This window comes from Schistocerca nitens, chromosome 10 (genome assembly GCF_023898315.1).
Source record: "Schistocerca nitens isolate TAMUIC-IGC-003100 chromosome 10, iqSchNite1.1, whole genome shotgun sequence".
Classification (NCBI taxonomy): domain Eukaryota; kingdom Metazoa; phylum Arthropoda; class Insecta; order Orthoptera; family Acrididae; genus Schistocerca; species Schistocerca nitens.
Genome location: NC_064623.1, coordinates 6,900,141 through 8,053,573, shown reverse-complemented (window position 1 = coordinate 8,053,573; position 1,153,433 = coordinate 6,900,141). Strand labels below are relative to the sequence as shown.

Here is a 1,153,433-nt window from a genome sequence, read left to right as displayed (position 1 = left end):
GTTGCATCATAACATTGGCATCAATTTTGCCTTGCTGTGAGTTTATGAACGTATCTAATGACTTCAGAAGGGAACTGTCGAGGGAGTAATTGAGGTAGGATAGGTTTTGTGTAGGAAATGCTTGCATGGCGTTTTCTGAAAAAAGCAAACAACATGGTTATGGACCTACGAACCTAGTAAAAACAAAAATAAAGAAAAGAGGAAATACATTGTTAACTACAAGATCTACCTGTTTCTACGTTCAACTTTTTTTTTCTTAGAAAATAAACCATTATCATGTATTAATTATTTACATTTGTATATTATCCACAGTCTACTAAGATTCCACTAGGACATTCGTACTCTTGGTCGAAGATTGTATGGTGCCATGTCTGTATGTTGTGCTGGCGTGGCCACTCTTTTTCCTTTTCGGGTACTTCCTCCACCCTTCGGAAAAGCAGACACTATTGTTGAAGGAATTACATCTGGAGCGCCCTTAAAAGGTTTTAAACGACTTGCATGCACAATAGTAGTTCGGGTGGGCAGTTGCAATTTAACGTTGACTGGTGACGTGATCTCAATAATTTGGTAAGGACCTCTGTAGTTTGTTACAAATTTCTTCGTTTTTCCTTTAGCAATGTAAGGAGTCGAAAGCATAACCCACTGACCGATTTTGTAATTTGGATATTTACCTTGGGTATTACCTAATCTTTCCTGTCGTTCCAAAGCCTTTGTATTAGATTTTTGAACCTTTTTCCATACATCCTTCATCATTCGACTGAAATCTCTTACTGTTTCTCCGACTTTTCCGTTTTTCTGCCTGATTACATCAAAAGGGGACGGCATTTTTCTGCCATAGACCACTTCATAGGGTGACATGCCTGTTGCTTCATGCGTTTTGGCGTTGTATACCGACACGATTATTGGTAAATACGTATCCCAATTAGAATGTTGTTCGTTAATATAATAACTAAGCATCTTGCCAATTGTCCGATGAACTCTTTCTGTGCGTCCGTTGCACTGGGGGTGTAACGGAGTTGTGCGTAATTTGCGTATTTTTAGTAAGTGGCATAGCTGTTTCATTAGTTCAGACATAAAATTAGATCCCTGATCTGTGATAATAGCTTCAGGTACGCCAAATTTAAGTATCCAGTTGTTAACTAAAGCTTGGGCAACTGTATTTGCTTGCTGATCTGGGAGACTCACCATAGCTAGAAAGCGTGAAAAGTGATCTATAATTGTAAGAACATACTTATTACCAGCAGGTGTTTTATGAAATGGCCCGTAGAGATCGATTCCGCAGATTTGAAATGGACATGAAGCTTCGGGGAGCCTCTGTAAGGGTATTTTTGAACGAGAAAGTTCAGCTCGTTGTGCGCACGCAATGCAATTGCGAACGTACTGCGCAACATCCTGCTTTCTGGTTTGCCACCAAAATCGCTCTGCTACACGTCTTTCGGTTGTCCGCTGTCCACCGTGTCCTGCAAGGATATGATCGTGGGCCTCTGCCATTATTTCTTGTCTAAGGTGTTGGGGAACAACAATTCGCGGTCCAAGTTTTGTTTTACGGCATAATACACCATCTTCAAAGCAAAATTGTTTTTGAGTTGCGTATTTTTTGCATTCTGTATCCTCATCTTGTGCCTTTCTCCAGTCCTCAGTATCTCGGCCTGTTGCTTCCAAAAGTGCTATTTTCCGACTTAGGCAATCTGCATTCGTGTGTTTTTTGCCTGGTTTATGGATAACTTCGAAATCCATTTCGGAAAGACATAGGGCCCAACGGGTAAGACGACTAGATGGATCCTTTAATCCAAGCAACCATTTTAAGGCTGCGTGGTCTGTAATAACCTTGAATTTCCTACCATACAAGTAGCATTTAAAGTATTTGATACCATAAATAACACTTAACAATTCTTTCTCCGTTGTGGAATAATTTCTTTCTGCCGTTGTTAGTTGTCTCGAAGCGTAGGCTATGGGGTGTTCCGCGCCATTAATATTTTGACTCAAAACAACTCCTACTGAATGACCACTTGCGTCACAGGATAAAATAAATTCTTTATTATAATCTGGGTAAGCTAATACTGGACTGTGTGTTAACTTATCTTTAAGGGTTTGAAATGCTGATTCACAATCTTCAGACCAATGAAATTTTGCACCCTTTTTCAATAATTGGGTTAAGGGTCGGGCAATTTCAGCGAAATTTTGAACATATTTCCGGTAGTACGATGCGAGACCAATGAAACTTTGTACTTCCTTAACGCGCTGTGGTGTTGGGAAGTCCTTAACTGCCGAAATTAATCGAGGATCTGTTTTAATTCCTTTTTCACTAATGACATGCCCTAGGTATGTAACCTCTGTCAATGCAAAAGTACATTTTTCCATATTTAATGTTAATTTAGCTTTTCTAAGTCTCTGAAAAACATTACGCAGACGCACAGCATGTTCATTAATGTCTTTGGAGAATACAATAATATCGTCTAGATATACACAACATTGCTGAGTTTTGAGTCCTCGCAATACTCCATCGAGTAGTCTTTGAAAAGTTGCTGGTGCATTTTTCAAACCGAAAGGCATTCTTTTAAATTGCCAGTGGCCTCCAGGGGTAGAAAATGCTGTTTTATGCCTATCTTCAGGTGCAACTTCCAATTGATGATATCCGCTACGTAGATCGATTGTTGAAAAGTATTTACTGTTACCCAAACTGTCAATGATATCTGTAATGTTTGGAAGAGGATAAACATCTGAGATAGTTTGTTTGTTAAGGTGTCTGTAGTCACAACAAAATCTATATCGTTTCGTACCGTCGGGAGACTTCTTTGGAATAATTACAATATTTGAATTATAAGGCGAATCAGAATATTCTATAATTCCATCTTTTAGATGCTGTTCTATGAATTCATCCAGTACTGGCTGTAAGTGATGCGCAACTCTATAAGGCTTCCTATAAACTGGGGGGCTATTTCCTGTTGGGATCCTATGCTGTGTGATATTTGTTGCTGGCAGTGGACCTTCTGCATTAAATAAATCTTGAAACTCAACTAAAACTGCGTCTATCTTGTCTCTATCATTTCCTTTCAAATGCTCAATCTTCTGGCGTAATGCGGTTTTATAGGCGTCTGGTTTCTGACCATCATTAATATCTGACCAAATGAAATCTTCTTCTTCAAAAGTACTCACTGTAGCTACTAATATTCCCTTATGCAACTCTTTGTCCTCCACTCCGAAATTGTCAATATGTACCGGTACTTTTCTTTCTCCTTCAACGTCTTGAACCCGTACAACACTTCTACGTACAAAACAATGTGATACATCTAATTCCTCATTTTCCTCTAAAGGCTCTATTAGACACACTGTATCTGTAGGTACTTCGGGGTCAACGGTCATCCAGACAAGTTTTCCTGAGCCAGATGGTATCTGATCCCGCGAATCAACCTTCAAGGACGTTGCACGCAGTATAGTTGATTTCGCCTTCCGGTTAGGGAAATCTTGCGGCAGCGGGCCCTTTGCAGCGGTGTCACCTAGCTGAAACACTATTCCGCTAAGTTCTACAGTTTGCTGTCTGAGGTCGATTTTAGCGTGATGTTTATTCAGGAAATCCAATCCTAGGATCGCGTCGTACCCGTCAGTTACCTTTGTTACCACTTCTACATCTTCCTGAAATTGTACACCGTGGATATAGAAAATCAGTGATGTACATCCTAATGACTTCACTGTACCTCCTCCTACTCCACTCAATCTATACCTTGGAGGGTCATATTTCTTTTCTCCAATACATTCATTACTTACTATTGATACGTTTGCGCCTGTATCCACTAGTATCCTTGCCTCTTTATCCTGTATGGTAGCAGATAACCAGCATTCCGCCTTCACATTCGCCTTAATGGCATGAAATTTTATTGGGAACGTCTGGCGGCGGCTCCGACATTCCCGTTTGAGTTTAACTGATTTCTATTTCCAAAAACTTTCGTAGACCTGCATTCCTTGAATGTGTGACCTATTCTTTGACAATTAGTGCATTGAGGTTGTCTGCAGTTTTTTGCTATATGGCCCTGTCGATCGCACCTAAAACATCGTACTCCTGCTGAAAATACATTTCGCTTCTCCTTGTATCTGGTGGCAATGTCAATTTCTTCAAAAGCCGTCGCCACAGATACAGCTTCCGCTAAATTTTTAGGAAACTCTGCCCTGACACGACGGGACGTTTCAGGAGGTAACCCACGTAAAAATGTATCCAGAGCTCTATTTTCTGCCTCTTGTAAAATAACTTTATTTGCTTCATCACTAGTTGTCAACTGATAGGTGTTAATATTAACTTTTCTAATCCTATCTACAAAACTTTCTAACGACTCGTTTTGCCTCTGAGTGATAGTGTTTAACTGTTCCCTATAAAATCTACAGCTGTTCTGTTTTTGAAAACGTGTAAGCAATCCTTTCTTCAATTCCTCAAATGTTGGAGCATTCCGTAATTCTTCATGGTATAATACGTGTGCTTTAGCCTCTCCTGTCAATCTTAACTTTGTCATTTGTAAGAGCTGTTCATCTGACCATGATCCTAACTTTGCAGCTGCTGCTAAATCATCAAAAAAGGCTGTTATGTCTTCGCCAGGTTTACCTGAAAAAGGAGTTACCAAGGCTGCTGCTGAGGGATCTAGGGTGGGAGGGATTGAACTGGTTTGCCTAACCTCACACAACTGCTTAAACAATGCATTATTATCGTTTTTAAGCTGTGCTATCTGATTAACTAAGCTCTGAATAGCTTCCTCAGTAGAAACCGCTTGTGGTGCTGACTCTGACTTTGTACGATTTCGTGTCATCATTTTACAAACTATTAGTTACACAATATTACCACACTGAATTCAAAAGATGTTTAAATATTTTCGACAAAACTCTTAAAATCACGAGAGAAAATACACTTCTAAATAAAGAAAATATTACGACTGCTATGCAAACCCCTATTCTTTCACACATTAAATGATACTAACTGTGGACCTTTAGTGACTGTCATTCACACCTCATATTGAGCCAAGGGTTTTTTCTCTGACACCAAATGTAACAACTAAAACGGCTTCTGATACCAAATGTAACTGGGTTTTCTCTTTTGATGCTATCAATTGTCAGGATGAGCATTCTAAAGCATTCTGTCAGGGTGAAAATATTAAATAAATTAACTTTTCTCTCTTAACAACATGTGGGCAGGGTGGGTTCTTCCTTGGCTCGGGTATGAGGTCGAATGAAACATCATTTTTACATAAGATAACTTTTATTGAAGATTTGTACAACTGTATCTTACGGAATATTCTGGTTCGGAGAGCGGCAGCTGTGTCGTTTGTGAAGTCTTCTGCTGCGGCAGCGGCGGCGGCGGCGGCGGCGGCGGCGTCTGATTACGCGTAGCGGTGTGTATCTCGTGTCGCTGTCTCGCTCAGTTGACTGGAGAAGCGCAGCGCGAGGTGGCCCGTTTAATTATTGCGAGCGAAATCGTGCATCGGATGATACCTTGGGTGTCGCGTCCCAGTGTTTCTCTTCTCTAAGCGGCCGCGTGTGTTGTGCGTCGACCAGCGGAGCGGCGCGGCGGGGGAAGGCCAGTGTCCCGGACTCGAACCACGGACTCCCGCTTGCCAGTCTTCGGCTGTCAGATCTTCATCCCAGCTCACAGGTGACTACTGACGTGAGGCCGTCTCCTTCCCGTCCTCACGAGTCACCCGGGTATGTAAAAACCAGACTTCAAATACCTTTTAACTTCTGTCTTCTGGCGCTACGGCGGCTGCTTGCTATTCCATTACAGCGGCGGACTTGGTTCGTCTGTGCATGATGCAGACTCTTCTTGCATGACGGTCTTCAGCACCGAAACTGACTGAAAACTACTGCTACTCTTCTTTTCTTCCTTCGTCTCTCGTCTTCGTCTTCGTCTCCGCCTCCGTCTCCGTCTTCATCTGACTTCATCTGTCTGGCCCACTGCGTCTCGCGTATTTATTCACTTCAGTTTACTGGAGGTGAACGACTTCACGGTCATTGCCTCGTCTGTCACGTTGAAAAGCTTCTCGAAGAATCTTCTTAACGTCGGTCGTTGGCTCTTGGAATGTAGGTGAGGGCCTTTGCTCACATACGACAACTGAGAAACACGTGAGCCGGTCGGGCGATGCCCTGACGGCTGAATCGACAGCGCCCGCTTATGTGGAAGTTGCTGACTTCATGGTCATTGTGTCCTCTGTTCCGCAGTTCGGCCCGCTGTTTGCGAGTATGTAACTCTCTAAACTAAACCAAGTTTTTCATTTATATCCTAATTTCTAGTTCACTTTGATTTCACTAATTTATTTACTTAAGTACCACTCAACAAATGGGAAGCAGTGGGGTAAATAGAAAGTTTGATATCCCATACAAAGAAGTATGGAACAAATCACTCCACATTTTCAGAGCACCTCAGGGAACATTACCGCTAACCAACCTGTAGGGAAGAAATGAAAATAATCGGAATAAACAATAAAAGGTATCTTATAAACTTGAAAAAAAATCATCAAAAAAAAGCCGAAGCAGAAAAAGAAATCTTGTTACTGTCCTATTGTACATACCAAAAAACTCATTATTCACATACGTACCCGAAGATATAGTGATCACAGTAATGCCACACAACTCTCAATCCTGCCCTCTTCCCTCATCCTCTACAAATAACCGATAAATCGAAAACCCTATCGTTTGAAGTCTTTTACACGTTGCCTACTCTCTGTACGCTATCAGACCTTCATTCAACCCCTTCCAGGCTAGCCACAACACCAAACTTAACATCTGTGTATTAAAGAAAAATCGTAGACCTGAACATATGCATGTTCGTGCATACAGGCGCACGTGCCCCCCCCCCCCCCCCCCTCCACGCTTCCTCTCCCTACATACACACAAAAACACTGTTAGGTTTAGCAAGACACACACACACATGAGGCCAAGTGAGCAGTCTGAGTTAAGTGGAAAATCGTTGATAGTTCTTGCAAGAAAGATCTGCAGTTGTCGAAGACCAGTGTTCGTGTCCCACGTCAGTAAGCTAACGAAATGTGAAAACTACGAAACAAAAGGATCGAGACTTGAAAATGTGTGACTGCTTTTATAAGTGAAGTGTCAGGGCTAGCTATACCCCACGACCAGATTGGAGGGAAAGTATATTTCTGACGCACAAGCAAATAACTACTAAATCCACTGAAGACGCGTTGATGCAAAATGCCAAACTCGTCTGAAAAAGAATAAAAATGGACTACTGCAATAAAACGGCGTTTTAATTTATAAAACGATCATTTCATGGTCGTGTCTGCGGCTACCTTCAAATGTCTGCTAGTTCACGTTCCTCAGCATCTCCGTGACGCTCCCGTGGTTCAGACATACCTGTGGCAATAAGTGCTGCCCTTTTTCATACACGTTCAGTATCCCCCTATAGACCTAATTTTGATGATGATGACAAGGCCAATGGCTACAATAGGTTTATCCACCATTCTTTGGGATCTGTAATGTCTTGATAAAAACACTCTCGCGGAAGAAGTATATTTCCAGCTAAAGAGATGAGTATTTTTCAATAAATAAGTTTTTTATTAGAAATCTCGAAACTGAACGTTTCCCGGCTTTCAGACTGAAAGATGCTTCTTACGAACTACTCTAAACGTTTTGTAATTTGTATTCTGTAGCTGTAAGACCTATTACAAATTTTCTACTGTAGAGCTTTTTTTCCGTATTCTTTGACCGTCAAGAAAGAGGACCTGTTTCGGGTGTATGTGACGGGATAACAAAAGCTGGCCCTCGTGACTGTGGTACATCCTACGAAAGACGTCAGCCTGCGGAAGATCCCGGACGTATACACCGCTAATTCCTTGAATTTTTTCCCTCGGTTCTTCCGATACCAACATCCTCCTCATCAGCATCAAATCACGTATCACTCGTCCAGTAGTCCCTGTATTGTTTTTAAAAAATGCAACGTTTCACGTACGGCGTATCAGCCTGAAGTGCTTTTATACTATGCGTGTGTGTGCGGTTTTCGCCGCTCTGCGACCTTTTGCAGTAAGCGCTACTCAAACCACTTTCCCCTCCATGTTTTCCTTGCGCCGCCTGGATCGGGTATAACAGGAGTGAATGGGGAGGGAAATATGCTAAAATAACGCAACCTTGTTTCGTTTCACCTACCTGCTAGAGTCACCTTTTGTTTCCTGTTGATAAAGATAACAGTTTGTACGTAACATCTCGTGGCTCCATACTAACAGCGCACCCCCACTCTTAGTAATAAAAAAGTAAACATTAAAAATACACTTATAAAAGACAGACTTCCAATCGCTTCTTCGCTATACGGCTGCGTATTTCAAAAATGCTTTGAGTTACGAAAGCGCTACTTTGTCACTCTGTTACTGTATGATTTAGCGTTTAAAGGTGACTTTCTTGACAGCTGACCGCTGACAAAGTATTCCACGTGGCTGATATTGTACTGATACTTCTCAGACATTTACCAGTATAGTGACACGTCCTAGGTTTAGCACAGTCTGGCAGATTTCTGAACGTGGTACACCGATATCCTGTGCGAGCCCATTCATTCCTCCATTGCGATAGAGATAGTTTGGAAACTTTAGGAGGAGGATGGAGAAAATTGTCGGGATATGTACTCCAAAAGACTACTGTTGTCTGCTGGAAAACAGTAAATCAAATGTACGTGTGCACATGGTGGAATGTTCTAAAATCCTGAGTTTGGTGGTCATCAGTCTACAAGAAAAATTGTATTCCACAACGAACTGAAAGAACCACTCGAGTTTCAAGGGTCACCTTTCGTCCATCCGTCATTGAAGGAATTCAGGTATTCAATGAATTAACCAAGCCTTGTAGAAACGTATCCATTGATTTGTGGATTGCTTAAATATACATTTCCTCTTGCCAAACCTCACATAAGTAATAGATTCAGCATGAATATTTCTCAGTCATATGTTTCGGAAAAAGCACCCATTAACAAGAAAATGAATGCATACATACAGAAAGTGCACGAGTATATTGAAGGTGCAGACATACGGCAAGTGTAAAAATATACTGAAGTTGAGGAGAAAGTAGTTTCATTTCACAACAAAATTTTGGGGTTATCAGAAACGAAACGTGATAATATTGATTAAAGGGCGTATCACGTGTCACAGTGTCATAACCAGAAGATCCCAACGTATCTAAGACCTAAAAACTTTAACAATCTTTCAAAATTATTTTCTTCCTTATTTTTATATCTTCCCTACTCTACTGTCTTCAATTGAAAATATATTAATATGCCATACTGGTAACTGTTCAGTTCTATATTTTCGTCATAGAAGTAACCTATGTCCTTTTTAAAGCTGTGATTCATTGTTTAAGGGAACCAAGTCAGATATTTACTATTTTATTTTCTAAAATGTTTGAACGATAAACCCAATGAAATGCATCTCTCTAGAATGATATTGTAATAGGCAATCATTCTTTCATAAGACAGCAACTCTTTTTTACAATTAAGCGAGAAAAAGTTTTTGACAATTTCATCAGTTAAAAAAAAATAACTTCTTGCCTATTAACAATGACCGATTCAGTTATAAGAAGATCAAATTTTTGTCCCCCCTGGAAGGCTTAGGTAAGCAAGGTGCAACTGCGACTGTGCACCATTTTAGCGGCTCAGTAATAAACTGTAGATTACCAGGTAGTTTGAGAATATCTATAATCAAACTTTTTCAAGTTTGGAGAATTATAAGTTTTTATTTCAATAATATTTGTCTGTATCGAAACAGTTTTCACCTTACTGGGCTATCGTCACGAAACAGCTGACAATCATCCACAAGAGACCATAGTAAGTGGACCATCAAACACTGGAAACAAATGTGTTATCAACTGTAACACGTATTATACTGTACACGTTTTAAATTGTATCTTAACTCAGTAAAGTAACATTGTTATCGGGTAAGATGACTGATGAGTGCTCGATTTAACGTCTCACTTGATGTCTGTGTTTGTTGACAGTATCCCTAACACCTCTTGTGAACGCAAGTCATTTGTTTGTGTGTGTCCATGTCCTCATGATTTCATTTATTTTCTTGCTACCAGTTTCGGCGCTTCGCCACCATCTTCAGGCTGTAGTTGATGTGGAAGGGGTTGACAAGATCCCTATATACATCGCATCGGTGGCCAACATAACAGGCTACGCAGGCTATCTGAAAATGTTTGTGTCAGCACTCCAACCGTCAACTGTCAATTTATTTCCTCACTCTAGTCATTTGTTTCCTAATGAAAGTCCAGTAAGCCAAAAACTGATTCGAAGTGAATATTGGTAGAATAAAAAAGCAGTCCGTTTGTGTTCAGCCTTCACAACGTTTTCTCACTTGCATTCTGTTCTCTCGGCTCAAGCAGCCAGCCGCGTAGAACAGTCTGCTCACTGCGTAACATGGGCCAAGCTACTGTCAAGAAGAATAATGTACGGAATAACAACATCTAACCGAATTCCTTGCCTATGGAGTATCGTCTCAGTTGTGCGACTGGATTTGTGATTTCCTGTCAGGAAGATCACAGTTTTAATAATTGACGGAGAGTCATCGAGGGAAACGGAAGTAATATCTAGCATTCTCCAAGAAAGTGTTATAGGCCTTCTCCTGTACGTAATATAAATAAATGATTTGTGAGGTAATCCGAACAGTCATCTTAGATTGTTTGCAGGTAATGCTGTCATTTATGGATCAAAACCAAACGCAAAATGATTTAGAGAAGATATCTGTACGGTACGAAAAGTGGCCATTGATCCTAAATTATGGAAAGTGTAATGTAATCCACCTGAGTACTAAAACGAATCCGTTAAATTTACGTTACATGATAAATTACAGAAATATGAAGGTTGTTAATTCAGCTAAAAACTGTGCATAACAATTACAAGGGATTGATTACCCTGTAGTTTGGTCCCTTTCTCTCCAAACCAACCAACAATTACGAAAACTTAAACTGAAACGATCGCATGGATAAAGCTGTTCGAACGACAATTCAAAATCTGTTTTCGATTGGCAGAACACTTAAGTTATGCAATAAATTCACTAAAGAGACTGCCTACAGTACGACTGTCCGCCTACTAGAGTATTGCTGTTCGGAGTGTGACCTTTATCAGAAGAACTAACGGAGGAAATCGAAAAAGTTCAAAGCAGTTTGTTCTGTACTACCGCGAAATACGGGAGAGGGACTCACGGATATGATACGCGAACTGGGGCGGAAATCATTAAAGCAAAGGTGTTCTTCGTTGTGACCATATGTTTTCCGAAATATCAACCTTCAAATTTCTCCTCTGAATTCTAAAATATTTTATTGACGGCCATCTACACAGGGAGAAATGATCACCGTAATAAAATAAGAAAAAAATGGTTCAAATGGCTCTGAGCACTGTGGGACTTAACATCTGAGGTCATCAGTCCCCTAGAACTTAGAACTACTTAAACCTAACTAACCTAAGGACATCACACACATCCATGCCCGAGGCAGGATTGGAACCTGCGACCGTAGCAGTCGCGCGGTTCCGGACTGAGCGCCTAGAACCGCTAGACCACCGCGGCCGGCTAATAAAATAAGAGAAATCGGAGCACGCAGGATAACATTTAGATATTTGTTTTTCCCACGACTACACTTAAGAGTGGATTGCAGAGTAATCGTGTAGATGTAAATACCTGAGAATCTGTTACTCAACGATCAGTTTGGGTTTAGGAAACGTAAAGGCATTTCTCACGTTCATCTTGATAATGGAAGTAAGACCTAAAAATCAACGCACATTTATAGGATCTGTCGGCCTAGGAAAAGCGTTCGATAGTGTAGAGTGGTGCAAGATGTTGAAAAATTCTCAGGAAATAAGGGTAAGCTATAGGGAAAGACGGACAAAATGCAGTGCTATTACATTGAAGCGCCAAAGAAACTAGTATACGCATCCGTATTCAAATACAGAGATAAGTAAACAGGCAGAACATGGCACTGCGGTCGGCAACGCCTATACAGGGTGAAAAGTATTTAAACCGACAAACTCTGGGAGGTTGTAGGTGACATCAAAACAAATGTTTTTCCCCATTGTCATTTTTTCCTATGAGGATTATTTAAACCGGTGGAGGCCGTATTACGCTCTTCAGTTGTAGGCAACTGCTGTTCACCAGTGTAGTGGTGCAGTGTCTGTGTTCACTAATGGAGCGATACACCTGCACTGATTACACTGTGCGTAGTACGTAGCGCACCACAATGGACGAGCTGCACAGCGGGTTTATCAACTACCCGCTCCCTACAAGACAACGCATGTGGTTCCAACATGACGGGGCGCCAGCACATCTCAGTCGTCGTGTGCGTCGATTCCTGGACCGACGGTTCCCAGAAACGTGGATTGGCAGAGGTGGTCCTGTACCGTGGCCTGCTCGATCCCCAGATATGTCCCCTCTGGACTTTTTTGTGTGGGGAGAGATGCGCAACCTAATTTACGCAACTCCTGTTGCATCAGAAGAGGATCTGGTTGCCCGGATAGTAGCAGCAGCGGGAACAATTCAGGATACTCCTGGGGATTTTGCCCGTGTCAGACAGAACATAATCTGACGGTTTAACCTTTGTTTACGTATCAATGGAGGCATTTTTGAAAATCTACTGTAATTGAAATTGGGTTGTGTTAATGTGTTGTCTCTTGGTCACAAAAAAATTGAAAAGTGTTTGTTGGTTTAGTTAATTTGCCACCGGAGAAATCTTCCTCTACCGGTTTAAATATTCCTCATAGGAAAAAATGACATTAGGGAAAAATATTTGTTTTGATGTCCCCTACAATCTCCCAGAGTTTGTCGGCTTAAACGCTTTACACCCTGTATAAGACAACAAGTGCTGGCGCAGTTCTTAGATCCGTTAATGCTGCTACAATGGCAGGTTATCAAGATTTAAGTAACTTTGAACATGGTCTTGTAGTCGGCGCACGGCCGACGGGACACAACATCTCCGACGTAGCGATGAAGTGGGGATTTTTCCCGAACGACCATTTCAAGAGTGTACCGTGAATAACAGGTATCCGGTAAAACATCAAATCTCCGACATCGTTGAGGCCGGAAAAAGATGCTGCAAGAAAGGGACCAACGACGACTGAAGAGAATCGTTCAACGTGACAGAAGTGCAGCCCTTAGGCAATGATCTGTGCTGCGACTCGCGTTGTTGCTGTTTGTAGGGTTCCGCCCTCTGTTGGAGGCCAGATTGTTTCGTTTAGTTGACACTGTTGCGGTTGTTTGTTTTCTTCTTGTGTTGACTGGCGCCACTCGGTTTCGCAAGCGTTGCCTGTCCGCTAGTGGCAGCAGCGGCGTTATCGATATGCTGTAACTGTGGCCCTATCTTTGGCGTGACATCGTTGTTCTTCCGGGTCGTCGTGTGAATGAGCAATTCGGTTGGGGACTCCGGAGGAGCCAAGAGGGCAGTGCGAAAAGACGCTGGGATCGCTGGTGGCACACGTGCACTGCCGGTTGGAGGGGTGTGGTCGCGAGGGTACACGACCTAGTCGTCGACCGTATCCAACAAGCTTTAAGTAGAGTGCATTTTAATCCCAGCAGTGAAACCTCCACCATTGTGATATCTCGAGATTCTCTAGTGACTGGGGTTCGTGTTGCTGCTCGCAGTGTCGCCGAGACGAATAGTAGCGAGTGGAGTATTTGGGGAAGGCGGATCTGATTAGCTTCCTAGACCTCGTCTCACTAATTGCTGCATTCTATGTGTTACTATTTGTTAAATTCAACCAGCGGTATTTTTTGCTGCCTGGTGGCCGCTAACGCCCCAGTTACCTGCCCTGTGGGTTAGTGTGTGTAACAGCAGTGTACGTTTCCTCGCCTTTCCGCTGCTGTCCGGTAAGGCATGTAGTTCTGACAGTTTCCTTGATTTGTAGGACGGTTGGTGTTTCTTCTACTCTGATAATAGTGGTTCCTTTCTCCTTTCGGACGCCCTAAACACAGCATTCTGAGGACGCAGTGCTGACCAACGGTTACAGCCTTGACGTGTTGTTCCATCGTTGCATCGGTTATCAGACGTTAGGTCGCTTCAGCAGATTATAATTAATCATTCCTTAGACTGCCACTAGTCCGAGTTACCATCTTGTGAAGTGAATGCAGCTCTTGGCTGCCTTTCTCATCGCTCGCGAAAGTGTTTTTGGCCTGACCTACTCAGAGGTCGATTCCTGGAGCACCGTCTGTGACTGGCCCTTGTGTTTTATAATTGTGTTATTATTTTATTATTGTATTACCAAGTTACCATAATTTGTCTCACCTGTTTGGTGATCAGATGCTTGTCCTTTTGAATTAACCTTGTTATTATATTTGCTGTTTTATTGTATGTTTTTAAATTTTCTAATATAATTGCCATTCTTGGCGTTACAGCAAGTTTAAATGGTTGTGCTATCAAATTTACTATCATTTTGTCTCACCTGTTTGGCGATGAGTTGCCTGTCTTTTAAATTAACTTTTGCTATTGCCTTGCTGTTTGACAGTACGTTAGTTAAATCTTTTTAATAATAGCCATTCTTGGCGTTAAAGGCCTTTAACCGTGACTTGTCTTAAAACTCTAATGTGGTAATTGTATTTTAGCAGTTAACCTTTAAGACCTTGGTGATTTGTTTTCAATATTTTAGTAACTGTAGTTTGTAAGTTGCAACAAGTTAAACGTTTTCTAATTTATTGCCATTAAGGCCTTCAGCCGTGACTGTCGTTACTTGTCTTAAAATTTTAATTTGGCAATTGTATTTTTGCTGCAAACTTTAAGACCTTGGTCACTTGTCTTTTATATTTTAATAACTGTAATTGTAAGTTGCAGCAGGTTTAATCAATTCTTAATTTATTGCCATTAAGGCCTTCAGCCGTTAAACAGTTCTTAAATTATTGCCTTTATTTAACTTGTTGTTGATTTTAAATAAATTGTGTGTGATTAAAAGAAAAGCCAACCAATAGAAACCGATTACGGTTCCGTCCACAATCGTATCCTAATCCTGCCTTCCTTAACCACCAGGTATCAGGAAAATTGCTGCAAATTTCATTGCTGGGCCATCAACAAGTGTCAGCGTGCGAAAGATTCAACGAAACATCATCGATAAGAACTTTCGGAGCCGAAGACCCACTCATGTACCCTTGATGACTGCACGACACAAAGCTTTATACCTTGCCCAGGCCCGTCAACACCGACGTTGGACTGTCGATGGCAACAAACATGTTGCCTGGTCGTGCGAGTCTCGTTTAAGATTCTATCGAGCAGATGGACGCGTACAGGTATGAACACAACCTCGTGCATCCATTGACCCTGCATCTCAGCAGGGGACAGTTCAAGCTTGTAGAGGCTTTTTAATGGTGAAGAGCGTGTGCAGTTGGAGTGTTGATAGATCTAGACACGACTCTGCCTGATGACACGTACGTAAGCATCCTTCTCATCACCTGCATCCATTCATGTACATTGTCATTCCGACGGACGTGGGCAATTCCAGCAGGACAATGCGACACACCACATGTCCAGAACTGCTACAAAGTGGCTCTAGTAACACTTTTCTGTCTTAAAACTCTTACCTTGGCCACCAGACTGCGCAAACATTATTAAGCGTACCTGGGATGCCTTGCAACGTCCTGTTCAGAAGAGATCTCCACCCCCTCGTACTCTTACGGATGTGTGTACAGCCCTTCAGGATTCATGGTGTCAGTTCCCTCCAGCACTACTGCAGACATTAGTCGATCCCATGCCACATCGTGCTGCGGCACTTGTGCGTGCTCGCGGGGGCCCTACACGATGTTAGGCAGGTATATCAGTTTCTTTGGCTCTTCAGTGTTCGAAATTCTATATTTTCCAAAGTATTACACGCAGGAATATGACTGATCCATGAATAGAATCGTAAACGCACCGAGACTACATTTCTCAATCTGCAAATGTTCTATGACCACCACTCTGGTCACACGACACACGACCAAGGGTAGCGAAGTTGGTTCCACACCTGATGTAGCAACATCTTACCAATGGTCATCAAGCAGCATTAACGCGTTCTGTAATCTGCAGTGGGGGTTCGTAGACACGGTCCTTAATGAACTTCCAAACGAGAAAGCGACAGGGCGTTAGGTCAGGCTCACTGTACTCAATCGCGGATGTTCGTCGTTTGGCTGGCGACAAACATCGACACTCCAATGAGAGTGCGCCCCATCTTGTATGAAGATGATTCTCGAGTTCAGCGGTCAGCTGTGGAAACAACAACAACAACAACAACAACAACAGCAACGTATCAAGGTAAGATATACCAGTCACAGCCCACTCAAAAAAGAAAAATCCCGCACAGCTTTGTCTGTGACATTGCAGAGTAAGCATTAACCTTCAGCGAAACTCGTCCGTGTACCACAATTTCAAGAGGATTTTCAATGGCCCCCTCTCTCACATTGCACATTGAACCTTTCCAGATACATGGAACGTTGCTTCGTCAGCTTCGAGACGAAATGCTTATCCCCAACTGCTTCCTGTATTGTGATGAAAAATTTATGGCGCTTGCCATAATCCTTGAAATATAACTGCCGTCGCAAAATCTTCCACACAGTTTCTACCGTATTCCAACCTGGTGGCTTGCACGGGTCGTTGACTCTTTTGGAACGCTAGCGCTCGCCACGGTCCCATCGGGCACTCCTGGTCGGTAGGTTCTTCTCTGTTTACAGAGACAACCAGTCTCTCCAAACTTTCCATACCAGTGCACAGTGTTCTGTTTACATGGTGGTTATTTCCCACGGTTATTACTGAATGCACACTCCAATGTTATAACAGACAAACATTCCACATGTTCCAACACACAAAAATTCTTTTCTTGCTTTGTCGCCACTTTGTGAAGGTACTGCACTTGTAACGCCAACTGATGGACACGATGCAAAACTCGATGAGATTACGGTTATATTCATGCGCCAATCATATTTCTTCGTGTAATACTTTGGAAAACACAGAACTATGACAACTAATGGATTATTTATAGTAGCCCATACAATATGTAAAATAAGCAAGACGGAACAATAAGAATGGAAGCACAAGAAAGAAGTATCCGGATTGATATGAGTGTAAGACAGGCATGCAGTCTTCCCCCTCTATTGTTGAATCGATACACAGAACAAGCAATGACCGGAATAAAAGAAGAGTGCAGGACTGGAACTACGTTTAAACATTAAGAATATTACTAATTATTTACCTACATCTGTATGTTAAGAAGACATATTTACAAACTAATTTGTTATTTGAATGTAAAATGACATCACTACCAGTGATCGTGCAATTGATCCATGGAACATGAGACTAAGAGCCAAAGAAACTGGTGCACCTGCCTAATGTGGTTGGCTACTAGTATCAAAGGACGGCCTTAATTTAAGGAAGAAATTTCTGAGAACGTACGTTTGGAGCACAGCAGTGTATGCTAGAGAATCATGGACTGTGGGAAAACCGGAACAGAAGAGAATCGAAGCGTCTGAGATGTGGTGCAACAGAAGAGTGTTAGGTGGAGTGATGAAGGCAATGAATGAGGAGGTTCTCTACAGAATCAGCGAAGAAAGAAACATACATAAAACAGTGACAAGAAGAAGGGACAGGATGATGGGACATATATTAAGACGTTATGGAATAACTTTCATCGTGTCTGACCAGTAGATGAGAACAGAGTGTGTAATATACCCGAGATATAATTGAGGGCATTGTGTGAAAGGCAGAATAGATAAGTAAAAGACCTGCTTTTAGTCATCAACGAAAACCTAAAGGAGGGAGCATAAGGACTGATTATTCGTTACACAGGAACGAATCATCAGAACTAACGTCATCCAAGCCAGAATTGAGACATAAGCTTAAGATCGAAAGTGTAGACTCCGTAAAGAAGCTGCGGAAACAGTTAGCCACTTGTGGATCTGTTGCAGAAAGGTCCGATTACAAGCAGAGGCACAATCCTGAGACACAAATGATCCACTGTAAAAATATGACAGAGTTACCATCTGCCGGTGGCAAGGAACAAGCAGGACAAATTTGGCCAAATTACTGTGGGACTTCCGACTTCAAACGTATAGAACTCTGGAACCTAATGCACCAGACGTCACAACTGTGAGGAAAAACAAACTGTGGATCGTTGACACTGTCATCTACGTGATAAAATCGACGAGAAACAACTGGTAGAACTTAACAGAATTCAGTGACTGGCATAAAGCTGAGTGCATGGCCCCAATGATTCTCGACACACTGTGAACAGTGCCAAAAGGTCTTCTTGGGAACTCGGAAGCCATTGCATCGATAAACTACACGTGGGCCAACTACAAAAAAAACCACTTCTTACGGGGATCTAGACGAATTATTAGATACATCACGCAGTTCTAACTCTTTCGAAGTGTTCGACTAGAGAAAAAACGAAATCCAGCTCAGTTATGTCACTTGATATTTTTACTGTAATAATAATAAAATAATAATAATAATAATAATAATAATATAGTGATGAACATGCGGGATTTAAAAAATGCCACCCTTAATAACAACGTGTTTCAGGCCTGATCGCCCCCCTTTACGTTTGAAACTGAGGAGCTACCCCAGCACATGGAGAGCCACGGCAGTACTCTTGAAGTGTAAGGGGCACCTTAAAGTAGACTGGAGCGGCAGTCAGAATTTGAAGTGTAAGGGGCACCTTAAAGTAGACTGGAGCGGCAGTCAGAATTTGAAGTGTAAGGAGCACCTTAAAGTAGACTGGAGCGGCAGTCAGAATTTGAAGTGTAAGGGGCACCTTAAAGTAGACTGGAGCGGCAGTCAGAATTTGGATCGAGGAAGGAGGCGTGCCAGGGTAATCCGTACAGTGGTGTCAAACGCTGGGCCAGGATGGCTTAGTGGCTAACGCACCTATCTAAAAGAGGGAGCCCCTGGTTCGATTCCCGAATTTTCATTCGCTGCATAAAATGCGTTAACCAATTTCCTAATTATGCCCTTGTGGAGTGGGACTAATGACATCTAGCAGAAATATATTGATGAAGTGCAGTAGGAATCTAATGTGGAGACGGAGTTGACCAGTCATACACAGACCGAGAAATAATTGGGTGAGGTAAACATATGTGATGGAAGGAAGAAACCAGAAGCAGAAAGGGCTGAGGAAAGCACTGATGTTGTTGTTGACAGGTGTGCTGGTTGCTGCAGAACAGAAAAAAGGCAGGTGGGGTGCACTGAAAGGGGAGCAACTGTACAAGAGGTGGTGTAGGCTTCACCTTTGCATTCCACTAAATATTTCTCCATCGCCTTCTCTATACCAGGCCATGCGTTTGAGTCCATCCTAACAGAGCACAGGAAGGTCTGACGTGGTAAAACAATGAAACTATACGCACACAACTTACGTGAGCATTCGCAGATAGCCCGAGTTGTCTACTATTTTCCTTATCATATCGTGTTTAGCTACATAGAAGTATTAAAGACGTGGTGGGCTTAAACATTGAACATTTAAATTTGAGATGGAAATGTTTTTCTCTGTTTCTAGGATACCTGCATGCTCCAACAGTTGCTTCAGATGCTGCTCCAGAATTATGCCGAGGTGTTGTACTATTTTTGACAGAGTATTTGGATACCATTGAGAAGTATTGGAGGACTGTTTCATGGAAATGTCGGCTAATCAGCTTTTGATGTTATGTTACCATGACTTGTGATACCTTAGTGTAAGTTCCCAGTTTGCGCACATAATGTTACTGGACAAGCGTCGTCATTCATACCTGATACCAGAACAACAATGTTCTTAGCGATGGTGCTTAGGTGTAAGCGGATGTCACCAGCATGTAACTGGCAGTTACAAGATTGAAGTGTGGACGAAATATCATTGATGCACACTATTTGATCAAAGATATCTGGACCCATATTAGGGGACATAAGCACAGAGTATAGCCACACTCCGTCTTAATGACGCCTTCAACACTGCTAGGGACACTTCCAGTGTCGTGTCTGAGTATGTCTTGTGGAACGGCAGCCCATTGTTGTCCAAGAGTCGGAACAAGAGATGGTAGTGAAGTTGGACGCAGGGGTCTGGAGCTAAGTCGACGTTCTGAAACATCCCGATGGTATGGTCGGGATTCCGGGCTGGCCTGTCCATTTCAGGAATGTTAGTATCCACAAACCATTGTCTGACTAATGCTACTTCATGACAGGGTGCATTGTCAACTGATAGAAACATACCCTCCAAGTTATTCCTCTGCCGTGTGCATTATACAGTGCTGTAAAATGTGTTGATACCCTTTCGCGACCGAGCGAGGTGGCGCAGTGGTTAGCACACTGTACCCACATTCGGGTTCAAAATGGTTCAAGTGGCTCTGAGCACTATGGGACTTAACATCTGTGGTCATCAGTCCCCTAGAACTTAGAACTACCTAAACCTAACTAACCTAAGGACATCACACAACACCCAGTCATCACGAGGCAGAGAAAATCCCTGACCCCGCCGGGAATCGAACCCGGGAACACGGGCGTGGGAAGCGAGAACGCTACCGCACGACCACGAGCTGCGGACCCACATTCGGGAGGACGACGGTTCAAACCCGTGTCGGGCTATCATGATTAAGGTTTTTCTGCGATTTCCCCAAAACGCTTCAGGCAAATGCTGGGAACGTTCATTTGAAAAAGCATGGGCGGTTTCCTTCCCCATCCTTGCCTAATCCGATGGAACCGATGGCCTCGATATTTGCTCCCCTCCACGTAATCAACAGACTGACCGACAGGCCGACAAACCGACCGACAGACCGACAAACCGACCGACAAACCGACAGACAGACAGACAAACCGACCGACCGACCGACCGAACGACCGACCGACAAACAAACAAACAAACGATTTCGCGTTTAGCGTTTTCCCAAGCACACTATGACGAGTGTACACCCTAACTACAAACACTACCCATAGTGTATTTTGTTGTTCTCACTACACATTATGTTAGCCAACGTTCTCGAGGCATTTGCCAAATCCAGATCCTTCCATCGCAAAGGTACAGGGTACAGTGAGAGTCTTCAATCCAAATCTCCCGTTGTGAGATGTCCACTGTCCAGTCTCGCCGCTCTTTACACCACCTCAAGCGTCGCTTAGTTGTGACTACAGAAACATGTGGCTTAAGAGAAGTTATCAACCAATGTACCCCATTGTTGTTAACTCCTTACGCACAGTCGACGTGCTAGATGTACTGCCGGTAGCACTTTGGAACGGACGAGTGACTCCTTTCGCTGATTTCATGCGATTTTTTCGACGATCCTCCGCAATGGTCGACGGTCCTCGTCCATCAGTACGTGAGGTCTGCTTGCAGTTGGTATAGCTGTGGTCGTTCCTTCGGCATCCCACTTCACAGTCACATCACCAACAGTCGACCTGGTCGGCTTTAGGCGGATTCAAATGTCCCTGATGGCTTCGTTAGTCGGGTGACATCCAGTGACTCGTCTACGTTCAGAGTCGCCGAGCTCCCTTGACCGACGCATTCTACTGTTACTGTTTGTCTGCTGACAACACGGAAATCGCCACCAGGTGTTATATTGGTGGGTACGCTTCTCCTGAGATCTAATGATCGATTTCACCTCACACACTTTTTTTTTGTTTTTTATAACATAGCGTAGGGCGAGAAGAACAGTGCCCCTGGGATTCAACCCTGAGAGACTACACGGAGCACATGTCTGCATGATCAGACCCACAAAATCCTCGTTAACATCTGATTGCCCACTCTTTTGGGTACAAAACCCTGTTTTTGAAGAGAGTCTCCATGTAATGGGGCGGACTTAGGCGGCCTTACTGGGAGGGCCTGCATGCCCGCGTGGCACCACCCTGCTGGTCCAGGTCGGAGGCGACGTCTCGCTGCGTCCCGCCATCCACGTACTGTTTGCCGCAGAATTCGCCTAGTTAGGACAAACAGATGGAAGTCGGAAGTTACGAGGTCCAGGCTGTAGGGTGGACGAGTAAGAACAGTCCGACGAGATTTTGTGAGGACATGTGTGACGCCTTCCGTTCTCGCAGAGGAGACGTTTGCGTGTATTATTGTCGCAACGAATATGCTGAAGTCGTTTCTTCAATTTCCTCAAGGTAGCACAACACATTTCAAAACTGAGGTGTTCGTTATTGAGGAGGATATCGAACACAATTACCTCTTTACTGACTGAGGGTGCAGAAGCTTTTGGACATTTTCTTTTAAACTTTTTCTTTGGAGGGGAGTGTGCCATTTCTCTGGCACGTTGCGTATCCGGCACTGCCGATAGCCACTTGTATTTGTGTTTCCGTCTGGTTCTGCCTGCGCAGGCGCTGAGGTGGCTGCTGCCCTCTGGAGCGTTTTTCGCGTGGGGCACCGAGCTGGTGGTATTTTGCCTTCCGCCCCGGCACGGAGGTGTGGTCCCGATGTTCGCGGGCCTCGTTGATTTGGCCGTTGGGTGGAGTGGCGTGTTGGTGACGTGCTGTAGTGGACAACTGATGGATCCCCGCACGCGATCGCTCGAGGTTCTCCGCCTCTGAAAAGGGTGCCACGATATCGCTTGGGTTTCCGCACCCAGGAGTTGTAAGGAGTGCAGGGCAGGCTTTCTGTGTGTTTCCTCTGTCCGGTCTGCGTGACGGGGTTCGTTTCACCTTACTTCAGCTGTTGTTTATATTTTCTGCGTGATTCCGTTTTGACTGGAGTCTGGGTGTCGAGTTTTCTGCTGGTGGGTACCCGGTCGTCGCCCCCGTTTTCCCGTCCGGGGGGCAGCCGTATCTGTTGGTGGGAATTATTTGGCGGTGTGTGTTTTGCGTGGATCCGGTGTGCTCGTGCGCCCTGATTCTGAAATTACTGTGGTCAGGCTGGCTCGGTTGCTGGAGTGTGTGTTATTGGTTTTGCTGGCTTGCTGGGGAATGCGCGCGCGCCTATTCCGTTTTGTGATGTGGCAGCAGTCTGATATTTTTATGTGTGCTTGTTAAGTTGTTAGCAATTGCTTTTAGCCTTGTGTTTACTTATTTTTATTTAAATTGCTGGACATTGACATTTGCCTGTTCTTTTACCTTTATTTATTTGTAGTGTCAATTAAGCCTAAGACGATGTCCAAGGTGCTAGCAATTGATTTTAGCCTCGTGTGTACTTAATCCTATTTAAGTTCTTGGGCACTGGCATTTGCTTGTTCTTTTACTCTTATTTATTGGTTGTGCCAGTTAGCCCTAAGATGATGTCAGACCTAGGTATCTGTCAACCTTAGTTTGCCTACTAGCGCTCAGGTGCAATATTGCCGGGCCTATCCCGGATATTGACATTAATTGAGATCCCTTTATACTGTATTTTTAGTAGTAGGTTTGGCAAGTGCACTTGCGTATGGTATTTATGGATGTCCGCCCCCCCCCCTCTTCCTCCTTCGTGTAAACCGATTTTGGTAAGATTGCTAGGTGGCCTGTGTTCTTTTATTACGTATGTAAGTGTGCCCGCTGCCGCAGTCGTAACATGTTTTGACCGGCAAGCGGCCCATGTTGGCTAGAGTTTGAATGTGTTCTGCGCTGTTGAAATCAGCAAACTTTCTGTAAGGAAGTAATTATTTGGGCTAGTCATGTACGTGTTGTTGTGTTAAGGGTTTTAGGGCATTTTTAATTGAGATACCTTTTGGAACTTTTATCGCTCTTTTAAAGAAGGTATAGGAAGGAGTAACTTCGACTGAAAATTTAATTGTAAATTATACATTTGTGCTTCACATTATAAAATTTAACTCTGTTAGGTGAAACTATGTAGTTTAATAATTAATTTATTACAATTAATTGCTTTGGGGAAATAAACCTTGAATTGTATGTCCCCTTTTAATTAACCGAATCCCATCCAAATCGTCCGCTCAATGGTAGCAGAGCGTGGTTTCGATCCACGAACCTCAGGGAGGTGATGAGGTTCCACTCCGTGGATTGCCGTTTTGTTTATGGTTCGAAGTGGTTAACGGATGTTTCATCGCCTGTAACAGTGTTCGCAGCTAGGCCTCGCAACGCACAACGAACACCGCACAGTCCTTCGTTGCTTTCTATGGTCTTCTGCTGTGCAGTGGGGAACCCAGCGGACACACCTACGAGTTATCTAACTCACAGCACGGACAACAGGAACGTCCAGCTGAGCAACGTGGTGTGTAATTGTAATGGGTCAATCACCTCATATGGGAGTAATTAATGTCAGTAAAATTTCGCAACAGCCGTGTAACTGAAGATGTTGTTTTATTTTACTTTGAAGGCTACCAGTTTCAGCCTTTCTCTGTACCATTTTCAGGTCAGATATGGATCTCTTCAAATAAACGAAAATGTCATATAGAGCCATAAATCTCTGGATGTCGTCAATTCAATCGTTAGACTAGTGCTTCATTCGAAGACTTGATAGCACCTGAGCACATGCAGTCCCAAGCATAGTGAAATGCTGAAACTGGTAACCTTCAAAATAAAATAAAATAAAATAATATCTTAAGTTACACGGCTGTTGGGAATTTTATTGACATTGACATTTACTTAACCAGCCGATGTCCCCTGTACAGGATGGGCCAATGGAGATCAAATGAGAGTGTTGTAACGCCGGAAATGCATATCCTCCTATTTCCATCTATTGTACTATAATTTTTTTCCTTATTTTGTCACCTGAAGATATGACATTTCTGTCTCTTTATATATTTTAATTGTCTTACTATTTGTATATATGTATTTATTTATGCATTTATGTCGATGTATAATTGGTTTGTTTTGTAAATATTATTTGTATTTTTACGCTGGGTGTGGCCTAGGGAAAACTATGCTATCGAACGATTACATCGATAGGTAGTGTGGAGAACCAAAGTGTTTAGGGTCTTTCGTAGGGTTAACGCTGCTGCGTGGAGCGCGGGCAGAGAGAGTCTGGCTGGAGTAGTGCGGTTGAGCAGGTGTGTTGTGTGACGCTCCCGCGAGTTGCCGCGCTTTCGGGTTATGGCAGCATGTAATTGCGCTCGACTTGCTATGATAGTTTCTGACACGGTGTCGCGGACGGGAATCATTAGCTGGCGCACATCAAGAGCCCGTTTCACCTGGTGACAGTGTCGAGAAGAAGGCGCGCCAACATCCAGCTTCTGCAACAGCGACGGCCGACAATGAGTGACTGTCGCCACCTCCTCGACCGACGACTTCAAACCTTCAATCAACCAACAAGGAAGACTGGAAGCACGTAAAGTTTTAGAACCGTATGGCAGACTTCAGCTTTTAAAATTGTTGCATCACAAAATTACAGCAACTTAGCATTAACCTTTGTTGCTCATTGTCCCAATTGCATTACCAAGCAGGGTCCCTTCCTTTTCCGAAATGAACCCGAGTGTCGTTGAAATTCAGACGCCAGCATTAAAGTAATATCATTCCATTTCACTGCTTTAATTTCAAAGATCAGTTAAGGTATTCATAGCTGGCTACAATATTTAGATTACACAAGCACAAATTAAGTGTGCGAGTTTTGTTACCATATTTTAGCTTACCTGTGACTGCAGCTCAGCTTGGTACATAGTAAATGTTACTATTGTTAATTGTCGAGAATCATTTAATTCAAGTTCAAAGTTAAATCTCTTATTTCTAAATTGCGTAGATGAAATGATTGTTGAGGTAGCCCAAGACCAACCTTATTTTACTGAATTTCGTAGTGCTTCAGAAACAAATCTCACTATTAATTTCAGTCACTAAATTAACTTTAAATTTTCCGGTTTTATTAATTCTTTTGCTAAATTAAGTCAGAGTGTAGCGAAATTTATTACTTCTGACAATCTTTCAGTTTTCACACAACACGTGTCAACCTTCAGTTGCCACCCTTTTAGTGCTAATTATATGTGCAATAACCTTTCTTTTTCAGTTATTATAGTAGTTGTCCATAGGACTGGCGACCTTAATTTCCCCAAATCTCAAATATCTAATTAACGCCAATTAATTGTTAACGTGACGACCGCATATTTACTTTCTTTATTAATTTTACCCTTTTCTCTAAATTAATTTCCACCAATTTGATATGCATTTTTCCTTTAATTTAGATGTAACCCTTTCCTTCCTCTTTACCGACAGATTAACTTCGGTGACGATTGCTTTTTCCCAAATTTCCATTAGGTACACGCGGTTTAATTTTTCACTGTCATCGAGGTCGATAAGTGAGAGGGAGGTTACAGTGTCCGCACGTTTCAACATTGCAGGAGTCACAGCTGTGCGCGGTCGGCCGTCATACGCAAAATCGGACAGGTTTGCGCGACCTTCTTGCGATGATGACACATGGCTCGCCCAACGACTTGCCGTGCTTTTGTTCACTGCCGGGTCTCCGTACCTCTTGAGTATCTGCGATGCTCTGGTATTTCCGCCGTTAGAAACACAATGACAGCTCTCTGCTTGTAACGCACCTCCATTCCAGACACCATTTTCGAGAGTACGTACAGCGCTTCCACCTGTCGGGCTGAAGCGCGAATATTCCGCCATGTCCCACAACTAAATCTATATTTTCAACAGAGACTGGTCGAGATAACAATGTGCTGCGTTGCTTAGTGACTGCCCCTCGTACATGTTACTACTGTGCTGCAGTTATTTGCTGCTAGTCGTGTGTTTGTGCCCCGTCTGTGTGGGAACGGCTCCCGCTGGGCTGGCTACCAGTGGAGGCCGCACAGACAGACAGGGAGGTATCAGAGACAGACAGCTCTGGCTGAGGCGGCGGCGCTTTTACTGCGGGCCGCCTGTCAGCCAGACGGGGTGGACAGCGGGCGACCCTCGTTAGTGGCCGTAACGACGGCCAGATAAGGCGCGCCGGGCCCTCAGCGGCGGCGCTGGCGCGGCGTCCCCGCGGCCGTAAAACCGACGCCGTCCGACGCCTGGCTGGCAGTGAGCGACGCCCGCCGTGACCTCCGCCGCGTTGGCAGCCACACCGCAGTCCCGGCACCCCATTCAGGAGGGCCAACTACCACCGAGGGGTGGCGGCTGCCGAGGTGGCGGAGCGGCCGTGTGGTACGCAGTCCGAGAGTCCGGCAAACAAGTGATCTTAGTGAATAAAAGTCTCTCGGTGTACATGCCGCGTCAGTTCAGGATAAAACTACAACCTTTCGACCACTACCCCCATGGTCGTAGTCAGTGCTAAAACTGACTGTCGTGAACTAGTTTTTTTTTTTTCCTTTATTGATTTTCGATTCCCCCCGAAGTGGGCGGGCTCGCAACAGCTTAGTACGCTGCTCTACAGCCTATAGACTTTTTTATAAAAACGGAAGAAGAAAAGAAACAAGAAAAACAGGTGATGAAACGGGACTTAAAGTGTAAAATGGCGGAAAATCGTGGGAAGTTCTAACAGAAAGCAAAGGGGCAGGCAATGTTAATAAAATACACAGGAATCAGACAGGTAACAGAGTAGACACACAATTAAAAAAACATGGTGACAGTCTGGTTTCTGTTCGCAAGAGATAAAAAAATCACACCCAACGACAGATCACGGCCATTCGCAGCACTTCCCAAAAAACACACAACACGGAACACTCACTGTAAAACACTGTGTGAAAATGTCGGCACAAAGATGACACTTCCTAGCCAAGGGCATATGGGGTGAGGGGGCTGGAGCAGGGGGAAAACAAGGAGGGAGGAGAGGAAAAAACCGAAAAAAAAGGGGGGGAACCAAAGGAGGGAGAGGACTCATAAGGGGGGAGAGGGGCAGGGCAGACGCGAGAGAGAGAGAGAGAAGGGGGCAGAGAGAGGGGAGGTGGGGAAAAAAGAGGATGGAAGGGGGGGAGAGGGAGCCCGGGAAAAGGACAGAGGAAAGGAGGGGGGGTGAGGATCAGAGTTGATAGGAGGGATAAATGGAGGGAGAGAGGGCATCATCCGGGAGGGGGTAGATTATGCGGATATGTTCGAGGAACAGGAGCAGATGGGGGAAAGGAATGAGGTCATAGAGGAGCCGCGTGGGGGACGGGAGGCGTATAGTGAAGGCGAGGCAGAGGGTGTGCCGCTCAAGGATCTGGGGGGTAAACTAGCGAGGCTCCACGTTTACAAGCAAAGGACGGCTTCTGATTGGCTGGAATATGCCATAGCAACAGCGATAAGGCGCGTAGTGAAGTGGTTATCTCTATTTCCACAGATGTAGTTTCTATCCCACGTTGCTTGCAGCGCTATGCTGAATACTTTAGTACACAAAGCCAGGACTATTTGCGACAAGGACCACCTTGGTCCCGAGATTAACCATTTGATGAGTGTTTTCAAGACGAATGGTTATTCTGCCTCTGAAATTAAATCAGTATTGTCCGAGAAAGTAAGACACGATGCCGTCCATAAACAAGAACAGGACCAACACATAGCGCCGCTTCCATTTTGCGTTGCTACAACAAGCAAGATAGGCAGAGTCCTAAAGAGGCAAGGAGTAAAACCAGTTTTCCGACCACCTAGGAAAATTAAGGAAATGTTCAGTGAAAGATAGTGTCGGCTTAAGGGTGCCGGGAATTTTAGTATTCCTTGCGAATGCGGTAAGAATGACGTGGGCCAGTCGGTAAGAACCGTTGCACCGACCACCAGCGCCCCCTGTATTTCAGTACAGGTATTTGGAAAAATCTGCGGTGGTTCAGCATAGCCTGCTTACAAGCATAAGATTTTATTTGAAGAAATGAGGGTAATAGACTGTGTGATCCGGGAAGCAGTCGAAATTAGACTTAGCGATAATAACTTTAACAGAGACAACGGCTATGCACTTAGCAACACCTGGAAGAGTGTACTGGATAAAGAAAAATCGCAGAGGAAAACTTCCCGCACTTTACCTCGTGATTCAAGGGATGGCGCTGCAAGCAACGCGGGATAGAAACTACATCTATGGAAGTAGAGGGCACCACTTCACTACGCGCCATATCGCTGTTGCTATGACGTATTCCAGCCAATCAGAAGCCGTCCTTTGCATGTAAACGTGGAGCCTCGCTAGTTTACGACTGTCAGTTTTAGCCCTGATGACGACCGTGGAGGTAGTGGTCGAAAGCTTGGAGTTTTATCTTGAACTGACGCGACATGTACACCGAGAGATTTTTATTTAAGAAATACGTCGTGAAAGACTTCGTAGCCAAGTGATCTTAGTGATCTCCCAGCACCAGGATGCCACACACACACACACACACACACACTCTCTCTCTCTCTCTCTCTCTCTCTCTCTCTCTCTCTCTCTCCTATTCACAGTCCTGCAGCATTTTACGTACTAAAAGAATTCACCAAATTTTAAACTTGGTGTAATGAGTAGCTTCTGCTAGGTCGTCTCGTTCCCTCTGTAGGGCTGTACCATGGGAAGCGAGGATCGGACGTTGTTTGGTTGCCGGTATCAAATGGCTCTCAGCACTATGGGACTTAACATATGAGGTCACCAGTCCCCTAGACTTAGGACTACTTAAATCTAACCAACCTAAGGACAGCTCACACATCCATGGCCGAAGCAGAACGCAAACCTGCGACCGCAGCAGCAGCGCGGTCCCGGACTGAAGCGCCTACAACCGCTCGGCCACTACCACCGGCTTGCCGTATCCTCTTTCTATAACACAAACTGCACGCATATATGAACTGGGTTCTTTATTCATAAGAATAGAAAATTTACTCAAGATATTCGCTGTGGTACAAGCCCTTCTGCACAGTCCACATCAGCCTCCCTGCTGGTGAAGTACAAAGCCCGCTACGTTCACAATTGTGGTTGCTATGTGCTGCCTGTCTCTGAGTTAGTGGCGGAGCTGACTGCTACTGCGACCTGCGACAGACTGGCCCTCCGGTCTGCAGCGGTTATCCTAAATACTAGCGGCCGAGCGGGCGTTGGTGGCGCGTTTCCTGTCGGTCTGTTGTTGGCCTCTATCTATCATCTCCCAACCTCTTTGCCACATGGTGCACTGCCGCCGGCTTACTCCAGCATTGAATGTGAGTATACATACTGTTTGACAGTGTTTTAAAACTTGAAAGTTTTCTTGTCGTCACTGTCTTTACCCAATTTGGAATATTTTCTGCACTGTATCTTCTTCAGACTGGATGCACTCTAGAATGTACAACTTTAATGGAATCTCATGATCTACAAAACATACCTAGGTGCATACAAACGGATATTATTTATTGTAAAAGTAATATTTTAACACACATTATTGTTACAGCATTTTATTTATAGTACCGGTTTTGACTCCTCAATAGCGTCATCTTCAGTCCCTGTGCACAAACGACAAAAAGGCATCCAGTCATACACATATACAGGGTGGTCCATTGATCGTGACCGGGCCAAATATCTCACGAAATAAGCGTCAAACGAAAAAACTACAAAGAACGAAATTCGTCTAGCTTGAAGGGGGAAACCAGATGGCGCTATGGTTGGCCCGCTAGATGGCGCTGCCATAGGTCAAACTGATATCAACTGCGTTTTTTTTAAATAGGAACTCACATTGGGTATTACATATTCGTGTAGTATGTAAAGAAATATGAATGTTTTAGTTGGACCACTTTCTTCACTTTGTGATAGATGCCGCTGTAGTAGTCACAAACGTATAAGTACGTGGTATCACGCAACATCTCGCCAGTGCTACGGTATTTGCTACGTGATACATTAATCGTGTTAAAATGGACCGTTTACCAATTGCGGAAAACGTCGATATCGTGTTGATGTATGGGTATTGCAACCCTTGTTCACTAAAGTACGAGCAGCCCCTAGCGGCTCGCCATCTTACTTACAACTATTCATGACGTTGCCTTTCCGGCTTAGATCTTTTTTAATACGTGACTTGGAAGTACTGCATCTTTTTCCAGTCAGTACAAACTTTAATTTTATTAATGTATTATACACCTAATATGTTTTAGAACAGTTAGTCTAATTCTGAAGACGACGCTCATAGTAGCGTCGAAACCCGGTCAGTTTTGACTTAATATTTGTGACCGAGGGCTTATTTGTTCTAATATAAGCAGTCGATATCGCTTTGACCTATGGCAACGTCATCTAGCGGACCAACCATAACGCCATCTGGTTTCCCCCTTCAAGTTGGACAAGTTTCGTTCTTTGTAGTTTTTTCGTTTGACGCTTATTTCGCGAGATATTTGGAGCGCTCACGATCAATGGACCACCCTGTATAACAGGAAACAGTTATTCGCACCTCGCTTCTGTTTAAGGCTTTACAAGCAAAGTGTGTTACTTGTGTGGAGATCACACTTTGCATCTGAAGCCTTAAACAGAAACGAGGTGCGAATAACTGTTTCCTGTTATATACGAGTATGACTGGATGCCTTTTGTCGTTTATGCACAGGGCCTGAAGATGACTATTGAGGATTCGCAACTGGCAGTATAAATCAAATGCTGTAAAAATAACGGCTTTTGGAACGTTATTTTTATAATTCATCGACCAGCTGCAATCCCGGATTCCGTAGTTGCAAGAAGGAATTACGTTTACTGAATATTATTTATAGTTGCTCATCTATCATTCAGTCAATAACAAATCTACTTATGTCGTTAGTAACATCCTGTTAGTGTACTGTGATCAGTAGTAACACAGTCCTACAATAGCCTTATTTTTAAGTTCTTTGTATGACGTAACATCAAGTCTTGCAAAATTGGTTGTACATAGGGGAAGGTTGCTATCACTAAAAGAACATCTGTTCTAAGAAATATTTTACTATCAGTGTAAATTGAACTTTATCTTTCGTATTTTACTACAGTAGACACACAAGTCATAGATATACAAAGTTAATGAAATATTTGAAAAGTAAGAACACATCGCCCAACGAATTCCTTCGATGGACCAGGCATTTCCGTGAACATGTTGGAATGTAATAGCTGTTAAATATTATATACATTTAGATGTATGTGTCAATACGTTTAATATTTGTCTTTTTAGTAGATTTTTGGCATTTGAATCGGAATAGCATGTATTCCAAACCAAGATGGCTAAAACTTGAAATATCGTCACGGAAATTAAGAAAAAAAGTTTGAATGATTATCAAACCGCTTACAAACTTTTAGAAAACATATAATCGAAACCATTACGTAAATTCTGATGATATTGGTCTACTTAGGTACACCATTAGACACAATTGAAGGTGGCCCATTCAAGGCAACTGCATCGCTTAACCACACCAACTCTCCGCTCACAGCACGTAACTTTATATTGTAAATATGACCAAATACCACGAATTCCTCTTACTTCACAATGAGGGCTGCAGAAATTTAATCACTGTTACCGTATCAACACGATGTTTTAATCATTAATACTAGTAAATTACGAGAATGTAGTGCAAATTCTACCTTTTTCACTGTTGTTATTTGTCTTCGTGGATCAACTCACAACTTAGATGGCTAATATTCGGCAACGCAGGGTACACTTAATGACCAATAATAACTGCCTATTATCAATATCCACATGTAAATCGAGTTGCCCCATCTCAGGGGCTGCTTAATACATTTATTTGATGTGATCAGCTTTATGTCATTGAAAGATTTAATTACATGATGCAGCAAATGAAAACTGGATTGAGAAGGAGGGTGTCACAAAATAAATGAAATCAGGACACGGCTGGCTGGAAATACACTGAGACTCACTTTAAGTTCCTGTATTGAGGACTTTATCTGAAGTGGAAGCTGACACTGTTGAGGATGATCCGTGAGAAACAATGTTTCAAATTTCTGCAAAAGAATCATCGTTTGATTACAATATCGATGGGCTTCCTGAGCCACAACATTCCTAAGGTACTGCTGGATCCCTGAAATTAAGACGTGACTCTAGGCTTGATGAGGAACCAGAAGAGCAGCAAGCTAATGCTGGTAGTAATGGCATTTCCTATTTTATCCACTTTGGTAAAATGATACTATATATCATCTGCAAAGGTGACATGGTTTACTGATGTCCTGTAGCTTTGAGAAGTACGTCGTATGGAAAAATTAAAATGCTTACTATGAAGATGCACTTTTTGAGTAGTAAAGGTGTAAAATGAGAATAAATATACGTGCAGTGTATTCTATAATTTATAAATATACTAATGTAAAAATAAAATTTAGTAATGTCATATATTCTGTTATTATTACAATGAATAGTATCCATGATGAGCTGAACTCATTGAAGACGGGTGAGACAAAGAGTCGAACTGCGAGCTGGATCAGTGAAAGAGCGAAGAGCTACTGCGAGTGAAAGAGGTGAGTGAGCGAAGAACACAAACAGCAGGGTGACTCCTGAGTCACCTGTGGTCTGGTCCGTGTGGAGCTGTGAATACTAAATGGCCTCCGGGGTCCAAATCAGTGAGTGAACCAAGAGTGCAGAGACTCGTGAGTCTCCTGTGATACACCCTATGTTGTGTCTATGCTGTATTGGGAGCGACAGCGTAGCCAAACTCTTCCATTTTGCAGAGCATCGTCTCTCACGGTGAAGAGTTGAATTGACTGAGATGGCAGTTCCTTGCACTCTTTTTTTGGATATCAAAAGTAAAAATAAAGGGTAAGAAAGTATTCTCAGCATTAATGCAGTGATTTGAGGGAGTGACATTTCTTTACTTTCTATTCTTTCCGTGACTGAAAAATAGCTGTTCAGAACAATAAGGTTTATGAACACATAAGTAACAAATTGCATATAGTATTTTTTTTTTTTTGCACCATACTCTATGTCGTAGTGACTAATCCAGCAGGTTGGATGGGATGCTGCTGCAGCTGCCTGCCCTGGAATCTTTGTTCCACACGCTGACGTCACTGGAGAGGCTTTTTGGGTCCGAAGAAGTACCGCTCATTTTTTCCTGAGTTGCCACTCACTCGCTCACTTTGCGATGAGATTTCGCTCTTTGAGTCAGTTCAAGAGTGGACTGTCCACCTCTAGTTCACACTGGAATGGTGTGCCAGGTGCTGCCACCAGTGCTTGACTTAAGAAACAGCCATTGACTGGTTTTCTGTGCCATATGATTCTATCGTAGTGTCTCCTACATCTGGGATTATGCCGCAGTGAAATATCTAGAGGCCATTGCTATAGATTGATATGAAACTGATCAGACACGGAGAATCAGTGCGACTTTGATTTTTTTGGAGGGTTATACAAAAGAACAGAGTATCCATAAGGTGAATCACATATGTGTGCTACTGTCACCATTGTATGTAGTGGGGGACTGATCACACAGTTGTGATAGCAAACTTCCAAAGAGTTCAGAGGCGCTCCTCAAGTATTGTGACAGATCAGTATAGCTCTTACTGTAGTAAAAAGAAGATGATCAAGGAACTTGAAAGGAAAATTTGAAGATCTCGTATTTGTATGCTGCGACCACTGTATACATTGCTTCTGGATCACATGCGCAAGGCAGGTACTAGGGCAAGGAATGTGTAGAGACTCACAGAGACTGACATTTGTCTCTCGATCGATGTGGGAGAGGAGGAGTACCGAAACTGGTTAACAGTAGTAGGAAGAACCCTCCACCACTTAGTTTACATTGTCTTACAGAGGAAGCATGTAGAGGTAGTTATGTCAGTGTTCTGGTACAGCCAGGAATCAGCTTATAAATGCCGATGACCATGTGACCGAATTGTCCTGGTGTATTTATTTATGTATTTTTTCCTGATTCCTTAGTTAATATTGTCTGTTTTACCCAAAATAATTAAATATGTATGCCTGTAAGTGCTGTATACGTATATTTTCTGTTGTATTACTGCTATTCATAGACAGATTAATATCTGTATAGAATCAGAGGAGTGGGCAGTTGAAGGACAAAGAGAAGAGAAGGACGGGAGAGATGAGAAGGAGAGGGAGAGAGAGAGAGAGAGAGAGAGAGAGAGAGAGAGAGAGAGAGAGAGAGAGAGAGAGAGAGAAAATGGCCTGAAATTTTCTGGGCATCGAACGTATGAAAACAATACTAAGGAACGCGTGTTTTCAAGTGATCAAAGTTACTGAGATTCAGCAAGTGATTTATGAACATAAACGAGCTGATACGTGAGCTATGGATGACGGAATGCACAAACAACACTCCTCTCCGAATGTCTCATGCTGGTACACTGTGCTGTTGTAAACTGATGTCTTAGGAAACTTGACAATAGAAAGCTCTTTGCACACTCACTGGCGACTGGCAACGAGCTAATTCTAGCAGGCAAGAAGCTTTCTCTGCCTATGGCCGCCATTTTCAGCAAATACAGTCGGTGGCACCCCTGTCGGCAGTTTTCCATACTGACAGCCGGCAAAAAAAAGAGTGTTTGTCATTCACGCAGTGTATCATTTATTACGTTAGATTTAGCCATTTCCTCTTTAAAATATTTCACGGACCTTATATCTACCCTATATGTCTTCTCACGGCGATTTAGCGTTGAATGGAGGACCGCACAGTGTTTTACCACAGGGCTGCCCTCTGACATTCAGACTGCTGCTGAAGGGATCTCGATGATACCACTGGACTCACCACGCATCAACAGCGCCCTCCGCTCCGTTATGTACACTCGACGGCTGGATTGCCACCGACGAACTTTAGCGCTACAAACGAAAAAAGGACTGGAGCAATTAACGGTCTGTTAATTTCACGGACGCGCGACCTGAATGGGTGTACAAGCGGGCACAGACGTCCGTTAACAGCGAACGGTGACGAACGCAATCCGGGCGTACATTTTCCGGCCGATGTGTTGTCGAGTATGTTGTCGCGGACCATACCTAAATGGCGCTTTGTTTGGCGCGCGACGGATTTTACGAATGAACTGTCGCCTTAATGGCTTTCTTTAGCGAGGTGTGACAGCGATTCACGTTCCTGAAAACTAATTAACTTTAGTTTAATGTGCAACGTTTTGTTAGGAGCGAGGTCAGTGAACGGAATAAGAGCAGGCGACGAATAACACAGTAAATTAGATTTGCTATTGCCCCTGTCACAAGCAGCTGCGTACCGAAGTAATGAAGTTGTTTTCAGTATAACGCCAACACGCATTTGTCTGTGATATTGTTTTAACAGTTACAAAAAATTTGACGAAATTCATATTAGATTGTATGCATAAGTAATTATAAATGTCGGGTGCCTCCATTCTCACTGTAAATGTAAACTTGTTCTGTGTGAGAGATAAAGAACTGACGGAAATTGTTGAACACATAACGGAAGACCAACACCAGAGGAAGGATCGGGATTCTGGGACATTTGCTATGACAAACAGGAATAGTTGACATGGAGCTGGAAGCAGCGTAGAGGGGGGGGGGGGGGGGAAGGGAGTGGGGGGAGGTAGAGGGAGACAAAGAAAGAGGAAAAAAGCAAGATTGGAATTTAGCGTCGCTTCCATAACGCAGTCATTAGCGACAGAACACACTCTAGGATTAGTGGAAGCATAGTGAACGAGATCGCCCACGTCCTTTAAAAAAGAAAGTCCTCCTTTCGAAAAAGTCTTTCAGAACTCCAAACAATCTGATTTTCAGCTAACAATTCTGATCATTTGCCCATATCATTATCATCATAATAATTTAATATTTATCATCATTATCACAATCAAAAGTTCACTGTCATTACTGCTTTCACCATCAACAATTGGTTGTAATAACCATCACCACCACCACGACCACCACGACCACCATCATCAGTTAGCCATTATTATCACCATCAACATCATATAGACAACACTACCACCATTAACTGATCAACATCACAATAATTATCATCATCTGATTACCACCACCACCACCACCACCACCACCACCACTCCTACCATCATCCAATCATTATCACAATTACCGCTGTCATCATCACCATATCATTATTATATCATCATCATCATCATTATCATCATCATCAAGCTACTACCACCACCACCACCACCACCACCACCACCACCACCACCATCTCCCAGTCATCACCACCACTGTCTTATGATTGTCAGCAGTGGTAACATCCAATCATCACCTAGTCATCTTCATGCAATCACCAATGATCATCTGATTATAAATCATCGTCATCATCATCTACATCTTCACCTTCAGGCATCATAAAATCATATCCAGCAGCCTGCATGGCAATATTCTTACAGCTTTGATAAATAAAAGTGGTGCTACATAATTTACACTACCAGCAAACCGTTAACATCGAATATCGACTTAAGTGTTAGGAAATCTTTTCTGAAGGTATTGGTGTAGATTGTACCATTGTAAGGAAGTGAGCAGTTCAGACAAGAAGAGATTATAATCTTGTGAAACATGGTGCTACCAGAGGGTGCTGAAGATTAAATGGGTAGATACAGTAACTAATGAGGACGTACAGAACTGAATTAGGGAAAAAAGAAATTTTAGTACAAGTTGACTAAAGAACTGATCAGGTGATAGGAACTGTTTTGTGCGCTATAGGTGATTTTCAGTTTGGTATTGGAACAAATATTAGATGTCACGCCTTCTCTAGCACAGACATCTGAGGTTTCATTTTTTCCTAACATCCTGGAAGTATTAACTTCACTGGATAAGATAACTGGCATTCCAATAAAGGAACATAAAAGGGCGCCTTGAAAGAAGGGCCAAATTGATACCAGGCAGAAACTTTCCCTTTACCGCTGACGTAAGTGATGGCAGAACAGCAGTGTTTACGTGTAAGTCACGAGTATTAAATCAGAGCAGCAAGATTGGTAGGCGGAATGACGGAAAGGAGCTGCCTTGGTTGGACACGCCTGTAACCACGCCGAAAACGGATCTTCCCGATTTGTTGGCGTTTCAGCGCGGACTGTGCAATAACGTGTCTGCAAGAATAGTGCACGACACACGTAGTGTAGCACAGCATAAGAACTGTGGTCGTAGGAACATCCTAACCAGCAGGACTGGAGACCGGTGTTACACATTTGTCAACGGCAATGGGTTTCAAACCCGACAGGAATTGGTAGGAGTGCATTCAGGCCCATTTTTTCTTCACTGAAAAGCCAAAGAAAGGGGAACACCTGCCTAATATCATGTAGGGTCCACGCGAGCACGCAGAAGCGGCGCAACACGACGTGGCATGGACTCGACTAATGTCTGAAGTAGTGCTGGAGGGAACTGACACCATGAATTCTGCAGGGCTGTCCATAAATCCGTAAGAGTACGACAGGGTGGAGATCTTTTGCTGAACAGCACGTTGCAAGGCATCCTCAATAATGTTCATGTCTGGGGAGTTTGGTGGCCAGCGGAAATGTTTAAACTCATAAGTGTGTTCATGGAGCCGCTGTAGCAATTCTGGACGTGTGAGCTGTTGCGTTGTAGTGCTGGAATTGCCCGTCGGAATGCACAATGGACATGAATGAATGCAAGTGATCAGACAGGATGCTTATGTACTTATCACCTGTCCAGACGGATCAGGATCCCATATTACAACTACTGCACACGCCCCACACCACTACAGAGCCTCCATCAGCTTAAAAAGACTCCTGCTGAGACGTGCATATGGATTCATGAGGTGTCACCATACCCGTACACGTCCGTCCACTCGGTGCAGTTCGAAACGAGACTCGTTCGAGCAGGCACATGTTTAGAGCCATCAACAGTCCAATGTCAATGGGTAACGTCTTTGACTAGTAATCAAAACGTCCTCGGTCCTGTGTTCCAACACCGGCATCGCTTAATTTTTTAATAAAAGTCATCAGCATTGGTGGTCGAAGACTTCCGGCCTAAGAAGTAACCCTCATTCCGCTAACGGCTTCACCAAAGAGGGCGGAGGAGCGGATTGAGGTTCAGGGCACTCTCTTGCCTTTCGGGTGGGAGACTACCCCAGAATGGGGAACAATCAGCAATGATCAACAGCGTAAGGATGCAGAAGGCGATGGAAACCACTGCATTAGAGACACATTCATAGGGAATGTGGCCTGTAATTGAAAAAAGTGTCATGATGATCTCTCCACTGGCAAAAGATTCCGGAATAGCCCCCCATTCGGATCTCTGGAAGGGGAGTGGCAAGCGGCAAGTGACCATGTAAAAAAGACTGAATAACGAGCGGAAGGAGGGATTTCTAAGAGTAGGGGAAAGTTAGAAAATATGAAAAGGAAAATGCAAAGGCTCAATCTACACTCCTGGAAATGGAAAAAAGAACACAATGACAACGGTGTGTCAGACCCACCATACTTGCTCCGGACACTGCGAGAGGGCTGTACAAGCAATGATCACACGCACGGCACAGCGGACACACCAGGAACCGCGGTGTTGGCCGTCGAATGGCGCTAGCTGCGCAGCATTTGTGCACCGCCGCCGTCAGTGTCAGCCAGTTTGCCGTGGCATACGGAGCTCCATCGCTGTCTTTAACACTGGTAGCATGCCGCGACAGCATGGACGTGAACCGTATGTGCAGTTGACGGACTTTGAGCGAGGGCGTATAGTGGGCATGCGGGAGGCCGGGTGGACGTACCGCCGAATTGCTCACCACGTGGGGCGTGAGGTCTCCACAGTACATCGATGTTGTCGCCAGTGGTCGGCGGAAGGTGCACGTGCCCGTCGACCTGGGACCGGACCGCAGCGACGCACGGATGCACGCCAAGACCGTAGGATCCTACGCAGTGCCGTAGGGGACCGCACCGCCACTTCCCAGCGAATTAGGGACACTGTTGCTCCTGGGGTATCGGCGAGGACCATTCGCAACCGTCTCCATGAAGCTGGGCTACGGTCCTGCACACCGTTAGGCCGTCTTCCGCTCACGCCCCAACATCGTGCAGCCCGCCTCCAGTGGTGTCGCGACAGGCGTGAATAGAGGGACGAATGGAGACGTGTCGTCTTCAGCGATGAGAGTCGCTTCTGCCTTGGTGCCAATGATGGTCGTATGCGTGTTTGGCGCCGTGCAGGTGAGCGCCACAATCAGGACTGCATACGACCGAGGCACACAGGGCCAACACCCGGCATCATGGTGTGGGGAGCGATCTCCTACACTGGCCGTACACCACTGGTGATCGTCGAGGGGACACTGAATAGTGCACGGTACATCCAAACCGTCATCGAACCCATCGTTCTACCATTCCTAGACCGGCAAGGGAACTTGCTGTTCCAACAGGACAATGCACGTCCGCATGTATCCCGTGCCACCCAACGTGCTCTAGAAGGTGTAAGTCAACTACCCTGGCCAGCAAGATCTCCGGATCTGTCCCCCATTGAGCATGTTTGGGACTGGATGAAGCGTCGTCTCACGCGGTCTGCACGTCCAGCACGAACGCTGGTCCAACTGAGGCGCCAGGTGGAAATGGCATGGCAAGCCGTTCCACAGGACTACATCCAGCATCTCTACGATCGTCTCCATGGGAGAATAGCAGCCTGAATTGCTGCGAAAGGTGGATATACACTGTACTAGTGCCGACATTGTGCATGCTCTGTTGCCTGTGTCTATGTGCCTGTGGTTCTGTCAGTGTGATCATGTGATGTATCTGACCCCAGGAATGTGTCAATAAAGTTTCCCCTTCCTGGGACAATGAATTCACGGTGTTCTTATTTCAATTTCCAGGAGTGTAGATACAGTATGGGTCAGTGAAATGAAATGGAATGAAGACAAGGGTTTCTGATCAGATGTGTATATCAACAGCAGCAGAAAATGGTGTAACGGCAGTAGGATTCGTTTTGAATAAGAAGGCAGGGCGGAGAGCGTGTTACTGTCAACAGTTCAGTTAGAGGGTTGTTCTTATCAGAATCGACAGCAAACGAACACCGACAACGACAGTTCAGGTATACATGCCGACGTCGCAAGCTGACGATGAGGAGATAACGTATGTAACGTATGTTAATTCAGTACATAAAGGGAGATGAAAATGTATTAGCCATGGATGACTGGAATGCAGTTGTAGGAGAAGAGTAGACAAAGAGTTACGGGAAAATATGGCCATGGTACTAAGAATGACAGAGGAGAAATGTTCAGTTCTGAAATAAATTTCAGCTAGTAATAGCGAATACTCTGTTCAAGAGTCACAAGAGGAGTAGGTATACTTCGGAAAGGCTAGGAGATACGGGAAGATTTCAGTTAGATTACGTTATGGCCAGACAGAGATTCCGAAATCAGATACTGGATTGCAAGGCGTACCTAGGAATCTCAGATCACAATGTAGTAGTGATGAAGAGTAGGCTGAAGTTTAAGACATTAGTCAGGAAGAATCAATACGCAAAGAAGTGGGATACGGAAATGCTAAGGAATGACGCGATACGTTTTAAATTCTGTAAGGCTATAGATATAAGAATAAGCAGTAGCTCAGTAGGCAGTACAGTGGAAAAGGAATGGACATCTCTAAAAAGGACAACCACAGGAACTGAAACGAAAAACATAGGTACAAAGAAGGTAACTGCGAAATCATGGGTAACGGAAGAAAAATTTCAATTGACTGATGAAAGACGGAAATACAAAAATGTTCAAGGAAATCCTAGAATACAATAATACAAGTCAGTTAGGAAAAAAAAAAATAAACAAGAAGTGCAAGGAAGCAAAGGCGAAATGACTGAATGAAAAATGTGAGGAAGTCGAAAAAATAATGACTTTCGAGAGGGCTGACTCGGCATATGGAAAAGGCAAAACAACGTTCTTTCAAATTAAAAGTAAGAGTGGTAACATTAAGAGTGCACCGCGAATTCCATCACAACTTCTGAAGTCATTTGTGGAAGTGGCAACAGACCGACTAAGTTGGTGTGTAGTATGTGTGAGTCTGGCGATGTACCTTCTGACTTTCGCAAAAATATCCTCCACAGAATTTCGAAGATTGCAAGACTTGACATCTGCGAGAATTATCGAGCAGTCAGATTAGCAGCTCATGCAGCCAAGTTTCTAACAGGAGTAATATACAGAAGAATGGAAAAGAAAACTGAGGACGTGTTATATGAAGACCAGTTTGGCTTTGTAAAGGTAAAGGCGCTAGAGAGGCAGTGCTGTTGTTCCGGTTGATAATGGAAGCGAGACTGAAGAAAAATCAAGACACGTTCATAGGATAGCTCGAAAAAGTGTTCGACAATGTAAGATGCTGTAAGATGTTCGAAATCCTGAGAAAAATATGGGTAAGCCTTAGGGGTAATACACGATATGTACAAGAGCTACGAGAGAATAATAAAATGCAACACCAAGAACAAAGTGCCCAATTAAAAAGGGTGTAAGACCGGAAAGTAATCTTCCGCCCCCTACTGTTCAATCTGTCCATAAGAAGCAATTATGGAAATAAAAGAAACGTTAAGGAGTGGAATTAAAATTGAAGGTAAGGGATGTCAATGATACGATTCGCTGATGACATTGCTATCTTGAGTGAAAGTGAAGAAGAATTACATGATCTGCTGAATGGAATGAACCATCTAATGAGAACAGAATATGGAATGAGAGTAAATCGAAGAAAGACGAAAGTAACGAGAAGCAGCAGAAATGAGAACAAAGAGAAACTCAGCATCAGGATTGATGGTCACGAAGTAGATGAATTCTACTACCTAGGCAGCAAAATAACCGATGGCGGATGGAGCAAGGAAGACATGGAAAGTAGACTAGCACTGGCAAAAAGGGCATTTCTGGCGAAGAGAAGTTACTAGTATCAAACATAGGCCTCGATCTGAGGAAGAAATTTCTGAGAATGTACGTTTGGAGCAAAAAATTGTATGGTAATGAAACATGGAATACAGGAAACCCGGGAAGAATAGAAGGGAAGCATCTGAGATGTGGTGGTACAGACGAATGTCGAAAATTAGGTGAACTGATAAGGTAAGGAATGAGCAGGTTCTGCGCAGAATCGGAGCGGGAAGGAATATGTGCGTAACACTGAAAATATCTAGAGACAGGATGATAGGACATCTGTTAAGTCATCAGGGAATGACTTTCATGCTACTAGAGAGAGCTGTAAAGGTCAGAAACTATAGAGGAAGACAGTGACCGCGATACATGCAGCAAATAATTGAGGACGTAGGTTGCAAGTGCTACTTCAAGATGAAGAGGTTGGGACAAGAGAGGAACTAGTGGCGGGCAGCATCACACCCGTGAATGACTGACCAAAAAAAAAAAAAAAAAAAAATTATGGGCAGGCCGTGGAAACTCCACTCTTTCAAGAGGGCGAAAGCCGAGTTCACAGGCCTACCTTCCTATCAGGCATCCGATCTGAGATGTACTGCCTCAATAAACCATCAGGTCTTAATCCTACAAAATACCTATTTTGAACAGCGTGTGAAAATTATCAGTAAACATCACCGCAATTTGGTAGGTATAAAGCCATCGACCATCAATGAATAGCTTGAACCAGGTAAGGCCTATGTGAAGAAACTTGTCTCCCTTCACCGCTCAGTCGAGACCATTCTCAAGGGTACAGGCTGTGTTGGTGTCATGTCTCCTGGCTAGTTTTTTGCCGGTCTCGGTGTGCTCAGTACAACTCTGTACAGTACTGAGTCTCAGTATAGAAACATTGCCCCTGTCATCTGTGTCACGCACGACACCAATGTCGGTTGGGTTGCATCAGCCGTCGCGTTCAGGCTCTGCGGTCACTCAACCGAAACGACAGTGTTGATTAATTAATGCGTGATAAGGCGTGACGCGTGCATAATTCAAACGCCGGAAACACGCACCGGGTTCCGTGCCGGCAGGTACGTTTCCAATAAAACGAGACCACCGTTGCAGTGCGATAAACGGAGCGCAACATGCGACAGAATGGCACTCGAAACTAACGACATTTCATACGTCTCGGGCTTGCTTACTGTTCTCGAATTTCCACTTTTTTTTTCAGCGGTTCCGCTACAGCACGACACAGTCAAGTGATTTTAAATACGAGATATTTCTCCTGCGTCGAGTTTCGCACGAGTCCATTGCAAAAGCTTTTGTCACTGTCGACTGGAATGCACACTTCGCAATATGCGACAAGCAAATGTTGTATCTACAATTTACACAGAATGGAGACTGCAGTTACAGGAATCGAAGAAAGCGAAACGAATGCGGTAGTTGGGATGGGAGTGGGACGAGAATGTGTGTCACCCGTGTTATTCGATCTGAACTTGGAGCAAGCAGGGAAGTCGACCGAGGACAAATTCAGAAATCTAAGTTCATGGAGATGATATGGGGTTTGCCGACGACATTACAGTTGTGTAAGAGACGACAGAGAACTTGCGGTTTTTGGTGAAAGAAATGGACAGCGTCTCAAAATGAGGTTAGGCGATGACCGTGAATAAAACTAAACAACGGGAGTGAAATCAAATTAATTCAGTTGAAGCTGGAGGAACTAGTTTGGAAAATGAAACGCTGAAAGTAGCAGCCGATTTTTACTATTTCCTGCAGAACAGCTGACGGTAAACGGAACGAAGGGCAGTATAACTTGCAGCAGGAAGAAAATAATTTCAGAGAAAACAGGAATATTTTAGAAATTTTCACTCTGCAGCGGAGTGTGCGCTGATATGAAACTTCCTGGCAGATTAAAACTGTGTGCCCGACCGAGACTCGAACTCGGGACCTTTGCCTTTCGCGGGCACACAGTTTTAATCTGCCAGGAAGTTTCATATCAGCGCACACTCCGCTGCAGAGTGAAAATCTCATTCTGGAAATATCCCTCAGGCTGTGGCTAAGCCATGTCTCCGCAATATCCTTTCTTTCAGGAGTGCTAGTTCTGCAAGGTTCGCAGGAGAGCTTCAGTAAAGTTTGGAAGGTGGGAGACGAGATACTGGCAGAAGTAAAGCTGTGAGTACCTGCCGTGAGTCGTGCTTCGGTAGCTCAGTTGGTAGAGCACTTGCCCGCGAAAGGCAAAGGTCCCGAGTTCGAGTCTCGGTCGGGCACACAGTTTTAATCTGCCAGGAAGTTTCAGGAATATTTTACTTTAAATATGTGTGTTACATTGTGGTCTTCCTTGAAGTGTTTAGTGAAGAAGAATATTAATGAAATTGAAAAGAAACGAAGTGTTCTTGAAACACATTACATGCAGAATGTATCCCCATGAAACGCTTTTATTTTTAAGAGACGTTCACAAAGCGCCCTCCGTTAGTATTGATACATCAGACCGTCACATTCAATCCCAGATATTCTGTCCACCCTTAGAGTAGTGCGTATTGTTCCACAGCCTTGAGCAACAGGGGTACGAAGTACACTATGTGATCAAAAGTATCCCGACACCTGCCTGAAAATGATTTACAAGTTCATGGCGCCGTCCATCGGTAATGCTGGAATTCAATATGGTGTTGGCCCACCCATAGCCTTTATGACAGCTTCCACTCTCGCAGGCATACGTTCAATCAGGTTTTGGAAGGTTTCTTGGGGAATGGCAGCCCATTCTTCACGGAATGCTGCGCTGAGGAGAGGTATCGATGTCGGTCGGTGAGGCCTGGCACGAAGTCGGCGTTCCAAAACATCGCAAAGGCGTTCTATAGGATTCAGCTGAGGACTCTATGCAGGCCAGTCCATTACAGTGATGTTATTGTCGTGTAACCACTCCGCCACAGGCCGTGCATTCTGAACAGGTTATCGATCGTATTGCAAGATACAATCGCCATCCCCGAATTGCTCTTCAACAATGGTAGGTAAGAAGGTGCATAAAACATCAGTGTAGGCCTATGCTGTGATAGTACCACGCGAAGCAACAAGGGGTGCAAGCCCCATCCATGAAAAACACGACACACCATAACACCACCGTCTCCGAATTTTACTGTTAGCACTGGACAAGCTGGCAGATGACGTTAACGGAGCATTCGCCTTACCCACACCCTGCCACCGGATCGCCACATTGTGTACTGTGATTCGTCACTCCACACAACGCTTTTCCGCTGTTGAAGCGTCCAATGTTTACGCTCGTTACATCAAGCGAGGCGTCCTTTGGGATTTACTGACGTGATGTGTGGCTTATGAGCAGCCGCTCGACCATGAAATACGAGTTTTCTCACATCCCGCCTAACTGTTATATTAGTTGCAGCGGATCCTGATGCGGTTTGGAATTCCTGTGTGATGGTCTGGATAGATGTCTGCCTGTAACACATTACGACCCTCTTCAGCAGTCGGCGTTCTCTGTCAGTCAGCAGACGAGGTCGGCCTGTACACTTTTGTGCTGTACGTGTCCCTTCACGTTTCCGCTTCACTATCACATCGGAAACAGTGGACCTAGGGATGTTTAGTAGTGTGGAAATCTCACTTACAGACGTATCACACGACACGCAATCACCTGACCACGTTCGAAAGCCGTGAGTTCCGCGGAGAGCCCCATTCTGTTCTCTCACGATGTCTAATGGCTACTGAGGTCGGTGATATGGAGTACCTGGCAGTAGGTGACAGCACAATCCACCTTATATGAAAAATGTATGTTTTTTTGGGGTGTCCGGATACTTCACATAGTGTATCTGTGCATATTATAGTAGCGAAGTTCGGTACATGACAGCTTGCGAATGTCCGCGCAAATACAATAATAGTGAGCTTACATCCTGAGATCACAGGGCCAGTGAACTGGCTCAACCATTTGTCACAAAGTATAGTGAACGAAAGAATTACGAATTAAGGGGTCTTACCAAGTAGATGATTTGCAAAGTGGATCTCATGTGGTATGCTGATAATTTCTGTTCCTTCGTCTTTCCCACGATTCATGTAGTATGAAGAGCCGCAGGAAATGAGTTCTTAAATGAGAAGCAAACATTTTTTGAAAAAAAATGGTTCAAATGGCTCTGAGCACTATGGGACTCAACCGCTGAGGTCATTAGTCCCCTAGAACTTAGAACTAGTTAAACCTAACTAACCTAAGGACATCACAAACATCCATGCCCGAGGCAGGATTCGAACCTGCGACCGTAGCGGTCTTGCGGTTCCAGACTGCAGCGCCTTTAACCGCACGGCCACTTCGGCCGGCAAACATTTTTTATATTTCATAAATTAGAAGTGGGTGATGAAAGACTGCGACTATGGAAACAGGTTTCTCTATAAAATAACATTTTTGCTGCTATTCGAGTGTGTTTTCTGTTATGTTTTTTCGACGAGCGAAGTGTGCCTTGCTATGTTGCCTTTACTTTCACGTATATAGCAATTTTGTAATTTAATATCGACTCTCTGTAAGTGTAAGTTATTTTCAGAAATTCACCATTAACTCTGTATAAAGATATACTGGGTTGGTGCCTAAGTTCGTAGTGTTTCCCCTTATGTTTCATAAACCGAACAGATAGACATAACAGAGACTTACGTCATCAATAATATATTCCCCTTAGTTATTTACAACAGTGTGCCAATGCTGGCTTAACTTTACGATTCCGCGACTGTATAAATCACGTGGTTTTGGAGAGAAGAACTTGTGGAACCACATTCGGAGCTCATTTTCGTCCGGAAAGGAAGTTCCTTGAAGGTTTCTCGATAGAGAAAGGAAAAGGTGAAAATATGAGGACGCAAAGATCAGATTAATAAGGTAGATGTGGTATGACTACCCGACCTGTATAGCGGTTTTTGTCAGTCTAGTAGAATGAGGGCGGGCGTTACCTTGGAGTGGCGCCGCCTGACGCAGCCGCCCTGGTCGCTGTTCTTGGATTCCGTCTGCAAGACGTCTCAGTTGTTGACTATAAATGTCGGCAGTGATGGTTACACCTCGGAGAAGCAATTCGCAGTATACTACACCGTCTCTGTTCCAGCAGGTGCATCACGTTATCTTTTGTAGATGCGCGCAGGTCTTTATACTGAGAGTTGCTGCTTTCTTTGGGCTCAATCATTCCTATCCTTTCCTTATATTACCATAAAGACATCACTTCTCATCACCAGTAACGATCGTGGCAGGACAGGACAAGAACGGATCCAAGCAACGCGACCCTCTGATTTTTGTGATTTCGGCTTAGAGCATGCGGTACCCAAGAACACAATTTTTGAACTTTCCCCATTGCGCGAAAATGTCGCACGATGGCGGAATTATTACAGCTTCACATTCGCCGGTTCTCGAGTACACTGACGTGGACCAGTCCACTGACATTTTACCCCAGCAAGGCAGAAACATTGGCGAATGTTTCTGCTTGTGTCAGCTGCCGTCTCCCCTCTACTGAAGTCAAACAGAAGAATATGTCGAAAATGTTCCGATTTCTCCACTTGGGACTCCATTTTCTATCGTCTACAGCTCCACTCACATCGACAAAACCACAGAATGCAACTCGAAGAGCGACACTGAGATACTAAAGAAAAATTAAAATCTATAAATAAACCCACAGCAACCGGAAAACCAACACGCAAAACCAAGACGCTACAAACATATGTACCAACGAGGTCACTCTTATTTGGGATCCTAACTGCGTCCACTCAAAAAAACTTTTGCAAACTCCTTCTCAGTTGCCGCTGTCCGCCTCTCGAACAAACTGCCCCTTACCTTGCGCAAAATGCAATTACCTGCTGCTTTTAAGAAGAAGCTAAAGCGTTTCCTACTATCATCCTCATAACGTTTTCCACAAAGTTAATGTACAAGGGCAATCCTCTCCTCCGTCAAATAGCGAAGCTAGTTTCTCCTATCTTGCTCCTTTCTCTTCTTCCTCTTAATCTATTAACCATGTAATCTTCTTTTCCTTTATATTTACTTAACTATGTTTCACCATATCTCTATTCTTCTCCTCCATTCAGCATCAGTCTCCCTCATACTTCCTGCTGCTAGCACTCCTATCTACAATCGGTCTCTTTCATAATGTCTAATTATAACAGTACTTATCATCTACGAATATAAACTCTATATGTATGTATTTTTTCCAAGTGTGCCTTTGTAATTGTTTATTTCACTTTTTCTACTAGATGTAGTTTAACATGCCTACTAAAACACATGAATGTAAAATAAGTAGAATGCCTGGTAAGATGTAAGAGAGGGCCTGATGGCCCTCATCTTGCCACGTTAAATAAATAAATAAATAAAATAAAAATATATACAGCTGGAAGTTAATTACACCTGGCCGGCCGCGGTGGCCGAGCGTTTCTAGGCGCTTCAGTCCGGAACCGCGCGACTGCTACGGTCGCTGGTTCGAATCCTGCCTCGGGTATGAATGTGTGTGATGTTCTTACTTTAGTTAGGTTTAAGTAGTTGTAAGTTCTAGGGGACTGATGACTTCAGATGTTAAGTCCCATAGTGCTCAGAGCCATTGAACCATTTTTTAATTACACATGATGGAACAATACGATGTTTTAAATCCTCTTGGGTCTTTGGAAATTGTGCATCAACTTCATCTTTGAGTTACACCATAGAAGAAAATTCAGGTGAACGTGAAGGCCAAGTGGTTACGACCTCACATGCTGTCCAGTGATCAAAACAGGAAATAGTCGGATGAATGCTTCACCAGCCACAAGCGGAAAAGCCATCCACCGGGCTGTTGCTACACACACAAGCGGTAATTCCTCTAGAAAAGCCGGTAGCACTTAGGTAGGAAATTGTGCGTATGTTTCACCTGTTACAAACACTTGGGTGAAGTGAGGACCAGTCGCGTGGTCTCCAGTAATCCCGCATCGAACGCTCGCACCGCACTGCCTCTGGTGTCCGGCCTGCCTCGGCCAGGGCCGGTTCTCAGCAGCCAAGTAACATTTATTTCTTGCATTCAGTTTTCCATTATTTCTAAACGTAGCTACATGGTAATGGCAGTTTCTTGAAGAAAGAAGCTATTGTCCTGATACCGCATAAGAACCGAGAAACAGAATTCCACGCGTCTTGTGCAACTCCACTGGTGGAAAGTCAGTTCATGCAGATGAGAGCCGTCTGCATTCAGTACGCAAACAACGCTACGACTGGTTTTTAACCGAGGCGATCACAGTTTCTCCGGAGCTAACACGTGCGTTATGAGCAACAGCCGCCGGAATGCCTATTTATTTCTCTCCGCTGGTTAAATAGTTGCTCCTTACCATCGGCTTAGAATTCCGGTGTCCGTCCGACTGATAATTTGTCGCACATTCGCTGATGTGTCGTTGGTCTCCGTCAGTCGGGGTATCTTTGCAAGTATAACTCAACTGTTTCTTTCACTTTCATTCTGGATTTTCCGTAACATAGCAACATATCTAGTTTCTCTTGCTTGGGTAAGGTTGTAACAGCGAAAATGGAGATAAAATACCTTCCGCGCCATTCAAAATTTTTCGCCGTTTAATATCCGTTGATAACTTGTACTGTATTTCTAATTCTGAATCTGTAGGCTTTATTATAGAAGCTATATTTAATATGTAAGGGATGTAATAGTGTATTTATTTGTGAATGAATATAATTGACAATAATCATGATGTAAATATTGTAAATTGCTGAGTAATAGCCAAGGGAACTTTATTCAGTTGTTTCGATAGTAACGAATGAGTGGAAGTAGCTGTGCCGGTGTTTCTTTTTGCATAAGGAGAGTCTCTGTCGCGTTGCGAGCAGAAAGCAAGCAGAGCGGCTTAAATGATGAAAGAGTGCGGAAGCGAAGACGCGGTGTGGCGCGCTGGTGTTAACTCGCGAGGATTCGGAGCCCGGCAGGAGCGGACAGGCGGAGGAAGTTTGCAGTTCCAGCTGTTGCCTGCCGCACTATTATCGGAGGCTCTGGAGACGACCCGGGGTGGTTCTCATCAGCGACAGCTACATTCTTCTTCGTCATCCGCACAGCTACAACATCCTAAGACTGCTAACTGACAAAGTATAACTAATATTGCACAGGCATTACCCAGTGGCATTTCTTTCACAAACTTTAATAATTTTCGTCAACAATAAGCTGCAATAGGGGCACCTGTGCTGTCATTGTCCTCAGACATTATTACCAAGCAGGGTCCATTTTCTTTCCATGCAATCACCGAGTCTCGTAAATATATGAAAATTGATTAACTACTTACTGTCAGTTTTGTTTGTTTGCTAATGACCAGTTTCATTCTAACTTTTGCTGTAACAGTAACTGTTCATTCTTCAACAGGCGTAACTAATTTGCAATTTTGAATTTCAACTTTTCTCACTGATAATAACGTAAACTTTCGCTGGCAAAACTAATAACAAAAGATGCAGCACAAAGTAAACTTTATTGTTCTTATGTTAAAAGTAAAATCAGTTGCTCATCTGCTTAAAGTAAATTCTGTTCAATCTTTCAATAATTAAAGATAAATTGTTTGCCTTCTTCCAAATTTTGCATTACGTTACGCTGACGTTACTGATTTTTTTTTTTTTTTTTTATGAATCAAAGTTTCAATTTCAGTAAGTCAGTTATTTAACTAACAACTTCATTTAACTTTATTTTCGAAATTTAATGCTTCAGTTTAAGTAGCTAACTCAGTGGTTTGTGATTCGCTCATTTTCTCCTGTTGTGGAAAAGCGTGACAATATTCTGTTGCCACGCCAGTGATTATCTGCTTTATTTTCTTTCCCATTACCTTTCTTACGATCCAAGATATTCATTGTGACCGTTTATTAACTTTGTTTTGCTGATCAGTGTTTTTTCGCGTTACATATTACGTGGTACCCCCCCCCCCTCCCTCCCCCGCATATGATTCACTAAATTTCATCGATTTCAAAATTATTATCAGTATTTAGGTCAGGTTTACAATAAATTCTTCCTTCAGAAAGGGTCTGTTGTACACATTCCTCCCATCAATCGGTATTATTTTCTTTCGGTACTCACTGTAAAATTTCATTACGCATACTCGATCACGTCAATTATATCGCACTCCAGTAGGCCGGTTAGGTAGGTGGAGGCTGCAAGGTATTTACTTTCTCAGATCAAGCAGCACTCCGCACATCTGAATGACACGGACAGATAAAAGCTACGTCACCTCTGTGCCGGTATCGCAGGGGAGCAACATTCTGTTCCCTCCTCAAACGACGTCACGTACCTACTTATTTGGGTATGAGATCACGAACTTTCGCACAAGATAAGAATCGGATACGTGTTCAGAAAAAGATAACTCCTACGTTTAAATATTCTAATTTCTCAGAAACTAGTAATCGGAATTTGAAAAAATGAAACGCCATTGAATTTGTCTCTTTTGGTACTATGACATTAAGAGCAGAAATAACTACAGTTCCATCTGAGAAGGAGAAGTTGATACCGATAACTTTGTAATTAATATGGTTATATGAAAAGACACTATGTGTCATTTAGGGACGACTTTAGCACAGCTCATTTGAATGAGAACGGAATTACGGTCACTTAAATTGTTCAGGAAATATCTAAGGTGAACTGCTTGGATACATTGCACCTTATACTGTGTTGGTTACCAAAGAGACTCTGATGGCGACCCTAAATTTGTGTCCTATTGGGAACACGATGACTATTAAAAAACTTTTTAATTAATAAGGTCTACTCTTGTAATTTTCAGTGCACTGAATCCTAACACGCAAACACAGACTTTATCACCCAGCATTTTTTTACAATTTTAAAGAAAATTTTTATAAAATAAAAATCAACTTTAGTTCTGTGTCATGTCCAGGTGGGCACTGTGGTTGCTTCTCCTACGCTTCCATACGTTTGTTTGTCATGGGTGTCCCGTCCCCCCCCCCCCGTCCCCCCTCCCCACCCCAGGAGTGACTGGCCCGACCGCCACACATTCACGCATCCCATAATTATTTGGTGCCTCCTGAAGACGAAGCTCTAAGCTTCTTCGAAACCGGTAGTGGAATAAATTAAGAAAATTACTAGAACTAAAGCGGATTTTTATTCTTCAGATATCTTCCTCAGTGGCCAATGTTCATCTGACCAAATATTTTTTTGCACGAAGATACTTAAAAAGTAACTGCATTGTCAATTTTAAAGCTAAATATTTCATATGCTATTTCAGTTAATAATTATGTGAAGTTGAATTTTCAATAGAGGCATCAAGGAGCAGATATTTTAGCATGTATAATTCTATAAAACATTTGTTCGTACTTAAAAATCAAATTACTTTCCATTCTAGTCTCACATGTTTTGCCAATTCTGTAGCTTATTAAGAAAGTCACTTTCTGTCAAAATTATATGTGATTGGGATAAAAACAGAAGTCATAGCTGAATTAAATGTCGAAAATGCAGTGAGACTATATAACAGATTAAGATAAAATATTTTTTAGTTTGTCAGTGAAATAAATATGTCTCAAGGCTCATGTCAAACTCCATGCATTCTGAAACATTCAGCACTATTTACAGCGAGGTAGAGCTGTCTCCACGCCCATCATGTAAGCATCTGCAGTGGGTCATTCACTTCCTAGACCGAAGAAATCAGTCTCCATTTGCATTTCACAACGGACCACTCCCAAGCACTTGATCATCAAATAGCATGGTGCATTTTGTGTGAATTACCACTAAGTTCTCTGATTCATTCATACTGAGAATCCGCTCGAATAACTTCAAATAAAGTCCTGCCGTGGTAAATTTGGCGAAGGGAGGTTTTTGTGCACTTTCCCGTTCTATATTCTGTTTACCTGTCCACTTCTAGAACTAGAAGGAGCACATCGAATAAGTTTTAACGGCTCTGTCGAAAGCAGTAATAAAGCTTAAGCACCGATAGTTGGAATGGCGTCCACTAACTGCTAATTTCCCTTTCAAGCAAAAACTCAGTTTACTCGTAGAGAGATGCAAGGTTCTGTTTGCTAAGAAAACTCCTGCAATTGCAGCTGGTTTAACGGGTTTTAGCAGTTATCATAGCGGCCTTTCGCTCTGTTGAAATGAATGCAAGCTATCTTCCATAGGAACGGAAGCTGGAGATGTCGATTTCTCTTACCTCATTTGCATAAAGGACAATGGAGGAGCTTGTCTGGCACAATTACCTTAGCTACCTGAACGCTTAAACCACTCTCATCAAAATGTAGGACTTCTGCCCATTTATGAACTTTTAATTTCCTCTCTCTGGGTAATGGCCTCGCTGTGAAGCAGACGATAACGTTCTTCGCACGTCTGAAACTTTAACAGAAAGGTTAGACTCCTGCGCGCTCTCAACTTCTAGCCAGCTTATTCTTGTTCATTGCTGAATAGCAGAATGAAAGTGAAGCACAACTGTCGACAAAAAAATGACAGAAACCTACAGACACCTTCTCGATCAAAATTTCGGAAAGTGTTAATTAATGGAATGATTGTATTCATAAATTCTCCAAAGCGAAGAATTTTCGAGTTTCTTTACACGGAGAATCGTAAAATAACTACCTCAAGTATCTCTACTGAAGAACTTGGTAGACAAAGCGGAGGGATAAAAAAAATCATTGTGCAGCTCTGTCATGGCGTTTTCGTAGCCAAGACGTCGCTTTCAGTTCTTATATTTCTTCATTTGTGTGGAGTACCTCAGATATCACGAACACTCTGGATGTACCACACACAGCTCAAAACTGACAGAAACGCACTGATATTTTAGGCAAAAAGAAGATTATTTTGTCGTATGACAACATTCAATACTTTTCATTTTCCAAAATATTACAATAGAAATTTTACTTTCTTTTTTTACCATTTTTAATAGGACCCTAAGAACCATCGAGATCTATTGAAAAGAAAGGGCAGATGTTTCCGAAATACAGAACCGCCGAGCGGCTATAAAAAAAATACATTAAAAATGAAGAAAATGGCAGGTTCAAAAACACGAAAGATAAACACAATTGAGTTTGAACTTTTCTACAAGAGAGCAGGAAGCTTCTTGAAAAAGGAAAATGAATTTTTAATGTCAGTAAAGTAAACTGAAAGATTGACAATTATTTCTACACCTAAGTTATTGTGATAGACATCATTTGGATGTCAAAGAAATAGAGTGGATGTATCTAGGTGGACAAAATTGTTACCGAATTACTGAAGGCGTAATATGAGGAAAGGGATTACGGATCATTACACAGATAGAGGACTTTTAGATACATTATTCCAGAAAACAGTTATCTAAAAATGTTACAAAAATGGCTCTGAGCACTATGGGACTCAACATCTTAGGTCATAAGTCCCCTAGAACTTAGAACTACCTAAACCTAACTAACCTAAGGACATCACACACACCCATGCCCGAGGCAGGATTCGAACCTGCGACCGTAGCAGTCTGTTACAATTTATTCAGTGAACATAGTCGTGGTCGCGCACAAGTTGTTGCTCTTTACTTGTGGATGACCGGTTTCGATTTGCTACAGAGATCATAGTCATATGTACATTCCTCGGTGGTAGAAGGAATCCCTGGCGTAGAGCAGGTCCGTTCGCTCTCAGAGAGCCGACGAGCCATCTCCATGCCAGGAAGTCCCACTACGACCAAGCAGTGTTACAATAACTAGCGACTTATAAGCGACCACGACCGTATTTACTAAATAAACAGATAAATGAATGAAACTCCAGGCCACAAACCTCACTGAACACTTCACTGAACAGCTGTTTAAGTGCTGTACCTAAATAATAGACTCGGAACCTTACGAGGTATCAATTCTGACAGTCCGTCGATCCACAATAGAGAATGTTTTCAATTTCAGTAAGCAATTAGAGAGGGTTGCTAATTACATTTTTCAGAAGTAAGTACGAAGATTTCAGTGCTGATTTCTTCTGGAAAGGTGTGATCAGAGGTTCGTGGAAGTAGTCATGTCCACCTATGGTTTAATACACGTAGTAACTCTCTCAAAAAGAATAAAAAGACCTGGTGCAACCTGTGAGGCGTAGCGCCATATAACGATCCTGCCTTGGAGGCGGTTAAGTGGGAGACGTGTCTCAGAGCTGGAGAGAGAGAGATGGTGAAGCGAGACTGGACGCGCACGTAGTTTATGTATCAGCCGATAGAGGACAGTATTGGATAGGGGACTGATTTAGTTTCGATTGTGCCCAGTAGAGTGCACTAAAGTAATAGAATGTTCTTCATAAACTGTTCTAGTATTTTCATAAAGTGTTATTATGTCTTTTTGTGTATGTAAAATGTTATAAATGTGTTTTAGCAGTATGAATGATGCGTGAGTGTGGATTAATGTTATTATGAAGATAATTGTTTAACGAGTTATGTAGTAGGATTTAGTGTGGGAACATTTCGAAGAAGTATGGATATGAACAAAGGCGATTTTTGTGGAATAGATTTGTAAAGTAAGTTTATGGTAAAGGGAAAATTAATTCAGGTATAAATAACAATAGTAAATAACCTTATGCATAAACAGAACTTCAGCATATTAGATAATTACGTCGGTAAAAAGTGCAGTCATTAGGTTTACTATTTTGCGATTGGTTACGGATGAAAAGCGCGGACTGACGCGGGAGAATGTTGTTTTGCTATTGGCTGTTAAGTAAACTGACCAATGTAAAGCAATATTCTTCGCGCGCCTTTCTCTGCTGGTAGAGAAGACTTAGAGTATTCGAGAGAGGAGTGGAAGCCTAGCCATGAAACAGATCGGACGTGTGTAGTAGTAGTTTCGATGGAAATGTTAAGTTGCCGGATCTAGCAGTGTTTCATACATCAAAAGTGTGGTAAAATGACGGCATAATTATTCCTATGTGTGTGTAGAAATTTCGGAATTTTTAAGTGCATTTTGTGACGAGAAAGGACATATATTCCGCGTGGCGTATTGAGCAGGTCGGTGGCTAAAAACTGTGACTGCATTTGGTACCGACAGACTCAATATTTGGTGAGCATTCTCAATCAAAAAACAATTAGTAATTTTGTAGCTATCACGTTTTCGGGAAATGCAACACAATAAATTTGCTAACGTGAGTGAAAGGGATTGTGAGTGACTGTGTTATGACTAACACGGGCTTCGCAGTGATACTTGTTCACCTAAGTTTCAGAATATATTAATTGAGGACAAAATTTCCAACCTTTCATTTAGTGAAAAAAACTTTCTCCCGAAACGTAGATTAGTGACTTTAATTGCAGCCTGGTTCACGTCGAAGTACAGTAGGTTTCACTCGGCTTTCATACTGATGATCTGCTGAGACAATGTTCACAGGTAGGTGCAGGTCCGTCGTAAAGGGACGGAAGGAACCGCGCCGCCGCACCTGGTGCAACAGTGTTAGGTGATTTATCCAAACTTATTTCTTGGAACACATGTGAGGCTCATAACAAACGGTTTATGTGATCATGATGGTAAAGTAGAAGCAACAAGTCACCCCCATTAATTGCGTTTAACTAAGTAAGGAAAAGCACAGTTTTACAGAGCGACAAATTCTGGCCACTCTGCTGAGCGAGAATTTACAGTATGAACAATACGTTTATCAGTGACGCACAGTACGTGACAAAAGTTATTTAGTTCCTAAAAACACACTTATAACACAACGAAGCCAGTTCTGTCGGGGACATTTACAGTGGAAAGTGAGAAAAAGCTTTATTCAGTGCAGAGAAATGGCTCTAATAAAAACTTACAAACGTATCAAGAAATATTGCACAATTTTTCACTGCACCATCAAAAAAGCAAAAACCTTCCCAGTGCGCAAAAACTTCAAAATTCCAAGGTCAAGGCAAGTACAATTTGGAGCACTGTTAGACATGAAAAAAATAAATTTGGAAAGCAAATAATATTCATTTACCTAGTGGCAGTATGAGCGAGGTACAGAGCATTAATTCCAAATCATCGTCTATAAATTCAGTATTGTCTTCCTAAACGTAACAGGGAACACTGGACAAATAATAGGCCTCGACGGTAGATTCACGAGACCTACTGAGATGAACACTACATACTTTACTACCGGACATAACATTTGTCATATCAGCTCTTAGAGAATTCACAAAAAGCATTAGATCGTCAGATAATTTTTAACCCTTCTGGTTATGATGCTGTTTCATACAGACTATTAAAATATTGTGCTGAGCTATCTCTGGAACCAGTCGATGACTCAAAGATGATTTCGAAGAAGACTAAAACACGCAGTAGTAACAGCAATTTATAAAAGTTAAAGCACACAGCCGACCTGCAATTACCCGGAAAACTCATCCGCCTGCGTCCCTGGTTAAGGAAAATTAGGGCACAGTGCTTGACCACTTTTCCGAGAACGGAGCTTGAAATACAGTTAAGTTTTGCTTCCGCAAAGTTTTGTAGAACTAAACAAGAAAGATCACCCCGCTGGATTTTTCTGTGATGTTTTTTATGCGACCTAACAAACGTCACTCATTGTGGAGATCATAAAATTCTATTTGGTGTAGCGTTAAAAGGATTATCCTTGTATGGATCAAGCCTTCTCTTAGCAAAGGAAGGCAGAGGTCATAAGCAAACAATTCGACAGGAATAAGACTAGGGAAACTTTAAATACGAGGTCCCGCAAGGTTCAGTGGTTGGCCCACACCTGTGGTTGAATTACATACATCCTTTGCCCAGGACGTTGAAAAACTCTCCAGAATCTGCGATGTTAGCTTAGGAGACAACAATAGTGATAAAGGGCCCAAACACTCCCATACCACTCACGGACAGGATAATAATGGAACTGGACTGTCACTGGTTCATAGCAAACAGCTTAAGCCTCTATCTTAGAAAAACTTAAATCATTGAAAAGAAAAACCGACACGTACAAGAAGTAGAGATCAATGGCCATAGTCGACGAGGTTCCATGTGCGTAGTTCCTGGGTAACGAAGTAGTGCAGCACCAGCATGTGGATGAGTGAGCCAAGAAGCTCCGTTCCGCCTACTTGTATTTTGCACTCAGAAATCTCTCTCACTATGTTGACCTGCAGGCAGCATTGCTAGCGTACTTTGCATACGTCACCCAGTTCTATCATACGTAATAAACTTCTGGGAAAATGCAGTTAAGGTCAAAAACGTATTTATTCTACACAAGCGTGCAGTAAGACTATTGTGTAAAACTAATAACCAAATACGTTGCAGAAAGCTCTATAGGGACCTATGGATTCTTACACTGACAGTTCAACACACATCGTTGTTACTAAAGGACTAACCTTGGGCACCGTCACCAGATTCCAGCTTCAGGTTGCTTTTAAGGCTTTCAAGGGCAAAATGAAATCAGTATTTCCTGTAGTTACTGAATTTAAAATTTTAAAATTCTGGCGCCATCTGCTCAATAAGAGATGTAATGTTATGTTAAAGGTTTCATACAGTGAGACAAGTGTTAGAAGTCGAAACTGCGTACGTATCAGACTAATTTCGTCCAGGATCTGAGAATGAGGCTTACTAAATTTTCGCAGTTCAGCAGTAAAACTTCATCATGAGGCACGGTGTTTTAATTTATTACTTCTTTAATACTAACTATATGCAGACGACTGAACTACTACGAAAAGTTTTACCGTTTTACGAAAATTATTTCAGGAGACGTGAGGTCATAAACACGCAAATATGCGAAAAATTAGCTTTTGCTTAAAGTGAGGCACAAGTTACCTAGACGATATTCATTCAGTGTTTCATGATGAGGGCACATAACGACTTTCACCGAACTTTAAACATCAATTCAAACCTTTTCTAAAATTTATCTAGTGCAGAGATTAGCAATTAGACCCTCAACATGACTGTGAATACATAGACAGACTTTTCAATGCATGACTACACGTTTGCAGATCAATATCTGAAAGCAGCTACTTGCATAAAATATTTGGGAGTATGCTGACGGAGCAATCTGAAGTGGAACGACCACATAAAATTAATCGCGGATAGGTCAGATGTCAGACACATTCTTCGGAAAATCCTCAAAAAATGTAGTCCATCAACAAAGAAAGTAGCTCAAAGAACACTTGTTTGGACCATAACTGGAAATTGTCTTGAGTCTGGCGTCCGATCAGGTTGAATGGACGGAGGAAACAGAAAAGACTGAAGGGAGATCAGCGCCTTTCTTTACAGGTTATTTTAGTGAGGGCGAATGTGACACGCACATGCTCAGTCAGCTCCATTGGCAGACGCTGCAAGGGAGGCGCTGTACTTGACACTGTCATGTACTGAGAGAGAGGACTTTTATAGAAGAGTCAACCAATATCCTGATTCCTTCTACGTATATTTCACGATATGTTAAGGGTGGTAATACTGTGAGATTCGAGCCCACATGAAGGCTTACCAGCCGATATTCTTCCTGCTTAACCATTCGCGACTGAAACATGAAGGATGAAAAGTGACACTGGTACACAAAGTACCCTCCGCCACATACCGAAAGTTTAGTTGCGAAGAACATAAACAGACGCAGATACATACGAGGGGCGTTGAATAAGTAGTGCAACATATTTTTTTTCTCTGCCAATTTCATTCAAAACAGGCGGAATTTGTTGTCGGACATCGTGGAATATTCCCTTTAGCTTCATGACGTTTCGAAACTGATGACGCTATACGTAACCTTCAAAATGGCGTCTGCAACGGAGGTCGGTTCGAAGCAGAGATCTGTCATTGAGTGTCTATTGCCGGAAAACCAAAGCATCGCAGATATTCACTGACGCTTGCGGAAGGTCTACGGAGACCTGGCAGTGAACAAAAGCACGGTGAGTCGTTGGGCGAGGCGTCTGCCGCCATCGCAACAAGGTCGGGCAAACCCGTCCGATCTCCGTCGTGCCGGACGTCCGCAACACAGCTGGAACGTGCAGACACTCTCATTTGAGACGATCGACGGATCACAATAAAACACGTCGCTTCTCCATTGGACGCGTCTGTTGCTAGTGCTGGGCTGTAGAATCCGTACCGTACCTTAAGAGCTGTGACTAGTTAGCTGTGAGATATGTGTGTCACAGTACCGAAGATGAAGTGCTCATAGCTCTTAAGGCATGCAGTTTAGAGCCCATCTTCACTGGATTTTTTCGAATGACCGTTTCTGTCCTCCTGGGACTAGCTTTATAAAGTAATGCGAAAGTTATAACCATAATTTTGAGCGTGGTTGAGTGTGTAAGTACTAGTCATATTTGTTGTCAGTCAACAGAAAGCTGTAATTGACGATGGGAATTACAGAAACAACGCTTGTTGATGTTTGCAGTTCATATTTTAATAAGTGTACCGTAAAATAAGTACGTCGACTACATACGTCTGTCATTAATGCCATTTCCCTCTGCGTTTCACATTAACTGACTAGTCCGTCGATTCTTGGTACAATATTTTATACATTATGAATGAAAAAAACGCGAAACTAGTGTAATATCCTACTGTACTGTAACGTATTGTAGAAAACTACAGTAGTGTCGAGTTCTTTTTCTGTCTCTTTGCTTTCCAGTCGTCTGCGCTGAGTTTCTTTTCGTGATTTACAGATTTATCTTTATTTAACTTAGGATTCGGTTGTGTGGTATCACAAACTTAAAACAAAAGAAAAACTACAAGTCGATTGAAACATGAGATGGCCTTGAAAATATGCAAACGACTCAAATAAATGTGTGTACATAATCACAGACAACGTAGAAAAGCTAATCCAACGGCAAAGAGAGTTTTTTAAACGTAGTTAAGGCCACTCCTGTTCCTTATTTATATAAATGATATGCGCTCTAGTTTAACAGGTTATTCCAAAATATTTGTGTTAGCTGATGACTATAGCCTGGTAGTAAAGTATGTTGTGTTCAACATTGGCTCGCTTTCAAATAGTGCAGCTCATGACATAAGTTCATGGAATGTAGAAAATAACCTGACGCTAAATCACAGTAAAACACAGTTTTCACAGTTTCTGTCACACGTCAACAAAATCCGACGTTTTAATTTCACAGAATCGGTATATCATCGGTGAAACTGAACAGTTCAAATTTTTAGGTGTTCAGATACATAGAAAACTGTTGTGGAAAGCCCACGTTCAGGATCTTGTTCCATTTGTACTATTCGAACCGTATCTGAAGTAAGTGATTGTTCGACACGAAAATTAGTCTACTTTGCTTATTTTCATTCACTTATGTCGTATGATATTATATTTTGGGGTAACCCTTCCAATTCTCAAAGTATATCTTTGGTCCAGAAATGGGCAGTTAGGGCAATAAGTGGTTTAAGTTGGCGAACCTCTCGTCGATCCCTGTTCGCTAGTCTGGGTTTTCTGACATTGACCTCTCAATACATACATACATCATTTACTGTCTTTTCTTGTTAACAAATCAGCTTATTCCCAAGAATTAGCAGCTTTCACTCAGTTAACACTAGGCAGAAATCCAGTCTGCATTTGGATCGCACCTCGTTGACTCTTGTGCAACAAGGCGTGCAGTATACTGCTGCATCCATTTTCAATAAGCTGCCACAAGAATTCAAAAATATTAGCAGTAATAGACGCGCTTTCAAATCGAAACTGAAGAGTTTCCTCTTGGTCATCCCTTCTATTCTGTTGAGGAGTTCGTTGAAAAATTAAGCTGATTCCAATGTTATATTGTTGTTTGCGTTTACATAAATTTCTAGCTCGTCTTTTTTGTGTTATTAAACATTTTATTTTATCTGTTATTTCTTTTATGTTGTAATTTCGTGTACTGACACGTTCCATGACCTTTGAGATTAGCTCCTCAATTTGGTCCTACGGAACTAGACCAGTAAAAAAAAGAAGTACATAAATAGAATGACTTTTGCAAATTAATAATTTAGTGATTGCAATACGCAGTGTTTCGCCAGGAACCCACAATTGAATTGATTAAAGTAAATAGGACGACTGTAACGTGTACTAATCTCTTTACGTTTACGGACATGCAGTTTTTGCCAGGGGCAATGCACCTGTAAGTAGGTCTTTGTGCAGAAGCGAAGCTTTTAGCGAGTGTCTTGCGTCACCTTTCCTCTTTGCTCTCTAAGCGAACGGCGCTCCTCATTTCGAGGTCTCAGGTGTGGAATGCAGCGCCTGCCGAGCATCGCTTTCAGAAGGGTTCTGAGCTCAGTAATTAGGGGAGCCGGCGACACCTGGTACCTACAGGTAGAAAGGTCTCCTGCAGCGCGAGGCAAGCGGGAACTCGGGTGCCGAAGCTCGTAGGAGGGCGGTCGTTCTCGCTTTAGATTTCATTTTTAATGGCGGAATTGCATTTCCCGTGAAACAGTACACGAAAAGTAAGAAAAAAAGAAGCAAATAAATAAAAGTTATTTTACAAACTGTTTCTGTTGTTCGCAAGTTAAAGATATTCTCAGGTTCTTCAGGCAAGCAAATAATTAATAAGAGTGTAGTGCAGCTAAATTACAAGACGTACTACCGTGCAAATGCAAAATCTACCGTCCAACGCAAAGTCCATCGCATATGCAGAATGAACAACAAAGCAGTCAGAAATTCCCACAAATCTCCCCCCAGGACTACCAGGTAAAGCCCGCGATTGTCGGTAAATTGTCACTGTGTTGCTCGTACAAGCACAGCCTTCTACAAGGTTTACAAAGAACGCACGGAGAAGCCCCGTAGAATTTCAGGTCACAGTTCTAAGCTGTTCCCTCTACATGTACCATATCTATTGTCTTCAAGTCCTTTGGCGATGTTGGAGATATTCGTTGCCCTTTTACTCTTGACACTGTGGGGATTTTCTTTCAAACGAGTGTGCCTTTTCATGACGTAACCCAGGAGGAAATGTCAACATCCAGGGATATGACAGGAACTCGAAGCAAAAATGTCTAGTGAACATGAGATGTAGTATCGACCAAACAAAAAAAAAAAAAAAAAAAAAAAAAAAAAAAAAAAAAAAAAAAAAAAAAAAAAATCGTCTAGTGAACATGGGCTCCGAAACGCACACGTTAAATCCTACGAGCACTTGTTGAGCAGAAAGATGTGTTTGACAGTAGCAAACACGAATGAGTATTCGTATCTCCTAAGATATTCACTTTAGAGTCCGTATAAGCTAGAAATTTTTTCTTCTTTGGGTCCATGCTACTATCACCTGTCAAAACATGGAAAGCAAAGAGCTTGCAGTAGAAGAGATTCGTTTCGCACTATCAATTAGGATTACGGCTAAATAAATAAATCAGTACCCTTGATGACAAGTGTTCGCTTCATATACGTTCTGAGAGCTAAGTGGTTAGCTACAGCAGCTTTCGTGGTAAACAGGCAAAGTAATGAAGCGTGATAGTGGAGAGAAATAAAAGCAAGAAAATGTCTCCTCTTAGACACACCTCAACAAAAGTTTTGGTATATCACAGAGTTTACTACAATGACTTCTTATAGTACACCCACCGAGGTTTGTGCAATATCTTATTAAAAAAATAAACATAATTTCTTCTGAAAATAAGAAAGATTTTGGTTAGTCACAAAAAATCTATTCAAAACAAACAAGGCTCTCTTCTAAGTGTAAGTCTTGGAAACGAAAACAATGAAAATCTTTACCTCATGACGATGATTATGTCTTCACTTGTGAGTATGTCCTCCTTGCACATGCATGCTCTGGATGGGACCATCGAGTTTATCTTTGGCATATAAGGTCCCACTCCTCAATAGCAGCTTCAGTGATGTCCTGAAGATTGTCAGGCGGATTCGGATACTGTGCAAAGGCCACCTTCAACAGGTCAGTTGCATTCGAGTCAGGGGACTGTGCTGGCCAATGAATTCGGTTGATGTTGCATCTCTAAGGATACTGAGGCACTGCTAGAGAATGGTGTAGTCTTTCAATGTCATCAGCTAGGATGAACTTGCCATCGGCTAGGATGGACTTGCCATCGGCTTCACATCTGTGGGGCCGTAAAATCGTTCGTGCTACCTCTTGGAGATACTGGGGTCAGGTCAAATTGCCGTATATGGAAATTAAGGGGGTCTGTCATGCCATCGTTACTGTCGGCCAGAACATTACGCTTCCACCTGCAAACAGATGGACTTTCTGAACTTATCGGCGTTCCTGGCGCCATCTAGCGCTTCTCCAAACCCTAATATGTGCAGTGTTTTGCCGCAAACCAATCCTGGTCAGGTCAGTACACACGATATGACGCCAATCTGCAATGATCCAGTATTGATGTGCAAGTGTCCAGACCCTTCAATTGTGTCGGTTCCGTTGGTTCAGTGCAAAACGTCTCATTGGTCTTCTCAAATGAAGATCACCCTGATGCAATTATCTACGCGCTACTTGGTCTGAAATACGAATCCATGTTGCCAGAGAGAAGTTATTTCATATACTTTTGATAGTTGATGTTTGGCGCCTGCAAACCAACAGTTGGAGGAAACGATCGTGCACTGGTGTTGTCATACGACGACGACCACTGTGAGGTCTATCGTTCACATTTTCCGTCTCTCTGTACTTTTCCCACACCTTAGACACTTTCAGTCACGTGTAACCGAGCGGCCGCATGTTGCTGTATGAGACCTACTGAAAGTGAACCCACTACCCTGACACTATTAAAGTGTTGTGTGCCTCTGCGTGGCATGTTACTGCAGTGCTGAACACAAACTGAATGCGCACGGTGTGCCGCTGCGGCAGCGGTGTGTTTACATGACTGGGGAACGGCGACAAAGCACGCCATAAGTAAACACCGTCCATTGAATGGACTCTAACTGGATAATGCACGAAGCGCCTCGGGCAATGAGACCGCTAGCAACTAGACTACATTTCATGATTGGTTGGCTCTGAGCACTATGGGACTTAACTTCTGTGGTCATCAGTTCCGTAGAACTTAGAACTACTTAAACCTAACGAACCTAAAGACATCACACACATCCATGCCCGAGGCAGGATTCGAACCTGCGACCGTAGCGATCGCGCGGTTCCAGACTGCAGCGCCTAGAACCGCTCGGCCACCCCGGCCAGCTTTCACGATAGTATTCCAAACTTTTGTTGAACAGTGTATAATTCCTGGCAAACAAAATGTGAAGCATGCAGAAAGGAAATAAGAACCGAAGTGAAACCTCGCAGACAGAGAGATGTGACGTAATTTGAGTGATTACACAAGCGAGTAGAATTTACAAAAAAAACTTGGCAGTTTGACCCCACTTACAAATACGACGTTGCACCTCCTCTGACCTGGATTCACGCACTCTTTCTGGGACCTCTGCTCACATTTCACCCATGCTCGTCAACAATCGTCATGAGCACGGTAGTGAAGAAACACGTCTAGAGATCAAGCGAAACAAGAAATTGTCTTCTTCCAAGAAAACGGACCCTCTTTAAGTCATATTAACAAAATTATTCTCTTGTTGGTTTTTTGTGCTAAAAGTCTCATGACACATTTGCAACGTCACGACTAAGTTCTTACTTTATTGCAACCCTGAAAGTTCAGTATGTAAACCCTCATGAGTGCTATAATAAATAATGGCATTTTTTGTGGTTTTGCACGTCCTTATACTCGAGTAGAACATGTGCCTCACAATAAAGACAACTAAACCAACTGTCTCGGCGTTGTCTTCGCGAAACCCTGTTGGGGGAATTTAGAAAATCAATATTGGAGGAAGAGTGCGTGACAATTCTACTGCCGCTATCGCATATCTCACGTAGAAACCAGGAGAGTGAGATATTGGGGCGCGCCCGTACACAGGTACGCGGTCAGTCGTTTTCCGCTCAAGAGTACGTGAATAGTATTGGACAGAACAGGCATTTGGCTCTGCAAGACAGAACATGTGCTCAATTGGCAAGTGCAATCACTTTTTTCCATTTGCATTTCTTCCGCTACGAAATTGAGAGGAATAGCAAGTTTAATAAGGTAAATAAATCAGTAAGAAATGATTACGAGGTAAACAAATTTTGCTTCAAGTAATAAATAATTAAAAGTATGAAAACAGATACGAATAAAACTGCTTCGAAGACGAATAAATTCGATGCACGAGGGACAAAAATGAAACCTTGTCGCAGCTGGTGGTATACATAAAACAACGTTTTCGTATACAGCGCACTCTTCTAGCACAGCGTCTGGAAAAATGTTGCCTGAATTTCTCCTGCGCTTATAAGGAGCAAATGATTAATTCCATAAGCTGCGACACTGCCGCAAGTAAAACAGTGACCTGTATATACAATAAGTTTCCTTTTTGTTAACAGATTACCGGTTTCGGTCTAAAATGACCAGAACCAGATCTGCAGCAAAAAATGGGAAAAAAACATAAATACACTGGCAGATTGTCTACAGCTTAAAAGCAATAAATATACCATAATTAACCATTGTTTTTAAGCTGAAGACAATCTGCGAGTGTATTAATTTTTTTCCAATTTTTTGCTCCAGATCTGGTCATTGTCATTATAGACCGAAACCGGTAATCTGTTAACAAAAAGTTTGTGACCATTGACGTAAATGAAAGGAGAAAAATGATTAATTCGGTGCATGGGGAGTAGAGGTGGTCTGTTGTTTAACCGACACGTTAAGAAATGTTTACGTCGTTTGCTCCAAACGCCACAAATTGACAAATTAAATTTAACAAACATAGAACTTTTTAAAACGATACTTCGCTGATATATTTTTGTGTGATACTGGATTCCTGGTATAAACGATCTGTGTGCCAGAAAGTATTGCGTAATATTTTTTTTATTCTGTTCTCAATATCGGTTGAGGTCTTGCATGCGTTTTCTGCTTCGCTGGCGCAAGTTACAACCCTCTGTCACTACACGGCTCCGAATTGTAGCGTTTAACATGGCGGCGTGTAATGCAACTAACTCGGTGCGTGAGAAACGGCTTGCTGTAATCCTGTTCACAGCCGCGGGAAAGAGCCTTAAAATTGACGTCCGTAGAAGAATAAAAGCTGTGTTAGTTGATTACAGTATCGACATCAGCAATGTGCAACGCTGGGTTGATCGTCCTCGTAATAAAGAAAACGGGGCTGCCAACCTCAATGTCTGCGATGGAGACCAGACTGGACGACCACATGTGGTAACCCACGCGACTCATCTGACGCGGGTTGATGAATACACCAGAGAAAAGCGTCGTATAACACAGACGCAGCTCTCAGAAAACTGTCAGGTGTAAGACAGCGTGTACAGGCAGTCACTGCCGAACTGCGGTACACAAAACTGTGTGCACGGTGGCTGCCTCGAGTGTTCACTCCAGACAGGAAACGGAGGAGGCTTCGACGTCTGTGGTTTCTCCAGTACGACGTGTGCACAAGTCCAGTTATGTCAAAGGCCGCTTTCAGATTATCGGTGAACGGCGAGTTTATCAACACTGTTGTCGTGTGTTTGTCCTCAAAGGCATATGTTTACTTTGGAGCCTCGGAGGGGTCCGTGTACTCAGCGTTGGTACTGCGTATCGCGGAAGCTAACTGTCAGCGGACCTGTGTTTATCAGGGTTATTTGCTGCCCTCATTGTCGTCTACACTCTACTTCGGTTTGCATCTGTACCACTCAAATATCCTCTATGTGACAAGGCTCACTTCACCCTTGCACGTGGCAAGAACACGGGCCGAAGCTGCTGGAAAGTATTTCCTCTTGGCTGTATTTCGTACGACACGGATAAAGGGATGGATACAATGGAACTATGTGATACTTTGTAGTATATCAGAAGCCCCTTAGTAAAACTAGCTGTGTGAATGTACTCAAGTTTAAGTAAACACCTCAGAACGGTGGCGACTTGCTTCAGAGTCGACTCATATAGGCTTACATTTCAGTTTAAATACATTTCTACGGTATTTTTACGAAAAGATCAACGCCAACAGTAAGAAGTGTCGTCTCATCAGCTTCCAAACGGCGTTAAAAAAAACTCTTTGTTACATTTATATAAAGAACACGTACACTTCAATATCCCAGATGATTGAAGTGTTCAAAGTATCAACCAGACAAATATATTATTTGCATCTCTGTGTACTGTATCACTTCGCAAAAACCTCAGTTCACGAAACCTACGATCTGACTTAGGCGACTCATTCCTAATACGTCAATGTATATAAGCTATATGATATGTTACTGACCCTTCAAACAGTGACCATATACTAATTACAATTTCTGCAAAGTAATCCAGTGTAAGACAGTGCACCTTGTTCGAAATTCTCACGAAAATAGGTGTAACCTGTGAGGGAAGACAGATAATACACAATATGTAGAAGAACCAAGAGGGAACAATAAGATTGGAAGAGTAAAAACGAAATTTCGGGTTAGTGTGTTAAGATTAGAAAGGGTGTAAGGCAGGGGTCCAGTCTTTCGCCTCTACTATTTCATCAATACATTGAAGAAGCAACGACGGAAATAAAAGAAAGGTTCAGGAGTAGGACTGAAGTTCAGGGTGGAACGATGGCAGCGAGGAGATTCGCTGATGACGTTGCTGTTCTCGGCGAAACTGGAGCACAACCACAGGACGTGTTGATTGCAATGAAAATATGAGCACGGAATATGGATCAAGCGTAAACCGGAGGAAAACGAAAGTAATTACGACCAGCAGAAATGAAAGTGATAAACGTAACATCAGAACTGCTGTCACGAAGTAGACGAAGATAAGGAAGTCAGATACGTTGGAAGCCAAATAAGACGTGATGGACGAAGCACAGATAACATAGAACGAAGATTAGGGCAGACGAATTCTTGCCCAAATAACGTCTACCAGTATCGTAGCCTTTATTAGTGGAATTAATATCTGAGAATGCCGTTGTATGGTGGTCAATCGTGCACTGTGGGGAAACAGGAAGAGAAAGGAATCGAAGCGTTTGAGATATGATGCTATTGAAAGGGGTTGAAAATCAGGTTGACTAATATGGTAAGGAACGTGGAGGTTGTCTGCAGAATCGGCGAGGAAAGGAATATATGAGAAACATTGACCAGAAGAAGTGACAGGATGATAAGACATGGGGTAAGATATCAACTGTGTCTTCTCTTTTGATGCTAGTCAGTTGTCAGGATGAGCATTACTGCAAAGGGCATTTGATTCTAAAGCATTATGTCAGGACTAAAAACACTAAATAAATTACTTTTTCTCTCTTAACAACATGTGGGCAGGGTGGGTTCTTCCTTGGCTCGGGTAAGAATGAAACAGCATTTTTACATAACATAACTTTTATTGAAAGATTCGTACAATGGTTTCCGTACTGGATTGTTCTGGCTGGGAGAGCGGCAGCTGTGTCGTTTGCGAAGCCTTCATGCTGCGTGAGCGGCGGCGTCTGATTACGCCTGGCGGTGTGAATCTCGTGTCGCCCTTTCGCCCAGTTGACTGGAGACGCGCATCGTGAGGTGGCCCGTTTAATTATTGAGAACGAAGTCGTGAATCGGATGGTGATACCTGGGATGTGGCGTCCCAGTGTTTCTCTTCTGTATGCGGCCGCGTGTGTTGTGCGTCGGCCAGCGGAGCGGCGCGGCGCGGCGCGGCGAGGGAAGGCCAGTGTCCCGGACTCGAACAACGGACTCCAGCTTGCCAGTCTTCCGCTGTCAGATATTCATCCCAGCTCACTCCTTCCCGTCCTCACGAGCCACCCGGGCACGTAAAAATCAGTCTTCAAATACGTTATACCTTCTAACTTCTGTCTTCTGGCACCGAGGCTGCTGCTTTATATTCCATCACAGCGGCGGACTTGGTGCTTCTGTGTACGATGTAGTCTCTTCCTGCATGACGGTCTTCAGCACTGAAACTGAACTGAAAAATACTGCTACTCCTGTCGGGCCCACTGCGTCTCGCGTATTTATTCACTTCAGTTCACTGGAGGTGAACGACTTTACGGTCACTTCCTGTCACGTTGAAAAGCTTCTCGAAGAATCTTCTTAACGTCTGTCATTGGCTCTTGGAATGTAGGCGAGGGCCTTTGATCACACGTGACACGTGAGCCAGTCGGGCGACGCCCTGACGGCTGGATCGACAGGACGTGGGGAGGGCGACGGCATCTCCTGAACTTTGTGACTCGCAAGCGACGGCCGTTGCCTCTGCTGCTCTGCCCGCTGTTTGCCAGTGTGTAATTCTTCTAAACTAAACTAAGTTTTTCATTTTTTTCTAATTTCTACTTCACTTCACATTGATTTCACTAATTTATTTACCTATCTCATGTACCACTCAACACAAGGAACAAGTGCCATGGTACTAGAGGAGCTGTTCAAAAAAATGGTTGAAATGGCTCTGAGCACTATGGGACTTAACATCTGTGGTCATCAGTCCCGTAGAACTTAGAACTACTTAAACCTAACTAACCTAAGGACAGCACACCACACCCAGCCATTACGAGGCAGAGAAAATCCCTGACCCCGCCGGGAATCGAACCCGGGAACCCGGGCGTGGGAAGCGAGAACGCTACCGCACGACCACGAGATGCGGGCCGAGGAGCTGTTGTAAGTAAATACTATAGTGGAAAACGGCGATTGGAATATGTCTCACAAATAACTGAGGGCGCTGGGTACAAGTGCTACTGTCAGATTGGGTAGTTGACTTGGGAGATGGAGCCGCGGTGCGATGCATCAAGCCTTTCAGAAGACTGATGACAAAAACACAAAAAAAAAAAAAATTAAAAAAAATTAAAAAGTAACAATGAACTACAGCGATCACAAATTGAATAAAACACCTAAGAGTCGGCTGACGATGACTCAAATGTGTTGAATTACGTTTGAGCCAAAGGAATATATGAAATAAAACCGTCGTAACTTCTAAACGGTTTGCATTTGGACGTTCAAACTGCACGGTTGGCCGTAGGGCATGATGGGGATTAATATGCGCATGCATGGTTTGGTTTAGCGACGAAGTCAACTTTCATTTGGATGGGTTCGTTAATTAGCAAAATTAGCGCATTTGGGGGACTGAGAATCCGCATTTCGCGATAGAGAAGTCTCTTCACCCCCAATGGAAGACTGTGTGGTGAGCAGTGTCCTGTCAGGGAACAGTCGGTGCGATATTCCTAGATGGCGCGGTGACTACCGAACGGTACGTGAAGGTTTTGGAATAAGATTTCATCCCCATTGTCCGATGTGGTCCTGATTTCGACGAGATGCAAGATGGACCTCGACCCCATGGAAGCAGGTGTGTGATGTCCTGCAGCAGCACTTTGGGGACCGCATTCTGCCCATGGGGTACCCAGAGGCTACTGGCATGAGCCTCGATCGGCCGCCATATTCCCCGGATCTGAACACTTGCTATTCCTTTTTGTGTGTCTATATTGAAGACAAGGCGAGCACCAATAAAGCCAAAACTATTGCTGAGCTGAAAACAGCACCGATGTTCCGACACTTCAGCGGGTCATGCAGAATTTCGCTATTCGTCTGTGCCACATTATCGCCAATTACGGTAGGTATATCGAACACGTCATAACCTAGATCCGAATATCTGTAGTGACGTTCACATGTCGAATAAAGTGTGTGCACGCTGTAGTTTGTAATTAATCTATGTTTTTTCCCCGTAGTTCAATAATTGTCAGCCTGAAACAAGAATTGTCTAGTATGTAGAATCGCCGAAGATAATCCCCTAACATGGAAAAAGGAAAATAAGGAGAATATGAAGTGCACACGCACTTGCAGCGCACGCCTCCCAGACGTACATCCTCTGGTCTTGACAGCGGTGCCGCCTGCCTCCGTCACCTCGACTCCTGCCTGCGGACGTTTTTCCGCGGCCTAGATGGCACATTTCGCGGCCTCCAGCTCTTCCTGGCATTAGCTCTTAGCTCTCTCAAAGGAGTCGCGCAGTATTTGCCGCCGGGTACAGAGTGGCTAAAGCGGCGACGCTGCTAATCGGTGGCGTGGGAGACGTGCTGCGAGGGAGTGGATCGGAGTGTGTGTGTGTGTGTATGTGTCGCCGGCAGCTAGCTTAACGTGTGTGGGAGGGTGGAGGGGGGAGGGGGGAGGAGCCGCAGCAGGCACAAAGAAGCGACGCCGCCTGCCGCTGGCGGCTGCCTCAGGGGAAGAGAGGGAGTGGGAGGTGAGATCTGAGGTGCTCCCCACGGCTCCATCCTGGGTCCTCAAAACGCCTGCCAGAAGCGCGTGCGTCTAGCAGAGGTCTCCCTCACACCAGTCTCTCCCGAAATTACGGGATGGCTTACATTTCATTTAATCGTCGTAGACACCCTCCCTGAACTATCTTTGTCGGTGTTGGTTTGCTCTCGGCACTGGTGAGAACAAACCTAACACTGAACTGTTCACGGTGACACACACTCTGCCCCACCTTCCTGTTCATTACGAATCCCACTCCAATTATACCATTTTCTGCTGCCGTTGATATTACCCTACACTCATCTGACCAGAAATCCTTATCTTCTTTCCATTTCTCTCCACTGACCCCTACTACATCTAGATTGAGCCTTTGCTTTTCCCTTTTCAGATTCTCTGGCTTCCCTACCACGTTCAAGTTTCTGACAGTCCACGCCCCGTTGTGGTTCATAATGGAAGCAACACTAAAGAAAAATCGAGACACATTCATAGGATTTGTCGACCTTGAAAAAGCGTTCGACGATGGAAAATGGTGCAAGATGTTCGAAACTTTGAGAAAAAGTAGGTGTAAGTTATAGAGAGAGGCATATACAATTTGTATAAGAGCCAAGACGGAATAACAAGAGTGAACGACAAAGAACGAAGTGTTCGGATTAAAAAGGGTGTAAGACAGGGGTGTAGTCTTTCGTCCCCATTGTTCAATCTGTACATCGAAGAAGCAATGATGGAAATAAAGGAAAGGTTCAGGAGTGGAATTAAAATTCTAGGTGAAAGGGTATCAATGATACGATTCGCTAATGTCTTTGCTGTCTTGAGTGAAAGTGAAGAAGATTGACATGATCTGCTGAATGGAATGAACAATATAACGAGCACAGAATATGGATTGAGAAGAAAAACGAAGAAAGACTAATTAAGAGTAGCAGAAATGAAAACAGCGAGCAACTTAACGTCAGGATTGATGGCCACGAAGTAGATGAAAATAAGGATTTCAGCTACCTAGCGAGTAATATAATGATGGAGAGAGTAAGGAGGACATCAAAAGCAGGCTAGCAGTAGCAAAAAGGGCATTATTAGACATGAGAAGTCTACTAGTATCAAACATAGGCCTTAATTTGAGGAAGAAATTTCTGAGAATGTATGTCTGGAGTACAGCATTGTATGGTAGTGAAACATGGGCTATGGAAAAAATGGAATAGAAAAGAATCGAAGCATTTGAGACGTGGTGCTACAGACGAATATCGGGAATTTAGTGCACTGATAACGTAAGGATTGAGTAGGTTCTGCGCAGAACCGAAGAGGAAAGGAATATGTGGAAAACGCTGACAAGGAGAAGGGACAAGATGGATAGGACGTCTGTTAAGACATCAGGGAATGACTTCCATGGTACTAGAGGGAGATGTAGAGGGCAAAAACTGTAGAGGACGACACATACTGGAAAACATCCAGCAAACAACTGAGGACGTAGGTTGCAAGCGCTACTCCGAGATGAAGAGTCTGGCACAGGAGAGAAGTTCGTGGTGAACTGCATCAAAACGAAGACTGAAGACTCAAAAAAGAGGTCAATGTGTGTGACTGCAATATGGTAATAAAATACAATTTACTCTTCGACAAGGACAAAATCCTAGTAGTCTCACCAAAAATAGTGTGCAGTTAAGTGAAATAAATGTGGGACGTTTTGGTCTTCGGCCTCGTTAGATGTAGCTGTCCATACAGGTGTATCCAGAACAACTACCATCATCTCTGTAAATCTACTGCAACCAACATCGACCTGCACCTGCTTACGGTGTTCAAACATTGGACTCTCTCTACAATTTTTAACCCCCCCCCCCCCCAATTGCCTGCATTTATAAATTGACAATACGTCCCTCAGTCTCTGCGTACCTTTTCTTTACTGAAGTTATGCCATAAATTTCTTGCCTCATTACTTCTGAATAGTACTTCCTCATTAGTTATCCGATCTACTCGTGTAACCTTCAGCGTTCATATGTAGCACACATTTCAGAAACACTTACTGAGTTAATAAGGCGGCTTTATTTTCCTTATGTGGCGTTAACGGGTGGGAAAGTAATGTAGTCACAACACTCCCCTCGACACTGTTACTGGGCGTGTCGGCGCCGTGATTAGACAGACACTGGGCTCTTATTCTAGGGGTCAGTGCCTCAGACCCTGTCGTATCATCCAGATTTTGGTTTTCCCCCCATTTACCTAAATACCTTAAAGTAAATCCCGTGATGGGCCCTCTGTAAGGCCACATCCGGAATAAGTGGATCTCCGTTTCGGACCACTTCTTGATGAATTAGACCTTAATCTCTCGTTTTCCTTCCCTTTTTTTAACAGTGTAATGAGAGCTTAGGTGGAATCTACATCGGTGTGCGACTGAGCGACCGAAATGCTATGTGTGTGCGTGTACGTGCGCGTATGTTCCAGGTTCCGTCTCTTTCAGTCGAAGCATTCCTTACTAACTCTTTTTGTTGTCTAGCGCACGCCTTTTCCACACAAAAACCACGAACATGTAAGAAGACGTTTCTTCTGAAAGCACTTCTGACTTACAACTTACCGATCTCTGTCTACATTTCTTATCCACGTTAATATATATACATCTACATCTACATTTATACTCCGCAAGCCACCCAACGGTGTGTGGCGGAGGGCACTTTACGTGCCACTGTCATTACCTCCCTTTCCTGTTCCAGTCGCGTATGGTTCGCGGGAAGAACGACTGTCTGAAAGCCTCCGTGCGCACTCTAATCTCTCTAATTTTACATTCGTGATCTCCTCGGGAGGTATAAGTAGGGGGAAGCAATATATTCGATACCTCATCCAGAAACGCACCCTCTCGAAACCTGGCGAGCAAGCTACACCGCGATGCAGAGCGCCTCTCTTGCAGAGTCTGCCACTTGAGTTTATTAAACATCTCCGTAACGCTATCACGGTTACCAAATAACCGTGTGATGAAACGCGCCGCTCTTCTTTGGATCTTCTCTATCTCCTCCGTCAACCCGATCTGGTACGGATCCCACACTGATGAGCAATACTCAAGTATAGGTCGAACGAGTGTTTTGTAAGCCACCTCCTTTGTTGATGGACTACATTTTCTAAGCACTCTCCCAATGAATCTCAACCTGGTACCCGCCTTACCAACAATTAATTTTACACTCCTGGAAATTGAAATAAGAACACCGTGAATTCATTGTCCCAGGAAGGGGAAACTTTATTGACACATTCCTGGGGTCAGATACATCACATGATCACACTGACAGAACCACAGGCACATAGACACAGGCAACAGAGCATGCACAATGTCGCCACTAGTACAGTGTATATCCACCTTTCGCAGCAATGCAGGCTGCTATTCTCCCATGGAGACGATCGTAGAGATGCTGGATGTAGTCCTGTGGAACGGCTTGCCATGCCATTTCCACCTGGCGCCTCAGTTGGACCAGCGTTCGTGCTGGACATGCAGACCGCGTGAGACGACGCTTCATCCAGTCCCAAACATGCTCAATGGGGGACAGATCCGGAGATCTTGCTGGCCAGGGTAGTTGACTTACACCTTCTAGAGCACGTTGGGTGGCACGGGATACATGCGGACGTGCATTGTCCTGTTGGAACAGCAAGTTCCCTTGCCGGTCTAGGAATGGTAGAACGATGGGTTCGATGACGGTTTGGATGTACCGTGCACTATTCAGTGTCCCCTCGACGATCACCAGTGGTGTACGGCCAGTGTAGGAGATCGCTCCCCACACCATGATGCCGGGTGTTGGCCCTGTGTGCCTCGGTCGTATGCAGTCCTGATTGTGGCGCTCACCTGCACGGCGCCAAACACGCATACGACCATCATTGGCACCAAGCCAGAAGCGACTCTCATCGCTGAAGACGACACGTCTCCATTCGTCCCTCCATTCACGCCTGTCGCGACACCACTGGAGGCGGGCTGCACGATGTTGGGGCGTGAGCGGAAGACGGCCTAACGGTGTGCGGGACCCTAGCCCAGCTTCATGGAGACGGTTGCGAATGGTCCTCGCCGATAGCCCAGGAGCAACAGTGTCCCTAATTTGCTGGGAAGTGGCGGTGCGGTCCCCTACGGCACTGCGTAGGATCCTACGGTCTTGGCGTGCATCCGTGCGTCGCTGCGGTCCGGTCCCAGGTCGACGGGCACGTGCACCTTCCGCCGACCACTGGCGACAACATCGATGTACTGTGGAGACCTCACGCCCCACGTGTTGAGCAATTCGGCGGTACGTCCACCCGGCCTCCCGCATGCCCACTATACGCCCTCGCTCAAAGTCCGTCAACTGCACATACGGTTCACGTCCACGCTGTCGCGGCATGCTACCAGTGTTAAAGACTGCGATGGAGCTCCGTATGCCACGGCAAACTGGCTGACACTGACGGCGGCGGTGCACAAATGCTGCGCAGCTAGCGCCATTCGACGGCCAACACCGCGGTTCCTGGTGTGTCCGCTGTGCCGTGCGTGTGATCATTGCTTGTACAGCCCTCTCGCAGTGTCCGGAGCAAGTATGGTGGGTCTGACACACCGGTGTCAATGTGTTCTGTTTTCCATTTCCAGGAGTGTATATGATCATTCCACTTCAAATCGTTCCGCACGCATACTCCCAGATATTTTACAGAAGTAACTGCTACCAGTGTTTGTTCCGCTATCATATAATCATACAATAAAGGATCCTTCTTTCTATGTATTCGCAATACAGTACATTTGTCTATGTTAAGTGACAGTTGCCACTCCCTGCACCAAGTGCCTATCCGCTGCAGATCTTCCTGCATTTCGCTACAATTTTCTAACGCTGCAACTTCTCTGTATACTACAGCATCATCCGCGAAAAGCCGCATGGAACTTCCGACACTATCTACTAGGTCATTTATATATATTGTGAAAAGCAATGGTCCCATAACACTCCCCTGTGGCACGCCAGAGGTTACTTTAACGTCTGTAGACGTCTCTCCATTGATAAGAACATGCTGTGTTCTGTTTGCTAAAAACTCTTCAATCCAGCCACACAGCTGGTCTGATATTCCGTAGGCTCTTACTTTGTTTATCAGGCGACAGTGCGGAACTGTATCGAACGACTTCCGGAAGTCAAGAAAAACAGCATCTACCTGGGAGCCTGTATCTAATATTTTCTGGGTCTCATGAACAAATAACGCGAGTTGGGTCTCACACGATCGCTGTTTCCGGAATCCATGTTGATTCCTACATAGTAGATTCTGGGTTTCCAAAAACGACATGATACTCGAGCAAAAAACATGTTCTAAAATTCTACAACAGATCGACGTCAGAGATATAGGTCTATAGTTTTGCGCATCTGCTCGACGACCCTTCTTGAAAACTGGGACTACCTGTGCTCTTTTCCAATCATTTGGAACCCTCCGTTCCTCTAGAGACTTGCGCTACACGGCTGTTTAGAAGGGGGGCTGAATAGCTCACACGGACCCAGTTGCAGGTGACGTAACTTACGCCTTCCACAGGAAACAAAAATTTGACTTTTCAATATTCGATACCCATTATGCGATCGAAAGTATCCGGATACCTGGCTGAAAATGACTTACAAGTTGTTGGCGCCCTCCATCGGTAATGCTGGAATTGAATTTGGTGTTGGCCCACCAATAGCCTTGATAAACAGGTGCTTGGGAAATGGCAGCCCAGTCGGCGTTCCAAAACATCCCACAGGTGTTCTGTAGTATTCAGGTCAGAACTCTGTGCAGGCCAGTCCGTTACAGGAATGTTACTGTCGTGTAAACACTCCGCCACGGGCCGTGCATTATGAACAGGTGCTCGATCGTTTTGAATGATGCAGTCGCCTTCGCCGAATTGCTCTTCAACAGTGGGATGCCAAAAGGTGCTTGAACATGAATGTAGGCCTGTGCTGTGGTAGTTCCACGCAAAACAACAAGGTATGCAAACCCCCTCCATGAAAAACACGACCACATCATAACACCACCGCCTCCGAATTTTACTGCCATCGGATCGCCGCATTGTGTACCGCGATTCATCATTCCACACAACGTTTTTCCACTGTTCAATCGTCCAATGTTTACACTCCTTACACCAAGCGAGGTGTGGTGTGTGGTTTGTGAACAGCCGCTCGACCAAGAAATCCAAGTTTTCCTCAACTCATGCCTTACTCTCATAGTACTTGCAGTGGATCCTGATGCAGTTTGGAATTCCTGTGTGATGGTCTGGATAGATGTCTGCCTATTACATATTACGACCCTCTTCAATTGCCGGCGGTCTCTGTCAGTCAACAGACGAGTTCGGCCTGTACGCTTTTGTGCTGTACACTCTACTATCTCATCGGAAACAGTGGACCTAGGGATGTTTAGGAGTGTGGAAATATCGCGTACAGACGTATGACACAACTGACAGCCAATCACCTGACCACGTTCGAAGTCCGCGAGTACAGCGGAGCGCCCCATTCTGCTCTCTCACGGTGTCTAATGCCTACTGAGGTCGCTGGAGTACCTGGCAGTAGGTGGCAGCACAATGCACCTGATACGAAAAACATACTTTTCTGGGGGTGTCCGTATACTTTTTATCACATAGTGTAATTATAGGCCGAATTTATGGTTTGTAATGTTGTCTTAGTATACTTGTTTAGACCTACAGCCTTACGTTAAAGGTTCGACACAATAAAACAAGTATTAAAGGTAGAGGCTTTACTTTACCCATTTCTAGTGGCTGTACTTTAGTCTCTTTTCTGTCTTTTCTTCTGGCAAGATACGGTTAGACTATTGCCTATCGCTGTTCACTCTACAACGTCTGTTTAGGAGTTCTTTTACGCTGATAGAATCGAAAAGTTATTTGCAAAATCTAGACAGTCCACTTTAATTCCACGCAGTTTTCCTCCTAGAATATGTCGGGTATTAGACCACCATAATCGTTTGCGAACACATCATTTAACAGTAGAGGTTATCACCTTGTCGGAGACGAGTGTTCCGGCGAATATCCCTCTCTCTCTCTCCCTCCACCCTGCATATATTCGCTACATATAGCTTCCTAATTTTGCTAAACTGTAAACTTTACTGACCACAGCTTTCTATTTTTCTCTGTCTAATCAGTCAAAACTTTATTTTTGATTAACTTATGACTCTATAAGAGTGAACAAATATTTTTCGTGCTGGATGTCTGCAGTCCGAAAAGTTGCTGGCCTTCTAGATGTTGCTTCAGCACAGTTCCTTTATCTATGTTCCGGATAATTTTGATATTTTCTGAATATCAGTGGCAAAAGTGAAATTTTTGGCATTCTATCTAAACTATACAAGGAAACCGGAGTTTTGCCTATGTTTCACAAAAAGTTGTAAGGGGCGTTCAAAAAGAAACCAGTTCCTCTATGTTTGAAGTATTGACCCTGGCTGTTGAGACACTTGTCCCACTATGACACAAGGCGGTGAATGGCTGTCTCATAAAATTCCCGGGGATGCGATGTTAACCATCTCCGCACGTACAGCTGGACGTCGTCATCCACACGAGTGCAGGAAAGGTTATGCTGACGTTCTTCTTTGACCAAGACGGCCCGCTTCTGCTTCACTTCCTCCAGCACTGGACAACAGTGAATGCCCAGCGTTAGTCGGAAACCTTGACCACCCTTCGCCAAGCACTCAAATCAAAACGAGCAGGCAGTCTCACCCGTGGGTTCATTCTCCTCCACGACAATGCAAAGTCTCATACGGCCAACACAGTCGCGGCATTCTTGCAGAAATTCATATGGGAGGTTCTTTGCCACCCTCCATACAGTCAGGACCTCTCTCACAGCCACTTCTAACATAGAGGTACTGGTTTCTGTAATTACATCTCCGGCTCGTATCTTTTTGAACTCTGCAATATTATTGGGATTTCCGTAGTATGAAAGCTGTGAGTACCCTTGGAAAGGCATTCACCTATCTGTATATTAAATGATCAACTTATGAGATGAGACATATTCTTTGAAAGACATTTGTTTTATATAATTTACATAACTGTAAAGATGCGCATTTAGCGCGGTCGCTAATACATCGATTGCGCAGTCAAGGAAACATTTTAACAGAAACTGAACTGACGTTCCGCTTCTATCTAAATAAAAGATGACAGTAAAAAACTTTTGTAGATTTTCGGACTTTAATGTACTACTTCTGCTTGTAATGTGAAAACGTAAAAGAAGGTCGACTTTAAGCTAGAAAAGTGAGCGGTCTTGCCAGCGTGCTCACAACACTATTAATTAATAAAATTCAAGTAATTTATGTTCGAAACTGTAAATCGGCAAGTTATTGTTATCGGAGGTGTTGAACAGTGCAAGAATTGTCTCGAGGGATGGAGAAAAGTAATGACTGTAATTTGTGACAAAAACGTGAACCAAGGAGCTTGTACAGGACAGGCTGATATCTGATCGTACCATACAGTTAGAAAATTACTTATATAAGTTATACTGTTTATAAATAAGCCCTAATTGCTTGTGAGAATTATTTGAATATATTTAGTGTTTACCAGATTTCTTATTCTATTCTTTTCCTTTATTTTTTTTTTGACCTACATGTCATATTATTTTTATAAATGTCAAACAGCCTTTACTACAGCAGAGAATACTGCGGCATCCTGGTCGTGTACAGAAGGCCGCTCCTTGTCTTCTATACAACTCACAGCTGTCACATTTATTAATGATTTCATTTGCAAATGCAATTTTTTTATTGTTCCTAGTTAAAGGTCCCTTAGGTGATTATAAAATTCGTACTGATTACGTAAAGAAATCCGGGTTGTTCTTTTCCAAATAATAGAAGTCTTTGCGTAATCAAAAACTAGCCTCCTCCTAACAACATTCAGGAGCCGACCAGAAGACGGACGTCTTCGATCGCTTTCGTGTCTCCTGTGGCAAAGCTGTGCCAAACTGGGAACACGACATTCTAGTATGAAACACAATATAATTATCACATTAAAATTGAAAAAAAATTCAAATATATTTAACCGAAATTTTTTTTATCATACTAGAACTCCCCTTATATTTTACGCGCTCTACATAAATACAATGCCATTTTCTGTAGTATAAGAAAGCACATTGCAAACCGAAACGTCGCTAGTACAGTAGAAAATAAAACTTTGTGAAACATGAGCAAAATCACTATCTATGATATTTCACCAAGAACCCACAGTCAAGTAGGTTAAAAAGGTTCTGTCTATGCTTCCTTCTATGGAAATTATCGACTTTTTCCGTTTTTAAAATATTCTCTGAAGTCAAATGCATATCTTTTACACTTCTGCATCCTAGTACCATGACGTCAGCATTTGGGCGATCACTGTGACGATATGTACGAGCTTAAAGCAAATTTTAATGTAATTAACAGAATTCCGTGCTGCTCTCAATATGTTGTACATACATTTGCCGTCGTAAGATAGGCCGTTGTGCGTCATAAAGATGGAAAATGAAGCGTTATTACGAAGGCCTGTGCTTACCTCTTGTTATCAACATCATTATACTGCATTGTGTATGAGTTGTTCCAGAAGAAATGGCGATAGCTTATCCAAACTGGAGCGTTGACAGTCTCCAACCAAATGACTGGCTTATCTTGAAAGCTGCGATAAGAAGGGATCAATTCGTACACTTGCAGTTAAAAGCACCGCAAATCTGTCACACGCAGCAAATGCGCGGCTTACTAAAGTAGCTGCCGAACTCCACGCTGAGTCACAAGCGGGGTGTTTCCATTAACGAGGAGTGCAACGTTTCCAACAGCGCCAGGAGCAGCACGTCGTCAGGTTCGGCATCGGCAATCCGTCGCCCGCGGGATATTGCGGTCGCTATCTCGCTAATTTTACGTCCCGTAATAGCAGCCGAGTGCCGGCCGTTTCATTACCGACAATGCGGCGTCGATTGCTGTTAATTTCCGACGCGCGCCGCGCTATCTTTCGCCGAGTAGCCGGCGACTGCGGCTATCAGATCGGTAACCTGCCGCACTGGTTACTGGCGCCAGCAAACGTGCATCAGGTTGCGGAGGTAGGGAAGGGGGGGGGGGAGTGAGGGGCTCTGCTGTGAGGGGTGGCGCACTGGTCAGCAGACGGGACTCGTCGCATTCGGGAGGGTGGTGGTTCAAATCCTCGTCCGGCCATCCACATTCCGGTACTTCGCTGAAACGCTCTTCTCAAAGTGCACGGCCGATTGCCTTCCCTATCCTTGACACAGTCCAAGAGAGTGCTCCGTGCCCATGACCTAGATGTCGAAGTGACGTTAAACCCAGTCTTCCAGACGAGGCGGCTCGGTACTGCAGTGTTCAGAACTCGGCAACCTGCCGGGGAAAGGGGCCAGACAGGGCCACGCCGAGTCAGCCCGCTGTACAGTTGGGAGACCCTTATGCACTAGACATGATCTTCATTTTCCTGTCACCATCCTTCAGAACATCTCCCACTCCCTTCTGTCTTCCTTCTTCATTGCCGCTTCAATAAAGTCTGTAACCTTTCCTCTATGCCCTCCTGCCTTCCTTCCACCTTGTCCCTCCCATGACTAAAATATCTAGCTTTCTCCTTTCCATCATATTTACTACCTCCTCTATGTTTCCTGTCGATGTTCGAAGTTACAATCCGTAGTCCGTTTACCTTTCCTGATCGTTGAATTTTACATCCGTCCTTTCCGAGCGTAGTTCCCTCATTCAGTGCTGGTTGTTCCCCAGAAGAAGTATACGAGTATCAAGGAGGGAGAGGCCGAGCAATGAAATGGTAGGGGAAATAGTAAAAGAGGAGCCCCTGCAGAGCATGAAAGAAACATCAAGACCAGAATGGTATGGGCACTTAATGGAAAACAAGAGTCTACAGAAAATGGAGGTGCGAAGGAAACAACCAAGAGGAAGACCGAGGGATAGATGGCTGCAACGTGTGGAGGACCGTGTTGGTTGGTTTGTGGGATTGAAGGGACCAGACTGCTACGGTCATCGGTCGCTGTTCCAAAACTTCAAACACCCATGCAGAATAAAAACGAACAATGGAGATGACAACAGATGACACAGGACAAGAAAGACACAGACAGAGACCAGACAAAAGGAATTAAAATCACACAGACTGTGACAGTGGTTGGCCGACCATAGAGACGAAAAAGAAAAAGCCAGCCACCTAGAAACACACTAAAAAAATAACACAGTCTAAAATTGTAGGCCAAAGGCCAGACTCAAAACAAACAAATGACAAACAAACAGATTGAGTGATAGAAGCCCACTGCCCGAATAAAACGCAAAACTAAGGCTGCCGTGGCAGTGTCATCTGTTAGAAGGGCAGGGAGCGTGACAGGTAAAAGGGAAGCTAAAAGGGAACAGGCCAACAAAATGTGGACCACCGTCAAAGCGGATCCGCAGCGACATAGAGGTGGGTCCTCAGGGCGCAAATAGTGGTCATGCGTCTTCCGGGTGTGGCCAATGTGCAGCCGGCAGAGGACAACAGACTCCTTGCAAGAGACCCGCAAGGAGGAGCGCCACGCTCCTTGATGGCCTGAAGTTTGTTGAGTGAAGGCAGGTTGCGCCATTCTTCGCCCCAGGTGCGAAGTACCTTCTGCCGCAAAACTGACCTTAGGTCACTCTCCGAAAGCCCAGTCGGTAAGGCTGGTACACCGACAGCCTGTTTAGCCAGAATGTCAACACGTTCATTGTCGGGGATGCCGACATGACCAGGGGTCCACACAAAGACCTCAGAGCGGCCGCAACGGGCAAGACTATGGAGGGACTCCTGGATAGCCATCACCAGACGAGAGCGAGGGAAACACTGGTCGATTGCTCGTAAACCGCTCAGGGATTCGCTACAGATAACGAAGGAATCTCCTGAGCGGATGTACTCTAGGGCACGAGAGATGGCCACCAGCTCAGCAATGAAAACGCTGCAGCCAGCCGGCAATGAGTATTGTTCGTAGCGGTCCCCTAGAGTGAGAGCATAAACGATACGACCAGCAACCATCGAACCGTCAGTGTAGACAACGCCAGAGCCCTGATACGTGGCGAGGATGGAAAGAAAGTGGCGGCGGAAGGCTCAGGAGGGACCGAGTCCTTCGGGCCCTGTGCAGAATCGAGCCGTAGGCATGGGCAGGGCGCACACCACTGGGGTGTACGCAGAGGGGCCCGGAAAAAAGGTGGAAAACCCCAGCCCCGAGAGAAGCTAGAAGCTCTCTGACGCGAACTGCGACAGTACAAACCGACCGTGGCCGACGTTCTGGGAGATGGACGACAGACTGAGGGAACAGAAGATGATAATTGGGATGCCCAGGCAAGCTACAAACGTGTCTAGCATAAGCGGCCAGTAAACGTTGGCGCCGTAACCGCAGTGGAGGGAGACCTGCCTCCACAAGTATGCTGTTCACAGGGCTGGTCCGGAAAGCTCCAGTGGCAAGTCGGTTCCCACTGTAAAGGATGTGGTCCAGCACATGCAACGCAGAAGGCGCTGCTGAACCATAATCCAGGCTGCCATAATCCAGGTGGGACTGAATTAACGCCTGGTAGAGCCGTAAGATGGTAGACTGGTCGGCTCTCCAGCTAGTGTGGCTCAAGCAACGCAGAGCATTAAGAGGCCGCCAACACATCTGTTGAAGCTGCCGAATATAAGGGAGCCAAGTCAACCGGGCATCAGAAACCACATCCAAAAACCGATATGTCTCCACCACAGTAAGAGGTTAACTGCCAAGATAAAGCCGTGGCTAAGGGTGAACAGTGCGTCGCCGGCAGAAATGCATAACGCAGGTCTTGGCAGCTGAAAACTGGAAGCCATGAGCTACAGCCCAAGACTGCGCCATGTGGATAGCGCCCTGCAGCTGACGTTCAGCAGCTGCAATGCCAATGGAGCTATAGCAGAGGCAGAAGTCGTCAGCATACAAGGAAGCTGAGACAGACGTCCCCACCGCCACAGCGAGTCCATTAATTGCAATTAAAAAGAGGCAGACGCTTAATACAGATCCCTGCTATACCCTGTTCTCCTGAACTCGGGGGGAACTATGGGAAGCCGTAACTTGCACGCGGAAAGTACGATGCGACAGAAAATTTCGTATGAAAATCGGCAGTGGACCCCGAAGACCCCAACCATGAAGTGTGATGTCACCATGTCGCATCGTATGCCTTCCACACGTCAAAAAAGACAGCGACGAGGTGCTGACGGCGGGCAAAGGCCGTGCGGATGGCAGACTCCAGGGTCACCAGATTATCGGCGGCAGAGCGGCCCTTACGCAACCAACCCTGAGACGGAGCCAGAAGGCCCCGAGACTCGAGTACCCAACTCAACCGCCGGCTCACCACGTGTTCGAGCAACTTGCACAGAACGTTGGTAGGGCTAATGGGGCGGTAGCTGTACACCTCCAGTGGGTTCTTCCCAGGTTTCAAAACGGGGATTACGGCGCTTTCCCGCCATTGCGACGGGAACTCACCCTCGACCCAGATACGGTTGTAAAGGTCTTGGAGGCATCACTGACAGTCCTCTGAGAGGTGTTTGAGCACCTGACAGTGTATGCGATCTGGCCTGGGAGCCGTATCAGGGCAAGTGGCTAGGGCACTTCGGAATTCCCACTCATTGAATCGAACATTGTAGGATTCAGGGTGGCGCGTGTGAAATGGAAGGCTCCGACGTACCAACCGCTCTTTCAGGGAGTGGAAGGTCAGTAGGTAATTTGCAGAAGCAGAACTCAGAGCAAAATGCTCTGCTAAGTGGTTTGCAATTATGTCGGAGTCAGTACAAACTGCTCCATTCAGTGAGAGCGCAGGGATGGTGACAGGGGTCCGATAGCCATAGAGGCGCCTAATCTTGGCCCAAACATGCGATGGAGAGATATGGAGGCCAATGGTGGAGATATACCTTTCTCAGCATTCCTGCTTGCGAATTATGCGACGGGCCCGCGCACAGAGCTGTTTAAAGGCGATGAGGTGTTCTAATGAGGGATGTCGCTTGTGATGCTGGAGCGCTCGCCGGCGATCTTTAATCGCCTCAGTGATCTCAGGCGACCACCGAGGCACAGTCCTCTACCGAGGGGACCCAGAAGAACAGGGAATGGAAGATTCTGCGGCAGTGGCGATGCCAGTGGTGACAGAGTGAACCACCGCATCAATGGCGTCATTGGAAAGAGGCTCAATAGTGTGAATGGAGGAGAACAAGCCTTTTTCATAGCCCATCTGCAGGTGCGCCCAGTAGAGTGACGCTGTGGCAGTGACAGAAAGATCGGAAAATGGTCATTGCTGCACAAGTCGTCATGCAGACTCCATTGGACAGATGGTAAGAGGCTAGGGCTACAGATCGAAAGGAGGGTGTCCGCTTTTCCACTGGTCAGAACCTGAGAAGGGAGGGCCCCAAGGGACCTCTTCCTGGCGAGAAGAGCCGAAGAAGACTTACGCTTCTCCATTTAGGAAGTGGGAATTGATGCCCTTGATGGTTGTGGGGTTGTAGCTCCCGAAGTAGATGGAGCAGGAGCGACAGGGAGTGAAGGGCCCCCCAACCATCAAGGGGGCAGATGGATTCTGACGGATCAGAGAGCTAACTGTACGCGATGAAGTGGGAGACAGTAGAACCGTTGTCGCAGCAGTGACGTAGGTGGATGTCATTGGCACACGATGGAGACTCACATATTTCCGCTTAGCCTCAGTGTAGGTCAGGCGGTCCAGGGTCTTATATTCCACTATCTTACAATCTTTCTGGAAAATCCTTCAGTCCAGAGAGCAAGGGGAATGGTCTTCTCTGCAATTAACACAGATGGGAGGCGGGGCACATGGAGTATTGGGATGCGAAGGACGTCCACAATCTCGACACGTGACACAGGAAGTACAGTGGGATGACATATGGCCAAACTTCCAGCATTTAAAACACCACATCGGAGGAGGGATATATGGCTTCACTTCACAGCGGTAAACCATCACCTTGACCTTTTCGGGTAAGGTGTCACTCTCGAAGGCCAAGACGAAGGCACCGGTGGCTACCTGATTATCCCTCGGACTCCAATGGATGCGCCAGATGAAGTGAATACCTCGTCGTTCTAGGTTGGCTCGCAGTTCATCGTCTGACTGCAGAAGAAGATCCCTGTGGAATATAATACCTTGGACGATGTTTAAACTCTTATGGGGCGTGATGGTAACTGAATCCCCCAACTTGTTGCAAGCGAGCATCCTCCGTGACTGGGCAGAGGATGCTATTTTGATTAGAACTGACGCAGAGCGCATTTTGGACAAGTCCTCCACCTCCCCGAACTTGTCCTCTAAATGCTCCACAAAAAACTGAGGCTTCATCGACATAAATGATTCACCATCAACTCGTGCACAGACGAGGTACTGGGGTGAATAATCTTCACTGCCTTCTTTAGCCATACGTTCCACCCATGGAGTGGCCATGGAGGGAAATGATCTCGGATTATATGTCTTGCCATTGAGGTTAGACCTCGATCGCTGAGACTGCTGGTGGAGGCCCACCAGCGAGAGATGATGTACCACACTTCATTGCGGGTCATCCGACCTGATGCCACCCACTCCGACCATGGTCTCTCCCCATGGGCGCCACCCAGCCACAGCAAAGACCACCTGGCAGGAAGGCCTTTGCTGGGAGTCCTGATGCCCCAGAGGGATAGGCATCTTCCTCGGCATACGTGGGGAGGTAGCAGCTCAGGCATCAGCAGTGCGATCCCTGTGTAGTCAGGGGGCTACAACCAAGAGGGTACATGACGACCCCACCACAACGGACTGGCTACCGTGCTGGATGGCAGGTGTCGAATACCCATGTATATAGGGAGCAAAGATGGAAGTGCACAATGGAGGGAATTTTGAAATGTAGTGGTCAAACCCCTTAGTGGCCATCACATTAAGGCCGAAACGTTGTAGACTCCTTTTAGTCGCCTCTTACGACAGGCAGGAATACCGCGGGCCTATTCTTACCCCCAGACCCGCAAGGGGTGAGGGGGGGGGGGGGGAGGAGTGTATTCAAAGACGAGGCGAACACTGGACCAGAGTGAATACAGAAATACAGTGGGAAGACAGCATGAGATGGCGAGACTTGTATTGCAAACAGACACACCCTTAGGCTTGAAACTGTCCAAGATGATGATGATGATTATGATGATGACGATGATGAAACATGACATGGACTTCATGAAACAGGTCGTGTGTTCATAAAAAGCTGTTATCATCAGTAGATTGGTAACGCCCTGATTCATTCAGCTACAATATGAATGTTTATACCTCGGTACCCAACTGAAAAAGTGAACTGACCTCAAATGATTCAGGAAGCAGTCACAGGACACACACAATATAAGCGCATCGGTAATAAATCTGTACATCTATGGACTCGAACACTAGTAGTGAGCAATTCGTCATTATATTCTACCCTAAAGTTGCATAACGTGTTGGCCTTCATCTTGCAGCCAAAAACGGTGCCATGAGGATGTTTGCTCGTATCTGTAATCACTTAATCTCGTCTCCAATATATCGATTACAGATAAATTTCACTAAACCAGTTAGATAGTGGCATAATTTAAAATCAAAATCTGCGCATATTATTGAAAATAGGGAACGCCTCGCTGTCATGTGTTCGACGAAATGAGTGACTATTGTACAAAAGCACAATGCATACACATATGAATTCCAGCACAGAGACGAGTGACCTACATTTCTGCACCTGAGAGGCAGTCATGTAAACCAACGGTATATTTATTGTTAAATGAGTGAAATAGCTGAAACTTCCTGGCTGATTAAAACTGTTTGCCGGACCGAGACTGGAACTCGGGACCTTTGCCTTGCTAGTGCTAGTTCTGCAAGGTTCGCAGGAGAGCTTCTGTGAAGTTTGGAAGGTAGGAGACGAGGTACTGGCAGAAGTAAAGCTGTGAGGACGGGGCGTGAGTCGTGCTTCGGTAGCTCAGTTGGTACAGTGCTTACCCGCGAAAGGCAAAGGTCCCGAGTTCGAGTCTCGGTCCAGCACACAGTTTTAATCTGCCAGGAAGTTTCATATCAGTGCACACTCCGCTGCAGAGTGAAAATCTCATTCTGGACTGAAATAGCTGCTTACAATAGAACTGTGAGAATTCGCACGTTGACTCGTGACTCATAAGATCGAAATTTTGGCAACAGGTGGATGACAAGGTGGTGGCATACTAGCGTGTAATCGTGTAATGTAATGAGGGGATGATTTGGGTTGAGCGAAATTGTTGCTGTTGTGGTCTTCAGTCCTGAGACTGGTTTGATGCAGCTCTCCATGCTACTCTATCCTGTGCAAGCTGCTTCATCTCCCAGTACCTACTGCAACCTACATCCTTCTGAATCTGCTTAGTGTATTCATCTCTTGGTCTCCCTCTACGATTTTTACCCTCCACGCTGCCCTCCAATACTAAATTTGTGATCCCTTGATGCCTCAGGACATGTCCTACCAACCGATTCCTTCTTTTTGTCAAGTTGTGCCACATACTCCTCTTCTCCCCAATTCTATTCAATACCTCCTCATTAGTTATGTGATCTACCCATCTAATCTTCAGTATTCTTCTATAGCACCACATTTCGAAAGCTTCTATTCTCTTCTTGTCCAAACTATTTATAGTCCATGTTTCACTTCCATACATGGCTACACTCCATACAAATACTTTCAGAAACGACTTCCTCACACTTAAATCTATACTCGATGTTAACAAACTTCTCTTCTTCAGAAACGCTTTCCTTGCCATTGCCAGTCTACATTTTATATCCTCTCTACTTCGACCATCATCAGTTATTTTGCTCCCCAAATAGCAAATCTCCTTTATTACTTTAAGGGTCTTATTTCCTAATCTAATTCCCTCAGCATCACCCGACTTAATTCGACTACATTCCATTATCCTCGTTTTCATTTGTTGATGTTCATCTTATGTCCTCCTTTCAAGACACTATCCATTCCGTTCAACTGCTCTTCCAAGTCCTTTGCTGCCTCTGATAGAATTACAATGTCATCGGCGAACCTCAAAGTTTTTATTTCTTCTCCATGGATTTTAATACCTACTCCGAATTTTTCTTTTGTTTCCTTTACTGCTTGCTCCATGTACAGATTGAATAACATCGGGGAGAGGCTACAACCCTGTCTCACTCCCTTCCCAACCAATGCTTCCCTTTCATGCCCTTCGACTCTTACAACTGCCATCTAGTTTCTGTACAAATTGTAAATATTTGCAAAAACAGGCATAATGTCTTATGGGATAACAGCAATCAGTGATTTTATAATGTTACTTAAAATCCGTCTTGATTGCAATTTTTTTTTATTCATATGACCGGTTTTGGTTCATTCAGAACCGTCCTCAGATCTGATATTTAAGTTACAGGAGTAACCCGTCAAATCCAGCAACTTTCACATGCTACGTCACATGTGAAAGTTGCTGGATTTGGACGGGTTACTCCTGTAACTGAAATATCAGATCTGAAGATGGTTCTGAATGAACCGACACCGGTCATATGAATAAAAAAAAATTACAGTCAAGACGGATTTTAAGTAAAATTGTAAATAGCCTTTCGCTCCCTGTATTTTACCCCTGCCACCTTTAGAATTTGAAAGAGAGTATTCCACTCAACACTGTCAAAAGCTTTCTCTAAGTCTACAAATGCTACAAACGTAGGTTTGCCTTTCCTTAATCTTCCTTCTAAGATAAGTCGTAAGGTCAGTATTGCCTCACGTGTTCCAATATTTCTACGGGATCCAAACTGGTCTTCACCGAGGTCAGCTTCTACTAGGTTTTCCATTCGCCTGTAAAGAATTCGCGTTAGTATTTTGCAGCTGTGACTTATTAAACTGATAGTTCGGTAGTTTTCACATCTGTCAACACCTGCTTTCTTTGGTATTGGAATTATTATATTCTTCTTGAAGTCTGAGGGTATTTCGCCTGTCTCATACATCTTGCTCACCAGATGGTAGAGTTTTATCAGGACTGGCTCTCCCAAGGCCGTCAATAGTTCCAATGGAATGTTGTCTACTCCTGGGGCCTTGTTTCGACTCAGGTCTTTCAGTGCTCTGTCAAACTCTTTACGGAGTATCGTATCTCCCATTTCATCTTCATCTACATCCTCTTCGATTTCCATAATATTGTCCTCAAGTACATCGCCCTTGTATAGAACCTCTATATACTCCTTCCACCTTTCTGCTTGCCTTTCTTTGCTTAGAACTGGGTTTCCATCTGAGCCCTTGATATTCATACAAGTGGTTCTCTTTTCTCCAAAGGTCTCTTTAATTTTCCTGTAGGCAGTATCTATCTTACCCCTAGTGAGATAAGCCTCTACAACCTTACATTTGTCCTCTAGCCATCCCTGCTTAGCCATTTTGCACTTCCTGTCGATCCCATTTTTGAGACGTATTCCTTTTTGCCTGCTTCATTTACTGCATTTTTATATTTTCTCCTTTCGTCAATTAAGTTCAATATTTCTTCTGTTACGCAAGGAGTTCTATTAGTCCTCGTCTTTTTACCTACTTGATCCTCCGCTGCCTTCACTACTTCATCCCTCAAAGCTACCCATTCTTGTTCTACTGTAGTTCTTTCCCCCATTCCTGTCAATTGTTCCCTTATGCTCTCCCTAAAACTCTGTACAACCTCTGGTTCTTTCAGTTTATCCAGGTCCCATCTCCTTAAATTCCCACCTTTTTGCAGTTTCTTCAGTTTCAATCTGCAGTTCATAACCAATAGATTGTGGTCGGAATCCACATCTGCCCCTGGAAATGTCTTACAATTTAAAACCTGGTTCCTAAATCTCTGTCTTACCATTATATAATCTATCTGATACCTTTTAGTATCTCCAGGGTTCTTCCATGTAGACAACGTTGTTTGATGTTTCTTAAACCAAGTATTAGCTATGATTAAGTTATGCTCTGCGCAAAATTCTACCAGGCGGCTTCCTCTTTCATTTCTTAGCCCCAATCCATATTCACCTATTATGTTTCCTTCTCTCCCTTTTCCTACTCTCGAATTCCAGTCACCCATGACTATTAAATTTTCGTCTCCCTTCACTACCTGAATAATTTCTTTTATCTCATCATACATTTCTTCAATTTCTTCATCATCTGCAGAGCTAGTTGGCGTATAAACTTGTACTACTGCAGTAGGCGTGGGCTTGAACGAAATAAATAACAGAAATATCGAAAATAGCTTATCTATTGTTGTCAGTATGTTATAACAACACACACCGCAAGGCGGCTCGCGGAGTACAGATGTATTCGTGTGCAGCCATTCAGTCAGACAGCCGATTGCAATTGACGACTGTGGTGCTAAAAATTGTTATATTTGTGATTTTAACACCAGCTTGGCAAGAGCGAAATGTTTATCAGTAAATAACATGCCCACACAATACATAACCAACCAATACTCGAACAAAATCAGATTATGCATTTCAGTGAATCATCACTATCTTGCAACATGAATACTAATACTAATACTACTAATAATAATAATAACGTTATTTCGCAGTTATTTCTATATGTCAGTAGGAGTTTTTTTCAATGGCTACAAACGTCCAGCGGTATTTTAATTTCCTTCAAGATCTGAAATTGGGTGATCCGCATCTTCACCTCGAAGTGACTGAAAACACTAATAGAATTTTAACATCATCGACTTATAACGAGATCTTTGTTCCAACATCAGTAAAACTTAACATCACTTTAAAATATGATTCCATACAAACTGGCTCGTGATCTCACAATCTTACGACAATAATCAGTTAACGATTTCGAAGCAATACGTCCGAGCCGGCCGGTGTGGCCATGCGGTTCTAGGCGCTTCAGTCTGGAACCGCGTGACCGCTACGGTCGCAGGTTCGAATCCTGCCTCGGGCATGGATGTGTGTGATGTTCTTAGGTTAGTTAGGTTCAAATAGTTCTAAGTTCTAGGGGACTGATGATCACAGATGTTAAGTCCCATAGTACGCAGAGCCATTTTTGCAATAAGTCCGACTTTTTCTTTTCAAAATCAACTTCCAAAGACGTGATCATGGTGCAAAGTAAAGCTTTCCATTATTTAATTCTGTTCTAAATGTAGGTTCAGGTATTATATGTCGTGCATATTACTCGTCGACTTTTCCGCTTCGCTGAGGCAATTTGCAACCCCCTCTGCCACTAGGGGGACTCCTAATTGTAGAGTGTATCGTGGCGATGTGTAACGTAAATATGTCGGTGAGAAGCGGCGTGCTCCAATTGATTTCCTAACCGCATAAAAACGTGGCTCCTGTCGAAAGCCACAGACGATGATTGCATCGGTATCAGAAATGTGCGACGCCTGTCTGTTCGTGATCGTAATGAAGGAAACGTGGTCACAACCTCAACTAGTGTCACAGAGCTCGGATTGCTTCCAGTACTTAAAGAACGCTTTAGGGGAGTTCAGTTTTTGTGATGAAGCGGCGCCAACAGAGGCTAGGTTGTGGCTCCGTCAACAAAGTCAGAGATTCTACAGTAACGGTATTAATACCCTTGTATCTCGTTGGGACAAAAGTGTTCATCGCCAGGCTGACTGTGTTGGGAAAGAAATATACAGACGTGAAGAATAACGGTGTAGAATGTTAGTAACGTTTGTTTTATTTAAAAAGCTTTAAGAGGTGTCACATAAAAAGTTTGGAGACATTACTTTTCAGCACCCCCTACTCGTAATGGTGGGGCGAATAGTGAACAACCACCCGAAAGAGTCAAAGTCAGAGATACTTATGTTAATTTTCTCACTAAAATAAATATTCTGAATTATTGACAACATCGATAAAACTCTGATTTCATGTAATAGTTTGTCATGTTGACATATATTCCACGTCATACGAAATTATTCGGTAAATTTTTGTTTAAACTGACCGTGATAAATATCAGGATGATTACCTTTTTAAAGTCCTCTTTCTTATGTATATCATACTAAAATCTTTCCATAATTTATAAAACGCGTACAGAAATAACAAACCAGGACGAAAGCGATGAAAAACTGAGTTTCAGAGCAAAAACTCAAAATGACGAGAATTCCATCAAAAGTGGTATCGGACGATTCATCTATAGAGGCTCGAACGATTTAGTTTAGGAGAACGAGGCAGCCTTGGGTCGTTACAAGAGGCAAAAATGTCCATGTCGCAACGGGACGTCCGATGCAAGGCAAACACCAGAAGCAGGTTCGCAGATACGAAGAAAACTTTTTAATTAAAGGGCTCTCTACTGGTGTGTGAGACACCCGTATGGAAATGAGAGGCAAGGTGCGTAAAGTGTACGTTTAAGTTACAGTATTGTGTGGACGTGACGCGTGGACAACCGTAAATACAAATAAGAAGAAAACTGTCTACATTTGAAACGTGATGGTATAGAAAAATGTTAAAATTTGGAGGTACTGATAAAAACAGGCTACCTGGGAAGTCTATTAAAGCCGTTACCAGAAGCAGGGGAAGATTACTGGGACATCTGCCACGACATTCAAAAACTATCGGATCAAATGTACCAGGACACCTCATGCAATGCGGAGTTGATCGGTAGATGACGCGAGAGGCGGACCGCCACAACAAAAGGAGGCGGGCACTATTTTGCTGTTAGCAGAGATGCAGAAGCAGCAGAACGGATTGGTCAGAACACCTCAGTTACAATGTGGACTCGTCATTGGCTGTCACGCGTGCAACATATTCACCAGGGAAATTTCAACTCTTCTAAAGCTGCCCAGGTAGACTGCTGGAGATGCGACTGAAGTGAAAACGCGAAGGAAGAACGTAGCTCATACCAAGAAGAACTCATTTAGTGAGAGACAGGGAGCATCGAACATTGCGGAAGAAAAAAGGTGTACAACTTTGCTTCCACCGTTTTGCGATAGGTACCGACAACGGTAAGTTGCAGTCGAAAGAAACAGATCGCAGACGTCAGGCAGTTAGCTTGGATAGCGGTCAATCACCTCATTCAAATATTAGTCGATTTGCGTCTGCATCATAAAGTTGTTCTTGATTGAAAATTTCAGTTTACGGGCCTAATTCTCGTCATTTGCGGGCGGTGTTACTGTTTTGTTTCAGTACGAATAAAATAGCTGCTGAGTCTCATCGAATGCTCTGAAGTACGTATGGTAAGGACGCTATTAGTGAAAGAATGTGTCGTGAGTGGTTTCAACGCTTCACGGACGGTGATTTTAACGTCGTAGACCGACGTAGTAGTGGAAGAGAGAATGTTTTCAAAGATGCAGAATTGGAGACATTGCTGAGTGAAGACTCGCGTCAAACTCTAGAAAAATTGGCATGATTATTCGGAGTGACACTGCAAGCCATTTCAAAACAAGGCTATGGGCATGAATCAGAAAGAAGGAACTTGAGTCCCGTGTGAGCTGAAACCATGAGACGTTGAACAGCGTTTGTGTGTTTGTGAACAGTTGCTTCAGAGGCAAGAACGGAGGGATTTCTGCAACGCATTGTGACCGGGGACGAAAAATGGATTCATTACGATAACCCTAAACCCAAAAAATCATGGGAATATCACGGCCATGCTTCCACGTCGACGGCCAAATAGAAAATTAACGGCTCAAAGATCATGTTCTGCATTTGGTGGGACCAGCTCGGCGTCGTGTACTATGAATTGTTAAAACCAAGTGAAACAATCACAGGTGCTCGTTATCTAACGCAATTAACGCGTTTCAGCAGAGCTGTAAAATAGAAACGGCCCCAAGACTGCGAGAGGCACGATAGAGTGATTTCGCAGCACGACAACGCTCGACCCCACGTTGCAAAAGAGGTCAAAAAGTAGTTGGAAACGTTAAAATGCGAAGTCCTACCCCACCCGCCATATTCTCCAGACATTGCTCCCTCTGACTATCACCTGTTTAGATCAATGGCGCTTGGCGTGGCTGACCAACACTTCAGATCTCGTGAAGAAGTCACAAATTGGATCGATTCGTGGGTCGCTTCAAAAGATGAACAAATTTTTCGACGCGGAATTCGTACGCTGCTCGAAAGATGGGAGAAAGTAGTGGCCAGCCATGGAAAATACTTCGAATGAAACATGTGTAACCAATTTGTTTCATTAAAGCCTCAAATGTTGGGGAAAAACGGCGGAAGCAAAGTTGTACACCTTGTACAATGATGTAGCAGCTCCTACTCCTAACTCACACATTCTGTAGACAGTGCTGAGGGACATTTGAGCTGGTGTAAGGAACACGCCACTGGCTACTGTATGACTGGAAACGAGTAATTTGGCATGATGAATCACGCTACACTCGGTGGGAGTGCGATGGTAGGGTTTGGGCTTGGGTAATGCCTGGAGGATGTTACCTCTCGCCATGTGTACTGTCCACAATGAAGTACGCAGGAGGTGGTGTCACGGAAGGGCGGGGGATGTTTTTCGTGGTTTTTCGTGCTTTCAAAAATGCTAAAAGCTTGAGGACACGAACACATTTTATGGCATTGTACACTCCGTACAGTAGGCGAACAGTTTGGAGATGGCTGTTTACATGAGCAGTCAGTAAGCAGCATCTGTGAGGAGGCAGTGCCCTGTGACAACAACATCTCTGAAATGTACCGTTCCCCCAGACGTCCCGACTGAAGCAATCGGAACACTTTTGCGATGAGTCGGAACGTCAACTTTGCTTCGTATTGCAGTGTTTAACGTCACGGCCTGCTCCGGTTTCGGCTGTTGGGGAACAAAGGACCGCCGTTCCTTCACAGAAACACAAACGCTTCACTGGAACTGTTCCTAACAGAGGTCAAGCCGTCATTAAGGCGAATGGTGGGTAGGCCCCATATTAACATCCCGTAATAGGTGTCCGAGTATTTTTGAACGTTTACTGTATCAACGAGATGTGATCAAGAAGTAACGGGAATTGTTTTTATTTCGCGGGCTTTACATATACAATTTTCATAAGAATATTTCGTGACCTTGGTACAAATGTTTCTGATGTATTCAGAATTTTCAGCTGTTATAAATATTTAGTTTCTTGTTGTCGGCCTAATATGTTGTACGTGTTTTAGAGTGCTAGTCGAATTTTCACTTCTCAGGAAGATGGATCAAAGATTTGCATTACATTTTGCTTGAAAAATGGAATAAAATGGGTCATACCGTTCGAAATGCTGACTGTGGCTTTTGGCGAATCTGCTATGAGTAAGACAAGAGTTTACAAGTGGTAAAAAAAGTTTCAGAGGCCGTAGGGAAGGCGCTGAAGACGACGACCGCTCTGGTCGCCCTATCACATCAATTACTGGCGACAATGTGGAAGAAGCACACAAAACTGCTCTGGAAAATCGCTGTATCATCATCAGAGGGGTTGCTAATCATGTCAGGTTACTCTTTGTTCATGCCAAGTAATTTTTTCAGATGTTCAATGCGTGAAAAGTGTGGCGGCAAAGTTTGTTTCGCAATTGTTGAATTTCGCCCGAAAATGACGTCATTTTTTGTTGACACAGCTCAGGAAGTGCTCTATGAAGTCGACAACGATCCAGAACTTCTAAAGAAGGTTATAACAGGTGATGAAACATGAGTCTACTGGTATGACGTTGAAACCAAGAGCCATCGTCCCAATGAAAACCGTCACAAGAGTCAAACCGAAACAAATTCTACAAGTTCGATCACATGTGAAGGTTCTTCTCACTGATTTCTGCGATTATAATGGGCAGCGCCTTATGGTCGTATGGTCAATAAGGGATACTACCTGGAAGTTAAGCGCCTTTTGCGTGAAGCAGTCCGGAGAAAAGAGCAGAACTGTGGCAAAATCATTCGTGGAAATTACTTAACGATTATGATCCCACGCACACCTCAATTCTTGTTCGTGATTTTTTGGTGTTCAACAAAATAGTTAAGTTACCTCAGCCACCGTATTCGCCGTACTTGGCCCCCTTTATATTCCCGTGGCTTAAGAGAAGCGTGACACCATGTTGTTTTGCCACCGTTGATGAGGTAAAAACAGAATCGCTGAACGAGATCAACAGGATAATGAAAGGTGACTTGCAGAAGTGCTTTCAGGATTCGAAAAAGCGCTGGCGCAAGTGTATTACATCTGAGATGGACAACTTTGAAGTGGACAGAGTTGATGTGGATAAATAATGATACGTTAAGGAAAATAAAAATTTCACCATTACTTTTTGATAATACCGCATATACCAACTAACATTGGCGGTCTCTGTGGCACACCAAATGTCGGAATATCGCTGGATAACACAGCGTCAGGATTAACCCCTCGAAGTGTGTACGTGTAGCTTCTCCGTAGAGAGGCTTTGTACTACTCGAATAATACTTTCAAGCTACAGCGCTTTTTTTTTCTTTTATATAGCCCCACTCTACCCGTGTGAATAAGCGCGAAACGAAATGGCACCGGAGCTGAAAATCTGCGTTGTTCATTAGCATTATCCATCCAGCCCACCGCTGCTACGCGCTGTGTAAGGGCGCGCAGGCTCTGAGGTGAAATATGAAGGATCAGTGCAGCAAGCAGCTGCAGATCCGGATTAAAAGCCCCGGCTGCCGGTGAAAGGGGGCGCACAGTAGCGAAATTCCAGCGCGCGCACTAGAGGCAGAGCTAAAGCGCCCCCCATCCATCGAGAAAATGTGGGGCTCGAACACATCAAGTGCTTCGGCAGCGCCGTCACGAACGGGAACGGAGAAGGGTGGTAACCCGGCTAAGGTGGGGAGGGAATTTGTGTCAGTTATGGCGAAGTTCAAAGCCACTTTGAGGTGCACAGTAATAATGACAGGCAAGAACTTTTGGTCTCTATACGATGTTTCGTGTAGGAATCACCACGTCTGCAGCACAGCGCATTTCTTGATGTTCGCCTGGAAAATGTATGCCTCTGTGTTTTGTGCATCTGCATTGGTGTCCAGAATTAAAGCAACAAACCGCTGTTTCCCCGTCGTGCCTAAAATTCACTATGTAATCGTCCAAACTGTCAATAGACGTCCGTACGACCGTGTTCTGCACGGAATATGGCATTTCTGTCAACGGAAAACCATAACAACGATGACGACGGGGCACTGTTGACTAGAATAGTTTTTGTCGGGTAGCCCCACATCCACAGTCGCCGTGTACACCAATCACAGACGGCGCAGTACGGCACAGAGAAGATGCCTACTAGACACTCTGCTTTTGAGGGCCATAGGAAGAAAGGAAGCAGGACATTCGCAAACTCACGTGGTTCGATGGCTTCATACGAATCTTTTTGCTGTTTAACGTATGTGGCGACAGTTTCTAGAGACAAAAACTGTATCCCGGAGACCGGGCCAAGGCTGACCACGTGTGACGTCACAGAGGACCGTTATTTGGCTGTAAAGGCACGACGGTACCGCCTTAGTACTCCACGGCGAACGTCTGGAGTGGAGTCGTCAACATGCCGTCTAGACTACTGAACAGTGGGCCAATGCTCTTTTCACAGATGAGTCCAGATTTTGTGTTGAGAGTGGTGCTCCACAGGTCCGCATCTAATGGGAATGCGGAACACGATTTGGAGATCCGAACATTGTGGAAAGAGACTGATATCGCAAATGGTGTGGGCAGGGATTACCTCGTACTCTCCTACATCTCTTCATGAAATTGTACGGGTAATGCAGTAAGGTTGAACTGTTATCAGCTATCGTGACGCTGTCTGGGGAACTCTATGGTTGTTGCGAGGTGCTGTAGGCCCGGACATCGTACTGATACACGATAATGCTCGACCTCTTAGACCTCGCTCTCCCAATTTCAATCCCAAATGGCTCTGAGCACTATGGGACTCAACTTCTGAGGTCATTACTCAATTTCAGTCCCATAGGGCATGTCTGGGATGCACTAGGGGAACTGCATCACGCCAGCATCCACCAACCACTCTCCACAACTGGCGAGCAACTCTGCAGGGAAGAGTGGACGTTGCTGCCTCAACATCAGGTTGATGACGTTATTCACAGCATGCCCCGTCGTTGTCACACCTGTATTACAGCCATAGGTGGTTGCATCCCATACTGAACGCATTAACTAGTTGTCGGAGTGTATGTGCATATCTGTTAAGTTGCAAAAAACGAAAGACATTTTCATGCGTGATGCAGTTGTTTACGTTCTGTATTCTTTACACTGTTTCTACTTTGCTATGACCTGTTCATACTGTGTTGTGGTGGAAAAAAACGCAGCATGTAAAATTGTTGCTTCAATTTTGGTGACCAGTGTAGTTGCGGTATTTGATTCATCCCAAAATGTTCTGTCGATGTTTGATTTTCCACACGTGTATTATGTCGTGAACAGTGAATGCAGAGCGTTGTACGTCATGCTAATAGAACTGCTGCGTTGTAAATCAACTCGAAATTAAGAGGAAGACAATAGTGCGCTAAACAGGAATACCTGGGAAACGTGCAAGCAAACGAAAGTTTCAGGTGTAAGCGGAAATGGGGCTCAAAAATTATGTAAGTGAAAATGTCACGTTCTTACCCTTCGTTTATGTGAAATAGAGAACAGGGAAATAAAGGGGAGGGATGGGTTGGAATTTTGTAACCGCAGAACGTTGTGGTAATGCGACGCCGAAACCTGCTACCAAATTTTTGGTTCCCGTAGGAGCTCCGACGGAATAGAACAAATGTCCGAACTCCAACGGGAATCAGTAATTTCTGAGTTTGGCGTCAATGGACGAGGAACGCTGTACTGCAGCTTGCGACACGTTGGAAATTTGAGTCGTTGAGGGACCGTGTCAGGGTGGCCGGAGCGGTTAAGGCAATCGCCCATTGTTGTTGTGGTCTTTAGTCCTGAGACTGGTTTGATGGAGCTCTCCATGCTACCCTATCCTGTACAAGCTTCTTCATCTCCCAGTACTTACTGCAACCCACATCCTTCTGAATCTGATTAGTGTATTCATCTCTTGGTCTCCCTCTATGATTTTTACCCTCCACGCTGCCCTCCAATGCTTAATTTGTGATCCCTTGATGCCTCAGGTCCTACTAACCGGTCCCTTCTTTTTGTCAAGTTGTGCCACATACTCCTCTTCTCCCCAATTCTATTCAATATTTCATCATTAGTTATGTGATCTACTCATCTAATCTTCAGCATTCTTCTATAGCACCACATTTCGAAAGCTTCTATTCTCTTCTTGTCCAAACTATTTATCGTCCATGTTTCACTTCCATACATGGCTACACTCCATACAAATACTTTCAGAAACGGCTTCCTGACACTTAAATCTATACTCGATGTTAACAAATTTCTCTTCTTCAGAAACGCTTTCCTTGCCATTGCCAGTCTACATTTTATATCCTCTCTACTTCGACCATCATCAGTTATTTTGCTCCCCAAATAGCAAAACTCCTTTACTACTTTAAGTTTCTCATTTCCTAATCTAATCCCCTCAGCATCACCCGATTTAATTTGACTACATTCCATTATCCTCGTTTTGCTTTTGTTGATGTTCATCTTATATCCTCCTTTCAAGACACCATCCATTCCGTTCAACTGCTCTTCCAAGTCCTTTGCTGTCTCTGACAGAATTACAATGTCATCGGCGAACCTCCAAGTTTTTATTTCTTCTCCATGGACTTTAATACCTACTCCGAATTTTTCTTTTGTTTCCTTTACTGCTTGCTCAATATACAGATTGAACAACATCGGGGAGAGGCTACAACCCTGTCTTACTCCCTTCCCAACCGCTGCTTCCTTTTCATGTCCCTCGACTCTTATAACTGCCATCTGGTTTCTGTACAAATTGTAAATAGCCTTTCGCTCCCTGTATTTTACCCCTGCCACCTCTAGTATTCGAAAGAGGGTATTCCAGTCAACATTGTCAAAAGCTTTCTCTAAGTCCAAAAGTGCTAGAAACGTAGGTTTGCCTTTCCTTAATCTATTTTCTAAGATAGGTCGTAGGGTCAGTATTGCCCCTTCTTGAAGTCTGAGGGTATTTCGCCTGTCTCATACATCTTGCTCACCAGATGGTAGAATTTTGTCAGGACTGGCTCTCCCAAGGCCGCCAGTAGTTCCAATGGAATGTTGTCTACTCCGGGGGCCTTGTTTCGACTCAGGTCTTTCAGTGCTCTGTCAAACTCTTCACGCACTATCGTATCTCCCATTTCATCTTCATCTACATCCTCTTCCATTTCCATAATATTGTCCTCAAGTACATCGCCCTTGTATAGACCCTCTATATACTCCTTCCACCTTTCTGCTTTCCCTTCTTTGCTTAGAACTGGGTTTCCATCTGAGCTCGTGATATTTATACAAGTGGCTCTCTTCTCTCCAAAGGTCTCTTTAATTTTCCTGTAGGCAGTATCTATCTTACTCCTAGTGAGATAAGCCTCTACATCCTTACATTTGTCCTCTAGCCATCCCTGCTTAGCCTTTTTGCACTTCCTGTCGATCCCATTTTTGATACGCATTCCTTTTTGCCTGCTTCATTTACTGCATTTTTACATTTTCTCCTTTCGTCTATTAAGTTCAATATTTCTTCTGTTACGCAAGGAGTTCTATTAGCCCTCGTCTTTTTACCTACTTGATCCTCTGCTGCCTTCACTACTTCATCCCTCAAAGCTACCCATTCTTCTTCTACTGTACTTCTTTCCCCCATTCCTGTCAATTGTTCCCTTATGCTCTCCCTGAAACTCTGTACAACCTCTGTACAACCTCTGTACAATCGCCCATGAGAAGCGGTAATTGCGGGTTCGAGTCCCGATCCGATACGAATTTCCATCTTTTGCAACTGCATTACCACAACGGCCTGTGCGGCCGAAGGACACTAATTCACACCCACCCCTTCCCTTTCTTTCCCCATTGCCTACCTCGTATAAACGTATGCAACAGCCGCGTCACTCAAGTATACACATATCCTTCGTGACGGCCTGTTTTATACACAAGATGTCCCAGGAAGAATGGCCGGCATTTAGGAATACGACAGGGGGGATCGTTCGAAATAAGTAAGTCCGGTACACCTGAGCTCTAAACTGCATACCTTAAGAGTTACGAGGATTTCTTCATCTAAAACAAATCTCCTCCGCTGCAAGCTGTTTCCTTTTCATACTTTGAAAGTGTGGTAGTATGGACCAACATAAGAAAAAATCTCTAGTAAACGTTGGCTCTGAAGTGCATACCTGAACAGTTGTGAGTACTTGTTATTCTCTGCTAGTGAACAAGTGCTCATAGCTATTAAAGTACGCAAAGTCTGGCCATGTTCAGCAAACGTTTTCGGTTCGAATCAACGTTCCTGTTATATTCCTGAATACTGACCATTCCTGCTGAGACGCCCAGTTCAGGAAACAAACCAGAACTGCGAATATGTTTCATTCCAGGCCGCTGACGATGTTTCATATCAACAAAGCCAAAGACCTACGACGATATAAATCCGAATATTTTTTAGTAGGTGGACAGACGCATTTTTTACACGGTCAATAATAGTAAAGTAATTACGGCCACTATAGCCACTTAGCTAATGAATTTAATGTGCCATTTCAAAAAAATATTAATGATCTTATACAGACCTCGACAAGGAAAGTGACAAGTCAAAGGAAAGGCAATTCTTGGTTTTTATCACTGAAAAATGCTTGTGAAGTGCTACAGTGTCAACGAAAAACGTCACGTCTGTATCTCGCAATTTCTCCACTTGAGGCAGTTTTGTAGTTTTGCTATCAGATACTTCGCGATTAGCCACGACAAGATTAGCGTCAGCTCGGCGTTGCCGCTGGCAGGCGTCCACGCATCATATAGCAAAAGCGGCAGCTTCTGAGTTGTGAAACGTTTCACGTATGATGTGCCCTGAGAGTAATTTTTAATGTCATTGATTATGACAATGACAGTTTTCATACAGTATCTGCATCTAGGTACAGACAGTGTTTCGACGAATATTACTGTTGTAAATATTACGAAATTCCGTGCGTTTCAGCACACAAAGAGGGAAGAAGTGTAAATATCTACTGTAGTGGAAGTTCCCAATGAATCCCTTTTCTAGGTGAATAGTATTGCTACATTATATGTGCCCTAATATAATTCTATGTTATCGTAATTGGGGTTCCTTAACTTGTACCCAATTGATGTTTCTTAAGAAAGTGTATTAATTTTCATAAATTATAATTTTGCATTTTTCTAATAAAACAATTTCAACTTGTTTTTTATTTTTTATTCTAACTGACGTGCTAATTTTGTCTGATGGAGCTTCGAATTTTCGTATTATGTTGCAATAAGTTAAAACAAATGTTAATTTGGGTGGGAAAGTGCCAAAATTATTACGTGACGGATCATAAAACAGTTTTTAGAAAAGCAAGAAAAGTGACCCCAAGTCAAATAATTAGTTCATAATTACTGATAACACCTCACATTCAACGAGAACAGGGCTACACTTATATATTACTGTTGTATACAATATAACGGTATTTACTGCCAAAAATACTTGAGGTTTAAAGGAAGCTTATACTAATTGAATATAACTTTTACGGAATTCGTTTAGTCGATTTTTTTTTCAAGTGTTGTGTTTTTGAGTGGCGTCATTGTTCTTGGCGCGTGTGGAGGGGGAGGGCACACGACAAAATAGCCGCTAGACGGCAGCAGTTGCTCAGCAATCTGACGCTCATAGATATAGAGTGGAGAGTAACGGCTTGTTTTTAACTCTACAAAGACAGTTCTGTGAAGACACACACACGTACCTCGGCACACACGCTGCTGCCGTCGGTGGCCACAGCTCGGCTGCAATGTTTACGCCGTCTGTCGGACCAGCAGAGTTAGCAGTTAACAACACCTGTCGCCGTGCTGTTGCGTAATCCACTGGAGTGTCCTGTAGTGTGGACAGGTGACACAGACACGGAGAACCACGCCATCTGCTGGAATTCCAGAGCAGAGGAGCGCACTCGAGGCGCGATACTCAAGTGTACAAACACTGTGTTCGCTGCCTGATTTTTTCTTTTGCTGCGATTTTTCTGGTTCTGTGCGTCTATAAGTAAGAACGCAACCGTTAGACGATCGCTTTGTCGTCCGTCCATATGTCTGTGCGATTGTCGAAAACGCTTTTCTCAGGAATGGGTAGACGTATCAACTTATGTCAGACGCTGAGGTCTATGGTCGCTTGGCGGCGTGAAAAATTGAAGCTTCTAAGTCAATGCCAATAAAAGATATGGCGATTTACGTCACACATTTTAATACTCGCCAATTCACTCATTAAGACCTATCGGGTATTTTCCGCTGGCCTAGAAACATGAAATTTGACAAGAAGCAAGGTTACGCACCACAACCAAAGGGAAAAAATACTCGAAGTTTGTAAATATGTAATTATATCACAAGAAAAATAATTGTCATTTGTTATCAGACTGTCTATATACCTGTCCATCAGTGAAGACCCCTCTTTCTGAGGAACAGGTTGACGTATGAAGATGAAATTTATGTCTTCACTAAGGCCTACAGTCCCTTGTCGTTGTAAAGAAGTGAAGCTTCTACATCAGTCCAACCGAAAGATACAGTCATTTATGTCATAGTTTGGCAGTCGCGAGCTCCTTGATCAAAATCTACATGTTTCTTCCCGTTGGTCTTGAACCAAGAAATTTGGCAAGAAGCGAGGTTTCACTGTATACCTGTAAGCAGGCTGTTTGGGTTTTTATGTTGGTAACGCCACTTAGCGCTCTGTATGAAAAATCACATCGTTGGAATATTCGCTATTGTAGTGTTGGGCAGTTGGATGTGAACAGTGCGTAGCTTTGGGCAGTTGGAGGTGAGCCGCCAGCAGTGGTGGATGTGGGGAGACAGATGGAGTTTTGAGAGGTTACTATTAGTGGACGATCTGGACGTGTGTCCGCCAGAAATAGGAAATTTGTAAAGATGGATGTCATGAATTGATAGATACATATATATGATGACTTTTGAACACTATTAAGGTAAATACATTGTTTGTTCTCTATCAAAATCTTTCGTTTGCTAACTATGCCTATCAGTAGTTAGTGCCTTGAGTAGTTTGAATCTTTTATTTAGCTGGCAGTATTGGAGCTAGCTGTATTGCAGTAGTTCGAGTAACGAAGATTTTTGTGAGGTAAGTGATTCATGAAAGGTTTAGGTTATTGTTAGTCAGGGCCATTGTTTTGTAGGGATTATTGAAAGTCAGATTGCGTTGCGCTAAAGAATATTGTGTGTCAGTTTAGTGATGATCAGAATAAGTAAACAGAGAACTGTCTGAGTACGTTGAGTTTCGCTCAGCTGTCTTTGTATCAAATAAGGTAGAAGTTTACTAGCAAAGTCATTCATAATTTTTGTAAGGGGACGTTTCACACCCAAAGGGAAAAATCCGAAAATTGTCAATATGGAACTATATGATACGAATATTTACTATCTGACTTTAAGACGGAGCGAAGCGGCGCTGTGATTAGCACGCTGGACTCGCATTCGGGAGGACGACGGTTCAAAACCGCGTGCGGCCATCCAGATCTACGTTTTCCGTTATTTACCTAACTCGCTCCAGGCAAATGCCGGGGTGGTTTCTTTGAAAGAGCACGGCCGAGTTCCTTTTCCATTCTTTCCCGATCCGAGCTTGTGCTCCGTGTCTAATGACGTCGATGTCACGGTAAATCCGATATTCCTTTTTTTTCCTGTTCCGACTTCAAACTTGAAATTAGAACATTTTCCAGTCTTGGAATTCCTGGTACCGATGTCCTGCCATTATCGATGTCGGCAGCAGGCAAAAATCGTCCAGACCCTCGATTTCCGGAGTGGATGAACTGTCTATATGGGCAATTAAGTTTACGCGGGACCCTTAGCGCGCAAGACTTACTCGCACCTGGGCAATTTTTAACTTGGTACACTATTCGTAATTTTCCTTACACCTGTAACTTTTTTGTTTTCGTCGTAACGACTCTGCCGCTTTCACACAACACACACAAACAGCGACACGTCCAGATCTCTTCACAGTGCGCAGTCTACCTAGACGTGCATACTGTGCAAAGCGCTGTGACGTGCATCGCGGGGAGTAACTCACACGGCCCGGCGTATTTGAGATTCTTCCAGTTTAACTCGCATATGAATCTAGGCAAAGATGACTGTTTTAAATGCCACCGTGCACCCGCTGTAATTTGTCTAAGACTATCTTCACGGTACTGACGTAGGTGAAGGAATTATCTTCCTACGTTTCTCACTTAAAACTATACCTTAAAATTTCGTAAGAAGGCATTCGCCGGATAAGTGGCTTCTATCTTCTGGCGTCTTCGCCGCTCAGTTGTTTTCAGCATCTCCGAGAGAATTATCTCCCTGGTTGGAGCGAACCCGTGACCATTCGTGCTGCCCCTCTGTGTGTACGTTCAGTATCCCCTGTTAGTCCTACCTGGTATGGGTCCCACAAACTCTACTAGTATTCTGGGACGGGTCGCACGAGTGATTTGTACACTGCTAACACTTTCTCTATGTTGTACCAGTGAACCGAAATCTGTCCAGCTGCTTTACCTACGACTGCACCTACTATGCGATCGTTGCCTTTCATATAGCTACAGAGTGTTACACCCACATATTAGTACGATTTTTGATTCCAGTTGTGACTCACCGGTATCTTACTCATTGGCTACTGCGCCTTTGCATTGTCTGTAGCGCACAGTGGTACATTTCTTAAGGTTTAAAGCAATATGCCGATCTTTTCACCACTTCGAAACCGTGTCAAGATCTGACTGAATACCTGAGCGGCTTTTTTCAGACAGTGCTTCGTTATGGTGACGGCACTCCTTGCAAAATATTGTGTGCCGGGTTAGTTATACACAACACTAACAGCAACGCTCCCAACACACTTTACACTGTTCACTCGTGCACCAGTTTTGAAACTTTCATTTTGCCTGCATCACTGACAAATGAGTGCCTCCTTAACAGCAAACATGCTACCGAGAACAGTGTTTGAACACACCGACGTGTGTCCATATCTGTGTGGGTCTCCTGACTTGAGCCACATGTTGGAAGAACGAGGTAGTTGGAAGATGAAGATATCTTCAGCTAACGTCTACGCTCGATCGCCATCCAGCAAAGAAAATCCAATTAATGGAACTCTGACGCAAAACACTACACTAGTGATTTCCAATTTTCTGAGGGGTTGTAAGAAAAGGGTTCGATTGTGTTTCGGAAGCGAAACAAAACTGTTTTCAAAGATCAGAACAATTATCACTATTTCGTAAGTCTGTGATAATAATTATGTGAGTTACCAAAATAAAACTCTAGCATCGATGCTTGATAGAAGTTGGTGGAGGGTACAGCTTGTGAAACGAATGTTTGAACAACATCTTCCCCTCATAGTCTTCCCAAACTACACACACACTTTTTACTTTGTGACCATGCATCTGCGATACTAAAACTGAGAATTATAAATTACATTTGCTTAAATACTGAGTTGGTGCCTAAGTTCGCAGCGATATTCCATAATGTTAATAAGCAACAGATACAAATTGTAAATTTGTGGTAAGGTCTTGTGGGACCAAACTGCTGAGGTCATCGGTGCCTAAGCTTACACACTATTTAGTCTAACTTAAAGTTACGCTAAGGGCAGTAGACACACCAATGTCCGAGGGAGGACTCGAACCTCCGACGGAGGCAGCCGAGCGGACCGTGACAAGGCGCCATGGGACTGCGCGGCTACACCGTATGGCAGATACAAGTAACACAGACTTTACTCATCAGTAATATACTTTTTTCACTATTTGCGACAATCTGTCAACCCTGCGGTAACTTCTTTTCTTTCTTTTCTTTTATTTTTCTTGTTCCGTGGGACCAAATTAAGGAGAAGTCTCCATGGTCATGGAACTAGTCAATACATGAAATTATAACACGATATTAGAAACAGATGAAATGAAATATAAAAAAACATTCAGGTGACAAGCCGTAAGGTTAAAAAAAGAAAATCAACAATGCAACACTGGAATTTGCTTAATTTTTTAGCTCTTCCAGGAGCTCCTCGACAGAATAGACGGAGTGAGCCATGAGGAAACTCTTCAGTTTAGACTTAAAAGCGTTTGGGCTACTGCTAAGATTTTTTTCTTGTGGTAGCTTATTGAAAATGGATGCAGCAGAATACTGCACTCCTTTCTGCACAAGAGTCAAGGAAGTGCATTGCACATGCATATTTGATTTCTGCCTAGTATTAACTGAGTGGAAGCTGCTAACTCTTGGGAATAGGCTAATGTTGCTAACAACAAACGACATTAAAGAAAATATAAACTGCGAGGGCAATGTCAGAATTCCCATACTTTTGAATAGGAGTCGACAAGAGGTTCTCGAACTTACACCACATATAGCTCGAACAGCCCGTTTTCGAGCCAAAAATACCCTCTTTGAATCAGAAGAATTACCCCAAAAAATAATACCATACGACATAAGCGTATGAAAATATGCGAAGTAGACTACTTTTCGTGTTGAAGTGTCACTTATTTCAGATACTGTTCTAATGGTAAATAAAGCAGCATTTAGTTTCTGAACAAGATCCTGGACATGGGCTTTCCACAACAGCTTACTATCTATCAGAACGCCTAGGAACTTGAACTGTTCCGTCTCACTTATAATATGCCCGTTCTGTCTGATCAAAATATCGGTTCTTGTTGAATTGTGAGTTAGAAACTGTAAAAACTGAGTCTTACTGTGATTTAGCATCAAATTATTTACCACAAGCCACGAACTTATTTCATGAACTACATTATTTGTTACTGTTTCAATATTACACACAACATCCTTCACTATCAAGCTGGTGTCATCAGCAAACAGAAATATTTTTGAATCACTTGTAATACTACCACTCTCAATATTGCGGAGAATTACCTTCTGCTTTCTGTTCTTAAAGTAAGAGGCGAACCAATTGCAAGCTACTCCCCTTACTCCATAATGGTCCAACTTCTGCAGTAATATTTTGTGGTCAACACAGTCAAAAGCCTTCGTTAAATCAAAGAAAACACCTAGCGTTCGCAACCTCTTATTTAATGCGTCCAAAACCTCACAGAGAAAAGAGAATATAGCATTTTCAGTTGTTAAACCATTTCTAAAACCAAACTGAACATTTGACAGCAAATTATGAGAATTTAAATGTTCCAGTAACCTTGTATATACAACCTTCTCGATAACTCTAGCAAACACCGATGGCATAGAAACAGGTCTAAAATTGTCAACATTATCAATGTCTCCCTTTTTATAAAGTGGCTTCATTACCGAGTACTTTAATCGGTCAGGAAACCGACCACTCCTAAAGGAAAAGTTACAGACTGTATAAATCACGCGGTTTTCAGGCGAAGAAATCGTCGAGCCATGTTCAGAGCGTGTTTTCATCCGGAAATGAAGTTCCTCGAAGTTTGCTCGATAGAGAGCAGAAAGGTGAAAATCTGAGCGCGCAAGATCATTTGAACGAGGTGCGTGTGCGACACTCCCCAACCCTACTACTGTGGAGTGTTTTTTGTCAGTCTAGCACAACACGGGCGGGCGTTATCTTGGAGTAGCGTCACTTCACGCAGTCTTCCTGGTCGTTATTCTCGAACTGCCTCTGCAACACCCATCTCTCTGTTGTTGACAATAAAAGTTCACATGGTTCAAATGGCTCTAAGTACAATGAGACTGAAGTCATCAGTCCCCTACACGCGGTTCCTGACCGAAGGGCCTAGAACCGCTCGGCACAACAAAAGGCAGCAATCATGTTACACATAGGGAAAGAAATTCGTAGTACATCACACCATCGCCGTTCCACCACATGCATTACATTAGCTTTTGTGGATGCGCGCAGGTATTTCTACGAGGAGTTGTTGCTTTGTTTGGGCTTTCCTTATGTTAGCATAAAGACACTATTTCTAGACGCCAGTAATGATACAGGATAGAAATGGACAGTGTTTTTCCACTAGCCAATTGATGACGAGGAAGCAGAGATGCACATATGACCACCCGCCTGATTTTGTGGTACCAGCTTAGACAATGCGGTACCCATTCACCCGATGTCACAGTATGGTGGAATGATTGCAGCTGATTACATTTGCCAGCTCCGACGTGGATCATTGTGAATTAATACGTTTAAATGATCTTCAACGAACCCCGAAGATCTTACTGAACTTGGGGAATAGCTGATGTGAAAACGTTGTCCTCGAATACGAGGAATCCTCCGTCCACTGGCGCTATCCCCATACCTGGCGCAGATGTTTCTGGCTGCCTCCGCTGCTGTCCCCCTCTATTCAATCAGACAGAAAGATATGTCGGAGATGTTCCTTTTCCTCAATGGAACCGTGGTAGCCAAAGTTGTTACTCGGCTGCAGAGCAGATGAGTGCAAGCTGATGGGGAATCTGTAAGGAAAATAATTAAAAACGCGAAGAAAAGTTTGCAATAATATGCGAATGGATAAAAGAGAGAAAAGTTGTCAACTAGCGCGAGGAACTCCTGTACCGAAGAGAATGAGTACGCCACAAGAAAGCCTTACGACCTGGATTCGAATATTTGGGGTTTATCACTCAATTTTTCCTGGTCTCTTGGAAGCCTGTTAAAAGTGTAGCCCATGACTTTCTGTACAGTGCTTCATGAAGTGCTATTGTCCAAATGCTTACAACAGATTTTCCGTCTAGAGTCCGCTGTATTGCAATGTCTTTTGAATGAGTCAGTGTTGTCAACTACAAATTGTAATATTTCTACAGGAATTTGCTATGCTGAAATCGGGTGCTAATAGTAGAATAAAAGCGGGTTAAAAGCCGTGAGCTGTCTGGGGAGGTTAACCGTGCGTTTACTGGGCAACTGTTTCAGCAGGTAACTAGTCTAGGTTTACCACATTACCAATCAGACTAACATCGATTATAATCTTTTACAGTCATACAACAACCGGTAATATATCTATATATAAAAAGGAGAATTTGAATAAAAAGAAAGAAATCAGTTTATATTTGCAAATTTATTTTAAGATTGTTCATTGAAATTTCAGCATATTATACGTGAGTTATAACTGAGCTGGTGCCTTATTTACGATTGTGAAAATGTGAGATTGGAATCTTACGGAACACATAAAATATGGAGCCAAGATTGGGAGACTGGATACAACACTGCATTCATAAAACAACACACAAAGAACATTGAAACACATGCAAGAGAAAGTTAACCACAACCAACAGATTCAAATTTTCAGTCAAAGAAATTACGTTCGTAGCACAATCCTGTCCGTCATGTAATTGCCACACACTGGTATACTAAATTCATATTAACTCTTTGTGAAATCTTCCCAAGAAGAATAGCTGATGGCTACTTTGATGATTCCATCACATGCTTCACGTGGTCAACTTGGTTTACAGAAAGCGTATAACTCCACAGTAATTTTGATAATAAAATAATTAGATCGAAAAGCAAATTACAAAAGAAAAACCTCGAACTGGTTACTAACGTCTTACTGTTAACCTGATGGGTCAAACAGTTATATAAGCACGTGGTCCTGGTCTCGCAAAGTACACCCCACGTGGGTTGAACATAATGAAAAGTTGCTATATTGAAAATATTATCAGGACGAGACGTTATAATCACACAAGCATTCGCATTTAAGATTGATCTTAGTTAGAGTTACTGACCAACACGTGGTTCCACTTTACTCATAAAGTAATGACAAAGCAACTACCGCAAAATAATCTGAACTGGACACGAGAATTACACTCCGCTGCAATTTAAGATAGCATTAGATATTTTAAAGCTAACCCGAAATAAAAGTGATTAAATTCTCAGTTAGGCTGAACTTAACAAATCCATTGTCCTACGGACTTAACAGACACGCGCTTAGCCGGAGATCTTACCACTTCAGACGTTCGCCACCGCCAGACTGCAACTGCCCACTGCTGGACTGCAACTGCCCCTACTACTGGACTGCAACTGTCGACTGCCAGACTGCAACTGCCTACTACCAGACTGCAACTGCCTACTGCCCAGCGTGCTCCCTCAGAGTGGCTCACAAAGACAAACGGAAGGGGCCAGAGGGGCAGCTTCCTATACCAACATGACAAGGGACGGACCGGACCATACTAAGAATAGAAACCTCTTTGCTTTTAGGAACCGTAGCTACCTGTTCCGACGTTGGTCCTACTGTTCTCTAGCAGACCGCCTTGTCTGCTACCCTCAAGCATGCAACTACAAACACATTTGATCATTCATCCTCTCACACAGAAGGGAAGGGGGATGGCAGTATCTTATCGTATACAGTATATAAAAGAAAGCGGATGTAGGTTCCGTATGAGACTGTGTGACATGAATTACATATAAACTGTGTTTTAAAGTGTAGTAGTGTGACAGATCGTTCTTGTTTACGTGTAAAAGTAACATGTTCCACTACTCAGTCTCCTCCCAGATAGTCAGAAACGCCACAGTAAATTTAGAAGAGGAATTTATTCCATAAAAGACAACAAATTTGAGAAATTAAACATGAAAGGAATCCAACAGAGACCTTTCAAAATCTTATAGTGGGCTATATGAAGAGGGACGGCAAAATTAGAATCCCGAGACGCCTGAACAATGCACTACACGCAGATAACTCTGACCGCCCTTTCCTGCACCGACAATATCCTCGGTCAGTGCAAAGACTCTCATCATACTACATAATAGAGCAGAAGTAAGCAAAGCAACAAGCCTTCGCGTTTCTGGGTCGCACATAGTGAAGATCGTTCTTACTGCGAAGGCAGTGTGTAGATGTAGATGTTTCGTGTCTACATTGTTCGTTTCTTTTTCATATAAAGGGTGTGTTTATATTTATGAACAACGGCCCTTGCCTTTGGTGCGGAGGTAGCCGTACCGTACCGTAGACGCCGTACCCTAGATGCAAACCAATCGGTGGGGTATCCGTTGAGAGGCCAGACAAACGTGCTGTTCCTGAAGAGGGGCAGAAGTATTTTCAGCAGTTGCAGGGGAAACTGTCTCGATGACTGACTGATATGCGCTTGTAGCATCAACCAAAACAACCTTGCCGTAATAGTACTGCAAACGGCTGAAAGCAAGGGGAAACTACGGTCGTAATTTTTACATCTCTACTGTATGGTTGAATGATCGCATCCTCTTGGGTAAAATATTACGGAGGTAAAATAGTCCCTCTTTTCCACCTCTGAGCGCCGACTACTCAGGAGGATGTCGTCATCATGTCAGGTCCCTTAACCTTCATATTGCGTTTCAAACAGAAACACACGTATTCCAAATCGGTCAGTTGGACCAAGCATTAAAAAAAAAGTTTTATTCTAAGGTAGTACCTCAAAGTATGTTTTTTAGATGGTTTTTCATATAGAAAAATCGACATTGGAACTTGTGAACATTTATTGAAATTATTTATGAAATTTTCTCGGCCGGCCGAAGTGGCCGTGCGGTTAAAGGCGCTGCAGTCTGGAACCGCAAGACCGCTACGGTCGCAGGTTCGAATCCTGCCTCGGGCATGGATGTTTGCGATGTCCTTAGGTTAGTTAGGTTTAACTAGTTCTAAGTTCTAGGGGACTAATGACCTCAGAAGTTGAGTCCCATAGTGCTCAGAACCATTTGAACCATTTGAAATTTTCTTGAAAAATAACTTATTCTTACATAGTACTCCAAAACACTTTGTAAGTAGGCTGTTTAGGTTTTCTTATTGGTAACGCCTCGTAGCGCTCTGTGCTGTGTGCAGTCTCCGGCTGGTTTGCATTGTTGTTGGCCATTGTAGTGTTGGGCAGCTGGATGTTAACAACACGTAACGTTGCGCAGTTGGAGGTGAGCCGCCAGCAGTGGTGTATATGGGGAGAGAAATGGCGGAGTTTTGAAATTTGTAAGACTGGATGTCATGAACTGCTATATATATTTTGACTTTTGATGACTATTAAGGTAAATACATTGTTTGTTCTCTATTAAAATCTTTCTTTTGCTAACTATGCCTATCAGTAGTTAGTGCCTTCCATAGTCTGAATCTTTTATTTAGCTGGCAGTAGTGGCGCTAGCTATATTGCAGTAGTTCGAGTAACCACGATTTTTGTGAGGTAAGTGATTTGTGAAACGTATAAGTTAATGTTAGTCAGGACCATTCATTTGTAGGGATTTTTGAAAGTCAGATTGCGTTGCGCCAAAAAAATATTGTGTGTCAGTAATGTTTGTAAGGGGACGTTTCATATGGCGACCCTGCCAGGATACCTCACTGGAATCTTCTGATTTTTCTTGTAGTTTGTGTAATTAGTGTAGCTTTTGTTTATTGCTAGTGCATAACTGTAGAGAGAATTTCCTTTGTAGTTGTAGTTTTTCATTCTTGTACAGTAATGCATGTAGATTTGCACCAAGTATTTCGCAGCTGCACTTGCAATTAACGAGATATCATTTTCAATGCTATGTTAAGGTGTTTTCTTATTTTGCTCTTCAAATTGTGCTTTTCTGTGTTGTCGTGTGAAATATTGTGACAATAATGGCGTGTGAAAAACGTAATATTAGGCTTCAAAGTAAACTGAGAAATGACAGTGAAGACGAAAGCAGTGTGTTAGCGCCACCGTGTAATGAAGTAACTAATGTTCAAAGTAGTAATTTGGTAGTTGTGCATAGGGAAATGGTGTAGACAGTGAAACAATTAGTGAACAGGGAAGCATTATCGATCGATCGTTCGGCAACAGCCCGCCTCAGGAATCGGGAATGACAAGACACAATTTTGCAACTACTGCAGATTCAGGTTTTGGGTCCTCACCGTTTTCTCAAGTAAGTCAAGACACATTTTCTGCTTGTCAAAATGTGAATGTTGCTGGTGCAACTTCACTGCCGAAAAGCACTGAGGAACATGTTTCAGACACCAGTGCATTGTTATTACAATTAATGCAACAAATGGGACAAAGGCTACAAAAGTTAGACACAATGGAACAAAGGCTACAAAAGTTAGACACAATGGAACAAAATCTTCAAAAGTTAGACACAACGCTTGAACAAAATCAGAAAGAAATGCGACAAAATCTTCAAACGTTAGACACAATGGAACAAAATCTTCAAAAGTTAGACAGCACACTTGAACAAACACGTGAAGATTTAACTACTGAGTTACATAAAATCGAATCGAAATGTCAAAAAGTCTGTAATGACGTAAAAACACAAATTTGTGAGCATTCCCAACCTATTTTTTCGCGTCATGAAAATGCATTACAGAATCACGAAGCAGCCATAAAGGAACTGCAAACTATAGTTCATGAAAATCACGACACCTTGCAAGCTAAAATTGACTCAGTTGCATCTACCGATTCGGTTACGCAACTTGCAAAAACTCAGGAAAACTTAAAGGACACAGTAGATACTCTGAAAATTGGTTCAGATAGACACATGGAGGAAATTAGTTCATTATCAGAGAAAGTAGTTGAACTTTCGGATCAGCTAAATAATTTATCTAAGAAAGTAGATGATAATCTGAATGACACAAAACCGGTAGTCTTTAATGACACAGAAGAGTGCGAACAAATTAGGAAGTTCAAACAAAATCAGAATCAAATTAATACGCAACACCAAAGAGAAATCCCGGAAGTACAAGATCAGTTGACACAGGTAATACAGGAATTACATATTTTAGAGGCCACTCGCGCTCCAATACGGGAAGAAGGACATAGAAATACGGAATAGCCACAAAATAATAACTCAGGGCACTTCGGAAATTATGAAAGAAATTGGCAAGGTACAACGAATTTTGAGATGGAACCGCCGAAACGACGTAACAATGACCGACATGCGACTCGCCGACATGATGATTTTGACTATAAGCTGTTCATTACTACACGTAAATTCAAAACATTTAAGAATTCTGGCAACAACATTCATCCACAAGCGTGGCTTCATCAATTCTCTCATTGTTTTCCTCCCAACTGGTCATTAGAACACAGATTAGAATTTATGTGTGGCTATTTAGAGAATGAACCAGCTGTAAGAATGCGATCGGTCATTCAAGATTGCCACAGTGAAGGAGAATTTTATCATGCCTTCCTCTCAGCATATTGGTCTCAAGCTACACAAGACCGAGTAAAACATAGCATCATAATGATAAAACATTTCGAACAATCTGAATTTTCCAGTCTTGTGAAATATTTTGAAGACATGTTGCACAAGAATCAGTACCTGTCAAACCCATACAGCCCCTCAGAACTCATCCGCATTTGCTTAATCAAATTGCCTGAACATTTACGACATATTATTTTGGCAGGACGTTGCAAAGAAGACATTGAAGATTTTCAGGGACTGTTACAAGAATTGGAAATTGACACTGACAATCGCGGAACGCAAAAACAGGAACACAACAATTACAGGTCACATCCGTCACAATTCCACGATGAAAGAAATAATAACTGGACACGACAAGGCTATTCTCACAACACAAATTGTGACCAAAACAGACACCACCCGTATAACAACCGTTGGCAGAGTAGTAATAATTACAGGTAAAGATCACCTCTCCGTGGTAGTGACTATCACAGAGACAGTCAGAGAAACAGACAATATGGGAACCAAAATAATTTCTATCAAGGGAGACAGAATAACTTTAGACGCAACGGTCCAGCGCGTAGTTACGATTCTGGGAGAAATTCTCCACCATGACAAGAAAGAAACTATGGAACAGACGATATGATCGTAACGACAGACCTGAATTGCATCAGAACTGGCGGGATTCCAACAGGGCAGGGCCCTCTCGACAAGGTGAATTTATAGAAGTTAGGTCTCCAAATCCCAATAACGACGCGCGCCATCAAAGAGACAATAGGCAATGACTCATACCACTGGCAGCCACAAAACGTACTTATGAAACTGACGACGCAGCTGCCGTAGCTAGTAATTACGTAAAAATGGAAGACATTAGGGACATCTTACTCCAGGAACACGACGTAAAACATAACAACATTGCATATCCTGTGATTCACATTACAGTAAATGATGTAAAATTTACGGCAGTACTTGACTCTGGCAGTTCCATTTCAGTAATTAGTGAAACAGTCTTTAGCAAATGCAACAAATCGAACGATTGCCCCACACTTCCGTTACGTAAGATTAAATTACAAGGTGCAGTCTTTGGAAAAAGTGTAGATGTACGCCAACAAACCAACTTATAATTCTGTTGTCAAAGCCACAGCTTCTCTATGAACTTTCTTACTGTCCCATTATTGTCGACGGAAATTATATTGGGAGTAGACTTTTTTAATGAATACAAAGCAATCTTAAGCTTTCACGATGCTGAAATAAGTTTAGAGAAAGAAGGTAAGTCAATAGCTTTGAAATTTGAAGATTGGCTCTCAAACCATGACGAAGAAATTAATCGGCTTTACCTCCTGTTAGACAACAGTATGGAATTTTCGACGGAACTTGACACTAACAATCACTGTGCAAGTACTGACAGGGATGATATCGATGGCGCATTTGATACTAATGAGTTAATTCAGAATAAAATTCAAACAATTGAGAATTGTAATGACAATGATAGGCAAGACCTTTTTGAGATTTTACAAGCACATTCCAGAGTTTTTACTCACGAAACAGGAACAATCAAGGGATTTCAATACCAATTTCGTGTTCGTGAGCATACTAAATTTTGTGTTAGACCATACGTTATCCCGGCACATTATAGGGACCGTGTTAGAATAGAAATACAATCTATGCTTGACGAGGGCATTATTGAGCCTGCAGTAAGCTCATACAACAATCCTTTACATGTTGTTGAGAAGAAAAATGGATCGATCAGGTTTGTCTTAGATTCGAGACAAATCAATACTATCATCATTCCTGAAACAGACAGGCCGCAAACGTTGGAAGAACTTCTTCCAAATTTTAATGGTGTAAAAGTGTTGTCTTCTATTGATCTCAGATCCAGCTTTTATCAGATCGAACTTCATCCAGAATGTAGAAAATACACATCTTTCCTTTGTTTCGGCGTTTGTTATCAGTTTCGGAAACTTCCTTTTGGTTTGAACATTTCTTCGGCAGCATTCATTCGTGGGCTAAATTCCATATTACCTGAGTTCTTAAAACGTCACATCACCTTATATGTGGACGATATTCTGAAAGCAGAAGCCTCATGGGAACAACACAATCGCATCCTCAACAGCGTGTTACATATGTTTGCAGAATCTGGAATTACAGTTAACTTGGAAAAGTCTGAATTCGGTAGGACGAAGGTGAAGTTTTTGGGACATATTATTTCTTCTGAAAGCATTCAGCCGGATCCTGAAAAGTTAGAAGCAATCAGAGCCATTCCAGTTCCATCCACAAAAAACAAGTCCGCAGTTTTCTAGGTCTCGTAAATTTTTACCGTCGTTTTCTGAATATGCAAATTCTAGTTACACCAAAACTTTGTTCTCTCACTGGAAAAAATACTATTTGGAACTGGGACGAACAAGCACAGTTGGAATTCAATTCTTTGAAAGGAGCGTTACTTAACGCGCCGATACTAGCTCATCCAGGTCTTTCACAAGGTTTCTGCCTTAGCACGGATTCTTCTAAAGTTGGTCTTGGTGCCCATTTATTTCAAGAAGCCATAGAAAATGACACTACTGTCCAGAAAACCATTGCTTTTGGTAGCTGAGTGCTAACAAAATCTGAAAAAAATTATTCCGTTACTGAATTAGAAGCTTTAGCTATCGTTTGGGCACTTAACAAATTCCGTTTCTTTCTTTCTGGTAAGCACGTAAAAGTATACAGTGATCATCGTGCATTACAATTTCTTATGTCTTCAAAATTAAATCATGACAGGTTAAAACGTTGGGCATTGTTTCTGCAAGAATTCCACTTCACAATAGTGTACATTCCCGGCAAGGAGAACATTGTTGCGGACGCACTGTCACGCGCACCGGCTGGGCTTGAGAAAAGTAACACAGAAGGCAACCTCGAGAAAAATTTCAATATTCTTTACATTCAGAACGTCGCCTTTGAAAACTTCATCACCACATCTTTAAAGGACATTGCTCATGAACAAGATAAAGATCCGATTTGGAAAGACATCAAAAGTAAATGGCATGAAAAGACACACACTCAGATTCGGCATTATTACCTGGTTAGAAACAACATACTCTTCAAACGCTGCACTGTTGATGACAAGCTATGGGTACTTTGCATTCCAGACGATTTTGTTAATAAGCTCATTTGGTACATTCATTTCAGCTACGCACATTTTGGTCCACGAAAATGTTATCATATTCTCCGGACGACTTGTTATTTTAACAATATGGAAAAGAGAATTCGAAGAGTCTTCTCTATTTGTAAACTTTGTCAAAAGGCGAAACCATCTACTATCTCACATCGTGCTCCGTTGTTTCCTATCATTCCTTCTAAATTAAAAGAATTTGCTGCTGTTTATCTCTTGGGACCCCTTGTCAGAACATCGAATGGATTTTCGTACGTTCTAGTCGCTGTTGAACTTACTTCAAAATTTGTTTCTTTCACTCCGTTACGTAAAGCCACTGGATGGTCTGTATCCAACGCCTTTGTTAAAAATTTCTTACGTGAAGTTGGCCACGTTGCTAAAGTCATTTCAGATAACGGACCGCAATTCAGATCTGCTGTTTGGTCACGCATGCTCCGGAACCATAAAAACAAACCTGTTTTTATTTCATTGTACTCACCACATTGTAACCCGTCTGTACAGATTATGAAAGAAATCAATAAGTTTTGCAGACTTTATTGTCACAGAAAGCATCAGCATTGGGACAGATATTTACACTTATTTCAAAATGTGCTGAATGAAATGCCTCATGATTCCACTGTTTTACCACCTACTCTTGTACTGAAGAATGAAGAACCACCGAACAGAATCAGAGAGCTTGTACCTTTCCCCAATACACGTAAACTTCTACACAAAGACATAATTGATTTGGCTCTTAAAAATATAAAATCTGCAGCAGACAAAAGGAGAAAACTACACGGTAAAGCAAATGCAAAGAAATTATATATTTGTCAGAAAGTTCTCATTAAGGCTCATTCATTGTCGCATAAGAAGAAAGACTTGAGTCACAAATTCTTTCTAGTTTACAATGGACCTTACAGAATCCGACGTATACCACACGATAATTGCGTTGAAGATGAAACTCTGCGTACTAGGAAGAGTAAAGGTTTACACCACATTTCACATGTAAAACCGTTTGTTGAAAGATAATCTGCTTTTTAACTTTGCCATAAAACTTTTCACTTCACATTTCTAGTATGCTTTGTCAGACTTAAGAAACTGTTACCATGCAACAATGTTTGAAGTTAAATATCCAGTCAAGAACCTGGGCAACTTATTTAGACAGTAATTACGAATTTATTGTTATAGTGAACAGACGACACAGTGTTGTACATTCTTGCAACAAGTTGCACGATTACGTAACGACTATCAGGCTTACATACTTAGAACTTATACTGCTAATTAGATTTTAATGCAACGTTTTGGTTTACTTGAAAAGATACTCTTTATTTGAAGTACATTCGGTGAGATTAAAGATGACTTAGCATTTGGTTTCATTGATAGCTACACGATTATATCACTACGCTATTAATATGTGACACAATTTACATTGTTGCTTTTGCGGTGTATCTGTTTTATATCTGCACAGTTTTTCTGTATTATTCTGGAAAGTAAAACATGTTTTAGTAGTAACTTTTGTGGTATAGCTACAATGAGACAGCCTTTTTCGTATCACAACAATACGTCACATTATAGTACTTTCTTGCTCACGGTAAGGTACGTAATAACTACGATATATACAGGGTGTTTCAAAAATGACCGGTATATTTGAAACGGCAATAAAAACTAAACGAGCAGCGATAGAAAGACACCGGTTGTTGCAATATGCTTGGGACAACAGTACATTTTCAGGCGGACAAACTTTCGAAATTACAGTAGTTACAATTTTCAACAACAGATGGCGCTGCAAGTGATGTGAAAGATATAGAAGACAACGCCGTCTGTGGGTGCGCCATTCTGTACGTCGTCTTTCTGCTGTAAGCGTGTGCTGTTCACAACGTGCAAGTGTGCTGTAGACAACATGGTTTATTCCTTAGAACAGAGGATTTTTCTGGTGTTGGAATTCCACCGCCTAGAACACAGTGTTGTTGCAACAAGACGAAGTTTTCAACGGAGGTTTAATGTAACCAAAGGACCGAAAAGCGATACAATAAAGGATCTGTTTGACAAATTTCAACGGACTGGGAACGTGACGGATGAACGTGCTGGAAAGGTAGGGCGACTGCGTACGGCAACCACAGAAGGCAACGCGCAGCTAGTGCAGCAGGTGATCCAACAGCGGCCTCGGGTTTCCGTTCGCCGTGTTGCAGCTGCGGTCCAAATGACGCCAACGTCCACGTATCGTCTCATGCGCCAGAGTTTACACCTCTATCCATACAAAATTCAAACGCGGCAACCCCTCAGCGCCGCTACCATTGCTGCATGAGAGACATTCGCTAACGATATAGTGCACAGGATTGATGACGGCGATATGCATGTGGGCAGCATTTGGTTTACTGACGAAGCTTATTTTTACCTGGACGGCTTCGTCAATAAACAGAACTGGCGCATATGGGGAACCGAAAAGCCCCATGTTGCAGTCCCATCGTCCCTGCATCCTCAAAAAGTACTGGTCTGGGCCGCCATTTCTTCCAAAGGAATCATATCATTGGCCCATTTTTCAGATCCGAAACGATTACTGCATCACGCTATCTGGACATTCTTCGTGAATTTGTGGCGGCACAAACTGCCTTAGACGACACTGCAAACACCTCGTGGTTTATGCAAGATGGTGCCCGGCCACATCACACGGCCGACGTCTTTAATTTCCTGAATGAATATTTCGATGATCGTGTGATTGCTTTGGGCTATCCGAAACATACAGGAGGCGGCGTGGATTGGCCTCTCTATTCGCCGGACATGAACCCCTGTGACTTCTTTCTGTGGGGACACTTGAAAGACCAGGTGTACCGCCAGAATCCAGAAACAATTGAACAGCTGAAGCAGTACATCTCATCTGCATGTGAAGCCATTCCGCCAGACACGTTGTCAAAGGTTTCGAGTAATTTCATTCAGAGACTACGCCATATTATTGCTACGCATGGTGGATATGTGGAAAATATCGTACTATAGAGTTTCCCAGACCACAGCGCCATCTGTTGTTGAAAAGTGTAACTACTGTAATTTCGAAAGTTTGTCTGCTTGAAAATGTACTGTTGTCCCAAGCATATTGCAACAAACGGTGTATTTCTATCGCTGCTCGTTTAGTTTTTATTGCCGTTTCAAATATACCGGTCATTTTTGAAACACCCTGTATATACGCAAAGCATTTCACTTTCGTTTTTGATGAGGTAAGTACATTGACTTCAGCAGAACTTTGCATACAGAGGACGATAATTACGACACTTCCACAGAATTATCTTACAGCAAGATGCACATTTAGCGCTACAGGACACGCATTTGAGTGATTAATTTTGTACTTAAAACATTTATTTTTCAAGATTTTTGAATTACAAAGAAAGTTTTCTGTGATACATTTCATTCCATTGCTGCAATCTGTAACACCTGAGGGTATAATTACATTAATCCTCAGGGGGGTACACGCTTACTTTGTGTACCATGTGTTTGGTAAGCACAAGGAGCCCTAGCTAATATGGTATTTGCTTATACAACTTTACACATCGGTACCATATTTCTCTGACACACAAATTACACAGCTATCTGATCATTTAACTGAGAGATAAACATTTTTTTACTACATCAGTGACTCATGTTTACGCAATTACACAGTTGGGTAACTTCACACTTATGAAATTGTATTTTGTCTGTACTTTGTGAACTGTTCATATTTTTTTAGAACTATTGTGATACTATGAGAGCTTTGAATGATATATTTGGTAAGGGAGCATGATTTTAAAGTACGTTTGAGGTAGATGACACTATTGAAATGAGCAGAGAATTTTTTTTAGGTTTTGACATTATTGCAGAAAGCTACGACGTTTTTGAGATTTGACTGAGGTGTTATGATGTTATTTTTACGACGACGATGTGTATTATGCTGTTGAGGTATGTTTATGATCAATGAGATAATGCTACCGTAAATGAGGAATTTGATTATGCTACGTATTTATTTTGATGAAATATTGAAGAAGTGTCGACGAATACGTGTATGAATAATGAGTAGTGGTTAGGGACTCTGATTTGTGGAAAAGGATGTTGGAAACCAAGAATCGTACTTTAGAATTATGTGTGTACATGTGTGAATGTATCACAATGCCACTGAAAATTTTTTAGACACTGTTGTATTTATAGGATTTTGTTTCTACACATTTGTAACGCAAATTCTCGACCTGTCAAATTTTTTATATGAGACTGCCACTGTAGCGGAAACTGCTGTCGTAAATATTTCAGTAAGAAAGGTAAGTGGCCTTGACGTAATGCGTTTTGGGCGCCCAGCTGAGAGGTAGTCGTCTGACAAAAGAAAGCCATTAGGTGGAGAAGAAAAAGAGGCCATTAGCCTCACTATTGACATTCCTTTGTAGAAAGCATCACAAATACGACATGCTCATTACTTGGAAAGATACTTACATCTGCACACCTGATAATGACAAGCGTCTTTCCACGAGAATTGAGAGAATTTCTACTAACTTATGAAATGCCACATGACTATTGAATGATATTTTTATGCTTTGTACATAGTTGCTTATTTCATTTGATATCTGTTTTCCAGCTGTGTTGCGGCATTGGTCTTATAAAATAAAATTAAATGCATTTGCTAATGTGAAAACTTTCTGTCAACAGATCTATTAAATAATAATTTTATTATCCACGTTCTTCGAAAAAGGAGCACTTGGAAAGGAAAGAACAGTAAGAAGGGATTAATAAGAGTAACTGTATACATAATTTTGTTTTCAAGTACTTGGTAATTTCTTTTGTAGAATAAATTGTGATGCATCACTCTAGTATTAAGAGCCGGCCGCAGTGGTCTCGCGGTTCTAGGCGCGCAGTCCAGAACCGTGTGACTGCTACAGTCGCAGGTTCGAATCCTGCCTCGGGCATGGATGTGTGTGATGTCCTTAGGTTAGTTAGGTTTAAGTAGTTCTAAGTTCTAGGGGACTGATAACCACAGCAGTTGAGTCCCATAGTGCTCAGAGCCATTTGAACCATTTTTGAATCTAGTATTAAGATGTGACGTAAGTATTAAACATGGCCATTTTAGCGTACTATTTTTTCTGCTTGAGCTTTGTCATGTTTAGATATAAGTTATTGCATTTTCTGCTGCTGTTTGCCAGGCATAGTGCTACTAAATTTCACTTTGTATTACTCTGTTAAGCTAATTTTACTACTGATTTATTTTTCTTGTTGCTGCACATTGGCTCATATTAGTTGTAACGTTGCATTTGCTTGGTAATTTAGATGTACTGTAGCTTGCTTTGCCAATTTCCATTTTTTTGTCATTGCTGTTTGTGTTAATTGTTTTGTGCTGCTACATTGCCTCATCCCTTAGTTTAGCATCTGAGCTCAGTAGATTTAAGTTAGCTTAAGATGGGGTAGGCTATATGTGAGAACGAGTTGTGATGAATTGGAAGAAATGCATTGAGAAGCTATAAGAACATGGTTTGGCCAAAAAAGTATTTTTGAAAGAGGATGTGAACAGAATACAGAAAACATGCTTGGATAGGATTTTTTTTTTTGCTGGAAACAAATGTAGAAATAAGACGAAAGATCTATGGAATGAAGTTTTGGGTTGGACTGCAGTACCAAATGTCACACTGAAAACGAACCCTGTCTTTCCTTTTGTATTATTCCGCTATGTGTTTATGTACCCTTGTGTATTTGTCTTTTTCCTGTCTTTAAGTGTTTAGCTAATAAGATATATGTTGTAGAATTTTTCAAATAATATGTTATTTTCTTTGTAAAGATGTTTAGACACTATTTATTCTGTTCTGCTTCAATGCTCATGTGTGAAATTAATGTTTCGAAAACTATTCTCATTATTTTATATATTTACTTTTGTCATAATTCCTGTAACACTGATGTATATGTTTATTTCTATTCTTTTGTAAAGCCTGTGTTACTACAATTGTTATCTATATTGATATGTTCTTTAATGATGTATTTTGTACCTTTGTTATTGTATTCTTATGTTATAAAATTGTAATTGACACCATTTCATCAAATTAAGTAACTTGTAAGTTACATTTCACTGCACAAGTTTCTGTTGGTCATAGTATATGGACAATATGTGAGAAGTAGGGACTGTTAGTGTTTGCACGTGTGTTAATAATTCAGCAAGGGACTGGTTAACAGCATTGCTGGTTCTAAGAACAATTACAAAAACTTTGTGAGTGCACAAGTGGTGGTTTATGGACGTGCTATATTGTAAATAAGTCGCTACAACGGCTCCTGGTCGTCTCTATAAGGACTACAGTGGGTCTGCATCTTTGATGGCCCACCAGTACCATTATTTCTACAAGGACTGCAGTGGGTCTGCACCTCTGGTGGCCCACCAATACCGTAATCTCTACCAGGACTACAGTGGGTCTACTGTGTGATGACCTACCTACCAATATTCTTCAAAACGTCGAATGACTCTGCTGTGGGTTTGCTCTGTTGTGGCCCATTACCTGTCTGCATGTCAAGAGTCAGCACTGTCTTTCCGTTGAAAGGACAACACTACTTCTTCAAGACTGCATGGAAATCCACTACTTCCGTGTGCATTTTCTTTTAATGCTCAGACTTTGAGAAAAACACTGCAATTTTACTGTGATGAACGATCAGGACTGTCTTTATGGACTGTGTGAAAATTTTAGCTTTTGACCAACATTGTATCAATAAGTGTGTTCATTTGATTTCTTTGTTATTGTAATTATAAAAAAAAATTTCAAATGTGTATTGGCCACTGCCCAAAACAATTTGTAAAATTTTTTGTGGGGAGCATGGGGGCTATGTAAGTAGGCTGTTTAGGTTTTCTTATTGGTAACGCCACGTAGCGCTCTGTGGTGTGTGCAGGCTGTGGCTGGTTTGCATTGTTGTTGGCCATTGTAGTGTTGGGCAGCTGGATGTTAACAGCGCGTAACGTTGCTCAGTTGGAGGTGAGCCGCCAGCAGTGGTGGATGTGGGGAGAGAAATGACGGAATTTTGAAATTTGTAAGACTGGATGTCATGAACTGCTATATATATTATGACTTTTGATGACTATTAAGGTAAATACATTGTTTGTTCTCTATTAAAATCTTTCTTTTGCTAACTATGCCTATCAGTAGTTAGTGCCTTCCGTAGTTTGAATCTTTTATTTAGCTGGCAGTAGTGGCGCTCGTTGTATTGCAGTAGTTCGAGTAACCAAGATTTCTGTGAGGTAAGTGATTTGTGAAACGTATAGGTTAATGTTAGTCAGGGCCATTCATTTGTAGGGATTTTTGAAAGTCAGATTGCGTTGCGCCAAAAAAATATTGTGTGTCAGTAATTTTTCTAAGGGGACGTTTCAACTTTTTTGCAGGAAAATACACATCAGAACTTAAACTTCTCAACATTTATAGCAGACAATAACTATTATAAAATTTAAATTACAAAATTTTGACTTCAAGGAACTGTATTGAACTCAGTTTCTAGGCCTATTGCATTAACTTGTTCTACTCTTGCAGTAAATGTTTGCATGCTCTTGGCAGAGGAATGACTGACATCTATTACACTTTTTGTTTGTCTTCCGGTTCTCCTTCGCTTCCACACACTTTTCACCGACCATTTTCTGTTCGTTTGCTCCTGAACTCATTCCTGCAATGTTCATTGAACTAAATTTGATCTTGTTAGAAAGACTGTTGAGCATTCTTTCCTATCGCAGTGGTTTTGTTACTTCGTATTCAAGTTCCGAGAAGGCCTCTGCCAGTGCCACATTTCACACTAAAACAGTCATCTATGGCCGGACCTAGTTTCTAACCCGGAACCACAACGGTTATAGCCCAGCGCACTAGTCATTAGGCTATGACTTTGTGTAATAATAATGATAGTATACCCATAAAATACTGTTATAATATATTCATTATGCTCACCTTACTCTTGAATCTGCTGGACGATTTGTAGACAACTCTGTAATATTACCTGATGTAAAAACATCTACAATTACATTAGTGTCTTTAGACAACCTTACCCCGCCTTCACCTCTTTCAGTCACGTCATTATCCTCACTCCCAGTCGAGACATTATCATCATCATCATCACTTTAACCACGAAGAAAATATTGAAAATCGTTGACAGAATCATCTACCATTTCATCATCTGACTCATTTTTAAAGCCTTTCTAACTGATCATCACTTAGAAAATTCTAACCATTTTGACACACAGAATCAGACCCATGACGTAGTAGTTATACTTATACCTGTTTTTACAAGAATGTGAAATGCCTAGGAAACACTGTAGACTATATGACAACAATCGCATTTATTTTAAATAAAATTTTGCTAGAATCCAAATCACAATTTCTCAGTAGGTCTAAACGACCCATTCACAATAAGTGTGTCTCCCGAATTGTTTTCCATTTTGAAATAAAAATTAAGGACAACATAAATTCTTATATATCCGAGGATTACCTAAGCTCCTGTTAAAAGCACAAATACTAATCGCAGTTTTATATTAATTTTAGTAAATGAACTCAGCCAATTAGACCCATTCACAATAGGAAGGTTAATAGAGGAGGTAGCTTAGAAAATTTAAAGAGGGAAATGAATACGTTGAAGTTACACTCCTGGAAATTGAAATAAGAACACCGTGAATTCATTGTCCCAGGAAGGGGAAACTTTATTGACACATTCCTGGGGTCAGATACATCACATGATCACACTGACAGAACCACAGGCACATTGACACAGGCAACAGAGCATGCACAATGTCGGCACTAGTACAGTGTATATCCACCTTTCGCAGCAATGCAGGCTGCTATTCTCCCATGGAGACGATCGTAGAGATGCTGGATGTAGTCCTGTGGAACGGCTTGCCATGCCATTTCCACCTGGCGCCTCAGTTGGACCAGCGTTCGTGCTGGACGTGCAGACCGCGTGAGACGACGCTTCATCCAGTCCCAAACATGCTCAATGGCGGACAGATCCGGAGATCTTGCTGGCCAGGGTAGTTGACTTACACCTTCTAGAGCACGTTGGGTGGCACGGGATACATGCGGACGTGCCTTGTCCTGTTGGAACAGCAAGTTCCCTTGCCGGTCTAGGAATGGTAGAACGATGGGGTCGATGACGGTTTGGATGTACCGTGCACTATTCAGTGTCCCCTCGACGATCACCAGTGGTGTGTACGGCCAGTGTAGGAGATCGCTCCCCACACCATGATGCCGGGTGTTGGCCCTGTGTGCCTCGGTCGTATGCAGTCCTGATTGTGGCGCTCACCTGCACGGCGCCAAACACGCATACGACCATCATTGGCACCAAGGCAGAAGCGACTCTCATCGCTGAAGACGACACGTCTCCATTCGTCCCTCCATTCACGCCTGTCGCGACACCACTGGAGGCGGGCTGCACGATGTTGGGGCGTGAGCGGAAGACGGCCTAACGGTGTGCGGGACCGTAGCCCAGCTTCATGGAGACGGTTGCGAATGGTCCTCGCCGATACCCCAGGAGCAACAGTGTCCCTAATTTGCTGGGAAGTGGCGGTGCGGTCCCCTACGGCACTGCGTAGGATCCTACGGTCTTGGCGTGCATCCGTGCGTCGCTGCGGTCCGGTCCCAGGTCGACGGGCACGTGCACCTTCCGCCGACCACTGGCGACAACATCGATGTACTGTGGAGACCTCACGCCCCACGTGTTGAGCAATTCGGCGGTACGTCCACCCGGCCTCTCGCATGCCCACTATACGCCCTCGCTCAAAGTCCGTCAACTGCACATACGGTTCACGTCCACGCTGTCGCGGCATGCTACCAGTGTTAAAGACTGCGATGGAGCTCCGTATGCCACGGCAAACTGGCTGACACTGACGGCGGCGGTGCACAAATGCTGCGCAGCTAGCGCCATACGACGGCCAACACCGCGGTTCCTGGTGTGTCCGCTGTGCCGTGCGTGTGATCATTGCTTGTACAGCCCTCTCGCAGTGTCCGGAGCAAGTATGGTGGGTCTGACACACCGGTGTCAATGTGTTCTTTTTTCCATTTCCAGGAGTGTAGATATAGTGCGAATTAGTAAAGTCTGATGATAGGAGGAACAGGACTTCCGGTCAGGTGAGTACAGAATTATAAATACAAAATCAAATAGCGGTAGTGCCGAGGTAGGTTGAGTATTGCATAACAGAAATGCAGGAAACCTACAATGAACAGCAGTGTGAACACATTATTGTAGCGAAGATCGACACAAAGCCCACACCCACCACGGTAGCACAAGTTTACGTGTTAACTAGCTCCGCAGATGGTGACGAGACTCTACAAATGTATAATGAGATGCGGGACTGGAATTCTATAGCAGGGAAAGGAAAAGAAGGAAATATAATAGATGAATATGGACTGGGGGAAAGGAATGATAGAGGAAGCTGCCTGGTAGAATTTTGCACAGAGCGTAATTTAATCACCGCTAACATTTCGTTTAAGCATAGTAAGAGAAGATTGTATTCGTGGAAGAGACCTGGAGAAACAGGAATGTTTCTGACTGATTATATAATGCTAACACAGAGGTTTCGGAACCAGATTTTAAACTTTAAGACATTTCCAGGGGCAGATGTGGACTGACCACACTTTTATTGGTTATGATCCGTGGATTAAAACTGAAGAAACTGCAAAAGGAAAAGAATTTGAGGAGGTGGGACCTGGGTAAACTGAAAGAACGAGAGTTTATAGATTCAGATGGACCATTAGTGGAAGATTGACAAGAACAGGGGAAAGTAATACAGTAGTAGAAGAATGGATAGCTTTGAGAGCTGAAATAGTAAAGGAAGCAGAGGATGAAACAGATAAAAAATGAAGCCTAGTAGAAGCCTTGGATAAAACCAGAGTTATTGAATTTAACTGATGAAAGGAGAAAATTTAAAAACGCAGTAAATGAAACAGGCGAAAGGCAATACAGACTCCTAAAAATGAGATTGATAGGAAGAGAAAAGTGGCTAAGCGGGAACGGTTACAGGACAAATGTAAAGATTTACAAGCGTGAAGGAGTATATAGTGGGTGTATAGAAGGAAGATGAAGGTAATATTATAGAAAGAGGAGACGACGCATATGAAGATGAGATACTGCGAGAAGAATTTGACAGGGCACTGAAATATCTAAAACAAAACAAAGAATAGGTAGTAGACGACGTTCCGTCAGACTATTGATAGAGTTTGGAGAGCCAGACGTGACAAAACTCTTCCATTTGGTGCGCAAGGTGTATGAGACGGGTGAAATAACCTTAGACTTCAAGAAGAATGTAAGAGTTCCTGTTAAAAAAAAAGCAGGTGGTGAAAGCTGTGAATACTACCGAACTACCAGTTCAAGAACTCATGATTGCAGAATACTAACAAAAATTTCCTTACAGAAGAATGGAAAAACGAGTAGAAGCCGACCCTGGAGAAGGTCAGTTTGGATTCCGGAGAAATTAGGAACACGTGAGGTAATACTGACCCTACAACTTCTCTTAGAAAATGAGTTAAGGAAAGGCAAACCTACGTTTACAGCGTTTGAATACTTAGACAAATCTTTTGACAATGTTGACTGGAACACTCTCTTTGAAATTCTGAAGGTGGAGGGTATAAAATTCAGGGAGCGAAAGGCTACTTACAATTTGTACAGAACAGGGTGGCAGTTATAATAATCGAGGGACATGAAAGAGAAGCAGTAGTTGAGAAGTGAGTAAGATAGGGTTGTAGCCTGTCCCCGATGTACATTGAACAAGCAGTAAAGGAAACGAAAGAGAAATTTGGAGTAGGAATTAGAGTCTAGGCAGAAGAAATAAAAACTTTGAGGTTTGCCGGTGACACTGTAATTCTGTCAGAGACGACAAAGGACTTGGAAAAGCAGTTGAACCGAATGGACAGAGTCTTGGAACATAAGATGAACATCAACAAAAGCTAAACAAGGATAATGGAAGATAATCGAATTAAAACAGGCGATGCTGAGGCAATTAGATCAGAAAATGAAGATGCACTTAAAGTAGTAAATGAGTTTTGCTGTTTTGGCACCAAAATAATTGATGATGGTCGAAGTGGAGAGGATATAAAATGTAGACTGGCAATGAGACGGAAAGCGCTTCTGAAGAACAGAAATTTGTTAACGTGGAGTGTGGCGATGTATGGAAGTGAAATATGGAAGATAAACAGCTTACACAAGAAGAGAAGAGAAGCTACTGAAATATGGTGCTACAGAAGAATGCCGAAGATTAGATTGGTAGAACACGTAACTAATGAGGAGGCGAATCGGGGAGAAAAGAAATGTGTTGCACAACCTGATTAGAAAAAGGAATCGGTCGACAGGACACATTGTGAGACATCAAGGGACACCTACTTTATATTAGAGGGAATTGAGGAGGGTAAAAATCGTAGAGGAAGACCAAGAAATGAATACAGTAAGGAGATTTAGAAGGAAGAAGGATGCAGTAGTTATTCAGAGATGAGGAGGACTGCACAGGATAGAATCGAGAGCTGTATCAAGCCAGTCTTTGGACTGAAGACCACAGCAAAATCATCTGTATAATCTCTCTCCAGCGGAGTGTGCTGTGTTTGGAAACATGGTAGCATACTGAAACTGTATGTCAGAACGGGTCTCGAACCGAGAACCTCGTGTGTAGACTGAGGAAACCAGAAACCCGCTATCACACCTCCATTTCGGCCATCACCTCATCTCCTACCTTCCAAAGTTGAGACACGTTCTTCTGCACACCTCTCTCTCACTTACTTTTATCTCACCTCAAGGAGAGTACGCGTACATCGTGGAGAACGCAGCCAGCCTTTCTGAGCTCTCCGTGGACTGGAGCGAGGTGACTCCGTCTCCAGCACTGCGCCTGGTGGCCCGCGGCGTCTTCTGCGACACGGTGACCCGGAGGCGGTGCCGCTCCATTTGCATCCAAATGCCGCCCCCGGCCGCGGGTATTTATTAGCGAATCTGTCGCCGGCCGTCTTGGCGCGTGCGGCCCGCACTACCCACCGGCTCGGGGGCCTCCATTTGCATTTAGATGGTGTGTGCCGGCGCCTGCGTGTGTGGGAGGCCCCCGCTGGCCGGTATTTAAGACCGGACTGGCGCGCCCCCCATTGTTCCAGCGCTCTCCGGCTTCCCAGGCCATTGTCAGCCCGGCAGCTACTGTGGCAAGGATTTGCATGGGGGCGGCAATTCCTGCGACAAGAGGCTACCGGGAAGGGGCGGAGCCGGCAACCCGCGTAGAAGAGCTGCTCGACCGCAGTTAAGAACTGCACTGTTTTCCTCGAGAGGCTTCGTGTTCACGCTCATCGCCTTCGTTACTGGCCACGCACTTCACCTGCGCGTTACATACGGGGTGGGCCACAGCATTACACGATGACGGAAATAAATAGCGAAACCAAAAAATAATTAATGTGGAGTAACGATATTTCTCGAATATACACTCCTGGAAATTGAAATAAGAACACCGTGAATTCATTGTCCCAGGAAGGGGAAACTTTATTGACACATTCCTGGGGTCAGATACATCACATGATCACACTGACAGAACCACAGGCACATAGACACAGGCAACAGAGCATGCACAATGTCGGCACTAGTACAGTGTATATCCACCTTTCGCAGCAATGCAGGCTGCTATTCTCCCATGGAGACGATCGTAGAGATGCTGGATGTAGTCCTGTGGAACGGCTTGCCATGCCATTTCCACCTGGCGCCTCAGTTGGACCAGCGTTCGTGCTGGACGTGCAGACCGCGTGAGACGACGCTTCATCCAGTCCCAAACATGCTCAATGGCGGACAGATCCGGAGATCTTGCTGGTCAGGGTAGTTGACTTACACCTTCTAGAGCACGTTGGGTGGCACGGGATACATGCGGACGTGCATTGTCCTGTTGGAACAGCAAGTTCCCTTGCCGGTCTAGGAATGGTAGAACGATGGGGTCGATGACGGTTTGGATGTACCGAGCACTATTCAGTGTCCCCTCGACGAGCACCAGTGGTGTACGGCCAGTGTAGGAGATCGCTCCCCACACCATGGTGCCGGGTGTTGGCCCTGTGTGCCTCGGTCGTATGCAGTCCTGATTGTGGCGCTCACCTGCACGGCGCCAAACACGCATACGACCATCATTGGCACCAAGGCAGAAGCGATTCTCATCGCTGAAGACGACACGTCTCCATTCGTCCCTCCATCCACGCCTGTCGCGACACCACTGGAGGCGGGCTGCACGATGTTGGGGCGTGAGCGGAAGACGGCCTAACGGTGTGCGGGACCGTAGCTCAGCTTCATGGAGACGGTTGCGAATGGTCCTCGCCGATACCCCAGGAGCAACAGTGTCCCTAATTTGCTGGGAAGTGGCGGTGCGGTCCCCTACGGCACTGCGTAGGATCCTACGGTCTTGGCGTGCATCCGTGCGTCGCTGCGGTCCGGTCCCAGGTCGACGGGCACGTGCACCTTCCGCCGACCACTGGTGACAACATCGATGTACTGTGGAGACCTCACGCCCCACGTGTTGAGCAATTCGGCGGTACGTCCACCCGGCCTCCCGCATGCCCACTATACGCCCTCGCTCAAAGTCCGTCAACTGCACATACGGTTCACGTCCACGCTGTCGCGGCATGCTACCAGTGTTAAAGACTGCGATGGAGCTCCGTATGCCACGGCAAACTGGCTGACACTGACGGCGGCGGTGCACAAATGCTGCGCAGCTAGCGCCATTCGACGGCCAACACCGCGGTTCCTGGTGTGTCCGCTGTGCCGTGCGTGTGATCATTGCTTGTACAGCCCTCTCGCAGTGTCCGGAGCAAGTATGGTGGGTCTGACACACCGGTGTCAATGTGTTCTTTTTTCCATTTCCAGGAGTGTATTTGTCTAGGTAAAATGCACTACTGAATATTAACCCCGAAGATGACGTGCTACAGACGCGAAATGTAATCGACAGGCAGAAGATGCTGTGATATACTAATAATTAGCTTTTCACAGCATTCACACAAGGTTGGAGCCGGTGGTGACACCTACAACGTGCTGACATGACGAAAGTTTCCAACCGATTTCTCATACACAAACAGCAGTTGGCCGTCGTTGCCTCGTGAAACCACCCGGCGTGATGGTATTGCGTGGCATTGGTTACACGTCTCGGTCACCTCTGGTTCCCATTGACGGCACTTTGAACAGTGGACGTTACATTTGAGATGTGTTACGACCCGTGGCTCTACCCTTCATTCGATCCCTGCGAAACCCTACATTTCAGAAGGATAATGCACGACTGCATGTTGCAGGTTCTGTACGGGCCTTTCTGGATACAGAAAATGTTCGACTGCTGCCCTGCCCAGATCATTCTCCGGATCTCTCACCAACTGAAAATGTCTGGTCTATGGTGGCCGAGCAACTGGCCTGGCTCGTCACAATACGCCAGTCACTACTCTTGATGAACTGTGGTATCGTGTTGAAGCTGCATGGGCAGCTGTACTTGTACACGACATCCAAGCTCAGTTTGACTCCATGCCGAGGCGTATCAAGGCCGTTATTACGGCCAGGGGTGGTTGTTACGGGTACTGATTTCTCAGGATCTTTGCACTCGGCCGGCCGCGGTGGTCTCGCGGTTCTAGGCGCGCAGTCCGGAGCCGTGCGACTGCTACGGTCGCAGGTTCGAATCCTGCCTTGAGCATGGATGTGTGTGATGTCCTTAGGTTAGTTAGGTTTAAGTAGTTCTAAGTTCTAGGGGACTGATAACCACAGCAGTTGAGTCCCATAGTGCTCAGAGCCATTTGAACCATTTTTTGCACTCGAATTGCGTGAAAATGTAATCACATGTCAGTTCTTTGTCCAATGAATAGCCGTTTATCATCTGCATTTCTTCTTGGTGTAGCAATTTTAATGGCCAGTAGTGTATTTAAGCGATTAACCCTGCAAGATCAGAGATTAGTACAGGCGCCAGGTAAGCTATTGCTAGTGTGAAGTGTTGGTACATTAATAACCGGAGTAGTCGCCATAATGTTGAATGCAAACATGCAAACGTTCATGCATTGCAGTTGTACAGGTCAGTTTGTGGCATGGAGTACCAAGTGCATTGCGGCAGTTGGTCGGCGGACGCAGGTACGGTTAATGCTGCCTGCGGGTCTCCCTGGATTTGTCGTCCGCTGATGTCCAATATGTCCTGTATTGCAGACAGTTCTGGTGATTGATCAGGGCAAAGCTACACGTCGACACTCTGTAGAGCATGTTGGGTTAGAACAGCAGTATGAGCGGAAACACCCCCTGGGATGCTGTTCAAGGATGGCAGTACAGCAGGTACAATCATCAGACTGACGTCGCGGTGCCCGGGGTAGCTACGAGAGCGCCCCTACTGTCGCAGGAAGTCGCACCCCAGACGACAACTCCAGGTGTAGGTCCAGCGTGTCTGGCATGCAGACACATTCGTTACAGGTCCTAATCTGGCCTCCTCCTAACCAACATACGACCGTCACTTCCACCGAGGCAGAACCATCTTTCATCAAGAAACACAGCATACCTGCACCCTGCCTTCCAATGAGCTCTCGCTTTACACCACAGAAATCGCAAATGCCGGTGGGTTGGGGTCGTTGGAGTGCATGCTACAGGACGTCTGGCTCGGAGCTGTCCTTGAAGTAACAGATTTGTAACAGTTGGTTGTGTTACTGTAGTGGCAACCTCTGCTCAGACTGCTGCTGCAGATGCAGTACGATGCGCCAGAGCCATATACCGACAGCGAAGGTCTTCCCTCAGGGTAGAGCCACGTGGCCAACTGGAGACCAGTCTTCTTGCGACCGTACATTCCCCTGACCACCGCTGCGAGCAGCCATGTACAGTGGTCACATTCCTGCCAAGTGTTTGTGCGGTATCGCAGAAGGAACATCCAGCTTCTCGCAGCCCTATTACGTGACCTCTTTCAAACTGAGTGAGGTGTTGTACAATGCATCTACGTCGCCTTAAAGGCATTCTTCACCAACATCAACTTAGCACTTCCAATGCGAAAGCTGCCTGACGCTCGCTGCCTTTACAGCGTGTACTCGAGGAAAATGGATTTGCATCCTCATAGTCACACTGTTTGCGGCATTCTTAGGCGAACGGTGCGAAATCTGAACAGGTATCTTCTTTCAGATGTATAAACATGCCTCCCAACATTCCTTTTTTGTCTGTTCGAATGTTGAAATGTGTGTGAAATCATATGGGACTCATCTGCTAAGGTCATCAGTCCCTAAGCTAACACACTACTTACACTAAATTATCCTAAGGACAAACACACACGCCCATGCCCGAGGGAGGACTCGAACCTCCGCCGGGACCAGCCGCACAGTCCATGACTGCAGCGCCTGAGACCGCTCGCCTAATCCCGTGCTTTGTCTGTACTAGTTCACATAGAGGTCATTCTCTCGGAAATACCTCACTTAAGTAAGGTCACAGGATAACTCTTATGGTGTCGTACATTCTATTGCTCTGCATAGTGCAGCAACTCGACAAGGCATGGATTCAACAAATCGTTGGATGTCTCCCGTAGAAATATTGAACCATGCTCCCTCTATAGCCGTCCATCATTGCAAAAGTGTTGCCGCTGCAGGATTTTGTGCACGAACTGACCTCTCGACTGTCTCCCATGAGATGAGATTAATTTCGGGCTACCTGGTTGTCCAAACTGTCCAGAATGTTCTTCAAAGCAATCTCGAACAATTGTGGCCCGGTGACATGGCGTATTATCATCCATAAGAATTCCATCGTTTTTTGGGAACATGAAGTCCACGAATGGCTGCAAATGGTCTACAAGTAGCCGAACGCAAGCATTTCCATTCAGCGATCCGTTCAGTTGGAGCACAGGACGCAGTCCATCCCAGGTGAGCGCAGCCCACACCGCTACTGAGCCACCACCGAGCTGCGCAGCCATGTTGACAACTGGGGACCACGGCTTCACGCGCTCGAACCCTACCAGTAGCTCTTACCCACTGAAATCGGGACTCGTCTCACCAGGCCACCGTTTTCCAGTCGTTTCAAGGTTCAACCGATTCTTAAATATTTTGAGCATTTAGCGGCCCTCTCAGCAACTGTATAAATATTAATTTTAAGTTTATTAATCAACAGCCTCAGCTGCACCGTTTACCTAGAATTTACCTAGGTTTCAGTCGAGATAACCCAACCTTCTTCAGAAATAACATTACTGTTACTCTGAAGAAGGTTGGGTTATCTCGACTGAAACCTAGGTAAATTCTAGGTAAACGGTGCAGCTGAGGCTGTTGATTAATAAACTTAAAATTCAACCGATGTGGTCGCGAGCCCAGGAGAGGCGCTGCAGGCGACGTCGTGCTGCTACCAAAGGCACTCGCGTCGACCGTCTGCTGCCACAGACCACTGAAGACAAATTTCGGCACATTGCCGTAACGGATAAGCTCGTCGTATGTTCCACGATAATTTCTGCGGCTATTTCATGGAGTGCTGTTGTCTGTCAGCACTGACTTCTCTGTCCTCTGCGTTGTCCGTGGTGAGACGTAATGCCTGAAATTTAGTGCCGCGCGGCATTAGCCGAGCGGTCTCAGGCGCTGCATTCATGGACTGTGCGGCTGGTCCCGGCGGAGGTTCGAGTCCTCCCTCGGGCAGGGTGTGTGTGTGTTTGTCCTTAGGATAATTTAGTTTAAGTAGTGTGTTAGCTTAGGGACTGATGACCTTAGCAGTTAAGTCCCATAAGATTTCACACCCATTTTTGAAATTTGGTGTTCTCGGCGCAATTTTCACTCTGTGGTTCTAGGAACACTGAATTCCCTAACGATTTCGAAAACGTTATGTCCCATGCGTCTAACTGTAACTACCATTCCGCGTTCAAAGTCTGTTAACTCCCGTCGTGCGGTCATAATGATATGGGAAACCTTTTTCACACGAATCACCCGAGCACCACAGCTCCACCAGTGCACTGCCCTTTTATGTCTTGTCTACACGATGCTACCGCCACCTGTATAGGTAGATATCGCTACCCCATGACTTTTGCCCAAATGTAGCTGCCTACAGTAACACCGTAATCTCTATTGCCGTCGAATACCATACGATTTTAGTACATGTGTAACCAGTCAAAGTATATTTTATTCATCAATGAAGTTAAATGATTTTTAATTCATGCACGAATACTGAGTATTTCTCAGACAGTCATTTCACTTCTGTTTAGTCATTGCGCTGTGAAGTAAGTACAGACACTGATTACTAATTTAACATATCCTCTATCACCTACCCAATAAATTATTTTCGTAATAAATTATTCTATATTTTCATTTTGTTCTTCAGCATGAGTGTGTGTGGTTCAAATGGCTCTGAGCACTATGAGAACTTCTGACGTCATCAATCCCCTAGAACTTAGAACTACTTAAACCTGACTAACCTAAGGACATCACACACACCCATGCCCGAGGCAGGATTCGAACCTGCGACCGTAGCAGTCCCGCGGTTCCAGACTGTAGCGCCTAGAACCGCTCCTCCACTTCGGCCTGCGAGTGTGTGTGTGTGTGTGTGTGTGTGTGTGTGTGTGTGTGTGTGTACATACTGGCATTATCAATGTGAAGAGCGTGAGGTACCGCAGTATGAGACATGTTTCATCCGTCAAATTATCGATTCTAAGACGAGATAAGACAGTGACGTTTTACGGACGGTCAGGTAAACAGATGAATTCAGTAATTCTGTATCAAGATAGTACAGGTAATGAATAGAGCTTTATACAGTTAAGAGCGATGTCCAGAAAGTAAGTTCCGATCGGTCGCCACGTCAAAACTTATTCATCATAGGGGCGGAGGAGGCAGTCGCCAGTACTTTGCGCCAATTGTCTACGCTGGTCCGTCGTTCGTTGTCTGTGCGAAAATGTCGTCCTCATAGCCACCGGTTCATGTGAGCAGAAATGAAACTCAGGCGGAGCCAGTTACAGGCTGTATGGCGAGTGATCAAACACATTGCATCGAAAACGCTGCAGGAGCATCTTCGTTGCATCTGCACTGTACGGCCGAGGATTCTCATACAGAAGGAAATGCATGACAATTACGTCATTTTGGATTGCGTCAAATCGAAAGAGAAATCTCTCAGCAGGAGCCCATCTTGGTGGGAGACACTGTTGTTCTAGTTATCTTTACGTGTTCACTGTGCAGTGACAGCTCCAAATTGCAGTGTCACCGATCGATGTGGATACTGCTGGCAATGTCCAATACATTTGTGGATAGCGTCATCGGATTTTAACTGTCATTTATATTTCGTAACCTATCGGAAGTTACTTTTCGAATGCCGCTCGTATGTGACAAGATGGCAGTGAAGAGATGTTTGCAGTAGTAATTTTCAGTGTTTCAAGCTGACGTCAGCGAGGAAACGTGTTATAGGTAATACTGCAGCTCTTTCCGCCTTTTCAGCTTTGCAGCTGCGGCCTCACAGCTATCCGAGGATTCGTGGAGACCCGGGAAACCGCGGACTATGCGGGCGCAGGGTGCCGAGACTGTGGTCCGGTGAAACACCCGGCAACACCAGTGATACAGCGTCGACTGCAGATACATTTATTTTCGGGATTCGTACGTTGCCGACAGCTCTTGGCGTGGCGTCGAGTTGCTTGCGCTTCCCGTCCTGCGGTGTCTCCGTGGCACGCAGCGCCGGAGGTCACGGACCACGCAGCTGGCAGGGGCGGTGTCGCGCGGGATGCCGACCCGCCGGTCTGCAGGCGCTGCACGCTCCGCTGGGAAGCCGGTAGCGTGCAGCGCTGCTTTACCGAGGGCGCTCTCTAGCACACCGTGCACTGTGGAACACGATTAGAGGACCACTTTTTGGAAACCTGGTAACAGACTCTGAAATTGAATCGGTCGTTGCAGAAATATCATGAGTCAACTTTTTTTTACAAAAATGGGTTACTCATAATGGAACTAGGTGACAAAGATTGGCCAGGTTAACATACAACAAGGGCAGTCGTTAAACCATCGGAGTTCGAAATCTTCACTCCATAGAGAAAGGCCGTGAGACATTCACTCGCGCCCTCCATGCAATGACAATATGGAAGTGTGGCTTGTTGCTGCGTCCACGTGTATTAAGATGCTTGGCTGATTTGGAGGAGGGAACGAACCAGGGGGGTCATCGGTTCCACCGGATTTGGGTCGTGTCCTTGCAAAGGAACCATACCGGGATTTTCCTGAAAAGATTTAGGCAAATCACCAAAAACCTAAATAAGGATGGACGGGCACGGGTTTGAACCGTCGTCCTCCCGAATATGAGTCCAGTGTGCCGACCACTGTGTCTTGTTTGACAAACTGTGACAATCCGATTAGTGATTCACTGCACAAGAGCCAAAAATGTTACAGTAAAATTAATGAAGTTTATGAATGCAGAGAAAAGGAAAATGTCTGTGGTCTTCACTTGGACTACACGTAAAATTCACAGTTATCTAATTTTCCCGTCCAGGATATCACTCACTTGAAAAGGCTACAAGTCAGTGTTTTTAACACACGTAATTTCGTGAGTAAGCAGTCGCACTATTGCAGGTACCATGAAAGCCAAACCAAGAAAGTGTAAATGAAGTTCGCACAATTCTATACCCTGATACCGAAAACGTATCCCAGATGATGTCAATGAACGTCACCAATTCAAAATAAGAAACACTTCTATCAACTGCAAGATTTAAGAGGGTGAGAAACGTTACTAGCCTATACACGGGCATACTTTTCTTCCGAATGATGGAGATGGGCCTATAAAGAAGTTGGTGAGCTATCATAATTGTATCTATATACTTGACGAGTAAGTCATAATGATAAAAAAATGCATCAACTAAATTCTCAGCGGAAACTGTTGACGGATGTCGGAAGCAATTGGTGGTGGTAAGTTCCTATGGGACCATATTGCTAAGGTCATCGGTCCCTAGGCTTACACATTACTTAATCCAACTTACGCTAACGGTGACAAACACACACCCATGCTCGAGGGAGAACTCGAACCTCAGAGAGGGGAGGGGAGGGGGGGGGGAGCCGCGCAACCGTGGCAAGGCGCCCAAGACCGCGCGGCGTCGGAGGGAATTCTGTCGTTCTTTTTAAAAAAAAGGTACTGCAATATTCTATTATTCCGCTGACACCGTGTAATAACTTTCAATGACAATGCACTGTGCTATGCGGAAATTACATTATGTGTATTGTGAGGCAGGAACAATGGTATATGGATGTCTGGGTCTGGTCGCGAGTCGTCCACGGATGGCCAAAGTGGTTGAGGCGGCTGCCAGCGCAAAGCGGAAAATCCGAGTTCGAGTCCCGGTTCCGCAAAAACTTTCATTGCAGTCATTGCAGTCATTCCCTTCGTATTAGCAACTGCCGAAACGTTTCATGTCTTTCATAACGGCTGTAGCCACTGCAGCACCCCTTCCTGCGGACATGCGTGCATGTCCGAAGGTGATGTACGGTTTGTGGGGCGCTCAACTGCACCCCTGCAATTTCCCAGTCTTTACACGGTCCAATCTCGCCACTTTCACGAATGATGATGGAATGATGAGTACGACACAAACACCCAGTCACCGGGCCGAGAAAAATCCCCAACCCGGTCGGGAATTGAACCCGGGAGACCCCGTGATCCAGAGGCAGCACCGCTAGCCGCTATGCCACGAGCTGCGAACACGCATGTCCGAAGGAACGGCGCATCGGGCTTCTTACGAGGGGACGCCACGACGTTGGGATCATAGATTTGCTTCAGATTTTCTACACCAATAGGAGGCAATTAAAACACCGTAATGTGTAGGTAGTAAGGTGCACTACGCCGGCAAATCCGATAAAATCGCAAGAGAGGTTTTAGGCGTCTACTATGTGGCTTATGTATCTGTACGTAGGTGCCCGACTATTGATTTCGTGGTGGTCAAGCGATTACCGTCAGAGCTTCGTAAGACGGTTCTACACCCGCTCAAATTTAATTATTAATCTATTTATTTTTCAGCACTGACCCTGTAATTTATGTGTATTTGCATGAAGTTTAACGGTATTTCGCGTTATTTGCCTACTTACCATTTTTGATTAAATTCCTGCCAGCACCTAAATTTTGCCAAAGTGCGTTAAGCATGGTTTGCATCCAGACTATCAGAAGAAATTTTTCAAAATGTCAGCGAGGTGTGTTTTCCCTTAGAAAATCTAAACATTCCCTGTAAATACAGGAAAACTGCAGTCATTCGATGGAGTAGATAGCGTAATGTTTTCCATGTCTGTATGACAGACATCGTCCTCCAACGTGTGATGTCGAAAGCACGCGCGACGAGTGAGTATACATCACTCTTGTGGTCTGGCACATTGTGACCTACTATATTACTCATAGTGAATAACGTCATTCCCAAAATTATTTATCGAAATTTGTCTTGGGCTTTACAAGTCTGTCCTTCGTCGCCGGCCGAAGTGGCCGTGCGGTTAAAGGCGCTGCAGTCTGGAACCGCAAGACCGCTACGGTCGCAGGTTCGAATCCTGCCTCGGGCATGGATGTTTGTGATGTCCTTAGGTTAGTTAGGTTTAACTAGTTCTAAGTTCTAGGGGACTAATGACCTCAGCAGTTGAGTCCCATAGTGCTCAGAGCCATTTGAACCATTTTTTTGTCCTTCGTCCTTAACAAATTAATTAAAAATAGTAAATAATCACATAACCAATGAAATTCACTATAACGTCTTGAAAATGCATTTGGGATTTTCTTTTTCATCGTATTACCTCTGAAATTTCATATAAATTGAATAATTTGACCAGTGATGGGAAAAATATACATAAAAAATAAGTGTTCAATGGATTCGAACCGTCGCCTCTTCCACGACCTTCTTGCTACATTCGAACTCTAATCCCCGTTTTCTTTTTCTTTTTTTTTCTTTGTTTATCTCATTTTGTTCGTTATCGTTCGTTGCATTTGGTGAGGACTGTAGTCCCGTGGCACCCGTTCAAGTTCATCGTTGATCCATTCACTCAGTTTTTCTTTTCTACAGAGTGCAGCTAAACCTCCGACCGAACACGATGAGCTATCGTGCCGGCACACCACCTGACCACCACCACTTCTTACAGCTAGCCTCGTCGCACAAATACTTCAGTTGCATAATAGACACGTAAAACTTCTATTGCGATTTTCTCTTAATTGCTATAGTAGTGTACCTTATGACTTGCACATTATGTTGTTTTAATAGCCTAGTAAAGGTGTACAAAGTGTGAAATAAATCCATGATCCCAACTTCGTGGTCTCCCCTTGTTAGTAACTCTGTCACTGCAATATCGTATTCCTCTGTAAGGGTACAAAGGCTTGGCGCACTGTGACGTTATCCTCGGGCTAGACGACGCTTCAGACAACAAAGTGTGGAAACATGAGAAAGAAAGACCACAGTTTAGGAGTTCATGTGAGCTGTGAGTTAATGATACCAGAATGAAACCAAATCCACTACAATTCTGCCCAATGTCACTGCGGAAGTGTCACACGATGCAGAGATCGCCACACTCCCTCTCATCCACATTTCAGCCCCCATTTTGACGCGATATGAGATCAGAACGGCGACAGCCAGCGTTGAAATGACGCAGTTTTCTTGTGGCCAGGCGAGGAAAAGATTTGAGACATACCACGGCTCAGGAACGATTCCAAATGACCTCAGCGGTGTGGCGTAAATAGCATCACTGAGATCGCCCCCTTTCACTGGAGCGTCGATTCCTGAACATTTCCGAGTCTAGAACGACAGTTGACGGTGCTTGAGGAAAAGGACGACGTTCTACACAACCCTTGACACAGCTGACAGCCCCGGATGTTCCAACCCCTCTCTAAGAACATTGCTGTGCTGTATCCCCATTCAAAGCGATCACACCCCTTTGGAGTGCAGTGCGATCGTAATTTTTGTTCCCGTGTACAGGTTCCAAACACTTCGACAAAATTTGTAGGTGATCCGATGCAGGGAGTGCTGCTTACAGTTTTGCAACCCTCCTCTTTCGCGTCCTCGCGTGGCATTATCATGAGGGTCTGAGACATTCACACATGCGTGAATAAGACGCGAAAGGGCCCCTCTAGGATCCCTCCCCACAGCTCGGCAATACCAGGGCCGTTCGGCAAAGCCGATCGTCGGGAGCGCGGAGCCGCGAAAAGTGGACAGAGCGACAGGTGGCAGCCACAGAAAGAGCCGAGCCGGTCCCAGCGGTCAGCGCGTTCAGACGTGGCAGCAGCAGCTGGCAGCTCTAACGGGAGGATAGATATCGGCTGCACCTTGCTTTACTGCTGTTTGGGAGGATCTAGGCGTTTTTTCTGAACATGATGATCGTGTAAAATCTTCAGTGCACCGCGAAGTATTAAGCCATAAACAGCGTGAAAATTATTGAACTATCTGAAAAAAAGTAAATTGGTTACAAACCACAACATGCACACACTTTATTCGACAGTAAGCGTCACTACAGATATTCGGACTCAGGTTACGACATGTTCGATATGCCTGGCGTCACTGGCGATGATGTGGCGCTGACGAAGAGCGAAATTCTGCATGACCCGATGAAGTCTCGGAACATCGATGCTGTCGATGACCACCTGACTGACTGCTCTCAGTTCAGCAATGGCTTTTGGGTTACTGCTGTGCGCCTTGTCTTTAATGTAGCCCCACAAAAAGGAGTCGCATGGGTTCAGAACTAGAGAATATGGCGGTAAATCGAGGCCCTTGCCAGTGACCTCTGGGTAACCCAGAGGCAGAATGCGGTCCTCAAAGTGCTCCTGCAGGATATAAAATGCTACCCTTCTTCGATGGGGTCGAGCTTCGTATTGGGTGAACGACATCTTGCCGAAATCAGGGTCAGTTTGAATAATGGAGATGAAATCATCTTCCAAAACCTTCACGTACCGTTCAGTAGTCACTGTGCCATCAAGAAATATCGCACCAATTATTCCGTGGCTGGACTTTGCACACCACACAGTCACGAGTTGCGGGTGAAGAGACTTCTCGGTCGCGAAATGCGGATTCTCAGTCCCGCAAATGCCTCAATTTTGCCTACTGACGAACCCATCCAAATGAAAGTGGGCTTCGTCGATAACCAAACCATATTCACATCAAAGCCTTGTTCGTCAATTCTGTGGACAAATACTGTTGGCGAAACCCAACCGTTGTTCCATGGCCCGAGGTCTTAATGGCTGATGGGTTTCAATTTTGTATGGGAAGAGATGCAGATCTTCAACAACAATTTGTGCAGTGTCTCCCTGTCGTGCAGCTCCTCTGGTCGATTTCCTGGGGCTGGTTTGAAACACTGCGCGTGTCTTCTCGATGTTTTCAGGCGTTTCCCCCCCTTCTTGGACGACCCACATTGCCGACACTGTCACCACGAACACTACCCGTTCTCTCAGATTTGCGAATCAAATTCTTGATTCTTAGCGCACTTGGACTTGCTGTCTTCAGCCTGAACTCGGTGGCAAATTTCCTTTGAGCCGCAGTTGGGCTGTTATTGGTCACATAGTTGAGCTTCACAAGCGCTATACGCTCAGGCACGCTGTACCGTGACATTTTCACGTGCAAATGGCCGACAACAACAAGGCGTATGAGCATACGCATACTAACTCCCATCTTGCTCCGCGGTCAGCCTTTCTGTTTGAACGTCCTAACGCAAACTGTTCAGACGTTATGACGATGTTATTTCAAACAATTTAATAATTGTCACCCTATAAATAAATTCAATTTAAGACTTCAGTATGCAGTAAACGGCGCGGAGGAGTACGACAAATATGTCGACGACGAACGGAAGACAGTAATCCTGGAATTGAAAGGCAGCTTTTCAGATAAATAATAAATGTCGTGTAACTAGGGCCTCCCGTCGGGTACACCATTCGCCGGGTGAAAATCTTCCGATTTGACGCCACTTCGGCGACTTGCGCGTAGGTGGGGATGAAATGATGATGATTAGGACAACACAACACCCAGTCCCTGAGTGGGGGAAATCTTCGACCCAGTCGGGAATCGAACCCGGGCCGTTAGGATTGACATCCTGTCGCTCTGAGCACTCAGCTACCGGGGGCGGACAACTTTTCAGATGACATAAGTTATCGCTTAGTAGCAAGTTTGTTCGTAATATGATGGCAATGAAGGGATAAGACATAACTGCTTCGTTTTAACAATTACCATGTCAGTCTTGAGACCCCGTGCATCTGATACGTTTTGATCATCCTGTAAGAGACTCTTCTGTGGTAATCAGCTGCAGAATTTGTCATCAGAAAGCTGCGTACTTTATGCTTTTTGCTGAAGGTGAATTTACTAAAGAATGTCCTGTAATAGCGGCGGAAGAGTTGCGACCACAGCTGGTTCCGCAGCTACAGTCCGTGCCACTGTAATGCGCTGAATTAGCAGGAGGACTGGAGGCTCAGCTGACAATCAATATTAAAGACTGTCGCAATTTATCTGTCTTTGCATGACTCCCTTGTCAGACATACGATAGCACTGCTGTTAATTTTCACTAGAGCAGTAAACAAAGTGCTAGAAGTTCCCGAGTCGTTAGATCTCGTCCCACTGAATGACACAACAACAGATACGACGCCCTTGAAGCAGTTATGGAGAAGTTTGGTCTGTCATGGGAATTACAACATAAGATGTTCCAGCTATGTCTGGCAAAAATGAGTTGCTTAGTACGGCGCGTCTAACGAGAAAAATGAAGAATCATGATCTCCTTGTTATCCCTATACATTGCCTGATTCATCAACATCATTTGTTTTCCAAAAGCGTAAATCTAAATAATGTTATGAGCTTGATTGCGAAATCCACTATTTCTATTCGAGCAAAAGCAATCATCACTTGTTCAAAGCGTTTCTGGACGACGTCAGCTATGAATATGGAGATTTACCTTATCACTGTGAGATTCGCCTGCTCAGTCATGCTGAAGTTCTGGAGCGCCTCATGGAACTGCGCCAAGGAATGGTAAGTTCCTATGGGACCAAAGCTGACGTGATCGGTCCCTAGACTTACACACTATTTAATCTAAATTAAACTAACTTAGGCTAAGGATGACGCACACACCCATGCCCGAGGGAGGGCTCGAACCTCCGACGGGGGGAGCCGCGTGAACCGTGGCAAGGCGCGGCTACCGCGCGACAGAGGAAGTGTTCCTGAACTGTTGGATAGATTTGTGATTTAATCTTTTCAACTGATACGGCAGGGCATCTTCGCGACATGCGTGTAATTTCAAGGGAAGGATATTCTTGTCATCCATATGTGACGAAATAAAAGCGTTCAGCATGAAACTGTGTCTCTGGGAAAGTCAGCTGAAAGCTAGAAGCGTCTCTCAGTTTCCGAAACTGTCAGTATCAACAAACGTTGCTACTGTTGTAGATTTTAGAGAATATGCAGATCCTTTAAGGAAACTGCATACTAAATTTGAAAAAATATCCACTGATATTTCGCGCTTGGAAACATGTTTAGGAATTTTTGCTACTCCGTACTCTGTGGACGTCGATTCTGTAAGCCACCGTCTCCGAATGGAAATCGTAGATCTTCAATGCAGTTCAGAATTGAAAGATACATATCAGAGCAGAAAGTGACTTTTCCAAATATTATTGTCAGCAGTGTATGCTTCTTGGCTCGTACTAATGACATTATCGAGACGCGACAGTGTGCGAGTTTGAGCCCTTTTCTAAGCCTGTCTGGTCTTTATACCATACTGCAGAGTGCCAATTGTGCTTTTCGACTCTTCAGCTTGGCAACTTCTGACATTCAGTGGGCTTAAAGACGTTGTTGCGTGTGCATTACATGTTGTTACAGCAGCTCGCAGTACTGTCAGAATGATGTAACTACGGAGTCATTCTACCGTTGCCGCACTTTGCACTCTCTGCTCGCAGTACCCCAACTGTGTGCTTCACTACACGGTGCACTGGCTCTCTTTCGTGTTAGCAGTCTGAGTCTGACAACGCACTGGGGGCTGCCTTGTGTCGGCTCCGCACTTGCCGGGGAAGACTTCAAAAGTTTTAGGTTCACGAGAAATTCCTCTCTGTGGTGCAACAGTTTGCGAGAGGTCAATAAGCGCGCCAGCACTCTGCAATCCGCGTGACGCAGTACGCCGATACGGCACTTAGTCGAGTGCCTCCCAATACGAGGCGTAACGGCCGTACAGCGCAGTGTTCAGACCGCGACGGCAGCTGGCGTCTCAGCGCCACTTGCGGTGCTTTAATGGCGCCAATAAAGCCAGAGCGAGACAGACGCCAGTGTCTGCAGAACTGCGGGCTGGCTCCCCTTGTCTCTGAGTTTAGGCAGCGATAAACGACCTGTCCTGGCAGCTCATGTTAATTGCTCGGTCGGAGCGGTGGATTAGTCTGTGTAGGCAGTGTGCCTGGAAGTAGGTACGATCCTGCGAGGAAATGAAGACCGAGGCAAATTGGTCGTAATAAGCTTCTATCTGCAGTATAGCGTTATAGAGAAAAATTACAAGAGCCGCTAGTACTGTTTATAGTACCAGGTGATTACTGATGGCTCTCGATCTTCCACCATAACCGAGCCCATCAACATGAGGTAGCAAATATCAGGTAGCCAAGGAGCTGGAAACGTGGGTTCTACTATGCCAAGACTGCTTGGTAGCTACAACAGGAAAACACAATTAATTAGCAGGAGTACAAAATAAGGAAGTATTTATTACTTAACTTTGTTGTAGTCCATGATCTGTCAGTTGACAAATATAGAAGACGCGACTAGGTTAAGCGTATGTAGAGTGATATAATTTACAAATCACAAATCTGGTGGTGACGAATTCATCTCTCGTATTCTTGAATGTCGAATCCGGTGAATTTGAAGACTAACTTGGAACTGGGCTAGAAACACTTGATGGCAGCGATGACTGTGCTGCAGATGATGACTGAGATCGGCGCTGGCTGACCACTGAGCGCGGCTACCAACTGTAGACTGACACAGCTGCACTACTCTCCTGCTACACATGAAGTGGCCTCGCGGCGAGGATAAGTACTGCGACTGGTTGAAAAATGGCGCTAAGCCCTATGTGACTTAACATCTGTGGTCATCAGTCCCCTAGAACTTAGAACTTCTTAAACCTAACCAACCTAAGGACATCACACACATCCATGCCCGAGGCAGGATTCGAACCTGCGACCGTAGCGGTCGCGCGGTTCCAGACTGTAGCGCCTAGAACCGCTCGGCGACAACGGCCGGCTACTGCGACTGGCTGTGTACTGTGGCAAGCACAGCCGTTCTTCTGTTCCGTTTATCGGGAGAATCGCATCCGGAGGATCCATCTCTCAGGCGGCGGTGTGGTCGTAAGACTGGCGACATCGCAATTATCATTAAAGTGCAGCTAGTCTGGAGGTCTACTATCGTATGGCAGTGAAACTTGGTAGACATGCTAATGCTTTAACGAGGAACCGATTTACGCTGAAAAAGAAATGAGTTCCAGTTGTGGGCACCGGGTGCAAATCTGGCACTGTACACCATTTGTATGATAGTGAGACACTCACACTGTTCCTCGAACATATCTGCATACTCTACACCCCCCGCCGCCTTAATCCCCCCCTCATCCCCTTGTTGCTCCTCTCCTCTCCTTTCCAACCCCCGCCATCTGCCGCATCTTCACTGTTGTGTCCCCCTACCCTCCATCTCTACACCCTTCCTTTCCCAAAGTGGCTTCCGTCAACTGCCCCTCCCAGATGATGCCCTCTCTCCCTCCATTTATCCCTCCTATCAACTCTGATCCCCATCTCCTTTCCTCTGTCCTTTCCCCTTTCCATCCTGTTTTTTCCCCACCTACCCCCTCTTTACTTCCCTTCTCCCCCCCCCCCCAAGTCCTGTTGCATTCCGCTCCTCTGCCTCTGTCTTTCCCCACTCCTTGTCGCGTCTGCCCAGCTCCCCCCCCCCTCCATCGGCTTCTTCCCCCCCTCACCCCCTCTTCGATTTTCCTCTTCTTCCCCCCTTTTCTTTCCAACCATCTGTCCAGGTTCCCCCCATCTGCCCTCAGCTGTGGTGTGTCACATTTGTGCCAACTTTTTAGTGCAGTGTTCAGTGCTCAGTGTTGTGCATCTTTCCAAACTGTTGCGAAGAGAAATCATACTGTCGCTGGGTGTGATTTTTATATCTCTTGCGAACAGAAACCAGACTCTCGCCGCGTTTTTTAATTGTATGTCTATTATTTTACTTGCCTGCTTCCTGTGTATTTTATTAGCATCACCAACCCTTTGTTTTATGTTTGAAGTTCCACGATTTCCGCCATTTTACCATTAATCACCGATTTTATCGCCTGCTTTTATTATTTATTATCGTCATTTTTTAAGACAAATTCTGTAGGCTGAAGAGCGGCGTACAAAGCTGCTGCCAATGAAGGGAAAAAAAATCCACTCCATTATTTGACAAGCCATAACGTGTGTGAACAGAATGGCTGTCGAGAACAGAGACCGTGAGCTGTTTCATGTGAACGGCAGCAAATTACAGAGCAGCACTGAGAGATCATCGCCGATTTAACGTCTGAGGAGAGTCGCGATGTCATTAGACTGGTTTAAAGAAGATGACGATGAAATTCGGAAAGACAATCGTGCTTCGTTGGCACCTGCAGGATCCGGGCGTCCTGCCCCTGTGGAAGTTACTGACGGTGTTGCTGGTGCTGTAACTGACCCTGCAGCACGCGACCCGGGTAGAACTGACGCTCGTGTAGTGTCACGGGAACTGTCCCCACACGGCGCAGCAGCTGAAACCTCAGCATCGAGAGCTACCTTCTGAATTTGCTCTTCTGCTCCTGGCATGGAAAGAATTTTATAACATGTGGCCGGGAAATATTCTGTCGTATGGCGAGGCACATTTTAGACTACAGGCCGCAGTGAATACACAGAACTGGCGATTCTGAACTACTGATAGACCGCGTGTTGTGCACGCAGAGCCACTGCACTTGCCGCAGATGACTGCGTGGTGTGGGTTCACGAGCGCTTTTACTTTCTGTCCGATCTTCCTTGAGGAGAATACACCCAGTTAGGTGCACCGTGTCGTCTGCTCGTTACCGAGATTCCGCTCGTACAGCGTCTGATTGCTTCGGAAGAGAGCAACTCTGTAGAAATTACTGTTCGCATGCAATATCGGGCAACACCTCGTGTCACTCACCGACTGAAAGATATGCTTAACGCAACCTTCCAGAAACGTGTTGTCTCCACAGGATTATGAGACGGATGGCCTGCAACGTCACGTCACCTGAATCCATCTGACTTTTGACTGTGGGAACACCTCAGGAGAACGCGTCTACTAGCGGCACTGCTTGACCTGAAGGCCAGTATGCGGCGACACGTTGCCGAGATTCCACCGGTAGTGCTGCGACACACTCATGATCACGTCATTTATGCACGCGGCACCTAGTCGCCATTTCCACTGCTCATATTGAACAAATTGTGTAACCGGCGGTCAATAGTAAAATCAACATTAAGCCGTTCTCAGTTGCTTTAGCTTTTCTGCCCACGACCCGTTCCTAATCCACTACATGTTGTTGTTGTGGTCTTCAGTCCAGAGACTGGTTTGATGCAGCTCTCCATGCTACTCTATCCTCTGCAAGCTTCTTCATCTCCCAGTACCTACTGCAACCTACGTCCTTCTGAATCTGCTTAGTGTATTCATCTCTTGGTCTCCCTCTATGATCTTTACCCTCCACGCTGCCCTCCAATATCAAATTGGTGATCCCTTGATGCTTCAGAACATGTCCTACCAACCGATCCCTTCTTCTAGTCAAGTTGTGCCACAAGCTCCTCTTCTCCCCAATTCTATTCAATACTTCCTCATTAGTTATGTGATCTACCTATCTAATCTTCAGTATTCTTCTGTAGCACCACATTTCGGAAGCTTCTATTCTCTTCTTGTCCAAACTGTTCATCGTCCATGTTTCACTTCCATACATGGCTATACTCCATACAAATACTTTCAGAAACGACTTCCTGACACTTAAATCTATACTCGATGTTAACAAAGTTCTCTTCTTCAGAAACGCTTTCCTTGCCATTGCCAGTCTACATTTTATATCCTCTCTACTTCGACCATCATCAGTTATTTTGCTCCCCAAATAGCAAAACTCCTTTACTACTTTAAGTGTCTCATTCCCTAATCTAATTCCCTCAGCATTACCCGACTTAATTAGACTACATTCCATTATCCTCGTTTTGCTTTTGTTGATGTTCATCTTATATCCTCCTTTCAAGACACTGTCCATTCCGTTCAACTGCTCTTCCAAGTCCTTTGCTGTCTCTGACAGAATTACAATGTCATCGGCGAACCTCAAAGTTTTTATTTCTTATCCATGGATTTTAATACCTACTCCGAACTTTTCTTTTGTTTTCTTTGCTGCTTGCTCAATATACAGATTCAATAACATTGGGGAGAGGCTACAACCCTGTCTCACTCCCTTTCTAACCACTGCTTCCCTTTCATGTCCCTCGACTCTTATACCTGCCATCTGGTTTCTGTACAAATTGTAAATAGCCTTTTGCTCCCTGTATTTTACCCCTGCCACCCTCAGAATTTGAAAGAGAATATTCCAGTCAACATTGTCAAAAGCTTTCTCTAAGTCTACAAATGCTAGAAACGTAGGTTTGCCTTTCCTTAATCTATTTTCTAAGATAAGTCGTAGGGTCAGTATTGCCTCACGTGTTCCAACATTTCTACGGAATCCAAACTGATCTTCCCCGAGGTCGGCTTCTACAGGTCTTTCCATTCGTCTTTAAAGAATTCGTGTAAGTATTTTGCAGCCGTGGCTTATTAAACTGATAGTTCGGTAATTTTCACATCTGTCAACACCTGCTTTCTTTGGGATTGGAATTCTTATATTTTTCTTGAAGTCTGAGGGTATTTCGTCTGTCTCATACATCTTGCTCACTAGATGGTAGAGTTCTGTTAGGCCTGGCTCTCCCAAGGCTATCATCACTTCTAATCCACTACATATGGAAACATTTCTATATGCCTTTACTGTTCTCACAACTCTAGCTATCTTCTGCTTAGCTGAGTGGTAACAAGATTGCCTCTCATGCGCTGCGCCTCGGTTCGATTCCCACCCGGGTTGGAGATTTTCTCCGCCCGGGTACTGAGTGTTGTGTTGTACTCATCATCATTTCATTCTCATCATCGGCAGCAAGTTGCCCAATGTGGCGCCGACTGAATTAAGACTTGCACACGGCGGCAATACCCGACTGGGACATCCCGGCCAACGATGCCATACGATCATTTCATTTCTTATACAGCTCTAGATTTGCACCTGGTGGCCAAATTGGGAACTAATTTCTTCCTATCGTAAATCGGTTCCGAATTAACGCATTGGCGTAGCTACCAAGTTTCGCTGCCTCACGATAATTACTGCCCTCACTGGATCTCTGTGAGTACCTGCACGTTAGTTACAACCACCCGGTAAGTTTCAGTTGCAGACTTAAAACACTCCGGGGAAGTGAATATTTGTCCTCCAAGTTTCTCGGCTCTTCTCATGGATGACCAGAGGGTCAGGTTCTGGATTTCTTTATCGATGCATTAATTGGTAACTTTGGTAATACAGGAGAATATTCTGCTCTTCAGCCCGAACATTGTGGAGATGCAGCCTTCTGTACTATTACTGACGGAAAAAAAATCTCAATACCAGGCAGGAGTTGTGCGACATAAACGAAAGTTTATAGGCGTGTTTGTACATCTGAAAGATGATTTCTTTCCAAAATTTCGTGCCGGTTGCATAAGAGTGTCGCTAGTAACGCCAATATGAGGATGTAAATAAGGTTTGATTTAAATATACGCTGTAACAGTTGAGATTCAACGTGCTGAGTGGATGTTAGTCAGAAACGTCTTTAAGGTGATAACGACGCCTTTATCAAAACCTCTCTGAGCTTGAAGCAGGTCGTGTAATAGAGCTACGAGGAGCTGTACGTTTCTTCTGCGGTACTGCAGAAAGACTTGGCAGGAGTGCAGCAACTGTACACAAGTGCCGGTAGCGGTAGCGGCCATGTGGCTCTACCGAGAGGGAAGACCATCGTGTTCGGTGCGTGGCTCTGGCCCGTCTTACTGCATGTGCAGCAGCAATGTAAGTGGCAGCTGACACCACAGTGAAACAACGAACTGTTACAAATGGGTCACTTCAAGGGAAGCTCCGAGCTACATGCCCTGTAGCGTGCGTCCCACTGACTGCAAACCATCGCCATTTGAGACATCGGTGGTGTCAAGAGAGAGCTTACTGGAGAGCAGGGTGCAGGTCTGGTGCGTTTTCTGATGAAGGCTGTTTCTGCCTCGGTGCCAGTAACGACCGCGTGTTGGCAAGGAGGAGACCAGCTGAGAGCCTGTTACCAATGTATCTGCGTGCCAGACACACAGGACCTACACCTGGAGTTAGGGTCTTGGGAGCGATTCCGTATGACAGCAGAAGCACAACCTTACTGCAAATTTGTAAGTCACTCTGGTGGCATTTATCAACACCTTTCCAGGGAGTGTTTTCCTACAGGATAACTCTCGCTCCCATAACACTGTTGTAACCCAACAAGTTCTACACAATGTCGGCACGTTGTCTGGGCCTGCTCGATCACTTGATCTGTCTCCAATCGAGCACATAATAGGACATCGTCGACGACAACTCCAGCGTCATCTACAAACAGCATTAACCGTCCCTGTACTGACCGACCAAGTGCAACGGGCATGCAACTCGTTACCACAAATTGGCATCCGGCACTTGTACGTCACAAGACATGCACGTCTGAAAACTTACATTCTACATTATCGCGGTCACACAATTTAATAATGTACCAGCATCTCACATTTGCGATGGCTTTTTTGGCGCTTACATTAACCTGTGATCTTGCAATGTTAATAATGACTTACATATATTACTTAGGAACACTCCGTCGTCAGGCCACGAGTACCCTACTGGGACCATCCGACCGCCGTGTCATCCTCAGAGGAGGATGCGGATAGGAGGGGCGTTTGGTCAGCACACCGCTCTCCCGGTCGTTACGATGGTTTTCTTTGACCGGAGCCGCTACTATTCGGTCGAGTAGCTCCTCAGTTGGCATCACGAGGCTGAGTGCACCCCTAAAATGACAACAGCACATGGCGGCTGGATGGTCACCCATCCAAGTGCCGGCCACGCCCAACAGCGCTTAACTTCGGTGATCTCACAGGGACCGGTGTATGCACTGCGGCACATATGTTACTTAGTCAAATGTATTCCCGAAATTTCATAACTCTACACATTTTCTTTGTGTTGTGATTCTTTTCGCTCGGTTTAGTTTATGCTATGCAAACCTCTTCATCTCTCTGTAACTACAACTTTACAGTAATCAAGCCTGGGTGTCTCCTACGACTGTTACCCCAGACTTCCCTCCATGGCTAAACTGACTATTTCTTGATGACTTAATATTATCTTCAGCACTCTTCTACAGCACCACACTTCTTATGATTCTATTCTCTTCCTTTCTGAACTATTCATCGTTCACGTTTCATGTCCATGTAAGGCTACACCGCAGGCAAATGCTTTCAGAAAAGATTTCGTAACCTTTAAATTCACATTCGGTGTTAACATATTTCTATTTCCTAGAAACGATTATCTTACTGTTGTCAGTCTCGTTCTCACTTCTACCACATTTCTCCCACCGTTAGTTATTTTGTTCCCAAAAGAGCAAAATTCGACAATTTTAGTGTTTCATTTGCCAATCTGATTCCGTCGCTTGGCACTACAGTCTATTATTCTCTTTTTACTATTATTTATATTCTCGTTACAATCTCTTTTCAAGACAATGGGTGAGAAAATGATAGAAAAAGTATTTTTTCTTGTTATAGAATTACAGATTGTCAAATTTGGGATACTTTTCTCTTGAATGGAGGGTGCAATATGAACATGACCAAAATCAAACAAATGATAATTGAATGTAGTCAAATGAAATCAAGCAGTCCTGAGGAAACGACACCCGTAGATGAGTTTTGTTATTTGTGTAGCAAAATAGCTAATAATTCCGACGTACAGAAAATATAAAATGTAGACTGTCGATGGTAAGATAAGGGATTCTGAAGAAGAGAAATTTACTGACATCAAACATAGATTTGAGAGAGCAGTTGAACGAAATGGATATTGTCTTGAAAGGAGGATATGAGATGAACATCAACAAAAGCAGGACAAGAATAATGAAATATATTCGAATTATATCAGGTAATGCTGAGGGAAATGGATTAGGAAATGAAACACTTAAAGTGGTAGATGAGTTTTGCTATTACGGCAGCGAAATAGTTCATGGTGGTCGAAGTAGAGTGAAAAAGAAAAAAAAAAGTTGACTGGGAATGGCACTAAAGGAGTTTCTGAAGAAAAGAAATTTGTTAACATCGAGTATAGATGTAAGTGTTGGGAAGTCTTCTGTGAATTTATTTGTTTGGAGTGTAGCCATGTATGGAAGTGAAACATGGACGGTAAAAGGAGTAGACAAAAAGAATAGAAGCTTTTAAAATGTGGTGCTATAGATCCTGCATCTATGAGGAGATACTGAACAGAATTGGGGAGACCAGAAATTTGGCATCTTAAGAGGCCAAATAAAGAAACTGTTATATTTCATCATATAGGAGCGGTCTATTTGCTCGCGCAAATTAAAGAATTCTTGTACTGCTTTAAATTTGATATTACCTAGCGATATTAGCTTTTGACATATCATATTTTTTGTATTACATGTTTACACTTTAAGCTGACTATCTAAGCCTTATTCACAGCGCTGTGCTAACACAGTATCGTTCTTAATGTCTTTCTGCATATGGAATGAGTAAAGCTATTTAACACAAGCCAGTGTCCTCTGAAAAGGAACGCTTATGCTTTGACGCATATTGGTAGTGAGTTTTGACTCAAGAATGGCATAACAGTCCGGAGTCGCGGCCGTGGTGAATAAATGCACGGTTTTCCAAAATGATCTCCACTACTTTGATCACGCATATTGCAGAAATAATATACTAAGTACTGAACCGTCATTTATTTTCAAAGAATATACTTAAGAATTTATTTTGTTTACTAACGATTCATCAAGAACACTAACACATTTAATCAGACTATGTAAGCATGGAAGGAGTTGCCAGGGAGTAACTGATGAAATCATAGCCAAATTACTTTTAACAAATGGGAAATTTATTCACTTTAATAGTGCGTAAAAGCATTTTTTTAAAAGAAACAGTTTTAAAATTATTATCAGAAAGCACATCTAAATATCAAAGCTACAATTTATTCAGAGGCAGAACGAAACCAGTTTTGACTGTATGAACTTTCGGGCAGAGAACTTTGCCGCTCCCTTTTGACACGGCCATAGTCACGACCGCTCACAACAACCTCTGTAAGACAACACTGGTGCAAAACTGCAACACACCAGATAACTTTAAAGTAAGAGTTTTAACAATTTTCACAAGCACACAAACTATGAACCCCCCCCGTAGGAGGGATGGAAATTGTAGGAAACACTAACAATTAAAATGTTAACCTTCCCACCGAAGGACCAACATGATTTTAACTTCTAAGAAAGGTCTTACGGTGAAAGGGTGGCAACTTTATATGCTAAACTGATCATTTAAATAAAAGCCCATGAAATGCAATCTTACATAACATTCTACAAGGTTGGCCAAACAATAGTTAAGATGCTCTACAGTACACAGATACCGCCTCTCAAGATCATAGGCAATAATGTCAAAGTTTCCAAAGATCAAAACATATTTCAGGTATTAAGCCGTTACACTCCAGGCAATAAATTCGTTAACACACCAAACATGACAAACATGACAGAGGAAGCTACTGACGTACGGTAGATTGATAAGGAGATTACCGAACAACCCGAACAGCAGGTTGCTCTAACCCGCCCCTACTCCACAAGGGAAAAACGGACCACCCAATTTATAAACAACCACCTTCCCGCGGGTGGGCAAACGGAGAAGAATGGTGGGACGATCCCAAAGCAAAACGGCTGGTGACCTCACCAAGAAAACTAGTAGAATTTAACGAGAGTAAATCAAACAACATATTACCAATCACTTAACTTCTAATAAGCTGCGATTACTCGAGAAGACCTGGCGCAGCACCCCCAAATCGCTGTCCCGAACCGCCCGCTGCCAGCCTCTTCAACGGACGCACGAAGGCGCGCCGATCTCCCGTCTCACGGCGTCGCAGCTCGCACCGGCCAGACCGATGTCGTGGGTTGACTCCTGCTGCTCTCGTGTCGACCGTGAAGCCACCACCCCTCGCTATACGTCGCGGCCCACTGGACTCACGTGGCGACCTCACATGCGCCGACGCTCAAGGCGGACAAGTCATCTCGTGTCTCAGTGCGCGACCGACCAACCGATGGATCCAACCGCCAAAGAGCATTGCCTGAGCAAACTCGAGCAGACTGGCGGCCTAACGCGCAGATGCAGGAACTAAGCCCCGACCGGGCTGTGTTCTCTTACTGGCGGACTGGAAAGACTGTCATTTTGCAGGCTTTAAAGGTTGATCCGACAGACATAGTAGCACTCCGAACGACAGACAGTCACTAACTGCGTAAGAGATGCGGACTAGAGACTGACCCAGCCTGACCGACTGGCGAGCTCATAGCGCCCCTTAAATGGACGTGAACAGGCACCTTTCCCGTTTCCCACCATGGGTAGAAACCAAAGCTGCGATTGCCACAGCAGCGCCACCGCCAGAAACGGAGGGCGATTGCTTCACACTACGCGCAGCGGCGCGCTATTCAAAACAGCTATTTTTACTACGGCTCAAGTATCAAGGCGCAGTTTGTGGCATAATGTTAATACACACCTGAGGGTGTGACTTTTCAGCATTTTCCGCGGATCTGTTGCAAATATTCTTCTCGGATGTGCCGTCGTACCATATTGTTTTAAGCTCAGGGAATGTTTCGACAGCGCAGCTGGTCGACATCATGAGGTGGCGGAAGCTGTCGTTCTCACTGCTGCAAGACGCAACTGATGAAAATGGCGCGGCGGCTTCGAAATGTGTCACGATCAGAGAATACGCGTCCGCGGAAAGGGACCGTCGCTTACACTGTACCACGCCGCGAGCCGCGGAAGGACGATCAGCGCGTGCGGACACGCTGAAGCGTGCAAGAGCGTTGCGTCGGACACCATCGTCGCTCTCATCTAGGTAGCCTGCAGCGAAGCACTGCCTGGACACGGGACAGCGCATGTTTGGCGAGAAGACTTCAGTTTCGTCCTCAGTGCCATTGTTCTGGGGCTGGGTTTTCGAGGTGGTCGTACATATCAGCATGGGGGGACAATCAGACCAACAGGGACGCAGGTTTTCAACTGAACGCCGCCTGGAATCCAGCACTGCCTGCCATTAAGTTAGAATAGGAGAAACGAGAGCTTGCAGCTCATGATCGGACACAGCTCGTTGCTGAGATTTGATTCAGCGTTCAACCACCGGAGCACCCAGCAGCACAATCGTTGCCCACAACACGCACGCAGAACGCGTTTCTACAGCTCCCAGCTGCGAGCACTAGAGAGCCGTTTTCATCCAACCACACGCGGCTTCCAGAGTACGCATATTGCCTGCTCCTGGCCTGATAAATTTCGACGCTGCCGCGCGATTATCATCAGTGGCATGTTGCTGGAGTGGCGACGTCCATTACCGACACCTGAAGATGTCTAGCAGCTGCATTGCCGAAACACTGTGGAATTTGTACAATATCATCCGACGTCAAACGCGACAAGAGTATTTGCTTGCGTAAGGGATTTTACGTTTTTGTTTTCGGAGTTTACTTATTGTCGAAAATCGTCACCTCCCAGCAGATGGCACAGTGTGTGGAGAGGTTACAGAGTCCGTAACCCCATCGTATGTTTTTTTCTTTCGGGCTTTGTGAACGTTGGTGCCCACCAGAACGCGGTGTGGGAGCTGCAACAACGGCGAGCTCGCATAAAAGCTCCAATCGCATCCTGTGGAACGGCTTGCCGTGCCGTTTCCACCTGCCGCCTCAGTTGGACGCTTCATCCAGTCCCAAACATGCTCAATGGGGGACAGATCCGGAGATCTTGCTGGCCAGGGTAGTTGACTTACACCTTCTAGAGCACGTTGGGTGGCACGGGATACATGCGGACGTGCATTGTCCTGTTGGAACAGCAAGTTCCCTTGCCGGTCTAGGAATGGTAGAACGATGGGTTCGATGACGGTTTGGATGTACCGTGCACTATTCAGTGTCCCATCGACGATCACCAGTGGTGTACGGCCAGTGTAGGAGATCGCTCTCCACACCATGATGCCGGGTGTTGGCCCTGTGTGCCTCGGTCGTATGCAGTCCTGATTGTGGCGCTCACCTGCACGGCGCCAAACACGCATACGACCATCATTGGCACCGAGGCAGAAGCGACTCTCATCGCTGAAGACGACACGTCTCCATTCGTCCCTCCATTCACGCCTGTCGCGACACCACTGGAGGCGGGCTGCACGATGTTGGGGCGTGAGCGGAAGACGGCCTAACGGTGTGCGGGACCGTAGCCCAGCTTCGTGGAGACGGTTGCGAATGGTCCTCGCCGATACCCCAGGAGCAACAGTGTCCCTAATTTGCTGGGAAGTGGCGGTGCGGTCCCCTACGGCACTGCGTAGGATCCTACGGTCTTGGCGTGCATCCGTGCGTCGCTGCGGTCCGGTCCCAGGTCGACGGGCACGTGCACCTTCCGCCGACCACTGGCGACAACATCGATGTACTGTGGAGACCTCTCGCCCCGCGTGTTGAGCAATTCGGCGGTACGTCCACCCGGCCTCCCGCATGCCCACTATACGCCCTCGCTCAAAGTCCGTCAACTGCACATACGGTTCACGTCCACGCTGACGCGGCATGCTACCAGTGTTAAAGACTGCGATGGAGCTCCGTATGCCACGGCAAACTGGCTGACACTGACGGCGGCGGTGCACAAATGCTGCGCAGCTAGCGCCATTCGACGGCCAACACCGCGGTTCCTGGTGTGTCCGCTGTGCCGTGCGTGTGATCATTGCTTGTACAGCCCTCTCGCAGTGTCCGGAGCAAGTATGGTGGGTCTGACACACCGGTGTCAATGTGTTCTTTTTTCCATTTCCAGGAGTGTATAATGAATTTTTTTTAATGAACAGGAAAGTCATATTTTTTTCATATCTTTTCACAGGCATTCAATATTCTTCCCTTGAGATGCACGGCATATGTCAATTCGGTATTCAGATTGTCCCCACACTGCAGGGAGCACGTCTTGAGTTACAGCGTCCACAGCTGCTGTTATGCGATGTCTCAGTTCATTCATTGTTGTTGTTAATGGAGGCACATAAACAGACTCTTTTGTAAACGTCCCACAAGAAATAATCACACACAGTCAGGTCCGGTGACCTTGGAGGCCAGTAATGCAAGGCTGAATCATTTCGTCCAGTGCGACCCATCCATCGTCCAATAACACTCTGATTTAAAAATTCCCGCACTTCGAAATACCAGGATGGCAATGCTCCATCCTGTGGGTAAATCTCCAACAGTGGGAAAAGAAAGGTGTCAAGCATATCGAGATATGTGCTTCCTATAACAGTGTTCTCGGTGCAAAAAAATGGACCATAAATCTTTTCCCGTGAAACTGCATAAAACGCATTAAATTTTGGAGAGTCCATCTCATTTTTTACAACCTCATGTGGTTGTTCCGTACCCCATATTCTCACGTTATGACGGCGCACGTTTCCATTGAAATGGATGTTGTCTGAACACTAAGCGTGGAAGAAAACTCTCATCTTCCGTCTTGTCAAGAACGAAATTAGGGAACTCCACAAGCTGTTGTTCGTCACCTTCACGAGGAGCTTGCACTGGCTGAATTTTGTGCGGTTTCACGAGTGAACGACGCAGATGGACATCGGGGCCGCGTTGAGCTGTCGAGCTGCACGGCGAACGGATTTCCTCGGACTCGGATGCGTTCCACGTCTGTGTCAGACACTCGGGGACGGCGTTGCGATTTGCCTTTACACAAACAGCCTGTTTCTCGGAATTGTTCGTGCCATCGTGTAATGCTCTGTGCTATGGGTGGGTCCACACCATACCCAGTACGAAAGGCACGCTGAACAGATATTACTGACTCGCGCTACGCAAAACTGAGTGTGCCGTGCACGCCTCGTGTTCGTGCCATTTAATGTTTGTCGTCTTCTATTACGGTACTGCCTCCTCGTTTTCTTATTCCATTTACTGGCGTCACTAACTGCCTGCCTTACATGCCCGTGAGCGGCAGCAGCAGCGCGTATCGATAGGTGCCCTGTCGTACCATCTCTGGAGCGACCGATAGTATTTCCGAGTCGTCGTGTGTCTGGCAGTCAGTTCGAAGAAGGACCAGCAGTGCAGTCGGGACGCAGCAGCAGTGAAGTCGGGGGCGGAGCGCCGGAGAGGCGCCGACAGCCAGTGATCGCCGACCGCTGGCGACACACTCGCACTGTCCGACGGACGGAGATTGGAGGAGGATGACCGTTAGTTCGTCAATCGGTTGGTCGTCTCATCAACCGACGTATCGTTGGTCCTTTCACCGTTTCCGGGCCTGGGCAGTTGGTCGGTTGGCGCGGAGCAGCGAAGAAGTCCCCACGGCGCATAGTTTGGCCGAGGCCGCTGGCGGCGTCCACGCGCGGTCTGAGTGTGAGGTGCTGTTCCCATTGCTACGAGGTCCGTGGCTCACCGAACCTGGACACGAAAGTGGCGTTTTGATTTAATCTACCAGCAAGTCAAGACTGTTCACAGTGTGTCATTTGGATTTCGTTGTCGGCTGTTGGGACATTCCTGCGAGCAACAGCGTGTGTCTTCAAGTTGACAAATTTTAGCCACCCTCCAACGGAATTTAACTCTACTTGGTTATTTTGAATTGAAGTGTACCAGCGGAATCTTCTGCACTGTGGCCGTTAACGTTCCGGTTACCTGCCCTGGCCGTTGACGTAAATTCAGGCAGCGTCCTTTCCTCGCCGTGTTGTCGCTGTCCAGCATGATGTGTAGCTTGACAGCTCAATGTATAATTGTTTGTGGGCGCCAATGCCTTCGCCGTTGTTCCATTGAACTCCCTGTTGTGTGCTGGTCCGGTGGAGGGGATGTTATCTCGTCGGTGGGTCCGTTGACTGTCTGTCGGGTGGGTTGTCGTCGGATCGAGAATGGTTGGGCCGACTGCCTGTCTCACCTAAGAGAGCGTTAGTGTTTGAATTCCAGGCCGACCCTCGGAAACTTCTGAGCGCCGTTGGGTGTATTGCCTTTTCTTATTTGTTCTTGTTGTTTGTATTTGTGTCGCTTCTAGCCGGTTTTTAAATTAAAATTGTTTTGCTCTTAAGGTGTCAGATTGTTTGGGCCTTCAGCCTAATTTAAAGACCTGATTTAAGATAAGGCCTTGTGCCTTTTAAATTTCTGAGTTTGGTTTTAGCCTTAAGTTATTGGCCTTCAGTCGATTTTACATTAAAGTGGTCTTGCCCTTAAGGCACGAGATTGTATCGCGCATTCAGGCGGTAATTAAGTTACAAAAATTAATCCTGAGTTGTTTTTTTTTTAATTTTCTTGGCTCTTGTAATGTTTGGTCAAATAAATAAAGTTGTTTGTTCGAGTTGAACTGACAGCCGCTTATTTTGGCCCCTTTCCACAGTTTAAACCACCTGTCCTGTCCTGCGGGTTTAGCAGGGCGTCTCACGTAGAACACGAAACGCTTTCTGTTCTCCCGACACCATTTTTACTACAAGTGAAGTGGGCGCAAACTGCTGCTACCTAGCGGGATTTAAAACTCGAGAGTTGGCTCTTTCCAACGGTACGTTACTCACGCACATATCTCACATTGACAATGCGCTAGGTGACGATCAGTTTGGCTTTAGGAAAAGTAAAGGGACGAGAGAGGCAATTCTGACGTTACGGCTAATAATGGAAGCAGGCTAAAGAAAAATCAAGACACGCTCGTAGGATTTGTCGACCTGGAAAAAGCGTTCGACAATATAAAATGGTGCAAGCTGTTCGAGATTCTGAAAAAAGTAGGGGTAAGCTATAGGGAGAGACGGGTCATATACAATATGTATAACAACCAAGAGGGAATAATAAGAGTGGACGATCAAGAACAAAGTGCTCGTATTAAGAAGGGTGTAAGACAAGGCTGTAGTCTTTCGCCCCTACTCTTCAATCTGTATATCGAGGAAGCAATGATGGAAATAAAAGAAAGGTTCAGGAGTGGAATTAAAATACAAGGTGAAAGGATATCATACGATTGGCTGATGACATTGCTATCCTGAGTGAATGTGAAGAAAAATTAAATGATCTGCTGAACGGAACGAACAGTCTAATGAGTGCACAGTATGGTTTGAGAGTAAATCGGAGAAAGACGAAGGTAATGAGAAGTAGTAGAAATGAGAAAAGCGAGAAACTTAACATCAGGATTGATGGTCACGAAGTCAATGAAGTTAAGGAATTCTGCTACCTAGGCAGTAAAATAACCAATGACGGACGTAGCAAGGAGGACATCAAAAGCAGACTCTCTATGGCAAAAAAGGCATTTCTGGCCAAGAGAAGTCTACTAATATCAAATATCAATTTGAGGAAGAAATTTCTGAGGATGTACGTCTGGAGTACAGCACTGTATGGTAGTGAAACATGGACTGTGGGAAAACCGGAACAGAAGAGAATCGACGCATTTCAGATGTGGTGCTATAGACGAATGTTGAAAATTAGGTGGACTGATAAGGTAAGGAATGAGGAGGTTCTACGCAGAATCGGAGAGGAAAGGAATATGTGGAAAGCACTGATAAGGAGAAGGGACAGGATGATAGGACATCTGCTAAGACATGAGGGAATGACTTCCATGGTACTAGAGGGAACTGTAGAGGGCAAAAACTGTAGAGGAAGACAGAGATTGGAATACGTCAAGCAAATAATTGAGGACGTAGGTTGCAAGTGCCACTCTGAGATGAAGAGGTTAGCACAGGAAAGGAATTCGTGGCGCGCCGCATTAAATCAGTCAGTAGACTGATGACAAAAAAAAAAAGAATCTCACGTAACTCAGTAGTCTTTTACATACCTTGTACGGTATATGTGATAGTTCTAAAGATCAGTAACATCGCGTAGGACATAAAATAAAAGTTGAAGCGAGAAATGTTGTCGTTTCTAAAATTCACCTGGACGTTGCAAAAGTGGCATAGACTGCACGATAATGGGTCACGCAGCGCTGAGAGGTGGCGCTGTTTCACGATAGATGCACTGCTTTTAGTTTCCACTGTGCTGGACGTGGCGCCACGCCGTACAGTAGCGTGGGCAGCAGCACGCGACCCCCGTGCCAGCATGTTCCCGTTTTCCGGAGCCCCGGCGGTGTGTGGACTGATGAGTGGCGATTAACGGCCCCGTGGAAAGAGCGGCGCGAGCCGAGCTGCTAACGGCCACTGAGCAGACATTTAGCAGCTCGCTACGTCACACGCCGCACACTTAATGGCCTAACAACGCACTGACACGCGTAGCGTGGTAGGTAGACAAACGACCTGCTGTCGACTCACCCAGGGAAATCTTCCAAACGAGTGGAGGGAGGCCACCAGTCGCAGAATCAGTCCTACCTGTCCTACCAATCTGAGCATCACGTCTTCCACGAAGACACTGTTGTAATGCATTTATGGTATGCTTCTGTCTGTTCAGGCGAGTTATCGATTCCATTTTAAGCACGGTGTTTCGACGACCGACTTTGTTTTCCTCTGAAGGCGTGGCGAGCTGTGCTGTCATCCATACTCGCTGCACACGATATACTCAAAGTAAGGAACGAGATTTACCATGTACGTAGCAAAATCTCTGATGATGGCCGAAGTAGCGAGGATATGCACTGAAGTGATAAAAGTCATGGGGTACCTCCTAATATGGTGTCGGACCTCCTTTTGTCTCACATATTCCAGCAGCTCGATGTGGTATGGATTCAACAAGAAGCTGGAATTCCCCTGCAGAAATATTGAGCCACGGTGCCTCCATATCCGCCCATAACTGCCAAAGTGTTGCTCTTGTAGAATGTGCGCCAACTAACCTCTCGATTATGTCTCATACATGTTCAATGGGATTCGTGTGGGGCGATCTGGGTGTCCAGAATGCTCTTCAAAGCAGTCGCGAACAACTGTGGGCCGGCAATACGGCGCATTGTCATCCATACAAATTCCATCTGTGTCTGGCAACATCAACATTTATCTTGAGAAGCATCCATCATTCCTCTTGTTTTGGCAATGATTTTACAGCCGGATGCCCTTTCTGCCGCTAACCCCCTTGCCTTGTTAGAGGGGCGGGGGCTTGCTAGTTTTGGTCCGTCCTGGGTATTTTATTTCCCCAGTACCCACCGTATCTGGTGAGCGTTCCCCCATCCGCCACCCGGGGAGGCGCCCGATGGGAGACTAGCAACTCCAGAGAGGGACGGAGGACTGGAAAGCGAGATACAACGCCGAATAAATTGCGGTTGGAACAACTGGGGGTAAATGAGTGGAGTGTTGTGTGACAAGAAGCCGAGCATTGGCTTGAAAGGGAAATTGTACAAGTCGGTGGTAAGGCCTGCTACGATATACGGGGCAGAGACATGTCCAATCACAGTAGCCCAGGAAAGGAAGATGGAAGTGGGGGAAATGAGGATCCTCAGGTGGATGTGTGGGGTAACACGGAAGGACAGGATTAGAAATGAATTTGTTAGAGGAGCTGTGAAAGCGAGACCCATGGGGAAAAAGATACAAGAGAGGAGACGAAGGTGGTACGGACACTTGCAGAGAAAAGGGGAAGAGTATACCGGAAACAGAGTTGAAGATATAAAGACTGAAGGAGCGAGAAGGAGAGGAAGACCGAAGATGAAGGATGAGATATCCGGGAACCTTAGGGAGAAAAGATGGAAGAAGGAAGAGGCAATGGATAAAGTACTATGGAGGAGAAGGATCCAGAAGAGCAACGCCGACCCTACGCCACGTGGGACAAGGCGACGATAAAGAAGAAGAAGAATTTTGCAACATTAAGTCCATCAATGGCTGCAAATGGTTTCCAGATAGCCGAACATAACAATTTCCAGTCAATGATCGGTTCAGGTAGACCAGAAGACACGGTCCATTCCATATAAATACAGCCCACGTGATCATGGAGCCACTACCAGCTCGCACAGTGTCTCGTCGACAACTTGGGTCCATGGCTTCACGGAGTCTCCGCCACACTCGATTCCTGCCATCAGCGCTTACCGACTGAAATCGGGAGTCCTTTGGCCAGGCCACGGTTTTCCAGTCGTCTAGGGTCAGACCGATGTGGTCACGAGCCCAGGAGAGGCGCTGCAGGCAGCCGATGTCGTGCTGTTAGCAAAGGCACTCGCGTCGGTCGGCTGCTGCCACAGCCCATTAACGGCAGATTCCGCCGCAATGTCCTAATGGATACGTTCGCCGTGTGTGCCACGTTGATTTCTGCGTCTGTTTTACGCTGTGTTGCTTGTCTGTTAACACTGACAACTCAAAGCACATGCCGCTGCTCTCGGCCTTTAAGGGAAGGCCGTGGTCCACAGCGTTGTCCCAAGTGAGAGGTGATGCCTGAAATTTTGTATTATCGGCACGCTCTTGACACTGTATATCTAGGAATATTGAATTCCATAACAGTTTCCGAAATGGAATGTCCCATGCATGTAGCTCCAACTACCATTTCGCGTTCAAATTCTTGTAATTCCCGCCTTACGGCCATAATGAACTCGGCAACCTCTTCACTTGAATCACCTGAGCACATACGGCAGCCCTTTTATACCTCGTGTACGCGACACTAGCGCCAGCTGTGTACGTCCATGTCACTATGCCATGACGTCTGTCTCCTCTATGTATATTGCTGATATTTGTTTTATAGGCACATGCTTTAATGTCTGCGTTAACATGCGTTAAACGTTTTCGAAATGCCAGTATAGCCTGATGATGAGGTATCACCTCGAAACATGTCGCTGCATAAATAATTTAGTTTTCAATAAACACTGTGACTGCTAGCGGTGCTCGAAAACTTTTTCATACGCTTTTGTGACTCGGTTGCGATGATGGCAGACACCTGTTGCGATGATGGGAGACGCCTCGCCCAAAGATTCGCCGTGCTTTTGTTCACTGCCAGGTCTCCGCAGAAATTCTGCAAGCCCATATGAAAATCTGACCCCATTTTCAAGCCACTTAACGGTACTTCGTGGAACTATAGGGGCTGAAGCAGGAATATTCCACCATGTCCCACAACAAATTCCGAAGGTCAAACTGGACGAGGAAAAATGTGTTGCGTTACTTATTGAACAGCCTTCGTATCATCCGTGTACCGAAACCAACATGACGGTTTCATCTCCGCCATCTGAAGGGGGTGCCTTTTCAACGTTTTCCATACAAAGATTAGCTACAACTGCGCTGAGCGAGTTCCCCATAGCACGAAGGAGCAAAAACAAACTGAGCAGATAACAGAACAATGGAAAAACAGATAAGAGAACAATGGAAACTAAACAAACTGCGGGCCTTGGCGCCAAATAAAACAAACAGTGCGACCTCTTCCTCACCACAAGCCACACAACACACTTCGGCCCGACTCTGCTATGGTAGGCAGCGGTGTGATGACGTCACGAACCAATTGTTGCGTGGATACATATTAACAGTCCCGTAGCTCAGTTTGTTTGGTTCTGAAATGCTTTCGGAGTTTTTAAAGTTTCTGATAACGTCTGCAGTAGTGAAAGACGAAACGTTAGGCAAAGAATTAGGTCTTCGACCACGGCCTAACACCAAAAAATCACATCTACCTTCACATCCACATCCATTCTCCTCAAGCCACGGTAGGGTACGTGGCGGAGCGTACCCTCTACCAGTACTAGCCATTTTGTTTCCTCTTCCAATCTTAAATGTAGCGACGGAAAACGACTGTGTATATGCGTCAGTGTGAGCGCTAATTTCTCATATGTCATCTTCGTGGTCTTTAGGCGAAATGTATACTGGCTGCAGTAGAATCGTCCAGCAGTTAGTTTCAGATGCCGGTTCTCTAAATTTTCTCAGTAGCCTTCCCTTCACTGATTCCCACCGACGTAGTGCGACTATTTTATCTATAGTTGCCCTCTACCAAAACTACCATTTGCTCGTTTTGGTACAGTGCATAAATGACGTAGTAAATGGTAGAACTACCAGTAGCATTGGTGGGAAAGAAATATAAATTAATTTTCGTTTATTTAGGGTTTTGCACATAATTAGAACCGCACATCGTTAGGCGTTAGTCCACTGCGTATTTTATATCCTTATAAAATATAAACTGCAGTTCTTAAGTGAAAAAAACAGCTGCTCGCGTAAGCTCTGTGCTTTTATGAACCAAGATTATTACTTTTGATGCAACTACATTTTGCATGCACAAACGCAAAAAAGTATATAATTATTGTTCATATTTTGTACTGAATAGAATGTTCTTCATGATGGTCAAAGGCAAGAGTTTCGTCTTATAACTGATAAGTGCGATAGCTACCTACCAATAACAGAAACATGTTTTATATAAGCTAGACAAGTATTGAAGCTACGTTTGATATGTTTTCATTCTGCAATGTTTTTACATGTCACCCCCTTCTTGGGGATACTGCAATTGCTAGCACTGGACGAGAAAGGAGCACAGCTATGTACTCGTAGAACAAAAATGTTCTGTACGTTACATGGCTCTTTATATTTCCACACCCAGTTTCTAGACGGTTCACAGCTTCCAGTTTTTAGGGGAATCTGGTAAGACACTTACCGCATACACAAATAAAGCAATCGAAATGAGGTGACGCCCGAAATGTATGCAACACACCTTGCATACATGCAACGCAGTTCAAATATTAATAGGCTGAAGTTACGACGAAAGCTACGGTAGTCTGTGCAGTTTTTCTTTGACAGTAGCTGTAATAAACTGCTGAATGAGACCAATAAAAGTATGGCAGTAAAAAGCAGGCCACTTTCTAAATCTGCGTCTCTATACATAGTCCACAAGCCACCATATGATGCATGGCAGAGAATACCTTCTACGTCCGCTAGTCATTACCTTTCCTGTTCCACTCGCAAATGGAGTGATAGAAATCTCACAATCTATATGCCTCAGTAGAAGGCCTAATATCTCTTACCTTCTCTTCGCGTCTGTAAGCAAAACGTTAGATTGATGGCGGTGGAATCGTTCTGCACTCACCTGCAATCGGTGGTACTCTAAATTTTTTCTACAGTGTTTCGCAAAAAGAGCGTCATCTTTCCTCCATAGATTCCCGTTTGAGTAAAGGAAGCATCTCTGTAATACTTGCGTGCTCCACAGATCTAACGGTAACAAATATACCAGTGCACCTGTAAATTTCTTCGATGTTTTCTTTTATTACGACCTGATGCGGATGCCAAAAACTCTAGCAGCACTCAAGAACCTGTCACACCAGTGTTCCATACGCGGTCTCCTTTATACCTGAAGAACATGTTGGTAAAATGCTCCCAATAACCCGAAGTCAATCATTCGCCTGTCCTGCTTCTGAACTTGCGTACCCATTCCGATTCATATCACTTTGCAACGTTATGTCTACGTAATTAAGCAAAGTGGCTGTGTCAGACAGCACAATCGTGTATTAGAACATTGCACGATTGTTTTTCCTACTCACCTGCATTACCGTACGTTTTTCTACGTTTAAAACAAGCTACCGTCCATTACAACAATATAAATTCCATCCAAGTAGTCCTTTATCATCCTACAGCCACTCAATGACAACGCACTCCCATATACCACAGCATTATCAGCAGCGAGTCACAGACTGCTGCTCAACCTATGCGTGAGATTGTTTACGGACGTGGAAAACAAGAGCGATCCAGCCATACTTCCCTGGAGCACTCCTGACCATACATTTCAAAGCGAAGTCTCCTTTATGTAGCAATACTGAACCAGCGACTTATCTTAGAAGAAAGGCTAAGGAAAGGCAAACCTATGTTTATAGTATTTGCAGATTCAGAGGAGGCTTTTGACACTGTTGACTGCACTACACTCTTCAAAATTCTGAAAGTAGTAGGGGTAAAAAAAATTGAAATTTGTGGTAAGGTCTTATGGGACCAAACTGCTGACAACTTGATTTAACTTAAACTAACTTACGCTAAGGACAACACACACACATACCCATGCCCGAGGGAGGACTCAAACCTCTGATGGTGTGAGTCGCCAGGGGTAAAACAAAGGGAGCGGAAGATCATTTAGAACTTGTATAGAAACCAGACGTCAGTTGTAAGAGTCAAGAGGCGTGAAAGGGAAGCAGTGGCTGACAGTGGAGAGAGAGAGAGTGCTGTAGTCTATCGACAATGTTGTTCACCCTTTACATTGAGCAAACAGTAAAGGAAAACAAGATCTGGAGTAGAAGTTAAAATCTTCGGAAAAGAAATAAAAACTTCTGTTCTGTAGGAGAAAGTTAAGGACTCAGAAGAGAAGCTGAATGGAATGGACACTGTCTTGAAAGGAGGGTATGAGATGACCATTAACAAAAGCAAACCAAGTGTAATGGAATGTAGTCGAATTGATGTCGATGGAATCAGATTAGGAAATGATATTTGGGCAGCAAAATAAATGATGATGGACGATGTAGGGAGCATACAAAATATAGGCTGGCAATGGCAAAGGAAATCATTTCTGAAGACGAGAAATATGATAACATTGAATATAGATGTAAGCATTACGAAGTCTTTTCTGATATTACTTGTATGAAGTGTAGCCATTGCTACAGAAGAAAGCTGAAGATTAGATGGGTAGATCACGTAAGTGATGTGAAGGTGAAACTTCCCGCCTCTTCTACATCTCTCTTTAGTTACGCAACCTTCCCTTTTACAATAACCTATGAAACCTTCCCTTAGGATTTCTACCTCTTGCTTGTTGTTGTTGTTGTGGTCATCAGTCCTGAGACTGGTTTGATGCAGCTCTCCATGCTACTCTATCCTGTGCAAGCTTCTTCATCTCCCAGTACCTACTGCAACCTACATCCTTCTGAATCTGCTTAGTGTATTGGTCTCTTGGTCTCCCTCTACGATTTTTACCCTCCACGCTGCCCTCCAATGCTAAATTTGTAACCCCTTGATGCCTCAAAACATGTCCTACCAACCGATCCCTTCTTCTAGTCAAGTTGTGCCACAAACTTCTCTTCTCCCCAATCCCATTCAATACCTCCTCATTAGTTACGTGATCTACCCACCTTATCTTCAGCATTCTTCTGTAGCACCACATTTCGAAAGCTTCTATTCTCTTCTTGTCCAAACTAGTTATCGTCCATGTCTCACTTCCATACATGGCTACACTCCATACAAATACTTTCAGAAACGACTTCCTGACACCTAAATCTATACTCGATGTTAACAGATTTCTCTTCTTGAGAAACGCTTTCCTTGCCATTGCCAGTCTACATTTTATATCCTCTCTACTTCGACCATCATCGGTTATTTTACTCCCTAAATAGCAAAACTCCTTTACTACTTTAAGTGTCTCATTTCCTAATCTAATTCCCTCAGCATCACCCGACTTAATTTGACTACATTCCATTATCCTCGTTTTGCTTTTGTTGATGTTCATCTTATATCCTCCTTTCAAGACACTGTCCATTCCGTTCAACTGCTCTTCCAAGTCCTTTGCTGTCTCTGACAGAATTACAATGTCATCGGCGAACCTCAAAGTTTTTACTTCTTCTCCATGAATTTTAATACCTACTCCGAATTTTTCTTTTGTTTCCTTTACTGCTTGCTCAATATACAGATTGAATAACATCGGGGAGAGGCTACAACCCTGTCTCACTCCTTTCCCAACCACTGCTTCCCTTTCATGCCCCTCGACTCTTATAACTGCCATCTGGTTTCTGTACAAATTGTAAATAGCCTTTCGCTCCCTGTATTTTACCCCTGCCACCTTCAGAATTTGAAAGAGAGTATTCCAGTCAACATTGTCAAAAGCTTTCTCTAAGTCTACAAATGCTAGAAACGTAGGTTTGCCTTTTCTTAATCTTTCTTCCAAGATAAGTCGTAAGGTCAGTATTGCCTCACGTGTTCCAACATTTCTACGGAATCCAAACTGATCTTCCCCGAGGTCGGCTTCTACCAGTTTTTCCATTCGTCTGTAAAGAATTCGCGTTAGTATTTTGCAGCTGTGACTTATTAAACTGATAGTTCGGTAATTTTCACATCTGTCAACACCTGCTTTCTTTGGGATTGGAATTATTATATTCTTCTTGAAGTCTGAGGGTATTTCGCCTGTCTCATACATCGTGCTCACCAGATGGTAGAGTTTTGTCATGACTGGCTCTCCCGAGGCTATCAGTAGTTCTAGTGGAATGTTGTCTACTCCCGGGGCCTTGTTTCGACTCAGGTCTTTCAGTGCTCTGTCAAACTCTTCACGCAGTATCTTATCTCCCATTTCGTCCTCATCTACATCCTCTTCCATTTCCATAATATTGTCCTCAAGTACATCTCCCTTGTATAAACCCTCTATATACTCCTTCCACCTTTCTGCCTTCCCTTCTTTGCTTAGAACTGGGTTTCCATCTGAGCTCTTGATATTCATACAAGTGGTTCTCTTCTCTCCAAAGGTCTCTTTAATTTTCCTGTAGGCAGTATCTATCTTACCCCTAGTGAGACAAGCCTCTACATCCTTACATTTGTCCTCTAGCCATCCCTGCTTAGCCATTTTGCACTTCCTGTCGATTTCATTTTTGAGACGTTTGTATTCCTTTTTGCCTGCTTCATTTACTGCATTTTTATATTTTCTCCTTTCATCAATTAAATTCAATATTTCTTCTGTTACCCAAGGATTTCTATTTGCCCTCGTCTTTTTACCTACTTGATCGTCTGCTGCCTTCACCACTTCATCCCTCAGAGCTACCCATTCTTCTTCTACTGTATTTCTTTCCCCCATTCCTGTCAATTGTTCCCTTATGCTCTCCCTGAAACTCTCTACAACATCTGGTTCTTTCAGTTTATCCAGGTCCCATCTCCTTAAATTCCCACCTTTTTGCAGTTTCTTCAGTTTCAATCTGCAGTTCATAACCAATAGATTGTGGTCAGAATCCACATCTGCCCCAGGAAATGTCTTACAATTTAAAACCTGGTTCCTAAATCTCTGTCTTACCATTATACAATCTATCTGAAACCTGTCAGTATCTCCTGGCTTCTTCCATGTATACAGCCTCCTTTCATGATTCTTGAACCAAGTGTTAGCTATGATTAAGTTATGCTCTGTGCAAAATTCTACAAGGCGGCTTCCTCTTTCATTCCTTCCCCCCAATCCATATTCACCTACTATGTTTCCTTCTCTCCCTTTTTCTACTGACGAATTCCAGTCACCCATGACTATTAAATTTTCGTCTCCCTTCACTACCTGAATAATTTCTTTTATCTCGTCATACATTTCATCTATTTCTTCATCATCTGCAGAGCTAGTTGGCATATAAACTTGTACTACTGTAGTAGGCATGGGCTTTGTGTCTATCTTGGCCACAATAATGCGTTCACTATGCTGTTTGTAGTAGCTAACCCGCACTCCTATTTTTTTATTCATTATTAAACCTACTCCTGCATTACCCCTATTTGATTTTGTATTTATAACCCTGTAATCACCTGACCAAAAGTCTTGTTCCTCCTGCCACCGAACTTCACTAATTCCCACTATATCTAACTTTAACCTATCCATTTCCCTTTTCAAATTTTCTAACCTACCTGCCCGATTAAGTGATCTGACATTCCACGCTCCGATCCGTAGAACGCCAGTTTTCTTTCTCCTGATAACGACGTCCTCTTGAGTAGTCCCCGCCCGGAGATCCGAATGGGGGACTATTTTACCTCCGGAATATTTTACCCAAGAGGACGCCATCATCATTTAATCATACAGTAGAGCTGCATGTCCTCGGGAAAAATTACGGCTGTAGTTTCCCCTTGCTTTCAGCCGTTCGCAGTACCAGCACAGCAAGGCCGTTTTGGTTAATGTTACAAGGCCAGATCAGTCAATCATCCACACTGTTGCCCCTGTAACTACTGAAAAGGCTGCTGCCCCTCTTCAGGAACCACACGTTTGTCTGGCCTCTCAACAGATACCCCTCCGTTGTGGTTGCACCTACGGTACGGCCATCTGTATCGCTGAGGCACGCAAGCCTCCCCACCAACGGCAAGGTCCATGGTTCATGGGGGGGACCTCTTGCTTAGTAATAACAAATGAAATCTTCACTTTGAAATTAATTCTCTTTCTCAATATTCGCGTACAAATTTAAATGCTGCTTATTAAATGTTATTTTCTGATTATTTCGACGAAACATGGAATGAGTCGTCGTCGTGGCCCTCAGTCGTTACCTGCGATTACCCAAAACTGTTCGTTACCTTTTCTACTGTTACTGGATCGCCATCTGACTGCTACATCGAACTGCGACATGAATATACTTCCTCTGGTTTACTATACTCTGTTAGCTGCTGATGGGCTGTCATAATAAGTGGCTGTATTTATTATCAAAGCTGACGTTATTCCTTAACAGCAAAGCTGACATTCTTTAATTAATTTGACTGAAGTTACGTAATTTATAGTTAAACTTTTCCTTCACAACAATAATGTTTTGAGAAGTTTTACGTTGATGGTTTTTGAGATGGATTATAATCAGTAATGCAATTTTGCTGGCAAAAATTAATTATATTCTGAATGAAAAGATTTTACAAACGTTCAAATGGGACCTACTTTTTACAATAGTCTTACGACTACCAATACGCAAACATCCCTTCAGTAGTCTTCAGTTTCTCAAAAAATTAATTCAATAATATTAGTTCCTCTTATGATAGCTGATGTCTCTGTACATCCGTTTATAATCTCTTATAAATCATAGCTGGTGGCTGGCAGGCACACCGCTCCTCTCAACCTCTCGCTTCAGACCTGCTACCGACTCGCTTCACTTCTCGCTTACTACTGACTTCCTACGAACGCTAAAGAGCCGTTTCTCCTGCCAACAATGTTTCTGGTGCAGACAATCCCTGCTACCAGTACAAAATGTATCAATGCGCGGTCTTTCCCGCTCTTTTCTTAAAATGTATCCATACGCGGTCTTTCCCGCCCTTTTTTAAAATTGTATCATTGTGCGGTCTCTCTTGCCAACAATATTTTGGTGCAGACATTCGCTGCTACCACAATTATTTCCAACATGACAAATATTAAGTAGCCGGCCGAAGTGGCCGTGCGGTTAAAGGCGCTGCAGTCTGGAACCGCAAGACCGCTACGGTCGCAGGTTCGAATCCTGCCTCGGGCATGGATGTTTGTGATGTCCTTAGGTTAGTTAGGTTTAAGTAGTTCTAAGTTCTAGGGGACTAATGACCTCAGCAGTTGAGTCCCATAGTGCTCAGAGCCATTTGAACCATTTTTGAACAAATATTAATTATTCCTACTTAATCCTATTAATAAAATACAAACATCTTTCATAAACTGTGGTTTGACAACAGAAATATACACGTCTTACAAAGGTACTGAATGAAATTGGGGAGCAAATAAATTTTTGGCACCATCTAACTAGAAGAAGAGATGGGTTGATAGGATACATTCTGACAATTCGAGGGATCACAAATTTAGTACCGGATGGAAGTATGGGGGGGGGGGGGATAAAAATGGTGGAGGGAGACCAAGGGACGAATACAGTAAGCAGGTTGGGCAGGATGTGAGTTGTAGTAATTGCACAGAGATGAAGAGGTTTCCACAGGATGGAGTAGCAGAGAGAGACGCAGCAAAGCAGCCTTCGTACGGACGACCATGACAACACGCCAACTGTCATTGGAGCCCTTTCCTAATGACATTAAACGGATAACAACGGCTAGTGGTGTGCCGTTTAAAAGAAAAGAGTAGAGGCATCTGACAGTTTTAGGCTGAGGTGTTACCTCGACCGTGCCCGCCTCCCGTGCAAAGTCTCAGGGGCAGACGTCTGGAGGTGGCGTGCGGATTTATGTAGCGGGGGCGGCGAGGCCGCGCGATGTTTATGAGGCGAAAGCGATTTATGGGGCGTGCGGGCTGCGGGCGTCCGTGTGTGTGCCTGTGTGTGTGTGTGTGTGTGTGTGTGTGTGTGTGTGTGTGCGTGCCGCACCTCGTATATAACTCAGCAGGCGCGCCGTCGTCTTGGGCCGTCTGAGCCAAACTGCCGGAATACAAGACTGAGATAGATAGAGAGAGAGAGAGAGAGAGAGAGAGAGAGAGAGACAACTACCAATGTTGCGTTGTGTTGTGATGGGCTGTGGTGTGACCCCACATGATCAGCTGTGTCATCAGCACTGCTAGCTAATAACTTGCGAGGCGGGCGTAAGGCATTCACCTCTGGATTCAACTCTTGTCATATTTTACATTACTTCACGCTATACACTTAAACGGAGGAAATCGATAAACGTAAAGGCGACTTCGAGAGCGTCCAAAGGGACAGTTCTATGGCTGTTTCTACACTCTACAGCCAAGGAAACTGGCTGTTGTTGTTGTGGTCTTCAGTCCTGAGACTGGTTTGATGCAGCTCTCCATGCTACTCTATCCTGTGCAAGCTTCTTCATCTCCCAGTACCTACTGCAACCTACATCCCCAGATGGTAGACTTTTGTCATGACTGGCTCTCCCAAGGCTGTCAGTAGTTCTAATGGAATGTTGTCTACTCCCGGGGCCTTGTTTCTACTCAGGTCTTTCAGTGCTCTGTCAAACTCTTCACGCAGTATAATATCTCCCATTTCATCTTCATCTACATCCTCTTCCATTTCCATAATATTGCCCTCAAGTACATCGCCCTTGTATAGACCCTCTATATACTCCTTCCACCTTTCTTCAGGAAACTAGTACACCAGCCTAATTTCGTATAGGGCCACTGTGAGCACTGAGAAGTGGCGCAACACGGCGTGGCGTGCACTCGACTAATGTCTGAAGTACTGCTGGAGGGAACACTGACACCATGAATCCCGCAGAGCTGTCCTGTTATGAACAGCGCGTTGCTACTTATCCCAGATATGCTCAATAATGTTCATGCTTGAGGAATTTGGTGGCCAGCGGACGTGTTGAGATTCAGTAGAGTGTTCCTGGCGCCACTCTGTAGCAATTCTCGACATGTCGACTGTCTCTTTGTCCTGCTGCAATTGCCCAAGTCCATCGGAATGCACAGTGGACATGAATGTATGCAGATGATCAGACATGATGCTTACGTACGTGTCAACTGTCAGAGTCGTATCTAGACGTATCAGGGACTCCATATCACTCCAACTCCACACGATCCACGCCATTACAGAGCCTCCCTAAGGTTAAAGTCCCCTGCTCACATGCAGGGTCCATGGATTTATGAGGTTGTCTCCATACCCCTACACGTCCATCACTCGGTACAATTTGGAGTGAGATTCTTCCGACCAGGCAACATGTTTCCAGTCATCGACAGTCCAATGTCGGTGGTGGCGGCCCCAAGCGAGGCGTAAAGCTTTGCGTCTTGCAGTCATCAAGGGTACACGAGTGGGCCTTCGACTCCGAAAGCTCATGTCGATGATGTTTCGTTGAATGGTTTGCACGCGGCCAAATGTTGAAAGCCCAGCACTGAAATCTGCAGCAATGTGGGGAAAGGTTGCACTTTTGTCACGTTGGATGATTCTCTTGGTCCCGTTCTTGTAGGATCTTTTCCCTGCCGCACTGATGTCGGGGATCTCATGTTTTACCGGATTCCTGATATTCACGGTACATTCGTGGTCGTACGGGAAAATCCCGACTTCATCGCCACGTCAGAGATTCTGGTTTTCACCGCTCGGGCGCAGACTATAAAACCACGTTCAAACTCACTTAAATCTTGATAACCTGCCATTTTAGCAGGAGTAACTGATCGAAAAACTGCGCCACACACTTGTTGTCTTATATAGACATTGCGGACCGGAGCGCCGTATTCTGGCTGTTCACATATCTCTGTATTTGAATACACATACCCACCAGTTTCTTTGGCGCTTCAGTGTATTTGCAATGTATACAAAGCAACGGCGCACCATGAAGAAATTATCCGAATGGGATGAAAATCTGTAGATATGACGTACATGTGCAGACAAACAAATGATTACAATTTAAGGAAAACACTGATGATTCTTTCCAAAGAATGAGATTCACAAACTGAGCAAGTCAATAACGTGTTGGTCTAGCTCTGGCCCCAATGCAAGCAACTTTTCGTCTTGGCACTGATCGACAGAACTGTTGGATGTCATCCAGAGTGATATCGTACCACATTCTACGCAGATGGCGCGTTTGATCGTCAAAATCCCCAGCTCGGAATTGGGGAGAAATCTGGTAACCATGTTGGCCAAGATATGGTTTGGCAAGCAGGAAGACAGGTAGCAGATGCCCACGCCGCGTGTGGGCGGGCATTATCTTGCTGAAATGTAAAGCCAGCATGGATTGACGAGAAGGACAACGAAACGGGGCGTAAAGTATCGTCGACGTACCGCTGTGCTGTAACGGTGCCGCTCGCGACAACCAAAGAGGTTCTGCTATGAGAAGAACCTGCACCCGATACCATTACCCCTGGATGTCCGGCCGTATTGTCATGCGCCGGAGAGCTTGGTATCCCACCGCTGCCTGGGGCGTCTCCAGACACCTCTTCGTCCTGTAACCTCATCGACTGGAGTAGATACCGAGCGAGACGGCGCACAGGTTAGTACAGTGGACTCGCATTCGGGAGGACGACGGTTCAAATCCGCGTCCGACCATCCTGATGTACGTTTTCTGTCATTTTCCGAAATCTCTCCAGGCAAATTCGGGGATGGTTCCTTTGAAACTGCACGGACGAATTGCTTCCATATCCCTTCCCTAATCTAATGAGTCCGATGACTCCATTGTTTGGTCTCCTCGACAGATCAACCAAGAACTGGAGTATAGTTGTCATCAGTGATGAGTCACGCTTCGGAATGAGCCCTATGACCAGTGAATACGTGTCTGGTGACGTCGCAAACAGCGATATGATCGCAACCTGAATATTTAGATGCACAAGTGCTAGATGTCAGTTTGTGGGATGGAGACGCATGCCTCTTGGACTGGGTCGGTCCATTCAGGGACAGTTAATGGTCGTTGTGGGTGACACAGGAGCTGTCGTCCGATGATGACCCATACGTGCTCAATTGGAGAGAGATCTAGTGAGCGAAGAGGCCAAGGGGACATTCTACACTCCGTACAGCATGTTGGGTTACAACAGTGCTATATGGGCAAGAGTTATCCGGTTGTAAAAAACTCTTGTAATGCTGTTCATCAATGGGAGCATAGACCACACTGAAGTACAATTCTGCAGTCGGGGTGCATTACATACCCACGAGAGTGCTCCTGCTATCACACGAAATCGCAGACGAGACCGTAACTCCAGGTGTAGGTCCAGGGTGTCTAGCACACACAGACAGGTTGGTTTCAGGTCCTCAACCGGCCTCCTCCTGACCTACACACGACCGTCACTGGCACCGAGGCAGAACAGGATTTCATCTGAGAATACAAAAGACTTCCATCTTGCCCTCCAATGAGCTCTCGCTTGACACCACCGAGGTCCCAGATGGCTACAGGGAGTCTGGCTAGGCGCTGTCCTTGAAGTAACCGATTTGCAACAGGTCGTTGCGTCCATCTGCACCTCAAACTGCTGCTGCAGATGCAGTAGGACGCGGTGCAGCCGTACGTCCAACACGATGGTGTTCGCCCTCGCTAGTGCCACGCGGGCGTCCGGAGCCCGGTCTTCCTGCCACCGTAAACTCTCGTGAACGCCGCTGCCAGCAATCGTGTACAGTGGCTGCTTTTCTGCCAAGTCTCTCTACAATGTAAGCGAAGGCTTCCGCGGCCGTTGTCATCTTCAATAAAATTCTTCAGGGTATCAGACCGCATCGTCATAATTTAAAATGCGCCAACGTTTCGGCCAGCGTTGCAGCTGGCCTTCATCAGGGCCTTACAATGTCGCAGAAGGAACACCCAGCTTCTCGTAGCCCTATCACACGATATTATTGAAATTCAGTGCCACGCGGGGCTCCCCCCGCCGGAGGTCCGAGTCCTCCCACGGGAATGTGTGTGTGTGTGTGTGTGTGTGTGTTGTCCTTAGCAGATTAAAACTGTGTGCCGAACCGAGACTCGAACTCGGGACCTTTGCCTTTCGCGGGCAAGTGCTCTACCAACTGAGCTACCCAAGCACGACTCGCGCCCCGTCCTCACAGCTTTATATCCGCCAGTACCTCGCCTCCTACTTTCCAAACTTCACAGAAGCTCTTCTGCGAGCGTGCAGAAGGCATAGGTCCCAATTTCGAGTCTCGGTCCGGCAGTTTTAATCTGACAGCAAGTTTCAAATTTAATCGTGTTTACAGACAGTTCACCCATTCAGGTAACCGAGAATGTCGACAATTTCTGCATGTTTTCGACACTGATGCTGGCAAGGTATCAGCCCCAGGGATTACGAGGTATTCGAGAATGTTTTACTTTCAACAATATAAATGTTATATAACCTGCCGGCCGGCGTGGCCGAGCGGTTCTAGGCGCTACAGTCTGGAGCCGAGCGACCGCTACGGTCGCAGGTTCGAATCCTGTCCCAGACATGGGTGTATCTGATGTCCTTAGGTTAGTTAGGTTTAAGTAGTTCTAAGTTCTAGGGGACTGATGACCTCAGAAGTTAAGTCCCACAGTGCTCAGAGCCATTTGAACCAACTACATAAACTTATGCAGGGGCCAGGTGGCCATTATTAAAGCAATCAGTAGTTCTCCATTCAGGCTGAGTAGGTCGTAATTGTAAAAGTCAAACATCTGGCATTTATCCATCTTCAGACTAGACTGCGAATGTTTGTTCCAAATACAATTTTGAACGTCATATCTACGTGCAGTAGTTGCTCCTGGATGTCAGACGATGGATAAATTCCGAAACGCGCGTCACATGAGCAATAAAGTCATTCCTTGCGTGATGTTTGACTTTTACCATTGCGACCACTCAGCTTGCATGGAGAACTACGGATTGCTTTAATTTCAGGTTTTACGTCGGGTAACAAATTACGAAAGAAATACTTTTTTCATGTGATATAATTACACATTAATAATTATCGGATTTTTTTTCCTTTACTTGTACTGTGGAACTTTGCTTCTTGCCTAATTTCATGATTCTAGGTCAACGGGACGTGCCCTACAGGTTTTACGGACTGAATTTTCTAGCATCAAATCATGTGACCCACACGGCCGTATCTTTTGGTTACATTAACACAGTACCTTAATTTTATTACAGCGCCAATGGCCTATAAACCTTAGTATCTGGTATAAATTTCAACTTCACACGTCCCTGACAAAAAGGAGCCTTAACAAACGGAAGAATTGTCATCAGATAACACACGACAAAAAAAAAATTGTGTGTGTTACAATTACAAATTTACAATTTTGGGAGTTCTGCTTTATACTGTACTGTGAAGCCATGTTTTTTGCTACATTTCGTGATTCTAGGCCAACAGGATGTATCCTATAAGCTTTGCTGAGTGAGTTTGCGAGTACTAAAATATGTGACGTGTGTGGCCGTATCTTCTGATTGAGTTGCACTCCGTCTTCAGGCCACGAGTGGCCTACAGGGACCATCCGACCGCCGTGTCATCCTCAGTGGAGGATGCAGATAGGAGGGGCGTGGGGTCAGCACACCGCTCTCCCGGTCGTTACGATGGTATTCTTGACCGAAGCCGCTACTATTCGGTCGAGTACCTCCTCAATTGGCATCACGAGTGAGTGCACCCTGAAAAATAGCAACAGCGCATGGCGGCTGGATGGTCACCCATCCAAATGCCAACAGCGCTTAACTTCGGTGATCTCACGGGAACCGATGTATCCACTGCGGCAATGTCGTAGCCTCTGATTGAGTTAACTGTGAAAAAAATGTTCAAAATGTGCGTGAATTCGTAAGTGACCTGAGGCCATCGGTCCCTAGACTTACACACTACTTAAACTAACTTTTGATAAGAACAGGACACACACACTCATGCTCGATGAAGGACTCGAACCTCGGCGGGACGGGCCGTGCCGTTGACTTAGAAGCTTCCATGTTCTGCACCGCCAACAAACCATAGAACTCAGCGTATGACGTAAATTTCAATCTGAAAAGTCCACCCGTTTCTGAGAAAGAGGGTTTTTAACAGTCGGACAGATACACATTCGTACAACAAAGTGACCATATAAGGGTTTTGTTTTTACAGATTTAGGTACAGAACCCTAAAAAGAAAAGAAGAAAATAAAGAATGAGTCTTTCTTATTTTTTCTATTTCTCACTGCTTTGTTTTTAATTGCTCATTTCTGTTAACAGGCTCCACCTGAAAGCATGTCTGTCAACTTCTGTCCTGTCCATGAGACTAGCAAAGTGCCAAAATTCCTGAGCCACAGGTAAACATAACACCCGTGACTCACTTACAGGGAGTCAGTTTCAATATGATGACAGTGGGCAAGAAATATGGAATCTGCTGGCCGTGGCCCATGTTTAGGTACCGTGCCAGCATCTGCCTGGAACGAACTGGAAAGCCGTGGAAAAACCAAACGACGATGACTGGATCAAATGACAGGTGTTGTGGGAACAACGCTTTCCTTCACTCCAGCAGACTGCCTGTGAAGACAGCAGCCAGCACAACAGACGGCCTGTCGATGTCGTGGTCTTCTGTACGCATTTATCACAACGCTCGGCGCTGCTTGCTTTTCTCTCGGCGGAAGAAGTATTCGTCACTCAAGTTACGGCGCTTGCTTTCGAAATCAAGACTGAAGAGCAAACTTCTTTAGCGAGAAGCGCTGGAGGTAACGACGATATAGGAAGGCGCAGGAAACTGCGAAAAACTTTTTCCTGCTAACGAGCGACTGCAAAAAAATTGTTGATGAGGTGAGACGTGAAAAATGGAAGCAGAGCTAACCGTGGGAGGGAGAAAATTCTTTTTCTTAAGCGAAAGCCGCCACAGCTAGGTTTCTCTTTGCTGTATTCCTGTGGGAACTAGAGAACAGGGTAAAGCACAGCTAAAACGGAAAAACTATTTTTGTAACGGTTTCTCCGTTTCCTGTCTCACTTCAGTCATCAGAAAATTTTCGTTCAGTCAACAAGCTCCATGCACTCTACACTTTCTCGAAACTGACTTGACTGTTCTTCGTTAAATTTGTTGCCGCTCCCTTTTTTGTGTTCACCCATCTGAACTACAGTTCTATCAGTAACGAAGATGTTGAGTTCACAGCACACACACACACACACACACACACCATAATGCCCGACTTCCTCTTTCGTTACCTTAAAAAAGTCTTCTGAACACTCACTCATCACAGTCTTTTTCATTTCTTTCTACTCTCTCTACTATTCTTGAGAATCCCTATTTCAGCGCCTGGTTTTGCATCGCTTTCCCACACCATGCCTTTACTATTACGGTATGTTGATAAATTTTACTTTCGGAACTTCTGATTACTACTGAACGAAACACATCTTTTGCAGTCTTCGCAAGGCATCTTCAGTGTGCTAGATATGTGCATTTTTTGTTTATACTATTTGGTTTACATCTGGGATAGTGTATACAGGGTGTAAATTTTAAGTTCACAAACCAGAATAACTCGAAAAATAAGCTTCTCACGAAAAAATGTGTACAATCCAAAGTTGATTATTTTCGAGGGGGACATCTGCTGGTGCTAAAATTAGCCCGCCACCCCAGCTCCCTGGGGGTGGGGCGGGAGGCAACTTTAAAATTTCAAATGGGAATCCCCATTTTTACTGCAGAAGCCAATTCTACGTAAAAAAACTATGTACAATTTGTCTTAAACATTTGTTTTGATTCTTGGTAGTTGGCGCTGTAATTCAAGAAAATCCGTGTTCTCATTTTTGCGTGGAAAATGGTTACGGATAAAAAAAACAAAAAAAAAATACTTATTTATTTTGTAAATTTTAATTCGCTAAAACTAAAACTCTCCGTCTATACCAATAGGGTGGGGTTTCAGAGAGAGGAATTAGAGTTTTACAAATATTGACCCAAATATTAACTTTTTCCGCAGAATCGGATAAGTTTTGTTTCTTTCGTGTCTGTGATACAATATCCACAGCCAACGTCTATCTTCAGGAGTTCTGGGAACCGGGGTGATGCAAAACACTTTTTGAGGTGTGTATATTTGCTTTAATGTGGTTTCATGTACAACTGAAATGTGTTTTATGTTATCTTTTCTTTTATTAAGCTTAGTAGAGAGTCTCTGTTGTATGTTTGCTCATTTATCACACATTTGTTCTCAGGAGTTGCAATCAAACGTAAGCCAACCAACAATCAAGAGGGACAAATTCCAGGCATCAGGAATATACGAACTTCAATGAACATTCCTGCATGACATGCAGGAATTGTAGAACTTGGTACAAATCACACATCAGTGGTAGGAGTATGAAACAAACTATTCAACTTTGAAGAGCACTTAAAACACCACGACCACCACCATACAAACATTGAACAAGATATGAAAATTGTCAAAATAAATAATGAAGACAAATACCTTACTTAAATGCAGGAGAACTACCACATTCAGGAATCCACTGCTGGGAACAAACATGTGATAAATGAGTAAAAACACACCAGTACAGACTCTGCACTAAACTTAATAAAAGGAATGATAACATAAAAAACATTCCACTTGTACATACAGCCACACAGAAACAAATACATATCTCTCTCTCTCTCTCTCTCTCTCTCTCTCTCTCTCTCTCTCTCTCTCTGGTCACACACACACACACACACACACACACACACACACACACACACACACACACACCTGGGCTAACTCTCCTCTTTTGTACCCACAATTCCCTGGCTGTTACAGACAGCACTTGTTTTAGTCTCTCAATTCTTTCTGCTATTACTTTTGTTTCTTTCCTACCTGCCCTACTTTGTCCCCTGACTTTCTTCATGCGCTGTCACTACTTTTCAGCTTCCACTGCACTTTTCTTCCCGTGACATTGCTACTCTCTTTATTGAAACCCATGCTGGTTTACCTACATGGGTATTATAGAGAGAGGACGTAGATTTCTGTTTAGTGTACTAATAATGTTAAATACATTAATTCTTATAGTGCGAAGTCAACTGCATTTACTAGTTCCTTATTCCACATGATGTATCTCCTTGCGTTACAGGTAACTGTAACACTTCTGAGAAGCAGTTAATTAAGCAGAGAAAGCTGCACACCGTAACAAAGACGAAGAGGAGGCAAATAACTTCAGTGCTCTAAAAACTATATCTAATAATCCAATATTATATGTATACGAAAAATACTACGCCTGCCTGTTTGTGCGTCGCTGTGCGTCAATTAGCTGAGACACACGCTCAAGAGTGAACTTAATATTGTTGCGGCTGTTGTGCGGCTCCAGCGGACTTCCATCGTAATTATTATTCTTAAAGTTGTTAATTAATGAGTAACTCTACATGTAGTGCGACTAAATTTCAACTTGCACTGCACTTCGCCTGCTCTGACTGCCTGCTGCCGCTCTCCTGTGTGCACGTGTGCACGTGTGTGTGTGTGTGTTTGTGTTTGTGTCTGTGCGGTCATCCCCCTCCACGCTGCGCTTCCCAAGCCAATTTGCGTGGCGCGCCGGCGCCGGCGCCGTCTGTTTGCGCCTCAAATGAGGAAATGCGGGGACGGCCGGCGGTCCGTTTGCTCTGCCCAAGTGGCTCCCACTGACAGTACACAGCGCTGCCTCCGTCTGTCTGCCTGGTAGTGACTAGGACTGTTGAGATGTTTAAAAATATAAGAAATGCCAAAAAGCGCTATTTAAAAGGATATCACTGCCCTTCGATATATCGAATATACCGACGGAGAAAAAATCGACTTACGAGCCTGTAAAAGTATCGGCTGCACATTGTAAATGCACTGCCAGTTTTAGAGCTGTATATTTAAGTATTGATTTATTATTAGACATTCTGTAAATCAACAAGCTGGCAGCCTGCCCATCCCCCTTCGAGCAAGAATTCAAGGGGAAACAATGTACGTTCGCTGGAGAGCTTCTGTGTTGTTTGGAAGGTAGGACACGAGGTACTGGAGGAATTAAAGCTGTGACGACGGGTCGTGAATCGTGTGCTTGGGTAGCTGAGTGGAGCCGGCATGGTAGCTCAGCGTTTTCCGGCAGAGGGTTAGCTGCCCTCAGCAATAAAAAAACTGAGTGAAAGGATCAACGATGAACTTGGACAGGTGTCATGGGACGTCCACTCCGGACAAATGCAACGAGCATTAGCGAACATAATGAGCTTAGAGAAAGAAAAAGGTGAGTAGAGCACTTGCCCGCGAAAGGCGGAGGTCCCGATTTCCAGTCTCGGTCCGGCACATAGATTAAATCTACCAGGAGGTTTCATATCAGCGCACACTCCGCTGCCGAGTGACAATTTCATTCTGGAAATGTACGTTCAAGCTTGGCGATAACCAATCCGCTAACAACTTTAACTGCATGAAAGTGACACAATGAAAGGTATCCGGCGGGTCCGTCGTTAGGTTTCGTCAAGTATTGGATTTGTCCCGAACACGTCATGTCCACTTCCCTATTTTTTCATTTCTGCAGACGCCAGTGACATAGCAGTTGCGTCAGAATTGTGTACTGAAGCTAAACGCTGCAGTTTCTGTTGGTAGCACCGGGCGCCGATTACGTCACCATTTCCCCTCACACGCCTGCATCAATCTCAAAGGCCAGTCTTTTCATTTAAATCCTTGTTCATCATTTTAGCAACTGTTTTTGAAGAATTTCGATGTTTTTTTAAGGCATACCACATCGGAAATATTATTCCATTCACCTCCCCCCTTCCACAATGCAGTGCAGTCGGACTACTACTTTTCTGTCACGTGTGCTTGCTCCATACAGTCTACGTGATGAAAGCCCAAAAAGTAGTAAGACTCCTTCACACTGTGAAAGTAAAATTATGTTCTATTACAACTTGAAAACAACGAGTTCAAATATTAATAAGAAATTGTGAAAAACAATAATATCACGATTATACTAGTATTTTCGGAGAAAGTATCCATTTATCGATACGGCGATCTTTTATCTGCAGCCCTAGTAGGGACACACTACGTGACAGGCATCTGCCGACACAAGTGAGCGATGTCAACCAGTACTACACGAAATTAGACCCACCCATTCATGACCGTAACAACACAGTGGTGGGGAAAATAAGCCACTACACTATATAGGAGGCTGATCAGCCACGCATACACGCCAGAGAGAGAGAGAGAGAGAGAGAGAGAGAGAGAGAGAGAGAGAGAGAAATTGCCTGGATGCAATACATGACGAGTGCAAATGGAAAACGTTATGAGTTCCAGGTGTGACATTCATAAGGAGAATGAAGAAACAATGCGTCTCTGATTGTACATAACTGGTTTGAATCAGAAAAACTGAGTAGCTATTCTGATAGCACAAAGTTATGCCGCTGACCGCATCGCCGCAAAAAACACTGAGAGAAACTGGAAAACATATACTTCTTTAAAAACATTACAAGTGTGTTACCAGTAAACTGACAGGTTGTAAGTGCCAATGAGAAAGTTTTTACAAGCTGATTCATGAAAAGAAGGAAAGACCAACCAGACACTTTTAATAATAATATTGATTTACGCAAATAGGTTCACCTTCAGGCGACTCTTCAGGTTTATATTACATTTTCTCCATTGCTTTTCTCATTAGCTGTTGACAAATACACTCCTGGAAATTGAAATAAGAACACCGTGAATTCATTGTCCCAGGAAGGGGAAACTTTATTGACACATTCCTGGGGTCAGATACATCACATGATCACACTGACAGAACCACAGGCACATAGACACAGGCAACAGAGCATGCACAAAGTCGGCACTAGTACAGTGTATATCCACCTTTCGCAGCAATGCAGGCTGCTATTCTCCCATGGAGACGATCGTGGAGATGCTGGATGTAGTCCTGTGGAACGGCTTGCCATGCCATTTCCACCTGGCGCCTCAGTTGGACCAGCGTTCGTGCTGGACGTGCAGACCGCGTGAGACGACGCTTCATCCAGTCCCAAACATGCTCAATGGGGGACAGATCCGGAGATCTTGCTGGCCAGGGTAGTTGATTTACACCTTCTAGAGCACGTTGGGTGGCACGGGATACATGCGGACGTGCATTGTCCTGTTGGAACAGCAAGTTCCCTTGCCGGTCTAGGAATGGTAGAACGATGGGTTCGATGACGATTTGGATGTACCGTGCACTATTCAGTGTCCCCTCGACGATCACCAGTGGTGTACGGCCAGTGTAGGAGATCGCTCCCCACACCATGATGCCGGGTGTTGGCCCTGTGTGCCTCGGTCGTATGCAGTCCTGATTGTGGCGCTCACCTGCACGGCGCCAAACACGCATACGACCATCATTGGCACCAAGGCAGAAGCGACTCTCATCGCTGAAGACGACACGTCTCCATTCGTCCCTCCATTCACGCCTGTCGCGACACCACTGGAGGCGGGCTGCACGATGTTGGGGCGTGAGCGGAAGACGGCCTAACGGTGTGCGGGACCGTAGCCCAGCTTCATGGAGACGGTTGCGAATGGTCCTCGCCGATACCCCAGGAGCAACAGTGTCCCTAATTTGCTGGCAAGTGGCGGTGCGGTCCCCTACGGCACTGCGTAGGATCCTACGGTCTTGGCGTGCATCCGTGCGTCGCTGCGGTCCGGTCCCAGGTCGACGGGCACGTGCACCTTCCGCCGACCACTGGCGACAACATCGATGTACTGTGGAGACCTCACGCCCCACGTGTTGAGCAATTCGGCGGTACGTCCACCCGGCCTCCCGCATGCCCACTATACGCCCTCGCTCAAAGTCCGTCAACTGCACATACGGTTCACGTCCACGCTGTCGCGGCATGCTACCAGTGTTAAAGACTGCGATGGAGCTCCGTATGCCACGGCAAACTGGCTGACACTGACGGCGGCGGTGCACAAATGCTGCGCAGCTAGCGCCATTCGACGGCCAACACCGCGGTTCCTGGTGTGTCCGCTGTGCCGTGCGTGTGATCATTGCTTGTACAGCCCTCTCGCAGTGTCCGGAGCAAGTATGGTGGGTCTGACACACCGGTGTCAATGTGTTCTTTTTTCCATTTCCAGGAGTGTAGTAACTGATGTAAATAACAACATCAACCACAAACCGCAACCTGTCGGTTCGAAATCGGTAATGGCGTTGTTTGTGCAAAGAAACAGCATTAGTAACAGTGGTATTCGTGTGTTTCCTTCTTTGCAAGAAATAGCCTGTATTTTTTGCACAGCCACGATCTCAGAAATTTCATTTCTTGACAAAATAGTACGAAGAAAGTTTTTCAGCAGAACAAAAAACCAGTCCAGTTGCAAATTGATACTTTTTATTCATTCGATGGCTAGTTTCGGGCGGAGAACCATTTTCAAATCACCACAACATAGTGTTCTGTATATACTGTAAATGTTCATTGCACGTTTTTGACATCTTCGGAAATGTCATTTTCGACTATGTTATGACAATCTGAAAATGGGTCTCTGCCCGAAACTAGTCATCGAATGAATAAACGGTAAAAATTTGCAACTTAGACTGGTTTTTCGTTCTACTGATTAACAGAATTTGTTGGCCAAGCTACTGTAGCATGCTGGAAGTTTGTAGAAAGTTTCTGTTCCTTCTGCCATTAATACCGAGGCACCATGTTTTATTTGTGGTAAGACAAGTATAGAAATACAGCGTAAGGTTTTTAACCAGTAGATCTGTAGTCAACAAAAGCCCCTTCTCATACCTTTTAAAATTTGGAACTATAAATGGAAGGACGGCAGGGCACAAAACCCACACGCCGCCTACTAACGCCTGGTTGTGAGACTCGCTCCACCGTTTGGTGTCTGGATCACGTCTAGGGTCACGGAACAGAGCGCCGAGAACACGACAGCACTGGAAACGTGATTTGTGACAAAAGGCACGTACTCCATTTTGAGTCTTCATACGAATATCTCGCCCTTGGGATTCGCTTCCTTACTTATCTTTAAGGAAGGACATTGTCTGTTTTCTCTTTGTAGCACACCAGTTACGCAAGTGTACAGAACCGCGGAATGTTGATCTGCCTTAGAGAATTTCCAACAAGAAAAACTTCCGTTCTCTTGGCTTCTGCATCTGTTACAAAAGTTGCAGCTGATGTTCAGCCATCTGGCCAGAGTATCCCCACTGACGGTGACGACAGCACGAGCTACCACCACCACCACCACCACCACCACCACCACCACCACCATTGCGATCTATCTTGTCGGAACGCCACAGCGTAAGGCCACATTAGGGATCGTGTTTATCTCTGAAACAACCGGTTTTCGGTTATATATTTTTTTCCACTGCGGTTTAACCTCACTGTTAAAACGGCTCAGAATATCTTGTCTCTGGAATAACTGATTTTCGGTTTCTTATTCCTGTTATTTCCTATAATAAACTTAAAAATGGAACCATGTTTGAAATATTTTGGCTCTCAAGACACATGGAATCAAAATATTAAATTAAATGGACAAATAAAAGAAAACTTAGACCGTCCACCGTCCGCTGGTTTTCTCGAAAAGAGCTAAGTGGTTGAATACTAAAAAAGATCACTAGTATTCTCCTATTGATTCTAATTCTTTGAAACTCTGTTCAAAAACCATGTTGTAATCTGCGATCATACCAATATTTCGGCATTACGAATAGTCAGTCCTAAAGAGTGAAAACTGAAGATGAATGTTAATTTGTGCACTTTCAAGGGCTACAGGCAGATAAAGACCAATTATATAGACGCAGCAGCAGATCAACTACTTTCTATTTTTATTGTACACTATGAATGAACTGTTGAGAAGTTTTTAATTTGTTACCGTTACCCTAATTTCCTTCGTCTTTTAGTTTTTTGGTCTTTTAAGGCAAATGAGACATTGTACGTCGTTGCTACATCACTTCGTAAAACTATTTGCAGACTAGGGTTTATGCGATTCTGCGCGTCCGGCGACGACAACGAAAATCTTCCTTATAGAAACAGGTGGAATACAAGTCCTGTACACTGCGCTTACACGCGTATCGTAAGCGACTACAAACTGTAACAGCGACATTGTCTCAGGAATGCTGTACAATTTCTTATGCGGCGTGTTTATTGCTCGTTTCTGGGGGTATTATTATTAAATAGCAGTGATCACTTTTCCTATTTTCTAAAACATCGCAATACTTCAAACCGATGCAAATTTTACTAATAAATATTACTCCTTTTATTTAAAAAGAAATGTTTATTTGAAAATCAAAAATTTTAGCACTGATGGTATGACTAAATGATATTTCGGTTATTCGTAAAAAATAAAACACATATTATAGTCGAGAGCAATCAAATGCCGAAAAATAGAGGTTATTCAGGACTGAAAGGTGCTAGCATTTGCAGGACGAGAAATGGTAGTTTAAAACCGCCAGCAACTCGGAAGGTTATATACAAAGAGTAAATTAATTCAAGTTTTGTAAGAAAAAATTATATATTGAACCAGAGATGGTCAAATGTAGTATCGATTGTGTAGTAACGTCACCGCTCAACAGCGATCGCTGATTCAAAGTGTTTTGGGTAATGTGTTAGAGTAACTTTAGATCGAGAGATGTGTGGAGGAATTTCAAGTGTAAAGGCGTATCGTATCTGATGTGTGCTGGATATATATTTACTCGCTATGGGCAGTAAGGGATTTTTTTCATTCGCAAGATACCATGATGTTCGCTACCTGTAAGGGGATCTCAACAGAAGTTGGATATAATTAAGGTAAACAAATTTATTTTATTACTAATGCAATGTGCGTATCCATAATTGATGATTGAGACATTGTATAGCACTCACATCCAGTGATTTTGTAAAGTTAATTTTTAATATATTGAGAGGCACCCACATGCCTTGCTCATACTGTGGCATCAAGCAGTCAGGCTTGCAAGATGAGTGGTCTGTCAAGCGAGTGGATTTATTCTTATTTCTCGAGTAACATCAATGACTGATTATAAGCTCAGGTACCCACAATTAAGCTACAAATTATTCTCTTGTTTGAATATTACGCAACGAAAACGGATAACGCACATCTGACTATTAGGAATTTACACAACTCCGATTGTTCACTACGCTCTGGCAATACCACATTTTCTTTCTTACCCAACAGCTTTGATCAACACATGGCCATCGCACTGAATATGAATGGCGCACACATCATAAATTCTGGATATCATGACTACACACTATTCGAAGAACAAGGCCACCAATCTTTTTCTTCTCACTATCTTTTTTATTCCGATAAATTCTATAACCTAAACACACCATTACATTTTCTACAACAACTACACATGAGAAACTCCGCCCAGTGGGCAAGGCTTTACATTGGTGAATCTCTATCTTATGGTCTCGTAATTATCTAACTCGCACACCCATCATCACGAAAATTTACTCCAGCAGACTGAGCGGTACAATAAGGAACACCCACTGCCTCTGAACCTATCTTGCTACTCTCCCATGCAAACCACACATACTTAAATTACATGAAATACATCACACTAGCAACATAGAATACATCACAAAGAATAGTCACAACGTTAGAATCACTTAACTTTAAGCTTTCCCACTTCAATTAGAATTCATCCCAGTTTCACACGACACTGCCCTACTTCGTAACTTTTCTTTCCTACTACGAACTTTGGAGGATATATGCACGTCTTCCTGTGCAATGCAAGCCAAGTGGCGTTGCTGGATAGACGGCTGACTCACCTTGCTTCTCTCTCAGAGTATTATAGTTTGAATCTAGCGTCACATGGAACCATAACACGCAAAGTAATATTAAGATCATATTCGTCACACACGCGAGTCCTCAACTGATACCTTGGACGAGTACTTCTTTTTATCCTTTGTCGAATACACAGATTCCCCACGTGGAAGTGCTCGTCTCTAATTTCAAGTCCTGCACACGCCATTTCTTAAATATTTCAAACTTATAGTACACACGCCAGTAATTCAGCTTAACTTTAGCACTCGCAAGTATTTCAACTTAGTACTAGCACTCGCAAGTATTTCAACTTATTGCTACTCGTGGTTTCATTGTGGCCGTTGCCGGCCGAAGTGGCCGTGCGGTTAAAGGCGCTGCAGTCTGGAACCGCAAGACCGCTACGGTCGCAGGTTCGAATCCTGCCTCGGGCATGGATGTTTGTGATGTCCTTAGGTTAGTTAGGTTTAACTAGTTCTAAGTTCTAGGGGACTAATGACCTCAGCAGTTGAGTCCCATAGTGCTCAGAGCCATTTGAACCATTGTGGCCGTTGGTCACTTCCGAAGATTACTACGATCCCCTTAACATTACCTGCCTGACATTTAATTCTCCCCACAAAAGTTCCTGAAATAGAGAAATTTTTTATTCCAAACTACTCTTAAGTATTTCACATGCATACCATTCTCTCCACTCTTTTGTCTTTACGGAGCACACCTAAGACAGGTCTTACCAACACAAGATCCAGCGCCAGAGTGTTGAAACATGGCCGTTCTTCAGGTCATCTTGCACCTCCGCCGAGGTGGGGGAGCACCATGCTACCGTATTGGTCAGCCACATTTCAGGTGCTCAAAGCTCAGGTAAATTTCATCTCTTCCAGCAAAGGTGACCAAAGGACCGTCTCAGAGATGATCATATATTGCACAATCACTATCTGCGGTTAGCAGACGACCATACATTCATTCATTTCATGGATCTCACCAAATTGGATGTAGGGATTTATTTTGTGGGAGTGCACATGTGATCAATTAAATAAATAAATTGTCCTTCTTTCCCACAATAGTATCCGGCTTCGATTTGTTAAGTGAAATTGAGTTATTATTACAAAAAAATGTTGTTCTGACAAGAATAACGAAGAATGTTGTGTACGTATTTTCAATGCCGGGCGGTACTGTACCCTTTCAGTATAATCAGTTTATTGAGTGTGATAATTGTGAGCATTATTAATTTTTAAAGAGTGAAACTGCAAGTTTTAAAGTTAGCGCCATACTGTTTCTTGACACAAGGCGCCCGCCCGGTTACCCGTTTGGCCAGTAAAGACGCTGAACGTAAACGCGCGAGGTCACGAGCTCCTCGTTTCCCGTTAAACAGTGACCGCGCGATCGGAATCAGCGCTAACCCCATCGACGTTTCAGATATTCGTCGAATTTCATCAGGTTTCCCTCGCAACATTTGAAGTTAATTTTATCTTCCTTAGTTGTGCGTGATATGCTGTCAGCGGCATGTCACGTTAGTGGTGTTCGTTTATTTAACGTGATCCGACTGAGGCCTACCTTCCATACGACCAGGGTTTCACACAATCGGCACTTTATACACCACAGTTATTTGAAGAATGGTAATAATTTCAATGTAACAGGTAGTAGCAAAATGGTGTCAGTAGAATTAAAAATGATTCGAATGCGTTGACAACAATGTGATTAACAGTTCTAACTAAGAACTAGTTACTAGGAACGTTAATGGTACTGCTGCTTCTACTACTGCTACTACTACTACACTACTACTATTACTATTACTATTACTACTACTACTACTACTACTACTACTACTACATTACTACTACCACCACCGCCACTACTGTCAATACCTGTTCCCACCACATCAGGAGTTAAGCAACGTCGAGCTTGGCTGGTACTCGGATGGGTGACCGTCCGGGTACGCCACGTATTGTTGGCTGCCTTCACTTTTGAGTTCCTGGGAAAGACTTTGCGGCATTGTCTTGAGTCAAATTCCAAACCTGTCCGCTGCGTCACCTAAAGTGAATGCAGATCCATCCGTTGAGGATGATGCTATCGGGAGGAATACGGATAGACTATACACCAGCACCAGGTTTCATCGTCATGTACGCTAGCTGCACTCTACAAGCACTTACCACAGCCATCCGCACGAACCAGATACAGACTATACACTTCGTAACAGGTCGGACGAAGGCGATGGCAAATCACCTGCACTGGGTCCTTGAGGCGATGCAAAGTGCCTGAACCTGCTTCCTTATGTTCATTTCCCGAGTAGGGGTCCATTTTGACCATGACTGATGGATACAGCCAATACACACACACCGAAGAATCGAGGGGGAAAAAAATGTTAAAATACTGAAAAAGTCTTCATTTGTGTGGCCATATTGCTCGTAGTTGCTTTACCATTCTTGAGGGTATTTTCGCTGTGTCATTGCAACTACAAAAAATGCGTGCTTTTGACCAGACACGTTTCACTTCACTGAGGTAAAGCATCATCAGCGGTCTGTGATTAAATTATTTACATTTTGATTTCCTGTAAACAGTTCGTTAACAATGTGCTGGTCCTTACTTACTGTGATTTCCACTTAATTTTTCGCCTACATTCGGAAATGCCGTCTGCTAGCACAACGTTGATGTTTTCCCTCTTGAGATACTGATAGCTGTAGCCTAATTTTTAGTTGCTCTGCAGAATTATGCAATTTTTTATGTTTTACAGAGCACACTATTTCTCACACCACTGTTTTCTGTTTGTTTTTATACTTCTAAGAGTGCATTCTTGTTTATGTTTTGTAGTGTTGCCAACATAACATTGCCACCAGTTTGTCTTTGACCTATACTCTTTTTATTGTATGAGTGTAATTCTATTTAACTATGCTGCTGTGTATTTTTATACTGTGTAACAGTAGTGAAGGAATAGTGATGAAGGTTTTTTGTGGGGGACAGAAGTGTATAGTTATACGGATATGGTGTCTGTTCTTTTGGACATGTCTGGTATTTGCACACCAGTACCAGAACTGAATGGTGAATTTTTGTTACACGTGGCTCTGCCCACAATGCCCGGTTTACGACTGCACTGTGTAGACGCATACCTTCAGTCCTTCGCCCCCAGCCCAGGCTTCAGCTGGCGCCAATGCAGGTATTGTAGCATTGTTCTGCTGGAGACCTGTCTTGACGAGGGGCTGCCCTGTCTGCTCTGTACAGATGTTGGCCTGAAAGGCAAGATTTACTGAGGGACGGGCTCACTGCCAATTGCTTCCAACTCCCAACTTGCCATTTCTCCCAGCTAAGAACCATAAAAATACCTCATGCTTTGTAACACCTCACCCGTCAGTTAGCTGGTTTTGGCGTGTGTTCACCACCAGCTAATTGACTAACAGATCAACAGAGAGTGCAAAACTGCCACAATATCGGATAACGCAAAAAAGTAATATGGCCCTGTGACTCCTGATTGAACTGCGGTGGCAGTGTTGACATTAATTTATTCAGAATTTAACACTTTTAATTAAAAAGGGGTGCACATTGATGTTGTATTCAGCTATTGAACACCAGATTCAAATGTTGAACATAAAATTAATTAAGAAAGTGACTTGGGATTTCAACTACTTGATTGAAAACAGATGCAGTCGATTGGCACAAATTTATTTTAACTCCCGACCTTCAATCATCACATTACAAGTCTCTCCTATAAGGCAGTGGTAATAAATTGTGTTTGCATGGAGTAAAGCGTGATAACTCAAAAGTAATTCCTATCGACTGATCCAGGCGTAATGCAAAGTGCGAGAAGAATTCTACAATACGCAGCCCATGAACTCGTGGAAACTTTGCCGACGTGATCCAACAAATTAATCAGTGGCCAGAGCGGGCGCAATATCACCGAATACAGCGTGGCGGAGCGGCCTCGTTGTGTGGATGTCGGCCGACCTCGTGGTGCTGCAAGGCTGCGCTCGTCTATTCACTCCTAGCTATCTTGCTCAGTATATAGCTGAACCAAAACTTCCTATCTCCAAGCTCAATCGTTCCCTTTGCTAAGTCCTAAACTGCAGAGATGCTCACTCTTTCTCAGGCAAACTGAGTCAAGAACGCCACGTCCGCACTCTAGGCAAGCTGGCTACAGAAGACCACTACGGAGACTTCTCACAGTCCGCTCTTCGCCTCGGTTTCCCCTCCAGCAAAATCACTTACGCCAATTGCAGCGCAAGTCCCGTTAATTATGCGTTGCTTCCCAGCGCCGATCAATGCCTGCTCTGGGAAGTGAACAAATTCCCACAAAATTTCCCTTCCTCTCAACTTCTGTTATTTAGCTCCTCCCAGGCCACCCATCAAGGTTAGCGTCTGCACAAATACCAGTTTTTCCGGAATTCTGTCTCCCAGGAGAGTACTTCAAATTCCTCGGTCCTATGTTCCCATCGGGAGCTGGCGTATTTCATTCTGTCGCTCTTCACCTGATTTACTTCAGACTCTGCGGACCGTAAATTCAGCATGAAGTTGCTATAGTCACGAACACGCATATTTTGACCTCTGTTGACCGCTCCACTGTAGCTTTGCGCGGCTTTCTCGCATGTTTCACTGAAAACGGGACGACGGACGTTTATCAACAGGCGTACAAGTTCTCCGTCTGCTTCCCGATACACCAGCATGAGGTCGGGGTCAACCACCCATGCTGTCACTCATCTTAAGGCGGCTGGAGGCCGCGCACCGTTACAGCTTCCTCAGAGCTGAGCCGCCCTAAGCTGCCTATTGTCGCTTCCCTTAGCCGCTTCGCCGGCGGCCACAGTCAATTCTGAGTCCTTCCCTGGGATAAACTAGCCTCCAGTAAATCGACGCGTTTCTGCAAAGTTTTCATGTCGTGTGAATTACTTTAAAACCATCACCCAACATTCCAATACGTCCATACTATACCCTCTACAAGATTCATTGTGCCTTGTCAGTCATTTTAGTTCAGCCCTACTGTTCGCTCAACGTGAGTTAGGTGATCTTTAATGACTTCATGTAAGGGGCATAGTTCTTGCCATCTTACAGCTTTTAGCGCTCTACCAGGGTCCATCAACATCTGCTCAGGCTAAAAAATTAACAGCCCGAGCAGATGTTGATGGATTCTGGTAGAGCGCTAAATGCTGTAAGATGGCAGAAACTTTCTACAAACTTCCAGCATGCTACAGTAGCTTGGCCAACAAGACTCTAGAGAGTCTCACTGAAGGTGCGTCAGGTTGTAATAAAATCTTTAATAATTTTCCGTGTACGAAAAATAGGTGAGAGAGTAACTTGTTCTCCCTCATGCTGAATGACCCTTCAGCGAACGTTGCTGCATACGGACCTCTGCATCAGACGGCTGTTTCAGGCACCCGTGCTGACAGCCGTTCATCATCTGGTATTTGCACACCAGTACCCCAACTGGACGTCCACTGAATGGTGACACGTGGCCTACCGAGATGACAGATGGGCGTTGGCATGTACAGTGTGAAACGTCTGAAAGCAACATCACGCGACAAGGTTCTAGGCCGGAAGAGGGAGCGTTATTGCCTTGTGAATGTCTTCGTGGCATTGCCTGGGTGAGCATGTCATTCTGGATGGTACAGCGGATCATCATGAGTATGCATCTATCCTTGGGGACCATTTCCACCCCTATATGAATTTTTTTTTTTTTTTTTACCTCGGCATGACATTGGGGGAAGTGGCAACAAAACGACTATTCACGTTGGTGTGTAGAATATATGAGTCTGGCGATATACCATCTCACTTTCGGAAAAGCATCATCCACACAATTCCGAAGACGGCAAGAGCTGACAAGTGCGAGAATTATCGCACAATCAGCTTAACAGCTCATGCATCGAAGCTGCGTACAAGAATAATATACAGAAGAATGGAAAAGAAAATTGAGAATGCGCTAGGTGACGATCAGTTTGGTTTTAGGACAAGTAAAGGGACGAGAGAGGCAATTCTGACGTTACGGCTAATAATGGAAGCAAGGCTACAGAAAAATCAAGACACTTTCATAAGATTTGTCGACCTGGAAAAAGCGTTCGACAATATAAAATGGTGCAAGCTGTTCGAGATTCTGAAAAAAGTAGGGGTAAGCTATAGGGAGAGACGGGTCATATACAATATGTATAACAACCAAGAGGGAATAATAAGAGTGGACGATCGAGAACGATGTAATCGTATTAAGAAGTGTGTAAGACAAGGCTGTAGCCTTTCGCCCCTACTCTTCAATCTGTACATCGAGGAAGCAATGATGGAAATAAAAGAAAGGTTCAGGAGTGGAATTAAAATGCAAGGTGAAAGGATATCAATGATACGATTCGCTGATGACATTGCTATCCTGAGTGAAAGTGAAGAAGAATTAAATGATCTGCTGAACGGAATGAACAGTCTAATGAGTACACAGTATGGTTTGAGAGTAAATCGGAGAAAGACGAAGGTAATGAGAAGTAGTAGAAATGAGAACAGCGAGAAACTTAACATCAGGATTGATGGTCACGAAGTCAATGAAGTTAAGGAATTCTGCTACCTAGGCAGTAAAATAACCAATGACGGACGGAGCAAGGAGGACATCAAAAGCAGACTCGCTATGGCAAAAAAGGCATTTCTGGCCAACAGAAGTCTACTAATATCAAATACCGGCCTTAATTTGAGGAAGAAATTTCTGAGGATGTACGTCTGGAGTACAGCATTGTATGGTAGTGAAACATGGACTGTGGGAAAACCGGAACAGAAGAGAATCGAAGCATTTGAGATGTGGTGCTAGAGACGAATGTTGAAAATTAGGTGGACTGATAAGGTAAGGAATGAGGAGGTTCTACGCAGAATCGGAGAGGAAAGGAATATGTGGAAAACACTGATAAGGAAAACGGACAGGACGATAGGACATCTGCTAAGACATGAGGGAATGACTTCCATGGTACTAGAGGGAGCTGTAGAGGGCAAAAACTGTAGAGGAAGACAGAGATTGGAATACGTCAAGCAAATAATTGAGGACGTAGGTTGCAAGTGCTACTCTGAGATGAAGAGGTTAGCACAGGAAAGGAATTCGTGGCGGGCCGCATCAAACCAGTCAGTAGACTGATGAAAGAAAAAAAAGACATACACGAGGAGGACAATGCAACGTGCCGGACAGCTCCCAGCCTACGTGGGTGGTTCAAACAGAAGTAGGGTGAGTTTACCGTATTCTTCTGTCCACCTGACTCCCCAGATCTAAAGCGTTTGAGTGGGACCACCTAGATCATGCTGTTCCAGCTATGGATTCTCAGTGAAGATCACTAATGCAGCGAGCCACGGCGCTGGAGTCAGCATGGCTCCATATCTCTGCTGGTACTGTCCAGGTCCTTATTGACTCTCTTCCTGCACGTCCACGCTGCAAAACGTGGTTATTCTGGCTTTTGACAGGTGGTCACAGTAGTACCACTGGACCATATAGTTGACGAAAATTGCTGTTTTTGCTGAAACGTTGTATCAAATAGGTAGGCATCGTCTGAAAAGTGCAATTCTGCCGAAACGACGACAGAATTTGAGAAATAATGGCCAGTGGCCAGAAATAACTTTTAGAACCTTTGAGTGGAAAAACACTTTGCATTTAAAATATCCTTATACCACCGTGATTAACGTATGTGCATGTCACATGTGGTACAAAGAGAGGTACTCGTTAAATTTAATTGAAAAATATTGGAAATATTGAAAGAAGCTTATTAAATGGGAATGTCATGACTTTAAATATGCTTTTTTTTGATTCCCTGATGTCTTAACATGTGTCCTGTGAAGCTGTCCCTTCTTCTTTTCAGCATTTTCCATACATTGCTTTCCTCTCCGATTCTGCGGGGAATCTCATCCCTTACCTTACCAGTTCTCCTAATTTACAACATTCTCCTGTCGCACTACATCTCAAGTGCTTCGATTCTATTCTCTTCCGGTTTTACCACATTCCTAAGTATCGCTACCATTTAATGGTGTGCCGCTAACATATTCGAACACGCGAGGTAGCTGCGCCTCGCCGTAGTTCGCGCTGCTCCCCCCTCCTTAGCGTATGTTAGTTTAAGTTGGATTAAGTAGTGTGTAATCTAAGGGACCGGTCACATCAGCAGTTTGCTCCCATAAGATGTTACCACAAATTTGAAAATTTCCAATTTGCAAACATATTGTCATAAATTTCTCCCTAAAATTAAGGCTTATGTTTGATACTTTTAGACTTATCTTGGGCAATAGTGTCCTTTTTGGAATGTTAGTGTGCTTTTTATCTCCTCTTTGCCCCGTCAGTCATGGGTTATTCTGCTGGCTAGGTATTAGAACTCCTTGACTTCGACTACTTCGTGATCACCAATCCTGATCTTAAGTTTCATGCTGTTTTCATGTCTGCTAGTTCTCATTCCTTCCGTCTTTCTTCAGGCTACTATCACTACATATCCTGTACTCATTAGATCATTCCCTTCAACCGATTCAGTAATTTTTCTTCATTTACACTGAGTATAGCATTATGATCAGTTAATCTTATCATTGGCGTCTCATCACCTTGAATTTTAAGCCCACTCTTAAAAGTTTCTTTTATTTCCGTAATAGTTTCTTCAATGTACATGTTCAACAATAGGACGAAAGAACATATTCATATATTCACATATGGGTGTGAAATGACTTCCCAACCCAACTCCTGTGCAGTGTTTCTTGTCAGTCTAGCAGAATGCGGGCGGGCGTTAACGTGGGGTAGCGTCACTTCACAACAGCCTTCCTGGTCGTTGTTCTTGGACTGCTTCTACAAGACGTCACAGTTGTTGACAATAAATGTCAGCAGCGTTGCTTACTCCTCGGGGAAGCAATTCGTAGAACATCACACTATCGCCGTTCCATCAGATGCGCATCATTATCTTTCGCAGATGCGCGAAGGTCTTTCTACGTGGAGTTGCTGCTCTGTTTGGGCTCAACTATTTCTTTTCCTTACGCTACCATTATGACACCATTCCTAGTCACCAGTAACGATACAGGACAAGAACGATCGGTGTTGTTGACAAGCCAATCGTTGAGGACGAAACAGAGACACCCACACGACCACACGCAGATTTTTATGATTTTGGCTCAAAGCATGTAATACCAGTACACCCGAGTTTTGTACATTCCGCAGTGTATGCAAATGTCTCACCATGGTGGAACGATCACAGCTGATCGGATCTGCCAGTTCTAGAGTACACTGACGTGGATCACTGCGGAATTAATGCGCGTAAAAGATCTTCATCTGACCCCAAATCTCTTCCTGGACGTGGAGACTGACCAATATCAAAACGATCCTTCTTACACCACTGGCCATTAAAATTGCTACACCAAGAGGAAATGCAGATAATAAATGGGTATTCAGTGGACAAATATATTATACTAGAAATCACATGCGAGTACATTTTCACGCAATCTGGGTGCATAGATCCTAAGAAATCAGTACCCAGAACAACCACCTCTGGCCGTAATAACGGCTTTGATACGCCTGGGCATTCAGTCAAACAGAGCTTGGATGGCGTGTACAGGTACAGCTGCCCATGCAGCTTCAACATGATACCACAGTTCATCAAGATTAGTGACTGGCGTATTGTGACGAGCCAGTTGTTCGGCCACCATTGACCACACGTTTTCAGCTGGTGAGAGGTCTGGAGAATGTGCTGGCCAGGGCAGCAGTCGAACATTTTCTGTATCCAGAAAGGCCCGTACAGGACCTGCAATATGCGGTCGTGCATTATCCTGCTGACATGTAGGGTTTCGCGGGGATCGAATGAAGGGTAGAGCCACGTGTCGTAACACATCTGAAACGTAACGTCCACTGTTCAAAGTGCCGTCAATATGAACAAGAGGTGACCGAGACGTGTAACCAATGGCACCTCATACCATCACGCCGGGTGATCCGCCAGTATGGCGATGACGAATACACGTTTCCAATGTGCGTTCACCGCGATGTCGCCAAACACGTATGCGACCATCATGATGCTGTAAAGAGAACCTGCATTCATCCGAAAAAGTGACGTTTTGGCATTCGTGCAGCCAGGTTCGTCGTTGAGTACACCATCGCAGGCGCTCCTGTCTGCGATGCAGCGTCAAGGGTAACCGCAGCCATGGTCTCCAAGCTGATAGTCCATGCTGCTGCAAACGTCGTCGAGCTGTTCGTGCAGATGGTTGTTGTCTTGCAAACGTCCCAATCTGTTGACTGAGGGATCGAGACGTGGCTGCACGATCCTTTAGAGCCATGAGGGTAAGATGCCTGTCATCTCGAATGCTAGTGATACGAGGCCGTTGGGATCCAGCACAGCGTTCCGTATTACCCTCCTGAACCCACCGATTCCATATTCTGCTAACAGTCATTGGCTCTAGACCAACGACAGCACCAATGTCGCGATACGACAAACTGCAATTCCGATAGCCTACAATCCGACCTCTATCAAAGTCAGAAACGTCATCGCATTTCTCCTCCTTACACGAGGCATAACAACAACGTTTCACCAGGCAACGCCGGTCAACTGCTGTTTGTGTATGAGGAATTAGTTGGAAACTTGAGAGGTGGCATGAGCCCCCTCTCATATTTCTATCTTACGATTTTCCTCTCTAATTGCATGCAGTGAAAAGTCACTATTCCTTCACACGCGGGCTTCCCACGCAGCGTCTCTCGTCACCCGGGTGGTCCGGTGACAGGTGGGCTCTGCTGATCTTGAAAGGATTAAGCCGACGGGTGTGAGGGAGTCGAGTGAATGCTTTCCAGACGCCGACATTGTCAAAAGACACGCCCGCAGGGGCCTGAAGTAGTGGCTGGGCTAGAGGTTCCATTACTTCACAGAAACTTAGCGAAAACACTTTCTGGCGGGCTACCAGCGAGGCGTGGGAATGACTTGTGTACCCAGGCAGTTGTGACGGGAAAATTCCCGCGCTTTCTGCAAAATAGTAACTGTGATTGGCTTGCTCAGGGCATAGCTCCGTGACGTAACAAAATGAGCGTAGAAATTGGCGCCAAGATTCTCCATTGGTGGAATGGTAGTGCTCCGGCAATAGAGTGGAATTTTCCGCCGGTTTTCGAGTTGCTGATTGGAACGTTTAACCACGACCACTGTCGTGGGGGCGGGAATGTTCTGTGTTCGGCCTGTACGGGCGTTCTTGAGGAGTGGCTCTCGCCTTTTGGTCGGAGTAGGTTACAAGACTGAGCTCTCGCTGCTCTGGACAGCCTGCCTTCCGTTGGCTCTCTAATATGCTTTTATTTAATTGTAACTGTTTGACGAAGTTGCTGAAGTTTCGACTTCAACGTAACTTTCCGAGTACAGTTGGCAATTGAGCGTTCTGCGTACAAGCGGCCTATGTTGTCTGTCTTGAGCAGTTTTGACTAAAGTTGACTGTATCGGAGTTACAGTGTGACTTCGCTTGTTAAAATCAATCACTGTACCGTCAGTGATTGTGTGGCGAGCCTTCTTCGTCTCCCTCAGAGGCGCATTTGTATTGCTAGGAAGTCTTTAGTCTGGAACAACCAAACCAGGATAATTTGTTTTGGGCTATACTCGCGACATTATCATCACCACGACGGGATGTCGAAGCATCCAGCCATCACCTCTGGCAGTTAAGAAGACAGTTTGGTAATGTATGTCCGCAGCACCGGCAGATAGGGATTTTCCTAGGTGATAATCAGAGCTCAGCAGAGCGCGCCTGTTCGTCTTTTTCTAACTTTGTTCTGTCTTGGGTAGCAGCAATTAATGTTGGGTTGGCTGTGTGTTTTCTCTTAACATTTGAGTTGCAAGGAATTGGCTCCACATACCACTTCGTCATAAATGTCACAATCTAGTTTAGGGACAACTTCACCTTCACAGCATTTATTTGAGTATCCAATTTGAGCCAATTTGATGTATTGTAAATGTTTCATGTGTTTTGTTTATGATTTTGAGTTTAGTCATAATAAATCAAATTGTTATTTCGGACAGAACTTTCATTCTGTTAATCGGTAGAGCAACCCTTTCATTTCTCACTACGTTACTGAAACTTTCCTTTATTTAATTAATGTCTATCAAACTAAATTATTGCAGGTGCCAAAGTCTTTTCTACTCCACTCGCAGAGTCGATTATGGTCAGTTCGCGTTTCTTTTTAATCCATGTGCAACAGCAAAAGTCGGAGTTAGAATAGGGGGGGGGGCTTAGAGCATCATTTATATATGAGGATCCTCGAAGAATTTAGTGTTAAATACACTGCTAGCCCCGCCCCGGCACCTCGCAAACTGTCCTCATGTCAGCACGTTGTAGGTGTCGCCACCGGCGCCAACTTTGTGCGAATGCTCTGAAAAGCTAATCATTTACGTATCACAGCATCTTCTTCCTGTCGGTTAAATTTCGCGTCTGTAGCACGTCATGTTCGTGGTGTGGCAATTTTAATGGCCAGTAGTGTAAAACGAGGAAACCATTTTCTTGCCGTGCTGCTTCCTGTAGCACTAGACCCACACACGGCGCAAATGTTTCTGGCTGCTTCCGCTGCCGTCAGTCTTCTACGGAACTGAAACAGGAGAAATGCCGGAAAAGTTCCGATTTCTCTACTTGCACTCCATTTTCTGGCGTCCAGAGTTACACTCTCTAGAAGTGACGAAATGACAATATGTAAACTCAAATAGGAACAGTGAACTAGAAATTTTAAAAAAAGATAATCGACAGATAAAGCCACAGCAACAGGAATAGCAACATGCTAAACAAAGACGGTACGAACTTGCGCAACAACATAATAATATATGGCTGATGTTCGCTCACTTTTCTGTTCCGAGAAACCGAAGTCTAATAGCAAAGTAGCAATCACAGGATCTTGGCGCCACACGTGAAAGAGACTTCTCCTAAACGGCTGACAAACAAATATATGAAACACTTTTTGTTTTTTTCCTTCATTTTTCCTCCGCCGCCTTCCTACGCACCGTAAAACCCGCCCCGGCTCCCAGGAAACGGATACGGCTTATGAAAATAAATTTGGCCGCCACCCCCGGTCGACAAAAAAGCACGCGCCCGCGGTGCGTGTCGGTGCAAAACAAAAGACTGCGCCAGGCATCTGTGCGCGCATGCTTGTATGTGTGTGTTTGTGTGTGTGTGTGTGTGTGTGTGTGTGTGTGTGTGTGTATGCGCGTGTGTGCGTGCGTAATAAAACGCACCGTCGGCAGCAGGCCACTAGGGGAGCCGGCGTGACTGGCGTCTGGGGGCGGAAGAGGCGCGGCAGGAATGCGTGAGGGGTGCGTGCACACTGTGCGTAGTGGAGGCGGGGAGGTGCGTGTGCCCCGCTGCAGCCAGAAAGCCTTTGTCGGGAGCGGCGTGGGGTACACACAGCTGGCGAGCCAACAAAAACAGAGCAGGCGTTCATTACACCACCAGCTCTGATCAGAGGGCTGCTTATAAAGTTTTAATCCCAAAAAAAAAAAAAAAAAAACAAAAAAACACTGTGACCGTGGCAGTTGGTGATCGTTTCACCCCTCATCAGTGTACGCTATGTGATGAGGACTACGTGGACACCTGTTAGCGGACGCTGGTATGAAGTGTGCCCAGACTCCGCAGTTACGAGCGCGGGGACCATTACACTTCAGTTGCCAGATGCTCTTTTACTTCTCTGTACTGATGTCTGTCGTGGATGTAGCTGTGGACATTTTCTAGTCATTCAAGGTCTTTCTTAACTGGTCTTTCACATTTGGTATAAGTCGCTTTCTCTCTACAGCCAGTGCTGAATACCATATACACTTTGAGTGAGGGGTCTGAATGTCTGGAGGAATGGCAGACTATTCTTCAAGAGGAATCGAAAGCGGAGAGGGTCAGCATTTCCGATACTGTGGTCCGGAGCAGGGTCGACGTTCTATCTCGTCCCAAAGTTACCTTTAAAATTTCTCTACCATCTGGTGCGCAAGATGTATGAGACAGGCAAAATACCCTCAGACTTCAAGAAGAATGCAATAATTCCAATCCCAAAGAAAGCTGGTGTTGACAGATGTGAAAATTACCGAACCATCAGTTTAATAAGTCACAGCTGCAAAATACTAACGCGAATTCTTTACAGACGAATGGAAAAACTGGTAGAAGCCGACCTCGGGGAAGATCAGTTTGGATTCCGTAGATATGTTGGAACATGTGAGGCAATACTGACCTTACGACTAATCTTAGATCAAAGATTAAGGAAAGGCAAACCTACGTTTCTAGCATTTGTAGACTCAGAGAAAGCTTTTGACAATGTTGACTGGAATACTCTCTTTCAAATTCTAAAGGTCACAGGGGTAAAATACAGGGAGCGGAAGGCTATTTAAAATTCGTACAGAAACCAGATGGCAGTTGTAAGAGTCGAGGGTCACGAAAGGGAAGCAGTGGTTTGGAAGGGAGTGAGACAGGGTTACAGCCTCTCCCCGATGTCATTCACTCTGTATATCGAGCAAGCAGCAAAGGAAACAAAAGAAAAATATGGAGTAGGTATTAAAATCCATGGAGAAGAAATAAAAACTTTGAGGTTCGCCGATGACATTGTAATTGTGTCAGAGACAGCAAAGGATTCGGAAGATCAGGTGAACGGAATGGAAAGTGTCTTGAAAAGAGGATATAAGATGAACATCAACAAAAGCAAAACGAGGATAATGGAATGTAGTCAAATTAAGTCAGGTGATGCTGAAGGAATTAGATTAGGAAATGAGACACTTGAAGTACTAAAGGAGTTTTGCTATTTGGGGAGCAAAATAGCTGATGATGGTCGAAATAGAGAGGATATAAAATGTAGTCTGGCAATGGCAAGGACAGCATTTCCGAAGAAGAGAAATTTGTTAACATCTAGTATAGATATAAGTGCCAGGAAGTCGTTTCTGAAAGTATTTGTGTGGAGTGTAGCCATGTATGGAAGTGAAACATGGGCGGTAAATAGTTTGGACAAGAAGAGAATAGAAGCTTTCGAAATGTGGTGCCACAGAAGAATGCTGAAGATTAGATGGGTAGATCACATAACTAATGAGGAGGTACTGAATAGGATTGGGGAGAAGAGAAGTCTGTGGCACAACTTGACTAGAAGAAGGGATCGGTTGGTAGGACATGTTCTGAGGCATCAAGGGATCACCAATTTCAAACCAGTCTCAGGACTGAAGGCAACAACAAGAACAACAACATTGATTTGGAATTTGTACTGAATTGGTTGGTTGTAACTTTATTGTTGTTTAGCTTTGGGTGACTTTTGCGCATTTCCAACTGCAAGAGAAACGAAATACATCTGCCTGCGAGAACACAACACGAATTTGGTCCTGTTTTATAATCCTTCTACACTAAAAAAAAAAAAAAGACGACAGACACGCACGCAAACCCAACCCGCTGGAGTCTCAGGCAAGTTGTGCGTGCAGTAAGTGTTGCATGGTGACAAGAGCAACACAGGAAAGACGAGAAAGTAGGACGGATATTTAGAACAGTGATTCACTGAAAATTGTTACATTCCATCCTGGATTTTCCGTTGCTTGATTTTCACCTCGTGATGTAACTACTTCGAAATGCGGTGTTTGCGGGTCTCTGTGCGCCAGCTGCGTACACTCCTTTAAATACTAATGACTTGCATGGAGGGTGTGGACAATGCTCTTAGGTGAAATATTCCTTTAAAAAACTGTTTTAAATTAACTCATATATTCTTACTTGTATGAAATTCATGCTGCAGTACTCATTAACATAGACAAAGGGCAAAAATGATATCGAACCCTTACTCTCACAAATGTTAGACACATAATAAACATAAAAAATAAATTACATTGAAAATTACTCAGTCTCAAATGAAAAATCTAATGTGGATGTCTCATTCGACAATGATTCTGAACTACGCGCGACTACAGTACCACTAAATAAAAAATATTATCTTCATTCCTCTTCATAAACTTTTCTAATCTCATTACACCTTATTTCATTCCAAATCACTAATTGAATCTTTCTCCTCTGTTTCACAATATTCAAACACAAATCATTTTATTTGAACACTGATGCACTTAATTTTACGTCCACATTGCCAGGAGTCCCCTGCTATAGCGACAAAGCGACTCTGACTGAAGACTGGGCTCGAATAAAAAGTGATTCAAAACCGTCTCCTAGCGTCTGAGATATCCAGTTTCCAGAAATGCAAATAAATACCCCGGTAGACATGTGTGATATTGAGTTCATGTCGGCAGTGTGCGCAGGCCAGACCAATTCACCATTCCCTCACAGATGCTGCCTTAGAACACGGCGCAATGTCACGCTGATGCGATCACCACCCTCTTGCGGTACCACCATAAAAGTTTCTCAGTTTAGCCACGACTCTGTAAAGAGTGGTACAGGTGACGTACGGTGTAACTGGTCATCCCTTCCCATCCAAGAATGCACTGCTTCTATTTCGCTCGAGTGGAAGTGAGGGTAGCCAATTTTCTTAGAATAAGACCCCGGATTCCTTTTCTTTTTGAGTCATCAGGCCCGCGATGAATTCCTCTCCTGTGCCAACCTCTTCATCTCAGAGTAGCACTTGCAAACTACGTCCTCAATTATTTTCTGGATGTATTCCAACCTCTTCCTCTACGGTTTTTGCTCTCTACAGCTCCCTCTAGCACCGTAGACGACATTCCCTGATGTCTTAACAGATGTCCTATCATCATGTCCCTTCTAGCTCACAGTGTTTTTCACATGTTCCTTTCCTCTCCGATTATGTGCAGAACCTCCTCGTTTTTTACCTTATCAGTCTACCATATTTTCAATGTTCGTCTGTAGCACCACATCTCAAATGCTTCGATTCTCTTGTGTTCCGATTTTCCCACAGACCATGTTTCACCACCATACAATGCTGTGCTCCAAACGTACATTCTCAGGAATTTCTTCCTCAAATTAACGCCTGTGTTTGATGCTAGTAGTTTTCTCTTGGCCAGGAATGCCCTTTTTACTAGCGACAGTCTGCTTTCGATGTCGTCCTAGCTCCGTTCGTCATGGGTTACTTTGCTGCCTAGGTAGCAGAATTCCTTAACTTAATCTACTTCATGACCATCAATCCCGATATTATGTTTCTCGCTGTTCTGATTTCTACTTCTTCTCATTACTTCCGCGTTTCTTCGATTACTCTCAATCCATATTCTGCACTCGTTGGACTGTTCATTCCATTCAGCAGATCATGTAATTCTTCTTCAGTTTCACTCGGGATAGCAATTTCATCAGCGAATCGTAATATTGATATCCTTTTAATTTTAATGTCACTCCTGAACTTTTCTTTCACTTCCATCATTGCTTCTTCGAGTTACAGATGCGAAAGTGAACATCCCTATCTCATGCGATTTTTAATCCAAGCACTTCGTTCTTGGTCGTCCACTGTTATAATTCCCTCTTGGCTCTAGTACGTATTGTATATTACACGTCTCTCCCTATAGGCTACCCCTCTTTTTCTCAGAATTTCGAGCATCTTGCTACATTTTACATTGTCGAACGCTTTTGCTCGTCGACGAATCCTATAAACATGTCTTCATTTTTCTTTAGTCGTGCTTCGATTATCAACCGCAACGTCCGAGTTGCTTCCCTGGTGCTTTTACCTTTCCTAAAGCCATACTGATCATATTCTAACATTACAATGCCTCGTGAAACCACACTGTTTTAATAGATTGAAACGATTCCTTTCAGAAAGCTGATAAAATTCGAGGGCATCACACAAGAACAGGTTGCGAGTACAGCCGATCGCCGGCTGGTGAGATTGGTGCGCAGCCGAAATGTCTTTGCATACACCGTGAAGCCTCGTCGCGCTTCGTACGTCTTAGCCTAGACGTACGTCTTTGTCTAGACATTAACACAACAAGGAATATACTGGGGACATTTTCCCACCAAATACCTCCATCAGACAAGAAAGTTGTAAGGTCTGTTACAACAGAAGACATTGTGGAGAATCCTCCTTTAAGTGTGAAGAGTGCAAAATTTTTATACAAATGGATAAGTGTTTTAAGCTTCATCACACACACAGACTATGTATGACTGTATTTCATAGTGTGATAGAGAAACACAATAAACAGACTGCTCTAATATAGCTTATAGTACGTTGCTCCAAAAATGAGGAAAATGACTGAAAAATATGTGTACTGCTGTGTCACAACGACAATAAAAAGACTATATGACATTGGGTTAAGTAGATCAAATGGGATCACATTTATTTGACTGGTTCAGGAAAGGTATTAATAGCCTCCATGTCAAATGCTTTGATTCTGTGCACACTGTAATTAGTTAATCTTACCTTTGCGGTCCGTATGGGAGCAGTGCATGGGATTGTGGTGTAATCATGTATGCCTCACTTAGAGCTGTTTCAAGAAACTGTAACTAACCTTCCTCAGGACACTTTGTGTCTACGTTCAAGCACCTCCACGGTTCAAAAAAAAAAATGTGTGACCAGTTGTGCTGCCTGTCATCGTATACATTCAGTATTCCCTATTACTCCTACTTCGTGTGGGTCCCACACTCTTGAGCAACGTTCTCGGATGTGTCACGCAAGTGTCTTGTAAGCAATCTCTCTCTTGTAAAGTGACTGTATTGTCATAGAACCCTACCAGAGAAGTATATTTTTCTAGTATCCTGTTAATCAACTGAAGTCTGCCACCTGCTTAATAGACGACTATAGCTGTGACGGTGTTCAAAACTAATTAGGTATATTCAGTAAAATATTATAACCTTGGTTTTACACTGTCTAATAGCAGGTACTGATTTACTGCATAACGGTTCTATTGTACTAAACCTCTGCTGACCCGTACGTGACTAAACAGCGCTTTCCAAGAACTAAATTTTTACATTTTTCGGGCACAGTGTCAAGGTAATGGGTTATCTTCCGTCCTAAACGCAACTTTTGCCGCAATACGTGCTCAGTTTTATCTGATGTTTCGGCTGTTTCCTAGCGGCATACTTGACCTGATTGGATGCCGTCTACACATGGCGTTTATTTCTCTTCTATGCCTTCTTCTTCACTATTCCTGGCTCCTGTTCATTCGCAAGAGCCACCTGTCTTAAAACATCGAATTCTTTCTTCACTTCCTCTAGTCACAGGAGAAGTCGTATTATCCTGTGTGTCATTGAGTAAGACTATGAGTGAGCGTTGATAATCACGTCCGTATGTGTCGGCTTTCTGTGTATTCGAAATGCATGTCCAGCGTTTTTGTTGTGTACGATCAAATCCAAAAAATTAATCTTTCCTTCTACTACAGGTTGCGTCGTGCATTTGATCTTGGAGTACATACTACTCATTTTCTAGGCTGAGTTTTCTATTTTCGTTTTGTTCCCTTTGTAAAGCACAGCTGACTCATCAACGTACCCTTTGTAATATTAGAGCGTGTCAAATATTTTCGTTTTCCAAAAAATGAGAGGGTCAGAAAGTTGTGTTTTGGTTGGAAACTCCAAATTATATTTATAGAAAACGGTTTGTTACATTGTTTTGCTTGGTCAACAGCTATTTCGTGGATATTGTGATGTTTCATATATAGTTCGCTCAAACTATCTTCTTTCAAGAAGTGCCTCCTCATCATTATTTCTGTCTGTACTTCTACTCTAAGGATAATAATATATTACAAAATCTGTAATCATTTTAAGCCAGTCGTAAAAGTTTTTAAACTAGTGATACACATTACAGCAGATCGTCTTTTTCTTAATATCACACAAATAGTGACATTTCTTGTTTTTCCAAGCACAAATAGTTTGTTCCGCTTTCAAAATCTGAAAGCTCGGGATCATGGCTAGTGAAAGGAAGACAACGCTGGCAGTTACGACTCACATGGGAACTCTTCGAGAAATGCGGCTTTGTGAACTCCAAACTCGGGGTGATGTTCTAAAATATGCGCTTTCGCTAAGAGAGCAGAGTGGGGAGAATGTCGGAAATTACCCAGCAGCCACTTTTGCAAGGGATGTTTATCCAAAAGGCTTGAAAAGTGGCTAGTATCAAATAGTTGTTTTGTGGTGCCAACCTTAAATTCTAGAGTCACAGTCCTGAAGAAGATAGAAGAAAACTGGGAAGACGCCAAAACATACCACTTGGCAGAGGAAAACTGAAAGTGAAAGAGACTTCAATAGCAACGCTAGACAGTCTCCTTGACACCCTCAACTGCAAGTGTAATATTAAGTTATGTTCCGAATTTGATGTTCCACATCCAGGTGATGCTAACAGTAAACATGCAGTGCACATCTCGTGCCCTTGTTCTAAGGGCTTGAAGATCCCTGTCAAACAACTAGTCTTTATTAAAATTCGAAGAGAGAAAGTTGATTCTTTTGAACCGCATCAAATTGGGCTACCACACCTTCCTGAGCGCAGAAGACAAATTAAAAAACAGAAGAGGCAAGAAAATTAATTAAGATGAGTTAACATTATAGTCAAAGGAAGTTCTTTTCTCCGGAAAAGATGTTAGGCAACTGAAGTTAAAGCTGAAGAGTCTGAAGATCCTTTGCAGATGTGATGATTCTGATGTACGCTCTACTTGAAGTACAAGTTAGTACACTACATTACAACTGCGCAATGTTGCGTTGCAAAATATTGGGTATGGTGTCATTCTACGTGCTACAGCTGCCATTACAAGAGCTACTTATTGGATGCTGGATTAATTACTGAAGGAGATAGGAGACTAGCGGTTGATTTCCATAAAGTAAACAGGGTCCAAGAGAAAGTCATGAATCACATGGTAAAGAATTTCATGATCGATGCAGGATAAGCAAGATAGAATTAACTTTTCTGATGGACGCCAAGATTGCACTGAAGTTCTTTTATAAACAGTTAACTCAAATTATCAGTTTCCAAGTATTGTGAAAGAAGAGCATTATACTATTTGCAGCTAGCTAGGTGAAAGGTGTCTTTGACACTTTAGCCCAGAAAAACACTTAAAGAAAAAAAAACATGCTTAAGTTATTGTTAACCAACCAGTGGATTTTTTAAAGGAAAGCAGCATTGGTAACAGTTTGCAGCCTGTTGGCGGTGACTGAACTAATTTTAACACTGGTTGGAAGGAGGAATCATGCGTCTAAAACTCATATGGTTGGTTTTTGCTTTTTATCCGAATGAAGAACTTTGAGCCACTTGATAAAACAGTTTGATGAGAAAACATTTGTCTGACAGCTTGATAATGCAAATCAGTCCCTCATTTCAAACAATTTCCTTTCCAGACCCTCTGGGTCACTGAGTGACATTGTCATCAAAGATCTCTCTGCATATTACGTTTATGGTTACAGGACAACTCAGGTACACAGGTGCACTTCCAACTGATATAGTAGCATTAGAAACTGGTGCTGAAAGCCACTCTCGGTGGTTAACAACTGCAAATGGGCTTCTTAGCGTATAATTTTGGAAACATGTCCTTAATGGAAACTTCTTGATGACGTTGAAATGCTTGTGGAATACGTTGTTGCCGTTTACTATGCCTGCTGGTTTACAATCAAATCGAAATTCTCATTGATGGAAGGACCCCGCCACATTATTTATCATCCGAATCTCATACACACCTCAAAAAAAGTTTTGCATCATCTCTGTTCCGAGAGTTCCGGAACCTGTACAGAAAGTTGGAACAGAGATCAACATAAACATCATTTCAGCCCTTTTTATTGCTCATGAAAAACACACATTGCATGTTGTACGACCATACAGAGAGAGACCTTCAGAGGTGGTGGTCCAGATTGCTGTACACACCGGTATCTCTAATACCCAGCAGCACTGCAATGATACATGCCTGTATTCGTCGTGGCATACAATCCACAAGTTCATCAGGCACTGTTGGTACAAATTGTCCTCAACGGCGACTCGACGTAGATCCCTCAGAGTGGTTGGTGGGTCACGTCGTCCATAAACAGCCCTTTTCAAACTATCCGAGGCATGTTCGATGTGGTTCATGTCTGGAGAATATGCTGGCCACTCTAGTCGAGCGATGTCGTTATCCTGAAGGAAATCGTTCAGAAGATGTGCACGATGGAGGCGCGAGTTGTCGTTCATAAAGACGAATGTGTCCCCATTATGCTGCCGATATGGTAGCACTATAGGTCAGAGGGTGGCATTCACGTATCGTACAGCCGTTACGGCGCCTTCCATGAGCAGTGGCGTACGTCGGCCCAACTGACCGGGTTGCCTCCAAATACGTCTCCGACGATCGTCTGGTTGAAGGCCTATGCGACAATCATCGCTGAAGAGAACGTGATGCAAATGCTGAGCGGCCCATTCAGCATGTTGTTGGGCCCATCTGCACCGCGCTGCATGGTGTCGTGGTTGCATATATGGACCTCGCCATGGACGTAGGGATTGTAGTTGCGCATCATACAGCCTATTGCCCATTGAGTCGAAACACGAAGTCCTGAGGCTGCACGAAAAGCATTACTCAACATGGTGGTGTTGCTGTCAGGGTTCCTCCGAGCCATCATACGTAGGTAACGGTCATCCATCGCAGTAGTAGCCCTTGGGTGGCCTGAGCGAGGCATGTCATCGACAGTTCCTACCTCCTATCTCTCTGTATCTCCTCCATGTTCGAACATCGACGCGATCGGACCGCGGTATTGACCGTCTAGGCATGGTTGAACTACAGACAACACGAGCCGTGTGCCTCCTTCCTGGCGGAATGTCTGGAACTGACTGGCTGTCGGACCCTCTCCGTCTAACAGGCGCTGCTCATGCATGGTTGTTTATATCTTTGGGCGGGTTTAGTGACGTCTCTGAACAGTCAAAGGGACTGTGTCTGTGATGCAATATCCACAGTCAACGTCTATCTTCAGGAGTTCTGGGAACCGGGGTGATGCAAAACATTTTTTGGTGTGTGTATAATCCCAGAAGAAGCAGTAGCAGATATTGTTTTGCCAGCAATCCAACGTGCATCGTGATTCACATTTAGTGAAATGGTGCTTCAGACGTTTTTATTAAAGCAAGACCAAGAAGAAAGGAAAGCAGGGATCCAGAAGATAAGTGAATTGAGAAATGAAGATGATGGTATACCAGGACATCTATCTGTTCACCCTTGGAAGATACCTGCAGTAAATCCATAGGCAACTTCTTTTTGGAACTGATAGACTGATGAGGAAAAGTATATCAACTTTCTCTTACTTGTCAACTCAAAACATCAGAAATAAGAAAGTTTGTTCAAGAGCTAATGCAATTTCAAAAGTAACCATGTCATGGACAGTCCATAGAGAGGTGTGTGAAACAAGGAACACAGGCTTCTGACAAAGAGAGTACTCCTGAGAAACGAGAAGGATACGTTAGAGCCTAGGAGTACGCAGAAGAATAATTTCTTGGAATGAATTGAAAATTGTTGATTTGATGAACATTGTTGATTGAAGCTTTTTACATTTTTACAATGTGTTTTCAGTGTCTGACAATAGAGATGGAACATAAATGAAAGTTTTTGGGTTCATTAAACCATTTTTGAGCAAATTTAGCTTTTGTTTTCATTAATTTATGTCCTCTTGTTCGAAATTTACGTATTCACTACAACCAAACGCAAATTTACCGAGATAAAAGTATATCAATACAGACAAACCTTTTAAATTAGGTTATTACGAACCAAAAGGCACATTTTTGGACCCCCTCATTCACAAAAATCACGAAATTTTATTTTTGCCCACTACAATAACACGGCCGATGATGATGTTGGCAATTTCTGGATTCGCCTTGAAAAAAAGACGTTTCAAGCTGAGTAATAAACATATCTGGATTGGTTCTTGTTAAGCAATTTCCCATGGCAACATAGTCACTTTTCCTGCAATTTACAACATTTATACGTCAAAACAAACTGCAATATTTCTATCAATCCTACTACTTCGGCCTGGCCTAGGTGTTTGATTCGTAGCAGATTTATTTTTCTAAGTTTTAAGACTTCGTGGATAGGGATTTTTGCACATAGTTTATCGATGTTCATAGAAGCGAAAGTAGTGCCCCATCTGATATCTGAATATCCTCGTATTTTATTTCCGCAGCGAAGGGTCGCACTGTTTGGAATACTATATTGTTGTCGTTGTTGTGGTCCTCAGTCCTGAGACTGGTTTGATGCAGCTCTCCATGCTACTCTATCCTGTGCAAGCTTCTTCATCTCCCAGTACCTACTGCAACTTACATCCTTCTGAATCTGCTTAGTGTATTGATCTCTTGGTCTCCCTCTACGATTTTTACCCTCCACGCTGCCCTCCAATGCTAAATTTGTGATCCCTTGATGCCTCAGAACATTTCCTACCAACCGATCCCTCCTTCTAGTCAAGTTGTGCCACAAACTTCTCTTCTCCCCAATCCTATTCAATACCTCCTCATTAGTTACGTGATCAACCCACCTTATCTTCAGCATTCTTCTGTAGCACCACTTTTCGAAAGCTTCTATTCTCTTCTTGTCCAAACTGGTTATCGTCCATGTTTCACTTCCATACATGGCTACACTCCATACAAATACTTTCAGAAACGACTTCCTGACACTTAAATCTATACTCGATGTTAACAAATTTCTCTTCTTCAGAAACGCTTTCCTTGCCATTGCCAGTCTACATTTTATATCCTCTCTACTTCGACCATCATCAGTTATTTTACTCCCTAAATAGCAAAACTCCTTTACTACTTTAAGTGTCTCATTTCCTAATCTAATCCCCTCAGCATCACCCGATTTAATTTGACTACATTCCATTATCCTCGTTTTGCTCTTGTTGATGTTCATCTTATATCCTCCTTTCAAGACACTGTCCATTCCGTTCAACTGCTCTTCCAAGTCCTTTGCCGTCTCTGACAGAATTACAATGTCATCGGCGAACCTCAAAGTTTTTACTTCTTCTCCATGAATTTTAATACCTACTCCGAATTTTTCTTTTGTTTCCTTTACTGCTTGCTCAATATACAGATTGAATAACATCGGGGAGAGGCTACAACCCTGTCTCACTCCTTTCCCAACCACTGCTTCCCTTTCATGCCCCTCGACTCTTATAACTGCCATCTGGTTTCTGTACAAATTGTAAATAGCCTTTCGCTCCCTGTATTTTACCCCTACCACCTTCAGAATTTGAAAGAGAGTATTCCAGTTAACATTGTCAAAAGCTTTCTCTAAGTCTACAAATGCTAGAAACGTAGGTTTGCCTTTTCTTAATCTTTCTTCTAAGATAAGTCGTAAGGTTAGTATTGCCTCACGTGTTCCAACATTTCTACGGAATCCAAACTGATCTTCCCCGAGGTCCGCTTCTACCAGTTTTTCCATTCGTCTGTAAAGAATTCGCGTTAGTATTTTGCAGCTGTGACTTATTAAACTGATAGTTCGGTAATTTCACATATGTCAACACCTGCTTTCTTTGGGATTGGAATTATTATATTCTTCTTGAAGTCTGTGGGTATTTCGCCTGTTTCATACATCTTGCTCACCAGATGGTAGAGTTTTGTCAGGACTGGCTCTCCCAAGGCCATCAGTAGTTCTAATGGAATGTTGTCTACTCCCGGGGCCTTGTTTCGACTCAGGTCTTTCAGTGCCCTGTCAAACTCTTCACGCAGTATCTTATCTCCCATTTCATCTTCATCTACATCCTCTTCCATTTCCATAATATTGTCCTCAAGTAAATCGCCCTTGTATAAGCCCTCTATATACTCCTTCCACCTTTCTGCTTTCCCTTCTTTGCTTAGAACTGGGTTGCCATCTGAGCTCTTGATATTCATACAAGTGGTTCTCTTCTCTCCAAAGGTCTCTTTAATTTTCCTGTAGGCAGTATCTATCTTACCCCTAGTGAGACAAGCCTCTACATCCTTACATTTGTCCTCTAGCCATCCCTGCTTAGCCATTTTGCACTTCCTGTCGATCTCATTTTTGAGACGTTTGTTTTCCTTTTTGCCTGCTTCATTTACTGCATTTTTATATTTTCTCCTTTCATCAATTAAATTCAATATTTTTTCTGTTACCCAAGGATTTCTTTTAGCCCTCGTCTTTTTACCTACTTGATCCTCTGCTGCCTTCACTACTTCATCCCTCAGAGCTACCCATTCTTCTTCTACTGTATTTCTTTCCCCCATTCCTGTCAATTGTTCCCTTATGCTCTCCCTGAAACTCTCTACAACCTCTGGTTTTTTCAGTTTATCCAGGTCCCATCTCCTTAAATTCCCACCTTTTTGCAGTTTCTTCAATCTGCAGTTCATAACCAATAGATTGTGGTCAGAATCCACATCTGCCCCTGGAAATGTCTTACAATTTAAAACCTGGTTTCTAAATCTCTGTCTTACCATTATATAATCTATCTGATACCTTTTAGTATCTCCAGGATTCTTCCAGGTATACAACCTTCTTTTATGATTCTTGAACCAAGTGTTAGCTATGATTAAGTTATGCTCTGTGCAAAATTCTACAAGGCGGCTTCTTCTTTCATTTCTTCCTCCCCAATCCATATTCACCTACTATGTTTCCTTCTCTCCCTTTTCCTACTGACGAATTCCAGTCACCCGTGACTATTAAATTTTCGTCTCCCTTCACTACCTGAATAATTTCTTTTATCTCGTCATACATTTCATCAATTTCTTCATCATCTGCAGAGCTAGTTGGCATATAAACCTGTACTACTGTAGTAGGCATGGGCTTTGTGTCTATCTTGCCCAGAATAATGCGTTCACTATGCTGTTTGTAGTAGCTAACCCGCACTCCTATTTTTTTATTCATTATTAAACCTACTCCTGCATTACCCCTATTTGATTTTGTATTTATAACCCCGTAATCACCTGACCAAAAGTCTTGTTCCTCCTGCCACCGAACTTCACTAATTCTCACTATATCTAACTTTAACCTATCCATTTCCCTTTTTAAATTTTCTAACCTACCTGCCCGATTAAGGGATCTGACATTCCACGCTCCGATCCGTAGAATGCCAGTTTTCTTTCTCCTAATAACGACGTCCTCCTGAGTAGTCCCCGCCCGGAGATCCGAATGGGGGACTATTTTACCTCCGGAATATTTTACCCAATAGGACGCTATCGTCATTTAATCATACAGTAAAGCTGCATGTCCTCGGGAAAAATTACGGCTGTAGTTTCCCCTTGCTTTCAGCCGTTCGCAGTACCAGCACAGCAAGGCCGTTTTGGTTAATGTTACAAGGCCAGATCAGTCAATCATCCAGACTGTTGCCCCTGCAACTACTGAAAATGCTGCTGCCCCCCTTCAGGAACCACATGTTTGTCTGGCCTCTCAACAGATACCCCTCCGTTGTGGTTGCACCTACGGTACGGCCATCTGTATCGCTGAGGCACGCAAGCCTCCCCACCAACGGCAAGGTCCATGGTTCATGGGGGAAGATACTATACTATACTATTCCTCACAAATAAATTTTGCTTTCAGTATTTTGTTGAGCTACTTCTTAATTTTGTGCGTAGGAAAATCTATATAATTAATTACTGACCTGACTGATTTCTGTTCTTCATATAGCTTAACTTGTACGCTCAAGACAGCCGTACGTACGTTCCCAACCATTAGCTACCTTTCATCTCTATCTGCAAAAAGGAAATTCAGATTACTTACCTTCTTGTTCAGTTATTTCTGTAGACTTTCACATCTACTCGACATTCCTGCTTCGCCGACCATTTTGATCTCGGCTGTCGTACTTTTAATTCTGCCTTTTCTTTGTATGATATTGCATACCTTTGTTTAAAAGATGTTCTTCGTTACTGTTTAAAATAACAGTACATAAATTTTGAGCACGTTTAAAAAATTGTGGACTTCGGGTGTTTTACTTTTTTTATTGCTTCTTTCAGTTAGGACAACCATTTTCTCTTCGTGCCTCGTCCTAGCTAAAAGTAGTCACGCACACGATCCTCATTCATATTCCACACGTCGCATAACGTTACTGGTGAAAGCATATTACTGAGGCATTTATTTGGTCGTATGTACCCAGTTTGGAAGTATTCGCCACTCATGGGGACGGTAATCAGGTATTGTATCAGTGAGTGGGAGACAACATACTTGAGTTTCGGTGGGTGTTCAGAATCAGCCATGTTGATGCTCTTACTTTATATGGTGAATATATGGATGCGATCACTGTTATCAATGGTAGATCTAAATAATTTATGACGTTACCCACGATTCCAGACCTTGGGTAACGGACTAGGTAACGGGATACCTGGACATTTTAAGCTTACACTACGTACTATGCGTTTGCTGTCATTTTGGGTAATTTTAGGTTGCTGCAAAAGTTCGTAGCTTTCTTAATACCTTCAATAAAAACGACCGATATGCTTAACAGTGACTTCAGTCATGAATAATATACTCTTCTTCACTAGTACAACAATCTGCCAACGCAGTGGCAACTTTTCGATTCCGCGACTGTAGAAACAGCGGGGTTTTGAGGCGAAGAACTCGTCGAGCGGTATTCGGAGCGCATTTTCATCCGGAAAGAAAGTTCGTTGAAGGCTGTTCGATAGAAAGAGGAAAAGGTGAAAATCTGATGGCACGTGATCAGGCGAATTGACTTCCCATTCCAACTCCTGTATCGTGTCTTTTCTCAATCTAGCAGAATACGGGCGGGCGTTATCGTGTTGTAGCGTCACTTCACGCAGTCTTCCTGGACGTCTCACTTGTTGACAATGGATGTCAACGGTGACGGCTTCACCTGGGGGAAGCACTTCCTGTTACAAAACATCATCGCTGTTCCACCAGGTACATATCATTATCGTTTGTGAATGCACGTTGTTTGTACGGGGAGTTGCTGCTATGTTTAGACACGGACATTTATTTCTTTTCCATATGGTAGAATAAAGACACTATTTCTCGTCAGCAGTGGTGATAAAGGATCGTTGTTGCCCAAGACCTAACTGATGACCAAGCAGAGATGCACTTATGGCCACTCCGTGATTTTTGTGATCTTGGCTCATAGCACTGTTTTACCTTTACCGTCGCATGCAAACGTCGGAGGATGGTGGCCTGAACACAGTTCACCGCATTTGCAAGTTCTCGAGTACATTGACGTTCATATTGTGAATTAATGCGTTCAAACGATCTACATCAATCCCTGAATGTCTTCCTGAACGTGGAGTGTCACTAATGTTAAAACAATCCACCTGATAACGAGAAAACCATTTTCCTGCCGTGCTCTGTCCAATAGCTTTAGACCACTGACGCCGCAAATGTTTCTGACTGCGTCCGCTGTTGTCACCCCCCCCCCCCCGCCCTACTGAACTCAAACGGAAGAATATGCCGGAAATGCTCCGACTTCTCCATTTTCTAGCGCCCACAGTTTCACTCACCACCTCCAAATGACAAAATGATACTACGCACAATATGTAAACTCAAATAGCAACAGTAAACCACAAATAAAGATAACAATCGATAAATAAACAAAACCACAGCAATCGGAATAGCAATATTCCGAACTAAACATTTGCATCAACTTAGCATTTTTGTAAATTTCTCTTGCATTATTGTTGCGACTGTGTACTGCAGTTTTTTGATTCTACGGTACCCTGAGGACGGTATTGTGCACCGAAAGCAGTTGCCAATAGGCACAATAAATGAACTGCGAGTACAGAGTAAGGCATGTATTTGTTTTCAGCCTCGTACAGTTGGTTGCATTTTGTCGCTACACTTGTCACAGTACCGTCGCCTGCCAGACAGCAGATTGGTGCGCCCCAGGGTGGGCGCAGGCAGGCTACACTGCACAGCACGGCCGGTGTCTGCGCCGTAGCTCACCTCCTCGGTCGGCCGCGGCGGCGGCCATAAGCGGGAGATTCAATTTGCATGGCGCGCGCGTAAACCTGATGCATGGCCGGCGGCGACGTGTCTCGCCAGGAGGCAGAGCAGCGGGGGTGGGGGTGGGAGGCAGAGCACCGGGGGAGGAGGGTGGTGAGGTCACTGGTCCCGCGCTATCTGCCCCCCAGGCTCACAGAACCAGGACGCGTTTTTACCTGTCTAAATCCCTGACAGCTATAAGGGACTGCACTTACCTGATACATCCGATAGAGTGGTTACTCCGTCATCTCATTCGTGGTAGCAAAACATCGCTTTATCCTGGAAATACACTGAGGCGCCAAAGAAACTGTTATAAGCATCCATATTCAAATAAAGAGGCAGAATACGGCGCTGCGGTCGGCAGTGTCTGGCGCAGTTGAGATCGGTTACCGCTGCTGCAATGGCAGGTTATCAAGATTTAAGTGAGTTTGAAGGTGGTGTTATAGTGGGCGCACGAGCGATGGGACACTGTATCTCCGAGGCAGTGATGAAGGAGAAAGTGCAAGCCTTCCGCACATTGCTGCAGATTTCATTGCTGGATCATCAAGTCTCAGCGTGGTAACCATTCAACGAAACATCGCTGATACGGACTTTCGGAGCCGAAGGTCCTCTCGTGTACCCTTGGTGACTGCACGACACAAAGCTTTAAGCCTCGCCTGTCTATTCAGCACCGAGAACTGTAAAAATATACAATATAGATCGATAGATGCAGAAAAGACATTATTTTTATTGTATGAGATTATAATGTGTAAGTAATTAAGTATTATTATCTTTGTAAGAGTATAAAACACAAAGCAATGCTTGTTCTTCTGTCTAGTCTGTTTTGTTCTGTTGTCCTTAGGTTAGTTAGGTTTAAGTAGTTCTAAGTTCTAGGGGACTTATGACCACAGCAGTTGAGTCCCATAGTGCTCAGAGCTATTTGAACCATTTTTTTGTGTCCTAGTAAGAACATATTAGTATAAAGTGATCTCCGTGTGTTATTTCAAGAACCTACGCCACATTTATCTTATGAAAAGAATATTTAATGAAAATTATTTAGCATGTTTCCAGCTGCTGCGGAGCGAGTAACAGTGATCTCTGACTTAACAATTAGCCGCTATTACGCGGTACATTTAAAAATATTTTTTCAAGCACAATGTCTGATAGCCGGAGCGCAAGAAATTATGTAAAAATATGCAGTGAGATTAATTGAAGGAATCCAGTTTATTAAAACTTGTCTATTTTCTGTGATAGTAATAATGTCAGATCAGTGAACTGGAGCTGAGTAATACTACGCTATTGCATTTTCAGTAATTTGTAGGGAGACTGGCGCTCGATAAAACGAGATATAATACGTAATTGGCAACCTACGAAATTCATTATTTTGCTTATTATATCTCTTTTGTATTTTTTTGAAAGCTAAACGTAAACACTAACCTCACTAAAAATCAGTAACAGATCACGATAAATCAAACGACAAACAAATTTACTAGGAGAGTGTTTCCTCTAAAATATACTAGTTACACATTCCAGAATGAGATTTTCACTCTGCAGCGGAGTGTGCGCTGATATGAAACTTCCTGGCAGATTAAAACTGTGTGCCCGACCGAGACTCGAACTCGGGACCCTGGCCTTTCGCGGGCAAGTGCTCTACCAACTGAGCTACCGAAGCACGACTCACGCCCGGTACTCACACTTGCCCGCGAAAGGCAAGGGTCCCGAGTTCGAGTCTCGGTCGGGCACACAGTTTTAATCTGCCAGGAAGTTTCATAGTTACACATTATTTTTTCAAGAGATATAATACACTCTTATGAATCCATTGAACCTGTACGTCAGCAGGGGGCTGTTCAAGCTGCTGGAGGCTCCGTGATGGTGTGGAGCGTGTCCAATTGGAGTGATATGGGACTCCTGATACATGTAGATACTGTTCTGACAGGTGACACGTACGAAAGCATCCTGTCTGATCACCTACACCACTCATTCATGTCCATTGTGCATTCCGACGGAGTTGGGCAATTCCAGCAGGAGAATGCGACACCCCCCACACTTCCAGAATTGCTACAGAGTGGCTCCAGGAACACTCTTCTGAGTTTAATCAGTTTCGCTGGCCGCTAAACTCCCCGGACATGAACATTGTTGAAAATATCTGGAATGCCTAGAAATGTGCTGTTCAGAACAGATCTCCACCCCCTCGTACCCTTACGGATTTATGGACAGCCCTGGAGGATCCACGGTGTCAATTCCCCCCAGCACTGCTTCATACATTATTGGAGTCCACTTATGTGCTCGTGGGGACCGTACACGATGTTAGGCAGGTGTACTAGTTTCTTTGGCTCTTCAGGGCAAAACACTGACACAAATATCTCTTCAATGCTGTCTTTGCAAATCTTAAGTGCAAAACTAACTTTTGAACTTTGGATTTATGTCCTTACAATGATGACCATTCGCTGAAACGTGACACGAAATTAATAAAATATTTGTGGTCCGGACAATCACTCATTTAAATGTATCTGTGTATCAACCGAGTGTGCAGCGTATTAAACAAATGTATTCCATGTTTTGAGAGGTGGTAGTGTAGACTAAAACCATACAAAAATGTACAGTAAACTTAGGCCCTAAAATGCAGACGTCAAGAGCTATGAGGTCTTTTCACCTGTGCAGCTGTGAAACACGTCTGTTCTAATGCAAGCTCTTCACCGTTAAGACCGACCCACAGAATGCAGTTCATGTATGAGATTTTGGATTGTTTTGGGGGAAGAGACCAGACAGCGAGGGCATCGGTCTCATCGGGTTAGGGAAGGAGGGGGGAAGGAAGACGGCCGTGCCCTTTCAAAGGAACCATCCCGGCATTTGCCTGAGGCGATTTAGGGAAATCACGGAAAACCTAAATCAGGATGGCCGGACGCGGGATTGAACCGTCGTCCTCCCGAATGCGAGTCCAGTGTGCTGACCACTGCGCCACCTCGCTCGGTGTTAATGTATGTTGTCCAGGGATACGGCATGCAGTAAACATCTTGCAGTGTTGTAAGTGTAAACCGTTTTCACAGTTGTAAGTGCATAGAATACTTAATTCTAGCGGAACCACCGTATGTTTTGATAAGTTTGTAAAATGGTTTTACATTGCAGTTTTATCTTCCCTTTTTCCAACATGACGGAAGCCTATCATTTCACGAGGAAAATGCTGACACGATGTCCTTTTAATGTTCTTGCGAGTGGAAGTAGCTGTCGATCCCGTGGCCTGCATGCCGACAGATACACACAACGCAGGACACCGTCTGATCCAGTATGCAGCGGTCTTTCCCAGCGACCAGCGGACTCTGTGCTTGCAGATGCAACACCGGCGTATCTCGGCAGACCTCGCATCATTCCCGCTCCTGTTGCGGAGAAGCGAGTGAAAGCAACCTGTCGAAGGAGGTCTTGGAACCAGTGGACCTACAGTTTCAGCAGCTATCGGGGTTAACCGTGCTCCAGTGTGGGCGATCCTGAATGAAGAACTGCTGTACCCGTACCATGTACAAGGCGTCCAGACCTTCCGGCGACAAGATCAGCTTGCCAGAACGGAGTTCTGCCAGTGGCTGTTTCAATGATGTGTTGACGATACACTTTTCACAACATGGATACTGTTCACAAAAGAAACTTGGCTCGTACGAGACGGAACTGCCAATTTTCATAACCAACGTGTTTGCCGATGCAGATCCACAGGCAGTTGAAGGACATCGGCGCTGATTTTCAGTTGGTATTGGCAGGAATTATTGGCCGTGGGCTAAAAGGGCCTTACAGATTACAAAATAGGTCGACTGGTGCAAAGTATCGTCAGCTCCACCAAACTACATGCCTCTCCTGCTAGAGGAGGTACCGTTCCAACAACGGGTGATGTCGTTCGTGCATGGTGCAGCGATGTCCGAGAACACGTCACATTTAGTCGGCAACTGATTCATCCAGGGAGGCCCAATACCTCTGGCAGCTCGTTCTCTCGATCTTCAATTCTCGGACCTTTGGTTGCAGGTACACATCATGTCTTTGGTATATGCCAGCCAGCGCATCCGCAACCAACCTGGAGTTTCTCAAAGAGTGCGTGATTCGCTAAGACGTCAGGCAGAAGCATGCCTTTACTTTGATAAGACACCATATTGATAACCTCCTTTAGCTATTTCTCACAAGTGGATGTCTTATGTAATAGCAAACAGATTACCTTAGGAGCTCTGCTGTTTTACAATAGCAGAATAAAGTGATCTGGTTTGTTTAGCCATTTGTTTACAGCATTCTGCATCCCGTTCGTAATAGCAGAGAGCTGGCAGTAGACGAGACATTACAACACTCCCACCGTGTTAAAAAGACGTACCCCGGTCTCTGGTTGTAAAAGAGTATCGGTAGACGCGAGAGCTGTCGCTGGAATTCTGCAGGTCCGTGACATCTGGGGACTGCTCCCTGCACAGCTCTCACCTTGCTTTCTCTAAAGACGGCCCTTCGGTGCAGTGGAAGTGTACGGGCGTGGCATCGTGTGGACGTGGCACTGAAATCCTGAACTACTTTTCAGCAAGGAGCACACACATCTTCTGTTTCGATGGCTGCCTTTCAGTAATTCCTGTGGTTTCTCAACTCAGCGCAATCCACACTGCACTAGGTGTGCTGCGCAACATATCGTTTATTTTTAAAATTCTGAGAACACTCTCAGGTTAAATCTTTAGTTACTGTTAGCTCACATTTGCGACGGCACTACTCACCGATCCACTAAGTATTTTTAATGCAATGACTGACACATTTTAGCAAATAAGTGGCGAAACTGTAACGGTACTTTGACTATCGCGCCTCCGCCAATACAAAGATATGATTTACGATCGCGCATCCAGAAGAGCGCTGCGCCAGCGACCGAATTTTATAAATAATTTTGATCTTCTTTTTACTTTTCCGTAGGTGTTTGTTTTTAACAACTAATTGATTACTCTCTCTTGTCTTCGTACGAAAGACGTGTATTTTTCGGCGCTGTGTTAAATATGCTTTTAAGTGGAAATTAAAACTATATTACGAAACGAAGTTATTTCAATAGTGATTCGAAATGGTTATCGCCAAATTTATAAATTAATCCTGACAGTGACAACTTAAAGAAATTTTCATCAGACGGAGAACAATGAAAACAAGTCGTCCTACAAGAAAATTAAGAAGACAGCCACGAAAACTATATTACAATTAATACTACGTTTCTAACAAAATTATAAGGTAAATTTCAACTAATTTCTGATGCTATTTCCGTACAGTCGCTTTTTGTAGTGTTGCCGACCCGGTCTGCCATGCACGGTCAAATTACAGCACTATCTCAATCAATAATACGAAGTCCGCCTTATCCGTAACTTATTCCATCAAAATTCAATACCCAATCAGATTTTCCATTTTATATTTTCACGTCAGATCCCCGAGGAATGGAAACACTACAAGACCCACCACCGGTTCGACCCTTTTGTTGCTTGCTACCGTACAGGTTGAGGCATTTAGAATTTTTCTTAATCCCTGGAAAATTACAAATTGGATTTAAAAAATTCGATTAAAAGTTTTTCGTCTCGACAGTGGACATCCAAGGACACAAAACTCGGCCCTCATGCTCTACCCTCAGAAGGCGGGAGGGAGATCACATTTGAAATCTTACGTAGAGCCCCAGTTTTTTTTTGTTTCGGATAAATATTCTTCTAAAAAAGTATGTAACTTCAACATTTTTCCCGTTGCTTGATATAAAATCGATAAAAATCAAGAAGAAAAATATGCTCGATAGAAAATCGAAAAATGTTCAAATGTGTGTGAAATCTTATGGGACTTAACTGCTAAGGTCATCAGTCGCTAAACTTACACACTACTTAACCTAAATTATATAATAATAAGGACAAACGCACACACACACACCTATGCCCGAGGGAGGACTCGAACCTTCGCCGGGACCAGCCGCACAGTCCATCACTAGAAAATCGATAAAAATAAAAAAAAATCTCTAATAGAACAAAGTACTACTATTTCTACTTCGTTGTTACTCGTTAATGCTAAAGATAGTTTTCAATTCGTTGTTAATGAACTACTCTTCCGTTTCAGCGATAACTGTCAAGGAAAATACAGCAATAATGTGGACGAAGTAATGAATTATGTTCTGGCGAATCACTCGTTTTTTGCTATAAAAACCAGTTTCTCATTAAAGAGTTTAGAGTAACTGCCTTTCTAACCTTCTGGCGTTCTAATACGATGATTATTTCTTGTGGTCTCACTTTTCAAAGGTTTTTTAACCCAGTTCGGTTTCTGTACATTACAGAGCCACCTAGCACGCTAGAAACAAAATGTTAAACACAAAAGTTACTTATCTTTTCCCGGAGAATTAGAATCCGCAATAAAAGTGTGCGTTCGATGGGAGTCATCGAACTTGGTGGCCAAATCATTCTCTCGCATTGTCTGTAATGTTCTTTAGACCAACCACGAACAACTGTGGCCAGGTTACACGGCGCATTGTCATCCATAAAAATTCCATACCTGCATGAATGGCTGCAAATAGTCTCCGAGTACCTGGGTGTTAAAATCACGAACAACTTCAGTTGGAAAGACCACATAGATAATATTGTGGGGAAGGCGAGCCAAAGGTTGCGTTTCATCGGCAGGACACTTAGAAGATGCAACAAGTCCACTAAAGAGACAGCTTACACTACACTCGTTCGTCCTCTGTTAGAATAATGCTGCGCGGTGTGGGATCCTTACCAGGTGGGATTGACTGAGGACATCGAAAGGGTGCAAAAAAGGGCAGCTCGTTTTGTATTATCACGTAATAGGGGAGAGAGTGTGGCAAATATGATACGCGAATTGGGATGGAAGTCATTAAGGCAAAGACTTTTTCGTCGCGACGAGATCTAATTACGAAATTTCAGTCACCAACTTTCTCTTCCGAATGCGAAAATATTTTGTTGAGCCCAACCTACATAGGTAGGAATGATCATCAAAATAAAATAAGAGAAATCAGAGCTCGAACAGAAAGGTTTAGGTGTTCGTTTTTCCCGCGCGCTGTTCGGGAGTGGAATGGTAGAGAGATAGTATGATTGTGGTTCGATGAACCCTCTGCCAAGCACTTAAATGTGAATTGCAGAGTAGTCATGTAGATGTAGATGTAGCCGAACATAACCATACGAAGTCAATGATCGGTTCACTGGCACCATAGGAACCAGATCATTCCTTCTAAACACAGCCCACACCATTGTGTAGCCGCCACCAGATTCTGCAGTGCCTTGTTGATAACGCGGGCCCATGGCTTCGTGGAGTCTATGCCACATTTTAACTTTTTGTCAGCATTCACCAACTGAAATCGGAACGCATCTGACCCCTTCTTTGACCCTTCCCGTCCCGCCCCCCTGGGGGTCGAATTTGGCGTCACTGAGTGTTCCACGTGGAGACGAATAACTTCTTATCTGTGTTGACCCATTGTGGATATGGGCCAGTGGCCAGTCGAATGTTTACCTACTCTTCAAAAGATGCACTCCAAATACGAATTCACGGAATCCAGATACTGATGACTACAATATGCAAGTATCGATGTATCTGATTGTCTATACAAGATGGAATTATTGTGATGCCGAAACTGGTTGCCTAATGAAACAACTTCTCAAAACATACAGTTGTCTGGCGATTGTCCTTGGTAAATGGACAAATTTTATTCCAACCTTTTGTAATCCGATTTTTAGTTTGAATCGTCTCACTCTGTACATTGTGGAGCGTTGTTTGGTCAGTAGCAAGCAGGATGTATTCCCACTTGGATGATGCCACGTTACGCAAGTAAGTGCTATAACACTGCAACAGCATTTACGTAGCTTATTCAATCAAATACCAAGTTTGGCTTAGCACATACGACGCCCCAACAGAACAATTAGTCCTGTCACAGAAAAGCCACGTATAACACTTCCGTCCGCTACTGCTATACCATAACCTCGGAACTGGAGGCAGTTTGCAAACAGAATTATTTTCTTATAGCAATTATGGTATAAAGCAAAAGAGCAGTGTTACCCTCTGAGAGGAATTTTGTTATGTTGACCGTGTTATTCCTAACGGAGGTGGCTTATCGGAAATGAAAGTCAGAATTACGTAATTAATTAAACAGTGACAAACAAAATATTGCCTATCTGCACTGTTTAACGGATAACGAAAACGGTCGCCAACCTAACTAGGCAAGAGAATGATTAACATTCTCGTTCAAGAAAATAGTTATTAGTAACTTTAACGGATAAACACAACCTATACTTGGCCACACGCGAGTGCAATGAACTCTGACACACTCATATGTTTACGGTAAGATTGAAACTAACAGTTGGAGCAGCACAAACTATTTGCAAAATTATAACAGGTACAGAAAAACACTATCACTTTCAGGGCTTACACAAACTGAGTGGTCTTTATAACACTACCATTAACATTCCCTCTAGGATCATAAATTGGACATAGGTTTAGGTTAAGTCTCTCTCAGTTAAATACTTTACTATTTAAAATGAGAGTTAGTTGAAATTCACTGACAGGTTACTTATCACTGTTTTTCTAATAAATAGATTATGATTTTCATAAATAAAGATCTTTCCGTTATTTGTTGTCTCGCATTAGCACACTAGACAAACTGTGGATCCTGTTATACTGTTAATATGCACTTATAATACACAAGAGAGACAAACACTTAGTAATCATGAACATATAATTTCCTACTATGCAGTTTTCCACTTTTACTACCGTGAGACATAAAATTAACATTTATGTAAGATACTGACTCACTTTCTGCGATTAACAACAGGCAGTAATGTGATCATTTACTAAGCAAAACTCTATAAGCTTCAGTCTTGAGAAATTTTAATTTGAAGTTGACAACAACACATTAATAAGCAGTTTTACTAGGAAAATCATTTCAGCAAGCATCATTAACTTTAACTTTCTCTTTACTATGTTCAAAGGGGGCATTAATTAGAAAACTGGGTTTTAATGTACTTTCAGTAAGGACACTCGGTAATCACTTTAGTTCAAACGGAGGGGACCCTGAGAGGTGTTATGATGAGGAGAAAAGTCAAGGTAGGTACATAAATTCAGATATAAATTACCTTATATTTCAGCACATTAGCACATCCATTAAGCTGATCCTTCACTGTACATCATTATAGTATTACGTTGCAATGATTGCGCAATGTGGTGGCAACTGCATGTTGGTAGGTGGAATTGCAGGCACAATTGCTGGACTCTGTCATTTCTTGGTGGCGATGATAGATACAAATTCCAGAATAGTTCCAGCTATTTATCCATCCATCCGAGGCCTTGGAAAGAAGCAGGAAAAGCCTCTCTCGGAATCAACACAATATGCATCTTTTACATGGCAGTGCACGGACTCGTAGCTCGTCCCCGACTCGTAGCTCGTCTCCGACTGACTGTCAGTTCCACCTTTTCTACATAGGCCAACCACAATTTGCGCGCGCTACACAGTTCCGTTCCCGAGGGGAACCACTACACCATTTACATACAAACTAACTAAGAACCCTAAGTGAGGATCAGCAATTTACATAACAGTAACCAAATGCATTAAATAAAACAAAACATTTACACATATTGACATCTCTACAAAAAATTATTCACACAAAATTACAATTATATACAGTAAGTTTTGTTCCCTCCAAATGGGACAACGAGTTTAAATGAAAGATATGCTACACAGCATAGAACCAAACCATGACATCAAAGTTTGTATAAAGAAAGCAGTATACAGTTTTATGTTATCGATTCAATCACACACATTTACAGAAGCGCAGCAATGTAACATTAAATGAAACAAAAGCAAAATAAATCAGTACAGCATTAGAGCTATGGTGTTACAGTGCCACGCTGGAAACTCCACAAGTCGTCCTGCCCAGCCTCTAGGTATTATGACATATTGCACCACATTATGCATATTCGATACTGATAATAACATAAATGTTATGACGTGTTTCACAGTGGCGACGATTAATAAATGTGTACATTTCAGAGCGCATGTCTACTGGCCTTTTTTATGTTTCGCTCCATACTATCACCTATCAAAATATGCAGTACCGTCTATATCCTTCTAGGGCCCACAGTACGGGAAGACTGCGCATAAAGGATAAAGATAAATGAATGGAGATACCTGTGTCTCTATACATGGGTAATCCGCAGCTTCTGGTTATGAATCTGGCGATCCTTGCTTGGTTTACCACCCCCATTTTCATCCATTCGTATTCGGTCCGCAGGTCTTCGCAGTTTGTAAAGCTCTTCGGGCTGCACAATGAATTTCTTGCAACTTTTCCCATTGCAGTTGGTTGGGTATTCCTTTTAGATTCGTTAACTAAACGAACAATACACCCCAACGGAGGCCGACATGAGATATGGCAGTCAATGGAAAACTGGAAACCCCTCACGACGAATGAACTAAAACTCTCAAAGAGAAATGTTTCTTCACAAAATGGCGATGCTGAAATTACTCTTCTCCGTTATTAAACAGCAGTACAGGCATTGCTCACAACTTTCTAACTACAGGTAAGAAATGTAATTATGTGTCACATTAGGCAGGAGGATGGAAACTGCAATAAGACAGTAGTTCTATCAGCATAGCTAATCCTCGCAGTTAACGCAGAAATCACGTTTTTAGGAGTAAATCGAGTGGGTGTTTGCCTGGTAGGCAGGCAGCCCGCACTACTCTCGTGGATGCCTTATGGACTGACGTGACGACGGCGTGGATGTGCGTCAACTCAAAACGTACGGAACAGAGCGAAAATGGGCTTAAAATGTAAATCAGTCATACCAGACACAAAGGCACGAGCCATTCGCATGCAAAACTGCCCTTCCTACCACGAGACAAACCCGAATGATTACCTATTCAAAGTCGAAGAGGGGAACTTTGGTAAAGCGGAGATACAAAATATCGATATAGTAGGACCAAAACAACAATCACAATGTCGTGACTTGTTGCTACATTTCCCTCCGTAAGATATTGGTATCTCAGTGTCATAACCTGCCTTTTGGCAATCATATTCTAACATAGGTTTCTACTTAGGCACACAAAACTGATTGTACAACACAGAGAGGCTCTGATTACATGACGATCCTGTAGCTTTACTTGTGGTTTTTCACATTGTAGTCTTACAAATTCAATGTTCTTTTTTTAATTTTTGTTTTTTCAGATATCTAAGTTATTTTACGCAGAGGGGAATAAGCAACGGCATTGAAATGTGTGTTTTTGGTCCTATTGTATATGTATTTTGTTTCTTCGCTTCACCAAAGTTTCTGTCTTATACTTTGAAACGGTGTTTGTAAAGTCTCTGTCGCCGTTAAGACACGCAGTGTTGCATGCGACTCGATCATTCCACCGTTTCTGGTGCGAACAATTTACATTCTTAGCGGATTTTCGTGCGGTTCTGAGCTTACGAAGCCACGCACTACGCTCATTAATATGGCAGAGACGTAAGCAACCGAAAACCTCGTTCATGTTTAGATACAAAGACAGGCATTTAATTTCTTGGTTTTTAGAGGTGTAAGTCACGAAAGTACTGGGATTGCAGTATTAGTGTGTTAATGACTTTCTGTCGGATAGAACAGGTTTATTTTAACCGTTAGAAGTGGGTGTCTATAGCGTGCAACTGTAAATTATGGGAAAACGATGACTGGCAGTAGTCAGCGTTATTTTTATAGGAAACAGAACCGTACAACATGTTTACGTGGCTAAATACTGTCAGCAATAACGCCCAGTACATGCGTTACACATCACCTTATATGAGGGCTGTGCAGAAAGTAAGTTCCGATCGGTCGCGAAATGGAAACTGTAACACCTCCGATTTATTTATCCCGACCCGATCTGATCGAATAGCAGCCCAATAATTATTATTAATATGACCGTGTACCTAATGGGGCTGGCAATCGGAATTGACTGCTACGGAAGTTGTTGCTTTCCAGTTCGTCCTTCTCGAATGCTGTAATAATGAAATGTCTGGTAACAAGAAAAACACCAACACAGTTTCACTAATCACGAACCTATATTCATCTCAAAAACACAAAAGGAGGAGACAACCACTGCCTTCGTCATACATATCGAATTACGGCTAATCTCAGCACAGGCTTCTTCATTTTCCATTATCGTCACACGCTAATCCATCACTACAATCCAACACTGTAATCCAACACTGTAATCCAACACTGTAATCCAACACTGTAATCCAACACTGTAATCCAACACTGTAATCCAACACTGTAATCCAACACTGTAATCCAACACTGTAATCCAACACTGTAATCCAACACTGTAATCCAACACTGTAATCCAACACTGTAATCCAACACTGTAATCCAACACTGTAATCCAACACTGTAATCCAACACTGTAATCCAACACTGTAATCCAACACTGCAATCCAACACTGCAATCCAACACTGCAATCCAACACTGCAGTCCAACACTGCAGTCCAACACTGCAATCCAACACTGCAATCCAACACTGTAATCCAACACTGTAATCCAACACTGTAATCCAACACTGTAATCCAACACTGTAATCCAACACTGTAATCCAACACTGTAATCCAACACTGCAATCCAACACTGCAATCCAACACTGCAATCCAACACTGCAATCCAACACTGCAATCCAACACTGCAATCCAACACTGCAATCCAACACTGCAATCCAACACTGCAATCCAACACTGCAATCCAACACTGCAATCCAACACTGCAATCCAACACTGCAATCCAACACTGCAATCCAACACTGCAATCCAACACTGCAATCCAACACTGCAATCCAACACTGCAATCCAACACTGCAATCCAAAGTGGTGCCGGCGCGGTAGAAGCGAAACTAAAATATCGGCACTAGAATGTCACTAATCACTTTTGTAATAACACTTCTTCACCTCCCCGATATTATTCTAGTACAAAGGTGTTATATATACCACGGCGATGGCAACTCCCTTTGTCGTTAAAGCCTTGCATTACAACAACTGGTTACCGCACACCTCTACCCGCAACGTGGCACTGACTCAACTCAAACTCGCTCTCGCAACACGACACAATCGATTGTTCGCCCTATCGACCTGTGCCGAGTGCAAACTTATAGTAAGGGCCTACGGACCCCTTACAAAACCACTGCAAAAATCCGATGAAGCTGTGCACAGATGTGGTGGGCAGTGTCTGTAGAACGCCCATCGATCGCGTCACATCGCTCTTTTCAGTTCTGAGTGCGCAGTGAGCATGTAAATGTAACTAGAAAATAGTGCCTCCCGCCAAGTACGAAGGCCTGGTGAGAAATTTCGCCTGAAGCTATGCAGCCCACGTAACACAACTGTCACGCCGTCCCTTCTTCATGACAATTCTGAGCTGCACTCTGCAGGGGCAATGAAGATCCTCCTACGGTGCTTTCAGTGGGAAGTGTTTGATCACCCACAGTACAGACCGCAGTTGACTCCCTGTTTCATCTCTGCTCGCACGAACTGCCGACTATGAGGACAACATTTTGGCACAGACAAAGAGCTGTAGACCCGTGTAGAGAATTAGCGGAAAGCACTGGCGGCTGCCTTATGACATGGGTGTTGAAAATTGGTACAACGCCACGACAAATGTCTAAGTCGGAGCGGCGATTATTTAGATAATTAGCTGAGAGTTGTGGCTAGCTGTTGCAAATAAAAATTTTTGATTTTTACGGTAGTGCCCATTTCGCCGACGATCGGAACTTACTTTCTGGGTAGCCCTCGTTGTATGCGAGATTTAGGAGAGTACGCATCCGCCGAAAAATCTGCTGTGCTAGCGACTATGTTAGGGCCGTTATCTCCGCCGTTTTTTTTGCTAGACAATAAAAAATGGCACTTTTTCCCCACTGCAGTAATTTCTATATATTTCATCTAAGTCCACACACTGCGAAGCAGTCTGAAGTGCATAGTAGTGGGTACTTACCGTTGTACCTCGCGTCAGGTTTTCTTCATGTTTCATTCGCGTATAGAGTGCACGAAAAACGAATACACTATCTGGATCAAAAGTATCCGGACACCTGTTAGTGGAGGTCAGTATGGGGATGTGGGGTGGTACCTCCTTTCACCTCTATGACGGATTTGCTCGGAACACTTTCAGTGAAGTGTCTGAATGTCTCTTGAGGACTGGAGACCCATTCTTCCCGAAGTGCAGAAACTAGAGAAGGAGTGATGGTGGGCGCTGGGGTCTGGAACCAAGTCGACACTGTAACTCACCAAAAGATCTTCCATCGGTTTCAGGCCGGCACTCTGAACAGGCCACTGGATTTAATGAATGTAGTAGAGCAGAAACCCTTGCGTCAGACATGCTGCTTTGTGACTGTGTGCGTGCTGATACGATCAATCATTGTCTCAGAAGCGTTACTCTACTGTATACAGTTCATAGTATCCACCCTCATTTAGCGTTTCGTTAAGCTCAATTAGGGGACCGCATCCTAGCTACTAAAACACCCCCAAAGGAGTGTCACCACCTGCTCCACACTTCACCGCTGGAGCCAGGGAAGGTGGCAGGTAAGGTTCTCCAGGCATTCGCCACATCCAAACCTGTTCCATCCTATTGCTGCAGGGTACAGCGTGATTCACCGCCCCAAATCACTCGTTACCAGCCATCAGCCATCCGCTGTACGTGACGTCGGTCTTTTCAAAACCCCAAACTTCGCTTGACACTGACTGTACAAATGTGCGGCTTACGAGGAGTTGCTCGACCGTTGTACCCCGCCCTTTGTAACTCCTTCGGCACACTGACTGTCTACTGGTAGCACTTTACAACTGACGAGTGACTTCTTCCGCTAATTTCGTGCGATTTTTTACAACATCAATGTTCGGCGGTCTTTGTCCGCAGTACATGAGGTTTCTCTGGTCTCGGTTCAGCTGTGGTCATTCCTTCGCGTTTCCACTTCGCAGTCCCATTGCCGACTGTGGTGAGGGTTGAGACGCCCCTCGTGAATTACTTTACTGAGGTGACGTCCAGTGAGCGGTCACGCTGGAAGCCAGAGAGGTTTCCTGGCCCACCCACCCTGCTCTTCCCGCTTCTCTGCTGCAACGCAGTACTCTCCGCCTCCTCTTATATCGGATGTTCACTCTTTTCCCTCTCGTGACACACAGTGGTGAACTCCGTATGAAATAGCGGTGTCTGGTTAGTTCCGATGAGGCAATATGATTAAGCGCCTCTCTCTGCACTGTAATTAGTGTAAGAAGGTTGCGCTACGACGCTGGGATCGCGGATTTACTCCAAACTTTGTACGCCTTCAGTAGGCCTTTACAACAACACAGTGTGCAAGTAGTAAGGGGGACTACTTTGGCAATTCCGAGAAAACCGCGAGAGAAGTTTTGCGCGTCTATTATGTGGCTTGTGTACCTGTGGGTAGGTGGCGGACGTCACAGTTCATCGTGGTCAAGCGGTTCGCCTTCGAGCTATGTCAAACGAACTTAAAAGCCGGTTCGACTCCCGCTCAAACTTAACTTTTAATTTATATCTTTCACCACTGGTCATATCATTTAATTTATATGACGTTTACCAAGTAATATAATTAGGAAAAAATCACGTGTATTTGGATGAAGTTTTAGTGAATTTCAAGGTTATTTGACTACATACTATTTTTAACTAAATTTAATTATTAGAAGAAATATATTTGTAACTATCGAAAAGAAAATGAAGAAACGCATAGACTTTTCCTGAAACTGTATTCTTGTCGTCATTTGCGAAATCCCTAATACACGCAATCCGCTAAGGTACCCGAAACTACACTACTGGCCATTAAAATTCCTACACCACGAAGATGACGTGCTACAGATGCGAAATTTAACCAACAGGAAGAAGATGCTGTGATATGCAAATGATTAGCTTTTCAGAGCATTCACGCAAGGTTGGCGCCTGTGGCGGCACCTACCACGTGCTGACATGAGGAATGTTTCCAACCAATTTCTCATACACAAACAGCAGTTGACCGGCGGTGCCTGGTGAAACGTTGTTGTCATGCCTCGTGTAAGGAGAAATGCGTACCATCACGCTTCCGACTTTGATAAAGGTCGGATTGTAGCCTATCGCGATTGCGGTTTATCGAATCGCGACATTCCTGCTCGCGTTGGTCGAGATCCAATGACTTATCAGAATATGGAATCGGTGGCTTCAGGAGGGTAATACGGAACGCCGTGCTGGATCCCAACGGCCTCGTATCACTAGCAGTCGAGATGACAGGCATCTTATCCGCATGGCTGTAACCGATCTTGCAGCCACGTCTCGATCCCTGAGTCAACAGACGGGGACGTTTGCAAGACTGCACGAACAGTTCGACGACGTTTGCAGCAGCATGGACTATCAGCTCGGAGACCATGGCTGCGGTTACCCTAGACGCTGCATCACAGCCTGCGATGGTGTAAACGACGAAACTGGGTGCACGAATGGCAAAACGTCATTTTTTCGGATGAACCCAGGTTCTGTTTACAGCATCATGATGGTCGCATCAGTGTTTGGCGACATCGCGGTGAACGCACATTGGAAGCGTGTATTCGTCATCGCCATACTGGCGTATCAACCGGCGTGATGGTATGGAGTGCCACCGGTTACACGTCTCGGTCACCTCTCGTTCGCATTGACGGACCTTTGAACAGTGGACGTTACATTTCAGATGTGTTACGACCGGTGGCTCTACCCTTCATTCGATCCCTGCGAAAACCTACATTTCAGTAGGATAATGCACGACCGCATGTTGCAGGTCCTGTACGGGCCTTTCTGGATACAGAAAATGTTCGACTGCTGCCCTGGGCAGCACAATCTCCAGATCTCTCACCAACTGAAAACGTCTGGTCAATGGTGGCCGAGCAGCTGGCTCGTCACAGTACACCAGTCAGTAGTCTTGATGAACTGTGGTATCGTGTTGAAGCTGCATGGGCAGCTGTGCCTGTACACGCCATCCAAGCTCTGTTTGACTCAATGGCCAGGCGTATCAAGGCCGTTATTACGGCCAGAGGTGGTTGTTCTGGCTGCTGATTTCTTAGGATGTATGCACCCAAATTGCGTAAAAATGTAATCGCATGTCAGTACTAGTATAATATATTTGTCCAATGAATACCCGTTTATCATCTGCATTTCTTCTTGGTGTAGCAATTTAAATGGCCAGTAGTGTACTTTGCACGTCGACGCTTCGAGCTGCGGACACAGAGCAGGCCTCTTGTGGCAGTTAACCTGCGTGGGAGTTAACGCAGCGAGAGCGAATAGTGCAAGCTTTCTAATATGACAGAATTACACTAGTACTACAAAATGAAGGCTTGGGCGGGAATCGAACCATCGCCTGATACACAGTCGTCTGACGAATCTCCATCGCTCGCCACTTGACCACCATGAACTCTAACGTCCGGCACCTACGCACAGGTACATGCGTTGTGTAATACTGTCGCGGTTTTGTCGGAGTTGCCAGAGCAGTGCGCCTTACTGTGTTGTTTCAGTGGCCTGCTGAAAGGGTACAAAGTCTGAAGTAGATCCATGATGGCAGTCACTGCAAGAGCGATGTTTAGGGGACTGTGGGATGTTCGTGGATACTCCGGGGGAGAGTAGGGTAGAAATTCTTTTTTCAATCAAATTTTTTATATGCTTTAAATGTTCCCTAGAGAGTATTTTGCGATTACTTCATATGAAGCATGTCATTAATGTTAAAATATGTTAAAACCACAATTTAAGGTTTTTTTTTGGGGGGGGGGGGAGGTGTTTGTCTCGAGCGTCGGAACGCTCGAATGCAGCAGATGTGATTCTATAATACTTAGCGACGGGAGAGGGGTATCGTTAGTTTAGGATAGTATCACATAGGGCATTAGCATCATGTAAAATACTATTCTAGACAAGATTTCTCTTCCTGGCATGATTTGTTTGTGGTAAATAGTCTGAAAACACGTAAAAAATCTCGCGTATGCTTGACTTGTCATTTCGCTTGTTTTTTTTCTGTGAAGTAAAATGCGAGTGCTTTAAAATGACAAACAATCCTATTAATGCGAATAGAAAATGTTCGAAAAGTAATCCCAATACTGAAGAAAAAGCTTGGATTAATAAGCGGAAGCCAGTTAATCGCTGTAATTCCGTCAAAATGAGGAGGAGGCCGGCTACACGATGCCGGTATTGCCTATTACATGTTTGTTCAGTTTCAATGTTAAAAATCACAAGTTGAAGGGTTAAAAGATTTCTTTTTTCTTTGTTTTCAGAACATTTTTCAAGTTGGTGGGAGTCAGTTTGCAACTTTTAACTCTGCGTTTATTTTACAGTAGTACGCAGGATTTTAGACATATATTTTAAGTTCGATTCTCGATGTACGTTTCTACAGCGACTTCTTTGTGGTAAAAACTGACTTATTTCTGAGTTCTGCGATTTTGTTGAAAAGACATCTTTTAAGATATCCCTACGTACTACGTTAGACAAATCATCAGTTTTAAAGCACTATTTGAAATTTTGTTACAGGTTGAAGAGTGTGGCGTTCAGAGGTCCCACCATCTACCCTCGTAGTCCGCGAACGCCTCTGGTCGATGTCGTGTCGTGTCCTCTCAATGCAAGTTTCGTACTTAAAAAAAAAAAAAAAAGAAATAAATGGACAATCTTAAGGGCGTAGAGTAAACGTCTTCAGTCAGTTTTGTAATTTGTCCCGTTTTTATTTTATTGAAAAGAAAACATGAATGCAGGTAGCAAAATCGAGCGTCACCCTGGCCTGCGCCCTTAATACTGCTTTTTGAAATATTGCAAGTGAGATTTCGGGTGATGGTTGCCGTGTAGCGTCATGTGTCCGTAAGTTCAGTTTTTTTCAGCACCTCCCTTGGGTCAAACGAACGTGTGACCACTCGTGCTGGTATCCGCTGTTGGTTCTATCCCTCCTGCTTGTAACGAAAGTCGTTTGTAGTCTGATTGTATTTCCCCATTGTCATACTAATTTACGGTAGTTGTGATCTCCCTTATTAACTTCATTTACTGAGCCTGTATGGTCATTCCATTTCATATTCTCATAAATTGTTATACTCAAGCACTGAGTGACTCAAAAGAACTGGACTGAGGGAGGTGGGGCGGTGGTTGGGACACTGGACTCGCATTCAGGAGCGCGACGGTTCAAACCCGCGTCCTGGTATTCCGATTCCGTTTTTCCGTGGTTTCCCTAAATTGCTACAGGCAAATGTCGGGATGGGTGCTTAGAAAGGGCACGGCCTATTTCCTTACCTCATCCGATGGGATCCGATGACCTCGCAGTTTGGTCCCCTACCTCAAATCAACCAACCGAGCAAAAGAACGGGAAATTTTGGAACGTGTTGTGGTGATGTTGCGAGGTATGCGGCGCCGAATTACATACGGAATGCTGCTCTGACTGTCTCGCCATTTAGTATACAGCAGTGGAACGACGTGTGGCGCGCCTTTTGAGCTGAAAGCCCGTTAGGAGAATGGAGGTGTGGAGGCCGCGCGCCGGGAATTTCTGCCTCATTTCACAACGGACGTCAGGACCGCGTTCCCCCAGCGCACCCAGTCGACACCTGCGTCCACAATTTTGAAGCGACGGCCTCTGCACGGAAGAAGCAATTTGCAGGGAGACCCCGAACCGCTCCTACGGTAGACGGTATCGAGGCTGTGCCGAGGGCTTCCGTGAGAAGCCCACGGCGCTGTGTCGGACGTCAAGCAGAGTATCAACAGCGGCAGCGTTCGAGTTTTCGGCAAATTCTGGAAGTGGATCTAAAGTTCCATCCGTGCAAGCTGCCGATAGTTCAGCAGCTCAGCCCTAACGATCTGCTAATGCGTGGACAGCACGCTGGACGTACGTTAGTGAAAGTGCACGACGACGTCAGTATCATTGACAACCTGTGGATGTCAGGCGAAGCTCACTTCCATCAGAAGTCAGTAGACAGAATTTTCACTACTGGCCTCAGCAAACGCCACGTCACCTACACGCGCGTCCACTGCACAGCAGCGACGTTACTGTATGGTGCAAAAATGTTCAAATGTGTGTGAAATCTTATGGGACTTAACTGCTAAGGTCATTAGTCCCTACCCTTACACACTATTTAACCTAAATTATCCTAAGGACAAACACACACACCCATGCCCAAACCGGCCGGGGTGGCCGAGCGGTTCTAGGCGCTACAGTCTGGAACCGCGCGACCGCTACGGTCGCAGGTTCGAATCCTGCCTCGGGCATGGATGTGTGTGACGTCCTTAGGTTAGTTAAATTTAAGTAGTTCTAAGTTCTAGGGGACTGATGCCCTCAGAAGTTAAGTCCCACAGTGCTCAGAGCCATTTGAACCCATGCTCGAGGGAGGACTCGAACCTCCACCGGGACCAGCCGCATAGTCCATGACTGCAGCGCCCTAGACCGCTCCGCTAATCCCGCGCGGCTGTATCGTGCGCCATGCCGTCGAGTGGCGTTTTACGCCCCTACTTTTTTGAAGATAATGACGGGCGGGCAAACCACTACAGCGTCTGCTCGCTTTTCTTGCCACGGTGGAGAGTTTGGTTGAGCATGAACTGCCTCATTTTCCTGCCAATAGTGGGTTTCAACGTGGCGCAATGGTACATTCTGCACGGATGTCGATGGAAGGTATTGCGACAATTGTTTGCTTGCCGTGTCACTCGAAGCCACGGCGATCCTTCTGCCCCCCCCCCCCCCCCCCCCGCATGATTGTCTGACCTGACAGCGTGTGATTTTTTCCTTACCGGACCACCTTACACCTTAACAGCGGAGTTTGCTGTTTACGACCTGCTACCGAAGAAGAACTTAAAACAACAGTACGAAAGGAAAAATATCCAGGAATCCTACTGATACGTCACGTCGTCCCGTGCACAACGTTCCTATGAGGCTGCAGGAATATCTGCGCGGAGAGAAGGCTTATCTATCAGGTGTAAGATTCAAGAAATGAAAATGTTTGTGGCGTTCAATAATGGCACACACAAAGATGACAAAAACCATGGGACAGAGATCCGCACATATGCAGATGGCGGTGGTATAGCGTACACACTGGCAGAACTGTGATTTGTATTTAGGTGAGTCATACGACGTGATTATGGCCGCACTTCGGGAATTAATAGACTTTGAATGAGCACACATTGCAGTTCAGAAATCGTTACAGAATTCATTATTCCGAGATCCACGACTGTGCCGACTGTGCCACGACTGTGCCGACAATACCAAATTTCACGCATTACCTCTCACCACGGACAACGCAGTGGCTGATGGGCTTCTCGTTAACGACCGATAGCAATGTTGTTTCCGTAGAGTTGTCAGTGCTAAGACACAGGCAACACTGTGTGAAATAACGGCACAAAACGACGTGGGATGTACGACCAACGTACCTCTTACGACAGTGCGGCGACATTTGGCGTTGATGGTCTGTGGCAGCAGACGACCGATGTGAGGGCCTTTGCTAACAGCACGACACCGCCTGCAGCGCCTCTTCTGGACCCGTGGCCACATCAGCTGAACTCTACACGACTCGAAAACAGTGGCCTGCTTAGACGAGTTCCGGTTTCAGTTAGCAAGAGCGGATCGCTGTTACCCCTGGTCTACAGCTAGCGTCTTCGATTAGTAACCAAAAGTCCTCTGTCCCGGGTTGAAACCCCAATTAAATTCTCAATAAAAATCATCAATTTATGCCGACGACATCCGCATGAGAAGTCACCCTCACTCTGCCAGCGTCCTTGTAAAGAGGGCGGAGGAGCGCACAGTGATTCGTGGCACTCTCTTGCGCTTTCCATGGGAAACTCCCTTAAAGGCGAAAGACTCAGCAATCACAAACGGCATGATGATGCAGCAGGCAATTTAAACTACTGCACTGAAGAACGATAATGTGTATCTACAGAACGTGGGGTTTGTACCTGAAAAAGTGTCGTGATGACCTCTCTGTTAGTAACTGATTCCGAAGTAGTCCCCCATTCACATCTCTGGCAGAGGTTCCCAAAGGGGAAGGGGTGAACACGAGGGAAAGATTTAATAACCAACGAACGGATAACGCTCTACGTGTCGGGGCAAGGAATGTGAGAAGCTTCAACGTCGTTTGCAAGCTGGACCGTCTGAAAAGGGAAATTCAAAGCCTCAAGCTAGATGTAGTACTGGTCACTAAAGTGAATGGAAAGCAGATGAGGATTTCTGGTCAGATGAGTATAGAGTAATATCAACAGCTGCATAAAATGGTGTAACGAAAGTAGGATTCCTTATGAATACCAAGGTAGGGCAGAAAGTGTGTTACTGTGAACAGTTCAGTGGTAGAGTTGTACCTGTCAGAATCGACAGCAAACCAACATCGACAACTACAGTGCAGGTATACATCTACATCTACATCTATACTCCGCGAGCCACCTTACGGTGTGTGGCGGAGGGTACTTATTGTACCACTATCTGATCCCCCCTTCCCTGTTCCATTCACGAATTGTGCGTGGGAAGAACGACTGCTTGTAAGTCTCCGTATTTGCTCTAATTTCTCGGATCTTTTCGTTGTGATCATTACGCGAGATATATGTGGGCGGTAGTAATATGTTGCCCATCTCTTCCCGGAATGTGCTCTCTCGTAATTTCGATAATAAACCTCTCCGTATTGCGTAACGCCTTTCTTGAAGTGTCCGCCACTGGAGCTTGTTCAGCATCTCCGTAACGCTCTCGCGCTGACTAAATGTCCCCATGACGAATCGCGCTGCTTTTCGCTGGATCATGTCTATCTCTTCTATTAATCCAACCTGGTAAGGGTCCCATACTGATGAGCAATACTCAAGAATCGGACGAACAAGCGTTTTGTAAGCTACTTCTTTCGTCGATGAGTCACATTTTCTTAGAATTCTTCCTATGAATCTCAACCTGGCGCCTGCTTTTCCCACTATTTGTTTTATGTGATCATTCCACTTCAGATCGCTCAGGATAGTAACTCCTAAGTATTTTACGGTCGTTACCGCTTCCAATGATTTACCACCTATGGCATAATCGTACTGGAATGGATTTCTGCCCCTATGTATGCGCATTATATTACATTTATCTACGTTTAGGGAAAGCTGCCAGCTGTCGCACCATTCATTAATCCTCTGCAGGTCTTCCTGGAGTACGTACGAGTCTTCTGATGTTGCTACTTTCTTGTAGACAACCCTGTCATCTGCAAATAGCCTCACGGAGCTACCGATGTTGTCAACTAAGTCATTTATGTATATTGTAAACAATAAAGGTCCTATCACGCTTCCTTGCGGTACTCCCGAAATTACCTCTACATCTGCAGATTTTGAACCGTTAAGAATGACATGTTGTGTTCTTTCTTCTAGGAAATCCTGAATCCAATCACAAACCTGGTCCGATATTCCGTAAGCTCGTATTTTTTTCACTAAACGTAAGTGCGGAACCGTATCAAATGCCTTCCTGAAGTCCAGGAATACGGCATCAATCTGCTCGCCTGTGTCTACGGCACTGTGAATTTCTTGGACAAATAGGGCGAGCTGAGTTTCACATGATCTCTGTTTGCGGAATACATGTTGGTTATGATGAAGGAGATTTGTATTATCTAAGAACGTCATAATACGAGAACATAAAACATGTTCCATTATTCTACAACAGATTGACGTAAGCGAAATAGGCCTATAATTATTCGCATCTGATTTATGACCCTTCTTGAAAATGGGAACGACCTGCGCTTTCTTCCAGTCGCTAGGTACTTTGCGTTCTTCCAGAGATCTACGATAAATTGCTGATAGAAAGGGGGCAAGTTCTTTAGCATAATCACTGTAGAATCTTAAGGGTATCTCGTCTGGTCCGGATGCTTTTCCGCTACTAAGTGATAGCAGTTGTTTTTCAATTCCGATATCGTTTATTTCAATATTTTCCATTTTGGCGTCCGTGCGACGGCTGAAGTCAGGGACCGTGTTACGATTTTCCGCAGTGAAACAGTTTCGGAACACTGAATTCAGTATTTCTGCCTTTCTTCGGTCGTCCTCTGTTTCGGTGCCATCGTGGTCAACGAGTGACTGAATAGGGGATTTAGATCCGCTTACCGATTTTACATATGACCAAAACTTTTTAGGGTTCTTGTTTAGATTGTTTGCCAATGTTTTATGTTCGAATTCGTTGAATGCTTCTCTCATTGCTCTCTTTACGCTCTTTTTCGCTTCGTTCAGCTTTTCCTTATCAGCTATGATTCGACTACTCTTAAACCTATGATGAAGCTTTCTTTGTTTCCGTAGCACCTTTCGTACATGATTGTTATACCACGGTGGATCTTTCCTCTCGCTTTGGACCTTAGTCGGCACGAACTTATCCAAGGCGTACTGGACGATGTTTCTGAATTTTTTCCATTTTTGTTCCACATCCTCTTCCTCAGAAATGAACGTTTGATGGTGGCGATTTGTGCCCTATCACTCTTGTTAAGCAAATATATTTTCCTTCCTTTCTTGGCATTTCTTATTACACTTGTAGTCATTGATGCAACCACTGACTTATGATCACTGATACCCTCTTCTACATTCACGGAGTCGAAAAGTTCCGGTCTATTTGTTGCTATGAGGTCTAAAACGTTAGCTTCACGAGTTGGTTCTCTAACTATCTGCTCGAAGTAATTCTCGGACAAGGCAGTCAGGATAATGTCACAAGAGTCTCTGTCCCTGGCTCCAGTTCTGATTGTGTGACTATCCCATTCTATACCTGGTAGATTGAAGTCTCCCCCTATTACAATAGTATGATCACGAAACTTCTTCACGACGTTCTGCAGGTTCTCTCTGAGGCGCTCAACTACTACGGTTGCTGATGCAGGTGGTCTATAGAAGCATCCGACTATCATATCTGACCCACCTTTGATACTTAACTTAACCCAGATTATTTCACATTCGCATTCGCTAATAACTTCACTGGATATTATTGAATTCTTTACTGCTATAAATACTCCTCCACCATTGGCGTTTATCCTATCCTTGCGGTATATATTCCATTCTGTGTCTAGGATTTCGTTACTGTTCACTTCCGGTTTTAACCAACTTTCCGTTCCTAATACTATATGCGCACTATTTCCTTCAATAAGAGATACTAATTCAGGAACCTTGCCCTGGATACTCCTGCAGTTTACCAATATTACGTTAACTTTTCCTGTTTTTGGTCTCTGAGGACGGACGTTCTTTATCAACGATGCTGATGTTCTCTCTGGTAAGCCGTCAGGTATTTTATCGTTTCGCCCAAGGGGGGGTCCCTCTAACCTAAAAAACCCCCGTGTGCACGCCACACGTACTCTGCTACCCTAGTAGCTGCTTCCGGTGTGTAGTGCACGCCTGACCTGTCTAGGGGGCCCTACAGTTCTCCACCCAATAACGGAGGTCGATGAATTTGCAACCATTATGGTCGCAGATTCGTCTGAGCCTCTGGTTTAGACCCTCCACACGGCTCCAAACCAGAGGACCGCGATCGACTCTGGGCACTATGCTGCAGATATTAAGCTCAGCTTGCACTCCGCGTGCGATGCTGGTTGTCTTCACCAAATCAGCCAGCCGCCGGAAGGAACCAAGGATGGCCTCAGAACCCAAGCGGCAGGCGTCATTCGTTCCGACATGTGCTACTATCTGCAGCCGGTCACACCCAGTGCGTTCAATAGCTGCCGGAAGGGCCTCCTCCACATTACGGACGAGACCCCCCGGCAAGCACACCGAGTGCACACTGGCATTCTTCCCCGACCTACCCGCTATTTTCCTGAGGGGCTCCATAACCCGCCTAACGTTGGAGCTCCCTATAACTAATAGGCCCGCCCTCTGTGACTGTCGGGACCTTGCCGGAGAATCGGCCACTGGCCCAACAGGCGAGGCATCCTGTGGTGGCTCGGAAACGATGTCATCACCACTAGGAAGCACCCCGTACCTGTTGGAAAGGTGTAAGGCAGCTGCCACGCGGCCAGATCCCACCTTCGCCTTTCGGCCAGTCACGCGCGAGCCCACCACTGTCCGCCATTCACCCTGGAGTGATGGCTGACCGGTAAGATGCTCACTGCCGGAAGACGCAGCGCCATCAGGGGTTCCATGTGATTCCAAGGCCACCGAAGTAGGCATAGGTCTCACCACAGTTGCCCCAACGCCACTACGAGCCGACGCCTGCGCCTCGAGCTCGATGAGCCTAACAGACAAAGCCTCCACCTGCCCCCGAAGAGTGGCCAATTCTCCTTGCGTCCGCTCACAACAACCACAGTCCCTACACATGACTATGTTTACCCTACTCTATACGGTGACAAATTCCCAATATAATCTTCTGATGAGCTACTCTGATAATCAAGAGACACTCACTGAAATACGAGACGCGAAAACTACGCTAGGTTTTCTCAGAAAAACTATTTAAAGGCTAAGCGCAGCAAATAAGTACAAAATAAATTTCTCTCCTAACGATCAAGAACTGTTAGTTTCTATGCAGAGCAGATAAACACAAATAGAATCCCTTCCTTAGTGGAAGGTCGTAAACAAAATGCAAAATAAACGCTTTATACAAACAGTACTCGCTGCTGCTGGTGCTCTCGCTCTGGCTGTCACAAGACATGCCGACGTCACAGGCTGAAGACGAAGAGACAGAGAAAATATATGAGGATATTGAACCAATAATTCAGTACGTAAAGGGAGATGAAAATCTGTTAGTCGTGGATGGTTGTAGGGTGTAATGGTACTTGAATTACGCAACCATTACGGCACATCACCTGAACCTCTCGATACCAGTAATATTCTACTGTATTTCTGTTAACTGCTTGACATATTTGTGAGACGACATTCAAATTTCATTTCATTTGTGATACATCGATATGTTTATATTGTAATGATATTATTCTTATGTGTATTCTTTCTTTTGTCACTATGATCTTTGACATACTTGTAACTCTGATTTTTGGGCGTGTAAGCGATAGTTAGTTGGTTGTTAACTTGTTAGACAGTCGGACGTTGAGAAAGTCAAGTCGTGGACGTCATGTTGGAAAGACGAATATTGTCGTCAGCTTATAAAATGTGAACTTTAGCAGTGACTGTGAGGAAGATGTTTTCAAGTATGTTTTGTATTGTGAAGTGATGTTTGTGTGTCATGTGATATTGCAATAAAAGCAATTAAAAGGAAGTGTAACTTAAATTCGGAGTGCTGATTATTTTTTTTTTTTTACATCACCATTGTCTAGCAAAAGTGTAATCCTTAAGAATGGTTTGAGAAGCGCATCTACAAAACTTTTGAATATAGCAGGATAAAACCTAGGCCTCTTTGCCTCCGAGCTTGGAATCATAACCACCTAGATTTTCAACGATTGAGCCATGATTTTACGACGAGACCACAAAAAGATGAGTGCCTAGTTCTTTGATTATTACATGAAATGACTTTATTAACTGTGCTCTAATGACACCTGCCACATAATATAACTTTGTTGTTGCCCGATAATGCAGTATTTAGCAGCGTGAGCAACACCACAATCGTTATTAAATGCTGAACTTTGTTGTGGTAGGGTTGTTAGAACGGGAAGGAGTAGAAGAATATATGGAGTTGTAAAAAGGAATGATAGAGGGAAAAGACTAATTCTGTAATAAATTTCTCTCTTCAAGAATAACAAGAGGAGGAAGTATACTTGGAAAAGGCCGGGAGATACGAGCAGATTTTAGTCAGACTACATAACGGTCAGACAGAGATTCCGAAATCAGACACTGAATTGTAAGCCGTATCCAGGACCAGATATAGACTCGCATCTCAATGTAGTAGTGATGAAGGGTACGCCGAAATTTACGAGACTACTGAGAAAGAATCAATAGGCAACGAAGAGGGATACCGAATTACTAAGGAATGACGAGATACGCTTGAACTTCACTAACGCTATTGATACTGCGACAAGGTGTAGTTCAGTAGGCAGATCAGCTGAAGAGAAATGGACGTCCCTAAATAGGATAATGACATAAGTGGGAGTGAAAAACGTGGGTACAAGGAAGATGAGTACGAAGAAACCATGGGGGCAGAAGTAATGTTTCAGTTGATCTATGAAAGATGGAAGTAAAAAAATGTTTCTCGAAATTCAGAAGTACAAGTCTCTTAGGATTGAAGTAAACAGAACGTTCTGGGAAGCTAAGATGAAAAAGAAATCATTGTCAGAAGGTCAGATTCAGCATATAGGAAAGTCAGATCAACTTTCGGTGGTGTCAAAAGCAAGGGTGGTAACATTAACGGGAATTCCACTGTTAAATGCAAAGGAGAGAGCGGATAGGTGGAAAGAGTAGGTTAAATGTCTCTGTGAGGGGGATATTTGTCTGATGTGATAGAAGAAGAGACTGAAATGGATTTAGAAGAGATAGGGTCTCAAGTATTAGAATCAGAATTTAAGACAGCTATGGAGGATTTAAGATTAAATAGGGCAGAAGCGATAGATAACATTCCATCAGAATGTCTGAAATCGTTGGGGCAAATGGCAACAAACCGACTATTCACGTTTCTGTCAAGAATGTATTAGTCTGGAGTCATACCATCTGACTTTCGGAATAAAATCGTCCACACAATTCCAAAGACTGCAAGAGCTGGCAAGTGCGGGATATCGCACACTCTGCTTAACAGCTCATGCATCGAAGTTCCTTACAAGAATAATATATAGGAGAATGGAAAAGAAAATTGAGGATATGCTATATGACGATCAGTTTGGCCTTAGGAAAAGTAAAGGCACCAGAAGGCCAATTCTGACGTTGCGGTTGATAATGGAAACAAGACTAAAACAAAAATCAAGATACGTTCATAGGCTTTGTCGACCTGGAGAAAGCGTTCGACAACGTCAAGTGGTACAAGATGTTAGAAATTTTGAGGAAAATAGGGATAAGCTATGAGAGATGGGTAATATACAACATGCACAAGGGCCACGATGGAAGAGTGCAAGAGTGCAAGACCAGGGACGAAGTGCTCGGATTAAAAATGGTGTAAGGCAGGGTTGTATTCTTTGACCCCTACTGTTCAATCTATACTCGAAGTAGTAATGATGGAAATAAAAGGAAAGTTCAGGAGCAGAATTAAAATTCAACGTCAAAAGATAAAAATGATACGATTCGCTGATTACATTGCTATCCTGAGTGAAAGTGGAGAAGAATTACATGTTCTGTTGAACGGAATGAACGGTCTAATGAGTACAGATTGGATTGAGAGTATATCGTGAAAGACGAAAGTAATGAGTAGTAGCAGAAATGAGAACAGTGAGACATTTATTATCAGGATTGATGATCACGAAACAGATGAAGTTAAGGAATTCTCCTACCTAGGCAGCGATATAATAAATGTTGGACGGAGCAAGAAAGAGACCAAAGCAGACGAGGACTGGCAAAAACAGCATTGCTGGACAAGACAAGACTGTTAGTATCAAACATCGTCCGTAACTTGAGGAAGAAATTTCTCAAAATGTACATTTGGAGCGTAGCATTGTATTGGAGTGAAACATGGACTGTAGGAAAACGGGAGCAGAAGAAAATCTAAGTCTTTGAGATGTCGTGCTACGGAAGAAGGTTGAAAATTACGTGAACTGATAAGGTACGGAATTAGGAGGTTCTGTGCTGAACCGGAGAGGAAACGAATACATGGAAAATACTGACAAGGAGAAGGTACAGGTTAATCGGACACCTGTTGTCAGGGAATAACTTCCATGCTACTAAAAGAACCTGTAGAGCAAAAACTGTAGAGGAACACATCTAGCAGGTAACTGAGGACGTAGGTTGGCAGTGCTACTCTGAGATGAAGAGGTTGGCACAGGAGAGGAATCCGTGGCGGGCTTCATCGAACCAGTCAGAAGGCTGATGGCTCAAAGAAAGGAAAGGAGATGGTGGCAGGGTTCGAGTGCCTCAGGAAGCCATGGACCCAATTTGTCAAAAGGCCACTGTGTAAGATCGCGGTGGCTACGTAGTAGTGTGGGCTGTGTTTACGTGGAGAGGACTGGCCCTGGGGTCCAACTGAACCGCTCAGTAACTGGAAGTGTTGGGCTACGTGGAGACCATTTGCAGCCATTCATGAAATTCACGTTTTCAAACGAGAATGGAATGTTTGTGGATGACACGGTTGTTCGCTATTGGTTGGAAGAACATTCTGGACACTCCGAGTGAATGATCTGGCGACACAAATCTCCATACATGAGTCTCATGGAACACTGAAGGGACATAATCCAGAGGTCAGTTGGTGCACAAACTGCTGCACTGTCAACACTCTCGCAATTACGGACAACGGTAGAGACAGCATGTCTCAATATTCCTGCAAGTTACTTCCAAAGACTTGAGTCCTGACATGTCGAGCTGCTGCACTACGCGGGGGAAAAGGAGTTTCGGGGTCACATTAGGATGTATTCCGCGACTTTTGACACTTGTACACTAATGGCCATTAAAATTGATAAACCACGAAGATGACGTGCTACAGACGCGAAATTTAACCGACAGGAAGAAGATGCTTTGATATGCAATTGATTAGCTTTTCACAGCATTCACACAAGGTTGGCGCCGGTGGCAACACCTACAACGTGCTGACATGAGGAAAGTTTCCAACCGATTTCTCATACACAAACAGTAGTTGAACGGCGTTGCCTCGTGAAACGTTGTTGTGGTGCCTCGTGAAAGGAGGAGAAATGCGTAACATCACATTTCCGACTTCGATAAAGGTCGGATTGTACCCTATCGCGATTGCGGTTTATCGTATCGCGACATTGCTGCTCGCGTTGGTCGAGATCCAATGACTGTTAGCAGACTATGGAATCGGTGGCTTCAGGAGGGTAATACCGAACGCCGTGCTGGATCCCAAAGGCCTCGTATCACTAGCAGTCGAGATGACAGGCATCTTATCCGCATGGCATAACGGATCGTGCAGCCACGTCTCGATCCCTGAGTCAACAGATGGGGACGTCTGCAAGACAACAACCATCTGCACGAACAGTTCGACGACGTATGCACCAGCACGGACTATCAGGTAGGAGATCATGGCTGCGGTTACCGTTGACGTTGTATCACAGACAGGAGCGCTTGCGATGGTGTACTCAACGACGAATCTGGCTGCACGAATGGCAAAACGCCATTTTTTCGGATTAAGTCCTGTTTACAGCATCATGATGGTCGCATCCGTGTTTGGCGACATCGTGGTGAACGCACGTTGGAAACGTGTATTCGTCATCGCCATACTGGTGTATCGCCCGGCGTGATGATATGGGGTGCCATTCGTTACACGTCTCGGTCACCTCTTGTTCGCATTGAAAGCACTTTGAACAGTGGACGTTACATTTCAGATGCGTTACGACCCGTGGCTCTTCCCTTCATTCGATTCCTGCGAAACCCTACATTTCAGCAGGATAATGCACGACCGCACGTTGCAGGTCCTGTACCGGCCTTTCTGGATACAGAAAATGTTCGACTGTTGTCCTGGCCAGCACGTTCTCCAGATCTCTCACCAGTTGAAAACGTCTGGTCAATGGTGGCCGAGCAACTGGCTCGTCACAATACGCCAGTGACTACTCTTGATGAACTGCGATAATGTGTTGAAGCTGCATGGGCAGCTCTACCAGTACACGCCATCCAAGTTCTGTTTGACGCAATACCCAGGCGTATCAAGGCCGTTATTACGGCCAGAGGTGGTTGTTCTGGATTCTGATTTCTCAGGTTGTATGCACCCAAATTGCGTGAAAATGTAATCACATGTCAGTTCTAGTATAATATATTTGTCCAATTAATACCCGTTTAGCGTCTCCATTTCTTCTTGGTGTAGCAATTTTAATGGCCAGTTTACCTACGCCAATATTTCCTTTCTAGCTGATTTCAGTTTCCCATTTTGTGCCTGTGGAAGTAAAATACTATTATTACATTAACTAAAATCGTTTGTGGTAACACAAGGATGGAGGTCCAATAATCAGAGACATATTTCGAAATTAATTTGTTAAAATAATAGGAAATGGCGACAGCAGTGCTACACCGCCAGCCAGGTTGGGCTAGGCCAGGGCCTGCGGCAGGTCACGTTTATGCAGACGGGGGCGGCGTGGGGGCGGGGGCGGGTAATCCGGCGAGCGCCATCAGCGGCGGCGGCCGTGTCCTGGCAGGGTCCCCTAATCCCGGCCCCGCAGCCAGCCGGTCGTCCACCCGGACACCGCCTCCACCTGCTGTGGCGCCGCGGGTCCCGTACTACAAACACAAACACACACACAAACACATACACACACACATGCACAGGGTGTGACGCGGCCAGCTGCCGCCGGTCTCACAGTACATGCTCTACATCACACGGTTACCACCAGCTCACGGGCTGAAGGCGTCCAGCACATGTGAGCCAGATTGCGTCGCAGCATTTGTAACAACTTTTACGAAAGAAAATACGCTACTGGCCATTAAAATTGCTACACCAAAAAGAAATGCAGATGACAAACGGGTATTCATTGGACAAATATATTATATTAGAACTGACATGTGATTACATTTTCAAGCAATTTGGATGCATAGATCCTGAGAAATCAGTACGCAGAACAACCACCTCTGGCCGTAATAACGGCCTTGATACGCCTGGGCATTGAACCAAACAGAGCTTGGATGGCGTGTACAGGTACAGCTTCCCATGCAGCTTCAACACGATACCACAGTTCATCAAGAGTAGTGACTGGCGTATTGTGACGAGCCAGTTGCTCAGTCACCATTGACCAGACGTTTTCAGTTGGTGAGAGCTCTGGAGAATGTGCTGGCCAGGGCAGCAGTCGAACGTTTTCTGTATCCAGAAAGGCCCGTACGGGACCTGCAACATGCGGTCGTGCATTATCCTGCTGAAATGTAGGGTTTCGCAGGGATCGAATGAAGGGAAGAGCCACGGGTCGTAACACATCTGAAATGTAACGTCCACTGTTCAAAGTGCTTTCAATGCGAACAAGAGGTGACCGAGACGTGTAACCAATGGCACCCCATACCATCACGCCGGGTGATACACCAGTATGGCGATGACGAATACACGTTTCCAATGTGCGTTCACCACGATGTCGCCAAACACGGATGCGACCATCATGATGCTGTAAACAGAACTTAATTCGAAAAAATGGCGTTTTGCCATTAGTGCAGCTAGATTCGTCGTTGAGTACACCATCGCAGGCGCTCCTGTCTGTGATGCAACGTCAAGGGTAACCGCAGCCATGATCTCCGAGCTGATAGTCCATGCTGGTGCAAACGCCGTCGAACTGTTCGTGCAGATGGTTGTTGTCTTGCAAACGTCCCCATCGTGGTTGCACGATCCGTTACAGCTATACGGGTAAGATGCCTGTCATCTCGACTGCTAGTGATACGAGGCCTTTGGGATCCAGCACGGCGTTCCGTATTACTCTCCTGAACCCACCGATTCCATAGTCTGCTAACAGTCATTGGATCTCGACCAACGCGAGTAGCAATGTCGCGATACGATAAACCGCAATCACGATAGGCTACAATCCGACCCTTATCAAAGTCGGAAACGTGATGGTGCGCATTTCTCCCCCTTACACGAGGCATCACAACAACGTTTCACCAGGCAACACCGGTCAACTACTGTTTGTGTATGAGAAATCGGTTGGAAACTTTCCTCATGTCAGCACGTTGTAGGTGTCACCACCGGCGCCAACCTTGTGTGAATGCTCTGAAAAGCTTATCATTTGCATATCACAGCATCCTTCCTGTTGGTTAAATTTCGCGTTTGTAGCCCGTCATCTTCGTGGTGTAGCAATTTTGACGGCCAGTAGTGTAGTATCCCGCATTGCCTGTCTGTAGTATCCATTTTATTTTGTATACTAAGTCATTTCTGCTGTGCAACCATTTTGTGGCAACTGTATCGACATCAGGAAAACGTAATCACAACTCTAGGAGCAAAGCAACCATTGTTTATAGTCATCAGCACAAAAATAAAACAAAAAGAGCATGTACAATGTTTATCCCGTTAAACACGTACATTTCTGGGTAGTTGTATAATTTAAGGGGTGGTGCATAGTTGGCCTGATACACAATTAAGTAACATAAAATCAAGCACTGTGTCAGCGCAAGTAAAATGGTAGGTAGGCAACAGGTGAAAACGTCATGTATGTAAGTGGGTTAGCACATCAACTGACTTGAGGGTTCAGTCTTTGGTCCTTTGGCTTTCTCTGCGTATTCAAATGATATTTCATCTGTGATTCTCTCTTATACTACCGCTTGTATCCACCTAAGCGCCAGTTCCAGGAACTTTGCTGTTGCCGTATCGTGTTTAAGTGAAGAGCTTTCTCCATTATCACTATGGGTATAAAACCTGTGTCTTAAATTAAATAAAAAGAAGTCGCATGTCATCCTCGCATCACTCCAAAAGTTGAGCAGCTTACATCTCTGTGAAGCAGAGCCTCCGATACTCGTTAATTTCATCCAGTTGCCGTTAAATTGGGCGCTGATGACCACGCTGTTTAGCGCCCGTAAACCTCAACCACACACACACACACACACACACACACACACACACACACACACACACACACACACACACACACACACGCCGTTAAATGCAGTCCAAAAATTCAAAGAAATATGTCGATCTTAATGAAGCAAAAATTAGTTCAGCCTTTGGCCCTGCGAAGTGTTTACTCCTGTGATACACTTCAGTGTGGCACAAAGTTGTAAACTGGAGATGACTTGAGCTAGAGATGAGCGCTCGCGTAAGTGTGTGCGCGCAACATTCGGTTGTTTGACCACACCAGTCTTCACATATTAAGTTAGTCAGTTAAGTTCGACGCGACGCTAAAATACTATTCTTTTACTATGCACGTTTGAAAGACGTGTCCATAGTCAATTTTCTGATCCAACATCCGAAAGGCAGGTTACAGTTCTACCAGGCTAAGTCAGAACTGGACAAATGCCTTCTCGGTACTAATACGTGGTGAAATCTCACGTAACCACTTGCTAATAAAAGTTAGACACAGTTCTCATACACTAAACCACACGTGCGAAAGCAGATACAAATATAGCATCACAATGCAGTTTATATAAACAGGTAGCTAAACTGGATTACATCTAAATTCAGCCAGAGTTATTCTGTATTAATGTAGCCCGTGGACAGTCTCCCACGTATAATGTTTTACCTGTTGTGAAGCTATTGAAACTCTACTAAACATCAATGTGCATTTCACTGTAACAGAACAGGATGTTGTAACAACAAGATTCCTGCTATTGTGTACATATTCATATAGGACAAATGGGGAATTTACTTAGTGGTCTTCCGCGTCTAGCTTCTCAACACGTCTTCTGTGTCAGTAAATATTTGTTGTTTGTTGTTCTGTCTTCTCGTTGGGAATTCCAAAACCTCTATATTACGGTAAATGATAACAGCCAAACAATCGGCTGTAATCATTTACCGTGAAGAATTTCAACAGTTGCTGTTTCAGCCATGTTTAAAATCTTGACCTCTACATTACGTCGTAAATTCAATTATTTATAACAATGACGTCATATCCGTCTCTGGCAACATCCTCATACTGCTCTTCGCTCAACTTCCAAAACGGGCTCCTACTATCTCAATATTTCGACTCTTTTATTCACACTTTACTGTCCCGCTGTTCCCACGAAGATATTTCCCTTACGCAAAGTACCTCTTATCTCCACGATGTCCTTTCTGCCCATCTCTCCATATCAGCCTGCTGTCTTCAACTCTCTCTTCCGTATCATAACATTACGAAGATAAAGTTTCAGCCTATCGCTCCATAGCACTTTCTAATTAAAGAACATATAGCATAGACTTTTATTTCACCATACAAATAAAAAAAATCATTTCCACATAGTATTTATGTACAAAACAACTAAACACAGGCTACGTTTCAGCCTGTATTAAGACCTCGAATGATGGATAAGAGCTAATTTACTAATTACTATGGAGAAAATTTCCGTGACAAATCTTTGTATGAATTGAAATGTTGTCGAACTATGACTGGTTAGGTGAAAACAGGGTCATAAAACTAATCTTTCGAGGTGAAATAAATGTAGAAATAAATAAGTAGAACGTGCACGCATATCGTGTGGTATCAGGAACAGTTTGTTTACGTTATTGTCTCCTTTCTAGTGATGAGATCACTAGACACGGTGTTTAGTGGCTGAGCCTAACACGTAGGCAATACGACAAAACAAAAGTTGGTAACTGAGGGGTTTGCTATACACAGTAAACAAGAGCCCTGCTTACGGCTTCACCTGTACTGAAAGCGTACGCACAGGGGGTGGACGTAAATAAGGAAACACACAAACAGAACACATTAGCGTGTCTAACACGGTGTAAGAAACACGTTGGCATTCAAAACAGGTTCCAGTCGTAACGGAATGAATAAATATAGGCCCTGTAGTGTTTTAAAAGGTATCTTATACCATTCCTCCTGGATAGTAGTGGCAATTTGAGATAAGGATGATGGTAATGAGTCATTTCCTTTCCTATTCCACTCGCAGGTAGAACGAGGGAAAAATGACTGCCTATATGCCTCCGTATGAGGCCTAAACTCTCGTAGCTTGTCTTCGTGGTCCTTACGCGCAGTAGAATCGCTCGGCAGTCAGCTTCAAATGCCGCTTCTGCAAATTTTTTCAATACTGTTTCTCGAAAGGATGGTAGCCTCCCTTCCATGAATTTCCATTTGAATTCCCGGACCATCTCCATAATACTTGCGTGTTCTTCCAACCTATCGATAACAAATCCATCAGCCCGTCTCTGAATTGCTCCGATGTCTTGCTTTAATCCACCCAGGTGCGGATCCAAAGACTCGGGCAATACTGAATGACAAGTCTCACCAGCGTCCTATATGCTGTCACCTTCACAGATGAATCGCACTTTCCCGAAACGCTGCCAATAAATCGAAGTCGGCCATTCGACTTCTTTAGCACAGTTCTCACATGCTCGTTGCATTTAATATCGCTTTGTAACGTTACGCCGAGATATTTAAACGACATTACTACTGCTGTATTCGAACATTACATGAGTAGCTTTTTCCAAATCATCCTCATCAACTTACATTTTGCTACTTCTAGAGCTAGCTAGCTGCCATTCATCACGCCAAGTACAAATTTTGTCTCTGTCTTCTTGTACCTTCCTACGGTCACCCAACTTCGACACCCTACCGCTCACCACAACATCATCAGCAAACAACCACAGATTGCTGCCCATACCGTCCGCCAAATAATTTATCTGTATATAGGGGGCGTATAAATTATCTGTAATTTATCTGTATATAGGGGGCGTAGTAGACAACATTCCACTAGAACTACTGATGGCCTCTGGAGAGCCAGTCATGACAAAACTCTACCACCTAGTGAGCACGATGTATGAGACAGGTGAAGTACCCTCAGACTTCAAGAAGAATATAATAATTCCAATCCCAAAGAAAGCAGGTGTTGACAGATGTGAAAATTACCGAACTATCAGTTTAATAAGTCACAGCTGCAAAATACTAACGCGAATTCTTTACAGACGAATGGAAAAACTGGTAGAAGCCGACCTCGGGGAAGATCAGTTTGGATTCCGTAGAAATGTTGGAACACGTGAGGCAATACTGACCTTACGACTTATCTTGGAAGAAAGATTAAGAAAAGGCAAACCTACGTTTCTAGCATTTGTAGACTTAGAGAAAGCTTTTGACAATGTTGACTGGAATACTCTCTTTCAAATTCTGAAGGTGGCAGGGGTAAAATACAGGGAGCGAAAGGCTATTTACAATTTGTACAGAAACCAGATGGCAGTTATAAGAGTCGAGGGGCATGAAAGGGAAGCAGTGGTTGGGAAAGGAGTGAGACAGGGTTGTAGCCTCTCCCCGATGTTATTCAATCTGTATATTGAGCAAGCAGTAAAGGAAACAAAAGAAAAGTTCGGAGTAGGTATTAAAATTCATGGAGAAGAAGTAAAAACTTTGAGGTTCGCCGATGACATTGTAATTCTGTCAGAGACAGCAAAGGACTTGGAAGAGCAGTTGAACGGAATGGACAGTGTCTTGAAAGGAGGATATAAGATGAACATCAACAAAAGCAAAACGAGGATAATGGAATGTAGTCAAATTAAGTCGGGTGATGCTGAGGGAATTAGATTAGGAAATGAGACACTTAAAGTAGTAAAGGAGTTTTGCTATTTAGGGAGTAAAATAACCGATGATGGTCGAAGTAGAGAGGATATAAAATGTAGACTGGCAATGGCAAGGAAAGCGTTTCTCAAGAAGAGAAATTTGTTAACATCGAGTATAGATTTAGGTGTCAGGAAGTCGTTTCTGAAAGTATTTGTATGGAGTGTAGCCATGTATGGAAGTGAGACATGGACGATAACTAGTTTGGACAAGAAGAGAATAGAAGCTTTCGAAATGTGGTGCTACAGAAGAATGCTGAAGATAAGGTGGGTAGATCACGTAACTAATGAGGAGGTATTGAATAGGATTGGGGAGAAGAGAAGTTTGTGGCACAACTTGACTAAAAGAAGGGATCGGTTGGTAGGACATGTTTTGAGGCATCAAGGGATCACAACTTTAGCATTGGAGGGCAGCGTGGAAGGTAAAAATCGTAGAGGGAGACCAAGAGATCAATACACTAAGCAGATTCAGAAGGATGTAGGTTGCAGTAGGTACTGGGAGATGAAGAAGCTTGCACAGGATAGAGTAGCATGGAGAGCTGCATCAAACCAGTCTCAGGACTGAAGACCACAACAACAACATAGGGGGCGTTCAAAAAGAAACGAGCCGGGGTCTGTAATGCGCAAACCTGTGAGAGAAGGGCAATATGGTGGCGTGTGTAACGAGCTGTGGATGCGACCAGAGCGAGGAAGTTCACAGCCCGTCGCTAGAGGGCACGCGTGATCGTCACGTGGCTGTACAGAGCTAGCAGCAGCATGCGTCAGTCGTCCAACTCTGCAAAGTGACGTTCTCCTTTGACCAAGATGCCCCCCTTCTGATTCACTTACTGCAGCACGGGATAATAGTGAATGCCCAGCGTTACTCGCAGACCTGACCACCCTTCGCGGAGCGATCAAATCAAAACGACCAGGCAGTCTCACCCGTGGGTTCATTCTGCTCCACGATAATGCAAAGCCTCATACGCCGGTTCTTTCTTCCCGCGCCCGGGTTCCCGGGGTCGATTCCCGGCGCGGTCAGGGATTTTCCCTGCCTCGTGATGACTGGGTGTTGTGTGATGTCCTTAGGTTAGTTAGGTTTAAGTAGTTCTAAGTTCTAGGGGACTGATGACCATAGATGTTAAGTCCCATAGTGCTCAGAGCCGTTTTGAACCTTATACGCCCAACACAATCGCGGCACTCCTGCATAAATTCAAATGGGAGGTTCTGGGCCACCCTCCATACAGTCCGGACCTCTCCCTGTGGTTGCGTCATTTTTGGTCCCCTTGAAAAGGCTCTGAGGGGCAAACGATTCACCTCGGACGTAGACGTCCAGCTGTACGTGCAGAACTGGTTAACATCACAGCCCCAGGAATTTCATTAGACAGTCATTCACCGCCTTGTGTCACAGAGGGGCAAGTGTCTCAACAGCCAGCGTCAATACTTGTAACATGCCGGTACTGGTTCCTGTAATTATGCCTCTGGCTCGTTTCTTTTTGAACGCCCCTTATAGATAATAACAGCGGTCCTATCGCATTTCCCTGGGGCACTCCTGACGAAACCCTTGTCTCTGATGAACATTCGCCGTCGAGCACAACTTACTGGGATTTATTATTTAAGAAGTCTTCGAGTCGCTCACACATCTGTGAACTTATTCCATATGCTGGTACTCTCGTTAACAGCCTGCAATGCGGTACTGTGTCAAATGCTTTCCGGAAATCGAGAAATATGGAATCTCACTGTTTCCCTTCATCCACGGTTCTCAGGGAAAGCTGAGTTTCGCACGAGCGATGCTTTCAAAAACCATGCAGATACGTCGAAATAAGCTTCTCAGTCTCAGGAAAGTCTATTATCTTCGAAGCGAGAATATGTTCAAGGATTCTGAGGCAAAAAGAAGTTAGGGATATTGGCCTGTAATTTTGGGATTATTTCTCTTACCCTCCTTATACAGTGAATCCTCGTGCTTAAAAAACCGGTCCTGGACTCTGCAAGCTGTGTAAACAGGGTGTTGTCTTCTTGGAAAACAGCATCACCGCTGTGGAACGAACACTGTACCACGGGACGGACCTGGTTAGCCAACGTGCTCGTTTTAGCGGTGATACGACCTTGCCGAGTAATCATGGAGCCCTTGGAATACCAAGATATGGCTGCCCAAATTATCATAAGACCCCTGCCATGTTTCTTCTTGGGAGCAAGCATTCTGCATCATGGGCTTGCCATGGCGTACGCCAGACGAAAACTCGGCCGGAAGTTGGGAACTATCTACCATCGCTTCAAAGTCCACGTTTCATGGCTCCGGCGCGACGTTTTCCTGTTGATGGTATCTGCATCACTGGCGAGTGCTTTTTGAATTCCTGCCCGCCATGTAATGCCCTGCTATGGATCTCTCTTCGAGTTGTTTTGGAACTCAAAGGTTTCGCGAGTGTGACATCCAGTTCTCCAGTTCATGCAGCTCTCGCTCTCTTAGTGTTCGTCACAATCCGCTTCATAAACCACCCATCACGACCACTCAAAACACGCTTTCGTCCGCCTTGTGAGTTAGCGAATTATGTGACTGCGCTTTCCCTGTATGCGATATCAATCTCCTATACGGTGCATCTTCATTGAAAAACCAAAGAAAAAAAAAGTTCAAATGTGTGTGAAATCTTATAGGACTTAACTGCTAAGGTCATCAGTCCCTAAGTTTATACACTACATAACCTAAATTATCCTAAGGACAAACACACACACACACACACACACACACACACACACACACACACACACATGCCCGAGGGAGGACTCGAACCTCCGACCTCCGCCGGGACCAGCCGGGAAAACCAAAAACTTGGCCTACCTTGGTCATCCTACGAACACCAACAATTTGCCCAGTTCGAATTCACCTAGTTCCTACTACACACTTCAGAAGCTAAGTCGCATAGTGCTCAGAGCCACAGCCTACTTCACAGAACAGTGTTCTGACCACGACTGGAGTTTCAAACATATTCAGGAGATTCCATGGGCGCCGATTGAGGTTAGACAGAACAGGACCACCTGCAGGCATCTACGGTATGTTTAAGCGTGTATTTTTAGCGACGTTCCATATTTTTGTCCAGCGCCTGCGGGCTGGTACAAAATATCGACATCCTACCCCCTACTCAATGACAACATTCCTCGCTGCTCTGCGTTACCATACTATCTCGTTACCACCAGCCCTTCCTTGGCCACGAATGAGCCCAGCATTCACGAAAACTGTGGATTAAACACTAATTTAAGTCTTCTATAATATATTTACCTGTCAGTCTTTGCTACCCTCTCACCTTTCCATAGTGCAGAAATGTCAGCGACGTAATTATGAATCAATCTAAAATCTGAAAGGCGAAATAAGGATTAGTCACAAATATCGGCCGTTAACGGTTCTCTTTTTCTCACATGACTTTCGCCCCAAACACTTGGTAAGATAGCTGTTTTTTGATGGTGTTACTGGACGTGTTAATATGTGTAAAGAAAAATGATGCATTTGAAGAACTGTGGTCAGAGAAACAATTGTTAGGCAACAGTATCTGTGTCTACGATGACAGCACCGTGGCCTCGTAGAATCTTTGACAGTCAGTGGAGGGAAGCCGCGGTGAGCAGTAGGCGGGGATCCGTCCAGTGTACAGTGTAATGCATGGACCCTCTTTCGGAACCTACGATTCATTACGAGGAGGAACGAAGACTGAGTACAACGGTCGGATAGCGTACGGACATTGAAAATGTTCTGACACGAAGAACAAAGTATTATTTGATGAGGTAAAAGATTTATTTTTATTCTTGTAGACTTGTACTGTTGGTCCACTTCACCCTCGTCAGAGCAGAATTTTTGATAGTTGTTCTATTGATTGATCTTCTGAGTTAATATACTGTACAATGGAATTTATTAAATTAAATGGACCTTCATATTAGAGCTCTGATGCACCTCCACTTCTACTGGCTACTGATGGCGGAAACATGCCGTGTGTACGTAAAAGTGATCATCTGCGCAATGGATATTTTAACGCTACTGAAATCGCCCTGACACTTATACGTCCCCCAGTATAAGTACGTCATTCTCATTTATGTAAATTGTGATGTGTTAACCTACCCGTTTCGTAATCATATCCTGTGGATACAATAGAATGTCGGGATAAGAAGACAAAATCCACTCCCCCTTTTAACGCAACGTTATGAAATGTACACAAGAGCCAAGATTAATTGGTACATGAAAATACTATGTACTGATTTTAACACATTTGTTAGTGATAAACACAGTTTAAAGAAACCAAGTAATGATGTCAAGTCTCAGGTTCTCCCTGTATTAGTACTGGCCCTTAAACTGCCTGGTTCTGCCCTATAATGTACTCGCGGTGTGCGATTAGGCGCGGAGTAACAGACATCCCCCGTTGTACTAACAGAACGGAGTGGTCGGGGTTGGGAGGAGGCTCCCAGATTCCAGCACCGCAGGAGCATCTCTGACTGTTCACCGCAAGGGGTAGGGCGGCACTGAGGATTAAGTAGATCACGTATCTTTGCACTACAGCTGCACTTCTCACGAAACCACAATGAAAACACGCATTCCGTAACTGAGAGCAACATGATAGGAATAGGAAAAGATTATGCTGAGAGGCACCCACATGCCTTGCTCATACTGTGGCATCAAGCAGTCGGGCCTGCAAGATGAGTGGTCTGCCAAGCGAGTGGATTCATTCTTATTTATCGATTAACATGAGCTCTAGTACCCACAATTAAGTTACAAATTATTCTCCTGTTTGAATATTACGCAACGGAAACGGATAACCCACATCTGGCTATTAGTAATTTACACAACTCCGACTGTTCACTACGCACTGGCAATACCACATTTTCTTTCTTATTTAACGGCTTTGATCAACACGTGACCATCGCACTGAATATGAATGGCGCGCACATTTTATAATGGAATACATGACAACATACTATTCGAAGGAAAAGGCCACCAATCTTTTTCTTTTCACTATCTTTTTTATTCCGATAAATTCTATAACCTAAACACACCATTACCTTTTCTACAACAATTGCACATGAGAAACTCTGCCCATTGGGCATGGCTTTACATATGGTCTCGTAATTATTTAACGCTAGAGTGCACTTTCTGGATAGGATGGTAGATCTTTTGCTATATCTCACACTTCGACTCTCACACCCATCATCACGAAAATTTCCTCCAGACCGAGCGGTACAAAAAGGAACATGCATAACCCACTGCCTCTGAACCTATCTTGCTACTCTCCCATGCAAACCACACATATTTAAATTACATGAAAGACACCACACTGACAACATGGAAAACAACACAAGGAATAGTCACAACGTTATAATCACATCACTTTCAGCTTTCCCACTGCAATTAGTATTCATCCCAGTTTCACACGACACTGCCCCACTTCGTAGCTTTTCTTTCCTACTATGAACTCTGGAGGATATATGCACGTCTTCCTGTGCAATGCAAGCCAAGTGGCGTTGCTGGATAGACGGCTGACTCACCTTGCTTCTCTCTCAGAGTATTATAGTTTGAATCTAGCGTCACACGGAACTATAACACGCAAAGTCATATTAAGATCATATTCGTCACACACGCGAGTCCTCAACTGATACCATGGACGAGTACTTCTCTTTACCCTTTGTCTCATACACAGATTGAGACTCACACAGTACTCATCACGTGGAAGTACTCGTCTCTAATTTCAAGTCCTGCACACGCCATTTCTTAAATATTGCGAAATTATAGTACACACGCTAGTAATTCAGCTTAACTTAAGCACTCGGAAGTATTTCAACTTATTGCTACACGTGGTTTCATTGTGACCGTTGGTCACTCCCGCAGATTACTATGATCCCCTTAATATTACCTGCCTGACATTTAATTCTCCCCACAAAAGTTCCTGAAATAGAGAAATTATTATTCCAAACTATTCTTAAGTATTCCACATGCATACCATTCTATCCACTCTTTTGTCTTTACGGATCACACCTAAGACAGGTCTTACCTACACAAGATCCAGCGCCAGAGTGCTGAAAACATGGCCGTTCTTCAGGTCATCTCGCACCTCTGCCGAAGTGGAGGAGCACCTTGCTACCGTATTGGCCAGCCACATTTCAGGCGCTCAAAGCTCGAGTAAATTTCATCTCTTTGGTTCCACCAAAGGTGACCAAAGGACCGTCTCAAAGATGATCATATATTCACATTCACTATCTGCGGTTAGCAGACGACCATACATTCATTCATTTCGTCGATCTCACCACATTGGATGTAGTGATTTATTTTGTGGGAGTGCACAAGTGATCAATTAAATAAATAAATTGTCATTCTTTCCTACACTGGTATCCGGCTTCGGTGTATTAAGTGAAATTGAGTTATTATTACAAAAAATATGTTGTTCTGACAAGAATAATGAAGTATGTTGTACCTATTTTCAATGTCAGGCAGTACTGCACCCTTTCAGTGCATCTTGAAATAAATAAGTCAACACAATTGTGTCCACCCTTTTGCCAGAGCCTCTCGGTACGTGAAAAAATATGCGAAGGCTTATGTGTCACTAATAATGTACACTGGGTTCCCTGAGGCAAAGTAATGGGGCGGTGCAACCAGGTTCGTCTCGCGATATCCAGATGTCTGCCCCAGTGAGCGGCAGCTGAGCACTCGTGGGCGGTGTTACGTAGCACCCCTGTATCAGACGGCTGGCCGCAGAATTTCATAACTGCGAGACCTCGTTCACTTTGTGTTCCTGGCGGGAGTGTCAACAAGTGGGACACGAAGCGACAGCGTTTCATCACGTTAACAGGTCAGGCGGAAAGCAGGACATCCATGCTTTGTGCGAAGTGGGTAGCTAGCATCAGCAGGAGCTTAGGAAAGCAATGCGACTGAGAAGTACCAACTCACCTTGTCACGTGAAGTAAGAAGCCGCATGGCTAACGCAAGAAGGCGTACTGAATTTTGTCAGGTACCACTCTTTTGGTGTAACAAATGCGTTAAGCAAACAGGGCGCGATAGGGATCGCTGATACATTCGTATGAGGAAGGCCTATGTGGTCACTACAAGTGATGTTGGGTCAACACCAGCCGATATTTCACCCTTACATGAAGTCATTAAAGATCACCTAACTCAGGTTGAGCTAAGAGTAGGGCTGAACAAAAATGACTGACAAGGCACAATGCATTTTCTAGAGGGTATACTATGGACGTATTGGAATAATTAATGTCAGGTGATGGTTTTAAAGTAATTCTCACGACATGAAAACTTGGTGGAAAAGCGTCGATTTACTGGACACTAGTTTATCCCAGGGAAGTATTCAGAATTGACTGTGGCTGGCTGGGGAGTGGCGAAGGGAAGCGGCAATAGGCAGCTTAGGGAGGCTCAAGCCCTGAGAAAGCGGTAATGGGGCGCAGCCTCCAGCTGCCTTAAGATGAGTGACAGTGAGTGGGTGGTTGACCCCATACTGGTGTACCGGGAAGTGGACGGAGAAGTTGTATGCCTGTTGATAAATGTCCATCATCCCATTTTCAGTGAAACATGTGAGTAAGCTGTGCAAAGCTATGGTGGAGCGGTCAACAGAGGTAAAAATATGCGTGTCTGTGACTATAGCAACTTCATGCTGAATTCTCGGTCCGCAGAGTCTGAAGTAAATCAGGTGAACAGCGACAGAATGAAATACGCCGGCGTCCGATGGGAACATAGGACCAAGGAATTTTAAGTACTCTCCTGGGAGTCAGAATTCCGGAAAAATTGGTGTTTTGTGCAGATGCTAATCTTGATGGATGGCCTGGGAGGAGCTAAATAGCCGAAATTGAGAGGAAGGGAAATTTTGTGGGAATTTGTTCACTTCCCAGAGCAGGCATTGGTCGGCGCTGGGAAGCGACGCATAATTAACGCGACTTGCGCTGCAATTGGCGTAAGTGATTTTGCTGGAGGGGAAACCGAGGCTAAGAGCGGACTGGGAGAAGTCTCCGTAGAGGTCTTCCGTTCCCGGCTTGCCTAGAGTGCGGATGTGGCGTTCTTTACTCAGCTTGCCTGAGAAAGAGTGAGCATCTCTGCAGTTTAGAACTTAGCAAATGGAACGATTGAGCTTGGAGATAGAAAGTTTTGGTTCAGCTATGTACTGAGCAAGATGGCTAGGAGTGAATAGACCTGCAGCACCACGAGGCCAGCCGACGTCCGCATAACGACGCCGCTCCGCCACGCTGTTCAAATGGTTCAAATGGCTCTGAGCACTATGGGACTTAACATCTTAGGTCATCAGTCCCCTAGAACTTAGAACTACTTAAACCTAACTAACCTAAGGACATCACACACATCCATGCCCGAGGCAGGATTCGAACCTGCGAACATAGCAGTCCCGCGGTTCCGGACTGAGCGCCTAGAACCGCGAGACCACCGTGGCGGGCCCGCCACGCTGTATTCGGTGATATTGCGCCCGCTCCGGCCACTGATTAATTTGTTGGATCATGTCGGCAAAGTTTCCACGAGGGTTTCATGGGCCTTGTATTGTAGAATTCTTCTCGCACTTTGCATTACGCCTGGGTCAGTCGATAGGAATTACTTTGGAGTTATCGCGCTTTACTCCACGCAAACGCAATTTATTACCACTGCCTGATAGGAGAGTCTTGTAATGTGATGATTGAAGGTCAGGAGTTAAAAATAAATTTGTGCTAATCGACTGCATCTGTTTTCAATCAAGTAGTTGAAATCCCAAGTCACATTCTTAATTAATTTTATGTTCAACATTTGCATCTGGTGTTCAATAGCTGAATGTAACATCAATGTGCAGCCCTTTTTAATTAAAAGTGATCAATTCTGAATCAATTAATGTCAACACTGCCACCGCAGTTCAATCAGAAGTCACAGGGCCTTATTATTTTTTGCGTTATCCGATATTCCGGCACTTTTGCACTCTCTGTTGATCTGTTAGTCAATTAGCTGGTGGTGAACACACGCTAAAAACAGATAAATGACGGGTGGGGTGTTACAACACTATAAATACTCCAGCATTTGAGTTCAGAGAGGATTTGGTCAGAAGGATGGATTATGTACAGGACGCGCGTACTCGATTCCCTGACACGGTATTAGCGCTGGGTGTAACTCTGTTGTGGATTTCCCGCTCATACTGAACACCGCCAACAGCCGCCGAAGAGATGCCTTCCTCTCCACAAAAAGCAGTCACCAGTTCGGCGCTGCTCACAGCTTCCAAGTCAGATGGGAAGGCCCGAGGCCCGGGGGTGTTCCGTGTCGACTCGGGCCAGGACACCAGCTTCCCTGACACCTCAGCATAGCCACGGGGCCTACCTGCGAGGCTGGCCAGGGTCGGCGCACTTCTCGACCACGCGGGAACCGCCATCGCTATTCAGAGGGCAGAGGTGAGCCACAGCTGCGGGAGGGGATCGGGGACCTCCTACGGCGGCGGGTGTAAGCCACATACGCACGCGCCACCTTCTTCGAGAGCGGAGGGGGGAGACGCAGCGTCCTCTTACTGAGTAGCTGCAGGGCGCTCGCGGCACACATCTACATCTACGTGATTACTCTGCTATTCACAGTACAGTGCCTGGCAGAGGGTTCAATGAACCACCTTCAAGCTGTCTCTCTACCGTCCCACTTTCGAATGGCACGCGGGAAAAACGAGCACTTAAATCTCTCGGTGCGAGGCCTGATTTCTCTTATTTTATCGGGATGATCACTTCTCCCTATGTAGGTGGGCGTCAACAGAATGTTTTCGCAATCGGAGGAGAAAACTGGTGATTGAAACTTCATGAGAAGATACCGCCGCAACGAAAAACGCCTTTGTTTTAATGATTGCCACTCCAATTCACGTATCATGTCTGCGGCACTATCTCCCCTATTTCGCGATAATACAGAACGAGCCGCCCTTCTTTGAACTTGTTCGATGTCATCCGCCAGTCCCACCTGATGTGGATACCACACTGCACAGCGGCACTGCAGAATAGGGCGGACAATCGTGGTGTAAGCAGTCTCTTTAGTAGACCTGTTGAACCTTCTAAGTGTTCTGCCAATGAATCGCAGTCTTTGGTTTGCTCTACCCACAATATTATCTATGTGATCGTTCCAATTTAGGTTATTTGTAATTGTAATCCCTAATTATTTAGTCGAATTTACAGTCCTCAGATTTATGTGACTTATCGCGTAATCGAAATTTAGCTGATTTCTTTTTGTACTCATGTCAATAACTTCACACTTTTCTTTATTCAGGGTCAATTGCCACTTCTCGCACCCTACAGATATCGTATCTAAATCATTTTGCAAATCGTTCTGATCATCCGATGACTTTACAAGACGGTAAATGACAGCAGAATCTGAAAACAATCTAAGACGGCTACTCAGATTGTCTCGTATGTCGTTAATATAGGCCAGGAACAATAGAAGGCCTATAACACTTCCTTGAGGAACGCCGGATATTACTTCTGTTTTTCTCGATGACTTTCCGTCTATTATTAAATAAAAATGTTAAAAATTATTATTACGAACTGTGACCTTTCTGACGGGAAATCACGAATCCAGTCGCACAACTGAGGCGATACTCCGTAGGCATGCTTCTGAGGAACGGTGTCGAAGGCCTTCTGAAAATCTAAAAATATGAAATCAATTTGACATCCCCTGTCGATAGCACTCACTACTTCATGAGTATAAAGAGCTAGTTGTGTTTCACAAGAACGATATTTTCTGAATCCGTGGTATGTGTCAATAAATCGTTCTCTTCGAGGTTCAAATGGCTCTGAGCACTATGCGACTTAACTTCCGAGGTCATAAGTCGCCTAGAACTTAGAACTAATTAAACCTAACTAACCTAAGGACATCACACACATCCATGCCCGAGGCAGGATTCGAACCTGCGACCGTAGCTGTCGCTCGGTTCCAGACTGTAGCGCCCAGAACCGCACGGCCACTCCGGCCGGCGTTCTCTTCGAGGTACTTCATAATATTCTAATACAGTATATGTTCTAAAACCCTATTCCAAATCGACGTTACTGATACGGGCCTGTAATTTAGCGGATTACTCCTACTTCCATTTTTGGGTATTGGTGTGACTGGAGCAATTTTCCAGTCTTTAGGTACGTATCTTGATGTCAGCAAGTGGTTGTACATAATTGCTAAATATGGAGCTATTTTATCAGCATACTCTGAGAGGAACCTGACTGGTATACAATCTGGACCGGAGGCCTTGGCTTTATTAAGTGATTTAAGCTGCTTCGTTACTCCGAGGATATGCACTTCTATGTGTCTCATCGTGGCAGTTGTTCTTGATTGGACTTCAGGGATATTTATTTCGTCTTCTTTGGTGAAGGAGTTTCAGAAGACCGTGTTCAGTAACTCTGCTTTAGTGGCCATGTCATCAGTGACTTCACCGTTGTTATCTCGCACTGAAGGTATTGATTGCGTCTTGCCACTCGTGTGCTTTATGTATGACCAGAATCTCTTTGGGTTTTCTGCCAATTTCGAGACAGAATTTCCTTGTGTAAATTATTAAAAGCATCTCGCATTGACGTACGCGCCATATTTCCATCTTCTGTAAAACTTTGCCAATCTTGGGAATTTTTCGTTCTTTTAAATTTGGCATGCTTTTTTCGTTGCTTCTGCAACAACGATCTGACCCGTTTTGTGTACCATGGGGGATCAGTACCATCACTTATTAATTTATGTGGTATATATATCTCTCAATTCCTGTTGATAATATCTCTTCGAAAACATTCCACAACTTTTCTACACTTACATGATCAGATCGGAAGGAGTGAAGACTGTCTCTTAAAAAGGCGTTAAGAGCATTTTAATCAGCTTTTTTTGAATAGATATACTTTGCGTTTCTTTGTGATGGTTGTGGGTGTTACGGTATTCAGCCTAGCAGCAACTGCCTTGTGGTCGCTAATCCCTGTATCCGTCACGATACTCACTATTTGTCCAGGATTATTTGTTGCTAAAAGGTCAAGTATGCTTTCGCAACCATTTACGCTTCGAGTGAGCTCATGAACTAATTGTTCAAAATAATTTTCTGAGAAAACATTCAGTACAATTTCGGATGATGTTTTATGCCTGCCACCGGTTTTAAACGTATAATTTTTCCGGCATATCGAGGGTAGATTGAAGTCACCACTGACTATAACTGTATGAGCGGGGTACTTATTTGAAATCAGACTCAAGATTTCTTTGAACTGTTCAACAACTATGTCTTCTGAGTCGGGGGGTCGGTAAAATCATCCAATTAATAGTTTAGTCCGATTGTCAGATATAACCTCTACCAATACTGTTTCACATGAACTATCTACCTCAATTTCGCTACAAGGCAAACTACCTCTGACAGCAATAAAATACTCCACCACTAACTGTATTTAATCTATCCCTTCTGAACACTGTTAAATTGTTTGAAAAAAATTCAGCTGAACGTATTTCCGGCTTTAGCCAGCTCTCTGTACCCCCGGACAAACAGCGGCAGAGAACAGCCGCAGCATTGCTAAAGGAGAGATTGTGCTAAAAGAAAATGTTTAAAAGTTCCTCTTCTTTTACTGCGCCCACCGGCGTACACAGGTCGCAACCACCTCCTCTTCCCTGAGGAAGCGACGAGTAGCGAAATGGGAGAGTGTCCCCTGACACGTGATCCAGCTGCCACGCCTCTCATTAGTCGCCACCTGCAGCGGTTACAGTTGTGTTTTAACGACGCCTGCATCTTCACCGTACACTGTTACTCAGTCATGTATGCGCGTCTGAAGGAACAGACACTCCCTTAGATGCCTGCAGTAAACATTACGAAATAAGTTCGCATCTTACGAACATGCACTGACGCCAGCTGTTTGTGACGGACGAAAATTTGTCACGGACTGGGACTCGAACCTAGAACTGCCAGCCGCGCGGGGTAACCGCGCGGTCCGGCGCCTTGTCACGGTTCGCGCGGCCGCTCCCCTCGGAGGTTCGAGTCCTCGCTCCGACATGTGTGAGTGTGTCTTGTCTTTAGCGCAAGTTAGTTTAAGTTATATTAAGTAATGTGTAAGCTTAGGAACCAATGACGTCAGCAATTTGGTCCCATAGGACTTAGCACAATTTTCCGTTTCCTAGAACTGACAGTCTACGCGAGCGGTCGCCTTAACCACTTTGTCTGTGAGAGCACGCCTCCAGCCCACACGTGTCACCACGTGGCCGCGTCCTGCACTCGTACAACTGCTGTGGTCCTTTATTATTATTGTAGTGACCTTTTTCTGGTGTGTCTGTTTTTTACGATGTACTATGCAATGTCTTTGAAACATCCATGCATTGTAACGTATGTGAAAGCAGTATGTCTATGTTCGTCTGTGAAAATAGACTCGATAAGCAACCGGAGCTATCATTAAACTAAGTCTCACCTGCCCAACACTGCGTGCGTGTTGTATGAGCATCAGCTTCTCTGTCATTTAAGCCCTCAACAGATCGTTACATGAAAAACTTTAAACTAACATTTGGATAAGTTGTCTGACCGCGTATTTGAATATGAAAAACTACAGGAACAAATGAACCTGTAACAATGAATACCGAAGCTATCTGACTGCGTTTTTGAATAAGAATTTGCAAGTAGACAGAATCTGGCTAGTGCAACGGAATTTAGTGGATTGGAGTACATGACATGTTTCGGCCCTAATTTTTGAACTCACCTCGTTAGATAACTGCCTTTTCTCATGTGGTTTACAGCAATTCGCAGCAGCACGCAGCAGAGGCTAAAGCTTATTGTTGCTAAGAGTGAATTTAATAAAAAGGAGTTCGCTTGGGAATTGTTAACCACTAAATAACTTATAAGAACAGATTTCATAAATTGAGTCTATTTAAAAACTTCAGAAATCATCAAGACCTACTATTAATAATGACAATGACATAGGTGTTAATAATGGCTGAGTGCCAGATTAACATATCATTTCAATTTCAAAGTTACATTAACATTTAATAACCATAGCATTTATTTATTAATTAGCTGTCGAGAATAATTATTATTATTTGGAGGACAAGGAGGTTTCTTTAACTGAGAAGCAAAACATGGGACTGTTGCAAACTCGGACTAAGAATCACGAGCCTAACCCTGCAATTGTTTTTGCGCTATACCTGCGAATTTTACCTCTAATTCCATCTTCAAGCGTAGTTACGCCATCTAAATCTCTCCTCGCTATATAAGTGAAATCAGACCTTGAGTGTGGTGAGATCTGCCATCACCGACGAGAGGGCAGCGTGACACGCCTTCTGTCTCCGAGCTCTCGACCGACACTACTACTCCCACCCTCGCAGACACACCTCGTCTCACAACAATGCTTAGAATCGCGCTCCCATCTTTCGCCCTCAGATTGTTACCATAGATATCTGAGTGCTTACACAATGGAAAGAATAGCGTTGACTGTATTGTTATCAATGTAAAGGAGAGTTCTGACACACTCGTTACATCATCTCTAAAGGACACTGTAATGCGAAGATACAGCCATTGAAAACATCAGTGATGTATCCATACCTCGACAGGCTAAAATGACGATACAGTGTTTGTCTCCCTGAGCGTAGCGTTTGTGTCTACGGGACATGTCGAAGTTGAGCGTGCTCAGATAGCCGAAGTAGTTAAGGCGACCGACCTGAGCGAGCAACTCGGAAACGCCGCTGGTGCTTTGTTGTTGGCCTGGTACTGACGTGAGCATCTTCGGAAAGCGACTGAAGTACGGTGGAACCACGAGCAGTGGTCAGGCAGTTGGAAATCCACGCCTCTTGTCAGAATGTGGAGACGGGGCGTTTCCCTGCCCTGTACAGTACGGCTGGTGGTGGTGGTGGTCTGTGACAGACATAACGACAGAGAACAACGCAGGTACAGGCACGTGTTTTTCGGAGCACACCGGTCAGCACTCTCTGTAGAGTATGGGGCTCTGTGGCAGCCGACGCCCACATGTCCTCACGTTGACACGACGGCGTTGTCAATTAGCACTACGGTGGGCACACGATCATTGATATTGGACCATGTATCAATGAGAACTTGTCACTTGTTCGGATGTATCGAGTTTCTTGTCATACCATGTCGATGGTAGTGTCTGGATAAGCCGTCACCCAGGCAAAGGGCTGTTCGCAACATACACTATTTCTTTAATTATTTTCACTTTATTTTCAAAATCTAGTTTGGTATGTGGTATAGATAGTAGGCGGTGCACCGTGGAGTGGGTAGTAGCATGTTTGTGTGTTACGGAGTGCTGTGCTTGTGGACAAGTAAATAAATTCTTTCAACATTTGAATTCGCCCCACAGTAAAATCAAGTTTACAATGAAATTGGGAGGGACCCTATGAATATTTTAGACCTCACCACTGACATCAGTAAGCAACAGCATTTATTTAAGACACACAGGAAAGTAACCTTAATATTAATGTCAGCCGGTTCCTAGCATCCCATAATACACAGACATGCAGTCTTCCACTCCATCGCGCATCGTCTATTATCAGTACCACAAACCAAGCCAGAGTTTGAAAATTAACTGAATATAATTAAACATGCAGCATACATGGATGGTTACAGTCCTACAGTAATTGACAACATACTCAACAAAAAGGAGAGACAGAGGATAACAAACCTCCTTTATCCATCAGATAACAACAGTAATAACAAATGGGCTCCCACGCTATATGTGAGTAAGTCTTCATAGGTTTTTGTGAGGAAACTAAAATACAGAAAATACAGTCCAGCTTTTTTCTCTCCGAGCACTGTTGCCCAACTTCTGCTCAACAATAAAGATAAGATTCAACCTTTAGTACAGAGTGAAATTTATAGAATTTCCCGCAATCTGTGTGGCAAATTATATGTAGGTCACTCACGTAGGACTGTAACTAGTAGATTCACTGAGCATGTTAGGTGTTGGAGACTGAAAAAAGAAAGACTCCACCTTTGCTAAACATGCTCTGAACCATGTGAAGCGTGATGGTCTCCGTAAAGGAATTACAAGCAGAAAAACTAACATTACTTGAAATTCTAGGCATTAATAAACACCTGTCGAAGAATACTGACCTGGTACTTAACGACCAAACACAGTTCCATTACACGCCCTTCTTACGGTAGCAGCAGCCAGTTATTATTTTTCTGACCAGCAGACAATAAGCTTGTTGAAACTTCCTGGAAGATTAAAACTGTTGGCCGGATCGAGACTCGAACTCGGGACCTTTGCCTTTCCCGGGCAAGTGCTCTACCACCTGAGCTACCCAAGCACGATCACGACCCGTCTTCATAATTCCACTTCCGCCAGTTTCTCGTCTCCTACCTTTCAAACCTCGCAGAAGTTCTCCTGCGAAACTTTAAGGACTAGCACCACTGGAAGAAAGAAAGGATATTGCGAAGACATGCCTTAGCCACAGCCTGGGGGATGTTTCCAGAATGAAATTTTCACTCTGCATCGAAGTGTGCGCTGATTTTGAAACTTCCTGGCACATTAAAACTGTGTGCTGGACCGACTCTCGAACTCTGGACCTCTGCCCGTGAAAGACAAAGGTCCCGAGTTCGAGTCTCGGTCCGGCACACAGATTTAACCTGCCAGGAAGTATCAAAATCAGCGCACACTTCGCTGCAGAGTGAAAATTTCATTCAATAAACTTGTTGTAACTGTTCCACGCCCACATTCTGTTGACTTCTTTCTCCCCCTCCCTTCGTTCGGTTGTTACCAGTTTGATCATAGGATCTAGTAGCCTGTGCCATTACTCACATGTAGAACAGTTTTGGCTTCCACACTCATTCAGTTTTAATATCTGAATATGCTGCAATATAAGATTTAATTGTTCAGGATCTCTTTAGGTATTACATTATACTTGTGTTTTGTATCGATATAGTCATAAAATGTCACTTCTCTTTGTACATTAATCTTTGTACAGCTATGAATTCTCGCTAAAGTTGTTTGGACTATCTGATTAGTGTTATCTGACGATGGTCTAAGAAGACAAAAGCGATTCATAACGAACTAGTAAATAAATATTGTTGTGGAAATTTAACACTTTGTATTCTACATCTACATGATTACTCTGCAATTCACATTTAAGTGCTTGGCAGAGGGTTCATCGAACCACAATCGTACTGTCTCTCTACCATTCCACTCCCGAACAGCGCGCGGGAAAAACGAACACCTAAACCTTTCTGTTCGAGCTCTGATTTCTCTTATTTTATTTTGATGATCATTCCTACCTATGTACGCTGGGCTCAACAAAATATTTTCGCATTCGGAAGAGAAAGCTGGTGACTGAAATTTCGTAAATAGATCTCGCCGCGACGAAAAACGTCTTTGCTTTAGTGACTTCCATCCCAACTAGCGTATCATATCTACCACTCTCTCTCCCCTATTACGTGATAATACAAAACGAGCTGCCCTTTTTTGCACCATGTCCTCCGTCAATCCGACCTCGTAAGGATCCCACACCGCGCAGCAATATTCTAACAGAGGACGAACGAGTGTAGTGTAAGCTGTCTCTTTAGTGGACTTGTTGCATCTTCTAAGTGTCCTGTCAATGAAACGCAACCTTTGGCTCTCCTTCCCCACAATAATATCTATGTGGTCTTTCCAACTGAAGTTGTTCGTAATTTTAACACCCAGGTACTTAGTTGAATTGACAGCCTTGAGAATTGTACTATTTACAGAGTAATCGAATTCCAACGGATTTCTTTTGGAAGTCATGTGGATCATCTCACACTTTTCGTTATTTAGCGTCAACTGCCACCTGCCACACCATACAGCAATCTTTTCTAAATCGCTTTGCAACTGATACTGGTCTTCGGATGACCTTACTAGACGGTAAAGTACAGCATCATCTGCGAACAACCTAAGAGAACTGCTCAGATTGTCACCCAGGTCATTTATATAGATTAGGAACAGCAGAGGTCCCAGGACGCTTCCCTGGGGAACACCTGATATCACTTCAGTTTTACTCGACGATTTGCCGTCTATTAGTACGAACTGCGACCTTCCTGACAGGAAATCACGAATCCAGTCGCACAACTGACACGATACCCCATAGGCCCGCAGTTTGATTAGAAGTCCCTTGTGAGGAACGGTATCAAAAGCTTTCCGGAAATCTAGAAATACGGAATCAACTTGAGATCCCCTGTCGATAGCGGCCATTACTACGTGCGAATAAAGAGCTAGCAGCGTTGCACAAGAAGGATGTTTTCTGAAACCACGCTGATTACGTATCAATAGATCGTTCCCTTCGAGGTGATTCATAATGTTTGAATACAGTATATGCTCCAAAACCCTACTGCAAACCGATGTCAATGATATAGGTCTGTAGTTCGATGGATTACTCCTAATTCCCTTATTAAACACTGGTGCGACCTGCGCAATTTTCCAATCTGTGGGTACAGATCTATCGGTGAGCGAGCGGTTGTATGTAATTGCTAAGTAGGGAACTATTGTATCAGCGTAATCTGAAAGGAACCTAATCGGTATACAATCTAGACCTGAAGACTTGCCCGTATCATGCTATTCAAGTTATTAAATAAATACGTGGTAAAACTGACTAAAGGAAATCAGTTGTTATATATACAGATGAATGAAGGAATCGTTATTTCGGTTATGACGTGTGTGTACGAGTGAGGGTGGCGGGGGGGGGGGCGGATGGGGGTTCAAACTATAAAGGCAGTAGGAAGGTTGAAATGGACTAGATTGGAGAAACTAGCCAGATAGGAAGAGGCTTGCACAGAATTGAGTAGCGTGGAGATTGGCATCGAATCACTCTCTGGACTCGAGACCGTAACAACAACAGTTACAATCTGACAGTCTTTTCCTGTTCCGCTTTAGTCTCATCAGCGTCTGGTGACGTCAACAAGCGGGACCCTGTGGGAGGCAGTAAGCAGACGCCTCCGTCGCCAGCCTGCCGACTGGAAATCTGATTACGTCAGAGCGGCGCCCCTGGGTCAACTTCGCGCTGCGGAAAGGAGTCGCGCCTTTAGTGCCGCCATTAATTAGCCGCGTTCTCCAGCGCTGGAAGCCGGGAGCGCGGACAGATTTTACGGGCCCGCACCCGGCCGACCCCCCAGGGGGGCGCAGAATTAACTACTCTTTACGACCGGGCGCGTGTTTTCGGCGGCTCTGCCGTCACCACTAAACTGTCTTCCCTTCCGCCCAATTTTCATTTTCATACTCAGCAGCCCAGGGCTGGGTAGCGGTGTGGGGAGGTGGTACGTTTTCTGGCGGCGTTAATTGAACGATGCGTTTCCTTCTGGGGCGACGTTAATTAGAGTTGCGTCCCACTGGAAATGTGATCAGAGGAGCAGACGGCGGCGTCTGAGCCAGCGCGGATGGCGCAGATAATTAACGATTACCTAACCTGACGGCGCGTGGCGTCCGCTTTCCTTCGCCTGCGTGACGTCACACAGTGAAGGCACTCGTCTCGTGTCTCTGTCCGTACCAGCCAACCGTCTGTGTCTGACACGGGGGAAGGGGGGGGGGGGGAGGGGGCTTTTAAAAGGGCTTTGCCTTTGAAGACTGAAACATTACCGATGGCCATTAAGAACATCAATTGTTGATCTACTTAACATGCACCCGTCGTCTATGGGTAGCGTCTATAGTAATCCAAACCCGCCACAGCTTAAATTCTGATTAATAATCAGCATTGGCGGCCGAAGACTTCCTTTATAAGCAGTCACCCTCATTCTGCCAATGGCCTTGTCAAAAAGGGCGGAGGAGCGGACAGAGGTTCAGGGCACTCTCTTGTCCTATGTGGGGGAAACTTCCCCTAAAGGCGGAAGAATCAGCAATCATCAACGGCATGAGGATGCAGAAGGCAACAGAAACCACTGCATTAAGGACACATAATGTCTATTCACAGGACATGTGGCCTGTAACTGCTGAAGTGTCGTGATGATCTCTCCATTGGCAAAAGATTCCGGAATAGTCCCCCATTCGGATCTCTGGGAGGGGACTGCCAAAGGGGAGGTGACCGTGAGAAAAAGATTGAATAACCGACGAAAGGATAACGTTCTACGAGTTGGGGCGTGGAAAGTCAGAAGTTTGAACGATGCAGGGCACCTAGCAAATCTGAAAAGGGAAATGCAAAGGGTCAATCTAGATATAGTAGAAATCAGTGAAGTGAAATGGAAGGACGACAAGAATTTCTGGTCAGATGAGGACAAGGTAATATCAACAGCAACAGATAATGGTATACAGGGAGTAGGATTCATTATGAATAAAAACGTAGGGCAGAGACTGTGTTACTATGAACAGTTCAGTGGTAAGGTTGTTGTTATCAGAATCGACAGCAAAGCAACACCGACAACGATAGTTCGGGTAAACATTCCGACGTCGCAAGCTGAAGGCTAAGAGATAAAGTATATGAGTATATCAAAAGAGTAACAAAGTACGTAAAAGGAGGTGAAAAATCTGTCATGGTGGACTGGAATGCAGTTGTAGTGAAAGAAGTAGAAGAAAAGGTTACAGGGGAATATGGGGTAGGAGACAAGGAATGTGAAAGGCTAATTTTCTGTAATAAATTTCAGCTAGTAATAGCGAATACTGTGTTCGAGAATAGCAAGAGGTTTAGGTATACTTTGATAAAGGGCGAGTGATACGGGAAGATTTCAGTCAGATTACATCATGGTCAGACAGATATTTCGAAATCAGATACTGGATTGTAAGGCGTGCCCAGGAGAAGATACAGGCTCAAATCACAATGTAGAAGTGATGAAGGCTTGGCTGAAGTTTAAGAGATTAGTCAGGAAGAATAAATGAGCAAAGAAGCGAAATACGGAAGTACTGAGGACTCAAGAGATACGCTTCAAGTTCTCTAAGGCTGTAGATACAACAATAAGGAATAACTCAGTAGGCAGTACAGTTGAAGAGAAAGGGACATCTCTACTAACGGCAATCACAGAAGCTGGAAAGGAAAACATAGGTATGAAGAAGGTAACTGCGAAGAAACCGTGGGGTAACAGAAGAAATATTTCCGTAGATCGATGAAAGAAGGCAGTACAAAAATGTTCAGGGAAATTCAGGAATACAGAAATACAAGACGTTGAGGAATGAAATAAATAAGAAGTGCATGAAAGCTAAGACAAAATGGCTGCATAAAAAATGTAAGGAAATGGAAAAGAAACGATTGTCGAAAGGACTGATTCAGCGTGTAGAAAAGTCAAAATAACCTTCAGTAAAATTAAAACCAAGAATGGTAACATTAACAGTGAAACTGTAATTCCATTGTTAACTGCAAAGGAGAGAGCGGATAGGTGGAGGGCCTGTAGTAGGGGGAAATGTGATGGAAGACGAAACCGGAGTCGATTTAGGAGATAAAATATTAGAATCAGAATTTAAGAGAGCTTTGGAGGACTTAAGATCAAATAAGGCAGAAGGGATACGTAACATTTCATCAGAATTTCTAAAATCGTTGGGGGAAGTGGCAACAAAACGACTATTCACGTTGGTGTATTGAATTTATGAATCTGGCGACATACCATGTGACTTTCGGACAAATATGATTCACACAATTCCGAAGACTGCAAGGACTGACAAGTGCGGTAATTATCGCACAAACTGCTTAACAGCTCATGCATCGAAGTTGCTTACAAGAATAATATACAAAAGAATGGAAAAAAACTGAGGATGTGTTAGATGACGATCCGTTTGTCTTTAGAAAAGTCAAAACACCAGGGAGGCAATTATGACGCTGCGGTTGACAATGGAAGCAACACCAAAGAAAAGTCAAGACTCGTTCATAGGATCTGTCGACCTGGAAAAGCGTTCTAGAATATCAAATGGTGCAAGATGTTCGAAATTCTGAGAAAAACTGAGGTAAGCTATAGGGAGAGACGGGTAATAGGCAATATGTACAACAGTCAAGAGTGGATAATAAGAGTGGTGGACGAAGAACGAAGTACTCTGATTACAAATGTTGTAAGACAGGGATGTAATCTTTCCTCCCTACTGTATATCTGTACATCGAAGCAGCAGTGATGGGAATAAATGAAAGCTTCAAGAGTGAAATTAAGATTCAAGGTGGAAAGATATTAATGATGCGATTCGATGATGACATTGCTATCCTGAGTGAAAGTGAAGAAAAATTACAGGATCTGCTGAATGTAATTGACAGTTAACTAGTAGAGAATATGGACTGAGAGTAAATCGAAGAAAGACGAAAGTAATGAGAAGTAGCACAAATGACTACAGTGAAAACACTTGACGCCAGGAATGGTGATCACGAAATGAAGTTAAGGAATCCTGGTACCGAGGCAGCAAAATAACCCATGAGGGACGGAGCAAGGAGGAGATTAAAAGCAGGCTAGCTCCAGGAAAAACGGCATTCGTGGTCAAGAGAAGTATACTAATATCAAACATAGGCCTTAATTTGAAGAAGAAATTTCTGGGAATGTACGTTTGGAGTAAAGCACTGTATTTTAGCGAAAAATGGACTGTGGGAAACCCAGAACAGAAGGTAATCAAAGCATTTGAGATGTGGTGCTACAAACGAATGTTGAAAATTGGATGGACTGATAAGGTAAGGAATGAGGAGGCTCTCCACAGAAGGAATATGTGGAAGACACTGAGAACTAAAAGGGATAGAATGATAGGACGTCTGTTAAGACATCAGGCAATCACTTCCATAGCACTAGAGCAAGCTGTAGAGGTCAAAAACTGTAGAGGAAGAGAATATTGGAATACATCCAGCAAGTAGTTGAGGACGTAGGTTGCAAGTGCTACTATGAGGTGAAGAGGTTGGCACAGGAGGAATTCATGGCGGGTCGCAGCAGACCAGGCAGAAGACTAAAAAAGGAAAAAATTATTTACTGTTGTTGATAATTCTTCGGGGTTATATGGCCGTGGTCCATGGAATTCTTCTATTCTTAACGTTTCGTCCAATACTACGTTGGACATCTTCAGAGGTATGGCTTGTCCTGCTGCTTCCTGCCTGAGTCGGCAGGACTCAGCACAAGGATGCAACAAATTGATAAAATTATACTATACTCATCCTATAATGATGATCTAGCAACAGCATGATGACCTGTGCAAATGCACGGTGGGCGGTTTAGGGGGTGTGATGGTGGGTCCTACCCGTAGGCGCGTGCTGTTAGAACGACTACAGCGCGCGTACGCTATTTCGTCATTTTCTCAAAATCATGATATTTCAAATTTCTATCATTTAAATCAGACATATAGTTTATAATAAACAACTGTCTGAGTATCAGCCAGTTATACTTACAAATAACGAGCTTATTAACGATTGAAGTTTTTACAGTTAAAGTCCCATAGGCTTTCCAATGTATAAGAACTTTAACTTTTGTCCCTTAATCTCTTAGCGATGACGTCACAAACCTGAGTCGGCAGGACTCAGCAGGACCAGCCATACCTCTGAAGATGTCCAACGTAGTATTGGACGAAACGTTAGGAATAGAAGAATTCCATGGACCACGGCCATATAACCCGGAAGAATTATCAACAACAGTACCATCCGGTCGTGAAAGCCTTCATTGTATGACTTATTTACTCTTTCGCTTTATGTATCATTTATAATTCTAAGTTGAATATAATAACAGCTATAAATATTTAAACACGCTGCACTATAATATTGACAAATAATGGGAATGGTATATGTTGGACTTAACGAGACTAGACTGCAGTGGAAACAAATAGAAAAGAGAAGAGACAGGATTTGAGCTGAGAATGTTATAGTGTGTCGCGTAACTGATACGCTAGTGGGTGGGGCACATCTCGCATATGGACAGAGAAGATTCTGTGTTGGGTTGCTAGTAATACAAAAATAGAGGACCACTAAAAAAAGTTGGTTTGACGAGCTGAACGAATAATAAGGGAAACGCAGATGGAAAAACTGAAGACTGAAATGTGTAAACAAGACTGGAAGTGTTTTGTATCCAGTATTGGCTGATAAATGGCTGAGGACGATGACGAAGCGACCTGAAAACAGTAGGTAATCAGCTAGTCGAGGAATAAATTAGATATTGCATCCCTCACAGTCGACTGGGAAACCGGTGTGGGAGGGGGTGGGGAAGTGGTGTCATCCCAGGAATGGGCACAACATTAACGGTCTGCCCACGACGAGTGTTGCATTTCGGCGCTAGCTGTGTTGTGGTTGTTACAGTGACTGGGGGCGACGTGAGCCCGCTGGCTGCTGGCCACGTGCCTGAACCGGTGACCCACATCCTGGCACGGTCGCCAGCGGCGAGTGATGAGCCGAGGGGCGCTATCGGTCCGAGCGCTGCCGGCCCCGGCGCTCCGTGTTTAGATCAACTTCTCCAGGGCCCGCCGCGCCGCGCCGCGCAGCCCTGCGCCCTTATCGCCCTTCAGGCCTGCCCCGCGGCTTAAGGAGCCTCGCCGTTGGGCAGGGGGGAGGGGTTGCGGGGGTGGCGAAGCTCTGGTACACACGAGGTGCCTCCCCGCAGACAACGCGCCTCCCCCCGCCGTCACAGCACTGCACGCGGTCTGCGCCTGCGGTACCTGGCTTAACTTCTCTCACAGTGATTCCCTCGTCTCACTTTTCTTCATTTACATCCACATGACTAATCTGCAATTCACACTTGCGTGGTTTGCCCATAGCATGTCGGAAAAACTGGCACCTAAATCCTTCTGTGCGACGTCTGAGTTCTTTCATTAGGTTGGTGCATACGTTCGTAGCGTTTTCCCATGAGTTTAACAAACGGAAGAGATGAACAAAACAGAGACTTTAATCATCAACGTTAGATTCTCCTTGAAAATTTACAACAATCTGACAATGCTGCAGTAACTTTTCGATTCCGCGGCTGTGGAAATCACGTGGTTTTGAGGCGAAGAATGCGTCGAACCATGGTTGGATGTTTGGGGAAGGAGACCAGACAGCGTGGTCATCGGTCTCATCGACTTAGGGAAGGATGGGGAAGGAAGTCGGCCGTGCCCTTTCAGAGGAAGCATCCCGGCATTTGTCTGGAGTGATTTAGGGAAATCACGGAAAACCTAAATCAGGATGGCCGGACGCGGGATTGAACCGTCGTCCTTCCGAATGCGAGTCCAGTGTCTAACCACTGCGCCACCTCGCTCGGTTCGTCGAACCATGTTTGGAGAGCATTTTCGACCAGAAAGGAAGTTCCTTGAAGGTTGTTCCAAGGAGTGAGGAAAAGATGAAAATCTGAGGGTGCAAAATCAGATGAATAAGAAGGGTGTGGAATGACTTCCCAACCCAGTTCCTGTGTAGGGTTTTTTTTCAGTCTACCAGAATGCGGACGGGCGTTATCCGTACAGTAGCACCACTTCACGCGGTCTTCCTGGTCGTTGTCCTTAGACTGTGTCTGGAGGACATCTCAGTTGTTCACAAAGAATGTCAGCAATGATTGTTGCACCTCGGGAGAAGGAATCGTAGGATTCTACACCGCCGCTGATCCACCAGATTCAAAACTGCGGATGCGCACACGTTTCTGTACGGGGAGTTGCGAGAATGGTCGGCTATCTCACGGGCAAATGTATCGTCACCCAATGGTTTTTTGACTCTGGCTTAGAGCATATGGCAGTCTTGCAAGATAGGCTCTTCTCTAAACTTAAAAATGAAGATATTTGTTGGAAGTAATTATTATAGTTCACGTTTCACCTCAGAGAAAATATTGTGCTTTTCTGATATAGACCTACGGGGTCCAAATTATTTGCACTGTAGATGGCCACGCAAAAGGGTTTCAATATTTAAGACCGATGCTGCCATTTATCCGAAATACACTACTGCCCATTAAAATTGCTGCACCAGGAAGATGATGCGCTACAGACGCGAAATGTAACCGACAGGAAGAAGATGCTGTGATATGCAAATGATTACCTTCTCAGAGCATTCACACAAGGTTGGCGCCGGTGGCGACACCTACAACGTGCTGACATGAGGAAAGTTTCCAACCGATTTCTCATACACAAACAGCAGTTGACCGGCGTCGCCTGGTGAAACGTTGTTGTGACGCCTCGTGTAAGTAGGAGGAATGCGTACCATCACGTTTCCGACTTTGATAAAGGTCGGACTGTAGCATATCACGATTGCGGTTCATCGTATCGCGACGTTGCTGCTCGCGTTGGTAGAGATCCAATGACTGTTAGGAGAATGTGGAATCGGTGGGTTCAGCAGGGTAATACGGAACGCCCTGCTGGATCCCAACTGCCTCGTATCACTAGCAGTCGAGATGACAGGCATCTTATCCGCATGGCTGTAACGGATCGTGCAGCCACGTCTCGATCCCTGAGTCAACAGATGGGAACGTTTGCAAGACAACAACCATTGCACGAACAGTTCGTCGACTTTTTCAGCAGCACGGACTATCAGCTCCGATACAATGGCTGCGGTTACCCTAGACGCTGCATCACAGACAGGAGCGCCTGCGATGGTGTAGTCAACGACGAACCTGGGTGCACGAATGGCAAAACGTCATTTTTTCGGATGAATCCAGGTTGTGTTTACAGCATCATGATGGTCGCATCCGTTGTCGCGAATAGTAGAAGATACACGAATAGTAGAAGATACAATTAAAATCATGTAGGCTGTAGGCTGGAAAATTATTGCTACAGATCAAGCGAGGCGGACGTGACCAGACTATCTCGTGTGTAATGTGTAATGTGTACTCGACTAACAAGAGCGGAGTATGCAGCATCACGAGGCTCAAACACAGTTAGCGGCAACCCGTGGACACAGCAAACAGTGGAGAATGGCTAGTTCATCACGTAGGCATCACATGCTGCCGCGTGACTAGCCTACTCAAGGCTTAAAGTTTGGGGTGCTAGAACCTTCTAGAACCTTCTAGAACAAGTGGTGCCGGGTGCACTAACCCCTATAAAAGCGGATAGCCGCTAGATCGAAGGAGAGTGATGGAGAGAGGTGCCTAGGACGCTGGTCCACGTTAGTCGGCGTCGGGATGCTGCAAGAGTTGCAGGAGAATATTGAGCACAGCAACAAGTAGGGACTTAGGCTTAATCGACACAGCTGACACTTAGTCTGGTGCGCTCGCCTCTGCTGTATTAGGACTTAGGGTTGGGACGTTAGGGATGGCAACTGTATAGCCAGATAGACGATCATTGGAGACTGTATGTAGAATCGTATTTGAATCACAAGTGCCAGGGGTACTTCCAGTATAATCATTCTATACATCGAGTATACATGAAAGCTTCCCTAAGATCCTATCCGAGTTCCATACTCTAGCTCACCTTGCAGCCTTCTCTACAACGGAGCAGTGAGGAGTTGGCGGCCCACACCACCGAGACCTCATGCCAAGTAAGTTCTCTGACGCGCACCAACGCAGTCCTTCCACTCCCTCTCAGGACACGTCAGTGGGACACGACAGAGGTTTAGACCATCTTTTCTGGTGCCAGGTGTGGGGTATAGGTGAGGTATCTACGGGTGAAGAAGCGACAGTATAGAGCACTGGAATAGGCAGAGGGGCGTTAAGTAGCACCAGCGTCGCAGAACGAGAGGGTCGACACATCGCGCCGTCGCAGAACGAGGGGGTCGACACATCGCGCCGTCGCAGAACGAGGGGGTCGACACATCGCGCCGTCGCAGAACGAGGGGGTCGACACATCGCGCCGTCGCAGAACGAGAGGGTCGGCATCGCGCAGCTGCGGAGCCAGAGGGTCGTCGCAGTGCACCGTCGCGGGTCCAGGGGGTCGCCGCGGCACGTCTAAACGGAAGGTGCTGATTCACGCCAACGCAGCACCAGCGTCGCATCGCGCCGCCGCCGGGGTAGAGAGGCGCCGGTCCGCGCCGTCCCAGCAGCTGCACCGTCTCGCACCGCGCTCATCTCGAGCGGGTCTACTCGCCGCCACCGCGACGCGCCACATTCAGCGCCAGCCAGCAGGAGTCAACGTTAGTGGAGATGTCAACCTCCAATGAAGTAGACTCGGGCGAAGGCCCGCAGACACTCTCCAGTGGAAGCAGGCTATATTTAAGTTATAGTGAGGCTACCAAGTTGGTACCCCATAAATTTGATGGGGACAGAGAAAGATTGTCCGAATTTATTGATAATTGCGATAATGCTTACACGTTAGTGAACCCTAGTTATAAGCAAGTGTTTCTGAAGTTCATTATTGGTCAGATAACGGGCTCAGCCCGCAGTAAACTATTGGTTAGAGATCATACAGAGACTTGGTCTGCCGTGAGGTCTATATTGTTGGAAAATTATGAGAGCAAGCGCACAATTGACTACTATGCTTGTACTATGTTTAATAGTAGGCAGGGAAACGGTGAAAGTGTGGCTCAATGGGGCTCTCGCGTTGATTCTATGCAGTTCCACTTTCGAGAGGCAATGAAGAGGGTCATGGATGAGGACGAGATTGCAGGATGCAATGCGCTGATAGGGAAGCTAGGACGAGCCGTGTTCATACAGGGAATATACGACGAAAGAATAAAAACAGTAATACGGGCACAAGGCGAACGAATAACCCTGTCAGAGGCTATTGACTTATCCGCAACGGAGGAATGTGCGATAACGTCCGAGCGAGATAAACGCCGCGTGGCGACTGCAAGCAGGACAGGAAGGAAAAGTAGTATGAAATGCTTTAATTGCGGAAAAGAAGGGCATGTAGCGCGTGAATGTAGACTAAAGTATACCGTCCGAAAGACAGACCTGGTAAAGGGCGGCTCCCATGGCACAGACCGAAAGCGATTACCAGTCAAGGAAATTGACGTGCGGGAATTTAGGGGAAATGGGGGACGAGCTCAGTGTCCTCCACCCGTACGGTGTACAGCATGTAACCTAACGGGACACACACCCCCGTGTACCAAAGCCAAACCAGTGACATGCTTCACGTGTCACCGACACGGACACTATGCTCGCGATTGCCACGAAAGTAAATGGGTTAACATCCGTGGGAAGAATATCCAGGGAAACGAGAAGAGGGCGTAATGCCGCAGTTCCATTACGCTGCGTCAGGAATAATAAGAGCTGCCGAATGCACGGGCAAAAATGACTATATATGCGTGAGGAGCAAAGATGTAAAAGGAACTGAGACGAGATTACTAATAGATAGTGGGGCCCACCTTAACCTCATTAAATCCAGGGTTTTGAGGGATGGTGTAAAGAAGGAAACCGAAAGGGCAGTGACAATAAAGAGTATCGTCAATGAAGAGGTCAGGACGGAGGGTCCTGTATTAATCGAATTAAGTAACGCTATAGGAAGAAAATGGGTTACTCAGTTTCAGGTTGTAAATGAATGTCTTGATCTGCCGTTTGATGGGTTACTTGGACGGGAGTTCCTGGACGCACATAAAGTCGTGCTGGATTATGGGCGACGGAGAATGTATGTGCAAGACGAATGGGTAGAATTACGAGAAGCGTGCGAAGAGGTCACTGCAAATCGATTAGTTGCGCAAAGTGGTAAGATTGGGACGGAGGTAAGAGCCAGTTACGCAGATGTAGCGCGAGGAGATAAGGCGCCGGTCGAGGTTACGACGCGCGCGCGCGCAGTCGCTGGGAAACAAATAAGAGATAGCGGTCCAAGTTATACAGATAGTAAGGGCGGCGGTTACTCCAAATACCCGACGAGGCGAGACAGCCGAGTGCCGGTTGCGCCAACTTGTAAGAATTGTGCGACGCCAGATGACAGTGAAGTCATTCGAAACGAAGAGCTGCCAGAACGAGCAAAGAAGCCCTGTAATATCACGACGAGTAGGCGTGACAAGTCGCTAGCCCCGGAGGATCTGGAAGAAGTCAGGATAGGACCCCGGGAAGAGAGGTTTATAAGAGTCCGCGTGACGCGAAAAATAGGTAGGGAGGCAGTAATTCCCAAACAAGAGATTAGACCAGGGGTCTATATACCAGAAGCCATAGTGGCTGTCCAAGATGGGACATGTATAACGAGCGTAATGAATACCCGAACCCAAGAAGTGCGGTTTAGGGTGCCGGAAGTACTAGCAGAAGGGGTCCCACCGCCCAGTAGCTACAAAGTTAGACGTGCACCCCAGAACAGGAGGATCGAGAGAAAAACGCGGCAGAAGTTGTTAACGGAAAATATGCGTATAGACCACTTAAATCGGGAGGAGCACAACGCCATACGGGAATTGTGCTTGGCGTATAACGACGTGTTTCACTTACCAGGGGACGTGCTCACCTACACTACCGTAGTGAAGCACCAGATCCCACTAACACCGGAAGCTGAAGGAACTGTTATAAATCAAAGACCGTATCGCATCCCACAAGCTCAGCAGGATGCACTGCAAACGGAAATTCAGGGCATGTTGAGAGACGGCATAATCTCGCCGAGTACCAGTCCATTTAATTTCCCCTTGTTATTGTTGCCAAAGAAACGTGATGCTAGTGGTAAACCCAAATGGAGAGTAGTTGTTGATTATAGGAAACTAAATGATGTCTCGATAAATATGGTTTACCCGTTACCTAGAATTGACGAAATTCTAGATAGTCTAGGAAAGGCAAAATATTTTTCAACGTTAGATCTCGCGAAGGGATACTACCAAGTATTAATAGATGAGAAGGATCGGGAAAAGACGGCATTTAGTACGCCGACGGGACATTACGAATATAATAGAATGGCCATGGGCTTAAAAACGGCCCCATCTACATTTCAACGGTTAATGAACACCGTGCTGACGGGCGTGCAAGGGAATAAAGTGTTCATTTATCTAGATGACATCGTCATCGTAGGTGCATCGCTTGAGGAGCATAACGCACGCCTTGAAGAAGTATTTGAACATTTAAGAGAAGCGAACCTGAAGTTGCAGGTCGACAAATGCGAATTCTTGCGGACAGAAGTTACGTTCTTAGGACACGTTTTAACGGCAGAAGGTTTGAAACCCGATCCCACGAAAGTAACGGCAATAGAAAATTACCCGCCGCCAAAGACAACTACGGAATTGAAATGTTACCTGGGAATGGTCGGATATTACCGACGGTTTCTGAGCAATTTTAGTAAAATTGCCAAGCCTCTACATGAACTACTGAAAAAGGGAGTTCCGTACGAATGGGGCGAAGTGCAACAGGAGGCCTTTCAGACCTTGAAAGAGAAGTTAACCAAACCTCCAATACTACAGTACCCGGATTTCACTAAGGAATTTTTGGTAACCACAGACGCCAGCAAATACGCGATAGGAGCGTATCTGAGTCAAGGTCCTATAGGAAAAGATTTACCGGTTGCGTATATATCGCGCACTCTCAATAAAGCAGAGATAAACTATAGTACAATAGAGCGAGAGTTAACTGCTATAGTGTGGGCTGTTAAATATTTTCGTCCTTATCTGTTTGGGAGGAAATTCAAAATACTCACGGACCACAAACCCCTGATGTGGTTAGGCAGTATCACAGATCCATCGTCTCGATTAATGAAACTTCGGCTAAAATTGGAGGAATATGATTACCAAATCCTGTACAAGGAAGGGAAACAAAACCGCGTAGCTGATGCATTATCACGGATTCGGAGTGTACAAGACAGCGATAAGGAAGTACCGCAGGATAGCGGGAGGCAAGGAGAAATAAAGGCGGACGCCGCGCAGCGGGACGAGAACCGAGAAGTAGATAACGAAGTAGCGACAGAAGCAGTAGCGACAGCTGAGATAACAGACCCCGAGGAAACAGCTGACGCGACCGAGATAAGTGAAGACGGAGCCGCACCGCCGATAAACGAAGAAGACGTTCTAAGCGCAGAGGACAAATTGGAAATCCTAAAACAGATGCACATATCTCCCATAGGAGGCCATCAGGGAATGGGAAGAACATATGCGCGAATAAAGCAGTACTGTACCTGGCCGGGTATGAAAGCCGATATAGAAAAATTCATAAGAATGTGTGAAAGTTGTCAAAAGAATAAGATAACCCAAGCAAAAACGAAGCAACCGATGGAACTAACTCCGACTCCCGAATTCATATTTGAGCGATGTGACATCGATATAGTAGGTCCCTTACCAGTTACCCGAGTTGGCCACAAGTATATTTTGACCTTTCAAGACTCTCTTACGAAGTTTGTAGTAGCTGAACCGATACCTCGACAGGACGCGGATACAGTCGCTCGAAAGTTAGTAGAAAACATTATTTTGAAGTTTGGCGTTCCGACCGCCCTATTAAGTGACATGGGGAGTAATTTTATTGGTGATACGATGAGACGAGTCTGCAAATTACTGAGAATAGAGAAGATACAAACAACGGCGTATCATCCGCAGTCGAACGGAGCATTAGAACGTACGCACCGCACGCTAACAGAGATGTTACGACATTACGTGAACCGGGACCAGACGGATTGGGACGAATGGGTATCGTTCGCATGTTTTGTGTACAACACAACACCACACAGTACCACGGGATACACTCCATTCCAGTTATTCTTCGGCAGGAAGTGTAATCTGCCAGGGTGGTTACAGAAGAAGCCAGCCAACGTGATCTACAATTATGATGATTACGTGACGGAAATCCGACAGCGACTGCAGTTAGTACACCAAGAGGCCCGTAAGGCAACACAGGAAAGCAAAATCAGGAATAAAAGCGATTACGATAAAACGCAGAACCCGAGAGAATTTAAAAAAGACGATCGCGTATTACTGTATGATGAAAGCGTGCGTCGGGGACGCTCAAGGAAGTTAGACAGCCAGTGGCGAGGACCGTTTACTGTAGTAGATGTACAGGGACCGAATGTGATAATTAGACTGAAAGGAAATAAATGTATAAAAGTGCACGCGAATAGGCTGAAGGAATTTTACTAAGCAGGCAAGAATATCTTTTAGTTGTTCGTGGTAGAGGAAGTGAACAGATTGCAGGCGATAGCAAAACATGAGAGTGACACGTGCGTTCCTATTACAGATGCCACTGACGAGGGCTCTGTGGATGACAGCGATATTCGGAAGTATATGGCAGATCGGACTCGCAGGACGCGAGGCAAACCCACAAGATGTAAGAGTGCAAAAATTCCAGTCTGCACCAGGAATGTATTACGACAACCAGGGCAGTGTGAAACTATACAGCACAACGTGGAGAGTGGTGACCTATTTCAACCTCAAGCAATTGCATGACAAATTTGAAGAGACGCAGGTGGGGGCCAATAGAGCGATAGCACATTGTATAAGTACGATGAATCAAGCGAAGTTAGATGTCGGAGAATGTGAAAATGTACAACAAACTGTAAAATGGCAGGTGGGAGAGATTTCTAAATCAAAAGCCTTGATTGACCAGTTGGCTAGACATGAACGGCTCAGAACCAAAAGGGGGATATTGAACTTTATTGGGGTAACAAGCAAGGTATTGTTTGGTACACTAGATGAGGATGATGCGGAATTCTTTAAAGCTAAGATAGATGTTTTAGAGGAACAGCAAAGGGAATTATTGCGATTGTCCAAGGAACAAGTAACCATTGTGAGGGCGTCACTGACGGGGGTGAACCAAACAATTAATGCAGTCACCAGGAATACTCAAATAATTGCGGATGGGATAAGGAAATTGAGTAAACATGTCGAGGATTACGAAAATAGTACCAACAGGAAGATACAACACACCCTGATTGTTTTGACTATTACAGAACAACTAATGCAAATCTCTAATATGTTCAATGAGCTCGAAAGGGAATATGATCTATTGATCTCTGCCATAGTTAATGCGCAGAAAGGGCTATTGGAACCACACTTGATTAACCCTGTACAAGTAGTCACGTATCTCGAACTCATAAAGGAGGAATTAAAAGACAAGAAGTTTCCCGTTGAACTCACGAAGGACCAAGGGTATCTGTTACTTCGTATAATAGATATAGATGTAGTTCTTGCCGGCAATACCTTAAGTTATGTACTAAATATACCTTTAGTGGATAGTAGTGTATACACTTTATATAGAATATGGCCATTACCCGCGGAATATGATACAGCTAAGAAGTTATTTGCGTATATCGAGCCTGAACGAAACTTTCTACTTATTGACGATGCGAAACGACAGTACGCACTACTGTCTCGTGACCAATTGCAGTGTAAAACGGTTACGGCGAGAAATCAAATTTGTAAACAACGATTCATTCTGATGTCGACCTATGATCACGAGCGATGTGAAGCTCGAATGCTACAGCCTATAAGGGAAATTCCGAAAGATTGCAATCAAAAGTATGTCATACTGAACGAAAGCATCTGGACACAGATACAGGACAATGAGTGGCTGTATGTCGCTCCCAAAGATGAAGGACTGACAATATTATGTAACGGATCACCCCCAAATGACCTTATTGTAAGGGGTACCGGAAAGTTAACCTTTACGAGCCAGTGTAAAGGATACGGTGCGCAGGTCATGTTACAAGCTGACCATATAATTAGTACTAATGTAAGTAAGAATGATATAGTACCTATGCTAAACTTAAATATAGATTGTTGTATCATAGACGAAACAAAGCAAGAGGTCACACGTATACCTATAGATTTACCCTTAGAACATATTGTTAGACATTTAGATGACCTCAAGGTAGCCAGTCACAAAGTGGATGAACTACAGAGTGAAATAGAATATCAGCAGCGAACCACCTTTAGCGGATGGTCTAAGAGCGTATATTCCGTATGGGGGTATACGGGTTCAGTAGTGTTAGTTGTCTTAATTATATCATGTTGTTTATGCATCTATTGTAAGTGTTGCCGTATGTGTGGCAAAAGATTGTGTGAAATCGGAGGGCATTGTTGTGCTAAAGTGTGTGTGACAAATACAGTGGTAGCGGATGGCCGCTGGGAACGAAGTGTTCGGTACACCCCTGCCCGCCAAACCGAGCAAGGTGAAGCGGCAGCAGAAGGGGGAGAGTATGAATTAAGTTGTACACGTCGCACTCCTCTCTCCGATAGGGTACAATGGAGAGAACAGAGTCAAACGCCACAACTCTCAGAGCCCCGTGCCAGAGCAATGGAGCTGTTAACCTCCAAGACAGACAGGAGATAACACAATTGTATGTTTATTGATAATCTTACCCTCCTGATGTATCCTAAATTATTGACAAATCAGATCTTTTGTATGTGTATAAAACTCAAATGTGTACTTATGTATGTATCTATTCTGTATGCTCTTGGTAAAAATTTGCAGCATTTTTTTGAATATGTGACATGAATTTTGTTTGTTCTATGCACATTATGGACGGCACTCAACTGTATCTTATAACTTCTTGTGGTTTTTTTTTATGTCTGTGCCATGTATTCTTATGTTTATAATGTCAAGTCTTGATGACAATAAAGACTGGTAAGTTTTACTGGCACCGCGAGTAGAAAACGAAAATTTTGTAATCTCGAGGCACCGAGCTTACAAAATTTTCCCCTGGGGAAGGGGAGGTGTCGCGAATAGTAGAAGATACAATTAAAATCATGTAGGCTGTAGGCTGGAAAATTATTGCTACAGATCAAGCGAGGCGGACGTGACCAGACTATCTCGTGTGTAATGTGTAATGTGTACTCGACTAACAAGAGCGGAGTATGCAGCATCACGAGGCTCAAACACAGTTAGCGGCAACCCGTGGACACAGCAAACAGTGGAGAATGGCTAGTTCATCACGTAGGCATCACATGCTGCCGCGTGACTAGCCTACTCAAGGCTTAAAGTTCGGGGTGCTAGAACCTTCTAGAACCTTCTAGAACAAGTGGTGCCGGGTGCACTAACCCCTATAAAAGCGGATAGCCGCTAGAGCGAAGAGAGTGATGGAGAGAGGTGCCTAGGACGCCGGTCCACGTTAGTCGGCGTCGGGATGCTGCAAGAGTTTCAGGAGAATATTGAGCACGGCAACAAGTAGGGACTTAGGCTTAATCGACACAGCTGACACTTAGTCTGGTGCGCTCGCCTCTGCTGTATTAGGACTTAGGGTTGGGACGTTAGGGATGGCAACTGTATAGCCAGATAGACGATCATTGGAGACTGTATGTAGAATCGTATTTGAATCACAAGTGCCAGGGGTACTTCCAGTATAATCATTCTATACATCGAGTATACATGAAAGCTTCCCTAAGATCCTATCCGAGTTCCATACTCTAGCTCACCTTGCAGCCTTCTCTACAACGGAGCAGTGAGGAGTTGGCGGCCCACACCACCGAGACCTCATGCCAAGTAAGTTCTCTGACGCGCACCAACGCAGTCCTTCCACTCCCTCTCAGGACACGTCAGTGGGACACGACACCGTGTTTGGCGACATCGCGGTGAACGCACATTGGAAGTGTGTATTCGTCATCGCCATACTGGCGTATCACCCGGCGTTATGGTATGGGGTACCATTGGTTACACGTCTCAATCACTTCTTGTTCGCACTGACGGCACATTGAACAGTGGACGTTACATTTCAGATGTGTTACGACTCGTGGCTCTACCCTTCATTCGATCCCTGCGAAACCCTACATTTCAGCAGGATAATGCACGACCGCATGTTGCAGGTCCTGTACGGGCGTTTCTGGATATAGAAAATGTTCTACTACTGCCCTGGCCAGCATATTCTCCAGATCCCTCACCAATTGAAAACGTCTGGTCAATAGAGTGTGTGCAACTGGCTCGTCACAATACGCCAGTCACTACTCTTGATGAACTGTGATATCGCGTTGCAGCTTCATGGGCAGCTGTACCTGTACACGCCATCCAAGCTCTGTTTGACTCAATGCCCAGGCATATCAAGGCCGTTATTACGGTCAGAGGTAGTTGTTCTCGGTACTCATTTCTCAGGATCTATGCACCCAAATTGCGTGAAAATGTAATCACATGTCAGTTCTAGTACAATATATTTGTCCAATGAATACGGGTTTATCATCTGCATTTCTTCTTGGTGTAGCAATTTTAATGGCCAGTAGTGTATATTGACAATAATACGGCCATGGTGGATACAGTTCCACATGGAATTAGACATCACTCTATTTATCTCACATTCTCATTGTCTGTCTTGTTTCTTGTACTTTTTTTCTAATGCAGAACTCATAATTCTTTTTCTGAGAATTTAGTGTCTAACACAATTTTATACTTCGAACGCTTGTTCTAAGTCAACAAATCCTATAGACGTGTTTCCATAATCAGCAGCAACGTAAGAACTGCCTCTCTGGTGCCTCTACATGTCTTCCTGAAGACACTCTGACCGTTCTCTAACTGATCAATTTTCTTTTACATTTTTTTTCATTACTCTGCTCAGACTTTTTCTCGCAGTTACCTTCCGTTGCTGTCTTAGATTTTGTGTGGACGATTTCCTGTCGAATGTTCAACTATACATCGCCAGACTTGTGGATTCTATATACCGTTTGAATAGCTGTTGGATTTCCACTCCTTTCCAAAAATGATTTTAGTACACTGATTTTCTTTTATAATCTTTGTTTTCGGACATCATTCATTCAGCTATCTGAAATAAGTCACATCTAAGTCCAGCGTGCTGGCACAATCCTAGTACAAAATTTCTCCAGAGACCCAGTCAAAAAGTGGGCTCAGTTCCAGAAAGCGGATCTATCAGTCTGCAGTGGGATGTACGTTGATCTGAAACTTCCTGGCAGATTAAAACTGTGTGTTGAACTGGTTCTTGAAGTCAGAACCTTTGCCTTTTGTAGGCAAGTGCTCTACCATCTGAGCAACCCAAGCACGACTCACGACCCGTCCTCACAGCTTCACTTCCGCCAGTACCTCGTCTCCCACCTTCCAGACTTCACACGAGTTCTCCTGCACGGTGGAAAGCACTCCATTTCTCCTACAGAAAGCGAGGTTTTATGGAACTGTTAGCTCAGCCAACCGATGGGTGTCATATCTAATCAAAATAATGCAGAAACTTGTAGTTATTGATGCAACCAATATAAGCAGGGACTGGGGAGGAATCAGTTATGGTGTTCCATAAGGCACTATTATGACCGCCATTATTCCTCATGTATGTAAACGACATTCCGTGTAATAAGCAACATGCAGAATTAGTTCTTTTTACGGATGGTACTTGTACTGTAGGCAGTCTGGAACACACATAAACAGCAACAGTTGAACTGGTAAATAACGTTCTTCAAAGTGTTAGTGAGGAGTTTTGTGCGAATGGTGTCATTCTCAATTTCAGAAAGGCACAACATATTCAGTTCTCCACGTCTAAAGGCACTACTGCAATAATAATGTCGTGTGACTAGGGCCTCCCGTCGGGTAGACCTTTCGCCGGGTGCAAGTCTCTCGATTTGACGCCACTTCGGCGACTTGCGAGTCGATGGAGATGAAATGATGATGAGTGGGACAACACAACACCCAGTCCCTGAGCAGAGAAATATCTCCGACCCAGCCGGGAATCGACAGTCTGTTGCGCTGACCACTCAGCTACCGGGGGCGGACGTTACTGCAATGGTAACAGTAACACATGGTGAAGAAAAAATAACTAGAATGGAAAGTACCAAATTTTTAGTTATCCGTGTGCATCATAATTTAAACTAATAAAAAAAGAAAGATTTTGCAACTCCCGAAAGAACTTGGTACAGCCATATTCACTCTGAATCACAGCAGATCTTCGGGATCTGTGGGGTGGGCTGTCGGTAAATCAGGAAGTTGATGTGGTGTCACAGCCAGACACCACACTTGCTAGGTGGTAGCTTAAATCGGCCGCGGTCCATTAGTACATGTCGGACCCGCGTGTCGCCACTGTGTGATCGCAGACCGAGCGCCAGCACACGGCAGGTCTCGAGAGACGTACGAGAACTCGCCCCAGTTGTACGACGACGTTGCTAGCGACTATACGGACGAAGCCTCTGCTCTCATTTGCCGAGAGACAGTAGAATAGCCTTCAGCTAAGTTCATGTCTACGACGTAGCAAGGCGCCCTTAGCCTTAGTTAGCTTGTATCTAAAGAGTCGCACTTGTATCGCCACAATCTCCAGATGTCTCATCAAGAACGATGTATACAAAGGATGGATTAAAAGATAAGTACCAAAGGAGCTACGTACTTTTCTTTATAGCATTCATTAAGTCTCCTGTTTCAGACCTCACTCCATCCTTTGTGAGTTAGCGCGTGCATCTTGGCCGCCTCTTTCAATTAGTGTGCGTAGTGTTGGCAAGTCTGCCGACAACAGTTGACGCATTGTGCGTATTTTTATTCAAGAAATGTCCTGTGGAATAACTTTCGGGGTAACTCATCGCTAAGGTAAAGAGTCTTCATTGCTCAGAAATGTGTTGTAAGCTTAACACGTAGTGCTCAAGCACGATCGCCTTGGATACATTCGGTTCAGAACTTGGGCATTTTGACTACTGCTTCACAGTATATTGATTACCTCATAAAGTTTGCTACAAATAATTCACAGCAGTTCAAAAGGAACGTGACGTATATAATTACAATACCAGAAGAAAACAAAAAAAAGACGTTCATTGCGCCACATTAAGGTGCTTTTTAGCACAAAAAGATCTACACAGTGCTACAATCTCTTCACCTCAATTATTTGCTGGATGTATTCCCGTGTCTATCATAGCCGGCCGCTGTGGCCGAGGGGTTCTAGGCGCTTCAGTTCGGAACCGCGCTGCTGCTACGGTCGCAGGTTCGAATCCTGCCTCGGGCATGGATGTGTGATGTCCTTAAGTTAGTTAGGTTTAAGTAGTTCTCAGTCTAGGGGACTGATGACCTCAGATGTTAAGTCCCATAGTGCTTAGAGCTATTTGAACCTTTTTTTTTCTGTCTGTCTTGCTGTACAGTTTTTGCGTTCTACAGGCCCCTCTAGTACCATGGAAGTCTTTCCCTGATGTCCTACCATCCTGTCCGTTTTTTGTCAGTGTATTCCTCATCGATACTGCGGAGAACCTTCTCATTCCCTTACTTTATAAATCCACTTAATTTTCGACATTCTTCTTTAACATCACCTCTCAAATGCTTCGACTCTCTTCTGGTCCGGTTTTCTCACAGTCCATGTGTCACTACCAAACAACGCTGTGCTCCAGACGTATATCCTCAGAAATTGCTTCCTCAGATTAATGCCTATATTTCATACAAATAGACTTCTCTTGGCCAGGAATGCCCTTTTCGCTTGTGCTAGTCTCCATTTTACGTCCGTGCTTCGTCCGTCATGGGTCAGTTTGCTGCCTAGGCAGCAGAATTCCTTAAGTTCATGTACTTCAGTAATGCTGATGTTCTGCCACTTCTCATTACTTTCGTCTTTTCAGTTTACTCTTAGTCCATATTCTGTACTCATTACACCGTTCATTCCATCCAAAAGTTTCTTCTTGACTTTCACTGAGGATAGCGTCCAAATTGCTCCCCAAAATGTTAGGGACAAATTTTTAATGTGTTATCAAGGTGCCTGGCTCATCCATACTTTTTGTAAGTAACTAGCCAGACACGTTTGCCAGTGTAGTTATGTTAGCTCTTCTCTTGTATTACTTGTGTTTTAATTGGTGTTTTCGTGCGTTTCAGACAGTTTACGTTATCTTAAGGGGTGTGAGGCTGTGTGCCTGGCTGAATTACCGTGAATGCGCCCCTAGTTCTGCAGGTGTACTCCTCCACTGTTTGACGAAAATTTTTATCCCTTTTAATCACATTTCCGTATGGGTGCTCATAGCCTTATTGTTCGTACTTTCGATGATGATGTGTGGACTGCCTGTCTGCTCTTGAGATGACTGCGGATCGTCTTGAAAGCCGATAGCCTATTATCAACAAAACGCAAAAATTATTGTGAATCATTAATATTGACTATATCATTGTTCTCAGTACAACGATTTTGTGAAGGTACGGTGAAAGTGTCCGACTTGAAGAGCCGTCTTCAAGACGATTGTGACCGAACGCTAGATATTATTCTCACTGGTTGCTCTCGTGCAATTAGTAACTTGTTCTTAAGTGATGAATTAAGTAACAAAACTATGACGTACAACATTAATGGGTGGAATACTACGACTTGTACACGGTTCAGTCACATTACTATGACCATTGAGTATGTTAGGCGCCAGCATGCAATAACCACTCACCGACGACATGTGGTAGCACTAGCAGTGGAGGGCATATGAAGTGTGTTGGGAGGGACGCGGGAGACAGTGCAGTAGGAGTCCGTAATGTGGAAACGGAGCGATTTATCGGACGTCCAAACGGGGTGTGACCATTGGGTTTCGGGCCAAGGATTTAAGCGTTTCGAAAACGGCTAAGTATGTAAAGTGTTCGCGTGCCGTCGTGATTAAAGTATACCGCGCATGGTAAACTGGCGTTACCCACAACCGCCGCTGAGGCAAGTATGGTGCATTACGAGCAGCGTGGAAAGACGGTTGCGGAGAGGTGGCCGCGCGAATAGGCGTGCAACTGTTGACCAACTGGCAGCCCAGATGAACCGAGGAGCTACCGACAATGTCTCCTCAACGAGCGTTGTGCGGACGTTGCTGCGTATGGGCCTCCGCAGCAGACGCCTGGTTCGTGGAGCCATGCTGGCTGCTATTCACAAGCGACGAAGGATGGAAATTACACTCCAATACCGCCACTGTACATAGATTAAATGGCGGCAGGAGACCTTTCCAGATCACTCACGTTTTGGGCTCCAACGGGCAGACACCTGTTGGCGTGTACGGCTTGACAAGTCCTAAAGCAAACGCCTTTCAACAATCGTCGGAAGGGTCCAGGCCAGAGTGTATTCCCTGGGTGACCTCGTCACTCTGAAGGGCACAGTGAATCAACACAAGTACGCATTATTCTCGGGGAGCACGTCCACCCCTCCATGCAGTTTGTTTATCCTCGGCAGGATGGCATCTACCAGCAGGATAACGCAACGCCGCACGCAGCTCGCAGTGTACGTGCGTGGCTCTATGAGCACCGGGGCGAGTCTACCGTGCACCCCTGGCCTCCAGACTCTCCGGACCTAAACCCAGTCTGTGGGGCCACCCCCACTGGGCTTTTCGTGCCGCGGATCGTCGGTAGAGAAGCATGGAGTCGGCACGGCTGAACGTACCTGCCGGAACCACAGCGACACACTCTCTTCGTGGACGCCTCGCAGCGGTCCGCGCTACGAAGGGTGGCTGGTCAGGCTCCTCGCAGGTGGTAACACTGATGCGTCACGACAGTGTAGTTTAGTATTAACGACAGGAAATAAAGCTGTTCAACCACAGAGTCGCCTGTTCTAATTGGGAAAAACGTGTGCATCGGGCATAAGTAACCTCGGAGAAATGCGGCGATGGGATTTCTTTCGCCTGCAGGAAGCAGAAAATGTAATGGAAACATTTAAAGAACGAGGTAGGTGTTTCGGTAAGAAACAACACTTAACAGGTACGGGCTGTTTAGTTTTCGGAAAAAAACAATGGCCACCAGTTATTAACTTCAAACAGTGTGCTTCTCTGACCACATTGCTTCCGTTTGGTCTCTGAAAACTGCTGCGAGTAGTGAGAAATGTATTTGCAGTTACCAACTAAATAGCTTTATTTTTTCCCCTGATATATTTGTTTCATTTTATTACGTGAAGTATTTTATTATTTAATTAAACTATTTGACATGGAAATTCGCCTCTGTTACAAAGTCCATATTTTACTGAATTTACAATGACATTTAAGCCACACAAAACTAATTTTGAGAAGACTGCAATGACCGATGGTTGTATTGTAGTTGATACAGAGGAGGAGGAGATTACTGTTTAACGTCCTGTCGACAACGAGGTCATTAGAGACGGAGCACAAGCTCGGATTAGGGAAGGATGGGGGAGGAAATCGGCCGTGCCCTTTCTAAGGAACCATCCCAGCATTTAGCTGAAGCGGTTTACGGAAATCACGGAAAACCTAAATCAGGATGGCCGGACGCGGGATTGAACCGTCGTCCTCCCGAATGCGAGTCCAGTGTGCTAACCACTGCGCCACCTCACTCGGTGTGTAGTTGATACAGACAGCAGCGCTTTGTCGAAGAACAATAAACAATTAATCGCGATGTGAAATCTACTTTCCCACTACACAGCTTGAAACAATTGCTTTGGTTCATTTACAGTACTCTGACGTTCGTAAAAAGACTTCTTGTTAGAGAAGGAATACGAGACGTTACAATACTGTTTTCTATTTCCTTCGCTGTAAACAGCCAAATCTACTACACCTACATCTACTCTGCCACTGCAGGTTTTTTTAGCATTTCCATATCACTCTCCTGTCGGTCAAAACTACAGGGAGCGAAAGGCTATTTACAATTTGTATAGAAACCAGATGGCAGTTATAAGAGTCGAGGGACATGAAAGGGTAGCAGTGCTCGAGAAGGGAGAGAGAGGGGGCTTATGGGCGCTCAACATCGAGGTCATCAGTGGGGAGAGAGACAGGGTTGTAGCCTATCGCCGATGTTATTCGATCTGTATACTGAACGAACAGTAAACAAAACCAATGGAAAATCAGGAGTAGCGATTAAAGGTCAGATAAGAGAAATAAAATCTATGAGGTTTGCCGATGACGTGGTATTTCTGTCAGAGACACTAAACGAACAGTAGTTGAGCGGAAAGACATCGTATTGAAAGGAGAATACAACATGAACATCAACAAAAGCAAAACAAGGGTGATGGAATGTAATCGACTAATATCAGGTGATGCTAATGGAATTGGAACAGGATGAGTTTTTCTGTTTGAGCAGCAAAATATCTCAGGATGTCTCAAGCAGAGATGATATAAAATGTGGACTGGAAATAGCAAGAGAAACGTTTCTGAAAAAGAGGAATTAGTTAACATCGAATATAGATTTAAGTGTTAGAAAGTCTTTCTGCAGGTATTTCTCAGTAGTGTAGCCATGTATGGATGTGAAACTTGGACAATAAACAATTTAGACAAGAAGAGAATAGAAGATTTGAAATGTGGTACTACTGAGGAATGGTGAAAATTAGGTGGATAGATCTCGTAACTAATGAGGAGGTACTGAACAGAATGTGGCACAACTTGGCTAGAAGTAGGGATCAGTTGGTAGGGCACGTTCTGAGACCTCGAGGGATTACCGATTTAATATCGGAGGGAAGATTGGTGGGTACAAATCATAGAGGGAGACCAAGAGATGAATACACTAAGCAGATTCAGAAGTACGAGGTGTGGCTAGAAAAAAACCGGACTAGTACTGGTGAAACAATAAAACGAATGCAATAAGGCTGAAAGTCGCGTGGCCTGTCACGTGACTCTCGCTCCGCCTACTGCTCGAGTTTCATCTGCCTCCTGCACTCAGTCTGCCCGTGGCGTCTGTTTTAAGTAGTTGACGTTTTGTCTGTGCGTCGGAAAATGTTGAGTGTACAGAAAGAACAGCGTGTTAACATCAAATTTTGTTTCAAACTAGGAAAATCTGCAAGTGAAACGTTTGTAATGTTACAACAAGTGTACGGCGATGATTGTTTATCGCGAACACAAGTGTTTGACTGGTTTAAACGATTTAAAGATGGCCGCGAAGACACCAGTGATGACACTCGCACTGGCAGACCATTGTCAGCAAAAGCTGATGCAAACACTGAAAAAATCGGTAAACTTGTTCGACAAGATCGCCGTTTAACAATCAGAGCAGTGTCTGAGTTGACAGGAGTTGACAAGGAAAGTGTCGAGCAAGTTTACCGATTTTTTCAATGTTTCCATCAGCTTTTGCTGACAATGGTCTGCCAGTGCGAGTGTCATCACTGGTGTCTTCGCGGCCATCTTTAAATCGTTTAAACCAGTCAAACACTTGTGTTCGCGATAAACAATCATCGCCGTACACTTGTTGTAACATTACAAACGTTTCACTTGCAGATTTTCCTAGTTTGAAACAAAATTTGATGTTAACACGCTGTTCTTTCTGTACACTCAACATTTTCCGACGCACAGACAAAACGTCAACTACTTAAAACAGACGCCACGGGCAGACTGAGTGCAGGAGGCAGATGAAACTCGAGCAGTAGGCGGAGCGAGAGTCACGTGACAGGCCACGCGACTTTCAGCCTTATTGCATTCGTTTTATTGTTTCACCAGTACTAGTCCGGTTTTTTTCTAGCCACACCTCGTATGTAGGTTACAGTAGTCATTCTGAGATGGAGAGGCTCGCACAGGATAGAGTAGCATGGAGAGCTGCATCAAACCAGTCTCAGGACTGAAGACCACAACAACAACAACAACAACAACAACAACAGTTGTAATCATGTTTTCATCCTAATATACTGAATAAGCACAATCAGAAAAATTTCGTCATTTCCTATTCTTTCTGGTATGGCAAGTTCAACAGCCAGCGTTCTATCTTCGTTCACTCCGTTTCAACTGATGATCGGTACTGATTCATATAATTTTTTTCTCCCTATCTCTTACGCAGTATGTAGACATACCATCTACATTTAATCTAACAACAATATTTTGTCTGTACCAAAGGCGTAGAAATGATGAGAACAATGGAGTAGTTGGGCTGAATCTACTGACGCGAGATAACTAGTAAAAAACAGAACGATGTAGTTGTCAAAAAAAAAAAAGTTATCTGTTACTTGGCTGCAGTCGATGCCGTTACGAGAGTGGTTGCTGGTAATTTTCATCAAAAACCGAGCACGCTCGCGAAATGGCTTCTACAGACCTAGGGTACGACTCGCCACTAGTAATTATTTTCCCCCGAAACGAATGTTAATTTTGTGAAACAAGAGGGGAGCTTGGTTTTGCTGCTTTCTCGCTCGTAATTAAAAGCAGATGCGACTGCTGGGTCGTTTTCTTTCCCTTGGTCCTACTTCTGCTCTTCTTCTCGCCGGTGGCTCCTCTCTTGCTACAAGTGACTCTTTAATTTGCACGTCAGTCCGCGCTTTCCTCGCCAGCAGCTAACGAGTCTCTGTGTCTCCCTGGGATTCATTCCGAGGCGGCTGACAGGGGGTGGCAGCTGGGGTGGAGGTTGGTGTCCTCCCCCACACAGCGGTCTCCTGCTTTCACAGCTGCAGCCACTTAACAGCACAGTACTCTCTCTGTGTGTGTCCTCCTGGACGTCTGACTCCAAACAAGTGTCTGTCCGGTCCCTAACCCCGACTCCCTAAAGCGGCGGCTTCTCTTAATTTAATGTCTGCGGCCCTTTCCGTGAGGAGAACACTTGCTTTCTCAACACGTAAGAAGGCTAATTTAGGGAAGAGAGAGACACGTTTCTATTACAAAGATACGAAATACTCAAGGGAAGTTGGGAGGTCTGCAGATAAACTGTCACTCGTTCGTTGAGTGTTTTTGATGGTAAGGAACCACTCGTGCGAAAAAGAGGTCGTTTTATCAAAAAGAACCCCACTTACATATTTAGTGTGGTTGTTTGGATGGCAGTCTTCAGTAATAGCTGTTATCTTTTGCCAGACGTAGTGCACCACTTCGACGTTGCATGTACTCAACAACTCGTTGGAAATCCCCTGCATAATTGTTGACCTACGCTGCCTCTATAGCCACTCACAACTGCGAAAGTGCTGCCGGTGCAGGATTTTGTGCACGGACTAACCTCTCATTCACACTCAAGCGCCAAAGAAACTTGTATAGGCTTGCTTTGCTTTGCTTTCACTGGTGCCGTGTCCCACGCTGACTCAGGGTCGGCATTGTTGAACGGATTTGTCAAGGTTAGTGGAAAGGGGTGGCCGGAAGCCCTTCCTGCCGCCACCCCGTACCCCGCGGGACGGAATGAGAGTACCCCAGCTGTCTGCGTCGAGTTAATGGAATAGTGCGAGCGTGTTCAGAAGTCTGCGAGTCGTGTCACTGAGGCGGAACGTGGGGACCCGCACGGTATTCACCTATCAGGATGTGGAAAACCGCTTAAATACCACATCCAGGCTGGCCGGCACACCGGCCCTCGTCGTTAATCCGCCAGGCGGATTCGATCCGGGGCCGGCGCGCCTACCCGAGTCCAGGAAGCAGCGCGTTAGTGCTCTCGACTACCCTGGCGGATAAAGAAAGAAATTGGTATAGGCATTCGTATTCAAATATAGAGATAAGTAAACGGGCAGAACACGGCGCCGCGGTCGGCAATGCCTATGTAAGACAACAAGTGTCGGGCACAGCTGTTACATCGGTTACTGCTACTACAATGCCAGGTTCAGGGTACCGTGAATGTCAGGAATCCGGTAAAACATCAAATACCCGACATTGCTGCGGCCGGAAAAAGATCCTGCAAGGACGGGACCAACGACGACTGAAGAAAATCGTTCAACATGACATAAGTTCAACCGTTCCACAAATTGCTGCAGATTCCAATGCTGGGCCATCAACAAGTGTCAGTGGGCGAACCGCTCATCGTGGACACGGGCTCTCGGAGCCGAAGACCCACTTGGTGACTGCACGACACAAAGTTTTACGCCAGTCTCGTTTCAAATGATATCGAGCGGGTGGACGTGTACGGATATGTAGACAACCTCATGAATCCATGACTCTGCATGTCTACAGGGGACTGTTCAAGCTGGTGGAGGCTGTGTAATGGTGAGGGGCGTGTGCTGTTTGAGTGATACGTCTACATACGACTCTGACAGGTGACACGTACATAAGCATCCTGTCTTGTCACCTGCATCTATTCACGTCCATTGTGCATTCCGACTGACTTGGGCAATTCCAGCAGGACAATGCTACCCCACACGTCTACTGCTACAGAGTGGCTGCAGGAACACTCTCCTGAGTTTAAACACTTCCGCTGGCCAGCAAACTACCCAGACGTGAACACTATTGAGCATATCGGGGATGCCCTGCAACGTGCTGTTCAGAAGAGATCTCCACCCGTTCGTACTCTGACGGATTTACGGACAGCCCTTCAGCATTCATGGTGTCAGTTCCCTCCAGCACTACTTCAGATATTAGCCGAGTCCATGCCACGTCGTGCTCGCGGGGGCCCTACAGGATATTAGGTAGGTATACCAGCTTCTTTGTCTCTTCACTGTATATCCCATTAACCTTTCATGGGCTTCATGACGGACAGTATGAATGGCAGAATCATTCGCTATCATTATCCATAATGTTTTTCAGAACAGTTGCTAACAATTGTGGACTGGTAACATGACGCATTGTCACCAATAAAAATTCCATCATTGTTCTGGAACATAAAGTCCTTGAATGGCTGCGAACGGTCTCAAAGTAGCCGAAGGAAACCATTTACAGTCAATGATCGGTTCAGTTGGACCAGAGGACCCAGTTGATTCCACGAACACACATCGCACACCATTATGGAGCCACCAACAGCCTACACAGTTCCTTGTTAACGACTTGGATAGATGGCCTCGTCATGTCTGCACTACACACTAATCCTACGATCAGCTGTTACCGACTGAAATCGTGACTCACCGTTTTCCATTCGTCTAGGGTCCAACCAATGCGGTCACAATCCCAGGATAGGCGCTGCAAGCTGTTAAAGGCACTCGCGTCGGTCGTCTGCTGCCACAGCGCATCAACGCAAAACTGCGTCACACTATCCTTAACGGATACGTTCGTCGTACGTCCCACTTGGATATCTGCGGTTATTTCGCGCAGTGTTTGAGGCGTGGCTCGCTCGAGTCATCCTTGCCTTGGGTTAAATCTCGGTTGCAGTCCTGTGGTTTTATTTCTCCTGCGGTTATCGCGATAATGTTGCTATCCTCTCCGAGAGTGGCAGCAGCGGCGTGCATCGATACTAGTACTGCTGTACTATCTTCGGTGTGACGGGTACAGTTTAGGACTGAGCGGTGTGCGACCAGTCGATCGGTTGGCGTGGAGCAGCGAGGAAGTCTCCGTCACGCGTGTTCTGGCCGGGGCCGCTGGCGGCGTGCACGCACGGTTAGAGTGTGGGGTGCTGCTTACGAGTGCTAGGAAGTTCGTAGCCCACCGATCTCGGACATGCGAGGTGAGTCCTCACTTAACCTACTATCGAGCCTCAACTGTTTACATTTCTTCGTTTGATCCTGGTTGTCGCTTTTGGGACATTCCCGCGAGCAACAACGTGTGTGTATTCAAGTTGGCCAAGATCCCAGCCGTCATCCTATGGAGTTAAACTCGATTTATTCGTTGTTATTGAAGTCGAGCAGCGGTATCTTCTGCCTTGGGGCCGTAGGCGTTGAAGTTACCTGCCCTGATCGTTGACGTAATTTTCGGCTACGTATTTTCCTCGTCGTGTTGTTGCTGTCCAGTGTGGCGTGTAGCTCGGCAGCTGAGGTGTTGTTGGTCGTTGTGGGCGCCAATATTCTGTGTGTCGTTGTATTGAAATCTTGTGGTCGTTTTGCTGGTTGCGTGGAGCCCTACTGATTTTGTTGATTGGTAGGTCGGCTGTCTGTCGGTTGAGTTGCCTTCAGATTAAGAAGTCGTTGGACAGGCTGCCTGTGTCTCCTAAGTGGGCGTTAGTGTTACAATCCCAGGCCGAGCGTTGGAAAATACTGAGCACCGTTCCTTGTGTGTTACGTAGTAATTTCCCAGTTTAGGTTTTACTTATTTGGGTGATGTGCGGCCTTGTTATTCTTTATAGGGGCCTTCAGCCGAGTTTTATATGAAATGTTTTAAAATATGGCCTTTTGCCTTTTAAAATTGAAACTCTTGTTTCTAGGGCTTAAGCCGTTAAATTATTTGTTGATGTGCTGCCTTCAGCCTAGTTTTAATATCTCTTAAATTAATGTTCTTGTCTTGCCCTTAAGGCATAAGATTGTTATGCTTTTGTAGGGGGGGGGGGGTCCTTCAGCCGAATTTTGCATGAAATGTTTTAAGATCAGGCCTTCTGCCATTTGATTGAAACTCTTCTTATTGCTTAATATGCGGCCTCCACCCAAGTTCCATTAAAATTAAATTGCTAAGGCCTTCAGCCTGTTTAGATTGAAGATTTAGAAAATATTCTTGGGTGAAGCCACCAGAAGAACCTTGTATTTCAATTTCTTGCTTAGGCCTTGTGTCTTGGATTTTGAGGGCGGCCTTCAGCCGATCTAAAGTTAATGAAAGGAGGTCGATTAAGGTTTTGAGTGTTTTGCATCCTTGTTGTAATATTATGTGTTGATGAATAGAGTTCGTGTGTTGAGTGCAACTGACTTAATCCGCTCTCTCCTGCTAGCCCAGGCATTTCAGTGTTGCTTCTCTGTCACCACTTTGTCCGTGGTGAGAGCTAATTCCTGAAATCTGGTATATTCGGCAACCCGTGACAATGAGGATCTCGGAGTATTGAATTCCCTAACAATTTCCGAAATGGAACGTCGCATGGGTCTAGCTCCAACCACCACTCCGTGATCGGAGTCTGCTAATTCCCGTCACGCGACCACAATCGCATCGGTAGCTTTTTCGCATGAATCGCTCGAGTACAAATTATAGCTTCACCAATGCACCGCCCTTTAAAACCATGCGTACGCAATACTACCGCAATCTCTGTATGTGCATACCCCTATCGCATGACTTTTTCACCTGCGTGTACTCAGGATGATACAGTAATGATGTTCCGAATATTCAGGAATGATGGAAAAGGCTAATTATATCAATTTGAGGTTTCGTGATGGGGCCTGATCTGGAAGCCAGCAAATCGAAAATGGTTCCGATACCAATGAAAGTACAGTACATTTACCGGTACCGTTGTTGCTAAGATTGTAAAGAAGGCAACTTTCAGAGATGGTAATATGGCTCAAAAACAAGAAAAAATTCTCCAGTGCTTACGTGTTCGAAAATGCACACCTTAAGAGCTAGGGGTACTTGTTCATCTTGGCTACTATCAGACACGTCTCTTCTACTGAACAAGTGGCTATAGCTCTTGAGACATGTATCTCGGACCCCTTGTGTACTAGACGTTTTACTTGTTTTGGTTCATACTACCGCCTCTGAAAATGGCCCACTCTACAGTTCAGCAACAACAGTATCAGTACATATATTGCAATGTCAGACGTACCACAATCATTTTCGCTTAGATGTTTAGACTGTGTCATTTTCGGACCAGGGTTTCGTTACCTCAAATTGATACATTTACCATTCTCTGACATCCACGAATGTTCTTATGATTCCGGAATCCCCTTGTATAATTTTTTATTTCTTTTTTTTCTCTCTCTCTTTCTCTTAAATGTATGGTAGTTTAAGACAGGTCTCCACAAGAAGCTTATGTCTTTTATTTGCTTAGCATCAATAGTGCCGCTTTCGTAAGTAGCAGAAAATACTCGATTCTTTAAAGAATCGACCTTTCATGTACCTTGACGTGACAAAAGTCATGGAGTATGGGTACGCACATGTACACACGGCCATAGTAAAAGGATAAGCTATACAGGGGCAGTGCGTTGGCGGGGCTGTTATCTGCACTCAATTCGTAATTCCTTCCTTTGTTATTTGGAGATGCAGCTCTAACGTTGTGAAACCGGTGGTACACCTAAAGGATCAGACAACAGCTGTTCGCGGTTTATTTTTCAAACAATGCATTACCTTCAGCTGCGGATGGCCATGTTATAAAGTTTGCATAATGGCGGTATTCGCTAAGCATCTCCCCCTCCGCGGTAACTAGATGTTGCGGGAGGCAAATAGAAGATTGGGAAGGTGGGGGCGGCTTTCGCGAGGAAAGCTTTCAGCGGAATATTCGGTTTCGCCGCTACTGAAGTTTCAGACGGTAACACCTTAAACGTCGGAAGACTCGCCAAACGCACAGAAATGCGATTGTCTTTTTTTGGAGCCTGGGCTTTCTTGCAATTACCGTAAGCTTCTCATCTGCAAGCCCGTAACCACAGCCACGAACAGTTCCGCAGCGCTCAGGACTTTTAGTTCTCAAACACAGCTCCGAGAAACTGCAGTTAAAGAGCGCGCGAATCTGCATTTCGAGATCGTTTTCCCTCGCGATTACTGCAATGTGGCGGACGGAGGAGCCGCCTTTCTTTGAATGCACACTTTAAAAAACAAATTTCCTTTACTGATGGTCGACATATACCTCTATCCTCCGCAGGTCACCTAACGGACTGTGACGGAGGGTGTTTGTTCTAGCGTCAGGTGCCCATTTCCTATTCCAGTTTCTGGCAAGAACGACTGTCGAGAAAATCCATCAGAGCGCCTATCTGATTCTCACACAGTAGTCACTTCGCGAGAAGTGTGTGGCACGGACAGAGTTGCACTCTGGCAAAACTATAGTTCGGTAGTCTCGGTACAGTACATAAATTACGTAGCAAATGGAAGGATTACCTGCAGTTTTTGTAGCACTGGTAGGGAAAAAACAAATGAATGTATGTGAGAAAGTGGGAGCCGACCACTTGTCTTTGCTTTCTGGTTGTTAGTTTCTTTGTTTTACACATAATTAGAACCACACATTTTCAGTTTTAGTCCATTGTGTATTTTATATCCGTACAGAATATGAATTGCATTTTATAAGTAATAAAAATTATTTGATCTCGTAACTTCTGCGCTTTTATGTAACCAATGCAATTACTCGTGATTCAAGTACAGTTTACATGCACAAACATATATAATTATTGTCATTACTTCGTACTCAATGGAACATTCTTTATGATGGTCAAAGGCAAGAGTTTCCTGTTATTATTGATGATTGCGGATGCTATTTATGAATAACAGAAACATTTGGTACGTAATTTCGACCAAGTTTGATACATTGTTACTTTCCATTTTTTTTATTTTACCTTTTTGTTGAGCAAATTGCGTTTTCTAGTGCTATAAACATATATAATTTTCTTCACTTTTGCTGCATCTCTCTGTCTCACGTCACGGATAAACAATTTTCGAATAAACCTTAACTAAACATTGACAGTTTCAATATTGCTATAAATGTCATTTTCGATGAATAGCTAGGAAGATAACTGTGAAGACCAAAAATGTTCTGTAGGTTGCCCATCCCTCAATAAATCCTCAGTTTCTAGACGGTTTACCACTTCCGGTTTGTATGTGAATCTAATAAGACACTGATAGGATACGTAAAGAAAGAGGTTATAAGGCTACGCCCAATAGGTAAGCAACACACCTGACGTACAGGTAACGCTGTAGTCTACGCTTACTTACGATAGTCTACGGTAGCCCGCGGTAGTTTTACAACTCTACGTACGAAGTAAATTATCGCCCGTCTCTTCTTCCAACGTAAGTTCTCGGAATTTCAACGGCAATTCTTTTCGTGATGCACAATACCTTGGAGGAAGCTGCTTTGCTTTCAATCTTCTCACTCTCTTCCACTTAGTAATCAATAGTTTGCACAAGTGTGCAAAAAGTCGACAGTAACTTTCGCATGATGTGTCCCGGCCGACATAGCTTGACAGAACTTGGACTGTGTATGGAAAGTACTGTTTCGGTATAGTATGGAAGGTAAGTGAGAGAAATGCGCTGAGAGACAAACAGAAATGACACTGATATTTAAAGAGAATAATTACACTCAGGTCATCTGAAGATTACACAAGGAGGGTGATGGTTATTCAGCACGGAAGCCAGCGGGTGCTCTGCAAAGTGATGCCATGTTGGCCAGAAGGTCGGTCTGGAGTTCTCGTGGCAGGGCGTTCCTCCACTACTGTCAACCGCTGTACGATCGTTGATGTGTGTGGGCGAGCTGCATTTCGTTCCCCCAACACAGCCCACAGGTGCTATATGGAATTTAATTCGGGGAAACGGCAAGACAAGTCTATTCGCGTCCCTCTCGTTCCAGGAACTGCTCCACCTGCGTTGTTCGTTGCGGTCGCGCATTGTCATCGATAAAAATGAGGTCCAGGCCGAATGCGCCAGTGAAGGGCCACACTTGGGGAAGGAGTTCAGTATGACGAAAGTGATGATCGATGAATGTACTGTGTTCAGGGGTTTGGAGGGTCCCCACACCGTAACAGACGGACCGCCGAATCGATGTTAATGTTCCTGGGTGCATTAGGTGTTGCTACCTCGAGCCTTGTCGAACGTTTTTGCTGTTCCTGAAATAAAACATGAGTAACACACACACACACACACACACACACACACACACACACACACACACAGAGTTCAGCAGATATTATTGCGTAATTTATTAAATTGATTCTTTAAGAATAACATAAAAAAATTTCGTAATCGAAATCTGGTTAGAAACATGTTTTAAAATAGTTTTTTTGGGGATCTGCGCCTACTGTCGCTCCTCTTGCTATGCTGGGATCCGCATCTTCTCTACGCTTTTGTACGTTAATTTTCCTTTCACACTACCTTAACGAACTGCAGATGAGTCTAGAAGGCTGTGAGAAACATTACCTTTGCTCACATCGTGGTTTTTTTTAATAGTAGGTACTGCAATCTTATTTCAGTTTTTAGTCTGGCGTATATCAACCTGTTTGTCTCGAAATGGGTTGTAACAGTGTACGCATATTCAAAAGAATGAGGAAATGTCAAATTTAACATGTAAAAGGTACACGAGATGTAAGCAAGTGTTAGGTATGGTTCCCCTAAGTGTGAAGAACAGCTTTCGACGAAGTCACTGAGTTCATCGAAGAAGGAACTTAGTGAAGGAATGTATGATTTTTTGTACAGTGCCAAAGATGTGTTTCCCCGTCGATTTAGGATAATTTATCTAGAAATAATTGCCTGAACTGCTGAAATATGTGTACATAGGAAAACACAGATTACAAATGAGAGGTACAATCACATATGTGATTGCATTGTCCTAAAACAATATTTGGGTCCTCGATTGTTGTGAAGATACCTGCATGTGATGCCTGTCTACTGTTCAATAGCAGAAACGTAGGTAGAATTAAGTGCCTGCAGACACTAGGCTTCCATACAGATGCATCCGCACTGAAGACACTCAGAAGCATCGACAAAGTGCGACTGAACCAAGCTCAGGCAACAAAAGAAAAAATGCAAAAGTTGGCTAGAGAAAGAAGGTAGGAGCAGAGATTACTCCAGGAAGACGAGGAAGAAAATAAAGATTATGGATATGGACAGCATTAGGCACCAGAAGTATAGTGATGTTGTCAAAATTGAAATAAAAATTTAAAATGGGAACTGACTTTTTTTAGCTATAATGCATGTTTTCTCAGGAACTATAAAAGCTGATATCCTGAAATTTGGGACAGTTCTTAAGAATTACTTACTGAAGAAAACTTGAAAGGTGGCTACACTGAGCCACAGCGCCAGAGATCGCTAGAGAGCATTGTTCCGCCGCCTCCACTGGCACAGTGATTATTGAGATGTCGTAGTGGGAGTGCTTGTCCAGGACTCGTAGTAGTCAGTTCGTGTTCAGATGTGCTAGTAAGGAGTGCTTGCTGAGATGTGATACTGAAAAGTTCTTGTTGAGATGTGGTAATAGCGAGTCGGTGTGGAGATATATTGTAATTATGAGAGTGATTTTGGTCAATATATGAAGGTAACGAAACTTGATTTATTTTTCATTATTTCCATGTTTTAAATAATGCGTCATTACAGGTTCAGTCAACAAAGCATCTGGCTTGTGTTCTTGGATTAGAGTGTAATTCTGGTTTTCTTGAGTAATTATGGTATTTTTATTTCCTTTAATTAATTCAGTATAAGTGATATTTAAAATTTCTTGTGTTGTTGAAGAAGAACCGTGCCAGATGCGTACGTTGAGTCATACTTCCACACACAGAACAGTTACACTTGTGCTTTGGTTTCGTAGGTTTTATAGTTGCTGGGGACTTAATTAATTAATTGTGTTAATGAAAATTTCCATTTCATTCTTTGTTGCTCTATGCAGTCAGATAGCGTAATAATAACAGTCAGGGCCAACCGTTACGAGACTTCGTAATCGGACAGACAGCTACTAAAGCAAAAAAAAAATTAAAATTATTTGCATTCAACTTTTATTAAGCCCCCATGCACGTGGCGACCACTGCTTCGGATCGTCCCTTGGAATTCTTCTGATTGTAGAAATAGTGGACAGTAGCATTGTTGTAGTAATTTGTAGTTTAGTATAGTCTGTTTTGCATGTGTAGATTTGGTAAGTGTCATTCTTATAATGGTATTTTTTCTCTGAATTTGATTTGTTGTGTTGTATACGCGTTTGACGACTTAGTGCAATTATTTCAATTGTTCGTTAATCGTGTTTGAGGGAAACATTTCGAGTGAATGGTATTGTTGGAGATAAAGAGTCATTGTGTGTAATTTCCGTACAGTGACGAGTTTTGTATGCTTTGTAAATGATTACGCGATCGATGAAAAAGGCAAAAAAGATGAATAGTGAGAATAACGAAATTGTTAACATGGCGAACTCGCCAACAGAGGAAAACAGTATGATGGATAATGAAGTGGAAAACAATGTAATAAGTCGGGAAAATAGTCCGGAACCATTTCAAAATTTTTCTCAATCAGGAAATTCACAGAATACGAGATTAACGATAGAAGATTCGGAAATAGTATCGAACACAGATAGCTTTACAGCTATGACGAAGGAAACTGGTTTTGCGGGAAATGTTAGGGGCGGAAGGAGTTTCGTATCAGTTACTATGGAGCAGTTGATGAGTGCTATATTAAAAATGGAAACACGGTTTGGATCTGAATTAAAAACAAATAGGGGAACAATGGAGCAGTTACGAGACTCACTTGGATCACAAATAGGAACAATTAAAACAGAGATAGGAACAATTAAAACTGAGATGGGAGCAATGGGAACACGGTTAGACTCACAAGGATCTGAATTAAAAACAGAGATAGGAACAATCAAAACTGAGATGGGAACAATGGAAACACGGTTAGATTCACGAATAGGGACATGTTTCAAAAACATGAAAGATGAATTAAAGAAAGAAATCAGAGAAGAAGTACAACCGATTTTGAATTCTCACAATAATAGATTAATTGCAGTAGAGATTAGACAAAGGGAACAGGATAGAGAACAGGAAGAAAGAGATCGCGTGATAGTACAAAAATTTTCAGAGTTAAATTTACAACGTGCACACGATAAGGAAGAGATATTTGAGAGAATCGAGGAATCCGTACCAAATGACAGAATAAATAATCTAACACAACAATATGAACAGTTAACTACCAAATGTGACAACACTGAAACCCGAGTCGCGACACTTACGGAAGACGTAGGTAAACAGAAAGAAAAAAATAGGTGACTTATCGGAAAGAGTTGAGGAGATTTCAGATAAATTGACAAGTCTTAGTTTACATGGGGATAGAGATTCAGATGATACAGCTCCATTACCATTCGCAGAAACCGAAGAGTACCAGAATATAAATAAGCAAGTTGAAAATCAGGGAAAATTTAATGAACGCGTTAAAAGGGAAGTTGAGGCATTACGGAAGCAAGTCAAACAAATTGAAGGGGAAATCGTAGGAAAAGACAGTAGAAGAAATTTAGAATCACAGATAGCAGAGGGCTTTGAAGAAGATAATTTGTTTCATTTACGGGATGCAGCAAGAGAGCGCCAGGCGCGCGAACTTGACAATAATCGACATTCAAACTGGGACAGACGCGGTAGGTCTTTGTCGCCACGAGGCGAAAACTTTGACTATAAACACTTTTTGACTGTTCGGAAATTTAAGATCTTCCGTAATTCTAAGAATGACATACATCCATGTGCATGGTTAGATCAATTTATGTATGCACTCCCACCAAATTGGCCACTAAGTCACAAACTGGAATTTATGTGTGGATATTTAGAAAACGAACCGGCGACGCGGATGCGTGCACTCATTAGAGATTGTAATAATCTGAATGATTTTTATCATGCATTTCTATCGGCATATTGGTCCGAAAACACACAAGACAGAGTCAAACACAGTCTTATTATGCAGCGTAATTTCAAACAGTCTGAGTTCCGCACGCCAGCAGAATATTTTGAAGACATGATTCGAAAGAATCAGTTCCTTTCCAACCCTTATAGCCCGACTGAATTAATTCGCATTTGTTTAACTAAGCTGCCACAATCCATAAGACAAATTGCTTTAGCTGGAAGATGTAAAGACGACATTGAGACTTTTAAGACTTTGTTACAAGAACTTGAGTATGACAACGACGACGGGACTTTTTGTAACTTTTTCAGTAACAGTAATTACGATAGATTTTCAGAGAAAAGGGATAGTGATCGGAACGGGCGTTATATGGGTAATTTTGAGAATGACAGACGTAACAGACAGGACAATAGATACCAGCCTTATGACAATAACAGGCGTTCCAACAGAAATTACACAGACAATTATAATAACGGTAATTCTTACCGGAATGATCAATCATACGGAAACAGTAATCGGTATCATCAAGACAGAAATTATTCATACAATAATAGAAACTCTTACTACAGAAATAACCAGGGTAGTAGGTCTAACAATAATTTCAGAAGTGACAGTCGAAATTATACAAGAAGTAGTTATGCAGACAGACAGGAAAACAGAAATTTTAATAACAGACACAACCAAGAATTTGCATCCAACAGACAGGAAGGACCTAATTGGCATCCTCCGCGTGACAGAAATTCAGAGAGACAAGTAGAAATAGTAGAAATTGATCCGCGAAATGACGGGAATAATCAAAGACGTGACGCAAACAATCGACCATGACTTGCAGCTTCGGCTTCTGGCAGCAATATAGACGGTTCAGAAAGTAATGACACTACGACTTTACACTACGTACGCCTGGAAGACATGAGAGACATTTTGCTAGATGAAAAGGAAAATAATGTAGACGCATTTTTACATCCTGTCATTGAAGTACGTGTGGGTAAGAATAAGTTCACTGCAGTTTTAGATTCTGGGAGCCCATTGAACGTCATTAGTGAATCAGTTTTTCGTATATGTGAAAGAACTATTGCCTGTCCTGTGTTACCTATTTCTAAAACTACAATTCGAGGAGCGATTTCTGGAAAAGGTGTGGAAGTTAAACAACAGACCAACCTAAATTTCATTTGTCAAGGATACGAATTGTCTGCTAATTTTATTATTGTTCCATTACTCAGAACACAGATTATATTAGGTATGGAGTTTCTTAACACACATAAGGTAATTTTGAACTTTAAAGAAGGAAGTGTGAATTTGACTGTTGCCGGAATGCCGAAATTTTTGAAATTTTTCGAGTGTTTAGCAAGATCTGAATCAGATACAAAATGTTTAAGGTTTCTTACTTCTGATGCTTTCGTTGAGCATTATGACGACAGTGTGTTTATTCATGACAATGAGAATAGATACAGAGACGCGATGGAGGATATAATTAGTAGCGAAGAATTAATTAATGAAAAGGTTAAGAAAGCTGAAGTGCCAGATGACGTTGCAAAAGAAGAGCTGCACCATATTTTGACTTCACATGCTACAGTCTTTAGTCATCACACAGGAACTATACAAGGCTTACAATATTTATTTAAAGTAAAAGAACACACACCATTTCGCGGGAAAACGTACGCTATTCCTTTGGCTTACAGAGACAAGGTTAAGAATGAACTTCAATACATGTTAGATCAGGGCATTATTGAGCCAGCAGTCAGCCCTTATACCAGCCCATTACACGTTGTTCTTAAAAAGGATGGGTCAATTCGTTTGGTTCTGGATTCCAGACAGATAAATAATATTATTATTCCTGAAACTGACCGTCCACAAAATTTAGATGAACTTCTTCAACATTTCCATGGAATTAAAGTTTTATCCACGATTGATATGCGCGCAAGTTTTTGGCAAATAGAACTCCACCCTGATTGTAGAAAATATACTGCTTTTTTAGCCTTTGGTAACTGTTACCAGTTTCGGAAATTACCGTTTGGACTTACTGTATCTTCAGCAGCATTCATTCGTAGTTTAAATGAAAATTTACCTGTTTATCTTCGTGACAATATTACTTCTTATGTTGACGACATTCTTATTGCTAAACGTTCTTGGAGTGAGCACAACAAAATTTTGGATTCATTATTACGTATTTTTGCACGAGTTGGCATGACAGTGAACTTGGAAAAATCAGAATTTGGTCGTTCTCAGGTGAAATTTCTCGGTCACATTATTTCTACAGAAGGTATTCTCCCTGATCCAGAGAAACTAGACGCTATTCGTAATTATGCTGTTCCAACCACAAAACGTGATGTTCGTAGTTTCCTTGGTGTCTGTAATTTTCTTAGACGCTTTGTTAGATTGGACAATTTGGCCACACCTCGTTTATGTGAATTTTCTGGAAAAAATTCTAATTGGTGTTGGGATGAGGAAGCTCAATCAGAATTTGAACAACTTCGTGATGCTTTAGTTGCTGCTCCACTTCTTTCACATCCGGATTTATCTAAAGATTTTTGTTTGGCGACGGACTCATCATACAAAGGCCTAGGTGCACATTTATTCCAAGAGATAGAAGAAGACGGCGTTGTAGTACAGAAAACTGTTGCCTTTGGAAGCCGTGTTCTCTCTAAATCAGAGAAGAATTATTCGATTACGGAACTTGAAGCTTTGGCTGTTGTATGGGCTTTCACAAAATTTCGCACATTTTTGTTTGGCAGACATACTAAGGTTTACACCGATCATCGAGCTCTGGAATTTCTTATGTCAACAAAATTAACTCACGGCAGATTGTCACGATGGGCGTTGTACCTACAGGAATTTGATTTTAGTATTGTTTACATACAGGGATCTTCAAATATTGTTGCTGATGCTTTATCACGTGCACCTATGGGTTTGAAACAAAGTGCTGAAGAGGACTGCAAAGAAAACCATTATTGTTTGATGTACATTCAAGGTGTTGCGTTTGAGAACTTTATTTCGTCTTCGCTCCAGGACATCGCTAAGGAGCAAAATAAGGATCCAATCTGGAAGGACATTAAGGAGAAGTGGAGGAGAAAGGAAAGCGTAGCGATTAGACAGCATTATTTAGTTCGCAATGACATTCTTTTTAAACGGAAATCGGTCGACAACTCTGTTTGGTTAGTTTGTATTCCTGATGAGTGGGTCAATAAATTGATTTGGTACACACATTTCAGTTATGCGCAGTTTGGTCCCAGAAAATGCTTTCATAAATTACGAGAAAATTGCTACTTCAGTAATATGGAAAAACGTATTCGATCTGTTCTTGCCAAATGCAAATTATGTCAAAAGGCTAAGCCGCCAACAGTTTCTCACAGAGCACCGTTGTTTCCTATCATTCCAGCGAAATTAAAGGAGATGGCTGCAGTCGATTTGTTCGGTCCAGTGGTTCGTTCTACTAATGGTTTTGCGTACATTTTCGTAGCAGTGGAACTGACATCAAAATATGTGTGTTTTACACCGTTACGCAAAGCAACAGCTCGTTCAGTATCTAACGCTTTCATCAAACATTTTCTTAAAGAAGTTGGTCATGTTGATAAGGTTATATCAGATAATGGATCACAGTTTCGCTCTAAAATTTGGCTTCGTACTCTACGGCGTCGGAAGATTAAATCAATTTTCATTTCACTTTTTCACCCTCAATCTAATGCTTCAGAGAGATGGATGAAGGAAATCAATAAATTGTGCCGTCTTTATTGTCATCAGAATCACAGAACTTGGGATCAGTATCTTCATATTTTTCAAAACATTCTGAATGAACTTCCTAATGACTCAACTTCTTTACCGCCTCTATTGATATTAAAAAATAAAGTACCAACAAATCGCATTTCTGAAATCGTTCCTTTTCCGCCTTCACGGAAACTGCGGCATTCTGAAGTTGTCAACCTGGCTCTACAAAATATTGCATCGGCGGCTGCTAGAAGAGAGAAATCAGCTAAGCGTCCTGGTCGTTTAAAAATCTTGTCAGTTGGCCAGAAGGTGTTAATTAAGTCCCACCGTTTATCTCATAAAGGAAAAGGCTTATGTCGCAAATTTTTTCTGCTTTATAACGGTCCGTATAGAGTTCGCAAAATTATTCATGATAACACTGTTGAAGTAGAAACTCTTAAATCTCGGCGCGCTAAGGGAATACATCATATATCGAACGTAAAAATTTTTGTAGAATGACATACTTTAGAGAAACTAACAGCTACGTAAACATGCGGAGAATGCAAGAGTACCGCGCTGTGTTTTGGCGGCGGCACATACTCAAAGCAACAGTCAGTCTGCGCGCCGCACAAGGCAGTCGTTGACCGCAAACAATCACTTCCTACGTCACGCGCCTACAGCTGATCGAGCGCTCAGTGCGAATGCACTGACAGACGTAAATAAATACACAGTTTAATTTCTCCGAATAAATTCTGTATAAAGCTATAAGGACTTCATAAATTATGTTATTAACGTTCAGTATTTTTCAGGATACGGTTGTATAAAGTATTTAAGACCTTCAGGTAAATTCTGTGCGTGTCCGACGTTAAGACGACTTGCTTTGGAGAAAATTTTCAGGAAGAAGGTCATTTCGAAGAAGAAAGTAATAAACAAAAAAAGGTAACGGTTAATTGAGTTTATTTTTCAGGTAACATAATTCCACTTAGGTACGTACTTCAGACGTAATTTGCTGCTCGCGATTACGTGATTCATACTTTGTGCTAATTTCATGTTCTATGAATTTACTAGTGAAGCGATGTGCTTACGCATATTAACTGATTTTGACAATGATTAATTAATGAACAGGGTTGTTATTTGTATATATTATGCATCGCTTGGCTGCTATGCTTTTTCAGTGATGTCATATTTTTCTATTATGTGCCTGCTGTGCTTATTTATTTAAATTATAATTGTCACCTGATTAATTGTGCTGATGTGGTTAGATATGTAAGTTATACTTTGTGATTTATCTGCTTGCGCCTTCATGTTACTTATTAAGATTACATATAAACATTTATTTGCTTATGCTGATATGATGCTAATGACCTGTTTATTATGATAGATAACATATTTGCTGCCTTGCTTATGGATTGCATATTTACACATTTCTGTTTTGTTGTCATAACTACTCTTCAATTTAGTATATAGAAATGCTGATATACTGTGTACAAACATAGAGACTAGGTTACACTATGGTATTAATTGTAGATTGTTCGCTTGGCAGAGCCTTGTTATAGGGATTGTGCTGCATCCACTTGTTGACATTCTGTTCTCTACTGGTATATTTACTCGCTATTGCATGTTTTGCGTACGCTCAGTGCCTTATATTTTTAAGATAAGAAAATGAACTGCAGTTATTCGACATAAACGACATTAGCACAAGAAACTTCATAGAAGTCACATGAGCTGGAGGTTTTATGAAAGCTGTATAAATGTATGCTAATAGGAAGGAAGCTAACGACATGACAGACCAAAACTAGGTTTAGACCACTGACAGTATTACACTGCATTTTTCGTGAGCAATTGAAATAGGAAGTGACACTTGACACAAAAAATACTCCACATGTTTGCTTCTGCTATGATTCTTGAAGTGGTGTACACACTGTGTAATATTATGATCATTCACACTCCGTAATCGTACTTAATTACTGAGAGTTATTCGAACTAAGTCTGTTAGAGCTCATGTATGCATTTCTTTTATTTAATGATGGACAAGGAACCAAAATGTGTCTTATAATTTATAATGAGTAGAAAATTTGGGTCAGATGGATTACACAGAGGTTGTGTGTGGACACTGTGTCTTCGGATTGTATGGCATGATGAATTGAAGTTGCACTAGGATTTTGTCTGTACTTGTTCGAGGAGACTGACTAGAGGAAAGAGTTGTTATGGAAGTGAAATGATATTGGTGCTGAGGTCTATATGTATCGACGTATTATTGAGGTATTGAGATTAGGTGAAGTAGATGATTATTGGAGTTTTCGTGGACAAAAGGTAAGATAAATGATATTGATGATCGACGTATTGAAAAGGTATTAGTGAAGTATTGAGATTAAGTTGATGATTATTGGAGTTTTGGTGGATAAGAGGTAAAGTAAATGAGGAGCATATTTTTTTTTGTTGGTCCATATGGAACAAGGAGGATAAAGATGGCAGACTAGAACACTCAAGGAGAAGGAAGATTGTCTACACACACACTTTGTCAAATCACTAAGCAGTATACACTTTTTTTTGAAGAGAGGAAGTATTTGCATATCTTGGCTCACTGACAGTTGTTCAGCAACAGTACAATTTGATCTGGCTTGGCAAACATTGGTCTAGACATGATGACTATGACGTTGACTAACTATTATTGACTGTTATACATTGCTGCCACTACTACTTGATACACATAATGAACATAAAATTTCGACAGAATTGCATTTACACAGTTAACACTATTCAATTACACAGTAGCACTAATGTGGATGAAAGATGAGTGAGTGTGTTTTGTGTGTTTTCCTTTTATAATCCCAGAGAAGTGATCCCAACCTATCTCCTAAATATTATTTCACTTGTTTGTTGTGGCTTGCACTGACACCCATAAATATTATAGGTTAACTGTTATTGTGTACTGTAATAGTTAATGTGACAATTACCTGATATCATTTGTGTGTTTATTATGATTTGTATGTTTAGTGTAAGAGCATTGATAATAATTTGTTCAAGAAATTGTATGTGCATTCAAACTATTGTTCATGACTGAACTGTCTCAGTAGTTATGGTGAATAGTATGGACTGTTACTTGCACTTTTTCTACATGATTGGTGCCACAAGGACATGTTTAATTTCTGCTGATGAACTGTGTGATCAGTGATTGTAAAAAAATTATGGACTGTTACTTGTACCTTTTCTACATGATTGGTGCCACTAGGACATGTTTAATTTCTGCTTATAAACTCTGATGAACAGTGTGATCAGTGCTAGTGAATTTTATGGAACTGCTTCTGCTGAGAAATGTGACTTGTTGCTGTGTGCACCTGATCAACATTGCTGGTGCCACTAATGGACTGCTTCTACTGAAATGGTGTTACTTGTTGGTGTCTGCACCTACTCAACATTGCTGGGTGCCACTGATGGATTGCTTCTACTGAAATGAAGTCACCTGTTGCTGTGTGCACCTGATCAACATTTCTGGTGCCACTAATGGACTGCTTCTACTGAAATGGTGTTACTTGTTGGTGTCTGCACCTGCTCAACATTGCGGGTGCCACTGATGGACTGCTTCTATTGAAAAAATGTTACTTATTGGTATTTGCACCTGTTGACCATTGCTGGGTGCTACTGCTGGAACTGTCAACTGCTTATTCTTGGGCTATGGAAAGCGTTTATGTGAATATTTGTATAAACTGATTTTTTGTGTATTACTGTTTGTGGAAAGTTATGAGACTCTTACCTGGACATATTCGTCATTGCTGACGCTATTGATTGAACTGTTTAACCACATAATACTTGTATAAACTGTTATGTAAAGTCACATGTATGAAAGAATTTGTATTGCTTACTGTATTCTATATAATAGGTTATTGAAAGGTCAGTGCAAAGCCAAAATTTTATCTAGTTATATGATATTTACGTATTAATATTATCTTTTATTTTTGTCTATATTTTTTTGACGAATTTGGTGGTATTTTCACCACCAATGCTGGCAAAAATACCATCAAATTCTAGCCGTCGAGGAAGGGCATATGAAAGGTGGCTACACTGAGCCACAGCGCCAGAGATCGCTAGAGAGCATTGTTCCGCCGCCTCCACTGGCACAGTGATTATTGAGATGTCGTAGTAGTCAGTGCTTGTCCAGGACTCGTAGTAGTCAGTTCGTGTTCAGATGTGCTAGTAGGGAGTGCTTGCTGAGATGTGATACTGAAAAGTTCTTGTTGAGATGTGGTAATAGCGAGTCGGTGTGGAGATATATTGTAATTATGAGAGTGATTTTGGTCAATATATGAAGGTAACGAAACTTGATTTATTTTTCATTATTTCCATGTTTTAAATAATGCGTCATTACAGGTTCAGTCAACAAAGCATCTGGCTTGTGTTCTTGGATTAGAGTGTAATTCTGGTTTTCTTGAGTAATTATGGTATTTTTATTTCCTTTAATTAATTCAGTATAAGTGATATTTAAAATTTCTTGTGTTGTTGAAGAAGAACCGTGCCAGATGCGTACGTTGAGTCATACTTCCACACACAGAACAGTTACACTTGTGCTTTGGTTTCGTAGGTTTTATAGTTGCTGGGGACTTAATTAATTAATTGTGTTAATGAAAATTTCCATTTCATTCTTTGTTGTTCTATGCAGTCAGATAGCGTAATAATAACAGTCAGGGCCAACCGTTACGAGACTTCGTAATCGGACAGACAGCTACTAAAGCAAAAAAAATTAAAATTATTTGCATTCAACTTTTATTAAGCCCCCATGCAAACTGTGCAGCTCTTTTCCGCTATCTTTTCTCTGAGAAAAGTTCTACTTCAAAATTAAGGAAAAACAGAGTAATCCTAGGTAACACAAAACTGAAAAATTAATTTCAGAGCAACTATGGCGTTAATCAAACATCTGTTTCACACTCTTATTAGCCTCTTATGTAGATAAATACCAGTTTTATTACTTGATTAGCTTACGAGAAAAGGTACATTATAGAAAAAATGGTAATTAAAAATTCAAATCCTTATCAAATTTATGTCGATGCGCATAATCAAACAAAAATTGCACAGAATATCAAGCATTATGTTGCACATAATAGTGTCAAGTTTTGCTATTTCAGCTGTAAAATTTTTGGAATTATATATATGTTTAAGTACAAGAATTTATTTTTCCCTACGTTTGTCCTTGAGCATTGAGATGCGTGAAAAACCAGATTTTGCTTGAAATGGAGCGCCGATTGCCTAGTTTACGTTCATCCAGTGTTTCACAAAAACAACGACTTGCAACATGCTTTAAGCATAATTTCAAACCTTTTACGAAACTTTTTGTCGATTACATTCTTGAAGACAAATATTCAACACATTAACTCATTTGTAAAGTAACCAGGCGTTTGAAACTGTTCTGTACAAAGCAGTCCGAACTTTTAAAGAATCCAGGCTTTACTGGTAGGGATGCAGACATCACATTGATGGTTTGAAAGCCTCGAGGATTCGTCCATAAACATCGAGGTCAACATCGATGATTTGAATGCCCGATGCGTCGACGACAAAAGTCCAAAAACATCGACATCGTTCGACAAAGCATCATTCATTCCGTTCGTCGACGCTCAGTCATCGAAACGTTCAGGATCGCCGGCCGTTGTGGCCGAGCGGTTCTAGGAGCTACATTCTGGAACCGCGCGACCGCTACGGTCGCAGGTTCGAATGCTGCCTGGGGCATGGATGTGTGTGATGTCCTTAGGTTAGTTAGGTTTAAGTAGTTCTACGTTCTAGTGGACTGATGACCTCAGCAGTTAAGTCCCATAGTGCTCAGAGCCATTTGAAGCGTTCAGGCTCGTGATTGCTGCAGCGCTGTTACTTTTGTTGCCGGCCTTGCGGTTTTTCTGCTTTTTAAGTAGAAGCTAACTAAAATATGAACTTCACAGTATTATCATTTCTCTCAAATAGTCTGAAGTGAATTGTGCGCTGCAACCGCTGGGAATAAGCGATTCTCATTGTTGACAGCCCTATCTGTGCGTCACATTGTACGCTCTGACATTTGATGACATTACAACACAGGATGGAGCAAAATCAAAGAAAATCACTGAAGCTGTTTCCCACTTCATAATCATGGATAATAAATCGTTACATTTACATTTACATTTACAAGTTACAACAGTAATGCTTTTGTTTGTACAGGGCATTCGCACATTTGATATTCAGCGGTTGGTTTAAACTTCAGTTTAACAAATTTTCGGGTGAATAAGCCATATGTTTATACCTCAATTCATCATTTGCGTAGCGATTCCTGCCGGTACGACACACACCAAAGGCGGTCTCGCAAGTTTTAATCTACATCTACACTCATACTCCGCAAGCCACCCAACGGTGTGTGGCGGAGGGCACTTTACGTGCCACTGTCATTACCTCCCTTTCCTGTTCCAGTCGCGTATGGTTCGCGGGAAGAACGACTGTCTGAAAGCCTCCGTGCGCGCTCTAATCTCTCTAATTTTACATTCGTGATCTCCTCGGGAGGTATAAGTAGGGGGAAGCAATATGCTCGATACCTCATCCAGAAACGCACCCTCTCGAAACCTGGCGAGCAAGCTACACCGCGATGCAGAGCGCCTCTCTTGCAGAGTCTGCCACTTGAGTTTGCTAAACATCTCCGTAACGCTATCACGGTTACCAAATAACCCTGTGACGAAACGCGCCGCTCTTCTTTGGATCTTCTCTATCTCCTCCGTTAACCCGATCTGGTACGGATCCCACACTGATGAGCAATACTCAAGTATAGGTCGAACGAGTGTTTTGTAAGCCACCTCCTTTGTTGATGGACTACATTTTCTAAGCACTCTCCCAATGAATCTCAACCTGGCACACGCCTTACCAACAATTAATTTTATATGATCATTCCACTTCAAATCGTTCCGCACGCATACTCCCAGATATTTTACAGAAGTAACTGCTACCAGTGTTTTTTCCGCTATCATATAATCATACAATAAAGGATCCTTCTTTCTATGTATTCGCAATACATTACATTTGTCTATGTTAAGGGACAGTTGCCACTCCCTGCACCAAGTGCCTATCCGCTGCAGATCTTCCTGCATTTCGCTACAATTTTATAATGCTGCAACTTCTCTGTATACTTCCGCATCATCCGCGAAAAGCCGCATGGAACTTCCGACACTATCTACTAGGTCATTTATATACACTCCTGGAAATGGAAAAAAGAACACATTGACACCGGTGTGTCAGACCCACCATACTTGCTCCGGACACTGCGAGAGGGCTGTACAAGCAATGATCACACGCACGGCACAGCGGACACACCAGGAACCGCGGTGTTGGCCGTCGAATGGCGCTAGCTGCGCAGCATTTGTGCACCGCCGCCGTCAGTGTCAGCCAGTTTGCCGTGGCATACGGAGCTCCATCGCAGTCTTTAACACTGGTAGCATGCCGCGACAGCGTGGACGTGAACCGTATGTGCAGTTGACGGACTTTGAGCGAGGGCGTATAGTGGGCATGCGGGAGGCCGGGTGGACGTACCGCCGAATTGCTCAACACGTGGGGCGTGAGGTCTCCACAGTACATCGATGTTGTCGCCAGTGGTCGGCGGAAGGTGCACGTGCCCGTCGACCTGGGACCGGACCGCAGCGACGCACGGATGCACGCCAAGACCGTAGGATCCTACGCAGTGCCGTAGGGGACCGCACCGCCACTTCCCAGCAAATTAGGGACACTGTTGCTCCTGGGGTATCGGCGAGGACCATTCGCAACCGTCTCCATGAAGCTGGGCTACGGTCCCGCACACCGTTAGGCCGTCTTCCGCTCACGCCCCAACATCGTGCAGCCCGCCTCCAGTGATGTCGCGACAGGCGTGAATGGAGGGACGAATGGAGACGTGTCGTCTTCAGCGATGAGAGTCGCTTCTGCATTGGTGCCAATGATGGTCGTATGCGTGTTTGGCGCCGTGCAGGTGAGCGCCACAATCAGGACTGCATACGACCGAGGCACACAGGGCCAACACCCGGCATCATGGTGTGGGGAGCGATCTCCTACACTGGCCGTACACCACTGGTGATCGTCGAGGGGACACTGAATAGTGCACGGTACATCCAAACCATCGAACCCATCGTTCTACCATTCCTAGACCGGCAAGGGAACTTGCTGTTCCAACAGGACAATGCACGTCCGCATGTATCCCGTGCCACCCAACGTGCTCTAGAAGGTGTAAGTCAACTACCCTGGCCAGCAAGATCTCCGGATCTGTCCCCCATTGAGCATGTTTGGGACTGGATGAAGCGTCGTCTCACGCGGTCTGCACGTCCAGCACGAACGCTGGTCCAACTGAGGCGCCAGGTGGAAATGGCATGGCAAGCCATTCCACAGGACTACATCCAGCATCTCTACGATCGTCTCCATGGGAGAATAGCAGCCTGCATTGCTGCGAAAGGTGGATATACACTGTACTAGTGCCGACATTGTGCATGCTCTGTTGCCTGTGTCTATGTGCCTGTGGTTCTGTCAGTGTGATCATGTGATGTATCTGACCCCAGGAATGTGTCAATAAAGTTTCCCCTTCCTGAGACAATGAATTCACGGTGTTCTTATTTCAATTTCCAGGAGTGTATATTGTGAAAAGCAATGGTCCCATAACACTCCCCTGTGGCACGCCAGAGGTTATTTTAACGTCTGTAGATGTCTCTCCATTGATAACAACATGCTGTGTTCTGTTTGCTAAAAACTCTTCAATCCAGCCACACAGCTGGTCTGATATTCCGTAGGCTCTTACTTTGTTTATCAGGCGACAGTGCGGAACTGTATCGAACGCCTTCCGGAAGTCAAGAAAAATAGCATCTACCTGGGAGCCTGTATCTAATATTTTCTGGGTCTCATGAACAAATAACGCGAGTTGGGTCTCACACGATCGCTGTTTCCGGAATCCATGTTGATTCCTACATAGTAGATTCTGGGTTTCCAAAAACGACATGATACGCGAGCAGAAAACATGTTCTAAAATTCTACAACAGATCGACGTCAGAGATATAGGTCTATAGTTTTGCGCATGTGCTCTTTTCCAATCATTTGGAACCTTCCGTTCCTCTAGAGACTTGCGGTACACGGCTGTTAGAAGGGGGGCAAGTTCTTTCGCGTACTCTGTGTAGAATCGAATTGGTATCCCGTCAGGTCCAGTGGACTTTCCTCTGTTGAGTGATTCCAGTTGCTTTTCTATTCCTTGGACACTTATTTCGATGTCAGCCATTTTTTCGTTTGTGCGAGGATTTAAAGAAGGAACTGCAGTGCGGCCTTCCTCTGTGAAACAGCTTTGGAAAAAGGTGTTTAGTATTTCAGCTTTACGCGTGTCGTCCTCTGTTTCAATGCCATCATCATCCCGGAGTGTCTGGATATGCTGTTTCGAGCCACTTACTGATTTAACGTAAGACCAGAACTTCCTAGGATTTTCTGTCAAGTCTGTACATAGAATTTTACTTTAGAATTCACTGAACGCTTCTCGCATAGCCCTCCTTACGCTAACTTTGACATCGCTTAGCTTCTGTTTGTCTGAGAGGTTTTGGCTGCGTTTAAACTTGGAGTGAAGCTCTCTTTGCTTTCGCAGTAGTTTCCTAACTTTGTTGTTGTACCACGGTGGGTTTTTCCCGTCCCTCACAGTTTTACTCGGCACGTACCTGTCTAAAACGCATTTTACGATTGCCTTGAACTTTTTCCATAAACACTCAACATTGTCAGTGTCGGAACAGAAATTTTCGTTTTGATCTGTTAGGTAGTCTGAAATCTGCCTTCTATTACTCTTGCTAAACAGATAAACCTTCCTCCCTTTTTTTATATTCCTATTAACTTCCATATTCAGGGATGCTACAACGGCCTTATAATCACTGATTCCCTGTTCTGCACTTACGGAGTCGAAAAGTTCGGGTCTATTTGTTATCAGTAGGTCCAAGATGTTATCTCCACGAGTCGGTTCTCTGTTTAATTGCTCGAGGTAATTTTCGGATAGTGCACTCAGTATAATGTCACTCGATGCTCTGTCCCTACCACCCGTCCTAAACATCTGAGTGTCCCAGTCTATATCTGGTAAATTGAAATCTCCACCTAAGACTATAACATATTTGCAGTTGCTGAGGATATTGCAGTTCGGTGTCGACCATTACAGCTTTTCGGTCGTAAACTGCAATAGCTACATGTAACAGAAATTTAAGTCCGCAAAACACCAGCTAGTAGTTGCTCATAATGCAACCATTTTACTTAATACCTGCGAGTTGTTGGACTGCCCATGGGATCCCCAGTAGCAGGAACATTAGCAAACATTTTTATCAGTCGTCTGTAAAAACAGATATTTGAAAAGATAACCACTAATGAAAGATTTAGAATCATATATTGGTACAGAGATGTGGATGACATTATTTGTCTGTAAGATGAGCCAAATGAAAAAATAAATAAACTCCACTCGGAAATCAACAAAGCACATCAGAACGAAGTTCACACTTTAAGAATAAAAAGAAAATCAAATAAATTTTCTTGACATAACAATAATAAAAGGAGATGGCAAAGAGACATTTAACATCTTTAGAAAACCAACAGGCACAGACACAACAAGACATTCCACATCTAATAATACCCACAACCAGAAGCTTGTAGCACTAAGACGTATGTTATACAGGTTAAACAGGATCACACTCAACAAGAGAAATTATGAAAAAGAAATGAGTGCAATCATACAAATAGCTAGGATCAATGGTTACGACGTAGATGTAGTGCACAGACTCAATCAAAACAATAAGAACACAAATACAAAACAAACAACACTTCCAGAATACAAGATAACTCACAAGCTGCAAACTCACAAACACATTCAACGAACACACACAATAACAACATCACACAGACAAGAAGCAGATGGTACAATATGACTTACATACATAAATTAATACACAGAATGGTAAACGTACGAAAGAGACAGGGCTTCCAAACCCTGCAATTATGCTTAAGCCAAACAGCTACCAAGAGGTATAAATACCAGGAATCAGGAATATATAATATTGAATGTCAAATTTGTGATGCAGTATACATAAGCATTATATTCACGAGTTTTAGAACATGGTACAAAGGACACATAAGGTGTTGGAAGTACGGAACATATCCACATTTTCAGACCATTTAAAAGACCATAACCACTATCCTACAAACATGGAACAAGAAATGAAATTAGTGAGAGTAAACAGCTATGACAAATACGTTACACAAACGTAAGAAAACTTCCACATCCAGAAAGACATCGCTGAAAAGAAACGTGATAAATGAGCCAACGCACGTCAGTACACTTAATAAAATAAATAATAAAATAAAGATCATCGTTCTGGCACATGCAGCCACAAAAGAATTAATATTAATAAAAATATCACCAAAACAGACTCTATTTCACACAAAAACACACACAAACCATCCCCCCCCCCCCCACACACACACACAGGTATCTCAAAAATTACACCTGAATAACATCCGACAGTCAGCAACACAAACCAAAACATTGCATCAAAACATGCATTCAGTTCTTAGTGCTGTAAAAAATGGGAAACAAAAACGCCAAGTGGCAATTATAAGAACAGGAACAGCGCCAAATTATAACATGTAGAAAATCCTCCATGCAACCTATAAGTAGAATATAAAATATTACTACGTCATAGAAAAAACCAACCACCAGAACTGTATATAAGCTAAAGATACATTGCCCCAAACTGTAAACTAACTAGTAAAAATATGTACATATTCCAGGTCACTGACAATGCCTTGCAGAGAATGAAGGCGAAACGCGTATGGCACGCAAATTATGTATCATTCAGTTGTAGTTAGACGATCCAAAGTAAAAGTTATCAATACACCGTAAAAAGACAAATATCAGGTATTTTAAATTAAGAACCGACGCTTTTGGTTCTACATTTCATGTAAGATGTAAATGTAAACGTCTTTTTTCTAACGGTTCATATTTATGTTCAAACGTTACTTGCGAGTGATTGTACAGTACAAAAAATACGGCTAGATCTTGACAATTCTGGCAAATAAACTACCTGTATGGTAACGTACACTATGTGATGAAAAGTAGCCGGACACCCCCAAAAACATTAGTTTTTGATGTTACGTGCATTGTGCTGCCACCTACTGCCAGGTACTCCATATCAGCGACCTCAGTCGTCATTACACATCGTTAGAGACCAGAATGGGGCGCTCCGCGGAACTCACCGACTTCGAACGTGGACAGGTGATTAGGTGGCACTTGTCATACGTCTGTGCGAGAGAGATTTCCACACTCCTAAACATTCGCAGGTCCACTGTTTCCGATGCGACAGTGAACTGGAAACGTGAAGGGAGACAACACAAAGCGTACAGGCCGACCTCGTCTGTTGACTGACAGACCGCAGACAGTTGAAGAGGGCCGTAATGTGTAATAGACATCTTCCTGACCATCAGTCAGTAATTCCAAACCGCATCAGGATCCACTGCAAGTACTACACTACTGGCCATTAAAATTGCTACACCAAGGAGAAATGAAGATGATAGACGGATATTCATTGGACAAATATATTATAGTAGAAATGACGTGATTACATTTCCACGCAATTTGGGTGCATAGATCCTGAGAAATCAGTACCCAGTATAACCGCCTCTGGCCGTAATAACGGCCTTGATCGCCTGGGCATTGAGTCAAACAGAGCTTGGATGGCGTGTACAGGTACAACTGCCCATGCAGCTTCAACGCGATACCACACTTCATCAAGAGTAGTGACTGGCGTTTTCAATTGGTGAGACATCTGGAGAATGTGCTGGCCAGGGCAGCAGTCGAACCTTTTCTGTATCCACAAAGGCCCATACAGGACCTGGAACATGCGGTCGTGCATTATCCTGCTGAAATGTAAGGTTTCGCAGAGATCGAATGAAGGGTAGAGCCACGGGTCGTAACACATCTGAAATTTAACGTCCACTGTTCAAAGTGCCGTCTATGCGAGCAAGAGGTGACCGAGACGTGTAACCAATGGCACCCCATACCATAACGCCGGGTGATACGCCAGTATGGCAATGACGAAGACACCCTTCCAATGTGCGTTCACCGCGATGTCGCCAAACACGGATACGACCAACATGATGCTATAAATAGAACCTGGATTCATCCGAAAAAATGACGTTTTTCCATTCGTGCACCCAGGTTCCTCGTTGAGTACACGATCGCAGGCACTCCTGTCTGTGATGCAGCGTCAAGGGTAACCGCAGCCGTGGTCTGCGAGCTGACGGTCCATGTTGCTGCAAAAGTCGTCGAACTGTTCGTGCAGATGGTTGTTGTCTTGCAAACGTCCCCATCTGTTGACTCAGGGATTGGGACGTGGATGCACGATCCGTTACAGCCATGCGAATAAGATACCTGTCATCTCGACTGCTAGTGATACGAGGCCGCTGGGATCCAGCACGGCGTTCCGTATTGCCCTCCTGAACCCACCGATCCCATATTTTGCTAACAGTCATTGGATCTCGACCAACGCGAGCAGCAATGCCGCGATACGATAACCGCAATCGCGATAGGCTACAATCCGACCTTTATAAAGTCGGAAACGTGATGGTACGCATTTCTCCTCCTTACATGAAGCATCACAACGACGTTTCACCAGGCAACGCCGGTCAACTGCTGTTTGTGTGTGAGAAATCGGTTGGAAACTTTCGTCGTGTCAGCACGTTGTAGGTGTCGCCACCGGCGCCAACCTCGTGTGAATGCTCTGAAAAGCTAATCATTTGCATATCACAGCATCTTCTTGCTGTCGGTTAAATTTCGCACGTCACCTTCGTGGTGTAGCTATTTTAATGGCCAGTAGCGTATGACAGTTAGACAGGAGGTGAGGAAACTTTGATTTCATGGTGGAGCGGCTGCTCATAAGCCACACATTACACCGGTAAATGCCAAACGATACCTCGCTTGCTGTAAGGAGCGTAAACAATGGACGATTGAACAGTGGGAATACGTTGCGTGGAGTGACGAATCACGGTAGACAATGTGGCAATCCGATGGCAGCATGTGGGGATGGCTAATTAGCGGTGAACGTCAACTGCCAGCGTGTTTAGTGCCACCAGTAAAATTCGGAGGCAGTAGTGTTATGATGTGGTCATGTTTTTCAGCCCTTGTTGTTTTGCGTGGCACTGTCACAGCACAGGCCTGCATTTATGTTTTAAGCACGTTCTTGCTTCTCACTGCTGAAGAGCAATTCGGTGATGGCGACTGCATCTTTCAACACGAACGAGCACCTGTTCATAATGCACGGCCTGTGGCGGAGTGGTTACACGACAATGAAATCCCTGTAATGGACTGGCCTGCACAGAGTCCTGACCTGAATGCTACATAACACCTTTGGGATGTTTTGGAACGCCGACTTCGTGCCAGGCCTCACCGACCGACATCGGTACCTCTCCTCAGTGCAGCACTCCGTGAAGAATTGGCTGCCATTCCCCAAGAAACCTTCCAGCAGCTGATTGAACGTATGCCTGCGAGAATGGAAACTGTCATCAAGGCTCAAATGGTTCAAATGGCTATGAGCTCTATGGGACTTTACATCTGAGGTCACGAGTCCCCTAGAACTTAGGACTGCTTAAACCTAACTAATACACACATCCAACCCCGAGACAGGATTCGAACCTGCGACGTAGCGGTCGCGCCGTTCGAGACTGAAGCGCCTAGATCCGCTCGGCCACACAGGCCGGCTTGTCATAAAGGATAAGGGGGGGGGGGCAACACCATATTGAATTTCAGCGTTACGGATAGAGGGCGCCACGAACTTTTAAGTCATTTTCAGCCAGATGTCCGGATACTTTTGATCAAATAGTGGAGTTCCCTCTTCTCTACGGAATGCTTGTGATGAGTCAGCAAACCTTCGCAATGCTTGATTTCGGTGCCCGACAGCGAACCCCGCCATCAGGCTGACCGATTTATGCCTGTGTTTGCATCCGGCCGTCCTAACTCCCGCTCTGGCCGCCACACGCCTACCACTGCAGTAAGGCAGCATGTGACCAGCGGTACCGCCATGAGGCACCCCAGTGGTGAGAGGCGAGGGGACTCACCCAAGTCGAGCGTCCCTGTGGTAACAGAAAACTGTTACTTGCACTTCGCTGTTCCTGGATCACGCTAAACGTAGTTTCTAACCGTCCTGTACCGTACAGTCAAATCTGCAACACTAAAATAGATTTCGCTCATAAAGATCAAGCGTTAGAACATCTAGATTTACATCGTCAAATAAATGTAGAGCCAAATGCATCGGTTATTAATTGCAAAAACAAGCACACTTAATATTTTTCAACTATACCGCCAGGTAGCACGAATGGGAATAAATGGTTTGCGTAAACCGTATGTATTTTTTTGCAGAGAATCCGAATATGCAATAAAAATGGAGCGTTCCCATATTAAAGTGTAAGGTTGACTCGGCCCACGCAGGAGGGGTGGCTGACAGGTTGACAGTCATAGCACAGACAAATGTCTCCTCTGCTAATGTTAACTTTGCACCTATGACATTTATTTCGTACGATTCACTATTTTCGAGCTATTTAGTTGCCTCTAGTTAAAACGAACACCCTGTAGCTCAGGAACAGCAGAGGGCATACATCACTTCCTTGAAGAACGCCAATTATTACTTCTATTTAACTGCAGGATTTTCTAACAATTCCTGTACCAGTGAGAAAGCTTCGATTATACGTGGCCAGAAGGTTAAGTACAATCCGCACGTGACAGTTTGGACACGTTCTGCAAATGGCGGCGCATGTAACTGAGTGATATAACACACATTCTGAGGATAGACGCCATGACGCATGCAGTGTCGCGGTGTGTTTTCAAATATCTACATGAAAAGAACGGCCCTAACACGGAGCCGTGGGGGACGCAGTCAGCGGAAGCCAGTGTGCGTCGCTGCTGCCCTGCCCTGCCCTCGCCCGCTGTCCTGGGTGCCTCAATGGCGGCCTTGTTACGACGTGGGGTGCCGCTGCTCGCTGCTCGCCTTTTATGTTTCTCTCATATTTTTTCCCCTCCAGAGTCTAGACGGCGGCGTGGGATACGGCCTGAGGGGATGTGAGCCGTCCCACTGTAGGCAGACGTCCCAGCGGCGCGAGACACAAGACAGACGTCTCAAGAGCGGCACCACGCGTCGTGTGTGTGTGTGTGTGTGTGTGTGTGTGTGTGTGTGTGTGTGTGTCGGGGGTAGCAAGTCTGGCGAGGCGGCCACCGATTCTACAGGCCACAGTACGACGCTGAGACTCTGGATGAAATAGCGACGGTCGCAACTAAAAATGCAAACAAAACCCATGCTGTCCATCTCCGTGTTTTCGTAGTAACACGACTGCTCCATTAAGTTTCGAGAACAACGGCACAAATTTCGTCTGTTTTACGAGCACATTCAATTAGTAACGCATTGTACGAGTGTTTTTTTCTGGAAGGAGGGTGGATGCATGTATCCTCGCTAACGGAGGACATTTTGAACATTTCCTGTAAAAAAGTGTTCGAAGTCACGCTGGTACGTTCTGTTGCTGTGTGTTTTCATTCCATGATTAATGTGATTTGAAGACAAGTAATAAAATGAGCTCTAACATGGAAAGTAAGCGTTTCCGGACACATGTCCATATAACATATTTTCTTTCTTTGTGTGTGAGGAATGTTTCCTGAAAGTTTGACCGTAACTTTTTGTAACACCCTGTATAATCTATCTGAAACCTGTCAGTATCTCCAGGCTTCTTTCATGTATACAACCTTCTTTTATGATTCTTGAACCAAGTGTTAGCTATGATTAATGTAAGGAAAAAAAGTGTTTCCGCCCGGGATCGAACCGGGGACCTTGCGCGTGTGAAGCGCACGTGATAACCACTACACTACGGAAACAGCTTGGAGAACGCTTGTTCTATAAGCAGAATCAATTGGTGAGACTCAGCGCTTTCTCTCGGCCACCCGAGCGAGTGTAATTGAGTAAGGTTGTGCGGAAAGGGTAGAGGGAGGAAGGAAAGGAGGGGGAGGGGGAGGGGGAGGGGGAGGGGGAGGGAGGGAGGGAGCATGTGTCAGTTGTGGCGCTTCACGACAGATACAACGCTTGGAATGGGTTCAGGGGAACAATGGATATTCAGTGAATGATAGGCTGAGTGAAGTATAGCTCGATAGCCCATGAAATGACAATTCTGAAGGAGAAATTACTGGCCCTGCCTTTCTGTCATAGAGTAAAGGGCAGCGGATAATTCCGCGTTCGTGGCTATGACAGTATCTCGCACTCTTGTTTACAGGAAACACGGCACACAACGAGTTACAGGCCACTCTCGCTGACGTCCGTCTGGTGCAGGATCCTAGACTACGTTCTGAGCTTAAATGTTATGACGTTCCTGATACGGATTCAGAAAAAAAAAAAAAACACTCGTGTGCATGGGAATCAGAATTACAACGTCTTTCTGCATTCTGAACATTTCACTTAGAGGGTATTCTTATAGAACGAGATAGGATTAGAATTCCATTGATATGCAGTCAGGTTTAATCGATGTCTTCGAAACATTACGCAATAGAGAGACATTCATACTGAAACATTGCACTAAGAAAATTAGAAAATTAAAGATACCACATGTGCTGTAAGATACAGCAGCTATGACTAGAAGTACACCGAAGAAGGAAGTTTACAGAATTCACACTGTCGCCCTTGAAACAAAGAGTTACCTCAGCAGATGTTTCCATAAGCGGATGTCATATTATTCAGTGATCCACGATTTCAGTGGCCAACTACAGGTAGACGAAATAAACGTCTAACAGTTTTAACAAGATAGCGCTACTGAGTACACAGCTAACACTACTATGCATTTTGTGAAAGAGTTTTCCGAGAGACGCGTCGTTCCAAAAAGCCTATAGTTCACTCGCTCTCCGAAAATGACTCTACGTGACTTTTTTTTCGGGGAGCAGCAAAATCTGTAGCGTATCATCATCACCAGCGCACATTTTGTGGCTTAAAAACTAAAGTAACCGCGTACCTGAGAAGAATATCACAGTAAAATCTGCAAAAAGTGTTTCGAACAAAATTAAAGCGGGTTCAGACCGTGGGCGACATTTCCAGCGTGCGTCGTAACAGCGAGGCGACTTTCCGAACACCCTGTGTGAGTCGAACTGAAGTACGAGGGTGGAGGCTGTTTGGGACGCAAAAGCTAACCCTACATCCTAGCGGGTGGGTTTTCGCGTTATTCTCTCCAGCCTGCAGAGCGGCATGTCCGTGACCTGGGGAGCGGGAGGGCAGGTGTACGCGGCTGGAATGGCAGGTGTAGCCGGTGCTCCCCTGTCCCTAGGGCGGCGTCACGTCGCCCTCTTCGCACAAATAGAATGAGGGGTGTCGGCGAGTCGTAGCAGCGGGGGGGGGGGGGGGGAGAGCTCAGGCTGCATGCCGATGCCGTGGGCCGTGAGCAGCACCTCGTAACAGCAGGCAGGGGCGCAGCTATGCTGGCAACACCTAAGAAACTGAGCGAATACGAGATATCCATGTTGCGGGTTGCATACTTCACAGATCAAGGCGCCGCTGTAACGTCAGTGCTGACAGGCTTCCTTCGTACTCGCTGTAGTTCCTGACTACGACGAGTCTGCTGACTGTGGCGCTACGGTCGCTCCGTAATCTCGACTACTGCAGCGTGCAGCTGGGTGTAAGGCTAGTCGTGACTCACGCCGAGGTGGCAGAAGTCATGTCAGGCTGATATCCACATACACCGATGATGGTAGTCTCTCATGAACAACATATAAAAGATTAGTACATTGGCCGAACTGTCATTTGTACCCACGAGATTCGTGTGAAAGGGTTCCAAAGTGATTATGGCTCGACAAAAATTAACAGACTGGAATTAAACGCATGGGACATTCTATTTCGGAAATGGTTATGGAATTAAGTATTCAGAGATTCACAGTGTGAAGATTGTCTCGAGAATATCACATTTAAGGCATTACCTCTCACCAAGAACAATGCAGTGGCTGATGGCTTTCACGTAACACTACAACGAGTGACCCACTTGATAATTCTTTTGTGTATCACTCTTTTGTATTATTGCCTAGAGTGTTACATTTCTGTGACTTCTTATGAAATAAGGTAATTAGTGATTATACTTCATTTCATATTTTATGGCGAAAACATAGAAGAGAAATTTGAAGATTCACCTAGAAGTGCGGAAGGGTCAGTTCCGCGCGGCGCAGTCGCTACAACAATCACATTTTGCATGTAGCATCATGCCTATTGTTAGTGTGTGTTTGGTCAACAATCGCGAAACTCGTTTTTACTTCACTGCCGGCTGACGTTCCAGTTTTCAGCAGGGGACGAGAGGGAGAGAGGTTCAAACAAGTCTGACCTTGTATGCAGATACTGCGCACCCAGAGTTAGAACCACGAGAACGGGTTTAGTAGTGCATTCTGTCTGTGTAGATAGTGCTTGTAACTTACGAATATATTATGGCCAAATTTCTACACACAGAAGAGGACATTATAAATGCTCTAAATGAGACTTTAGATAATGTATCTGAGGGCGAACCGCTGGAGCCTTTATCTGAGGAAGAATTTCCATCGCCAATAGTTCCGGATTCTTCATCAGAAGACGATGTTACTCCTGAGAAGGTTCTACTGAATCCTGGTGAGAAAGGTATGCTTGTTTATGTGTTTGTTTTATAATAATTTTTGTTTATGTATATGTTGCGTACACACTAATTTCAATTGCAATACTTATGTTTATACTTTGCTTCGTGTTGAATTTTTACAAGTTGTATATTACATTTATGAAGGTGTTTTTTTGTTCTAATATTACACAATATAGTCAATATTAAATCGCGTTCTAATACGTGTAACTACTATTACAGGAACAGCTGCCACAAAGACTAAGTCAACTCGAGGAAGTGGACGTCCTCAAGATCGGCTTGGACAACAAAATGCCCAGGGTTCTGGACTACTTCAGTTTCCTTCAGGTAGCGATATTGTAGCACCCGGTGGAACAACCTGCAAAGTTGGAGTAATAGGTGACTGTTCAGCTGGAAGATATGGACAACAGAATGTTTTCAAAGATAGGACAGGACTATGTCCGCATGCAAAACGAAACGTGAATGAGACCTGTTACAGTGCAGGGCATCTAATGATAACGGACAAAATTTTGAAACATATTGTAAAATGTACAGAAACTGAAGCAGGTCGTGTACTGAGCTCAGATGAGTGGACTATAAAAATTTAAGAACTGGAAGATTTTATAGCTATATTGTACGTCCGCGGTGCTATTGGAGTTAAGAGCTTAGAACTAGACGCATTGTGGTCAGTGAAGTGGGGAAATAATTTTGTGAAATCAACAATGGCTCTTGACAGATTCAGAGAGATAATGCGTTATCTCAGATTTGACATTAGATCCACAAGATCAGAACGACTAAGAGAAGACAAGTTTGCTTTAGTATCAGAAATGTGGAATGAGTTCATTGCGAATGCACAGTCTAGCTGCATACCGAGTCCATATATAACAATCGACAAACAGCTTTTTCCTTCAAAGTGCCGTTGCAGATACACGCAGTTTATGGACTCAAAACCGGACAAATACAGGCAAAAGTCTTGTATGGCGGTAGATAAAGACTCAAAATATACTGTGAATGCTGTCCCTTATCTAGGAAAGGATGACACTAGGCGGAGTGATGAGCGTCTTGGTGACTTTGTTGTAAAAAAAACTGACGCAACCTTACCTCAACAAAGGAATAAATGTCACGTATGACAATTTTTTCATCTCCTTAGCGCTCTCTGAGACACTGAAAGCTCATTCTACGAGTCTTGTGAGCACAATAAATCGATTTCGCAGGGAAATACCAGTCTGTACGAAGATGGCAAGGGAACAGTTATACAGGACAGTTTTGTTGGAAAAAGATGATACCACACTGACTGTATATCAGGGTAAGAGCAACAAGAATGTCCTGATTCTGGGCACTATGCATCCTTATGTGACGATTGAAGATGGTATAAAAAAAGAAGCCAGATACAGTTACGTTTTATAACTGCTGTAAATATGGAGTGGTCGTGGTCGACTAAATGGCTCGCAAATACTCTGTCAAAGCACCATCGAGACGTTGGCCTGTTCACACATTTTACAACTTGCTGGATTTGGCTGGGATAAATGCGTGGGTATTATTCAATTCTCTAAATGATAGAAAATTGAAACGCAAGGATTTCATCCTGCAGCTGGGGGAGGAGCTTGCTCAGACGTACACAGCGACTAGAAAGACTGGCGTCCCTGTCAGAGCAGAAGATATTCCTGACAGACAAGAAAAGCGAACACGTTGTCTTGTAAAGTCTAACTGGGAAGGAAACAAATCATTTGTAAAGTGTCACATCTGCAAGAAAACTGTGTGCATCAAATGTACATCAAAATACTATTATTTGTGTTCATTATGTAACGGTAGCCAGTAAAAACACTCAGCAAATACATGTAAGTTTTAAAATATAAAATTATAATTTGTGTAAACCTTGTTTATTTTTGTTAATTTCATTCTAAATTTCCTAGTGCTTCTAACAATAGATTATAACCCATTGACGTAGGGGAAATAAAGGAAAAGATCGCAGGTCATTAGTGACCCAGCCGCGGTTCTAGGTATGTCCAAATATCAGTGATTCTAGTGTTGATGACCGAGAGTTGCGCAGAGTTGTCAGTGCTAGTAGACAAGCACCACTGAGTGGCATAACCGCAGAAATCAACGTGGGACGTAAAACGAACGTATGCGTGAGAACAGTGCAGCGATGTGTGGCATTAATGGTCTGTGGCAGCAAAGTGTGCCTCTAGTTACAGCTTCACGTCGCCTGCGGCGCATCTCCTGGGCACGCGACCGTGTCGGTTTGATCCTAGACGACTGGAAAACCGTGGCCTGCTCAGACCAGTCACGATTTCAGTTGGTGAGAGCTGGTGGCAGGGTTGGAGCGTGGCGCAGACCACAAGTTGTCAACAAAACACTCTGCAATCTGGTAGTGGCTGCATACTGCGCTAGGCTGTGTTTATGCGGAATGGACTGGGTCCTGAACCCATCACTGACTGGGAAATAGTTATGTTCGGCTCCTTTGAGACTATTTGCACCCATTCGTGAACTTCAGGTTCCCAACCAATGGGGAAATTTTTACAGATGACATTGCGCCATGTCGCCGGGCCACAATTGTTTTCGATTGGTTTGGAGAACATTCTCGACAGTTCGAGCGAACGATTTGCCCATCCAGACCGCCGGATGTGCATCCCTTCGAACATAATGGAGAGGTCATTTTGTGCACAAACTCCTGCACCGGCAACACTTTCGCAATTATGAACAACCACAGAGGCTGTATGGCTCTATATTTCTGCAGGGGACTTCCAACGACTTGTCGAGCCCACGACACGTCGAGTTGCTGCACTGCATCGGGGAAAAGGAAGTGCGACACGGTGTTGGGAAGCACCCGTGTGTATTTTCAGTACGGAGGACGAGTAGGCCGTCATGCTGCTCTGACGTAGCACTGAGTGCGTGAAATGTCCGATTGTCTGGCCCAGATGGTCTCTCACAAAGCTGTATTTTCTCAGACTGTGGAGGGGGTAAGACGAAAAGTAACTGATGCAAACTATACAATCGTAAATGTGTTGCATTACAGGAGGTGTGATATCTGAAGTATGTTTCACACTATAGACCCCGCTTCTATCGAAAGACATACCAATTTCGTCGAGTGCAAATAAAATTGTTCTTGAAACTTCCTGGCGGATTAAAACTGTGTGCCGGACCGAGACTCGAACTCGCGACCTTTGCCTTACGCGGGCAAGTGCTCTACCATTTGAGCTACCCAAGCACGACTCACGCCCCGTCCTCACAGCTTTACTTCCGCCAGTACCGCGAAAATCAAAGGTCCTGAGTTCGAGTCTCGGTCCGGCACACAGTTTTAATCTGCCAGGAAGTTCCATGTCAGCGCACACTCCGCTGCAGAGTGAAAATCTCATTCTGAAAATTGTTCTTGTTTATTCCAACTCTACCAAGGATGTGCTGCGTCAAACGAAAATTGGGTAAAAAGCAATTTCAGTGTCCCTGCTACAAAAAAAGCGAGGTATTTCTGTGTTCATTTCGTAATGGCAACTAGCGTTAACGGGCTAACAGCGTGTTGTGTAGCGTATCATTTGTTTCTGTAATTAATTTTAATAATTAATCATCAACTTGAGAATGTACTTCGTGCTCATATCATGCTCTCTGGTACTGTAATCACAGACTCGGTAACGCCTCGACAGTGTGTACGTCTCAACGTAATTGTAACCGACAGCTGACTCAGGCCAGGAGTTGGCTGCGGCGAGGCGAATCTTCGAGTATACGCATACGGCGAGTTCGTCACAGGAATCATTGTCGAGCTTAAAGTGAGTGCACGTAGCTCATTTCTGACCTCTGCTACTCCAACACTGCAATAACGAGGCCACTTTCCAAGCCTTCACCAAGTTCCAAGATATGCGGGTATAGGAACGTGGTATCACTATTCACACTTTAGGTTTTCTATAGTATGAAAGATGGCTGTATTGGTGGTAAAATTTGCTAAAGAGTGCGCTTTTGGACACCTGAACATATGGGTGATACGTAACTCTTTGGGGGAGGTGGGGAGGGTCCACTGGGGACCGAACTGCACAATAACCCTGGGTTCGGTGTAGGGGCGGCGGTGGGGTGAGTAGACTGCTGTAGCCTGTTGTGGGATTATGTACCACTGAGGCTACGGCGGGGACGACGCCTCTCCATCGTTTCTAGGTCCCCAGTTCAACACAATACAATACTGTCTAACTCCTCTGTGTACGCCACGGAGCACTATCCGTGCGTTGCACGCAGTACTTGAGTACTGATCTCCTGAGCGCAAAGAGAATCCTGCAACAGCTGATCTGCCTGCTTCTCCCCTTACACGGCTCTTCTCCTCGTTTTTCCAGCGATCTTTCTGTCTATTGTACCCACTATAAGGTGAATATGCAATGACACCTCACGTTGAAGCCTCTATGAAGGACGCTCTATTGACTTTGAGGACTGATACCCACCTTCACATTCTGAACAGTATCACTTATGTGTCGGTGCTCCTATGAGTTTAGACTCAGAGGATGATCAGCTGCGTGTTGTATCTGGCTGCCATAGTCATATTTCAGTACTAAATTACCGTATCTGGGCTCATATCTGAATCATTTTCCACGTTTGCTAGATACATATTAAGAAAAGCAATCACCTTTCACAGTGTGGAGCAAAAGAAAGTCGCCCAGATAACAGAGTTACAGGGTAAAACCAAACACAGCAGAGAAAAAGAAATACAGCTCTATCCTGTCTAAAGTGGATGTTGAAAGTGACCACCACGGTTCTCTTGCCACTTTTGGGTCCTGGTCACCAAGTTGCTGAAGGCGGATCGCAGCTGGACTACTGGAATTGCTGCAGTCTCATCCGAAATGTTCTGCTGCAGTTCTTGAAAATTATGGGCATTGTTGTGATACGCCTTAGACCCGAGGGCTCCCCACACTAAGAAATCGCAAAAGGTTCAAATGGCTCTGAGCACTATGGTACTTAACATCTGTGGTGATCAGTCCCCTAGAACTTAGAACTACTTAAACTTAACTAACCTAAGTACATCACACACATCCATGCCCGAGGCAGGATTCGAACCTGCGAAAGTAGCGGTCACGCGGTTCCAAACTGAAGCGCCTAGAACCGCACAGCCACACCGGCCGGCCAAAGCAATCGCACACTGACACATCAGGTGACCTGGGTGGCCGCGAAAAGACTGATCTCTGTTAATAGCTCTGTCAGGCGTGAACATTGTGTGAATGTGCTATAAGGTTCGGCCGACTGTATGGGCAGTTGCTCGGCCCGCTTGGAAGCCACCGTAGGTCTTTTCCTCCTCCGTTAACGCTCCACAAATGGTTTCAAATTGTTGGCAATGTAACACGTCTACGTCAGGGCGTGATTGAAGAACACGCGACCAGTAATGCGGCGTGCAGGCACTGCACACTACGCTCCATCCTCGTGATAAATGCAATGGTGTTTCGTGGATGTTACGCAGATTCTCCTGTTCCCAGAACCTGTTATTCTGCGAGCTGATGTAGCCACTCGGGTGAAGCCAGGCCTCCCATACTAAGAACAGATTCGTGTCCAAGCGATTCATTGTCATCTCAGTCATCGGCTACTCACAAAACTGGAAGCGCCGATCAGCATCTGATGGTTTCAATGCATGAATAACAGACATCCGTTAGGGATGCAAGTGAAGGGCCAGGTGGAGTATTCGTCCTCAGTATCGACGTGGTATGCTGTTCTCCTGCGACAGGCGCCGTGTTGATTTGGTACGGCTCTCAAGCATATTCTGGTGAACTGCAGCCACATTTTATGGTGTGTGGGCACGTTTCGGAATGTTTTTTGACTTGTTCAAAACAGATCCGGTCTGACGCCGTTTTCGGAATAAGCGTTGCATGGCACTCTTTGCTGGCACTTCGACACCATTAAACTTATCAGCAAACTGCTGACCACACCGTTTCCACGACTTTGTTGTCACGTAACTTTCCACAGCGAACACCCGCTGCCGCACTGTAGTGTACCATCGTCCCCTTTGCACTGCCCCACTCACACTGACACAGCCCGCAGTACGTTCTGAGCCGGTGTGGATACCTTGGCGGGCGCGCACGTGGTGTGCACGTCACGGGACATGATTTTATGCGTACATTCACGTTCAGTCCTGTCCAGTTCTCCAGGGCACTCTCATTTGTCTTACCCTGTACTTGCTTTACCACCCTGTGTTTCCCTTATTTCATTCAACCGGTTGTCTGCTTGGGAGCGTGTTTGTCGTCTGCTGCTGTTTCAATATTGTAATGTTGTTGCATTAATTTGCTATGTAAGCGGTGCTGATAGACAATAAAAGCGGGTTACAAGCTGTGAGCTGTCTGGGGAAGTTAACCTTGCATTGTTTAGCAACTCTTTCACCAGGTATCCAGTCTAGCTTACCAAATTCCCAACCAGACTAGCATTAATTATAATCTTTTAATAGTCATCTTACGACAACCGGTAATTATATATATATATATATATATATATATATATATATATATATATATATATATAGAGAGAGAGAGAGAGAGAGAGAATTTAAATAAAGAGAAATAAATCGGTTTATATTTGGAAATTTATTTTAACATTGATCATTGAAATTTCAGCATATTAAACTAGATTCATAACTAAGCTGGTGCCTTATTTACGACTCTGAAAATGTAAGTTTGTAATCTTACGGAACACATCAAATATGGAGCCAAGATTGGCAGACTGCATACAACACTGCATTCATAAAATAACACACGAAGAACGTTGAAACATATGCAAGAGGAAATTGACCACAACCAACCGATTAAATTTTCACCCAAAGAAGTTACGTTCGTAGCGCAATCCTGTCCGTCATGTAATTACCACACACTGGTATACTAAATTCATACTTCCCGAAAAGAATAGCTGAGAGCTACTTTGATGATTACACCACATGCTTCACGTGGTCAACTTGGATTATACAAAGAGTGTAACTCCACAATAATTTTGATAATTAAAATAAATTAGATCGAAAAGCAATTTACAAAAGAAAAACCTCGAACTGGTTACTATGATCTTACTATTAACCAGATGTGTCAAACAATTGTATAAGCACGTGGTACTGGTCTCACAAAGTACACCCCACGTGGGTTGAACATAAAGAAAAGTTGCTATATTGAAAAATATTGTCAAGACGAGACGTTATAATCTCACGCACATTCGCACTGAAGATTGATGATCTTAGTTAGAGTTACTGATCAACACGTGGTTCCACTTTACTCACAAAGTAGTGACAAAGCAACTACTGGAATATTCTGTACACTCGAATCACACTGCGTTGCAATTTAAGATAACATTAGATATTTTAGAGCTAAACCTGAAATAAAGGTGATTAAATTTTCACTTAGGCTGAACTTAAGAAATACATTGTCCTACGGACATAGCAGACACGCGCTTAGCCGGAGATTTTACCACTTCAGACGCTCGCCGCGGACAGACTGACCTGGGCCCCTACCGAGCGTGCTTAACAGATACAAACGGAAGTGACCAGAGAGGCAGCTTCCTATGCCAACATCACAAGGGACGGACAGGACCATACCAAGAATAGAAACCTCTTTGCTTTTAGAAAGCGTAGCTACCTGTTCCGACGTTGGTCCTACTGTTCTCTAGCAGACAGGCTTGTCTGCTACCATCAAGCATGCAACTAGAAATACATTTGCTCATTCATCCTCTCACACAGAAGGGAAGGGGAATGACAGTATCTTATCATATACAGTATATAAAAGAAAGCGGATGTAGGTTCCGTATGAGACTGTGTGGCATGAATTACATATAAACTGTGTTTTGAAGTGTAGTAGTCTGACAGATCGTTCTTGTTTATGTGTAAAAGTAACACGTTCCACTACTCAGTCTCCTCCCAGATTGAAACACCACAGTAAATTTAGAAGAGGAATTTATGCCGTAAATGACAACAGATTTAAGAAATTAACATGAAAGGAATCCAACAGAGACCTTTCAATATGTGTTTTTCTGAATGTGGGGACAGCTTAGCCATCTTTTGTGTGTAGCAGAGAACTCTTTCTGGTCGGAGAGACAACGGCAAGCGGCGATCCGCCGCTTCTGTTATGTTGGCACAAGTAGGAAGTGCAAATTGTCTGCGCGCCGGCTTCCAGTCCGCGGTAGGGACAGTGGATTAGGGGAGAGCAGCCCCACTGCGCTGGGAATCGTCAAGAGGTAACATCTGGTTTTACTCCTTAGTGTTGTAATTGTGTGAAGTATAAGTCTCAGCTCAACTGAGTACTTAATTCATTTCTGAGTAGGTTCCAGCTATTATAGAATAACTCAGGATACCTTGCGTGGACAGGAACTGAGAATAATTTCGCGACTTTTGGAATTTACAGCAGTGTTTTCTTTGCACTCTGTAACTTTTGGACTGGGGATATGAGACGATGGGCATCTACGAGTGTGACTGGTTTCCTGGATAAATCGTGTAACAAATTACAAGCAGTGCGTATGGTTTTAACATTCGGTAGCCGTATTACTAAAAGACTGTTATGTTTTGCCCAGATTTCAGTGTTTTCTTTGTGCATAGTGTAAGCGTATTGCCATATCGCTGACTTGGTTGGGGAGTGTCTTTGCGAGCGGCTGCATTGCACAGTCGAGCACGGAATACGGAACAGCTATGTTGTGTTGTGGGTAGCTCTGCATGGGAAAGGTGGTTGTTGTGGTCTTCAGTCCAGAGACTGGTTTGATGCAGCTCTCCATGCTACTCTATCCTGTGCAAGCTTCTTCATCTCCCAGTACTTACTGCAGCCTACATCCTTCTGAATCTGCTCACTGTATTCATCTCTTGGTCTCCCTCTACGATTTTTACCCTCCACGCTGCCCTACAATACTAAATTAGTGATCCCTTGATGCCTCAGAACATGTCCTACCAACCGATCCCTTCTTCTAGTCAAGGTGTGCCACAAATTTGTCTTCTCCCTAATTTTATTCAATACCTTCTCATTAGATATATGATCTACCCATCTAATCTTCAGCATTCTTCTGTAGCAGTATATTTCGAAAGCTTCTATTCTCTTCTTGTCCAAACTGTTTATCGTCCACGTTTCACTTCCACACATGGCCACAGTCCATACAAATATTTTCAGAAACGACTTCCTGACCCCTAAATCTATACTCGATGTTAACAAATGTCTCTTCTTCAGAAACGCTTTCCTTGCCATTGCCAGTCTATATTTTATATCCTCTCTACTTCGACCATCATCAGTTATTTTGTTCCCCCTATAGCAAAACTCATTTACTACTTCAAGCGTCTCATTTCATAATCAGCATCACCCGATTTAATTCGACTACATTCCATTATCCTCGTTTTGCTTTTGTTTATGCTTATCTTATATCCTGCTTTCAAGACACTATCCATTCGGTTCACTTACTCTTCTACGTCCTTTGCTGTTTCTGACAATTACAATGTGATCGGCGAACCTCTTATTTCTTCTCCATGGATTTCAATACCTACTCCAAATTTCTGTTTTGTTTCCTTTACTGCTTGCTCAATATACAGATTGAATAACATCGGTGATAGGCTACAACCCTGTCTCACTCCCTTCCCAACCACTGCTTCCCTTTCATGTCCCTCGACTCTTGTAACTGCCATCTCGTTTCTTTAAAAATTCTGAATAGCCTCTCGCTCCCTGCATTTGACCCCTGCCACCTTCAGAATTTGAAAGAGAGTATTCCAGTCAACATTGTCAAAAGCTTTCTCTAAGTCTACAAATTCTAGAAACATATGTTTGCCTTTCCTTAATCTATTTTCCAAGGTAAGTCGTAGGGTCAGTATTGCCTCACGTGTTCCAACATTTCTACGGAATCCAAACTGTTCTTCCCTGAGGTCTGCTTCTACCAGTTTTTCCATTCGTCTGTAAAGAATTCGTGTTAGTATTTTGCAGCCGTGGCTTATTAACTGATAGTGCGGTAATTATGGGAAAGGTATTATTATTATGGAAGTTCAAGTGTGGCTGCAAGTACTGTTATTGTGAAGTAATGAGATTCAGTGAAACGTGCGTAAAGAAGTGAATAAGTATGAGCAGTGCCGCCGATAACGTACTTGAGTTTCCGCCCGTTTGCGTGTCGTACCGTACATCGATCGCCCTCGTCGTGCTCGGCCTCCCACAATGAAACTAATGTGAATCAGTAAATTCATTTACCACAAACGACAGCAATCTAAGGTCAGTGTCTTGTAGCGAGCGTGAGAACGTGTGTTCGGTCATCGCGATTCCGCATCATCAACAATCACTTGCGTCGCGGCGGTTACGCGTACGCTCGTCCAAGTGATGATTGTTGAGAGAAACTAATCATCATTGCCTGTACATCTATCACCGAAGGTTCGGCCAGGGTAAGATTGTGAGATATATGTGATTGCGTGAAGTACGATAGTGACAGACATTAACATCGTCAAGAATACTGTGCAATAATAAGGGAATGATAATTACGACCACTCATCAAATTAGCAAGAATGTTAATTGGCATCAACACTTACGACTTAGTGTGTAAACAATGCAACCTGTGTTTTCTTATCGTCTCATAACATAATTGTTCATACCAGACGTAGGACAGTGTTGTGTTTAGTGCCGAGTGGCTCGCCTAAACCCGCTTGCGTACTTATATACATAATCTCAGGCAAGGCAGCAGCAGTGTGGAGCAGAAATAATAGGACCGCAGCGGGGGTACCAGGTACGTGGCGTGGGCAGGGCGCACGGTCAAAGCGAGAACTCTTTAAGGGCCCCCACCAGTTTCACTCCCGGACGTGTTATAATAGCTCGTAGCCGTAACCACGTGCTTTGTTCGTGACACTGTGCTTCACTATTCTACTCTTGCAAATTAACCCGTTTTTCAGTGGCTTCTACCTCTCAGAAGAATTGTTCACAGGATGGACTTCCTATTTATTCAAAGGTTTTTATTCCAATCTTTGATCACAATATCCATTCTTTTGACGATGACCGGTTTCAGTCCGTAATGATCATCCTCAGACCTTTTTTAACCATGTGCTAAAGTGATAAGGCCATAATGGCATCGTCAAAACATATAAATATAATCAGCATAGCATCGTCATATACACTCCTGGAAATTGAAATAAGAACACCGTGAATTCATTGTCCCAGGAAGGGGAAACTTTATTGACACATTCCTGGGGTCAGATACATCACATGATCACACTGACAGAACCACAGGCACATAGACACAGGCTACAGAGCATGCACAATGTCGGCACTAGTACAGTGTATATCCACCTTTCGCAGCAATGCAGGCTGCTATTCTCCCATGGAGACGATCGTAGAGATGCTGGATGTAGTCCTGTGGAACGGCTTGCCATGCCATTTCCACCTGGCGCCTCAGTTGGACCAGCGTTCGTGCTGGACGTGCAGACCGCGTGAGACGACGCTTCATCCAGTCCCAAACATGCTCAATGGGGGACAGATCCGGAGATCTTGCTGGCCAGGGTAGTTGACTTACACCTTCTAGAGCACGTTGGGTGGCACGGGATGCATGCGGACGTGCATTGTCCTGTTGGAACAGCAAGTTCCCTTGCCGGTCTAGGAATGGTAGAACGATGGGTTCAATGACGGTTTGGATGTACCGTGCACTATTCAGTGTCCCCTCGACGATCACCAGTGGTGTACGGCCACTGTAGGAGATCGCTCCCCACACCATGATGCCGGGTGTTGGCCCTGTGTGCCTCGGTCGTATGCAGTCCTGATTGTGGCGCTCACCTGCACGGCGCCAAACACGCATACGACCATCATTGGCACCAATGCAGAAGCGACTCTCATCGCTGAAGACGACACGTCTCCATTCGTCCCTCCATTCACGCCTGTCGCGACACCACTGGAGGCGGGCTGCACGATGTTGGGGCGTGAGCGGAAGACGGCCTAACGGTGTGCGGGACCGTAGCCCAGCTTCATGGAGACGGTTGCGAATGGTCCTCGCCGATACCCCAGGAGCAACAGTGTCACTAATTTGCTGGTAAGTGGTGGTACGGTCCCCTACGGCACTGCGTAGGATCCTACGGTCTTGGCGTGCATCCGTGCGTCGCTGCGGTCCGGTCCCAGGTCGACGGGCACGTGCACCTTCCGCCGACCACTGGCGACAACATCGATGTACTGTGGAGACCTCACGCCCCACGTGTTGAGCAATTCGGCGGTGCGTCCACCCGGCCTCCCGCATGCCCACTATACGCCATCGCTCAAAGTCCGTCAACTGCACATACGGTTCACGTCCACGCTGTCGCGGCATGCTACCAGTGTTAAAGACTGCGATGGAGCTCCGTATGCCACGGCAAACTGGCTGACATTGACGGCGGCGGTGCACAAATGCTGCGCAGCTAGCGCCATTCGACGGCCAACACCGCGGGTCCTGGTGTGTCCGCTGTGCCGTGCGTGTGATCATTGCTTGTACAGCCCTCTCGCAGTGTCCGGAGCAAGTATGGTGGGTCTGACACACCGGTATCAATGTGTTCTTTTTTCCATTTCCAGGAGTGTAGATCTGAAATAAGGTGTAGAATAGGCCACATCGTCCACACAGTCATTACTGCAACTATTTATTGTTCTTAATTAGCATCTTGCGTAACTTTCTTTTGAAAATTTGGATATAATTTTGTGTTAAAGTATTTGACCATCGAGGTTAGTCTCTCTCCAGCCTGGATCTCGCACCTTCCGACGTCCACCTGTGTGGCCCAGTGACGGATGCTCTCCGTGGAGAGCAGTCCGTGGGGCATGGGCAGGTTACTGATGGAGCAAGGCGTGGCTCCGATGTCGACCAGGCCGTCGCATTGAACGGAGATGATGTTGCAAAATAGGGTATTGTAGCCCAAAGTGTGGCGTATTGGAATTCTGAATAAAACCAACCTGCTTTCAGAAAAAAAAACTGCTATAATACTTACTGAACGCCCCTCGTAATAATAAGGTATGTTTATACATGTTTCCTTGTGGGAAAATAGAGACGACGATTGGGACTGGGTTCTCGGTTACCTGTTTAGAAAATTATTGAACCAGTCCTTTCTCTGTTATAAATGGTTAGTCTGAATGTTTGCATGTGTAATCCGTCTTTCTCGCGGCACTCCCGATTACGAATGATCGTGTTATACACGTATGCATTTCAGTCCGTTTACCCAGCAATATTCAGTGCCAACACCCCACAGTAGGTTAAGGTTTTTCTGTTAAATATACGTATGTTCGTGTGCTCCCTCTTAAACATTTAATCCTGAAATGAATGTACAGTAAAAGGCATTCGTGACGTTTGATAACTCATCCCTATTTATCCAGTTCCCTGTTGAGGCTCTTACAGGCCAGCTTAGCTCACATGTCTGTGATTGTTTGCATACTTAAGATCATTTCCCCAGCTGATTCTACTATAGATTTCATCAAGAACTGTGAATCTATATCAAGATTTCTTTTTCCTGTATTGAGGTCTATTCACTAATTTTTTAAGAAAATGTTCTGGATAATTAAGTGGTAGGTCAATTCAGGTGGCAATCCGAAGTATCTCCTGCAAGCAATTCCCTGTTTAAATTCAGATAATTATATACCAGGGTACATGAAAGTCAGTCAACTAAAAGTATGACAAAAAATGTTTTTTACAGATTGTCACCTCATATTTATATTGTTGGACAGATGATTAAAATTCCTTATATGTAAATGAGTAATTAAATTCATCTCTGAATTCAATAGTCCTTTGATGTAGGTGTTTGATTGTAAAAAGTACCATACCGTCCTGGAGGGTACTGCGCTTCTATGACGATCACGTGGAAGACGCGCGTTTTGTGAGGTTCAAGTGATCTCAATGACCGACGCAAGTAGACGCACCTGGCGGAAGGGGCACCGCGTCGTTCTCTGTCTGATGCGTACTACTCGAACGTAGTGAATAACAGGCTGTCAAAAGGAAGGAAAAGAAATACTTGTACAACACATGCTGCGAAGATTTTGTCTGCAACAAAAAGTCACGGAAGAAAAGGTTGTAGAGAAGAGGGGGGAGGGACAGAGTAAGACTCTGAAGACAGGATAGCAATTTAAGTGGACAAAATCAGAAGTAGGTTAGTGAAAGCTGCAGGAGATATTGAAAAGCTATTTGTCTGACGTAGTGAAGAATAAAGACTGATACTTTTGTAGATAGGCAGCAATGTACCTCAGGAGATGAAAGTCGTGTTCCTAGAATGAATTTACACTCTGCAGTGGAGTTCACAGTTCAGAAAATAGCTCCATCAATGGATCAGTTGCCAGGAAAGTCGAAGGAGTCCCTGTCCAGCACACAGTTTTAATCTGCCAGAGCGTTTAAAAAGTTATGATGTGTCACTTAATGACCAAAACAGCGTACATCACGATATTTTAACGGTAACTGGCAGTAGGCCAACGCTTCGCGCAGGGTGTGTGAGTTGACACTGAACGTAAACAAAGGTAAGAGACTGCGTGTACATAGCCAGAAAGACGCATTAATCCACGATTGCCAGATAGTCACTGGGAGCAATCACATCCATTAAGTACCAGCAAGTGTGCGTCGTATGAAGAGTTGTAAAACTATCGTAGGCTACAGAAGATTGTCATAAGTCTGTGTAAGCTACGGTGGTTCACCCTACCAGGCATGGTCATTTAAGATCGTAACTGCATTACCTGCGTTAGGCGTGTTGCATACGTGTCAGGCATTACATCATACGGTTAGTATGTGTGGTGTCACCGCCAGACACCACACTTGCTAGGTGGTAGCTTTAAATCGGCCGCGGTCCATTAGTACATGTCGGACTCGCGTGTCGCCACTGGCAGTGATCGCAGACCGAGCGCCACCACACGGCAGGTCTAGAGAGACGTACGAGCACTCGCCCCAGTTGTACGACGACGTTGCTAGCGACTACACTGACGAAGCCTTTCTCTCATTTGCCGAGAGACAGTTAGAATAGCCTTCAGCTAAGTCCATGGCTACGACCTAGCAAGGCGCCATTTGTACCATTGCATGTACCTCAAGATAGTCTCACTTGTATCATCAAGAATGCTGTATACCACAGGACGATATAAAAGTTAAGTGTTCTAGTAGCTACGTTTTTTTCTTTATCACATTCATCACGTATCCTGTTCCAGACTTAACGCCAGACGGCGGGAGTTGACGCGTGCCCTTTCGGCTACTTCACTGTGGACTGGCTGCCTTAACAGTCCACTACAGTATGTTACTAGATTCCCCTAGAAGTGAAAGCGGTGAATCTTCTAGAAAATGAGTGAGGTATACAAAGGACAACATAACCAACGAATTATTTTTGTTCTACATAGTTATCCTTGTTTCTGTTTCTTAACAATAAAAATCATTATAGCAAAAGTGAAATTGTCAATGTTTAACTCAGGTTTTACTCGAGAATTATTGATTTGCAATGTAAAACATAGGGATGTTGTTATAAAAATAAGAAAATAGATTTATCAAATAGCGATACAAAATCCAATTTCCTCAAAAAAAATTAAAAAAATTTTAAAAATAATAAAAATTTAAAAACTGAAACGTTTCAGTGCAAAATTACAGTAGTCATCATGCAGATTGTTTTCATGTTCGTGCATGCAAACTGTACTTGCATCGAAAGTAATTACTTTGGTTATACGAAAATGTGGAAGCTCCCCCATGAACTAATTTTTATTACTATAAAATGTAATTTATTTCTTATAGGGACGTAAATAAGCAACAAATAACAATGAACGATGTGGACTTCTAATTATGTGCAAAACAAACAAAAAACCAAGAGAATTCTTTGCCTCCCAGTTTCTCTCTCGCACTTTCATTTATGTTTCTTTCCCTACCAGTTCTACCATTACTATTAGTAATGTTACCATTTACTACGTCATTTATGTACTGTATCAAAACTAAATACCGAACTGTAGTTTTGGTGGAGCGCAACTGCGGTGGTACAACATAATAATCGGAGGTAAGGCAGATGCCAGACAGATTCATTGGGAGGATCGTCAGGAAGTGTAGTACACCCACGAAGAATGTACATTTACATCTACATCCATACTCCGCAAGCCACCCGACGGTGTGTGGCGGAGGGTACTCTGAGTACCTCTATCGGTTCTCCTATTCCAGTGTCGTATTGTTCGTGGAAAGAAAGATTGTCGGTATGCCTCTTTGTGGGCTCTAATCTCTCTAATTTTATCCTCATGGTCTCTTCGCGAGATATACGTAGGAGGGAGCAATATACTGCTTGACTCCTCGGTGAAGGTATGTTATCAAAACTTCAACAAAAGCCCGTACCGAGCTACTGAGCGTCTCTCCTGCAGAGTCTTCCACTGGAGTTTATCATCTCCGTAACACTTTCGCGATTACTAAATGATCCTGTAACGAAGCGCGCTGCTCTCCGTTGGATCTTCTCTATATCTTCTATCAACCCTATCTGGTGCGGATCCCACACTGCTGACCAGTATTCCAGCAATGGGCGAATAAGTGTACTGTAACCTACTTCCTTTGTTTCCGGACTGCATTTCCTTAGGTTTCTTCCAATGAATCTCAGTCTGGCATCTGCTTTACTGACGATTAATTTTATATGGTCAGTCCATTTTAAATCACTCCTAATGCCTACTCCCAGATAATTTATGGAATTAACTGCTTCCAGTTGCTGACCTGCTATATTGTAGCTAAATGATAAAGGATCTTTCTTTCTATGTATTGGGAGCACATTACACTTGTCTACATTGAGATTCAATTGCCATTCCCTGCACCATGCGTCAATTCGTCGCAGATCCTCCTGTATTTCAGTACAAATTTTCCATTGTTACAACCTCTCGATATACTACAGCATCATCCGCAAAAAGCCTTAGTGAACTTCCGATGTTATCCACAAGGTCATTTATGTATATTGTGAATAGCAACGGTCCTACGACACTCCCCTGTAGCACACCTGAAATCACTCTTACTTCGGAAGACTTCTCTCCATTGAGAATGACATGTAGCTTCCACCACCCTTGTTAGACCAATGCTTGAATATCGGTCGTCAGTCTGGGATCCGTAGCAGGTAGGATTGAAATGGAGAAGACCCAAAGAAGCGCAACGTTTCGAAAAAGGTTCATATAGCTATCGCGAAAGCTTCGCGGAGAAGCTGCAGTGGTATATGGTACAAGAGAGGAGATGGCCATGACTGTGCGTTTTACCGTTGAAATTCAGAGAACGTTTGTTCCTAGAAGAGGAAACCAATATATTGTTTCCCTCAACGGATATCTCGCGGAAAGACTGTGAATGTAAAATTAGGTATATCTGAGCTCACAGGAAAACTTATCAACAATCGTTCTTCCTGAGAATCATTCGCGACGGGAGCAGGAAAAGGCAGACGTGACACTGGTACACTAAGCGCCCTTCTCCACACATTATAAGGTGGCTTGCGAAGTGTAGGTGTGACGTAGACAGTTATCAGTTCCGGCCGAATGAGACCATCCTCGTACGTAAAACACTGCCACAACATTTGCTGTGCTGTCTTATTGTGTCCACTGCGGGGGTGCTTAATATTCCGGTGCTGGGAACTTTTTATGGTGAACGCTCGCGTCTTCCGCCGCAGACTTCTCTAATTAACCTAGCGGACTGCTACTTAACAGTTACTTCCCGTCTGCGATGCGCCAAGTTTTTGTTGAGTGGGACGTGAGCGAAATGCTGCGCACACACACACACCCGCTCTCCCGCCTTTTTTAGGGTTTCCGCACAACACCGCCCCCCATGACTCCTGGAGCAGCGCTTCCCCTTTCCTCCCGCCTCTTCCCTACAACCGCCCCCCAGAGTTACGATCCCGAGGCCACTACCGCTTCACGACTTCTTTCCCTCCGTCCTCCAGAGACACAACATTTCACTCGGGGAGCCTCCCCTACTTCTACAGCGCCCTCTCTCTACGCCAGTACTCTGAAATGTTAGCGGAACCTCTTCCACTAGGCACGAACAGGTACCCGAGAACCCAGTCCCAATCGTCGTCTCTATTTTCCCACAAGGAAACATGTATAAACATACTTTATTATTACGAGGGGCGTTCAGTAAGTATTATAGCAGTTTTTTTTCTGAAAGCAGGTTGGTTTTATTCAGAATTCCAATACGCCACACTTTGGGCTACAATACCCTATTTTGCAACATCATCTCCGTTCAATGCGACGGCCTGGTCGACATCGGAGCCACGTCTTGCTCCATCAGTAACCTGTCCATCCCCCACGGACTGCTCTCCACGGAGAGCATCCGTCACTGGGCCACACAGGTGGACGTCGGAAGGTGCGAGATCCAGGCTGGAGGCAGAACAGTCAATTGAAGTTCTGTGAGCTCCTCTCAGGTGCACAGACGTGTGTGAGGCCTTGCGTCCTCGTAGAGAAACCCGTTTGAATTTTTATGGCGCCGAACACGCTGAAGTCGTTTCTACACAGCTGGCACCTTGGAGATCGAAAAGGTTTGTGCGATTTTGTTGCGATAACAGACGGCACGCCCATCGACTCAGCCTGCTTTTGTTCATTGCCAGGTCTCCGAAGATATTCTGCAAGCGCTTGTGAATATCTGCGACGCTCTCGTTCTCCGCCAAAAGAAACTCAATGACAGCCCTCTGCTTGGAAGGCACCTCTGTTTACAGGCGACATTTTGGAGCCGGCCGCGGTGGTCTCGCGGTTCTAGGCGCGCAGTCCGGAACCGTGCGACTGCTACGGTCGCAGGTTCGAATCCTGCCTCGGGCATGGATGTGTGTGATGTCCTTAGGTTAGTTAGGTTTAAGTAGTTCTAAGTTCTAGGGGACTGATGACCACAGCAGTTGAGTCCCATAGTGCTCAGAGCCATTTGAACATTTTGGAGGCTGCTAACGCCACCATATATAGTAACTTCATTAAACTATAGGAGCAGAAGCGGGAATATCCCACGACATCCCACAAAATATTTCACTCATTTTTCAAACTAAATTGGGCAAGAAAAAAATCTTGTTGCATTATTTGTTGAACGAGCCTCGTATTAACAGCACGCACAGGTAATGAGTTCACTGTGCTGGATTCGTATTTCATCACTAGCCGACCACTTGCCAAGTGCCTAGAAATGAGTCGTATAACGGCAGATGCTTCACACACATTCCGGTTAAGTGGCTCTGCACGGTTGTCAGATCGGTATTTTACCTATGCCATTCGTTTTTAAGTGTCCACTATCTTCTGGCGGCCGAAGACTTCCGGCATAAGAAGTCACCCCTCATACTGCCAACGGCTTTGTCAAAGAGGGCGGAGGAGCGGAGAGAAATTCAGGGCACTCTCTTGTCCTGGTCGTGGGAAACTGCACCTAAAGGCGGAAGAACCAGCAATTATCAACGGCATGAGGATGCAGAAGGCAATGGAAACCATTGTGTTAAAGACACGTACGTGTATTCACAGGACATGTGGCCTGTAATTGAAGAAGTGTCATGATGATCTCTCCATTCGCAAAAGATTCCAGAATAGTCCCTCATTCGGATCTCCAGGAGCGGACTGCCAAGGGGGAGGTTACTATGAGACAAAGATTCAATAATGAATGGAAGGATAACGTTCTACGAGCCGGGGCGTGGAATGTCAGAAGTTCGAATTTGGTAGGGAAACTAGAAAATCTGTAAAGGGAAAAGCAAAGGCTCAATCTAGATATAGTAGGCGTCAGTGAATTAAAGTGGAAAGAAGGTAAGAAGGTAAGAATTTCTGGTCAGATGAGCATTGGGTAATATCAACAGCAACAGAAAATGGTATAAAGGGAGTAGGATTCGTTTTGAATAGGAAGGTATGGCAGAGGGTGTGTTACTGTGAACAGTTCAGTGACAGGGTTGTTATTATCAGAATCGACAGCACACCAACACCGTGCAGGTATATATGCCGACGTCGCAAGTTGAAGATGAAACGAGAGAGAAAATGTATGAGGATATTGAAAGGGTAACGCAGTATGTAAAGGGATATGAAAATCTAATAGTCATGGGAGTCTGGAATGCAGTTGTAGGGCAAGGAGTAGAAGAGAAGGTCACATGAGAATATGGGCTCGGGACAATCAATGGGAGAGGAGAAACACTAATTTAGTTCTGTAATAAATTTTAGCTAGTAACAGCGAGTACTCTGTTCAAGAATCACTTGAGGAGGTGGTACACGTGGATAATGGCGGGGTGATACAGAAAGATTTCAGTTAGATTACACAATGGCCAGACAAAGATTCCGAAATCAGACACTGGATTGTAAGGCGTACCCAGTAGCAGATATAGACTCAGATCAAAATGTAGTAGTGATGAGTAGTAGTCTGAAGTTTAAGAGATTAGTCAGGAAGAATCGATACGGAAAGAAGTGGGATATGGAAGTACGAACGAATGACGAGATTCGCCTGAAGATCTGTAAGGCTGAAGATACTGAAATAAAGAATAGCTCAGTAGGCAGTGCAGTTGAACAGGAATGGACATCTCTAAAAACGGCAATCACAGAAGCTGGAAAGAGAAACACGGGTACAAAGAAGGTAACTGCGAGCAAACCATGGGTAACAGAAGAAATACTTCAGATGATCGGTGAAAGAAGGGAGTACAAAAGAATCTTCAATGCAGATGGAGGATATTCCGTTAAAGTGACTTAACAGTTGTTAAGTCTGGGCAGATGGGCATTTTACCTATGCCAATAGTTTTTAAGCTCCACGTAAATCTACTGACACTGCTCCCAGTGTGCTGAGAAACACTAGGGTCATTTTCATCGTTTTTATGCCAGAGGCGCTGTAGATCAAGTTTCATGTCCTCGAATTGGACAAGGTTGTTATACTGTTCCTGCTCGATTCTGCTGTCATCTGGGATGGCAATGTCAATGATCCACTATTTCTTTCTTCGCAATTATGACGGTCAGTGTATTGAGTTCTGTATTTGATCTTTCTGAACTCTGAAGTCCCACAGTAACTTCATATGTTTGTTCTCGACGACTTTTTATTTTTCTGGTTTGTGGTCCCACAGTTTCTTTGCCAGCGACGGATGGTAATTTTATTTTAATTTATTAGGTTTCAGGGCATGCCCATGCTGCCTTCTCGTCGCGCGGGATTAGCCGAGCGGTCTAAAGCGCTGCAGCCATGGACTGTGCGGCTGATCCCGGCGGAGGTTCGAGTCCTCCCTCGGGCGTGTGTGTGTGTGTGTGTGTGTGTGTGTGTGTGTGTGTGTGTGTGTGTGTGTGTGTCCTTAGGATAATTTAGGTTAAGTAGTGTGTAAGCTTAGGGACTGATGACCTTAGCAGATAAGTCCCATAAGATTTCACACACATTTGACCATTTTTTAGCCGGCCAGAGTGGCCGAGCGGTTCTAGGCGCTACAGTCTGGAACCGCGCGACCGCTACGGTCGCAGGTTCGAATCTTGCCTCGGGCATGGATGTGTGTGATGTCCTTAGGTTAGTTAGGTTTAAGTAGTTCTAAGTTCTAGGGGACTGATGACCTCAGAAATTAAGTCCCATAGTGCTCAGAGACTTTTAACCATTTTTTGAACATTTTTTGCTGCCATTTCAATACTGGAATGTCAGTTACGATGACACGAAAATGAGGACAACACGTCACCCAGTCAACGAGTGAAGAAAATCTCCGATATGGCCAGGAATCGAACCGAGGGCCATTTGGCTACAAATCTTCAGCACTGACCGTGCAGCTACCAAGGTGGACAAGACGGTTCATTCATACAACATCATTGTGCTTCTTGTTACATTACACATATGTAATCGAGTTATTTTGCCGCCTACAATTAGTAGGACGTAAGGACTTTTTTTTCGAGCAGTTGAACACTTGCCGAGGTGGCACAGTGGCCGGTCAAACCAAGTCAACGGTGTGCAGTACTTAGCCGCGAATGGGTAAAGCTCAGGGCAGGGAGAATTTGGATGGCAGGGCACGCTTAGTGGGAGGGCAGTAGATGCCACACTTTAAGACAGTCTCTAATGTAGCTGCTCGCAACTCTTAGAAATTTTGCAGTAAATCACAGTTACATAATGGAGGTAATATGAGTACATGGTTCAAATGGCTCTGAGCACTATGGGACTTAACATCTATGGTCATCAGTCCCCTAGAACTTAGAACTACTTAAACCTAAGTAACCTAAGGACATCACACAACACCCAGTCATCACGAGGCAGAGAAAATCCCTGACCCCGCCGGGAATCGAACCCGGGAACCCGGGCGCGGGAAGCGAGGACGCTACCGCACGACCACGAGCTGCGGACTATGAATACATCTACAATATCAGACAACTGAGGCACATTCAATGAAGTAATGATCATTACACTGTAACTATCATCCCTGAAAGCTACATATCAGTAACTTTTTTTAGTTATTGATCTATTATGTCTTTAAATGTTTTTCATTATGGAAATTTTTGTCAAAAAATTGCATTCTCCATAGTAACACAGCAACTGAATGCAGCATGAATACCTCAGATATCATATTTGTGTAGTTTTTTAAAGAATATTTCATTTAAATATAATTGCAGTTATTATTACAAACCATGGTAATTTAAGAAGTGATCAATCGCATAGCTGACATCACTATTGAAGTTTATCAACCACGCAGAAATAATTGTTTAAACAATATTTGACGACATTTTGTTATAATCTAACGTGAGCACACTTGTGAAAGATTGCTAGCTTATTTACTTGTGAGCAAACCTTTATTTTTATTTATTCTGAATGGTCTGAGTGTTACTGAATGTTTTTAGCTTTACTTTATTTGAATACTGTTGTAACAGTGTAGTGAGGAAAGTGGTCGAGTCAACAGGCAGTGGCGGAACACTACTGGAGTCAAGTGGAGGCAAACACTTTTTAGTGGTGCACAGAAGGGAGCAGCTCCGACCTTAATGTTGAGATCTGGTGGAAAGCTGACCTGCTTGCGGTAACGTGTAAAGTGAACAGCCACTAGTATGCTTCAACTTTTCAAGAGGTTTTAACTTTCTCGAATTCTGGATGTTCTCCAGTGCATAAATTTAGCTTTTCCGCCTGCGTTGCGGAATTTAGAACAGACACAGTTAGCTCCCGTGTGTTATTGTGTAAACTGTCATACTGTACCGAATTATCGTGGCCTGGTGAATATTTCGTGTATTGTGACCACAAAATAGACTTCGTTTATCGCCCATCTTTGATGACTATTTAGTTTGGCGATTTTCTGCGCCTCTTTGATGACTAGTTAGCTTGGGGATTCCGCTACAATTGTCGAAACACTTTCATCGCATTTTTACTGCAGAGAATGAACTAAGCCTGGAAGAGGAAAAGGCGCCAGGAATAGAGACATACCTGCAGAGATCCTGAACGAGGGAAGAGAGATCCTACAATAGAGAGTGTACCGCCTAATCTCTTTAATTTGGGGGAGAGATGTGATACCGATAGAACGGAAACAGTGTGTCATCTTTCAACGTAGGAAACACGTCCAACAAGATCGGTCATATTTTACGGAAATACGATGTGAAATGTGTTTTCCGACCTCCATCTAAAATTAGAGCACTTTTGAGTTCCGTTAAGAATGATCTTGGACTGCGTAAGGCGGGTGTATATCGTATTCCTTGTAGCTGCGGCATGGCATATATTGGTCAAACTATCAGCACCGTGGAGGACCGATGTACTGAGCATAAACGGCACACACGATTACAGCAGCCAAATAGATCTGCTATTGCCGAACATTGCTTAGATACTGGTCACCCCATGTTATATAATAACACCGAGATATTGGCGTGCACGTCCAGCTATTGGAACAGTGTTATTAGGGAGGCAGTTGAGATTAAATTAGCGAGCAACCTCGTTAACAGGGATGGAGGTTTCTGTTTAAACTGTGTTTGGAATCCGGCTCTCTGCCTTGTCAAAAAACAGAGGGACAGAGTCAATGCTACCTCACCTGCGAATTCATAGTCTCACTATCGATAGCTCTGACTTTGGTCATCTTGGTGGCACTAGTGTTCAGTGTGTGTGTTATCTTTCCTGCTTCAGTTCGAGAACCGAGGTTTTAAATTTGCATGTACGCCGCCTGTCTGTTGCAGTTTGCCTTGAAAATGGCGGGGTGTTCTCCCGCCGAAATATCGGCGGTCGCTGAAAGTGTTACCTGGCTGAATTCCCGGAAGTTATTTGAAAGTTGTATATGGCAGGAGAAACTCAGCTCTCACAGTGTGTCATCTGACTAATACTTAAGAATGGGGACTGATTGAGATGCAGCAGGTATTCAGGAATTACCATACCGCTTATAAGATCCGGATCATGTTGTTGTTGAAGCAGCTAACACGATGTGTCGAGGAGGTACTTGGATTCGAACAAGCAGGGTTTAGAGATGGAAAATCAACAGTAGACGAACTACATATTGCGTAGTACTACATAATATGTAGTTGGTCTACTGTTGATTTTCCTTCTCTAAACCCTGCTTGAAAGTGCTATCAAAGAGCTGGGAATTTTGCAGAGATATTCGTTTTGTGGAGTTCCAAGAAGTGATTGATACTGTGAGTAGGCGGACAAGGGGGGTGTCAAGACGCGCTGCATTGTTGCCAAATTTATTCAAGATGGCGGTGATGACGTCATCCAAGATGGCTGCATGTAGCCTTGGCAACTGTGCATGACGTCATCGAAGATGGCGGATTTTGGCGGGAAAATAGGCCAATTGTGCTATGTCCACTAACCTAACCTCAAGAAAAATGGCGGGAAGTTTGAATTTTGGCGGGAAAATAGACCAATTGTGCTATGTCCACTAACCTAAGCCTCCAGAAGAAAAAATGGCGGGAAGTTTGAATTTTGGCGGGAAAATAGACCAATTGTGCTATGTCCACTAACCTAAGCCTCCAGAAGAAAAAATGATGGGAAGTTTGAATTCCAACACGATAATGCATACAAAAACTGTACTTATCTTTATTACTATTTATTATCATTTATTAACATTCATTATCATTTATTAACATTCATTATCATTTATTAACATTCATTATCATTTATTATTATTCATTATCATTTATTATTATTTATTATTATTGACCTGCCTCCACTAGAAAATTCCCTCCAAATTCAAAGTCCAACACGATAATGACTGCAAAACCTTACTTTTGTTTATTATTATTCATTATTATTCATTATCATTTATTAACATTCATTATCATTCATTATCATTTATTATTATCATTCATTATCATCATTCATTATCATTCATTATTATCATTTATTATTATTATTTATTATTATAGGCCTACCTCCACTAGAAAATTGCGCCAAATTCAAATTCCAACATGATAATGTCTCGAAAACTGTACTTATATTTATTATCATCATTTATTTATTTATTCAAGATGTCCGATTTTTTCGGCGAGAAGGCCATTTTGCTTACATCCATAACAAAAATCTATCACAAGTTCAAATCCCAACACCATAATTCATCACATGAACGAACTTTCTCCGTCAAATAATAAACTGCACTTATAGTAACGTAAGTCACATCCTTTGATTTTGCAGGGGGGGGAAGGGACTGAAGACTTTATTTCAAGCAGTACGGTCATCACTTGTTCTCCAACACAGTCAGCACACACATCTTTGATATCGCAGTGCAGTCGCCACTTCGTCCGCGTTCCAACTGAATTAGTTCAAATCGTCGCCACCCCCTGGCCAGCGCGTGGAGGCACTGCCGACGCCTGTCACGTGAGGCGGCCGGCCACTCGCGCTGGACTGGCGGTACGCTGGGGACGAGCGCAGCGGTCGCTCCCACGTCGGAAACATGTTTTCGCTGGACACGCTGGCACTTGCCGACTTTGACGTCACAGCGGTCCCTTGTCCGCTCACCACGTGTATTCGTCGCCTCCTCACATTTCCCGCCAAAATTGTTTGCCTCAGAGCTGAATCACACAACGGTCGGCTGTTCCCTGCCACACTTTTGGCGCCGAAGTTGTTTTCCTGGGCACGTTCAAACCTGTCGATGCCGACCGCTCACCGTCCACCACATGTCCTTGTGCAAGGGAGAACACAGTGCTACACTTTTGGCGGCAATGTTTGCTCGACAGTGGAATCCGCCATGACTATATAACAGCACCTTTGGTCCGCACTAGAACGCTCGCTAACTGACTCTCTCTCGCATGCGCATAATAACTGTACAATTGCTGTGCCACCGCCCCACTTACGTCACACACACTCCATACACGCGACGGACAGTCTTCTGTAAATACCCAAGTACTTAATTCCATTTCGTTTTTAATCATATTAAATAATTCAATTTACAATTTCATATACGTATGCAAAGGTGTTCAACTACCTAATTTCACCTACTTCTCGAGGACCAGACAGCCACCTCTCCCTAGGAACCAGCGCCGAGTTTGAATTCTGGCAGTAAAGAAAGGCCACTTCCGCTTTCTCTACCAACCTAACAAAATTGTTGGAAAGAAAGGGCACTTGCACTAACCTCAGCCACCCGACCGCCACTTCCTCCTAGGAACCAGCACCAAGTTTGAAATCTGCCAATAAACAAAGCTCACTTGCACTTCCCCCACCAACCTAAGAAAATTGTTTCAAACTAAGCCACCAGCACTCAACCTCTTCCTACACATTTCGGGTAAAAGGACTCACCCTGCACTATATCCATGGATGGAGGAACCATTTTACTTTATTTAGGAATGGAGTATATGTATCACACCGACATGTCCCACGTCATACAGACCTCCTAACCACTCCTACATAACTCATTTATAATGTTCTAGACACACGCTTGCTAATTGTAAACAGTTAAAAATAACGCATAGCACAGCCTACAGACATTAAAAACGCTCTTAAATAATGCAAAACATTTACGTCCAAATAGCCAAACAAATCCTCATTTTCTGTCCATAGGCTGATGGAAGGTGGAAAGAGTGTACTTTATTTATTTGGGACATATATTCTTCAAACTTCTGCATCTCATAGGTTTCGATATGTAAGGCTGACATAAGGCAAGTTCTGAACTCCAGTAGTGCACTACACGTGGCAACACAACCACACCCATCAAGATATTCATTCCAATCCAGACCTATAACTCCTCTACAGATAAATTTGTCCAGTTATTTGTTGACTCACTCACAGTCTGACCAGATTGCAGTTTTTGCGTAAAAACCGCTCAGACTGCGCTGTGCTGCTCGGGGAAGTAATGAAGGACTGCACTCTATTTATTTGGAGCCCCTTTTATTTAGTCGTGGAGTATATTTGTCACAAAAAACCCGCACTGATCCGACTGTGGTCATCTGACACAGGCCACAAAGACGTTAACTGTGGTGTCACAGCCAGACACCACACTTGCTAGGTGGTAACTTAAATCGGCCGCGGTCCTGTAGTACATGTTGGACCCGCGTGTCGCCACTGGGTGATCGCAAACCTAGCGCCACCACATGGCAGGTCACAAGACACGGACTCGACCTCGCCCCAGTTGTACGGAAGACATAGCTTGCGACCAGACGTACGAAGCCTTCCTCTCATTTGCCGAGAGACAGATTGAATAGCCTTTAGCTTAGTCCATAGCTACTACCTAGCAAGGCGTCATTTATATCAGTGCTTATAGCTTACTAATATTCAAGAGAGATGTATTCCAAGGACTAATTAAAAGATAAGTATTAAAAAGCTACGTCCTTTTCTTTAGTGCATTTATAAGTCTCATGTTCCAGACTTCACGCCCGTCTGCGTTAGCCTTGCGTGCCCTATCGGCTACCTCATTGTGTCTCGGCTGTATGGTCTAGACACAACATTATTGGCGACGAGCAAAAGTGTTTGTATTAATTCGTTTGTGTCATGGCTTCGCCACAATCTCCAGATGTACTGTCCGAATTTTTTCGCTTGCAGAATCAGCAGACGCAGGCGTTACTGGAAGCCCTTGGACAGCTCGTCCAGGGTCAACGTGCGCTGCAAAACGATGCGGCAGCCGCCGCTTCTTCGCTACCGCTGCCACAAAACGCTGTTGCACCTCCCTTTCGGCCATACGTGGCGGCCGAAGAGACCTGGCACGAGTGGTCTCGCCAGTTCGACTTTCATCTAGCAGCCTACAGAATTCAAGGTAAAGAGCGGCAGCCGTTTTTGCTTTCTTGTGTCGGTGTGTCTACCTACCGTGTGATAGTGAAATTGTTTCCCCGACGCGACGTAGCAACTCTGTCCTACGAAGAAATTTTGTCTGCTTTAGATGCCTATTTCATAGAAACAGTTAATGTGGTTGCAAAACGGTATACGTTCTTTCGTACAAAACGTACGGCCGGTCAGACTAATAGGGAGTGGGTTGCAACTTTGCAAGGACTTACTAGGGAGTGTGCCTTTGAATGCGACTGTGGCCTCCCTTATTCAGATACTATGGTACGTGATGCAATAGCACAGAACGTTTCTGATGTTCGAATACGGGAACAGATTTTGAAACTCGTAAATCCCTCCCTTCAACAAGTGATAGACATATTGGATCGGCAAGACACACTTGACTTTGCTCAGGCATCGTTTGAAACTTCGCCAGCTGTGTGTCACATTAACGGGCCCGCTGCACGGGACGCTAGGCGGCCCTCGCGCCCGTCGCAGCAGCGGCAGCCTACCTTGCAAACACGTGCGCCGCGTAAGCAAGCAAATGCAGTGAAATCATGCCCGCGGTGTGCAACTAGACATTCGCGTGAAAATTGCCCGTCACGCCAAGCTATTTGCTTTTACTGTCACAAGAAGGGACATGTTCAAAGTGTTTGCCAGAAAAAGCTTAGATCAGACAATCACACAAATTCCATGCCTTTTGCTTCGCGCCGGAATCGAACCCAGGACAATCAGGCTCGTGGACCTTCGCCCATGGACATTCATGTAGTTCATTCCCACCCGTCCAGTGACACTTTAGCTAACAGTGACTGTGTTCGTCCCACCAAAAGTGTGCGTCGACGTCGCCGGAAATCCCGTAAAGTCGCAAGTGCTTCTGTACCTGTATCAGTTCAAATTGCACGTGACAGTCGCTCTTGTCGTCAACAGGGCAATAAACTTTTTGTTGACTTAGACTTTGAAGGCAAAGTGATACCATTCCAGCTCGATACCGGAGCTGCAGTTTCATTGATCAATCACGACACGTATAAACAACTGGGCAAACCGCCATTGCGTGCCGCAAATGTTAAGTTAACTAGTTACTCAGGACAGCATATACCTGTGTTAGGACAGTGCAGCCTTATTGCAACATACAAGGGACAAACAAAACTTGTGTCATTTTACGTTCTTCGTTCTTCTACTGCAGTGGACTTGTTTGGTTTAGATTTGTTTCAATTGTTTAATTTGTCTATAGTAAATCAGGTCCTATCAGTGAATCAGACTGTGCCTTCCGCCAGTGTTTCTAGTCTTTGTGAAGAATTTGCAGACATTTTTGCACCGGGCCTTGGTTGCGCTAAGAACTATGCAGCACATTTGGAACTGAAAGACAACGCGCAACCAAATTTTTTCAGAGCGCGCAATGTTCCGCACGCATTGCGTGATGAGGTCGCAAGAACATTAGCCGATTTAGAATCTCAAGGTGTAATTGAACGTGTGCAGGCTTCTCTCTGGGCCTCACCCTTAGTAATTTTGCCAAAACCTTCCGGTAAACTGAGACTTTGTGTGGACTTCAAGGCAACTGTGAATCCTCAACTTGTGACTGCTACTTTTCCTTTGCCCCGCCCGGAAGATCTTTTTGACAAACTGTGCCCGGGAAAATACTTTTCAAAGTTGGACCTAGCAGATGCGTACTTGCAAATCCCTGTGGACGACGAATCCCAGCGCGTCTTAGTGGTAAACACGCATCTTGGCTTGTCTCGCTTCAAAAGACTGCCATTCGGGTGTGCATCCGCACCTGCTTTGTTTCAGCAATATTTACAAACTATTTGTGCGTCGGTCCCTACTGCTGCGAACTATCTGGACGATATTGTGCTCTCAGGACAGACAGAAGCAGAACATTTGCAAAATCTCCGAACATTATTTCAGGTATTGCGTCAGAATGGTCTTCGCTTGAGGACGGACAAATGTGTGTTTTTTGCTCGTGACTTACCCTACCTGGGGCATGTCATAAATGCCCAAGGTATACATCCGCGTCCAGAGCTCCTCCGTGCCATACAGGAATTACCTGCTCCGCAGAATTTGAAACAGCTACAGAGTGTGCTGGGTAAAATTAATTATTATGCAAAGTTTGTGCGCAATGCTTCTTCCATTTCAGCTCCGCTTCATCGCTTACGCCGTAAAGGTGTTCCGTTCGTCTGGACGACGGAATGCGAACGCGCCTTTCGCCAGTTGAAATCGGCGTTACTTTCAAATACTTGCCTTACGCCATTCGATCCCCGAAAACCTCTTTTGTTGATGGTAGATGCATCGGATTTCGGGATCGGTGCGGTGCTTGCGCACAAGGATGGCTCGCATGATCGCCCTATTGCCTTTGCGTCAAAATTGCTCTCATCTGCGCAAAGAAATTATTCACAGATCGAGAAAGAAGCTTTAGCTCTCGTGTTTGGTGTTACAAAGTTTCATGATTTCTTGTATGGTCGTCACTTTACCATCATCACGGACCACAAACCTTTGACATCGCTTTTTCATCCGAACCAGCCTGTACCTCCACGTACAGCGCAGAACTTCATTCGCTGGTCACTTTTTCTCTCGCAGTACCGCTACGAGATCTTGTATCGGTCCACTGCTAGGCACGGAAACGCTGATGCGTTGTCCCGTTTGCCTGTTGTTGAGGATAAAGCATTCGATTCTTCCGAACTTGCTTGCATGTTCATTGATTCGGAAACCGATGACGTGGTCGAATCGTTTCCGATTGATTTTCGTCGTGTAGCTACAGCCACAGCTGCTGACCCTGTCCTTGCTACTGTTTTGCGTTTTGTTGCTACGCATTGGCCCTTGTCAAAGTCACGGATCGAGGATCCTTTGGTTCGCCGTTTTTTTGCTCACAAGGAGAGACTTTTTGTACGACGTGGTGTTTTGTTGTTGCGTTCTGATAATGATCAATCCCGAGTCGTGGTCCCACGATCGTTACAGTCCTCTGTCTTAAAGCTTCTTCACCAAGGACATTGGGGTATAGTGCGTACGAAACAACTCGCTCGTCAGCACTGTACTTGGTTCGGACTCGATGCTGCGATTACGAATATGTGCTCCTCTTGCGTGGCGTGTGCCGAAAAACAATCCGCACCGCCGCGGAAATTCTTTGCATGGCCGAAAGCCACTTCCCCTTGGCAACGCTTGCATATCGATTTTGCTGGTCCATTCTGGAATGCTCGATGGTTGGTTGTGGTCGATGCTTTCAGTAATTTTCCTTTTGTTGTCCGGATGTCTTCCACGACGTCTTCTGCCACAATCCAAGCCTTGTCTGCTATCTTTTGCATTGAGGGTCTTCCGCAGACTATTGTTTCCGACAATGGCCCACAATTCATGTCCGCAGAATTTCAGTCATTCTGCACGGCCAATGGTATTCAACATCTGACATCCGCGCCGTTTTCGCCTCAGTCAAACGGTGCCGCTGAACGATTGGTCCGGACTTTCAAGTCACAGATGTTGAAATTGAAAGAGTCGCATTCTCGGGAGGACGCTTTGTTGCTCTTTTTGTCTTCGTATCGCTCTCAGCCCCGCGATGGTCGCTCACCGGCTGAGTTGCTTCATGGTCGTTCTCTTCGAACCTGATGTCTTTGCTGCATCCGCCGCATCAGGTTCCTGTGCAGCGGCAGACTCCTGCTTTTGCTCCTGGCGACGTTGTCTATTATCGCAACTATCGCGGTTCACGGCGTTGGCTCGCAGGGCGCATTCTTCGCTGCCTCGGCCGCGCGATGTATTTGGTTTTGGGGGCCTCTGGTGAGGTGCGTCGGCATCTCAATCAGCTGCGCCTCTGTCGTCGCCTGGGTTCTGCCGCTCCCCGTCTGCTTTCAGCGACGGAGCCGTCCGGTCAGCGCCCTGGGGACCCATCTACTGGCTCGCCTCATCCCCAGGTGTTACCGACGCTGCCTTCCATTTTGCCTCATGGCGTCGCGCCGCCGCCGCAGCCGCCGCCGGCGCCGCCCGCAGCGGACGCTTCGCTGCAGCCGCCTGGCGCCTCCCTGGGTCACGCGCCGCCGATCGCTTCCCGTGACCAGCCGTCCTCCGCCATGGACCTCTTGCCCGCTCCGGACCAGATGTCGTCTTCGCCCGTCGGGTCTTCCGACCGCATGGAGGTCGACCCTTCGGCCCCTCTTGTCTCATTACGTGCGCATACACCTCATGTTGACGTGCACCCTGGACTAGGTTTGCAGGCGTTTCCTAGCTCCCCTCGGACCGAATGGCCGGGTGCGGGTGGCACAGCCTCGCCTGTTGTTAGGCTCCCCACCTCATCGCATACGTCAACATGGGGTCCTCCCCACGGCGGGCGGAAGCCTTATCTCACGACCGTTCGCCGATTTGCGGGGGAGGAATGTGGTGTCACAGCCAGACACCACACTTGCTAGGTGGTAACTTAAATCAGCCGCGGTCCTGTAGTACATGTCGGACCCGCGTGTCGCCACTGGGTGATCGCAAACCTAGCGCCACCACATGGCAGGTCACAAGACACGGACTCGACCTCGCCCCAGTTGTACGGACGACATAGCTTGCGACCAGACGTACGAAGCCTTCCTCTCATTTGCCGAGAGACAGATAGAATAGCCTTCAGCTTAGTCCATAGCTACGACCTAGCAAGGCGCCATTTGTATCAGTGCTTATCGCTTACTAATATTCAAGAGAGATGTATTCCAACAAGAGAATAAAGTTAAGTATTAAAAAGCTACGTCCTTTTCTTTAGTGCATTTATAAGTCTCATGTTCCAGACTTCACGCCCGTCTGCGTTAGCCTTGCGTGCCCTATCGGCTACCTCATTGTGTCTCGGCTGTATGGTCTAGACACAACATTAACAACTCCTAATTTCACCACACAATAGCAAACTGCTCGTAAATAATGCAGTACACAATATCGGCAGACGAGCTATCTACTCTTAAACTCTCCAAATAACGCACAGCACAGTACACAGACATGCTCGCAAAAAAATAGTCCAACAGACGCGCCCAAACACCCCCAGCTGCTAAACCTACCAAAAAGTCTCTGTTCGGCCTCCCCCAAACATGACCTCAACACAGTCGCATTCGCGCCTAACACCGGAGAAATTGATACCGCCTATGCGCCTTAGCTTACTGTCCCAGGCAGGTCCAGGCAGCGCGCGCGTGCGGTCGGCGGAGGAGGGCGTTCCAGAGCCTTCACTCAAGTTCAGCTTCCCAGCGCTCGCTCGTGATAGCCGACCAGAAAGGGCACTCTCATCTGACACACGCGAAAGCTGCATTGTTCTTCTCATGTTTACCGCAGACGTCTCATGTCTGGACCTGCCTTCACGTCTATTGTCAGAATAGTGCATAGCTCGTCGACACACACGAATAACGCCGCTGCAGTGTAATGATTGACAACACTCTATTTATTTTTTCAAACAACTTATTTAACCATACAGTATATCTATCACACAATCACCCTAGGCCACGGACACGCACTCAATCATAATTACAGTACACACAATAGCAAACTGCTACTAAATAATTCCTCACACAGATGTGTAGATACGCTCAGTATTCGTAAACTATCCTAGTAACGCATAGCAGAGCCTGCAGATCCGTTCGCAAAATAACTGAGCAGCCGTGCGCAAGTACCCCCCACTCCGCACCCTGCCCACAGGATCGTGAAGTCACCCATCCGTCTGATTTCAGACCTCGCACAGCCCCTGCTCGGCTTCCGCAAGCGCGAGTTGGCGTGGTCAACGCGCTCGTCAGCTGTCAAAGCACACACAGACGTCCGTCCAGGACCGCGATCCGTCACAATCCCGAGCCACGACCACCGAACGCGGGTGAAAGTCAACTTTATATCAACGTAGCATAATTCCAAAGCGCAGCCTCCATACGCTAGACACATCATACTCCTATGACACTGTAGCACATTGCTCCTCACACGACATTACACGGCCCTTTACTAACATAACTACACATCCCTGCTCTCGCCTCGTCGCGTGACCAGCCATCTAAAACCTTCTCAATATTATTCTTACTTTACAATTTAAAAAAAAAAAAAAAATAAGATCTAATTTACACCTCCCACCGCACTTAACCTCACACCCGTCCCACCATCAATAAACACAAACGTCCTCAACCCTATCTTGACACTCATGTATCACCCCACAAACCATGCCCACCAATCAATTTACCATTCTCATCCCCTCTTTTCGAATTACAAACGTAGCCTCTATCTAAACACCAATCAACTCATCTTTCTCGCACTTTCAACAGTAAAATTAATTTTACACACACCCAGAAATACCAAACGCAATTAAAGAGTCAAACTTTTATACAGAGCATCACGCACATACGACACTCACACCAATATTCAAAGCCTGGTCCATATTTACCACCTCCACCTTCAATGAAATATTATTACCATTGCCCCTCGATTTGTACCTATTTTTCCGCTCTTAACTGTTGTCACTAGCGGTCGAATATCACTATCTATAGATTGCATAAATTTCCACATAAAAAAAATCTCGCCCCGCCGTTTAGAGACTCCTATATCCGAACACATAGTATCATTCAACTATCACTTGCTCTTATCTAATAACTCATCCATCAGGTCTGGGGGCAAGGTCATACCTTTCTTAGTTTCTTTCTTTCTTTCTTTCTTTCTTTCTTTTAGCAGCAGACAGCTAAATTGCGCCATCAACTTAACATCACCATTCGCGAAACATATCTTCAAATACGTAAACACACTTACTCAATTACACAGCGGCCCCACTGAGGACGTGACCTTCAATATTACAGTTCTTAATCCAATAACCACCGAAACAAGTACTAAATGCTCAAACTAATCCCATAGCGCCTTACAAAGCGAGTGTCCGAGCGCCGCCAGCGGCATGTCAAAGCCACATGGCTGTCCATCTAAACAGCCGTCCACTCAGCCCCCAGGACCAGAATGCTGAAGTGGGCTCTCCCTATACCTGCTCTCCAGCTATTGTCTAACGACATACAGTGCACAAATGGATTCCTGAATAGGACAGATCTCTCTCTCTCTCTCTCTCTCTCTCTCTCTCTCTCTCTCTCTCTCTCTCTCTCTCTTGCATCTCCAACAGGACATGTAAACAGTTTCTCCCCCAGCCAGCGAACCCGACGTCATTCACGCTTCGCTGACAATTTCCACTTACAAATCTTAAACACTCGCATATATAAAACCATATTCACTCCTGCCAAAACTCACTTAATAATAAAAAAGCATTCTCCCTTTCTAAGCATAGATGAGTATGCATTTATCTTCACCCATCTAATCTCTGCAATTTAAGTCAGAGAAAGACATATCGATTACCTTCTGAAACCTGTCTATAAACAGAACGATCTCAGTTACTACAACAGGACCTTGTTTTGACCATTCGCCGGAAATGCGCGCAATGTTGTACACCTCAAACTAGGTACAAGTTCAACAGATCCTCAACACCCTGTCATCTTTATCCTCTACCATCAAACAGTGAAAAAGTCACGAAGGCGCCAATGCGACCCACCTCCAGTGCGGGCAAACGGAATTCACAATACTCCCCCCGAATAACTCAGAGTGCAACCATCCAAGAATTCCTAACAGCTCGCCAAGTCCGACACCTCAAACTACAAATGCCTATATGAACAAGATCATATTAAATATACACACGCTGCAGAGAGCCCTTTAAAGTTTGATCACCCATACCCTAAGCGAATGAGAAGCTGCCTCTGGCCCTTGTTCAGACAGTGTTTTCTAACACGCTTTTGCACACTGCCGAGCATTTCGTCTTTCTGCCGCGACTTCGAAGTCGGTGTCTGATTCTGAACAGACATTAACACGGACTGATGCACAGCCTCTCACAGGCAACTATACCTTGCACCTTGTAAATCATATTCTTACAGTCGATAGCATAACACTGAATGATTTTAAATAAAGGACAGCCACAACACAAGGAAACTAGAGGAGCCTGCTGGCGTTGTAGCGACGTCCCTAGAAAGTGATTGACCACCTCTACATTTAAACTCATATGTCGCAATGACCGAATAGTTTATAACTGTGCACTCCATTTCTAGTGATTGGTCATTTTTGCACACAAGTACGGGATCACCGTTTTCGGTGCTAGCAACCCTGGAAGTTGCGGTCCATCAACCAAAATTTGTTCCCCAACTCAAGCAAGCATTGTCAGTCAATCATTATGTCGTACCCAATGCACAGATGCGATGGATAAGACACCACCGATCTACTGTAATATTATCCGTCACAGCTGATATCGCGAAAAATTTTACAGTAAGTCCAACACTGGACAATCACGAGACAGCTTGTTTTCTTAATTTCAGAATCATAGTTAAACCATACATCCTCTACTTTGCAAGTATCATTGCGACGATTCATAGATGACTGCTCAGCACGTCCGTTCACACTTAATTCTCGAACACATAAAGACGATCAAATTATACCAGACAACGCTATACATATTTCTAAGACCTCGCGCATAGTACTCGATCAATCTCTCTGCGTATGGCGGTCACAGAGCTATCTAGTCCTCTAACGTTAAAAGACCATCCTCACCTCGGCATTGACCAACCTACCCCGCAACATCGCTACCCAATTAACCCTCAACCGAGCAGACGAATACAGCTACACTCCACCTCTCTTGGCTGAATAGAGCTTTCCTAGTCCTAACCCCTCCAAGTGCACCACATTTCTCGAGATGTAACCAAGTCTTGGAGCTTAGCACACCATATCGATCTATAGTAACAGATCTCAGAGTGCCTTAATTTAATAGCATACAGTTAAGAAGGACAAGAACGGAGTGATATTTATACACAACGTAGTTCGATACATTTTTAAGTAAATCATCCAATTTATCACGTGTAAGGTATTGTTCCTGAGTCCATGATCGGTGCATCGAAGGCTCCGGTAGGAGAGAGAGAGAGAGAGAGAGAGAGAGAGAGAGAGAAAGGGAGAGAACATAAACACACACACACACACACACACACACACACACACACACACACACACACACACTCCTAAGACTAGAACGTTCAGCACTTAAAAACGTTGAATAACCTTAGATCGCTTACTTTTCCGTCCTGTCAGACATACATCCTTCTCCCCGGTCACCTTACGCTGAGCTATCGCTACCCCAACCGTAAAACTTTTCCTTTCTATGATACGAGCCCAATATAGCCCTGCGGACACGTCTAGTACCCAATGATCACACCAGATCACGAGTCAGAAATAATACTATTACTCCATCAGGTCTATATAAAAATGATAGTTATTAGCAGCCGGTACATCCTACAAGCAAGCGGATACGCATAACATCAGCGTCCAACATGTGAAAATTACAAGTCATCCCGTCACCGACTCTGTAAACACCCGTCTGTCGGGTAAGTGTGTACACAATGATTACAGCCCCTCACAAATACCCACAGCTAACTTAGTTATGACGCTGAAGTCTCGATTTTACACCAAGCATGCGACAGGGTGAGGATCGCGTTTAGAGGAATGTGTCAACTTTCATCACACATGAGATGGGAGTCCTCTGATGACCGACGGGTTCACCGTTAACGATCGCAAGTAGACAGTGCCTTAAACCACATACCGAACACGTAGCCACATGCGGCTAGAACGCTGGCTATATCACGTGACTAAAGCATCCAAATAGGGAAAAAAAAAAATCTACCTTCGGCAATTTTTCCTTCTCTAGAATAAGCGAGTCAACGTTTGAATCGTACCTAGTTGCAGCTCTGTCTCGATCGATCATCCCGTACACCCTCTGTTATCATTTAACACAGATGTGAGTAAGTTTAGACGTGAATGATTCTCTGTCCTCCTGAAACGCATCAAATACAGTATTGAACTCGCGTGTATCACTGCTACCTCAGTAGACATACACTATAATATGAACTCAACGAGAAAAAATTGACTGCCTTCCTTATTCCACTTGCTTCGATGTCATCGTTTTCCTGCATTCCTCTTGTTGCCGCATACTTGACTCCATGTACAAATTCCCCCCTGCGAACCAGAAGATAAACAAGTACGTTCTCATTTTCACCGCATTTCGGTGTATATTAGGTTAGTTTATACCTATGCGCTAATCAGTTTTCTCATTTCTTTCCATTTTATGTCAGATCCATCCATGCGACCGCGACATAAGTTATCGTTCTGTGTTCCAAAATGGCCTCTAAATGTAACCAAGGCGTGTCCAGTCACCTCCACGTTCGGAGAGCGCTTGCTCTGTTTTCTGCATCTCTGTGTACCCGCACACCTTGCGGACGGCTTCCAGGACACGGTCCCATCGGCTGGTGGACCAAACTTCGAGCATGGAATAGTTCTCCGGCCGTAACGCGTGCTTGGTCCACCCGCGAACCCTATCACGGATGCTGCGTATGGTGGATCTGCCTCTCGCACACAGCTCCGGATATATAGTACGCAGCAGATTCACACTCTAACGCTAACTCGGCTATTGTATACTGTGGATCTGCATTCCAATACAGCTTGCTACCTTGTGCGAGACGGATCCACCGTGCGCGGCGTATTGTGGATCCGCATCTGAACACCGCTCTCCATATAACTCGCGGCGGATCCACATTCGAACGTTAACCCTACTCTACCGCCGGTCCTGGGAGCCTTCCGCGAGGCGTGGATGTACATAGAGATACAGAAAACAGAGCAAGCAACAGAGCAAGGTGCCAGGAAGTCGTTTCTGAAAGTATTTGTATGGAGTGTAGCCATGTATGGAAGTGAAACGTGGGCGATAAATAGTTTAGACAAGAAGAGAATAGAAGCTTTCGAAATGTGGTGCTACAGAAGAATGCTGAAGATTAGATGGGTAGATCACATAACTAATGAGGAGGTATTGAATAGAATTGGGGAGAAGAGGAGTTTGTGGCACAACTTGATAAGAAGAAGGGACCGGTTGGTAGGACATGTTCTGAGGCATCAAGGGATCACCAATTTAGTACTGGAGGGCGACCAAGAGATGAATACACTAAGCAGATTCAGAAGGATGTAGGCTGCAGTAGGTACTGGGAGATGAAGAAGCTTGCAGTGGATAGAGTAGCATGGACAGCTGCATCAAACCAGTCTCAGGACTGAAGACCAGAACAACAACACATACGAAATATGTAATACACGCGTAAAATGTTCAAACTTCTTACTGTTGTTATTTATAGATCCCCAGACTCCGATTTCACAACATTTTTTGCTAAAGCTAGAGGAGGTTCTTGGTTCACTTTATAGGAAATACAAAAAGTTAGTTATATGTGGTGACTTCAATATTAATTGTATAAGTGATTGTGCAAGGAAAAGGATGCTGGTAGACCTCCTTAATTCATATAATCTTATGCAAACCGTATTCTTTACAACGAGAGTGCAAGGGAACAGTAGAACAACCATAGACAATATTTTTGTTCATTCGTCATTATTAGAAAGGCATTCTATTAGCAAAAAGGTGAATGGCCTTTCAGATCATGATGCACAGATTTTAAGTCTAAAAGATTTTTGTGCTGCAACACATGTTAAATATAGTTACCAACTTTTTAGGAAAGCTGATCCAGTTGCTGTACAGACTTTTGTAAACCTTATCAAGGAACAAGAGTGGCAAGATGTTTATAGTGCTGATACAGTAGACGAGACTTTTCTCGTGCTCTTTGAAAGTTGCTTTCCGTTAGAACGTTCAAAACAGGGTACTAGCACAAACAGGCAGCCTGGGTGGCTGACTAAAGGGATAAGAATATCTTGTACAACAAAGTGGCAATTATATCAAAACGTTAGAAACAGTCAAAATGTAAATGCAGCAGCCCATTACAAACAGTATTGTAAGGTGCTTAAAGAAGTTATTAGGAAGGCAGAAAGTATGTGGTATGCAGATAGAATAGCTAAGTCTCAGGATAAAATTAAAACCATATGGTCAGTCGTAAAGGAAGTTGCTGGTCTGCAGAGACAGGTCGAGAATATAGAATCAATGCGTAGTGGGGATGTCCGTGTTACTGATAAGTCGCATATATGTACAGTACTTAATAATCACTTTCTGAATATAGTAGGTGAACTAAATAGAAACCTAGTCCAAACAGGGAATCATATAGCGCTCTTAGAAAAAAGTGTTCCGAGACTGTTACCTGAAATGCTCCTCCATGATACTGACAAGAGGGAGATTGAGTTAATAATTAAATCATTAAAGACCAAGAACTCTCATGGATATGACGGTGTATCTAGCAGAATACTGAAGTATTGTTCCACGTATGTTAGCTCAGTACTTAGCCATATCTGTAACTTTTCCTTTAGGAGTGGTCGGTTTCCTGACCGATTAAAGCACTCTGTAGTGAAGCCACTTTATAAAAAGGGAGACAGGGATAATGTTGACAATTATAGACCTATTTCTATGCCATCGGTGTTTGCTAAAGTTATCGAGAGGGTTGTATATACAAGGTTACTGCAGCATTTAAATTCACATAATTTGCTGTCAAATGTACAGTTTGGTTTTAGAAATGGCTTAACAACTGAAAATGCTATAGTCTCTTTTCTCTGTGAGGTTTTGGACGGATTAAATAAAAGGTTGCGAACGTTAGGTGTTTCCTTTGATTTAACGAAGGCTTTTGACTGTGTTGACCACAAAATATTACTGCAGAAGTTGGAACATCGTGGAGTAAGGGGAGTAGCTTACAATTGGTTCGCCTCCTACTTTAAGAACAGAAAGCAGAAGGTAATCCTCCGCAATATTGAGAGTGGTAATGATGTTCAGTCCCAATGGGGCACTGTTAAATGGGGCGTTCCCCAAGGGTCGGTGCTGGGGCCACTGCTGTTTCTTATTTATATAAATGATATGCCTTCTAGTATTACAGGTGATTCAAAAATATTTCTGTTTGCTGATGACACCACCTTGGTAGTGAAGGATCTTGTGTGTAATATTGAAACATTATCAAATAATGTAGTTCATGATATAAGTTCGTGGCTTGTGGAAAATAATTTGATGCTAAATCACAGTAAGACTCAGTTTTTACAGTTTCTAACTCACAATTCAACAAGAACTGATATTTTCATCAGACAGAATGGGCATATTATAAGCGAGACGGAACAGTTCAAGTTCCTAGGCGTACGGATAGGTAGTAAGCTGTTGTGGAAAGCCCATGTCCAGGATCTTGTTCAGAAACTAAATGCCGCTTTATTTACCATTAGAACAGTATCTGAAATAAGTGACAGTTCAACACGAAAAGTAGTATACTTCGCATATTTTCATACGCTTATGTCATATGGTATTATTTTTTGGGGTAATTCTTCTGATTCAAAAAGGGTATTTTTGCCTCAAAAACGGGCTGTTCGAGCTATGTATGGTGTAAGTTCGAAAACCTCTTGTCGACCCCTATTCAATAGTCTGGGAATTTTGACATTGCCCTCACAGTATGTATTTTCTTTAATGTCGTTTGTTGTTAGCAATATTAGCTTATTCCCAAGAGTTAGCAGCTTTCACTCAGTTAATACTAGGCAGAAATCAAATCTGCATGTGGAATGCACTTCCTTGATTCTTGTGCAGAAAGGAGTGCAGTATTCTGCTGCATCCATTGTCAATAAGCTACCACAAGAACTCAAAAATCTTAGCAGTAGCCCAAACACTTTTAAGTCTAAACTGAAGAGTTTCCTCATGGCTCACTCCTTCTATTCTGTCGAGGAGCTCCTGGAAGAGCTAAAAAATTAAGCAAATTCCAGTGTTACATTCTTGATTTTCTTTATTTAAACTAACGACTTGTCGCCTGAATATGTTTCTTATATTTCATTTTACCTGTTTCTACAATCGTGTTATATATTCATGTATTGACTCGTTCCATGACCATGGAGACTTCTCCTAAATGTGGTCCCACGGAACAATAAATAAATAAATAAAAAACTCTATTGTCTCGAATACAATTAACAGTTGCGTCTTGCTGTTCACATACGTTGAAGTCCGAGTCGTGCACTACACAGCCTGACAATATGAATCAAATCTGTCGGCACAATGTTTAGCACAGTGGACATGCATTCGGGAGAACCGCGGTTCAAACCCGCATCCGGCCATGCTGATTTAGGTTTTCCGTGATTTCCCTAAATCGCTTCAGGCGAATGCCGGGATGGTTCCTTTGGAACGGCACGCACGACTTCCTTCCCCATCCTTCCCTAATCCGATGGGACCGGTGACCTCGCTGTTTGGTCCCTCCCCCAAATCAACCAACCAAATCGGTGAGCGGAAGTTTTTACGGGCCCCTTGTTAGTAGTATAGATTCTGTGGTAATTTCGTAAATGTTCTTCCGTAAGGTCAGAGACGCACTCTAGCCTTCTACTGGCAGGCGTTTGTGCTGCGCTGACATTGAAACGGTGGCCGACTGAAGCTCTGAAGACGGAGGTGGCCTTCGAAGAGAGAAAAAAAAGAGAGAACACCGCGATTACAACTAGCCAGCCGTATGGCGGGGTGGGGGCATGGAGTCAGCGAAGAACTTACAGACAGAAGAGGAGATGGACGTTATTGAGTTTTTCTTTCGTTTCACTTCAATGTTTCGCTTTCGCCAAGAAGAACCATTACCATCACGGTTACCGTGACTCTGTTAGTACGTGCGTGAAAACTTTTAACATCACGTTCGTGCTACCTCTTGCCTAAGACACAAGTGCTCACTGGTACGTCGCGTTTCGAACAAGTGAGGCTGCCGGCTGTTAGCGAGTATCGGGAAGTTGCTTCCATTCGACAGCGGACCCGCCCGAGCGCTGCGATCTCATCTGGAGCAGCACTTAGCAGGCTGGGCGGCGTGCGCCAGCCCCCCACCACATACGCCACAAACCGTGGGGGCGGGGGGAGGGGGGCCCCCGCTACTGTGCCAGCACTCTCTCAACTGCACAACCTGCTTCCGTCAGTTCCCGTAGTGTAGTGGTTATCACGTGCGCCTCACACGCGCAAGGTCCCCGGTTCGATCCCGGGCGGAAACAAAATTTTTCATTTCGCTTTATATTGCGTTCATGCATAACTTCACAGCGTTTGAACCGTGATTTATTTTCAAAGTATATACTTGAGAATTTATTTTATTTACTAGCGATTCATCAAGAACATTAACACATTTAATCACACTACATAAGCGTGGAAGCAGTTGCCAGGGAGTAACTGATGAAATCACGACCAAATTACTTTTAACAAATAGGAAATTTTATTCACTTTATTAGTGCCTAAAGGCGTTTTTTAAAAGAAACAGATTTAAAATTGTAATCAGAAAGCACCCTCTAAATATCAAGTTACAATTTATTCAGAGGCAGAAAGAAACAAGTTTTGACTGTATGAGCTTTTGGGCAGATAACCTTGCCGCTTCCTTATGACTCGGCCGTATTTACGACCGCTAACAACAGCCTCTGAAAGACTACACTGGTGCAAAATATGCACCCCCCCCCCCCTTAGGAGGGATGGATATGGTACAAAAGAATAAAAATTAAAATATTAACCTTGCCACCGAAGGTGTAACTTTATTTTAACTTCTAAGTCTTATGGTGAAACGGTGTCAACTTTATATACTAAAATGATCATTTTTAATAAAAGCCCATGAAATGCAATCTTGCATAAAATCCTCAAGATTGGCCAAACAGGTTAAGATGCTCTACAGTACACAGATACCGCCTCTCAAGATGATAGGCAAGATCAAAACATATTTCAGGTATTAGGCCGTTACACTCCAAGCAATAAATTCGGTAACACACCAAATCCGACAAACATGACAGAGGCTGCTCCGAACGACAGACAGACACTAACTGCCTAACAAATGCGGACGAGAGACAGATAAGCTGGGGACGAGAGTGTGACCCAGACTGGCCGACTGGCGAGCTCATAGCGCCCCTTAAATGCACGTGAACAGCCTACCTTTCCGCTTTCCCACCAGAGGGAGACACCAAAGCTGCGATTGCCACAGCGGCGCCACCGCCAGAAACGGAGGGCGACTGCTTCACACAACGCGCTGTGGCGCGCTCTTCATAACAGCAACTTTTACCACGGCTCAGCGTTTTTCTTTCGCATGGTAGTATTCCGGTTGCTATGGATTTATTTACCAATTGTCACTCTCCTATTTACAGCTTACTATTAAAATCTGAGTTCACATATTGTTATTTTGTCATATGGAGGCAGTGAGTGGAGCTATGAACGCCAGGGAATGGAATGTCAACTAGAGGAATCGACATATTATTGTGCTCGAGTTCAGTAGATGGGTGACAGCAGTGGGGCAGTCTGAGACATTTACGCCGGTTATGGGGATAAGGCCACTGCACAGAGCACGCCAAGAAAATGGATTCCTCGTTTTAAAGGGAATCGTTTTGACATTGGTGATCCTCCACGTTCAGGAAGACCTTCTCGGTTTGATGAAGATCGTTTAAAAGCATTAATCCACAATGATCCACGCCAGTGTACTCTAGAACTGGCAAATGTGACGAACTTTGAACATTCCACCATCGTGCGACATTTGCATGCAGTGAGGAACGTTCAAAATCAAGTGTACGGGTAAAGCATGCTCTGAGCCAAAATCACAAAAGTCGGCGCGTGGCCACACGTCCGTCTCTGCTTGCTCGTTATCAGTTTGCTCGTGAGCAACGCCGACCAGTCCTACCCTGTATCGTTACTGCTGACGAGAAACTGTTCCTATATGCTAACATGAGGAAAAGAAAGGAATGACTGAGCCCAGGGCAAGCAGCAGCTGCGCATACAAAGACCTGTGCGCATTCACAAAAGTTTATGTTATGCATCTGGTGCAACAGCGACGGTGTGGAGTGCTACGAATTGCTTCCCCCAGGAGTAATCATCACAGCTGCCATTCACTGCCAAGAGCTGAGATGCCTTGCAAGCGCAATTCGAGAACAACCACAAGAAGATTGCGTCAAGTGATGCTGCTGCACGCCAGAACGCATTCTACTAGACTGACAAAAACACTGTACAGGAGTTGGGTTGGAAAGGCATTCCGCACCCAACTTATTCATCGTATCTTGCGTCCTCAGATTTACACCTTTTCCGCTCTCTATGGAACAACTTTCAAGGAACTTCCTTTCCGGATTAAAATGCGTTCCGAACATGGCTCGACGAGTTCTTCGCCTCAAAAACATGGTTCCTACAGCAGCGGAGTCGTTAAGGCTTACTTCAAACTTGAAGTTTAATACATGTGTCATCAAGAGTAGCTTCGTCATTGCAGCAAGCTTTACCCGTATTACTAAGCGACAGTCCCGGAACATGGAACATCAGTTTCCGTTATCCAACGGCTTCCAAGAGGGAACAAGAATTTGGTTTACAATATTTCGCGTGATCATTGACCGAATTTAAAAATTTAAACTCTGTCATAATCGACAGGTTTAGCACAGTAAGAGAGGTTTTAATACAGTTACAAACTGTGTGTTTGTGTTGGCCCTGACAGCTCGCAAATATGCGGCCTTTTCTCATCCGGTATTTGAGAAGGAGAGAGCTTAGAGACTTTACACATAATTTGAAACAATTACAACTTTTGTCGCTGACAACCCATCGCCCCCTCCCACAACACGATGAATGGAAAAAAAAAATTATCGCTGCCTACATTTTCACTGTTCATACATTAAAGCTTCAAACATCAGACATGACGTTTTAATTTCTCATTTGTTTACTGCCGATTCTGTTCGCAATGTAATTAACAAACAGTGTCAACATTACCACTCAGTACACCTGCAAAATTATATCATTGTGTGACGACATTAATGTTCACATGCGCAAGAAAAAGAAAGGAAAAAAAACTTGGTTTTGCTTCAAATGGAGCGTGAATTGCGCAGACCACATTCATCCAATGTTTCGTTATGAGAGCCCTTAAAGATTTCCAACAAACTTAGAACTTTTTCTCGGTTACATGCTAAACGTCAAACATTTCACACATTAACTCATTTATAAAGTAATTTGACGTTTTAAGTTATGTTATTTTATACATGGTAGCTCGATTCTGTAAAGAATCTGGTGTTCACATGTTTACTGCGGTACAATAACTGAACTCAAACTGAATAAAACCAGAAAAGAAAATTTCCGAGAAAGATAGTGAACAAACAAGGGAAATATACAATGCACGAAAAATATATATACAGCTTCGTGTGACTGACTCCACTCTGTAAAAACTTTAGGTTTGTTTTCTGCTGGAAAAAAAGAAGGTCCACAGACAATAGTTCATTTCCTTTCTTTCTTTCACACGGTGCTATTTAGTAAAAAGCTGCTGGCATGTGGATATGAAGGTACGTTCGCTCAACCATTTTATCATTTCGCTGAAAACAGAAACAAGCTGTGAACATTTCAGAACACACGCATTTAAACTTTTCCTCCATCTCTGTTGACAGTAAAAGCGACTGATTTTTTGTCAGTATTGTTCTTAGATACTCGTGCTTTATGCTACGTACGGAAAAGTGATCTATTTTACTGCCAATTACTGAATATACTTATTTGGCTGCATCCAGTCTTTTCTATGCTTCTCGTAACATCACAACCCTGTGTGGCTCTAAACCACATTAGTAACTTTCCTCCCTTTCCACTGCAGTCCTTCTCCTTGCTTTAACTCTAAGGATGTCTTCCCTGAGGCCGCTGACCTCAGCTGAAGTTTTTACCTTCACGTATTGCTCTGTAAGCTTCCACGTTGATCTTCACCCCACAGTGATGCCTACTCCTCGTGCTACGATGTGCTGCATCGCATTGTTCACAACTAAATTATAAATGAATTGTTACAATGACTAGGATTGCGAGTCAACTTCCTTTGGCATTTCGAGCGAATTTTGCAGTTGTTGTTCTGAGGCAAATTCTGGCCCATTTTGTTTGCTGAAAGTCAAACTATACCGTAAACATACGCAGAGATGAAAAATGACATGGTAAATCTGCTAAAATCGTGTTGGACGTCCTTTCGCCAGGGGTAGCGCAGCATGGAACCTCCTGCAAGTATACTGAGCTACGCTGCGCAAATGGTTCAAATGGCTCTGAGCACTATGGGACTTAACTTGAAAGGTCTCTGTTGGATTCCTTTCATGCTTAATTTCTCAAATTTGTTGTCTTTTATGGAATAAATTCCTCTTCTAAATTTACTGTGGCGTTTCTGACTATCTGGGAGGAGACTGAGTAGTGGAACGTGTTACTTTTACACATAAACAAGAACGATCTGTCACACTACTACACTTCAAAACACAGTTTATATGTAATTCATGTCACACAGTCTCATACGGAACCTACATCCGCTTTCTTTTATATACTGTATATGATAAGATACTGTCATCCCCCTTCCCTTCTGTGTGAGAGGATGAATGATCAAATGTGTTTGCTTGAGGGTAGCAGACAAGGCTGTCTAGTAGAGAACAGTAGGACCAACGTCGGAACAGGTAGCTACGCTTTCTTAAAGCAGAGAGGTTTCTATTCTTAGTATGGTCCGGTCCGTCCCTTGTCATGTTGGTATAGGAAGCTGCCCCTCTGGCCCCCTCCGTTTGTCTTTGTGAGCGACCCTGAGGAAGCACGCTCAGTAGTAGGCAGTTGCAGTTTGGCGGTGGCGAGCGTCTGAAATGGTAAGATCTCCGGCTAAGCGCGTGTCTGCTAAGTCCATAGGACAATGGATTTCTTAAGTTCAGCCTAACTGAAAATTTAATCACCTTTTATTTCGGGTTAGCTCTAAAATATCTAAGGTTATCTTAAATTGCAGCGTAGTGTAATTCTCGTGTGAAGTTCATATTATTTTCCGGTAGTTGCTTTGTCACTACTTTATGAGTAAAGTGGAACCACGTGTTGATCAGTAACTCTAACTAAGATCAATCTTAAATGCAAATGCTTGTGTGATTATAACGTCTCGTCTTGACAATATTTTGCAATATAGCAACTTTTCTTTATGTTCAACCCACGTGGGGTGTACTTTGCGAGACCAGTACCACGTGCTTGTATAACTGTTTGACCCGTCAGGTTAACAGTAAGACGTTAATAACCAGTTCGAGGTTTTTCTTTTGTAATTTGCTTTTCGATCGAATTTATTTTAATTATCAAAATTACTGTGGAGTTATACGCTTTGTGTAAACCAAGTTGACCACGTGGAGCATGTGGTGTAATCATCAAAGTAGCCCTCAGCTATTCTTCTTGGGAAGATTTCACAAAGAGTTAATATGAATTTAGTATACCAGTGTGTGGTAATTACATGACGGACATGATTGTGCTACGAACGTAATTTCTTTGACTGAAAATTTGAATCTGTTGGTTGTGGTTAACTTTCTCTTGCATGCGTTTCAACGTTCTTTGTGTGTTGTTTTATGAATGCAGTGTTGTATCCAGTCTCCCAATCTTGGCTCCATATTTTATGTGTTCCGTAAGATTCCAATCTCACATTTTCACAATCGTAAATAAGGCACCAGCTCAGTTATAACTCACGTATAATATGCTGAAATTTCGATGATCAATCATAAAAATAAATTTCCAAATATAAACTGATTTCTTTCGTTTTATTTAAATTCTCCTTTTATATATATATATATATATATATATATATATATATATATATATATATATATATTACCGGTTGTCGTATGACTGTAAAAGATTATAATCAATGTTAGTCTGATTGGTAATGTGGTAAACCTAGACTAGTTACCTGCTGAAACAGTTGGTTAGTAATGCAAGATTAACTTCCCCAGACAGCTCACAGCTTGTAACCAGCTTTTATTGACCATCAGTACCTCTATCCAGCATACCAAAATAAAAGCTACAACATTACAAACTGCTGTGGTCATCAGTCCCCTAAAACTTAGAACTACTTAAACCTAACTAACCTAAGGACATCACAGACATCCATGCCCGAGTCAGGATTCGAACCTGCGACCATAGCGGTCGTGCGGTTCCAGACTGTAGCGCCTAGAGCCGGTCGGCCACTTCGGCCGTCAGCTGCGCTGCCTCTGTAGCCGTCAATGAGTGCTGAAGTGTTGGAGGTGCAGGATTTTGTGCACGAACTGGCCTCTCGACTGCGTCCCACAAATGTTGGATGGGATTCATGTCGGGCGCTCTGGACGGCCAATTCGTTCGCTCGAATTGTCCAGAATGTTCTTCAAACCAGTGGCAAACAATTGTGGCCCGATTACATGGCGAGCAGTCATCCATAAAAAATCCATCGTTGTTTGGGAAAGTGAAATTCAATGGTCTCCAAGTAGCCGAAGATAACCATTTGTCGTCTATGGTCGTTTCAGTTGGACCACAGGACCAGTCCATTCCATGTTTCAACAGCCCACGCCATTATGGTTTTCCAATCGTCTAACGTGCAATCGACATGGTCACTAGTCCAGAAGAGATGCAATACTCGATGTCGTGATGTTAGCAAAGGCTGCGGTTATTTGACAGAGTGTTGCTTGTCTCTTAGCAGAGACAACTTCACGGAAACGCCGCTGCTCTCGGCCGTTAGGGGGCCACGGACCATTGGTTTGTTGTTAGTGAAACGTAATGCCGAAAATTTGTTATTATCGAGACACACTTGCACTGTGGATCACGGAATTTTGAATTCCCTGACGATTTCAGAACTGCATTATCTCATGCGTGTAGCTCCAACCACCATTCCGCGTTCAGTGTCTGTTAATTCGGGTCGTGCTGCCACAATCACGTCAGACACATTTTCACATGAATCACGTGACTACAAATGACAGCTCCGCCAATGCACTGTCCTTTTATACCTCGTCTTGGCGATACTATCCCCATCTCCATATGTGTACGAGGGTTCGAACTTAAATAGTGGGAACTATTTATTCACAACCGATACAAAAGAGTTACGTGTTTTCACCTGTTACTGTCCTTCAAATTAGTCACCAGCGTTGTGTAGAACCCGTTGCCAGCGATGTGGAAGGCGTAGCATACAGTTAGCAGAGCCCGTTCTGTTGATGAAGCGAATGGAGCCGTCTACTGCCTGTCGAATCTCTGTAACAGCTCTGAGGCGAATGCCACGAAGTGGTTCCTTCATCTTCGGAATCAAATCAAAGTCACAAGGGCTAAGTCTGGGGAGTATGGTGGATGGTACAGTACTTCCCAGTCCCATCGACCGAACAGAGCAGCCACAGCTTGCGCTGTATGCGTCCGCGCATTGTCGTGCAAAATGATGGGTGGGTTGCGCAGGAAGTGTCGCCGCTTATTTCGCAAAGCTGGTCGCAGGTGATGCTCCAAAAACGAACAGTAATACTGTGCACTGACGGTCTGCCGTGGAGGAACGTAATGCCTTAGTATAACACCATCACAGTCGTACACGAGGATCACCGTAAACTTTATACCGTGCCATTCGCACCATCAACAGAACAGCCTCTGCTAACGGTATACTACCCCTTCCACATTGCTGGCAACGGATTCTACACAACGCTGGTGACTACTGTGAAGGACAGTAACCGTCTCATCCTCATCGACGTGCAAGTCAGCGTAGTCGAACCTGGCGATGAGGTCTACCCGCCGGGAAGCCCTCGCCACACGACATTTCATTTCATTTCATTTTCCTGAACTGTGAGTCGTACCATGACAGAATTTTGCAGTTAGATTGAGTGGTATAAGTGGATACTGTGGGAAAAATGCGTTGCAAATACAGTTAGTAGTATAGAAGTAATAATTAAAACATTGTGCTTCATACTCAAGTTCTACTACACGAACAATGAAGGTGTAGTAAGTGATAAACTTTTGTCCTGTCATTATTTTGTGCCGGGTGCCAGCGAGAAAAAGTTTCGTTAAGGTTTGAAATTACGTGTAAGATTAGTCGCAAATCGCTGAGCGCTTTCGTTGTGGAATGCTGGGTGAATATAGTCTGCGTCGTCTGCGGTGCCTCGAGACATGTGCACCCATTCGAAGTTCAAAACTTGGCTTATAGCGTTAAACCTTTATAACGTGGCATCATCCCTCTTAATGAGCTCATTATGACAGAACGTATGGTCGACGTAGGTTTATTTGGAGAATTTTAGGAAAGAGTGGTTCATCTGTAAAGGAGACCGGATATGGGACGCTGGTGCGACCTATTCTTGAGTACTACTGGAGTGTTTGGGTCCGAACCAGGTCGGACTGAAGGAAGACATCGAAGCAATTCAGAGGCGGACTGCTAGATTTGTTAGTGGTAGGTTTGAACAACACGTAAGTATTACGGAGATGCGTCGGGAACTGAAATTGAAATCCCTGGAGGAAAGGCGACGTTCTTTCCGTGAAACAGTGTTGAGAAAATGTAGAGAACCGGCATTTGAAGCTCACTGCAGAACGATTCTATTGTCTGCAACATACGTAGCACTTAAGGACTACGGAGATAAGATACGAGAAATTAGGGCTCATACGGAGGCGTACAGACATTCGTTTTTCCCGTTGCTCTGTTTGCGAGTGGAACAGTGGAGGGGAAATGACAAGTAGTTGTACACGGTACCCTCCGCCACGCACCGTACGGTGGCTTGCGGAGTATCTATGTAGATGTACGTGTACCACTGAATTTTGGAATTCGGTTAATAATTATAAGGTGTAATGTATTGTATGTTAACCGGGGACCTAGAAACGACGGAGAGGCTCCGTCCCCGCCACAGCCGCTGTGGTCCACAACCTCACGACGACTACTGCAGTCCACTTCACCCCTCCGCCGCCCCACACCGAACCCAGGGTTATTGTGCGGTTCGGCCCCCGGTGGACCACCCCAGGGAACGTCTCACACCAGACGAGTGTAACCCCTATATTTGCGTGGTAGAGTAAAAGTGGTGTACGCGTATGTGGAAAACTTGTTTGCGCAGCAATCGCCGACATAGTGTAACTGAGGCGGAATAAGGGGAACCAGCCCGCATTCCCCGAGGCAGATGGAAAACCGCCTAAAAACCATCCACAGACTGGCCGGCTCACTGGACCTTGACACAAGTCCTCCGGGCGGATTCGTGCCGGGGACCAGGCGCTCCTTACCGCCTGGAATGCCGTGCGTTAGACCGCACGGCCAACAGGGCGGGCTATTATAAGGGGTAGTCAAATGAAAACAAGACGTGTGGCAAAAAAGTGAGTAAATTTAAATTTTTCAAAAGCAATCGCCTTAAGTGTTAATAAATTTATTCCACCGTGAGACAAGATGGTGAATGATTTCAGGGAAAAAGGGCTTGCCAGCGAAACTTCTGCAGCGTACTACAAACAACCTTGGCAACACATGGGCAGGCCTTATCTTGCAATATAATAACGCATTTCGTCAAACACTCCCGATCGTTTCGACTTGCTGCCGCTCTTCAGTTTTTACATAGTGCCCACTCACCGCTGAACATTCATTGTGGCGCCGTGCTCTAGGAAGTCAGCGAGCAGCGGATGGACGATTTGCTTTGGGCGAAGAAGTGCACGCCTTCGTACAATCATGGTTCCGTAGGCAACTGCAAATATTTATTCCGCGAAAGCATTGACCGTTGAAACACGCATATATAATGAAAACTGTAAATTATAACCTATTGTCCAAGAGCATTACCGATATATCGATTACAAAGAGGTACGTGTGAAAGAACGCTGTGAGGCAGCTGTCACTGAGGCAGAGTATGTGTAACAGAGAGCTTATGTCAGGTGGCGCAGTAGCGGGCAGTCGCTTCTCAGGAGTAGCAGTGGGCAGTCGCTCCGTATTAAACACTCAGTGTAATAATTTCAATGTTCTGTAGTAATGATTTGCGAAAGAGATAAGATTTGAAGTAAAATCATTTAAGAAAATGCTACAAATGTTATGAAATTTTGATCATTGTTACATCGATCTACAATAAGGTAATCAGTATTCATGTATTTATGCGCTTTTGCTGTAGAACGAACGTGATTGAGACGAGCTTAGTATGTAATACCAAGTTTTTTTTATTGTATTTTTATGTAAAGATCATTTGTTGCCGTGAATGTAACTTTTCTGACATGGCTTAGCGATTTCAAGTCAGTTTCGCGATATAATAAGATTTTCAGGTAAGATATTACGGTCTATCTCCTCAGTCATGTTCCGCCTCCCAATTCCAAGTCGTTTTTATTTGTTGACCACACTACACGTGCACTTTGAATCATTACTACCTGTCGGTTTCTCAGTGATACGCTCTCAGCACCGGCATTGAAACCCCCCCCCCCCTTTTCGCCCTGGCTCTTTCCTTATAAAGCACTGAAGTGTATTATTCATCTATTAGGATGAAAGTCCTCGTAGTCGACACAGCAGAATCTCTTCCACGAGAGGAGATGCTGTCCATAGGAGAAGGACCCAGCAAGAACGGCGCACTGGAGTTGAGACCGCGATTAACATACGGCTCGGCCCACGGCAGCCGACCTGTCTTCAGGAGATGGATGGCCCGCGGACGGAAGAAGCGTACTGGACACAGGGGTAGCGAGTAGCGCGTAACGAGGGCGGGCGGCCTGGCAAAAAGTCCCAGCACGCCACCGCTCGCCCTCTCCGTTTGAGCTCTGCAGATATCCTCGGCGGCGATTCTGGGTGTAGCCGGAAAAAAAAAAAAAAAAAAAATCCTTTCTCAAAATTTCTCTCCAGGAACTGAAACTTCGCGTACCATCCCTGCTCACAATGGAATTCACGGTGTTCCACCGTCACATCGAAAATTTGTATTAAAAGTGTGTCTCGTGAAACAAGTCGAAAAACAAAAGAGAAATAGAAACTGCGTATTAATCTAAAAACGCCGATTACCCATCGATCTACATAAATTTCATGTTAAGGGTGATTGGTTGGTTGTTTTTGGGGAAGGAGACCAGACAGCGAGGTCATCGGTCTCATCGGATTATGGAAGGACGGGGAAGGAAGTCGGCCGTGCCCTTTCAGAGGAACCATCCCGGCATTCGCCTGGAGCGATTTAGGGAAATCACGGAAAACCTAAATCAGGATGGCCGGACGCGGGATTGAACCGTCGTCCTCCCGAATGCGAGTCCAGTGTCTAAGCACTGCGCCACCTCGCTCGGTAAAGGGTGAAAGGTGACTGAATTTTGTTAATTTGTATGTTAAAAAAATATAAATGTAATAGCCGGCCGGAGTGGCCGAACGGTTCTAGGCGCTGCAGTCTGGAACCGCGCGACCACTACTGTCGCAGGTTCGAGTCCTGCCTCGGGCATGGGGGCGTATGATGTCCTTAGGTTAGTTAGGTTTAAGTAGTTCTAAGTTCTAGGGGGCTGATGACCACAGAAATTAAGTCCCATCGTGCTCAGAGCCGTTTGAACCATTTAAATGTAATAATGTGTTATCTATGTATTGTGATAGTCCACAGAAGTCACAACCTAGAAGCTAACTGACAAAATTCAGTGTCTTGACGTAAAGAAGAATGTTTTACACTCTTCTTCTGGAAGCGAAAGGTTACGAACAATTTCCGTTCAGCTTATGTATGTAAGTGTTGCTCTATAAAATTAATAATATATATTAAAAGTAATCGTCTGTTCGCTTATTTTTCATCCCTCGCTTAGTTTTTATCCCTCCATCCCTAACAATATAACCCATTTGGTACAGAGATTCTTTTGGCAATCTGCCTTTCGTTTGTTGTAATGGCGCTCAGGTAGGCATTACATAAATATTGAAAACATTTACGATTTGCGAACTTCGCCTTTCAACGTAATTATAGTAACTAGTTTCAAACAGTTTTACCAAATAGTTAAAATTCACTGCAGTAAATCAAGCTCGATTATAGTGTCCAATTTGAGAGAAAATAAATTTCAAAGCTGTAGCCTGCGTCAACACTGTGTAATGTTGTAGCTTTAATTTTGGTATGCTGGATACGGTACTGATGGACAATGAAACCGGGTTACAAGCCGTGAGCTGTCTGGGGAGGTTAACCGTGCGTTTACTGGGCAACTGTTTCAGCAGGTAACTAGTCTAGGTTTACCACATTACCAATCAGACTAACATTGATTATAATCTTTTACAGTCATACAACAACCGGTAATATATATATATATATATATATATATATATATATATATATATATATATATATATATAAAAGGAGAATTGAAATAAAACGAAAGAAATCAGTTTATATTTGGAAATTTATTTTAAGATTGATCATCGAAAATTCAGCATATTATACGTGAGTTATACTGAGCTGGTGCCTTATTTACGATTGTGAAAATGTGAGATTGGAATCTTACGGAACACATAAAATATGGAGCCAAGATTGGGAGACTGGATACAACACTGGATTCATAAAACAACACACAAAGAACATTGAAACACATGCAAGAGAAAGTTAACCACAACCAACAGATTCAGTTTTTCAGTCAAAGAAATTACGTTCGTAGCACAATCCTGTCCGTCATGTAATTACCACACACTGGTATACTAAATTCATATTAACTCTTTGTGAAATCTTCCCAAGAAGAATAGCTGAGGGCTACTTTGATGATTACACCACATGCTTCACGTGGTCAACTTGGTTTACACAAAGCGTATAACTCCACAATAATTTAGATAATAACAATACATTAGATCGAAAAGCAAATTACAAAAGAAAAACCTCGAACTGGTTACTAACGTCTTACTGTTAACCTGACGGGTCAAACAGTTATATAAGCACGTGGTACTGGTCTCACAAAGTGGGTTGAACATAAAGAAAAGTTGCTATATTGAAAATATTGTCAAGACGAGACGTTATAATCACACAAGCATTCGCATTTAAGATTGATCTTAGTTAGAGTTACTGACCAACACGTGGTTCCACTTTACTCATAAAGTAGTGACAAAGCAACTACCGGAAAATAATATGAACTTCACACGAGAATTACACTACGCTGCAATTTAAGATAACCTTAGATATTTTAGAGCTAAACCCGAAATAAAAGTGATTAAATTCTCAGTTAGGCTGAACTTAACAAATCCATTGTCCTACGGACTTAGCAGACACGCGCTTAGCCGGAGATCTTACCACTACAGACGCTCGCCACCGCCAGACTGCAACTGCCTACTACTGCCAGACTGCAACTGCCTACTACTAGACTGCCACTGCGCTACCGCCAGACTGCAACTGCCTACTGCTCAGCGTGCTTCCTGAGAGTGGCTCACAAAGACCAACGGAAGGGGCCAGAGGGGCAGCTTCCTATACCAACATGACAAGGGACGGACCAGACCATACTAAGAATAGAAACCTCTTTGCTTTTAGGAACCGTAGCTACCTGTTCCGACGTTGGTTCTACTGTTCTCTAGCAGACAGCCTTGTCTGCTACCCTCAAGCATCCAATTACAAACACATTTGATCATTCATCCTCTCACACAGAAGGGAAGGGGGATGACAGTATCTTATCATATACAGTATATAAAAGAAAGCGGATGTAGGTTCCGTATGAGACTGTGTGACATGAATTACATATTAACTGTATTTTAAAGTGTAGTAGTGTGACAGATCGTTCTTGTTTACGTGTAAAAGTAACACGTTCCACTACTCAGTCTCCTCCCAGATAGTCAGAAACGCCACAGTAAATTTAGAAGAGGAATTTATTCCATAAAAGACAACAAATTTGAGAAATTAAACATGAAAGGAATCCAACAGAGACGTTTCAACTGATATCTAGATGTGTGTTCCTTGAAAAAAATGAAATTAATTTTTATCAAATACTTAAAAGCATTTCTGCATTGAGATGAGGTCAGAACAGAACATTTTTATTAGCACTGCAACAATACAGCTATGTAGATGTCTATTTCGTCTCTTACCGCAGCACTGTTGTACACAGGGCAATCCTAATACGGTTCTGTAACAAGCTACCGTCTGGCTTTCGGAGAAACATCATCCACACAATTCCGAACACTGCAAGAGCTGACAAATGCGACAATTATCGCACAATCAGCTTAACAGCTCATGCATCCAAGTTGCTGACAAGAATAACATACAAAAGAATGGAACATTTACGATGTGTTAGATGACGACTGGCTTTAGGAAAGGTAATGGCACCAGAGACGCAATTCTGACGTTGCAGTTGATAATGGAAGCGAGACTACAAAAAAAAATCGAACACGTTAACAGGATTTGTCGATCTAGAAAACGAGTTCGACAATATGAAATGGTGCAAGGTGTCAGAAATTCTGAGAAAAATAGCTAACTAGTACTGGCAAAAAGGGCATTCCTGGCCAAGAGAAGTCTACTAGCATCAAACATAGGCATGAATATGAGGAACAAATTTCTAAGAATATACGTATTGAGCACGGCATTATATGGTAGTGCGACATGGACTGTGGGAAAACCGGAACAGAAGAGAACCGAAGCGTTTGAGGTGTGGTGCTACAGGAGAATGTTGAAAATTAGGTGGACTGATAAGGTAATCAATGGGGAGGTTCTGCGCAGAATCGAAGGAATATGTGGAAAACACTGACAAGAAGAAGGGCCATTGTGATAGGACATCTGTTAAGACACGAGGGAGTGACTTACATGGTACTAGAGAGAGCTGTTGACGGCAGAAACTGTAGAGGAAGACAGAGATTGGAAGACATCCAGCAAATAATTGAGGACGTAGGTTGCAAGTGCTACTCTGAGATGAAGAGGTTGGCGAGACAGGTACGATATATTGTGGAGTGGAGTGTACTCCCTGAGCCAGCTGCAAGTTTATGTAATTAAATCAGTCAGTGGTAGGGAAATTAGATTAAGGAATGAGAGAGAAAAAGTAGTAGAGGTGTTTTGCTATTTGCGTAGATAAATAACTAATGACAACCGAAGTAGAAGGGATAAAAACTGCCGATTGGCAACGGCAAGAGAAGCCTTTCTGAAGAAGTTACACTAACGTGAATTTATCCGTTAAGGATTCCTTTTCTGAAGCTACATGTCAGAAGAGAAACGTAGACGATAGACGTTTCAAACAAGAAGAGAATCGTAGCTTTTGAAATGGCGTACTAAAGAGGAATGCTCAAGATTATGTGGTTAGATCGAGGAATTAGGTACTGAACCGAAATGGTGTGAAAGAAAATCTATGGCACAGTCTGACTCAGAAAAGAGACCTCATTTGTAGGACACATCGTGAGACGTCAATGAATCGTCTATCTGGTAACGGAGGAAAAAGTGTGTGTGTGTGTGTGTGTGTGTGTGTGTGTGTGTGTGTGTGTGTGTAGGGGGGGATGGAAGGAGGGGAGGTGGGGAGGTGGGGAGAGGGGTAAAAATTAGATAGGCAGACTAAAGCTTGAACAGAGTAGTCAGGATCAAACAGTTGTAGGGTGCGACAAGAGATGCAGAGGCTTTCACAGTACAGATTCTGACTGAAGACGTCACCAACTGATCAGCATTTGCAGATGAGACGAATCGTGCTGAGTGGGTGTGTAACTGATGTGAAGCAAGATACCCTACACTCAGGTCACAAGTCGGTGCCCTTACGCTTTTGGCAAAAGCTGAAACATTTCGCCTTATTACCCCACAACATTTCCCCCAAAACAGAGTCCCGTAATATGCATGGTAAACCAGAACACCAACGGCTAACTTTCAAAGGTTGTAGTATGGACCAAGACAAGTAAACATGTGCTCTAAAAGGCACACCTTGAGTGCTATGAGCAATGATTCATCTTCGTTACCGTGAAACATCTCTTCTACCGAAGATGTGCTCATGGGTCTTACGGTTTGGGTTTTAGAGACCACGTTTAGCAGACACTGTTTTCGGTGTTTTGGTCAATAATATCAGCACTGTAGGTTTTTCCGTGGAGTTCTAGTTCACCCTGTGCCAACACAACACATTTTTCAGTCATCGCTCACACCCTAATGTCATGCCCAAACCATAACGCACCACTACTATTTAAAACGACAATTTTTGCACTTCTTCGGTGATGTATGGGCGGCTTTTCATTCACGTCTTGATTTCTTTATTTGGGTTCTTCTCTGACTTTGAAACTCTACAACTTCTTCTCAGAAAACCCATTTTGACCAATTCAAATCGCCTCCTATCTGATTTTATCATTTCCGATGATGCCGCTCCATAGAGACAAATGTTTTGCATCACTGATTCGGATCACCTTTTTCTTAGTTTTGTGTGACTGATGGATGGAATTCGGTTTATTAATTGCTTGTTTAACTTGTTTTGTATTCTGTCTTATTCCTTGTTCACTACAACCCTGATCTGAAATTTTAAGTATCAGCTATTTATACCTTTGACACGTCTCAGTAGTATTTCCATCTAGGATAATGTTATACAGTTTAGTTCAGATAGGGAGATCTTTCTGTTTTAGAAAAATTCCATGTTATGCCATGCTTATCGTATGTTTCTAAGATTATTTTCATCATGTGCTCTGTATAATAGTCATCTGCACCCAAAATAATTACATCATTAGCGAATAGTAACGTCGATAGGTCTGTGTCTTGGGCCATACCACCAGGCACTGCAATCCATTCTTCAACAACGTTATTCGGATAATACACTGAAGAGACAGAGAAACTGGTACACCTGCCTGAGATCGTGTAGGGCCCCCTCGACCACGCAGAAGCGCCGCAACACGACGTGGCATGAGCTCGACTAATGTCTGAAGTAGTGCTGGAAGGCATTGTCACCATGAATCCTGCACGGCTGTCCATAAATCCGTAACAGTACGAGGGGGTGAAGATCTTTTCTGAAAAGCACATTGCAAGACATCCCAGATATGCTCAATAACGTTCATGTCTGGAGAGTCTGGTGGCTACCGGAAGTGTTAGAACAGTGTTCCTCGAGCCACTCTGTAGCAATTGTGGACGTCTTGGGTGTCACGTTGTCCTGCTGGAATTGCCCAAGTCCGTCGTGATGCACAATGGATACGAACGGATGCAAGTCATCAGAGACGATGCTTATGTACATGTCACCTGTCAGAGTCATACCTAGACGTATCAGGGGTCTCGTATCACTCCAACTGCACACGCCTTACACCGTTACAGAGCCTCCGCCAGCTTCAACAGTCCGCTGCTGACATGCAGGGTCTATGTATTCATGACGTTGTCTCCATACCCGTACACGTCCATCCTCTCGATACAATTTGAAACGAGACTCGTCCGACCAGGTAACGTGCTTCCATTCATCAACAGTCCAATATCGCTGTTGACGGGCCCAGACGAGGCGTAAAGCTTTGTGTAGTGCAGTCATCGAGGGTACACGTGTGGGCCTTCGGCTCCGAAAGCCCATGTCGATGATGTCTCGTAGAATAGTTCGCACGCTGACACTTGATGGCCCAGCATTGAAATCGGCAGCAATTTGCTGAAGGGTTGCACTTCTGTCACATCGAACCAGTTTCTTCGGTAATCGTTGGTTCCGTTCTTGCAGGATCTTTTTCCGCCCGCAGCTATGTCAGAGATTTGATGTTTTACCGGGTTCCTGATATTCAAAGTACACTCGTGAAATGGTCGTACGGGGAAATCCCCACTTCATCGCTACCTCGGAGATGCTGTGTCCCATCGCTCCTGCGCCCACTATAAGACCACGTTCAAACTCCCATAAATCTTGATAACCTGCCACTGTAGCAGCAGTAACAGATCCAACAACTGCGCCAGACACTTGTCGTCTTATATAGGCGTTGCCGACCGCGGCGCCGTATTCTGCTTGTTTACATATCTCTGTATTTGAATAGGCATCCCTATACCAGTTTTATTGACGCTTCAGTGTATTAAACAGGGTAGTCTGTACACAGTACCCTTGTCTAAGGCCTTAGAGTTGTCTTATTACTCCGGAAATTTCTTTAAATATTTTAATTATTTATTGTGGTTGATTTTTCATAAAAATATTTAATTGCAGCAACGCGATGAAATATCGCTCGCGTAATATTGGTAACTGCTGTCAGTTTGAAAATCTAGAAAATCAACAATATTAATGGATGGAGTGCCGGTTTTTGATCTCTTTGGTGACAGTACAATTAACGTAACATCCTTGTTGGGGAAATATTCAGCCGTAGACTATACACTATGTGCTATGAAAATGTGCAACGATTCACTAAAGGTATTTCAAAAACGCTTCTATTTCTGTACAGGATGTACTGCAAAATCTTCTGGGAACGCTATATCGTCCGCGTTAAACTCGAACGATATGTCTTCGATACGACTACGTTCGTTTGTAGCTTACTGCGAAAGACAATGTAGGTGCCACGGCTACGGTTATTAACGCCGTTGGTTGGGTTACGTGTTCTCGGTTGATATAATTGACGGAGGAAATACCGTCTGGTTCACTATTCCTTTTATTGCCTACTGTACAATTTTTCCCCAATTTTTCTGAATTTTTATGTTAGTTCTATGTCGCTCATAGCACTGTCGACGAATTGCACCTTGAGTCGCCACGTATACGGGGGTTTGCACGGCATTTTCATTTTATTGGTGACCACTTTCTCCTTGTGCAACTTAAAACTGAAGATCATCTTCAGGGGCAGACTGAAGATGGTAGTCAGTAATAAAAGAAATTGTGCTCCAGATTGTTTTCTGTTTTTTTTTTCATTTATTATAATAACTCCACTTATACGATGCGGAACGAACGCACCTCTGTTGGCTATCAATCCACCTACGCATCAGAAGAAAAGAGACGCGGAAAAGGCATGTTACGGAGGTGAGAAGTGACAGTCACAGAGAGAGAGAGAGAGAGAGAGAGAGAGAGAGAGAGAGACCACAAACGGCGGAAACTGGTTCAAACCGCTGTGGAGCAGACAGATAGAAAGCGCTAGCTGCATAAACTTATTACGGTGCCTCAAGGAACGTGTGTTTCCGTAGTGTAGTGGTTATCACGTGCGCCTCACACGCGCAAGGTCCCCGGTTCGATCCCGGGCGGAAACATTTTAAATTCTAGCACGCAATTTCCAGTTACTGCTAAAACGCACTCATACAAAAAACTAAATTCTACTCTTAATTCCCATGCCTAATCATTCTAAACATGAAGCGATCGTTTTAAACTACTCCTCAATGCGTATTTCCCCTTATTCATATCTCATTATGTATGACAGTCTTCCAGTCAAATTCTTAATGGTAAAATTGTAAGCCGTATTATAACCATAATGTGTCTTATCTGCATTGCCCCTATAGTAAACGTCTGCGGTTTCTTTTCCACATAAAATAAGGACCTCCAAACTACGAAGTCCTCGAAAAATCGTCCCCAAAAAGTCAAACTACACACATCAAAAAAAGTTTTGCATCACCTCGGTTCCGAGAGTTCCGCGACCTGTACAGAAAATTGAAACAGAGATCAACATTGTTGTGTCTAGACCATACAGCCGAGACACAATGAGGTAGCCGATAGGGCACGCAAGGCTAACTCAGACGGGCGTGAAGTCTGGAACATGAAACTTATAAATGCACTAAAGAAAAGTACGTAGCGTTTTTAATACTTATCTTTTAATTAGTCCTTGGAATATATCTCTCTTGAATATTAGTAAGCTATAAGCACTGATACAAATGACGCCTTGCTAGGTAGTAGCTATGGACTAAGCTGAAGGCTATTCAATCTGTCTCTCGGCAAATGAGAGGAAGGCTTCGTACGTCTGGTCGCAAGCTATGTCTTCCGTACAACTGGGGCGAGGTCGAGTCCGTGTCTTGTGACCTGCCATGTGGTGGCGCTAGGTTTGCGATCACCCAGTGGCGACACGCGGGTCCGACATGTACTACAGGACCGCGGCCGATTTAAGTTACCACCTAGCAAGTGTGGTGTCTGGCTGTGACACCACATTCCTCCCCCGCAAATCGGCGAACGGTCGTGAGATAAGGCTTCCGCCCGCCGTGGGGAGGACCCCATGTTGACGTATGCGATGAGGTGGGGAGCCTAACAACAGGCGAGGCTGTGCCACCCGCACCCGGCCATTCGGTCCGAGGGGAGCTAGGAAACGCCTGCAAACCTAGTCCAGGGTGCACGTCAACATGAGGTGTATGCGCACCTAATGAGACAAGAGGGGCCGAAGGGTCGACCTCCATGCGGTCGGAGCACCCGACGGGCGAAGACGACATCTGGTCCGGAGCGGGCAAGAGGTCCATGGCGGAGGACGGCGGGTCACGGGAAGCGAGCGGCGGCGCGTCACCCAGGGAGGCGCCATGCGGTTGCAGCGACGCGTCCACTGCGGTCGGCGCCGACGGCGGCTGCGGCGGCTGCTGCGGCGGCGGCGCGACGCCATGGGGCAAAATGGAAGGCAGCGTCGGTAACACCTGGGGATGAGGCGAGCCAGTAGATGGGTCCCCAGGGCGCTGACCGGACGGCTCCGTCGCTGAAAGCAGACGGGGAGCGGCAGAACCCAGGCGACGACAGAGGCGCAGCTGATTGAGATGCCGACGCACCTCACCAGAGGCCCCCAAAACCAAATACATCGCGCGGCCGAGGCAGCGAAGAATGCGCCCTGCGAGCCAACGCCGTGAACCGCGATAGTTGCGATAATAGACAACGTCGCCAGAAGCAAAAGCAGGAGTCTGCCGCTGCACAGGAACCTGATGCGGCGGATGCAGCAAAGACATCAGGGTGCGATGAGAACGACCATGAAGCAACTCAGCCGGCGAGCGACCATCTCGGGGCTGAGAGCGATACGAAGACAAAAAGAGCAACAAAGCGTCCTCCCGAGAATGCGACTCTTTCAACTTCAACATCTGTGACTTGAAAGTCCGGACCAATCGTTCCGCGGCACCGTTGGACTGAGGCGAAAACGGCGCAGATGTCAGATGTTGAATACCATTGGCCTGGCAGAATGACTGAAATTCTGCGGACATGAATTGTGGGCCATTGTCGGAAACAATAGTCTGCGGAAGACCCTCAATGCAAAAGATAGCAGACAAGGCTTGGATTGTGGCAGAAGACGTCGTGGAAGACATCCGGACAACAAAAGGAAAATTACTGAAAGCATCGACCACAACCAACCATCGAGCATTCCAGAATGGACCAGCAAAATCGATATGCAAGCGTTGCCAAGGGGAAGTGGCTTTCGGCCATGCAAAGAATTTCCGCGGCGGTGCGGATTGTTTTTCGGCACACGCCACGCAAGAGGAGCACATATTCGTAATCGCAGCATCGAGTCCGAACCAAGTACAGTGCTGACGAGCGAGTTGTTTCGTACGCACTATACCCCAATGTCCTTGGTGAAGAAGCTTTAAGACAGAGGACTGTAACGATCGTGGGACCACGACTCGGGATTGATCATTATCAGAACGCAACAACAAAACACCACGTCGTACAAAAAGTCTCTCCTTGTGAGCAAAAAAACGGCGAACCAAAGGATCCTCGATCCGTGACTTTGACAAGGGCCAATGCGTAGCAACAAAACGCAAAACAGTAGCAAGGACAGGGTCAGCAGCTGTGGCTGTAGCTACACGACGAAAATCAATCGGAAACGATTCGACCACGTCATCGGTTTCCGAATCAATGAACATGCAAGCAAGTTCGGAAGAATCGAATGCTTTATCCTCAGCAACAGGCAAACGGGACAACGCATCAGCGTTTCCGTGCCTAGCAGTGGACCGATACAAGATCTCGTAGCGGTACTGCGAGAGAAAAAGTGACCAGCGAATGAATTTCTGCGCTGTACGTGGAGGCACAGGCTTGTTCGGATGAAAAAGCGATGTCAAAGGTTTGTGGTCCGTGATGATGGTAAAGTGACGACCATACAAGAAATCATGAAACTTTGTAACACCAAACACGAGAGCTAAAGCTTCTTTCTCTATCTGTGAATAATTTCTTTGCGCAGACGAGAGCAATTTTGACGCAAAGGCAATAGGGCGAACATGCGAGCCATCTTTGTGCGCAAGCACCGCACCGATCCCGACATCCGATGCATCTACCATCAACAAAAGAGGTTTTCGGGGATCGAATGGCGTAAGGCAAGTATTTGAAAGTAACGCCGATTTCAACTGGCGAAAGGCGCGTTCGCATTCCGTCGTCCAGACGAACGGAACACCTTTACGGCGTAAGCGATGAAGCGGGGCTGAAATGGAAGAAGCATTGCGCACAAACTTTGCATAATAATTAATGTTACCCAGCACACTCTGGAGCTGTTTCAAATTCTGCGGAGCAGGTAATTCCTGTATGGCACGGAGGTGCTCTGGACTCAGATGTATACCTTGGGCATTTATGACATGCCCCAGGTAGGGTAAGTCACGAGCAAAAAACACACATTTGTCCTTCCTCAAGCGAAGACCATTCTGACGCAATACCTGAAATAATGTTCGGAGATTTTGCAAAGGTTCGGCTTCTGTCTTTCCTGAGATCACAATATCGTCCAGATAGTTCGCAGCAGTAGGGACCGACGCACAAACAGTTTGTAAATATTGCTGAAACAATGCAGGGGCGGATGCACACCCGAATGGCAGTCTTTTGAAGCGATACAAGCCAAGATGCGTGTTTACCACTAAGACGCGCTGGGATTCGTCGTCCACAGGTATTTGCAAGGACGCATCTGCTAGGTCCAATTTTGAAAAGTATTTTCCCGGGCACAGTTTGTCAAAAAGATCTTCCGGGCGGGGCAAAGGAAAAGTAGCAGTCACAAGTTGAGGATTCACAGTTGCCTTGAAGTCCACACAAAGTCTCAGTTTACCGGAAGGTTTTGGCAAAATTACTAAGGGTGAGGCCCAGAGAGAAGCCTGCACACGTTCAATTACACCTTGAGATTCTAAATCGTGTAATGTTCTTGCGACCTCATCACGCAATGCGTGGGGAACATTGCGCGCTCTGAAAAATTTCGGTTGCGCGTTGTCTTTCAGTTCCAAATGTGCTTCATAGTTCTTAGCGCAACCAAGGCCCGGTGCAAAAATGTCTGCAAATTCTTCACAAAGACTAGAAACACTGGCGGAAGGCACAGTCTGATTCACTGATAGGACCCGATTTACTATAGACAAATTAAACAATTGAAATAAATCTAAACCAAAGAAGTTCACTGCAGTAGAAGAACGAAGAACGTAAAATGACACAAGTTTTGTTTGTCCCATGTATGTTGCAAGAAGGCTGCACTGTCCTAACACAGGTATATGCTGTCCGGAGTAACTAGTTAACTTAACATTCGCGGCACGCAATGGCGGGGCGCCCAGTTGTTTGTACATGTCGTGATTGAGCAATGAAACTGCAGCTCCGGTATCGAGCTGGAATGGGATCACTTTTCCTTCAAAGTCTAAGTCCACAAAAAGTTTATTGTCCTGTTGCCGACAAGAGCGACTGTCACGTACAATGTGAACTGATACAGGTACAGAAGCACTTGCGACTTTACGGGATTTCCGGCGACGTCGACGCACTCTGTTGGTGGGACGAACACAGTCACTGTTAGCTAAAGTGTCACTGGACGGGTGGGAATGAACTACATGAATGTCCATGGGCGAAGGTCCACGAGCCTGATTGTCCTGGGTTCGATTCTGGCGCGAAGCAAAAGGCCTGGAATTTGTGTGATTGTCTGATCTAAGCTTTTTCTGGCAAACACTTTGAACATGTCCTCTCTTTTGACAGTAAAAGCAAATAGCTTGGCGTGACGGGCAATTTTCACGCGAATGTCTAGTTGCACACCGCGGGCATGATTTCACTACAGTCGCTTGCTTACGCGGCGCACGTGTTTGCAAGGTAGGCTGCCGCTGCTGCGACGGGCGCGAGGGCCGCTTAGCGTCCCGTGCAGTGGGCCCGGCGGGCCTGTTAATGTGACACACTGCTGGCGAAGTTTCAAATGATGCCTGAGCAAAGTCAAGTGTGTCTTGCCTATCCAATATGTCTATCACTTGTTGAAGGGAGGGGTTAACTAGTTTCAAAATCTGTTCCCGTACGCGAACATCAGACACGTTCTGTGCTATTGCATCACGCACCATAGTGTCTGAATAAGGAAGTCCACAGTCACATTCAAAGGCACACTCCCTAGTAAGTCCTTGCAAAGTTGCTACCCACTCCCTATTAGTCTGACCGGCCGTACGTTTTGTACGAAAGAATGTATACCGTTTTGCAACTACATTTACTGTTTCTTTGAAATAGGCATCTAAAGCAGACAAAATTTCGTCGTAGGACAGAGTGGCTACGTCGCGTCGGGGAAACAATTTCACTATCACACGGTAGGTAGACACACCGACACAAGAACGCAAAAACGGCTGCCGCTCATTACCTTGTATTCTGTAGGCTGCTAGATGGAAGGCAAATTGTCGGGAACACTCAGTCCACGACTCTTGAGCTGCGTCAGAGCTACGAAACGGAGGTGCAACAGCGTTTTGAGGCAGCGGTAGCGAAGAAGCGGCGGCTGCCGCATCGGTTTGCAGCGCACGTTGACCCTGGACGAGCTGTCCAAGGGCTTCCAATAACGTCTGCGTCTGCTGATTCTGCAAGCGATAAAATTCGGACAGTACATCTGGAGATTGTGGCGAAGCCATGACACAAGCAAATCAGAGCAAAGTACAATCAATTAATGCAACGTGGGCGCGGCACCACTCCTCGGCGCCAATAATGTTGTGTCTAGACCATACAGCCGAGACACAATGAGGTAGCCGATAGGGCACGCAAGGCTAACGCAGACGGGCGTGAAGTCTGGAACATGAGACTTATAAATGCACTAAAGAAAAGGACGTAGCTTTTTAATACTTATCTTTTAATTAGTCCTTGGAATACATCTCTCTTGAATATTAGTAAGCTATAAGCACTGATACAATTGACGCCTTGCTAGGTAGTAGCTATGGACTAAGCTAAAGGCTATTCAATCTGTCTCTCGGCAAATGAGAGGAAGGCTTCGTACGTCTGGTCGCAAGCTATGTCTTCCGTACAACTGGGGCGAGGTCGAGTCCGTGTCTTGTGACCTGCCATGTGGTGGCGCTAGGTTTGCGATCACCCAATGGCGACACGCGGGTCCGACATGTACTACAGGACCGCGGCCGATTTAAGTTACCACCTAGCAAGTGTGGTGTCTGGCTGTGACACCACAAACATAAACGTCTTTTCCGCCCTTTGTATTGCTGATGAAAACCACACATTGCATATTGCACCACCATAAAGCGAGACCTTCAGAGGTGGTGATCCAGACTGCTGTACACACCGGTAACGCTTAATACCCAGTAGGACGTCCTCTTGCATTGATGCATGCCTGTATTCGTCGTGGGATACTGTCCACAAGTTCATCAAGGCACTGTTGGTCCAGATTGTCCTACTCCTAAACGGCGATTTGGGGTAGATCCCTCATAGTGGTTGGCGGGTCACGTCGTCATTAAACAACCCTTTTCAATCCATCCCAGGCATGTTCGATAGTGTTCATGTCTAGAGAACATGATGGCCACTCTAGTCGAGCGATGTCGTTATCCTGAAGGAAGTCACCCACAAGATGTGCACGATGGGGGTGTGAATTGTCTTCCATGAAGACGAATGTCTCGCCAATATGCTGCCGATATGGTTGCGCTATCGGTCGGAGGATGGCATTCGCGTATCGTACAGCCGTTACAGCGCCTTCCGTGACCACCAGCGGCTTACGTCGGCCCCACATAATGCCACCCCAAAACAGCAGGGAACCTCCACCTTGCTGCACTCGCTGGACAGTGTGTCTAAGCCTGACCGGGTTGCCTCCAAACGACTGTCTGGTTGAGGGCATATGCGACACTCATGAGCAGTCCATTCGGCGTGTTTTTGGGCCCATCTGTACCGCGCTGCATTGTGTCGTGGTTACAAAGATGGACCTCGCCATGGAGGTCGGGAGTGAAGTTGCGCATCATGCAGCCTATTGCACACAGTTTGAGTCGTAACACGACGCCCTGTGGCTGCACGAAAAGCGTTATTCAACATGGAGGCGTTACTGTCAGGATTCTTCCGAGGCATAATCCGTAGGTAGCGGTCATCCACTGCAGTAGTAGGCCTTGGGCGGCCTGAGCGAGGCACGTCACTGACAGTTCCTGTCTCTCTGTTTCTCCTCCATGTCCGAACAACATCGCTTGGGTTCTCTCCAAGACGCCTGGACACTTCCCTTGTTGAGAGCCCCTCCTGGCACAAAGTAACAATGCAGAAGCGAGCAAACCGCGGTAATGACTGTCTAGGCATGGTTCAACTAGAGAGAATACGAGCCGTGTACCTCCTTCCTGGTGGATGTCTGGAACTGATCGGCTGTCGGGCTTCCTCCTTCCAATAGGCGCTGCTCATGCATTGTTGTTTACGTCTTTGGGCGGGTTTAGTGACATCTCTGAACAGTCAAAGGGACTGTGATTCAGTATACACAATCAACGTCTATCTTCAGGAGTTCTGGGAACCGGGGTGATGCAAAACATTTTTCAAGTGTGCATACTAAAGATTCCACTGCAAACTTGCAATCAGATTGTCAACCTACTCTCATAATTTGTATCCTATAAAAATTTGTATGCTAGTAACGCAAAATGATTTATTTGTTGACGTTAATTGTCAAACAGAAATCATACACAATGAGGAAAGAAATCTACAAACCGAGCTCAAAGACATCACAAGAAAACTGAAAGCCTTCTAAAAACAAACACAAGGAAAAATATCACAAAACCAAAAACAAAACTAACTCTATACACCAAAAAGATATTCAATGAACATGGAATGAAAGGGGACGTTTTAGAAGGAAAAAGTGAAACAAAAAATAATGTAATGTTTTCTAGTAACTTTTCCCATTTGTATGCATACACTAAATTGAGTAAATTTTATGATTGTTTACGAAAAACGAGGGAGAGGGGGAGGGGGACTTCGAACTCATATTCTGGTCGCACTGTATTACGAACATCGAACCGAGCGAGGTGGCGCAGTGGTTAGCACACTGGACTCGCATTCGGGAGGACGACTGTTCAAACCCGCGTCCGACCAACCTGATTCAGGTTTTCCGTGATTTCCCTAAATCGCTTCGGGCAAGTGGCGTGATAGTTCCTTTCGAAGGGCACGGCCGACTTCCTTCTCCATCCGTCCCTAACCCGATGGGACCGATGACCTCGCTGTTTGGTCCCCTTCCCCAAATCAGCCAACGAACATCGGGACACCTTGCCGGAATTGCGACAGTGCCTACTTTTATGTAGTGTACGAACATCACATCTTAGTGGAAACGGGGGTTACATATGCGGTAAAATTTAAGAGGAACCGCGGTTTTTCCATCTTTTTTCAGCTAGTGTCAACTTACACAAAAACTATATCGTATTTAGGAGAAAAATTTACTTTTCGCACTTTAAAGATACAACCCTGTTCTATTTACAGAAGAATTTTCGCTATTTTCTTATTTCTACTTTCATCGCTGTAGTGTCAAACACAATACTCTGCGATTGATGTTACCGCTGTAGATATTGCGATGGAGAAGGCACTGGTGTTACGCTCGAACTTTTGTTGGTTACATCATATATCTTTACTGATGTGTCATTGTCAGAGGGGTGTGCTGAACACAATTTCGACACAGCTCAATAGGCTGTGGAGTGGAAGGGGTAGGCTAGCAATAGAACAGTGCAAAATAATATTCTTTTCCTTTAAGTCACTCAAACATTTAAACAGGCGTATAGCAATCATTTAACTGAAAGCCTTTTAAGAAAGCAAGAGTAGAAAATTTGAATAATGAGTTAAAATCATATTTAAATAGACTCTGGCCGAGCACATATTTTAAAACGAAATACTTCCTTTAAGGAACCAGCGATCAAAATTAATTACATAATCCTCAACAACCATATTACATCCAAGACATTTAAGATTAAACAGGAATATCTAACATCAGAGAGCTGCAGTCCCAAGTTTTAAGCAGCACGTTTCAAATGGACTGCACTGCAACAGTACAACACAAGTCCCTCAGAGGATCTCCCCACACAGGAAGTTATTGCCGCAATCGACAAAATATCAACATCATTCCGTGTACAAACCTAAAACAAACTAAAAGCTCTCTTAAGATTGGTACAGTTAATTCCCTTTCAACATAACATACATCACAAGTCTAGCCCTAGGACGACACCGACACCCCGCAATTTAGCACGCGAAGATCTACAGCGATGCACTCGTCAGGTTTTTTTTTTTTGGTCATCAGTCTACTGACTGGTTTGATGCGGCCCGCCACGAATTCCTTTCCTGTGCTAACCTCTTCATCTCAGAGTAGCACTTGCAACCTATGTCCTCAATTATTTGCTTGACGTATTCCAATCTCTGTCTTCCTCTACAGTTTTTGCCCTCTACAGCTCCCTCTAGTACCATGGAAGTCATTCCCTCATGTCTTAGCAGATGTCCTATCATCCTGTCCCTTCTCCTTATCAGTGTTTTCCACATATTCCTTTCCTCTCCGATTCTGCGTAGAAACTCCTCATTCCTTACCTTATCAGTCCACCTAATTTTCAACATTCGTCTATAGCATCACATCTCAAATGCTTCGATTCTCTTCTGTTCCGGTTTTCCCACAGTCCATGTTTCACTACCATACAATGCTGTACTCCAGACGTACATCCTCAGAAATTTCTTCCTCAAATTAAGGACGGTATTCGATATTAGTAGACTTCTCTTGGCCGGAAATGCCTTTTTTGCCATAGCGAGTCTGCTTTTGATGTCCTCCTTGCTCCGTCCGTCATTGGTTATTTTACTGCCTAGGTAGCAGAATTCCTTAACTTCATTGACTTCGTGACCATCAATCCTGATGTTAAGTTTCTCGCTGTTCTCATTTCAACTACTTCTCATTACCTTCGTCTTTCTCCGATTTACTCTCAAACCATACTGTGTACTCATTAGACTTCATTCCGTCAGCAGATCATTTAATTCTTCTTCACTTTCACTCAGGATAGCAATGTCATCAGCGAATCGTATCATTGATATCCTTTCACCTTGTATTTTAATTCCACTCCTGAACCTTTCTTTTATTTCCATCATTGCTACCTCGATGTACAGATTGAAGAGTAGGGGCGAAAGGCTACAGCCTTGTCTTACACCCTTCTTAATACGAGCACTTTGTTCTTGATCGTCCACTCTTATTATTCCCTCTTGGTTGTTGTACATATTGTATATGACCCGTCTCTCCCTATAGCTTACCCCTACTTTTTTTCAGAATCTCGAACAGCTTGCACCATTTTATATTGTCGAACGCTTTTTCCAGGTCGACAAATCCTATGAACGTGTCTTGATTTTTCTTTAGCCTTGCTTCCATTATTAGCCGTAACGTCAGAATTGCCTCTCTCGTCCCTTGACTTTTCCTAAAGCCAAACTGATCGTCACCTAGCGCGTTCTCAATTTTCTTTTCCATTCTTCTGTATATTATTCTTGTAAGCAGCTTCGATGCATGAGCTGTTAAGCTGATTGTGCGATAATTCTCGCACTTACCAGTTCTTGCAGTCTTCGGAATTGTGTGGATGATGCTTTTCCGAAGGTCAGATGGTATGTCGCCAGACTCATATATTCTACACACCAACGTGAATAGTCGTTTTGTTGCCACTTCGCCCAATGATTTTAGAAATTCTGATGGAATGTTATCTATCCCTTCTGCCTTATTTGACCGTAAGTCCTCCAAAGCTCTTTTAAATTCCGATTCTAATACTGGATCCCCTATCTCTTCTAAATCGACTCCTGTTTCTTCTTCTATCACATCAGACAAATCTTCACCCTCATAGAGGCTTTCAATGTATTCTTTCCACCTATCTGCTCTCTCCTCTGCATTTAACAGTGGAATTCCCGTTGCACTTTTAATGTTACCACCGTTGCTTTTAATGCCACCAAAGGTTGTTTTGACTTTCCTGTATGCTGAGTCTGTCCTTCCGACAATCGTATCTTTTGCGATGTCTTCACATTTTTCCTGCAGCCATTTCGTCTTAGCTTCCCTGCACTTCCTATTTATTTCATTCCTCAGCGACTTGTATTTCTGTATTCCTGATTTTCCCGGAACATGTTTGTACTTCCTCCTTTCATCAATCAACTGAAGTATTTCTTCTGTTACCCATGGTTTCTTCGCAGCTACCTTCTTTGTACCTATGTTTTCCTTCCCAACTTCTGTGATGGCCCTTTTTAGAGATGTCCATTCCTCTTCAACTGTACTGCCTACTGCGCTATTCCTTATTGCTGTATCTACATCGTTAGAGAACTTCAAACGTATCTCGTCATTCCTTAGTATTTCCGTATCCCAGTTGTTTGCGTATTGATTCTTCCTGACTAATGTCTTGAATTTCAGCCTACTCTTCATCACTACTATATTGTGATCTGAGTCTATATCTGCTCCTGGGTACGCCTTACAATCCAGTATCTGATTTCGGAATCTCTGTCTGACCATGATGTAATCTAATTGAAATCTTCCCGTATCTCCAGGCCTTTTCCAAGTATACCTCCTCCTCTTGTGATTCTTGAACAGGGTATTCGCTATTACTAGCTCAAACTTGTTACAGAACTCAATTAGTCTTTCTCCTCTTTCATTCCTCGTCCCAAGCCCATATTCTTCTGTAACCTTTTCTTCTACTCCCTCCCCTACAACTGCATTCCAGTCGCCCATGACTATTATATTTTCGTCCCCCTTTCCATATTTTATTACCCTTTCAATGTCCTCATACACTTTCTCTATCTGTTCATCTTCAGCTTGCCTCTGAATTGCCACAATACAGTGAGACTCAATCACAAATGTAATTTTACATCAGCAGTTCCCGTATAGGCAATACAAGCACCTGATCTTCACCCGTTTATAACGGCAGGCAGCAACATCGTACGGAAAAGAGCGTAGACACAAGCTCTTACCAATTCTCTTGTCCGAAAGCAGCCACCGCAACTCTCGGGAACCACTGGGACATCCAATGTAAAAATCGTTACTCCTTCACACAAATTACAGGACGCCCGCTTCCCGCTGTTTGCTACGGCGCCTTCCGTTCAGAACCAACTTGTATATCTCCATGCGATAGGTCCGGTCCCACACTCGCTGCGTCAACCCGACAACCGTCTTCCACCACGTCCCGGAGCACACCCCCACCAGGACCCGTTTCTGCTCGCGTAGGCCCCTGAGGGCGCCTCTTACCGCCCTGACCGTGGCAGGAAAGATAAACCATCGGAGTGGCACTATCGATACGGGCCGCAACGGCTCATTTACTAAGGAATACTCCTCGTGTGTGATAGTTAAGAGTTTGTAAAGCAATTGCGTCAGTAGCTGCAATACATGAGTGGCTGCAGTGGAGCGTAGTTGCCACACCAGCGCTACGCCACGCGCCATAAGCGGCTGTTCAGTGTTCACCAGCGAACAACGGCAACTTCTGTAGTCGCATTCCCGTACAGTATTGCCGCGTTCAGGTTTTGTTGCTAGTAGAGGGAAATAATACGGGAAATTGCAAATAAATGCTCGAGAGACAAGCAGCTCACAAGAAATGAACAGTTGTATAGCACATTTCAACAGTAAATAGAGAAGTCGCTTAGCTGGAATAAATTTTGCAGTAAAGAATTATGACTGATATAAAACCTAACTCAATCGCTTTCGATGCTGGCTGAGGTCTCGCTGCTGCTATTGCAGTCGTCTACTTTGACCAGCAACGGTCCAGACAGAGGGCCCTTTGTGCATAGCTGTATTGAAGTCTGTGTACATGATCCACTGAATTCCTCCACACACTTTGGAGAACACTTTCCAGAACAGATCGACGCAACTTTAAGTGATCATTTATTTTAAAATTGTTGTTCTCCTTTGCTGCCAAATAAGTTCAATGGCGTTCAGTTCGCAGTGCGCTATACCCAATTACGGAAGCTTAATTTCCTAGGCCACTGATCGCAATGTACGAGGGCTATTCGGAAAGTAAGGTCCGATAGGTTGCGAAATGGAAACCACGGAAAAAATCAAAAATGTTTTATTTGCAACAGTTAGATACACCTTGCAGCTACTGATCTCCATAGTCGCCGACCCGACTTAGACGTGTATCGTAGCGTTGTACCACCTTTCCAATACCCTCGCTATAGAAGGCAGCCGCCAGTGCTCTCCGCCAATTCTCTACGCTGGCCTACGGCTCGTTGTCTTGTGCCGAAATGTTGTCTTCATAACCAGCGGTTCATGACGCCAAACGCTCATCATCATCATCATGTGACCAGAGATGAAACTCAGGGGGAGACAATTACGGGCTGTATTGTGGGTAATCTAACATTTCCATTTGAAAACGATGCAGGAGCATCTTCATTGCCCCTGCAGAATGCGGCTGAGAATTGTCTTGAAGAAGAAACAGCACGACAGTTATGTAATGTTAGCTGCATAGCTTCAGGCGAAATTTCTCACCAGGCCCTCGTACTTGGCGGCAGACACTATTTTCTAGACATCTTTACGCACTCACTGCGAGCTCAGAAATGAGAAGAGCGACGTGATGCTAACTGGGGTTATACTAGAGACACTACCCAACACATCTGTGCAAAGCTTTATCGGATTTTCATAGTCGTTTCCATTTCGTGACCGATCGGACCTTATTTTCCGAATAGCCCTCGTACTTTCCAAAAGGTGTCCTGCGCCCTGAAGGGCCAGCTTTAATAAACTCCTCATATGACGTGGCATTACATGGAAGCTGTACATTACTGTTTTCCATCCAATCAATAATAGAAAGCTTTCTTCATTTCGTAGAGGGATTTCGTGATACTGGATTTATCATCGTGTGATATGGAGTCTGATATCAAACAATCGCAGCACTGTTTGGCATTTTTCGAGTCTTCGTTATGTCTGTTTCCATTTCGGAACGATAATATGCACCTTCTTTTTCCCCAATGAAACGTAAGCCAACATTTTGCACGAACCCATCGTCGTTCCCGATGTAGCATATTATAATCCTTTTCCCACAACCATACGGTGTTTGAATGCCTCCTTTCCAGCCATTCCGCTCTTTAACACTTCCTCTGTGATAATCGTATACATTTTCTGATACGTAAGGCTTTTTTGTACCTGCCAAACAAACTTTCTGGTATGGATCTGTAATCAGTGTAATTAACAGTTCATCCAATGTTGCTGAAGTGTCTTATTTCAAACAAGAACTCGACTCTTTTTCCTGCTACTTGATTATTTACCATCAGCATTTTTTTTTTTTTTTTTTTTTTTTTGCATTTTGTAGCTGAAGCCCAAATTTTTAATAGCACGCCAAAGGGTTGTTTCACTCAAATCAGAAAAATCTTCCACTTCAGTCTTTAACTTTTCCAACATGGCTGCCACTGTGGGATACTGCTTTTCCACATAGAAGTCGTGAATTTTTCTCCTTATGACTCCCTGAGTAGACTCGTCCGATAGAAACTTCTGGCACCTGCCTGAACTCTTTTTTTGGCAATACAAGACATGAAGTTTCTCCATATTCTCTCCGAATTCGCTTCAGTGTACTTCCGCTAATACCGAGACATTCAGAAGTTCTCTTTACTGGCTGCGATACGGAAATGCTCGCTCCCCGTTCTTTGTCTGCCTCAAAGTAAGCAAGCGCACTGACCATCACAGACTTTTTCACAACTCCGTAAATGATGCACGATTTCACACAAGTACAAGGCAACTAATTATGTGAGGAGCACCGTCTCACACGAATACACAGCAGCGAATGGGAGTACGATGGTTTCCTAAATGACGGGAAGCCGCGACGTAAACACTGGAACAATAAAGTGGAAATACTGTTCAGAGGTCCAGCAACGGGGCACACACGACCACGCGCCGCTTAGTAACGCAAAAGTGAATAAATTAAATATGTCATATTAGCACTGTATGTAGATTTAAGTGCATAAAACATAACTGTGAAAGGCAACAACAGAGCTTTAATTTACGCTTTTCGTCTTCTTAATAAATACCACCATTAGGCGAACTGTACAAACCTACGCTCACCATTAGTAGGACAAGACGACTAATTTGAAAGCAACGGCAATTCGGCTGGAATTTTAGTATGGTTGTATCTTAACTTTGCAAAGGAAATTTTTCTCCGAATTGCGGTCTGATTACTATGAATCCTCAAGTTTGTCACTCGCCAAAAAAAAATAGTCCAAAAAGCATGTTTTCACTTAAATATTACCATATATGCCGTCCTCTCTTCAACTAAAATGTAACATTCATACGCTAAATCGAAGTAGACACTTCCACTACTACGGCGAGATATAACACGTCGATGCTAGTCATGCGATGTGGCCAGAATATGAGCTCAAAATCGTTGATCAATCATTATGAAATGGATAATAGGTCAGTGGTCGACAAACCGGTTTCGTCGAAAGCCAATACTGATGTCGTGTACCCGCACCTTGGGCTGCGTCTTTACTGATCTTTTCATTAACTGGAAATTGAGGTAAATTAGTATGTTTCGAGGCCCCAAGAGACTAGCTATAGTTTGCGCGTGTAAGTGATTGTTGGTTGGTTTAAAAGGGGGAGAAAGGGACTAAACTACAAGGTCATCGGTCCCTTGTTCCCAGTAGAACAATTACCCAAGGGAAAGAAGAAAACAAAGAAGACGTACCGCACAATAACAGGAGAAAGGAAGAACCAGAACAACGACAGAACATTACAGTCGACAAAACAGGACAATAAAACGACAGAGAGACGCAAGAAACAGGGAGAAGAGATCAAAAACAAGAAAGCAAATTACCATGACTGGTAAAAAAAGGAGAAACTAGCCACTCTACAGCACATTAAAAACTCCACCCTAAAACTCCTAGGGTAGAGGACACAGAAGGACAAAGAACATGTACTAAAACTGAGCTCAAATGATAAAACCCACCCTCAAGAATAAAACGTAAAACTAAAGCTGCTGTTGAGGCACTGTCGCCCAACACCGAAGGCAGGGTGCTGGGAAACTTAAAGGTGGGCAGTCCAGCAAAAGGTGGACGACCGTCATTTGGGAGCGACAGCGATAACAAGGAGGGTCCTCGCGACGGAGGAGGTGACCATGTGTGAGCCACGTATGGTCAGTGCGGAGTCGACAAAGGACAACTGATTCCCTCAGAAAAGTCCACAGGGAAGACTTCCACACATTCGCAGTCTCCTTAAAGACAGTTTGTTGTGCATACTTTAGGCCATTCCATGTCGCAAAGCCGAAAAGCCTTGCGGAGTAAAACAAAACGCAGGTCACTTTCAGAGATGCCTATCACCAGGAGCAGTTTCCGCATAGCCTGTTTGGCCAGCCTGTCACCAAGTTCGTTGCCTGGGATTCCGACATGTCCTGGGGTCCACAAAAAGGCTCTGGACCGTTCCAGGACCGAGATGGACTCCTGGCTTCCGCTACCAAAGGATGGCGAGGATAGTTACTGGTCTATAGGTTGTAGGCTGCTCAGGGAGCCATAACAGAGAAGAAACGACTCACCAGAACAGGAACGGATGTTCTGAAGAGCGCGAGATATGGCCACAAGCCCTGCAGCCAGCGGGCAAGGAATTCATTCGCTCTGTGGACATAGGCTGATGGCAATCAGACATCGAGCCGTCGGCGTAAACAACTTCAGAGCCCCGGAACTCGTCAAGAATAGAAAGGAAGTGACAGCGGAGAGCGGCGGGGTTAACGGAGTCCTTAGGACCATGCAGAAGGTACAGACGAAGCTGCGGCCGAGGTGTACACCACAGATTTACGTCAATGGACCTCAGGCAGAGGTGGTAAACGGAAGGACTCCAGAGGGAAGGGATCCCACGCGAACCTCGTTAGCCCTGACCTGCGCCGCCGATGCGGGAGATGAACTGCCACGGGTGGAAAAAGGAGACGGTAATTCGGATGCTCAGGAGAACTACGAATGTGTGCAACGTAACTGGCAAGCGGTTGTGCACGTCGGATCCGCAATGGAGGGACTCCAGCCTCCACCAGGACACTGGACACCGGACTCGTCCTAAAAGCTCCTGTCGCTAGGCGAACGCCACAGTGGTGCACTGGGTCGAGGAAACGCAACGCTGAGAGTGCTGCCAAACCATTGACCAGACTCCCATAGTCAAGGCGGGATTGAACAAGGGCTCTGTAGAGCTGCAGCAGCGTAGAGCGATCTGCACCCCAGCTGGTGTTGCTCAGGCAGCGGAGGGCACTGAGGTACTACCAGCACTTCCGCTTAAGCTGACAAAGGTGAGGTAGCCAAGTCAATCGGGCGTCGAAAACCAGTCCTAAGAATCGATACGTCTCCACTATAGTGAGTGGATCGTCGTTAGGGTAAAGTTCTTGTTCCGGATGAACGGTGCGACGCCGACAGAAGTGCACGACACACGATTTCGCGACTAAAAACTGGAAGCCGTGGGCTAGAGCCCATGACTGCGCCTTGTGGATGACTCCCTGGAGGCGCCGCTCAGCAACACCAGTATTCGAGGAGCAGTACGAAATGCAGAAGTCGTCTGCATACAGAGAGGGTCAGACGGACGGCCCTACAGCTGCTGCTAGACCCCCTAATAGCAACTAAAAATAGAGAGACAATACAGAGCCCTGTAGAACGCCATTCTCCCGAATGCGGGGGGAACTATGGGAGGCACCAACTTGGACACGGAAAGCACGGAGCGACAGGAAGTTTTGGATAAAAATCGGGAGCAGGCACCGGAGACCCCACTCACGCAATGTGATAAGCGTATGTCGCCAGGTCCTGGAGTATGCTTTACGTAAGTCAAAAAAGGCGGCAACCAGATGTTGGCATCTGCCGAAAGCTGTTCAGATAGCAGACTCTAGTGACACAAGATTATCAGTGGTAAAGCGACGCTGGTGGAAGCCACCCTGACATGGAGGCAGCAGGCCACGTGACTCCAGGAGCCGACCCAACCGCCGACACACCATACACTCCAGCGACTTATAAGGAAAGCTGGTGAGGCTGATGGGCCGGTAGCTATCCACATCAAGTGGGTTTTGACTGGATTTGAGCACCAGAATGATGGTGCTCTCCCGCCATTGCGATGGAAAGACGCCACCAAACCAGATACGGTTGAAGATGACGAGGAGATGTCGCTTGTAGTCAGACAAGAGAGATGTTTAATCATCTGACGGTGGATCCGATCCGGGCCAGGAGCTATGTCCGGGCAATGTGCAAGGGCGCTGAGGAGCACCCACTCTGTAAATGGAGCGTTATAGGGTTCACTGTGGCGTGTAGTGAACGAGAGGACTTCCCTTCCAGCCGCCGTTTGAGAGTGCGAAAGGCTGGAGGTTATTTCTCCGACGCAGAGGCTCGAGCATAGTGGTCAGCAAAGGGCTTGGCAATCGCGTTTGCTTCGGTAGATAACACGGTATTTATATTAACGCCAGGTACACCTGTTAAGCTCTGGTGCACAAAAAGACGGCTGATCTTCATCGAAACTTGAAAACATGACGTATGGCACCCAACGGTCGACACGTAACTCTCCCAACATTCCTGTTTCCGTCGTTTTATAAGCAGGCGAACGCAGGCACAGAGCTGCTTGAAGGCTATCGGGTGCTCTAGGGAAGGGTGCCGCTTATGTCAGTGTAGAGTTCGCCGACGCTCTTTTAATTGCCTCGGCGACTTCCTGCGACCACCAAGGGACTGCCTTTCGCTGGGGTCACCCTACAGAACAAGGGATCGTGTTTTCCGCCGCAGAAGCGATCGTTGCAGTGGCCTGCTCAATCACAACGTCGATGGCACCTTGTGGGGGAGATTCAACGGTGACAGCAGAGGTGAAGGATACCCAGTCTGCCTTGTTTAAAGCCCATCTGAGTAGGCGTCCATGGGCATGACGCCGGGGCAGTGACAGGGAAGAGGTCGCTACCACATAGGTCGCCATGTGCTCTCCAGTGCATAGATGGGAGAAGTCCTGGGCTGCAGATTGATAAATCAATGGCCGAGTAACTACTATGAGCCACACTGAAATATGTGGACGCCCCAGTAATTAAGAGGCAGAGGTCGAGTTGGGACAGTAAATTTCCGATATCTCTGCCACGGACAGTAAGCATGGTGCTACCCCACAAGCGGTGTTGTTGTTGTTGTGGTCTTCAGTCCTGAGACTGGTTTGATGCAGCTCTCCATGCTACTCTATCCTGTGCAAGCTTCTCCCAGTACCTACTGCAACCTACATCCTTCTGAATCTGCGTAGAGTATTTATCTCTTGGTCTCCCTCTACGATTTTTACCCTCCATGCTGCCCTCCAATGCTAAATTTGTGATCCCTTGATGCCTTAAAACATGTCCTACCAACCGATCCCTTCTTCTAGTCAAGTTGTGCCACAAACTTCTCCCCAATCCTATTCAATACCTCCTCATTAGTTACGTGATCTACCCACTTTATCTTTAGCATTCTTCTGTAGCACCACATTTCGAAAGCTTCTATTCTCTTCTTGTCCAAACTAGTTATCGTCCATGTTTCACTTCCATACATGGCTACACTCCATACAAATACTTTCAGAAACGACTTCCTGACACGTAAATCAATACTGGATGTTAACAACTTTCTCTTCTTCAGAAACGCTTCCCTTGGCATTACCAGTCTACATTTTATATCCTCTCTACTTCGACCAACATCAGTTATTTTGCTCCCCAAATAGCAAAACTCCTTTACTACTTTAAGTGTCTCATTTCCTAATCTAATTCCCTCAGCATCACCCGATTTAATTTCACTACATTCCATTATCCTCGTTTTGCTTTTGTTGATGTTCATCTTATATCCTCCTTTCAAGACACTGTCTATTCCGTTCAACTGCTCTTCCAAGTCCTTTGCTGTCTCTGACAGAATTACAATGTCATCGGCGAACCTCAAAGTTTTTACTTCTTCTCCATGAATTTTAATACCTACTCCGAATTTTTTTTTGTTTCCTTGACTGCTTGCTCAATATACAGATTGAATAACATCGGGGAGAGGCTACAACCCTGTCTTACTCCCTTCCCAACCACTGCTTCCCTTTCATGTCCCTCGACTCTTATAACTGCCATCTGGTTTCTGTACAAATTGTAAATAGCCTTTCGCTCCCTGTATTTTACCCCTGCCACCTTTAGAATTTGAAAGAGAGTATTCCAGTCAACATTGTCAAAAGCTTTCTCTAAGTCTACAAATGCTAGAAACGTAGGTTTGCCTTTTCTTAATCTTTCTTCTAAGATAAGTCGTAAGGTTAGTATTGCCTCAGGTGTTCCAACATTTCTACGGAATCCAAACTGATCTTCCCCGAGATCCGCTTCTACCAGTTTTTCCACAAGGGGTATGGGCGTTAAAATCTCCCAAAAGTAAGAAATGTTTAGGGAGTTGATCAATCAATGCAGACAATACTTTCACATGTACCGCCCCATCTGCAGGGAGATATACTTTGCAGACAGTTATTTTCTGCGTCGTCCATATTCTGACAGCAACAGCATCAAGAGAAGTTTGAAGGGTCACAGGTTCACTGCATATCGAGTACAGGACATAAATGCAAACTCCACTTGACACACTATTATATTCGCTACGGCTCTTGCAATATCCCCTGTAGCCGCAAAGGGCAGGGGTCCGCTGTAGCTCAGCCAGGTGGTGGAAAAAACCACCGCAATTCCACTGAAGGATAACGTGATCGTGAGACTGGGAAGGCATAAAACACTCAATGAGGCAGTCTACGCCTCAGGGTCACCTGCAGCCACCGACTTTTCCTGAACAGGCTATATCCAGTGTGTCTCAGGGTCTGGCGACATCTAGGTCCTCAGTGGACACCAGAATCTTCACCTCATCCTCAGATGCAGAGCTTGTAGGTAGTGGTGGTGTGGGCGACACAGCTATTCCCTTGGTTTTGGGAGTCTTCTTTCTGGATTTCTCTTGCTGATCCTTGGGTTTCTCTGGCTGGGAGGGCGTCACTAATTCTGTCTCTGGGATGGAGGATGATTGTGAAGCCATACGACCAGATGCTTTTTGGCACTTCAGCCACACTTCTCCAGCTGAGAAGTGGGGACTGGTGTCCCCGATGGTTGGGGGGACAGTGTTCCTGAGATAGGTGGTGCAGGAGCAACAGAGAGAGGAGCCCCCTGCCATCGAGGGGGCTGGTGTAGTCTTCTGGCTCTGAGAACCGACTGGAACTCATGGAACTGATGGGGCTACAACCTCGTAGCGGCGGCATAAGAGGTCACAGCCACAGTATGTAGGCGCTCAAATTTCCTTTTAGCCTCAGTGTAGGTCAGTCGGTCCAGGGTCTTGTACTCCATGATTTTCCTTTCAAGCTGTAAAATCCTGCAGTCTGGTGAGCAAGGGGAATGATGCTCCCCACAGATGACACAGATTGGAGGTGGGGTACATGGAGTATTGGGATGTGGTCCACAATCTCGACAAGTGATACTGGAAGTACAGCAGGAAGACATATGCCCGAACTTCCAGCACTCAGGGGAGGGATATATGGCTTGATGCACAGCGATAGACCAGCACCTTGAACTTTTTGGGTAATGTTTCACTGTCGAAAGCCAAAGTAAAGGCACTGGTGGCAACGTGATTATGCCTCAGACCCCAATGGAAGCGCCGGATGAAATGAATTCGTCGCTCTAAACTGGCGCGCATCTCGTGGTCGGACTGCAAAAGAAGATCCCTGCGGAATATAGTACCCTGGACGAAATTTAAGCTCTAATGAGGCATAATGGTAACGAAAACATCCCCCAGCTTTTCACAACCGCGTTATGCCTGTAACTGGACTTTCGTCAAGACTGACCCTGACCGCGTTTTGGACAAGCCCTCCACCTCCCCAAACTTGTCCCCTAAATGCTCTACAAAAAACTGAGGCTTCATCGAGCTCTCGTACATAAGAGGTACCAGGGTGAATAAGGTTCGCTGCCATCCTGAGCCTGGCGTTTCTCCCATGGTGTGGCCAGAGAGGGGAATGATTTAGGAATGTATGATCCTAAATCTACTGTACATACATCTTCTACTGAGACCTGGTACATTTATAGACTGCTCGCGTTTGATCACCAGCAAGTGATGACGTGGTACGCTTCATCGCTCGTCATCCGCCCTGATGCCACCCACTCCGAGCAGGGGCCCTCCCCACGGGCGCCACTCAGCCGTAGGAAAGGCCACCTGTCAGGATGGCCATTTCCAGGAGTCCCGATGCCCCAGGGTGACGGGCATCTACTGCTTGGCATACGTGGGGAGTTAATGGGGCAAGCATCAGCAGAGCGATCCCTGTGTGGTCAAGGGGTTGGTTGGTTGGTTGGTTGGTTTGGGGGATGAAAGGGACCTGACTGCGACGGTCAACGGTCCCTTTTTCCAAAAAATTAAAACCATCCAAAGAGAATAAAAACGAACAGCAGGAAAGACGTCAGACGACACAGGACAAGAAATACTCCTACAGAGATCAGACAAAACAAATTAAAATCAGAGTGTGACGGTGGTTGGCCGACCATAGAGATAAAAATGAAAAGCCAACCACCGAGAACACATTAAAAACTCAGCGTAAAATCGTAGGCCAATGGCCAGAATCAACACAAAAGAACAGAACAAACAGAGTAAACTATAAAAACCCCCTGCCCGAATAAAACGTAAAACTAAGCCAGCCATAACAGGGTCATCAGATAAAAGGGCAGGGAGTGTATCAGGCAACGCAAATGTCTGCCTGACCACAGCTAAAAGGGGGCAGCCCAACAAAATGTGGGCCACTGTCAAAGCCGCCCCGCAGCGACATAGAGGAGGGTCCTCCCGGCGCAGTAAATAACTGTGTGTCAGCCGGGAGTGGCCAATGCGGAGCCGACAAAGGACGACTGAGTCCCTGCGGTTGGCTCGCATGGATGACTGCCACACAGTCGTCGTCTCCTTAATGGCACGGAGTTTATCGGGCGTGATCCGATCGCGCCACTCAGCGTCCCAAAGCGCAAAAAGTTTTCGGCGGAGGACTGCCCGCAAATCAGTCTCTGGGAGGCCAACATCCAGAGATGATTTACTCGTGGCCTCTTTCGCCAGGCGGTCAACATGTTCATTACCCGGGATACCGACATGACCGGGGGTCCACACAAAGACCACAGAGCGGCTGCAACGGGCAAGAGTATGCAGAGACTCTTGGATAGCCATCACCAGACGGGAACGAGGGAAACACTGGTCGAGAGCTCGTAAACTGCTCAGGGAATCGCTACAGATAACGAAGGACTCACGTGAGCAGCAGCGGATATACTCTAGGGCACGAAAGACGGCGAACAGCTCAGCAGTGCAAACGCTGCAGCCATCCTGCAAGGAACGTTGTTCGGAATGGTCCCTTAGAGTGAGCGCATACCCAACACGACCAGCAACCATCGAACCGTCAGTGTAGACAATGCCAGAGCCCTGATACGTGGCCAGGATGGAATAAAAGCGGCGGCGGAAGGCCTCTGGAGGGACTGAGTCCTTTGGGCCCTGTGCCAAGTCGAGCCGAAGGCAAGGGCGAGGAACACACCATGGGGGTGAATGCGAAGTGTCCCGGAAAGGAGGTGGAACAGTGAAAACCCGAAGCCCGGAGAGAAGCTCTTTGACGCGGACTGCGATTGTACAACCAGACCGGGGCTGACGTTCTGGCAGATGGACGACCAATCGCGGGAACAGGAGATGATAGTTTGGATGCCCGGGCAAGCTTAAAACATGGGCAGCATAAGCGGCCAGCAAACGTTGGCACCGTAACCGCAGGGGAGGGACACTTGCCTCCACTAGGATGCTGTCCACAGGGCTGGTGCGGAAAGCACCAGTGGCAAGCCGTATGCCGCTGTGTAGGATTGGGTCCAGTACCCGCAGCGCAGATGGGGATGCTGAGCCATAAGCCAGGCTCCCATAATCCAGACGAGACTGAATTAACGCCTGGTAGAGCCGTATCAGGGTAGATCGGTCGGCGCCCCAGCGGGTGTGGCTCAAGCATCTCAGAGCATTTAGGTGCCGCCAACACGCCTGTTTAAGCTGCCGAATCTGAGGCAGCCAAGTCAGCTGGGCATCAAAAACTACACCCAAAAACCTGTGGGTCTCCACCACAGCAAGGAGTTCGTCGGCAAGATAAAGCCGCGGATCAGGATGGACTGTTCGGCGCCGGCAGAAATGCATAACGTGGGTCTTGGCAGCCGAAAACTGAAAACCATGCGCTACAGCCCAAGACTGCGCCTTGCGGATAGCGCCCTGTAGCTGACGTTCAACAGCTGCAATGCCAGTAGAGCTGTAGTAAAGGCAGAAGTCGTCAGCATACAGGGAAGCAGAATTTCCCACGGCCGCAGCGAGGCCGTTAATGGCTATTAAAAGCAGGCAGACACTTAAAACAGAACCCTGTGGCACACCGTTCTCCTGGACGTGGGAGGAACTATACGAGGCGGCGACTTGCACGCGGAAGGTACGATACGACAGAAAATTGCGGATAAAAATCGGCAGAGGACCCCGAAGACCCCATCCATGAAGCGTAGAAAGGATGTGATGATGCCATGTCGTATCGTACGCCTTCCGCATGTCGAAAAAGACAGCGACCAGGTGCTGACGGCGGGCAAAGGCAGTACGGATGGCCGACTCCAGGCTCACCAGATTGTCGGTGGCGGAGCGGCCTTTACGGAACCCACCCTGAGACGGAGCCAGAAGGCCCCGAGACTCCAGTACCCAATTCAAGCGCCGGCTCACCATCCGTTCAAGCAACTTGCAAAGAACGTTGGTGAGGCTAATGGGACGGTAGCTGTCCACCTCCAGAGGGTTCTTTCCAGGTTTCAAAACGGGGATGACAATGCTTTCCCGCCATTGCGACGGAAACTCCCCCTCGACCCAAAGACGGTTCTAAAGATCGAGGAGGCGCCGCTGGCAGTCCACTGAAAGGTGTTTCAGCATCTGACAGTGGATGCCATCTGGCCCAGGAGCGGTATCAGGGCAAGCAGCTAGGGCACTGCGAAATTCCCACTCACTGAATGGAGCATTGTAAGATTCTGGGTGGTGGGTGCGAAACGAAAGGCTCCGACATCCATCCGCTCTTTAATGGAGCGGAAGGCCAGGGGGTAATTGGAAGAAGCGGAACTCAGAGCAAAATGCTCTGCCAAGAAGTTGGCAATTTCGTCGGAGTCTGTACAAACTGCTCCATTCAGTGAGAGTGCAGGGACGCTGACAGGGGTCCGATAGCCATAGAGGCGTCGGATCTTGGCCCAGACCTGCGATGGAGAGACATGGAGGCCAATGGTGGACACATACCGCTCCCAGCACTCCTTCTTGCTTTGGCGGATAAGGCGGCGGGCCCGCGCACGCAGCCGTTTGAAGGTGATCAGGTGTTCAATGCAGGGATGTCGCTTGTCACGCTGTAGCGCCCGCCGGCGATCTTTAATCGCTTCAGCGATCTCAGGCGACCACCAAGGCACAGTCCGCCGCCGAGGGGACCCAGAGGAGCGGGGAATGGCAGATTCGGCGGCAGTAACGATGCCGGTGGTGACCGATTGAACCACCGCATCAATGTCGTCATTAGAGAGAGGCTCAAGAGCGGCAGTGGAGGAGAACAAGTCCCAGTCAGCCTTAATCATAGCCCATCTGCTAGGGCGCCCAAAAGAGTGACGCTGTGGCAGTGACAGAAAGATCGGAAAGTGGTCACTACCACACAGGTCGTCAAGCACACTCCATTGGACAGACGGTAAGAGACTAGGGCTACAGATTGAAAGGTCAATGGCGGAGTATGTGTCATGCGCCACACTGAAGTGTGTCAAGGCACCATCATTTAACAGCGAGAGATCGAGCTGCGATAATGAATGCTCAGCGGTGGCGCCTCGACCTGTTGCCACTGACCCACCCCACAGAGGATTATGGGCGTTGAAGTCGCCCAATAGCAAGAAAGGTGGCGGCCATTGGGCTGTCAGCGCAGCCAGGACATACTGCGAGACATCACCATCCGGTGGAAGGTAAAGACTGCAGACGGTAACAGCCTGTGGCGTCCACACCCGAACAGCGGCAGCCTCTAAAGGTGTTTGGAGAGGGACAGACGCGCTGTGCAGAGTGTGAAGGACATAGAGGCAGACGCCACCAGACAACCTTTCATAAGCTGCCCGGTTCTTATAATAGCTCCGATAGCCACGGAGGGCAGGGGTTCGCATTGCTGGAAACCAAGTTTCCTGAAGAGCAATGCAGAAGAAAGGGTGAAGGCTGATAAGTTGTCGGAGCTCAGCTAGATGGTCGAAGAAACCGCTGCAGTTGCACTGGAGGATGGAATTGTCCATGGCTGAGAAAGGCGTGACGGGACTGGGAAGGCAGATTACGCCGCTGGGTCACCTGCTGCCTCCGATGGAGCACCCGTGCAAGTGCTATCCATTGCGTCTGAGGGACCGGCGAGATCGAGGTCCTCAGCGGACGCAAGAATCTCCACCGCATCCTCAGACGCAGAGCTTGTAGGTAGCGGTGGAGTAGGTGCCACCGCAGGTGTCTTGGACTTACGGGTCTGCAAAGTCGTTTTCTCTCGCTGTTCCTTTGGCTGCCATTGTTGAGAGGGCTTATTGGAGTCAGTCTCCGGAACCGAAGAGGATCGCGAAGCCCGTCGACCAGCGACCTGTGGCTTCTTCAGCCACTGGTTGGTGTCTGCTGTGTCGCTGGTAGGAACCTGGGAAGGGAGTGACCCAAGGGATCCGTTCCGAGCGAGAGAAGCCGAAGAAGACTTACGCTTCTCCGGCTTAGAAGTGGGGACTGGTGTCCCCGGTGGTTTAGTGGGTGCTGCTCCCGAGGTAGATAGTGTGGGAGCAACAGCGAGAGAAGGGGCCCCCATCGTCAAGGGGGCAGGTGAGGTCCTCTGAGAGCTGACTGTTTGTGGTGCAGCTGAAGGAGCTGGAACAGGAGTGACAGTGGAGGCATAAGATGACATCATGCGCACGGAATGTAGCCGTTCAAATTTCCGCTTAGCCTCAGTGTAAGTCAGTCGGTCCAGGGTCTTATATTCCATGATTTTGCGTTCTTTCTGTAAGATCCTGCAGTCTGGCGAGCAAGGTGAATGAGGCTCTCCAGAGTTGACACAGACGGGAGGCGGAGCACATGGAGTATCGGGATGAGATGGGCGTCCACAATCTCGACATGTGAGGGTAGAAGTACAGCGAGAGGACATGTGACCGAACTACCAGCACTTAAAGCACCGCATCGGGGGAGGTATATAGGGTTTGACATCACACCGGTAGACCATCACCTTGACCTTCTCTGGTAAGGTATCACCTTCGAAGGCCAAGATGAAGGCACCGGTAGCTACCTGATTGTCCCTCGGTCCCCGATGAACACGCCGGAATGAAATGTACACCTCGGCGCTCTAAATTGGCGCGCAGCTCATCAGACTGCAAAAGGAGGTCCCTATGGAAAATAACACCCTGGACCATATTTAAACTCTTATGTGGGGTGATGGTAACGTGAACATCCTCCAACTTGTCACAAGCAAGTAACCTGCGTGACTGGGCAGAGGATGCCGTTTTTATCAAAACTGACCCAGAGCGCATTTTGGACAAGCCCTCCACCTCCCCAAACTTGTCCTCTAAATGCTCTACAAAGAACTGAGGCTTCACGGATAGAAACGAGTCACCATCAGCTCTGGTACAGACGAGATACCTGGGCGAATACACGTCACTGTCATTCATTGCTTTTCGTTCCTCCCATGGTGTGACCAGGGATGGGAACGAATTGGAGTCATAAACGTTAGCTTTAAAATGAGCCCTCAAACGCTTAGAGGCTGCTGGTGGCTGGCCGCCAGCGAGAGATGATGTACCACGCTTCATTGCGGGTCATCCGCCCTGATGCCACCTACTCCGACCAAGGGCCCTCCCCACGGGCGCCACCCAGCCGCAGCAAGGGCCACCTGGCAGGATGGCCATTGCCGGGAGTCCTGATGCCCCAGGGAGATGGGCATCTACTCCTTGGCATACTTGGGGAGTTAACGGCGCAGGCATCAGTAGAGCGATCCCTGTGCTGCAAGGGGGCTACAACCAACGGGGTACATGGCGGCCGCACCAAAACGGACTGGCTACCGTGCTGGATCCTAGGTGCAAAAATGTCCAAGGTCGTCGTCGCAGTTAAAAGCACCACTGCAGCGTGGTAATCGGACCCAGGGACGTATCCTCGCCCAAGAGGCGGAAAACGAGCGGGACACCATTGCAACGACGAAAAAGCCGGCTAAAGGACTCAATGCACGACGGATACAGTGCACCATGTAAGGCGCCCTTCCCCAATTGGCTCGCTCTTTGGAATAATTTAGAAAGATGGAGGTCATACCCGAGAGGGGACCATCACATAAGGCCGAAACATTTGAGACTCCTTTTAGTCGCCTCTTACGACAGGCAGGAATACCGCGGGCCTATTCTAACCCCCGAACCCGCAGGGGGGGGGGGGGGTCAGGGGGCTATAACCAACAGGGTACATGGCGGCCCCACCCAAATGGACTGGCTACTGTGCTGGACATCAGGTGCAAAGAATTCCATATTCATTGTAGGCACATAAAGCAACATTGCATAGTGCACCGTGGAATACTCACAGGGGAAGGTGGCCTCACCCAAGAGATGGAGAATGAGCGGGACTGCAATACCACGACGAGAAAGTGGGATAGAGATCTCAATGCATGATGGACACGATGCACCATGTAAGGCGCTCGTTCTTCAGGAAAATTTTGAAAAATGGTCAAACCCTACAGGGGACCATCACATAAGGACCGAAAGGTGTGAGACTCCTTTTAGTCGCCTCTTACGACAGGCAGGAATACCTCAGCCCTATTCTAATCCCCGGACCCGCAGGGGGGGGGGGGGGTGGAGACGTATAAGTGAGACGTCGGCCCCCAAGTGGTCATCGTTAAGAGGCGCCACCGTTCGGAATAACTCGAGTCGACTGTTGCCTGCTTCAGACTGTTGCCGTCATCTGCCATCCCGAAGTAATGCCTGACGAAGTGTTGCTGTCTTGTCTGCGAGAGTGGATGATTAACGGATTAATTCGACTGACTGTACTTGTGTTGCCGCTCTTGTATCAGTGGTGTGTTGTCGGCATCGGCAGGAGTGAAGCGTTCGTAATGACTGGGCGAGAGCGCGGGTGATGTCTGTTTTCAAGAAGGCTCGTAGAACAGACGCACGGAACTACAGGTCTGTATCTCTGACGTCGGTCCATTCTAGAATGTATGTTTTATGTTTGTGTATTATAATTCCGTAAACCGAAAATCTGCTCGGCTGCAATGAACATGGGTTCCGAAAAGAACGTCTGTGCGGAATCCATCTCGCTCACTTCCTGCACGAGACCCAGAAAGCAGTAGATACAGGCATACATAATAATGCAGTGTCTCATCCTGAAGGCTCTATATATATATTAGTTCTGCCGCCTAATGAACAAACTAAGAGCGTACGGGGATATCAGACGAAGTGTGCGACTGGACTGAAGAGTTTCTGGCAAACACAGCACAACATGTCATCCTTAACGGAGAGACTTCAGAGGTAAAACTAACTTCGGGCGTGCCACTAGGGTGTGCTACAGATTCATTACTTTTCCTAACATTTATAAATGTTCTAGTAGTTACGTCGGCAGTCCCATGAGGCTTTTCGCGGATGATCTATTATACACACAAGTCGCACAGATGGAACACCCCAGAGGATACACATTTGGTACAGGGGGTGCAGTTGACCCTCAACATAAACAAGTGCAACGCATCGTGTGTACATTGACACACACTGAAGCGCCAAAGAAACTGCCACAGGAATGCGTATTCAAATACGGAGATACGTAAACAGGTGGAATACGGCGCTGCGGTCGGCAACGCCTATATAAGACAATCTGGCGCAGTTGTTAGATCGGTTACAGCTACTACAGTGGCAGGTAATAAATGTTTGACGTGGTGTTATAGTTGGCACACGAGTGATGGGACACAGCACCTCAGAGGTAGCAATGAAGTGGGGATTTTCCCGTACGACCGTTTCAAGAGCGTACCGTGAATATCAGGAATCCGGTAAAACATCAAGTATCCGACATCGCTGCGGCCGGAAAAAGATCCTGCAAGAACGAAACCAACGACGACTCAAGAGAATCGTTCAGCGTGACACAAGTGCAACCCTTCTGCAAATTGCTGGGTCATCAACAAGTGTCAGAGTGAGAACCATTCAATGAAACATCATCGATGTGGGCTTTCGGAGCCGAAGGCCCTCTCGTGTGCCCTTGATGAATGCACGACACAGAACTTACGCGTCACCTGGACGCGTCGACACCGACATTGGCCTGTTGAGGACTGGAGACATGTTGCCTGCTCTGATGAGTCTCGTTTCCATTGTATCGAGCAGATGGATGTGTACGGGTATGAACACGACCTCAGGAATGCATGGACCTTGCATGTCAGCACGGGACTGTTCAAGCTGGTGGAGGCTCTGTAATTTGGAGCGATGTGGGACCCCTGATACGACTGTGACAGGTGACAAGTATGTAAGCATCCGGTCTGGCGAACTGCATCCATTCACGTGAATTGTGCAATCCGACGGATTTGGGCAATACCAGCAGGACAACGCGACACTCCACACGACCAGAATTGCTACAGAATGGCTCCAGGAACACTCCGCTGAGTTTAAACACTTCCAATGGCCACCAGCCTCCCCAGACATGAAAATCATTGAGCTTATCTGGGATGCCTTGCAACGTGCTGTTCAAAAGAGATCTCCACGCCCTCGTACTCTTACCGATTTGTGGACAGGCCTGCAGGATTTTTAGTGTCAGTAGCCTCCAGCACTACTTCTGACATTAGTCGAGACCACGCCACGTCGAGTTGCTGCACTTCAGCGTGCTCGCGGGACCACTACACGATATTAGGCAGGTGTAGCAGTTTCTTTGACTCTTCATTGTAAATACCCGTTATCGTATGATTATGTGATTGCAGAACAATCGTTGAAAGCAGTTGCTTCCATAAAATACCTCGGATTTTGCGTACGGAGCGATCTGAGGTGGAGCGACCACATGAAATGATTTGCAGATAATGCGGATGCCAGAAATGAGATTCAGTGCAGGAATGCTCAGGAAAACTGATCATCAGTCTGGAATCTCTACCAGACATGATCGATGAAGGAAATTGGCAACATTCAAAGAACAGTTGCACGTTTCCTTTACATGTTCATTTAGTAAGCGGAAAGTATCATACAGGTGCTGAGACCACTCTGTTGACATGCGCTGAAACACAAAGTTCTGCGTCACGGCGTTGTTTACTATTAAAAGTTCCCAGAACGTTCTTTCCTGGAAGAGTCGACCAACGTATTACTTCCTCCTGTGTATGTCTCACGGAAAGACCGTGAACACAAAATCAGAGTGACTCGAGCACACACACAGCAATCGTTCATCCCGCGAGCCATTCTCGACTGCAACAGCAAAGGGGCTAGTGACACTGTTGCACAAAGTACCCTCCGCCACACACCGTGAGGTGGCTTGCGGTGTTTAGATGTAGATGTCTATTCAAATGCATCACGCAGTATGACATACGATCACAAACGTTTACTAAATGTTTTGAATGTCGTTTTCCTTCTACACATAACGATGTTTCACAACAGCCTTAATTTAATTTCGTATTCCCTACTTTAAATATGTACCTCACTTGAAAGTGTCCGTCTCTGTAATGCACTTTGACCAATCATGTTACTCCCTCTCAAAATTTATATTAGCAGCTGACTGGTACAAATTGCCCACGCCCGTGACTTGTCAGTACTGGAAGACTGACGAGGAAACGTTCCCATCCGTTTCACAGCCACTAATCCACCACTGGCTCTGCTTACCCCTTGTGACGTCTCCTGGAAATAAAATTAAACTGAACCTATACGAGACGTGTAAATGCAAAGTCTAAAAAAGGTACTGAACTATGTATATTTCTGACGATAAAATACGTAGCTAATACGACAGACAGCAATAAAACCTACAACTCGTCAATATATGTTGTGTTAAATATGTAAATAAAATATGTATTTTAGTATGAAAGAGTAACTATACAATGTAAAGATATTCTTTGTAACCATGCACATATTTCATTAAGGTTAAAAAAAAGAAGACTTGGTTCAAAGATCGACCACTACTTTTGTAGTCACTTATCTGTTCTGAAGCACTAAGTACCTGATGTCCGTATTACATTTTATAATATACAGTAAAAAATGAATTTCTCCTGTTCTTGTTAAAAACCTCCCCCACCCCTGTGGGGAGTTGTGTCGTAATTGCGCATAGGCGGCCATTACGTAATATTTAAGTAAATATTAAATACTGGGCTTCATCCTCAAGCTAACCTTATAAATACTTTGAATATTGATAGTAATTTTCAATTATTAATATTTGCAAGTTCATTTCATCGGAATTTTTGCGGAACTGCATAGATAGTTGTAACTGCAATAAGCAACGATTTATTTCTCTCAAGGAAATGCTTAATCCAAAATGAAGCAAATTAGCTCTCAATGAAAATTACTTGTCGTGAGTAAAAATCCTTACAGTGGTTATATTGTCTCTCTCTTCACAGCAATTAATTTAACGGGCAATAACAGGAATAGTTTTATGCTACTTCTGATTACCTTTGATCTAACAGCCAGTTTAGATAACCATTACAAGCAAAACTGTACCCATTTTTACTAACATTTATGCCTACGTAGCAAACTTGGTTATCGTCTGTGTATATGTAAGCCTCTCCTCCCATGAACCATGGACCTTGCCGTTGGTGGGGAGCCTTGCGTGCCTCAGCGATACAGATAGCCGTACCGTAGGTGCAACCACAACGGAGGGGTATCTGTTGAGTGGCCAGACAAATGTGTGGTTCCTGAAGAGGGGCAACAGCCTTTTCAGTAATTGCAAGGGCAACAGTCTGGATGATTGACTGATCTGGCCTTGTAACACTAATCAAAACTGCCTTACTGTGCAGGTACTGCGAACGGCTGAAAGCAAGGGGAAATTACAGCCGTAATTTTTCCCGAGGGCATGCAGCTAGACTGTATGGTTAAATGACGACCGCGTCCTCTTGGGTAAAATATTCCGGAGGTAAAATAGTCCCCCATTCGGATCTCCGGGCGGGGACTACTCAGGAGGACGTTGTTATCAGTAGAAAGAAAACTGGCGTTCTACGGATCGGAGCGTGGAATGTCAGATCCCTTAATCGGACAGGTAGGTTAGAAAATTTAAAAAGGGAAATGGATAGGTTAAAGTTACATACAGTGGGAATTAGTGAAGTTCGGTGGCAGGAGGAACACGACTTCTGGTCAGGTGAATACAGGGTTATAAATACAAAATCAAACAGGAGTAATGCAGGAGTGGGTATAATAACCAATAATAAAATACCGCTACGGTCGCAGGTTCGAATCCTGTCTCGGGCATGGATGTTTGTGATGTCCTTAGGTTAGTTAGGTTTAAGTAGTTCTAAGTTCTAGGGGACTGATGACCTCAGAAGTTAAGTCCCATAGTGCTCAGAGTCATTTGAACCATTTGAATAATAAAATAGGAGCGCGGATAATCTACTACGAACAGCACAGTAAACGTATTATTGTAGTCAAGAGAGACACGAAGCCCACGCCTAACACAGTAATACAAGTTTATATGTCAACTAGCTCCGCAGATGACTAAGAGATTGAAGCAATGTATGATGAGATAAAAGAAATTATTCAGATAGAGAAGAGAGATCAAAATTTAATAGTAATTGGGGACTGGAACTCGATATAATAATCTTGGGTAAAATTTGAACCATTTGAATAATAAAATAGGAGCGCGGATAATCTACTACGAACAGCATAGTAAACGTATTATTGTAGTCAAGAGAGACACGAAGCCCACGCCTACCACAGTAGTACAAGTTTATATGTCAACTAGCTCCGCAGATGACTAAGAGATTGAAGCAATGTATGATGAGATAAAAGAAATTATTCAGATAGTGAAGAGAGATCAAAATTTAATAGTAATTGGGGACTGGAACTCGATATTAGGAAAAGGAAGAGAAGGAAAAGAGGTAGATGAATATGGAATGGGTGCAGGGAATAAAGGAGGACTCCGCCTGGTAGAATTTTCCACAGAGTATAACTTAATCATAGCTGATAATTGGTTTAAAAATCATGAAAGAAGGTTGTACACGTGGAAGAGTTCTGGAGACACTGGAAGATTTCAGACAGATTATATAATAGTAAGACAGAGATTTAGGAACCAGGTTTTAAATTGTAAGACATTTCCAGGGGCAGATGTGGACTCTGACCACAATCTGTTGGTTATGAACTGTAGATTAAAACTGAAGAAACTGCAAAAAGGTGGGAATTTAAGGAGATGGGACCTAGATAAACTGAAAGAACCAGAGATTGTACAGAGTTTCAGGGAGAGCATTAGGGAACGATTGAGAGGAACAGAGGAAAGAAATACAGTAGAAGAATGGGTAGCTTTGAGAGATGGGATAGTGAAGGCAGCAGAGGATCAAGTTGGTAAAAAGACGAGGGCTAGTAGAAATCCTTGGGTAACGGAAGAGATATTGTATGTAATTGATGAAAGGAGGAAATATAGAAACACAGTAAGTGAAGCAAGCAAAAAGGAATACAAACATCTCAAAAATTTTGAGATCGACAGGAAGTACAAAATGGCTAAGCAGTGATGGGTAGAGGACAACTGTAAGGATGTAGAGGCATGTATCACTAGGTGTAAGATAGATACTCCCTACATGAAAAAGAGACCTTTGGAGAAAAGAGAACCACTTGTATGAATATCAAGAGCTCAGATGGAAAACCACTTCTAAGCAAAGAAGGGAAGGCAGAAAAGTGGAAGGAATATATAGAGGGAGTATACAAGGGCGATGTATTTGAGGGCAATTTTATTGAAATGGAAGAGGATGTAGATGAAGACGAAATGGGAGATGCGATACTGCGTGAAGAGTTTGACAGAGCACTGAAAGATCTATGCTGAAACAAGGCCCCCGGAGTAGACAACATTCTATTACAACTAATGACAGACTTGGGAGAGCCAGCCCTGCCAAAACTCTACCATCTGGTGAGCAAGATGTATGAGACAGGCGAAATACCCTCAGACTACAAGAAGAATATAAAAATTCCAATCCCAAAGAAAGCAGATGTTGACAGGTGTGAAAATTACGGAACTACCAGTTTAATAAGTTACGGCTGCAAAATACTAACACGAATTCTTTACAGACGATTGGAAAAACTGGTAGAAGCCGACCTCGGGCAAGATCAGTTTGGATTCCGTAGTAATATTGCAACACGTGAGGCAATACTGACCCTGCGACTTACCTTAGAAGATAGATTAAGGAAAGCAAACCTACGTTTCTAGCAATTGTAAACTTAGAGAAAGCTTTTTAAAAATGTTGACTGGAATACTCTCTTTCAAATTCTGAAGGTGGAATAGGTAAAATACAGGAAGCGAAAGGCTATTTACAATCTTTACACAAAGCAGATGGCAGTTACAAGAGTCGAGGGACATGAAAGGGAAGTAGTGTTTGGGAAGGCAGTGAGGCAGTGTTGTAGCCTCTCCCCGATGTTATTCAATCTGTATACTGAGCATGCAGTAAAGGGAACAAAAGAAAAATTCGGAGTAGGAATTAAAATCCATGGAGAAGAAATAAAAACTTTGAGGTTCACCGACAACATTGTAATTCTGTCAGTGACAGCAAAAGACTTGGAAGAGCAGTTGAACGGAATGAACAGTGTCTTGAAAGGAGAATGTAAGATCAACTGCAACAACAGCAAAACGGGGATAATGGAATGTAGTCGAATTAAGTCGGGTGATGCTGAGGGAATTAGGTTAGGAAATGAGACACTTAAAGTAGTAGATACGTTTTGCTATTTGGGGAGCAAAATAACTCACGATGGTCGAAGTAGAGAGGATATAAAATATAGAATGTCAATGCAAGGAAATCTTTTCTGAAGAAGAGGAATTTGTTAACATCGAGTATAGATTTAAGTGTCAGTAAGTCTTTTCTGAAAGTATTTGTGTGGAATGTAGCTATGTATGGAAATGAAACATGGACGATAGTAAGTTTAGACAAGACGAGAATAGAAGTTTTTGAAACATGGTGCTACAGAAGAATGCTGAAGATTAGATGGGTAGATCACATAACTAATGAGGAGGTATTGAACAGGATTGGGGAGAAGAGGAGTTTGTGGCACAACCTGACTAGAAGAAGGGATCGGTTGGAAGGACATGTTCTGAGGTATCAAGGGACCACAAATTTAGCATTGGAGGGCAGCGTGGAGGGTAAAAATCGTAGAGGGAGACCAAGAGATGAATACACTAAGCAGATTCAGAAGGATGTAGGTTTAAGTAGGCACTGGGAGATGAAGAAGCTTGCACAGGATAGAGTAGCATGGAGAGTTGCATCACACCAGTCTCTGGACTGAAGACCATAACAACGACACATGTTAAGGTGCATTTACGCGTGTGAGGAATATACGCAGCGCCAACAGTATATTAAATATCCTTTACCTTTCTTTCTTTCCAACAATCCCGACCACATCTTTCATTTTAAAAAAAATCAAACCATTTAAAAAATGCAAAGAAAAACGGAAAAGAGAGAGAGAGGGACGATGTACCGTCAGCCCTGAGACAGGCAGCCAACTTTACTCAATTGACAATCGAACCACCAGCGTCAATTAAAATTCAATACGTCTCAAAATATGAATGTCTCTGCACGTATTTTTGTTTGTTACTGAGCATGAAAATTACTCTCTTAAGAAGTTCTTAACGTTAGTTGACGTTTTAGGAGTCGGCTTTTAATTGCTAGATGCATAATATTCCGAAATTCCGCGCGAATACCGTATTGACACGAAAATAAGCTGCAATTTTCGTCCAAATTGTAACCTCGGAAAGTTAGGGTGCGGCTGATGTCAGCTACGGTGTCTCTGTACAAACAACTGCTGTACAGAAATTAAGCTCATTTGCAACAACACAACTGGCGACAGGGCGTTCTATTACGCAGCAGTGGAAGCTCTTATCGGTGTCTTACTGCGGTTAACATTGTGCATGACTACCAGTATTGTTTCGTTAGCGTTTAATTCAGTTTCACTTCAGTTCAGGATACCGGTAAGAAAGTCTGATTTATGGCGATATGAATGACCATTTAGAGCGAGAAGCATAATCGAGCCAAAGAATCCGACGTTGTTACGTACGAGGTTTAAACTTATAGTTGTGCGGTATGGCCTAACCACAAGCAACAGAGAGGCTGGAGGAAATAATTGACTGGACGAATCTAATGGCCTACGTTTGGTTTCTTCAGAAGAAAACTGGAAAAAGACAGGTTCAAAGTGAAAATCGTACAGGTCACCGAAATGTGGCAGGTATCCGAAACTTGTAGCTTATGTTCTTTCCTATGTGCAAGATAAGCGGAAAAATGGGATGCCTATCTCACGATAAATTATCCAATTGAAGGCCTTGGAAATCGTGAAAGTGTTAAATGTGCCACAAAGAGAATTTTGGGATAGTATTGGTCGGTTTCGTCGCTTTATGCGTAGAAGTGGCCTTGGTCTCCGACGAAGTACTAACTGGCACACAGAATGCCAGCAGATTTCGAGGAGAAGAGTTAAGTCGACCATTCGTGAAAGTGTCACACATACTCTGTTCATGAGATTGTCTGTGCTGACCAAACGCCAGTATTTTTAGACATGCCGAGCAATATGACTGTACGCCAGTACGAGGAACAGGGAATGAAAAAGTAGAATAACTGTGATGTTAGCTGTTACAGCGGATAGATAAAAGTTACCGCCTTAAGTCATTTGGAAGAGAAAAACCATGCTAAAAGAAAACTTACCTAATGGGTTAGTGATTCACTGCCAAGAAGAAGAGTGGATGACAAGACACCTGATAGTTGACTGGAATCGCAGACCTGGACACTGCTTGCTAACGGGGATGGATGATGATGGGTGGTGGCGGCGGCGGCGGTGGCGGGTGGCGATGTTGATGACAGATGTGGTGGTGATGATGGTGGACGATGATCATGGTGGACGATGATCATGGTGGACGATGATGGATTATTTTAGGTGAGGGGCGCTTAACATCATGGTCATCAGCTCCCTGATGGGAAGTCAGTATGCCAATTTCATGACTGGGGACGTAGGCTGTCCCCACATGCGGAGCATTTTACAATGTATTAAAGTCTGCGTCCCTTCCCAGCAGTTTAGGGATGAGGCCCGGTAGTTCACAAAATGTCACCTCTTGTAACACTGGAATCAGTATCGGCAAGGGTGGTGGGCAGATCTCCATCTGACCGAGGACTGCCCTGATATTAGTATGTAAGACACACGTTCTCAAATATGTTGAAATGAAAGTGGCACGCCACAGACTTCACAGTGGTGGATCCTCCTGCTGGACGAGGAAGCCACGTGTTAAAAAGTTATGCCTGATGCGCAGTCTGGTAAGCAAAACCTCCTTCCAGCGGTGAGGCTGACAAGAAGTCACCCATGCTTTTGTGGTCGATTTGAGCGACTGCAGTTTGTGTTCTGTCACCCTCTGATGCATGGTGCGTCTGACAGAAAATGAGATGATGGCCTGCAATGGGATGCGACATTGACGGACAGCACCATCCCAACATGCTTCCTTGGCAGCTTTGTTTATGCCTGTACCCCAACATGGCCAGGTACCCAGCAAAAGATCACCTCCTTGCCACGGCGTTGGAGCCGCTGTAAGCAGTCATGGATGAGCTGAATCAGTGTCTAATGGATACATTCGGTGTAGTGCTCTAAGCCGGCTGGAACAGACAAGAAACCTTGTACGGTCATGTCTGTAAATCCTCCCCAGTGCCATCATAATGCAATGTAACTCCACATCACAATCTGTTAATTGTTTGGGAAGACGCACTTTGAAAACCCTATCAGAGAAAACAGCGGAACAACGAAGGACATTCTCTTGCTAGGATCCATCTGTATAAACAACGATAGAACTGTGGTATGTACTTAAAATGGAAGAAAATAAAGTTGTAAAAACATCATCTGCAGTACAAGTTTTCTTGTACCCTGTCAAGCTTAAAATCACTTTGTGCCTCCGAAGACACCTTGTACGGTGATGTCTGTAAATCCTCCCCAGTGCCATCATAATGCAATGTAACTCCACATCACAATCTGTTAATTGTTTGGGAAGACGCACTTTGAAAACCCTATCAGAGAAAACAGCGGAACAACGAAGGACATTCTCTTGCTGGGATCCATCTGTATAAACAACGAAAAAACTGTGGTATGTACTTAAAATGGAAGAAAATAAAGTTGTAAAAACATCATCTGCAGTACAAGTTTTCTTGTACCTTGTCAAGCTTAAAATCACTTTCTGCCTCCGAAGACACCTTGTACGGTGACGTCTGTAAATCCTCCCCAGTGCCATCATAATGCAATGTAACTCCACATCACAATCTGTTAATTGTTTGGGAAGACGCACTTTGAAAACCCTATCAGAGAAAACAGCGGAACAACGAAGGACATTCTCTTGCTAGGATCCATCTGTATAAACAACGATAGAACTGTGGTATGTACTTAAAATGGAAGAAAATAAAGTTGTAAAAACATCATCTGCAGTACAAGTTTTCTTGTACCCTGTCAAGCTTAAAATCACTTTGTGCCTCCGAAGACACCTTGTACGGTGATGTCTGTAAATCCTCCCCAGTGCCATCATAATGCAATGTAACTCCACATCACAATCTGTTAATTGTTTGGGAAGACGCACTTTGAAAACCCTATCAGAGAAAACAGCGGAACAACGAAGGACATTCTCTTGCTGGGATCCATCTGTATAAACAACGAAAAAACTGTGGTATGTACTTAAAATGGAAGAAAATAAAGTTGTAAAAACATCATCTGCAGTACAAGTTTTCTTGTACCTTGTCAAGCTTAAAATCACTTTCTGCCTCCGAAGACACCTTGTACGGTGACGTCTGTAAATCCTCCCCAGTGCCATCATAATGCAATGTAACTCCACATCACAATCTGTTAATTGTTTGGGAAGACGCACTTTGAAAACCCTATCAGAGAAAACAGCGGAACAACGAAGGACATTCTCTTGCTAGGATCCATCTGTATAAACAACGATAGAACTGTGGTATGTACTTAAAATGGAAGAAAATAAAGTTGTAAAAACATCATCTGCAGTACAAGTTTTCTTGTACCCTGTCAAGCTTAAAATCACTTTCTGCCTCCGAAGACACCTTGTACGGTGATGTCTGTAAATCCTCCCCAGTGCCATCATAATGCAATGTAACTCCACATCACAATCTGTTAATTGTTTGGGAAGACGCACTTTGAAAACCCTATCAGAGAAAACAGCGGAACAACGAAGGACATTCTCTTGCTAGGATCCATCTGTATAAACAACGATAGAACTGTGGTATGTACTTAAAATGGAAGAAAATAAAGTTGTAAAAACATCATCTGCAGTACAAGTTTTCTTGTACCTTGTCAAGCTTAAAATCACTTTCTGCCTCCGAAGACACCTTGTACGGTGACGTCTGTAAATCCTCCCCAGTGCCATCATAATGCAATGTAACTCCACATCACAATCTGTTAATTGTTTGGGAAGACGCACTTCGAAAACCCTATCAGAGAAAACAGCGGAACAACGAAGGACATTCTCTTGCTAGGATCCATCTGTATAAACAACGATAGAACTGTGGTATGTACTTAAAATGGAAGAAAATAAAGTTGTAAAAACATCATCTGCAGTACAAGTTTTCTTGTACCCTGTCAAGCTTAAAATCACTTTGTGCCTCCGAAGACACCTTGTACGGTGATGTCTGTAAATCCTCCCCAGTGCCATCATAATGCAATGTAACTCCACATCACAATCTGTTAATTGTTTGGGAAGACGCACTTTGAAAACCCTATCAGAGAAAACAGCGGAACAACGAAGGACATTCTCTTGCTGGGATCCATCTGTATAAACAACGAAAAAACTGTGGTATGTACTTAAAATGGAAGAAAATAAAGTTGTAAAAACATCATCTGCAGTACAAGTTTTCTTGTACCTTGTCAAGCTTAAAATCACTTTCTGCCTCCGAAGACACCTTGTACGGTCATGTCTGTAAATCCTCCCCAGTGCCATCATAATGCAATGTAACTCCACATCACAATCTGTTAATTGTTTGGGAAGACGCACTTTGAAAACCCTATCAGAGAAAACAGCGGAACAACGAAGGACATTCTCTTGCTAGGATCCATCTGTATAAACAACGATAGAACTGTGGTATGTACTTAAAATGGAAGAAAATAAAGTTGTAAAAACATCATCTGCAGTACAAGTTTTCTTGTACCCTGTCAAGCTTAAAATCACTTTGTGCCTCCGAAGACACCTTGTACGGTGATGTCTGTAAATCCTCCCCAGTGCCATCATAATGCAATGTAACTCCACATCACAATCTGTTAATTGTTTGGGAAGACGCACTTTGAAAACCCTATCAGAGAAAACAGCGGAACAACGAAGGACATTCTCTTGCTGGGATCCATCTGTATAAACAACGAAAAAACTGTGGTATGTACTTAAAATGGAAGAAAATAAAGTTGTAAAAACATCATCTGCAGTACAAGTTTTCTTGTACCTTGTCAAGCTTAAAATCACTTTCTGCCTCCGAAGACACCTTGTACGGTGACGTCTGTAAATCCTCCCCAGTGCCATCATAATGCAATGTAACTCCACATCACAATCTGTTAATTGTTTGGGAAGACGCACTTTGAAAACCCTATCAGAGAAAACAGCGGAACAACGAAGGACATTCTCTTGCTAGGATCCATCTGTATAAACAACGATAGAACTGTGGTATGTACTTAAAATGGAAGAAAATAAAGTTGTAAAAACATCATCTGCAGTACAAGTTTTCTTGTACCCTGTCAAGCTTAAAATCACTTTGTGCCTCCGAAGACACCTTGTACGGTGATGTCTGTAAATCCTCCCCAGTGCCATCATAATGCAATGTAACTCCACATCACAATCTGTTAATTGTTTGGGAAGACGCACTTTGAAAACCCTATCAGAGAAAACAGCGGAACAACGAAGGACATTCTCTTGCTGGGATCCATCTGTATAAACAACGAAAAAACTGTGGTATGTACTTAAAATGGAAGAAAATAAAGTTGTAAAAACATCATCTGCAGTACAAGTTTTCTTGTACCTTGTCAAGCTTAAAATCACTTTCTGCCTCCGAAGACACCTTGTACGGTGACGTCTGTAAATCCTCCCCAGTGCCATCATAATGCAATGTAACTCCACATCACAATCTGTTAATTGTTTGGGAAGACGCACTTTGAAAACCCTATCAGAGAAAACAGCGGAACAACGAAGGACATTCTCTTGCTAGGATCCATCTGTATAAACAACGATAGAACTGTGGTATGTACTTAAAATGGAAGAAAATAAAGTTGTAAAAACATCATCTGCAGTACAAGTTTTCTTGTACCCTGTCAAGCTTAAAATCACTTTCTGCCTCCGAAGACACCTTGTACGGTGATGTCTGTAAATCCTCCCCAGTGCCATCATAATGCAATGTAACTCCACATCACAATCTGTTAATTGTTTGGGAAGACGCACTTTGAAAACCCTATCAGAGAAAACAGCGGAACAACGAAGGACATTCTCTTGCTAGGATCCATCTGTATAAACAACGATAGAACTGTGGTATGTACTTAAAATGGAAGAAAATAAAGTTGTAAAAACATCATCTGCAGTACAAGTTTTCTTGTACCTTGTCAAGCTTAAAATCACTTTCTGCCTCCGAAGACACCTTGTACGGTGACGTCTGTAAATCCTCCCCAGTGCCATCATAATGCAATGTAACTCCACATCACAATCTGTTAATTGTTTGGGAAGACGCACTTCGAAAACCCTATCAGAGAAAACAGCGGAACAACGAAGGACATTCTCTTGCTAGGATCCATCTGTATAAACAACGATAGAACTGTGGTATGTACTTAAAATGGAAGAAAATAAAGTTGTAAAAACATCATCTGCAGTACAAGTTTTCTTGTACCCTGTCAAGCTTAAAATCACTTTGTGCCTCCGAAGACACCTTGTACGGTGATGTCTGTAAATCCTCCCCAGTGCCATCATAATGCAATGTAACTCCACATCACAATCTGTTAATTGTTTGGGAAGACGCACTTTGAAAACCCTATCAGAGAAAACAGCGGAACAACGAAGGACATTCTCTTGCTGGGATCCATCTGTATAAACAACGAAAAAACTGTGGTATGTACTTAAAATGGAAGAAAATAAAGTTGTAAAAACATCATCTGCAGTACAAGTTTTCTTGTACCTTGTCAAGCTTAAAATCACTTTCTGCCTCCGAAGACACCTTGTACGGTGACGTCTGTAAATCCTCCCCAGTGCCATCATAATGCAATGTAACTCCACATCACAATCTGTTAATTGTTTGGGAAGACGCACTTTGAAAACCCTATCAGAGAAAACAGCGGAACAACGAAGGACATTCTCTTGCTAGGATCCATCTGTATAAACAACGATAGAACTGTGGTATGTACTTAAAATGGAAGAAAATAAAGTTGTAAAAACATCATCTGCAGTACAAGTTTTCTTGTACCCTGTCAAGCTTAAAATCACTTTCTGCCTCCGAAGACACCTTGTACGGTGATGTCTGTAAATCCTCCCCAGTGCCATCATAATGCAATGTAACTCCACATCACAATCTGTTAATTGTTTGGGAAGACGCACTTTGAAAACCCTATCAGAGAAAACAGCGGAACAACGAAGGACATTCTCTTGCTAGGATCCATCTGTATAAACAACGATAGAACTGTGGTATGTACTTAAAATGGAAGAAAATAAAGTTGTAAAAACATCATCTGCAGTACAAGTTTTCTTGTACCTTGTCAAGCTTAAAATCACTTTCTGCCTCCGAAGACACCTTGTACGGTGACGTCTGTAAATCCTCCCCAGTGCCATCATAATGCAATGTAACTCCACATCACAATCTGTTAATTGTTTGGGAAGACGCACTTTGAAAACCCTATCAGAGAAAACAGCGGAACAACGAAGGACATTCTCTTGCTAGGATCCATCTGTATAAACAACGATAGAACTGTGGTATGTACTTAAAATGGAAGAAAATAAAGTTGTAAAAACATCATCTGCAGTACAAGTTTTCTTGTACCCTGTCAAGCTTAAAATCACTTTCTGCCTCCGAAGACACCTTGTACGGTGATGTCTGTAAATCCTCCCCAGTGCCATCATAATGCAATGTAACTCCACATCACAATCTGTTAATTGTTTGGGAAGACGCACTTTGAAAACCCTATCAGAGAAAACAGCGGAACAACGAAGGACATTCTCTTGCTGGGATCCATCTGTATAAACAACGAAAAAACTGTGGTATGTACTTAAAATGGAAGAAAATAAAGTTGTAAAAACATCATCTGCAGTACAAGTTTTCTTGTACCTTGTAAAGCTTAAAATCACTTTCTGCCTCCGAAGACACCTTGTACGGTGACGTCTGTAAATCCTCCTCAGTGCCATCATAATGCAATGTAACTCCACATCACAATCTGTTAATTGTTTGGGAAGACGCACTTTGAAAACCCTATCAGAGAAAACAGCGGAACAACGAAGGACATTCTCTTGCTAGGATCCATCTGTATAAACAACGATAGAACTGTGGTATGTACTTAAAATGGAAGAAAATAAAGTTGTAAAAACATCATCTGCAGTACAAGTTTTCTTGTACCCTGTCAAGCTTAAAATCACTTTGTGCCTCCGAAGACACCTTGTACGGTGATGTCTGTAAATCCTCCCCAGTGCCATCATAATGCAATGTAACTCCACATCACAATCTGTTAATTGTTTGGGAAGACGCACTTTGAAAACCCTATCAGAGAAAACAGCGGAACAACGAAGGACATTCTCTTGCTAGGATCCATCTGTATAAACAACGATAGAACTGTGGTATGTACTTAAAATGGAAGAAAATAAAGTTGTAAAAACATCATCTGCAGTACAAGTTTTCTTGTACCTTGTCAAGCTTAAAATCACTTTCTGCCTCCGAAGACACCTTGTACGGTGACGTCTGTAAATCCTCCCCAGTGCCATCATAATGCAATGTAACTCCACATCACAATCTGTTAATTGTTTGGGAAGACGCACTTTGAAAACCCTATCAGAGAAAACAACGGAACAACGAAGGACATTCTCTTGCTAGGATCCATCTGTATAAACAACGATAGAACTGTGGTATGTACTTAAAATGGAAGAAAATAAAGTTGTAAAAACATCATCTGCAGTACAAGTTTTCTTGTACCCTGTCAAGCTTAAAATCACTTTCTGCCTCCGAAGACACCTTGTACGGTGATGTCTGTAAATCCTCCCCGGTGCCATCATAATGCAATGTAACTCCACATCACAATCTGTTAATTGTTTGGGAAGACGCACTTTGAAAACCCTATCAGAGAAAACAGCGGAACAACGAAGGACATTCTCTTGCTAGGATCCATCTGTATAAACAACGATAGAACTGTGGTATGTACTTAAAATGGAAGAAAATAAAGTTGTAAAAACATCATCTGCAGTACAAGTTTTCTTGTACCTTGTCAAGCTTAAAATCACTTTCTGCCTCCGAAGACACCTTGTACGGTGATGTCTGTAAATCCTCCCCAGTGCCATCATAATGCAATGTAACTCCACATCACAATCTGTTAATTGTTTGGGAAGACGCACTTTGAAAACCCTATCAGAGAAAACAGCGGAACAACGAAGGACATTCTCTTGCTAGGATCCATCTGTATAAACAACGATAGAACTGTGGTATGTACTTAAAATGGAAGAAAATAAAGTTGTAAAAACATCATCTGCAGTACAAGTTTTCTTGTACCCTGTCAAGCTTAAAATCACTTTGTGCCTCCGAAGACACCTTGTACGGTGATGTCTGTAAATCCTCCCCAGTTCCATCATAATGCAATGTAACTCCACATCACAATCTGTTAATTGTTTGGGAAGACGCACTTTGAAAACCCTATCAGAGAAAACAGCGGAACAACGAAGGACATTCTCTTGCTAGGATCCATCTGTATAAACAACGATAGAACTGTGGTATGTACTTAAAATGGAAGAAAATAAAGTTGTAAAAACATCATCTGCAGTACAAGTTTTCTTGTACCTTGTCAAGCTTAAAATCACTTTCTGCCTCCGAAGACACCTTGTACGGTGACGTCTGTAAATCCTCCCCAGTGCCATCATAATGCAATGTAACTCCACATCACAATCTGTTAATTGTTTGGGAAGACGCACTTTGAAAACCCTATCAGAGAAAACAGCGGAACAACGAAGAACATTCTCTTGCTAGGATCCATCTGTATAAACAACGATAGAACTGTGGTATGTACTTAAAATGGAAGAAAATAAAGTTGTAAAAACATCATCTGCAGTACAAGTTTTCTTGTACCCTGTCAAGCTTAAAATCACTTTCTGCCTCCGAAGACACCTTGTACGGTGATGTCTGTAAATCCTCCCCAGTGCCATCATAATGCAATGTAACTCCACATCACAATCTTTTAATTGTTTGGGTAGACGCACTTTGAAAACCCTATCAGAGAAAACAGCGGAACAACGAAGGACATTCTCTTGCTAGGATCCATCTGTATAAACAACGATAGAACTGTGGTATGTACTTAAAATGGAAGAAAATAAAGTTGTAAAAACATCATCTGCAGTACAAGTTTTCTTGTACCCTGTCAAGCTTAAAATCACTTTGTGCCTCCGAAGACACCTTGTACGGTGATGTCTGTAAATCCTCCCCAGTGCCATCATAATGCAATGTAACTCCACATCACAATCTGTTAATTGTTTGGGAACACGCACTTTGAAAACCCTATCAGAGAAAACAGCGGAACAACGAAGGACATTCTCTTGCTAGGATCCATCTGTATAAACAACGATAGAACTGTGGTATGTACTTAAAATGGAAGAAAATAAAGTTGTAAAAACATCATCTGCAGTACAAGTTTTCTTGTACCTTGTCAAGCTTAAAATCACTTTCTGCCTCCGAAGACACCTTGTACGGTGACGTCTGTAAATCCTCCCCAGTGCCATCATAATGCAATGTAACTCCACATCACAATCTGTTAATTGTTTGGGAAGACGCACTTTGAAAACCCTATCAGAGAAAACAGCGGAACAACGAAGGACATTCTCTTGCTAGGATCCATCTGTATAAACAACGATAGAACTGTGGTATGTACTTAAAATGGAAGAAAATAAAGTTGTAAAAACATCATCTGCAGTACAAGTTTTCTTGTACCCTGTCAAGCTTAAAATCACTTTGTGCCTCCGAAGACACCTTGTACGGTGATGTCTGTAAATCCTCCCCAGTGCCATCATAATGCAATGTAACTCCACATCACAATCTGTTAATTGTTTGGGAAGACGCACTTTGAAAACCCTATCAGAGAAAACAGCGGAACAACGAAGGACATTCTCTTGCTGGGATCCATCTGTATAAACAACGAAAAAACTGTGGTATGTACTTAAAATGGAAGAAAATAAAGTTGTAAAAACATCATCTGCAGTACAAGTTTTCTTGTACCTTGTCAAGCTTAAAATCACTTTCTGCCTCCGAAGACACCTTGTACGGTGACGTCTGTAAATCCTCCCCAGTGCCATCATAATGCAATGTAACTCCACATCACAATCTGTTAATTGTTTGGGAAGACGCACTTTGAAAACCCTATCAGAGAAAACAGCGGAACAACGAAGGACATTCTCTTGCTAGGATCCATCTGTATAAACAACGATAGAACTGTGGTATGTACTTGAAATGGAAGAAAATAAAGTTGTAAAAACATCATCTGCAGTACAAGTTTTCTTGTACCCTGTCAAGCTTAAAATCGCTTTGTGCCTCCGAAGACACCTTGCGAGGTGCCGGGGCTAGTAGTGTATTTATCACTAAATTCTACTAGAATCCACATGTGTAAATCATGCTCTAAGCCCCCCCTATTCTAACTCCGACTTTTGCTGTTGCACAAGGATAAAACAAATACGCGAACTGACTCTAATCAACCCTGCTAGTGGAGTAGAAGAGAGTTTGGCACCTGCAATAATTTAATTTGATAAATAAGTTAAATAAACAAAGGTTTCATTAGCATAGTGAGGAATGATAGGGTTGCTCTATTGATTAACAGAAAGAAAGTTCTGTCCAAAATAACAATATGATTTATTAAGATTAAACGCAGAATAGTAAAAGAGACACAGGAAATATAAAACATCAAATTGGCTAAAATTGGAGATTCATACAAACACAGTAAAGGTGAAGTTGTCCCTAACTTAGATCGTGAGGTTTAAGACGAAGTGGTATGTGGAGCCAATTCCTTTCCACTCAAATCTCAAGAGAGACACACATCTAACCCAATAGTAATTGCTGCTACTCGAAACTGAACAAAGTTAGAAAAGGATGAACAGGCGCGCTCTGCTGAGCTCTGATTATCACCTAGGAAAATCCCTATCTGCCGGTGCTGCGGACGTACATTACCAACAGTCTTCTTATCTCCCAGAACACGATCTGGCGTACCGCAGGCGAGGGCTGGTTGCTCCCACGTCCTCGACCGAAAGGCGACTGCCGACCTCCCAGAGCACCCGTACAGGCCGAACACCGAACATTCCCGCCCCCACGACAGTGGCCGTGGTTACGTTCCAATCAGCAACTCGAAAACCGGCGGAAATTCCACTCCATTGCCGGAGCACTACCATTCCACCAATGGAGATTCTTGGCGCCAATTTCTGTGCTGATTTTGCAGAAAGTGCGGGAATTTTCCCGCCACAACTGCGTGGGTACACAAGTCATTCCCACGCCTCGCTGGTAGCCCGCCAGAAAGTGTTTTCGCAAAGTTTCTCTGAAGTAACGGAACCTCTAGCCCAGCCGCTAGTTCACACCCCAGCGGGCGTGTCTCTTGACAATGTCGGCGTCTGAAAAGCATTCACTCGACTGCCTCACACACGTCGGCTTAACTCTCTCCAGTTCCACAGAGCCCGCCTGTCACCGGCCCACCCGGGTGACGAGAGACGCTGCGTGGGAAGTACGCGTGTTAAGGAAAAGCAACCCTCCACCGCATGCAACTAGAGAGGAGAATCGTAAGATAGAAATATGAGAGGGGGCTCATGCCACCTCTCATTGCCCCTACGCCATTTTAGATTGTAATTGGTGAGCGGTTGGCTCACTTAGGAGCAAGGTAGTGAGTCAATCGCCCAAGAACAATCTTACAAAGTGACTCCACATACCGCACTCTATAAAAAAGATCATTGCAACTGAAAAATGCAACTCATAGAGGGAGGATTATTTATGATGTAGCCAACTTCACCTTCTTAATATGGAACACTAACACTCACATCACACATCCATACCCAGGGAGCCCCTTCCAAACACCGATTCACGCAGACATTCACGCTCTAAACATGGCCCGGGCATCTGAGCCAAATATGGAGCAGTTTATTCTTTACAATCAGAGTTGGAGTGCTCCGCAATTAAATGCCCAAGATGTTACAACAATTTTAATCATTAAACTAACCTGACCTCACTCACACATGATAATATTTAAGTTAACAATCTCTTTGTGAGTTTTCAGAATCTAGTTACAACCTCCGATTCATTCTGTCTCCCTGCAGCAAGAATAACCTTTACAAAATGTTCCCTGAACTGATGGTCCATTCACAATGACAGTGGTGGTATCTGCTTCAGTTTATGGGGACTTCAGGCACACTGTTAGCATACACACAACAATAAACACAAAATACAAAAAAAACATGATGTGGAGAACAATACAGTAATCTGTAATAAGAATTACAGTGTAAAACACAACCGCATACAAGGTATAACATACATTACAGAAACAACATAAGAGAAAGAAATTTAAGAAAAACAAAAAAAAACAAGGTTCATGGGGCATCAAATTGTGCGTGCACATTGCACAAAGTTCACGACTGTGCTGAGAATGAGGCACTAAATCACATTGTTAGAAATATCCGTGGCACTTCACTGATTCCACTGTACTGACATCACATAAGGCTAAACGTCGGTTGTAGTTGCTACGTTGTGGCAACAGCAATAGGGAGTTCTGGAGTGTCTGCAGTACGCTGTTGAGATTGTAGTCAGACCCACGCATATGATCACGGCCGTATGGTAGGAAGACACAGTGATAGGCTCTCCTCACGTCGATTAATTGTCTCTGAGGTCTACTCGTTGGGATACATCACTAGTCTAGGTCTCTTCTCTCGCTGGACAGAACTTTATGTTTCCCAATATTGCAGTTCGACGAGGGATGATGGCACGTGGAGTGACTCCACAAGTGTGTGAGGTCATCCATACAGGATCGAACTAGGAGCGACTATTGTTAAAAACTGCTCTCTAATAGAGAGGAGAAGTAAGACATGAGACCATACATTTGTTAGTGTGGCACGATACTGCTTTGTGTATGCAGATCGGCCAATGCTAGTGAGTTGTAAAAACCCAAACAGGTGAGTATAGAGCGTCCCTTTCTGTCCTGAGGCACATGAGGCGCAGGTTCTGACACGATATGTGATCTTCTTCGTGTACTCACGACAACGTGGTCTGCCGCAGGGAATCCCTCCAAGCGGCTGCCGCGTCCGGAGAGCTAGCAGGCTGTCGCGTGTCAGGGTCAACGCCCAGCCCCACTTTCGCTTGTGGCGGGGCAAGGGTCCCGTGTAATCCCTCAGGTAGGCAGCCGGGTGACTGTCAGCGTGTAGGACGGGACGCTCGCCCTCTAGCAGGTAGCCGAAGACCTCTTGTTTTTGCGCTGGCTGGCCTCTGCATTGCCACGTTCCTCGTCATCTGTACAATTCTTACAAAAGTCTTATGCCTAACTTTTTCCCATGACCTTCTATGTTATAATAAATTTACCTAATGAAACATTGATGGTCTGTCATTTCAGACACTCTTATTTTACTTTTATAGTTATTAATCTATGGCAATCATTATAACATCTAATCTAGACATGGAAATAATTTATTTTGATATACGTGTAGAGACCGATCTCAGTAAGTACATGGTGTGTGATAACTGATGCTTTGTAATGGATGAACAACTAAATGTGCGGGCCCGCACTAATATTACTATTAATTATATAGATCGACAGTAGACATGCTTCAAGAATTAACTACCATATCCCAACGATCTACATTCTACGTCTTTTAATTAAATTATGTTGTTATGCAGGTCTAAGTTTTACTGTGCTATAAAGAACATGCAACTACGCTACTTTCGCTCGCCCGTCGTCCCTCCATCTCGGGTCTGTGGTTTGGTGACCTGAAAAATAGCAACTCAACAGGCGCGCGCCACACTTGTGGTAGAAAACCCCCACAATATTAATCTAGTTATTGTTAAATCCTACAGTTTAACTTATCCTAGTATCGTACTTTCCCTTTTATTTATTTATTTATTTATTTATTTTATTTATTTATTTATTTATTTATTTATTTATTTATTTATTTATTTATTTTTTTTTTTTTTTTTTTTACCTTATACAATACCCTTACATAGTTCCTGTTACGCTGAGATGTCTTGCTGCTCGCCGCTATTGACGACAGTGATGTGCGCGCCGTACGACATGACCTCCGAGTTTTCATTACGCCTCACTGAAACTCCAGAGACTGGGTTAGCCATGGCTATACACGACAATAAATTTATAGTTGCAACTTCCTTCTCTATGTGAAGCGGTTTTCGCGATCGAAGTACACCTTTCCAGAAGCAATGTAATATGACCAAGCCAGGACTGGTTCCTGTTGAGGATTCAGACACCCAACACACGCCAGCTACACAGTATGTCACGAATATCCAAGTACAATTCCTTGGTGATTCATCTGTGACAAAAACGAGCAGCACGCTAAATCCCCAACCAGCACATTAGCATGGTAGGCTTTTATGCCCTCATTTCTCTCGTCTAGGGCACCATTAGAGTCAAATGCTCACAGGTTCACCCCGACTTGCAAGACAACGAAACCGGCGCAGCTCTGCAAAAACTATACTGCCCATATTCACCCTCGAAATCGCGCAATATACCACAATCGTGCAGTGCACTGACGCGTGCCTGCAAGCATTGGTATGAACGTCTCACGAACTGGTTGTGGCCGCTATGGAGCGTATCACGACCTCTCAGAACGCTTCTAAGAGCACGTTCTTGTATGCGCCCGTTTGTGCGACGTCTCGTCACTCATCCTTATCCCTTAACATGGACACCAGATAGGAAAGGACAAAAACATTGCTCATGAAAAGGTAGTGTCTCCTACTCCATCGACATTGGAGATCGCAAACATAAACAAAAAGAGGATAGCAGCAGTAAATTCTTATGCAAGACCACGCAGCGTGTTAATACTTCAGCAATCTTAATCTATTAATGTAACGATTATTGTTCCCCGAAAAAAGGTTCATATCTTTGCCTATTCTACTATGTACATTTCTTACACTACTACTATTCTACGAACTCCTTTATGTGAGAGAAGTGGTGGAGTCCTATGGACTAGCGTCAATCCCTTCTTAGACTCCCCCTCCTCTGACGTGCATTAGGATTTGGAGGTCTAATTTCAATCTCCTGGTTCTCCTGTTGTCCTTGATTTCGCTCCCTCCAATTACGGTCGCTTTGCCGTTCGTCATTCCTCCTGTCCCAGATTGCTTGTCTGGATTGACCCTGTTCCCTGACGTTCTGGTTTCCGTGTCTCTGGTTTCCATAACCTTGAATAGCGTAACCTTGATCTCGGTAACCCTGGTTTCCTAACTGACCAGTGCGATTATGCGATCTGTTGTCGTCTTCCCTTGCTGGCCCGTGGTATTTGTTATTTTGCGCCTTCTTCCTGTCCTTTGCGTCTTGTTTATCGAAGACTACTTCGAGTTCGCGCAGTAGACTCTTGAATGCATCTATGTCAGATCCACACTTCCCGACAAGTGTCTGTTGATACCTAACTGGCAATTTCGAAAAGCAAAATTTAATAATTTCTCCGTTGCTGTATGGACTATCTAAAAACTGATTCTTCTTGAGTAAGTCATCAAAAAATTTGGTTGCGCTCTTATGCCCGGACACTTCCAGTTCAGGACAAAATATTATTTCCTCTTTAATCCTGTCTTGCGTTTCCTTTGACCAGTAGGTCCGCAGGAATGCACCAACAAATTCCTGATAAGTCCGACACGTCGCTGCCACGCCCCGCATCTTTTCCGCGGCTTGGCCTTCGATGTGTCCACACATGAATTCTAATTTGGCCTGGGTTGGCCATGACGACGGTAATGAATTAGTAAATTGCATCACCCAGCTCTTCGGATGCATCGACCCTCCATTATCTTTGAACTTCTGGAATTTGAGTATCGACAGGAAGTGATTGTGATCAAAATTCTGTCCGATCCTCGCACTGGTGTTGTCAGACGTTTCCGATACTTGCACGTCTGCGGAGTGTCCTGATCTATCTTGCTGATAAGTGTGATGTGCTACGTCTGTATCACAGTGGAAGTGGCATTCAGCATTCACTCTTCTAAGTGGGCTGCAATTATTGGAGCTATTACTCGCTGTTTCTGCGTGTGCATTGTTTGTTCCGCACGCTGTCACTGGGCTAGAGCACGGCGGGCTTTTCCTCGGAGACACAATCCTGTGTGCTCCATCATTGGTATCCGAACGCGCAGTGCTCGTGTGCCCATTTCGCTCTAGTTTTGCTATCCGACTCTCTACTTCTTTCATTCGTTTCGTGATGTTCGTAACCGCAATATTACCTTGAGTCTTTAAGGCCGCTAGGGATTTCGAGTGGACTTGTGTCGCACGTCGCAAGCGCCCTGCGAGTTTAAGAGTTACTCTTGCGATTTTCATTGCCCCTGTTGCTGCAGTTTTGGCTAGGCCTGCTACTTTTTGTGCTACCATTGACATTTGTTTTGCTTCTCCACATTCTTTCTTTATTGTTAATAATTCCCCACGAATTTCCCCTATATGCGAAATTATTGCCTCCGTGTCCTTCTTACGCTGTTCGTCAGCTTCTTCCTTCTCCTTCTTACGTTGTTTCTCCTCTTCTTCCTTCTCCTTCTTACGTTGTTTCTCCTCTTCTTCCTTCTCCTTCTTACGCTGTTCGTCAGCTTCTTCCTTCTCCTTCTTACGTTGTTTCTCCTCTTCTTCCTTCTCCCTCTTACGCTGTTCGTCAGCTTCTTCCTTCTCCTTCTTACGTTGTTTCTCCTCTTCTTCTTTCATTGATCGTAGGAAGCTCAGTATTGGGTTTACGTCATCTTCTTGATCCTCTTCAAACATGGGCGATGTAACTCTGGACACCTGGGCGCTAGAGCTCTGACGTGACCGAGCTGGCCTCTGTCTGCACTCGTTCGTTTGACTATAAACTTCTGCTACCGTCTCGACCTGTGTGCCTGTCTCTGTTTCATCCTCTACTTCACTATCATAATCACGGCCGCAACGCTGCTCTGAGATCGCGTCCAAATCACCTTCCTCATCAATGCCCCTGGCGTCCTGTCCTGCTAAAAATGTGCCCATCTCATCTCCGAACCTATTCCCGTCAGTAAACTGCCCCTTATCCATTATGCTATCCTCTTTTGTTTTAGCTTCGCCCGATAATAGTCGTGCCTTACTTCTCGTTATCATTCATAAAAACAAATTCATCTAAAATGCACAATAAAATTAATCTACTCCATATATTTTTTACACATAAACATAAAATTTCAACAACGCTGTTCCAACGCTGTAATCACAAACACAATTTGATGTGGTACAGAAACCGCACACAAATCCGACAAAGTGCGATGCGGTACAGACACCACATCAGCGAAACACAAAAAAACAATGAACAAAAAATATATACACTGAAAACAAAAACTGTAGTCATGCGCCGCTACTTAAAACTAAACGCGGAACTACCAAAAAAAACTTGGGTATTAATCATTAAAAAAAATAGAGAGAAAAAAAATTGAATGTTCCTACTAAGAATCCTGTTTGTTTATCAGAGATTCACAGGAAAGATCCGAGGCCAAGGGTCGCCATATTATGCGAGGTGCCGGGGCTAGTAGTGTATTTATCACTAAATTCTACTAGAATCCACATGTGTAAATCATGCTCTAAGCCCCCCCTATTCTAACTCCGACTTTTGCTGTTGCACAAGGATAAAACAAATACGCGAACTGACTCTAATCAACCCTGCTAGTGGAGTAGAAGAGAGTTTGGCACCTGCAATAATTTAATTTGATAAATAAGTTAAATAAACAAAGGTTTCATTAGCATAGTGAGGAATGATAGGGTTGCTCTATTGATTAACAGAAAGAAAGTTCTGTCCAAAATAACAATATGATTTATTAAGATTAAACGCAGAATAGTAAAAGAGACACAGGAAATATAAAACATCAAATTGGCTAAAATTGGAGATTCATACAAACACAGTAAAGGTGAAGTTGTCCCTAACTTAGATCGTGAGGTTTAAGACGAAGTGGTATGTGGAGCCAATTCCTTTCCACTCAAATCTCAAGAGAGACACACATCTAACCCAATAGTAATTGCTGCTACTCGAAACTGAACAAAGTTAGAAAAGGATGAACAGGCGCGCTCTGCTGAGCTCTGATTATCACCTAGGAAAATCCCTATCTGCCGGTGCTGCGGACGTACATTACCAACAGTCTTCTTATCTCCCAGAACACGATCTGGCGTACCGCAGGCGAGGGCTGGTTGCTCCCACGTCCTCGACCGAAAGGCGACTGCCGACCTCCCAGAGCACCCGTACAGGCCGAACACCGAACATTCCCGCCCCCACGACAGTGGCCGTGGTTACGTTCCAATCAGCAACTCGAAAACCGGCGGAAATTCCACTCCATTGCCGGAGCACTACCATTCCACCAATGGAGATTCTTGGCGCCAATTTCTGTGCTGATTTTGCAGAAAGTGCGGGAATTTTCCCGCCACAACTGCGTGGGTACACAAGTCATTCCCACGCCTCGCTGGTAGCCCGCCAGAAAGTGTTTTCGCAAAGTTTCTCTGAAGTAACGGAACCTCTAGCCCAGCCGCTACTTCACACCCCAGCGGGCGTGTCTCTTGACAATGTCGGCGTCTGAAAAGCATTCACTCGACTGCCTCACACACGTCGGCTTAACTCTCTCCAGTTCCACAGAGCCCGCCTGTCACCGGCCCACCCGGGTGACGAGAGACGCTGCGTGGGAAGTACGCGTGTTAAGGAAAAGCAACCCTCCACCGCATGCAACTAGAGAGGAGAATCGTAAGATAGAAATATGAGAGGGGGCTCATGCCACCTCTCAACCTTGTACGGTGATGTCTGTAAATCCTCCCCAGTGCCATCATAATGCAATGTAACTCCACATCACAATCTGTTAATTGTTTTGGAAGACGCACTTTGAAAACCCTATCAGAGAAAACAGCGGAACAACGAAGGACATTCTCTTGCTGGGATCCATCTGTATAAACAACGAAAAAACTGTGGTATGTACTTAAAATGGAAGAAAATAAAGTTGTAAAAACATCATCTGCAGTACAAGTTTTCTTGTACCTTGTCAAGCTTAAAATCACTTTGTGCCTCCGAAGACACCTTGTACGGTGATGTCTGTAAATCCTCCCCAGTACCATCATAATGCAATGTTAACTCCACATCACAATCTGTTAATTGTTTGGGAAGACGCACTTTGAAAATCCTATCAGAGAAAACAGCGGAACAACGAAGGACATTCTCTTGCTAGGATCCATCTGTATAAACAACGATATAGCTGTGGTATGTACTTAAAATGGAAGAAAATAAAGTTGTAAAAACATCATCTGCAGTACAAGTTTTCTTGTACCTTGTCAAGCTTAAAATAACTTTGTGCCTCCGAAGACACCAAGGCGGCAACGCGTTCCATTCCTGGCTGCGTATTCGGAGGTCTGATAGATCCACATACTTGACACAGTCAGTAGCTCGTATCCCGAATGTCTTGGTCGCATGGGGCCGATTCCTGAACAGCCGTTCAAAGTTGGGTTGGACCACTGAACTAAACGCCAATGACTGAGGTGACGCTGAGGTTTTCAGCGCCTGTCGATCCAAAAGGATACGTCACCGAATCCAGAGTGGTGGCTCACCAGCCTCCGCACACCGACCCTGAACTGGACTGATCGGAAAGGTTCCAGTCGATATCCGAATGCCCTAACGGTGGACAGCATCTAACATCTCGAGGTAGGAAATACGGGCTGATCCGTAGACCAAGCTGCAGTAATCTGAACGTGATCGAACAAATGCCCTATAAAACTGCACGAGGCGGCACCTGTCTTCTCCCCATATATTCCCGCTAAGGCATCTCAAAATATTCAATGAGTGAAAGCCCTTTGTTTGTTGGTCTTTCATTTGCGGAAGCCAAGTCAATTTAGAATCAAATAATAAACCGAAAAAGCACGCAGTTCCCTGAAATCGTAAAATATTGTCCCCCATTGCGAGCACTGGTTGGTTAAAACTTCGACGACGACAGTTAAAACTGACACATGTACTCTGGTCAGTACCGAAAACGAGTTGTTTTTTCCTTGGATTCCAGCCTCCACTGCTTGCTGAGGAAACCATGTTTGTTTTGGTTGCTTTTAAGGGTCATCTAACTGCTGAAGTAAAAGATAAACTTGCTGCATAAAAAAAGGCAGATCTTATCATCACACTTGGAGGACTGACTTCAAAACTACAGGTACTTTATGTGGCCAGAAACAAGAGTAGCGCCGATCGTAGCGGAAACCAACTCAGTCACGTGAGTAGACCGCACTCCGGTACAGTACAGTACAGTGTTAACTGCAAGTGCGGCTAGGAAAAGAGACTTGGCGGGCAGAAGCGACTGCTTGCTGTTAGCGCCATTAAATCTACTGACAATTATGAGATAGCAGCAACATTACTGAGGGAAAAAGCGACGAAATGTGGAATCAAAGTTTTGAAGTTGAGTAAGTTTATGGCGTGCAAACTGACTGACAAAACGGTTTAATGTGTAATAACGCATCAGTGGCGGTTCTTGGCTGTAAAGCTAGGTGGAGGGATAGCGGGAAAGAAAAACTCGCCGTTAGCTACACACGCTTGCCCTAATAATTCAACTTATCTGTATCTGTGTGCTTGTTACAATGTCACAGAAACGGTGAGCATATTCTGTCAGTGATAAATTGAAAAGTTATTGATCGTTTGAAGAATGGTGGAACAAAGCAGTTTATCACGCGAGTGTGGTGCACCTGAAGAATCCATCAAAACGTGGGTGAAAGAAAAGAATAAATTCTGAGCTTTTGTAAACACAGTTGAAAGTGATGTGGGAATGGACTAAAAAAGGAGTAAGAGCCAGTGAACTTGACGAATGCCTTTAAAGGCGATTTTAATAAAAGGAAGTATAGACGTGCCTATTATTTAAGCTCAAGCTGAAAAATTTCACTTTGGCTTACATGGCAACAAAGATTTTTTATAGCTTCCGACGGGTGATTTTGAAGATGGAAATGTCGTCATGGAACTCGGCAATCGACCCTGAGGGAGAAGTAAGGTCTTGCGACAGTGAATCTATTCACAGTTTCCTGAAATTTTACACAAAGTAATGGTAGATGAAAGTTTAAATGATCATCGAGTGTATAATTGTGATCGAACGGTGCTTTATTTTTGATTGCTTCCAAACAGAATTCTCTATTAAAAAAAAAATTAACCCTTCTCTTTGCCACAAATAAATCGGGCAGCCGTCAGTTGAATAGGTGTAAGTAAAACCCCGAGATGTTCCAAGTATGTAAACATGTGATCATTACAATTCACTTACAGGCATTCATAAAACATGTGACTTTTCACCAGCTGGTTTCAGGAAGAGTGTGTTCCGTCAGTTAGGAAGCACCTGCGGACGCTTAAGCTGAGAGAAGAAGTTCTGCTGATCCTTGACCAGTGTCCAGCTCACCCACCTGCTGATGTGTTTCCACCAGAAGATTTGAAAAATAAGAACTTTGCTTTAGCCGTAAAACACGATGGTATTAATTCACCCGCTACATCGGGGTATCAAACAAGCATTTAAGGCTCTTTATCGCCGGTATCTGCTCACTTCAAAAGTAAATTCAGATGAAGGAATGGAGATGTTCTTGAAATGTGAAAATTTTAAAGGGTGTTGCGTGTTCAATTGGTCTAGCGTGGCAAAGCATCGGTCCGGCCGCTATCAGGAATTGCTCCAGCCAGTGTTCCAGGGAAGAAAATGCAACAAATGAACGCAGTAGCTACGTATTTCAACAGCAGTGACGTGCAGTCTGCATGTTATGTTCTATAGCGCAATATTGATCTTGAAAACTGGAACCGTAGGGTAGTCGTTGGCAACGGAAAACCGATTTCGCATGTCATAGATGACAACGTCATTATTGATGATATTCGAAATGAGAGGAGTGAGGCAGTAGAAGATGAGGATGGTGAAGCTGAAGAAAAAGGTAAAAATGATGATCCCAGTAGACGTGAAATATTAGATAATATAAATGCAGTGATTGCGTGGATGGAGCGACAGAGTGAAGTGAACCAAACCAAACCAAACCAAACTGAGCTGTTGCATCTGACGAGTATAAAACAAACAGCACTGAAGACACTGATGAAATGGCCCACCAAGGACAGCTCACTTCTTTACAGCGGTACAATAATGACGTACTGCAGCCTGCAAGCGGTATTGTAGATTAACATACTGTATCTGACGGTGTACTTTTAACACTGTACTGAAACTCGTGCTATTGCTTGGTCGACGTTTGAGTGAAGTTTGTCTAATTACCGTACCCTATTCGGTAAGTATCTGAAATGTTCTACTTCTAATGCTCTTTATATTTAAATATAGTGTGGTATGCAGTGTATGTATAATACTGCATCATGTGGTCTTTCTAACTTTGCGTGTGTGGTGTTTCATTACGCGCTATAGCGCGTTAGTTAATTATGTCCCCCGACAGCCGCATGCACTTTAACTTAAATAACTACTTGCGATAATCAAAAAAGTACGCAAGCTCACTGACCCAGGAATACTTAAGTAAGACGATTCGCAGAACGTGAAGAAACAGTTCTGTTACAACACGGCTATCAAATCCAAGCACTCTGCAACTCTAACGGTTCCACGGACTGGACCAAGCCTACTGCACTGCGATTGGTCGATATCAGGCGGCCACAGCATGGCGTACATATTTCATAAAAACTGCGCACAAAGTGCCACGGATCTCAGTATGTGTGTTACATAAAAACACGAAAAATATCAAAAAACACTGAAAGATCGTGTATCGTTAACAGAAAATAAATTCAGTACAAGGGAATACTCAATGAACAGGGAGAACGGTAGAACAAACTGTACCAAGTCTGGGGTAAAGTTACCTTATTTGACCACTCCCCCCCCCCCTCACCCTCCTCTGAAATATTCGTTGTGGTAACAGACTGATCTGTAGCGCAGCCGGAAGTCTAGGTTAGGTTGGAATGTGACAATTTCGTTGAGAGTTGGCGAAGCCAACAAATATGGAAACAGAAAATCTGATCGTGGTAAAAAAATTGACCGGTAGCGAAGCCTAATCTTTACATCCGCGCTATACTGAAAAATGCGAGGTGGCGAGGAGGGGTCCAATACATAAGTTTTACCCAGGTTCGTTTGTCACTAACTAACCACTCCGTTCCTTCCACGTCCTCCTGAAACAACGGAATCTGCGTATCATTCGAAGTACATACTAAAAAACTAGTCGTCACAAACTAAGGATTATTAGGTACGTGGCGAGAGGACGGACACACACACACACACACACACACACAGTATCCCCACCACGACGTTACTCAGAATCTGGTTCAAACCGCTGTGGAAGGGGACGGGGAGAGTGAAAGCATTGCGTTCCGGACATAGTTATCTTGTCTTGAGAAAAGACTCCTGTCAGTTTCCGTAGTGTAGTGGTTATCACGTGCGCTTCACACGCGCAAGGTCCCCGGTTCGATCCCGGGCGGAAACATTATTTTAACTTCTACCAATAATTTCGTGCTACGCAGAACGAGCTCAATGTATGTAGTTACATAGATAATCGGCGAAACAAGAGCATACTGTCAAGGTGAATGTGTTTTCTCCATCTATGAGGAAACTGAGCTTTCCATTAGAGTCCCAACGTCAGCATAGCAAGAATAACTTAGGCGAATGTTACAAGAAGCGTACTTGCCACCTTCCACAACGAAAGAACACACATGTTCAGACAGCGAAACTGTGTTAGTCATATATAACAACAATACTAACGCTTGCCTATTTAACTTAATATTAAGGCAAATACATGTAATGCATCAGAAAGCAAAACACTATAAAAAATTTCTTGTCCTGCGCCAGAAGACGGTCCGGGTGAAGAGCGAAACTATTAGCAACTTCCTAACGTTATTGACAATAGCTGATGGTGTAACAATGTAATTATGTCTCTCATTGACTATGCAAATAGCGTATCTTCAGAATACTCGTCTCGGGGGTGTCGTTGTGCAACACATCGATAGTAATTTACCTCGGAATTTTACTTGTTCGGAGTAAGTGCAACAAATATAGAATTAATGCACTTTCCATCGGATTCAATCCTACATCAGGCGAAAACGGGAGGAAGAACCAAACTCATTACTATAGGAGTCATAGGAGAATATGCTATGCACTGCCATGAATTTCTGAAATAAAATCTAAATTACAAAACAGGAATCGCTACCAGAATGTATGTAAACCACGCATACTCGAACTGAAGCAGTTATTGGGAATCAGGTAAAGGAGACACAAGCTGACAAACTGTCTCTGGACTAGTGAAGTATGACAAGTCCCAAAACGTAAACAAAAACAGCCGCCTCTCATCACTTAGCCCTGAGATTCAAACATACCGCGCGCTCTGAACTTTCCACCTATGAGAACTGCGTTCTTGTAGGCTAAAATCAGGTAACCTAATGGCTGCTACCGCAAGACATGCGTATTTGGTACAAACAGTGCATTACTATTCCTTTTCCTTGTGCCTTCCTGCCGCATTTAGGCACGGTTTAGTGTCTACCCTTTCTGTCACGAACCTGTTACCCCAGGACGGAATATGTGTAAAGCAATTGTCTGCATCTACTGCTACAATGTGCTAAATGTCTGTGAATCGTGTAACTGTAGCAGGAGTTGAGAACCAGCCCGGTATTCACCTATTGGGATACGGAAAACCGCCTAGGAACCACACGTAGGCTGCTCGGCACACCGACCCTCCTCGTTATTCCTCCGGACGCATTCGATCGGGGGTGGCGCACCTCTCTGAATTCCGAAAGCGACACTTTAAAGCTCTCGGATCGCACAAACGCTCCAAGTAACTCACTTGGGATGTTTGTTTTTGTAACTCAGATCCGTTGATGACAGCGTAGACCTGTCGAAACCGGTAATAGCGATAAAAAGAATTGCTAGCGATCTTGGTTGAAGAATAATATAACCTTCACATCGCCCCCAACGACTGACGCACATGAACAGAAGAAACATTCAAAAACAGTGTAGTAGCACTCTTATCGCCAACAGAAGATATAGATAACATCAAGTGGAAATTATTCTTCTCGAAGAAACAAGTTTGCCAAGATCGCTAGTCGTTCTTTTCATTACCACTACCGGCTTCGACAGATCTACGCTGTCATCATCGGATCTAAAAGTAAATATTTGAACTAAATCTTCAGTACTGTAGATATTTGAACTAAATCTTCTGTATTGTAATAAACAGAAACAATGAGCATCGCACAATTTACGCATGTGTATGAATTTCATTCGTGTATTAAGAAATTGTATAAAAGATATCTGCTTTCCAGACGTACTTCGTGCCTAACAACTACAAGGTACTAACCATAAGCATTTTAGCATACGTAAGCTCTCAATTCCCCGCTACACGTCCGTTTTTGCGCGGGTGAGCACACAGGCTCTCACGTAAACCTCGGGAACCAAACCGCCAGTTCCCCAATACTTCGCAATAATCCGCTATGCCGGTACACTGGCACTTTAACCCGGCATTCTTTAACCCAGATCACGAGCATCGCATCACGTGCTTATATTGTTGTGTCTAGACAAGACAGCCTAGACACAATGAGAGGAAGCCGAAAGGCACGCGCTTAAACTCACGCAGGCTGGCGTGAGGTCTGAAACAGGATACGTAATGAATGCTATAAAGAAAAGTACGTAGCTTCTGGAATACTTAACTTTAATCCACATTTGTAGAACATCGCTCTTGATGATACATTAGTAGAATCTCAATATCAATTGAATACGGCGCCTTGCTAGGTCGTAGCAAATGTAGCTGAAGGCTATGCTAACTATCGTCTCGGCAAAGGAGAGCGTATTTGTCAGTGAACCTTTCCTTGCAAAGTCGGCTGTACAACTGGGGCGAGTGCTAGTAAGTCTCTAGACCTGCCGTGTGGCGGCGCTCGGTCTGCTATCACTGACAATGGCGAGACGCGGGTCCGGCGTATACTAATGGACCGCGGCCGATTTAAAGGCTACCACCTAGCAAGTGTGGTGTCTGGCGGTGACACTACATATATGACTTGATGTAGTTCATCTTACGTGATGCGAAGAATACAATTACGTAAAACTAATAGTATTTCACAGAGTGATTTTGTATGGTCCGCGGCTATGGCTTGTATTTGTCTTGTTTGTAGTTACTTTGAAGACTTTTTTTTCTGTCAGGGTTTTTGACACGGCTGTATGTTGATGAATAATTCACTTTTTTACCGTAAACTTATTTTTTAAAAGATGATACTAAACTGTACTTCATTATAAGTTTACTTGTGAAGGATGAAAATGTATATTTCCTTCTAAATTACACATTTTTAAAAAATTGCGCTGAATATTTTCAAAACAATGTTTTAAATCTGCAATTTAAAATGTTACGTAAATTTTCTTAAAAATAATTTTAATGAGATCGGAGAGAAGACACAATTATAGTGTGCAGATGTAATCGAAATTTATCGATTACCGGACACCACTAGGTAAACAAGTGTGCACTCATTCCTCTGTGAAAACATTACACTGGCTAAGTCGCCATTCTAGTGTCAAGTGATTAGCGTACGCTGCGACATGACCACAACATGTTGTACGTTTTAATATTTTGGTATTTTATCTGTCACATTTTGATGTTCCCTGCCAGTTTTTATTACACTTCGACGCAACATCTCAATGTGACTTACAGGAGCTGTAAAAAGCTTGTGCATCTAATAATGTTACAAACTACGTTCTAATGTTCCAGTATTGTACACAGTGTTTAAATGAAATCATGTGTATGTTTCAGCCACCTCACTTGGAATGTTTGTTTTTGTAACTTACAGATCCGATGATGAGAGCGTAGATCTGTCGAAACCGGTAAAAGTGATAAAAAGAATTGCTAGCGATCTTGGTTCAAGAATAATATAACCTTCAGATCGCCCCGAACGACTGACGCAATATCTGAGATATATATTACTGGAAACTATTAATTACCATTACTTGCACAAGTTTCAAAGATCGACGTAAATGCAAAAGAAAAATTACGCAAAAATGCATTAAATTTCAATTTTTCATACAGAAAATAGTTACTAAAATTGCTGGAATAGTCGTATGCAGGGAAATCAGGAATGTAGTTAAACTTTAATTTCGACTGAGTGACGTCCTGTTTATAAATTTTTACCATGTAATGAAAATTAATTACTGGTCTCCTTTCGTCATCAGAAATAATGATTTGTTAAATGAAACTTGTTTAGAGAACTGGTGGATTTTGTAAGGTGTGAAGGTGGTAACAACAATGAAAAGGCAGTAATATTGAATAAATAAAAGACACATATCTTTCGAAAAAAACTTGCGAAATGAGAGCTTACCTTTCAGAACACTGAAGAACGCTTACCTGATCAGAATGATGGGTCGTTTCCGCGTGCTGTCGGCTCTTAACCAGTGCTCCGATAGTAACGGGAAGCGGATCTGCAATTACAGCCACTGGCTTCTACTTGTCGGTGAAGCAGCGGACACGTTAGGTTGCTGCGTTTACGGCTCCCTTAATGATTCAGTCAACTGCAGCGGTCGACAACGAATAACTGCACTTCGCACCGTATACTTCTTGTTTGCCTGCCACACAGAAGTTACCGCACTGCACAGTTCGCTGTCTGAACGTCGTAGCGCAATGAGCGACGTGTTTATTACTAAGACACACTCGGACACGTCCGAGACGTTATTCCAGAGCGCGCCCTAGGAAACAAAAGAGCATCGAGATCCGCTACTCGACGTGCAGGCTGTTAACAGATCTACTGTTGAAAGGTATGTGTGTGTGTGTATTTTTAAAGCATGGACTACTCACATAACTACGAGGGTAAGTCAATTATTATCCGCAAAGTAGTTATAAAATTTTATTGTAATCAAATACGAAACTTAGAAGAACATCATTTTTCGACATAGTGTCCTTGCGTTTCAACGCACTTGGTCCATCGTTGTACAAGCTTCCCTATGCCCTCGGCTGAGCTGCGAGCCAGAAATGCACCGCTTCTTTCACTGCTTCGTCCGAGGCAAATCGACGGCCCCTTAATGCCTGTCTGAGTGGACTAAACGAGTTGGAGTCGGAAGGGGCAAGATCGGGACTATGTGGAGGATGATCCAGTACTTCAAATTTGACTTTCTGGAGCGTTTCAACAGTATGGCAGCAGTATGCGGACGGGCATTGTCGTGCAAAAATACAACACCTTTCGACAGCAGTCCTCGGCGTTTGTTTCGAGTTGCAGGCTTTAGCCTGGCAGTAAGCGACTCACTGTAACGTACACTGTTTATTGTTGTGGTTTACTCTCCGGCTCTTAATGATGGATCAATGTTTCATCACCAGTAATTATCCTGTCTAAGAAGCTGTCCCCTTCGTTACCATAGCGATCCAAATGTTTTTGGAGATGTCCAAGCGCGTTTGTTTATACAACTGTGTGAGTTGTTTTGGGGCCCATCATGCACAAACTTTATAAACCCAAGTCTGTTGTGGATGATTTCGTAAGCAGAACAGTGACTACTTTTCAGACTATGTGTCACTTCGTCAATAGTTAACCGTCTGTCTAAGAGAATCATTTCACGTGAACGCTCAATGGCTTTTTCGTTTGTGGCGGTAAACGGTCGTCCGGCTCCTCCATCGTGCGTAACTCTTGTGCGACCATTTCGGAACTTTTGAATCCATTCGTAGACACTCCGTCGTGGCAAAACACTGTTCCCGTACTGTACCGAAAGTCTTCGATGGATTTCGGCCCCTGATACGCCTTCCGACAACAAAAAACGGATCACTGAACCTTGAAAGGGTCCTGTAGCCACCTTTCACTAGTCCGGTAGCCCATTTTCACTACCATTTCTATTTCTTTTCCTTGTTTCTCTTTTCTCTTTACTCTCATAGTGGTGTGATTGAATGAATGTGGTTGTGTGTCACGTTGCTAGACGGTGGCGTAGTCTGCTGCAGAAAGTCTGCGATAGTCGTACAGATTCAGCAGCAGTGGTACAGAATAGCCAATTATCGTAGTGGTCAAGTCGGCAAAGAGGTTTTCGCTAATTGTGAGAAATCCACCTGCGTTAGGTTGGTGGCGGAAATGGCATCTTTGGGCTTTCCGGGCCACGCGGAGCGCGGAAGAGGCTGGAGAAGCAGTCTGCCGCCGGTACGGGAAGCGTCCACAGCTGTGCTCCAGTCGAAGAAGGGTGAGTTAGACTGACCGCGTGGCGCGCTCTTACTTGGCGAGGGGAGAGCTGTTAGCTTTTGCTCTCGCTTTTCAAATCTGGAAGATTACTTTGCCTTGTCGCAGCAAGGAATGCAAAACTTTGGCAGATTTTTCTTTTAGCAAATTTCTGTAGCAGACTTGGAGCCGCCGGAAGAACGCCACACAAGGGTGTCGATAAGACGTGAGAACTCGCTTCTGTACGAATGTCTGTTTGCCTTCAGCTGTGCCTGCGTAAGCTTTCACCTTTCTAAATATTTAGAGCCTTGCCTTCTCGTAAATTTCCTTGCTTTATGTGTCTTTCATCCGTGGGGAGCCGACCACGTGGTTAGTTACACATGGCTTACGCTGCTCACGGATTTCGGTAAACCAGAGATCTGATGCGCAGTGAGAATTAGTTATTTTCGGTTGGATGGGCTAATTGTTATATTGTCTTTCTGCAACACAGAATTTATTTGTATTTAGGATATAGGTGTGCATTTTCTTCCATGTTTTCTTTTGTTTATGTATTACTGTATAGACGTGATTTAGTACTCCATTGTGCTACAAGTGTGGGTTGATTCTTGTCCTGTGTCGTGTATCGGTGTAATAAAGTAAATCTTGGCTGCCTTGTGGGGACTGTGAGTCCATTAGGAGACTTTGGTACTATTCTTGTATTTTGGAGCACGGAGTAACTATCCTTATGATGGAGATGCGTAGCTGTTCAGGGAGCCGCGATCGGAAAAACCAGTCAGACAACAACTCTGAACAAGGACGAGATCAGAACGTCGAGTCCGACCAGGAACGAAACTCAGAAAACGCAAGCACAAGTGTTGTCCATCCTGTAGTGTTTTCGAATCAGTCGATAGATGCAAATTCATTACAGACTATGCTACGGCAATTGCTAGACAGTAATAAAAGAGATATCGAGGAAGCAAATAAAAGATTGACAAGTGGAATAGTGCAGGGTGTTGGGGAGAAACTGGCGATCATTGACCAACGCATCTCCGCCTTAGAAGAGGGTCAGCAAGTCATTAGCAAGCAGGTGATGGAGCAAGAAGAAAGGTTCGCTGGGAATATACGTATGCTAGCAGAACAATGCCAGAGTGAACAAGCGGCTCTTGAGTCCCGAGTAGGACAAAATTCCGCCAGGGATTTCCGCGCGTTAGCAGAACAATGCCAGAGTGACCACGCGGCTCTTGTGTCCCAAATAGAGGACACTGCGGCTAACTGCCCGGTCCACCTTAGCGCGCAGGTAGAAACCCTCATCCAGGCGATAATAGCTCTCGAGCGAGAGCAAGGGCTTATACAAACACAACAAGACACGGCCCACCGAGGATACGAAAAGAAATAGCCAGGATCTCAGACGCAGTGGTGCGTAAGTCTGACAATAATAGGGAAACGATTACCCCGTCATCAGCGGATGCAGACGAAATACGGTCGATAACGAAATGTCCGCGCGGACAGTGTGAAAGAAATATACAACAAAGAGGGGTTACCGAGGGACTATGTGAGCGCATGGCCCGTTTAGAACTTCACCTAAAAGGGTTAAAGGCCCATGAAGTTGAAAGAAATGAACGAAAGGGCCATTATTCCGACGATGATTTCGGGAACGATGGCGAATTTGATCATCGTCACGATCACAGATCTCGTACCAGGTGGGAACGGCGTGGATACCCCCAGGAACGTTCGCCAAGGCAAACTCACGAATTTGACTCTAAACATTTTCTGACGGTGAGGAAGTTTGAAGTCTTCCGTAACTCGGCTACGGGGATTCACCCGCGGGCCTGGTTACAGCAGTTCGAGTTCTCCCTCCCTCCTACGTGGCCCAGTGCGCACAAGATAGAGTATATGTGCGGCTACCTCGAAGGTGAGCCAGCGGCGCGGATGAGGTCAATTGCACGCAATTGCTACACTGTCGGGGAGTTTCGACAACACTTCCTGTCGATCTATTGGTCAGTGGCAGCGCACAGTCGTGTAAAACACGGACTCATTATGCTACCAGAGTTAAACAGGTCAAAATTCTCCAGCCCTGTGCAGATGTTCGAGCACATGCTGCAGGCGAATGAACATCTTGACGATCCTTATGGACCTGCGGAAATTATTCGCATTTGCCTGGGGAAGTTTCCAATGCAGTTGCGGCACGTTATCCTTGCAGGACGATGTAAGGATGACGTAGAGGGGTTTCGCAGTCTACTTTTTGAGCTCGAGTGCGATGCGAATGGCACCACGCAGAATTACGGTCAGAGCGCCTACGAGCAGCGGCCGCGCGAGCGAAGCCGCAGCCGTAGAGACAGGTGGCACTCCAGACGTAACGGGTCGCCTCAGAGTTACGGAACGCGGGCAGAAGAAACGATGCCAATGGTCATCATCCGCCGAGAGGAAATCAAAGACACCCCGGGGAGTTTAGATGATATGGTAATGAGCAGAGATTTAGGCGCAATTATAGCGGACCTAGGAACGGTAGTCGTGATCGACCACAGAATAATTATCGAACAAGCGACAACAGGGGTGCCGTAAACAGTACGGGTGGTACGCCAGTGGGTGTTGAAATTCGTCCCGCAAACCCGCGGCACAATCCGCCACATGACCCTAATCAAAGGGATCAATGACTCGTGGCTGGCTCGGTTGGCGTCAAACTTAATGAGGACCGATGATATTGATGATATTGATGTGCATTTGATAAAGGAAGACGATATTACGGAAGATTTGTTGAGGGAGGGCCACAGTATTGGTGTGCCCGCCGTAAACCCAGTCGCTTCTGTTTCGTAAAATTACAGTGTATATTTTCCAATGTTTTGATTCACTCTGGTGTGATTAAAATTAAAGTGTACATTTTCTATGAGTTGTAAAGGGTTCCCACAATATATGTGTAGTTATTTCTTCTTCTGAGCAGAAAAGAGTAGTGTTGTGCAGCTTTATAACGTCTGAATGTGAATGATTATGAGGCTCATATGAAGCGTTTCCTATTAGAGTAAGATGGCTTTCGTTTTTTGATGGCTAAAAAGGTATCGGGTGTGTTGGCGTGACGAGTCAATAGTCGTAAGGTAACTCTTGATGACAAATACAGTTGTAGTGTACTTATTCCTCCCAAGTGAGGATGATTCAGTGAGACTTTGCAGCTGTACTGCTATGTTGATGAAGCGACTTGGTGATTTGTAGGTGAAGGATTTGTGTATGACGGGAGATTAATAGTGTTTGATTTCCAGAGTTTCCACCTTATAAGATGTTTGGATAGTGTAACTTGCCGCCAAATACAACTAGGTACGGTTGAGGGTACCAGAATGTGAAACCCCAGAAGACGTATATGGAAACAGCTTATAAGCTCAAGCAACTTGATATTTCATAGAGAATCAATGCGACTACCTCCAAGCTGAAATAACATGACGGTAGGTGAGGACCCCAGGGGACATGTGGTGAGTAAGTGTGTAATCATCATGAGTATCTTATGACAGCAGTAAGCTGGGTACTCCTGGCTCTGGACAATGGATTTCTTTTGACAGTCTTTTGTATGTATTTATAGAACGAAGTGTTAAGTGTTTGCTAGTAGGACAGAATGATTTTTATTTCCATTTTTATGCCCACTGACCTTTTGCATTAGTCTGATGATTAGATGTTGAAACATTTACCATTCCAGATGTGACTTGAATGAACCTGCTGTGTCTCATTAATCATAACTTATATTATGCAATGTCCATAGAAAAGAAGTCTCGGAAATGTTTCACAGATCAGCAAACGTGTGCTGCAAACCTTGGAGCAGCAGTCAATGAACAACGATATGGGTATTGGTGTTGAAAGGAATATATTGTTTATATGTGGGAATTGTAGTCGGGCTATATGGTAATGGTGACTAGTACGAGCTCTGTAGATTGTGTGTGAGGGCGTAGTTAGGAGTAGGTATAGTTTTGTGTCTGTAGTTAGCAGCGGCGCCAAATCCTATCCAAATCCTGACCAAACCTTGTACAAGATCTACCCTGAATGATTGACAGCAGATTTAATGCTGAGACTATATTTTATAAAAAGGATTTTTTGTTTGTTTGAATATTGGTTATGTAATTTTCCTCACTGTTTTTTATTGGTATTGTTAACAAGGCCCTTCTTGTCAAGTTAATTTCGGGCAATATTCCACGTATTGATCAGGAATAATGAACTCAGCTGATTTTGTGCTAATCTGTACACATGATATTTTGTAACGATCTCTGTGAGCGCAGTTCTTAAGTGGGTGCAAGGCCGCCTAGGGAGCCTCCGCATCAGAAAGCACAGGGCTTGGTCCACCGGCAGGCGTTGCAGAACCCTGCAGTGGTGCGGCGAGCGGTCACAGCTGTTTCCCCATCAGAGGGGAGGGGATGCTGGTCTTCCCCCAAGCCCAGGCTCACACCGGGGCCCGCAGGCGCGTTACCACGGCAGCGCCAGCTGATGGCCGGCGTTCCACCCCATGCACTAGTCATCTGGCAAGCGAAAGGGAAAGTACGACGCACGCCAGGCGAGGCCGCCGATCCCTGAGCGCCGCTAGTCCAGACGGCCGCTGCGGTGAGGTAACGCCCACTGCCCGGAGGGAGACGGGTCCCACCACTGGCGCATCAGCTGAGACGGTGGAAAAAGGTGATAAGTGGGTCTCAAGCCCGACACCCGCACGGGTTTACGTCGACCTCGATGCGACGGAGAAGAGCACGTGTCTCTCCATTGAGACGACAGGAGACAGGGGCGTGTGTCGTAAAACACATTCCTCCGCAACTCACGGACGACGACCGCCAAGCCGCCTTCTCGATGATGAGGCAGGGCCCACAAGCGGCGATGTTTTGCAAATCTGCAACGTCGAACCATCCCACAGTATGGACGCAGAGGGTGGAAACGGGCACGAGGCAACGTCGTGGGGTGTTGTCTAGGATGAACAACCTGGGTTACAACGGACGTTACAATCAACGCCGGCCGGCCGCGGTGGCCTCGCGGTTCTAGGCGCGCAGTCCGGAACTGTGGGACTGCTACGGTCGCAGGTTCGAATCCTGCCTCGGGCATGGATGTGTGTGATGTCCTTAGGTTAGTTAGGTTTAAGTAGTTCTAAGTTCTAGGGGACTGATGACCACAGCAGTTGAGTCCCATAGTGCTCAGAGCCATTTTTTTGAATCAACGCCGCCGCGAACTCCCCAATTCAGTGTTGTGGTCCCCTAGTAGCTTCTCCTCCAAGTCGCCTTTAGAAGAGACGCCCACCCCAGCACCTAAAGAGAATACCCAGTGAAAATACCATGTGACGAAACTGAAAAATGACAGCGTGTCAACGAGCTGGTTTCTGGATGTGTTGTTGTACTCATGTCTTATTTTCCATAGGTGGTTATTTACCAGCTGTCATTCCATTGGGTTCATTAATGATTTGTTATGCACGTTGAGTTTTGCACTTTCACTTAGATGTTTTTATATATGTCAGCACCAGCTGACACTCCTTTGGTTCTTGGTAATGATTTTGCATCATTGTATTTGTTTATATATGTATATATTTCGTGTATCTGTTCATCTATGTCTCTGTGTTAATTTTTGATAATTGGTTAAAGCAATTTTAAAATAATATATCATGTTTGCTGTCGTAGTAGGTCAGATGACATGATGTTAGAGTACAATGTGACGCTTAATTTAATTTGTTCTGTTTGCTTTGCGGACCGCATGAGGTCACAATTACTGACTAAGGTCAGATAAAACTCATTTGGATATAAGAGATTAATCAATTCTTTTGTGCTGCTGTTTGCCTGGTGCAATTGATTCTCGTTATGATATGTTTATTTCGAAGACTGTTGGCGAATCTCCTAGCATGGCGAGAAAATTCGCGGCACAGTCTTCTCCGGGACGTTTGGGGTGATGAAAGGGTCCTGTAGCCACCTTTCATTAGTCCGGTAGCCCATTTTCACTACCATTTCTATTTCTTTCCTTGTTTATCTTTTCTCATAACTCATAGTGGTGTGATTGAATGAATGTGGTTGTGTGTCACGTTGCTAGACGGTGGCGTAGTCTGCTGCAGAAAGTCTGCGATAGTCGTACAGATTCAGCAGCAGTTGTACAGAATAGCCAATTCTCGTAGTGGTCAAGTAGGCAAAGAGGTTTGCGCTACTTGTGAGAAATCCACCTGCGTTAGTTTGGTGGCGGAAATGGCATCTTTGGGTTTTCCGGGCCACGCGGAGTGTGGAAGAGGCTGGAGAAGTAAAAGGGAGGCAGTCTGCCGCCGGTACGGGAAGCGTCCACAGCTGTGCTCCAGTCGAAGAAGGGTGAGTTAGACTGACCGCGTGGCGCGCTGTTACTTGGCGAGGGGAGAGCTGTTAGCTTTTGGTCTCGCTTTTCAGCTCTGAAAGATTGCTTTGCCTTGTCGCAGCAAGGAATGCACACAAAGGTGTCGATAAGAAGTGAGCGCGCGCTCCTGTATGAATGTCTGTCTGCCTTCAGCTGTGCCTGTGTAAGCTTTTATTTTCCTAAATATCAATAGCTTTGCCTTCTCGTAAATTTTCCTTGCTTTATGTGTCTTTCGTCCGTGGGGAGCCAACCACGTGGTAGAACATTAGAGTTGTTGGGCTACCGGCATCACTAACTGTCCGATCGCATGTTTGTTTTAGATAATGTTAACATGATTGTGTGATGTGATATTGTTGCAATTTGGGCACTATACCTAGAAACTGTGTCTCCACAAACCACGTGGGCACGTGGGTGTACTGAGAAACGTGTACCGTCTCACGAGTTATTGCGATCAGTTACCAGGCAACAGCAGTTGTATGAATGATTCACACCAATGATTTTAGGTGTATATTATAGCGGTGAACGTACCGACGCTTTTCTTCAATGTTATCAGGAACTGTGTACATGCTTCACATCCATGTCTTACAAGTAAATGATTTTATCCACAATTGCCTCTTGTATTCCGAGGTTACGTTTTTGCACCTAAGCCACTCACATTGTAGCTTTCCTGTCAGCACATCCAACGCGTTTCCTTACGCACAGGTCCAGTGATTAGTTTCCCCTTTTTTTTAAGACAAATGCCTTAGATTAAGTCTTATTTTCAGGTGTGTTGCTGGGAGCCGATCTTCTGCACAGTGTTCTTGCATGTGCTATTTTATTTTAAATGGTTGATTGTCGTGAAGAGTGCACGGGGAATACTATTAATTACATCGTATCCCCTATGAGCGACATCACAACGTATGCATTTTTGTGAGTTTTTGGTCTTTGATCAAATTAATTTATTTTCCGACTCGACCAAACCTTTGATTAGTTGTATGGTTAGAGTCGGTGGCGACCTAATCTTCTCACGTTCATTTCATAAGCAAGCCAGAGCGAGAGCACCAGCAGCAGCGAGTACTGTTTGTATAAAGCGTTTATTTTGCATTTTCTTTACGACCTTCCACTAAGGAAGGGATTCTATTTGTGTTTATCTGCTCTGCATAGAAACTAACAGTTCTTGATCGTTAGGAGAGAAATTTATTTTGTACTTATTTGCTGCGCTTAGCTTTTAAATAGTTTTTCTGGGAAAACCTAGCGTAGTTTTCGCGTCTCGTATTTCAGTGAGTGTTTCTTGATTATCAGAGTAGCTCATCAGAAGATTATCTTGGGAATTTGTCACCGTATAGAGTAGGGTAAACATAGTCATGTGTAGGGACTGTGGTTGTTGTGAGCGGACGCAAGGAGAATTGGCCACTCTTCGGGGGCAGGTGGAGGCTATGTCTGTTAGGCTCATCGAGCTCGAGGCGCAGGCGTCGGCTCGTAGTGGCGTTGGGGCAACTGTGGTGAGACCTATGCCTACTTCGGTGGCCTCGGAATCACATGGAACCCCTGATGTCGCTGCGTCTTCCGGCAGTGAGCATCTTACCGGTCAGCCATCACTCCAGGGTGAATGGCGGACAGTGGTGGGCTCGCGCGTGCCTGGCCGAAAGGCGAAGGTGGGATCTGGCCGCGTGGCAGCTGCCTTACCCCTTTCCAACAGGTACGGGCTGCTTCCTAGTGGTGATGACATCGTTTCCGAGCCACCACAGGATGCCTCGCCTGTTGGGCCAGTGGCCGATTCTCCGGCAAGGTCCCGACAGTCACAGAGGGCGGGCCTATTAGTTATAGGGAGCTCCAACGTTAGGCGGGTTATGGAGCCCCTCAGGAAAATAGCGGGTACGTCGGGGAAGAATGCCAGTGTGCACTCGGTGTGCTTGCCGGGGGGTCTCGTCCGTAATGTGGAGGAGGCCCTTCCGGCAGCTATTGAACGCACTGGGTGTGACCGGCTGCAGATAGTAGCACATGTCGGAACGAATGACGCCTGCCGCTTGGGTTCTGAGGCCATCCTTGGTTCCTTCCGGCGGCTGGCTGATTTGGTGAAGACAACCAGCATCGCACGCGGAGTGCAAGCTGAGCTTAATATCTGCAGCATAGTGCCCAGAGTCGATCGCGGTCCTCTGGTTTGGAGCCGTGTGGAGGGTCTAAACCAGAGGCTCAGACGACTCTGCGACTATAATGGTTGCAAATTCATCGACCTCCGTTATTGGGTGGAGAACTGTAGGGCCCCCCTAGACAGGTCAGGCGTGCACTACACACCGGAAGCAGCTACTAGGGTAGCAGAGTACGTGTGGCGTGCACACGGGGTTTTTTTTAGGTTAGAGGGACCCCCCCTTGGGCGAAACGATAAAATACCTGACGGCTTACCAGAGAGAACATTATCATCGTTGTAAAGAACGTCCGTCCTCAGAGACCAAAAACAGGAAAAGTTAACGTAATATTGGTAAACTGCAGGAGTATCCAGGGCAAGGTTCCTGAATTAGTATCTCTTATTGAAGGAAATAGTGCGCATATAGTATTAGGAACGGAAAGTTGGTTAAAACCGGAAGTGAACAGTAACGAAATCCTAGACACAGAATGGAATATATACCGCAAGGATAGGATAAACGCCAATGGTGGAGGAGTATTTATAGCAGTAAAGAATTCAATAATATCCAGTGAAGTTATTAGCGAATGCGAATGTGAAATAATCTGGGTTAAGTTAAGTATCAAAGGTGGGTCAGATATGATAGTCGGATGCTTCTATAGACCACCTGCATCAGCAACCGTAGTAGTTGAGCGCCTCAGAGAGAACCTGCAGAACGTCGTGAAGAAGTTTCGTGATCATACTTTTGTAATAGGGGGAGACTTCAATCTACCAGGTATAGAATGGGATAGTCACACAATCAGAACTGGAGCCAGGGACAGAGACTCTTGTGACATTATCCTGACTGCCTTGTCCGAGAATTACTTCGAGCAGATAGTTAGAGAACCAACTCGTGAAGCTAACGTTTTAGACCTCATAGCAACAAATAGACCGGAACTTTTCGACTCCGTGAATGTAGAAGAGGGTATCAGTGATCATAAGTCAGTGGTTGCATCAATGACTACAAGTGTAATAAGAAATGCCAAGAAAGGAAGGAAAATATATTTGCTTAACAAGAGTGATAGGGTACAAATCGCAGAATATCTGAGTGACCACCATCAAACGTTCATTTCTGAGGAAGAGGATGTGGAACAAAAATGGAAAAAATTCAGAAACATCGTCCAGTACGCCTTAGATAAGTTCGTACCGACTAAGGTCCAAAGCGAGGGGAAAGATCCACCGTGGTATAACAATCATGTACGAAAGGTACTACGGAAACAAAGAAAGCTTCATCATAGGTTTAAGAGTAATCGAATCATAGCTGATAAGGAAAAGCTGAACGAAGCGAAAAAGAGCGTAAAGAGAGCAATGAGAAAAGCATTCAAAGAATTCGAACATAAAACACTGGCAAACAATCTAAACAAGAACCCTAAAAAGTTTTGGTCATATCTAAAATCGGTAAGCGGATCTAAATCCCCTATTCAGTCACTCGTTGACCACGATGGCACCGAAACAGAGGACGACCGAAGAAAGGCAGAAATACTGAATTCAGTGTTCCGAAACTGTTTCACTGCGGAAAATCGTAACACGGTCCCTGACTTCAGCCGTCGCACGGACGCCAAAATGGAAAATATTGAAATAAACGATATCGGAATTGAAAAACAACTGCTATCACTTAGTAGCGGAAAAGCACCCGGACCAGACGAGATACCCTTAAGATTCTACAGTGATTATGCTAAAGAACTTGCCCCCTTTCTATCAGCAATTTATCGTAGATCTTTGGAAGAACGTAAAGTACCTAGCGACTGGAAGAAAGCGCAGGTCGTTCCCATTTTCAAGAAGGGTCATAAATCAGATGCGAATAATTATAGGCCTATTTCGCTTACGTCAATCTGTTGTAGAATAATGGAACATGTTTTGTGTTCTCGTATTATGACGTTCTTAGATAATGCAAATCTCCTTCATCATAACCAACATGGATTCCGCAAACAGAGATCATGTGAAACTCAGCTCGCCCTATTTGCCCAAGAAATTCACAGTGCCGTAGACACTGGCGAGCAGATTGATGCCGTATTCCTGGACTTCAGGAAGGCATTTGATACGGTTCCGCACTTACGTTTAGTGAAAAAAATACGAGCTTACGGAATATCGGACCAGGTTTGTGATTGGATTCAGGATTTCCTAGAAGAAAGAACACAACATGTCATTCTTAACGGTTCAAAATCTGCAGATGTAGAGGTAATTTCGGGAGTACCGCAAGGAAGCGTGATAGGACCTTTATTGTTTACAATATACATAAATGACTTAGTTGACAACATCGGTAGCTCCGTGAGGCTATTTGCAGATGACACGGTTGTCTACAAGAAAGTAGCAACATCAGAAGACTCGTACGTACTCCAGGAAGACCTGCAGAGGATTAATGAATGGTGCGACAGCTGGCAGCTTTCCCTAAACGTAGATAAATGTAATATAATGCGCATACATAGGGGCAGAAATCCATTCCAGTACGATTATGCCATAGGTGGTAAATCATTGGAAGCGGTAACGACCGTAAAATACTTAGGAGTTACTATCCGGAGCGATCTGAAGTGGAATGATCACATAAAACAAATAGTGGGAAAAGCAGGCGCCAGGTTGAGATTCATAGGAAGAATTCTAAGAAAATGTGACTCATCGACGAAAGAAGTAGCTTACAAAACACTTGTTCGTCCGATTCTTGAGTATTGCTCATCAGTATGGGACCCTTACCAGGTTGGATTAATAGAAGAGATAGACATGATCCAGCGAAAAGCAGCGCGATTCGTCATGGGGACATTTAGTCAGCGCGAGAGCGTTACGGAGATGCTGAACAAGCTCCAGTGGCGGACACTTCAAGAAAGGCGTTACGCAATACGGAGAGGTTTATTATCGAAATTACGAGAGAGCACATTCCGGGAAGAGATGGGCAACATATTACTACCGCCCACATATATCTCGCGTAATGATCACAACGAGAAGATCCGAGAAATTAGAGCAAATACAGAGACTTACAAGCAGTCGTTCTTCCCACGCACAATTCGTGAATGGAACAGGGAAGGGGGGATCAGATAGTGGTACAATAAGTACCCTCCGCCACACACCGTAAGGTGGCTCGCGGAGTATAGATGTAGATGTAGATGTAGAAGTATTTCCATTCCCAATAATAACATAATAACCCGTACTAACAGGTTAGTTACATTCTCTATGCCCAACGATAGTAAATTTGACGATTGGTTTAGTCTGCAAGTAGACACCCAGGTGCCACTCTTGCTGGATACCCCTGTAAGTAGGTTGTTTAGGTTTTTATGTTGGTAACGCCACGTAGCGCTCTGTATGAAAATCACTGACTGTGCTGTGTGCAGTCTGTGGCTGGTTGGCATTGTTGAAATATTCTCTATTGTAGTGTTGGGTAGTTGGATGTGAACAGCGCGTAGCGTTGCGCAGTTGGAGGTGAGCCGCCAGCAGTGGTGGATGTGGGGAGAGAGATGGCGGAGTTTTGAGAGCGGACGATCTGGACGTGTGTCCGCCAGAAAAAGTAAATTTGTAATACTGGATATCATGAACTGCTATATATATATATTATGACTTTTGAATATTATTAAGGTAAATAAATTGTTTTTTCTCTATCAAAATCTTTCATTTGCTTAGTATTCCTGTAAGTAGTTAGTGCCCTCAGAAGTTAGAAACTTTTATTTAGCTGGCAGTATTGGCGCTCGCTGTTTTGCAGTAGTTCGAGTAACGAAGATTTTTGTGAGGTAAGTGATTCATGAAAGGTATAGGTTATTGTTAGTCAGGGCCATTCTTTTGTAGGGATTATTGAAAGTCAGATTGGCTTCAAATGGTTCAAATGGCTCTGAGCACTATGGGACTCAACTGCTGAGGTTATTAGTCCCCTAGAACTTAGAACTAGTTAAACCTAACTAACCTAAGGACATCACAAACATCCATGCCCGAGGCAGGATTCGAACCTGCGACCGTAGCGGTCTTGCGGTTCCAGACTGCAGCGCCTTTAACCGCACGGCCACTTCGGCCGGCTCAGATTGCGTAGCGCTAAAAATATTGTGTCAGTTTAGTGTTGATCAGAATAAGTAAAGAGCGAAATGTCTGAGTACGTACAGTTCCTCTCAGCTGTTTAAAAATCAAATAACGTAAGGGGTTTATCAGCACAGTAATCCATAAACTTTTCTGAGGGGACGTTTCACCCCCACCACCGAAACAGAAGAAAAGCATGCCCTCACCAAAGACATATCTGACCAAAAACTGAAGACGTAATCTGCTCCGTACGCAACTCAGCTCCAGGACAAAACAACATTAGACGCATACACCTTCGAAAATCCCCCTCCCACATCCTAAACCCGATGCTATCCCTCATTTGCAACTACTGCTTACATAACGAGACAATACCGACGAACTGGAAGACTAGCAAGAGAGTCGCGATACCCAAATCATACAAAGATAACATTGACCCAAAGTCCTACAGACAAATATCCCTAGTGGACATAATAGGCAAGGCTTACGAACAGGGTAGTAAGGAACCGGCTAAGTACATACGTCGAAAACCAAGGACTGCTGTCCCTCACGCAGGCAGGGCTGAGACAAAATTATTCGACAACTGACCCACTCCTGAAACTAACTGACAGAATAACCATAGGATTCGACCAAGGGCACTGCGCCCTTCCAGTGTTCCTGGATAGTGAACGAGCTTTTGACAAACTCTGGCGCCAAGGCTTGCTGTTCAAACTGGTTAACATGGCTATCCCAGCAAAAACTTGCAGAGTGCATGCAGCAAATCAATCTTCCGAAGTCTTCATCCCATATGCCGGGGTCTCACAGAGAGGCATCTGGTTCCCCTGTACACAGCTGCCATACTTACTGCAACAACACAAAACAAACGAAAGGACTGTATGCAGATGACACAGCCTACTGGTTCACTGAGCTACGAATAACAGCCATACAAAGTAAGAAGCAATGGTGCGACTATTAACGTAGGTGGAGAAATGCAGGGTACGAACAAAGCCAACAAAAACTCAGACAGTCCTTTTCAGAGATAGACACCTCACAAAAAACGCCAACAAAACGAAGAACACACATTATCTCACACACCAGGAAGGTTCAATGATACAGTCAGACACCTTGGGGTATATCTCGACAAACAACTCAACTGGAGAACCCGCATAACAATAAAGACAGAACCTTATACGCCAGGTACACGGCTGCAGCACAAAAACCGCTGTCCACTCCAAAACTTTCTTGGACCGGTTCTGATGTATGTGGACCGCCCCTGGGAGGCATACACGCCCAAGTAGACTACACAGCACAGGCAGGAGACAGCAGTATGGGCAAACTTCCCAACATCGCAGGTCTACCGAATAACCAGGGTAGAACCACTCCAGACCAGGCTGTTCAAGCTCCGAGCGCGATACGGCAGACACGTACTGGACAAAAGGCCTGACGTGGAACACCTCGTCTCCACCAACGGAAAACAAAATTCAAATACGTCACCCCTTCCAGCACAATAACCCTGGATACTGCAAAAACATACCCAGATCTACCCCCAATACTACAACCACTCACAGCCAACTCCACAACCCAACCTCAGCTAGACGAGAGAACAGAGAATTGAAATACACGCACACACACACACACACAGACAGACACACACACACACACACACACACACACACACACACACACACACACACACACACCACTAGAACAATTACACGACCAAGAACCTATCAAGGAGCTTATGCCAGCTCTAACAAACCGAACATCATAAATAAAAGTTTTAAATTGTAAATAAGACCCTATACTTCAACCTGTACTTTCCACCCTCCACTAGGAATAAGTTTACCCCAACCTACGTTGCTTCTATCGCTCTTCCTCCTCTCCACACTATCATATTATGTACTAATCAATATTATCAAATTTCAATTGTAAAAATGTATAACACATTAGAAGCAACAATATCTGTAAGTAATATTATTGTACTATGCATAGTTGTTGAGAATGAACAGTGTAACAATTTCACAATGAATGATGCAAATTGTAATACCTAAATGAAAGATCCAAATGTATTGTGAACATGAAATTTTCATTGAATTGCATTAAATAAATAAATATAAAATAAAAAATAAAGTGTAAAACGCAGCAAAAAAATCCGAGCAGATGCGGTCTCTGCCAGAAGGTTGGTGGGCAGTTAACTACTTCACGCAACTTCAAACCCATGAGTATTTTATTAATTTCTCTCTAATGACATAATTTCCTCTGACTGCTATACAGGGTGAGTCACCTAACGTTACCGCTGGATATATTTCGTAAACCACATCAAATACTGACGAACGTAATCCACAGACCGAACGTGAGGAGAGGGGCTAGTGTAATTGTTTAATACAAACCATACAAAAATGCACGGAAGTATGTTTTTTAACACAAACATACGTTTTTTTAAATGGAACCCCGTTAGTTTTGTTAGCACATCTGAACATATAAACAAATACGTAATCAGTGCCGTTTGTTGCATTGTAACCTAAAGTTGACGCTTGAGTACCACTCCTCCGCTGTTCGATCGTGTCTATCGGAGAGCACTGCAACATATATCGCGTTTCTACAGAATGATCTGCCAACGTTGCTCGAAAATGCCCCACTGGAAACGCGTCGACGTATGTGGTATCAGCATGATGGTGCACCTACACATTCCGCAATTAACACTAGGCTGACCCTTGACAGGATGTTCGACGGGCGTTTCATAGCACGTGGAGGACGCATAAATTGGCCAGCCCGTTCTCCTGATCTTACATCTCTGGACTTCTTTCTGTGGGGTACGTTAAAGGAGAATATGTACCGTGATGTGCCTACAACCCCAGAGGATATAAAACAACGTATTGTGGTAGCCTGCGGCGACATTACACCAGATGTACTGCTGCGTGTACGACATTCATTACGCCAGAGACTGCAATTGTTTGCAGCAAATGATGGCCACCACATTGAACATCTATTGGCCTGACAAGTCGGGACACACTCTATTCCACTCCGTAATTGAAAACGGAAACCACGTGTGTACGTGTACCTCACCCCTCATGGTAATGTACATGTGCGTCAGTGAAAAAGACCAATAAAAAGGTGTTAAGCATGAGGACGTAATGTGCTGTTCCAGTCTCTTCTGTACCTAAGGTCCATCACCCTTTGGATCTCTGCGTAATTCGGTGCTCTCCGGTACACACGATCGAACAGCGGAGGAGTGGTACTCAAGCGTCAACTTTAGGTTACAATATCTCCGGATGTAATTAACATTTTACAATGCAACAAACGGCACTGATTACGTATTTGTTTATATGTTCAGATGTACTAAAAAAACTAACGGGGTTCCATTTAAAAAAACGTAGGTTTGTGTTGAAAACATACTTGCGTGCATTATTGTATAGTTTGTATTAACCAATTACACTAGCCCCTCTCCTCACGTTCGGTCTGTGGAATCGATTCGTCAGTATTTGATGTGGTTTACGAAATATTTCCAGCGGTAACGTTAGGTGACTCACCCTGTATAATTCGGTAGAGAGCGTATTTAGTCTTCAGTTTTAATGATCAGTTTGTTGCTGTAACGATTCCTTTAGTACTGGTAGAGAGCATACTTCGCTATTCAGTTGCAGCAGCTGTTTGATATTCACATGTAGTTGCACGTCCTGACCAGCACAGTTCCTGTTACCTAACGGAGCGATACACCGCGATTGAGTACATTGATACGGTTAGTGCTCACTACACAACGAACGATCAGCACAGCGGGTTTGTCAACATTATCCCGGTACGCGGCACCATTCGGCGTTTACTGTTGTTTATCAACCTCTGCGTGAGGCGGGTCGTTTAGGAGAGTACCTGGTCACGGGCGAAGTCCCACCGTACCAAATGTGTAGTTTGGGGAAGACGTCCTGCAGCATGTGGAGCAAGATCCTTCCATCAGTAGTCATGAAACTGCCTCGTATCGTGGGGACGAACGTAAGAAGCGTGCTCCATGGCCAACTGTTACATCCATGTCGCTTATAGCGTGTGCACAACACAGAACTACATAATTATTGTCTCCGAGCACAGTTTTCGCAGTGGGACTTGGAACGGTGTGAATCCTCTGCGCTGTTTACAGATGAAGCTACGTTCGCGAGTGATGGGGCCTTCAACATCCACAATTCGCATGTCTGGTGTGAGTTCAATCATCGCGCTGCAGTCACTGCGGTTCTACGGCAGTGTGTGGACAAGTGGTATTGGTGACTGATTCGGCCGTGTCTCCTACCTAGACAATTAAATGGCAGGTATTACCACAATTTCCTCACCAGCACATTTCCAGAGTTGCTGGATGGCGTGCCACTCGCTACGAGACATCGCACGTGGCTCCAGCATGGCGAGGCGCCGGCAAACTTCAGTCGTCCTGCGCGTCGATTCTGGAACCGACAGTTTCCAGAAAAGTAGGCTGGCAGGTTCTCTTGTACCGTGGCCCATCCTGGACTTTTCTCGTACGGAGAGAGGTGCGTAACCTTGTTAACAAAATCGTTGTTCAACAGAAGAGCAGCTGGTTGCCCAGATAGTAGCAGCATCGAGAGAAATTAAGGACATTACCGCAATCGTCGACCGTGTTAGACAGAAAGTGGCCCACCGGTGTAACCTTTGTTTACAAGTCAATGGAGGCAGTTCCGAACCTCTACCGTAATTGAACTAATTGTAAACAATAAGTGATAATTAACTGAAACCCTCAGGTGCCCATAGGTGTTGTTGATATACCTCGATGTGTACAGCTGAAAATGTGTACCACGACCGGGAATCGAACCCGGGATCTCCTCCTTACATGGCAGACGCTCTATCCACCGGCACCTGAGGGTTTCAATTAATTATCATTTGTTCTAGAGAAGCTGCACGGTCATCAATGGTATATGTTCTTTCGAGAACAGTTACTATCTTCATATATATAGTTAAACGCTACCCAGCCATTGACCTTCGTCTGTGCGAATGCGCACAGGTTGACCGAACTCTTACGGGAATCGTCACCTTAGTGTGCGAGAGTAATGAGTGGATGGGCAAATACCTTTTAGGTACATTACGTATGTGGATTGTGGACAGTTGGGAATGTGAGTCTCACGGGAAGCGTGCAAGGGATAAGTCCCTGCAGTCGAGCTATTCATCTGTGTCCTCGGTGGCTCAGATGGATAGAGCGTCTGCCATGTAAGCAGGAGATCCCGGTTTCGAGTCCCGGTCGGGGAACACATTTTCAGCTGTCGCCATCGAGGTATATCAACAACACCTCTCGGCTCGTGAGTGTTTCAATTAATTATCATTTATTCTAGAGAAGCTGCACGGTCATCAATGATATCTGTTCTTTCGATAACAGTTGCTATCTTCATAATTATAACTGTAAATAATCCTGCCGGAGGAATATCCACAACTGAGTATTATAACAGAGGTTAAAAATACAGCTTAAGTTGTAAGGTTGTTATTATTTTCCAATAGTCAAAACTCCGTGCTCTGCTCTCGCCGGCGATACACCGCCTCCTGTACTCGTCTACTGCGGCGCTCAGGGTCACAGCACGAACTTATAACACCTGATGATGGTCTTGCAAGAGCTCGAAACCAGTCGTGTCTTAACTGCTGAAAAATAATAAGAACCTTACAACTGAAGCGATATTTTTAACTTCTGCCGAAGGAATTGTGTTGTGTTGTCGCCTATTGCTAATGAAGAATTAAAAATTGTTTGTGTTACTTTTTGTTTGGAAACATAGTAGGTGAATATGGATTGGGGGGAAGAAATGAAAGAGGAAGCCGCCTTGTAGAATTTTGCACAGAGCATAACTTAATCATAGCTAACACATGGTTCAAGAATCATAAAAGAAGGTTGTATACCTGGAAGAATCCTGGAGATACTAATAGGTATCAGATAGATTATATAATGGTAAGACAGAGATTTAGGAACCAGGTTTTAAATTGTAAGACATTTCCAGGGGCAGATGTGGATTCTGACCACAATCTATTGGTTATGAACTGCAGATTGAAACTGAAGAAACTGCAAAAAGGTGGGAATTTAAGGAGATGGGACCTGGATAAACTGAAAGAACCAGAGGTTGTACAGAGTTTCAGGGAGAGCATAAGGGAACAATTGACAGGAATGGGGGAAAGAAATACAGTAGAAGAAGAATGGGTAGCTCTGAGGGATGAAGTAGTGAAGGCAGCAGAGGATCAAGTAGGTAAAAAGACGAGGGCTAATAGAAATCCTTGGGTAACAGAAGAAATATTGAATTTAATTGATGAAAGGAGAAAATATAAAAATGCAGTACATGAAGCAGGCAAAAGGGAATACAAACGTCTCAAAAATGAGATCGACAGAAAGTGCAAAATGGCTAAGCAGGGATGGCTAGAGGACAAATGTAAGGATGTAGAGGCTTGTCTCACTAGGGGTAAGATAGATACTGCCTACAGGAAAATTAAAGAGACCTTTGGAGAGAAGAGAACCACTTGTATGAATATCAAGAGCTCAGATGGAAAACCACTTCTAAGCAAAGAAGGGAAGGCAGAAAGGTGGAAGGAGTATATAGAGGGTTTATACAAGGGCGATGTACTTGAGCACAGTATTATGGAAATGGAAGAGGATGTAGATGAAAATGAAATGGGAGATAAGATACTGCGTGAAGAGTTTGACAGAGCACTGAAAGACCTGAGTCGAAACAAGGCCCCGGGAGTAGACAACATTCCATTAGAACTACTGATGGCCTTGGGAGAGCCAGTCATGACAAAACTCTACCATCTGGTGAGCAAGATGTATGAGACAGGCGAAATACCCACAGACTTCAAGAAGAATATAATAATTCCAATCCCAAAGAAAGCAGGTGTTGACAGATGTGAAAATTACCGAACTATCAGTTTAATAAGTCACAGCTGCAAAATACTAACGCGAATTCTTTACAGACGAATGGAAAAACTGGTAGAAGCGGACCTCGGGGAAGATCAGTTTGGATTCCGTAGAAATGTTGGAACACGTGAGGCAATACTAACCTTACGACTTATCTTAGAAGAAAGATTAAGAAAAGGCAAACCTACATTTCTAGCATTTGTAGACTTAGAGAAAGCTTTTGACAACGTTAAGTGGAATACTCTCTTTCAAATTCTGAAGGTGGCAGGGGTAAAATACAGGGAGCGAAAGGCTATTTACAATTTGTACAGAAACCAGATGGCAGTTATAAGAGTCGAGGGGCATGAAAGGGAAGCAGTGGTTGGGAAAGGAGTGAGACAGGGTTGTAGCCTCTCCCCGATGTTATTCAATCTGTATATTGAGCAAGCAGTAAAGGAAACAAAAGAAAAATTCGGAGTAGGTATTAAAATTCATGGAGAAGAAGTAAAAACTTTGAGGTTCGCCGATGACATTGTAATTCTGTCAGAGACAGCAAAGGACTTGGAAGAGCAGTTGAACGGAATGGACAGTGTCTTGAAAGGAGGATATAAGATGAACATCAACAAAAGCAAAACGAGGATAATGGAATGTAGTCGAATTAAATCGGGTGATGCTGAGGGGATTAGATTAGGAAATGAGACACTTAAAGTAGTAAAGGAGTTTTGCTATTTAGGGAGTAAAATAACTGATGATGGTCGAAGTAGAGAGGATATAAAATGTAGACTGGCAATGGCAAGGAAATCGTTTCTGAAGAAGAGAAATTTGTTAACATCGAGTATAGATTTAAGTGTCAGGAAGTCGTTTCTGAAAGTATTTGTATGGAGTGTAGCCATGTATGGAAGTGAAACATGGACGATAACCAGTTTGGACAAGAAGAGAATAGAAGCTTTCGAAATGTGGTGCTACAGAAGAATGCTGAAGATAAGGTGGGTAGATCACGTAACTAATGAGGAGGTATTGAATAGGATTGGGGAGAAGAGAAGTTTGTGGCACAACTTGACTAGAAGAAGGGATCGGTTGGTAGGACATGTTTTGAGGCATCAAGGGATCACAAATTTAGCATTGGAGGGCAGCGTGGAGGGTAAAAATCGTAGAGGGAGACCAAGAGATCAATACACTAAGCAGATTCAGAAGGATGTAGGTTGCAGTAGGTACTGGGAGATGAAGAAGCTTGCACAGGATAGAGTAGCATGGAGAGCTGCATCAAACCAGTCTCAGGACTGAAGACCACAACAACACAACAACAACAACAAGTAACATTTGATATTCTCATAGGGAAACACAGTAGAAAAAACTGTTTTCAATGTCCTACACAACCTACCGTAGTTTGTTGGTTAAATCAGTTTTCATCCAGAGGAAACCCCCTCTACCAGTTTAAAAAATCCTCAGAGGAAAATGTAAGAGAAAAATACTTGTTTTTGTGTCCTGGGAAACATCTCAAAGGTTGTTAGTTTAAATAATTTTCACCCTGTATGCATACCAACGAAGCATTTGAGTATATAGTACGGTAGGAGAAGCAGTGAAGTCTACCAGGCAGCTGACGGACGTCCGTAGTCACGACAAACAGTTTTGTCGCGATAAACTGGGAAACGTGTAGCTTTGCAAATAAAAACCTAAAATATCGTAATGAAGTTATTAGCGGCACACCTGCTGATTGCGGTAAACGCTGCACAGGGACGAACTGCAGGTTTCATTGCAGAACCTAATTACGGGTACGCTGGCTGTGTCTCTTTTTGCAGTTATCTGGATTAATTCAGCGGCTGCGGACTGCCTCCTGAATTAATGAGGTCCAGTCCTGAGCGATGTTGGCGCTGCACGCGTTCTGTAAAATCGCATGATTGGTCATTTATTGCGATACGAGTCCGAGTGTAAAACAGCGTTTCATTTGCTGTGGTCTCCTACCCGGCTATAGTTACAGCTCGTTTCAAAAGGACCGCCCGAACTAAAAATTTCTGCATGGATGAATACAGAAACATCGGGTGAATTTTAACGTAACGCATCGAAACAAAACGTTTAGCTCGGCGCTAATGGTAAGTTGTCAGTTCAAGTATTACAGAAGCTACAAACTTAGAGCGAACTTTAGAGTGAAATTCTTTTACTACTTTCCACAACAAAACTGTGGTCGAAATCTGACAGGAAATCCAAAGAGATTCTGGTCTTATGTAAAGCAGACAAGCCGTAAGGTGCAGTCAGTACCTTCAATGCGTGATACCAATGGTAACATTACTTATGACAGTCCCACTAAAGCAGGGTTGCTAAACGCGGTTTTCCGAAATTCCTTCACCAAAGAAGACGAAATAAATATTCAACAATTCGAATCAAGACCAACTGCCAACATAAGTAGATATTCTCGCTGTAGCGGAGCAGCTTATGTCAAATAAAGGCAAGGCCTCGGTTGAAATTGTATCACCAATTAGTTTCCTTTGAGAGAATGATGATACAATAGATCCATACTTAGCAATTATATAAAACTGCTCGCTCGTCAAAAGATCTGTACCTGAAAACTGGAAAGCTACACCGGTCACATCGCTACCCAAAAATGTAAATGTGAATGATCCGGTGAATAACACACCCTTTCACTAACGAACGATTTATATTAGGAATTTGGAAGATATACTGTTTTCGAACATCATGAAGCACTTCGAAGGTAACGGTCTATCGACACACAGTCAGCACGGAATCGGAAAATACCGTTCTTATGAAACACAAATAGGTCTTTTTTCTCACGAAGTAATAAGGGCTATCGACAGGGAATGAAAAATTGATTCGATAATTTCAGATTTCCAGAAGGCTTTCGACACCGTGCCTCACAAGCGACTTCTAATCAAACGAAGTAGTAAGGGCTATCGACAGGGAATGAAAAATTGATTCGATAATTTCAGATTTCCAGAAGGATTTCGACACCGTGCCTCACAAGCGACTTGTAATCAAATTGTGTGCGTGTGGAGTACTGTCTCAGTTATGCGACTGGATTCGTGAAGTCCTGCCAGAAAGATCACAGTTCGTAGTAACTGACGGAAAGCCATCTAGCAAAACGGAAGTAATATCTGATGTTCCCCAAGGAAGTGTTATAGGCCCTCTGCTGTTCCTTATCTACACTATGTGATCAAAAGTATTGGGACAACTGGCTGAAAATGACTTACAAGTTCGTGGCGCCCTCCATCGGAAATGCTGAAATTCAATATGGTGTTGACCCACCCTTATCCTTGATGACAGCTTCCACTCTCGCTCGCATACGTTCAGCCAGGTGCTGGAAGGTTTCTTGGGGAATGGCAGCCCATTCTTCACGGAGTGCTGCACTGAGGAGAGGTATCGATGTCGGTCGGCGAGGCGTGGCACGAAGTCGGCGTTCCAAAACATCCCAAAGGTGTTCTTATAGGATTCAGGTCATGACTCTATGTAGGCCAGTCCATTACAGGGACGGTAATGTCGTGTAATCACTCCGCCACAGGCCGAGCACTATGAACAGGTGCTGGTTCGTGTTGAAAGATGCAACCTCCAACCCCTAACTGCTCTACAACAGTGGGAGGCAAGAAGGTGCTTAAAACATCAGTGTAGGCCTGTGCTGTGATAGTGCCACTCAAAACTACAAGGGGTGCAAGCCCCCTCCAGGAAAAACACGACCACACCATAACACGACCGCCTCCGAATTTTACTGTTGGCTCTACACACGCTGTCACATGACGTTCACCGGGCATTCACCATACCCACACTCTGCCATCGGATCGCAACATGGTGTACCCTGACTCGTCACTCCACACAACGTTTTTCACCGTTCAATCGTCCAGCGTTTACGCTCGTTACACCAAGCGAGGCGTCGTTTGGCAGTTACCGGCGTGATGTGTGGCTCATGAGCAGCCGCTCGACCACGGAATCCACGTTTTCTCACCTGCCGCCTAACAGTCATAGTACTTGCAGTGGATCCTGATCCAGTTTGGAATTCCTGTGTGATGGTCTGGATAGACGTCTGCCTATTACACATTACGACCCTCTTCAACTGTCGGCGGTCTCTGTCAGTCAACAGACGAGGTCGGCCTGTACGCTTTTGTGCTGCACGTGTCCCTTCACGTTTCCACTTCACTATCACGTCGGAAACAGTGGACCTAGGGCTGTTTAGGAGTGTGAAAATCTCGCGTACAGACGTATGACACAAGTGACTTCCAGTCACCTGACCACGCTCGAAGTCCGTGAGTTCCGCGGACCGCCCCATTCTGCTCTCTTACGATGTCTAATGACTACTGAGGTCGCTGATATGGGGGGAGTAGCTGGCAGTCGGTGGCAGCACAATGCACCTAATATGAAGAACGTATGTTTTTGGGGGTGTCCGTATACTTTTGATCACATAATGTCTATAAACCGTTCAGTAGACTATTTGAGCAGGCGTCTTGCATTTTTTGTAGATGATGCTGTCAATTACAATCTTGTAAAGTTATCAGCTGATCAAAAGGAATTTTGGAAATGAGAAATTCGTGGTAAGGTCTTATGGGACCAAACTGCTGAGGTCACCGGTGTCTAAGCTTACGCACTACTTAATCGCTCTTAACTGACTTACGCTAAGGACAACCATAGAGTAAATATCTCTGGAGTGAGCATTCACATGCGCAGAACAGATTTCGTGTTATCAACATACATTGCCGGCCTGGTCACGTGATCTCGGGACGTCGTGTGTTTGTCCGCATAGCGCCCTGTATATCTAGAATATCACTACATCCCTAGTACAGACGGATTCTTTTCGTTCGTGTCATGCATTATTTATAAATGTTGCGCAGACATTTTAACAGTATCCATTTGATACCGGGAACAAACCAGCTACGTAACTTTTAAGGGCAAGTGATATTACATTCAGCTTCTTTGCGATAGGCGTCATAGTTCAGATGCACTCGATTTTTTGTAGTTTTCGCTATGATACGGTTCTTTACAGTATTACAGAGCCTGACGTTAATTTTTGTAATGATAATCCTGCAAAACGACTTGACGGTACGCTAGTACTTTTGCAAGTGTCCGAAAAACACCGAATTTGCCACACATTAGCGATTACATCCCTGCTAATTCTTCCTTTTTCTCTTGTATTTCTGCGTATTTATTTTCTAGTTTCCGCGACCTAAAGCACAATTTTTCTTACTGATGGCACTTTGAGGTATTTATTTAACGCATTTTAAGTACTTGCTCCCAGTTTATTAAATAAATAGTAGACTGGGTAATGTATATACATAATCGACAAGTCACTGATAAATGCATGGAGGACAGTATTTACTCAAACAACTAACCTTTCCCTTTCCTATTCCACTAGCAAATTTACGAGAGGAAGCGATTGTCTGTAAGCTTTTGTACGAGCCGTAATATCTGTTTTATAGTCATAAAATAGTTGAAAAATAGGTCTACAGAATCAAGCCTTACTTATAAGGCGTCTCGAAATTTTTAAACATATACAGTGTCGCTTACTGATATGATAGCTATAATTAGAGCGACATGGTATGTACCCATGAAAAGTTACTATCCCTCCTTTCACATATTTTTCTTTGCATCCGTAGCAGCAACCAGTAATTCACCCTCGCTATTACACTATCAACAAACGGTGAAACACAACAAAAACTCTTGATATCATAAACTTCAAACGCTGCAGAAAGCACACATGCACAGCGTAGTCCCGAAAACACGTGACAATCCTGGTTTAATGTTGACTATATGCGCAGAACGCAATGCTCACTCCAGAGATATTTACTATATGAGGACAACACACACACTGATGCTCGAGGCAGGACTCGAACCTCCGACGGGGGAAGCCGCGCGGACCACGACAAGAAAAACGAATTTCAGAACGAGAGAGATAAGATACGTGTATGGCGGAAAAGTGGCAATTGATTCTAAATCATGAAATTTATTAAGTCATCTATTTGAGCACTCAAAAGAATCCGCTAAATTTCAGTTGCACGATAAATCAGACAAATCTAAAGGCTGTGGACTCAGCTAAAATTTTATCGATTACAGTTACGAATAACTTAACTAGAATGACCCAATGAAAAATGTCGTGGGGAAAGCAAATCGAAGACTGCGATTTACTGGCAGAACACCTGGAAACTGCAACAGACCTTCTAAAGAGACTGCCTACAGTACGCTTGTCCGTCTTCTTTTGGAGTATTGCTGCACGGTGTGGGATCCGTACCAGGTATGATTCACGGAGGACATCGAAAAAGTTCAGAGAAAGGCAACACGCTTTGTATTATGGCCAAATGTGGAAGAGAGCGCCACGGGCATGCTCCGTGAACTGGAGTGGCAGTGACTGCGGCAGGATCTTCTCATGTGCTCCGAATGCGAAAATATTTTGCTGGAGCCCATGTACAAAGAGAGAAACGATCATAGTAATAAAACGAGCGAAACCAGAGAGATTTAAGCGTTTGTTAATCTCCGCGCGCTGTTCGAGGGTGGAACGGTAGAGGAATTGCTGGAAGGTGGTTCAGAGAACACTCCGCTAGACACTTAATTGTGAATTGCACAGTAATCGTGTAGATGTATTCGTAAACGTAGTTGCTGTTAGAGATTTTTACGGATGCAGTTTACCCGATCATTACTTAGTGTGTGTTCAGTCGAGAGTGCGACTGAGTTTTTTCCAGTTTCTAACACACAGTTCAACAAAACGCGGCGTTTTAATTTCACAGAGTGGGCATATGGTTAGTGAAACTCAATAGTTCAAGTTTCTAGGTGTTCAGATGGATAGTAAACTGTCGTGGAAAGCTCACGTTCAGGACCTTGTTCAAAGACTTAATGCTGCCATTCTTTCTATTCGAACGATATGTGAAGTATGTGAAACTTCGACACGACTGTGCTTGCTTTCATTCGCTTATAACGTATGGTATTATATTTTGAGGCAACCCTTCCCATTCTCAAAGGATATTTTTGGCTCAGAAACGGGCGCTTCGGGGATTAAGTGGTGTAAGTTCGCGAACCTCTTGTCGACACCTGTTTACTAGTCTGGGTATTCTGACTTTGCCCTCTCGATATATATATTCTTTTCTGTAGTTTCTTGTTAATAACATCAGCTTATTCCCAGGAATTAGCAGCTTTCACTCTGTTAATACTAGGTGGAAATCAAATCTGCATTTGGATCGCACTTCCTTGACTGTTGTGTAGAAAGGTGTAAGTATACTGCTGCATCCATTTTCAAGAAGCTACCACAAGAACTCAAAAATCTTTGCATAATCCACGCGCTTTCAAAACGAAACTCAAGATTTTCCTCCTGGGTGACTCCTCCTATTCTGTCGAGGAGTTCCGTGGAAAATTAAGCTGATTCCTATGTTATATTGTTGATTGCGTTTACTTAAACTTATGGCATGTCTTTTTTAGGTTTATAAACATGTTATTTTATCTGTTATTACTTTTATAATGTAATTGCATGTATTCCACGTTCCACGACATTGGAAATTTACTCCTCAATTTGCTCCATGGAACTAGACGTGTAAAATACGTAAATAAAATAAGACAGCAGTAACAGGGGTCTCTCGTTCTCCGTTACAGCACGTGTGGTTCAGTTGCAACGGTGTGGGGTGGTTTTCGTCGAGGGAACAGCGTTGCAAGAAGTATTGGACGTAAGGGGCGTACGATTCTGGCATTGTACCACTGGCCTCCACGGTCGCCTCATCCACTTCACGGTAGCGTTTCTTTCGTTTTTTGGGGGGAGCGGGGGGAGGGGGGAGGGGGCGGAGGAGGAGGTGAGAGGGTGGGCGATATTTGTGAAAAACTCCGTCTGTGTGCCTGTCCTTCCAAAAGCTTTGGGTGAACTGCGACACGGTGTAGCAAGAACAGTGAATGGAGTTAACTCCACAACTGCTTAGGAAGCCGGCCGCTGTGGCCGAGCGGTTATAGACGCTTCAGTCCTAAACCGCCCTGCTGCTACGGTCGCAGGTTCGAATCCTGTCTCGGGCATGGATGTGTGTCATGTCCTTAGGTTACTTAGGTTTAAGTAGTTCTAAGTTCTAGGGGACTGATGGCCTCAGATGTTAAGTCCCATAGTGCTCAGAGCCATTTGAACCATTTGAACTGCCCGCAAAAAAAAAAAAAACATGGGACGAGTCTGAGTGAATCTGTGTTCGTCGTGCCTCCGGTAGCAAGATACCCTGAACATTTGTGAAATGTGTGTGAAAGCTTTCCGCAAGCTACATTCAAGTGTATTGAAGAGGGTACTTTGTGTACCCGTGTTAACTTACCAGAGTTAACTCCCCGTTTTCCCTTCCAGATGCGTTCAGGGCAAGATCGGTGGTTGGTAAACTTCCGTATGGGCTCCAATCTTTCTAATTTTATGCTGGCGGTCTTTTCGCGAGGTATACGTAGGAGGAAGCAATATATGGGTTACCCTTCTGGGAACGTACACTCTGGGAACTTTATAACACCGTGATGCAGAACGCATATCTTGCAGCGTCTGCCACTGGAACTCTCTGTACACCTCCGTGTCGCTTTCGCGCTTACTAAATGGACCTGTAACGAAACGCTCAGTTTTTCTTTGAATCTTTCCTGTTTCCTCTACCAGTTCTGTCAGATAAGGATCCCATACCGACGAGCAACGTTCTGCTATTCGTCGAACGAGTGTTTTGTAAGCGATTTCCTTTGTTGATGAATTATACGAGGGCAGTTCAATAAGTAATGCAACACATTTTTTTTCTCGGCCAATTTTGGTTGAAAAAACCGGAAATTTCTTGTGGAATATTTTCAAACATTCCCGCTTCGTCTCGTATAGTTTCATTGACTTCCGACAGGTGGCAGCGCTGTACGGAGCTGTTAAAATGGCGTCTGTAACGGATATGCGTTGCAAACAACGGGCAGTGATCGAGTTTCTTTTGGCGGAAAACCAGGGCATCTCAGATATTCATAGGCGCTTGCAGAATGTCTACGGTGATCTGGCAGTGGACAAAAGCACGGTGAGTCGTTGGGCAAAGTGTGTGTCATCATCGCCGCAAGGTCAAGCAAGACTGTCTGATCTCCCGCGTGCGGGCCGGCCGTGCACAGCTGTGACTCCTGCAATGGCGGAGCGTGCGAACACACTCGTTCGAGATGATCGACGGATCACCATCAAACAACTCAGTGCTCAACTTGACATCTCTGTTGGTAGTGCTGTCACAATTGTTCACCAGTTGGGATATTCAAAGGTTTGTTCCCGCTGGGTCCCTCGTTGTCTAACCGAACACCATAAAGAGCAAAGGAGAACCATCTGTGCGGAATTGCTTGCTCGTTATGTGGCTGAGGGTGCCATTTTCTTGTCATAGATTGTTACAGGCGATGAAACATGGGTTCATCACTTCGGACCTGAAACAAAACGGCAATCAATGGAGTGGCGCCGCACCCACTCCCCTACCAAGAAAAAGTTTAAAGCCATACCCTCAGCCGGTAAGGTCACGGTTACAGTCTTCTGGGACGCTGAAGGGGTTTTTCTGTTCGATGTCCTTCCCCATGGTCAAACGATCAACTCTGAAGTGTATTGTGCTACTCTTCAGAAATTGAAGAAACGACTTCAGCGTGTTCGTAGGCACAAAAACCTGAACGAACTTCTCCTTCTTCATGACAACGCAAGACCTCACACAAGTCTTCGCACCCGAGAGGAGCTCACAAAACTTCAGTGGACTGTTCTTCCTCATGCACCCTACAGCCCCGATCTCGCACCGTCGGATTTCCATATGTTTGGCCCAATGAAGGACGCAATCCGTGGGAGGCACTACGCGGATGATGAAGAAGTTATTGATGCAGTACGACGTTGGCTCCGACATCGACCAGTGGAATGGTGGCATACAGGCCCTCATTTCAAGGTGGCGTAAGGCCGTAGCATTGAATGGAGATTACGTTGAAAAATAGTGTTGTGTAGCTAAAAGTTTGGGGAATAACCTGGTGAATTTCAATGCTGAATAAAACAACCCCTGTTTCAGAAAAAAATGTGTTGCATTACTTATTGAACTGCCCTCGTATTTCCCGAGGATTCTTCCGACGAATCTCACAAGGGAAGGCCACGACGCTGGGATCACGGATTTACTGCAGACTTTGCTCACCTTTAGCAGACCATTAAAACAACGCGATGTGCAATCAGTAAGGTGTAATATTCTGGCAATTCCGAGGAAATGGCAAGAGAAGTTTCACGCGTGTATTATGTAATGCATGTATATGTGCGTAGCTGCTAAATGTTAGAGTTCGAGGAGGTGAAGCGGTGTCGGCACGATAGCTCAGCGTGTTCGGTCAAAAGGTCAGCTGCCCTCTGTAATAAAAAAAGAAGAAGAAAAGAAAAAAAGCTGAGTGAACGGATCAACGATGAATTTGAACGAGTATCTGCCCCGAACAAATGCAACGAAAAAAATGACAGCAACAAAAAATGTGGTTAGCGTTCTGGCTTCGTAAAACGAACGTTTAAAAGGCGGTGGTTCGACTCCCGCTCAAACTTCATTTTTTATCAGTTTTTCATCATTTGCCATGTTATTCAATTTGTATGACATTTGAGGGGTAATATAATTTTTAAAAAAAACACGTGTATTGGCATAAAGTTTAAGTGCATTTCATGTTATTTGACTAATTAATATTTTGAATTAAATTTGATTATTAGAACAAACATATTTATAACTATCAACAAGTAAATGAAGAAACGCATAGAGTTTTCCTTAAAAAGGGGCGCCTGTCGTTATTTGCGAAATTCCTTATACGTGCAGTCTGGTAAGGTACGCGGATCTAATTTGCATTTCGACACTTCGAGCTGCAGACACAGAGGCAGGCCGCCATTTGGCTGTTAACCTGCGTAGCGGTGAGACGTTGCTAACACAGCAAGGACGAAAACCTGTGTGCCGGACCGAGACTCGAATTCGGGACCTTTGCCTTTCGGAGGCAAAGTGCCGAAAGTCGCCGCGCGGGGTTGCTGCGTGGCCAGAGGCGCTTCGTAATTATGACAGTCTTTTCCATCTCCTTCTTTAACAATTGAGTACACAATCACGTGGGCCAGATTTCCGATACCCTATCTTCTTCCCACCATAATTTAACGAAATGCAAAAGTCTTAGTTTGAAGAGTAGTCTGCCGTATTTTAATACTTCGTTGTTAATGGCATCTATACTATCTAAATTTCTTATTTCTATTGTTTTTAAATCTCCTTTTAATTCTGCTAATTTCAGTACAGACACCCGTTTTCCCGCCTCTATACATTCCTGCTTGTTCCATTAAGTTTTGGTCATACCACAACATTTTATAATGTTCATCCCACTGTTTATTGTGTTATTTTTTAATCTTGTCTGTTTAAATGTTTGATATCTTTACAGGCAATTGCTTTGTCGTCCATGAATATAATTTTCTACATCACTTATATGTGTATCACAACTTACGTTGTGTGCGTTTTTTACATTGTCGTTTAGCAATTGCTGTTTTCCACTTACATCTACATATATAATTCCCGAGCCACTATGCAGTGCATGGCGGAGCGTACTTCGTACCAACTCCATATACTTTCTGTCACGTTCCATCGAGGGAGAAATAAGTGCGTGTACGCCTTCGTACGCTCCCAGATCCTGCCTAACTCCTCTCATGGTACGTGCGTCAGATATACGATAGGAGGAGGAAAATTGTCAGAGAGTCTTCTTCGAACTCCTATATTTATCCAACAAGGCTTCGCGACAACTGTGAGTCACTCTGAAAAGGATTCCCACCTTTCCCGGATTACCTCTGTTAGACTTCCTTGTGGACAAAGCCGGTCCCGGCACCGCTTCCCCGAATGCGTTCCGTGTCTGCTTCCGCGCCTGCTTGACAAGGACTCAAGCACTGGAACAGTATTCGAGAACTGGTCGCAATGGCGTCTTGTACGCCGCGTCCTTGACACACTCATTCCACTTCCCCAGAACCGTTCCACCAAACGCCTGCGTGTCTAAGTCTCTTGTTCCCCTTACCTCCCCTACTACTGATTTCAGGTCATCCACTTTGTATCGACTCCTAGTATTACCCCTAAGACACTAGTATGATCTAATGTTCTCAAGATATTCAATATATATAGTAAACAGTAACGGTCCTATCACACTTCCTTGGAGTATACAGGAAATTACCTTTACATCTGTCGATTTTGTTCCGTTAAGAGCGACGTGTTCAGTTGTGTCTGCAAGGAAGTCTTGAATACAGTCGCAAATCTGCTCCGATACTCTCTCTATAAGCTCGTATTTCTTTGACTAAACGGCAGTGCGGGACGGTGTGAGGTGCCTTCCTGAAATCAAGGAACGCAGCAGCAACCTGAGCGTCGTTGTCCTCTGCGCTGTGGACCTCATGGAGGAACACAGAGAGCTGAGTTTCTCACGATCTCTGTTTGCGGAATCCATGTTGATTTTCATATAGGAGATTTTGCTTCTCGAAGAACGTCACAATTCTTGAGCATAGAAAAATGTTCCATAATTCTACAACAGATCGACGTCAAAGATATAGATCTATAATTGTGGGCATCTGTCCAACGGCCTTCTTAAAAACGGGAATGACCTGCGCTTTCTTCCAGTCCTTGCTTTTTATATTACACGCAAGACTTCTAACAGTACGGTGGCGTAAGGCCATAGGACCGAATGGAGATTACGTTGGAAAATGTGGTTTTACAGCCATAGAATTGGGGAACCATGTGGTGTATTTAAACTGTAATTAGAACCACCCTGCTTTGAGAACAGAGTTACTTACCAGACGACCCTCGTAACACATGACGGACGTGGCAAGGGGCGTAGGACAAGGAGACTGGTCGTCATTGTAAAGAGGGCACTGCTCGCCAAAGGAGATCTAGTAGTATCCAACACTGGCCGTAATTTGATGAAGGAATTTCTGTGGGAAATTCGAAAAAGAAGATAATGGAAGCGTTTGAGTTGTGGTCTCACGGAAGGATGTAGAAAATGTGGACTCATAAGAAATGAGGAGGTTCTCGGTAGAATCAGCTGGGAAACGAATTTGAGGAAAACACTGAAGAAGCGACAGGATGAGAGCGGAGCATTAAGACATCGGCGAGTGACTTGCTAAATAATAGAGAAGCTGTAGAGAGCAGAAACTGGAAGGATGGACGGAAATGACTGGAGTACATCCAACAAATCACTGAGGCAGACCTTGGCCTGCTAGTTCCCCAGACCTCCATCCCCTAGACTTTTTGTTATGGGGACACTTGAAGGAATTGGTCTGCGCCACGCCGATCAATGATGTGCGAACACTACAGCGTCGCGTCTTCAGTGCGTGCCAGCAGGTAAGACAACAGGGTACACATCAAAGGATGCGTCAGTCCTTAACTCGGAGGGTAGAGTGGTGTATTGTCATGAATGGACGCCACATTGAACAGCTCCTGTGGACACGTGTTTATTGCAGAAAGTATGCACTTCCTGAACCACGTTTACTGGACATGTCAGAAGATATCCGTTTCTGGGCCATGTTTATGTGACTTATTCGCACTTTATTCGCACGAAGTAATGGCCGCTATCGACAGGGGATCTCAAGTTGATTCCGTATTTCCAGATTTCCGGAAAGCTTTTGACACCGTTCTTCACAAGCGACTTCTAATCAAGCTGCGGGCCTATGGGGTATCGTCTCAGTTGTGCGACTGGATTCGTGATTTCCTGTCAGGAAGGTCGCAGTTAGTAGTAATAGACGGCAAATCATCGACTAAAGCTGAAGTGATATCAGGTGTTCCCCAGGAAAGCGTCCTGGGACTTCTGCTGTTCCTCATCTATATAAATGACCTGGGTGACTATCTGAGTAGTTCTCTTAGGTTTTTCGCAGATGATGCTGTAATTTACCGTCTAGTAAGGTCATCCGGAGACCAGTATCAGTTGCAAAGCGATTTAGAAAAGATTGCTGTATCGTGTGGCAGGTGGCAGTTGACGCTAAATAACGAAAAGTGTGAGGTGATCCACATCAGATCCAAAAGAAATCCGTTGGAATTCGATTACTCGCTAAATAGTACAATTCTCGAGGCTGTCAATTCAGCTAAGTACCTGGGTGTTAAAATTACGAACAATTTCAGTTGGAAAGACCACATAGATAATATTGTGGGGAAGGCGACCCAAAGGTTGCGTTTCATTGGCAGGTCACTTAGAAGATGCAACAAGTCCACTAAAGAGACAGCTTACACTACACTCGTTCGTCCTCTGTTAGAATATTGCTGCGCGGTGTGGGATCCTTACCAGGTGGGATTGACGGAGGACATCGAAAGGGTGCAAAGAAGGGCAGCTCGTTTTGTATTATCTGTGTAATAGGGGAGAGAGTGTGGCAGATATGATACGCGAGTTGGTATGGGAGTCATTAAAACAAAGACGTTTTTCGTCGCGGCGAGATCTATTTACGAAATTTCAGTCACCAACTTTCTCTTCCGAATGCGAAAACATTTTGTTGAGCTCAACCTACATAGTTAGGAATGATCATCAAAATAAAATAAGAGAAATCAGAGCTCGAACAGAAAGGTTTAGGTGTTCGTTTTTCCCGCGCGCTGTTCGGGAGTGGAATGGTAGGGAGATAGTATGATTGTGGTTCGATGAACCCTCTGCCAAGCACTTAAATGTGAATTGCAGAGTAATCATGTAGATGTAGATGTAGACTAATTTTTCTTGTTTCGATGAGTAGTACCACCTCTCAAAGTATTCGGCACTTTTTTTTTTTTAACGCCCTGCATATGTTGCTCTCAGATGTCCGACCCGTCAGTTGGCAAGATTCAACCGACGAGGAACACCTCTGAAGATGTCCTGCGCTGTTCTGTACGAAACGTTAGGAACAGAAGAGTTTCGCTGAGCACGACCTTTTTCCCAGAAAGGTTTATTAGCAACGATGCTAGCTCATTCATTCCGTAAAAGTGTTAAATGCCACTCATTTCGATATTTTACCATTAATTTCGTCATACCTTTTCATTTCATGTTCCTCTTTTGCCTCTATTTCACACCTTTATTTTTCTTCGTCGTAGCATTACTAGTATGTACGGTTTATAGCTGTCAGTTTGCAGTGCACGTGCGAAAAGCACTGTGCAGCGGGCACCTCAGCGCGGTGCTTCAGTTCGCTACTTTTTGCTTCACCGTGCGCTGAGAACGTCTCGCCGGAACCGTCCGTAGCCCCAATGCGCGCTGCTGCCGGCGTCTGGTTATTCCCATCAGTCGCCGATCAGCCGTTTGACGGACAGGCCGGTAATAAATGTGAATTTCGGACAGCGAGAATCGGCAGAGGTTACTCATTGAGTGGGTGTGTGATTAAGTGCAGTGTCCGTCAAACACCGCCGTTCGCTGCAGCGGTTTATTGCCCTCTGTCAGTCATATGTGTAGCAATATATCCTGGCCGTGCTTTCATCTAACGGTAGTCCTGTCGATCGTAATTTGTGTGCCCCGAGGGACAAATTGCAGCAGATCTGTCGACAGATGATTGGTTGTAATGCTGACCTTACTGCTACAGCGAAACAGCGACCCACGCCTCGTGTCCTGTGATTTGTTTCCGTGATGATGAAGATGGTGATGACAATGGTAATGATGCTGGTGACGATGACGACGACTGAGATGCATAAACCCATGGCATATGTTTCATTTTGAGATGAGGAACCCTGGTCTAAAGACGACTCTGCCTAAAGATACGAAGCGAAACGTCTTGTGGAACACCAGAATCAGGATAGTTTTTCATGTCGGGAATACAAATGGACCGAAAACTCAACCCTGCGGGTTTTTATTATCTCTGGTTTTTGTCCTCCTTTAACGATTAAGCATTGGCCTGCTGTGATATCCATCTTCCTTGGCTTCAGGTTGCCGCAGGTTGAAATGAAGACATGCACGGATAAATGGTCTAACCCACGGTATTTGGAAATGGTGAAAAATGGGTTGTGTAAATGAGGCTGGAAAAAATATATCAATCTATTTTATTCTTTTTTTCACGGAAATCCATGTAGTATGGACCAGATATTGTGTTTGATCTGTCATATCCTTTATATTGGAATCTAACACGAAAAATGATAATTAATAAAGAAGAACAATAATATGTGAAGACCTGTTTCTACATTATAAAACATCCACAACAGGAAATTACCGTTAACTGTATTAAAAATTACTGTGAAAGGGAAATGTGGTGATAACACATCATGTGTGGCTCGAGTAGATAGAGCCAGTGGCCACTATCATAATCTGATTTCACCAAACAATCCATCCATTGATGAGAGCAATGACCGTAACACATTTATAAGTATTTGAATATTCCGAGTCTGTTTTCAGATTTTTGTAGACACCATTAGTCTGTTTAACATGGTAGTTCAGTTTTGTTTCTAATTTTTTCTTTTTCAGACCGTTTCTCTCAAAAGAAATTTGCATCGTGATAATAAACTTGACAGGTGCCACTTCATGGTTTTGCAAAGCCACTATTGAGAAACTGATAAAATATTTTACAATACGTGCCAAGGCTAGGAGATTCCTCGTTGGTCTCTTTACAAAGACAGTACATCTTGCCAATGCTTGGATCTGCACACAGACACGTCGTGTTTGGATTCTTTTCCTGGAGTGCGTAGGAAAACTATTTACTCGTACATGAGCTGATACAAATTCCTGGTCCTCCTCGCTGCATTTATTTGGGCGATTGTTACATATCCTCCGCGTATCTATCTCAAATTAAATATTTAGCTTTTAATGTCATGTTACACATAAATCAACCATTGTGACTGTACGTCTAGTGTTTTGTTGCCTACTGAAATACACAGGCTAACGTCAGGAGTTTCAGATGTTTCCTTTTGTTGAATCACACGGGATAGGCGTCCATTGCTTATACCGAAGACTGCGAGACAAGCTTTCTTACAAATCTGAACGTCGCACATGTCTTCATATGTTCTGACTGTTAGAGGCAGCCTTTGTCTACTCTTAATGATTTCTATCCTTTTTCTGTATTACTCGTGTTTCATCTCCCTCTTCTGCTTCTTCTTCTTTCAGTACAGCCTCTATGGGAATCCGGGCAGTCGCTTCACAGAACGCGTTTTCTTCTTATCCTTCCACATCCTCTACACATTTTCCCTTCTCCTTTCCAACTCTTCTATTCGGTATCCTCTTCTCTGCCCCACTAATGGTTTCCTATCCTCTTTCCTGTATCTTTGTTTGTCACTGATCTCCGACAAATTGGTCGCAGTGTTCTCACTTTTCCACTTTTCCTTCCCTTCCACCTTGGTTTTCAATTGTGACCAATCGTTCGTGCACTCAGCAAACCACTTGTTTTTGTCTTGCGTCATTTTCTTTATGTTGTCTGCCGTACTCTTCTCGTCATACTGTCTTATCATTTCCCAATCTATAAACGTTAAATTTCGCCCTGATGTGTTTTACACTGAACTGGAAGACGTCATTTCCGCTGGCTAAATTTGAAAATCGTACCCCTTTATCCTCCGAAGAGCTATTCACTTGGTTCGCATGATTTGGAAACCAATGAAGCGATCTCACGATGAGACCATGAGAATGAGATAAGACAGATTACGACGCGTCTGGAGGTGTACAGCAATCATTTCTACCTCATTCAATACGAGAATGGAATACGACATAAACCAGCTAATGTCGGTCCGACGTACTCTCCAGCATGTAGTCACAGTGGCTGTCTGGCCAGAAGTATCCTGACACACATTAATACGGTGTACATTCACCCTGCTCTTTTATGACGGCTTGGCACCCTTTCAGTGAGGTGTCAATGTCCGTGCGGGAATGGCAGCACATTCTCCTTCAATAGCAGATACCAGAGGAGGTAGTCATTTTATTTATTTTTATTTATTTATTCTTCATAATTACAGCGTATTATCTGGAAAGGTAAAATAGGCCAAACAGATCACATTTCCTTTGATACCTATAAGTTACGTATTAATTACTTGAATGAGATTTTCACTCTGCAGCGAAGTGTGAGCTGATATGAAACTTCCTGGCAGATTGAAACTGTGTGCCGGACCGAGACTCGAACTCGGGACCTTTGCCTTCCGCGGGCAAGTGCTCTACCAACTGAGCTACCCAACCACGACTCACGCCCCCTCTCCACAGATTTACTTCTGCCAGTACCTCGTCTCCTGCCTTCTAAACTTTACAGAAGCTCTCGCTTGGGTAGCTCAGTTGGTAGAGCACTTGCCCGCGAAAGGCAAAGGTCCCGAGTTCGAGTCTCGGTCTGGCACACAGTTTATTAATTACTTATTTCTGATACTCAATGTTTAAAAAAGAGATAAAAAACTGCAACAGCCTCTATTACTACAAAAATAAAGCCGTTAACCAATTACCCACCTACTAATCTACTACGAGCACTACAGAATTTGCTCTCTGCTTCTTCATTTATTTTGGTGCACTTAACTTGTAGGTGGTTGTTTCCGCTCCTGATGTCCGCCCTCATAGTACCCCAGTCAGCAGCCATTTTGTGCTGGTGGATTCCCTGGGCGTAGGGCAGCACGTTAGCAGTGTTTCCACTATAGCGAATATTTCCACCCATCGCTTTTACTTCTTAAAGTTGAAACCTTCCCGTCTCCTCTACACCTCTTTTGTTTTTACGTAATAACCGTCTCCTCTATATCTCTTTTGTTAATGATAACCTTCCCTTTTACAATAACCTATGAAACCTTTCCTTGGGATTTCTATCTGTTGCTTAATAATAACAAATGAAATCTTCCCTTTAAAATTTATTCTCTTTCTCAATCTTCGCATACAAATTTAATTGCTGCTTATTAAAAGTGATTTTTTGATTATTTCGACGAAACATAGAATGTGTCGTCGTCGTGGCCCTCAGTCGTTACTTGCAATAACCCAAAACTATTCCTTACCTTTCTTACTGTTACTGGATCGCCATGTGACTGCTGAATCGAACTACGACATGAATATACTTACTCTGGTTTACTATACTCTATTAACTGCTGGTGGGCTATCATAATAAGTGGGTGTATTTATTACCAAAGCTGACGTTATTCTTTATTAGCAAAGCTGACGTTATTCTTTAATTAATTTGACTGAAGTTACGTAATTCACAGTTACACTTTTTCTTGACAACATAAAATTTTGTAAAGTTTTACGTTTATGGTTTTTGGGATGGATTATAATTAGAAATGCAATATTGCTGGCAAAAGTTAATTATATTCTGAATGAAATGATTTTACAAACGTTCAAACGGGACTTACTTTTTACAATAATCTTAGAACTAGCAATGCACAAACATACCTTCAGTAGTCTTGAGCTTCTCAAAAAAATTAATTCAATAATATTAGTTCCTCTTATGATAGCTGATGTCTCTGTACATCCGTTTATAATCTCTTTTAAATCATAGCTGGTGGCTGGCAGGCACACCGCTCCTCTCAACCTCTCGCTTCAGACCTGCTACCGACTCGCTTCACTTCTCGCTTACTACTGACTTCTTACGAACGCTCAAGTGCCGTTTCTCCTGCCAACAATGTTTTCTGGTGCAGACAATCCCTGCTACCACTACACAACGTATCAATGCGCGGTCTTTCCTGCTCTTTTCTAAAAATGCATCCATACGCGGTCTCTCCCGCCCTTTTTTAAAATTTTATCAATTTGCGGTCTCTCTTGCCAACAATACTTTGGTGCAGACATTCGCTGCTACCACAATTATTTCCAACATGACAAATATTAATTATTCCTACTTAATCCTATTAATAAAACATAAACATCTTTCATAAATTGTGATTCGACTATAAACAATAGAAATATACACGTCTTACAAACTCCGCACCTGCATGATCACTTGCACCAACGCAATGTAAATTGTTGGGACAGTATTTCACTCTTTTGTCGCCCGACCTCAGTCATCTTCTCCGCATCTGCAGAGTATGTTGTCTAGCCTGCATGGCAGCATGCAGACCTCTGGCCTTACTGGATGCTGTGGCTGCACTATCGTCCGACGTGCGCCAGGTCGACTCGCTGCTTAGTACTGCTTTGGGATCGAACATCCTTAACACCTAACGTCCACTACCCGCCGCGTCGTCATAGAGCGCACAGTCCCAGAATGTGTGTTTCGCTGTGCCCGCACTGCCGCAGCCGCAGCTATCATTCATCTGTCTTATAGTTTTGTACGGACACGTGGCATAAGGGCCACGGCCAGTCAGGTAACTCATCGATCCACTCGAAGGGTTAAGAAATGTCGTTTTTAATCTCTCCCTGATGTTAGGGGGAAAGTCGTGTGTACGCCTGCGTGTGCCTGAAGTGTCCCAGTCATTTTGACACAGTTGTAATAGGCAATGTTTTATTGTCTTTTTCGAACTGGCCTCAGTTCCACGCACCTTTGGCACTTCCATTTGAATGCCTGTCTTTGACCAGTAAAAGGCTCGTCTTTTCCTAATTTCCAAGTGCAGTGAGCATATTTCTAGAGATACCAACGAAGCATAACTCGGGATAGTGCGGTAGGCGCCCATTGATCCTAGTAGCGCTCCTCGTTGAACTCTTCTCACCATTGAAGCTGCAATCTGTGAGACCAGACGCTCGCACCACATCCTACGACTGATGCTAGTATACACTAGCGGTATCCTCTGATTGTCTTCAAGTCAAGCTGAAACTGTATATTTGCGATTGCTATAACATTATTCATCACGTTTGTAGCTTTTCTTCCTGCTTCCTCTACAAGTTGTGCAAAGTTACGACGTTCGTCGAGAAGTGTCCCTCGATACCTCGCTACTGTGCTTCCCCTACTTTACTCGTGTTGGACGCTGGAGTCTGGAGCCAACTCGACGTCCTAAGTCACACCAAAGCTGTTCCTCTGGGATGAGGTCGGGACAGCGGGCAGGCCATTCCATTTGAGGAACGTCGCTGTCCACAAGCCATTACCTCAGACATGCTGCTTCCTGACTGGGTGCATTGGCACGTTATACAATCATTGACTCCAAACTACTCTACTGTAGGCAGTACACAATGTTGTGAAATGCGTTCATATCGTTTTCTTAACCGCAGACCGGGACTACAACCTAACCACGAAATACACCCCCCCCCCCCCCCCCCATATCGTTACCTCACCAATTCCGTGCTTCACTAGTGGCAGTATCCATGATGCCAGGTAACAGTCCAGACATTCGCCAAACACAAACCCCTCCTTGGGATTTGCCAGAGGGATACAGCTTCATTCATCAACACAAATCAATCGTTTGCAGTTATCCACTGTCCACTGGCGTCGCTCTCCACACTACCTAGAACTGAGTACAGAAATGTGTTCCTTATGGGGATCTGCTCTACCATTGCGCCTATTCTTTTTATAACTCCCTACACATAAGCTTTAGCTGGACTGCTGCCATAGCACTTTGGAAATCACCAGTGCTTCAGTGGTTCAAATGGCTCTGAGCACTATAGGACTTAACATCTGAGGTCATCAGTCCCCTAGAACTTAGAACGACTTAAACCTAACTAAACCTAAAGACATCACGCACACCCATGCCCGAGGCAGGATTCGAACCTGCGACCGTAGCGGTCGCGCGGTTGCAGATGAAGCGCCTAGAACCGCTCGGCCACACCGGCACTTCCTTCAGCTGACTGCCGTTTCTCGACAACCAGCCTGCACGATACTGGACAGTCCCCGTCTGTCAGCATATCTACTACGTCTACAGCTACAGCTATACTCCGCAAGCGACCTTACGGTACGTAGGGGACGGTCTTTGTGTACCAGTCACACTTCCTCATTTTCCTGTTGCGGACGCGTTCGGTTCGGGAGAAGAATGACTGCCGGTAAGCCTCTGCGTGGGCTGCGATCTCCCTAATTTTATCTTGGTGATCTTTTCGCGAAATATACGTAAGAGGATGGAATATTTAGATTCTCTTCTAGGAATGTACGCTCTCTGAACTTTAACAGCAGAACATACCACGATGCACAACACCTCTCTTTCAGTGTGTGCCACAGGAGTTGACTGAGTTGTCTCCATGACGCTTTCGTGCTTACTGAATGAATTCTGTAACGAAACGTGCTGCTCTTCTTTGGATCTCCTCTACTATCTCTATCCGTCCTATTTGGTACGGATCCCATACTGACGAGCAGTTTTCAAGTACAGGTCGAACTGATGTTTTGAAGCTACTTACTACCTTTGTTGATGAATTACATTTCCAGAGGTCTGCCTGTTCTTGGCTTGTCTGTGTTTGCGCTGCAGTCATGGACTGTGCGGCTGATCCCGGCGGAGGTTCGAGTCCTCCCTCGGGCATGGGTGTGTGTGTTTGTCCTTAGGATAATTTAGGTTAAATAGTGTGTAAGCTTAGGGAGTGATGACCGTAGCAGTCCCATGGGATTTCACACACATTTTTTCTGTTGAAACGTCCCCTTTAAACAATGATACACGAGCGTTGCGCTAACAAAATATTGTGTGTCAGTTAAAGCACAGTCGTGTATCATTGTTTAAAGGGGACGTTTCACTGTGCCTGCTCCGCTTCACGAAAACATCGCCGACAGTAGTCCCGGGCAGCTTCAGCAGTCCTACTCTGCTGTTGGTGCTTCGCTGTTGGCAACACAGTACTCGCTGCCTCCTTTTATACCGCCAGTTTCACTTCTAGACACAATTAGTGATCACTTCTGCATTACATAGAACATCCTCATTCCATTTCATCCCAACTCATTTTCAATAATCTTCTGTATTTATTACGTAAATTTAAGGTAAGGTGCCGGCCGCGGTGGGCGTGCGGTTCTGGCGCTGCAGTCCGGAACCGCGGGGCTGCTACGGTCGCAGGTTCGAATCCTGCCTCGGGCATGGGTGTGTGTGATGTCCTTAGGTTAGTTAGGTTTAAGTAGTTCTAAGTTCTAGGGGACTTATGACCACAGATGTTGAGTCCCATAGTGCTCAGAGCCATTTGAACCATTTAAGGTAAGGTTCTCTTTCTTCTGATTTCTGGCACTGTTCATCTCTTTCGTCTTTCTTTGGTTTACTCTGCACACACACTGAGTACTCAGAAGATCGTCCGCTCCATTCAACAGTCTGCAGCTCGTGGTCTGGTGGCTAGCAATGCTGCCTCTGGATCACGGGGTCCCGGGTTCGATTCCCGGCCGGGTTGGGGACTGGGTGTTTGCGTTGTTCTCATCATTTCATCATCATCATTCGTGACAGTGGCTAGACTGGACTGCGCAAAAAATTGGACTGTGTAAAAATTGGGACTTCGTACGGGCACTGATGACCCCGCAGTTCAGCGCCCCACACACACAAAAAAAAAAAAAAATCAGGATCTTCATCATCATCCATTCAACAAATCCTGTAATCATTCTTCCCCTTCACTTAGGACAGCATTGTCATCAGCGAATGTTATCCTTTCACCCTGGATTTTAATCCCTGTCGCTAGTGCTGGTAATGCTCGCGTTAAATGAAAAGAAAACCGTCGCCTGTGTTTGGGAGGGTCTTCCGGAGAAGTAACACTCGCTAAGATACAAGCCGTGCCGACACGTGTGTCCGCTTAACAGGCGCGGCCCCTGAATCTGTTAGCGCTTCTCGTTTCTTACTCTCGCCTTTACGCTATTCCTCAGTATAAACGCGGTGTCCCCCGGCCGCCGCTAGCGGCAGGTAGAGAGACGTCGGCAGCCACGTTAGCGCCGCCCCGGCTACGCGGAAGATGTCGTCGGCGTAACTGCGGCGTTTACGGCCGCAAACAGACGGGGCGGTCTGTCTGGTGCAGGCGGTCGTAAAAACCAGGGTGGGTCCCCGCCCCCGCCCCGTCCCGTCCTGGCCGTTTCATTAGCAGCCGCTTTACGAGCCCGCCTCGGCCCTGCCCTGCCCTGGTCGTGGTCGTGGTCGTGGTCGTGCTACGGCCGTGGTATGGCGCGGCAGGGGGCGCAGGGGCGGCAGACACCCCCCCCCCCCACACACACATACACACACTCACACACAGGCGGTCCGTGGGAACTCAGCCCTCCTTCTCTCACGTCACTTCAGACCACACCTGTCATCTGATTTGTACAATTTGAACCACTCCTCTTTATTTCGTGGGGATGTGGCTGCAAACATTCCACGACTGCCGACTGTCCCAACCTCCCGTCCCTGGGTGCTAGAATATTAATAACGATCTGGCTCGCGTCAAACGCCCATCAAACGCCGGACTATTAGAAAAAATTGCCGAGAGTGCACAGTGAATAACCCATTGTCGTTGTTGTCATTGTGGTCTTCAGTCAGAAGCTGATGCAACTGTCCACGCTACTCTATCCTGTGCATCCCTCTTCATCTCCAAATAACTGCTGCAACCTACATCCTTGTCAGTCTGCTTACTGTATTCATTTCTTGGTCTCGCTCTACGATTTTTACCACTTCCCTCCAATACTAAATTGGTGACCCTTTGGTGCCTCAGAATCTGTTTTATCAACCGATCCCTTCGTCTAGTTAGGATGTGCCAAAAACTTCCTTACTCCCGAATTCCATTCATTATCTCCTCATTGCTTCCGTGATCTGTCATCGCTCTACAGCATTTTTCTGTAGTACCACATTGCAAAGGCTTCTATTCTCTTCTCGTTTAAACTCTTTATCATCCATGTTTCACTTCCATACATGGCTACATTCCACACAAATACTTTCAGGAAAGATTTAAACCTACATTCGATGTTAATAAATTTCTATTCTTCAGAATCGCGTTTCTTGCCATTGCCAGTATACATTTTGTAACCTCTCTAACTGGGCCATCATCAGTTATTTTGCTGCCCGAATAGCTAAACTCATCAGCTACTTTTAATTCCCACAACACCACCTGATTGAAATTAACTACATCCCATTCTCCTCGTTTTGCTTTGTTCATGTTCATCTTATATCATCCTTTCAAGACACTGTCCATTCCGTTCAACTGCTGTACCAAGTCCACAGCATTACAATTCCATCAGCAAACCTCAAAGTTTATATTTCTTCTCCCTTAGCTTTAATCGCTACTCCAAGTTTTTCTTTCACTTTCTTTATTGTTTGCATCAGTGTGTAGATCGAATAACGTAGGAGATAGGCTACAATCGTCACTCCTTTCTCAACCACTGCTTCCCTTTCATGCAGCTCGACTCTTATAACTCCCATCTCTTTTCAGTACTAGTTGTAAATAGCCTTTCGCTTCCTGCATTTTGCCTCTGCTACCTTCATAATTTCAAACAGAGTATTCCAGTAAACTTGCCAAAAGCAGGTTCTAATTCTACAAATTCCGTAAACTTATGTTTGCCTTTCCTTAACCCGTCTTCTAAGAGAAGTCGTTCAATCAGTATTGCCTCGTGTGTTGCTACATTATTTCAGAATCTAATGTGATCTTCCCACAGGTCGATTTTTACCAGTTTCTCCGTTCTTCTGTAAAGGATTCGTGTGAGCATTTTGCAACCATGACTTATTAAGTGATTAAACAGTCCATCTGTGGCTCCAAATATGTGTCTGACTGTGTATGTAACATAGTTTTTCATTACTGAATAGTTAAAAGTCCTAAATCTCATCTCCACAGAGTAAATAATTCTTCTCGAGTACACGTAATATTCGTCAAATTGATAAAAATAATGCACTACATGTAATTAAGGACAGGCCAGTAACGCGATCTGTGATGGGATAAAACATTTAATCAGAGTCAAGTGCTTGATCCCCTGAAGAAAGCCAGCGGCAACACCGGTGAGTGTAATCCTAGTACGTGCACAGTAGACGATGAGGATGGCAACCCTGTAGGAGACAAGGACGATGCTGTTGCGATGTGGGAACACTACCGTCAGAAGCTGTACTCTCGTATTATGGGATTAACAATAGTACAGGCAGTAGAACAGTTGAGCAGCTTACATCAGAACCTGCTGTGTTGTACAGCGAAACAGAGAACGCAGTTCAACATCTGAAGAACTGTAAATCCGGTGTTCTAGACAGTATATCTGGCGAAATTATCAAAGAAATGGAGCAGGAGAGTGTTGCTGTGCTGGTTTCATTATGTACAAGAATATCGGTAGCTGGGGAGTGGCCAGAACAGTGGTCGAGGTCTCTCTTCATCCCACTACACAAGAGAGCGAAGTGCGCCGACTATCAGATGCAAGCAAAATTTTGCTCTGCATCCTAAAATGCAGCGTTTGAAACCGTATACTCAGTCCCACGTACCCACAGAAATAGCAGGTTTTTGTTGAAGGGAAATGAACTTGTGAACAGATTCTTTACACTAATAATAGCGAAGTCGCGGTAGTTCTGTGTCCTTTTTGATCTGCTTCCTTGATTAAAGAAAAGCCTTCGTGTTGCCTGGGAAAATTTATGTCAGGCGCTTGCAGAGTTCGGTTTACTAGCATACTTGAAAGCGGTCGTCAGAAGTCTACACGATAATCGCTTCGCAGCTGTGAAGACAAGCCCTGGGACATACGGTTTTTTCAGTATATCGAAAGGTGTCAGTCAGGGTCGTGTTCTAGTCCTCCCACTGTAGGACATGTATGAAGAACATGTCATTAGGGATAATCTTGATGCGCCGCGCGGGATTAGCCGAGCGGTCTCAGGCGCTGCAGTCATGGATTGTGCGGCTGATCCCGGCGGAGGTTCGAGTCCTCGCTCGGGCATGGGTGTGTGTGTGTGTGTGTTTGTACTTAGGATAAATTAGGTTAAGCAGTGTGCAAGCTTAGGTACTGATGACATTAGCAGTTAAGTCCCATAAGATTTTTTTTTTCTTGTAATGGCTGGACTAAAGGCATCTCAAGTGACGTAAGAACTGTTAACAACGCACAGTTTCCTGATGACACAGTGCTTTTGGCCAGCAGTCAAAGTGAACTTGCTGAGCTAGTAACAAAGGCAAAGAAAGTTCGTCTATCATACGGCTTAGACATCAATATCATCAAGTCCAAACTCATGATGACTGATCGAGCAGTACAAGTCCAACTCACAGCTCGATTAATGGAACCGCAAGTCGTGCCTTCTTTCATCTCTCTTGAGTCAATCCTCTGCGACACGGGAACCTGTGAAGATGAGATAAGAAGGTGGGTCATGCTAGGGCGGGTGGCTGTGAAGGAGCTCTCGAAGATCTGGTAGAACAGAGCACGAAGCTCTGACTCGATGAAACACTTGTGTTCTCTGTCTTCTTTTGTGGTTGCGACCCCTGGAGCCTTAATGCCAGAGGCAGACTGTGTATTGACGTATTTGAACTTGGGTGATGGCGCGGGATGCTGCGCGTATAATGGACAGAAAGAAGAAAAAATGCAACTCATTGGCCCCAGGAGCCCGTCTTCTCGTGTCAGCCACAAAATTCTCTAGTTCTTTGACCTTATTGAGAGAAGAGATGGAGAAAATCTAGAGGAAATAATCACGGAAGTGAAGATCGAGAGCACGAGATGAGAAAGAGCAGCGAGCAAAATCAAGATGATCCATAGCCTACCCTTTCAGCCGGCTCTAAGAGAGGCTGATAACCTCTGCAGTGGGACTTGGTAACAACAAGTGTTGCAGTTAAGATCATAAGTGCGTGGGGCGTTCAATACGTAAGGCAACACATTTTTGTCTGAAATGAGGTTGGTTTTATTCAGGATTCCAATACACCATATTATTCCCCATTCTTTTGGCTACAAACCCCCGTTTTTCAACATAATCTCTATTCAATGTAATGGCCTTATGCGACCTTACAGAGACGGTGCGTATGCCCGCATCTTACCACAGTCTACTGGTCGACGTCGCAGCCGACCTCTTGGTGCCTCAATAACCTCCCCGTCATCCACGTACTCCCTCATGCGGAGTGCATCCTTCATTGGGCGAAACAGATGGAAGTCGGAAGGCGGGCCGGGCTGTAGGATGGATGAGGAGGAACTATCCATTTTTTTATTTATTTATTTATTTTTATTTTTATTTTTTTTTATTTATTTCTTTATTTTTATTTTTTTTTTTTTTTTTGCCGCTTTCTCGGGTGCCAGACTTGTGTGAGGCCATGTGTTGTCATGGAGAAGGACAAGTTTGTTTGCCGTTTTTAAGGCGACGAATGCTCTCGTTTCTTCAGCTTCCTGAGGGTAGCACAGCTGTATGCAACCGGTCGGCACTCGGAAGGTTGGACAGGTTTGCGCGACCTTGTTGCGATGACGATAGACTCCTCGCCCGGCGACCCACCGTGCTTTTGTTCGCTGCCAGGCCTCCGCAGACATTCTGCAAGCGCCTAGGACTATCTGCGGTGCGGTGCGGTGGTGCTGAATGACAGCTCTCTGCTTGGAACGGTCCCCCGTTGCAGACACCATTGTCAAGGGGAAGTATAGCGCGCCACCTAGCGGAACTTCATGAAACTATAAAGACTGCAGCAGAAACATTCAACGATGTGCTACAACAAATACCACGTTTCTTTTTTTTTTTAACCGAAACTGGCTGACAAAAAGAATCTGCTCCATTGTTCCCCCCATAATTCTCTAGTTGTCCTCCATATCGGTGTTTGCCAACTCTGGGGCAAAATTTAATTTTCTGAGGGGTAAGAAGAAAAGGATGTACATGTGTTTCTGTAATTAAACTAAATCATTTCTAAACGAGCATTACTATTATCAGTACTTTCTAAGACTATAATAACTAATGACGTAAGTGGATAGTTACATTTTTTCCTTGCAATATACTACAGTGTGTGAGACTGTGAAACCTGTCAGAGTAATGCACCTATCCAGACTCCATCACACTCCCCTTAAGACTTCATATTAACTGTAAATTACGCAGCGGAATCGATGTCTACAATTTACTAATATAGAATCGTAAGGCGGGAAATTCCAATAATCCTACCATATAGACACCCTTTCAATCGGTAGAACAAGTCACTGAATTGAAGGGAAATTTGTGCTCCTTCAAATAAAAATTCAAATGAAACATAAATCGATTACTTATGATATTAAACAATTACAAAGTATTGGCATCAACATTCTACGAAAAAACGAAGTTAACTGCTGACAACAACTAACAAGATGGCAGGTGGAGGGATGGCTACTGTATCCTAGCTGCACATTAAATCATTAATCCATTAGAAAGCAACGATTGATTCAGAAACTTCAGTGGTCGACTGAATACCGTATCAAACAGTACTAAGGCGTGAACAAGGTTTAGCAGAGCTGTCGCAATGGTACACTTCCTATCTGAACCCCCACCTAGTGGGCTGTGCTGCTGTATACTCTCATCAATCTGCTGTGGCGGCAAGTTGGAGGACCGTGGTAGTAGTGGACAATCAGAATCTCCTTCGTCAGGACTCTGACACCTCAAAGCGCCACAGCATCTCGAACCAGCACCCTGTCTCCATCCACCATCAAACAGTGTCTTCTTTTCTTCTACCAGCTCCTAACTCGGCAGTTGGCGCCCATCTGGCCAAAAACGCCAATCAGGAAAAATGTTACTGTTTTCCGCCAATAGCTTGTCAGTGCGATGTTTTACACATTCCCACTGTGCAATGTCGTCAGTCGCGGGCCAATCAGAGGTCATCTCCCTCGCTAGTTCGTTCTAGAAATTCCCATCTGACATCAGCTAGCGATAAGCAAATCAGAGCGTTAATTTACACTTCTGGACTCCCGAAGCCAGATCAACATGGTGTGCCTCTGTGAGGTCCCATTCCTCGCCGTAGTTTGACCCAGCATTCCAGGACTCGTACTTTTCCGCTATAAATTGTGGTGTCCCAGAGAGCACGTGAAACTACTGCCCTCGGCTACCTCAGCCGGACGCGGTGGTCTCGCGGTTCTAGGCGCGCAGTCCGGAACCGCGCGACTGCTACGGTCGCAGGTTCGAATCCTGCCTCGGGCATGGGTGTGTGTGATGTCCTTAGGTTAGTTAGGTTTAAGTAGTTCTAAGTTCTAGGGGACTTATGACCTAAGATGTTGAGTCCCATAGTGCTCAGAGCCATTTGAACCATTTTTCGGCTACCTCAGAAGGCGAGTCCTGCCACCGGCCGCTGATCCCGACTTCGTGAAGAGGACCGGCACGTTCCGCGATCTTCCGTCGGTGGCCCCTTGGCAGGCGCAAGCCGGCACAAAGCTGCCACGACTCCCCTGACGCATTCAGAGCGGTGTGCGGGCTGTGCATTGCTCACGTATTCACCGACTGGAACTGTTAGCCCCTTCATATAAAATACATTTCCCCACAATAAATCAATCTCATGAGATTTTCAGTGGATACAATCAAAATGTTCTGCCAATCGCCAGTCGTGACAAGGGGCAGACAAATTTAGTATAAATGGAAGCAGGCAAGCCAGACGGTTTCTAACCTTCCAACAATATGCACTACTGGCCATTAAAACTGCTAGAAATGCAGATGATAAACAGGCATTCATTGGTCAAATATATAATACTACAAATGACATGTGATAATTTCTCACGCAATTTGGGTGCATAGATCCTGAGAAACCAGCACCCAGAACAACCACCTCTGGCCGTAATAACGGCCTCGATACGCCTGGAAATTGAGTCAAACAGAGCTTGGATGGCGTGTACAGGTACAGCTGCCCATGCAGCTTCAACACGATACCACAGCTCATCAAGTGTAGTGACTGGCGTATTGTGACGAGCCAGTTGCTCGGCCACCATTGACCAGACGTCTCCAGTTGGTGAGAGACCTGGAGAATGTGCTGGCCAGGGCAGCAGTCCAACATTTTCTGTATCCAGAAAAGCCCATACAGGTCCTGCAACACGCGGACGTGCATTATCCTGCTGAAATGTAGGGTTTCGCAGGGATCGAATGAAGGGTAGAGCCACGGGTCGCAACACATCTGAAATGTAACGTCCACTGTCCAAAGTGCCGTCAGTGCGAACAAGAGGTGACCGAGACGTGTAACCAACGTCACACCATACCATCACGCCGGGTGATACGCCAGTATGGCGATGACGAATACGCCTTTCCAATGTGCGTTCACCGCGATGTCACCAAACACGGATGCGAACATCGTGATGCTGTAAACAGAACCTGGATTCATCCGAAAAAATGACGTTTTGCCATTCGTGCACCCAGGTTCGTCGTTGAGTACACCATCGCAGGCGCTCCTGTCTGTGACGCAGCGTCAAGGGTAACTGCAGCCACGGTCTCCGAGCTGATAGTCCATGCTGCTGCAAACGTTGTCAAACTGTTGGTTGTTGTCTTACAAACGTCCCCATCTGTTGACTCAGGGATTGAGACGTGGATGCACGATCCGTTACAGCCATGCAGATAAGATGCCTGTCATCTCGACTGCTAGTGATACGAGGCCGTTGGGATCCTGCACGGCGTTCCGTATTACCCTCCTGAACCCACCGATTCCATATTCTGCTAACAGTCACTGGATCTCGACCAACGCGAGCAGCAATGTCGCGATATGATAAACCACAATCGTGATAGGCTACAATCCGACCTTTATCAAAGTCGGAAACGTAATGGTACGCATTTCTCCTCCTGACACGAGGCATCACAACAACGTTTCACCAGGCAACGCCGGTCAACTGCTGTTTGTGTATGAGAAATCGGTTGGAAACTTTCCTCATGTCAGCACGTTGTAGGTGTCGCCACCGGCGCCAACCTTGTGTGAATGTTCTGAAAAGCTAATCGTTTGCATATCACAGCATCTTCTTCCTGTCGGTTAAATTTCGCGTCTGAATCACGTTATCTTCGTGGTGTAGCAATTTTAATGGCCAGTAGTATACTAGCATTAACGCGTGACATTGTGGTGGACGTTACGCCTGGTGAACTGAGCATCTTCTTCTTCAACCAGTTTCCTCTCTACACACATACTTTCCCCTTTGTACCATGCTGCTACTACACTAAAATTGAGACACATACATCATACACTGCAGAGCCAAGGAAACTGGTAGACCTGCCTAATATCGCGTAGGGCCCACGCGAGCACGCAGAAGTGCCGCAACACGACGTGGCGTGGACTCGATTAATATCTGAAGCAGTGCTGGACGGAACTGACACCATGAGTCCTGCAGGGCTGTCCACAAATCCGTAAGAATGCGAAGGGATGGAGATCTAGTCTGAAGAGCAGTCTGGGGAGTTTGGAGGCCAACAGAAGTGTTTAAACTCAGAAGAGTCTTCCTGGAGCCAATCTGTAGGAATTCTGGACATGTGGTGTGCCGCATTGTCCTACTGGAATTGCCCAGGTTCGTCGGAATGCACAATGGACACGAATGGATGCAGGTGATCAGACAGGATGCTTGCGTAAGTTTCACTTTTCAGAGCCGTATCTAGATGTATCAGGGGTCACCATATCACTCCAACTGCACACGCCTCACACCATTACAGAACCTCCACCAGATTGAACAGTTCCCTGCTGACATGCAGGCTCCAGGGATTCGTGAGGTTGTTTCCATACCCGTACACGTCCATCTGCTCGATACAATTTGAAAAGAGGCTCGTCCATTCAGGAAACATGTTTCCAGTCATCAATATTCCAACGTCGTGTTGATGGGCCCGGGCGAGGTGTAAAGCTTTGTGTCGTGCAGTCACCAAGGGTACACCAATGCGCCTTTGGCTCCGAAAGCCCATTCCGATGATGATGATGATGATGATTTGATTTGTGGGGCGTTCAACAACGTGGTCATCAGCCCATACACAAATTCCAGTCTTTCCATTTGCAGTCTCGCCGCTACCCGAATGATGATGAGATATTGATGAGACCATGAGGACAACACAAACACCCAGTCCCTGGGCGGAGAAAATGCCCAACCCAGCCGGGAATCAAACCTGGGACGCCATGTTCCAGACGCAGCAACGCTAGCTAGCCACTAGACTACGAGCTGCGGACGACCATATCGATAATGTTCCGTTCAGTGGTTCGCACGTTGACACTTGTTGACGGCCTAGCATTGAAAACTGCAGCACTTTGCGAAAGGACTGCACTTCTGTCACGTTGAACGTCGTTGGTCCCGTTCATATAGGATCTTTTTCCGGCAGCAGCGATGTTGGAGATTTGATGTCGTGCGCAGACTATAACACCACGTTCAAACTCACTTAATTCTTGATATCCTGCCGTTGTAGCAGCAGTAACCGATGTAACAATTGCGCCAGACACTTGTCTTATATACTGTAGGCGTTGCCGACCGCAGCGCCGTATTCTGCCTGTTTATTACATTTTATTTTTAATTGCCTTCTGAAAGTTAGCAATATAAACTAATTATCTACAATGTTTTACTAGACACCTTAATGTTTAGTCTATGAAAAGAATAAAAATAAAGAAACACACCAAACAAAATTTAATTATTTCACTGCATGAACCTGATAAACCACAATAACTATTTTTTTTTTAATGCACCATCATCATCCCGTGAATTTCCTGACTCACTTTCAGCCTATGAGTGTTGTCGTCGCTGCTGCTGCTGCTGCTGCTCTAGTGCTTGTTGACAGCCCGTAGTTTATATGTTGTAGGCACTTTGCTCCTCAGTCCAGCACAAAATTCTCGATGTTCTTCAGTTATAAACGGGCACAGTTCCTTCATTTTAGCTTCACTGATTTGTAGGCGGTACTGGTGGTGATGTGTTAGGCACGTTGTTGGTATCTTGGCTTTCTTTGCAATGTTTATTTCTTCGTATTTTTCAAAAAAATGGTTCAAATGGATCTGAGCACTATGGGACTTAACTGCTGTGGTCATCAGTCCCCTAGAACTCAGAACTACTTAAACCTAACTAACCTAAGGACATCACACACATCCATGCCCGAGGCAGGATTCGAACCTGCGACCGCAGCGGTCGCGCGGTTCCACACTGTAGCGCCTAGAACCGCTGGGCCTCTCCGGCCGGCCTATATTTTTCACTTTTTGCATTGTGTGAATACACAGTGCAGTATTTTCCTGGCAACCATTGGGTAATCATGATACGTGCAGCTTTTCGTATTCTCACGATGTCGTTGTGAATGTCCTCCTTCCTAAATGTTAGATAATTCTTCTAATTTTCAACTGACGCGAAGTCTTCCTGGCCCATTCGTTTCACATGAAAAGATTGTTTCTTCTTGCATGTTTCTACTAATTTGTACAAATCTTCGGGTGCGTTTAACGCAGAGATTCTCCTTTTCTCCTTTTCTGTAACAACGAAGTCACGGCCACAAGATAAGAATGTATGCCCAAGTACAGGAAATTTCTGTTCCAGTGTATGGAGTAATTACCAAAAATGTTCAAATGTATATGAACTCTTATGGGACTTAACTGCTAAGGTCATGAGTCCCTAAGCTAGACACTACTTAACCTAAATTATACTAAGGACAAACACACACACACACACACACACACACACACACACACACACACACACACACACACACACACACCCATGTCCGAGGGTGGACTCGAACATCCGCCGGGACCAGCCGCACAGTCCATGACTGCAGCGCCTGAGACCGCTCGGCTAATCCCGCGCGGCGAGTAATTACCACACGTGAACAACATAGTACCACAAAGATACCAGATTCACATTTTTGTTTTGGTCTCCACATGAGACTGACCAAGCGCTCAAGTGTTTGGCTTCTGTTGGCCTTCTAGTTGTTAGAGGTGTGCACTTAAGCATGACAGGACGTCTTGTGATCCTCGGCCAGCAGTATGCTCTGAGACTGCCATTTACATTTATAGACTCCAAGGTTTTTTGTCCACAATTGCGTCGAATAAAATGTGACACTGGTATGTATGTGTGGAGTTGGTAGGCTTTGCTGCATATAAAATGCTGTTGCGAAAAGTGTTTCAGTTCCAGCAGCATTCTCAAACTCTATTTTCATTTGTGTTTGGGCTTTTTACGCTTTCCGAAGGTGAGCTCTTAGTCTCTGAGTATGCTCCATTTCTCTGTCTATAATTTAGAACCTCTTACGGTTATTTCTAGAACGTCAAACTGCTTACGTTTCTTCAAACTGGGTACGCCGAAATGTAAGTTAAATTCTGTTATGAAAACGTGTGTGAAGAAGGTGAATCTTGTTAGTTCTTGTACGTTTCCAGTACAAGTCTCCGTGTATAAGTTATATAGCTTTCTTTCGGGGAGTTCAGGAGACAGGCATTACGTTTCCTTGTGTAATGTCTCCTGTATTTGGACATCCTGTTAATGAAATCTCGAATAACATTCCTCCGCTCTTTCGATAACTTGTTTGGTCTTGCCTGGTATTTTCCCCTCTTGTCTTCTATCGGTATTCCATTCACTTTCGTCATATCATTTGTATAATTAATTTTTGCAATTTTAATTCCAGGATCACTGGATAGTGCTTGTTTAAATATTATGTTTTCTGTACTTACAGATAAGCTATATTGTACACTAAACTTCAGTGTTTTTTGTGGACTAGCTGCATAATTCCTCTTTAGTGACAAAAGATTAATGCGTTTAGTGAGAAACCATCTCTGAATAGCAGCATCGGGAAGGCTGTAATACTGAGATCGGGTGTGGGACCTCACGTGTCGCTGAATGTTCTGGGAGCATTTCTTCGAACAGTTACATGATGGTTTACCTTCTTTAATTCCAGCAACTTGTCTTCCTTTGTAGTCGATGCACTTCTTTCCTTCTCTACGATTTGTCGTTTGTTTGTTCCTGTGTCAGGGTGAATCATCGCGCTTAAACTTTCTTCCTCTTTGTTTAGATGTTGTCTCACAAGAAAAATATGTGGAAAATAGAATGTTAGCAACATTAACATTCAGATTTCACTAATTTATTTTCTCTTGCCTCTAGCGATGATGCGGTGCATACCTTCTGTTACGTTAATTGAATCAGTGGATTTCACAATAAATGGCTCTGAGCACTATGCGACTTAACTTCCGAGGTCATCAGTCCCTAGAACTTAGAACTACTTAAACCTAACTAACCTAAGGACATCACACACATCCATGCCCGAGGCAGGATTCGAACCTGCGACCGCAGCGGTCGCGCGGTTCCGGACTGAAGCGCCTAGAACCGCACAGCCACTCCGGCCGGCCTCACAATAAATAAATTCATATCTTTATCCAGTTAATAATATATTTCAATATTTTAAATCCAAAGTGCGTTATCCGGTTCATTTTACTCTGCTAACATTGGAAAGTCAAGTTTTCTTGCAGCAGAAAATTTCTTGTTATTTTGTTCAGCCATTTCCTGAGGGTTACAGATGGGGCCCTGGCAGCTGTGCCACTACGCTCTCTGTTGGCGGACGACGTTCAAACCGTTATCAGTACATCTACTAGCCTTCAGGTGCCATACGCCGTCATCGGACCAAAATCGACGTTGTCTTTCCTGGTGTACTAATTTTTTTTCTGGCGGTCTATGTACAAATGTAAACTGTTAAAATATTAAATATATTACCTCATTCCAGCTACTCCTGGAGCTTTCGTTTTCCTTATGTCTAATAATGACGTACACTACGCTGCGGGACCAGCGGAATGCAGAATTTGAGATTGCGTCGGAAGTCTTGGAAGTCGCCAAGTGCTGTCATCCTCGAATACTGTATCAACATAGTGTGGGTAACTGGCGCACCGCGAGTTGACATACATTGCCCCAGATATTTACACTGTTTCAACCCATAATATTTGTCTCATCGAGTTAAATCTTCAACTTTTTAAATTCGGGCAGTAATAATACGAAATACTGTAAAAACATCTGGTGTGAGAGTGATCAAATTAACTATAGCGGTCAAAGATACCCGGTTTACGGTAACCTTGCGAGGTGCCGGGGATACCAGTGTATTTAACACTAAATTCTTCTAGAATCTACATATGTAAATGATGCTCTAAGCCGCCCTATTCTAACTCCGACTTTTGCTGTTGCACATGGATTAAAAAGAAACGCGAACTGACTGTAATCGACCCTGCAAGTGGAGTAGGAAAGAGTTTGGCACCTGCAATAATTTAATTTGATAAATAAGTTAAATAAAGGAAAGTTTCATTAACGTAGTGAGAAATGATAGGGTTGCTCTACCGATTAACAGAATGAAAGTTCTGTCCAAAATAACAATATGATTTATTATGACTAAACTCAAAATAATAAACAAAACACATGAAACATTTACAATACATTAAATTGGCTCAAACTGGATACTCAAATAAATGCTGTGAAGGTGAAGTTGTCCCTAAACTAGATTGTGACATTTATGACGAAGTGGTATGTGGAGCAAATTCCTTGCAACTCAAATCTTAAGAGAGACACACAGCCAACCCAACATTAATTGCTGCTACAGCAGTGAGAACGCAGACAATGCACACCCAAGACAGAACAAAGTTAGAAAAGACGAACAGGCGCTCTCTGCTGAGCTCTGATTATCACCTAGCAAAATTGCCTGCTTTGCCGGTGCTGTGGACGTACATTACCAAGCTGTCTTCTTAACTGCAGGGACACGATCTGGCGTACCGGAGGCGATGGCTGGTTGCTTCGACGTCCCGTCGTGGTGATGATAATGTCGCGAGTATAACCCGAAACAAATTATCCTGGTCTGGTTGTTCCAGACTAAAGACTTCCTAGCAATACAAATGCGCCTCTAAGGGAGACGAAGAAGGCTCACCACACAATCACTGACGGTACAGTGATTGATTTTAACAAGCGAAGTCACACAGTAACTCCGCTACAGTCAACTTTAGCCAAAACTGCTGAATACAGACACAACATAGGCCGCTTGTAAGCAGAACGCTCGATTGCCAACTGTACTCGAAAAGTTACACTGAAGTCGAAACTTCAGCAACTTCGTCCAACGGTTACAATTAAATAAAAGTATATTAGACAGCCAACGGAAGGCAGGCTGTCCAGTGCAGCGAGAGCTCAGTCTTGTAACCTACTCCGACCGAAAGGCGAGAGCCGACTCCCCTCTCAAGAGCACCTGTACAAGCCGAACACAGAACATTCCCGCCCCCACTACAGTGGTCGTGGTTAAACGTTCCAATCAGCAAGTCGAAAACCGGCGGAAAATTCCACTCTATTGCCGAAGCACTACCATTCCTCCAATGGAGATTCTTGGCGCCAATTTCTGCGCCGATATTGCTACGTCACGGAGCTATCCCTGAGCAAGCCAATCGCAGTTACAATTTTGCAGAAAACGCGGGAATTTGCCCACCAAGACCGCATGGCAACACAAGTCATTCCCACGCCTCGCTGGTAGCCCGCCAGAAAGTGTTTTCGCTAAGTTTCTGCGAAGTAACGGAATCTCTAGCCCAGCCGCTCCTTCAGGCCTCTGCGGGAGTGTCTCCGCCGCTATTCTGACAATGTCGGCGTCTGGAAAGCATTCACTCGACTCCCTCACACCTGTCGGCTTAACCCTTTCAAGATCAGCAGAGCCCGCCTGTCACCGGATCACACGGGTGACGAGAGACGCTGCATGGGAAGTCCGCGTGTGCAGGAATAGCGACTTTTCACCGCATGCAATTAGAGAGGAAGATCCAATTACTCAGACTAAGATAGAAATATGAGAGGGGGCTTCTGCCACCTCTCAACCTTTCTCATGGCGTTGCAGTCAGCTGGGCATCGTACATTTAATTTACATTATTTCGTATAATTAGTGAGCAAATCTAAAAAATTGAAATTCTCTCATAATCTACTCATTCAGAGGTGTAATCTTAAGTTAAAGGTTTAACTTCTGCTGGCTCTCAGTTGGCTGTTTAGTAGATACTGTTCGGCGGTAAAGTTCGGCGGTAAAGTTCGGCACAGTACAGGGTGTTGGTTCAAATGGCTCTGAGCACTGTGGGACTCAACTGTTGTGGTCATTAGTCCCCTAGAACTTAGAACTACTTAAACCTAACTAACCTAAGGACATCACAAACATCCATGCCCGAGGCAGGATTCGAACCTGCGACCGAAGCAGTCGCACTGTTCCGGACAGCGCGCCTAGAACCGCGAGACCACCGCGGCCGGCTGTATAGGGTGTAAGAAAAATGTTCGGTACACATTGCAGGGCACATTCCTCACACGTAGACGTAACTTACGTGATAATAACATGGGTCTGGAAGCGCTATGCTTCCATGTTAGGACTCTTTTTCTCCAATTCATCAAACACAGAATCGGCATGTATGGGCAGGCGTCAATCCTCACGTAACTGTTGAAGCAAGTCATTGACAAAGACTTCCTGTCGGTGTTTGGGCTGGCATTCTTGGTCACAGAAGTTTCGGCCTCATTTTCTTCCACCCAGGCTCGGCGGACAAAGTTATCGTTGTTTTGTACATAATCTTGTACCTGATCTGTTTGCAGGTGTTCCTTTAGCTGCGCGACAAAATTTGTACTTAATATATGATGGAGCATCTCGTCATTTCAGTGTTAATGTGCGTCGGCTTCTAAATAACAGATTCCGTGACGGGTGGATAGCTAGAGATGGACCAATTGCCTGGCCTCCACGCTCTCCGGACCTAAAACCGCTGGACTTTTATTTGTGGTGGCATTTGAAATCTCTTGTGTACGGAACTCCAGTACAAGATGTTCACAGTGTCCGAGCAGCGTCTGGGATTCACTGCGACGGCGGGCTGGTGCGTGTGGCAGTACCCACGAGGGCACACTGAACATCTCCTGTGAGAAAGAGCTGCGTGTGGTATGCTGGTGCATTCTGTTTGAGTGTGTTTCCCATGTGTGTTATTGACTTGAAGAAAATGAGTTGTAACATGGAAACAAAGCGTTTCCAGACCGATGTTCGTACAGCATAACTTCTTCATCTGCGTGCGAGGAATGTGTCCCGCAATCTGTACCGTACATTTTTGTAACACACTACTTACGCTAGAGGGCGTCAAGTAGTGCCGTTTTTGTGTTCAAATGTGTGTGAAATCTTATGGGACTTAACTGCTAAGGTCATCAGTCCCTAAGCTTACACACTACTTAACCTAAATTATTCTGAGGACAAACACACGCACACCCATGCCCGAGGGACTACTCGAACCTCCGCCGGGACCAGCCGCACAGTCCATGACTGCAGCGCCTTACATCGCTCGGCTAATTCCGCGCGGCACTGCCGGTTTTCTTGCACAACGGTTGGCGAAGATGTTTTCAACTGTATCACGTATTTTACTCGAATAATTCTCAAAACATATCAGTGATCAGTTTTTGTTCACATGTACATATGTGCGAGAGTATTACGAATTCTGATGTCATGTGCATGATTTCTCTGTTTCAGGTTTACTTTGACCACCAGTCACTGTTACCCAGGATTACAGATACACATTTCATCAAACAGTATTGATGCGAATGACAGTGTGGGACTAAGAAATACAAACGTAAACCGTCGGTGTGTAAACAAAGCTTCATTTGCAACTGTTAATGTGCCTACAGCTGATAAAAACAAATGTCAGTCGTATATTGTTCAAATTGCAACCTATTGTGGCTCAGACAGTGATGCAGGTGTAACGTACAATGTCGAATATCTCCAGCAACAAAGGAAGGAAGTTCGTCTGACCGCATGTGCCAGATATGGACTCGATAAATGAAGAGCAGATAGCCTTAATCCTAACTGCACTGGACGTTTTGAAACGAGGATTTACGTTAAAGATGGATGAAGCAGAAGGTATTTGCTCAACTAAATTTGGATTTAGGTTTAAGATGGATGAAACAGAAGGTACGCAATGGCTACACAGTCAAAACAATTCACAATTTAAGCAGATAAATACACAAAAGTAAGACGACGAATGGACACATTGTGAAAGAAGAGAAAATATTTGCCAGTATCCCATATCTGGGCCCTATATCACAAAAAATCGCTAACCTTTTCAGAAAAACAAAGGTAAGAGTTGCATTCTCAACCAATAATAAGTTAGGAAACTTACTCGTCCATAGTGTAAAATCAAATATACAAAGATACAATAACAGCGGAGTGAACACAGCATCATGCCCCAGTTGTCCTGCCTACTGTGTGGGGAAAACAGGCAGAAATTTCAAGACCCGTTTCCAAGAACACGTAAATGCTTTCAGGCTCAACTATTTCGAAAAATCAGCCATTGCGTAACATATGTCGGAAACGAAACATGTCATCAACATTTTAGAAAACAATTTGGTAATACTACATAAGCCCTAAATCTGTTAGAACAACTGGAGATATACCTCCACAAAATCAAAAAACCAGAATCTACGTTAAATGAACAAACAGATTTCGCAAGCCATAACTACTTCAGCAATTTTAAAGAGCTATTCTAAAGTTATTTGCTCCACATGTCAATTGTTTAATAGTTATATCTTTAGCAGTGCGAATAAATTCATCTTTGACAACACCATGTATAAAAATATCTGTTAAGTGTTTATAAACATGTGTGTGCAAATGTGCCTCTTCAGTGTCGTGACATGTACTAAAACGACGGGGAAAAGGATGTTTGCCGGTGAAAAACGTTAAAAACGCTTTCCTTGGAGTATGTGGTAAGTTTACACTGTTTATCTTTTCCACTATTTTCCGCGTTCGACTTAAGAAATTCATAACCTAACATTAAACCTTTTCGTGACAGGAATATGCATTTCACCTCATTCAAGAGAGAAAATAAAATATGTATTAAGACAAATTATACCTGACGATGCACCCACAGGGTCCGAAATGCATCGCGTAGTTAATAAAAGACGAAACGTTGTGACTGAAGGCGTTTTTTATCCACACCTTCACTGTATATCGTCTTTAGCATCAGTCACGTTGACGCGCGCGTAGGCTGCCCGCCGTCTGTAGCTACCAGCTGACTTGCAGAGCCTGAGGAGCAACAGGTGGCCTGCGATGTAAACACGCGCGCGTGGCCCAAAAGTCGGACGCGGTTTCCTTCCGGTGCCTCAAGGCGATGTTCCGCTGCCGTACACAGCCGCTGTTTTGCTACCGCGCGGGCTGGTGGGGAGCGGCCCGCGTGTTCAGGGGCGGTGGTGGGGGGACGTATCGTGTCGCCACAGCTGTCTGCGGGCGCGCCAAGCCAGTCACCGACGCGCTAACGGAGCGCCAGCATCAAATCCTGCTGCACGCACCTGAAGAATCCGCGCGTTACCGCCGGAACTGCCGCGGCGTCCAGACGAGAGAAACTGCCCGACCTCGTTCTCCCTGCTGTGCCGAGGCGTCAGAGTGCTTGTGCTGCGAGAACTGTGCCGTGTGCGTGAATGGTGGCAGTTGTTCTAAACTGTTCAAATGTACTTCTAAAGTGACCCGTGCACTTTTCCGCAGAGGTGCCAAAATACTGACACATTCCCTTACGCGCGACAGTTTTTTCGAAGAGCGTCTTGCCGAAACGAGAACAATATTCTCATTTTACTGCGAACGGACGACCGCAAGAAACTGCGTGTCTTGAGAAGTGAGCACATTTTTGTGACGGCGCGTGCGGTTTGTAAACATATCGAGCGAGCTCGGGAGGAGCAACAGGTGGGTGTGGCAGAGGCAGGTGCAAAATAATTCGCGGCTCGCGCTATCCGAGAAGTGCCCGAGTGTCGTGATCCACGAATCAGAACACGCAGTTGCTCGCAAGGCACTGACAGCTACAATTAATGCCTCTTTCCTAGCCCCCTTCTTGAAAACTTTTATTGACATTCTTTGTTCGGAGTGAGTAAAGTTAAGTGGCGACTATCGTGGCGGCGGAACGCAGTGTGAATTGCCTCTTCAGAGCGGACAGTGTGGGAGGTCGTGGCGACACAGTGGATCGGTTCTCGGCCATTCACGGAGACCTCTGGCGACATCGGAGCAGCAATCTTCCCATCAAGCGGTAAGTCGGACGGCCTAACTGCATTACCGCCGATTAGTTTCGCTCGCTCCTCCAGCGCCAAACTCTGCCCTGCTGGCGCCACAAACAGCCGCGTCTTTCGCCTGACGAGACAATCAGTGTGCGAAGGACACGGGAAGTGGCTCCCGACAGCACGCGTACCGTACACTCAAAACAGGACCCGTTGCCTTCTTTCTCTGTCTTACGTGGTAACTAGCTGGTTACCATGCAGAGTCCAGGTATTAATGCGCAGCAGGCATGTATTAGAGAGGAAAAGGAATTAAATCTGTCTGTAGTGTCAAAACAATGTAGAGTATAGCATACTGTGATAGTACTGTAGGAAACCTTGGTACATTACTTTACGTCATGAGGCGATGTACGAGTTAGAAGTATTTTATGGAAACTATGTTTATGTAGACGCCTTGAAAGGTGACTCAAAAAGAAAAAGATTTCAGTTGTTTATTACAGACAAATTATGAAAGGCACAAAAGCAAAGGCTGGAAAGTGGTTTTTTTATTTTTTTAATTTTTGACTTTGAGCTTGTAATGGTACTTGAATTACGTAACCATTACGGCACCTCACCTGAACCTCTCGATACCAGTAATATTCCACTGGGTTTCTGTAAAGTAGTTAACATATTTCTCAGAAAACATTCAGATTTTATTTCATTAATGTAGAGGTACTTTGATACATCGATATGTTTATATTGCAATGATATTATTCTTATATGTATTCTTTCTTTTGTCACTATGATCTTTGTCGCACTTGTAACTCCGATTTTTGGGCGCGTAAGCGGTTATTAGTTAGTTAGAGAATCGGACCCTGAGAAAGTCAAGTCTTGGACGTCATGTTGGAAAGACGCATAACGTAGTCAGCTTATAAAATGTGAACTTTAACAGTGAGGAACATGTTTTCAAGTATGTTTTGTATTGTGAAGTGATGTTTTGTGTGTTACGCGATATTGCAACAAGAGCAATAAAAAGGAAGTGTAACTTAAATTCGGAGTGCTGATTATTTTTTACATCACCATTGTGTTAACTTTCAAAGGTTTAATCTTCAAGAATGGTTTGTCAAACACATCTATAAAACTTTTGAATATAGCAGAATAAAACCTAGGCCTCTTTGCATCCGAGCTTGTAATCATCACGACCTAGATTTTCGACGATTGACCCATGATTTTACAACGAGACCAGCGTGGGAAACACGAAAAGATGAGTGCCTAGTTTATTCATTATTACATGAAATGACTTTATTAACTATGCTCCAATGACACCTGCCACATAATAACTTTGTTGTTGCCCGAAAATGCAGTATTTAGCAGCGTGAGCAACACCACAACCATTATTAAATTTTGACCTTTGTTGTGGTAGGGTTGTTAGAAGCTCAGCTGCTCCAAATTCTGACCAGTACTTCCTCGCAATGTAGTTTTACGGTTCTTCAGAATTTCATTCTGATGAAGACGCCCTTAGTAGGTGTCGAAACCTAGGTCAATGTACCAAACAGTTATTTGGAACCGGCTGGCTGTACAATCCTTTGTTGAAAGTAGTACACGGCTGTCGAGAAACAGCCATGTTTGAAACTATCAGTGTTTTATGTTCGCACAAACGCTGTACCATGCGCTCATCATGAGCACCACGCGTTGCTCGAAAAACATCGAAACGGTTGTCGATTTCATTCCACATACGAGTCAACAGGTACTGTTTAATGAATCGACAGCTTCAATAAATCGATTTCTCAGCTCTTGAAGATTAGCTCTCATACGTGGAACAAAAACTCTGTCTTTTACGCACCTCCACAGAAGAAAATCGCAAGGAATGAGTGACGTCTGGTGACCTGGGAGGCCAAAAGCAAAGGAGAAACATCTTGTTGTCCACTTCTTCCAGTCCAATGTTGTGGGGATGGTGCTGCTAGGATAACGGTGCACCTCAAAGCGAAAGTGTGACGGGGCGTCGTCATGCACAAAAATCAAATCATCGGAATCTTCGTGAAGCTGAGAAAACAACCAGTTGTGCAGCACGTCCAGTTATGACATTCCTGTCGCAGTTTTCTCTGCAAAAAAGAAAGGTCCATAAACTTTGTCAACAGAAACGGCACAGAACACATTCGGTTTCGGTGAGTCTTGGTTCAAATGGTTCAAATGGCTCTGAGCACTAAGGGACTTAACATCTGATGTCATCAGTCCTCTAGAACTTAGAACTACTTAAACCTAACTAACCTAAGGACATCACACACATCCATGCCGAGGCAGGATTCGAACCTGTGACCGTAGCGGTCACGCGGTTCCAGACTGAAGCGCCTAGAACCGCACGGCCACTCCGGCCGGCTTTCGGTGAGTCTGTTTCGTGTTCGACGACATCAGGATTTACATTAAATGAATTGGCAGTTGCGACTGAGGACAACCATCAGCTGTAGAATGGGATGACGGCAATGAAAGTTTGTGCCCAACCGGGAGTCGAACCGGTATTTCCCGCTTATCGCGAGCGGCCGCCTTACCACTCGGCTATCCGTGCACGAAACACGGCCAGCCCCAGACTTCCACATGTCGTCAGCCGTGCGTCTACGATCTCTACTCGTACATCCATTATCTATATTTCCGTACACATCAGACGTTGTATCGGCAGATAAATACGATACTGCAGCGCCTGTGTTATTGTGACTACGATGGGAAGTTTCTTTGTACATGCAGGTATGTCAGAAGGAACTTCGCATCGTAATCACAATAACACAGGCGCTGCAGTATCGTATACATCAGGATTTTGTGATCCCCAAAGTCTTACATTATGGCGGTTTACTGTACCCGACAGATGAAACGTTGATTCGTCCGAAGAGGCGTATCTTTCGGGGAAAAAAAATTGCCCCCTGTTACATCCTGGAGAACTGAAACGCAAATTTCGTAGAGGTTGAACAAATCAGCTAACCAGCTGCAAACCAAAGGTGTATTTAGCCCTTGACCTACGTTTCGATACTTCTAAAAGTCTTCGTCTCTTCTATGGCGAATACTTAGGTTAAGCAAGTATTTTATCCTTTGAACTCCTGTTATAATGTCATGCAGACAAGAGCCTTTGCCACTGGGCGAATACACTTGCGCATTTATTCTGACCTACGCTGAATGTAATCTGGGTGCTGTACCAAGCCATTACATGTGATGTTTCTGCTTTTTATATCAATTTTATATACGACAGGAGCCGCTCGGCTTTAGCTAATGTAATTTTCCACCATGTGATGTAACACGACCCACTCCTTCTGAAGAATATATTTTTAAAAATATCGCAACCTAGGTCAAGGGCTAAGTAAACCATTGTTTTGCAACTGGTTGGCTGATTTGTTGAACCTCTTCAAATTTACGCACTTGCAGCCATGTTTGAGATTTTGCAAATTTCATAACTTCTGTTATGGTCGTCGGGACATAACAGCATCTTGTAAGGCTTCATATCCAGTCGACGCTTCAGAACGTGACACGCCGTCGTCTGAGCAGGTTGAACTCCTTGGCCTGCCCGTCCTGTGGGGTGTCCAGGGCTCCGTGTGAACACATGCTGAATGTGCTCGACATTATCATCAGGCGTACATAGTGCTGTTCTCTCTGCACGTATAACCGGAATTTAGTATTCCAGTCACAAACGTGCTTGTGCACAGGCGACTTCTTGCTGAATCGACGGCGGAATGCATGCTGCACTTGAATTTACTTCGCTCAAATTCCAACACAAAAAAAAAAATGATTTCTCGTGTTGTGTAGTCGCCATTTTGCTATAAACAAAGGACAGCAGGTAGGTGTGTAGAAATTCTGAACCTTGCTCAATCCGGTGACATGCGCGATATGTTTCTATCTTTTGTTAGTTTCTCGGTAATGAACGATTGAAATCTGTTCTTTGTTTTCGAATTGCCCGGTATAGTAAAACGTACAAATTATACTATCGAGATTGTTACCAATCAACGCAACAATATAAAGATTATGGATTCGGGAGTAATATTGGTCGTTTTCGATTACTGTCACAGATCATCGAATCCCAGTCTGTTCATAAGAGTGCCGGGTATTTCCAAGCCCCACAGCATTTATTTTTGCGTAATGCTGAATGACAGGAGTATCAAGTTTGGGCCATTTAGCTTCAGTTTCCCCGGAGGTTTTCTTCACTCGCAACCATTTTCCACCACTCACCTCCTCTACCTGTAGGGATTAAATGAGAGAATACCGTTCTACGGGCTAGGGGAGGACAGGATAGGACACAGGTCACCGCGTTTGTTACTGCCCCCCCCCCTCCCCCACCTCCTGATACACACACACACACACACACGCGCGCGCGCGCGCGCGCGCGCGCGCGCGCGCGCGCGCGCGCGCGCGCAAGTAATGTAACTTGGCGTCACGCTGAATTTTACCGCAAAACAGATGCCTCCAATTTTCAATGAACTGGAAACAACAGGCAATCATTTGCAAAATACCTGTTTATTAAACCTTGACCATGACTTCGACAGTCTCAAAACTGTCTTCTTCCGAAGGTATTGTCCTATTAAAAATTATTACGACATTGTGTGTGGAACAGAGGTGGTACCATTGTTGTTGTTGTGGTCTTCAGTTCTGAGGCTGGTATGATGCAGCTCTCCATGCTTCTCTATCCTGTGCAAGCTTCTTCATCTCCCAGTACCTACTGCAACTTACATCCCTCTGAATCTGCTTAGTGTATTCATCTCTTGGACTCCCTCTACGATTTTTACCCTCCACGCTACTCTCCAATGCTAAATTTGTGACCCCTTGATGCCTCAGAACATGTCCTACCAACCGATCCCTTCTTCTACTCAAGTTGTGCCACAAACTCCTATTCTCCCCAATTCTATTCAATACCTCCTCATTAGTTATGTGATCTACCCATCTAATCTTCAGCATTCTTCTGTAGCACCACATTTCGAAAGCTCCTCTTCTTGTCTAAACTATTCATCGTCCACGTCTCACTTCCATACATGGCTACACTCCATACAAATACTTTCAGAAACGACTTCCTGACACTTAAATCTACACTCGATGTTAACAAATTTCTCTTCTTCAGAAACGCTTTCCTTGCCGTTGCCAGTCTACATTTTATATCCTCTCTACTTCGACCATCATCAGTTATTTTGCTCCCCAAATAGCTAAACTCCTTTCCTACTTTAAGTGCCTCATTTCCTAATCTAATTCCCTCAGCATCACCCGACTTAATTCGAGTACATTCCATGATCCTCGTTTTGCTGTTGTTGATGTTCATCTTATATCCTCCTTTCAAGACACTGTCCATTCCGTTCAACTGCTCTTCCAAGTCCTTTGCTGTCTGTGACAGAATTACAATGTCATCGGCGAACCTCAAATTTTTTATTTCTTCTCCCTGGATTTTAATACCTTCTCCGAACTTTCCTTTTGTTTCCTTTACTGCTTGCCCAATATACAGATTGAATAACATCGGGGAGAGGCTACAACCCTGCTCACTCCCTTCCCAACCACTGCTTCCCATTCATATCCCTCGACTCTTATAACTGCCATCTGGTTTCTGCACAAATTGTAAATTGCCTTTCGCTCCCTGTATCATCACAACAAGCAAAATTACAGGAAATATTTACAGATAATTTTAGTAAAGCATACTCACGTACAATGACATATCATCTATGTTCGATCTGGGAGTCGTTGACTCTGTCTAAAACATGTGCGTGTGATGCACTTAAACACGGTTTAAAATAAATTATTTAAAATTGGTAGTTCTCTACTGTAGGGTTTTGTCTTAAAAACTTTTTAAAAATACCACGCTTTCACTGGATGTAACAGGTAGTATGCCACTCGAAAGATTTGTATATAAACGTTACACCTAAATATAAAACGTGGCACAGAGTCCTACAGAGCGTTAAGTACGCCACGTGCAGTGCTGTCTATACAGTGAGGTGTGCCGACTGGCTGAAGAGTCGGCCACCGACTACGTAGCGTGTGTGATTTCCCAAGTACACGTTCACCACTAGAATTAAAGTATTAACTTAAAAGTTGAAAAGAGGGAGCGGGGAGGGGGGGGGGGGTAACAACGTGTGCCATTAAAGTCACATGCCTTATAAAGAGCCCGTAAGTTCAGGTGAACAGAGCAAGCTCTTTACAATCTGTGCAAAATGCACGAGAACCACTTGTGCATGAACACGCAACTGTAACAAGCACGAGTGTCTAAGGAAAAACGCTTCAAGGAAATGTTATCAGTGTGTAAGGTTTAATAAATACGTATTTTGCAACTGGTTGGCTGTTATTTCCATATCACTGAAGCTCTTGCACAGTTGCTGAAGCGCAATCAAGTTTGAAATCTTAAAAAAAGTCAAAGCATGCTAAATGTTTTAATATAATAATAATAATAATAATAATAACTTGTTTACGTGAGTGTTCCTCTCCCTTTGGTCTAACTCGACACAAGACTGCAGTGCAGTGCCCCATGCCAACGTGGCTGCACGGAGCTGTATCTCGGGCTCACTGGTGGTGACTGTACTGCCGCAAGCCCACCTCGGTCAGGCTCTTAATCTGCTCTGTCCACCACAATGGTGAACACCCTCGCAGTCTTCGGCCGTCGGCTTTCCCTTTACGATTCTCCTTTCCATCGCCTCTTGCCGTCTGGTAATGTGATCGAAATATTTCGACTGCGTTTGACTGACAAGTGTCGACAGTCGTGTTACGATGCTGCGATGTCTCAGGGTCGACTCATTAGTTCGACGTGCTGTCTGTGGTATTCGAAGTAGTCTTCTACAGCACCACATGCCCAGAGCATCAATCTGACGGGGATCCGCCGTCTTGACCGTTCAAAGTTTCTGGTGCACAGGTAGAGGTAGGGAAGATTTTAGAGTTTGCTCGAGGGTGAGCTTTGCCCAGGCAGCGGTGAGAGTGTCCTTCCAGATGCGAGCAACTGTTTAGTACAGCACTGTAGCACAGTGTCCGAGAAATTGTAATTCAGAGATATATAGCCCACTCAGCACTGCGATTGTGAACCGGGTCTTCAGTTTCGGTCGTATCCACCAGTGTTCTGGGTGTCACTGGATGTCTGTCCCTCGTGTGTTCGCTCAAGAGGCCGACACACGTTCGAACTACGAGTACTTTGTCAAACCTTCGGAACACTGAAACGGCTGTCACTCCATCAGTGATACTGTCAGTTGCCGACGCGACAGTAAAAGTTACACTCAATAGTAAAGCGTGTGCCAGAACTGCTTCATCTGTAAGCTGATGAACAATAGAAAAACAATGAAAAAGAGGAACTCCATACGAGAACTACTGAAAAAAGGGAGTGACTTATCGAACGTGTGGTTTAATTTACCGAATAAAACTATGAGATGTCATAAGCTATTTTCGGATTAGCCCTGGATCTTACGACAAATTGTTAGTGGTGATACGACACCAATTAGAGAAGCAAAATATGTTAATAAGGGAGGCAATCACAGTCGACGAGACATTAGATGTGAGCCTGAGATTTCTGCAGACAGGCAAGCCGTTCTAACACTGCTTCAAGTTTAGAGCTGTAATAACAGCAAACACATTTAGCAGTGCTATTATTGAAATCTGCGCAGTAACTATATCTGTGCTGCAAAGATGTATTCAGCTAATTACCGTAATTTTCTTTTACTTACAGTTGTAATGATGTGAGGCGACATGTATTTGTGAGACCCCATACTTGTCATTGCATATAGATATTATGTACTTTTCGAAGTACAAGCCCTTTTCTACACTGCTACGTAATTCAGCAAGCTTATATGTTGTGAGAATGAAAACATGGTCCAAATCGGCTGTTATATGTTCTCCAGTTTCAACCTCGGGTCAGTTTCAAGCACATAAACAGCATTATTTTTTCCAACGTGTACTATCTCTATGGACTTATCGATGAGAGGATACAGAACAAAAAAGTCTAATGAACTTATGTCCGTAAATGCCTATTTTCCATACTAGAGACAATTTATTCAATTATACATTGTTACAGAGATTGTGATCTAATACGCGCTGTACCATGCATTACAGTATGTGTTGAAAATGGTTTCCATGTGCCCCAAGGCATGCGTGTACGCGCCGTAGCGTGTTCTGTCTCACACGCTCACATCGGCCAGGCTGCATCCGAACAGTGTCAAAGGCAGCATGAACACGCTCTTCCAGTGTCTCCATATCTTGAATGGCCTCTGCATACACGATACTTTTGAGATGGCCCGATAACCAGAAGTCGCACGCGTTGAGATCCGGTGAACGAGCAGGCCGTGCAACTGGACCCCCTCGTCCGATCCATCGACGAGGCGAGATACGATTGAGATGCATCCGGACGTTAACAGCGAAGTGGGCTGGAGCACCATCATGTAGCAGCCACATAACCCTTCGAATTATCAGTGGTTCTTCTTCCAGCAAGGGAGGCAGAGTCACTCGCAAGAAACGCCGACAGTTCCGGCCTGTTAGGCGACGTGGAAGGAAGACTGGTCCCAAAATACGGTCGCCAATTACCCCGGCCCACACACTCCGGCTGCACCGATGCTGATGATTCGCTGTCACCATACCATGGGGGTTCTGCTTACAGTCCCACAGATGAATGTTATGAAAGTGGAAGATACCACTCCGCGTAAAGTTAGCCTCATCTGTGAGTAGGATGGGTGACACAAATCTCGGAATCGTGGTTGGCTGGTGAAGAAACCAGAGGCAGAACTGCTCCCGATGTGGAAAGTCTGTCGCTAGTAAGCCCTGCACACGCTGTTAGTGATAAGGGTAGTAACAATTGTGGTGGAGAATGTTCCACACAGTCGTCTGGCTTACCCTGTACTGGCGGGCCAACTGCCTGGTACTGACACGGCGGTCGCCTTCCACAGTCTTAATCACATTTTCCTCCAAAGTCTGGTGTCCGAACATTTCGGGTGGGTCCTTCATGATTTCCTGCTTCCTGAAACAACCCCGTCTCAGACAAACGACGAAACACTGCTGCAAACTCTGAATGCTGTGGTTTCTATCGGCAGGTATAGGTCTCCTGACACAACCTTGCTGCCCGCCGCCCGTTGCCATTTGCCTTTCCGTAAGGAAACACCACGTCGGCAAGCTCACCATTCTATTGTGGAACCGTTGTGTACAGCGGTGTACCACACCCACTACAAGGTGAGTCAGCGAGAGAAGTGAATCGCACACAACGTTACCAATTACTGTGGCAGGAGAGGGCGCTATGGCATGACGTATGAGGAAGAGCACCACCCTCTAGGAGGAAACCACGGAATCTGTACAGCGCGTATTAGACCGCAGTGTCTGTAACAAAGTGTGATTGAATAAATGGTCTCTATCATCGAAACCATGCATTTGCGGAAATAAGTTCATTAGATCTTATTTGTTCCGTATCCTCTCATCGATCAATCCCTATAGTTTGTACACTGTGGAAAAAATTCTCCTTTACTTAGCTTCACGCTTCATTTCACATTTTAGTACATCGCTGTATACATGTGGTGGTCAGGTATACATCGTATTTCAATGCGTATGTGGGCACGATGTATACCTGTCCACATGTACCAGCGATGTAGTAAAATGTGAAATGAAGCGTGAAGCTTAAATACATATGGTTGAAAATAGTTACCTATGCAGATAAGAAACTGATTATAGCCTACTTGGACCGTGTTTTCATTCTCAAAACAGGCTGGCTGTGGTCGGTCAGAAAAATAAAAAAAATTAGAAGGCTAACATGTCTACTACTGAAAAGCGTCCTGTCTTAAACGTAGCTTCCGATTTATAGATATCCTCGCCATTTTCGGGACACTTTAGTTTCGTGGTGCTTTATTCTCCGACAGTTAGCTGTGAAACCTTGAAACTGTTGTGTCTTAAAATGTACATGCTTCTGCTATGATACTGGTTGATACTGGTTGTGGGAGAGAGGGGCTCATAATCTCCAACAACACCCCCTCGCCCCCCCCCCCCACTTCCATGGATCCGCGCCTGGTTAAATGTGATGGGTACCATTAATAGTCAAAACAACAGCGACCCCCCCCCCCCCCAAAAAAAAAAACTATGAACTCTCCCCGATTCTGTTGTAGTCCATTTTCGATTACTTTCAAGTTTTTCACAGCCCAGTCGCGCATGTGAAGGTGCCAAAGTTGTGTCACCCAGACAGTAAGTAACACACATCGGTACCAACTTTGGTTCAAATTGCTGCAGGCACTGCACAGTCATGTTTACTTTTCCAGCATCAATATCTATTTCGGCCCAATGATGCCGTCCCCAGGCACACGAACTGTGCTGCTTACGTGCAACCGCCTGTGTGACAACAGTCCCGGCAAGTAACGAGCAATCACGTAACCATACTGTGGGAAATTGCACTCTGCAAAGCGTACTTACGTAACAGTGAGTTGGCTGCCAGGAACTTCAAGATACGTAGGCTTCCACATACAAAACAGAACTCAGTAGGAGGTTATTTGCATCAACGTGGCCTCAGTGTGCTGTTTATCTATCACGGAATTGTAAATTAGTGACATACTGACTGTTAAGTAACAATAAAAATGTCTCATATAGCTTACAATCCTCTATACGTTTATTAATGTCTAAAATAATGAAACCTCCCGCTGTTTTCAGAGACATTGTGTTTGTCTGCCGAGTTTCTCGTTTTACTTTTTCAAGTCCTAATTACATTTGATGTACGTCGTCGTGCCAAGGTATGTGCGTTAGCTCTATGTTAAGGAAAAGTTGTATGTTAATTCTAGAGTCAGACCTACGTGGAAAAGCAGACCTACGTTTTCCTTCTTCTGAATACCGCAATCCTTTACTAATTTATCCCTTCCTGATCTGTCCGTGGCAGTTACTAATTCCAGTAATTGAAATTGGCCTCTGCATCACGTTGTCGTTTATTAAAGACTGTTGCTTAACCTTCCGTGGTTAGCAGCCTTGGACTTTTTCTTTTTATCTTATAGCACTTAACTGGTAAGGTCATCAGTCCCTAAGCTTACACACTACTTAACGTAAATTATCCTAAAGGACAAACACACACACCCATGCCCGAGGGAGGACTCGAACCTCCCCCGGGACCAGCCGCACTGTCCATGACTGCAGCCCCTTAGACCGCTCGCTCGGCTAATTCCGCGCGGCCCTTGGACAATTATAGCCACAGACAAATGGGTGGGTCAGTAACTCATCCAGTGCTACTTGGCAGTAATTGTCCAAGCCCCGTAAAGGTGGGGTATTAATCTTCGAAAACAGTAGACTTTGATAAAGGATAAAGTGTGGCAGCGGCGAAATCTATTTGGTGTAAAAGAAGTGAACAAGAAATTGTGTGGTGTGCCCGCTCACAAATACACGCAGTGTCGTTTCGAAGCTCGAATTACGTCATTAGGAACATATACTAACGAACAACATTGTCGCGCGTAGCTTAAGAGGTATTATTACATAGGTGGAATTTATCCAGATGATGATGAAAACTAGATATTAAGAGGCAGTCCGTGGGCTCAGTACATCGGAAGTACAGGCCATGGATATTTCGGATTTGGAAACTTGATGATAAAGCTGACTTCTAACGAGGTGTGCATCTGCGGAAGAAAAAAAAGAACGTGTGAGCATACGACGTACGTTACGGGATTGGGTGTCATTTCCCGCCAGTGAATTTCCTGCCTGCCAGCCTTTATGGCACCCTGAAAAAAGCACAAGAATCTACCGAGTACCCTGGATTGGACATGACGATTGTACCATACGTTGACATTCAATGATAAGCTTCCGCAATGTGTGTGTGTGTGTGTGTGTGTGTGTGTGTGTGGTTGGGTGCGTGAGTGAGTGAGTGGATGTATGTGAGTTTTCATGATGGTTCAGATTTTGAACACATCTTGCACAAAATGTACAACATGGAAGGGTGTTCACCAGTGATCGGTTTGGCCCATGCCAGGCACCGAGAACACAGAGAAACAGTTGTTCTGTCAGAAACTGTCGCCAACCACGTTGATCTGAGCTACAGAAGAGTACCACGCAAGCAACTGTGCTATTACGCGTTGTATTTCCCAAGCCTGATGGACATACGGTACTTTCCGGTTCATCATGACGCACTGATAATGCGTAATAATTTACCGTGCCTGTTGTTTTCCGAAGACAACACGAGAGAAGCTTTGCGAAACACTTTGTCGCGGCCTTGGGTTTCCTCAGATGCAGTCCTACCTCGGTGAGTTTGCCTCTGCGTTCGTTCGAGCAAAGATGTCACAACCAAATACAACCGTTTTCAAACTGTTTCTACTGCGCATGCGCAGCTCCGCGATAGTTTCGACCGTCAGAACCTTTTGCGTTTTCTCGGACGCATATTTCGCGTGTTTCGTTATCTGACCATCCGAAGCGCTAGGTGACATTTCTGAAATTGAGTTTAACGTTTCTGCTTCCCAGCTGTGGTCGGCACTTCTTGGAGAACCAGTGGTACAAAATGCTAACTGAAGACGTTCTTAATTATTTCTGACACCACTTTCCTCATCAACATTCTGTTTTCTTTTTCAAATTTTGATAATACGCATACGATGAAAAAATTTGATAAGCTCGTCGTAGTGATTTTGGTAACACAAGTTTTGTTGCTGACTGAAAATACATTGCAGGTAATTAGCACCAATGTGAATAAACAACAGCGTATGCCCAAAAATTACAGATGCTAGAAATTATTTAGTTTGAAGAAAAATTATCGTTGGTTTAGTTGGTAGGGTGTGACCGCAATGTGTGCACTGGTTAATAATCTGGTGTGCTCCTTAATTTCACTGATAAGTGTGTGACAGCACAGCACGCTTATTTCTGCCTATATCAACTCCCCCCAACAGTGAGGCAAATTAATGTGTGGATGTCATTGACAGCGCTGAGTATAGTATGTGACTCGCAGTTATCGGCCCTTGTGGTCGGCATCTTGTACGGAAGAGAGGAAACTTATTCACTTTGAAAGTGACGTCAACAGATGCTAGTCAGAGCCTTTTGCTTTTGGTACACCAGGCCTTATATATGCAACACATTTCTGCAGAAAAATCCCTCAAGAGAATAAAATTACACTAGGATGTATTAAATTTTCACAACGTTGAAATATAAAGGTCCTTTAAAAGGCTGACATCTCCATCTACATGGATGCTCAGCAAATCGCATTAGCTGCCTGACAGACGGTTCATCGAACCACCTTCACAATTCTCTATTATTCGAACCTGGTATAGTACGCGGAAAGAACGAACACCTATATCTTTCCATGCTAGCTCTGATTTGCCTTATTTTATCATGGTGATCGTTTCTCCCTATGTAGGTCGGTGTCAACAAAATAATTTCACATTCGGAGGAGAAAGTTGGTGATGGAGTTGCGTGAAAAGATTCCTCCGCAACGAAAAACGATGTCCACCCCAAATCCTGTATCATTTCTGTGACACTCTCTCCCATACTTCGCGATAGTACAAAACGTGCTGCCCTTCTTTGAACTTTTTCTATATACTCTGTCAATCTTATCTGAGAAGGATCCCACACCGCGCAGCAGTATTCTTAAAACAGGATGGACAAGCGTAGTGTAGGTAGTCTCTTTAATAGGTCTTTTGCATTATCTAAGTATTCTGCCAATAAAACGAAGTCTTTGGTTTATCTGCCCTACAATATTTATATGCCTTCTTTCCAATTTAAGTTGTTCGAAATTGTAATTCCTAGGTGTTTAGTTAAATTTATGGCCTTTAGATTTGGCTGATTAATCGTGTAGCCGAAGTTCAACGGACTTCTTTTAGCACTCATGTGGATGCCCTCTCTGTTTTCATTATTTATGGTCAATTGCCAATTTTCGCACCAAACAGATATCTTTTCTAAATCGTTTTGAAATTTGTTTTGGTCGTCTGATGACTTTACTAGTCGATAAGCGACAGCGTAATCTGCAAACAAACTAAGACGGCTGCTCAGATTGTCTCCTAAATCGTTTATATAGACAAGTGACTGCAGAGGGCCTATAACACTACCTTGGGGAACGCCAGAAATAAATTCTGTTTTACTCGATGACTTTCCGTCAATTACTACGAACTGTGACATCTCTGACAGGAAATCACGAAACCAATCACATAACGGAGACGATATTCCATAAGCACGCAATTTCACCACAACCGCTTGTGTGGTACAGTGTCAAAAGCCTTCCGGAAATCCAGAAATACGGAATCAATCTGAAATCCCTTGTCAACAGCACGCAACACTTCATGCGAATCAAGAGCTAGTTGTGTTTCACAAGAAAGACGTTTTCTAAATCGGTGTTGACTGTGTGTCAATAGACAGTTTTCTTCGAGGTAATTCATAATGTTCGAAGACAATATATGTTTCAGAATCCTGCTGCATATCTACATCAACGATATGGCCCTTTAGTTTAGCGAATTACTCCTACTGCCTTTCTTGAATGTTCGTGTGACCTGTGTAACTTTCCAGTTTTTGGGTACGGATCTTTCACCGAGAAAGCAGTTGTATATGACAAGTATGGAGCTACTGCATGAGCATACTCTGAAAGGAACCTAATTGGTGCACAGTCTGGACCACAATATTTGGTTCTATTAAGTGATTTAAGTTGCTTCACTACTCCGAGGTCATGTACTTCTAAGTTATTCATGTTGGCAGCTGTTCTTGATTCGAATCCTGGAATATTTACTTTGTCTTCTTTTGTAAAGGAATTTAGTAACTCTGCTTTGGCAGCACTGTCTTCGATAGTATCTCCACTGCTATCGCGCAGAGAAAGCTTATTTGCTCCAACGAGAATTCTACGACACTGAACACGAAAAGGTTTCCGCAAGCGCGCGCTGATCTCTTTGGAGCAGGCTTACTAAAGTCTTTGGAGTCAGTCAGAAGACATACCCCCGATCAGTGGAAATCGGTTGGAAGCGTCCACTGACCGCAACTCGAACCACTTTGACCAGAGGAACTGGGAGAATGCCTGTGTCGAACGCATTTGCATGGTTGCAACGGCTGCAACTGTACGTCGGACGAACCTTCTGCTGGCTGGGTCACGTGTCTAGGGAACACGCTACGTCAACTGTGTCGACGAGTGAGCCGCGGGACATGGTACTGCCCTACCACGGGCGAAAACGGCAGGGCAGATGTAAACACACAAGTCAACCGAAGCGCCACCACTTTCAGGTGCAGTAACGTTGTGGTCGACTAACACCTGTTTTGCTGTTTCTGCTGCAGACCGCCACGAATAGCTTTACATATGTGTACGACACTAGTATTGTTTAGACTAGATGTACTTTTCATTGCAAAAGGTCCGTTGTGAGGAGAGCTTTCAGTATGTAGAACATGTCAGAAAAACAAGGAGACACAATAGAAATTTAGGAACAAAGACAAATATGCGAATGTACCTTGCACGCGGATCACAAGTGAACTGGCTGCCATTGATGAGGAATAAGTACTAACATATTTTCATTTGAAAGATAATAATAACCTTATCACAACAATGTAAAAGTTCACTGCACTGAGCCGGCCTTTGTAGCCGAGCGGTTCTAGGCGCTTCAGTCCGCAACCGCGCGACCGCTACGGTCGCAGGTTCGAATCCTGCCTCGGGCGTGGATGTGTGTGATGTCCTTAGGTTAGTTAGGTTTAAGTAGTTCTAAGTTCTAGGGGACTGATGACCTCAGATGTTAAGTCCCATAGTGCTCAGAGCCATTTGAACCACCAGTGCACTGAGGAGCATATGACAGATCTTAAGTAAGAGTAATCACCAAATAGAAAAATCTGTTTGCAACACTTATTTACAATGATCGTATTACGGCACTCAATTTGTACAGAAGTCAAAATATACGTAATACTCGCTTTATTTTACGTTATTAGTGACACACAGACACTACTCGGGTTTGCTAAGAAATTCGTCAATAGAGTAGAAGGAGCTGTCTATGAATAATTCCTTTAGGCCCCTCTTAAACCGTACTTTATCAGTAGTTAAATGTCTTATGACTGTTGAAAAGTTGTCAAAACGAGTTTTCCTGAACAATGGATGCCTTTCTGGATGAACGTAAGTGATCTCAACAGTATTCTTATTTTTAGTACTCATTCCGTGAACTGAGCTGTTGGTTTGAGAAAGATATAATCATTTAAATGACAAATTTCACTTAACAAAAAATATATTGGGGAGCAATAGTTAGTATGCCTAGTTCCCTAAAGAGGACTCTGCACGAAGAGCTTGACTTCGCGACGGCAAGACTTCTGCTACTGCACACTAATTGGTGGTTTCTCAAATCGTGCTCCATTCTGTTCCTTCAGTCTCTCCGTTTCGTGTACAAATCTCGCTAGGTTTGACTGGAGTAAAGAAACATTACAGTGCAAACCAGATGCGCGCCGCCCCAGTTTGCCAGGACACCTGTTAGCCAGTTTCATGATGAAACTGTCCAAGTCTCCCCACCTGAAGAACTGTTCGTCTCTGTTGCTGAGCAGTGTCACGTGCCCGGGTGGTGGGATGATCAAACTCTGAGAACGCAGCTGATGGGCGTTTCTGTTTGCAGAGAGCGCGTTGTCCACGGATTGTGTACAGGCTGCGAAGTACCGTCAACGTGGTTCATTAGTTTTTGTTGTTTTGTAATCTATAGGCTATATTTACTGGTATTTTGTGTGGTAATGCGAAGTTTTACTCGAGGTTAGGGGAACACTGAAACTCGTATTTAAGATCGTAAGTAATCTCGTAGTTCTTGAAAAGTCGTCACCAGTGCGAAAGTTAGTCAGAAATGCAACATTAAACTGTGTACTGTAATGCCCGTGGCGAGAGTACAATCTGCTCTGTTAAATGTTGTGTAACTGCCCTGTTAGCAATAATACAAGCAAGCTGATTGTGGAAAAAATATGAAATATAAATAACTACCAAAAATGCCCTGTCTGAAAATTATGTCACTCTTGAGACGTTAATCGTATCACATCGCAATTGTAAATGGCCTACCTGTTTGCGCACTGAATAAATGCTGTGTTGCCACTATCTCTGAACTACTGCGGCTGCTGCTGATATACTAGTAAAAAAAAATCAAACTACTAGCAACGCAATGTGCAATGTGTGCTTTAAACTATACAGACAACCACGAAAGTTCAGTGCTAATAAATCTTATTAATGCAGTGAACAGTGTCAATTAAAGTTCTGTTACTGAGAAACTCGGGGAAAGCAAAAATAACACTAAAAATCGAAAGAAACTGGTACACCTGCCTAATATCGTGTAGGGCCCTCGAGGGCGCGCAGAAGTGGCGCAGCACGACGTGGCATGGACTCCACTAATGTCTGAAGTAGTGCTGGAGTGAACTGACACCATGAATCCTGCAGGGCTGTCCATGAATCCGGAAGAGTTCCGTGGGGGGGGGGGGGGGGGAGATCTCTTCTGAACACCACGTTGCAACGCATCCCAGATATGCTCAATAATGTTCGTCTCTGGGGAGTTTGGTGGTAAGCGGAAGTGTTTAAATTCAGAAGTGTGTTCTTGGAGTCACTCTGTAGCAAATCTAGACGTGTGAGGTGTCGCAGTGTCCTGCTGGAATTGCCCAAAGGAAATGAATGGATGCAGGTGATCAGGCAGAACGCTTATATATGTGTCATCTGTGAGATCCGTATCTACTCGTATCAACGTCCCGTATCACTCCAACTGCACACGCCCCACACCATTACAGAGCCTCCACCAGCTTGGGCAATCCCCTGCTGACGTACAGGGTCCATGGATTCATAACTTTGTCTCCATACCAGTACACGTCCATCCGCTCGATACAGTCTGAAACGAGACTCGTCCGACCAGGCAATATATTTTCAGACATCAACAGTTTAATGTCGTTGCTGACGGGCCCTGCCGAGGCGTGATGCTTTGTATCGAGCAGTCGTCAAGGGTACACGTTGAATGGTTCGCACTCTGATACTTTTTTATGGCCCAGCTTTGAAATCTGCTGCAATTTGATGAAGGGTTGCACTTCTCTGACGTTAAACGATTGTCTTAAGTCGTCGTTACTGCCGATCTTGTAGGATCTTTTTCGGCCCGCAGCGATGTTGCAGATTTGACGTATTACCGGATTCCTGATATTCACGGTACAGTTGTGAAACAGTCGAGCGGGAAAATCCCCACTTCATCCCTACCTCGGAGATGCTGTGTCCCATCGCTAGCGCGCCGACTACAGCACCACGTTCAAACTCACTTAAATCTTGATAACCTACCATTATGACAGCAGTAACCGAACTAACAACTGCACCAGACACTTGTCTTATATAGGCGTTGCCGAGCAAAATGCCGTACCCTGCCGGTTTACTCATCTCTGTATTTGAATATGCACGCGTATACCAGTTTCTTTGCCGCTTCAGTGTATATATGTGAAATCTGAATTAAAGAGGCGAATGCCAATTGATGGTAAACAATAAAGTAACTGTATTAACAAAAATTTACGTCACTAAGACAAAATACTTTAATACTTGGCTCTGGTTCAAATGGCTCTAAGCACTATGCGACTTAACTTCTGAGGTCATCAGTCGCCTAGAACTCAGAACTAATTAAACCTACCTAACCTAAGGACATCACACACATCCATGCCCGAGGCAGGATTCGAACCTGCGACGGTAGCGGTCTCTCGGTTCCAGACTGTAGCGCCTAGAACCGCACGGCCACTCCGGCCTGCTTTAACACTTGAAATATCAAAAATTCACTTTATATTAATAGCGGAAAGGCCTCAACAAATACTCTTTACTTTCTTACAAACACTTATAATGTCCATCTTTCAGAAAAATCGGTAAATTACACATTTTTACGTTACCATAAAAAATCTTTGTTTCTAAATCCCTGACCAAATTAATTACTGCCGTTGTATTTCTGGGCAGATGCTCTATTACAGTACCTTTTGAAGTTTTCTGAATGAATTTACATATGTCTCCATAAATGAAAAATAATACAACAAAATTATTGCTGGCATACAGCACGGCCTACCACAAGACACAACTCGACTCGACTCCTCTCCCTCTCTCTCTCTCTCTCTCTCTCTCTCTCTCTCTCTCTCTCTCTCTCTGTCTCGCTCTTTCTCTCTCTTTCTTTCTTACCGAGTCTGCACTCCACTCACCAGCAAAGGTTGTACTAACAGTCTACCTCTCAGCAACAACCTCTTTGCCAAAAATATTGCCCGCTTTACTCAGATGCTATTGAAGCCTTACTCTTCCGCGTGACATCCAAAATATTACCAAAATCACAATTTTCTGTACGAAATAAAAGCCTTGCAACCGTTAATCCTAAATCTTCCTCTCTGGAGTTCGGGGTTTACTGTCCGTCAGATGCGGCCTCGAATCCTCCCGGCTGCCGCTGGGGTCTTTCTCAGCGTCTGCGAGCCAGGCAGGCGTTGAGTGAAATGAAATGTCAGGGCGAGGTGAGGTGTAGGCCCCCTCTGGGCGTTGACTGCTGGCTGAGTCAGCGCGGCTCTGCACTTTAGTAGTGTGCTGTGTGCTTTGGTGTGTAGCGGAACCACGCCTGAGTCATGTCGGCTGGCGCGGCGACTGCCAAACTGGCTGGCAGGTGAGGTGAGCACACACACACACACACACACACACACACACACACACACACACGGCGCTTCACTTCCTGTCTCTGCCGTATGCCCGCCGTCTCTGACCACGCTCACGCCACTCCGGCAAAAGGTAGTTTTACAGAAGCTGTCTGCAGAGGTCACACTGTATGTCTTCAAACGGACAACGCGTTTCGGCAAACTGCCCCATCGTCAGGCCCGTCATTACACAAAAATAATACACCGTACATACAGGGCGACAACTATTGAACTAAATGAAATAAAATAGTCATAACTTCTGAATGGTTTGCATTAGGACGTTCAAACTGCAAGGTTGGCCGTGGGGCATGATGGGAATTAGTATGGTTTGGTTTAGTGACGAAGCCCACTTTCATTTGGATGGGTTCGTCAGTAAGCAAAATTGGCGCTTTTGGCGGACTGAGGTACTTACTACTTTTTGTTTCACGGAGCTTTCTTCACACATTGTTACCCATAAATACCTTTTTTTTACAAAATTATTCATGAACGATTAAAAATTCATCATCTTAGGAGTACATAGTCTTCTTCAATTAATATACGAGGGTTGGAACTTAAATAGTGGCAACTATTTATTCACAACCGATACAAAAGAGTTACATGTTTCCACCTGTTACTGTCCTTCAAAGTTGTCACCAGCGTTGTGTAGAACCCGTTGCCAGCGATGTGGAAGGGGTAGTATACCGTTAGCAGAGCCTGTTCTGTTGATGGTGCGAATTCAGCGGCCTAAAGTTATGGTGATCCTCGTGAACGACTCTGACGATGTTATACTAACGCATTACGTTTCTCCACGGCAGACCGTCAATGCACAGTATTACTGTTCGTTTTTGGATCATCACCTGCGACCGGCTTTGCGAAAGAAGCGGCGACACTTTCTGCAGAACCCACCCATCAATTTGCACGACAATAGGCGGGCGCATACAGCGCAAGCTGTGGCTGCTCTGTTCGGTCGATGGGACTGGGAAGTACTGTACCATCCACCATACTCCCCGGACTTAAGTATTTGTGACTTTGATTTGATTCCGAAGACGAAGGAACGACTTCGTGGCATTCGCTTCAGAACTGTTCCAGAGATTCGACAGGAAGTAGACGGCTCGATTCGTACCATCAACAGAACAAGCTCTCCTAACGGTATACTACACCTTCCACATCGCTAGCAACGGGTTCCACGCAACGCTGGTGACAACTTTGAAGGACAGTAACAGGTGCAAACATGTGCTCTTGCCCGCGAAAGGCAAAGGTCCCGAGTCTGAGTCTCGGTCCGGCACACAGTTTTAATATGCCAGGAAGTTTCATATGTAAAATTGTTCATAATATTTTCAGGCGATAATTAAAATTGGTGCTATTCTTTTATACATTTATACAGTAACATTTCAACTGGCTTTCTGATGACGACGTACTCGGATTTCGTCATCACACTGTTTGAGAATTGTGCTAGAATAGAAGCCAATGCGCAGCTAATACAATGAACTAAGGTCGTATTGGCTCCTCCTCTGCTGTCTGTACGTACAGAGGGTGCTTTTGTTAAAGATTTTTGGTGCACATTCCGACCAGTGAGAAATACAACGAAGGCCTTCATGGACGGTTGTTTAGCGAATCCTCCGGAATGTGTGGCCGTGGTCCAATAAACTTTTTCGTTCCTAATGTTTGGGTCAGAGCTGCGATGGACATCGTGAGAGGCGCTCCTGGCTGCTGGTAAGCAAGATTCAACAGAACCAGGAGCGTCTCTGAAGATGTCCGGCGCAGCTCAGGACGAAACGTTAGGAACGAGAAACTTTCATGGAACATGGAAGATTCAGCAGCAGCCAGAAATGCGTTTCAAAGGCTGTTTAATTACCATTATCGTTTCCGACCCATTATGTTCATTTGGAGATGGCTACACTTCTTTCATTACACTCAATGTCGTTTGCCCCTGCACTTTATTGTACCTGGCATGCAATTAGCGCCACGTTATGTTCTGTACGGACATAAAAATATACTCATGTGACAGCAGCTGAAATCCTAGAAAATCAATGAGTTATGCTTACGCCCTCATTAGCGTATCCGTATATGTGATGTAACTCATCCGTACATCACATATCGTGTAGCTAACTACACAACTATTCTCATGGATACATGGTAGACAATACGCGTCTGATTATACTAACAGCGCAATCTAACAAGTGCGGCCATTTGGTGACGGCCATATTGGTCGTGGCACTACAGTAAAACTCCTTGAAAGTACATGTGGCTGCTTGCGGACTCAGATTCAACAGTCACGTAGATGAATGGATAATGTTGTTGTGATGGTCTTCGTCCAGAGACTGGTTTGATGCAGCTATCCATGCTACTCTATCCTGTGCAAGCTTCTTCATCTCCCAGTACCTACTGCAACCTACATCCTTCTGAATCTGCTTAGTGTATTCATCTCTTGGCCTCCCTCTACGATTTTTACCCTCCACGCTGCCCTCCAGTACTGAACTGGTGATCCCTTGATGCCTCAGAACATGTCCTACCAACCGATCCCTTCTTCTAGTTAAGTTGCACCACAGATTCCTCTTCTCCTCATTTCTATTCAGTACTTCCTCATCTGTCACGTGGTCTACCCATCTAAGCTTCAGCATTCTTCTGTAGCACCACATTTCGAAAGTTTCCATTCTCTTCTTGTCCAAACTATTTATCGCCTACGTTTCACTTCCGTGCATGGCTACACCCATACAAATGCTTTCAGAAAAGACTTCCTGACATTTAAATCTATACTCTGTGTTAACAGATTTTTCTTCTTCAGAAATGCTTTCCTTGCCATAGCCAGTATACATTTTATACCTTCTCTGCTTCGACTATCATCAGTTATTTTGCTGTCCAAATAGCAAAACTCATCTACTACTTTAATCGTCTCTTTGTCCGCCCCCGTTAGCTGAGTGGTTATCACGACAGAATGTTAATCCCAAGGACTCGGGTTCGATTCCAGGTTGGGTCGGAGATTTTCTCCACTCAGGGACTGGGTGTTGTCTTAATCATCATCATTTCATCCCCATCGACGTGCAAGTCGCCGAAGTGGCGTCAATTCGAAAGACTTGCACCCGGCGAACTGTCTACCCGACGGGAGGCCCTAGTCATACGACATTTATTTATTTAGTGTTCCTTTTCCTAATCTAATTCCCTCAGCATCACCTAATTTAATTCGACTACATTCCACTATCCTCCTTTTACTTTTGTTGATGTTCATCTTATATCCTCCTTTCAAGACACTGTCCATTTCGTTCAACTGCTCTTCAGGTCCTTTGCTGTCTCTGACAGAATTACAATGTCGCCGGCAAACCTTGAAGTTTTTGTTTCTTCTCCATGGATTTCAATTCCTACATCTAATTTTGTTTCCTTTACTGCTTGTTCAGTGTACAGACTGAACAACATCGGGGATAGGCTTCAACCCTGTCTCACACCCTTGTCAACCTCTGATTCCCTTTCATGCCCCTCGACTCTTATACCTGCCACCTGGTTTCTGTACAGATTGTAAACAGCCTTTCGGTCCCTGTATTTTGTCCCTGCCACCTTCAGAATTTGAAAGAGAGTATTCCAGTCAACATTGTCAAATGCTTTCTGTAAGTGTACAAATGCTGTAAACGTAGGTTTGCATTTCCTTAACCTATCTTGTAAGATAAGTCGCAGGATTAATATTGCCTCGCGTGTACCAAAATATCTATGGAATCCAAACTTATCTTCCTCGAGGTCGGCTTCTACCAATTTTTCCATTAGTCTGTAAGGAATTCGTGTTCGTATCTTGATTTATTAAACTGATAGTTCGGTAATTTTCACACCTGTGAACGCCTGCCTTCTTTGGAAACGGAATTACTATATTCTTCTTGAAGTCTGAGGGTATTTCGGCTGTCTCATACATCTTGCTCACCAGATGGTAGAGTTTTGTCATGGCTGCTGGCTCTGCCAAGGCTACCAGTAGTTTTAATGGAATTTGTCTAATCTGGGGGCCTTGTTTCGACTTAGGTCTTTCAGCGCTCTGTCAAATTCTTCACGCAGTATCATATCTCCCACTTCATCTTCATCCACTTCCTCTTCCATTTCCATAATATTGCCCTCAAGTTCATCGCCCTTGTTTAGACCCTCTATATATTCCTTCCACCATTCTACTTTCCCTTGTGAATGGATAAAAGAACATCGATACTTTTATGGTTACGGTGCCATTGACATTGATGACTTTCAAGTCAGAGAAAAATAACAGATTTCAGATGTACGAGTGAACGTCACAACAACTACAGAATTCGCTCAAAGCTACACAGAGAAACAACTTTGCGAGATTCAAACCAGGCTCCATTGTGTCTGACCACTGCGCTCGCTACACACAGAAAGAGGTCACCAGAGTAGAGTCTCGATCCGCTGACAAAGCTCGGCAGCAGGTCAGACCGTAGGTGCAGGGAATGTGTCGCAACACCTCTTGAGAAACACCTTTCGCGAGGACTTCCGGTTGGGTGTGATGAAAGCGGAACACTTGTGGGTCAACAGCTAGGGCCGCGTCTGCCCAGGAATTTCGTATCACACACACACACACACACACACACACGCCGGCCGTTCCAGAGAATCCGCGTAGACTTTCACCGCCTGTCAGCTTCCCGTAACGTCACCTGCGTCAGCAAGATGACGCGCGCTGCGGAAGTCAAGGCGCAGAGATCACCGTGCGAGCGTATTTCTTATCAAAGTAGATAAAGTTCGAGTGTACTCAACAGCGGAAAAAGTTTCGTAAGACACGTATCACGTCGTGAAGCTCTAAACTTGCCAAAGATTCCGGTGATCTTCTTTTCACATCAATACTGCGCAAGTCATGTAGCAGAGTGTGGCAGAGGGTACTTGCACTCCCTCTCTTTGTTGTTTCATTTGCGAATGGCACGCGAGGGGCAGGAATGTCGGCATTCCTCAAGGCGTTTGTGGCACTAAACGCGGTTGTTGTTCTTGTTACAGAAGTCTATTCTCCCAGATCGCATAAAAATACACGGTACTTACTAGTTCCAGCAAAATTAAATCGCCATCTTCAGATCATTTGCATAGAAAAAAAAAAAAAAAACTTTACAGGGCCAATCCATTTCATCGACTGTTCACACTAACTGGACACAACTTATACGAACCATATTCCATGTTACTGTCTCTCGTCATACAATATGAGAATATATACAAATAAAATAGACAAGACGTGTACTGTGCACTTTTCACACAGCTATTCTCTTAGCGTATGACGCGAGACAGAACTATGGATTATCGTCTATATAAGTTGTATCCAATTAACGCGAATAGTGGACGAAATGGATTGGCCATGTAAAACTTTTTCTATGCTACTGATATGGAGATGTCCATTTAATTTCGCTGAAACTGGTAATTACTGTGTATTTTTATGCGATCACGGCGAATAAACTTCTGTAATGAGAAGAACAACTGTTTTTAGGTTCGGAGATTGCCCCCAATGAAGGTGACAATGTGAGGCAATGATCACAGTATATGGAACTGCTGCAGTCTATGTCGCTTGTTCGTACGTACGCTCTCGGAATTTTATCCTTAAACTTCTCCGTGCTGCACAACGCTTCTCTTGTAACGTTTGCCTATGGAGTTTGTCAAGCAGCTTCGCAAGGCTCCCGCGCCTAAGAAGCAAACCCGTCGCGAGATTCGACACTCTTCTCTACACGTCCTCTACTCCTCCTGTAAGTCCTAGCTGGTAACGGTCCCCGGCGTACTGAACAGTTCGTCCAACAAGTGTTTTCCAAGCTGCCTGCTTTGTTGGCGGACTGAATTTCCTTAGGATTCTCGCAGCGAATCCCAATCTGTCCGTCGTCTGCTTTTCCTGTACCTAGTTCCACGCCCTGTTTCTACTTCAGGTCTCCCCGAATTACTACGCCCAAATAATTAACCGTTAGTGCTGTTTCGAGAGATTTTTCGCCAATCCTGCAATCTAACATCGTCGCGGCACCTACTTTCTGGGAATATTTCTGAAATTCGAAATCGTTTTCGCGAGATGCTTCCGTTTCTGTAAAACATAGTCTGAAGCTAGGGGTGTTGTGTTTAGCGACGCTGACTATCGATCACTGGGCACCGCGTTCGATGTGTGTGTGTGTGTGTGTGTGTGTGTGTGTGTGTGTGTGTGTGTGTGTGTGTTGTCTTCATCATCATTTCATCATCATCATCATCATCATCGACACTTAATATATTGTAACACAGCTACAGTCAGGCAGATGTTATAATGACTATACAAATGGCCGCTCGTCCGGCCTAAACCAAAAGCCTTTTAGCCCACGTTTGCCATAAGAACCGAGCAAAAAGACCCTCCAAACTGTGCTGTAACGTCAGCATGTCTGTACAGTTTTGTATTTACGGATTCAAAATCGTATTTCCTTACAAGTTGGCGCACATCTTACGGTCTTTTTGCCTCTTGTTTACAGATTCTGCAAAACACCGCTAACAAAGAGGTGTCAAATAAAAAGCCAGTACCAGGCGGTCGAACGTCCGACAAGGAGAACTCCCTGCCAAAAATGCCATTAGCACCTTAATTTCATTTTCTGCAAAACATAACATCTTCTGCAAGCAATGCTGAGGAATTAGCCATAGTAGGCCTATTTACTTCGCGAATAACAAAAATAATGTATCCCTACCTACTAGAAAAAGCTTACGAATTTTCTTCTAGAAAAAATCTCGCAGTGAAATCTTTGTAACATTGGACTTATTCGTAGCGTATCGTTAAGATGTCTCGTCTATTATAGGTCAGTTTACAGAACTTTGTATTTTCGACGTCACAGCATCAATTTCCTTCAGGTCGTAAGGTCTACGTTTCGCCGAAACAAACCATCTCTACACTAACATGTTTGTTTGCATCGCCATATTTCGCAGCACCTGTTACAATCAATTACTATGGGTTTTTCCGTCTTGAGCTAACTGCAATTAAAGAATAATTTGCACAAGCCGTTTCGCTTTTATTTACAAAGCATCTTCTACGGTTATTTTGAAAATGTGGATACACAATATGTCTGTACGTTTTGGTATTTACAGATTTAAATCAGTATTTGCTTACAAAGTTGCCGTTCAATTTAATTACATTGTTTTTGACTCTTGTTCATATATTCTGCATGCCTGCCCTAACAAACAAGGAAAAAATCACTTGTTTGTAGAGTACGTAAACAACAGGAAACTGTACGCCAACACTGTAAGGAAATAACTGTTTTAAATCTGCAAATACCAAAGTGTTCAGACATACTACGGAACGTGCTTTAAATAAAAGCGACACGCGTCTGCTGTAGAATACTCTCCAAGGGGGTAGTCCTGTTTGAAAGCATGAAAAACCGCTGATTTTGGTGATTTTTTTTCAAGTAAGATAAAAGGTAATGCTAAATCTGATTATATATTTTCATTCCTTACAACTTCGTATGTAAGCAATCATTAATGCGTCCACATCGGATGCTCCCTGTAACCGCTGAACCAGGTGGAAAAAAACCCTTGAACCAGGAAAGTTGGGTGCCCTCGGCGGGAATTCTCGAAGCCCTCCTATTTGACGCGTAACACAGTAACTTCATATAAGTCGTTTTATATATATATTTTCCAGCACCATACGTAAGACAGTTGAAAAATATTTAAGTGTAACAAATTGGTAGCGTGTTAAAACAAACGTAATTTTTCTTCGCCCACAAAATCGAGACAAAAGCCACCACCGAAAGTAAACCTTTGAAAATATCGCAAAAGACTATGTACGTTGATAGGAAATTCAGTTTAGAATGCCGGCATCAAGATCAAAATCGTATGTACTTCTACTCAGCGATCCGTGGGCCATACAGTAATCCTTCCAGATCCAAAAGGGGGTCCTGTTCCATCTTCCTCGTGGCCTTGGCGGTACTGCGGGCCTGTTTGGCAGCTTCCGCCATCCGCTTTTCGTACGCTTTTGTGCAAGTTGTAAAATGATAGTGCGTTCTCGATATGTAGCACGTTCAGAATGCCCACTGTGTCTGTTCAAATGTATGTGAAATCTTATGGGACTTCACTGTTAAGGTCATCAGTCCCTAAGCTTACACACTACTTAACCTAAATTGTCCTAAGGACAAACACACACACACCCATGCCCGAGGGAGGACTCGAACCTCCGCCGAGACCAGCCGCACAGTCCATGACTGCAGCGCCTCAGACCGCTCGGCTAATCCCGCGCGGCACTGTGTCTGTTAGGCCGTCGCTGAAATTACATGTCGACTATTTTTTCCCGCTGTGAATGGTTTTCGGGGACATTTTTTTGACAGATTGCCTTGTAACTCGGTAACATACTTTCTGGCAACTTCGAATGATAAGGTAGACACCCTGAAGAAAATTTTAAGTAGAAAAAGAAAAAATATCAGTTTTTTGAAATTGTTCGTGGAGTACACCATAAATGCAGTAAGTATAAGTCGGACAAAACACCAATAAGTGACTAGCTCTTTACTATGCCTTTATGTAGCGAAAACGGCTTGTTCAGATGCTTTAAAATTTGCCTGAAATATCCACGCAGTGAATAGTCGTAGGGTTGTAACTAAAAACGCGGAGAATCAACTCCCGACAAGACAAAGTGTGTACTGGCGATAGCGCACTCCGGTCAACAGATTAATCTTTGCTGTTTACGAGGAGGTCATAGTTCAGCGCAGTGTTTGACAATAACGTCACGCCAAAACTAATAATGTCGTCTCTGTTTGTCGTAGCCATTTGAGCACTAGCAGCTGGCTTCCGCGACAAAAGCTTTCATCCGTGGTATGCAGTGTCCGAATCCCAATACAGTCACGAAAATTTGAAACAACCCCCCCCCCACCCCCCTACTCCCACACACACAGAGAAAGGAAGGGATCGTTTGATGCAGCTCTCCACGCTACAAGTCTGTTCTCATGTGCATAGGCATTGCAAATTTCATGCATTCCAACCTGTTCACTGCAGTCAAGTTTTGGTCTCCCGCTACAGTTTTCAGAACGTGGGCAAATTGTGGTTTTCGTATGGTGAGGTGGTTCTGCAACCGAAGTGTCTGGCGATTCACCATACCGCAGATTCATACCGCATACATGGAAGGCGGGAAAACGTCAGCCGCTAAGTCACGACACGGACGGAAGTGTGTGTTGAGTGACCGTGAGTAGGTGGTCTCTGGAGAGGCCTGTGACGAAGAATAACAGGACGGCGGCTGCCAAAGTCAGTGCAGACCTGTCAGCACCAAGGCAACACGGAGGCAGCTCCACACACTGGAAACGTCACGGCGAGCTGGAATTCCAAAATTACTCATCAGTGCTGCTAATGTCCGTAACAGGAAGACGCCGTGCCGAAGTCAGAAAACTTGGATTATGAACCAATGCGGGAATGTCATTTGCTCGGACGAAATTTGTTTCACATTGTTTTCAACTTCTGGCCGAGTTTACGTCCGAAGAGCGCAACATGGCGGGGGTTCGGTGGTGAGTTATGCACTCATATCGCGGTACTGCATGGGTCCCGTGCTTACTCTGCAAGGTCGCTTTATTGCCAAAGGCTATGGGGCCATTTTTGCCGATCAGGTCTATGCCACGGTACAGTGTTTGTTGCGCAATGGTGATGCTGTTTTCCTAAACAACAGGCTCCCTGTTCGCACAATTCGCATCGTCCTGCACTTGTCTTGCGAGCAAGGGGATGAACTGACACATCTCCCCTGTCCACAACATTCACCAGACCGCGATATTATTTAGCCTTCGTGGTCTAATTTGGAGTGAAATTTGCGTGATCTTTCTGCACGAGCATCAACTGAACTTGCCACTATTTTCAAGGAAAGTTCAAATGGCTCTGAGCACTATGGAACTTAACATCTGTGGTCATCAGTACCCTAGAACCTAGAACTACTTAAACCTAACTAAGGACAGCACACAACACCCAGCCATCACGAGGAAGAGAAAATCCCTGACCCCGCCGGGAATCGAACCCGGGAACCCGGGCGTGGGAAGCGAGAACGCTACCGCACGACCACGAGATGCGGGCAAACTGTGTTCATATTTTGTACATTTCTTCCTCAGATAAGTAATGCATAGCTAAGAACTCTGTCTGTGTAACTAGAAGACTATCGCTGTTACACACTGATGGGTGGACTCAAAGTGCGTTACACGCTGATGGTATTCTGTTTGGAAGTATCGTTGTGTGTCCACTTCAGCTGAGAATCTATATTCATTCCTAGAAATTTTGTGTTCGCTATATTGTCTACATTGATGCCATCTACACTTAATTTAACAGTGTCATTTTCTCCTATTCAGACTGATATTCATGACTTTTTTTATGTTCATTGTCTCCTTTATTCCACATTTACCAAATGTAAGCTTCCATGAGGGTTGCCATTTGCTTTCTGTGCAAGGAGTTCTTTTGTTTTCTCAGCGGCTCTAATAGTGTTATCATAAACAAAGAGAATTTTATTTTTCCTGACTAACACTAATACGAAAGTTATTGATGTGTCTCACAAGCAGTACTGGACCCAATATGCTACCCTGAGGAACTTTTAAATGAATGTATTTTAATTCTGATAGGTGTTTCAGAACAACAAAACTGTTGGCGAATTGTCAGGTCACACGGTGTTGTTCATTGAATGAGTCCGATTGTGACGTAATAAACGCACCTTATCTACAGCTACGGTGGTTCTAATTAAGCTCATCCATTACGGATATTTTAGAGCCCGTGACTGTTTATTTAATGTAATACGGTGGTTCTTATTAACATTAACATGAATCATTTGCGAAACAGAAAACAAGCAAGACGTTCAATACCTTTCCTCGCAAAGGCCATTCTAACATGCGACGAATGTTCAACTCAGTTCCGGTGGTCACGTCTCAGAATGCATGGGTCGTCACAAAATGAAAAGCTGTTCCAAAAAATCAACGGCTCAGCAGACGTTACTCGAAAAAATGTTCGTCTTGTTCGTTAGTGAAAAACATCCATATTTGCACCTGTTCTTCAAATGATTTGACATGTTTATGTGATTTTAATAACGCAATACTGCCGTAAATAAGATAAAACAAGTGCAAGTACTAAGACGGAACATTTCACCAATGCAGAAAACTCTTTGTGTCGAAATGAAGGTGATGAGCTGAAGCATGTGTAATGTCTAAGAAGGTTAATGTTGTCCTTTGAAAGCGCATTACTTCTACAAATATTTGTGACCTGGGACATATAAAAAAAGTCATACATATGCACGCCGACTATTACTTCATGTGTGTGCTGTTGTAACTTGCCAGGCGAATTTATTCACTGAGTTGCTACTGTCAGGAATATGAATACATACTACAGAGAACTTGGAGACCGCGGGATAAAATGAAGCAAAGTCTTTACACGGGCGACCGTGTCTCGTGAAGTCATCCTGAGCGGCCTCACTTTGCTGAATATTTCACAGTTCAGCGGAGACTGCGTCGTAAACTCTTTCTAATCCTTCTTTTGCCCCCTCGGAGTCGTGGGCAGTAAACTTTTGAAGTTGAGGTGCGGTTATAAAAGGTAATGGCGCGCCGAGTATTACGACCCGCCCTCCGTCCGACCTTTGGCGCATAGTCTATTTTTCGCAACGGCTTGATGTACAAAGTTTGCGTTAGTCGGAAGTTGTTCTCAATCGACTGCAGTCTCCCGTCTTTCTCTTAAGCCGTATCATGGTCCGCTCACCTGGAATAGACGGATTTTTCACCCGAGTAGAAATAAAGTCTCGCCTTTATACCACACTACCGAACCGGACAGTTCTTCGCAATTGATAAATATGTGTGGGAATTGTATGTCCGTCTCCCGAGCCTCTGTCCGTGTCCTCTGTCCCTTTCTTTGTCCACCTCCCCGGCCTCCACAGGATATGGCGCTGTTCGTCGCTCTAGATCACTCGTTTCCAATGGCGACACTCACTGTGCCGCCTCGAACATCGACTCCCATCGCCTACAGAAACGCACGGCTTATGAGGAATTGCTCGACCACTGTACGGCATGCCTCTTTAATTCCTCACACACAGTCATTGCGCTTGCTGGACCACTGGTAGCACTTCGTAACTGATGGGTGGTCGAGTGATGCCATCCGCTAATTACATGCGATTCTTTTACAACCGCCCACCGCATTTCTCCACTGTCTCTTTCCGTGAAGTACATCAGATTTCCCTGGTCTCGGTTTAGCTGGCATTTTTCCTTCACGTTTCCACTTCACAACCACATCAACAGTGAACTTGGGCAGCCAGAGAAAGGTTAAAGTGTCCCTGATGGATTTGTTACCGGATGACATCCAGTGAGTAGACCACGTTCGAAGTGAATGAGCTCCCACGACTGACCCACTCTACTGCTGCTGCTGCTGCTGCTGGTGCTCCCACCGTCCGTTTGTACTGCTGGGCCCGCTTCTCATCACTTTTTGACTCATCAGTCTTATGACTGGTTTCATGCGGCTCATCTTCGAGTAGCACTTGCAACCTACATCCTCAATGGTTTGCTGAATGTATTCCGATCTCTGGCCTCCTCTACAGTTTTTGCCCCTCTAGTACCATGGAACTCATTGCCTGATATCTGAACAGATGACCTATCACCCTGTCCCTTCTTCTTTTCAGCGTTTTCCACATATTCCTCTCCTCTCCGACTCTGCACAGAATCTCCTTACTCTTTACCTTATCAGTCCACCTAATTTTCAACATTTGCCTGTAGTACCACACCTCAAATGCTTAGATTCTCTTGTGGTCCAGTTTTCCCACAGTCCATGTTTCACTACCATACAACGCCATGCTCGAGACGTACATTCCCAGAAATTTCTTTATCAAATTAAGTCCTATGTTTGCGATTAGTAACTTCTCTCGGCCGGGAACGCTCTTTCTCTCGCTGCTAATTTGCTTTTTATGTTCTCCTTGAACCGTCCATCATTGGTTATTTTGCTGCCAACTAGCAGAAATCCTTAATTTTATCTACTTCGTGACCATCAGTCCTGTTGTTAAGTTTCTCCTTGTTCTGCTACTTCTGCTACTTCTCACTACTTTCGTCTTTCTTCGATTTACTCACAGTCCATATTCTGTACTTACTAGCTCGTTCATTCCATTTAGTAGACCCTGTAAGCCTTCTTCACTTTCACTCAGGATAGCAATGTCATCAGCGAATCGTATCATTCTTATCCTTTGGCACTGAATTTCCATTCAATTCTTGAAGCTTTCGTTTATTTGCATCACTGCTTCTGCGCTGTATAGACTGCACAGTAGGGGCGAAAGACTACATCCCTGTCTTAGACCCCTTTTTCTTGGTCGCCCACTCTTACTGATCCCTCTTGGTTCTTGTACATATTGTCTATTACCCGTCTCTCTGTATAGCTTACCCGCATTTTCCTCAAAATTCCAAACATCTTGCACCTTTTGACACTGTCGAACGCTTTTCTCAGGTCGATAAATGCTATGAACGTGTCTTAACTTTTCTCTACTCTTGCTTCCATTATCACGTGCAACGTCAGAATTGCCTTTCTGGTGCTTTTACCTTTCCTAGTGCCAAGCTAATCCTGATGTGACTCAATTTCTGGTGTCCGGATTCTTTTGGCCAGATAGTGCCGGCTTCTGTACGAACCCGGATCTCACTTTGTCCGTAGCGCAAGATGAACTTTGCGGGCCAGTACAGCAGTTCTACATCTACATCTAAATGGATACTCTAAAAATCACATTTAACCGCCTGACAGAGGGTTCATCGAACCACTTTCACGATTGTCTATTAATCTCGTGTAGCGCGCGGCCTATATCTTTCCGCGCGAGCTCTGATTTCCCTTATTTTATCATGATCGTTTCTCCCTATTTAGGTCGGTGTCAACAAAACATTTTCGCATTCGGAGGAGAAAGTTAGTAATTGAAATATCGTGAGAAGATTCCCCTGCAAAGAAAAACGCCTTTCTTTTAATGATATCCACCCCAGATCCTGTATCATTTCCGTGACACTCTCTCCCCTATTTCGCAACAATACAAAATATGCTGCCTTTCTTTGAACTTTTTCCATGTGCTCCGTCATACCTATCTGGTAAGGATCCCACACCGCGCAGCAGTATTCTAAAAGAGGACGGACAAGCGTAGTGTAGGCAGTCTCTCTAGTAGGTCTGTTACATTTTTTAAGTGTCGTGGCGATAAAACGAAGTTTTTCGTTAGCCTTCCCTGCTACATTTTCTATGTGTTCCTTCCAATTTAAGTTGTTCGTAATTGTAATACCTAGATACAGGTATTTAGTTGAATTTACGGCCTGTATATTTGACTGATTTATCGTGTCACCGAAGTTTAACGGGTTCCTTTTAGCACTTACGTGCATGACGTCACACTTTTCGTTATTTCGGGTCAATTGCCAATTTTCCTACCATACAGATATCTTTTCTAAATATGTTTGCAACTTGTTTTGACCTGGTGATTTTACTAGTCGATAAACGACAGCGTCATCTGCAAACAACCTAAGACGGCTGCTCAGATTGTCACCTAAATCGTTTACATAGACAAGTAACAGCAGAGGGCCTATAACACTACCTTGGGGAACACAGAAATAACTTCTGTTTTACTCCGTGACTTTCCGTCAATTACTACGAACTGTGACATCTCTGACAGGAAATCACAAATCCAGTCATAGGACTGAGACGGTATTCCATAAGCACGCAATTTCGCTACAAGCTGCTTGTGTGGTATAGTGTCAAAAGCCTTCCGGAAATACGCAATGAATGTGAAATCCTTTGTCAATAGCACTGAACACTTGATGCGAGGAAAGAGCTAGTTGTGTTTCACAAGAACAATGCTCTGCAGTCTGTCGGAAATACTGTTTCCCAAGCCGGCCGGTGTGACCGAGCGGTTCTAGGCGCTTCAGTTCGGAACCGCGCTGCTGCTACGGTCGCACGTTCGAATCCTGCGTCGGACACGGATGTGTGTGATGTCCTTAGTTAGGTTTTAGTAGTTCTAACAAGGGAACCTCCGCATCGCACCCCCCTCAGATTTAGTTATAAGTTGGCACAGTGGATAGGCCTTGAAAAACTCAACACAGATCAATCGAAAAAACATCAAGAAGTTGTGTGGAACTATGAAAAAAAATAAGCGAAATATACAAACTGAGTAGTCCACGCGCAAGATAAGCAACATCAAGGATAATGTGAGCTTAGGAGCGCCGTGGTCCCGTGGTTAGCGTGAGCAGCTACGGAACGAGAGGTCCTTGGTTTAAGTCTTCCCTCCAGCGAAAAGTTTATTTTTTTTTATTTTCAGACAATTATTATCCGTCCGTCCGTTGTTGCAGTTTATGTGACAAACTCTTATGTTTTCATCACTTTTTAGGAGTGATTATCACATCCACAAGAAAACCTAAATCGGGCAAGATGCTATTTTTACCGATTCGCCAAGTGTACAAGTTAGATGGGTCGACAACATATTCCTGTCATGTGACGCACATGCCGTCACCAGTGTCGTATAGAACATATCAGACGTGTTTTCCTGTGGAGGAATCGGTTGACCTACGACCTTGCGATCAAATGTTTTCGGTTCCCATTGGAGAGGCACGTCCTTTCGTCTACTAATCGCACGGTTTTGCGGTGCGGTCGCAAAACACAGACACTAAACGTATTACAGTGAACAGAGACGTCAATGAACGAACGGACAGATGATAACTTTGCGAAAATAAAGAAAGTAAACTTTTCACTCCAAGGGAAGACTTAAACCAAGGACCTCTCACTAACCATGGGACTACGGCACTCCTGAACTCATATTATCCTTGATGTTGGCTATCTTGCTCATGGACTAATCGGTTTGTATATTTTGCTTATTTTTTTCATAGTTCCACACAACTTCTTCATGTTTTTTCGATTGATCTGTGTTCAGTTTTTCAAGGCCTATCCACTGTGCCAACTTATAACTAAATCTGAGGGGGGTGCGATGGGGAGGCTCCCTTGTAAGGTATAGGGGACTGATGGCCTCAGATGTTAAGTCCCATAGTGCTCAGAGTCATTTGAACCATTTTGAACTGATTCCCAACACTGCCTCAAGAGCCTTTCGCACAAAAAAAAGAACCGCTGTCGCGAGATATGGGTGCAGTGACACCGTGTTGACACTGAGCGGGTCACTTCGCAGATGGCTGGCAGTCTGCCGCGATAGCGGCGACCTTCGCTCTGTCGCGGTCTGCAGAGGGCGCGAGGTGCGGCCGGTGCCACAGCTACGTGACCCACACCAGATAGCGGGCGGCGGCTGCGCGGGGCTCGCCGGGACACTTAGGCGTCTACGGGAGGGCCTCAAGTAAACAGTACACTCAATGTATTGTGATGAGCCGAAACATTATGACCACCTGCTTAACGGCTTGTGTCACCGTCTTTCGAACGAAATACATATCCGATTCTGCCTATCACGGATCCGACAGTTTGTTGGTAGGTTTGTGGAGGTACGTGGCATTAGACGTCTACGCACACTTCATGTAGTTCGAGTAAATAACGGGCCGGTGATGGCGCCCGATAGCAACCCAGATTGCTTCCATAAGATTTACATCAGGCGAATTTGGTCGCCGAGACATGAATATGAGTTGACTGTTAAAGCTCCCCAAACCACTGTAGCCCGGTTCTGTCTACGAGACACGAATAATTACACAGCAGAAAGATGACGTTGCCGTAGCGGAAGACATCAAAGCATGAAGGAATGCACGTGGTTCGTAGCTGTTCAAATGGTTCAAATGGCTCTGAGCACTATGGGACTTAACATCTCAGGTCGTCAGTCCCCTAGAACTTAGAACTACTTAAACCTAACCAACCTGAGGACATCACGAACCTGCGACCGTAGCGGTCACGTAGTTTCAGACTGTAGCGCCTAGAACCGCTCGGCGGTTGGCAGCTGTCAGCGTGTCTTCGGTAACTACCACAGATCCTATGCCAGCGCAGGGGGAATGTCTGCCGTAGCATAATACTGCTCCCACCAGCCTGCGTCCGTTGCTTGATGCACGTTTCGAGCCGCCGTTCACCTCGACGACGGCGTTTGTGGAGACGACCATCGACCTAGTGTAGTAGAAATGTGATTACAATCAAATGAACACATTTAGCTGCTTACAGGCGTTGACATACGTCAACGGGGACAGGTGAAAATGTGTGCCCCGACCGGGACTCGAACCCACGATCTCCTGCTTACATGGCAGACGCTCTATCCATCTGAGCCACCGAGGGCACAGAGGATAGCGCGACTGCAGGGATTTTTCTCTAGCACGCCTCCCGCGAAACCCACATTCTCAACGTATTGTCTCGCACTACATTCGTAGTGCCCCCGCCCATTATACTCACTACTCGCGGCGCGTTGCCGATTCCCGTAAGAGTTCGGGCACTGTTTGTGCATCCGCACAGAAGAAGAAGATGGTCAAGTGGCCGGTTAGCCGTAACTATATATATATATGTGTGTGTGTGTGTGTGTGTGTGTGTGTGTGATTCACCCGAACAGCCGACACGTCTCCGTCGATCGAAGGTCGAATCCCGATGGTCCCGAGCCCACAGCAACCCTAATTAACGACACGGTTGGGTCAACATGTGAACACGTAGGGGTCGTCTGCTGCCGAACTCCATGTTCAACAGTGTACCGTGAACGGTGTGTTACGAAACACTGGTGCAGGCACCAGCATTGTACTCTTTCGGCAGAAATGCCACAGATCACCATCTATCCTACTTTACAGAGCAGGCAAGCCTGCGAACCCCATGTTCTGTGAAGAGTCCTGGACGTCCAACCATTTAGCGCCCAGTGATAGCTTCACTGTCCTTCAACCTATTTTCGTAGATACTGACGACAGTAGCACGTTAATATTCGACAAGCTTCGCCGTTTTCGAGATAGTCGTTCACAGCCTCTCCGTAATAATAATCTTTTGTTTCTCAAAGTCGTTTATCTCAGTGGACTTCCCCATTTGTAGCCCATATCTTGACTAGGATGATCCCCCGTCCGTGTCTGCTCCGGTTACATACTTCCGTTACCGAGTCACGTGTCCGCAACGTCACCACACCACATCCAACGTCGTCGTGGACAGTGGTCGTAATGAGGGTAAGGAGGTCAGCGATAATTTCCTCTGCTGATAAAAGACGACACGTGACCTTCTGTCCCTCTATAGAGTATGCAAAAATAGTAAATACTGAAAGGAAAACTCTTAACCAACTCTGATTCCATAAGAAACCGTTGCGCACAGCGACCGTATATTACTTACGACAGCATAGCATCACAGCAATCAATCGCAGTAACACTCGATTTTTATTATTGTTACATACCCAGATTTCGGCTACAAATAACCGTATTCAGTGTTGCAATACAAGGAAAACACAGAATCAGAATTAATTTACATAAAACAATGAGTAAAACGCCACGTTATCCAACAGCAACGAGACGTTTTAGTCAACATACCATTTCTGTGGATTGCCGTCCAACAATCTCGCAGCAATATTTATCACCGTATGTCCTTACCGGTGCATAAGCGGACGCAAACTGACTTTGTTGTTTACAACGTGAATAGCAGCCTCAGTTTGCGTCATGTAGTATGCCCTGTATGTTACAAAAATTCTAACCCAGTCTCATTCCAATATAGTTTTCTTTAATAAATAAAATCAGCAAGTATATTTCCATAACACGTTTAAAATACATCAAGAAAGGTTTGTCAATGTATCAGTGCTGAAGCCATCCACCAAATTTTACGCAAATGATGATTAATAGGTTCATACAACTGTCCTACACAGAATTATTAAATCAGATCAGAAATAAAAAATTAAAAAAATTTTGAAGGTCGTCTGGAGAAAATGCAGTTTTGATAAATTTCGAATTTGTATGGAAGTATATTTTATCAAGGTGATCATCACTAATTTTTTTTAATTTTCTATTTCTATTGTGATGTAATAATTCTATATAGGACTGTTGTATGAACCTATTAACGATATTTCGCATAAAATTTGGCGTATCGCTTCATCACCAGCATATGAACTAACACACAGTAAATCGGCATTTCTTGGTATATATTAAAAGTGATATGCAAGTATACTTGGATGGTAACTTTCCGCATGGAAATGCACTCCGAACATGGTACGACGAGTTCTTCGCCTCAAAACCACGTGACTTCTACAGTGTCGGAATCGAAAAGTTACCCCGGCGTCGGCAGACTGTTGTAAACACTGAAGGAGAATGTATATTGATGACAAAACTCTGTTATGTGTATCCTGTTTATCAGACTTGTGGAATAACTTATGCACCAACCCACTAATTATGGTTTTATACCGGAGTCCAGAGCAGCCTGGAGCGGTCCAGCGGCGGCTTCCTGGACGCCCCGCGGCGGCAGCCAAACCGCGCTGGCTCCTTCTGCCTTCCTGACGGGCACTCCCTCCCACCCTCCTTCCCTCCCACTGAAAAGGGAGCAGGCCGTAGGGCGTAGGGCGGCTCGTCGCTATGAATGCCGCCCTTCACGAGTCGCGGCCCTACAAAAGGGCCAGCCAGCCCTTCTGGGCTCTGCAAGAAACCGCCGGCAACCGTACGACGAAGACCAGGCTGCCAGGCTGCCATCACACAAAACACACACCGCCCCACTGCCGCCGGCCGGTCCCCCCTTCACAGCCAAAAGCGGCAGCGCAGGATAATAGCGCTCACACAGCCGGATCCGGCACCGTCTCCAACTACACCTCCCTTCCTCAGGGTCCAGTCTTCCCGTAAGACGATTTCCAGCTTCGGCAAGTATTCGGTTACTTCGTAATACCTAGGAAGTCTGTCCAAAAAAGATTCCGGAAATTTGTCCACACAATTTTTCTACGCTTACCCTTTCCTTATTGTGCTCGGGTCTCCTTCGATGTACTCTCCCCCACAATGGATGACTACTTCTATAATCTGTTTATAAACTCAAGAGCGAGCAGCGCTTTTGGTGGGGGAAGTGGCCTTTCCCGGAAGCCCGCTGCCACCGGCCTACAGGGGCACCCAAAATGTGTTGCCCGTTACCTGTCTAGCGGTGTAGATCGGCATGCAGTGATACATGTCGTTTCTGTTCGTGGGATCTTAGTTGCCAGTGTCAGTTAACTTTGTATACTTACTGATATACTTCGATTTTCGGAAGTGATGGATAATCGTCTAGCATTGCAAGAAAATGTGCAGAATACGAAGAAGTGGAGGTACTTGCGGAGTAACGAGCGTTCGATCGTCTCTAATGTTATTACAGCGTGTGTTAAAGAGGCGACCCAAAAAGAACTGTTGGCTAATATTACCAGTCCCAATCAAAGGGCTGCAATATATGCAAACGTCCAATAGGACGCATAAGGAAGGAACGCGAAAATAAGCCGCATGGTTTAGTGGAATTGCCACGAAGGAAAACTGATAATCTTGGGAGGAAACCGATCGTTATAGACAGTTTCTAAATCACGTAAAACCCTTGATGCTTATGGAACACTAAATCTCTATCTCGGTCACTCTTCACCTGATTCTGAGACATATTACTTGAAATTTGTGCGCAGTAGCTATTCTAAACACTGCTGAAATTTTCTTCGAAACATGTACGTGGATTCTGGACTTCTAAGCAAAAAGCTTGACATACGAGATGCGTTCACGTATTAATTTTTATTTTTTGGTAAGAACTTTATTTGTTAATCTACAGCAATGTTATTCCCCATTACATACTATATACACTTGTGCCATTGCTTTTTCCAATTTCCGAAATTCTTTAGGAACTGTTTCTTCGGGGTAGTTTATAGGTCTCTTAACTGTGCATTTTTAATCTCATCCATGCTTGTAAAACCGCTGTCCTTTAAGACTTGCTTTGAAATGTTTATACCACTTGTATGCCCTTGGTTCACTTACAACAGGCCCACCAAAAGCAATATTTAACATTTCTAAAAATTTCATACACTTCATTACATTCCTATAACAAAATTTAATACAGATTCTCTAATCTATTTTTATACAAAACGAATAATCGTTGATGCTACCAAAACACATGTAACCTTTTTGACAGCTGACAACAGAGTAAATACCCAATATGCATAACATTGTACACATACTTTTGAGACATGTTTACGAAGACAGTGACAAAAAGTTGTGTAAATCGGACTAATACAACACACAAAATTATAAATTTCTGCTTACTTTTTAAACACTCTCGTGTTGCAAAAATTGTTAAGTTTCGGTGCAGTCCTTCAAAGAAAACTTCTTCCTTTTAGTAGAAACACAAAGTAAGAACAAGCCTCAAATTCTACAGATTGATTGCATTATATGGGGTTCGTTTTACGAATAGCAATAGAGAAACATACAATACATTCACATGAACAGGCATTTGGTTCTATGTTTGTAGTATAATCCTGACTTCCATTCTTATCTCAATATTATTTACTCTATAATATTGTTTTTTGTTTTCCTTATGGTCTTAATACATTTGTCTAAAAATATACGCAGCAGCCGGGGCGTATCTGTTCACGGCGTCGCCACAGATTTAAAGCGCGCGCCGCGGCAGGGTCGGCACTACTTTGTGAAACAGCCTGTATAAGCGCCTTGTGACGTAGCTGGGTTGGCAGAGTGGGGACTCGCTCGCTCGCTCTTCAGTTTACTGACAGAGTATAACGCCGTACCCGATTCCGGAAGCAGGCGTGGTACGCCTCTTGCTGAATCGCGCGAAGCACTATCTGCGAATTTTCTTTTGCCTCGTCTATCGTTGCGAATCTTCGCGCTTTCACCGGGGTTTTCACTTTCGGAAAGAGAAAAAGTCCACAGGGACCAGATCTAAAGAGCGCGGGGGATGAGACAGCACGATGATTTGTTTTTTTTTTTTTTTTTGTGCAATAGTCACGCACCAACAGGGATGAATGAGCGGGTGCGTTATCGTGATGCGAGAGCCGTGAATTGTCTCGCCACATTTCAGACCGTTTCTTTTTCACATTTTCTCGCAGGCACTGGACGCGTCCCGATAGTATCATCGATGAACAGTTTATCCCTGTTTGTGACGAACTAATCCTTCAACGTCAAAGAAAACTATCAGCGTGGCTTTGATATTTGACCTGACCTGACGAGATTGTTTGGTTCTGCAGAACCTTTCCCGACGCTCTGTGATGACTGAACCTTGGTTCTCCACTTTATATCTTCCGTACTTCGGCCATCATGTTACTCGGCTGCCCAAAAAACAAAAGCCATCTACTACCTTTTCTGTTTCATTTCTATTCACATTCTGTCAGATTCCCCTGATTTACTTAGACTTCGTTGCCATACATATTTGTACTTTTATTGACATCTATCTTATAATCTCTTTCCGAGACAGTATCAGTTCTACGACGTCACTGCTCTGCTCTTAATGAGAGAGCGGCGCAAATTTACGGTTCTGAATAAAGCTTGGCATGTAAATGTCTTAGAGACGAGCCGTATACCGCCTGCTTTAAGCCCTGTTGCAGTTATTAGCGAAATTCTTTTTTCAAAGACGATATTGCGGTCGAATAACTGAGGGGAGACAAGTTATGCGGATTATAAATTAACGAACATGAAGAAACAGGGATACATTAGTAAGCCGGGGTGCTTCCCTTGTATGAGATGCGACAGAGCTACCACTGCAACGTGGATACAAGAAGTTTCAGGAGACATGTAAGGAGAAGCGACACGTACAGGAAGCTAGCAGAGGTGCACAAGGAAATAAGTAGACCAGAGGAACGGCAGAGCACGCCACTGAACTCACAAGTCAGAACGTGCAGAGACGTTTTGGGAGTGAAAAAGGGCAGGATACTGAAAATCATTAGCTTAACGTGGTACACTAGAGGGTCCGCAAGGCAGTAACAAGCCGGCGAGTAAGAGATCTTCTACCAGCTCCTCATACTGTGCGTTTGAACCCATCAAAGGAGCGCCAAACGGCGGAAGTTGATCGGCCTGTTTGCCGTTGTTTACACACAAGCGATAGCAGCTGTGTGAGTTTCCGATCCCGCTACGTACACAAGTCCGTCAAACTCGCCCTGCCCTATCGCTCATCAGCTCCACATACGCAACACACGCCTTCAGTTTAATCTGCACCTGAATCTGTACCCCTCAGACTGTCTTACGGCGTCTGGCAGTGGGTACTTTGCGTACCAATGTTAATTCCTCATTTTCCCCGTTCCAGTTGCGTATGTTTTGCGGGCCGGTGAACTTCCGCATGGACTCGAATCTGTCTAATTTCTCTTGGTGGTCTTTTCGCGAGGCGTTCGTACGAGGAAGCAAAATACTGGATGACTCTTCTAAAAACGTAAGCTGTTTAAACTTTAATAGCAGACCATACCGTGCCGCAGAACGCCGCTCTTTCAGCCTTTGCCACTGGAGTTGCCTGCGCATCTCCGGGGCGCTTTAGCGCTTACCAAATGAACCTGTAACGAAACGTGCTACTCTTCTTCGGATTTCCAATGTTTCCTCTCTCCATCCTATCTGCTATGGATTCCAGACTGAAAAGCAATATTCAAGTACTGTTCGAACGAATGCTTCGTAAGCTTGTTGACGGACTACATTTTCTGTGTATTGTTCCAATAAATCTCAGTCTGGCATCTGCCTTTCCTACTATTAGTTTCCTGTGATCGTTCAACTTCAAATCCCTCCGTGAGCATCCTCTTAGATAACTGCTCCCAGTGATTTTTCTGCAATAGTGTAATCATACAATAAAGGTTCTATGCAACTAAATGAAGGCAGTTTGTTTATTGCAATACGGGTTTCGCTTTTTTTATTTATTTGGGAAGCATCATCAGTGGCCTGAAATACATGTTTCCTTTTATACTTACAATAATCGTATTGTGTGGTAGATAAACACGCTGATATATTACATTTTGTCATGTTTTTATCTCTCTCTCTCTCTCTCTTTTTTTTTTTTTTTAGGTTAGAAGGAACTTTTGTAGCGCAAGTTCCGTACTGTGAAGGTATCGTTCGGTGTTACGACTTCCAGCGCTGTTACCTCATGTGTGTGGTCCTGGAGATATATTTCTTAGTTTCCATACTCCAGCTGGCCGATTTCTGGTGTTCTTTCATCCATATTTGTCACATCGCATATTCCACTTGCACTTTCCATTTCCTGATCAGCATATGGGTGTTTTTGGTGTCTAGTGTTGCTAACTGTTGTTGTGTGTTTGTCTGCCTTTTGTTTGTGTTGTGCTGTGGTTTGACGTTTGAAACGTCCCCTTAGAAAAATTATAAATGACTGTGCTTAAACTGACACACAATATTTTAAGCGCAACGCAATCTGACTTTGAAAAATCCCCACAAAAGAATGGCCCTGACTAACAATAACCTATACCTTTCATGAATCACTTACCTCACAAAAATCTTCATTACTCGAACTACTGCAATACAGCGAGCGCCAATACTGCCAGCTAAATAAAAGTCACTAACTACCGATAGGCATAGTTAGCGAATGAAAGATTTTGATAAAGAACAAACAATGTAACTCTTCAGGCTTTCCCGGCGATCTAATGACATCTTGGGTTGTCGGGTGTTCTGCCGGATATCAGCGTCGTACTTGCACGATATTTCGGTCACGTAGCTCGTAACCTTCATCAGGTCGCACCTGATGAAGGTTACGAGCTACGTGACCGAAATATCGTGCAAGTACGACGCTGATATCCGGCAGAACACCCGACAACCCAAGATGTCAACAAACAATGTATTTACCTTAATAATGTTCAAAAGTCATTATATATATATCAGTTCATGGCATCCAGTCTTACAAATTTACTGTCTCTGATGGACACACGTCCAGATCATCCGCTCTCAAAACTCCGCCATCTCTCTCCCCACATCCACCACTGCTGGCGGCTCACCTCCAACTGCACAACATTACGCGCCGTTCACATCCAACAGCCCAACACTACAATAGCGAATATTACAACAATGCTAACCAGCCACTGACTGCACACAGCACAGCCAGTGATTTTCATACAGAGCGCTACGTGGCGTTACCAATATAAAAACCTAAACAGCCTACTTACGCGTTTTACATTTGTTGTGTGTGTGTGTGTGTGTGTGTGTGTGTCTTTTTGTCTTTATTTACTTATTTTTAAAGATGAGTTTATGTGTGTGTGATTTTTTGCTGTGTCTAAATATATTTTTTTAAATAATAAATATCAGTTTATGTGTGTGTGTGTGTGTGTGTGTGTGTGTGTGTGTGTGTGTGTGTGTGTGTGGGGAGGGAGGGAGAGAGAGAGAGAGAGAGAGAGAGAGAGAGAGAGAGAGAGAGAGAGAAGAGGGAAAGGATATTCACTAATTATTTATCCTGGTTCCATTCCTGTTTGTTACTGTTTTGGTGGCTAGCATGATCAGGGAAAGACGGAAAACCGAAAATGAATGACAATGATGCGTCTGTCTATGCATTCACAATACGTTGGATTTCTTTATACTGAAGCTCAGTTGCCGCCAACACCAAGCCCCGCTCCTCTGCAATTTTCCTGCACTTAGCTACGACTTGCTAACGTCGTGACTTCTATGTATGCAACGGCATCATCTGCGAAAAACTTCGTGGAAATTCCTGCGTTATGTACTAGGTCACTTATTATACAGGGTGTCCAACTCGAAATAGGCCCCACAAGCATACATTTGCTTGAATTACACTTAATGGCTTTGCAATAAAATCAGGAAATTAAATGAAAATGTCATACCTTGTCCTTAGGAAATAAAGGTGTATCGTAAAACGTGCTAGAAGTGACCGCCCTCGACCTGCAAACATACTTGAAGACGACTCTGCAGATTTTAAAATATTGCTGCCAGAACTTCTGGCTTCACTGCCTGGACTTCACGGATGATGTTCACTCTTAAATCTTCAAGTTGTGCGGTTTGTTCCTATACATTTTGCCTTTTAGGCCACCCCAGACGAAAAAGTCAGATGGTTGTAAATCAGGTGACCTTGGGGCTCACAGCTGTCACTCTGCCGGGGAAAAATGATTCGACCACAGCCACGGCCACTGAAGACGTGTGGCATGCGGTGACATCCCTCAGCCGAGGGTGAGTTCTTCATCGTCCAAGTGGTTCACAAATGCCCGAAACAACTCAACGTAAACTGCACTTGTCACAGTAGAGTCGAAAAAAAAATTGGTGCGATGATGCGACGCTGTGATATTCCAAAGAACACCCCGGTCTTTTGTGAATGCAGCAGCTGCTCGACCAGTGCATGTGGATTTTCATTACACCACAAACGTGTACTCTGAGAGGATGAAATTTTCACTGTGCAGCGGAGTGTGCGCTGATATAAAACTTCCTGGCAGATTAAAACTGTGTGCCGGACCGAGACTCGAACTCAGGACCTTTGCCTTTCCCGCGCAAGTGCTCTATCGAAAGGCAAACGTCCCGAGTTCGAGTCTCGGTCTGGCACACAGTTTTATTCTGCCAGGAAGTTTTCTGTGTTCTGAGGGTTTACATAGCCAGACAGGTATAACCGCACTACAATATCCCTGGCTTCTGAGCAATAAATTGCTGAAACCGACGGCAAAATGAAATGCGTTTGTCTTTGTCATTGACCTTCAGTTCGTGAACAGCTGTAAATATCTATGGATACACGTTGGTTTTCTTCGCAGCTCTGTGACATGTGCTCCTTGAACATTCCACATTCCTGAGATAAACGTCGAACAACAGACTTGGCAGGAGAGGCCAACAGCCGTTGTTTCGCGCCATTCCGTTTTTCTTCCGGTAATGGCGGCCGTCCCCCACCGTCAAGATCCAACACTGTTCCACTGCTCTCCATCTTGTTCACTAACTTTTGTATGCAGTACTTAGACACTACATGCTGCTCACCAAGCTGCCCTACAAACATTCGCTGACATGTCTTAACGGAACCAGTAATCCAGTGTCGTTTCACAAGAAACAGGCGCTGTCCCACATAATAGCTATACACTCTGACTAGACACTGGACACTGAGGTACAGCCACAGCGACGCGCGGAAACACACTGTTGCGTGAAACTATGTTGGAAATTACACGGTGCAATTTAAGTGGAATTACAACACACGTTTGTAGGGGCCTCTTTCGCGTGGGACACCCTGTACGTTGTGAAAAGTAATGCTCCTACATCACTCCTCTGGGGTACCCCCCAAGTTATTTTCACGTCTGAAGACTTCTCTTCGTTGAGAATGATTTGCTGTATTCTGTATGCTAGACACTCTTCATTCCCTTTTTTTGACGACTGGGCCTGCAGTGAAATATATGTCTTGAAAAAGACATATTAAGTAAGGTTCCATTATCACTGCTTCATAAATTTATTGACTATTACAACAGCTGTTCGGGAAATTTCCATTTCAAAGTACGTCTACGTTATCCTGACGTACATAGACTGAAGCGCCAGAGAAACTGGTTTAGGCATGAGTATTCACATACAGAGATGTAAGGACAGGTAGAATACGGCACTGCAGTCGGCAACTCCTATATAAGACATCAAGTGTCTGGGGCAGTTGTTACATCGCTTACAGCTGCTACAACGGCACATTATCAAGAGCTAAGAGAATTTGAAAGTGGCGTTATAGTCGGCACAAGAGCGGTGGGACACAGCATCTTGGAGAGAGCGATGAAGTGAGGATTTTCCTGTATGACCATTTCACGAATGTACCGTGAATATCAGGAACCCGGTATAACATCAAATCTCCGACGTCGCTGCGGCCGGAAAAAGATCCTGCAAGGACGGGACCAACGACGACTCACGAGAATCGTTCAACGTGTCACAAGAGCAACCCTTCCGGAAACTGCTGCAAATTTCAATGCTGGGACATCAACAAGTGTCAGCGTGCGAACCATTCAAGGAAACATCATCGGTACGGACTTTGCCCGCATCTCGTGGTCGTGCGGTAGCGTTCTCGCTTCCCACGCCCGGGTTCCCGGGTTCGATTCCCGGCGGGGTCACGGATTTTCTCTGCCTCGTGATGGCTGGGTGTTGTGTGCTGTCCTTAGGTTAGTTAGGTTTAAGTAGTTCTAAGTTCTAGGGGACTGATGACCATAGATGTTAAGTCCCATAGTGCTCAGAGCCATTTTTTTTGGTACGGACTTTCGGAGAAGAAGGTTCACTCGTGTATGCTTGATGACTGCACGACAAAAAGCTTTGCGCCTCGCCTGGGTCCGTCAACACCGACATTGGACTGTTGATGACTGGAAACATATCGCCTTGTCAGACGAGTCTCACTGCAAATTGTATCGAGCGGATGTACGTTTACGGTTATGGAAACAACATGAAGAATCCATGGACCACACATCAGGTGACTGTTCAACCGCGCGGGATTAGCCGAGCGGTCTTAGGCGCTGCAGTCATGGACTGTGCGGCTGGTCCCGGCGGAGGTTTGAGTTCTCCCTCGGACATGGGTGTGCGTGTTTGTCCATAGGATAATTTAGGTTAAGTAGTGTGTAAGCTTAGGGACTGACGACCTTAGCAGTTAAGTCCCATAAGATTTCACAGACATTTGAATTTTTTTTTTTTCTTGTGACTGTTCAAGCTGGTGGAGGCTCTGTAATTGTGGGGGGGGGGGGGGGGCGTGTGCAGTTGGAGTGATAATGGGACCCCTGATAGTCTACATATGAGTCTGACAGGTGACTCGTACGTAAGCATCTTGTCTGATCGCCTGCGTCTATTCATGTTCGTTCTACATTCTGACGGAACTGGGTAATTCCAGTAGGAAATGCAACACCCCACACGTTCAGAATTGGTACAGAGTGGCTCCAGGAACACTCTTCTGAGTTTAAACACTTCCTCTGGCCACAAAACTCCCCATACGTGAACGCTATCGAGCATATCTGGGTGCCTTGCAACGTGCTGTTTAGAAGAGTTCTTCACCCCCTCGTAGGCTTACGGATTTGTGAACAGCCCTGCAGGATTCATGGTGGCAGTTCTCTTCAGAACTACGTCAGACATTAGTCGAGCCCACGCCCCGTCGTGTTGCACTTCTGCGTGCTCGCGTGTGTCCTACACGATGTTAGGCGGGAGTACCAGTTTCTTTGGCTCTTCTGTGTATAACACCTGGTGTGACTGTATCTGGTGACTGTTTTAGTTAAATTTCACGTGAAATTCTATAATATCGACCTCGATTTTGTACTGTTTTATACAGTCTGACCTAATATTTTGAATATTTCTTGTAATTTTAGAATACAGTCATAATTTAACGAATACAGTCACACGAGATGTTATATATACCTCAGGACAATGTAGGCGTACTTGAAAATGGTAATCTACCGAAACAGCTGTCGTAATACTCAACAAGTGTTCTAAGCAGTGATACTCGAGCCTTATTTACTCCTAAGTCCAATCACAGCTTCGATGCTCTCGTATTTGGCTCATTAGCTGGCAGCGAGGATCTGCATCGAATGCTTTCCGGAAGTCACGGAACACGGGATCAACCAAGGCGCCGGCATTCTGCTGCTTTCTGGGTCTCGTGGACGAACAGAGGGAGCTGCGTTTCATACGACCGTTGTTTCCGGAACCCGTGTTGTTTCGCACAGAGGAGCAGCTAGTGCCCTGCGAGAAATCTCCTGGGCCATTCATCTCGTCGCAGTTAGGTACGATTTCGTTTACCTGGTGTCGGAGTCAGTTTCTGGGTGTTTAGGTGCTCAGAAGAGGAGGCGGCACGAAGTCCACAGAGAGCTTGCGAGGTCACCTCTGCGGTAGAGATTAGATCGCTCTCAGCGGAATAGGGTCGCGAGAAAGTTGACGAACGTATAACGAGCTGCAAACCGGGGCAGACACTCCGTGTTAACTGTTTATCGTAACGTTGAGCTCATCGCTGGTGGGCCATATCAATGATCCACAACTGCATCGATCACAGTACATTCAGATCAACTCGAGCCAGATAATTGGTGCGCAGCGCTACAAAAACGGGCGTAGCACAGAGACGGACAGAAACGGTGTGCTGTACCCCTCCGCGCGAGCGGATATTTGCCTCTTACTTTCGGTACGATTTCTACGGCAGATTTTAGTTGCAACGCGGTCCACAGCCAAATAAATATTCTGAGAGACGTTAGTCTTTGCAGTGGTTGTAGTTAAGTGGTTTATAATGCCCTTAATATTTCCATCAACATTCCGGAAGCCACTGCTACAGAGTATGGCGGAGGGTACATCGTACCACGATTATAGATTTTCTCTGGTATTCCCTTCCCAAAGAAAGCAGGTGTTGACAGATGTGAAAATTACCGGACTATCAGTTTAATAAGCCACAGCTGCAAAATACTAACACGTATTCTTTACAGACGAATGGAAAAACTGATAGAAGCCGACCTCGGGGTAGATCAGTGTGGATTTCCTAGAAATGTTGGAATACGTGAGGCAGTACTGACCCTACGACTTATCTTAGAAAATAGATTAAGGAAAGGCAAACTTACGTTTCTAGCATTTGTAGACTTAGAGAAAGCTCTTAACAATGTTGACTGGAATACTCTCTTTCAAATTCTGAAAGTGGAAGGGGCAAAATACAGGGAGCGAAAGACTATTAACAATTCTTCCAGAAACCAGATGGCAGTTACAAGAGTCGAAGGACATGAAAGGGAAGCAGTGGTTGGGAAGGGAGTGAGACAGGGTTGTAGCCTCTCCCGATGTTAATCAATCTGTATATTGAGCAAGCAGTACAGGAAACAAAAGAAACATTCGGAGTAGGTATGAAAATTCATGGAGAAGAAATAAAAACTTTGAGACTCGCCGATGACATTGTAATTCTGTCAGAGACAGCAAAGGACTTGGAAGAGCAGTTGTACGGAATGGACAGTGTCTCGAAACGAGGATATAAGATGAGCATCAACAAAAGCAAAACGAGAATAATGGAATGTAGTCAAATTAAATCAGGTGATGCTGCTGGAATCAGATTAGGAAATGAGACGCTTGAAGTAGTAAATGAGTTTTGCTATTTGGGGAGCAAAATAACTGATGATGGTCGAAGTAGAGAGGACATAAAATGTAGACTGGCAATGGAAAGGAAAGCGTTTCTGAAGAAGAGAATTTTGTTAACATCGAGTATAGATTTAAGCGTCGGGAAGTCGTTTCTGAAAGTATTTGTATGGAGTGTAGCCATGTATGGAAGTGAAACATGGACGACAAATAGTTTGGACAAGAAGAGAATAGAAGCTTTCGAATTGTGGTGCTACAGAAGAATGCTGAAGAGTAGATGGGTAGATCACGTAACTAATGAGGAGGTATTGAACAGAATTGGGGACAAGACAAATTTGTGGCACAAATTGACTAAAAGAAGGGATCGGTTGGTAGGGCATATTCTGAGGCATCAAGGGATCAAATGGCTCTGAGCACTATGGGACTTAACACCTAAGGTCATCAGTCCCCTAGAACTTAGAACTACTTAAACCTAACTAACCTAAGGACATCACACACGTCCATGCCCGAGGCAGGATTCGAACCTCCGACCGTAGCGGTCACGCGGTTCTTGACTGAATCGCCTAGAACCGCTCGGCCACTCCGGCCGGCCATCAGGGGATCACAAATTTAGTATTGGAGGGCAGTGTGGAGGGTAAAAATCGTAGAGGGAGACAAAAAGAGGAATACACTAAACAGATTCAGAAGGATGTAGGTTGCAGTAGGTACTGGGAGATGAAGAAGCTTGCACAGGATAGAGTAGCATGGATAGCTGCATCAAACCAGTCTCTGGACTGAAGACGACGACAACAACAACAACATTCCCTTCGCATTCAACTTTTCAAAAACTTTGACGTCACGTCTCTGAATGACATATACATTTTCTATATTGCCAAACCAGAAACTTATACATAGTTAAAGGATCTTTAAAACATTTCTGGTAAAAGCTTCTAAAAAACTGCAGAGTCCACTTGTAGCTGCTAATCGTCATTTTACTGTGGGATCAAGGTACAACCTGTTTCGCGATAATGAATCGCATCATCAGGTTAATTTGGATGAGTTACATTAAGTCATTAAGTCAGTACGATCTACGAACGTTTTATAAGGCACATATCCAGGTAACATCAAATGGAAAGGACGTTGAAAGATCTGTCAATAATCTTAGATAATTACGGATAATTATTGAGGGACGTACTAATCTGGGCCGATGCTGAATCCGTGATTGTACTTAAAAAGCAACTATCTCGGCTGCGGCGAGGAAATGATGACACCGTGCGCAGACGCAGCCGCTAGTAAGTCTTAGGCCGGTATTACACTACCATATTTGTTTGACAGAGATCTTTGACGTGGCGGATGCCAACTTGCTTTTATGCGCTGCAGTTGCTAGTACCACACTTGCACTGTGCGTGCATTTGGAAGAAAAGCGTCGGAAAAAAAGGAAATATAGTTGGATGAAACCCTAGGTATTACGTCGAGGTAGTAAAAACATTCAGCAAAATTTGTTACGAGAGCTGCAAGTGGAGGAAGTCAAGCCTTAATATATAAATTACTTACGAATGGATGAGTATGTATCTCAATATTTTCTCGGTAGAGTGACTTCTGATATTACAAAACAGAATACTCTATTGAGAAATGCTATACGTGTAGAAGACAGGCAAAGTGCGACACTGCGTTTTCTTGATACATGAGAGAGCTACTCTAGTTTAGAACACAGCACTCGAATATCACATTGTACATTAACCAAAATGGTTCCAGAAACGTTTGAAGCCATTTATGAAGCACTGAAGAGGTAATATGTCAAGGTAAATAAAATTTTAGTACATTATAAGGGCAATGAGAGCTATTTTTAATTTTGAATAATTCGGTTAATGGAATTAGTGTTCCAACAACTACAAAATTAATGAAAAGCACGAAGCAGATGAAGCGCTTTTTAACTTGTGGCACTCAGAGTTCAAAAATGGACAAAGTAGAATGGAAAGATAAGAAAGAATGTTTTATTTTAGAGTGTGACCACATCCTCTATTCCAGCTTGCTGAAAAGCTGCCTGGATGTATCCACATGTAGAGGTGGATGGCTGTAGCTGTTATCATGGACGTGAAGTCGCCTGCAGCGTATTCCGCCTGCTCATCAACACACAATCAATAGCATGCACAGTGCTCCTTGCTCACGCCCCCTCCCCTAGTCGAAGCAATTTATTAAAAAAAAAAAAAAAAAAAACAGTGAGTCGAAGGAACAAACCAACTCTGAAGCCAAGTTTACAAACAGACTGCAGAGACGTCAGATAGCTGTAGCGATGCCAGCGGTCCAAGCGGCTACATTTCACGTTGAGTGAACAACAGAAGACGAACGACGTTTATGATCAAATCTACGGCGATGCCCTAGATTTGGCCATATTTATTCGACGACGGGCGAGATTTGACAGAGTTCCCTATTACATCATCAAATTTCTTCGACATAAATATGTGACATCAACTTTAACGTAGAAATTCATAGTGTAATGCGGTCATAGCGGAAACTCTGAACTGCGTCTTATGTTTTTTCTGATACCGTAATCTGAAACTGAACTGAAGAACTCAACGCCAGCTGTAAGCAAAATTAGCGACTACGCTTCCTCCATAACCGGAACAATGCGTCCCCGTGAGAGATTCATGCAAGAAATTAAAGACACAGTGTGTACGCTCAAGACCGGCGTGGCGACTGGATTTCCGTCTTATCCTTCAGGTACGGACTCGCTCGTCCCAGGAGGTCGCGCTGTCCTCTAACGCACAGTAATGCAGTTGACTTAGTGCTGACGTCAGCTACCGGGCACGCCGCCTGGCCACAGATTTTCCCTGATCACTCTCGAAGCGTGAGGTGTTTCCCAACACTAAATGACGGAGTACAAGTCTTAGGCTGAGCACTGCAGTCTGCAGAAAAAACCTGAAGTGTCTCACTGGCGAGAAGCGTGTAGCTGCTATTCTGTAGCCACCCCAGGCGTCAGCTTCCCTGAAACCGGTTGCGAAAGCCGGTGTTTGTCGGAGAACGACAGAGTCACACCCAAGCTCTGTAGACCACTGTGCAGTTCAAATGGCCGATACGACAGTCGCTGAAGCATCCTTTAATTTGCATCGTCAGAAACTGGAATGTTTCAGTGGTGACTTCTTTCCTCGCATTACCTACGTAAGTTACTTGGGTTCGGGAGTGACAACATTAACAATGTTAACAATAACAACAGTCACATATGCGAGTGGAACACTCTCACTGAACCGAAAACTAGATGTACAATTTATTAAGGAAGTACAGAGAAAGGTTGTTAGATTAATTGTGGGACCACGATAAACACAAGATCGATTCATACTGAAAACCATCGGGACAACAGAAAAAGTATCAAACATCGAAACTGACATAATAAAGAGACGAATGAAGTTCTGTGGACACCTAGACAGATTACCTGGAAACAGACTAACTTAACGTCTATTGGACTATGTGACATCCCATGGGTGACTGAAGTTAAAACCAAAAATTGACATAACGAACGCATCAAATAGGGACACATTTAGAAGCAAAATTGATGTGGAAGTTTATTCCAGAGATGGAACCAAAACCATACCGACCAAAGTGGACTGAAGAAAGAAAAAAGACCTTCGGGAAGAAAATGAAGATATATTGGGAAAATAAGAAGAACCATAACAAAGATTGAAAATCTCTTGCTTATGTTCTCTTATGCGGACATTCGTGAAATAATAATAATAATAACAAATTAATAATAATAAGTATTAATAAATGTAAATGATACAGTTGAAAACTATTGAAAGAGATGCCAATAAAAACAGGTGAGGAAAGACGGCCAGTGTGTTTAGTAGGACACGTGCTTTACACAAGAGAAAATATATTTCAAGGCGAGCTAAACTATGACGCTACAACACCAAAGTTAAAAGAAAAAGTCTGGGTGTTAGTGGGTGCATCCGAATGATAGAATGTGGGGCCAAAGAGAAGCCGAGAAATTTGAAACGTCCTCGTCAATGTGATGGCTTTAATGAGCGTTGGCAGACGGTACAGAAAACGAAGAAGCAAAGAAGTGCGCCAGTAAAATGGAAAGTAAATCGAGTCAATTAGAAATAGAAGAACTTTATAGACATGCATTTGGGACTGGTAAGAAGAAATTGACAATACATTCATTTTTAATATAATATCCGGTAGATGTATCAGAAACGTGGGAAAGAATATTGAACGGGTTGGGTTTAATCAAGAAGATATCTCAGACACAACATAATATACGAGTGAGCGGTAGACAGCTTTAAAGACTGAACAGCGGAAAGGAAGCAGGCTGCCACAGACAGAGTGCAAGGATTGTGGGCTGTAATGATAGTAATGCGCTATTGTCACCTGGAGTGGTCTGTAATCGCCCTCATTGAATAAAAAATAACAATAGTAGCGAATATCAAAACGAAGCATCTACTGAATGTTTCAAATACATTATAAAATCGCCAGAATAGTCCACCAGAAGTCGAGACAGCAGCACCGATTAATGAGAGACTTGAAACTTACTGGCAGATTAAAACTGCGTGCCGGACCGAGACTCAAACTCGGGACCTTTGCCAGTCGGTAGCGCGCTTTTCCGCGAAAGGCAAAGGTTCCGATTTCGAGTCTCGGTCCGGAACGCAGTTTTAATCTGCCAGGAAGTTCCATATCAGGGCACACTTCTCTGCAGAGTGAAAAATTTCTTTGAGCAATGAGAGACTTCCCTCTGTACTGCAGATACGATCCGCCCGCTGTAGTAGAAAGAGAAAGTTTAAAAATTTACTGCAACCGCGCCGCAGTAATCAATAAAACAATCCTCTGTAATCGACGTGACATAATCGTGATTTTGGGGAATAGATCAAAAACGATGTACTAAAAGCAGTAGATAACTTTTTTTTATTTGGGCCGCAAAACAACTGACTGTTGCCGAAGTAGTGAGGATATAAAAAGCAGAACGGCAACAGCATAAAAGCGTTTCTGAAAAAGAGGTATCTGTTGACCTCAAATATAAATTTAAGCTTTGAGAAGTCTTTTCTGAGCCGAATTGTATGGAGTGTAGCCTTGTATGGAAGTGAAACATGGACAATAAGAAGTTCATACAAGGAGAGAATAGAGACTTTTGAAGTGTGATGCTATAGAAGAATGCTGAGGATTAAATGGGTAGCTTACGAGGAGGTACTGAATGATGAGAAAAATTTATGGCAAACCTATGTAAAAGATAGGACACATCTTTAGGCATCTACATTGCCGGAAAAATTAATAACTTACACCCTTTTACTGGTTTCGAACCCACTCCAGATTCATTGTTGCAACAGTGCATATGGAGTACACGAAATGATTACATTTACAGATCAACTGCACAAGTAGTTCTGAGGTACCAGGAGCCGATCCATGCTGAAACATCCGTATTAGGACGTGGTGTACCCACGACGGCAGGCAATGCAGGCCCTGTCTATCGTACAGATGATACGTTATTCCACGCCTGCTCGACCTGTTCACGCAGTTCTGTAAGAGTTGCTGGTTGACGAGTCGCAGGACTCACTTCTCGTCCCATAATATCTCATCTCACAAGTGCTCGATTGGAGGCAAGTCCAGAGATCATCCTGATCAGAGAAGTTGCTGAAAGTGTTGCACAGCACGCTGAGTTGCACAGTAGGCAGGGTGTGGGCGAGCATTATCCTGTTGGAACAAAGCATCACCTGCCTGTTGAAAGAACGGCAAAAGAACGGGTCTCACAACAGTCTACACCTACCGAGCGCTGCTTAACGCCCCCTCCTGGAATACGAGGGGTGAATGAAAGCTGTAGCTTATCTCACCTCAAAGACTTAACGCCTGGGCCGGGGCGAGCGTGTCTCGAACGAATGTACGCTACAAGACAGCGACAACGATGTCTACACTGTACTTGTCCTTGGGATAATTTAGGTTAAGTGGTGTGTAAGCTTAGGCACTGATGACCTTAGCAGTTAAGTCCCATAAGATTTCACACACATTTGAACGTTTTTAAAGGGGCCCCCTCCTCAAATGGTTCAAATGGCTCTAAGCACTATGGGACTTAACATCTCAGGTCATCAGTCCCCTAGACTTAGAACTACTTAAACCTGACTACCCTAACGACATCACACACATCCATGCCCGTGGCAGGATTCGAACCTGCGACCGTGGCAGCAGCGCGGTTCCAGACTGAAGCGCCTAGAGCCGCTCGGCCACAGCGGCCGGCGACCCCTCCTCACACTCACTCACTTGGCTGTGGGAAGCACGAGTGTGTCCCTGTGGTACGGTTGCCTGCTTGCTTCATACACTACTGGCCATTAAAATTGCTACACCGAGAAGAAATACAGATGATAAGCGGGTATTCATTGGACAAATGTATTATAGTGGAACTGACATGTGATTACATTTTCACGCAATTTGGGTGCATAGATCCTGAGAAATCAGTACCCAGAACCACCACGTCTGGCCGTAATAACGGCCTTGATACGCCTGGGCATTGAGTCAAACAGAGCTTGGATGGCGTGTACGGGTACAGCTGCCCATGCAGCTTCAACACGATACCACAGTTCATCACGAGTGGTGACTCGCGTATTGTGATGAGCCAGTTGCTCGTCCTCCATTGACCAGACGTTTTCAATTTGTGACAGATCTGCAGAATGTGCTGGCCAGGGCAGCAGTCGAACATTTTCTCTATCCAGAAAGGCCCGTACAGGACCTTCAACATGCGGTCGTGCATTATCCTGCTGATACCATACCATCACGCCGGGTGATACACCAGTATGGCGATGACGAATACACGGTCCCAATTTGCGTTCACCGCGATGTCGCCAAACACGGATGCGACCATCATAATGCTGTAAACAGAACCTGGATTGATCCGAAAAAATGGCTTTTTGCCATTCGTGCACCCAGGTTCGTCGTTGAGTACACTATCGCAGGCGCTCCTGTCTCTGATGCAGCGTCAAGGGTAACCGCAGCCGTGGTCTCCGAGCTGATAGTCCATGCTGCTGCAAACGTCGTCGAATTGTTCGTCCAGATGGTTGTTGTGTTGCAAACGTCCCCATCTGTTGACTCAGGGATCGAGGCGTGGCTGCACGAGCCGTTACAGCCGTGCGGATAAAATGCCTGTCATCTCGACTGCTAGTGATACGAGGGCGTTGGGATCCAGCACGGCGTTCCGTATTACCCTCCTGAACCCACCGATTCCAAATTCTGCTAACAGTCATTGAGTCTCGACCAAAGTGAGCAGCAATGTCGCGATACGATAAACCGCAATCGCGATAGTCTACAATGCGACCTTTATCAAAGTCGGAAACGTGATGGTACGCATTTCTGCTCCTTACACGAGGCACCACAACAACGTTTCACCAGGCAACGCCGGTCAACTGTTGTTTGTGTATGAGAAATCGGTTGGAGACTTTCCTCGTGTCAGCACGTTGTAGGTGTCGCCACCGGCGCCAACCTTGTGCGGATGCTCTGAAAAGCTAATCATTTGCATATCACAGTATCTTCTTCCTGTCGGTTAAATTTCGCGTCTGTAGCACGTCATCTTCGTAGTGTAGCAATTTTAATGGCCAGTAGTTTATGTTGGCACCACACTGAGCTTCATGGCTGTGAACATTCCCTATTAAAGGGTAGACACAAAAGGGGCTCTTGTAGTTCTGTCACTGCGGTATCTGTTGGCAGACGATGTTGAAACCATTTGTTACATCTACTATCCTCCAAGACGCATATGCTGTCATGAGTCCAAAATCAACGTCATCTTTCCAGCTGAACATTTTTTTTTTTTTTTTGACGTCAGTGTATATAGGTAGTGCGGTATTGGTGGAGAGTGTAGGCGGTTAAAACTGTAGATGCCAAGGCTGGAATGCAGGATGAAACGGATACAGAGTGCATTAGTCAGGGAGATATGACGAGACGTGGACAGCCTGGAGAGCTGCACCAAACCAGTCTCTTGGACTATGACTACAGCAACAGCATATGCATTACTCGTAGATCGAAAGATGTGTCAGACACACCCGGAACCAGAACGTACTGCGTCAGCCGCTGAAGCAACACTGCGGCATTTCTCTGACTGGCAGGCGCCAACATGGCTACCACTAGAGACAGTAATGTCGGCAGCACGGCTGACGTAGCGTGCTGGGAAAGCGTTGGGAAAACGTCCGGGAAACGAACTGGGGACCTTCACGTGCCAGAGCAATGGGCTGGTGGCAGCTGCCGGCTGTTCGTCGCAGACTGACTCACGCTCCAGTAAAACTAACGCCTTCCGGGAGAAAACTGGGGCGACGCATACTTGCGTGGTTTCGTAAGTTCTGCTAATGACGCGCCCCGAGTACTCACCCTGCCGTAAGTACCTCGTCAGCGGTGCGTCCGCTTGGGAACTCGTTCGTCACGTCGCACAGAAGCTAACGATGTTAGATGACACATCTTTAATCGCGCAATAGTGGCGGACTGGGAGAGACTGTGTGAGAGGGGCACTGCTAAATACAGGCTGACCTAAAAGTCCGTTAGCATTTGAAAAGTTGATACTCCACAGAATACTGTAGTCAGAGAGGCAGAAATTGACACACATGCTTTAAATGACATGGGGCTTTACTGAAACCAGAAAAGTGCACAAGATGACGAACACATGGTGCTGATATGATAGGAAAGCAATAATTAGCATAAATGTTGATTTTTAGCAATGACCATGTTGTTTATAACAAATGCTCATTGTGTCGACCGCTATTCATTTACAGAATTTTCTCATTATCAGGGTATTGAAGGGCGATCTGTTTTGTTAAAAACTATTCAAAAGTCAAGATCGTACAAAGCATTTTTTTTATTCAAAACAATTGGATTCAACAATCTTAGATCATCTTCAGGTGAGTAAGAAAATGCAATACACGGATTATGTCTCACTTGATATAAAAGTTTTACTTTAGTATTATATAGAAACCGGAAGGGTCCCTGTATATTTACATAACACCAAACTATAACTTTTACACCAAGTGAGACATATTCCATGTATTGCATTTTCTTACACACGTTAAGACGACAGCTAAGGCTGTTGAAACCGGTTGTCGCGAATAAATGATTTTTTTTTTTTGCGATCTTGGCTTCTGAATACTTTTAAGCCATTCTTTAACAATACCTGTAGTCGGGGGACGATGCTTTGAGCAGCACTGTGGAGCAAAGCAGTAGGTATGGAGAGAAACTTCCGTCGGATGTTGTGTTTTAGCATCCCTAATGAGACTTCTGTACAAACTTATTTACGTATACAGGATGTTCGGAAATCCCCGGTACAAACTTCTAGGACTTGTAGAGGGGAGTGAGAACATGATATTCTGAATAGGAACCCATGTCCGGAAACGTACCGTTTCCGTTCTACGACGGTTTCAGTTCAGATGTTCGATTCATCCACTTCCACTCGAAGAATTGAATTAGGCGTGATGCAGTACAATTATTAGGTAAGAATTCGAAATTAAACATAACGAAGCATCGTGTTTACATTATTCATAAGCAAAGCAGGACCCAGCATACTGTACATGCACAGCAGTACTGACGCATTACAACAGCGGCTCGATGCTATGACCGCCAGCGTTGTTACCGACGCTGTACCTACGGCGCATGCACTGGAGCACATTGCCCATCCCACCTGGTGTCTGTTCAGTTTCTAATGCAGCGGCCGTAACTCGTGCCAGCAGATCTCCCTCTGTCTCTACGGTGACCGTCTGACGTAGTACACCTCGTCCCGTCCATACCAGGACAAGCAACTCTGGGACTTGTCTCTTTCCCTGAGCAGACGTGGACGCGTTACACATCGGAATTGAAACCGTCGTTTTTGAACGGAAACGGCAGGTTTCTGGACGTAGATTCAAATTCAAAGTATTATGTTCTCACTGCGTGAAATAGCGCGGACGATAACTCTATTCTGCTCCTTCAGCCAGATCTAAATGATTTAGTCCGTGATCTGCGACTGCCAAAGAATAAAGCGGAGCTCCTATGGTCAATACTACATGAAATACATTTGTCAGCAGCTGGTACTTCCGTTACAGTTTACGGAAAAAGGGTCTTTGTATTCACACAATATTTTGCTCAAAACAACTTGTTAGTTCACTCCAGAGGTGTACAGGTCAGCTCAACATTCCGTGTGCGCCACGTGACCGGATACTGTTCATTGACTCATTTAAAAGGCGCTTGAAGGCAGTTTTGCCGCACAATAACGATGTACACTGAAGAGCCAGACAAAGTGGTACACCTCCCTAATGTCTGAAGTAGTGATGGAGGGAAGTGACGTCATGAATCCTGCAGAGCTGTCCATAAATCCGTAAGAGTACGAGGGGTGGAGATCTCTTCTAAATACCACGTTGCAAGGCATCCCAGACATGATCAATAACGATCATGTCTGTGGAGTATGGTGGCCACTGCAAGTGTTTAAATTCAGAAGAGTGTTCCTGGAGCCACTCTGTAGCAGTTCTGGACGTGTAGGGTGTCGCATAGTCCTGCTGGAATTGCCCAAGTGCGTTGGAATGTACAATGGACATGAGTGGATGCAGGTGATCAAACAGGATGGTTACGTACCTGCCACCTCTCAGAGAAGTATCTAGACATATCGAGGATCCCATATCACTCCAACTCCACAAGCCCCACACCATTACAGAGGCTCCACCAGCTTGAACAGTCGCCTGCTGACATGCAGGGTCCATGGATTCATGAGGTTGTCTACATACCCGTACACGTCCATCCGCTCGATACATATCGAAAAGAGACTCGTACAACCAGGTAACATGTTTCCAGTCATCAACAGTCCAATGTTGGTGTTGATCGGCCCAGGCGAGACGTAAGGCTTTTTGTCGTGCAGTCATCAAGGGCACACGAGTGGGCCTTCTGTCCCTAAAGTCCATATCGATTATGTTTCGTTGAATGGTTTGCACTCTGACACTTGTTAATGGCCCAGCACTGAAATCTGCAGCAGTCTGCAGAAGGGTTGCACTTCCGTGACGTTGGACGACTCTCTTCAGTCTTCGTTGGTCCGTTCTTGCAGGGTGTTTTTCCGGCTGCAGCGACGTTGGAGATTTGATGTTTTACCGATTCCTGTAATTCACGGCACTCGTGAAATGGTCGTACGGGAAAATCCCCACTTCATTGCTACCTCGGAGATGCTGTATCCTATCGACCGTGCGCCGACTATAACACCACGTTCAGACTCACTTAAATCTTGGTAACCTGCCATTGCAGCAGCAGGAACCAATGTAACAACTGCGCCAGACACTTGTTGTCATATAGGCGTTGCCGACCGCAGCGCCGTATTCTGTTTAAACAGCTGTACATTTGAATACGCATGCCTATAGCGGTTTCTTTGGCGCTTCAGTGTATTTACAACGGCAGAAAACACTGTGCGCCCGGCCTCAAAGTCAAACTGTCCGAGCTGACTGCCTCTGTACGGCAGCAACGTGGCAAATATGAGTGAGGTGTCTTCTCTCACGAAAAGCGAAATTATTGCGCAGTGAGCCAACAAGACGTTATTGGGTAATGAGGTGGGCAGTAGACGCAGGGAGGGGAATACGAGTGTGTGTGTGTGTGTGTGTGTGTGTGTGTGTGTGTGTGTGTGTGGCGCGCCCCAGGCGGCAGAGATAAGAGGGCAGAGCGCGGAGCAGGTGAGCTACGTGAAGCCGCGCAGGCACCTGTGACGTCGCCTGCGGCCTTGACACACACGGCTCCAGCCAGCCCAGCGCCGCGTCGCCCGTCTCCGAGGCAACCGACACGCTCTCACCGGCGCTGACGCAGAAGCCGAGCTATTACGACTGACCTAGCAGCCCGAGTGGAGGAATTCTGCTTCCTGCGGAGCTAAATAACGAGTGACGAACGAAATGAAGAAGCGGAACGACGTCGAAATATTCAGAGACGCGCTGCTCGGATGTCAACAGCTCGGCGTAGCTCACACGAAGCTGCAATAGAAATGCTTCAGGGAGTGAAGTGCGAACCCTTCCAATAAACACAACGTAGTTCTCGCCTAAATCCTCGTGGATGAGAACAGAGAAAACAGGTGAGTCTCGGTTTCCGTACTGGGGAAGGCTGCGTCATTTAGCGATCGGAAGTAACGCAGACATCAGGCTACGCTACAGATCAGTGTCACAACTAACGCTGCTATTATAATATCGATATTTGCACAGAAAATATCGACATGTATCGGCGATATTTGCTTTCCCGATATAACGATAAGTAGATATGAAAACAGCAATATTGAATGCCGATATTTTTATTTTACATTATATCTTTTTCGCAATTTTCGGTAAATAATAGAAACTGTTCTTTTGAAATCGTAGTAAGACGTAATTTTACTTAACTTTCGTCACGTCCAGTCTCTCTCTCTCTCTCTCTCTCTGATTCTATGGAGCAAGTGTAAGTGCCAGTGGTAGTCGGCAGGTGACGGCTGGAATGCTGGCGCCACACTTACGGATAGTATCCGTAAACCTGTTATGGTGATCACTGACGCAGAGTATATATGGATCGCGATAGGCCCTTCAGCGTCAACCACGGCCTGAAGATAGCGCAGCTACAGAATAAAGGTCATGTTAAGGGCGGCTGCAGGCGTTTCGTTTTCTTACAATAGTGAACGGTCGTGGTCCCCAACACCATCAGCCAAGAGGGTGGGCATATAAAAACAAAAGAGGTCCGACTGCACTGGGCGGTGGCCGTGTGAATGGAATAACAAGATTTTCGATGTGAAGAAATAGCACAGCACTCGCGTTAAAAAATTTTTTTTAACGCAGCTAGTGTGCTATTCCTTCACATCGACATGCTTCAAAAACATTTGCTGAAAATTGTGAACAAAAATCTAAATGACAAGTCTTGTCCTTGGGGCAGGTGCAGACGCGTGAGGGGAAATGCTCACGTAATCGGTGCTCGGCGCTACCAACAGAAACTGCAACGTTTGTCTTCACCCACGCAGTTTTCTTTCATCGAATAGAAAAAAAGATTTATTTCGACATGTAGGCAATGAAGTATGCATGACAATGCACCATGTACACAGCTGTTAATTAACAACACAAAACTCGACCAAAAAAGTAATATAACACAAGATTTTCATCAGCACAAAGTCCCATTATTAACTTGCAAATTTGCAATTTAGGTCGTTTTCTTTAAGTCATTTCTCCAAGGCTGCTGGCTTGTTTTTGAGTCGTCAGTCTTGTGACTGCTTTGATGAGGCCCGCCACGGATTCCTCTCACGTGCCGACCTCTACACCTCAGAGTAGCACTTGCAACCTACGTCCTCAGTTATTTGCTGGATGTACTCCAATCTCCGTCTACCTCTGCAGTTTCTGCCCTCTACAGCTCCTTCTAGTACTACAGAAGCCATTCCGTTACGTTTTCAAATATTTCCTATCATCCTGTCTCTTCTCCTTGTCAGTTTTCGTCCACGTATTTCTACCCACCCTGATTCTACGGAGAAGTTCCTCACTTCTTGGCTTATCAGTCCATCTAATTTTCAACATCGACATATAGTAGCACATCTCAGACATTCCTGTTCTCTTCTTTTCTGGTATTGCCCACAGTCCATATCATACGACGCTGTGGTCCGAACGTACTTTATGTAATCAAAAGTATCCGGATACCTTGCTGAAAATCACTTATAAGTCCTTGGCGCCCTCCATCGGTAATGCTGGCTTTCAGTATGGTGTTCACCCACCCTTAGCCTTGATGACAGCTTCCACTCTCGCAGGCATTCGTTCAAACAGGTGCTGGAAGGTTTCTTGGGGGATGGCAGCCCTTTCTTCACGGAGTGCTGCACTGAGAAGAGGTATCGATGTCGATCGGTGAGGCCTGGCACGAAGTCGGCGTTCCAAAACATCCCAAAAGTGTTGCATAGGATTCAGGTCAGCACTGTGTACAGGCCAGTCTATTAGAGGGATGTTATTGTCGTGTAACCACTTCGACACAGACCGTGCTTTATTAAGAGGTGCTCGATCCTGTTGAAAGATACAGTCGCTATTCCCGAATTACTCTTCAACAGTGGTAAGGAAAAGGTGCTTAAAACATCAATGTAGGACTGTGCTGTGATAGTGCCGCGCAAAACAACAAGGGGTGCAAGCCCCCTCCATGAAAAACACGACCACACCATAACAGCACCGCCTCCGAATTTTACTGTTGGCACTACACACGCTGGCAGATAACGTTCACGGGCATTCGCTGTACCCACACCCTGCCATCGGATCGCCACATTGCGTACCGTGATTCGTCACTCCACACAACGTTTTTCCACTGTTCAGTTGTCCAATGTTTACGCTCCTTATACCAAGCGAGGCGTCGTTTGGCATTTACCGGCGTGATGTGTGCCTCACGAGCAGCCGCTCGACCATGAAATCCAAGTTTTCTCGCCTCTCGCCTAACTGTCATAGCATTTGCAGAGGATTTTGATGCAGTTTGGAATTCCTGTGTGATGGTCTGGATACATGTCTGCCTATTACACATTACGACCCTCTTCAACTGTCGACGGTCTCCGTCAGTCAACAGACGAGATCGGCCTGTACGCTTTTGTGCTGTGCGTGTCCCTTCACGTTTCGACTTCTCTATCACATCGGAAACAGTATACCTATGGATTTTTAGTAGTATGCAAATCTCGCGTACAGACGTTTGACACAAATTACTCCCAGTCACCTGACCACGTTCGAAGTCCGTGAGTTCCACGGAGTGCCCCATTCTGCTCTCTCACGATGTCTAATGACTACTGAGGTTGCTGATACGGAGTACCTGGCAGTAGGTGGCAGCGTAATGCACCTAATATGAACAACGTATGTTTTGAGCGGTGTCCGGATACTATTGATCACATAGTGTACCTTCTCATAAATTTCTTCCTCAATTTAAGACCTATGTTTGATACTAGTAGAGTACTCTTTGCAAGAAATGTCCTTTTTCTCAGTGCTAGTCTGCTTTTGATGTCCTCCGTGCTCCGTCCATCGTGGGCTCTTTTGCTGCCTAAGTAGCAGAATTCCTTAACTTGGCCTACTTCTTGATCCCCAATTCTGATGTTAAGTTTCTCGCTGTTCTCGTTTCTGCTACTTGTCATTACGTGCGTCCTTCTTCGATTTACTCTCAGTCCATGTTCTGTACTCATTAGACTGTTATCCCATTCAGTATATGATGTAATTCTTCTTCACTTTCACTCAGCGTAGCAGGATAGTAAACCTGCTGTGGTTGTTGATGCACAAAATATCTGACAATAAATCAATACTTAAATATACAACTCTAGAAGCGGCAGAACATTTACAATGTGCAGCCGATATCTTTATGGACCGATGTGACGATGCTTTTTCCTTAGATATATCGGTACTTTCTTCGGTTTATCGACGGTGGAATGATATTTCTCTAAATACCGATATATCGGATTCCTGGTATTTTAAAAAATATCAACTGTCCTAATCACTACAGCCATTAGGGGGGGGGGGGGGGGGGAGGCACTATCACACTCCAGCCAAAAAGTTTACATGCTGTCGCCTGATCGGATCAACCAGGTTCCTCGTTAGACCGAAGTCCACGGTCGTGTTCGGATGCGCCGTCGTTCAGCCGTACACCTGGTTTAAAGGCGCCCCGTGTCCCGGACACAGGCTGCAGTGGTCAGTGTTTGCTCACCTGGGCCGCCAGCGGCAGTCGAAGCCGCGGTCACTCCTGTGGACTACTTGAACTTTAATGCCGGCCACCTTCACCCCTTCACGATTGCCGTCTTCACCGACGGCGCTGGAACTTTCCAGCGGCGTAAGCGTCCGTGTCCAGTGGTCGCAGCAGCGCGGCCGTGAACTGACGTTGGCGCCTCAGCTACCGAAGTCACCTGATCTTCGGACGCTTTTGAGCGACATCTCCACGTCAGTATCACGCAGGATCGCTGCTTCCAGAGGTGGACCAACAAGGTACTAAGCGGGTGTCCATGATCCAGAATGGATTCTCACTCTGCAACGGAGTGTGCACTGATTTGAAACTTCGTGCCAAGTTAAAACAGTGTGCGAGCAAGTTTTGTATCGGCTGACCTATTCAAGCGCGACTCGCAACACGCCCTGACTGCTTCACTTCCGTCAGTCAGAAGGAATTGGATGAGGCTGAGGTACAGTAGTACGTCGCTAATCCGACCCCCCCCCCCCCCCCCCCACGTGACCGGCAGCATGATCGGAACGTAAAAAAGGTCATATTATCAGAGGAACCCTTTTATTTACCGCAACATCACAATACGGTACAGCACAAGTTTAATGTTCACTTGTAAATACCGTCTGAAACATTGCTCCACGTTAAAAACAGTAACAAAACGAAAAGAAAAAGATTCACACACTAAAAAATCTCACACGAAAGTGTAATGTACATTAACGAATGTACTGTAAATACGACTGTATCGTACGGTAATTTACTGTTACTGTGAGTGAAAGTTTAACGTCTGTACATGCCTTATTGCAGCACTGCATTGACACAAAACCGATTCACACTTAACTGTTCAAAATATGAGAAATCACACGGTACAAGGAATGTTCTGCTTATAGAGGCAACATCACATGTTTACGCTTAGTTGGTGACATAATTTAGTTTTACACCCTTTAATATGTAAGAGGAACGTTGTCACTAATTTATAAAAACACTTGTGCATCACAACACTTTAGTGTTTTATCCACCTTCAACAAATGTTGTGACATACGACGAAATAATAAGCAACCAGCTGCAAAAAACAAATTTCTCCACCGGTTTCGGGCCTTTAGTGCCCATCTTCATAAGGTTACGCCTATCGCATTATTTGCGAGTGTCAGTGACAAAGTGCATAAAGAACGCCCACGGCATTTTTGCTGTACGCAGTTTATTAGTGACACTCGCAAATAATGCGATAGGTGTAACCTTCTGAAGCAGGCTACAGACATTGAATTTCTTTTTTTCAACTGGTTTCTTATTATTTCATCATGCCATAACACTTATTGATATAGTTAGTAACAAATTATTTCATATTAAAAGTGATCGAAATATCGCGTCCAGCAACGGTCAACTGCCTACTGATCCAAATCGCAGTCGACTGTGGCAGCGGCCTGTGTAGGTAACCAATGGGATGGTCGGATCAAGTGGAGGGTCAAACCATCCATGGTAGGATTAGCGAGGTTCTACTGTACAGACGTTTTGAATTATTAGTGTAGTACAGACTGATATGAGGTCCCTAGCTCCGCAAAGTACTTAACGTGACATCAGCCGTCAGCTACGAGACAGTAACAGTTTCCGTGGAGAGGGTACGAGCGTTGTGTAGCGGCCAGTGGCCAGGAGGTTGACCGTGCCCGCAGTACATTTGCGCAGGGCGGACCCCGGCAGTTAATGGCGTGTGCGTGCGAGCCGCGTGGCCCTTCGGCCCTCGCCTAGTTTGCCCTGCAGGGCTCGCAGCTAGCGGCCGGGCCTGCCTCGGCTTATCTCGTTCCGGCCGACTGGCCACCGCTGTGGGCGCGCCTCGCCTGCAGAGCTCGTCACCGCCTTGAGGCCACCCCGTGACGTCACTCACCCTGCTGTACACAACCACCCACCTGTACTCGACTGCCGGGCTCTGCTTGGCTACTCTCACCACTGATGTCTCTTCCTCCGATACCAACTCCCCGAGTCTACCCGACAGCCTTCCGCTAGAGCTACAGTACTTTGTCTTTGCTGTGAAGATTCCCATTTAACTTCCCTCGGCATCTCTACTTAGGTACCGAGCGACATGGCGTAGTGGTTAGCACACTGGACTCGCATTCGGGAGGACGACGGTTGAAACCTGCCTCCCACCACCCTGATTTACGTTTCCCGTGATTTTCCTAAGTCGCTTCAGGAAACGGCCGGAATGGTTCCTTTGAAAGGGCACAAGCGACTTCCTTCGCCATCCTGCTCTTATCCGACGGGACCTATGACCTACCTGTTTGGTCCCCTCTCCCGAATCAAATCAACCACCGAACTATTAAAGTCCCCGTTAACGATGGAACAATTTGTCAAATTTTACTACGTGTACGAGTGGTGGTGGTTAGTGTTTAACGTCCCGTCGACAACGAGGTCATTAGAGACGGAGCGCAAGCTCGGGTTAGGGAAGCATTGGGAAGGAAATCGGCCGTGCCCTTTCAAAGGAACCATCCCGGCATTTGCCTGAAACGATTTAGGGAAATCACGGAAAACCTAAAGCAGGATGGCCGGAGACGGGATTGAACCGTCGTCCTCCCGAATGCGAGTCCAGTGTGCTAACCACTGCGCCACCTCGCTCGGTTACTACGTGTACGATATTGCAGTACCTGCGTTTTTAAGAACAGCGATGCAATGTTCCTTCGGACGTGTATGTACGTGCGAAAGGGACTGCTGCGACCACGGCCGCTACGAAATACATAAAGTGTACTCGCACTTGCGAATAGGAACAATCATCAGCTGTATAAGGGAATGACGACAGCGCAAATTTGTGCCGGTCCAGGACTCGAACCCGGATTTCCACTTTACGCGAGCGCTCGCCTTAACCGCTTTTTTTCTTTTTTTTTTCTTTTACACGTGTTCCCAAGCGGGCAGCCAGCCAAGTAAAGGAAATAAAACTGTTATCCATTGAAAGAGGTTTGTGTATTACTTTGTACCATGTCTCAGTTACTTCTATATTATCCTTGAAAATAAAATGAATTCTGGTACAGGGAATCGAACCCGAGCCGCCTGGGTGAGAGCCAGGTATTCTAGCCACTTTTTTTTCTTTTTTTTTCGATTACTACTTTCTCCACTTTTTTGTTTTTTCTATTTTTTTCTTTTCTTTTAATAATAGAACGAGGAAAAAAATTATGCTGGGGTGATCGGAACCAACGCACGAAGAACTCCATTTGGTTCATTTATTATTATTATTATTATTATTATTATTTCTATTTTATATATAAAGAAAGAAAATTACCTCTTCCACTTCAGACGTTGGCCCCTATCACCCATACTACCCCCAAAAATCTATCTAGCCTAAAAACAAAAACAAAAGCTACTGCCACCGCCACTTTTACCCTAATGCTAACTTGGGTGGCCGTTAGCCGCCACTTCAGGTTCCGCCCACGAACAAAAATTAAATATGCCTCTGAACATTTTTTTAAAAAAAAGGAGAAAGGAAAGGGTACAATACTTTATTATATTTTATTTGTTGCTCATTTTGTTCTTATGTATTTATTTGTAAGCCTTTTTTTGTTGTTCTTTCTTTTTTCCCCGGGAGTTGTCCACAGCAGCCAGACGGCGGGATGTACTGGTCGTCTTCTCGTTCAGCGAGGGTGAAACACCCTAAAATTACCGCTGACGACTCATCAGTCCATCATGTGCAACCTCTCAGTCTGTTCTCACACCTGATACTCACTTGACGTGAGCACTCGCCTTAACCGCTTTGGCTATCCGTGCACGAATCACGGCCAGACCCAAACTGCCGTATGTCGTCGTTCCTACGTCACTGCGGATACATTTCATGTATTTACTCTGCCTCCCAAGTACTTTACCGTGTACGGCGCTGTTTGACATGTTTTCCAAACACAGAGCATGTATGAAATGTTTGACAGAAATGTTGACCAGCGGAAATTTTGACGAGTCGCGGACGTTGTTTGTGTTAACACTCCGCCGCATATGTGTAGTGAAAAATAGATTTGTTGCAACCTATCTCACTCTATCGTGAGTTTCCACAACTATGGAAACTGCGATCAAGGGCAGAAACAAAATAACACTGGCTGTTACCAAAATGATAGCGGTGTCGGGTCTTTCCCAAACGTATACTACGTAAGAAAACGTTAAGAAGGCAATCAATATTCTACAAGCGGAACTGCTATAAAGTATAAAAAAAGTCGAGGTTCTCCGGTTCTTCTGTGGACGATGTATGCTACATGTTCCATGTTGTGCTATTTTAATCAACTGTTGCTACAGGAAGAAGTAGAAGAGGATAAATTTTCGCATACTTGCGCCTTCATTTTTAGTGTGAGGGCGAATTACGACAGTTAGTAAAAAATTGGACTGTCCATTCGGAGAAAGTTCATGTAATTATCACCTTCTAAGTGTAGCATTTTCTTTAACAGGTTTCATGTCCACATTTCCCTCTTGTTTTAGACCATTCCCTGCACCAGTACCTTGTTTTCTTCTTCAGCGACAGAGTCATTGTTTGAAATACTTTGGGACTGATGACCTTAGATGTTTAGTCCCATAGTGCTCAGAGCCATTTTGAAATACTTTATCTGCATTTGTAGCCATTCCGACAAGTGTCTAAATAGAGCATACAGTGCCCGCATCTCGTGGTCGTGCGGTAGCGTTCTCGCTTCCCACGCCCGGGTTCCCGGGTTCGATTCCCGGCGGGGTCAGGGATTTTCTCTGCCTCGTGATGGCTGGGTGTTGTGTGATGTCCTTAGGTTAGTTATGCTTAAGTAGTTCTAGGGGACGGATGACCATAGATGTTAAGTCCCATAGTGCTCAGAGCCATTTGAACCATTTGAACAGCATACAGTGAAGAGCGTCTGCTTCAAAAGTGAGGTTAAATTGACAAACTTTTCCGGCACGTTTACAGGCTTGTTTGACAAATGTGTGGGTCTTATCTACTTATATTCCTCATATTTAAAGAAAAAAAATTGTTGCTCATGGCTTTCTGAACGTTTATTAGAGTCTCGTGTAAAAAGCTAAAGCACTTTGTGAGAAACATTCAGAGCATTTTGGAAAAAATGTTTCTCTTTTAGGTCGCTTGGTTGATTTGGGAGACGAGACGAAACAGCGAGGTCATCGTTCCCATCGAATTAGGGAAGGAAGTCGGCTGCGCCCTTTCAAAGTAACCACCCCAGTATTTGCCTGAAGCAATTTGGGAAAATCACGGAAAACATAAATCAGGGTGGTAGAAGGCGGGTTTGAACCGTCGTCCTGGGGAAGACGAGTCCACTGTGCTGACCACTGCCCCATATTGCTCGGTTTCCTCTTTTACATACTGCATACTGCGTCACAATTATTGAACTATATGAAAAAAAACCTTAGTTTGCTACAAACTACAGCGTACACACACTTTATTCAACATGTGACCGTTTCTACAGATATTCGGATTTAGGTCCTGACATGTTCGATATGCCTGCCATCATTACCGATGATGTGGCGCAGACGGGTAGCGAAACTCTGCGTGCCCCGCTGAAGTGTGGGAACATCGATGCTGTCGATGACCTCCTGAATGGCTCTTTCTAGCTCATCAGTTGTTTTGGGATTACTGGTGTACACCTTGTCTTTAACATAGCCCCACAAAAAGGAGTCGCATGTGTTCATATCTGGAGAACATGGCGGCCAATCGAGACCCATGCCAGTGGCCTCTGGGTACCCCAGAGCCAGAAGGCGGTCCCTAAAGTGCTCCTGCAGGACATCAAACACTCTCCTGCTTCGACGGGGACGAGCTACGTCTTGCATGAACCGCATCTTGTCGAAATGAGGGTCACTCTGGATAATGCGGATGAAATCACCTTCCAAAACCTCCACCTACCCTTTGGTAGTCACCGTGCCATCGAGGAATATCGCGGCGATAAATCCGTGACTGGACACTGCACACCACACAGTCACCCGTTGAGGGTGAAGAGACTACTCGATTGCGAAATGCTGATTCTCAGCTCCCCCCAAATGCCTCAATTTTGCTTATTGACGAACCCATCGAAATGAGAGTGCGCTTCGTCGCTAAACCAAATGCGGATGCGTATAATAATTCCCATCATGCTCCGCGGCCAACCGTGCAGTTTGGAAGTCGTAACCCAAACTGTTCAGAAGTTATCACGATTTTACTTCATGTAGTTCAGTAATTGGCACACTGTGTATTAAAAAAGTTGCATATGTCCATCTGTACGTTTATTAGAGCATCGTGCGAAAATTTTAAGTAAGTCGGCCAAGAACTGTTCGAGATTTTCGGTAACAACGTTAAAATACAATTTGTCTATATACAGTAGTATAGACAATTTAGTTTCGTGATCGAACACAGTCGAACCCTTTTGTTTTTACCGCTCATAAAATTAAATTTCACGCCTCGGGCGGCAGTCACCCCACAGTGGGGAGCACCGGTGTAAAAGAGAGACAAGACACGCTCCGGCGCCCTGTGACTCCTTGTGTAATGAACGCCCACGCCCAGCGGGCGTTTCCGATAAACGGTGTACGCCCGTCCGACGAGCCACACTTCACAACACGCGGTGAGCGGTCGCCGTCGAGGGCGGAAAGATCGCAAAACACGTCCCAAGGGGAGAGGATGGGGGAGGGGGAGACGTGGTGCACGTGTTTCCCGTGCGTGCGGCAGATAATGCGTGGGCGTTGCCCGCACGCGCCTCTTGCGTTACAGTCTCACATGCACGTGGCCGGACACGTGGCGCTGGCTGCTCTACTCACGGACACAGTTCCGGGCCTACCGGGCCCCGCGGGGCTGGCTTTTTATACCGGCTGTTTACCGACGCCCACCAATAAAAAAGCCCCATCTGGCCTCGCGACGTGGTAATCGTGTGTTGGTACCTCCGATACCGCGGCCAGACATAGCGCAGGGACGCGTCTCTTCCTTCCGTAACACCCACACTAGCGCTTACACAGTGTGTGTAGCTTTCTGCATCTACATCTACACATCTACACCTACATCTACCCACATACTCCGCAAGCCACCTTGCGGTGAACGGTGGAGGGTACATTTACCGCTACCATTTCCTTGTCCTTTCAGAAATTGAGCGAGAGAAAAATGACTGTCTTTATGCCTTCCAGCGAGTCCTGATTTATATTGTCTTCGCGATACTAGCTCGAAATGAACGTTGGCGGCTGCAGAATCATTTGGCAGTCAACTGCATATCCAGGTTAAATTTTCTCAATATTGTCTCCTGAGATAGATGCCTTCTTCCCTTTAGGCAATCTCATTTGAGTTCTTGAAGTATTTCCGTAATACTCGCATATTGATCGAAGCTATCGGTGACAAATCTAGGTGCACTCTCTCACCTGCTCCCATGACTTCCTTTAGCTCTACCTTCGTGGGATTCCAAACATTCGAGCACTACTCAGAAATGCGTCGCATTACTTTTCTATAAATAAAATTCGATGTGAAAGGATATCAATAGTAAGATTCACTGATCACATTGCTATTCTGACAAAGTGAAGAAGAATTGCGGGATCTGTTGAATGGAATGAACAATCTGATGAGTACAGAATACGGATTAAATCGAAGAAAGAAGAAAGCAGTGACAAGTAGCAGAAATGAGAATTCGGGGAAACATAACATCATAACTCGTCATCACAAAGTAGAGGAAGTTACTGTCAAACATAAGCCTCAATGTGCGGAAGAAATCTGTGAGAATATACGTTTGGGGCACAGCAGTATATGGAGTATGATAAAATCAGAAGAGAGTCGAAGCATCTGAGATGTGGCGCTACAGAAGAAATTTGAAAATTAGGTGGACTTATACGGTAAGGAGTGGGGGTTCTCCGGAGAAATGCAGAGGAAAGGAATGCGTGGCAAAACACTGAAATGAAGAAGGGTGAGGGTGATAGGACATCCGTTAAGACATCAGGGAATGACTTCAGTGGTACTATAGGGAGCCCCAGAGTGTAAAAGCTGTAGAGGAAGGCAGAGATTTCAATAATTTAGCAAATAATTGAGGAAAAAATGATCTATTTTACACGTGAGCTGCATTTTCCTGAAACTCTCAATAACATTCGCCTTCCCTACAGCGGACCTTACGTGCTTGCTCCAATTCATCTCGCTTCTCAACTTTACTCCTAAACATTTGATAGACGTGAATGTGTCAAGCAGCACACCGCTGATACTGCGTCCCCACATTACAGGACAGTCTTTCCCACTCATTTGCCTTAACTTACATCTGTCTACATTTAGATCTAGCTGCCATTCATCACATCAACTAGTTATGAAAATAATAACTGTTCTCGAAAGAACAGATACCACTGATGACCGTGCAGCTTCCTTAGAAATAAATGATAATTAATTGAAACCCTCAGCTGCCGACAGGTGTTGTTGATATACCTCGATGGGGATAGCTGGAAATGTGTGCCCCGACCGGGACTCGAACCCGGGATCTCCTGCTTACATGGCAGACGCCCCTTGCACGCTTCCCTGAGACCCACATTCCCAACTGTTCACAATCTACATACGTAATGTTCCTAATCGATATTTGCCCATCCACTCATTACTGGCGCACACTAAGGTGGCGATTCCCGTAACAGTTCGGGCAACCTGTGCGCATTCGCACAGACGAGGGCCAATGGCCGGATAGCTTTTAACTATATATGAACACAGCAACTGTTCTCGAAAGAACAGACACCATTGATGACCGTGCTCGATTAGGAACATTACGTATGTAGACTGAGGACAGTTGGGAATGTGGGTCCCACGAGAATCGTGCCAGAGATAAATCCCTGCAATCGCGCTATTCATCTGTGTCCTCGGTGGCTCAGATGGACAGAGCGTCTGCCATGTAAGCAGGAGATCCCGGGATCGAGTCCCGGTCGGGGCACACATATTCAGCTGTCACCATCGAGGTATATCAACAAGACCTGTCGGCAGCTGACGGCTAAGGGTTTCAATTAACCCTCCCCGCGCAACAGTCGTTCAATGAAGGAACCTTCTCGTACAGCACAGCATCATCAGCAAACAGCAGTATCTTGCTGTTCAACCTATTCACTGATCATTTATCTGTATAGAAAATATCTATATAGGAAATATCTATACAGAAAACGACAGCGGTCCCATCACACATCCCTAAGGCACTGCTGACGATACCCTGGCCTCCGATTAACACTCACCGTCGAGGACGACGTACTGGGTATCAAGTCTTCGAGCCATTCAGAAATCTTGGAACCTACTCCGTACTCTCGGACCTTCGTTAACCGCAGTGGGGCAATGAGTCAAAAGCTTTCTGGAAATGTAGCAACACGAAATCTGCCTGTTAGTTTTCATACGTGGTTCGCACGATATCGCGTGAGGAAACAGCGAGCTGAGTTTCACATGAGCGATGCTGATTTCTGGACAGTAGCTTTTCTGTTTCAGAGGAATTTATTGTACTCCAGCTTAGAATACGATCAAGAATTATCCAGCAATACGGTGTTAAGGATCATCACATCATCATTTTCCAACTCTAGTCTCTGCCCAGCGTTTTCTTGGTCTTTGCCGCGGTCTTCTTCCTACGAAGTTCAGGTAGAAATACTTCTTGGCAGGTCTTTCACTGTTCATTTTCACTACGTCCGTACACCACAGAAGCCTGCGTTTCTCCATTACACAGGTCACAGGAACCTCAGTACCAGGCACTTTTCTGTTCACCTCATTCCTGATTTTGTTCTTGCTAGTTGTTTGGTTCGTAATTAATCTCATTTCTGTTGCCCAAATTCTGCTGAGGTCTTTGTTTAGTTTGGTACATGTTTCTAAACCATATGGAAGGTCTGGTACGAAATAGGTGTGGTATACTGTCGCTTTTGCTTTTCGTGTCATTTTGGGGTCCCAGAGAAGATTTCTGATTTGACTCTTAAAACTCGATGCTTTCTGTGTCCTGCTGAGTACTTTCTGCTTAATGGTGTTCTCTTTCAAGATCGTGCTTCCGCGGCACTTGAAAAGGAAAGCAGATTCTACTTCGACTCCTTTAAGAAATATATTTGAGATTGTTCCTTGCCTTTCTACTGTCTTTGATTTACGTATTTTTATTTGACACTACAATAGTGAAGCCACAGTGATAGTACATAAAATTTTTTCTTAAAAAAAAAAAGGGTTACATCACCGGTTTCAAAGAACTACTATTTTTAAAGAAAAAAAATTTATGTACTGTCACTATGGTTTCACTACTGTAGTGCCAAATAAACATTTAAGTTATAGTTTGGTCACACTCCTTACGACAATTGCTTCGAAATTTCTGAACGTGTTGTTCAATCATTGAGTTTCTTATGTGTTTCACCTTCTGTCTCTGCCCATACTTTCAAATCGTGAGCAAAAACCAGGGTATTTGGTTCGCTGTCTGTTTTCCCGACAGATTTTATGATCTTGTCCATTACTATTAGAAACAGATTATAGGGCTCTTCCTTGTTGGACACCTCTCTTTGTTTCAAAGCATATTAAGGATCTTGGTCTCTAATTCTGCGGCTCCGTTCTTTTGACGTTCTTATTTTACGCTTTTCGCATATTAAGAATCTTCCACGATTTGGAAGACATTTAGGTCCATTTTGACTGTAAAAACTATTTTCTTCACAAAAACCACTGAAGGGGTTTACGCAGTTTAGCTACTTCCAAGTGGAGTACTGGGAAAATTTTGTGGCTTGTAAAAGACGAAAAATTAATACGACCTAATCATAAATGTTTATATCTCTAAAACCGCGCCCAGACTGAGAACATGCATTGGCATCTCAACAAAGTTTTGATAACTAAGCCGCGTCTCTTTCGAGAAATTTCACTGATTCGCAGAATCCATCTTTCACTTTGCAGCGGAGTTCGTGGTGTTCTCAATCGCGCTGGTAGGTTAAACGTCTGTGCAGGACCGGGATTCGAACTCAGAACCCCACCTCCAGTAGGCGGTGCTCTCATCGACTGATCAGTCGAGGCACGACAGCTTCGGTCCCACCAGCAGCTCTCTGCTACCTTTAAAACCTCGAAGAAGACCATCGACAATATACACATACAGCAAGAAACGTACATCCTATCCGAAAAATAGCTTTTACGATCTTATTGCGTACCGCTTGAAAATGAGCCATGCTCGAAACCAGTAGCAATAAATAATAAAGATATAAAGAAACTCCTCTGGTGGACTACCGTTACAACACATTTTATATAGAACTAGCTGGCAAAGACGAAACGGCCCGGGTATTCATTTTGCCGGATACTGATTTTTTGTTAGAAATGAAAACAAAAATCAAATGTCTTTCTAGTGAAGTATTGCAACCATTTCATTACCATGTATTGGTGAAAACAGCTTTGAAATTATGAAACAGTCGTAGAAATATGTATGATGTACAAATGTTAAGTACAGTATCCAAATCAAGCAACATGATCCCGCACAGTTTGTGTGCACTTGTAGCAGTTGCTTCGCGTGTTTACAACGCGATTTTGTAAACGTCTGTATGGCAATTCATAGCTCTGTAGGTGGCTATTATTTTCCCCTAGAGCGGTTTGCGCTTCGCAGTTGATAGATGTTACAAGCCCTGCCAGGTGTTAAGTTGAGTAGACTGTTGGAGTATCTTAGTAGGGAGGAATAAACGGATTAAAAATTCATTGCTGCTGGGGCTTTTTTTCTCACGTATCTCAGTGTTTATGACGTCACATTTATGGAACTATGTGTCTAATAATGCTATAACTGGTAGGTACATTGAGCGGCGTATGTGGATACTGTGAGCGAAATACGTTGGGAACAGCAAAAAAAGTAATACATTTAAACGTAATGCACAATGGGGCAGTTTCTCACGCATCTCAGTGTTTAGGTTGTCATATGTCCTGAACTCTGGGCGGTACCACGATATAACTTTTTGTAGATGGGTAGATCACATAACTAATGAGGAGGTATTGAATAGAATTGGGGAGAAGGGTAATTTGTGGCACAACTTGTCTAGAAGAAGGGATCGGTTGGCAGGACGTGCTGAGTCATCAAGGCATCACCAATTTAGTATTGGAGGGCAGGTTGGAGGGTAAAAATCGTAGAAGGAGGCCAAGAGATGAGTACACTAAGAAGGTTCAGAAGGATGTAGGATGCAGTAAGTACTAGGAAGTGAAGAGACTTGCACAGGATAGAGTAGCATGGAGAGCTGCATCAAACCAGTCTCTCGACTGAAGACCACATCAGCAACAACAGGTGCATTTAGCAGGACATGTGAATACAGCCTGCGAAATTTACTGCGAATACTATCCGTAACACAGAAAGAATACATTTAAACTACATGCATGGTGCGGCATTTTTTCATGCATCTCACTGCTCATGACGTCATATCTCCTTTGAAATAAGTCCAGTGGTTTAGGAGGAGATGTGGAACAACACACACACACACACACACACACACACGATTTTATAACATGTATGGATTCTTGACATATAACACAGTACGACACCAGCGCTTGTACCAAAAGTGAAATCATGTGCGGTATCAAATGAAATTTCCGACTCGGGTCACGATGTCATGGTAGGGAGGACTCAGGGTGTAATCTTGGATAGACAGTTGTCAGTAGCTGTAGGAGTAACTTCAGACGTGTCGCGGGGACATTTGTTGGGATCCTTGCCATGCATATTGTCCATTGCGTTAATGACCTAGCACACGTTATAGATAGTAATGTCGGATTTTTACGTATGATTCAGTTACCTGTCAAGAAGTATCGTCAGAAAAAAAGCTTTACAAGTATTCAATCTGATTTTCATAATTACGAAGTGTACAACGTTCCCGATCAGCACACACTTCGCTGCAAAGTGAAAACTCATCCTCGTTACATTACCCTAGTTCTATAATCTTCTAACCTCTTACTGTCCATTGCGTTGAACTGATCTTCCGGTGCTTTTGCCGCCTCTGCCAAAATCACTGTATCGGCAAACCGGTAATCTTTCTTCACAACCTGCGACACAGTCGCGAATTGAACAGTGACCCGAATAGAGAATAAATGTCCTTTACTTCACGTCTGTGGTCGCAACTTTTTTTTTTCTTATCAGACTACCGGTTTCGGTCCTTAATGACCATCTTCAGGTCTGCATTATAAAACCATGTCCTAATATACTGGACGATGCCACTGTGGCTCCAGTATATTAGGGCATCTTTTTATAAAACAGATCTGAAGAAGATCATTATAGACCGAAACCTGTAGTCTGATTAGAAAAAAAAAAATTGCGACCATAGACGTACAGCAAAGGAAATTTGTTCGGTAACGTTTTATTTGTTTCCCTGCACTTTAGTTTGTCTTCTAAATTTGTCCTTTGTTCTCTTTGTTGCTTGATGTACGTCTGCACATCTTGAAAGAGAGAGAGAGAGAGAGAGAGAGAGGGAAAGATGGCGTTGCTAGGTGACCGCTAGAGAGTCTGCCTTGATGAACGGCTGTGTGTTAAGGGGGCAAGCGCTGTTCGGTCAGTGAGCAGCCGAGTAGCGTTCGGCAGAAGGCTCAACGCCGAGAACAATAGCGGCACAGTAATTGGTGTGTGCGTCCCAGCCTCGGCGGAACGCATTGTCATGTCCGACAGCGGCCGTCGTGTGTCGTGTGAGGCGGATGGCACATCCTCGTCAACTCCCTGTCACCTCTTCTTCCTTCTGTGTCCGACCGGGCAGCTACATTAAGTCCCACCAAACAACCTAGGACGCTCCCTTTGCTACATTTGTGCTTGTCGTACCCACAGCCAGTATAAGAACGTGTGTGCGGCCCCTACCCAACAACAGGTACCCATAATTTTAGGCCGCGCGGGGTAGCCGCGTTTTCTGGGGCGTCTTGTCACGGTCCGCCCGGTTCGAGTCCTCCCTCGTGCATGAGTGTATGTGTTGTCCTTAGCGTAAGTTAGTTTAAGTTAGATTGAGTAGTGTGTAAGCTTACAGACCGATGACCTTAGTAGTTTGGTCCCATAAGGCCTCACCACAAATTTCCAATTTTCCATAATTTTACTTGGTGTCACTTTACTTGCACTTAGAACGTGAAGATACCATCCTGCACTATTCGTAATTTATAATACAGACCAAGATCACTTGATGTGAAATAGTTCAGTTCATGATCAGTTTTGATATTAAGTAGCTGTCATCCTGAGATTCTCAGTTCCAACAGACATATAATTAACAAATAATTACACACTACTCTCGTTGACGTACTGAGAACATGTTCCAATTACAAAACTACAGCTCCACTGCGATTTGTCAAATTTACAAAAATCTATAAATATGACAAACCAGTCTGGAGCTGTATTGTTATACACTTAGGCGACGAAACTCATGCGATAGCGATATACCGGTTCTGCTTGCTACTTGTTCCATAAAATTTATTTGAATGACTGCATCTGTCAAATTTTCTGGAAGTATTGCAAAGTCCTCTGCAAAAGCCAGGCAGTTTATCTTAATTGTATTTGTTTTGCTTCCTGTTATTGGTTCAATTTTGTGATTTTTTAGCTTCAAATTCCAGATTCTTACACCTTTTTCTAGAGCGCAGTTAAACCGTAAACTATCCCCTTGTCTGACACCAGTTCTTATTTCGAATGGCTGAGAGACTTCTCCCGTAAATTTAACTTTAGATAACGTCTTTTTCATGAATTGTGTGTGCTAATTTTGCTGTAACACCAAATTCTCTAATGATTTTATCTATTATTTCTCTGTCTACCGAATCAAACGCTGACTTGAAATCAATAAATGACACTATTATAATTTTGCTGGATAACATTCTGCGACGAATTATTGATTTTTAGGTTAAAAATTTATTTTGTGCATGATCTTCCCTTTGGGAAACCTCCCTGACATTTTCCTGTCTGTCTACCTAAACTTTCTACAACGCTGCCCAGCAGAATTTTTGACAATATTTTGCATGCCACTGGTAGAAGCGATCCTCTGTAATTGTCGATATTCTGTTCGTTTATATAACAGATTATTATCATCGCAATTAATATGTTTCATTGATATTGTCTCTTCCCCGTCTGTCATTCTCTCTCCCCCCTATATATAGGGTGTCCCAGCTATCTTGTCCACCCAAAATACCTCTGGAACAATAACAGCTATTGGAAAACGACTTTCACCGGTATCAATGTAGGGCTGGCGCCCATTAATGTACATATTTGGAAACATTCTAAAACGAAAGCATTTGTGTTTTTTAACACAAACTTTTTTTTTTTTAAATGGACCTCCTATATTTTTTCTTCAGCAATCCACAGCATGACAAAGCACATACACAATGGCGTTGATTACATCCCAATATTCCCATTACATCCCGAGATATTAAGACGCGAAGTTGACGCTTGAAACACCCGACATGCGCTGCTAGCGCACGTCCTGAGGCTCAGGCGTGAACCCCATGCTGCCCGTAATCGCGATGTGATTGACATGCGTAATCACACTTCCATACTTATCAAGAGGTCCGTAACGAATAATACGGTCTGCTGCCATCCTGCATTAACGTTGTACATTCCAGCAGGTATTTATCCCATAGGCCAGGGGTGATGCGGTTCTGTAACATATCTGTGTACCGCAACGTTAGTCACAAAGTTAACTTCGCTTATCGTTAATCCGTTACTAAAAACGTAATGCCGTTCAACGTTAAAACTTTACTTTACTGTAGATTTAGCGCAAGTGACAGTTAATCATTCACTCGTAATAGTAAAATTCATGTTGATGGTTTTAGTGAAACGAGCAAGTGGATTAAAAGTTTTACCGTTATTTGGGTAAAAATGTTTTGATTTGGGAAGTTCAGGTAGGACATAGAAGATGAATGTAAACATGTATAACCAATTAGTTTTATTGTCATGTAATTATCAATCTTATGTTTATCTAATGCGTTAAATGACAAATTGTTGCAAACAAATGTTTCTGAACATCACTGGGTAAAATGGCCCTTTGTAGAAACTTCCACTGTGATACCAGCACTACATACTAAACATAGCGTTCACATCTCATGCTCAAAGTGATGCCCATTGGTTTGCGTACATAGGGTCACTCTGCGGATGAAGGATGCCCTACTTCGTGCTACTGTTTCCTCTTTGATGGCTGTACAAGCATCAATGACGTGTTGCTTCATGTCCTCTGGTGTTGTTGGTTCATGTTGGTAAACAGCATCCTTCACTGCTCCCAAAAGAAAATAATCCAACGGTGTAAGGTCCGGAGATCGGGCAGGCCACCTAACTGGGCCACCTCGTCCAATCCACCTACCAGGGAACTTACGGTTCAGAACTCGTCGTGCTCGTAAGGCGTTATGTGCAGGGCATCCGTCATGCTGATACCACATGACCATTCTCCGGTTCAGGGGTACGGTGTCCAAGAGAACAGCAGGAGTGTGTCGTATAAATCTGGAGTATTGTCTGCCATTTTGGATGCCATTTATAATGAAAGGTCCGATAATGGTATCTCCAATAATCCCACACCAAACATTAACTTTCCACGGACGTTGATGCTCTACCTGACGGAGCCATTTTGGATTGTCTGCGGACCAACAATACTTATTCCTCATATTGACAATTCCTTTGTTGGAGAATGATGCCTCGTCGGTAAAGAGAACATATGCAAAAAAATTTGGATTAGTCAGAAGTTTTTGCTGAGCCCACCGACAAAATGTTACCCTATTGCGGAAGACATTTCCATGAAAATCCTGGTGTAAATGAACACGGTAAGGATGAAATTTATGACGTTTAAGAATACGTTGTGCACTTGATTTCGACACACCAACTTCACGTTCAATTTGACGTGTGCTGATTTGAGGATTCACAGCTATGCTAGCGAGCACAGCATCTTCAGCACATTCATCTGTGCGTGTTCTAGGACGATGTCGAGGTCTTGGATTTAAGCTTCCCGTTTCACGTAGACGAGATGTGAGACGACCAAACATCCGGCGCGAAGTGGATGGCTTGTCAGGGAATCGTCTTCTGTACAGTCGTTCTGCCTGAACAGCATTTCGTCCACCTACAACAGGGTACAGTACGTGTATGTAGAGTAGGGTAGAAAACAGACATATTAACTTAATAATCATAATGTTCGCTGACAGTACTATCAACAAACAAGCAATCTCATAACGTATTTTCCGTCAACGTACATTCTCCATAGATCAGCAGCATTTCTACCATATCTTCATGTGTGTACATTATACTGTACAGTATAAGTTCCACAACACAACGTTTATTCACAATGTGTTCTACCTCCGTGCCGTCACTAGATTACTCTGATGCACGACTACACTGGCATGCGGTGTACTGCACGCCAAAGCAACAACAAATGGGATGGTCGGAGGGTGGTGGAGTACACGAGTTTGCGTGGGTCGCAAATCATAAACAAGGCGAAGTGGTAACTGTGGCAGTAGTGGGAACTGCGTTGGACACTTGACTAGTTAGAGCCAGGCCCTGCGCGACAGGCACAATGGGTCATATAACGCATTAGATAAACCTTATTTTGGGTGTGCAGGATAAATAAGACAACCTGACGGGTGTACACCGATCGGTACTGGTTCATATTGTGTACGTAGATACGTAAAACGTGCAAGGGGGAAACCATTATGTGCTTATGAGAGTTGATGGCAGCAGACCGTATTATTCGTTTCAGACCTCGTGATAAGTATGGAGGTGTGGTTACACATCGCGATTACGGGCAGCATGGGGTTCACGCCTGAGCCTCAGGACGTGCGCTAGCAGCGCATTTCGGGTGTTTCAAGCGTCATCTTCGCGTCTCAATATCTCGGGATGTAATGGGAATATTGCGATGCAATCAACGCCATTGTGTATGTGCTTTGTCATGCTATGGATTGCTGAAGAAAAAATATAGGAGGTCGATTTATAAAAACATAATTTTGTGTTAAAAAACACATATGCTTTCGTTTTAGAATCTTTCCAAATATGTACATTCATGGACCCCAGCCCTACTACATTGATACCGGTGAAAATCGTTTTCCAATAGCTGTTATTGTTCCAGAGATACTTTGGGTGGACAAGATAGCTGAGACACCCTGTATATACAGGGTGTTACAAAAAGGTCTGGCCAAACTTTCAGGAAACATTCGACACACACAAATAAAGAAAAGATGTTATGTGGGCATCTGTCCGGAAACGCTTAATTTCCGTGTTAGAGCTCATTTTAGTTTCTTCCACCTACCCGCAATGGAGCACGTTATCATGATTTCATACGGGATACTCTACCTGTGCTGCTAGAACATGTGCCTTTACAAGTACGACACAACATGTGGTTCATGCACGATGGAGCTCCTGCACATTTCAGTCGAAGTGTTCGTACGCTTCTCAACAACAGATTCGGTGACCGATGGATTGGTAGAGGCGGACCAATTCCGTGGCCTCCACGCTCTCCTGACCTCAACCCTCTTGACTTTCATTTATGGGGGCATTTGAAAGCTCTTGTCTACACAACCCCGGTACCAAATGTAGAGACTCTTCGTGCTCGTATTGTGGACGGCTGTGATACAATACGCCATTGTCCAGGGCTGCATCAGCGCATCAGGGATTCCATGAGACGGAGGGTGGATACATGTATCCTCGCTAACGGAGGACATTTTGAACATTTCCTGTAACAAAGCGTTTGACGTCACGCTGGTACGTTCTGTTGCTGTGTGTTTCCATTCCACGATTAATGTGATTTGAAGAGAAGTAATAAAATGAGCTCTAACATGGAAAGTAAGCGTTTCCGGACATATGTCCACATAACAACTTTTCTTTCTTTGTGTGTGAGGACTGTTTCCTGAAAGTTTGGCCGTACCTTTTTGTAACACCCTGTATATGTATATGTGCATGCGTGCGCGCGTGTATGTGTGTGTGTGTGTGTGTGTGTGTGTGTGTCTGTGTGTGTGTGTGTGTGTGTGTCTGTGTCTGTGTGTATAGAGAGAGAGAGAGAGAGAGATGCCAAGTATTTACATAGAGTATATGCCCAAACGAACATTTAAGGCGGGCTGCAACTGTGTGATGGACTGGCTGGGACTGAGACAGAGCCCGTGCTCCCCTGGAGAACGTGAGCAGGGCCACGGCTGTCCACGCTGTCTCCAGACAGAGCTACACGCTGACCGGCGTTGCTCGTCGCCTAACGCTGCAGGCGGTACGAACACTAAGTACGAGTGGTCTCAGGCGGAGCCCTGCGCTCCTCTGGCCACGTGTCGCCCCAGGGGGCGGCGAATCGCAGCGCGGGCCTCCACGTTCTCGCAGCCTCCCACGCAGTGCCTCGCACGTGCGTATTGCCCCGCCACGTGCGCTACTCGAAGTGGACTCTGTCAGCGACAGCGTTCAGCCACAGGCGGCTAGAGATTGTGGTCCTGTGCATCACCTGCCAAGACTCCAATGACTAGTCATCTCAACATTGGAGCTATCCGCCATCACCCGTCATATCCACCCAATATTTTTCCATAATTTGTGGTTTTTTTTTTTAAGTCATCAGTCTTCTGACTGGTTTGATGCAACCCGCCACGAATTCCTTTCCTGTGCCAACCTCTTCATCTCAGAGTAGCACTTGGAACCTACGTCCTCAGTTATTTGCTAGATGTATTTCAATCTCTGTCTTACTCTACAGGTTTTGCCCTCTACAGCTCCCTCTACTAACATAGAACTCATTCAGTGGTGTCTTAACAAATGTCCGGTCATCCCGTCCCTTCTCCTTGTCAGTGTTTTCCACGTATTCCTTTCCTCGCCGATTCTACGCAGAACCTCCTCATTTCTTACCTTATAACTCCACATAATTTTCAACATTTATCTGTAGCACCACATCTCAAAGGCTTCGATTCTCTTCTCTTCAGATTTTCTCACAGTCCATGTTTCACTACTACCATACAATGCTGTGCTCCGAACGTAACACTCTCAGACATTTCTCCCTCAAATTAAGGCCTATGTTTGGTACTAGTAGACTTCTCTTGGCCAGCATTGCCCTTTTTGCTAGTGCTAGTCTGCTTTCGATGTCCTCCTTGCTCCGTCTGTCATCGGTTATTTTGCTGCCTAGGTAGCAGAATTCCTTAACTTTATGTACTTTCTAACCATCAATCCTGATGCTAAATTTCTCGCTGTCCTCATTTCTCCTACTTCTCATTACCTTCGTTTTCCTTGGTGTATTCTCAGTCCATATTCTGTACTCATTAGACTTCTCATTCCATTCAGCAGATCATGTAATTCTCCTTCACTTTCACTCAGGATAGCAATGTCATCAGCGAATCGCATCATTCATATCGTTTCGCCCAAAATTTTAATTCCACACCTGAACCTTGCTTTTATTTCCATCATTGCTACCTCGATGTACAGATTGAACAGTAAGGGCGGAAGATTGCATCCTTGCATTACACCCTTTCTAATCTGATCGCTTCGTTCTTGGTCATCGACTCTTATTATTTCCTCTTGGCTTCTGTACATATTGTATATTATCCGTCTCTCCACATAGCTTACCCCTACAGTTCTCAGAATTTCGAACATCTTGCACCTGTTTACATTGTCGAAGCCTTTTTCCTGTCGACAAATCCTTTAAAGTGTCTTGGTTTTTCTTTAGTCTTACTTCCTTTATCAATCGCAATGTCAGAATTGCCTCTCTGGTGCTTTTACCATTCCTGAAGTCAAACTGATCGTCATCTAACACATCTCCAATTTTCTTTTCCATTCTTCTGTATATCATTTATACGTACATACCAATATTTAATCATAAATGCAGTCACAGGCAGACCAACTGTTTTAACCCCTTCACTGTTACATGTTTCGTCATTTCTGTGGCATCATCGCTGAGTTTTCCTCTATTTATTTTAAAGCTGACGTAGTGCCACGCTAGTCATTCTCTCCATTGTTGATACACGGTAGTTCGTAAAGAACCAATTTGTACAGTTTGGTCTTCCTTCCAGATCAGCAAGCAGAATCCACAGTTTTGATCCACAGCGTACGACAGTACAGAGGAAAGGAATATGTGCGAATCACTGATTAGAAGAAGGGTCATCTGTTAAGCTATCGGGGAATGACTATCAGGGAATGACTTCCGTGGTACTAGAGGCAGCTGTAGAGGGTAAAAAACTGTAGAGGAAGACAAAGATTGGAATACATCCAGCAAGTAATTGAGGACGGAGGTTGCAAGTGCTTCTCTCAGAAAGAGGGTTGTACAAGAGACAAATTCGTGGCGGGGCCCATCAATCAGAAGACTGATCACTTAAAAAAAAAACAAAGCTTCTAAAACAGAAGCTTTATTACGCATATCACAGTGGACAGATATTCTGATTACTAGTTTCAGCAAAGTTATATTGCCAGCTTCAGCTCATTGGATACGTAAATTATAGAGCTCCTAGTTGTGGGAGATTGCCAGTGACTTTACAATTCACGTATCCGATGATCTGAAGATGACAATATAATTTTGTCGAAACTAGTAAACAGGATATGTGTCTCAAATTATTTATTTCAAGATTCTGCTACCAGTCACTTTTTAATTATTCTTAATCTGACATAATGCCACGCGTTTCGAGCATGTTTTGTTCATTTTCAAATGTTTGTACATACATACATACATCGAGAAATGTTACTTAAAAATAAACAGTTTTACACTAGATTAATCTAGAACACTTTGTTTTTTTACTGTAGCTGCTGGTGTGGCATTTACTGGGAAGGAGGGGGGCAGTGTATATCTAGAAATAGAAGTGAGTGATGTCTTCTGCTGGTTTTCTTCTTTGTTGTTGACTATGTATATCACAGCTGTTACATCTTCTTGCTGCTTCTCTTGTATCACTGGTGTAATGGCGGAGCTGTTGATTGACATTATACTATTGCACATTATATTTTGTCACTGAATGCCACTGCACAAATTGCTTCGATGTTATACACATAACACAAGATCAACAACAAAGAAGAAAACCAGCAGAAGAGATCACTGACTTCGATTTCTAGATACACACTGCCCCCCTCCTTTCCCCCAAATGCCACACCAGCAGCTACAGTAAAAATCAAAGTGTTCTAGATTAATCTAGTTTAAGACTGTTTATTTTTAAGTAACATTTCTCGACGTATGTATGTATGTACAAACGTTTGAAAATGAACAAAACGTGTTCGAAACGCGTTGAATTATGCTAGATTAAGCATAAAATAAAAAGTGTCTGGTAGCAGAATCTTGAAATAAATAATTTTCCCACACAGTCAAGGTTTACAAATATAGCCATTATGGCTGAAAATAATTAGAATATGTGTCAACTCTATCTGGGCAATAAAACTTACATTTTTCATGCTTTTTTCATTGATGTAGACATCGCCGTCCTTCTGACAATGTGACGTAATTACAAGAAAGGAAAAGGGTAATGAGAATAAGGAAGGAGAGTTTGAAATGCTTAAGGACACCAATGTACGATCATTTTTTCCACACTAGATAAGCGAACGGGATAAGAAATCAGGTCATATTCGTAGCAAGTACCCTCCACCATGCACAGTACAGAGGCTTCTGCAGTTACGTATATAAAGTCGAGAGGTCTAAGGCGCTGGAGTCATGGACTCTGAGGCTGGTCCCGGCGGACGTTCGAGTCCTCCCTCGGGCATGGGTGTGTGTGTTTTGTCCTTAGGATAATTTAGGTTAAGTAGTGTGTAAGCTTAGGGACTGATGACTTAGCAGTGAAGTACCATAAGATTAAAAAGAAAAAAAAAGAAAAGGGGGAGGAAGAAGAAGTACGTATGTAAATAAGAGGGGATAACCAAAACTTCGCCTTCCATCTGTAGCGCGCTGATCTGCCTCCCCCTCTTCCCATTTCCCTTTGACGAGCGCACAGCGATCAAATTCCGCAGCGATTAGAACGCGTGCACCTCGCACCTGCTGTGGCCAGCAGACAAAACCTGTGCCCGGCATTGTTGCTCGCCACCCCCAGCAGCGGCAGCTGGCCGGCCTTTCCACAGACTCTCTCCTCTGCTGTGCCCCCCCCCCCCCAAACACACACCGCGTTTCCCGGAACCACACACACACACACACACACACACACACACACACACACACGTACAGTACACAGGTAGCGGTGCTTCCGTCAGCCACACAACCCGCGAGCCACCGCCCTGGCAACACAACGCCGCGCCGGTCCAGTAATTACCACACCCCTGTCCGCACGACGCTCTGTCACGCTGGAAACAAAATAGTCTGCGCGGATAATGTGCAGGCCGGAGCCATTGTGCGCGCACCGTTCAATAGCTCTGCGTGGCGCAAAGCGGCGTGAGAAACGCAGCGGGCAGCGTGGAGCCGGTGGTCCGGAAGCGAGACCCGCCAGGTGTCCGCTCGCACGGACCCCTGCGTTCCACCACACTCCCTGCTCACAAGACTGCCGCACAGCATGCTCGCCAGTAATTACTGCCGCCCGGTGTTAAGACTTCATCCACTCTTCCCAGAGCACACGCTGTGTTCATTGTACTGCATCTGAATACCCACACTGCGGCAGAGTCCACGCTGAGGTGGAAGCGTCAAGGGATGCCTCATTCTGCCCTGCTTAGTGCAGCAACTGGGCGTGGCATGGACACAAGTCGTTGCAAGTTCGCTGCAGAAATACACTTATGGCCACTAAAATTGCTACACCACGAAGATGACGTGCTACAGACGCGAAATTTAAGCGACAGGAAGAACATGCTGTGATATGCAAATGATTAGATTTTCAGAGCATTCACACAAGGTTGGCGCCGGTGGCGACACCTACAACGTGCTGACATGAGCAAACTTTCCAAACGATTTCTCGTACACAAACACCAGTTGACCGGCGTTGCCTGGTGAAACGTTGTTGTGAAGGCTCGTGTAAGGAGGAGAAATACGTACATCACGTTTCCGACTTTGATAAAGGTCGGATTGTAGACTGTCGCGATTGCGGTTTATCGTATCGCGACATTGCTGCTCGCGTTGGTCGATCTCTAATGACTGTTAGCAGAAAATGGAATCGGTGGGTTCAGGAAGGTAATACGGAACGCCGTGCTGGATCCCAACGGCCTCGTATCACTAGCAGTACAGATGACAGGCATCTTATCCGCATGGCTGTAACGGATCGTGCAGCCACATCTCGATCCCTGAGTCAACATATGGGGACGTTTGCAAGACAACAACCATCTGCACCAACAGTTCGACGACGTTAGCAGCAGCATGGACTCTCACCTCGGAGACCACGGCTGCGGTTACCCTTGACGCTGCATCACAGACAGGAGTGCCTGCGATGGTGTACTCAACGACGAACCTGCGTGCGCGAATCGCAAAACATCATTTTTTTGGATGAATCCAGGTTCTGTTTAAAGCATCATGAAGGTCGCATCCGTGTTTGCCGTCATCGCGGTGAACGCACATTGGAGGCGTGTATTCGCCATCGCCATACTGGCGTATCACCTGGCATGATGGTATGGGGTGCCACTGGTTACACGTGTCGGTCATCTCTTGTTCGCACTGACGGCATTTTGAACAGTGAACGTTACATTTCAGATGTGTTACGCCCCGTGGCTCTACCCTTCATTCGACCCCTGCGAAACCCTGCAATTCGGCAGGATAATGCACGACCGCATGTTGCAGGTCCTGTACGGGCCTTTCTGGATACAGAAAATGTTCGACTGCTGTCCTGGCCAGCACATTCTCCAGATCTCTCACCAATTGAAAACGTCTGGTCAATGGTGGCTCAGCAACTGGCTCGTCACAATACGCCAGTCACTACTCTTGATGAACTGTGGTATCGTGTTGAAGCTGCATGGGCAGCTGTACCTGTACAAGCCATCGAAGCTCTGTTTGACTCAATGCCCAGTCGTATCAAGGCCGTTATCACGGCGAGAGGTGGAAGGTAGTCGGATGTCAGTTCTATTACAATATATTTGTCCAATGAATACCCGTTTATCATCTGCATTTGTTTTTGGTGTAGCAATTTTAGTGGCCAGTAGTGTATCAAGCGATGGTGCCATTACAGCCCCCCATACCTGCGAAAGTGTTGCCGTTGCAGTATTTGATGTGCGAGCTAATCGCCCGATTATTTCTCACAATTGGTAGATGGGACTCATGTCGGGGGATTTGGTGGCCAATCATTTGCCCGACCCGTACAGCATGTTCTCAAACCAGTCGCGGACAACTGTGGCTCGGTGACATGGCGCATTATCATCCATAAAAATTCCGTCGTTGTTTGCGAACATGAAGTCCACGAATGGCTGCATACGGTCTGCAAGTAGCCCAACATGACCATTTGCGGTTGGACAGTTGCACGGGAACACAGCACGCACCATTATGTAGCCACTGCAAAATACTAACTCGAATTCTTTACAGACGAATGGAAAAACTGGTAGAAGCCGACCTCGGGAAAGATCAGTTTGGATTCCGTAGAAATGTTGGAACACGTGAGGCAATACTGACCATACGACTTATCTTAGAAGAAAGATTAAGGAAAGGCAAACCTATGTTTCTAGCATTTGTAGACTTAGGGAAAGCTTTCGACAATGTTGACTGGAATACTCTCTTTCAAATTCTAAAGGTCGCAGGGGTAAAATACAGGGAGCGAAAGGCTATTTACAGTTTGTACAGAAACCAGATGGCAGTTATACGAGTCGAGGGGCATGAAAGGGAAGCAGTGGTTGGGAAGGGAGAGAGAGAGGGCTGTAGCATCTCCCCGATGTTATTCAATTTGTATATTGAGCAAGCAGTGAAGGTAACAAAAGATAAGTTCGGAGTAGGTATTAAAATCCACGGAGAATAAAAACTTTGAGGTTCGCCGATGACATTGTAATTCTGTCAGAGACAGCAAAGGACTTGGAAGAGCGGTTGAACGGAATGGGCAGCGTCTTGAAAGGAGGATATAAGATGAACATCAACAAAAGCAAAACGAGAATAATGGAATGTCGTCGATTTAAGTCGGGCGATGCTGAGGGAATTAGATTAGGAAATGAGACACTTAAAGTAGAAAGGATTTTTGCTATTTGGGAGTAGAATAACTGATGATGGTCGAAGTAGAGAGGATATAAAATGTAGACTGGCAATAGCAAGGAAAGCGTTTCTGAAGAAGAGAAATTTGTTAACATCGAGTATAGATTTAAGTGTGAGGAAGTCGTTTCTGAAAGTATTTGTATGGAGTGTAGCCATGTATGGAAGTGAAACATGGACGATAAATAGTTTGGACAGGAAGAGAATAGAAGCTTTCGAAATGTGGTGTTACAGAAAATTGCTGAAGATTAGATGGGTAGATCACATAACTAATGAGGAGGTATTGAACAGAATTGGGGAGAAGAGGAGTTTGTGGCACAACTTGTCAAGAAGAAGGGATGGGTTGGTAGGACGTGTTCTGAGGCATCAAGGGATCACCAATTCAGTATTGGAGGGCAGCGTGGAGGGTAAAAATCGTAGAGGGAGACCAAGAGATGAATACACTAAGCAGATTCAGAAGGATGTAGGCGGCAGTAGGTACTGGGAGATGAAGAAGCTTGCACAGGATAGGGTAGCATGGAGAGCTGCTTCAAACCAGTCTCAGGACTGAAGACCACAACAACAACAACAACCAGCTCACACAGTGCTTTGTCCACCTCTTGGGTCCGTGGCTTCTTGGTGTCTTCGCCACACTCGGACCCTACAATCAGCTCTTACCAACTGAAATCACGATCCATCCGACCACGGTTTTCCTGTAGTCTGCGATCCAACCGATACGGTCAGGAGCCCAGGAGAGGCGCTGCAGGCGACGTCGTGCTTTCAGCAGAGGCGCTCGCGTCGGTCGTCTGCTGCCACAGACCATCAACGCCATCTTCCGCCACTGTCGTAACGGATACCTTAGTCGTATGTCCCACATTGATTTCTGTAGTAATTTCAGTCGGTATTCCATGTCTGTTAGCACTAATAACTCTACGGAAAGGCCGTTTATTTCGGTCGTTAAGTAAAGGTCATCGTCCATTGCGTTGTCCGCGGCGAGAGTTAATGACTGACATTTAGTATTCTCATCACACTCCTGAAACTATGGATGTGGAATATTGAAGTTAATTTTCGAAATTGAGTGTCCCATGCGTCTAGCTCCAGCTACCACTCCGCGTTCAACGACCGTCAAGTCCCGTCGTGGGGCCATGGTCACGTCGGAAACCTTTTCGTACAAGTGACAGGTCCGCCAATGGACTGCCGTTTTGTACCTCCTGTACGCGGTACTACCGCCATCTCTATACGTGGATACTATTGCGCCATGACTCTTGTCACCTGACTGTACTTCCCACGGACATACCCCAACCGTGCACCGGTACTGCACAGCACGCTCGCCAACCAACTGAAAACGGAATGGTGTTAACGAATTTGTCGATTCACAGTTGTCTCCGTCGCATTTGGTGGATTCCTGACAGTGTAGCGGTTTCGGCTATTTCGACTCGTCATCAGTACCTGTATGTCGTTAAGAATGTAGGACGCCAGCCGCGGTCTGTTAAAATCATCTCAGCAATTGAAGCTATCTTAAATGATCACTGTGGGCGCCACCAGAATCTCTGATGTGTTACTTTGCTGCCGAGAGACGGGTTCTGATGATGACCCGTAACAGCCGAAACCGATAAATTTCCTGAAGTACAGAAAACATTTTAAACTGGCTACACATTTCCAGTGATCTCATGTCCCATCCGAGCAACCCATTCCAGGCTAAATAGAAGAGAGCTTCGCACAGGGACTAGGAACTCCATCTGCAAGTACTGCTCGTTACAAATATCAAGCACGATGTAGTAATAAACGTTTGAAACATCTTCTAAATGACTTCACACTGGGATGAAGTCTAGGGGCGAGCAACAGGGCACCGAGAACGCAACAGCACTGAAAAAACGTTTCTTGAAACAAAAAAATTACACTCAGAGGCTTTTCCATTTCCGTTCTTGATACGTAGAAATAGAAATAGATAGTCTCAGTTGCGTGTAAAGGAGGTCGATTGAACGATTTATTAAACACCTTGCGACATGTTACCACAGTTTACATGATGTCCTTGAGCCTATTTTTCTTCTTGCAATTTATCATGTAGTTGATTATTTTATGTGTCACATACACTCTAAAACAAGAAAAGAACGACGCACTATGAAGAAATTATCCGTATGGGACGGAAATCGGTAGATGTGATTTACGTGTACAGACAAGCAAATGGCTACAATTTCATAAAAACTGGATCATTTATTCAAGAGTAAGAGCTTGACAAATCGAGCAAGTCAATAAAGTTTTGGTGCATCTCTGGTCCTTACGCAAGCAGGTATTCGGCTTGGCATAGATTCAGATGTGGAAGTTCTCCTGAGGGATGTACGAATTCTTCCCAGTTGGCACGTTAGTTCGTCAAAATCCCGAGCTGGTTGGAGGGTTCTGCCCGTGCTTCTGCAAACGTAGTTATTTGGGGAGATATCCTATGACCCTGCTGGGCTAGGTAGGTTTCGGAAAGCACGAAGACGAGCAGTAGAAACTCTCGCGGTGTGCGGGCAGGCATTATCTTGCTGAAAAATAAGCCGCAGGATGGCTTGCGATACGGCGCAACCATACGGGGCGTAGAATATCGTCGACTCGCGGCTATACTTTAAGCACACCGCGGATGACAAGCAAAGAGATGTTGGTATGAAATGAAACGGCAGCCCGGACGATCGCTCCTGCTTGCTGGGCCGTACGGCGTCTCCAGTTACGTCTCTGGTGGTCGGAGGCGCTCAGTTAGGAGCAGGCCTCGTCGCCACCACAGCAAACTGGCTTGCTGGTGTACAGAGGTCAGTGGTAGTCGGCGAAAAGGGCACCGTGATCTGGGCCCTCGTTCTATGAGCCGCCTGTTAATGGTCGTCGAGGTCACTGGAGCACGAGTTACACGTCGGGTCGGCGATTACAGAGTGAATCCGGGCCTCTGGGCGCCTCTCTGGCGACTGCTCGGCCCTCGTTTTCTGTCGCCTCTCTAGGTCCATCGCCTCCTTCTCGACGCTGGCTCGGCCGTGGTTCAGCCATTCCTGCCGACATCGTCACAAAATGGCATCCCTCCTATTCAGATGTCGAGCGGATCTCCGAATACTTCAACCGGCTTATTTCAGCGCGACTACACGTCCTCTCTGAAATGTTGACATCAACGTATTCTGATGACGCGCCTGTCCACGAGGCATAGTTACTGTCCAACTGAGTACACGGAATGAAATTCGCAAAGACTGCGTGCCCTGGTATCGACACGTACCCTGATTACTATCCTCGCCAGCCGCGCGGTAAAATTGCGTTGCAGCGTCACAGATTCATGCATCGGCAGCCAAAGGTCACAATTTTAGCATTTTCCGTCCATACCTGTATTAACATCAACTTGTAAGTAATTTGCGTAACTCCTTCGTGGTGCAGCGTTTTCTTTCTTATCTTTTTTTGTCTCAGAGATCAATGCAACATTTTTTTTTTTTTTCTGAAGCCAGGTTGGTTTTATTCAGGATTCCAATGCGCTATCTTACTCCCCACTCGTTTGTGTACAAAACCCAATTTTCCACCATAGTCGCCGTTAAATGCGACGGCCTTGCGCCAGCTCTCTGGGAGCGCCTGGTTGCCCGCACGGTACGACTCTGCGGGTCGACGTCAGAGGCAAAGTCCTCCCCCATCAACAACCTCCCCATCACGCACGAACCGCTTCCCCCAGAGCGCATCCTTCATTGGGCTAAACAGATGAAAGCCGGAAGGTGCGAGATCCGGGCTGTGCGGTGAACGAGGAAGAAGAGGCCAATGAAGTTTTATGAAGTGCTCTCGGGTGGTCAGACTTGAGTGAGGGCTTGCGTTGTCACGGACAAGGAGATGTCCCACTGCAAATACTGCATCTTTTTCAACCGAAATGGCCGAGGAAAAAATGTGTAACGGTACTTATCGAATGCTCCTCGTTCATCCCGTTTGTACTGAAATTATTCCTTTCGCGCCACTCGGGATTAGCCGAGGGGTTAGAGGCGCTGCAGTCATGGACTGTGCGGTTGGTCCCGGCGGAGGTTCGAGTCCTCCCTCGGGCATGGGTGTGTATGTTTGTCCTTAGGATAATTTAGGTTAAGTAGTGTGTAAGCTTAGGGACTAAGTTAAGTCTCATAAGATTTCACACACATTTGAACAATATTCCTTTCGTTTTAGTCCCGAATCAAACATTAACAACCGTGTAGGTAGTGTAACCACAGCTGTGAGTACTCATCTAGGGTATTAATAACCGCTGCAGCTGTATGTAGTCCTTTATTATTGGATCACTACCGGTTTCGTGGCACTAAAAGCCTCATCTCCAGGTGAACATATGACTAAAACATTACAGCGGAAACGCTCGTAACCTTTTTACCCAACATTCGTTGTCCCTCAGAACAAAACACCGCTGAAAGGCCGTATGTCATAGAATAAAACAGCCGGATTCCGTTATGGTGTATAGATCGGAGCAGCGCACCCATCCACTATATTGGAATCCGAATGTTGTATTCTGTGACTTACGCACCTTCTAGCTGTGCTTCGGTCAGACGGACAACGGATGTTGGGTAAAGAGGTTTTGCGCTCTAACTTTTCGGTCGTATCTTCACAAGAAGATGTCACTTTCAGTGCCATGAAGCCGGTAGTGATCCGATAATAAAGAACTGAATAAAGCTATAGACGTTATTAATACCCGAGATGACAAACATTAACAATTGCCATGTTGTGGAACCAACTGAGACACTTTGTAGATGCTCTAATTTGAAAACTTTGATCCCACGAAAATTTCTCAGCTAATGATTCTTTGAGTCCAACTACATGTACTCTGTCAAATGCCGACATCTACGTATATTGTTTACACGACTCTCTGAGTGACGCAGTTACTATCAAACTGAGCACAGAGAACGAAATTCGCAGAGACTTATGCATTGGCATTGACATGTCCCATATCTGCCTAACGATGACGTAAGAGCTGAAAAACGGTTCTTAAAATAATAAATAACATAGAATTTTCATTTATAATCTATAAAACCAAGAACGAATAAAATAATTACAGCAACACAGTTTTTAAAAATAATTTATAAAATTTATTTGGCCTCCAGCTGCGTAGCTATTTAGCTATTGAGCTCGTTCGATCAGCGCCGGTGTGTGGAACGATTTGGAGGCAACAATAAGGCCTGTAATGGGACATCAGCGTCAGGGGAGATGGGTGAGAGGGGACGTGGCGGGAGGGAATTACTAGGAGGGGGTGGGGGGAGACTGGGAGGAGCTTCTATTGTTCCGGTTTAGCGCCGCTATGGTGGCGCGAGGGCTGCAGATTCCACGCGCACCGCTTCGGCAGCCACACCGCACCGAGCCTTTTACCGGGTAATGTACTGTACTTTATTTCTGCTTTACACGCACCTGCTCTCGGGCGAGATTCATTCTGTCACCGAGTGGCTGAATTACAATACACTATTCATATGCTGTTACTGAATAGTCCACCCCCCTTTTTTACCGACGGTATTTCATTCACATGATCGATTTCCAAATTATACAGCTTCATCATGTAATGCTTTTGGTACTACAACGCAGCGAGATGAAGCACACGCTTACCTGATACAGTGTGACAATTATTGAACTGTATGAAAAAAAGCTAGTTGCAAACTACGACGCGCACACACCTTATTCAACATGTAAGCAATACTAATGATATTCGGATGTAGATTACGACATGTTCGATATGCCTGCCATCATTGGCGATGATGTGGTGCAGACGAATAGCGAAATTCTGTACGACTCGCTGAAGTGTCGGAACATCGATGCTGTCCATTACCTCCTCAGCAATGGTTTTGGGGTTATTGCTGTACTCCTTGTCTTTAATATAGCCTCCCAAAAATGTGTCGCACGTGTTCAGATTCGGAGAAAACGGCGGCCAATCGTGATCCATGCCAGTGGCCTCAGGATGTTTTAAAAATAATTACGATTGGTAGGATTAATGCAATTCCTACGTCAAAGATTAGAAAGATTCCGGCAATTAAGAAGAATCGGAGGGAGAATGGTATTCGTGCTGATCTTTTTGGATCGAACCCAGAGCCAGAATGCGGTCCCCAAGGTACTCATGCAGGACATCAAACACTCTCCTCCTTCGATGGAGTCGAGCTCCGTCTTGCACGAACCATGTCTTGTCGAAATCATGGTCACTCTGGATACTGCGGATGAAATCATGTCTTGCACTTTCTTCCGACCTCAATCCTTTGGATTATCGTCTCCGGGGGCACTTTAAACAATTGGTCTAGGCAGCAGACCACCCGGGTTTCGAAACGCTTCATCGACGTGTCTTGGAAGCCTCCAAATCTAATCTAAACCTTCAAGGGATATTTCAAAAGGTGCGAGAGACCAACATTCAACGAGCGCTTGCGTTTTTAGAAGTAAGAGGAGATTTCGAGTATTTATTATGAATTTATCTGTTGATGAGATCCTGTCACCTAAATAGTAAACTCTCATTAATAAATAGAAACGAAGGAACTTCGGACATGCAATTGTCTGAACGTTTTTCCCTGTTTTGTCCTCAAAGTTCGTACAATATTTTTCAAAGCTTTGTATATTTTAGAACACTTTTAATGGGGAAGACACAGCAGTCTTACGACAGCTGATCAGTCTTTTCTTCTGGCTCGAGTCCGTAAATGAATCGTTTTTCCGGATGCTTTGAGGACAGTGATTTCATGACGCTTGAAAAATCTCCCCACCTGGAGAGCTTTAAAGGAACTGTGGTTTACACGCGTCGTGGGTCAAGCAGACTGGGGACAGGGCAGTGGCTTACCCACGCCTGTGGACTGGGCTTCCAGGAGTATTGTGGGCCTCACACGTTGAATAATACTGTCAAACTCTCAATATATTTACCGCCTTAGGGCGCGGCGCGTATTGGCATACCGTCAGTCCTATAAATACTGGTGAGCGGTAATGGTGGAAACTCAAGAGTATTCTCACTTTTGTCAAAACATACTGAACGTTTTCAGGTCAAATTCTCACTGTTTGACAATATTCGCTATTCAGTTGCTAAAAGAGCTTCAGGAACCAGTCACGTAGCACTGTTTATGTTTTCAATTCGCCGTTGTGTATAGTGTACCCTGGATTCAATTTTTAAGGAGTCTTTTAATAGACTTATTCAAGAGTAATAATTGTATAAGCCATTTTAGGATGGTTAACGGAGGATTCTCTATAACATTGCTTATTTCATTAATTTGAAAATATAGTATAGATTGTTGCGTTAAACAGCAGTTTTGAAAACGCTCCCATTTCAAAAAATGACTATTAATAGGTTTGGGAAATGCGTGTCAGTTCCACCAAATTATCACAAAGTGTAAAAAAAAGTTTGACATTATTTTCCTGAACACGTCCTTACCAGGCAGATATAATTGTTTCGTAGGTTTCCATAGAATTTTAGTAATTGTGCTTGTTAACATTGCAGAATAAACTTCGAGCATTAGAATGACCTGTGTCGTCAGACAACTCTCAGTTACTCCTAATTTCTTATCGAATTCCACTGCCTCTTCCACGAACGTATTTTTCGTTTCTGTTTTGTCTCATATCAACACTAATTACGTATTTTAGGATGCATAAGTCATCGGAAAGTAATATATAAAATCTTTCGGGCCTGTGATTCTGATTTCGGCCAGTAAATAAAACTGTGACCAGCGGATCAGTTTTTCAATCAGTCTCGTCGGGTTTATTTCCTCTTTCTCCTTGTTTTCTGTTTCTTGCAAATTATGGCTAATATACACTGAAGCGCCAAGGAAACTGGTATAGGCACGCGTGTTCAAAGACACAGATATTAAACGGGCAGAACTCGGGGCTGCGGTCGGTAGCGCATATATGAGACAACAAGTGTCTAGCGCAGTTGTTAGAACGGTTACTGCTGCTACAATGGCAGGTAATCAACATTTAATTGATTTTGAACGTGGTGTTATAGTCGGCGCACGAGCGATGAGACACAGCCTCTCCTAAGTAACGGTGAAGTGGCTATTTTCCCGTACGACCATTTCACAAGTGTACCGCGAATATCAGGAATCCGGTAAAACATCAAATCTGCGACCTAGCTGCGGCCGGAAAAAGATCCTGCAAGAATGGCACCAACGACGACTGAAGAGAGTCGTTCAGTGTGACGGAAGTGCAACCCTTCCGCAAATTGCTGCAGATTTCCATGCTGGGCCATTAACAAGCGTCAGCGCGCGAACCATTCAGCGAAACATCATCGATATGGGCTTTCGGGGCCGAAGGCACACTCGTGTACCCTTGATGACTGCACCACACAAAGCTTTACGCCTCTCCTGGGCCGTCAGTACCGACTGGTGATGACTGAAAACATGTTGCGTGGTCGGACGTGTCTCGTTTCAAATTGTTTCGAGCGAATGAAGGTGTACGGGTATGGAGACAACCTCGTGAATCCGTGGACCCTGCATGTCAGCAGGGGACTGTTTAAGCTGGTGGAACCTCTGTAATGGTGTGAGGCTGGTGCAGTACGTGTGGTATGGAACCCCTGATATGTCTAGATACGACGCGTGCGTCAACATCCTGTCTGATCACCTGCATCCATTCATGCAGGTGCATTCCGACGGACTTTCGCAATTCCAGCAGGACAACGCGACACCCCACACGTCCAGAATTGCTACACAGTGGCTCCAGAGACAGTCTTCTGAGTTCAAACACTTCCGCTGGCCACCAAACTCCCCAGACATTAACATTATTGAGCATGTCTGGGATGCCTTGCAACATACTGTTCAGAACAGATCTCCACCCCTCGTCCTCTTACCCTGCAGGTCATGGTGTCAAATCCCTCCAGCTCTACTTGAGAAATTAGTTGAGTCCATGACACATCGTGTTACGACACTTCAGCGTGGTCGCGGGGGCGCTACACGGTATCAGGCAGGTGTACCAGTTTCTTTGACTCATCAGTGTGTATTTTCAGCACAAGCTTTCTTTCGGGTCTGCGGTATCTTAACCTCGTAAAATCGCGTTCCCGAGTGACAATTTTTGTCAATATTATTGATAGTGTGAGGCCGCTTCAATATATTGACGTTTAGACAAACTATTATTGTCAATAAATATTGAACGTGTGCAGGCCCCGTAAGCGCATTGTGTGCCGGCACCTCACGTCGCGCCATACCGCCAGAGAGAGACAATGGCCGGGCTGGCCTCCTGGAGAGTCCACACGACGTACTGGGACGGCCCTCAAGGTTCGACACGTCCGCAGCCCGTGCGAGGGACGCACTGGCCGTTCATACATATTAAGAGCGGAGACTCGGTGGAAGGAAACGCGACGCGGTAACCCTCGCGTTCTGTTAAGTGCCTGAGTCAACAGCGTGGAAGACACGAGAAGTCAGGAGCACATCCCCCCCGTTTGTTCGCGGCAAGAGCCCGTCGTTTTGGCACTACAGCCTGCGGTCCTTTCTTCTCGATAGAGTTCCAGTGCTAGCAGCAGAGGCAAACTCGTACCGATCTATCGTTCTTACAGCAGGACAGGCCAAGTTATCCAAGTTTTGAGAATGCTTCCACTGCGTGTCTTCAAAAATGGCTCTGAGCGCTATGCGACTTAACTTCTGAGGTCATCGGTCTCCTAGAACTTAGAACTACTTAAACCTAACTAACCTAAGGACATCACACACATCCAAGCCCGAGGCAGGATTCGAACCTGCGACCGTAGCGGTCACGCGGTTCCAGAGTGTAGCGCCTAGAACCGCTCGGCCACTTCGGCCGGCAACTGCGTGTCTCTCCCAACGGTCATCGGACGCGTTTTCCCTGATGTTTCGGCAGATACGTGCAATTTCTTTTTTGTTCTGTGTAGGCGGAGTCAGTCCAAAAAGCTACTGCTCGTCACGTCTTCCGTGCAGTGCCCAGTGTCAAAAGAATGCTTTGCTTTGTTTCCCATTACATTCCAAATTATTTTTAAATCGGAATTTTACGTGACCATTCGATAGAGCGTTTCCAAATTAGTCTTGTGCCACATATTTTTGTCGGTATGTATTAACAGGGACAATGGAAGACGAAGAATAACCGGTGCTCCACTAGTGACTCGATAGGGCTGCTGCATGGCGGCAGCAGTCAGCGTGGGCCACTACTGTGCCTGCCAATACATATCGACAAAGTAGATACCCCACTGGACTAACGTGGGTCCACTCTACTGAATCAGCGTTAAAGTAATTTTGTTTGTAACCGGTAAACAGACCGACATTACAGTCGATATTGGGTGACACATTAAAGACTTGATGAGCACCATTTTTGTTTGGGATGATTCCAGATACACTAAGGAAACATGAAATCGCAAATATATGATGAAACGAAGGAGAAAATGCGCCTGACGACTCTTAGGAGAGAAGACCCTTTATACAGGGTGATTACGTGACGGTGTTACACAGTTTCACGGATGATGGAGAAAGGCAAATGTATCAGTCTGAGGTAAGAGGCTCTGGTGTCCGGAAACGACCGTGTCGAAAGTTATAACCGAAAATCGTCCTGATACCTCTTTCAGAGGTCGTAATACGGACCAAAACAAACAAAAACTGTGTAGTAAACAGTAACTTTAAAGTGCATAACTTAACAGTTATCAGCACTTGTTCTTCATCGGTACTGTGAAACGTATCTCTTCTACCGCAAGCTCTTTAGTTCCTGTAATTTTGGAGCAAGTATTGTGGATTAAAATAAAAGAAATCCACTAAATGTGGGCTCTACAACGCATGCTTAACAGCTATGGGCAGTTGTTCAGTAGAATATGTGTATGCTGATCAAGTCCTCGTAACTCTTACGGTATGCGTTTTAGAGACCATGTGTAATAGACCATCTTTTTCTGTTTGGTGCACACTACTGTTTCTGAAAGTCGTCTAACCTACAATCTTAGCAACAACAGTACTGGTATATGTATTCCACTGTTAGAGGTATCAGAACGAATTCCGGTTATAACTTTCGACACGGTCGTTTCCGGACTGGGGGTCGCATACCTGAAATTGATCCATTTACCCTGCTCCATCATCTCTTAAGGTTTGTAACATTAGCACGGAACCACGTTCGCCTTTCAAATTCCACACCCAACCGCTAGATTCCACTGTTGACTCTAGATGTTATTATTCTTTCAAAATGTGTCAACTGATGTTAAAACAATGGCAGCTGACACAATGGCTGACAAGGGATGTGCTTGACCTGGAACGCTCGGAACCGGACGAAAGTGAGGTCAGAATAAGAACCACTCATCCCAAAAATAGTGGTGTGAGACATTCGCATGCAAAAGTGCGCTTCTCACCGTCACAGGCATTATAAATGATGGAAGGTCTAAGAGAGGAACTTTGGTGAAGCGAAGAAGCAAAATATCGATGTAGTGGGATCGTGAAATACACACACTCAAATGTTGTGATTTACTACTATATTTCGCTCTGCTTAAAATAATAACACTCTCTCAACAATAATCTTTTTTGCTGCTGACTTGATAATGTTGCACAGCTATTGAACATGTTCGTGTCGGATTTGAACGAAGTGCTCAAAGAAAAGTGGAACAGAACAATAACGCACATCCGACTAAAGCCACTTTTTCGTATTCAACATCACTTCTGCAGTTCAAGCAGTCCAATATCAAACGCCACATTATTTGTATTTTCACACCGTGGTATTCTTATCTCAATGTCAGACCCTGCCTTTCGCCAAGCGTATTTTAACGTAGCTTTGTACTTCGATGAAGAAAGTTGACAGTGTAGAACGGTGTGAAGTCTGATGATGAAACAAAGGTCGTGTAACTTTATTTAGGCTTTCCCACATTATCATCTTACAAAATGAACGATCCTTTTCACGCAGAACTTATACTGACTGAAGAAGTACACATCAAGATATTTACAATATTTTGTTGTTTTCGCTGTGAGCCTCTTTCTAATTTTTTCTCATTTTTTCTTAATTGTTATGGACCAGCTAAGGACCAACTCAGAATAATTATTTATTTTTCTTTTCGTTCCTACTCATCCAACATTCTTCGTCCGACCATCCTGATTTACGTTTTCCGTGACTTCCCTAAATCGCTTAAGGAAAATGGCGGGACGGTTCCTGCTCAAGGGTGCGACCGCTTTCGTTCTGCACCCTCGAGCTCGTGCTCCGTCCCTGATGACTTCGTTGTCGACGGAACGTTTATCTCCTCCTCCTCCAACATTCTTTCATTTTCTAACAATATGCTCTTTTCTTCCCACCTGACCATTTGACAACAGTTGTTTTTCTGTTCCTTTTAGCTTCCTGTGGACTTCTGCATTTCTTGAATGATAGTCTGCTGTGTAATGTCTCCTGTTCGATCTGCACTTCTTCTAAGTCCTTTTTTTGTCTTGTCTGCCCACCCGTTTTCTTTGTGTGGTTTCCTGTTTTGGGTGAATGTGTGCATCTTCTTTGTTGATCTCTCTTCCTTCACTCTCTCTAGATGTCCATAGAGTGTAGCACGTCTTTTCCTAGTCTCTATTTTCGGACAGAATGAGTATATCTCCTTATTTGGTCTCAAAAGCCAACTGCCGTCTTTGTTCTTGATAGCACTTAATGTGTATCGTAGAGCTCTTCTTTCTATCTTCTACAAATCTTCTAATGCCCTTCTGCATCCGGATAAAAGTAGTTACTGACGCACACAGGATTTCCGGTTTTACAAGCGTAATTATAATGCTGTGATTTAACACCTTTAGAAGAATATTTGTTATTGCACAAATTTTTCACTTTCATGTTTGCTCTTTGTATTTTTTAACCCTGATTTTACGAATATTTGCTTAATTTTTCCATTGTTGTGTTTAAATTTTTACCTATATCATTAAAGTTGTCTGTTTTCTTGCTGCTACCATCTTGGGTTTTAAATCTTTTGGTGAGACACTTTGACTGGTCATGTATTCTTTCTTTTAAAACGATGTTTGTAGACCTGCCTTCTCAGCTGTATCCTTCAGAAATTCTAGTCTTTTTTTTTATTATCACTGGTAACGAGACACTATGGATCAATACGAAGCTACCACAAGACAATAGAGTGGAGACTAAGTCCCGGATGTTTCGCCAAGACCGAAGAAGGTACGAGTCTGAACTGAACAACGTCCCGAAGAATGAATTCTGTAACAGTTGCACCTGATTGTACGAAATTTTTGTGCGTTATACTGAAGTGGGTCTGACTATGTAGGATGCCTGAAGCATTACCATCACCATCTCGGCTTATATTAATTCAGTCACGAAACTTTTTCGACTGACGGGCTACTTAGAACTGTATAGTTGTATTATGATGTCCAGTGAACTATTTTCTGTTGAGCTACTTTAGTCGATTTTCCATCGCGAGGTTAACTTTCTGGCGGTAGCGGGAGCATTTAGAGGAGGATGTCAGTACGATGTTCCTAAATGAAAAAATTTTGGAAAGACTGCCTTCTCCCCCCTCATCCTCCGGTTTGATGGCATTATGGACACAGAGTCCGGGCATATGGCGCTGATCCCTTTAATGGTTTGATATAAGTACAAAACTTGGGATTTGGTGTGACATCGGCAGATAGAATTTTACTTTCGAATTCGTTGAGTCTTTCACGCATCCCGCTCCTTGGACTACAATAACTACTACACCACATTTTTTTTTTCTGGAAGTAGATTGATTTTATTCATGATTCCACCAAATTTTCCGCATTTTTTGGCAACAAAACACTATTTTTCAACATTAACGTCGTTCAGTGCGGCGGCCTTGTGCCACCTTACTGGGAGGGCCTGTATGGTCACATCGTATTAGCCTACCCATCGACGTCGGAGCCGGCGTCTCGCTGCCTCAGTAACCTCTCCAACATACACTTACTGCTTGCCGCGGAGTGCGTCCTACATTGGGCCAAACAGATGGAAGTCCGAAGGTGCCAGATCCAGGCTGTAGGGTGGACGAGGAAGAACAGTCCAATGAAGTTTTGTGAGCTGCTCTCGGGTGCGGAAACACGTCTGAGGCTTGTGCTGCCGTGGAGAAAGAAAAGTTTTTTTTTTTGCATTTTTGTGGCGACGAACACGCTGAAGTCTTTTCTTCAGTTTGCTGAGAGTAGCACAATAAACTTCAGAGCTGATCGTTGCACCCGGAGGGAGGACTTCAAACAGAATGACCCATTCAAAGCCGCAGAAGACCTTCACCGTGACTTTTCTGGCTGACTGTGTGGCTTGGAACGTTTTCCTCGCAGGAGATGTGGTATGTCACAACGCCATGATTTGCCGTTTTGTTGCCCGTTCGGACGAACGCATGTTTCATTGGACTTGACGATGTCCGATAGAAAATTGTCATGACCAGCCTCGTATCACGCAAGGAACTCCGCATAGATGGGCGTTCTGCTTTGCGGCGAGGAACCCAGCGGTGAAACGTCTGCGTACCGCAGCTAGTGGACCGGTGTGTCAGCACTACCGAGGGAGTCGCCCAGCTGTGCAAGGAGGTGTCTCACTGCGATCCGTCCATCACCTCGAATGAAAGTGTCTGCACGTTGCAACACTGCAGGAGTGACAGCTGCGTGCGGCCGCCCGGCACGCAGAACATCACACAGGTTTTCGCGACCTACGTGCAATGACGACAGACCCCTTGCCCAACGGTTCACCCTGCTTTTGTTCGCCGACAGGCCTGCGTAGCCTCTCTACAAGCGCCTACGAATACCTGCGTTGCTTTGGTATTCCTCCACAAGAACGCCATTGACAGCTCTCTGCTTGGGACGCACCTCCGTTACAGACGCCATTTTGGAGGCTGCGTATAGCGCTGCCACGTATCGGAAGTTCATGGAACTACAAGGGCCGAAGCGGGAACATTCCAAGGTGTCTCTCAAAACCGCATTTTATCAACCTAAACTGGCCGAGGAAAAAAAAGGTGTTTTATTAGTTATTGGTGTTGCATTACTTATTGAATGGCCCTCGTAAGTTTCGCGTCCTGCACGTTTTGCTTGACTTACACGGTGACAATTATTGAACTATATGAGAAAAATATATATAAGTTAGCTACAAACTCCGGCCTGCAGATACTTTATTCATTATGTAAACGTCACTACAGGTATGACATGCTCGATATGCCTGGCAGCATTGGCGATGACGTGGCGCACACGAATAGCGAAATTCTGCAGGACCTGCTGAAGTGTCGGAACATCGATGCTGTCGATGATCTCCCGAATGGCTGTTTTCAAAATGGTTCAAATGGCTGTAAGCACTATGAGACTTAACAGCTGAGGTCATCAGTCCCCTAGACTACTTAAACCTAACTAGCCTTAGGATATCAGACACATCCGTGCCCGAGGCAGGATTCGAACCTGCGACTGTAGCAGCAGCGCGGCTCCGGACTAAAGCACCTAGAACCGCTCGGCCACAACGGCCGGCCGCCGGTTTTCAGCTCAGCAGTGTTTTTGGGGTTATTGCTCCACACTTTTCCTTTAATACAGCCGCCGGTCGGAGTGGCCGAGAAGTTCTAGCCGCTTCAGTCTGGTACCGCGCGACCGCTACGGCCTCAGGTTGGAATCCTGGTTCGAGCATGGGGGTGTGTGCGATGTCCTTAGGTTAGTTAGGTTTGAGTAGTTCTAAGTTCTAGGGGACTGATGACCTCAGATGTTAAGTCCCATAGTACTCCGAGCCATTTGAACCATTTTTTTTTTATACAGATACGGAGAATACGGCAGCAAATCGAGGCCCCTGCCAGTGGCCTCCGGGCACCCCAGAGCCAGAATGCGGTCCCCAGAGTGCTCCTCCAGGACATCAGACACTCTCCTGCATCGACGGGGTCGAGCTCCGTCTTCCATGAACCACATCTTCTCCAAAACCTTCACGTACCGTTACCGTTCGGCAGTCACCGTGCCATCAAGGAATATCGCACCGATTATTCCCTGACTGGACATTGCACACTACACAGTCACCTGTTGAGGGTGAAGAGACTTCTCGATCGCGAAATGCGGGTTCTCAGTTCCCCAAATGCGCCAGTTTTGAAAATTGATGAAGCCATCCAAATTAAAGTAGCCTTCGTCGCTAAACCAGACCATGCATGTGCATACTAGTTCCCATGATGCCCCGTGGCCAACCGTGCAGTTTCAACGTCCTAACGCAAATCGTTCATAAGTTATGACGACTTTACTTCATATAGTTCAATAATGGTGACCCTGTATGTACTCTGCAGGACCAGCGTATCACTCCTGTTTTGCCATACAGTACTCCCTGCTGCTCTCTACCTGCAGTGACTCGGAACGCCAGTCAGGGTTGACGCAGCCTCGGGCAGACCTGTCCTTTCCTGTCCTGTGCTGGGGACCGCCTTTTGCGGCCTGCGACGCTGCTCTTCCCTCCCCTCCCCACCCCCCTCGCATCCTTCCGGAAGTAGCGACACGGCCGGCGCTTCCTGCTGACGTCACGACAGGCAGCCGTCCGTCACGCCGGCCTCCACTGTCCTCGAGCAGGCGGCCGCTTACTCTTGGCGCTCACCAGAACAGAGCTAGATTTCATCGAGATTCATCACGGCGGATTAAACCAGCTATGACACGTCCCGCCCCAACAAGTGTTTCGCTCCGTCCCCCTCTTCTTTGTCCGACCGGTCTTCTGTCTCCCTTTTCCTGCCTTACTCTCCAGCGCTGCCTCGGTGTCCTGCCTACTTGCCTTCCACTTACACGCTGTTTCCATTTCTCCATGTACGAGGGCTGCCCATAAAGTAACGGACCGCATTTTTTTTGTCAGTCTAAAACAATGCTACGAATACGAAACGTTACGTGTGTATTATTTGAAGTCTCCTGAGTGAGTGCGCCAAGTTTCCGTCACTTCCGACAGATAGCGTAGCTGCGGAACACTTTCAAAATGGTGCCTGTAGGTGATGTACGTTACAAGCAATGTGCCGGCATTGAATTTTTCACTGCAGAGAAAGAAACAATTGGGAATATTCACAAACGCTTGTGCAAAGTCTATGCAGCGTCTACTGTCGACAGAAGTACAGTTAGTCGCTGGTCAAGGGGGGCCAGGTCATCAGAAGGCGGTTCGGTGGAGCTCCACTATTTGCAGCGGTCGGGGAGACCGTCCACGGCTGTCACGCCTGACACGTTGCAGCGAGCTGATGCCATTCGCGAGGAAAGACGCGTTACGACTCGGCAGTAGGCGCTGCATCTCCCAATCAGCAAAGGAAGCGTGGATGCAATTATCCGCACTCTTGGATATTCAAAAGTGTGTGCAAGGTGGGTCCTGCGGTGTCTAACGGTGGATCAGAAATCGCAAAGAAAAAAAACATTTGTTTTGATTTGTTGCAACGCTTTGAAGCAGTTAAGGGGGAGACCCTGTCATGAATGTGACAGGCGATAAAACCTGGGTTCACCGTTTTGTGGCCGAGACAAAATGAGACTCAATAGAATGACGCCATTCCCACTGCCCACAGAAGAAAAAATTCAAAGCAACTCGTTCCGCTGGTAACCTTATGATCACCGTGTTCTGGGACTGTGAAGGTGTGATTCTCATTGATGTGACGCTAAGAGGCAGTACCATTAATTCAGAAGCATATGTCAACACATTAATAAAACTCACGACGCGCTTCCGGCGACTTCGGCGCCACAGCAACGCAGGAGATTTTCTGCTCCAACACGATAACGCTTAGTCCCACACAACTCTGAGGACTGCTGAATACATCGCTAAACAGGGTTGGGCAGTGTTAGCCCATCCACCCACAAGTCTGGCCGACGCCCAACGGACTTCCTCTTGTTTGGGTCATTAAAGGATTCGTGGGAGACTTTTGACTACGATGAGGCACTGGCTCCACCACCAGGACAACGATTGCTACCGACAGGGCATACACGCCCTTGTTTCGCGCTGGAGGAACCCCTCAGAACGGGACGGAGATTACGTGGAAAAATAGGGTGTGTAGATAAAACACCAGTCTTTCGTGTGTGTAATTCTCATTATGGTCAACAAAGAATGCGGTGCATTACTTTCTGGGCAACCCTCGTACTTTACTCTTTTTACTATTTCAGATTACGTAGGTTTGATTATTTCCAGTCATCTTCGTTTTTCTGTTCCCCACCTGCCCGTATAGCTCAAGGCGCAGCGGGCCAGCTTCCCAGACAGGCAGCTGAGGTGGAATCAGACGGGACCCACGCGGTGAATTAACGACCGACGGCCTGGTACAGTGACCAGCGTGCGTGTGGTTATTAGGCGGTTTTCCATGCTCACTTAGGCAAACTGTGGGCTCGATCCCACATTCCGCCCCAGAGAATTAACTAAACAATACAGTTCACGCGATTCACGGGCCGACGGCGTATGACTTCCCTCTCTCAGGTCAAGTTAAGACTGGGGCGAAAAGAAGGGCGCGCTGTCACTTAGTCAAAATAAAAGTAATTCCAGCCAAATTCTGCACAACAGCTGACCTCATACGACGGGAAAAAAGCCACATAAGAAGGAGGGAGGGAGAGAGAGAGAGAGAGAGAGAGAGAGAGAGAGAGAGAGAGAGAGAGAGTTCCCCCCCCCCCCCCTGTGAAGTAATGTGCAGGTCAGCAAGTATAAGGGACAGCCAACAAATTGCCTAAAATTGTGGTCTTAAAATAACCTTGACCACAGTTTCGACGGATCTAAACCCGTCTTCTTCAGATGGACAGACCAAACTTTCACTTTAGCAGTTCACATAGTAAAAGCCGTCCCCACATCACATTTTTCGGCAACGGTCTGCCTGTCCATATCTAAAAATTAAGGTCCCTGGAGTCAAGGTCTTGTCACATCAGTAAAAATATCAGTCGCCATGTAGCTACTAATATGGTCTGTTATTCTGAATGGTTGTTTTTACTGAAGTGGCAAACCCTTGATTCTAGGGACCTCAATTTTTACATATGAGCACACAGACCGGTGTCGATAAAGGTCATGTGGAGACAGCTTTTACTGAGTGAACTGCTACTCTGAATGTCTGATCTGTCCTTCTGAAAGTGACGCGTTTAGAGCCGTCGAAACCGTGGTCAAGGTTATTTGAAAACCATCATTTTTTGCAACTGGTGGGCTGTCCTTCATTCTGGTGTTCTGTAACCGTTGCTGTAGAGCAGCCATGTTCAAAGTATTAAAGTGCAGGTAGCTGCTATTCATACTAATCTCTCCGCTATATCTTCGTCCTTTTCGTCTGTAGTTCAGTCAGTGTCCAACATTCACTTCCACACAACCATTTTGATAATTTATTAATCATTTTGTACAGGATAGGCAAGTAACTCCGTGTCATGTTTATAAAAAGCCATGTCTTTGTTTCACATAGACACCGAAATTTCTGTACCTTGTCGCTTATGTCGTTATTTGATGTGTGGGTAATGTCACACAGAAGATCTCGTAACGGTGGATTAACGACGAGGGGTCGTTGTGCCGCCCATTATGGATGTAATTTTTAGGCGGTTTCTCACACTCCACTAGGTGAACACCGGGCTACTTCCCAAACATGCTATGCAAACATTTAGAACACTTTCTCACACTTTCTCGCAGAAGTTACTCTGTATACAGGTAGACTGGGTAAACTGTTTCTCTTATCGGGGGGACTGGGGGAGGGGGATGGGGAGGGGGAGGTGGGAGATGAACACTAGACTGCCAACCATCCGTGTTTGGTCACCTTAAATAGGCAGAGTCACAGTGCCCCATCTTCCGCCATCTCTACATCCACAGCCACACCAACATTTCACTCTACTCTGAGCCTCGCTCACTCAGCTGAACAGCATGTGTGGAACCCCACGAGCAGTCTGCTACACTGTAGGTCATGTGCACTGAGATGTTCAAATGTGATCTATCAACTGAAAAAAACCTGCTCTACATGCACCTAGACCGTACAGAAGAGCACATGGGTACATGAAGTGGGCATAAAAATACATGCAAGTAAAATAAAATACAAATTTATATTTGTAAATACTTTGATGATTTAAATACGTTGCAAAGAATCATTATCGATTTCCTCGCAGAACATGTATAATTAAATACTTTTCTTTATATTATAGACCACCGAAGATGCCAAGGATGAATAGGTGAAACCTGTTTGGAACACGTTAATATAACATTCAGTTCGAAAGACCGGAAATTTTTTTATCGAGGTGATAAAGCAATATCGAATATAAAAGAAATTGTTAATATGTTGTATTACTTCGCCCTTAACTACTGTTTTGACCTTAGCTGGTTCACATGTAGAAGACATACTTTTGCTTCTGACGTGAAGATATAGATCATCTTGCGTTCGAAGTAAAATCCCTTGGTCGTCTCCAAAACGCCATCTGCTTTTAAATCTTTTCGTAATATGTAATAGAAGGTTGTATACATGGAAGAACCCTGGAGATACTAAAAGGTATCAGATAGATTATATAATGGTAAGACAGATATTTAGGAACCAGGTTTTAAATTGTAAGACATTTCCAGGGGCAGATGAGGACTCTGACCACAATCTATTGGTTATGACCTGTAGATTAAAACTGAAGAAACAGCAAAAAGGTGGGAATTTAAGGAGTGGGACCTGGATAAACTGAAAGAACCAGAGGTTGTACAGAATTTCAGGGAGAGCATAAGGGAACAATTGACAGGAATGGGGGAAAGAAATACTGTAGAAGAAGAATGGGTAGCTCTGAGGGATGAAGTGGTGAAGGCAGCAGACGATCAAGTAGGTAAAAAGACGAGGGCTAGTAGAAATACATGGGTAACAGAAGATATATTGAATTTAATTGATGAAAGGAGAAAATATAAAAACGCAGTAAATGAAGCAGGCAAAAAGGAATACAAACACCTCAAAAATGAGATCGACAGGAAGTGCAAAATGGCTAAGCAGGGATGGCTAGAGGACAAATGTAAGGATGTAGAGGCTTGTCTCACTAGGGGTAAGATAGATACTGCCTACAGGAAAATTAAAGAGACCTTTGGAGAGAAGAGAACCACTTGTATGAATATCAAGAGCTCAGATGGCAACCCAGTTCTAAGCAAAGAAGGGAAGGCAGAAAGGTGGAAGAAGTATATAGAGGGTCTATACAAGGGCGATGTACTTGAGGACAATATTATGGAAATGGAAGAGGATGTAGATGAAGATGAAATGGGAGATACGATACTGCGTGAAGAGTTTGACAGAGCACTGAAAGACCTGAGTCGAAACAAGGCCCCCGGAGTAGACAACATTCCATTGGAACTACTGACGGCCTTGGAAGAGCCAGTCCTGACAAAACTCTACCATCTGGTGAGCAAGATGTATGAAACAGGTGAAATACCCTCAGACTTCAAGAAGAATATAATACTTCCAATCCCAAAGAAAGCAGGTGTTGACAGATGTGAGAAATACCGAACAATCAGTTTAATAAGTCACAGCTGCAAAATACTAACGCGAATTCTTTACAGACGAATGGAAAAACTGGTAGAAGCCGACCTCGGGGAAGATCAGTTTGGATTCCGTAGAAATACTGGAACACGTGAAGCAATACTGACCTTACGACTTATCTTAGAAGAAAGATTAAGGAAAGGCAAGCCTACGTTTCTAGCATTTGTAGACTTAGAGAAAGCTTTTGACAATGTTGACTGGAATACTCTCTTTCAAATTCTAAAGGTGGCAGGGGTAAAATACAGGGAGCGAAAGGCTATTTACAATTTGTACAGAAACCAGATGGCAGTTATAAGAGTCGAGGGACATGAAAGGGAAGCAGTGGTTGGGAAAGGAGTAAGACAGGGTTGTAGCCTCTCCCCGATGTTATTCAATCTGTATATTGAGCAAGCAGTAAAGGAAACAAAAGAAAAATTCGGAGTAGGTATTAAAATCCATGGAGAAGAGATAAAAACTTTGAGGTTCGCCGATGACATTGTAATTCTGTCAGAGACAGCAAAGGACTTGGAAGAGCAGTTGAACGGAATGGACAGTGTCTTGAAAGGAGGATATAAGACGAACATCAACAAAAGCAAAACGAGGATAATGGAATGTAGTCGAATTAAGTCGGGTGATGTTGAGGGTATTAGATTAGAAAATGAGACACTTAAAGTAGTAAAGAAATTTCGCTATTTGGGGAGCAAAATAACTGATGATGGTCGAAGTAGAGAGGATATAAAATGTAGACTGGCAATGGCAAGGAAAGCGTTTCTGAAGAAGAGAAATTTGTTAACATCGAGTATAGATTTAAGTGTCAGGAAGTCGTTTCTGAAAGTATTTGTATGGAGTGTAGCCATGTATGGAAGTGAAACATGGACGGTAAATACACTCCTGGAAATTGAAATAAGAACACCGTGAATTCATTGTCCCAGGAAGGGGAAACTTTATTGACACATTCCTGGGGTCAGATACATCACATGATCACACTGACAGAACCACAGGCACATAGACACAGGCAACAGAGCATGCACAATGTCGGCACTAGTACAGTGTATATCCACCTTTCGCAGCAATGCAGGCTGCTATTCTCCCATGGAGACGATCGTAGAGATGCTGGATGTAGTCCTGTGGAACGGCTTGCCACGCCATTTCCACCTGGCGCCTCAGTTGGACCAGCGTTCGTGCTGGACGTGCAGACCGCGTGAGACGACGCTTCATCCAGTCCCAAACATGCTCAATGGGGGACAGATCCGGAGATCTTGCTGGCCAGGGTAGTTGACTTACACCTTCTAGAGCACGTTGGGTGGCACGGGATACATGCGGACGTGCATTGTCCTGTTGGAACAGCAAGTTCCCTTGCCGGTCTAGGAATGGTAGAACGATGGGTTCGATGACGGTTTGGATGTACCGTGCACTATTCAGTGTCCCCTCGACGATCACCAGTGGTGTACGGCCAGTGTAGGAGATCGCTCCCCACACCATGATGCCGGGTGTTGGCCCTGTGTGCCTCGGTCGTATGCAGTCCTGATTGTGGCGCTCACCTGCGCGGCGCCAAACACGCATACGACCATCATTGGCACCAAGGCAGAAGCGACTCTCATCGCTGAAGACGACACGTCTCCATTCGTCCCTCCATTCACGCCTGTCGCGACACCACTGGAGGCGGGCTGCACGATGTTGGGGCGTGAGCGGAAGACGGCCTAACGGTGTGCGGGACCGTAGCCCAGCTTCATGGAGACGGTTGCGAATGGTCCTCGCCAATACCCCAGGAGCAACAGTGTCCCTAATTTGCTGGGAAGTGGCGGTGCGGTCCCCTACGGCACTGCGTAGGATCCTACGGTCTTGGCGTGCATCCGTGCGTCGCTGCGGTCCGGTCCCAGGTCGACGGGCACGTGCACCTTCCGCCGACCACTGGCCACAAAATCGATGTACTGTGGAGACCTCACGCCTCACGTGTTGAGCAATTCGGCGGTACGTCCACCCGGCCTCCCGCATGCCCACTATACGCCCTCGCTCAAAGTCCGTCAACTGCACATACGGTTCACGTCCACGCTGTCGCGGCATGCTACCAGTGTTAAAGACTGCGATGGAGCTCCGTATGCCACGGCAAACTGGCTGACACTGACGGCGGCGGTGCACAAATGCTGCGCAGCTAGCGCCATTCGACGGCCAACACCGCGGTTCCTGGTGTGTCCGCTGTGCCGTGCGTGTGATCATTGCTTGTACAGCCGTCTCGCAGTGTCCGGAGCAAGTATGGTGGGTCTGACACACCGGTGTCAATGTGTTCTTTTTTCCATTTCCAGGAGTGTAGTTTGGACAAGAAGAGAATAGAAGCTTTCGAAATGTGGTGCTACATAAGAATGCTGAAGATTAGATGGGTAGATCACATAACTAATGAGGAGGTACTGAATAGGATTGGGGAGGAGTTTGTGGCACAACTTGACCAGAAGAAGGGATCGGTTGGTAGGACATGTTTTGAGGCATCAAGGGATCACCAATTTAGTATTGGAGGGCAACGTGGAGGGTAAAAATCGTAGGGGGAGACCAAGAGATGAATACACTAAGCAGATTCAGAAGGATGTAGGTTGCAGTAGGTACTGGGAGATGAAGAAGCTTGCACAGGATATAGTAGCATGGAGAGCTGCATCAAACCAGTCTCAGGACTGAAGACCACAACAACAACAACAACAATATGTAATAAGGAAAAGTGGTCTTCCTTTATAACAAAAATAATTTTTCTTGTTTTACTACCCATGCATACTTCGGAGAAGATTCTCCACTGTCAGTGGGCATTATTATCTATTGAACAACATACAACGAATTTATGCATTACCATACTTAAAAGTTTTTGAGATTATTTATATTACTACAAGTATTGACAAGAATGTTAACATGAAGAATAACTACATACCTTGTTGGTGTTGACGAGTTTGTCTCGTACTTGCAGCACGGCTACAGTTATTGCCTTCCAGTACATCTGCAATAAATTAATAAGCGTTTATCAATGTTTCTTATTAAGGTAATTAATTTCTCAGTTTTTAAGCCTTATATGATGTTATAGATTCTTTATTTTTTATTTATTGCGCTACTGTCGTTGTATTACGTTATTTTGCAAACAAAGATTCAGTACCTTCTCTCTGACTAGCATTTTCTAGGTTACAGCACTATATTTTTTAAAAAAGTGTTGAAATGTTTGCCGGTTGGGATTAGGCTTTGTGAAATGTTGATTGTAGGGGGGGGGGGGGAAGGGGTGCAGACGATGTGTGTAAATGTGTGTGCTTACTTTTAGTAGGTCCAGCGTTTTGGTGCTTCTACAGGGTTTAAGGGTCGAGCTTTCTATCACACACTGTTTCTATGTTTGTCTGATATTCACTTGCTCCGCCATCGTGTTTTGGTAATAATTTACGGATGATTAAGTCGAATGTTTAAATAGAACTACTTTAGCCTTGGTGTTCTTTTTTGGACTATTTTTCTCTTCTTTCTGGGAGAAGTTTTACTCGCAGCATTAGCAAGCGTTATATTACTGTCGTACCGTATGCAGGAGATCTCGACGGTCTTTGAGATCATAAGAGGCTATCGTTTTGCATGACAGTTCTGTAACAAGCACAAGTATTAGTCGCACGACATAATTTCTTCTTATCCAATGTAGAGAAGAAAGCGCCACACTGCAGTGAAGCGTCGAAGCACAACTATTAAAAACTTATTATTTATCGAGCCACGGTTATTGTTCTCAAAATAAAAAGAAAGGTCAAATATTCGCAATGCGTTAGTTACCCTATTGATAAATAAATGAGTACTATAAATATGAAAACTATACCGTTTTAACTTTGTTACAACGTAACGTGTACTCTTCGCCGAGTGAGTCGTTGCCTCAACTTCACAATACTTGTGGGATGGGCGAGGTATATCAAAGGAAAGTAGCAATACGGGAGTAGCAGAGCTCAACTTCTTATTCATTAATTTTTAATAATTCATTTTTAAAGTTATAACAGACTTGATGTTTCAAGAAACACTGAATTTTTTTTAGATTCCAAAGCTTTTCGAATGGACGCCTTTAATGATTTTGTTGAAGTACGCTTACTTTTAACACCCACTAGCGCATGATAACGTCACGTGCGTACCCTGCCCCACTCCACATTATCCATAGGAGCTGAGCCTGATTAGGAGGTACCTTCCTGGATATTTCCCGCGTATTTTGATGTGTGAAGACGGCCGCTAAATAAGGGGACCGCTTATCCATTGTATTGTATCGCAGTCTTTGACTGTAAAAACGTATTTCTGTCTTGACATTCGTTAGGGGCTGTAGTACTACGAAAATGCAGAATACAACTAAACCAGGGCGCCACGACCTTCCCGGCTGTCTCTCGAGTTGGAAACAGCCGTGTACTGTGTCAGTCCTCTTGCGATAATCCGCGGGACTTTAACTATAAATTGCAGCTCATTGTTTACGCAGGCAGCAGGTGGCATTTTCAATGAAGTCAGGAATCAGGAACGCTAGGGAACTGAGTCCGCACCACCACCACTGGCTCGTCGCCTGCCTGAGAGCCCCTAAGGAATTCATTTGACTGCAGGCCTCTGAAGAGGTGCTCGAGCTATCGCGGGCGGTCGCCGGGCGCCTGCGAGTTTTTGAGTGCCGTGGACGCGCTCCGGTCTGCCCACCCTAATGGGACGAGCCGGCGTAGCGGGCCCCGGACACAGAGTGCTCCTATTATACAGACGTCCGGACGGATAATGCTGCCCTCTGTTAGCCGAGACTCTGGCGGTAGGAGATCGAGGGCGCACCCGTAGCGGCTTTTCGACAAATTGGGCTTGGCTGCTGGTGCGACCAGTCGAGTGAGATCTCGCGTTTGTGATTCGTGTGCTACCCACTGGGTAATGAGAACTGCTTGGCAGCTTCCAGATGTACATCTACACACAGGGCGACAATTATTGAACTACACGAAACCTGGTGGTAGGTAAGCGAAGGCAGGATTCCGTTACGATTCTGGACGGGGCCGTAATCAGTTACTATTGGTTGCCTTCTACAGTTACACACGGTTTATTTTAAACCAGAAATTCCAGACTCAACAATAAATAAAAATACCACACGTTATTAATGAAGGAATAAACAGTAGTGTAAACAATAGTGTTTTCAGTGAGTTACAATTTAGAAAATCACCATTAAATACAGATACAACAGTAATGTTTTAAAAGCAACCACTGTGATCTGGACACAAGGCCTTACACTCCAGGAATGGCAATAAATTAAGAATTTTTTTTAAACTCGCTGCAACTTACAAATTACAGGTATTGAAATATTAAAAGCAAGTCGCCACAAACACAGCAGACGGCATCAGACGCTAGGAATGGCAGTAAATAAGGTTCTAAAAGGTTACTGCGTTAACACAAATACGAAATTAGAATTTTAAGGCAAGTGACCACAAACAAAGCTCAAGGCCCTACAGGCCAAGAATGCCAATAAATTAAGAATTGTTTAAGAACTCGCTGTAATTTACAACTTACAGGTATTCAAATATTAAAGGTAAGTCGCCACAAACACAGCAGAAGGCATCAGACGCCAGGAATGGCAGTAAATAAGGTTTTAAAGCTTACTGCTAAAATACAAATACCAAATTGAAATTTTAAGGCAAGTGACCACAATCACGGCTGAAGGCCTTTCACGCCACAAACGGCCATGATATAAAAAAATTGTATTTGCTGTAAAAAAAAAAAACAAATACAATAGCAAAAGTTAATTAAAAAAACAAGCAACTGAATCAGACGGTGCTCCAGGAATCGACCTCTGAGAAGGTCCGGCAACAAACACTTCCGCGAGCGTTGAGATAGGTGGCCAAGAGTTGCATTCCCTTCACAAGATCGTAACTCAGACTAGTGGCAGTCCAACGAATGACTAATGATAATCTTGCTGAAGCTACCTGACGTCCGATACACCAAATGCAACGATGGAACAACAAGCCAAAGCCCGAACTGGCGGTCTGCGCTACGTCCAGAATACTGTGTTTGGAGTCACCAGAACGAGAAAGGAATCATTAGTACCAGAGTAGAGGAATCACCAACCGGCCTACAATCAAGAAAGCTGTCACAACTACACGCCATACCAGACAGCAGCGGCAAGGCGAGGAAATGTACACTGCCGTTACATATACTAACCCCCAGGGCAGGTAACTGAGGCGTTAGCGGCCACCAGGCAAGAAAAGTTACCGCTGGTTGAACTTACCATATTGTAACAAGTTGAACGCAGTCAATACTAATAAGAAGTCGAGGAAAGCTAATCAGATCCGCCTTCCCTTGCACTCCACTCACTGCTCTTCGCCTCGGCGACATTACCAGTAGCAACACGAACCCAAGTCACTGGAGAACCGCGAGATATCACAATGGTGGAGATTTCTTTACTTGGATTAGAATGCACTCATCTTAAAGCTTGCTGGAGTCGTGCACCCTGGTGACCACAGCCCTTCCATCCGGCAGTCCACGCGTGCCGCCAGCGGTCCCGGCGTGTTCTCGAACTGTGTGGACCTGGCTTGTCCTCAGTCCCCATCCGAGCTGGCCACTCACACGACCCAGCAAAACAACGACGTCGCCCCGAAGATAGGGCAACAGTTACTACATATCGATAACCGCCGCTGCTGCCACTAGCAGACAGGCGACGCTTGCGACACTTGAGTGGCACCAGCCAACACGAGAAGAAGACAAACAGCTGCAACCACACCAACTAAACGATACCGTCTGGCCTCCAACAGAGGGCGGAAACCTACAAACAGCATTTCTCACTATATGAAATAAAATCGTCATAACTACTGAACGGTTTGAGTTAGGACGTTCAAACTGCACGGTTGGCTGCAGGGAATGATGGGAATTACTATGTGCACGTATGGTTTGGTTTGAGAGACAAAGAATCCGATTACCGCGATCGAGAAGTCTCTTCATCCTCAACGGGTGATTGTGTAGTGTGCACTGCCCAATTACGGAATAATCAGTACAATAGCCCTTGATGCCACGGTGACTATCGAACGGTATCTGACGGTTTTGGAAGATGATTTCATCCCCATTATCCTAAGTGACCCTGATTTTGACAAGAGGTGGTTCATGGAAGACTGAGCTCGACCCCCATCGAAGCACGAGAGTATTTGATGTACTGGAGGAGCACTTTGGGGACCGCATTCTGGCACTGGGGTACCCAGAGGCTACTGTTATGAGCCACGATTGGCCGCCATATTCTCCGGATCTGAACACATACGACTCCTTTTTGTGGGGCTATATTAAAGACAAGGTGCACAGAAATAACCCCAAAAACCATTACTGAGCGGAAAACAGCCATTCAGGCGGTCGTCGACAGCATCGATGTTCCGACACTTCAGCGGGTCAAGCAGAATTTCGCTATTCGTCTGCGCCACATCATCGCCAATGATGGCAAACATATCGAATATGTCATAGCCTAAATCCGAATATCTGTAGTGACGTTTACACGATGAATAAAGTTTCCGTATGCCGTAGTTTGTAACTAACTTACGTTTTCTCCATATAGTTCAAGAATTGTCACCCTACAGATACCCAGTCATTTCTGTTCCTATCCCACACGCAAATAGAGCGAGGGAAAAACGACAGTTAGTAAACCTCTGTACTAACCCCAATTTCTCGTATCTTCATCTTCGCGGTCCTTACGCGAAAGAAATGTGCTTTGCGGGCAGGAGAATCGTTCTGCAGTCAGATTCATATGACGGTTCTCTAAATTTTCTCAATGCTGTTTCTCGAAAACGACGTCGCCTCCCATCCAGTGATTTGCATTTGAGTTCCCGGAGTATCTCGACAATACTTGCGTGCTGATCGGACCTGCCGGTAACAAATCCAACAGCCCGTCCCTGAATGGTCTCGACATTCTTTGTTAACATTTCTAAGTTTATTTTTATGTTACTTTTTATATAATTAACATAAATTTAACGTCTAACGTTCCTTTGTTTAACGTCTTTTTCTTCTTCGTAAACTGTAATTTCTACACAACCATTTTAAGTAAATTTAAATCCAAACGTTCTAATTGGTATTCTTTGTCTAAGAAACTATTTACTTTTTCTCTCGTATCTTGGTAATGCATTTTATTCTTGTAGAATACATCTAAAATTTTAGCATTTCTGTCCTCGTCCATTTATTACTACAAACAATCCATATGTGGCATACAGCAAACCAATGCTTAACAGTATTGGTTAAAAACAGTCGTTGAAAATAAAAAACTAAAACTGCAACCAAGACTGTTTTTAACCAACACTACAAATTTTTAATACATACAATTTTAATTAAAATAAATGGAAAAACTTATTATTCCTTATTATGGAGCTCTAAAATATAAATATATGTCACTAAAGGTAAGACAGAAGATAAATGATGGTTATTTTTACTTAGATATTTAGATTATAATGTTTATCAAATTTATAATAAAGACGAAAAAAAGGGTTTAGTTCCTTGGTATCCAAACGGTCTTTTTTAAACTATTTTGAAGAAAACAATATAATTATTCCAGAATTCGAAGCTGTTGAAAACTGAACAATAAATACTAATCTTTATGTTTATTCGGAGTTGTTCTCATTTTTTCCAGTTTAATGTTAACCTTATAATTTAGATCTTTTTTCTATCTTGTGTTTCTTTTTCTAACGAATAATTAGATACATAACCACTTTCTACATTTTCGAATTGAAACATATATCTTTCTTTACCTCAGTAGTCTATTTTACATAAAGTAGAATTAATTAATTCTGTTCGTTGTTCGAAACTTTCTAATCTTTTACATTCAGTTGCTGTACGTTTAATTTAAAAAAATAAAAATAATTTTTTTTCTATGTACATAGAAGAAAAAAAATGAATGGTACCGTTGAAAATCTAGCAAGTGAACTTAATAGTTATAATAATGGTTGTAGTGAAGTATTCACTAAAATGTCAGAGCAGAAAAAATAAATCTTCAGTATTTCAAAAGCTGAAACTTAAGTATCTAAATATGGTGAAAAAGTCTTATTACTTTTAGATGATAAACATAAAATTACTCCTCCAGATCGTTATACGAAAATTTTTTCAGAAGACGATGATAAATTAGTGAAAACTGTTGGATTACATTTTATTTATCGATGTAAAGAATAAAATAAAGATCATTCACTTCATGTTACTGAATGTGAATAAATTTTAGAATTTTTGTATTTTTTAAATTTACTTCTCTGAGTATTAAATTTTAATTAAGTAATTTTTTTTTAGTTGAACGATAATTTCGTTCGCAGATGTATATATACAAATTTTTAAATGAGGCAACAGGAAAACTAAAGTCTTGTTTGTATTGAATTTTTTTAATGTGCTCTTTGGTACAAAAAAATGGCTCTGAGCACCATGGGACTTATCATCTGAGGTCATCAGTCCCCTAGAACTTAGAACTACTTAAAGCTAACTAACCTTAGGACAGCACACACATCCATGCCCGAGGCAGGATTCGAACCTGCGACCGTAGCGGTCACGCGGTTCCAGACTGTAGCGCCTAGAACCGCACGGCCATACCGGCCAGCTTCTTTGGTACAGAAACCTCATAAATAAACTGCTTGCGGAATTAGGAGACGAGAAGTTAGCGACAGAAACATTTCTTGGTCCACAGGCTAATGCTCATATAACAAAAATATCGAAGACGTGGTAAGAGCCAACATCTGTTAAAAATATTACCTGCCAGATACTCTTCAGGTGCTTTGAGGAGCGTATGTGAACATGTAATAGCATTTCTGGTCATTCCTTTAACGTAAAGAGGTACAGATGTGCTACCGCGCAGAAAAAACGACGTGTTTTTTTTCAGCGCTCGCCGGGCTCGATATGACTCGGACAGTCACGATCAGAATATTGAGCGCCAGCGTGTGTTGCGTGTGATCGCCACGGTACGGCAGCACTTTCGCCGCTGCTGACGTCAGATTCGCGCAGCGCGCATTCTTAAAGCGACAGACGTTCGCTAAGTGGGCCCCTACCGCCTTCGCCGGATGACGAATCACCGCCGCTCTCTCGCCTTCCAGCGAGGCGAGCGTCCTCAGCGACCTCGGAACGTGGGTGAGTCGGTCGGTGTCCGCGTCACACTTCGGGAGGTCGCGCTGACGAATACACAGCTGCGCGGACCTCGGCTGGGGCAGGAGCTGACCTCTGGCGTTTAGCGGTAGTCTTGAGGAGCACTCGCTCTTAGGTGAACCTAGGTGTTTGTGAACACGCTTTTGTGAGCACTCCACAATGCGTCCAAGCTACGCGACTGCTCTCTACAATTCCCTGCGTTTTAACTTTTCTTAAACTGTACAGTCCGAGAGACGTTTTCAAGTCTGAACCATCAATGATGTATATATGCAGACTGCTGCAGCGAATGAAAATTCGTACCAAGACTCAGGGTCGCCAGTGGTCAGAGCATCTGCCTAGTGAGCAGGAGATCCGGATTCGAATCCCAGCCATGGTAAAAGTATTCATTTGTAGCTTCAGTCTGCATACATACATTTTAACTTTTTCACACTGGAGGACGTCCACTGCAGTTATCTTACACTTCTACTGAATGTAAAAATTACTCTTAGCCTTCTTCTTTGTGTTCTGCCTTGTGGCAGGTCTTGTCATGGGGCAAGCCTCGTCAGAGAGGTCCACCGCATGAGCGTCTAGGGAAGTGATTCTAGTGGTGGTTTCCCGTCGTCTTACACTGCTGATGATGAAATGATAATGAGGACAACACAACACCCAGTGCCTGAGCGGAGAAAAATCTCCCACCCAGCCGGGAATCGAACCCGGGCCCCTTGGCGTGACAGACCGCCCCACTGACCACTCAGCTATAAGGGCGCACTTCTATTGGTAAAGGATGAAATAATTCTAACGTCAGCATATACTGTTGCTGTTTCTCGAAGCTCAAATACCAGGTGGTTATAAGTGCCGCTTCTGACGGAGGTTCAGTGTACGTTGTACTCACCGCATGGCAGCAAAACTTGGTACATGCGCTAGTGCACCTGTGCGGAACCGATTTACGCTGGAAAACATTTAGTTCGAATTATGGCTGCCAGATGGAACTCTGGCGCTGTGCAGCATTTCGACGACGTCTCCGTTGCTCGCACTGAACAAACTTTGTAAGCGGCCATTAATAATAAACTCAACGTTTCGCCATTCTCGCTTGTTTGACCTCCTCTGTCAACGTACCGTTCCTAATCCCTTACGTATGGAATAATTCCTACACGTCTTTCGTGCTTTCACAGCGCCAGACTTGGATCTGGCGGCCAAAATTAAATTTTTTTTTTTTTCTCCAGAGTAAATCGGTTCTCCGTTAATGCATCAGCATATCGGACATGCTCCACTGGCATACTCTAATCACAGCTCACACCGCACTTCCATCAGTAGCTGCACATTAAATATAACCACCTGGTGCCTTTAATGTATCCAGTTGTACAGGTTTCATAAAAGTGACATACACAATTATGCTCACGATGTCATTGAGCACACAAGTTTTTAAATCCACCTGATTCTTCTTTTCGTGTCACCTGACGTTGCTTCCCTACAGCACTCTCTATGTGATACACGATATCCCAGGAGGAATGTTCAGTACTGAGGCTAAGGGCTATCATTCGAAGCAAAAAGCGTGTAGTTAACTTGGGCTCTAAAATACACTCATCTTCGATATTCTGAAACCAATCTCTTCTATAGCAAGCTCTTTGCTTTTCATTGTTTGAGACTTGGTAGTATGGATCCACAAAAAAAAAGGTGTCTGTTAAACACGGGCTCTACAATGCACACTTTTGAGAACTATGAGCACTTCCTCCATCGTCGATATTGTGACGCAGATATGTTCTGCAGCAAAGTCTTCGCTTTCTGTATTTTTGTTGGAGTTAGTATGGGCCAAAACAAGAAAAAATGTCTGGTAAACATGATCTCTGAAATTCACGCGTTAAAAAGTATGAGCACTTTTTCAATAGAAGAGGTGTGTTTCAGAACACGGAAGATGAACAAGTGCTCGTATCTCTTTAAGGGACGCGCCTTACAGCCCTTTTTTTGTTTTGGTCCATACTACCACGTGTCTGAACATGGAAAGCAAAAAGCTTGCTATGGAAGAGGTTTGTTTCAGAATATCGAAGAAGAAGATGCGCTCATAGGTCTTAAGGTGTGCATTTTAGAGCACACGTTTACGGGACACTTCTGCTCTGAGCGGTCGTCCCTATCAGAATAGTCAGTGTTGACCATTCCTCTTGGTACACACTATACGCTGTCGGTGCTTATTCCGTGCACATCTAACCTTCCTTTTTCCATTTTTATAGCTCCATCATACCATGTATTAACATTAGTTGTTTCAGAATCTACTTGGAAAGCGCCTGAGATGAAGAACGAAGCCGGTCGTGGACTTTAAGTTCTTATTAGCAACTGGAGCGTCTTTCAATGAATGCAATGAAAACTGGAATTTTGTGTGTCATATGTAATCAGAAACAAGAAGGCGTAAATGTTTCGTAAAACTACTAACGATTACATATGTGTACATTAGCATACAGTCAGTTCCACAAGAAAGCGTACGCTGTTACCTGTATGAAATAAAAGACATAAATATAAGTTTACATGAAAACACATGCTAATTGCACAGTTACCTAATAGTTAATCCAGTCGCAGCCATTATCGGTTGTAGCTTCTGGCATGCTTTTCACAATATTTCCTGCATATCCTCTCGGTAACGATCTCCATACCGTCCTGATTTGATACGACAGCTGCTTCAAAGTATGTATTGGATTTCCTTTAATCTTCACCTCAATATACGATCAAACATTTTCGATCGGATTTGCATCCGGAGACATTGCAGGCCAGTCCACCGTGGACACCCCATTCTCTTGTTTCCATGCTGTACAGAGGCGGCTGCGGTGTTTCGGATCATTACCCTCGTTCTAACCAAATCGCTTCTTAAAGGACCTCAGAAGGCATTTTTGAAAAATATTGCACATTTTTGCACTGCCTCGTGACGCTTCAGATATTTTGGAGTCGTTTTAAACTGCAGCCGAATAAAAAAGAAAAGAAAAAAAAACAGAAAAAAATTCAACTCTGCTACCAGAGACGTCGCTGCGGACGTTAGATTTAAAATTATAGCGTACACTGTCTCGTGGAACTGAGTGTACATTTGACGATTATTTATTAAACGGTGTAGTTATTCGAAGTGGCGACATTGGAACCATCTATCCTTTTATCAAGCAATTACATTTATCAAGTGTTACCGATGGAATCTCAGTGCTATTCGCCAAAATAGCATTATTTTAGGGAAAGTTGCCTAGGTCACACCAGTATTCAAGAAAGGTAGGGAATCCACTGATTACAGGCGCGTATCATTAACGTCGATATGCAGCAGGATATTGGAATATATACTGTGTTTGAACGTTATGAATTACTTCGAAGGGAAAGGACTATTGACACACAGTCAACACGGATTTAGAAAACATCATTCTTATGAAACACAGCTAGCTCTTTACTCAGACGAAGTGTTGAGTGATATTGAGAAGGAATTTCAAATTGAGTCCGTATTTCTAGACTTACAGAAGCTTTTGACACTGCACCACACAAGCTGCTTTTAGTGAAACTGCGTGTTTATGGAATATTGTCTCAGTTAGGTGACTGGATTCGTGATTTGCTGTCAGGTGACAATTCGTAGTAACTGACGGAAAGTTATCGAGTTAAACAGAGGTGAATGTTTGTGAATTTCTAAGAGACCAAACTGCTCAGGTCACCGGTCCCTACGCTTACAAACTACTTAAGCTAACTTAAACTAACTTTAAGGACAACACACAGAAACCCATGCCCGAGGGAGGACTAGAACCTCCGGCGGGAGGTTCCGCGCAGTGCGTTACATGGCACCTCAAACCGCGCTGCCACTTCGCGCGGCCAGAACTGACTTCTGGCGTTTCCAAACGTAGTGTTGTATGCCCTTTGCTGTTCCTTATCTGTATAAACGAGTTAGGAGACAATCTGAGGAACCGTCGTAGGTTCTTTGCAAATGACGCTGTCCTCCTTCGAGTAGTAAAGACATCAGAAGTCAAATTGCTAAACGATTTAGAAAAGATATCTGTACGAATTGGCACTACATAATGAAAAGTGTTAGGTCATCGGCATGAGCGCTAAGATGAAGATTTTCAGCATTTCGCTTACACGATAACTCAGTCACATATAAAGGCCGTAAATTCAGCTGACTACCTAAGAATAACAATTACGAACAAATTAAATTGGAAGGGACACAGAAAATGTTGTAGGGAAGGCTAACCAAAGACTGCGTTTTATTGGCAGGACACTTAGAAAATATAACAGATCTACTAAAGAGTGCCTACAGTACGGCCGGCCGCTGTGGCCGAGCGGTTCTAGGCGCTTCAGTCCGGAACCACGCGACTGCTACAGTCGCAGGTTGAATCCTTCCTCGGGCATGGATGTGTGTGATGTCCTTAGGTTAGTTAGGTTTAAGTAGTTCTAAGTTCTCGGGGACTGATGACCTCAGAAGTTAAGTCCCATAGTGCTCAGAGCCATTTGAACCATTTTCGAACCTACAGTGCGCTTGTCCGTCCACTGTTGGAGTGCTGTGCACGGTGTGGGATCCTTACCAGATTGGATTGACGGAGTACATCGAGAAAGTTCAAAGAAGGGCAGTACGTTTTGAATTATCTCGAAATGCTGGTGACAGTTTCACGGACATGATACAGGATTTGGGGTGGGCATCACTAAGACAAAGGCGTTTTTCGCTGCGGAGGAATCTTCTCACTGAATTTCAATCACCAACTTTCTCCTCCGAATGCGAAAATATTTTTTTGTCGCCAACCTACATAGACAGACAGGATCATTATAATAAAATAAGGGAAATCAGAGCTCGCGCGGAAAGGTGTAGGTGTTCGTTTTTTCCGCGCCCAGCCAGGCACTTTAATGTGATTTGCAGAATATCCATGTAGATGTAGATGTAGATGAATTAAAGTACTTAACGTTTTCTCCGGTAGACTTCAGTGCCGATTTGTGAGAATTGTGTTGAACAGCTTTGTGAGACTGCCACTTGATTTCCGAACTTCAGTTACCATAATCATGAAAAACGACTGCTATCAGGTGGCTCGGCGGCCTCCTTCCAGGCTGCTGGACTGCGCGCCACTCCAGGTCGTTCACGGTGGCAGCAGCGGCACCAGGAGGCGGCAGCCAGACTCGTTTGATGTTTTTTGATTTGTGGGGCGCTCATCAGCGCCCGTACAAAGTCCCTATATTTACACAGTCCAAGCTAGCCACTGTCACGAATAATGATGATGAAATGATGGGGACAACGCAAACACCCAGTCCCCGGGGGAAAGAAAGTCCCCAACCCGGCCGGGAATAGAACCCGGGACCCCGCGAGCTGCGGACAGGCCGACTCGCGATCGCCGTGCTCTGTCCGGCGTCGTCACAGCGTGGGTGGATCGCCGGTCTCCGTGTGCGGCCGGCTCGGGTGACGGAGCCTCCCAGAGGGTCAGCTGACCTCTTTCGACCTCGCAGAGGGTCAGCTGACCCTCCGGCGGACGGTGTCACGTTGCGCCCTCTTCACGAGCCAGTGGCCGCGTCATATTCCCTCTACCACCAAAGTCGCTGGGCTGCACGGAACTGAACGCATTAAGTGTCAGCTCGCTGCACTCGCAATGAAGAGGGCACCGTGTCCAATTCACATCGCACCCATAACCTCTCTTCACTTAATTCCGCCGCGTTGCTTTAGAGTACCCGAATGCTTCCGCTGACACTGGCGTGGTCGATCTCGCACGGCACCGCCTCCATCCCGAACGTGCTTCCTGTCACCGATGACGCGGTCGACGATGGGACTTTGAACGTTAATCTCACGCCATTTTGCAGCAGTTATTTATGTAACATATGAGAATGCAACTTTCTTCGGACAGTTTAAATGATGAAATTTCGGGTAGACTGCCGCGCACCAGTGTCATCTTGTAGCATCATTTGAACTAGAAATCTACTCGTCAATTACACTACTGAACATGAACAGTAGGAAACAGGTCGAAACTTCCTTCTGGGACGATGCTGCCACTTGGCTAAGAAGCAGTAAATATTTCGTCTGCCTTGTAGTTCCTTCAAACTCAATAAAACAACTATCTACCGTCACTTTTTGCTAGAACGATTTCAAAGTCTCTTCTTTCTGTTTCAATTTTTTTCCATATTTTTGCAGCTAACCAACACACTTCCATCACTGGCACCGAGGCAGAACCATCTTCCATCACAAAACACAACAGACCTCCATCGTGCCCTACAATCAGCTCTCGCTTGACACGGCTGAAGTTGCAAATGGCGTGGGTTTCGGGGTCTAGTGGAACACACACTGCAGGGCTTCTGGCTCGGAACTGTCCTTGAAGTAACCGATTTGTAGCAGTTGGTTGTGTCACTGTGGTGCCAACTGCTGCTCAGACTGCTGCTGCAGCTGCAGCACGATGCGTCAGAGCCACACGCCGGACACTGTAGTCTTCGAAACATCCTGGCAGATTAAAACTGTGTGCCGGACCGAGACTCGAACTCGGGACCTTTGCCTTTCGTGGGCAAGTGCTCTAACCGAGCTTCCCAAGCACGACTCACGCCCCGTCCTCACAGCTTTAATTTCGCCAGTACCTCGTCTCCTGACAGGAAGTTTCATATCAGCGCACACTCCGCTGCAGAGTGAAAATCTCATTCTGGAAACATTACCCAGGCTGTTGGTAAGCCGTGTCTCCTCAATATCCTTTCTTTCAGGAATGCTAGTTCTGCAAGGTTCGCAGGAGAGCTTCTGTAAAGTTTGGAACGTAGAGGACGAGGTACTGACAGGAGTAAAGCTGTGGGGACGGGGCGTCAGTCGTGCTTGGGTAGCTCAGTTGGTAGAGCACTTGCCCGCGAAAGGCAAAGGTCCAGAGTCCGAGTCTCGGTCCAGCACACAGTTTTAATCTGCCAGCAAGTTTCATATCAGCGCACACTCCACTGTAGGGCGAAAATTTCATACTATGGTCTTCCATGTCCTTAGAGCCACGTGGCCAATTGGAGCCCGGTCTCCTTGTGACTGTACATTCTCATGATCACCGCTGCCAGTAATCACGCACAGGGGCTACGTTCTTGCCAAGTCTTTCTGCAGTACCGCAGAAGAAACATACGGCTTCTCGTAGCCCCACTACACCCCCTCGCTGAAACTTAATGAGACGTTGATAATGAAGTCATTCTTACCTTAAAGACATTCTTGCCTAGCATCGACTCATACGTCCATTCTCAAAGCTAACTCACGCTCGTGACTGTTACAGCGTGTATGTAATGCAAACCTTATTTGCATTCTCGAACGCCGCTACTGGCGCCACACTCATGCAACTGGCGCAGAATTTGAACACACGTCATCTTTCAGATGTAGAAACAAGCGTGCCAGCTTTCTTTTGTTTCGCACTACTCCTTCTTGGTGTTGGAACTTTTCTTGCTTTAGTGTATTCCCTTACATCAACGGTTGTAAAAATGCTTACGAACGACTCCCTTGTTCGTTTTACACTTTATAATGTAAGAAATGTTACTGTCAATTAAAAGTACTGTACAAGATATCAGAAGAGTAAATGCACAGGCGACAAATGCTAGCTGAACCCAAAACTAACTCTGAAGACAAGTGTCTGAAAGGCCATCGGAAAATATTCATACCATTACTCACTTGTTCGGTGATATCTCAGCCCTACTAACTCAGAAACATAGGAAAAGTATTCATATTTATGACAGAAACTATTGTGAAATTATTGATGCCGGTACAATCGACTGTTCGTAGTGAATAAAGTAATGAACAGCATTTCAGGCCAATGGTATCTATGCTTACGCGGGTTACTTTAAGCATTAACAGTGCTATCGGTTCCAGACCGACAGACTTGATACCAGAGGGTCACCCACGCTCATAACTTCATACAGCTCACCCTGACATCGTGTTCTGCAGTCCAGGGAGCACGTCTGTTGTAAAGCAGGACGGCTGTGAAACAAAACCTCCGCGTATCGCCGGTTTTTCACGGGAGGAAGCTGAAAAAGTTTCGCAACGTAGCAGCGCTTCGTTGAAAGCCTGTGGTGGTCCGGAAACTTACGTCGTCGGGAGGGCGCATCTGGCTGGAGAACTCACACTGGAGAACACACACACACACACACACAGAAACAATAGCGTGCGTCTTTACGAGCCCAGGCTCGTATTACGAACGCAGTTGCAGAGCTGAGTTTGGTTACCATACCAAGTGACTATTCACACACACAAATACCAGTTCACTATTTTGTTTCCCTAAATTTCCAGCTCTCTGAGAGTAATTTAGAAAATGAGACTGGCAAGACGTGCCAAATGTCTAGACATCAATGGTTAAAGGAGAAATGTAAGAATTTAGAAGAATATGTCACCAGTAGAATGATAGTTAACGCATACACGAAAATTAAACTGGCCTTTGGAGAAAAGAGAAGCAGATGTATGTATATAAGGAGCTCAGATGGAAAACCCGTCCTAACGAAAGAAGGGAAAGCTGAAAGGCAATAGAGCATACATAGGGGTTATAGAAGGGATGTCAATTTACAAGCAGTATTATAGAATGAAACAGGAAGAAGATGAGATGGGAGATATGATATTGCGAGAAGAATTTGACAAAGCTCTGAAAGATCCAAGTCGAAACAAGGCCCCAGCAGTGGACGATATTCCGTCAGAACTACTGTTAGCCTTGGGAGAGCCAGCCATGACAAAACTCTCTTATCTGGTGGGCAAGACGTATGAGACAGGCGACATACCCTCAGACTTAAAGAAGGATACAATAATTTCAATTCCAAGGAAATCAAGTGCTGACAGATATGAGAATGATCGAACTATCAGTTTAGTAAGTCACGGTTGCAAAATACTAATGCGAATTCTTTACGGAAGAATCGAAAAACTGGTAGAAGCTGACCTCGGGAAAGATCAGTTTGGATTCTGGAGAAATGTTGTAACACGCGAGGCAATACTGACCCTACGAGTTATCTTAGAAGACAGATTAAGGAAAGGCACATTTAGGTTTATAGCATTTGTAGACTTAGAGAAAGGTTTTGACAATGTTGACTGGAATACTCTCCGAAATTCTGGAGGTAGCAGGGATGAAATACAGGGACCGAAAGGCTATTTACAATTTGTACAGAAACCAGATGGCAGTTATAAGAGTCGAGGGACATGAAAGGGAAGCAGTGGTTGGGAAGGGAGTGAGACAGGGTTGTAGCCTCTCCCCGATGTTATTCAATCTGTATACTGAGCAAGCAGTAAAGGAAACAAAAGAAAAATTTGGTGTAGGTATTAAAATCCATGGAGAAGAAATAAAAACTTTGAGGTTTGCCGATCACATCATAATTCTGTCAGAGACAGCGAAGGACCTGGAAGAGCAGTTGAACACTATGGACAGTGTCTTGAAAAGTGGACATAAGATGAACATAAACAAAAGCAAAACAAGGAAAATGGAATGTACTCGAATTAAATCAGGCGATGCTGAGGGAATTAGATTAGGAAATGAGATACTTAAAGTAGTAGATGAGTTTTGCTAGTTGGGAAGCAAAATAACTGATGATGGGCGAAGTAAAGAGGATATAAAATGCAGACTCGTACTGGCAAGTAAATTATTTCTGAAGAAGAGAAATTTTTTAATATCGAATATAGATTTAAATGTTAGGAAGTGTTTTCTGATAGCAGTTGTATCGAATGTAGCCATGTATGGAAGTGAAACATGGTGATAAACAGTTTAGACAAGAAGAGAATAGAAGCTTTCGAAATGTGGTGCTACAGAAGAATGCTGATGGGTAGAGCACTTACCTAATCAGGAGATAATGAACGGAATTGAGGAGAAAAAAAATTTAAGGCACAACTTGACTAGAAGGAGGGATCGGTTGATGGGAGACATTCTGAGACATCAAGGAATCACCAATTTAGTACTGGAGGGAAGTGCTGTTCAAATGTTCAAAAGTTTGTGAAATCTTATAGGACTTAACTGCTAAGGTCATCAGTCTCTAAGCTTACACACTACGTAACCTAAATTATCTTAAGGACAAACACACACACCCATGCCCAAGGGAGGACTCGAACCTCCGCCGGGACCAGCCGCACTGTCCCTGACTGCAGCACCCGAGACCACTCGGGTAATGCCGCGCGGCGGGAAGTGTAGGGGGTACAAGTGGTAGAGGGAGGCCAAGAGATGAATACAGTAAGCAGACTAGGAAGGATGTAAGCTACAGTAGTTATTCGAAAATGAAGAGGCTTGAGTGGATTACACTAGCGCGGAGAGCTGCATCAAACTAGTTTTCGGACTGAAGACCACAACAACAACAAAACGAGCCTAACCGAAACAACAGGCACGCCAGCTCCGGAAAAGTCACAATGACCTTTTTCTTTGACTGGAAGGACGCAATGCGCAGTGACTTGTTGCAACACGACGCCACAATTAATGCACAGCGGTATGTGGACACTTCGCAAAAACGCAAGTGCAACATCACGTCCAAACGCACAGGAATGTTGACGGACGGCATCACCATGTTGAGGGATAATGCTCGCGAAAATACTGCCGAGACCGTTTCGAGTACGCTGCAGAAGCTACACATCCTGCATACAGTCCCGATTTCCTCCCTTGCGATTTCCGTATTTTTTGGAGCTCTGAAGGAAGGCGTTCGTAGTCGTCGAGTTTCTTCGGGCGAAGAGATGCACGCATTAGTACAATCGCGATTGCGTAGGAAACCGGCCAATATTTTTTCCCTGAAGGCACTGGCCGTCTCATAATGAGGTAAACGTGTAAACAGTTATGGCGATTACTTCTGAAATAATAAACAGTTTCCTTACCTTTTTCCATCTGTCTCGTTTTCAGTTGACTACCCCTTATACGTTTGTGTGCCTGCTGCGGTGGCCGAGCGGTTCTAGGCGATACAGTCCGGAACCGCGCTGCTGCTACCGTCGCAGGTTCGAATCCTGCCTCGGGCATGGATGTGTGTGATGTCCTTAGGTTAGTTAGGTTGAAGTAGTTCTAAGTTCTAGGGGACTAATGACCACAGCTGTTGAGTCCTATAGTGCTCAGAGCCATTTGAACCATTTGAAACCATACGTTTGTGCGTGCCACAAATATTTTATAAATTTCGTGACACGTTTCTGTCGCTGGCGACCTCCCCGTTTGGTAGTTTCTTCAGCCCAGCCCCGTCGTCTTACTGGGCCATCCGATTTCAGAACGGGGACGAACATTAATCACGACCTGGAGCACTTCCTTGCCCGACGTTAGCCATAATAAGCTTACATCTATTTATTTTATCTATTTATTTTTGTATTTCTCAAGTAAAGACGTGCTGCCTGTTATTATATGGCAGGTCGTACATTGTGTGATTTTACATGTTCTATCATACAAATGCAGTTTTATTTCTAATACATTTTTTGTTGAAAATTTTACAAAAGCAAAAATTAAAGAAAATATAAATACCAAATTTTATATATTTATATAAATAATTTTGCTTAAACTTGTTGCTAACTTAGATAATGATAATAAGATAGGTAATAGGTTGTGGATGTATTTTAATGTAACATTGAAAGTGCATTTAATGGAAGAAGCAAGAGGTGAGTTACCTACAATGTGACAGGTCTTCCCTTTATACCTTCTGCGTGTCTGGTTACGTCAGTTAAAAGTGTTTTGTCCTGACTGGTAATAGTTAATTCAATTTATTTATTAGTTACGTTATGCTTACATCTACACAAATGGCTCCAGGAGTGAACGGGGTGTGGGATATGCCTTCTTCCGCCCCTCTAGCGACACGTGCCAAATGTTAGCAATGCCGCCTCAATCGTCCGTCTATCTACACGGCGGAGTTACTCGCTATCAGGGATGCAATTTACTATGGCACATACACTTCCCAGTTAGTATCGATACTCAAGCACTGGCAAAGCGTGTTGCAGAAAATACAGCATCCGGGTTTCGGTAAACAGACTAACAGGTATGTCTTGAATCTCTTAGACGCCACAATAGACACGCGGACGTTGGGCATGGACGTCCTCTTACTGTGGATAAAACAGCACCAAGGTATTCACCATAATGAAACCGTTGATCGCCTCGCTAGGAGGAGCATTACGGAAGAACAGCTCCGCCCTACGCCGATCCCGTATACAGATTTCAACTCGACGGCCAAGAGAGCTGCTTATTCCTACTGGAACCGTGAATGGCGCGTATATCTAGCACTAGAAGGGCGGCCACACAACCGAACGTCTCCTCTCGGCCGTGGTTCCCCTCGGTGGTGCTTAGTAGATGTCACGTGACCTCCCTCATCCGCATGAGGCTGGGGCGCGGGCATTACCCCGCCCACCTACACCGGCTGAAAATCATTTCTTCTGAACACCGGCGGCGGCGGATCTGCACCACGTCACATTGCTGTGTACCATGTACTCGGCCGCACACGCGGTCCTGTACAAAAAATTGGTTGCGAGGTGCTTCTCCCTCCTTACAAGTGTAAGTGCTTTGCTTCACCGGGTTGATATACAAGGTGTTCCGGTAAGAGCGTGCAAAAATTTAACACGATATAGAGGAGGCTCCACTGAACAATTTGAGGTAAGGACCTGAGGTCGGAGAAGCCAGCTTAAGGAGATAATAGGAATAAAATAACATTGCTGTGTATTTCTTTATTTACATTGCGTACAGTCAACTGCAGAAATATCATAACTGACACAATGGACGTACCATTTTTACTGCACCTTACAAAATGTGCTGAAACTGACGGCTATTAACCTCAGTGCAAGCACGACATCGGCGAACAAGATTCTGACGCACCCTGAGGAATGTCCCTGGTGTATTTCCAATAGCATCACGGGCAACTACAACTCTGGCATTTAACTCCATCTCTGTATCCACTGTGGTATCATACACAAATCACGTTTGATATACCCAAACGAAACAATCAAGGGAAAAGAGGTATCTTGAAATTACTGCAGCCAGTAGCCTTTTATTTTGTTCTTCAATTTATTTATTATTCCATTACCGATTTCAAACCGCCTAGCGATCCGTCATCAGATGGTACATACGAGGATGAGTCAAATGAAAAGCTTAAACATTTTTTAAATATTATTTATTGTGCAGAAGTGGTACAGAGCTGTATCAATTTTCAACATAATCTCCCCCACGCTCAAGGCAAGTCCTGCTGTGCTTACTAAGTGCTAAATTCCTTTAGAAAAAAATTCTTTTGGTAGTCCGCGCAACCACTCATGCACCGTGTGGTGTACCTCTTCATCAGAACGGAACTTCATTCCTCCCATTGAGTGGTCCAAATATATGGAAATCACTTGGGGCAAGGTCTGGTCAGTATGGTGGATGAGGAAGACACTCTAAATGCGGGTCTGTGATTGTTGCAACGGTTGTACGGGCAGTGTGGGGCCTTGCATTGTCATGTTGCAAAAGGACACCTGCTGACAGCAATCCACGTCACTTTGATTTGATTGCAGGCCGCAGATGAGTTTTTAGGAGATCTGTGAACAATGGTCCCTCTAGGCATGTAATGGTCCAAAATGACGCCTTTTTCATCCCAAAAGAGAGTCAGCATAACCTTCCCTGCTGATGGTTCTCTTCGAAACTTCTTTGGTTTTGGTAATGAGGAATGGCGCCATTCCTTGCTCGCTCTCTTCGTTTCCGGTTGGTGGAAGTGAACCCAGGTTTCGTCCCCAGTAACTATTCTTGCAGGGAAGCCTCACCTTCTCGTTCAAAGCGCCGAGTAAGTTCTTCACAAGCATCGACACGTCATTCTCTCATTTCAGGAGTCAGCTGCCACGTCACCCATCATGCACAATGTGGTGTGCTGACCCATGACTAATCCGTAAACATGCTGCAATGTCATTCAGTGTCACTCGGCGGTTTTCCTTCACTATGGCTTCAACTGCTCCTATGTTTTGTCAAGTCACAACTCGTTGTGCCAACTTCCTACTCAATTCGTAGCGTTGCTGCTGTGACAAACATGCATCACCGTACTGAATCTTCATTCGTCGATAAATTTCAATAGGTTTCACACCTAGGCAAAAACCGAATAACAGAACGCTGTTCTTCCCTGGTGCAAGTCGCAAGTGGGGCGGCCATCTTTATACTTATACTGCGACGGTATGTGTGCATCTGCACTATGCTGCCACCTACAGGCCATTCTGCACGCTGTTTGTAGCACGCTTACCAATTTACAGGATAACGGCGAGAAATTTCGATTTGTTATTACAAATTTAAGGTTTTCATTTGACTCACCCTCGTATATTAACTGTGTGCAGTAGTGTGGGAGCCATGTAGCTGTGGCAAGGTGTATAAACGAAATATGTAAGCACTGAGTGTGGCGAGAATTATTCACATTATGAGATGGAACCAACGGATTCTAATCACTGTAAGTAAAGCAACAAAATCTATCTCATAATGTGAATAATTCTTGTGCTTACTGATTTCGTTTATACATCTTGCCACAGCTACATGGCTCCCACACTGCTGCAGCCAGTTAATGTATACAGGCCTACCATCTGATGATAAATCGCTAGGCGGTTCGAAACCAGAAATGAAATGACAAAAAAGTTGAAGAATAAAACAAAAGGCGACTGGCTGCAGTAATTTCAAGGAACCTTTTTCATCACAGTCACAGTGATCCTCATCCATAATGGATAAAAGTTTCCATAGTCAAGGGTGACCTCGCAGGCCATGGCATAGGGCCGCCCCTTCCAATGCAGCGACCAGGGAATACTGTACCGGAACCGCTCCATCGTACTGTACTCTACGTCTCTGAATAGCGCTGAGTAATGAATGGCTCTGTCGTTGATTCTTAGCGTGTTCTGTCATGGAACAAATACGATACAACAGAGCCACCTTATGGACAAGTAAACAAAAAAAATGGTTAAAATGGCTCTGAGCACTGTGGAACTTAACTGCTGAGGTCATCAGTCCCCTAGAACTTAGAACCACTTCAACCTAACTAACCTAAGGACATAACACACATCCATGCCCGAGGCAGGATTCGAACCTGCGACCGTAGCGGTCTCGCGGTTCCGGACTGAAGCGCCTAGAACCGCTCGGCCACCCCGGCCGGCAAGTAAACAAAACCTGCGTCATGGCTGCCTGGTAAGCAGGCTCGTCCTTCTTTAGTCCTTGCAGGAAATAAAGAATGTACACGGAAACAAACAGCACAGGACGTGTAAACTTGTACGTATGTTAGTTGTAAATAAGCTGTAAAACAGTAATGCTAGACAAATCGGTAGACAAGTTTACTTCCATACCTCCTTGAGCAGGCTTGTCCGACCCCAGGTTCCTTACCTCAAATTGTTCAGAGGGTCATTATCTACGTCCTGTTACATTCCTGCACGCTCTTACGGAAACACCCTGCATGTACAAATAAGTATTATTTGCTCGCTAACTATTTGTTGATCTTATTCTTCAACTGAACGAGCCTGGTTCGGAAACGGGAACGTCTATTTGCGTTTTTACTTCGCTTTATTAACTTATCTTTGTAAACGATGCCATTGTCTAACTTTCAATTAGAAGTTGGTGTGGGTGTCATTCTCCTCTCGAACTGGCTCGGTATGAACTGAACCCTGGGTCGTAATTTTGAATTCTTTCATTTATATAACGAACTTATCCATGCAGCCTACTACACACTACTGTCATCGTTATACTGTGAAAATTGCACAAATGTTATCCTGGCACCGTTGTAACTACTCTTTGATGTCTGGTGTTCGTCTTATAGTGTCTTTATTTTACATTACGAATTTACGTTTGGACATTGTTGTACTGTGGAAATTGCAATTATGTTAATATGGCACTTTTGTAACTGCTGTAGGCTGTATGGTCTTTGCTTCCCAAAGCCAAATATGAATAAATACGTAATGAATACCTGGTGAATGTTATCGATCGTGACAAATCATAAGAGCAGACGCAAGAAAAGAGGCCAAAGGGTTTCGGCAGACACGGGGCGGCTGTAGCTGGGCGTAGCGTGTTTACAACACGTCCCATCTGATCTCATCACCAAGTCTGACGTGTTCCGTCACTCTCTCTCTCTCCCTCTCTCTCTCTCTCTCTCTCTCTCTCTCTCTCTCTCTCCCTCTCTCTCTCACACACACACACACACACACACACACACACACACACTATAGGACGATGTTTACCACCGAGAACAGCTGACAACGACTCATTCATTTTGAACGTCTTATCCCCGACAAAGAGACCTTTACGGGACAAAAGAGAAAAGAAAAGGAGGCGAAACATAAAGACCCACGAAGCATCAGTGTCCACATCTGCGAGTCTTTACGATGAGGAACGCCACGCCTCAGTGAGTGACGATGGACAAAGCGGAGACAAAGCTGGCGAAACAAAGCCGTAATCATCGTATGGTAGGGATACCAAACTGTCCCCCAACCTTGTCCACAAATACGGTAAAGAACTTCCCAAACGGAATCCGCATCATGCTCACCCTACCCCCCCCCCCCCCACACACACGCACATACTCACACACACACGCGCACACACACACACACACACACACACACACACACACACACACACACACACACACATGTACGCACGTGCGCGCACACACACGGACAATTAGTGATCCCAGCAGTGGACCGGCGAGGGTTGAAAATTTGTGCCGGACAGAGACTCGAACCAGGATGTTCCGCTTGTCTAGAATAGTTGCTTTAACCGCCTCGGCCATCCAAACACGCTTTCCGTCAGACCAAAATTCCCGACTTCCTGCTCGCGGCACGAACCCCGCCCATTAACCGACAACTCGTAGATTTCTGATTTCCGTTGGGGTTCGGACGTTGGTCGTCCATCCACTCAGAAACTTCCTCATCAAACAGCCAACTCGCCCCGTGGAATTATAGATATGAGTGGCGTCTGTTCTCTGGGATATGTCGGAGACAGACAGACACCATTGATATCTACAGTAGTCACGAATGTCGTCATACCATGTTAAAGGGGAGGGGGGAGTCCTGCCGCCGCCTTAACGCAATCTGGCTGTCGAAAAATAATCACACGTCATAGCCGCTCTGATGGCTCCGACACGCCATTCCGTAAGTTCAGTGAAGCTGTGGAGTGCTGTTCACGGGAAATATTTTGTAAATAATTATGTGCTTACTTCCCTCCACGTCATCGCTTAATTTCTTTCGAGGAAACTAATATGAGCTTTCTTTCCTCCTCCTCCCCCCCCCCCCCCGGCCCCCTATGTCTCGCTTACCATCAAAACTGGAACTTCACATTAATGCAAGGCGTGTTACCTACGAAACAAAATTACACAGCACGATTTAGGGAACGAATATATCGCAAATACGCACGGCTGAAGAAAGGTACCTTGAGCTATTGAAGCAGCATTCGCGAATGCGGGCAGGGCTGTTTTAAATAGTGCGTGCGATCGCTTCAGGACAAGATTGGAGCCGGTCATTGGGGCTAAAGGGGGTTTATGGACTAATGTCACTCTTCAAAGATACCTTTACATGTATGTAAAAGGATTTTCATTTATATTTTGTTTTAATAAATTTGCTTTAAAAAAAAAAAAAAAAAAAAAAAAAAAAAAAAAAAAAAAAAAAAACAAGCTTCGTTTGTCCAGATTTAAGCGAAGCACCCTGTACAAGTTGGTGCATGTTGTGTTAATAAACTGTAGAACGGTGACACATTTATGTTGCTATTCCTGGTTATAACAGGTATAATGGTTGGGTAGGGATGTAAAGTTAAGTTCAAGGTAACAAGAGATGGAGGGTAGCATGAAACCAGTTGGCATAGAGACAGCTTACAAAGAAATCGTCTGATGCTGACCAGGCTGTAACTACGGCAAATATTGTTACCTTCCTTGAAATAAAAGTAGAATTCCGCTTCGCATTCAGTCAGATGCTAGGCCAATTGTGAGCATGTCACCAAACAACGATCTCTGAAGCTAAAATACCAGCACGCTGCTGCGTCCTTGATGTTAGCCCTTCGTGTTTTTCTGACATTTCACCATGTTTTGCTTCTTTTTTTTCTAGGACATCCAGCGATTGAGCAGAGTGTAAGAAGATGTGCATCGGTTGCCACCAGAGCTCCATCCACCAGGAGGAGGGAAACCGTCGGCCCCTTAACTGGTGAGTACATTCAGTCTCTCTGCCTTCACTGGCGCGCAAAAACAGGTGAACGATAACTGAGCGTGGCTCTCTTTATCACTACTGTCGCTACCCGTACAAGTAAAATGCGCGAACCAAAAAAAAATCGAAGATTTTACTTCTGGCAACTTTATTTTGTTCAACTGTTCCACATCCAAATCTTGGAGAGCCTTTACGCTGAGACTGCTGAACCTGCGCTGTCCAATGGGCGAGCTGTCCTTATTACGCTAGTCGTCTGCCTGCCGAGACTGCTCATCCGACCCGTGCGCTTTTTTTCGACACCATCTTGGATTTAGGGTATGCTGGACACCCTTCGTCTCTATTACCACCTGGAATCCGCTTTCGTCACCTGCTACATTCCCTGTCCTTCAAATTTCCTAAAACTTTCTTGCTAAATGTGGGTACGGCGCCACCTTGGCTTCGCCCCCAGACCTGCCTTCTCCGTGACCTTTGTCAGCTTCCGAAGGATGGTGCCCCTTCTCTCGTTTATCGTCGGGCATTTGCTACTCTACGCCCACAAACGGGGGATGCCATATTTATTTACACTGACGGCTGCAAGACCACCTTTGGTGTTTGGAGTGCCTCTATTATTGGCGACACTTCTATTGCAGTTCGGCTTCCCGACCAGCGTTCGGTTTTTACTGCGGAGCATTACGCTGTTCTCCAGGCTGTCCAATACATCCGTCGTCATCTGCGGATACAGTATGCTCGGATTCGCTCAGCTCTCTTCTCAACCTCCAAGCTCTTTATCCCGACCACGCTCTGGTCCAACGGATTCAGGACTGTCTCCACTTGCTTCACTTGGGAGGTGACTCTATGGCATTCCTCTGGGTCCCAGGGCATGTTTGTATCCGTGGAAACGAGGCAGCCGATATACCGGCGAAGGCTGCAGCCTCTCTTCCTCGGCCACCTGTTCCCGCGGTTCCCTATGCCGATCTACAGAGCGTTTTATGTCGCCCTGTTGCTCTTTCAAGGCACAGACGTTGGTCTGCACTTCAGGATAATAAATTACGGGGCATGAAACCTCTTCCCTGTGCTTGGACCTCTTCCTGCCGCCTCGTCGTCGGGAGGAGGTAATTTTAACTATGCTCCGGATAGGCCACTGTCTTTTTAGCCATCGACATCTTATAAGTGGCGATCCTCCGCCGCTTTGTCCCCACTGCTCTCAGCTGTGGACGGTAAGACACCTTTTACTTGAGTGCCCCTATTTTACTCCGCTACGCGCCCGTTTACAGCTGTCGCCTGATATATCTTCCATTTTAGCAGATGACGCGCGCTCAGCCGATCACGTCCTTGAGTTTACAAGTGTTAGTGAGATGACATCGGTCATTTGAAGCTCTTTTCGGGGGAAACTACCCACCTTTAATAGCACTTTTCTAAGATTTCCTTCCGTTATTAGTTTCCTTCGTTCTTGAGCTTAGCTCCCATTGCTGCTGATTTAAATTCCTGTTTTCACCCTTCACTAAGCCACAGAATTCGCGCTTGTGATCGCAGCTCACCTTTTAGCTTCATCTTAATATGTGATCAAACATTTTCGATCGGATTTTCATCCGGAGACATTGCAGGCCAATCATCGTGGACGCCCCATTGTCTTGTTTGCACGATGTACAGATGGGGCTGCAATGTTCCGGATCATCCACTTGAAGCACCCAGTTTGCCTCGTTCTAACCAAATGGCTTCTTAACGAACAACACAAGGCCTTTTTTGATAAATACTGCACTTTTTTCAGCGTTTAAATTGGCTGCAAGTAGATGCAAATAGCGAAAAGTGCAACCGACAACACAAATCATTCAACTCTAACACTGTTTATCTGTACACTGTGCAAAAGCGCGTTGAGTACAGATTCCAGAGCACTACCAGAGCTGTCGCTGTTGACTTTACGTTTAAAATTATGGCGTGCACCTTCTTGTGGAACTGACTGTACCTCTTACTCCGGTGTACAGGTAATAAACCAGGGGGACGGGCAGTATTTACTGTTGGACGCAGAAACAAGGTCCCTACATGTGACCTGTACGTGCTCGCTTTGTTGGCGAGGTCCTCTTATACCAATCAAGTGGTTGCGAGAACAGCGCATTCAGTATTCTCGCACTTCCGCTTCTGGTGGGCGTACGTCTCGCGTCGGCCATGACGCGGCGGCGTGTCTGGAAAACCCATCTGGGTGGCCGCAGCGACGGCCCCGACCGTCCTGCTGTGTTCTGCACGGCAGCGGGGAATACAAACACACACGGGACTGCGACGATGTCAGCAAAACACTTTACCACAGAACAAGAATCTACTGCTAAGCCCAGCGCCTCTGTAACACAACTGATGTGAGTGTTACAGGGAAGTACTGCGCTGGTGCACAGCTTCGTAGCGTTTCCCCCGGCAACATATACGCATAACAGAGACTTAATAATCAATAATTTACTCTCCTTCACTATTTACGACAGTCTGGCACCGCTGGGGAAACTTTCAGATTCCGCGACTCTAGAAATCAACTCGTTTGAGGCGAAGCTCGAGTCATTATTGGAGCGCGTCTTCCGTGGCTTACTGGGACCATCCGACCGCCGTGTCATCCTCAGCTGAGGACGCGGACAGGAGGCGCGTGTGGTCAGCACACCGCTCTCCCGGTCGTTATGATGGTTTTCTTTGACCGTAGCCGCCCGCATCTCGTGGTCGTGCGGTAGCGTTCTCGCTTCCCACGCCCGGGTTCCCGGGTTCGATTCCCGGCGGGGTCAGGGATGTTCCCTGCCTCGTGATGGCTGGATGTTGTGTGTGATGTCCTTAGGTTAGTTAGGTTTAAGTAGTTCTAAGTTCTAGGGGACTGATGACCATAGATGTTAAGTCCCATAGTGCTCAGAGCCATTTGAACCATTTTTTGACCGTAGCCGCTACTATTCGGTCGAGTGGCCCCTCAATTGACATCATGAGGCTGAGTGCTCCTCTGATCTGCAAAGGAGGTTCCTCGAAGGTTGTTCGACAGAGAGCGAAAAAAGTGAACATCCGAAGGCACAAGATCAGGCGAACACCTCTATAGTGATTTTTGCCAGTGTAGCAGGTTGCGGGCGGTCGTAATCGTGGAGTACCATCACTTGACTCAGTCTTGTTGGTCGTCGTTCTCGGACTGCGTTTGCAAGACGTCTCAGTTGCCAGCAGTGATGGTCACACCTCTGGGAAGCAAAAATGGCTCTGAGCACTATGGGACTCAACTGCTGAGGTCATTAGTCCCCTAGAACTTAGAACTAGTTAAACCTAACTAACCTAAGGACATCACAAACATCCATGCCCGAGGCAGGATTCGAACCTGCGACCGTAGCGGTCTTGCGGTTCCAGACTGTAGCGCCTGTAACCGCACGGCCACTTCGGCCGGCCTCTGGGAAGCAATTCGTAGCACAGCACACCGTCGCTGTTCCACCAGATGCATAACACTAACTTTTCAGGTCTTTGTACGGGGACTTCGTGCTTTGTTTGCGCTCAACCATTCCTTTCTCTTCCTTGTGTTAGCATGGGGACAACACTTCTCTTTACCAGTAACGACACAGCAAAGCAATGTTCGGTGTTGTTCACGAGCTAATTGAGGACGAGCAAGCAGAGATGCACTTGTAGCCGCCCACTGATTTTTGTGATTTTGGCTCAGAGTATGCGGTACACATACACCGCATTTTTGGACCCTCCCCATTGCGTCCAAGTGTAGCGCGATGGTCGAATGATCACAGATCATCACGTTTGCCAGTTTCGTGGTGAATAATCTGGATTGATGTGTTTAAACGATCTTCATCAAATCGCGAAGGTCTTCCTGAACGTGGAGAGCCTCTAATGTCAAAACGATCCTCTTTAAAACGAGGAAACCATTTTCTTGCCGTGCCCTATCCATTGGCATTACTACTACACAGGGCGTAAATGTTTCTGGCCGCCTCCACTGCTGCCACCCCTCTACTGACCTCAAACACAGGGATATTTCGGAAATGTTCCTATTTCTCCCATTTTCTACGATCCAAAGCTCCACTCACTATCTCCAAATGACAAAATGACAATATGTAAACTCAAATTGCAACAGTGAACTAAAAACATAAAGGACAATTGATGAATAAACCCACAGTAGCCGGAATAGCAACATGCAAGAGGGAAACGTTACGAACTTATGCACCAATGTAATACAACTGCACTCCACTGTTCTTGATACACATAAGCGACTTCTAAAACAAGACGAGCAGCAGGCCCACTGTCAGACTGGCCACTGACGGTGCCGTTGTGTACTCCCAAGTATCGTCGTCGGACGATCGTAAAAAACTGCGGAAAGGGATGGACAAAATTGCCACTTCCCGTAATGAACGCCAGCTCTCTTTACACGCAGATACACGTAACATTACAAAGAGAAATAATAGAGTAGCAACATCCGATTAGACGATTAGTGTGAACACCTTGAGCACGCTACGTTGTGTAAGTACCGTATCTGGAGGCAGCATTGAGACACGTCTGCCTGCGAGACTGGGAGGTGATCGGGACCGAATCCACGCGGCAGACTGACGACGGGGTCTGCTGCGCCGGCCAGACCGAGTGTGGTTTTTAGGCGGTTTCCCACACTCATTTAGGCAAATACTGGGCTGGTCGCCACACTCTGCCTCATGATATAGGATCACAAGCAATAAAAAGGCGAACACATACACACACAGAACACACTTTACACAATTTTCAGGCGGTCCGCACACACGACTTCTGTCCCCGTTTACCATGACGACACTGGCGGCAGAAAGAGTATCCAGCCTCAAAAGTAGGACAAAGTAAATTTGCCCATACCAGGCAGTATTAACGCTAACGAAACGACACTCTGAGACAGTTAAACGGCACACTACAAAGGATTTATAGGAATGGGACGGGAATCACTAGATGTGACCTACATTTACAGAGAAAGAAATGATTAAAATTTCAAAAAAATTGGTTGATTTGCTGAAGAGAAAGAGCTTCGCAAATCGAGCAAGTCAGTATCGCGCCGATCCACCTCTGCCCCTTATGCAAGCATTTTCTCGGCTCGGCTTTGATTGGTAAGAGTTCTTGCATGTCCTCCTGAGAGGTGTCCTGCCACATTGTGTCGGAATGGCGCGTTGCGTCGTCAAAATCCCGAGACGGTTGGAGGGCGCAGCCCATAATGCTACAAAACGTTCTCAGCTGGGGAGAGAACAGGCGACCTTGGTGGCCAAGGTAGGTTTTGGCGAGCACGAAAACAGGCGGTAGAAACACTCGCCGTGCGCGGGCTGGCGTTATCTTGCTGAAATGTTAGTCCAGTATGGGTTGCCATGAAGGGTAACAAAACCGGCCGTAGTCGTCCATGTACCACGCTGCTGTAGGGGTGCCGACGAGCCTGACAGCGAGAGGGGTGCTGCTGGGACAAGAAACCGCACCCGGGACCATCACTGCTGTTTGTCAGGCCGTACGGAGGGCGAAGCTCAGGGTGGCGTCACACCGCTGTGGCAGCGGCTAGAGACACGTATTTGGCCACCGGGGCTCACTTCGAAAGAAGGACTCCTCACTGAAGATAATTCTACTCCACTCAATGATACTTTCATCCTACCAGTTCACGATTTTGGTGATCTGACACGCCATTTGGACAGTATTTAGCACGCTATCCCTAAGGAGGATTTTCAACAACTCTATCAATCAATGCCGTCGGAAGACTACTCGCATTAGGCCCAGAGGTGGGACAACGCGTCACTGGCTTACTCAATTTATGAAACACTTTCTCTTGAATAAACCATCCATTTCTTCTGAAACTTGTGTGTCTGTACATGTACATCACATCCACTGAGTTCCGACCCATTCCAATAACTCCTTCACCGTGTCTCTTTATTTTTCTAGTAGTAGTGTATACGTAGATGTAACGTACTGCACACAAACAAGCGAAGAGATCATTTGAAGGGGTTATTTCAATAGTGGAACAATTCCATTACATCCACTTTTCTGGCTGTAATGTTTCTGCAATTAATGATCCAAACTAACAGAACGAAAGGTTTATCTGTAGCAAGAAGCCATATGCTTGGATATTTCTCAACTGCAGATTTTTCAGCGATCATTTAACTTTAGGACTCTGTATCTCACAATGAACAAAAATGCACTTGTACCACTATTGAATTAATCCCTTCATTTGTTCTTCGATTGGTCACTGGGACAACGACGACAGTAAAATGTGTAGAGGTAATCCTACAGCGCGGCCTAAAGTGCAAATTAGAGCAGATGCCACACTGAGACCGAACGACAGAATCTAAAGGAAATGAAATTGTCCCACGAAAGAAGCGGCTTACAAAACAACGTCTTTCGCCGGTTCCTGAGTATTCTCATCCGTCTGGGACTGCTACGAAGCGGAATTAAGAGAACACATACATAATATCCAACGAAGAGCAGAGCGTTCCATCACGCGGTCATGTAGTCGGCGCAAAAGCGGGCAGAGATTCTCAACCAACTCGAGTGGCAGACGCTACACGAGAGGTGTCGTGGATCACGGAGAGGATTACTGTGGAAATGTTGGCAACATACTTTACAAGAAGGGTCGGGCAGTATATTACTTCCTCCCAAATAGGTCTCGCGCAATGATCACACGACGAGAGAATCGGAGAAAGTGGATATCTTACGGAGCTTTGCCGACAATCGTTCTTCCCAGACGACAGTGGCTTGTGCAGTACAGAGGTATTTACTAATATTGGTTCCATGTACCCTCAGCCATGCATTACGAAGTGGCTTTTCGAGAGTGTACACTAACGTAAAGAAAATCGTTACACCAAAAAACAAAATATTTTAGAGTAATGAAATTTGGAAAATACATTTGTGTATGTAATATCTTCAATAGATTAAGATTGCAAGATCACAGGTTAATGCAAGCGCAAGATAACGTACTGCAAATGTGAAATCCCATGCCGAACAGGCCACGAAAGCCCGACGGAACTGACCGGCCGCCGTGTCGTCTTCTGCCACAGGCGTCACTGGATGCGGATATGGAGGGGCATGTGGCCAGCACACCGCTCTCCGGGCCGTATGTCAGTTTTCGAGACCGGAGCCGCTACTTCTCAATCAAGTAGCTCCTCAACTGGCCTCCAAAGGGCTGAGTGCACTCCGCTTGCCAACAGCGCTCGGCAGACCGAATGGTCACCCACCCGAAAGCTAACCCGGCCCGACACCGCTTAACTTCGGCGATCTGACGCGAACCGGTGTTACCACTGCGGCAAGGCCGATGGCAGATGTGAAACGCCGGTACCTCAGTGACACAGGTGCAGCTGCAAGGGTGTTGAATGTGAGCATGCAAACGCGCATGCACTGTGTTGTACAGGTGCGGGATGAAGTTCAGTGCCTTTTGCACTTGGCAGGTCGATACACACGCAGGTAGTGGTGGTTTCGGGTGGCGCTGTTGTCCCACACGTACTCGATTGCAGACACATCTGGTGCTCGAGCAGGCCAAGGCAAGGATGTTGGGTTACAATAGCGGTAAGTGGGCGAGCGTTCATGAATGGCAGGACAAGAGGTCGAATCACCAGACCGACGAACATCTGTGCAGTCAGGATGCGTGGGGTAACCACGAGAGAGTTCGTGCTGCCATACGAAATCGCATCCCAGATGATAAGTCCAGGTGTAGGGCCAGTGCGTCTAGCACGCAGACAGTTAGTTCGAGGCCCTCAGATGGCCTCCATCTAACCGACACATGGCTATCACTGGCGCGAAGGCAGAACCAGCTTTCGTCAGAAATCAGGAGACCACACATTGCCTCCAGTGAGTTCTCGCTTGGCGCCACTGAAGTCGGAAATGGCGGTGGTTTGGTGTCGGTGGAAGGCACGCTACAGGGTGTCTGGCTCGGAGATGTCCTTGAAAAAAACTATTAGTAACACTTGGTTGTGTGACTGTGGTGCCAACTGCTGCTAAGACTGCTGCTGCATATGCGGCACGATGCGCCAGAGCTGCACGCCGAACACGATGGATGGTCTTCCCTCTCGGTAGTTCCACGCGCCCGTCCGGGGCCCGGTCTTATTGCAACCGTACAGTCTGGTGACCACCGCTGCCAGCGGCGATGTACAGTGGCTACATTCCTGCCAAGTCTTTCTGCAGTATCCCAGAAGGAACATCCAGTTTCTGTTAGCCCTATTACACGACCTCGTTCACACCCACTGAGGTGGTATCAATGGCCTCTTTGTCGCCTTAAAGGCATTCTTGACTAACGTCAACTGACCACGTCCACTCTCAAAAATAACTGACTCTCACGACCGCTGCAGCGTGTATTTAAAGCAAACCTGATTCGCATCCTCATAGCTGAGCTACAAGCCCCACTCTTACGAGACTGGCGCCATATTTGAATAGATATCGTCGAAACTCGTTCTAACAACCCTACCACAACAGAGGTCAAAAATTAATTATGATTGTAGTGCTGCTCACGCTGCTAAATATTGCGTTTTCGGGCAACAGCAAAGTTATATTATGTGGCAGGTGTCATTACAGCACAGTAAATAAAGTCATTTCATGAAATAATGGATAAACTAGGCACTCATCTTTTCGTGTTTCCCACGCTGGTCTCGTTGTGAACTCACGGCTCAATCGTCGAAAATCTAGGTAATGATGATTCCAAACTCGGATGCAAAGAGGCCTAGGTGTTATTCTGCGATATTCAAAAGTTTTATAGATGTGTTTCATATACCATTCTTGAAGATTAAACTTTTGCACAATGGTGACGTAAAAAAGTAATCAGCACTCCGAATTCAAGTTACACTTCTTTTTTATTACTTTTGTTGCAATATCACGTAACTCGTTTTAAAACATCACCCCACAATATAAAATATACTTGAAAATATCTTCCTCACTGTTAAAGTTCACATTTCATAAACTGACTACAATTTGCTTTTTAACATGACGACCAAAGCTTGGCTCTCTCATAACCGCTTACGCGCCCAAAAATCAAAGTACGTCAAGGATCATAGTGACAAAAGAAAGAATACACATAAGAATAATAACATTGCAATATATGCATATCGATGTATGGAAGTACCTCTACATTAATGAAATCAAATCTCAATGTTGTCACAGAAATATGTTAACTATTTTACAAAAAAATGGTTCAAATGGCTCTGAGCACTACGGGACTCAACTGCTGAGGTCATAAGTCCCCTAGAACTTAGAACTACTTAAACCTAACTAACTTAAGGACAACACACACATCCATGCCCGAGGCAGGATTCGAACCTGCGACCGTAGCGGTCGCGCGGTTCCAGACTGTAGCGCCGGAACCGCTCGGCCACCAGCGGCCGGCAACTATTTTACAGAAGCACAGTAGAATATTGCTGGTATCGAGAGGTTGAGGTTGAGGTGAGGTGCCGTAATGGTTACATGATTCAAGTACCATTACAACGTTTAACAATTTTTACTTACGTCGCACAACTCCTACTTGGTACTGAGTCTTTTTCCCGTCGGTGTATGTAGTCGTGTGTGTTACGAGTGCGGTGTTCGCTTGCTCCCCCTTTTTGGGATGAGGCTCTCCCAGCGAGGCCCCCGGCAGAAACGTTTGTCCGGCCGGCAGCAGAGTGACGGATGGCGCTTTTACGGGGACGGACAAACCTGAGGGCGGCCCGCAGCTGGGCTCTGCCCCCCTGACACGGTGGCGGGGGGTCGCCTCGCCTCGTCTCGCCTCCTCCTGCGGCGTGGTTTTTGTGGCGCCAGTTCCATCTGGCAGCGGCACACCGCATCCCATCCCATCCAATCCCTAGGACCCAGGCCGCGCCAGTCGCGCCTCGGCTATTAAACGGCCAGAGCGCGTCTCCATACTCGACCCGACAAGTGGTGTTTCACTCGGGCGCAAAGGGGCGTTCACTGACAAGAGACCCTGCCTACTCTCTTGTGAAAGCAGGAGTCTCGTAAAATTACACGAACACTGTATTGTCTTGTACCTCAAGGAAGCGAGGGAGAGGACGTTGTTACAGGTGGCCAGTATCCTCTTTCTAAAACACATATGCAAACATTTATTAACACGGTTGTTTATTTACAAAAACGTGAAATTAATGGTTCAAATGGCTCTGAGCACTATGGGACTTAACTGCTGAGGTCATCAGTCCCCTAGAACTTAGAACTACTTAAACCTAACTAACCTAAGGACATCACACACATCCATGCCCGAGGCAGGATTCGAACCTGCGACCGTTGCGGTCGCGCGGCTCCGGACTGAGCGCCTAGAACCGCTAGACCACCGCGGCCGGCCACGTGAAATTATTTACTTAACTTGAATAGAGTCTACGTGTTGTGGTACAAGCTCATCAGTAATGGTCCTCTTCCAGGAAAGTGTCAGTAACCCTGCTATTACAAACTTTAGTATCAATGCTCGTACCGCTACAGCCACTAATCTGGTCGCTGTGTACTTTCATAGCCTGAGTGAGTCAGTGCAGCCGTCTGGTCGGCGGTGGCGGCTTAAATGTTTGGTGCGGAGAGGGCGTTGGCGGCGTGTTGCTGCTCGGTGTGTCTCTGGCCTGTCTCGTGATAAGCGTGCTTCGTCCAGCGCCTACTATCGATCTTTGACATCCAGTGTGCTGGCGACACAAAAACTCCGCCAGTGGTTGTTTCGTGCCATAAAACTGTCGGCAATCATCATACAGCTTTGAATCCCATTCGTGTGTTTAAAAGGTGAGGGTACCACAGGGCTCTGTTCTAGTCCCTTACCTTCTTAGGGTCCTGTGCCTTAATTTGCAAAAATAGCGCCCTTAAAGGATCGCTTTCACGTCCACTTGTCCATCTGCCAGTCTGACTGTTAGGGACCCTTTCTCTCTTGAGCAGGTTGGCGTATCTATTTCAAATATATGTCACATATTAACGTCTATTACACTTTGGTGGCGTAAAACATTTCAGCTTCTAAGTCAATTCAGTCAAACTTTCCCTCATTTATGTCACATATTTTGAAACTCGCAAACCCACTCATCAAGATCTATAGTGTACTTCCTGTTGACATGGAATCACGAAATTCGGCAAGAAACAAAGTTTCATAATAGAGATAAAGGAAAAAATTCGAAAATTGTTAATTTGTAATTATATAACACGGGCAAAAATTAGTCATTTCTTATCCATCTCGCTGTTTGTCTGTCCATCTGTTGAGATTCGTTGCCCTTGTCAACAGGTTGGCGATCGAATTCAGATTTGTGTCACCTACTGAAGTCTACGGTCCCTCGGTGGTGTGAAAAATTTAAGTTCCTAAGTCGATTCAGTGAAATTATTCAGCCATTTACGTCACATATTTTGATATTCGTAAACTCACTGATCAAAACCTGTAGGCTACTTGTCTTGACGCAGTATGATGAATTTTGGTAAGTAGTTAGGTTTCACAGCACAAGTATGGAAAATTGCAATTATATCACAAGAAATGTCTTTCTGCCATTAGTACATACATTAAATTCACCATCCTCAAAAACATAACAGCCGAACGTTACTGCAAATGGTTCAAATGGCTCTGAGCACTATGGGACTCAACTGCTGTGGTCATAAGTCCCCTAGAACTTACAACTACTTAAACCTAACTAACCTAAGGACAGTACACAACACCCAGCCATCACGAGGCAGAGAAAATCCCTGACCCCGCCGGGAATCGAACCCGGGAACCCGGGCGTGGGAAGCGAGAACGCTACCGCGAACGTTACTGCATGTAACCATAAAATGATAAGTTGTAGTCACGTTTTGGAAGCTAAACAAATATATTTTATTAAATATTCAACGTCAGCATATATAAGCTGAAGTCCTCTGACTGCTTTTTTTTTTTTATGTCTGAGCTGGTCTGAGGAACTGCTATAGAGATTCTGACTGATAGAGTCTTGGAATTCCGGGACCGACATATTGCCAGTGCCTGTGTCGAAAGCAGGCAAAAGTCGCGGAGATTCTCGATTCCCAAGATGTATTAACTCTATAAATATAAAATTAAATGCGAGATCTCAGCTTTATTGAAGGAGGATCCTCTGGCTACAACCATGAGTTTGTTCTTCCAGGGTGAAGGGGTCTGAGCACGTTTTAGTGGTCAGGTGACAAATCGTCAAAACGTAGCGTTCCCCGGATTTCGGATCTGTACAGACGGTCACATTTCTCGGCCAGCCAGGTCACCAGACCTTACCCCCTCGAGATTTTTGCTTGTATTGTTGAAAGGAGAAATCTGCAAAGTAAACACAAGAAACGATGTGATCGTTCACGTTGCCAGTGGAGGGGGGGTGGGGGTCACCAAGACAACCTGAGAAGAGCTGCACGTAGTGTTGTCAAGATAATTCGAAAGTGTGTGGAAATTGAATGTGGAATGTACGAAAATTGTGTACTTAGGCCTAATCACGTTTGTCTTTGCTTAACACCTTCTGTGAGTATTTATTGTGGTTACATTCTAACAACTGTATCTGTGTAAGGAATAAAAATTTAGCGCATGTTGTATTGAATGTTTTACTCGACGAATTAATCTGTCCTGCGACGTCCTACAGTATTTACTCTTCCTTCTGAAGCACCTTATACGGTACTGGCAATGAAAGGAAAGGATTTCGGAACAAGAGAAATTTGTTAACATCGAATATAGTGTCGGGATCCCTTTTCTGAAACTATTGGTCTGAAGTATAGTCGTGTGTGGAAGTGAAACATAGACGATAAACAGTTTACATAAGAACATAAAAGAAGCTTATTAAACGTGGTGCTACAAAAGAAAGCTGAAGACCTAGTATTTTGCACCATTTGTTGGAATCCGGCGACATTTCTTGCTGGCTCTGGCGTAAGAGTAAGTTCCCGCTTCATCAAGCCCCATACGTATTCAGTTGGCAAACCTGGTGACCTTGCTGGCCAGTGCAGTCGCTGTACACCACGTAGGACTCTGAGTCGCAGCGGCCTTACGTGGACGTGCATTGTCAGGCTGGAAAGCGCTTCACCTTCCTGCCGATGATGAAATGACAGTAACAAGTGGATAACGAGCTGTGCAATGTAGCGGGCGATGGTCACTTTCCCCTGCAGAAACACCAAATGTGACCGCGATTTGTCACCGATGGCGTCCCACAGCACGAAGTGAGGTCTGTCTGGTCTCTGTTTAGCTGCGTTTGTTCCTCCGCTTCACAGTCGCATCACCACCAGTAGACCTGGAGAGCTCTGGAGCCACTGAAACGCCGCTGATGCATTTGCTGGTCAGGTGACGTCCACAGGCCACGTTCCAAGTGACTGACCTCTCGTGACCGACCCCTTCTGCTGTCAATCCCTCCCTCCTGCTTTTGTGTTGGCGGGCGCTGGGCTGTCCGCATACTTTCGATCACAAAGCGTAGAACTGTACATCCCGACAACTACTCGTGCGGCCAGTACAAAACAGTCTCGACTCGCACTCCGTAATGGATTTTAATGTCGAAGTAAACAACAATGAAATTGTGACCAGTACCGCCATACTGTTTGTGGTGGGGGTCAACACTTCCAGCTGCGATGGGAATTACCACCTGGTAAGTCGTGAAATTCCACTATGCACAGTTCTTGACGTCAACGTTCGCATCGGGAACTTCCCACGTTCATTAGGTGTTCAGACTACTCCGGATGTAACCAGTGGGCTTCTGAGAAAAATATACCGGTGTGAAACTCGGAAACACTCAGATATCGTTCCCTGTATCGACATGACGGAGGCAGTTCGCGAGCTGTCACGTCCTGTTTGTTTTCGTAAACGGAAGGAGAGATCCTGTCATTGTTGGCTGGAAGACTATTGACCTTTGACTGGCGAAACGAAATGTACGCCTAGTGTCGATGATCCTCTACCCCAACCACCGGTCATTAGAGGTTTGTTACCACAGATTTCGATGGCAGCGTTAGCTGATAAGCGTTAATTGTATAAGGTGAAACGAAGATTTAGTAAAGATAACGGCTACTACGTGCAATACAGGATGCGGCACTTAAATCCGGACAAACGAATTTGTTTTTTAAAAGCAAACTTATTAAAACAGCATACAAATGAAAATCCATTTACACATAAGTAGTGGTATGTTTGAAGAGTGACATTAATTTATAAAACTCCCTTCAGCCCTCATGACCGCCTCCAGTCTTGTCCCGAAGCGATCTAAAAACAGCGCTGTCCGTATTCGGCAATGCTGCTTCAATAGCGGTGCGTAGAGCTGCGACATATGGGTGCCTCGTCTTATCGGTAACTCTTTCGACTACGCTCCAAACATAGTAGTCGAGGGGGCTCAAATCAGGACTATTCTGGGGCCATAACTTCTTTGACCAGAACATGTCAGCGTTATCCGAGAGCTAGTTTTGGATCAAATGGCTCGTATGAGCCGGTGCATCGTCCTGTTGAAAGAAATATTGTCTCCCCGAGGGCACGGTTACTATCCACGCTTTCACGACATTCGTCTAAACATACAGACAAGCTTGTTTTGTGACAGTTTGTCCCTTTTCAAAGAAATGTGGCGGTATGGTGTCACCCTCACTGGACACAACACGTAGGACGTGAACGCCAGACTTCTCCGAAGCATTATACTTGGCCACAGTATCGTAAACAGTCCATCTCGGGTACCCGAAGAATCTGTTTCAGTGGACGAACGCCCAGCGCGAAGAATTTCGATAATTGCGGCTCTTGGGTTGTTCTCCGCACTTGTTCGTTACATCTAGCCCATTTTGAGGTCCTGACTGTTTACCAGATGCCTATGGCTTTCAAGAACACCAATCGCGACCTCCGGCGGAACCACGGTACGGCGGGAAGTTCATACTGAAATTTGTCCGGATTTTAGCGCCGCACCCTGGAGATATGAACTGAAGTTATGTTGATACAACTATCTTTGCAATTATGTGGTAGAGGGTAAAGAGAGGTCCAATGTGGAATCCCGAGGAGAGTCTCCAGTTACAGTACCCTAGTCAGAATTCATACGTTCTAACGTATTTCTTTCTGTGGGCCTTTCTTCTTATTTACATACGTAATGCAATGAATCACTTTTAAGTGTGTGGCAGGGGGTGCTTTTATTGTATCGTATACTAGGGTTTCTTCCCGCCTTCCCGTCTCTACTACATGCTGCTGAAACGACTTGCAGCAAAAATGAGGCAGTCACGGTGGCGCCACTGATCTGGCCATTCGTACTACTCCTGCCAGCGAGTTGCCTCAGCTGCGGCTCGTGCTGTTCGCGGCTGCCAGGTGAAGGATGCGCCTCGGAGCGGCAGGTGTGACGTGGCATTCCGCCAGGTCGCGAACACAGCAGCGACGCCTGCTGGGGGCTCAGCTGTCACGGACGCAGCGGAGGTGCCAGGTGTACATACAGGTGGCTGGCGGAAGCCCAGAGTCACTCCCGTCTACCGACTACTGTCTGGAGCCGGAAAACGTCTACATCTACACTCCGTGAGCCACCGTATGGTGCGTAGCGGAGAATATACCCTGTACGAGAGCTAGTCGTTTCGTTTCCTGTTCCACTCGCAGAGAGAGAGAGAGAGAGAGAGAGAGAAAGAAACAACTGTTTACATGCCTCCTGCTCTTCCTCGGCTATTAAGCTGTATACCGGGGCTGAGATGAGCGTTCAACACTTATATTCAAGAATTATATTCTAGAGACACGTTGGCCTCAAAATCCTTTGATACAATTTATTTCAAAAACATTGCAAAACCGTAGTTTGCACTCCAGAATCCAGCCAGATAGCAGCCAGATGGATACAGCCTTCAAAGTGGGTATGTTGTTATGGTCTTCAGTCCTGAGACTCGTTTGATGCAGCTCTCCATGCTACTCTATCCTGTGCAATCTTCTTCGTCTCCCAGTACCTACTGGAGCCTACATCCTTCTGAATCTGCTTAGTGTATTCATCTCTTGGTCATCCTCTACGATTTTTACCCTTCATCATTAGTTATGTGATCTACCCATCTAATCTTCAGCATTCTTCTTTAGCACCACATTTCGAAAGCCTCTATTCTCTTCTTGTCTAAACTATTTATCGTCCATGTTTCACTTCCATACATGGCTACACTCCATACAAATACTTTCAGAAACGACTTCCTGACACTTAAATCAATACTCGATGTTAACAAATTTCTCTTCTTCAGAAACGCTTTCCTTGCCATTGCCAGTCTACATTTTCTGTCCTCTCTACTTCGACCATTATCAATTATTTTGCTCCCCAAATAGCAAAACTAATTTACTACTTTAAATGTCTCATTTCCTAATCTAATTCCCTCAGCATCACCCGACTTAATTCGACTACATTCCATTATCCTCGTTTTGCTTTTGTTGATGTTCATCTTACACCCACCTTTCAAGACAATGTCCATTCCGTTCAACTGCTCTTCCAAGTCCTTTGCTGTCTCCGACAGAATTACAATGACATCGGCGAACCTCAAAGTTTTTATTTCGTCTCCATGGATTTTAATACCTACTCCGAACTTTTCTTTCGTTTCCTTTACTGCTTGCTCAATATACACATTGAATAGCATCGGGGAGAGGCTACAACCCTGTCTCACTCCCTTCCCAACCACTGCTTCCCTTTCATGTCCCTCGACTCTTATAACTGCCATCTGGTTTCTCTACAAATCGTAAATGGCCTTTCGCTCCCTACATTTTACCCCTGCCGCCTTCACAATTTGAAAGAGAGTATTCCAGTCAACATTGTAAAAAGCTTTCTCTAAGTCTACAAATGCTAAAAACGTAGGTTTCCATTTCCTTAATTGTTCTTCTAAGATAAGTCGTAGGGTGAGTATCATAAGTGGGTATATCGATGGCCTTTGGTTGATGTCCCAATCAGGCTAATCCCAGTTGTTATCATATTAATATAATGTACTCAGCTGCCACGCGGGTCTTTTAGTGCACCAAGCGGAGGATCTTGTACTACCGGATGCCCCGGAACTCAGTCTTTACGTACACTTGAAAGCCCACATAAAAGTAAGCGTGATCATAACCAATTGCCCATAATGCTCATTGGCAGTAAAGAAAAACAGAATATGCAACAGCAGGAGCGAACACAGCAGTTGGCTTACCGTGTTCAATGACTCGTGTTGTTGCACGCAATAAGGTTTGCTCAATTAATTATTTCCATCTATGCCTCCGTAATTGTCATATATTACGATAAACACTCGTTCAGCCGGCCGGGGCGGCCGAGCGGTTCTAGGCGCTACAATCTGGAACCGCGAGACCGCTACGGTCGCAGGTTCGAATCCTGCCTCGGTGATGGATGTGTGTGATGTCCTTAGGTTGGTTAGGTTTAAGTAGTTCTAAGTTCTAGGGGACTTATGATCTCAGATTTTAAGTCCCACAGTGCTCAGAGACGTTTTTGAACATTCATTCACAGTCAAAATAACCTCACCACCTACGCGCACGTTACTTTGTCACGGTCTTAAGCACATTAAGCCAAAAAGCAAACCTTAGTTGGTAATCTTGCAGGAGCGCAACCGCCGACCATCCGAACTGCTCCCTGGTCCGACCGCCAGTCCTCAACAATGGCGAGCTGTGCGCTCCTTTTCCCCCACTATATCACTTGTCAGCAACCATCTCTTCCTTTAAAACAGACACATTTTACCTTATACTTTCCCTGTTCCTTTCTGCGCATATACACTTTTGATTTACATTCTTCGGCAAATTTTACTCTTTCCCTCTGTTCTAATTTAAGGTTTTTTCAAACTAACTACTTTTTTACTCTTCGACAGCCTCTGGTCGGACCAGTCCACCTTCTCCATCCCCAAGGGGTGCCCGCCTGTGGATGCTGCGTCGTACTTCTGAGCCACCCCTGGCTCTCCTGTGTCCCTCCGCCTTCACCGAGCTAGCCTACGGCGCCCTTCTCGGCTCTTACCGTAACCCTTCGGCTCGCTACCTCCCTCACGGCTGTCCGTCTGTCTGTCATCCAGCTGCATTCTAATCGGCGCTCGCTTAGTTAAAGAAGCTAGAACTTTAGTTTGTTTGCCCTTACAACAACACGGCCTCTTTCTGGGGCCGCCTCATATTCTTAGCTATCAAATGAAGTTCTTCAAACTATTGCTTATATGAAGCGTGGTCATTCGTGCATGGCACGTTGCCATGTTTCAATCTTCAGGCCTTAGCTGATGCTCAGGGGGTTAGCACCATCAGCATATACGATGCACAGTTGACGGTTGGAGAGACAAAATCGTGGTTACAGGTAGTTTGCGAAAACCAGTTACTGATGTCAGCCGCTGATGCATCTTGTATACGGACTGTGTTAACACCTCGGCAACAGCTAAGACGTGAAGATCGTCCGCTGAAGCACCGAAACTCGTAGCCATACAACAAGTGACATCGCAAGGACGGCTGTAGGTGTTTCATTTCCTTAGGACGGCTGTCCATTCCGCTCAGCTCCTCTTCAAAGTCCTGTGCCGACCCTGACACAAGTACAGTGCCGTCGGCAGACTTCAAAGTTTTTATTTCCTCGCCACGAACTCGCCTTTCCAAATTTCTCTTCAGTTTCCTTCACAGGTTGCTCAGTGTTGAAATTGAATAACATCAAGGATAGGCTACAACCCTGCCTCTTACTCTATTTCCATCCACCGCTTGCCTTTCATGGCCTACAGGCTCTTACAACTGCAGTCAGCTTTTTGTACAAGTTTTAGATAATACTATCATTCTATAAGTCAACTGGGAAGCAAAAGACGTGCCCGATATAAGAGAAGGTGTGGAGGCGCTAATTCGATGTGATAAAATAAATGGTTAACCCAAAAAATGTACGTATGGGGAGACGTTGAACAAAAACGTCCACTACTTAAAAGCTAGAACAAGTCCACAATTTTCAAGACACGGCAATGAAATTTTCTACCACGCTTTACATGAAATTAAGAGATTTACTGTTAAGTTTCGTTGATTATATATATTTAACTGTTTTTATTTTCAAAAAATTTTTATGAATCTTTTCCTGAGAAACTATTCGTGAGAGATCCACAAAATTTTGTCTATTTAGTCTTTTAACATATAGTAAGCTTCTCTCATCAGGTTTTTTTGAATATATCGAATAGGGGAATTTTAATAATTTTATAATTATAATTTTATAAGTATAATATAAAATTCATGGAAAATTCTAAGCAGTTTAACTTGAAGCCATATTTACCGTGACTGCTTCAAAAATATGAAAAGGACTTCAGACACCACTATGAGTCACAAACTTTGTTGACTACTTATTTATTCATATAGCGACATGTTTCGAAGCGACACCTCATCTTCAGGCTATATTGGCATTACAAAACATTTAAAATACTTATCAAAGTTTCTCTACATGACTGTTGTGATAATCTTTGTTCTTGTGGCATGGCATTCTTCTTGTGATGAAAATGGCTCTAAGCACTATGGGACTTAATCTGAGGTCATCAGTCCCCTAGAACTTAGAACTACTTAAACCTAACTAACCTAAGGACGTCACACACATCCATGCCCGAGGCAGGATTCGAACCTGCGACCGCAGCATTGGCGCGGTCCGGACTGAAGCGCCTAGAACTGCTCGGCCTCTTATGATGAGCTGAGGTATCATGGAAATGGCGATACCTCAGCACTTCACAAATTTACTGTTCAGAAAACATTTATTGGGCTTACAGAAATAAGTGTACAAAATTTCGTAATTATAGCCTTCATAGATTCTCAGGAATAAGTATGTAAGCCTTAAAAAACGATCTCCTAGAAATGCTATTTAAAGATCAACCTAACTTTTTTTTCGATGTTCCCTCTTCACAAGGTCCCAGTTTGTATTCAGGTTCCTCTTCCTCGTCAAGACTTCTCTTCTGGTTTCCTGTTTTCTGCCTTCTTTGCTCTACCAGGTCTTTAGCTGACTTTTCAGCAGAAGAGAGGCGCTGTAAATAATTTTTCTCAACATAAATTGAGTGAAATTTTAAATCTTAAAGCCCATTGTCACTAATACCTACATCCTACGTACGTTTCCACAGACAAATACGAAAACTGCTTCGTACACTGTGACAATTATTGATCGATATTAAATAGAATCATCGTAACTTCTGAACGGTTTACGTTAGGACGTTCAAACTCCACGGTTGGCCGCGGGGCATGATGGGAAGTAATATGTGCTGTACTGTTTAGTTTAGCGACGAAGCCCACTTTAGTTTGGATGAGTTCGTCAAACTGGCGCATCTGGGGGACTGAGAATCCGCATTTCGCGATCGAGAAGTCTCCTTTTTGTGGGGCTGTATTAAAGACAAGGTGTACACCGATAACCCCAAAACCACTGCTGAGCTAGAAAGAGCCATTCACGATGTCGTCGACAGCATCGATGTTCCGACACTTCTGCGGGTCATGCAGAATTTCGGTATTCGTCTGCGCCACATCATCGGCAATGATGGCAGGCATATCGAACATGTCATAACCTAAATCGAAATATCTGTAGTGACTGTTGCATGTTGTATATATTGTGTGCACACAGTAGTTTTTAACTAATTTACGTTTTTTCCCATATGGTTCAGTAACTGTCACGCTGTAAGTTGATATTCTGATAAGTTTAGTACATGAAAATCTGGTTTTACGGCATCATTTCCATCCAGCTGGTCTGTAATTGTTTGTAAGGTACGGACCAGAGTCACAGGTGATGTATAAAGCAAAAGAGTATATATGACAGACTTTTAGATGCATCCCGTTGTAGTCTCTCCCCCTTCTTGCTTCTTCCATATATTTTCCACATTAAACAATTCCCATCCAAGTAATTAATAAGTCTTTTATGAAGCTCTGAAAGCAGCGAAGATTACGATAAAGTTTCAGGTTTGCTTAGCTTGTCATGTTGAGTTCTCCTTGTCTAGGGGTCTGATTCTTGAAGCTGCAAATCTCACATCAGATCCTCATGGTTGGTTTGAAGTGAATACATCTGAAGATTGTTGTTGCAGCACTTGTTTTTACGTAAATATACTTTTTCACGTTTTACTATATCACAAGGTATATTGATTTTTCATATTAACAAAGCCGAAATTACATTGTTACCACAAAAGTACGTCCGATCACATCATAGGCAACGTTACGACTCTCACACTCTGCGGAAATAATATTCCAAAGGGTTTATAATTCCTCTTAATAACTGAATTTATACCAGTTTCCTTTACATCATTACTTTCCATTATTACTTCATAAATGAATCCAGAAATAAACACACTAAACAGTACAGGAATGCGTAATAAATAATATAAACTTTAGGCGCGCCAATAATTCATAATTTGAAATGTTTCTAAAAAAAATAATTTTAACTGTACATTCAGAACTAGTAATTATTTATTATAACGCCGAAACTAAAATATTTTATGATGTAATGCTTTCTCATAAATTTAGCTTGAAGTGTACCATGCTGTGTCTAAAATGTCCGCCCCGATAGCTGAGTGGCCAGTGCGGCGGACTGTCACGTCAAGGGGCCCGGGTTCGATTCCCGGCTGGGTCGGAGATTTTCTCCGCTCAGGGACTGGCTGTTGTGTTGTCCTCATTATCATTTCATCACCACCAGTGGAAGGCAACGGGAAACCACCACTGGAATCACTTCCCTAGACGCTCATGCGGTGGATCTCCCTGACGAGGTTTCCCCATCACCAGACCTGCCGTAAGGCACAACGCAAAGTTTTTTAAGTGTGTAAAGTTATACGAAAGTTTTCAGAAAAGCAACTGAGATAATATTGAGCCGTCCAGAATTCGAAAAATAATATTGGTTTCGGCAACTACTGTCGAGGAAATGGAATGCTAGAGGATAATGTCCCGTTACACCGTGCAAATTTGCTTGAAAATAATCCACAGACACATTGTACTCCTAGCTAGTGTCGAAGTGTCGCTTCAAAAAGGGGGCGTGGCAGGTAAGTCGCGTCACACATTCAGCTATTTTTCAGGCAATTCGGATGCGATTTCATCATTGATACTTTGATAAGTTCACGAGTTCTACTAATTGTTGTTGTTGTGGTCTTCAGTCCTGAGCCTGAGCTCTCCATGCTACTCTATCCTGTGCAAGCTTCTTCATCTCCCCGTACCTACTACAGCCTACATCCTTCTGAATCTGCTTAGTGTATTCATCTCTTGGTCTCCCCCTACGATTTTTACCCTCCACGCTGCCCTCCAATACTAAATTGGTGATCCCTCGATGTCTGAGAACATGTCTTACCAACCGATCCCTTCTTCTAGTCAAGTGGTACCACAAGCTCCTCTTCTCCCCAATTCTATTCAATACCTCCTCATTAGCTACGTGATCTACCCATCTAATCTTCAGCATTCTTCTGCAGCACCACATTTCGAAAGCTTCTATTCTCTTCTTGTCTAAACTATTTATTGTCCACGTTTCACTTCCATACATTGCTACACTCCATACAATTACTTTAAGAAACGAGTTCCTGACATTTAAATCTATACTCGATGTTAACAAATTTCTCTTCTTCAGAAACGCTTTCCTTGCCATTGCCAGTCTACATTTTCTGTCCTCTCTACTTCGACCATTATCAATTATTTTGCTCCCCAAATAGCAAAACTCCTTTACTGCTTTAAGTGTCTCATTTCCTAAGCTAATTCCCTCAGCATCATCCGACTTAATTCGACTACATTCCATTATCCTCGTTTTGCTTTTGTTCATGTTCATCTTATACCCTCCTTTCAAGACAATTTCCATTCCGTTTAACTGCTCTTCCAAGTCCTTTGCTGTCTCTGACAGAATTACAATGTCATCGGCGAACCTCAAAGTTTTTATTTCGTCTCCATGGATTTTAATACCTACTCCGAACTTTTCTTTTGTTTCCTTTATTGCTTGCTCAATATACAGATTGAATAACATCGGGAGAGGCTACAAACCTGTCTCACTCCCTTCCCAACCACTGCTTCCCTTTTATGGCCCTCGACCCTTATAACTGCCATCTGGTTTCTGTACAAATTGTATATAGCCTTTCGCTCCCTTCTACTAATTAACGGAAAATAAACTGAGAACTGACATATTCGGTCAATTGCATGAACGTCCCCCTCCGTGATGCGACTGCAGGCTGAAGCATTCACAGTGCGTTCGTTTGTTGCCCACCTGAGCTACTGTGCCGAGTCCTACTTTCGACGCTGCCTCGCCAGTCTCCTGTTTCGCCTGCTCGGTCTCTCCTGCCACAGTCAGCCGCCCGCCGAAGCCGTCGCCTTATCAGGGGGGGTGGGGGGATTACTCCCGACTCCCGGAAACTCTTCCCGTGCTTTTGCCGGCGGGAGTCCATCCGTTTGCTCCTGAATAGCGGCAGGGAGAGGCAGGGCCGAGGCTTATTAAGTCCTCGCGCCCTCGCAGGAAGCCGGGGGGGATCGCCTTTGTAAGTGAAACGGGTGATCGCGTTTAATATCTCGCCGGCCCTCGTGTTTTAATTTTATGTTTGCCGGTTTTTGCACCGGCGCCAGTCGGGGCCCTTTTATTTCCGGCCCGCTGGGCGGCTGTGCCCTTTGTCTGCGATTGCCTACTCCCTGATGCCCTCCGTTCGGCCGGCGCCTCTTCTTTCCCTCCGCCCCGCCTCCCCGTCCACCGGCGCTTCCTTCCGAGGCCTCCTTCCGTATCTGGCAACTCTCTCTCCTGGAAGACGCTAAAGACAGGCCCCCGTCGCCGGAGCGCCCTCATCTCTGCTAACTCGCCGTGTTCTGGATGCGTTCCAGGGCGAGCTGGAGGAATATCCCGCTAACTGCTGGCTGGCTCTTCCTCTTAGCAGCCTAGTTCTCGAGGACACTGCGACCAAGTACTAACCTCTCCTGCTTCTGTTGAAAGGCTGCCGTCTGTTTCTTGTATGGGGTGATTCAGCTGCCCCTACCTGTGCGTTTTATGCAACCCGCAACGCCTTCAAAACCTACGCGAGATTTTCATATTCTCTCGTTCGCCTCGTGCAAACTATTAGTCCTACAGAAGTAATGAACGGGACTTTAGTAGTAAATTTAATGTAGTTAAATTATGTACTGTGATGTGATTTCGCTGGAGGCCACGATTTCGAATTATTCAAGAAAAACACTTGTGAAGGTTAACTTTTGCGTTTTTCTTGAATAATTCGAAAACTATAGCCTCTAGCGGAAACTAATAACAGTACAAAATTTAGCTACACTAAATTTCCTACAAAAACGTCCTGGTCATTTTTTTCGGTAAGAGTAATAGTTTGCACGTAGCGAACAAGGGAAGATGAATCACAGTACAAAATTTAACTACATTAAATTTCTATAGGGCTAGTAGTTTGCACGAAGCGAGCGAGAGGAGATTGAAGTCACATGCATGGGAGAGGGGCGGGGGGGGGGGGTGCATAAAATCCATAGGTAGGGATGGTTGAATCACGCTGTTTGCTTAAGTCTAGTTGTTATGCAGTACAGATCTACAGCATGTACTATGGACAAAGGAAACTCCCCATTGCACTCCCATCCGATTTAATGGTAAGATAGCCCCCGATGAATAGTTCTGGTTTCGTGGTTATACGGTCAGTGTTGGACTGTGACATGGAGGTCCTTGCTGAAATCTCTCTCGTGGCCAATTTCTTTTTTTTTACAAACTTGTGAATTGTCCGTCTAGTCATTGAAGTGTCTGTTGGCTGTATTCAGATTTGTGTCTGTGTGGTGGTGTAAGGTCTGTTTTTAACAGCGAGGTTTGAGGAAAGGACCTAGAGATGTATGTACCTCCTGTTTGTGCTACACAAGCATCACATGTTATGACTCTTGGGTTCTGTTTTGGAAGTTCTGACTGTTGAATTGCTTTGTTGTAACATATGTCACACCCGATTGTTGGTTTTCATTTCTGTGAGGGGCCTATGCGACTTGTGACCTCATCTCACTACTCGTTAGCTTGCGGCGGTGATATATTCCTACCACGTGACTGATACTCCATAACCAATACACAGTATGAGATTTGGCAAGACTACTGAAGAGGAGAGACGTGAGTGACCGCAGAGGATGTTCACAGTTACGTGGGAAAAAAATGGGCCGTGCGGGTGACTTGAACCCGGATTTCGCAGTTTGTAGTCCAACACGGTCACAACGCCGTGATTCTCGAAACGCGTTCGATGTTTCACGTCTTGAGCTTCGACTTTCCACTGTTTCTATTTTGCTTCTTTTTTCACAGTTCAGTACAGCTTCTTCCTGTTTTCGTGCTCGGTCTGTGTCCAGTTATTGATGGGCTGTCCACTGAGCCGTTATATACCAATAAATGTGACGGGTTGCGGTGGGGATTTTCCCTCGTGGGCATTACGTTTCGTGGTCGACAGCTCGACTTTGAATTACTTTTATGGAAAGGCCCGATAATCAGCTCAGTTTATGGCTCAAAGTAACACAAATAGAGACCGATATGTAAATTATTGAAGAACACAACGGATATGGCAAGCTACCAAGGATCACTGCGCACTGTAGATGAAGCACGTACTAAGTTGGTGCGTCACTTCGTAGTGCTTCTCCGTAAGTCGACTTTGAATTACTTTTATGGAAAGGCCCGATAATCAGCTCAGTTTATGGCTCAAAGTAACACAAATAGAGACCGATATGTAAATTATTGAAGAACACAACGGATATGGCAAGCTACCAAGGATCACTGCGCACTGTAGATGAAGCACGTACTAAGTTGGTGCGTCACTTCGTAGTGCTTCTCCGTAAGTTTAATAAAGGCAACACATGCACATTACAGAGACTCTAGTTATCAATAATATATTTGCTTTCACTGCTGAGAACAGTCTGCGAACGCTGAGATAATTTTCCGATTCCGCGACTGCAGAAATCGCGGAGTTTTGAGAACCATGTTTGGAGCACTCTTTCATCCGGAAAGGAAGATCTTTCAAGGTTGTTCGACACACAGCGGAAAACTTGAAAATCTGATGGTGCAGAAGCAGATGAATAAGTTGGGTGCGGAAAGACTTCAAAGCCCATGTGCTGTATAGCGTTTTTTGACAGTGTAACAGAATGCGTTCGAGCGTTATCGTGGAGTGGTATCACTTCAGGCAGTCTTCCTGGTAGGCGTTGTTCTAGAACTGGGCTTATAAGACGTCTCAGTTGTTCCACAATAAACGTGTCAGCAGTGGTGCTTACACCTCGGGAAAGCGATTCGTAGTGCACCACAGCTCAGCCTCCAAAACAACGGCGCGCCGTGTCACTGGACCACAGTTGTTCGTGATCAGTTTGAAGAACATTCTGGACAGCTCGAGCGAATGGATCGGTCTCAGAGGTCGCCCGACATGAATCCCATCGAACATTTATGGGACATAAATGTGAGGTCAGTTTGTGCACAAAATCCTGCACCGGCACCACTTTTGCAATTGTGGACGACTGTAGTGGCACCGTGGTTCAGTATTTCTGCACGGGACTTCGAACTACTTGTTGAGTCCACGCCACGTGGAATTGCTGCACTAGGCCTGGCGAAAGGAAGCCCGACGCGATATTCTGAGAGAATCCCATGACTTATCACCTCAGGGTATTGCTCCAAATGGCTCTGAGCACTATGAGACTTAACATCTGAGGTCATCAGTCCCCTAGAACTTAGAACTACTTACACCTAACTAACCTAACGACATCACACACATCCATGACCGAAGCAGGATTCGAACCTGCGACCGTAGCGGTCGCGCGGTTCCGGGCTGAAGCACCTAGAACCGCTCGGCCACACCGGCCGGCCCTCCGACTATTGCGAATAAACTGACAGAAGGACCCTTAATTGGATGATGAAGCGATTGCGGAACGATAACTCGAAGGAGTCACGTCCACGAAGTATCTGGAAGCATGCCTACGGAGTGATTGAAAGTGGAACGGTCATAGACCATACACAAAGAAGATAGCTTACAAAACCCTAGCCGCCCGAGGTGGCCGAGAGGTTCTAGGCGATTCAGTCTGGTACCACGCGACCGCCACGGTCGCAGGTTCGAATCCTGCCTCGGGCATGGATGTGTGTGATGTCCTTAGGTTAGTTAGGTTTAAGTAGTTCTAACTTCTAGGAGACTGATGTCCTCAGAAGTTAAGTTCCATAGTGCTCAGAGGTATTTGAACCATTTGAATCAACAAAACCCTAGTAAGTCGGAAACCTGCTAAAGAAATAATAGTACAGAACATGCCGAGTTTCGTGTTCTTCATTTACAATCCTCATTCTAATTTCAAGTGAACACAAGTATGTATTTACAAGACTAGTCTGTCTTATTTTTATTTGTCGTGGTTATTAAAATGATGGAAAAACCCTAGGAGCTTACGCACTAACCCAATAACGTACCAAGAAAAGGTCGGCTTTTAGGGATCCGTCAAAACGAGTAATACTATTCTCATGCAACTTTTGTCCGTGTGATCGTCGGTATACTACTGAAGATTGGCATGTTTGAAATCAAATGTTTTTAATCATGTGTTAAAAATACTGTCTAGTGCACTTTATAAATGAAGCCTCTTAATCGACGTTTAAAACAAATTTTAAGACGTTTATTTTTACGTACTCTGATCACATCTCACCAAGGGGGAAGGGGTTCCAAATTTTATTCAAAACTTCTGACGTAATTGTTGGACGTGCCCTGAAGCTGTGGTGCCTAACTGATGGCTGGTTACGTACGCTGGATGGAGGGGGAGTGTGTGTGTGGTGTGACGTCAGCGTGATCCACAACACGTGCGCGCGCCTCCACGCACCACACGTGAGCGGCGGCAGCCACGTAAACAGACCGGCGCCGCCCCTGCCCAGATCGAAACAGCCTGGCGCCGCTTCCTGTGCGCCTTAACTCTACTGTGAAGCGCACTCCCACACATACGTCTGAATACGCCGCAGGCCTGCAAAATTGCAAACTGAGAAGGCGGCATGCGACAAACGTCAAACTCACGTGAGGTGTACTACCTGCTTATATATGCGAACGATTAGCCTGTCAGTCCAACTGTATATGTGGACCAGGTGTAACAGCATCCCGTTTCTCTATACAGGGTGCTCAGAAGCAGCCTGGAAAACTTATAAGGTTGTTGGAGGGCAGGTTGTGGCGAGAAATAGTATCTAAGAAAAAAATTGATATTTGTGCCGTTTCCGATTTAATTAGCTTTGAAGTTAGCCAATCATGCCGTTTCATGCGCAAATTCAAGCAGCCTGCCAGAGACCATATTGCCAAAACTGTTCTTCGTTTGGCTTCCTCAAACCGTACAAGAGAGAGATTAGACGGTGTTAACGATCTCTTGTTCAGTTTGAGAAGATCAAACGAATAGCACTTTTGCCAATACCGTCTCTGGCTGGCTGCTTGAATTTGTGTATGAAACGACGTGATGGGCTAACTTCGAAGATCGGAAACGGCACAACGTGTAGAGTTTTTTTCTCAGCAAGTATTTCTTCTCGCAACCTACCCTGAAACACTCTTAGAAGCTTTTCATACTGTTTCTGACCACCCTGTACAAGGAAAGATGACGCAATTGGTTTTCTAATTGTCCAAACAACACAGTCCAGACCCCAAAGAATGTCCCAGGAGTAGACGACATTCCATTATAACTACTCATAGCCTTGGGAGAGCGAGCCATGACAAAACTCTTCCATATGATGTGCAAGAAGTATACGACAGGCGAAGTACCCACAGACTTCAAGAATAATACAGTAATTCCAATTCGAAAGAAAGCATTTGGTGACGGGTGTCAAAATTACCGAATTATCAGTTTAATAGGTCGTGGTTGGAAAATACTAACACAAATTCTTTCCGTAAGGATGAGACGACCAGTTTCGATTCAGGAGAAATGTAGGAACAGGCGAGGCAATACATACACTGCAACTTATCTTAGAAAATAGGGCCCGCCGGAGTGGCCGAGCGGTTCTAAGGGCTTCAGTCTGGAACCGCGCTACCGCTACGGCCGCAGGTTCGAATCCTGCCTCGGACATTGCTGTCCTTAGGTTAGTAGGTTTAAGTAGTTCTAAGTTGTAGGGGACTGATGACCTCAGATGTTGAGTCCCATACTGCTCAGAGCCATTTGAACCATTTGAATTTAGCAAATATGTTAAGGAAAGACAAACCTATGTTTACAGCATTTGTAGACTCAGAGAAAGCTCTTGACAATGTTGACTGGGATACTCTCTTTGAGATTCTGAAGATAGCAAGGATAAACTACAGGGAGCGAAGCTATTTATAACTTTTACACAAACTAGGCGGCAGTTAAAAGAATGGTACTGCGGCTGATCAAAGGCTTGAAGAATGTAAATACCGACAACCATAATTTTTTGAATCATTTTGTCTATCTACCAATTTCGGTGCCTCATTTTCATCATCTTCAGGCCGCTATACACATAACGAGATATTTCACCTAAACGTCTCTGCTATTATAGAGAACACTAATTGCAACTGGCTACCGTAGATTTCTGAAGAATCTCTGTAAACGTGGAGGGTCGACACCTCTGGCGTTGTCGCCTTGGCTCCACTGTCATCGATCATCTTCCATACACACCCGACTTGTTACGATCCGATTTTAATCTGTTTACAATACTTAAAGAACACGTTCAGGGATTTCACTTTGACAGCGATGCAGCGCTACACGCAGAGGTGAGGGTTTGGCTGCGTCAACAAAGTCAGACAATCTACACTAACAGTATCAAGAAAATGGTCTCTCTTTGCGAGAAGTGTGTTCGTTGCCAGGGTGACTATGTTGAATAATAAATATATAAACTTGAAGAATAAAAAAGTAGAATGTTAATAACGTCTGTTTTATTTAAAAAGTTTTCACATAAAATTCGGAGGCATTTTTCAGAACGCCCTAGCACTCTGAAATCAAGGGAATATAACACCAACGTCCAGTAAGTACGTATGGGATGGAAGAAATTTATGAACTAATGACACGATTTTGTTGCTTTGTACGCAAATGAAGAAAAAGAATTTAGAGTGAAATTTCGAATTAACCCTGCTGTTCTGTTCACTTTTACTTGACATATATACTGTTCGGGTCAATATGACCCGACATATCAAAATGCTTTAGAAACATAAATTTTGGTACAGTTTTAGCTATCGACATTGTTGTTCTATTCCAGTACCTTGTTAGTAATAATAATAATAATAATAATAATAATAATAATGGTAATAATAATAATAATAACAATGCATACAACTTTATTGAGGGATATTTTTCATTTAAATATGCACATAAATTTGAAACAACAGACAGTTTCCATTACAGGCATTCAACTTAGAAAGCACTACAGTTTTTCCATACTTCTATTCTTATTGTTGACAGTTTAGACGTAAGTATTGACATTTTCTAACAACAGACAGTTGTCATTACAGATATTCATCTTAGAGCACACTACAGTACAGAACACACTACAGTTTTTTTATTACATTCCAACATAGAAAGCACTACAACTTTAGAATCCTCTCTTCTTACTGATTGTAGTTTAGGCACAAGTATTCACATAAATTTGAAACAACAGAATTTTCAATACAATCATCTTATAAAATACTACAGTTCTTTTCTTACTGCTTGCACTGTGGACACAAGTAGGTTACATGTTTCTTGCAAATATGTTTACTACATTTTCCACACACCATGTTTGTTTTATTGTCATTACTTGATGGACAGAACTTACAGCGTGCACGTTTTGTAGATTTTCTTGTTGTTACCGATTCTGACACACCACCCACATCATTCGGGTTTTGGATGCTTGTGACCATTCTCAAAGAATCTTCTGTTCTTGGGAAATGCGTTCTTGATGCAATATGTTCTTTTATCAGTGACTTTCCAAGTTCCTCCAAGAATATTCTCCTTCTAGTCAATTTGCTTGCATTCCAATTAGGGTCAACCGAAATCCACAAAACGTATGCATTATAAGCAGAAACATCAAGAATATTGTAGAAAACTATCATTGGCCACCTATTACCTTTTCGTTTGCATGTATATGTACCTAATAACTGATCAAGCGTGTCTACAGCACCTTTGGTTGAATTATAGTCCAAAATCATTTTTGGCTTCTTATCAGCCCTGTCACTGATTTCCGCATCATGGTGGAGAGTGCTCATAAGTACAACATTCTTGTGTCTCTTAGGAATATAATTAACCACAGTAGTGTCATTTGTGAAGTAAAATGAAGAGCTGTGTACCTCCTTGTTGGTCATTTTGTGTGGAAGCTCCGGCTTATTTTTCCGTATAGTTCCCAACATAGTCAATTTCCTTTTCAGAAGCAGCTGCCCCAAATTGTACGACGTAAAAAAGTTGTCACACGTGATATTCTGACCACGTAACTCAGAAGTGAGATCAGATACCACCCTCATTCCCTGATTTCTTTCTGGTGCCGCTCCACTCACCTTTCCTGTATAAATTTGGGCTTTCAGTACGTATGAAGTTTTGCTGTCACACATGGTCCATATTTTGATCCCATATTTTGCCGGTTTACTTGGGATATACTGCTTGAATGGACAGCGACCTCTAAATGCTACTAACTGCTCGTCAACAGTAACATTTTCTCCTGGATTATACAGTTTAGGAAGGACCTCTACCCACTTCTCCCAAATACTACGAATTGCGGCAAGTTTGTCAGTACGTCGTCTTTCCTCTCTAGTAGATTTCTTGTCAAATCGCAGGACACGTGATATCTTACAGAATGTTTCATGAGACATGGTTGCTCGAAATATGTTTCGCCCAGTATCTTTATCCCACAAACTTTTTGTAGACTCCCCATGAGATCGATATACACCCGCTAGGAGTAAGAGTCCTAAGTATGCATGGAAAACAGAACCATCAATATCTGTCCACTGTTCACCATAAACTCGCTGCCCTTCAATATTTGTCATCTCTATTATTTCATTTTGAAGCGCTGTGTGAAATACTGCTTCAAATGAACATTTTACATCAGATATTCTGCTGACTGCATACCTGGTAACTCCTGGGGTACTCTTGATGATGTTCGAAGCTGGTAGGCGACCATGTTGTGCTGGTGGATGCAACTGCCATTCTATATTCCCATTTTTAGAAAGAAAAGTCTCTACACTATTTTGTATGGGCTGTGGACTGTCGTAACTGTCATCGGAACACTCGCTTTCAGATGCATTGCTGATGTGATCTTCAAACTCAGAAAGTGATCCTTCATCTGGTGAGGCATTTACTATTTCTTCCAACTCACGATCATTCAATGGTCTCATCGCCATGGTGTCACAAGTCAAACTGGGCAGAAACAAAGCATTCCAATTATTGAGAACTGCCAATTATTATTTCCTGGGGAAAGCAACAAACAAGCCCATTGTTGTGAACGCATGGAGCTTTAGGTGATTGTTGAGAGTAAGTTGGAATGATGCAGTCACTATTCCCACACAACACAACAAAAATAATTTTCGCCATTTCCAGATTTTAGAAATAAATACGAGTTACACTAAACATATTTGTGTCGGGTCATTATGACCCGAACATTACATATGCAACTATTACAGTTGAAGCCCAAACTTCTTAAACTTTTTTAAAACCTTTTAAAACACATGCTGCTCATCCATTTTCAGACAAAGTCACAAAGTTTCATAAATATATATTGGTATTTACATAATGTAAAATAACGTTCATATTCGTTTCGGGTCATATAGACCCGAACAGAACAGCAGGGTTAACTGAATAATTTCAAAATTATATTAAAGTGTTCTTCCGTCATTTTTTGTAGAACGATTTCTTCTTTAAGGGTGGAAAGAACACAGACTGCGTTTCATTCCATAATATTTATTTGTTACTAACCGGTGACCAGGTTATTAGGCGTTCATCAAACACCAACTGACAAAGTCATTAGAACGAGAAACCAAACCTTGCAATGTAAAATATTCTGTGGGTTGTTAGTATCTCTAGTATATAGAACAGCACAGGTAGTCAGTTGTTACTTGACGAAGGTCTAATAACCGGAACACTAATAACTATCAAGAAATACCGGTGAAACAAACTTCAATTTATTTTGTTTTCGCCCTTTGACGTATCAAGATGTTTTAACACCGTATTTTACTCTATGTTCTTTGTGCATAATTTCTTCATTATTTAAGAAAATTTGGCCACACATACGCTGTCTCACTTCAGAAGCCCTGTTCGCGGCCAAGATCAGCACACACCCAGTATACTTTCTGGGGAGACCTCGAGGATTCTGTCCTATCGTGCAGCGACGCAACTTCCCTGTTTGTACTCTCAAATAACAATCCACAGGCTACTGGTGCAGTGCGGCACATTGTTTCTATACCAGTTATTGTTTGGTTTGCTTCTGCCAGCTCAAACAGTGCGAAACAGCCCCTCTCCGCCGTGTTTGATGTCAGTCTGCCCATTTAAATATATATCACGGCTTTGTAAACAGGCCTGGTGGAGAAACTAACTGATTGCAATGCGCAACTGGAAACAGAGTGAGACAAATACGGGTGGCTGTTTGCGTAGAACTGATGGTATTGTAAATGAATTATTCGAAACGCGTTGGCGTAAAACAGCTGAAGAGCGGTGTTCGTGCGGGCAAACTACAGTTACGAGTTGGTTATTTTAAACTCAGCAACAAGTGAGAGGGCGTTACGCTTCCTCATTGTGGCCAGGCGCAGAGAGAGAGAGAGAGAGGGAGAGAGAGGGAGAGGGAGAGAGAGGGAGAGAGAGGGAGAGGGAGAGAGGGGGAGAGGGAGAAAGAGGGGGAGAGAGGGGGAGAGGGAGAAAGAGGGGGAGAGGGAGAAAGAGGGGGAGAGGGAGAAAGAGGGGGAGAGGGAGAAAGAGGGGGAGAGGGAGAAAGAGGGGGAGAGGGAGAAAGAGGGGGAGAGGGAGAAAGAGGGGGAGAGGGAGAAAGAGGGGGAGAGGGGGAGGGAGCAGGGAGTGGGGGAGAGAGTGGGGAGTTAGGGAGAGGGGGAGGGGGAGAGATGGAAGAGGGGGGAGAAGGGGGCAGAGAGAGAGTTTTTGGTCAAGTAATGAATCATTCATCAAACAATCTGGTCCATGACTTACCTGGTACTGAGTGCAAAGAAACACCTTGGGGCATCCCAGGTAGAAACACTGTAGACATTTTGATTTGAATTGCTTTATGGAGATACCGACACTTTGAAGAAAGCGCGTCACTGACAATATACCATCTGGCGGGAAGAAGAGGTTTACATCACACGGCAGTTCATTGGATATAGCTTTGTGGAATAAGGAAGACACACAGCTATAAGGTGTAATCTGAACAGGGGAAGGCCAAGCGAAAAATACGGATGAGTTGAATACAATGTTAAGGGGAAATGTGTGGTTTCACAAGGAGTTCATCGAATTTTAGGTTCCTTGGCGACGGATCTTCGTGGTGCTCGTGTGCTATTTGTAATCACCATCTGAGAGACTTATTTGACATCAGTCTCCTGACTTGTTTGAATTCCTCTCCTGAACCAGGCTCTACAGTTCAGGTTTGGAGCTGCACCCATTGTCCTCAACTGTTTGCTGGATGTATTTAATCTCTACTTTTACCCTCCACAGCCCCGTTCAGTGTCATGAGAGGCATTCTCTGAAGCCTTATCTGCTTTCATCATGGCCGGCCGCGGTGGCCGAATGGTTCTAGGCGCTTCAAGTGCGGGACCGCGCGACTGCTACGGTCGCTGGTTCGAATCCTGCCGCGGGCATGGATGTCTGTGATGTCCTTAGGTTAGTTAGGTTGAAGTAGTTCTAAGTTCTAGGGGACTGATGACCCCAGAAGTTAAGTCCCATAGTGCTCAGAGCCATTTGAATCATTTTTTTGAAGAGTGGAAATTAAACTTCAAAGTGAAAGAACATCAATGATAAGATTGGCTGAAGAGATTGCAATCTTCAGTGAAAGTGAATAAAATGAACAGTCTAATGTGCACAGAATATGGATTGGAAGTAAATCGAACAAAGACGAAAGTAATGAGAAGTAGTAGAAATGAGAACTGTTAGAAACTTAACATCAGTATTGGGGATCACGAAACATATAGGGTTATGGACTTCTGCTACCTAGGAACCAAAATAGCCCATGATGGACAGAGCAAGGGCATAAAAAGCAGATTAGCCCTGGCAAAAAGGGCATTCCTGGCGGACACAAGTCCACTAGTATCAAACATAGGTCTTAATTTAAGGAAGAAATTCTTGAGATTGTACTTTTGGAGCACAGTATTGTACGAAACACCTTTCAGCCATCTAGTTCTCAAAGTTATTTTATTTGGCTACCAGTTTCGGCGATTTACTACGCCATCTTCAGGCCCCTGACTGACATGTAGGAAGATTGCACCTCGGTTCTGGTTGAAACAGGGTCCAGCAATACTGGTATTAATAGATTTCTGCTTGCTATAGCCATCACCTCAACCGACACCACCTCAACCGACACCACCTCAACCGACACCACCTCAACCGACACCACCTCAACCGACACCACCTCAACCGACACCACCTCAACCGACACCACCTCAACCGACACCACCTCAACCGACACCACCTCAACCGACACCACCTCAACCGACACCACCTCAACCGACACCACCTCAACCGACACCACCTCAACCGACACCACCTCAACCGACATCACTTCAACGACATCACTTCAACCAACATCTGCAGAGTCGGAACTTGCTGCTCGAAGTGATTGCTATAGCAAGCAGAAATCTACTTATACCAGTATCGCTGGCCCCTGTTTTCACCAGAACCGAGGTGCAATCTTCCTACAAGTTGGTCAGGGGCCTGAAGATGGCGCCAAAACTGGTAGCCAAATAAAGTAAGTTTGAAAAGTAGACGGCTGAAAGGTGTTTGATTTGAAATCCTGAGATTGGAATATATCGAGCAAATAAAAAAAGACCTAGGTTGCAAGTGCTACTCAGAGATTAAAAGGTTAGCACGGGAAGGACATTCGTGGTGGGTCGCATCAAAGCAGTCGGAAGACTGATAATTGAAAACAAAGAAAGAAGTGAAGTGGTTTGCCCACGGGGTGACTGTAGAAGCAGGCACCGCGGGTGAGGGATGGGTGTCGGCCACTATCAGGCGCAGCGCTGTGGGGAGTGCCTGCAGGGAACGGCCGCCCACCTGCCGGGCCCCACCTGATGGCGCGCCGGCCGCCGCCGGCCTACGTCACAGCCGTATCGCAGCCGGCAGACACGACGCGGCGCTAGACGGCGCCGGCCGGGCAGCCACCCCGCTACGTCACGCCGCGGCCTGTTCTCCGACCTCCCCCACCGAGTCGGTACATTTTTCTCTGCCGCCGCGCCAGACTGCGCTATATCCCGGACACGGGCACGTAATTTCGCGGCCTGGCCGCCCTTAACTGCCCCGCAGCACGCACGCCACAGGGGGAGGGAGGGAGGAGCGCCGGACGAGTCCAGCTGCTCAAGTCCAAACAAAAGCTCCCTCCCTCCCATCTCACGACCTACGACCCGCCTCCACGCTAGCGCAGACTGCCCCGCGAGAGCAGAAATGCCGAGGTGTTTGTTGACGAAACGACCGAACACCGGTGTACACGTCTTTCTCCTGTAGTGAACAAGGTGGGGAGGTCGGCGAGACAGGACACTCGCATTCTGTAACGGCTGGGCTAAAATCCCCGTCCAGTCATCCAGGTTCACGTAGATAACCGTGTGTAGCTAGATAGCACACTCGTATTCTTGTTGCTGGTGGCTATTAAGGATGTAAGTGAAATCCAAAGGTGGCACATACATCGTGTCGAAGGAGGCGAGGAGGAGGAGGGACAGAGTGAGAGAGAGGGAGACAGACAGAGTGAGTGAGAGGGAGAGAGAGTTAGTGAAACCTGACATTCTCAGGGAGGAGGCAGGAGTATTAATGTACACTATCAAATAATTTTTTTAAAAACAAACTTTTAATGTGTAGGTCGAAATTTTCCTATTACAATTACACTGCAATAAATAGTTTCCCCTGCCATCTTCAACTGTCCTCAGACGGTTCAAAATGTAAAAAGTGGCGAATATGCGGTGGAAATCATTAACTTGTCATGCAACGATCTGCATTCATAAATACCAAGACAATCATTGTATGTAGTTTAAAAAATCACCGTCAGCAAGTCAGATTGTAGATTGTAGCTTTTTTACATTCTGAACGATCTTAAGATATTTCACTGAAGATAGCAATTGAAACTAGTTATCGTACTTTAATTGTAATGGGGAAAATTTCAGTCCAGATACTAAGCTTTTTGGGTTTAAAAATGTTATTTATTAAGAGAAAGTGACTAAAACAAAAAAAAGAAAGACAAAGAATGAGAGAAAGAGATAGAGGGAGAGAAAAACAAATTGAAAGAGAGGAACAGAAGACTGTGGGGTAACATAAGGAGACAAACACGCGAGACCGATAGAGAAAACGAAAATAAAAGACAAAGGCAAAGAGAAAAGAACAGAAAGAAAACACAGAGAGAAGGGAAGAGAAGACAAGGAGAAAGAAACGTAATGAGTGAGGGGACAACATAATGTGAGAGAAAGACAGGGTGGTCTGAAACATTGAGAAGCTTGCAATGGTGAATTGTGCTCACATACAATAGTTAACAAAAAAACTTGGTTACCTTGTGCTATTTCTGAGTAAATTAGCACTGAAGTTAGCCAATCCGGCTGTTGTGTGCGCAGACTCTGGCAGCCCGTTACACTCAGTTGGTGTCACTTCTCGCTCTCTGACCCACAGTTGCCTGACTGGCCGACTCCAGTACTAATTAACTCGGAAACAGAGTAACGTATCGATTTTTTTCTTAACAATTATTTCTCAGCACAACCTACCCTGCAACACCCTTACAAGCTTTTCAGACTGTTTTTGACCACCTTTTATGATAGTGAAAGAGAAACAGAAGCAGAGAAAAACAAAGGATGGGAACGAAAGGAAAAGTAGGCTCTCATTCATCATGATCACAAATTTCGGACTGGACGGACCAGCTGATAAAACTTCGAAATTGTTTTATACAAAACTTTACTGATTCACCATTATACATCTTGCTATTTCAAAGAAACCATTTCCAGATTTTTCTTAAGCCAGTTAGGGAAACCACGAAATTTCTAAAAGGCTGGGCTGGAGTTTCAACAGCCATTCTTCAAATATGAGGCCAGTGTCTTAACACTGTGCTATCTGGCTCTGTAATTTCCAGGAAAAAAGAATGAAAAAAGAGACAGATGAGAAGGGAGAGAGAGTGAAAGACAAGTGGTGGGAGAGAAAAAGAAGAATGTAAGAAGGGAGAGAATGGGTTGGAGTGAAAGAGAGGATGGTAAGAAAGAAGTGAGAGAGAGAAAGAAAGAGAAAGGTTAAAATAAAGAGACAGACAGAAAATAAAGAAAATTGGAAAAAGAAGAGAATAGAGAAAGAAAGCTAGTTAGAGAGAAACAGAAAGAGTGAGAATGAGAGATAGGGAGAGAGGAACAGAGATTGAGAGTGAGGAAGAGAGAGATTAAGAGAATGCGAGAGATAGAGGGGGGGAGGGGAGCATGATCAAAAATGACGTAAGAAAACAGAAAAAATGATTAGGAGAAAGAAAGAGAAAGACAGATAGCCAAAGAGAGGAGAGAAAGAGACAAATAAACATACAGAAAAAGTCGAGTAAATTAGAGAATTAGAGAGGATGAAAGAGAGAAAGAAAAATTGATGAGTTGAATATATTTTTAAGCAATCTAACTTCGTTTCTCCGTGGCGAGTCTGCATCGTTCTACTGTAGTGCGAGCGGATGTGTCGGACCTGTGTCCCAGCCACGTCTAACCACCAGCCCAGACCCAAGACGTCAGTCTAACAGACTCTTTAATGTTCCGTCTGGGCTGCGTTTGAGCGCTGCCAACTATCTCGGCATCAGCCGCCCCTTTCTGTACGTGTTCAGGTTTTACTTTTTTTTCGTTAGTTTTAATCTCTCGGCTCTGCGTGTCGGGGCCCGCTCCGAGCAACTGCCGTTTTATCTGCCGAAAAACACCCCCGCCGGCCGTTAACCTTTTTCCCTTTTTTCTGTACCGGAAACGGAACGGTCGAGTGCTCAGCGAATTTATCAGATTTCGAAACGAAACGGAGTCATTTGCGGTATGCCGAAAAAGTCCATAGACAGCGGTGAGGACTTTTTAAGCGCATAAGCCAGACGGCGTAATATCACTGTACATCTCGTCACGAACTCCACTCCCTGTTGCCTGAATAGTGTATTATACACGTAATGCAAGTATTTGACATTACGGGCGTATATATCTCGCGGCTAGTAAAGCAGTGTAGGTCTGGCGGTGAGTGACCACCACAGTATCACAAACAACGTTGCAGCATTGGCCACAGGCAGCCGAATTCCCTCAGTCCGTGCTGAGTGAAGACACTAAACTTGTACTGTATCTGGCGTCCTTATAAGCGGAAGATAATCATTTATTTATCGAAAAAACCAACAACCAGAGGCACAAAAGAAGTATTATTTGCTTAACCCGTTTCTGGCTTTTAGTGCCCTTCATCAGAAGGCTGTACAGAAAATTATATCACAAATAAGTAGAAGTAACGAAAGTTATTAAAATAGAAGAACGAAAAATGTAAAAATTTCATAAATTTAAGTGTTAAAAATGGTACATACTTATAACTATCGTATTATTTCCGAATACCTTACACAAGGGTACTGGTATATTTATTACATATAGTTAAACTTTTTTTGCAGAGATTTTCAATAAGTTGACCACCTATAGTTACACGTTGATGGGCACCTACAGTTATAAATAGTGAAGCATTTTCAGTTGTAACTGGTTAGCAACTTGCATTAGCAGGTAGTTAACCAGCGATTATTGAAGATACCAAACAATCTACATCCAACAAGTGGTGATTTACTTTTGGTACCAGGTAGATAGGAATATGTAAACACTGAGCTACAGATATTCTACTCTTTAAGTTACAGATGCTCTGCTTTATAGTTACGAGAAGTGTTTACAGTTAACGAGCGTTTTTAGTCATTCACGGTCACTTACTTCATACAATTTATATGAATGTCGCTAGCTATGTTTACTTTACGAAATGTGTTTAGAACTTTGTATAAAGTTCTGAACTAGTTATTCTACTAGAACAAAATATACAATGATGTCCACGTTTCGTCTCCTGCTGTTATTTTCCCCACTTCATTTGAGCTATAACTAGAAATTGTTCCTCCATTTACTGTACTTACTGCTTCTCGGCCCCTTGTTAAATCTCGCGCGTTGTTTGCGTGGCTGTAGTTCCTGCTACCACGCTACTGACATCTCTACACCATTTCGGTGATGTGCTCTAAAACTTACGGTACAACACAACAGTTGGTACGAATTGCACTAGTTGCAACTTTTTCACGAATCATACTTGAGACCAGCATATTTTCCAGTACTAGTTGTTTCACTATAAGACTGTTATGCCCACGCTTCCTTTCTTATGTAGTCGCTTTCCGACATTTAATATTAGCCAATGACTGAGAATTGAATATTACATCGCACTTCTGGACAACACGCGCAGTGCAACACAGTATTTAACCGCAGAAACAGGGAAAGCGACGTTCAGTTACAATGTCTCCCCTGTACGGGAATATACATAAAGGATGTCCAAGATGCCACACCTGGCGGGTGTAAAAATAAATGTGCGCAACGGAAAATAATAAACGCTAAAATGAAGATTTGGCCCTGTCTGACTACTCCCTGAAGCAGATCTTCAACATATAAATTACCACCTAAACATAAATGAATGATGAAGGCAACTATGACTCGGTGTTGTGTGATGTCCTTAGGTTAGTTAGGTTTAAGTAGTTCTAAGTTCTAGGGGACTGATGACCATAGATGTTAAGTCCCATAGTGCTCAGAGTCATTTGAACCATTAAGGCAACTTATACTACTACACGTTGTTCCTCCTTATATACTTACTGCAGATTTAAAAAAAAAAACTTTATATTACAAAGTTTACATTTCATAAGTAAAATTACTAATCAACTGTCCAACTCTGCTCCTTGTTATGACTGCGCGATCTAATTTCAATAACGCGAAATGACTGACATCATCTACGTACCAAACACTAGAAGACGCTGCTTTCGAAGATGATCTACGGTGGTGCGGAACCTCAGTAGAAATAAACTAACGTGATCACAGCTGTTTAGCTTTTATAGCCCTAATAAGCCGAAGCAATTTGCGATATCACCGTTTGTACTGCGTCCGGTCCGTCGAAGTGATGGTTCTCGTACTCGTCTGCGACGATGGAAGAATTCCAGCCACAAATAAACTCTTTCAAACACTAGGACGGCAGAAGGCGGTCCTCTGACTAATTTACTCTAATACTGTCTCCTCCTCTCTGTGTTCTACAGGCGAGAAACGCAAATTCCCAGCCACAAGGACGGAGTTCAGATAACGTCTGAACGTAAGTATAGGCAGAGGAAGTGCTCTCAATTACTGAACGCTGCGTATTCAACGACGACTTCCGACCTGCTAACTGTAGCTCCGAAGACCAGTCGGAGTAACAGGTAAAAACTAGAAACATTATTGGACCCACAATCGAACCGTGAGGAAGCAGCCACTCTGTGAGAGACGTGAGTGTGTGGCGCTGACAAGCAGACCGCACGAGGCTGTCAGGTGTCAGGGGGAGAGGCCAGCACCAGAAGACAGACCGCTGTGGAGGTGTGAGTCGTGAGCGGCGAGCACACAACACACTAAGTGCGGAGTGTCAGCCGGCTAATGGATAGCAGACTTGTGACAGAGCGCCTGCTGTCGCAGCAAACAAGTGCTGCCGACGCAGCAGACAGCGGAGGGAGGGAGGGAGTTGCAGCGGCACGTCGACATCTGGGTCATCATAGTCGGTAGCTCCACAGCTGAGCGGGGGACCTGCGTTACGCAGGAAGAACAGGCGTAATGTCACCGCGGTATCCAGTCCAACAGTAGCCCACGTCTAAAATAAAGTGCCACGAAAACGATTTTATAAAGAAAGGAACGAAGTGAGATTAGGATGGGTTCTTTAGAGACTAGGCAAAAGCCAGATTTGGGGATGGAAGCTGGCAGCGGCGGTTCAGAGGGTACCAGCGCAGCATTCCTCTGAAGCGATTTTAGGGAAACCACGGAAGAACTTAATCCGCATGGGCAGGCGGAGTTTTGAACCACTGTCCTCCCGAGTACCAGCCCGACCCCGCGCTCCATTTTGCGCCACTTGCAGTTTTCTGGGTCTTAGGCTCCACTTGTACGTCACCACGTGCCTTACCCTGTTATCGTGGTCTCTAGTCACAGGACTGGTTTGATGCTAGTGTATCGTGCACAAGGCTCTCCATGTCTGCATAACTAGTACAGCTCCCATGCCTCCATTTACTTGAACTCCTCAATGTATTCAAGCCCTGGTCTCCCTCTACAGCGTCATAGCGTTAACCGCCCCCCCCCCTCCCCTCCCCGCAATACACACACACACTCTTCCCGCGATTACCAAATTGACAATTCCTTGTGTCAGCCGATACCTCATATTACTCCATTTGTACCATACATTTCTTTTTCCCCGATACCATTTAGTGCCTATTCGTTAGCTATACGATGTGTTAACAAGCAGAGCTGTGCGCTATGAACTGTGACATGCGACAGCGCTGTCCCTAACAGAGCAAACGCGCAAAAATTTAGACCGGCATAGCGAGCCGGAAACGTCCAACTTGTTGGCGGAGTAGTGGCAGTAGCTGACTAAAATCTCAGTGCGTTTTCCTTGTAACGAGATAACGCGCTGTTTATTTTCACACGATCTCGTATAAAAATTCCTTTCCGAGACATCTCTGCTTCTTATTTCTTTCCTTCTTCGATTTCTGCCATCTCAAAATTCTTGGTTTCTTTCCTGACTTTCGGTCTTTCCAGTATTTCTTCATTCTTTCACTATGCTCTTCTCTTTTCTATCTGTCCACACACTGATGCGCTTTTCTGATCCGCTGCTGAAAACCCCCTAATTTCCTAATCTTGTTTCGAAAAGTTAGCCTGTCTAGAATATCCGCTTTCGTAACAGTGATTTCTGTTACGTGTTTTTTCACTTCCCTGAACCAATTCCTGTGCGTTTCGGAAATTCTCCTTATCCTGAGTGCGTAAGTTTTCGTTTGGATGTAGGTTTCTTCATTACTACTTCTCAGCCATGCACTCCCAACTTCCCTTGGCTAGTACCTTCCTTTCTGAAACTCTTCAATTTCCCCATTTTCCATTGAGGACTGAACATACCGCTGCATAAATACACTCATTTTATAACACGTGCAGTCTGCTATCTTTATGTCGCCTTTTTAGGTCATCATTGTTTTGCCTCGTCGGATGCAGTTCTCTAGATTTTCCCAGCTTGTCCTAATATTTTCATCTCCTTCTACGACGCCCGACACCTTCTACAACCACGTATTGTACTCTCTGTCTGCCCGCCTGCACGTCCCACTCTGTACTGCCAGGCCAACCATCTCTGCATGCTGTAGCACGCGTAACCACTAACCTGCTCATCCTTCTGGTGACAGTCTTCCCAGACTCCCTTACTCCTCCGTTCTTTTCACTTCTACGTGTACTACTTGTTTCGTCCACTAGATCTGTCATATTCTTATGCACTACTACACTTCAGACATGGATTTCACATGGCCCACGTTTCCTACACCTAATACTGTGCTCCAGACATACCTTTCCAGTATTTTTTTCCTCATTTCCATGCCGAAATCTGATACCAGTAGAGATATCTTATCGGGGAAAGTTTTATTCGCCTGTGTCGACCTACTTCCTTGCCTAAGCCATCATGTGTAATGTTGCTTTCTACATAGCAGAATTTTTTGACTTCTTCCTCTACTGCCTTGTTCTCAGTTTCGACGTTAGGCAAGTCGTTATTCTCTTTCGAACTAATCATCATCTCCGTCTTGGTACTGTTTAGCCTTAAGACATACTATCTGCTAAGTATGTATTCTATTCCTTCCAAGAGGTCCTCCGAGTCTTCCACGCATATATATATGTTGTCTAAATAAAAAAAAGCCTCCTCTTGCTGAACCGTATTTTATTCTCCCAGAAGTGTTTCGCCTTTTTTCACTTAAAGGTATCATCAATGGGATGTATAATGATACAGCTATAATGCAGTTTTGTTTTGATGTGTATTATTCGTAAATAAAACAGATCACTTCTCGCTTTTTATGTAAATAAGTGATTACTTTAGTCACTTATCTGCATAAAAAGCGAGAAGTGAACTGTTTTATAATCCACGAATAACAGACATCAAAACAAAAGCGTATCACAACTGTGTCATTACAGATCGCACTGGTGACCATTTTAAGTGAAAGAAGATGAAACGCCTGTGGGAGAATAAAATACAGTGCACCAATAGAAGGCGTTTTTCATTTAGGAAACAAATATTTCTGTGCTTGCTGCGGAGGAAGGCCACTCAAACAACCTCGTCATTCTACATAGATATATTTCGATACGTAACTTCACTCGCACATCCAGCAAATAAGTCTCATTACACTCCAGAGTAATGTAAAACACATGTAACTTTAATGCATCTGACGATGGCAGAATGGTGCCGAAACGCATCGGGATGGTTAAATATTAGTAAAAAGCGACTGAAGGTGTAGAAATTATTTCATAGCTTTGCGAAACAGACGCAGACCTCAGACAACCTATACAGGTAAATTTAAGCTGCCCCTTCTTGTTGTCCGTGTTTTCCAAATATTTCCTCGCCGAATTTGCAGATAACGTCCTCACTTCTTATCATAGCAGTGCAACTAATTTTCAACACTCTTCTATAACACCGTATCTTCAGACGCTTCGATTGTCTTCTCAGATTTCCCACAGTCCGTGACTCGTTCCCATACAGTGCTGCCCTCCAGACGTCGATTCTCAGAAATTTTTTCGTCTAACCAAAACCGATTTGTTTCGGTTACAGGTACCCTCTGTCTTTTCTGTCTTTCCTGCTTTGTCCGTCTTTTGATATTTTGCTTCCTAGAGGTTTACCTCACCACTACTCCTGTGTGGTCGTTCTACTTTAGGTCGCGCCTGCTAGACACTTCTGGAGAACGTATCGTGCCATAACGCGCCGCCAGGGGGGAAGATTTCCATTTCCCCAGGGTGTGTGTGTGTGTGTGTGTGTGTGTGTGTGTGTGTGTGTGTGTGTGTGTGTGTGGTGAGGGGGGGGGGGGAGCGACGCCGCCAGAGGGAAACGGCGGCGTATTGCTTCTGATCTAATTAGCCGCCCGACTTGGGGGGAGAGGAAGCCCCGACGTACGCCTACATACCCCAACACAGCCTAACCCTGTTAGGGAAACGTGCTGCTGTTTTCAACCCTTCCGGCCCGGCCGGACCCCCGTTCAGTCGCGTCGCCAGTAATCCCCGGGAAGGCCGTGGTGAGTCCCGTCCCGCCTTGCGAACCCCCACCGTGGCGCGGCGAATAGCGAGCGCTGCGCAGCGCCACCTGCTTGCTGGCAAATCAGATAGCGGGCGCGTCGTGCGGCTTGCGAGGGCCCCGCTGATGACTATGCGTGGCAGCTGTGGCCAGCACTGGTGGACAACTACGACAAGCGTTTCCCAGTCCAGAACACTGACCGAGGTTATGACGGGTGAGCACTGTCAGGACCACTCACATACACGCTGTGCCGTTTACCGTGACCACCGCAGATACACCGAAGAGTCAAAGAAGGTGGTACACCTACCTAATACCGTGTAGGGTCCCCGCGAGCACGCAGAAGAGCCGCAGCACGACGTGCCATGGGCTCATGTCCGAAGTGGTGCTGGAGGCAGCTGACACCACGGATCCTACAGGGCGGTCCATAAATCCATGAGAGTACGAGGGGGCAGAGATCTCTTCTGAGTAGCAAGTTGCAAGGCGTCTCATATACGAGGTGCGGCTAGAAAAAAACGGACTGATGCTGGAAAAAACATTTATTTACAATTATTTACAATTTCATGTTATCTCCTTCAATGTACTCTCCTCCTCGGTCTCTACACCGCTCCATACGAATTTTCCACTGTTCATAGCAATGCTGCAGATCATTTTCGGTAAGTCCATACATTACTTCCGTCGCTTTTTCTTTTACTGCTTCAACAGTCTCAAATCTAGTTCCTTTCAAAGCTGACTTTAGGGAAAAGAAAAAAGTCACAGGGGGCCAAATCAGGTGAGGAGGGTGGATGATCTAAGATGGGAATGTTGTGTTTTGCCAAAAACGTCTTCACTGACAACGCACTGTGAGCTGGGGCATTGTCTTGGTGAAGGATCCATGACTTTTTTCTCCACAAATCGTTCCGTTTTCTCCGTACTCGCTCACGTAGGGTAGCCAGGACGCTAATGTAGTAATGCTGATTCACTGTTTGTCCCTCTGGTACCCAATCAATGTGCACAATCCCTTTGATGTCAAAAAAACAATCATCATTGCCTTGAATTTCGATTTTGACATTCGTGCTTTTTTTTGTCGTGGAGAACCAGGAGTTTTCCAATGCATCGATTGGCGTTTAGTTTCGGGATCGTAAGTAAAAAACCACGATTCATCGCAAGTAATAACATTTTGTAAGAAGGTGGGATCACTTTCGATGTTTTCCAGGATGTCAGAACAAATCATTCTTCGGCGTTCCTTCTGTTCAATTGTGAGACACTTTGGAACCATTTTTGAACACACTTTGTTCATGTTGAAACTTTCATGAAGAATCTGCCTAACACTTTCCTTGTCAACTCCTGTTAACTCAGACACTGCTCTGATTGTTAAACGGCGATCTTGTCGAACAAGTTTACCGATTTTTTCAATGTTTGCATCAGTTTTTTCTGACAATGGTCTGCCAGTGCGAGTGTCATCACTGGTGTCTTCGCGGCCATCTTTAAATCGTTTAAACCACTCAAACACTTGTGTTCGCGATAAACAATCATCGCCGTGCACTTGTTGTAACATTACAAACGTTTCACTTGCAGATTTTCCTAGTTTGAAACAAAATTTGATGTTAACACGCTGTTCTTTCTGTACACTCACCATTTTCCGACGCACAGACAAAACGTCAACTACTTAAAACAGACGCCACGGGCAGACTGAGTGCAGGAGGCAGATGAAACTCGAGCAGTAGGCGGAGCGAGAGTCACGTGACAGGCCACGCGACTTTCAGCCTTATTGCATTCGTTTTATTGTTTCACCAGTACTAGTCCGGTTTTTTTCTAGCCACACCTCGTATGCTCAATAATGTTCGTGTCTGCAGAGTCTGGTGGTCAGCGGAAGTGTTTAAACCCAGAAGAGTTTCCATGGAGCCACTCTGTAGCAATTCTGGACTGTGAGGTGTCGCATTGTCCTGCTGGTACTGCGCGACTCTGTCAGAATGCACAATGGACATGAATAGATGCAGGTGATCCGACAGGATGGTTACGTACGTGTCACCTGGCACAGTCGTATCTTGTCGTATCAGGGGTACCATGTCACTCCAACTGCTCACACCCCACACCATTACAGAGCCTCCGCCAGCTTGAACAGTCTCTGGCTGACATGCAGGGTCCATGGATTCATGAATTTGTCTGCATACCCGTACGCGTCCGTCCGCTCGAAACAATTTGAAACGAGACTCGTCCGGCCAGGCATCATGTTTCCAGTCATCAACAGTCCAATGTCGGCGTTGACTCGTCCGGCCAGGCATCATGTTTCCAGTCATCAACAGTCCAATGTCGGCGTTGACTCGTCCGGCCAGGCATCATGTTTCCAGTCATCAACAGTCCAATGTCGGCGTTAACGCGCCCAGGCGAGGCCCTGAGCAGTATGGGACCTAACTGCTGTGGCCATCAGTACCCTAGAACTTAGAACTACTTAAACCTGAGTAACCTAGGGACATCACACACATCCATGCCCGAGGCAGGATTCGAACCTGCGACCGTAGCGGTCGCGCGGTTCCACACTGTAGCGCCTAGCTGCGCGGGAGTAGCCGAGCGGTCTCAGGCGCTACAGTCATGGACTGTGCGACTGGTCCCGGCGGAGGTTCGAGTCCTCCCTCGGGCATGGGTGTGTGTGTTTGTCCTTAGCATAATTTAGGTTAAGTAGTGTGTAAGCTTAGGGACCTGATGACCTTAGCAGTTAAGTCCCATAAGATTGCACACACTTTTTTTGTTTTTTTATTTTATTTATTTATTTATTTATTTATTTATTTTTTTTTTTTTGTAGCGCCCAGTACCGCTCGGCCACCCTGGCCGGCACCAGGCGAGGGGTAAAGCCTTGTGTCGTGCAGTCGTCAAGAGTACACGAGTGGACCTTCGGCTCCGAAAGCCCATATCGATGATGTTTCGTTGAATAGTTGTCACGCTGACACTTGTTGATGGCCCAGCATTCAATTCTGCAGGAATTTTGTGGAAGGGTTGCACTTCTGTCACGTGAACGATTCTCTTCAGTCGTCGTTGGTTCAATGCTTGCAGAATCTTTTTCTGGCCTCAGCGATGTCGGAGATTTGATGTTTTACCGGATACCTGTTATTCACGGTACACTCGTGAGATGGTCGTACGGCAAAACCCCAATTCATCGCTACGTCGGAGATGCTGTGTCCCATCGGTCGTGCGCCGCGTATGACACAACGTTGAACCTCCCTTACATTTTGATAACCTGCCATTGTAGGTGCAGTAACGGATCTAATAACTGCGCCAAAGCCTTGTTGTCTTATATAGGCGTTGCCAACTGCAGCGCCGTATTCTGCCAGCCTACATATATATCTGTACATGAATACGCTTGCCTCTACCAGTTTCTTTGGCGGTTTAGTGTTCGACACACAGTGAAGATGAAAGCTTTACTATACAGGGTGTTACAAAAAGGTACGGCCAAACTTTCAGGAAACTTTCCTCACACACAAAGAAAGAAAATATGTTATGTGGACATGTGTCCGGAAACGCTTACCTTCCATGTTAGAGCTGATTTTATTACTTCTCTTCGAATCACATTAATCACGGAATGGGAACACACAGCAACAGAACGTACCAGCGTGACTTCAAACACTTTGTTACAGGAAATGTTCAAAATGTCCTCCGTTGGCGAGGGTACATGCATCCACCCTCCGTCGCACGGAATCCCTGATGCGCTGATGCAGCCCTGGAGAATGGCGTATTGTATCACAGCCGTCCACAATACGAGCGCGAAGAGTCTCTACATTTGCTACCGGGGTTGCGTAGACAAGAGCTTTCAAACGCCCCCATAAATGAAAGTCAAGAGGGTTGAGGTCAGGAGAGCGTAGAGGCCATGGAACTGGTCCGCCTCTACCAACCCATCGGTCACCGAATCTGTTGTTGAGAAGCGTACGAACACTTCGACTGAAATGTGCAGGAGTTCCATCGTGCATGAACCACATGTTGTGTCGTACTTGTAAAGGCACATGTTCTAGCAGCACAGGTAGAGTTGTTGTTGTTGTGGTCTTCAGTCCTGAGACTGGTTTGATGCAGCTCTCCATGCTACTCTATCCTGTGCAAGCTTCTTCATCTCCCAGTACCTACTGCATCCTACATCCTTCTGAATCTGCTTAGTGTATTGATCTCTTGGTCTCCCTCTACGGTTTTTACCCTCCACGCTGCCCTCCAATGCTAAATTTGTGATCCCTTGATGCCTCAAAACATGTCCTACCAACCGATCCCTTCTTCTAGTCAAGTTGTGCCACAAACTTCTCCTCTCCCCAATCCTATTCAATACCTCCTCATTAGTTACGTGATCTACCCACCTTATCTTCAGCATTCTTCTGTAGCACCACATTTCGAAAGCTTCTATTCTCTTCTTGTCCAAACTAGTTATCGTCCATGTCTCACTTCCATACATGGCTACACTCCATACAAATACTTTCAGAAACGACTTCCTGACACCTAAATCTATACTCGATGTTAACAAATTTCTCTTCTTGAGAAACGCTTTCCTTGCCATTGCCAGTCTACATTTTATATCCTCTCTACTTCGACCATCATCGGTTATTTTACTCCCTAAATAGCAAAACTCCTTTACTACTTTAAGTGTCTCATTTCCTAATCTAATTCCCTCACCATCACCCGACTTAATTCGACCACATTCCATTATCCTTGTTTTGCTTTTGTTGATGTTCATCTTATATCCTCCTTTCAAGACACTGTCCATTCCGTTCAACTGCTCTTCCAAGTCCTTTGCTGTCTCTGACAGAATTACAATGTCATCGGCGAACCTCAAAGTTTTTACTTCTTCTCCATGAATTTTAATACCTACTCCGAATTTTTCTTTTGTTTCCTTTACTGCTTGCTCAATATACAGATTGAATAACATCGGGGAGAGGCTACAACCCTGTCTCACTCCTTTCCCAACCACTGCTTCCCTTTCATGCCCCTCGACTCTTATAACTGCCATCTGGTTTCTGTACAAATTGTAAATAGCCTTTCGCTCCCTGTATTTTACCCCAGCCACCTTCAGAATTTGAAAGAGAGTATTCCAGTCAACATTGTCAAAAGCTTTCTCTAAGTCTACAAATGCTAGAAACGTAGGTTTGCCTTTTCTTAATCTTTCTTCCAAGATAAGTCGTAAGGTCAGTATTGCCTCACGTGTTCCAACATTTCTACGGAATCCAAACTGATCTTCCCCGAGGTCGGCTTCTACCAGTTTTTCCATTCGTCTGTAAAGAATTCGCGTTAGTATTTTGCAGCTGTGACTTATTAAACTGATAGTTCGGTAATTTTCACATCTGTCAACACCTGCTTTCTTTGGGATTGGAATTATTATATTCTTCTTGAAGTCTGAGGGTATTTCGCCTGTCTCATACATCGTGCTCACCAGATGGTAGAGTTCTGTCATGACTGGCTCTCCCGAGGCTATCAGTAGTTCTAATGGAATGTTGTCTACTCCCGGGGCCTTGTTTCGACTCAGGTCTTTCAGTGCTCTGTCAAACTCTTCACGCAGTATCTTATCTCCCATTTCGTCTTCATCTACATCCTCTTCCATTTCCATAATATTGTCCTCAAGTACATCGCCCTTGTATAAACCCTCTATATACTCCTTCCACCTTTCTGCCTTCCCTTCTTTGCTTAGAACTGGGTTGCCATCTGAGCTCTTGATATTCATACAAGTGGTTCTCTTGTCTCCAAAGGTCTCTTTAATTTTCCTGTAGGCAGTATCTATCTTACCCCTAGTGAGACAAGCCTCTACATCCTTACATTTGTCCTCTAGCCATCCCTGCTTAGCCATTTTGCACTTCCTGTCGATTTCATTTTTGAGACGTTTGTATTCCTTTTTGCCTGCTTCATTTACTGCATTTTTATATTTTCTCCTTTCATCAATTAAATTCAATATTTCTTCTGTTACCCAAGGATTTCTACTAGCCCTCGTCTTTTTACCTACTTGATCCTCTGCTGCCTTCACTACTTCATCCCTCAGAGCTACCCATTCTTCTTCTACTGTATTTCTTTCCCCCATTCCTGTCAATTGTTCCCTTATGCTCTCCCTGAAACTCTCTACAACCTCTGGTTCTTTCAGTTTATCCAGGTCCCATCTCCCTAAATTCCCACCTTTTTGCAGTTTCTTCAGTTTCAATCTGCAGTTCATAACCAATAGATTGTGGTCAGAATCCACATCTGCCCCAGGAAATGTCTTACAATTTAAAACCTGGTTCCTAAATCTCTGTCTTACCATTATATAATCTATCTGAAACCTGTCAGTATCTCCAGGCTTCTTCCATGTATACAGCCTCCTTTCATGATTCTTGAACCAAGTGTTAGCTATGATTAAGCTATGCTCTGTGCAAAATTCTACAAGGCGGCTTCCTCTTTCATTCCTTCCCCCCAATCCATATTCACCTACTATGTTTCCTTCTCTCCCTTTTCCTACTGATGAATTCCAGTCACCCATGACTATTAAATTTTCGTCTCCCTTCACTACCTGAATAATTTCTTTTATCTCGTCATACATTTCATCAATTTCTTCATCATCTGCAGAGCTAGTTGGCATATAAACTTGTACTACTGTAGTAGGCATGGGCTTTGTGTCTATCTTGGCCACAATAATGCGTTCACTATGCTGTTTGTAGTAGCTAACCCGCACTCCTATTTTTTTATTCATTATTAAACCTACTCCTGCATTACCCCTATTTGATTTTGTATTTATAACCCTGTAATCACCTGACCAAAAGTCTTGTTCCTCCTGCCACCGAACTTCACTAATTCCCACTATATCTAACTTTAACCTATCCATTTCCCTTTTCAAATTTTCTAACCTACCTGCCCGATTAAGTGATCTGACATTCCACGCTCCGATCCGTAGAACGCCAGTTTTCTTTCTCCTGATAACGACGTCCTCTTGAGTAGTCCCCTCCCGGAGATCCGAATGGGGGACTATTTTACCTCCGGAATATTTTACCCAAGAGGACGTAGGTAGAGTATCCCGTATGAAATCATGGCGGTGAATCGAGGAAGTACAGTACATACTGACGAAACTAAAATGAGCTCTAACATGGAAATTAAGGGTTTCCGGACACATGTCCACATAACATCTTTTCTTTATTTATGTGTGAGGAATGTTTCCTGAAAGTTTGGCCGTACCTATTTTTAACACCCTGTACATGAACAGATAAACACACAAAATCAGCCATTTACAACGTAATGTGTAATGCATGTAGGGCCCTATGTAGATCAGAATGGAAGAGACTTCCAAAAAAGTTACAGTGAACACATTAATGATTAGCAAACAAACAATTATACTAATGCAGGAACAGCGATTCACATAATGGACACCGGCAGGGGGGGGGGGGGTGTACTTCCAAAGTAAGTTATTATGAAGTTTATCGTCCTAGGAAATAAGCCTCGCTAATCTTTCCAGGGGCGCTCGTGATTGTATGCACATAAAGACGCCAAAAGGTGCAGAACGGAAATAATTGAACCTTAGAGTTTATCAAAAGTAAATACACAAGTTAGGGAAGGTGGAGGGTAAAGGAATGGTTTTTTTGCACAGCGCAGCTGTGACGCTGTCAACATCTACATCTACACAGATACTCCGCAAACCACCGTACGGTGCATGGCGGAGGGTACCCTATACCGCTACTGGTCACTCCCTTTACTGTTCCACTCGCAAATAGAGGGAAAAACAACTGTCTGTACGCTTCCTTACAAAGTTAGAAACGTATCGCTCCCCCTGAAGGTAGGTGAAACGCTGGAAGGTGACCTTTTGTTTCTCCATCTGTAGAACCAAGGAAGGGCCACTACAACACTGACCGAAACGGTGGTTTTATCCATCCAGCGGCAGGTATTTTATTTCACAACACGACGCGTTTTCTACAACCACAAAACTGTCATGTTAAATGACGCTGCCTCCGCATTTATATTTTGTTGTGTGGTTATTCACTGGATTGGATGTGTAGTGACAATGATTACACCGTGGCCTGAAATGGTTCAGGTAGAGCTGAAGGGACTTTTTGCGAGGGGTGAAGCAAAATCCTGAATTTTTAGAAGCTGGTTTTCATGCCTACGTTCAATGATAGCGCGAATGTGTGCAAATGTATGGTAACTGTTCAGCGATAGTGTTGTTTAGAAGACAGTTTAGACTGTGCTCTGTACTAATCCCGCTGTTGTATGTTCACTGCTGAATTTTTTATGAGACAGGAGGCATTACTTTTCGATACACCCTCGAATTATACAAAACAGATAGTTTTACGTTTCTAATGTCAACAATGCCAAACAGTGACGTATATCCATAGTTTTGAGGAACAATTATTAACGACGCCATCACGCATTGTTTCCGCGACAAAGAAGCGCCAAATATATGACTCTAATGCTTCCACTTTTTTAATGTGATGCGACTAACAGAGATGTTATTACGATATATTGATAATTTTTACCTCTGGACTGTAATTACAGCTGAATGATACTTTGTTTTTGTGCCATACACGTTTCGGCTTTATTTTAAACAAAGAATGTTTACATCGTTGTGTTTCTACCATTTCGCTTATGTTTAGGATATTGCGTACATGGGTTATAAACAGTTTTGGTAGTTAGCTATTTTATGCGGTAGTAATTATAGATTTTTCCGGTGTTGTTCTACATCTTGTATTTTTGTTCCTTTGTTAGCGCTGTTCTTCTTCTTCTTCTAATTGATATCTAAAAGGTTTTCTTTTCAAAAATATGTTCAAATGTGTGTGAAATCTTATGGGACTTAACTGCTAAGGTCATCAGTCCCTAAGCTTACACGCTACATAAATTATCCAAAGGACGAACACACACACCCATGCCCGAGGGAGGACTCGAGCCTCCGCCGGGACCAGCCGCACAGTCCATGACTGCAGCGCCCGAGACCGCTCGGCTAATCCCGCGCGGCAAAAGTTTTTCTTTTCAGACTTCACAGAACTATGTACTGAACACTTGCCTTGAATGAGCCGCGCGACTGCTACGGTCGCAGGTTCGAATCCTGCCTCGGGCATGGATGTGTGTGATGTCCTTAGGTTAGTTTGGTTTAAGTAGTTCTAAGTTCTAGGGGACTGATGACCATAGATGTTAAGTCCCATAGTGCTCAGAGCCATTTGAACCATTTGAACTTGCCTTGATGTTATGTTTTGACTGGTGTTGACAACTGTAGAATGTTATTGCCAGCTACTGAATGTGTTTGTTGTGATTTGTTTCTCTCTCTTTCTCACTGTCAGTGTGTGTGTGTGTGTGTGTGTGTGTGTGTGTGTGTGTGTGTGTGTGTAAGAGAGAGAGACAGAAAGAAAGAAAGAAAGAAAGAAAGAAAGAAAGAGGGAGAGAGGTGTGTAAACTTATATACACTCCTGGAAATTGAAATAAGAAAACCGTGAATTCATTGTCCCAGGAAGGGGAAACTTTATTGACACATTCCTGGGGTCAGATACATCACATGATCACACTGACAGAACCACAGGCACATAGACACAGGCAACAGAGCATGCACAATGTCGGCACTAGTACAGTGTATATCCACCTTTCGCAGCAATGCAGGCTGCTATTCTCCCATGGAGACGATCGTAGAGATGCTGGATGTAGTCCTGTGGAACGGCTTGCCATGCCATTTCCACCTGGCGCCTCAGTTGGACCAGCGTTCGTGCTGGACGTGCAGACCGCGTGAGACGACGCTTCAGCCAGTCCCAAACATGCTCAATGGGGGACAGATCCGGAGATCTTGCTGGCCAGGGTAGTTGACTTACACCTTCTAGAGCACGTTGGGTGGCACGGGATACATGCGGACGTGCATTGTCCTGTTGGAACAGCAAGTTCCCTTGCCGGTCTAGGAATGGTAGAACGATGGGTTCGATGACGGTTTGGATGTACCGTGCACTATTCAGTGTCCCCTCGACGATCACCAGTGGTGTACGGCCAGTGTAGGAGATCGCTCCCCACACCATGATGCCGGGTGTTGGCACTGTGTGCCTCGGTCGTATGCAGTCCTGATTGTGGCGCTCACCTGCACGGCGCCAAACAGGCATACGACCATCATTGGCACCAAGGCAGAAGCGACTCTCATCGCTGAAGACAACACGTCTCCATTCGTCCCTCCATTCACGCCTGTCGCGACACCACTGGAGGCGGGCTGCACTATGTTGGGGCGTGAGCGGAAGACGGCCTAACGGTGTGCGGGACCTTAGCCCAGCTTCATGGAGACGGTTGCGAATGGTCCTCGCCGATACCCCAGGAGCAACAGTGTCCCTAATTTGTTGGGAAGTGGCGGTGCGGTCCCCTACGGCACTGCGTAGGATCCTACGGTCTTGGCGTGCATCCGTGCGTCGCTGCGGTCCGGTCCCAGGTCGACGGGCACGTGCACCTTCCGCCGACCACTGGCGACAACTTCGATGTACTGTGGAGACCTCACGCCCCACGTGTTGAGCAATTCGGCGGTACGTCCACCCAGCCTCCCGCATGCCCACTATACGCCCTCGCTCAAAGTCCGTCAACTGCACATACGGTTCACGTCCACGCTGTCGCGGCATGCTACCAGTGTTAAAGACTGCGATGGAGCTCCGTATGCCACGGCAAACTGGCTGACACTGACGGCGGCGGTGCACAAATGCTGCGCCATTCGACGGCCAACACCGCGGTTCCTGGTGTGTCCGCTGTGCCGTGCGTGTGATCATTGCTTGTACAGCCCTCTCGCAGTGTCAGGAGCAAGTATGGTGGGTCTGACACAGCGGTGTCAATGTGTTCTTTTTTCCATTTCCAGGAGTGTATGAGTGTTTTTGAGTTTATTTTTTGAAGCTGCACCAACTTTTGGTGTTGTTTTGCTGCCAGGTAGCTGGAACTTGCCCAAGAGGGCGAAATCAGCTTGTAGCAAAACGACGAAATACGAAGACTGCTTCAAAACAAAAACAGCCTACGCAGGAAGGTGGCTTCCCTGGAGACGTGCGCGCTTCCTCGCTCTCTGTCAACACTTCCTCGCTTCCTCGCAGGACATCCCCGTGTGTCATGGAGGGAAGCGCGTCAACACAACGCGCGACAACGACCGCTGTTTGTTTACGTAGCGCGTCCACTTCTGCTCGTTCAACGCACACATTTCGGCGTGTGCCAACCAGAAACTGTAACTCGCTCCAGAATTCATTTTCTCTATCTTTATAACGTTCCGTCTCCATGACTAAATTAAAGGGCATTGGAAAGTAAAATCTAGGTTACCAGTCCTCTACAAACTACTTCTACTACTACTTCTTCTTCTTCTTCTTCTTCTTCAGTGTTCAGCGTTTTGGCCCCACTCTGCTGGAATCTCCTTCGAGACTCTACTGGTATGTCAGGTTGGCTCGGCACTGTCAAGAACCAGTTTTTCTTCTATTGTTGTTATTTCAGTTCTCCACGAGTGGGTGCTCCCTCCTGCGAAAGGTTTCGCGCGATCCATTAGAGTTTGGGCGTGAAGCCTCATAAATTTGTTGTTTCCTTCTCGGATGGCCAACTGAGGATCTCGTGCCAATTTCAATTCCATATTCGTTGCCCTTTTCCTCTTCTTCTTTTCTACTTTCATCTGTTCACTATGTTTTTTCTTGCTGTCTTCACTCTCCTGCCTTGGAATCTTTCCATATTCATTACTTTTTTCCCTGAACATTCTTTGTCAGTGGTTCCTTTATCTTTTACGTTACTTTTTTTCTAAATCGTTTTTTCTATACCGTCCCGCCTTTACCTGATGTTTTGCCTGAGTTGAGACATGGAACTGAAGAGGCTGTTGCTTCCTCTACTCTGTACTTGTCAAACCGTGTGAGAAGAGTTGGGTTTTGGGTTGGACCCCCTCGCCCAGCATTACTGTTCTCTTGGCGCCGAAATGGCCTCCTGAATGTTGTCAGAGCTATTCGCACGCCGTGTCTGCTATTTACTTCCTCGGTGGCGGGAAACCGCGAAGCCGGAAGCCTGCAGCCGACATCTCTGTCGAAATTACTCTGATTCCTCTTCCCGGACGATCCAGCTATAGATGTTACTGCCTCTGGCCAGCAGTCGTTCGTTATTGTAACCTGTATTTCGCCCACAGTCCTGTCGACGATTTCGCATTCTGGCGCTCATCAATGCCTCTTTTTATTGTCCTGCCACTTTCGCCTGTACAGTGTTACCCAGAACTCCGTTGACAAGATTTCCGAGGTCGGTCAGTGACATTATCTGTGTAGTCTTCAGTGACTCAGAAAGTAGACATTTCGTTAGGTTGCTTGTACCGATCTACATTTCTTTCAGTGTTGCATAGTCTTTATAGAATATAGAAAAACTAAGGAATATTATTTAAAAAAACAAAAAAAAAAAAAAAACAGGAATACCACTACCTCTGAGCGAAATTACCCAAAGAACAGGAACATAGATAAATTTTAATTTGCGATTTGGAACATCGCCCATGGAACTATTAACAAAGGTAAACAGTTTTTGATGTTACTGAGCAACAGTCACAAAATAATTTTTAAATGAACACATCGCCATTCGACAGTACTGTTGTTTATTTAATTACGACCCAGGTTTCAGCCTTTTATGCCATTTGCATGCAATATATGTTAATGACACAACCTCAGTCACGTGAAAGTGGCATAAAAGGCCGAAACCTGAGTCGTAATTAAGTAAACAACAATACAGTCAAATGGCTGTGTGTTCCTTTAAAATAAAAATACTAGCAAAGGGGTCACACAGGGGTGTTGTATTTCATCGATACCTTCTAGTTCATATTTGTACGACGTTGTGGAGGAATGGAAGCAACGTATTACAAACTTTAATATATAGAGAACGGCTTCGAAGGAAGAAATTTTATCAAAATTATTTTGTTTGCTGGAGACCAAATTCTAGTTGCGGGTTACGAAGACAGCTCACAGAGAGCGCTGTATGAACTACGTAAAATAGCAAGGCAATATAATGTAATTAATCAAGAGATGAACGCTATCAATAATTTAAGATGTAAATTAGTGTGAGAAAAGAAAACTATTGTACCCGTTAACATATTCAGATTCTTGGGCTGTGACAATATCTCGACGAATCTGATGCTGAAGAAAGGCTTGAGAGGTGTAGTATAACGTGTGGCATCATCAAAACAACGTACAGGTAAGAAGTACGAAAGGACACGCTGATGAAATTTTATAGAGCGACGGCCGTTTTGCTGTGGACTATGTGGAACTCTAGAACACACCGTGTACTCCAAGCAGCTGAGATGAAATAAGATTTTTGAGAACTGTACAGGGAGCAACAGGAGGAAAACAGATTTAAAATTTGTAAATTTGTGGTAAGATCTTATGGAATGAAACTGCTTAGGTCCTCGGTCCCTAAGCTTACACACTACTTGATCTAACTTAAACTAACTTACGCTATGGACAACACACACGCCCATGCCCGAGGGAGGACTCGAACCTCCGACGGGGGGAGCCCCGCGGACCGTGACAAGGTGCCTCAGACCGCGCGGCTACCCCGTGAGGCGAAAACAGATTTTAAAAAACTGCGACTCGAGCTCCGAGGGTTCTGCGCGAACTCAATTACCTCGCGTAATCGAAAGTTAGCTGATTTCTTTTAGTACTCACGTGAATAACTTCACACTTTTCCTTATTCAGGGTCAATTACCACTTTTAGCACCATACAGATATCTTATCTACATAATTTTGCAAGTCTTTTTGATCATCTGATGACTTTACAAGACGGTAAATGACATCATCATCTGCAAACAATCTAAGACGGCTACTCAGATTGTATCCTATGTCGTTAATATAGATCAGGAACAATAGAGGGCCTAGAACACTTCCTCGGGGAACGCCGGATATTACTTCTGTTTTACACGATGACTTTCCGTCTATTACTACGAACTGTGACTTTTCTGAATGGAAATTACGAATCCAGTAGCAGAACTGAGGCGATACTCCGTAGGCACGCAGTTTGGTTACAACACGCTTGTGAGGAACGGTGTCGAAGGCCTTCTGGAAATTTAAAATATGGAATCAATTTGACATCCCCTGTCGATAGCACTTATTACTTCATGAGTATAAAGAGCTAGTTGTGCTTCACAAGAACGATATTTTCTGAATCCGTACTGACTGTGTGTCAACAAATCCGTTTCTAACTGTATTACATGATTTACTGAGCTGACTCTAGCATGGGATTAATGAGTAGCTTATGGGAGATATTTGAATCTGTAAATTTGATCATTAACTGTACGAAATATTGAAAATGAAAAAAGCATTCGATAGGCAACCTGCAACAGGAAGCATACCTTTTGCTAATCAATACATGTGATTGTTTCTGTAGTTTCAAAAGCTGTTGCTGTGGTCTTCAGTCCTGAGACTGGTTTGATGCAGCTCTCCATGCTACTCTATCCTGTGCAAGCTTCTTCATCTCCCAGTACCTACTGCAGCCTACACCCTTCTGAATCTGCTTAGTGTACTCGTCTCTTGGTCTCCCTCTATGATTTTTACCCTCCACGCTGCCCTCCAGTACTAAACTGGTGATCCCTTGATGCCTCAGAACATGTCCTACCAACCGATCCCTTCTTCTAGTCAAGTTGTGCCACAAACTCCTCTTCTCCTCAATTCTATTCAATACCTCCTCATTAGTTACGTGATCTACCCATCTACTCTTCAGCATTCTTCTGTAGCACCACATTTCGAAAGCTTCTATTCTCTTCTTGTCTAAACTACTTATCGTCCACGTTTCACTTCCATACATGGCTACACTCCATACAAATACTTATAGAAACGACTTCCTAACACTTAAATCAATACTCGGTGTTAACAAATTTCTCTTCTTCGGAAACGCTTTCCTTGCCATTGCCAGTCTACATTTTATATGCTCTTCAAAAGCTGTAACAATGTCAATTGTCAATATTTGAACAATGCCTTTGCCAGCGCACGTGGAAATCATTAACTTTAGCGTGCACAGCAGACAGGGAAGGAAGCCGATTTCACTGTGCGGGGCCGTGTTTCGCTGCTGTTCAAAATGCCTGCGCCTACTCCCGCAGAGTTGCGAACGCGCCTCTCCAGTCTGGTGCGTGCAGATGCTGGCCGCCGCACGTTACGTAGTTTTGGCTGCAGCGGTTGGCGCGACACGGCGAGAGCGAGCGCAGGAAGGATCGATATTTTGCAGCCGCCTAATGGGGCGCACCGTAATGCAGTTACCGCACTAACGACCCTCACACCAGGGCGCAGGGCGCAGGGCTGGCTGCAGTGTTTGCGCTGCGGGGGCGGGCCAACCCTTGCCTCCCTCAGACGCGGCGTTTAATTTGCGGCGCGGCGCCACCTGTCGCCTTCCCACTCTGCCGGGGGACTCCCTGCGGCGGCAGGCGTGCCAACCCGAGCGCCAGCAACAGTTGCGCGCCGTGCTAGAGCGAGAAAAACGGCCCACAGTCGGACGAGTAAGGGAACTATCGAGCACATATTACTCCGCGCAGCTTCTCCACTCGTACCTATACTCCACAGGCCACTTGTGGTACATGGCGGAGGGTACTTCTACTACCACGATTGCCGGCCAGAGTGGTCGTGCGGTTCTAGGCGCTACAGTCTGGAGCCGAGCGACCGCTACGGTCGCAGGTTCGAATTCTGCCTCGGGCATGGATGTGTGTGATGTCCTTAGGTTAGTTAGGTTTAATTAGTTCTAAGTTCTAGGCGACTGATGACCTCAGAAGTTAAGTCGCATCGTGCTCAGAGCCATTTTTGCTACCACAATTCATTCCTACCACCTCCGTTCTCCTCGTGAATGACGTTTGGGAAGAACGACTGTCGCAAACTCTCAGTATGAGCTCCAGATCGTTTGCTGTTGTTGTGATCATTTCACAGGAGAAAGTAGTATGTTGCGTGATTCTTCTAGGAGGGCTATCCCTCCAATTTTAACACTAACCCTCTTCCTGATGCAGTTCGCCTCTCTTGTAGTGCCTGCCACTGAGGTTTGATTAGCACCTCCGTAACGCTCTCGCACTTAGTACACGAACCACGAGCAAACCCGCCCCTCTTCAGATCATGTATCTAAAGTGACTACGTGTCCCGATTTCGCCGGGATAGTTCCGATTTTTGGAATCCAGTCCCCTTGTCCCCATCGCGTTCTGATAGGACTCCTAAACGTTCCGATTTTTAGAAGTCAAATAAAATTCTCAGTCGTGTGAGGTTTCTACATCTAACCTTTTATATTTCTAGCAAATATGTAGACTTTATTTCAATACCGTATCCGTAATCTGGCATACAATGACGTGCTGTATTATGAGATGCGTTCACACGGCCTACTTGATGACGTGTTCAAGTTCTTCATCTTCAGTAACATTTGCCCTGAAGTTGGTATTACTGAGCAGGATTTGCTTAGCGGTAGCCGTAATGCTTTCACGTTTATTGCCTTTGCATGCGTATTGCAGGACTTTTCATGCGGCAGTACTGAAGGCAGGAGGACAGCACGTTACAATTTTAGAGGTTGGAGAAATACTTAGCCGGCCGCTGTGGCCGAGCGGTTCTACGCACTTCAGTCCAGAACAGCGCTGCTGCTGCGGTCGCAGGTTCGAATCGTGCCTCGGGCATGGATGTGTGTGATGTCCTTAGGTTAGTTAGGTTTAAGTAGTTCTAAGTTCTAGGGGACTGATGACCCCAGCAGTTAAGTCCCATAGTGCTTAGAGCCATTTGAACCATTTGGATAATTGATTTGAGAATGAATATGATGGAAAAACGAGAAGCCAGATTCACGCCACACGATATAAGAAGTGCTTTAAGCAAAGTTTAATCTGAGGGGAATATAAACGTTTTGAGTTCACTGAAATTGTGTGTGAATTTTACGGTAGCAGTGCACAATACATTGAACAATGTACTGACCATTTAATGGCTTTTCAGACAACATACGGGTTCCTTTGAACTACGTACCTACATGGTATGAGGTACAAAAATGCTACGACTCTCTTACAAATGTGTTACCAACCTGCAAAATTAATCATAATGAATTGTTCTTAGAGCGTGTTAATATGCAGCAAACAGAGGAATGGAATATCTAGAGAAACTGTCCCTGGTATGCTTCCAGTGCAATCGCTCCAGCATTTCACATTCAGACACATATGTTATGAAAATGTTTGAAACATTGTGGAGTTTGTGTTACGTATTCCGAGTACAAACGCAACAGTTGAGCGTGTATTTTCTTTAATGAGTAAGATAAACTCAAATGAAAGTAGAGACTTTAAAAGTAGTAATGATAGTAAACGTTAATTTGCGATATCGTTGTTCGGAATTCTACGATTTCTTTAACTTAAAGCAAAGCAAATATCTGCTGAATCAAATTCATTTATCGCAAACGTATGGTGGCATGAATAACAGTGTTAAAAGATATGGTGTTACTAACTTGTAAGAATTAACTGTATTATTATTATTATTACCATTGTGTGCGATTAGACCCTGTTGCGTCACGCAAAACTTCTTTATTCTTTCTCCTTTTTTTCCACTCTGCTCTCATTTTTTTCTGTATGGGCTCTCTTCCTTTCCTCTGTCCATTTTGTTCCGGCTTTCTTCAGAGCTTCGTTCTCTGACTTAACTTCCCATCCGTCAACTTTCTGCTTAAATACCTTTCTGTTCAAAATATCTGAATAATTTATGTGAGCATTTTTAGGTCCTTTTCGACCTCTTGTATCTATGGTATAGTATAGTGTAACTATAAATTTGAATACGTTTTGGTTTATGTTTACTATATTATCATTTGGTGCCTATTCACTTAGTTGTCAGTTTGAATAATGTACAACAATTACAGAGCATTATTGTATTCTGAGCAGTAAGCAGTTATAAAATTGGATCCAGTCTCGACTCCCAGAGTTATGGTCACATTATTTCATCTCTTATTAATCCAGTCTAATAAGGATAGACTGACGAGCAGTCCGTAAAAATCATAGGAGTGCTTGGTATCCATATGTATACTCTGGAAACCTCTGCACAGTGGATGGCTGCAAATACCTCCCACCAATATTTGCTGCTTTCTGACCTATTTCGTTTGCCTGCTGAGCCGGGGAATGACTGTTTGTGCGCCTCTGTACGCATCATAACGCCTCTTTTCCTCCTGTTGCCTACACGAGGTATACGAAGATGGCGGCAGCAGGTCTCCTCCGAAATCACGTGCTCTACAATTCGCCCGACAGAGTTTCTCCAGAAGACAGTCTCGTTTCTCCCAAAGGCTCCCAGATCAGTTGCCGGTGCAATTCTGTTACAAACTTTATATCCAGTATACCGTCCTTGTGGCCGCCTCCGTGTCTGCCTACCATGCAGAAGTCCCGGGGTCGATTCCGGGTACTGCCATGCACCCAGGTTGTCAACAAGACGCTGTGCAAACCTGGTTGTGGCTCCATAATGGTGTGGGCTGCGTTTACGTGGAGTGGACTGGGTCCAACTGAACCGGTCACTGAGTGGAAACGGTCATGTTCGGCTACTCGGAGACCATTTGGAGCCATTCATAGACTTCATGTTTTCAACCGACGATGGAATTTTCATGGATGCGCGTTGTGACCGTGCCTCAATTTTTCGCGATTTGTTTGAAGGACATTCTAGACAACTCGAGCGAATGATATGGCCGCCCAGACCACACAACATGAATCCTTGTGGGACATAATGGAGAGGTGAGGTCGTGCATAAAATCCTGCACCGCCAACACTTGTGCACCTATGGCTTAGTATTTCTGCAGGGGATTTTCGAACGACTTGCAGAGTCCGTGCCACGTCGATTTGCCACGATACGGCGGGCAAAAGGAGGTCCGGCACGATATTAGGCGCTATCCCACGGCTTCTGTTATCTCAGTGCAATACATCGTAAGACAAAAGTGAAACATGGAAAATCCCGGGTGGAATCTAACAATATTATGAAAAGGAAAGTTGCTAGTCGCGATATTGCGAAGATGCTGCGTCGCAGACAGGCACAACGAAAAGACTGTCACAAATAAAGCTTTCGGCCAGTAAGGTCTTCGTGAAAAACAGACCACACACACACACACACACACACACACACACACACACACATTCACACTCACGACTGCAGTCTCAGGCAACTGTAGCCACACTGAGTGTCGAGGAGATGTTATCAATAAAAATGTAGAATAGTTCTCGACCGATTTATTTCAGATTTTTGCGCGATAGCCTAACAGACATTCAGACGGAGACAACGAATTGTTTTAAGTGTACAGGTTTTCTGTTAAAACCGACCTCGTTCCCGCAGTCGGTATTAAGTGCGCCAGATTAGACAGTTTGTTTGTGCCACATACTACATTATGTTTCTCCTTATACGTGTAATTTTAATGAAAAATTGTTCACAAAAGTGTGTGCTATTTTGTTTTCTTCCTTTCTGTCTGTTTTAAAGGGAACAGGGAAGGTGTGTTTGTGACCTATCGGTTTATGGTTATAATACTACTGTGGATTCTGAATAGACCGAAACTACGGAATGGTACCCGTCTGGAGATTACAAGTACGCCAAATACTGCCACTGAAGCTCCTATCCTCATAGGTAGGGTAGCGGGAGACTTCTCTCTGATACGCCTTATACCAAAGACCGCAAGCGATTTACCCACCTATTTTAGGCAAGTTCATTTCCGACGAAGGTTTTGTTGTGTTGGCAGAAGAGCCAACACCGTGTTACTAATGGAGGCCGAAATGCACGCGTTTTAGCTCACGCAGGCTGGCGCGAGGAGGGAAGACTATACTGTCGTGAAGTCTCGAACATGTCAAGCAATTAGAATTCAGAAAGCGGACGTAATTAGTTTGATACTTTAATCCATTAATGATGAACGTCGCTTTTGACGGTACATGATTCACAATATCATCTGTTCCGAAGAGATATAGTAACTGAATATGGCGCCTTGCTAGGTCGTAGCAAATGACGTAGCTGAAGGCTATGCTAAACTGTCGTCTTGACAAATGAGAGAATACGTAGACAGTGAACCATCGCGAGCAAAGTCGGCTGTACAACTGGGGCGAGAGCTAGGGAGTCTCTCTAGACTAGACCCGCCGTGTGGCGGCGCTCGGTCTGCAATCACTGATAATGGCGACACGCGGGTCCGACGTATACTAACGGAGCGCGGCCGACTTAAAGGCTACCACCTAGCAAGTGTGGTGTCTGGCGGTGACGCCACAGGTTTCGTTTCCTAGAGCAACAAGGAAGAGAGGGGAGAGAACAAGGCGGATAGAGACGAGCGGGAGGGGGAAATTACGAGGTGTATCCCTATGTTTAGCAACTGCGAAGCATTGGCGGAGTCGCTAATAATTATACGGAGTACCGAAACTGGAACTTTGTTGCCCCTGAAAGCCTTAGGTGCACAACCTGCACAACCTGCAACTGTGACTGCCCACCATCAGCCCAGTTAGTGTTTTAATGATATACGTAGATTGGTCCGCCAGATTTTTCGGAGTAATCCTGGAGGATATCCGAGCCGCTCTGTCAGGATGAACACCCCCCCCCCCCCCCCTGTTGTGTCTAGACAAGACAGCCTGGACACAATGAGAGGAAGCCGAAAGGCACGCGCTTAAACTCACGCAGGCTGGCGTGAGGTCTGAAACAGGATACGTAATGAATGCTATAAAGAAAAGTACGTAGCTTCTGGAATACTTAACTTTAATCCACATTTGTAGAACATCGCTCTTGATGATACATTAATAGAATCACAATATCAATTGAATACGGCGCCTATGTAGCTGAAGGCTATGCTAACTATCGTCTCGGCAAATGAGAGCGTATTTGTCAGTAATCCATCTCAGGCAAAGTCGGCTGTACAACTGGGCGAGTGCCAGGACGTCTCTCTAGACCTGCCGTGTGGTGGCGCTCGGTCTGCAATTACTGACAGTGGCGACACGCGGGTCCGACGTATACCAATGGGCCGCGGCCGATTTAAAGGCTACCACCTAGCAAGTGTGGTGTCTGGCGGCTCGAATCCCCATCCGAGGGTCCAGGTTTAGCTTTGCGGTGCTTTTCCTACATCGCTTAACGCGAACACCAGAGTGGTTTCTTTCGACAACTGTACCTAGTTTCCTCAGTCCGAGCTTGTGATGTCTCTAATGATATCGACTTCTACAGGACGTTAAAGCCTACCCTCGCATAGTTTCCAGCCTTATGTGGACACGGAATGGCTATTAAACATCCGAATGGGTAAACACACAGCCCGTGCATACTATCAACGTGACACCCCCCCCCCATCTATTACCTCTCTCTCTCTCTCTCTCTCTCTCTCTCTCTCTCTCTCTCTCTCTCTCTCTGTGTGTGTGTGTGTGTGTGTGTGTGTCGTCATGAGTGTGGCTCATCGGCAGTCTTGTGTTGCCCGGCAACCCCGCCCAGTGTAAGCCGGCAAACGCATCGGCCAGCGCCGTCCGCTGCACGCGTCCAGCTCACGCACGCACGCACGCAGACATTCTGCCCGCACCAGCGGCAGCAGGGAGGAAGGGTGGGGGCGGGCAGCAGCGGAAATAAAAATTCCCGCCCCCGCGGGGTGCTAATGAGGCCCAGACAGACGCAGCCAGCATCCGGGGCACACTCACAACACGCAGGCTCCAGCTCCGCCGTTACATCACGTGGCACTGTGTCCGTGTCAGCTGCAGCCGTCACCACCACACGCCTCACTCTCACCGCCACTCCACCATCCATGACCCACCATCATCATCATCCATAAGTTATCATCAAGAATCATAATCATCCATTGTGGCTCATCCACCCATCACTGCCATCATCATCATCATCATCATCATCATCATCATCATCAACAACAACACCATCACTGTGATCATCATCAAATGGGACTGTGGGCTTTCTCGGCAGATTTCGATGAAGAAGTTGTGGGTCAGCGTTTCGACGAGCTTCCTACTCGTCGTCTTCTGCCAGAGTGAAGACGAGTAGGAAACTCGCCGAAACGCTGACCCAGAACGACGCCATGGCTCGTCTGATAACCCGAGAAAGCTTGCATTACAATATATGGATGGTGATGACGATGATGATGATGATGATGATGATGGTAATTACGATCACTGATGACGATCATATGATGATGATGATGATGATGGATGGATGGATGCATGCATCCATGCATGGATGACCGATAATGGGTGATTGTGATTGTTGACGATGATGAGAAAACTTTACCATCATCATCAATGTAATCATCTTTCGATTGGCCATTTTGTGTTAGCAGAAGAGCCAACACCATGTTACGAGTGGAGGCCCAAATGCACGCGTTTCAGCTCACGCAGGCTGGCGTGAGGAGCGAAGAACTAGACTGACATGAGGTCTGGAACATGAAGAGGAATGAGAATTCAAAAAGCGGACGTAATTACTTTGATACTTAACGTTAATCCATTAATGATGAACGTCGCTCTTCACGGTGCATGATTCACAATATTATCAGTTCAGAATACATTCTTGAAGAATATGGCGCCTCGCTAGGTCGTAGCAAATGACGTAGCTGAAGGCTATGCTGTAAATGAGAGCGTATATAGACAGTGAACCATCGCTAGCAATGTCGGCTGTACAACTGGGCGAGTGCTAGGGAGTCTCTTTAGACTAGACCTGCCGTGTGGCGGCGCTCGGTCTGCGATCACTGATAGTGGCGACACGCGGGTCCGACATATACCAATGGACCGTGGCCGATTTAAAGGCTACCACCTAGCAAGTGTGGTGTCTGGCGGCTCGAATCCCCATCCGAGGGTCCAGGTTTAGCTTTGCGGTGGTTTTCCTACATCGCTTAACGCGAACACCAGAGTGGTTTCTTTCGACAACTGTACCTAGTTTCCTCAGTCCGAGCTTGTGATGTCTCTAATGATATCGACTTCTACAGGACGTTAAAGCCTACCCTCGCATAGTTTCCAGCCTTATGTGGACACGGAATGGCTATTAAACATCCGAATGGGTAAACACACAGCCGGTGCATACTATCAACGTGCTTCCTCATCAGCCATTGAAGGCTGCGTAGACAGCTATACAGATGTACTACTCCTTCCCTCAAATCCATAGTGAGGAGACCCTGAAGGACGTACGACATGTCAAAAAGCATTACTTTTGTTGATCTTCATCTTACAGCCTTCTTTCAAGGCTCTCTCCATTCCATTGAACTGATGCTCAGAGTCCTTTGCTGTCTCTGACAGAATTATAATATAATCGGCAAACCTCGAAGATTTTATTTCTCCTCTCTCGACTTTAACTCGTACGTCAAGTTTGCTTGCTCAATATGCAGATTGAATAAGATCGGGGATAGCCTACAACCCTGCCTCCCTCCCTTTCTCATCTACTGGTTCCCTTTCACGCCACTCGGCTCCTGCAACTGCCGTTTGATTCCTGTGCCAGTTGTAAATAGCCCTTCGGTCCCTGTATTTTCCCCCGCTATCTTCACAATGTCAATGAGCATATTCCAGTCTACATTCCCTAAAGCTTCCTCCAAATCTACCAAATGTTTATCTCTCTTAAATTCAACGTTTTTAGTAGCTCAACTTTTTGTTGTTGTTGTCAAGCTACTGAAAATGTTGTTAAAAACTTAACTCAAGGAATCTCCTTAGCATCTGTCAGTTTCGTCTGGTTATGAGCAATGTGTTGAGTTCCGTCTGCCACTATGTCCTGAACCAGTGAAAAAGCTAAACTAATGTTTAATGTAGGTATGCAAACGTGCATGCATTGTGTTGTACAGGTTGTGGGATGGAGTTCCACGCCCGTGGCACGTGGTCGGCCAGTAGGGACGGTTAATGCTGGTTGTGGATGACGCTCGAGTTGTCTGATGATGTCCCGTATGTGGTCGATCGGAGACAAAAAAAATGGTTCAAATGGCTCTGAGACTATGGGACTTAACTTCTGAGGTCATCAGTCCCCTAGAACTTAGAACTACTTAAACCTAACTAACCTACGGACAACACACACATCCAAGCCCGAGGCAGGATTCGAACCTGCGATCGTAGCGGTCGCGCGGTTCCAGACTGTAGCGCCTATAACCGCTCGGTCACCCCGGCCGGCTATCGGAGTCAGATCTGGTGATCGAGCAGGCCAAGGTAACATGTCTACACTCTGTAGAGCATGTTGGGTTTCAACAGTGCTATGTGGATGAGCCTTATCCTGTTGGAAAACAGCCCCCAGAATGCTGGTCATGAATGGCAGCCCAACAGGTCGAATCAGCAGGCTGACGTCCAAATTTGCAGTCAAGGTTTGTCGGATAACCACAAGAGTGTTCCTGCTGCCATACGAAGTCGCACCCCAGACCGTAACTCGACGTGTAGGTCCTGTGTTTCTAACGCGCAGACAGGTTGGTTGCATGTCCTCAACTGGGTCCTTCCAACCAACTCACGGCCAGCATCGTAAAAGACGGCAGATCTCCATCTGGCTCTCGATTGAACCTCTGAACTACGGGAGTCGCAAATGGCGGTGGTTTGAAGTCAGTGGAGTGCCCGCTACAGGCCGCCTGGCTCGGAGCTTTCCTTGAAGTAACCAATTTATAACAGTTCGTTGTGTCACTGTGCTGTTAGCTGCTGCTCGAATTGCTGCTGCAGATGCAGTACGAAGCGCCAGAGCCACAGGCTGCACACGACGGTCTTCCCTCTCGGTAGTGCCACGTGGTCGTCCCGGTATTCTTGCGACGGAACATTCGCACGACCACCGCTGCCACCACTGACGTACAGTAGCTGCGAGCCTGCCTAGTCTTTCTGCAGTAGCCTATCGCAGAAGGAACATCCAGCTTCTGGTAGGCCTCTTACTCGACCTCGTTCAAAGTCAGTGAGGTGTTGACAATGGCGTCTTTGTCGCCTTAAAGGTATTCTTGACTGACATCAACTCACCACGTCGAATCTCTAAGATAACTAACACCCACGACCGTCACAGCGTGTATTTAAAGCAAACCTGACCTGCATCCTCGTAGTGGCGCTATTACGCCACTCTTATTCGACTGGCGCGAAGCTCGAATCCGTATCATCTTCCAGATATAGGAACACGCCCCCCTACTTTCCTTAATGTCGGACAACTCCTCCTTGGCGTTGCGGTTTTCTTCCCGTCGGTGTATTTATTTCTTTAAGCGGCAGCGCTGAACTACGTGCAGTACTTTACTTTACTTTTCCGTGTCCAGATCAAATATTATTTTTCCAATAGTCAGCCACCGCTACGGCTTTGTCGTTGGCTTGTAGCAGGTCACTAAAACTGCAGGGCTCCGGCAGTAGTCGGCACATGAGCAGATGTGCCTCGTGTTGTGCCTCTCCGCATCCACAGAGAACGTCGTCATCGTTAGTCAGCAGTCCCCACTTGCACAGATTAGTTTTGCACCTGGGTACACCAGCCCTCAGCCTATTTAGTGTCCTCCACACTGTATACGGAAGTTTGTCTCCACGTGCCATTTGCTCTTTTGGTATTATCTGCAGTGCGGTTTGTTCATTCTCCCATCTACGGACTCTTATTATCTTCCTGTGAACCGTCAAGGATCTTGGTTCTTGCAACAAAGCTATTTCTAGACTTAAGCCTCCGAGCCTGAGTGACGTGCCCACTCAGTGGGTGTCGAGAATCTGTTTCTTTCTTTGTTCTCTCAGCGTCTGCTGTCACCTGCCTTCTGACCTTGGATGGGGCAATTCCAGCAAGTAGGTACAAATTACCCGTTGGTGTGGGTCTGAGACAGCCTGTAACAATTCGCATTGTTTAGCATGTGCAGATGCTTCCCATACTGGCGCTGCATAGTCTGCTGCAGAAACAGACAGAGCAAGTGCTGATGTTCTCAGTACTGATGGTTGAACTCCCCATTCGTAGTTTGTCAGCCTGCGGATGATGTTGTTCCTGGAGCAGACTTTAGCCTCGGTGTTTTGGCAATGCTGCTTGAAGGAAAGCGTTCTGTTAAGTACGACCCCAAGGTATTCAGGTGTTGGACAGTGCTTTAGCTTCTTACCTTGCCATGTAACGTCGAGCTCAACTCCAGCATCTCTATTGCGCAGGTGGAAAGCACATACTTGGGTTTTGTCAGGGTTTGACTTGAGGTGATTGGCGTCGTAGTATTGAGCCAGTTCTTCAAGCGCTCTAGAGAGATTTCCAGGTGTTGCATCAAACTTGGACCCCTGGACCACCACAGCTGTGTCATCACCATACACGAACAGTCTTGCATCTTGAGGTATAGGTTGGTCATTAGTGTACACATTATAAAGGATGGGAGAGAGTACACTTCCTTGTGGTAAGCCATTCTTCTGCAGTCGCCATCTACTGTTCTTACCATTTAGGGAGACATAAAATCTTCGATTCTGCAGAAGACTACCAATAACCATCGTCAACCTACAGTCCCCTGTGAGGTGATATAATTTGCGCAATAGCTTTCTGTGGTTTACCGTGTCGTATGCAGCAGTAAGATCTACGAAAGCTGCTCCATTTATTGATTTTTCAAACCCATCTTCTACGTGCAGCGCCATCCTGGAGTGGTGTCAGCAGCCGTGGGACGGCTACAGGGCCGCCACCTCCGCTACGAGTAAACCCCGCCCTTTTGCAACACCAGGGTTTCCGTTCTGAAAGCAGAACCGGCGACCCAGCGGGTCTCGTTTCGCGGCGGCCAGAGGTCAACTTATTCCATCAGCAGTCGCCTCTGGCTGTGACCGGAAGCTGAGCGCCAATTAGGTCTCGTTTAGCGCCCTGGCGTGGCGCCCACTGGCGCATTCCTCCCCCCCCCTCCCCCTCCCGCCTCATCCCTTCATCACAAGCCTTGCGAAAACGCCACAGCCGCCTCACTGCAGCCGACACCCACGCCTCACCAGTGTTTATTCTCTCGTCGAGGAGACCACGAACCCTGATCTTCCTTTCTCAACTGCAAGTTAAAGTAGTCGCACACTCAGGGAGTGGGGTTGTGAGAGAATATGCGGGAACCCTGCACCGTCGTCGTTCAGGGCAAGGCTGTACACAGTGGAGGTGGTCTGTCGCCTTCTTGCAACTATGAAGTGTCGACTGTGTATCGCTGTAGTTGTGGATGTCTGTGATTCGGCACTTGTACAGTGTTGTCTTAGATTTGTTTTGTTATGGATGAAGTGAATCCTAGTGCTGGCAGGTTCTCCCAGACACGGCACAGTCCGTAGTAGTCATCGAGCGAAACAGAAGTGATATCTGACTTTCCACAGCGAACATTTATATACTCCATGCTGCTCTTGATCTACAGTCAGTTCAATAAGAAAGAGTTCATCGTTATCTGTATGAAATGAAAGACACTATTATAAATGTATGTTCACGTGAAAATACACGTTATTACTAGTTGCCCAATCACCTAATACTTAATCCAATCGCCACCATTATCGATTATAGTTTCGCACCTTTATGGAAAGCTTTCCACGAGATTTGCTGTATATTCTCTCGGTAACGATTTCGTCCTGATTATATATGAGAACTGCTTCAAAATACACATTGGCTTTCCTTTAAGCTTCATCTTAATATAGGACCAAACATTTGCTATCGGGTTTGCTTCCGGATACATTGCAGTCCTAATCCATCGTACACACTCCACTGTCTTGTTTCCACAATGTACAGAGACGGTTGCAATATTTCGGATCATTATCCTCTAGAAGCACCCAGTTTGCCTCCTTCGAACCAAATAGCTTCTTAACGGACCTCAGACAGGAATTTCGGTAAATACTGCACATTTTTTCAGCGTATAAATTGTCGGTAAATAAGTCGAAATAGACATATCCTGCACACTAGCCCTCCCTCCGTAAATCATCCACGCTTCCGACCTCTAAATATCGTTTGGGCCCCTTCGCAACGAATGTCTCAGACTTCCAAGAATTTTAGCATCAGCTCTATATGAAATCTTTGGTCCCTTGGGATGATTTACAACGAACCCTGCCTCGTGGTGCTTCAGATATTTTGCAAGAGACAAAACAAACATTCCACTCTCACACTGTTCGTCTATACACTGTGCAATGCTGCAGTGATTACAGATTTGAGACGACTACCACACATGTCGCTGCGGACGTTACATTCAAAATTATTTTTGTGGAACTGACTGTATGTAAATGGTTTAGGAGCCACTCTCAGCAGCCATCTCAGATTGTTCGCAGATGATGCTGTTCAAATGGTTCAAATGGCTCTAAGCACTATGGGGCTTACCATCTGAGGTCATCAGTCCCCTAGACTTAGACCTACTTAAACCTAACTAACCTAAGGACATCACACACATCCATGCGCGAGGCAGGATTCGAACCTGCGACCGTTGCAGCAGCGCGGTCCCGGACTGAAGCGCCTAGAACCTCTCGGCCACAACGACCGGCTAATGATGGTGCTGTCATTTAGCGTCTAGTAAAGTCATCAAGAGATCAAAACCAATTGCAAACGCATTCACACAAAATATCTTTATGGTGAGAAAAAGTGGCAATTGATGGAAAATAATGAAAAGGGTAGGGTTATCCACATAAGGACTAAAAGCAGTCGGTTAAAATTCGGCTACATGATAAATCACACAAATCTAAAGGTCGCTAATTCAATTAAATACCTGGGGATAACAATTACGAAGTACTTAAAATGGAACAACCACGCAGAAAATTTTGTTGGGAAGGTGGAACAGAGACTACGTTTTACTGCCTGAACATGTACAAGATGCAAGAAATCCACTAAAGAGACTGCCTACAGTACGCTGTAAGTACTGGTGTGCGGTGAGCGATTCGTACCAGGTAGGACTGACGGATGGCTTCGAAAAAGTTCGAAGAAAAAGGGCATCTCGTTCTGCGGTATCGCGAAATGCGGGAGAGAGTGTCAGGGATATGATTTGCTAGTTGGGCTGGCAGTCATTAAAACAAAGGCGTTTTCCGCTGTGCCGATATCTTTCCACGAAAGTGCGATCACAAAGTTTCCCCTCCGAACGCGAAAAAAATGGTTGACTATCGCCTACATAGGAAGAAATGACCATCGTAGTAACAGAAATCAGAGCTCGTGCGGAAACATTTGAGTGTCCGTTTTTCCTGCGCGCTGTTCGAGAGTGGAACGGTAGAGAAGTAGTCCTGGAAGGCAATGAAGTAAGAGTTACAACAGTCATGTCGATGTACTCCTCTCTAACAGCAGCAGGCGGGCCGACGGATGGATCACCATTAGCAGCGTCACGTGACCTCACTTCATGACACACAGCGAACAGGTTTGGAATTGACTCCAGGACACTGCAGCAAAGACGTGATGACGAATTTGACGCGACCACTTCTCCTGCAAAGGGAAAGCAACCAGCGGCACCTAGCAGACCAGTCGGACGCCCGTCCAGTTTCCAACCACTCACGACGTCGCTTAACTTCTGCGACCTGATGAGCGCAGGTCTATGCACTTCCTGAACAAAAGTGGAGAAAGAATGTGATGAAAAAGCTAGCCTATACATCACGCCTGAAACAACTGAATTCATCTGCAAGTCAATCTAATTTACAGAAAATGGAGAAATGAAGAGGTTCAGTCACTTCAAGTAGCGTATGAAACCAACAGAGCTCGGAAAGAAAGCACAAAAGATCGATGTTATTATCATCATTATTTTTTTTTATTTTTAGTCTTGTGAGTCCTCTGACGCGACCCGCCACGTCTTTATCCCAGAGCATCATCCGCAGTCCATGCCTTCAACTATTTTCTGGATGTATTGCAATCTTTGTCTTCCTCTGTAATTTTTACCCTCTACAGCTCCTTCTAGTACGCTAAAAGTCATTCTCTTATGTCTCAACCCATGTGCTGCCATCCTGTCCAGTCTTTTTCTAAGGGTTTTCCACATACTCCTTTCCTCGCCAATTCTGTGGAGAACCTCATTATTCTTAACAGTCCACCTCATTTTCAACATTCTGTTGGAGCACCACATGTGTAACGCTTCGATTTCTTTCTGAAACCGTTTTCCCACAGTCCATGGTTCGCTTCTGAACAATGATTAGTTCCTTACAAACACTCTCAGAAGTTTCATTTCTACTGCTCTTCACTGTTTCTGCCTTTCTCTCGCTTACGCACAAACCATAATCAGTACTCGTTAGACCGTTCATTCCATTCAATAAATCTTGCAATTCTTCACTTTCATCGCGGATATAAATATCATGAGCGGATATCATCATTCATATCCCTTCACCCTGAATTTTAATCCCACTCTTAAACATTTCTTTTATTTCTGTCATCGCTTCCTCATTGTATACATTGAACAGTACAGATGAAAGAATATATCGCTGTTCTACGCCATTTCTAATGGCCGCATTTCGTTCCCGACGTTCATTCTTACTGATCCGTCTTGAACATGATCTATGGTTCAAATGGCTCTGAGCACTATGGGACTCAACTGCTGTGGTCATAAGTCCCCTATAAGTAGTTCTAAGTTCTAGGTTAGTTAGGTTTAAGTAGTTCTAACCTAACTAACCTAAGGACATCACACACATCCATGCCCGAGGAAGGATTCGAACCTGCGACCGTAGCGGTCGTGCGGTTCCAGACTGTAGCGCCTTTAACCGCTCGGCCACTCCGGCCGGCATCACGCTCACACCCACCCCCTTCCCCCCCCCCCCCCCTCCTCTTACATACCTCAAAAATGTAAAACATCTTGCGCCTTTCTACGTTGTCGAGTTCTTTTTCTATGTCTATAAGTCGACAAGTGGCAGGAAAGTTAGCTGTTTTTTTGTTCAGTTTTGTTTCCACTATCAGTTGCAACGTCAGAATTGCCTCTGTGATGCCTTTACCTAAACCGACAGTCATCCAACACACCTTCAACTTTCTTAACCATTCTTCTGGGTATAATTCTTGTCATCATCACATGATGTAGATGAGATGTTAATGCGGTTGAGTGAAACTTCTCGCACTTGCCTGCCGTTGTCTAGTGTGGACGACATTCTTCCGAAAATCCGACAGTATGTCTCCGGTCTCATTAATTCCGCACGCTAACCTGAATCAAGACACGATTGGGAATGTTATACGTGCGCCCTGCTTTGTTTGATGGCAACTCTTGTAAGTCGTGTAAAGCTCTGTTGGACATCCGCAGCTACACTCCGGAACCCAACTAACGGTGTGTGGTGGAGGGTGTAAGGGTGTATTGTGCAGTAGTCTCACATCCGCGTTTTCCTGTTCAGATGCGAACGTTTTGTGCTTCAAAATGGCTCTGAGCACTATGGGACTTAACATCTATGGTCATCAGTCCCCTCGAACTTAGAACTACTTAAACCTAACTAACCTAAGGACAGCACACAACACCCAGCCATCACGAGGCAGAGAAAATCCCTGACCCCGCCGGGAATCGAACCCGGGAACCCGGGCGTGGGAAGCGAGAACGCTACCGCACGACCACGAGATGCGGGCGAACGTTTTGTGGGAAGAACGAGTGTTGGTACCCCTCTGCACGACCTAGAAATTCTCTGGTTTCACTTTCATGGTCCTTTCAGAAGATACACATAGGAGCAAGCAACGTATTGGTTGACTCTTTCAGGAACATACACTCTCGGAAAATTTAACGGTAAATTACAGGGTGATCCATAACGCATCTCTTGCAGCGTCTGCCCGTGGAGTTTGCTGAATACCTATATGACGCTTTCTTGCCTGCTAAATGAATCTGCAAGGAAATGTGCTGTTCTTGTTTGGATGTTGTTTATTCCCACTATCAAGCCTATATTCGACGTATCCCACACTGTTGAACAACATTAATAGTAAAGTCAGGCTTCTTGCAGATGATGCAGTTACCTTTACAGAAGTACTATCTGAAAGAGCATAAATATCAGTCAGACCTTGATCACGGGGCACTGTGGTGCAGAGATTGGCATCTTGCTCTAAATGTTCGGTAGTGTAAAATTTTGCACTTCGCAAAATGAAAAAACCTTAGGATCCTATGGCTATAATATCAATCAGTCACTATTGGAAACGCCTTCTCATACAAATACCTGGGTGTAACACTTTGTAGGGATACAAAATGGACTGATTCACCTAGGTTCAGTCGTGGATGAGGCAGGTGGTATGCTTCGGTTTATTGATAGAATACCGGGGAAGTGCAGTCAGTCTACAATGGAGATTGCTTACGAATCACTCGTGCGACCGGTTCTAGAATATTGCTCTAGTGTGTGGGACCCGTACCAGATAGGACTAACAGGGGATACTGAATGTATACAGGCAAAGGCAGCACGAATGGCCACGGGTATGCTTGATCCGTGGGATAGTGTTACAATGACGCTGAAGAAACTGACAGATTCTTGAAGATAGACACAAACTGTCCTGAGAAAATCTATTAACAAAGTTTCAAGAAGTGGCTTTAAATGATTACAAAAGGAATATACTAAACCTTCCTACGTATCGCTCACATAGGGATCCTGAGAATCGGATTAGAATAATTACTGCACGCACAGAGGCATTAAGACAATCATTCATGCCGCGCTCCCTACTTGAATGGAACAGAAAGAAACCCTAATAACTAGCACAATGGGACGCATCCTCTGTTATGCACCTCACTGTGATTTTCAGAGTATAGATGTACATTTAGGTTCAGGTATTGCTCGAACGAGCTTTTTGTAAGCTTTGTGGTCTGCGTATACGCAATAAGTTACGTTTGTTTATGTCGAGGGTCAATAGCCAACCCCTCCACCAAGCGTCCATCCTGTCCAACTCTTCCTGCATTACGCTACCACTTTCTAGAGTCGTGACTCCTCTCTATGCAACAGCAACACCCGCCAAAAGCCTGGTGTGACTCGTGGCATTGTCTGCCGGGTCATTTACATAGCGGATGTGTCCCCTAAGAGTTATCAGGCTCGTTTTCTCTGGTGTTTCGGCAGATACGAGGTTTGTTCAAAAAATTCCGGAATATTCGTAATTTCGCGCCAGTAGTGTGTTGGAGAGAAGTGCAGTTGGCATCCCTGCTTAATCTGTAACTACCGGAAGTTTCATTGTTGTATGTCTGTTAGTTATTGGGCACTGCTGTATTGAATACAATGTTGTGTCGCACAGTTTACAAATTTCGAGATGGCAGACTTAGAGGAGCAACGCATCTGCATTAAATTTTGCGTAGAACTCAGGGAAACATTTACAGAGACGCATCAAAGATGCAGGAAGTCTACGGTGATGAATGCCTAAGCGGTACTCGGTGTTGCGAATGGTTCACACAGTTTAAAAATGGCCGGACGGAAGTTAAAAGATGATCCTCTTTCAAAACGCCCTTCGATGCCTACTGGCAACGCACATGTCAGCAACGTCAACGAAATTGTAAATGCCAATCGAAGACTTACTGTGCGAGAGATTGCAGAAGAATGTAACATTTCAGTTGCGTCACGTCATGAAATCCTGACACAGCATCTTGGAATGCATCTTGTTGCCGCCAAGTTGGTCCCACGGCTCGTGAGTTAAGACCAAAAAGACCTTCGCCTTTTCGAGCGCGGAAACGAGATGGTCCTTCATAGAAAAATAACTGGTGATGAGACTTGAATCTACAGTTATGATGTTGAGACCGAGGTCCAATCTTCGCAATGGGTCGGTAAAGGTTCTACAAGACCAAAAAGATTTCGTCAGGCTACGTCGAATGTCAAAGCCATGCTGATAGTTTTCTCTGAAACTTCCTGGCAGATTAAAACTGTGTGCTGGACCGAGACTAGAACTCGGGACCTTTGCTTTCGCGGGCAAGTGCTCTACCAACTGAGCTACCCAAGCACGACTCACGTCCCGCACTTGCCCGCGCGAGAGGCAAAGGTCGCGAGTTCGACTCTCTGTCTGGCACACAGTTTTAATCTGCCAGGAAGTTTCATATCAGCGCACACTCCGCTGCAGAGTGAAAATCTCATTCTGGAAACGTCCCCCGAACTGTGGCCAAGCCATGTCTCCGCAATATCCTTTCTTTCAGGAGTGCTAGTTCTGCAAGGTTCGCAGGAGAGCTTCTGTAATGTTTGGAAGGTTAGGAGACGAGGTACTGGCGGAAGTAAAGCTGTGAGGACGGGGCGTGAGTCGTGCTTGGGTAGCTCAGTTAGTAGAGCACTTGCCCGCGAATGGCAAAGGTCCTGAGTTCGAGTCTCGGTCCGGCACGCAGTTTTAATGTGCCAGGAAGTTTCATGCCAGTGCACACTCCGCTGCAGAGTGAAAATCTCATTCCAGTTTTCTTTGACTTTGAAAGATTAGTTCATCATGACTTCATGCTACAGCAACAAACTGTTAATCCATGGTACTATCGGGACGTGTTGCGACGCCAGCGAGAAAATGTGAGAAGGAAATGTGGCGAGACAATTCGTGGCTCTTGCATCACAATAAAGCACCCGTACGTTCATCCCTGTTGGTGAGTGACTGTTGCGCGAAAAACGAAGTAACTGTTCTGCCTCATCCTCTGTACACTCCAGACCTGGCCCCTTCATTTTTTTTTTTTTTTTTATTTCGAAAGTTGGAAACCCAGTTGAAAGGACGAAGATATGCGAAGATAGACGAGTAAAAGAAAATTTGCAGACGGCTGTTCGCGCGATCCAGCAAGACGCGTACCAAGACTGCTTCCAGAAGTGGAATCGCCGTTCGGAGCGGTGTGTCAATCGTGGAGGAGAGTGTTTCAAAGGAGACCACGCACGTAAGTAAAAGGTAAACGTAGAAAAATTTCGTGGACAGAGTTCCGGTATTATTTGAACAGACATCGTATGTGATTTTGTTTTTGCACTGTGTAGCTGGACTCAGTGTCAACAATTACTGCTCGTCACGTCGTTAATCCGACGCCTAGCGCCGACGGAAAGCGTCGGTTTGTTTCTCACTGCGGGCACATGTATGTTTAAACCGGAATTTTACGTCACCACTTGACAGAGCGTTCCCAGATTAGTTCAGTGCTATATTTGTTTTGTCGATATCTATTAACAGGGACAGTAAAACACAAAGAACGGAAAGTACTCCAGCAGAGAGTGAGTAGCGCTGCTCGCTCGTCGGTAGCAGTCAACGCAGAACAGGGCGGCGCCCTCGCTGACTGAGTACCGGTAGTTATCCACCTTGTTTTACTGGAGCTGTTGATACATATCGATGAAACGAATATCAGACTAGACTAATCTGGGAACTCTCTATCGAATGGGCACCTAGGACGCCGGTTAAAAACTCATTTTGTTTGTAAAGGGAAACAAACTGGCGCTTTGCGTCGACACTGGTGTAGCATGAAAGACCTGAGAAGCCGTACTTGTCTGGGGTGACTCCATCTGTACAATGCAGAAACGACATTGGAAATATCCGCTGAAACACCAGACGAAACGCGCCTGACGGCTCTTAGGAGACACAGCCAGTGTATTGTGAAAATTTGTGGTCCTGTAACAATCGCTTTTGGTACACCGAACTTGCTTTTACACCTGAAGACTTGTCTCCGTTGAGAACGACACGCTGTGTTCGGTTTGCTAGAAACTCTTCTGCTCGTCTGACATCCTTATTCTCCTATTTCGTCCGTTAGGCGGCAGTGTGGGACCGTATTCTGTGCTTTACGGAAGTCAAGGAACACGGCATCTACCTGGGCTCCTGTAGTTACTGCTTTCTGATTGGCAATGAAATTCGCCAACAGCCGTGCAACTAAGATTTTTTTTTCCGACTACCAGTTTCGGCATTCCGCTACGCCATCTTCAGGCCCCATATGCATCTCTCAAAAATAAACGATATTGTCACACAGAACCATATATTCCTGGATGTCGTGAATTCAAAACCGCACCCAAGTACTTTATTCGAAGACTCGATTGCATCTCAGCACACCTGCAGTTTGACCACATTGTTGGATTGTAGGTGTGCTCAGCTTGCAATCGAGTCTTCGAATGAAGCACTTGGGTGTGGTTTTGAATTCACGTCATCCAGGGATATATGGCACTGTATGAGAATATTGTTTACCTTTGAGTGATGCGTGTGGCGCCTGAAGATGGGGTAGTGGAATGCCGAAACTGGTAGTCGAAATAAAGTAATATTCTCAATTACACGGCTGTTGGCGAATTTCATCAATAATTACTTGACCAGCCTACATCTACATCTACATCTACATCCATACTCCGCAAGCCACCAGACGGTGTGTGGCGGAGGGTACCTTCAGTACCTCTATCGGTTCTCCCATGTCCATGTCCATGTCCATGATGGATCAACAGACGCAGCTTTCTGAGTCTTGTGGACAAACAGAGGGCGCGGGCTGTTTTTTTTTTTTTTTCGTACGACCGTTCTGGTTCCTACAGAGGAGATGATCGGTCCCTGGGACTGACCCTGCAGTGCCGGGCCGTTCTGGTTCCTACAGAGGAGATGATCGGTCCCTGGGACTGACCCTGCAGTGCCGGGCCGTTCTGGTTCCTACAGAGGAGATGATCGGTCCCTGGGACTGACCCTGCAGTGCCGGGCCGTTCTGGTTCCTACAGAGGAGATGATCGGTCCCTGGGACTGACCCTGCAGTGCCGGGCTGTGGCTAGAGAAGAGCCCTCAGCAGTGGCAGGGTCCTCTCAGTGGACTCCTGCCTGGCTGTGCTGCGGGTCCATCCACTGTGCCTCTGCGACTGCGCTGTTCCCGCGTCCTCGGAACATCCGCAGCCCGTAAGCAGGATGTTGCCCGCCAGCAGCAGCAGCAGCGCCAAAACACAGCCTCTTCCCCCTCCCCCTCCCTCCCCCACCGATACATCAGCCGGGAATGGCGAGCAGTCGGCGCCCAGCCGCGTCGGCCACACGCAGACAGACACACAGCTACTGTGCGCTCAGGCAGAGCACCGACACTAGACACGGCGCGGTGTCGATGGCAGACCCTACAGAACGTGTACGAGGACACGGAAAGATCAGAAACACCACTCATTAAAATAGCTAATGCGGTGTATGAAGCTAGCCGGCATTAATTGACTGATTAACTGAGAGGGTTAATTGGACCAAACGGCGATTCCGAAGTTAGTCACAGAAGAAAGAGAGACAGCAAAAAGTGGATGGATCCAGTCACGTGAGTCGAACTATAAAACAATGGAGTTACAACACATACACAGTAAAAGGCATAAAAGGTGAGACCAAATCTAAAAACTGGAAAAAAGAGTGGTCTTTCGATGTGCGAGTGGTCATGGGGTCACAGACCGAGAAGACGTGAAGAGAGGTCCCGACAACAATGACTCTGCCTCTGCTCCAGGATTGAAGAAAGTGTCCACGGCTTGTGGTGCAGTGGCAGCCATTGCTGCCTTTGAATCACAGGGTCCCAGGTTCGGTTCGCAGCCCGGTCGAAGAATTTCTCCGCCCAGGGACTGGGTGTTTGTGTTGTCATCATCATCTCTTCACCATCTCATCATCATTCGGGTAGTGGGGATACTGGAAATGGAAAGATTGGAACTGGTACAGTCGCTGATGACCACGATGTCGAGCGCCCACAAACCATCTTCATCATCATCATCTTAATCTTAATCTTAATCTTAATGCAAAACCATATCTCTGGATATAAAAACCACTTTCACGGAGGTTGAGGACCATTTCAACCATCCATGAATCGTCTCCAAAAATTAAAATTAAGGCATCTATACTTAGCGACCTTAGCGGTCGCGCGGTTGCAGACTGAAGCGCCTAGAACCGCTCGGCGACAGCGGCTGCTGTAATCACGTCTAAAACCGTTTCAGATGACTCACCTGAGTACAAATGACAGTTCAACTAATGCACTGCCCTTTTATGCCTTGTGTACGCGACGCTCCCATCATCCCTATATATGGATATTGCTGCGCATGCCTTTTCTCACCTCACTGTATGTAGGCACGAAGAATAATGATGTAGAATATTAATAACGTATGCCTTATTTGAAAATTTTTAAGACTTTTCACGCAAAAAATTCGGAGGCACTACTTTTGAGCGCGCCCTGGTAGCTGTAGGTGGTGCAAACGTGGGGGCGATGTGGGACAGGTGTGTGTGCGCGGCTGTGTTTTGTGTTGACAGAGCGTGCGTGGCCACTTTGATCCGGCGCGACTGTACCGCAGTGCTGGCTGGCTGGCTGGGGCTCCGGGAAATGAGGAAGTGTGCGCCGCGCCCCCACCCCCCCTCACCGTGCTGCGTGGGAGGACACGGGCCCACCCACAGCTAGCTCGTACCGCACTCACTGTCGGCCGGCTTGGTGCTGCACGCGCACCACCGGCACACAGCACTGGGGGGAGGTCTGCAGAGTGAGGCGGGCGCAGGAAGGGCTTTTGGAGTTGGGCAACTTAATATGGATAGCCCAATACAATGACATCGTTTCCAAAGCTCTCTTGTCTGAAGCCCAGTGGTACTGTTTTTGTTTTCCTCTTCTCGAACATGGTGCTCTAACGGCAAACCTAAGGTCGCGAGTTCGAGACCCAGTCGTGTCGTCTCCACGAGATATTTCGACCTGCTAACCATCTGTCGGTGGTATGTAGATCCGCCAGTAACGGCAAGTGATTCGGAGTCTACGTTACGCTGCCGGTCGCTGTTGACTGGGGTAGGTCAGGGACACACAAGTCCAGGAGGTGGCGCCAATTGAGACACTTGCACCAAGCCAGTGCACAGCAACAAATAATTATTGCTGTTATTCTTATTTTGATCCTGTGGCATTACGCGTCGTGGGGCAACTGTCGCCATTGCCATTTTGTACTGCTGACGTATCGTCATATCTTCGACAGTGAAACGCAGGTGTCTGCTTCGGGGATGTAGCTGTCAAAGGTTGGCAGAGGTGTTATAACTACTGGGAAGACATATACAGAGTCCCTCAGAAAATTTCGCCTCCTTATGGAAATTCTGCATCGAGTACTAAAACTGAGCAGGTCAATAAGCGTTTGTCCTCCTCTGGCCCTCATGCAAGCGGTTATTCGACTGCGCAATGATTGATAAAATTGTTGGATGCCCTTCTGAGGGATACTGTGCCAAATTCTGTCCAACTGGTGCGTTAGATCGTCAGAATCGACATGTAGTTGAAGGGTCCTGCCCATAATGCTCGAAACTTTCAAAGGTAGGGAGAGATCCGCCGAACTTCGTGGTCAAGTTAGGGTTTGTAAAAGACGAAGACAAGCAGCACAAACTCCCGCCATGTGTGGGCGGCCATTGCCTTGTTGAATTGCGAGCCGAGGATGGCCGGGCACTGCGTCGTTCAATTGCAGTCTCACTGACTGCAGCAGAACTGTCTTCAGTGATGAGTCGCGCTTCGAACAGTCCTGATCTGTCTGGAGAGGCCCCGGAGAGCAGTGGCACACAAACCTTACTGTCACCCTCCACACGGCCCACCAGTCAGGAGTGACGGTCCGGGATGCCATTCCATTCCATAGCAGGAACTCTCTGGTTCTTATCCGCGCCACCCTTAGTGCACCGCGGTACGTCTACGATATTCTACGTCCCGTTTCATTGTCCTACACGGCAAGCCACCCTGGGCTTACATTTCGGCAACATGGTGTTCGCCCGCACACGGCCAGACTGTCTACTATTTGTCTTCGCTCTTACCAAACCCTACCTTCGCCAGCAAGGTCGCCGGATATCGTCGCACCTATGAACGTTTGGAGCATTGTGGGCGGGACCCTCCAACTAGATGGGACTACTAACGATCTGACGCGCCAGTTGGACAGAATTTGGCACTACATCCCTCACTAGGACATCCAGTAACTCTGTCAAACAATGCCAAGCCGAATGAGTGCTCGCGTAAGAGCCAGAGGTGGACCAACGCACTGCTGACTCGCTCAATTTCTGAAGCTCTTTCTCTTGAATAAGTCGTCCAGCTGTTGTGAAACTGTAGTCATTTGTTTCTGTTTAGAAAATCTAGTATCAGCGACAGGAGTGTGATAGGAACTGCGTAGTGTCACATCCGCTGCAGGTCACTCGATTTACACTGAGCTGTGGACACTGTCAGTAACACACAACACGGCCAGTGCTACACACGTTACTTGTGGCGACCGTGACAGGAGCGGACAGGGCACGACCTAATGCAGTGGTTCCCAGCCTTCCTCAGACCATTACCCCTGTGTGCACTGAGATACTAACTAGTACACCGCCCTCCCCCCCCCCTCCTTCCCGCCCTTGCTTTACCAACACACAGCAATCCCATTTCAAATCAAACAAGTTCAGATGTGTGCACTACACTTACCGCTCGTAAATCACTTCACTGCTGCACTCCTTACTCCTGAACTGGCATAAATTAGACTACTTTGCTAATCCTTCGTGTCTAGTTACTGCAGTGTCGTGCTGTCAGTTCATTTATCTCTTCCGAAGTGAGTAATGAAGCAATGTCTGGACTACGGCAGAAACTATCTATAACTTGAAGAAAATGTTTTCTTGAGATATTTAGCATTTGTTACGTATATGTCTCACTTTCATCATGAGCAACGTATGGGACAACGTATGGGACAATGCACAACATTTGTGCGTTGTAGGTGGACTATGTGAGGAACCTGTAACCTCCATCACATTAACGTTCCTAATTGAGAAAAAGTTATCAGTATTGGTGTCTCACAAAACTGCGATATAGTAATGATCTCTGAAAGTAATTTAGTTTCGTGACTGAAAGACAATCTAATAGTTGCTTTTATCCCTCATAAAAATTCAATTTACCCAACAGGGGTAATTACCGCCAAATTGGGAACGAGTCATGTAATGTGAGCCTGTGGTTACGGTCAGGCACAGTTCTCAATCTCCATACTATGGCAGTAAATCATAACGTCCCTTAATGCAATATATTGTCGCTCTTTTTCTTACAATATCAATATGTAAATAACTGGGGAAAGCAGAGCTACATTCTGAAGTGGAATGCGAACCACGTGTCGCTACTGGGGATTCCTCTCGTCATTGGTAGTGAAGGCCAGATTAAAGGCCAGAGATTCCACCCCGTGACCTCTCTGTTTCCACGCACGTGCTTAGACCACCAGGCCCGAGATGATGATACATCACGTTTTTACTTAACACCTTCAGATCCACCGTATTTGAAGTAGTCCGTTCCACGTGTACGATACACTGTCCCTGTAAGTTACTAACGCCGCAGTGACTTACCGATGCTGCGCACAGCACGAGAAACTGACTAGCTGCTCTGCAACTACCTTGAATCTGAAGACGTTCAGTACGGATAACTGTAAAAGAAAGTGCAACAAGAGGTTCAGTTGAAATAAATCAGAACAATTCAAATTGCAGAGAATGTCGACTAAAGGATGAATTTCACATAAACGTCCACGAGATGTTATTGTGTCACAATAACTTTTCAGAGACAATAATAAGCAATTATGCATTGAGCATAGCACGTGACGCGCTGAAACATGTACAATGTGATTCAAAAGTCACGTCCCTGGGACAAACAACACGGACCAGAAGTCCTCTGACGGTCTTTCAGACGTGACAGTATAGATCAAAACAAGAAGAAAAATGTCCAGTAAACAAGAGCTGTAAAATGTATAGCTTACGAGCTCTGAGCACTTTTTCATCTACATTGCTGCCAAACACATATCATTTACTGAGGAAGTACTCGTATCTCTTAAGGCATGCATTTGAAATGCCTCGTTTACTATACCTTTTCTTTCTTGTCAATACTACCACTTCTGAAAGTTTGTCTGTGGAGTTCTGATACACTCTATCTGTTCTAAGACTTTTGTGTGACCCTCTATATTACTACCGAACGCCTAACCCAGGCCGGCCGCGGTGGTCTCGCGGTTAAGGCGCTCCGTCCGGAACCGCGCGACTGCTACGGTCGCAGGTTCGAATCCTGCCTCAGGCATGGATGTGTGTGACGTCCTTAGGTTAGTTAGGTTTAAGTAGTTCTAAGTTCTAGGGGACTTATGACCACAGATGTTAAGTCCCATAGTGCTCAGAGCCATTTTTGCCTAACCCAGGGCACAGTGCGACTACCAGGTTGTCTACCTAACGGCTTCCAGGGGCAACAAATGTTTCATTTTCAATGTTTCATACAATTATTGACCGAATTTTAAAAACTTTAAAACGCTGCCTTAATCTGCTCATTAAGAGCTATGGTGTTCAACACAGTGAGACCAGTGTCAGAAACTGTATATACGTCTTGTATCAGCCTAACTCACGAGGCACAAATTACCCAGATTGTATTCGTCCTTTATATGAGAATGAGAGCATTTAACGATTTGCAACAAACTTTAAAGATCATTTCAAACGTTTTCGAAACTGTTTCTCGATGAGACCCCTCAGAAGACCGTAAAAGGGAATGAGTTTATCGCTTAGTACATTTCCGCTGTTTATGCAGTAAAACAGCAGCTTCAGACAAGACGTTTTAATTTATTACTTCTATTCGCGTCACATTTTTCAGACAGTATCCACACAAAAACCACTGGACGTACCTACAACATTATATCATTGTAGTACAAGTTGTCTGGAAGATCTGGCCTCTTATGCAAAAGGGTTCTGCCGGCCGTTGTGGCCGTGCGGTTCTAGGCACTTCAGTCTGGAACCGCGCGATCGCTACGTTCGCAGGTTCGAATCCTGCCTCGGGCATGGATGTGTGTGATGTCCTTAGGTTAGTTAGGTTTAAGTAGTTCTAAGTTGTAGGCGACTGATGACCTCAGAAGTTAAGTCCCATAGTGCTCAGAACCATTTGAACGATGCAAAGGGGTTCGATGCTTTAAAGAATCGGAAGTAATGGTTTACTGGCGTGTACAAATAAACCCTGTCTTGCGTAAGGTGGGAATTCGGTCCAAGTATTGTTTGAATTCACAGAAGGTAAGGGAATCTACAGCATCCGAAGGGCGATTCACACAATAATTGCGCTGTCGCGGATTTTCTGCGCCACCCAACATGTAAAGATTCCAGAAACACGTGGCACCGTCGGCTGAGAATACTGATATTGTCCCTATCTATCCTCTAGTGTATTACTCATGGTTCCCGCTGACTCGTAGCGTAAGGCGAGAACTTTTACTACAGGCGAGGAGGGTTCGTAGCGTTTGCATCAGTCCAGTGGCTGACTGCACACACACACACACACACACACACACACACACACACACACACACACAGCTGTGCCCTAATCGCTGTGCTGTGGGCGCCTGCCAGGGACAGAGACAGGGACGTGCTGCAGTCGGCTCTTTAAGTGCGGCAGTTGCGAGACGGCAGCAGTTTTCGACGCGTCAGCGGCCGCTAGTCGTCGGCCCGTCCTACGCCCCCATTACTTTGTTCCCGACGGCGCGCGAGCCGATAGCGTGGTGAACGGCACAGCAGACCTCTGTTCTGCGTGGCCACGAGAGGCAGCCAGCAAGAGTTGCGCGGTGGGTGTCGAGCAATTTACGTCGGTCAGTATTTTGAGATTCCGTTGGGCAGTCACCACAGTTATTTATTTCTTTACTTGCACTCCATTCTCCCAAGGACAGACTGTAAATCGTGTGCAGCGTAACATATTTTTAAAACACAGTGTGGTTAAAAGCAGATCTTTTTTTCTTTCTTTCGCTTGTGCCTTCGTCCCGCAGGTTCGCAGGGTCGGCATTGTAACACCTCCGTTTTTATCCCGACCTGATCTGATCGAATAGCAGCCCAATATTCATTATTAACATGACCGTGAACCTAATGGGGCTGGTAATCGGAATTGACTGCTATGGAAGTTGTTGCTTTCTAGTTCGTCCTCTTCAATAGTATAATACTGAATGTATGGTAATAAGGAACACCAACACAGTTTTACTAATGACGAACTTATATTCTTCTCAAAACACAAAAAGGAGACAGCCACTGCCTTCGTCATACATATCAAATTACGGCTAATCTCAGCACAGGCTTTCTTCATTTGCCATTATCGTCACACGCTAATCCATCACTGCATCCAACACTGCAATCCAAGGTTAGGCCGGCGCGGTAGACGCGAAACTAAATATCGGCACCAGTAACGATCACTTTTATAAAGATACTTCAATACTTTCACGGCATTCATTTATTATTTAGGGGTCTAACCACGGCGATGGTGACACCCTTCTCGGTTAAAAACCGTGTATTCCAATAATGGCCACCACACATACACACACACACACACACACACACACACACCATTCCCGCCAACCACACTGGCGCATCTCGACACTCGCTCTCACAACACGTCACAATCGATTGTTCGCCCTATCGACCTGTGCCGAGTGCAAAGTTATAGTAAGGGCCTACGGACCCCTTACACCACGGTTAATCGGATTTGGAGATGTTAGATTAAGAGGAGGCCGGATGCCCTTCCTGCCGCCACCCCGTAACCCCCCCCCCCCCCCGCCCCCCGGCCCAGGACGGAATTAGTGTACCCCAACTATCTGCGACTAGTGTAATCCGTGGAATAGTGCGAAAGTGTTCATATCTCTGCGATCTATGTAACAGAGGCGGGACGTCTGGACCAGCCCGGTATTCGCCTAGGGGGATGTGGAAAACCGCCTAAAAACCACATCCAGGGTAGCCGGCACACCGACTGTCGTCGTTAATCCGCCGGGCGGATTCGATCTGGGGTCGGCGCGCCTACCTGAGTCCAGGAAGCAGCGCAATAGCGGTCTCAGCTAACTTGGCGGGTCGGTTAAAAGCAGATATAACAAATAAATAAAAATATCGATGATACTTTAAGTGACTAGCCTTTACTCCTGTGTGTGTGTGTTATCGTAAATACAAACGTAGGAATGTGAACGGAGAGCCAAAATGTGCTACTGAGCTCAAAGCCACATCACTTACATGAAATTGAAAAGAATTCTGTGTATGTGAAAACCGATCTCATAAACCTGTGCGAATTGTTTGGAAAAAACGTAAGTGGATATAAAAAAACTGTAATGACAACCTGTATAAGAATGTAACCTGAAACGCACGAAAATTTCTGCACTGACATATGCTCTGGTAAACTAAAGAAACTGACGGAACCTACATTGCGCAAAGAAAACGAAACAATTACGTATTAAGAGTATCACCGGCCAAATGAAGTACTGGAAGAAACAGCAAGACTCAACAACAGCTAAAAAAATACTGCTAAAAACTAACTACAGTTGGTCCAGGGAAATCGGGTTCATAATATTGACACAGAATGCCAATGAGAAACATGACTCAACCTTAAGTACTGAAATTTCAGTTAGGAACTTACGAAAGAAAACAGTTATAGACTAATATTAAAATTGATTTAGTCTAGTAACTTCCATGGCACAGTAAATTAACTCAGAAGATCAATCGCCGGCCGCTGTGGCCGAGCTGTTCTAGGCTCTTCAATCCGGAACCGCTGTGATGCTACGGTCGCCAGTCCGAATTCTGCCTCGGGCATGGATGTGCGTGATGTCCTTAGGTTGGTTAGGTTTAAGTAGTTATAAGTCTAGGGGACTGATGACCTCAGATGTTAAGTCCCACAGTGCTCAGAGCCAGAAGATCAATCAACAGAATAATCATCAGAAAACTCGGCTGTGACGAGGGTGAAGTGGACCAACAGCACAAGTCTACAAAAATTAAAAAACTGTTTACCTTATCAAATAATACTTTGTCCTTCATTTCAAAACCTTCTTTATGTACGTATGCTATCCAACCATTGTCGTGAGTCACCATTCCTTCTCGCAATAAATCTAGAACTCACGTAGTTTCAAAAGTGCGTCCATGCATTCAACGGTAAGCTCGACGAAAACCCCGCCTGCTGCACTCTGCAGCTACTGACTGTCGAAGATTCTACGACTCCACAGCGCAGCCATAGCAGACACGGATACCGTTGCCTAGCAACTGTTTCTCCGACCCCAGTTCTTTAAATATATCATTTTCCTTTACAGATTACGCAAGTCTCACGAAGTAAGGCGTGAATTTAGCGGCTACGGTAGCGGATAAATTCACTGCGTGCCTCGCCGAGAAAATGTTGTCGTTTCGTTTCCAATCAAGACTCGTCTGACTGGTATGATGTGACCATTTCCTGTGCCAGTGCCTGCACCCTACGTCCTCAGTTACTTGTTGGATATGCCCCACAACCTCTGCCTTCCTCTACTGTCTTCACCCCCCCCCCCCCCATAGCTCCCTCTAGTACCACGGAAGTTATTCCCTGATGTCTTAACGGATGCCCTGTCATCTTGTCCCTTCGTCTTGTCAGTGTTTTCCGAACGATTCTTTCCTCCACAGTTCTGCGGAGAACCTCCTAATCCCCTATCCTATCAGTACACTTGATTTTCAAAATAATTCTGAAGCACCATAATCAAACGCTTCGATTGTCGTCTGTTCCGGCTATGCCACTGTCCATGATTCACTACCATACAGTGCTATGCTTCCAGTAAAAGAGAAGTGGTTTCTGTCGTCCCAGAAGGTAGTGTTATACGCCCTCTGCTGTTCCTTACCTACATAAACGATTTAGGAGACAATCTGAGCAGCCGTCTTTGGTTGTTTGCAGATGATGCTGTCTTTATCATCTAGTAAACTCTTCACAAGATCAAAACAAATTGCTAAACGATTTAGAGAAGATATCTGCATAGTCCAAAACTTCGCAATTGACCCGAAATAACGGAAAGTCTGTTCGCCCCCGGTAGCTGAGTGGTCAGCGAGACCAAATGTCAATCCTAAGGGCCCGGGTTCGATTCCCGGCTGGGTCGGAGATTTTCTCCACTCAGGGACTGGGTGTTGTGTTGTCCTAATCATCATCATCATCACAATTTCATCCCCATCGACGCGCAAGTCGCTGAAGGGGCGTCAAATCGAAAGACTTGCACCCGGCGAACGGTCTACCCGACGGGAGGCCCTAGTCACACGACATTTACATTTTTTATGGAAAGTGTGAGGTCATCCACATTAGTGCTAAAAGGAATCGGTTGAACTTCGGTTACACGATAAATCAGTCAAATCTAAATTAAATAACTAAGAAATTAAATAACTAAGAATTACGGAGAACTGTAAGTGGAAAGTGCATATAGAAAATGTTGTGACAAACCAAAGACTGAGATTTATTGGCAGAACACTTACAAGGTGCAACATATCTACTAAAGAGACTGCCTACACTACGCTTGTCCGTCCTCTTTTGTAGTAATGCTGCACGGTGTGTGATCCTTATAATGTTACTTAAAATCCGTCTTGATTGCAAATTTTTTTTTTTATTCATATGACCGGTTTCGGTTCATTCAGAACCATCTTCAGATCTGATATTTCAGTTACGCATCATGTGAAAGTTGCTGGATTTGGATGGGTTACTCCCGTAACTGAAATATCAGATCTGAAGATGGTTCTGAATGAACCGAAACCGGTCATATGAATAAAAAAATTTGCAATCAAGACGGATTTTAAGTAACATTATAAAATCACTGATTGCTGTTATCCCATAAGAAATTATGTCTGTTTTTGCAAAAAATGATCCTTATCAGATAGGATTAATAGAATAAAAAATGGTTCAAATGGCTCTGAGCACTATGGGACTTAACATCTATGGTCATCAGTCCCCTAGAACTTAGAACTACTTAAAGCTAACTAACCTAAGGACATCACACAACACACAGTCAGCACGAGGCAGAGAAAATCCCTGACCCCGCCGGGAATCTAACCCGGAAACCCGGGCGCGGGAAGCGAGAACGCTACCGCACGACCACGAGCTGCGGACGATTAATAGAATACATGGAGAAACTTCAAAGAAGAGCAGCACGTTTTGTATTATAACGTAATACGTGGGAGAGTGTCACTGAAATGATATACGATTTCTGGATGACCTTGTAAAACAAAGGCATTTTTCGCTGCGGCGGAATCTTCTCATGAAATTTCAACTTCCAACTTTCTCCTCCGACTGCGAAAATATTTTGTTCACGCCGACGTACACAGGTAGAAACGATCATCATAACAAAATAACGTAGATCACAGCCTGCACGGCAAGCTATAGGTGTTCGTTTTCTTCCCGCACTGTTCGAGATTGGAATAACATAATTATGAATTTGGCTCGATGAACCCTCTACCAGGTACCTAAGTGTGATTGGCAAAGTATCCATGTAGACGTGGATGTAATGATTATTATTACCCACGATAAAGAATAAACGAAACCCCAGGCAGGATCGGTACATAGCACTATCGGGCAAGCGTCTTTAGCTTTGTCGTGCCTACCGATCGGTAAGCAAATCGTTGCATTTGTGATGGTTACCGACCGAAATTATCGCGGCTGCGTTGCCTTTAATGCGAAACAGTACTAGCCAGAGTTGCAGAGTCCATGGCCGCTACTGAGAACAGCTAAGCAAGTACAAAACGCACGAGTAGCGGCGACTTCTGTGCCACTGAACTACACGCACCTACTCCAGGTTAATGACTGCAAGCAGCTCAGGACGAGGGGCCCTCTCCCTTGTTACCGAGAGCATCGCAAACCCAGTAGGCGTCCGTCGGTAGAAAGATGAGCCCGTAGCCAACCTAACCACAGTGACGGTTAAGTTTTGTTCTGGCGCGCAAGGCCTGGTCTTCAGGTTCAGAAGCTGGCTTCCCTGGAGTGGCGGCAACCGGTCTGAAGGCGAGGGACAGCAGTCTTCCTGCGACGAAGAACACGTGGCCTAGGAGTCATAATAACGGCTCCAACAGCCTTTGTGGGCGTTCGCAACATTGCAAATTCCTATCAGTATTTGAATCAAGGTTCAGAAAGTTTCACCAACTGCGACATAATCGCGTACTCAAACAGTGATCTAACACTGTCAAACGTTTTTTATTCCAGTCTCTGATCACAATATCAATTCTTTAGACGATGACCGGTTTCAGTCCGTAATGACCATCCTCAGATCTTTTTTAACCATGTCCTAAAGTGATAAGGACATAATGGCATCGTCAAAACATATAAATATAATCGCCGGCCGCGGTGGTCTAGCGGTTCTGGCGCTGCAGTCCGGAACCGCGGGACTGCTACGGTCGCAGGTTCGAATCCTGCCTCGGGCATGGGTGTGTGTGATGTCCTTAGGTTAGTTAGGTTTAAGTAGTTCTAAGTTCTAGGGGACTTATGACCTAAGATGTTGAGTCCCATAGTGCTCAGAGCCATTTGAACCATTTTTATAAATATAATCAACATAGCATCGTCACATGGATCTAAAATAAGGTGTAGAACAGGCCACATCGTCCACATAGTGGCTTGAGCCAGTTGCAGTAATCACTATGTGGACGATGCGGCCTGTTCTACACCTTATTTTAGATCCATGTGACGATGCTATGGTGATTATATGTTTTGACGATGCCATTATGGCCTTATCACTTTAGCACATGGTTAAAAAAGATCTCAGGATGGTCATTATGGACTGAAACCGGCCATCGTCTAAAGAATTGATATTGTGATCAGAGACTAGAATAAAAAAAAAAAATTTACAGAAAGTTACTCCGACCTTACGAGACAAAAGTCTTCTGGTTAAGCGAAAATTAGTTTGATATGGTTTAAGTAATGATTTATTTTATCTGTTTTCCGAATATTAATCAGATCGGCGTTTGTGTAATATCATATGATTCGAAAACCTGCGTATAGTTTGAATCTACCGTCAGAAGAGTTGGTTTATTGCTTGATTTTGGGGAGGGGACGAAACAGCGAGGACATTGGTCTCATCGGATTAGGGAAGGATGAGGATGGAAATCGGCCGTGTCCTTTCAAAGGAACCATCCCGGCATTTGCGATTTAGGGAAATCACGGGAAACCTGAATCAGGATGGCCGGACGCTGGTTTGAACGTCGTCCGCCAGAATGCCAGTCCGGTGTGCTGACCACTGCGCCACCTCGCTCATTGTCAGCAAAGTAGAATTTATTTTATTATGACACTCCCTCTTTGTCAGAAGGGCTGGACAGGGTGACACTAGTTCCTGCTGAAGACGCTGTGGTAGGTTACAGAAAAATGTCTGCTCTCCGTTTTATCACGTGAATTCACATCGGCAGAATATCGGAATAATTTTTCTGGTGGAAGCGGCGCCCGTACGAAGAACACCGGTACATGTGGTGCAGTTTATTTGCCGGTAAGAACGGCGGCTGGTGTTGCTAGCGGAGAGGTGCGAACAAACAGCGCTCAGCGAGCACTAACTGCCTCGCGCAACGGGATCTCCACAACAGGTGGACGGGACGGCTAACAGCTACAACACACGCCTTGCGGCTCCTTACTAACCGTGCACTGCGCGTAATGAGTTCTCTTGATGGCGGAAATACGAAAAGAAGGCGGCGCTCAACTGGGGAACTGCTGGAGCCGTTCGGTATGAGAAAGGCCAGGCAGCCCAATACGGCACCGCTGCGTTCTCTATGGAATAGCTGCTAATGTTCCGCACCACATAAAATTAAACGTAATAGCGAGATGGAGGAGCACGCGTGCAGTGTGTGTGTGCGTAGTGCAGACACAGTCTCTTAGTCGTATAGGCAGAGTAACAGCAAAGTTCTGCAGGCATTGTAGAAAGAAGGTAATGAACATGAGGCGGCAAAAAAAAAAAAAAAAAAAAAAAAAATCTAGGAAATACTGAAGCGCGAAAAGAAAAGGACGTACAAGAAAATTTCTATTCAGGAGGTCATCGACAGCATCGATGTTCGGACACTTCAGTGGGTCATGCAGAATTGCGCTATTCGTCTGCGTCATATCGTCGCCAATGATGGCAGGCACATTGAACATGTCGTAACCTAAATCCGAATGTCTGTAGCGACGTGAACATGTTGAATAAAGTGTGTGCACGCCGTAGTTCGTAACTAATTTACGTTCTTTTTTCATGTAGTTCAATAATTGTCACAATATATCTATGTATATGTGTGCGTGTGCGCGCGTTCTATTTTAGTGCAGCTGATATTTTTTAACATTCATCGTGAATATGATCTATAGAACAAGAAGCTAACTGGATGAGATTTTCACTCTGCAGCGGAGTGTGCGCTGATATGAAACTTCCTGGCAGATTAAAACTGTGTGCCCGACCGAGACTCGAACTCGGGACCTTTGCCTTTCACGGACAAGTGCTCTACCAACTGAGCCACCCGAGCACGACTTACGCCCCATCCTCACAGCTTTACTTCTGCCAGTACCTCGTCTCCTACCTTCCAAACTTTACAGAAGCTCTCCTGCGAACCTTGCAGAACTAGCACTCCTGAAAGTAAGGATATTGAGGAGACATGGCTTAGCCACAGCCTGGGGGATGTTTCCAGAATGGTAGAGCACTTGCCCGCGAAAGGCAAAGGTCCCGAGTTCGAGTCTCGGTCCGGCACACAGTTTTAATCTGCCAGGAAGTTTCATATCAGCGCACACTCCGCTGCAGAGTGAAAATCTCTGGAAACATCTCCAAGGCTGTGGCTAAGCCATGTCTCCGCAATATCCTTTCTTTCAGGAGTGCTAGTTGTGCAAGGTTCGCAGGAAAGCTTCTGTAAAGTTTGGAAGGTAGGAGACGAGGTACTGGCAGAAATAAAGCTATGAGGACGGGGCGTGAGTCGTGCTTGGGTAGCTCAGTTGGTAGAGCACTTGCCCGCGAAAGGCAAACGTCCCGAGTTCGAGTCTCGGTCCAGCACACAGTTTTAATCTGCCAGGAAGTTTTAAGAAGCTAACTAACTAACTACTTGCTTTACAGTCCAGGCATTCATCAGGTGACGTAACAGTAAAAAAAATGAAGACGTTGACATACTATGCAATAAAATTAAACAGGCGTACAACAAAAGATAATGTCATAATTATAATAAAGCATTTTACATTACCAGTCTCGACTTTTTTTATTTTTTTTTTTTACATGCATAGCATTTAGGAGTGTGAGACAATAGTGAACTGTCACGGGGCGAACGGTAGTGAAACACCAAGTGTCTAGGTTCAGACTGTGACTCTGACAGACTGACTTGTCCGAGTAAATTTTCACATGCATTTTTCTTTATTTTTCAGATTCCTGTTGACGAGTCAGTCAGCGCGGTGATTTTCTACGACGTAAAGGTAAGTGTTTCTCGTTGGTCTCCAACTGTACATATTTTGACCCCTATATTACAAACGTCGGACTGGTCCTATAACATTTACTGCTACTCTATTTGTCCTAGTTATACATGCGTTCTCCGTGGATCGGTCTAAAAATTTCTGCTGTACTTATCGACGATACCGTCTTGTTTATTGCTCCAAAAAATGGTTCAAATGGCTCTGAGGACTATGGGACTTAACTTCTGAGATCATCAGTCCCCTAGAACTTAGAACTACTTAAACCTAACTAACCTAAGGACATCACACACATCCATGCCCGAGGCAGGATACGAACCTGCGACCGTAGCGAGCGGTCGCGCTCTTCCAGACTGTAGCGCCAAGAACCTCTCGGCCACCCCGGCCGACTTGTTTATTGCGTTTCACACCATAACCTGTTGGTATAGTGTAACTCGCAGGGCGCTAGCTTGGGAGACAGGGAGGTAAGCCAGACCTGATTCGAATGGGCGCGGCGAATTAGCGGCCGTGAGCTGGCACACTGACCAGTGCGAATGCAGTTTTCCGGCGGTTTTCCAAGCACGTGTAGGCAAATGCTGGGCCCGTCGGCCAAATATGTGTAAGAGAAAACGACACACAAAACAGTTGCAACTGCATGATTACCTTGGAGAGCTGCATCGAAGGAGTCTTCGGAATGAAGATCAGAACAACAACAACAACAACAACAACAGAGCACAAACTTTACGCGATTCGCAGTAGACGACATACACGACTTCGCTGCCTTAGGTTACCCTGGCATCTGTGGCGTCACGATGTGAATCCGGCTTCTCAGTCACACAGAAAAGTGACACTTGCCAATATGTGAAAACAGCTGTTCCCGTACTAGACTAGACAAACGCTAGGGAAAAGGAGATGGAGCTTCCCATTGTGTGATTTAACTCCGTACAGTTGCGTTCTAAATTTTTTACAAGCGATCACTAGATAGTGTTACTGAGATGTGACATCACTGTTGTTTCAAAAATTGTCATTTGTTGTTGTTTAAACAACAGGAGCCCAGACACTGATTCATTAGTTCGTTTACAGTAAGCGATTAAAGATACATTGTTGTGAAGAAAATGCAATTTCAGCGTGAAGGTTTCCCTTAGATTAGTTTTACGATTTTTCTAACTTCCTAAATTAAGAACTCTGCTTTGTTACCACTTTTGCTGATCAGTCACCTTCAAAGAAGGTTGTTTACATTTGGTTTGCGGTTCCGCTTCCGTTAGCGTATATATAGTGAATGTCTAACAAAATGGGTTGTTTTTCCGAACATCGACGCGAGAGCATGACTCAATGCTTCCGCCGAACTGAGACATCCTTAGGCAAATGTAAGGCTGCAGTACATGCGATTTTGCATAAAGATTTAGCTGTGAAAAATATGTTACCTATGGATTCCATACAATTTGCCATAAATTCAAAAACACCCTCATGTCAAATGGCGCAGAAACTTCCCTGAAATCTGTTGATCCATTGTGGACATGGGACGGCGGCTGGTAGAGTATTTAACAATGATATTCGCCAACAGCCGTCCAGATGAGGCGCTATTTTATTTTATTTTTACCACTAGTTACGGCATTCCATTATGCCATCTTCAGGCGCCATATGCATCTCTCAAAAATAAACGATACTGACACACTGGGTCATATGTTCCTGGGTGCCGTGAATCCCAAACTGCATCCCAAGTGCTTCCTTTGAAGACCTGGTTGCAACCAGGTCTTCGAACACCCAGGAACATACGGCCCATGAAAAGGTTTGGCCTTTGAGAAGTAGTGGTTCAAATGGTTCAAATGGCTCTGAGCACTATGGGACTCAACTGCTGAGGTCATTAGTCCCCTAGAACTTAGAACTAGTTAAACCTAACTAACCTAAAGACATCACAAACATCCATGCCCGAGGCAGGATTCGAACCTGCGACCGTAGCGGTCTTGCGGTTCCAGACTGCAGCGCCTTTAACCGCACGGCCACTTCGGCCGGCGAAGTAGTGGTGGTGCACATGTAGTGCAGATGGTACACCAACTGTTACTTTGCAGCAAGCCTCCCACGAAATCAGAAAAACCGATCGAAGACAACGCATCGTTCTTCTCTGTGACTTTCAAACGGCACGTCAAACAGTTGGTTATTTGACGAAGAAAAACATGCGATCGAGGCACGCAGAACCATAAGGTCCCAAAGCACAGAAACAAAATTTTGAGAAAATAGATGTATGTGGACCTCAAGTTTGTAGGCAAACTACCAGTCTCACAGGTCTGACTTGTTTTTTTATCCAAGGCTCAGTATCCTACAATCCTATAAAAAACACATGTGCCCTCTTACATTATGAAATTTTAATTAATCGCTTCTCACAGGCATAAATCCTTAAAGTTAATGAAATGCAGTTCGCATCCGGAAAAAGCTGTAGAAGAAATAGCAGTACACCTAGTAACCACAAGTTGTTTTGTCGGTGGAAGGTTAGTAATAAATGAGAGTATTTATGTGCGTAAAATTTCACTCTATTACAGTAAGCTTGCATACACCAGTTACTACCAAGCTTTGTACAAAGTCTGAAAAGCCTACACGGACACATTATTCACAACGGTAGCCAGTTTATGGTAACCATTATCCTTCATCGACATTTTAGAAACGGATTCTTTCTTTTAGAATAACGCGCTCAAATGTTGATCTAATCAGCCTCACGGAACAAAATGTTCATGATCGCGAGTAAGCAACACGTCACGTGGGATTTAGTTATTTAAAATGTCACCAAAAGTTCTGAATTTCACAACGTGCACCAAATTGAACTCTCTTACACACTTTACTGTACTTCTCGAACATTTTGATACCTAAATATCACACTATTAATACTTTTCATCGGAGCACATATCAATAGGCCTGATCACTATGACATCCAGGCCCCGACTGTACTCATCTCTCTACGCAAAAGAAGCCTCTAGTACCCAAAATAAGCGTGAATGTGCTAATTTATGACTGGCAGAAAAGCACCTCAGCAAATCGCAAAGCAGCACCAAACTCGCTCAATCCTGGGCAGATTTACACAGAGCAAATCAAAATTTTTCACTGAATCAGAACAGTAAATTAACATGAATGAGGTTTGAAAACCGACAAATATAAAATCAACTCCTGCTTGACTAAACTACTTTATCGAAATCATAATTTAATTTCCCCAGTACCATAAACTGAAGAAACAGTTTATAACAAATTCCCCGGTACGAGTGACTAACAGACCCGCCATTCTCGAACATTCATCACGAGACCAGTTATTTTAATGTATTGTACACGAAACATTATTTCACATTCATACCTTCATTTACTCTCACAACTAAGCACAATTATGATGGTAATTAATAAACAATTTGACAACTAAACAAACACAACAGCAATAAAAATGGTTAACTGCCGGTAGGGCTTTGGAACTCATGAGTGATTCGTTCTGCCGATTCCATGCAACTTTTTACAACCCATCCTCTGCATTGTTGGACTGTCCCTGTCCGTCATTACATTAATACTTGTTCCACAGACCATGAATGCGACATTTCGTAATGATGTGGAACGTGTCAATTTAACACAAGTTTTCTTTACACAATATGATTTTTTTAATTTAATTTATTTTTCAGTTACTACTTCATATCTAAAAATCCATCAGTTAAGTAGAAGGAGTTGTCTTTTAATTTGTTTCTAAATGTTGCCTGGTTATCTGTCAGACTTTTAATGCCATTTGACAAATGACCAAAGATTTTTGTGGCAGCACAATTCACCCCTTTCTTCGTCAAAGTCAAATTTAACCCAGAATAGTGAAGATAATCTTTTCTTGTAGTGTTGTAGCTACGCACTTCACTATTATTTTTTAATTGGGATGGGTTATTAATAACAAATTTCAGAAGTGAATATATCCATTGCAAAGGTACTGTGAATATTCCGAGTTCCTTACAGAAGTGTCTGCCACGTGATCTTGGGTGGGCTCCTGCTACTATTCTAATTACGCGCTTTTGTGCAATGGATACTTTCTCTCTTAATGATGAATTATCCAAAAATATGATGCCATATGAAAGCAGTGATTGATAATAGGCATAGAAGGCTAATTTACTGTTATGTTTATTACCAAATTTGCAATAACCCTAATAGCATAGGTAGATGGCTAACTGTTTCAGCAGATCATCAATGTGTTTCGCTCAACTCAATTTCTCATCAATGCACACACTCAGAAATTTTGAAAGTTCTTCCTTAGCAACATACTTATGTTTATAGTCTGTATTTATCAATGATGTTACGCCATTTACTGTACAGAATTGTATAAACTGTGTTCTCTCAGAATTTACTGAGAGTCCATTTGCAGAGAACCACTTAATAATTTTCTGAAAGACATTATTTACCATTTGCTCAGCTGATTCCTGTTTGTTGAGTGTGGGTTCTATGCTTGTATCGTCAGCAAAAAGAACTAGCTTTACATCCTCATAAATACAGAGTAGCAAGTCATTAATATATATCAACAATAATAATAAGAGACCCAACACTGAACCCTGTGGGACACCACTCTTGATACCTCCCCTGTTAGATTCAAATGGTTCAAATGGCTCTGAGCACTATGGGACTTAACTGCTGTGATCATCAGTCCCCTAGAACTTAGAACTACTTAAACCTAACTAACCTAAGGACAGCACACACATCCATGCCCGAGGCAGGATTCGAACCTGCGACCGGAGCGGTCACGCGGTTCCAGACTGAAGCGCCTAGACCGCACGGCCACACCGGCCGGCACCCCTGTTAGAGGACTGTGTTGATTTTTGCAGACTATGTGTACCGTTAATATCGAACTTCCGCATTCTTCCAGTTATATATGAATTAAATCATTTGTGCACTGTCCCACTCCTACCACAATACGTAAGCTTATCTAGAAGAATTTCACGATTCACACAGTCAAAAGCTCTGAGAGATCACAAAATATCCCAATGGGTAATGTTCGGTTATTCAGAGAACATGAACGTGAGGTCTGCCAGTCTTTATTTAGCTTTCACATCACACTACATCCACGCACAGTTGGCTGCTTTAAAAGGGTTGGAATTTACCTGACGAGGTTCTTAGACGAATCCATTGGTTAGTCCACGTCCGAATGACCGACCAGTCCTGCTGTCACTGCCGGTCAAGAGTCCGCACGCCCCTTTATGGTAGCTGGTCCGCCTCTAGTGCCATCTAGTGGTCAATTTCGCATTATACAGGGATGTTCGCATACTTTTGATGAGTCTCTATACATATTGATGTATTAGCCCATGGTTGCGTAATTTCACGTGTAATGGTGGACAGCTAGCTGAGTTTTCTTCTGGTGACATTTGTTTTACTGTACTGTTTCCGTCATCAGATAACAAAAATGGTTCAAATGGCTCTGAGCACTATGGGACTTAACAACTATGGTCATCAGTCCCGTAGAACTTAGAACTACTTAAACCTAACTAACCTAAGGACATCACACAACACCCAGTCATCACGAGGCAGAGAAAATCCCTGACCCCGCCGGGAATCGAACCCGGGAACCCGGGCGCGGGAAGCGAAAACGCTACCGCACGACCACGAGCTGCGGACATCAGATAACAAAACTGACTAATATCCAGAAGCTGACAACAGCTGTTCACAATTTTCCACTTTTTGTCTCCTCCTCTTTCCCTAACCATGATTACCCGCACACTGGTTTGTCACAATGGGGTCATTGCACAGCACCTATCTTCACGTCAAGATCATTTTATATTTGAAATCAGATTTGAACTTCGTATAAGCAGTGCACTGAAAGAACGAACAGTAAATCACGTGCACGCACTCATTGTGGCGGTCCCGGCGGAGGTTCGAGTCCTCCGTCGCGCATGTGTGTGTGTGTTTGTCCTTAGGATAATTTCGGTTAAGTAGTGTGTAAGCTTAGGGACTGATGACCTCAGCAGTTGAGTCCCATAAGATTTCAAAAACATTTGAACATTTTTAACTATTAGGGTTCGACCTTCACTGAAGTAGAGACGCACACTGTGAAGTGAATTAAGTTTTGCAAAAACAAAAACAGAGTGGAAAGACAGAAGGGAGAGCGCTTTTGCCGCATTTCTGGATGAGCTAGCGACACACAGTGGGCCACATGAGTGCTAACAGGATTAGGCTCTCTGCAGTCTTAGTCCGCGCCGACGGAAATGAATAGCAGCGCCCTAATCCCTGTGATGCGTTTGGGCGGTGGTCTGGAAGCAACAGAACGTAAGGGCAAATTATTATACAAGCGACGCGGTCGGGTATTCCCCGAGTTGTAGGGATTCGACTGTTCGCGTAGGTGGGGGATTCACCCCACTTTCTCTCTCTCACACACACACACACACACACACACACACACACACACAAGCTCCGACCCCTCCCGCGTCCACACAGAATGCGCTGCGGTTTGCCCAGCAGAATGGCTAATCCACCCAGAAAGGTATGTGCGTGGTGGGACACGATGAAAGCGGTGCGTTACGCACCAGCGATTTGCGCGTTCGTCTGTCAGCTACGTCTTCACACACACACACACACCCCTCCCCGCCCCCCTCTCTCACGTTTCATTTAAAATGAACACCGTTCTCGCACGCATTCACCGTCGCTTTCGCATTCACTTGCTCCCTCCCGACAACAACAGCGGACCTTCACATGTGGGTGGAATTGTGGTGTTCAAAATGCCTGAAACTGACAGTGAAATCAATTTTAAAAAAAGGTGAAACTGTCCTCACCTCGGAATTTTGTTCGACTGCCGCGTTCCGATGGTCCACGCTTTCCACTTTCAATAAATTCTTCCTGATTTCGATATCAACAACACGTCTCACACCTGCAGATACCTTTCACTATGGAGATCGTCCTTCGACGACGCCACTCTGCTTTCATCTTACGTGTCATTTTACCTCCCGGACAGGACGTTCATTTCATTCCTTGCATTGCTTGTATGAGACTGTTCTAGCACGGACACACACACACACACACACAGACACAGACACACACACACACACACACACACACACACACACACACACACAAGCGTGCGAGCATCCACCCTCAAAGGCCCAAACGAGTATATTGCATCTGAGTGGAATGTGCAATACACTCTCTTCTAAAATGTTAACATGATGTGAGCAATAAACGCGCCATGGAACACGAAATGCAACCAAAAAACGTTTTTGAAGATGCAGATATGACACTACTTTATATGTAGGGCACCCACAGCCGAAATATTCCACGATTCGAATAAACAACACTGGTGCGACTGCTAGAATTCTTTATTGGAGAACGAGACCGGTAAATGTTGGGAATGGCTTTTGACTGTAAGTAGACACGGACCTTACCATTGTTATCTGAGCGTTTCGTGGCATGGCTAAATTTCTGATAAGTTGTTACATTCCTTTGTGTACAGTGAAGTACCTGAGGATGCAAATTTAATTTGCGAAAACGGTCGTGTTCTGCACTAAAGAATTTTAACAGTCGCAGCGACCTTGTTTATTCAAATCATTGGCTCGGAAAGGGGTTAAAATATGCTGGTGTAAAACTTTTCGATAAATTACCAGATGAAATAAAATCTCTGACAGACAGCAGTAACAGTTTCAAAAAGAAACTGAAATCATATCTCCTTGACAACTCTTCCCATGCCAGAGATGAATTCTTGAATAGGAACAAGTAAATACAGTATATAGCTATAATATACCCATTTTGTGCCATTTAACGGAACGAGGTACGTAATAAACATTTTAAGCAAAAAAAATGCTTGATCCGTGTATGCATTTCTTATTAACTTGACACGTTCCACATCATAACGGTTACCGTGACATTAATCAATGGAACACGTAACTAAGTAACCCTGAACATGACAATCTTCCCGGTCGAAACCGGTCAGTAAAAAATTCTTGATCGTGACCTTGGCCATAAAAAATTACTTTAAGATCGAACTAGAGATTGGGACTGTGAGAAAAATGTGGAATCAAACTATCTGTAATCACGAGTTGACCTCATACGTAGTTAATGAGCTGATAAATTTGGTAGGCAAATTTCTCCATTAAAAGTAATTTTTCCGGAGATTCGAACCGACCAGCATACTCCCATGATAAATGACCACCCGGTGATTGGTTCAAATGGCTCTGAGCACTATGGAACTTCAGAGGTCATCAGTCTCCTAGAACTTAGAACTACTTAAACCTAAGTAACCTAAGGACATCACACACGTGCATGCCCGAGGCAGGATTCGAACCTGCGACCGTAGCGGTCGCGAGGTTCCAGACTGTAGCGCCTAGAACCGCTCGGCCACTCCGGCCGGCGACCACCCGATGAGTAGGTTCTCATAATTTTCAGTTTTCTGCAGATAAAATAGTAAAACAGTTCCACTGTGGCGGATCGGTTGAAAATGTAGACTTGAGCCATCACGTTCAAAGTCGGTCCGCAGACACACTTCCGCGGTGACAGGCGCTGTAGTCCATGGTTTGGCGCCTCTTCAGGGGGAGCGACGCAAAGCGCCAGGGGTCTCAGTCTGGAGTGACACACCTGCTTCCCTAGTGAGGTGGCCACTACAGAACTACTTTATTGTTCAGCCGTAGCCACACCGCGGAGTCGCCACCCACGTAGTAAAACCGAGACACACACATATCCCGTAATCCACTCTAAAGCAGCACCTAGAAGCGGTCGGTTCATTACGGTACGTTGGAAGATAGGTTTGCAAGGCAGCCGCCATCTTAGCTGAAACACGTTCTGGACTTCTTGATCTTGAAGCCAGACGGTACAGTTGTTGTTGTTGTTGTTGTTGTTGTTGTGGTCCTGAGTCCTGAGACTGATTTGATGCAGCTCTCCATGCTACTCTACCCTATGCAAGCTTCTTCATCTCCCACTACGCACTGCAGCCTACATCCTTCTGAATCTGCTTAGAGTATTCATCTCTTGGTCTCTCTCTACGATTAGTACCCTCCACGCTGCCCTCCAATACTAAACTGGTGATCCCTCGATGTCTCAGAACATGTCCTACCAACCGATCCCTTCTTCTAGTCAAGTTGTACCACAAGCTCCTCTTCTCCCCAATTCTATTCAATACCTCCTCATTAGTTACGTGATCTACCCATCTAATCTTCAGCATTCTTCTGTAGCACCACATTTCGAAAGATTCTATTCACTTCTTGTCTAAACTATTTATCGTCCATGTTTCACTTCCATACATGGCAACACTCCATACAAATACTTTCAGAAACGACTTCCTGACAGTTAAATCTATACTCGATGTTAACAAATTTCTCTTCTTCAGAAAGGCTTTCCTTGCCATTGCCAGTCTGCATTTTATATCCTCTCTACTTCGACCATCATCAGTTATTTTTCTCCCCAAATAGCAAAACTCCTGTACTACTTGAAGTGTCTCTTTTCCTAATCCATTTCCCTCAGCATCACCTGATTTAATTCGAATACATTCCATTATCCTCGTTTTGCTGTTGTTGATGTTCATCTTATATCCTTGTTTCAGGACACTGTCCATTCCGTTCAACTGCTCTTCCAAGTCCTTTCCTGTCTCTGACAGAATTACAATATCATCGGCGAACCTCAAAGGTTTTATTTCTTCTCCATGGATTTCAATACCTACTCCGAATTTTTCTTTTGTTTCCTTTATTGCTTGCTCAATATACAGATTGAATAACATCGGAGATAGGCTACAACCCTGTCTCACTCCATTCCCAACCACTGCTTCCCTTTCATACCCCTCGACTGTTTTAACTGTCGTCTGCTTTCTATACAAATTGTAAATAGCCTTTCGCTCCCTGTATTTTACCCCTGCCACCTACAAAATTTGAAAGAGAGTATTCCAGTCAACATTGTCAAAAGCTCTCACTAAGTCTACAAATGCTAGAAACGTAGGTTTGCCTTTCCTTAATCTTTCTTCTAAGCTAAGTCGTAAGGTCAGTATTGCCTCACGTGTTCCAACATTTCTACGGAATCCAAACTGATCTTCCCAGAGGTCGGCTTCTACCAGTTTTTCCAGTAAATAAGCGAAAACGCATAATTTTTGGTTATAGCATTAGTAGCGTGCTGCTTGAGACAGTCACGTTGGTTAAATTATCTGGACGTAACGTTGTAAAGCGATATCAAATGGAACGAGCATGAGTGGATTGTGGTGAGAAAGACGAATGGTCGACTTCGGTTTGTTAGAAGAGTTTTAGGAAAGTGCGATTCATGTATAAAGGAGACAGCATTTAGGACGCTGGTGCGACCTATTCTTGACTACTGCTCGAGTGTTTGGGATCGGTACCAGGTCGGTTTGAAGGAAGACATAGAAGCAGTTCAGAGGCGGGCTGCTAGATTTGTTACCGGTAGGTTGGAACATTATGCGAGTATTACCGAGATGCTTCGGGAACTCAAGTGGGAGTCACTGGATGTAAGGCGACGTTCTTTTCGAGGAACACTGTTGAGAACATTTAGGGATTCGGTATTTTAGGCTGACTGCGGAAAGATTCTGCTCCCGCCAACGTTCGTACATTTCGCGTAAGCACTACGAAGATAAAATTAGAGCAATTAGGGAGCGTACGGAGGCATATAGACGGTCGTTTTACCCTCGCTCTACTTGCGGGTGGAGCAGGAAAAGAAATGACTACTAGTGGTACAGAGTACCCTCCGCCACGCACCATGTTTTGCTGAGTATTATGGAGATGCAGAGCAGACTCTGGCCGCATTTTAAGAAGATGCACGTTACGGTCGCGATCGCAACAATGACCGAAGATTCTACACATTTAACGTTACCACTCGTTAATTGGGATTTAATTATTTTACTTGAAATCAATGTGGAAGACAATTTCGGGTTGCGAACTATTTTTGTATTAAATGGAAAAAATGGCGGCGACATTAAGTGACTGACTTAATTCTGCAGTTTTACGAGAGTTAATGCAATTAATCCTAAAAGTAGCAACGGCCCCACAGTTTTGGCGTGGAGAATAAATCGTATGCTAAAATTTGTTACTGGCCATGAATTTACATATGTTTCTTTGCGGAAATTAGTATTAAACTGATTGTCGGACTTCGTAATATTGAAATGGTTGTAGGTTTTATCGTGTCCCACGAACAAAAAACTATGGCGCATGAAATAGCGCACGTAAATTATAGTAACTAAAACAAATGCTTTCGTATTTAAGAAAACATACAAAATTATTAATCTGTAACGGAAGGACCGGTTTGTAAATGAAACATGGTTAAACTTTAACAGTATATTTTAGAGAAATAAAAGTCGACGCCGCGCGGGATTAGCCGAGCGGCCTAGGGCGCTACAGTCATGGACTGTGCGGCTAATCCCGGAGGAGGTTCGAGTTCTCCCTCGGGCATGGGTGTGTGTGTTTGTCCGTAGGATAATTTAGGTTAGGTAGTGTGTAAGCTTAGGGAATGATGACCCCAGCAGTTAAGTCCCAATGATTTCACACACATTTGAACATTTTAAAAGTCGAGTTACACTAGTCCACATAGCACACATTTCATGCCTGATACTTTAAACAAAAGATCCTCTACATGAAACTCGCGACATACATATGCACGCCGTGGATATTCTGATTTCTAATAACAGTTGCAGTTAAAAGTACTATTACAGACCTGAATAGCTATTTCATCGAATTCCGAGAATTAATTGCGTACCGTGAATCAAGCTAACCGAGAGAGGCAAGCACAAAGGCAAAACGAAAACAGCAAAAGAGGAGAGCAAAAAAGAGAAGGATCTTTGTATGATTACCGACATATTATTCACAGGTGTCTCGCATAGTTATATTACTTTGGGTGAATTTCGTGTAAAAGTTGGTGACGTTATACACGCCGTCTTTCGACTGTACAAAAATGCTGCAAAACGTACTTCACAACGTCAATAACGTTTATTTCAGTAATGGGATAGGTAGAAAAGAAAGGTGCGGTTTGGGTCATAATGTTCACAAACACATAGAGTTTTATTTGACACTTTACTTACTGACGTAAATACCCCCCTCCCCCCCCCTCCCCCTGCCCTTCCGGCCCTCAGTTAGATGGCATAGTTTGTTGGGGATGGTTGATATATACCAACTTTGAAGCTCATGTCCAGGGGAACTTCCGGACAGGTTACAGAAGCACACCACCATCACGTCCGACCAGCACACAGTTGTACACGAGGTTCAAGAAATCCGGAAGCGTCATGAAGAGGACGAGCTCTGCATGTACGAGCACAAGTGATACAACAGGCATTTGTCCGGAGCCCAACCAAATCAATCAGTGAAGCGTCTCGATAGTGGCACCTACCATCAACCACGGTGCGAGAGGGAGCTGCGAGAGAGACTGAAGCTTCATGCTCTGCAACGACCTAAAAGTCATTCGCTCTCTTTCAAACTGACGCTACTGAGGCCGATCTCACGGTCACTGAATCATCCGATGCCACTTTTGGTCAATACTTGCGTAACTCTTGGCTTTTGCTGTGAAACTGTTTCTTTATTATACACTGACGGGAAAAAAAAAATCGCAACGCAACATCTGAAAGCTGATCACTGTTAAAATTTTGCGCCACTAGTACGAGAGCAGCTCTAGTAGCGGCACTGTGAGGATGCAAATAAGATTGCTTTAGCCGGCCGGAGTGGCCGAGCGGTTCTAGGCGCTACAGTCTGGAACCGCGCGACCGCTACGGTCGCAGGTTCGAATGCTGCCTCGGGCATGGATGTGTGTGATGTCCTTAGGTTAGTTAGGTTTAAGTAGTTCTAAGTTCTAGGGGACTGATGACCTCAGCAGTTAAGTTCCATAGTGCTCAGAGCCATTTTTGAACAGATACCTGGAGCTATGGCCCGGGGTTGCCATTTCGTATGGCAGCAGGAGCACTCTCTTGTTGATCCCACGCACCATGGCTGGAAGTTTGTATGTTACTCTGGTGATTCGACCTGTTGTGCTGCTGCTCACGAACAGCATTCTAGGGGGTGTTTTCCAACACGATAACACTCGCCCACTTACCGCTTTTCTAACCCAACACGCTCTATAGTGTGTTGACACGTTGCCTGCTCGATCACCAGACCTATCTGCAGTGGAGCACATATGCGACATCCACAAACAGCATTAACCGTCCAAGTGCAACAGGCGTGGAACTCCATCCCACAAACTGACATCCGACACCTGTACATCAAAATGCATGCACTTTTGTACTTTTGGATTCAATATTCTGGTGGTCATGTCGGTTATCAATGTACCAGCATTTCACATTTGCAGTGGCTTGTCTCGCACATACATTAACCTGTGATGTTGCAATGTTAATCACTCAGTTATGCTGTCGAGACAAACGTATTTCGAAATTTCATTACCCTACGTTAAATATTTTTTGGTGCTGTGATTATTCTCGCCGGCGAATTTTAAAATAATGCTCGGATCTATATTTCTCTAATGTACAAAATTGTCGCAGTATACATCAACTTAACTTCTTTTAAAACGTTTTTTGCTGCATTATTGTCTTTGGCCGTCAGTGGATGCCACGTGAGGCAGTCTGTGTTACGTTGCTGTTGTAGTTACGGCTCCGCTTGTTTAAGTATTATTTCATCTCTCTTTTGTGAAGTTATATCGTGTGTTAAAGATAAGAATCTAATTTGTAGAACTTTGCGAATGAAAGAATTGCTACGTTATAAAAGGTGTGACGAGGATTTCGTTTGTATTCGAGAAAAATGGCGAAATGAATCAGCAACAGCAAACAATTAGTGTTCAGCCATTTCCAAACGAAAACTCGAACCTCCATATTTCGAAGTTAGCTAAATGAATTTTAGCACCTGGAACATTGAAGCCAACAAAAGATAAGTAGAGGTCGATGTTCTTTTTTACTTTTTTCAACGGACGATTTTTATTTTGCAACCATACGATGACTGGGGCAGCGGCCTTGCCGCAGTGGATACACCGGTTCCCGTGATATCACCGAAGTTAAGCGCTGTCGGCCCTGGCCGGCACTTGGATTGGTGACCATCTGGGCCGTCATCCGCTGTTGCCATTTTTCGGGGTGCACTCAGCCTCGTGATGCCAATTGAGGAGCTACTCGACCGAATAGTAGCGGCTCCGGTCAACGGAAACCATCGTAACGAGCGGGAGTGTGATGTGCTAACCACACGCGTCTTCTATCCGCATCCTCATCTGAGGATGACACGGCGGTCCGATGGTCTCGATGGGCCACTTGTAGCCTGAAGGCGCAGTTATATATATTATATACATGATGATTCGTTAAAGTGCAACATTCACAGTTTTTTATTATTGTCAGTAACGCCGTTAGTTGAGGTAGTTTATGTTGCTCACGAGGAGTAGTTGCTGCATGCTGTTGAACACAATGACAGTCCAAAGGCCAAAGCATTCGCCATTGAAATTCTGACTTGCATCGACGGCGACGCAGGTTATGTGAAGAAGATGACAGTCGCGGGCGAAGCTTGCTTTCGTGTGTCCGTGAAGAACCCCCATTTCAGCATTGAACTTGCGCGGGACAGTCCAAAAGTAGACGTGTGGTGTGGTCTGCTTCATGACCATGTGGTGGGACCGTTTTTCTTTTGCAGAGGTGTCTGTATCCTCGACGATTTGCATTTCCGCAGATCGAAAAACTGGATGCTGACATCATGCCACTGCACTGTACTACCCTTCCTCACTGATTCAAATGGTTCAAATAGCTCTGAGCACTATGGGACTCAACATCTGAGGTCATCAGTCCTCTAGAACTTAGAACTACTTAAACCTAACCAACCTAAGGACATCACACACACCCATGCCCGAGGCAGGATTCGATCCTGCGACCGTAGCGGTCGCGCGGTTCTAGACTGAAGCGCCTAGAACCGCTCGGCCACACCGGCCGGCCTTCCTCACTGGACCTCGACCGTTAGGGACACTGTGAGGATCCACTTCCTGGCCCCCAAGGATTCCTGACATAACGCTGTTACATTTTTTCTTTTGGTGGAGTAGGGGGAGGGGAGGAGGGGGTGAAGGAGACGCTGTCTGGCAGATCTTTCAGGTAACATGCACGTTACAGGTGACGCACATATTAAGCTCTGTTACACGGCTACTAATATTATAAGTGCGTATGAAAACCATGCCCCAAACCGCACTGTTCTCTCTATCCCCATTCCTGAAATATACGTGGTCAAATTATAAAGATCGTTTTGGAACACCGGGTCCTTCAGAGCGTGTGTGCGATCAACATACTGACGCCCCGCCTCCTCTTTCCCCGTCTTAAACACTTTTGTACCTCATTAATTTTTTGTACATTTCGCTTTGACTGGTTCCCTCTCAGTACCTCGTGTGTTTTTCGCTAACGACTAGACGAACTCTCATTATTATTCGCTGCTGTAATTTATGCACCCTTTCTCCTGGGATTGCTTGCCTGCGCCAGTAGTATTCCAGAAGAGTGGTTTAATGGCTTTCCCCGCACTGTGAAGGCTGTCTCGCTTTTCCACTTGATCTTAACGGCGACATACTGATTTTAATTCAATTGAGGCACCTCCTTTACTTCCGCAGCCCTTCCCCCTCTCCATAACTAAATCACGCCGCGACTGAAACACTTGTTTTCGTTTGCAATCTCCGATGCTGAACGGCCAAGGGGCAGTTATCTGTAAAACTGCGCGATGCAGCGACAAAGCTGCCGGTACGTTTCTGATCTTTTCGTGTAACTAATTTCGTCACGAAATTCCTCTTAATTATTAAATTACACAGCAGCTACGTTCTTATAGTTCCCAACTTTGGTGTCGGAAGGGTCGTTATTCCTAATTCCACTACTCTTCATAGTCTTCGTGTCCCTTTTGATTATTCTTAAGTCGCAGTCAAAAAGTGTGCCTTCCTATTTCCTGTCGACTGCCGCCAAAATATCTTTATTCTCCCTCATATCCGGCTAGAAGTCTATGCCGTCTGCGAACTCTACAATTGCCATCTATTACCCTCTCACATTTATTCCTTTTCCGAAATTTTCCGTCACTCGATCGCTTCTTCGATGTACAAGTGGAACAACAATATTGATAATATTCAATCTACACTGAAGAGCCAAAGAAACAGATACACCTGCCTAATATCGTATAGGGGCCCCGCGAGCAAGCGGGAGTACCGCAACACGACGTGCCATGGTCTCGACTAATGTCTGAAGTAGTGCTGGAGGGAACTGACACCATGAATCCTCCAGGGTTGTCCATAAATCCGTAAGTTTCTGAAGTCCGTCGGAATGCACAATGGACACGAATGGATACAGCTGGTTAGACAGGATGGTTTCGTACGTGTCCCCTGTTAGAGTCGTATCTAGACGTATCCGGGGTCCCATATCTTATCTTAGAACCCCAAAACTTTCGTAAAATATAACTGTGTCCATAGATAAACCGTTTGTATGTGAACAAAAACTGTCAGTCGACAACATGGCGGATAACGCAGTGCGGCTGTGTAAAATACGTGACAAAAAGTGTTTATGTTGTTGCAAAAAAGAAGAAAAGCCGAGAAAAAACAAGGCGAGGAGAATGTAAGTAAAATGAACAACTGATAGTGCCTAACTTTAAACTCGCGAAATTGAAGTAAATGATTGGAATCGTTGCTTTTGCACAGGCCAGCTGCAGCATCCAAACTGCTGTCGAGATTGTACCACTGTAGAAACTGAACATACATGTGATTTGCCAGCTGAAGATGGGTGCAAACCCGAAATGCATATTGGCATAAATAAAACGCATTAAAAAGTGGCTGGTTGCTGTATTTTTATAGTGAGATAACATATGTCTATATTTGAACCTGCATGGCTATACCAGTTTGTTTGACGCTTGAGTTTGCAACAGCTAGCCAGTATTTGGTGACGGCTAATACTCTTCCGTATGTTCACTGGAGTCCCAGAGAGTAATTCTTCATACCTCCCTCACCCCCTCACCCCCCCTCCCTCCTCTCTCTCTCTCTCTCTCTCTCTCTCTCTCTCTCTCTCTCTCTCTCTCTCTCTCTCTCTCTCTGTGTGTGTGTGTGTGTGTGTGTGTGTGTGTGTGTGTGTGTGTGTGTGTGTGTGTGTTTTTAGGCATATGTAAGCTCTGGAAATGGGAACCTTGTTGGGCTGCGAGGGCGCGTTTACAAGCGATCTTTTGTCCTCCCGCTTGCTTCCTCATTAAACAGGCTGTGCCCCTAATTTCTGTTAATTCTGCCTCTGACAGGGTACAGGAAATTGTGCTTTCGGTAGGGACGAACGGGTGTAAAATGTAGTTGCCGGTACCAAAATACACTGAGGTCAGAAGAGTCATGGGGTAGCGACACACACGTGTACAGATGGCGGTAGGATCGTGCATACAAGGTGTAAAAGGCCAGTGCATCAGCGGAGCTGTCGTAGCTAAATCGAGAGGAAGAAAGGAAAGGAAAAGGGGGGGGGGGGGGAAATAACTGGTGTCAGCTGCATCGGGACGTTAAGCGGAATCAGCGGCGACGATCGAAAATGCGTGCCGGACCAGGATTCGAACCCGGGATCTCGTGCACACTGCGCTTTCCGGGCTGCAGCGTCATCGCTGCTGCTCAGACTACCTCGGCACGCCTCACGGCAGCCCCACACTCCCGCCGACCGCCGCCTATCCCCTGTCCGCGTTTCCTCCGTGCTGGCTACTCTGAGGTTCCCACAGGAGGCTGGACGTACTTGTGCATCCGCTCTGAAGAAGGTGGATCCGCTACCCAGCTAGCCTAGTCAGATTACACACCGAAGCGCCAAAGAGACTAGTATAGGAGTGCGCTTTCAAATACGCAGATATGTAAACGGGCACAATACGGCGCTGCGGTCGGCAACGCCTATGTAAGACAACAAGTGTCTGGCGCAGTTATTCGATTGGATACTGCTGCTACCATGGCAGGTTATCAAAATTTAAATGAGTCTGAACGTGATGTTATAGTCGGCGCACGACCGATGGGACACAGCATCTCCGAGGTTGCGATAGAGTCGGGATTTTCCCGTGCGACCATTCCACGAGTGTATCGTGAGTATCAGCAGTCCGGTAAAACATCAAACCTCCGACATCGCTGATGCCGGAAGAAGATCTTGCAAGAACGTGACCAACGACGACTGAAGAGAATCGTTCAATGTCACAGAAGTGCAAGCCTTCCGCAAATTCTTGCAGATTTCAGTGCCGGGCCATGAACAAGTGTCAGCGTGCGAACCATTCGACGAAACACCATCGATATGGGCTTTCGGAGCCGGAGGCCCTCTATCGTACTCTTGATGACTGCAGGACACAAAGCTTTACGCCTCGCCTGGGCCTGTCCTGACATAGGACTGTTGATGATTGGAAACATGTTGCCTGGTCGGACGAGTCTCGTTTCAAATTGTATTAAGAGAATGGACGTGTACAGATCCATGGACCTTGTAAGTCAGCAAGGAACTGTTCAAGCTGGTGGAGGCTCTGAGATGACGTGGGGCGTGTGCAGTTGGAGTGATATGGGACCCCTGATACGTCTAGATACGACACTGACAGGCGAGACGTACGTAAGCATCGTGTCTGATCACCTGCATCCATTCATGTCCATTGTACATTCCGCCCGACTGGGACAATTCCAGCAGGACAATCCGACACCCCATACGACCAGAATTAGTACAGAGTGGCTCCAGGAACACTCTTCTGAGTTTAAGCATTTCCGCTGGCCACCAAACATGAACATTATTAAGGATATCTGGGACGCCTTGCAACGTGGTGTTCAGAAGAGATCTCCACGCCCTCGTACTCTTACGGATTTATGGACAGCCCTGCAGGTTTTGTAGTGTCAGTTCCCTCCAGCACTACTTCAGACATTAGTCGAGTCCATGGCACATAGTATTGCGGCAGTTCTGCCTGCTCCCGGGGGTCCTGCACGATGTAAGGCAGGTGTACCAGTTTCTCTGGTTCTTCAGTGTGTCTGTTCCTTTCGAGCGCTTCCTTCTTAATCTTGCACTGTTATTGTTCCCTCTTGGCTTTTGTACGTATTGTGTGTCACCAGTCTTTCCCCTATAGCTTGCTATTGTTTCGAACATCTTGCACAAACTATCATAATTAAAAGTTGGCAAGTGAAACGGGATGGGGGACTAGCTACAGACAGTATCTTCCAGTTAATAGTCAGGACTCTCTATTGTGACAGGAGGCGGGAAGTTTGTTGCTGCGAACGTTCCCACAGTTCTCTGGCGTTACCACGGACTGGCTGATTGTCTAGTTACCGCAGCCGTCGCCCTGTGGCGGCGACCACAAAGGACGTGCACCCCCTCCGTCCCTTCCTCCCGCCATCACGTTTCGACCCTGACAAGGCGAGGCGTCCTCAGGTGGCTGACACGCCTCGGCTCGCCTTGTTTCCCGTGACTGAGGAGCGTCGTTAGGCAAGCTGAGGCCCCCCGCCCCCGGCGCCGGTGTAGCGGGATCAATTACGGCCGCCTCCCGCCCCTCATCAAAGTGACAGCTGACGTGCGCTGTGACGCGGCGACCACAGCGTCCGCCCTCTCATTAGGGAAGGCGCTCCTATACACGGCTAACGGGTCCCGGCCCACACTACCTTTGACACCAAAACCAGCGGGCGCGTGGTAAACCTCCCACACGCTTCGGTGGTCTTTGAAATCGACCGTGATTACGCGTACCTAAGGTATCGGAAAGGCATATATTCCGCAATTATGTGTGAAAGTGTACAACTAATCGTTAATATCTTCATCTACATCAATACTTCGCAATGCACCGTACGGTGCGTGGCGGAGAGCACTATGTACCACTACTAGTCGTCCCTCCCCTGTTCCACTTGCAAATATAACGAGGGAAGAACGGCTGTCGATGTGCCTCCGTTTGTACCCTAATTTCTGCTGTCTTCGTTGTCTTACGCTCTATGTATACTGCATGCAACAGAATCGTTCTGCAGTCAGCTTCATACGCCGGTTCTCTAAATTTTCTCAATAGCGTTCCTCGAAGAGAATGTCGTCTAGCCTACAAGGATTCCCATGTGAGGTCCCGTAGCATCTCCGGAACACTTGTGTATTGTTCGAAATACGCTGTCTAGCTGCCCACCTCTGAACTGCTTCGATGTCTTCCCTAAATCCGACCAGGTACAGATCCCAAACACTCGAGCAGTACTCAAGAATAGGTCATACTGCCGTCCTATATGCGGCCTTCTTTAGAGGCGAACGACTCTTTCCTAGAATTCCTCCAGTAAACCAAAGTTAACCATTCGCCTTTCCTATCATAACCCTCACATGCTCCTTCCATTTGATAACGCTTTGCAACATTCCGCCCAGATATTTAAACGACGTGACTGTATCCGAACGTTACGGCTATGTTTTTCCTACCTATCGGCATTAACTTGCATTTTTCCTACATTTAGAGCTGGCTGTCATTCACCACACCAACTGGAAATTTTGTTTAATTCGCTTTGTACCTTCCTACACTCACTCAACTTCGACACCTTGCCCTTCGCCACAGCATCGTCAGCAAACAACTGCAGATTGCTGCCCACCCTTTCTCCCAAATGAATACAGAGAACAACTTCCCTTGGGCACTTCTGACGATATCCTTATCTCTGATGAACACTCGCCGTCAATATACTGGGTTCTATTATTTATGAAGTCTTCGAGCTACTCACATACTTGTCAACTCATTCCATATGCTCGTATCTTCTTTAACAGCCTGCAATGGGACACCGTGTCAAACAGAAATCCATAAATCTAGAAATATAGCATCTCCCTGTTGCCATTCGTCCATTGTTCGCAGTATATCATAAGAGAAAAGGGCAAGTTGAATTTCGCACGAGCGATGTTTTCTAAAACCATGCTCATTCGTCGACATAAACTTCTCGGTCTCAAAAATATAACATATGGATACTCTGTTGCAATACGGAAAGCGTGCAAACGTGCATAATTACAGACATCAATTTTTATTCTTCAGTCGAATTGGCTATTAATTAAAAAATTCCAATTGAATGAAAATTTAATTAAATAAAGAAATAAGGCCACCGCCAGTCCTAAAGTGGACAATTCATATCTGAAACCAGTCGAATCTGATTTAATTTTACCCTCGCAATATCAACGGGAGGGACCGGGGGGGGGGGGAAGGGGGGAGGGAATACTTCATATCGACATTTTGAAAATATTGTGATCTGCTCATGTACTTTATGTTTTATAATTTTGAAAGGAATATTTTGTTTTAATCATTTCTTATACCAGATAAAACTCAACGAAAACTAACGAAATTTGTATTTTTTTTAATTTTTTTATGATGGTTGTAAATTACCCTTCCTGTCTATGCAGACATTACGGAAAATGCGTTGGTACTGCTAAGATTGTGCTAAGAGATATTTTCACGTTCGGGGCCCTACTTACACATCAGTACCTATTTAAAAAGATTTTATTAGTAAAAGTTAAGAATAACTCAATAAATTTGCTTATTTTATCATTTTTTGTGGTAGTATGCGTTGTGAAAAATGCCTTTGTACTGCTAGTGTTAAACTTACATAATAATTAGCAATACGTCTATGGATGACAATGTCCATTACTCACGCAGGAGCTGATCTGTGTAGGCAACTGAGCACAAAAAGTAGTTAGTCAAAACCCAGTATATATCCAGAACCTCAGAATTCTGTAAAATAATAACTGCATTACGTGACAAGACGATAACTCCGTAGCGCAACTTCATGATTATCTTTACTGTTACTGCTTTCGACTAACCAGCCCTTCGAAATATTAATAACTCGTAATCAAAATTTAATAGTTAAATATGACACCACAACGACAACAAAATGCCAAGGCAGCCCTGAAAAACGACAACTTATCAAAACCCATAAAAAAACTACTATAAGTCAATAAGACTTAAAACCCACTGTCCCTTGCCTTATTCAATAATTACAACAGTTAACGGATATAACTTTCGAAAATTAATAAACGAAGAGTGTTGTAATACAAAAATTAAGTAATGACTTGGCTTAAACAACAATGAACGATCTTTCACTTTAAGAGAAAAAAATTGCTATACCTTCCGCCAAAGATGTATCATTTTTATATAGAAATATTTTTTCATTCATAATGTAATTTTCGGTGCTTGGGGTAACAAGTTATGTAGTGTGTGACTCGTTACAATGAGTTGGTTAATAATCAGTCTAGAATTACGATGAAGTTCCATACAATTAATGTATAGTCCAAAGAAAACTAAGAGATACTGACAAGTTTTCTACAGTACTAAATGTCTGAAATGCTTCCCTCTTACTTCCCGCGAAGTTGCAGGTGCGAAGTATTAGCTCGGTGGTTTGACTAGTACCAATCATGGGGCTCTTGTAACAGTTGTAGAGAATTTTATGCGTGCTGTGGTATAACGGTACACCCTTCCTCTATAATTCTCTTGAAGCCTGTTCGCCGGCCGAAGTGGCCGTGCGGTTAAAGGCGCTGCAGTCTGGAACCGCAGGACCGCTACGGTCGCAGGTTCGAATCCTGCCTCGGGCATGGATGTTTGTGATGTCCTTAGGTTAGTTAGGTTTAACTAGTTCTAAGTTCTAGGGGACTAATGACCTCAGCAGTTGAGTCCCATAGTGCTCAGAGCCATTTGAACCATTTTTGAAGCCTGTTCGTAAATTTACATTGTACTGTGGCCTTCAGATATTGCATTCCCCTCAAAGCCCCAAAACATCGCTACACGCACAACCGCCTTGCCGGAAAATTCTTGTACCCTCTTTTACTTTCTGCTTTCCGCTCGGACGACAAAAATATTAATGTACCAATCAAACAGTGTCTCAGTTTCATACACAGGAACATCGTTGACCTTACCGGTGTATTTACTGTACAAACTGCAGCAAAGAAACTGTTAGTAATAATTTTTACGAAATTAATATCTCAGTATTGAAATTAATCGTATACGGTAATGAAACAACGATAATATTTACATTAGTGGAACAGACTAACACTGAATAATACAAAATCGATATTGTACCGTAGTGTGACATACTGTGTTGTAGCGTTAGGGCGTCATCTTACGGAGAACTTCTTACACGGTAGTTAATGTGTCCCCCGGTAATCATTGTGATGACCTTTTTCTTTTTTTTTAAAAAAAAAGAAAACGAAAAAGCACCACTCAGGGATATTAATTGTCTTGCTGATGTACTCATATATTCTCCAGTTTGAAAAGCTAATCTGAATGAGTAATAATAAATTAGAAACAACGACTTTTTTTAAAGTGCGACTGTGTGCTAGCTATGTGCTCACCACGTGCAGTTTTTGGGTACTGAATTGTTCGCTCAGAAGACGATGCGTCTCTAACCCTCTTAAATGGTTGACGGTCGGAGCCGACTAGGCGAGTAATTTCCCCCTGGCGGAAAATTTTTCGTTCGGTACCTAAAACGATTCACTAAATATTCTGGGTGTCAGGTTACGTGGATCGCCCTGCACGCTTTAGCAGCGGGAAGTTTGATTAAACAAGAGAAACGGTGCAGCCTCTGCTTCGCATACCCGATGATGCGGAACCAACCAGAGGCGCGAAACTTGCGCCCTGAAGCAGGCCGTGTTTTATGGACGTCATTACTCTGGAGCACGCCACTCGTCGCGGCGGTGTGTGGCAGTGAGTGCTTCTCCTCTGCGCTTCGCGGCACGCGACGCCAGATAAGGCAGAACTTAGCGCCTCCTCCCCCACAGAGGAGGAACAGCCACGCCGCAGGGCCTCTTCTCGGCTTTTTATTTATCGCCGCGGTTTCGCTGTGTTTGCCAACTGCGCTGTTCGCCATTCCTTTGCATTTTAAACAGCTGGATCTCTCTCTCTCTCTCTCTCTCTCTCTCTCTCTCTATTGTGTGCTGCGTGAAGAGTCGCTAATGTTCTCCATAAATACCGACAAGTAGCGTCACTTTTCTCTCACTATCTCTTCCTACCCTCCTCCCCACTCTTTCGCTATCTCTTGCCCCATGTACAGTTGTGTTTGCAAAGTTGGGTGTGAAAGGAACGTGTGTGTGTGTGTGTGTGTGTGTGTGTGTGTGTGTGTGTGTGTGTGTGTGAGAGAGAGAGAGAGAGAGAGAGAGAGAGAGAGAGAGAGAGTGGTAGTTGGGGGGGGGGGGGGTAAGAGGAAGTGAAACAGAAGCCAAACACGTAAGTGAAGGAAACTAACAGAGCAATATCACCTTTCGTTTATTTGGCAATAAGTTGTGTCCGTTATTAATCTAAAAATAAATCCTATGAGCAAAAGTCTCTTAGTTATTAGGATTTCCGTTTTTCATTTATGTATAAGTATTTCCGATCGATAGCTTGACATTCACGTACTAGTTTCAGTCGAGTTTTCGTGCTGTGTTGAAGAGGGACAGGCTGTTGACCCTGAACATAACTAAATGTACTGTACTGCCTGTTGCTTACGGATTACGCTTCTTTCGAGCGTTTTAAAAAGTGTCTTGGAGTCAATATTTATGAAACGCTTTCTCCATATCTACGAAAGCTATAAACGTAGGCTTGCCAAGCCTATCTTGTAATATAAGTCGTAGGGCCAGTACTGCACCGAATGTTCCAACATTTTACCGGAACCCAAACTGATATTCCCCAAGAACGCCTTCTACAAGTTTTCCCATTCCTCTGTATATAAGTCTTGACAGTATTTTGCAACTATGATTTATTAAACTGATGGTTCTGTATAGTGCACACTTGTCAGTGCCTGCTTTCTGTGCAACTGGAGTTATTAGGGTTGTTCTTGAAGTCTGGGAATGTTCTGCCTGTTTCGTTTAAGTCGCATATCAGGTGGAGTAGAGTTTTCGAGGCTGGCTGCACCAAGTACCTTAATGATGAGTCTGTGGAAACGTCGACCACTTCACTTACCTGGTTTCCACTTTGGTCTTTCAGTGTTCTGTCAAATTCTTCACACAGTGTCCTATCTCCCATCTCATCTACGCCTTCTTGCCTTTCCATTCTATTGTCTTCAAGTTTATTTTTCTTGTATAGCTCTTCTACACGGTGACAGTTATTGAACTATATGAAAAAAAAAGTAAATTAGCTACAAACTGCGCCGTGCACACACTTTATTCAACACGTAAACGCCACTACAGATGTTCGGATTTAGGTTATGACATGTTCGATGTGTATGATGTGACGCAGACGAATTGCGAAATTCTGCATGATCGGCTGCAGTGTCGGAAAATCTGTGCTGTCGATGACCACCTGAATGGCTGTCTCCAGCTCAGCAATGGTTGTGGGGTTATTGCTGTACACCTTGTCTTTAATATAGCCCCACAAAAAGGAATCACATGTGCACATATTCGGAGAATACGGCGGCCAATCGAGGCCCATGCCAGTGTCCTCTGGGAACCCCAGAGCAGAATGCGGTCCCGAAAGTGTTCCTCCAGGACATCAAAGACTCTCCTGCTTTGATGGGGTCGAGCTGCATCTTGCACGAACCACATCTTGTGGAAATCACGGTCACTTTGGATAATGGGGATGAAATCATCTTCCAGAACGTTCACGTACCATTCGGCAGTCACCGTGCCATCAAGGAATATCGCACCGATTATTCCGTGACTGGACATTTCACAGCACACAGCCACCCGTTGAGGGTGAAGAGACTTCTCGATCGCGAAATGCGGATTCTCATTCCGCCAAACGCGCCAATATTGCTTATCGACGAACGCATCCAAATGAAAGTGGGCTTCGTCGATAAACCAAATCATATTCACATATTACTTCCCATCACCCCCTCGGCCAACCGCGCAGTTTGATCGTCCTAACGCAGACCGTTCATAAGTTACGACGATTTTATTTCATGTATTTCAATAATGGTCACCCTGTATATACGGGGGCTATTTTTTTTTTTTTTTTCAAACTCTGTTTGGTCGCGAATGGGAACCACAGGGAAAATCGGAAAAATCAAAAACCACCTTCCCGCTACTTCCCAACATAGTCGCCGATCCGACTTAGACACTTGGCGTAGTGTGGTGCGTCCGGCCGGAGTGGCCGAGCGGTTCTAGGCGCTACAGTCTGAAACTGCGCGACCGCTGCGGTCGCAGGTTCGAATCCTGCCTCGGGCATGGATGTGTGTGATGTCCTTAGGTTAGTTAGGTTTAAGTAGTTCTAAGATCTAGGGGACTGATGACCTCAGATGTTAAGTCCCATAGTGTTCAGAGCCATTTTGCAGTGTGGTGCCAACTTTCCAATACCCCCGTTATAGAAGGCAGGCGCCTATGCTTTCCGCCTGTTCTCTACGCTGGTCTGTAGCTCGTTGTCTCTGCTAAAATCCGGTCCTCATAGTCAGCACTTCATGCAAGCAAAGAGATGGGGTGTACGGTGGGCCATCAAACACTCCCATCGGAAAGGATGCAGGGGCGTGTTCCTACAACACTCCACACTTTGCTGTCGCACACCACAGTTACGTGACGTGGGCTGCGTGAAATCAGGGGGAAACCCTCAGCCACTGACGACGAACACTTCACTATAGCTCTCGTATTCTTACAACTTTCAGCTTTCCCTTCTTTGCTTAACAGACGTAATCGATTGACAGTTCATTCAGTGCAACAGGCGTTAAAAATATAGAAATATAAAACAGAAAGAAAAATGCCATAGTCTGCTACAGCTGTATTTATTTAAGTCGATTAGAGAGACAGTTTCAAAGCTTTTAAGTTGAATCTTCTGGTTTATGTAAATGCTGTATCATATAGTGTTGGGAGTTACAGAATGTCGTAGCAGATGAAGTGTTACATGCCATTTAGGCAAACGACATTTCACACTCCTCGTGTGGTACAAGGAAGGATGATCGTGACAGAATAATGTTAAGTGGTAAGTCGCGAAACATATACTGTGCGCAGGCGTTTGTTTTCGTATGTGTAGACATTAAGCGGGAGGTGTGGAATACGAGAAAACAGCAAGGTATGTGGACAAGTGAACGGCTTAGCACTCTGTGGGCGGCGCCTTTCACGTTTTGGCGTCGCAGCTTGGCGGTGGTTCGATCGTCAAAGAACGACTACACTCTCCAGGAATGGAAACAGAAGACAAGATGGCTTTGTGACCAATAAAGTATATTGCAGTCTTGCTTCTCGAGTCTTACAGGCGTATGTAGTATGAAAAGTTTCCTACCCTAATTCACGAGTCACTAATGATTTGTACATCCATTGAAGGAAATATATGTTCGTAAAAGGAAAGTAGTGGATGTGCTTTGTCGTGATACGAGTAGAAATTGTCTTCTTTTGCTCCTCGGCTGCACACCAGATTTCAGAGGCACTGATTCCCAGGCCCTCTACCTCAAGATAATCAACTACGGCGACTGTATTGAAAGACAATGTTTAATACTTCAGATACTACTTCGGGTCACAGATGTCGTGTTCTGACTCAGCTTCACCTACAAGAAGCGAACCAACAGCTACGTATAAAACCCTAAACCAACAAGAAAATCACTGCAAGCTGAGAACACAGGCTACGGGGGGTTCGTGAGTGTTGTCGTAGCGTTTGCGGTGGCTCCCGTCTGTTTATTGGGACGGTTAACGAAATCATCCAACGCGGGCAACACGGAAGATAAGGCAAGTGCGATGCCAGCGCTCTGCTGAGGAACTGCGGCCACCACGAGGAATGTTGAGTCTCAGTACCCGAACGGCAAGCCGCCGCCCACGCTCCGGCGACACGCAGGACGCACCGCTGCTTGTGTTGTCTGCTGCTACGACTGTTATTACGCTGGCGACAAACGCACATAAGCGTGTCGGCTTTCGGACACAATTCTTTCCTGGAAAACATTGACGAGGGGCATCGTCTGTTGCTTCACATTGGCCGACAGGAACATATTTTAACCGATAAATTGATGACAGTTCGTAATTTTAACACAGACTGGACATTCAGTTGGTTTTTATCAGTTAAGGAGGCCTGAGAACTTTGCCTAGCCACGCCAGCTGTTACTGTGCGGTGTTCTGTAACAAGTCCCTATACAATATGACGTAGCATTTATACGGTTATACACTGAAGCACCAAAGAAACTGGTGTAGGCATGTGTATTTAAATACAGAGATTTGTAAGCAGGAGGAATACGGCGCTGCGGTCGGCAGCGACTATACATGACAACAAGCGTCTGGCGCAGTTGTTGCATCGGTTACTGCTGCTACAGTGCCAACTTATCGAGGTTTAAAGTGAGTCTGAACGTGGTGTCATAGTCGGGGCACGAGCGGTGGTACACACAATCTCCGAGGTAGCAATGATGTGGGGATTTTCCCGTACACCATTTCACGAATATACCGCGAATATCAGGAATCCGGTAAAAAATCAAATCTCCGGCACCGCTGCGGCTGGAAATAGATCTTGCAAAAACGGGACTAACGACGAGTGAAGAGAGTCGTTCAACGTGATAGAAATGCAACCCTTCCGCAAATTGCTGCAAATTTCAGTTCTGGGCCATCAACCAGTGTGACCGTGCGAACCATTCAACGAAACATCATCGATATGGGCTTTCTGAGCCGAAGGCCCACTCGTGTACCTGTGATGACTGCACGACACTAACAAGGGAACCCTCCATACTGCTAATCACGGAGTGTGATGCGCTTCAAACATGTTGCAGAGGAACTTACCCTGACTATCTGGCTATCCAATTTTTTAGCGACGGGCCTTGATTTTGAGAAAATCGATTTTGAAGTTCATTGCGTGGTTTGTATATCAGTAACATTACATATATTCCGAGCAAGTCAGCGTAGCGCAGCGGTAAAGGTTCACGGCTACGGCGCTGGACGAACCGTGTGTTCGAATCCCGCTCGCGGAGTAGATTTTCGGCATGTTTAATGGCATTTCTGATTTCGCCTTTTGATTCTTCGTTCAACTCCTCTACTTGTGGATCTTCTTCTGGCTGCACTACTGCGGAAACACTTGGTTCTTCCACTTCACAGAATTTTTCAAACACACGGCACTAGAGACGCTTTGCGAGCAACTGACGCTGTAGTTAGATGCGAACGTAAAGGAATGCAACTCGCATTCTCATTGGCCGCAACTAGGAGCTGGCGTTCCCGCTACGGCTAACTGTATTCACGGGAGAGGGGACGATAATGGGCGGAGATCGATTTCAGGTCATAGAAGAAGCGAATGTTGTACGAAGATTTGAAACTCCAACTGCGAACCACAAACGAAATGAATATTTGAAAAAAATTAATAACTGAATATATCTTTACTATTTCGCACACCTTACACTATTTGTTAATATTCTTTGAAATAAAATTTAAGAATTCGGTCGATTTTGAAAAAAAAGTACACGAGCAGGATTCGAAGAAGGTACCTCTAGCGCGGTAGCCGTTAACCTTAACCGCTACGCTACGCTGACTTACTCGAAGTACATGAGATGTTACGGGTGTACAAAGCACGCAATGAACCTCAAAATCGATTTTCAAAAAAATGGTTCAAATGGCTCTGAACACTATGGGACTTAACTTCTGAGGTCCTCAGCCCCCCTAGAACTTATAACTACTTAAACCTAACTAACCTAAGGACATCACACACACCCATGCCAGAGGCAGGATTCGAACCTGTGACTGTAGCGGTCGCGCGGTTCCACACTGTAGCGCCTAGAACCGCTCGGCCACGCCGGCCGGCTAAATTGATTTTCTCATATACCAAGGCCTTAGCAACAGGCCAGGTACTCCGGGTAAGTGCCTCTACAACATATCTGAAGCGCATCAAAATCCGTTATTTACAGTATGGAGGGTCCCCTTGTAAGCTTTACTCCTCGCCTGGGCCTGACAACACAGACATTGGACTGTTGATGACTGGAAACATGTTGCCTGGTCGGACGAGTCTCGTTTGAAATTGTCTCGAGCGGATGGACGTGTACAGGTGTGGAGACAACCTCATGAGTCCACAGACCCTGCGTGACAGCAGGGGACTGTCCAAGCTGGTGGAGGCTCTGTAATGGTGTGGGCGTGTGCAATTGGAGTGATATCGGCCCCTTACACGTCAAGATACGACTTTGACAGGTGACAAGTACGTAAGCATTCTGTGTGATCACCTGCATCCATTCATGTCCATCGTGCATTCCGACGGGCTCAGGCAATTCCAGCACCACAATGCGACTACCCACAGGACCAGGATTGCTGCAGAATGACTCCAGGAAAACTCTTCTGAACTTAAACACTTCCGATGGCGATCAAACTCCCCAGACATCAACACTACTGAGCATATCTGGGATGCCCTGCAGCGTGCTGTTCAGAAGAGATCTCCAGCCCCTCGTACTTTAACGAATTTATGGAAGTCTCTGCGGGATTCGTGGTGTCAGCTCCCTTTCAGCACAGCTTCCGACGTTAGTCGAGTCCATGTCACGTCACGCTGCGGCACTTCTGCGTGCTCGCGGGGATCCTACATAGTATCAGGCAGGTGTACCAGCTTCTTTGGCTCGTCAGTGTATGTACACCAGAAGATGCAACTTAAACGTTGCGAAACCAGTTGTGTGGGCCTCTCATCGACTTAAGCAAATATGCAGTGCAGTACTGGACTTTGAGTTTTATATTGTACCGTATGTACAGCCGATATACCTATGTTCATCTGTGAAACTGGACTCGATATGCAAGCTGAGCTATCAGTAAACGGAATCTAACCTGCAAAACACTGCGTGTGTGTTGTATGAGTGTCAGTTTCACTGTCCTTCAAGCCTTCAACAGATCGTTACACGAAGAACTTAAAACTAACATTTTGGTAAGCTATCTGACTGCGTATTTGAATTTTAATTTACAAGTGATACAGAACCTGACTTGTGCAACAGAATGTAGTGGATTGGAGTACATGACATGTTGTGGTGTGTCATTGTTTCTGTTTTGGCCCTAAGTTTTGCACTCACCTCTTTGGATGACTGCCTTTTTCCATGTGGTTTACAGCAATACACAGCAGCATGCAGCAGCGGCGGCTAAAGCTTATTGTTACTAAGAATGAAATTAATAAAGAGGAGTTTGCTTGGTTCCTGTCAAGTACTAAATAGCTTTTGAGAAGGGATTTCATTAATTAAGTCCATTTAAAACTTCTGAATCATCATGAACAACTATTAATAATGACAATAACAAATGGCATATGTGCCAATAATGGCTGAGTGCCATATTAACAAATTATTTCAGTTTCAAAATTGCATTAACATTTAGTAACCACAGCATATTATTTAGATGTGAAGGATAAGGAGGCTTCTTTCACTGACAAGGAAAACATGGAATTATTGCAAGCTCGGACTAACGAGACTAACACTGCAATTGCTTTTGCGCTATGCTTGCGAATTTTACCTTTAATTCCATCTTCAAGCGTAGTAAGCCATCTAGATCTCTCCTGGCTATAGAAATGAAATCAGGCCTTGAGTGTGGTGAGATCTTCCATCACCGGAAATTTTGGAAATTAGGGAATATGTGGTAAGGTCTTATGGGACCAAACTCCTGAGCTCATCGGTCCCTAAGCTTACACACCACTTAAACGAACACCCTATGGACAAGACACACACCCATGCTCGAGGGAGGACTCCAACCTCCGACCGTGACTAGGCGCCTGAGAACACGCGGCCACCCCGCGCGGCCTTCCATCACCGGCGAGAGGGCAGCGTGACACGCCTTCTGTCTCCGAGCTCTCGATCGACACTACTACTTCCACCCTCGCAAATAGACCTCGTCTCACAACAATGCGTAGAATCGCGCTCCCATGTTTCGTCCTCAGATTGTTACTATCGATATCTGAGTGCTTACACAGTGTAAAGAATAGCGTTGACTGTATTGTTTTATGTAATGGAGAGTTTTGACGCACTCCTTATAATATTTTAATAGTTTTAAGGCCTCTATTTAAATACTTGTTATACCGTATGAATTATCAGTCAATTATGTATAACTATTTTAGCTGTGGGGCCTCCAGTTTTAAATTATCTTTGCCTAATACTAGCCTGCCTTCTGGCGATATTCTTACCGGTGCATGTCGCTAGCTCTCGTACAAATGGTATCTGTTTTTCCCACTGTTCTGCTTCTAAAGCCTTGCATTTTTCGTCTCGGCATTCCTGGTTGGCCACTTTGCACTTCTTGTCAATAGAATTTTTCGACGTCCGTATTCCCCTTTCCCTGCTTCATCTGCTGCATTTCTAAATTCCAATAACCACCGCGTGTAAATGAGTACCTGACGAAGTCGAGATGTTTCCGGAACTTGAGAGCGCGCTTGCAGCGCCGCCCTGGCGGTTGTTTCCTGTGTCTAGCCTAGGGGATTCCCCCTCGCGCTCGCACGGCTAATGAAGTTCCGCATATGCGCCGCGTCCCTGGGTTCCTCCCACCCCCACCACCCCCACCCCCGCGCCTGAGACGCGGCAGGCAGGCAGGCAGGCAGGCACTCACGCGCAGATAATGGGAGGCGGAGGCATAAATTCTGCCATTGCCGCCCCTGGAAACACGCCCGACGCAGTAACTTCTTCCTTAGCGCGCGCCTGGGGGAGGGTCACCCCCCCTTAGCCGAGATTTCTCGCTGCGAGTGGGTAGCGGAAATGGGGTGGGTAGCGGGAGGGAGGAAAAAACGGAGGCGTCTGCGACGTACACTGCTCCGGCCGCCACTGGAGTGAGGGAGGGCGAGGGGGAGGGGGAGACATTAGCGCTTCAAAGCAGGGGAGCAGCGTGGTGGCGGCACTGCATACGTCATAATAATGAGGGCTGCACGAGGGTTGCTGCAGCGAGCTGGGGCTTTTCGAGGCTGCTGTATTGTGCTGCTGTTGCCCGCCTGAAATTTACCTGCAAACTGATAGAGCTACTTCTGTGAAAGGCAAAAGTACGGTTTCGGAAACATAATGATAACACTATTTTGTCGAAAGACGACATGTTGAGAAACGTGGCTGTTGTACTTAAGGTTTATAATTTATATAAAAAACAGCTACCAGCCACATGTATGGTTTAAAAAGTTTTATTATCTTCAGACCATGACCGGTTTCGGATTTTCCTTTACTAATCCATCTTCAGATGGCAGATTACACGCATTCTTAGTTGGACCTAGTTTTGTTTGTGTTATTCGTTTGCTGCAGAGCTGTGTAGTTCTGCCTGACGAAATATTCGTGCGTTTATGTTTTCGAACGCAAGCTTCATACACTTTTCAATATGCACTATGTGAGTGCTATTCCAGTCAATGGGCGTCACTTTTAATCTCATCATTTTAATTTCACACGCAGCACACACGAATAACGTTTACAAAACGTGTCCCAGCTTCACATTACAACCAAGAAACAACGTTAAAGGCAAACGTTGTTTCTTGGTTGTAATGTGAAGCTGGGACACGTTTTGTAAACGTTATTCGTGTGTGCTGCGTGTGAAATTAAAATGATGAGATTAAAAGTGACGCCCATTGACTGGAATAGCACTCACATAGTGCATATTGAAAAGTGTATGAAGCTTGCGTTCGAAAACATAAACGCACGAATATTTCGTCAGGCAGAACTACACAGCTCTGCAGCAAACGAATAACACAAACAAAACTAGGTCCAACTAAGAATGCGTGTAATCTGCCATCTGAAGATGGATTAGTAAAGGAAAATCCGAAACCGGTCATGGTCTGAAGATAATAAAACTTTTTAAACCATACATGTGGCTGGTAGCTGTTTTTTATATAAATTATAAACCATAATGATAACATATTGCCTAGTCATACAGTTGGGAAAGAAATGGAACACTATGGACAGCACATGAGTCACGTTACTTGGGCAGCAAAATCACTTACGATGGACGCAGTACAGAGGATATAAAATGCAGACTGGCAGTAGCAAGAAGATCAAAGAGATATTTGTTAACAGCAAAAATAAAATTAGGCACTCGAAAGCCTTTCCTGACGATTGTTGCCTAGAGTGTAGTCTTGTACGGCACTGAAATGTGGATGATAAGCAGTTGAGACAAAAAGAGAAGCTATTGAGATGTGGTGCTAACGAAGAATGCTGAAAATTACGCGGGTAGCTTGGATAGCTCATGAGCACTGGCTGGCCGGAGTGGCCGAGCGGTTCTAGGCGCTACAGTCTGGAGCCGAGCGACCGCTACGGTCGCAGGTTCGAATCCTGCCTCGGGCATGGATGTGTCTGATGTCCTTAGGTTAGTTAGGTTTAAGTAGTTCTAAGTTCTAGGGGACCGATGACCACAGATGTTAAGTCCCATAGTGCACAGAGCCATTTCATGAGCGCTACTGAATCTAACAGGGGGAAAAAAAATGTATGGCACAAGTTAAGTAAAAGAAGGGATCAGTTGATGAGACACATCCCGATGTATCAATAAGAAGTCAAATGGGTATTAAAGAGACTTGTGGGGTGGTAAAAACTGTAGAAGGAGACCAAGAGATGAATACAGTAAGCAGATTCGAAAGGATGCAGATTGCAGTAGCTATTCGGAAATTAAGAGGCTTGTACAGGACAAAGTAGCATAGAGAGCTGCATGAAACTATCGACAACAACCACAACAACAAGTGAAATCTAGACCATCAACCACCTGATGGTCATCCTGAAGCGTCTGGAAGATATTAACACACCTCAACTGACGACCGCCGTAAGAAAACTCTACAAACGCCATTTTTTCAGAATGTGTTTTTTAACGGATTGTGTTACTTTAACACGAACCTAACACAATGTCTAAAAGAAAATACGGCAAAACTGAATACTTGCCGTTGCAAAAGGCACCTGAATATAGCAAATTTTCACGAAACTCGACTTCTCCATTTTTCAAGACTCCACAACATTCAACTAATCCTTCTTTTTAGAACATAAAATTTAAAAGTTAAAGTTAATAGACTTTATATTCACATGTGTTTCTTGTCAGGCAACCGCACAACATCCAAGAAGATGAACCCACTGTCTGCTAAGCGTTTGTTGGAAACAACGCGTATTGTTCCGCTTAATTCTCTTTCATGCCCAGCCATTGTTTTACCATAAGATTCGCAGCTGTTGTCGTACGCTCTTGTTGGAACATTATTATCGAGATGTTTGATTCAGAATATCCTCAAACAGTTAAGGGGGTGAACAGTGGAAGGTAAGGCAACGTCAAAAGAGTTAGAAGTGCATGTCTGAAACCTCAGATGAAGATGTGAATATAGACTGTAGCCATATTGTTCTACATAAATAAAAGGAAAGTTGAACCGGTTAATTTCTCACTATGATTATTGTAGGCAAATTAGACTTTTTCTGGCCAATGCATAGGCAAAACCTAAGATAATTTTAATCGACGTGAGGCATCCCAAATAAAACTTTGCGACGAGTTGTAGCATATGCTAAAATATTTAGGAGCAAAAAAACACGAAATTTTTGAGATGTTTCAGTTTTACGCTTATAACTCGTAAACGATACATTTTACAGAGAATTTCCAGAACACCAGAGTCAAAGAGCATACAATTTCGCGTAAAATAAAAGGGACAAAATCAGTTCAGCCGTTTAGCCACAATCGATCGTCAAAGATCGGCAGTTTTTACAGTCTGACGGAAAAGTGAGTTATGCTCATTTTCCAGTATTTGTAACTCAAAAACGCATACTCGAAATGAAAAGTGTCACATATGAAAGTAATGGTTGTAAAGCATCAATTTCTGCATTTTGAAAAGAACGAATGCTGTTGAAAACTTGGGTATGTTGAGTTTTGTAAAAAATTGTTATTTCTAATTTTTTTCGCAATAAACGGTATTGTTGATGAATTAGTCCTACATCAATCCCTATTTACGAAGATCACCAGTATAATATTTTAATTTTTTTTAATTAACTATACCGAGTACAATGCAAAATTCTGTAAATGTTATTTGTCGAGTCTTGTTAAAACGGTCCTTAATTTATGTTTAAATTGAGAAAAATTGCTTCAGTCTGGAACCGCGCGACCGCTACGGTCGCAGGTTCGAATCCTGCCTCGGGCATAGATGTGTGTGATGTCCTTAGGTTAGTTAGGTTTAAGTTGTTCGAAGTTCTAGGGGACTGATGTTAAGTGCCACAGTGCTCAGAGCCATTTGAACCTTTTTTTATGTTTTTACAAAATTTGTATCAGTATCGTTCTGCTCCGAATGCGAAAATATTTTGCTTACACTCATCTACATAGGGAAAAATGGTCATCGTAATAAAATAAAGAGAAATCAGAGCTCGCACGGAAAAATTGAGGTGTTCAGTTCTCTAACGTGCTGTTCCAGCGGGGAAATAGTATGAAACGGGTTGTATGAACGATCTGTCAAGCGCTTAGGTTTGAATTGCAGAGTAGTGATATGGATGCAGATATTACTTGTTTCAGAGTGTTGCCAACTGTTCGTCACTAGTACGACATATTTCAAAAAGTTATAACTTGTTTGTCTGCTATGAATTTAATTTACATTTTTATTTCGTAATGGAAGAAGTAATGAAAAAAAAGGTCTACAGGAAGCACGGGGAAAGGGAAAGCAGGGTAAGGGTGGAGAACTGTGTGTAGGAGTGAGAATTAGGGTGAGTTGGGGGGAGGTAGGGAGGGGTGAGCAGGGCCCGCTGTGTGTGCGGTTTCTCCCCCCCCGCCCCCCTTCTAGCGGAACTTGGCGCTGCCCCTAACAACATTTACATTTTGCATCGCAGCCAAGTCAAATTAGTGGCCGCAAACGCGTCTTGTTAGACACCGCGGCTTCCGCCTGAAATGAATACGAGTGGCTCCCCGGAGCAGCCACCGTGACGCCATGTCAGAGAGGCAGGAAGCCAGGCGTGCTCCCCCCCCCCCCCCTCCCACCTAACCTCTGCTGCTGCCGCACAACTTTTAATGGCGCTACTCTGTCCGTGTAACGGCACCGCTGCCAAACCCAGCTCCACCGATCAACACCGCCAAAACCCTCCACTCGCAGTACCTTAACAAAGTTAGCGTTTCTTCTCGCTGCGGCGACCCTGTCTGTTCGTGTGTTGGTGCGCCACGCGACCTGGTTTCGACGTAACGCAATGCGTCCACACTCCGGTTTACACTGAGGTGGCGGAAGCCGTAGAATAAATCGTAATATCCTGTCGGACCTCATTTTACCCAAGCAAGTTCAGCAGTTCGATGTGGCATGGGCTCAAGGAGTTGCTGGAGGTCCCCTGCAGAAATGTTGCCTCTATAGCCGTCAGTACTTGCGAATGTGTTGCCCGTGCAGAATTTTGTGCACGAACCGACCTTCCGATATGTACCATAAATGGTCGACAGCGTTCATGTGGGGGGAGCTGAGTGGCCAAATCATTCTCTTGGACTGTGCAGAATGGTCATCAAACCAATCGCGAACATCTGTGGTCTGATGACATGGTGCATTTCATCCATAAAAGTTCCATCGTTGTTTGCTAATATGAAGTCCACGAATGGCTGCGAGTGGTCTCCAAGTACATCTACATCTACATCTACATGGTTACTCTGCAATTCACACTTGAGTGCCTGGCAGAGGGTTCATCGAACCACTTTCATACTACTCTCGAATGGCGCGTGATAAAAAGAAGACTTAAGTCTTTTCGTTCGAGCTCTGATTTCTCTTATTTTATTATGATGATCATTTCTCCCTACGTAGGTTGGCGTCAACAAAATATTTACGCATTCGGAAGAGAAAGTTGGTGATTGAAATTCCGTAAACAGATCTCGCCGCGAAGAAAACCGCCTTTGTTTCAGTGACTGCCACCCCAACTCGCGTATCATATCAGTGACACTCTCGCCCCTATTGCGCGATAACACGAAACGGGCTGCCCTTCTTTGCACTTTTTCGATGTCCTCCGTCAATCCTACCTGGTAAGGATCCCATACCGCGCAGCAGTATTCCAGCAGAGGACGGACAAGTGTAATGTGGGCTTCTCTTTAGTGGGTTTGTCGCATTTTCTAAGTGTTCTGCCAACAAAGCGCAGTCTTTATTTCGCCTTCTCCACAATATTGTCTACGTGGTCTTTCCAATTTAAGTTGCTCGGCCAGCCGCGGTGGCCGTTCGGTTCTAGGCACTTCAGTCCAGAACCGCGTGACTGCTACGGTCGCAGTTTCGAATCCTGCCTCAGCGTGGATGTGTGTGATGTCCTTGGGTTATTTAGGTTTAACTAGTTCTAAGTCTAGAGGACTGATGACGTCAGATGTTGAGTCCCATAGTGCTCAGAGCCATTTGAACCATATGTAAGTTGATCGTAATTGTAATTGCTATGTATTTAGACGAATTGACAGCCCTTACATTTGTGCGATTTATCGTATACCCAAAATTTATCGGATTTCTTTTAGTAGCCATGTGGATGACCTCGCACTTTTCTTTGTTTAGTGTCAATTGCCACTTTTCGCACCATACAGAAATTCTCTCTAGATCATTTTATAATTGGAATTGATCGTCTGATGATTTTACTAGACGGTAAATTACAGTGTGATCTGCAAACAATCTAAGGGGGCTGCTCAGATTATCACCTAGATCGTTTATATAAATCAGGAACAGCAGAGGGCCTATGACACTACCTTGCGGAACGCCAGATATCACTTCTGTTCTACTCGATGATCGCTATGAACTGTGACCTCTCTGAGAGGAAATCACGAATCCAGTCACACAACTGAGACGATACTCCATACGAACGCAATTTGATTAACAGTCGCTTGTGAGGCACCGCATCAAAACGGTATCAAAAGCCGAACATAAATATTTTTTAGTCAGTGGTGAGCTCTGTTGGACCAGACGACGCAGTCCATTTGATGTAAACAGAGCCCACACTATTATGGAGTCACCGCCAGCTTGCACAGTACCTTGTTGACAACTTGGATCCGTGGCTGGTGCGATCTGCGCCACACTAGAGCCCAGCCGTCAGCTTTTACCGACAGAAATCGGGACCTATCTAACCCGGTTACGGTTTGCCAGTCGTCTAGGGTCCAACGGATATGATCTAGAGCCCAGCAGAAACGCTGTAGATGAGTTCGTGCTGTTACCATAGGCACCCCCGTCGGTCGTCTGCTCCCACAGCTCATTAACGCCAAATTTCGTTGCACTGTCCTAAGGGATACGTTCGTTGTACCCCCCCCCCCCCCCACACACACACACACACATTGATTACTGCGGTTATTTCACGCAGTGTCGTCTGTTAGCACTGACAACTCTACACAAACCCAGTTGCTGTCGGTCGTTAAGTGAAGGCCGATAGGCAGTGCGTTGTCCGTGGTGAGAGTTAACGCCTCAACTGTGCTATTCTCGGCACACTCTTGACACTGCGCATCTCGGAATATCGGATTCCCTAAGCCTATCCGAAAAGAAATGTCCTATGCGTCTACCTCCAACTATAATTCCGCGTTTAGCGTCTGTTAATTCCGGCCACAATCAGTACCATGCGCCAGAGCCACTTGCCGAACACGACGGTCTGCCCGTCGCGTCTTTGTCGCCTGAAATGCATTCTTGACTAACATCAGCTGACCACGTCCAGTCTCAAAGGTGACTAACGCTCACGCCCGTGACAGCGTGTATTTAAGGCAAATCTGATTTGGATCCTCTTGGTGACCTGCTGGTGCCACTCTTACGCGGTTGGCGCCAAATAGAAATAGACAAATTCTTTCAGATGTAGTAACACGCCTACCAACTTTCATTTATGTCTCACAGCGCCTTCTTGATGTTGCGATTTTTTTTCCGGCAGTATACTACCTGACAATAAAAGTTGAGCACACAGAAAAGACGGTCGGATGTCAGTGTAATTTCTTACACGCGCACACACACCATCAGCGGGTATACAAATAATTAGACTTGCAGTTCCGTGTGACACGTAGAACGGCCACCACAGTGCATTATTGTTTGTATTTAACGTCGCTGCTAGGTCTGGTATGGTATATGAGAGGCGTGGTTAGTGTCATACGTTGAGTGATCACTGTGAAGGAGACGTACTCGCGTGAGGCACAGATATCATCAGTTGACAGAGTTTGAAAGAGGCATCATTTTATGTCGAAACGTGTGGGACGTCCCCGTGTGACAGTGGCCAAATGTCGGATCTCGGGGGAAGCAGAGCGCACCTATACCCCCCGTGACCGTTCTCGTCGCCATACTGTGCGCAAAGCGCATCGTAACCCCCTCACACCTGCTCCTGAAACACGAGAACAAGTTATTGACTCCCTACGACATTCTGTGTAATGCCGCACATATTGGTAAGAAACTAGCAGCAGTCGGACTAGCGAATTACCGTCCCCATGTGTAGGCCGCCGTTAACACCAGACCACTAACGGCTGCGTCTGTTGTAGCGCCTTGACCGTGGAGCACCGACTGCTCACGTATGGCGTCGCGCTGCCTTCAGCGCTGGGTCGCTCCTCTGCAACTTTTCCTGACGACCATCGTCGGTGATTATGGCGGTGAACTGCGGACATGTCCCAACCTTCCAGCGTTTTGCAGAGGCATCCCGGAGCTACCACTTGGCGTGATGGTGTGGGCAGCCTTCGGATATGACTTCCGGTCGCGTCTGGCGGTGACTGAGGAAACTGACGGCAGAATGTTGATGGCTCGTTAGAGGGGCGCTCAACGACGCGGTTATCAGCACCTCTACAAATTCCCAGTCTTTTTCACGGTCCAGTCTCGCCATTTTCCTGAATGATGATGAATTATGAGGACGACACAAACACCCAGTCCTCGGGTGGAGGAAATCCCCGACCTGTCCGAGAATCGAACCCGAGACCCCGTGATCCTGAGGCAGCAACGCTAACCTTTAGATGTCATGGACGTCAGTGTCATTTATTACCACTCATGCGACGGATATCTTCGTGCCATTTTTCAACGGGACAATGCTCGCCCACACATGGCACGTGTGTCTCCACGAACAAGTGTGACAAAACTCACAGGGGCGACACATGTTGCATGCCATGAGGCTACTGTTCAGGCAGACTGAGAAGATATCTTCTTGTGGAGAATGCGTGGATTGGATGAAAGTGGCCAGTGGACTTCCACATGCCACGCGTCGAGGTCTGTTCCATTTCGCTGATGCACAGATTGTGTGCTAAGCAGAGTCAATGTACGCTTTCGTTTGAATGAATAAAACACCTGTGCAATGGAAGAGGATAGTTTGAGTTTCGAAAATAGTAAAAATATGTTGAAGTCAACAGACAAAAGCAACCTGTGCCTTGAAAATATTATGACATATCCTTATGAACTGCACAGGGAGATCTACAGTAAACTTTGGAACATCTGATCTCAAGGATGGAGTTGTGGAAGAAACAACACAGATATTGTCTCTCAAATTTAATGTTGTTATTCTCTGGTAAAAAAAAAAATTAATTAATTAAATGAACGTGGGAAATGGTTTTTGTTGACTACAGTTCCACTAGTTAAAACATCACTGCTGCATTTCTGTACTTCTTTTATCATAAATAAAACACAGAGCCTTGGTCTTAACAGCACTTGAAACAAAAACTTCCTTAGTGGCATTTAGTTCTCTTGTATGACACCTAGAACGCATCAGAATTATTTTCTGATTTGTCGCAATTTTTACAGTGATCAGGTGAGCGGCATTATTCTCTTTTGTACTTTTATCAGAATACTTAGTCAGGGTTTTTGGTTAGAAATAAGTTATGTATAGCCGGCTGGAGTGGTGGAGCGGTTCTAGGCGCTACAGTTTGGAACTGCGCGACCGCTCCAGTCGCAGATTCGAATCCTGCCTCGGGCACGGATGTGTGTGATGTCCTTAGGTTAGTTAGGTTTAAGTAGTTCTAAATTCTAGGGGACTTATGACCTCAGCAGTTGAGTCCCATAGTACTCAGAGCCATTTGAACCATTTTTTAAGTTATGTATAGAGACGGATAGATGGTTATATTGATTCAGCTCACAAAAGTGTGATGTTTGACACTTAGGGCGTTTGACATTTCGACTCTTCACATGCAAAAACAATGCGAGCATTTAAGCGTGTTTTTGTTAATGAAACAGCTTATAAAGTGTCACTAAATACACACATATTGTTGTACAATGCAGGAGCAGACGTCATGCTGTTGATCAAAACATCTTTCGAAATGAAAATATTAGCCATCTGAAGACGGTAGCCCGGTAGCCCGGTAGCCCGGAACCGATTATGCCACTAATATAATAATAATAAGAATAAAAATAATAAATGCATGGTAGACGCGTATAATATGAGAGATTCAAAGCTTCCGTAAACTGAATACTATCCTCGCATCAATGGAAATGTCTGTTACAAAACAACATGCTCGCTGTGGATGATGATCACAGCGACAAATGTTTAATTTTTTTATGCTGCGGTGGGCACCTTGATTGCTTCATCTTTTAGCTGTTTTCGAGTGCAACAAAACGTACATTTCGTGCCTCAGTTTTGAAGCTCACGATGGCAGTGACGACATGTAGCCGTTTCCAAGCAGCGCACATGGGAAGTTTCGTGTTTAGTACACGAGTCCCACCGGAAAATGCCTTTAAGCCGAAATTGCAATATCGGATTTTAAAAATAGTTTCAGCAGTCGAAGGCGACCATGAATGTGTTTCAAAAAGTTCCATTCGATTGTGAATGTCCCACAAGGAAAAAGTTGGTATGCATGCGACAGCTTGCTTACCTAATATATTTCAAAACGGCGCGCATAAAACCGGGATTCTTCGGTGCTAAAACCTCGAGTTATATTGGTGATAAAAAGGAAGGGTCAAGTGTTTTGGACAGCCCTTGCGCCAAGGACAATTTGTGTGCCCTGCAGAAGGATCGTCTTAGTGCCACTATTCTACAGCAAAGGGTCAAAGCATGAATATTACATACTTTCTCCATCTTACGCAAATGGAGCAATGGTTCTTTTTTATGTCGTCTACGGTGGACTTGATGGGACTTAGGGAGGCAAGATCAGTTCATGGGCGGTTTCTCGGAAAACTCCACAAATAAAATTTTATGACTAAATTTTCGCCGTCTCCAGCGGACCAAAACCCAGTCGATGATTTCAAGACGGCAATGTACAGTAAATGGCTGGAAGTTTTACGATATATTCCTAAGATCCACATCTCGAAAAATCTTAAAAATTTTCTTGATATCTTTATCCGTTTCCAAGATACAGAGGTTCAAATTTACCCTACTTCTACGTGTAAAATACGGTATGAGATGAAATCTAAACAGTAAATAACCCCAGCGAATTACTCAAATTTTAACAGCCTTTTTATATATCTAGAAGACTCATCTGACAGTTTTCAAAAATCTGTACCAGTTACTGAGAAACACATCAAAAACTTGTTTTTTGGGTACCACAACCAAGATGCGGATTCCGCGACGGCTACGCACAGCAAATGGCTGTAATTTTTACTACGTATTCCTGAGATCCAGATTTCAAGCTACTTTGAAAACTTTTTACAGGTGCAGAGGAAGGTAGAATGAGACAGCTGGTACCCTGCTTTTCAGTCAGAGTCTTTTAAATAAACAGGAACATATTCACGAACTTCCAGCATGCTGGAAAAGCTTCGGTCAGCAACTTCTGTTAATCAGTAGAACGAAAAACAAGTCCAAGTTACAAATTTTTGATTTTTATTCATTCGATGACTAGTTTCGGGCAGACACCCATTTTCAAATCATCATAAGATAGTCGATATCGGCATTTCCGAATATGTCAAAAATATGCAATTCATTGTAAATGTTCATTGCACATTTTTGACATTTTCGTAAATGCCATTTTCGACTGTGTTATACTGATTTTAAAATGGGTCTCGGCCAGAAACTAATCATCGAATGAATAAAAAGTAAAAACTTGCAACATGGGTTGGTTTTTCACTCTACTGAGAAACATATTCGCGTTTTTTGTGCTCCGATAGGAGCATTTTTCTGCTGGGAAAATAATTACACAACTAACTGGTTCACATCTTCCGATTTTGACCGATACATTACACCAGTTGCTACGGTCACAGTATCAACACTCAATGTGTTTGCCTTACTTTGATATCGCTGTCCTGAGTTCTCAAAGCGAGCTGTTGGCCTCATGCATAGCAAACGCCCCTTCCTCCATAAGCCGCCTTCCACCAAGACCGCCGCCATCGCTGCTATATCGCGACACGCCACTAGCGGACGAACCTGTGTACTCGCGTATGCACCGATCCCAACTGAATAACAGACCTCCTTGTACAGACCCCAAATCTTCGTCCAAAGATAATCAGTCACCTCCAGACCAGAGATATCTAACTACACCCCTAGATTAGTCTGCGAATATCTAGGGAGTGAACATTCTGAAAAAAATATTTGCTGTAATTTATTGTTGCACTTCATTATATTTCTTTTTGTTTGTTGGTCTTCTATAGAAAGAGTAAATCAATATTTTTCTGATTGTGTTGATCGCTCTTCTACGTATTATGCTGCGCTGAACAGAATATTTGTCGCGGCTATACATCGCTTCCAAAAACAAGTGACTGCATATAGTACAGCGTATGCGCTCTGCAGGTTCTGAACGTCATTATAAAACCAGTACCGACACATCCAATTAGCTTTTGTACGCGCGTTTCGTAGTGGTCATTGTCTTAATAATTTGCAATCGATATATCGAATGAGTCTGGTATTTTGAAAATCCGCATTACGCAAAGACATTTATTTCTTTTCATTCACCCAGGCATACTTCGACACCTACGTGACATCTTATGTGGGTCAAATTTTCTTTCTATAAAGTACAATAAGAATTTATAATCATTTCTCTGTTCGAGGCCTAAAAATTATAACACGTGCATTTCGTTTAGTTTCTTTCGACTGCTCACCTGAAAAGTACATTCCTAGTGAAACTGGGTCATTATAGATACATTTTTGTGCCCTTTTTATCGTTTTTAACAGCATGTCATCTGTAAAACAGTCGTGAAGAAAATTCTTTGTGCATTTCTGAAGGACTTTTTTGTGGGTTGTGTTTACATACTAACAGCAGTGATGGGGTGGCGAGGCGCGGCGACTCGAGCCCACCGAGAATTTCTCGAGCCTCTAGTTCTCAAGCAATTCTCGAGAAGCTCACGAGAAATGGCTCGGCGGCGTGTGCCGCTGCGCGCCAATTGGCTGCGACAACATACGCCGCGCCGCTGTTGTGTTATGAACTGAATGCCGCCGCTAGACAAACACGCTCGCTGCTCGCTGTGCTCCTAACTAGTATGTCTCAGGTTTCATTCGAGTAAAGTTGTTATTCAAATCAATATGGACACTCGAAAACGAACGTCATGGTGCTGGCAATACTTTACGGAGGATGGAGATAACGTTACTTGCAACATTTGTCGTAAAAATCTCCATAATGTATCAAACAATACAACGGGCACGATTAGACATCTTAAACTGCACAATTTGTCGAGCAATAAAACAGCGACGTCCGTGGATACAGAGGCTCATTCTTCCAATAGTGCGAGGCAGACAAAACATCCAGGTACGTGTGGTACGAAAGGTGAATTACGTGCAAAAGTTCGGATACTGTCCAAAGCGGTCCCCCACGCTTAAAAAAATTGATTTTTTAATCGTACTCCGATAATCTACAACATATCCCAAAATCAAACCTATACTATCCTAGCTTTTGCATGATACGATATGTAATTTTATTGGACTAGTTTCGAGCATAACGTATCCCCTCGCAGGAGCACTGATCTAAATCTTACGTTTCTCTTCATAGGGGGAGGTAAACGGCAACAACAGCTAGATCGAGCACTTGTGGCCATGATAACAGACGATTTTCAACCGCTTTCAATCGTCGAGGACACTGGTTTTCGACGTTTTGTTTCACTGTTGGACCCACAATACTCGATACCAAATCGAAAAAAGTTGCGCCTCACGATTGAGGACGATTACTATAAACAGAAAGAGGCTGTAAACTTGGCCGTGGAAGACTCTACTTGTGTTTCTTTAACGACCGATATTTGGACCTCACTCAATTGTGAGGCATATATTGCTGCAACTGGTCATTTCATTAACACTAATTAGTGCCTGAAAGCTTTAGCTCTCGAGTCATTCCGTTTCCCGGAAAAGCATACAGCGCTAAATATCAGTGAGGCGTTAGATAATGTGATTTCAAAATGGAACATTGAAAACAAAGTTGTAAGCATCACAACTGACAACGCCAGTAACATGACGGCGGCCGTACAACTTATTCACAGTGGCAACATAGATATGCAACATGTGCCTTGTTTAACACACACCATCAATCTAGTTGTGAAAAGTTCTTTGAACAGCAACGGTGAGCTCTGCATAATGCGGGAAAAGGCCAGAAAAACTGTTAGCTATTTTAAAACAAGTTGCAATGTTAATGAAAAACTTCATGACATCCAGGATCTAATGAAAAAACTTGTTCATAAATTGATTCAGGATACTGAAACCCGATGGAACAGTACGTTTTATATGCTACAACGTCTAGTGGAGCAAAAGGAATGCATTGCATCCTGTTTATCAACTTTGTATTCAGGTGTAGAGAACCTCACAGCTGACTAGTGGCAAATTTTGAGCGAATGTTTATGTGTACTGGAGCCATTTGAAATGGTAACAAGTGAAATATCAACTGAAAACTATACCTCTCTTTCAAAAGCTATTCAAATAATCAGACAGCTAATTATAACCGTATGCATCGACCTAAGATTCAAAACGTTACCATTTACGAATCCCTTTCATTCAAAAGATGCCGTTGCAAGCCTAATTGCAGAATGCACAAACTTGGTAGAGACCGTACGATCTACTCATTCGGCTGCTAACGACACTAGCCACGAGTACCACGTCGTACAAAACGCCAGTAGTTCCTCATGGGCTTCTTTCGATGGAGAGGTTTCCAATAAAAATCTAATGAAAAGCGGTTGTGATAGCATAGACCTGGAGGTACGCACGGATAATCCTCTACACTACTGGGAAAAAAATGAAAACAGTTACCCAGGTCTAGCTGTCGTGGCAAAAAAATATCTTGCAATACCTGCAACTTCTGTTCCCAGTGAAAGAATATTTTCGAAAACAGGACCACTTATAAACAAACAAAGAAGCAGACTAAAAGGCTAATTGGTTAACAAAATCATATTTCTAAACAAAAACCGACGGCAATGTAGCATTGGGATTTAAAAATGCCTTCTGCTGAACAACTTTTGTTTCCTTTCTTTCTTCAGTAAGTAAACGCATGTACGCAGTTTCTGTGTATAAAAGGCTATAGCACTTCTCTTTTACGTTTAGGCATGCATGCATACATGCAGAATGTACAAAGTAATTTATTTTGTAAGAATAAAGCTTCTGTTTTATGCGAATTCTGTGCTTTGTTTTAAACAACAACTCTATGATTTTTGTCTTATGAGACATATACTAATACTTCAGTACACATTAATAACGGTAGTACAGTTGATATCAATCATAGAATTTCAAAGTTTTCTGAGAACGTACGTACGAGGACGGAAAATGTAAGTATAGCAAGAAGTACTTCAGAAATGCACAAAGAATTTTCTTCGCGACTACTTTGCAGATGACATACTGTCAAAAACGACAAAAAAGGGCACAAAAAGCCATCTACAATAACGCGTTTCCACTACCGATGTAATTTTCAGGCGAGCAATCGAAACAAGCCAAACAAATTGCATTTGTTACAACTTTTTGGCCTAGAATAGATACATGGTTATTAACTTCATATTGTACTTTACATAAATAAAATTTGACCCAAAGAAGATAACATATAGATGTCGAAACATGCCTGGGTGAATAAAAAGAAATAGTGTTTGCATAAGGCGAATTTTCAAAACAGCCCAAATTTTAAATTGCGAACACGGATAAACGTTAGAAGGAACTTCAAACCTTAGTAAGACGATACGGAAAGAGCTTCGCGTAAAGTTTTGAACAGAGAAAGTTGAGAGCATTGTGCTTGTCTGCAACAAGCGTCACAGCCGAGGTATACATATAAGGGAAATAAAAGGATGCGAACTGCTGTTTTTTAGGTTCAATACTGCACTCTACTGTGTTGTAAAGTTTGTGTTTTAATTAATTATGCTGTGATGGTTTTGCGAAATGTCCTCCTGGTACACCAAAGTGGAAGAGTGCCCCAAGATGTTGAATCTGGAGCAACGACATGCTGCAAGTTAACGACTTACCGCACACTGAGATATTTTTTGGAAGGAAATTCTTCTGTTTTTAATTTCTAGTAGCATATGTCGCTGACTCTAGAAGTGTCAGAACCAGGGAAATTTCAGACCGTGGGGAAATTACTAATCGTACACATCATTGTTCACGTCATAGCTACTAGTAATACAATTTTCTAATGTGACTTTTTTTAAATAGAGCACAACGGTTTCGAGATCTGTACAGTCTGGAGACAGTGTCTCAGACAGTCATACATATATCATCTGCAATTGGAAATTGTTGACTGCTACGGTCGCAGGTTCGAATCCTGCCTCGGGCATGGATGTGTGTGATGTCCTTAGGTTAGTTAGGTTTAAGTAGTTCTAAGTTCTAGGGGACTGATGATCACAGATGTTAAGTCCCATAGTGCTCAGAGCCATTTGAACCATTTTTTTGGAAATTGTTCGAAATATGTATAACATTCAACGGTAGAAAACAGCCACGTTACCAGAATTTACCTAACACTAGTCTAGTAATAATATGACTTGACAGTGACTGAAATTATCCGCACAGTATTAGCTCACTGCACCTTAATATTAATCGGCACGTAAAACGTCTCTTATTAGTGCGATGAGCATAATTAGACGTTTGTGGTAACTTTTTCTTCTCTGACGAATTTCGATTTGCTTCCATAGCAGCAACAATTCAGCACCATTCCTGATGAGAATCTACGAACGCATAGTTGTCTGCATCATTCTTAATGGCTCTGTCCCACAATGTCTTCCTTTTTTTTCGGTTTTCCACTTCGTATTACACTATCATTCTCACACTGCGCTCCGAAGTCACACACATCTGTTTGTACTTGACTGCTCTGCAGTGCACACTAAAGTCTTTGGCTCAGCGTTCATAGAACGACTTTCGGAGTGTTTTTCAACCATTCCACTCTCGAATAGCACGTGTGAAAAATTGACACCGTAAGCTTTCCGTGTGAGCTGTGGTTTCTCTTATTGATTAGGATCAGCATTCCTCCCTGTTTAGATGTCAGTTGTCAAAATATTTTGGCGCTCGGAGCAGAAAATTGGTGGTTGAAATTCCGTGGAAAGATCTCCCCGCAACGAAAAACACCTTTGTTTTAAGGATTGTCACGCTAACCCACGTTATCATATACGTGACACTCTCTCTCCTGGTTCGCCACATTACGAAACGAGCTGCCCCTCTTTGAACATATAAGAGCAGCGGCAGCAGTATCTGGTAAAGACCCCATACTATGCAGCAGTACTCCAGAAGAGGACAGACCAGTGTAGTGTAGGAAGTATCTTTAGTGGATTTGTTGCATCTTCTAGTTGTGCCAATAAATTCCGTCATCCTGGAACAACATACCCATCCTTGTCGCCAGAGTAACCTCTTCCAATGCTGGAAACACGTGTCCAGGAAAGTCCACATAACGAAGCCTTGTTCAATCAACTGTTTGTCTATGATACCATGCCAAACATTTATAGAGAAGAGGTCCTGAAAATGTTTCACCACGGAGACTTGTGGGTTTTTATTGGACTGCCGGTGTGAGTTCCGGGTGTTACTGACCTCGTCGGAAGTGAACAATATTGATATCATCACTCGCCGCTTTGAAATCAGCCAATGATAAAATTCCAGTGGTCCACATTCATCTCCTTCTCAACACCAACTTGCCTTGCTTAGTCTTCCACTTTTATTAGCATTTTCTTCTTTAGTTTCGGACATCTGTGGTCCAGAATATTTCATATTTGATTCAGCTTTACACTGCACCCAGTATTCTCCTATATGTTTCCTATGAACCCCTTTCATTCTTCTGTCCACGCCTTGCTAGTTTTCAATTCTGACTTTTCCTGGAACCGCTGGTGTGTTCTAACATAGACATATACACTGAAGAGCCAAAGAAACTGATACACCTGCCTAATATCGTGTAGGCCCCACGCGAGTATGCAGAGGTGCCGCAACACGATGTGGCATGGACTAGACTAATGTCTGAAGTAGTGTTGGAGGGAACTGTCACCATGAATCCTGCAGGGCTGTCCGTAAATCCGTAAGAGAACGAGGAGACACAGATCGATACAGCATGTTGCAAGGCGTCCCGGATATGCTTACTAATGTTCATGTCTGGGGAGTTTGGTGGCCAGAGGAAGCGTTTAAACACAGAAGGGTGTTGGTGGAGACACTCTACAGAAATTCTGTACGTGTGAGGTGTCGCATTGTCGTGCTGGAATTGACCAAGTCCATCGGAATGTACAGTGAACATGAACAGATGCAGGTGATCAGACAGAATGCTTACGTACGTACGTATCACCTGTCAGAGTCGTATCTAGATATATCAGTGATCACATGTCACTCCAACTGCACACGCCCCACACCGTTACAGAGCCTCCACCAGCTTGAACAGTCCCTTGTTGACGTACAGGGTCCATGGATTCATGAGGTTGTTTCCATAACCGAATACGTCCATCCGCTCGATACAGTCTGAAGCGAGAGTCGTCCGACGGGGCAACATGTTTCCAATCATCTACAGTCCAGTGTCGGTGTTGACAGGACCAAGCGACGCGTAGAGGTTTGTGTCGTGCAGTCATCGAGGGTACACGAGTGGGCATTCGGCTCCGAAAACCCATATCGATGAAGTTTCGTTGAATGGTGTGCACGCTGGCACTTGCTGATGACCCAGCATGCACTTTTGCTACGTTGCACGATTCTCTTCGGCCATCGCTGGTCCCGTTCTTGCAGGATCTTTTCCCGGCCGCAGCGAAGTCGGAGATTTGATGTTTTACCGGATCCCTGATATTCACGGTACACTCGTGAAATGGTCTAAGGGCAAAATCCGCACTTCATCGTTTCCTCGGGGATGCTACGCCCCGTCGCTCGTCCGCCTACTATAACACCACCTTCTCCCAGTGAGACAACCATGTCTTGCTTTGATAAACCTTCAAACTCACTTACATCTTGATATCCTGCCATTGTGACAGCAGTAACCGATCTAACAACTGTGCCAGACGCTTGTTGTCTTATATAGGCATTGCCGACCGCAGGGCCGTGTTCTGCCTGTTTACATATCTCTGTATATGAATACGCATGCCCCTACCAGTTTCTTTGGCGCTTCAGTGTACTTCGAACTGCTCGAACTGGGTGCAAAATCTCGCCTGTGAGCGACCACTTCGAATGAACGAAATGTTCTCGCCAGTAACTGCAAACACACATTGCCTCACTTGACCTCTAATTATACACACTATCCATCGCGGAAGAAATGTATCTCAGTTATTCCTCGGGCGTGCTCTTTAAACCGCTAGCGTGCTGATTGGCTGCGAGCGCTCCGAAGCAAGGCAATAACGCTTTCTTCGCTACACCTCAGTTAGACACAAAGGATCTACTCTGGGTACATCGATACTGGTAACAGAACATATTTGCAAAGTATCAGCAGATTGGTCAGTTAGCGAGTTGCGAAAAGCAAACTACTGAACTATTCCAGATCCCCTGTCCAGTTTTTCCGAGGCATTAGGTTATTGTTTCAAGTGATTGTTAGGTTACCTGTTTATTGTGAGTTTAATTATGAACATGTGTAATAAGCTGAATTGATTGAGATCCTTGTCTTACGTCATAGTCAAATGTATTTCATTTTCATTGTTTTGGCACTGATGATAATTTACTTATGTTGGATATACCGGACCAGTTTAAAATATTTAATTAAAGATTCCATCTGACGGCTGAACCCATAAGCCACAGATGGTAGAGGTAATCTTACACCACCCTTGCATTATTTCAGCAATAACTTGTTTGCGAAATAAAGTAACATTACAACTGAAGACTTAAAGTGGCGGTTTTACAGGTAGGGTTCAAAACACAGTACCAACATTCCTGCGAGACCAGCAGCAGCAGCAGGCTGGCAGACTGACGCTCGCCCCCTACTGTTTCAGACGGAGCTGAGATGGAGATGAGCTCAGCGTGGTCGGAGAGTCCTCCAGAGCTGACGATGGCGCTGGTCTCCGGCCTCCAGCAGGACGGCGACACCGCACTGGGCGACGACTCTGCAGGCTCTGTCAACGCGACGCTGGCGCCGCCCAGGTGAGTCGGAGCAGTGGCCTGTCTGCTGAACTTCTCAGAAATCGCTTTCAGGAGACTTCCTGACCCAAAGAACGCGCCTTGCCCAGAAAACAATGCATCGGGAGGACGCCCCAACTGGAGGGGACTACACTGTCTGTTCCAAATGAGATTTCGTTTCGATTCGTCCCCTTTCCTTGCATTTCAATATTCAGCCCAACTTCACGAGTACGAGGCACCAACATAGCACAAATAGCCACCTCTCTATTCATATCTGGTGGGAGGAAAGCAATGATGTACCACCTCTCTGGGACCCTGCAAATTGTGTACAGTTCCTGACATGCACCGAATTGTCACACCCGCTTACGTGGACGTCATTCATGGGACAAATTCATCGAAAGTACCCAAAGGGAGTGTTATAGAACCGTTAGTATCAGAATATACATTAATGAGCTAATTGACAACGACGAGAGCTCCATTAGGCTGAAAGCGAATGATGCTGTTGTATGCAGAGAAGGAGCAACGCCAAATACTGTGGAGAAACACAGAAGATCGTTGCTTGCTGCAGCGATTGGCCCGTGACGTTAAACACAAACAAATGTGACGTACTGCGAACACGTAGACGGAGTGCCAGTACATAGGCTCCCTGCACGAATACCAAACAGTGACTGGAAGCAGTCACACACTAAATTTCTGAGAGTATGCATAAGGAGAGATTTGAAATGGAACGACCACATAAAACTAATAGTAGGAAAGTCAGATGCCAGACTGAGATTCATTTCTGAGAACAGTCAGGAAGCGTAGTACAACCACGAAGGAGGAAACGGACAAAACCCTCTTTCGACACATACTGTAGTATTGCTCGTCACTCTGGAATCCGTACGACGTCTGACTGATAGAGAAAACAGAGATGCGAAGGAGAACAGCGTGTCTCGTGACAGATTCGTTTATGAAGCACGAAAGCGCCACGGAGATGCTCCCAGCTTTGTCGGGAGAGGCGGCAAGTCAGGCACTGTGGTTTACTGTTAAGATACCGAGAGCGTACGTCCCTAGAAAAAGACAACCTTCCTAGGTGTATCTCGGGGAAAGACAAGATAAAATTACAGAGATTCAGCCCACAAGGAGGCTTGCCAGGAATTCTCCTTCCATGTGGCACTGGAACAGGGAGAGGGGGTAAGTGACAGTGGTACACGAAACACTCTCCGTCACAAACCTTAAGGCGAATTGCTGAGTATAAATGTAGACGTAGATCTTTTGGCGTTCCTATGGCACGGAAAACTTTAATACTGAAATTTCCCTATTTAACATAATTATGCACAGATTTATTTAGCTCGAACGAGCCAAGGCATTTAGTCATTCAGCTCCGATGGACCAAAATCTACACTTTTTTTTATGGAACAAAGATCCTCATAGTACGAAAGCATGATCTTGAGGCGTTATGTGTGTATGATTTCGCTTTATCTCCCACAAGATCAAGATACCGGGGAACATCAAATTTCCAAAAAGAAACAGAACTCACAACTGGTTCCTGGAAAAGTCAAAGATGAACACTAGCAAAACGTGGACAGGAGAATGGCAGGATGCTCAGAGGAAACATATACGAGAACACTGGGTGCAACTTAAGGCTGAATTAAATATGAAATATCCTGGACCACAGCTAACTGAAACGAAAGAAAAAAATACTAATAAAAGTGAAAGACAGAGAAAGACAATTACTGTTGACAAGGAGATCAAGGTAGACGACTGGAATTTTGTCGTTGGCTAATTTCAAACTGACGAGTGATCCTGTCAGTACTGTTTACTGCTGAGGCCGCTTTCACTTGTGAGGATTTCAGTAACTCACACTGGCAATCAGATGACATTTACAAGCCCGCTTCTCTGTAAATGTGTGGCGCGCTACGGTAAACCAGTTGGCTGGACTCGCTGTGTTGCCGCACCGTCTCACGCGGCCCCTTTTTCGGTAACGAGCTTCCAGCATTATTGGAAGAGGTTCCCTTGGCTACAAGGATGGATATGCCCTGGACATTCTAGTTGTTAGCTGACACATCGTCTAATCCTGACATAACCCGAAACCTAGGGTTTGCAGTAACCGTAATGAAATATGTGAAACGAGGTAAAAAAACAGTTTATGTTCAGTTCAATACAGTAATCATTTTTATGTAAGGCGCGTCTGAAAAGTTCGATGAGTGGTCTCACAAAACGTAGGAAACAAAAGATACAAACCCAGTACCGTTACTGGCCTTCAAAGTAATCACCCTTAGCTACAAGCCTACAACACACTTCTGACATCGGTTGCAGAGCTGCTGGAAATGTCGGGAAACACGCCTTGTAGAATGACTCGAAGCGCGGTGCTCGCACATTGTTGGGTGTCCTCAACGTCTGTGAACATTCGTGAACAACAGTGTTTGCACTGTCCTCGTTTATCTTCAGCTCTTCTGCTCCGATTTTCAATGACAGCTGTAAGTGAACCACAAGCATACGTCACACTCACATCATTGCAAAATGGAGCGCAAAATGGCGCAACAAGTAAGGTTTTGCTTCAAATTAGGAGACACGGCGGTGGAGACTCACGTAACGTTAGTATAAGTGTACAGTGTTGAAGGAGCCAGTAAACTGTGTGTGAGTAGTTTAAACACTTTAGGGACTGAAACGACCATGTGAAGAACGAACCGCGCTTGAATCAACCGGCACAATCCCAGACAACACCGAACGAGTACGACGAGTGCTTGCAAATGCCCGGCAGCTGTCTTTGAGAATGACAGCAGTAAAGTGGAAGATAAGAGAGGCCAGTGTAAGCAGCGTTGTTCACCAACATTCGCAGACGTTTTGGGTACCCAACAACGCGTGGTCACGGTCCTTCGAGGATCTCACAGTTTCGTTCACAACTACGACCCATGTCAGAGGTGCGTTGTAGCTATTAGCCATTATTCTGAAGCCAGTGAAGGTGTTGTGTTTGTAACCTTCGTTTCCTCTATTTTCTGAGACCACACGCCGAACTTTTTCAGATGCGCCTAGTATATTAGCCTCTCCCTGACACCCCTCGTGTATGTATGTGTACACGTAGATCATACAGCTGTATTTGTGTCTCTGCAATATTTCCTTTCCTGTCCAAATTGAACGGCTCCCTCGCTTCTGCCAAGCAGGCGCTGCTTGAAAGGCGTCGCTCGTAATTCTGAAACGAATGTCTGTCGATCGGCGTGCGTCGCGCCTCGCCTACACACACACACACACACACACACACACACACACACACACACACACACACACACACACCTCCAATGGAAATGAAAGCGCGCAGACGTGTTTATGCCTGCGCGCGTGGGCAGGCGTATGACGTTCCCTATAGTCGGATCCATCCATCTCGCAGACTCATAAAAATGCCTGCAGTGCGCGGCGGCGTTAAGGGCGTTCTATCGTAAACATTCTCCTGCTTTCACTCTGATTCACTGTACGACAGCAACACTAGTCAATCATTCGCGATAGTAATTTTCCTTCACACACGAAGAACGCTCCTGCAAGTAAATCTACACCGCCTTTCTCTGACGCACTCTGCAGCCTGCAGTAGAACGACGAATAAATGACATCCCTTTTCGAAAATGAAAAAAACTATCTTCGGTCCTACACCGAAACGGGGACTTTTCATTCGAGTACCGTTTGTAGCACTGTGAAACTGTCACCGTCAGCTACCGAAAAAATCGTTTTGCAATAGTGAATCAGCGAACGTGCTGCGCAATGTTTTCCGTAAAAATGTGTCTGCAAAAGCAGTGCTAGTTTGCAGAAACTTTTTTTGCTTCAGTGCATTACATACTATACACCCAGTCCCTTTAACAATTCTTGAGGCACCAAAAATGTGTAAGCATGAAATGTGAAATTCGCGAGATGCAAACTCTTCGTGATAGTCCAGTAGAATAATTTCTTTTACTTACTTAACACTAAGCTTCACCCAGCTTTCGATCTGCATATAAAATTAATTATTTTGTTTCAGCAAAGGCTTGACGAACTGAACATCTACATCTACATCTACATTTATACTCCGCAAGCCACCCAACGGTGTGTGGCGGAGGGCACTTTACGTGCCACGGTTATTACCTCCCTTTCCTGTTCCAGTCGCGTATGGTTCGCGGGAAGAACGACTGTCTGAAAGCCTCCGTATGCGCTCGAATCTCTCTAATTTTACATTCGTGATCTCCTCGGGAGATATAAGTAGGGGGAAGCATTATATTCGATACCTCATCCAGAAACGCACCCTCTCGAAACCTGGCGAGCAAGCTACACCGCGATGCAGAGCGCCTCTCTTGCAGAGTCTGCCACTTAAGTTTGCTAAGCATCTCCGTAACGCTATCAAGCTTACCAAATAACCCTGTGACGAAACGCGCCGCTCTTCTTTGGATCTTCTCTATCTCCTCCGTCAACCCGATCTGGTACGGATCCCACACTGATGAGCAATACTCAAGTATAGGTCGAACGAGTGTTTTATAAGCCACCTCCTTTGTTGATGGACTACATTTTCCAAGGACTCTCCCAATGAATCTCTACCTGGTACCCGCCTTACCAACAATTAATTTTATGTGACCATTCCAATTCAAATCGTTCCGCACGCATACTCCCAGATATTTTACAAAAGTAACTGCTACCAGTGTTTGTTCCGCTATCATATAATCATACAATAAAGGATCCAAGTATTCGCGATACATTACATTTGTCTATGTTAAGGGTCAGTTGCCACTCCCTGCACCAAGTGCCTATCCGTTGTAGATATTCCTGCATTTCGCTACAAATTTCTAATGCTGCAACTTCTCTGTATACTACAGCATCATCCGCGAAAAGCCGCATGGAACTTCCGACACTATCTACTAGGTCATTTATATATATTGTGAAAATCAATGGTCCCATAACACTCCCCTGTGGCACGCCAGATGTTACTTTAACGTCTGTAGACGTCTCCCCATTCATAACAACATGCTGTGTTCTGTTTGCTAAAAACTCTTCAATCCAGCCACACAGCTGGTCTGATATTCCGTAGGCTCCTACTTTGTTTATCAGGCGATAGTGCGGAACTGTATCGAACGCCTTCCGGAAGTCAAGGAAAATAGCATCTACCTGGGAGCCTGTAACTAATATTTTCTGGGTCTCATGAACAAATAAAGCGAGTTGGGTCTCACACGATCGCTGTTTCCGGAATCCATGTTGATTCCTACAGAGTAGATTCTGGGTTTCCAAAAACGACATGATACGCGGGCAAAAAACATGTTCTAGAATTCTACAACAGATCGACGTCAGAGATATAGGTCTATAGTTTTGCGCATCTGCTCGACGATCCTTCTTGAAGACTGGGACTACCTGTGCTCTTTTCCAATCATTTGGAACCTTCCGTTCCTCTAGAGACTTGCGGTACACGGCTGTTAGAAGGGGGGCAAGTTCTTTCGCGACAAGCCACATGGCAAGCATTCCGCGGAAGCCACCTAACGGTGGATGGCGGAGGGTACTTCACTTGCTTCCCCCTCCCACAACCCACCCCCACCTCCCCTCTCCTAAAGAACGACTGCTCGCAAAGTCTAATCTGTGCAGCTGTATCTCCATGTCATTTTCGCGGGACGTAATTAGGAGGGGGAAAACACTGGTTGCCTCTTCCACGAACGCACGCTACGCACGCTACGCATGCTACGCACGCTACGCACGCTCTCGTAACTTTAACAGCAAAACCACACCATGATGCGCGACGCCTGTGTTGTAGCTTCTGTCACTGGAGTTTGATTATCATCATCTCCATGGCGCTTTCGCGCTTAGTATACGAACCTGTCGCGAAACGCGCTCTTCTTCTTTGTATCTTCTGTATTTTCCCTATCATTCTTACACCTACATCTACATCGATATTCCGCAAATCACATTTAAGTGCCTGGCAGAGGGTTCATCGAACCACCTTCACAATTCTCTATAATTCCAGTCTCGTATAGCGCGCGGAAAGAACGAACACCTACTTTCCGTACGAGCTCTGATTTCCCTTCTTTTGTTATGGTGATCGCTTTTCCCTATGTAGGTCGGTTTCAAAAAAATTTTTTCGCATTCGAAGGAGAAAATTGGTGATTGGATTCTTGTGAGAAGATTTCGTCGCAATGAAAAACGCCTTGGTTTTAATGATATCCACCCCAAATCCTGTATCATTTCAGTGACACTCTCTCCCCTATTTCGCGATAACGGTTTTATTCTTAGCCAGACGATCAGTATTCAAATTTAGATAGACCGAGGATTTTTTAAGCTACTTGCTTCATAGGTAGGCTATAATTTCTGATGATTCTGCCAGCAAATAATACTGGCACCTGCCTATCGTGCGACCGATTTCATCTAGTAATTCCATTTTAGTCTCTGCGCATGCTCAGTCCCAGATAATTAATGGATGTGACTGACTGCAGTGACTGTTAGGCAACCGTGCAATCCATCGACAACGGCTCCTACCGCTTGTTGATGTCCAGAACATTACGTGCGTTTATGTCGAGAGCCAGCAGCGAGTCCCTGCACCAGCAACCGATTCTCTGCAGGTGTTGGGGCGTTCTGCCGTAGTTTTCTGGCGTTACGACTCCTCTGTATGTTGACCGCACACTCGCGAACAGCATCGTGGAGTATTGGTCATTCATTTAAGCTGCGTAGCTCAAACATTTTCTGGGCAGTTTAAGATACGTAATTCTGTATTCACCTACATGAAATGTGATAAATTCCTGACTAAATGGAATTCAGTCTCTGTAGAAAGTTCCGTTAATTACCGACATATGAGTATCAACTTCCTTTTTTGAAATGAAATTGTAGTCATTTCTACAGCTCGTGTCGTAGGTCTAAGAGAGGACAATTCGACGACGTTTCAATCTTCAAAATACGATCAGTAGTTTCCGAGAAATTACAGTGTTTTGATTTTAACATTTATCTGTTTTGAACATGAAGCGACTTACTGTCTTGCGCAGACGTTTGCGATTTCATACCTAAATAAGGAAATACTTTAGGTCAGTCTAGCTCCTCCCAGCCACTTTTGGTGCGGCTCAGTGTGGTTAAATAGAAAAGAAAGAAAACAGAAAGCACACTTCTAACTGGATACACACCCTGATTTCCTTCTCTCCCCTGTCTCCTCCCATCTCCCCCTCTCCCCCTTCTCCGCCACCTCGTCCTACTTCGCCCTCTCTTTCTCCATCTTCTCCTTTCCACTTTCTACGTCAGTTTCCTTCCACTCATGTGTACGTCTTCTGTTCCCCTTCTCCCTGACCCTCAACCTTCCTATTGTTATTACAGATTCACATTCCGTAGTAGTTCTAGTAAAAGCCCATAGGCCATAAACACAACTTTCCTGTTTGGTATGTTTAGGACCGCAATGAGTAAAAATTTGATGTAAATCCGTCGAGTACTTTTTGAGGTTTTTGGTGACAACGTCTCCTGCTTTATATGTATTAATATATTAAAAATATATAGCTCATATCAGTCCAAATGTTCGTCAGCGTATTGTGTAAAACTTTGAAGTAAATCAACATTTAGACATCTCTGGTAATGACGTCTCCCTCTTATATATATCATATTAATTTATGTATTATACACATTAAAAATAGTTCTACATCTAGAGCTACATAGATAACACGCAAGCCACCGTACGGAGCCTGGCGGAGGTTGCTGTGCGCTGTACCACTACTTGTCATTTTCCCTGCTGTTCCAATTGCAAACAGAGGGAGGAAGTCCTAATTTCTCGGATGTGCGGTTCTAGGCGCTACAGTCTGGAGCCGAGCGACCGCTACGGTCGCAGGTTCGAATCCTGCCTCGGGCATGGATGTGTGTGATGTCCTTAGGTTAGTTAGGTTTAAGTAGTTCTAACAAGGGAACCTCCCCATCGCACCCCCCTCAGATTTAGTTATAAGATGGCACAGTGGATAGGCCTTGAAAAACTGAACACAGATCAATCGAGAAAACAGGAAGAACTTGTGTGGAATATGAAAAAAATAGTAAAATATACAAACTGAGTAGTCCACGTCAAAGATATGCAACATCATGGACAGTGGGAATCAAGGAGCGCCGTGGTCCCGTGGTTAGTGAGAGCAGTTACGGAGGGAGAGGTCCTGGGTTCAAATCTTCGCGACAATACAAAATATGCTGGCTTTCTTTGAACTTTTTCGATGTGCTCCGTCATTCCTAAATGGGAAGGATTCCACTCCGCGCAGCAGTATTCTAAAAGATGACGGACAAGCGTAGTGTAGGCAGTCTCTTTAGTAGGTCTGTTACATTTTCTTAAGTGTCGTGGCGATAAAACGAAGTATTTGGGTAGCCTTCCCACAGCATTTTCTGTGTGTTCCTTCCAATTTAAGTTGTTTGTAATTGTAATACCTAGGTACAGGTATTTAGTTGAGTTTACGGCCTGTAGATTTGACTGATTTACCGTGTCACCGAAGTTTAACGGGTTTCTTTTAGCACTTACGTGCATGACCTCACGCTTTTCGTTATTTCGGGTCAATTGCCAATTTTCCTACCATATATCTTTTCTAAATCTTTTTGCAACTTGTTTTGACCTGATGATTTTACTAGCCGATAAACGACAGCGTCATCTGCAAACAACCTAAGACGGCTACTCAAAAAAATGGTTCAAATGGCTCTGAGCACTATGGGACTCAACTGCTGAGGTCATCAGTTCCCTAGAACTTAGAACTAGTTAAACCTAACTAACCTAAGGACATCACAAACATCCATGCCCGAGGCAGGATTCGAACCTGCGACCTTAGCGGTCTTGCGGTTCCAGACTGCAGCGCCTTTAACCGCACGGCCACTTCGGCCGGCACGGCTACTCAGATTGTCTCCTAAATCGGTTACGTAAACAAGTAACAGCAGAGGGCCTATAACACTACCTTGGCGAACGCCAGAAATAACTTCTGTTTTACTTGATGAATTTTCGTCAGTTACTACCAACTGTGACCTCTGTGACAGGAAATCACAAATCCAGTCACAGAACTGAGACGGTATTCCATAAGCACGCAATTTCAATACAAGCTGCTTGTGTGGTACAGTGTCAAAAGCCTTCCGGAAATACAGAAATACGCAATGAATGTGAAATCCTTTGTCAATAGCACTGAACACTTGATGCGAGGAAAGAGCTAGTTGTGTTTCACAAGAACAATGCTCTGCAGCCTGTCGGAAATACTGTTTCCCAAGCCGGCCGCTGTGACCGAGCAGTTGTAGGTGCTTCAGTCCGGAACTGCGCTGCTGCTACGGTCGCACGTTGGAATCCTGCCTCGGGCATGGATGAGTGTGATGTCCTTAGTTAGGTTTTAGTAGTTCTAACAAAGGAACCTCCCCATCGCACCCACCTCAGATTTAGTTATAAGTTGGTACAGTGGATAGGCCTTGAAACACTGAACACAGATCAATCGAGCAAACAGGAAGAAGTTGTGTGTGAAAAAAAAGCAAAAAAAAAAAAAAGAAGCAAAATATACAAACTGAGTAGTCCATGAGCAAGATAGGCAACATCAAGGATAATGTGAGCTTAGGAGCGCCGTGGTCCCGTGGTTAGCGTGAGCAGCTGCGGAACGAGAGGTCCTTGGTTTAAGTCTCCCCTCGAGCGAAAAGTTTCATTTTTTATTTTCAGACAATTATTATCTGTGCGTTGTTGCAGTTTATGTGACAAACTCTTATGTTTTCATCACTTTTTGGGAGTGATTATCACATCCACAAGAAAACCTAAATCGGGTAAGGTAGAAAATCTTTTTACCCATTCGCTAAGTGTACAAGTTAAGTGGGTCGACAACATATTCCTGTCATGTGACGCACATGCCGTTACCAGTGTCGTATAGAATATATCAGATGTGTTTTCCTGTGGAGGAATCGGTTGACCTATGACGTTGCGATCAAATGTTTTCGGTTCCCATTGGAGAGGCACGTCCTTTCGTCTACTAATCGCACGGTTTTGCGGTGCGGTCGCAAAACACAGACACTAAACTTATTACAGTGAACAGAGACGTGAATGAACGAACGGACAGATCATAACTTTGCGAAAATGAAGAAAGCAAAATTTTCAGTCGAGGGAAGGTTTGAACCAAGGACCTCTCGTTCCGCAGTTACTCACGGGCCCACGACACTCTTCAGCTCCCATTCTCCTTGATATTGCCTATCTTGCACATGGACTACTCACTTTGTATATTTTATTAATTTTTTTCATAGTTCCACACAACTTCTTCCTGTTTTATCGATTGATCTGTGTTCAGTTTTTCAAGGCCTATCCACTGTGCCAACTTATAACTAAATCTGAGGGGGGTGCGATGGGGAGGTTCCCTTGTAAGTTCTAGGGGACTGATGACCTCAGAAGTTAAGTCGTATAGTGCTCAGAGCCATTTGAACCTAATTTCTCTTATCTTATCTTCATGGTCCTTACGCGTGATGTATGTTGGCGGCAGTAGAATCGTTCTGCAGTCAGCTTCAAATGCTGGTTCATTAAATTTTCTCAATAGTGATTCTCGAAAATAACGTCGTCTTCCCTCCAGGTATTCCCATTTGAGTCACCGAAGCATCTCAGTAGTACTCGCGTAATGTTCCAACCTACCGGTAACAAATCTAGCAGCCCGCCTCTGAATTGTTTCGACGTCTTCCTTCAATCTCATCTGATACGCATCCCAAACACTCGAGCAGTACTCAAGAATAGGTCGCACCAGCATTCTACATGCGGTATCCTTTACAGGTGAACCACTCTTTCCTAAAACCGTCCCAAAAAACCGAAGTCGATCATTCGCGTTGACTTGCGACTTGTGTTTTTGCCTTGGGAGAATTTTAGGAAGGAGTGGGTCACCTGTAAAGGAGATCGCATATAGAATTCTGGTGCGACCTATTCTTGAGTACTGCTTGACTGTTTGGGATGCGTACCAGATGAGATTGAAGGAAGACTTCGAAACAATTCGGGAGGCGGGATACTAGATTTGTTACCGGTAGGTTCGAACAACGTTCAAAAAGGACTTCCAAAAGACTTCGCACTTAACTTCCTACCTATTCGAAACTCTTGCTTGCTGACATCTTTCACAAAATAACGAGATGGAAAACGCCGAACGCTTACTGCATAATCGCTGTTTATGCAGTAAAACTCCAGCTTTACGCACGAAACTTTAATTTATTACGAGGGGCGTTCAGTAAGTAATGCAACACACTTTTTTTCTCGACCAATTTCGGCTGAAGAAATGTGGAACTTATTGTGGGTGATCGTGGAATATTCCCGCTTCAGCCCCTATAGTTCCATGAAGTTCCGATAGGTGGCCATGCTATACGTTGCCTTCAAAATGGCGTCAGTTACGAAGGGGCATTCCAAGCAGAGAGCTATCATTCTTTAGGCGTAAAATCAGAGACCGCACACACTCATAGGCGCTTCCAGAATGTCAACAGAGACCTGGCAGTAACTAGCGTGATGGCCAAACGAGAGAGAGAAGTGTCTGAACAGAATGATACAGGAGTTCTTTTTTCTCTCACTCCATTCGCTAGTCGAGCAAACGACTAGGAGCGGTACGCAGTGCCCTCTCCGAGGCGCTGCAGGACTGCGTGCGGAGAGTGTGAGCGGATAATATGTAGATGTAGATGCAGATGTAGACGAATGGGTTGTACCTTGCCGAGGGGTAATTAGCTCTCTCAGCCAGACAGCCGGCTGGCTACGCATCGATGCAAATGGAGCCTACACTGTCGCCTGCACGCGCCCACGGAGAACTGAACGGCGCGGTGTGCAGTAGACGCGGCCCCCTGTTCTGTACATATGTATGAGACGCGCGCTAATGAACGCCTCCGCCTTACATATATGCAGCCCCCGCCGCTGGCTCCTTTATCTGTGACTCCCCCCACGCGTTACCGTCTCCGCTCTCCTATAGCACGGACAATGGCTTCAGCGGTGTCATTATTGCCTTCTCACACGCTCCGTACACTGCTAGCGTACCTAGCCGTTCAGAGCTGCTCCGAGTAAATTGCCAGTACGTAGAGACTACGTCTAGTGCAGAGAAACTGCCGTCCGAGCGGTGACATTCTATTCCGTTGCGGTCTTTTGTAAGTCGATGTCTGTACGTGTCACGATCGCCAATCTTCCCCATAAATAAATTAGTGCCTAACAAGAAATATGTCGTTAGTTTTTAGCACCTCAGCCCACTATCATTTGCTGCAGATTTCATTTATAGACTACATCAACACTGCACGAGGCTTATTCCAAAACTAAGGTCCGTTTGGTTTAAAAAAAAAAAAAGAAGCTAACCTCATGATAAAAGGTTTTTGCTGACAGTAATAGTTTCCTACATATCTACTTCACTTTTCCACATAACCGCAGTTCAGTTAACATCTACACACTTGTGTACGTTGCACCAGCTTCTTTAACCCCTCCGCCTGGGCCTGGAAACTGAACCAGTTGGTAGCGCCAGTCTTCAGTTCATTGTCGTTTTGAAATCGTTGTCCACCCAGCCACTTTTTCAAATGCGATAAGAGGAAATGGCCACTTGGTGGTAGGTCGGGACTGTACGGAAGGTGCTCAAAAAGTTCCAAACGAAAATACTGAATCTTCTCTCCTTGGTTTTGGCAACGGTGTGAGGGCGTGTGTTGTCGTGAGGGGGGATTGTGCCAGACGACAGTTTCCCGCGGCGTCGATTTTGGATCGCACGTCTCACTCTGGTTAACGTTTCACGATGTACATAAGTTATGCCTGGTGACCCATGCTCCATGAAATCAATCAAAAGGACGCTCTTTTCGCCCTAAAAATGATCTCTACCATCATTTTTCGATTCGGGAACGGAGACAGCTTAAACGTTTTTGGTTTGGGCGAACCAGCATTGTGTCAGTGCATTGAGTCTTGTTTCGATTCTGCATTGGTGTGCGATATCCACGTCTCGTCGCCCGTAACAATGTAGGAAAACAAATCATCTCCATCTTGTCTACAGCGCACCAAAAATTGTCGCACACTACGTTTTCTTTGCTCTCTGTGCCTTCAGTGAGCAATTTTTGGAATCCACCTGCCACACTGTTCGTAATATCCAAGCTGTTCAGTGACTGTCCTGTCAATTGAAGTTCGAGCAACATTTTGGAATTCATTTGCGAGACCACTGATCGTCAGTTGCCGATGACTTCGAAGTTTTTTGTTCACTTGATTAAAGATGTCTTCGCTCCGAATAGTGGAGCTGCCACTCCGCTGTTCACGGTGAACTTCCGCTCGGTCATTCTGATATTCTCGACAAGATAAATGATGACAGCCAAAACAGTTGCAGGATAAAGATTTATTAAAATTCTTGACCAAGGTTTCGGTATATGTAAATATACCTTCATCAGAAGTAAAATGTCTAAAATTACATCCTGCAATGGAGATTAATAAAATAATTGTGCCAAAGGCGTCGTCAGTAGTTAAGACATCATCTCCATTTATACAACATGATTGTGGACACTGGGTCTCTATCCTGCAACTGTTTTGGCTGTCATCATTTATCGTGAAGAATTTCAACAGTTGATGTTTCAGCCATGTTTAAAACCTTGAGATATTCTCGACACCATTTTCGAACTTGTCTGTCACTCATTACTTCAGGTCCCTGCACTAGGCGTAGCTCACGATGGATTTCAGCAGATGAAGATATTTTTGACAGCAAAAATCTATTAACACCACGCACTTCACAATGGGCGGGATCTACGATTGTCTCGGCCATTGTGATCCGCTGTCACTGACTGGCAAGTGACTACTGAAGCGACCCAACACTGCAGTAGTTTCCTCAAGAGTCGGAAGACAGCGTTGCATGTGTGAAACTTCGTTCACGCCTATCATCAGTTAAATATTGGTCACCAAACCTTAGTTCTGGAATACACATACTATGTTAGCTACGTTAATAGAAAAGATGCTCTCATTTACCGTCTAGTAAAGTCATCAGAATATCAAACTCAGTTGCAAAATGACTTAGACACCCTATAAGATTTGCGCGAAAATTGGCAGTTGCCTGTCAGTAAGGAAAAGTGTGAGGTCATCCACAAGAGTACAAAATGAAATTCGTTCCATTTCGATCACACAATTCTGAAGACTGCCAATTCAACTAAATATCTAGGAATTACAATTACGAGTAAATTCAATTGGAACGGTCACATAGATAATGTTGTGGATGAGGCAAACCAAAGACTACGTTTTATTGGTATGCGCTTAGAAGGTGCAGCAGGTCTACTGAAGACACTAGCTACACTACGCTTGTTCGCCTTCCGCTTCAGTACTGCTGTCCAGAATAAGATCCTTCCCCGATAGGAGACGGAGGACATCGAGAAAGTTCAAAAAAGGGCAGCTCATTTTGTATTATCGCGAAACAGGTATGATACGCAAACAGATGTGGCAGTCAGTAAAATAAAGGAGTTTTTCGTTGCTGCGATATCTTTTCACGAAATTTTAATCACGAATTGTCTCCTTTGAATGTGAAAATATTTTAACGTCGCCAACCTAAATACAGAGAAATACTCATCATAATAAAATAAGAGAAATCAGAGCTCGTACAGAAAGATTTGAGTGTTCATTTTTCCCACGCGCTGTTAGAGGGAGGAACAGTAGAGAAATAGTCTGAGGGTGGTTCGAAGAACGCTCTACCAGGCACTTTAGTGTGAAGTGCTAAGAAGTTATATTGATGCCGCTGTAGATGAAACTGCTCATTAAGTGGAATCGTCAAGTCCTGGTCTTGTGAAACTGTGCCCATATATAGATAAATTCATGCCCCAATAATCACAGTAACGCTATGTGACTGAAAACAAAAACGGAATTTGAAAAAGTAGCCCACAATTACATTAATTCGCGCAACTAATGAATGGCAGGCACAATAAGTGTAATTACACATCAATGAATGTGAAAAGCACCCAACAGATCCTATCAAGAATTAAGGCGAAATGTAGGCGGGTACTGTGCAGTGGCAACCGGTAAACCTTTCTGTAATCACAGCACCCAAACATGAAAGTGACTAACTGATAGAAATACGTCTCCAACTTGTCTGAATGATGATGCGCTTCGAAAGTTTTGAATAAGCACGAAGTATTACGTAGGACTGAAAACATCGATACAATTGTCTTTGCAAGTTGGTTTCGTGAAACTTCAAAGCTAAGACTACATAGATTCTGCGACAGCAACTCTTCGCTCGGCCGCCGATTTACCTTCGCAAGTGAAAAATATGAATAAAGATAACGGTGTCTTTATTACTAGAAACAGGAGAAACCATCCGAAACCAGAATAACTTCGTCATCTTCATCATGTGCCACAGTTAGGTGGACAAAGTTGGCGCTTGACAATACGTGGGTACCCAAGGGTGACAAAGTACGCATGAAAATATACATGGTGACAATTATTGAACTACATGAGAAAAAAATAATAAATTTGTGTCAAACTACTGCGTGCACACACTTTATTCAACATGTTAATGTCACCACAGATATTCAGATTTATGTTACATGTTCGATATGCCTGCCATCATTGGCGATGATGTGGTGCAGGCGAATAGCGAAATTCTGCATGACCCCTGGAAGTGCCGGAACATCGACGCTGTCGATGATCTCCTGAATGGCTGTTTTCAGCTCAGCAGTGGTTGTGAGGTTATTGCTGTACTCCTTGTCTATAATATAGGTCCACTAAAAGGAGTTGCAGGTACTGAGATCCGGATAATATGGCGGCCAATCGACCTGACTAACCCAAGGACATCACATACATCCATGCCCGAGGCAGGATTCGAACCTGCGACCGTAGCGGTCGCGCAGTTCCAGACTGTAGCGCCTAGAACCGCTCGGCCACCAGGGCCGGCAACTGACTAAAATCTCGGTAACTAAGCCTCTTTCGCAACATCTCGGAGAAAGACGAAAAAATCTGCACTGTGTGTATCGATACTGATTACAGAACATCTTTGCAAAGTATCAGCGAGGACTATTTCGCGAGTCACAGAAAGAAAACTACCGATACACTGAAAGTGCCCTGTAACACGCAGCATTCAAGAGATACGGGATTTATGGGATGAAGCTATGTTCCTGACAGCAACAAACATAGACACTAGCGAAATAAAAGAAACTATAAAAAGCGTGGAACAACGAAGGAACCCAACGTGGAAGGTCAATAATTTTTATCTCGCTCGTTTCAGTGGCCCTTTGCAACCGGTGTGATTCAGAGCTTAAGCCATTCATCGTAACTCAATCATGCTATTTGTTAACACCACGCTTTGTCATCTTGGACGTTCCTAATATCGTAGTTGAAAATCCCTCCCACAGACATTCTCTGTTATACTCGTCCCTCTTTAAAATCCAAACCACCAGAAACTTTGTGTGTGGCTTGTTCACTATACTTGTTATATTTTAGTCATTTCATTCTGGTGTTAATGTGAATTCGTAGGCTTTAGTGCCCTCCTCAGGGAGTCACACCTAGTGATACGTGGCTGGCGACCACGGGGCCCCGAGCTGAGTCCTGGCATTGCTTCCACTTACTTATGCCAGGCTCCTCACTTTTATCTTTCCTATCTGGCCACCCTCGGCCAGCTCTTGTTCTTTTCCGACCCTGACGCTATTAGGTTTCGAGGGCTAGGGGTCTTTCATTTTCCAATCTATACTTCTCATGCAGCGTCTGACCCGGAGCGGGCGGCTGCAAAAGGCGTCTGTATCCCATGTTAGGGGCGGCCTCCAGAACTGCGGAAGGCAACGGAATACCACCGCAGATTATCTTCCCTGCATAATGCAGTCTCCATTTTATGCACAAAAAATGGCTTATGTTAAATCAGTGTCCGGAGGTAAAATAGTCCCCCATTCGGATCTCCGGGGGGGACAACTTGAAAGGAGGCAAAAAATCAAAACGAGAATTGGTACCTGGAATGTCAGAACTCTGCTACAAGCAGGAAAACTAGAAAATCTTAAAAGAGAGATGGAAAAGAATCACATGGACCTCGTAGGAGTTGCTGAGGTAAGATGGAATGGACATGGAGAGATGCAGTCAGATGAATATGTATTCTACTACTCAGGAGGAGAAGTAAAAGGAATTAATGGAGTAGGAATGATTATGACAAAGGAATTGGCTAAATGTGTGGAAAATGTAGACTATGCAAATGACCGGGTTATTGGTGTAAGGCTAAAAGGAGCACAAAAAGATTTACTGATTGTCCAGGTGTATATGCCAACTTCAGAACATGATGACCAAATTGTAGAGGAAACGTACAGTGTAATAGAGAGAATAATGGACGAAAATAAAAAATGCTGCAAAATAGTAATGGGAGACTGGAACGCCATTGTGGGAGAAGGGAAAGAGGGAAACATAGTAGGCAGTCATGGTCTTGGAAAGAGAAATGACAGAGGTGAATGGTTAATTGACTTCTGCAGGGAAAGGCAGCTGATAGCGGCAAACACATGGTTCAAGAACCATAAGAGGAGGCTCTACACTTGGAAATCACCAGGGGATAAATACAGAAACCAAATCGATTTTATACTGGTAGAAGAAAGATACAGGAATGGAATCAAGAAGGTGCACACATTACCAGGTGCAGATATTAATAGTGACCACAACTTACTTATGGCAGAAATAGAAATAAGAATGAAAAAACTGAAAAAGGCGACAATGGTGAAGAAGTGGGATCTAGAGAAGATAAGGTCCAACAAAGAACAAATTACAGAAATGCTGTCTCGGGACTTTCTAAACACATTACGAGACAAAGAAGCACCTGATAATGCCAACGAGTACTGGAATATGCTGAAAGAAGGAATCATTAAAGCAGGACAGCAAAATATAGGATATGTAAAAGGGAAAAGGTCAAAAAAACCATGGGTCACACAAGAAATGATTTCCAAGATGGAGGAGAGAAGAAAATTGAAAAACAAGAACACTGAAGATGCAAGAAAGATATACCGAAGGTTAAATAACGAACTGCGAAGAGAAACAGAGCAGGCTAGGAAAAAATGGCTAAAAGAGGAATGTGATGAAATTGAAGAACTGGACAGGAAGGGAAGATACGACTTACTATACAACAGAGTAAAGACTATGACATGGGGAAAAAACAGAGCAGGAAGTGCTACTATGGAAATTTTGAGTAAAGACGAAGAGGTAGTGTACAAAGATCGTGACGATGTCCTCCAGAGATGGGAAGAATATATAAAAGAGCTATATGACACAAATAGCAAACCAGAAACTCTGGAACTTGAATCACACAACAGTGTAAGTGATGAAGAGAAAGGACCGACCATCATAATGGAAGAAGTAAAGTCTGCCATTGCTGCAATGAAAAATGGCAAAGCAGTAGGTAGATACAATACCGGGAGAAATACTAAAATGCTTGAACCACAATGGAATAAGAGAAATATTGAGGTTATGTAATAAAATATATGACAGTGGTGAATGGCCTGAGGACTTTTTGACAACAGTAATGATTCCATTACCGAAAAAACAAGGAACCAAGAAATGCAGCGAGCACAGGACAATCAGCCTCATTTCACATGCAGCCAAAGTGATGTTAAGAATAATTAATAAAAGACTTGAGAAAGTAATAGAGGAGAATCTCGGCGAGGAGCAGTTTGGCTTTAGACGGAATACGGGCACCAGAGATGCAATAGGGCTCCTACGAATCTTGGGAGAAAGGTTTATTGAAAAAGGAAGAGACCTATATATGTGCTTCATCGATTTAGAAAAGGCATTTGACAATGTGGTTTGGGACAAGCTGGCGACTATTATGAGGGAAAAGAGAGTGGACTGGAAAACCAGAAGACTTATAAACTCATTGTACCTTAATCAAAAAGTTTCAGTTAAAGTGAGAGGAGAAAGTACAAACTGGATCAGACTAGGGAAAGGAGTAAGACAAGGATGCTGTTTATCACCTACTCTTTTCAACCTGTACTTGGAAAATATGATTGACCAATGCTCATTAGATGACAAAGGAGTAGAAATTGGAGGAAGAAGAGTAGGATGCTTGAGATTTGCTGATGACATGGTCCTTCTAGCCACAGGGGAAAAAGAATTACAGGATTTGGTGGACACCATTGCAACTAACGGAAAAAAATATGGAATGAAAATTAACACAAATAAAACAAAAGTATTGGCAATAGGAGGAAATAAGGAAATAAAAATTGTGCTGAATGGAGAAACACTAGAACAGGTGCAAAATTTTAAGTATCTTGGAAGCAGGATAGACACCGAATGGAAGTGCACCACAGAAATTAAAACAAGGATAGCAATGGCAAAAGAGGCATTTTATAAGAAAAGGAGAATCTTCTGCAGCGGTCTGGACAGAGGACTCAGAAAGAGACTCATAAAATGTCTTGTATGGAGTGTTCTTCTATATGGCGCTGAAACATGGACTATGAGGAAAAAAGACAGAGAAAGGCTGGAGGCTTTTGAGATCTGGACATGGCGGAAGATGGAAAGAATAAGTTGGATGGACAGAGTAAAAAATGAAGAGGTACTGAGAAGAGTGGGAGAGAAAAGACAGTTACTAGATGTAATAAAGAGAAGAAAAAGAAATTGGATTGGGCATATATTAAGAAAGAATGACGGACTGATAAAAACAGTTTTAGAAGGTTATGTAGAAGGGAAAAGGAAGCGAGGAAGGAAGAGATTCCAGATACTGGATGACATGATGGACGGTACAACATACAGCAGCCTTAAGAAGGAAGCAATGGATCGCAGAAAATGGAGAGGCAAAGGACCTGCTAATATAGCAGATAACTCATGATGATGAGTGCCCTGAACTAAGTACGGTACGTAACTGTGTTTTCTCGGTATTAACACAGGTGGATGAGTTGCCAAGTTGCATGAAAATATAAATACATAGACAGTGGAGAGTCACTCTATGAGGGGCAGTAGCAGATAAAACTGGGAAATGCTCTAGTATTATTGTTTTATCTCCAGGGTAAACGTGAGACCCCTGGGGTCACAAAAAGAAGCTCGCCAATTCAACAAAAATTGCAACTAGCCCATTTCTGAAGCAGAGTGCTGAAAACGTAATGTGCCAGTAGGGCAGAGGTGCCACCGAGCCAAAGGTGCACTGGACTCGGTCCTCTCGGAGATGGCGTACCTTCGTCCTCTTTCGACCCCTGAATTAATTTTCCCGCCAAGTTAGAGCGGAATTTGTAGTTTAATGAGTACTCTGAGCCATGGTCGTCTACACGTGATTCACATTAGCTAACACTACCAGAGATGAAATAAGTCATAAATGACAGACTAAAACCCTAGGATTGACTGCGTATCGAACCCCAAGCCATTTGATCCGTAGTATCACACCTAACTCAAGAGTGGTCTCAGATTGGAGTGGAAACAATTTAATTTAAACATCACCAGATTTGAGTAGGGCTGCTCGGCTGAGATGGCTATTTATTTATTCACTCACTGACAAGCCTTAAATAATAAAATTTCATCAGTTGATTTTTTTGTTATTTTCTTAGAAACTACAGTTTTATAGAATTGGTGCCTTTTGCATATAAGTGGTTTGAATCATGCTTAAACAGAATACAAAATGTTGTGCTGAATAATTCAAGCAGTGGAAGAAGAAGAGAAAATTTTAGTGCCTCGAGAGGAAACACAAATGCAGTCCGACAAGGTTTAATTTTTGGTCCAGTCATATTCCTCATATATGTCAATGACAACATTCAGCCAGGAGAACTCCTTCTTTTTGCACATGAGACTAGTGCTATGATAAATCCCGTTAGAGAGAAAGCAACAGAAGAAACGTTTAATGATATTTTACAAAAAAAGTGGTTCAAATGGCTCTGAGCACTATGGGACTTATCATCTGAGGTCATCAGTCCCCTAGAACTTAGAACTACTTAAACCTAACCAAGGACATCACACACATCCATGCCCAAGGCAGGATTCGAACCTGCGACCGTAGCGGTCGCGCGATTCCAGACTAAGGCGCCTAGAACCGCTCGGTCACACTGGCCGGCGATATTTTACAAAGAATTACTAAGTGCTTGTCTGAAAATTGACTCTCCTTAAGCTTTGAGAAAACACAGTACATTAAGTTCTGTACAACATACTGTCTTACTAGCAATTGATGTAGCACATGTACAAGAGTCAGTAAACAGAGTAGACTGCTACAAATTCTTGGGTGTACATACTGATGAACACTTGAACTAAGAGAAACATATTACCTAGCTACTCAAAAATATAAGATCATATGCTTTTGCTCTTCTTATAATTCCTAGTCCTGGAAACAAAGTAGTCAGCCTCCTGTCATATTTGGCATATTTCCACACCATAATGCCTTATGGAACGATTTTGTGGTGTAACTTAGAACTAAAGTACTCATTGCACAAAAGCAAGCAGTAAGAATAATACGCAGTGTTCACCCACAATAGTCACGTAGGTATCTCTTCAACGAGTTAAGAATTTTAACTGCACTGTCACAATACACATATTCACTAATGAAATTCGTCGTAAATAATCCATCACAATTTAAGAAAAATAGTGATATCCATACGTACAACGGTAGAGGAAAAAATGACATTTATTACCCGTTATTAAAACAGTGGCTGAGAAAGGAGTCAATATGTAGCAACAAAAATTTTTATTGTTTGTCAAATTGCATAATATGTCTGACAGGAAGTAAACCAAGTATTAAATGTAACCTAAAATCTTTTCACCCGGACAACTCCTTCTATTTAATGTACGATATTTTATTTAATAACTAGTAGACTATAATGGTGGTTAGTGTTTAACGTCCCGTCGACAACGAGGTCATTAGAGACGGAGCGCAAGCTCGGGTTAGGGAAGGATTGGGAAGGAAATCGGCCGTGCCCTTTCAAAGGAACCATCCCGGCATTTGCCTGAAACGATTTAGGGAAATCACGGAAAACCTAAATCAGGATGGCCGGAGACGGGATTGAACCGTCGTCCTCTCGAGTAGTAGACTATAATAAAGCTGTTTTTTTTTTTTTTTAAAGTGTTGTTCCGCAAGTAAAAGCTAATATGTTCGTGAACGTTAACGCTAATCATGTGTACATACGAGGGCTGCCCAGAAAGTAATGCACAGCATTTTTTTCTCAGTCTAAAACAATGCCTCGAATGCGAAACGTTACGTGTGTATTATTTGAAGTCTCCTGACTGAGCGCGCCATGTTTCAGTCACTTCCGACAGATAGCGTAGCTGTGGGACAGTTTCAAAATGGCGTCTGTAGGTACGTTACAAGCAACGTGCCGTCGTTGAATTTGTCACTGCAGAGAAAGAAACTGCTGAGAATATTCACAAACGCTTGTCCAAACACTGTGGAGCATCTGCTGTCGACAGAAGTACAGTTAGTCGCTGGGCACGGAGGGTGAGGTCACCAGAAGGCGGTCAGGCGGAGCTCCACGATTTGCAGCGGTCGTGGAGACCGTCCACGGCTGTCACACCTGACATGTTGCAGCCCCCTCGGACTTCCACTTGTTTGGGCCATTAAAGGATGGCACTCGTGGAAGACATTTTGAGGACGATGAGGAGGGGATTCACACAGGACAAAGATTCGTTCCGCGCTGGAGGAAGGCCATAGAACAGAATGGAGATTACGTGGAAAATTTGGGTGTGTAGATGAAACATCGTTCTTTCGTATGTGCAATTCTCATTATGTTTAAAAAGGACTGTTGAAGAAAAAATGTGGTGCATTACTTTCTGGGCAACCCTCGTATCTTGTAAATTGACTCGGTCCAAATTATTTTGACAAAAGAATCTTTCGAACTATGTATGGATGATGTAACTTAACCACTGAGCCACCAAGTGCAGTGCGCACATCTAAATAGAGATGCTGACGATGCCTAGGGACGTGTACGTAGCCAGCAGGAACTGAATACGGACGTCTGTTTATAGTAAAGCGTATGGCACACACCTCGCAGCCTGAGATGGTGCTCTCCAGTTAGGGCAGCGCAGTGCAGTCCTCGCACACTGCAGAGACTTACGCGGTTGGCGAGTTTGGAATCATAAGTAGCGGTCCCCGGTGTCACACGGAGGGACGAGGGTGGGTGCAGAGGGCGCGGAGAGGGGAGAAGAGGGGGTGCAGACTCAGCAGCTAAATTATTCATCTCTGGCCACAGCTGTGGTTGGAACGCCTCGTATGAGGCAAACCTCATTCCCTGAGTCAACATCACAGAAGACCCTCTCTTCCCCCATCCCGCCCCCATATGGCGAAACCTGCTGACGTCAATATCAGCCCCACACCTCAAATCCAGAACTGCCACTACGCAAGAGACCCGCACATGCCTATCGGCGAACAGCGATCCAGTTTGCAGTTTGAGATGGAGGATACTTTCGGTGATACAACCACCCACTCTACCCCTTCACCCTTCCGGTTCCAACGTTTTTTGTGTTCATACAGTGTGATGTACCCGTATGTGGCAGGAAGAAACACATTGCCTGATTCTCCTGGGAGTGTGTGCCCTCTCTGCGACGCACAATGCCTCTCCTGAAGCAGCTGTCACTTGAGTTTGTCGTGCACCTCGGTAGTGAACTTGTGTGCTAGCAGAATAAACACGTGATGGCTTTGCATTCTCTGTCTTCTACATTCATACTACCTGGTAAGGATGCAAGAGCTATAGCAGTACTGAAGAATTGGTCAAACGAGTAGCAGTAAGTCACTTATTGTTCAAAGAACTTACGGGTTTGCTTCCGGGTGACGTCGTCGACCACCGCCGACATTTCGACAGGAGGACACCCTGCCATTCTCAAGGCACAAATGCAAGCAGGAAGCAATGAGCAAGGGAATTTAATACCTCGGTTCACAGAGGAGAAACAAGGAAGATCCCACACAGGGAACAAGTAACCGCAAAAAATGGTTCAAATGGCTCTGAGCACTATGGGACTTAACATCTATGGTCATCAGTCCCCTAGAACTTAGAACTACTTAAACCTAACTAACCTAAGGACACCACACAACACCCAGTCATCACGAGGCAGAGAAAGTCCCTGACCCCGCCGGAAATCGAACCCGGGCGTGGGAAGCGAGAACGCTACCGCACGACCACGAGCTGCGGACAAGTAACCGCAGAGTCAACACACAACCAAAGGTAACCAACATCATAAATATCGATAGTGACTATTAATTAACAGGTGAGGTAGCACTAATTCGGTCCCTCTGTTTTTTTATGAGAAACAGAACCGGATTTTAAGCAGAATTTAAACAAAATCCACCATCTCCGTTTATAAGGTTGCTTGATAGTTTGATTTCAACAGCTTCCTTAATAACGCTATCCCAATAGCTGGATGTGCAAGCCAGAATCTCCATGTTGTTGTATTCTACAGGATGACCGGTGTCAAGGCAATGTTCTGCAATGGCGGATTTGCTCGGCTGTTGTAAACGTGTGTGACGCTTATGTTCAATACACAGGTCTTCCACAGTCCTGATTGTCTGAAAATCCACGAATAATGGCGGTTCGTGCAGCTCTCGACATGGACGGGTAATTACATTAATGGCGATTCCAAGCGACGGTTGCAGTACGCGCATGCGCGTGCTCTGCGCTTGAAGAAAGCGTATTTACTGCAAATTATGTCTTTCGCTTGCTTGTGGAGAATTTGTCGCTTACCACCACCATCAACCGTGACGAATCACAGCAAATGGAGGTAAACTCACTAAACAACACGCTACTATCATGTTTGATTCCCAAATTGGCTACGGCATTCGACGCAGAGCGCTCAGAACACTACTGAATGCTCATTGGCTGTCAGAGAGTGCGTGACGTAGGTGCTCACATTGCCTTAACTCGACCGCTATCGTTTGTGACTCTAACTACATTACTACGTTATCGGTTCTTTTTAGGTCGCTCTGAGGGTCACTGCCAGGCATTTCACGCTCGTTGCTCTATCGATTTATCACCAGTAGTGGAAATTATCACAAACACACTGCATGACAAAAAATAGTGAAGCACCCAGAATAAATCGTTGGATGTCAATGTAACTTTCTACATATACCCATCATCAGTGGATATGTAGCTGGTTCGATTTGTACTCTCAGTTCTCTGTGAGCAAGTTTGTTTTGCAGACGCTAAAACATTGCTGAGATGGTCAACAAAGCCCATTAGAGTTGTCCATGTTTAGCGGCGTTACCAGGCCTGGTAGGTATGTAAAGGATGTGAAGAGCATCAGATGTTGAGTCATCACTGTGAAGGGCGTGGAGATGCCGTGTACTCGTGTCAGACAGCATTATCAGCACCGGTCAGTTCGAAACGGACCTCACCTTGTGGCCAGCTGGTCGAAACGTGCCGTGACCAGATTTGTGGGGCATTCAGATGTGAGACTGATGCAGGTCTCCACGGAAATGTGAGAGCAGTGTAATCTCCCCCCTCCTTCCTAATTCCAGTTATTGTCTACAATAAGCAAAGTCTTTTATGAAAAGTTTGAGAGGAGCGAAGATTACAATAAACTTTCTAGTTTATTTTGCTTTTCGTGTAGGTTGGCTCCAGTTCTTCTTGTCTAAGGGTGTGATGCTTGAAGCTGAAATTCTCACATTTTAGGTCCCCATGGTTGAGCTGATCTAAATAAATCTGACGATTGTTGTTGCAGAATTTCTGTTGCTAACTTACACTACTGAGCATTAAAATTGCTACACCACGAAAATGACGTGCTACAGACGAGAAATTTAACCGACAGGAAGAAGATGCTGTAATATGCAAATGATTAGCTTTCCAGAGCATTCACACAAGGTTGGCGCCGGTGGCGACACCTTCAACGTACTGACATGAGGAAGCTTTCCAACCGATTTCTCATATACAAACAGCAGTTGACCAGCGTTGCCTGGTGAAACGTTGCTGTGATGCCTCGTGTAACGAGGAGAAATGCGTACCATCACGTTTCCGACTTTGATAAAGGTCGGATTGTAGCCTATCGCGATTGCGGTTTATCGTATCGCGACATTGCTGCTCGCGTTGGTCGAGATCCAATGACTGTTATCAGAATACGGAATCGGTGGGTTCAGGAGGGTAATACGGGACGCTGTGCTGGATCCCACCGGCCGCGTATCACTAGCAGTCGAGATGACAGGCATCTTATCCGCATGGCTGTAACGGATCGTGCAGCAAGTCTCGATCCCTGAGTCAACAGATGGGGACGTTTGCAAGACAACAACCATCTGCACGAGCAGTTCGACGACGTTTGCAGCAGCATGGACTATCAGCTCGGAGACCGTGCCTGCGGTTACCCTTGACGCTGCATCACAGACAGGAGCGCCTGCGATGGTGTACTCAACGACGAACCTGGGTACACGAATGGCAAAACGTCATTTTTTCGGATGAATCCAGGTTATGTTTACAGCATCATGATAGCCGCATCCGTGTTTGGCAACATCGCGGTGAACGCCCATTGGAAGCGTGTATTCGTCATCGCCATACTGGCGTATCACCCGCCGTGATGGTATCGGTTGCCATCGGTTACATGTCTCGGTCACCTCTCGTTCGCATTGACGACATTTTGAACAGTGGACGTTACATTTCAGATGTGTTACGACCCGTGGCTCTACCCTTCATTCGATCCCTCCGAAACCCTACATTTCAGCAGGATAATGCACGACCGGATGTTGCACGTCCTGTACGGGCCTTTCTGGATACAGAAAATGTTCGACTGCTGCCCTGGCCAGAACATTCTTCAGATCTCTCACCAATTGAAAATGTTTGGTCAATGGTGGCCGAGCAACTGGCTCGTCACAATACACCAGTCTGCTCTTGATGAACTGTGGTATCGTGTTGAAGCTGCATGGGCAGTGCACCTGTACACACCATCCAAGCTCTGTTTGACTCAGTGTCCAGGCGTATCAAAGCCGTCATTACGGCGAGAGGTGGTTGTTCTGGGTACTGATTTCTCAGGATCTATGCAGTCAAATTGCGTGAAAATGTAATCACATGTCAGTTCTAGTATAATATATTTGTTCAATGAATACCCGTTTATCGTCTGCATTTGTTCTTGGTGTAACAATTTTAATGGGCAGTAGTTAATTTATTTTGTCACATTTTAGTGTATCATACAGTATTTTGAATTTTCACGTTAAAAAAGTCAACACTACATTGTTCGCACAAAATAAAAAAATACGTTCGATCACATTAGAGGCATGGTTACTACTCTCTCACTCAGCGAAAAATAACCACATTTCAAAGGGTTTACAATATTTCTTGACAAATGTATTTCTATTAATTTCGATTATTATTTCATAAATGAATGCGGAAATAAGCATAGTAAACAGTACTAGATTGCGTAATTAGTAATAGAAATTTGAAATATGCCAAATAATCTGTAATTTCAAAGGTTTCTAAAAAAATAACTTTAGTTGTGCAGTCAGAGGTAGTACTTATCGATTGTAACATCGAAATTAAAGTAATTCTTTTTCTTAAATTTTAGCTTTAAATATAATATATTGTGTATAAATGAAAGTTTTCAGAAAAGCAGCTGAGGTAATATTGATCTGTCCGAAATTCTTTAACCAATACTGGTATCGACAACTATTATTGATGAAAAGTAATGCTAGACGAGGATGTCGCTTCACAGCAGGCATACTCTTCGCCAAAGTTCCAGTTGATTACGACTGAACCCGATGAGGGTGGGTCGCTGTGTTGTACTCTAAGCGCATCGTAATGCCTTCACATCTCCTCCTGCCGTCCGAGAACAAGTTATGGACTGCCCGCAGCATTCTGTTCACCCCGCACCAAAGGTCGCAGACAGACAGCAGCCAGAGTAAGAAATTAACGTCTACAACGAAAATGGCGCGTCTGTAATGGTACCGTGACTCGTAAGCGTGGTCTGCTGGTGCATAGCGCTGCATTGTGTTCAGCTATAAATCAAGATTCTGCACTGCCACGGACGACCATCGTCGTAGAGTATGGTGACGAACTGGGGAGGGTGGGGTCCCATTCTTGCAATGTTTTGGGGAGGCACAGTGGTTTTAACACCTGGGGCGTCATGGCGTGGCGAGCTATCAGGTCACAGGTGGTAGTGACTGCGGGAACTGTGACAGCACGACGGTATGTCACAGCCATCCTGCGTTCTGAGGTGTTATCTCTGATGTGACTGTGCGTGGTGCCCCTTTTCAACAGGACAATGCTCGTACACACACAGCACGTGTCTGAATGAACTGCCTGCGATTTGCTGAGCTACTCCTACACTCGGCAAGATCTAACAGAGCTTGTGTGGGACCCACACGTACTTGAACTCCATTCCAGTCCCAGTATCCAGCATGATCGAGGATCTGTTGCAACACCTGTGAGCCTGCTTGCCTAAGGAGAGAATACCGTGGCTTTGTGGGCATCCCTCCAATCGATTCATGCATTTGTACAGGCCAGAGATTTTGGAGCGTCTTACTGGCAAGTGGCTTCATACTTCCGAGTGTGCTACGAAATTGACTCGACATGGCAATCGGCGAAATAAATTCACGTACCATCTCAACCCTTGAAGTTTAATTCAGTTTCCTCTTCCACCTTTGAGTGCTTGACTTAAAAAAATTAAAATAGAATAAGAGAAATAGGAAAGGGAATTGAAAGTGGCAGATATTAGAGGCTAATCTATAGTTTCATTATGATTGGCCCTGCAGTGAAATATATGTCTTGAAAGGACATTGTAAGTATGGTTCCAGTATCACTTCCTAAAACATTTATTGGTTATTACGACAGCTCTTTCGGAAGATTTCCATTTTCAAGTGTATCTACATAGTACTGACGTATATACAACATCTGGTGTGATTGTATCTGGTGACTTTTCTCGCTATATTTCACGTGAAATTCCAAAACATCGGTTTCACGTCTGTGGCGTGATATTTTGATATAATATTGTAAATTGTTTTCAACATGTACGGGCAGGGTAAAATTCCTACAGACTTTGATAAAAACATTATGATCCCCATTCCAAAGAAGGCAAATGCTACAAGATGTGAAAATTATAGGACACTCAGCCTAGTTACTCACGCCTCTAAAATATTAACCTCAATTATCCTAAAACGCATAGAACAAAAAGTCGAAGCTACACTCTCCGAAGACCAGTTTGGATTCCGGAAAGATAGAGGAACCAGAGAAGCAATATTTGCTCTAAAACTAATAATAGAGAAACGACTAGATAAGAACCTGAAAACATACATAGCTTTCGTAGATGTAGAGAAAGCCTTTGATAATGTTAAATGGGATAAGATGTTTGAGGTACTCAAAAAAGTAGGAATAGACCATAAAGATAGAAAAATGATATGTAACCTGTACAAGAACGAGACAGCAGTTATCCGTGGACGGACAAAACAAGAAGAGGTGCAGATACGGAAAGGTGTCCGACAAGGTTGCGCACTATCCCCTGTTATCTTTAACCTACACATTGAAGAGGCGCTGAAAAAAGTAAGGGAAAATTCACAGACAGGTGTAGTAATTCATGGCCAACGAATAGATGTGATAAGATATGCCAATGATATAGCTGTCCTGGCTGAAAGTGAATAAGATCTTGTAGTCCTACTGAATAGAATGGATAAAGTTATGGGTGAAGAATATAATATGAGAATTAATAAAGCAAAAACAAAAGTAATGGCATGCGACAAAGAAGATCAAGTGAAAGTCCAAGTTCATGTAGGCAATGAACTGCTTGAACAAGTTGATAAATTTACTTATCTGGGCAGTAATATTACCAGGGATGGAAGGAGCAAGGCAGAAGTGAGAAGTAGAATAGCTCAAGCAAAGGCTGCTTTTAACAAGAAGAAAAACATATTAACATCTAAGAGCATTAGCCTTGAAACCAGGAAAAGATTTTTGAAATCATATGTGTGGAGTGTGGCATGCTATTGGTGTGAAACATGGACTCTCGGGACAGAGGAACAGCAGAAGCTAAATTCTTTTGAAATGTGGTGCTATAGACGCATGCTCAAAATAAAATGGATCGACAAGGTCACAAACGAAGTGGTTCTTGAAATGTGGTGCTATAGACGCATGCTCAAAATAAAATGGATCGACAAGGTCACAAACGAAGTGGTTCTGGAAAGAGCAGGTGAGAAGAGAAGCTTCTGGAGTTTCATTGTTAAAAGAAGAGTGCAATTTACAGCTCATATATTAAGACATAAAGGACTCCTGAACACAATCATAGAGGGATATGTCGAGGGAAAAAGACCAAGAGGAAGACCACGGCTGAGGTACATGGATCAAATCGTGAAAGATGTGGGATGTAACACCTATAAAGAAATGAAGAGAAAAGCTGAAAGACGCACAGAATGGAGACAAGCTGCCACTGTAGCTGTTGCAAACCAATCCTTGGATTGACCACTACAGAAGAAGAAGATGATTGTAAATATCTCCTGTAATTGTTTGACACTTCGCGCCATCAAATATCTATGGTGCGAACTGTCAAATAGTAACTGGAGATATTTACAGTATTATATCAAAATAATACGCGACACTGTATAAAACAGATGTGAGATCGATATTTTAGAATTTTTCTTGAAATGTAACGAGAACAGTCACCAGATACTGTCATAGCAGATGTTGTATATACGTCAGGACAACGTCGACGTACTTGAAAATGGAAATCTGTTGACGAAACAGCTGTCGTCATAATCAAATGTTTTCGGCGGTGATATTGGAATCTTACATACTAATCTATAGTCTTCGGGTTCAAAAGGCTGATTGTTTGTACGGTTTCTGGTTTTTTTTTCTGGTATTCCAGCAAAGTGATCTAACCTCTTTTTCCCTACGTTGTGCCATATTTCACCTTTGTATACTGGATAGTTTTCCAGCAGTGGTTTTCGACAGTCGATATGTTACGCCACAGAGGTTCTGTGATCTTTGGCTGCTAGTAGCATTGTCATTGAAATGAGATTTCTGAGGGCAGCTAGCGAGAGAGTGTGGTATTGGCTACGCTAATAAGTGGATGGAAATGGGTTGCAGAGCACAGCGGTAAAGACACAGAGAAGGACGAATTATGAATTTTCGATTTTGTAAAGATTCGTTGGACAAGTGAAGATTTTTGAGAGTGGGTATACTGCAGTGCTTGCTCCCGCGTAATTATTATTTTGCGTGCGTGTGTGTGTGTGTGTGTGTGTGTGTGTGTGTGTGTGTGTGTGTGTGTGTGTGAATAATGGAAGCTTTTGGTGACATCTCACTTTATTGGTTTGTGTTAGTTCGTTACATTGTTCAGAACACAGTAATGTTTTCTACTCACACGACTTGCATTTAGAACCTATAGTGTTTACCGCTCCTGTAATACGAGTATTTTTAGAAATTAACCTTGGCGGAGTAAAACTTGTTAGAAAAGATAATTTTTTGTAGTAATAATTATTATAGTCAGACAATGAGTTTGTTTTTTGCAATTGCAGTTTTTTAAAGGTCAGTTTTCGCTCAATCACTTAACGAATTCTATTTCGAGCACCGTCTCCTCACTAAAGATATTTTTTCTGATTACGTGTGTTGCCGCATTGCACGGAGCGGAATACAACTGCACGAGGTCATGATCTACTTAGAAGAGCTGCCATGTCCTCGCATTGCACTTGCACAAAACTTTGTTTGATATTTAGCTAACTCGCCGCTGCTGCACATTTTATGTTCATCACTTCGATCAGTACCAAGTTTCCGTGGCCACAGGTCAGACATACGAAATTTGTTAGGGCCTGTTACATTACAGTGAAGACAATACGATTTTTTGACAGTTAGGTTTGTTATTTTCTTTCAAAATTCGTTACTCGAGTCAGTTTGTGTAAAGTTTATTTCAGTATCTATTACATACGCATATTGACAATGTAATTCTATCAGAGACAGTAAAAGACTAGGAAGAGCAGTTGAATGGAATGGACAGAGTCTTGAAAAGAGGATATAAAACAAGGATAATGGCATGTAGTCGAATTAAATCAGCTGATGCTGAGGGAATTAGATTACAAAATGAGACACTGAATGTAGTAAAAGAATTTTGCGTTTGGGAAGCAAAATAACTGATGAGGGTAGAACTAGGGAGCATATAAAATGTAGACTGGCTATGGCAAGGAAAGCGTTTGTGAAGAAAAATTCGTTAACATGAGTTCGATTTAAGTGTCAGGAAGTCCTTTCTGAAAGTATCTGTTTGGAGTTTAGCCAAGTATGGAAGTGAAACGTGGACGATGATCAATTTAGACAAGAAGTGAATAGAAGCTTTTGAAATGTGGAGCTACAGAAGATTAGATGGGCAAATCACGTAAATAATGAGGAGATGCTGAAAAGAGTTGGGGAGAGGAGAAATTTGTGGTACAACCTGACTAGAAGAAGCGATCGGTGGTATGACTCATTCTGACGAATCAAGAGATCACCAGTTTAATAGCGGAAGGAAGAGCGGAGGGTAAAAATCGTAGAGGGAGACCAAGGGACGAATACACTAAGCAGGTTGCAGCAGATGAAGAGTCTCGCACAGGTTAGAGTAGCACGGAGACCTGCATCAAACCAGTCTTCGGACTGAAGATCACAGTGGTAACAATACATACGTAGACAGTTTTACTTTAACAGTGCTCAGCTACATTTGCATGTGCGTCATTCGGTGTTTAGAAATTTGTTAGTCAGTTTTCAGTACGTAAGTTTTCAGGGTATCTCTGTAGAAACATTTTCGTTCGTCATTCTTTCAAATACTGGATGTGTATTTTTATTTAGCTTCTTCATTTTGTTAGCTTTGTTTGTTGGAATTCCAATTACTTATTGTCACGCATTGTACCACTGCTCATTCGCGCACAATACATAGTTTCACTGGATAACATAAATTATTCAGTTTACTGTTTTGATTTTCTTATTACTTTGTTAATTAAAAATAAAGTTGTATATTATCAGTTTTGGCGACTCATTTGTCAGATAGAGTTTCTGTAATTGTATTGTTCAGGAGGACAACACAGAAATACGAGTGTAGTGTAACTTCGCTATTGTTTATTTTCGTAAACTGTAAGTAACTTGAACAGCTATTCTTTATATTCGTGTTTCTTACACGCTGGCAGCCCTGACGGCGTCTCACCCCTATCGGGCGGCAGTAGTGATATGTAGAGAATATTCTACAAACGGATGCTGTCTGTGCCGCATCCACACATATAGTCTCCAATGCAGGCAGCGATTGTTGCCTACACACGATCTGTGGCCGACGTCTCACACCCAAGTCCACTACGTAACCCAGCGCCGGCTCCAGCTGCCTGGCTTCTGCTCTCGTCTCAGACCTGTTGTCTATGTCTAACGGTTCTCTTTGCCTCCGCAAACTGCCGCGGCAAAACCGTGTCACTATCGACCGATCGATCAGTTCCGCTGACAAAAACACATCGCCGCAGTCCTCTTCCGCACACAGCTCCGAGAGACAACTGAGGGCGATGCGTTTTTGTCCTGGAGGCGACACATCGATAGCTCGACAGGCGGCGGTATCGACGTTGCGTCAGACGCGGAAACACAAAATAACCGAGCGCAGAGAAGGAAGGGGGAAAACTTAGACGAACTCCCGTGATCTGCGGCCTAGACCAGACAGAAGTAACTATTGAACACAACGAGTTCCAAATACATAAAAAGAGGAAAAAAGGAGAAGTATGATTAGGTTTTGAGCTGGTGTTGACGTTTGATGGAGGAGCGGGTGTCGCCGCGATAAACGCGTCGGTAGCTTCATCATACTCTGGTACGGTCGCACTCCCAGAATGATTTTATTGAAAAGGATTACATGAATGTTGAATATGTTAAGAACTGAGTCATGGCGACCGTGGAAATGACGAAGTCCGCAGCTCGTGGCCAAGTGGCTAGCGTTGCTGCCTCTGGATCACGGGGTACCGGGTTCGATTCCTGGCCGGGTTGGGAATTTTCTCTGCCCGGGTGTTTGTGTTGTCCTCATCATTTCATCATCATCATCATTCGTGACAGTGTCTAAATTGGACTGTGTAAAAATTGGGACTTTGTACTGGTGCTGATGACAGCACAGTTGAGCGCCCCACGAACAAAAAAAAAAAAAAAAAAAAAAAAAAAAAAAAAAAAAAAAAAAAAAAAACCGAAGGAGAGAGATAAGGGCATGCAGACAGTTCTGTCACGACCGAACCGGCGTGTCACGCACTAGCCCTCTAAGACCCGTACAATTATTACAGAATTAGCTTAGGGCCCGATGGTTCGCTCACGTAGACCGTAAGGTCTGCACAAACTTTTTTCTTCTTTTTCTTTACTTGAATTTTTATGTTGTTCACAAATTGCAGTACCTTCTAAGCTTTTCACGATAATTGAGGTCACAGAAACACGGTCTTTTCCGAATGTACTTCTCATCAAAAAGGGATTCTCCTAGCTGAAATCCAAGGTTTTTGTTAATTCTGTGTTTTAAGTTCTTGTAGTGATCTTGCCGTAGAAGCTTTCATCCCCTAACAAATACTTCTTTATTTCTAATCTAGAAGTGAAATATAACTTTTATAGATTTACTTCTAAAGTTTTTTCCCTTAGGGGTTGAATTTCTAGGAACACTGAAACATATTTTTTTATACCTAAGAGAGAAGGCAAATATAAATTTTCGAAGATTTACCTTCAAAACTAGTTCAGTACTGAAATATTTCCATAAAAACTTTCATCCCCTATTTCACCACCACTGAGGTTGAATTTCCAAAGACAGTGAAACATTTTTTTATTACTAGTCGAGAAGCCACTCAATTTTTATAGATTTAACATTGAAAATGGTCTGATAGCGAAATATTTTCATAAACCGTTTAATGCCCTACTTCACTCCCTTAGAGACTGAATTTCGAAAAGCAATGAAGCAAGAATTTTTTTATTTTTTTGTAACTGAGAAGTCAAATACTAGGTTTCATAGCTGTAGCTTTAAAATTCATTAGTAGTTCGTTAATAATGATTTATTTTTTAAAAAATATCGCTCACTACTTCGGGGTGGGGATTAACTTTCCAAAAACAATTAAACACTCATTTTTTTTATTTCTAACGGAGAAGAGAAATACCAATTTTCATAGTGCAGTTTTACAAATGCCGTGATAGTTATTTAATAACGATTTGTTTTCAAAAACGTTCACCCACTATTTCATCGCCATAGGTGTTAAATTTCCAAGAATACTGAAACAGGTATAAAAACTTTCCTTCTTTTAATTTCTTCATGTACGGGTCTACAGCCTAAATGTATCGTCTAAATGATGGAACCATTTTACTCACCGTAGGATGTCAATTTTATTCCTTTAATGCATCGTGCATATAAATTACATTACCGGCCAATTTCGTCCTTACACAGTTATCAAATGTCTGCTGTGAGGTACCGAAAGTACGGTAAACAGAAGTTTTAGTCGATAACATTATGCTTGCGTATTACAATTGTTGTTCAAATTAATTACATTATATTGGTGATTTGCGGGTCACATTTATAAAATGTTTGTTACGTGTTATGCGGGGACAGGCATGTTCCCACGCATACACATGTCGAATGTCACAGCTATACTAGTGGGAATCGTGCATCAAGCAATAACGGACGTTTAATTATGCTTACAATGATTATAAGTATTGTCAAAGGCCAGCATATAAGAAATTTAATACGAATTAACGACGCGCAGCCAAGACAGTAATCAGATGCCTGCTGCTTCTTCTAGCGTTAACTTTCTCTCTACACAATGGCAGGTCTCAGCACGCTCTTTGGTTGACGCATGTTTTTCGCGGTTTGTTGCAGTTACGTGTATGTACGAGTACGGAAAAGCCCTCGGTACACTCCTAAAGGAAATGTGGAAGAGCCAGTAAGCTAACCGTTAGTTCTACGTGGCGTGTTGTGAAAGTTGTTCTTGTCAGCCAACTGGTATGTGCAAGACTGTATCTGTAACATTCCACAAGTGTGTGTTTGGAAACCTGCAACAAACATTCTTTTAAAAATGTGACACGCATATCATTAGTATCATGTAAGTAATCTAAACAACAATTGTAATATGGAAGCGCATTCTTATCCACTCATATGTCTTTATCTATTTACTGTACTTTCGGTATTATACTGCAGAAATTTGGTAATGGCTTAAGATCGAAACTGAACACTAAAATCATTTATATGCACGGTGCATTAAACGAATAAACCTGACAGCCTACGGTGACTAAAATGGTCCCGTCATTTAGATTTTCATTTATCTCACCCTCCTTAGCCGGCCGCGGTGGTCTAGTGGTTCAGGCGCTCAGTCCGGAACCGCGCGACTGCTACGGTCGCAGGTTCGAATCCTGCCTCGGGCATGGATGTGTGTGATGTCCTTAGTTAGGTTTAAGTAGTTCTAAGTTCTAGGGGACTGATGACCACAGATGTTAAGTCCCATAGTGCTCAGAGCCATTTGAACCATTTTTCACCCTCCTTAGAGGCGTAATTGCGAGAAGTCCCTTGTCAAACAATGCCTACAGCACAAGATCAGCACCCTGTCCTTCTGTCCTTAGCGGTTTGGGCTGGGCGATGGCGAGTGACTCAAGTCAGTCAGTCAGGACGTTTCAGTTTATGTACAGAGACTGATCCTTAACACTTTTAGGTAATCAGGCTGGAAGCTCCCCTATCCTGGCTTCACAGCGCCAGAGGGGACCGACCGGCCACCGTGTCATCCTGAGCCGATGGCGTCGCCTGGTTGCGATATGGAAGGACGGGGACCAGAAATCACTCTCCCGGCCGTTGTCGGTTTTGTACACCGTAGAGCAAGTTGGCGAATTATATTTAAATACAGAAATCACTCTCTCGGCCGTTGTCGGTTTTGTATACCGTAGAGCAAGTTGGCGAATTATATTTAAATAAAGTCACTGGATAAATCCCGTAAGACTAATAATTTTGCGGAAACCAGAGAATTATACAGGGTGGGACAAAACTCACTGTCGTAACCCTTCGAAAATATTAAGATAACATCGGCTGTTTGATGAAACAGTAACTGGAAAGAACTACCTGGAAATACTGACAACTTATCCCATTCCGGGACTGCAAATAACCTACGGCGACTTCAACTCATTTTACTTCCAACGTGATGGACGCCCACCGCATTACGCATCTTCTGTGTGAAATTACGTTCATGAAGTATCTTCTCGGAAATTAGACGGCGAGAGACAATAGAAATGACGTGCAGATCTTCTGACCTTACACCACCGGATTTCTTCTTTTGTGGGTATGTTAAAGTGTATGCTACAAAACCGCCCACAACTGAGGACTTGAAAGAAGTTATTTGTAACGCTTTTGTAGACACTGATTCTAATAAAGAATGCTTCAGCGTCCCAGATCGTCTGACGAAATGTATCAACGAAGATGGAAAACAATGCCGGAAAGAATGTTACAAACAAACCTGTAGCTTCAACAAAAATGGAAAATGAAGTCCCATGCTTCTTTACAGAGCGTAGGGGAACGATGCGGGAGACCCGTACCGCCTTACTAGGCAAGGTCCTAATGGAGGTGGTTTGCCGTTGCCTTCCTCCGACCGTAATGGGGATGAATGATGATGATGAAGACGACACAACAACACCCAGTCATCTCGAGGCAGGAAAAATCCCTGACCCCGCCGGGAATCGAACCCGGGACCCCGTGCTCGGGAAGCGAGAACGCTGCCGCGAGACCACGAGGGGCGGACAGCTTCAACAAAGTGTTCATTTATTTCGTAATTTCAGTTGCGAACGCGACAAAACTTCCCAATTGCTAAATATATCCGGGAATTGGATATACGTCCTAACAATTCCCCCCCACCTCTTTCTGTCCATCACCTCCTTCCCCCACTCAATGGCAATTTCCACTCCCCCCCCACCTCTGCCTGTCTCCTCTTACCACCCCCCCTCTCTCTCTGACCTTGAGCCTTGTGTATTGTTATTGCAAATTAAGGGGTTACACATTAATATTCTAATCATAAGCCAATTATCCATAAATACAACTTCCCTATTTTCTGTCAAAACAGACAAAATTTGTATAACCGAAAAGAATATATACGGGAGAAGCACTTTGTCCAATGATTTAAATTTTCTGCTATCGTAGTTAAAAATATTTAGATAAAGAACAGAAAACCGCGCATGTCCACAACAGAACAGAGCGCGGCATTTCTTTCTCGCAGTCGATTTTAACGAGAAAGTATATTATTATACAAAAAACGTTCCAAGTAAGTTTGTCATGAACTCACAAGATCTTTACTAAAGCTGTTTCTGCATTGGATTAATAATGGGATGTATTAATTTTAAATATTGTTAATAGAATATGAAGTAATTCGATCGAACATATGTCCGTTCAAGCTTTCATTAGATTATTACGTAAAACTTTCAAGTACATCGTAGAAGAACTTTTCGAGACTTTTGCTAACAACTAGTACAAGTTACTCTACGATTGGTAGTCACTCTTGGTGCACACTGTAGATTAAATACACTTTTACTTGGTTTAATAGCATTCCCACATGCGTGAATGGCAGCTTTACACAAATTGTGAATTCAAAAGAAAAAAAAGCAACAAAATCATAATACATGTATATGTAGAGTGAGCAGACCATGAAATACAGAAGCATGTGCAGACGAAGATCATTAGCTGCACATTCGTCCAAGAAAATCAACAGCAAACATTCAAAGTCCGAAAGTTCAGTTTCAGACTGTCAGTCGCGACGTAAACTGAAGCGCGTTATCCTGAATTACCACTGACAAAAACATATAACAAGTCCACAAAAAAAATAAAAAAGTTCGTAAAGTCGATCATAGAAAACACAGTGAAGTAATGAGACCAGTGTATATGATTGCTAAGTATAGAGCTATTCTATCAGCATATTCTGAAAGGAACGTAATTGGTATACCCTCTGGGCCGCAGTGATAAAGTGATTTAAGCTGCTTCGCTGCACCGAGGTTATCTACTTCCAGATTACTCATGTTGGCAGCTGTTCTTGATTCGAAATCTGGCATACTCTGGAGAGCCAAAGAGACTGGTACACTTCCCTAATATCGCGTAGGCCTTCCGCGAACACGCAGAAGTGCCGCAACACGACGTGCCATGGTCTCGACTACGGTCTGACGTAGCAATGAAGGGAACTGACACCATAGATCCTGCAGAGCTGTCCATAAACCCGTCAGAGTACGAGGGGGCGGAGATCTCTTCTGAACAGCACGTTGCAAAGCATCGCAGATATGCTGAATAATGTTCATTTCTGGGGAGTTTGGTGGCCAGCGGAAGCGTTTAAACTCATAAGAGTGTTCCTGGAGCCACTCTGCAGCAATTCTGGGCGTCTGGGGTGTCGTGTTGTCCTGCTGGAATTGGCCAAGTCCGTCGGAATGCACAGTGGATGCAGGTGATGGATGCGTGCGTACGAGTCACATGTCGGAGTCGTATGTAGACTTATCAGGGGCGCCATATCACTCCAACTACACACCCCGCACCATTACAGAACCTCCACCAACTTTTACAGTCCCCTGCTGACATGCAGGGTCCTCTTATTCATGAGGTTGTCTCCATATCCATACACGTTCATGCGCTCGATACAATTTGAAACGAGACTCGTCCCACCAGGCAAGGTTTTACCAGTCATCAACAGTCCAATGTCCCAGGCGAGGGGTAAAGCTTCGTGTCGTGCAGTCATTAAGGGTACACGAATGGGCGTTCAGCTCCAACAGCCCATATCGATGATGTTTCGTTGAATGGTTGATGGTGCAGCACCGAAATCTGCAGCTATTTCCGGAAGGATTGCACTTTCGTCACTTTGAACGATTCTCATCAGATGTCGTTAGTCCTGTTCTTGCAGGATCATTTTCCCGCCGAAGCGATGTCGGAGATTTGATGTTTTACCGGATCCCTGATATTTACGGCAAACTTGTGAAATGGTCGTACGGGAAATTCCTTAATCTCTAACTCGGAGATGCTGTGTCCCTTCGCTCGTGCGCCGACTACAACACCACGTTGAAACTCACTTAAATCTTTATAACCTCCCATTACAGCAGCAGTAAGCGGTCTCAGAACTGCGTCAGTCTCTGTACTTGAATATGCATGCCTATACCACTTTCTCTGGTGCTTCAGTGTATTTACTTCGTCTTCTTTCGTGAAGGAATTTCGGAAAACTACGTTTAGCAACTCCGCCGTAGTGAGTTTCCTTCTCGTCACCTTCAGACGAATCGCTGAAACGTTGCTTAGGGCGACGTTGGTACTCGTCTGATATCCCGAGAAATCGGTGAAATTCGCCGAAAAAGTCAGGAGGAAACGGAGGAATATCGGAAGACGAGGAACTGAAATTGGGACACGGTCTCCTGAAGGCCCTAACGCAGAAAGGAAGGAGGAGTGTTAAAGCATTCGGCGGTGACGTGGGCTACGCACGTAGAGACGTGTTCCAGCTACGGGTGTCCACCGGCGGCGCTTAGTGAGACGTTTAGCTGAGAGACGGCGGACGACTTATCGAGATGTGAGGGAGACCCTCCAGAGCCGGAGCCGCGCTTTTTGCAGTTGAGCGGCGCTGCAGAGAAGCACAGGGGCCCCCGTGTGGCCCGCGGCGGGCAAAAACCGCCCGCCGGAAGTGCTGAGGGCACTGCGCTTGTCTGGCACGTCAGCCGGGACCCGCCGCTTCCCTGTAGGAGAAGGCGCCGCTTCTCGCGGGCAACTACTGAGCTACGCTGCGGAAGCGGGCCGGCCAATTCCGCAGACGGTCCGAGGTGTACTGTGGACGAACGTCGCTACCTGAAAGGTCAGCGCGGAGCATTGCTAACCGAAGAGGCGCGGGTTCGATTCTCGGCCGTGTCGGAGATTTTCTCCGCTCGGGGCAGGACATTTAATCGTGTGCAAATCTGCAACTGGAGAACAAATTTAGAAAACAAAAATCCGCTTTAGTTGCAAGTAAGTTTCTTAATTTAATCCACGACCAGTTTCGAAACTTAAAGCTTCATCTTCAGGTGGCACCAAATAATTATGAAAACATAAAAATGTGGCGGTCGGGCCAGGCGGCCGCTCGGTTGTCGACCCTACGCCCCCACGCGCCGGTGTGACTCCGCCCTCCCCCTCCCCATGACTGACTGGCCCGACAGCCACACGTAAGTTCTCGTAATTATTTGGTGGCACCTGAAGATGAAGCTTCAAGTTTCGAAACCGGTCTTGGAATAAATTAAGAAAATTGCTCGCAAGTCAAGAGGATTTTTAATCCACAAACTCAGGTCGGGGTCTGGGTGTTGTACTATCCTCACGTTCGTATCGTCATAATTGACATTCCACTGTCCACCCCTGGTAGCTGAGTAGTCTGCGCGACGGAATGTCATGCCTAACGGCCCTGGTTCGATTCCCGGCTGGATTGGAGATTTTCTCCGCTCATGGACTGGGAGTTGTGTTGTCCTTATCATCATCCTTTCGTCCCCATCGACACGCAAGTCGCCGAAGTGGCGTCAACTCGAAAGACCTGCACCAGGCGAACGGTCTACCCGACGGGAGGCCCTAGTCACACGGCATTTCCATTTGACATTCCACTGTTGAGATGGCTGTATGAGCACCTCCTGAAAGCCAGTTACCAAAAAACACTATTTAATAGCGAGCATTGCGATGTTAAACCCGTGCGCGAAATCTCCTATTGCTTGCACCTCAAAGTTCTGTAGTTAAAATATGAAAGGCCATACGGTTTTCAAAAATAATTTACATTCTGCCGTATACGGTTCGGAAAACGAAAGATAGATGGATTAGCATCGCCTTCCAGCCTTCTGCAATTTATACAATGTGCAGCGAAACAGTTTCTCTCGAAACGTGCACAACGTATAAAATGGTTATCTGGCGATCTGAAACTCTGCCTGCTGACACCCTTTAATCCCTTTTGTGTCGCATTTAGTAGTACTATTTTCTAAGCGCCCACCTGTTCACAATAATAGTGATTTATAAAGTAGGGAAGTAACTTTATCACACTGATAAAGCAAAGTAACAGCAGGTTAAAGAATCTAAAAATAATTGCTTGCCAACTACCTTACATCAAAATCAATGAAAGCCTAATAATTGTTTTTAGTATACCTACTACCTACCAAGAAAGCTAGAAAGCTCACTAGTGGTACCAGGTTGACTACCACTCATTCAAACATTTTTCTGAAGCTGTTGTTTTGAAACAGTAAACCTGCTGTTAAATGGGTGTTCCTAATTCCATCACATTGTAGACACAGTTGTCAGACTAGTGTATTGACACACAAACTATCTAAAAATATCCACGTAAGTATGAAAAGTAATACAGTAGTGGAAATCCTTATACTGCAAGGTTCCTACCAAAGTGATACTGCAGTGTCCGTAGCGTACTGTATCGAATTTATTATGAAAGTAATAAATACATATAAGACAAACAATCTTGACGGAATTTCTGTCACAACACGAGTAGCAAAATAAGGCGTTTCCATTTCCTTGGTGGAAACTGGTATAAAGGCTCTGACTGTTCGGTTCTGTTATTGCATTGTTAGTACACTGTCCGACCACCATTGTTCCTAATTACCTCAAAAATACTCTTCGGAATCGATTTAGTTATGGTTTGTAGTTCGTGCAGCGAAATTGTCACCTACTCTTCTCGTATCGCTCTTTCCAGCTCAGGTCTGGCGCCAAATCGCCTTCCATTGCAATAAAAACGCCTTTCATTCCCAAACGGTTTTTCCACGTGGTTCATATCAGGGCTATATGCAGACCAGGGCAAAATCTTTATCTATAAGCCACTTTTGGTTGTAGCAGAAACACACACACACACACACACACACACACACACACACACACACACACACACACAGAGTAACAACGCGGACGCTATCGAACCGCGGTATTGACCGTCTAGGCATGGTTGAAGTACAGACAACACGAACCGTGTGCCTCCTTCCTGGTGGAATGTCAGGAACTGATCGGCTGTCGGACCCTCTCCGTCTAACAGGCGCTGCTCATGCATGGTTGTTTACATCTTTGGGCGGGTTTAGTGACGTCTCTGAACAGTCAAACGGACTGTGTCTGTGATACAATATCCACAGTCAACGTCTGTCTTCAGGAGTTCTAGGAACAAGGGTGATGGAAAACTTTTTTTTCATGTGTTTATATTGTAGTACTGACAACAAATGCGATACCATTTGACTGCATTTGTGAGCATACTGGATCTCATACTACTGCAGCTATTCCAGCCGAGAATGTTAATTGTTCTACAAATATCCATGCCCTTATAATGATTTCCACTACTATTAGTTCATTTCTCGACTTCATTCGTGCAATTAAACGCTGCGCAACTCTTCACAAGTTTTATTCACGTAAAGTGCATTGTGTGGACAGTACAATTATAGGGTGACAGTTATTGAAGTGTATGAAAAAAAAACGTAAATTAGCTTACACACTTTATTCAACATGTAAAGAGATTCGGATTTAGGTTGTGACATGTTCGGCATGCCTGCCATCAGTGACGATGATGTGGGGCAGACAAATAGCGAGATTCTGCAGGACCCGCTGAAGTGTCGGAGCATCGGTGCTGTCGATGACCTCCTGAATGGCTGTTTTCAGCTCAGCAATGGTTTTGGGGTTATTGCTGTACACCTTGTCTTTAACACAGCCACACAAAAAGGAGTCATATGTGTTCAGATCCGGAGAATACAGCGGCCAATCTAGGCCCACGGCAGTGGCCTCTGGGTACCCCACAGCCAGAATTCGATCCCCAAAGTGCTCCTCCAAGACATCAAACATCTCCTGCTTCGATTGGGTCAAGCTCCATCCTGCATCTTGTGGAAATCGGGGTCACTTTCGATAATGGGGATGAAATCATCTTCCAAAAGATTCACGCAGTGTTCGACAGTCGCCATGCCATCAAGAAATATCGCACCGATTATTCCGTAACCGGACATTGCACACCACACAGTCACCCGTTGAGGGTGAAGAGACTTCTCGAACGCGAAATACGGATACTCAGTGACTCAAACGCGCCACTTTTGCTTATTGACGAAACCATCGAAATGAAAGTGGACTTCGTCGCTAAACTAAACCATGCACGTGCATACCAATTGTCATCGCCGGCCGGGGTGGCCGAGTGGTTCTAGGCGCTACAGTCTGGAACCGCGCGGCCGCTACGGTCGCAGGTTCGAATCCTGCCTCGGGCATCAATGTGTGTGATGTCCTTAGGTTATTTATGTTTAAGTAGTTCTACGTTCTAGGGGACTGATGACCTCAGAAGTTAAGTCCTATAGTGCTCAGAGCCATTTTGAACCAATTCTCATCATGCCCTCCGGCCAACCGTGTAGTTTGAACGTCCTAATGCAAACCGTTCAGAAGTTATGACTATTTTATTCCACCTGCAGGTCATAGTGCCCTGACACCAATTTCCCTGGAATAGTAAGACGGAATTGTAAAACAAAATTGCACTTTTAAGTACAAATCATTTGATGCATTTGATCGAAATCGCCTGTAACTGAGTCTCTGGTCTGCGTGTCGGGACGGAACTGATACACTCCTGGAAATGGAAAAAAGAACACATTGACACCGGTGTGTCAGACCCACCATACTTGCTCCGGACACTGCGAGAGGGCTGTACAAGCAATGATCACACGCACGGCACAGCGGACACACCAGGAACCGCGGTGTTGGCCGTCGAATGGCGCTAGCTGCGCAGCATTTGTGCACCGCCGCCGTCAGTGTCAGCCAGTTTGCCGTGGCATACGGAGCTCCATCGCAGTCTTTAACACTGGTAGCATGCCGCGACAGCGTGCACGTGAACCGTATGTGCAGCTGACGGACTTTGAGCGAGGGCGTATAGTGGGCATGCGGGAGGCCAGGTGGACGTACCGCCGAATTGCTCAACACGTGGGGCGTGAGGTCTCCACAGTACATCGATGTTGTCGCCAGTGGTCGGCGGAAGGTGCACGTGCCCGTCGACCTGGGACCGGACCGCAGCGACGCACGGATGCACGCCAAGACCGTAGGATCCTATGCAGTGCCGTAGGGGACCGCACCGCCACTTCCCAGCAAATTAGGGACACTGTTGCTCCTGGGGTATCGGCGAGGACCATTCGCAACCGTCTCCATGAAGCTGGGCTACGGTCCCGCACACTGTTAGGCCGTCTTCCGCTCACGCCCCAACATCGTGCAGCCCACCTCCAGTGGTGTCGCGACAGGCGTGAATGGAGGGACGAATGGAGACGTGTCGTCTTCAGCGATGAGAGTCGCTTCTGCCTTGGTGCCAGTGATGGTCGTATGCGTGTTTGGCGTCGTGCAGGTGAGCGCCACAATCAGGACTGCATACGACCGAGGCACACAGGGCCAACACCCGGCATCATGGTGTGGGGAGCGATCTCCTACACTGGCCGTACACCACTGGTGATCGTCGAGGGGACACTGAATAGTGCACGGTACATCCAAACCGTCATCGAACCCATCGTTCTACCATTCCTAGACCGGCAAGGGAACTTGCTGTTCCAACAGGACAATGCACGTCCGCATGTATCCCGTGCCACCCAACGTGCTCTAGAAGGTGTAAGTCAACTACCCTGGCCAGCAAGATCTCCGGATCTGTCCCCCATTGAGCATGTTTGGGACTGGATGAAGCGTCGTCTCACGCGGTCTGGACGTCCAGCACGAACGCTGGTCCAACTGAGGCGCCAGGTGGAAATGGCATGGCAAGCCGTTCCACAGGACTACATCCAGCATCTCTACGATCGTCTCCATGGGAGAATAGCAGCCTGCATTGCTGCGAAAGGTGGATATACACTGTACTAGTGCCGACATTGTGCATGCTCTGTTGCCTGTGTCTATGTGCCTGTGGTTCTGTCAGTGTTATCGTGTGATGTATCTGACCCCAGGAATGTGTCAATAAAGTTTCCCCTTCCTGGGACAATGAATTCACGGTGTTCTTATTTCAATTTCCAGGAGTGTATTTCGAAATGGACGAGGCAAAAAAATAGCAAGCGTACAAGAACCCCCGAATCACAGATAACCTTAACACAGGATGTTTTTCAGTTTGTTACACTGAAGTAACCTTTGGTTGTGAGAAAGGTAAAATACTTAAAGTCACAGAACCGGCGATGCGTAACGAGTACGGCTGACTAGGTCATACCACTATCGACAGAAGTACCCCTTACAAGCTGTGTGACCAGATGTTACTGATAAGCCATCCCGAGCGCTATATGCGGCAACGATTTCCTCGATTCTCTTTTCAAGGCCGCCCCCAACTCCCCTACTATGGTCTCGCCTAAAACCAATACGACAACTGTCGAAGTCCGAGGTACGGCCCGGAGGAAATGCGGTGACGTCGCAACGGGAATTCTTGATGCTGGTTGGTGTGCGCTGCTGCTCACAGCGCTCCGATCGTGCGTGGAAACACTGTATGCGTCACGTTTTCTTTCTGTAAAGCAGTGGGACGGAGTTGGGCGTTTTACTTGCTGTAGTGAAACACTTATCTTGTCCAGTCGCTATCAGCAGTCAGACTTTTTCGTACTTGTTTCGCTTTTTAGATTAAACTCGAGGTGTCCACAAAGCGCATCAGAACTGCCAAAGGGAGCTACAGTGCGACAGCGAAATGCGACACGAAACACTCGGAGAGACTGAGCGATGTGCGTCGGGAAGACCCCTCTTTAGAGGCCAATTTAAATTCATCACCTCCGCCCGGAAAGCTGTTACCATGCATGAGATCCGAGTCGATACGTAACGGTGGGGTGGATGAAAGGTCCTAAGGGAACCTACGTCCAGCTGGTCGAACGAAATCCTTAATTCGAGGGGCAACTCAATATGTGCGAGGTACCGACATCCATATTTATGATGCAATGGCCCACGTGTTAACACCGTGTGCAGGTTGATTGTTATCACCGTAGCAGATACTGCCGCGTTGCTGAAAGCGGTTCACGTAAAGCAGTTAATAGACTAGACCAGTATTCCTCAGGCACTGCTTTCGTGTCCCTCTCGGTCACCCTGACGTACGTTTTTATGTGGCTCGCCTCATTCATTTGAGGCATACCTCACTTGTTTATCTGGCCCAGTTCCGTAACTGAGTGTTGGCGCGGATTACTGCGACGCGGAGGACCTGGGATTGAGTCTCGTTACTGCCAACGGTTTTTTCCTCGGTGGGAGTACTGGCACAGGTTGTGTTCAGTCTCGGGATACCAACTGAAGAGCTGCTTCACCGAGCAGTAGCCGCTGCAGCTGCCGAGAGACTGCTGTGCTGAAACCCACCCGTCAACAGCGCATCCAAATGACGCCACTGGCAGTGGGTGACACGGCGGTCGGTCGGACGCGATTGGCTCCTCTGTGGCCAGAGCGGCGGTACTGTCGTATACTTGTTTAGCTGGATCAGTGGCTGATTCCTGTTGTGACTACAGACAGTTTGCCCAAGCCGCATCAGAAAGAAGGAGAGATGCTTTTTATTTTCATTCGTCGGAAATTATTCTATAGAGTTATTTAAAAAAAAAGAATCAGATTTGAGAATTTATATTTCACAAAAGACAAAAGAAAGAAACACAACTCGAACCCTCTTAGAGAAAAGATGAAAGTTTAGAATGGTCCGCCTAGTTGAAAGAGGCAGCGGTGCTGTTTTCTTGTAGGTGACTAGGACCAGTCGCTCCGAGTGTCGCCATTAATAAAATTAGAGTCCGTTGTTAATATGCAACGTGTATTCCGCCTACAAATCCACAAGGAACGGCGTCGTTATCAGTACACGTTTGAGTTGTATCGACAATTCGTAGAAAGCGGCTGCATCTGCAAACGAAAAAGCACAGGTGGCCCCCGCACATTGGACGAAAGTGTGGAAGGTAGCTGTGCAGTTTATGAAAGAAGCCCTAGGACACTCATAATACAAGCAGAGAGATAAAATTCGAATCCCTCAAAGAATGGTGTTACGAGTACTGAAAAGTCTTCAGCAGAAGCGACTATAACACCATTCCACCACATTGGATAGGAGAAAGAGGGGTTCGCCAAGTCACCCTTGCGAACTTTGTCTGTAAGGGTACACTATACAAAAGCCCGTCTTTTGGTTCACTTTTATCCACTGTTTTTCGAGATCTGCGCCATCCGGCTGTTGGAGCTGTGAATTCGATTCGCGTGTGCCCAGAAATGAGGCACCGCTTTGGTATCTGTCGTGTAAGACGTGGTGCTCACACTGAGTGCATAACCGCCTGAACTTTGAAAGCGGGAACTTTCTCTGTGCAGGAACGTTGCAACTCTACACCTACGTATCCTTTATAATTTGGAGAAATATATTTTTAAAATGTCGACCTTCCTTTCGAATAACTCTGTATCTACAGGTGACGGAGTGGTCACAGTGACGGGTAGGGTTCTTCCATTTGAAGATGCGTCGTGCGTGACGCCTGTATGTTGCGACTGCGTACGGCTCAGCGTATGGGCAGTGAATATGGACGCAAGACGCGTCGGTCCTATTGGAATTTATTCAACAATTTGGGTTTCCGAGATCATGAGTGTCTGCGCTGGATCTTAAGTACCGCAAAGACAGTGTTCCAACACACAGAAACCGTCGCACAATACAACCACAAGTGTTTGACGAACGTAACTCACGTAGCCAGAGTCAAACCGAATGGAACACTGATGACGCAAAACGAATGCTTTTGCGAGTACAATGTTTGCAACTTCTGTTAATCATTTACAATAATCCCAAGTACGTCTTCTTTTGGAAGGATGCAAAGGGAAATCAAGCCATAAATTTAGAAACACGTAACATGTTGAGCCCCGAACAAATCACTATCCTCAAAAACAGCGAATACCACTTCCAGATCACGTATTACACATCTGTCACCGTCAATATGCCTACCTCTTATGTAGCGTCCCAAATATTTAGTTGATCTGCTTTCGTAGTAGAGACATTACAATTTGATATACACTACATGGGCAGAAGTTTCCGGACAGTAATACGGGGTGCGTCCATCCTTCACCTAAATGACTTTTTGAACTCTGCTGGGAATACTTTCAGTGGCGGTTCTGAATGTCTGTAGAAGAATGACAGCCCACTCTTCCTCAAGAACCGAAGCCAGACAGTGTACAATCGTGGCATCACGAGGAAACAGAGCAGCCGCCAGCACCAGCCATAGGGGGCCAAAAAATCCTGAAGATGGCTCTAACATAAGCCGAAACCGGAAAATAAACAAATGTTATTGTGCTCTCGACTGATGATTTTAACCTAATACAGCACCAGGTCGCTGTACTCCGTGGACAATGTTGTCTAAATTTACGAATATGAACCCAGAAGAGGCAGTGATTTTCGACGCTAGGGTTTGGAACGAGGTCGACGTTCTGACTCATCCCGAACTTGTTCCATTCGGTTCAGGTCGGGACTCGAGGCAGGCCAGTCCATTTCAGGAATCGTAATGTCCACAAGCCAGTGGCTCATGTGTGGTGCTTTAGGCCAGGCAGCGCTGCCATGCTGATACTACCATCGTCTCCGAACTGTTCGACTGGTGCACAGTGCCGTAAAATGTGTTAGTATCATTCACCATTTAGCGTTGTCTTAAACGAAATAAGGAGACCACACCCTAACCACGGAAATCACTCCCGTAGTGTAAGACTACCTTCTCCGGACTTCAGTGTTGGCACGGCAGACGATGGGAGGTAACGGTCTCCAGCCATTCGCCACACCCAGACCCTTCCAGTGGATAGCGACAGCTTATAGCGTGATTTACCACTCCAGATCACTGGTTTCCAGTGGTGTCGCTGTGTGCACCACCCCAAACGTTCCTCAGCACTGATCACAGAAATGCGTGGCTCACGAGGAGCTCCGCCACCCCATCCTCTATAGTTGCCTACGGAAAGTCTTTCTGCTGCTGCTGATTCCATGTGACTTTTCTTTTTACAACCGCCCTCCGGAATGCTTGTCGGTCCCTGTCCTCAGTACGTGCTTTCTGACTGGTCTCAGTTTATCTGTGGATGTCCCTTCGCGTCCCCACTTCACAATCACACCACCAATCAGTGCCGTAACCGATTTCGGGCTACCATGCCCATCTTCAGAAGACTAATATTTTCAACTATATACAATCGCACCAACAAGTATTGGCATAGTTACATTTTAGTGGTTGTTGGTTAAACGAAACGTATATTTCAGAACAGAACCCAGACACGTGCCGCCTTACATTACATAGGTTACAAATATGTCCAAATCACCTGTCCGTAAAGTAACACGAAAATAAACATCAGTCTTCTGCATCCACACGCGTATGAATCGGACAGAGTGTTCGTTTTCTTCATTGATGTTCACCTCCTAATAGCTAGTGTGCATCCCTTTAGCATCTATAACAGCACGTTAGCGCCTTCATTCCCGGTGATATCACGGGTAATTTTCGAACATGCCTCCAGGAGCACTTTCTCCAAGTCGTTTCTTTCCGAACGGACGCCTTTTTTTGACTTATGTGTCAAGATGAGCCCACAGGTTCTGAATGAGGTTCAAGTGGTGTTAGAACCCTTCTGGGGACATTGTACAGTAACCACTCCCGGGTTTTCATGGCGGTATCTTTTGGGTCGTTGTCTTCCTGGAAATGAAACAGGCTGGTAAGGCCCAATGTCTGTGCATTAGCGTGTAAATTACCTCGCAACACGTCGATGTATCTCATATGGTCCATTATACCGTGGATTACAACTAGATTTCCAACGCCGCACGCCGCCGTACAGCCCCAGATCATGATACCGCTCCCACCGTGTTTGAGTGTGGGATGCATGTGTTTGATGTCGAGGTGCGTATTCGGCTTGCGCCAAACGTTTTTTTCTTGCATCAGATCCGAACACACTGAACTTCGATTCGTCGCTAAATATCGCTGTGTTCCAAAACTCCATCGGCTTGCTGATGTAGTCCTTGGCAAACTGCAGGCGTTTCTGCCGGTTAATTTCCGTTACGTATGGCTTTTTCCTGGGAGAACGTCCATGCACGTCAGCCTCATGTAACACATTTCGTATAGTCTGAACACTAACCGTCTTGTCGGACGTTGTCTGAACAGCCTCAGCAATACTTGCTACACTTATATAGCAGGTTCCTTCCGAGCAAGTGCGATGATACGGCCACGCTATTGGATTGTAAGCACTTTTGGACGTCCAGGACGACACTTATTCACTGTTGTTCCAGTCTCTTTATATGTATGAATTATAGGTTGGGTTGTTTTGGAGAAGAGACCAAACAGCGAGGCCATCGGTCTCATCGGATTAGGAAAGCATGGGGAAGGAAGTCGGCCGTGCCGTGTCAAAGGAACCATCCCGGCATATGCCTGAAGAGATTTAGGGAAATCACAGAAAACCTAAATCAGGATGGTCGGACGCGGGATTGATCCGTCGTCCTCCCGAATGCTTTATGAATGGTGGCTCGTACCATGGTGTAACTCCGATTTGTCGATAGCTTCTCCCTTGTGAATGGAGCAATACCACTCTGTCACGCAACGCCACTGAATGTTTCTTCTTCTTCGGCCCCATGCTGACCACTATCGCCCTATACAGCAACATACCAGCGACTGGGCCGTCGAAAAATGGCAGTGTCTATTGCGTCAGCACATGGCGTTCCGGTACCGGAAAATCCCAACAATATAAGGAGAAGCCACGCTGTGTGCCAATACTTTTTGTGTGCAGAGGAGATACACGTTTGCCCTTAACACTGCATTTCTTTGTTAATGGTAGGCACTGTGGGCAGAATTGTAGTGTCTGGTATGTGAGGTGGCACGTACGTGTGCTGTGTACCGGAAGGTGCGGTGTTTGTATCCAGCAGCGATAAATACGCACGTGTGCCAATACTTTTTGGTGCGATTGTAGATGTTTTGATCAAAAACATGTCGTCTGCTCATGCACTCCACAAGAACATTTGAATATTTGGTGATGGCACTGAAATAAAACAGCTTGTGGCCGGTTGCGTCATTTGCCAACTAGATTTAGAATGGTTCAGATGCCCCTGGTGGATTTGTTACTGAGGTGACGTGCACTGACTAGTCCGCATTCCAGGTCACTGAGTCCTCCTGGCCAATCCGTTCTGCTGTCACTGTTTCCCTGTTCACAACCCAATACTGCCCGGCTCCTTTTGTACTGGTGGATACGATCCTCATAACACCTAGTGGTCAATTCCACATTACAAAGGCAGCTATTTTGATCAGATAGCGTATTTAGTATTTCCATATCTCCACCTGTCACGATCTTAGAAATATGTCTCTGAATTCGTCGGAGATCACCTGTCACGCCAACTGGATGAGAACTCCAAACACGGGGAACAGTACCCTAGAACTGGTCGGACCAACATCTAGTATACAACCTCCATTAAAGATTCACCTCACTTTCACAGAATCCTTCCAACACATTAAAATCTGCCACTCATCTTCTGTAACTGAAGCGCCAAAGAAACTAGTATAGGCATGCGTATTCAAGTACAGAGATACGTACAGAGGCAGAATACGGCGCTGCGGTCGGAAACGCCTATATAGGACAACAAGTGTCTGGCGCAGTTGTTAGATCGCTTACTGCTGCTACAATGGCAGGTTATCGAGATTTAAGTGAGTTCGAACGTGGTGTTATAGTCGGCGCATGAGCGATGGGACACAGCATCTTCGAGGTAGCAATGAAGTGGGGATTTTCCCGTACGACCAATACACGAGTGTACCGTGAATATCATCGCTGCGGTCGGAAAAAGATCTTGCAAGAACGGGACCAACGACGACTGAAGAGAATCGGTCAACGTGACCGTAATGCAGCCCTTCCGCAAATTGCTGCAGATTTCAATCCTGGGCCATCGACAAGTGTCAGCGCGCGAAGCATTCAACGAAATATCATCGATATAGTCTTTGGAAGCCAAAGTACCACTCGTACGTCCTTGATGACTGCGTGACAGAAAGCTTTACGCCTCACCGGCATTGGACTGTTGATGACTGGAAACATGTTGCGTTGTCGGACGAGTCTCGTTTCAAATTCCATCGAGCGGATGGACTTGTCCGGGTATGGAGACAACCTCCTGAATACATGGACGCTGCGTGTCAGCAGGGGACTCTCCAAGCTGGTGGAGGCTCTGTAATGGTGTGGGGCGTGTGCAGTTGGAGTGGTATGGGGCCCCTGATACGTCTAGATACGACTCTGACAGGTGACACGTACGTAAGCATCCTGTCTGATCACCTGCATGCATTCATGTCCATTGTGCATTCCGACGGGCAATTCCAGCAGGACAGTGCAACTCCCCACACGTCCAGAACTGCTGTAGAGTGGCTCCAGGAACACTCTCCTGAGTTTAAATACTTTCGCTGGCCACCAAACTCCCCAGACATGAACATTATTGAGGATATCTGGCATGCGTTGCAACGTGCTGTTCAGAAGAGATCTCCACCCACTCGCACTCTTAGGGATTTGTGGGCATCCGTGCAGGTTTCGTGATGTCATTTGCCTCCAGCACTACTTCAGACATTAGTCGAGTCCACGCCACGTCGTGCTGGCGCACTTCTGCGTGCTCGTGGGGGCCCTACACGATATTAGGCAGTTTGTTTGGCTCTTCAGAATATTACGTAATCATCGCATTTCATATGGCTCCTTAATATTTCCCCTACTTGGTTACTCTACGTGGCGCACTCAAGATCTTGTAAGCGGACGGTATCGGTTTCTTTTCCTTTGTCACACTCATTATCGTGCATTTATCCAACTTTAGAGAGAGGTAAACGAGTAGCAGGTTTTGTGTAAGTCTTTATGCAGTTCCTTACCATGGCGCTTGCCTGTGATCAACAGCTTGTTCGGCTTGGCCTGGCGGTTCTAGGCGTTTCAGTCCGGAACCGCGCTGCTCCTACGGTCGCAGGTTCGAATCCTGCCTCGGGGATGGATGTGTGTGATGTCCTTAGGTTAGTTAGGTTTAAGTAGTTCTAAGTTCTAGGGGACTGATGACCTCAGATGTTGTCCCATAATGCTCAGAGCCATTTGAACCATTTGAGCAAAGAAAGTTACGGTGCTCCTGAGCGTATCACGAGTCTTGAGAAGATCAGAGGTGCTACGACGCTTGCTTTTAGTCCAGAACCTGTGGAGTCGCTGGCCGTGTTGCCACAGAGGGACCAGCTGCTAACGGCGAACACGTCCTACTGCGCTGATATCTGCGCTGCTAGCTAGCTGGCGTCGCTTCTTGCACTGTACGTGCCAAACACCGAGAACTGGAGATGACGGCACAGTGTCGCCGGCTGTCATGAATGAACTCGACCTCCCGTGTTCCCAGAAATGGGCGGCTCGCTTATGATGTTCTTGCCGGCAGGCTCGTCCTGCGAGACACAATGAGTACAAAGCAAGTTCCGTGCGATCATCACCGAAGCTTGCTCTGCAGTTTATTGTCGGCTGCGATAGTGAGCGTGAACACTCGAATTAAACGCACATTTTGCAGAAGCCGCTACGGCACGATTCACCAGACAGGGCCAGCAGCTTTACTAGTCTGTTCGCTGACGATCTCGTGCGCCTGTCCTAACTAATGGTATATCGGTATTGTATGTTTTATTATATTGCAGTTAGCTGAAAAAGTGCCGCTTCGTGTGATTTTTATTGTCGTTCATTTTCTGGGAAATCGTAAAAATGTTAATATGCCACGCTAACAAGTGCCCTCGAAAGCTGAAAAACGCTGTCCAGTACTCTTAAATCCACTGGTTTATTCAACTGTAACCCAAATTGCAATAAAATATTCTGCCAATCACTTCTCTATAGAACACTAAGAACAAACCAGAACATTCGAGAACGTTCAAAAAAATTTAGGAACTTTCTAGAACATCCTAAAATGTAGAACATTCGAGAATATTTCATAACATTCTAAAACATTCGTTAGCATTCAAAAATATTCATAGAACCTCGACAAGACGGATAAATCTCGAACTGTTTCCCTTAAAATGCAAACTGATGGGAAAGATACGGGAAATGTCTTGGTGGCCACCAAAACGTGATAGCGACTACTTCACTCATATCTCTAGAAACACCACTGCAAAACCATTATAGTACACAACAGGCGAACCAAGGGTAACACCTGACAAAAAAACCAACGATAGGCGGTAAGTGGTTATCTGATTCTTTTAGGGTTAAAAGTTGTGTTTAATTTAACGAAAGAAAAATTTGCTTTGTTTTCACCTTACTTCATACTTAATTAACTTATTCTATCACAACACTTGCTTCTGACCTAGATTTGTCATCTTCTTATTTGGTGAGTACATAAATTCTTTGTGTTTCCCGTCCCTAAGGCGAGCTACAGACAAGTGACCGTGAGAAAACCGCGATTCTTTCAAATTAACACCACAACATCTTAACGTTTGTCTTTGTGCCATATTTATACTCATACTTAACGCTAATCTTACTGGAAATTGCAGTCTTTCGAGCTGAAACGGTACTTCGGTAGATACGAGCGTAATTCTCAGAATAAATGGTGTTTGCCGGCCGGTGTGGCCGAGCGGTTCTAGGCGCTACAGTCTGGAACCGCGCGACCGCTACGCTCGCAGGTTCGAATCCTGCATCCGGCATGGATGTGTGATGTCCTTAGGTTAGTTAGGTTTTAGTAGTTCTAAGTTCTAAGGGACTGATGAGCTCAGAATTTAAGTCCCATAGTGCTCAGAGCCATTTGAACCAATAAATGCTGTTTTCCTTTACGTCTTCTTGGTAATATTTTTGCTTCAATTATATTGTTTGATAATTGTTCATGGCCGTTTCCTCGTTTGAATTTTCAAATTAACATCGTCAACTACTTCATTTTTTACTGCTAAAATGGCACCTTCAAAGAACCAACTTGAGTAGCCTTGAACCGGAAAAACTATCTATACATTCATTTGGGCTCTTGACAAAATTACATAAATAATACGTACTTTCAATTTGGCCAGTTTCACAATCAGTTGGCTGAGTGCAGTAATTAATTTGTAGGAGTTTTCCAATAAAATCTTTGCTTCTTGGTTATTGGTAAGTTAAACACTCACACTGGTTCTTAATTGTACTTCCTTCATTTGAGGCCACAGACATTATTTCTTCAAATATGCATTGATTTCATCTGCTGGGGCGATTTTGAATCTCTGTAAGCGTTTGCCGAAAATGTCCCGCATGCGTAAGTAATGCTCCTCCCATTAATTACTGATTATCGCGGAATCCTAGAAAGTTCTCCAATCTTTTAAATGGCTCTGAGCACTATGGGACTTAACAGCTATGGTCATCAGTCCCCTAGAACTTAGAACTACTTAAACCTAACCAACCTAAGGACATCACACAACACCCAGTCATCACGAGGCAGAGAAAATCCCTGACCCCGCCGGGAATCGAACCCAGGAACCCGGGCGTGGGAAGCGAGAACGCTACCGCACGACCACGAGCTGCGGACTCCAATCTTCTGGAAGATTTTATAACATTTTGGAACATTCAACAACATTTTCCAAGGTTCAAGACGGGACGTTCTGGCCAGTCTCTGGCACTTCGGCACTCGCTTCCACACTGCTTCGCCACCTTCCCGTAAGAAGTCCATAGGTGTGGCGCCGCCTTTTGACACCCACAGCTTCTAACCCAACATCTGAAGTTCCAAACCAAACCTTCTTCACGGATGGGGGCTACCGTGTCATATAACCCTCGTGGGGCTGCGAGAGTGTGTGGTGCAGCTACAGCACATGCACGGACAAACGAAGCTTATAGTTATAATGCCGTCGCGAACAAATACCCTTTTTAGATATATATTCATGACCAAGCCCTGCAGTTCCAAAACAAAACCTTCACGAATGGGAATTGATGGGTTACCACCATATAAAACCAGTGGGGCTGCGAAATTGGTTTGCGAGGTTTTGGGGACACGCACAGACACACCGCACGTACTTTTATTACAAATTGATACAATGATTCGGGTGCATTGCCTGCACCTGTACATGACGCACTGCGAAATAAAACTTGCGCGGTGCATTTCTGTGTCCACTGATGTCCAACCAGAGCAGCACACAGTATACATCACACACTCACTGTCGACAGTAAATCGGCTGCAATCGATCACCGTCCACAATACAGCAATGGACTGTACCTGAAAGAGTTACGTACGTTCACAGCAAGCTGAGTTCCCAGTAACACACCAGAAGTTAAAAATATCAGTCGATCACAGTACTATGGGAGATGTGACTCAGGACGCGTCGGTCTGTTTATCGTGGCTCAGAGCGTATTCGGGATGAATAGTGTGAGCACAACCGACCTGGAAGTGCTGGCACCACGATACGTTCTGCTTTTACCGTAACGTCATTGCGTGTGTTCTATAACGGCCAAGTGCTGTAATATCGGGGCTGAGTAGTACCGTCGCGTATGTTCTGCAAATCCTTCAATGAAAATAACAAGTCGCTCTCTGGGTTTGCTAAGATATGTGTGGCCTCAAGTAACTCTTGATTGTTCATGATTGTACGAGAACAGAAGATTTTACTACCTAGTACTGCAATAAAGTTTGTAAGCGCTGCCGTGGTCCTGTCGGTTAACACGTTTACGAGTAAATACAACAAGTACAGATCAGTTTAGTAATGTTAGAGACGTTTCTCACTGATAAAGTCACAAATATCTTGACAATAAGTAATTTTCGCATTTATAAAAACTATCCGTGCTACAATACTTCGCCTATATTCATAAGGGAGGTAGTACTAATTAAGACTTGGAGGAAAGTCGGTGTAATCGCATGTCTGGAACCAGCAGGTTTTGAGTATTCGCTGGTGTAGGCAGGATTCACAAGAGGCGGGTTGAAAAATTCCGAACTGAAGACGTCAAGTCTGTAACTCAATCGATCGCCATATCTGTCACTTTATTCGTAAGTCTCCCTCTCGACCATAATCCTGAACGAACGGTCTGCCTTACTGTCATCGTCATACGGTTCAAAGTATTCTGGTAGGAGTATGATCTTCAGTCTGCACACGAAGGTACATAGTAAGTGCTGCTGGTGGCATAGGGGCATCCTATGTTTATACAAACATAACTCAGTAGACAGACGGGTGGTGGGATACTTAAGAGATCAGCATCATAATTCAGTAGGTTAAAAGTGAACATGCGTATCCACGAAGTTTCGGGAATGCAACAGGATAACGTCGACTTCTTGGCGCGATATTTCTGCTGACAACCACTGAGCCATCTTCAGGTGAGTTTTGGGCTCTGTAGATCGCTAGTTCACATCGATAACTTTATACACCTGAAATTGGCTCCAAAACGCATGCGCAAAAGCAGACACAACATGAATGTCAAGTTTCGGGCCCTCTTCGAGGTATTGCTCCTCCATGGCGCGAAGGTGCATGCGTAATTCTGCTGCTACATCTCTGACGAAATGTTGGATCGTGGAGTTAAAATTCAGATGTCAAAATTATTAACATTAACAGTCCTTAGGCGTGTCATTGGTCATACAATGTTTTCCCTCTGAAGAAATTATAACAATCGCCGGGTCCCACGTATTGTCCAGTTAAAAGCGACCATCACGATTAAGATCTTTACCCAAACGTCTTCCCACCGATTCCTTAATAACTGAACCACAGAAGATTCTTGTCGAGGGCAAGATTTCCGTGGCAGAGAAACCCACGGAATGTCCTGTGGAGATACAGTGCTCGGCAATCGATGACTTACTGGGGTGCGAAAGGCGAGTGTGGCGATGGCGTCCCACGCATCTTTCACGCACTGTGCGCGTCGTCTGACCAGTGTAGGCTCTGCCACAGGGGCGAGGTATACTGCAGATTGCAGCCTTCAGCGAAACCCAGATCGTCCTCTGCCGAAGCGAGAAGTGTTCACTGCCGTTGAACAAAACGGTTCAAATGGCTCTGAGCACTATGGGACTTACCGGTCCCCTAGAACTTAGAACTACTTAAACCTAGCTAACCTAAGGACATCACACACATCCATGCCCGAGGCAGGATTCGAACCTGCGACCGTAGCGGTCGCGCGGTTACAGACTGTAGCGCCTAGAACCGCTCGGCCGGCAATGACAGAACAGAAAATTAGGTAAAATGAAGAGAATATATTTCGGTGTACTATATACAAGGGGCGCGCCTGTGGTCGGAACTTAGCAGGTTTAGGCCAGTGTAGGAGGTCGAACAACTAAATGAGTGGGCGACGGAAGTGGAGGTGGTTCATGACAACTTATGTAGGTGGCCGTCACGGAACGCACAGCCAGAGGCTCCGCCTTCCTAAAAGACGTCTGTTCTGCTCGAGGTCTGGAGAGGCAACTGTGTTCTGCACTGTCGAATTCTCCAGTGTCCACACACGTGACCTGAATCCCAAGCACGCTACTGGCTAAAACCGATGGCGTGAATGTGCTAACAGTTTCAGCAGAGGACTTAAGGCGTCTCTTGTCAGCAGCTGTAACTGGACAGAACTGTTGTTGTTGTTGTTGTTGTTGTTTTTTGGGCGGAAGAGACCAGACTGCGAGGTCATCGGTCTCATCGGATTAGGGAAGGATGGGGAAGGAAGTCGGCCGTGACCTTTCAAAGGAACCATCCCGGCATTTGCCTGGAGCGATTTAGGGAAATCGCGGAAAACCTAAATCAGGATGGCCGGACGCGGGATTGAACCGTCGTCCTCCCGAATGCGAGTCCAGTGTGCTAACCACTGCGCCACCTCGCTCGGTGGGACAGAACTGCCTCAGCTCTGAAAGACAGGCGACTTGTGTCACGTAGGGACAGCGCTAGTTGCTCTGGGAGAAAACTTGTAAACATTACACTGGGCCTTTGAAACAAATTTCTTTGAACAATTCCCTGAAATATTCTTTGACTGGCTGCCACCATGTACAAGGCTTCAGGTCTTCAGATGGTAATTCAGTACGCCTCTTGTGAATCCTGCCTGTTGTTGTTGCGGTCTTCAGTCCTGAGACTGGTTTGATGCAGCTCTCCATGCTACTCTATCCTGTGCAAGCTTCTTCATCTCCCAGTACCTACTGCAACCTAGATCCTTCTGAATCTGCTTAGTGTATTCATCTCTTGGTCTCCCTCTACGATTTTTACCCTCCACGCTGCCCTCCAATACTAAATTGGCGATCCCTTGATGCCTCAGAACATGTCCTTCCAACCGATCCCTCCTTCTAGTCAAGTTGTGCCACAAACTCCTCCCTAATCCTATTCAATACCTCCTCATTAGTTATGTGATCTACCCATCTAATCTTCATCATTCTTCTGTAGCACCACATTTCGAAAGCTTCTATTCTCTTCTTGCCAAAACTATTTATCGTCCATGTTTCACTACCATAAATGGCTACACTCCATACAAATACTTTCAGAAACAACGTCCTGACACTTAAATCAATACTCGATGTTAACAAATTTCTCTTCTTCACACAGCAGAATATCGCACTTTACTCGTCAGACGTAAAACGCCTCATATCGCGACACCTGTTGGTTTCCGGGCATATCGTTATAGCTGTGGTGAACACTACCTCCTATAGGAACACGTGACACATTTTTTACGCACCCCGCGTAGAAACCGCAGAGGGAGACGCGGACCCTCTTGAGGTCTGCCGCCTTCCGCGGCGGGGAGCAGGCGGCAAGAAGTCGCCGCTACTTGCTGCCGGCGTGCTCTAATGGTGACGGACGGCTCCGAGCCTTATCTGGCTGCGGCGTGTGTCTGCGCACGGGCGCCGCCGTTTGTCCCTCGCAGCGTCTGCAGACCTTCTCTCTATTGGCCTGGCGAGCCGCCACCACGACACACGCACGCACACACACACACACACACACACACACACACACACACACACACGCACGCACGCACGCACGCCCAAGGAGAGAGAAGCAGTCTGCTGCCGAAAGCGCCACTCTGGCGTCGGCGGTGGGTCGCCGATCGGCCGTTTGGCGGATGTCGGATGGCGGATGACGGATGTCGCCCCCACACTCGACTCATCGACAGCGCTGAGATCATCACCCCTGTGTGACGTCAGAGGCGGGCGTGTGTTGTCGCGGCGACGGACCTTTGCTACCGGCCGGTGCCCCCGCGACAATTGCGGTGAGAAACTCGGCACGCGGAGCGACAGAGGGAGAGAGACAGAGGGAGAGAGACAGAGACAGAGGGAGAGAGGCAGAGGGAGAGAGACAGAGGGAGAGAGACAGAGGGAGAGAGACGCGCCGAAGCCGAACAACGGGACGGTACTCTCTCGGTGTCTCGATGGCGCCGAGTGCCTTAACTTACGAAACAGTCCCGAACTGCCCTTTAACACTGTGCCGTCCGGCGACACCACAGTGGTGTCGTGTGTATAGTATCACTCAGTGGCCGGCGACAGCACTTAAGTATCTTTTGCGTTCTGTTGGTGTTTTGTTTAGGTAACAATAAGTTACACACGTCAACAAGTTTTTTGTTTTTATTAGTACTTGTGCCCTTTAATCATGGCGGACGAAGGAGACAATAGCATTATTTACGATCAATGCGCGGAAGTCTTGTCTGACGTTCCGGACGACTTGGCCGATTGGGAAGAAGACACTGGATATCACAAAAATGAAAGTCAAGCAGAACCGTAGGAAGATAGTGAAATGCGTCCGAGAAGAATTCGGCGAACACTGCGATTGCCGACAGATTCGGATGAATCAGACGAAGAAGACAGTGCACAGTGGTCAGATTTTGATTTACTGAAGACCAATAATAAATCTGAAGGATCCCCGGATCCAGACATATTTCCCAAAGGTACAAAGAGCGTCGAGGATATCGTAGAATTATATATTGGGAAAGATCTATTTGAATACATTAGCAACGAAACCAAGAAGTACTATAGTCAAAATTGGAATAGAAGGAAACTGGATTAAAAAAAAAAAGCCAAATTTGTCGACATCACGGGACCCGAACTTAGCAAATGGTTTGGGCTTGCTATCCTTATGGGAATTGTAAAAAAAGCAAGGATCAATTATGGTCAACGAATCCGTTGGGAGACACACCCATATTACGCAAAACGATGGCCCGCAACAGATTCAGACAGTGATTGGTTTTAGGATTGGTGCAAGTGTCTACGTGGAACTGTGTGTAGCTTGTCTGATTCCCACTGAGCAGATGAATGCTGTCTGCTTACTGGAGTAGCCAGTCGGTCGGTTGGGACAGAGCAGCGAGTCTGTGTTTCTTCGTCGTGTGGATGCTGTCCGGCACGGCGTCTAGTTCCCCAGCCTTTGTGTTGGTTCATATTGTTGAGTAATTATTGTGCCTTGGCTGTATTTAGACGCCAGTTTTGAAGACGTAGTGCTGCTGGTATCTTCGTCCTCACTGACATTTTCCGTTGCGTGCCGTTGGTCGGCCAGAAGGGAATTGAGTAGGTTGTTGGTCGGTCCTTCAGCCATCATTGGTCCGGGTTGCCATCTGATTACTTAATCTTATTCTTGGCTGCCTTTCTCATCTAACCTTACGTTAGAGTTACCTCCTCAGGCCGACCCTTGGAGCACTTCTGAGCACCATTGTTCTGTTGTTTTGAGATTGTGATTTTCTTTTAGTCTCAGGTACTGTGCAAGGCCTTCAACCGTGTATTAATTTAGTTGGTTCAATTTTAAAATAAGGCCTTCAGGCGACTTAAATTAAGGTTTCAAGATTGAATTGATTAAAACTTATTTTAAAAAACGAGATTTTGCTCTATTTCAAATCTTTCTTATTCAGACCTTAAGTCTTCAGTTCTTCAATGTTCAGTATGTTACCTTCAGCCGAGCTTTTATGTAATTTTTTTAACTAAGGCCTTCAGCCGTGTGTATTCCTTAAAGCAATTTTAATAACTTGTGTTCGGGCTTTCAGCAGTATTGTTTATGAATCCTTTTAAGGGCATGTGTGATTAAATGTCTTCAGGAAAATAAAGTTTGCGTGTTTTGTCGTCTGGAACCGCGCGACCGCTACGATCGCAGGTTCGAATCCTGCCTCGGGCATGGATGTGTGAGCTGTCGTTAGGTTAGTTAGGTTTAAGTAGTTCTAAGTTCTAGTGGACTGGTGACGTCAGATGTGAAGTCCCATAGTGCTCAGAGCCATTTGAACCATTTTGTGTTTTGTGCAACTAAGAGTAACTGATTTTGGTCCCTTTCCACAACCACAATCTGATCCGCTCTGTCGTGCGAAACCAGATTTCAGATATGATGGAGGAGATGGACAGACAGGGGGACGGGGGAAATCGATAGTGAAAGGGAAGAGGAGGAGGTCGACAGAAGGTGGGAGGGGGGGGGGGGAGAAGACGGGCAGAGGGAGGGTGGAAGAGGAGAGTGTCAGGGAGACACAGGGAGGAGCAGGTGGGCAGAACGAGACACAGTTCATTCAAGACTACCTGAATGAACGATAACGCACGTCCCCGTATGGGGAAACACTCCAGCATCCGCAGGTATAGTCATCTCTCCCAGTGCGATTATCACGCCTTTTTTTAAAAAAATAAACAAATAAATAAGTAAATAAATAAAAGACCGCCTCAAATGGTCGACGATTGCTGTCGACGACGTTCAGCGGGCAGTTGCGCACTCCTTCACGCAGCAGGACACCCAGTTTTACCAAACGGGTATCGTCGACCCGGTGCGTCGGCGGAATGATTGCCTCAATGCTCACGGCTATTTTGCCTGATTGTCGTACAGATTCTATACTGTACGGTCTTCAAACGGAAACTTTCTGATCGCCTCTTGTAATTATTAATATTAAATATCTTTCCAAAATTTTATAAAAATATAATTACTATAATCCGAAGAATGTCTGCGTATCGTGTGATATATTTGTCTTTGTACATCCGGTGTCCTGAGTGTTTGTAGGTATCGAGTCCTCCGACTTGTTTGCTTGTATCGTCAAGTACAAAACTTAACGAAAGTAGGCCGAGTGACCAGTTCCATTGCAAAACGTTCAGTAACTAAACTTTACGTATTTGTAATTCTTACTGGTGTTGGAGTCCTAATTACCGTAAGTGTGCCAACGTCCCTATTGTCCCAGATCCTGTCCCGAGGACTTTAGCTGAACTGTATATCCGTGGCCTGCTACCGGTGTCTAGTTGTCCCGCTCACCTTATTACCGTCCCTATTTCGCAACTAGCTCGAATGCAGCTGTGCACCTGACGGTTATGTCGACACGATATGTCGACCAGTTACGTACACGGCTAGTATGCGCTGTTCAGGGCGTTGTCCTGTCAGCAAAGCTGTAGCGTCAACTCAACACCCCGCCACGTGAGCCAATAGCCGCATTCCCGTACGACTAATACGCCGGATTACGGCAGGGGTCAGTCTGCTGACCGCACCGATACGTTCATAATCCAGGGAAATGCCGCCTCGATTTGACAATTACCACAATTACTGGCCAGTCTTCGGGTCACCGAGTTCTGTTGTCTGGCGTATCCGCTGCTGATATAGGCTGTTGCACGGGACTAACAGCGCCGTTTCGGTGCTGCCTGAAATGACTGCCGCTCGCACGGTTCCTTCCTCCCACGCGATTCGTTGCCTGTTCGGTCCTAATCAGTTGTTTCCGTATTCCAACTCATTCGTTATCACAAGCGGACTCGTAGCAACGGAAACGTTACGTTATTGTGAAGCCGAGCAACAAAGTATCAACAGAGGAAGCAGTAAACAAAGTTTTTGTTTAACTTGCTGTCTTGTTTTGCAGAAATGGTCTAGCTTTAAACTTTGAAAAAAAAAACACAAATCATCCAGTTTTGTACTGCCTCAAACAATCCACCCGCCCTGTTAACCTAGCATACTCGAAATTCCTCAACAGAGCGGCAATGCAGGTCGTTTTCCTCAAAACTGTACATGTACATACACGTAAATAGATACCTGCAGTTGTAAGAGTTGAAGCGCATGACAGGGAGGCAGTAGTCCAGAAGCGAGTGAGACAGGGTTCTAGCCTATCCCCGATGTTATTCATTCTGCACGTTTAGCAAACTGTGAAGGAAACCAGACAGAAATTAACGGAGTTAAAATACAGAAAACAAAAAAAAAAAGAAAGAGGTCTGAAAATGACACTGAATTCTCTCAGAGAGATGAAGGACCTGGAAGAGCAGGTGAACGAAATGGAAAGTGTATTGAAAAGAGGTTATAAAACGAATATCATTAAAAGTAACACAGCCGATTTCTGTTAAAAAAAATCCCGAATTCGTTGTGGAACATCGAGGAGTATTCCTGCTTCAGCCACTACAGTTTCGTAAAGTCCCCATAAGTGGCGACCCTATACGAAGCTTTCAAAATGGCGTCTCTAACAAAGGTGCGTCCCAAGCAGGGAGCTGCCACTGAGATCCTTTTGGCGGAAAACCAGAGCACTGCAAATATTCATAAGCGGCTGCAGTGTGTCTACGGAGATCTGGCAGCGAACAAAAGCACGGCGAGTCGTTGGGAGACGCTATCATCGCAACAAGGTCACGCATAGGTTTCCGATGTGCAGCGTGCCGACCGGCCGTACACAGCTGCGATACCCTCGGGAAATTAAAGGAACGACTACAGTGTGTTTGTCGCCACAAAAATGCAAACCAACGTGTCCTCCTCTACGACAACGCAAGGCTTCACACAAGTCTGCACACCCGAGGGGAGCTCAAAAAACTTCACTGCAGGGGTCTTCCTCGTCCGCCCTACAGCCCGGATCTCGCACCTTCCGACTTCCATCCGTCTGACCCAATGACGGACGTAGTCCACGCGAAGCAGTACGTGGATGATGCGCAGATTATTGATACAGCGAGACGTTGGCTCCGACGTCGACCAGTGGTGCGGTACCACGCGGGCATAAAGGCCCTCCCAGTGAGGTGGAGTAAGGCCATCGCACTGAACGGAGATTATGTTCAAAAATAGGATTCTGTAACTAAAAGAGTGGGGAATAATACGGTGCATTGGAAACATGAATAAAACCAACCAGCTTTCAGAAAAAAAAATGGGTTGCATTGCTTATTGAACGCCCCTAGTACAAAAAAAAAGATAATACAATGTTGTGGAATTAAGTAAGGTGAAACTGATGGAGTAGGAAATGAGACACTGGAAGTAGTAGATGAGTTTTGCTGTAGTGGTAGCAAGGTAACTGGTGATTGCCGAAGTACAGAATATATAGAACGCAGATTAGCAACATCGAGATAACCATTTCTGAAAAGGGGAAATGTGTTAATATCCAATTTTAGTGTAAATATTGGGAGGTATTTTCTGAAAACATTTGTCGGTAGAGTAGCTATGGACAGAGCTGAAATATCGACAATAAACAATTCAGACAAGAAGACAATAGAACTTTTTGAAATGTGCTGCTACAAAAAAAAAAAAAAAATACTGAATATTAGACGGGTAGGTCGAATAACTAATGAGGACGTACCGAATCGAAATAGTGAAGAAAGAAATTTATAAGACAACTTGATTAAAATGAGGATTCGTTTGATAGGACATCCTGAAGCATCAATGAATCTTGAAGAATAGCCAATTTGGAATTGGAGTGAGAGGGATGGGGAAGGTTAAAATTGTAAAGGAAGACTAAGGGATGAATACAGTACGCTGGTAGAAATGGATGTAGGTTGAAGTAGTTACGAAAAATGTTCAAATGCGTGTGAAATCTTATGGGACTTAACTGCTAAGCTCATCAGTCCCTAAGCTTACACACTACTTAACCTAAATTATCCTAAGGACAAACACACACACCCATGCCCGAGGGAGGACTCGAACCTCCGCCGGGACCAGCCGCACAGTCCATGACTGCAGCGCCCTGGACCGCTCGGCTAATCCCGCGTGGCGAAGTCGTTATGAAGAGAGATAAAGAACTCTATCAAAACAGTATTCGGATGACATATGGTAAGTTTGGCAACAGCCAGTAGTCAAGACGATGGCAATACTACAACTAGAAAGCAAAGAAGCAAGGGGAAAGTATGAATATTGGCTCCACGTCTATAGTGGTGGCTTTGTAATAGAAGATGAACCGCAGGTATAGACGTATGTAGTCAACTCAGTTTCAGAGGAAGGGAGATTGAGTTTAACGTCCCGTCGACATCAAGGTCATTAGAGACGGAGCACAAGTTCGGATTGCGTCAAGGAAGAGGAAGGAAATCGGCCACGCCCTTTCAACCCGGCATTTTCATGGAGCGATGCAGGGAAATCACGGGAAACCTAAGTAAAACTGGATGGCCGGACGCGGGTTTGAACCGTCGTCCTCCCGAAACTCAGTTTCCTATGCCTCAACATCAGGCAGCTCCAGGCCAAAAATCTTGCATCGCACCAACTTTGTGCTCAGGTAAATGACTTTCAGAAGACAGTGATACTGAGACATACAACATCAGCCATTCCAAGTTTGAATTATTGCCGTAACTAGCGCCCACCATGAAGTGATTACTGTCAAACTTCTGTGGTTCCTCTTATTGGTTACGTAACTCAGTTAACTGCTCTTTTGTGAGCTACTATGTTGCAGACTTTACGAAAATAAGACAGACTGTTATTGGTGATTGTTTAACAAAAGTTACTTTAGATTACATTCATCTTAGAATTGGCGTTTAGTGAGACAGGATTTACCAAAACGTCACATTCCCCAGTTCAGGATACCACTATCAGGCCGAGTTATTCGTTTTATCACGAGCTGAGCGATTTTCCGTTACACCATCGGAAATTCTAGGCTGTTCAAACGGTCGTGAATTTGAAATCAGTAGATAATAACACGAAGCTGTATACTGTTGCACCAATTTGTTTACGACAACAGCAGTGTCTGCTGCTTACAATGTGGCATCTGTGGAATTCTAGAGAATGCGCAAACGAGGTCTGACACGAATGGAATTTTGAGACATTGCAAGTGTGTACTGGTTACATACTTACATTTGTTCGAGGACATTCCTCAAATGCAAACAGAAGTTGTCGAAGTAGAAGAGTGTGAAACACTTTGTGGGCTTTTCGCGGTAATTTTACGCTGTCACGTCTGTCAACACGCAAATACGACTGAATTAAATTAGCCAAGAGGAAATGGGCGTCGTAGCGGCAGACGCTCGCTTTGAAGTGCACTTCAAACGATTAATTAAATGTATGGTGCTGGTTCTCTAATCAGCGTTTTGCCGTTTTGGGACGGAAGCACGTTCCGCGCTGTTTGGATGTGAAATTATAGTGCAATTCCGAAACGCGTCACGTGAGCAATGAAGTCATTTCTTGCCTGGTGTTTGACTTTTACCACTGCGATCCAGTCAGCGTGTATGGAGAACTACCTGTTATTAAAATAATGGTTGTCTGTCTCCTGCGTGAATTTGTCACTTTCATATTATTCAAATTAAAACATTCTCGAAAATCTTGGAATCTGTGGGACCGATGTCTTGCTGGTATGAGATTCTCGATTCCCGGAATGGATTAACCGCCTACATACGTAATGAAGTTTGTACAGAACCGTCAGTGGGCGAATGCTAATCGCACCTAGCCAATTTTTCTATCATTATGTTACCGTGGTTACCGTGAACGACTATTTCGCCTACAAAAAATTGTGGTATATGAATGTAACTCCTTGTCACACAGACTAAAATTCGTGGAGAGAGTTAAGTATGAGTGCTGAACTTGCTTTCTACGACGATAAGATGTGCTGTTCTGGTATCGGTTGTTATACGAATTTTTCGCACCTATAGTTTAGTTGGAATGTCGATTCTTTCCGAAGATTTAGATGCGAAAGCAACGTTTCCGCGATGCCTTTCAACCATAAGAATGATACAATAAGCCGTTCAGGCTTTTCCCACAGGGTGATGCAGGAAAATATTTTTCTCGCATGTTTCATCTGACATCGTTGTTGTGGTATTCAGTTTGAACACTGGTTCGATGCAGCTCTCTTCACGTGGCTACTCCAACCTACATCCACTTGATCCTGCTCTTTGTATCCAAGAGTAGGTCCCCTGTTGCAATTTGTACGGCCCACAGTTACATCCGTTACCGAAGCTCGTAACTATTCCTTGATACCTCAGGATCTATTCTGCTAACCTTCTCTTCGTTATAGTCAAATTGTGTCATAAATATCTTTTACCTCCAGTTTCATTCAGTACCTCACCATTAGTTAACCGTTTCACCAATATAATCTTCTGTAATTTCTTTGTTTTATTCCGGTCCACGATCCTAAAAAAATTCGGACCTCAGACTGCTGATTTTGTTTGGTGGGGGCCATGTTCAGATCTGTTTAAAACATATCCTAGCATAACAAAGCCAGGGTGAAGACAACCAATACTGATACTAATCTATAGCTCAAGGACACAGTTTCTGTGCGCTCATAGACTGGAACAAAAGAAACACTCTATACTTCCTGAGTCACCGTTTTTATTAGCGAGTATGTCGCAATTTATGGTTCAAATGGCTCTGACCACTATGGGACTTAACATCTATGGTCATCAGTCCCCTAGAACTTAGAACTACTTAAACCTAACTAACCTAAGGACGTCACACAACACCCAGCCATCACGAGGCAGAGAAAATCCCTGACCCCGCCGGGAATCGAACCCGGGAACCCGGGCGTGGGAAGCGAGAACGCTACCGCACGACCACGAGATGCGGGCCGCAATTTATACATCTAATCATGAGCATTCATCTGTAATTAATTTTTTTTTTCTAAAGAGTAACTAAGAACTTCCTTTTGGAAACATGATTTAACATGTTGTAGGCTATAAATGCGTCTACCTTCGGATGTTTAATTATATTTAAATTAGAATATATTTGTAGTACTTTAAACATAACATACTAAGTTGGTTATTTTCAGTTACTAAACTGGAACGTCAACTGCGTATGAAAGTGACTCGGACTGTCATTAAGGGATTCAGAAATTTGTCTGAAATACAGAATGAGGAAACAAAGGGAAGGGGTGGATGGGAAATAGTGATTTCCAGCAGCACAGGGCATTGTGGTGATAAAATCGTGAAGGTTGTCCGCCTCGATAGATGAGTGGTCAGTGCGGCAGAGTGCCATGGAAAGGGGCCTGGGTTCGATTTCCGGCTGGGTCGGAGATTTTGTCCGCTCAGGCACTGGGTGTTGTGTTGTCTTCGTCATCTCATCCTCATCGACGCGCAAATCGTCGAAGTGGCGCAACTCAAAATACTTGCGCCAGGCAACCGGTCTTCCCGACGGGAGGCCCTAGCCACGCGACATTTCATTTCATCGCGGAAGTTGAAAATTTGTGCTGGACCGAGACTCGAAGCCGTATTTACCGCTTCTAGTGAGCGGTTGCCTTAACAGATTTTTGTTTTTAATTTGATTTTGTTCGTTACTGATGGTCGGATTTGTTCGGGTTGGGGTGGGGGGTGGAGGGGGGGAGAACGTCCTATGAGCCCCGCTCAAGTTCATCGTCGATTCATTCACTAAGTTTTATTTTTATTACTACAGAGGGCAGCTAACCTTCTGAGCTACTGTGCCGGCACCGTTTCGGCCATCCGGACACGGTCTCCGAGCAACTCAAATTTCCGACGTGTCACACGGTGCAATGCAGCGTACCTCGTCCATTGACCCCATATTCTCAAGTTATCGATTCTCGTACCAGTTCGGACGATATCAGTGCACCTGCACTGAAATAAACGCGAAGAAGCCATCATTCTCTTTCAGGAATGTACATATTCGAGTGTACATGTCAGACAAATGAACATCACTCAAATATATAGATTCATAAATCGCACCGTTTATGTATGCTATTTCCCCCTTAAAAACTTATACTCCTTTCTTTAGCTTTGATACCTGTCCTGAGACCAAATACAAACGGTTCGTCTATGACCGTACGAGAGAGCGTTGTACCTGGAGGATAGTGTAGCTACTGTAAGAACACGTGATGGTCTTTGGTTTGCCACTTCAGTCTACTAACTCATTTTAGAATCACGTGAAGGAATGCGCCATAGCAGTTTGCATTATTTCCCGCATTTTTTTTTTCTTTTTTTTTTGCCATTAGAGATTAGGTTGCGTTTTGTGCAGCAATGCAAGTATTTCGCGTTCCACCTTTAAACACTGAAAGATGTGTTAAAGCTGTTTGGATTATATTGTTGATTCTTCAGGTACAGAATTTATGGTGAATAAAATGCTTTATGTTTTTAGAACTAATTATATAACCTATAACCAGTTAAGGCCCATTTCCTTGGTCGTGCGCCATCTGTTACCTTGACACACATGGAGGTATTTTATGAAGGAACATGTGATACTGCAAATGGACAGAATTCCTTTAATGTCGTGATGATTTTACTGTCTTGAAAATGGAAATTGGTTTTAGTTCCGAACAGCTTCTATTTCAAAATGTACTTAACTTGTAACAGGCTTTTCGTAATAGTTCACGTACTGGTTATTGGTGTGTGACAAAGTGATAATGTAACAGACAAACGATTAAATACGATGCTGACAAAATTTTGTCGGTTGCAACGCTTTTAAATTTCAATAGAATATTTGTTGCTGGGCACATGACCACTTCGCACCTCGGAACATGTTTTCACAGTTTGAAAAACCATAATTTCGCGCGGTAGTGTTTGTAATTTCTTCTGTTACAAGCGACGGACTGAAAAGTGTTGTAAGGCAGAACACTCTCCCACGCTTCCGAGATGTATATACATCGTATTAAATATTCAGGAATTCTACAGCAACACGGCAAACTTGTGTTGAACAGGGGTAGCACTGTAAAGTTCTGTCCTGCCTGCCTGTCTGTCTGTCTGATGAGGGAAAACTTGGTGTCCTGTATACTTCCGCCCTTCGCTTCATGTAAATTCATTTCTTCTGTGGCGCGCCTCAGGAAGTCATTCAGAGCGGCATCAAATTGCGGACGCATCGGCGCGTTCATTATTGTATTGTGCAGGGCGTCTGCATAGGGGAGGAAGACGGGGCTAGAAGAGGGGGAGGAGCTATAGAAACGGAAAGTTCATGAAATGAAAAGCGAGGGAACGGCTAGGGGGCGCGTTGAAATAAAGGGAAGCTAATTCGTTCTCTGCCGGCTACTGCAAATAAAAGGGAGGGAGCGTAAAATACCGGCAGTGAAAATGATGCGTTTTTCAATTTCACGCTCGACCGGGCGAGCTCGGGGAATCCCACCTTCCGGTAGCGTAGGGGGAACTAGAAAATTACAAAACAGTCTCAGCGGGCTGTAGGATTTCCGTTGCTGGTGTGGAGCATCAAATTACTGATTTACAGAAAGAGACAGCATTCATAAAAAACAGATAAAGGTTAAGATTGTGGTTTTAATGCTTCAGTTGTTCTACATGGTGCCTCCCCACTTGATTAAAACGCACAGAACGTTCATACAACCACGTGAGACCGCCGGACAAGTCCTTCTTTGGGATGATGTTCGCACGTCACACTGGTTTGAATGTCGATAGCGTCGTCAAAACGAGACCCTTCTTTTATGTGAGTTTCTGCACTGGGCCGTTTTGTTGGTAGGTTCGTATTGATAAGTGAGTGTAGACGCGTGCGTTGAAATAAAGGAAAGTTTTATGAATGCGTGGTGTATGCTCTTTCGGACGCGAAATTCGCAGCTGTGATACATTATATGTAAATTGAATAGGGAGAGGGAAGAAAGGAAAGGCATGGAATTAATTACATCAGCTGCATCGGAACTTTGCGTTACCCACTGCGCCACCCGGACACAGTGTTAATGGCAAACGCGCGGACTGCCTCGGCACACTCCCTATACGATCCACAGTACCACCTAGCGCCGCCTGTCTGCAGCCCCTGTTCATGTCCTCGGTGCTCGCTAATTTTGGATTCACGCTGGAGGCCGGACGTAATTGGGCATCTGCAGTGAAGGTCGTGGCTCTATTGCCCGTCACGGCGAGTCAGTTATATGAGTGCGTGGTGTCTTTTCTTTGTCCGAAAGAACAGGCACAATGTGGAATCTGTAGCTGTGATACATATTATGTAAACAGATTTGCGATAAACACCGTGTTCGGGTGGCGCAGGGGTTAACGCTTCTACACAGTAAGCTGGAGACCCCAGGTTCGAGTCACGATCTGGCACACATTTTGACTCGTCGCTGTTGATACTGCACAAAGTCCCAATGCGGCCTGATACCAGTAATTCTTCCCATTTCCTTTGCTTTCTCCCTTCTTCCGCTTCAGTTCACATAAAGGGAAGTTGATTCTTTCTTTGACGATCACTACATATAAAAGAGAGGACGCGTAAAATGATATTTTCCCGTAAAGAAGTCTCCGCGTTTTTCATTTCAATCAAGTCCGGCAGGCGTCCACGCGTCGATGATTTGCTCGGCAGTCAAGGTGTGTGCGGGACAGACTTTGTACACACGTTTCTCTTCTTGAACATTTGACTTAGAGATGTTGATTATGTTGCCCCATTCCATTTTCTAACACAAAAACGGTGCTACACGATGGCCACACATCCTCCACTTAACACTGCCTGCTCATAACTGATCGGTCAAACGTGCATCTGTTGTTTACTGTTATTATTTAAAGTTGCTACCGTAGTTACTGCTCCGACGCCGCTTATATGCCGGGAATAATATCAGTCTCGGGACAGTTGTTGATAATTCTTCCGGTTTATATGGCCGTGGTCCATGAAATACTTCTATTCCTAACGTTTCGTCCAATACTACGTTGGACATCCTCTGAGAATGTCCAATGTAGTATTGGACGAAACGTTAGGAATAGAAGTATTCCATGGACCACGGCCATATAACCCGGAAGAATTATCAACAACAGTACCATCCGGTCGTGAAAGCCTTCATTGTATGAGTCTCGGAACAGTTTGGAAGGACGGTGTAATTGCAAGGCAGTGTTTACTGTATTCAATTGTTGGTCTCCCTATGTAATGTTTGGCCCCACACTCCTCTCCGATACCGAACTTACTCTTCCTTGTTGTCTCAGGATGCGTCCTACCTAGAGTTGTAACACCACCTTGCGCTACCGCACACTGTGTTAAGCAACCGTACACACAAGAGTTTCTCTTGATAGCCTTGGTCAGTTAAGATCTTTACTGCCTTATATGTACATTAGGTGTCTTACGTACCTTTCGGGTGTTAACTCATTTTCGTCGCCTTGTTTGCATATGTCATCAGTTTCCTAATAGATTTATGTAATGTTTTGAAGAACCAGCCTCAGTTGCACAAATGTTCTGGTCCTTACCAGGTTTCGGCCAAATTAATACAGCCTTCCTCAGAAGCTTAACATTACTATAACATGCCAGAGTAAGGCAGAATCAACGTTAAAATTAAAACCTAGAGTACCGTGGTACCATGTGGAATTAAAACTTCTTCGACATGGTACCACGGTACTCTAGGTTTTAATTTTAACGTTGATTCTGCCTTACTCTGGCATGTTATAGTAATGTTAAGCTTCTGAGGAAGGCTGTATTAATTTAGCCGAAACCTGGTAAAGACCATGTCTAGAAACCGAGTGAACATATACCGGATAATCTTTTCCCGCGTGTACGAACTCTAGGGCTTGATCGACTGGAGGCTACGGAACAAAAACAGTATAGTGAACTTATTTCCGTAAAAGCATTGTTTCCATGCTAGAGGCCATTTATTGCTACAGAGACTGCGGTGTAATACGCGCTGTACTGTGCAGCCACATTTACAGCATGTACGGTTTCCTCCTAGAGGTGGTAGTGTTCCTGAGAAGCCATGACCTAGCGCCCTCTCCTCCCGTAGTAATTGGTAATGTTGTGTACGATTCACTTCTCTTTCTGACTGTTCTTGTAGTGGATGCCATACAGCGTTGTACGCGGTTATTCCGTATTCGAACAGAGACCTGCAGAAGCAAATGGTGAGGTGTGGCGGGCAGTAAGGTTGTATCATGACATCTGTCCCCGCCGACAAGAACCACAGCGTTCAATGTTTGCAGCAGTGTTTCGCCGTTTGCCTGAGACTGGGTCGTTTCAGGAAGCCGGAAATCATGAAGGACGTACCCAAAATGTTCAGACACCAGACTTGAAACAAAATGTGATCAACGCTGTGGAAGGCGACCGCCGTGTCAGTACCAGGCAGTTGGCCCTGACAGTAGAGACTAAAGCCAGACGACCACGTGGAACAGTCTCCGTGGCAAACGTTGCTACCCTCATCACTCCTTCTATTGATGCAGGGAGCGCAGGGCTTACTAGCAAGAGGATTTTCACATCAGGAGCAGTTTTGTCACTGGTTTCTTCTCCAGGCAACCACGATTCTGGAATCTGTGTCATTCATGCTATTCACAGATAAAGCCACCTTTACGAGAAGTGGCATCTTCAACTTTCATTACAGTCATCTGCTGGGCAGTGAGCAGAACCCCCCATGGTATGGTGACAGCGAATCATCAGCATCGGTGCATCCGGAATGTGTGGGCCGGGGTAATTGGCGACCGTATTTCGGGACCAGTCTTCCTTCCGCGGCGCCTAACGGGCCGGAACTATAGGCGCCTCTTGCGGGTGACTTTGTCTCCCCTGCTGGAAGAAATGCCACTGATGTGGCTGGTACATGGTGGTGGTCCAGCCCGTTCCGCCACTAACTTCCGGACTCATCTCATTCTTGTCATCCCTGGTCGACGGACCGGACGAGGGGGTCCAGTTGCACGGCCTGCTCGTCCACCGGATCTCAACCCGTGCGATTTCTGGTTATGCGGTTATCTCAGAAGTGTCGTGTATGCAGAGCGCATTCAAGGTGTGGAAACACTGGAGCAGCATATTTGTGTTGCCTTTGATGCTGTTCAGATGGAGCCTGGCCGATGTGAACGTGTGAGACAGAACACACTACGGCGCGTATGCACATGCGTCGAGGCACATGGAAGCCATATTCAACGAGTACAGTAACTGTGGCTGCATGGTAACAATATATGACTGAATAAATAGTTTCTAGCAAGGGAACCATGTGTTTCCGGACATACGAGGTGCGACAATAAAGTAAGGAGACTGATTTTCTTTGCAAGACGTGGTAACCCTGCAGGCTTGCGTAGGCACAATATATTTGACCTTGGTCTATAAGCTGCTGCTAGTCCAAGCGGCACATCGATGCAACTGCTCAGTTGTGAGTTGTGCTGTAATAAGTTAACACGTGTTCGTGTCTGTTGTCACGGAAAGGGAACCGCATAATATTGCGCAACGGTATGCCATTTCTTTCTGCGTTAAATTAGGTGAAAACTCGACGACAACTTACAGTAAGCTTCAGAAGGCTTTTGGATAGGAGGTTATGTCAACATCTCATATTTTTCGATGGCATAAAATGTTTAGTGAAGGCAGAACGAATATTGAAGATGAAGACCGCAGTGGACGACCATCAACCTCACCGACGGATGTCAACTTGACCAGGGTGCGTGAACTCGTACGATCTGATCGAAGATTATCCGTGATAATGATTGCAGAAGAACTGAACATCAATCGAGAAACGGTTCGTTTAATAATAACTGAAGATCTTGGTATGAGAAAGATTTGTGCAAAAATGGTCCTCAAAAATCTCACACAACAACAGCGAAAAAAATGTGGCAGCCGATCTGTTAGAGCAAACGGAAATAAATCCATAATTTTTGAGCCATGTTATCACTGGCGAGGAAAGTTGGTTTTTTTTTTCAGTACGATCCAGAGGCAAAACGCCAAAGTTCGCAATGATGCTGAAAGGGATCACCCAGACCAAAAAAAGCTCTCATGTCAAAGTCAAAAGTGAAATGCATGCTTGTGTGCATCTTTGATTCCAAGGGAATTGTTCATAAAGAGTGGTTGCATTCTGGAAAAACAGTTAACCAATATTACCACAAAGAAATTTTAGAAAGACTTCGTAAAAGAGTTCTTCGTCTCCGTGCCAACATTGCTGATAATTGGATTCTGCATCACGGTAATGCGCCATTCCACACTGCTCTGTCAGTACAGCAATTTTTAACCTCAAAACAAATTTCAGTACTACCACAGCCACCTTATTCACCAGATATCGCTCTGTGCGACTTTTTTCTATTTCCAAGAGTCAAAACGGCGGTCAAGGGACACCATTTTCAAACAACACAAGATGTTCAATCACCTGTGACTAGGGTCTTGGAGGATATTACAGAAGATGAGTTCCAGAAATGTTACCATCAATGGCAGAAGCGCTGGAAAAAGTGTGTGCAATCAGAAGGGAACTACGTTGAAGGAGACAACACTAAACTCGACTAAAACGGTAACCAATATTTTTTTAACATCACTCTGATTACTTTATTGTCGCACCTCGTAAGTTCATTATACCTTTTTTCTCCCGTATCCTCCCACCGATCAATCCCTAAAGTTTGTACACGGCGTAAAAAAATCACTCTGTATAAAGGGCCACATAAGCCATCCTATCTGCTACTTAAAAATAAACAGATTTAATTCAGGTTTTATTCGAAAATTCTTGACTTGCAACATGAAACAGAAGTATGTTGTAGTACAAATTAAAAGAACAATACAAATTTATCAAATTGCTCTAGAAAACTCAGTTTCCTCAAAGACAGTGTAAGACCGAACCGCAGTTCTGACAGAGAGCTGCACTTAGTCCTGTCAACGTTATGCCTCCCATTTTTCGAGTTTCACCGTAACTTAATTTCTCCCCAAATTGACTCAGTGCCTCTGCGTTAGTTATTCAAACTACGGATCATTCGCCATATTTCAAAAGCTTCAGTTCACTTCTTGTCTGAAATGCTTAACGAGTACCTCTCACTTCGATACGAGGCTGTACTCCAGCTGTGTAATTTAAAAAAAAAGACTTCATAATACTTAAATTTATATTATATCTTAACAAATCTCGTTCTTCAGAGAATCGCTTTTTTCCTATTTCCAGTCTGCATTTTTTATTCTCTTAGTTCAGCCATCTTTAATTACTTTGCTGCCAAAACAGCGAAAACTCATTTACTAATTGTGGTGTCTCACTTCCTAATCTAATTCCATCAGCATCTCCTGATTTAATTTCACTATATAGCATTGCCTTTGTTTCCATATTTGAATGTTCACATTATAACCTTTCTTTTCAAGACGCTATCCATTCCATTCGACTTACAGCATTACCTTTGTTTGATTAGTGGATGTTCATGTTATAACCTTCCTTTTCAAGACGCTATCCAGGCCATTCAACTTACGATATTAGCTTAGTTTGCCTTTGTAACCTGTCTTTTCCAGACGCTATCCATTGTATTCAACTTATCTTCCGACTCCTTTACCGAGTCTGAAAGAATTAAAATAATATCGGAAAACATCAGACTTCTAGTTTCCTCTAACTTTTTTCGCGTGTTGTTTTCAGCTCTTTGTGACGTTTCTCGCAATCTCTTTTCCTAGCGTCTCGGTTCTTATATAAATCTTCTTTCACAATGCTTCGTTGTCTATTCTCCTCTATCTGATTTTTTCCATTCCGCACTCCGCCCTCCTCATTTCCCCTTGTATTGAAGTTGCCAACATTGTACTTTTTTCGCCATCGTTCATCCCCTAATCTCATCACATGCCCATACCATTTTAAATACCGTTTTTCTACCTCTTAGGTGATGTAAGACGCAGTTCTCATTCGCTTCCTGATTTCTGTATTTGTGATCTTGTCTCACCTTGTTACTCTGGAACTTTCTCGTCATTTCATTACAGCCAATGATATAATTAACGGCGCATTTTCGATAGCTCATCAGCTTTCGGCATATACAGGTATGGGCTTCAACTGAGAGCAAATACGTCGCCTCTGCACCGAAGCGACATGGCGTGCATGTGACGTACGTGGCGTTCTGCCATCTCACTGTTCAACGTTCACACGCACGTTCAGAATATCTGACACGCTAGATATTGCTCTGCACGTCTGGAAAGACTCCCCGACCTGCTTCTTCCACACTATGACGCCACTAACTCTGCACGCTCGACGCTCGACGTTCGGGTCCACGGTGCGGAACGAGGCTGCCCCGCGGCGTTCTCACGCAGGCGGTGGACGCCGGTGCGTGTCGCGGCCGCCCACGCACGTGTACGCACTCTGGCGCGCAGGCGTGTCGGCGCACCTCTTCCGCCACGTCTGCATTCCTGGCGCGGCGGTCCATCGGCGCCGCTAATCCATCAGCTGCCGCTGCAGGGCTTTTCAGCCGGGAGGGCTGAACAGAGGGGAAGCGACGGGAAGAAAAAAAAACGTGACCTCATTAATCACACTGTGGCTATGAGCGAAGAGAGGCCGCAGAGGGAAAGGGAAAAAACTGGAGGAGCCTCTCCTATGTGACGTCACGTCACGTGGGCCGCGGTGTGTGCTTCCGCCCCGGAGCAGCAGGCAGTGTGTGGGGGGGGGGGGGGGGGGGAGGGGGTCCGGCCACGCCCCACGGTCTAATGAAACACTAATCACACACCGGCTGGTGACTGAAAGGCCAGGTATAGGTTAAAACTAACGCCTTTCCTACATTTTACATTTTATTGCGCCGGCCTGGTGCGCAGCCACCGTTACAGAGGGGCGTAACAGTCGATGTTCTACATCTACATCACGCTTCTGCGATTCACACTTAAGGGCTCGGCAGAGCGTTCTTAGAATCATGCTTACACTAGTCCTCTACCGCTGTAAGAAAATGAAACGCCTACAGCCGTCTTCGTGATGTCATTCATTGTGTAGCTGCCAGTTTCGGCGCTTCAATACGCCATCTTCAGGCCTTAGTTGAAGCTGAAGGGGTTATCACGATCTATATAGACGATACATCAGTGGCGCCGTACTTATGCATGCTCTCTGTGACTGTGGTATCTCTCGTAACTGTCCACTGCTGATGGTTAGAGAGACGACGAGCTCTGATTTATTTTACTACGATGATCATTTCTCGCTATGTAGGAGAGCATCAACAAAATATTTTCGGATTCGTTGCAGAAAGTTGGTAGTTCAAATTCCTTGAAAAAATTCACCGCAACGAATAACGCCTCTGTTTTAATGGTATCATGTGACTGACACTCTCTCCCCTATTTCGCGATAATACAAAACGTGCTGCCCTTCTTTGAACTTTTTAGATATACTCAGTCAATACTGTCTGATAAGATTCCCACACCGCGCAACAGTATTGTAAAAGAGGACGGACAAACTTAGTGTAGGCAGTCTCCTTAGTAGATCTTTAGCCTTCCCCACAAAATTTTCTGTGTGTTCCTTCCAGTTTAAGTTGTTCGTAATTACAATTCCTAGGAATTGACTGATTTATCGCGTAGTCGAAGTTTAACGGGTTCCTTTTAGCACTCATGTGGATGACCTGACACTTTTCGTTATTTGAGGTCAATTGCCAATTTTCGTCCCATACAGATATCTTTTCTAATTCGTTTTGCAATTTGTTTCGATCTTCTGATGACTTTACCTTTCGGTAAATGACACCGTCATCTGCAAGCAACCTAAGACGACTGCTGAGATTTTCTCCCAAATCGTTTATATAGATAAGGAACAACAGAGGGCCTATAACACTACCTTGGGGAATGCTAGAAATCACATCTGTTCTACTCGACGACTTTCCGTCAATTACTACGAACTGTGACCTCACTGACAGGAAATCACAAATCCAGTCACATAACTGAGACGATATTCCATAAGCACGCAATTTCACTACAAGCCGCTTGTGTGGTATAGTATGAAAAGTCTTCCGGAAATCTAGAAATGCGAAATAAATTTGAAATCCCTTGTCAATAGCACTCAACACTTCATGCGAATAAAGAGCTAGTTCTCTTTCACAATAACGATATTTTCTAAATCCGTGTTGACTGTATGTCAATACACCGTTCTCTTCGAGGTAAATCATAATGTTCGAACGCAATGTATGCTGCAAAATCCTGCTGCATATAGACGTTAACGATATGGGTCTGTAATTAAGTGGATTACTCCTACTACCTTTCTTGAATAATGGTGTGACCTGTGCAACTTTTCAGTCTTTTAGTACGGATCTTTCGTCAAGCGAGCGGTTGTATATGATTGTTAAGTGTGGAGCTACTACATCAACATACTCTGAAAGGAACCAAGCTGTTGTACAGTCTGGACCGGAAGACTTGCTTTTACTAAGTGATTTAAGTTGCTTCACTGTTCCGAGGGTACCTACTTCCATGTTACCTATGTTGGTAGGTGTTCTTGATTCGAATTTTGGAATACTTAGTACGTCTTAATTGGTGAAGGAATTTCGAAAGGTTGTGTTTAGCAACTCCGGTTTTGCAGAACTGTCGTCGATAGTATTTCGCTATCGAGCAGAGAAGGTAATGACTGTGTCTTGCCGCTAGCATACTCTACATACGACATGCTGTTGAGTACTGTTGACGTATTTGGGATCCGCACCAGGTCAAATGACAACGAGGCAATGCAAAGGTGGGCTGCTACGTTTGTTGCCGGTAGGTTGGAACAACATGCAAGCATTGCGGAGATGCTTCGCGAACTGAAATTGGAGTCATTGGAGGAAAGGAAAAGATACGAGAAATCAGGGCTCGGACGGAGGCGTATAGATAGCCGTTTTTTACGTCTACGCCTACATCTACATCTACATCTACATCTACATCCATACTCCGCAAGCCACCTGACGGTGTGTGGCGGAGGCTACCCTGAGTACCTCTATCGGTTCTCCCTTCTATTCCAGTCTCGTATTGTTCGTGGAAAGAAGGATTGTTGGTATGCTTCTGTGTGGGCTCTAATCTCTCTGATTTTATCCTCATGGTCTCTTCGCGAGATATACGTAGGAGGGAGCAATATATTGCTTGACTCTTCGGTGAAGGTATGTTCTCGAAACTTTAACAAAAGCCCGTACCGAACTACTGAGCGTCTCTCCTGCAGAGTCTTCCACTGGAGTTTATCTATCATCTCTGTAACGCTTTCGCGATTACTAAATGATCCTGTAACGAAGCGTGCTGCTCTCCGTTGGATCCTCTCTATCTCTTCTATCAACCCTATCTAGTACGGATCCCACACTGCTGAGCAGTATTCAAGCAGTGGGCGAACAAGCGTACTGTACCCTACTTCCTTTGTTTTCGGATTGCATTTCCTTAGGATTCTTCCAATGAATCTCAGTCCGGCATCTGCTTTACCGACGATCAACTTTATATGATCATTCCATTTTAAATCACTCCTAATGCGTACTCCCAGATAATTTTTGGAATTAACTGCTTCCAGTTGCTGACCTGCTATTTTATAGCTAAATGATAAGGGGTCTATCTTTCTATGTATTCGCAGCACATTACACTTGTCGACATTGAGATTGAATTGCCATTCCCTGCACCATGCGCAATTCGCTGCAGATCCTCCTGCATTTCAGTACAATTTTCCATTGTTACAACCTCTCGATACACGACAGCATCAACTGCAGAAAGCCTGAGTGAACTGCCGATGTCATCCACAAGGTCATTTACGTATATTGTGAATAGCAACGGTCCTATGACACTCCCCTGCGGCACACCTGAAATCACTCTTACTTCGGAAGACTTGTCTCCATTGAGAATGACATGCTGCGTTCTGTTATCTAGGAACTCTTCAATCCAGTCACACAATTGGTCTGATAGTCCATATGCTCTTACTTTGTTCATCAAACGACTGTGGGGAACTGTATCGAGTTTGCGAGTGGAATGGCAAAGGACATAACTAGTAGTGGCACAGGTACCCTCCACCAAACAACATGTGGTGGCGCGCAGACTATCGACGTAGACGTACGGAGCTGTGGACTACGAGGACGTCATTACGGACCAGCTGCATCTCTTCCCTGACGGCGATGGCATCTTTCAGTAGGATAACCGTCTGTGTCACGAGGTCAGAACCGTGCTACAGTGGTTTCAGGAGCACCACAGTGAACTCAGGCTGACGGCTTAGTCGCCAAACTCACCCGATCTCAACCCGATGGAGCTCGTCTTAGACACCATATGGCGCCAGCTCTGCGCCCAGAAGCCCCCGCCCCGTATGGGAACTGCCTGGCGTGTGCGCAGACATCTGCTGCCGCACACCGCCTTAAACCTGCGAAAGACAACTCGAATCAGCTCCACGCAGATTCGCTGCTACTAAGCAGGTGGTCATAAAATTTTGGCCAGTCACCTTTTTAGTGTAATGTGTTTTCCATCGCACGTAAATTACTGCTTAGCCTTTTCCAGAAATGAAGGAGCGAATAAAGAGTCTATTACACGCTTCCTAATTTTTTGGAAAGTTAACGAGAGATTTAAGCAGCACTACCGTGCCATTGTACACCTGCCTGCGTTTGATTGCCTCGGCTAAGAATATCGCCAAGACGACGTCTGATGACGTCATATGCGTACCGCCCAGCCAGGTGCCTTCATTTCGGGAGGACCGTTGCGTAACTCCCGCGAAAGGGCGGTAAAATTGCTTCGCAAGCTCTGAATTTCGCCCTTACGTAACCGTAGTTGCCGAAATAGCTGGCTAATTAATTGTTCCTCGGGGAAGGAGCAGCCAGGGCTCTGCGTCTGGCCCTCTGCTGCCTGCGACATGGGGCGGCGCGGAGCAGCGGTCAGCACGCCAGATCCTCGTGCATCCGAATTACGGTTTTCTGCAGTTTCCCTAAATCGCTCCAGGCAGATGCCGAGATGGTTCCTCTGAAAAGGACACGACCAAATTCCTGTTCCCCATTCTTTCGTAATCGGAACTTGTGCTCCATCTCTAATAATGTCACCGTGTAAAGGACGCCACACTCTAACCTCCCTTCTCCTACACCAACGTCATTCAGTGAACTTAGCGCATCAGCCAGGAAAGTGTCCCATACACTGCGGTGGCCACATAAAAGGACGCTTCTCGTGAAAAAAGACACCGCAGAGTTGATGGCTACGGCAACTTATTTGGAAATATTATTTTATCAGGCACTACCAGTAGCGACCAAATATCCGTACAATTTAAACAGGATTATAAAAAAAAAAGTGAGGTACGCAACACTCCAAAAATTCAAACGACTAAAATGCAAATCACTGAAAAATATTGTTAAACAAATCAACAACGTATATTCTTGTCACAATGAGCTTTATAAATTTATAAAAAATGCATAACTTGTTATATTTCCGCGGTTGGCGCCTGGTACGGCAAGCGGTTGTGAATTTCTTGAAATAAGACAGTCTCGGTTGCAAAATTTTTCTTTTTATTTACAGAAAACGACGCGTTTCGCCCTTTTGGGGCATCATCACATTGACGTAAGAATGAATGTGGAAACCAACATTCGTCCATTAATGCACACATTTGGCATTAAGATAAAATTTTACGAGGAACCATCGTCCTATGGTCATGGGATGAATAAAAGCATTACGGAACGTAGCACGGAACCATATATGGACGAATGTTGGTTTTCCACATTCATTTTTTCGTCGATCTCCGTATCGACTTCTCTTTCTTCTCCCATCACGTCATCAGACACGTCTTCCTCCCGCAGAGGCCTTCGGTTTAGTGTTTCTACATCTCGCTGTCTGCTCTGCATTTAACAGTGGAATTTCCGTTGAAGTCTTAAAGCTACCGCCCTTGCTTATAATTTCACTGAACATTATTTTGACTATTCTGTATGCTGAGTGCACCTTTCCGACAATCATTCAGTAATCACGAAAACGTCACGTAGATTCTCAGCCAACTCCTGTGGAAGACGTTGCGAGACAGGCGATCTGTATCACGGTGTGGTTTGCCGTGAAGTGCCAAAGAGCGTACGTTCCTAGCAGAACGACGGAGTATTTTGGTTCTTCCGAAATGTATCTCGCGAAAAGACCACGAAGATAAAATCGGAGGGATTCGAGCCCACTTTGCATCAGCCGCTGTCTCCGCGAAGCTTCAGCGACTCGAACAGGAAAGGCGGGAAGTGACAGCGGTACACAATGTACCCTCCGCCACACACCGCAAGGAGGCCTGCGAGGTACAAATGTAGATGTGGAAAGCTTACGTGTCCGCTAGTACCCTCCTTTCACGAAATGAGTGCGGCACGGCCTGCTAACAGATCTCAGGTGGAGTGAGGGGAGCAGTGTACGCTGTACGTACGCCTCCCTTCCAGCAGCACGCCGCTGGCTGGAGACGCCCCCGCCCTCCTTGCAGATACCAGATCCAGGACGCCCGGGCCAGGTGTCGGGCGCCTCTCGCAGGCCGAGGCAGCGATTTGCGAACACGGGGGGGCAGACGCGTCTCCAGGGGCGAAGCGGCCATCCATCTTGCCAGCGCTCCCCTCGCGTCGCGCGCCGTCACAAGACGCCTCCGCCCCACACCTTCACCACTCCCCCCCCCCCCACCCCCACCTGCCCCTCGCCAACATCGTCCCCGAGACCCGAGCCGCTGCTCTCCCTCTTCGTATCGAAGCCTCTGATCTGCAAAGCCGCTATGCTGTGCATACCACGAAACCGTATTACACGATGTGTTATACGATGTACCACGCAATGTCCTTCCGACATGCGTGCGAGTTTGAAGAACATTTCACAATACGTCGTATAACACAGACACGGCAAATATTAGAGTAGAAAGGGCCGGCGGGCAGATGTACGTGATTACAGGGCAGAATTATCGATCTCGTACTGCGACTCTTTTTGGAGAAGGAAGATCTGCTCCGTAGCAATTAACGCCGATTCTGTAAACACAGTTCTTGTCAAACTCCTCTCGTCACCTTTTTCGTAAGTGGAAGTATTTGTCACTAAGGAGCGATTCGCGATCCCTATTTGCGGAAAGCAAAACACTTTGTCTTAGTCTGTCCGTTGCTGTTTATAATTTCAAGTTTCCTATTTTCGTAGAAACCCATGCTGCAGAAATAGCATCCTTCTCACTGTCATATATATATATATATATATATATATATATATATATATATATATATATATAATGGTCAGCCAGAATGTTATGACCACCAAACTACTATCGATACAAATCCGTCCAGGAGATAGCACCGTCACCTGGCGAGGAACGACTGCTAGTCAGACACACGCACGGAGCACGTAGTACCAGCGAGCGTGCTGTCCGTGTGTAGAATGGGGAAGGCGCGCGATCTGTCTGAGTTTGAACGAGGGCAGACTGTGATGGCCCGGAGGCTCGGCACGAGCATGTCTGAAAATGCACGCCTTGTCGGGTGTTGGAGGAGTGCTGTGGTGAATGTCTTCAACATGTGGCGAAACCAAGCTGAAACCATGTGCACCTGTCTTGGGGTTGGGCGGCCACCCCTCATTACGTATGTCGGACGTCGTAGGCCGGGCACTGGTAAAACAGGACAGGTGGCAAACTGTAGCTGAACTAACACTCGACTTAAATGCTGCAAAGTCAGAAAGTGTGTGTGTGAACACACAGTGCACCGAACACTCATAACACTGGTCCTCCGCAGCTGACGACCCCTGCATGTGCCAATAACAACACCGAGACATCGGCAACTACGACTGAAATGGACACGTGACCATCGGCACTGGACGTACGCGCAGTGGCAGAGTATTGCACGGTCTTACGAATGCCGATACCTTCTTCATTACGGCTACAGGACGGCGCGAATCCGCCGCCTTCCAGGAGAACAAGTCTATGACAGCTGCACTGCGGGGCGGAGACAAGCTGGCGACGGCTTCGTTATGCCCTGGGGAACATTCACATGGCCATCCGTAGGTCCAGTGGAGCTCGTGTAAGGCACCGTGTGACTGTCAAGGAGTATCATACCCTGGTTGCAGACCATGTACACCCCTTCATGACGATCATGTTTCCCACAGGCACTGGCACTCTTCAACAAGATAATGCACCATGTCACAAAGCCGGGAGTGTGACGGAGTGGTTCGAGGGCAACAGTGCCGAGTTCCAATTGCTGTGCTCGTCCTTCAAATCGCCATATCAGAACCCGACCTAACACATCTGCGATGTGATTGAATGTAGCATCAGTTGCTCAGCAACATCAAAAAGCTACATTACTGTGTCAGCAGTGCTCTGCCGGCTCTTATGTCAAGTGTTTGTTGCTCGATTCTAGCTGTCGGCGTTATTATTAAAACAGCACTGGCTGCTATTCCCATTTTCTGCAATAAGCCAATATTTGGAAGTAATGAAAATTATATCAATAAACATTACGAGTTTAAAAAAAGTCTTTATTTAAAAATAAAAATGTTTTAGTACTGCTGTTATGGAAAATTCATACATCGGTATTTTTCGTACGGTTATCAGTAAAAAATAAAAATAATCTTGTTATAACATATACCGAAAAATACCGGTTATTGAGAACTGAAATTCCGGTATCTATCGACAACCGGTAGGGTTTTTCGCGTCCCTGGCATAGATATAGGCATAGGTATCCGTTACCGAGTTTCATTTTCCTCAGCAGCGGCGAGCGATTCCCTGCTTCCACAGCACTGCGACCGTCACGTGAACTGAGCAAGCAGCCACTGTCTGATACGCATGGAGAGAGGGGGTGGGGGTGGCGGCTTACGTGGTGATAGCGCAGACCTGCAGCAAGTGCGCACTGAGTGCAGACAGCGGCGCGTGTGTGTATCACTTCCGGCACTTGGCGGCATTTCCCCAGGCGGCCGTCCGGTGCTGGCGGTGGGTGTGGCCGCGGTAATTTGCCGCCACCAGCAGGGGGAGCATCGCGAGCTGACAACGCAACTCACGGCCAGGGCGTGCGCGTGCGTGCGCGGGTTACGCCCCCTGGGAGGGAAGGGGAGCGGAGCAGCGCGTCGCGCTCGCATTATCTGCCACCCTTTGTGCCGGTGTGTGATTTACCGTCAGCAGTTTACTCGCCAGCGCCCGCTACACAGATACGCGTCATGTCGCCCCAGTTCCGGCCAAGACCCCCGCTACACAATGCCTTATCGCGAGGATGGTACATGTTAGCGCCTACGTTGCAGATAACCCTGCCGTCATTACTGCTACGCGGGTTGCCTGCGGTGTAAGGGTTCATGCAATTCAAGTTCGTCGAAGCTTATTGCTTGCCTTGAAGAAGGAGCTGAGGAAGCGTGTGTGTGTGTGTGTGTGTGTGTGTGTGTGTGTGTATCCTATCATACGCTAAGCTGAAAACTTATGACGTTAGAAGAGGAAAATATGCTTCAAAAAAATCAAGAGCGTTTACCACCATAGCAAAACGAATCTCGCCAACAGTAGACACAGCTAAACAAGTAGGTACATTTCTCCTCTCTACATTTCTAAGAGGCATTCGGTACTTTACCACATCGTTGCCTATCATATGGATTATATTTGTAAATATGACTAACAGAACCAACTACTTTCTTTAATTCATTTTATATTTTTGCTACATAATCAAATGAGTATTTCAGGATCCTGTAACAGGTTACGATCCGCTTGTGGTCATCTTCAGTCTGAGGCCACTTGCTGAAACCTGAAATCTGTTGTCACCGCGTTGCGTTGTTGACAATACCGTTGTCGAGAAATGGCGGTACCAAAAGAAAATTCCGAGCAATCCATCCGAGAACTCACTGACTACATATTACATTAACTATCTTTGGCATTCTTACGATTACCTGCTACACAGACGAGACGATATATTCTGATTTTTTGTTTCTAACTGCAGTTGTACAAGTTTTGCGAAACATTGTCTGAGACTCAGGAACCATAAGACAAGATAAAAAATGTTTCTGTTGTGTAATTGACGTATCTTTGATAGATGTGCGTGTAAGTGCCGCGTGCAGTGACCGAGCAGCTAGAGGCGCCTTGTCACTGATTGTGCGGCCCCTCGCGCCGGAGGTTCGAGTCCTCCCTCTTATTCTTAGCATAAGTTAGTTTAAGTAGTATGTAAGTCTAGGGACCGATGACCTCAGCAGTTTGGTCCCTTACGAATTCACACGTTTTTGTTTCGTGTAAGTGCATGGTTTTAAGTACCAGTACTTAAGTACTCCATTTATATTCATTCCGTCAGTCTTGGGCTTTGGTACACAAAAGCTCCTATCCTTAATTTGTACCTCAAGAAACCATTTACATTCTACAATCCCTTGAAGTTTCTAATCGCAAATTTTTTCCTTTTGTCTTATGAGAGGTTTTAACCTAAACGATCATCAGCACATGTATCTGTCATTGGCCCTACCCTGAGATCAGCCAAACCTGGGAAACGATGGTAGTTTATTGGAACACGTTTATTCCAGTCAAATAACGCAGTACAATGAAAATGTAACGTTGACAGTATGGGATAAACTCAACTGTGCAACAGATACTGTCTCGTGATAACTTGCTGGTCGCGTTGTCCATCACAAGAGATGTTAACTCAGGAACAATTTTTTCTCGCGTCCCTTTAATTGTGCCCAGAACCTGTAGGTCGAAACCGGCCAATAAACAAAAAAAAAAAACATTGTTATTAAAGACTTTCTTATATCTACTAGTTTTCTCTGTGATCATGTTACATTTCACCCTTGAAGTTTGCTGGTATCATTTTATTCTGGGGAGTGTTTGACATTATAGGTTCAACAGAAAGGAGCGATTAGAGGACAAGGGCCGGCCGAAGTGGCCGCGCGGTTCTGGCGCTGCAGTCTGGAACCGCGAGACCGCTACGGTCGCAGGTTCGAATCCTGCCTCGGGCATGGATGTGTGTGATGTCCTTAGGTTAGTTAGGTTTAACTAGTTCTAAGTTCTAGGGGACTAATGACCTCAGCAGTTGAGTCCCATAGTGCTCAGAACCATTTTTTGATTAGAGGACAAGGAAACAAGCATATAATCCTGTCAGACACCGCTCGAGGAACCAGTGGCTTCCCTGGTTTGACGTATCACGACTGAGTAAAGAACACGTTATGACAGAGTACAGATGTGCCCTTGACGGCAGACACATTACAGCAAATCTTTCACTTGGTCACCTTTCCCAGACATCGACACGTTGGTGTATTCCAGCCCTGTTGGCTATGCCGATCAACTCTGGTAACACATTGTGGGTGTGTATAAGCATACTGAAGCGCCAAATGAAAAGTGTATGAAGGTCGGGATTCGAACCCGTGTCTGCTGCTCACTGGACGAACCACTACGCCACCCTGACACAGTGGCTTTGCACAAGTACCTATCATTCCTCTTCCTTAATCCACATTCCCATCCACGCCTCACCCCACTTCGTATTCCCCCCAAACTCGTTCGAGTGGCCAAATCGTCTGTGCCAAGAAGGCGTAATGGATAGCGCATCTGCCTAGTGAGCAAGAGAGCCATGTTCGAATCCCAGCCTTGGTACAGATTTTCATTCATTGCTTTAGTCTGCATACATACGCCATAGATGTCTGAGACTTGACAAGGTCTCTAGAACCCTATCGTTTGACATTGTGGATGATTGTCAGTGCGTTCTGAACACGCCGGGGATTTTTGAAGGTCTACAGACATTGATGTGCAGCGGTACTGATGGCCCCCTTCATACGAACGGTGGCCGTGTTGTATATGTGCCTTCCGCCAAGTGCGTGCCTACTGTTTGTATCCGGGGGAACCCTGTCATTAAGTGCCCAGGTATTCAGCCGTAATACGTCGTATTATGATACCTGCTTGCTCCATTCTCCTCCAGTCGCCCCTCTCGCTTGTACCTGTGCATGCAGTGACACACCTCACGAGGTGAGAACACGGCAGCTCACGCGGTGGCGTGTGGTGTGTGCCAGCAGCTTCCCGCGGCCGCTGCTCACGTTCGCGGCGGTGGCGACCATCACGATCCTCGTGGTGGGCGTGCTGGGCAACCTGCTGACCGTCGTCGCGCTGCTGAGGTGTCCCAGGGTCCGAAACGTCGCCGCCGCCTTCATCATCAGGTGAGCGCAGCTCCGCCCTCTGCAGCCTCGCAAACCTCTGCCAACACTCACTCCAATACCTGACCGTCTGTGTCTTCCTTATCGACACCTCGTTCTTCTTCCATAACATCATTAGGCGGTTTCTCTCCCTTCTAGTGGCGTTCACTGTATTGTCCCCACCAATCTGCTCCCTTCCTCCCTCACCCTCTCTCTCCCCTCCCTCTCTCCCTCCCCCTCTCTCCCCCTGCCTGTCTTCCCCTCCATCTCTCTCTCTCTCTTTCTAACCCCCTTGTTCTCCCTCCCCTTCTCTCTCCCGTGCGTTTAACGGTGCTATTCCCTTTGCACTCTTAATACCTTACTGAAAGTTATCCACTTTACATAATTTTATCCATTCCTGTCACTGTTTCTTCCGTGACTGTGTTACTTTCTTAAAATAAAGGACAATCGCCTTCAGTCACAGCCGTAATTATGACTGAAAGCGATTCTTCTTTATTTTATCCACGCTATATAGATATAATTTGAGCGCTACGACTGTCTTAATATTTTTATGAAATAATGTATGCTGTAACAGTCACCTGTTACTAATGCACGGTGTGTAAAAAAGAATCAACGGATTTGGCACGTCTATACTTCTGAAACTAATAAACGTATACAATGAATTTTGTTTTTCGACCGACGGGAAACTCAAAATGTCCCGGCGTAGCGACAAGCGCCTGCACGAAGGTCAAGAACGATGCAGCAGAGAGATTACGTCAGCCAGCAGCACGCTGACTAGGATTGCACCATGACAGGAGGGGCCCCTGCACGAAGAGAACAAAAGCGACGCGCCGCCTGGCGGCGGCCACACTGGTAAACCGGACACTAGAAGAGAGGACCAGGAAGAGCCGCGACTTGTGATCCATATGAAGCTGTGTGATTCACTTGCATGGACATTGTATACACAGAACGACATTGATTATTTGCATGTCACCAACTGCCTGCGACAACTCGTCGTAAATACGAAATTTTGTCAATTCAATTACTGTAATAAACTATATTAATATGATTTGCTTGTATATTGTCTAGCTATGCCGGCCGCGGTGGTCTCGCGGTTCTAGGCGCGCAGTCAGGAACCGTGCGACTGCTACGGTCGCAGGTTCGAATCCTGCCTCGGGCATGGATGTGTGTGATGTCCTTAGGTTAGTTAGGTTTAAGTAGTTCTAAGTTCTAGGGGACTAATGACCACAGCAGTTGAGTCCCATAGTGCTCAGAGCCATTTGAACCATTTTTTGTCTAGCTATCCGAGAAAACAACTTCCTAGCCACCCTATAAGAGACGAATGGACAGGATCCCACACTAAAAGCTTTTTTTTTTCTTTTTTTCAGACCTTTCCATAGGTGTTCAATAAGCCCCCTTTGAAATGCACGGCGTATGTCAATGCGGTATTCAAATTCTTACCACTCTTCAAATGGTTCAAATGGCTCTGAGCACTATGGGACTTAACATCTATGGTCATCAGTCCCCTATAACTTAGAACTACTTAAACCTAACTAACCTAAGGACATCACACAACACCCAGTCATCACGAGGCAGAGAAAATCCCTAACCCCGCCGGGAATCGAACCCCGGAACCCGGGCGTGGGAAGCGAGAACACTACCGCACGACCACGAGCTGCGGACTCTTACCACTCTGCAGGAGTGGTTTCTTATCAACAAAAGCAAAACGAGGATAATGGAATGTAGTCGAATTAAGTCGGGTGATGCTGAGGGAATTAGATTAGTAAATGAGACACTTAAAGTAGTAAAGGAGTTTTGCTATTTGGGGAGCAAAATAACTGATGATGGTCGAAGTAGAGAGGATATAAAATGTAGACTGGCAATGGCAAGGAAAGCGTTTCTGAAGAAGAGAAATTTGTTAACATCGAGTATAGATTTAAGTGTGAGAAAGTCTTTTCTGAAAGTATTTGTATGGAGTGTAGCCATGTATGGAAGTGAAACATGGACGATAAATGGTTTGGACAAGAAGAGAATAGAAGCTTTCGAAATGTGGTGCTACAGAAGAATGCTGAAGATTAGATGGCTAGATCACGTAACTAATGAGGAGGTACTGAATAGGATTGGGGAGAAGAGGAGTTTGTGGCACAACTTGACCAGAAGAAGGGATCGTTTGGTAGGACATGTTCTGAGGCATCAAGGGATCACCAATTTAGTATTGGAGGGCAGCGTGGGGGGTAAAAATCGTAGGGGGAGACCAAGAGATGCATACACTAAGCAGATTCAGAAGGATGTAGGTTGCAGTAGGTACTGGGAGATGAAGAAGCTTGCACAGGATAGAGTAGCATGGAGAGCTCAGTCTCAGGACTGAAGACCACAACAACAACAACCACTCTCCAGCGAGCATGTCTTGAGTTACAGCTTCCACAGCCGCTGTTATGCAATGTCTCAGTTCGTTTATTGTAGTTGATAAAGGAGGCACATAAACAGAGTCTTTTATAAACCCCCACAAGAAATGATCACATACAGTCAAGTCTGGTGACCTTGGAGGGCAGTAATGTAAGGCTGAATCGTTTGGTCCAGTGCGACCGATCCATCGTTTAGTAATCCTTTAATTTAAAAATTCCCACACAAAATGCTTCAAATGCATCTGAGCACTATAGGACTTAACTTCTGAGGTCATCAGTCCCCTAGAACGTAGAAATACTTAAACCTATCACACACATCCATGCCCAAGGCAGGATTCGAACCTGCGACAGTAGCGGTCGCGCGGTTCCAGACTGTAGCGCCTAGAACCCCTCGGCAACCCCGGCCAGCAATTCCCGCACATTGTATGGTTTGATGTGTAATCGTCGACGCAACGCACGCCAGACGGACATCGGGGGCATGTTGAGCTGTCGAGCTGCACGGCGAACGGATTTGTACGGACTCCTCGTGAAACTGTGGTGGATGCGTTCCACGTCTGTGTCAGACACTCGGGGACGTCCCGGCGATTTGCCTTAACACAAACAATCTGTTTCTCGGAATTGTTCTTGGCATCGTCTAATGCTCTGTGGTGTAGGAGTATCCACACCGTACCTAGTAAGGAAGTCGTAATTCAGGATAGACATGGCGTGTTGTTAGTCTAGTTTAGGCAGCAAGGAACACCAACGATCGCAGTCACTTATTGCGCTGCGCCATCCTGCCTAAAAATCCACGTCCAGTACAGAACCAGCGACGTGGCCTTCTGACATCTAGAGGAGTTTTGTCGCTGCATGACAGTGCCAGACGCCCATTCTACACTTCTCACCCAAAATCTGATCAGACCTTTTGGATGGGTACAGACACCGACACCCGGGATCTGTACAACACACCGCACGCACGTTTGCATGCTTGCATTCACTATTCTGACGGTTAAACCGATTATTGTGGTACCAGCACTTCACATGTGCAGTGGCTTATCTCACACTTGCATTGACCTGTGATCTTGCAATGTTAATCACTTAAATGGGTTACCTAGACAAATGTATTCCCGAAATTTCAATATTTGACTTTTTTTTTGTAGTGGACTGTTAAGGCAGCCAGTCCACAGTGAAGTAGCCGAAAGGGCACGCGTCAACTCACGCCGTCTGGCGTTAAGTCTGGAACAGGATTCGTAATGAATGTGATGAAGAAAAGAACGTAGCTACTAGAACACTTAACTTTTATATTGTCCTTTGGTATACAGCATTCTTGATGATACAAGCGAGACTATCTTGAGATACATGCAATGGTACAAATGGCGCCTTGCTAGGTCGTAGCCATTAACTTAGCTGAAGGCTATTCTAACTGTCTCTCGGCAAATGAGAGAAAGGCTTCGTCAGTGTAGTCGCTAGCAATGTCGTCGTACAACTGGGGCGAGTGCTAGTCAGTCTCTCTAGACCTGCCTTGTGGTGGCGCTCGGTCTGCGATCCTGACAGTGGCGACACGCGGGTCCGACATGTACTAATATGGACCGCGGCCGATTTAAGCTACCACCTTGCAAGTGTGGTGTCTGGCAGTGACACCACATTCCTCCCCCGCAAATCGGCGAACGGTCGTGTGATAAGGCTTCCGCCCGCCGTGTGGAGGACCCCATGTTGACGTATGCGATGGGGTGGGGAGCCTAACAACAGGCGAGGCTGTGCCACCCGCACCCTGCCATTCGGTCCGAGAGGAGCTAGGAAACGCCTGAAAACCTAGTCCAGGGTGCACGTCAACACGCGGTGTATGCGCCCGTAATGAGACAGGAGGGGCCGAAGGGTCGACCTCCAATGCGTCGGGGTATCCGACGCGCGACGACATCTGGTCCGGAGCGGGCAAGAGTTCCATGGCGGAGGACAGCTGGTCACGGGAAGCGAGCGGCGGCGCGTGACCCAGGGAGGCGCTTGGCGGCTGCAGCGAAGCGTCCACTACGGGCGGCGCCGGCGGCGGCTGCGGCGGCGGCGCGACGCCATGAGGCAAAATGGAAGGCATCGTCGGTAACACCTGCGGATGAGGCGAGCCAGTAGATGGGTCCCCAGGGCGCTGACCGGACGGCACCGTCGCTGAAAGCAGACGGGGAGCGGCAGAACCCAGGCGACGGCAGAGGCGCAGCTGATTGAGATGCCGACGCACCTCACCAGAGGCCCCCAAAACCAAATACATCGCGCGGCTGAGGCAGCGAAGAATGCGCCCTGCGAGCCAACGCCGTGAACCTCGATAGTTGCGATAAAATACAACGTCGCCAGGAGCAAAAGCAGGAGTCTGCCGCTGCACAGGAAACTGATGCGGCGGATGCAGCAAAGACATCAAGGTTCGATGAGGACGACCATGGAGCAATTCAGCCGGCGAGCGACCATCTCGGGGCTGAGAGCGATACGAAGACAAAAAGAGCAACAACGCGTCCTCCCGAGAATGCGACTCTTTCAACTTCAACATCTGTGACTTGAAAGTCCGGACCAATCGTTCAGCGGCACCGTTCGACTGAGGCGAAATCGGCGCGGATGTCAGATGTTGAATACCATTGGCCTTGCAGAATGACTGAAATTCGGCAGACATGAATTGTGGACCATTGTCAGAAACAATAGTCTGTGGAAGACCTTCAATGCAAAAAATAGCAGATAAGCCTGGATGGTGGCAGAAGACGTCGTGGAAGACATCCGGACAACAAAGGGAAATTACTGAAAGAATCGACCACAACCAACCATCGAGCATTCCAGAATGGACCGGCAAAATCTATGTGCAAGCGTTGCCAAGGGGAAGTGGCTTTCGGCCATGCAAAGAATTTCCGCGGCGGCGCGGATTGTTGTTCGGCACACGCCAGGCAAGAAGAGCACATACCCATAATCGCAGCATCGATTCCGAACCAAGTACAGTGCTGACGAGCAAGTTGTTTCATGCGCACTATACCCCAATGTCCTTGGTGAAGAAGCCGTAAGACAGAGGACTGTAACGAACGTGGGACCACGACTCTGGACTGATCATTATCAGAACGCAACAACAAAACACCACGTCGTACAAAAAGTCTCTCCGTGTGAGCAAAAAATCGGCGAACCAATGGATCCTCGATCCGTGACTTCGACAAGGGCCATTGCGTAGTAACAAAACGCAAAACAGTAGCAAGGACAGGGTCAGCAGCTGTGGCTGTAGCTACACGACGAAAATCAATCGGAAACGAGTCGACCACAGCATCGGTTTCCGAATCAATGAACATGCAAGCAAGTTCGGAAGAATCGAATGCTTTATCCTCAGCAACAGGCAAAATTACTAAGGGTGAGGCCCAGAGAGAAGCCTGCACACGTTCAATGACACCTTGTGATTCTAAATCGTGTAATGTTCTGGCGACCTCATCACGCAATGCGTGGGGAACATTGCGCGCTCGGAAAAATTTCGGTTGCGCGTTGACTTTCAGTTCCAAATGTGCTTCACAGTTCTTAGCGTAACCAAGGCCCGGTGCAAAAATGTCTGCAAATTCTTCACATAGACTAGAAACACTGGCTGAAGGCACAGTCTGATTCACTGATAGGACCTGATTGACGATAGACAAGTTAAACAACTGAATTGAATCTAAACCAAACAAGTTCACTGCCGAAGAAGAACGAAGAACGTAAAAAGACACAAGTTTTGTTTGCCCCTTGTATGTAGCAAGAAGAGTGCACTGTCCTAACACAGGGATCTTGTGACCTGAATATGTAGTTAGCTTAACATTTGCGGCACGCAACGGAGGTTTGCCCAGTTGTTTGTACGTGGCGTGATTGAGCAATGAAACTGCAGCTCCGGTATCGAGCTGGAATGGGATCACTTTGCCTTCAAAGTCCAAGTCTACAAAAAGTTTATTGTCCTGCTGACGACAAGAGCGACTGTTTTGTGCAACTCGAACAGACACTGGAACAGAATCACGCGCGACATGACGGGACTTCCGTCGACGTCGACGCACACGTTTTGTGGGACGAACACAGTCACTGTTAGCGAGAGGAACACTGGGCGGAGTGGCAGTAACTACATGAATGTCCATGGGCGAAGGTTCCCGAGCCCGAGTGTCCTTGATTCGATTCCGGCGCGAAGCAAAGGGCCTGGAATGGTTGTGAGTGTCTGATCTGAGCTTTTTCTGGCAAACACTTTGAACATGCCCTTTCTTATTACAGAAAAAGCAAATAGCTTGGCGTGACGGGCAATTCTCACGCGAATGTCTAGTTGCACACCGCGGGCATGATTTCACTGCCTTTGCTTGCTTTCGCGGGACACGTGGCGGTGCGGACGTGCGCGAAGGCTGTTTACAGGTCTGCGCAGCGCGCCCGGCAGGCCGGTTAATGCGACACACTGCTGGCGGAGTTTCAAATGATTCCTGAGCAAAGTCAAGTGTGTCTTGCCTATCTAATATGTCTTTCACTTGTTGAAGGGAGGGATTAACTAGTTTCAAAATCTGTTCCCGTATGCGAACATCAGACACGTTCTGTGCTATTGCATCACGCACCATAGTATCTGAATAAGGGAGTCCACAGTCACATTCAAATGCACACTCCCTAGTAAGTCCTTGCAAAGTTGCAACCCACTCCCGATTAGTTTGACCGGCCGTACGTTTTGTACGAAAGAACGTATACCTTTTTGCAACGACATTTACTGTTTCCTTGAAATAGGCATCTAAAGCAGACAAAATTTCTTCGTATGACAGAGTTGCTACGTCGCGTCGGGGAAACAATTTCACTATCACTCGGTAGGTGGACACACCTACACACGAAAGCAAAAACGGCTGCCGCTCATTACCTTGAATTCCGTAGGCGGCGAGATGAAATCCAAATTGTCGGGACCATTCCGGCCATGTCTCGTTGGCCGCCTCGTAGGGCCTAAATTGAGGTGCAACAGCATGGTGTGGCTGCGGTAGCGATGAAGCGTCGGCGGCCGCATCGTTTTGCAGCGCACGTTGACCCTGGACGAGCTGTCCAAGGGCATCCAATAAGGCCTGCGTCTGCTGATTCTGCAAGCGATAAAATTCGGACAGTACATCTGGAGAATGTGGCGAAGCCATGACACAAGCAAATTAATACAATACGAACGCTAAAGTCCCTTTTGAGACTCGTCGCCATTGTAGTGGACTCTTAAGGCAGCCAGTCCACAGTGAAGTAGCCGAAAGGGCACGCGTCAACTCACGCCGTCTGGCGTTAAGTCTGGAACAGGATTCGTAATGAATGTGATGAAGAAAAGAACGTAGCTACTAGAACACTTAACTTTTATATTGTCCTTTGGTACACAGCATTCTTGATGATACAAGTGAGACTATCTTGAGATACATGCAATGGTACAAATGGCGCCTTGCTAGGTCGTAGCCATTAACTTAGCTGAAGGCTATTCTAACTGTCTCTCGGCAAATGAGAGAAAGGCTTCGTCAGTGTAGTCGCTAGCAATGTCGTCGTACAACTGGGGCGAGTGCTAGTCAGTCTCTCTAGACCTGCCTTGTGGTGGCGCTCGGTCTGCGATCCTGACAGTGGCGACACGCGGGTCCGACATGTACTAATACGGACCGCGGCCGATTTAAGCTACCACCTAGCAAGTGTGGTGTCTGGCGGTGACACCATATTTTTCTTTTAGTGTTGCGATTTTTTCCGTCGGTGTATAACATACAGTGCCGCAGAATATTGTATTAAATGTATTATTGTTTTTCCTTAAACCTTACAACTTTTAAGAAAGTGACTCACAGTTTGTACTAATAACCTTGCTTTGAGGATATTGTGTGGATTTTTTGTGAGGTGTTTTTTTTTTTCTCAGTCGTTTCCATCGAACAGACGCGTAAATAAGTGTAATGAAAGTATTGTTTAATCCCCTTGCTTAATGTAGATCTTCCTTCCTTTCTTATTTTGTTTCAGTGAGGATAGGACTGTAAGTACGTGGAGTTAAAGGAAATTAGAAAATAAATGTCACCAAATTGGGCAAATTTGTGACAAATGCTTGTCTTTATATGGATAAAACAAAATTCGCAATAATTTGTAACGAAGTTATTGCTGTATGTCATAAAGATACTCAGGGTTAGCGCGTCGTTCGCGAAAGATAAATTTAAGTCTCTTTTTCCTGTCTTAGACTTCGAGTCACAACGTGGTCCGGAACTGCTGGGTGACTTTTTGACAGTTAATATTTCACATCCCTAATATCTAACTGCATACAAAACCGTTGTTTCTATCAATATTAAAGGATAAATGTTATATAACCCCATATAAGTGGAAATTAAATGTCACAGTAAATACTTTTATAATGTTGCGTTACATAAAGTGATAGAAGCGTCACAAAGTTGCCCAGTTTTACGGTACCGGTACAGTAAGTATTGTATATTTCAAAATATTTTCTCGGCTGAAGGGTACTGAAATGAGTTTCGGACATCCCAACCACTCATATGGGGGAGTGCAATTACGGTTTAAACAAACCATTAGGTGCGTAATTTCCGTCCCTAGCTGCGACCCGCCTCTCTCGTGTCTGATGTGTTAGGAAGCCGCTCCCGCCTCCCCTGTACTAGCAATAAAGTCGCATCAGCTTCCGGCGGCTGGGCGCGAGTGTAGACACTGGCTGCCGGGCTGCAGGAGGTCTTCAAAGCGCCGCCACTGTCTCCCCGCCGCGGTATTAATTCGGAGGGAACAATAGGGAGGGTTCGGTATTTACTCCAAAGCGGCCATTGTTGGCGGGTTCACCGAACGGAATTACGCGGCCCGGGCAGTCAGGGGAAATAGCGGCAGAAATTGCACTGGCGCAGCCGCCGCTATTCAGTTCCCCCGGCTAACCGGCGCGTCGATTTATGAAACTATTCCGCCGCAATTAGTTAAAAAGCGCTCGATTTCCCCCCCCCCCCCCCCCCTCTCGTCGCGCGCACCGAATCCACTCGCCGTTATTTCGTCAATTCTTTTGTCCGTACACACTGCCCCGCCGCGGTGAATATCTATAATCAGTGGCAGTGGGGTGGGCTGGGCGAGCGGTAGAGGCTATTAACCCGCCTGAATGCCGCCCCCAGCTGCGGTGAGGTGTTTATTTGGGGCCATATCCGGGTGCAACGTACTCTCCCTGGTCTGATCCGTAAAAAAAAAAAAATGTCGCTTTGTCGGATACGACTAGGGCGTCGTTCAGCCGCGGTTTTCTCGAAAACTAATTACGGGGCCAGCATCGAAATTAAAAGCGGTTATACTCTAGGCAACAAAGACGACGTATCATGAAGGAATTATCCGAATGGGACGGAACCTGGTAGATGTGATGTACATGTACAAACAAGTGATTACAATTTCAGAAAAATTGGATGATTTATTCAAGAGAAAGAGCTTCATAGATTGAGCAAGTCAGTAACGCGTTGGTCCAGCTCTGCCCCTCATGTAATCAGTTATGCGGCTTGGCGTTGATTGACGGAGCTGTTGCGTGTCCTCCTGCGTTACTGACTTGCACAATTTCTGAAGTTGTTTCTCTCTAATAAATCATCCATATTTTCTGCAACTGTAATCATTTGTTTTTATGTACGAGTGCATGTACACCACATATACAGATTTCCGCCCAATTCTGAAAATTCCTTCGTGGTGCGTCTTTTGTTGTCTTAGAGTGGATTACCTTGCCCAGAAAACATGCAACATAATCTCCAATCCCAAATATCTGCTGTGATCCACGCGTAGCTGATCGATCGCGTGTACAAGGTCGACAACTGAATGACTGCTTCAGATTAGAAAATCTTTCGGTGAGATTTTTCTGTCGTAATTCTGTGCGTAAATGTAAAGGTTGCAACTGAAGAGCGTCGTGCTACAGCTGCACTTGTAAATCCTTTAGAGACGGGGGAAAAAAGTTACCGACCGTGTTCCTGATGGATAAAAGACCTGTTTAGGCGACAGTATGATTTTGAAGATGGAAAAACCACAACAGTATCGAAATTTTAGGAGGATGACAGCCATTTAGATGGTAGACATGCTGTTTATAAATGGATTCACAATTGCCAAGCAAGACACATTATGGGTAAATCTATTTCTGTTAATCACAGACTACTTGTGACATTAACACGTAAACCTATACCTGTGATACACTCCGATTTTGATTGGCTATGAATATGTTATAGCAAAAAAGGGAAATATTTTTTTATTCGTGCCATACGCCCGTTAAGAGGGTGAAACGCACCCTGAAAAAAAATGAGTTCAATATTTCTGAGTGAATGGCGTTGAAAAGCTTCAAATAAAAGTTGTATGGTTTTTAATGTACGTTACAATGGTGAACCGAGATTTGTCGAGGAAAGTCCCGACAAGTCAGTTTTTTATTTCGACATTTGACTAACACCACAACGTAATGCATCGTCAATACCAAATTAAGTCATACATGATCAAGTGGTATTCCAAATAGGTATACAGGGAGTTACAAAAAGGTACGGCCAAACTTTCAGGAAACATTCCTCACACACAAAGAAAGAAAATATGTTATGTGGACATGTGTCCGGAAACGCTTACTTTCCATGTTAGAGCTCATTTTATTACTTCTCTTCAAATCACATTAATCATGGAATGGTAACACACAGCAACAGAACGTACCCGCGTGACTTCAAACACTTTGTTACAAGAAATGTTCAAACTGTCCTCCGTTAGCGAGGATACATGCATCCATCCTCCGTCGCATGGAATCTCTGATGCGCTGATGCAGCCCTGGAGAATGGCGTATTGTATCACAGCCATCCACAATACGAGCACGAAGAGTCTCTACATTTGGTACCGGGGTTGCGTTGATAAGAGCTTTCAAATGCCGCCATAAATGAAAGTCAGGAGGGTTGAGGCCGGCCGCGGTGGCCGTGCGGTTCTAGGCGCTCCAGTCCGGAGCCGCGCTGCTGCTACGGTCGCAAGTTCGAATCCTGCCTCGGGTATGGATGTGTGTGATGTCCTTAGGTTAGTTAGGTTTAACTAGTTCTAAGTTCTAGGGGACTGATGACCTCAGCAGTTGAGTCCCATAGTGCTCAGAGCCATTTGAACGATTTCAGGAGGGTTGAGGTCAGGAGAGCGTGGAGGCCATGGAATTGGTCCGCCTCTACCACTCCATCGGTCACGGAATCTGTTGTTGAGAAGCGTACGAACACTTCGACTGAAATGTGCAGGAGCTCCATCGTGCATGAACCACACGTTGTGTCGTACTTGTAAAGGCACATGTTCTAGCAGCACAGATAGAGTATCCCGTATGAAATCATGATAACGTGCTCCATTGAGCGTAGGTGGAAGAACATGGGGCCCAATCGAGACATCACCAACAATGCCTGCCCAAACGTTCACAGAAAATCTGTGTTGATGACGTGATTGCACAATTGCGTGCGGATTCTCGTCAGCCCACACATGTTGATTGTGAAAATTTACAATTTGATCACATTTGAATGAAGCCTCATCCGTAAAGAGAACATTTGCACTGAAATGAGGATTGACACATTGTTGGATGAACCATTCGCAGAAGTGTACCCGTGGAGGCCAACCAGCTGCTGATAGTGCCTGCACACGCTGTATACATGGAACGGAAACAACTGGTTCTTCCGTAGCACTCTCCATACAGTGACGTGGTCAACGTTACCTTGTACAGCAGCAACTTCTGTGACGCTGACATTAGGGTTATCAACTGCACGAAGAATTGCCTCGTCCATTGCAGGTGTCCTCGTCGTTCTAGGTCTTCCCCAGTCGCGAGTCATAGGCTGGAATGTTCCGTGCTCCCTAAGACGCCGATCAATTGCTTCGAACGTCTTCCTGTCGGGACACCTTCGTTCTGGAAATCTGTCTCGACACAAACGTACCGCGCCACGGCTATTGCCCCGTGCTAATCCATACATCAAATGGGCATCTGCCAACTCCGCATTTGTAAACATTGCACTGACTGCAAAACCACGTTCGTGATGAACACTAACCTGTTGATGCTGCGTACTGATGTGCGTGATGCTAGTACTGTAGAGCAACGAGTCGCATGTCAACACAAGCACCGAAGTCAACATTACCTTCCTTCAATTGGGCCAACTGGCGGTGAATCGAGGAAGTACAGTTCATACTGACGAAACTAAAATGAGCTCTAACATGGAAATTAAGCGTTTCCGGACACATGTCCACATAACATCTTTTCTTTATTTGTGTGTGAGGAATGTCTCCTGAAAGTTTGGCCGTACCTTTTTGTAACATCCTGTATATCAGAAATGAGCTAGAAATATCGTTATATCGCTGCAGCTCGCCCGCGCGGCGAAATTGGAGCCAAAGTTTACAAAACTGCTTTTTCCGGCGATCCCTGAGTGAATATCAATTTGTGACCAGTTTGCATAACTTGTTTGTGGTTCGCCTTTTTATTTTTATTTTTTATTTTTAGTGTATTAAAAGCAGTTCTTTTCAAGGGTATGTTCCACTCCCTTAACAACCGTATGGCCACGTATAAAAAATCGTGTGTCTCTTATTTTGCTCTACACTACAACATATTCAAAGCCGATCAAAATTGAGGTGTGTCCCTTGGGTACGTTTACTTGTAAGATTTCTAGCATCAGGTGCAGAGTGACAATTATTGAACTATACGAAAAAATACGTAAATTAGTTGCAAACTACAGCGTGCACACACTTTATTTAAGATGCAAACTTCACTGCAGATATTCGGATTTAGATTATGACACGTTCGATGTATCTGCCATCATTGGCGATCATGTGACGCAGACGAATAGCGACATTCTGCATGACCCGCTGAAATGTCGGAACATCGTTGCTGTCGATGACGACCTGAATGGCTGTTTTCAGCTCAGCAATGGTTTTGGGGCTATTGCTGTACACCTTTTCCTTAATGTAGCCCCACAGAAAGGAGTCGCGCGTGTTCAGATCCGGAGAATATGGCGGCCAATCGAGGCCCATACCGCTGAACTCTGGGTACCCCAGAGCCAGAATGCGGTCCCTAAAGTGCTCCTCCAGGACATAAAACTCGCTCCTGCTTCGGTGGGGTAGAGCTCCGTCTTGCATAAACCACATCTTGTCGAAATCATGGTCACTTTGGATAATGGGGATGAAATCATCTTCCAAAACCACATTCTGTTCGGCAGTCACCGTGCCATCAAAGAATATCGCACCGATTATTCCGTGACTGGACATTGCGCTCCACACAGTCACCCGAAGAGGGTGAAGAGACTTCTCAGTCACGAAATGTAAGCGGGCTTCGTCGCTAAAACAAACTATACAGCGCACGCTGATTCCCGTCATGCTCGCGGTCAACCGTGCAGTTTGAACGTCCTAACGCAAACTGTTCAGAAGGTATGGCGATATTTTATGTAATTCAATAATTGTCAACCTGTACATTTATTCTCTTTAGTACTTTAAGTAACAATTACGATGAAATAACATTACACCAATTTCATCTTGATACGAACAGACGTTCAAAAGCCAAATACGGCGGATATTTGGTAAATGAAGCATTTAGAGCCATTCATTTATTTGAACGTTTTTACTTTTATTGACTTAGGGAACGACACGCAAACTTCTGAAGCTCTGTTCTTCAACAGCCAATACAATAACATAATCAATAAATATCACATAATATAAAACTATACGTATAGTTGCATTACGTGAAGTTAAATGGCAATTTTCCGAGTTCCAAAACGACTACTTCCAATGTAACTTCAATTGTTTCTCTTTGTTAATTAACCTATGTTATAAAACTGCTTTGACTGATACCTTAACAAATAAATATTCTGGAAAATTTCTTCTGTGGAGGTGTTAAACACTGTAGCCTTTTCTGCCAACATACTTTGCTTCTTATCTCAGTTCCTGTAGTCCAGTAACTGTACAGTCCTTTCCTCGCACAAAGTCATTAAATGCACAACTTCGTCCTGGGTCCACTGCCTGGCGGCTTTCTTCATTATTGTTTCTGCCAACACATGGTTGACATTGACTCACAGTGCGTATCCATCGCGACAGTAAAAATGTTGGTACGTGTGTACAGACTGTCACATTGCAGTGTTAATGTGGTGCAGTGGACAGAGCTCTAGACTTCCATTCATATCAACATGGAATCGAGGCACTTGAATGACAATTTCTTTTACTTTCGTTTGTTAATTCTATACAATGTGTCTACGATGTTTTATGTGCTACCTGCTGCGCAGTGTTATTTAAGTGTAGAACTTTCGTGATGTGCTAACAGCTCGTTTTTTCTTTTTTCGGTTAGGACGTAAAACGGGCCATTTCTTCTGTCGGAAACATACGAAAGCTACATATTACGGCCCACACCCGCGGTTTCGCGAGTACTATTATTTAATGTGTGCACGAGTGCAAAATATATTAATTACCACGACGCCGTGGTGTACAAATCTGGGACGCAATATTGCCGCTCTGCAGGCTCCGAATACTCTCAGCTCTTCCGACAACGCCGGTGTGGTTTTTCTTGTCTGAGAGCAGCTCTCTGCAGATGGAGGTTCTGAAGGTACAGCCTCGCAGGAGCGACTATTTGAAATGTTGCCCCACTTTCGGATACAAGCGGCGAGTTGACTTTCGCCGCCGTTTGTACGCACCTATAGCTCGCAAAAGCTCTCTGAGACTTGAAAACTCTCACGTGTATACCTAGCTTAAGCTACTTTGACAAGGGGCGGTTTGTTATGGCTTCTCGAAAGCGGCAAACTTTGTAGGTTTTTTGGGTGCTGCTGTCGTGAAGAACTGTGGGAAGCGGTTGCAAGACGCCGAAACCACGGGTAGGCGGCAAAGTGTCGGAAGTTTTCGCCTCACCACATAACGTGGAGGTCGGAGACAGAGGGCGGACGGCGATGTGCTAGGGGGCGTTACGTTCGTATTTGTGCTCTAACTGCCAGATAGAGTTATATTCAGCATAGATGTAAGTACAGAAATCACTGAGAAGATTTAAACATTAAACTACCTTAAGGTGTACGGGGACAAATTTTTCATTAGGCCTACATATCTCACTGGCACACCCATGAAGTAGATCTCAAAGTAAAAATTAACACACATCTAACCTGAATGAGATTTTCACTCTGCAACGGAGTGTGCGCTGATATGAAACTTCCTGGCAGAATAAAACTGTGTGCCGGACCGAGACTCGAACTCGGGACCTGGCGAGGTACTGGCGGAAGTGAAGCTGTGAGGACGGGGCGTGAGTCGTGCTTGGGTAGCTCAGTTGGTAGAGCACTTGCCCGCGAAAGGCAAAGGTCCCGAGTTCGAGTCTCGGTCCGGCACACAGTTTTAATCTGCCAGGAAGTTACACATCTAACCTAATGATTGTGTCATGTTGTCGAAACGATGTCATGCCAATTAAAAACTAAATTCCGCCCGAACAGGCCATGAGGGCCCAACGGCACCGACCGGTCGCCGTGTCATTCTCAGCCAACCGGCGTCACTGGATGCGGATACGGAAGGGCAGGTGGCCAGCACACCGCTCTCCCGGTGTACGACACCGCAGCCGCTACCTCTCAGTCAAGTAGCTCCTCAGTTTTGCATCACAGGGGCTGAGTGCACCCCGCTCGCCAACAGCGCACGGTAGGCCTGATGGTTACCCATCCAAGTGCAAGCTCAGGCCAACAGCGCTTCACTTCGGTGATCTGACAATTAGTGGAAAATAAAAGTGACTGAAGCTGGAAAACTACTTCATAGTCTAGGGAAAAGCGCTACCGATGTTCTACGCAGGACAACGCAATATCACACACCGACGACGCGTTTGTGACTTCATTACTTGCTTGCTTTGACAACGGCTGTGATGAACACTTTGTTCGCTAAATGCCGCCGACGACTGACGCCACCTTAAGCTGGACAGTGTAGGGCGAAGACAACAACTATAATTGTGTCGTAGAACGCGATTGTGTCTGGGGGAGGTAAAAGGAAGTTTCCACAAAAGCCTGTCGCCACGGCTGTGACTGGCCGGCGCACCAGCTCGACGGCTGTTCAAATTTACATTTTACTCGCCGCCACTGCCCCGCGCCCCCTCGCCGACTTAATGAGAAAACTTGGCGGCAATACTGGACGACCCGCTCGCTCGTTAAGAGCCGGCGCCGCCGCAACCACCCTCCGCCGGCCACCTCGGCCCTGTCCCGCAGCCAGGGCGGCAGATTTCTGGCGTAACCCTCTCCCACTGCGGAACCGGAAACAAATGGCTCATTTCGAACGTCCAACAAAATAACGCAATTACTCAAAACGAAACGTTGTTGCGTGACTACTCAGACCCACATACCGATGGGAGAAATGGGTTAATATTGATATTTCAAGTCCGGTCCTTACAAGGTCATTAGAAGTGAAGCACAGAATGGACATGGCTGGAAACGTGCAAAATATATGCAGGGTGAGGCAGCTAAGACAAGCCGTCCCAAACACGAGGGGAGTTTGGCCAGTCACGAATTCCTCTTTTGTTGCCAACCTCTCTCAGTATAGCACTTGCTCCTTACATTCTCAATTGTTTGTCGGATATTTTCCGATCTCTGTCTTCGGTTACAGTTTTTACCCTCTACAACTCCCTACGGTACGCTGGTAGTTATTCCGTCGTGCCTTAACACATCCGCTATCACCCTCTCCCTTCTTCTTGTTAGTGCCTGCCAAATGTTCCTTTCTTCGCCGACTCTGTGGAGAACCTCATCATCCCTGGCCACCTAGCTTTCTACGTCCTTCTACAGCACCGCATCTCAAAAGCTTTGATTCCGGTTTCCCCATTGTCCATGAATCACTACCATACAATGCTGTGTTCCAAACGTACATTCTCAGAAATTTCTTCCTCAGATTAGGGCCGATGTTTGATGCTAGCAGACTTCTCATGGCCAGGAATTCCCTTTTTCCTGTTCCAGTGTACTATTTATACCCTCCTTGCTCCTTCCATCATGTGTTATTTTAATTCCAAGGTAGCAGAATATCCCTTAACTTTTCACAGTCACCAATTAAGTTGGTAAGTTTATGGCTAATATCGTTTCTGTTACTCCGCACAACTTTCATCTCTCTTCTGTTTACTTTCAACCAATATTCTGCACTCATCATACCATTCACTCCATTCAGCAGATCCTGAAATTGTTCTCCACTTTCACACAGGATTGGAATGTCATCACCGAATCTTATCATTGATATCCTTTCACCTTGAATTGTAAACCCACTCTTGAATTTTCGTTTTATTTCCGCCATTGCTCCTTCAATGTACAGAGACAAGGGCGAAAGACACTATCCCTGTCTTACACTGTTTTTAATCCGAGCATTTCATTCTTGGACTTCCATTCTCGTTGTTTCCTTCTGGTTTGTTATACACATTCTATATCATCCGTCTTTCCATATAGGTTACTGCTATTTTTCTCAGAATCCCGACGAATAGTAGTGGACCCGAAACTGAACCCTGTGGGACACCATTCGTTATTTCTGCCTGGTCACCAGAATACTCTCTCTCCTTTACAAATAATTCAGTGCCACTTTCTCGGGTCGCAGTCGCATAGCTCAGTCGGTAAGACTTGCAAAAATCAAGGATCATGGTTCAAGTGTGGGTCCAGAAAACAATTTTAATATGTAGGAAACATCAATTTGGAAACATCAATTTCTTAGTTTATTTCGTAATTCTCTTTTAGTATTTTCATGAAGAGGCGATCCTCTATCCAATTTTCGGACTGACGGCTCGGGTGGCTAACTTGTGTGAAAGAGAGATTAGTTGAGTGCGTCAACGGTGGAGAACTGGAGGCAGTGGGAAAGAAAAACCGTGTGGGTGGCTTGTTTGCAGTGGGAGGCGGGAACGGGAGTAGAAGGCACCACGCCCTTGAAGGAAACAATTTCACGGTGTCTCGGAGACGCGCCCTGGGAGGGCAGTGGCGGCTCAAGCAGAGTAAAGGGCCGGCCAGGAAAAAGGGCGCAGGGCGTTAACCCTTAGGGCGGTGTGGCGCGCTGCGGCGGCGATGGGACCCACACAGCATCGCTGCAGGTGCGTAGCTGCCACAGATTCATCACCCTCCAGGGTACCGACACTAAAACTGAAACGGACAGGTCTCGACGAAGCCATTCTTACGAAGTCGATCGCAATTGCTTCTACACCTATACAAGTACTGGGCAAGTCATTGTACGGTGCATGGTGGAGGGTGTCTTGTACCACTGCCAATTAGATTTCCTGTTTCACTCGCAAATGGAGCGACGAGAGAAAGACTGACTGTAGGCGTCCGTGCGATACCTGATTTCTCTTATCTTGCCTTCGCGGCCCTCATACGAAATGTACAGGGGTTGGACAAAAATATGGAGACGTTGCCAGAAATGTGTGCTTCAACATACCTGCACATCTAGACACACAGGAACTAATGACCTTAGCTACCACTGGACATCGATTTAAATCAATAGAGAAAGTTGAAAATTTGTGCCAGACCAGGATTCGAAACCGGGTCTCGTCCTTACTAGGCACGTGCGCTGACCAGTGCGCCATTCGGACACAATGGTCATCACAACTACACGGACTACCCTAGCACGCCTCCTGTAGACCCAAATCCTCAACTTATCCCCACACTAGTAACGTAGTCCCCCTTGCACATTATCCTCATTACAAGTACTTGCGGCATTTCCCAGATTCCACGTGTGGTGTGCATCTGTACTGAAGTGATCGACTGGTCGTCCTTACCTTAATTATACACTACTGGAAAATGAAAAGAGAACACATTGAACTCGTCGACCCAGTAGAGAGTAGTTATACTGACAAGCTCTTGAGGACATATACAACAAACGATCACACCGACAGCTCCATACGTACCTGAGTACAGTCGACAGGGCAGGGCATGCGAAATGTCGGCGGTAGTACCGTGTATGCCACACTTTTCCATCAATGCAGGCTGCACTTCTCCCATGGAGTCAATAATAGAGGTGACGAATGTAGTCTTGCGCGTGGACTGCTATTGCAATTTCCACCTGGTGCCCTAACTGGGGCAAATTTCATGCTGCTTTTGCGCATCCCGAAAGATGACGTTTGATCCAGTCCCAATCGTGCTCATTGGGAGACAGATCTGGTAGTGGATGTACGCCTTGGAGAGGAAGTTGGGTGTCACGGGACACGTGTGGAGTGAGTGCATTGTCATGTTGGAAAAGCACATCGTCCTCTCGACACAAGAACGGTGGCACGACGGTCTGAATGATGTTATGGATGTACTGTGCACTGTTCAATGTTCCCGCTGCGGTCACCAGAGAAGAATTGTCATTAGAAGACACGGCTACCCACACTATGCTGCTGGGTATTGGCGCTGTGCACATCCGTCTGTACACTCCAGACGTTTGCGCTCCTTACACGATGCGACACGCTCGTACAACCGTCAGTGACACCGAGGCAGAAGCGACTCTCGTCGCTGAAGACAACGCGTCTCCATCCGTCTTTTCGTAAGCGCCTACCGCGACACTACTAGAGGCGGGCTGCACGATGTTGGGGCGAGAGCAGAAGACGCCCTCGCGTGCTTCGCGGAGACTGCAGCGAATGCCCGTCGCTGATAATCACAGAACACAGAGTTCCTAATTTTTTGTTAAGTCGCGGCGCGGTCGGATACGGCACTTCGTAGATTGCGACGGTGTAGGCCTACATTAACGCACCGCCGCTGTCTGCACCCAGGCTGATGGGCACGTGCACCTTCTGCTGACGACTGGCGAAAGCATCGGTGCATTGTAGAGACTACTCGCCACATGCAGTATGACTGCCTAAACTCCCGCAGACCTCGTTCAAACTCCGTCAGAAACGGTTGGTGTACACGCTGCTGGCGCATGCTAACTACACTACTGGCCATTAAAATTGCTACACCAAGAGGAAATGCAGGTGATAAACTGGTATTCATTGGGCGAATATATTATACTAGAACTGACATGTCATTACATTTTCACGCAAATTGGGTGCATAGATCCTGAGAAATCAGCACCCAGAACAACCACCTCTGGCCCTAATAACGGCCTTGATACGCCTGTGCATTGAGCCAAACAGAGCTTGGATGGCGTGTTCAGCTACAGCTGCCCATGCAGCTTCAACACGATACCACAGTTCATCAAGAGTAGTGACTGCCGTATTCTGACGATTCAGTTGCTCGGCCACCATTGACTGGACGTTTTCAATTGGTGAGAGATCTGGAGAACGTGCTGGCCAGGGCAGCAGTCGAACATTTTCTGTATCCACAAAGGCCAGTACAGGACCTGCAACATGCGGTCGTGCATTATCCTGCTGAAATGTAGGATTTCGCACGAATAGAATGAAGGGTAGAGCCACGAGTCGTAACTCAACTGAAATGTAACGTCCACTGTTCAAAGTGCCGTCATTTCGAACAAGAGGTGCCCGAGACGTGTAACCAATGGCACCCCATACCATCACGCCGGGTGATACGCCAGTATGGAGATGACGAATACACACTTCCAATGTGCGTTCACCGCGATGTCGCCAAACACGGATGAGGCCATCATAATGCTGTAAATAGAACCTGGTTCAAAAAATGGTTCAAATGGCTCTGAGCTCTATGGGACTTAACATCTGAGGTCATCAGTCCTCTAGAGCTTAGAACTACTTAAACCTAACTAACCTAAGGACATCACACAGATCCATTCCCGAGACAGGATTCGAACCTACGACCGTAGCGGTCGTGCGGTTCCAGACTGAAGTGCCTAGAACCACTCGGCCACATCGGCCGGCAAACAGAACCTGGATTCATCCGAAAAAATGACGTTTTGCCATTCGTGCACCCTGGTTCGTCGTTGAGTACACCATCGCAGGCGCTCCTATCTGTGATGCAGCATCAAGGGTAACCGCAGCCATCGTCTCAGAGCTGATAGTCCATGCTGCTGCAAACGTCGTCGAACTGTTATTACGCATTTCTCCTCCTTACACGAGGCATCACAACATCGTTTCACCAGGCAACGCCGGTCAACTGCTGTTTGTGTATGAGAAATCGTTTGGAAACTTTCCTCATGTCAGCATGTTGTAGGTGTCGCCACCGGCGCCAACCTTGTGTGAATGCTCTGAAAAGCTAATCATTTGCACATCACAGCATCTTCTTCCTGTCGGTTAAATTCCGCGTCTGTAGCACGTCATCTTGGTGGTGTAGCAATTTTAATGGCCAGTAGTGTATATTGCGGACACAGACGAGCTCCGTGTGCCACTACAAACTGGCTGCTACTGGCTGTGGAAGTGAACAACCGCTGTTAAGCTTGCAACTTTCCACGGCTGAAAAGGCAGTTCGTGGTTTGTCTGCAGTGGTGCGCGTTTGATCATCGCATTAACTCCACCCTCGTACTGTCCAGCGCAAGTATGGCGTGCCCTAGTCGATAGTGTCAGGGTGTTCTTTTTTCGTTTTCCAGTAGTGTACATGTGGCGTTTGTTATTTCGGACATGCGCTGAAGAACAGGCACCACATATACAGTTGAGCTGAGACATGTCCGAAAGAACACACACCACGTATACAACTAAGGTGAGGTCGACACATGATCTCTTTAGTGCGGATGCACTCCACGCTCTAACTCTTACAGTGATCGGCGAAATCCCGCGAGTAATGTGGATAGTGGGCAGGCAGCACTACACCAGAAGTGTGTGGGTAAGCTGAGGATTTGGGTCTGACGGCAGGCGTGCTGGCAAAGTCCGTGCAGCTGCGATGACCACTGTGTCCAGATGGCGCACTGGCTAGAGTTAGAAAACCCAGTCCGGCACAGATTTTCAACTTTTCCCCACTGATTTCAGTCAATGCGCACTGGCAGCTAAAGTCATTAATTCGTTTTTTTGGGTGTGAGGTCCGCCAGTTACGCGAAACACCGTTTTTCTCAGAACCCAAACATGTTTCGGCACCACTGTGCCATCATCAGTGACTTTTCGTTTTCATTTATTCTGCAATATGAACATTTTTGTTAAATGATTATAAAATTATGTGCATTTTTATATTAATCATGTAACAAAAATGTTCACATTGCAGAGTAAATGAAAACTAAAACCCACTGATGATGGCACAGTGGTGCCGAAGCATGTTTGGGTTCTGAGAAAAACGATGTTTTGCGTAACTGGCGGACCTCACATCCAAAAAAAATTTTAACTGCAAACGCGGCCAATACAAGGTGTTGAAAATCAAAATGAGGTCATTAATTCCTTTGTGTCTCGACTTATTTATAACAACCGCGGGATCGAAATTGTGTCTGTTGTTTCGCACATGTCCGAAAGAACAGACACCACATATACAAATGCAGATTCCACAAAAGCCTGAAGGCTGCTCTCTAGTATTTGGCCAAGAACGTCACCTGTGCTGTGTTCTCAATATGCTGTAAGTGCCAGTCACGTTTTGTGTAATTCTGAGTTCATTATGTCGGAGGTAAATGGGTTGAAACGTGGCACAGTTGTCGGTGTTCGTACGGTTGGCGCTTCCGAAACCAAAGGATCCGAACTGTTTGGTGTATCATGAAGCACCGTATCGACGAGTTGTACCCAGTACAGGGAAAGCTGTAGAACATGATCCGCAAAGTCACAACGCGGTCGAGAATGTGTGGTGCGTCATTGTGAGGGACAGTGATGGAAGGGAACCGTGACAGAAAGTAAGACGACGACAGGTGCAAAAGTCACTGCAGAACGAAATGTCGGACTCGCGATTCCTATCTGCGCCAAAGCAGCACGAAGGCGGCTCCAGAAGCAGGGAATTGCACTGTACCAAGTGCGACAAGCATCGAACTCCAGACACCCGGCAGACCTACAACACAACGCATTCACATTTTCATGCTTGGATACAACATTCTCGCTGTCACGTGTGCTTCTAATGTACCAGCATTTCACATTTCCAATGGCTTATCTCGCGCATACATTAACCTGTGATTTTGCAATGTTTATCACTTAAATATGTTAGCTAGACAAATGTATTCCCGAAATTTCATTGCTCTACATTATGTCGTGTTGTTGCAATTTTTTCTGTCGATGTATTTATTCGGCTTGACTGTGTGAAGCAGCACAACACTAATACTGTATTAGACCATTATACAATTGTTTTCTGACTCATCTCATTCTGCTTACAGTTTTTCCATAACCTATGTGTCAATCCCCCCATTAAATTGCAAAGAGTGTGGTGTAAGTCACCAAACCAGGCTAAAGTTTCTCTAGAACAAAAAACCAGCAATACGGACTATTTGTGGTGTAAACTGAAGAACGCCCTGCATGGGCCTTTCTCCAACGTAACTTCGCGGAAAGTCCGTGAATGTAAAATTACATAGCTTCGAGCTCACAACGGACTCCTGCCGACAATCGTTGTTCCTGCATCCAGTCTCGACTGAAGCAGGAAAAGTGGCGAACGGATAGTTGTACACAAAGTATGCTGCGCCACATACTATTATGTGGCTTGTGGGGTGCAGATGTATTTCCGCTACAGTGCCAGACCTTTTGTGATTCAGCAACTGAAGGTCGCACGGCAGTCTATGATAAGAAACTGACATGAAATAGAACCTGTAATAAATCATGTGTCGATTATTTTTTTCTGCGAAAAGAACGGATTCAGAAAATACGACTCCTGTGAAACTCAACGACGTCTCGTTCACAAAAAATAATGAGTGCTTTCGATAAGGTATCTCGACGTGATTGTATACTGCTGGAATTCCAGAAGACTTTTTGACACCGTTCCTCACAAACGGCTTTTAATCAAATCGAGTTTTGCCACTGGATTCGTGATTTCTTGTTTGAGAGGGACACAGTTCGTAGTAATCGGCGCAAAGTGATCCAGTGAAACAGAATAGATACCTGGCAGTTCCAAAGGAAGCGTTATAGCCGCACCGCTGTTTCTAATCTCCATAAATAATTGAGGAAAGAATCTGAGCATTCCTCTTAGATTGATTACTTATCACACCGTCATTTACTGTCTGGTAAAGTCATCGTGAGATCAAAACCAACGACTTAGACACGATATCGGTATGGACGAAAAGTGGCTACTGTCTCTAAATAATGAAAAGTGTGGGGTCATCCACATGAGTGCTAAAACTAATCCGTTAAATATCGGTTACATAACAAATCACATAAATCTGAAGAGTGTCAATTCAAGTAAATACTTAGGGAATACAATTACGAACAACTTAAATTGGAACGATCACATAGATAATGTTGTGGGCAACAGGAACCAACGACTACGATTTACTGGATGCAACAGGTCTACTAAAGAGACTGCCTACACTACACTTCTCCACCCTGTTGTGGAGTACTGTTGTGCGGTGAGGGACACGCAGCACAAAAGGTCGATGGAGGACATAGGAAAGTCGAAAGATAAGAAGATCGTTTTGTACAGTCGCAAATAGGGAGCGAGTGTCGCGGGTGTGATACACGAGTTAGGCTGGCAGTCACTGAAACATAGGCTTTCTTTTTTTCTAGAAATTTCAACACCAACTTTCTCCACCGAATGCGAAAATATTTTGTTAATGTCCTTCTACATAGAGAGAACTGATCATCGTAATAAAATAAAAAAATCAGAGTTCATACAGAAATATTTAAGTATACGTTTTTCCCACGCGCTATTCAAGAGTGGAATGCTAGACAAATGGTCTGCAAGTTTTCGTTTTACAAATAAAAACCGCTTTTTTCTTGCTCCAATGTATTTCACTTTTTCCAAAAGCGTTACTGACGATGATGATTGGTTTGCGGGCCGCTCAATTGCGCGGTCATCAGCGGCGCTACAAAGTCCCAATTTTTTCACAGTCAAATTTTTTACGCAGTCCAATCTAGCCACTATCACGAAAGATGATGATGAAGATGAAAAATGATGAGGACAACACAAACCCGCAGTCCCCGGGCAGAGAAAATCGCTAACCACCCGGTCGGGAATCGAACCCGAGACCCCGTGACCCAGGGGCATCAACGCTAGCCCCTATACCACGAGCTGCGGACAAATGCGTTACGCCATTTACTTAAAGGCATCTGTAATGGAATCCAGAATGATACAGTTTTGTTCTGATATGCGATGTTTGTAGATTATAAAACAGTTCACGTCTTGTTATTTGACGTAGATAAGCGCTCAATTGGTTTCTTGCAGTTATTCGACTTTGGCTGGCGTCTACATTTCCTCTAATCTAGTTACATGCTGCAGGTCGCATATGACTCCATTTACGAAAAGTGTGCCACGCTCTCAAGTGTCAATTGGAGAATAGTCAAGTAGATGTAGATTTGATTGTTTATTAATTATCCGTCCCGTCCTCGCCACACGAGGGAGATGTACCTGGAGGGGCTGATCTGTTAGCGTTGCGGCCCGGCGTGCGTGTTTGGAAACAGATGTTTCGGCGACTGCGGATTACATCGTCGTCAGCAGAGCACAAAAAGCGCCTGCAGTAAAGCATTATGGCGCCGACGACGTGGGAGGGGCAGCGATTCATCTCCCGCGGTCGGCTGGACCTCTGCCAGAGACAAAAGCAACGGAGGGGCGATCCCGCAATAAATACACTGTGGCGCTCGCAGCCACGAAGTGTACACGCAGTGGCTGGCGCGACCACCGAGTCACGCTAGGCTAGTACAGTAGATGCCTGTCCATCTCTCAGTTAACTTAAAGTTCGTGGGAAGGCTGCCTGATTCGTCCCGTCGTCAGTCAATGGCGTGTCCAACAGTCACAATGACCTTTTCCTATTAAGTCTCAAAATAAGTGTTTCTGCTTTTTTTGTCGCGAGTCAGGAACATTGGACAGATTATAACACTCGGTCTTCTAATCCTAAGACAAGTTCCCATTTTTTTAGTCATCAGTCTTCTGTCTGGTTTGATGCGGCTCACCACGAATTCTTCTAATGTGCCAACCTTCTCGCCTCAGTTTTTACCTTCGACAACTCCCTTCTAGTACAGTGAAGTAACTTCCTGATGTCCTGACAGATGTCCTACCATCCTGTCCTTCTACTTGTCGGTCTTTCCCACATTGCCCTTCCCTCGACTATTCTGCGGAGAATCTCATCGTTCCTTTCTCTATTAGTTCACTGAATTATCTACGTTCTCCTGTGGCACCACATCTCAAATGCTTCGATTCTCTTCTGTTCCGGTTTTCCCACAGTTCATGTTTCACTAGCATACCACGCTGTGCTCCAAACGTACATTCTCAGAAATGTCTTCCTGAAATTAAGACCTGTGTTTGATACTAGTAGACTTCTCTTGGCCAGGAATCCACTTTTTCCCAGTTCTAGTTTGCTTTTCATGTCTTCCTTGCTCCGTCCGTCATTTGTTATTTTGCTGCCTAGGTAGCAGAATGCCATAACTTCATCTAATTTGTGACCATCAACTCTGATGTTAAATTTCTCGCTGCCGCGGTGGTCTCGCGGTTCTTGGCGCGCAGTCCGGAACCGTGCGACTGCTACGGTCGCAGGTTCGGATCCTGCCTCGGGCATGGATGTGTGTGATGTCCTTAGGTTAGTTAGGTTTAAGTAGTTCTAAGTTCTAGGGGACTGATGACCAAAGCAGTTAAGTCCCATAGTGCTCAGAGCCATTTGAACCATTTGTTAAATTTCTCGCTGTTCTCATTTCTGCTACTTCTCATTATTTTCGTCTTTCTTCGCTTTACTCTCAGTCCATATTCTGTACTCATTAGACTGTTCATTCCACTCAGCGGTTCATGTAATTCTTCTTCACATTCATTCAGGATAGCAATTTCATCAGCGAATCTTGTCACTGATATCCTCTCACTCTGAATTTTATTTCCACTGCTTGAACCTTACTTTCAGTTCCCTCATTGCTTCTTCGATGTGCAAATTGGACAGTACGGGCGAAACACTACATCTCTGCCTTACACGTTTTTTAATCCCGGCACTTCGTTCTTGGTCTTCCAGCCTTATTCTTCCCTCTTCGTTCTTATAAATATTGTATATTACCGGTCTTTCCCTATAGCTGATCCCTATTTTTCTCAGAACTGCGAACATTTTGCATTACATTACATTCTCGAACGCTCTTTTTCTTCAGTCTCACTTCCATTATCAACTGCAACGTCAGAAATGCCTCTCTGGTGCTTTTGCCTTCCCTAAACCCAAACTGATTGTCATCTAACATAGCCTCAATTTTCTTTTCCATTCTTCTGTATGTTATTCTTGTAGCGACTTGGATGCAAGAGCTGTAACCTGATTGTGTAATAATTCTCGCACTTATCACCTCTTGCAAACTTCAGAATTGTGTGGATGATGTTTTTCTGAAAGTCAGCTGGTATATCGCCACTCATACATTCTACCCACCAACGTAAATAGTCGTTTTGTAGCCATTATGGAAAGATAATTGCTTAAGTTACCAGAGATTTTATCAACGTACATGAAATGAAAGAACAATTAAAAAGAAATTGCAGGGACTACACAGCATCTAGTGTACTCAGGGTCCTCTTTCCCTTCAAGGTTATTTTTCTGGTTTCTCGTTTCCTGTCGTTTTTCCTTTACCAGGTCATCAACTGATATTTCAGCTACAGAGAGAAGCTGTAAATCTATTTTTCTCAAGATGTATTGAGTGAAATTTCGTGTCTTGAAGTTCATTCTCTCTAATACTTTCATCTCTCCTACGTTCCCAGCATTAAATACAAGATCTGCATCATAAATTGCAATTCTAACAACTGTAGCAATTGAAAATGTGGTTTTAGAGCATTTTTTCCATATGAGTGAATTCAGGGACTCATTTCGATTCATTAGTAGTTCAGGATCTGCCATAAAAATGTAATTTGGTTTGACAACATCCAGGATACAATGTGGAAGCCTCTCCTTGTGAATGCAGCTGTTGTTACCCCTCTGAGCATGAAGATATTTACACGAGCTAATGTGGCACAGACAATGAATGGGATGTGCATCTGTAGACACCATGTGGAAATATGTAGCCCGTACTGAATGTTTCATGTCACTTACACAGGGCAGTTTCAGTCTGACAGCCTTGCCATTATAGGCTGTCATCTTCTTTGTGAGTTTGTAGTGTCCACCAATGCTCTTTAAATCTACAAAATTTTTCCCCTTCATATCACAGACAAGTTTCCTCACTCTAGAGGTCATTCTCTTCTTAATGTGTCCAATGCAAACCTTCAAGACGCACGTCGTGCAAGTTTTCTTGAAACTAATCCATCGAATCGTTGTTCATCGAGCTGGTATTTTAGTGTTGCTTCAAAAGTGGGCGTGGCAGGAAGGTCGCGTCACATATTAAATTATTTTTCAGGCCTTTCAGATGGGATTTTATTATTGAAACTTCTGGAACTTCAGTTTTACTAATAAACAAAAAATAATTTGCAAAGGACACTTTCGGCCAATTGTACCGCGTGGGTATAATTAAACTTTCCCTATTTAACACGTTATAACACGGAAACTAATTACCGTACTAGGACAAAATTTGGTGGCATTAATGTCAAGGACATGGGGAAGAGAAATAAATGCAGAATCAATTCAAATGAAACAGTTTTCGTATTCTGCTACGGTACATCACACCATTACACACCGGTTCCATCACTGCTACAAAAGGGGCTCAATATGGCGCCCATGAGTGCCCAGAAGAGTCTGAAAGCGTAGGACTGCATTCCGCACAGCAGAACGAAGCAAACCGTAGGCATGCTGGCTGCCTCTGTTGATATGCTGCCCTTCAGATCAGCGCATGTGTGAATGTTGCCCTGGTAAACCCTGTCCTCCAGGTAGTCCCACAACGGAGTGAGATCAGGTGATCTTGCCGACCAAGCAGTTGGAAACGATCGGCTTATAATTCGATCGTCTCCAAATGTGTTTTGGAGAAGCAAGTGAACTTCATGAGCGATGTGCGGTGGGGCCCCATCGTGAACGAAGACTTTTGAGTCGAATGCGCCTCTCTCCTGTAGGGCGGGTACGACATGCCGGCGAAGCATATCGGAGTAACGCTGGCCGGTCACATTGCACGTCTTTGGTCTTTGAGAGCCAACCTGTTCAAAAAAGTATGAGCCAATGACGAAGGTAGCCTTAAAGCCACACCATACGGTGACATGTTCACCATACAGAGGAACTTTATGCACAGTGACTGGAGGTGAAGATGTCCACACTCGGCAATTCTGTGCATTCGCCTCACCCATCAGAGAAAAATGAGCTTGGTCTGTCCATAGGATGGTGGAGGGCCAGTCTTCGTCATCTTCACTCCATGCGCGAAAGTGGAGAGCGAAGTCAACGCGTCGTTGTGCGTCCTGTGGTGCAACATGCTGTACGGTATGGACCTTGTGACGGATACCATTTGAGAATGCTTCGAAGCACGTTCCGTACGGTGGACCACGGGATGTTCAACTGTCGTGGCACAGCATGCGCACTGCTTGACGAACGGGAATCGCGCACAGCGTTGTCTGCCATAGCAACAGCGACTTCATCAACTGCCTTGTGGTGCAACCGGGCGTCGGCCACTTCCCGGAGCGACGCCCAGTTCTCCAGCTGATTCGAACTTGTTCATCATGGTCCTCACAGCACGTGGAAAAGAGGACGCTTCCGTAATCCTTTCAGCTGGCAATATTCTTGAAGCACAACTGCAGCATTACTCAGTTTGATAATAGAGCTTGACCAATAATGCCCTGCTATTTTTGTTCAAGCTCATGTTGACACGTCAACAAGTGCACTGCGACTGGTCAGGTGTGTGAGACTATGAATCAGGATGACTGACCACGGCACCTGGTGGCCACAGTTGGGACTGTACGGTGGCGCTGTGACGCAAGGAAATCATGCACCCCATACTCTGGACATTAATGCTACCAAGCTTGGTACTCGTACGGTAATTAGTCTCCGTGTTAAAACGTGTTGTTGTATAGGGAAAGTTTAACTATACCCGCCGGGTATGAACGTCCCCCCCTTAAAGCATTCGAGGTTTTCGGTAATTCCTAAAAGATAAATCATTTGCGAAAATTTTAATGACTCGAAACTAAAAAAAAAAATTTAAAAAATAAAAAAAAGATGATGAAGTCAATACATGTAAAAAGATCGATATCGAAAGAGAAAAATAATTTCGACAGTTTTTTTTATAGTGGCCGAAAATGACGTCTGTTATGTTACGTCATAACCAAGGTTAATTACGTAGGATTTTCAGGTTACAGTTGAGAAGCAAGCGGTTTGGAAGAAATGGCTCAAATGGCTCTGAGCACTATGGGACTTAACACCTGAGGTCATCAGTCCCCTGGAACTTAGAACTACTTAAACCTAACTAACCTAAGGACATCACACACATGCTCGAGGCACGATTCGAACCTGGGACCGCAGTGATCGCGCGGTTCCAGACTGAAGCGCCTAGAACCGTTCGGCAACACCGGCCGGCGGCTTGGAAGAGATCGAGTGTGTTACATAGTACCGGATTTACATGAAGATCGGCGAGTACTGCAGAAGCGTACCGCACACGCCGCGTGCTGCAGAAGCAGGCTAGCAGGCAGTGGACGGTTAGCGCCTCCCACCCACGCTAGGCAGCTCCAGACGCCGGGCCGCCACTTGAGGGCGATTATCCGCCGGGCCGGGCTGCCGGGCTGCACCAGGCGCTAATGAAGGCGGCACGCCCACTCTTAAGTGGATGCCAATTAAGGCGCGGCAGCGGTCCGCTAAACGGCAGAGCAGAGCGCTGGCGAAGCGAAAGCCGAAGCAGGCACGGGGCAGTGTGCACAGGGGTGGGGCGGCAATACCAGCTGCGGCTGCCGTCCGACTGCCGCACAGTCGTGTACACTGCCGGAGAGGAAACTAGCACGCCCTGTTAGAAGTTTCCATTTCACTCGAGTTCTATTGGCGCTGCTGCGCATAAGGAGCACGTGAAATGATTACATTCACAGATCAATAGCACAAGCGGTTCTGAGGCAAAAGTATCTGCCCACGCTGAAACACCCGTATCGGTACACGGTCTAGCCTCAACGGGCAGCAATGCAGGCGCTGACTGTGGCATCCATTCGATCGTACAGATGGCGAATACTGTCCTGGCATACGTCGTGCCACGCCTGCTCCAAGCGTTCACGTAGTTCTGTAAGAACTGTGGTTCACGAGTCACTCCTCGTCCCATCGTTTGCCACACGTTCTCGATAGGAGACAATTTCGAAGATCGTGCTGGCCAGGGAAGATGATGCACGTCTCGCAGAGCACGCCGAGTTTCACGGGCAGTGTGTGCGCGAGCATTATCCTGTTGGAACCACACATCACCTTCCTGTTGCAAGAACTGCAAAAGAACGGGTCTGACGACATTCTGGTTAGCGCCCCCTCCAGAAACACCAAAGGTGAATGAAAGCTGTAGCTTATCACTCCTCAAACCATAACGCCGGGGATGGGGCCTGTGTGTCTCAAACGAATGTACCCTACGACACAATGCCCACCATGTCTGCGTTGTACTTGCAAACGACCATCACTTGCTTGCAGGCAGAATCTGCTTTGATCGCTGAAGACCACGGCGCGCCATTCTGTCTTCCACGTCGATGCTGTGGCGTGGGTGGAGGTGTGCCTGCCTGTAGCCCCACTGCTAATAACTGGATCACAAGACCTCGTGTTGACACGCCTGGGCTCATAAGCCGCTTATCTGTGCTGTGACAGCTGTACGATCTGACACTGCTCCCCTTACAATACGGCACTCGTGGAGCCCGTCTGTGCTGCTTTGACTTCGGCAACCTCGTCTACGGGTGTCAGAATGTTCTCGCACCTGACCACTAATAGCATTGTTCTAAAGCTGAAGCAGCACGTCCAATTTGTGTAGCAGTCAGAATGTTCTCGCACCTGACCACTAATAGCATTGTTCTACAACTGAAGCAGCACGTCCAATTTGTGTAGCAATACTTCGAAATGACCATCCCATCACTCAAAAGGCCAGAATCGGATCCTTTTCAAAGTCGCTCAGTTGGCTGTAGGAAGCAGGAGAGCGTATCCCTAGCACGGTTACCAGCTTCCTTCCCAAGTCTCTACTACACTGAGCCTTCTAGCTGTGACCATTCCCCACTACACACAGATGCCATTTCGCATACTGCACCAATCGTGCAATATTCTACATTTCTGACGCATTCGGATGTGACAGTGGTCCGATGTTGGACTGCCCGGAATTAATACAAAAATACATTGTTTATTACGTAGGTTTACATGAATTATTATAGTTTTTTGGGTCTTAAGTTTATTTTACACATAAAAAGAAATGTTTCACGGTGGAGTCTTAACACCAGCTCCGTTCACCGCCACCGCCTATCATAATGATGTAAATGGTCTGAAGACGGTCACATTCTTACCGAAACCAGTAACAAATGTATAAGTAAATAAATTTCTTATTGCGGTCGAGGCTGTTTTTCTTCCATTTTTGAAGTAGGTAGTTACCGTCCCATGCGTTGGCTTCGGTTAAAGTCACAAAACAAACAGCTGCGTTTGGAGTGGTCCCACGACCGGAAAGTATAGACTGCTAACGAATGGCGTCGCATTGTGTTCGGCAATAAGCAGCACCTTTCACCCTTTCCCCACTGTCGTACGGCGTGTGAGGCGTGGAGTTTGGGCCAAAGCGAGTGAGGAAGTAGTCGGTGAGTGAGTGAGTGAGTGTTATTTTGTAAGTTTACTCCTTTCTGTGTGACAACATTTGTAGCCATTTGCTCCACATTCTTTCCTTTTAAAATATGTAAGAGCTCTGATAACGTTGCCGTTGAGCGCCTGTAAACTGAAACCCCCCCCCTCCCACCACTTACCCACCCACACACACACACACACACACACACACACACACACACACACACACACAGACACTCATCGTCGGCGAGTACGGCAGTGACCTGGGTAGAGGTTCCATTCTACCAATATTTTTGAGAGGCGCAACGGTGTTAGTCCTGGCCTCATGATATGGGTAGCCAGCAGGTATGGCGTCAGCTCACGACCAGTAATGACTCAGGGAACTCTGACGCCACAGCGATACGTCACGGGCGTCGTGGAGCCTCAATCGACAGTATGGTGTTGCCACTTTCCAACAGGACAACGCTCATCCACCTGCACCACGTGTCTCTATGAAACGTCTGCGTGATGCTGAGGTGTGTCCGTGGCCAACAAGATCCCCAAATCTGGCCCAGATAGAACATATGTGGAGCCAACCGAGACGTGAACTCCGTCCCAGTGCCAGTATCCGAGATATCACGGACCACGTGACACCCCTCGCAACCGAATCAGTCCAAATGCGGTGTGATGCCATACTATTACGTGGCCTCATGCTGCCAAGTTCTTATTAAATATTTTCTCATCATTGAAATAACTAGCCCTGAAATTTCATTTCGTTTCCTCCTCCTCCTCTTGCAGGCACTTCACTTTTCTGTCATGCAGTGTGTTTCGTCTATTAGAGTACTGGTATGTTATTTCCTTGATGCTTTCGTCTCAGCGATACATTCCTAAATCGCCTCTATCCTTTTACTCCAGACAACACTCGCAAAATAAAGGGTGTATCAAAAAGAATCATCAGATATTTAAAAAAAAAATCATAACAATTATGTTATTTGAGATACGTACGTAAACAACGTACTGTTCGAAAGAGCAAACGCTCGAGTTTCACTTGGTTCCCGCTAGATAGCAGCAGTGTGTTCCCTCTTCAGTTCTAGTAAAAATGCTACCGGGACTAGAGAAAGCGTTTTGCGCAGTGCGGGTCAGTAATAACTGTACTAGGTATGGTGTGGATCCTCCTACAGCACAGAGCACTAGGCGATGGCATGGACAGTTCCGAGAAACAGATTGTTCGTGTTAAGGCAAATCGCCGGGCCGTCCCCGAGTGTCTTAGACAGACGTCGAACGCATCCGCCATAGTTTCAAAAGGAGTTCGCAGAAACCCATTCGCCGTTGAGCTGAACAGCTCAATAAGCCCCCTAAATCCTTCTGGCGTGTGTTGCGTCGGCGTTTACACACGTAACCAAACTAAACACAGGTACTGCAAGCTGTTCGTGAAGGTGGCAAACAACAACTTGTGGAGTTCTGTAATTTCGTTCTTGGCAAGATGGAGGATCAAAGATTTCTTCCACGCTTACTGTTTAGTAACGACGCAACATTCCATTTAAATGGAATGACAATATGAGGTACGGCACAACCAATGAAGTTGTACAACATGAGACGGACTCTTCAAAATTTAACGTGTTTTGTGCAGTTTCACGGGAAAAGGTGTATGCTCCATTTTTCTTTGCCGAGAACAGTGTTACAGAAAGTACGTATCTCGATATGCTTGAGAACTTTCTTTCGCCACAGTTGGAGACTGATTCAAACGACTTCATTTACCAACAGAATGGGCCACCGCCACACTGGCATCTGGAAGTGCGGGAATTTTTAAATCAAAGGATTGCTGAAAGATGGATCGGTCGCACTGGACCAAATGATTCAGCCTTACGTTACTGGCGCGTGTATCACCGGACCTGACTACGTGATTATTTCTTGTGGGGGTTTATAAAAGGCCGCGCGGGATTAGACGAGCGGTCTCAGGTGCTGCAGTCATAGACTGTGCGGCTGGTCCCGGCGGAGGTTCGAGTCCTCCCTCGGGCATGGGTGTGTGTGTTTGTCCTTAGGATAATTTAGGTTAAGTAGTGTGTAAGCTTAGGGACTGATGATATTAGCAGTTAAGTCCCATTAGATTTCACACACATTTGAAAATTTTTTGTTTATAAAAGACTCTGTTTTTGTGCCTCTGTTACCAATAACAACGAATCAACTGAGACATTACGTAACAGCAGCTGTGGAAACTGTAACTCAAGACTTGCTCGCTGCAATGCGGGAACAATTTGAATACCACATTGGCGTATGCCGTGCGTCTCAAATGGGTCGGATTGAACACCTATGAAAAGGTATGAAAAAACTTTTTGAGTTCTCCATTCATCAAAAAACAAAATTTATTGTATATGTTTATTAGTTTCAGAAATATAGACGTGCCAAATCGTGATTCTTTTTGACACACCCTGTATTATTCATGGACTGAGTAAAGGAAGATATTTATAAGTCGGGCTGGTGTGCAGTCCACAGATACAGATTTACTGATGACAGTGTCGGCGTATTAACTGTCGCTAAGAAAACCCTGAATTAGATACTCTGCCCTGTTACGTTTTTCATATTTTCAACCTCATTAATTAGCCAGCGTTGATGGGAGAAAACTGTAGAGCAAGCACCGTAGCATAATACATGAAACAAATCGTTCGGCTGTACTGCACGCATTCTTGATCGCCGCTCTCCGATTACCCACAGTGAATGCAGTCTAGGCATGTCCCTTCAGATCATCTTTTGGATGTGAGTATTTGAGATTTAATCTAAATGTCGCACTTTTAAGCAAAATGTGTTATCATTCGCTGAAAATATCAATTTATCAAAACCAGCTAAATTTCAGTCGAGTTTCTCCCGAACAGTCTTCTAGTGTATTTATTTCAGTTAATGACAACGAAAATATGAGGACTCGTAAGGAGCCGTCTACTAAGGAGCAGAAGAACAGTACGCAATTGAAGTGCTGAGGAGGAACGGGAAAACACACAGTTCCATTTTTAGTGGACTTTATTTACTAACTGACAAAGTGATAGCTGTCAGTTTGCCTCCAAACTTGTCCATGAAATGAGGATGTTACCGTTTCTCCCGCTGTTTTGCCCTATCTGTAAACTTCGAAGGAGGAGATTCCTTGTCGAGCCTCGTCACAGGATCGAATCCACATCAGTACAAAAATTCCTTCCAGTCAGCCTTAACCTAGTGTTCACCTCCCAATGATGTGAAGATTCGCCAAGAACGACCTGTGGTTCGTATTCCATGCTTTACAATTTCCCTGTGGTAATTGGATTGCTGCGTATGTTGGGTACAGGCAAGTCGCCAAAGTGGCGTGCAATTGAAAGACTTGCAGAGGGTAATTGAGTCACACGGAATCATTAATTATTATGACGAGATTGCACATTATCTCAGTCGTTGCAAAGCAGCTGTCTAACTCATATTTAGCTCTGAGATCAGCTTGCAACGTTTTTCAGCTGGCCCACTATGGCCGGACTCAATAGTTTGTTACATCTCCTGTTTTACTGTGTGCTGACTTTGAAGTTGTAATCTCTCTCTCTCTCTGTCTCTATTTCACTCTCTCTCTCTCTCTTTCTCCCTCCATCCTTTACCACTCTTTTTTTTATTTCTGACTGATGCGCCTCCCCCATATCTCTCTCCTCTCACCTCCATGTCTCTTTCTTCCTGCCTCTTCCTAGCCTCCTCGTTCTCTATTTCCTTCTCAGGGCCGTCCATTTCTCTTCCTTTCTCACTCACCTCCTCTTTCTCACTTCCCCATCCTATTTCTCTTACACACCTCCATTTATCTCTGTCTTTTTGTATTTCACCTCCTCTTTTTCTCTCTTTCTTCCTCACTCTTCCACCTCACTCACCTCCACTTCTCTCTCTTTTTTGTCTCTCATACTTTCACCCCTGCTGCCCCTCACTCTTCCTTTTCACTTCCGCCGCCTCCTCACCCCTAACTCCCTCTTTGCTCCTGTCACTGCCTGGCTCTGCTGCTGACTTGCTGCGCCTCTGCCCGCAGCCTGTGCGTGGCGGACCTGGTGTTCTGCGCGCTGGTGCTGCCGTTCAGCGCGTCGCGCTTCGTGTCGGGCACCTGGGTGCACGGCGACCAGCTCTGCCAGCTCTTCCCGCTGATGCGCTATGGCAACGTGGGCGTCTCGCTGCTCTCCATCGCCATGATCACCATCAACAGGTCAGTGGGTCAACTATGTTCCCTCACCCACTGCGACGACTGTCGCTGGCGTGGAAAAGATGTCCTGCTTTTATTCATTTTTTGAGTCCTGTATTGTACTATTCACAAGGCTTTTCGTAACATGTCTGGATGATATTGAATATACGAGTATTACGGCTAAGTTTCACCCTGCTCTGCCAAGCACTGTTTTTGGTTACATATATACAATAATCTCAGGTACACAAACATCTCAGGGATACAATGATCTCAACTACTTGATAGTCTCAGAAATATGATGATCTCACATAGATAATATCAGGTAAGTAATGATCTCAAATAAACAATGATTTCAGGTAAATAAGTATTCAGGTAAATAAGTATTAAGGTAAATAAGTACCTCAGGTAAATAAGTGTCCAGGTAAATAATGAAATCTGGTAAATAACGATCTTGGGTAAATAATAATATCGGGTAAATATTGATCTCAGATAAATAATGATCTCAGGTACATAATGATGGAACATAGGTAATAACAAGCACATAGTCATCTGATGTTCATAGTGCCGAAAGATACATAGAGATAGCTGTACATAGTATAGTTGTAACAGGCATATAGTGATGGCAGGTACATACTGAGGAAAAGCAAATGACAATCTGACGTGAACAATAGCCGAAGACACGTAGGATGGTAGGTACATAAGGGTGGTAACTGCATAATGATCTGATGTACACAATGGACAGAGGTACATAGTGAAACCAGGTACATAGTGATGGCCCCTACATAATGACGGCAGGTAAGTAAAGACGGCAGGAGACACTGATCACAGGTGTGTAATACTTAATATTGGCAGGTATACAGGGTGATCCATTGATCGTGAACAGGCCAAATATCTCGTCAAGCGAAAAAACTACAAAGAACGAAACTTGTCTACCTTGAAGGGGGAAACCAAATGGCGCTATGATTGGCCCCCTAGATGGCGCTGCCATAGGTCAAACGGATATCAACTGCGTTTTTTTAAATAGGAACCCCCATTTTTTATTATATATTGGTGTAGTAAGTAAAGAAATATGAATTTTTTAGTTGGACCACTTTTTTCGCTTTGTGATAGATGGTGCTGCAATAGGCACAAACATATGGCTCACAATTTTAGACGAACAGTTGGTGACAGGTTTTTTAAATTAAAATAGAGAACGTAGGTACGTTTGAACATTTTATTTCGGTTGTTCCAAAGTGATACATGTACCTATGTGAACTTATTTCTCAGAACGCATGCTGTTACAGCGTGATTACCTGTAAATACCATATTAATGCAATAAATGCTCAGAATGATGTCCGTCAACCTCAATGAACTTTGCAATACGTGTAACGACATTCCTCTCAACAGCGATTAGTTCACCTTCCGCAATGTTCACACATGCATTGACAATGTGCTGACGCATGTTGTCAGGTGTTGTCAGTGGAGCACGATAGCAAATATCCTTCATCTTTCTCCCACAGAAAGAAATCCGGGGACGTCAGATCCGGTGAACGTGCGGGCCATGGTATGGTGCTTCGACGACCAATCCACCTGTCATGAAATATGCTATTTAATACTGCTTCAACCGCACGCGAGCTATGTGCCGGACATCCATCATGTTGAAAGTACATCGCCATTCTGTCATGCACTGAAACATCTTGTAGCAACATCTGTGGAACATTACGTAGGAAATCAGCATACATTGCAGCATTTAGACTGCCATCGATAAAATGGGGGCCAATTATCTTTCCCCCCATAATGCCGCACCATACATTAACCCGCCAAGGTCGCTGATGTTCCACTTGTCGCAGCTATCGTGGATTTCCCGTTGCCCAATAGTGTATATTACGCCGGTATACCTTACCGCTGCTGGCGAATGACGCTTCGCCGCTAAATGGAACGCGTGCAAAAAATCTGTCATCGTCCCGTAATTTCGCTTGTGCCCAGTGGCAGAACTGTACACGACGTTCAAAGTCGTCGCCATGCAATTCCTGGTGCATAGGAATATGGTACAGGTGCAATAGATGTTGATGTAGCATTCTCAACACCGACGGTTTTAAGATTCCCGATTCTCGCGCAATTTGTCTGCTGCTGATGTGCGGATTAGCCGCGACAGCAGCTAAAACACCTACTTGGGCATCATCATTTGTTGCAGGTCGTGGTTGACGTTTCACATGTGGCTGAACACTTCCTGTTTGCTTAAATAACGTAACTATCCGGCGAACGGTCCGGACACTTGGATGATGTCGTCCAGGATACGGAGCAGCATACATAGCACACTCCCGTTGGACATTTTGATCACAATAGCCATACGTCAACACGATATCGACCTTTTTCGCAATTGGTAAACGGTCCATTTTAACACGGGTAATGTATCACGAAGCAAATAGCTTCCGCACTGGCGGAATGTTACGTCATACCACGTACTTATACGTTTGTGGCTATTACAGCGGCATCTATCACAAAGCGAAAAAAGTGGTCCGCCTAAAACATACATATTTCTTTACGTACTACACGAATATATAATACAATTGGGGATTTCTATTTAAAAAAACGCAGTTGATATCCGTTTGACCTATGGCAGCGCCATCTAGCGGGCCAACCATAGCGCCATATGGCTTCCCCCTTGAAGCTAGACGAGTTTCGTTCTTTGTAGTTTTTTCGTTTGATGCTTATTCGTTGAGATATTTGGCCCGGTCACTATCAATGGCATGTATGTAATCTTGTCACATATATAACAACGGCAGGTAGCTAATGATGGCAGGCAGGCAGGCAGAATGACGGTGCTGAGCGGTGGGAAGTGTGGACAGGTGGGTGACGGCGCTGCGGCGTGTTGCAGGTACATAATGATCGCGCACCACGGCTGGTACGGCCGCATCTACCGGCGCCACTGGATCGCCGCCATGATCGCCTTCTGCTGGCTCTTCAGCTACGGCATGCAGCTGCCCACGCTGCTCGGCGTCTGGGGTGAGTACCGCCCACCTGCCTACCTACCTAACCATCGTCCATGTGTTCTTCTTGTCATAGACTTTCACGGGACACCTCTGCTTCTTCCATTTCGCCCATTACTTTATGTTCAAACACTCAGTGTACACTGAAATTACAAAAACCATGCAGATGTCGGTTCTATCGCGTACACAAGATATGAGAGGGCAGTGCATTGGCGGAGCTGTCCTTTGTGCTCAGGTGATTCATATGAAAAGATTTCCAACGTGGCTATGGCCGCACGATGGCAGTTAACAGACTTCGAACGCTGAATGGAAGCTGAAGCTCGACGAATGCGACATTCCACTTCCTAAATCGTTGGGGAACTCAATATTCCGAGATTCATAGTGTCGACAGTGTGAGTAGAATACCAAATTTCAGGCATCGCCTCCCACCAAGGACAAGGCAGTGGCCGAAGGCCCTCACTTAACGAACGAGAGCATCGGCGTTTGCGTAGAGTTGTCAGTGCTATCAAACAGGCAACACCGCGTGAAATAACCGCATAAATCGATGTATCCTTTGGCACAGTGCGGAGAAACTTAGCGTTTAGTGGGCTATGACAGCAGACAACCGACGCATCGCCTGCAGCGCCTCTTCTGGGCTCGTGAGCATATCACTTGGGCCCCAGACGACTGGAAAACCGTGGCCTGATCAGACGAATCGTGATTTTGGATGGTAAGAGCTTATAGTAGGGTTCGAGTGTGACGTAGACCCCAAGAAGCTACGGACCCAGGTTCTCAACGTGACACTGTGCGAGCTGGTTGTGGCTACGTAACGCTGTCAGCTGTGTTTACGTGGAATGGACTGGGTGCTCTGGTCCAACTGAAGTGATCATTGACTGGAAATGGTTACGTTCGGCTACTTGGAGGCCATTTGCAGCTATTCGAGGGCTCCATGTTCCCAAAACACGATGGAAAGTGTATGAATGACAATGCGCCATATCGCCGGCCCACAATTGTTCGAGACTCCCTTGAAGAACATTCTGGACAATTCGAGCGAATGATTTGGCCACACAGGTCGCCAGACATGAATGACATCCAATACTTGTCAGACGTAATTGAGGCGTCGTTCCGTGCATAACATCCTATACTGCCGACACCTTCGCAGTTATAGACGGCTGTAGAGGCAGCACAGTTCAGTATTTCTGCAGGGGACTTCCAGTCCGCCGGCCGAAGTGGCCGAGCGGTTCTAGGCGCTACAGTCTGGAACCGCGTGACCGCTACGGTCGCATGTTCGAATCCTGCCTCGGGCATAGATGTGTGTGATGTCCTTAGGTTAGTTAGGTTTAAGTAGTTCTAAGTTCTAGGGGACTGATGACCTCAGAAGTTAAGTCCCATAGTGCTCAGAGCCATTTGAACCATTTGAACTTCCAGTCCACGTCACGTCGAGCTGCCGCGCTACACCGGACTAGAGGAGGTCCGGCACGATATTAGGCGTATCCCGTGACTTTTATCGCTTCGTTGTATATCACTTCACCACCTGAGGCGTGGCTATAAAATAATTCCACTGACGCTGTCACAGAATAAGAACGCATATGGTAAAGAATCGTGAAGCCTTCTCAGCCGGTTGTGGCACCTATGATGTCTGTAGACAGATCATTCCGGCCGTGGCCTCATCTTGTGTAAAAGCTGTTATTTTGTTTTGTCAGAAAAATGACAAGTGTAATAATACACCAACGAACTCTTGTAAAGTTTTAGATGACACGTGGAAAAACTGCTACTGAAACCTATATTTTACTAGAAGAAGCGTACGGAGAAGACAGTCTGTGACGTATGCGAACAAGCGATTCTAACACGGGCAAGAAGACACTGAAGATGACTCATGCCTGGGACACCCTTCAACATCAAAAACGGAAAAGTACCGATAACGTAGGCAATGTGATTCGATCTGACCGTCGACTGAATATCTGATCAATTACTGCAACTGTAGGTACTGACAAAAATGTGTAGACATGTCTTACATAATTAATCTGACATGACAAAAGTTTGTGCACAACTCGTGTCGAAAATTTTTAGGATCCAACAAACAAAAGCTCGTGAAAATTGTTCGTACTATCACTTTCAATACCACTCAAAATGATCATAATTAGTTCTAAAAGATGAATTTCTTCTAAATAACACGTGACAAATCTTCGTTTTCCACATATGATCCAAAAACTATGCCCCTATCCATGCACTGAAGGGGCCCAACTTTACAGAAAGCGAAGTATGAATGAGCAAATCAAGACAAAAACCGAAAATGATTGCTTTTTCATTATTCATGGAACTCTGTATCTTCACTGGATTCTTGAAGGTCAAACCATTCCTTGAGGTTCTTGCTCAAATCCGTGTGAAAATAAGAAAACAAGATCAGAAATGTGGAATAACGGGTCGTGGGTGTCCATCAAGACGACGCACCGGCTCATACTGCGTTTTGAGTTAAGAGGTTTGTAACTGAGTACTGCATCCCAGCGTCAGACCACCCACTTTATTCGCCTGACCTATCTCCATGTGACTTATCTGTTCCCAATATCAAATCTGCCTTAAAAGGAAAAATATTTCGCTCCGTTGAAGCAGTGAAGAAAAAGCAACGCGTATCATCATGGAGCTCACAGAATGGAAAATTCGCATGGAGCGTGGAGGGGTAGAGGACAAGAGTATATTGACGGTGCCAGTAACTAAATATGTATGATTTCGAAATAAAATGTTTTACAGCAACAGTCCCGTTATTTTACAGCCAGACGTACTACGTCAGATGTATGTCCGTCAGTACCTCATCAATTTCCATCTAGCAACACTGAACGAAGAAATGTCTCCAGAATGAGATTTTCACTCTGCAGCGGAGTGTGCGCTGACATGAAACTTCCTGGCAGATTAAAACTGTGTGCCCGACCGAGACTCGAACTCGGGACCTTTGCCTTTCGCGGGCAAGTGCTCTACCATCTGAGCCACCGAAGCACGACTCACGCCCGGTACTCACAGCTTTACTTCTGCCAGTATCTCGTCTCCTACCTTCCAAACTTTACAGAAGCTCTTCTGCGAAACTTGCAGAACTAGCACTCCTGAAAGAAAGGATACTGCGGAGGAAAAGGTCCCGAAGAAATGTCTGCTGTCGAAACTACCATCGGAGTACGTAAGGGCGATAAACCTCTCCACCACTCGATAGGTTAAAAAAAAAGAAAAAAGAAATAGCCCGTTATCAATCGGTACGTTTCAAAAAGACTTAAATAGGCCCTTTATCCGTGGTACAGTACTGCCTTAGTTTTGCACACCTGTTTCTTTGGCAGTCGCCGGGATGTCCGTCCACATGGCGCGCACTGTGGTAGGGTTGGCTGCCTACCTCCCAGGCGAACACTTATCGCTTTTGGTTTCTGCGTTGACGATGAAGCAACCACAGAGGCACGATTTCTTTGCTGTGTTTTGCGCGCTGCTTCGAAGCAAGCCTCCTGAACGCGCAGTAAGTCCCGTATCACGAAGTTTGGACCAGTGTGAGGGTGTGAAGCACTGTTTTATGGATGAAGCAATGCTCTGTCACGTCGTTGCGTCTTCTGAACGTTTAGTTACACTGCAGTTTTAAGTGCTTTTGCTGAACGACACATTTCAAGTCGGCCACATCAAGGAAAAATTCACTTCAGATGTACACATGCTACCCTATTTATCCCAAGCAACTTGTTCACGGCAGCCACCCTGAGTATGTTACATATTGTTGGAGACAGAACGGATGCTTGAGGGATGCCAGCTGCAATCACCTTAGCTTTGCATCCTTCCAGTCAGTTTTAACCACCAGGCTTATTCCATGGGGATGACATGCTGTCGGTCTAACAAACATTCGGGAATATTCTCGTTGAATTTTTACTTCAAATGGTTCAAATGGCTCTGAGCACTATGGGACTTAACTTCTGAGGTCATCAGTCCCCTAGAACTTAGAACTACTTAAACCTAACTAACCTAAGGACATCACACACATCCGTGTCCGAGGCAGGATTCGAACCTGCGACCGTAGCGGTCACGCGGTTCCAGACTGTAGCGCCTAGAACCGCTCGGCGACTCCGTCCGGCGAATTTGTACTTCCCCTGTAAGATTATGCCCCGTGTCATACGACTTTTGGACGTGAGTAACTATTACTGAAAATACTTAGGCTTAGTTCTAAGACATGCGCTGCTGCATAGCAGCTTCAAGAGTTTCATCTCCATAACTTTATCGCTGCTTTATTGGCAAAACATAAGTTTGTAGGAGAGAGTCTGCTAACGACGTAGCCGGCACGAATGAAACTTAATGGTGAGAACAGTCCCGTCACAATATGGTTATGCTGAGAGGGTCCAAGGTACAGTAGCGGAATATCGTAAAGGTGTCAGAAAAGTGTAGCTCGATTTGCTTTGTCCGCAAATGAAATCAGGGGAGGGAAGCCACAGACAGAATATGCGACCAAATAAAACAAATGCTATTCCAGCGGTGTGCGCACAGTGCTTGCGTAATTGCGAGGGAAACAAAGTAACTCAGATTGATTACGCCGCGCCGGCGACTGCCAATGAAGCAGGCGCTCGTGTCCACCTTACTGATGATGCCCGCAGGGTCAATGACCTTGCCGTGGCTGCAGCCACTACTGTGTCTGAGGCGAAATACGCTGCTGACTGGAGAAGAGATCCAGGGAAACTACACAGACTGCGATGCCAGGACGATAGCCTTCCAGCGTATATCATTGTTTTCGGCTATATCGTTATTTTGTCTTCAGTTTAACCTGACTTAAAACCGCTCAAACTAACTGGTTTCTGAAGTAGCCGATACTCGTTTTTTATTGCTGTTATCTCTAGCAATAAACGCAGACAAAGATTGGAAAATTCTAGAGCAGATGAAGGAGTAGTAAATCTCGGTTGATGTGGTGGTAGAGTTTGTGGTATAAAACAGTCTCGGTGGCTGCAGTAAAGATGGCGAAGGGGAGGAAGGCGGGAGGGGAAGGTCACAAGCTGACGACTTTCCTGCATCGTCACTTCTGAATGGTTTCAGTTTTTCATCCTGAAGCAGCCACAAACTGAAGGCTTCGGTTATTATTGCAAGTTTATGGCAAGACAATAAAATTCCGGGTATATCAACCAGGTTCAATTTCTCTTCCAAATAAGACTGTGAACTTGTTCTCCTTAAGTGACGCGTGGAAGTCCATTGTCCCTCCTCCTGCGTTTCATGTTTCATTCCTGCCGGAGTTCGTAAAACACTTGCAGACTAGGGATGCTGCCATTCTGCAACACAGCCGATGTCCGAGGACTACGGCGGGAGAAAGCGATGTAGACCAGGTGGGGGCACTGGAAATACAGGCATACCGTCTACTAGGCCACGTCACACTGCGACGAGGATATCATTGTCTCTCCAGTGCTGTATGGATTCTTACGTCATGTGTTTGTTGCTAGTTTCTACCTCTTAAGGTTGGTATTAAAATATCACTAATCACGTTTCCCATGTTATACAATACCTAATATTTAAAAAGAATGGAAATTTTACGAATAAACAATACTCGTTTTTAGAAGAAGTTTTATTTAATGCCGTCCGGTGCGGCCGTGCGGTTCTAGGCGCTACAGTCTGGAACCGCGTGACCGCTACGGTCGCAGGTTCGAATCCTGCCTCGGACATGGACGTGTGTTGTCCTTAGGTTAGTTAGGTTTAAGTAGTTCTAAGTTCTAGGGGACTGATGACCACAGATGCTAAGTCCCATAGTGCTCAGAGCCATTTGAACCATTTTAACGCTGTTATTAGCAAAGTATGAGAGCAGATAGGTAAAAAGAATACACTGAAGGCTTTTGTGAGATCTCATGACGAGATAGAAGAGGAAATAGGAATCGAAAGGAAATAGATACGGGATATAATATCAGTATTAGAATCAGAATTTAGAAGAACTTCGGACAACTTAAGATCAAATAAAACAGTAGGAATAGAAAACATTCTATTGGAATGTCTAAAATAATTGGAGAAAGTAGCAACAAAACGACTATTCAAGTTAATGTGTAGAATGTATGGGACTGGGTAAATACCACCAGGTTTTTGGAAAAACATCATCCACGGAATTTCGAAGATTGCAAGGGCAGATAAGTGAGAGAATCATCGCACAGTCAGCTTAACAGCTCATGCATCCAAGTTGCGGACGAGAATAATATACAGACGAATGGAAAAGACAACTGAGGATCTGTTTCATAACAATAAGTCTGGGTTTAGGAAAGGTAAAGGTACCAGAGAGGCTGTTCTGACGTTGCGGTTAATAATGGAGGAAACTCTGAAGAAAAATCAACACACCTTGATAGTGTTGTCGGCCTGGGAAGGGCGTTCGACAATGTAAAATGGTGCAAGGTGTTCGAAATTCTGAGGAAAATACGGAAAAGCTATAGGGAAAGACAGATAATGTACAATATGTACAAGAACACTAAGACTAAGGCCAAGAACGAAGTGCTCGGATTCAAAAGAGTGTGACACAGAGATGATGTAGTCTTTCGGCCCTACTGTTCACTCTGTACGTCGAAGAAGGAATGATGGAGATAAAAGAAAAATTCGAGAGCGGGATTAGAATTCGGGGTGAAAGGATGTCAGTGGTAAGATTCGCTAACGAGATTGCTATCCTCAGTGAAAGTGAATAAGAATTACGGTATATGTTGAATGGAATGAGTAGTATAATGAGTACAGAATATGTATTAATAGTAAATCGCAGAAAGGCGAAAGTAATGGGAATTAGCAGAAATGAGAACAGCGAGACATTCAACGTCAGGTAGGTGATTACGAAGTAGATGAAGTTACGAAATTCTGCCACCTAGGGAGCTAGTAGAACATGAAAAGCAGACTAGCACTGGCAAAAACGGCATTCTTGGCCACCGAGAGAAACAAAGACAGGCCTTAATTTGAGGAAGAAATTTCTAAGTATGTACGTTTGGAGCAGAGCATTGTATGCTAGTGAAACGGCACTGTAAGAAAACCGGGAAAAAAGAAAATCGAAGCGTTTGAAACGTCGTGCTACAGAAGAATGTTATAAATTAGATAGACTGATAAGGAAAGGGATGACGAGGTTCTCTGGAGACTAAATGACGAAAGGAATGTATGGAAAACACTGACAAGGAGAAGGGACAGGACGGTAGGACATCTGTTAACATTGTACAGCTGTAGAGGCCAAAAACTGTAGAGGACGAGAGAAGCTGGACTACATGCAGTAAATAATTCAGGCTATAAGTTGCAAGTGCTACTCTGAGATGATGAGGTTGGTACAGGAGAGAAATTCGTGGCGGGCCGCAGCATACCAGTCTGAAGAGTGACGACTCAAAAAAAAAGTTAAAAGTGAAAAAAAACTCTTAAAATCGAGACCTAACAAATACCGAAAAAATGCCGATTATTAAGAAATACCAGCATCGGTGTTTCCTAACCCTAATTTAAAGGAAAGCACCTTCTTCGTGTTGCAATTTTAATGACGAGTAGTGTGTTTCTTTATAGGATATTTTTGCGTAGTTTTGACCAGTAGTGCCTCCTGGGAGAATATGAGACACGGAAAAAAATGGTTCCAATCACTGTGGTACTTAACATCTGAGGTCATCAGTCCCCTAGAGCTTAGAACTAATTAAACCTAACTAACCTAAGGACATCACACACATCCGTGTTCGAGGCAGGATTCGAACCTGCGACCATAGCAGCAGCGCGGTTCCGGACTGAAGCGCCTAGAGCCGCTCGGCCACAGCTGTGGCCTCGACTGTCCTGAGGAATCCCTGTCTGGGCCGGCGCTCGGCAGCTGAGCTTCCAATAACAGCGGGCGCGAGGCTCTGCCGGCAGCCGGAGCTCGGCTTCATAAGGAGGCGCCGGCCGCGATATGAAATCTCTGCCCGCCCTGCGCGATAAAAGACAAGGCGAGCGGGAAGCCTGGAGGGAGGGAGGCGCGGAGCACGCGCGCCGCCTGGCCGCGCCCGCGTCCTTATTGGTTCCAGTAAACAATGCACCGCAGCCGGCGTTCCGGACACGCCGCTGACCGACTTCTTCAGCAATCACTTCCCTCTGTCCCTTCCTACTCAGTTTGCCTTTTCTCATTTAATTCGTCAGATTAGCCGTAAGCTCAGTATCGAAACCAAGCGCTTCTACGACCGGGAGAAAATTGCACTGACGGAAAAAAAAGACCCGCAACACCAACAAGAACTTGTGCCACATAAACGAAAGTCGGTAGACGTGTTTCTGTGTTTGAAAGATGAAGTCTATTCATAGTTCCAGCCAGTCGCCTAAGAGTGGCGCTAGAAGTGCCACTATGAGCATGCAAATCGGTTTGCTTTAAATACACGCCGTAATGGTCTTGAGCGTTAGTTACCTTTCAGATTGGATGAGGCGGCTTAATGTTAGTCAAGAATGCCTGTAAGGTGTCAAAGACGCCATTATAAACACCTCATTGAGTTTGAAGGAGGTCGCGTAACTGGGCTACGAGAAACTGGATGTTCCTTCTGTAATGGGTTGTCCGGAGCAGGTGACGTGGTCGGGGTTGTAGGGCGTGGCTGGGTAGAAGAAGGTGGCTGTTTTTAGCAATGTTACTCTTTATTGTTGGTTCTCCCAATACATTTTCCGGTAGCTCAGCCCCACCGCTCGTGTCGCGGTGGAGACGTGCCGATGCACGCAGTCCGGGGAACGCGACGCCGGGCTCGGTCGGCGGCTGTGCGGGCGGCAGGAGTTCAGTGGCACGAGGCCCGGCCCAGCTCGCCCCGGCGGCTCGTGGCGACGCCGGCAGTCGCCGGTGCAGCAGCGGGCAACGCCCCCTGTCGGCCAGTGCTCGGGGACAGCGTCACTGATGACGTCGATGTGACAGCGACCGAACGCCCAATCGGTCGAACCGAAAGCCGACGTCCACCTCTGATGCACTTAAATAGTGCAGACCCCTGCTGAATCCGCCGGTTACGCAGTGGCGTCTTTATTAGAAGGTTCTCAATGAGTTGGCTAATGCAACCGCGCCACACGCGGCTCGCGCCTGCTGATGTTGCGTTCTGGCTCTCGATGGCTGCTGCACACTTACACACATACCGACGCTCATTGCAAAACTGTCTCACTTGCATAACGCACCGGCCAGCCTTCGTCTGCCCGTCTGCTGTGAGCCTGGCGCATCGTGCACTGAAACACACTAAATCACAATTTCGCACCATATTTCCTAAAATAACCCCTTGTCCTCTACACTTCTGCGATATTCCTGACGAATTGGCAGGAATGTAGCAACTACATGATTGCTGGTAGCGGTGGTCACAAGACGGCCACCCGGCACTTCCGAGAGGAAATACCATCGTTTCTGCGTACGGCTCTGGCGCATCTTACTGCACCCGCAGCGGCAGTTACAGCAGCAGTTGGCTCTACAGGGATACAACCAACCTTTACAGATCGGTTACTACAAGGACAGCTCCGAGAGAGAGATCAATTCCAACTACAAAATGATCTAGAGAGAATTTCTGTATGGTGCGAAAAGTGGCAATTGGCACAAAACAAAGAAAAGTACGAGGTCATCCATATGGGTACTGAAAGAAATCCGATAAATTTTGGGTATACAATAAAACGCACAAATCTAAGGGCTGTCAATTCGATTAAATACCTAGGAATTACAATTACGAGCAACTTAAATTGGAAATACCACATAGATAATACTGTGCGGAAAGTGAAATAAAGACTGCGCTTTGTTGGCAGAACACTTAGAAGATGCGACAAACCCACTAAAGACACCGTCTGGAATATTGCTGGAATATTGGTGCGCGGTGTGGGATCCTTACCAGGTAGGATTGACGGAGGACATCGAAAAAGTGCAAAGAAGGGCAGCTCATTTCGTGTTATCGCACAATAGGGGTGAGAGTGTCACTGATAGGATACGCGAGTTGAGGTGGCAGTCACTGAAACACGGCGGTTTTCTTTGCGGCGAGATCTGTTTACGAAATTTCAATCACCAACTCTCTCTTCCGAATGCGAAAATATTTTGTTGACACCCACCTACGTGGACAAATCAGAGCTCGAACGGAAAGATTTAGGTGTTCCTTTTTCCCACGCGCCATTCGAGAGTGGAATGGTAGAGATGTAGTATGAAAATGGTTCGATGAACCCTCTGCCAGGCACTTAAGTGTGAATTGCAGAGTAACCATGTAGATGTAGATGTATTAAAGGTGTGTACGTCTCCATATTTCAATTAGTTAATTATCAAGGTACAGATATTACGAGACGTAGATCGCTCGGAGGTGAAGTTTGAAACGATAGTGGGAACCTGCATTTTCCACGGTCAGAATTCGTCGAGAGAATATCTTGGAATTAATAAACTTTAATTTGCTAAATTGTTGGACCTATCATCCAGACTCATCAAACAACATAGCACACAGTTGTGCCGAAGCATTTGCGTAGCGAGTAAAAGTTTTAGAGATTTGTAGTGGTGTAGATAACGACGAGGAATTTCCGCGAGATCGCCACTGCGAAATACATCTCTTGCTCTCCTGTGGTATTTAAGACGAAATATTTATATTTTGCAGGTTTTCAGGAGATTAGAGATAAAAGGAAATTAGGAACTAAGCTACACCAACTAAAACCAACGGTCGGCCGGTGTGGCTGAGCAGTTCTAGGCGCTACAGTCTGGAACCGCGCGACCGCGACGGTCGCAGGTTCGAATCCTGCCTCGGGCATAGATATGTGTGATGCCCTTAGTTTAATTAGGTTTAAGTGATTCTAAGTTCTAGGGGAGTGATGACCTCAGAAGTTAAGTCCCATAGTGCTCAGAGCCATTTGAACCATTTTGAACTAAAACCAATAACTACACCAATAATTAAAATAAAAGCACAGATAAAGAATATAACAAACTAATGATAATATATTAAAATACATAAAAGTTCCATCGTTGTTTGGGAACATGAAATGCACGAATGGCTACAAATGGACTCCAAGTAGCCGAACACAACCATTTCCAGTCAGTGATCGGTCCAGTTGGACCAGAGGACCCAGTGCACTCCTGTAATCCCAGCCATCAGCAGTACGGAGCCACCGCCAGCTCGCACAGCGCCTTGTTGACAGCTCGGGTCATGGCTTCGTGGGGTCTCCGCCACACTCTGACCCCGGCATCAGCTCTCAACAACTGGAATCGGGACTCATCTGACCAGGCCACGGTTTTATAGTCCAATCAATATGGCCACGAGATCAGGAGAGGCTGTGCAGGCGATGTCGTGCTTTTAGCGAAGGTACTCTCGTCCGTCGTCTGCAGCCACAGCCCACTGGCGGCAAATTTCGCCGCACTGTCCTGACGGATACTTTCGTCGTACGTCCCAACGTCCCACATCGATCTGTGCGATCATTTCACACAGTGTTGCTTGTCTGTTAGCACGCTGTCCGTGGTGAGAGAATGCCTGAAATGTCGTATTCTTGGCACAATCTTGACGCTGTGAATCTCGGCATATTGCAGTCGCAAACGATTTCCGAAGCGTAATGATGGCTCCAACTACCATTGAACGTGCAAAGTCAGTTAATTCCCGTCGAGGGGCCGCAATCACTTGGGTTTGGCACGAACCACCTGAGTACAAATGACACCTCCACCAATGCACTGCCCTCTTATACCCTGTCTACGCGGAACTACTAAGGTATATCTGCACGTGGCTATCCCATGACTCATCACCTCAGTTTCTAGCGACTAACCTGTCATAATGAGTTGTGCTGGAAATACCATTTACTTTAGTGATTGCCATATCATTCTCCGTTTCACGTTGCGAAATGACTTTTCACAATGGATGGAAACACCAGATGATTAAAAAGTCAGTATAAATTTGAAAACTGAATAAATCACGGAATAATGTAGTCAGATAGGTACAAACTGACTTCAAAAAATGTCCGACAGATGGCGCTTCATCTGATCAGAATAGCAATAATTAGCATAACAACGTAAGACAAAGCAAAGATGATGTTCTTTACAGGAAATGCTCAATATGTCCACCATCATTCCTCAACAATAGCTGTAGTCGAGGAATAATGTTGTGAACAGCACTGTAAAGCATGTCCGGAGTTATGGTGAGGCATTGGCGTCGGATGTTGTCTTTCAGCATCCCTAGAGGTGTCGGTCGATCACGATACACTTGAGACTTCAGGTAACCCAAAAGACAATAATCGCACGGACTGAGGTCTGGGGACCTGGGAGGCCAAGCATGACGAAAGTGGCGGCTGAGCACACGATCATCACCAAACGACGCGCCCAGGAGATCTTTCAAGCGTCTAGCAATATGGGGTGGAGCGCCATCCTGCATAAACATCGTACGTTCCAGCAGGTGTTTATCAGCCAGGCTGGGGATGATGCGATTCTGTATCACGAGTGTCATGTGCAGTGACTGACGTTTTGCTGTCCAGCGCCATCTGTCGGACATTTTGTGAACTTCGTTTTTTTTTTTTGTTCTAAAAAAATCCTATGTCATTCCAAGCATGTGTGTCAATTTTTGCCTCACTGTCTGCAAATTTATATTGACTTTTTGATGATCCTGTCTATTAAGTTCGTAATCTATCTTCTTCCCTCAGGTGCTTGTGCTAAAATGAAAAGACAACCAGACCGTTATCTACCTCCTGTACAACCATGCTAACATAGAGTGTGAGAATTATTGAACTATATGAAATAAAATCGTCATAACTTCTGAACGGTTTGCGTTCAAACTGCACGGTTGGCCGCGGGGCATGATGGGAATTAGTATGCACTGTGTGGTTTGGTTTAGCGACGAAGTCCACTTTCATTTGGATGCGTTCGTCAACAGCAAGACTCACGCATTTGCGGGACTGAGAATCCACATTTCGCGATCAAGAGGTCTGCTCATCCCCAACGGATGACTGTGTGGTGTCACGAAATAATCGGTGTGATATTGCTTGATTACACGATGACTACCGAACGGTATGTGAAGGTTTTGGAGGGTGATTTCATCCCCCTTATCCAAAGTGACCCTGATATTGACAAGATGTGGTTCATTCAAGACGGAGCTCGACCTCATCAAAGCAAGAGTGTGTTTCATGTCGTGGAGGAACACTTTGGGGACCAGATTCTGGCTCAGGGGTACCCAGAGGCCACTGGCGTGGGCCTCCATTGGCCGCCATACTCTCCGTATGCCAACAAGTGCGACTCCATTTGTGTGGCAGTATCAAAAAGAAGTTGTACACCAATAACCCCGAAACCATTGCTGAGCCGAAAAAAACCATGCAGGAGATCAACGACGGCGTCGATGTTCCTAAACTTCAGCGGGTCATGCAGAACTTCGATGGTCGCCTGCGCCACATCATCGCCAGTGATGGCAGGCATATCGAACATGTCTTAACCCAAATCCGAATATCTGTAGTGACACACTAATATCAGAAAATTGAGTCCGCCTTGATGCAAAACACGTTGTTATTCGTTTATTTCTTTTTCTCCCAAACTAGTTTCGGCGACAAATATTACCATCATCAAAAAACGGCTCTGAGCACTACGGGACTTAACTTCTGAGGTCATCAGTCCCCTAGAACTTAGAACTACTTAAACCTAACTAACCTAAGGACATAACACACAGATCCATGCCCGAGGCAGGATTCGAGGCTGCGACCTTAGCAGTCGCGCGGTTCCAGACTGAAGCGCCTAGAACCACTCGGCCACCGCGGCCGGCTCACCATCATCAGTGGTTTTTTTTACCTAAAACATGCAGAAATTAGCATGGTTAAACAAAGATAGTAGCACGCTATTACATTTTTAATATTCGTTTTGAATATATTTTTGTATGGAGACCTTTATACGACCTTATTTATTGTGCGTTACAGCATGTTTTAAGTAATTATTGTCGCTGTCTGAGACATATTTTCTGTGGGCTTCTTGTTTTTGTTGCCATTTTCTACTTAGCGAACATCATTTCATTCGCAGACAGCGACAATAATTGCTTAAAACATGCTGTAACATACAATGTAAAGTAAAAATGTAATAACGCGCTACTGTATTTGTATAACCATGCTGTTTTCTGCATATTTCAGATTTTAAAAAATCCCTCTGATGATGGTGATGTTTGTCGCCGAAACTAGTTTGGGAGAATAAAGAAATAAACGGATAACAAGGTGTTTTGCATCAAGGCGGACTCAGTTATCTGATATTACTATTTTTCTATGCAGACACGGACCAAATGGAAGAGTTCCAAGATAAAATCATTGTTATCTGTAGTGACGTTTACGTGTTGAATAAAGTGGGTGCAGGCAGTAGTTTGTAGTGACTGTCCCCGTGTAAGCGCCTCCACTGCAGCGCTGACGCTGATCGCCCACGTGGCGCTGTTTGTTGTTCCCCGACAGGCCGCTTCGGCTACGACGCGCTGCTGGGCTCGTGCTCCATCCTGGAGGACTCGTCGGGCCGCTCCTCCAAGACGGCGCTCTTCGTGCTGGGCTTCCTCGTGCCTTGCGTCGTCATCGTCGCCTGCTACGCGCGCATCTTCTGGGTCGTCCACGAGTGAGTACCCCTACGCACCGTACCGAGCACCACCCCTCCTTGTTTCTCATTCTCCACACAGAGCGGCCTCCGAACCGCCACAACGGCCTAGTTACAGAAATGAGATTAGCATGTTGCAAAACAAAAACTGGGTTATACACTCTGCAAGGTTTAAAGCTCTCAGAGGCGTACTCGGAAGTGAACCGGCAGACCAGGTGGCCAGAGAGTAAGTCTTCTCGAAATAAACTTCTGTAGCTTCTAACAACCCTACCACACAAAGAAACTAAATTTAATTATGATTGTGGTGTAGCTCACGCTGCTACATACAACATTTTCGGGCAACAACAACGTTATATTATGTGGCAGGTGTCATTAGAGCACAGTTAATAAAGTCATTTCATGTATGAATAAACTAGGCACTCATCTTTTCGTGTTTCCCACGCTGGTCTCGTCGCAAAATCATGGCTCAATCGTCGAAAATCTAGGTGGTGGTGATTCCAAGCTCGGATGCAAAGAGGCCTAGGTTTTATTCTGCTATATTCAAAAGTTTTGTAGATGCGCTTCATAAACCATTCTTGAAGATTAAACCTTTCAAAGTTAGCACAATGGTGATGTAAAAAAATAATCAGCATTCCGAATTTAAGTTACACTTCTTTTTTATTGCTTTTGTTGCGATAGAACACATGAAACATCACTTCACAGCCGGCCGGAGTGGCCGTGCGGTTCTAGGCGCTGCAGTCTGGAACCGCGTGACCGCTACGGTCGCAGGTTCGAATCCTGCCTCGGGCATGGATGTGTGTGATGTCCTTAGGTTAGTTAGGTTTAAGTAGTTCTAAGTTCTAGGGGACTGATGACCACAGCAGTTAAGCCCCATAGTGCTCAGAGCCATTTGAACCATCACTTCACGATACAAAACATACTTGAAAACATCTTCCTCACTCTTAAAGTTCACATTTTATAAACTGGCTACAATATGCGTCTTTCGAACATTACGTCCAAGACTAGGCTTTCTCAAGGTCCGACTCTAACTCTAACTAATAATCGCTTACGCACCCAAAAATCAGTTACAAGTACGACAAAGACCATAGTGACAAAAGAAAAAATACACATAAGAATAATATCATTGCAATACAAACATATCGATGTATCAAAGTACCTCTACATTAATGAAATAAAATCTGAATGTTGTCTCAAAAACATGTTAACTACTTTACAAAAACACAGTAGAATATTGCTGGTATCGACAGGTTGAGTTGAGGTGCCGTAATGGTTACGTAATTCAAGTACCATTACAAGCTCCTTCCAGGAAGCACCAGCACATTCCAGCCACCTGTTTTTAGTTGGAGCAAGAAATGGTCCGTAGGAGTGGGTGGATGTTTGAACAACCCAGTGTGTACCACAATTTTCATTAAATTTTTCGTAAGCTGTTAAGCCCTCAGGTCGAAAGCAGTTGGCCAGGTGCGAGTTGGTCTCGCGCTCTCAGTGTGCTAAAAGCAGACTCAGTTGTGTATACAGACAGTAGACTGTCTACCTCAATCAGGAATCGTCAGTCAAATGTTCAAATGTGTGTGAAATCTTATTGGACTTAATTGCTAAGGTCATCAGTCCCTAAACTTACACACTACTTAACCTAAATTATCCTAAGGACAAACACACACATCCATGCCCGAGGGAGGACTCGAACCTCCCCCCGGGACCAGCCGCGCAGTCCATGACTGCAGCCCCCAGACCGCTCGGCTAATCCCGCGCGGCAATCGTCAGTCTCGACGATTGTTGCTTGTTATCGACCTCGACTCTGGCAAGATACCAGCCACGGGAATCCCAGGATTTTCGACAGTGTTTCAAACACGAAGTCAGGTAACAAATGACAGAGGAAATACTTGTTTTCACACCTTAACAGTTTTCTGATTTTCTTCGTTTACTTCTACTATTAAACCTGGCTTCTTCCCTAATTTCATGAATCTAAGCCAAAAGGAAGAATACTGTTTCCTATCCTAGTACAAATGAAGAGGTCTCTACAGTTCACACTCGTTTCGTCAGACCAAGGAAAAGAGACCACCTCGAAAAGATAACAAAAAATATCGTTAATAGTGAGTTTTTCTATTCCAGTAATGATTCTCTGACTTTTCATACATAAAATAGCAGTTATGTTTCTCTAATAAATATGTGCTTCCTTTTAGAAATGTTTGGAATGACCTTTCTTCACAAAACGTTTACAACCTACTAAACGACATCACAGTTGCTCGAACAGTCCACGGGTGTATTGTCGGTCCATAGTGTCCAACAGGCACAATATTTCGGCCATCAGACATGTCGCCATCGTCAGGTGCGCTGACGAACTGAGCTCCTGAGGGTGGCCGGCCGTCGTAAACCCCTCCCCTCACGAGGCGTTCTCTCCGCGGTCCGCGCCGACACGTCAGCGCTCGGTAAGACGCTGGCGTCACCGTATGTGGTGGCGTTGGTGTAATTGCCTCGTCCGCCCTAGTCGCACGTTCGTTTCCTGTGCTGAGCGTCTTTTTAATTAGACTCAGTGCTGATTCCCATGCTCTGCTGAGGTTCTAGCCGCTATCTCGGTTGATAAGTCCGTCCCTGGTACGAATTTCGATAGCTTCTATAACGACGCTGTCCCAGTATATAGATATCTGTGCCAAGACACTGGTATGTTGGTAGACCGTTTCGTGATTTTTGGACAAAAAGTGCTCTGCGACCGCCAACTTGTTGGATTACCCAAGTCGAGTGTGCCTCTGATGATAGAGATTACATAATTCATAGTTGAATCTCCACGAAAGACCTTTTTCTTTCACAGGGCCAAGAGCTTTAAAAACAGTAAAGAAATATATACTTTTTAAAAAATAAACCCTGTTTGTAAAAATTTTCAGTGTCGCCCCTCTGTTCTGGTAACCGTGTAATGGACAACAGTATCATTTCTCTCTCATAACCCATGTCTGGATCTGCTGCAGGTCAGAGAACCGGATGCGGTCGCACCAGACGGCGGCGCAGACTCCCACCCCCGGGGGCGGCGGCAAGGGGCTGACGCCTGGGGGCGGCGACGGGGGCGGCGGCCAGCAGCAGCGGCACGCCGCCAGGGATGTGCGCGCGCGCCGCAACGAGTGGCGCATCACCAAGATGGTGCTGGCCATCTTCCTGTCCTTCGTCGTCTGCTACCTGCCCATCACCATCGTCAAGGTCGCCGACCACCGCGTGCGACACCCCGGTGAGGGCGGCCGCCCGCTGCACTCTTAGGTTACAGTGTGCCCCGCCTGACGAAAAGCGTCTGGACAGCTACTAGTGATGGCGTCATTAGGTCTGCTGGGGACACTCTCAGTCAGGTGTCTAAATGTTAGCAGAGGAACAGCAGCTCATTCTTCTTCGAGAACTGAAACCAGATTAGGTAACAGACGTTCTGGAGCCGAGTCGACGTTCTAATTCGTCCCATAGGTGCTCCATTGGATTCAGGTCAGGACTCTGTGGACAACAACTTTCCTAAAACAGACTTGCCTGCTCACACCATTGTCTCACAGATGGTACTTTATGGAACGGTGCATTGTCATGCTGATACAAATAATCACCGTCTCTGAACTGTTCCTCCCCCTAACCCCTCGCTCTCTGTACGTAGTACACAATGCTGTAACATGTGTTTACCTCCTTCCGCAGTGATCAGTGGCATGAGGATGCAGAATACAATGGAAACAACTGCATTGAAGACACATGTTGCCTCTAAGTGAAACGTGTCATGATGATCTCTCCGTCAAGAAAAGATTCTGGACCAGTTCCCCACTCCTGGAGGGGACTGCCAAGGGGGAAGTGACCATGAGGAAAAGACTGAATAACGAATGAAAGGATAACGTTGTACAAATCGGGAGGGGGGAGGGATGTGGAATGTCGGAAGTTTGAATGTAGCAGGAAAGCTGAAAATCTGAAAAGGAAAATGCGAAGGCTCAGTCTAGATATAGTGGGGGCCAGTGAGGAGAATAGGGAAGCAAACAAAAATTTCCGGTCAGACGAGTTTAGGATATATCAACAGCAGCAGAAAATTGCGTAAAGCGAGTAGGATTCGTTATGAATAGGATGTTAGGGCGGAGAGTCAGCTACTGTGAACAGTTCAGTAACAGGGCTGCTCTCACCCACCAACGCCGGCAACGATAGTTCAAGTACACATGCCGACGTCGTAAGCAGAAGATGATGACATACAGAAAGTATATCCTCACATATTGAAACAGTAATTCCGTACGTAAAGGGAGATGACAATCTAATACTCAGGGGAAGGAGGTATACTCATGAAAGGCCAACAGATACAGAAATATTCCAGTTAGATTACATCATGGTGAGCCAGAAATTCCGAAATCAGATAGTGGATTGTAATGCGTACCCAGGAGCACATATAGAATCAGATCACAATTTGCATTCGAGATGTGGTATTACAGAAGAATGTTGGAAATTATATTGAGTGGAGTTAAGGAATGAAGAGTTTCTCCGCAGAATCAAAAAGGGAAGCAATCAATGGAAAACAGTGACGAAAAGAAGAAACAGGGTGATATGACACCGGTTAAAACGTAAGGGAATAGCGACCGCGGTACCAGATGGAGCTGTAGAAGGTAAAAACAGTAGAGGGAGACAGAGACTGGATTACAGCCAGGAAATAATTCAGTAAGTACGGTGCACGTGCTGCTCTGAGATGAAGAGGTTGGTATAGGAGAGCAATACCTGGCCGTCCGCATCAGCAGAATGATGACTGAAAAAACAAAAAACCTAGGCAAGAGTTGTGCTAGGGCAGCGAAGCCTGGAGAGAAAAGCCAAAATACTCGAAAAGACTAATTTCTTGTAAAATGGCATTCTCGAGACGAACAGCTGGCTACACCAGATGGGATCATTAAAGGAATGTAGGCGTGTTTAAGGAAGTTGAAATGGAACCCACCACAGATATTGTAAAGAACTAACAATACAGGTGGGGAAAACATCTACGACGACTGTGCTCAAACTAAGACTCCAAAATCTCTGACAGACTACCACCCCAACGATGTAAGATCACTGGGTCGACCAATGGAAAGATGACATGAGATCTCAACGGCACCATAACAGGCCAACAGAAACACTTGGAGAAAGAAGAAAGAGGCGAAAATCAAATGGAAATGTTAATTAACAAATATTTAAAAGGAACATCGAAATAAAAGCAGGAAATCAAAGTTCCACGTTCAGGTCTGTCGGGAGCGACGGCCCTGTGATCCTCTGCCAAGAACGTCATTGGATGCAACATGGAGAGGCTCGGGCTGAGCACACCGTCTGCCCGACCCCCGACCCTTGTTGGCTTCACACACTTTGGAGGCGATATTTCCCACTCAAGCAGACCGTCAGCTGGGAACACCACACTGAGTGCGCCCTGTTCCAGACCCCTCATCAGGGAAAAGTGCCAGGATTCCAACCCGGGCATGCCACACGGCAGCCAGATACAGAGGCGGACTTTTAACGAAAACGACGTGTCTTTATTTTTAATTACTAATCACAAGAAAATTCTAGTATTCACAGTAAAATAAAATTTGGTATAAAAATGCGAGACGCGAAATAGAGAATAAAATACTTTTTGTTTTCCAGAGGTTCAGCAGTGTTATTGATCTGGGAAAGGCTTGCACGAATTGAAGATGCTGATAAAGGAGTCGAGATACAAAACGTCTGGAACAGCAGCTTGTGGTCTTGGAAGGAATCCAGAACCAAAGAAAGCTTTGCACTGTCAGGAACGACATGGCCTGTCAATGCACATGCGCCTTAAGTTTAGCAAAGACAATGTGCTGTATGTTCAATGTCGTACATTACACAAGGTGTTCAAAATGACAACCAGCGCATTCAATATAGGCACAACATATATTACGAGAAATGAGGACTTCAGTCGCCAACACACATGAAATAAATCAGTGGATGAGGTTGGCAATTTCTGCCGGGTCGGGACTCGAACCTGGATGCTCCACTTCTCTAGAATAGTGGCCTTAACCCCTCAAACCAAATCCTCAACCTCTCACGCGCAAGTTGCGCTCTCATCCATTAGCCCACCACTCGTAGCATTCACTAAGTCCTGCAGGGAGTTGGAAGATGTGGTGGATCCGCGCTGAAAGTACCTAGATCCGTCCTGATATACTTGGAGTCCATCAGATGTTATGCCCATATATATATATATGGCCATTAAAATTGCTACACCAAGAAGAAATGCAGATGATAAACGGGTATTCATTGGACAAATATATTACACTAGAACTGGCATGTGATTACATTTTCACGCAATTTGGGTGCATAGATCCTGAGAAATCAGTACCCAGAACAACCACCTCTGGCCGTAATAACGGCCTTGATACGCCTGGGCACTGAGTCAAAGAGAGCTTGGATAGCGTGTACAGGTACAGCTGCCCATGCAGCTTCAACACGATACCACAGTACGTCAAGAGTAGTGACTGGCGTATTGTGACGAGCCAGTTGCTCGGCCACCATTGACCAGACGTTGTCAATTGGTGAGAGATCTGGAGAATGTGCTGGCCAGGGCAGCAGTCGAACATTTTCTGTTTCCAGAAAGGCCCGTACAGGACCTGCAACACCCGGTCGTGCATTATCCTGCTGAAATGTAGGGTTTCGCAGGGATCGAATGAAGGGTACAGCCACGGGTCGTAACACATCTCAAATGTAACGTCCGCTGTTCAAAGTGCCGTCAATGTGAACAAGAGGTGCCCGAGACGTGTAAGCAATGGCACCCCATACCATCACGCTCGGTGATACGCCAGTATGGCGATGACGAATACACGCTTCCAATGTGCGTTCACCGCGATGTCGCCAAACACGGATGCGACCGTCATGATGCTGTAAACAGAACAAAATGACGTTTTGCCATTCGTGCACCCAAGTTCGTCGTTGAGTACACCATCGCAGGCGCTCCTGTGCGTGATGCAGCGTCAAAGAGTAACCGCAGCGGTGGTCTCCGAGCTGATAGTCCATGCTGCTGCAAACGTCGTCGAACTGTTCGTGCAGATGGTTGTTGTCTTGCAAACGTCCCCATCTGTTGACTCAGGGATCGAGACGTGGCTATCCGTTACAGCCATGCTGATAAGATGCCTGTCATCTCAACTGCTAGTGATACGAGGCCGTTGGGATCCAGCACGGCGTTCCGTATTACTCTCCTGAACCCACCGATTCCATATTCTGGTAACAGTCATTGGATCTCGACCAACGCGAGCAGCAATGTCGCGATACGATAAACCGCAATCACGACAGGCTACAATCCGAACTTTATCAAAGTCGGAAACGTGATGGTACGCATTTCTCCTCCTTAAACGAGGCATCACAACAACCTTTCACCAGGCAACGCCGGTCAACTGCTGTTTGTGTATGAGAAATCGGTTGGAAACTTTTCTCATGTCAGCACGTTGTTGGTGTCGCCACCGACACCAACATTGTGTGAATGCTCTGAAAAGGTAATCATTTGCATATCACATTATCTTCTTCCTGTCGGTTAAATTTCGCCTCTATAGCACGTCATCTTCGTGGTGTAGCAATTTTAATGGCCAGTAGTGTATATATATGGGCATAACATATTCGTAGAAAAATCTTATGTACCCCACCAAGTACACAAAACATTCCACGAAGCTATTCAGACGCTACAAGTATCCTGGGGAGCAGTGTTACTTTGTCGGGAATTGGTGTCACGCACACTAGACTTTTTGATATATGCCACCGCTATAAAGTGAAGAGGTACCAGATCAGAGGAAGCGAGGTGGTCAAGCAATTCGACCTGCCATTCCGATCCAACGCCTGCGATATACTACATCAAGTACGGCACGTTCTTGCACAGAAAAGTGTGCAGGTTCTCCGTCTAGCTGCATCCAATAGCAGATTCACAGAAAGAATACAGAAACAGTGATGAGAACTTAAAAGATGCTATTGTTACAATAGAATACGATTCAGTATTAATTAATGAAGATTTCCAATTGACGACAAATACAGAATTTAAACAAAAGTTAAAACATAAGTTTATATCACTGAGAATGGAAACAGCGATTTCACCCTTCACGAGACTTTTATGTTACAATATCTAATCAAAAGTAGCCAGACACCGCTACGTAACGTCGCAAGAGGCGAACCCGCCAGTATAAAAGGGCGCAGGGAGTGTCGTGTTGCCAGCAGAGAGGCGGTAACAGCAGAATGAACTGGTCAGGAGAGCTCGAGGCTCCAAAAGCAGCAGCCCAGTCATTGGATCTCAGCTGAGTAACGCATCGACGCAGAGGCTGGGCTACCAACGTGCCACGTATCACAATGAATGTGCGTAGAGGGGTCAAAAGAAACCGGGTACAGTGGTCGAGCAGCTTCTCATTCTGTAGCCGATGCCAGGTGACGCCTGTAGTGGCGTAAACTGTGGTGCCAGTGGACAGTGGGTGGCTGGAAACGAGAGATTTGGGGTGGACGATAACGATATACACTGTCGCCGTTCGATGGAAGGTTTGGGTTGGGCACATACCTGGAGAACGTTACTTCCCATCATCTTTAACCGCCAAAAGTAAAGTTCGAAGGAGGCGGTGTTACGGTATTGGGGTGTTTTTCATAATTATGGTGTGGTTCCCTCATTGTGCTTAAGAACAGGCTAAATGTGGAAAGGTATGAACACAGTTTAAGGCATTGTCTGCTGTGTGCAGTAGAGGAACAGTTCAGGGCCTGTGACTGTTTGTATCAGCATCACAGTGCACCGCGTCATGAAGTAGCACCAGACAGGTAATAGTTTGTGGACAGTAATATTTTTGTAACAAGTTTGCCTGCCCAGGACCGCGAGCAGAACACAATGATATAAGAGTTCGCACGTCGATTTCATTCAAGCTGCCAGCGTCCAACATCACTACCCTCACTGTTTTCAGTCTCTAAGGATAATGGGCTGCCATTCCTTCACAGACATTCACGCACCTCGTTGAAAGTGTTCCAAACAGAACTGAAGCCCTCATAAAAGCGGAGAGTAGACACGCCTCCATACTAATGTCCACTAGTGAGTTACCGAACACTGTCAGTCGAATAGTGTATATACTCAGTTATCAGCGACTGTATTAAAAGCAAATACACAGTGACAATTATTGAACTATATGAAATAGAATCGTCATAACTTCTGAGCGGTTACGTTAGGACGTTCAAACTACACAGCTGGTCACGGGGCTTGATGGGAATTAGTATGGTTTGGCGACGAAATCCACTTTGATTTGGATGGGTTCATCAATAAGCAAAATTGGCGCATTTGGTGGACTGAGAATCCGCATTTCGAGATTGAGAAGTCTCTTCATCCTCAACGGGTGGCTGTGTAGTGCGCAATGTCCAGTCACGGAATAATCGATGCGATATTCCTCTAAGGCACGGTGACTGCCGAGGCTTTTAGAAGATGATTTCATCCCCATTATCCAAAGTGACTCTGATATCGACAAGGTGTGGTTCATGGAAGACGGAGCTCGACCCCTTCGATGCAGGAGAGTGTTTGATGTCCTGCAGGAGGACTTTAGGGGCCGCATTCTGGCTCTGGGGTACCCAGAGGCCACTGGCATGGGCCTCGATGGGCCGCCAATATTCTCCGGATCTGAACACACACTACTCTTTTTTGTGAGGCTATGTTAAAGGTGTACATCAATAACCGCAAAACCATTGCTGAGCTGAAAAGAGCCCTTCAAGAGGTCATCGACAGCATGGATATTCCCACACTTCAACGGTTCATGCAGAATTTAGCTATTCATCTGCGCCACATCGTCGCCAACGATGGCATGCATATCAAACATGTCATAATCTAAATCGGAATACCTTTAGTGACGTTTACATGTTGAATAAAGTGTGTGCACGCAGTTGTTTGTAACTAATTTACGTTTTTTTTCTCCTATAGTTCAGTAGTTGTCACGTTGTACTTGGTTCTTGGATATCTTCTGAACTTCAGCTACCATTTTTTCGATTTTTTTTATCATTGCGTCATATTTCTATAATGAATTGTTGCCTGTGCACTCACCTTGAAATGTTATAGGTATGGATAAACTTGAAGAGTGCAAAGCAGTCCGCAAGTGTCCCCCTGTTACAGGACAATAATTTATTCAATATCGGAGTTTGCCGTACAGAATTCATATTTAATAACTATGAAAAACTATTTCTGAGTGCAGCATTTGCAAGCAATAATAAGGTAATAATTATATGCAGCATCAGGAAAGACAGCGACGTACGTTAACCATTACTTGACGGAGAAATGCATCCATGGTCGAAGCAGGTGACATTTCGTACAGTCGTTGACACTGTACAGTTCTGTACCAGGAGAAGCAAGGGAGAGGGTGTCGTTTGGTGGCCGGTATCCGCTTCCTGCTTGGAGTGTACCGGCCTAATACCTGAAATATGTTTTGATCTTTGGAAACTTTGATATTATTGCCTATGATCTCGAGAGAGGCTGTATCAACAGCGTTCTTTATTCACAAGAAGTTACTTATCTTGTCCATGTGATGTGGTACAAGCTGCTCCATAATAGTCCACTGCTCGTGAAGTACAAGTCCCGCCATACACACTACACTCTTGTAGCTGGTGACGTGAACTGACAGATGTCAACTATGTAACCGAGCTGACTGCAACTGCGGCTGACTCTGTATGCGACTGGGCTGACGGTCTGTGACTGAACTGGCCCTCCGGTCCGCTGCAGCGATCTAAATACTGGCGGTGGAGAGGGCGTTGTCCGCTCGTTGCTTGCGAGTCTGTCTTTGGCCTCTCTCCTGACAGACGCCCTCGATTCAGCGACTATTATCGACATTCTTGCAACCTCTTTGCCAACCGACGTGCTGGCAACAGCTTACACCAGCATACGACCATTCAGATTTGGCACAACTTTGAAATATAGAAAGATCTTGATCGCACAGTTCGTTATGGCGCTGTGTAACGTGGCTACGTCAGTACATGAGAAACATAAAGAATTATGCTATCAAACCTTTCTATATTTCAAAGTTGTGCAAAACACGCTAAAGTTGCATCTGTTTAGAAGCACAGTTATGAGGGCACGCTGGAAACTATTTCCTCCGAATTTTTTATGCTGTTCACAAGATCGGTTGAGGCATTATGTGTCATGCATATAACTCAGTCGACTTTCCCGCTTCACTGACGCAAGTTGCAACCCTCTGACGCTAGAGCGCTCCGAATTGTAGCGTGTAACGTGGCGCTGTGTAACGTGACTATCTCGGTGCATGAGATACGCATGTTACACAGCGCCATGTTCCAGCTTGCTGCAATTGAATTCAGAATTCGAAGACATGGTCCACACATGGAGCATCGTCCCCTTCAACACCTCGAGTTCACTGTCATCGATCATCCTCCATACCATTTCGATTTGGCCCCATCCGATTTTCATCTGTTTCCAAAACTTGAAGTACACCTTTGAGGATTTCACTTTGACAGTGGGGAAGTGGTGCAAACAGAGCTGAGGTTGTGGTTTTATCAACAAAATCAAATATGCTACAATTAATGGTATCAACAAAATAGCATCCTGGTGGGAGAAATATGTTCATCGCTGGGCTGACTATGTTGAGAAATAAGTATGTAGACATGAGGAATACAGATGGGAAATGTTAATGAAGTTTGTTTTATTGAAAAAGTTGTAAGAGTTCTCACATGAGAAATTCGGAAGCATTACTTTTCAGCACGCCTCAAAGATTGCACTTTAGATACCTGAGTGCTATTCACCACACGCTAACATAACAAACGACAAACAATAATATCCCCATTGTATTGATGAAACTCGGGTAGTTGCTTTGCTGGGTGTGAGCTAGAGCTTTGAAACAAACGGCACACCGGATGGTGCAGTCCAGATCAGCACGTGGTGATTCTGGGCTTTCGCGTTCAAGTGTTCTGCATCAGGTATAGCAGCAGTGTCTTCCACTCTAACTCTGTCGTTCGTCTCCAGCAATTTGCAGAACTTTCTTCTGGATAAATCCTTACATCGACCAGCAAACTCGGTTTCCTCATCTCACCAACCAAACTACCTGTTAGCAGGTTTCATTTCTGTTGTGTAACGCCATCGTTTTCTACCTGTCAAAAAGAATGGGTCCCATCTAAAATGATTTCGACACTATTTTGAGTAATGCTTTGTTTGCCGATACCTGCAGAGTAACGTGTCCAGTTGAGCTGTAACTAACGTGAGATCCCTTTTACTGGTGCCTCCGTTGTATCGTCTCAACTTGACCTCAGATGAAAGAATGTACAGATGCCTATCTGATTTATTGTGCGCTACAGTACTTTCAGACAGTTTTCCTCAGCGTGTGTCCTTCCACCTGATTCGCCAGCTCTGGTTATTCATTTCGCCAATCAAATTATTTGTTAGCAGATTTTGTTGCTGCTGCATTAACGCCCTCCTATCCTGTGCAAATAAAGGCACTCACTTGCCAAAAGAAATTTTCTTTCTAAAAACTACCTAGGTTAGAGTAAGGCTGAGTTTGCTTCCGTCTGCAGAAGACCTTGTCAAGTGAAGGTGTAAATAATGTTACGTCACTTCAGCTGTTGCCTCCATTATACTCTTATCCTTATACATAATTGTATTTACTGCAGCACCACAGTCTCGTACAGTTCTTTAAAGGACTTCGTATATGCCACTTATTGTACTGTTTACTGCAATATGCACACACGGCATCAGTGTCTAACAAAGGCTGACGCAACCACGGAGGCTCACATTTCTACTCTTTTTATGAATGTTGACTGCTGCTGTGTTTTCATCACCAGTGAGGAATTGAAAATGATCTAAGACTGAGGTTGCAGTAGCTTATATTGTAATAATGAGGACAGTCAGAGGCGAATATGAAGTCTTATCCTTAAGCCTTATTAATCACTTCTGATTCTTTGTGTTTTCCACCGAACTAATTGCTGTAAATTTTGGTAGATGTGTAAAGCCCTCATCTCTCATAATGAGAGGAAAACATGTGTCAGTCTCTGTGTCCAACCAAGTAGTAAACATTGTGCAGTACCTTTGACTGCTGCCTGCATCACACACCTTATCTGAAGCTACCCATTCAGAAGCCAAACAGTCTGCCAACTCCACTGCCGAGTGGATCTGCCCCGACACATTCGCCTTCATGTGGGCAATTTTATAGTGGTTGAGTCCGTGGTCCAGTGCGTCGGCTCCACCGATGCATCGCTGCCTGCTAGCCCCAACCGCTACCTGCCATTGCACACTCTGTCCTTTTCTGTTCTGTTCTGGGAAGGTGAAAGCTGCCACACGACTGGGCGCAGTCAAACTCTGCCACAGGTCGACAGCCCACTCATAGCGAGGGGAGGTTAGCTGACCGGTTGGCCAACCCCTCCCCCCTGCCAAGCGGGTCCACCCCAATATGGTCGCCTTTGTGTGGGCAATTGTACAGTGGTTAGGTCCATGGCTCAGGTGCGTTGGCTCCAGTGGCACACCACTACCTGCTTGACCTGATTGCTTCCTGCCACCCCAACTCTGCCCTTTTCCTTTCTGTTTTGTCACGGTGAAAGCTGCCATGTGACTGGTCACAGTTAATGTCTGCTATGCATCTGCCGTATGCTCACACACAATCACATGGGTTGGTGACCTGCTTATGGGAGGGTAGGGGTAGGGGGAGGGGGAGGAGGGTCAATGTTGGCCGACTGGTCGGCCTGTGAATGGGTGGCTTTAGCCATCTACTCACAGGTCTACCCATTGGCCAGCCCCCCCTCCCCCCCTGCCAAGTGTACCTGGCCCAACATGCTCACCTTTGTGTGGGCGATTTTATAGTGGTTGGGTCCACAGTGTGGCTGCATCAGCTCCACCAGTGCACTGCCATCTGCTACCCCTGACTGCCACCTACCATTCCAGACCCCACCCTTTCCGCTTCTGTTTTGGGACAGTGAAAGCCGCTGCACGACTGGGTGCAGCTAGGGTCAGCTATGGAGTCACAGTGTGCTCACTCACAGTCAGACAGGTTGCTGACCCACTCAGTGGGGAGGGTTGGCTGACTACAGATGCCTGTCCGACCATCCAGGCTACCGTAGTTGCCTCGCACACAAACATTGCGAGCAAGCAGTGCTCCGTGTTTTACGTAAAATTTCTGTCGCCCGCAGGACTGCACGTGCTGGGCTACATCATGTTGTACCTGTCGGCGTGCCTCAACCCCATCATCTACGTCATCATGAACAAGCAGTACCGCCAGGCGTACAAGACAGTGCTGCTGCTGCGCCGGCCGCGTCTGCTGTCGCTGACGCCCACTGCCAACAACAGCAGCTGCCAAGGTATGTCACCGGCGCCGGCAACAACAGCAGCAGCAGCAGCCAGAGGCAGCGGCAAAGCGGTCTCTCCAGAGGCGCCATCGGGGGCCTCGGCGCACTGGGCCGCAGGTAACGTCCGAAGCTCCTCTCCCCGCTGCAGGCAACCGCCGGGCACTAACCGCGACACCGCACAAAGTACCCGCCTGCTCACACGCTCTGCACAGTAACCGCAACTCTGCAATAGTGTTAACAGCGTGCAGCTCAGAACGAGTTCTCGATTTGTACAACTTCTGGGTTTGTTGTAGAACCTTCCCATCGGTCTCCATTCATCAGTAGTTACTTTGCCCACTTGTACAGTTGACATAAACGTGTACGGTGGTACAGCTGTTCACATGAACTGACGAAATACAGTGTATCGACATTCTTTTAATGAGATAGGTTTCGTTTTATTATAGGTACTTGCTGAGTACCTGGCGTTGCCCACGTATTATTTATTCAAATTCTTTATGTCCATCTCGTCCCTCCCTACACTCTGTCCATCTCGTCTGCTCTCCTCTCTGCCGCTTTCAACCTCTCCCTGTCCGTCCAGTGACCACAACACACTCTGTCTACCTCTCTCTGGCCCGCTCTCTGTCCATCTGCTGCTCCTCCCCCACCCCCCTGTCCATCAGCTCTTTCCACCTCTGTTCACCTCCTCCTCCCCTTAGTCCATCTCCGCCTGTCCAATCTCCTCCTCACTCCCTTTATCCCATCCTCTCCTCTCCTCTCTGTCCATTTCATCCTCCACTCTTTCTGTGCACCTCCACCATCCACCACACTCTGTCTATCTCACCATGCCTCTCTGTCCACCATCCACGACTCTGTCTCCTTCTACCTCTGTCCTTCTGCTGCTCCCCCTGATTCTGTCCATCCACTCCTCCTCTGACATCTTCTCTTCAACCCTCTGTCCATCTTCCCCCCCCCCTCTTCCATCGACCTCCTCCTCTTCCCTTTCACTGTCCATTTCCCCCTCTCCCTCTCTCTGTCCACCTCCTCCTCTCTTATATCTGTATCCATGTCCCACATCCCCCTCTTTGTCTGTTCTTCATTTCTTCCTTCCCCCTTCTCACTTCACGTTATCAATCCCACCCCAGAGTAGGTTGCTTGTTCTTACTCCCAGAGTATTTCTTTCCAGACAGTAACTAATACATGTACCAAGTTTGGTAGAAATCGACTTCGGGGCTTAGGAGGAGTTTTTACATGCAGCTTTGTCCACATACACACAAATCACGTACATTTGACATACTGCGTGAGTATTTGTACACTTATTTCTCCTGTCCCTGTAGCGAATTTCGCCCTGCCGTTTCGTTTTTGACAGCTCATTATTTATGACGTCCTATCTCCCGAACTATCAGTCGTACAAGAGTGTAATTTTGTAGCTGCATTCAGCGGAATATGTGGATATTTTCTGCAAAATGTGTTGCGAATAAGTAGCAAACAAGTAACAAATTTAACCGCCATGCACGATGCAACAATTTTTCACGCAGCGCAGTGTTTATTACGTCATGTCTCCACTACGATGTGAACTTTTAAACGTGATCTCTGTCACTGCTTACAAGATACGACAAAAAGGTGGCGAACGGTTGAATGTGTTCTGGGCGGGAGTTTTGAATCTTCTTTTAGTCTTAGAGAGGTGCATCCGAGCCAGCCGGCGTGGCCAAGCGGTTCTAGGCGCTACAGTCTGGAACCGCGCGACCACTACGGTCGCAGATTCGAATCCTGCCTCGGGCATGGATGTGTGTGATGTCCTTAGGTTAGTTAGGCTTCAGTAGGTCTAAGTTCTAGGGGACTGATGACCTTAGATGTTAAGTCCCATAGTGCTCAGAGCCATTTGAACCATTTTTTTGAGGTGCATCCGATACCCTGTGTGTGTGTGTGTGTGTGTGTGTGTGTGTGTGTGTGTGTGTGTGTGAGAGAGAGAGAGAGAGAGTGTGTTTCACCATCAAAACTCTCGTGCTGCAAGAAACCCGATTTATAGATGCGAATCACTTCGACTTTGAGAGTGAGAAGTTCTATAAAGCAAAACATGCAGATCAATACAGAACCGAAACAATTTTTCGGACGTTATGTGTTTCACTAATCTGCACAGATTCTGTCACTGACTTTATCCCAGCTTAAGAAAAATTATTGCACATCTCTATTGCAAATGTTATGTGACGACCTCATCAGTGGTGGGATAAAAGGTAACAAATTCTGCCGAAGCTCAGACAGCTCTAATCCGCAAAGAGCCTCGCACGACCGATCGCCGGCGCTGCCAGCCGTGCCCCATTACTGTACAGCGCAGCTCGTGGCAGCGCCGGCCACAGTCAATAAACAGCGCGTTCATCTGCGGGGCGGCCGCCGCCGTGGCGGGTGCAACGGCTCCATCTGCCGCCGGGCCGGCCTTATCTGAGTGCGCAGGCGCGCTGCAGGTGGGACGAGGGGCGCCGGCAAACACTTTGCACGGCGCAAACTGCGGGGTCTGCCGCGTTAAGCGCAAAACGCCGCCGAGTTTATTTAACGACCGGCTTCGTACCCCAGAAGCCACACCACCAGATTAAATATGCTGAATAGCGACATTAAAGTTACATCATGGACGGGACCGGACACTGCAGGTTCTGCACGACTCTCTGGTACACGGGTCGTGTAAACTAAAAATAATAATAAGCATCATAGAAATTCTTCCAGTCCATGGCTCAAATGGCTCTGAGCACTATGGGACTTAACATCTGTGGTCATCAGTCCCCTAGAACTTAGAAGTACTTAAACCTAACTAACCTAAGGACATCACACGCATCCATGCCCGAGGCAGGATTCGAACCTGCGACCGTAGCAGTCGCGTGGTTCCGGACTGAGCGTCTAGAACCGCTCGGCCACCGCGGCCGGCTCCAGTCCATATGTGGTGTACAGAATAGCAGTGCTTAACAGTATTGGTTAAAAACAGTCTTGGTTGCAATTTTAGTTTTTTTTTTAATTTTTCAACGACGCGTTTCGCCTTACTTAGGCATCTTCAGGTTATCTTTACGGATGGACGCGAGAGGTACCAAGATCTGCATAGTAAGCTTACTGCCTGAGCCCCCATCTTACTCTGTTACTCGCTCCTGTGAACGGGAACGTGCTATGCAGATCTTGGTACCTCTCGCGTCCATCTACAAAGATAACCTGAAGATGCCTAAATAAGGCGAAACGCGTCGTTGAAAAATAAAAAACTAAAATTGCAACCAAGACTGTTTTTAACCAATACTAATAAGCATCATCCTCGCTCACTTTATTCATTTTCTCATTGTCGGGACCTCATTTCTTCGTTCAATTCTTAAATAGCTGAATCTACGAGAAGACTTCTCCATTCCCAACGATCTTCAGTTCTTCTTAACACACTGAAGCGCCAAAGAAGCTGGTATAGACATGCGTATTCAAATACAGAGATATGTAAACAGGCAGAATATGCCGCTACCGGCGGCAACGCCTATATAAGACCACAAGTGTCTCGCGCAGCCGTTAGATCAATTACTGCTGCTACAATGGCAGGTTATCAACATTTAAGTGAGTTTCGACGCGGTGTTATAGTCGGCGCACGAGCGATGGGACACAGCATCTTCGAGGTAGCAATGAAATGTTTCCCTTACGACCATTTCGCGAGTGTACCGTGAATATCGGTAATACGGTAATACACCAAATCTCGCTGCGGCCGGAAAAAGATCCTGCAAGAACGGGACCAACGACTACTGAAGAGAATCGTTCAACGTGACAGAAGTGCAAATTGCTGCAGATTTCAGTGCTGGGCCATCAGCAAGTGTCAGCGTGCGAACCATTCAACGAAACATCATCGATATGAGCTTTCGGAGCCGAAGGCCTACTCGTGTACCCTTGATGACTGCACGACACAAAGCTTTACGCTTCGCCTGGGCCCGTCAACACCGACATTGTGGATGACTGGAAACAAGTTGCATGCTCTGACGAGTCTCGTTTCAAATTGTATCGAGCGGATGGACGTGTACGGATATGGAGACAATCTCATGAATCCTTGCACCCCTGGTCAGCAGGGGTCTGTTCGAGCTGGTGGAGGCTCTGTAATGGTCTGGCGCGTGTGTAGTTAGAGTGATATGGGACCCTTGATACGTCTACATACGACTCTGACAGGTGACATGTATGTAGGCATCCTGTCTCATCAACTGCATCCGCCGGCAGGTGTGGCCGAGCGGTTCTAGGCGCTACAGTCTGGAGCTGCGCGACCGCTACGGTCGCAGGTTCGAATCCTGCCTCGGTCATGGATGTGTGTCATGTCCTTAGGTTAGTTCTAAGTTCTAGGGGACTGATGACCTCAGAAATTAACTCCCATAGTGCTCAGAGCCATTTGAACCAACTGCATCCATTTATGTCCATTGTGCACTGAGACGAACGGTCAATTCCAGCAGGACAATGCGACACCCCTAACACTCTACTGTGTTTAAACACTTCCGCTGGCCACCAAACTTCCCAGACGTGAACATTATTGAGCATATACGGGATGCCTTGAAACGTGCTGCTGTTCAGAAGGGATCTCCATCCCCTCGTACTGTTACGGATTTACGGACAGCCCTGCAGAATTCATGGTGTCAGTTCCATCCAGCACTACTTCAGACATTAGTCGAGTCCATTCCACGCAGTGTTGTGGTACTTCTGCGTGCTCGCGGGGACCCTACAAGATAGGCAGGTGTACCAGTTTCTTTGCCTCTTCAGTGTATAATGTGAAGAGATGTGCCTGTAATATTCTTCGTTTAATCCAGCAGTCTACTTGCTACTCTTTCTCGTGGCCTTCCACCCCCCCGTTTTGCCCCATAAGATGGTCTTTTCTAAATTGACCCCTTCTCTTCTCAAAATATGCTGAAAGAGCTGGAATTACTGACATGAAAGGATAAACTTTCTCTGGTGCTAAGTTCTTCTATAACTGCAACACTGGTTCTTCTTTCTCTCCATGGTATACGTAACATGTTTCGCCATCACCACATCTCGAAGGCATCATTTCGGCTCTTTACACTACCTTTTCACGTCTCAGGTCTCGCAGCCGTGAAAATACACAGGGAATACCAACATTTCCACCAAGCCCATTCGTTGTGTTGACTATTGTCGCGTTCTGCCACATCTTAATGAGTTTAACCGTTGCAGGTCGGCCAATGGTGGCCTGCCGTTTTCTGTGCCATTGATCGGAGATCTTGGATATATACGATCATTCAGTAGCTCGAGATTCTTTAAGCAACCTGTAAGTTGGCTCTGACGTAAACCTTGCCGACTCGTAACCACCACTACGGCCTTTATCATCTTTATCTCTAGCTCTAAGTCCACAATAAGAGTCTTTACAATGGAGAACGGGTAGTTCAGTTCGTCTTCACTTCCTCCAATGAGGATAGCATCATCAGCATAGCGCAAAGGGTATATTTTTCTTCTCCTCTCCCTTTAGCGTTTATCACGCCTGTTGTCAGGGCCCGTTGGGTGGATTTGCTGTCTCCATTTTGTTCGATGGTGGGCGTACTCGATCACGAGATCGGTCTCCAGTCCAGTACATATGCGACATCATCGGACGGCAGCTCCCTCGTCATCCACAAAAAGCATTAACCGTCCCTGTAATGGCCGATCAAGAGTAACAAGCATTGAACTCCATCCCACAAACTGACATCCGCCACCAGTACAACGCAGTGCATTCATGTTTGCATTTAGCATTCTGGCAGTTACTCCGCTTATTAATGTACGAGCAGAGTAAGCGAGAGATGAGCACATTTTTAATGAATCATCTCGCTCTTACATTAACCTGTAGTCTTGCAATGTTAATAACTTAAATATATTACCTAGACAAACGTATTCCCAAAATTTCATTACTGTACATTAATTCACGGCTGTGGTACTCCAATTGAAGAAACAGAACGATAACAATAGTAATACACTACTGGCCATTAAAGGAGGAGAAGGAGGAGATTAGTGTTTAACGTCCCGTCGACAGCGAGGTCATTAGAGACAGAGCGCAAGCTCGGGTGAGGGAAGGATGGGGAAGGAAATCGGCCGTGCCCTTTTAAAGGAACCATCCCGGCATTTGCCTGAAGCGATTTAGGGAAATCACGGAAAACCTAAATCAGGATGGCCGGAGACGGGATTGAACCGTCGTCCTCCCGAATACGAGTCCAGTGTGCTAACCACTGCGCCACCTCGCTCGGTACTGGCCATTAAAATTGCTACACCAAGAAGAAATGCAGATGATAAACGGGTATTCATCGGACAAATATATTATACTAGAACTGACATGTGATTACATTTTCACGCAATTTGGGTGCATAGATCCTGAGAAATCTATACCCAGAACAACCACCTCTGGCCGTAATAACGGCCTTGATACGCCTGAGCATTGAGACAAACAGAGCTTGGATGGCGTGTACAGGTACAGCTGCCCATGCAGCTTCAACACGATACCACGGTTCATCAGGAGTAGTGACTCGCGTATTGTGACGAGCCAGTTGCTCGGCCACCATTGACCAGACGTTGTCAATTGGTGAGAGATCTGGAGAATGTGCTGGCCAGGGCAGCAGTCGAACAAGTTAATAAAAAAATTCTTTTGGTTTGAATGAATAAAATCGTGGCTTTCTGTATCCAGAAAGGCCCGTACAGGACCTGCAACATGCGGTCATGCATTATCCTGCTGAAATGTAAGGTTTCGCAGAGATCGAATGAAGGGTAGAGCCACGGGCCGTAACACATCTGAAATGTAACGTCCACTGCGTCAATGCGAACAAGAGGTGACCGAGACGTGTAACCAATGGCACCCCATACCATCACGACAGATGATACGCCAGTATGGCGATGACGAATACACGTTTCCAATGTGCGTTCACCGCGATGTCGCCAAACACTAATGCGACCATCATGATGCTATAAACAGAACCTGGATTCATCCGAAAAAATGACGTTTTGCCATTCGTGCACACAGATTCGTCGTTGAGCCCACCGATTCCATATTCTGGTAACAGTCATTGGATCTCGACCAACGCGAGCAGCAATGTCGCGATACGATAAACCGCAATCACGACAGGCTACAATCCGAACTTTATCAAAGTCGGAAACGTGATGGTACGGATTTCTCCTCCTTAAACGAGGCATCACAACAACGTTTCAACAGGCAACGCCGGTCAACTGCTGTTTGTGTATGAGAAATCGGTTGGAAACTTCCCTCATGTCAGCACGTTGTACGTGTCGCCACCGGCGCCAACCTTATGTGAATGCTCTGAAAAGCTAATCATTTGCATATCACAGCATCTTCTTCATGTCGGTTAAATGTCACGTCTGTAGCACGTTATGTTCGTGGTGTAGCAATTTTAATGGCCAGTAGTGTACTTTGATGAACGTTAAAAATAGCCAACCGGTTGGCTGTTCTTCTCCTTCATTAAGACTCATATACGGCTGCTGAACGTCATCATGTTGATGATTGTAACAATACTTTGGACTATAAATACAAGAATCTTAGAATTCAGGGTTAGGTTTTGCAATTCTGTACGAAAATATCGCTATGGTAACAGGGATAAATCAACATCATGAAGAGAACTGTGGAAACAGTGCATGGGGGCTTAATTAAAATGTAATGAAAATAATTTTAATTTTTGCTTTAGTATGTCCGATTACGAAGTCTCGTAACGGTTGGCCCTGACTGTTATTATTACGCAATCTGACTGCTTAGAACAACAACAAAGAATGAAATGGAAATTTTCATTAACACAATTAATTAATTAATTAAGTCCCCAGCAACTATAAAACCTACGAAACCAAAGCACAAGTGTAACTGTTCTGTGTGTGGAAGTATGACTCAACGTACGCATCTGGCACGGTTCTTCTTCAATAACACAAGAAATTTTAAATATCATTTACACTGAATTAATTAAAGAAATTAAAAATACCATAATTACTCAAGAAAACCAGAATTACACTCTAATACAAGAACACAAGCCAGATGCTTTGTTGACTGAACCTGTAATGACGCATTATTTAAAACATGGAAATAATGAAAAATAAATCAAGTTTCGTTACCTTCATATATTGACCAAAATCACTCTAATCATTACAGTATATCTCCACACCGACTCGCTATTACCACATCTCAACAAGAACTTTTCAGTATCACATCTCAGCAAGCACTCCTTACTAGCACATCTCAACACGAACTGACTACTACGAGTCCTCGACAAGCACTGCCTACTACGACATCTCAATAATCACTGCCAGTGGAGGCGGCGGAACAATGCTCTCTAGCGATCTCTGGCGCTGTGGCTCAGTGTGGGCACCTTTCAACAGCTAGCCTTCAAATATTTGACGCAAAAATTGAATATATGACAAATATACATAATGCTTCAAATATCGTGAACACAGCTGCGGGAAAATTAAATGGCAATAAATTTAAATATCTTGGTGGTGCAATGAAAAAGAAAGGTCGTTATGGGGAGGTTAATTAACGCGTGGCAAGAAAGATAGAAATGGTCTTCAAGTTGACTGAAGTTGTGTTCAATGCGAGATCCACCTCCTTTCAAGTAAAATTATGACATCATGCTTCAGTAATAAAATCGGAACTTTTATACGCTGTAGAATGCCTCTATCTGATTAAGACGCGAGAAGTAGAAAACATGGAAAAGTAGGAGTGAAAAATTTTCAGCAAAATATTGGGAACAAAAAAAAAAAAAAAAAACAACGGTTAACAGAGGAACTAGAGTTATGATAACTGTACAAGGGGAATGATCAAGTAAATGTAACGATGAGATAATGTAGAATGTTGTGTTACGGCTGTCTGGTTCGGATGAATGAAAACTGGACATACAAGCGAATCTTTTGCATTTCAGCCGGGAAAAAATCTCGCTGCTGCAAGTGGCTCCAAGAAACCAGAACTGACCTGACAGAAATGTAGACTGAAGAGGGTGACATTCTTAATAGAAATATGTTTCGAAAGAAGACTTTAGAATCAAATCTCCAGAGAAAATCTAAAGACAAAACAGGAGCAAAGTGGTCAGAATTTTAAACATGCGCTTTTTGGTTTAGAATCCAAAAATTGTCCAGAAAGCCAAGATTTTATTCATTCCAACAAAAAGAAATTTTTTAGCAACTTGTTGCACCTGCGACACATTCTCCTTGCTTACGTTAGGTAGTTGAGATCATTGCTTATTGGAAAATGAGTGAAACTTTGCTTAGGGGGGAATTTTTTCATCGTAAACAAAAAAATTATATGGAACGAACATGTCTACAGCTGCAGCTGAAATTATGCATTCTGTCAAGTGCTTATGTGTCGCAGTTGTTTACAGAAATGCATACGAAGGAAAACGAGATGGAAGAATGATCACAAACAAATGTAAGTTGGTGTAACTGTCTCGCTTTGTATTTCACCAGTCGCACGACATTAGAGCATTTGTCTGAGTTTTTAAAGACAACCACACAGCACATACACTGATTAGTCAGAACATTACGACCACGCAGACATGTTGTTGTTGTTGTGGTCTTCAGTCCAGAGACTGGTTTGATGCAGCTCTCCATGCTACTCTATCCTGTGCAAGCTTCTTCAGCTCCCAGTACCTACTGCAGCCTACATCCTTCTGAATCTGTTTAGTGTATTCATCTCTTGGTCTCCCTCTACGATTTTTACGCTCCACGCTGCCCTCCAATACTAAACTGGTGATCCCTCGATGTCTCAGAACATGTCCTACCAACCGATCCCTTCTTCTAGTCAAGTTGTGCCACAAGCTCCTCTTCTCCCCAATTCTATTCAATACCTCCTCATTAGTTATGTGATCTACCCATCTAATCCTCAGCATTCTTCTGTAGCACCACATTTCGAAAGCTTCTATTCTCTTCTTGTCCAAACTATTTACCGTCCATGTTTCACTTCCATACATGGCTACACTCCATACAAATACTTCCATAAACGACTTCCTGACACTTAAATCTATACTCGGTGTTAACAAATGTCTCTTCTTCAGAAACGCTTTCCTTGCCATTGCCAGTCTACATTTTATATCCTCTCTACTTCGACCATCATCAGTTATTTTTCTCCCCAAATAGCAAAACTCCTTTACTACTCTAACTGTCTCATTTCCTAATCTAATTCCCTCAGAATCACCCGACTTAATTCGACTGCACGCAGACGCACTATCGATGTAAACTAGTGCACGCGATAGTCAGTGTGCTGTCCGTGCACAGAATGAAGAAGGCGCGCCATCTGTCTGAGTTTGACCCAGGGCAGACTGTGATGGCACAGAGGCTCCGCACGAACATTTCGGAAACTGCACGACTTTTCCGGTGTTCGAAGAGTGCGGCAGTGAGTGTCTTCAACACGTGGCGAAACCGAGGTGAGAGCACGTCCAGACGTCGTGGGGTTGGGCAGCCGACGCTCTTTACAGATGTCGGACGTCGTAGGGTGAGCAGACTGGCAAAACAGGACAGGCGGCGAACTGTGGCGGAACTAACATCGGACTTTAGTGCTGGGCAGAGTACGAGAGTGTCTGAGCACACACAGTGCAACCAACACTCCTAATAACGATGGGACCCGGCAGCCGACAACCCGTGCATGTGACAATGTTAATACCACGACATCGGCAACTCCGACTGAACTGGGCACGTTGGAAGGTGTCAAAGCTTTTCATGTTTATAATTAAAGGAGATAATTGGTTTGAAAATCAATTAGTTTATTGCAATATGTGAAGTGTGTGAGAGCTGCATCAAACCAGTGTCAGGACTGAAGACCACAACAACAACATGAAGTGTGTTGGAGGTGAATTATTGTGTCATTAAGCATCGGTAAAGGGCTATGATTGTTCTCTTTGCGAACTTGGTACACTTTGTGCATGAAAGGAATTCTTCTGATGCGTTCCTAGCTGGGAAGCCCGGCGGCCAGGTGGACACAGGTAGTGCGCCCACGGGCGAGCGGCGGTCGCGCGCCTATGTCGGCACGCTTCACAGAGGGCAGGCCCCCAGAGGATTAGCGACAGGCGACGACGCTGCATACATCAACACGCTGCCAAGGGAAGCCGTGGACAATCGCACGTGTGTCCGAGGCAGCGGAAACTACAAATTTAGAGCGAAAAACAGTTTTGTCACGATTCTAGGTAACACGGACAGAAGAGTTGAATAGCAACAGAACGACTTGGGTGTGCAAGAACCTCAAGTGGCCCGGGGAATTTTGGCCGTTTCCCGCGAGCAGAACAACCGGGAGCGTAGCGGCGATACTCAAAGGGAGAAGTCCTGGTTTATTTGTATACTCTGTCTCACACAGAGTATGGCTCTCTTTTCCTCGCGGAATGGGACGGTAAGGAGGGAGGAAATTTTGAAAAGGACTTCTTCATTGGCAAGAATCTAACGTTCGTTTTGAAAAATAGTACGAGCTATGTAATTTGCGGAAGAGCGGAGACAAGGGGAGCGGCTCTCTCTCTCCAGGTGCGAGGAGCGCACTAGTAAAGGATTCCGAATATTGTTTGACAGGAGGCAGGAGTTCACTCTCGACTGCTTCCGATTCTCTTATCGCTTGTCATGGGACAATGCACTTTGCATTCGTCGCAAACAGAGTAGAGAGCAAAGTGTGTTAGATCCAAGTAGGCGAGCTTCACTCACGGTGCGCGTTATCAAGAGCTTAACTGAGGATCGCATTTTGATTTACTACATGTCCGATGACGGTAGTACTGTCGGAACAGTTTTGAGCTTTGTTTAATGCAGTTTCACGTAGGTTTGCACTTGCAGATGGACGCATACCGTTGTCAAGTAATGATAACTTCCAGTAGCAGGTTTCGGTCACTATTTTCAGCGTAGGGCATGTTAGACGCTATCAACTACGACGCCGGCAGAGTCTCGATTCAGCCGCACGCAATCAGCTGACTCCACCGCCACGCCGACCACGCTATGAACATGGTAATACAAAAAACGCCCGCTTTCCTAGCTGCGCATTCTTCTTTCGATTTCTTCTATTTCCTTAGAATGTGTTGGATGCTCATAAAGACACAAGGCACAGTATTCACCGTTTGCCCGCTAAGAGAGTCATATGTTCAGCTGTTCCGACTTTGATGAAGGTCGGATTGTAGCCTATCGCGATTGCGGTTTATCGTATCGCGACAATGCTGCTCGCGCTGGTCGAGATCCAATGACCGTTAGCAGAATATGGAATCGGTGGGTTCAGGAGGGTAATACGGAACGCCGTGCTGGATCCCAACGGCCTCGTATCACTAGCAGTCGAGATGACAGGCATCTTATCTGCATGGCTGTAACGGATCGTGCAGCCACGTCTCGATCCCTGAGTCAACAGGTGGGGACGTTTGCAAGACAACAACCATCTGCACGAACAGTTCAACGACGTTTGCAGCAGCATGGACTATCAGCTCGTAGACCGTGGCTGCTGTTACCCTCGACGCTGAATCACAGACAGGAACGCCTGCGATGGTGTACTCGACGACGAACCCGGGTGCACGAATGGCAAAACGTCATTTTTTCGGATGAATCCAGGTTCTGTTTACAGCATCATGATGGTCGCATCCGTGTTTGGCGACATCGCGGTGAACGCACATTGGAAGCTTGTATTCGTCATCGCCATACTGGCGTATCACCCGGCGTGTTGGTATGCGGTGACATTGATTACACGTCTCGGTCACCTCTTGTTCGCATTGACGGCACTTTGAACAGTGGACGTTACATTTCAGATGTGTAACGACCCGTGGCTCTACCCTTCATTCGGTCCCCACGAAACCCTACATTTCAGCAGGATAATGCACGGGCCTTTCTGGATACAGAAAATGTTCGACTGCTGCTCGGGCCAGCACATTCTCCAGATATTTCCCGAACTGAAGACGTCTGGTCAATGGTTGCCGAGCAACTGGCTCGTCACAATACGCCAGTCACTACTCTTGATGAACTGTGGTATCGTGTTGAAGCTGCATGGGCAGCTGTACCTGTACAAGCCATCCAAGCTCTGTTTGACTCAATGCCCAGGCGTATCAAGGCCGTTATTACGGCCAGAGGTGGTTGTTCTGGGTACTGATTTCTCAGGATTTATGCACCCAAATTGCGTGAAAATGTAATCACATGTCAGTTCTAGTATAATATATTTGTCCAATGAATACCCGTTTATCATCTGCATTTCTTCTTGGTGTAGCAATTTTAATGGCCAGTAGTGTACAAGCGAAGCGTTCTGATCATAGTGGAAGCCTCCTAGTTCCTACATAAATTTAAACTGGTACGATTTGAGTATTTATGCTCTAAAATATTCCTATATATTATATATTATATATCCAGTCACGGACCACAGCAGTTTACTAATCAGGTAATTAATTTCCGTCGACGATGACCATCTTCGGACCGGAATAAATTTTCTGTTTCGCGTCTGTCGTATAGACGAGTGTCGCAGACAGGAGCAGCCCAGTGCGCCTTACGGCGCCCACTTTATGCCGGACGAGAGTTTATCGAGTCCTAATCCGGCACGGACCGGGACGCGGAGTTGCAACCGACGGCCGAAGTGCCACTGGCTGAGGTAGCCGGCGTCGTTTCGGCCGGTGGCGGCGACGCCATCATCAGCAAGCAGTCGAGTCCGTCTCTTCCCGCGCGATAAGGCCGGCTTTTATACCTCGCTCATTCCGCCGGACGCGTCTGCCGTATATATCGGAGCGGGCAAAGTGACGGCGGCGAAAGATGCAACTGCGCTCTGGCTGTTTCGGCCTCGGAGGGACGTAAAACGAACGACGTCGTCAGGGATGAAAACGCTGATACAGCGGGCTGGACGGGAAGTGGGCGCGCGCTCGTGTTTACGATCCGAGCGGTGTGCGCGGAACAATTGTCTCCCCTGCTCTCGTTGCAGTTGCCGTACTGCGGCATCACGCCGCGCTGCACAGCACTCTCTGAGGTCAGTAGCTCCGCTGGCTGCGATGAGAAGCGACGGCGGACAAGTGATTCGTTTCACATTGCTCGCTACTGCCCCACTTTCGGTACGGTATATACAGAAAAGGAAAGATAAAAGCGACAAACATTGTGCGACCAGCTTGACAGCTCATGCGTCGAAGATGCCTATATCGTACACTCACGGTTCCGTACACTTATTAATGTATGTACATTGAAGAGGCAAAGAAACTGGTACACTTGCCTAATATCGTGTAGGTCCCCCGCGAGCAGCCGGAAGTGCCGCATCACGACGTGGCATGGACTCGACTAACAAGCAGTGGTGGAGGAAACTGGTACCGTGAATCCTGCAAGGCTGTGCATAAATCCGTAAGAGTACGAGGGGGTGAAGATCTCTTCTGAACAGCATGTTGCATGGCCTCCGCGATATGTTCAATAATGTTCATGTCTGAGGAGGTTGGTGGTCGTCGGAAGTATTTAAACTCAAAAGAGTTTTCCTGGAGGCGCTCTGTAGCAATTCTGGATGTGTGGGATGTCACATTGTCATGCTGGAATTGTCCAAATCCGTCGGAATGCACAATGAACATGAATGGATGGAGATGGTGACACAGGATGCTTACGTACGTGTCACATGTCAGAGACGTATGTAGACGTATCAGGGGTCCCATATCACTCCAACTGCACACGCCCCACACCATTACGGAACCTCGACCAGCTTGAACAGTCAATGGTTCAGTTGGCTCTGAGCACTATGGGACTCAACTGCTGAGGTCATCAGTCCCCTAGAACTTAGAACTACTTAAACCTAACTAACCTAAGGACAGCACACACATCCACGCCCGAGGCAGGATTCGAACCTGCGACCGTAGCGGTCGCGCGGTTCCAGCGCCTAGCACCACTTGAACAGTCCCCTGCTGGCCTGTAGGGTCCATGGATTCATGAGGTTGTCACCACACCCGTACACATCCATCCGCTCGATACAATTTGAAACGAGTCTCGTCCGACCAGGCAACATGTTTCCAGCCATCAACAGTCCAATGTCGGTGTTGATGGACCCAGGCGAGGCGTAAAGCTTTGTGTGGTGCTGTCATCTAGGGTACACGACTAGGCCTACGGCTACGAAAGCCCATATCGATGATCTTTCGTTGAATGGTTGGCACGCTGACACTTGTTGATAGCCCAGCACTGAAATGTGCAGCAATTTGCGGAAGGGATACACTTCTGTCACACTGAACGATTCTCTTCAATCGTCTATGGTCCCGCTGTTGCAGGATATTTTTCCGGCCGCAACGATATCGCGGATTTGATGTTTTACCGGATTCCTGATATTCGCGGTACACTCGTGAAATGGTCGTACGGAAGTCCCCACTTCATCGCTACCTCGGATATTCTGTGTCCCATCGCTCGTGCACCGACTATGATACCACGTTCAAACCCACTTAAATCTTGATAATCGGAAATTGTAGCAGCAGTAGCCGATCTAACAACTGCGGCCGACACTTGTCGTCTTATACAGGCGTTGCCGACCGCAGCACCGTGTTCTGCCAGTTTACATACCTCTGTGTTTGAACACGCACGCCTATACCAGTTTATTTGGCACTTCAGTGTATATTCCATTCCGGAAGTCGAGAATCACGACGATTTTTGCCTCGCAAGATATTGGTCGCACGGATCTCACGACTTTCGAGATTATTTTAATTTCTTGTTTGAAATCGGATAAAAACTGTCAAAAGAAATATTTATTTTGTGTGATGTAATTACAAATTACTGATTTTCTGATTTTTCTCCTTTACTTGTACTGTGAAACCTTGCTTCTTGCCAAATTAGTACCCTATAGGTTTCAATGAGAGTGTCTGCGAGTATCAAAATAAGTGACGTGAATGGCGGTCCCTTTCGACTGAATTCACTTAGAAGCTAAGGACCACAGACCTATCTTGATATGTGACATAAATTACATCTTCGACCTATCAACCCGTTCTTGAAAAAAGCGGTCTTAACAGATGGACGGGCAGACAGACAGCCTGATAACAAATGAGAAAAAAATGTTTATCGTGTGATAAAATTATAAACTAACAATTTTCGGATTTTCTCCTTTGGCTGTATCGTGACACCTTACTTGTTGCTAAATTTCATGATTCTAGGTCAAAGGGAAGTCCACTATAGGTTTTAATGAGTGAGTTCACATATATCAAAATATGTGACATAAATGACCGTATCTTTTGATTGCACTGACTTAGAAGCTTCAATTTTTTCACCGCCAAGGGATCGTATACCTTAGTAGATGATATTAATTTTAACGTGATACTTCTTCTACCCGCTCCTGAGAAAAATTATTTTCGACAGTCAGACAGACAGGCAGGCGAATAACAAATAGATCCTATAACCGTTCCGTTTTTACCGGTTAAGGTACGAAATCCTAAAAAACAAAAAAAAAGAAACAAAAAAAATAACTGTGTGCAAACTCCGTCCGCACCGCAGATTTTTCGTGAAAACGTAAGTTGAACATCGTAAAATGCTGTTTCGTATTAATATGCAATTTAATTACTTAGCTGGTTAATTAAATGGTTAGCCATAGTAGTATAATGCTTCCATAATGCTGTCGTCGGCCAGTGTGTGGCCCATGGGCCAGCTGCACGTAATAGCTTTGCGCCGTTTGTTCATTTTCTTTTCGACGCTCACGTAGCTGTCGCATTCGCTCAGAACTGCGCTTTGTAGGACTTTTTGCGTTCATTTCGAAATGGGCTATCCTCTAACTTGCATTTTCTATAATTACGAGCATATTTGAAAGTCGTGTGAGACATATTTCATTATTTTGTAATTTTCAGTTTAATAACGAATTTCACTTATATTCCGGTGAATATTTTTATTATCTCACTTTGCGTCCTAGTAGTGGTTCAAATGGCTCTAAGCACTAAGGGACTTAACATCTGAGGTCATCAGTCCCCTAGACTTAGAACTACTTAAACCTAACTAACCTAAGGACATCACACACGTCCATGCCCGAGGCAGGAGTCGAACCTGCGACCGTAGCAGGAGCGCGGTTCCGGACTAAAGCGCCTAGAACCTCTCGGCCACAGCGGCCGGCTCCTAGTAGTGGTCCGCAAGCTTTTGCAGTGACACCCGAAACAGTGTCCTAGCTAAATGTGTTCCGACGCTATGGCAGTTTATAACTTTACACTAAGGCAATACGTTAGCATTTCGCGCATGGGGCTACACTGGTGTGATGACGTCACAGGCCAAACACACACTGCGCGACGAATACGTGCACACATAAACGTCTATCAGTTGTGGGCTCAACCATTGTTTACTCATTATTAGTGTCGCAGTTATTAACGATTCGAATCTAACCGTCTTCTATCATACAAGAAAGTTCGACCGGCGAGCGAATAGAAGTTTTGACGTCGACAAGGCTACAGTGAATCGAAAGACGGGTGATATAGAATACGCACAAGAAGCGAGAGAGAAAAATAAGGAAGAGAATAACAGAGAGGTGCTAGGATTAGAAACGGTGCGTTAGTCAGAGATGGAGTCATTCTCGTCTGTTATTCACCCTGCATATTGCAAAAGCAGTGAAGCAAATAAAAGTAGAATTTTAAACGTGGGATTGAAATTTTGGGCGAGATGACGTCAGCGATAAGATTTGCTGATCAAACCTGATCGATCCATGGAATCGGTTGTATTGCAGAATGGCACTATGCCATGTTTGGAATTTGTTTTCTTAGTGTGGTAGTAATAAAAGTACAATGCTCTTACGATTTTAAAAATTAAAAGCTGGAGGAGCCACAACAAACTTCCGACATTATATAAGGAGAAAATGTTCACAATTTCCCTTGGAACAGAAGGTAAATTTGGACGACATATCTATATTTTAATATTATCCATATTTTGCAGCTTCAAACGTGACTGTATCCAGTACACTGGAAATATGAATCAAAAATCGCTGCAGTCATAAATTTTCATGTTTTATTCAACACTCGATGCATTTCGGGCTCTGTGGGTCCACCACCAGGTTTAATTTGTCTTCATACACGATTTATTGTTTCTCTTGAATGAGGTGAAATGCGTGTTCCTGTCATAAAAAGGTTTAATGTTTGGTTATGAATTTCGTAAGTCAAACGCGGAAAATATGTGAGAAATAGTGGAAAAAGTGAGCAGTGTAAACTTAGCGCATAATCCAAGAAATCCGTTTTTAACTTTAGCACCATCGTACGTTCTTTCGTATGATGAATGATGTATTATGGTGCTAACAAGTTGAAAACGGTTTTCTTGGATTATTTGGTACGTTTACACTGTTCACTTTTTCCACTATTTCGCACACATATTCCGCGTTTGACTTAACTAAATTCATAAACTTGAAACTTCCCCTTAGAACAATTATACATGACTGTGCTTAACCTGACAGACAATGTTTTTAGCGCAACGCAATCTGACTTTCAATAATCCCTACAAAAGAATGGCCCTGACTAACATTAAACTATACCTTTCACAAATCACTTACCTCACAAAAATCTTCGTTACTCGAACTACTGCAATACCGCGAGCGCCACTACTGCCAGCTAAATAAAAGATTCAAACTACTGAAGGCACTAACTACTGATAGGCATAGTTAGCAAATGAAAGATTTTTATAGAGAACAAACAATGTATTTACCTTAATAGTGTTCAAAAGTCATAATATATATAGGAGTTCATAACATCCATTCTTACAAATATCAAAACTCCGCCATTTCTCTCCCCACATCCACCGCTGCTGGCGGCTCACCTCCAACTGCGCAACGCTACGCGCTGTTCACATTCAGCTGCCGCTGCCCAACACTACAATGGCAGACAACAATGCAAGCTAGCCACAGACTGCACACAGCACAGCCAGTGATTTTCATACAGAGCGCTATGTAACGTTGCCAATAAGAAAACATAAACAGCCTACTTACAAACTAACAACAAACCTTTTCGTGACAGGAATATGCATTTCACCTCATTCAAGAGGTAAAATAAATCATGTATTAAGACTATTAAACGTGGTGATGGACGCACAGGTTCCGAAATTTTAATAAAACATGAACATTTGTGAGTGAAGGCGTTTTTTGATTCATACTTCCAAGATATATGTATAGTTTTAGTGAGACGGTATAATCTTGGGATAATAACCGAACCCTTACATTTGTGGTTGCTGCAGGGAGAGAATCTAATACAATCCAAAAGTGACGATGCGGGGAAGTCATCAGCTCGTGACCTGTCCCTCTCGATGTGGCTACGCTCTTCTCTTCCACCTGCAGCACCTTTCCTGGAGAGAGAGAACGAGACCAATTTCGGCCACAGTCTCAACGCCACATCGGTCAAGATCGGCCCTCCTTCGCCTTCATTACAATTTTTCAATCTCTGTTCGGAGTCTATGTTTACTGTTGGGAAACAGTAACAATAAAAAACCGAAATCGGGTATTTCAGAAACCTGTTGTTCTGAGCGGTTTTTAACAGCGAGGTTAAAGTAAAGAGGAAAAGGCGGTACAACCGAAAGCCGGTTGTTTCAGCGACAACCGCCGCATCTAGTTGACACTTTGACCATTCACGCCGGGCTCAGAATGGCGCACTTTGCCAGCCTGTTTCTAGAGGAGGAGGAGGGGGGGGGGAAGAGAAGGAGAAGATTAGTGTTTGAAGTCCCGACGTCATTAGAGACTGAGCACAAACTCGGATTAGGGGAGGATGGAGAAGGAAAGCGGCCGTGCCTTTTCGACGGAACCATCCCGGCATTTGGCTTAAGAAATTTAGAGAAATCACGGACAACCCAAAACAGGATGGCCGGAAGCGAGTTTGAACCGTCGTCCTCCCGAATGCGAGTCCACAGTGTGCTATCCGCTGCGCCACTTCGCTTGATAAACCCGTTTCTGCTCACAAGGGAACCTCCCCATCGCACCCCTCTCAGATTTCATAGTTCCCCACAACTTCTTCCTGTTTTCTCGATTGATCTGTGTTCAGTTTTTCAAGGCCTAACCACTGTACCAACTTATAACTAAATCTGAGGGGGGTGCGATGGGGAGGTTCCCTTGTCATAGCAACAAGCAGACGAGGATCTCGCCGGTGGAGCATTAGCTCGAGTGCTCGGCGCCTACTTTCTTTCCCTTCCAGTGCGCCCACATTCTTGTTCGCACAGCTCCTGGGGGCGTTAGTCTGCAGGAAGGAGAAGCTACGACTGCCGACCGACTGTTCGTTCCCCTAACGGGAGCAGCAGCTGGTATTTCGCGGACAAATACACGGGTGGCGGTTGGGGCGGGGGGGGGGGGGGGGGGAGAGAAGAAGGAAACGCCCCCGCGTGTAGGGCAGCGACTCTGAGTGAAGGCACCAGTTTTCCACTCTGCGACGGCAGGGAGGGGTGGAGGACGTAGCCTGCTGCCGCCTCCTCTGCATAGAGGGCGCTGCTGTGTTTTATGCCGCCTGCTCTGCTTTAAACTGCCAGCTACTGCCAGGGAGGCGGCCCTCGCTTCTGGACTGTTCGCACGAAATGGTGCAGAATAGTTGAGAGAGAGACAGAGAGAGAGAGAGGGTGGAGGGGCGGGGGAGAGAGGGATATTAAGTGGAAGACGAGAGACAGACAAAAAAAAATCTCCTTCGTAACGAATTTTACTGCGTGACACCCGGTTAGCAGTGGTACGCGTATCGGGGCTCCACTAAAGTGGAGGCGCTACGGAACAACCGACGGCGAAGGGCCTCCCCCTCGACAGAGGAACAGTTGGGAAGTTCTCTGCAAGCGGTTCTAACAAGCCCCTCCCAAGCACTTCCACATACGCTGGAAACCACTGCGAAACGAGTTGTAGAACGTACGTTCCACTGTCCCATTAATCGGGAATTCTTCCCGTTCCCATCACATATAGAGAGCGTGAAGAATGGTTGTCTGAATGCTTCCGTACGTGCTGCGACTAATCCAGTCTAGTCCTGACGATCGCTATGGGATCGATATGCAGTGGACAGTTGTATTTCCATAGTCGTCATTTAAAATCGGTTCTTGAAGCTTTGTAACTAGGGTTTCTTGTCATAGTTGTAAGGTGGCATCATTTTGAGCCACATTACAACTACCACTCCGGAAAGAAGACCCTTTAATAGTATAAACATCGAGATAGGAAACCATTAACGATACTGACATCGGCTAGGGATTTTAATTCGTAGCAGAATATCTGCACGTTGGCCGCTAGTGAAGCGGACGGAGACGGGAGGCTCTCAGGAGAGCAGGAAAGACACAAGCGTGGCAGGCAGGCCTGAGAGCTGAAGACAACAGCGCCCGTAAGCTTCTGTGGAAACCGCAGGCGGGTGGACCGCGGCTTAGCGGCAGCCACGTGGCCGAAGACAAGGAGAAGACACAGGGGCTCGCTCACAAAACGCGTGGCGGCGTGTAGGTGGTTTTCCCAACGGCCGGAGCGGAAGCTTCTGGAACAGTCTGCAAACTTCTAGAAGCTTTGGTCGGTTGCAAAAATGAGATTGGCCGGCGCTCGGAAACGAACGCCTCCCAGCAACATGATTGGCCACACACATTAAAAGGGGGAAGAAAAAAGAACAGGGGCTACGAAAAAGCGTAGCGACTGAGAAACACTTGTTCCTGGAGCGTCGAGGAGAGAGGTTGGTCCTGGCGAGGTGTGCGACGTCGTTACTGGGACAGAGTACTTGTAGCGAGAGCCTGAGGATCGTCTGGTGTTCCACGGCAGCCGTGGCGGTGGCTACGGAAGCTTTTGGTGAGGTAGAATTCATGTTATCCGCTGAGGCGAGAACCTTTGCAGCGATAAGCGTCAGATAACTGTAGTGGTCGTGCGAGGGAAGTAAAGTAAATTGCTGATCACGTGTCTTTTTCGTTCTATGCTGAGGCTTCACGTTGCTAGTCGCGAGTGTAGTTCTAAATATAATTGCAATTGCCATAGCCGATGTCAGTATTCCACGCTTGAATTAACGACCGCGATTATATATCACAGGACAGTGGCAGACAGAGCGATTACCAAATGTGAATAGGCAGAACTATAATGTTGCTCGTACTGTGTAATCTTGAATAGAGTGAATTGCAGAAGAGTAAAGAATTTAACACTACCGAGTGTATCATTTCATAGCTAGTACTTTCATTTGTCATTTTATTATCTCCTTATTTGTGTATTTCATGTTTGCAACCACCTGGTGGAGGCAGTGTTTGTAGGTCAGCACATCTGAACATTCTAGCATATACTGAGGATATGGTTAGAAACCAACCAGATTTGCATACGACTAGTTGATGTCGCATATAGAGCAAAGGCTAAGCTTACCCTTCTGGACAGCGTATAAGTGTCAGGGCGACAAATTAGCGTTATAAAATCCGTTGTGCAAAATTTTCACTTATACGTTCGGTTCGCAGGCTTACCCATCAGCAGAAAAGAGCCAAACAGAAGCGGTAGCTTACATAGTTTGCGTCTTCAACTATCTGCCAGTTCAGTTCTTTCAGCATCTCCGTTGACACTCTCTACGGGTCACACAATCATGTGACCATTCGTGCTCCTCTTCTTTGTACACGTTAAATATCCGCTGCCAGTCCTGTCTGCTATGGGCCACACACACTTCAGCAGTATTCGAGGGTGGCTCGCACGAGCGCTTTGTAAGGAATGTCTTTCGTAGGCTGACTGCATTTCTTTAGTAGACTATCAATGTTCCGATGTCTGGCACCTGTTTTACCTATGGCTGAGCCTATGTGATCTTTCCATTTCACATCGCTGCAAATTTTTACACCAAAGCAGTAGTGTAGGTCACCTGGTTCTGGCAGTATATCATTGATGTTACTGTCATAGGATACTACGTTTATCTCTTCGTGAAGTGCACAGTTTCACTGTACAATTTTACATTTCTGATGATTTAAAGAAAGTTGACAAGCTTTATACGACTCTGAAATCTTACCGGGATATGACTGGATATTTGAGCAACGTTTTTACAAATTACATCATTACAGATAGCTGCGTCATCTGCGAAAAGTTTGTGATTACTATTAGGATTGTCTGGAAGGTCATGAATGTACATTATGAACAGGAGCGGTCCCAACATGCTTCTCTTGGACATTCACAAATTTCGCTAGATACCTCACACGATCGTACGTTTGATAGTAACCGTAGGTATGATACTGAGTCACATGCTGTTTGGAAATCGAGACATACTGCACCTAAGTGGCTGCGTTGATCCACGAGTTCCAGTGTGTAATGTGAGAAAAGTGCGAATTGGGTCCCACGTGATTGATGATTTCGGTAACCGTGCTGTTATCATGGAGAAGGTCGTTTCGGTCATTCTGTTCGATATACCGCGTCATGTTTGAGCTCAGAATATGTTCTAAGAGCCTACATCAAATTGATGCAAAGGATACTGGTCGGTAGTTTTGTGGATCACTCCTGCTACCCTTCTTGTAGACAAGCGTGACGCGTGCTTTCTTCCAACTACTAAGCACGGTTCTTTGCTCGACGGATAAGTGTGGAGTGTGGAGCTGTCGTGCAGATGTAGGTGAAGGCGAGCGTCACTGGTAACATTAGTCTCATTTCCTAATGGCTGGGGATGGGTTTTGTAGCACGTGTTTCACAATGATGAAGAACTCAGAGTGGTTGGACGACTTCGCAAGCAGACTCGTGCCACTTGTGACACAGCACCTCTCCCTTATTTACTGTACTTCTTTACGTTTTATTCTGTTAAAAGCATTCTGGTCATGACAAGCGATGTCAGTCGACACACGAAAGAACTTTTTCTCCTTCTAGCAGCAGTATATAGTAGGTCGCTGAACCGACGAAAGATACCAAGCGACTGGAAAAAAGCGTAGCTCACGTCTGTTTTCGACAGGACATGTATATCTCCGACGTTAATCTGTTGCAGAATTATGGAAAATGTTTTATGTACGAGTATTGTGACTCAGAGAGAACTCAACGGAAGAAAATCGACAGACTTCTCACGTGACACACTAAAAGCTTTGGATCAAGGCACTCAGGTAGGTGCAGTATTTCTCGATTTCCGAAAAGCATTTGTCTCACTACAGCACCTGCGCTTATTGTCAAAAGAATGATCATATGGGGCATCAAGTGAAATTTATGACTGGACTGAGGACTTTTTGGTAGGGAGGACGAGGTATGTTATCTCGGATGGAGAGGCATCGTGATATGCAGTGCTGTTTTTCTGGGGGAACGCTGGGGGATGCGTACCCCCAAAACTGTTTCGTCGACGAAGTAATTATTTTACGATGTTGAGAACTTGGAAGAGTGCCAAAGATTTATTTCACGCACGTAAATTTTTTACTCCATTTTTTCGTGTTGCAATACGAACGATACCAGTGCAGTTTTTGGTGGGAAAAGCGTTGTCATTGACTGTTTCAAGCATTTCGAAGCTGCGGCAACCGTTCTCGACAACTGAACCGCTGGCAGCCAGCATGTTGTGCCCTCTACCGCTAATAGTGGGCGGTGGTAGTGCTAAACGGATACGTGTACGCTCAAACGCCGAGCTACCGATAGCTGTCTCTACGGTCCTGCTACCATGAACCTTCCCGATTCATTGCCATATTTGTTTTGTTGTTCTTTATTCGTTTTCGTTTGCTGTTCCATTCGTGTCGGTTGTGGGAAGTTTTACAGTGTGTCCTGTCTTTCGTTGCAACTTGTAAGTTAAGTTGGACGTGAGAGATGAGCAGAAAACTAGCAAACTATTTTACTTGTTCTCCTGCATCTAAAGAACCAAAAACTGTCAATAATTCGTGTGCGAGTGAAAAGCCATGGAGTTCAACATAAGTGGATGACGAAAGTGATGACGTCTTGGCTAAAAGCAGACGGGTGGTATCCCATGCTTCAGTTATAAGTAATTTTCGCTGCATTATATCCAATGGCGGAGTACCCTTAAACTTTTTTTTTTAGAAAAAAAGCACTGGTTAGATGTAGAAGTAACTTCAGATGTTCCCCAAGGACGGGTTTTGGGACGCTTTCATATTATATATTAATGACGTTTCGGACAATATTAATAGTAGCCTCAGGCTTTATGCAGAAGATGCACTTATCTATAATGAAGTACTATCTCAAAGAAGCTGTATAAATATTCAGTCAGATCTTGATCACGTTTCAAATAGGTGCAAAGGTTGGCAACTGTTCAGTAATGTAACATTGCGCTCTCACAAAACGAAAAAACGTAGAATCTTATGATTATAATGTCAATGACTCACTCTTGGAATGGGTCAACTCACACAAGTACCTGGGTGTAACACTGTAGGGATACGAAATGGACTGATCACATAGGTTCAGTCGTTGGTAAAGCAGGTGGTAGACTTCGGTTTATTGACAGAATACTGGGGAAGTGTAATCAGTGTACAAAGGAAATTGCTTATAAATCACTTGTGCGACCCATTCTAGAATTTTGCTCACGTGTGCGGGACCCCTGCGAACTTGGACTAATGGGGAATACTGAATGTATACAGAGAAGGGCAGCACGAATGGTCACAGGTTTGCTTGCCTGTGGGAGAGTGTTACAGTGACGCTGAAGAAACTGAAGCAAATTCTTGAAGATGGACTTAAAACTGCTCTGAGAAAGTCTAGTAACAAAGCTTCAAGAACCAGCTTTAAATGATGACTGTAGCTACGTACTACAATCGCCTACGTATCGCCCAGACATGGATCGTCATGATAATATCAGAATAATCACTGCACACACAGAAGACTTCAGACAATCGTTCTTCTCGCGCTCCATATGTGAATGGAACGGGAAGAAACCCTGAGAACTGGCACAACGGGACGTACGCTCTGCCACGCACCTCACGGTGGTTTGCAGGATATAGATACAGATATTCATGTAGATGTATGGGGAAAATGCTGTATCTGCAGATCTGTCAAAAAATGTTGGTCCCACATTAAGTTTTCCGGAAACGACACACCAAACACCAATTTTCTCATTGTCTAGTGGACACTAGAATATCGTGTGAGGACTACACGCCATGCAATACCTGGTTTCTACAAATAAACTTGGCCCGATAAACGAAACCGTGCCTAGTCTCACCCCCCCCCCCCCCATGAACCATGGACCTTGCCGTTGGTGGGGAGGCTTGCGTGCCTCAGCGATACAGATGGCCGTACCGTAGGTGCAACCACAACGGGGGGGTATCTAATGAGAGGCCAGACAAACGCGTGGTTCCTGAAGAGGGGCAGCAGCCTTTTCAGTAGTTGCAGGGGCAACAGTCTGGATGATTGACTGATCTGGCCTTCTAACATTAACCAAAACAGCCTTGCTGTGCTGGTACTGCGAACGGCTGAAAGCAAGGGGAAACTACAGCCGTAATTTTTCCCGAGGACATGCAGCTTTACTGTATGATTAAATGATGATGGCGTCCTCTTGGGTAAAATATTCCGGAGGTAAAATAGTCCCCCATTCGGATCTCCGGGCGGGGACTACTCAAGAGGACGTCGTTATCAGGAGAAAGAAAACTGGCATTCTACGGATCGGAGCGTGGAATGTCAGATCCCTTAATCGGGCAGGTAGGTTAGAAAATTTAAAAAGGGAAATGGATAGGTTAAAGTTAGATATAGTGGGAATTAGTGAAGTTCGGTGGCAGGAGGAACAAGACTTTTGGTCAGGTGATTACAGGGTTATAAATACAAAATCAAATAGGGGTAATGCAGGAGTAGGTTTAATAATGAATAAACAAATAGGAGTGCGGGTTAGCTACTACAAACAGCATAGTGAACGCATTATAGTGGCCAAATAAGACACGAAGCCCATGCCCATTACAGTAGTACAAGTTTATATGCCAACTAGCTCTGCAGATGATGAAGAAATTGATGAAATGTATGACGAGATAAAAGAAATTATTCAGGTAGTGAAGGGAGACGAAAATTTAATAGTCATGGGTGACTGGAATTCGTCAGTAGGAAAAGGGAGAGAAGGAAACATAGTAGGTGAATATGGATTGGGGGGAAGAAATGAAAGAGGAAGCCGCCTTGTAGAATTTTGCACAGAGCATAACTTAATCATAGCTAACACTTGGTTCAAGAATCATAAAAGAAGGTTGTACACCTGGAAGAATCCTGGAGATACTAAAAGGTATCAGATAGATTATATAATGGTAAGACAGAGATTTAGGAACCAGGTTTTAAATTGTAAGACATTTCCAGGGGCAGATGTGGATTCTGACCACAATCCATTGGTTATGACCTGCAGATTGAAACTGAAGAAACTGCAAAAAGGTGGGAATTTAAGGAGATAGGACCTGGATAAACTGAAAGAACCAGAGGTTATACAGAGTTTCAGGGAGAGCATAAGGGAACAATTGACAGGAATGGGAGAAAGAAATACAGTAGAAGAAGAATGGGTAGCTCTGAGGGATGAAGTAGTGAAGGCAGCAGAGGACCAAGTAGGTAAAAAGACGATGGCTAATAGAAATCCTTGGGTAACAGAAGAAATATTGAATTTCATTGATGAAAGAAGAAAATATAAAAATGCAGTAAATGAAGCAGGCAAAAAGGAATACAAACGTCTCAAAAATGAGATCGACAGGAAGTGCAATACGGCTAAGCAGGCATGGCTAGAGGACAAATGTAAGGAGGTAGAGGCTTGTCTCACTAGGGGTAAGATAGATACTGCCTACAGGAAAATTAAAGAGACCTTTGGAGAGAAGAGAACCACTTGTATGAATATCAAGAGCTGAGATGGCAACCCAGTTCTAAGCAAAGAAGGGAAGGCAGAAAGGTGGAAGGAGTATATAGAGGGTTTATACAAGGGCGATGTACTTGAGGACAATATTATGGAAATGGAAGAGGATGTAAATGAAGATGAAATGGGAGATAAGATACTGCGTGAAGAGTTTGACAGAGCACTGAAAGACCTGAGTCGAAACAAGGCCCCGGGAATAGACAACATTCCATTAGAACTACTGATGGCCTTGGGAGAGCCAGTCATGACAAAACTCTACCATCTGGTGAGCAAGATGTATGAGACAGGCGAAATACCCACAGACTTCAAGAAGAATATAATAACTCCAATCCCAAAGAAAGCAGGATTGACAGATGTGAAAATTACCGAACTATCAGTTTAATAAGTCACAGCTGCAAAATACTAACGCGAATTTTTTACAGACGAATGGAAAAATTGGTAGAAGCGGACCTCGGGGAAGATCAGTTTGGATTCCGTAGAAATGTTGGAACACGTGAGGCAATACTAACCTTACGACTTATCTTAGAAGAAAGATTAAGAAAAGGCAAACCTACGTTTCTAGCATTTGTAGACTTAGAGAAAGCTTTTGACAACGTTAACTGGAATACTCTCTTTCAAATTCTGAAGGTGGCAGGGGTAAAATACAGGGAGCGAAAGGCTATTTACAATTTGTACAGAAACCAGATGGCAGTTATAAGAGTCGAGGGGCATGAAAGGGAAGCAGTGGTTGGGAAAGGAGTGAGACAGGGTTGTAGCCTCTCCCCGATGTTATTCAATCTGTATATTGAGCAAGCAGTAAAGGAAACAAAAGAAAAATTCGGAGTAGGTATTAAAATTCATGGAGAAGAAGTAAAAACTTTGAGGTTCGCCGATGACATTGTAATTCTGTCAGAGACAGCAAAAGACTTGGAAGAGCAGTTGAACGGAATGGACAGTGTCTTGAAAGGAGGATATAAGATGAACATCAACAAAAGCAAAACGAGGATAATGGAATGTAGTCAAATTAAATCGGGTGATGCTGAGGAAATTAGATTAGGAAATGACACACTTAAAGTAGTAAAGGAGTTTTGCTATTTAGGGAGCAAAATAACTGATGATGGTCGAAGTAGAGAGGATATAAAATGTAGACTGGCAATGGCAAGGAAATCGTTTCTGAAGAAGAGAAATTTGTTAACATCGAGTATAGATTTAAGTGTCAGGAAGTCGTTTCTGAAAGTATTTGTATGGAGTGTAGCCATGGATGGATGTGAAACATGGACGATAACCAGTTTGGACAAGAAGAGAATGGAAGCTTTCGAAATGTGGTGCTACAGAAGAATGCTGAAGATAAGGTGGGTAGATCACGTAACTAATGAGGAGGTATTGAATAGGATTGGGGAGAAGAGAAGTTTGTGGCACGACTAGAAGAAGGGATGGGTTGGTAGGACATGTTTTGAGGCATCAAGGGATCACAAATTTAGCATTGGAGGGCAGCGTGGAGGGTAAAAATCGTAGACCAAGAGATCAATACACTAAGAAGCTTCAGAAGGATGTAGGTAGCAGTAGGTACTGGGAGATGAAGAAGCTTGCACAGGATAGAGTAGCATTTAGAGCTGCATCAAACCAGTCTCAGGACTGCAGATCACAACAAACAGCCTAGTCTGACATGGAACACTGCACCGGGTCTATCTGCCCTGCAACTACGCTTGTCGAGGAATCAGATGCAATAATGAATTCGTTTGAGTTTGTCTGCCTCCTCTATTTGTTGCACAACTGTAACGCGCTAAGGTTTCAGTTTTGGTTCATAGAAAACTTTACGATGTGTACTTAATACCAGATTGTTAGGATAAGTTGTGCACCGATTTTTTTGGACTGGCAGTAACTCTCCTTGCAAAAAAATGGTTCAAATGGCTCTGAGCGCTATGGGACTCAACATCTTAGGTCATAAGTCCCCTAGAACTTAGAACTACTTAAACCTAACTAACCTAAGGACATCACACACACCCATGCCCGAGGCAGGATTCGAACCTGCGACCGTAGCAGTTCCGCGGTTCCGGACTGCAGCGCCAGAACCGCTAGACCACCGCGGCCGGCACTCTCCTTGCAGTATCGGCAATGGTTTATGGAATCCTAACGGAAAGTTGCATGTTTTGACACTTCTTTATTAGGTCGATTCCTTGTCAGTTGCCTGTTCAGCACTGATTTTGTGATTGATTTTAAGCTAACGTCCCTATGAGCTGGAGACTTTAAACTTTCAACATAACTCATAAGTGCATGACAATGCAATATTATCTCGCTGTCTCATCTGGTGCGTGGCGAAGGGTACAAATGTAGCATTGCTATTTACCACCTTTTCCTATGCCATACGCAAATGATTCGCAGGAAGAGTCATCGTGTGAGCTGAAATCTTTCTAATGTTTACCTTCAAGACCTTTTCGCGGGATGTACGTGGTAGGAAGCAATACATTGGTTAACTCAGGTGAAGAGAAACCGAAATTAACCTGAAATTTACTATATGCCTCTGCTGTAATATCAAAGTATCTGAAAGAGATTAAAAAGTAGACAATGATTATATAAATAAAATTTGCTTGATGTAATACATTTTTAAACCGGGCTGAAAAGTGTAAAATAATTTCTCCTATCCCCACACAGATTCCTAACCCTGTAAAGACAGGCTGAAAATTTTTATTTGTGATTTTTTTAATGGCTATGACAATACTTGTAACATTTCTACTCCTTTTTAAAAAGGTGTTATATTAAAAAGTTCTTTACTTAAATAATTAATTCTTTTTGCATCTGAAACCTAAACTGTTTTTGGGGGTATTGGCATTCGTAAATTTTTCTACAAACATTTGACGTGTTTCTTCAAGTGATTCAAAACGAATTTAGGGTTTAAGCACAGTTTTCTCTCCCTGGGTTAAATATGGCACCTTACACAACCACAACGCTGTTCACAATGGTAAACTACAATAATATGTATATTGCTCTGATCCGTAACATCTGACGAACGGCAGCTGGCCGAAGTGGCCGTGCGGTTAAAGGCGCTGCAGTCTGGAACCACAAGACCGCTACGGTCGCAGGTTCGAATCCTGCCTCGGGCATGGATGTTTGTGATGTCCTTAGATTAGTTAGGTTTAACTAGTTCTAAGTTCTAGGGGACTAATGACCTCAGCAGTTGAGTCCCATAGTGCTCAGAGCCATTTTTTTTGACGAACGGCAGCTGTGAATTAATAGTAACATACACATCCGCTATACACGCTAGTTGTACACAGTCCTTCACATATAGTATCTGCTTGTGGTTTCGTTACGGTTTCGGTTTTATGTTGCTCTTTATTACTGAATACAGCGATGGTCCTGTAGCATTCCCTTGGAGTAAGCGCGAAATTAACTTCACATGTGTAGATTTCTTACAGTATGTGCAAGACGTTTCTGTTTCCAGTTTCGATATAAAGATGATTCACTCCAAGAAACGACTGGCTCACTCTCTTGAAAATACCGGGCGTATTATAACTGCTTTTTAAGTGAACAAACCGCCATTGAACTGTATTGTTGTCTATTTAATTATGACCCAGGTTTCCTCCTTTTATCCCATATTCAGTTGATTGAATTTATATCATTAACATATATTGCAGGACATCAAGCTCAAAATTGGGCATAAATTACGAAAATGTTGGCTCCCCATGAAATGCCAGATGTAAAATCACCATCTAGTAAAAAGGTCAGTAACTAACAATCGGAGCACGTCATATTTAATAAAAACAAGCTGCTGTGGTATCTCTAAATTTTTTGCGACCAGTCCTTCAAGGTAGTCGAATGAAGTCCCTGGATCGGGTGTCGTTTAGCAGCCCTAACCCGACAACGGTGCACATCAGACTTAGGAGTATCTGGAAACTTTAGCACTGTTCGACATTACCTACGCTACAAGATGGTGTTATCAGTCATTCCCTTGCATCCGGTATCACATGTAAGGTGTCGGTGCGGTGAACGGGAGCTGAATTGCTATGTCACTCATTAAAACTTCAGAGAGAAGAGCCAAAAATTTGTAACACAAGATAACAGTTAAATAAAAACCTTTTTTCGCTGGAACACTAATTTTGGGTGACAAATGATTAATAACACACATATGATTTTGTGTTTCAAATGGTTCAAATGGCTCTGAGCACTATGCGACTTAACTTCTGAGGTCGTTAGTCGCCTAGAACTTAGAACTAATTAAACCTAACTAACCTAAGGACATCACACACATCCATGCCCGAGGCAGGATTCGAACCTGCGACCGTAGCGGTCGCTCGGCTCCAGACTGTAGTTTTGTGTTTCCCTTTTACTTTGCTTTCTGCCTATTTTCCCACTTCAAACAGTCAGATATTACTCCACTCGTCGTGGTAGCTTCGACCCTACCGAACATAATCCAAGGAGGTACAGAGATCAGAAGCTTACTGATTGGTTGGTTGCTTGCTCTGGGGGAGGGGGCCTAACAGCGAGGTCATCGGTCCCATTGGACTAGAACAGGATGGGGGAGGAAGTCGGCCGTGCCCCTTCAAAGGAACCATCCTGGCATTTGCCTAAAGGGATTTAGGGAAATCACGGAAAACCTAAATCAAGATGGCCGGACGCGGGTTTGAACCGTCGCCCTCCCGAATGAAAGTCCAGTGTGATAACCACCGCGCCACCTCGCTCGGTAGTAAACTTACTGCTTAACGTTGTACGCAACAACACGTCATAACTGTGTTTGTTCAGAAGTCGCGCAACGTGCTGCTAATGCACTGCGTCATTTGGGACCTGGTGACCCGTGTAATACGTGCGCCGGATGGCAGGTAAATTACGGGGTGCAGCCACACAACGTTCCCGACAACCACCGCAATCTTGTAAGTTGTTTTAACATCACACAAGCAGAAGTACATCTACATGTATATCTACATACATACTCCGCAATCCACCATATGGTGCGTAGCGGAGGGTACCTCGTACCACAACTAGAATCTTCTCTCCCTGTTCCATTCCCAAACAGAACGAGGGAAAAATGACTGCCTATATGCCTCTGTACGAGCCCTAATCTCTCTTATCTTTGTGGTCTTTCCGCGAAAAATAAGTTGGCGGCAGTAAAATTATACTGCAGTCAGTCTCAAATGCTGGTTCTCTAAATTTCCTCAGTAGCGATTCACGAAAAGAACGCCTCCTTTCCTCCAGAGACTCCCACCCGAGTTCCTGAAGCATTTCCGTAACACTCGCGTGATGGTCAAACCTACCAGTAACAAATCTAGCAGCCCGCCTCTGAATTGCTTCTATGTCCTCCCTCAATCCGACCTGATTGAGATCCCAAACGCTCGAGCAGTACTCAAGAATAGGTCGTGTTAGTGATTTATAAGCGGTCTCCTTTACAGATGAACCACATCTTCCCAAAATTTTACCAATGAACCGAAGACGACTATCCACCTTCCCCACAACTGCCATTACATGCTTGTCCCATTTCATACCGCTCTGCAATGTTACGCCCAAATATTTAATCGACGTGACTGTGTCAAGCGCTACACTGCTAATGGAGTATTCAAACATTACGGGATTCTTTTTCTTATTCATCTATATTTAGAGTTAGCTGCCATTCATTACACCAATCACAAATCCTGTCCAAGTCATCTTGTATCCTACAGTCACTCAACGACGAGACCTTTCCGTACACCACAGCATTATCAGCAAACAGCCGCACATTGCGATGCGCCCTATCCAAAAGATGATTTATGTAGATAGAAAACAACAGCGGACCTACCATACTTCCCTGGGGCACTCCAGATGATACCCTCACCTCCTATGAACACTCACCATCGAGGACAACGTACTGGGTTCTATTACTTAAGAAGTCTTCGAGCCACTCACATATTTGGGAACCCATCCCATATGGCATCCGTCTGATACCCTTCATCCATGGTTCGCAAGATATCATGTGAAAAGCGGGCGAGTTGCGTTTCGCAGGTGCGATGCTTTCTAAAGCCGTGCTGATGCATGGACAGCAGCTTCTCTGCCTCAAGGAAATTCATTATATTCTAACTGAGCATATGTTCGAGAATCCTGCAACAAACCGATGTTAAGGTGCAGTCCAGCTTCCACACCCTGTGCGCCACATTTCTTTCCCAGCATCGTGGTGGCATGAATGTTTGAACAGGCTCTTCACAGTGCATCTCGGAATTAACCCAATAGCGTCCATATTATTTTTTCGTTAATTTCTTTAACATTTCTTACTTTTACCTTGCTTATGACATTAGAAAAGAAGCATTTAAAGTGGAAAAGTAATTTTTACCTTTCTGGTTTTCATGTAATCTACTGTACCATGTACTGGGTGTACAAGTGCAGATATTGTACTTTAATATTTAGCCACTTCAGTGTGTCAGCTGTTTTTTTTTTTCTCTGCACCTAACTCTTCCTGCAAACACGGCACATAATTTAAAACCTGACATTTTCCGCACGGTCGTAATTGCACGACTTAATGGACTACGCCTGTCGGTATAGATTGACCGTTTTGCGTCCACACGTCCACACTTCAACACCTGACCGGCTTGCCCAGGGAATGGCTTGCTATTGCCACATGTACTTGGAGGTATGAATCAACCTAAAAACATACTACTCCAAATAGCTATGATTATTACTCTGCACATTAAGTTAGTACTAATGTAACATTTTTCAGTCACTGTTCTCTGTCATCAGTAAAAATATCTGTACTCATACTGCCAAGTCCCTGTATGCTGCACTTTTAACATTTGTATGAATTACGTTCTGCTGCCAGTGATTGCTGATTTCTGCAAGGACATTATGTCAGTTTCTGCACAATATGGGAATGTTACACGTTATTGTTCTGAAGCAAAGAAACTGTACATGAGTACAAATGACAAATCAAAAAGTAAAATAACAAATTACTTGACGTGATAAACCGCAAAATATTCAACGTGTAGTCGTGCATTACATTTCTTCCATTAGGTAGGTGCTGATGTCTTACAGTTTAGTCCAACACATCATCATCTTTTGTGTTCGTGTACTTTCAGAATCAGGTGCTTCGTTGCATCAAACTCAACTTCATCTCCTACAGTACAGTATGGGATTCAACCAGCCCCATTTGGTGGCTTCATATAGTTCGTCAAGTATGACTGCATAATTTCTCTTCGAAAATTTACAAGAGACATAGTTTTCCATTTTTTTGCTAGAGTATCCAGGGACTGTGTACTGTGACATCCAATAACTAACAGAAAACAGTTGAGTACCATTTCCTGTTACAGATATTTATCTTGTACTGATTCACATATTGACTCATTCGATCAATTCCACCGATGTGCTTGTTGTATTCTGTCAGAATGGAGGGTCAAGGAGCTACAAAGGAACAAGATACTTGCCAAATAATGCAGTTGTCACGCCGTTTTCACAGAAACACATAATTTTCCTTTTGTGTGGCAGAATGTACCTCTTTTTTTCCATTTCCTTCTTTGGAAAGGGGGAATTTTGGGACATACTATTTTCTCTCGCAGTCCCAGTGCGTCCAAAATAATACCACATTAAAACAGCAATAGGCATAATAGGATGATGGGTAGAATCATCAAAATGCTCTCATTTGTATTTAGCGTTACCTTTATGTAACGCTGAAAATCTAATATGTGTCTTTACGATACAAATAATGTTGCATACATTTAAATAAATAGCATGTGACCGTTGGTGTGCTGGGGAACTATTTGCTGTTCTTGAGCCTGAATGATAAAATAGTTTCATTGTTACATAAAGTATGAATCCATGATTTGATTCTTAAAACTACTAACATAGGAATGGAAGAACATATGTTCAACAATCCTTAAATAACGATACCAAGATTGTGGAAGACCATCACTGTCCAAGGCTAACTGTGTCATTCATCATCATCATCATCATCATCATCATTATGTGTTCTGCCCTAGGGCAGGTCTTCACATGTAGCTTTCCATGCACTCCTGTCATTTGCTAGCATCTTCACTTTCTCATAACTGTTTCCTTTAATTACACTATCCGCCCTCTGATATCTTCTGCATCTTCTTCTTCTACCATTCACCATTCGCTCCATTCCATCCATCAGTAAGCAATCTCTTTTCATCCAATGTCCAAGCCAACTTTATTTCTTCTTCCTGATTATCTTTAAAATTTCTCAATCTCCTCCCCCCCACCCCCCACTCTTCTCAGCTCCTCCTCATTTTTCACTTTGTCTACCCATTTTATCCTTTCCATCCTCCTCCAAACCCACATTTCAAATCCTTCTATTCTTCTTCCGTCCTCTTTCCTCAGTGTCCATGTCTTAGCTCTGTATAATACTGTACTCCATATAAAGCACTTTGCCAGTCTCCTCCCGTCCATTCACCCACATAGAAGCCTCCTATTCTTATTAAATGCCTTCTTGGCAATTTCTGTACGTGTTCTCATCTCCTCATTACATCTGATGCTTCCTTAATTATGCTTCCCAGATATCTGAAAGCATTAACTTGTTCTATATTTTGTTGTTCTAGCTTTATAGTTGTTCTTACTTTTGTTGCACTTATCATTACACATTTTGTATTTTTCTTATTAATTTTCATTCTGAATTCCTCACAGGACTTACTTCATTCTTTTAAGATCGCTGCCATGTCACACGTAGCATTAATGTAACGCTCGGCATTGATGGATTGAGAGAGCCGGTTCTCTGACTCTGCACAGCTGTTCACCTCCATTACGTCTTTTGTTGCAGACAAGTCCAAGGACGCCATCAGCCGCACCATGGTGTCCCAGGTGAGCATAGCCATGGGGCCCATGGTTCCACACAGGAACGACAGGAGCGACGAGCTGCCGGAAGTGTTCGAAGAGCCGTGACGTCACACGCCTGCCTGACGTCGCCAACAATCGCACCACGCTCGAGCGCCACGTGACCGGGGCAACAATGGGAAGCCGCCGGAACCGGCATACACCATTCACTGCATCCCTTCTCAACACCTTGAAGCGTGCGGGCGTCCGCTACAAAACCTGAAAGTGGACTTAAAGTCGGTAAAGAGTCGGACTGCCAAAGAGTTTATCTGTTACCAAAGATATAAACGTTTAATACTGGAGCTTATTGTTGATTTCAGATTATTTTCAAAGTGACAAAGACAAAGAAAGTGATTCTTCAGCTGGGTAGTAAACCACTAGCTTCGGACAGTAACAGCAGACTCATTGTACGAAAATTTTCACAGGCTATCTTACCATTTTCCTACACCTCTACGTCCTCTGCTGTATTACAGATGTTTTTAATTACTTCCTTTCACTACGTCAGTGTACTAGATAACAGTTCACAACGAAGACTAACCACGCCACACATTTCCGTAGTAGCAACTGTATTGCGCATTCTACAAACACTGTCATCCAAGAAATCTGTTCACTCTAATATTTGTAATTACTTCGAACGTGTACTTGCTGTGAAAATTGCTCATTGACTTTGTGCATCAAATATACGTGTACTGCGAATTCCAAATGGGAGAAAATCGTGTGTTTGATGGAGCGGAAATTAGTAGTATTTCAAGAGGTACCAAAGATGTAAATGTTTACCTTTTTAGAATTAGAACTTACACGTGATTGGGTCACTTTATAATAGAAAATCGCATTGAGAGAGAGAGATAGAGAGAGCATTTCCATGCTAACAGCGGAAGGCTTCTTGTAGGTCAGTGCTGAAGTATCCACACACTTGCAGTTTCATATGAGGTACCGCGCTATGATTCTCATTAGGTGTCCTGCCATTCCTTGAGCGTGCTGGAAATATGTTTACAACAGAGCAGAGAAAGAACTAGTAGTTAAATTCTAATTCTCTGCTCATATGTCTTCCACGGTTCTACCACAGGAATACCAGATAAACTGTACATCACAAATACGAAAAGCTGCAGAGCCTACGCCACCTCCTGCAAATTACCTATGATATTTCCTCATAGATTATACACACGAATTTAAGACTGTATAAAATGTGTACCTGGTCAAATATAGACGTTTGGCAATTTTGTATAAAAACAACAACCATTGTTTCTTGGTGAATTACCAACCAAATATTTTCTGTAACCAGTGTTCCACAGATTTTTAAACATCTTAAGAAACCAGCAATAAACTCCTGCAAGGATGTATTCTTTACTGTCGAGAATACTTTTGATCCGAATGTCACCCACAGTCGACGAAGGCTGTGAGATATTGATGCACTGATAACTTCCGTCGACTGAACGTGATCTTTTGGTCGACACAAGTCTCAACTATGAAGAAAATATTCTCAAAGCAGCTGTGCGTGTTTAATAATGACACATTTATTTCGAATACTAATGAGTTGTACATATAAACACTTCACTTGCTGATGTGGTTTAGTTAAGGCTGTTACTTTTGGTTTTTCTAGTTTTTTCCAGGCAAAAACAAAGATTAGCTAAGTGGTCACTGACTAGGTATCAGAACATTCCTTCATGACAGTCTAGACACGAAGGCATCGGATTGATAACAGAGTCATGATATTCGATTCCACGTAGATCATTGTCTCAACTGGAGCTTGTGACAGGTGATAAGATGTTGTACTGTATTGTATTGTATGGAACTGGGGACCGAGAAACGACGGAGAGGCTCCGTCCCCGCTGTAGCCCTGAGTGGTTCACAAACCCGCAGCAGGCTACAGCAGTCAACTCACCCCACCGCCGCCCCACACCGCTCACACCACACGAGCGTAACCCCAATGTTTGCGTAGTAGAGTAATGATGGTGTATGCGTACGTGGAGAAAGTGTTTGCGCAGCAATCGCATGACATAGCGTAACTGAGGCGGAATAAGGGGAACCAGCCTGCATTCGCCGCGGCAGATGGAAAACCGCCTTAAAAACCATCCACAGACTGGGCGGTTCACCGGACCTCGACACAAACCCACCGGTCGGATTCGTGCCGGGGACCTGGCGCTCCTTCCCACCCGGAAAGCAGTGCGTCAGACCGCACGGCTAACCGGGTGGGCGATAAGATGTCTTAGAAAACATTTCACAATACAGCTGAGACTAGACCACTCCCATAAAAATTGCTTCTTCCCATATACAGTTTCTACCAGTCAGAGCTCTCTCAATATTTAATTATTGGCTATCTCTATTTCAACTTCTGAGCCGATATCAGTGGCCCGTGAGTTTCTTGGCCGACGGCTGCGTGGTAGTTCGGGAAGAGCAGTAATGTAAGCCTAAACTGGATATCCAACTCAGCTATTTAACCAGCCAAAGACCCTCACACCACGAAGTGCCACTAGAATGCAAAACAAAACACGTTCCCATTCTGTGCTAACACACTCCTACGACATCGCGTGCTCCAGATCTCTGCAGAACAACACGATGGACTGTTTCAGGACTAGTACAAAATAACGGTGATAATTCTGCTGTACCAGTTCAAAAATTTGCTTGCAATTCAGACGTTGGCAGTACGATCAGAAAATTGATTCTGCTTTATTTCACTTGTTTCTTACCCACACATTTCACTGTCGAGCAAAAGAACGCCACGAGATGCAGCAGAAACCCCTAAATTATCTACTGTATTAGCAAAACCTTTAAATACGTATAACTCGTAAAAACGTGTGTTATAAGCAATGCAGAACGAAGTTGACATCGTTTTTTCAGACATTCCACGAATGAACAAAGGATATACTTATAAAATATAAACTGATACTAAAATGTGGAATGCCACTTACACCTCAGTCGAAAATTAAGTACATATTAACATACTTAATAACTGACGTCACGCATTGACTACTAAAAACTATGTTGCCTGTCAGTGCCATAGGATACATGTACTCCAAAAGTGAATGTATTTCCTTAAATTCTGAGTTTTCAGGAAAATTATCCGTACTTGTAGATAATACGTGTATCCATTTTGACAATGTAGATACATGTGTAGGGTGACACATTTCGGGAACGTTGCTTATCAGTTTCCTGCAGGATATACATAGTCATGACACAGAGCGAACGAATTATTGCTGGCGCATTAAATCTTCGTGGATTTCTTTAAACGCACTGGAACTATAAATATTAATAACTCAATCAATTATCAAGAAATGTGGTGATAAGAAAAACTTACCATCTGGAGGAAAAAAACCGCGAAAGAGATTGTAAAATTTATAGCAAACGCGAAGAAAATAATTATTCTGGTTATATACCTCTCTTAAAAAAAATATTGCAATATCCTGCAGATCTGACAATCCCTGCTTCGATATTTTTGTAGTCCACGACATAAGTTCTATAACCTGAAACGGATAAATAATCCTTTAAACACGTACACACCGATGGAAATTTTTCTCCGACAACAACATGGCGGAAGATGCAAAGCACAAAAAGCAGGAAGACCGAGGAATTTCAGTGCTGAAAGACAGAATTCTTCATCCAGATAGTACAGAGAGCACTGAATATGAGTGAACGTATCCTCAAGACTTCTCCTAGAGTCCACAGGAGGATCTTCGACGATATGTTTACTCCAAGAGTCCTCTGCTGGGAGCATTTTGGGCTAGTGATAACGTCTGAAAAGACGAAGCGTAAAGATCCAATAAATACAAATTGTGTGAGCACTGACTGGTATAAAGTATAGAGACTAAGTTAATGAGCTCACCAATCCCCCCCCCTCCCCCCAACAACAACTGAAGTATCAATCTAATGCCTAGCTGTATTGCTTTCCACATTCTAGTTCTCATATCCACTTAAGGCTATAGGCATCATCAGATGGTTTATACACTCTACACAACGACTCTTCAAAGTACTGTACAAGTACAAAGTTTTACTACTATACAATGTATTCAAACCTTCTAATAACAACTTTACCAAAAGTCTAAACTGAAAATGATACTATATGTTTGAATCGAAACAAACACGCAATCAAAAATACAATAATTATATTTCTTAGTATACTATCATAATAAACGATATTGGCAGTACTACTGATTAACCATAAAAATATTCTAAAATTATTACCTTTCCATATTTATCACCTTAAATTACAATGCTGAGAGTTATTTTCCATTACAATTTTATCAAATCTTAGAAAAGAATAATAGACCCGTAGGAATGTCGCTCAATCCGAATTGGTAATTTTCTGGGACATGGCTGACTAAAACAAAATATGCTGGAACAGTGCAAAATTCCCAGTCACATATTCCTGAAGCGACTTCCCACCAAAACATGTTAGAATAACAAAGACCTTCCACTCAAAACAACAACTAAAGTGTTCAAAACATTACTTACAGAAACAGGAGATTCTTAGCAACGACTGTCGCCACTTGAGTTTGAGCGCAGACAAAGGCAATGAAACATAGCCAAGTTACCATTAAAGGGAGAACTCGTTCCCAAAGTTGGCAGCACTAGAGAATATGAGCATCCCAGTCGCCAGATACGTGAGCCCGTTGAGTGGGCATGAGAGAGGGAGAGAGAGAGAGAGAAACAGCTGAGGACGTAAACGTCGCTCCAGAATGAGAAACATCTCGATAATCCGCCAGTAGAATGCCCCTGAGGAGTTCAGTGTTCCCCCCACAACCCATTCCAAGCCTACGCCGCTAGGGGCTTCCGTCGTTTCATCAGCATTTGCAGATTACGATTGCGTCATCATATATATTGGTCAGCCACCAATATAGGAGTAATAATTCTCCATTAACGTCTTTCAGGGTAGAAAAGTAACGAAGAACAGACCAAGATTACTTCGTCCCATTATTGTGCTCCATATCACAATAAGAGTACATGCTAAATCATTCTTTGTGAACAACAGTGTCAGCAATACTCATATCGTATTTGCTGGATTTTCGCTTGACAAAATTCTCTTGTGTGTATTGTGGATGAAAATACCCACATCCAGCAAGAAGTTAGTTGTGATTAATAACAGACACACAATATTCACAATATTAAGGACAGTAAAACTGCGAAAAAGAAGAGCTACAACAGGTTTCTCCCCATAAATGCTTAAAGTTTAGCGTGTACTAATCGAAAACTGTTTTATGACCCCTATAAATTATTCAAAGCTTTTCCAGATCCCTATGCCACTATTTCTGACATAAATGTAAATTGCTGAAAATATCTAACAATTTTTTTAAAAATGGGAGCACCTGAAACATGCAAAACATCGACTAGAACTGTTGAGACTTTCTAGCCCGATGCCGTTATAGACAAACAGTGCCACAGAATGCTAAATATAGTGACAAGCAGTTTGTAGCAAAACTTATCTTATTTGTTTTGTATATTTCGGTTTGTGCAACAGTTTAAAAGTAAAATGTATATGTTTTTCAATTGCTACTGTAGGGAGTGAATGCCATTTATTAAGTGCCTATTCCCTGCTGTTTTATTCTGTGACAGACATGGACATTTACCATTTCTCAATACAAGCATTTTATTACATGATCTTATTGGTAACTCATTACAAAGAAAAGGAAACAATTTTTTAAGTTTTATGAATCATCTAACTCCATAAATAACACTCTTTACCTTTGTCTAGTCCGCAACATTGTTACCAAATATTATGGCTGATGTATTATATAACATTGTTCAAAGTTTATTTTCGGATGAAAACAGTTTTATTCAATAAATGTTAGTACCCAATACTTTACCTGCATCTAGCATATAGCACACTTGTAAATCTGAATGCCTAATGCAGATAAAACTTTTCTGTACATAAATATATTTGTTTATGAAGGTATCACTCTACATACTAAATGATTTCCTTTATCTTGCAGTTACCAGTTACTGGCATTAATATGTGTAATGTGCCTCTGCACATATAGTGATATTTCTGTGAATTTAATAACAAAAATGTGATTGAAAATAAAAGTCTTAATGATAAGTTAAATTCCCTAAAGCACTTTGAGATTTCTTACCCAAAGTTAGTTTACACCCACTAACATCATTCTTATAATATTCAATATTAGAGCGCATTCATTTTATTGCTTTTTCTAACTTTGGTCCATGTCTGTAAACAGGACAATATATCATCATAAAAATTATTACCATAACTCTAGAGCATGAAAATAAAAAGTGCAACCGTTAGCTAGAGTTATCACTTTTTTTATAAGTACTGAATAATGACAATGAGAATCAAAAAGTCTTTAAAACAAACTTCTGTGTACAGTGTTTTGCCAAAGAGATTTTTCTACGGATAGTGTGTGTGGTGCAAAATATGTTAATACACCAATATCTAGTGAAATTTTGGAAACAAATCGACTATAATACAGTGGAAGGGTATGCCATTAGTTTAGTAACAGGGCCAAAGGAATAAGTGTTGATCACCTGAAGTATATTTTATCATGATTTTACACTTACAGAACGTATAGAATATTTGTAGCTATGAGAGTGGATTCATTGGACAAACAGGTTTTTTTTCTGTTTATGAGAGTAAATGAGTAGTTTTGGGGTGAAATACAATGCAATATTTCGCACTGAAAAATAATTTTGTTTGTTAAGCTATAATACATGACAGGAGAATGAAGTGAGATCACTTTATCTTTTAAAATATAAGTTTCATAATTTATGTTTAATTTTGAGTTTAGTAATATGTAAATATCTTTGTTTCTCACACAACAGTATTCAGACGGCAGCAGTGGTTTAATTTCTTGATTATTCTATGTAATGTTTGTGCACAAAGAGTTAATTTTAGAATATCTTTGTAAATAGTATGCATCATTTATGTATCAAATTTAGTTATTGTTATACAAAAGACACTTTCTTTGCTCCAAAATTTGTGGCAATTGTTGTCTCTTTATAAATGCATATAGTTTTCTATAGTAAAATAATTAAATACTGTACAGAAGCCATTGATGAGTAAAATTTTCTTAAGATACATACCACTCCCACCCATCATAGTTGACATTCAGTTTTCTACAATACAAAATTTACTTATAGACATGGAGAACAAATGATTGTTTCTGAATGATTTTTGAAGACAACAGTGGAAGTGAGCTTGTGTAACTTTAAAAAGTATTGTTTTTCCTTATAATATAAAACAACTACTGCACCGATGGTTTATACTTTGTATTAATAGTGCATTTGTTGCTGGAATTTTATATCGACGTTTAGGCACTGAACAAAGTCAATAAAAATGAATTGATGTCAAATTATCTAAAAACTGGCAGCCAACAAGCGCAACGCTACAGTCCTGATGTCACATGTGGACTACAGCAAAATGATTTTCTTGTTTTCAAGAGTTACGTGGGGAGATAAAGTCGTCGATCTTACGAATGGACACCAAAAGCAGATAATGAATATTCTCAATGGGGCGGGTTCACTTGCCCCGTAACATCGTTAAGGGTCTTACAATACAAGCAGCCGTGCAGCAATGGTTTATGATATTCCTAAAGAGAGCAGTACCACTGTTAAATGCAGAGGAGAGAGCGGATATGTGCAAACAGTACACCGAAAGCCTCTATCACAGGGACCATTTGTCTCATGTCGTGATAGAAGAAGAAACAAGAGTCCACAGCGAAGTAGGGAAGAGACAGGGAATCCAGAATTAGAATCAGAATTTAGAAAAGTTTTGGAAGACTAAAGATCGATGAACGCAGAAGGGATGATAGATAACATTCCATCAAAATTTCTTAAATCTTTGGGGAAAGTGGCAACAAAACGAGTATTCACACTGGTATGTTTATTTTTATTTATTTACTCGTCGAGTTTCACAGGTCCAAATTGAGGAGCAAATTTCACAGGTCATGGAACGTGTCAGTACATGTACACTAAAATGTATGAGTCTGGCGATTTACCGTCCGTCTTTCGGAAAAACATCATCCACACAAATCTAAACACTGCAAGAGCTGTCAAGTGCGAGAACTATCGCACAATCAGCTTAACAGTTCATTCATCCAAGTTGCTGACAAAAATAATATACAGAAATTGGAAACGAAAATTGAGGATCTGTTGTATGACGGTCACTTTGACTTTCGGTCAGGTAAACGCGCCAGGGAGGCCTTTAGGCGTTGCGGTTGATAATGGAAGCAAGAATGACGAAAAATCGACACGTCCGTAAGATCTGTCGACCTGCAAAAAGCGTTCGACTATGTAAAATGGTGCAAGATGTTTTAAATCCTGGGAAAAATAGGGGTTAACTACAGGAAGAAAAGGGTAATGTACAATGTGTATAAGAACAATAAGAATGGACAACCAAGAACGAAATGCACAGACGAGGAAGTGTGTAAGACAGGGGTGTAGTCTTTCGCCATTGCTGTTCAATTATACGTCGGAGAAGCAACGATGGAAATAAAAGAAAGGTGCACGCGTGGAACTAAAATTCAAGGTGAAATGGTGTCACTTAAGATTAGCTAATGGCATTGCTATCGTCAGTGAAAGTATACAGGAATCAGAAGATCTGTTGAATGGAAGGAATAGTCTATAGTCTAATGTGTACAGAATATGGATTGCAAGTAAACCGAAGAAAGTCGAAAGTAATGAGAAGGAGCAGAAATGAGCACAACGAGAAACTTAACAAGATAATTATCACGAGGTAGATGAAGCTAAGGAATTCTGCTACCCTAGCAGCAAAATAACCCATGATGGATGCAGCAAGGAGGACATAAACAGCAGAGTAGCAGTAGAAAACAGGGCATTCCTGGCAAGGAGAAGTCTACTGATATCAAACGGATATCTTTATTTAAGAAAGAAATTTCTGAGAATGTACGTTTGGAACACAGCATTGTGATAAAGTAAGAAATGAAGAGGTTCTTCGTAGAACTGGCAAGAAAAGGAATATGTGGAAAACAATGACAAGAAGAGGGAAGAGCATGATAGGACATCTGCTAAGACATCAGAGAATAACTTTCATGGCACTAGAGGAAGCTGCAGTGTAACGCCTGTAGAGGAAACCAGATTGGGATACATCTAGCAAATAATTGAGGACGTAGGTTGGAAGAGCCACTCTGAGGTGAAAACGTTAACACGGGAGAGGAATACATATTAGCTAGCAAAATACACGCCACGCCTTCTCAGCGAATGTGTAGGAATGTGTGAGTGCCACATTCGCAACATCGCCCGGATTGAGCACTGCACGTGATACGGATCTTATGGTCAGTTTAGATGTGATCTCGCTTTTTACGCGAGTCCCGTTTTGTGAGTCTTTGGAACTATTTGCGCTAAGGCTAAATAATCGTTTCACCTATTTCTTTACGCAGTTTCTCAATTCAGCTTACATCACCAGTAGTAGTCGTGGGCAGTTTTAAAGGACTGACCTGTCACTCAGGTGATGCACAATGACCAGGCTGTCACTCAGCTCAGCCGACCGACCCGTCATGTCGTCGCTGCTTCCCTGCTGACATCCAGAGAGACCCCGCCGCCTTCCACTCTGGTGGGTCCGCCTCTGGTGACGCCCAGAGGTCGGCTGCTCACTGCAGAGAGGTGTCTGGACACTTTCGATCATACACTGTACTTTACGGTGCCAGTGACTCTGCTCCTTTCTTGAAGGCGCTGACAGATGTCTCTCCAGCAGATGAACGACAGCAGCTGCTCAGCAGCTGACATGGGACGCACAATCGTTTCGTAAGCAGTCTCTTTTGTAGAAGCCCTCTTCAACAGTTTTCAATTACGATGCTTTACAATACAGAACTGAGTTTTCCGTTTTTTCCAAAGTAGCGCTATTTAATCTCAATCTATTCCACAGTGATGAAGTGCGACTGGAAATGTCCTGTAATGTTGTTGTTAAATTTGTGTGTGGAGATTGGACACGACTTCTTTCACTGGTGTTGGCTTTCTAACGCACTGAAAAAATGAGACGCTTCAATGTGCGTGTGCTTGAAAGTTGCGGAACTCTTTCAAAACTTTTCACACTCACCTGCGAACTCCATTCTTGAATATTACCAATACGGAGGATTCCAGCAGCTTGCCTTCTTTTGCCGATTTTACATCAAACTTGCCGGGTTTACCGTCGATTGTGTACTGTTGTCGACCTTGCCATTTTTCACATGGTAACAAGAAATTACCGTCACAGTAGGTCTGAACATGGTACCAAGTGGACGGTAAACGTCTTACTGCGTGAGCCACGATCCCACAGCAAACTGTACTGCGTTAACACACATATTTACCATTCGTGGAGCTTATTGCTACTAGGTATTTTCCGTAATACATATGTAAATAACGAGTACGTAGTTAGCAAGTTTTCAGTTTCATAGAAAAGACAGCAGCAGGCTTCTGAAACTGCAGTTCATGTACCAACTGAAGATATAGTGAGATTCTACTTTCATTCGTTTGCTAGAATGGCTACCGCAGTTTAGGATGACGACTCGGTGATAATAGAGACGTCCAGAGGTTCCTTTGAGAAAGCGAGAGCAGAGACACTGATCAAATATATGCAGGAAGTACTCCATATTTTGAGAGCTGGTAGTACGCACCAAAACGAGGAAAAAAAGTCCAGTAAAGTTAGGAATGCATACCGTAAGAGCTTTGACCACTTGTTCATCTTCGCTACTGTGTGACACCTCTCCTCTACTCCAAGCTCTCTGCTAATAAGAATAACCTGCAGAATGCAGTTAACAAAAGAGGAAACATTCCTGTGATAGTCCACAGATGTGGCATGCATTAAACGCATGTTAGTGTTATTATGTGAACCATAACCACAGTGCTGTACAAGTGCACTACTTACATTAGTTCTAATGACATCAGTCTGTGCTTTGGCAAGTCTGTGAAATGTTTTTGTCAGAATCTAACCGTGCTTTTATATTGTAGTTTTATGTTTAACTGAATGGAAACATCGGCGAAATTCCTTCAACGAAGAAGACGAAGTAAATATTCCAGAGTTCGAATCAATAACAGCTCCCAACATGAGTAACTTACAAGTATCTATGCTCGGAGTCGTGAAGCAACTTAATTCATTTAATAAAAGCAAGTCTTCCGGTCCAGACTGTATACCAATTAGGTTCCTTTCAGAGTATGCTGATGCAATAGCTCCATACTTAAGAATCATATGCAACTGCTCGCTCGACGAAAGTTCCGTATCCGAAGACTGGAAAATTGCACAGGTCACGTCAACATTCAAGAAAGGTAGTAGTAGTGATCGTCTGAATTACTGGCCCCTTTAATTAACATCGATATGCACCGGGAGTTTGGAACATATATTGTGAACCAGCTCTTCACACACACGAAGTGTTGAGTACTACTGACAAGGGGCCCTGAAATTGATTCCAAATTTCCAGATCTCCAGAAGGATTTTGATACTCTACCTCACAAGCGGCTTGTTTAAATGGCTCTGAGCACTATGGAACTCAACTTCTGAGGTCATCAGTCCCCTAGAACGTTGAACTACTTAAACCTAACTAACCTAAGGACATCATAAACATCCTTGCCCGAGGCAGGATTCGAACCTGCGACCGTAGTGGTCGCGCGGTTCCAGACTGAAGCGCCTAGTACCGCTCGGCCACACTGGCCGGTCACAAGCGGCTTGTAATCAAATTGCGTGCTTATGGATTATCGTCTCAGTTACGTGACTGGATTCCTTATTTCCCTCACACACGCCACAGTTAGTTGTAATTGACGGAAAGTCATCGACCTTAACAAAAATAATTTCTGGTGTTCGCCAAGGTAGTGTTACAGGCCCTCAACTGTTACTTATCTATATAAACAATGTAGGAGACAATCTGAGGAGCAGCCATCTTAGGTTGTCCGCGGATGATGCTGTCGTTTATCGTTTACAAAAATTATCAGAAGATGAAAACAAATTGCAAATCGATTTAGAAAAGATATCTGAATGGTGCGAAAATTGGCAACTGACCCTAAATAATGAAAAGTGTGAGGTCATTCATATGAGTGCTAAAAGGAATGCATTTAAATTCGGTTACATGATAAAGCACTTAAATCTGAAGGCCGAAAATTCAGGTAAATACCGAGGAATTACAGTCACGAACAACTTAAATTGGAAGGAACACACACAAAATGTGGGGAAGGTGAACCGAAGACTGCGTTTTATTGGCAAAACGCTTAGAAGATGCAACAGATCTACTAAGGACTCTGCCTACACTACGCTTGTCCGTCCTCTCTTGGAGTACCGCTGCCTGGTGTGGGATCCTTACCGGATAGGGTTAACAGAGTACATCGAGAAAGCTCAAAGAAGAGCAGCATGTTTTTTACCATCGAGAAACAGGGGAGAGAGAGTGTCACTGACATGATACAGGATTTGGGATGGATATCATTAAAACAAAGGCGTTTTTCCTTGCTGCGGAATCTTCTAACGAAACTTCAATCACCAACTTTCTCAGCAGAGTGCGAAAATATTTTGTTGACGCCGACCTACACAGGGAGAAACGACCATCATAATAAAATAAGGGAAATCATAGTTGGTACGGAAAGATATGGGTGTTCGTTTTCTTCCGCTCGCTGTTCGAGATTGTAGTAATAGAGAACTATTGTGAAGATGATTCGATGAATCCTGTGCCAGGCGCTAAAGTGTGATTTCCATAGTATCTATATAGATGCGGATATTATTCCACGCGGGATATGGCAGACATGATCTTATGTTGTGTCTTGCAAATGGAAGCAACAGCCAAACCCTTGGCCAGTATGCTGAAAAACATCCAGAACGTGAAATTGTGCAAGCGCCTTTTCCAACAACTAGCACAGCCTGGCTACGTAGCTCCAACATGGGTGGATCGCGCCACACCTAGCACCATTCGTATTCCTGTTGCGGAGGGGTACGGGTACGTTATAGTGTAGTAAATCTAATCCTTTCGGAACTGTCGCATGTCAATGGAAAATTTCCATACCATATAAACTTTGAGCGAACTGTCTTACTTAAATTATGTACTTCTCGTGGGTAGATATTTCTGGATCTTTTTACGTGTCCAAAAACTAATTTTCTATCGATATATTTTTATTATTTATATTGATATATTTCATAACATCGATTTTGTACTATGAAAATCAGTAGTCACAATTATTAACTTAAATGATCTCACAACAAGTTGACATTGGAGGCAATATTTTGACTCTTTAAATTCTTGCAAGCAAATTGTTTGTCGTTATTCATAATTTTTTGTAATTTTATTATTAATAATATCATCGATCTTATGAACAAACAGGACATCATTATTTTTCACATTTTCAAAATTTATCATCTCTGTCAGTAATAATTAGACCTATAACGCTCTACGTAAATTATTATCCAAAAACAACAGAAGTCAAAACCTATAAATAATTTCTGTCACCAAAGTCAATCAGTTATTAATTTGCACCATTACCATCTAGATTGTTCTAAAACAATTATTCATTTTATATGTACTGTGTTTAGGCGCCTAGGGCATCAGACAGCTTCAGACAGGGTGGGGTAGCTTTAGATAGGGCTAGACAGCTTCAAGTTGTTGTAATGCGGCATCAGATTGTTGAGCATGACAGGGCTTGTATGACGCAAGCCAGTGATTACAATTAAACTTTCCTTATTAACACGTTATAACACGGAAACTAATTACTGTACAAATACCAAACTTGGTAGCATTAATGTCAAGGGCATGTGGAAGAGGAATAATGCAAAATCAGTTCAATTGAAACAATTTTAATGTGCTGCTACGGTACATCACACCATTACATACCGGTACCATTACTGCAACGAAAGGGGACTATCAGCGCCCAGAAGAGTCTGAAAGAGCAGGACTGCATTCTGCACAGCAGAACGAAGCACATCCGTAGGTATGCTGGCTGCCTCTATAGATGTGCTGCGCTTCAGATCAGCACATGTTTTAATGTTCCCCTGGTAAACCCTGCGCTTAAGATCAGGTGATCGCGCCGGCCAAGTATTTGGAAACGATCTCCTGATAATTCGATCAATTCCAAATGTGTTTCGGAGAAGCATGTGAACTTCACGAGCGACGTGCGGAGGGACCCCATCTTGCACGAAAACTGTTGAGGCGAATGCGTCCCTCTCCTGTAGGGAAGGTATGACGGGCCGGCGAAGCATACCGCAGTAACGCTGGCCAGTCACGCTGCACGTCTTTGGCACTTGAGGGCAAACCTGTTCAAAAAAGTGTGGGTCAATGATGAGCATAGGCGTGAGGTCACACCATACGGTGACACGTTCACCATACAGGGGACCTTCATGTACTGTGACTCGATGTGAGTATCCCACACTCTGCAATTGTTCACCTCACCCGTCAGAGGAATATGAGCTTCCTCTGTCCTTAGGATGGTGGGGTGGAGAGGCAGCCCTCGTCAACTCCAATCCTTGCGAGAAAGTGGAGGGCGAAGTCAACACGCCGTTGTGCGTCCTATGGTGCAAGCTGCTGTACGATACGGACCGTTTGAGAATGTTTCGAAGCACCTGGCGTACAGTGGAACACGGGATGTTCAACCGTCGTGGCACAGCACGCGCACTGCCTGACGATTTGGAATTGCGCGCAGCATTGTCTGCCGTAGCAACGGCGACATCAGCAACCGCCTGTGGTGCAACCAGTCGTCGGCCTCTTCCCGGAGCGACGCCCAGTTCTCCAGCTGATTTGAACTTCTTCATTATGCTCCGCACAGCAGGTGGAGAAAGAAGTCCCTTCCGTACTCCTTTCAGCCGGTGATATTCTCGAAGTGCAGCTGCAACATTACTGTTGTTTTGGTAACAGAGCTTCACCAATAACGCCCTGCTCCCTTTGTCCAGGTTCATATTGACACGTCAACAAGTGCACTGTGACTGGTCAGGCGTGTGAGACTGTGGATCACGATGACGGAGCACTGCGGCCACGGTTGGAATAGGTTCATATTGACACGTCAACAAGTGCACTGTGACTGGTCAGGCGTGTGAGACTGTGGATCACGATGACGGAGCACTGCGGCCACGGTTGGAATTGTACGGCGGCGCTGTGACGCATGGAAATCGTGCATCCAATACTCTGCACATTAATGCTACCAAGTTTGGTACTCGTACGACAATTAGTTTCCGTGTTATAACGTCTTAAATAGGGAAAGTTTAATTATAACCACTCGGTAGTTTTGACGAAGTGTTTCCTGTATTTGATTACAAGTTGTGTTCAAAGCAATTAAAATTAAAAGAAGATGGACAATAACAACAGAATGCTATAATATCAGTCACTGAAATGAAGCCACGACCAAATTTTTTTATAGCTTAGGACGAAACAAAGGAAGAAGCCATGCCTCTGAGACCACCATTGCAAGACCAGTAAAATCAGTAAAACTTTATAAAGCTTATTCTCCTATAAACTACACTGTTCCCTTATAAACTAACCTGTAGTTTGTCGCAAAGTAAGTGTGAGCATAAACATCCATCAATATAAGTGAACGATATTAAGGAAAATGCGTCATATTAGCAAGCAGTATACATTACAAGCTCTGCTGTTACACAGTAACAAAAGAATGTGATCTCGTCTCTTTATCATTTGTCTACTGCATTCTCAAAGTCATTCGTAATGTCAAAGATCTTCCAGAGAAGAGATGAGTTTCACAATAGTTTAGATGAACAAGTGTTCAGAGCTCTTAAGGTATTCATTTGGAGCCCATGATTTCTGGACTTTACCCTTGTTTTGGTCCATACTGCTACCTCTGAAAATATGGAATACTTAAAAAAAAACACTATATATAAATAGCGACGCATCCAGAATGAGATTTTCACTCTGCAGCGGAGTGTGCGCTACTATGAAACAGGAAGGTAGGAGACGAGGTACTGGCGGAAGTAAAGCTGTGAGGACGGGGAGTGAGTCGTGCTTGGGTAGCTCAGTTGGTAGAGCATTTGCCCGCGAAAGGCAAAGGTCCCGAGTTCGAGTCTCGGTCAGACACACAGTTTTAATCTGCCAGGAAGTTTCAGCGACACGTTGTTAGGATCACTGCGGTCCGACACTGCAGTTCAGCCCTAGTTGGAGTCACGAACGATGGCAGTTGAGTTTAGCCTTGTTGTGCACACCTACGTCACGTGTCCTCCGACGGCCAGCGAGCCTTCAGTAGTGTTCTGAGCGCTCTGCTGCGAATGACGTGTGGTATGCGAGCGTTCTAAGCGATTGAAGTGAGTTATTTACTGAAATTTTATTGCATTTGTTGTGACCTGTCGTGGGTGACGGTGGTGGTGGTGGTGGTCGAGATATTCTGCACAAGCAAAAGAGAGACATAATCTGCTGGATGCACGCTTTCATCAGACGCAAAGCACGTCCATGCGCGTACCGCAACTGTCGCTTGGAACCGGCAACAATGCAATCCCCGTCCTTCTCTCGACCTGCGAGAACCGCCATCATTCGTGGATCGGACTATAGTGCCCTATGGTTGTGCCAGCGTGGATGGATCTTTTTTTTTCAGCGGCATGATCTGAAGGAACGAGGTCACACTACTGAAAAGAGCGCCCCGACTCATCTTGCAGTCGAGCACAAAAATGTCTGCCGGGAGCCTTTTCTCTCGAGGGCAGCGTGGAGGCAAGATTAATGAGGCCAGGCTCCGTATAGGCGCACTCGAGCGCTGCATGATGGATGGAGCCGCGCCGCGCCGGCTCCCACGTAAGAAGTGGGCCAGCCACACACCGTATGCTGGCGCCAGGTTGGGCACTCCGTACGGCGCGTACCATAATTAGTGGCGGAAGCTACACCACACGTTCCCAGACTGTTTTGTCTCCTAGAGCACGTAGAACATTTTTCCCGATTTGCGTGGACCCCTTGCCTCTCGTACACGAGAACAGTTTATTTTATTTATTTATTTATTTATTTATTGTTCCGTGGGACCAAGTTATGGAGAAGTCTCCATGGTCATGGAACGAGTCAATACATGAAATTATAACACGATAGTAGAAACAGATAAAATGAAATACAAGAAACGTATTCATGTGACAAGTCGTAAGTTTAAACAAAGAAAATCAACAATGTAACACTGGAATTTGCTTAATTTTTCAGCTCTTCCAGGAGCTCCTCAACAGAATAGAAGGAGTGAGCCATGAGGAAACTCTTCAGTTTAGACATAAAAATATTTGGGCTGCTGCTAAGATTTTCGAGTTCTTGTGGTAGCTTATTGAAAGTGGATGCAGCAGAATAGTGCACTCCTTTCTGCACAAGGGCCAAGGAAGTGCATTCAACATGCAGATTTGATTTCTGCATAGTATTAACTGAGTGAAACCTGCTAACTCTTGGGAATAAGCTAATATTGCTAACAACAAGCGAAATTAACGAAAATATATACTATGAGGGCAATGTCAGAATTCCCAGACTATTGAATGGGGGTTGACGAGAGGTTCTCGAACTTACACCACATATAGCTCGAACAACCCGTTTTTGAGCCAAAAATACCCTTTTTGAATCAGAAGAATTACTCCAAAAAGCGTATGACAATATGCGAAGTAGATTACTCATCGTGTTGAACTGTCACTTATTTCAGATACTGTTCTAATGGTAAACAAAGCAGCATTTAGTTTCTGAACAAGATCCTGGACATGGGCTTTCCACAACAGCTTACTATCTATCCGAACGCCTAGGAACTTGAACTGTTCCGTCTCGCTTATAATATGCCCATTCTGTCTGATCAAAATATCGGTTCTTGTTGAATTGTGAGTTAGAAACCGTAAATACTGAGTCTTACTGTGATTCAGCATCAAATTATTTTCCACAAGCCACGCACTTATTTCATGAACTACATTATTTGTTACTGTTTCAATATTACACACAAGATCCTTCACTATCAAGCTGGTGTCATCAGCAAACAGAAATATTTTTGAATCACCTGTAATACTAGAAGGCATATCATTTATATAAATAAGAAACAGCAGTGGCCCCAGAACCGACCCTTGGGGAACGCCCCACTTAACAGTGCCCCCATTGGGACTGAACATCACTACCACTCTCAATATTGCGGAAAATTACCTTCTGCTTTCTGTTCTTAAAGTTAGAGGCGAACCAATCGTAAGCTACTCCCCTTACTCCATAATGGTCCAACTTCTGCAGTAATATTTTGTTGTCAACACAGTCAAAAGCCTTCGTTAAATCAAAGAAAACACCTAGCGTTCGCAACCTTTTATTTAATCCGTCCAAAACCTCACAGAGAAAAGAGAATATAGCATTTTCAGTTGTTAAATCATTTCTAAAACCAAACTATACATTTGACAGCAAATTATGTGAATTTAAATGCTCCAGTAACCTTATATATACAACCTTCTCGATAACTTTAGCAAACACCGATGGCATAGAAATAGGTCTAAAATTGTCAACATTATCCCTGTCTCCCTTTTTATAAAGTGGCTTCATTACTGAGTACTTTAATCGGTCAGGAAGATGACCACTCCTAAAGGAAAAGTTACAGATATGGCTAAGTACTGGGCTAACATACATAGAACAATACTTCAGTATTCTGCTAGATACCCCGTCATATCCATGAGGGTTCTCGGTCTTTAGTGATTTAATTATTAACTCACTCTTATCAGTACCATGGAGGAGCATTTCAGGTAAAAGTCTCGGAACACTTTTTCTATGAGGGCTATATGATTCCCTATTGGGACTAGTTTTCTATTTAGTTCACCTGCTATATTCAGAAAGTGATTATAAAATACTGTACATACACGCGACTTCTCAGTAACACGGACATTCCCACTACGCACTGATTCTGTATCCTCGACCTGTCTCTGCAGACCAGCAACTTCCTTTACGACTGACCATATGGTTTTAATTTTATCCTGAGACTTAGCTATTCTATCTGCATACCACATACTTTTTGCCTTCCTAATAACTTTTTTAAGCACCTTACAATACACTTTGTAGTGGGCTGCTGCATTTATATTTTGACTGTTTCTAACGTTTTGATATAATTGCCACTTTGTTCTACAGGATATTCTTGTCCCTCTAGTCAGCCACCCAGGCTGCCTGTTTGTGCTAGTGCCCTGTTTTGAACGTTCTAACGGAAAGCAGCTTACAAAGAGCACGAGAAAAGTCTTGAGGAAAGCATTATATTTATCGTCTACTGTATCAGCACTATGAACACCTTGCCTCTCTTGTTCCTTGATAAGGTTTACAAAGGTCTCTACAGCAACTGGATCAGCCACAGCGACGACACTGCGGAAGATCTGGCAACGCTGTGTTGTATGGCTGGTGTAGACCGGTGCGTTCACCCCTTCCAGACGCTCAGTCAGAGTTCCAGCTCCGTACAGCCATCACGTGATTTTTGTGAGCGGCATCAGTGCAGCAGAGTTTTTGTTGTGTGTTACGAAAATGGGACAGCGGACTTTAGAGCAACGTTATGCCATCACGTTTTGTGTTAAATCTGGGGAATATGCGAGTGTGACCTTTGAAAAGTTAGGCCTGTGGGGAACATTCCTTGTCCGAGCACATGTTTTTTGCAGGTACAAATCATTTTTGGAAGGCGGAGAACACGTTGAAGACGAGCCTCAATTACAAAATCGTCGAACATGTGCGTGCTCTTGTGAGACCACATATCCAGCACAAACTGCCAATCTTGTGTTTTACAAAGAAGTCCTTGAAAGGCTCAGGAACAGGACGAATCGAGTGGGACCGGACACTGGAGACAGGTAGACACTGCGTGATGACAACGCCGCATGTCACACGCCAACTTCCATTGCGCAAGTTTTTACCTCAAAAGGGATTCCTGTTGTGCCTCAGCCACCCTGTTCGCTTGATGTACGTCCTTGTAACTTTTTTCTTTTCCTGAAATTGAAAAGAATGTCTTAAAGGGACGTCATTTTGGAAGTCTGGAGAACATTAAAGCTAATGTGCCTCTATCTGTTGAAGCCTCCCAGCGCTGTTACCAAGATTGGGAACAAGACGTCCGCCGGTGTGCAGCTGCCGAAGGTAGTTTCTTTGAAGGCGACAATACCGTTAAAAAAAAAAAACCTTTGGTGGATAAAACATCAGTCTCATTACTTTTATCACACACGTCGCATGGAATTTTTACAAATTCAGCAACTTCAAATGCGTTTCTGATAGCCGATGTGGTACTGCTCACTTTGATTTGTTTACCTGTAGAAGTGTAGAGGGAAATACTTCAAAAACTCCTGCTAAGTTTTGTGTGTTTAATAGGGAACCCTGCAATTCTTCGGAACTGCTAAATATGCATAAAATGGCTCTCAGCACTATGGGACTTAACTGCTGAGATCATCAGTCCCCTAGAACTTAGAACTACTTAAACCTAACTAACCTAAGAACATCACACACATCCGTGCCCGAGGCAGGATTCGAACCTGCGACCGTAGCGGCCGCGCGGTTCCAGACTGTAGCGCCTAGAACCGCTCGGCCACCCTGGCCGGCAAATATGCACAGGAATCGGATGTACATCCGAAGCGAGGCTACATCCGGCAGTTGTGTCAGGATGCAAATTTCAGCTCTTCATGGCGACTTTGTCCACTCTGCAGGTATTGAACGCGAAATTACGGTAAATTGTGTATAATACAAATGAAAAAGCTCCTTTGTTTTCGTTTTCTGTGTGTTTGGTACTCAACACAATTGCAAAACTTCAGAATATGTGACACTTTGCGGTTTTCGTGTACTGTTTGGTGAGAGTATGGACTGGGTTTTTGAACTACCAGTTCGTCAAAGGGCAATATACAACCGACCATGTGTGACACACACTAACCGTAAATCAATTGCAACGTACCTGAGTACTTCATCCTTCTTTATTGTTTCTGGAAACATAACCTTGATTAACTTGAGTTGAATAGGTAATTTGGGTGGAAACATTGGCTTACATAGTATATGGGAGACCTATCTCGCTGCTGGATCTGCGTGGATGGTTGCTTCAGTGACACAGTTACACCTAGTTTTAATCTCTGAACAATGATGCAGAAGTTTCAGATTTCGTAGTACATTACTGGCCATTAAAATTGCTACACCAAGAAGAAATGCACATGATAAACGGGTATTCATTGCAATAATCTATTATACTAGAACTGACATTTGATTACATTTTCACGCAATTTAGGTGCATAGATCCCGAGAAATCAGTACCCAGAACAACCATCTCTGGCCGTAATAACGGCCTTGATACGCCTGGGCATTGAGTCAAACAGACCTTGGATGGCGTGTACAGGTACAGTGGCCATGCAGATTCAACAAGATACCACAGTTCATCAGGAGTAGTGACTGGCTTATTGTGACGAGCCAGTTGCTCGGTCACCATTGACCAGACGTTTTCACTTGGTGTGATATCTCGAGAATGTGCTGGCCAGGGCAGCAGTCGAACATTTTCTGTATCCGGAAAGGCCCATACAGGACCTGCAACATGCGGTCGTGCATTATCCTGCTGAAATGTAGGGTTTCGCAGGGATTGAATGGAGGGTGGAGCCACGGGTCGTAACACATCTGAAATGTAACGTTCACTGTTCAAAGTGCCGTCAATGCGAACAAGAGGTGACCGAGACGTGTAACCAATGGCACACCATACCATCACGCCGGGTGATACGCCAGTATGGCGATGACGAATACATGCTTCCAATGTGTCTTCAGCACGATGTCACCAAACACGGATGCGACCACCATGATGCTGTAAGCAGAACCTGGATTCATCCGAAAAAATGACGTTTCGCCATTCGTGCACCCAGGTTCGTCGTTGAGTACACCATCAAAAAATGGTTCAAATGGCCATGAGCACTATGGGACTTAACTTCTGAGGTCATCAGTCCCCTAGAACTTAAAACTACTTAAACATAACTAACCTAAGGACATCACACACATCCATGCCCGAGGCAGGATTCTAACCTGCGACCGTAGCGGTCGCGCGGTTCCAGACTGTAGCGCCTAGAACCGCTCGGCCACTCAGGCCGGCAGTACGCCATCGCAGGCGCTCCTGACTGTGATGCAGTGTCAAGGGTAACCGCAGCCATGGTCTCCGAGCTAATAGTCGATGCTGCTGCAAACGTCGTCGAGCTTTTCGTGGAGATGGTTGTTGTCTTGCAAACGTCACCATCTGTTGACTTAGGGATCGAGACATGGCTGCACAATCCGTTACACCCATGCGAATAAGATGCCTGTCATCTCGACTGCTAGTGATACGAGGCCCTTGGGATCCAGCACGGCTTTCCCTATTACCCTCCTGAACCCACCGATTCCATATTCTGCTAACAGCCATTGTATCTTGGCAACGCGTGCAGTAATGTCGCGATACGAAAAACGACAATCGCGATAGGCTACAATCCGACCTTTATCTAAGTCGGGAACGTGATGGTATGCATTTCTCCTTCTTACACAAGGCATCACAACAACGTTTTACCAGGCAACGCTGGTCAACTGCTGTTTGTGTATGAGAAATGCGGTTGGAAACTTTTCTCGTGTCAGCACGTTGTAAGTGTCGCCACTGTCGCAAACCTTGTGTGAATGCTCTGAAAAGCTAACCATTTGCATATCACAGCATCTTCTTCCTGTCAGTTAAATTTCACATCTGTAGCACGTCATCTTCGTGGTGTAGCAATTTTAATGGCCAGTAGTGTAGTATTCTAATCAGAAACCGATAAGTCACTTTATTTTTCTTCAATAAATCTTTCCATTCTCTATTCCAAGGAGTTGGAGCGGTCTGTTCGAGATCCAGCTCATTACATAACCACAGTTTTGTTCAGCCAAGTATCAGATGAGCACATAGTATACAACTATCCTAATATATAGGTTTTCTGTTAAAACTGATTAGAGGAAGGAAAGAAAACCAAACATTTTTATATCACAGCCAGTATTTTCTTTCTCGTAGTTCAAGAATTTATACAGCACTTGCCCATTCGAATGTTTCATAAAAATTTGAAGGAAATCGGTGCAGAAGTTTGAGATTTTTGGAAACAGCGTTATCAGTTTACATATTTGTACTGATTGCTTTGAATGACGCAAAATGGTAATCTTGTAAAATTAATACATAAATGTTTTCAAAGGGAGGGATGAGCCTGATGATTCATTAGCAAATTTTCATTATTCGGTTTCATTTTAGTTAGGTTTCACCTTATATCTCCTCGGTCTGTGATGTCCGACTTTTTTTTTTTACTTTTTTATTTTTTGTAATAATATAGACAACCACAACGAAAGCCTTCTCCACGACGTACCAACAGATGAAAGGTATCAACAGGAAGAAAAAAATAATTTCCTTACTTTTCTTTGGCACTCCCAAACAATAAGACATTGCTTCACTTTAGCTACGGAGTGTTCACACAGAGATGAACGAGGACACCCTATTTCTGGATCGGCACAAGTCATTCGACTTCATCCTGCTCAGGTTTTGTGTCTGACCACTGTCAACTTCAGAGATGTAACACAGGATCTGGCGTGTGTAGCCAATGTGAAGTGATTGTTGTGTTGCGTCGCAAATTAGTAGTTACTTGATTAGTGACGTAGCGGTTCCTGGCCCATCACAGGCAGTGCCAGATACTCTTACCACTCCTTGGAAAAGGGCAACAGGTAGTACAGGATCTGGCAGAATGAGAAGTGCGATATAAAAAGGCTAGAACCTCGAAAGAAAGTGACAAATTTATCGAAACAACGTTGAACTCAAAGAAAAATACATGCCATTACATAGATGGTTTACTTGGTTTTGAATATAGCACCATACCAATGTTCGCCATCATGTTCCGTGCATTACTCTATGTGGTGAACGAAAGAATGGGATGTCTCCACAGGTATAAATATCCTTTCCTTGAGTTCAGCCACAGTATCGCCAGCCCTGTGGCCAAGCGGTTCTAGGTGCTTCATTCTTGAACTGCGCGACCGCTACGGTCGCAGGTTCGAATCCTGCCTCGGGCGTGGATGTGTGTGTGTAGTCCTTAGGCTTGTTAGGTTTAAATAGTTCTAAGTTCTATGGGACTGATTACCTAAGATGTTAAGTGCCATAGTGCTCAGAGCCATTTGAACCAGCCACAGTATGTGGACATGTAGTGCACACTTGAATGTTCCAAAATCCGCATAAGAAGAAGCCAGCGGCAGTCAAATTGGGCGATCGTGTTGGCTAGTGAATGTCTCCAAAACTGGAACTGAACTGGTCAGGAAAATGAAACCCCGAGACATTCATGGACTGGTGGGCTGTATGAGTTTTTGCCCTGTCCTGTTGGAACCATACATCATTGTTCAGTCTTGGAAACAGGAGGTCATTTAACAGATGGACATAGTGTTCACTAGTAACCATTACTGCATGCCCTTGAAGATCCTCAAAAAAATATGGACCGACCATACCAATAGAGGCCACGAATCAGCAAGCAGTCTAATGTTGACACCACACGGGCTCCTCACGCAGCCGACGATGATTACGTTGTGCGGCAATTCTCCGCAAGGACCATCCCACCACAATTTGACCACTTTCGAATCCGCTCATTTGGCTGTAGGAAGCACGTGTGTGTGTGTGTGTGTGTGTGTGTGTGTGTGTGTGTGTGTGTGTGAGAGAGAGAGAGAGAGAGAGAGAGAGAGAGAGAGAGAGAGAGAAATCTTATGGGACTTAACTGCTAAGGTCATCAGTCCCTAAGCTTACACACTACTTAACCTAAATTATCCTAAGGACAAACACACACACCCATGCCCGAGGGAGAACCCGAGCCTCCGCCGGGATCAGCCGCACAGTCCATGACTCCAGCGCCTCAGACCGCTCGGCTAATCCCGCGCGACACGAGTGTGTCTCCTTGGAATGGTTGCCTGCTTGCTTCACAGGTTTACACCGCTCTGAGCCTTCTGGCTGTGAGCATTCCCTATTAAATGGCAGACACAGATGGCGCTCTGGTAACAATGCCACGACGCTATCTGTTGGCGGACGACATTGGAACCATTATCAAGTGAACCTACTATCGCTCAGGTGGTATAAACCGTCATCGGATCAAAATCGACGTCTTCTTTCCACGTGTGCTAACCTTTTTTTTTTTTTTTTCCAGCGGTGTAGTTACTCCGGCTGCTGGCACGAGTAAGCCCTGCACTGTCACCTGCTGTGACGTACGCGCCTCGGCCTGTCATTCTCGTGGGCGCCGTCGTACTCGTGTTTACGAAACGGACGACCGCGGTCAACCGAACAAACTGACCGAGTTAATCGTAACACTGAATATTCTAAGAATCGGCGGGGGTGGCACCCACCTCGACAGCGTGGCCGGACCGGACATGTGTGACATACAATTAAAAGTTGTGTCAGATAATTTGTTTTTAAATCACGTACTGGAGCCAGAACTGAGTAAAAAAGTAATTGGGTATGCGAGTGGCTTGCTTCTTGCTACTGATAAATGCAAGGCCCGCCGTCAACTACAAGAGAACAACGTGTCTGAGCATTTTACTTAAGGAGAAAAACTCTATTACATTCGAAGTTTAACGTGTACTTTGTTATACCTTTTTCTACGTGAACCTTTTAAATTGTTAGACAAATGTGTGCGTGTATGAAAGTAGTTCAGAGCAACTGACAGTTTTCTCAGTCGGCCAATGACAGCAGAACACCCCATGAGGGGTGTTACCCAATTGCATACCCTGAATCTTTAAAAATTAAACGACTTTATCATCAAAAGGACTTAAAGAAATATGACCGTAGGAATCTTCACGCGTTCGAGAGACTGTAAATATTTACATTTTAAATACCTTGTATTTTCAAATTTTTTATATATGACGTAAAAGGATATGACCTGGACTACGAGAAATACTGTTTCTTGGAAACGAAGCAATATCTAATCATACCTTTCTTCTCCTTGTACAGACATTTGCGTTTTACTGTATTTAGATTAAACTTGGTCTAAAATTAGCAATTTTCACTTACATGAAGTAAATTATTGCTGTTCACGAATGAATAAAATATGGTAGACGACTGGAAAGGTAATTAGTTACGATTTGCAAACAGTGTCTTTGTGAATAAGTAACCACACCTCATGTATAAATAACTGTCTTAATGTTTCTTGAAGACAGTTATTTACTCTAATTGTACTAAGAAATTCCATGATCATCTAACGTGATCATTTAACGTATATAGAGAGACAGAATTATATTGAAAAACACTTCGCGCGCGGCTAGTTGTTATAAAGTTATTGAATCTTAGTGATTCAAAAATGAAAATAAATCATTCACGCGACGTACATGAACCGAATAGACGCGATAAGGTAACAAAATAACGGTGTGATTGTATGCCTGTCTACTCATGTAAATACGCAAGATTTACATTTTAGTAATAAACTGTGATAAACCCAAAACAAAATTATTTCTTGAATTAATTATGCTAAATGATGTATGTTCTCATGATTTTCGGCAAATTTACTTTGATTCTTAAGATTTTGAATGGATTAGCCAATTATTTTATTTGTAAATAACATTGTGCTAGATATAACCCACGATCGTGGATTATTCAAAACATGTTCAAAAATGTCCCGTCGGAGTTTCGAGTCCTCCCTCGGGCATGGGTGTGTATGTTTGTCCTTAGGATAATTTAGGTTAAGTAGTGTGTAAGCTTACGGACTTATGACCTTAGCAGTTAAGTCCCATAAGATTTCACACACATTTGAACATTTTTTTGTTCAAAAATGGCTCTGAGCGCTATGGGACTTAAATTCTGAGGTCATCAGTCCCCTAGAACTTAGAACTACTGAAGCCTAACTAACTTAAGGACATCACACACATCCACGCCCGAGGCAGGATACGAACCTGCGACCGTAGCGGTCGCTCGGTAGCAGACTGCAGCGCCTAGAACCACTCGGCCACCCCGGCCGGCTCAAAACATGTTGCTTCATAACTTTAGGACAGTTTTTCTCTCTTTTATTCATGCTGTTTGGTACATGTTTCCTTCAGCGAACGCGAATCTGCTCGGCTTAAACTTGTTCTCTTTTCCGACACGTGGTTAGGTACTGAGATGTTGCTTTTCACTCGCAAAGGTAGAAAAATGGTAACCGCGGTATGATGTACATAATGCCACTGAGTATAAAATGATTTCGTCTGTATCAGGCCACGGAGTATCACATCCACAAACACGGCAGAATAGTTGATTTAAAAAAAAAAAAACTGTAGCCGAAACACAATCTTGCGAACACTATACATCCAATTTCAGTTCCGTATTGTAAGAAAGCTATTTACGCTCCAGTGGACATGGAAACACTGCCTGGTCCTGAGTGAAAATAACTGCAAATGACTTTCGGTTAGAATGGAGTGCTAAACGGAGTAACGCTTAGTTACCGCATAAAGTTTAGAGGATCCAATGCGTTTGCTGATACGTTACAATGTGCAAACACTCAAAACAGATGAAAACAGACAGTGCAATGGCACTCACCTCCGGTGGACTGGATGCTGGATGCAGCTACGTGGATAATTCGTGATCGACGCACATCTTCTGTCTCCAGCAGATACTGCTGGAGGTGCTGTATCCACAAACACCTACGCAGACGATAAAGAGCAGTGAACCGCGGTCACGAACGAAACCAGTGCTTTGTAAGTGAAACCCGAGAAGGCGACACCACAGTTGTTATTATCTTCGCGCGCTTAGCTCTTGAGTTTGTGCGAGACGTGCCGAGGGCAAAATCCAGTATTCTACGAGACTTCCGTGACATTTCTTCACTGCCTGTGGCGGATGTTTACGTAAATACTGTTGCGGTAAACACCAAATATGAAGCACGAGAACGGCGCGGTTTGAGCTAAGACAGCACGGCAGGCCACAGCCTTCAGAGTAACCAACTTCAGATTAGTAAAAATACATTTCGCCAACTGTCTCGGATCGTACGAACATTTAAATATACGAATTCCGTGTATGTTACAAAAGAAATGCACTGCTCAGACTTTATGGTAGGGCAGCTTCTCATTTTAAATCATTAAGTAACATTGATGCAGCTCGCTCAAGTTTTTCATGTACTCCCGACATGAGAATGTTGGTCAACTCTCGAGATCGGAATGTTGGTCGTTCAAATCTGCCAGCTAACCGTCACTTTTCCAGCGCGGTCACAGCGCATGCGTGAACCAGGACAACACGGCAACGAGGTTCGCCAACCGGCGCCATCTAGCACGTCATAGCATTGCTCGCCGGCGAACGCCGAGTAAAGTTCCCTGATATATACTCCTCGTCCTTTTAAGAACAAATAGCAATCAAAATGTTTTGAAGGAACTTCATGACTTACTCAGAGACATGATTTTATTGTGGCTACATAACTCACCCACGAACACAAACTTTTTTTTCACGCTATGTGTAATGTGTCTGATCTCTGCAGAACGTGTAGTGCCTTCGCCAAACATTTTGGTAGTTGTTAACCCTCCATTGCTCGCGCCGATGACACTCGTCACTAAGTTAATTTTCCCGCTCTATTTTGTTTGACTGGGGCGGACTGAGTACGCCCCATTTTCAGTGCCTTTCCGTAAAACTCTCCGTCCGTTAGCCTCAGCCATTATTGTCTTTCAGTTAGGCAAGATACATTGTTCATGAAACATTATTGTAGCTCGGAGGATATCGGTCATCCGAGCGAGCTCTGGTGTTACAGTGTGAGACAAAGAAAGTGTATGTTAGTTTATGGTTTTACTAGATTCAATCCAGTTTTCATGTGTACGCATATCGAAACTAATTACAATTAATTTTCATTTTACCTACAATAATCACCTCACAAAAGTAAATATTTTCTTTACTTTTAGTTTGTGGAATAACTGTCAAAGATAAAATCTAGAACAGCTTTTAGCACAGCTCCTGACGCATAGTTGGAACAGGATCTTGTGATATTAATACGCATTTAACTGGACCCAAAAATGAAGCATGTGTCACAAAGACAGAAATAGATATTCTGAAGTTATTCTTGGATGAAAATATAATTCGTATTATTGCGACATGTACTAATATTTACATAAATCTAGTTCGCGGTATTTTTTCAAGGAACGGGGTGCTAAAGAAACAGGTATTATAGAGATCTGAGCTTTCATTGGTTAACTCTGAGACGCTCTAGAAAGAATTCATAGAAGTTGTGGGGTAAATGATAGGAACATGTCTGAAGGAAGAGTGCATCGTTCTTCTTAACAAGACGGGCACTGCACTATCGTATTCACCCGCCTTTACCAGGCAGCGACTTCCAATTAAAATGTCCTCCCCTGTACGGCAATTTAATGTGCGTAGGGGTACAGGTTGCGACGTAGAAACGACGACACATGGAACTTTGGGTCTGACCGTGAGTTGCACAAGGATAGCCAAAATAGTGAAGAGGACCGCTCGCGTAAAGCGAGGTTCGAGTCGCGGTCCGTCATAGATTTTCTCTGTCGTCATTCCTTTACATAGCTGATGGTTGTTCGTATTCGCAACTGCGAATACATTGCAACGTTCTTCTTAACAACACTACTCTGCCCCCATAATGCAGCTGAATGCTTGCAGTGTATGCTGTTACCACAGTAACTCCAAGCATTCGAGGGGGCTATAAAATATTACCTTTGGAATAAAATGCGATTTGTATCGATTCATAATTTCAGTAATGGATTTTTGTAAAGGTTTTCTTTCTCGATCGAGAGATGAGAAGTTTGTGTCATTTTTATTGACTCATGTTTGTGTATAATCTGTGTGTTAGCCTTGTATGTTCATCACCGAAAAAAATGAAGATCCGCTCTTCTGCTGTCTAAGTTTCATCTTTCTTGTTGCTCAAGTTCTGCAAGCTACGTATTATATTCGGTATCCTAGTTAGTCGAATAATTAATGTTATCATCATCTATACTGCCGTGTCTCACTTCAGTTCTCTCACTTCACAAAGTCCTTTTATGGTTTTATTTATTTATTTATTTTTAGAAATTCATTTCGGGCTTAAAATCGGAGAGGCGTTGAACGGCAAATCACCGAAAGCGTATCTTCTCCCGTGGCATATTTGTTTAAATGAAATTAAAGTATCCCTGAGATATTTCGTGCCGATCAGTTTTCAATAGCTTACGTAATATTTTTATAAGAATTGTAGTAAGTTGGTCGGTTAGTCGCAGTCTAACAAGGGCGTAAACCAATTTGCTCACTGGTCTGACACGAAAGCAGAGGAATAGGGCGTCTTTGAAGTAAAAAAGTGCAAAATGAATGTTGTACTACATCTTTCGCACTGAATTGTAATGTTTATTAAATTATATTTCTGGCCCCATCTTCACTGAAGCTTGCTTCCCCGTAAAAGACATAGAATCTTAACAATAGGTAGCGGTTCAGCTTGAGATTCCAGAACGCTTCACACCGCAAATTACATGTACGTTACCTCGACAGTTAAAACGTTGTCAGCTCTGTCTCTGCCACAATTTTGTTTTAAACGGCTAACTTAAATTAGACGACGAAACACTACATAAACATGTGCAGGTAGCTAACCAGTAAGGGGTTGGGCTGTCTTGTTACCTGAGTACACTGCTCTCCGAGTCCCGGTAAGGGTTTAACTACACTCCTGGAAATTGAAATAAGAACACCGTGAATTCATTGTCCCAGGAAGGGGAAACTTTATTGACACATTCCTGGGGTCAGATACATCACATGATCACACTGACAGAACCACAGGCACATAGACACAGGCAACAGAGCATGCACAATGTCGGCACTAGTACAGTGTATATCCACCTTTCGCAGCAATGCAGGCTGCTATTCTCCCATGGAGACGATCGTAGAGATGCTGGATGTAGTCCCGTGGAACGGCTTGCCATGCCATTTCCACCTGGCGCCTCAGTTGGACCAGCGTTCGTGCTGGACGTGCAGACCGCGTGAGACGACGCTTCATCCAGTCCCAAACATGCTCAATGGGGGACAGATCCGGAGATCTTGCTGGCCAGGGTAGTTGACTTACACCTTCTAGAGCACGTTGGGTGGCACGGGATACATGCGGACGTGCATTGTCCTGTTGGAACAGCAAGTTCCCTTGCCGGTCTAGGAATGGTAGAACGATGGGTTCGATGACGGTTTGGATGTACCGTGCACTATTCAGTGTCCCCTCGACGACCACCAGTGGTGTACGGCCAGTGTAGGAGATCGCTCCCCACACCATGATGCCGGGTGTTGGCCCTGTGTGCCTCGGTCGTATGCAGTCCTGATTGTGGCGCTCACCTGCACGGCGCCAAACACGCATACGACCATCATTGGCACCAAGGCAGAAGCGACTCTCATCGCTGAAGACGACACGTCTCCATTCGTCCCTCCATTCACGCCTGTCGCGACACCACTGGAGGCGGGCTGCACGATGTTGGGGCGTGAGCGGAAGACGGCCTAACGGTGTGCGGGACCGTAGCCCAGCTTCATGGAGACGGTTGCGAATGGTCCTCGCCGATACCCCGGGAGCAACAGTGTCCCTAATTTGCTGGGAAGTGGCGGTGCGGTCCCCTACGGCACTGCGTAGGATCCTACGGTCTTGGCGTGCATCCGTGCGTCGCTGCGGTCCGGTCCCAGGTCGACGGGCACGTGCACCTTCCGCCGACCACTGGCGACGACATCGATGTACTGTGGAGACCTCACGCCCCACGTGTTGAGCAATTCGGCGGTACGTCCACCCGGCCTCCCGCATGCCCACTATACGGCCTCGCTCAAAGTCCGTCAACTGCACATACGGTTCACGTCCACGCTGTCGCGGCATGCTACCAGTGTTAAAGACTGCGATGGAGCTCCGTATGCCACGGCAAACTGGCTGACACCGACGGCGGCGGTGCACAAATGCTGCGCAGCTAGCGCCATTCGACGGCCAACACCGCGGTTCCTGGTGTGTCCGCTGTACCGTGCGTGTGATCATTGCTTGTACAGCCCTCTCGCAGTGTCCGGAGCAAGTATGGTGGGTCTGACACACCGGTGTCAATGTGTTCTTTTTTTCATTTCCAGGAGTGTATTTTCAGCAGACGTCTTGGGGTGCTATTCAGAACTGTGATCATAACTGTTTTTTATGTAGTGAAATTGTGTCCCTCATTATCGTAATTATCTCATAATCCATTACCTGCACAAAAATATCATTAGGGTGTCCTGTGTCTTTCTTTCCGAAATTCGGCAGAACTATTCAAGTTCTCTGCTGATATCTCTAGAACTATAGCATATCTATGAAGAGCTCAGAAAAAATGTATCTCACATATTTTCAACTATTCAAAATTTTGATCATAATTTTTTTCGCGAAATTCTGCAGAGCTATTCACACTTTTTGTGGAGAACTCTAGAGCTATAGCACAGCTATCAAGAACTTTGAAGAAAGTATACGTTTCTCGAAAGTATGGTGCCAGCTTGACAAGTAGTGAAAATGAGTCACTCATTATCGCAATTATCTCATTAACTATTATCTAGGGCACTGATGACCTCAGATGTTAAGTCCCATAGTGCTCAGGCCATTTTGAACTATTATCTATAGAAGAATTCTTCGGGAGACATTCAGAATTGTCGTAATTATTTTTTCGTAAATTTGGCAATTAAATTTTTATAAGATTAAAATTTTCTCGAGTGCTATTGTTTCTTTCGCGAAATTCTGCAGAACTATTCAACTTTTGTGTTGAGAACTCTAGAACTATAGCATATCTAATAGGTTCGCAGGAGTGCTTCTGTAAAGTTTGGAAGGTAGGAGACGAGGTACTGGCAGAAGTAAAGCTGTGAGGACGGGGTGTGAGTCGTGCTTGGGTAGCTCAGTTGGTAGAGCATTTGCCCGCGAAAGGCGAAGGGCCCGAGTTCGAGTCTCGGTCCGGCACACAGTTTTAAGCTGCCAGGAAGTTTCATATCAGCGCACACTCCGCTGCAGGATGAAAATCTCATTCTGGTATAACATATCTATCAATAATTCTGAGAAAAATGTATATTTCCCGAAAGTTAGGTGCCAACTTCACCAGAGTGTTGTATGGGTGTGGCGAGACATGATCCTCCAGGCTACTGCCTGGTCCCACAGTCAAAGTTTAGGCTTCGGTGACAATAATGCATGCATGGCGCCTGTCTCCTGAAAGTCTTCCTCCACAATACGGGAACCAACCTATTGGAATGGACTGCAGTACCTGCTGTCATGAACCCGACTGTGCTCCCCTGGGACCGTGTGAGACTTGCAGCGCATCGTTGCAGGAACCCTGCCGACATACTGGATGACGTAACGAGGACTCTCGTTGAAGAGTGGGAAAGGGTCGAGTGCCGCCTTGTGGACGGCATGATGAGCAGGATACAAGCATGTTATAGTGCACTGGCTGGGACTATTGCGTTCACGAAATAGGCTTGTTGTCCAGTGGACAGATGACAGGAAGACTATCTATCCTCTACCACAGAAAGTAGTCATACATACTGAGGTAGCTTACTATAACAACTAATCAGCTCTGTCATGCAACAGATTAGGTAGGAAGAGACAACACGGGTAAGTAATACTTAATACAATTTATTAGCAGAATTTTGTGTAATACTTAACTACAATACAAAGATGAGACGTGGCCATGTGATTAAAAGTTCACTCCAGAAAACGATGACAAACCGTGCTGTATTGTGGGCCTGCCCCTACACTGACAGCAACCCACATTCCAGCCAAGCTAGGTAAGTAGCCGTCTTCCCAGTTGGCGACACACGACACTGGTCATGCCACGCTCGCCCACCAGACGGCAGCTCGAGCACTGTCAGAGCTCACTGTCCCCACAGACCTTTCCCTTGTCTGGGTTGTATCCTGGTGGCCAGGCCGTTTTCAGGCCAGTGCACAGGTACCGAAGGGCCATTCCACTCCGCGTGGGCTTCCTGGGCCACGCGCTCAACGCAGTCACTTTTCATCAATAAGGTGCTCACTCCGGAGAAATAGCTACACCGTCATCGCAGTCCATTTCTGTCCCCACATCCCGGATTTTCCAACATGGCCGTATCTTGAAGAATACGTGGCCCTGACGTGGCGACCAATCTTTGGACTTGTAATATATTTCTGTTTCATATCACCAACAGCTTTGTCGAACTTACCTTCTGGACTGAGACTTCGATAGTTACCTTCATCGCTCTGATTCTCGCCTACTGGGCGCAAGTATTCCTAGAAATTAACTCTTTTGAATTTATGTGACTTTTTCGGCCTCCCGATCAGTGTTCATTTTCAAGAAGATTTCTTTTGGTTTATTACGACTTTACAGGCCTTCTGCCACAGTCTCTGTTCACTTTCAAGATGAATTCTTTTGGTTTATTGTGACTCGACCGGCCTTCTGCCTCAGTGGCTTTTCGGCGTTACTTTTCAAGGAGAATTGTCTTGGTTTAATGACTAGTTAAAAACCAAGTGATTCCGGAAAATACTGCGAAAATTTGAAATCAATAATCTGTAAGTTCATTGTTCACGTGGGCCTTATTTGTTGAGGTACTATGGGCTCATACAATAAACTGAACTATGAACTAGCAGTATGCCACGTTTGCTGGCAATGACAGTGAGTGCACACCGCGGTACTGTCGGTCACAGCGACTCAGACTCTGGAGTCAGCGGTTGTCAACGCAGCTGTGCGTCTGCTTCAATCCGCGGTCAGCTGGCGAACGTTTGTTTGGGAACCGTTTGCGTGATTTCAGGTGGAAGCAGGACATAGTCCGTGCTATACGCGGCCTCTGTAGCATCAGACCATTAACTATGGCGGTCGAATAGGACTATTTCAGTGACGTATGGCGGAAGCATAACATAGTCCATTACGTGCGTCCTCTAGGGCGTCAGACCATAGTTGTGTGGCGTCACACTGGTGACTTGTCTTCTCATGTAGTATCCTCTCTATGTACGTCTGCTTATAGTATGTAATGGTGGACGCAGCAGCAAGAACACAGTATCGAATGTTACACAGCAGAAAATGGGCATCTCACATGAGTGCAAAGATATGTACGGATAAAATCTTCTCACGTGATCAGGCGAATGCCGGCCGCAGTGGTCTCGCGGTTCTAGGCGCTACAGTCCGGAACCGTGCGACTGCTACGGTCGCAGGTTCGAATCCTGCCTCGGGCATGGATGTGTGTGATGTCCTTAGGTTAGTTAGGTTTAAGTAGTTCTAAGTTCTAGGGGACTGATAACCACAGCAGTTGAGTCCCATAGTGCTCAGAGCCATTTGAACCATTTTTCAGGCGAATGGTGGTGTAGTCTTGTTGACACGACAGCGTCACCACGGCGCTGATCACCCAGAATATTTCATCACTGGAATACTCAGAGAAAGCCCACAGTAACAAAGATATTCACTATGGAAAGGATTGCCTTCATTTTGGTTATTGTCCTGCTTTTAGGCCTATTTCATAGTAAAGGTACTTTTCTTTATTTCACAAGGCCAGTTCTTTCACTTCCTGCTCACCTTCAGATTGAGTCGATACACTTTCTCGGATATGCAGGTCGTTCAGAACGTTTTGGAGCAGTTTACGAGCTCTGCATTCTGATCAACGTAAGAGAGTTGCCCACGGTATACACCGATCTGAAAACCAGCACTTTTTTCGCAAGTTAAATGACGCACCCTTCGGCCAAAATAATAAAATTCCGTCAGCGAAACCCGGAACTGCCGACAGCACTCCACCCCGAGACACCACGCCTCCTCCCGTCCACAAGAGTCCGCGATCGACTCCCAAATTTCGCGAGTTAAGAGCAACTTCCGACATTTATTAAACATTCAGACATCTTAACCGATCTACATTTACATCTACACTGAAGCGCCAAAAAAACTGGTGCAGGCATGCCTACTCAAATACAGAGATATGTAAGCAGGCAGATTACGGCGCTGCGGTCGGCAGCGCCTATATAAGACGACAAGTGTCTGGCGCAGTTGTTAGATCGGTTACTGCTGCTACAATGGCATGTTATCAGGATTTGAATGAGTTTGAACGTGGTGTTATAGTCGGCGCACGAGCGATGGGACACGGCATCTCCGAGGTAGCGAGGAAGTGAATACCAGGAATCCGGTAAAACATCAAATCTAAGACATCACTGCGGCCGGAAAAAGATCCTACCAGAATGGGTCGACTGAAAAGAATCTTTCAACATGACAGAAGTGCAAACCTTCCGCAAACCGCTGCAGATTTCAAGTGTTAGCGGGCGAAACATTCAACGAAATCTCATCGATATGGGCTTTCGGAGCTGAAGGCCCACTCGCGTACCCTTGATGTCTGCACGGCACAAAGCTTTACGGCTCGCCTGGGCCCGTCAGCACCAACATTGGACGGTTGGTGACTGGCAACGTGTCTGGTTCGACGAGTCTCACTTCAAATTCTATCGAGCAGATGGACGCGTACGGGTACGGAGACAACCTTATGAATCCGTGGACCCTGCGTGTGAGGAGGGGACTGTTCAAGCTGGTGGAGGCTCTGTAATGGTGTGGGGCGTGTGCAGTTGGTGTGATATGGGATCCCTGATACGTCTAGAGACTACTCTGACAGGTGGCACGTACGTAAGCATCCTGTCTGATCCGCTGCACATATTCATGTCCATTGTGGATTCCGGGCAATTACAGTAGGACAATGTGACACTCCACACGTCCAGAATTGCTGCATAGTGGCTCCAGGAACACTCTTCTGTTTACCCCGATGGCCACCAGACTCCTCAGAAATCAACATTATTGAGCATATCTGGGATGCCTTGCTACGTGCTGCTCAGAAGAAATCTCCACCCCCTCGTCCTCTTACAGATTTACGGACGTCCCTGCAGGATTCACGGTATCAGTTCCCTCCAGCACTACTCCAGACATTAGTCGAGCCCATGCCACGTCGTGTTGCGGCACTTCAGCGTGCTCGCGGAGGCCCTACACGATATTAGGCAGGTGCACCAGTTCCCATGGCTCCTCAGTGTACATGCATACTCCTCAAGCCAGCACACAAGGAATGTCGTAGGATGCCTTGTACCACTACTAGACATTCCCTTCCCTGTACCACTCACAAATGGAGTGACGGAGAACCACCGTCTGTATACCTCCGTATGAGCCCTAATGTCTCTTATCTTGTATTGGTAGTCCTTAGGCGAAATGTACGATGGCGGCAGTAGAATCCTGCACCCAGCCGCAAATGCCGGTTCTCTGAACTTTCTCAATAGTGTTCTACGAAACGAACGTAGTCTTCCATCCAGTGATTCCCATATGAGTTCAAGGAGCACTTCCGTAACACTTCCGCGCTGAATGTAATAGCACGCTTCTGAATTACTTTTACGTCTTCCTTCAATCCGAGCTGGTGTGGATCCCAAGCACTCGATCAGTACTCAAGAATGAAACGGACTATTATTCTATATGCATTCCCCTTTATATGAGGGATGTTTAATAAGTAATACAACACTGTTTTTTAGAAATCACATTAGTTTTCAGAATGAGATATTCACTCTGCAGCGGAGTGTGCGCTGTTATGAAACTTTCCTGGCAGATTAAAACTGTGTGCCGGACCGAGACTCGAACTCGGGACCTTTGCCTTTCGCGGGCAAGTGCTCTACCAACTGAGCTACCTAAGCACGACTCACGTCCCGTCCTCACAGCTTTACTTCTGCCAGTATCTCGTCTCCTACCTTCCAAACTTCACAGAAGCTTTCCTGCGAACCTTGCAGAACTAGCACTCCTGGAGGAAAGGATATTGCGGAGACACGGCTTAGCCACTGCCTGGGGGATGTTTCCAGAATGAGATTTTCGCTCTGCAGCGGAGTGTGCGCTGTTATGAAACTTTCCTTTGCCCGCGAAAGGCAAAGGTCCCGAGTTCGAGTCTCGGTCCGGCACACAGTTTTAATCTGCCAGGAAGGTTTCAGATTGGTTTTATTCAGGATTCCAATCAGCCACATTATTTCCCTCTCTTTTGGCTACAAAACCCTATTGTTCGACATAATCTCCATTCAGTACGTTTGTCTTACGCCACCTTGTTGGGAGGGCGTGCATGGTAAAACTCTACTGGTCGACAAAACCCTGTTATTCAACATAATCTGCATTCAATACAATTAACTGTCTTACGCCACCTTATTGGGAGGACCTGCATGGCACCGCCCTACTGGTCGATATCGGAACCAACGTCTTGATGCGTCAATAACCTTCCCACCATTCACGTACTGCTTTGCAACGGGTGCATCTTTCATTGAGCGAAACAGGTGGAAGTCGGAAGGTTGGGCAGCGAGGAACACCGTGGGCGCACACCTCTGAGTACCCAACTGCCGGACAAGTGTGTGAGCACTACCAACGGAGACGTCCAGTGGTGCAGTGAGGTGTCTGATTGCGATCTTTGATCACCTCAAATGAGAGTGTCCGCACGTTCCAACATCGCAGGAGTCACAACTCTGTGCGGCCGGCCGGCACGCGGGAGACAGGACAGGCCTGCGCGACCTTGTTGCGATGATGGCAGACGCCTCGCCCAACGACTCGCCGTGCTTTTGTTCACTGCCAGGTCTCCGTAGGCATTCTGCAAGCGCCTACGAATATCTGCGATGCTTTTGTTTTCCTTGGAATGCACCTCCGTTACAGACGCAACTTTGAAGACTACGTAAAGCGCCGCCACCTGTCGGAACTTCATGAATCTATAGTGGGTGAGGCGGTAATATTCCACAATGTCCCACAACAAATTCCGCAGTTTTTCAACTGAAATAGGTCAAGAAGAAAAAAGTGTTGCATTACTCAGATGTTGAAAACCTCTCATAGACGAGCTACGCTTCCTTAGAAATCTCCTAACAAATCGAGGTTGACGATCTGCCTTCCATACAACCGATGTTACGTGCTCGTTTCATTTCATATCGATTTGCAACGTTATGTCTAAATATTTAATGGACCTGACCGTGTCAGGAAGCAGATATTGTAAATTCATCACCTTCTCCAATGTGGTACGCTTATCTGAATCTACATCTACGTGATTACTCTGCTATTCAAAATTAAGTGCCTGGCAGAGGGTTCAATGAACCACCTTCAAGCTGTCTCTCTACCGTTCCACTCTCGAACGGCACGCGGGAAAAACGAGCACTTAAATTTTTCTGTGCGAGCCCTGATGTCTCTTACTTCATCGTGATGATCATTTCTCCCTATGTAGATGGGAGCCAACAATGTTTTCGCAATCGGAGGAGAAAACTGGTGATTGAAATTTCACGAGAAGATCCCGTCGCAACGAAAAACGCCTTTGTTTTAATAGTTGCCACTCCAATTCACGTATCATGTCTGCTGCACTATCTCCCCTACTTCGCGACAATACAACACGAGCTGCCCTTCTTTGAACTTTTTCGATGTCATCCGTCAGTCCCACTTGATACGGATCCCACACCGCACAGCATCACTCCAGAATAGGGCGGACAAGCGTGGTGTAAGCAGTCTGTTTAGTAGACCTGTGGCACCTTCTAAGTGTTCTGCCAATGAATCGCAGTCTTTGGTTTGCTCTACCCACAATATTTGTGATCGTTCAAATTTAGGTTATTTGTAATTGTAATCCCTTAGTATTTAGTTTACAGCCTTCAAATTTGTGTAACTTTTCGCGTAATCGAAATTTAGTGGATTTACTTTAGTACTCATGTGAATAACTTCACACTTTTCTTTATTCGGGGTCAATTGCCACTTTTTGCACCACACGGATCTCTTATCCAAATCATTTTGCAATTCATTTTGGTCATCTTATGACTTTACAAGACGGTAAATGACAGCATCATCTGCAAATAATCTAAGAGGGCTACTCAGATGTCTGCCACCTCGTTAATATAGATCACGAACAATAGAGGACCTATAACACTTCTTTACTTCTGTTTTTCTCGATCAATTTCTGTCTATTACTACGAACTGCGACCTTTCTGACAGGAAATCACGAATCCAGTCGCACAACTGAGGCGATATTCCATAGGCACACAGTTTGGTTAGAAGTTGTGTGGAACGGTTTCGAAAACCTTCTGAAAATCTAAAAATATGGAGTCACTTTGATAACCCCTGTGACAGCGCTCTTTACTTCATGAGTATAAAAAGCTAGTTGTGTTCCGCAAGAACGATATTTTCTGAGTCCGTAGTGATTATGTGTCAGTAAATCGTTTCCTTCGAGGTACTTCATCATGTTCGAATACAGTATATGTTCCAAACCCTACTGCAAATCGACGTTAGTGATATGGGCCTATAATTCGGCGGATTACTCCTGTTTCCCTTTTTGGGTATTGGTGTGACTTGAGCAACTTTCCAGTCTTTAGATACGGAACTTCCTGTGAGCGAGCGGTTGTATATAGTTGCTAAATGTGGAGCTATTGCAGCTGCATACTATGAAAGGAACCTGACTGGTATACAGTCTGGACCGGAAGCCTTGCCTTTATTAAGTGATTTAAGCCGCTTTGCTACATCGAGGATATCTGTTTCTATGTTTCTCATTTTGGCATTAGTTCTTGATTGGAATTCGAGAATATTTACTTCGTCTTCTTTGGTGAAGGAGTTTCGGAAAACCGTGTTAATAACTCTGCTTTTGTAGCACTGTCATCGGTGAGTTCACCATTGTTATCGCGTTGTGATACACTATTCATTTTTTGAACACAACCTACGACCAGCTTAGAGACAGAAGTGATGACACTTTATGCAGGACCTGACCATCATTTTGCAGGACAATGCTCAAACACGTACAGTGCAAGCTGTTACTGATTTGTTTGGGTGATGGGGCTGCTAAGTGCTATACCACCTACTGCACTCCCCTGACTTAAGCCATCGTGAGTTCAAATCGACTACTACACTGAAGGAAACACTTCACGGCATTCTCTTCAGAACTTTTACAGATTCGTCGGGCAATAGACCGCGCCGCTCAAACTGTCAACACAACTGACACTGCTAAGAGTATCCTACGACTTCCACATCGTGAAAGTCAGTAAAACTTTAAAACACGTATCTATTTTGTAAGAGTTGTAAATAAATAGTGGCCACTCTTAAAGTTCCAGTCCTCATAGTTGCTTCGCTCAATGAATATATGGCCACAGAAGTGTAAGACACTGACCACTGATCATCACTAACCATCAATAACGCCCTGATTATCAGGCTCACGCAGAGATTTGAGAAACTTCTTTTTTTGGTCATCAGTCTACTGACTGGTTTGATGCGGCCCGCCACGAATTCCTTTCCTGTGCTAACCTCTTCATCTCAGAGTAGCACTTGCAACCTACGTCCTCAATTATTTGCTTGACGCATTCCAATCTCTGTCTTCCTCTACAGTTTTTGCCATCTACAGCTCCTTCTAGTACCATGGAAGTCATTCCCTCATGTCTTAGCAGATGTCCTATCATCCTGTCCCTTCTCCTTATCAGTGTTTTCCACATATTCCTTTCCTTTCCGATTCTGCGTAGAACCTCCTCATTCCTTACCTTATCAGTCCACCTAATTTTCAACATTCGTCTATAGCACCACATCTCAAATGCTTCGATTCTCTTCTGTTCCGGTTTTCCCACAGTCCATGTTTCACTACCATACAATGCTGTACTCCAGACGTACATCCTCAGAAATTTCTTCCTCAAATTAAGGCCGGTATTTGATATTTGTAGACTTCTCTTGGCCAGAAATGCCTTTTTTGCCATAGCGAGTCTGCTTTTGATGTCCTCCTTGCTCCGTCCGTCATTGGTTATTTTACTGACTAGGTAGCAGAATTCCTTAACTTCATTGACTTCGTGACCATCAATCCTGATGTTAAGTTTCTCGCTGTTCTCATTTCTACTACTTCTCATTACCTTCGTCTTTCTCCGATTTACTCTCCAACCATACTGTGTACTCATTAGACTGTTCATTCCGTTCAGCAGATCATTTAATTCTTCTTCACTTTCACTCAGGATAGCAATGTCATCAGCGAATCGTATCATTGATATCCTTTCACCTTGTATTTTAATTCCACTCCTGAACCTTTCTTTTATTTCCATCACTGCTTCCTCGATGTACAGATTGAAGAGTAGGGGCGAAAGACTACAGCCTTGTCTTACACCCTTCTTAATACGAGCACTTCGTTCTTGATCGTCCACTCTTATTATTCCGTTGTTGTATATATTGTATATGACCCGTCTCTCCCTATAGCTTACCCCTACTTTTTTCAGAATCTCGAACAGCTTGCGCCATCTTATATTGTCGAACGCTTTTTCCAGGTCGACAAATCCTATGAAAGTATCTTGATTTTTCTTTAGCCTTGCTTCCATTATTAGCCGTAACGTCAGAATTGCCTCTCTCGTCCCTTTACTTTTCCAAAAGCCAAACTGATCGTCACCTAGCGCATTCTCAATTTTCTTTTCCATTCTTCTGTATATTATTCTTGTAAGCAACTTCGATGCATGAGCTGTTAAGCTGATCGTGCGATAATTCTCGCACTTGTCAGCTCTTGCCGTCTTCGGAATTGTGTGGCTGATGCTTTTCCGAAAGTCAGATGGTATATCGCCAGACTCATATATTCTACACACCAACATGAATAGTCGTTTTGATTTTAGAAATTCTGATGGAATGTTATCTATCCCTTCTGCCTTATTTGTCCGTAAGTCCTCCAAAGCTCTTTTAAATTCCGATTCTAATACTGGATCCCCTATCTCTTCTAAATCGACTCCTGTTTGTTCTTCTATCACATCAGAGAAATCTTCACCCTCATAGAGGCTTTCAATGTATTCTTTCCACCTATCTGCTCTCTCCTCTGAATTTAACAGTGGAATTCCCGTTGCACTCTTAATGTACCACCGTTGCTTTTAATGTCACCAAAGGTTGTTTTGACTTTCCTGTATGCTGAGTCTGTCCTTCCGACAATCATATGTTTTTCGATGTCTTCACATTTTTCCTGCAGCCATTTCGTCTTAGCTTCCCTGCACTTCCTATTTTTTCATTCCTCAGCGACTTGTATTTCTGTATTCCTGATTTTCCCGGAACATGTTTGTACTTCCTCCTTTCATCAATCAACTGAAGTATTTCTTCTGTTACCCATGGTTTCTTCGCAGCTACCTTCTTTGTACCTATGTTTTTCTTCCCAACATCTGTGATGGCCCTTTTTAGAGATGTCCACTCCTCTTCCACTGTACTGCCTACTGCGCTATTCCTTATTGCTGTATCTATAGCGTTAGAGAACTTCAAACGTATCTCGTCATTCCTTAGTACTTCCGTATCCCACTTCTTTGCGTCTTGATTCTTCCTGACTAATGTCTTGAACTTCAGCCTACTCTTCATCACTACTATATTGTGATCTGAGTCTATATCTGCTCCTGGGTACGCCTTACAATCCAGTATCTGATTTCGGAATCTCTGTCTGACCATGATGTAATCTAATTGAAATCTTCCCGTATCTCCCGGCCTTTTCCAAGTATACCTCCTCCTCTTGTGATTCTTGAACAGGGTATTCGCTATTACTAACTGAAACTTGTTACAGAACTCAATTAGTCTTTCTCCTCTTTCATTCCTCGTCCCAAGCCCATATTCTCCTGTAACCTTTTCTTCTACTCCTTCCCCTACAACTGCATTCCAGTCGCCCATGACTATTAGATTTTCGTCCCCCTTTACATACTGCATTACCCTTTCAATATCATCATACACTTTCTCTATCTGTTCATCTTCAGCTTGCGACGTCGGCATGTATACCTGAACTATCGTTGTCGGTGTTGGTCTGCTGTTGATTCTGATTAGAACAACCCGGTCACTGAACTGTTCACAGTAACACACCCTCTGCCCTACCTTCCTATTCATAACGAATCCTACACCTGTTATACCATTTTCTGCTGCTGTTGATATTACCCGATACTCATCTGACCAGAAATCCTTGTCTTCCTTCCACTTCACTTCACTGACCCCTACTATATCTAGATTGAGCCTTTGCATTTCCCTTTTCAGATTTTCTAGTTTCCCTACCACGTTCAAGCTTCTGACATTTCATGCCCCGACTCGTAGAACGTTATCCTTTCGTAGATTATTCAATCTTTTTCTGATGGTAACCTCCCCCTTCGCAGTCCCCACCCGGAGATCCGAATGGGGGACTATTCCGGAATCTTTTGCCAATGGAGAGATCATCATGACACTTCTTCAATTACAGGCCACATGTCCCGTGGATACACGTTACGTGTCTTTAATGCAGTGGTTTCCATTGCCTTCTGCATCTTCATGTCGTTGATCATTGCTGATTCTTCCGCCTTTAGGGGCAATTTCCCATCCCTAGGACAAGAGAGTGCCCTGAACCTCTATCCACTCCGCCGCCCTCTTTGACAAGGCCGTTGGCAGAATGAGGCTGACTTCTTATGCCGGAAGTCTTCGGCCGCCAATGCTGATTATTTATGAAAATGTAGACAGTGCCGGGGATCGAACCCGGGACTGAAGATGTTTTGATTATGAATCAAAGACGCTACCCCTTTTTTTATTTTTTTTAAGTGCCACCGCCACTTTTCATCCTATTACAAAAAATCTGATCCACTTCAGGCGTTGGCTCCTGAGTAAACCTACCCGAGAGAGCTGCCTATATACCAGGGGAAATATGGGAAATCAAGGTTAGGGCTATCCTTTGGCACTTTTTTTTTTACATGATTACATTTAGGTAACGTGTACAAATGAGAATTCTAGTAACTAAGTGTTACAAGTAAGTGTTACAACAACAAAGGTGCCATAAAAGAGTAATCAAAAAATAAAAATATAAATCACTGATGTAATTCCAACTAAAAGGTTCTTCAGTAATGTAACTGGTTCCACTTGAAGCCTCGCCATCGTTATCTGATATCTCCAATAGCGCCTTTGAAGGGCATCTGCAACGGAGGCATTCTGCTTTGCTAGTGCCTCAAGGAAAACAGCATCCTTGCAGCAGCCTGTCTCTTCCGTCGCTCATGGCTGACAAGGCAGAACGTTCAGCCGTTAGTGTGATGCGGCACAGAACATTAACCGCAGCTTGGCACTCCCCAGCTGAGTGGGGGGTTAACGAAAACGCTGCGTAAATAACTTGCGAACAGCGTACGGTATTTCAGTGTGCGTTCGAGGGCATTGTGAGCATTTTGTAGGAACCACCAGTAATCAAGCTGCTCTTTCTCTGCGTCGCTAAAGATGTAGGCGACGGTAAGTCCCTTGAACCATGAAAGCGCATGATATTCTGCAGCCGGAAAGTAACTTTCATCGGTACAGAGTAGGGTCTGAGGGTCAATCATGTCAGGTGTGACCCGGAGGTAACAAGCCAATATCTTCTGTGATAGTCGCCAAACTCCGGACGATGATGCGCAAGTAAAACGATGTTCATCGGTATCCAAAAGGTGACAATCTGGGCAATAAGGGGAGTCTGCCAGTCCAATAGTGTGAAGTCGCTGTCGTGTGGCATATTTTTTGTTGGCGATCTGATACCACTTCGAACGCACCGTGGATGACAGAAAGTTGTGGTGTATCGTTTTCCACACTCTTGGCCAGTGAACCGTAGGGTACTTGTTTTCCACCACGTTATGGGGAACAGCCCGCATAAGGTTGGTATAAACATCTTTCGCCTTTGGTGGACGTGTGGCGGAGAAGTTCGAGCTGACATAGCTGTTATCAAGAATGAAGGTCGACACATGGGAGAGCTGTGGTGCGACGTGCGCTACCGACGCCGGCGGGACGTGAGAGACTGGCATCAGAACCTGTAGTAAACGACCCGTGAGAGAGGTATATTGACTTTTCCATCGTTTCCTCATGTTGCTCATGTAAAGGGCAGCTGCTCTCGCCCTGACGTTGACCAATCCCAGCCCTCCTTTGTGCACTGGGAGGGTAAGAGTGTCGTATCGTACTTTAAAGATATGACCTGCGGAAACGTAGTAACTGAAGGCCGCCTGAAGCCGGCGACCTATCTGCAGCGGTAGTGGGAGGACCCGTGCCACGTGGTTGAGTTTTGATGCCACGTAGAGGTTCAGGTATTAAACACGTTGTAGCTGATTCAAGCCCCGGAGCAGGTTCTGTCGCACCATTGCGCGTATGATCTGTAATAACCGTCGGTAGTTTGCTGCAGCTGTTTTACGTACATCTTTCTTGAACGTGATTCCCAAATATCGCAGATCAGAAACTGGTGGGAGGGGAGCGAGGGCTTCCGGTCCGAGACCACGCGCAATATCCAACGCCGCCGACTTGTTGATGTTCGGCCTCTCCGTATCGCTCAATCCAGGTTAGTACGCTTCGAACTTCGTCATTGGAACGAACCAGCAGTAGCAGGTCGTCAGCGTATGTCCTATAGCGAAAGGTGACGTCCCGCAGCGTGATGCCAGATAGGCGGTGGTTAAGGCCCCCTAGGAGTGGCTCGAGTGCGATTGCATAAAGGTAGGTAGAAAGGGGCAACCCTGTCGTAGAGACCTCTTAATTGGTACTGGTCCTACCGTCCTTCCATTGACCTGGACGTGTGAGCTGGCTGCGGTCCAAAGACGCCGTAGGGTGTCGATGAGGCCCGGGGGGAATCCCATACAGTCCATCACTCGTAGGAGGAAGTTGTGGTGCACTCTATCAAAGGCGCGGTTGAAATCGACGGAGACGATCGCCGCTCTCAGACGGCACGCAGAGACGATCGCTATTAAGTCCCTGCAGTCACCGGTGGCCATGTGTATGTTGGCTTCTCCCCCCTGCGACGTCTGTTCTGGAGCGAGGATCATCGGCAAAGTCGTCTTAATACGGCTCGCCATAATCCTGGTGAAAATCTTGTAATCGGCGTTCAGCATTGTAAGCGGCCGATAGTCGTTAATCGATAGCCTTCCGCCTGGCTTGTGTACCGGTATGAGAAGACCTTCTACAAACGCTGGCGGCACAACACAGTCTGGAGACATAAGTTCGCGGAACATTGTAACCCAGCGAGGCATCATGATGTTATGGAAAGTCCGGTAGAATTCAATGGGCAATCCATCAGGTCCAGGAGACTTATTGGCCGTACCTTTGTCCACGGCGTCTTCGACTTCTTCGAGTGAGATTTCCTCTGTTAGTGCATTCACGGTAGCCTCGTCGATAGTACGTGTTACCTGCTGTAACACTTCAGTAGTGGCCTCGTCATCGACGGTTCTTTCCTTGTAAAGATGACGAAAATGATCCTCCACCGCCTTTACTATGGTTGCCTGGGTCGTACATAAGCGACCGTCGTGTGTCCTGAGTTGTGTGATTAAATGTTGGCGTTGTCGGCGCTTATCCGCCACAACGTGGTGCATAGTGGGTTCCTCTGCAACCGTTCGGTCGTGCCGTCGCGAGCGGACTACTGCACCTTCTAGTCGGCGCTTCGTCAATGATAGTATGTGAGCCTTGATTCTGCTTTGGTCATGTTGTCTCTCCGGGGAAGGGGGTAAGGCGTCGAGGTCCCTGAGTGCCGCGTAGTAAAAATCGAGGGTCTGTCGATGCCACGCAGTCACGTCCTTGCCATATTGCGTAAGTGTCCTACGGATTGCTGGTTTGGCACAGAGGAGCCACCACTCCAGGGTCGAGGTGTATCGTGGGTGGCGGCGTGCACAGTCAGTCCACGTTGCTGCAACTTGCCGACGGCAATCCAGGTCCTGGAGATGAGTTATGTTGAGCTTCCAAAAGCCATTGCTGCGCCAGACTTGTTGGGGGCGTAGGTGTATAGTGCAGATATAGGCACTGTGATCGGAATAGGCTTGAGGCCATAGTTCGGCGTCCACCACACCTTGTGTGAGATCTTGTGACACATATATGCGGTCAAGTCGGCTGGCCGAATGACTGATAAGATGAGTGTGGCCAGAGCGGTTACCGTGGACTTTTTCCCACGTGTCGCACAAGTGAAGTTCTTGGATCATCGCACCCAGTTCCGGACAAGGCATGTAATGTGGGACTTGTCCTTGGGGTGAAGTACGCAATTAAAATCGCCGGTGAAGACGCTGTGGTCGTATCGTCCAAGGAAAAGGGGAGCGACATCTGTGGAGTAGAATCTGGCGCGGTGGTGACGTCTTGTGGTACCCGACGGCGCGTAATCATTAATGAATCGGGTGTTGAGTGCCGCAAATGCTATTCCTCGCGCGGAGGGAAGAAAAGTGACGTCGGTAACTTCAATACCTTCACGGACTAATATTGCCACTCCGGTGTCTGCAGGGCTACCGGGCGTCACATGGGTGGCGTAACCGTAAAAGTGCGGGAGTGAAGTCGTTTTCACTTCTTGTAGGAAAGCAAAGTCAACTCCCACGGCTCGTATGGTTTCTTTCAAAAGTTGGATCTTGACAGGAGAACTGATCATGTTGATATTCATTGTCGCCAGGCGGTAAGCCTGGCAACGCGTTGTTTGGGCGATGTTATCCATGTTGAAGTTGGAGAGAAGCCAACATCGGAAGTGATGTCACCCCCCGCCGAACGCGGTCCTCCTTGTGGTGCTTATGCGGCACGATCCGGCGGCGCCTCAGCTGGCCGCGGATCGGGATCTCGTGTCTCGATGTCCTCGGCCCACGAAGCGGGCGCGGATGTCTGTTCATGTTCCATAGCCTCGGAATGTTTGATAGTAAGGACCGGGCGACTTCGCTGCCTGCACTGGTAGCTTCCCGCTGCTCACTGTTTCTGTCAATGGGCTGATGGTCGAAAGCTGCATGTTTTTCTGTCTGTTCTGCAAGGTTGGAGTCATTGGAAACAGCCTCAGCTTCGCGGCTGGCTTCTTGAGTGGTCAGTTGTTCTTCCCCGGCCGAATGCGAACCGCTGTGTTCCGACACGGTCCGACGACGGCGCTTTCGGCGTTTCGGTGATCGCTGTTTCCGTACATGGCCTTCATTGTCAGAAGACGGCACTGACTCACGCTCCGCCGGAACAAACGCTTCGGTCGGTACAATAAGGGAATCAATTGCCATCTTGCTGTCGTCAATGTCTGTCGCGTTCGGTAGCTCCAGAGCCGTAGTACTATTTTCCACCACTGGCCAGGTCGGCGGGTCATCCAGGTTTTTGTCCGTGGAAAGTGATTCCTGTACCGCTGAAACGGTCGGCTGTGTCTGTTGTGTGGAGAACGTCGTGAGCGCCGCCGCGTAAGTCACGGGTAGAATAGTCTTCGCCGCTGGTGGTGCAACGTCCTTCGGTGGGAGTTGTGTGATCCGACGCTGGAGGCACTCGGAACGAAGGTGACCTTCCTTGCCGCATCCGGAACACGTCTTCGGCTGGCCGTCATAAAATAACTATGGCCCGGCATCCTCCTATCTGTAGGTAGGATGGCACGTGTCGTTGGAGATCAATGCGCACTTGGCGTACTCCATTGAGTACTGGATACGTCTTAAACTGGGTCCATTTTTCAGCCACGTGTTCGTGTACCGTGCCGTAGGGGCGGAGCGCCGCTACAACTTCTGCCGCCGGGAGTTCAAATGGAAGTTCGAATATGCGTATAGTCCGCAGTCCCATTGCGGCGTGGCCGACCTCGACGTTGCCAACATTGCCATCTGCGTGGCAGAAGCGGAGTTCTTGTTTCATCTCACGAAGCACCTTGCCGCATGTAGTTTCGTTTATGAGCTTTACATAGACCGTGCTACTGACGATCGAAAAGTGAATGCCTACAATGTCGGCAGCCGGGATCTTGGCTTCCTCTTTTAAAAAGCGTTCGACTTCGAGCGCCTTTGGTCGGGTAAAGTCGTTCCGAAATGTGAATTTCAAGGTTGATCTTCTGTATTGGTTTGCCATGGTCTTGTAGCGCTACGGCGTCACGTTAGTGTCGGCCGAAGAAAGTAAACAAGGCGCGCGGGCCCTCTCTGACAGCGGAGAGCACACACCGCACGTCTGCTTCGCTCGGCTGCGAGAGCCGCACTGACACCTAGACCACGGGTGCTATGGAGAAACTACTTCGCACTGAAGGGTTAGGCGGTCGCACCCCATCGGAGCTACTTTTCCTACTGGGTACATTAAGCTACGGCCACAGTGGCACCGACAACGGTCGTCAGACACTGTCGCCAGAGGTCGCCCGATAACATCGTCCGACAGCGTGATCACAGTGCGTCCGATCTCCTTCGTCACTTTGGATCAAAGGAGGTTAGGTTATGTTAGGTTACAATTTATTCTATGTATGAAGTAGGTAAGATCCTAACCTCTTAAGATGCGTTGGATACCAAGACACCTCTGTGCTTGAATACGAGTACTGCATAATGGCTTCTGCTATTAAGGCGATGCTGAATTCATGTAAATGAACTTCCCTGTCTTGCAGAGAGCATGGCGAATACTATACACTCTATCCTCAGTTCTCGGAATAAACGGACAATTTTTACGAATATATGAGATGACGGGAAAGAGGTTTTGTTACACACTTGATATAATTCGTGGTGACGTTGAAAAGCAAGTTATAAACACTCAGCTTCGATGTATTTATTTACAGTTGTGCAGACGTACATCAATTGACCAATGACTGTCATTTAACACGCGAGTGAAAGAAAAGCATGAAATGTAGCATAAGATACTCTGAAAATTTATGCACTTAAAAGAGGAAATACAACCGTACACCACATTTGCAAATCACTTCATATTAGCAGAATCACTAGCCTACTCTGTGTGGCTGGTGCCGGCGGAGGTTCGAGTCCTCCCTCGGGCATGGATGTGTGTGTTTGTCCTTAGGATAATTTAAGTTAAGTAGTGTGTAAGCTTAGGGACTGATAACCTTAGCAATTAAGTCCCATAGGATTTCACACACATTTGAACTACCCTACTGGCACAAAACGTCTGTAACGATAATTTGTAGACAACTAGTGACAGCCTACCACAAAAAAGATCCAATACAGTAGCTGTAAGCTTGTTAGATACACCAACCTCTTCACTTGAACAACTTAATTTCTGAGCTTATAATGTATGCCTAAAATTTGCAATAAAGATTTTACATATTTGATGTTTCGAGTAAACCTGCGATTTCAGTTGACAGATTACGAACTATATCCCGATTCTGATATTTTCATCGTCAGGATGCTACAAACTCACTGTTTCTTGGAGTAAACTTGTTGGTTTCTCACGCTCCATTCTTCATGTGTGAGAACGTCTGTCGATTTGACCGAAGAAAACAAACTGATTTGAATTCGACCAACTGTCGTCCGAAGCCTCTACGTTCGGGAGGTAAGATCGGCTGTAGTGTGATCGCGCACGTAGTGGCGTACTGATTTGCAAAGATCGGCCGTCTCCCGGCCGGTGTCGGTCGTCGACGGGATCCACCGACATCGCAGCCACTGTGACCGCAGCCTTAGCGAGCAACACAGTCAGTGACGACATTCTGCAGAACATTTGGTTATCACGGCTGCCACTGGACGCGCAGAATAAATCGACAGTGTGCGCCGGCGATCTAGATGCACTCGTGAAAACCGCGGATCGGGTAGCGGACGTGCATCTGTTCGCTTGCGTCGCAACAGTTTGTCCACAGCCTCAGGCAGACAACACTCTCGCCGCGCTACCAGCACAGGCTGCGGAGTTAACCGCGCAAGTCGCTGCACTACGGACCCAGACAAATCGGTCGCTGATCTCGTCACCACCACTAACCAGGAAAGCGCAGCCTCTCACCTTCGTCGGCAAGTTTTTGCTGGTACCATCAACGGTACAGACGCGAGGCGCGAAAGTGTAACCCGCCGTGCGAAAAGGGAAACTTAGCAGGAAGTCAGTGGCTCCCCAGATGGCAACCGTCGACTGTTTGTAACAGAACGTGGCACAAAGTGGCAGTTTCTGGTGGACACGGGTGCTGACTTGTCATTCTATCCATCTGCCTGTCCACCACGTCGTAACTTTGATAACTGCCAGGTTTTCGCCGCAAGTGGTTCTACAGTTGCTACGAATGTTCGTGTCACTTTAATGCTGAATTTAGGCCTACGGCGAAAATTTGAATGGCAGTTCGTCAGAGCGGAAGTGACGCACCCAGTACTAGGAGCGGATATTTTATCTTTTTACGGACTCCTGCTTGGCAACGGCCTTGCCGCAGTGGTTACACCGGTTCCCGTGAGATCACCGAAGTTAATCGCTGTCGGGCGTTGTCGGCACTTGGATGGGTGATCATCCAGTCCGCCATGCGCTGTTGCCATTTTTCGGGGTGCACTCAGCCTCGTGATGCCAATTGAGGAGCTACTCGACCCAATAGTAGCGGCTTCGGTCAAGAATACTGTCATAACGACCGGGAGAGCGGTGTGCTGACCCCACGCCCCTCCTATCCGCATCCTCCACTGAGGATGACACGGCGGTCGGATGGTCCCGATGAGCCACTTGTGGCCTGTAGACGGAGTGGTTTTTACGGACTCCTGCTTAACCTGCACCACCGACTCCTTCTTGACACTACCACGAACCTAGCAAGTCGAGCAGTGTGGAAGACACACCAGTACGGATGATTACTGGTGGTTCTTCGTTTAGAGGGCTCCTCAGACAGTTTCTGGAGACCACATGCTAGGCTCCTACACTGGCACCAGTGCACCACTCGACGGTCCGTTATACAGGGCGTTTCAAAAAGAAAATACGAATTACAAAGTATTATTTTGTCCAAACTATCGATCGCTGCGCCTCGGCTTGGCTATTGGAGTAACGAATACATAGTCTAGTCTATGTACATAGCCGCTAGATGTCAGTTATTTTCTGTTTTTCTGGGTAACCGTCATATGTTTGAAATGGCTACAGGACTGTGCGGCTGGTCCTGGAGGAGGTTCGAGTCCTCCCTCGGGCATGGGTGTGTGTGTTTGTCCTTAGGATAATTTAGGTTAAGTAGTGTGTAAGCTTAGGGACTGATGACCTTAGCAGATAAGATTTCACACACACATTTGCTACTCCGCAGCGGAAATCATTTTGTCTTCTCAAGTTTGCGAAGTGAAATTCCGTGATTACAGTACAAACACGTCTCAGGTTGAGATACCAAATTGATCCTCCGAATGGGTGGAACATTCGCAGATGGTATCGACAGTTTCCAGATACAGGATGTTTAAATAAAGGAAAGGTTTTGCGCGATATCCCGATCATCTGTTTACGGCCCATTCTTCTTTGATGGAAACACGTTTAACGGTCAGCGGTATGTATGTTACAAAACTGGTTGTTTCCGAGGCTGCACGAAGACAACTTAATTTTTCAACAGGGCGGGGCACCCCCTGACTGGAGTCGCCGAGTGCGTGAATGTCTGAATGAAACTCTACAGAACCGTTCGATTGGTCGCCAAGGAGCTGGCGACTTAGCACGTCTCAGCTGGGCTCCACGGTCACCGGATTTGACACCCTCTGACTTCTTCCTGAGGGGTTTCATTAAAGGCAACAACCTGGAGAAGTTGAAGAACCGGATCCGTACTGCCATAACATCAGTGACAAAGGACATGCTTGCCCGAGTATGGGAGGTATTTGAGTATCAATGTGATATTGTTCATGTCGCTCATGGAGGACACATTGAACATCTGTACTCTGAACTTGAGAGGTTTGTAAATATGTGTGTAAAGTTTCATATTCGTATGTCATAAACTTTAATAAATATATGCATTCGAAGTACGTATATTCTTTTTCAAACACCCTGTATTTTAACTACACGTGGACAACCAATTCGTCCTCGACCGCACAGCTTGACACCGCAGAAACTGGGCGGGGAATCTGCCACTCATCGAGCAGTAGAACTACATCTGTAACCTCCCCACTACTTTTTCGTTACTGTATGAAATTGACCCACTTTACGGGACCTAATGTGAACTGAACTGTAACTGATCTGATTGCAGCTTGACTTTGTATCAAATGCGCAACAGGAGTAAAACGTTTATCCAGCTCTAATCAAAACTTCCACTTATCTCGCCTCTTGAAAACATTGTCGCAAATTTCTCGAAAGGAAAGCCGGCCGGGGTGGCCGAGCGGTTCTAGGCGCTACACTCTGGAACCGCGCGACCGCTACGGTCGCAGGTCCGAATCCTGCCTCGGGCAAGTGTGTGATGTCCTTAGGTTAGTTAGGTTTCAGTAGTTCTAAGTTCTAGGGGACTGATGACCTCAGCAGTTAAGTCCCATAGTGCTCAGAGCCACAACAGCAAAACAGCAAGCAGGCAACAGTGAAGCTAGATTTTTGTATCTAAATTCATATTCAGACTGTTGCATGTGGTAATGCGTAATGATAAACAGTGGGGTGGGGAGAGTAACTATTCCTATGAAATGATATTCCAAGCCAACAAATTTATAATGAAGTATATGTTCAAAAAGACAGAGTAAAACTTCACGCGACCTTCACACATAACATGGTTCTCAACAATACTATGCTTAACATGGTGAACAATGACTCAAAAGGGGGGTGGAAAGTTAACAGAGAATTTCTATAAAAATCAAACAGTTTAATCAGTTGATATCTTAATGCATGACTCGGGGAAGTGGGGTGGTCTTCCGGTCAGCTCTGAGCAACTTAACTGGCTCACAATAATCATTCCTAGCTGCGTAGTGCTGTAGGCTTACCTAAAACTTCTCTTCAAAAATAATGACATTATTCAAAAGTTATATTCCTTTCACCTTTCATTGTCTACATCACATTCATCCTTGCTGTCCTTTCTTCATCTAACAGATACAATCACAGGTCCACACAGCACTATTAAAACGTCCATCACCTACCACACTAGAACTAAGAATCTATAAGACTGCACATAGGCAAAGAGAGCCAGGAAAAGACCATAGAATGTTTAACAGTAACGTAACTTGCTCTGTCTCTGACGCGCACATTGTTGACTTACACAACCAAATGACATGGCCACCTTACACACGTGGTCCCAAAAAAATAGTAATGGGTGGCGTCCACATAGTGATTACAGACAGCTCAATGCCAGAACCGTTGCAGATCGACATCCAGTACTGCGTGTTGAAGATATTACGTTCAGTGTCCACAGTAAGCACACCTTTTCTACGTTCTTCTTAGTACATGCCCTCTACCATATACCTGTGGCGTCAGACGACGTTGCTAAGACCGATATCTGCACACCGTTCGGCCTCTTCGAATTTACCTGAATGCCTTTTGTATTCTGTTCAAACATTTCAGTTATTCACAGATGAAATCGTACATGACTTAGACTTTTGTTACACGTGTACCGACAGCGTCCTGGTCATGTCAAACTCGGAGGCAGAAGACATCACACTTAGGACAGATCTTCACCCGTCAACGTGCACACTGCCTGCTCACAGAAGTGTGTCTTCGAAGCAGCTGAAAAGCAGTTCCTAGGCTGCACTACCAATGCACAAAAACATACGGCCACTGCAAGAGAAAGCAGAAGCTATACTTAATTTTCCACAGCGTACGACATTAAAACGATTTCTTGGCGTAACCAATTTTTGCCGGCGGTTTATCACAATCGTGCCCTCCTAGCTGCACCACTGAATGAATTCTTTCATGGTTCACCAGATCCAAAGAATAAACTCCAGTAGAATAGTAAGGCTGGGTTGGCATTCACCAAGCTGAAACTGCCACTGCAGAGGCAGCACTATTAGCACACACTGCTCCGCAGGCGCCCCGCGTCCTAGTGGTCGATGCGTCTGCCACTGCAACAGCAAACAGATGACCACTGGCAGCCCTTCAGCCTTTTTCAGTAAAAAGTTATCGCCATTCCAGCAGATTGGTCCACCCATGACCGTGAACTGTCTGCTACCTATGCTGGGGCGGCAGTTCACTCTTGTCACAGATCACAAGCCACCGACAGCATCCTGAGAAAGCGTCACCTCGTCAGCTGCAACATCTCGGTTATATTGGACAGTCCACTACCAATATCGTTCACGTTGGTGGAGAACCGAACGTGTCAGCTGACCTTCTCTCTCTCGGATTGAAGAAATTACTGGTGCAGTTCATTCTGAAGCTATCGCCAGTGAGCTACAAGGTTTGTTGCTGCAACCATCAGGCCTACAACTCCGCCGTATTACGCTGTCACCGTCAGCTGCGCTGCTGTATTGTGACATCGCCACTACTAAGCCATTTGTGACTACTGACTTTCACCTCTTTACATAACATGTCGCACCCTGGAGCACGAGCCACTACCAGCACGGTGAATCGAGCTCTTGTGGGGCCACACACAAGCAAATATTGCAAGTAATATGGGCAGCAATGTGCGGCCTGTCAATGAAAAAAAAAAAAATTTGCCGGCACATTAGGTCACCTCTTGGCAAGTTTCTTCTTTAAAAATAAATGTTCAAATGTGTGTGAAATCTTATGGGACTTAACTGCTAAGGTCATCAGTCCCTAAGCTTAAACACTACTTAATCTAAATTATCCTAAGGACAAACACACACACCCATGCCCCAGGAAGGACTCGAACCTCCGAAGGACCAGCCGCACAGTCCATGACTGCAGCGCCCGAGACTGCTCGGCTAATCCCGCGCGGCTTCTTCTTCCAAATCATACATTTGAACATGTCTACCTTAGGACCTCTCCCACCACCAGAAGGACACACCTACTGCGTTGCAGCCATCGACCAGTTTACACACCGACCTGAGGTGTTCCCAGTCGTCGATGTGCCTTGACAGGGGAAGACAATCTGAGTCATACCTGTTCAAAGCAATGCCGGCCGGGGTGGCCGAGCGGTTCTAGGCACTTCAGTCTGGAACCGCGCGACCGCTACAGTCGCAGGTTGGAATCCTGCCTCGGGCATGGATGTGTGTGATGTCCTTAGGTTAGTTAGGTTGAAGTAGTTCCAAGTTCTGGGGGACTGGTGACCTCAGCAGTTAAGTCCCATAGTGCTCAGAGCCATTTGAACCATTTTTTTGTTCAAAGCAGTCGCCATCCTACTGGGTATGAAAGCCTGTCAGAATTATAGCTTACCACCCGAAAGGAAATAATTTAGTTCAACACATGCACCACCAACTGAAAGTGTTGCTTCGATGTCACGACTCACAGCAAATTTTAAGAGAGGTTAGAACTGAGACAAATCTTCAGTTTGAGAAAGAAATCAAAAAACATAATTCCAGCTTATTACATCAGCATAAACAGCCATTGGTTAAGAATTTTCAACTGTCAGCAGATATTTTAACTCCACCCAATCTTAACTCAGTCAATGAGAAATGTCAGCTATCTTTATTGCATCAAAATATTCGAGGACTGAGAAATAAAATTAATGAATTAACTATCTGCATAGATGAATTAGAGTCTTCAAACCCAGCTGACATAATCTGCCTCTCTGAACATCATGTGACCACTGGTATAGAACTTTTAAGTGTTACAGGGTTTAGGTTAGCATCTCACTTTTGTAGATCAGAAATGGAGAAAGGAGGAGTTGCCACATTCATCAGGAACTGTCATAAATTTAAGAACATAGACATTCATAAATTTTGCCTAGAACAGCATATGGAAGCATGTGCAACAGAATTAGAATTTCACAAAAAATCCTTCATAATATTAAGTGTATATCGAGCACCTGCAGGTAACTTTAAACTGTTTGTCAACCACCTTGAAGCTGTACTGGCCCATTTAACAACCAAAAACAAAGAAATAGTGGTTGCTGGTGATTTCAATGTAGATTTCCTTAAAGACTCTCCCAATAAGAACTTGTTTGAGTTAGTAACACTATCATTCAACTTAATTCCCACAGTAAAGTTTCCCACTAGGATAGCCACTTGCTCACAAACAGCCATTGATAATATCTTTATAGAAAAGTCCAATGAACAAAATTATATTACAAAACCAATAGTCAATGGCCTCTCAGACCATGACATGCAGTTCCTTCTGTTAAATGTTAATACTGAACAGGATATAAAATCTGTTAAATCTGAGCTCAAAAGGGTAATCAGTAAGCCAAAAATTGATTATTTTAGGACACTCCTCAGAGACATTCACTGGACTGATGTTTACAGCGTTCATGGCATGAATGAAAAATATAACATTTTTGCTAATAAAGTGCTTACCTTATTCGAACACTGCTTTCCCCCAAAACTTACCAAGGTTAGAGCAAAGTCTACAAAGAAGCCCTGGATTACTCGAGGAATAGGGGTATCTTGTAAAACAAAAAGAAAACTGTATCTGTCACTCCGAAACATTTCCAATGTTGATGCTATAGCACATTATAAGAAATACTGCAAAATATTAAAGACTGTAATACGGATGTCAAAGCAAATATATTACAAGGAAAAGATAGTCATATCAGATAACAAAATAAAGACAATATGGGATATAGTGAAGGAGGAGACCGGTAGAACCAGGCATGAAGAGGAACAAATAGCATTAAGAGTAAATGATACATTGGTGACAGATGTGTATAGTGTTGCAGAACTTTTTAACAAACATTTTATAACTGTTACTGACAAGATGGGGTTGTCAGGTTCGGTAGATGCTGCTATGGATTACCTTAGACCAGACATTTCAAGTAACTTCCTTAATATGAATTTGACCCTCACTACCCCAACAGAAATAATGTCCATCATAAAATCTTTAAAATCAAAAACATCTAGTGGGTATGATGAAATATCAACAAAGTTAATTAAAGAATGTGATTCTGAGCTAAGTAACATATTAAGCTATCTGTGTAACCAGTCGTTTATTAGTGGAATATTTCCTGAATGGCTGAAATATGCTGAAGTTAAGCCACTGTTTAAGAAGGGAGATAAAGAAATAGCATCAAATTTCCGTCCAATTTCACTGTTGCCAGCATTCTCAAAAATTTTCGAAAAAGTAATGTACAGTCGTCTTTATAACCATCTTATCTCAAATAACATACTGTCAAAGTCACAGTTTGGATTTCTAAAAGGTTCTGATATTGAGAAGGCTATCTACACTTACAGTGAAAATGTGCTTAATTCATTAGACAAAAAATTGCAGGCAACTGGTATATTTTGTGATCTGTCAAAGGCATTTGACTGTGTAAATCACAATATCCTTTTAAGTAAACTAGAATATTATAGTATAACAGGAAATGCTGCAAAATGGTTCAAATCTTATATCTCTGGCAGGAAACAAAGGGTGTTATTAGGAAAGAGACATGTATCAAGCTATCAGGCCTCATCCAACTGGGAACTAATTACATGTGGGGTCCCACAAGGTTCCATTTTGGGGCCCTTACTTTTTCTTGTGTATATCAATGACCTTTCATCAGTAACATTACCAGATGCCAAGTTTGTTTTGTTTGCCGATGATACAAACATTGCAATAAATAGCAAGTCAAATGTAGTCTTAGAAAGATCAGCCAATAAAATATTTGTGGACATTAATCACTGGTTCCTAGCCAATTCTTTGTCACTAAACTTTGAAAAAACACACTACATGCAGTTCAGAACTTGTAAGGGGTGTCCCAAGAGTATATGTCTAACATACGATGACAAGAAGATAGAAGAAGTGGACAGTGTTAAATTCTTGGGATTACAGCTTGATAATAAATTCAACTGGGAGGAGCACACCACAGAACTGCTGAAGCGTCTTAACAAATCTCTGTTTGCAATGCGAATTTTGTCAGACATAGGGGATATAAAAATGAAAAAGCTGGCATACTATGCTTACTTTCATTCCATAATGTCATATGGGATTATTTTTTGGGGTAATTCATCAAGCCAAGCTAAAGTTTTCTGGGCACAAAAACGTGCAGTGAGAGTTATATGTGGTGTGAACTCAAGAACATCCTGCAGAAGCCTGTTTAGGGAACTAGGGATACTAACTACTGCTTCCCAATATATTTATTCCTTAATGAAATTTGTCATTAAAAATATATCACTTTTTCAAACCAACAGCTCAATTCATGGAATCAATACTAGAAATAAGAATAATCTTCACAAGGATTTAAAGTCACTTAGTCTTGTACAAAAAGGTGTGCATTATTCAGGAACACACATTTTCAATAACTTGCCAGCAGCCATAAAAATCTTAACAACCAATGAAATTCAGTTTAAGAGAAGCCTAAAGGATTTATTGGTGGCCAACTCCTTCTACTCCATTGATGAATTTCTTAGTAAAACCAACTGATTTGTATATAAGTACAACATAACTTCTGCACAATTTCAGTGCAGTAATGTGTTCATTGAAAATTTGTGTGTGTGTGTGTGTGTTAGTATAATCTAACTTCTGCACCATTTCAGTGCAGTAATGTGTTCATTGTACATAAGTATTACAGTAGTTGTATTACCTTATAAATAAATAAAAAACTTTTTTATTTTAAATTCAGTGCATTAGTATTTGTAAAATTACTCTTAGTGTTCATTAAAAAATGACGATCATTCCACTTGGGACCTGTGGAATGGTACATTAGCTTATTTGTTTTAATTGTAAATATTTGTCATGTATTGTTGTTTTTCTGACATGTTCCACATCCTGGAGGACCTCCTCACTACGGATCAATTGGAATGAAAGTAAATCTAATCTAAAAAAAAAAAAGCAGTGGACACAGGAGTTGCCCTTCGTCCTCCTGCTTCTCTGTGCATTGCTGAAAGAAGAACTGAAAGCAAAACTTGTTTATGGCTAGCCGATACGACTATCTGGCGACTTCTTTGTCAATGTTGCACATGACTGTATTGACCCCACAGATTTTGTACAAAAGCTGGCTATACAAATCCGGCAACTATGCCCCGCTGCTCCAGGGGATCACCAGATCCATTGCCCTTTTGATTTTGACTAGCTGTTAGAGCGACACTACGTCTTTGTACGGCATGACGCAGTACGCAAGCCACTGCAGACACCCTACGATAGACTTTACCGTGTCACCAGCAGGGAAGACAAGATACTCGCCCCGTTTACATGGAGCTCCCAAAACCGGATTTTGTAAACCGATTTCCCAATACCGCTTCTGGGTGGTCATGTAAATACTTAAAAATCTCTCCTGGAAAACCACTTCTAAGTTATCAGTTTCCAAGTTCTGCAATCGATTTCCGGGCCAATGTAAATGCAGCCGATTCTGCAACGTGCTTGGGATGTCTGGTTTCATCTTGTTTCTAAAAATTTTCAGGTAAACATTGATGGAGTCGCTTTTTGTGTGGTGAAGGATAAGTAGAAATATTAAGACTAAGTCAGAAACTGTAACAGCTGTTTTCCAGAAGCCATTTTTAACTGTGGTAGAAAATCTGCTTCAGACCTTATCATATAAACACAAAAGTGAGGAACTGTTTCCGAAATTTGGTTGTCGTCTTTTGGGAGATGCGTCGCATGTAAACGTAGTGATTCAAAATTGATGTGTTTGGCATGCCAGCCACCATCACAGTCAACAGGCTTAAACCTGCTTTCTGGGCAGCCTACACTGGTACGGAGTCATCGTCACACACCGTGGACTCGACGTACGCTCCGACCGTTCCACAGATCAGCCTCGATGGACGTGGGAGGCTCCGATATGCCAGTAACAGCCTGTGCACGACACTTTGTTACCTGGTTCAGACAACATGCCCGATTCAACAGAAAATATCGTTGGCACTAAGGGGGGAGTGGTGAAGTATAATGTTATGTGCCGTATAATGCTACGTGCTAGTGATGACTATTTTTCCTGTGACGATTATCTTTGGCGCAGATGCTGACCTATGTTTCCTCTTTGTTCTTATAATTTTATATTGTGTTATTGAATGTCCTGTTTACTGGAGTTGTAAGAGTTCTGGTTTAGTTTTTGAGTTGCAATGAAGCTAATTATCTAGCCCTGCAACAACTTCAGAAGAAAAATGACGACTTGTGGATTTTTTTTAACATCATCACGGGTGACGAGACTTTGTGTCATCAGTACCAATTTACCACAAAACAAAGAAGTGCAAAAATTTAAATGGAGAGTCAGTGCTTTGAACAACATAACTAACTTTCAAGGTAACGTGCAAATGTGGAATTCCACCACTGTAGAAAACAAATGGAATGTGGTTAAGCACAGATGAAAAACTGAAGGAGATGCAGTGCCCATTATGTCTCTGCGGTCCTTGAATGTGCAGTTATAACTCCAAAACGTGCTGACTGTAATTAGAGAATAAAATTATTAATTATAATCCCTAAGCTAGAAGTTACAGTGATGGACAGCACATGGATAAGTGTCTATTAATATCGAGTATCTTTTCTTCTGTATAGCAAGGAAGATTTGATATTGTAGTTAGTACTGTAGTGGGCTAATAAATTATTAATTTATTCTTAAAGAAAACTTAGATATTTAAGTGTTAATAGCTGAAAAAATATTCTCCTTACAAAATGTAACATTGGGAAAAAGTAAATTGCATGAAACAGTTTATTTAAAATTTGATATCACATGTGTAATTATTTGTATTAATCTTTCTTCATCATGATATATATTTAACATAAATTTTAATAATACCTACAGTTGTATGCACTGTTGTGATGTTCTATATGTGAATGTACCTTTCATCGCATCAGCAGTAATGGGTAAATTGTTGAGTATCTGTGGTGAGTGGTGGAAGTAACAAGCTGCAGTTTATCTGGCATAAATAAATGAAGAAAATTAACAGGATAAGTACATTGCACTTTTCTTTATTTCAAAGAGTAGAAAGCTAAAATCTGGATACAAATCCAGTGAAAACTATTAAGACACAACCCTTCTCCTTCTGGAATGAATGAGAATGACTTAACAGGTTGATGAAGAATCATATGCATCAAGGTAGGTATCAACACAGTAGTGTATGGTTTGCCACTTTAAGAACTATTTTCCTGTCTTATGCAGGTAACTCTTTCATTATTTAGAGTACAGTGCTATGCCTGAAATGATATTTAAATTTACACCTTATAAGTGATCAAGAACATAATAATGTGTAAGCAAACATACCCTCCAACTTTGTAACTACACTCATGTAGAGGATATAGCGTTATGAGACAGAATGATTATTTTTGGAACTCCTACAATATGTTGTTCTGAGGTATACATTTAATTCTTTGTAATCACTTACAAGTATGGTCTCGATCTTGTTGCATGATGATGACTAGAACCAATGTTTAATCATAGCAATTTTTTGTCTTAGTACATATTTCTATTTTGATAGAAATATTAATAGATGAAACTGCTGCTTGAACTCATGTTGAAAGGATGAGGTTTATAGGAAATTCAGTAACAGAGCTACTCACTACAGTTTCTTTAATAATACAAAAACAGTGGCACTTTTTCTTCCTTTCTTGTTGTAACTACAATTAATGATCCAGAGCAATTTTCCTTCCTGTGTGCTTTACCTCAGACAGGTCCAGAATCTTCAGAAGAGAGATGTCCTTGCTTGCATGTCAATCATGCTGTTCTCTCTGAACTAGTAGTGTGCATTGAATGGATATTCTGGATGGTTTGCCATTCTGTAATTCAAGATTGAAAAACATAAATCACAACAAACTAGCTGAAATGGTTTTATTAATTGGGAGGAGGTAAGACATCCTGAGTTATCAGTGTACGTCTCTACTCTGCTAGTGTCATCTTGTAAATGTTGGAAAGACTGTACAGTTCACTGCTCCAGTTCTCCAACCGTATCTACAGGAGTGCTGAACAGTTCCCTTCTGAGGTTGCCACAGACAGCAAAATCCAAAGGATTGAGGTCAGGGTGTACTGGAGGGCAAGGCACAGGCCCTGCTCAAACTATCCATCTTGGATCATATTAGCACATTAAATGTCTTCTTATGTCAGCAGAAAAAGTGGCGTTGACACATGATGTGTCTACCACACTCTTCAATAATGGGTAGTGGGTGAAATTTGGGCCCAATTACATGGGGGACTTGCTCTAAAATTTTACATTCCAAACACATTTTTGTTAACAAGGAGAGTATTTTGTACTAAAGTCAGCTGCAACTGGTAACTACACATTTGCAACTATTTCGAAAATGGCCTGTTTGAAGACCTACATGTACTAGAATGTTTTTCTTTCCATTAGCACAAACTTTCACACCTGCTGGCTGTTGCTATTAATTATGATACACCGTGTATACAGCAGGTTGTCTAGGTATGCACATCATGGGGCAATGTGACCCCAAAGATAATCAGAAAGGTCAAGGAACTAGACACCAATTACATGCTTCTGATTATTAAAAGAAAGAAAACTCTTCCAGAGAGGCTGGCATTATAAAAATCGTTATACGAAACAGGAACTGAATCAAGTCCAGTCTTTAACCTTGAAAAAATGCACCTCAAGTCAGTGAAAGTGAAGTGCCCAGAAGGAACCAAGGAAACTATATGATATTTAATTGCGTTGATATGGTACTTGACGGTATTTCGATGATTACATAATTGAGGCAAATTTTAAAAAAACTGGTAGCAAGTGCCCATTTACAAGTATGTCACGACACCCCCTCTGGCCTGATTACACACACTGGTTGTATCCTCTCCTGAGCAAGCTGGCCCACAATTGTTCTGTCTGGTCCTTGGTATCTGGGATACTGAACTGGGATGGAACTGACATCCGAGCAGATTGCACTGACCTCAGGAGAAATAGCTGGGGATCTTCCTGGTCACAGAACTACACTCCGCAATTGAGATTACTGCTCGAACCTAGGGGCGTCGAAGGCTTCAATCCGACCACTCGTCGGCCAGGCTGGTGTGGCAGTATAGGACAGCAAAAGGAAAGCCCTAGTTTTAAATCTCAAATTTGAGAAATCATTCATGCAGGAGGATAGTACAAACACACTGAGGTTTGACCACTGTGTAGACTCCTGTATGAAGAACATGGTAATAGGCACCTCTGGCACAGAGAAGCAACTGAAAGCATTGAAAACAAACAAGTTGCCAAGACTGGATGGAATCCCAATTCATTTTTACAGAGAGTACTGTGTCTCTCGCCAATTGCATTTATCACAAATCTCTCACCCAGTGCAAATCTCCAAGCAACTGGAAACAAGTGTAATTGACTCCTGTATCTAAGAAGCATAAAAGAACGGACCCGCAAAATTACAGACCAATATCTTTAACATCAGTTTGCTACAGAATCCTTGAATATATTCTCAGTTCGAATGTAATAAATTTTCTTGAAGTGGAAAAGCTCCTGTCCACAAATAAACATGGATTTAGAAACCTTTGCTTGCACAAAGCTCAGCCTGCCCTTTTTTCACATATCCTGTGAACCATGGATGGAGGGCAACAGGCAGATTCCATGTTTCGAGATTTCAGGAAAATATCTGACACAGTGCCCCACTGCAGACTTTTAATGAAGATATGAGCATATGGAACAGGTTCCTAGACATGCGATTGCTTGAAACACTTCTTAAATAGTAGAAGTCAGTAAAATGTCCTCGATGGGGAGTGTTCATCAGAGATGAGGGTATTGTCGGGAGTGCCCCAGGGAAGTGTGATAGAATCACCCTTATTCTCTAAATACATACATGATCTGGTGGACAGGGTGAGCAGCAATTTGCAGCTGTTTCCTGATGATGCTGTGGTGTACAGGAAGGTGCCGAAGTTGAGTGATTATAGGAGGATAGAAGATGACTTAGACAAAATTCTAGTTGGCATGATGAATGGAAGTGTAGAAAACAGAAAATTAATGCAGGTGAGTAGCAAAAAGACTCCTGTAATGTTCTAATAAAGCATTAGTAGTATACTGCTTGAGACAGTCATGTCTATCAAATATCTACACATGATGTTACACTGCAATACGAAATGAAATGAAGACATAAGGATGGTAGTATGCAAGTTTGAATCATTGCCCTCAATTTACTGGAGTACTTTTGGAAAAGTGTAGTTTATCTATAAAGGAGACTGTATATAGAATGCTAATGTGACCTGTTCTTGAGTACTGCTTGAGGGTTTTGGATCCATACCACATCAGATCAAAGGAAGACATCAAAGCAATTCAGAAGCAGGGTGCTAGATTTGTTACTGATAGGTCTGATTACCAGTAGGTCTGTGAATATTACGGAGGTGTTTTGTGAATTCAAGTGGGAATCCCTGGAGGGAAGGCGATGTTCTTTTCGTCGAAGACTTTTGGTAATATTTAGAGAATCGGCAGTGAGTGCAGAACGGTTCCACTGCCGTCAACATAGATTTGGTGTAAGGATCACGAAGGTAAGGTAAGAGAAATTAGGGCTCATATGGAGACATACAGACAGCTTTTTCCCTCCCACTCTAACTGAGATTGCTACAGGATTGGAAATGGATAGTAACAGTACAAGGTACAAAATGGTTCAAATGGCTCTGAGCACTATGGGACTTAACTTCTGAGGTCATCAGTCCCCTAGAACTTAGAACTACTTAAACCTAAGGACATTACACACATCCATGCCCGAGGCAGGATTCGAACCCACGACTGTAGCGGTCGCGCGGTTCCAGACTGTAGCACCTAGAACCGCTCGGCCACACCGGCCGGCCAGTACAAGTTACACTCCGCAATGCACCATATGTTTGCAGATAATATATGTAGATGTAGAAATAGATGTAGAGGAACATCATGCAGACAGTTCACAGAGACAAATACCATGTGTGGATGAGTATTGCATGAGGAAGCAGAAGTGATTTTTCCTTCTAGTGTAATATTTATGAATGTTTCTTCTTTTGCTTCTGAACTACGACTAACTGCCGACAACAAACTTCTTATGGGAGTAAATGTGCTATGAGGATGTTGCCAGTACTGTGACAAAGTGCTTGTGAACTTCAAACAGGAAAAATAATCTGTTTGAATTATTTTTTAATTAATAAACAAAATTTTAAGTTTCCAAAAGTGACATGATGTGAAGTAAGCTGAATTTAGGACTTACTCTGGAATGAAGGCTCGGACTTGCCGTCCAGCTGATCCCTTATCCAGCTGCTCCAGTGCCTCCATGTCTTCTGCAGACAGCTCAAAGTCGAACACCTGCAAGTTACAAAATGTGTCGATACAACTCACTAAGTGCTGTTCAGTGTAATAGCTAAGCACCACTTTCAGAATATAGCATTTGGGTCATATCATGATCCAGAGCACCAACATGGACGATAACTCTATTTTCTTATGACATACCGCCAGAGCTGACAATCTCAAGTGGATATCACTGCTGTAGTCTCCAGTCTGACCTCTGCTCACTAGAGTAGCTAGTCCACTTCAGCCTCTTAGACTCAGCCTCCCTCTACACCCTTTACTTCGCACTCTTCCCTCCATCAGCAAACTGACTGCTCGTTGATGCTTCAGGGCATGTCCTTTTGAATGACCCCATGTCTTTCACAAAGTGTGCCATACATTTCTTTTCTCCTCTGTTTGTTTTAGTGCTTCTTCATTAGTTATCAAATCTACCCATCTAAATTTCAGCATTCATCTGTAGTGCCACATTTCAAAAGCTGTTCTATTCTCCTCTTGTCAGAACTGCTAATCATCCATGTTTCACTCCTGTACAGGGCTACATTCCAGGCAAATACTTTGATAAATCACTTTGTAACACTTAGCACACACAGGCTTAACATACATCATAATTTTGATAACTGATCAGTCTCTTCCAAATTAAATGTATTTAAAGTCAAACCTGCTTCTTTACTTCTACTTGATTGAAATGTCATATTGTTCATTTGCCACACAGTTATTTTGGTGCACAACAGCTGCTTTTACTGCTAACTACTGTCATCAGACCGGATAATGGCACCTTACTTAAACCGGTAGTTATTTCACAAAATAGAAGAGCAACTGTAGTCTAGAACAAATGAAATTGTTTTTGATTGTGTTGTGTGCTGTTCAAAAATTTGAGTGATATATACTGCCAGATATGAACACAGTTGCTGGTTGAATAATGTGCTGGGTGTCACTGAACACAAGTTTCTGAGTGTAACCTTTAAAATTAAGGTGATATATATCTAAACTGTTATTAGTGATTCTCACAGCAAGTGGAGTGACATAGAGTTTTTCTCTTGCAGAATACTTGATGCCATTTAACTTTTTGGTTATAACGAATATCTCATCATGTGTTCCCTCACATCATCTCCTTTAGTTTTGGTGACTAAAAGCCATTAATCACTCCAATGGCTGTTCTATCTACACCCAGCCTTTCCTCACTCTGTAGTTACCCTAGCACAGATTGGCACAGTCACCCCACATGTCGTGCTCACTGACGAAAGTGTTTTGCTATGAATCAGAAGTGTAATGGACTATGTCATTTACAGTGTACTAGGTGTAGAAGTACGAAACCAGAATTTCCCTATAGATGGTGCTAGCCGTCAGTGTAGGGCCCATGAGACCACGTCTGCAATGACATCTGCTTCCTGTAACGGCTGACGACGAATGTCAGCACACAGTAACCCAAGTTCCATACATTGGTATCTGTTTCAAACCCAGAAACATGGCGAGTTTTGTGCCTGCAAAGTATGATTTGCGGACAGCAATGGTTTCCTGTTATCATTTGATGAAAACTGCTGCATAATATCATTGAATGCTTGCTGAAGCTTTTGGCAAACATGCTCTTGGGAAAACCCAGTGTTTCGAGTGGTTCAAAAAATTCAAAAGTGGTGACTTTAACGTGAGAAATGACGAGCATGAGAAACCACCAACAAAGTTTTGAAGACAATGAATTGCAGGCCTTACTGGATGAAGATGATACTCAAACTAAACAGGAACTCACGGAAAAATGGAATGTTATGCAGAAAGCCATTTCTCTTCAGTTGAAAGCTACGGGAAAGATGCAGAAAGTAGGAAAATGGGTTCCACATGAACTGAATGAAAGATACCAAGCAAATCGAAAGACCACTTGTGAAATGCTGCTCGGTAGATACAAAAGAAAGTCATTTCTCCATCTAACAGTGACAAGTGATGGAAAATGGATATATCTTGAGAATCCTAAGTGTTGTAAGTCATGGGTGAAACCAGGCAAACCATCGACATCCACTGGACGACCAAATTGCTTTGGAAAGAAGACAATGCTCTGTGTTTGGTGGGATCAGAAGGGTGTCTTCTGTTACAAACTGCTAAAACCTGGTGAAACTGTTAACACTGATCGCTACCAAAAGCAAATGATCAATTTACATCAAGCATTAAGTGAAAAGTGACTGAAATATGGAAAAAGGCAACACAAAGTCATATTGCTCCAAGATAATGGCCCATCATACACAGCAAAACGGTTCAGGGAAACGATGGAGGCATTCAGCTGGGAAATACTAGGGCATGCAGCTTATTCTCCAGTCTCGGCTCTGTCCGATTATCATCTATTTGCGTCACTGGGATACGCTCTCACTGAACAACGTTTCAATTCGTATGAAAACATACAACAATGGCACACTGACTGGTTCGCTTCAAAAGAAGAACTGTTTCTTGGTGTGGCATTCATAGCCTGCCGGAGAGGTGGGAGAAATGTATAAATACCAATGGAGATTATTTTGAACAAAATATTGTTTATCAGTTTCAAACGACAACATGTGTAATCATTGCAACCAAATTGCAGTTTCAAACTTCTACACCTGGTAAGCAATGAAGTCTCGTATACTGTATATTTTGCTAAATGGTGTCGAACTGCAGGAAATGATCCCTAAACAATGGAGCATCAAGTCTGTTCGGAAAATAACGCATAATTTGCATTCTGGAGTATTTACTTCATCACCCATTCTTGTTTACCACCTGTGAGCGCTAGGTCCCCTTCAAGAGTGGGATGAGAAGCTATGTACTATGTGCATATACACTATCTTATTGTAAGTAATTCAGACACCCATATGCGATGAGGAATTGACCACTAGATGTCATGACAGGCAGACCTGACAGTATAAGAGGATGCACAGAGTGCAGTGTTCTCAGTAGAGAAACAATAACAGACGAATGGACCAATCAGGAGATCTCAGTCACTTCGAATGTCGGCTAGCTGTTGGATGCCACCTCAGTAACAAATAACTAGAGCCATTTCAACCCTTCTAAGTCTGCCAAACTTGACTGCTGGTGATGTGAAGATGTGCGCGTGTGCTGAACCGAGACCGGGCACACCAAATATACTTATGGGCAGGGACTGCTGAGCATTGTGGATGGTATTTGTAAAGAATCACATTAAATCAGCAGAAGGAATCACTCGTGAGTTCCGAAATACTACCAGCAGTCCACCAAGTACCCTGACTTTGGATAGGGCATTAAAAAGAATGGGTTACAATGATTGAGCAGCTCCTCACAAACCACACATTTCTGCAGTCAGTGACGTGCTGTGCTTCACGTGCCGTACAGAGCAATGCACTGGATAGTGGATGACTGTAAGTGGTTTGGACTGCTGAATCACACTATACCATGTGGCAATCCTAAGCAAGGGTTTGGATTTGGTGAATGCCTGGAGAACATTACCTGCCATTCTGTGTAGTGCTTACAGTCAAAAACGGAGGAGGTGGAATTAGGGTACGGGAGTGTTCCCCATGGTTAGAGTGTGGTTCCTTTATTGTGCTTTACAAATTGCTAAATGCAAAACGAATGAACACATTTTACAGGAATAAGTACTGCATACAGTTGAGTAACAGTTTGGACACAATATTTGTTCGTATCAGCATGAGAATGCATTCTTTCATAATGTAGTGTCTGTGAGGCAGTGGTATGTGGACAGTAAGATTCCTGAAATAGAGCACACCTACAGCCCAAACATGTCATCACGGCTTCTTCCCATTCCACATATTGACAGATCATGGGTAGAATCACTGTTTAAGCACTTTGGTGAGCTCTGTAATTAGAGTAATATTGCCCTCCTGATCCCTACAGGAGAAATATGTAGGGGGTTATAGCATCTTCCAGGAGCTGTCATTTAAAGTTTATTCTTGAAACTTCATAAGTAGGCTTTTTAGGGATGGTTTTGTCTATCTTCACGTACTTTCCAGGTCAGATTTTGCTGCGTTTCTGGTATTGCATGAGTCAGACAAACTTGTGACCATTTGTGCTGCCCTTCTCTGTATCTGTTCAATATCCACTGCCCGTCCTCTCTGGTATGGATCTCCCATACTTGAGCAATGTTCTAGAATGGGTCACACAACTGATTTGTAAGCAATCTCCATTGCAGTGTAATTTTCCTCAGTATTGTACCAATGAATCAAAGTCTACCACCTGATTTACCCACAAATGAACCTACTTAATCATTACATTTCATACCCCTTCAAAGTGTTACACACAGGTATTTGAATGAGTTTGCCAATTCCACTCACTGGTATTGTAGGCATAGGCTACTACATCTTTACATTTTGGGAAGTGGATAATTTTACATTGATGGGCACTTAAAGCAAGCAGCCAGTCTTTGCACCACTTTGAATCTTACAAAAAGATCTGGTTGGACATTTGTACATTGGTTTGGAATACAGCACAGACATCACTCTGCAATTTGGTGTAGCTTGACTGATGTAACTGTTGAGTCTGTGCCACAAATAAATTTTATTTGTTCTCAAGTGTTGAAGCTGGTGAATGGTGTAATTTCCAGCACCAGCTATTACTGGTGAAGGCAAAAAGTAATATTACAATTCTAGTAACAATATTTAAGGAGTCTAATGTAGACTATATTTTAATAATGAAATCATGCTCATTCAAGTCGGTGTCTGTTTCTGCCATGTTTTAATGTGCAATGTCACTTGGGTACTGTGGGTCATACCAAAGTCAGCCATATAAGAAAATCTTTTCTTCATTTTTAGGGCATGATGCCAAGTTTCAAGAAAAAGACTGCAGTATGGGTGCATGGATTTTGTGTGAGACTGCAATGAAGCGAACAGTTTCAAGTGTTTTGGAAAGCTAAATGACTGAAACAGCTGCTCTCAACTGGATCATTTTAAAGTTCTGAGAACTGTATGGCAAAGGAGATAAAAATCAGTTGTAGGAAAACAGCAGGCATCTATGACACCTCAGATGGGGCTTTTACGAACATTGTATTTGGACAACTTAACACTGAAAACAGTTTTTTCCAACTTTTAACTTAAAAAAAATTAGGCAAGTGCTGTTGAACTAGCTTTCATTGTGTTAAAGAACCAAAATATTATTGTTCACAGTAAAATCTGTGTTTCTGTTATACGTTTTAACTTTTTTTGTTGTATGTTGTTGTATGGTCCATGCTACCCTACACTTTTATTAATACCCCAAATTGTAAGTCTCATAAAATCTTTTCTTACTATGTGTTGTTTTGGGTAGAAATGTTCAAATAAAGGTTTTATGCAGTTATATCTAATTCCAAAATGATGAGAAAGGTTTTACGCCAATTTTAGCTTGAGTGGCCCATATCTGCTGATGTTCACCTAATACTTCATTGTAAAGAATTGTATCATTTTTAAAAGACTGAGATCACTATAAATATTGTCTGTCAGGTAATTAATATATGACATGAACAACAATGGTGCCAACATACTTCCTTGTTGCACACTGTGCACCCAGAGTTACTTCTACATCTGTCGATGACTCTCCATATGGCATAACAAGCTGCATCCTCTTTACCAAGAAACCTCCAGCTCAGGTTGTTTGCTGACCTATTATTTTCCACAAAGGCTCATCTACAAAAGACATCATTGTGTAACAGTGGTATATTCACTCATATTGTGGCTTCTGCTGTGGTGCTGTATTCCCAACAGTTCATTTGAAATCCAGACGACTCTCGTTTTCCTGATAGTAAGTGTTCTGCTGAAACTCAAATCAGTCACTAAAGTGGTCATCAACTTTTATGAGCTGAGGTCCTATTTCTGATTCCGACAACCAATGCCTTTCCGCCATTGCTGGATGTTACCAACTAGTAAACACACCTGACAAACAAAAGGCACTCATGAAAAAAATGTTAGAACTAGGTGAGATCGTGTTCTCTTGACTGGTGATAGGTACTGTCTACTGGAATTACAATGGGGTGAGGACTGTTTCCAGCCAATTCAGCATGCTAATGTGATGCTCAGTGAACCACGCAGTTTTGACTCTGGCACTGTGATATGGCACACTGTATTGCTGGAAGATGCACTGATCATTATTGCCTTGAAATAATTCACTAATAGAGAGCAACAATTTCAACACTAATACTTCTTCTTTGTACTTTTTGGAATTAATGTTGCTCTGTAACACTTGCAGATGCCCAGTGATGTGCCTTGCCACGCAGTCCCACACCGCGACACTGGCTGGATGCTTCACAGTGGCAGTGGTGGACTCAGGGGAAAAGTCTTCATCTGGTTGAGGGCAAACGAGCTCAAGTCCATCACTTCCAAAGATGCTGATCTTAGTCTTGTCACTCCAAATGAATCTAGCTTAAGTCTTCTTGCATCCACTACCTCTGCGCTTAAATCCATTGCAGGCTTTTCTGCTTCTGCATTTTATTACAGTAAGGTTTCGTTCTTTGGATTTCTTGCTGGAAAACATTGTTCACGAAGTTTTTGTCTGACTGTTCAATCAGAATCTTCAACTGCTGAAGTCTTCAAGGTGGCATTTATGTACATCTTTTGCTATTTGCCAACAACCTTGCAGAAAAGGATGGCGAATTCTATGACAGTCTCAGTCAGTCAGTATTGGTATTCTGTTGCATCTTGGAGCAGTTTTGCTTGACCCAGTTTCTTTATACTGCTTGCAGACAATCTTCAAATTTGGTTTTGTAGTACCTACACCAAATCCTTCCACTATCTCTTCACAAGTACCACTTTCTTCATAGGGTTGTCTTGCCCTTCTCGTTTTACTTGGCAACCGATAAGAATGTTTCGTTAGAGGAGACATTGTTTCCAATAATGTCTTCTGTATCAACTCAGGTCATTTTAAAGGAATGTCACTCTTCAGTAATAAAAAATGTATTGCTGAGTACTGCAGTTACAACAATGATCAGAAAGCTTTTTCTCGTTGAATAAAGGAGTAATAATAAGCATTAACAGAACAAATGACAACTTAATTGGCAGCTGCACAAGCATAAAAATAATGGAGTTTTTAAATCATTGTCAGTTAAGTCAGTTCATTTATTATCATCAAAAATATAACATATTATTTTCTAAAAGTGATGACTATATAGCATGCACATGGTAAACAAAAAGCAGAAGCATAATTCATTGATTTAGTATACCCCAACTTACGTTAATCTCATAATGTTAAAATAAATGAACATTTCAATAAAGAGTCCAGAATTAATGTCACTGTTCTATGCACAAGCTGCTGAAGTTGTATCTGACAGCTCACACAAAGAGGATGTGCATTCACTTACATCAAAGTTCTGCCGGAGGCGGTCCGGGTTGGTGCTCTTGGGTATGGCCGCCACACCGAGTTGTACGACGTAGCGCAACAGCACCTGGGCATTTGTTTTCCTGTGTTTCTGTGCGATTTGTGAAACCACTGGGTTAGTCATCTGGTCTCGCTTCGGCTGTCTGAAATTGAAAGTAAAAGTCTGATTGCTTGTTTCAGAATGATGTGAAGATGTTAGGTGTTGCTACACAGAATACTGAACACCTGACCACCCCTGTACAGTTATTCAACAACTAGATACGTGCTCATCAAGCTACTGTGCAGTGCACAGCAGACCACACTTTAATTTGATTTAAAACACAGTAACTGACATACACTGATTGTTCCATAGATCTGTGGCATGGAGAAACTCTAGGGTATGGACTATGTATATAATACAATAATACTATAACAAAAATACATCCATACACATTGTAATAATGATGTATGTATGTATGTTTTGGTATATATTTATGTTCCACATCTCCTCCTAAACCACTGGGCCGATCTCAACCAAACTGGGTACACATATCCCTTACTGTCAGGCATCAATCGCTGTTGGGATAAGAACCACCTACCTATCATAGTTCAGGAGATGTGAAGTCATAATCAATGAGATTTGTGAAATCTGCTGCCTCATGCATGATGTTTAAATTTATTACTTCTGTGAAGTTAAAATCTTCTGGGTTGTTATGCCGCATCACATTTCTTCAAACAATCGATGTTTTCACCCCTCTGCTGGAATCTTCTTCAGGATATTGTGGTGTCCACAGTAGATTGGACATTGTCAGAGACCAGCGTTGCCTTCTCTTATTGTTCAGAGGTTTATGAATAAAGCCATATTTGTGTTACTTGTATCAGTTACGTGTGTTACTTGGTTACTATGAAATACAATGGAGATCATAATGGGGTAGTTTCTCCAGATGTTTGCAACTGTGGCCGAGTGGTTCTAGGTGCTTCGGTCCAGAACCACGTGGCTGCTACGGTCGTAGGTTTGAATCCTGCCTTGGGCTTCGATGTGTGTGATGTCCTTAGGTTAGTTATGTTTAAGTAGTTCTAAGTCTAGGGTACTGATGACTTCAGATGTTAAGTCCCATAGTGCTTAGAGCCATTTGAACTAATGTTTATTTCTATGAATGGTCTGACGGTCTTGCTATGCAGTCACCCTTGTCAGCAGTAGCAGCTGACATTTTTATGGAGCATTTTGAAAGGCATTATGTAGTGCTCCTTTGAAACCTTCCTGTTGGCTCCACTATGTGGATGACACATTTATTATATGGCCATATGGCAAAGAAGAGCTCCATGGGTTCCACAATTTCTTAAATGGTATTCACCCCAAAATCAGCTTCACCTTGGAGGTTGAGGGTGAGGTCAGTCTACTATTTCTGGACGTGCTGGTATATATCTGGCAACTCTTGGGGACTAAGAATGTATAGAAAGCCCATTAACACAAAGAGGTATTTATATGCCACTTCACACCACCACCAAGCCCAGAAGTAAGCACTGCTCAGCACTCTGTTTTAATGTGCCTTCCTCATTAGAGATAACAACAGCTTGGAATCTTTTAAAGAAGATAGTGCAGACCAATGGCTATGGCAGTTTTTTCATAGATAGGGCTTTTAAGCAAAATATTAATTATGTTAATAGGGAGGATGTGGAACCACCTTCTCACTCTGTTAAGTTACTTGCTTCTGGGATCATTGACTCCATAAGCAGAAGTCTAAGGAAGATAGTATTCAGACAATTTTCTTCAGTCAAAACAAAGTAAAAGACTTTTCCAATAGAAAATGGATGCACCTGATTGCCTGCACACTGTGGGCATCCACAAAATGATGTGTGGCTGTGGCAAAGTGTATACAGGCAAGGTTGTTAAAAAAAACTTATAAAGAAACATTAATTCCACAGACAGCTGAAACAAAAGTATGAAAACAGTGGTAGCAGAACATCAAGGGAATTGTTGTCTGGACATTGATTTCAACATCATACATGTGCTGGGTAAGGAAACCAACACCTATAGAAGAAAAGTCCAAGAACTGACTGAAATGTCTAAGAATGCATATCACTTTGATAGAGAGGATGGCTATAGACTTCTGGTATTATAGCTCTCCACCTTCAAGGGAGTGAATACAGGCTCGTGGCAAGAGAGCAATACAAAGAATAACCTGGAAGCCACTTCTGCAAACAATAATATCATGGCTAAACATTCCCCCTCTCATGCTCTGCCCATTTTGCTTCTAGCCAATGGTGTGGTCCTCCCAATAGCAGCAGAAGGAATTTTAATCAATAACCCTTCTCCATCATAATTACAGGAAAAATCCCTTTCTAACCAATGACGTTGGCCCACCAATGGTAGCCACAGGAGTTTTACCTAGTGATCCCGTTCTTCGGCATTAGTGCGGGAAAACTTCTCTTACTTTCCAATTACAATGGTCCATCAGTGGTAGCCCAAGATTTTTACCCAACAATCTCACTTCCCCAGCACAAGTGCAGGAAAACTCCCCTTTATAAGAGAAGATGACACTGGTCTCTGACAGTGTTCAATCTACAGTGGATCACCATACGATCCTCAAGAAGATTCCAGCCAAGGGATTGAAACATCGCCTGTTTGAAGAAATATGATACAGCATGACAACCCAGAAGATTTTGACATCAGTGGCAATGGCCATGAAAGCCTGCAGATATACAGATTACTTCTGTGTTCACAGACAGTAACCACAAATGCCATTAAAGGCACCTACAAAATTATATTGTGGTACCACATATAGTTCAAGAGATATGATGTCATAAGCACTGAGTTCTGAGAGAAACTGCTCACTGTGCATGATGTTTAAATTTATTACTTCTTTGCTATTAACTACTAACTCTATTCACTATATGCTCTGCACACAGTGTCCACATATGTCGCTGAATGTATCTACACAAACACATTTCAAGAGATACTGCATGAAAAACTGTGGTATCATGCATGTAGTTTTAAACATTTATTTTTATTACTAAGACACTCTCACAGTCGAGTCAACTCCAGGAAATTTCTGACACCTGGTAAGCCAAAGATAAAATAAAATGTTCTAGCCTTTACCATGTGTGCCCAGCTGGGAACAACAGCTGGGTACACGTGGCAAAGGCTAGAATGTTTTATTTTACTTTTGACTTGAGCATAGCTGCTCCAAATTCTATTTCTTTTCAACAATGTAATTTTATGATTTAGCAACATTTCATTCTGATGAAGGCGCCCCCTGTATGTATCTAAACCTAGGTCTCTGTACCTACCACTCATGTGCAACCAGTTGGCTGTTCGATCCTATGTTGAAACTAGTACAGGGCTTCACAACATACGTGCTCGCGGAGCAAGCTGTGAGCAGCAAGGCGCGAGCACCGAGCAGTGCGAGCACGCTACCCCCACTACCGGACCAGAGCGGAGAGTGGGGAGAGTCACGTGGGGCACACAATAGCTGCCGCCAGTCAATGTAAATCTGCGGCCACCTGCAGGCATATCACTCACGAATTATTACTGCGACAAATGAAACAAATAAAGGAGAATCTACACGTGCCACATAATTTTATTAGCTTAGTGTATGCCTTTACATTCGTATTAATTTGTGAACTGTTACACAATAAAAGGTGCCACTGAAGTGTGGGATTCTCTGTTATCTTGTACTTTTTGCCCTTTACAATTGCGTCTATGTTTGGAGTAATTGTTCTCGTGCATTGTAGGCCCAGTGTGCAGTTTAAATTTTGATCAGACAATGCGTTTCTCAGGCGCGTCTTGTTACATTTCATTGCAGAGAACAGTTGTTCACAAACATACGTGGAACCGAACATTGATATTATTGTAGCTGCTAGTTTTTGCAAATGAGGAAATCTATCCTGAAGGAAGTGTCTGTAGAATTCCAAAACGTTTTTCTTGTTCTGAAATTTGTTTCTGTATTCTCTGTCACACTGCAGGTCAATAATTTCTAGTTGCAGCTCAGGACGAATTTCTTCTATATTCGCTGAATATGGAGAGGAGAACAGATCAAAATCACTGTCTAGTGCTGTCAGATCTTGAAAGCGTTGATCAAATCCTTCCTTAAGGTTCAAAATGGTTCAAATGGCTCTGAGCACTATGGGACTTAACATCTATGGTCATCAGTCCCCTACAACTTAGAACTACTTAAACCTAACTAACCTAAGGACATCACACAACACCCAGGCATCACGAGGCAGAGAAAATCCCTGACCCCGCCGGGAATCGAACCCGGGCGTGGGAAGTGAGAACGCTACCGCACGACCACGAGCTGGCAGACTTCCTTAAGGGCAACTAAACTATGTGAATAAGGTTCACAGTCTTTGTGAACATCTTGCATGGATGATAATTTAGGAAAATGAGCTAGAGTTCCTGTTTCCAGCTGACTCACACAAAGTGTCAATTTCATTTTAAAAGCACGTATTCGATCTATGAAATGAGTAATTAGCAGATCTTTACCTTGTAGTGAAATGTTCAAAGCATTCAGATGGCTAGTTAAATCTGGTAAGAACGCGAGATCACATTTCCATGAAGGCTTTTTCAATTCAGGAACACACATGTTATTTATTTCCATGAACATATTTATCTAATCTAATAGGCAAAAAAATCGATTTAATAATTCGCCACGACTAAGCCAGCGGACCTCGCTGTAATAAGGCAGGCTACCACACTGGCTTTCTACATCCTCAAGAAAGCTTTTAAATTGCTTGTGTTGTAGCCCATGCTTCCTTATATAATTGGTTGTACGAAGAACAACACTTATCACATTTTTTAGAGTGATACTCTTTGCACATAAGTTTTCCTGATGGATCACACAGTGAACGCCCCTTATTTCATTCGGCATGGTCAGTTTTTGCATTTTCTCCTTCAACAGCGCAACGAAATCTGATTTATTTCCCTGTCATCGCTGGTGCACCGTCTGTAGACACTGAAACTAAAGAATTCCACGCCAATTTTATATTTTCAACACTTTCTTCAACACTACTTAAAATATCACCTCCGGTTGTAGTGTTCTTCATGGCTACTACATCGAGGAGCTCCTCCCTCACCTGAAGATCTCTATTAACACCTCTAATAAATATGGCAAGCTGCGCTGTTCCAGTGATATCAACACTTTCGTCCAGAGCTAGAGAATACACCATAAAATCTTTACAGATATTTGCAAGCTGGCTCTGGACGTCGTCTGCCATGTCCTGTATGCGACGCATAATGGTCATGTTAGATAATGGCACAATCCGAAACTGTTCAACTTGAGATGGACACAAATGTTCCGCAGCAACTACGAAACATTTTTTTATTAAATCGCCATCAGTGAAGGGGCGCAGGGATTTTGCTAAAAGCAAAGCAATTTTGTAACTCACTCTGAGAGCTGCCTCAGTTGATTTTTCTTCGTCGTCCATATCTTCTTCGGATATCTTCCTTTTAAGTTTAATAACTTCCTGTGCACGATTTTCCACTTCCGTAGTCTTTCGCGTGGTACGACATATAATGTCGCTGCAAATTAAATTTCCTAAAAGAATTCAGCGTTTTGTGACATACTAAACATTTTGCAACACCATCTTTTTCTGTAAACAGATACAATTCCTCCCAATGGGGGTTAAACTGCGAAAGTATGGTTGGAGTTACACAACGGCGACTTGACATGATTCTTAACCAGCGAAGTGACTGTTAGAGCTGATCGTAGTACTTTAAACGTTACACAGTCGGCACGAATTCAATAGGCCCTATTCAAACGTGCGCGCGCATTTCCCCTCCCTACCTACTCAGCGACCTTGCACCTGCTCGCGAGCACGTGCCTGAGCAGACGCGAGTACTTGCGCTCAAAACCGGCCAGTTGTTAAGCCCTGAACTAGTATATGGCTGCTGAGTAATCAGGCATGTTCAAAACTAGAACTATTGATGTCATTTGAGTAGGCTGATTTTTTGATGTATAGAAGAGCATGCGGGCTGTTTTATTTGCATTCAGCAACAGTTTACTTCTGTGAAGCCAGAATAGCAGCCTACTCATTGTATCTGATATCTGGTCACTCATTTATTGGACTGATGTGCTACTGAATAACAGATTTGTATCATCAGCAAATAGCACAGGAAAAGTTTTACGAAGGTTCAGGGGAAATCATTAGTAAAAAGCAGAAAGAAAAGGGAGACCTAGAACAAAGCTTTGTGGCACATCACAAGTAATCAGGACTTTGCTAGAGCAAGTCCTTTCTTTTCTAGTATTAGCGACTTCAGCTAGTGTGCTGTACATGCACGAGGGGCATAGAAGCACCCAAAGCAGAATTTGCATGGAGGGTGTGCCATAATTCCACCACCATTTTCAGTGTCAAATGTTGTTGAGGTTAATACAAATGTACATGAAACATAAAGCTTTCGATCAAGTCCCATGTAACTTAGCTCAAATTTCACCTGTGGCCTGCCTTAACAAGAAATACAGTACTACTTCACCACATTACATGGTACAATTTACTGTACATGTACACATACTAAAGGAGGTTTTCCATTTGCTGTGCAGTATCTCTTTTCCATTTTACACACAAATTTGTGTTTTCCCTTACAGTTGTATACATAGAAATTTTGACCACATTTACCAATTTTAGCTACTTTCGTGGCAAACTTCCTGAAATATATCAATTTACTGGTGAGTTTTCTTGACATGTAATATATAATTTCTGCAGTAAAAAAGTGCCTGCTGGTTAACACGTCAAGATAAAATTTGATGATAACTTGTGTATATTTTCCCCAGTTTTTCCAATGGAAAGTGAAATAATTTGTAAATTATAGAGTCTAAAAAGTGCCATTACTAAACTAAACATAACAGAAATTTTATACTTTTATTATTTCTTCTCAGTGTAATAGACAGCATATTCGTTTTTAGGCTAGAAAGATGTAATAGGTGTACTTCTTTCTGATTTCATTACAAGCTTTTAAAAATCTCTGGAATTAGCTTAAATGGAAACTGTTTCTTCTTTTAATATTCAGTGGTGGAATAAGATTAAGAAACTTATTTGTGTTAGAGAGAACTGTCTGTGTAGAAGTTATTTTAAAAAGAGAAAACAGCCCATTTCCACGATCACTAGACTTAGGTAAAAGTCTTACTGACAGCCCAAGGAAAGGAAACTGATGCTGATGGACATGGGAGGAGAGGGGGGAGCACCAAAATAATTTGCCACTTGTGTGGGTAAATGTTCTGCAGCTGCTCCTGTATACAGCGTTTCTTCATCTGCTCTTCTTATGTATCGACATATGATTCGTGCTCATGTGATATTGTTGCACAAAACGTAAGAAAATAAAGGCATACATACTTGCTAGTATCCACAGTGATGGCCGCACGGCCAGGAGGCCGCACGCCTGGCGCCCCCAGTGGGATGTAGCCACAGACGGTGATGTCGAGGGCCCGGCAAAAGGCGCGCAGCTGGCTCTGCTGGAAGTAGACGTGCAGCTCCACCTGCAGGTTGGCAGGCTTGATGCGCGCCGACTGCCAGACACGCTTCACCTGCCTCGCGTTGAAGTTGGATAGCCCGATAGACCGTGCACGGCCCGCATCCACCTGACCCTCCATTGCCTGTAGGACAATAAAGAGACATTGAATGTAGAGAAAATAAGTGTCATGAATTTCAGTTTTCAGAATGGAAATGACACACTAAATGAAATGTAGATGGTGTCTCTTTAGACAGTGTAAAAAATGCAAAATTTGTGGGAATGAATATTGATTCTCATTTGGAGTACATACTTGCAAACAGAATGCCACCAGCATGTTATGCCTTTAGAGTCCTGTCATCAGTGTCTTTTATTTACATACACTCGATTCTTAGCTACGGATTTTTTTCTGAGGAACAAATGAACAAAATGTGAATGCAGTTTTCTGACTAAAAAAAAAATGAAACAATTTCTACCAAGGAATTAAACTGTACAATAAACTACCTGAGGAGATTCAAGAGGTTAGTGAAAGAAACTTATTAAAAGGCAGTTAAAAATACATTTTAAGGAATACATTCTACATCTACGTCATCTTCTGCAAGCCCCCTGAAGTTGTGTGGTGGAGGGTACTTTTTGCACTACTAACTGAGCCCTCAAACCCTGTTCCAGTCGTGAATAGCCCATGGGAAGAATGATTGTCGGTAAGCCTCTGTACTGGCTCCAATTTCTTGAATTTTCTTCACATGGTCATTATGCAAGATGTATGTCGGGGGGAAGTAATATGCTGTTCAACTCTTCCCAGAAAGTGCTCTCTCAAAATTTCAATAGTAAATCTCTCTGTGAAGCACAATGCATCTCTTGTAATGTCTGCCAAAGGAGTTTATTGAGCATCTCCGTAACACTCTCGCGCCGACTAAATGATCCTGTGATGAAACATGCCACTCTTTGTTGGATCTTCTCTATCTCTTCTATCAGTGCTATCTGGCAGGGACCCTGGATACATGAACAATATTCAAGAATCAGTCAGACACACACCTTATAAGCCACTTCCTTTGCAGATGAGGTACATTTTCTTAAGATTCTCCTTATGAATCTGAGTCTGGCACCTGCTTTACCCACTATTTGTTTTAAATGGTCATTCCACTTAAGGTTGCACTGGATAGTTACTCCTAGATATTTTACGGCAGAGATTGTTCCCACCTGTTTGTCACCAAAAGTGTAGCTATACAGTAGTGGATTTCTTTTCCAATGTATGCACAATATGTTACTTTTATTTATGTTCATGGTCAACTGCCAGAGCCTGCACCATTCATCAATTCTCTGGAGGTCATTTTATGACTCATTACTACCTTCCAGCATTGCTATTTTGTTGTAGATAACCGCATGATTTGCAAACAGCATTAGAGATCATTCGACACTTTCTACTATGTCTTTTATGTATACCGTAAACAGTAACAGTCGTATCACACTTCCCTGGGGTATGCCAGAAATTACCTTTACATCTGTCAATTTTGTTCCATTAAGAGCGATGTGTTGAGTTCTGTCTGCAAGGAAGTCTTAAATATAGTTGCAAATCCGCTCTGATACTCAATAAGCTCATATATTTTTCACTAAATGGCAGTGTGGGACAGTGTCAAATGCCTTCCTGAAGCCAAGGAACGTGGCATAAACCTGAACACAATTGTCTATGGCACTGTGGCTCTCATGGAGGAACAGAGCAAGCTGAGTTTCGCATCATCTCTGTTTTTGGAATCTATGTCAATTTTTATAGAGGATATTTTCCTTCTCCAAGAGGTCATAATTCTTGAGCATAAAACATGTTCCATAATTCTACAACAGATTGATGTCAGCAATATAGGTTTACATTTGTATGCATCTATCTTACAGCCCTTTTAATAAACAGTAATGACATGCACTTTCTTCCAGTCACTAGGTACCGTTTGTTGCTCAACGATCTACGATAAATTACTGCTAGAAGGGGAGCAAGTTCTTTCACATAATCTTTGTAGAATCTTGCAGGTATCTCATCTGGTCCCAGTGCCTTTCCATTACTAAGTGATTGCAGTTGTTTTTCTATTATGTGATCAGTTCTCTTGATATCTGCCATTTCGATGTTCATACAACAATTGAAAGAAGAGACCACATTACTATCTTTCACTGTGAAACAGTTTCGGAAGACCAAATACAGTTTTCGGGCTTCTCTCTGTTATCTTCCATTTTAGTGCCAGTATAACAACTCACTGAATGAATAGATGATTTTGACCCACTTACTGATTGTACATATGACCAAAACCTCTCAGGTTTTTTACTCAGACTGGTTGACAAAGTTTCACTTTCAAGGTCATTGAACACTAATCTCAGTGCTGTCCTTATGCTCATTTTCAATTTGGCTTTTATTTGGCAGCTAGGTTTTTACTTCTCTGGTATCTGAGACGAAGTTCTCTTTTTTTATGTAGCAGTTTTCTGACATGACTATTAACCCATGGTGGATCTTTCCCATCCCTTAAGACCTTACTCAGAAAATATTTGTCTAGGGCATATCACATGATTCCTTTGAATTGTTTTCCACATACGGTCCTCATCACCGAATATTTGATAGTGACTGCTCAAATACTCTGAAATTTGTATCCTGTCACTCTTGCTAAGCAAAAGTATCTTCCTATCTTTCTTAACATTCTTTGTCAGACCTGTAGTCATAGACGGTATCACAGCCTTATGATCACTGATAGCTTCCTCTACATTAACTGATTCAGTAAGTTCAGCTCTGTTTGTTACCAGGAGATCTAAGACATTACCCTCACGAGTTGGTTCTATAACTATATCCTCAAAGTAATTTTTGGACAAGACATCCAGAACAATATCGCACGAATCCCTGTCTCTGGCATCAGTTTTGATAGCGTGATACTCCCGATCTGCACCTGGCAAACTGAAGTCACCCCCTCTTACAACAGCACAATCAGGAAAATTATTAACGATATTCTACAAGTTCTATCTGAAGCATTCTAACACTAGAGCTCCTAACCCAGGCAGTCTATGAAACCATCTGATTACCACTGTTGACCGATCTTTGATACATGATGACATACATCCTCTAAGGACATTGTGGCTAATTTATCAGGCAAATCATCTTTGATCACCATATTCTATACAGTGAAGGTTTACTTGGATGACACAGAGTAGGGGTTTGGAAAAATGTTAACAGAAATAAGTAATAATGGTGAGTGACAGTAAGACATCTGCCATTTCTCATAACACTTTCGCACTATGTTTTTTTCCTTCTTTTCTCTTTTTCTCCTGGAAACCCTTACTCCACATACTATGCAGTATACAATACCAGCACCTTGTGCTCTTTCTAAGCTCAACATTTCACTCATAATAAAGGGATGCTGACAGTTCTAGAAGCTAGAGACTGGGAATTTATGGTACGCAAAATGCAAACCAAATACTGTCACTGTGCTCCCGATGCAACTGATGGAGGATGTAGTCTTACATTGTGAAATAATCGTGTATAGTGTGTGTGTTGCATCTGCAGTGTCTGGGACAGAGAAATGAATGAACAGTGTAGCACCAGCCTTTTACATTATTACGTAACTTCTTTACAAAACTACACAGAGGTGACAAAAGGCATGGGACAGTCATATGCACGTTTACAGATGGCGGTATTATCGTATACATAAGGTATAAAAGGGCAGTGTGCTGGCAGAGCTGTTGTCAGTACTCAGGTGGTGTGTGTGGGAAGGTTTCTGATGCGATTACGGCCGCACAATGGGCATTAGCAGGCTTCGAACACAGTATGGTAGTTGGAGCTAGATGCGTGGGACAGTCCACTTCAGAAATAATTAGGGAATTCAATATTCCGAGTTCAACAGTGTCGAGAGTGTGCCAAGAATGCCAGGTAAGAGGCGTTACTTCTCACCACGGACAACACAGTGGTCTTCACTTAGCGATCTAGAGCAGCACCCTTTATGTAGAGTTGTCAGTGCTAACAGACAAGCAAAACTGCACGAAATAACTGCAGAAATCAGTGTGGGACGTACGACGAATCCGTCTGTCACGGTGTGGCAAAATTTGGTGTTAATTTGCTATGGCAGCAGATGACTGATGCGAGTGCCTCAACTTGACTCGTGACTGTATCGGTTGGAGCCGAGACAACTGGAAAACTGTGGACTGGTCAGACGAGTTCCGATTTCAGTCGGTAAGAGCTGACAGTAGAGTTCGAGCGTGATGTGGACCCCGTGAAACCGTGGACCCTGGTTGTCGACGTGGCACTGTACGAGCTGGTGTGGCTTCGTAATGGTTTGGACAGTGTTTACGTGGAACTGATCACTGACTGGAAATGATCGTGTTTGGCTACTTGGAGACCATTTGCAGCCATTCGTGGACTTCACGTTTCCAAACAACATTAGAATTTTTACGGATGACAATACGCCATCTCAACGGGCCGTAATTAATTGTGATTGCTTTGCAGAACATTCTGTACAATTCCAGCAAATGATTTGGCCCCCCCTGATCACCCGACACGAATCCCATCCAACGTTTATGGATTGTAATCGAGAGGTCAGTTTGTGCACAAAACACTGCTCTGAAAACACTTTCGCAATTGTGGACGGGTGAAGAGTCAGCGTGGCTCAGTATTTCTGCACGGGCTTGCAACAACTTGTTGACCCCGGCCACGTCGAGCTGCTGCAGCGTGCCGTGCAAAAGAAGGTCCCACGTGATACTGGGAGGTATCCCAAGCCTTTTGTCACTTCAATGCAATGTCCACTAGTGATAAGCAAAATTAATTGATTTCCATGATATCCGAAGGCCACAACCAACCATCTGTCCAATTCTTTTAATAAGTATGCAAATTCCTGGGGTGTATATGAATTATGTTATTTTCAAAATATATCTAAAAACAAAGATGATGTGACTTACCAAACGAAAGCGCTGGCACGTCGATAGACACACAAACAAACACAAACATACACACAAAATTCAAGCTTCCGCAACAAACTGTTGCCTCATCAGGAAAAAGGGAAGGAGAGGGAAATACGAAAGGATGTGGGTTTTAAGGAAGAGGGTAAGGAGTCATTCCAATCCCGGGAGCAGAAAGACTTACCTTAGGGGGAAAAAAGGACGGGTATACACTCGCACACACACATATCCATCCACACATATACAGACACAAGCAGACATATTTGAAGACAAAGATATATTTGAAGACAAAGAGTTTGGGCAGAGATGTCAGTCGAGGTGGAAGTGCAGAGGCAAAGATATTGTTGAATGACAGGTGAGGTATGAGTGGCGGCAACTTGAAATTAGCGGAGATTGAGGCCTGGTGGATAACGGGAAGAGAGGATATATTGAAGAGCAAGTTCCCATCTCCGGAGTTCGGATAGGTTGGTGTTAGTGGGAAGTATCCAGATAACCCGGACAGTGTAACACTGTGCCAAGATGTGCTGGCCGTGCACCAAGGCATGTTTAGCCACAGGGTGATCCTCATTACCAACAAACACTGTCTGCCTGTGTCCATTCATGCGAATGGACAGTTTGTTGCTGGTCATTCCCACATAGAATGCGTCACAGTGTAGGCAGGTCAGTTGGTAGATCACGTGGGTGCTTTCACACGTGACTCTGCCTTTGATCGTGTACACCTTCCGGGTTACAGGACTGGAGTAGGTGGTGGTGGGAGGGTGCATGGAACAGGTTTTACACCGGGGGCAGTTACAAGGGTAGGAGCCAGAGGGTAGGGAAGGTGGTTTGGGGATTTCATAGGGATGAACTAAGAGGTTACGAAGGTTAGGTGGACGGCGGAAAGACACTCTTGGTTGAGTGGGGAGGATTTCATGAAGGATGGATCTCATTTCAGGGCACGATTTGAGGAAGTCGTATCCCTGCAGGAGAGCCACACTCAGAGTCTGATCCAGTCCCGGAAAGTATCCTGTCACAATTGGGGCACTTTTGTGGTTCTTCTGTGGGAGGTTCTGGGTTTGAGAGGATGAGGAAGTGGCTCTGGTTATTTGCTTCTGTACCAGGTCGGGAGGGTAGTTGCGGGATGCGATAGCTGTTGTCAGGTTGTTGGTGTAATGCTTCAGGGATTCCGGACTAGAGCAGATTCGTTTGCCACGAAGACCTAGGCTGTAGGGAAGGGACCGTTTGATGTGGAATGGGTGGCAGCTGTCGTAATGGAGGTACTGTTGCTTGTTGGTGGGTTTGATGTGGACGGACGTGTGAAGCTGGCCATTGGACAGGTGGAGGTCAACATCAAGGAAAGTGGCATGGGATTTGGAGTAGGATAGGTGAATCTGATGGAACCAAAGGAGTTGAGGTTGGAGAGGAAATTCTGGAGTTGTTCTTCACTGTGAGTCCAGATCATGAAGATGTCATCAATAAATCTGTACCAAACTTTGGGTTGGCAGGCCTGGGTAACCAAGAAGGCTTCCTCTAAGCGACCCATGAATAGGTTGGCGTACGAAGGGGCCATCCTGGTACCCATGGCTGTTCCCTTTAATTGTTGGTATGTCTGGTCTTCAAAAGTGAAGAAGTTGTGGGTCAGGATGAAGCTGGCTAAGGTAATGAGGAAAGAGGTGTTAGGTGGGGTGGCAGGTGATCGGCGTGAAAGGAAGTGCTCCATTGCAGCGAGGCCCTGGACGTGCGGGATGCGGGATATTTGTGTATAAGGAAGTGGCATCAATGGTTACAAGGATGGTTTCTGGGGGTAACGGATTGGGTAAGGATTCCAGGCGTTCGAGAAAGTGGTTGGTGTCTTTGATGAAGGATGGGAGACTGCATGTAATGGGTTGAAGGTGTTGATCTACGTAGGCAGAGATACGTTCTGTGGGGGCTTGGTAACCAGCTACAATGGGGCGGCCGGGATGATTGGGTTTGTGAATTTTAGGAAGAAGGTACAAGGTAGGGGTGCGGCGAGTCGGTGGGGTCAGGAGGTTGATGGAGTCAGGTGAAAGGTTTTGTAGGGGGCCTAAGGTTCTGAGGATTCCTTGAAGCTCCGCCTGGACATCAGGAATGGGATTACCTTGGCAAACTTTGTATGTGGTGTTGTCTGAAAGCTGACGCAGTCCCTCAGCCACAAACTCCCGACAATCAAGTACCACGGTCGTGGAACCCTTGTCCGCCGGAAGAATGACGATGGACCGGTCAGCCTTCAGATCACGGATAGCCTGGGCTTCAGCAGTGGTGATGTTGGGAGTAGGATTAAGGTTTTTTAAGAAGGATTGAGAGGCAAGGCTGGAAGTCAGAAATTCCTGGAAGGTTTGGAGAGGGTGATTTTGAGGAAGAGGAGGTGGGTCCCACTGTGACGGAGGATGGAATTGTTCCAGGCAGGGTTCAATTTGGATAGTGTCTTGGGGAGTTGGATCATTAGGGGTAGGAATAGGATCATTTTCTTCGTGGCAAAGTGATAATTCCAGCAGAGAGTGCGAGTGTAGGACAGTAAATCTTTGACGAGGGCTGTTTGGTTGAATCTGGGAGTGGGGCTCAAGGTGAGGCCTTTGGAGAGGACAGAGGTTTCGGATTGGGAGAGAGGTTTGGAGGAAAGGTTAACTACTGAATTAGGGTGTTGTGGTACCAGATTGTGTTGATTGGAATTTTGAGGTTTTGGAGGGAGTGGAGCTGGAAGTGGGAGATTGAGTAGATGGGAGAGACTGGGTTTGTGTGCAATGAGAGGTGGTTGAAGTTTGCTGGAAAGGTTGTGAAGGGTGAGTGAGTTGCCTTTCTGGAGGTGGGAAACCAGGAGATTGGATAGTTTTTTGAGGTGAAGGGTGGCATGCTGTTCTAATTTGCGGTTGGCCTGTAGGAGGATGCTCTGAATAGCCGGTGTGGATGTGGGAGAGGAAAGATTGAGGACTTTTATTAAGGATAGGAGTTGACGGGTGTGTTCATTGGCTGAGTTGATGTGTAGGTGAAGGATTAGGTGGGTGAGGGCAATGGATTGTTCAGTTTGGAACTGGTATAGGGACTGATGGAAAGAAGGGTTGCAGCCAGAGATGGGAACTTTAAGTGTGAGGCCTTTGGGGGTGATGCCAAATGTCAGACAAGCCTGAGAAAATAAAATATGCGAGCATAATCTGGCTAGGGTGAAGGCATTGTTTGCGGAGGGAATGTAAATAAAACTTAATAAGGTCGTTGTGGGGGTGTTGTGAGGGTGACATGGTATTAGAAAGTGGAAAGTGTAACGTGAGGTTGAAATGAAAATGAAAATAACTGGAGAAAGTAACTGGAGATCTGTTGTGAAAAAAGGCGAAAAAGTGTTGGTTAAAGCTGGGCTATGTTGATCCTGTGGTGAACTTGGGTTGGTAGAGAACGATGTGCACAAAGGTTAGGTGGTTGTGTTGCCGCCAAAACACGTTAAGGGATGGAGAAATTCGGGAAAATTTCGAAAAAAACTGCGTGTAAATGTATTAAAAGGAGTGGTTTTGTGGTGGCAGATTATGAAAATGAGGCTAACAATTGTCTGGCGAAGAAATAATGACGTTAAAACCAGTGGGAATCGGCTAAAAATTATCTGTGATGTGCGAAAAACAGAAATGGAAATAAAGCGAAAGTTATCATAACTAGACGAAATGGTTGTTTAATAGGTGAAAGGAATTGTTTGTGGACTAGAAACGGTGGATTTTATAGCAGCGGTAGTATTGAAAGCAGAATTTTTTTTTTTTTTTTTGGTATGGATGTGGGTGACGTAATGTTGAGTATATATAGGCGGGATAAAATTGTATAGTAGATTACGGTAAAAAGGAGAAGGTGAATACAAAGTGAAACTACTGGCAAAAACAAAAAGAGAAAATACGACGACAGAAAAGATTTCGAAATGCAACAGTGACAATAACAAACGAAATTGTTGGGTTCAAATTAATGATATGAATATAATAGAAGGAAACATTCCACGTGGGAAAAAATATATCTAAAAACAAAGATGATGTGACTTACCAAACGAAAGCGCTGGCACGTCGATAGACACACAAACAAACACAAACATACACACAAAATTCAAGCTTTCGCAACAAACTGTTGCCTCATCAGGAAAGAGGGAAGGAGAGGGAAATACGAAAGGATGTGGGTTTTAAGGGAGAGGGTAAGGAGTCATTCCAATCCCGGGAGCGGAAAGACTTACCTTAGGGGGAAAAAAGGACGGGTATACACTCGCACACACACACATATCCATCCACACATATACAGACACAAGCAGACATATTTGAAGACAAAGATATATTTGAAGACAAAGAGTTTGGGCAGAGATGTCAGTCGAGGCGGAAGTGCAGAGGCAAAGATGTTGTTGAATGACAGGTGAGGTATGAGTGGCGGCAACTTGAAATTAGCGGAGATTGAGGCCTGGTGGATAACGGGAAGAGAGGATATATTGAAGAGCAAGTTCCCATCTCTGGAGTTCGGATAGGTTGGTGTTAGTGGGAAGTATCCAGATAACCCGGATGGTGTAACACTGTGCCAAGATGTGCTGGCCGTGCACCAAGGCATGTTTAGCCACAGGGTGATCCTCATTACCAACAAACACTGTCTGCCTGTGTCCATTCATGCGAATGGACAGTTTGTTGCTGGTCATTCCCTCATAGAATGCGTCACAGTGTAGGCAGGTCAGTTGGTAGATCACGTGGGTGCTTTCACACGTGGCTCTGCTTTTGATCGTGTACACCTTCCAGGTTACAGGACTGGAGCAGGTGGTGGTGGGAGGGTGCATGGAACAGGTTTTACACCGGGGGCAGTTACAAGGGTAGGAGCCAGAGGGTAGGGAAGGTGGTTTGGGGATTTCATAGGGATGAACTAAGAGGTTACGAAGGTTAGGTGGACGGCGGAAAGACACTCTTGGTTGAGTGGGGAGGATTTCATGAAGGATGGATCTCATTTCAGGGCACGATTTGAGGAAGTCGTATCCCTGCAGGAGAGCCACACTCAGAGTCTGATCCAGTCCCGGAAAGTATCCTGTCACAATTGGGGCACTTTTGTGGTTCTTCTGTGGGAGGTTCTGGGTTTGAGAGGATGAGGAAGTGGCTCTGGTTATTTGCTTCTGTTCCAGGTCGGGAGGGTAGTTGCGGGATGCGATAGCTGTTGTCAGGTTGTTGGTGTAATGCTTCAGGGATTCCGGACTAGAGCAGATTCGTTTGCCACGAAGACCTAGGCTGTAGGGAAGGGACCGTTTGATGTGGAATGGGTGGCAGCTGTCGTAATGGAGGTACTGTTGCTTGTTGGTGGGTTTGATGTGGACGGACGTGTGAAGCTGGCCATTGGACAGGTGGAGGTCAACATCAAGGAAAGTGGCATGGGATTTGGAGTAGGATAGGTGAATCTGATGGAACCAAAGGAGTTGAGGTTGGAGAGGAAATTCTAGAGTTGTTCTTCACTGTGAGTCCAGATCATGAAGATGTCATCAATAAATCTGTACCAAACTTTGGGTTGGCAGGCCTGGGTAACCAAGAAGGCTTCCTCTAAGCGACCCATGAATAGGTTGGCGTACGAAGGGGCCATCCTGGTACCCATGGCTGTTCCCTTTAATTGTTGGTATGTCTGGTCTTCAAAAGTGAAGAAGTTGTGGGTCAGGATGAAGCTGGCTAAGGTAATGAGGAAAGAGGTTTTAGGTGGGGTGGCAGGTGATCGGCGTGAAAGGAAGTGCTCCATTGCAGCGATGCCCTGGACGTGCAGGATGCGGGATATTTGTGTATAAGGAAGTGGCATCAATGGTTACAAGGATGGTTTCTGGGGGTAACGGATTGGGTAAGGATTCCAGGCTTTCGAGAAAGTGGTTGGTGTTTTTGATGAAGGATGGGAGACTGCATGTAATGGGTTGAAGGTGTTGATCTACGTAGGCAGAGATACGTTCTGTAGGGGCTTGGTAACCAGCTACAATGGGGCGGCCGGGATGATTGGGTTTGTGAATTTTAGGAAGAAGGTACAAGGTAGGGGTGCGGCGTGTCGGTGGGGTCAGGAGGTTGATGGAGTCAGGTGAAAGGTTTTGTAGGGGGCCTAAGGTTCTGAGGATTCCTTGAAGCTCCGCCTGGACATCAGGAATGGGATTACCTTGGCAAACTTTGTATGTGGTGTTGTCTGAAAGCTGACGCAGTCCCTCAGCCACAAACTCCCGACAATCAAGTACCACGGTCGTGGAACCCTTGTCCGCCGGAAGAATGACGATGGACCGGTCAGCCTTCAGATCACGGATAGCCTGGGCTTCAGCAGTGGTGATGTTGGGAGTAGGATTAAGGTTTTTTAAGAAGGATTGAGAGGCAAGGCTGGAAGTCAGAAATTCCTGGAAGGTTTGGAGAGGGTGATTTTGAGGAAGAGGAGGTGGGTCCCACTGTGACGGAGGATGGAATTGTTCCAGGCAGGGTTCAATTTGGATAGTGTCTTGGGGAGTTGGATCATTAGGGGTAGGAATAGGATCATTTTTCTTCGTGGCAAAGTGATACTTCCAGCAGAGAGTGCGAGTGTAGGACAGTAAATCTTTGACGAGGGCTGTTTGGTTGAATCTGGGAGTGGGGCTGAAGGTGAGGCCTTTGGATAGGACAGAGGTTTCGGATTGGGAGAGAGGTTTGGAGGAAAGGTTAACTACTGAATTAGGGTGTTGTGGTACCAGATTGTGTTGATTGGAATTTTGAGGTTTTGGAGGGAGTGGAGCTGGAAGTGGGAGATTGAGTAGATGGGAGAGACTGGGTTTGTGTGCAATGAGAGGTGGTTGAAGTTTGCTGGAAAGGTTGTGAAGGGTGAGTGAGTTGCCTTTCTGGAGGTGGGAAACCAGGAGATTGGATAGTTTTTTGAGGTGAAGGGTGGCATGCTGTTCTAATTTGCGGTTGGCCTGTAGGAGGATGCTCTGAATAGCCGGTGTGGATGTGGGAGAGGAAAGATTGAGGACTTTTATTAAGGATAGGAGTTGACGGGTGTGTTAATTGGCTGAGTTGATGTGTAGGTGAAGGATTAGGTGGGTGAGGGCAATGGATTGTTCAGTTTGGAACTGGTATAGGGACTGATGGAAAGAAGGGTTGCAGCCAGAGATGGGAACTTTAAGTGTGAGGCCTTTGGGGGTGATGCCAAATGTCAGACAAGCCTGAGAAAATAAAATATGCGAGCGTAATGTGGCTAGGGTGAAGGCATGTTTGCAGAGGGAATGTAAATGAAACTTAATGAGGTCGTTGTGGGGGTGTTGTGAGGGTGACCTGGTATTAGAAAGTGGAAAGTGTAACGTGAGGTTGAAATGAAAATGAAAATAACTGGAGAAAGTAACTGGAGATCTGTTGTAAAAAAAGGCGAAAAAGTGTTGGTTAAAGCTGGGCTATGTTGATCCTGTGGTGAACTTGGGTTGGTAGAGAACGATGTGCACAAAGGTTAGGTGGTTGTGTTGCCGCCAAAACACGTTAAGGGATGGAGAAATTCGGGAAAATTTCGAAAAAACTGCGTGTAAATGTATTAAAAGGAGTGGTTTTGTGGTGGCAGATTATGAAAATGAGGCTAACAATTGTCTGGCGAAGAAATAATGACGTTAAAACCCGTGGGAATCGGCTAAAAATTATCTGTGATGTGCGAAAAACAGAAATGGAAATAAAGCGAAAGTTATCATAACTAGACGAAATGGTTGTTTAATAGGTGAAAGGAATTGTTTGTGGACTAGAAACGGTGGATTTTATAGCAGCGGTAGTGTTGAAAGCGGAATTTTTTTTTTTTTTTGGTATGGATGTGGGTGACGTATTGTTGAGTATATATAGGCGGGATAAAATTGTATAGTAGATTACGGTAAAAAGGAGAAGGTGAATACAAAGTGAAACTACTGGCAAAAACAAAAAGAGAAAATAAGACGACAGAAAAGATTTCGAAATGCAACAGTGACAATAACAAACGTAATTGTTGGGTTCAAATTAATGATATGAATATAATAGAAGGAAACATTCCACGTGGGAAAAAATATATCTAAAAACAAAGATGATGTGACTTACCAAACGAAAGCGCTGGCACGTCGATAGACACACAAACAAACACAAACATACACACAAAATTCAAGCTTTCGCAACAAACTGTTGCCTCATCAGGAAAGAGGGAAGGAGAGGGAAATACGAAAGGATGTGGGTTTTAAGGGAGAGGGTAAGGAGTAATTCCAATCCCGGGAGCGGAAAGACTTACCTTAGGGGGAAAAAAAGACGGGTATACACTCGCACACACACACACATATCCATCCACACATATACAGACACAAGCAGACATATTTGAAGACAAAGATATATTTGAAGACAAAGAGTTTGGGCAGAGATGTCAGTCGAGGCGGAAGTGCAGAGGCAGAGATGTTGTTGAATGACAGGTGAGGTATGAGTGGCGGCATCTTGAAATTAGCGGAGATTGAGGCCTGGTGGATAACGGGAAGAGAGGATATATTGAAGAGCAAGTTCCCATCTCCGGAGTTCGGATAGGATGGTGTTAGTGGGAAGTATCCAGATAACCTGGACGGTGTAACACTGTGTCAAGATGTGCTGGCCGTGCACCAAGGCATGTTTAGCCATAGGGCTCCTACGAATCTTGGGAGAAAGTTTTATTGAAAAAGGAAGAGACCTATATACACTCCTGACAATGGAAAAAAGAACACATTGACACCGGTGTGTCAGACCCACCATACTTGCTCCGGACACTGCGAGAGGGCTGTACAAGCAATGATCACACGCACGGCACAGCGGACACACCAGGAACCGCGGTGTTGGCCGTCGAATGGCGCTAGCTGCGCAGCATTTGTGCACCACCGCCGTCAGTGTCAACCAGTTTGCCGTGGCATACGGAGCTCCATCGCAGTCTTTAACACTGGTAGCATGCCGCGACAGCGTGGACGTGAACCGTATGTGCAGTTGACGGACTTTGATCGAGGGCGTATAGTGGGCATGCGGGAGGCCGGGTGGACGTACCGCCGAATTGCTCAACACGTGGGGCGTGAGGTCTCCACAGTACATCGATGTTGTCGCCAGTGGTCGGCGGAAGGTGCACGTGCCCGTCGACATGGGACCGGACCGCAGCGACGCACGGATGCACGCCAAGACCGTAGGATCCTACGCAGTGCCGTAGGGGACCGCACCACCACTTCCCAGCAAATTAGGGACACTGTTGCTCCTGGGGTATCGGCGAGGACCATTCCCAACCGTCTCCATGAAGCTGGGCTACGGTCCCGCACACCGTTAGGCCGTCTTCCGCTCACGCCCCAACATCGTGCAGCCCGCCTCCAGTGGTGTCGCGACAGGCGTGAATGGAGGGACGAATGGAGACGTGTCGTCTTCAGCGATGAGAGTCGCTTCTGCCTTGGTGCCAATGATGGTCGTATGCGTGTTTGGCGCCGTGCAGGTGAGCGCCACAATCAGGACTGCATACGACCGAGGCACACAGGGCCAACACCAGGCATCATGGTGTGGGGAGCGATCTCCTACACTGGCCGTACACCACTGGTGATCGTCGAGGGGACACTGAATAGTGCACGGTACATCCAAACCGTCATCGAACCCATCGTTCTACCATTCCTAGACGGGCAAGGGAACTTGCTGTTCCAACAGGACAATGCACGTCCGCATGTATCCCGTGCCACCCAACGTGCTCTAGAAGGTGTAAGTCAACTACCCTGGCCAGCAAGATCTCCGGATCAGTCCCCCATTGAGCATGTTTGGGACTGGATGAAGCGTCGTCTCACGCGGTCTGCACGTCCAGCACGAACGCTGGTCCAACTGAGGCGCCAGGTGGAAATGGCATGGCAAGCCATTCCACAGGACTACATCCAGCATCTCTACGATTGTCTCCATGGGAGAATAGCAGCCTGCATTGGTGCGAAAGGTGGATATACACTGTACTAGTGCCGACATTGTGCATGCTCTGTTGCCTGTGTCTATGTGCCTGTGGTTCTGTCAGTGTGATCATGTGATGTATCTGACCCCAGGAATGTGTCAATAAAGTTTCCCCTTCCTGGGACAATGAATTCACGGTGTTCTTATTTCTATTTCCAGGAGTGTATGTGCTTCATCGATTTAGAAAAGGCATTTGACAATGTGGTTTGGGACAAGCTGGCGACTATTATGAGGGAAAAGAGAGTGGACTGGAAAACCAGAAGACTTATAAACTCATTGTACCTTAATCAAAAAGTTTCAGTTAAAGTGAGAGGAGAAAGTACAAACTGGATCAGACTAGGGAAAGGAGTAAGACAAGGATGCTGTTTATCACCTACTCTTTTCAAACTGTACTTGGAAAATATGATAGACCAATGCTCATTAGATGACAAAGGAGTAGAAATTGGAGGAAGAAGAAAGAGTAGGGTGCTTGAGATTTGCTGATGACATGGTCCTTCTAGCCACAGGGGAAAAAGAATTACAGGATTTGGTGGACACCATTGCAACTAACAGAAAAAAATATGGAATGAAAATTAACACAAATAAAACAAAAGTATTGGCAATAGGAGGAAATAAGGAAATAAAAATTGTGCTGAATGGAGAAACACTAGAACAGGTGCAAAATTTTAAGTATCTTGGAAGCAGGATAGACACCGACTGGAAGAGCACCACAGAAATTAAAACAAGGATAGCAATGGCAAAAGAGGCGTTTTATAAGAAAAGGAGAATCTTCTGCAGCGGTCTGGACAGAGAACTCAGAAAGAGACTCATAAGATGTCTTGTATGGAGTGTTCTTCTATATGGCGCTGAAACATGGACTATGAGGCAGAAAGACAGAGAAAGGCTGGAGGCTTTTGAGATCTGGACATGGCGGAAGATGGAAAGAATAAGTTGGATGGACAGAGTAAGAAATGAAGAGGTACTGAGAAGCGTGGGAGAGAAAAGACAGTTACTAGATGTAATAAAGAGAAGAAAAAGAAATTGGATTGGGCATATATTAAGAAAGAATGACGGACTGATAAAAACAGTTTTAGAAGGTTATGTAGAAGGGAAAAGGAAGCGAGGAAGGAAGAGATTCCAGATACTGGATGACATGATGGACGTTACTACATACAGCAGCCTTAAGAAGGAAGCAATGGATCGCAGAAAATGGAGAGGCAAAGGACCTGCCAATATAGCAGATAACTGATGATACTGATGATCCTCATTACCAACAAACACTGTCTGCCTGTGTCCATTCATGCGAATGGACAGTTCGTTGCTGGTCATTCCCACATAGAATGCATCACAGTGTAGGCAGGTCAGTTGGTAGATCACGTGGGTGCTTTCACACGTGGCTCTGCTTTTGATCGTGTACACCTTCCGGGTTACACGACTGGAGTAGGTGGTGGTGGGAGGGTGCATGGGACAGGTTTTACACCAGGGGCAGTTACAAGGGTAGGAGCCAGAGGGTAGGGAAGGTGGTTTGGGGATTTCATAGGATGAACTAAGAGGTTACGAAGGTTAGGTGGACGGCGGAAAGACACTCTTGGTTGAGTGGGGAGGATTTCATGAAGGATGGATCTCATTTCAGGGCACGATTTGAGGAAGTCGTATCCCTGCTGGAGAGCCACATTCAGAGTCTGATCCAGTCCCGGAAAGTATCCTGTCACAAGTGGGGCACTTTTGTGGTTCTTCTGTGGGAGGTTCTGGGTTTGAGAGGATGAGGAAGTGGCTCTGGTTATTTGCTTCTGTACCAGGTCGGGAGGGTAGTTGCGGGATGCGATAGCTGTTGTCAGGTTGTTGGTGTAATGCTTCAGGGATTCTGGACTGGAGCAGATTCGTTTGCCATGAAGACCTAGGCTGTAGGGAAGGGACCGTTTGATGTGGAATGGGTGGCAGCTGTCGTAATGGAGGTACTGTTGCTTGTTGGTGGGTTTGATGTGGACGGACGTGTGAAGCTGGCCATTGGACAGGTGGAGGTCAACATCAAGGAAAGTGGCATGGGATTTGGTGTAGGACCAGGTGAATCTGATGGAACCAAAGGAGTTGAGGTTGGAGAGGAAATTCTGGAGTTGTTCTTCACTGTGAGTCAAGATCATGAAGATGTCATCAATAAATCTGTACCAAACTTTGGGTTGGCAGGCCTGGGTAACCAAGAAGGCTTCCTCTAGGCGACCCATGAATAGGTTGGCGTACAAAGGGGCCATTCTGGTACCCATGGCTGTTCCCTTTAATTGTTGGTATGTCTGGTCTTCAAAAGTGAAGAAGTTGTGGGTCAGGATGAAGCTGGCTAAGGTAATGAGGAAAGAGGTTTTAGGTGGGGTGGCAGGTGATCGGCGTGAAAGGAAGTGCTCCATCACAGCGAGGCCCTGGACGTGCGGGATGCGGGATATTTGTGTATAAGGAAGTGGCATCAATGGTTACAAGGATGGTTTCTTTCCTTGATGTTGACCTCCACCTGTCCAATGGCCAGCTTCACACGTCCGTCCACATCAAACCCACCAACAAGCAACAGTACCTCCATTACGACAGCTGCCACCCATTCCACATCAAACGGTCCCTTCCCTACAGCCTAGGTCTTCGTGGCAAACGAATCTACTCCAGTCCGGAATCCCTGAACCATTACACCAACAACCTGACAACAGCTATCGCATCCCGCAACTACCCTCCCGACCTGGTACAGAAACAAACAACCAGAGCCACTTCTTCATCCTCTCAAACCCAGAACCTCCCACAGAAGAACCACAAAAGTGCCCCACTTTTGACAGGATACTTTCCGGGACTGGATCAGACTCTGAATGTGGCTCTCCAGCAGGGATACGACTTCCTCAAATTGTGCCCTGAAATGAGATCCATCCTTCATGAAATCCTCCCCACTCAACCAAGAGTGTCTTTCCGCCGTCCACCTAACCTTCGTAACCTCTTAGTTCATCCCTATGAAATCCCCAAACCACCTTCCCTATCCTCTGGCTCCTACCCTTGTAACCGCCCCCGGTCTAAAACCTGTCCCATGCACCCTCCTACCACCACCTACTCCAGTCCTGTAACCCGGAAGGTGTACACGATCAAAGGCAGAGCCACGTGTGAAAGCACCCACGTGATCTACCAACTGACCTGCCTACACTGTGACGCATTCTATGTGGGAATGACCAGCAACAAACTGTCCATTCGCATGAATGGACACAGGCAGACAGTGTTTGTTGGTAATGAGGATCACCATGTGGCTAAACATGCCTTGGTGCACGGCCAGCACATCTTGGCACAGTGTTACACCGTCCGGGTTATCTGGATACTTCCCACTAACACCATCCTATCCGAACTCCGGAGATGGGAACTTGCTCTTCAATATATCCTCTCTTCCCGTTATCCATCAGGCCTCAATCTCCACTAATTTCAAGTTGCCGCCACTCATACCTCACCTGTCATTCAACAACATCTTTGCCTCTGCACTTCCGCCTCGACTGACATCTCTGCCCAAACTCTTTGTCTTCAAATATGTCTGCTTGTGTCTGTGTATGTGTGGATGGATATGTGTGTGTGTGCGAGTGTATACCCATCCTTTTTTCCCCCTAAGGTAAGTCTTTCCGCTCCCAGGATTGGAATGACTGCTTACCCTCTCCCTTAAAACCCACATCCTTTCGTATTTCCCTCTCCTTCCCTCTTTCCTGATGAGGCAACAGTTTGTTGCGAAAGTTTGAATTTTGTGTGTATGTTTGTGTTTGTTTGTATGTCTATCGACGTGCCAGCGCTTTCGTTTGGTAAGTCACATCATCTTTGTTTTTAGATATATTTTTTCCCACGTGGAATGTTTCCTTCTATTATATTCATATCATTAATTATGTTATTTTCATTTTCATTAAATTGCAATACCATGATATGTCCAGCCAATCTGTAGAAGTGACTAACTCTTCTACTACTACTACTACTACTACTACTACTAGTACTACTGCCTGCACCACCACCACCACCACCATCACTGCTGACACATTGACGTGTGAGAGACTGAGCAGCTTCTGGGACAGAATCATCACATCATCACACTGCACATACAAGCAGCACTAACATGGGAAACTGTAAGGGGAAGATGATATAACCTATTGTGACAGCACTGCTATGAAACATTTGTGATGAAAATGTCCTTTTGCTAAGGTAAATCATCCATCACATGGGTAAATGTTCAGGACCATTTTCTAACACACACACACACCGTCATGCTATTCCTACTCATTTTTGGTATATTCCGCAACAGTGTCAAATATGGTAACCAACTGCAAATAGTGAAGTTTATATTGATTTCTAACATGTTTGTCCTCTGATACAGTGCATTTCTGTCCACACTAATGTTTGTGACTGCAACAGTCCTGCAGTTTAATGAAGGTAAACTTGTTATGCACTTAATGTTAAGATAAGATGAATATACTGAATTACGATTACATACATTTACTTATATGGTGAAATAAGATCACTGTCTAGGGGTTGAGATGTCCAAGTCATATTTTCAAAACTGCAGAATGAAAAACAAACTTGCACCACCAGTAACTTATCCAAAATTTTTAGAAGTCATGTTCACATCAGTTAGCACAACATTTTGTTTCAGCTTGAGGAACGATATGCATATTTTCTCAACAACTTCACTAAAAACGCTCTCATAACTTTATCTAACTGTGGATGACAAACAATAGCTACTATAACTAATTTTCTTAGCCTTGCACCAGTCCTTGTATAACAACAAAAAATATACATTATATTAAAAACGTTAGTACAATTCATACTCTTCAGAGTTATAATGGGAAATTATATGTTCACAAAAACTTGACTCTGGCAGGAGGTTTTACAACAAAGAAGTAAACAGTTGACATTATTTGTTTCCTTACACAACTTCTTTTCTATACAAAATTTCATAAAGTATTAAATAATGACAATTACTTTTGAATTATGCACATTTCTATTAAATTATGTAATTATATCTAAAAAGAAAGAAAGTGATGAGACTTACCAAACAAAAGCGCTGGCAGGTTGATAGACACACAAACAAACACAAACATACACACAAAATTCTAGCTTTCGCAACAAACGGTTGCTTCGTCAGGAAAGAGGGAAGGAGAGGGAAAGATGAAAGGAAGTGGGTTTTAAGGGAGAGGGTAAGGAGTCATTCCAATCCCGGGAGCGGAAAGACTTACCTTAGGGGGAAAAAAGGACGGGTATACACTCGCACACACACACATATCCATCCGCATATACATAGACACAAGCAGACATTTGTAAAGGCAAATGCTTGTCTGCTTGTGTCTGTGTATATGCGGATGGATATGTGTGTGTGTGCGAGTGTATACCCGTCCTTTTTTCCCCCTAAGGTAAGTCTTTCCGCTCCCGGGATTGGAATGACTCCTTACCCTCTCCCTTAAAACCCACTTCCTTTCATCTTTCCCTCTCCTTCCCTCTTTCCTGACGAAGCAACCGTTTGTTGTGAAAGCTAGAATTTTGTGTGTATGTTTGTGTTTGTTTGTGTGTCTATCGACCTGCCAGCGCTTTTGTTTGGTAAGTCTCATCACTTTCTTTCTTTTTAGATATATTTTTTCCACGTGGAATGTTTCCCTCTGTTATATTCATATCACAAATTATGTAATTATTTTGATTACTAACATTTATGCTTGTTTCAACTCTAAAGTTAATTTTTTTTAAAACAACTAATGACTTTTTAAACTCTGTTAGACATAATTACCCCCACCACCCAGGTGCCTCTCCCATCATGTGCTGCTGCTCACAGTCTGGCTACAGTGTCTAGAGAGGCTGTGTCACGCGTTTGAGAGTTGCATCTGCATGTGTGTGTGTGTGTGTGTGTGTGTGTGTGTGTGTGTGTGTGTAGTGTGTGTACATCAAAAAATGGATAACACAATTTAGGCCTAATTGGTACAAAGAATTTTAACATTAATATAAACTTTTATTTTTCTTTCCTCCCTTTTGTGAAGGACAGCTACATTTACACACAAGACTATATGTAAATTTATCCTGCTCAAATGTTCAGTTCATCCTTCATGAACTCCTCAACAGTGTAGTAGCAGCGATTGACAAGTATATCATATAGCTTTGTTTTCAGTGTCTCTAGCTTCATACTCAGAACATTCTTTCCTTTTAGGTTGTTATGGATTTTCATTGCCATATACTGAGGAGACTGCGCATATAGGTTTAACCGATGAGTGGAAAGCATAAAATTGTCTTTGTTTCTTGTGTTATATGAGTGACTGAAACAGTTTTTCTCGAATAACTCTAAATTGCTATGTAGAAAGATGATAATATCATAGATGTATAAGGAGGGAACTGTTAACTGTTGTTTTTCAAACAGTGGGCAACATGATGTCCTTGTATGGGCGGTACACATGTTCCTTATTATTCTTTTCTGTAGCTTTAGTATGCGCAATATATTGCTTGAATTTCCCCAAAAAATAATACCGTACTTTACAACTGATTGAAAGTAGCTTTGGTATGCAATTTTCCTTGTATTCAGCTAATATTTGCATAGCAAATGCAAAGCTACATAATTTGTTTAACAGGTAGTCAACATGTTTATTCCAATTTAAATTTCTATCTAGGTTTAACCCTAAAAACTTCACAGAATCTACTTCTTCTATATCCTGATTTTTATGAGTTATTTTAATTTCTTGGGGCTTTGACTGTTTTGTTCTGAACTGGACTATGTGTGTTTTGGGGATGTTCAATCTTAATCCATTCAGTTGGAACCATGTTTCTAGTTTGTTCATTGCGTTTATTATGTAGAGAGGGATGTTTTCTGGCTCCTGGTTTTAAATTAATACAGATGTGTCATCTGCAAATAAAATCGATGGAGCATTTATATTGTTCGGTAAATCATTAACATAGAACAAGAATAAAATAGGTCCTAGAATCGAGCCTTGAGGGACACCTTGGGCTACTGTTTTCCATTTTGAATAGTAATTTGCTGCATTTGATGAGACAATCACTCTTTGTTTCCTATTTGATAAGTATGAAGTAAGCCAATTTAGAACATTACCCTTGATCCCATACTTGTCAAGCTTATAGATAAGCAGTGCATGATTTACAGAGTCAAAGGCTTTTGTGAGATCACAAAAGATTCCTGCAACTTTATTATGGTTGTCTAATGATGTGCTGATCTTGTCGATAAACATGTTAATTGCATCAGTAGTACTTTTGCCACGCTGGAAACCAAATTGGTTTTCCGTAATAATATCATATTTCTCGATAAAATTTCGAATCTGCATAGCAGCAGCATTTTCGAAGATTTTTGAAAGGACTGGAAGGAGGGAGATGGGACGATAATTCCCCATATCCTCTCTTGACCCTTTTTTGAGCAACGGTTTTACTTCCGCATATTTCAGCACCTCTGGGAAGCTTCCTTGTTCAAAGGATTGGTTTATTATTTTAGATAGTGGGTATCCTATTATTTTACACACAAATTTAAGGACTTTTGCTGGTATTCCATCCCAACCTGCAGAATTTTTGTTTTTTAGTTTTAATATAATTTTTTCTACATCTATTGTTGAAACTGTTTTGAATTTTGTGAGGCATTCAGAATTATGATTTAGTCCAAAGGGACATACATTGTTCCCATAATCTGCAACATTAACATCTGGTTTCACTACATTAATGAAGAACTCATTGAAGCATTCTGAAATTTGAGCCGGATTTACAATGATCTCATCTTAAAGCTTAATTGTACTAATTCCATGTCTAGAGGCTTTGATACCTAATTCGTGTTTTACAACTGACCACACTGCCTTTGATTTATTCTCGTGTTTTAAGATTAATTTATTATTTGTCATTTGCTTTGCTGCTTTGACAACTTTCTTAAATGTACTTTTGTATCGTTTAACATATTCAATAAATTCAATTTTTGTATTATGTCTTAGTTCCTTATGTAGCTGCCTTTTCTTAGCACTGGAGATTTTTATACATTTAGTGATCCATTTTACTTTTGTCATTTTATTAAAATAAGTTTTTTGTGGAAACATTTCATTGAAAACACTTAGAAAATCCCTTAGAAATGCTTCAAAATTTGCCGTGCATGAAATATTTTTATCAAAGTGCCATTCTGTCTCCTTGAGCTTATCATGGAATAGAGTCAAAGTTTCTTGGTTGAAGATCCTTTTTACATAAGCTTTTTTACACGGGACTTCTCTACCTGCTCTGGGTAGCTCAATGAATAATGCTAAATGATCAGAAATTCCTAGATCTAGACAAAATTTATATCCATTTTCAAATACGTAATTCGTTAAAATATTGTCAATGCATGTGGCTGACTGAGCATTTTCTCTTGTAGATTCAGAAAAATTTAATTTGAAGCCATATTTTTTTATTAAGTCTGTAAATTTTGATACCTCACATGTTTCATTCAACACATTGATATTGAAATCAGCAGCCACCACAATTTTTTTCCTCTTTTCTTTACTGAGGTATTCTAACAAACTCTGAAATTTACATAGGAAATGCTCAGTTGTAACCTTCCCTGGGATTCTATAAACTGATGTGTGTATTTTGTCTATTTTTGACAAAGGCCTTGTTGACCAAAATCTCATTTCTGACAGTCTTTTTGCTGTCCCTATCTGTGACTCACCAACTTCACTATATGGTGAGTAGCATCAACCCTTTTCATAATGTTGTAACTAACTATAAGTATGTTTACCATTTTAGTACTCAGTCTTGATATTTTGTACTGTAATTTCTAAACAATAATTTCAAACAAAAACTGTATTACAAAATTGAACTACTGTTTTTGCGTAAATATATTATTTCAGTTCATTCAGATCTATATCTGAATAAACTGAATAATGGTCTAAGATCTACATCTAACCAACAGAGAAGAAACTGAAGTGGAAGGATGGAGAAAGATAGCAGAAAAATTTAAAAACATAATAAATTAATCAAAAAAGCAAACTTTCACTAAATTCACTGGAAATAGAAAAACTACAAAGAAGTCAATGACAGGGCCTATAAATTCATTGGAAAGTTTGAGAAGCTCTCTAATACCAACAACATATTATACACAGATCAAAATAAAGTAAAATCAAATTATATCCTCATTTTAAACGTACCTAAATAGTTCAAAACGAAAGCTTCTACACAGAAAAGCATGTTGAGATACATCTAATAAATTATTAAATGATGATTTTACTTTAGAATAGCTTACACAAGTGATTTCAAGTTTAAAACATAGGAAGAGAACATCACATCTGAGTTCTCAAAACATCTTCATCCAGCTGTGATGGAAACATTATTGAAATTAATTAATCAGACATGGAAATGACACATACCTGCTACCTGCAAAAAAACTTATCACTATACTAATATTAAACCCAGGGAAACCAGCAGATAATTTGAACAATTACAGCCCCATGTCTTTAACAATCATCTTAGCAGAAAACTGTGGACAAGATTATAAATTTCCGATTGATGAGGTACCTTGAAGCAGAGAACTTCTTTCTGTGAACCAAAAAAGATTTAGGAAATTCTATTCAACCACAAACCAAATTTTAAATCTTCATGAGAAATAAAAGATGCCTTGACTAACAAGAAAACTTCCCTGGTATTATTTATTGGTTTTAAGGGAGCCTATGATAATACACACATCAAAAAAAAAAAAAAAAGTTTTGCCTCACCTCATTTCCAAGAGTTCTCGAAGCTGTACAGAAAATAGAAATAGAGATCAACATAAACATCATTTCTGCCCTTTTTATTACTCATGAAAACCACACATTGCATGTTGTACCACCACACAGCGAGACCTTCAAGTTGGTGGTCCAAATTGCTGCACACACCAATTCCTCTAACACCCAGAAGCATGTCCTCTTGCATTAATGCACGCCTGTATTTGTCGTGGCATACTATTCACAAGCTCATCGAGGCACTGTTGGTCCAGTTTGTCCGACTCCTCAATGGCGATTCGGCGTAGATCCCTCAGAGTGGTTAGTGGGTCGTATCATCTATAAACAGACCTTTTCAATCTATCCCAGGCATGTTCGATAGGGTTCATGTCTGGAGAACATGCTAGCCACTCTAGTCGAGCGATGTCATTATCCCGAAGGAAGTCACCCACAAGATGTGCATGATGGGGTTGAGAATTGTCATCAATGAAGAAGAATACCTCACCAATATGCTACCGATATGGTTGCACTATCCAGTTGGAGTGTGGCATTCACGTATCGTACAGCCGTTACGGCACCTTCCATGGCAACCAGCGGCATACATCGGCCCTACATAATACCACCCAAAAACAGCAGGGAAGCTTCACCTTTCTGCACTTGCTGGACAGTGTGTCTAAGGCTTTCAGCCTGACTGGGTTGCCTCCAGACACGTCTCCAACGATTGTCTGGTTGAAGGCATATGCAACACTCATAGGTGAAGAGAACATGATGCCAATCCTAAGCAGTCCATTCAGCATGTTGTTGGGCCCATCTGTACCGTGCTGCAAGGTGTCTCGGTTGCAAAGATGGAACTCGCCATGGACGTCAGGAGTGAAGTAGTGCATCATGCAGGCTATTGTGCACAGTTTGAGTCATAACACGACGTCCTGTGGCTGCATGAGAAGCATTATTCAATGTGGTGGTGATGCTGTCATGGTTCCTCCAAGCCATAATCCACAGGTAGTGGTCACCCACTGCAGTAGTAGCCCCTGGGCAGCCTGAGAGGTATGTCTTCGGCAGTTCCTGTCACTCTGTATTTCCTCCACGTCTGAACAACATCGCTTTGGTTCACTCTAAGATACCTGGACACTTCCCTTCTTGAGAGCCCTTCCTGGCACAAAGTAACAATGCGGACACAATCAAACTGGGGTATTGACTGTCTAGGCATGGTTGAACTACAGACAATACGAGCCATGTAGCTCCATCTTGGTGGAATGACTGGAACTGATTGGCTGTCGGATCCCCTCCATCTAATAGGTGCTGCTCATGCATGTTGTTTACATCTTTCGGTGGGCTTAGTGACACCTCTGAACAGTCAAAGGGACTGTGTCTGTGATACAATATCCACAATCAACGTCTATCTTAAGGAGTTCTGGGGACCGGGCTGATGCAAAACTTTTTTTGATGTGTGTGTATTGAGAGCAAAATTGCTACAAAAACTGAAAAATGCAAACATTTCTGGGGATGTTTATGTCCAACTAAGATAAATAATACATTCAGTAAATATGTATAACAAATCCAAGAAGGGAGTTACTGAAAGTTCAGTGACCAGTGCAAAATTCTTCAATACTTTCCTCAATGACCTCTCCTCATACGTATCTACAGCAGAAGAAGTAAAAACCATACTTCTGCAGAAGGGGTTGTTATTTGGGTGTCATTACCAAACAACAAAAGGAAGCAATTATCAGATAAAATGAACCTGGAAATACGGGCAATTTCCAACATCAAAATTTTGTGCCAGACTGGGACGTGAACTTGGATTTCCTGCTTGTTGCTACTGGTTGCCTTAACCATTTCAGCTGGTATTGGTGGATAAATATCATATTGCAGTGCAATATCATAAAATGAAACAAGTGACAAATCACCCCAAACATTGGTCACATGAAAACCTTATGGAAATAAATATGTACTAAAAAAACCTTCTAGCAAATATTTTCTTTATGTCACTCTTACACAAAATTAACTTTAAAAATTGGAAGGTGAGATATACAGCAGAATGAATATTTGGCATGTGAATGGATCAAAAATTAAACTGTATCCTACATATAGAAAACAGTTGAGAAAGTGCAAAACAGACTCAGTGTACTGAAGACAGTAGCCGGTAGTAAATGGGGGTGTTCAAGAACAGTGCTCAGTGCCATTTACACAAACTACATGCAAATAATTTTAACACACAGTAGCAAACAATTTGTTATGGCTACTACCAGAAATATCAGCAGGTTAGAGATAGTCCAGAACCAGGCATTAAGAATTATAACTGGTGGAGGAAAATTAGCACATTTAGTATCCAACAGAATTGTAACTAGATTAGAATCTATTGAAATAAATATTCAAAGGTTCAGCATGAGGAACTGATTGCACTACCCTGCCATATTAATCAACAAAAATAGATAAAAAAAAATCTACTCACTGTCAGCAGCAGCAGGAGCCAGTAGCTCCTTCTTCTGGCAGGAGGGCTGAAGGGGGAGGATGAGGGATGAGGGAGAATGACACCCAGGATGTACCAGGGGGATGAGAAGGAAAGAATGATGGTTGGGGTTATACCATATGAGATTTTAAAACATGAGGACTTAAAGGTGGAAGATAAGGTAACATCCAAGACAAAGATTGCCGACAAAACATCATGAAAGATCAGACAACATAGAACTGTTGTTGTTGTTGTGTTCTTTGGTCTGAAGACAGGTTTGATGCAGCTCTCCATGCTACTTTATCACGTCCAAACTTCGTTACCTCACAATGACTACTGCAACCTATGTCCTTCTGAATCCACTTATTTTATTCATCTCTTGGCTTCCCTCTACAATTTTACCCTCACACTTACCTCCAATGCTAAATTGGTGATCCCTTGATTTCTCTGAATGTGTCTATAAACCGATCCCTTCTTTTAGTCAAGGTGTGGCACAAATTTCTTTTCTCCCCAATTCTGTTCAGTACCTCTTCATCAGTTACATGATCTACTCATCCAGTCTTCTGCATTCTTGTGTAGCACCACATTTCATAAGCTTCTATTCAGTTCTTGTCTAAACTGTTTGTAATCCATGTTTCACTTGCATCCTCCTTTCAAGACAATGTCCATTTCATTCAACAGCTCTTCCTAGTTCTTTGATGTCTCTAACAGAAATACAATGTTGTAGGAAAACCACTAAGTCTTTATTTCTTCTCCCTGATCTTTGATTCATAGTCCAAATTTCTTTTTTGTTTCTTCTGGTGCTTGCAGAATGCACGGTAGAGTAACATTGGAGTTGACTGCAATCCTCTCTCATCCACTTCTCAATCACTGTTTGCCTTCCATGCCCCCTCAACTCTTATAACTGCCATCTGGTTTCTACATAAGTTATATAGCCTTGTGTTTTGCTACTGCTACCTTCAGAATTTCAAAGGGAGTATTCCAGTCAAAATTGTCAAAATCTTTCTCTAAGTCTACAAATGCTATGAACATAGGTTTCCCTCTCCTTAATCTATCTTCTAAGAGAAGTCATAGGGTTAGTACTGTCTTGCATGTTCCTACATTTCTCCACAACCCCAGCTGATCATCTCCGAGGTCAGCTTCTACCAATTTTTCCATTCTTCTGTAAAGAATTTGTGTCAGTATTTTCCAACCATGATTTATGAAACTGATAGTCTGGTAATATTCATACCTTCCAGCAACTACTTTCTTTGGAATTGGAATGGTTACATTCTTCTTGAAGTCTGAGAGTATTTTCCCTGTCTCATATATCTTGCACACTAGATGGAACAGTTTTGTCATGGCAAGCTCCCCCAAGGATATTAGTATTTCTGGTGGAGTGTGATCTGCTCCAAGGGCCTTGTTTCAGTTTAGGTCTTTCGGTGCTCTGTCAAATTCTTCTTGCAGTATCATTTTCCCATCTCATCTACATCCTCTGCCTTTTCTATAATATTTCCTTCAAGTTCATCTTCCTTATATAGACCCTCTGCATACTTCTTCCACCTTTCTGCTTTCTGTTCTTTGCTCAGGACTGGTTTTCCATCTGAGCTCTTGATATTCATACAGCTGCTTCTCTTTTCCTATAAAGCCTCTTTAATTTTCCTGTAGGTGGTATCTACCTTTCTCCTAGTGAAATATGCTTCTAAATCCATACGTCTGTACTCTAGCCACTCCTGCTTCTCCATTTTCACATCCTGTCAGCCTCATTTATTAGACATTTGTATTTCCCTTCATTCGCTTCATTTGCTGCACTTTTGTATTTTCTCCTTTCATAACCCAAATTTAATACCTCCTCTGATGTCAAAGGATTCTATCAGGCCTATTAGATCCTCTGCTGGCTTCACTACTTCATCTCTCAAAGCTTCCTGTTCATATTCTACCATATTCATTTCCCCTGTTCTTGTCAATAGTTACCTAATGTTCCCTCCAAAACTCTCAAGAAGCTATGGTTCTTTCAAGTTATCCAGATCTCATCTCCTTAATTTCACATATTTTTCAGTTTTAATCACCAGGTCATAACCAATAAATACTGCTCACAGTTTGCATCTGCCCCTGGATATGTCTTCCAATTTAAAATCTGATTTTGAAATCTGTGTATTACCATTAATTTATCAATATGAAACCTTCTGGTGTCTCCAGGTCTCTTCCATGTATACAGCCTTCTTTCATGGTCCTTCACCTGAGTGTTAGTGATGATTAAATTATGCTCTGTGCAAAGTGCTACCAGAAGGCTTTCATTCCTTTTCCCTAGCCACCCTCTTTCTTTCCTACTACCAAACCCCAGTCTCCCATTAAAATTAAATTCCCATCTCCCTTAACTATCTGAACAATTTCTTTTCTGCCTTCATACATTTCTTCAATCTATTCATCATCTGTGGAGCTAGAGGGCATATAAAACTGTACTACTGGGCTGGGTGTTGGCTTCTCATCCGTCTTGGCTGCGATAATATGTTCACTGTGCTGTTCATACTAGCTTTTCTGCATTCCTATTTTCTTATTCATTGTTAGACCTACTCGTACATTACTTCTATTTGATTTTGTATTTATGATCCCGTACTCACCTGAAAAGAAGTCCTACTATATTCAATTTCAATCTATTCATTTCTCTTTTTACTCACCTATCTGCCCAGTTAAAGAATCTAGCATTCTACTGCCCTGAAGAAAGCCAATTTTGTTTCTCCTGCTAATATTAAATAATGAATAATGAATTTGAGAGAAATATTTTTGTCTGTATCTGTGTGTACATCTATTCTCTGCAAACCACCATGAACTGCGTGGCAGAGTGTACATCCCATTGTACCAGATATTAGGGCTTTTCCCATTCCATTCACACATGGACTGCAGGAAGAACAACTGCTTAAACACCTCTATATGTGCTGTGATCAGTCTAACCTATTATCCCTAAGGGTGCGATATGTAGGGGGCATTAGTATACTGCTAGATTCCTCATTTAAAATTGGTTCTAGAAATATTTGAACTAGGTTGGTTGGTTGGTTTAAAAGGAGGTTGGTCATTGGTCCCTAACTAGGCTTTCACAGGATAGTTAGCATCTGTCTTCAATCATCTGCCAGTTCAGTTCTTTTAGCATCTCTGTGAGACAGTTGAAGTTATGTAGCAGCACTATACTCAATATAATGAGTTGAGAAGTGTACTAAAAGGTGTGTATTGCACACTCCAGCACTAAACATAAGAACAGCCACCATGTCTGTTATTCTTTAGGATTCTTAAAGAGTCCTGAGAGCTATGAAACATCACATTACAGGACTGTTTAGTTACAATACTCTTGTAATCTACGGACATTTTAAGTAACTCTCAAGCAATGTGTGGTGCCTATTTTAGGAACTAAATTTCCACAAATAAGATTGTTGAGCAGACATAGTTGTATAATAACATGAATGAGTATTTTAAAATCACATCAGTAGAACCAAAATAAATCAAACATTTTTGTCAACTACCTTTCTATAGATTCTTCACGAAAATGTTTGGCAGCTTATATACAAACCTTCCACAAGCTGACATGGTCAGTATTCATATCGAGCAACATTTCTTCTCCATTATCCTTTGGATCCACATCTTGGAAACCAACCGGGTGGTGTATGAGGTACAAGTCAACATAGTCTAGCTGTAGGTCATGCAGCGACTGCTTGAGGTGCTTCTCCACACATTCTGCTCGGTTTCCTGTCAATGGCAGCTGAAATAGAGGATTTTTTTTTTATAAGTAATACTGGAAAACTGAGATAGTTTACCTGGTTGTTAAAGTAGGGAGACTCATGAAGGCAACTTATTTTGCATTATTTTCCCAACAGATGTTCACAAATGCTTTCCATTGTGTGCCAGCATAGTCCACTGTAACTAGCTATGATGTCACGAATGTTGTGCAGTACTTTACAACTAAAGTAAATAATCTGAAAAGTTAATAGCATGTCAGGAACGATGCTAAAATGATAATGTGTTAAGTTTCAGTTTAGTAACTTTAACAGTTTTCAAAATTTGGACATTTTACATAAAAATCACCAGCACAGCAGTAAGGAGCTAAAAACTTCAAAATTTATATTCGGATTCCTTTTTCATTGTAATTTAATGGAAACAGCATGCTGGATGGTTCATGGTGTGGGTTCGTGTAGGCATGTCCTAGTTCATGAACCATGGGCAACGTATGAATGGCCAAGTAAGTGGTCCCGACAGTCGGGATACCAGTTACTTTGGAATAAGGCTGGGCATCTCGGACATATTCTGAGTTGTGGTCACCTTTGTGCTCATTTGGCAAAGACTACCAAATTCACAGATTAGTCCCTCAATCGTTAGGGGTAAAACCCAATGGGACTCGGGGCAAGTAAGGCTAGCAACCTGCTTCCCTGGTACTTTAAATATGATGCTGGTAACAATCAGAGCAAAATGCCTCGGACCTTTGGAGGTGACGGAGTCCCACCTCTAACTGACAAACCAGGGACTCCTAAGATACGACTTGGCAAACAAGTGGTAATGAGATGGGGAGCTATTAATATCAATGGGGGCTACTCTGGGAAGAAGGTAGAGCTGGCAGAGGCTGCAAGTAAGATGGGGCTGGACGTTTTAGCTGTTAGTGACATTTGGGTAAGGGGTGAGAAAGAAGAGGAAGTGGGAGAATACAAGGTCTACCTGTCAGGAGTCAAAGCAGGAATAGCACAATGGGGTATAGGGCTTTACATCAGGAAAGAAATGGAACCCAGCGTAGTTGCAATAAGGTATGTAAACGAATGACTGATGTGGATAGATTTGACAGTGTCTAGCAAGAAAATTAGGATTGTGTCAGTATATTCGCATTGTGAAGGGGCAGATCAAGATAAGATGGATAGTTTTTATGAGGCACTCAGTGATGTAGTTGTTAGAGTAAAGGACAAGGACAGTGTTCTGCTCATGGGTGATTTTAACGCCAGGATTGGAAATCGAACAGAAGGCTATGAAAAGGTTATGGGTAAATTTGGAGAGGATATGGAGGCCAACAGGAACGGGAAACAACTCTTGGATTTCTGTGCCAGTATGGGCTTAGTAATCACAAACTCCTTTTTTAAACATAAGAACATTCACCGGTATACTTGGGAAGGCAGGGGAACTAGATCTGTCATTGACTATATAATAACAGATCAGGAATTCAGGAAGGCTGTGAGGGACTCACGTGCATTCAGGGGATTCTTTGATGACACTGATCATTATTTAATCTGCAGTGAAATTGGGATTGTGAGGCCGAAAGTGCAGGAGGTCAGGTCCATATGTAGGAGGATAAGAGTGGAGAAACTTCAGGATAAGGAAATCAGGCACAAGTACATAACAGCGACTCAGAAAGGACTGTAGTCAATTACAGTCATTGGAAAAGGAATGGACAAGGTACAGGGACACATTACTAGAAGTGGCTAAAGAATGTCTTGGAACAGTAGTGTGTAAAAGTAGGATGAAGCAAACAGCTTGGTGGAATGACACAGTCAAGGCAGCCTGTAAAAGAAAAAAGAAGGTGTATCAAAAATGGCTAAATACTAGAACTCAGGTAGACAGAGAAAGTTATGTTGAAGAAAGAAACAAAGCCAAAGAGATAACTGCAGCATCCAAGAAGAAATCTTGGGAAGACTTTGGAAACAGGTTGGGGACTATGGGTCAAGCTGCTGGAAAACCATTCTGGACTGTAATTAGCAGTCTTCGAAAGGGAGGTAAGAAGGAAATGACAAGTATTTTGGACAGGTCAGGAAAACTGCTGGTGAATCCTGTGGATGCCTTGGGCAGATGGAGGGAATATTTTGAAGAGTTGCTCAATGTAGGTGAAAATACGATCAGTAATGTTTCAGATTTCGATGTAGAATGGGATAGGAATGATGATGGAAATAGGATCACATTTGAGGAAGTGGAGAAAATGGTCAATAGATTGCAGTGCAATAAAGCAGCTGGGGTGGATGAAATTAAGTTGGAACTCATCAAATACAGTGGAATGTCAGGTCTAAATGGCTACACAGGATAATTCAAATGGCCTGGGAGTCGGGACAGGTTCCATCAGACTGGACAAAAGCAGTAATCACACCAATCCTTAAACATGGAAACAGAAAAGATTGTAACAACTACAGAGGTATCTCTTTAATCAGTGTTGTGGGTAAAATCTTCTCAGGTATAGTTGAAAGGAAAGTGCGAGTATTAGTTGAGGACCAGTTGGATGAAAATCAGTGTGGGTTTAGTCCTCTTAGAGGTTGTCAGGACCAGATCTTTAGTTTACGACAAATAATGGAGAAGTGTTATGAGTGGAACAGGGAATTGTATCTATGCTTTATAGATCTAGAAAAGGCATATGACAAGGTTCCTAGGAGGAAGTTATTGTCTGTTCTACGAGATTATGGAATAGGAGGCAAACTTTTGCAAGCAATTAAAGGTCTTTACATGGATAGTCAGGCAGCAGTTAGAGTTGACGGTAAATTGAGTTCATGGTTCAGAGTAGTTTCAGGGGTAAGACAAGGCTGCAACCTGTCTCCACTGTTGTTCATATTATTTATGGATCATATGTTGAAAACCATAGACTGGCTGGGTGAGATTAAGATATGTGAACACAAAATAAGCAGTCTTGCATATGCGGATGACTTAGTTGTGATGGCAGATTCGATTGAAAGTTTGCAAAGTAATATTTCAGAGCTAGATCAGAAATGTAAGGACTATGTTATGAAGATTAGCATCTCCAAAACGAAAGTAATGTCAGTGGGAAAGAAATATAAACGGATTGAGTGCCAAATAGGAGGAACAAAGTTAGAACAGGTGGACAATTTCAAGTACTTAGGATGCATATTCTCACAGGATGGCAACATAGTGAAAGAACTGGAAGCGAGGTGTAGCAAAGCTAATGCAGTGAGCGCTCAGCTACGATCTACTGTCTTCTGCAAGAAGGAAGTCAGTACCAAGTTATCTGTGCACCGTTCAATCTTTCGACCAACTTTGTTGTATGGGAGCGAAAGCTGGGTGGATTCAGGTTACCTTATCAACAAGGTTGAGGTTATGGATATGAAAGTAGCCAGGATGATTGCAGGTACTAGTAGATGGGAACAATGGCAGGAGGGTGTCCACAATGAGGAAATCAAAGAAAAACTGGGAATGAACTCTACAGATGTAGCAGTCAGGGCGAACAGGCTTAGATGGTGGGGTCATGTTACACGCATGGGAGAAGCAAGGTTACCCAAGAGACTCATAGGTTCAGCAGTAGAGGCTAGGAGGAGTCAGGGCAGACCAAGGAGAAGTTACCTGGATTCGGTTAAGAATGATTTTGAAGTAATAGGTTTAACGTCAGAAGAGGCACCAATGTTAGCACTGAATAGGGGATCATGGAAGAATTTTATAAGGGGGACTATGCTCCAGACTGAATGCTGAAAGGCATAATCAGTCTTAAATAATGATGATGATGATGATGAGCATGCTGGATCTCACAAAGTAATATTTTGGTTGAAATTCATGATTTTCTGTTTTTTTGTCCTAAAAGTTCGGAAGCAAGATGGATTAAGTAAGTGATTAGATAAAGCTAGGATGTTTAGATTTAGGTAGAATGGAGATACGCTATAATAACAAAGATGTGAGAAGTTTCTAAAAGGCAGCTATATAACTATAGCTGTAGCGTCTCTCCAAAGGGCAAGTTCAGAGCTCATCTATTGCGTGCAGTACAACTAAAATAATTCTCTCGCCAAAGGTATTTAACGTAGCCACATCAGAATTTTATTATTACTCTCCTGTGTGCTAATTACACAATTTAATCGAGAGCTTCATTGGCCTTAAGTGCATGAAGCAATTAATTATTTAGTAAATTGAAGTGGTGTTTTGCTAGCCCAGCGGCTGGTCAGTAAGGCAAACTTTTGTCATCTGCGCCTTCGGTGGTCCGCACCACGGCTATATAAATAAGACCATGTGAGCTAAAGTAAGGCCCCAGTTCTCTTCTAGATTCGTATCAGCGCGCACTCCATGTCGGAAGCCGCGTCGCATTTGTGCAGTTGCCAGGAACAGTGTTGGATGCCGTATTATGTAACTTGGTATGCACGTAACAATGAGTTTGCTTTGGGGTAAAGTGTTAATGGTGGGACAACTTCAGTGATTTATCCTCAGTTTGTGTATGTCATATTTTCATGTGTCACCACAGGACAGACTTTCTTCCATTACTAGTGTGGTGTTTGATGAGTATTAACATCAAATTTTGGTGAGCATTCACTTTGAACATTTACATCAATAACGATTATTGAACAGTTTCGTCTTCTAGGGAAAATAGGATCCGCACTATAGACTCTGAACAGCTCTGATAGTACAATAGCTGATGTGGGTAATCATTTGGAATTTTATGCTTTATCGTTTTCAGAATATAGTGAAAATTGTTATAGTAAACTGCATTTTCTATGAATCCCAGACATCATCCTAAAACTTCAAGTAGTGAACTTCAATAATGAATAATTTATTTCTCCATCAGAGTGGGCACAGTGAACTCTAATTACAGGCATCACATTTTTGCTAATTACTTTTTGGTTGCCAACATTGTAGTTAGAGAGCCTGGGTTGACAACGGCAACATACCATAATATATCAACTTTTATTTTCCACCCACTGCCCCACAAACAGCCTCACAGTACATTTACTACAGTGTGAAGTGTGTTGTCACCAAGCAATCAGTCTGTAAACGAGTGTAACATTCACAAACATAATACTAGAAGGTGAAATGATTTACTGTACACCAGCCGTCACTGTATCATCAGTGTGACACCAAGAGCAATGAGGTGTATTCAGTCATAAAAATCTTTGACTGTGTCAAAAGAATTTAATGGATAATAAAACTAACTTCAAATACAAACTGAAATTATACCTTCTGCTCCACAGAAGAATTTCTCTACATGTTGCAATATGATGTGATTGTGGCTTTCCCCCCCCCCCCCCCCCCCCCCCCTTTTTTTTTTTAAAAAAAAAGGGGAGAGAATTGATAGCTACTACACAAGATAAACAAATGATATTCACGTTCAACAGGGAAACATAGCATTATTCCAAAAAGGCATCAAACTGTAGATGGAAAAAAGTAATGATAGAGAGAAATTAAAATGAGCAGCAAAAGATTACATGAAAGCATATTATGATTTATGTAGTCAGTTGCCTTTGACAGATCATGGCATATTCTATTAGCCTACAATCTTTATGTACATTCTTGCTGTATCTGTAAATAGCCTTCTAAGCATTGGAATTCCTTAGAAATCCAAACTATGGCTCTGACAATACATTGTTTGTAGTCAGATGGCTGAAAAGGCACTTGCAGATTGCCTATTATAAAATTTTCTATAATGGTGGACAATTGTTTGCACTATCTTTCTATCTACTGTCTCATGCAAATGCTTAACTTTAGCATATTTCAAGAAATTGTATGTTCCACTGATAAATGACTGGTTGCACATATACTTTGACATGATTCACGAGAGAAGTGTCAATAAAAGATATTGATGAAACTCGGTGGGTGTATCTAGGGCGCAGAATAATGCAATACATATTTTTTTATTTGTGCCCAATTTCACTTCAAGGGGTAAAAGACGCCCTGAAAAATAATTTGGCATTTTAAGTTTAAAGGGAATTTTTTTGAAACAGTGATATGCAAAAAATGTTTCACATACAAAAGCCGATATGTACTTGATGCCCTTAAACCTATATAATCAATTATTGTGATAATCTGAAATTTTGCAAAATACCCCACCACTATTCATCAAATCTGAAAAACTGAAAACTTGTGTTACAACATAAATTAAAGAAGCATTCCAGCCACGTACATCCCTGTGTCGTAAAGCTGGTTTCTAAAGTACCTGTTTTGGAAAATAAGCTGTACACAATGTACTGTTGGAGTATTTTCAATGTACATAATTAAAATATCTAAACATTCATTACTATTGTAATAATTTATTTTACTTATATTTTTTATGTTTTAAATTGCTATTTTACATTCACGGCTTTTTTTGTTTTTCAGTTTACTGTTTCATATACATATATTTTGATAGTTGAAAATCATAAGTAACTTATTATTGTGATAGAAAATAATTACAATAATGATAATCTGTAAGGAAATGTTTAAAACATAACATTTTGTTACACCATGCACATAAAATGAAAGAAAATTCTTCACATAATATGCATGACAATAAGCTTCACATAATATGCATGACAGAGAAGCCAGTATAATACAAAATTCTGCATGATTTCAAATTTTCAGTGGTGATCCTCTATATATACTGATTTTTGCCAGGCATATTTCAGTATATTGGTAAGTCATGGTGAAGGGAATTAATTATGTACTGCAGCTTCACTGTATTGTTTCTCAAGTGGAGATTGTCATAATCATTCACCAGAACTAGAACTGAAAATCTTCTCACAAAGTTATTCCAAAACAGAAAGCCGTATATGTTCCATGGCTGTACCTGTGCCATCAAGCTCTGTGGGGTCATCAGAGGTTTCTTGTTCTCTGGTATGATGGCCAAAAAGGTGTTTTTTTTTTTCACACTGACTATCCCACTTTTCATAGTTTTAAAAGAAACTAACGATGAAATACCAAGTGCCCTTGTGGCAGCATCAAAGTCTGGTAAACAAACATCTGACCAGGACAAAAGATATTTGAAATATATTTTCTTTCCCAATGAGGGAGAAATATCCATTTTATTGTTAGGTTTTTGCCGTGGTCAGTGTGAATGAACTTTTTAGAGCATCATACCTGAGACCATCTAGTGATTCCAAAGGGCTTGCCACCACAGTTACAGCCATGGAACATATACAGCTTTCGATGTTGGAAGAAATTTGTGAGAAGATTTTCAGATCTAGTTCTGTTGCACGGTTATGACGTCAATCGCCACTTGATAAATAACACAATCAAGCTGCAGTCACTAATACATAATCAGCTCTTTTCACCAAGGCTCACCGATGTACTGAAATAAGCCTGATACAAATCAGGATATTTAGATGATAACCAGTGAAAATTTGAAATCCTGCAGAAGTTTGTTTTATACTGGCTTCTCTGTCATGTATACTATGTGAAGAAATTTCGTTCATTTTATATTCATGGTGTAAAACAAATGTTATGGTTTAAGTATTCTCTTACGGATTATCATTACTGTAATTATTTTCTATCATAATAATGAGTTACTTATTATTTTCAACTAACAAAATACACGTATATGAAACAGTAAACTAAATGACAAAAAAAGCCATGCATGTAAAATGCAAAATAACAATTTAAAACATAAAAAATATAAGCAAAATAAATAATTAGAATATTAATTAATGATTAGATATTTTAATTAGGTGTGTTGAAACTACTGTGATGGCACATTGTGTACAGCTTATTTTCCGAAAATGGTGTTTTAGAAACCAGCTTTACTACACAGGAATGTATTTGGCTTGAAAGCTTCTTTAATTTATGATGTAATAAAAGTTTTCATTTAGCAAAATCAATAAATGGTGGTGATGTATTTTGCAAAATTTCAAGTTATTAAAATAGTTGTTTATACAGTTTTCTAAAACATACAAGAAAAACATTTTTTGTGTATTGTTGTTTTGAAGAAATTCTCTCCAAACCTAAAATGCTAAATTATATTTCAGGGTATGTTTTACCCCTTAAAAGTAAAACTGGGCTCAAACTAAAAAAAAATATACTGCACTATTTTACCCCCTCTCCAGACCTGCCAAGTTTCACAACAATCCTTTACTGACACTTGGGAATCTTCCCCTGTTAGTTGCTCTTGGTAGCTGACTGTGAAAGAGGAGCCTATTTAACAGGAATGTTGATCATTCCTTGGAATAAAAAAAAAACGCTTTGTTTTATGAGGTTCATTCAAATTAAACCTGATGTGTGTCTACCTTTGCCTTACACAGAAGGTGGCACCACATAACTGCGGGTATGGTGGTGCCATCTAGTATTAAAGAGACTGATGAGTGTCAACCGTTTGATGTTGCATAGCACCAGCATGGTTTCACATAGAAGAGAAGGTGGTCACAGAAGTTATTGCCCACTACCAAACATGAAGGCGAGTAAGCAGGAACAATGAGGAGTGTTTCAATTTTTGGCAGTGGAGGGATTTGGAGGCCATGAAATATATCGATGGATGAAGGCTGTGTATGGTGAGCACAGCCTGAGTTGTTCAAGTGTTGTGGAATGGTGCAAATGATCCCTTGAGGGGTGTGAGTCACTGGAAGATGATGCTCGTCCTAGACAGGCTCATTGTGTCATCACACCACAAATGGTTGCAGAACTGAGTGCTTTAGTCTTGGACAACCACAAAATCACCATGGATGAGATCCATCAGTTACTAGGTATTAGCATGGGCACTGCCCACACCATAATGCATCAAGACTTGAACTTTCGAAAAATCTGTGCACAGTGGGTTCCGCACCAAGTGACTGCCAAACAGTGCAATACTCAAATGGCGCTGTCTTTGAGTCATCTGCAACGTTATCATGAGGAGGAATATGGTGTTCTGTCACGTATTGTCACAGGTGATGAAACATGGTGATAATAAAATCATTACCGTTACTTTACACTAGTGAACGGGTTTCGTTTGAATGCCTCTTATAATATTTTTTGATCATATAGTGCTATCCATTACTTTATCTCTCAGCTCACAGTCAACACTACTTTGAAACTAATATTAATCCCCTTAGTTTCAAGTTTCTCAGCTGTGAAGTTGTTATGCTTATTAAAAACATTTTGCAGGAAACTAATGACATGTTTTGGGGTTGTCACACTTCTGACTCTGCTCAGCTAAAACCAAGCCTTTTTTTTTTTTTCACCACACAGTATTCCTTGTTCTTGTACCAACTGTTGTTTTAGTCATGCTTTTAGATATGGCATTTCCAGATGCAACCAAATTCTATGATGGTGAGCATGTACTCTGTCTGACCCTTTGCAGTGTACTTTTATACGAATGTTCTTCAGCCACAGTTGCAACATTGACAAAGCATACATTTCTTCTGTTTCTGTGTGCACTTCTTAAAACTGTGCCTCTGCATTCCCAAGTAATAAACAAAATGCCAAAGCTTACATTTCAATTACAATGCGTTTTGTGCAGATGGCACACATTTCAAAAAGGAGTGGGTGACCTTCCAACAACTAAACAACAGCTCTTTTTATTTTTAAACCAACTAAACAAATATTTTATGGATAAAAAGCAGAAAAATTACTTGTACAAAATGCAACGAGTAGAAATATAATTGACTGTATGAATTTTACTTTGTAGTTTTTGTTTTTTCTCTTCTAATTCCACTACTTATAGTACCTGTTGCTGTTTTCTATAAACTCCACAAGTATGAAATAATTTGTTTGCTCTCAGACTGCTATAATTTCAAGTCCACATTTTCACACTGAGAATTAACTTGCAAAAGAGCTTCATCATTTTCACTCTCAGAAGGTTCATCCAATATAAATTTTCTTGAAGCCTTGCATTTAATTTTTTTCTAATATTCCATCTTCTTTACTCAAATCTATGAATTTTTTTATAATGTTTTAAAAGTTTTCAGTTCAATTAAGTTATTTAAAAGTGGAGCAGTGGTTAGCACACTGGACTCGGATTCGGGAGGACTATGGTTCAAACCCATGTCGGGCCATCCTGATTTAGATTTTCCATGATTTCCCTTAATCACCTTTTCCATGATTTCCCTAAATTACCTCAGGCAAATGATGAGATGTTTCCTTTGAAAGGTCACAGCCAAATTCCTTCCTCACCCTTCCCTCATCCAATGGGACCAATGATCCCTCTGATTTGATCCCCTCGCCCAAATCAACCAACCAAATAGTTTCACTTTTTGCTGCTGTGTTTGGAAAATGCCAGACATCTTCATCTTCAGGTGTCCTTAATTTGTGCATGTTTTCAGTTCATTGCTTTTTCCAATGTAAGCCTAGGACCCCAGCTAAAAAGTTTAGATTTTTGTTTGTTTGTTCTGTGTTCATATTCAGTTGTGCAGTTCATTTCAGCACAGAATGAACCAACTACAATATCTAGGCTGTATATTCACACTGCTGTGAAATCATCTGAATACACAGCTTGTTCAAAATAGTCAACAAATTATGTAAAATTTGCTTTGCAAAAGCTGTTGGTCTTCGCAGACTTGTGCTTTGAGATTTTTGTGCAATGGTATCTTAATATTAGCTGATAGAATACTTGACCCTGACAATTCCAGCTATTTTAATTACATCTCAACAACTTTAATATGTTTGAATTTAGCTGTGTTATCTTACTGTCAGGCAGTCTTTAGATCAGACTTCTAATTTTTAATACTGTAATCATAAAGCTTACATTCTTCATCTACACTGAAAACTTCTTGACTCCTATACTTTGAGCAATAATAATCTGATGTTGATATCTGATTACTACCTAACAGCTTAATATCAGCTACATTACAGTTTCTTAAACTGTCAAATAAAGCAGAATGGTACATCCCATACCGCAGCACTTCTAAGAGACTTTTTACCTCTTCCATGGTCTCTGCAGTTTTTTATTCATTCACTTCTATTTTAAAACACTCCTTTTTGAAAGTTCATACTATGTTATCCAATTAAATAAGGTGACCGATTTGAGAACTTTTTACCTTTGTCACAATAAAAAGATCTTCTCTCTTGATTTTTCCAGAATCAAGCCATTTCTTCAATGTCCTCCCAATTTGGGCTTCATTATTATACCTCCGGGCTGTATCTATGTGTCTGTACCCAATCTCCAGTGCTGCATCTATCGCCTTCTCTATATCATCTCCCAGTGCCTGTAACATCAACAATAGTGTGACAATTTGTGTGTAGTTAACAATCATGCTGGCTGAAAAAATAATTTATTTTAAAATAAGTATGTCAGTGGTTATTTTCAGGTTATGTCCATGAATGTGTAACTGAATATAGAACAATTTTATCATGCCATTGACAGTGACATTGGCACTTGTTTTATTCGGCTGTACATAGACAGGCATAACCGGGAAATTATCAACATAAATATTACGCGCGACAGGGAGCTACAAGGTAACAGTCTTTAAAAAAAATTGTGCCAGTGAATTATTTGTAACAAATATCTTACAGAATAACATTCTGTAATGGAAGATGGTACTTTAGGATATTTTTACCAGTTGCATTTTTTAAAAAAAAATCTTGTTACGACACATTTCTGACCAGATTTCACAATCCGTAGTGAGGCACGCAAGCTAGCTGCCTACGATATCCCACTGAAGGAAATGGAATATTGCTGGAGCAGCGTGGTGAAAGGCTCCAGTCTCGCCCTGGTGGTGAGCTGAATCTCCTCATATTGTGTCCCAGTGTTGCACTGCCTCAGTCATCTATGGGACCAAAGGTGTAGTCCTGTCACAGCAAAGCAGTGGAGTGTCACTACAAATACTTGTGGCTCCAAGACCAGCAATACCTCATCTTCAACCACTGCTGAAATCGTGACATATTCCACGTCAGCTATCAGTTCCATGTGGCCCAATCAGCTTCTTCTACATCTATGTTTAGCCACTAGCTCTTGGCATATGAGCCACTACCAGCCCTGACAATCCTCGAGCTGGTGCCACCGGGAAGGGTCAACCTTTAGGGAAATCTCGTTCATCTGTGGGTGTCTCCAAAGGGTGCCAAGTTTGGGAGCTGTGGCATGCACTTGACTGGCCACCAGAGTAGCTACGCAACTACCACCTGCCAAACACGTTCGCCAGGCTACACTGGCTCCCAGTACTTCACCGAGACAGCTCTCCCACCCAGTGTCCTCCCGCAGCTGCAACCGAGCACTCCGCTGCACACTCTGATGGAGCTAACAGCTGTCACCTGGGGGTCTTTGCACACCACTGAGTCACTGCCACTCACCACTGTTGCAGCTACAGAATAAAAGAATTGTATTGCTAGTGTTGGATAGACTGTCAGTGACACAGCACCACAAGTAACTTCTGTTAATAAGGCGAGTACACCGGTCGTATGTTACATATCTTTAGGAGCGTCAAATGGGAGCAACTTCAGTAATGGATAAGAACTGTGTTTGCTGTGTGCAGATGTGAGCTGAGTTAGTGAACATTCACTCACAGTTCCACGCGGTGTGGCTTCCATCACACAGCTTGAGGCTGCTGCCGAGGGGTGTCACCGTGGGGGGTCAGATGTGGGGATGCGAAGGACGTCGAGCACGTCCCTCGTGTCCCCTAATCGGTCTACTGCTGTGGCCGCCTCAGGTACTGCCTGGACTGAGGTTGACCCCACACGCATGGTCGAGTGGGAGATCATTCCAAAGTCTGGCACGCAGTGAAAGACTTTCCGAGGCGCCGATCGTAGGGCCTCCCCGGTTCATTTGACAAGCAGGTTTTGGGCGTTATCTGTGGCTGGCAAATTCTCTAAGCCAGATGCCGTCATCCACACTGTTCCAGAGAAAGCTTCTCAGCCCACAAGGTCTGGGCATTCACAGAAAGTGGGTTTGCTGGTAGCTCCAACATTAGGCATGTAATGGGGGTCCCTTAGGAACATGGCTGCCAAGGAGGCGAAGGAAGCCAGTGCACACTCCATGTGCATACCAGGGGGAGGGGGAGAAGGGTCATTCCAGGTGTGGAAAAGGTGCTTCCGGATATCGTGAAGAATATAGGGCACAGCCAACTGCAGGTGGTGGCTCATGTTGGTACCAATGATGTGTGTTGCTTTGTATCAGAGGAGATTCTCTTTGGTTTCAGGTGGCTAGCAGAAATGGTAAGAACTGCCAGTCTGGCTTCCGATATTAAGGCAGAGTTCACCCTCTGCAGCATTGTCGATATAACCAATTGTGGTCCTTTTTGTGCAGAGCTCAGTGGAGGGTGTCAGTCAGAGGCTCAGGCAGTTCTGTGACCATGTAGGCTGCAGATTCCTTAACTTGCGCCTTCGGGTGGTGGGTTTCTGGGTTCCGCTTAATAGGTCAGGAGTACACTACACACAGGAAGTGACTACACATGTAGTGGAGCTGTGTGGAAGGGACTGGGCAGTTTTTTTTAGGTTAGAGGGCCTCAGGGAACCCCAGAAAGGGCGTCCATGTAAAATGGGGCAGGTAAAACACAGTAAGGTAGTTGTGGAAATAATAGGTAAATTGTCATAGCCGTGTTGGGAAAGATCCAGAGCTCCAAGCCCTAATAGAAAACACTGAAGCTCAAATGGTTATGGACACAGAAAGCTGGCTAAAGCTGGAAATGAGTCTATATGAAACTTTTTCAAATGACCGAACAGTGTTCAGAAAGGATAGAGTAAATAGAGTAAGTAGTTTACCTTCTAGTGAAATTGAAGTAGATAGTTCCTGTGGAATAGTATGGGTAGAGATTGTACTTGACGATCATACTAAACTATTAGTTGGATTATTTTACCGGCCCCCTGACTCAGAAGATATAGTTGCCAAACAGTTCAAAGAAAACTTGAGTCTCATTTCAAATAGGTACCCCACCCGTACAACTACAGTCGGTGGTGATTTCAATCTACCCTCAATATGCTGGAAAAATAATATGCTTAAAGCCAGTGGCAGGCATAAAACATCATCCGAAATTGTATTGAATGCTTCCTCAGAAAATTATTTTGAACAATTAGTTCATGAGCCCACTCGACGTGTAAATGGTTGGGAAAGCATACGTGACCTCTTAGCAACAAATAATCCTGGACACATAGGGCACATAATGATGAATACAGGGATTAGTGGCCACAAGGCAGTTGCTACTAGGCTGAATACCATAACACCCACAACCATCAAAAAGAAATGCAAGGCAAATCTATTTAAAAAAAGCTGATGAAAATGTTCTTAACACCTTTTTAAGAGACAGTCTCCACTCCTTTTGATCTGATCATGTAAGCATAGAAAAGATGTGGAATGATTTCAAAGAGATAGTATCGACAGTAATTGAGAAATATACCACACAAATTAATAAGTGATGGTACTGATTCCCCATGGTACACAAAATGGGTCAGATCACTGTTGCAGAAGCAACGAAAAAAACGTGCCAAATTTAAAAGAATGTAAAATGCCCAAGACTGGCAAACTTTTGCAGAAGTTTGAAAGATAGTGTGTACATCAATGCAAAATGCGTTTAATAACTTCCACAACGAAACACTGTCTCTGAATCTCGTAGAAAACCCAAAGGGATTCTGGCATACATAAAGCACACCAGTGGCAAGACGCAGTCAGTACTTTCACTGCACAATAACAACGGTGAAGTCACTGATGACAGTGCCACTAAAGAAGAGTTATTAAACATGGTTTTCTGAAACTCCTTCACTAAAGAAGACATAGTAAATATTCCTGAATTCCAATCAAGACAACTGCCAAGATGAGCAACATAGAAGCAGATATCCTCGGTGTAGCAAAGCAGCTTAAATTACTTAATAAAGGCAAGGTCTGCAGTCCACATTGCATACAGAGAGGCACTCTGCATCACAGTGTAGCTTGCTGTCCAGGTTTCGAGAGGGTGCGTTTCTGGATGAGGTATCGAATATAACGCTTCCCCCTACTTATACCTCCCGAGGAGATCACGAATGTAAAGTTAGAGAGATTCGAGCGCACACAGAAGCTTTCCGGCAGTCGTTCCCGCGAACCGTACGCAACTGGAACAGGAAAGGGAGGTAATGACAGTGGCACGTAAAGTGCCCTCTGCCACACACTGGTGGGTGGCTTGCAGAGTATAAATGTAGTTGTAGATACCAGTCAGGTTCCTTTCAGCGTATACTTATACAACAGCTCCATATTTAGCAATTATATACAAACCCTCACTCACAGAAAGATCCGTACCTAGGTACTGGAAAAATTGCTCAAGTCACACCAATACCCAAAAAAGAAACTAGGGATAATCCACTGAATTACAGGGCCATATCAATAATGTCGATTTACAATAGGGTTTTGGAACATATATTGTGTTCGAACATTATGAAATACTTTGAAGAAAATGATTTATTAACACATAGTCAGCACAGATTCAGAAAATATCGTTCTTGTGAAACACAACTAGCTCATTATACTCATGAAGTAATTAGTGCTATCGACAGGGGATGTCAAAAGGACCACGTTTTTAGATTTCCAGAAGGCTTTTTACACTGTTCCTTGCAAGCATCTTCTAACCAAACTGCATCCCTATGGAATATCACCTCACTTGTGCGACTGGATTCATGATATCCTATCAGAAAGATCACAGTTCATAGTAATAGATGGAAAGTCATCAAGTAAAACAGAAGTGATGCTTGGCGTTTCTCAAGGAAGTGTTATAGATCCTCTATGGTTCCTGATCTATATTAATGACATAGAAGACAGTCTGAGTAGCCCTCGTAGATTGTTTGCAGATGATGCTGTCATTTACCATCTTGCAAAGTCATCAGATGACCAAAACAAATTCCAAAATGATTTAGATAAGATACCTGTATGGTTTGAAAAGTGGCAATTGACCCTGAATAAAGAAAAGTGTGAAGTTATTCACATGTAAAAGAAATCCACTAACTTTTGATTATGCAATAAGTCACACAAATTTGAAGACTGTAAATTCAACTAAATACTTAGGGATTACAGTTACGAATAACCTAAATTGGAACGAGCACATAATTAATTTTATGGGTAGAGCAAACAAAAAGGCTGTGATTCATTGGGAGAACATTTAGAAGGAGCAATAAGTCTACTAATGAGACTGCTTACACCATGCTTGTACACCCAATTCTGGAATATTGCTGTACGGTGTGGGTTCGGCATCAGGTGAGACTGACGGATGACATGAACACGTTCAAAGAAGGGCTGTTTGTTTTGTATTATCACAAAATAGGGGAGACAGTTCCAAAGATATGATACATGAATTAGAGTGGCAATTATTAAAACAAAGGTGTTTTTTGGTGCGATGGGATCTTCTCAAGAAACTTCCATCACCAGTTTTCTACTCCGATTGTGGAAAGATTCTGTTGGCACCCACCTACATAGGGAGAAATGATCATCATGATAAAATAAAATAAATCAGGGCTTGCACAGAAAAATTTAACTGTTCAATTTTCCTGCACACCATTCGAGAGTGGAACGGTAGAGAGACAGCTTGAAGGTGGTTCATTGGACCCTCTGCCAGTCACTTTATTGTGAATAGCAGAGTAATCACGTACTTGTAGATGTAGATTGATCTCTTTGGGTTCCACGAGCGCTGGAGAGTCAGTAATAAGTGACCCATCGAATTTCACTCACCATCCTGTAATGAGCATCCTGGCATTGATGGTGTCTGAATTCCCTTACCTATCACTGTTTCTACCTATTTCACTTTTCTACAGCTGACAGATCCAATATTGATTCCTCCAAAGTCATTTCTTTTGTTAAAACTTTGGTTCCAGATGAGATGAGAATCACTTCATTACATGAGCTATATCTTTATTGCTGAACAAACCAACCATTTTTTAAATACTTTCATACCTTTCAAAGCCATTAGTGAAAATACAGATTACAAAGCTTACAGCTTATGGTGAACCATAATTCTTTCACTGACCTGAGAATTTTTTATCTTCACCTTGCAGCTATTGAATTTCATTACTTCTGACAGTACAGGGTTATTACAAATGATTGAAGCGATTTCACAGCTCTACAATAACTTTATTATTTGAGATATTTTCACAATGCTTTGCACACACATACAACAACTCAAAAAGTTTTTTTAGACATTCACAAATGTTCGATATGTGCCCCTTTAGTGATTCAGCAGGTATCAAGCCGATAATCAAGTTCCTCCCACACTCGGTGCAGCATGTCCCCATCAATGAGTTCGAAATCATCGTTGATGTGAGCTCACAGTTCTGGCATGTTTCTTGGTAGAGGAGGTTTAAACACTGAATCTTTCACATAACCCCACAGAAAGAAATCGCATGGGGTTAAGTCGGGAGAGCGTGGAGGCCATGACATGAATTGCTGATCATGATCTCCACCACGACCGATCCATCGGTTTTTCAATCTCCTGTTAAAGAAATGCCGAAAATCATGATGGAAGTGCAGTGGAGCACCATCCTGTTGAAAGATGAAGTCGGCGCTGTCGATCTCCAGTTGTGGCATGAGCCAATTTTCCAGCATGTCCAGATACACATGTCCTGTAACGTTTTTTTCGCAGAAGAAAAAGGGGCCGCAAACTTTAAACCGTGAGATTGCACAAAACACGTTAACTTTTGGTGAATTCCGAATTTGCTGCACGAATGTGTGAGGATTCACTACCGCCCAGATTCGCACATTGTGTCTGTTCACTTCACCATTAAGAAAAAATGTTGCTTCATCACTGAAAACAAGTTTCGCACTGAACGCATCCTCTTCCATGAGCTGTTGCAACCGCGCCGAAAATTCAAAGCGTTTGACTTTGTCATCAGGTGTCAGGGCTTGTAGCAATTGTAAACAGTAAGGCTTCTGCTTTAGCCTTTTCCGTAAGATTTTCCAAACCGTCGGCTGTGGTACGTTTAGCTCCCTGCTTGCTTTATTCGCCGACTTCCGCGGGCTACGCGTGAAACTTGCCCGCATGCGTTCAACCGTTTCTTCACTCACTGCAGGCCGACCCATTGATTTCCCCTTACAGAGGCATCCAGAAGCTTTAAACTGTGCATAGCATCGCCGAATGGAGTTAGCAGTTGGTGGATCTTTGTTGAACTTCGTCCTGAATATTCATAAAAAATGGTTCAAATGGCTCTGAGCACTATGGGACTCAACTTCTGAGGTCATTAGTCCCCTAGAACTTAGAACTAGTTAAACCTAACTAACCTAAGGACATCACAAACATCCATGCCCGAGGCAGGATTCGAACCTGCGACCGTAGCGGTCTTGCGGTTCCAGACTGCAGCGCCTTTAACCGCACGGCCACTTCGGCCGGCTAAGAATATTCATACTGATCAGTTCTGCTAAACAAACACTTTGTTTCCTTTAGGTGTACTGCCTCAGAACATAATGCCACAAATGAACAGGAAGTTAAAATATGCAACACTCTTGCCTTTTGGTCAGCACACTGAGAAATGTCTCTCATGGCAGAACAGGCTGAACTGAGCTTTGTGATTTAATTCAATCACATATACACTCCATTTTAATTTGTTATTCAACTGGACCCCAATGAATTTTCCATGTTGGTACACAGTATCAATAAAAAAACTAGCACTGCATGGCTAGGTAGTATTTGTGCTTACACGTATTGTGTTTAATACAGCAAAATTAACAGGAAAGCTGCTGCTTCCTCATTTATACCAGACCGTCCTCTTCATTTCCTATCCTTATCTTAATATGTATAAGATCACACTCACACTTATCATATAATGACAATGATCTTTGCCAGTAAGAAAAGAGGCCTGTTTACAATAAACACTGCTACCTACCATGCAGTTAACAGACATCCTTATTATTGAGTCAGGATAATCAAACAGCTTACAATTGGCATTGCAGTGGCAAACATCAGAAATGTTATCCTAAACCAAAAGGAAATACTGCAAACAGCAGGGAGGTAGTCATCGTGGTTGCGAAATACTGACTTGCATTTCTCCAAATTAAAAAGCAGATAACGTAACACAACTGACAATCAGGGACTTCAGAACTGACACTTACACAGCCAAGGGACCATTCCCAGAGTACCAGTCACTCCTAGAATCTACTGAGAGCCAAAGATACATTAGGAAAATTTAAGGCCAGTAGTGAACAGGATCAATTCACCTACATCTAATATGGCAAAATGTCTAGCCTGTGAACTAAGATCTCTAGCTGGCAAAATGGACTCTCATGTGAAGAACTCAATGCACTTCATAGAAAGCATAAAGAGAGAAATAATTTTACCCACAGACATCACGGTCAGTTTGAATGTAAGTCATTATTCCCAAACTTGCCACTAGACCAAACTGCTGGATTATACAAGAGCATGAACCACCAGATATATGTGACCACGATGAGCTATGTTTGTCTTCAACACATTTCAAATGGTGAGGAAAATACTATGGGCAGACAGATGGTATAGCAATAGGGTCTTCCTGATCTCTATTAGCAGCAGGTATATTCGTGGAGGTCTTTGAAGTAATGGCACTTTGTTTATGTCCCTTACATCCACAATGCTGGTTCAGATAAGTGGATGATACATTAGCCATATGGTCTCATATTTTTGTTTATGTCCCTTACATCCACAATGCTGGTTCAGATAAGTGGATGATACATTAGCCATATGGTCTCATATTTTTGAATAAAACGCACAGGAAAATACAGTTCACGGTCAAGGTAGAGAAGAACGGTGCACTTCCATTTCTGGATGTGGAAGAATACAGGACACTGGACAGCACACTAGGTCAGAGACTATACCAGCACTTGTTCTTTAGGTGTCACAGCTTAGCTTGGTGGTGCCTTGGAGGCCAAGGAGTAAAGGAGCATACACAAGAATGTAAATGATCATTAAGAAGTGTCATTCATTCGACTGCTAACATCAAATCAGTTCGTGGGTATGTTATAAAATGTCATGAGCTACAAAACAAAAGAGATCATTCAGCTATTACTGTAATTGAAGCGTATGTGAAAAACATCTTACTGCAAAGCTGTTCACTTTATTCAGTAGCTTGGAGAGACTGGAGCTCTCTTTCAGCACCTGCACATCACAACAAGGTGACAAATTCCAGGGGCACACTTCCGTGGCACTGCATAGCAGGAAAGTAATTAACTCTGAGAACGGTGACTGGGAATTAATTATGAGGTAAGTTGACGTACAGACATCAAGGTAGAGATCATACATGATGTTACAAATTCACCATGAAAACACTCCATGTTAAAGAATTTGTTGCCAGGGAAGCAATTCTCAAACACAACAGAAATGAGAGAAGCACTGACACTCCAAGGCATAGGCTGCAAGAATAGCAAGCTTCCCAAAAGTGAATACCCTCAAAATTTCTAATAAAATTACCTACTCTCTCTGTCTTATACATGTCATTTAGAAATTTCAAAACAAAATAATGTAACAAGCTGGGAGAAAACAAATTATGCTTATAAAAGAATTCTATGATATGGATAATGTTGATTTCATTAACCATGTAGATCACTGAATTGCTTCTGTTCAGTTCAGTACCTGAAATTTTAAACCAGCTACCAAATGAAAGATTGTGATTTCGCCAAATTTATTCAAAATTTACTCCAAAACAGGGAATTTTATGCAGACTTCAAAGGTCAACATAGTTGATGGAGAGGTCATTTCAGTGAACATGAGTTTCTTTTATGCTGATGCTCTTGAATTAGTGTGTTAAGGGAAATCTTTTGAAGACAATGAATCCCACCTGACAGATGCACTGAAAAATTTGAGTTTCTGTTATTCTAAAAACCAACTTCACCCAAACACACATAAAATCCAACTGTGTGTGTTTCATCTTAAGCACAATCATGCACATTGTAAACTTATAACCACATGACAACAGATACAGTTAGTATATACACTTCAACCAAAATGTCTGGGAGTCACTCTGATCATATTCTGATGAACAAGAAGCATTGTGAGAGTATGAGAATGAAGCCAGAAATGATATCCTTCACACAATCATTGGTAGCAAGGGGAGATCTTGATCATGAACCCTGAGAATGAAAACACTAACAGCTGGTTACAGTGCAGCAGAGTATGCATGTCCAGCCTGGTAAAAATCTACCCTTGCAAACTTAGTTTATAAGGGATCAAATGAAATGTGTAGGCTAATTACAGATTGTTGTTCAAAACCTATGCCACTTGTAAAACTCTACCAGCTCACAAGTGTAACAACCCCAGATATTCATTGTGTAGTAGCTCACAGTGTGTAAAGAACAAATTGGGATCATCAGACAAACCATCCATTGCATGGGCACATTTCAGTAACTCCAAGGTTGAGGTCCAGGAGGAGTTTCCTTGCAACCACTTCAGTCTAACAAACAGCAGCAGCGACAGCAAGAAAACAGTGGTTGATTTCCCAACATAAGACTAACTCTATCTGGCCTATCCATGTCAGAAACCTTCTCATCTAGACATGAACAGAATTCAATCACGTGGAGGTCACACATTCATTCTTCTGGGGTTGGAAGATCCGGAGTAACCTCCAGAAAAGGCACTTCCCTGTGTATAAACATCAACTATGATTGCAGAGAAGCACATACCATGAAACACCTACTGAATTCTCGGCTATGCCATGTCTCCTGCACAGAAGAAGACCTTCCTGTGACTCCAAGCACAATTGGAGTTGCAAGATTTTGATAAACAGTAGTGTAACTTGATAATTCTTTCTTTTGTTAGCTTTTAATGGCAATTACCATGTATTGTTTTTGTTTCTTGATTGAATAAATAAATAATGTTGATTTTCATATTTATGGTTGTCGCTGCACCCTTCGATTTGACTGCACTACTGTTATCTATCTAAAAAATGACAGAGTCTACAGTATTTCACACAAAATGATCAATGGCAAATAAATAAAAATTAAAGAATCCATCTTTATTGCAATCAAAGCAGATTTCCCTTTCTTTCCTTTTCTCTCTTCTTTTTTTTTTTTAAAAAAAAGGGGGGGGGGAAGAAGAAGAAGACGGTTTACATAATATTACCTCTGACTCCTTTCATACAATACCTATTTTTATACCAGTAAAGAAGAGTCACATTTGGTGTGAAGAGATCAGCAGAACTTACTATGTTAAGAGTCCACTAATGCTGCAAACCTGCGCTACTATGGTAATGGAAAAAATATCTGATTTTAGTTGATGTTACATTACTCATGGCAGTTAGAAAAATAATGAAAAAAGGAACAAAAACATAATCAATGTCAGGATAAAAAATAAAGTAACTCTGAGAAAGAAATAGGAGAATGATTTTGTGCATGGACAGAGAGTAGTATGCAACTAAAATACAAAACTATGAGCTATCATTATTGCAGCACATCAGATATTTCAGTCAAATTGTCATCAAATTTATTACAAAGCTACTTGCTAATATGATTAATAAGTCCATGGCAGAGAGCTGTTTCATGGCACCTTAAGAAATGCTTGGCTTTTATAACTATGCTTAAAGATTGATTACAAGAAAGGTGAAAACTGCAGCATGTGAGAATTTTACCACTCATGTCATAAATCTTTGTACACTGTATAAAATGTTAATAAAATTCTTTGCATTGGAAAATATACTGTCCAGAATTCAGTGTGGATCTGAGAAGAATAAATCCACCACTTTAGCAACACAAGAATTTGTGGACTTTGAAAGCACTGGATAGGTAAGAATCAATAACTGTCATATTCTGTAACATGTACTCAAAATGACAAACTCATATACCAAAGACAGGTATCAAATGAGAGTAGCAACAAACATACAAACATACATGAGGAAGATCGTACGTGGTATGCCACAGGCATGTGTGATAGGACCACTGCTTTTCTCAGTCTACATTAATAACCTTCCTGATTACATCCAGAACAATGCCATCCTATCTGTTGATGGAGCCAATATTTAACTAAAGGAACAAGTCTGGAAGAAGTTGTTCCAGGGTCTGAAAGTGTATTACATAATATAGATAAATGTACACTCATGAACTTAAAGAACAACAGAAGCAAACAGTTTGTTAGCACTAAATGTTAACAATAACAACAAACACAAGCAAGTTGGGCATATAAAATTTTCAATTCTCCATGCAGACAATACATTAACATGAACAGAGCACATCACAGAGTAGTGTAAGTTGTAAATTAAATTCGGCCTGCTGTACCTTATGAATATCAGCCAAAGCAGCTAGTATTTAAACCCCCAAAATGTTTTACCCTGCACATTTCCTCTCCAGTAAGTGGTACAGAGAACAACTGCAAGGAAGTTCAGTAAATATGAAGAAGCAAATACTCATTATATAGAAAAGCGGATAGCAGTCGACCCTTTTCATATTGTTCTCATTCCGTCCCTAATTTTCTGTTGTTTGAAAAGTATTACTCAGTTATAGAAAAAAAAGAAAAAAATTGAAGAGTTACATCAGACACTACTGGGAACAGATAAAAGTAGATGGATCTGTACAATCATAACTACAAGTCATGTATGAAATCATGCAATAAATGTCACTAATACAACATAAATCAATTGTAATACAACATAAGACTGGTTAATAAATGAATACAAATCTTGTCTATAATCCCACTAATGACAGGTTGAGAGACTTTACAGTAAATAATGAAGAGGGCATGAGAATATGGGGATCCAGCTGTAGACACGTAGCAAAATCTAACATACATGTGCTGTTCCAAGCCCTAGAATGGGCATTTTGTGTCCATTGAAGAAAGTTAAGTATTCCATCTTGCCAGTCATCTTGCTGTTCCAGGTTTAGCAAGTAGTGAGTAATACTTGTGTACTGTCTGCAGACTGTGCTGCGGAACTCAATTCCTAAGTACTTACAGCAGTTTTATAATTACCTTATCTGTGGCTTGTCTTTTATGACACTACATAAACAGTGAGATAACTCCTATCAGATAGCATCTGCTATTAAAATGAAGTGGCCATTCACCAATATCTTAACAGAATATGAATGTAGGTTGATAACTTATCACAACTCTGCTACTGGCATCAATTGGTCATATCAAACATAGACAACATTAATCCTTGGGACTCAGGTCGCTCATCTGAGCCGCCATGTTAATTCAGTCTGTTCTTAAACCTTGTACTGTGTGCACATGTATGATAATTGTTGAAATATATGTATGTGCAGATATAAGTGGGGACAGTTTATTCCACATACTGTTATTCGTATCCTGTTTCCCATACTGGTGCCCCCCAAAGTTTTAAGTCATCCGCACTAGATGTTGTAAATCAACAGGTTATGGGCATGCCACCATGGCCACCTCACCCAACACTTTATTTGAAGATTTGGAAGCCCAACTATGACTGCCGGGTCCCTTCAATCCTTCACCAATGGCCGGCTCTCCATTACTTTATAGTGATTCATGATCTCCAGCCACATTAACCTCAAACTTTGTTGTTCTACAACAGTCGAGTGCTACACCGTTAACTCAAACAATGGACTCTGAAACTTCCTGGCAGATTAAAACTGTGTGCCGGACCGAGACTTGAACTCGGGACCTTTGCCTTTTGCGGGCAAGTGCTCTACCAACTGAGCTACCCAAGCATGACTCACGCCCCGTCCTCACAGCTTTACTTCTGCCAGTACCTCATCTCCTACCTTCCAAACTTTACAGAAGCTCTCCTGCGAATCTTACAGAACTAGCACTCCCGAAAGAAAGGATATTGCGGAGACATGCCTTAGCCACAGCCTGGGGGATGTTTCATTCTTGGTTAGTCCAAAAACATTAATTCCGTGTGATGATTCGCCTCTGGTAGACTCCGCATCCCCGACGCGCTTGCAACGTTCACTGCCATATGTGTCAGACAGTGCTTCTAATAACACTCGTGCGCGCGATATGACCATGCTCAATGCACGGGCAGCTGCCCTGCATGTTGATAAACATCCCCCCTCTCTTACGCACAAGCCACGTGACTCGGTGGCTATTGCTGTTCCACGCGCAAGGCCAAAACTGCTCTCGCCCACATCAGGTACCAAGTGCAAGGTTGACAGCAGACAGTCACCCCACATACCGACCTGCCCCACACTGAGCACACAGCTGCCCTCTCCAAAAAAGTGCAAGCCACGCTCACATACTAGGCATGTGACTTTCATACTGCCTTTTCCCACTCGCACTAACGGCTACGCCTCATTGCACCCTACCCGTCCAAAAACAACACGTCAGGACATTGATCAGTCTTGTGTGCAGTTCTCAGTTTCTTCCTTCACTGACAGAACACACAAGATAGTTATCACTGCCAGCCCTCCTGTTACGTACAAGGTTGGATGCCTCAACCCTATTAAGTTGTGTGCAGCCTGGCAGCAAATTAACGAACTTTTGGAGGCAGGTATCCTGCAACCATCAGACAGCAACTGGTCTTCACCGATCCACCTCATCCTCAAACATGACGGTTCTTTCCAAATGTGTGGCGACTACAGACGTTTAAACACTCATACTGTCATGGACCCCCCGCCCCCGTGAACCATGGAGCTTGCCGTTGGTGGGGAGGCTTGCGTGTCTCAGCGATACAGATGGCTGTACCGTAGGTGCAACCACCACGGAGGGGTATCTGTTGAGAGGCCAGACAAACGTGTGGTTCCTGAAGAGGGGCAGCAGCCTTTTCAGTAGTTGCAGGGGCAACAGTCTGGATGACTGACTAATCTGGCCTTGTAACATTAACCAAAACGGCCTGGCTGTGCTGGTACTGCGAACGGCTGAAATCAAGGGGAAACTACAGCCGTAATTTTTCCCGAGGGCATGCA

At 44.5% G+C, this 1,153,433-nt stretch overlaps 3 protein-coding genes and 6 non-coding genes across 10 annotated transcripts; 5 read left to right on the top strand and 4 right to left on the bottom strand.

The window, feature by feature from the left end:
* Nucleotides 1–339,857: 339,857 nt before the first annotated feature.
* Trnav-cac (transfer RNA valine (anticodon CAC)) lies at nucleotides 339,858–339,930 on the bottom strand. Its single transcript has one exon. It is a non-coding gene; the product is annotated as a tRNA-Val (tRNA).
* Nucleotides 339,931–385,429: 45,499 nt separating this feature from the next.
* Trnav-cac (transfer RNA valine (anticodon CAC)) lies at nucleotides 385,430–385,502 on the top strand. Its single transcript has one exon. It is a non-coding gene; the product is annotated as a tRNA-Val (tRNA).
* Nucleotides 385,503–404,134: 18,632 nt separating this feature from the next.
* Trnav-cac (transfer RNA valine (anticodon CAC)) lies at nucleotides 404,135–404,207 on the top strand. The gene has a single exon. It is a non-coding gene; the product is annotated as a tRNA-Val (tRNA).
* A 60,599-nt stretch (nucleotides 404,208–464,806) lies between these two features.
* Nucleotides 464,807–464,879, top strand: Trnav-cac (transfer RNA valine (anticodon CAC)). Its single transcript has one exon. It is a non-coding gene; the product is annotated as a tRNA-Val (tRNA).
* Nucleotides 464,880–507,734: 42,855 nt separating this feature from the next.
* Nucleotides 507,735–507,809, bottom strand: Trnap-cgg (transfer RNA proline (anticodon CGG)). Its single transcript has one exon. It is a non-coding gene; the product is annotated as a tRNA-Pro (tRNA).
* Nucleotides 507,810–531,456: 23,647 nt separating this feature from the next.
* Nucleotides 531,457–1,023,125, top strand: LOC126210350 (G-protein coupled receptor moody). Its single transcript, XM_049939564.1, has 11 exons — nucleotides 531,457–532,214; nucleotides 672,953–673,048; nucleotides 769,580–769,627; nucleotides 821,302–821,449; nucleotides 911,291–911,431; nucleotides 948,176–948,346; nucleotides 951,180–951,307; nucleotides 965,581–965,734; nucleotides 968,674–968,927; nucleotides 979,784–979,951; nucleotides 1,016,165–1,023,125. The coding sequence occupies exons 4-11, from the start codon at nucleotides 821,313–821,315 to the stop codon at nucleotides 1,016,284–1,016,286; spliced, it is 1,275 nt and encodes a 424-aa protein (XP_049795521.1). The 5' UTR covers nucleotides 531,457–532,214; nucleotides 672,953–673,048; nucleotides 769,580–769,627; nucleotides 821,302–821,312; the 3' UTR covers nucleotides 1,016,287–1,023,125.
* Nucleotides 688,174–708,408, top strand: LOC126209793 (uncharacterized histidine-rich protein DDB_G0274557-like). The gene is made up of 2 exons (XM_049938931.1): nucleotides 688,174–688,367; nucleotides 708,120–708,408. The coding sequence occupies exons 1-2, from the start codon at nucleotides 688,174–688,176 to the stop codon at nucleotides 708,406–708,408; spliced, it is 483 nt and encodes a 160-aa protein (XP_049794888.1).
* On the bottom strand, nucleotides 768,626–768,700 carry Trnas-uga (transfer RNA serine (anticodon UGA)). The gene has a single exon. It is a non-coding gene; the product is annotated as a tRNA-Ser (tRNA).
* Nucleotides 1,023,126–1,078,319: 55,194 nt separating the features above from the next.
* Nucleotides 1,078,320–1,151,494, bottom strand: LOC126210191 (aldo-keto reductase family 1 member A1-A-like). Of its 2 annotated transcripts, XM_049939367.1 has the most exons (7): nucleotides 1,151,348–1,151,494; nucleotides 1,138,765–1,138,932; nucleotides 1,127,688–1,127,876; nucleotides 1,097,126–1,097,385; nucleotides 1,089,801–1,089,960; nucleotides 1,082,457–1,082,551; nucleotides 1,078,320–1,079,075 (listed from the first exon to the last, which is right to left on the bottom strand). In XM_049939367.1, exons 1-7 carry the CDS (start codon nucleotides 1,151,420–1,151,422, stop codon nucleotides 1,079,033–1,079,035), a joined length of 990 nt encoding a protein of 329 aa, XP_049795324.1. In that variant the 5' UTR covers nucleotides 1,151,423–1,151,494; the 3' UTR covers nucleotides 1,078,320–1,079,032. The 2 variants fall into 2 exon arrangements, with proteins under 2 accessions (XP_049795324.1, XP_049795325.1); XM_049939368.1 differs by lacking the exon at nucleotides 1,127,688–1,127,876 and having other exon boundaries at nucleotides 1,078,322–1,079,075.
* Between the last annotated feature and the right edge of the window lie 1,939 nt (nucleotides 1,151,495–1,153,433).

What these genes read in the sequence shown, in the direction of transcription:
- LOC126209793 (XM_049938931.1), top strand. Translation starts at nt 688,174, where the DNA reads ATGCGCCTCGGAGCGGCAGGTGTGACGTGGCATTCCGCCAGGTCGCGA. An exon ending in AACGTCTACATCTACACTCC is followed by an intron (nt 688,368 to 708,119) that starts GTGAGCCACCGT and finishes TGCTTGCTATAG; the next exon opens with CCATCACCTCAACCGACACC.
- LOC126210350 (XM_049939564.1), top strand. Translation starts at nt 821,313, where the DNA reads ATGGAGATGAGCTCAGCGTGGTCGGAGAGTCCTCCAGAGCTGACGATG. An exon ending in GCGACGCTGGCGCCGCCCAG is followed by an intron (nt 821,450 to 911,290) that starts GTGAGTCGGAGC and finishes GTGTGCCAGCAG; the next exon opens with CTTCCCGCGGCCGCTGCTCA. An exon ending in GCCATGATCACCATCAACAG is followed by an intron (nt 948,347 to 951,179) that starts GTCAGTGGGTCA and finishes GGCGTGTTGCAG; the next exon opens with GTACATAATGATCGCGCACC.
- LOC126210191 (XM_049939367.1), bottom strand. Translation starts at nt 1,151,422, where the DNA reads ATGACTGGCAAGATGGAATACTTAACTTTCTTCAATGGACACAAAATG. An exon ending in TAGGGCTTGGAACAGCACAT is followed by an intron (nt 1,138,933 to 1,151,347) that starts GTATGTTAGATT and finishes TTGATGTTACAG; the next exon opens with GCACTGGGAGATGATATAGA. An exon ending in ATCTTTTTATTGTGACAAAG is followed by an intron (nt 1,127,877 to 1,138,764) that starts GTAAAAAGTTCT and finishes CCTCTATTTCAG; the next exon opens with CTGCCATTGACAGGAAACCG.